Consider the following 952,252-nt stretch of genomic DNA (forward strand, 5'->3'; position numbering starts at 1 on the left):
ATAGATAGATAGATAGATAGATAGATAGATAGATAGATAGATAGATAGATAGAGAGATAGATGGATAGATAGATAGATAGATAGATAGATAGATTGATAGAGAGAGAGATAGATAGATAGATCGACAGAAATATAGCTACCTATGTGTACAGATAGATAGTCAGATAGGTAGATATATAGGGTGTCTATCTGGCTATCTATCTATCTGTCCGTCTGTCTATCTGTCTGTCTATCGATCTAACTGGCTATATATGGATGGAAAGATAGATATATACATAGATAGATAGATAGATCGATAGATAGTTAGATAGATAGATAGTTAGCTAAGTTAAATATTGGTCCTTTAGAGGATGAGAAGGGAGTTTTAATAATCGGAAATGAGGAAATGGCTGAGGAACTGAACATGTTTTTTGGGTCGGTCTTCACAGTGGAAGACACAAATAACATGCCAGCGACTGATAGAAATGAGGCTATGACAGGTGAGGACCTTGAGAGGATTGTTATCACTTAGGAGGGATTGATGGGCAAGCTAATGGGGCTAACGGTAGACAAGTCTCCTGGCCCTGATGGAATGCATCCCAGAGTGCTAAAGAGATGGCTAGGGAAATTGCAGATGCACTAGTGATAATTTACCGAAATTCACTAGACTCTGGGGTGGTCCCGGTGGATTGGAAATTAGCAAACGTGACGCCACTGTTTAAAAAAGGAGGTAGGCAGAAAGCAGGAAATTATGGGCCAGTGAGTTTAACTTCGGTAATAGGGAAGATGCTGGAATCTGTCATCAAGGAAGAAATTGTGAGGCATCTGGATAGAAATTGTCCCATTGGGCAGACGCAGCATGGGTTCGTTAAAGGCAGGTCGTGCCTAACTAATTTAGTGGAATTTTTTGAGGACATTACCAGTGCAGTAGATAACGGGGAGCCGATGGATGTGGTATATCTGGATTTCCAGAAAGCCTTTGACAAGGTGCCACACAAAAAGTTGCTGCATAAGATAAAGATGCATGGCATTAAGGGTAAAGTAGTAGCATGGATAGAGGATTGGTTAATTAATAGAAAGCAAAGAGTTGGGATAAATGGGTGTTTCTCTGGTTGGCAATCAGTGGTGTCCCTCAGGGATCCATGTTGGGCCCACAATTGTTCACAATTTACATTGATGATTTGGAGTTGGGGACCAAGGGCAATGTGTCCAAGTTTGCAGATGACACTAAGATGAGTGGTAAAGCGAAAAGTGCAGAGAGAAGTCTGCAGAGGGATTTGGATAGGTTAAGTGAATGGGCTAGGGTCTGGCAGATGGAATACAATGTTGACAAATGTGAGGTTATCCATTTTGGTAGGAATAACAGCAAACGGGATTATTATTTAAACGATAAAATATTAAAGCATGCCGCTGTTCAGAGAGACTTGGGTGTGCTAGTGCATGAGTCACAGAAGGTTGGTTTACAAGTGCAACAGGTGATTAAGAAGGCAAATGGAATTTTGTCCTTCATTGCTAGAAGGATGGAGTTTAAGACTAGGGAGGTTATGTTGCAATTGTATAAGGTGTTAGTGCAGCCCCCACTGTAGCCACAAGTCCATGCTCAAACAGGGACTCAACTCACGATATTTTACGGTTTTGGACATCAGTAACGGATTCTGGTCCATTCCATTGGCAAAAGCGTGCCAGTACAAATTTGCCTTCACATTTAAAGGTCAGCAATATACGTGGACATGCCTCCCACAAGGATTCCACAACTCCCCCTTCATTTTCCACAGGCAGCTGGCAAATGGTTTATCTAAATTTTCTCGCCCCGAATGTCTGATCCAGTACGTAGACGACCTGTTACTGCAGACAGACACAAAGGCAGAGCACATCTAGCTTCTGTCAGAACTCCTAGGACTCCTACAGCAGATTGGATGCAAAGTGAGCTCAAGAAGGCCCAAATTTTGGAAAACAATGTGGTATATTTGGGTACAATTATCATGCACGGTAAACGCGAGATCGAGCATAAAAGAATTGACTCGATTGTCAAATTGCCTCTTCCCCAGAATGTATCAGCCCTCCGGTCATTTTTAGGACTGGTTGGCTACTGCCGAAACCACATAGACGGTTTCGCCACCAGAGCAGCACCCCTCTCCGACCTCCTAAAGAGGAAAGCTCCTTGGGAATGGCTTCCGCAGCATACGGATGCTGTGGATGCTTTAAAACGTGCACTCATCGCAGCCCCCGCACTACAGGCTCCAGACCCACTTTCCCCCTACGCTATAGAGATAGCTAGCACAGACCGCACTTTTTCGGCCGTGCTCCTCTAGGAACGGCATGAACAGTTAAGACCTGTGGCATACGCATCAAGAGTTTTAGACCCTGTGGAGCAATGATTTTCTGCCTGTGAAAGGCACCTGCTCGCAGTTTTCTGGGCAGTTCAATATTTTTCATATATAACCGGACTTAATCCCATCACCATCCTTACGGAACACACCCCCACACAACTTTTACTGGACGGACAACTTAAGGGCGGCACAGTAAGCCAGATCCGAGCAGCTAGATGGCCCCTTCTTTTGCAGGGACGGGACATCACTGTTAAAAGGACTAAAACACACACTTTCCTAGCCGACAACCTACAGTACCCAGGCACCCCCCCCCCCCCATGAATGTGAAATCATCTCACCGCACCACAACACAGGCCCCTTCATCGCAAAAACACCCTCCAAGAAGATAGGTACTTCACCCCAGAGCGCCCAGCACACAGACACGTGCGCACCCCATAGAATATATGTGTGGATGGTTCTTCCACTGTATTAGATGGGAAACGCATAACAGGATGCGGAATTTATGTAGAGGACACGCAGGGACGCACCCTAGAAGAAATCTCATTAAATCTACCAGGACATTTAGGCTCGCAGGTGGCAGAACTTGCAGCCATTGCATATATTGTAGATCACCCAGATTCATTCCCCAGCCCAGCAGACATATACTCGGACAGCCTCTATGTCTGTAACAGCCTTACAGATTTCCTACCCCTGTGGGAAGCAAGAGGATTTGTTTCCGCGGACGGAAAACCCGTCCCTTCGGCCCCATTACTCCGGCATATTTTAGAAAAAGCAAAGGACAGGACATATGGGATTATAAAAGTTCGCAGTCACCACCGTTCTTCCCCACCTGGAAATGTAAAAGCTGACGTACTAGCTAAAGCAGGCTCCAGACATGGTTATTTTTGGAAAGCGCCCCAGTAAACGCAGTTCAGGTCTCACAGACCAATATCGAAGATTTAGTGCAGGCCCAGAAGCAAGATGGAAATCTCAGGGAAATTTTAAAAGGAAACTTCCCAGCCCCGTACGATAAGTTTAAAAATGCACTGACCACACATGACGGTGTGATCCTGAAAGACACTCTTTATGAGGTTCCTGAACAGGACAGGAATCAGCTTATTTGTTTGTTCCATGATAGTCATGGGCATCAGGGAATTGGTCCCACTACAGCCCACCTCAGGCAGCTCTGTTGGTGGCCGAATTTAAAGGAAGACATCGCCCACTATGTTGAGAATTCCCTTATCTGTGCCCAAAACAATCCGGACAGGTATGCAAAAAAAGCTCAACTCAGCCACACCCGCCCCGTTAATGGCCCCTGGACTAACCTCCAGATTGATTTTATAGGACCCTTACCCCCTTGCAGAAATGGTTACAGATATATGTTGGTGGTTATCGACACATTTATGAAATGGGTAGAGGCATTCCAATCAAGGACAAACACGGCAAAAACCACAGCCAAAATTCTAACCCACAACATCTTTACGAGATGGGGACTCTCCCGCAGCATTGAATCCGACCAAGGCTCCCATTTTACGGGACGTGTAATGAAAAATGTCCTCACGATATTTGGCATCACCCAAAAATTCCATATTGCATACCATCCCCAGTCAAGTGGTATTGTGGAATGAATGAATCAGACCCTAAAAGCCACCCTCAGAAAGATGGTTCAACAAAACAACACCACCTGGGACTCAGTCCTCCCATTTGCCCTGATGTTTTTGCGTAACACTGTTTCCACATCCTCAGGTTACACCCCCCACACTCTCATGACCGGACGCCCCATGAAAGGCACAGAATTTTTATTAGGACTTGGCTTGACCAGCCCCGAAGTGACAGCCCTCACACACGAGAACGCAGTGAGACAGCCTGTTGAGAATGTTAAAACGGCTCAGTTAGCAGCCGCAGTAAAACTAGGCAGCAGGGTAGCATGGTGGTTAGCATAAATGCTTCACAGCTCCAGGGTCCCAGGTTCGATTCCCGGCTGGGTCACTGTCTGTGTGGAGTCTGCACGTCCTCCCCCTGTGTGCGTGGGTTTCCTCCGGGTGCTCCGGTTTCCTCCCACAGTCCAAAGATGTGCGGGTTAGGTGGATTGGCCATGCTAAATTGCCCGTAGTGTCCTAATAAAAGTAAGGTTAAGGGGGGGGGTTGTTGGGTTACGGGTATAGGGTGGATACGTGGGTTTGAGTAGGGTGACCAAGGCTCGGCACAACATTGAGGGCCGAAGGGCCTGTTCTGTGCTGTACTGTTCTATGTTCTATGTTCTATGAAGGAACAGAGCAAGGCCTGTTTCGACAAGACAGTGCATGCGACTGAGTTTGATGTAGGACAGCAGGTTATGCTCTCCATTTACAACCCCAGCACATTCCTGTCACCTAATTATTCGGGTCTGTACTCCATTGCGGACAAAGTAAGCCCCTCCATTTATAAAGTTAAGTACCCCAACGGAAAGACTGCGTGGTTTCATATAAACCAGCTCAAGGCATATGGCTCGCAGTCTAACCATGCACACCACGTCATGCTCGATGGAGCAGAACGCCTCGCCCCGCCCACAGGCAACATATCCCTACCCTCCCCCAGCTATTCCAGCCCATCCACGGACTCGACCTCGACTCCGCCCCTGACTCTAGACTCCGCCCCGGAACGCCCACAAGCAGCAACAGAGACAGCGACAGTGACACAGACTTCAGCCACAGCACACCTCCCTACTATTCCCCTGCAACAGGCCCCACACCCAGTGAATCTGAACACGATTCGAGTGATGCCTTCCTGATCACATTTCTTAACAACCCACACCCAACACCACCGCCCTACGAGGACGACCCCGACTCCATTTCCACAGAACTAGACACAACTATTTGGCACCGTGACAATTCGTACAGGCTCGTCCGGAATGATGAGATGGACCCTAAGTCACACCACGCAGCTTTGGCAACCCTTATCCATACAAGAGTATGGCATCCGGGAGAAGAGATTACATTGAGTCTGACTCCCAACACGAGAATCCCTTTGCGACCCTGTTCACAACAGATAACTGACGTGTCCAGATGATGTTTTAAAAAGGAACCGCTTAAGAGAGAAACGGTGTCCTTTCTGATAGAACCTGCACGATATTCGGTGCATGTATGTTTGTTTGTGTTTGTGCAATGTTCTTTGTTTCAATTTAAACAGAAGAGAAGAGAGAAGACAAGATGAAGACGACCTCCATCTTTTTGTACTGGACCCTTTGTATGTGGTTGCGCACGAACGTGAACCCCCTCACCCCCACTCCACCGGCCATCAATGATTCACTCCCCCATAGTACACAGAGCCCAGCAACAGCCAACCATACCCCAACATGGTGTGATAAGTGTATCATATGGTACTCCCTTTCATATGTAGTTGAATCACTTCTGGCATTTGCAATACTCTGCAGCATCGTGCAGACTATCTGCATGAAGAAATGGCAAAGGAGAGCCTACCGCTCTCGCACCATACAGGATGAGATCCCCTATTTTCGGTTTCCACCAGGCCCCCGAACCCCTTGAGATGTAACAAAGAACTTTCGTTTTTGTTTGTGCGTCATTTGTAAATAAAGAAATGTGTTTCGTTCGTGACTGTAAGATTGTAAAATTCTGTGCTTGACCGCCAAGCCAGAGGAAAATGTGAATGCTGCTATTATTTCTTGTACTGTTAGGAAGTTAGTATGTTTGGATGATTTAAGTGAGAGTAGTTTATTGAGGATAGTTAGAGGTTCCAGTTCTTGTTTTGTAATGCATGTCCCTGTTTGACATAGCGCCCTCAGAATTGTTAGTTAAAGTTATGGTCAGTGTAGAGGCCAAGGAGGAGTGCTCTTTGGGTCACGGAATGAAGGCACTGCGTTGAGGATCACAAGGATCACAAGGAGAGAGTGTAGCCACCTGGGTTGGCCACTTTCCGATTCCAAAATGCATGCCCGCTAAGAATGCAGGAAAAACTGGTCAGGCACAGGGAAACAAGCAGGTGCAAGGTTTCCTATGTATTAAAACTTGCAAAAACCCAGACAGAACTGAAACCGGCAACCATCTGCATATTAATGAGCAATCCCCAGGAACAATTGGAAACATTAAAGCAATTGGGACCAAACCAGACTCCCTGGCGCCAGCGGGAGCCAGGACAAAGGAAGGTCAACGGACACATAGGAACCACCCAGCGATCAGCGAACAGTATTGGAGAAATCGATTCAAGCGATTGGGACTTGGTCCAATTGATTGGGACCATGTCCGGGGTCCGCCCAAAAGGGCGCAAAACCCCTGGGGACTATAAAATAGAGTCAAGTTCAATTCCCCAAGTTCAATTTGTCCTTCTTGGTTGAGAGACTCAGTAGCTCGAAACAACTCTTGACCGTGACTCTCAACAAGGAAAGACCAGCCTAGCAGCTGTACCAACCAAGTAAGTCTCCAGTCAATGCACACTACGAGATAGGCACTTCTAGCTACTAGTCCATACCAGCTTTGAAGCCTGCAGCCTCAGAATCGAACGAAAGGCCATTGTTCCCCTGACCTGGTGGGCCATTTTAGTGTTAGAGATAGTCTAGTAAGTAGAGTTTTATGCATGAGTAGTGATTGACTGTGTATAATAAATGTGTTTTGATTTGCAACTTACTAACTGGTGTATTGAGCTATTGATCAGCACTTGGCTTTGAACCTCGTGGTGGTATCATAAAGATACCTGGCGACTCTAGAGCAAAGGTTATTAAACAGAGCAATTAAGTAAAACCACAATCAGCAACACTTTAGACTGTGCGAGGAAACCGGAGCACCCGGAGGAAACCCACGCAGACACGGGGAGAACTTGCAGACTCCGCACAGACAGTGACCCATCAGGGAATCGAACCTGGGACCCTGGCGCTGTGAAGCCACAGTGCTAATCACTTGTGCTACCATGCTGCCCTACTTGTGCTCCTGTGCTGCCCTATTACTATTCTTATATTATATTATTCTTATATTATATTATACTGATATTAGTCTTATATTATATTCTTATTTGTATTATTCTTTATCAGTAGAGTGGACAAATTTCTGCCATTGTTGTATCAATTACATTGTGTCCAAATCATAAAGAACCCTTGGAGCAATCCAAGACAGTTTACCCAGGCAGGCAGAAGTACACCAAACTGCAGCATGTGGCACACTGGTTAGCATTGGGATTATGGTGCTGAGGAACTAGGTCACTATCCGTGTGGAGTTTACACATTTTCCCCATGTCTGCGTGGGTTCCACTCCAACAATCCAAAATGTGCAGGGTAGGTGGATTGACCATTGGCCTTAATTGGAAAAAAGAATAATTGGGTATTCTAAAAAAATTTTAAAAGTACACCAATCTGAGCATCCTGCGTTCAGCATCATCTGGAGACTGGTGACAAGAATGGTACTGGTATGACGCCCCCCCCCGCCCCCAAAACCATCTGTTGGCTGAAGAGCGGAATCGCACCAAGCTGGAATTCTTGGTGAATCGGCATCTGGTGGTCAAAGGATGGAATTTGTCAACCTGAACCTCTCAAGTAAATCTATTTTCCAGAGGCTACAACCACAATAGTCATCTCAGACTTACTCTTTTATCCCTGTTTTTTTTATTCCTCACCAACCCTTACCTTGTGTGTGTCTGGGGGGAGGGTGGGTTTTGGTAGTCTGGTAGACGCTTAACAGACAGGTTAAATAGAAATGCAGCAAAATCAGAGAGCAATAAAAATGCAGCACCAACAAAGGAAAATGGAATTGAAGAGAGAGAGAGAGAGAGCAAAAGGAAAAAGAAATGGAGTTGAAATTTGAAAAAGATTTCCAATTTAAGGTACTGGAAGGGGGTGGGAAGCTTCTGGAATGTGAAGGGGTGCCACGTCCCAGAACAGAAATTAGTGGTGATATATACAGGTTTCCCCAAAATTTGAAGAGAAAGAGGCAGGAATGTTCTTCAGGGCTTTCCAGGGAATAGCAACCCAAATGGAGTGGCCCAGGAAAAGCGGACATTACCCCTGGCAGAGTACATCGACAGGGAGGGCACAGGAAGTTTATGCCATCTTGTCAGAGCAGGACTCTAGGATTATGACTCAGTGAAAAGGGCTATTCTAGATGCATATGAGTTGGTTCCTGAAGCATATGGACAAAAATTCTGAAATTTGAAGAGACTGCCGGGGTAGACTTATGTAGAATTTGAGAGGGTTAAACAGAACAATTTTAACAGATTTGTATGATCATAGTTACGACAACCAATGAGGCTCTGAGAGAGGGAACTCCCATAATTTTGAAAAGGATAGGAGATGGGAGAGTGAGAGGAAGGCACGTAGCCAAGGTAAAGTATGGATAGCTGGGAAGGCTCTGAGTTCTCCGGCTCAGGCCAGAAAGGAAGGTACTGGGGGTGGAAGTGAGACGTGGAAGCCTAGATGTTACCATTGTAACAAGGTGGGAGATGTTTGTTCAGCTGGCTGGAAGTTTCAGGAAGGCCCATGGCCCTGTTGGGAGTTTGGACGGAAGATTCTGAGAAAGGAGCAAATGTGGAGAATGCTCCAATGCAGTTAACTGGACTAAGGAGACCTAAGGTGAATACTGTTGTGGGAGAGATATACTGGTTTTGTACCCAAGGAGAAAGTCACCCCATTTTCCTCGACAGAGGTAGCCAAACCCGTAATGAGTTTAAGATACATGGGCTACCCAAACTTTTGTGCTGGAGAAGTAACTTGCCTTTCCCAGTTTAACAGCTTAACGCGAGGGTTACCCTCAGCCCTGTCCAAAAGCATCCTAACACTTACGGAATTGTGGTCACTACTCCCAAAATGATCCCCTACTGAAACCTCAGCCAACTAATGGAAGGGCAGTGAATTCCTGACTGTCCCTGCTGCCAGACTCTGCATACCCAAGATTGCTGTGGTCAGCCATCCAACCCCTCTCAGCCACTGAACTTCAAAATGTATATTCTAGCTGATGCTGCTGTCTATGTGAACTTGGTTCCTTGTGTCATTGGAGACTCAGATGATCTGTACAACATGAATTTGGTTTGGAAATAAGAACATGGTGGTATTGTATTTTGTGTTAATAGGAACAAATTAGATCTTGTGCTTTCCAAGAAATGTATCATTATCAGAACACATTCAAGTACAGAATTGGCGTAATAAACACACAATTTCCAATCGATAAGCTGTTTCAAAATTTTAATTTTCAAAAATGAACAGCTTTGTAAGTTTTACTGGACTAATTAACGTATTTAATTGATAAACATGTCTTGAGCTATATTCTTGTATATAGAAGCCTGTTAACAAACTACCCAGCACTCACTTCATTTGGGTTGACAGTTCAGACAAATTATTTTAATATATTTAGGTTTTTTTTGTCTATTGTCCCTGAAAAAATTGAAATAAAGTGAGAGGTATGAATGACATCGCATGCAATACTCTGAATTGGCAAAATGTATTAGACAATGAAAAATGCAATATTTTCTTTAACAATAAAGATATCAAAATAATCAAGATATGCATTCAGAATGGTTGAATAACAAAATCATTAGACATGCAGAATGGCACTTGATCCAATTTAATGGATTAGTCTATTCATGAACTAACACTTAACAAAACAAAGAAACACTGAATATCATAACTTGCCATTACACATGTTCCTAAACTTTTACTTTTAATAATGTGCCTGTGATTTATGCTTTTCAAAATGGTGTGCCTTCAGACAGAAAGAAGGACTGCAATCCCCTGCGTACGGTCACCAGCTCCTCTTCTTGCTGAAAGAGAAATCATTTATTATTTCTTTCAGCCACAATAAAGTGGATAGAGAAGAAATAACTAATTAACTATCCTGTCAGCTAAAAAGAATTCTTGACAATCATTCAAGAAATAAATTTTTGACATGAGCATTCTTTGCAGAAATAAAAACAGTTCCTCTGACATTGGTCAGGTTCATTTACTGCACAGAGATGCCACATGGCTGTGTCATCAGCACAAGATGCAAATAGTGAATGAGCTCTGACAACTGCACCATGCAATTCGTTGAGAAACAAACTCAGTATTAAGGCAGCTTTGAGTTTGTTCTGTGTAGAACTTGATTTAGACCATAAGGCCAGGAGACCATAAGACATAGGAGCAGAATTAGGCTTGGCCCATCGAGTCCACTCCGCTATTCAATCATGGCTGATATTTTCTCTTCCCCATTCTCCTGCCTTCTCCCCAGAACCTCTGAGCCCCTTATTAATCAAGAAACTATCTATCTCTGTCTTAAAGACACTCAGTAAATTGGCCTCCACAGCCTTCTGCGGCAAAGAGTTCCACAGATTCACCACCCTCTGGCAAAAGAAATTCCTCCTCATCTCTGTTTTAAAGGATCATCCCTTTAATCTGAGATGGTGTCCTCTGGTTCTAATTATTCCGACAAGTGGAAACATCCTCTCCACGTCCACTCTATCCAGGCCTCGCAGTATCTTGTTTCAATAAGATCCCCTCCCATCCTTCTAAACTCCAACAAGTACCGAGCCAGAGTCCTCAAACGTTCCTCATACGACAGAGTTCTTCATTCCAGGGATCATTCATGTGAACCTTCTCTGGACCCTTTCCAAGGCCAGCACATCCATCCGTAGATATGGGGCCCAAAACTGCTCACAATACTCCAAATGGGGTCTGACCAGAGCCTTATACAGCCTCAGAAGTACATCCCTGGTCTTGTATTCTAGACCTCTTGACATGAATGCTAACATTGCATTTGCCTTCCTAACTGCCGACTGGACCTGAAGAGAATCGTGAACAAGGACTCCCAAGTCCCTTTGTGCTTCTGCTTTCCTAAGCATTTCCCTATTTCAAAAATAGTCTATGCCGAGATTCCTCCTTCCAAAGTGCATAACCTCACACTTTTCCACATTGTATTTCATTTGCCACTTCATTGCCGATTCTCCAACTTGTCCAAGTCCTTCTGCAGCCCCCTTGCTTCCTCAATACTACCTGACCCTCTACAGATCTTTGTATCATCTGCAAACTTAGAAACAGTGCCTTCAGTACCTTCTTCCAGATCATTAATGTATATTGTGAAAAGTTGTGGCCCCAGCACAGACCCCTGAGGTACACCACCAGTCACCGGCTACCATCCTGAAAAAGACCCCTTTATCCCCACACTTTGCCTTCTGCCAGTCAGCCAATCCTCTATCCATGCCAGGATCTTACTCTGAACACCATGAGCTCTTAACTTATTTAACAGTCTCCTATGCGGCACCTTGTCAATGGCCTTCTGGAAATCTAAATAAATCATGCCCACTGGTTTTCCTTTGTCTAACTTCCTTGTTACCTCCTCAAAAAACAGATTTGTCAGACACAACTTCCCTTGATAAAGCCATGCTGACTCAGTCCTATTTTACCATGCACTTCCAAGTGCTTTGCGATCTCATCTTTAATAACAGACTCTAAAATCTTATCAATGACTGAAGTCAGGCTAACCGACCTATAATTTCCCCTCTTCTGCCTCCTTCCCTTCTTAAACAGTGGTGTGACATTCGCCACCTTTCAATCCTCTGGGACCCTCCTGCCTCCAGTGATTCCTGAAAGATCATCACTAATGCCTCCACAATTTTCTCAAGAAATCAAAAATGGTAGAGCCTCCCGTCATCCCTTGCCGGCAGAGTTCAAACAATCAAGATGAATATTATGCCGAGGTTTTTATTCTTGTTTCAGTGTCTTCTTATTTTCCTCACTCCATCAATCTTTGCTTGGGTGAAAAAGTTCTTTTTCTAGGCTGGTAGGGTTCTGAGAGTTCATGGGGTGTACCTCCAGAGGGCCGACAGTTGGTTAGTCTAGCACTGCCTAATTTCCTCATTTATTACTGGCAGCCAATGTGGAAAGATGTCAGGGTGGTACACGGAATTGGACGCAATATGGGGAGGACGGAGGCAAGTTTGTGCAAAGGGCAGAGCCTCTGGGCCCTAGTAACGGCACCACCCCCACTCTCTCCAGCAAAATTTGCCTCCAACTCAGTGGTGATCTCTGTGGTGATCTTTGTGAGGGATTTCCAGGATGGAAGGTGTTAGTGATCACAGAGCTACACAAAGCTCTTTTGAAGAACTAAACTAATTTTATTAACATGACTAAATTTGATTTGGAGATGCCGGCATTGGACTGGGGTGGGCACGGTAAGAAGTTTTACAACACAAGGTTAAAGTCCAACAAATTTATTTCAATTCACTAGCTTTCAGGGTGCATTCACTTGAGGAAGGAACGCATTCACCCGAGGAAGAAGCTGCACTCCGAAAGCTCGTGAATCGGAATAAACCTGTTGGACTTTAACCTGGTGTTGTAAGACTTCTTACGATACTAAATTTGAGTTCAACACTTATTCTGAATAGCAAACATACATGTAAGGATTAAACTACACCCATAACACTATCAACTATAATCATTATATCTTAACTAACTAATTACAATACACTATGAGTCTTATTGTCAGCTCCATATCCAGTCTCCTCCCCGAGCCAGTGCTATTTATAGTACCGTCCCTTAGCTCCCTCTCGTGGCTAGGTTTACCATAACATTAACTCTTCACATGCTGTACATTTGTATAATGTCACATCTGCCTTTCTTTGTAAATATATATGTCAGGTTGAATGGCTATACATTTTCATGTCTACAGTATTATACAGCATATCAACAATGATAGAACCAATGATAGATTTACAGATTTAATCTGTTTGGAGGTTTCCTCCGTCTTGTAAACCTTCTTAATGTTATGACATTGTTATTTGAATTGTCTGGCACATGTGACAATATAGCTTTTGGAAAGTCATTTGTTTATGTTTCAAGAGATCTCTTCAGTTTCTACAAATAATCTTTCCAGATTCTGTTCTGATCACGTATGATCTTGGTGTAAGTTCATTGAGTACTTTTGCAATGTCCATCCACCCACCTTCAGGATTAGGAATGTGTACAATATCACCATAACTGAGTGTAGATAGTGGTTTGGAGTTTTTGTTATATTTGCTTATTCTTCAGTTGCCGCATTTTTTGATGCATGACTTGTTCACCTTTGATTGGAATAATTATAGTACGTAGCGTACGTATTTTTTGTCCCATCAAGAGTTGTGCTAGAGAGAGCCCCCATGACAATGTATGCTAACAGTGCTAAATCAATGACCTTTTTGTCCTCCATTGCTTCCTTGAGAGGCTGCTTCACAATTCCCACCCCTTTTTCAGCTTTCCCGTTTGCCTGCGGGTATAGTGGGCTAGACGTTACATGTGCAAAGTTGTATTCATTGACAAATTGTAACCACTCCAGGCTGCTAAAACACGGTCAATTGTCTGTGACAACAATAACTGGTATGCCATCTCTGGCATCTGTTCCATTGTCCTGTGTGAATGTGTTTTTGAGTCCAATAATTTGATAACCTATGGAAAATTTGAGTAATAGTCAATGATCATCAAATAATCACAGCCTTGAAAGTAAAGTATGTCCATGGCGACTTCTGTCCATGGTTGAGTAACTAGTTCACTTTCCACCAAGGTTTGTTTACATTGTGCTGGTTGGTGCATTTGGTATTTCCGACACTGTTGAATGTAGTTGTCTATATCCTTGTTGATTCCCGGCTAATACACCGATTACCGTGCTCTTCTTCTATATTTCTCAATGTCTTGATGTCCTTCATGGATTTGTGCATAAATGTCTTGTCTAAGACATGATGGAATGACAATGCAGTCCCCTTTCAATAGAAAGTCATCGATAATTGTCAGGTCTTCCCTGATGTTGTGAAAGTTTGCACATTTCCCTTTCGGCCAGTTGCTGAAATGTCGTACCCAGAGGCCTGGATAGAGTGAACGTAGAGAGGATGTTTCCACTTGTAGGAAAAACTAAAAGCAGAGGACACAATCTCAGACTAAAGGGACGATCCTTTAAAACAGAGATGAGGAGTATTTATTCCGCCAGAGGGTGGTGAATCTGTGGAACTCTTTGCCGCAGAAGGCTGTGGAGGCTAAATCACTGAGTGTCTTTAAGACAGAGATGATGAGGTTTTTGATCAGGACAATGGGGATGAGAAAAATATCAGCCATGATTGAATAGTGGAGCAGACTCGATGGGCCGAATAGCCTAATTCTGCTCCTATGTATTTATGGTCTTATGGTCTTATCTCGTAGAGTTTCTGCATTGATTATTTGTAGTTTAGCATCTGTGACGGGTAGCATTGCTTCGAGGGGGCAGAGCATCACCCCCGATTCTAGTGTAAAAGTGGATTCTCAGACCGATTGCCGAATGTGATTTGGGCGTCAGTGATCGGAACATACCGCCCAAAGCCTCCAAATCGGAAAATACAGCCCATAGATTCCAAAAGCTGAATTAGCAACAATGGTATAATAATAGATTGCAACGGCTGGATTAGCATCAATGTTATAAATGTAGGTTGCATCTGCTGAATCAGCATCAATGATATAAATAAAGTTTGCAAATGCTGAATTAGCATCAATTGTATAAATACAGATTACAATCTCCGATTTTGCATCAATGGTGAAAATATAGATTGCACTCTCAGAATGAACATCAATGGTATAAATATAGATTGCAAACAGTGAATTAGAATCAATGGTGTAAAAACAGATGGCAAAGGCTGGATTAACGTTGTCATCTGAGAGTACCTTTAAGAAATGCGTGTTTAAGAAATGGGTGTTTATCAGTGATGTCAGAGTGTGGGTGGAGTTGGGTTGTCTGTCTGCTTTTACTTTCGTTTTCGGCTGTTTGCTACAGGGTGTGTTTTAGTTTTGTTTTGAGAGTTGGATAGCTGCAGGCAAAGCAAGGAGCTGTATAAGGATCTCTCTCTGCAACTTAAGTCTGTCTCCAGATCAATTAAGTGATTTCAAAGTGCTGACTGCTCTCAGTAGTGAATTCAAACCTGATTCAAAAATGGTCTTTTGTCTTATGGATGTTAATGAGGAAAGATTAAGGTTTACTTATAGAATATTGTATCTGTTGGGGAGGATTGGTGTTGATAGTTAAGATGTTTACTGTGGGTTTATAAAGTGTGAACTGGTTTCATAAATAAATATTGTTTTAATTTAAAAGTACTGTGGATCTCTGATGCATCACACCTGTAATCTATTAAAATTTGTGGGTCAGGTGAACTCCATGATACACTTTGGGGTTCTCTAAACTCTGGCCCATAACAGCGTCATTGCTATAAATCTGGATTTCAAATGCTGAATTAGGATGAATGTTATGGATAGAGATTGCAAATGCAGAATTGGCATCAGCAGTATAAATATAAATTACAAACTTGAATTAGCATTAATGGTATAAATAAAGATTACAAGTGCTAAATTTGCATTAATCGTATAAATATAGATTACAAACTCTGAGTTAACTTCAATAAAATAAATAGAGATTGCAAATGCTGCATTAGCATCAATGGAGGTTGAAAATGGCTGCATCAATGGTACAGAGGGTGCAAATGCTGAATTAGATTAATGGTGTAAACATAGGGCTGGATTCTCCGATTTTGAGATAGTGCCAACGCCGATGTGGAAATAATGGTGTTTTACGACAGAAAAACGGTGCAACAGCTGCACCGATTCAACTATTTTAAATCGGCTAGCACCATCGCCACGTGGTACACAATCAATTCCATGCAAAACGTTGCCGGATTTGCCAGGTCGGTGATTGGCGCAGACGCGCAGCCGCACTTAAACAATCCTTCCTCCACACATACCGTCCCAACAAGATGGCTGGAAGAAGAGCAGCGCCACAGTTCAGGGATGCTGAGCTGGACACCCTCATGGTTGCCGTGGAGGGGAGGCGATTGACTCTGTACCCCAGCCCGGGAGGAAGGCCGGCAGGTGCCGCTGTCTGCTGTGCCTGGACGCAGGTGGCAGAGGCGGTCAGCGTCGTGGGAAACATCCCCTACATGCAGTGTAGGGGAAAACTCCACGCCTTCCTCAGGGCGGCCAGAGTGAGTAAGCAGCGCTGTGCCCCTGGCACTAACCCTGCTCCCCCCACATACCCATAACCCGGCTCTTCCTTCCTGGTGGACAATCGAACCCTCACCCTGCCCCACATGCCAGCCGCCATGGCCGGGTGCCCTGGCCACTGAGGCCACCATCTACCCTGGGCTGCATGCGTTGGTACATCTAACGGTTGTGCTGTTCGCGTTTCCGCACCCCCCACACCCCCTCCCCAGGAGAAGGCCACGCACAACCTCCAAGAGCGGGAGAAGACTGGTGGGGGAGCACCAGAAGTGCGGCCCCTCGCCATGTCCGAGCGGAGGGCACTGGCCGTGGTCGGTGGCCCGGAGGAAAGGGAAGTCGACGAGGCAAAGTTCGGCGGCGGGTGAGGAAGTGATAACCTGCTTAGTTGCAGATCCCCATGACACATGTGTGACCCTCCACCCCACCCCCCTTCAACCCCCACCGGCACCCCTACTCCCCCCGGCCCACTGTCTTATCATACAGGGGCTGGTTTAGCACAGGGCTAGGGCTAAATTGCTGGCTTTTAAAGCAGACCAAGGCAGGCCAGCAGCACGGTTCAATTCCCGTACCAGCCTCCCTGAACAAGCACCGGAATGTGGTGACAAGGGGCTTTTCGCAGTAACTTCAAATGAAGCCAACTTGTGACAATAAGCGATTTTCATTCATTTTCACATGTTGTCTTGTGTCTTACAGGACCTGCCACAGATAGGGCCGGTGCATCCAGAGTCCCCCGCCCCCAGCCAGTGCCAGACCAGTTCCCCCTAAACAGCCGAGCACTGACCGGGAGAGCAACCCGAACACCAGCCCCCCGCCCGAGACTCAGTAGATCAGGTCAGAGGAGGTCACGGACGTTCCGTCACAGACATCTCTTACACCCTCCACCATCCCAGAGACTATCACCTCGGTTGGACACATTAGTGAAGAGAGCCTCTGGGACCCTAACTGGTGCGCATCACACATCGCGTCTGGTACAGCAGGTGAAGATAGGGGCAGCCGAGGGGCCGGATGGTTGGAGGGTAGGCCGGCCCCAGGAATCAGGTGTCACCCAGGTGGGTCCCTGGCTTCTGGAACATCCAGTCCCAGCCACAGTGCAGATGCAGTCAGAGACGCAGGGACTACAAGAGGAGATGACGGCGGGCAGGTGGAGGAGTCCATCAGCGTGCAGAAGCAGGGGGTGCTGCTGACCATGCGTGCCACCCAGGCCGATACTGCATGGGTGGTGTCCACGGTGGAGACATTGGTAATGATGGTTTTGGCTCGGGATCAGCATGTCCAAGGCCTGGGGCATTCTGTGCAGGCTGTGGCTGAGATCCAAGACAGGGCTGCTCTCTCACAGGTAGCCATGTGTCAGAGCCATCTGGACATTGCATGGTCCAGTCACAGCAGGCCATGGCTGGGAAGGACGGCGGCATTGCCCAGGCGCTGGCCAGCATGGCGCAGGCACTGGGTGGGGCGGCCCAGTCCCAGAGGGAGGTGGCCGAGAACCAGAGGAAGGTGGCCGAGACCTAGAGGGAGATGGCCCAGTCACTGGCAGATGAAGCACAGACCCACAGGGTAGTGGCACAGTTGCAGCATGATGAGGTGCAGTCCCAGATGGAAATGGTCCACTCCCTGTGCTCCATGGCCGTGAGCGTGGAGATCCAGACCAGAGCTGGCCTCCAGGACTAGCAGGGCCAGGTGGCGGGAGGGAGGGAGCCTCAGGAGATGGCTCCGCTCGCACCCCCGTCCAATGGGGCTCAGGGGCCTCTGACTCCCCCACTCCTGTCCCTGGTGCATCTGGTAGGCAGCAGGCAGAACACGGCGGCACCATGCCACCCGGACACTCGAGCAGCGGCCGGGCCCATCCAGGTCAGGTCGCCCCAGGAGATGTATGCCTATGGGGATCCTTGTCTCAGGGCAGGAGACACAGCAGGCCAACTTCACCCCTGCTCTACCGTCTAGGGAATCAACGAGGCATAGTGTTAGGGCCCGTAGGGCCAGAAAGTTAGACACCAGTTAGGTTGGCACGGGTGCAGGGCACAGTTCAGTCATAGAGGTTGGAGCGCAGACTGTATGTATTTCTTCACAATAAACACCTGTTTACACTGTTAAATCCTGCCTCGGCACTCTGGGTGTGTGGGATGTGTGGAAAGCCCCAGCCCAGGGTTTCGACAGGGCCATGTGATTGACTGGCTGGTGAGCTTACATCAGTGGTAGGGACATTACTGGAGAGAATTCTTCGAGACAGGATCTACTCCCATTTAAAAATGGACGTATTAGCGAGAGGCAGCACGGTTTTGTGAAAGGGAGGTGAAAGGTAGGGCAGTGGATGTTATCTATATGGACTTCAGTAAGGCTTTTGACATGGCAGACTGGTACAAAAGGTGAAGTCACACGGGGATCAAGTGTGAGCTGGCAAGTTGGATACAGAACTGGCTAGGTTATAGAAGGCAGAGAGTGGCAAAGGAAGGGTGCTTTTCTGATTGTAGGGCTGTGACTAGTGGTGTTCCGCAGGGATCAGTGCTGGGACCTTTGCTGTTTATAGTATATATAAATGATTTGGAGGAAAATGTAACTGGTCTGATTAGTAAGTTTGCAGATGACACAAAAGTTGGTGGAATTACGGATAGCGATGAGGACTGTCGAGGATACAGCAGGATTTAGATTGTTTGGAGACTTGGGCGGAGAGATGGCAGATGGAGTTTAATCCGGACAAATGTGAGGTGATGCATTTTGGAAGGTCTAATGCAGGCAGGGAATATACAGTGAATGGTAGAACCCTCAAGAGTATTTAAAAAATAAATTTAGAGTACCCAATTATTTTTTCCTATTAAGGGGCAATTTAGAGTGTTCAATCTACCTATCCTGCACATCTTTGGGTTGTGGGGGTGAAACCCACGCAGACACGGGGAGAATGTGCAAACTCCACACAGACAGTGACCTAGGGCCGGGATTCGAACCCAGATCCTCAGCGCTGTAGGCAGCAATGCTAACCACTGTGCCACCATGCTGCCCCTACCCTCAAGAGTATTGACAGTCAGAGAGATCTAGGTGTACAGGTCCACAGGTCATGGAAAGAGGCAACATAGGTGGTCAAGAAGGTATCCAGCATGCTTGCCTTCATTGGCCGGGGCACTGAGTATTAAAAATTGGCAAGTTATGTTGCAGCTGTATGGAACCTTAGTTTGGCCACACTTGGAGTATCGTGTTCAATTCTGGTCGCCACACTACCAGAAGGATGTGGAGAGAGTGCAGAAGAGATTTATCAGGATGGTGCCTGGTATGGAGGGCATTAGCTATGAGGAGAGGTTGAATAAACTTGGTTTGTTCTCATTGGAACGACGGAGGTTGAGGGGCGACCTGATAGAGGCCTACAAAATCATGAGGGGCAAAGACAGAGTAGTCAAAGGCTTTTTCCCAGGGTAGAGGGGTCAATTGCTAGGGAGCATAGGTTTGAGGGGCACGGTTTAGAGGAGATGTACGAGGCAAGTTTGTTTACACAGAGGGTAGTGGGTGCCTGGAACTCGCTGCCGGAGGAGGTAGTGGAAGCAGGGACGATAGTGACGTGTAAGGGGCATCTTGACAAATGCATGAATAGAATGGGAATAGAGGGATACAGACCCTGGAAGTGTAGAAGATTTTAGTTTAGATGGGCAGCATGGTTGGCACAGGCTTGGAGGGCCGAAGGGCCTGCTCCTGTGCTGTGCTTTTCTTTGTTCTATCTCGCATGCAGGAATCTGCCAGATGGAAGGTGCCATTGTGGGAATGAGTCAAACGTTATCATACAATGTGGAGCACCAGAGCTCATCACAGAGCAGGTTGCCATCATCCTCCATCCCATGGACCACATCAGCTGTCACTGCCACCCCAGGACCCCCAGCTTGTAGCGCCGCTATGTAGAACGGAGGGGTCTGCAATGTGGGCGGTGTGGCAAATGAGGAGAGCGGGTCTGGGATGTGGTGTCCATGCCCCTGGCCAGCCCCCTCCCCCCTCCAGATGAACCTGGAGGCGATCAGAGCATCCCGGGTGTGTTGGCCCTGGCAATGACATCGTGCGGCCACCCGTGCCTGCCCGGGCCCCATCATCCCCCTCCTCCGCATCCTCATCGTCGGTCGAGGCCTGCCCTTCCTCCTCGTCCAGCACATTGTCCTTCTGCTGCACAATGTTGTGGAGGATGCAGCAGACCACCATTGCCCTTGTACTGGAAGGTCCCTCCAGAACGGTCCAGGCTCCTGAAGCACACCTTCAGAATGCCGAAGCACCGCTCGATCACAGTCCTTGTCTCTGTATGGGCGTCGTCGTAGCAGGTTTTCGGCTTGGTCTGTGGCCTCTGGATAGGTGTCATCGGTCATGGCCAGAGCAGGTAACTCCTGTCGCCCAGGAGCCGACCCCTCAGTCGGGGGCGGGGTGCCCTCAGACATGTCAGAAATCACCGAGTGTGCCAGGATGGAGGAATCATGTACACTCCCCGGGTATCAGGCGCAGAGGTGTACAATGCACAGCTGATGGTCACAGACTTGTTGGATGTTCATCGAGTGGTACCCCCTTTGGTTAGTGCAGAATGGCCTATTATCCGCAGGAGCCCATAGGACGACATTGGGTTATTGGGTTATGGGGACAGGGTGGAAGTGAGGGTTTAAGTGGGTGGGTGCAGACACGATGGGCCGAATGGCCTCTTTCTGCACTGTATGTTCTATGTCTATGACATGCATCCCGTCTATCGCCCCTGGACCCTGGGCATCCCAGCGAAGATTGCGAACTCCGCTGCATGGGCATACTGGTGGGCTCGAAGCACATGGATGCACTGAGGCCCCTGGTCATATAGAACTTCCGTGACGGTGTGGATGCACCTGTAGTCTGAGAGATCCCGGACAGGTCACCACTTGGCGACTGGAAGGATCCCATAATCGTTCAGGGCGACTGTCACTTTGACGGTCACCGGGAGCATGTGTCCTCCCCCATACCCCCACGGTGCCAGGTGTGCCATAATCTGCCAATATGTTGCACTGTCTCTTTGCTCAGCCAGAGTCTTCAACAGCATGCCCGGTCCAGCAGGTCCTCGAATGACAGGCGATGATGGTACTCACGAGGCCTCCTGGTGCGCCTCCTTAGCACCTCCTCCTCCTCGGCCTGTTGGGTGACCGGCCCTCTAACCTGTGCGGATGCCACTTGCCACTCTGCAGCCCATTCCTCTGCAGCCTGGCCTCTGCTGGCCAATCAGCTGCTGTCCACTTTGCTGCTGCTCGTTCCACTGCTGCAGCTTCTCCGTCCTCTCTGAGTAGCTCCCGCTCATGCGGCCACAGGACATCTCACAGAGCTGAGATCATCACCACAGCGGCCAGCATTGCTGGTTGAACATCAAACGCCATTGTCTGCAGGGGGTGGAAGGCCATCATGGCACATACTCCTGTGCCCAGCGAGATTCCATGGTCTACACAGTGGCCCCGGTTAGCATTGGCCCCACCCACGCACGCCTCTCCCCCATCCCGCATCCCTGCCCCATAGATTTCTGGCACCGTGGGGGACCCTGGTCCAAGCACCCTTCCCTGCTGCCAGGGGTACCGTTGGCTGACACTGCCCTCACTGGGGGCTGCCATGGGTGTGGCCCTGAGTGGCCCGCCGGTGGGTGGAGGTTGGTTGGGTGGGGGCGCTCTGTGGTGGGGTGTGGTGGTGGGTGCACCCATATGACTGGTGTCATTGTACAGAACCAGGGGCCACCAGGCTGGCAGCCCACAGTCTCTCCATGCCATTTCCTACCTCTTCTCTCTCGCTCAGCAGCCACAACGCCAGGTTCACGACTTTTTAGAGCGCAAGTGAGCCGTGCCATTGGGAACTTGGCCCATCGGCGCCGGTGAATCTCAGGGCCCCGGAGAATAGGATGTCAGGCTAATGATATGCCTACAGTATTTTTACCCCGCTAGGCGAGTGACGCATTTACGCTAATTTTGGGGTGCTGGAATATCCTGATTTGGCATCAAACCGGCGCCTACCGCGATTTTGCCGTCGGAAGCTATTCTGCGCCCGATCGCATTTCGCGATCTCGCCGTGGTTTGCAAAGGCTGAATTAGCATCAATGGTATTAAGATAGATTTCAAATTCTGAATTAATATGAATGGTATAAAGAGAGATTGCAAATGCTGAATTAGCATCAATGGTATGAATACAGATTGCAAACTCTCATTTTGTATCAATGGTACAAATAAAGATTGCAAATCCTTGCACAAGAGGAGGTCCCCAGTCTGTCTCTGTGCAGTCTATCTCTGTGCAGTTTGTCCCTGTGCAGTCTGACTCTTTTTAAAAAAACGCATTTTATTCAAACTTGTATCAAAGTAGATACAGCAAATAAACACCCCGGGAAACATTCTTCCCAACAATCAACTATACAGTTTGTACAGATTTTCCTCCATTTTCACCCCCCCTCCCCATCACCCTCCCCCACTCCCCTGCGACGAACGAACTGTATCAGTTTGAGCGGGGTGGGGTGGGGGGGGGGGGGGGGATGGATAATGTATACAGGAGATGGAAGGGAAGTGTGGCTGGTCAAGGTGAGGGATTTGTATTTGGAGGAAGGGTTCGCCAGTCTGGAGGAGCTCAGGGGGAGGGTAGAGCTGCCGATGGGTGGATAGCAAGAAGCTTTTTCCCAGAGTGGGATACTCAATTATGAGGGGTCACGAGTTCAAGGTGAGAGGGGAAAAGTTTAAGAGAGATATGCGTGGAAAGTTCTTTACGCAGAGGGTGGTGGGTACGCATTGCCGGCAGAGGTGGTAGAGGCGGGCACGATAATGTCATTTAAGATGTATCTAGACAGATACATGAATGGGCAGGGAGCAGAGGGATACAGATCCTTAGAAAATAGGCGACAGTTTTAGATAGAGGATCTGGATGAGCGCAGGCTTGGAGGGCCGAAGGGCCTGTTCCTGTGCTGTAATTTTTCTTTGTTCTTTTATACACCCTGCTGGAGCGACTGCTGCTTCTGGATGTGGAAGGGGAGGGAAGAATTGGGTGGGGGAGCAGGGAGGCGAGTGGGTTGTGAAGGTCAAGGAGAAATGGGAAGCAGAGTTGGGAATGGAGATCAATTGGGGAGTATGGAGTGAGGCACTGCGAAGGGTAAATGGGACCTCCTCTTGTGCAAGGATGAGACTGATACAGTTTCAGGTGGTGCACAGGGATGCATATGACTCGGGCGAGAATGAGTGGGTTCTTTCAGGGGGGAGCAGATGAGTGTCAGAAGTGTGGGCAGGGGCCAGCGAATCATGCGCATATGTTTTGGGGTTGTGAAAAATTGGGCAGATTCTGGGCGGGAGTGTTCGCTGTCTTCGCCAGGACATGCAGGAGAAGGTGGCGATATTTGGGGTTTCAGAGAAGCCGGAGCTCATGGAGAGGAGGAAGGCCGATGTCATGGCCCTCGCCTCTCTGATTGCACAGCAACGAATTTTCATGGAGTGGCGGTCGGCATCGCCACCGGGGGTAGCAGCATGGTTTGGTGACCTGTACGACTTCCTGCGGTTCGAGAAGATAAAGTATAAGTTAAGGGGCTCAGCAGGGGAGTTTGAGAAAAGGTGGGGGATGTTTGTGGGAGGGTGGGTGATGGGGGGGGGGGGGGGGGGGGGGGGGGTAAAAAGGAGGAAAATCTGTACAAACTGAATAGTTGATTGTTGGGAAGAATGTTTCCCGGGGTGTTTATTTGCTGTAACTACTTTGATATAAGTTTGAATAAAATGTGTTCAAAAAAAAAATAAAGATTGCAAATGCTGCATTAGCATCAATGGTATAGAGGTTGCAAATGCTGAATTAACATCAATGGTGTAAATATAGATTGCAAACTCTCAATTTGCATCAACGATACAAATAAAGATTGCAAATGTTGCATTAGCATCAATGGTATAGAGGTTGCAAATGCTGAATTAACATCAATGGTGTAAATATAGATTGCAAACTCTCAATTTGCATCAATGGTACAAATAAAGATTGCAAATGTTGCATGAGCATCAATGGTATAGAGGTTACAACTATTCAATTTGCATCAATGGTATGGAGGTTATAAATGCTGATTTAGCGCAAATGGCGTAAGCAGAGATTGCAAATGCTGAATTAGCATCAATGGTATAAACATAGATTGCAAATGCTGAATTAGCATCAATGGTATAGAGGTTACAACTATTCAATTAGCATGAATGATATGAATATAGATTGCAAATACGGAATTAGCATCAATGGTCTAAATATGGGACACAATTCTCTGGAAAAAGGTCTAAGTGTGGTCGCGAGCAGGAATTGCCGCGACCTTCCATGCACTGGGCCCAGTGAGGCCAGCAACGCTATTCAGCATTAATTGGCCCACTTAACAAGGCCTCACGGGCTTACCACCACAAATGAGGGTTCACCAGCTGATTCGCTGGGATCCTGTTTGCCAGCCCCCCGCTAACAGCACTTAAGCTGCACTTGCTCAGCCAACCCCTACCAGCTCACAACAATGGCGATGATGAGACTGGCCCCAAGATTCAGGGATGCTGACCTGGGGAGGCTGCTAGATGCAGTGGACGCTAGGAAGGATTTCCTGTTCCCCTGATGGTCCATCAGCCACAAGGCAGTCAGTGCTGCCTGGGACGAGGTGGCGGCAGTGTCTGCTCAGGGAGTGTGAAAAAGAGTACTGGCCTCCAGTACCGGAAAAAGGTCAACGACCTACACCGGGCAGCACGAGTGAGTAGACACCAGCGTCTCTACCCCCATCCCGCAAGGGAGCATCCACTCCCCCAAGCCCCCAGAAGCCAACATGCCCTCCCCTTCAACCCGATGCATCCGATGCACCGCTCAATCACAGCTCGGGTGACCACATTGGCCTCGTTGTACCGGGTCTCCACTTTGGTCTCTGGCCTCCGTACTGGCATCATGAACCAGGTCCTCAGCAGACACCTTTCATCGTCCAAGAGCCAGCTGCCCATCTTGGGGTTCTCCTGTGTCAGGATGTAGCTGTCGTGCACGCCCCGGGGAGTAGGCACACACGTCCATTATCTTTATTTGGGGGTCGCACATCAGTTGTATGTTCAGCTCGGGCACTCACAGATGGCCAGGTGAGCTCAGGGCAACATTCATGACATCTATGACCCCTTAGATCCGCCGATGGCGGAGACACCAGATGCCAGGGTAGCTTGCTGAGCTTGGTCCATGTCAAAGACAATGCAGTCTTCTGCCCAAGCACACAGGGCATTCGTGACCTGTCAGCTGCACCTGTGGGCTGTGGCCTGTGAGATGCCACACAGGTCCCCGCTCGAGCCAGGATTAAACCTGAGGTGTAAAAAGTTCAGGGCAGTGGTGACGTTGACGGCCACCGGGTGTCCACGTGGTGCCAAGTCCGCGAGGACATAGCACAGGTGTCATCCCATTTCCGTGTTAAGGCAGAGCCTCCTGCGTCACGCGCTGTCCGTCAACTGTTCAAATGACCATCCCCACCTGTGCACCCTGGGCCATCACAGGACTCCCCCTCTGGGTCACTCCCTAACCTGATGGTGGCTGGTTCCTCAGGGTATGTACATGGGCCATTGCCTCGTGCATCTGCAGATGCTGCTGCTGCTGCCGCCGACTCCGGCATCTGCCTGCATCGCCTAGCAACAGCACCACCACGGCAACTTCTGCATCCAACACACCTGCCATAGCATTCAATATCTGTTAGGATTGGAAGAGGGTGTCAGACTGACAAACAGTGGTGGCTCCCACCCTGGGTCCCTCCATTCCCCCATTGATCCCTCCCATCCAGAACCACCAGCCCATGCACTCCCGACCACGGCAGGCCCCCTCACCGGACCCCAGACCCTGTACCCCGGACATGTACTCACAGCATCAACTGGACTGGGTGCTTGTCTCCTCCTCGTGGCACTTACCCACCCTCCAGCCATGGAAATATCTCCCGGAGCTGTGTCCCATCCCCTGGGTGTTTGGATGTTGGCTGCTGCCTGTGCAGTCATCAGGTACTGTGTCCGGGTATCGTGGTCTTATTGGGATGCTAGGCAATGACACCGGCATGCTACTTGCGCCCGCCCATCCGCAACGTGGGGATCCACTTAGGATGTGTGCGCTTAACCACGATTGCCATTTCTCTATAAGCAATAGCCTTCAGCTGCATGGTCAGAGGCCACGTCAGTCAATGTGGGTTATGGGTGGTCGGTGGGGCAGACAGGCAGAGACAAAGGCTGCCTGGGAATGGGTACACATGATCCGCTCGTTGGCGAAGTGATAGTGCAAACGGTTGCCTCCCAGTTGCAACCCCCCCCCACCCCCCCAAGCGCCTCCCCCCCCCCCCACCTTCCCATGGTGGCCCACCCCAGCTGAGGGTCACCTCACTGGGGCAGCAGGCCCAGCGCCCTGGCGCTCGTTGCCTGTGAGCAAAGATGGCTACTCACCTCCTTGATTCATTGATTTATTCATGGATTTAGATGCTAATTGAATGCATAGCTAAATTATAAAAAATGCCTTGACTGTGAGAATACAGTCATTATTTTGTATAATGAATCAATTATTGAACTCTAGTGTCTTGTCTGCGGAAATTTAGACATTTTTCAGTGAATGTTTCATGTAATGAATTGACTATGATATTATTTAGCAATAAGAATGTATCAACTAATTGGTTACAGCAAGGCTGATGGCCAGCGGTGGCGTGAGAAACCTATTTTCATGAGACTGCACACATAGACACTGAACGAACTTTGATGGACACCAGTCAATCTAAAGTCATTGCCAATGTTTGATTAATAAATCATCCTCTAAGTGACAGACATCCATTTGAACAAATCAGGCGATCTCAGCTGAGAATTAGAGACTAATGAGAGTAAATGAGGTAATAGACCATAGATAAAGATTCCTTTAAAAGTAAGACTTTGTGGTTGAGATTTCATTCCTGAATTACTGCCTTCCTAAATACTTGAATCATCTATTTGTTTTGAAACGATTTCTTTATGCTTTTATGTTTAATGCTTTTCTTTGTCATGTATTTGACCAGTTTATGTATCGTTTGATATTCGTTTCTAAGTTTTGATTCAATTCTAATGAAAGTGTATTAAAGTGAATAATTAGCAATAAAGTTGTATTTTCGACACCTCCAATCAAAGAACAAAGAACAAAGAAAAGTACAGAGCAGTTTAGAGGGGAGGCGGTGGCATAGTGGTATTGTCACTGCACTTGTAATCCAGAGTACTCTGGGGTCCCTGGCACAAATCCTGCTTCTGCAGATGGTAAAATTTGAATTCAATTAAAAACTGGAATGAAAATTTAAGTGATGACCATGAAACCATTGTTGATTTTTTGGGTTACGGGGATAGGGTGGAAGTGAGGGCTCAAGTGGGTCGGTGCAGACTCGATGGGCCGAATGGCCTCCTTCTGCAATGTATGCTCTATGTTCTAACAGGACCAGGCCCTTCTGGCCTCCAAGCCTGTGCCGACCACGATGCCTATCTAAACTAAAATGTTCTACACTTCCGGAGTCCGTATCCCTCTATTCCCATCATATTCATGTATTTGTCAAGATGCCTCTTAAACGTCACTATCGTCCCTGCTTCCACCACCTTCTCCGGCAGCGGGTTCCAGGCACCCACTACCCTCTGTGTAAAAAACTTGCCACATACATCCCCTCTAAACCTTGCCCCTCGCACCTTAAACCTATGCCCCCTAGTAATTCACCCCTCTACCCTGGGAAAAGGTTTCTGACTATCCACTCTGTCTATGCCCTTCATAAGTTTGTAGACCTCTATCAGGTCGCCCCTCAACCTCCATCATTCCAGTGAGAACAAACCGAGTTTATTCAACCTCTCCTCATAGCTAATGCCCTCCATACCAGGCACCATCCTGGTAAATCTCTTCTGCACTCTCTCTAAAGCATCCACATCCTTCTGGTAGTGTGGCGACCAGAATTGAACACGATACTCCAAGTGTGGCCTAACTAAGGTTCTATACAGCTGCAACATGACTTGCCAATTTTTATACTCAATGCCCCGGCCAATGAAGGCAAGCATGCCGTATGCCTTCTTCACTACCTTCTTCACCTGTGTTGTCCCTTTCAGTGACCTGTGGACCTGTGCACCTCAATCTCCCTGACTGTCTATACTCTTGAGGGTTCTACTATTCACTGTATATTCCCTACCTGTATTAGACCTTCCAAAATGCATTACCTCACATTTGTCCAGGATTAAACTCCACCTGCCATCTCTCTGCCCAAGTCTCCAAATGATCTAAGTCCTGCTGTATTCTCTGACAGTCCTCATCGCTATCTGCAATTCCACCAACATTTGTGTCATCTGCAAACTTACAAATCAGACCGGTTACATTGTCCTCCAAATCATTTATATATACTACGAACAGCAAAGGTCTCAGCACTGATCACTGCAGAATATCACTAGTTACAGCCCTCCAATCAGAAAAGCACCCTTCCATTGCTACTCTCTGTCTTCTGTGACCGAGCCAGTTCTGTATCCATCTTGCCAGCTCACCTCTGATCCTGTCTGACTTTTGTACCAGTCTGTCATGAGGGACCTTGTCAAAGCCCTTACTGAAGTCCATATAGACAACATCCACTGCCCTACCTGCATCAACCATCTTTGTGACCTCTTCGGAAAACTCTATCAAGTTAGTGAGACACGACCTCCCCTTCACAAAACTGTGCTGCCTCTCGCTAGTATGTCCACTTGCTTCCGAATGGGAGTCGATACTGTCTCGAAGAGTTCTCTCCAGTAATTTCCCTACCACTGACATAAGGTTCACCGGCCTGTAGTTCCATGGATTATCTGAGCTATCCTTCTTAAACAAAGGAACAACATTGGCTATTCTCCAGTCCTACAGGACATCACGTGAAGACAGTAGGGATCCAAAGATTTCTGTCAAGGCAGGCAATCTTTTCTTATTAGAAGAAGGTAAACCAAGAGTCCTAACTCTCCCATTAATTGTATGGAAATAGGGCTTAAGTGGTGATAACTGGTTTCTCGCCTCGCTACGGCATAATCCCGATTCACCCACAGGAGTGGGCTGGTTGCATTGCAAACCTTTGGCGCCTAGCGCGGTTCTCATTTTTGGCCTCTCCCACTATTCACTGGCCTTGTTTCGCTTGAGCGAGAGCGTAATCATGGGCCAAAGGACCATAAGACGTAGAAGCATAATTAGGCCACTCGGCCCATCAAGTCTGCTCCACCATCCAATTATGGCTGATATTTTTCAGATCCCCATAACCCCCGATCCCCTCATTAATCAAGAACCTATTATCTCTGTCGTAAAGACACTCAGTGATTTGGCCTCCACAGCCTCCTGCGGCAAAGAGTTCCACAGATTCACCACCCTCTGGCTGAAGAAATTCCTCCTCATTTAAAGGATCGTCCCTTTAGTCTGAGATTGAGTCCTCTGCTTCCAGTTTTTCCTACAAGTGGAAACATTCTCTCCACGTCCACTCTATCTAGGCCTTGCAGTATCCTGTAAGTTTCAATAAGATTCCCCCTCATCCTTCTAAACTCCAATGACTACAGACCCAACGAGTACAGTCCTCAACCATTCCTCGTATGACAAGTTCTTCATTCCAGGGATCATTCTTGTGAACCTCCTCTGGACCCTTTCCAAGACCAGCACATTTTTTCTTAGATACAGGGCCCAAAACTGCTCACAATACTTCAAATGGGGCCTTATACAGCCTCAGAAGTACATCCCTGGTCTTGTATTCTAGCCCTCTTGACATGAATGCTAGCATTGCATTTGTCTTCCTAACTGCCGACTTAACCTGCACGTTAAACTTTAGAGAATTGTGAACAAGGATTCCCAAATTGTAAAACGTTATGGTCCCAGCACAGACCCCTGCCATCCTGAAAAAGACCCCTTTGTCCCCACTCTTTGCCTTCTGCCAGTCAGACAATTCTCTATCCATGCCAGGATCTTACCCTTAACACCAGGGCTTATTCAACAATCTCCTGTGCGGCACTTTGTCAAAGGCTTTCTGGAAATCTAAATAAATCACGTCCACTGGTTTTTCTTTGTATAACTTCCTTGTTACCTTCTCAAAGAACTAACAGATTTGTCAGATATGACCTCCTTTTGACAAAGCCGTGCTGACTCAGTCCTATTTTATCATGCTCTTTTATCTCGCAATCTCATAGAACATAGAACATAGAACAGTACAGCACAGAACAGGCCCTTCGGCCCTCAATGCTGTGCCGAGCCATGATCACCCTATTCAAACCCACGTATCCACCCTATACCTGTAACCCAACAACCCCCCCCCTTAACCTTACTTTTATTAGGACACTAGGGGCAATTTAGCATGGCCAATCCACCTAACCCGCTCATCTTTAATAACGGACTCTAAAATCTTACCGACAAGACCGAAGAATGGCGCCCATAGATTATAAATGCTGTATTAGCATCAATGGTATAAATATAGATTGCAAACGGGAATTAGCATCAACAGTATAAATATGGATTGCAAATGCTGACTTAGCATCAATGGTATAATTAATTTGCATAAATGGTGTAAATCTTGATTGCAAAGAACATAAGAAGATAAGAACATAAGAACTAGGAGCAGGAGTAGGCCATCTGGCCCCTCGAGCCTGCTCCGCCATTCAATTAGATCATGGCTGATCTTTTGTGGACTCAGCTCCACTTTCCGGCCCCGAACACCATAACCCTTAATCCCTTTATTCTTCAAAAAACTATCTATCTTTACCTTAAAAACATGTAATGAAGGAGCCTCAACTGCTTCACTGGGCAAGGAATTCCACAGATTCACAACCCTTTGGGTGAAGAAGTTCCTCCTAAACTCAGTCCTAAATCTACTTCCCCTTATTTTGAGGCTATGCCCCCTAGTTCTGCTGTCACCCGCCAGTGGAAACAACCTGCCCGCATCTATCCTATCTATTCCCTTCATAATTTTAAATGTTTCTACAAGATCCCCCCTCATCCTTCTAAATTCCAACGAGTACAGTCCAAGTCTACTCAACCTCTCCTCATAATCCAACCCCTTCAGCTCTGGGATTAACCTAGTGAATCTCCTCTGCACACCCTCCAGCGCCAGTACGTCCTTTTCTCAAGTAGGAGACCAAAACTGAACGCAATACTCCAGGTGTGGCCGCACTAACACCTTATACAATTGCAACATAACCTCCTAGTTCTTAAACTCCATCCCCCTAGCAATGAAGGACAAAATTCCATTTGCCTTCTTAATCACCTGTTGCACTTGTAAACCAACCTTCTGTGACTCATGCACTAGCACACCCAAGTCTCTCTGTACAGCGGCATGCTTTAATATTTTATCGTTTAAATAATAATCCCGTTTGCTGTTATTCCTACCAAATGGATAACCTCACATTTGTCAACATTGTATTCCATCTGCCAGACCCGAGCCCATTCACTTAACCTATCCAAATCCCTCTGCAGACTTCCAGTATCCTCTGCACTTTTCGCTTTACCACTCATCTTAGTGTCATCTGCAAACTTGGACACATTGCCCTTGGTCCCCAACTCCAAATCATCAATGTAAATTGTGAACAATTGTGGGCCCAACACGGATCCCTGAGGGACACCACTAGCTACTGATTGCCAACCAGAGAAACACCCATTTATCCCAACTCTTTGCTTTCTATTAATTAACCAATCCTCTATCCATGCTACTACTTTACCCTTAATGCCATGCATCTTTATCTTATGCAGCAACCTTTTGTGTGGCACCTTGTCAAAGGCTTTCTGGAAATCCAGATATACCACATCCATCGGCTCCCTGTTATCTACTGCACTGGTAATGTCCTCAAAAAATTCCACTAAATTAGTTAGGCATGACCTGCCTTTAACGAACCCATGCTGCGTCTGCCCAATGGGACAATTCTATCCAGATGCCTCGCAATTTCTTCCTTGATGATAGATTCCAGCATCTTCCCTATTACCGAAGTTAAACTCACTGGCCTATAATTTCCTGCTTTCTGCCTACCTCCTTTTTTAAACAGTGGCGTCACGTTTGCTAATTTCCAATCCACCGGGACCACCCCAGAGTCTAGTGAATTTCGGTAAATTATCACTAGTGCATCTGCAATTTCCCTAGCCATCTCTTTTAGCACTCTGGGATGCATTCATCAGGGCCAGGAGACTTGTCTACCTTTAGCCCCATTAGCTTGCCCATCACTCCCTCCTTCGTGATAACAATCCTCTCAAGGTCCTCACCTGTCATAGCCTCATTTCTATCAGTCGCTGGCATGTTATTTGTGTCTTCCACTCTGAAGACCGACCCAAAAAACCTGTTCAGTTCCTCAGCCATTTCCTCATTTCCCGTTATTAAAACTCCCTTCTCATCCTCTAAAGGACCAATATTTACCTTAGCCACTCTTTTTTGTCTTATATATTTGTTAAAAACTTTTACTGTCTGTTTTTATATTCTGAGCAAGTTTACTCTCATACTCTATCTTACTCTTCTTTATAGCTTTTTAGTAGCTTTCTGTTGCCCCTAAAGATTTCCCAGTCCTCTAATCTCCCAGCAATCTTTGCCACTTTATATGCTTTTTCCTTCAATTTGATACTCTCCCTTATTTCCTTAGATATCCACGGTCGATTCTTCCCTCTTTCTTCCGTCCTTACCTTTTTGTTGGTCTAAACCTTTGCTGAGCACTGTGAAAAATCGCTTGGAAGGTTCTCCACTGTTCCTCAACTGCTTCCACCATAAAGTCTTAGCTCCCAGTCTACCTTAGCTAGTTCTTCTCTCATCCCCTTGTGATCTCCTTGTTTAAACACAAAACACTAGTATTTGATTTTACTTTCTCACCCTCCATCTGTATTTTTAAATTCCACCCATTATTGTGATCGCTCCTTCCGAGAGGATCCCTAACTATGAGATCATGGGTTGTATTAACATCCCTGATATAAATATTGATTGCAGATGCTCTGAATTAATATCGATGGTACATATATGGGGCTGGATCTCCGCGGGCCCGACGGCAAAATCGTGTTTGGCGCTGGGTCGGAGAATCCATTTTGGCGGCGAAATCGGCTTGGCGGTGTTGTTTTAATTCTCCGTCCCCAAAAATCGGCGTAAGGTTGGCGTACGTCACGCCAAGTATCCATTGCCTCAGGCCATTGCGATGCTCCATCCCCGACCTACCAATTCCCGACGACGTGGGATTTGCGTGGTCCCAGCTGTATGTGAACCTCGCAAGGCTGCTTCGGACTCAGTCCGGGGCTTCCACAGTCGGGGCTGGGGGCAATGTTTGCGGGCACACCGGGACGCGCAAGCAGCCGATGCAGGTCACTATTTTGCCGGGCTGAGTCCGCCATGAAGCACGGTGCGGCCGCTGCAGGCTGCCGCCGTGCTCATGCGTGGCCTCTGACCCGGAAGTGCGGAGGGGCTGTATCGGCAGCTGGAACAGTGAGCTTCGCGATGGTTCCCTGCTAGCCCCCAGCGTAACGGTGAATCGGTGGCCTTTTGACGCCAGTTTTCCCGGCATAAAAGACCACAGGCGGGATTCTCCGAGCCCGCGCTGCGTCGGAAAATCGCCGGGGACACGGGAAATTCCCGCCACGCTGCTCCGACACCAGGGGGCGATTCTCTGGTGACTAGAGAATAGGTGCCAACTGCGCCTGCGCGGTCGCCACGGCGCCGGTCAGCGGCCCCCACAGCGATTCTCCACGGGCGACCGACCAAACTCCCGCCAAGTTCCACCGGCATGGTTCCAACCTGGTACCACTCAGCAGGAGCTTGAACCCGCGGCCGCGGTGGACATCCTCATGGGGGGGGGGGATCTGACTCCGGGGGGGGGATCTGACTCCAGGGGGGGATTCCGCGGGGTCGAGGCCCGCGATCGGGGCCTTCTGAACGACGGGCACCCGCGATCTGGATTGGGGCTTCCTCCTTCTATGCGGGCCCGCTGTAGGTCTCCGCCATGTTGCTCGGCGCCGGTGCGGAGACGGCAACCATGCGCATGCGCTGGCGTGGTGTCGGCAGCCACGTGCATGCCCCGGCATGGAGATGGCTGTTGCGCACATGCGTGGACCCGTGCCGGCCGTGCATGGCTGCCTTTTGGCGCCAGAGCAGTGCTGACGTCAACACTTGGCTGGGGTTTCGGAGTATCCCAGCCCACGGTTTTCACGACGGCGTGGCGACTTAGTCCCAAAAACAAAGAATCCAGCCCATGGATTGTAAAGACTGAATTAGCATCAATGGTATAAATTTAGATTTCAAACGCTGAAATAAAATCAATGGTAAAAATATAGATTGCAAACGGTGAATTTGCATCAATGGTATAAATATGGATTGCAAATGCTGAATTAGCATCAATGTTATAAATGGAGATTGCAAATGCTGAATTCGCATCAATGGTCTCAGTCACCATAGTCCCAGTTGGCCATAGGTTGCTTCCCCCTTTGAGTGGGGAGAGCTGACTGGTGGCGATTTAACCTGAGGATCGGATCACCTCACCTCAGGCGAGGAGCAAGGTTGGGAAGGTGGACCTTCATGAATAATCACAATGGTATACTGCATGCAATGACCGACACAGGTTGTTTACTTGCCATTTCCTTCAGAAGTCTGGCTTGGCATGTTTTCATGTCTTTCCTCATTAATCGCATCTATGCAAAAACAAGACAAGAAGTTGTATTATTATTTTCATGGTCCGTGATAGAACACAGAACAATACAGCACAGAACAGGCCCTTCGGCCCTCGATGTTGTGCCGAGCAATGATCACCCTACTGAAGCCAACGTATCCACCCTATACCAGTTGGGACGCCCGGAAGGTGCAGAATCCTCCATATTTCCGGGGACTAGGCTGGCGCTAGAGTGGTTGGTGCCGTGCCAACTGGCGCCGAAGGGCCCTCCACCGGCCCGCGCGAGTTGACGCATGCGCAGGATCACCAGCGTTGTTCTGGCGCATGTGCAGAACCGGCCAGCGTGTTTCCTGCGCATGCGCAGGGGGTATCTTCTCCGCACCGGCCATCGCGGAGCCTTACACAGGCTGGCGCGGAGGAAAGAGTACCCCCAGGCACAGGCCCACCCGCAGATCGGTGGGCCCCGATCGCGGGTCAGGCCACCGTGGGGGCCCCCCCTGGGGCCGGATTCCCCCTGCAACCCCCCTGAGGACTTCGCAGGCCGCCCTAAAAGCCAGGTCCCACCGGTATGGGCCTTGTCCATTCCACGCCGGTGGGACTGGCCGAAAATGGGCGGCCGCTCGGACAATCAGGGCCCGGAGAATCACCAGGCTGGCCGCTGCCAACAGCCACCCTGACCAGCGCGGCGCAATCCCCGCCCCTCACCCAAAAATTGGCGCCGGAGAATTCGGCAGCCGGTGTCAGAGTGGTGGGGCAATTCTCTGAACCTGTGGAGGGTCGGAGAATCCAGCCCATAATGTACAGATTGATGCACCATCAATTATCACAAAGATGAGAATGGTGGAACAATCAAGGCTTTATTAAACAAGATGTTGTGCCTCCTGTAGCTGGAACCAGAATGGCTGCACCGCAGGAGAGCACACCCTTTTATACGCCTCCTGCTGGGTGGAGCCAGCAGGCAGTGATGTACCATTGTACTTGTAATATACGGGCAGTGCCGTAATACATATAACATACCACTAGTAGTGAACATTCACCCCTTGTTAAAAAAAAAAGTCTGTTAGGGGCCTTGACCCTTCTCTGCGATCGCCTCAATCCTGGTGGTGATGTGGGAGCCGATGTGGTCACGTGCAACTCCAGGAGCGTGCTGTCCTCGTCTTCGTTACCCCTGAGTGGAACCAGTGGGTGGACGGATCCTGCGGTGAGGTTCGCTGGAGGGAGGGTGAGTGGTGCTGGGGTGAATGAGGCAACCGGGGGGCGTGGGGCAGTGTCAGGTTGGGGTTCGTGGTTGGGGATCCGGCGGGGTTCCAGTCCAGGAGGGAGGACTGTGTCTTGGCGCCCGGCGGGGTGTAGTGCGTTACTGCGGGTTAGCATGTAAGAGGTGGACTTTTTTGACCAAGGGGTCCGACTTATGGGTCCGCACGGGTCCAGGAAACTGTCAGCCAAGTTGGGAGCGAGACCCGGAGGTGGACTTCCTGGGGAAGGCAACATACGTTCGTGAGGGGTCTCATTAGTCACGGTGCAGAGTGGCGACCAGATGGAGTGGAGCGTGTCGGGGAGGACGTCCTGCCAGCGGGAGGACCGGGAGATTTTTAAACCGCAGGGTCAGCAGGATGGCCTTCCAGACTGTCCCGTTCTCCCTCTCCACCTGCCTGTTTCTTCCAGGGGTTGTAACTGGTCGTTCTGCTCGAGGCAATGCCCTTGCTGAACTTGCTGAGCAAGAACTGATGCAGCTCATCGCTCATAAAGAGGATCCCGATTGCTGTGGATATAGGCGGGGAAACTGAACAGAGTGAAGACGCTATGCAGGGCTTTGAAGTCATATCGGGGCATGGGATGTCGAAAGGGAACGAGAGTACTCATCAACCACGTTCAGGAAATACGTGTTGCGGTCGGTGGAGGGGAGTGCCCTTTGAAGTCCCCGCTGAGTCGTTCAAAGGGGTGGGAGGCCTTCACCAGGGGTGCTCTATCTGGCCGGTAGAAGTTGCGGCTTGCACTCTGCGCAGATTTGGCAGTCTCTGGTAAGGTCCTGACCTCAATGGAGTAGGGCACGCTGCAGGCCTTGTAAAATGTAAGAACTGGGTGACTCCGGGTGGCAGAGGTCATAGTGTAGGCCTGGAGTCGGTCCACTTGTGCGCTGGAACATGTACCGGCGGGATAGGGCATCGGGGGCTCTTGAGCTTCCCCCAGGTGATACAAGATCTCATAATGAGAGGTGGAGAGCTCGCTCCTCCACATCAAGATCTTGTCATTTTGATCTTGCCCTGCCTGCTCCGCACATATACCGCGGGGGGGGGGCTTATGGACCCCAACTGTCAGTTGTGTCAATTTCAGCGGCCGGCTCACTTCTGATCCGGAGGAAGCTGCCTCTCTCACTGAAACAATCAGCGGCCGCTGAAATTGACACTGCCCGCTGCCTCTCTCCCTCCAATCAGAAACATTAAAACTTAAAAGTTGGATTGGAGGGAGAGAGCAGCCGGCAGTGTCAATTTCAGCGGCCGGCTGATTGTTTCAGTGAGAGAGCAGCTCCCTCCGGATCAAAGTGAGCCGGCCGCTGAAATTGACACTGCCGGCTGCTCTCTCCCTCCAATCCAACTTTTAAGTTTTAATGTTTCTGATTGGAGGGAGAGAGCAGCCGGCAGTGTCAATTTCAGCGGCCAGCTCACTTTGATCCGGAGAGGGAAGCTGCTCTCTCACTGAAGCAATCAGCCGGCCGCTGAAATTGACACTGCCGGCTGCTCTCTCCCTCCAATCAGAAACATTAAAACTTAAAAGTTGGATTGGAGGAGGGAGAGAGCAGCCGGCAGTGTCAATTTCAGCGGCCGCTGATTGCTTCAGTGAGAGAGCAGCTTCCCTCTCCGGATCAAAGTGAGCCGGCCGCTGAAATTGACACTGTTTTAATTAGATCCACGATGGGGGTTTTAAATTTATTTTAAAATCTATGCTAGCGCTTCCCATTGTGAGTCTACGGGGGTCTGACCTCTCCCCCCGCTCCCCGTAGACTCTCAATGGGAAGCGCTAGCATAGATTTTTAAATAAATTTAAAACCCCCATTGTGGATATCCGCGGCTCGGTTGCAACGCGGGTGGCTGTCTTGGACCCCAACACCCGCGTTATAAAGGGGGACTACTGTATTATTAAACATAAAGGCAACCGACTGTCAATCAGTGAGGAGAGTGAATCTCCTGCCAGCCAGGTAATGCTTCAACAATGGCTTGGACCTCCTTTTCAACAGAGGAATGCCGAATTTCGGAGGCATGGAGGGTGCGGGAAAAGAAGGCTACGGGTCTGCCCGCCTGGTTGAGGTGGCAGTCAGAGCCACGTCCGATGAATCGCTCTCCACCTGAAAGGTGAGGGATTCGTCGACTGTGTGCATCGTGGCCTTGGAAATGTCTGCCTTGATGCAGTTGAATGCCTGGTGGGCCTCAGCCATCAGGGGAAAAACTGTGGTCATGATGAGTGGGCGGCCCTTGTCCGCATAATTAGGGACCACTGGGCGTAATAGGACAAAACCCCAGCCATCGTTTCAGGGCCTGGGGGCAGTGGGGGAGAGGGAGTTCCAGGAGGGGGCGCATGGGGTTGGGGTCGGGGCCTAGGAGTCCATTTTCCACTTCATAGCCAAGGATGGCTAAGCGGTTGGTGCGGAACACGCATTTCTCCTTATTGTATGTGAGATTAAGGAGTTTGGCGGTCTGGAGAAATTTTTGAAGGTTTGCGTCGTGGTCCTGCTGATCATGGCCGCAGATGGTGACATTATCTAGGTACAGGAAGGTGGCCCGCAGCCCGTACCGGTCAACCATTCGGTCCATCTCTCGCTGGAAGACCGAGACCCCATTAGTGACACAGAAAGGAACCCTAAGGAAGTGATACAGGCGGCCATCTGCTTTGAATGCAGTGTATTGACGGTCCTCCGGGCGGATGGGAGCTGGTGGTAGGTGCACTTCAAGTCCACTGTGGAAAAGATACTGCGCAATCTGATTGACCATGTCAGATAGGCGTGGGAGGGGGTGCGCGTCAAGCTGCGTGTACCGATTGATGGTAGTCAATGACCATCCTGTGCTTCTCCCCAGTCTTTACTACCACTACCTGAGCTCTCCAGGGGCTGTTGCTGGCCACAATGACCTCCTCCTGCAGAAGCCGTTGGACCTCCGACCTGATGAACGTCCTGTCCTGGGCACTGTATCGTCTGCTCCTGGTGGTGACGGGTTTGCAGTCCGGGGTGAGGTTCACGAACAGGGAAGGTGGATCGACCTTAAGGGCCGTGAGGCCTCAGACGGTGAGGGGGGATAGGGGTCCGCCGAATTTTAAAGTCAAGCTTTGGAGGTGGCATTGAAAATCCAGGCCGAGTAACAAGGAAGCACAGAGGTCGGGGAGGACGTAGAGCCGGAAGTTGCTGAACACTACGCCCTAGTCGGTGAGGGTCGCGATACAGTACTCCCAGATTTAATGGATTGGGATCCGGAGGCCAGGGAGATTTTCTGGGTGACGAGGTGTACCGGGAGGGAGCAGCGCCTTACTGTAGTGGGGTGGATGAGCTCTCTGTGCCCCCGGAGTCAAAAAGTCAGGTCGTCTCTGTGGTGATCGTAGAGTTAACTAGATGCAATACAACTGAGCAAACACTAGAGGGAGCACGGGCAGCATTTGAGGTAGCCGTAAGTTAAGCTCTGAAGAGCGAACAAATTCACAATAAAGCATCTTCTCCACATTTGAGACTACGAGCTTTATTAAGACACGAGGAACAACACAGTCTCGTGCCCATCGATCTTAACCGTCGGCGTCGCGGTCGCGAGGTTGCGGGGCTGGGACTGATCCAGGTGATAGAGGCGAGCTGCGGAAGATGCTGGGAGGTCCTAGGCTGGTCAGCGGTGGCGGAGGTAGCGGTAGGCGATGAACGGCCAGACGAATGGGGGTCCTGAGGCGCAGTCCAAAATGGCGCCGAAGATGGCGACGGCACATGGTTGGCGGCATCAAAGATGGAAGTGCCCACGGGCCGCACGTGGCTTGCGGTGAGGAAGATGGCGGCACCCACGGGCCGCATATGGCTTGCGGTGAGGAAGATGGCAGCAGCCACGGGCCGCATGTGGCTTGCGAAGGGGAAAATAGCGGCGCCCCTGGGTCACATGTAGGGGTGTAGAAACGCCGGGCCTGGAAATAGCGGCAACTGACCTGGCCTGGCAAACAGAAACAAAGTGTCCTTTCTTCCCACACCATAAGACCATAAGACATAGGAGCGGAAGTAAGGCCATTCTGCCCATTGAGTCCACTCCACCATTCAATCATGGTTGATTTCAACTCCATTTACCCGCTCTCTCCCTACCCGTTACAGGTTGCGCTCCACGCCGGGTAGTGTTGCCTGGGGTGCTTGTTTTGTCCACAAAAATAACACTTGGGCCCCTCCAGAGTTTGCTGGCTGCCGCGCGGCACAGGCTTGCGGTGAGCTGGAGTCGGCAGCTGGTGGGGCCCACGATGCCGACGAGAGTGGTTGGGGGCGTAGGACTGAACGTTACGAGAGGCCACTTCTAATGAATTAGCGAGGTGCCGCGTGCCCGCGAGATCGAGCCTACCCCCTTCCAGTAGCCGCTGGCAGACGTATGCAGACTTCATGCCCATGATGTAAGCATCTCTAATTAAAAGTTTGGTGTGCTGGACTGCCAAAACTGCCTGGCAGTCACAGTTCCTACCTAGGATCTGCAGGGCACGCAAGAAGTAGTCCAGAGTCTCCCCGGGAAGTTGCTGTCTCGTGGCCAGGAGGTGTTTAGCATACACTTGGTTCACCGGTTGAACGTAATATCCCTTCAGGAGTGCCATCGCTACATAGTAGGTGGGCGCATCCCGGATGAGGGGAAAAATATCAGGGCTCACCCGTGAATAGAGGACTTGGAGCTTCTGCGCGTCCGAGGGTTCTTCAGCAGCTGCTCTGAGTTAGCCTTCGAAGCAGTGGTCGAAGGTGGACGTGGCGTTGGCTGCCTGAGGGCTCAGCTGCAGGCGATCAGGCTTGATGCGGACGTGCGGACATCCATCGTTTAAAAAACCTTGTTCAATAAATTGATGCGCCGTCAATTACCACAAAGACGAGAATGGTGGAACAATTGAGGCTTTATTTAACAAGATGTTGTGCCTCCTGTAGCTGGAACCAGAATGGCTACAGCGCAAGAGAGCACACACTTTTATACGCTGCCTACTGGGGGGAGCCAGCAGGCAGGGATGTACCATTGTGCCTCTAATAAGCGGGCAGTGCCGTAATACATATGACATACCACTAGTGGTGACTACCACACAGATATCTTCATTATCTGGACTATAAAGTAAGTTTTTCTGCATTTCTAAATGCACGCTTGTTGAGCTGTCAAGATGTTGCTAGCTGGTCAGATGCTGGCTTCCAGAAGTTTCTGAGCTTGAATCACAGAAAGAATCGAGCCAATCCAACACAACGCTTCGCAGTTTGTCTGCTCCAGCAAGCTACAAACAATGGCAGCCATCGCAAAAAATAATATCCAGTAATGGTGCTAATGGTGTGAGCATTAACTGTTCTCACACAATTGTTTCAACAAGAGTGCCTCATTTAACAACCTTAATCCAGAGTCCCATGATTAAGACTAGGGCTGTCTGAACTCCTAATTATGCAATCTTTGGCCCTCATGGTCAGTTACTGTTTGACCTCCGACAAGAGCAGATTACAAACAGCTTGTGCTGTCTCGGTGCTGGTGGCAGCACAAAAGAATTCTGACCCTCATCAAATTGCAAACTACTGGAACTTTGGAACTCATACCTCAGACAAACTCATTCCATATGCCTTTTCACATCAGGGAAGTTTCACTTCTGGAATGATGGTTAACTCTACATAAATCAATCAACCTCACTCTGAAACTTGCATTGTATTGTGGTCTGAACTCTTTTCCTTTTTCCATGTTGTGTGAGTGAAAAAGAAGTCGATGTTTCAGAAGTCCTCTCGCAGTGCATGTGTAAAAATAAATCAGTTTTAACTTACCTCAGGTTTGCTGTGTGACATATTCTTAGATGATTGGAGCAAACATTCTGGGCGAAATTCTGTGATCCTGAGGCTAAGTGTCGCGCCGTCGGAAACGCTGTTGCATTTCTCGACGGCGTCAACACGGCTTCAGGATCAGCAATTCTGGCACCTACAGGGGGCCAGCACGGCATTGGAGCGGTTCATGCCGCTCCAGCTGCTGATCCTAGCGTCACCTGGGCGCCGCGGTCCGCACATGCGCAGTGGCACCGGCACCAACGCGTGCATACGCAATGGCTCACTTCGACGTGCCGGCCCCGACGCAATATGGCGCAGGACTACAGGGGCCGGCGTGGAAGAAAGGAGGCCCCCAGCCAGAGAGGCCAGCCCTCCGATTGGTGGGCCCCAATCACGGGCCAGGCCACATCGGAGGACCCCCGGGGTCAGACCCCTCCTTTCCCCCCACAGGCCGCCCCCCCCAACCCTTCCACGCCAAGTTCCCACCGGCTGAGAATAGGTGTAGATGGCGCCAACTGGATTCAGCTATTTTTATGACGGCCGCTCGGCCCATCCGGCGCTCTTCCGGCACCAACCACGCTGGCTCCAGTGGCACCGATTCTCCGCTCTGCGGAGAATTGCGTGCCAGCGTCGGGACAGCATGGTGCAATTCGCGCCAGTCGAGGGATTCTCCGGCCCTGGGCTGAGAGAATCCGCCCAAGGATTTAGAAAATACACCACCATTTATTTTTAATGGTCAGGCAGTGAAATATGGGCAGTTAAATTGATCCCTGTCCTGTCCGGGGCTGTTCCCTCTGTGGTGCTGCTTCTTGTACATCTCTGGGCCCAGCCTCAATTTCCTTAGCAGGGTGATGGGCATGGCTGTGTGCAGCGGCACGTTTCTGTCTTTGCTGCTTTATCGCAGGTAGTAGAACGCTAACTCCACAGGCTGCATTGCAGTTTGGTTTAATATCTATGTTATCATATGCTAGGAAACAGACTTATATGAGTGTAACTGGTTCAATTAAACTGAAGGCAGATAGACTGCAAAGGTCAAGAATATAAATAAAGGCAATCAATCAAGGCAAGGGGTTTGAAATAGAATCGTATTAGAATAGAATTCTTAAAGTGCAGAAGGCACTTTGGAAGGAAAAATTTGGAAGGAGAAAGGAATGGGCAGCACGGTAGCATGGTGGTTAGCATAAATGCTTCACAGCTCCAGGGTCCCAGGTTCGGTTCCCGGCTGGGTCACTGTCTGTGCGGAGTCTGCACATCCTCCCCGTGTGTGCGTGGGTTTCCTCCGGGTGCTCCGGTTTCCTCCCACAGTCCAAAGATGTGCGGGTTAGGTGGATTGGCCATGCTAAATTGCCCGTAGTGTCCTAAAAAAGTAAGGTTGGGGGGGGGGGGGGTTGTTGGGTTACGGGTATAAGGTGGAAACGTGGGTTTGAGTAGGGTGATCATTGCTCGGCACAACATCGAGGACTGAAGGGCCTGTTCTGTGCTGTCCTGTTCTATGTTCTATGTTCTGTGTTCTAAATTTGACAAGGAAGTATTCAATGAACGGTGTGACACTGGGGAGTTCTGAGGAATAAAGGGACTTTGGCATGTTTGTTCATAGACCTCTGAAGGTGGTGCTGGAGCCTCTACCACTGCCTCTGGCAGCCCATTCCAGATGCTCACCACCCTCTGTGTGAAGAAATTTCCCCTCTGGTCTCTTTTGTCTCTCTCCCCTCCAACCTTAAACCTATGCCCTCTAGTTCTAGACACCTCTACCTTTGAGAAAAGATGTCGACTATCAATCTTATCTATGTTCCTTATTATTGTATAGACCTCTATAAGTTCACCCCTGAGCCTCCTAAACTCCAGGGAACAAAGTCCCAGCCTATCCAGCCTCTCCTTATAACTCAGACCATCAAGTCCTGGTAGCATCCTCGTAAATCTCTTCTGCACTCTTCCCAGTTAACAATATCCTTCCGATAATAGGGTGACCAGAACTGAACACAGGATTCCATGTGTGGTCTTGTACAACTTCAACAAGACGTCCCAACTCCTGTATTCAATATTCTGACCAGTAAAACCTAGCATGCTGAATGCCTTCTTCACCACCCTGTTCACCTGCGACACCACCTTCAAGGAGCTATGAACCTATACCCCAAGATCACTTTTTGCTGTAACTCTCCCCAACTCCATACCATTAACTGAGTAGGTCCTGCCCTGATTTGATCCACCAAAATGCATCGTCTCACATTTATCCTAATTAAACTCCATCTGCCATTCATCGGCCCACTGGCCCAATTGGTCACGATCCGGCTGCAATCTTGTACGACATCTTCATTATCCACTATGCCACCAACCTTGGTGTCATCTGCAAACTTACTAACCATGCCTCCTACATTCTCTTCCAAATCATTAATATAAAAAACAAATAAATAACAGTGGACCCAGCACCGATCCCTGAGGCACACCACTAGTCACAGTCTTCCATTTGAAAAACAATCTTCCACAACCACAACCGCTTCAGTCGCCAAACCAATTTTGTACCAATTGGCTAGCTCATCCTGGGTTCTGTGAGATTTAACCTTTTGCAACAACCGACCATGCGGTACCTTGTCAAAGGCCTTGCTAAAGTTCATGTAGACAATATCGCCTGCACTACCCTCATCTATCTTCTTGGCTACCCCTTCAAAAAACTCAATCAAATTTGTGAGATGTGACTTTCCCCTTACAAAGCCATGCTGACTTTCCCTAATTAGCCCTTGCCTATCAAAATGGCCGTACATCCTGGGCGGGATTCTCTCAGCCCGGGACCGGGCCGGAGAATCCCCACTACCAGCGTGAATCGTGCCACGCTGCCCCGACGCCGGCACGCGATTCACGCATTGGCGCCGGGGTTGTTGGCACGGCGCCAGTCGGGGGCCGCTCTATGCAGCTGGCCCGCCGATTCTCGGCCCGGGATGGCCGAGCGGTCGACGTAATAACACAGAGTCCCGCCGTCGCCGTCCATACCTGCTCTCAGCCGGCGGGAACTTGGCGTGGAAGGGTCAGGGGGCGGTCTGTGGGGGGGTGGGGAGGACGGTGTCTGACCCCGGGGCATCAACATAGCCTTACCCTTCTCACTAAGAGGAATGTTCTCACCTTGAACCCTAGTTAACACCTTTTTCATAAAACCATGGAATTTACAGTGCAGAAGGAGGCCAATCGGCCCATCGAGTCACCACCGGCCCTTGGAGCCTCTATTTCTCCTTCCAAAGTGCATAACCTCACACTTCTCCACATTGTATTCCTTCTGCCACTTCTTTGCCCACTATCCCAGCATCTCCAAGTCCTTCTGCAGCCCCCCTGCTTCCTCAATACTACCTGTCCCTCCACAGATCTTTGTATCATCTGCACACTTAGCAACAGTACCTTCAGTTCCTCCTTCCAGATCATTAATGTATGTCGTGAAAAGTTGTGGTCCCAGCACAGACCCCTGAAGCACATCACGAGTCACCGACTGCCACCCTGAAAAAGACCCGTTTATCCCCACACTCTGACTTCTGCTAGTCAGCCAATCCTCTATCCATGCCCGGATCTTACCCATAACACCAAGGGCTCGTAACTTATTGAACAGTCTCCTATGCGGCACCGTGTCAAAGGCCTTCTGGAAATCTAGATGAATCATGTCCACTGGTTCTACTGGTTCTCCTTTGTCTAACTTCCTTGTTACTTCCTCAAAGAACTCTAACAGATTTGTCAGACATGACCTCCCCTTGACGAAGCTGTGCTGACCCTGTCATATTTTATCATGCACTTCCAAGTACTCCGCAATCTCGGGCGGAATTCTCCGCAATGGCCGACGCCGTCGTGAAACCCGGAGTGTTTCACGACGGCGCTCCTCGCCCCCTATTCTCCCCCCCAGGGGGGCTAGGAGCGGCGTTTCGTGTAACTCGGCCGCTGGGCCTTGACGCTTGCGTCAAGGCGGCGCGCCGAGAATGACGCGGCGGCGGCGGTGGCGCCTAAGTGACGTCAGCCGCGCATGCGCAGGTTGGCCGGCTCCAACCCGCGCATGCGCGGTTGCCGTCTTCCCCTCCGCTGCCCCGCAAGATGTGGCGGCTTGATCTTGCGGGGCGGAGGAGGGGAAAGAGTGCGTCTCTTGGATACGCCGGCCCGACGATCGGTGGGCACCGATCGCGGGCCAGTCCCCTCCCGAGCACACCATTGGGCTCGATCCCCTCTCCGCCCCCCACAGGCCCCACACTTACCTGTTGTGCGCTGTTCACGCCGGCAGCGACCAGGTGTGGTTGCCGCCGGCGTGAACCCGTCGGGGTCGTCAGACCGCTCGGCATATCCGGGCCGGAGAATCGCCGGTCGCCGTGAAAAACGGCGAGCGCCGATTCTCCGAGCGGAGGTGGGAGAATCGCAGGGGGTGCCAGAGAGGCCCTCCCGCGATTCTGCCACCCGGCGTGGGCAGCGGCGAATCGCGCCCCTCATCTTTAATAGCAGACTCTAAAATCTTACGAATGACTGAAGTCAGGCTAACCGTGCTATAATTTCCCGTCTTCTGCCTCCCTCCCTTCTTAAACAGCTGTGTTACATTGGCCACTTTCCAGTCCTCTGGGACCCTTCCTGCCTCCAGTGAATGCCTTCACAATCTCCTCAACTATCTCTTTTAGAACCCTGGGGTGTAGTCATAGAATCATAGAATTTACAGTGCCGAAGGAGGCTATTTGGCCCATTGAATCTGCACCGGCTCTTGGAAAGAGCACACTACCCAAGCCCACGCCTCCACCCTCACCCCGTAACCCCACCTAACTTTTTGAACACTAAGGGCAATTTATCATGGCCAATCCACCTAACCTGCACGTCTTTGGACTGTGGGAGGAAACAGGAGCACCCGGAGGAAACCCACGCAGACACGGGAAGAATGTGCAGATTCCGCACAGACAGTGACCGGGAATCGAACCTGGGACACTGGAGCTGTGGAGCAACTGTGCTAACCATTGTGCTGTGCTGCCCACAGTCAACCCGGTCCAGGTGATTTATCCACCTTCAGACCTTTCAGTTTCCCCAGAACTTTCTCCTTAGTGATGATCACGGCACTCACCTCTGATTTATCATGGCCGCTGATTTTCCTGGAGGAGGCTCTCGGCTAACAGGATTCTGTGAGGGCACAAGTCCTTGCAGAGGTGAGGAAGGAGCGCTAGTGGGTGATCAGCATTGAATATCATGCTGCCTTGTTCTTGACAAATTGCTGCACTCCTCACAGCAGGGCAGCCACTGATGAACCTGGCTCTTTAACATTGACTTGCAACCCTATCAAGATACTGGTCCTGGAGGACAGCGTGCTGATGTCAGGAGGAGGCGGTCCACCCCGCGCACTGCTTGATCTGGCACGATAGCTGGCAATTCATCGCAGCCGAGATTGGTGGAGCGAAGGATAGAGATGGGAATGTGGTGCGGCAGGGGGCAGAGGTCAATGAGGTCTTTAGGGACCCACCTATTCTCCCCCCCACCGGGTCTGCTACATACAACAACAAGTCGTCCGCATACAGCGACACTCGGTGCTCCTCCCCACCTCACACCAAACCCCTCCACCTCCTCGACTCCCTGAGAGCCATGGCAAGAGGCTCAATTGCCAGTGCAAAAAGCAAGGGGGACAGGGGGCACCCCTGCCTCGTCCCACGGTGGAGCCTGAAGTACTCGGACCTCCTCCCATTTGTCGCTACACTCGCCATCGGGGCCTCGTACAGCATTTAATAAACCCCACCCCAAACCCAAACCTCTCCAACACCTCCCACAAGTACCCCACTCAACCCTGTCAAAGGCCTTCTCCGCATCCAATGCCACCACAATCTCCGCCTCTCCTTCTGCTGCCGGCATCATTATCACATTTAGCAGCCTTCGCACATTAGTGTTCAGCTGCCTCCCCTTCACAAAACCCGTCTGATCTTCATGTACCACCCCCGGCACCCAGTCCTCTATTCTAGTGGCCAAGATCTTCGCCAGCAACTTGGCGTCTACATTCAGCAGTGAAATCGGCCTGTATGATCCGCACTGCAAGGGTCCTTATCACGCTTCAGGATCAGGGAGATTAGCGCCCGAGACATCGTCGGGGGCAGAATACCCCCCTCCCATGCCTCGTTAAAGGTCCTAACCAACAGGGGGCCCAGCAGGTCCGCATATTTCTTATAAATTCAACCGGGAACCCATCCGGTCCCGGCGCCTTCCCTGACTGCATGTGGCCAATCCCACTGACCAGCTTCTCCAACTCGATCGGCGCCCCCAGTCCCTCCACCTGCTCCTCCTGCACCCTTGGAAATTGGAGCCTGTCCAAAAAACTCTCCATTCCCCCTCCCACCGCCGGCGGCTCAGACCGGTACAGTTCCCTATAGAAGTCCCTAAAGACCTCATTGACCTCTGCCCCCTGCCGCACCACATTCCCATCTCTATCCTTCACTCCACCAATCTCCCTAGCCGCGTCCCGCTTGCGAAGCTGATGTGCCAGCATCCTGCTCGCCTTCTCTCCATACTCATAGACTGCTCCCTGCGCCTTCCTCCACTGTGTCTCCGTCTTTCTGGTGGTCAATAAATCAAACTTGGCCTGCAAGCTACGCCGCTCCCCCAGCAATCCCTCCTCCGGGGCCTCCGCGTACCTCCTATCCACACTCAACAGCTCCTCCACCAGTCTCCCCCTCTCCCTCCTCTCCCTATGGAGCCCACACCATCCCCACCTGGACCTCCCCAGTATCATTGATCTCGAGGTACCTCTCGATACATCCCTGAACCCTCCTACACACCTCCTCATCAGCCAACAACCCCACGTCCAGACGCCAAAGCGGGCGCTGGTCCCGCCCCTCCCCCATCTCCAGATCCACCCAATGCGGAGCATGGTCCGAAATCGCAATAGCCGAATACTCGGCCTCCTCCACCCTCGGGACCAGTCCCCTACTTAAAACAAAGAAATCAATGCGGGAATAAACCCTGTGCACATGGGAGAAAAAAGAGTACTCCCGAGCCCTCGGCCTCCCGAACCTCCAGGGATCCACTCCTCCCATCTGGTCCATAAACCCCCTCAACACCTTGGGCGCCACCGGCCTCCTGCCTGCCCTGAACTAGAACGATCCAGTAGGGGATCCAGCACCGTATTGAAGTCCCCCCCCATGATCAAGCACCCCACCTGCAGGCCAGGAATGCGTCCCAACATACGCCTCATGAAACCAGCATCATCCCAATTTGGGGCGTACACATTAACCAACACCACCCTCTCCCCCTCCAGCTTACCGCTCACCATCACATATCTGCAGCCACTATCAGCCACAACCTCAGACGCCTCAAACGCCACCCTCTTTCCCACCAGGATTGCCACCCCCCGGTTCTTCGAGTCGAGCCCTGAGTGGAAAACCTGCCCACCCACCCCTTCCTCAGACGGACCTGGTCCGCCACCTTCAGGTGGGTTTCCTGGAGCATGGCCACGTCCGCCTTCAGCCCCTTCAGATGCAAAAACACCCGGGCCCGCTTAACCGGCCCATTCAACCCCCTCACGTTCCACGTATACAGCCGGATCAGGGGGCACACCGCCCCCCTCCCCCGTCGACTAGCCATAGCCCATCGACTGCTCGCCCCTGGCCAGCACCCATTCAGCCCGTTTCCCACGGCAATAGAACCTCACCCCGACCCCCCCCCTGGCCAATCCAGCAGCAACCCAGCATCCTCCCCCCCCCCCCGCCAGGCTAGGACCCCTCCTAGCCGCGACTCTCCCTCCACTGTACTCCCGTGAGCCAGCTGACTTCTGCTGACCCCGGCAGCTCCCGCTCTAACTCCGACCCCTCCCGATATGAGGTTCCCCCCTCCTCCCCTGCATCAGCTCCTTTGCACCGCTTCAGCGCGGGAAACCCGGTCTAATAACCACGCCCCTCGCCACCAGCTCCACCCCCTCGTCCCGCAGCACGGGAAACCAGAGAAAAGCCCGCGCTTTCACACTACCCCACCCCACCAACGCAGCTCCCAAACCGCAGTCCCAACCCAACCACCAACAAAGACACAGATCAACCACAAATCCCAGTACCCCCCTTAGAACACAAAACCATAACCCACATCGTCCGAAAGCAAGAGAAAAAACAGAAACAAACAGAATAACCTGCTACAGCATAAACAATGATACAGAAATAGAAAACTCCCACAGCCCCCAATCTCTAGTTCGAGTCCAGCTTTTCAGCCTGCACAAAGGTCCACGCTTCCTCCGGGGACTCAAAGTAGTGATGCCGGTCCTTGTAGGTGACCCACAGGCGTGCAGGCGGCAACATGCCGAACTTCACCTGCTTTCCATGGAGCACGGCCTTCGTCCGGTTAAACCCGGCTCTCCGCTTGGCCACCTCCGCACTCCAGTCCTGGTAGATACGCACTACCGGATTCTCCTACTTACTACTCCTCACCTTCTTGGCCCATCGGAGAACACACTCCCGGTCACTGAACCGATGCAACCGCACCAGCACCACCCGCGGGGGTTCATTCGCCTTTGGCCGCCTGGCCAGTACTCTGTGGGCCCCCTCCAGCTCCAGGGGCAGATGAAAGGATCCTGCCCCCACCAGCGAGTTCAACATCACGGCCACATAGGCCGGCAGGTCCGACCCCTCCAGCCCCTCCTCGAGGCCCAGGATCCGCAGGTTCTTCCTCCGTGACCGAAGCTCCATCTCCTCGAACCGATCTTGCCACTTTTTATGAAGCGCCTCGTGTATCTCCACCTTCCCCACGAGGGCCGAAACCTCCTCCTCGCGCTCAGAGGCCTGCTGCTGCAACTCAAGTATCGCTGCACCCTGGGTTGTCTGGGTCTCGAGCAGCTTACTCGTCGTCACCTTCAGGGATTCCAACAACTCCCCTTTCAGCTCCGTGAAATAGCGCAGAAGGGCTGCCTGCTGCTCCTCAGCCCACTGCCTCCACTCCTCAGGGGCTCCACCGGCCGCCATTTTGTCCACCTTCCCCCGCTTTTCCAGGGGAGCTGCTGCCGTTTTTCTCCTCGCCCCACTTCGGGTCCGCACCATAAATCCCGGGGGGTTTTGCTCCAGACCCCTTTATCCACCGGGAATCGTCGAATCAGCGCCGTTTGGGGCCCTTAAAAGAGCCCACAAGTCCTATTAAAGCGGGAGCTGCCGAACGTGCGGCTTACCTCCGCATAGCCGTAACCGGAAGTCCGGCACACCTCACTGTTGTGAGACGGTTACCCACCTAGTAACTAAGCCACGCGCCGATCTCGGCGAGGTACCCCTGACCGACCCAGAGTTAACATATTTTGTAGATGGGTCAGCGCTCAGAAATCAGAAAGGAAAATGCTGCTCTGGCTATGCTATTATGTCATCCCATGAAACCATAGAGGCAGCCACCCTTCCAGATACTTTTTCAGCACAACAAGCTGAAACGTTTGCCCTTCTATGACCCTGTATATTAGCCACTGGCAAGACCATAAATATTTATACGGATTCAAGGTCTGCCTGTGGGGTGGTCCTTGATTATGGACAGATTTGGAAATTCAGGGGATTTCGAGCATCATCAGGCTCCACTATTAAAAATGCAGAATTAGTAGAAAATCGTTTACGGGCAATTCAGATCCCAAAGCAATCGGCAATTTTAAAATGTCAGGTCCACACAGGATATAAAGACGAAATTTCAATAGGAAATGGGAGGACAGATGAAGCTGCAAAACAGGCGGCACTATCAGACATGTGTGCGCAAGTAACTGCCTGTGTTTCAAGAGATATCCCACCTACAATTGATGATGTAGTGACCTTCCAGTCCCAGGAAAATCCTGACGAGGTTTCAACCCGGGTACAAAATCAATGTACAAAAACCCCTGAAGGAGTATGGGTTCTCCATGACGGCCGCATGGTGACACCCAAATCTTTACTCCCGTGGATTGCCCGATGCGTTCATACATTCACAGATGCGGGGCAAAGGGGGGATGGCAGTAAAGGGGGAATACCACTAAACCTATCCCTTTAGTACCTCACAAACTATGGAGTGGTACCTATTCCAAAATGGCTCCCGCAAAGGGAGGGCCAAGGAAAGGAGCCTCTACAAATGGGGATAGCTACAGTACCGATAGTGAGGGGGACTTGATGACCTGGAGGTCTGCAGGGTACTCGATGGCAGCCTTTTCGGGCTGGTATCAGTGTAATTACAACACATCTCATATGCCACCCGTCCTCCTCCTGACTAATATCACTGGGCAAGGGGCCCCCAATGGCAGCATATGCCTATACAGGAGTCTGGCTGGTGGGGAAGAAGTAATAGCTTCTGCACACGCTCTTTCAACATCTCCCAGAGTTCCTACTCCTCACTCCTTAAAGGACTTGAGAACACGACAGGGAAAGGCAACTTTGCTGTTAGCCGACAAGTAGAAGGGATAGTCCACTGGAGGTGGAGAACAAGTGAAAGGGTGTCAGGGGGGTCTGGCCAACCTCACCCACAGATTCTGGTCGTGACCCCAGACTGAGTGGAAAGTCTTCCTCGAGGTCATGTTCAGGGTTGTGATTATTAAAATGGAAGCCATGCCCACTTGTGGTCATCGGGGTGTCAAATCATCCAGAGGCTCTTCATAGGGAAAGGGCCTTCGCCTCTCTGATCACCCAGCAGAGACCCGGAGCCTCGGAAAGGCTCTCAGATTTAGCTGAATTCCTGAAGCTATAAAAAATAAAATTGTCCATTAGGGGAGGGGATTGGATTTGTTTATTGCCATGTGTACCGAGGTACAGTGAAAAGTATTTTTCTGCGTGCAGTTCAGACAGATCATTCCATACAAGAAAAGAAAATACATTGGGCAAACATAAAATGCACAATGTATACACAATACATAGACACAGGCATCGGGTGAAGCACAAAGGAGTGTCGTACTACTCAGTAGAGAAGATGTGTAGAGAGATCAGTTCAATCCATAAGAGGGTCATTTAGGAGTCTGGTTTCAGCGGGGAAGAAGCTGTTTCTGAATCTGTTAGTGCCTGTTCTCAGACTTATGTATCTCCTTTTGTATCTGTATCTCGCTTTTCTCTTTGCAGCGGAGGAGGATGAGAAGCGACTTAATAGAGGTTTATAAGATGATGAGAGGGATAGATAGAGTGGACGTTCAGAGACTATTTCCTCGGGTGGATGTAGCTGTTACAAGGGGGCATAACTATAAGGTTCAGGGTGGGAGATATAGGAGGGATGTCCGAGGTAGGTTCTTTACTCAGAGAGTGGTTAGGGCGTGGAATGGACTGCCTGCTGTGATAGTGGAGTCGAACACTTTAGGAACTTTGAAGCGGTTATTGGATAGGCACATGGAGCACACCAGAATGACAGGGAGTGGGATAGCTTGATCTTGGTTTCGGACAATGCTCGGCACAACATCGGGTGCCAAAGGGCCTGTTCTGTGCTGGGAATGGCCTAACCTGGAATAATTTATTTTAGTAAGGCATTTGATAAGGTTCCCCATGGTAGGCTTATGCAGAAAGTAAAGAGGCATGGGATAGTGGGAAATTTGGCCAGTTGAATAACGAACTGGCTAACTGATAGAAGACAGAGAGTGGTGGTGGATGGCAAATATTCAGCCTGGAGCCCAGTTACCAGTGGCGTACCGCAGGGATCAGTTCTGGGTCCTCTGCTGTTTGTGATTTTCATTAACGACTTGGATGAGGGAGTTGAAGGGTGGGTCAGTAAATTTGCAGATGATACGAAGATTGGTGGAGTTGTGGATAGTGAGGAGGGCTGTTGTTGCCTTCCAAGAGACATAGATAGGATGCAGAGCTGGGCAAGTGGCAGATGGAGTTTAACCCTGACAAGTGTGAGGTTGTCCATTTTGGGAGGACAAATATGAATGCAGAATACAGGGTTAACGGTAGGGTTCTTGGCAATGTGGAGGAGCAGAGAGATCTTGGGGTCTATGTTCATAGATCTTTGAAAGTTGCCACTCAAGTGGATAGAGCTGTGAAGAAGGCCTATGGTGTGCTAGCGTTCATTAGCAGAGGGATTGAATTTAAGAGCCGTGAGGTGAGGATGCAGCTGTACAAAACCTTGGTCAGGCCACATTTGGAGTACTGTGTACAGTTCTGGTCACCTCATTTTAGGAAGGATGTGGAAGCTTTGGAAAAGGTGCAAAGGAGATTTACCAGGATGTTGCCTGGAATGGAGAGTAGGTCTTACGAGGAAAGGTTGAGGTGCTAGGCCTTTTCTCAATAGTCAGAGACTTTTTCCCCGGGTGGAACAAACCATTACAAGGGGACATAAATTTAAGGTAAATGGTGGAAGATATAGGGGGAATGTCAGAGGTAGGTTCTTTACCCAGAGAGTAGTGGGGGCATGGAATGCACTGCCTGTGGAAGTAGTTGAGTCGGACACGTTAGGGACCTTCAAGCGGCTATTGGATAGGGACATGGATTAGGGTAGAATAATGGAGTGTAGATTAATTTCTTCTTAAGGGCAGCACGGTAGCATTGTGGATAGCATAATTGCTTCGCAGCTCCAGGGTCCCAAGTTCGATTTCGACTTGGGTCACTGTCTGTGTGGAGTCTGCACATCCTCCCCGTGTGTGCGTGGGTTTCCTCCGGGTACTCCGGTTTCCTCCCACAGTCCAAAGATGTGCGGGTTGGGTGGATTGGCCATGATAAATTTGCCTTAGTGTCCAAAATTCTATGATTAACCTAGGACAAAAGTTCGGCACAACACCATGGGCCGAAGGGCCTGTTCTGTGCTGTATTTCTCTATCTGTCTATCTAATTATTCTTGGAATATTTTAAAAAGAATTGCACTGCTTAATTTTTACAAGTGATTTTTTTTTTACATAGAATTTACAGTGCAGAAGGAGGCCATTCGGCCCATCGAGTCTGCACTGGCTCCTGGAAAGAGTACCCTACCCAAGGTTAACACCTCCACCCTATCCCCATAACCCAACCCAACACTAAGGGCAACTTTGGACACTAAGGGCAATTTATCATGGCCAACCCACCTAACCTGCACATCTTTGGACTGTGGGAGGAAACCGGAGCACCCGGAGGAAACCCACGCACACACGGGGAGGATGTGCAGACTCCACACAGACAGTGACCCAAGCCGGAATCGAACCTGGGACCCTGGAGCTGTGAAGCGATTGCGCTATCCACAATGCAACTGTGCTGCCCTTAAGTGTGCACTTGCCCAGAAGATCCATGCACTCCAATCTGCAGCTTAAATAAGCTGGGCACTAGTAAATTGTAGTGATAGCTTACAGGTCTGATATTTTAAGTTCAAGGTGGTCAGGAGAAATTATTGTGACTCAGATAAACAATCTGCGCAGATACACAGAAAAAGGAGAAACATGGGCGAAATTCACCGAAGGCCTTCGTGACGCCCTTGACCGGCGGGCAAGAACGGCGCTGGTGACTCCGGCGTCGGGGCCCGCTTATAAGCCCTAAATCTCCCATCCCGAAAGGGCCAGCAGCGGAGTGACGCTGTACGCGTCAGTTTCACCCGCTGCGGAAGTGGCGCGTCGGTTGACGTCGGGCGACATCATCAACGCCGCCCGGCGTTGGAGGGGAGTACGGGTGGGGAGGGGGAGGGGGGGGTTAGGGTGGGTGGGGGGGGTGCGGTTGGGGGTGGGGAGGTGGGGGTGGGGTGGGGAGGGGGGGTAGGGAGTGGGGGGGGAGGGGGGTAGCGGGTGGGGGGGGAGGAGGTGGGGGTAGGTGGGGAGCGGGGGTAGGGGTAGGATAGTAGGAGGTTGTGGGGGTAGGGGTAGGGGTAGGGATAGGGGGGTAGGGGCGGTCCGGGGTTAGCGGCAGGACGTAGAGGTAGCCGGGGTAGGGGTAGGGGGACAGGCGTGCGTTGCAGAGGGGGGGGGTCGGGTGCCGGTGCGTTGGCCCCGGGCATCCATTGGACAAGGCAGCTTGGAGGAAGGGGAGCCTTGAGGACGATTGCTGATGCTCCCCATCCCAATGAGTGCGGGGCACAACGCACCGGTTTGCCCCCCCCCTGCACGCCGCTGGACCCCTACCCCTCTACCTCTACCCCTACCCCCGAGCCCCCCTAGCCCCACCCCCTACCTATACCCCCACCCCTACCCCCACCCCTACTCCCCTACCCCCACCCCCTACCTCCACCCCTACCCCCCCCACCCCTACCACCCCCCCCCCCCCCGCACTCGATGTAGGTAACTGAACGGCATCAACCATCATCAATGGTTGACGCCGTTATAAACCTACTTTGATTTTCGCCGACGTGACCCGTGGCTATTCACTTCGGCCCATCCGGGCCGGTGAATAAAAAAGCTTAAAAAAACAATGGCATCCTGCCGTTCTCCGAGGTGGGCGGCGGGATTTGAAGAACGCCATTTTATGGCGTGTGGGAGAATTTTTAACATGGCGGGAGCGGCAATATTGGCGCCGCCGGCCGATTCTCCGACCCTGCGTTGGGGTTGGAGAATTTTGCCCCATGTCTTCAATACAAGTCCGAGTACACTGGCCGGGATTCTCCGAAATCCCGGCCAAGTGTTGACGCCGGTGTAAACACCCGAGTGGTGCACGCTGGCGTCAACGGGCCTCCTGTCCCAGCGATTCAGGGGGCCAGCATGGCGCCAGAGTGATGTGCGCTGCTCCGGCACTGAAATGCGGCCCGGCATTGCCAGCGCGGTTTCCCGCATGCGTGCGACGGCCGTCTCCATATATGGCGGAGCGCTACAGCGGGCCACGTGGAAGGATGTAGGGCCCTCCAGATCGCGGGCGCCCGCCGATCGGTAGCCCTCAATCATGGGCCTGGACGCCATGGAGGCCCCCCACCGGAGTCTTATCCCCCTGGCCCCCCCCCCCCCCCCCCCCCACCAGACGCCACCGCGGACGAGGGTCCGAGCTCCCACAGGTTGGAATCATGCCGGCGGGACTCGACGGGTATTCGCCGGTCGATCCGCGGAGAATCGCCACGGGGGCCTCTTTCAGAGTGGCCTCCTACTGGCGCCATTCGACCGCGAGCAGGGCGTGATTGGCTCCGATTCTCAAGTCGCCGAGAATCGCGTCCCGCATCGGAGCGGCTTGGTGGGAATTTCCCACTCACCGCCGATTCTCCGACCTGGAGCGGGCTCGAGAATCCCGGCCACTGTGTCTAAATATTTCTTTTAAGTTCTACCCATAGGAGCAGGAATAAATATAAAATATTTAAAAACTCTACAATTCAACAGATTAATCTTAGAAGCGAATACATCTCAACAAGCCTCTCCTTGAGTACTGAAAAAACTTGATGTTCCAGCATTGGCCAAAAAGAATTGAAACTGTGAACCGTCATGTGCGAATCAAATCCTGCCAGATAAAATTAACACGTCAAACATGTACCAACCTCAGTACTGAATATCTGCTCTTCAAACTCCACACTGTGACGCAGATTATTTTCAAAGGATGATCTCAGATGCTGAATTCTGAAAAGGTAAAAACCTGTTACTTTGTTGTTGATTGTAAAAGTAATTTACTTCAATCTGTTGGGCACGATTCTCCCAAAAGGGAACAAAACCCCGAGCGAGCACATTTAGCCGTGTGTTTTCTGGCGCTCGCAGTGCCGAGAAACACATGGCTATTCAATGCGACTTGTGTTGCTTAAAGGGCCTGAATGGGGAATACACTGCCGAGGCTGCACTTAGTCCTGTTTTGTACAGTGAGGAGCTCCGCTCGCTGGAACTCCCCAGTGTAGCAAGTGATCGGGATGCCATTTAAAAACGCACTGTGGGAGGGTGTCCCCCCCCCCCCCAAACACTGGGTACCCTCTGGCCGATCACACAGGCATACCACACAACTCCTCTGATGCCCAAATTTCCCTCTGACTCCGCCCCCCTCTCGACACCCCATGACTACCCCCCCCACCTGATCTGACTAGCCTTTGACCCAACTAGCACAGCACTGTTGCTTCTCAGCACCAGGGACTCGGGTCCAATTCTCGGCTTGGAACGTGTCTGCACGTTCTCTGCGTATGTTTACTCTGTGTGCTCCGTTTTCCTCCCACATGTCCCAAAAGGAGATGTGGCAGGTCAGTAAGGCGGTAGGATGAAGTAGCAGTGTCCGAGGTGGCTGGGTGGCAGAACAATAAGGAAGTAGGGGGGGAGGTTGATAGGGTGCCAGTTGAGTACAGCAGTGTTAATGTAAGCCTACTTGTGACACTAATAAAGATTATTATTATCTGACCTACCTACCACCTGCCGTCCTCACAACTTGCCACCTAAGTAACCTGGCACACTACCCATCTATTTCCTAACACGCCACCCATCTCGCACCTTGCAGTTATACTCGACTGGCACCCTATAAACCTGCCCCACTGCCTCCCTACTGTTCTGCCACCCAGCCACCTCTGACATTGCTGCTTTATCGTACCACCCTACTTACCTGCCACCTATCTCCATACATCTGCTACCCATCCTATGCACATTTACATTCTCTCTGCAGCTTATCAAAGAGGATTTGGGACATTTACTGGAATATGACAGTTGCTACTGTAAAAGATTGTCTTCCCCCAACAATTCAGTGCGAGGAAGAAGCAATTCCATTTTAGGTCTGTTTGCTATTTCTGGAGAAGCCAAGGTTGTGCATCTCAGCCTGAAATGCAGATTGTCAGTCTCTTTCCGTTTCCAATGCCTTACAGATAGCACAATGGATTGTGTTGTTGACCCCGCAGCGGCAGCCCAGGCGGCCAGGTCCAGACAAGGCTGCATTGTTGACACAGGCTGGAGGCACCCCTTGTGCATGTGACCGTGGCACACCCTGCAGACCCAGCCGCCCATCAGGCTGCCCAGAGGGGAACGCTGGCAATGGCCCAAGGTGTACAGGCATCATTGGTCTTTTGAGGAGATGACGGATAGCATGTGCTGCAAGAGGCTCCGTCTCAACAAAGAGATGGTGTGGTACCTGTGAAATATCCTTGCCCACTTGGCACCCTGCGAAGGAGGAGGATGCCGCTCCCGTTGGCTGTGATGGTTACTGCAGCCCTGAGTTCATTCAGCAATGGGTTCATTCCAGGGCTTGAGCGGCACTTGTGTGCCATTTTCCAAGCTACAATCCCACAAGTGCATACTGGGCATACAGGCCCAGTATGCCTGGGCAGCTAGCTATATTAACTTTGAGCTGGACCAAGCCCACCAAGATGCACAGGGTCAGGGGATAATGGATGGCATGCATGTCGCCTTATGTGCAGCAGGACATCATTCATCGGCAGGAAAGGGTTCCACTACACTCCCTGAAAGTTCAGATCGTATGCAACCACCTCCTTCGTATCATGCATGTGTGTGGACGTTTACCAGGGAGCATGCATGACAGCTACATCTTGGGACACTTGGAGATCCCCAGCATCTTCGAGGAGCACCCCAGGATAACAGGTTGGCCCTTGAGGGATAAGGTCTTGGACGTGCAGTCTTGTCTGAGGAGGATTAGGACGAACCAAACCAGGACAGGATGGAGGATGAGCCCAGTGAGGATCTGTGGGAGCAGTCGGAGAAAGGAGGGCAGGCAATAGTTTGGCATGCCTGGAGGGCCAGGGCGGGCCTGATCCTTGCCCGCTTCTCATTTGACGAAGCTCTGTCCGTCAGTTCACCACCTTTCCCAACCCCAACTCCCCCCATAGACCACCCCACCTCAATAATCCCCTCCCTCCAACCACCCTTACTCTCTGCTCCCATTCTTCAACCTTCCCTCACAACCCCCCCACCGACTACCGCCATTCCACCCTCGCAGGGTCTGTATAGCATCATTCCTGAGTAATGGGCCTGTATGGGCACTGTCAGTGGGTCAATATATAAGACAGGAGAGTGATGATAACTCATCATGAGGAAAGCTCTGGTGCTCCGCAGTTTATGCCAAAGTCTGACTCCTCACACCCATCACCTGCATGGGTTATACATCAGACCACTGTGTCCGGAGGCAGGGCGTGGCGGGGAGAGTGGAGTGGGGCTTCAGACAGGCCCGCTGTGAAGATTAATGTGACAGAGGTTTCTTCGCATGTATCTGGTGTAACATGTTTTAACAGTGAACACTCAAAACCCCCACTGTCCCTAGCTATGGATGATTCCTCACCCACACCCTACCCCAGTGCCCGCTGAGTGACTCCTCTTGATCCCCCGTGCTCTGCCTCTATGTCGAGGTGTGTCCCCAGGATGTATATTAGAAGTGGAGGCAGCCTGCTGCTTGTTGCGCCCTGTGACAATTGATGCCCTTGATGGATGTCCTCTGGAGGGCCTGAAGCTGAAGGGCCCTGGCTGACTGACCGGTGTCACTGGCATCGCCCTGCCACCATCTTCTGTCTGCTGACCTTGAGACCGCCGCTGCAACCCTGGTGACACACACCCGGGTCATTCTCCAGTGTACCCTCCTCTTGAACGGTGCCCATCAGGCCTGGATGTCTCCATGAGACAGAGGAGCAGCTGGAGTGGGCTCCAGAGGCCTCGGTGTCATCAGGCTCTGCCAGTCCTGGAACCTCCCCATTGTCTGCACCATGGTGTTGATGCCCTTGGTGCTGCCGTGCCTTGGCAATGTCCCCCTGCTCTGAGCCATGTCCCTCCGTAACTTGGGCATGCTCTGCAATGCCTCGGTAATGTCCACCTCCTGCTGGGACATGTCCTCACCGACTAAGACATGTTGGCGAGGCCCTCAGCCATGCTCGTCACAGACGTAGCCATGCTTTGGACATGAAGCGGATATCGTGCTCCAGGCTTTCCAATGCGGTCGCCACCCTAGTCTTGGCCTTAGTGCCACACATTGCCAGCACAATCACATGCGCCTGTAGCCTCCAGGACTCATCCAATTGGCTAGGAACTGACCGGAGTGTTGTTGTTTTTACAAATAACTGTAAGTCAGGGTTAGTGTCATAAAGTAATATCTGTAAACAAAATAGGATAAGGGAAGCAAAGATAGTGTAAGTAAATTTTATTCTTATACTGTTTAATGTTTTGTTAAAAAGGAGTAAATAAGGGGTTTCAGGATAGTTATGACAAGAGTGCTTGCACCTGTAATATGTGACAGATCATGGAAGCCTCAGGGGAAGCGTGAACAGCCAGTGGTTGTGGTATACATCGGTACAAACAACATAGGTAAAAAAAAAAAGGGCTGAGGTACTAAAAGCAGAATACAGGGAGCTAGGAAGGAAGTTAAGAAATCAGACCTCAAAGGTCATGATCTCAGGATTACTACAGGTGCCACGTGCTAGTCAGAGTAGAAATGACAGGATATATAGGATGAATACGTGGCTGAAGGGATGGTGTCAAGGGGAGAGTTTCAGATTCCTGGGACATTGGGACCGGTTCTGGGGGAGGTGGGACCTGTACAAACTGGAAGATTACACCTGGACAGGACTGGAACTGATGTCCTAGCCCCCCCTATTTACTAGAGGGTTGAGGAGGGTTGAAACTAATATGCCAGGGGGAGGGGAACCTATGCAAGGAGTCAGAGAAAGAGGGAGCAAGGAGAAAATCAAAAGGTAGAAAAGTGAATAAGAAAAGTGATAGGCGGAGAAACCGAGGGCTAAATTCAAACAGGGCAAAAAAGAAAAATATTGGGAGCAAGGCAAATACTGTGAAAAAGACAACTTAAAGGCTCTGTGCCTTAATGCATGGAGCATTTGCAATAAAGTGGGTGAACTAATCGCGCAGATAGATATAAATGGGTACAATATAATTGGGATTACGGAAACATGGCTGCAGGGTGACCAGGGATGGAATTCAATGTCCTAGGGTATTCAGTATTTGGGAAGGACAGGCATAAAAGAAAAGGTGGTGTCGTGGCACTGCTGGTTAAATAGGAAATTAACACAGGAGTGAGAAAGGATATTAGCTCTGACAATGTTGTGTCTGGATGGGTAGAGATGAGAAATACCAAGGGAAAAAAACGTTAGTGGGTGTCATATATAGACCCCCAAACTGCAGTGGTGAAGTTGGGAAAGGCATTAAACACAAAATTAGGGATGCATGTAATAACATAGAACAGAACATAGAACAGTACAGCACAGAACAGGCCCTTCGGCCCTCAATGTTGTGCCGAGCCATGATCACCCTACTCAAACCCACGTATCCACACTATACCCGTAACCCAACAACCCCCCCCCCACCCCCTAACCTTACTTTTATTAGGACACTACGGGCAATTTATCATGGCCAATCCACCTAACCTGCACATCTTTGGACTGTGGGAGGAAACCGGAGCACCCGGAGGAAACCCACGCACACAGGGGGAGGACGTGCAGACTCCACACAGACAGTGACCCAGCCGGGAATCGAACCTGGGACCCTGGAGCTGTGAAGCATTTATGCTAACCACCATGCTACCCTGCTGCCCCCAAAATAATAAGGGAATATCAGTGATCTTGGGTGATTTTAATCTTCACATAGATTTGGCAAATCAAATTAGCCACAATGCCGTAGAGGAAGAATTCCTGGAGTGTATACGGGATGGTTTTCTTCATCAATATCAAAGGGCCAATCAAAAAGGGCCACAGTACAGGGTACAGTGACTGAGAAGAGCTCAGTGAATAGGCCCGGTAATACTAAATGGGAAGTAAAAACATAAATGGAAAGCGAAGCATATGAAGACATGGGTTCAACAATACGGAAAATTAGGAGAAAAGTTATCGGAAAAATAACTTCGGAGAGGTTACTGATAGAGGTGTTAAGATTCAAAACGGAGGTACAAAAGCTAACACAAGGGTACTTTACCTGAATGCTTGTAGTATTCGGAATAAGGTAAATGAGTTGATTGCACAAATCATCGTGAATGACTATGATTCCGTGGCCATTGCTGAAACATGGTTAAAGGATGGTCATAACTGGGAGCTAAATATCCAAGGGTATCAAACTATTCGGAAGGATAAAGTGGATGGGAAGGAAAGTGGTGTAACTCTGTTATTTAAGCAGACATCCAGGCAGTAGTGGGGGATGACATCGGTGCTATGGAGGATAAGGTTGAATCGGAAACAGGAATAGTAAGGCGAAAAAGTCACTGATAGGAGTAGTCTGTAGGCCACCAAATAGTAACATTATGGTGGGGCGGGCAATAAACAAAGAAATAACTGATGCATGTAGAAATGGTACAGCAGTTATCATGGGGGAGTTTAATCTACATCAGGAGGAGTTTATAGAATGTATCCGCGATAGTTTCCCAGAACAGTATGTAATGGAACCTACGAGGGAACAAGCGGTCCTAGATCTGGCCCTGTGTAATGAGACAGGATTGCTTAATGATCTCATAATGTGGGGATGCCGGCGTTGGAATGGGGGTGAGCGCATTAAGAAGTCTTACAGGGTTGTTTCGAATCACTAGCTTTCGGAGCACAGCCTCTTCCTCAGGTGAATGAAACATATATTGGGGGCAGCAGGGTAGCATGGTGGTTAGCATAAATGCTTCACAGCTCCAGGGTCCCAGGTTCGATTCCCGGCTGGGTCACTGTCTGTGTGGAGTCTGCACATCCTCCCCCTGTGTGCGTGGGTTTCCTCCGGGTGCTCCGGTTTCCTCCCACAGTCCAAAGATGTGCGGGTTAGGTGGATTGGCCATGCTAAATTGCCCGTAGTGTCCTAATAAAAGTAAGGTTAAGGGGGGGCGTTGTTGGGTTACGGGTATAGGGTGGATACGTGGGTTTGAGTAGGGTGATCATGGCTCGGCACAACATTGAGGGCCGAAGGGCCTGTTCTGTGCTGTACTGTTCTATGTTCTATATATATAGGCAAAGTCAATAAAAAAAAAATTAATTAAAAAAAAAGAACACTTTGCATGGCTTTGTTAAGGGGAGGTCATGTCTGACCAACTTGATTGAATTTTCTGAAGAGGTGACCAGGTATTTAGTTGAGGGAAATGCATTTGGCATAGTCTACTTGGACCTCAGCAAGGCTTTTTACAAGGTCCCACATGGTAGACTTATCAGGGCACACCTCAACCTCCGTCGTTCTAATGAAAACAGTCGGAGTCTATGCATCCTCTCTGCATAGCTAACACCCTCCAGACCAGGTAACATCCTGGTAAACCTTCTCTGCACCCTGTCCACAGCCTCAAATCCATCAGGTAGTGTGGCGACCAGAATTGTGCGCAATATTCCAAGTGTCGCCTTACTAAGGTTCGATACAACTGCAGTATGACTAGTCAGTTTTTATACTCAATGCCCCGTCCAATGAAGGCAAGTATTCCATATGCTTTCTTGACTACCTTGTCCACTTGTGTTTACACTTTCAAAGATCTGTGGACCCTCACACCCAGATCTCTCTGATTTTCTACATTCCTCAGAGGTTTGCCATATATTTCCCCTCCATGTTCGACCTACCAAAACACATTACCTCACATTTATCTGTTACAATACCAGGTTAAGGTCCAACAGGTTTGTTTCAAACACTAGCTTTTGGAGCACCTGAGGAAGGAGCAGTGCTCCGAAAGTTAGTGTTTGAAACAAACCTGTTGGACTTTAACCTGGTGTTGTAAGAGTTCTTACTGTGCTTACCCCAGTCCAACGCTGGCATCTCCACATCATCACATTTATCTGGATTAAACTGCATTTTCCATTACCGGCAGCACAGTGGCATGGTGGTTAGGGGCAGCACGGTAGCATAGTGGTTAGAGCAGCACAATACCATAGTGGTTAGCACAGTTGCTTCACAGCTCCATGGTCCCAAGTTTGATTCCCGGCTTGGGTCATTGTCTATGCGGAGCCTGCACATCATCCCTGTGTCTGCGTGGGCGTCTTCCGGGTGCTCCGGTTTCCTCCCACAGTCCCAAGATGTGCAGGTTAGGTTGATTGGCCATGCTAAATTGTCCTTAGTGTCCAAAAAGGTTGGGTGGGATTACTGGTTTACGGGGACAGAGTGATGGTTTGGGCTTGGGTAGTGTGCTCTTTCCAAGGACCGGTGCAGACTTGATGGGCCTCCTTCTGCACTGTAAATTCTATGATTCTGCTATATCCTCTGACAATCCTCAACACTATCTGCCACTCCACCAACCTTGGTGTCATCCACAAATTTACCAAATTTACCAATCAGACCAGCTACATTTTCCTCCAAATCATATACGTACACTACAAACCACAAACCCTGTGGAACACTACTAGTCATAGAATCATAGAATTTAGTGAGAAGGAGGCCATTCGGCCCATCAAATCTGCACCGACCCTTGGAAAGAGCACCCTACCTAAGCCCACACCTCCACCCGATCCCCGTAACCTAGTAACCCCACTGTTCCATTCAGAAAAACACCCTTCTACTGCTACCCCTTGCCTCTGTGACCGAGCCAGTTCTGTATTCATCTTACCTCTGATCCCATGTGACTTCAGCTTTTCTACCAATCTGCCATGAGGCACCCTGTCAAAAGCTTTACTGAAGTCCATGTAAACAACTGCCACCGCCCTCCCCTCATCAATCATCTTTGTCACCTCCTCAGAAAACTTGATCACGTTAGTGAGGCACGACCTCCCGATAAACCATGCTGTCTTTCACTAATGAATCAATTTGTTTCCAAATGGGTACAAATCCTGTCCCTGAAAATTCTCTCCAATAATTTATCCACTACCGACGTGAGGCTAACCGACCTATAGTTTCCTGGATTATTCCTGCTACGTTTCTTAAACAGAGGCACCGCATTAGCTATTTTCCAATCCTCTGGGATCTCACCTGTCGCCAATGAGAATACAAAGATGTCAGTCAAGGCCCCAGCAATTTCCTCTGTATTCTGGGGTAAATCCCATCCAGCCAAGAGACGTATCTACCTTAATGTCTTTTAAAATACTCAATACCTCCTCCTTTTCAATGTCAACATGACCCAGACTGTCCACAGACCTTACCCAAGAATCATCTTCCACAAACTCCTTTCCTTTTTTGAACACTGATGCAAAATACTCATTTTGTACCTCGGCTATTTCCTCTGACTCAACACAGATTCCCCCCCACTGTCCTTAAGTGGTCCAATCCTTTCCTTGGTCACCCTCTTGCTTTTTACATATGAATGAAAAGCTTTGGGATTCACCTTAATTCTACTTGCCAAGGACGTTTCATGACTCCACCTCGCCCTCCTAATTTCCCGCTTAAGTACCTTCCTACTTTCTTTATACTCCTCAAGAGTTTTGACTGTCCCACCCTAATAGACCGTACAAAAGCCTCCTTTTTCTTTTTGACAAGGTTCACAATATCCCTTGTTATCCAAGGCTCCCTAAACTTCCCATACTTATCCTTCATTTTCTCAGGAATGTGGCTTTCCTGAATCCTAATCAACTGTCGCTTGAAAGACTCCCACATGTCCGATGTTGATTTACCCTCCAACATCCGCACCCAATCCAAATTCTTCAATTCCTGTCTAATGTTATCGTAATTTCCCTTTCCCCAGTTTAGCACCTTGACGTGAGGGTTACGCTCATCCCTATCCAAAGGTACCGTAAAACGTGTGGAATTGTGGTCCCCCCTCTCAAAATATGGATGAAATCTCAACCACCTGTCCAGGTTCATTCCCCAATACCAGATCCAGTATTGCCCCTTCCCGAGTTGGACTATGTACATATTGCATCAAGAAGCCTTCCTGGATACACCTTACAAACTCTGCCCCATCCAACCGGTAGCACTAAGCGAGTCTGATCCCGTCTGATCTTCCCCTATCACTTTCGTGAGGCACGTCTCTAACCTACCCGCTAACACCTGCGCCGTACCTTTGCGTCGACATTCAAGAGTGATATGGGCCTATACGACCCACACTCTGTCGGATCCTTATCCTTCTTGAGCAACAAGGAGATCGATGCCTGCCTCAAAGTCTGTGGCAACACCCTTATTGCCTCCTCAAACATCCCCACCATCAGCGGCGCCAACTTATCCCTAAATTATTTCTGGCTTTGGACAAAAGCGAAATAGCGAACCTTCCACAATGAGAGGGAAGGTTCATTTTGTCTGACATGAACTTGAGGCAGATCATCTGGGTGAAGAGTCAGTGGATCCTTACTTCTGTGATGCAGGCCATCTTTGCTGTCGTTGCCTGCTCTCTTTTCAGTCAACAATGCAATTTCCAAGGCCTGTTGCTCATAGGGTCTCTGATGACTGGAACCCCACCACCTGGCTGGGCCTTTTCCTACCTGTAATGGGTCAGCTTTTTCTGTGGGACAAATAGGGGGAATTGTGAGCTACACGCTTGATGCATTGGGGGTGGCATGTGTATGCACTGCTCCTGGGTATGGAGGGATTCTGCTGGTGGGTGCTAGGCTGTGCTGGGGCACAACCGTGGTTAAATGCTGTGGGGAGGTCAGGGAGGTGGCAGGCGGAATGTTGCTATGAGGCTGATGTTAACTTACCCATGCGGCCCATGCACAGAAAACATACATAGAAAATAGAAGCAGGAGGAGGCCATTCGGCACTTCAAGCCTGCTCCATCATTCATTATGATCATGGCTGATCAACAAGTTCAATACCCTGACCCTGCCTTCCTCCCATATCCCTTGATCCCTTTATACCCAAGATCTATTTCTAATTCCTTCTTGAAATGGCGATGCCGGCGTTGGACTGGGGTGCGCACAGTAAGAAGTCTTACAACACCAGGTTAAAGTCCAACAGGTTTCTTTCAAATCAGTAGCTTTCGGAGCACTGCTCCTTCCTCAGGTGAATGAAGAGGTAGGTTCCAGAAACATATATATATATAGACAGATGCAATAGGATGCTTTGAATGCAAGCATTTGCAGGTAATTCAGTCTTTACAGATCCAGAGAGAGGGGTAATCCCAGGTTAAAGAGGTGTGAATTGTCTGAAGGCAGGACAGTTGGTAGGACTTCGCAAGCCGAGGCCAGATGGTGGGGGGTAAATGTAATGCGACATGAATCCAAGGTCCCGGTTGAGGCCTTACTTATGTGTACGGAACTTGGTTATAAGTTTCTGTTCGGCGAGTCTACGTTGTCGCGGGTCCTGAAGACCGCCTTGGAGAACGCTTACCCAGAGATCAGAGGCTAAGCCCTTGACTGTTGAAGTGTTCCCCGACTGGAAGAGATCACTCCTGCCTGGCGAGGAAAGAGGCTGCCGGTCCCCATTATTCATTGGGCGCAGGTGGCAGAGGCGTGAATGCCATCAGCAACACTGTCTGGACCACACAGAATTGCTGGAAGAAACAGCGCAACCTCCTCAGTGCGGCCAGGGAGGCAGCCAAGTGCCACTGGCACCAACCCCCGTCCCACACACCCTTAACCCCACCCCACCACCCATCTGGAGGATGGCCGAACCCAACACCCTGCACCACATGCTGGCACCCATACCGACCGCCATGGCCGGGCGCCCTGGCCACTGAAACCACCAGCTACCCACCCGCTGGAATGCATACATTGGACTGTCTAACACTGTACGTTTTCTGATCCCCCACCCTCAAGGAGAAGGCCGCCCATAATGGCCAGGAGTGGGAGAAGACTGGGGACCGCCAGGTCCGTGGCCTCTCACTGTGGCAGAGCCTTGGGCACTGGACGTGGTCGGTGGGCCAGAAGAAAGGGCAGTCGCCGGGGTGGAGGTTGACATCGGGTGAAGAGGTGAGAGCCCGCTGAGTTGCAGTTCCATATGACACCCCCTTACATCACCACCACACCACCCTCACACCACCCACATCACCCTCACACCACTACCACCTCCCCGCCCCACCACTGCCCCTACTCCACTGTTCCAAATATGCCCCCTCGCTCCCCCCCCCCCCCCCCCCCCCCCCGCGGTGAATGTATAAATACTGTTAATTCACCAGTATACTGTATTACGTTAAACTATGTTATTAACCCTGTGGGCTCCATCTATGGGCCATTGTGTGGCTTCACCCACAGGGGGAGACGTTGGAGCATGTACAGGCTCCGCCCATGGCTCCGCCCTTTAGCGGAAGTATAAAGACACAGACCTGCGGGACCGCCTTCACTATTGACCGTTCGCAGGCAGGCAAGTTGTAAGTTGATTAAAACCATTGTTTACTTTGACACGAGTCTTCGAGTGAATTGATGGTCGCATCAATTTAATCAACTTAAAGAACTACTATGGAATCAGCCCTCAAACCTGATACACTGGAGCTCGATCCACAGGCCGCGGAGTCGAAATAAATTTTTTCACATTGGCTTCGGTGACCTTGCCGCGTCGTCGACGTCATCCATCACGGGTGAACAGAAATTGAGTCTCCTCCATGCACGGGTGAGCCATTGCATTTCTGCCCAGCTCGATGAAGCCACCTCCTATATAGAGGCCCTCGCAATACTCGAACGCATCTACGCGTGGCCTGTGAACGAGGTCTACGCGCGACATATCTTCACCACTCGCCGCCAGTGCCCCGGGGAGTCGCTGGATGACTATCTGCGCGACCTCAAAGCCCTCGCGTGCAACTGTAACTATCAGGCCGTTACGGCCACTCAGCACATGGAGCTCACCGTCCGAGATGTTTATGTTGCGGGGGTCAGATCGAACTATGTGAGGCAGCGCCTGCTCGAAAAAGGGGCCCAGGACCTGGATGACACGGTAAAACTGACGACCTCGCTGGAGGTCGCTTTTCAGAGTCTCACTGCGTTCCCGGCCGACCACGCGACTCCCTCGTGAGCCCCCGACCAGAGACTGCCCCAGGCGGTATAGTATGCAGGACAGGACGTTTATTAGGTCCGAGGTCCAGCATCTCTTGTGGGAAAGAGTCATAGAGGCCAGCAATAGACCCTGGAGAGCTCAGGTGGTGGTCGTCAAGACCGGGGGAAAGTTCCGGATGGTGGTTGATTACAGCCAGACCATTAACAGGTTTACGCAACTTGATGCGTACCCCCTTCCCCGGATTGCAGACATGGTGAATCAGATCACGCACTACCGCGTGTTCTCCACGGTGGATCTGAAGTCTGCATACCACCAGTTCCAATCCGCCCGGAGGACCGCCACTACACGGCATTTGAGGCAGACGGCTGCCTTTTTCATTTCCTCCGGGTCCCCTTTGCTGTCATGAACGGAGATTTGGTGTTCCAACGAGCGATGGACTGAATGGTGGACCAGTACGGGCTGCGGGCCACGTTTCCGTACTTGGACAACATCACCATCTGCGGCCATGATCAGCAGGACCACGAAGCCAACCTCCACCGATTTCTCCAAACCGCCCAAAAACTTAACCTCACTTATAACAAGGAGAAATGCGTTTTCCGCACAACCTGGCTAGCCGTCCTTGGCTATGTCGTGGAAAACGGGGTCCTAGGGCCCAACCCTGACCGTATGCGCCCCCGCCTACAACTCCCTCTTCCTCACTGTCCCAAGGCCCTCAAGAGGTGCCTTGGATTTTTTTCCTATTACGCCCAGTGGGTCCCCCAGTATGCGGACAAAGCCCGCCCACTATTTAAAGCCACCCTTTTCCCACTGTCAGCCGAGGCTCGCCAGGCCTTCAACTGCATAAAGGCGGACATCGCCAAAGCCGGCATGCGTGCGGTGGACGAGTCTGTCCCCTTCCAGGTGGAGAGCGACGCATCAGAGGTCGCTCTCACCGCCACCCTTAACCAAGCAGGCAGGCCGGTAGCGTTCTTTTCACGCACCCTCACCACCTCTGAACTTCCGACACTCCTCGGTCGAAAAAGAAGCCCAAGCCATCGTGAAAGCCGTGCGGCACTGGAGGCACTACCTCGTTGGTAGAGGTTTACCCTCGTCACCGACCAACGATCGGTTGCCTTCATGTTTGATAATACGCAGCGGGGCAAGATCAAGAATGATAAAATCTTGAGGTGGAGGATCGAACTCTCCACCTATAATTACGATATAGTAAATCGTCCTGGGAAGTTCAACGAGCCCCCAGATGCCTGTCCCGCGGCACATGCGCCAGCGAGCAAGATGACCAACTACGGACTATCCACGACGACCTTTGCCACCCGGGGGTCTACGGCTCGCCCATTACATCAAGGCCCGCAACCTGCCCTTTTCCACCGAGGAGGTCAGAGCTGTAACCAGGGACTGCCAAATCTGTGCGCAGTGCAAACCGCACTTCTATCGACCAGATAAGGCCCACCTGGTAAAGGCATCCTGGCCCTTTGAACGCCTCAGTATTGATTTCAAAGGGCCCCTCCCCTCAAATAATCCCAATACCTATTTTCTCAACATTATAACTGAGTTCTCCCGTTTGCCATCCCATGCCCCGATATGACCACCCCCACTGTTATCAGAGCCCTGCACAGTGTCTTCACCCTGTTTGGTTTCCCCAATTATGTCCACAGTGACAGGGGCTCGTCATTCATGAGCGTCGAACTGCGCCAGTACCTGTCAGTTAGGGCATCGCCTCGAGCAGGACTACCAGTTACAACCCCAGGGGAAACGGGCAGGTGGAGAGGGAGAACGTGACTGTCTGGAAGACCGTCCTACTGACCCTACGGTCCAGGAATCTCCCGGTTTCCCACTGGCAGGAGGTCCTCCCCGATGCGATCCACGCTATTAGGTCCCTCCTTTGCACGGCCACAAACCATACTCCTCATAACCGCTTGTTTGTCTTCCCGAGGGGAACTACCACAGGGGCCTCGCTTCCGTCCTGGCTGATGACACTGGGTCCTGTCCTCCTCCGGAAACACGTTCGGACCCATAAGACCGACCGCCTGGTAGAGCGGGTCCAGCTCCTGCACTCAAACCCACACTATGCATACATCGAAGACCCCGATGGCCTGCAGGATACCATTTCCCTCCGAGACCTGGCGCCCGCAGGCTCCTCCACCACTACCACTACTGTACCCCACCCAACCTCCCATGTCCACTTGTTTGGTTCCCGCGCTCCATTCCACCCGGCACACCAGTCCACAGGAATGAAGCTCCGGAAGAGCCGCCCCGAGTCCACCCCTGGGCCCGCACCGGACCCACTTCCACAGCCACCCGAAATGGCTGCGACACCAGTGCTTCAGCGGTCGCAACGTATGATTCGGGCGCCGGACCGGCTGAATTTGTGAACCCGTCACCCCCGCCAGACTTAATTTTTTTACAGGGGGTGAATGTGGTGAATGTATAAATACTGTTAATTCACCAGTATACTATATTACGTTAAACTATGTTATTAACCCTGTGGGCTCCATCTATGGGCGATTGTGTGGCTTCACCCACAGGGGGAGATGTGGAGCATGTACGGGCTCCGCCCATGGCTCCGCCCTTTAGAGGAAGTATAAGAGGAGCAGACCTGCGGGACCGCCTTCAGTATTGTACCGGTCGCAGGCAGGCAAAGTTGTAAGTTGATTAAAACGACTGTTTACTTCGACACGAGTCTTTGAGTGAATTGATGGTAGCATCACCCCCCCAACACACCTCCACTCCTCCCTGGCGTGTGTACTAATCATGCGCCTTGTCTTGTGTCTTGCAGGACCTGCTAGTGATGGGGCGGGTCATTCTGGTGTCCCGCGTCCCAGGCCACAGCAAGAACCCCAGGTGCCGACCAGTGATGATACATTGACACAGACACAAGCCATAGACCCGAGACCCAGGTCATCCTGGAGCTCGAGTCCAAGGATGACACAGATTCGAGGGCAGCAGGGTAGCATGGTGGTTAGCATAAATGCTTCACAGCTCCAGGGTCCCAGGTTCGATTCCCGGCTGGGTCACTGTCTGTGTGGAGTCTGCATGTCCTCCCCCTGTGTGCGTGGGTTTCCTCCGGGTGCTCCGGTTTCCTCCCACAGTCCAAAGATGTGCGGGTTAGGTGGATTGGCCATGCTAAATTGCCCAGAGTGTCCTAATAAAAGTAAGGTTGGGGGGGGGGGGGGGGGGGGTTTGTTGGGTTACGGGTATAGGGTGGATACGTGAGTTTGAGTAGGGTGATCATGGCTCGGCACAACATTGAGGGCCGAAGGGCCTGTTCTGTGCTGTACTGTTCTATGTTCTATTTCCCGTCACAGCTGTCTCCAACACCCTCCACAATCCCAGAGCCACTCATCTCGGTTGCGCATGTTAGTGAAGAGGCTCCTGGGGCACTATCTGGTGCGCATCACACACATGCTCCTGTACAGCAGATGGAGGTAAGAACACCCAAGGAGGCAGACAGTCAGAGGGTAGGCTGACCCCGGGGACTAGCTGCCATCCAGACAGGTATCAGGCTTCTGGAATGGAAAGTCCCATCAATCATGGGGATGCAGTCGCAGAGTTAGGTACTACATTAGGAGTTGTAGGCGAACATCCAGCACATGGTAGGTACAGGTGGAGGTGTCCAACCGCGTGCAAGAGCAGGTGGTGGTGCCGGCCATGCGTGCCACTCAGGCCAACACTGTATGAGTGACATCCTGAGCGTGGCCCAGTCACAGCAGGCCACGGCTGACAGCGCCGGCATTACCAAGGTGCTGGCCGACATTGCACAGACACAGATGGAAATTGCGCCGTCGTTGCCACAGAACCAGAAGTTAATGGCACAGTCACAGCATGATGTGGCGCAGTCCCAGGCGGAGCTGGTTCACTCCCTGTGCTCCATGGCCGCAAAGCATGCACAATGTGCTCGAGACGGCAGGGGGTCTCCAGGACTGGCACCTCCAGGTGGCGGGGAAGTCTCCGCTCGCACCCCCATCCCATGGAGTAGCCTGGGGGCGATCGGGCACCCCGAGGGAGGATGAGATGATGGCGCCCGTGCCGATGACTCCCCCAAGAGAGCACCTGGAACACCGCCACAGCTAGGACTCACCTCTTTCTGTCCGTGACGTATTTGGTGGGCAGCAGGCACAACAGGCCGGCACCACACCATCTGGGACACCTGAGCAGCAGCCGGACCCTTCCAGGCCTGGACTCCCTGTAGATGGCTGCCAAAGGGGACCCAGGTTGCAGGGCGGGAATCACAGTTGGCCGCCTCCACTCCTGATGTACCATCTGGGGATCCACCTAGATGTAGTGTTTGGGCCTGTAAGGCCAGAAAAGTAGACACCAGGTAAGTTGGCATGGGTGCAGGACACAGTTTAGCAATATGGGTTAGGGCCCAAATCTGTATATATGTTTTCATATTAAACACCTGTAAACACCCTGCCTCTGTGCTCTGTCAGAAGGGTGTGAAGTGTGGGCTGCACCGGGCTGGCCGCAGAGAGGGCCTCGGGGTGGGTAATGGGGGAATGGACAGATGCTGGGGGTGAGTTTGGCTCAGGGACCGCAGTTCAGCCAGCGCTCACTGCTCAGTTGTCCACACCCATCTCCCCGCCAGCCCACCATCCCCACCTCTGCCACCCCAGGGATTCGATGGAACCGTGTGATGGAATGGACAGCCTGCATGCATGAATCACCAAGGTGGGTGATGGAAAGTGCTGTGATGGTAAGGAGTCAGACATTGTCAGGAGTGCGGAGTACCAGTGCTCATCGCAGAGCGGTTGTCGTCATCCTCATCAGTAAAGAGCACGGAGGGAGAGAGGGCGAGACTTCAGTAAAGAGCGTGGAGAGAGAGAGGGCGAGACTTCAGTAAAGAGCGTGGAGAGAGAGAGGGCGAGACTTCAGTCAAAAACACGGCGAGAGAGAGGGTGAAACTTCAGTAAAGAGCGTGGAGAGAGAGAGGGCGAGACTTCAGTAAAGAGCATGGAGAGAGAGGGCGAGACTTCAGTCAGGAACGCGGAGAGAGAGAGTGCGAGACATCAGTAAAGAGCGCGGAGAGAGAGAGGGCGAGACTTCAGTCAAGAATGCGGAGAGAGAGAGGGCGAGACTTCGGTCAAGAATGCGGAGAGAAAGAGGGCGAGACTTTGGTCAAGAATGCGGAGAGAGAGAGGGCGAGACTTCAGTAAAGAGCGCAGAGAAAGAGAGGGCGAGATTTCAGTAAAGAGAGGACGAGACTTCAGTCGGGTAAGACAGCTGTTTGTTTCAAAATTGAAAAAAAAAACAGTAATGTAATGTCGCAGGAGACTGTGCCCTGATTAGCTGAAAGTCAGACTGGGTTAGAACATAGAACATAGAACAGTACAGGCCCTTCAGCCCTCGATGTTGTGCCGTGCAATGATCACCCTACTCAAACCCACGTATCCACCCTATACCCAACAACCCCCCCCCCCTTAACCTTACATTTTTTTTAGGACACTACGGGCAATTTAGCATGGCCATCCACCTAACCCGCACATCTTTTGGACTGTGGGAGGAAACTGGAGCACCCGGAGGAAACCCACGCACACACGGGGAGGACGTGCAGACTCCGCACAGACAGTGACCCAGCTGGGAATCGAACCTGGGACCCTGGAGCTGTGAAGCATTTATGCTAACCACCATGCTACCGTGCTGCCCTCAATTTGAATATCTGGAGTTACTGATTTAAATTGTAAATTTGAATATCTGGAGTTACTGATTTAAATTTTTAATTTGACTTAAATAACTATTTTGGGTTCATTTAAATTAATATTTTTAATTTGATTGAAATAACTTGTTTAATTTCAATTAAATAACTATTTTTAATTTGTTGTCAGGTCAAGAGGGATGAATTAAAAAAAAAAATCGAATTAAATATTACACGGAGATTGGATTTAATCTGACACAAAAACAGTTTTCTTAAGTTTAATTTCAAAGGTTTAATTTAAAGGAATAAATCATTGGCAGGACTGGCTCCAAGGCGTGGTCTGCTCCTCTTGCTCTATGTGGCAGGCTGGGGACAGTTCCAGTCCCCAGGGTCAGCATATGTGCAGAAAGTGTCTCCAGTTGCAGCTCCTGGAAGCTCGAGCAGCGGCTGGAGACACTGTGGAGCATCGGCGAGTTGGAGAGTGTCGTGGATAGCACGTATAGAGAGGTGGTCACACCGCAGGCTCAGACTCCGCAGGCAGGAAGGGAATGGTAAGATCCAGAAAGACCAAGAGAGTGAGGCAGGTAGTGCAGGAATCTCCTTGGGCCATTCCACTGCAGAACAGATTTACCGTTTTGGATACTATTGAGGGGAATGACCTTCCAGGGGAAAATAGCAACAGCCAAACTCGTGGCACCATGGTTGGTTCTGCTGCAGAGGGGAGGCGTGATAAGTGTGACAGTGCAATAGTAATAGGGGGTTCAATTGTAAGGGGAAAAGACAGGCATTTCTGTGGCCGCGAACGAGACTCCAGAATGGTATGTTGCCACCCTGGTGCTGGGGTCAAGGATGTCTCGGAGCGGGTACAGGACATTCTGGAGGGGGAGGGTGAACAGCAAGTGGTCGTGGTATACATCGGTACAAACAACATAGGTAAAAAAAGGGATGAGGTCCTAAAAGCAGAATACAGGGAGCTAGGAAGGAAGTTAAGAAATCGGACCTCGAAGCTAGTGATCTCAGGAATTACTACCGGTGCCACGCTAGTCAGAGCAGAAATTACAGGATATATAGGATGAATACGTGGCTGAAGGGATGGTTCAGGGGAGGGTATCAGATTCCTGGGGCATTGGGACCAGTTCTGGGGGAGGTGGAACCTGTACAAACTGGACAGGTTACACCTGGGCAGGACTGGAACTGATGTCCGAGGGCGGCTATTTGCTAGAGCGGTTCGGGAATGTTTAAACTAATGTGACAGGGGGATGGGGACCGATGCAGGAAGTCGGAAGGTAGTAAAACAGGGACAGAAACAAAAGGCAATAAGTGGGAGAGTGTAAGGTAGAGAAGCCACAGTCAAAAATTAAAAAGGGCGACAGAACAAGGTACAGTGACTGAGGGGAGCTCAGTGAATAGGCCCAGTAATACTGAAAAGAATAAAAAGGGAAGTAAAAACATAATGGAAAGCAACGCAGCAGGTTGTTACATGAAGATATGGGTTTAACGACAAGGAAAATTAGGAGAAAAGTTAAAAGGAAAAATAACTTACGAGAGGTTACTGATCAAGGTGTTAAGATTAAAAACAGAGGTATAAAAGCCAACATAAGTATACTTTACCTGAATGCTCGTACTATTCAGAATAAGGTAAATGAGTTGATGGCGCAAATTATCGTGAATGACTATGATTTAGTGGCCATTCTTGAAACATGGTGAAAGGATGGTCACGACTGGGAGTTAAATATCCAAGGGTATCAAATAAGGACAGAGTGGATGGTAAGGGAGGTGGTGTTGCTCTGTTGTTTAAGGTTGACATCCCGGCAGTAGTAAGGGATGACATCGGTGCTATGGAGGATAAGGTTGAATCGATTTGGGTGGAAATCAGGAATAGTAAGGCAAAAAAGTCATTGATAGGAGTAGTCTATAGGCCACCAAATAGTAACATTATGGTGGGGCAGACAATAAACAAAGAAATAACGGATGCATGTAATGAAATGAAAATCGCTTATTGTCACGAGTAGGCTTCAATGAAGTTACTGTGAAAAGCCCCTAGTCGCCACATTCCGGCGCCTGTCCGGGGAGGCTGGTACGGGAATCGAACCGTGCTGCTGGCCTGCTTGGTCTGCTTTCAAAGCCAGCGATTTAGCCGAGTGAGCTAAACCAGCCCCTGTAGAAATGGTACAGCAGTTATCATGGGGGATTTTAATCTACATGTCGATTAGTTTAACAGGTCGGTCAAGGCAGCCTTGAGGGTGAGTTTATAGAATGTATCCGCGATAATTTCCTAGAACAGTATGTAATGGAACCTACGAAAAAACAAGCGGTCCTACATCTGGTCCTGTATAATAACAGGATTGATAAATGATCTCATAGTTAGGGATCCTCTCGGAAGGAGCGATCACAATATGGTGGAATTTAAAATACAGATGGAGGGTGAGAAGGTAAAATCAAACAGTAGTTTTTTGTGCTTAAACAAAGGAGATGACAATGGGATGAGAGAAGAGCTAGCTAAGGTAGAGTGGGAGCAAAGACTTCATGGTGAAACAGTTGAGGAACAGTGGAGAACCGTCCAAGCGATTTTTCACAGTGCTCAGCAAAGGTTTTTACCAACACAAAGGAAGGACAGTAGAAAGAGGGAAAATCGACCATGGATATCTCAGGAAATAAGGGAGAGTATCAAATTGAAGGAAAAAGCATACAAAGGGGCAAATATTAGTGGGAGACTAGAGGACTGGGAAATCTTTAGGGGGCAACAGAAAGCTTCTAAAAAAGCTATAAAGAAGAGTAAAATAGATTTTAAAAAAAATAATTTTTATTGAAAAATTTTGTATTCATACAACAACAAACAGTAATAAAAATAGTAACGGTCTCTAACAATAACAGTCATAACACCCCAGAACCATAACAGCTCGTACACCGAACCCCCCCACCACCCCCCCAACCCCAATGACCAACAAAATAAATTAACAACAAATTAAATTAACAACATATTAAATTGAATAACCATAGAACAAATAGATAACACCCTCCCTCTCTTCCCCCCCCCCCCCCCGGGTTGCTGCTGCTATTGACCCATTTCCCTATCTCTGAGCCAGAAAGTCCAAGAAAGGCTGCCGCCATTTATAGAACCCTTGTACTGATCCTCTCAGGGCGAATTTGACCCTTTCCAGTTTGATAAACCCCGCCATGTCACTGATCCAGGTCTCCACACTTGGGGGCCTTGCATCCTTCCACTGCAGCAAGATCCGCCGCCGGGCTACTAGGGACACAAAGGCCAAAACACCGGCCTCTTTCACCTCCTGCACTCCTGGCTCAGCCGCAACCCCAAAGATCGCGAGTCCCCAGCCCGGTTTGACCCTGGATCCAACCACCCTCGACACCGTCCTCGCTACCCCCTTCCAAAATTCCTCCAGTGCCGGGCATGCCCAGAACATATGGGCATGGTTCGCAGGACTCCCCAAACACCTGACACACCTAAGAACCTACTCATCCGAGTCCCGGACATGTGAGCCCGATGCAGCACCTTAAATTGAATGAGACTAAGCCTCGCACATGAAGAGGAAGAGTTAACCCTCTCCAAGGCATCCGCCCAAGTCCCGTCCTCTATCTGCTCCCACTTAGCCTTCAGCTCCTCCACGGACGCCTCCTCCCCCTCCTGCATTACCTTATAAATGTCAGACACCTTCCCATCCCCGACCCACACCCCCGAAAGCACCCTGTTCCTTGCCCCCCGCGAGGACAGCAAAGGAAATCCCTCCACCTGCCGCCTAGCAAATGCCTTTACCTGCAAGTACCTGAACGTGTTCCGTGGGGGGAGCCCGAATTTCTCTTCCAATTCCCCCAGGCTCGCAAACCTCCCGCCCATAAACAGGTCCCCCAACTTCCTAATGCCCACCCTGTACCACCCCCTAAATCCCCTGTCGATGTTCCCTGGGACGAACCGATGATTCCCCCTTAATGGAGCCTCCACCGAGCCCTTCACTTCCCCCCGTGCCGCCTCCACTGCCCCCATATTTTTAAGGTCGCCGCCACCTCGTGGGAGTGAGCGGCAACGGCGCCGTTACCAGGGCCCTCAGGCTCGTGCCACCACAGGACGCCATCTCCATCCTTTTCCATACCCCCCCCCATCACCCATTTACGCACCATTGACACATTGGCCGCCCAATAATAACTCGAAAGGTTGGGCAGCGCCAGCACCCCCCCATCTCTACCTCACTCCAGAAAGACCCTCTTCACTCTCGGAGTCCCACGCGCCCAAACAAAGCTCAAAATGCTACTAGTCACCCTCCTGAAAAAGGCCCTGGGGATGAAGATGGGCAGGCACTGAAACAGGAACAAGAACCTCGGGAGCACCATCATTTTGACGGACTGCACCCTCTCCGCCAACGACAGTGGCAGCATATCCCATCTTTTAAATTCCTCCTCCATCTGCTCCACAAGCCTGGTGAAATTGAGCTTGTGAAGAGTCCCCCAGCTCCTGGCCACCTGCACCCCAAGGTACCTGAAACTCTTCCCTGCCCTCTTAAACGGGAGCCTTCCAATTCCCTCCTCTTGGTCCCCCGGGTGCACCAGAAACACCTCACTCTTGCCCAGATTCAGTTTATAGCCTGAAAAGGCCCCAAACTCAGCCAACAGCTCCATCACCCTCGGCATCCCTCCCACTGGGTCCGCCACATACAGTAACAGGTCATCTGCATACAACGACACCCAATGTTCCTCCCCACCCCGCATCAAACCCCTCCACCTTCCTGACTCCCTCAACGACATCGCCAAAGGTTTGATTGCCAGTGCAAACAACAAGGGGGACGGGGGCACCCCTACCTGGTCCCTCGGTAGAGCCGGAAGTACTCCGACCTCCTCCCATTCGTAACCACACTCGCCATCGGGGCCTCATACAGTAGCCTCACCCACTTAATAAACCCTTCTCCAAATCCAAACCTCTCCAGCACCTCCCATAGGTACCCCCACTCCACTCTATCGAAGGCCTTCTCCGCATCCAGCGCCACCACTATCGCCGGCATCATAATGACATTTAGCAACCTCAGTACATTAGTATTCAGCTGCCTTCCCTTAACAAAACCTGTCTGGTCCTTGTGTATCACCCCTGGCACACAGTCCTCAATCCTGGTGGCCAGGATCTTTGCCAGCAACTTGGCGTCTACATTAAGGAGAGATATGGGCCTGTACGAACCACACTGCTGGGGGTCCTTATCCCTCTTTAGGATTAAGGAAATCAGCACCCGCGACATCGTCGGGGGCAAAGCCCCCCCCCCCCTCCCATGCCTCATTAAACGTCCGCAACAACAGGGGGCCCACCAGGTCCACATACTTTTTATAGAACTCCACCGGGAACCCGTCCGGCCCATGCGCCTTCCCAGACTGCATCTGCCCAATCCCTGCACCTTCGGGAAAGATAGCCCGTCGAAAAAACTCTCCATTCCCCTCCTCTCCACCGGTGGCTCCGACCGGTACAGATCCCCATAAAAGTCCTTGAAGACCTCATTCACCTCTGCCCCCTTCCACACCACATTCCCACTCTTATCTCTCACTCCAGCAATTTCCCTAGCCGCCTCCCGCTTGCGGAGCTGATGCGCCAGCATCCTACTCGCCTTTTCATCATATTCATACACCACTGTGCCTCCCCCTTTCTGGTGGTTAATAAATCAAACCTAGCTTGTAGGCTACGCCTCTCCCCCAGCAATCCCTCCTCTGGTGCCTCCGCGTACCTCCTACCCACCTCCAGGAGCTCCCCCATCAGTCTCTCCCTCTCCCTCCTCTCCCTGTGGGCCTGGATGGATATCAGCTCCCCCCGAATCACTGCCTTCAGGGCTTCCCAGACCATCCCCACCCGGACCTCCCCCGTATTGTTAACCTCAAAGTACCCCTCAAAACTTCCCTGGACCCTCCTGGACACCTCCTCCTCTGCCAACAACCCCACATCCAGATGCCACAGCGGGCGCTGTTCCTGTACCTCCCCCATCTCCAAATCCATCCAATGCGGAGCATGGTCGGAGATTGCAATGGGCGAATACTCGGCCTCCTCCACCCTTGGAATCAATCCCCTGCTCACCACGAAAAAGTCTATTCTGGAATAAACCCTATGGACGTGGGAGAAAAAAGAATACTCCCGCGCCCTCGGCCTCCCAAACCTCCAGGGGTCCAGCCCTCCCATCTGGTCCATAAACCCCCTCAGCACCTTGGCCGCCGCCGGCCTCCTACCCGTCCTTGAACTGGACCGATCCAGTGAAGGATCCAGCACCGTATTGAAGTCACCCCCCCCCCCCCCCCCCCCCCCCCCCCCCCCCCCCCCCCATGATCAGGCCCCCCCGCCTCCAGGTCCGGGATACGTCCCAGCATACGCCTCATAAAGCCCGCATCATCCCAATTTGGGACATACACATTAACTAATACCACCTTCTCTCCCTGTAGCCTACCCCTCACCATAACAAACCTACCCCCCTTATCCGCCACCACCTCAGATGCCTCAAACAACACCCTCTTCCCCACCAGAATCGCCACCCCCTGGTTCTTCGCACCCAACCCGGAGTGGAAAACGTGCCCGACCCACACTTTCCTCAGACGGACCTGGTCCGCCACCTTCAGGTGGGCCACCTGGAGCATCGCCACATCCGCCTTCAGCCCCTTCAAATGAGCAAATGCACTAGCCCGCTTAACCGGCCCATTCAGTCCTCTCACATTCCAGGTGACCAACCGGATCAGAGGGCATCCCACCCCCCTCCCCTGCCAACTAGCCATAGCCCGTCGACTGCCCGCCCCAGGCCAGCACACCCTGTCCGACCCAGTCCCCACGGCGGCAGCACCTCTCCTCTACCCCCCCGGCCCACACCGGCTCCTTTCTGACCCTACCAGCAGCAGCCTGGTATCCCCCCTCCCCCCCCCCTCCCTCCCCCCCCAGGCTAGGACCCCTCCTAGCCGCGACACGCCCTCCATTGTACTTCTGTGGGTCAGCTGACTTCTGCTGACCCCGGCAACTCCCGCCAAAACTCGACCCCTCCCGACGTGGGATCATCCCCCCTCCTGCAGCAGGGTAGCATGGTGGTTAGCATAAATGCTTCACAGCTCCAGGGTCCCAGGTTCGATTCCCGGCTGGGTCACTGTCTGTGTGGAGTCTGCGCGTCCTCCCCCTGTGTGCGTGGGTTTCCTCCGGGTGCTCCGGTTTCCTCCCACAGTCCAAAGATGTGCGGGTTAGGTGGATTGGCCATGCTAAATTGCCCGTAGTGTCCTAAAAAGTAATGTTAAGGGGGGGGGGGGGGTTGTTGGGTTGCGTGTATAGGGTGGATACGTGGGTTTGAGTAGGGTGATCATGGCTCGGCACAACATTGAGGGCCGAAGGGCCTGTTCTGTGCTGTACTGTTCTATGTTCATGTCTGCCACTCCCTTTGGCACTGCTCCAGCGCGGGAAAAAAAAACAGTAGAGGCCCCGCCCCCACCGCCAGCTCCACCCCTCCAGCCCCGCAACGCGGGAAACCAGAGGAAAGCCCACGCTTTCGCACTGCCCCACCCCACCCTACTGACGCAGCTCCCAAATACCAGCCCCACCCCATCCCCCAACCCCATATAGAATACAACAAACCCCCAACATCCCCCGCAAAATACAAACCTCAGACCATACCCCCCCCCCCTAGAAAACAGAGCAAAACCCACATAAAGAAACCATGTCAAAATTACAAAAGTACAGAAAACACAGCAACAGCAAAAACCAGCAATATAACAATACAACCGACCCCGCAACACCCAACCCCTAGTTCGAGTCCAGCTTCTCCTTCTGCACAAAGGTCCACGCCTCCTCCGGGGACTCAAAATAGTAGTGCCGATCCAGATAAGTTACCCACAGGCGCGCAGGCTGCAACATCCCAAACTTTACGTGCTTCTTATGAAGCACCTCCTTCGTCCGGTTAAACTCAACCCACCGCTTAGCCACCTCCGCAGTCCAGTCCTCGTAGATCCGCACTACCGAATTCTCCCACTTGCTGCTCCTCACCTTCTTGTCCCAGCGCAGCACACACTCCCGATCCCTGAACTGGTGGAACCTCACCAGCACCGCGCGCGGGGGTTCATTCTCCTTGGGCCTCCTGGTCAGTACTCTGTGGACTCCCTCCAGCTCCAGGGGCAGATGGAACGACCCTGCCCCCACCATCGAATTCAACATGCTGGCCACGTAGGTCGGCAGAACCGACCTCTCCAGACCCTCCGCAAGGCCCAAGATCCTTAAATTCTTCCGCCTCATGCGGAGATCCAGCTCCTCAAAGCGGTCTTGCCACTTTTTATGGAGTACCTTGTGCACCTCCACCTTACCCACGAGGACAACGGCCTCCTCATCTCGTTCAGCGGCCTGCTGCTGCAACTCCTGGATGGCAGCACCCTGGGTTGTCTGGGTCTCCATCAGCTTGCTGGTTGTTTCCTTCAGTGAGCTCAGCAACTCAGCCTTCAGCTCCGCAAAACAGCGCAGGAGAGCAGCTTGCTGCTCCTGCGCCCACAGCCTCCACTCCTCGGATGCTCTGCCGGCCGCCATCTTGGATTCCTTCCCCTGCTTTTTCTGGGGAGCTGCTGCCGTTTTTCTCCTTGCCCCACTTCGATTTCGAAACATAAATTGCAGAGAATGTTTCTCCCAACACCTTCCCCCACCGGGAAACGTCAAAAAAGCGCCGTTTGGGGCTCTAAAAAGAGTCCAAAAGTCCGTTAAAATCGGGAGCTCCCAAATGTGCGGCTTAGCACGTCATCACCGCAACCGGAAGTCGTAAAATAGATTTTGAGAGTAAACTTGCTCAGAATATAAAAGCAGATGGTAAAAGTTTCTACAAATATATAAAACAAAAAAGAGTGATGAAGGTAAATTAAATGAAATGAAATTAAAATCGCTTTTTGACACAAGTAGGCTTCAAATGAAGTTACTGTGAAAAGCCCCTAGTCGCCACATTCCGGCGCCTGTTCGGGGAGGCTGGTACGGGAATTGAACCATACTGCTGGCCTGCCTTGGTCTGCTTTAAAAGCCAGCGCTTTATCCCTATGCTAAACCTTTAGAGGATGAGAAGGGAGATTTAATAATGGGAGATGAGGAAATGGCTGAGGAACTGAACAGGTTTTTTGGGTCGGTCTTCACAGTGGAAGACACAAATAACATGCCAGTGACTGATGAAAATGAGGCTACGACAGGTGAGGACCTTGAGATGATTGTTGTCACTAAGGAGGTAGTGATGGGCAGGCTAATGGGGCTAAGGGTAGACAAGTCTCCTGGCCCTGATGGAGTGCATCCCAGAGTGCTAAAAGAGATGGCTAGGGAAATTGCAATTGCACGAGTGATAATTTACCAAAATTCACTAGACTCTGGGGTGGTCCCGGTGGTTTGGAAATTAGCAAACGTGACACCACTGTTTAAGTGTTTAGGCAGAAAGCAGGAAATTATAGGCCAGTTAGCTTAACTTCGGTAGTAGGGAAGATGCTGGAATCTATCATAAAGGAAGAAATAGCAAGGCATCTGGATGGAAATTGTCCCATTGAGCAGACGCAGCATGGGCACATAAAGAGCAGGTCGTGCCTAAATAATTTAGTGGTAGATAACAGGGAGTGGTACATAACAGGGAGCAAATGGATGTGGTATATCTGGATTTCCAGAAAGCTTTTGACAAGGTGCACACAAAAGGTTGCTGCATAAGATAAAGATGCATGGCATTAAGGGTAAAGTAGTAGCATGGATAGAGGATTGGTTAATTAATAGAAAGCAAAGAGTTGGGATAAATGGGTGTTTCTCTGGTTGGCAATCAGTAGCTAGTGGTGTCCCTCAGGGATCAGTGTTGGGCCCACAATTGTTCACAATTTACACAGATGATTTGGAGTTGGGGACCAAGTGCAATGTGTCCAAGTTTGCAGATGACACTAAGATAAAGCAAAAAGTGCAGAGGATACCGGAGGTCTGCAGAGGGATTTGGATAGGTTAAGTGAATGGGCTAGGGTCTGGCAGATGGAATACAATGTTGAAAAATGTGAGGTTATCCATTTTGGTAGGAATAAGAGCAAAAGGGATTATTATTTAAACGATAAAATATTAAAACATGCTGCTGTGCAGAGAGACCTGGGTGTGCTCGTGCATGAGTCACAAAAAGTTGGTTTACAGGTGCAACAGGTGATTAAGAAGGCAAATGGAGTTTTGTCCTTCATTGCTAGAGGGATGGAGTTTAAGACCGGGGAAGTTATGCTGCAATTGTATAAGGTGTCAGTGAGGCCACACCTGGAGTATTGTGTTCAATTTTGGTCACCTTACCTGAGAAAGGACGTACTGGCACTGGAGGGTGTGCAGAGGAGATTCACTAGGTTAATCCCAGAGTTGAGTGGGTTGGATTGCAAGGAGAGATTGAGTAGACTGGGATTGTACTCGTTGGAATTTACAAGTATCTTATAGAAACATATAAAATTATGAAGGGAATAGATAGGATAGATGCGGGCAGGTTGTTTCCACTGGCAGGTGAAAGGAGAACTGGGGCCATAGCCTCAAAATAAGGGGAAGTAGATTTAGGACTGAGTTTAGGAGGAACTAATTAATCCAAAGAGTTGTGAATCTATGGAATTCCTTGCCCAGTAAAGCAATTGAGGCTCCTTCATTAAATGTTTTTAAGATAAAGATGGATAGTTTTTTGAAGAATAAAGGGATCAAGGGTTATGATCCTCGGGCCAGAAAGTGGAGCTGAGTCCACAAAAGATCAGCCATGATCTCATTGAATGGTGGAGCAGGCTCGAGGGGCCAGATGGCCTACTCCTGCTCCTATTTCTTATGTTCTTATCCTCCCTGTCATGGACCAGACATGCTGTTAATGCGAACCCAGGGGCCCCGCACCCCGTATTGCATCAGGTATGCATCACGGCGGGGGTTTCAGGTGGCGGGGGGGGGGGGGGGGGGGGGGAGGTGGAGGGGGATGGAGGATGGCCGGGGGTGGGGGGGAGAATGGGGTGTCTGTACCACTGGCCAGGCCTCCCAGTCGGTGAACCTGGAGGCGATTAGAGCGTCATGTCCTGCCCATCCTCGCCCATTCCCAAATCTTTCTCGTCGTACATTGCCGTTCATCCTCCTGCACCAACACATCGCACCTCAGTAGCGCGATGGTGTGGAGGGTGCAGCAGGTCACTATGATGAGAGCGACCTTCCCAGTTCCATACTGGAGGGCCCCTCCAGTGTGATCCAGGCACCTGAATCGCATCTTCAGGATGCTGAAGCACCGCTTGATTAAGCCCCTGATCGTGGAATGGGGGTCATTGTAGCGTGTCTCCGCGTCTCTCAGTGGCCTCCAGATAGGTGACATCAGCTACGACCGTATTGGAGAACCCTTGTCCCCCAGGAGCCAACCCCCCTTACCAGGGTGTGCCTTGAAGAGGCCAGGAACTGTCGAGTGTGCCAGGATGAAGGTGTCATGCACACAGGACATGGTGCACATCTGATGGTCATCCACTAGCTATACATTAATCGAGTGGAACCCCTTTCAGGTGAAGAGTGGCATGTCATCTGCAGGTGTTCCTAATGTGACATGCATCCCATCGATCACCCCCTGGACCCAAGGAATCTCGGCGATGGAGGCCAATCCCGCTGCCCAGGCATCCTGGTGGGCTAGCTCAACAATGGGATAGATGTATTGTGCCGACTAGCCACCTGTTCACCGGGCTCTTTGCGATCCCGGAGATGTTCCCACTCGGCGCCTGGAAGCACCCCATTGCATAGAAGTTAAGGGCGACTGTCAGCTTGATGACCACTGGGAGCGGGTGTCCTCCCCCATTTCCCCACAGTGCCAGGTGTGTCATGACCTGGCCGACATGCCGCACTTCTCTGCTGAAGTCCTCGCCAGCATGCCCGGTCCGGCAGGTTGGTAGCACAGTGGTTAGCAGAGTTGCTTCACAGCTCCAGGGTCCCAGGTTTGATTGGGTCACTGTCTGTGCGGAGTCTGCACATTCTCCCATTGAGTGCGTGGGTTTCCTTCAGCACAGGAACAGGCCCTTTTGCCCTCCAAATCTGCATTGACCATACTGCCTTATCCAGCCTAAAACCTTCTACACTTCCGGGGTGCATATCCCTCTCTTCCCATCGTAGTCATATATTGGTCAAGATACCCCTTAAACGCCACGATCGTACCTGCTTCTGCCACCTTCTGACATTGGATTCCAGGCGCACACTACCCTTCGCGTTAAAAACCTCCCTCGCACATCTCAACTAAGAAAAGTACAGCATAGGAACAGGCCCTTCGTCCCTCCAAGCATGCGCTACCCATGCTGCCCGTCTGACCTAAAACCTATATTTCTGGATTCCATATCCGTCTATTCTCATCCTATTCATGTATTTGTCAAGATGCCCCTTAAACTTTACTATCATACCTGCTTCCACACCTGCTCCAGCAATGTGTTCCAGGCACCCACTACCTTCTGTGTAAAAAAACCTCCCTCGCACATCTCCTCTAAACTTTACCCCTCACACTTTAAACCTATGTCCCCTAGTTATTGACTCTTCCAGCCTGGGAAAAAGCTTCTTTCTATCCACTCTATCCATGCCCCTCATAACTGTGTAGACTTCGATCAGGCTACCCATTAACTCTATCGTTCCAGTGAGAACAAACCAAGTTTATCCAGTCTCTCCTCATAACTAATGCCCTCCATACCAGGCAACATCCTGGGAAACCTTTTTGGTACCCTCTCCAAAGCCTCCACATTCTTGTGGTACTGTGGCATCCAGACTTGAACGTTATATTCCAAGATGTGGAGATGCTGACATTGGACTGGGGTGGCCACAATAAGAAGTCTTACAACACCAGGTTAAGGTCCAACAGGTTTGTTTCTAATGACTAGCTTTCGGAGCGCAGCTCCTTCCTCAGGTGAATGAAGAGGTGGTTTCCAGAAACAGATATGTAGACAAAGTCAATGATGCAAGATGATACTTTGAATGTGAGTCTTTGCAGGTAATTAAGTCTTTACAGGTCCAGATGGAGCGAATGTAGAGAGGGTTAATCACAGGTTAAAGAGGTGTGAATTGTCTCAAGCTAGAACAGTTCGTAGGATTTTGCAAGCCCAGGCCGATGGTGGGGGGTGAATGTAATGTATCATGAATCCAAGGTCCCCGTTGAGGCCTTACTCATGTGTGTGGAACTTGGCTATCAGTTTCTGCTTGGCGACTCTGCGTTGTCCCGCGTCCTGAAGGATGCCTTGGCGAACGCTTACCTGAAGATCAGAGGCTGAATGCCTTTGACTGCTGAAGTGTTCCCCAACTGGAAGGGAACATTCCTGCCTGACGATTGTCACGCGACGTTTATTCATCCGGTGTCGCAACGCTGCATGGTCTCGCCAATGTACCATGCCTCGGGACATCCTTTCCTGCAGTATGAGATAGAAAACGTTGGCAGAGTCGCACGAGTATGTACCGCGTACCTGGTGGGTGATGTTCTCACATGTAATGGTGGTACCCATGTCGATGATATGGCTCGTCTTGCAGAGGTTGCCAATGGCAGGGTTGTGTGGTGTCGTGATTGCTATTCTCCTGAAGGCTGGGTAGTTTGCTGCAAACAATGGTCTGTTTGAGGTTGCACGGTTGTTTGAAGGCAAGCAGTGGGGCTGTGGGGATGGCTTTGGCAAGATGTTCATCTTCATCGATGACCTGTTGAAGGTTTGAAGAAGATGCCACAGTACTGGGTGGTTAGCACAGTTCCTTCACAGCTCCAGGGCCACAGGATTACCGGCTTGACAGTGCCAGGGATACAGGTTCAATTCCCACCTTGGGTGACTCTTTGTACATTCTCGTCGTATCCGCTTGGATTTCCTGTGGGTGCTCCCACAGTCCAAAACTGTGCAGGTTCAGTAGATTGGCCGTGTTATATGAGCGGGGGTGGTGGAGGAGTGAGCCGAGATAGAGCGCTCGTTTAGAGGGTCGGTGCAGACTCGATGGGCTGAATGGCCTCCTTCTGCCCTGTGGAAATTCTATAGGGAGGGGACGGCTATTATTTGGGGCAGCACAGTTGGGCAGTGCTTAACACTGCTGCCTTACGATGCTGAGGACCTGGGTTCAATCCTGGCCCCGGATCACTGTCCATGTGGAGTTTGCACATTCACCCGTGTCTGGTTGGTCTCACCCCCACACCCAAAACAATGCGCAGGGTAGGCGGATTAGCCACGCTAAATTGCTCCTTAATTGGAAAAAAAGAATTGGGTACTCTAAATTTATTTTTAAAAAAGGGTGGCATGGTGGCAGTGGTTAACACTGCTGCCTCACAGCTTCAGGGATCCAGGTTTGGTTTTGGTTTCGGATGACTGTCTGTGTGGAGTTTGCACTTTCTCCCCGGGTATGCGTGGGTTTCCTCTGGGTTCTCCGATTTCCTCCCACAGTCCAAAGAAGTGCAGGTTAGATGGATTGGCCATGCTAAATTACCCCTTAGTCCAAAAGGTTAGTTGGGGTTACATGGACAGGGTGGATGAGTGGGCTTACATGGACAGAGTGGATGAGTGGGCTTAAGTAGCGTGCTCTTTCCCAGGACCGTGCAGACCCGAAGGGCCGAATGGCCTCCTTCTGCATTGTAGGTATTCTATGATTCTATGAACACTTGAACCTCCGCTTGATTTGCACCCCATCAACAACAATTCATTCCCTCCACTGGTAACAAACAGTGGCAGCTGTGTGTACCACCCACACGATGCACTGCAAATGCACTCCAAGGCTGCTGAGACAGTGCATTCCAAACCCACGGCTGCTACCATGTGGAAGGACAAGGACAACAGACAAGGGAAGTAACCACCTGGAAGTTCCCTTCCAAGCCACTCACTTCCTGACTTGGAAATATTTTGGCTGTTCCTTTACTTGGGTCAAAATCCTGGAACTTCATCCCTAACAGCACTGTGGGTGTACCTCTACCTCAGGGACTGCAGTGGTTCAAGAAGGCAGCTCGCCACCATCTTCTCAAGGGAAATTAGGATGGGCAATAAATGCTGGCTTAACCAGAAACACCCACAACCCGTAAATTAGTACAAAAACAAATAAAATAATGTCAGATATCTGTTGTGGGCATGCTACTTGAATCTGTTATTAAGGACAATGTGATTGAGCACTTCGACAAAAAGGAACTGATGGAAAGATCCAATAGATCCTGTCTGTATTTATAAAGGCTAAATCATGTCAAATTAATCTAAATAATTGGTTTTAAGAGGTAACCATTATTGCAGATAATAGATTGTCTCGGGAATTAGATGGATATCTATGTACATGTCTTCCGGTTGGCATTCAATAAAGTTCCACAGAACAAAAATGAAAGCACATTCAATTAGACAATTGTGGAATTGATTAAGAAATAGAGCAGGAGGGGTAATAGGCATATCCTCAAATTTGTAGGGATGTTACTAATTGTGTTTCTTCCGGATCTGGACTGAGGCCTCAGCTTTTCACCACATTTCTCAATGACATAAATGAAGGAACAGAGAGCCATATATCTAAATTTTCAGACAAGACCAAAATAGGTGACAGAATAACTTGTGTGGTTGAGTATAAAGCTTCATTAATAGATTAAGAGAATAGACAAAACTGTGCCAGATGGAGGTCAATTCGGGGAAATTTGAGAAAATCTACTTTGCACCTATGGAAGATAAATCAAAATATTTCTGAACATAGCCAAGCTAGGAACTGTGGCGTGACAGTGAGACACCTGCTCCTGGCCACTCTGATTCCTGACCACATGATCCAACCAGGTCACCCAGCCACCCCAAACCAGAATTGATGCAACCCTAAAGTTCCATAACTGCATACTGTTTTGTCAGCCCCCCCCAGCCCCCATTCTTGATGTGGCACCCCTGTTTACTTGCACAAGGATCCTTGCAGCAGTGGACCATTGCGTTTCACCCACTGGCTCCATGATAATGAATTATCAAGGTAACAAAGGATCTTCACACAAGCTCATCTATCTAAGACCACACGTCTGCTGTAAATATTTATGGTTAACCCTCCTTCAGTGTTCGACCAAACAATGTAAAGTGCTTTGAATATTTTGCATATTAGCAATGATTATTTACTGACCTTTGCTCCTCATTTTCCTTCATTTCACTTAAAGCTTTTGAATGTTTCTTCCAGAAACTCTACAAGAAGAAAAAATGAATCATTCCACCAAAGTCAAAAATCAATGTTTTCACCAAAAATGGTATTGGTTGTTTTATTTTGCTTCTGTACTATCTAATATATTTCAATTATATGATTAATGTTTAGCATAATCTTTTTTTTATAAATAACTTTTATTCAAAATTTTTCACATATTTTCAACAACAAGCAAACCCCCCCTTACAAACATAAGATAAACAACACAAAACGCATAAATAAACAGAGTATAGCTATATCACACATTCCCCCCAGGCTACATGCCCCCCCTTAAACAATAAACGATAATAAATACAATAGTAAACACAGTTTGTCAAAAGATGTGCGGGTTAGGTGGATTGGCCATGCTAAATTGCCCGTAGTGTCCTAAAAAGTAAGGTTAAGGGGGGGGTTGTTGGGTTACGGGTATAGGGTGGATACGTGGGTTTGAGTAGGGTGATCATGGCTCGGCACAACATCGAGGGCCGAAGGGCCTGTTCTGTGCTGTACTGTTCTACTGTTCTATGTACTCCCCCCCCCCGCCGGGTTGCTGCTGCTGCTGACCATCTCCTAACGCTCCGCTAGAAAGTCTAGGAACGTTTGCCACCGCCTGAAGAACCCTTAAGAACCTCTTAAGGCAAATTGACCCTCTCTAATTTAATAAACCCTGCCATGTCGCTGATCCAGGCTTCCACACTTGGGGGCCTAGCATCCTTCCACTGCAACAGAAACCTCCGCTGGGCTACCAGGGACGCAAAAGGCCAGAATACCAGCCGCTTTCGCCTCCTGCACTCCCGGCTCATCCGATACCCCAAAAATTCCGAGTCCCCAGCTCGGCTTAACCCGGGTGTTCACCACTTTCAACACCGTCCTCGCAACGCCCTCCAGAACTCGTCCAGCGCTGGGCACTGTAAATTGTATCAGGCTAAGCCTGGCGCAAGAGGAGAAAGAATTTACCTGACCCAGGGTGTCCGCCCACGTACCCTCGTCTATCTCCTGCCCAAGCTCCTCCTCCCATTTACCTTTTAGCTCCCCCACCGAGGCCTCCTCCTCCTCCTGCATATCCTGGTAAATCGCCGAGACCTTGCCCTCTCCAACCCACGCCCTCGAGAGCACCCTATCCTGGATCCTGCGTGCTGGCAACAGTGGGAATGCCCTCACTTGCCATCTTACAAATGCCCTTACCTGCATGTACCTGAAGGCATTTCCAGGGGGGAGCCTGAATTTTTCCTCCAACGCCACAAGGCTCGCGAACGTCCCGTCTATAAACAGGTCCCCCATCCTTCTAATACCTGCCCTGTGCCAGCTCAGGAACCCCCCTCCATTCTTCCTGGGACAAACTGATGGTTCTCTCGGATCAGGGACCACACCGGAGCCTCTACCTCCCCCCCCCCCCCCCCCCCCCCGTGGCATCTCCATTGCCTCCAAATTTTGAGGGACGCCGCCACCACTGGACCCGTGGTGTACCTGGTCAGCGGGAGCGGCAGCGGTGCCGTCACCAGCGCCCTCAGACTCGTGCCCACACAGGACGCCATTTCCAGCCTCTTCCACACCGCCCCCTCCCCCTCCATTACCCACTTGCGTATCATCGCCACGTTGGCAGCCCAGTAGTACCCGCATAGATTAGGCAACGCCAGCCCTCCTCTGTCCCTGCTCTGCTCCAAAAACACCCCTCTCACCCTCGGGGTCTTCTTCGCCCATACAAACCCCATAATGCTCCTGCTGACCTGCTTAAAAAAGGCCTTAGGGATCAGGCTGGGGAGGCACTGGAATATAAAAAGGAACCTCGGGAGCACCGTCATCTTCACCGACTGCACCCTGCCCACCAGGGAGAGCGGCAGCATATCCCACCTTTTAAACTCCTCCTCCATTTGCTCCACCAGTCTCGCCAAGTTGAGCTTGTGTAGGGCCACCCAGCTCCTGGCCACCTGGATCCCCAGGTACCTAAAACTAAAGCTCATCTATCCCCCTTCCCTGGCCCCCTGGGTGTACCACGAAAGCTTATACCCGGAGAAGTCCCCAAACTCCCTGAGGATCCGCATCACCTCCGGCATCCCCCCCCCCAACCGGGTCCGCCACATATAGTAACAGATCGTCAGCATACAGTGATACCCGGTGTTCCTCACCCCCACCCCCCCCGCACCAACCTCCTCCAGTTCCTGGACTCCCTCAAAGCCATCGCCAAAGGCTCAATTGCCAATGCAAATAGCAGGGGGGATAGGGGGCACCCCTGCCTAGTCCCCTGGCACAGCTGAAAGTATTCCGACCTCCTCCGATTCGTGGCCATACTCGCCAGCGGGACTTCGTATAGTAACCTAACCCAACTGACGAACCCCACCCCGAACCTCCTCAATACCTCCCACCGGTACCCCCACTCCACCCTATCAAAGGCCTTCTCCGCATCCATAGCCGCCACTATCTCCGCCTCCCCCTCCACTGCTGGCATCATGATTACATTTAGGAGCCTCTGCACGTTGGTGTTTAGCTGCCTTCCTTTCACGAAACCAATCTGGTCCTCGTGGATGACCCCCGGGACACAGTCCTCAATTCTAGTAGCCAACGCCTTCGCTAACAGTTTCGCATCCACATTGAGGAGTGAGATTGGCCTATACGACCCACACTGTAAGGAGTACTTGTCCTGCTTCAAGATCAGCGAGATCAGCGCCCTAGACATCGTCTGGTGTAGGACCCCCCCCCTCCCTCGCCTCATTGAAAGTCCTCACTAGTAGTGGGCCCAGCAGGTCCATATACTTCCTGTAAAATTCCACCGGGAACCCATCTATCCCCGGTGCCTTCCCCGCCTGCATACTCCCCAGTCCCTCAGCCAGTTCCTCCAGCCCTACCAGTGCCCCAAGCCTGCCCCTCCTCTACCCTCAGGAACCTCAGCCGGTCCAGAAATGGGCGCATCCCCCCCCTCCTCCATCGGGGGCTCCGACCTATACAGCCCCTCATAAAAGTCTCTAAATACCCCGTTTATTCCCACCGCACTCCGCACCGTATTCCCCCCTTTATCTCTAACTCCCCCGATCTCCCTCGCTGCCTCCCGCTTCCAAAGCTGGTGTGCCAGCATCCGGCTAGCCTTCTCCCCGTGTTCATACACCGCCCCTTGCGCCTTCCTCCACTGTACCTCCGCCTTCTTGGTAGTCAACAGGTCGTACTCGGCCTGGAGGCTTCGTCGCTCCTTGAGTAGTCCCTCCTCGGGGACCTCTGCGTACCTCCTATCTACCCTTACCATCTCCCCCACCAGCCTCTCCCTCCCTCTCCTCTCCTCCCCCTCTTTGTGGGCCCTAATGGAGATTAGCTCTCCCCTGATCACCGCCTTCAGCGCCTCCCAGACCACCCCTACCTGCACCTCCCCATTATCGTTAACCTCTAGGTATCTTTCTATGCACCCCTGGATCCGCCCTCTTGCCTCTTCATCCGCCAACAACCCCACCTCCAGGCGCCACAACGGGCGCTGGTCCCTCTCCTCCCCAAGCTCGAGGTCCACCCAGTGCTGGGCAGTCAGAGATGGCTACGGCAGAATACTCCGTGTCCTCTACCCTCGGAATTAGCGCCCTGCTCATCACGAAAAAGTCAATCCAGGAGTAGGCTCTATGGACATGGGAAAAGAATGAGAATTCCCTGGACCCCGGCCTAACAAACCTCCATGGGTCCACTCCTCCCATCTGGTACATAAACCCCCTCAACACCTTGGCCGCCGCTAGCCTCTTACCCGTCCTGGACCTAGAGCGGTCCAATGCTGGATCCAATACTGTATTGAAGTCCCCGCCCCATTATCAAGCTCCCTGCCTCCAGGTCCGGGATCCGGCCCAACATGCGCCGCATAAATCCGGCATCGTCCCAGTTTGGGGCATACACATTCACCAAGACCACCCGCACCCCCTGCAGCTTCTCACACACCATCACGTACCTACCTCCATTGTCTGCCACAATGCTCAGCGCCTCAAACGACACCGGCTTCCCCACCAAAATCGCCACCCCTCGATTCTTAGCGTCCAACCCCGAATGGAAGACCTGCCCTACCCATCTCTTTCTCAGCCTAACCTGGTCTGCCACCCTCAGGTGCGTCTCCTGGAGCATGACCACATCTTCCTTCAGTCCCTTCAGATGCGCGAACACACGGGCCCTCTTGACCGGCCCGTTCAAGCCTCTCACATTCCAAATTATCAGCCGGATCAGGGGGCTACCCGACCCCCCCCCCCTGCCGATTAGCCATCACCCTTTCTAGGCCAGCCACGCGCCCGCGCCTCCCGCACTTTCCCTTCCCCCCAGCGGCAGACCCCTGCCCCGACTCTCTCTACAGACTCCAGCTCCTCCTTGGCCATTGCAGCAGCAACCCAGTTCCCCCCACGCTCCTCCCCCCTGCCCCCCCCCCCCCCCAGCTAGGACCCCCCCCAGCTGCGTTGCTCTCCTCATAGCACTCCCGTAAGTCAGCTGACTCCTGCTGACCCTGGCCGCTCTCGCCATCCCCTCAACCCCCCAGTGTGAGAATCTCCCCTCCCCCTCCTGTCCATCAGCGGGCGCTCCTCTCCGGCACCACCCTTCCCCCCCCCCGACCCAGCCCCTTTCCTCCCCTGACGCGGGAAAAATCCAGCGGTTTCCACCAAGCTGGCCCTGCCCCCTCTGGCGCAGCTCCCTTTCACGGCCTAATTCCAGCTCCCCCACCTCGGGCCTCCCCTCTCCCTTCTCCCCCAATCACCGACGCCCACACTCTCACCAAACCCCCACTACCAACCAGAAAAGAACAAAGAAGAAAAGCAGTACCAAACAGAACAGAACAACCCCCCAAAATACAACAATCACATCAATCCCCTCTCAACATCCCCTCACCACCGACCCTCAATCCGAGTCCAGCTTTCCGGCCTGAATAAAGGTCCACGCCTCTTCCGGCGTCTCAAAGTAGTGATGGCGGTCCTTGAAGGTGACCCACAGTCGCGCCGGCTGCAACATTCCAAGGTTCACCCCCTTCCGATGCAGCGCTGCCTTAGCCCGATTGTACCCGGCCCTCTTCTTGGCCACCTCCGCACTCCAGTCCTGGTATATCCGGACCTCTACATTCTCCCACCTGCTGCTCCGCTCTTTCTTTGCCCACCTAAGGACACACTCCCTGTCCACGAAGCGGTGGGCCTCCTCGCCAGCACTCGATGGGCCCCCTCCAGCTCCTGGGGGCCCGGGAAGGCCCCCGCGCCAGTCAGCATGTTCAACATTGTGACCACATATGCTCCGACATCCGGCCCCTCCACCCCCTCTGGGAGACCCAGGATCCGCATGTTCTTCCTCCTCGACCGATTTTCCATGTCCTCGAACTTCGCCTGCCATTTCTTATGCAGCACCTCGTGTGACTCTACCTTCACCGTCAGGCCCAAGATCTCGTCCTCGTTCTCCGAGGCCTTTTGCTGCACCTCCCGGATCGCCGCCCCTTGGGCCTTCTGGGTCTCGAGAAGCTTGTCAATTGAAGCCTTCATTGGCTCCAACAGCTCTGCCTTCAGCTCCGTGAAGCAGGGCTGGAGAAACTCCTGCTGTTCCTGCAACCACTGCGCCCAAGCTGCCTGGTCTCCACCCGCCGCCATCTTGGTTTTCCTCCCTCGCACTTTTCGCTGCTCCAAATCTACTTTCTTCACCGCTCCACTCCTGGTCCAATCCTTACATTGCCGGGGAAATATAGCTGTCACCTTCCCACACTGGGAATTGTCGAACAAATGCCGTTGGGGGCCCTAAAAAGAGCCTAAAAGTCAGTTTCTGGCGGGAGCTGCCGAACGTGCGACTTAGCTCCACATAGCCGTAACCGGAAGTCATGTTTAGCATAATCTAAGGCACTGACATGCCAATGAGGACCTGGCAATGTAACATCATTAAAAGGAAAATCTGTGAAATTAATGAAGAGAAAGGGAGAGATTCAGTAGGTGCAGCTGAAGGGATAATCTCAACTGTAGATGTTGTGGGTTGCTGAATCACTGACAGCAAGGACTTTCAACAAAGTGTCTTTTCTTCACTAGCTTAGTGGCTACTTCAATACTTGTGCTATGTCCATATTCCCGAGGAATATTCCCGCGCTCCACAAAACCTCTTATGCAGCTGCATTGTCACATTTTCACTTGACCACTCGGTCTACATCTTCCCCATTCAGTTGGAACACCCGGTGGCAGCACGGTAGCATGGTGGTTAGCATAAATGCTTCACAGCTCCAGGGTCCCAGGTTCGATTCCCGGCTGGGTCACTGTCTGTGCGGAGTCTGCACGTCCTCCCCGTGTGTGCGTGGGTTTCCTCCGGGTGCTCCGGTTTCCTCCCACAGTCCAAAGATGTGCGGGTTAGGTGGATTGGCCATGCTAAATTGCCCGTAGTGTCCTAAAAAAAGTAAGGTTAAGGGGGGGGGTTACGGGTATAGGGTGGATACGTGGGTTTGAGTAGGGTGATCATGGCTCGGCACAACATCGAGGGCCGAAGGGCCTGTTCTGTGCTGTACTGTTCTATGTTCTATGTGACAGTGTGCTGTTATGACAACCTGGCGTAGTGCACAGTCAATTCTAACTCCTGAGTCACTGCACAGTTGAAATTAACCAAAATGTTTGGTCTCTGGCTGCCCAATAACTAGTCACCAGGTTTGTAAATGTAAACACAATTAACAATTTACTAATAACAATCATTATAACTAAATAGAAAGAAATTGCAACTGGTTAACTAGCATCTAGTTTCTTCCCCCACCCTCCCTGGCCCCACTGTTTAACTCACCCTACCCTCACTACAAACAGAAGATAGACAAAGACAGAGGGGAAAGAGAGGTGCAAACATAATACTAAAAGTGAAAGGATAAAAGTCTTTGTTTCAGTCTAGGCCTCCAGTTGGATGATGTCTTTGTTTTCACTGAGTAATGGTTTTCACTATAGACTCATTGTGGTCTAGAGGCTTCTCTGCACTCAGAAACAGCAGGCAGGAAACTTCTGAAAGAGAGTGAAAGAGAGCAATATGCAGTCTCTCCTCTCAGCATCCAGGAGCTTTTGCTGTTGAGTCCTCTGAAAACCCTCCACCTGACAGGACCCAATTGCTGTCTGTTGCTGATGGGATACTGTCCTTGACCAATCCATTGGCCACTAGCCAACCAATCAAAACAAATCACTCCAATCTCTCGGGTGCCAGAAAGTCTGAGTTCTTCTGTTCAAAATCTAAGTTTTCATAGCACTGTGAACTATTTTGCAACTTTTGGGTTCCTTACTCCTGCTTGACTTCAAGATATGTCTCCATTAAAGATTCATGGATCAAAAATGATAACAAGATAAAAGAAATAGGAACTAAGGGAATCACCAGGAAGAGTCCTTATATACCACCTTCCCCAAAAAGAATGAAACATCAGGGCACAATCATTATGTCTTCACTATAGACATAAACCACCGACATTTAAAAATAAATCATTAATGGGATGTGGGCATCGTTGATTGCCCATCCATTGCCCTTTAGAAGGTGATGGTGAGCTGCCTTCTTGAACTGCTGCAGTCTATGTGGTGTAGGTACACCTGAGCTATTCGGGAGGGAGTTCCAGTATTTTGAACTAGCGACAGTGAAGGAATGCCGTAATATTTCCAAGTCAGGGTGGTGGGTGGTTTGGAGTGCCAGGTGGTTGGGTTCCCAGGTATCTACTGCTCTGGTCCTTCTAGATAGTAGTGGTCGTGGGTTTGGAAAGTGCTGACTAAATAACATTGGTGAGTTACTTCAGTGCATCTTGTAGATGGTACACATGCTGCCAATATTCGTCAGTGGTGGAGGTTTTAAAATGTTTGTGGAAGGGGTAGCAATCAAGCAGGCTGCTTTGCCTGAATGGTGTCGAGCTTCTTGAGTGTTGTTGAAGTTGCACTCATCCAGGCAATTGGAGAGTATTTGTTAGATCTACCATGCGGATTTAGCGGCACTTTGCGATCACTAAAACTCAGTCGAAATTTGAGTTAAAACTTCTCAGGTGCAAATAAGAATCTGTTTTATTTATCTCTATTGATTACAATTGAGAATCATTTAAAGTCATGTTCTCTAATAAATCCAGCGAGCAAAGGACTCAATAGTAGCAATCTTGTGGACAATTGAACTTTCAAGTAATAGAGAAATTATTTTCTTGTTTAGGCAAACAGCTTGCAATAACTTCAAAAGTCAGAGTTAGAAAGTGAAATATAAAAGACAGAGAGACAGCGGATAGTTAAGTCAAAGTATAGATTGATTCCAGAAAGGAAAAGATGGCCGAAAATCCATCACGGTTACACCAAATCATATCAGACTTTAGCCATCTATCTACACCCCAATGTAATTCTAATTGGTTTGGATTAACATCAAACGAGTTTGATTTGAGGGTTAGTTTTCACTCATTAATAGGCAACATTCACCTAAAATGTATTCTTGTATGAGCTATGGAATGTGATTCGACTTCCTTATCGCATAAACTTGCTTGTTAGGACAATGGTCTCTATGCTGTTGCCATGAAGCTTGCCTTGTCCTTGGGTTACTTTAGCTTGGAATTGTATTTGTTAGCTGCATAGGAATTCTGCTGTTCAGTGTTCTGTTTGCAGATATGTTCTGAAATGCTGAATGTGTGTTTTGAAATGACCTGAGGTTATGAGTGAGTTTTAAAATGGTATTTAATAGACTAGGGGCTTAATGCTAAATAGCTATCATTTACCTATAGAAAATAGCTGGCTTCTACAGTATTCCATTGCATTCCTGATTTGTGCCTTGTAGATGGTGGACAGGTCAGGCGGTGAGTTAGTCACTGTAGGGTTCCTAGCATTTGACCTGTCCTGGTAGCTACAAAATTAATATGGCTAGACCAGTTCAGTTTCTGATCCTCGCACATCTCCTCTAAACTTTGCCCCATGGCCCTTGGTGACTGACCCCTCCATCCTGGGAATGAGTGCCTGCTCATGCACTCTATCCATACCCCTCATAATCTTGTAGACCTCTATCAGGTCACACCTCAACCTCTGTCGTTCTAATGGAAACAGTCCGAGTCTATTCAGCCTCTCCACATAGCTAATACCCTCCAGAGCAGGCAACATCCTGGTATACCTCCTCTGCACCCTTTCCAAAGCCTCCACATCCTTCTGGTAATGTGGCGACCAGAATTGTGCGCACTATTCCAAGTGCGGCCTTACCAAGATTCTATACAACTGTAGCATGACTTGCCTGTTTATATACTCAATAACCTACCCAATGAAGGCAAGCATTCCATATGCTTTCTTGACTACCTTGTCCACTTTCAAAGATCTGTGGATCTGCACGCCCAGATCTCTCTGACTTTCTATACTCCTCAGAGTTTTGCCATTTACCGTATATTTTCCCTCTATGTTAGACCTACCAAAATACATTACCTCACATTTGTCTGGATTAAAGTCCATTTGCCATTTCTCTGCCCAAGTCTCTAACCTATCGATGTCCTGCTGTATCCTCTGACAATCCTCAACACTATCTGCCACTCCCCCAACCTTGGTGTCATCCGCAAATTTACTAATCTCTGCTACCTTTCTTAAACAGTGGTACCACATTAGCTATTCTCTAGTCCTACATTAGCTATTCTCTAGTCCTCTGGGATCTCACCTGTAGCCAATGAGGATACAAAGATGTCAATCAAGGCCCCAGCAATTTTTTCCCTTGCTTCCCTCAGTATTCTCGGGTAAATCCCATCCAGCTCAGGAGACTTATCTACCGTAATATCTTTTAAAAGATCCAATACCTCCTCCTTTTTGATGTTAACATGACCCAGACAGTCCACACACCCTACCTAAAAACCATCTTCCACATAGACCCTTTCTTTGGTGAACACTGATGCAAAGTACTCATTTAGAAGCTCACCCATTTCCTCTGGCTCATCACATAGATTTCCCCCACTGTCCTTAAGTGGTCCAATCTTTCCCTGGCCACTCTCTTTCTTTTTACATATAAATAAAAAGCTTTGGGATTCACGTTACTCCTACTTGCCAAGGACTTATCATGACCCCGCCTAGCCCTCCTCATTTCCCGCTTCAGTACCTTCCATACTTTGCTTAAAATAAAGTTTGTTTTAATATAAAAGAGATCTATTGGTCAGAGTTATCAGTCCTGGGATGAAGTAATCTTTCCTCACCGTTTTATAAATCGAAAATTATTTGAGTTTCGAACAAAAATTGGGGCCTGGTCCAATATCCTAACAATATTATTCAAAGTCACACTGCGGTGAAATTAGTTGTGTGACAATAGACACGCAACAACTGTGGTAAATTTGTTCCCAGTCACTTGAAATAATCTCAACAAATTATTGAAATCAAATCGTTGTTCATCATCTTTTGTAGAATGAAAGTCACAACGGTAAAATGACAATCCCATTCTATCCTCTGAGGTCATTAAAACTGAATGTCAACAACATTTGTAATCTCTATTAAAAGCAAACTAAAAGTAAGCAACAAAAATGGAGAGTGATAAAATAAATAGACAGTTTGCTTTTTAAGACTATGGGCGGGATTCTCTGATCCTGAGGCTAAGTGTTGACGCCATTGTGTTTCTCGACGGCGTCAACATGGCCTCAGGATCAGCAATTCTGGCCCCTACAGGGGGCCAGCATGGCACTGGAACGACCCACGCCGCTCCAGCTGCTGATCCTGGCGTCAACTGGACGGCGCGGGGTCCAAGCATGTGGCACCAGCGCTATCGCGCAGTGGGACCAGCACCAACACCTGCATGTGCAGTGGCTCACTTCTCCGGCCCCGACGCAAAACTGCATAGGGCTAAAGGGGCCGGCGCGGAAGAAAGGAGGCCCACAGCCCAAGATGCCAGCCTGCCGATCGGTGGGCCAGACCACAGTGGAGGCCCCCTCCCAGGGTCGGACCCCCCCCTCCTCCCCCACAGGCCGCCCCGGACCCTTCCACGCCGAGGTCCCGCCGGGTAAGACCACACGTGGACGGCGCCAGCTGGAATCAAGTTTTTTGCTCCGGCCGCTCGGCCCATCCTGTGCTGAGAACCGGCCAGGGGGCTCTGCGGAGAATCGCATCCCAGCATCGGGGCGGTGTGTCTCGATTCACGCCGGTCACGCCGATTCTCCAGCCCGGCCCTGGGCTGAGAGAATCCCGCCCTATTTTCCACCTTACATACTGTTAGTTCTTTTTCCATAGCCTTCAGAGATTGAGAGTCCTTTTCAAAATGTTCCAGTTCTTGGGTGAAAATAGATTGAAATTTATTCAGCCTCTTTAACCTGAAAAAACAGCGCAAACGCATATATTAAAATAATTTCATGAATTTATTGTATACCAGTGTTACTTCCTGACATTTGCAGGATTGACACTGCCGATGAAAGACGTGCTTGTTAGGTGAATAGGACATTCTGAATTCTCCCTCAGTGTGGCTGCTAGGGGATCATGGAAATTGTAAAATATCAAAACATGCTGCCGTGGAGAGGGATCTGGGTGTCCGAGTGCATGAGTCGCAAAAGGTTGGTTTACAGGTTCAACAGGTGATTAAGAAGGCAAATGGAGTTTTGTCCTTCATTGCAAGATGGATGGAGTTTAAGACTAGGGAGATTATGCTGCAACTGTATCAGGTGTTAGTGAGACCACACCTGGAGTATTGTGTTCAGTGTTGGTCTCCTTACCTGAGAAAGGACGTACTGGAGCTGGCGGGTATGCAGAGGAGATTCACTAGGTTAATCCCAGATCAGAGGGCGTTGGATTATGAGGAGAGGTTGAGTAGACTGGGACTGTACTCGTTGGAATTTAGAAGGATGCGGGGGAGATCTTATAGAAACATAAAATTATGAAGGGAATAGATAGGATAGGTGCAGGCAGGTTGTTCCCACTGGCCGGTGAAAGCATAACGGGGCTGGTTTAGCACATGGCTAAATTGCTGGCTTTGAAAGCAGACCAAGGAAGCACGCTTCAATTCCCGTACCAGCCTCCCCGAACAGGCGCCAGTATGTGGCGACTAGGGGCTTTTCACAGTAACTTCATTTGAAGCCTACTTGTGACAATAAGCAATTTTATTTATTTATTTGAACTGGGGGGCACAGCCTCAAAATAAGGGCAAGTATATTTAGGACTGAGCTTAGGAGGAACTTCTTCACCCAAAGGGTTGTGAATCTATGGAATTCTTTGCCCAGTGAAGCAGTTGAGGCTCCTTCATTAAATGCTTTTAAGATAAAGATAGATAGTTTTTTGAAGAATAAATGGATTAAGGGTTATGGTGTTCGGGCCGGAAAATGGAGCTGAGTCCACAAAAGATCAACCTTGATCTCATTGAATGGCGGAGCAAGCTCGAAGGGCCAGATGGCCTATTACTGCTCCTAGTTCTTCTGTTCTTATGTACAGTGCAGGAGGAGGCCATTCGGCCCATCAAATCTGCATTGGTCCTCTGAAAAAGTACCATATCCCAGTAACCGTGCCCATCCTTGGAAACTGAGGGGTAATTTTGCGTTGCCAATCCACCTAGATTGCACATTTTTGGATTGTGGGAGGAAACCGGAGCACCCAGAGGAAACCTACGCAGACACGAGGTGAACATGCAAACTCCGTACAGTCGCCCAAGGCTGGAATTGAACCTGGGATCCTTGCGCTGTGAGGCAGCAGTGCTAACCACTGTGCCACCATGCCTCCCTGGGATTTTCACAGTAACTTCATTGCAGTGTTAATGTAAGCCTACTTGTGACACTAATGAAGATTATTATTATTAATTATTATGTAAACATGTACAACTAATGAAGAGGGAACTCAGTCGAGCGCACAGTTCTGCTGTGCTATATTAACTCAATGTGACTGCAACTTTGCAGTTCTTCCTTGAGGTTTTTCCCTGCCTGCCACATGCTCTGGCTGAAAAAAAATCTTTCTATTTATACTTCCTACAAACGTCCCTGAAAGATCTGCTCACATTTTGACAGATGTGACAATCCACAATAATCAAACAGTACGCTAAATAGACAACCAACAACAGTCGAAAAGAAAATAAATTAATCCCCATCTCCCAACCTTTATAGGTCCTTTAAAAACATCTGGAGCAGATTCTCAGTTTCAAAGACTAAGTTCTGGCACCGGGACTGAATCACGCAAGTTCTATGGCCCCGAAAGCGCCGCTGGTCCCAGAGCGATTCAGTACATCCAAATGAGCTAGCACAGGCGCCACATGGAACTAGTGCAATTCTAACGAACCCTAGTGTGTGATTCTCCGGGGTCAGGATTGGCACTCGAGAGCCTGACAAGCTGCAGCCACAGAAAGCACTCCACTCCTCCCATACTCTTTTTCCAGCCAAGAAGGTGCCACCCTCAAGAGTGGCACCGAGATTCGCTGATGCCGAGCTGGAGATGCTACTGGATGCCGTGGAGGGGAGGTGCGACCGAAGGATGTCAACTGAGCCTGGGCTTAGCTGGCAGAGGCCATGAGCACCTTGGGCCCCACAGCCAGGATCGGCCAGCAGTACAGAAAGAAGCTGCATGACGTCCTCAGGTCGGCCAGGGTGAGTCACTGTCACCGCGCCCCTGGAACCAACCACTGTCCCATGCCCCCCGCATACTCATCACCTTCCCTCCCACCCTCATGCAGCCCCATCAGGCAGACCAGTAGGCAGCGCTGGGCGAGGATGAGCAACCTCCACCACCATGCGCTTGGCACTCAACCCCATCCCACACATCTAGTGCTCCCCTCCCCTCAGGAGGAATCACAAACCCCTGCACGCTGGTAGTCTATGCAGACCCCACCTTGCACCATATGCCAACACCATGGCCGGGTGCCCTGCACACACAGCCCACCAGCTGTGGATCTCTTTTGCTGCCCACCTATGAGTGTCTCACACCCGGCATTATTTGTCCTCTCCACAACCACCTGGAGAGTGAAAAGACTGGATGGGTCCATGGGACCTGCAGCCCCTCACCGTTACAGAGCAGAGGACGTTGGACCTGGTCGGTTGGGTCGCAGAGGCGGAGGTTGGTATCGGAGAACAAGTGAGCCCGTAATGAATGCCGATGTCCCTAAGGCACGTGTGGCATCCCCCACCACCCTAACAGGCATCTTGTCTTATATCTTGGAGCGTCACCTGGCGATAAGGCGGGTCCATCTGGTGTCCCCCGCACCTGGCTGCAAGCCTGCAACTGATCCGGTGATGATGTAGGTCCAGATGGTGACTCGCACCCCTGACCGCAACCCATGACATCCTGGAGCACACATTCAGGGATGACACGAACTTCTTGCCAGTGCTATCACTGGCACCCTCCACAATTGAAGAGACATTCATCTCAGTTGGGCATGCTAATGACGAGGCTCCTAGGGCACTATCTGCTGCGTACTACACACATGCAGTGGTACATCAGGTGGAGGTAGGAACGGACGATTGGAGGGCGGCCTGACCCTTGGGACTAGCTGCCACCCAGATGGGTCTCAGGCTTCCGGAAAGGACAGTCCTATCCGCAGTAGAGATGCAGGTGCATAGACGGGGACTACATGAGGGGGTGTCAGCAACCATCCGGCGCCGACAGCTGCAGATGGAGGAGTCCAACCATCTTTAGGGGCAGGAAGTGGTGCCGTCCATGCAGGCCAACACTGTACGGGTGGTGTCTGTTGTGAGAGTCTTGGGTGTGATGGTATCAGCCATCGGTAATGATGTCCAAGCCTGGGGCATTCTTTGTGGGCGGTGGCCGATGCACAGGACAGGGCAGCCATGTCACAGGCAGCCATGTACCAGGGTGACATGCGGCAGTCCAGAGTTTGGCTCAGTCACAAATTGTCATGGCTGCGGGCATTGAGAACATTGGCCTGATGCTGGTTGACCTGAACCAGACACAGAGGGAACTGGCATGGTCACTGGGTGATGTGGTATGGTCGCTGAGTGATGTGGCATAGACCCAGAGGAACATGGCACAGTCCAAGAGGGACGTGGCACAGTCTCTGTTTACAGCATATTATTATGGTCAAGCCTTGCTTCTTTCTGCCATATTTAATAATGATGGAATGAGAGTCAAGCTTTAATTGTTCACAGCTATCATTCTCTGTCATAAAGCAATGGCCGTTCACTACAGAAGTGCCACTGACTGTTGGACATTTGTCTTGTGTGGGCAATGTCTCAGTTCCAAAAATACAAAGCAGAAAATCATCAGGGTGAGGGGGCATGCTAAATCTAAATCAGAACTTTTTCCTCAGTTGCTTAAATTGGAGGCAGTGTCTGTAGAAGTGCATCTGACTCACTCTGACTCACTCCACGGAGAACAATCACTGCTGCTCCTTTAAGTAAATCCAGTTTGGAAATAAAAGCGTAGTGTGCCACCTTCTCAATGCAATCCTCCAAGCCTGGGATAGGATAGTTCATTCTTGTAATTGCATTAAACTTTCTATAGTCCACACAAAGATGGGTACGGTCTGGTTTTGGTACCATCACTACCATCCATTGGCTACAACCCACTTCAATGATGCCATTTTTAAGCATACTTTTAATTTTGTTGTTAACATGTGCCAATTTTAAAGGGTTAAGTCTATATGGATGTTGTTTAATAGGAACAGCATTTCCCACATCTACGTCATGTATAGCCATTTTAGTACTTCTCAACTTATCCCCACAAACTTGCCCATGTGATATCAATAACTCTTTCAGGTCAGTTCATTTTTTTTCTGGAAGGTAACTCAACAATTTATCCTTAATCAATGTAATCATGAGTGGTAAAGCAATAAGTGCAGAGGATACCGGATGTCTGCAGAGGGATTTGGATAGGTTAAGTGAACGGGCTAGGGTCTGGCAGGTGGAATACAATGTTGACAAATGTGAGGTTATCCATTTTGGCAGGAATAACAGCAAAAGGGATTATTATTTAAATGATCAAATATTAAAACATGCTGCTATGCAGAGAGACCTGGGTGTGCTAGTGCATGAGTCGCAAAACTTTGGTTTACAGGTGCAACAGGTGATTAAAAAGGCAAATGGAGTTTTGTCCTTCATTGCTAGAGGGATGGAGTTTAAGACTAGGGAGGTTATGCTGCAATTGTATAAGGTGTTAGTGAGGCCACACCTAGGGTATTGTGTTCAGTTTTGGTCTCCTTACCTGAGAAAGGACGTACTGGGCTGGAGGGTGTGCAGAGGTGTTCCACTAGATTAACCGCAGAGCTAGATTATGAGGAGCGGTTGAGTGGACTGGGGCTGTACTCGTTGGAATTTAGAAGGATGTGGGGGGATCTTATAGAAACATATAAAATTATGAAGGGAATAGATAGGATAGATGCGGGCAGGTTGTTCCCACTGGCGGGTGAAAGCATAACTAGGGGGCACAGCCTCAAAATAAGGGGAAGTAGATTTAGGACTGAGTTTAGGAGGAACTTCTTCACCCAAAGGGTTGTGAATCTATGGAATTCTTTGCCCAGTGAAGCAGTTGAGGCTCCTTCATTAAATGCTTTTAAGATAAAGATAGATAGTTTTTTGAAGAATAAAGGGATTAAGGGTTATGGTGTTCGGGCCGGAAAGTGGAGCTGAGTCCACAAAAGATCAACCTTGATCTTATTGAATGGCGGAGCAGCCTCGAGGGGCAAGATGGCCTACTCCTGCTCCTAATTCTTATGTTCTTATGTAAGTGGTCCTCATGACCAAAAATTAGTTCGAAAGGACTGAATTTGATTGACTCATTAGGTGCATCCCTAATTGTAAACAGTAGGAATGGAATTCCTTTATCCCAATCCTCTGGATAATCTTGACAATAAGCCCTCGACATTGTCTTTAAATGTCTGATGCCACCTTTCTAATGCTCCCTGTGATTCTGGATGGTACGCAGTTGATTTAAATTGTTTTATTCCTAAACTATCCATAACCTCTTCGAATAACTTTGAGGTAAAATTTAATCCTTCATCCGATTGTATTTCTGTGAGTAGTCCATATCTAATAAAGCATTTAATTAACTCCTCCACAATCTTTTTAGCTGCAATATTGCATGCTGGAATGGCCTCTGGATACCTATTATACACATCCATTATAGTAAAATATATTGATTCCCACTTTTCGTTTTAGGAAGCGGTCCTACACAATCAATTAAAACGCTTGTAAAAGATTCCTCAAATGCTGGAATAGGTATTAAGGGTGCTGCTTTTATCACTGCTTGAGGTTTCCCTATCACTTGACATGTGTGACATGATCAACAAAATTGAACTACATCTGTATGTAGTCCAGGCCAATAAAAATGTTTTTGTATTTTAGCTTGAGTTTTCCTTTCTCCCAAATGACCTCCTACTGGTACCTCATGTGCAACTCGCAACACCTCCTTTCTCTTCCCTACCGGCAATACCACTAGATGAACTTCCGCCCACTTTTCATCCGCCTGCATATGTAAAAGTCTCCATTTTCTCATCAAGGCATCACTTTTACGGTAATAACATTCTGGTATACACTCAGATTCCTCTTCTGTATATGCTTTCTGATACATCCGTTTTAATTTAGAATTTAGATTTAGAACAGTACAGCACAGAACAGGCCCTTCGGCCCTCGATGTTGTGCCGAGCAATGATCACCCTACTCAAACTCACATATCCACCACATACCCGTAACCCAACAACTCCCCCTTAACCTTACTTTTTAGGACACTACGGGCAATTTAGCATGGCCAATCCACCTAACCCGCACATCTTTGGACTGTGGGAGGAAACCGGAGCACCCGGAGGAAACCCACGCACACACGGGGAGGACGTGCAGACTCCGTACAGACAGTGACCCAGCCAGGAACCGAACCTGGGACCCTGGAGCTGTGAAGCATTGATGCTAACCACTATGCTACCGTGCTGCCCATCTTTCTGTTGTAACTCCACCAATTTTCCTGAACTAAAAATATCCGCCTCGTCCTCCACCTATTCTTTTCGAACCATCTGATCAACAATCGTTTCTGATAATTGCTCTTCAACTTTATCTTCGCTCTCGGATTTCTCCTCTTGTCTTAACCTGTGAGTTTGCAACCTTGTTACAATCCGGAAAAATCCCAGGATATTTTTCCTTCAGTTGTCTGATTTTCCACTGGCTTATCAACCACAGTAGGCATCACTCCCACCTGCGATCCAGCTATATCATTATCCAAGATAAACTGATTCCTGGACAAGATTGTTTCTCTATTACTCCTACTACCACTTCACCACTTTTCACTGGACTTTCCAACCTTACCTTATAAGGTACTACTCTTCTCACCCTGAATTCCACATATTACCAGCTTTTCTGGTAGTATTCCTCCCAAACTACGTAACTCCTCATCTCTTACCATCAAAGATTGACTAGCTCCCGTATCACGTAGGATCGTGAGTACACATGAGTAAACTTTACCCACACAAGTAAATTCTTTAAAGAGATCTGACACCATCACATCAATCACCTTTTGATCAGGCTGTACAATCTTTTGCACCTCCTTCGCTTCACTTGGGCTTTCCTTTACCACTTTAACAAACCCAACTGGCTTATCCTGTTTTACCACATCAGCCTTCCCAGTGCATTTCTTCAACCACCAACTCTGTGACTTTACATGGCCTAGTTCATTACAGTAAAAACATTTGAAAATTTTCATGTCTCTTTTACACTCCTGAATTTCCTTTATAATCTGAGGTACACTCTCCTTATTATCTCCAATCAGATCACCTTTACCTTTACCACTTGAGTATTTCTCTTTTCCCCAATTTCTGTGCCTCACAGGCTGAAACTGATGACGGAAACCAAACTTTGATTTATGAACTAATTCATAAGTTAGGTGGATTGGACATGATAAATTGCCCGTAGTGTCCAAAATTGCCCTTAGTGTTGGGTGGGGTTACTGGGTTATGGGGATAGGGTGGAGGTGTTAACCTTGGGTAGGGTGCTCTTTCCAGGAGCTGGTGCAGACTCGATGGGCCGAATGGCCTCCTTCTGCACTGTAAATTCTATGATAATCATCTGCCATTTCTGCTGCTAACCTCAGTTTCAACTCTCTGCTATTCCACATGAGTTCTCACCACATCAGGAATTGAATTTTTAAACTCCTCCAAAAGTATAATTTCTCTGAGAGCTTCATACATGTGGTCTATTTTCAAATCCCTTATCCACCTATCAAAATTACTCTGTTTGATCCTTTCAAACTCCATATATGTTTGACCAAATTCTTTACTTAAATTTCTAAATGTTTGTCTGGAGGCTTCAGGCACTAGTTCATGTGCGCCTAAGATAGATTTTATCACCTCCTCATACGACTCAGATACCTCCTCTGATAGTGATGCAAACACTTCACTCGCCCTACCTACCAGCTTTGTTTGAATCAGTAATACCCACATCTCTTGTGGCCATTTCATTTATTTAGCTACCTACTGAAATGAAATGAAAAAGGCTTCCACCTCCGTCTCATCAAACCTTGGTAATGCTTGGACATATTTAAATATAGATCCCCACCAAGCCTTCGACTGTGACGCTCTTTCTCTTTATCCTCATCACTATCCTCAAACTGTACGTTTTCATATACATCCGCCAATTTTAACTGACTGTCATTTTTCATGGCCATTTTCACAAAGTTCAAACTCTCTCTCTCTCTTTCCCTGTCCTCTCTCTCTCTTTCTTTTTCCTCTCTCTCTTTCTCTCTCTTTCTTTTTCCCTGATCTGTATATCCCTTTCTTTTTCTTTTTGTTCTGCTTGGGCTATTCTCTCTGTTTTCCTTTCTTCTCTCTCTTTTTCATTTTCCTCTCGATCTCTTTCGTATTCAAGCTGCTTTAATTGTTTCTCATATTCCAGTTGTTTAATTTGTAACTGAATTTTTGCCATTTCCAATGAGTCTGACTGTATCTCAGGCAATTTTAAATGCTTACCCACCACCATAATTACCTCTTCTTTTCGTACCTTGTCAGGTAATGTTAACTGCAATGTTTTTGCCAAATCTAACAGTCTGCTTTTCGTCTCTGTCCGTAGGGTATTGCATGTGACCATCTCCACCCCCAAAAACTTCTGAGCCTTTGAAAGAGCCATTGAACTAGACTTGACTTGAACTAGAATACCACACCTGAAAAGATGAAGCCAAATATGCTCACCCCTCACTGCCTTTAAGTTCACAAAGCCAACCCAATAGATAGACTTTTTTCCCCTACAAGGCCCCAATTTCTTATGGGCCAGGGTTTAGAAAACCCCAAAGTGTCTCATGGAGTTCACCTGACCCACAACTTTAATAGATTTTGTTTGTGGTGAGCACAAGGGCCACTTTCCAAGTGTGATGCAACAGAGACCTTAGGAATCTTTAAACAAAACAATGTTTATTTTTATGAATACAGTTAATACTTTATAAACACCCATATTAATATCTTATCAAATACCAACACTGATACTTTTCCCAAAGATAATATTCTATAGGTAACCCTCAACAACTTGCCCAACAACATCCATTAAGTCATAAACCCTTTTTTAATACAGACAGGAAGTTTGCATTCTTTCCAGAAACAGGTGCTACGTTGAAATCAACGAATGAGCTGAAAACATTCTTTAGATTGCAGAGAGAGATTGATACACATGTGCTTGCATTCACTGCAGCATTCCAACTCACAGCCAAAACTGAAAAAAACACAATGCTACAAAATGGCTTTCAGTTCAAACCCAAAAATAAAAGACAAGAGCAGAGCTCAGCTCCACCCACACACTGACATCAGTGCAGATATTTGATCAAAATCCATTTCTTAAAGGTACACACACACATGACAATGGAAACAGGCCCTTCGGCCCAGCTTGGCAATGCTGCCCAGTCTCTACCACTGTTATGACCTGTCTGATTACCGCTGGCTGGGGACTAATGACAATCCCACAGTTTGGCTAGTTTGGAACCAGCAGAGAGAGAGGAGTGAGCAGCAAGGGAAGTTGCTGTTGCTGTTATATATATATGTTATTGTAAATAAATGTTATTTCTTTGTATTGTGAAGACTCGTTCTGGATTCTTCGTGGCCCTCACAAAAATCACTAAGCTAGTCCCACTTGCCCACATTTGGCCCATGTCACTCCACACCAACCCTCCCATGTAACTGTCTAACTGTTTTTTAAAAGACAAAATGATACCCGCCTCTACCACTGCCTTTGTCAGCCTGGTCCAGATGCTCACCACCCTCTTTGTGAAGTAATGTTCCCTCTGGTCTCTTTTGTATCTCTCCCCTCTCACTGTAAACCTATGCCCTCGAGTTCTAGACTCCTCTACCTTTGGGAAAAGATGTCTATCTACCCTATCTGTGCTCCTCATTATTTTATAGACCTCTATAAGTTCACCCTACACTCCAAGGAAAAAAGTCCCAGCCTGTCCAGCCTCTCCTTATAACTCAGACCATCAAGTCCTGATAGCATCCTTGTAAATCTCTTCTGCACTCTTTCTAGTTCAACAATGGGCGGAATTCTCCGCAGGGGGCCGAATTCATGAAGGCCGTCATGAACTCGGTCGAGGTTCACGATGGCCTCGGAGCCCGCTCCCCGCACATAATTCAACCCCACCCAGGGGGCTAGGAGCGGGCCTCCATCTTTCTCGGCAGCGACATCGTCACGCAGAGAATGTGAAGTCATCCGCGCATGCGCGGGTTGCCGGTTTCAACCCGCGCATGTGCGGATGACATCAGCGCGCAGACGGCACGAACCCGCGCATGCGCGGTGCCGTCTTTCTCCACCGCCGCCCGGCAAGACGTGGCAGCTTGATCTTGCCGGGCGGCGGAGGGGAAAGAGTGCGTCCGTGTTGGACGCTGGCCCGATGATCGGTGGGCACCAATCCCCTGTCCCCTCCCGAGCACAGTCGCGGTGCTCCCGTCCAAATCGGGCCCCTAGATGTCCCAAACGGGCATCTGGCGCCTGTTTCACGAATGCAGCGACCAGGTGTGGTTGCTGCCGTGGTGAAACGGGCGTGAAGGTCCGGCCGCTCGGCCCATCGGGCTCAGAGAATTGCCGTTAAAAACGGCGAGCGGCAATTTTTCGGAGCGGGGGTGGGGGAGAAATCGCTGCGGGCGCCGGGGGGGCGTCAAAAATGTCGGGAGGCCCTCCCACAATTCTCCCACGCCACGTGGGGGGCGGAGAATTCTGCCCAATATCCTTCCTATAATAGGGTGACCAGAGCTGAACACAGTAGTTCATGCGTGGTCTTACCAATGTCTTGTACAACTTCAACAATATGTCCCAACTCCTGTATTTAATATTCTGACCAATAAAACCTTGCATGCTGGATGCCTTCTTCACCTTTGTCCACCTGTGACTCCACGTTCAAGGAGCTATGAACCTGTACCCTAAGATCTCTTTTTGCTGTAACTCTCCCCAACTCCCTACCATTAACTGAGTTGGTCCTGCCCTGATTTGATCTACCAAAATGCATCGTCTCACATTTATCCAAATTAAACTCCATCTGCCATTCATTGGCCCACTGGCCAAATTGGTCAACATCCGGTTACAATTTTATACAATTTCTTCACAATCCATTATGCCACCAATCTTGGTGTCATCTGCAAACTTACTAACCATGCTCCTGCATTCTCATCCAAAATTCTTTGAGAAGGTGACTGAACAGGTAGACGAGGGTAGAGCAGTTGATGTGGTGTATATGGATTTCAGTAAAGCGTTTGATAAGGTTCCCCACGGTCGGCTATTGCAGAAAATACGGAGGCTGGGGATTGAGGGTGATTTAGAGATGTGGATCAGAAATTGGCTAGTTGAAAGAAGACAGAGAGTGGTAGTTGATAGGAAATGTTCAGAATGGAGTTCAGTTACGAGTGGCGTACCACAAGGATCTGTTCTGGGGCCGTTGCTGTTTGTCATTTTTATAAATGACCTAGAGGAGGGCGCAGAAGGATGGGTGAGTAAATTTGCAGACGACACTAAAGTCGGTGGAGTTGTAGACAGTGCGGAAGGATGTTGCAGGTTACAGAGGGACATTGATAAGCTGCAGAGCTGGGCTGAGAGGTGGCAAATGGAGTTTAATGTGGAGAAGTGTGAGGTGATTCACTTTGGAAAGAATAACAGGAATGCGGAATATTTGGCTAATGGTAAAATTCTTGGTAGTGTGGATGAGCAGAGGGATCTCGGTGTCCATGTACATAGATCCCTGAAAGTTGCCACCCAGGTTGATAGGGTTGTGAAGAAGGCCTATGGTGTGTTGGCCTTTATTGGTAGAGGGATTGAGTTCCGGAGCCATGAGGTCATGATGCAGCTGTACCAAACTCTGGTACGGCCGCATTTGGAGTATTGCGTACAGTTCTGGTCGCCTCATTATAGGAAGGACGTGGAAGCTTTGGAACGGGTGCAGAGGAGATTTACCAGGATGTTGCCTGGTATGGAGGGAAAATCTTATGAGGAAAGGCTGATGGACTTGAGGTTGTTTTCGTTAGAGAGAAGAAGGTTAAGAGGTGACTTAATAGAGGCATACAAAATGATCAGAGGGTTAGATAGGGTGGACAGCGAGAGCCTTCTCCCGCGGATGGAGGTGGCTAGCACGAGGGGACATAGCCTTAAATTGAGGGGTAATAGATATAGGACAGAGGTCAGAAGTGGGTTTTTTACGCAAAGAGTGGTGAGGCCGTGGAATGCCCTACCTGCAACAGTAGTGAACTCGCCAACATTGAGGGCATTTAAAAATTTATTGGATAAGCATATGGATGATAAGGGCATAGTGTAGGTTAGATGGCCTTTAGTTTTTTTTTCCATGTCGGTGCAACATCGAGGGCCGAAGGGCCTGTACTGCGCTGTATCGTTCTATGTTCTATGTTCTAAATCATTAATACATGTAACAAATAACAGTGCACCCAGCACCAATCCCTGAGGCACTCCACTGGTCACAGGCCTCCAGTTTGAAAAACAACCCTTCACAACCACACTTTAGCTTTGGACGCCAAGCCAATTTTGTATCCAATTGCCGACCTCGCCCTGGATTCCGTGAGATTTAACCTTTTGCAACAACCTTCCATGCGATACCTTGTCAAAGGCCTTGCTAAAGTCCAGCGACCATGAGTGTGATCGAACGGTGCTTCCTGCTGCATCCTCCACAACATTGTGCAGAAGTGGGGCGATATGCTGGAGGAGGAGGATGAGGAAGAAGGGCAGACCTCGTCGGATGAGGAGGATGCTGGGGAGGGGACAATAAGCAGGGCATGGGACCCGAGCAGGCAGGGCAGGCGCACAACGTCATCACCAGGGCCAATAAGCACGGGACGCTCTGATAGCCTCCAGGTTCACTGACTAGGAGGGAGTGGTGGAGAGGGACGAGTTGCTGGCCAGGGACACGGATACCACATCCCAGACCCACACCCCCTCACCTCCCACACCACCAAACCTCCCACTTGCACATCCCTCCATTATACATACCTGCGGTGCTATGAGCTGGGGTCCCTGGTTTGGCAATGACAGCGGGTCTGGTCCATGGGATTGAGGATGATGACAACCCATTCTGTGATGAGCTCTGGTACTCCACATCGTATGACAACGTCTGACGCATGCCCACATTGGCACCTTCCACCTGGGTGATCCCTGCGTGCGATCTGGCCAGTCCATCAAACAGTTCCTTCGAATCACTGGGGTGGGGGTGCTGGGGACAGTCGGGGCACAGGGGGAGGGGCGGGGGGAGGGGGAGCACTGTCCTCCCACATGCCTGCACAGGCGCTGCCAGTCCTGGAGGCCCGCTCTGGTCTTGATCAGGGACCTGCATGATCGCGGCCAAGGAGCGCAGAGAGTGGATCATCTCCATCTGGGACTGCACCACAATATGCTGCGACTGAGGCACCAGCCAATGGGTCTCTGCCACATCAGCCAGTGACACCTCCCTCTGCGTCTGGGTGTCGTGGAAATCATAATAAAGACAAATTCCTCGAGGTTCGATTTAAGGAAATTTATTTACACAAATATATTTGCGGACAGAGTGTTCTAGCTGCAAAGCCATTGCACTGCACTCTGAGATTTGATTGATGGAAGCATATTTTTTATAGTCTGAAATAACAGTTTGAAGTAAACAGCCATGTTTATATTAAATAGACCTTGGAAAGTATGCAAGATGAAATACGTAGTACGTATGTTCTTGCCCTTGGCTAAAAACAACTCGAGTACACATTTTGTTATCTTTCGGAGGACAATGTGTTTTCATAATAAGGCCGAAACCAGAATATGAAGCAGTATTTCATTTATGTTACCTGATCCACTTATTTTCATTCAAAAGCAGTGTTGAACTATAGTCAAGCATTTCTTAGCAAGCTTCTAAATTGGCAACTCATTAATTTCCCTTCCACACTGAGCTACCTCCCTCTGGGACTGGGCCACCCCGCCCAGTTTCTGCACAACGCTGGCCAGCGCCTGGGCAATGCCGCCGCGTTCCCAGCCATGGCCTGCTGTGACTGGGCCATGCTGAGGAGTGCCACTGCAATGTTCAGGTAAGAGGGCAGCCCTGTCTTGGGCCTCGGCCACCACCTGCACAGAATGCCCCAGGCCTTGGACACGCTGATCCATAGCCGAAACTGCTGCCCCAATGCTCACCGCGGACGCCACCCGTGCGGTGTTGACCTGGGTGGCACGCATGTCCGGCATCAACCCTGTGGATGGACTCCTCCACCTGTGCCTGCAGTTGCTGGATGCCCGCCGTCATCACCACTTGTGGTCCCTGGGTCTCTGGTTGCATCTCAACTGTGGCTGGGACTGGAAGTTCCAGAAACTAATTCAGCAGGGGGATGGGGACCTAAATTGTAGTCCCAGTGTACAGGATGTTGAGAGTAGTGAGGTCAGGGATAGGGTTAAAAGTTCGAAAGAGGACACCGGCAAGCAAGATGCTGGTTTGAAGTGTGTCTACTTCAATGCCAGGAGCATCTGGAATAAGGTGGGTGAGCTTGCAGCATGGGTTGGTACCTGGGATCTCGATGTTGTGGCGATTTCGGAGACATGGGTAGAGCAAGGACAGGAATGGTTGTTGCAGGTTCCAGGATTTCGATGTTTCTGTAAGAACAGAGAAGATGGTAAAAGAGGGGGTGGGGGTGGGGGGTGTGGCATTGTTAATCAAGGAAAGTATTACGGCGGCAGAAAGGATGTTTGAGGATGTTATGGGGGACTTTAACTTTCCAAATATTGACTGGAAATACTATAGTTCGGGTACTATAGATGGGTCAGTTTTTGTGCAGTGTGTGCAGGAGGGTTTTCTGACACAGTATGTAGACAGGCCAACAAGGGGCGATGCCACATTGGATTTGGTACTGGGTAATGAACCCGGCCAGGTGTTAGATTTAGATGCAGGTGAGCACTTTGGTGATAGTGATCACAATTTGGTTACGTTTAATTTAGTGATGGGCAGGGATAGGTATATACCGCAAGGCAAGAATTATAGCTGGGCGAAAGGCAATTATGATGCTATTCGGCAAGATTTAGGATGTATAGGATGGGGAAGGAAACTGCAGGGGATGGGTACAATCGAAATGTGGAGCTTTTTCAAGGAACAGCTACTGCGTGTCCTTGATAAGTATGTACCTGTCAGGCAGGGAGGGAGTTGTCGAGCAAGGGAACCGTGGTTTACTAAGGAAGTTGAAGCACTTGTCAAGAGGAAGAAGAAGGCTTATGTTAGGATGAGACATTAAGGCTCAGTTAGGGCACTTGAGAGTTACAAGTTAGCCAGGAAGGACCTAAAGGGAGAGTTAAGAAGAGCGAGGAGAGGACACGAAAAGTCTTGACGGATAGGATCAAGGAAAACCCTAAGGCTTTCTATAGGTATATCAGGAACAAAAGAATGACTAGAGTAAGATTAGGGCCAATCAAGGATAGTAGTGGAAAGTTGTGTGTGGAATCAGAGGAGATAGGGGAAGCGTTAAATGGATATTTTTCGTCAGTGTTTACACTGGAGAAAGACAATGTTGTCGAGGAGAATACTCAGGTACAGTCGACCAGGCTAGATGGGATTGAGGTTCACAAGGAGGAGGTGTTAGCAATTTTGGAAAGTGTAAAAATAAATGAGTCCCCTGGGCCAGATGGGATTTATCCTAGGATTCTCTGGGAAGCCAGGGAGGAGATTGCAGAGCCTTTGTCCTTGATCTTTATGTCGTCTTTGTCGACAGGAATAGTGCCGGAAGACTGGAGGATAGCAAATGTTGTCCCCTTGTTCAAGAAGGGGAGTAGAGACAACCCTGGTAATTATAGACCTGTGAGCCTTACTTCGATTGTGGGTAAAATGTTGGAAAAGGTTATAAGAGATAGGGTTTATAATCATCTTGAAAAGAACAAGTTGATTAGCGATACTCAACACGGTTTTGTGAAGGGTAGGTCATGCCTCACAAACCTTATTGAGATTTTTCAGAAGGTGACCAAACAGGTGGATGAGGGTAAAGCGGTTGATGTGGTGTATATGGATTTCAATAAGGCGTTTGATAAGGTTCCACATGGTAGGCTATTGCAGAAAATACGGAAGTACGGGATTGAAGGTGATTTAGCGGTTTGGATCAGTAATTGGCTAGCTGAAAGAAGACAGAGGGTGGTAGTTGATGGCAAATGTTCATCCTGGAGTTCAGTTACTAGTGGTGTACCGCAAGGATCTGTTTTGGGGCCACTGCTGTTTGTCATTTTTATAAATGACCTGGAAGAGGGTGCAGAAGGATGGGTTAGTAAATTTGCAGATGACACGAAGGTCGGTGGAGTTGTGGATAGTGCTGAAGGATGTTATAGGTTACAGAGGGACATAGATAAGCTGCAGAGCTGGGCTGAGAGGTGGAGTTTAATGCGGAAAAGTGTGAGGTGGTTCACTTTGGAAGGAGTAACAGGAATGCAGAGTACTGATTTATGGCAAGATTCTTGGTAGTGTAGATGAACAGAGAGATCCCGGCATCCAGGTAAATAAATCCCTGAAAGTTGCCACCCAGGTTAATAGGGCTGTTAAGAAGGCATATGGTGTGCTAGCCTTTATCAGGAGGGGGATTGAGTTTCGGAGCCACAAGGTCATGCTGCAGCTGTACAAAACTCTGGTGCGGCCGCACCTGGAGTACTGCGTGCAGTTCTGGTCACCACATTATAGGAAGGATGTGGAAGCTTTGGAAAGGGTTCAGAGGAGATTTACTAGGATGTTGCCTGGTATGGAGGTAAGGTCTTACGAGGAAAGGTTCAGGGACTTGAGGTTGTTTTCGTTAGAGAGGAGAAGGTTGAGAGGTGACTTAATAGAGACATATAAGATAGTCAGAGGGTTAGATAGGGTGGACAGTGAGAGTCTTTTTCCTCAGATGGTGATGACCAACACGAGGGGACAAGGCTTTAAATTGAGGGGTGGTAGATATAGGACAGATGTCAGAGGCAGTTTCTTTGCTCAGAGAGTAGTAGAGGTGTGAAACGCCCTGCCTGCAACAGTAGTGGACTCGCCAAACTTAAGGGCATTTAAGTGGTTACTGGATAGACATATGGTTGAAAATGGAATAATGTAGGTCAGATAGGCTTCAGATGGTTTCACGGGTCGGCGCAACATCGAGGGCCGAAGGGCCCGTACTGCGCTGTAATGTTCTATGTTCTATGTAAGCCCTGGACCCATTGGGATGGCAGATGCTTCCTGAGGCTGGCCTGCCCTCCAACCGTCCGGACCCTTGGCCGCTCCTACCTCCACCTGCTGGACCGGATGCGATGTCTGGTGTGCACCAGATAGTTTCCCAGGAGCCTCTTCACTAATGTGCCCAGCCAAGGTGATAGTCTCTGGGATGATGAAGGGTGTAAGAGATAGCTGTGATGGAAAATCAGTGTCATCCTCCAACCGGAGCTCCGGGGTGTTCAGGCTGCTCTTCCTGTCAGTGCTCGGCTGTCTGCGGGGCACTGGATCTGGCAATGGCTGGGGTGGGGTCTCCGGATTGGACCGGCTCCATCGCCAGCAGGTCCTGGAAGACACGAGATGACATGTATGATTAGACAGCGGGCCAGGCGGGTGTGGGGGACGGGTTTGAGGGGGGTGAGGGTAGAGCGGTTGTGAGGGTGAGGGAAGTGCGGGTTGAGGGGGAAAGGGAGGTGCAGGTTGAGGACTGTGGGGGAGGGGGTGAGTGGTTGGTGTCCACACATGTGTCATGGGGATCCCCAACAAAGCAGGGTCTCACCTCCTCGCCCGCTGCCGACCCCCCTTTCCTCCCGGCCACCGACCATGTCCAGTGCCCTCTGCTCGGGCAAGGTGAGGGGCCACAGTTCTGGTGGTCCATCTCTGGTCTTCTCCCGAGGTGGAGGGGAATCACATACAATGACCCTGTTAGACGGTTTGACGCATGCGGTCCAGAGTTGAGTAGATGGTGGCCTCAGTGGCTATGGCGGCTGGCATTTGTGGCAGGGTAGGTGTTCGGCCATCCCCCGGGGGGGAGGTTACGAGTGTGTGGGGGGAAGGGGTTGGTGCTAGGGGACGGAGCAGCCAACTCACCCTGGCCGCCCTGAGGAAGTCGTGGAGTTTTTTCCTGCACTGCATGCCAGTCCAGATGACGTTGCCCATGCGCTAACCGCCTCTGCCACCTGCGACCAAGCATGGCAAATGGTGGCGCCTGCCAGCCTTCCTCCCGGGCCAGGGTACAGGGTAATTCTTCTCTCCTCCACGGCATCAAGGAGAGTGTCCACCTCAGCGTCCCTAAACCGTGGTGCTGCTCTCCTTCCAGCCGTCTTGTTGGCTGGGACAGTGTGTGTGGAAGGATAGTTTAAGTGTGGATGCGGCGTGTGAGCCGTATGTGTGCCAATCACGGACCCAGCGAATCCAGCACAGTTCTGCATGGAATTGATTGTGTACCACGTGGTGATGGTGCTAGCCCATTTAAAGTAGCTGAATCGGTGCAGCTGTTGCGCAGTTTTTTATGTCGTAAAACGCCACGGTTCCCACGCCAGCGTTGACACTGGAGAATCCAGCCCATTGTACATGGTGAGCTGTCTCAGGTTTGCTCGATTCTCCTGGTGCAGAAATTCTCATTTTGAACTTGAAGGACTGCATAATTACAGATAGTTAAGACTGAAAATGGGACTTCACAAATTCTGTAACACGTTGTAAAAATTAGTACTCGCTGCTTCTGAGGCTGTTAGCTTTCTGATAAGGTTATACATTTTGCTTCCACATGCAGGCAACAGGATTGCTCTATGTTTACCTTTGTCAATAATTTCATTCTCTATGAAATAAATACCGAGCCTCTCGACATACTGACTCCAATTCCCAGCATCTGCATTATATGGATCGATCTTCCCATGATCAGTATGTCTTTTTTATTTTGCTTCTGCAGGTGTTAGCGGTGTTTTTTTTGGCCTGTTTACCGTTTTAAGAGCTGTCAGTGCAGTTTTTCAACTGTCTCTGCAGACAGTTGGCATTGTCTCTGCTTTCCCTACCCTTTTCTGACTTCGGCAGACTCCCCAGCAATCATAGAATTATAGAATTTACAATGCAGAAGGAGGCCATTCGAGTCTGCACCAGCTCTTGGAAAGAGCACCCTACCCAAGCCCACACTCCCACCCTATCCCCATAACCCAGTAACCCCACGCAGCACTAAGGGCAATTTTGAACACTTAGGGCAATTTAGCATGGCCAGTCCACCTAACCTGCACATCTTTGGACTGTGGGAGGAAACCAGAGCACCCGGAGGAAACCCACGCACTCACGGGGAGAACGTGCAGACCCCGCACAGACAGTGACTCAAGCCGGGAATCGAACCTAGAGCTGTGAAGCAATTGTGCTAACCACTATGCCAAATTTTAAAGGGAAGAACATTTATTTATTTTCTTTCTCTCTGTCTGCTTTCTTTGTCCTTGATCTCCCTGTGCTTTTAAAGTCTCAGCAGGCACACATTATTAAGGTTGTGAGCTGTCAGCTCTACAGCAATAGCTTTTATTTTTAAACCTTTAAAACTAGCTCCTGTTTACTGCAATGACTTGTTGGTATTCAGGACAATTCTTTGTTCCATCTTTCTTGCAAATCTGGAGGTGTTTTTTCCTCTCTCTATTGTATTCCTACACTTTTGCCAGCCAAACATTTAGAACTTTGTTGTTTCTGAAGTTCTTGTTACTCACAGCGACCAGGGTGAAGCACGCAGCATTAGACGGATTTATCCTCATTGTCAGTGTGATAACTTGGGGCAGCAGCAGGATTGGTTAGAATAAACGTAAAATTTATTGGGAACTCACATCGAGATGTTTACAGGCTCGTTGCAATATTGCTAACCAGAACACAACACTGGTGCCGCCCACTAGTTGATTGGCAGGAGGGAGGAGCAACCACTCCCGTTACTACAACATGGGGCATGGGTACATCAACAGGCAATGACTCAGAGGGGAGGACAGGGATTGTGATTACAATTCTGATACGTTTCAGGATAAAGGAGTTATCGGAAGGAGGGAAATTTGCACATGGTAAATTTTGAGGGTGATAGAATGGACTGTTGTGGCGATGGTGGGAGAGAGGCTGGTGGCCATAATTGGTTGTTGGTCTCAAAATAGAATTGGACAGCACCATCCTGACAAACAACATACTGACAAAGTTGAAAAATGACTTTAGAACCAAATTGAAGGGTCACCCTAATATTTTCCACTTTAGGACATGGAGAGTAAGGCTCAGCTGAGATGAGAAGATCATCCCTAAGTCTTCTGTGCTCCAGGGAAAAAGTCCCAGTCTTATCCAGCCTCTCCTTATAATTCAAACCATCAAGTCCCGGTAGAATCCGAGTAAATCTTTTTGGCACTCTTTCTAGTTTAATAATATCCTTTCTATAATAGGGTAACCAGAACTGTATACAGTATTCCAAATGTGGCTTTACTCATGTCATGCACAACTTCAACAAGACGTCCCAACTCCTATATTTAATGATCTGACCAATGAAACCAAGCATGCCGAATGCCTTTTCACCACCCGGTCCACCTGTGACTCCACTTTCAAGGAGCTATGAACCTGTACACCTAGATCTCTTTGTTCTATAACTCTCCTAACACCCTGCCATTAACTGAGTAGGTCCTGCCCCAATTCAATCTATCAAAATGCGTCACGTCACATTTATCTAAATTAAACTCCATCTGCTATTCATCGGCCCACTGGCCAATTGATCAAGATCCTGTTGCAATCCTGGACAACTTTCTTCACTGTCCACTGTGCCACTAACCTTAGTGTCATCTGCAAACTTACTGACCATGCATCCTAAATTCTCATCCAAATCATTACTATAAATAACAAACAACAAACAGTGCACCCAGCACTGATCCCTGAGGCACATGACTGGTCACAGGCCTCCAGTTTGAAAAACAATTCAACCTTATGCAACAACCTACCACGTGGTACCTTGTCAAAGGTCTTGCTAAAGTTCATGTAGACAATCTACATTCTTGGTTATCCCTTCAAAAAACTCAATCAAATTCGTGAGATATGCAGATATACGGGATTTGCTGACTCCCCCGTCGGGTCAGAGAATCCCTGGGGGGTGGGGCGAATCCTGCCCCGCAGCCCTGATGCTGGCTGCCATATTCTCCGGCGCCAGTTTTCAGGTGGGTGGGGTTCACACCATGCGGTGGGGGGCCATTGGCAGCGCCCCCCCGGTCTGGCCCGCGATCGGGGCCCACCGATCTGCGGGCGCGCCTGTGCAGTGGGGGCACTCCTTCCTTCCGTGCCGGCCCCTGTAGGGCTCCGCCATGGCCAGTGCGGAGAAGACAATCCCCTGCGCATGCGGCAGAATACGCCAGCCGGTATGCGCATACGCGGAACCACTCCAGCGGTTCCGCGCATGCGCGAGATCACGCCGGCCTTTTGACGCATGTGCGAACTCGTGCCGTCCCTTCGGCGGCAGTTAGTGCAGCGCCAACCCCTCCGCACTTTGTTGACGCCGGAGTTGCTCGCGCTGGTTTTCCCGCCGGAGTGAGGACTTATTCCGGCAAAAGAAGAATCCCGCCCATGATGTTCCACTCACAAAGCCATGCTCACTGTCCCTAATCAGTCCTTGCCTCTCTAAATGCCTATAGATCCTGTCTCTCAGAATACCTTCTCACAACTTACCCACCAGACATTAGGCTCACCGGTCTGTAGTTCCCGGGCTTTTCCTGCGGCCATTCTTAAAAAATGGTACAACATTTGCTACCTTCGAATCTTCAGGCATCTCACCTGTGGCTGTTGACGATTCACATATCTCTGCTAGGGGACCCGCAATTTTCTCCCTAACCTCCCACAAAGTTCTGGGATACATTTCATCATGTCCCGGGGATTTATTTACCTTGATGAGCTCTAATAAGTTTAGCACCTCCTTCTCTGTAATATGTACACTCAAGACATCATTATTTATTTCCCCAAATTCCCTAACACCCATGCCATTCATAACAGTAAATACTGATGAGAAATATTCAGTTAGAGTCTCATCCATCTCTTGTGGATCCGCACATAGATGACCTTGTAGATCCTTAAGAAGCCCTACTCTCTCCCTTGTTACTCTTTTGCCCTTCATGTATTTGTAAAGCTCTTTGGATTCTCCTTTGCCTTATCTGCCAAAGCAATCTCATGTCCCCCTTTTGCCCTCCTGATTTCCCTCTTAACTCGACACCGACAACCTCTAAACTCTTCAAAGGATCCACTTAATTCGAGCTGCCTATGCATGTCATATACCGCCTCCTTCTTTTTGACAAAGGCTGCAATATCCGAGTCATCCAGGGTTCCCTACTTCTACCAGCCTTTCCCTTCACTCTAAAAGTGCTTACCCTGAACCCTGGTTAACACACTGTTGAAAGCCTCCCAATTAGCAGCCGTCCCTTTGCCTGACAACTGACTCACCCAATCAACTTTTGAAAGTTCCTGTCTAATACCATCAAAATTGGTCTTGCCCCAATTTAGAATTTTAACTTTTGGGCCAGGCCTATCATTCTCCATAGCTATCTCAAAACCAATGGAATTATGGTCACTGGTTCCAAAGTGATCCCTCACTAACACTTCTGTCACCTGCCCTTCCTTATTTCTCAAGAGGAGGTCAAGTTTTGCCTCCTCTCTCGTCGGACCATCTACATACTGAATGAGAAATTCCTCCTGAATACACTCAACAAATTTCTCTCCATCCAAGCCCCTAATGCTATGGCTGTCCCAGTCAATGTTGGGAAAATTAAAGTCCTCAGCTATCTGTTAGTTCCCACTGACTATTTTGGGGCCTATAGTATAATCCTATCAAAGTAATCCCTTCCTTCTTATTTTTCAGTTCTACCCACATAGACTCAATGGGGGAACCCTCAGATAGATCTCCTCTCAGCACTGCCGTGTTATTCTCACTCATCAAAAACCCAAGTCCCCCTCCTCTCTTCCCTCCTGTTCTATCTTTCCGATGGCATCTGTACCCAGGAACATTGAGCTGCCAGTCGTGTCCCTCCTTTAGCCATGTTTAAGTAATAGCTATAATACCCTAGTACCATGTACCCATCCGTACCCTGAGTTCATCTGCATTACCCTTCAGGTCTCTAGCATTGAAATAATACAGTTTAATCTAGACTTTCCTTTCTCTCTTCCCGGCTTTCTCAGACCATCTGTCTGGTCATGTTTTGTACACTCTCCGTGTTTTATTTCTCTTAGTCTGGACAGCATGGTAGCACAGTGGTTAGCATTGTTGCTTCACAGCTCCAGGGTCCCAGGTTCTATTCCCGGCTTGGGTCACTGTCTGTGCGGAATCTGCACATTCTCCCCGTGTCTGCGTGGGTTTCCAACGGGTACTCGGTTTCCTCCTACAGTACAAAGATGTGCAGGTTAGGTGGATTGGCCATGATAAATTGCCCTTTGTGTCCAAAAAGGTTGGGATGGGTTACGGGGATAGGGTGGGCTTAAGTGGGATGCTTGTTCCAGGGGCTGGTGCAGACTCGATGGGCCGAGTGGTCTTCTTCTGCATTGTACATTCTATGATTCTCTGGATCCATGCACTGAGTTCTCCACACTCTCTGTACCCTGTACTATGGCCTTTTTTGATTTTGACTTTGGTTTCTCTGCCTTTCACTTTTCCCTTTACTGCCTTTTGTTTCTGTCCACTCTTTACTTCCCTCTGACTTCCTGCATCGGTTCCCATCCCCCTGACACATTAGTTTAAACCCTCTCCAACACCATCAGCAAACACTCCCCCCCAGGACATTGGTTCCAGTCCTGCTCAGGTGCAGACTATCCTGTGTGTACTGGTCCCACCTCCCCCAGAACCTGTTCCAAAGTCCCAGGAATTTGAATCCCTCCCTCTTGCACCATCTCTCAAGCCACATATTCTTCTTATCTATCGGTGTACCCAATGGCCCACAGGCTACCACAAGGGACGAAGGTGTGAGTGGAACGAACCCCTAAGGTTCCCCTGCCACTGTCATCCTGGTGGCTAGCTCCTGTCATGAACAGTGTGTCAATGCTTATGGCCATTGGGCACCTCCCTCTGGGATTGTGCCACATCACCTAGTGACTATGTCACTGCCCTCTCGGTTTGTGCCACATTTGCCAGTCATGTGCCACCTCCCTCAGTGCCTGGACCAGGTCAGCCAAAGCCCAGGCAATACCGCTGCACCATCTGCAATGACCCGCTGTGACTAGGCCATGCTCTGGAGGGCCTCTGCAATGTCCAGGCCATCCGCACAGGGTGCTCCAGGCCCTGGACATCTTGATTGATGGCCGATATCCTCACCCCCAAGGCCTCCACCGCGGACACCATCTGTGCGGCATTGGCCTGGATGGCATGCATTGTCTGCATCACTTCTTGCCCCTGCAGGCATTTAGACTCCTGTAACTGCACCTGCAGATGCTGGATGGTTGCTGACAACCTCCCATGCAGTCCCTGGCTCTGTGAGTGCATCTCCACTATCAATGTGACAACCCTTTCAAGAAGCCCGAAACCCATCTGGACGGCAGCTCATTCCTGGCGTCAGGCTGCCCTCCAATCATCCGCTCCCTCAAAGGTTCCGACCTCCGCTCAGCACATGTGTGGTGCACACCAGATAGCGCCCAGAAGCCTCCTCGCTAAATTGCCCAACCAAGGTGAGTGTCTGACTGGGTCTGCCATTTTATGCAAGCAATCGACATTTGCCACGGCAATGTCCAGAATTTGGGAAGATGTGTTCCAAGTGTGGCAGAAGAAATCACTTTGCGAAACACTGTTTTTCACATCCAACACTGGACGAAATAGGATCAGTCAATGCAATTAATGAGATGTCCATTGAAGACCTGTTTTTCGTTGATCTCTGATTTCGATTGAGGACACGAGGAGTCCGAATATCTAAAGTGCAGAAGTTTGACTTACCGATTGGAGCATGGTGATGCTGGTACCAAGATAGATGGACAATTTCATTGATGCTGAATGGCACATTGATCAAATGCAAGCTCGACACGGGAGCAAGAGCCAACCTTCTCAGTTTGTCCGATTTGAGCGGGCTATGAGTTAAACAGCAAGTCATCAATCAAACAAGACCACTGAAAGGTGGTCTTGTTTGATTGATGACTTACGACATTGGGAGCATGTGAGCACGAAGCATGGGTACACAACAGAAGTCACACCATACCATTTTCCATTGTGGACACGGTACACAAGTCCATCATAGGAGCGGAAGCTTGTGAGGCACAGAACCTAGTTGAGTGGCTGTACACTCCAGACAGCGTTGCAACATAGGATCATTGCGACTGGCAACGAGATGAAGTGGAGCAGTTATCCAATGAGCTAAAAGCAACAGTCAAGGTAGAGGAAGATAAACCAGATGAGGAGATGGAGGAACCAAAAGGAATTCAAGAATTCTGGTTGACAGTCTTCAAAAATGTGGATGGGCTAAGCGACATGATACAGGAGTATAATGAGCCTATCTTAAAGAATCTACAAGATGCAAAGGTAATGTTTTCAAATCCTGGACAGCCAATGAGTTTTACTCTGGAGTTTAAGTTTGCCCCAAATGAGTATTTCACAAATGAGGCAGTGACAAAAACAAACCAGATGGAGTCAAAGATTTTACAGTCCAGAAGGAGGACATTTGGCCCATCTAGTCTGCATCGGCCCTTGGAAAGAGCATACTACCCAAGCACACACTACCTCCGTAACCCAGTAACCCCACCTAACCTTTTTGGCACTAAGGGCAATTTATCATGGCCAATCCACCCAACCTGCACATCTTTGGAGTGTGGGAGGAAACCGGAGCACATGGAGGGAACGTGCAGACACGGGGAGAACGTGCAGGCTCCGCACAGACAGTGACCCAAGCCGGGAATCGAACCTGGGACCCTGGAGCTGTGAAGCAATTGTGATAACCACTGTGCTACCGTGCTGCCCACATTATACCCGTGAGTCATAGCCTGATGAGGCAGACTTTTTCTTCTTTGAAGAACCAAAACTCACGGGATGCACAGGATACCAGATTGACTGGAAGAAAGGAAAAAATATGTCACATTGAAAACCATTAAATGAAACAAAAGCATGAGGGTTGGGGCACTGCACTGGGAGAACAGTTATGAAAACTACCAGTGTTTTAAAAAATCTTTAATTTTTTTTAGTCCTCCTCAAGTTTCAGAGCATTGAGAGCTGGACTTTGAAATTGGTCACTTCTTGTTATATTTTACAGGAGAAGCTATTACAGATGATGATTATGATGATGATGATTACAATGATGATGATTACGATGAGGAAAGTGAAGAATCAGGTGATGAACTAGAAGAGGAAGACTATGAAAGTTTATGCAGTTTATTTGGCATTAGTGACAAAGCGATAACAAATAGGATCCAATATGTGCAGGACAACCATAGTGAGAAAGCTTTAAAATGGAGTGTGCAAAGGCTGAAAGTGAGATTGCAACAGCAGTCAAATTAGCTGAGAGCAAATCTACTGCGAAGTACTCCCAAGTACTGAAGGCCAATTCATCAAAAAACTTGCATGAAGAACAGTTGGATACAACTTTGTGCAGTTCTCCAACAAAAGATGAAGCATGTACCATTAAATCAGATGAGGATGAGCCACTAATTGAGGCTAAAACACAAAGGGAAGAATCATGGAATCTAAGGCACAAAGACAGGGGGCGGAATTCTCCGCTCCCCACGTGGCGTGGGAGAATCGTGGGAGGGCCTCCCGACATTTTTTAGGCCCCCCGGCGCCCCCAGCGATTTTCTCTCCCTCCCCCCCCCCCCCCCCCCCCCCCCCGGTTCGGAAAAATCGCCGCTTTTCATGGCGAACGGCGATTCTCCGAGCCCGATGGGCCGAGCAGCCGGCCCTTCACGCCTGTTTCACATTCGTGAAACGGGCACCAGATGCCCGTTTGGGGCATCTAGGGGTCCGATTTGGACGGGAGCCCGATGGGCCGAGCAGCCGGCCCTTCACACCTGTTTCACATTCGTGAAACGGGCACCAGATGCCCGTTTGGGGCATCTAGGGGTCCGATTTGGACGGGAGCACCGCGACTGTGCTCGGGAGGGGACAGGCCCGCGATCGGTGCCCACCGATAGTCGGGCCAGCGTCCAAAACAGACGCACTCTTTCCCCTCCGCCGCCCGGCAAGATTAAGCCGCCATGTCTTACTGGGCGGCGGAGGAGAAAGACGGCACCGCGCATGTGCGGGTTTGTGCCGTCTGTGCGGTAATGTCGTCCACGTATGCGCGGGTTGGAACCGGCAACCCGCGCATGCGCGGATGACATCAGAAAAGCGCAGTTTCCGCGGCATTTCCGGTGCGACGAGGTCGTGGCCGGGAACGAGGGGGGCCCGCTCCTAGCCCCCCGGGTGGGGGTGAATTAGGTGCGGGGAGCGGGCCCCGAGGCCGTCGTGAAGCTCAGCCGATTTCACGAGAGCCATCCCGATTTTTATCGGGAGCGGAGAATACCGCCCAGGCCGTTTGGCCCAAACTGGTCCATGCCAACAAAAATCCTGAGTGGGATTATCCCGAATCCGCGCTGGCGTAAAAAACGGCGCAAACCACTCCAGCGTCGGGCCGACCAGAAACTGTTGAATTCTCCACCCTTCCAGGGTCAGCGCCAGAGGGGTTAGCGCCACGCCAGCCAGCACCGAAGAGAGCGAGTTATTGAATGCTCAAACCGGCCGGTGTATTCCAGCACATGCGCAGGGGGTGTCTTCTCCCCTGTGGGACGAGTCCAAAGATGTGCGGGTTAGGTGGATTGGCCATGCTAAATTGCCCGTAGTGTCCTAAAAAGTAAGGTTAAGGGGGGGGGGGGGTTGTTGGGTTGCGGGTATAGGGTGGATACGTGGGTTTGAGTGGGGTGATCATGGCTCGGCACAACATCGAGGGCCGAAGGGCCTGTTCTGTGCTGTACTGTTCTATGTTCTATGCCCAATCCACGCCGACGAGACTGGCCAGAAACCGACAGCCGCTCGGCCCATCGGGACCCGGAGAATTGCCGGGGGCCGCTGCCAACGGCCCCCGACCGGCGCAGCATGATCCCCACCCCCGCCCGAAAACTGGCGCTGGAAATATGGCTGCCGGCGTCGGAGCGGCGGGGTGGGAGTCACGCCGGCCCCCGGGGATTCTCTGGCCCGGCAGGGGGGGGTGGAGAATCCCGCCCCTTATCTACGCTAACCCCATTTGCCTGCATTTGGCCCATATCCCTCTGAACCTTTCCTATCCATGTATCTGTCCAAATGCCTTTTAAATGTTGTCAAATTCCCTGCCTCAACCACTTCCTCCGGCAGCTCATTCCACATACATACCACCCTCTGTGTAAAAACGTTGCTTCTCACGTTCCCATTAATTCTTTCCCCTCTTAACTTAAACCTACACCCTCGAGTTCTCGATTCTCCAACCTTGGGAAAATGACTGAGTGCATTCACACTATCCATGCCTCTTATGGTCTTATACACTTCTTATAAGATCACACTTCAGTCTCCTACACTCCAAAGAAAAAAGTCTTAGCTTCTCCAATCTTTCCCTATAACCCAATCCCTTAAGTCCTGGCAACATCATTGTAGATCTCTTCTGCACTCTCTCCAGTTTAATAACATCTTTCCTGTAGCAAGGCGATCAAAAGTGAACACAATACTCCAGGTGTGGCCTCACCAATATCCTGTACAATTACAACATAACTTCCCAACTTCTATACTCAATGTCTTGATTGATGAAGGCCAGCATGCCAAAAGCCTTCTTCACTGCCCTATCTCCCTGTGACTCCACCTTTAGAGAACCGTGCACCTGAACTCCAAGTAGTTGTGGACTGTGTACAGTTGCATGTTTAAAATTATTATGCAGAGCATGTTTGGTGAAGCACAGTTACATTTGTAAATGTTAACAACTCCAAAGGAAGGGGGATGTGTTGATGTCCATTCATTTATTCGTCACCATTTGTATTATAGTTTGTTATTTATCTTTCCACATGTTCATTTTGTTAATAAACTATCTTTCTCGTCAAAGAACTAGATGTTCTGTGTGCATCTTTACCACGGCCACAACAGAGACCATAACATCCAAGTCCTCTTCCTCACTGATATCTACCTGGGGTTGGGGTTGTAGTTTGGGGTCTGGGGCGGGGACACCAGAAGGGCCCACCTCATCACCAGGTGATCCTGCAAGACACAAGACATGCTGCATGATTTGTCCGCGGGTTGGGTTGGCGGTTGGGGGGTGGATGGGATGGCGATGATGTGGCGGGGTGGGGGGTTTGGGGGTGGAGGGTGGGTGTGGTGTGGGGCTGTGGAGGTGGTCAGAGAGATCTGGGCATGCAGGTCCACAGATCTTGGAAAGCGGCAACACAAGTGGACAAGGTAGTTAAGAAAGCATACATGCTTGCCTTCATTGGAAGGGGCATTGAGTATAAAAATTGGCAAGTCTTGCTACAGTGGTATAGAACCTTGAAATATTGCGCACAATTCTGGTCGCCACACTATCAGAAGAATGTGGAGGCTTGGAGAGGGTACAGAGGAGGTTTACCAGCATGTTGCCTGGTCTGGAGGGTGTTAGCTATGCAGAGAGGCTGAATAGACTCGGACTGTTTTCATTATAAAGACGGGGGTTGAGGGGTGACCTGATATGAGGGGCATAGAGTGGATGGGCAGGCACTCTTTCCCAGAGTGGAGGGGTCAGTCACCAGGGGGCATAGGTTTAAGGTATATGGGCAAAATTTAGAGGATATGTGCAAGGCAGGTTTTTTACGCAGAAGGTGGTGAGTGCCTGGAATGCGTTGCTAGGGGAGGTTGCAGAAGCAGATACATTAACGGAATTCAAAAGGCATCTTGACAAACACATGGATAGGATGGGTTCAGAGGGATACGGCACAAGGAAGTGTAGAGGGTTTTGGCAAAGGTTGGTATCATGACCAATACAGGCTTGGAGGGCCGAATGGCCTGTTCCTGTTATGTATTGTTCTTTGTTCTAATCTCTGCCCTCAGGTTTAGTTACTCCTCTACTTAGTTAATTAATTAGTTTTTCAATTTTTTTTTTCAAATTTAACACAGACTCCCTACCTCCCAATCAGGTCACAGCTTTACTGTAACGTCAGTTCAGTTTCCCCCCCCCCCCACAATTTGAAAACACAGAGAGAAACACAGACACAGAGTACCACTTATCTTCCCAGACTGCACTCCGGATTTCTCCCGCTCAGCTCCACTCCCCGTGTGAAGGACTTACCTGCCTTACCTGTTACTCACCAATCAGCACTCTCCCTTATAGTCACCTGCAGCAGGGCAAGGCTGCTCACTGGAAATTTGAGTGTAACAAATCAAGGGATAGAAAACACCTCCTCCCTCCCAACTTCTAAATTCCCACCTAGCTTCAAATTACCAGCTCCCAAACCCACTCTTCGATATATCTCGCTTTGGATGTGTCCGCTGGCTCAGTGGGGAGTGAACACTCATGGCTGCTGTGGGCATTTGGGTTGGTTTTCTGATACTGGAGCGCTAATAAAACTTACAACAATATGGCAGTGAGGCTAGAAAAAAGGCTCATGTACAGCTGTGGTGATGCTGCACCTCTATGGGTGGCACGGTGGTTCGCACTGTTGCCTCACAGCTCCAGGGTCCTGGGCTCAATTCTTGCCTAGGGTGACTGTCTGTGTGGAGTTTGCACTTGATCCCCGTGTCTGTGTGGGTTTCCTCTGGGTGCTCCGGTTTCCTCCCACCGTTCCAAGATGTGCAGGTTAGGTGGATTAGCCATGCTAAATTGCCCCTTACTATCCAAAAGTTTAGCTGGGGTTACTTGGTTATGGGGAAAGGGGGGAGGCATGAGGTAGGGTGCTCTTTCTAAGGGCTGCTGCAGACTCGATGGGCTGAATGGCCTCCTTCTGCACTGTAAATTCTATAATTCCATGATGACGATGGCTGACAAGACAACTGAAGATCAGGTTGACCCAATTCAAAGTAGTAGGAAATTGATTCATTTATTAAAAGGTTATACCAGAAGGCAATTATCATCAGGTGCAAAAAGGAAATAGGTGTCAAAAGTTGAGACATGGGATATTCTGTTAAACCAGTTCCAATGATTCAAACATATCAGAAAGGTCTAAATCAGCCCCTGAGTACAGCGATGTTCCATTTTGATGACACAAAATATAACAGTGCAAACCTGTAGCCATGGATCTGAAGGCTTGTTGATGACATCCTTTGCTGGAGAGATTTCAGGGAAAACTTGGTAAAAGTATCAACCCTTTGAGCATGCTTCTGCAGAGGAAATAAATATCAACAATCTTAAGTCTCAGTGATTGCAGTGATAAAAATTACACATTGGAGAAACAGTTAATGCAACTTATGAACATATGGATCAGGAGTCTGAGGAGGCCATTCAGCCCTTCAAGCCTGTTCCACCATCAAATTATATCACATTTGATCTGATTCTGGCCTCAACTCCACATTCCTCCATACCTCCCAACCTATAATCCGATAACCTTTGACTCTCTTGTTAGTTGAGAATCTAACTACCTTTTCCTTAAAAATATTCAATGCCCCTGCCTCCGTCACCCTCCCTGGGAGAGAGTTCCAAAGATTCATAACCCTCTGAGAGAAAACATTTCTCCTCATGTTTGTCTTGAATGGAAGACGCCTTATTATTATACTAGTTCTTGCCTATCCAACATCCTTTGATCATCCACTTTGATAAGTCCCGTTGGAATGTTTCAATCAAATCATCTCTCATTGTTAAAACTCCAAAGGATAGAGACCATGGGCTGGATTCTCCGAAAACAGGCGCGATGGCCGGGACCCGGCGCCAAAAACGGCACGGGTCACTCCGGCATCAGCCCCAAACGTCGCGAAGTCTCCGGGCCCGAATGGGCTAGCAGCGGCGTGACGGCATTCGTGATGGCGTCACCCGCCATGGACGCGTCGCATCACTGACGCTGCACGGCGTAATCAACGCCGCGCGGCGTTACAGCACAATAGACCCCCCCCCCCGGAAGACCCGCTAATATGGACGCCCGCTGCACAGCCCCGAGGTTCCAGGAGCACGACATCAAGGCTCTCCTGGACGCAGTACAGGAGAGGAGGGGGGCCCTGTACCCCGGATATGGCTGCAGAGTTGCCCCACGCCTCAGCCGGCACCTGTGGAGGGAGGTGGCAGAGGCCGTCAGCGCTGTGGCTGTGACACTAAGGACAGGCACCCAGTGCCACAAGAAGGTGAACGACCTCGTCAGGGCAGCCAGGGTGTCCCACCGATGTGCGGCATAGCCCCAGGTGCAACCAACCCTAATGCTAACCCAATCCTAACCCTAATGTGCTGCACATCTCTGCCAATATACGCGCAACCGCTGTCGTGCAGTCATATACCTGTCCAACACTGTTGCCTTTTACTCCTGCCACCCACCCGCCCCCCACAGGAGAAGCGCGCACACAACAGGGGGCATGAGAGGACTGGAGGGGGCCCAGCTTATGAGAGACCACTCACCATTCATGAGGAAAGGGCCCTGGAACTGGCAGGCGGACCTGAGGACCGAGAGGTTGCCGATGCAGAGGTCGGGGGCCTACCAGAAAGTGAGACACCCATGGCCTGTTCCCATTCCCACATATCCCCCCTCCCCATATACCCCCTCCCCCATATCCCCCCTCCTGCATATCCCCACTCTCCATATCCCCCTCCCCATATTCCCCCTCCCACATATCCCCCCTCCCCATATCTCCCATATACCCCCTCCACCATATCTCCCTCCCCATATTCCCCCTCCCACATATCCCCCCTCCCCATATCTCCCATATCCCCCCTCCACCATATCCCCCCTCCCCCATATCCCCCTCCCCCATATCTCCCTCCCCCAAAACCCCCTCCCCCATATCCCCTGATCACCGCCCGCGTGTCTAACCATGCATGCTGTATTGTGTATTGCACGACCAAAAGTCGAGGCACCCGTCTCCGCTGATGCGGACCGCCTGCAGGACGCCCCAGGGCGGCCACGAGAGAGAGAGAGACCCAGCCCCTCTGGCATGCGACCCCCGCAGGACGCCCCAGGGCGGCCACGAGAAAGGGAGAGACCTGGAGCAACAGGGAGACAACGCCCCCATCTCGTGCAGGTGCGGCGACGCAGGCGTGTGACACCCAGCGACGAGGGGAGAAGCCACAGGCCCCCGTCGCAGCCGAGCCAGGACAGCCCTACCCAGGACACACCTACCCAGGACAGCCCTACCCAGGACAGCCCTACCCAGGACACCCCTACCCAGGACAGCCCTACCCAGGACACCCCTACCCAGGACAGCCCTACCCAGGACAGCCCTACACACATGACACCGAAATACAGGACACTGACACACAGTTGACGGGTGGAGACAATGCGCCACCCCAGAGTACGATGGACTCCGAGTCGGACGATCCTCGCGACACAACGCAACTGCTGTCTGCAACACCCTCCACCATCGCAGAGACACTCACCTCGGTTGGGCACTTTAGTGATGAGGCGTCTGGTATACTCACTGGTGCGCACAACACAGTCGTACCGGTATAGCAGGTGGAGGTAATGAAATGAAATGAAATGAAAATCGCTTATTGTCACGAGTCGGCTTGAAAATCCCCTAGTCGCCACATTCCGGCGCCTGTTCAGGGAGGCTGGTACGGGAAGGAGCAGGGTAGTGTCCTTCCCTACACTGACAATGGCAGTGTCCTGGGTAGGAGCAGCAGAGGGGCCGGGTGGTCGGAGGGCATCCTGTGCAAGAGAACATCTGCCGCCCGACAGGTCCCGGGTTCCTGGAGTTACCACACCCACCCATAGACCCGATGCAGCCACCAAACCTGGGACGAAGGAAGAAGATGATGGCTGGCTTGCAGCAGCTGCAAACGCAGGTGGCGGAGTGCGCCCGCGTCCAGGAGCTGGGAGTGGTGCCGGTCATGCGTGCCACCCAGGACAAAACCGCACGGGTGGCGTACGCAGTGGAGGCAATGGGTGCGGTGGTGTCAGACATGGGGAGCAGGATGCGAGGCCTGGGGCATTCCGTGAAGGCGGCCTGTGTGGCCCAGGACTTGGCTTCCCTCTCACAGGAAGCCATGAGCCAGAGCCAGCGGCAGATGGCAGAGGCGCTCAACGCCGGGCCCAGTCTCAGCAGGACATGCGCAGTCCCAGCAGGCAATGGCCCAGTCTGTACAGGCAATGGCCCAGTCTCAGCAGGCCACGGCCCAGTCTCAGCAGGCCTTCGCTGAGACAGACAGGGATGGGCAACTCCCTGAGCTCCATGGCTGCAAACCCGCAGACCCTTGTCGATACCAGCACGGGCCTCCAGGACTGGCAGCAGCAGCGGCAGGTGTTGGGGGGGCGTCGGATGGCCGGTACGTTCGCACCCCTGACCCATATAGAGGTCCGGGGGCCGTCGGGCACCCCGAGGGAGGAGGAGGTGCTGGGGAGGTCCCAGAACACTGCAGCACCTCGGACTCGGAGGGGTGGTCTTATGTCGGCCCCAGGTGAGTGGGGCTGCCCTCTCCATCCCCCCGGGCAGAGGACGGGACCATGCGCTGCAGTGTCACGGCCGCATGCAGGGATGGGGTACTTTGGCCATGGGTCAGACATTGTCCAACGATGTGGAGCCAGGAGCTCATTGCAGAGCCGGTCGTCGTCATCCTCCATGGCCTGCAATAGACACGCTTCCACCGAAGACTGTGAGCCCGGCCCGTTGTGCCGCAGGTGGATCTGCAATGGAGGGGTGGTGTGCATGCGGGGGGGGGGGGTGAGGGTGTAGGTGCTGGGTGGCTGAGGCGGGGTGACGGTGGTCGGATGTTGCCATGGTGTGCGGTATGTGGCCATACTCGCCGATTCCCACACTCCCTAGTCAGTGAACCCGCCGGTAACGGTGGGCAGCCACCCGCCCATTTCCAGCCCGTCCACGGCCCTGTTATCTGCAGGTGGCCGCACGGCGATGTGCATCCCATCGATCGCGCCCTGGACCACGGGAAAACACGGCAGAGAAGCCCACAGCCCGGGCATCCTGGCTCGCCCGGTCCACAGGGAAGCGGGTGCAGCGGTCCGCAATGGCATAAAGGGCGTCTGTCACTGCCCGGATGCACCGGTGCATCGATGTCTGCGAGATGCTGGACAGGTCCCCACTCGGCGCCTGGAATGACCCCGTGTCATAAAGATTCAGGGCCACCCTAACCTTGACGGGCATGGGGAGAGGGTGTCCTCCCCCAGTGCCACGCGGTGCCAGGTGTGCCAGCAGGTGGCAGATGTGTGCCTGATTTCCCGGCTCATCCGTAGTCTCCTCCTGCATTCCTGGTCCGTGAGGTCCTGGTACGACAAATGGGGCCGGTACACACGGGGCCTCCTCCGGCGTATCCGTCGCTGTGGCGCCACAACGTCCTCCTCCCTCTCCTCGTGCTCCTCCTCCTCTTCGTGCTCCCTCTCCTCCTTCTCCTCGTCCTGTCGGGCGGATGGCCCTCCAGCCTTGGGTGGCTGTTTTTACCCCTCTGCGGCATGCTCCTCTGGGGCAGCCTGCGCCGCCTCGCTGGCACGCTCCTCCTCCTCCTCCCGGCACAGTCTCCCCCACCCCGGCACTGTCCCCCCCCTCCCCAGCACTGTCCCCTCCTCCCCGGCACTGTACCCCCCTCCCTGGCACTCACCCCCACCTCCCCGGCACTCTCCCCCCCTCCCCGGCACTCTCCCCTCCCTCCCCGGCACTCTCCCCCCCTACTCTCCCTACTTTGATAGCACAATATCATATTGGACAGCCAATCTTATCTCCATGCTAGTATGCTATACTCTATACCCATGAGTTTTTACTTTGTGCATTAACCTTTGATGTTGAACCTTGTCAAATGCCTTCCAGAAATCCAAGAACAGCACATACACAGCCTCCCCTTTATCCACAAAGGGGTGAGTTTCTTACCATCTACCCTGGGCACGATTCAGCCAAAAAGGTTCCAGTGTCATTTTGAGCTGGTTTGAGGGGGTGTTTTGCGTTGGCTGCATTAGCGAGACTGCGGCCTGTATTCACCCGCACTTAGTTTCCAAAATGAACCCCATGTGAATTTTGCCATGCTTGGCTTCCTCGTCGTCTGACTTACCGACGTGTGCCTCAACTGCTTGCTACTAACAAGTGGAAGCTGCTTTTAAAAGCTCCCTCAGCCCTCACTCCAAGTCAAGAATGAGGATGGCAGCCCGGAGATCTGCTCCTCGTTTTGTGAACACCGACATGGCCAAGCTTCTCCATGCGTGGACGAGAGCCAGAGCACCCTGTTACCCTGAGGAGGTCAGAGAACCAACAGTCGGGTCAGCAATTCTGTCTGGGAGGCAGTGTCAGTAGCTGTCAAATGACCAGGAGGACCTCCATCTAGTGTCGGAAGAAGACAAATGAGCTGCAAGGGTAAGTTTGCACCTCTCTCCTGGCATCAGTTCTGCCTGCCCGTCCATAATTTTCCAAACTCCCCCCTCCTCCCAAATCCACTGGCTGACACCCCACACCCTCCCAATATCCGATTAACAAACTTGTTCCTCTGAACCCCCATGGCACCCACCAGGGCAACCCCTTCCATCTAGGAGTGGTACTCCCACATGCCATCTGCTATAGGCGCCATGACGCATCAAGCGTGCAGTTCACAATGCCCAGTCTTTATCCCCTTAGGAGAAGATAGCCCACAATAAAAGAGAAAGACCCAAGACAGGGCAGCAGGGTAGCATGGTGGTTAGCATAAATGCTTCACAGCTCCAGGGTCCCAGGTTCGATTCCCGGCTGGGTCACTGTCTGTGTGGAGTCTGCACGTGTGTATGAAACTTTGCTTCCTGAAGTCAATGACTACCTCTTTAGTTTTGCTGACATTGAGGGAGAGATTGTTGTCATTACACCACTCCACTAGGTTCTATATCTCCCCCTTATACTCTGACTCATCGTTGTTTGTGATTCGACCCACTACGGTCATGCCATCAGCAAACCTGTAGATGGAGTCGATCTTCAGTTTAAACCAACACGGCTTCTGCTTGAATTAAAGGAATATAATTATTGATCCTCCATGGATCAAAGGGCAAGATGTTAATAGCAAAAATAAAAATAACAAAGTGTAAAACAGGGAATAAAAGGGTTAAACAGAAGAATCCTTACATTTGGTAGGACAGACAGGCTGCAACTGTGGTTTGCCCTGGAACGAGTTTCCACATATTGGATTTGGATTTGTTTAATTATTACTACTATTATTATTATTATTTGTTTTATTATCACATGTACTGAGGTACAGTGAAGAAGTTGTTTTTGAACCTGTTAGTGCGTGTTCTCAGTCTTTTGTACCTCCTGCCCGATGGGAGAAATTGGAAGAGTGAATAACCCAGGTGGAAGGGGTCTTTGATTATACTGCAGACTTTCCCAAGGCAATGGGAGATTTAGACAGAGTCAATGGATGGGAGGCGGGTTCACGCGATGGACTGGGCTGTGTTCACAACTCTCTGTAGCTTCTTACAGTCTTGGGTCGAACAGTTGCCATACCAGACTTTGGTGCAGCCAGATAGGATGCTTTCTATGGTGCATCTGTAAAAATTGTTATGAGTCAATGTGGATATACCAAATTCCCTTAGTTTCCCTAGGACGTATAGGTGCTGTGTGCTTTCTTGGTCGTAACATCGGAGCACACAACTTATCGCACCACTTCTCCTGTAAAGTTAGAAACCTACATTACATTTATGTGACTATTTGCTCCTGTGGGTGGGCCAGGATAGATTGTTGGTGATGTGCACCCCTCGGAATTTGAAGCTGTCATCCATTTCCACCATTGATGTAGAGAAGGGTGTGTATGAAACTTTGCTTCCTGAAGTCAATGACTACCTCTTTAGTTTTGCTGACATTGAGGGAGAGATCGTTGTCATTACACCACTCCACTAGGTTCTATATCTCCCTCTTATACTCTGACTCATTGTTGTTTGTGATTCGACCCACTACGGTCATGCCATCAGCAAACCTGTAGATGGAGTTGGAGCCACATTTTGCCACAGTCTTGTAGAGTGTATAGTAGGGGACGAGGTATGCAGCCTCGTAGGGCCCCGATATTGAGGAATATCATTGAGGAAGTGTTGTTGTTTATCCTTACTGATTGTGGTCTATGGGTCAGAAAGTCGAGTGATTCGGTTACAGAGGGAGGAGCCAAGTCCTTGGTTTTGGAGCTTTGATATGAGCTTGGCTGGGATTATGGTGTTGAAGGCAGAGGTGTAGTCAATGAATAGGAGTCTGATGTAGGAGTCCTTGTTGTCGAGATGCTCCAAGGATGAGTGTAGGGCCAGGGAGATGGCGCCTGCTGTGGACCAGTTGTGGCGGTATGCGAATTGCAGTTGATCAAGGCATTCTGGGAGTATGGAGTTTATGTGTCTTATGACAAACCTGTCAAACCACTTCATTATGATCGATGTCAAGGCCACCGGACGGAAGTTGTCGAGGCTTGTAGCCTGGTTCTTCTTTGGTATGATAGTGGTCTAGGTCTTCTTGAAGCAGGTGGGAACCGCAGATAGCATTGTGGATACCACAATCACTTGACAGCTCCAGGGTCCCAGGTTCGATTCCGGCTTGGGTCACTGTCTGTGTAGAGTCTGCACATCCTCCCCGTGTGTGCGTGGGTTTCCTCCGGGTGCTCCGGTTTCCTCGCACAGTCCAAAGATGTGCAGGTTAGGTGGATTGGCCATGATAAATTGCCCTTAGTGTCCAAAATTGCCCTTAGTGTTGGGTGGGGTTACTGGGTTATGGGGATAGGGTGGAGGTGTTAACCTTGGGTGGGGTGCTCTTTCCAGGAGCCGGTGCAGACTCGATGGGCCGAATGGCCTCCTTCTGTACTGTAAATTCTATGAAACAGAGTAGGGAGAGTTGAAAATGTCCGTGAACACGTCCACCAGTGGGTCTGCGCAGGATCTGCATGCATGACCAGGAACCCCATCAGGACCCGTTGCTTTCCGAGGGTTCACTTACAAGAAGGTCAATCTGACTTTGTAAGCTGTGATGGTAGCTATGGGTGTGTCCGAGATTGCTGGGACAGTTGACAACAGTTTGATGATTTCCTGCTCGATCGGAGTTCATTCGGGAGGGGTGTGCTGCTGCCGGAGAGTCTACTCGGCTTTGCTTTCCAGTCTGTTATGTTGTTTATGCCTTGCCACAACTGATGAGAGTCCGTGATGTTAGTCTGTGACTCTAGCTTAGTCTGGTATTGTCTCTTGACATCCCTGATGATTTTGCGGAGGTCGTACCTGGATTTCTTGTATAGGTCAGGATCACCTGTCTTGAACACCTCAGACCTGGCCTTCAGTACAGAGTGAATCTCCCGAGGGATATGGGCCAAATTCAGGCAAATGGGGTTTGCTGAGATGGGCTTTTGGGTTGGCATGGACCAGTTTGGGCCAAAGGGCCTGTCTTCGTGCTGTAGATTATTTGATTCTATTTTTAAACCATGGTTTCCGGTTGGGGAACATACTTAATACCTTCTTTGGCACGTAATTTTCTACACACTTGCTGACGTCTGTGACGGTGGTGGCATTTAAAGATGGCTTGAAGGCCGCCCCTCCCCGGGCCCAGGGGGCAACCCCTGACCTGGCACATTTCAGCCTCCCCAAATAACTACAACCCATCTGAAGGGTGCCCCCACCCCTAACCGAGCACTAGTACAGTAGCACCAGTGCCCTTGAGCTGCATGCCAGTAAATTAAAATGGCTACTCACCTCTTCCCATGCCCTCGGCAGTCAGTGCGCCAGCTTCCAGTTTTTGTGAAGGAGTACTAAACGACTTCTCACTGGGGAGTCGGGTGACTTCTGGGAGGCCATTGCATTCGACTTCTATCTTGCGAATGAGAGTGAAATGAAGGAAGATGAGGCTGAATGACCTTCTTGCCATTTTTGGGTGAGATCTGGAATTCGCCATCGGGAGCAGACCGGATGAATCACAAAATGGTTTGCGCCCGGAGCAATTATCGATTTTCGCCTTTCCCGCAATTCACCTGGTGTGGTAGTCACCACTAGCTGTATTATATGTATTACGGTAAGACATATATACTAGAGGTACATGGGTAAATCCCTGCCTGCTGGCTCCGCCCAGTCGGCGGCGTGTAAATGTGTGTGCTCTCCGATGCTGCAGCCATTCTGGTAGCAGCTACAGGAGGCACATCTTTGCTCAATAAAGCCTCGATTATTCCACTACTCTCATCTTTGTGGTAATTGATAGTGCATCAATTTATTGAGCAAAGATTTATTAAACGATGGATCTTCGCATCAAGCCTGATCACCTTCAGCTGAGCCCTCAAGCAGCCAACGTGTTTGACCACTGGCTAGCCTGCTTCGAAAGCTACCTCCGAACATCCGCTGCGGAACCCTCAGACGCTCAGAAGCTCCAAGTCCTTTATTCACGGGTGAGCCCTGACATTTTTCCTCTCATTCGGGATGCGCCCACTTACTCCGAAGCAATGGAGCTCCTGAAGGGACATTATGTTCGGCCAGTCAATCAATTATACGCCAGACACCTCCATTCCACGAGACAGCAACTCCCTGGTGAGTCCCTAGACGATTTCTGGCGTGCCCAGCACATCCTGGGGAGGAACTATGACTGCCAGGCAGTTTCGGCAGTCCAGCACACAGAACCTTTAATCCGAGACGCCTTTGTTACGGGCATGAGGTCTGCGTACGTCCGTCAGCGCCTATTGGAAGGGGGAACCTTGATCTTGTGGGAACCAGGCAGCTTGCGAACTCATTAACAGTGGCCTCCCGTAATGTCCAGTCGTACGCCCCCGAACGCACGGCACCCTCATGGGCATTGTGGGCCTCACCAGCTGCCGACTCCAGCTCACCGCAAGCCTGCGCTGCGCAGCAGCCAGCCACCCCGGGGGGCACAAATGCTATTTTTGCGGGCATAACAAACACCCCCGTCAACGCTGCCGGCGCGGAGCACAACCTGCAAAGGCTGCGGAAAGAAGGGACCCTTTGTTTCTGTGTGCCCGGTCCAGTCGCTCGCTGCTGTTTCTAGGCCCAGTGTTCCTACACCCCCCCAGTGCGACCCAGGGGCGCTGCCATTTTCCTCCTCGCAGGCCATGTGCGGCCCATGGGTGCCACCATCCTTAATGAAGCCCGCCATGGGCGCTGCCATCTTTGGCGCAATTTTGGATGGCGCCTCAGGACCCCTGCTTGTCTGGCCGTTCATCGCCTGCTGCTACCTCCACCACCGCTGACCAGCCCGGGACCTCCCAACAGCTGCTGTAGATCGCCTCGATCACCCTGGACCAGTCCCGGCCCCGCAACCTAGCGACTGCAACGACAATGGTGAAAATCAATTGGCACAAGACGTCCTGCCTTTTTGACTCCGGGAGCACAGAGAGCTTCATCCACCCCACGACGGTAAGGCGCTGCTCCCTCGCGGTACACCCCGTTATCCAGAAAATCATCCTGGCCTCCGGATCCCATTCCGTGGAAATCCAGGGATACTGCATCGCGACCTTCACCGTCCAAGTCGTAGAGTCCTCCCCCACCTCTGCGCTGCCCTGTTACTCGGCCTGGACTTCCAGTGCCACCTCCAAAGCTTAACCTTAAAATTTGGCGGACCCCTACCCCCTATGCGGCCTCACGACCCTTAAAGTCGAACTACCTTCCTTGTTTGCAAACATTACCCCGGATTGCAAACCCGTCGCCACCAGGGGCAGACGGTACAGTGCCCAGGACAGGACCTTCATCTTCAGGAGCTTCTGCAGGAAGGCATCACTGAGGCCAGCAACAGCCCCTGGAGAGCCCAAGTGGTAGTAGTTAAGACTGGGGAGAAGCACATGATGGTCATTGACTACAGTCAGACCATCAATCGGTACACGCAGCTCGACGCGTACCCCCTCCCACGCATATCTGACATGATCAATCAGATTGCACAGTATCAGGTCTTTTCCACAGTGGACCTGAAGTTCGCCTCCACCAGCTCACCATCCGCCCGGAGGACCACCAATACAGTGTGTTCGAAGCAGATGGCCACCTCTATCACTTCCTTCGGGTTCCCTTTGGCGTGACTAATGGGGTCTCGGTCTTCCAGTGTGAGATGGACCGAATGGTGGACCGGTACGGACCGCGGGCCACCTTCCCATACCTAGCCCCACGATGAGCAGGACTACGACGCTAAGCTCCTAAAATTTCTCCAGACCGCTAAGCTCCTTAATCTCACATCCTTGGCTATGTCATGGAAAATGGAGTCCTGGGGCCCGACCCCAACCGCATGCGCCACCTCATGGAACTCCCCCTTCCCCACTGCTCCAAGGCCCTGAAACGATGCCTGGGGTTTTTCTCCTACTATGCCGAGTGGGTCCCTAACTATGCGGACAAGGCCCGCCCACTCATTCAGTCAACAGTTTTACCCCTAATGGTTGAGGCCCGCCAGGCCTTCCACCACATCAAGGCAGGCATCGCCAAGGCCATGATGCACGCGGTCGACAAGCCCCTCCCCTTACAGGTCGAGAGCGAAGCATCGGACGTAATTCTGGCCGATACCCTCCACCAGGCAGGCAGGCCCGTGGCCTTCTTTTCCCGCACCCTCCATGCCCCCCAAAATCGGCACTGCTCTGATGAAAAGGAGGCCCAAGCCAATGTGGAAGCTGTGCGGCATTGCAGGCATTACCTGGCCGGCAGGAGATTCACTCTCCTCACTGACCAACGGTTGGTTGCCTTCATGTTCATGCGGGGCAAGATCAAAAACGATAAGATCTTGAGGTGGAGGATCGAGCTCTCCACCTACAATTACGAGATTTTGTATTGCCACGGGAAGCTCAACGAGCCCCCGACGCCCTATCTCGCGGTACATGTGCCAGCACACAAGTGGACCGACTCCTGGCTCTGCCACCCGGGATCACCCGATTCGTCCATTTCATCAAGGCCCGCAACCTGCCCTACTCCATTGAGGAGGTCAGGACTGTTACCAGGGATTGCCAGGTCTGCGCAGAGTGCAAGCCGCACTTCTACCGGTCAGATCGACGCACCTGGTGAAGGCCTCCCGCCCCTTTGGGCACCTCAGTATGGACTTCAAAGGGCCCCTCCCCTCCACCGACCGCAACACGTACTTTCTGAACGTGGTCGATGAGTACTCACAGTTCCCTTTCGCTATCCCGTGCCCCGATATGACTTCTGCCACGGTCATTAAACCCTCCACAGTATCTTCACTCTGTTCGGTTTCCCCGCCTACATCCACAGCGATCGGGGATCCTCCTTTATGATTGATGAGCTGCGTCAGTTCCTGCTCAGCAAGCACATTGCCTCGAGCAGGACGACCAGCTACAACCCCTGGGTAAACGGGCAGGTGGAGAGGGAGAACGGGATGGTCTGGAAGGCCATCCTGCTGGCCCTGCGGTTCAAAAATCTCCCGGTCTTGCGTTGGCAGGAGGTCCTCCCCGACGCGCTCCACTCCATCCGATCGCTCCTCTGCACGCGACTAACGAAACCCCCCATGAACGTCTCTTTGCCTTCCCCAGGAAGTCCACCTCCAGGGTCTCGCTCCCAACATGGCTGACAGTTCCTGGAGCCGTCGTCCTTTGCAAGCATGTGCGGATCCATAAGTCGGACCCTTTGGAAAGGGTCCACCTCCTTCACGCGAACCCACAGTACGCCTACGTGGCGCACCCCGACGGGCGCCAGGACACAGTCTTCCTCCGGGACCTGGCACCCGCTGGATCCCCATCCACGGTCCCCGACCCGACACCGCCCCCCCCTCCCGTCCGGTTGCCTCCTTCACCCCTGCGCCACTCACCCTCCCCCAGCGGACCTCATCGCAGCCCCGCCCCAGGAGGATCCGCCCTCCCACTGGTTGCATTCAGGAGTGACGAAGACGAGGCAACACGCTCCCGGAGTCATATGTGATCAAGTCGGCGCCCACATCACCACCAGGACTGAAGCAATCACAGAGGAGGATCAAGGCCCCCGACAGACTGAACTTGTAAATTGTTTCCATCACCCCCGCCGGACTCTTTTTTTTAACAGGGGGTGAATGTGGTAGTCACCACTAGCTGTATTATATGTATTACGGTAAGACACATATACGAGAGGTACATTGGTAAATCCCTGCCTGATGGCTCCGCCCAGTAGGCGGCGTATAAATGCTAGCCGGTTCTGCAGCCATTCTGGTAGCAGCTACAGGAGGCACAACATCTTTGCTCAATAAAGCCTTGATTATTCCACTACACTCGTCATTGTGGTAATTGATAGTGCATCACCTGGCCCACCTGGATCTGCGCAGGGTGCAATACGGTGGCTGAATCATGCCCCAATCTATGTTTAAACAGGGAAAGACTGCAGAAAGCTGCAGCACAGAGCTATTTGGGAGTCCTCGTGCACATAAATCACAAAAATCTAGCATACAAGTTCAGCAGGTAATTGGGAAGACAAGTGAAATGTTGGCCTTCATTTCAAAGGGAATGGAATATAAAGACAGAGACATCTTGCTAAAACTATGCAAAGCTCTAGTTAGACCATCCCTGGAATACTTTGAACAGTTGCTCCCCTTATCCAGACATACTCTAATTGGAGGTAGTCTAGAGAAGGTTCATTAGGTTGATGTCGGGTATGGAGGGATTTTCTTCTGAGGGGAGTTTGAGTAGGTTGGACCTGTACTCATTGGATTTCAAAGGAATGAAGAGGCGTATAGGATTCTCAGGGAGCTTCACAGGATAGAGACTGAGAGGTTGAGTCCTCTGCCCTTGTGGGAAAGTCTAGGACCAGAGGACATCATCTCAGAGAAAGGGGTTGCCTATTTTAGACTGAGATGAGGAGGAAAGGCTTCTCCCAGAGACTAGGGAATTAGTGAAATTCTTTACCATAGAGAGCTGTGGAGACTGGATCGTTGAGTATTTTTATAGAGTCAGTCATAGAGTTATAGAGTCATAGAGGCCTGCAGCACGGAAAAGGCCCTTCGGCCCATCACTTCCACGCCAGTCTAATCCCATGTTGCAGCACTTGGCCCATAGCCTTGTATGCCTTGGGATCGCAAGTGCATATCGAAATACTTCTTAAATATAATGAGGGGCTCTGCCTCCAACAGTAAGTTCCAGGCTCCTCTATTTTTTGGATGAAAAGGCTTTTCCTCACATTCCCTCCAAACCTCCTACCCAGAACAAAGAACAAAGAAAATTACAGCACAGGAACAGGCCCTTTGGCCCTCCCAGCCTGCGCCGATCCAGATCCTTTATCTAAACCTGTCTCCTATTTTCCAAGGTCTACTTCCCTCTGTTCCCCGCCCGTTCATATATCTGTCTAGATGCATTTTAAATTATGCTATCGTGCCCGCCTCTACCACCTCCGCTGGTAAAGCGTTCCAGGCACCCACCACCCTCTGCGTAAAAAACTTTCCACGCACATCTCCCTTAAACTTTCCCCCTCTCACCTTGAAATCGTGACCCCTTGTAATTGACACCCCCAATCTTGGAAAAAGCTTGTTGCTATCCACCCTGTCCATACCTCTCATAATTTTGTAGACCTCAATCAGGTCCCCCCTCAACCTCCGTCTTTCCAACTAAAACAATCCTAATCTACTCAACCTTTCTTCATAGCTAGCACCCTCCATACCAGGCAACATCCTGGTGAACCTCCTCTGCACCCTCTCTAAAGCATCCACATCCTTCTGGTAATGTGGCGACCAGAACTGCACGCAGTATTCCAAATGTGGCCGAACCAAAGTCCTATACAGCTGTAACATGACCTGCCGAATCTTGTACTCAATACCCCGTCCGATGAAGGAAGCATGCTGTATGCCTTCTTGACCACTCTATTAACCTGCGTTGCCACCTTCAGGGTACAATGGACCTGAACTCCCAGATCTCTCTGTACATCAATTTTCCCCAGGACTCTTCCATTGACCATATAGTCCGCCCTTGAATTAGATCTTCCAAAATGCATCACCTCGCATTTGCCTGGATTGAACTCCATCTGCCATTTCTCTGCCCAACTCTCCAATCTATCTATATTTTGCTGTATTCTCTGACAGTCCTCCTCGCTATCCGCAACTCCACCAATCTTAGTATTATCTGCAAACTTGCTAATGAGACCACCCATACCTTCCTCCAGATCATTTATGTATATCACAAGCAACAGTGGTCCGAGCACTAATCCCTGTGGAACACCACTAGTCACCCTTCTCCATTTTGAGACACTCCCTTCCACCACTACTCTCTGTCTCCTGTTGCCCAGCCAGTTATTTATCCATCTAGCTAGTACAGCCTGAACCCCATACGACTTCACTTTTTCCATCAACCTGCCATGGGAAACTTTATCAAACGCCTTACTGAAGTCCATGTATATGACATCGACAGACCTTCCCTCATCAATTAACTTTGTCACTTTCTCAAAGAATTCTATTAAGTTTGTAAGACATGACCTTCCCTGCACAAGACTATGCTGCCTATCACTGATAAGTTTATTTTCTTCCAAATGTGAATAGATCCTATCCTTCAGTATCTTCTCCAACAGTTTGCCTACCACTGACGTCAGGCTCACAGGTCTATAATTCCCTGGATTATCCCTGCTACCCTTCTTAAACAAAGGGACGACATTAGCAATTCTCCAGTCCTCCGGGACCTCACCCGTGCTCAAGGATGTTGCAAAGATATCTGTTAAGGCCCCAGCTATTTCGACCCTCGCTTCCCTCAGTAACCTGGGATAGATTTCATCCGGTCCTGGGGACTTGTCCACCTTAATGTCTTTTAGAATACCCAAAACATCCCCCTTCCGTATGATGACTTGACCTAGAGTATTTAAACATCCATCCCTAGCCTCAGAATCCGTCATGTCCCTCTCCTTGGTGAATACTGTTGCAAAGTACTCATTAAGAATCTCACCCATTTCCTCTGACTCCACGCATAAATTCCCTCTTTTGTCTTTGAGTGGGCCAATCCTTTCTCTAGTTACCCTCTTGCTCCTTATATATGAATAAAAGGCTTTGGGATTTTCCTTAACCCTGTTAGCCAAAGATATTTCATGACCCCTTTTAGCCCTCTTTATTGCGCTTTTGAGATTCGTCCTACTTTCCCGATATTCCTCCAAAGCTTCATCAGTTTTGAGTTGCCTCGATCATATGTATGCTTCCTAAACCAGGGGCTGGTTTAGCTCACCAGGCTAAATCGCTGGCTTTTAAAGCAGACCAAGCAGGCCAGCAGCACGGTTCGATTCCCGTACCAGCCTCCCCGGACAGGCGCTGGAATGTGGTGACTAGGGGCTTTTCACAGTAACTTTACTGAAGCCTAGTCGTGACAATAAGCGATTTTCATTTCATTTCATTTTCATTTTTCATTTTAGCTAGTCTCACAATTCCACCCGTCATCCATGGTTCCCTAATCTTGCCATTTCTATCCCTCATTTTCACTGGGACATGTCTGTCTTACACTCTAATCAACCTTTCCTTAAAAGACTCCCACATTTCAACTGTGGATTTACCTTTAAACAGCTGCTCCCAATCCACATTCCCTAGCTCCTGCTGAATTTTGTTACTCTCTTGCCTTTCCCCAATTTAGCACTCTTCCTTCAGGACCACTCTCGTCTTTGCCCATGAGTATTCTAAAACTTACGGAATTGTGATCGCTATTCCCAAAGTAATCACCGACTGAAACTTCAACCACCTGGCCGAAATCATTCCCCAATACCAGGTCCAGTATGGCCCCTTCCCGAGTTGGACTATTTACATACTGCTCTAAAAAACTCTCCTGGATGCTCCTTGCAAATTCTGCTCCATCTACGCCTCCAACACTACATGAGTCCCATTCAATGTTGGGGAAGTTAAAATCTCCCATCACAACCACCCTATTGCTCCTACATTTTTCTATAATCTGTCTGCATACTTGTACCTCTACTTCATGCTCGCTTTTGGGAGGCCTGTAGTAAAGTCCCAACAATGTTACTGCACCCTTCCTATTTCTTAGCTCTACCCATATTGCCTCAGTGCTCGAATCCTCCATCGTGCCCTCCTTAATCACAGCTGTGATATCATCTCTGACTAGTAATGCAACTCCTCCTCCCCTTCCACCTCCCTCTCTATCCCTCCTGAAGCATCTATACCCTGGGATATTCAGTTGCCAGTCCTGCCCTTCCCTCAACCAAGTCTCAGTAATACCAATAACATCATATTCCCAGGTACTAACCCAAGCCCTAAGTTCATCTGCCTTACCTGCTACACTTCTCGCATTAAAACAAATGCACCTCAGACCACCTGTCCCTTTGCGTTCATCATCCTTTCCCTGTCTTCTCTTCCCCTTAGTCATATTGAGTTTATTATCTAGTACCTTACTGGCTTTAGTTGCTGCCTCTTTACTGACCTCTAACTTCCTAATCTGGTTCCCATCCCCCTGCCACATTAGTTTAAAACCTCCCCAACAGTGTTAGCAAAAGCACCCCCTTACCTTAAATCTATGGACCCTGGTCATTGATCCCTACACTAAGGGGGAAAAGATTCTTCCTGTGTGCTCTCTTTATGCCCCTTATAACTTTATATTTCTCAATCATGTCCCCCTCAGTATCCTCTGCTCTAAGGAAAATAAGCCCACTCTATCCAATCTCTCTTCGTAGCTAAATCTCTCTAGCCCAGGAAACATCCTGGTAACTCTCCTCTGCACCCTTTCCAGTGCGATCACGTTCCTCCTGTAATATGGATTCTAAAACTGCACACAATACTCTAAGTAACATTTCACACAGTTACGGCAGAACCTCTCTACTCTTAAACTTTATGCCTCGGCTAATAAAAGCAAGTATACCATCTGCTTTCTCAACCATTGGGTTCACCTGCTCTGAAGGGGCCACTGTACATACACACCAAGGCCCCACTGATCCCCGGTGCTTCCCAGGGTACTGCCATTTATCATGTATTTCCTTGCCTTGTTTGTCCTGCCCAACTCCATCACATCACACTTATCGGATTGAATTCCGTTTGCCTTGATCAGTCCACCTGACCAGCCCATCAATATCCTCCTGTAATATCAGGCTATCCTCCTCACTATGTAACACCTCACCAATTTTCCCATCAACCGCGCACTTATAAGTTCATACATTCATAAGATATAGGAGCAGATTCAGGCCATTTGGCCCATCGAGTCAGCTCGGCCATTCGATCATGGTTGTTCTCATCCTGGCCTTAACTCCACCGTTCTGCCCGTTCTCCATAACCCTTCAACCAATTACCAATTAAAAATTTGTCTAAATCCTCATTAAATTTACCTATTGTCCCAGCATCCACTGCATGCTGGGGTAGAGAATTCCACAGATTAACTACCCTTTGGGAGAAGTAGTTTCTCCTCAACTCTGTTTTAAATTTGCTATTTGTTACCCTAAGACCTTGCGTGCTAGAATTCCCCACAAGAGGAAGCATCCGCTCCATATCTACTTTATCCATATATTTTATCAACTTGTATATCTCAATTTGATCTCCCCTCATCATCTAAACGTATATGCATCTCAGCGTATATGCCTAAACTGTTCAATCTCTCTTCATATGACAACCCCCTCATCTCTAAAATCAACCTAATGAACCTCCTATGAACTGCCTCCAGTTCCACTCCATATTTCCTCAAATGAGGGGTCCAAAACTGTGCACAATACTCCAGGCGTGGTCTCATCAATGCCGTCTATAGTTGCAGCAACACTTCCTTACCTTGATACACTGTACCTCAAGCTTTAAAGCCAACATTCCATTCACTTTCTTTATTATCTGCTGTACCGGCATGCTAGTTTTCCTTCATGAAGGAGGACCCAAATCCCTCTGCAACGGAGCACCCCGAAGTATCTCCCCATTTACATAGTAACCTGCATTCCCATTTTTCCGACCAAAATGCATGCATGACCTCACACTCATCCACACTAAACTCCATCTGCCAAATTTTGGCCACTCTCCTGACCTATCTATATCCATTTGGAAAGTTCTTATTTCTTCATTACAAGTTACTGTCCCACCTATATTCATATTGTCTGCAAATTTGGCCACAGAACCTTCTATCCCTGTATCCAAGTCATTCATATAGATTGTAAATAGCTGGGGCCTCAAGGGCCAAACTATGTGGTAACCTACTAGTTACATCTTGCCATCCAGAAAAAGATCCATTTACCCCGACTCTCTGTCTTCTGTCCATTAGCCAGTCTTCTTTCCAAGCTAATAAATTGCCCCTAATCTCATGTGATCTATCCTTGTGAATTAACACAAGGGCAGGTGATAGATTTGTTAGTGGGGGAGCATTTTGGAGGTAGTGACCACAATTCTGTGACTTTCACTTTAGTAATGGAGAGGGATAGGTGCGTGCAACAGGGCAAGGTTTACAATTGGGGGAAGGGTAAATACAATGCTGTCAGACAAGAATTGAAGTGCAGAAGTTGGGAACATAGGCTGTCAGGGAAGGACACAAGTGAAATGTGGAACTTGTTCAAGGATCAGGTACTGCGTGTCTTTGATATGTATGTCCCTGTCAGGCAGGGAAGAGATGGTCGAGTGAGGGAACCATGGTTGACAAGAGAGGTTGAATGTCTTGTTAAGAGGAAGAAGGAGACTTATGTAAGGCTGAAGAAACAAGGTTCAGACAGGGCGCTGGAGGGATACAAGATAGCCAGGAGGGAACTGAAGAAAGGGATTAGGAGAGCTAAGAGAGGGCATGAAAAATCTTTGGCGGGTAGGATCAAGGAAAACCCCAAGGCCTTTTACACATACGTGAGAAATATGAGAATGACTAGAGTGAGAGTAGGTCCGATTAAGGACAGTAGCGGGAGATTGTGTATTGAGTCTGAAGAGATAGGAGAGGTCTTGAACAAGTATTTTTCTTCAGTATTTACAAATGAGAGGGGCCATATTGTTGGAGAGGACAGCGTGAAGCAGACTGATAAGCTTGAGGAGATACTTGTCAGGAAGGAAGATGTGTTGCGCGTTTTGAAAAACTTGAGGATAGACAAGTCCCCCGGGCCTGACGGGATATATCCAAGGATTCTATGGGAAGCAAGAAATGAAATTGCAGAGCCGTTGGCAATGATCTTTTCGTCCTCGCTGTCAACAGGTGTGGTACCAGAGGATTGGAGAGTGGCGAATGTCGTGCCCCTGTTCAAAAAGGGAATAGGGATAACCCTGGGAATTACAGGCCAGTTAGTCTTACTTCGGTGGTAGGCAAAGTAATGGAAAGGGTACTGAGGGATAGGATTTCTGAGCATCTGGAAAGGCATTGCTTGATTAGGGATAGTCAGCACGGATTTGTGAGGGGTAGGTCTTGCCTTACAAGTCTTATTGAATTCTTTGAGGAGGTGACCAAGCATGTGGATGAAGGTAAAGCAGTGGATGTAGTGTACATGGATTTTAGTAAGGCATTTGATAAGGTTCCCCATGGTAGGCTTATGCAGAAAGTAAGGAGGCATGGGATAGTGGGAAATTTGGCCAGTTGGATAACAAACTGGCTAACCGATAGAAGACAGAGAGTTGTGGTGGATGGCAAATATTCAGCCTGGAGCCCAGTTATCAGTGGCGTACCGCAGGGATCAGTTCTGGGTCCTCTGCTGTTTGTGATTTTCATTAACGACTTGGATGAGGGAGTGGAAGGGTGGGTCAGTAAATTTGCAGATGATACGAAGATTGGTGGAGTTGTGGATAGTGAGGAGGGCTGTTGTCGGCTTCAAAGAGACATAGATAGAATGCAGAGCTGGGCTGAGAAGTGGCAGATGGAGTTTAACCCTGACAAGTGTGAGGTTGTCCATTTTGGAAGGACAAATCTGAATGCGGAATACAGGGTTAATGGTAGGGTTCTTGGCAATGTGGAGGAGCAGAGAGATCTTGGGGTCTATGTTCATTGTTCTTTGAAAGTTGCCACTCAAGTGGATAGAGCTGTGAAGAAGGCCTATGGTGTGCTAGCGTTCATTAGCAGAGGGATTGAATTTAAGAGCCGTGAGGTGATGATGCAGCTGTACAAAACCTTGGTCAGGCCACATTTGGAGTACTGTGTGCAGTTCTGGTCACCTCATTTTAGGAAGGATGTGGAAGCTTTGGAAAAGGTGCAGAGGAGATTTACCAGGATGTTGCCTGGAATGGAGAGTAGGTCATACGAGGAAAGATTGAGGGTGCTGGGCCTTTTCTCATTGGAACGGAGAAGGATGAGGGGCGACTTGATAGAGGTTTATAAGATGATCAGGGGAATAGATAGAGTAGATAGTCAGAGACTTTTTCCCCGGGTGGAACACACCATTACAAGGGGACATAAATTTAAGATAAATGGTGGAAGATATAGAGGGGATGTCAGAGGTAGGTTCTTTACCCAGAGAGTAGTGGGGGCATGGAATGCACTGCCTGTGGTAGTAGTTGAGTCGGAAAATTTATGGACCTTCAAACGGCTATTGGATAGGTACTTGGATTAGGGTAGAATAAGGGAGTGTAGGTTAACTTCTTAAGGGCAGCACGGTAGCATTGTGGATAGCACAATTGCTTCACAGCTCCAGGGTCCCAAGTTCGATTTCGACTTGGGTCGCTGTCTGTGTGGAGTCTGCACATCCTCCCCGTGACTGCGTGGGTTTCCTCCGGGTACTCCGGTTTCCTCCCACGGTCCAAAGATGTGCAGGTTGGGTGGATTGGCCATGACAAATTGTCCAAAATTCTATGATTAACCTAGGACAAAAGTTCGGCGCAACATCGTGGGCCGAAGGGCCTGTTCTGTGCTGTATTTCTCTATCTATCTATCTAACCTTTTGTGTAGCACCTTATCAAATGCCTTACTGATCAAACATCTCACATAAATATCTAAATAATTTCCGTAAACAACAATTTAATTTTCCAAAATTCACTAGACTCTGGGGTGGCCCCGGTGGATTGGAAATTAGCAAACGTGACACCACTGTTTAAAAAAGGAGGTAGGCAGAGAGCGGGTAATTATAGGCCAGTGAGCTTAACTTCGGTAGTAGGGAAGATGCTGGAATCTATCATCAAGGAAGAAATAGCGAGGCACCTGGATAGAAATTGTCCCATTGGGCAGACGCAGCATGGGTTCATAAAGGGCAGATCGTGCCTAACTAATTTAGTGGAATTTTTTGAGGACATTACCAGTGCAGTAGATAACGGGGAGCCAATGGATGTGGTATATCTGGATTTCCAGAAAGCCTTTGACAGGGTGCCACACAAAAGGTTGCTGCATAAGATAAAGATGCATGGCATTAAGGGTAAAGTAGTAGCATGGATAGAGGATTGGTTAGTTAACAGAAAGCAAAGAGTGGGGATTAATGGGTGTTTCTCTGGTTGGCAATCAGTAGCTAGTGATGTCCCTCAGGGATCCGTGTTGGGCCCACAATTGTTCACAATTTACATAGATGATTTGGAGTTGGGGACCACGGGCAATGTGTCCAAGTTTGCAGATGACACTAAGATGAGTGGTAAAGCGGAAAGTGCAGAGGATACTGAAAATCTGCAGAGGGATTTGGATAGGTTAAGTGAATGGGCTAGGGTTTGGCAGATGGAATACAATGTTGACAAATGTGAGGTTATCCATTTTGGTAGGAATAACAGCAAACTGGATTATTATTTCAATGATAAAATATTAAAGCATGCTGCTGTGCAGAGAGACCTGGGTGTGCTAGTGCATGAGTCACAGAACGTTGGTTTACAGGTGCAACAGGTGATTAAGAAGGCAAATGGATTTTTTCTTTCATTGCTGGATTGGGATGGAGTTTAAGACTAGGGAGGTTATGCTGCAATTGTATAAAGTGTTAATGAGGCCACACCTGGAGTATTGTGTTCAGTTTTGGTCTCCTTACTTGAGAAAGGATGTACTGGCACTGGAGGGTGTGCAGAGGAGATTCACTAGGTTAATCCCAGAGCTGCAGGGGTTGGATTACGAGGAGAGGTTGAGTAGACTGGGTCTGTACTCGTTGGAATTTAGAAGGATGAGGGGGGATCTTATAGAAACATGTAAAATTATGAAGGGAATAGATAGGATAGATGCGGGCAGGTTGTTTCCACTGGCAGGTGAAAGCAGAACTAGGGGGCATAGCCTCAAAATAAGGGGAAGTAGATTTAGGACTGAGTTTAGGAGGAACTAATTCACCCAAAGGGTTGTGAATCTATGGAATTCCTTGCCCAGTGAAGCAGTTGAAGCTCCTTCATTAAATGTTTTTAAGGTAAAGATAGATAGTTTTTTGAAGAATAAAGGGATTAAGGGTTATGGTGTTCAGGCCGGAAAGTGGAGCTGAGTCCACAAAAGATCAGCCATGATCTCATTGAATGGTGGAGCATGCTCGAGGGGCCAGATGGCCTACTCCTGCTCCTAGTTCTTATGTTCTTATAAACAACAGCAACTGGACACAACTGGACCCCACTGGACACAAGCTTCCAGTCAGAAAAACAACCTCATCTAACAGATATTTCAAACAATTTCCATCGTTCTGCATTATGGATATGGAGAGTGGGAAGTAATAATCGAGTAATGTTAAATACGGTGATGAGATAATGCTGCAATCGGACATGCATCAGTGTAATCAATAACCTTACAAGAATAATATTTATGATCCTCTGATACAAGGCTTCCATGTGCATTGTCCAACCATCGGGTACACAGAGGAACTGTCTTTGTCATGTCCCTTAAGTGGCATTATTTCCCGTAGTGTCGAGTGTCGTAGTATTGGAAACTCCCCAATAATCTTTGTTTTCACATCCCGTGGGACCATTCAACCCTTTGCGATTTTATGGCGTCGGAAAGTGACTTGGGCTTTTCCAAATTCACTTTTGGCTACGTTAACTATCAAACCCATCTCCTGAAGTCAATCGAATAAATTCATCAGTTCTTTCCATGTCTGACTAAAAATCACCAGGTCATCTATGTATTCTGCACAATTGGGTAATCCTGAAACAACTTTGTTAGTTAACCATTGAAATGTGGCTGGGGCGTTTTTCATGCCAAATGGCATAACTTTGAATTGGTATATACCATCTGGAGTCACAAAAGCTGAAATCGCCTTTGCCCTTTTGGATAAAGGTACCTGCCAGTAACCTTTAAGTAAATCCAGTTTGGTAATAAAAGCTGATTGTTCCACTTTCTCAATGCAATCCTCCAAACGTGGGTTAGGGTAAGAGTTTGTTCTTGTAACTGCATTAACCTTTCTGTCGTCCACACACAACCGTTGGGTGCCATTTGGTTTTGGTACCATCACTATGGATGAGCTGCATTGGCTGCAACCCACGTCAATTTTGCTATTTTTAAGCATACTTTCAATTTCTTTATTAACCTGTCGCAATTTTAAAGGGTTAAGTCTATATGGATGGTGTTTAATTGGAACAGCATTTCCCACATCTCCATCATGTATTGCCATTTCAGTACTTCCAAACTTATCGCCACAAACTTGCCCATGTGATATCAATAACTCTTTCAGGTCAGTTCAGTTTTCCTCCGGAAGGTAACTCAACAATTGATCCCAATTTTTAAGAACATCCTCATTTTCCAATTTAATTTGAGGAATGTCAAATTCAAAGTCATCTGGATTTGGTTCGTCACTTTGAGTTAGAATCATGAAAACTTCCTCCTTTTGTTCTCCTTCCCTTTAAAAGTACCTTTTAAGCATATTCACATGACACACTCGGTGAGCTTTCCTTCTATCTGGCGTTCTTACCACATAATTCCCCTCACTTAATTTCCTTTCAATCTGATAAGGTCCACAAAACCTTGCTTTTAAAGGTTCACCTACCACTGGTAATAATACTAAAACTTTATCTTCACTGGCAAAACTACGAACTTTTGCTTTCTTGTCCACTAGCCGTTTCATCACATGTTGTGCACCTTTTAAATGTTGTCTAGCCAATTCACCGGCTCTATTTAATCGTTCCTTAAAATTTGACACGTAATCCAATAATGTAAGTTCCGACTGTTCACTCACCAATTTTCCTTAATCAATTTAAGTGGCCCTCTTCACTCATGAACAAAAATTAATTCAAAAGTAGTGAATTTGGTTGACTCATTAGGTGCATCCCTAATTACAAACAGTACGAATGGAATTCCTTTATCCCAATCCTCAGGATAATCTTGACAATAAACTCTCAACATCGTCTTTAATGTCTGATGCCTCCTTTCTAATGCTCCCTGAGATTCTGGATGGTACGCAGTTGATTTACATTGTTTTATTCCTAAGCTATCCATAACTTCTTTAAATAACCTTGAGGTAAAATTTGATACTTGATCCGATTGTATTTCTGTGGGTAGTCCATATTGAGTAAATAATTTAAGTAACTCCTCCACAATCTTTCTAGTTGTAATATTGCATACTGGAATGGACTCTGGAAACCTAGTGGACACATCCATTATAGTCAAAAGATATTGATTCCCACTTTTCGTTTTAGGAAGCTGTCCTACGCAATCAATTAAGACCCTTGTAAAAGGTTCCTCAAATGCTGGAATGGGTATTAAGGGTGCTGGTTTTATCACTGCTTGAGGTTTCCCTATCACTTAGCATGTGTGACATGATCGATAAAATTTAACTATATCTTTATGTAGTCCAGACAATTAAAAATGTTTTTGGATTTTAGCTTGAGTTTTACTCCCAATTGACCTCCCCCGGTACCTCATGTGCAACTCGCAACATTTCCTTTCTATACCCTCCCGGCAATACCACTTGATGAACTTCTGCCCACTTTTCATCCACCTGCATATGTAAATATCTCCATTTCTCATGAAGACATCATTTTTACGGTAATAGCACTCTCGTATACACGAAGATTCCTCTTCCATGTATGCTTTTGATACATCCGTTTTATTTCTCCATCTTTCTGTTGTAATTTTGCCAATTTTCCTGAATTAAAAATATCCGCCTCACCCTCAACCTGTTCTTTTCCAACCATCTGATCAAAAAACGTTTCTGATAATTGAACTTCAACTTTATCTTCACTCTTTGATTTCTCCTCTTGTCTTAACCTGTGACTTTGCAAACTTGTTACTACACAATTCGGAAAAATCCCAGGATATTTGTCCTTCAACACTTCAGTGTCTGATTTCATTGGCTTATGAACCACAGTAGGCATCACTCCCACCTGCGATCCAGCTATATCATTATCCAAGATAAACTGATTCCTGGACAAGATAGTTTCTCTATTACTCCTACTACCATTTCACCACTCTTCACTGGACTTTCCAACCTTACCTTATATTATGCAACACTACTTTTCTCACGCTGAATTCCACATATTACCACCTTTTCTGGCAATATTCCTCCCAAACTACATAACACCTCCTCTCTTACCATCAAAGATTGACTAGCTCCCGTATCTCTTAAAATTGTGACTTCTTTACCTGCTCCTCCTAGTATACACCTGAGCAAACTTTACCTACCCAAGTAAATTCTTTAAAGAGATCTGGCACCTTCTTATCAATCACCTCTTGATCAGGCTGTTCAATCTTTTGCACCTCCTTCACTTCAATTGGGCTTTCCTTTCCCACTTCAACAAACTCCACTGTCTTACCCTGTTTTACCACATCAACCTTCCCAGTGCTTTTCTTCAACCACCAAAACTCAAACTTTACATGGCCTAGTTTATTACAGTGAAAATATTTGAAATTTTTCATGTCTCTTACACCCTCCTGGATTTTTTTTTAAATCTGAGGTACACTCTCCGTGTTACCTCTCATCAGATCACCTTGACCTCTACTACTTGAATATTTCTCTTTTCCCCAGTTTCTCTCCCTCACAGGTTGAAACTGATGTTGGAAACCAAGCTTTGATTCATGGACTAACTCATAATCATCTGCCATTTCTGCTGCTATCCTTGCAGTTTTAACCCTCTCCTCTTCCACATGAGTTCTCACCACATCAGGAATTGAATTTTTAAAACTCCTCCAAAAGTATAATTTCTCTGAGCGCTTCATACGTTTGGTCTATTTTCAAAGCCCTTATCCACTATCAAAATTACTCTGTTTGATCCTTTCAAACTCCATGTATGTTTGACCAGGTTCTTTCCTTAAATTTCCAGATCATTCAAAGCTTACAGATAGACCCCCACTTTTATTCCCTTTCTTGCCTCACTAAGCAGCCTGGGATACATTTCATCTTGCCCTGGAGATTTTCCTACCTTTAAGCCTGCCAGACCACTCAGAAACTTCTCTCCATCAATGTTAATCTCTTTCTCCCTGATTTCCATACCCACACTGTCCCTCTCACGAGTGAACACTGACACAAGGTATTAATTTAGAACCCTACCATCATCCTCCGGATCCAGACACAAATGACCACTGTGGTCCTTAATGGGTCCTATTCTTTTCCTAGTTATCCCTTTACCCTTAATGTACTTGTAAAACAACCTAGGATGTTCCTTTTTTTACATGACAGTATCCTGTCATGTCCCCTTTTTGCTCTCCTAAATTCTTTTTTAAGTTCCCTCTTGCATATTCTATACACCTCCATTTATAGAATATGCTTTATTGAGCCCTTGGTATCTGACATAATCCTCCCTTTTTCTCCTTAGCCAATGATATATATTCCTTGATATCTAGGGTTCACTGGATTTGTTGGTCCCACCCTTTTTCTTGATAGGAACAAGTTGGCCCTGCGCTCTCCCTATTTCCTTCTTGAATGCATCGCACTGTGGACTGACCTGTCCACTCAATTTGGGGGTTGGGCGGAAAGGGGTTTCTGGAGATGGTATGTTGACAAGGGAAAGGCTAATTGAAAAATATATCAGTCATCAATTCCTCATTGCAGCTGAGACCATTCAGCTGGAAGTCAATTGACATGCTCGTCACCAATCACACAATTATGCCTGCTCAAGCACCTCTTAGATGTACGAGTAACATTGATTACTGCTCAATATTTAATCCTTAGCACACAGACTTCCAAAATTGATGACTGCCATGGTGTGCATGTGCCATTGCCCGGCTACGCAAACAACTGAGAACAAAGAACATAGAAAATGACAATGTAGGAACAGGCCCTTCGACCCTTCAAGCCTGCAACAACAATGCTGTCCATCTGAACTAAAACCCCATTTCCCTTAGAAAGTTGGCAATGGCACACTGCCTGAGGATGGATGAGACATGATCAAATCCAGAGGGTCATAATCTGACTGGAACTCAGCAGATTCCTGGCCTTCAGTAATCATTGAGTGCCAGCACTCTGGGATATCCCTGCCTCTGCCTGCTGTGGTCGAGACAGTGTGAAGTGCTTAACACATTGTGACCCGAAGGATGCTCTAAAACTAGGCCTCATCGAGGTGTGACTGTGCTGGTGTAGGGTGTGGCTGAGCGCCATGGTTGTCCTTGCTCTTCAGGAGCTGTGACTTCCTCTTCAGTGCTGCTCCTGATCGGAGCCAAGGCAGATGGACGACCGTCGGACGCTTCCTAGATGTGTCAGTGATAGAAAGGAAAGGTCATCAGTGTGCAGCAGAGACCAGAGAACAGGGAAACATCACTCACAGCAATGTTGTCTGATGGATGCTGCAGTGCTGAATTCTCACATAGCTTAACGTCACCGACCTCACCATCAGCCCAAGAACGGTTGACGTCCTCCCTGGCCAGCTGAACGACTCTCTCCTTTAAGTCCATGAGGACTTTGCCTTCTCGCATCCCTTGTCCATCTGGGATCTTGTTGTGAGCCACCTTTTCCTGCATGAAGACAGATGTAGAGAGTGTAAGCAGGACACGTGTCAGGGTAGATGAAAAGAATGCCTTGGCATGTGTGGATGGTGAGTGGGACCAGCAAGGTGATGAGGTCTTGATCGATAGGGGAGATGAAGATGTATGTAAAACAGCAAGTGGTGGTGGCCTTTGAGCTGACAGTGAGTGAGATGCCTGTGGATGTGTGATGGATTTGTAAGTGTGCGAGACTGACTGACCCTCACAGAATGGAGGAAATCATTCTGCATCAGATGGCTGTTCTCTTCCACAGGGCGTTGGATGACTGCTGCTACGACTGCATGCTGGGTTAGCAACCACGCTGGCTGGTATTCGTCCTGAGCAGCGTAAATAACATCAGGGCGGGTCTCCACAGCATTGAGCAGTCTCTCCAGGCAGGCATCTGAAAACCTCGGGGCAGATTTGCTGGCAGCCATCACTTCCTGGCGACTTGTGAAGCGTGCCTGCTGTTCGCTGGACGGCCTATAAATGTGGAATCTCGATGACTGCAACGCAGAGATGATGGCAGGGTGGGCGAATCAGAGGCTGCCCCATAAGGGCAGCATGGTAGCATGGTGGTTAGCATAAATGCTTCACAGCTCCAGGGTCCCAGGTTCGATTCCCGGCTGGGTCAATGTCTGTGTGGAGTCTGCACGTCCTCCCCGTGTGTGCGTGGGTTTCCTCCGGGTGCTCCGGTTTCCTCCCACAGTCCAAAGATGTGCGGGTTAGGTGGATTGACCATGCTAAATTGCCCGTAGTGTAAGGTTAATGGGGGGATTGTTGGGTTACGGGTATAGGGTGGATACGTGGGTTTGAGTAGGGTGATCATTGCTCGGCACAACATCGAGGGCCGAAGGGCCTGTTCTGTGCTGTACTGTTCTATGTTCTATGTAAGTGCTATGGCGTGGAACCCATGCATGAAAATTTTAAGCCACGCTATGTGGTGTGAAAAGATGGCATTGCCACTTAATGCCATCTGTCCTGCTCAACATTGGCCTTTTCCAATATTGAAGAAAATCCGGCCACTGTCAGTAACAGGGAATCCATATATCTGAAGCACCCATTTATTTTTGCATCAGAAAATTCTGAAAATCATACCCAGGTTGACAGTTTTTATTATTTTTGGAGCAGTTTCAAATATTGCATACTGCATGATTTGTATTACAACTTATTTTGCTGTATTTTTAATCTCGGTCTTTTTTCACCTTAGTAAACCATTATCATTTTCAATTAAATTATTTTTTTTCTATGTTTTCCCCCTTTTTAAAATAAATTTAGAGTACCCGATTATTTTTTCCAATTAAGAGGCAATTTAGCATGGCCAATTGACCTCCATTGCCTATTTTTTTGGGTTGTGGAGGTGAGAGCAATGCAGACACAGGGAGAATGTTAAAATCCCACACAGACAGTAACCCGGGGCCGGGATCGAACCCAGGCCCTCGGCTCCATGAGGATTTTCAATTTAATTAAAATGCTTCTCTCACCCAGGTAAATATTTTGACAGAAATCCTCAATTGCTTACACATCTTTCAATTAAACATTTCTTTCACTTGTTCAGAACATAGATCACAGAACAGTACAGCACAATACAGGCCCTTCGGCCCATGATGTTGTGCTGACCATTTATCCTGATCTAAGATCAACCTAACCTACACCCCTTCAAATTACTGCTGTCCAAATGCCTGTTAAGAATTGCTTAAATGTCCCTAATGACTCTGACCCCACCATCTCTGCTGGCGGTGCATTCCGCGCATCCACCATTCTCTGTGGTAACGAACCGACCTTTGAAACATTCCCTATACCTTCTTCCAATCACCTTAAAATTATGTCCCCTCGTGACAGCCATTTCCGTCCTGGGGAAAAGTCTCTGGCTATCCACTCTATCTATGCCTCTCATCACCTTGTACACCTCTATCAAATCACCTCTCTTCCTTCTTCTCTCCAGTGAGAAAAGCACTAGCTCCCTCAACCTTTCTTCATAAGACATGCCCTCCAGTCCCAGCAGCATCCTGGATCTCCTCTGCATCCTCTCCAAAGCATCCACATTCTTCCTAAAATGAGGCGACCAGAACTGGACACAATATTCCAAGTGTGGTCTAACCAGGTTTTTATAAAGCTGCAGCAAAACCTCGCAGCTCTTAAATGCAATCCTCCTGTTAATGAAAGCTAACACACCATAAACCTTCTTAACAAACCTATCTAGAACATAGACCATTACAGCCCTCGATGTTGCGCCGACCTGTGAAACCATCCATTTTTATCCATATGTCCACTTATGCCCTTAAAGTTGGCGAGTCTACTACTGTTGCAGGCAGGGTGTTCCACACCCCTACTACTCTCCTCAGACTCTCGGCACAAGTTCCCTCCACTATCTCTGATCGGCCCTACTCTCACTCTGATCATCCTCTTATTACTCACATAAGTGTAGAATGCCTTGGGGTTTTCCCTAATCCTTCCCACCAGGGTTTTTTCATGCCCTCTTCTGGCTCTCCTAAGTCCAGTTTTGAGTTCCTTCCTGGCTACCTTGTAACCCTCTAGAGCCGAGTCAGATCCGTGCTTCCTCAACCTTACGTAAGCTTCCTTTGTCCTCTTGACTAGAAGCTCCACTTCTCTTGTCATCCAAGGCTCCTTCATCTTACCATTCCTTCCTCGTCTCAGTGGGGCAAAACTATTCAGCACTCGCAGCAAGTGCTCCTTAAACAATCCCCACATTACTGTTGTGCATTTCCCCAAGAACAACTGCTCCCACTTTATGCTCCTCAGCTCCTGTCTAATAGCAGTATAATTTCCCCTTCCCAATTAAATACCTTCCCATACTGTCAGTTCGTATCCCTCTCCATGACTATGGTAAAGGTCAAAGAGTTGTGGTCACTGTCACCGAAATGCTCTCCCAAAGAGACATCTGACACCTGGCCTGGTTCATTGCCAAGGACCAAATCCAATATGCCCTCCCCCCTAGTCGGCCTATCTACATATTGAGTCAGGAATCCTTCCTGTAAACCTGACAAAATCTGCTCCATCCAAACCATTTGCACAAAGGAGGTTCCAGTCAATACTTGGGAAGTTGAAGTCACCCATGACAACAACTCTGTTACTTCGGCACCTTTCCAAGATCTGCCGCCCAATCTGTTCCACCATCTCTCTGTTGCTATTGGGGGGCCTATAGAAAACTCCCAATAAAGTGACTGCTCCTTTCTTGTTTCTGACATCTATCCATACATACAGACTCAGTAGACAAACCCTCCTCGACTACCTCCTTTCTGTAGCTGTGATGCACTCCCTATTTAACAGTGCCACTCCCTCTCCTCTCTTACCTCCCTCCTATTCTTCTTAAAACATCTAAACTCCGGAACATCTAACAACCATTTCTGCCCCTGTGAAATCCATATCTCTGTAATGGGCACAACATCGTCGTTCAAGTACTGATCCATGCTCTACGTTTATCTCCCTTATTCCTGACACTCCTTGCATTGAAACACACAGTTTAACTCATTTCACTGAGAGCAACTTTGCCTTATCAACTGTCTATCCGTCCTCTCAGACTCGCTGCATACTGTTTCTGCCTGTTCAACAGTTACCCTATCCTCTGATCCATAGCTTTGGTTCCCATCCCCCTGCCAAGCTAGTTTGAATCCTCCCGAAGAGCAAACCTTTCATCCAGGATATTGGTGCCCCTCCAATTTAGGTGCAATCCGTCCTTCATGTACAGGTTCCACCTTGCCCAGAAGGTATCCCAATGATCCACATATCTGAAGCCTATCCTCCTGCACCAGCCCTATAGCCACGTGTTCAGCTGCACTTGCTCTCTGTTCCTTGCACGTCGCACCGGTAGCAATCCTGAGAATACTACTCTGCTGGTTCCGGCTCTTTAGCTTCCAACCTTTAGAACATAGAACAGTACAGCACAGTACAGGCCCTTCGGCCCACAATGTTGTGCCGACCATTTATCATAATCAAAGATCAACACAACCGACACCCCTTCAATTTACTGCTATCCGTTTGCAATCTGATTTTTTTGAAATTATTCCTTGAGAATATAAACTACAATTTTACATTGACTGAGCAAGAAATAAAATTATAAAATTTAATCACAAACTGAAAGTATTCTGCATAATTGTTATGTTCAACATTACCTGGAATTTAACCTTGAGTTCGTTAGTAAATCGCTGACAAACAATTCCCATGTTTGGCTCATTCAGCTCCCAGTTGTCGACTTTTTTGATAGAAGAATGGTCATCATTGATCGGGGATTGAAACTCGGCATCTGACAAGTGATATAAGTTATCAATCGATTATTATAAAGAGTCTAACTGTAGTGAAGAATATATCTTATTTTGCTGCTTTGTAAATAATGGTTATGGTGCTATTTGTGAATTTTATTTGTCAATCATGACTCATTTCAATCAGATTCCTGTCTCACTAATTTTATCATCTCACTCAGCAAATGCTACCAAATATTTCATAGCTACATTTTCATTGTTCTCAAATTGCTTGCAAATCAGTATAGGGCATAAATAAAAGTTAGTACCATCCCAGGCCAGACATCCTGGGGGTTTTTCACAGTAACTTCATACTTGCGACAATAAAAGGTTATTATTATTATTAACAGTGGCTAGGGTACTTGACAGAACCCCCAATACGGTGAGGAAAGGATACCTCCAGAGTGATTTATTGAAAAATAGGGATATGGTATATGAGAACAAACTTTGTTACTAAAACAGCTTTACAATATCTTTAACATCAGACAAGAAAAGTAGCGGACAATTACCCCTTGCACAATGCTGATTAATGCAGTGTCAATTAACTGCTATCTTTATTCCCACTCAAATGCAAACCCATCTCAGCGCTCAATCCACTGTTAGCACTCAGGAATACCTGCTGTACAGAGATGTCGGGATACTGTACTTTTAATAAGCGTGTTAAAGAAAATACCTGATTCCTTTCAGAACCATGCAGAAACTTTGGCTGCATTTCTTCAGAAGCTGCTTCGGTTAGTTTCAACTCACATTTCCATTACACAATTCTAAACCACTTCTGAAGAAATACAGCCACAGTTTCTGTCAATTTATCAACAGTCATATCTTACTGAACGGTAGTGGGAGCAGATGCTTGACGTCTCTCACATTTCGATTTAACACTCAACTAAGCTGCTTTTCTGCTAAATGCCTGATACCTTAGCTCCTCTCCATTAATTACATCATCTTAACAATCTGAAATCTAATCTGATGGGCCAAATAGCCTCCTTCTGCACTGTAAATTCTATGATCCTAATTCTTCGGTAGGGTGTGTGGACAGTCTGGATCATGTTAACATCGAAAAGGAGGAGGTATTGCGTCTTTTAAAAGATATTAAGGTCGATAAGTCTCTGGGCCTGATGTGATTTACCCAGGAATATTGACGGAAGCAAGGGAGGAAATTGCTTGGCCTTGAATGACATCTTTGTGTTCTCATTGGCTGCAGGTGATATCCCAGAGGACTGGAGAATAGCTAATGTGGTACCGCTGTTTAAGAAAGGTTGCAGAGATAATCCTGGAAACTATAGGCCAGTGAGTCTCACGTCGGTGGTAGGTAAATTATTGGAGAGAATTCCCAGGGACAGGATTCGTGCCCATTTGGAAATGAATGGACTCATAAGCGATAAAAGGCATGGTTTTGTGAAGGGGAGGTCGTTCCTCGCTATCTTGATCGAGTTTTTGGAGGAGGTAACAAAGATGATTGAAGGCAGTGGATGTTGTTTACATAGACTTCAGTAAAGCTTTTGACAAGGTGCCTCTTGGCAGATGGGTACAAAAGGTGAAGTCACACGGGATCAGAGGTGAGGTGGTAAGATGGATACAGATCTGGCTCAGTCACAGAATGCAAAAGGTTGCAGTAGAAGGGTGTTTTTCTGAATGGAAGGTTGTGACAGTGGTGTTCCACAGGGGTCTGTGCTGGGGCCTCCATGGTTTGTGGTGTACATAAACGAATTGGAGGAAATGTAGCCAGTCTGATTAGTAAATTCGCGGATGACACTAAAGTTGGTGGAGTGGCAGATAGTGTTGTGGATTGTCAGAAGATACAGTAGGACATAGATAGGTTGGAGACGCAGGCAGAGAAATGGCAAATGGAGTTTAATCCGGACAAATGTGAGGTAATGCATTTTAGTAGGTCTATGACAGAGGGGAAATATACCATAAATGGCAAAACTCAAAATATAAAATGGCAAAGAGATCTGGGCGTGCTTATCACAGATCTTTGAAGGTGGCAACACAAGTGGACAAGATAGTCAAGAACCCATACGGAATGCTTGCCTTGATTGGATGGGGCATCGAGTATTAAAACTGGCAAGTCATGCTGCAGTTGTATAGAACCTTGGTAAGGCCACACTTGGAATATGGTGCACAATTCTGGTCGCTATACTACCAGGAGGATGTGGAGGCTTTGGAGAGGATACAGAAGAGGTTTACCAGGATGTTCCCTGGTCTGGAGGGTGTTAGCTATGTAGAGAGGCTGAATAGATTTGGACTGTTTTCATTAGAGAGATGGAGATTGAGGGGTGATCTGATAGAAGCCTACAAGATTATGAAGGGCATGGATATAGTGGATAGGCAGGCACTCTTTCCCAGGGTGGAGGGATCAGTCACCAGTGGGTCTAGGTTTAAGGTCTGTGGGGCAAAGTTTAGAGGAGATGTGCAAGGCAGTTTTTTTACGCAGAGGGTGGTGAGTATCTGGAACGCATTGCCAGGGGAGGTTGTGGAAACAGATACACTAACGGAGTTCAAAAGGCATCTTGACAAACACATGGATAGGATGGTTATAGAGGGATACGGCAAAAAGGGAGCGCTGAGGGTTTTGGCAAAGATTGGTATCTTTTATTTATAATGTCAGGTGGATGTACATTTAAGAAATGGTTATCAAATAGCTGCAGTGATGTCTATATGTGGGTGGACCTGAGCTGTCTTTCTGTCTTTCATTTTCGTTTTGAGCTGAAAAGCTGCTTTGTGGCTCTGCTTTTGGTTTCAATTTCAGAGTTGAAGTGCTGCATTCAAACAAGATGCTGCATATCTCTCTCTCTAAAGAATGTTTCCAGATGTGGGTAGCACGGTAGCATTGTGGATAGCACAATCGCTTCACAGCTCCAGGGTCCCAGGTTCGATTCCAGCTTGGGTCACTGTCTGTGCGGAGTCTGCCCGTGTGTGCGTGGGTTTTCTCCGGGTGCTCCGGTTTCCTCCCACAGTCCAAAGATGTGCAGGTTAGGTGGATTGGCAATGATAAATTGCCCTTAGTGTTCAAAATTGCCCTTAGTGTTGGCTGGGGTTACTGGGTTTGGGGATAGGGTGGAGTTGTTGACCTTGGGTGGGGTGCTCTTTCCAAGAGCCGGTGCAGACTCGATGGGCTGAATGGCCTCCTTCTGCACTGTAAATTCTATTATGTAGTCTATTCTATCACTTGATAAATTCAAAGTAATACCTGTTTCTGTAGAAAATTTAAACCTGCTATATTTGTAAAAAGTATTTAACTTGTGGATGTTGCTAGGAAAGGAATTAAAGATTATCTGTAGAGTATTGTATCTGTGTGGTTATGTGTGTTGATGGTTGATAAGATGTTTACTGTGTGTTTATAAAATGTTAACTGGGTTCACAGAATAAAAATTGTTTTGTTTTAAAACCAAAATCAATTAATAGACGTGGGTCAGGTGAACTCCATGATATACTTTGGAGTTTTCTAAACCCTGGCCCATAACAATAAATTTAGAGTACCCAATTATTTAATTTTTTCCAATTAAGGGGCAATTTAGCACGGCCAGCCCACCTAACCTGAACATCTTTGGGTTGTTGGGGTGAAACCCACACAGACATGGGGAGAATGTGCAAACTTCATATGGACAGTGACCCAGGGCCGTGATTTGAACCCAGGTCCTCAGTGCCAAAGTCCCAGTGCTAACCACTGCGCCACATGCTTTGCTATCATGACCAGTACAGGCTTGGAGGGCCGAAGGGCCTGTTCCTGTGCTGTATTGTTCTGTGTTCTTTGTAATTAACTCCACAGGGAACCACCTCAATCCAAGTTTTTACAGTGCGTTAATTGAATAGCTGGCTCCCAAACCAGGATTCTTTAAAAACACTCCTGCACCAATCCTTCATATACTGATGCAGACCTTTAACCCATACTGCACCAAATGACAATAATACAATGGGCGGGTTTCTCCGGTTGCCGACACCAAAATCGTGTTCGATGATTGGCCGGAGAAGACCCGATTCCGACCAAATTAGGGGCGGCACCGCTTTCGTGATGCTCCGACCCCTCCAAAGGGTGGATCTCTCAAGGTCTCACCCGTCAGGAACTCGGCATGGCGGATGCTGATTCAGTCCAGCACAGCCACAATCGTGGTTGGGCATATTAGCGGGTCGGGGGGTCTTTGTCAGGGGCTTGGGGTTCTGTTGGGGTGAGTCCGGGGCTCTCGAGCCGGCCAAAGGGGGGCACTGTATTGCAGGTCGGGTCTGTGCGCGGCCGACGCCATGTTGCATGGCGCGGCCACTGCAGGTCGCCGCCATGCACATGCACAGCCATGGACCCACCAATTCTCCAGGCCGTATTGGCAGCTGAAGCCGTGTGCCCCAAGCCAAACGTTGGATCGGTGGCCGTTTTGCGCCAAATGTTCGGGCGTAAAACCCCACCATTCCCACGCCGTCATGAGAACATAGCCTCATAATCGGAGAATCCAGCCCAATATGTCTGAAATTCCGACATTCATCACAAAGTACATGAAGTTAAAATCAGGAAGGATGGAAAAGGAACATTTTCATTCTTGATCCTGCTCAAAATTGGAAAAAGAGGGTAAACACAACTGAAAATGAGGGAAGATTTCAATATTAAGGCTCACTGCCAACTCACCATCCTGACTCAGCATAGGACTCCACCACCTCCAATACTAGCAGCTGCTTTTCCACATCCCAATCAACATTGGACATACTACATTTGGGTCCCCTCATCTGAGTCATTCATAAATTGTAAATAGCTGAGACCCCAGTGCTGATCCTTGTAGCACTACACTAGTTACACTGTGACAACCTTTTTTTCCATTTACCAATCATAGAATCATAGAACCATAGAATCTATGGCATGGAGCCGGCCCAAACTAGTCCATGCCAATCAGAAAGCCCATCTAGGCTAACTTAATTTGCCTGTATTTACATAGAATTTACAGTGCAGAAGGAGGCCATTCGGCCCATCGAGTCTGCACCAACTCCTGGAAAGAGCACCCTACCCAAGGTCAACACCTCCACCCTATCCCCATAACCCAGTAACCCCACCCAACACTAAGGGCAATTTTGGACACTAAGGGTAATTTATCATGGCCAATCCACCTAAACAGCACATCTTTGGACTGTGGGAGGAAACCAGAGCACCCGGAGGAAACCCACGCACACACGGGGAGGATGTGCAGACTCCGCACAGACAGTGACCCAAGCCGGAATCGAACCTGGGACCCTGGAGCTGTGAAGCGATTGTGCTATCCACAATGCTACTGTGCTGCCCCTTCATGTGGCCCATATCCCTCTAAACCTTTCCTATCCATTGTCATAATATACACACAAGTATATGATGGTGCACAGACAGACATTGATTGACACACAGGATGACCAATGAACACACAGAACACAGCAGCGAATCACCAGACAGGACACAACCACTATAAAGCCAGAGGGCACTAGTTTTCCCGCTCTCTTGGGATGCAGCCTCTGAGACAGTCAGAACCTGTGAGCAACAACTAGAACATCCACCATGTGGTAGTAAGATAGTCTGGTCAGGTTAGCCTCAGGTCTCCAGTCAACTCAGCATAGTGTCAACCCACAGTTAAAGTATGTTTAATAGTTAAGAGTTCAATAAAATAGAGTTGCATTTCTTCAAGTGTTGGAAGCCTGTCTCTCTCAGTGCTATAATAAACGCAGTCCTCGCAGACACAGAATACCCAACACATCATCCATGTGTCTATCCAAATGTCTTTTAAATGTTTCAATGTCCCTGCTTCAACCGCTTCCTCCAGCAGCTCATTTCATGTACCACCCTCTGTGTAAAAAGGTTGTTCCTCATGTTCCCATAATTCTTTCCCCTCTTAACTTAAACCTATGCCCTCTAGTTCACGATATCCCAACCCTGGGAAAAAGACTGAGTTCATTCATCCTATCCATGCCTCTCATGATCTTATACCTCTATAAGATCACCCCCCAGTCTTCTCTCCAAAGAAACAAATCCTAGTCTGTCCAAGCTGTCCCGATAACCCAGTCTCTTGAGTCCTGGCAACATCCTTGTAAATCTCTTCTGCACTCTCTCCAGTTTAATAACATCTTTCCTGTAGCAAGGCGACCAAAAGTGAACACAATACTCCAGGTGTGGCCTCACCAATGTCCTGTACAATTGCAACGTTACTTCCCAACTTCTATACTCAATGCCCTGACTGATAAAGGCCAGCATGCCAAAAGCCTTCTTCACTGCCCTATCTACCTGTTACTCCACCTTTAGAGAACCGTGCACCTGGACTCCAAGCTCCCTCTGTTCCACGATACTCCCTCAGGTCCTACCATTCAGTGACAGTCCTACCTTAATTTGACTTTCCAAAATGCAACACCTCACACTTATCTGTATTGAGCTCCATTTGCCATTTCTCGGCCCACTTCCCCTGATAATCAAAATCCTGTTTCTTTTTTTTTTATAAATGTTTTTATTCAGTTTTCGTATTTTATATTGAACAAATTACAAATTGTTAGGAGAGAGAAACAAAAAAAAAACAAACAAAAACAACACGCAAAATTAACATACATATTTACAGGTAAGCATCTTCGTAGTAGTAACTGCCGCCCCCCCCCCCCCCCCCCCCCCCTCAACATGTTTATTTAGCTTGGTTTTGGGCCTTAGCTAGCCATCGAACCCCCCGTAACAAACCTGTCGCCCCCCCCCCCCCTCCCGCTACCTTCCCCCGACTATTCTTCCTCTTGTACATTGGCCACAAATAGGTCCCGGAACAGTTGCATGAATGGCTCCCACGTTCTGTGGAAGCCGTCGTCCGACCCCGGATGGCAAATTTGATTTTCTCCATTTGGAGAGATTCCGAGAGGTCGGACAGCCAGTCCGCAGCTCTGGGCGGTGCTGCTGACCGCCAGCCAAAACAGGATTCTACGGCGGGCGATCAGGGAGGCAAAGGCAAGGGCGTCCGCCCTCCTCCCCAGGAATAGATCTGGCTGGTCTGAAACCCCGAAGACCGCCACTATCGGGCATGGCTCCACCCTCACCCCCACCACTTTGGACATAGCCTCGAAGAAGGCTGTCCAGTACTCCACAAGTCTGGGGCAAGACCAGAACATGTGGGCGTGGTTGGCCGGGCCTCTTTGGCACCGCTCACATCTGTCTTCCACCTCCGGGAAGAACCTACTCATACGGGTTCTTGTTAGGTGGGCTCTATGTACCACTTTTAGTTGCGTCAGGCTGAGCCTTGCGCACGTGGAGGTGGAGTTGACCCTATGCAGTGCTTCGCTCCAGAGTCCCCACCCTATCTCCATCCCCAGGTCGTCCTCCCATTTCCTCCTTGTTGCGTCCAGTACGGTGTCGTCCCTATCTACCCAGTCGGTCATACATGTCACTACAGTTCCCTTTCTCTAGGATACTTGCGTCCAGTAGGTCTTCCAGTAGTGTCTGTCGTGGCGGTTGTGGGTACGTCCTTGTCTCCTTTCGTAGGAAGTTTTTGAGCTGCAGGTACCGTAGCTCGTTCCCCCCAGCTAGCTGAAATTTCTCTGTCAGTTCGTCCAGTGTTGCGATCCTGTCGCCCGTGTATAGGTCCCTGACTGTCAATGTTCCCCCGTCCTGCCTCCACCTTTTGAAGGTGGCGTCGGTCAGTGCTGGTTTGAACCTATGGTTGTTGCAGATGGGAGCCCTGTTCGACATTTTGGTCAGGCCAAGTTGCTGCCGCAGTTGGTTCCAGGATTGGAGGGTGGCTGTCACCACTGGGCTGCTGGAGTGTTTTTTGGGTGGGGATGGGAGTGCTGCCGTGGCGAGGGCCCGGAGGGAGGTTCCCATGCAGGAGGCCTCCTCCGCACGCACCCACTCAGCTTCTGGCTCCTGGATCCATCCCCTTACTCGCTCGGCTGTTGCTGCCCAGTGGTAGAATTGTAGATTCGGGAGGGCTAACCCTCCCCTGGTTTTTGTTTTTTGTAAGACCTTCTTTGGGATCCTAGCATTTTTACCCCCCCATACGACGCCATGATGAGTTTGTCCAGCGCTTTGAAAAAGGCCTTGGGGATGTAGATCGGAATGGATCTAAACAGGAAGAGGAACCTGGGCAGTACGTTCATTTTGATCGTCTGAACTCTCCCCGCGAGGGGAGAGTGGGAGTGTGTTCCATCTTTGCAGGTCCTTTTTAACTTCCTCCGTCAGGCTGGTGAGGTTCCATTTGTGGATCCCTTTCCAGTCATGGGCTATTTGGATCCCCAGGTAGCGGAATTTATGTCGGGCTTGTTTGAACGGCAGCCCCTTTAGTGCTGCCCCCCCCCCTTGCGGGTGTAATGGGAAGATCTCACTTTTGCTCATGTTGAGTTTGTAGCCCGAGAAGGCTCCAAACTCTTTCAGGAGCGCGATGATTCCGTCCATGCTGCTTTGTGGGTCCGAGATATAGAGGAGCAGATCATCCGCATAGAGTGAGACTCTGTGCTCTCTACCTCCCCTTCGGATCCCCCTCCAATTTTTTGCTGCCCTGAGCGCGATTGCTAGCGGTTCAATTGCTAGTGCGAACAGCAGCGGGGACAGTGGGCATCCTTGTCTGGTGCCCCTGTGCAGCTGGAAGTATTGGGAGTTGGTATTGTTGGTCTGTACACTCGCCATGGGAGCGTTGTACAGGAGCTTTACCCAAGCGGTGAACCCTGTTCCAAGCCCGAAAATCCTGTTTCAATGTTTGATAACCTTCCTCACTGTCTACAACACCTATTTTAGTCTCATCTGCAAACTTACTGATCATGTCTTGTACATTCTCAACCAAATCGATGATATAGATAACAAGCAGCAATGGGCCCAGCTCTGACCCCTGAGGTGCACACCTAGTCACAGGCCTCCAGTCCAATATGCATTCTTCCACCATTACCCTCTGCCTCCGACCATTAATTTGCCAACTTGCCAGCTCTCCCTGGATTGCATGTGATCTAACCTTCCAGAGCAGCCTAGCATGTGGAACTTTATCAAACACCTTACTAAAGTCCATATCGACTACCACCCTGCCCTCATCAACCTTCCTGGTCACTTCATCAGAGAATTCTAACAAATTTGTAGGGCATGATCTCCCATGCACAAAGCCGTGCTGACTACTCCTAATCAAGCACTGTCCTTCCAAATGCCTGTATGTCTTATCCCTCAGAATCCTCTCTCGTAACTTATCCACCACAGATATTAGGATTATCGTTCTACAATTCCCGCATTTCTCTTTACAGCCGTTCTTAAATAAGGGTGCAATGTTTGCTATCCTCCAGTCTTCTGGTAGGTGGTAAACGATAATGCAAATATCTCAGCCAGAGCTCCTGTAATTTCTTCTCTAGCCTCACGCAGTGTTCCTGGATGGTCAGGAGATTTATCCGTCTTCATACATTTTAATAGCTCCTCTACCGTAATTTTGAAAACAAATTTTAATGGTCATTTTCTAAATTATTTATACTGCCGTTTGTTTTCATTTATTGTACAGTACAAAAAGGCTTTTCGTTGGGTTGTTCTATTTACAATCTGTCACCCTCCCCCAGCCCCCCTCTCCATAACCTCCTCCCTCCCACCTGCCCCCCCCCGATGCATTCCTTATAGAATTTACAGTGCAGAAGGAGGCCATTCGGCCCACCGAGTCTGCACCAGCTCTTGGAAAGAGCACCCCACCCAAGCCCACACCTCCACCCTATCCCTATAACCCAGTCACCCCACCCAACACTAAGGGCAATTTTGGACACTAAGGGCAATTTAGCATGGACAATCCACCTAACCTGCACATCTATGGACTGTGGGAGGAAACCGGAGCACCCGGAGGAAACGCATGCACACACGGGGAAAATGTGCAGACTCCGCACAGACAGTGACACAGTGGGGATTCGAACCTGGGTCCCTGCAGCTGTGAAGCAATTGTGCTAACCACTATGCTACCATGCTGCCCCACTATGCTACCGTGCTGCCCCATGCTCCTTGATCGCTCTGGGGGAGGGGGTTGCCGCCTCCCAACCTCATTCCCGTTGTTTCTTTTGTCCCTGTCAGTCTTTCTCTCTACTCTGTGGACATTGACTCTTCCTGGTCACTTCATCAGAGAATTCTAACAAATTTTTATGGCATGATCTCCCATGCACAAAGCCGTGCTGACTACTCCTCACTGACTCTTACCATCTAACACTGATCTCTTTTAGAGATGCACCATAGAAAGCATCCTATCGGGCTGCATCACAGCCTGGTATGGCAACTGGTCGGGCCAAGACCACAAGAAACTTCAGAGTCATGAACACAGCCCAGTCCATCACACGAGCCTGCCTCCCATCCATTGACTCCATCTACACCTCCCGCTGCCTGGGGAAAGTGTGCAGCATAATCAAAGACCCCTCCCACCCGCTTACTCACTCTTCTAACTTCTTCAAAAGTCTGAGAACACACACAGATTCAAAAACAGCTTCAACCCGCTGTTACTAGACTCCTAATGACCCTCTTATGGACTGACCTGATTAATACTACTGTATGCTTCACCTGATGCCGGTGTCAATGTATTTACATTGTGTACCTTGTGTTGCCTTAATATGTATTTTCTTTTTATGTTATTTTATTTTCATGTACTAAATGATCTGTTTCAGTTGCTCACAGAAAAATACTTTTCACTGTACCTCGGTACACATGGCAATAGACAAATCAAATCCAATTCTTCCCCCACCCCCCAGGTTGCATATCCCTGACGTTCCTCCTGGTCTTTCTCTCTTTCCTCTTTGACTTTCCAGTTTCCCTCTTTACTGGCTGTTTATGGCTTCGAACAGGTTTTGAACAATCCAACAAATTGCCTCCATGCAGTAAGGAAGCCTTCCTCCGACCCTCGGTTGGCATATTTGATCTTCTCCAGGTGGAGAAATTCCGATTTCTACAAACCAGTCTGCAGATGTGGGTGGTGCTGATGATCGCCAGCCGAGCAAAATTCTCCGGTGTGTGATTAGGGAAGTGAAATTAATTTTGATCGTCTGCACTCTTCCCGCCAGGGACAGTGGGAGTGTGCTCCACCTTTGTAGGTCCTTTTTGACTTCCTCCACCAGGCTAGTCAGGTTCCACTTGTGGAATTACAAATTACAGCACAGGAACAGGCCCTTCGACCCTCCAAGGCTGCGTCGATCCAGATCCTCTATCTAAAACTGTTGCCTATTTTCCAAGGATCTGTATCCCTCTGCTCCCTGCTCATTCATGTATCTGTCTAGATACATCTTAAATGACACTATCGTGCCCGCCTCTACCACCTCCGCCGGCAATGCATTCCAGGCACCCACCACCCTATGCGTAAAGAACTTTCCACGCATATCTCCCTTAAACATTTCCCCTCTCACCTTGAACTCGTGACCCCTAGTATTTGAGTCCCCCACTCTGGGAAAAAGCTTCTTTCTATCCACCCTGTCTGTACCTCTCATGATTTTGTAGACCTCAATGAGGTCCCCCCTCAAACCCTGTCTTTCTAATGAAAAATAATCCTAATCCTACTCAACCTCTCTTCATAGCGCCCCCCCATACCAGGCAACATCCTGGTGAACCTCCTCTGCATCTTCTCCAAAGCATCCATATCCTTTTGGTAATGTGGTGACAAGACTGCACGCAGTATTCCAAATGTGGCTGAACCAAAGTCTTGCACAACTGTAACATGGCCTGCCAACTCTTGTACTCAATACCCCTTCCGATGAAGGAAAGCATGCTGTATGCCTTCTTGACCACTCTATCGACCTGCGCAGCCACCTTCAGGGTACAATGGACCTGAACACCCAGATCTCTCTGTACATCAATTTTCCCCAGGGCTTTTTCATTTACCATATCGCTCGCTCTTGAATTGGATCTTCCAAAATGCATCACCTCGCATTTGCCCGAATTGAAAGCCATCTGCCATTTCTCCGCCCAATTCTCCAATCTATCTGTATTCTGCTGTATTCTCTGACAGTCCCCTTCACTATCTGCTACTCCACCAATCTTAGTTTCATCTGCGAACTTGCTAATCAGACCACCTATACCTTCCTCCAGATTATTTATGTATATCACAAACAACAGTGGTCCCAGCACGGATCCCTATGGAACACCACTGGCCACAGTTCTCCGTGTTGAGAAACTCCCTTCCACTACTACTCTCTGTCTCCTGTTGCCCAGCCAGTTCTTTATCCATCTAGCTAGTACACCTTGGACCCCATGAGACTTCACTTTCTCCATCAGCCTACCATGGGGAACCTTATCAAATGCCTTACTGAAGTCCACATATATGACATCTACAGCCCTTCCCTCATGAATCAACTTTGTCACTTCCTATATGAAGGAATGTGGTCTACATGATCCATATTCCGTTGAGTCTTTGTCTTTTTTGGGTATCAAAGAAATTGTGGCCTGCACTAGTGTAGGAGGCACAGTGCCCCTTGCCAGCAAGTCTGCAAACATGTCCCTTCGATGCGGGGCCAGGGCCGGTGCAAATGTTTTGTAGAAGTCCTCCGGGAACCCGTCAGGTGGCTTCCCCGCCTGCATGGAGCTGATGCTCTCACTGGTTTTTCCCAGATCTATTGGTGCTTCCAGCTGCCCCATCTGTCCTCATCCACGACTGGTATTTCCAGTCTGTCGAGGAACTGGTTCATCACCGCATCCCTGTTTGGGGGCTCAGAGGTGTACAGCCCTAGGTAGAAGATCTTGAATGCTTGGTTGACCTCCTTTTGTTCCGCTACCAGTCTGCCTCTGCCATCCTTTACCTGCGCTATTTCCCTCATGGCTGCCTGCTTTCTCAGCTGGTGAGCCAGTAGGCGGCCAGCCTTATCCCCTCGTTCATAGAAGATCCCCCGTGTCTGGTGGCATTGGTACACTGCTTTCCTGGAGGATAGCAGGTTAAGTCCATTTGCAGCTTTTTCCTCTCTGCCAGAAGCAGCTGTTGCCGGGACACCCTCTCTTCCCTGTATCTACGTGCCTTGTAGGCTATAATTTCTCCTCTGATCACAGCCTTCAGTGCCTCCTAGAAAGAGTTCCTGTTTTAGTCATGAAATCACTTGTGGCCTGTGATGTTTTCTGGCAGAAGGCCTTGTCGGCCAGGAGATCTGTGTCCAGCCTCCATGTGGGGTGCTGGGCAAGGCCTGTCTCCAACCTTACATCCACGTAGTGTGGAGGGTGGTCGGAGATGACGATTGCAAATATTCTGCTCCTATAACGGGCAGCACGGTAGCATTGTGGACAGCACAATTGCTTCACAACTCCAGGGTCCCAGGTTCGATTCCGGCTTGGGTCACTGTCTGTGTGGAGTCTGCACACCCTCCCCGTGTGTGCGTGGGTTTCCTCCGGGTGCTCCGGTTTCCTCCCACAGTCCAAAGATGTGCGGGTTAGGTGGATTGGCCATGCTAAATTGTCCTTAGGGTCCAAAATTGCCCTTAGTGTTGGGTGGGGTTACTGGGTTATGGGGATAGGGTGGAGGTGTTCACCTTGTGTCGGGTGCTCTTTCCAAGAGCCGGTACAGACACGATGGGCCGAATGGCCTGCTTCTGCACTGTAAATTCTATAATAATCTATGATAATTCCTGGAAGCACTGATTTCCCGACTGCAAAAAAGTCAATACGGGTGTATACCTTGTTCACTTGTGAAAAGAACTCAAATTCCTTTTCTCTCGGTTGAGAAACCTCCACGGGCCTACCACCCCCACCTGCTCCATAAATGCTCCCATTTCTTTTGCCATGCCTGTCCTTTTCCCCGCTCTGGGGTTCGACCGGTCGCTCAGCGAGTCCTGTACACAGTCAAAGTCACCCCCATAATCAGTCAGTGTGTGTCAATGTTGGGATTTCAGCCATGGTCTTTCTTACAAATTCTGTGTCATCACAGTTGGGAGCATACAAGTTCACCAGTACCACTGGTGCCCCTTCCAAGACATTGCTTACCATGACGTACCGTCCCCCTGGGTCCGTAACCGTGCTAGTTTCTGTTAACCACATTGTCTTGCTGATCAGTACGACTGCTCCCCGAGCCCTCGTCCCGTAGCATGAACGTCTGTCCCATCCAGCTTACCATTAATCTGTCCTCCCTCAGGTGTGTCTCCTGTAGGTAGACTATGTCAGCCTTCAGGCTTCTCAGGTGGGCGAAGACTCTGGATCTTTTAACCTTGCCGTTAAGTCACCTTACATTCCAGGTAACAATCCTGATGGGGTGGTTTCTGACCCCCCCATTCCTGCAGGATCAACCATACTTTCCTGGTGGACGCGCCCCTGCACTCCGGGGTTTCCCTTTGTTAGAACATAGAACATAGAACAGTACAGCACAGAACAGGCCCTTCGGCCCTCGATGTTGTGCCGAGCCATGATCACCCTACTCAAACCCACGTATCCACCCTATACCCGTAACCCAATAACCCCCCCCTTAACCTTACTTTATGAGGACACTACGGGCAATTTAGCATGGCCAATCCACCTAATCCGCACATCTTTGGACTGTGGGAGGAAACCGGAGCACCCGGAGGAAACCGGAGCACCCGGAGGAAACCCACGCACACACGGGGAGGACGTGCAGACTCCGCACAGACAGTGACCCAGCCGGGAATCGAACCTGGGACCCTGGAGCTGTGAAGCATTTATGCTAACCACCATGCTACCGTGCTGCCCAAAGGGGGCCTTCCAAAATGGCCACGGTCGCTGTTCTCGCCATGAGGTCGGGCCCCTGTGCTCCGGGGTTTCCCTTTGTCCAGGGGGCACTGTAACGCTAGCAATTATACTCAAAGACGAGAGACATGTACAATCGAGGCTTTATTGCTGTGCGATGCTATTCCTCCATCTGCAACTGTAGACTAGGGTCTGAGTGACTCACACGCATATTTATACACAAGCTCCCTGTGGGCGGAGCTAGCCGGCAGGGGCTTACCGGAGGAACCTGTATTACAGGTACAGGCATAGAACATAGAACATAGAACAGTACAGCACAGAACAGGCCCTTCGGCCCTCGATGTTGTGCCGAACAATGATCACCCTACCTAAACCCACGTAACCCGTATACCCGTAACCCAACAATCCCCCCATTAACCTTACACTACGGGCAATTTAGCATGGCCAATCCACCTAACCCGCACATCTTTGGGACTGCGGGAGGAAACCGGAGCACCCGGAGGAAACCCACGCACACACAGGGAGGACGTGCAGACTCCACACAGACAGTGACCCAGCCGGGAATCGAACCTGGGACCCTGGAGCTGTGAAGCATTGATGCTAACCACCATGCTACCGTGAGGCCCCAACATCCCCCTACTGCAAGTACACATCACTACAGTGGTTACATCACCACATTCACCCCCTGTAAAAAAATGAGTCCGGCGGGGGTGACGTGTAACTATAAAACAAAGGATGAGCTATTTACAAGAGGGTCCAAACAAAGAAAACCAAGAGTCCATCCGGTCAGCAGGTCACAGGTTGAGCCGAACCGGCGGTCGAATGTTCCGCTGTGATCGGCATAGCTGTGGTGGCGATGTCGGTGCAGGTGCTGGCGGTGTTGGTGCTGGCTGCTGCTGGGATGACTCTGAGAGCGAGCCAAAACCTTCCGAGAGCGATCCAAAATCTTCCGTGTCCTCCAGTGTGGGCAGGGGGACGAGGGATGGACCTGGTGGGGACGAAAAGGGGGGTGCCAGGGAAAAGGAGGGTGGCGCTGGGGGAAAAGGGGGCGTGGGCATGGGATCGGCATCTGAGGGAGCCAGGTCCCGAAGCGATACTGTGTCCTGGCAGCCATGTAGGCATACTGAGGGTTGGCGTGGAGAAGGCGTACTTTGGCCACCAGGGGTTCCGCCTTGTGGTGCCGGACATGCCTACGGAGAAGGACTGGGCCCAGAGTCGTGAGCCACGTCGGGGGCGACACCCCGGATGTAGACTGCCGAGGGAAGGCAAAAACACGTTCATGGGGTGTACTGTTAGTTGTGGTGCACAGTAGCGACCGAATGGAATGGAGCGCGTCAGGGAGGACCTGCTGCCAGCGAGCGGCTGGGAGATTCCTGGACTGTAGGGCCAGCTGGATGGCCCTCCATACCGTCCCGTTCTCCCTCTCTACCTGCCCATTTCCCCGGGGGTTGTAGCTGGTCGTCCTGCTGGAGGTGATACCTCTGCTGAGCAGGAAATGACGCAGCTCATCGCTCATGAACGAGGATCCCCTGTCACTGTGGATGTAGTCGGTGGATGGCAGACGTCAGATCCGGGCATGGGATGGCGAAGGGGAAGGCAGTGTCTCGCCTACTGTGTGCATCCCGGCCCTGGCTATGTCTGCTCTAATACGGACGAAGGCCTGTTGTGCCTCGGCCGAGAGGGGAAAATGTGTGGACTGGATAAGTGGGCGGGCCTTGTCCGCGTATTGTGGGACCCACTGGGTGTAATAAGAAAAGAACCCAAGGCAGCGTTTGAGGGCCTTGGGGCAGTTGGGAATTGGGAGCTCCATGAGGGGGCGCATGCGGTCGGGATCGGGCCCCAGTAGTCCGTTTTGGACTACGTAGCCGAGGATGGCTAAGCGGTCTGTGCGGAACGCACTTCTCCTTGTTGTACGTGAGATTAAGGAGCGATGCGGTGTGGAGGAATTTAGAAAGGTTGGCATCATGGTCCTGCTGGTCATGGCCGCAGATGGTGACATTGTCGCGGTACGGGAAGGTGGCCTGCAGTCCGTACCGGTCAACCATTCGGTCCATTTCTCGTTGAAATACCGAGACTCCATTCGTGACGCCGAAGGGAACCCTAAGAAATTGGTACAGACGACCATCTGCCTCGAAGGCAGTGTAGGGACGGTCTGATTTACGGATGGGGAGCTGGTGGTAGGCGGATTTCAGGTCAATAGTAGAGAAGACCCGGTACTGTGCAATCTGATTGACCATATCAGAAATGCGGGGGAGGGGGGACGTGTCGAGCTGTGTGTACCGGTTGATGGTCTGGCTGTAGTCCACGACCATCCTGTGCTTCTCCCCGGTCTTAACCACTACCACCTGGCTCTCCAAGGGCTGTTGCGGCCTCGATGATACCCTCCCGAAGCAGCCGCTGGACGTTGGACCTGATGAAGGCCTTTTCCAGGGTGCTGTACGTCTGCTCCTGGTGGCGACGGGCTTGCAGTCTGCCGGTCAGATTGGCAAAAGAGTGAGGGAGGCTCGACCTTGAGGGTCGCGAGGCCGCAACGGTGGCGGGAGGTAGGGGTCCGCCGAATTTGAGAGTGGACTCTGGAGATTGCACTGGAAATCCAGGCCTAGTAAGAGTGAAGTGCAGAGGTTGGGGAGAAATGTACAGACGGAAACGGTGAATTCCACGCCCTGTACAGTAAGTTTAACCAGTGCAGAAAACCCCGGATCGGGACACAGTGGGACCCGGAGGCGACAGAGATCTGCCGGTTGGCGGGATGGACCGCAAGGGAATAGCGCCTTACCGTGTCCGGGTGGACGAAGCTCTTGCTGCTCCTGGAGTCGATGAGGCAGGAGGTCACGTGGCCGTTGACCAGCAACGATGTGGAAGAGGGTGCCAGGTTACGAGGACGTGACTGTTCGAGCGTAACGGAGGCGAGTAGCAGCCGATCGGCGGTCGAGTCAGATGAGTCCGGCGAGGAGTGTTAGCGACCTGTGTCCCGTGGCCCCGTCCTGGGGGGGAGGACAAAATGGAGTCTGGAGTACCTGTGGGTAAAATGGCGGCGCCCATGGAGCGCACGTTGTGGGGTCGGACAAAATGGCGGCGCCCATGGAACGCACATGGCGGCGATGGATGAAGATGGCGGCGCCCATGGAGCGCAACGTGGCGGGACGTTGAAAGATGGCGGCGCCCACTGATCGCACGTGGGTCGGGGAAGCGGACTGCGGGGCCCATTGATCCCGAGCGGCTGAGGCGAGGGGACCGGGGGCGCGATAGCGGCAACCGTCCAGGACTGGACACACGCTGCAAAGTGGCCTTTCTTGCCACAAGCTTTGCAGGTCACAGTGCGAGCCGGGCAGCGCTGGCGGGGGTGCTTCTGCTAACCGCAGAAGTAACAGTGGGACCCACAGGGAGCGCGATGCGGTGAGCAGCGCAGGTGTAGTGCGCGGAGCGGCTGCTGGGGGGGGCCGTTTGCGGGGTCCACGAGGGGTAGGACAGGTGGGGCCGAGTGGGCTAGCGGAAGTAAGATCGCGCAACATACAGGAGACGGCCGTCGTGGAAAACGCCAGGGCCTTTGCGGCCGCGAGGTTTGGGGGCGGGCCCCTTCCAGCAGTCGGTTGCCGGATTGGGGTCCGATGCAATGCCTGTAACAAAGGCATCGCGCATGAGTAAGTCAAGAGTGTTTCCGTGGCTGTGAGGGCCCGGCAGTCGCAGTCTTGTACCAGAGGTATAAGGGCCCCTCCAGAAGTCATCAATCGACTCACCCGGCTGCTAGACACGAGTAGAAGTTGATGCCTCGCAAACAGGGTGTTCGCCAACTGTGCATAGTTCTCCTTGAGCATTTCCATAGCTGTGGTGTAGTCAGTCGCATCTCGAATTAGCGGAAAGACACTGGAGCTAAGTCTGGAGTACAGGAGTTGCTTTTTCTGAGTCTCCGTCGGGGGAGGGGTCCGCTGAAGAGATGTAGGCCTCAAAGACTGCAAGCCAGTGAACAAAGTCTTTCTGGCGTGAGGCGACTGCGGATGCCAGCTGCAGACTGTCAGGCTTGATTCTGGATGTCCCATGGTGAACGGAAATTCGCACAGCAATAAATTGTAGCGCTACAATATACTCAAAGACGAGAGACATGTACAAATCGAGGCTTTAATTGCTGTGCGATGCTATTCCTCCATCTGCAACTGTAGACTAGGGTCTGAGTGACTCACAACGCATATTTATACAACAAGCTCCTGTGGGCGGAGCTAACCGGCAGGGGCTTACCGGAGGAACCTGTATTACAGGTACAGGCATACATCCCCCTACTGCAAGTACACATCACTACAGTGTGTTATATCACCACAGCACCCAACATGGCCGCCAACTGTGTGCACGCCACATGGGTGTGCCTCTGCACTCCGGCGTCTCCCTTTGTTTAGGGATCCTCCAAAATGGCTGCTTGCGGCACCTTCTTGGTTCCTCGGCCTGTTCCATACCCCTGAAGCCTCTGTCTGTCTCACTGCCAATCCTTTCCTATCTTTCTGTTCTGTGAGTCCCCCCATCCCTGTTCCCCCCTCCCTGTCCCCCAACTGTGTTCTCCCCCCCTCTCCCTCACCTCTAAGAGGTGCGCCGCTTCCCTCCTTACTGCCTGTCTTCTTGTGCTAGCCTCCCTGCTTGAACGGTGGCTCCCCTCCGTGAGCTGGTTTTTGACCTATCTCTATTCTGTCTGTCTGCCTGGTCTCCCTTCCCTTCCTCGCCCCCTCACCTTGCTTCTCCTATCCTTGCTCCTTTCTCTCTGTCTTCCAGCTTTAAACTGAGAACGAGGCAGCACAGTCCTTCGCAAACACAGAGTCCACATAATAGTTCTTGGTCCCATTTCGCCCTCTGCTTGCAGTCCTTTTCTCCGCTGCCATAATCACTGCCGCGCTTGTTCCCTCTCTAAGTTGTTAGTTTTCACAAACTCGCCGGCCTCCGCCGGGGTGCCAAAGTAGTGCTCTTTCCCCTTGGTACGTTACCCAGAGTCCGGCCGGGAACAACATGCCGAACCTCACCCGTTCTTGCAGAGCAGAGCGCCGTTTTCCCTCTTTTTGAAAGGTCCGCCCCCAATGTCTTGTAAAAATCCTAATTCTATGTCCTGCCCATGTGCATGACTTTGTTTGCCGGGCCTAACTCAGGATCTTTTCCGGTCCCTGGTACTGGGTGCAACTTGCGTTAATCGCTCTCAGCTGCTCCCCAGTTTTGGGTTTTGGGCCAGAGCAACCTGTGTGCCCTGTCGAGTCTGTGGAACTTGGGAAGCTCCCGACTAGGTTGTCCAGCATTTGGGACGATTGTAGTCCTTTGGGTCCCTTCCCTCGATGCCTTCTGGCAGCCCACGATGAGGACATTTTGCTGTTGGGACCTGTGTTCCTGGTCTTCGGCCTTCCCCTACAAGTTTTCCTGGGCCGTCACCAACCTCTTCACCTCGGCCTCCAGGACCATGATCCTGTCACTCTGGTCCTTTGATGCCTTTTACAGGTCCAGGCTCATCTTTTCCTGGGCTGCCACCTTCCTCCCCAGGTTGTCTATCGTGCAATGGAGGGAGACCATTGCTTCCGTCACCTCCTTCACCACCACCTGGAACTCCATTTTAATTGCCTCTCTCATGGCGGTCAATTCCTTTTCTCGGAAAATCCATCCCCCAGTGTGTGTGTGTGTGGGGACACACACACACGTCGCTGTCCGCTCCTGTTCCGCCGTTCGGGTCGCCGGTCGTCCCCTCTCCTGGTTTGCCAGGGCCTCAATCTCGCCTCGTGGGCCTTCTGGTCCATCCGCTCATTGCTCTTGCCCCTTTACTCCGCTTTTGCCTTCTTGCTGGCTCTTTGAACTGCCTCTTGCTGGCATCTTCCTTTCCACTCTATTGCTGTTCGCACCTTCTAGGTTTTGGAGAGTTTTGTGTAGCTTTATGGGTCCAAAATCTCAAAGAATTCACTATTTTGGGTCCGCTTGGGAGGAGGGCCACCTGATGTGCCTCCGTTCAGTACATTACCGTCACCGGAACTCAGCTCTATTGTAATGAGAACTGTCCCCACTAACCTTCCCTCATTCCCAAGTCTTCATGTCTTTCTCCACAGTAAACACAGGAGAAATATTCATTGAAAGCCTCACCCATCTCCTGCAGTTTCAATCATATGTATCCACTTTGGTCCTTGAGGGGTCCTCTTCTCTCTCTAGTTATTCTTTTTCCTTTAATATACTTAAAGAATCCCTTTGGATTCACCTTAATCGTCTCAGCCAAAGCTACCTCATACCCTTTCTTGCCTTCCTAATTTCCTTCTTGAGTATACTCCTGTATCCCCTGTACTCTCCAGGGAATCCCTTGGTTCCAGCTGCTTGTACCTGAGCCATGCCTCCTTCTTTTTCCTGGCCAAAACCTCAATATGTTTTGCTATCCAGGGTTCCTCACTCCTGCCAGCCTGCCCTTCACCATAACAGGAACATATAGACCCTGAACTCCAGCTATTTCACTTTTAAAGGTCTCCCACTTGCTGGACCCCCTTTGCCCTCAAACAACTATTCCAATCAACCCTTGCAAGCTCCTGTCTAATTCCATCAAAATTAACCTTGCCCAAATTTAGAACTTGCACCTGTGGTCCAGTTTTGTCCCTTTCCAAAACTATTTTAATATCAATAGAACTATGGTCACTAGTCCCAAAGTGGTCCCCACCGTCACCTCAGTCACTTGCCCTGCACTAGTTCCTAACTGTAGGTCAAGTTTTGTCCTTTCCTGAGTAGGACCCTCCGCAAACTTTCCTGAACACACTTAACAAATTGCAGCCCTTAACACTATGGCAGTCCCAGTCTATGTTAGGAAACTTAAAATCCCCGACTATGACAACCCTATTACTCCTGCAAGTCTCCACAATCCCCGCATATTTGTTCTTCTCATTCCCATTGACTATTTGGGGGTCGATAGTGCAATCCCAATAAGGTCCCCATCCCCTTCTTATTTCTTAATTCCACGCAAAAAGCCTCACTGGATGATCCCTTGGTTATTTTATCTCTAACGACTGCGGTGATGCTCCCCTAAATCAAAAATTCAACTCCCACTTCTCTCTTTCCTCCACCTCTGTCCCACCTAAAACACCTGTACCCTGCAACATTAAGATGCCAGTCCTGTGCCTCCCTTAGCCATGTTTCAGTTATTCCATAGAATTTACAGTGCAGAAGGAGGCCATTTGGGTCATCGAGTCTGCACCAGCTCTTGGAAAGAGCCCCCTACACAAGCCCATACCTCCACCCTATCCCCATAAACCAGTAACCCCACCTAACACTAAGGGCAATTTGGACCTTAAGGGCAATTTAGCATGGCCAACCCACCTAACCTGCACATCTCTGGACTGTGGGAGGAAACCGGGGGCGAAATTCACCGACCCCACGCAGGGTCCGAGAATCGGCCGGTGGCGGCGTTATTCCCGCTCCCGCCATGTTTTTAATTTTTCGACCCGCCATAAACCGGCGTTGTCCAAATTCCGCCGGCAGCCTCGGAGAACAGCTGGCGCCGGCGGGATGTCATTTAATTTTTAATGTCAACAAATCTCCTGCCCGGATGGGCCGAAGTCCCACCGACGTGGCCACGGGTCACGTCGGCGAAAATCACAGTAGGTTTATAACGGCGTCAACCCTCACCACCCCTACCCCCCTCACCACCCCTACCCCCCTCCAACACCCCTACCCCCCTCACCACCCCTCACCACCCCTACCCCCCTCACCACCCCTACCCCCCTCCCCACCACCCCTACCCCCCTCCCCACCACCCCTACCCACCACCCCTACCCCCCTCCAATGCCGCCCCCCACTCTCTCTCAACGCCGGTACCCCCCCTCTCTCTCAACGCCAGTACCCACCCCCTCTCCTCTCAACACCGGTACCCCACTCTCCTCTCAATGCCGGTACCCGTCCCCTCTCTCTCTCTCAACGCGCCACTTCCGCAGCGGGTGAAACTGACGCGTATAGCTGCTGGCCCTTTCGGAAACGGAGATTTAGGGCCTAAAAGCAGGCCGCGACGTCGGAGTCACTGGCGCCGCTTTTGCCCGCCGGAAATGGGCGTCACGTAGGTCCACGGTGAATTTCGCCCCGTAGCACCCGGAGGAAATGCACACACACACGGGGAGAACGTGCAGACTCCACACAGACAGTGAACTAAGCTGGGAATCGAACCTGGGACCCTGGAGCTGTGAAGCATTTGTGCTAACTACTATGCTACCGTGCTATAGTTATGGCTATAATATCCTAGTCTCACGTACATATCCATGCCCTAAATTCATTAGCCTTACTGTCCTTGCAGTGAAATAGTTGCGATTTAATCCAACAGGTTTTCCCCGCTCCCTGGCAAGCTCCTGCCTATCATGTCTATTCAGCCTGCCGCTGCTGAGTACTGCATCTCCTTTCAGCCCCTCATTTGCTTCCCTGCTGCTGAGGATGCCTCCCCCTGCCAACCTAGTTTAAACCCTCACTTATAGCAGGAGCAAATCTTCCCCCCAGTATATTAATCCCCCTCCAGTTTAGAAGCAACCCATCTGAAGGAAACCTGCTATTTCTGGTAGGTAAAAGGATCATTGATTCAACCATTTTGTTATAAATACTAAAGCCCAGTTCAAAAATCATTTTTAAAATAGATCCCATCATAAGACTGCAAATATGATCAAACACAACCTCAGATTGCAAAAGCACATAGTTTGCAATGATAAAAGCATAGAATTTGAAACATTTGCAGTCGAGCTAGTGAAGGCCAAATTGACATTATAGTTCATATGAACTGTCCATTGTTCAAATGAACAGAATCGCAGAGTTCAGCACATACCAGTTCAATGATAAGAGCAGAGTTTGCATTCCAACACACATTTAAGAATTCCACATGCAACATTTATATTAATTTTAAAAGTTCAACAAGATAATGTCACACATTGAGGACTGACAACCCAATCATCAAATCAAATGTATTGGAAACTCATCCAAACCAATCAACATGTAACAGGGGCAGAAACAGATTAACTCAGATTGACAACAAATTCCTTACAAAATAGAAGTCCGTGCAGCCATTTTCATTCTAGAATCACTCTATAATATTTGCCAAGCTGTCTACTATCTTTATTTTGTATTTTCATATTTCCACTCTAACTCTAAATCTGCGCAAGCTGTTTTGCTTTGAGCAAGAAACCATTACTGTATTTTTGAAGTTCAAGTCGTTGTAAGCTACTAAGTTTAATTATATCCCTTCAAAGTCTTCTGCTAGCAGGGGCTTTCTTGAGAACATTTGATTTGTAAACACAAGAAGATGTCAAACTCTCAATTATAATTAATAGATAGACAATAAAGATTTCATTTCGCATCCGAGACGTGTAGTGCAAGTTTCTACTTAGTTGGGTGTACACGAGACTACATTTAACCACGGGTAGATTTCATCAATTGGCGTAGTGCGGCAAAGGGGAGGAGCGCAAAGTAGACGATCGGAGAGAGTCGGAAAAGATCGGAACAAGTCAGAGACGATCAGAAGGATTCAGAGGACATCGGAAGACCAAAGATCGTACCGTTAACGGAAGGACCAGATGGACGGAACACCCAAAGACATCTATCCGAAAAACGGCTAGACTGGGGTAAGAAATTCTTTTTTCACCTAGTAAAAGTCTTAAAGCCACAATGGCTAGTGCTTCGACCCCTCTAGAACGGAGTTTTTAAGAAAGAGCTATTCAATCGGGTGCAGGCCGTATAACTAAATAAAATATAACTGCATAGTTGTGATCGTGTAATCTTCAAATTACACAAACTTGTTTACGACCAAAAAATTTGGTTTTAAGGCAGGATTTATGGCGGACGACAGTCCTAAAATAGATCTGGTTGCATCAAAGGGTAGAGAACAAAATTCAAAAACTTCAAAGGCAGGTCGGGCTGTACCGGAAGTCTCTATTGACGATATATTGGGAGACTTTAGATCTCTATGAGGAGAGGTTGAGTAGACTGGGACTGTACTCATTCGAATTTAGAAGGATGAGGGGGATCTTATAGAAACATATAAAATTATGAAGGGAATAGATAGGATAGATGAGGGCAGGTTGTTTCCACTGGCGGGTGAAAGCAGAACTAGGGGGCATAGCCTCAAAATAAGGGGAAGTAGTTTTAGGGCTGAGCTTAGGAGGAACTTCTTCACCCAAAGGGTTGTGAATCTATGGAATTCCTTGCCCAGTGAAGCAGTAGAGGCTCCTTCATTAAATGTTTTTAAGATAAAGACAGATAGTTTTTTGAAGAATAAAGGGATTAAGGGTTATGGTGTTCGGGCCAGAAAGTGGAGCCGAGTCCACAAAAGATCAGCCATGATCTCATTGAATGGCGGAGCAGGCTCGAGGGGCCAGGTGGCCTACTCCTGCTCCTGGTTCTTATGCTCTTATGTTTTTTAATTTTTAGACATTTTGGATTGTCTAAAGTAGCTATGAAAATTGTATCAAAATATGATATCCCCAAAGGACAGTGGTCCATTGATGACATCAAAAGGGTTTGGGGAAAACCTCACGTTTGACCAGAGGGAAACACCTGAAATGGTCTTTTGCAGTAATGTCACAGTTCCACAGACAACAAGAGACGATTGTGAACTCGAAACACGATCATGACCTTAAGTCCTCTAAAGACCAACTAGCGGCAATTGTTGAACAATTATGAGATGCAAAATTTAAACTTGAAAAATGTGAACAGATCAAAACATTATTGGAAAATGAAACCTTTAATGTTCAACAACAATCATTCCAAATTGGCGAATTACAGCATAAAAATAATAAATCAGAGTCCAAACCTCAACGGTTAATATCAGAAACTGATGGCATTAAAAGTCAAAATTGTCAGTTACTTGAGGAAAGATGCATTTTGGAAAGTGAAATGAACAACTTGAAAGGACACTGCAAAATCTTAACAGACAATCTCGCAGCTCATAATTTGGATCAGAAAACAAACGGCCCTTGTTTAAATCCTACCACCAGTTTCAAAGCCAGTCAAAATACCCTGAGCGATACAGAGTCAGCTCCAATCCCACAACCAAGATCAAATGTTAAAAACAAACCAAAAGTTAAACTTAAAAAACCAAATAACTGAGACGAAGACAGTGACGAAATTAACGAACCTAGGAAACTAACTACAAAGGTAATTCGATTAGCCCCATTACGAAGCAAAAGGGTTAAAATTGGCAGTAAAGAAACAAAAGAGAATGAGGTCACAACTACAAAATCTGAATATGGCCGACATTGGATACATGAGGTTGCTGACCCTGATAAAATAGACAGATGGTCTAAAGATCTTACGCATCCCAAAAAGGGAGGCATGACCATGTGGGAACAGCTCCATTTATTACAAATCTTTTTATCATCTTCACACAAATTTTGCCTATTATGGTAGGCACCCGTGACGGTCAAATTCTTGTGGATGAAGTAGACGTTTCCCTTGGAGAGGATGCGCCAAATTTGGAAGCTGGTTGGGTAGCGATTAAGAATTGGCTGTTAAGATTCCGTGCACCAAAGACCGATTGGTCAAAAATCACATCCTGAAATTTGGAAAGGCGGAGGTTGAGGGGGGACCTGATTGAGGTCTACAAAATTATGAGAGATATGGACAGGGTGGATTGCAACAAGCTTTTCCCAAGAGTGGGGGTGTCAGTTACAAGGGGTCACGATTTCAAGGTGAGAGGGGGAAAGTTTAAGGGAGATGTGCATGGAAAGTTTTTTACGCAGAGGGTGGTGGGTACCTGGAACGCTTTACCAGCGGAGGTGGTAGAGGCGGGCACGATAGCATCATTTAAGAGGCATCTAGACAGGTATATGAATGGGTGGGAACAGAGGGAAGTAGACCTTGGAAAATAGGAGACAGGTTTAGATAAAGGATCTGGATCGGCGCAGGCTGGGAGGGCCGAAGGGCCTGTTCCTGTGCTGTAATTTTCTTTGTTGTTTGTTGTTTGTATTCAAAAAAATGGTGAAGAGACACAAGATTTTTAGGACAGATTTAGACATGTCTGGATAGAACATTTAGGGATAGATTCCAACACGGAGAAAATACTTGGGATGCAAGTACTTTAGAACCGATCAAAACTGCTTTTGTTGCTGGTGTAAAACCCGAAATATCTAACGGTTTAATCCTGGTCCAACCCACTTGGGCACCAACCGGTACATACCAAGAAACAGTTGACCGATGTATTCAGATAGATCGTGGCATGCATGGTCAGACAATTAACAACCCTCCAGCTGGCCAAATTCAGCCTGTGCCAGCTGCCGCTCCAACTGCTGCAGGGGTATTAGCCGTAAATACAACCTCTCCAGAAGCATCGGATCGGGTTCCGCATGTTCCCTTGCTCCATTAAAATAATATAGGAAACCTTCACAATGTCTTTATTGTGGAAAAACAGGACATTGGATGAAAACATGTTGTTTCAAACAACAGGACGAACAAAGAAATAATAGTTCTGGTAACAATCCGCCTCGTGAAATGTCCTATGACTCATACAATACGTTCCCGCCCCGGGGCCCATCACATAATTCACACAAGCAGGACATGCCTAGAGTCACGTACCAGCGCGACACATACAGGGAACAACCTAGACGTTGCCACGTAGGGACGCACGCAATGACGATGATGAAATTACTGACATGTTCAACAGCTTAGCCCCACAACACAGACGGGCTCTGCTTGAGGCTTCAAAAACACTACTGGATCCCACTCTCGGTGATGCTTTTTATATTTCATTGCATGCATTGCTTGAACAGAAAAAAGATGGATTATATAGTTTACTGAGAGTGGGAGGATATAATATCGATTTTCTTTTTGATACTGGAGCAGAACTAACCTGTGTCACTCAAGACGATGCTGATTTATTTCCCCTAAATGCAGGAAAGATTAACGCCTTTGCAGCAGCGGGAGATTCATTAACACTTCGAAGGACTGAACCAATGCTATTAGAATTTGGAGCACATCAACTGATGGCATCAATTTGGGTTGGTCCAGTTACACAAGCATTTCTAGGTATGGACATTCTGGGCAGGATTCTCTGACCCCCCCCGCCGGGTCGGAGATTCGCTGCGGATCGGCGTGAATCCCGCCCCTGCTGGCCACCGAATTCTCCGACCCCCAAAAATCCCCTGAACGTGAATCGCGCCACCCGCCTCGGTGAATGGCGAGGACCAGCATGAAGCAATGGGCCCCGGGGCCACCCGAATTCTCCGGCCCGCGATGAGCCGAGCAGTCGCCCGTTTTAAGCCCGTCCTGCCGGCATGAATAAAGGTAGGCACTTACCGGCGGGACCGGGCTCCGCGGGCGGCCTCCGGGGTCCTCGGGGAGGGGAGGGCGCGGGGGGATCTGGCCCCAGGGAGTTCCCCCACGGTGGCCTGGCCCGCGATCAGGGCCCAATGATCTGTGGGCGGGCCTGTGCCGTGGGGGCACTCTATTCTTCCACATCAGCCGCTGTAACAGTCCCCGATGGCTGACGCGGAGATTAACGCCCTCCCTGTGCATATGTTGAGATGATGCCAGTACATGCTGGCGCTCCCACACATGCACCAACTCGTGCCGGCTGGCGGAGGCCCTTCGGCGCTGGTTGGCGTGGCGCCAAGCCCCTTCCGCGCCGGCTGGTGCGCCGCAAACCACTCCAGTGCCGTCCTATCCCCTGAAGGTCCGCAGGATTCCGCACCTTCGGGGTGGCCCGACGCCGGAGTAAGATGGCGGCGCCCATGGGCCACACGTGCTGTGAGGGGAGCAAGATGTCGGCACCCGGGGGTTGCACATGGGGGGCGCCGGGGCAACGGCGGCGACTGAGCGGGCCTGGCACACAGCAGCAAAATGTCCTTTCTTACCGCAGGCCTTGCAGAGCGCGCTCCATGCCGGGCAGCGTTGTCGCGGATGCTTTGGCTGTCCGCAGAAGTAGCATTTGGGTCCCCCGGGGTTGTGCGGTTGCCGCACGGCGCAGGCCTGGGATTGGCTGGGGGCGGTCGCTGACGGGGTGCACGGCAGGGTGTCCGCTGGCGGGGTCCACGCTGTCCAGGAGGGGTGGGCTGCACGGTCAGGGACATACGCTTGAATATTGCGCGATGCGACCGTGAGCGAGAGCGCTAGTTTCTTGGTCGCTGCAAGGTCGAGGGTAGTCCCTTCTAAGATTCGCTGGTGGTTGTAGGCCGACTCTATGCCTGTCACGAACGGGTGTCTAAGTAGCAAGTCCGAATGCTCAGAGGCCGAGACGGCCTGGCAAACGCAGTCTCTCACTAGGAGTTGCAGGGCATGCCAGAAATTCTCCACAGACTCACCGGGGAGTTGATGCCGCGTGGAGAGGAGGTGCCTGGCGTAGATCTCGTTGGTTTGCTACGTGTAATTCTCCTTCAGTTGCTCCATGGCCTCAGCATATGTCGGCGCGTCCCGGATAAGGGGGAAGATGTCCAAGCTCAGGCGCGTGTAGAGGATCTGGAGCTTCTGTGCCTCTGAGGGTGGGTCAGTCGCAGATCCTATGGATGCCTCGAAGCAGGCTAGCCAATGTGCGAAGGCTGACTTGGCGTTGTTTGCTTGAGGGTGCAGCTGCAGGCGATCAGGCTTGATGCGGAGATCCATCATTTAAAAATCTCTGCGTAATAAATTGATGCACTATCAATTATGACGAGACGAGAGTGGAGAGTAATCGAGGCTTTATTACGCAGAGATGTGGAGCCTCCCGCAGCTGCTGCTGAAATGGCTGCAGCTCAGAGAGCCCACACATTTATACTCCGCCTACTGGGTGGAGCCAGCAGGCAGGGATCTACCCCGGTACCTGTAGTACAGGGGCCTTATCGTAACACCCTCATATGCAGTATATAATACAACAGTGGTGACTACCACATTCCTCAATACCAATCTTAACCATATAACTGTCAAATGCTTTTTAAAGACAAAAATATACCCGCCTCTACTGTTGCCTCTGGCAGCTTGTTCCAGACACTCAGCACCCTCTGTGTCAAAAAACTGCCCCTCTGGACCCTTTTGTAACTCTCCCCTCTCACCTTAAACATACGCCCTCGAGTTTTAGGCTCCCCTACCTTTGGGAAAAGATGTTAACTATCTACATTATCTATGCCCCTATTTTTTGTAGGATCATAGGGATCCTGTAAGATCGCCCCTGAGCCTCCTACGCTCCAGGGAAAAAAGTCCCAGTCTATCCAGCCTCTCCTTTAGCTCAAACCATCAAGTCCCGGCAGCATCCGAGCAAATCTTTTTGGCACTCTTTCTAGTTTAATAATATTCTTTCTATAATAGGGTGATCAGAACCGAACACAGCGGCCTTACAAATGTCTTGTACAACTTCAGCAAGATGTCCCAACTCCTATATTCAATGTTCTGACCAATAAAACTAAGCACGCCGAATGCATTCTTCACCGCCTTGTCCACCTGTGAATCCACTTTCATGCAGCTATGAACCTGTACTCACAGGACTCTTTGTTTTACAACTCTCCCCACACCCTACCATTAACTGAGTAGGTCCTGTCCCAATTTAATCCACCAAAATGCATCACCTCACATTTATCAAAATTAAACTTCATCTGCCATTCATTGACCGACTGGCTCAATTGCTCAAGAACAAAGAACAATGAGCATAGGAACAGGCTCATCGGCCCTCCAAGCCTGAACCGGTCATGATATCACCAGTGGCCAAAACCCTCAGCACTTCCTCGTATCGTATTGCTCCATACGCATCCTATCAATAAATTTGTGGAGATGTCTTTTGAACGCTGTTAATGTATTTGCTTCCACAACCTCCACCGGCGCGCATTCCAGGCACTCACTACTACCCTCTGCGTAAAACACCTGCTTTGTACATCTCCTCTAAACTTTCCCCCACAAGCCTTAAACCTATGCCCGCTAATGACTGACCCCTCCACTCTCATTCATTCTATTCATTTAAAAAAAAAATCTTTTTATTGGCTTTTCTCATATTTATAAACAGTTGTTGCTTATATGCATTACAATTTTCTTGCCCGCGCTAGTTTGTTTTATTTTACAGAGAGGTTTGTTTTGTCCTTCATTTGACTAATTGTACGTACATTTTGCTGTCCTCTGGATCAGTCGATGATATTCCCCCTTCCTCCCCCCGCAACCCCCCATTGGTTTCAACACCCTTACTCTTCTCTTGTGGTTTCCGCATCCTCCCCACTCCGGGTTGCGCAGTGTGTTATGCTTCTTGAAAGAATGCTCGAAGTCGTTTATAAGTTGAAGGATGGTTTATTGTGCTCCACAATAAATTACTTCGTAGGTTTTTGACTTACAGAATTGCACTTGAGAATATACTGCTTTTCAATGCTCTGCAACTAGGCCCAAAGACTTGCAGCCCTGAGCTCAACTTCCATGTCCTGCCTCCTTAACCCTCCGGTCCAAGTGGGCGAGGGCGGGCCTTCGGCGTCCCTCTTATATGTCCCCGCGCTGCCCCCTGGTGGTACTTCCATTTCTCATCAGCCCCTTCTGTACACACTCAGGCGAGGATCACTACATCCCCCTTTTTCACTTTTTTTTGTAGTTGCAGAGCTGTAACTAAACACAAATGTAAACAGTTAGGTTTATATACACAAGACAAGGCAGGGCAATGCAATTGGCAGTCCATGTTCACAGGTTCAGACGGTTGGGTGCACGTCTGATCTGGGTAGACCTCCTGAGTGGGCATGGAGATCCAGGGTCTTCTCTGTCCATTTGGACACCTGCTGCTGGAGTTCCAGGATGTTGTATGACAGCGTCCTGTAGATCTAGTGCATCCTGCAGATCGAGTGTCGGAAATACCCGTTGACGAGGTGTAACTTTTAGAAGGTCTCGGCGATTTCGTCGAAACATTGTTCCATCGTCAGATTGCACGATGTAGGATCGTGGCGATATTTGGCGGAGGACCGACGCCATTTTGGACCAGCCCCCAGCCGGGTGTCGCAACCTCACCGTGTCGTTGATTGCCAACGGTTGCAGTACTTTTGCCTGCTGGTCATAGTGTTGCTTTTGCACTTGACGTTGGTGACGCATCTTATCCAGGACAGGCGAGTGATCGGGATTGGTGAATTGTAGTGCCGGTAACGTTGTCCGCACATCTCTGTTGAAGAGCATTTGAGCTGGTGATAGTCCAGAGCTCAAAGGTGACCTCGGTATGACAAGAGGGCCAAGTGTATGTCGGATTTTGAGTCTGCAGCCTTGCTGATGAGTTGTTTGATTATGTGGACACCCTTCTCCACCCTGCCATTCGATTGCGGAAAGTGTGGACTCGACGTTATATGCTTGAAGTTGTAGTTCTTGGCGAAGTCCGTCCACTCCCAGCTGGCAAAACAAGGACCATTGTCGGACATGACCGTCCGTGGGATGCCATGCCTGGAGAAAGTTTCTTTGCAGGCCTTGATGGCTGATGCCACTGTGAGATCCGGGAGTTTCAGAACTTCCGGAAAGTTGGAGTAGTAGTCGATGAGCAGAACATAGTTGCGGCCCATGACGTGGAACAAGTTAATGCCAACTTTGTCCCACGGTGATGTGGCCATCTCATGCTGCTGCAGTGGCTCCTTACATTGTGCCGGTCGATGTCTTTGACACGTGTCACAGGTGAGCACCATGTTTGTTATGTCCTCGTTAATCCCTGGCCAGTAAACAGATTATCGTGCTCTCCTTTTGCACTTTTCGGCACCAAGGTGCCCCTCGTGAATCCTGTGGAGGATGTCCGCCTGGAGCGCCATTGGGATGACGATTCTGTCATTTCGCAGTATAATGCCATCGACCACGGATAGTTCAGTCCTGACGTTTTGGAACTGTGGGCACCGCCCATTTGGCCAGCCATGCTGAAGGTTGTGTATGACTTGAAGGAGGGTGGCGTCCTTCTGTGTTGCCTGACGAATTTGCTGTAGCCTCTCGTCCGTTGCCGGGAGTGTCTCCTTGCACCACTGTGCATGAGCTTCCACATCATTGATGGAAGCCAGTGGCGGGTTGTCAGCGTCCATGGCTCGTGATAATGTGTCAGCTATCACAAGGTCCTTGCCAGGGGTGTAGACCAGCGTGAAGTCGTACCTTCGCAACTTCATCATCATGCGTTGTAGGCGCGGTGTCATATCACTTAGGTCTTTGTCGATGATGTTGACCAGCGACCTATGATCAGTTTCCACGAGAACCGTGGGGAGACCGTACACATAGTGGTGGAATTTGGTCACGCCCTAGGCACTCCTTTTCTATCTGTGCATACCTGCACTCTGTGGCGGTCATCGCTCGTGAAGCGTAAGCCACTGGGGCCCAGTCCGAATGGTCATTCTGTTGCAGTAGCACAGCACCAATTCCATGTTGACTGGCGTCAGTGGAGATCTTGGTTGGTTTTGCCGGGTCAAAAAATGCGAGCGTTGGAGCTGCCATCAACTGGTGTCCAGATCATCCCATTCATCTTGGTGATCTTGGGTCCAGGCAAACTCCGTGTCCTTCCTTGTCACGTTCCTCAACGCCGTCGTCCGTGCTGCTAGGTTCGGTATGAATTTACCGAGGAAGTTGATGAATCCCAGGAATCTTAGAACTGCTTTCTTGTCCTGTGGTCTCTGCATGCTCTGAATTGTGGCGATCTTCTCAGCATCCGGCTTCACTCCGTGCTCTGATATTGTGTCGCCCAGGAAGGTCAGAGAGGACTGTGCAACGGTGCACTTGGCTTGGTTGAGCTTCAGTCCAAAGTGGTGGATCCGCTGGAAGACTTGCTTCACCCTCGCAATATGGTCTTCCTCTGTCGTTGACCATATTATGATGTCATCCACATAGACACGGATGCCTTCAATGCCTTCTATCATCTGCTCCATAATTCTGTGAAATATTTCGGATGCCGATATAATGCCGAAGGGCATCTGATTATAACAGTACCTGCCAAACGGCGTGTTGAAGGTGCACAGCAGGCGGCTGGACTCATCGAGCTGCATTTGCCAGACGCCCTGTGAGGCATCAAGCTTGGTGAATATGCGAGCTTGTGCCATTTCGCTCGTTATCTCCTCTCGCTCGGGGATAGGGTAGTGTTCCCTGCGAATGTTCTTATTCAAATCTTTGGGATCTAAACAGATCCGGAGTTCACCAGACGGCTTCTTAACACACACCAGCGAGCTGACCCAGTCAGTCGGCTGTGTGACTCGTGAGATGATGCCTTGAGTTTGGACACGTTGAAGTTCAGCTTTGAGCTTGTCCCGCAATGGAGCTGGCACCCTCCGTGGGGCATGAACGACCGGTATGGCATTCTCTTTGAGCAGGATTTTGTATGTGTAGGGAAGCGTACCCATGCCCGAGAAGACGTCGGGGTACCCGCTGAGTAGCAGCTGTATGTCATCGGCAATGCGTGATGATTCAGCCGCGTGCATGAAGATCCTTTGAATTAACCGCAAATCCTTGCAGGCTTGAGCACCTAGCAGTGAGGATCTTTTTTCATCTACAATTTCAAATCGTAGTCCTGTTGTGACCGTTTTGTTGGCAACTTGTAGGTGGCAGGATCCCTTTGAGGTGATCTGGTTTCCGTTGTAGTCAGTGAGCTTGCATGTGGCAGGTAACATCTTGTGCATCCCTGGGACGGATGCGAGGTCTTTGCTCGTCATCAAGTTTGCTGAGGCTCCCGTGTCCAGCTTGAACATGGTGGGGAAGTCATTGACTTGCACCGTAGCACTCCATTCGCTTGCGGAGTTGATGGCATGCACGTGTCGAGGTTTTGTCGTCAGCTCCTGTGGTTCCGCTGTGGCGTTTATAATTCCAATGCTGTACGTGTTCTCCCAGGAGTTGAATTCTTCGTGGTCGGAGAAATTGTCTTCGGGTGCCGGAGTGTCCATTACATCAACTGTGCGGACCTTCAGGTTTCCGTGCCTTTGCATTGTTGAGTGATATTTGGCTGTGGACTGACATTGGGAGGCGAAGTGATTCATTTTTGAACACTTTCTGCACCTTTTTCCTTGAGCAGGACATTGCCCTTTTAAATGGGAGGAGCCACAATAATGACACGTCATGACATCATGCGTATGTTGCGTTCGCGCATGCGCAGTGCGGTTTTCAGTCCGGGCCGGTATTGCGAGAAGTGCGCATGCGCGTACCGATCACTACCGGGATCGCGTCTTTCGGGATGATGCGCATGCGCAGACGGGCCGGAGAACGGAAAAGACGGCCTGTGAGGAGAGGTCACCATCTTTATATCTGCCTCGTGGTGAGTGTTTTGCAGTGAATGTCTGTCAAATAGCTCCAGTATCTGCTGCTTTTTCTGCTCCTGTAGTAAGCATTTATCTATGGTAGTTTTAAGTGTTAAATCGTTTTGCAGTGTTAGTGATTCTCTTAGATTTCCGTCGGCAAGACCATAGATCAGCTGATCTCTGATGAGTGAGTTTGTTAAATCACCAAAGTTGCAGCCTTGTGCTAGCAAGCGTAGATCTGTTACAAAGTGGGAGATAGTCTCCCCGTTTTTTTGGATTCTGTTACGCAAGGTGAATCTTTCAATGATTTCATTGGATTGAGATTTACAGTGTTCATCAAATTTCGCGACTATCACTTGATACTTGGTTTTATCTTCAGTATCAGCAAATGTGAAAGAGTTATAGATGTCTACCACCTGCTGGCCTGCCGATCTGAGTAAAAGTGCAATTTTTATGTCATCGGTGGCTGCATGTAAGTCCTGAGCTGACAAGTATATCTCAAACTGTTGTTTAAACATTTTCCAGTTGTAATTTAAATTACCTGTAGTTCTCATTGGCCCTGGAAGTAGCGTGTGTTCCATTGTTTCAGAAGGTCGTCTGGAGTCGAGGGGCTGCAAAGTCTTCCACAGTCGGGCGGCCTGCCTGTTGCTGTTGCTTTTGCTGGTAGCGCTGGTTCCTTCTATTCAAAGAAGCCACTCCTGTACCATGTTATGCTTCTTGAAAGAATGCTCAAAGTCGTTTATAAGTTGAAGGATGGTTTATTGTGCTCCACAATAAATTACTTCGTAGGTTTTTGACTTACAGAATTGCACTTGAGAATATACTGCTTTTCAATGCTCTGCAACTAGGCCCAAAGACTTGCAGCCCTGAGCTCAACTTCCACGTCCGGTCCAAGTGGGCGAGGGCGGGCCTTCGGCGTCCCTCTTATATGTCCCTGCGCTGCCCCCTGGTGGTACTTCCATTTCCCATCAGCCCCATTTCCCATCAGCCCCTTCTGTACACACTCAGGCGAGGATCACTACACAGGAGGAGGTGGAGTTCACCCTTCTCAGTGCTTCGCTCCAGAGTCCCCATCCTACATCTGCCCCCAGTTCGTCCTCCCATTTTTGTCTTGTCCCGTCCAGTGGTGTTTGAGCTCTGTCCAGCAGCCGTCCGTATATTTTCCCACATAGCCCCCCCTTCTCGCTGCTTGTGCCTATCAGGTCCTTTAGTAGTGTGCTTTCTGGGGTACCCTCCTGTCTCTTTGCGGAGGAAGTGCTTTATTTGGAGGTGTCTCAATTCCTGACCTTTTGCTAGTTTCCACTTCCTCGTCTGTTCGTCCAGGGCCGCCAGTCTGCGCCCTCCGTCATCATCCCCGACCGTCAGTGTGCCCCGTCCTGCCTCCACCTTTTGAAGGTGGTATCTAGCATGACTGGTGGGAATCTGCGATTGCCGCAGATGGGGGACATTTTGGATTTCCCGAAGTGCTGTCTCAACTGGGTCCACGTTCTCAGCATGGCCACTACCATTGGGCTCGTTGTGTATCTTGTTGAGGAGCATGGGAGTGCTGATATGGACAGGGCCCGGAGGGTTGTTCCTTTACAGGATACCTCCTCCATTTATACCCAATCTGTGTCAGGTTCTTGTACCCATCCCCTCACTTTTTCTGCCACTGCTGCCCAGTGGTTGTATTGTAGGTTCGGCAGAGCCAGACCCCCTCTGATTTTTCCTCTTTGCAGTGTCGGTTTGGGAATTCTCGGGTTCTTCCTCCCCTCCCCCACACAAACGCCATGATTAGACTGTCTACATTTTGGAAAAAGGCCTTGGGGATGTGATGTGACCATCAATTCACTCGAGACACGATAGGAAGTAAACTGTGGCTTTAATAGACTTACAACTGAGCCTGCCTGCGACCAGAAGAACTGAGGGCAGACTCACAAGGCTGCAGCACTGTATACTTCCGGTAGTGGGAGGGGCCATGGGCGGAGCCAAGGGTGGAGCCCTGTACAAGCTCCTCATCTCCCCCTGTGGGCAGAGCTGCGCAACGGCTCACAGACAGAGCCCACAAGGACATAATACTATACAGTGTGAATTACGCAATGTACATTCACCACAGGATGAAGATTGGGAAGGATCTAAACAGGAAGAGAAACCTTGGCAGTACGTTCATCTGGATCGTCTGCACTCTTCCCGCCAGGGAGAGTGGGAGTGAGCCCCACCATTGAAGGTCTTTTCTTACTTCTTCCACCAGGATGGTCAGGTTCCATTCGTGGATCTGTGTCCAGTCTTTGGCTATTTGGATCCCCAGGTAACGGAATCTGTTCTGGGCCGTTTTGAATGGAAGCCCCTTCAGCTCTGTCCCTCCCCCTTTTGGGTTCACTGGGAATGTCTCGCTTTTGCCCAGGTTACGTTTGTAGCCCAAGAATGTTCCAAACTCTTTCAGTATTTGCAGTATTGCCTTCAGCAGCACGGTAGCATTGTGGATAGCACAATCGCTTCACAGCTCCAGGGTCCCAGGTTCGATTCCGGCTTGGGTCACTGTCTGTGCGGAGTCTGCACATTCTCCCCGTGTGTGCGTGGGTTTCCTCCGTGTGCTCCGGTTTCCTCCCACAGTCCAAAGATGTGCAGGTTAGGTGGATTGGCCATGATACATTGCCCTTAGTGTCCAAAATTGCCCTTAGTGTTGGGTGGGGTTACTGGGTTATGGGGATAGGGTGGAGTTATTGACCTTGGGTAGGGGGCTCTTTCCAAGAGCCGGTGCAGACTCGATGGGCTGAATGGCCTCCTTCTGCACTGTAAATTCTATGATTCAGTCCCTCCTGTGGCTTCGAGACATAGAGGAGCAGGTCATTGGCATAGAGTGAGACTCTGTGCACTTTGTCTCCTCTCTGGCTTCCCTTCCAGCTTTTTGCATCCCGCAGGGCTATTGCCAGGGTTCTGTCACTAGCGCGAACAAGAGTGGGGACAGGGGACAGCCCTGTCTTGTTCCTCTCTGTAGCTGAATGTATTCAGAGCTGGTGGTGTTGGTTCGGACAATCGCTTTGGGAGCGTTGTACAGCAGCCTCACCCAGGCAGTGAATCCCACTCCTAGCCCAAACCGTTCCAGTACCTCAAGGATGTAGCTCCATTCGACTCTGTCGAAGGCCTTTTCTGCGTCCAGGGAGACGATCACCTCTGGTGTTCCCTCCCCGGTGAGGGGGAGTCATTATCACATTCAGCAGCCGCCTGATGTTCGCTGTGAGCTGCCTACCCTTGACAAATCCCGTTTGGTCCTCTGCGACCACCTCTGGTACGCAGCCCTCCAGCCTTTTGGCCAGGACCTTTGCGAATATTTTAGCATCCACGTTCAGCAGTGAAATGGGTCTGTATGATGCAATTCTGTCAGGTCTTTATCCTTTTTGGGTATCAGTGAGATTGCCTCCCAAAATGTGGAGGGTGAGACCTCCCCGTTTTGGTTGCTACTAACGTAATCACCTATGGCCTGCGATATTTTTTGGCAGAAAGCCTTGTCGGCCAGGAGGTCCATGTCCAACCTCCATGTGGGATTGTGGGTCCGGCCTGTCTCCAACCTCACATCCATATAATGTGGAGCGTGGTCAGAGATAAGGATCGCGGAGTAGTCCGCTCCTGTGATCCCTGGAAGCACCAATTTCCCCACTGCAATGAAGTCGATACGGGTATGCACCTTGTGCAGCTGTGAAAAGAGCGAGAACTCCTTTTCTCCTGGTACAGGAACCTCCATGGGTCCACCATGAAGGTCCCTAGCTCCCTAGTCATGCCAGACGTTTTCCCCGTTCTGGGGTTTGATCGGTTGGTCAGTGGGTCCAGAACGCAGTTAAAGTCGCCCCACATAATCAGTTGGTGTGTGTCAAGGTCAGGGATTTCCACTATGGTCTTCTTTATGAATTATGAGTTGTCCCAGTTGGGAGCGTACACATTTACGAGTACGACCGGTGCCCCTTCCAGGACACCGCTGACCCAGACGTACCTTCCCCCTGAGTCTGTAACTGTCTTGGTTGCCGTAAACCTCGTCCTTTTGCTGAGTAATATTGCTACCCCCCCAGCCCTCGTCCCAGAGCATGAATGGCAAATCTGTCCCATCCAGCCCTTCCTTACCAGTAGTCGGTCCTTCTCCCTCAGGTTCGTCTCTTGTAGGGTGGTTTATGTCTGCTTTTAGGCCTCATAGGTGGGCGAAGACACTGGATCATTTCACTAGGCCGTTGAGTCCCCTTACATTCCAAGTAACAATCTTGGTGAGTGTCTCTGCACTCTGGGACTTCCCTTTGCTAGGGGGCCATCCAAAATGGCCAGGGTCGCCGCTCTCACCATGGAGTCGGGCCCCAGTGCTCCCGGGTTTCTCTTTGTGGTCACCAATGTGGTCCAATTTCCAATTTCCCAATGTGGTCACCAGCTGTGTGTACATCACGCGGATGCGCCCCTGCGCTCTGGGGTCTCCCTCCACCCTGATGCCCTCTCGAGTGGCTGTTTGCGGTGCCCTCTTGGTTCCTTGCCATGCTCCTTGGCCGCCGAGGCCCATGTCTGTACTGCTTCATTATCTCACCCTTCTCTTTGCTTCTCTTTTGTTCGACGCTCTCCCCCAGATTCCTCCCCACAGCCCCTGTCCCATTGTCCCCCCCTGCATTCTCCCTGCCCTTCTGCCACCCTTTGCTCCTTGTGACGGGTGCTCTCTCTCCTCTGAGAGGCGCGCCGCGGCCCTCCTTCCTTCTTGCCCTCCCGTGCTGGCCCTCCTCGTTAGTACAATGGCCCTCCTCCCAGTATTCACCCAGTTCTGACCCTGTTTAACTTTCCTCCTGCTGGCCCTTGTCTCGCCCTCCTGTTTGCTTTTCTCACCCTCATTTCCCTTGCTCCACTCCCCTCCCCCCCTTCAATTGAGAGAGGAGACAAGCTCTGAAACAAGGCAGCACAGTCCCACGCAAGACATAAAACACATGTATACAGTTCATGAGTCCATTGTCCTTGTTTGCGGTTTGTCCTCCGCTCTTTGTTCTGGTTTTCCCTTCCTTTTCCATCCCCATATCTTTCATTACAGTTGTGTCTGCTCCTCCCCCAGCTTGTTCGCTCTAATGACCTCATCAGCCATCGCTGGGGTGTTTTAATATAGCTCTTTCCCCTCAAATGTTACCCAGAGTTTGGCCGGGTAAGGCGTTTGATAAGGTTCCCCACGGTAGGCTATTGCAGAAAATAAGGAAGTATGGGATTGAAGGTGATTTAGCGGTTTGGATCAGTAATTGGCTAGTTGAAAGAAGACAGAGGGTGGTGGTTGATGGCAAATGTTCATCCTGGAGTTCAGTTACTAGTGGTATACCGCAAGGATCTGTTTTGGGGCCACTGCTGTTTGTCATTTTTATAAATGACCTGGAAGAGGGTGTAGAAGGATGGGTTAGTAAATTTGCAGATGACACGAAGATCGGTGGAGTTGTGGATAGTGCTGAAGGATGTTATAGGATACAGAGGGACATAGATAAGCTGCAGAGCTGGGCTGAGAGGTGGCAGATGGAGTTTAATGCGGAAAAGTGTGAGGTGGTTCACTTTGGAAGGAGTAACAGGAGTAACCTGCCACCCAGGTTAATAGGGCTGTTAAGAAGGCATATGGTGTGCTAGCCTTTATCAGTAGGGGGATTGAGTTTCGGAGCCACAAGGTCATGCTGCAGCTGTACATAACTCTGGTGCGGCCGCACCTGGAGTACTGCGTGCAGTTCTGGTCACCACATTATAGGAAGGATGTGGAAGCTTTGGAAAGGGTTCAGAGGAGATTTACTAGGATGTTGCCTGGTATGGAGGGAAGGTCTTACGAGGAAAGGCTCAGAGACATGAGGTTGTTTTCGTTAGAGAGGAGAAGGGTGAGAGGTGACTTAATAGAGACATAGAAGATAGTCAGAGGGTTAGATAGGGTGGACAGTGAGAGTCTTTTTCCTCGGATGGTGATGACCAACACGAGGGGACATAGCTTTAAATTGAGGGGTGGTAGATATAGGACGGATGTCAGAGGCAGTTTCTTTACTCAGAGAGTAGTAGGGGTGTGGAACGTCCTGCCTGCAACAGTAGTAGACTCACCAACTTTAAGGGCATTTAGGTAGTCACTGGATAGACATATGGATGAAAATGGAATAGTGTAGGTCAGATAGGCTTCAGATGGTTTCACAGGTCGGCGCAGCATCGAGGGCCGAAGGGCCCATACTGCGCTGTAATGTTCTATGTTCTATGAATAACATCCCAAATGTTACCTTTCTTTTGTGCAGTGCTGATTTTGCCTTGTTGAATTCAGCCCTTTTTTTGGCAAGGTCCGCCCCAATGTCGTGATACACCCTGATGGTCTCCCCTTCCCATGCGCTCTGATTCATTTGCTGGGCCTACTTTAGGATTTTCTCCCGGTCTTGGAACCGGTGTAGCCTTGCAATAATTGCTCTGGGCTGCTCCCCAGCTTTGGGCTTGGGTCGGAGTGACCTGTGCGCCCTGTCTATTTACATAGAACAGTACAGCACAGAACAGGTCCTTCAGCCCTCGATGTTGTGCAGAGCAATGATCACCCTACTCAAACCCACGTATCCACCCTATACCCGTAACCCAACAACCCCCCCCTTAACCTTACTTTTTAGGACACTACGGGTAATTTATCATGGCCAATCCACCTAACCCGCACACCTTTGGACTGTGGGAGGAAACCGGAGCACCCGGAGGAAACCCACGCACACACGGGGAGGATGTGCAGACTCCGCACAGACAGTGACCCAAGCCGGAATCGAACCTGGGACCCTGGAGCTGTGAAGCGATTGTGCTATCCACAATGCTACCGTGCTGCCCCCTAATTCCCAGATCTGGTGGGTTTGGGAAAACCTCCTTTTCCACTAGCTTGCCCATCATTTGGGTGATATAGCCTGTTGGGTCTCTGCGCTCTATCCCCTCTGGCGGACCCACTATTTTAATGTTCTGCTGTCTGGACCTGTTTTCCTGGTCCTCCACTTTCCCTCTTAGGCTCCCCTGGGCCGTTACTAACATTTTGACCTCGGCTTCTAGGGTTATCACCATGTCGCTCTGGTCCGAGGCGGCCCTCTCCAACTCCAGAATCATTTTTTCTGTGCTTTCACTTCCCTTTCCAGGCCTTCGATGGTCTGCTGCATTTTGTGTGTTGTCTCCTTCATCATTGCTTGGAGCTCCAACCATGTCCTGCTCACGCTCAGCTGCGTGGTACGCCATCGTTTTCCCTTTCCTCTGTCTCGTCTTGTGGGGTCGCCTGCCTGCTCGTTCGCCGCTCATGCGCCTTTCCCTCGCTGCTGCTGCTGCTTGCGTCTCTCTGTCCCATCGGTTTGGTGTTTTTCTTTCCTCCAGCCATCTGTCTGTCTCTCTCTCTTTCCTTTTTCTTTCCCCGTTGCTGTTCCTTACCATGAGGTTGCTCTTCCTGCACCTGCGCCTCTGCTCTCGCTGGGTCTGCCTCGGGCTTTGGGTTTCCTTTTTTTTTTGTTGGGTGAGGGGGGTTGATGTGGTTGGTTCCCTTCCTCCCTTCTTTCTTCTTTCCTTGTCTCTTTATTTATTTATCTAATTATTTTTATTTTTCCCCCTTCTCTTTTTTGTTTCCCTCCTTCCTTCCCACTGGATCAGGAGGGTTCGGGAGAGACATTTCCTGGTGCGGATAGGAGTCCCTCTTTGTCTCGCCACTCACCACGTGGCCGCCCCATTCATTCTATTCATACCTCTCAATCTTGTAAACCTCTTTTAGGTCGCCCCTCAACCTCCGTCGCTCCAATGAAAACAGTCCGAGTCTCTTCAGCCTCTCCTCAGAGCTAACAAGGCAACATCCTCGTAAACCTCCTCTGCAGGCTCTCCATAGCCTCCACATCCCTCTGGTAGTGTGGCAACCAGAATCATGCGTGATACTCCAAGTGTGGCCTTACTAAGGTTCTATACAACTGTAGCATGACTTGCCAGTTTTTAAACCCGATGCCCCGCCCAATGAACAAAGAACAAGAACAAAGAAAATTACAGCACAGGAACAGGCCCTTCGGCCCTCCCAGCCTGCGCCGATCCAGATCCTTTATCTAAACCTGTCTCCTATTTTCCAAGGTCTACTTCCCTCTGTTCCCACCCATTCATATACCTGTCTAGATGCCTCTTAAATGATGCTATCGTGCCCGCCTCTACCACCTCCGCTGGTAAATCGTTCCAGGTACCCACCACCCTCTGCGTAAAAAACTTTCCATGCACATCTCCCTTAAACTTTCCCCCTCTCACCTTGAAATCGTGACCCCTTGTAACTGACTCTTGGGAAAAGCTTGTTGCTATCCGTATGCTTTCTTGACTACCTTGTCTACTTGTGTTGCCACTTTCAAAGATCTGTGCACCTGTATGCCCAGATCACTCTGACTTTCTATATTCCGAAGAGTGTTGCAATTTACTGCATCTTTCCACCCCTATGTTAGACCTATCTAATGCATTACCTCATATTTGTCTGGATTAAATTCCATTTGCCATTTCTCTGCCCAAGTCCCCCAACCTATCCACATCCTGCTGTATCCTCTGACAATCCTCAACACTATGTGCCACTCCATCAACCTTGGTGTCATCCGTGAACTTACGAATCAGACCAGCAAATCATTTATGTACTGTACAAACAACAGAGGCCCCTGCATCGATCCCTGTGGAACACCACTAGTCACAACATTCCATTGAGAAACGTATCCCTCTACTGATACCCGCTGCCATCTGTGACCAAGCCAGTTCTGTATCCATCTTGTCAACTCACCTCTGATCCCGTGTGACTTCATCTTTTGTATCAGTCTACCATGAGGCAACTTGTCAAAGGCTTTATTGAATTCTACGTAAACAACATCCACTCTTGGTCACCTTCTCAAAAACTTCGATCAAGTTAGTGAGGCATGACTTCACTATGGAATGGAAGGATATGGACTCCGTAAGTGTATACGGTTTTAGTTTAGGCAGGTATCATAGTCGTTGCAGGCTTGTAGGACCAAAGGGCCTGTTCCTGTGCTGTATTGCTCTTTCTTCTTTGTAATTGCTGCAAAGGCAGACAGTCTGATCCGGTTTTATCACTAGAACCACCCCGTCTCAGATCTGATCGAACATGTGGTGCGACACTACTGAGCCAGCAGCGCCAGTATCCAATTCCATCTGAATTAGGTGCCCGTTGACCTCTACCAGGTGCGAATAGGGGCCACTCATGGTGCAGCCACACAGTTCAACTGTATTTCTGACTCATCTCCAGCTTCATCAGTCCTAACATGGGTCTGACGTCTACCTCATCCAGGCTATCCCGCTGTCACGCTGTCGGCGGCTGAGGAAACCTTGACAGCCACACTTCCCACAGCGGGGTGCGGAATCAGCCCCTCCCAAGTCTGGAAAGAGCATACGCCATGGCCTAGGACCTTGAGACCTTGGTCCACAGCATTGTGGCAGTCCATTCTCGGCGTTGTAAGGCGGCAAGCAGGACATCGTCAACGACATTGACCTTGATTCCTTGAAGGTCCTGTGCGCCCCGAGTGGCACTCTCCTGTGAAAGAGAAATCTGCAAAGCCTGCTGTGAACATTAGGGAACCTTCACCTAGAAGTCTTTTTTGTATGTCGAGATAGTTGATACAGCAAACCAAACGGTCATGAAGGATATCCATCAACACAGCCCCAGATTTGCAAAACTCTCTGATTTTCCACACGGGGAAACTTACTTGGCAACTGACTCTCCTTCGACCTTGCCTGCCGTATTAAATCTGTAGGATGCACAATGATAGAGTGTGTCGCCATTGAAATGGTTCCCCACCAGCACGATGAGCTGGTCAAATTCTACAGTAGCTGGTATGGCTGGAAACATCAGGCCCCTAATTATGTGGAATGTGTGCGCAGGCTGTCAATATGTTAACATCTGGTGCTCATGTTCGATGAATGATGATAATAATCATTATTAATATTACAAGTAGGCTTACATTAACACTGCAGTTTACTGTGAAAATCCCCTAGTAAGGCACACTGTGGCGCCTGTTCGGGTACACTGAAGGAGAATTAAGAATGTCCAATTCACCTGACAAGCACGTCTTTATGGGAGAAAACTGGAGCACCCGGAGGAATCCCACGCAGGCATGGGGAGAACGTGCAGACTTTGCACAGAAGTGACGCAAGCTGGGTATCGAACCTGGGACCCATGGTGCTATTGTTATGGGCCAGGTTTAAAAACTCCAAGTGTATTATGGAGTCCACCTGACCTACAACCTTATGTTGAATTTGGAGAGGATCAGCCAAGAGCCTTCCTTTCAGGTGATTTTCAACAGATTTCTTTGGTGCCTTTAACCAAAAAGAACCAAGCTTTATTTTGGAATTTAGTTAACATTTGCATGAACACACACAGCAGGAACTTTTATCCATTACAAACATAAAGACCCCACACAGTAATCTATGTATAACCCTTAATGAATTCCCTTTAACTGCTCCAATTCAATAACAAAATCCAAGTAAAACCTTGAAATCCCTTTTCAAAGGTATGGCCCAGCACACAGCCATTTTCACTTGTATAAGACTGTTGTTACTGATACTTTGTTCCGCTTTCAAACAGCAGATATGAATTCCTTCCCGAAAGCAATTATCTCTTTCAAGTTACCATACAGTTGGAACAGCTTTTAAAATGAGACAGAGAGGCAGGCTAAATGTGAAAGCAAACAAAAAAAACCCGTACCACAGCTCAGCTCCACCCACACAAGGACAATACCTGAAGCTATGTGATAAGACAAAAAAACCTTTCTTATAGGGACAGCACTCCCATGACACTAGCAAGAAGAAACAGTGCTAACCCACTGTGCTACCGTGCCGCCCCCACATGCTGCTGCACCGGATAACGTATCACAATCATTCAGCATATTGATTCCAAGACTCAACTGTGGGGTCAAAAGCATCCCAATTGACCAAACAAAGGCATAGTGAAGTCGTTCACCACCATACCTTAGTCCAGGAGAAGCTAATGACGGTGAGTTGGCGTAGGTGGCAGAGTAGCACGTCGAACAGCTCTAGTTTATCTTCATCATCAGTTTAATAAAGGTGAAGGAGTCAGATGAGTAACATAAAGAAGATGTTTATTTATAATCAGAATACTTACAAAGGGGCCCGGTTTTAAACTCTCTCGTATCCTCTCTATCAGTCGGTCGGGTTGTTGTCTGGCCTACAGCATGGTAGCGGCCCCGTAGTTAGCGGAGGAGCTAATACTCCTCGAGCAAACACAGGGAAAATAATCAAAGTAACCCTGTGTGTTCTGTGAAGGTTATTACACCCCACCCCTGAGGATTACCAGCTGTCTGCTTCAATAAAATATTTTCTAAAAAAAAAGGATTACCAGCTGTCTCCTCCTGACGAGGCTCGCAGCACTGACTGCCTCTGCCATCATCTCGCAGGCACTGTTCAGTAGGTCATGCTTGTGTCTGTGGCCCACCCTGGGAAGAGGGTATCCATCTGCTCCTCACAGACGGTTGGACTCCTCTACCTGTGCCTGCAGATGCTGGATGCTTGCTTATAACCCCTCATGTAGGCCCTAGCCCTGCGACTGCATCTCCGCAATAGCTGGTACCGTCCGCTCCAGAAGTCCAAAAATGAGAGTCTCCATCTCGTTACATGCCGCCCGATCCAGCGCCTTGTGCAAATGGTGCCCTGCGGCAAAACAAGTCCGACGCCCTCCTTCGCCAGGATCTTCGGTGGATTCCTTGGACTTTGGGGGGGAGGGATGTTATAACCTGCTTGCTTACCATTGGCTGGTGACTAATGACAATCCCACAATCCTGTGGGAGTATGAGCTTGCCCAATGAGCAGTTTTGGGCCACCTTCTCAATGTCGATGTCGAGGCCTGGCCACCAGACATAACTCCGGGCCAACATTTTCATTTTGGTCACACCTGGATGTCCATTGTGCAAGTCTCTCAGTATCAGCTCCTGTCCTTTTTACGGGACAATCACACGCGTCCCCCACAAAAGGATGCCGTCTTCACGCTGAATTTGGACAGCTTGGAGGAAAATGCCCGCAACTCACCTGGGAGCTGTCTATGCTGCCCTCCAAACAGGACCATGTGCCGAACCTTTGACAGGACTGGCTCCGTCTGGGTCCACTCACGGATCTGTGATGCCGTGACAGGCAAGGTGTCCATAAAATTTAGGGTTGCAACCACCTCACCGGTCGTGGGGGTTGACATGGGGCCGGTCGATAAAGGCAATTGGCTCAGTGCGTCGGCATTCCCTATCTGGGTTCCTGGTTTGTGTTCCAGAGATTACTCGTATGCAGCGAGCAACAAAGCCCAGCCCTGGATCCGTGCGGAAGCAATGGGCGGTATTGGCTCATCCTCTCTGAAAAGTCCCAGCAGAGGCTTATGATCAGTCACGATAGTGAAGTGGCGGCCATATACGTACTGGTGGAAACGTTTCACCGCAAAGACCACTGCCAGGCCCTCCTTCTCGATCTGCGCGTACTTTTTTTCCACTGCAGTCAATGTGCGGAAGGCGAAAGCTATCGGCCGCTCGGCCCCGTTCTGCATCCTATGGGACAGAACGGCCCCAATACCATACGGGAATGCATCACATGTGACGAGCAAAGGCTTTCCAGGATCATAGTGGGTTAGTAACCAGAAGACGACAATTGTTGTTTTACCCAGCCGGAAAGCGGTTTCTTGCGGCTGACCCGAAACCCAGGTGTGATTCTTCTTTAGCAGAAGGTGCAACGGGGTTGCCAGATTGGGGAGGAACTTTCCGTAATAGTTTACGAGGCCGAGAAACGAACAAAGACGCAAAGTGTCAGTCGGGGCGGGGGCCTGTTGAATCGCGCGCACCTTCTCTGCGACAGGGTGCAAACCTTCGCGGTCCACCCGATAACCCAGGTAGACTACGTCCTTCGCTTGAAAAACGCACTTTGTGCGACGTAAATGGACTCCAGCCTCCGAAAAGCGTCTAAGGACAGCCTCCAAATTTTCTAAATGTTCCTGCTCCGACGTCCCTGTGATCAAAACGTCATCTAAGTAAACAGGAACACGCAGTAAACCTCTCAAAATGCCCTCCATAACGCGTTGAAAAAATAGCGCAGGCAGAGGATACTCCAAAAGGCAAACGTGTATATTCATACAGGCCCCGGTGTGTATTAATCGTTACATATGGCCGGGAGGCAGGGTCCAGCTCCAACTGCAGGTAGGCGTGACTCATATCTAATTTTGTGAACAAGAGTCCGCCTGCAAGCTTCGCGTAGAGATCCCCTATGCGAGGCATTGGGTATCGGTCGAATCGGGAAGCCGTATTCACTGGAAGTTTATAGTCGCCACACAAGCGAACTGTGGCATCTGGCTTCATTACAGGTACAATTGGTGCTGCCCAGTCAGCGAAACGGACGGGCCTGATGATACCCAAAATCTCCAAATGAGTGAGCTCCACTTCTACCTTCTCGAGCAAGGTGTAAGGCACCGGGCGCGCCCAGAAATAGTGCGGCATGGCTCCTGGTTTGACTTGGATACGGGCTACAGCCCCTTTTATTTTCCCCAAACCGGGCTGGAATACAATTGGGTATAGTCCTGGCACCTCAGTCAACCCTCCAGAAACTGTTTGGAGGATGTGCTGCCACTGCAACCGCAAAAGGTGCAACCAGTCCCGACCACGCGCATCACGATAAGTGGGAAACGCCCCTCTTGGCATCCATAAACAACAGGGGCCATCGTAGTTCCTGCAATGTCCAATGGTTCCCCCGTATAGGTGGCCACCTGGCCTGTGTGTCAGTTAATGTAAGGGTCTGTATCCCCTGCTTGATGCGGTCGAATGTCCTCTGGGCGATCACGGAGACCGCTGCACCAGTGTCCAACTCCATCTCAAGCGGGTGACCATTGACCCGTACTGTCACTTTAATGGGGGCCACACAGGGAGCTGCCACACAATGCAGCTGCAGGCAGTCATCCTCCGTCTCCACGTCCTCGGGAGTAGTCACCGCAGGTTCATCCAAATGAAAGGTAGGGCCCCTGGGCTGGCCCCAGTTTCGGGTCGGACCGACGTTGCCTCTTGCGCCCCCAGGACCAGCGTCCGTGACGGGGGTCGGCGCCTACAAGTCTGACACGGACATGGCTCCTCATCAATTGGTTCTGGAGAAGGCTCCCTTCGGGGAGGAATGTCTGACGGCCACTGGCGTCGATCCGACGACGCCTTGCCCAAGGTACCGCAGAGGTGCGGGGGGATGCTTTCGGACGGAAGGGTTTGCGTCCAAGGCAAGCACCTCCATTCCCTGTAGCTCCTGCACATCCTCGTTCTGCGCTCTCTCGGGACAATACTATTTGAATGGCCTGTTGAAAAGTCAATGTTGGCTCAGCTAACAACTTTCTCTGGGTGGCCGCATTGTTAATACCGCAAACCAAACGGTCGGGTACATTTCTGAATAAGGTCTCACCATGTCACAGTACTCCGCAATCCTGCATAGCCTGGATAGAAAGTCGGCAAGGGGATTCTCCTGGGGTCCTCTCAGCGGTATTAAACCGGTAACGTTGGACTATCGTGGATGGGGTTGGGTTAAAATGTTGCCCCACTAAGTTCACAAGTTCATCAAACGGTTTGGTGTCTGGCGCAGCTGGGTATGTAAGGCTCCTAATCACCCCAAACATATGCGGGCCGCAGGCGGTGAGCAATATGACCACCTGGCGCTCGTTTTCGGTGATGTTGTTTGTCCGGAAATAGTTACGCATCCTTTGTGCGTACTGGTTCCAGCTTTCCAGCTCAGCATCAAAAACATCCAAACATCCATACAGAGGCATGGTGTAATAGAAAACAACTTCCAACCTGTGTCCAACAAAAATCCAGGGAGGTGGCTTCAGCAGTGTAGACAGCTATTCACTTTAACCCTCGTCGCCAGTTTTGTGAGGGCCACAAAGAATCCAGCACGGATTTTCAGGATACAAAGAAATAACATTTATTTACAAATTAACATATATATACAACAGTAGCAACAAACTCTCTTGCTGCCAAACTCCTCTCTCTCTGGTTCCAAACTGGCCAGCTCTATTTATGCGGGGAGTCTGTTAATGATTTCTCCGCCCTCCCCATTGAGGAAGCTCATACTCCCACAGGATTGTAGGATTGTCATTAGTCCCCAGCCAATGATAAGCAGGCAGGTTATAACAAGTATACATTATGAGAGGCTGAAGAGAACTGGAAATGAAGAAGGTTGAAGGTAGCAGAAAACATACCTGCGTTAATGCTCTGGTTTCCAAAGTCATATTTAAACAATTTTCTGGGTCTTAGCCCTGTTGCTTGATCTTTTGTTTTTTCATCTTCCTCAAAGGCATTAAAGTTACTTTGATGATCCTTTCCACATATGCGTTTGAGAACAGAAGCACGGCTGGATGGACCTGTGCATACAATAGAGGAAACGATTCAAAATAATATATCTTTTTTTACATAGAATTTACAGTGCAGAAGGAGGCCATTCAGCCCATCGAGTCTGCACCGGCTCCTGGAAAGAGCATCCTACCCAAGGTTAACACCTCCACCCTATCCCCATAACCCAGTAACCCCACCCAACACTAAGGGCAATTTTGGACACTAAGGGCAGTTTATCATGGCCAATCCACCTAACCCGCACATCTTTGGACTGTGGGAGGAAACCGGAGCACCCGGAGGAAACCCACGCACACACGGGGAGGATGTGCAGACTCCGCACAGACAGTGACCCAAGCCGGAATCGAACCTGGGACCCTGGAGCTGTGAAGCGATTGTGCTATCCACAATGCTACCATGCTGCCCTTCAACTTCATCTTCAACTGAAGTCCTGTTTCCTTCCTTCAGTTTGAGTTTTCAAGGGAGGATGGGTCTGCTTATTTCCCTGGTTCTGCCCGTGTGAGAGGGGTTTATGTTCCCTCCTGTGGATGGTCTGACTCTCCACTCTTTCCTTGTTTTTGAGAGATCCTTTCTTTCCAGAAGACATTCTCTGACCCCCCTTTCCGACACCCCCTTCTCCAGCTGTCACACCCCACATCCCGCCCCCACAACCATCCGGTTGGTGAAGAAGGATTTGGGGAGTGATCCGAACATGAAGAGGAACCTAATCATCATGTAAATTTTGACCCCTTCCGGCAGGCTGAAGAGGGAATGAGTCCCATCATTGCAGGTCAGACTTCACCTCCTCCACCAGGCTGGAGAGGTTCCATTTGTAGAGACTCTTACAGGTGTAGGCCACTTGGATCCCCAGATACCTGAAATTGTTCTGGCTTGCTTAAAGCGGCAGTTCCTCCAGGTCTGCTCCTCTCTCCTGGGGTTCACTGGAAAGATTTTGTTGTTTCACAGGTTAAGATTATAACCTGAGAAGGCGCAGAAGTCCCTTAGGAGTCCAGTTATATTTCCCATGCTGGATAGGGGCTTTAACACATTGAGGAGCAGATCAGCCTTATACAATGAGACTCTATGCTCTCTGCTCCTTCTCTGAATGCCTATCCACCAATTCGCCGACCTAAGAGCAATAGTCAGTGGCTCGATGGCCAGCGCGAAAAGGAGCGGGGCTAGCGGGCACACCTGACTTGTTCCCCTGTGCATCCGGAAGTATTGGAGCTGGTGGCATTTAGAACATAGAACATAGAACAGTACAGCACAGAACAGGCCCTTCGGCCCTCGATGTTGTGCCGAGCAATGATCACCCTATTCAAACCCAAATATCCACCCTATACCCGTAACCCAACAACCCCCTAACCTTACAGGACACTACGGGCAATTTAGCATGGCCAATCCACCTAACCCGCACATCTTTGGACTGTGGGAGGAAACTGGAGCACCCGGAGGAAACCCACACACACACGGGGAGGACGTGCAGACTCCACACAGACAGTGACCCAGCCGGGAATCGAACCTGGGACCCTGGAGCTGTGAAGCATTTATGCTAACCACCATGCTACCGTGTTGCCCTATCTGCCCTGCTCCGAACCCAAAGCGTCCATGAGGTACCTCCATTCTACTCGATCAAAGGCTTTCTCAGTTCCAGGGAGACAATCACCTCTGGTGCCTTCTCCCCAGAGGCATCTGATGTTCGCTGCTAGTTGTTTGCCCTAAAAAAACCTAGTCTGATCTTCCACAATCACTTCTGGCAGGCAACTCTCCAGATGCCTCGCCAGTGCTTTTGCTGGGACTTTTGCACCAGTATTTAAGATGAAATGTAATAATAATAATAATAATCTTTATTAGTGTCACAATCCCGGCGATGGCAGAAATCCTGCAGACCAGTGTAAAGATCCTCTTTTAAATCCTTGTCTGACCATTGTTCCCCTTTTTAATCTCTGTTCTGCTGGCTGCTTCAATACTGCAGATTTTGGTTTTGAAATGCAGACTGTGATTTTAACTTTTGTATCTGGGCGATTACTGAAAATACCACTGGTTTAATATGCTACTTGAATTAGCCCAGACACACCTCTCAGTGCAGTGTGCTATGTGGCAAGGCCCCATGATGTCATTTTGATGGACTTGGCTAGCAGCCAATCAGCACTCTTGAAATCCAGGTCTGGTTCCGGAATGTTCTGGCAAACACAGACAAGCTCCTTTTTGTAGAGCTAAGTTTCAAATCAGTTTAGATCTGTACAGCAGCAGCTGATTTAAACACTCTCTATCAGCTCTCTGCCTGCGGATTTAAATACTGCAGATAGTCTCTCTCGAGCCAGTCCTGTGAAGGTAACTTCTGACTGAAATGCTGCAAGCTGTATCCCGGCCTGTGAAAGTTTAATATTTAACCAATATTCACCTCCAGGCTTAACTTTACAGTGAGGCAAGGGCGGCAACATCCACCCAGAGTGTAACGCAGGTGAGTCTGAGACCCTAAATATGGCTACCAATGGATATTGCTCTAGAACCACCCGCAGAATCTCCAAAAAAGAAACCAAGAAGTTGGTAGGTTTGGGGCAGAATCAAAACCTATGTGTGTGGTTAGCTTGGGCAAACGAACACTTGTCCCCAACGTTTGGGCAAAAAAAACCACTCATCCTTGCCTTGGTCAAGTGCGTCCTGTGTAATTCTTTGAACTGGATTAAACTCAACTGGGCACAAGAGGCCTGTACAGGGCCTCCATCCAAGCTCCATCAGTAAACACAGGAACCAGCTCCCTCACCCAACTCATCGTTACCTCATCCAATGGGATTGGATTGGATTGGATTTGTTTATTGTCACGTGTACCGCGGTACAGTGAAAAGTATTAAGAACATAGAACATTACAGCGCAGTACAGGCCCTTCGGCCCACGATGTTGCACCGTCCTGTGAAACCCTTCTAAAGTCCCTCTACACTATTCCCTTATCGTCCATATGCCTATCCAATGACCATTTGAATGCGTTTAGTGTTGGCGAGTCCACTACTGTTGCAGGCAGGGCATTCCACGCCCTTACTATTCTCTGAGTAAAGAACCTACCTCTGACATCTGTCCTATATCTATCTCCCCTCAATTTAAAGCTATGTCCCCTCGTGCTGGACATCACCATCCGAGGAAAAAGGCTCTCGATGTCCACCCTATCTAATCCGCTGATCATCTTATATGCCTCAATTAAGTCCCCTCTTAACCTTCTTCTCTCTAACGAAACAGCCTCAAGTCCTTCAGCCTTTCCTCATATGATCTTCCCTCCATACCAGGCAACATTCTTGTAAATCTCCTCTGTACCCTTTCTAATGCTTCCACATCCTTCCTATAATGTGGTGACCAGAACTACACACAATACTCCAAATGCGGCCGCACCAGAGTTTTGTACAACTGCAACATGACCTCATGGCTCCGAAACTCAATTCCTCTACCAATAAAAGCGAACACACCGTATGCCTTCTTGACAACCCTCTCAACCTGGGTGGCAACTTTCAGGGATAGAACATAGAACATAGAACGATACAGCGCAGTACAGGCCCTTCGGCCCTCGATGTTGCACCGACATGGAAAAAATCTAAAGGCCATCTAACCTACACTATGCCCTTATCATCCATATGCTTATCCAATAAATTTTTAAATGCCCTCAATGTTGGCGTGTTCACTACTGTTGCAGGTAGGGCATTCCACGGCCTCACCACTCTTTGTGTAAAAAACCCACCTCTGACCTCTGTCCTATATCTATTACCCCTCAATTTAAGGCTATGTCCCCTCGTGCTAGCCACCTCCATCCGCGGGAGAAGGCTCTCGCTGTCCACCCTATCTAACCCTCTGATCATTTTGTATGCCTCTATTAAGTCACCTCTTAACCTTCTTCTCTCTAACGAAAACAACCTCAAGTCCATCAGCCTTTCCTCATAAGATTTTCCCTCCATACCAGGCAACATCCTGGTAAATCTCCTCTGCACCCGTTCCAAAGCTTCCACGTCCTTCCTATAATGAGGCGACATCTATGGACATAGACACCGAGATCTCTCTGCTCGTCCACACTACCAGAATCTTACCATTAGCCCAGTACTCTGCCTTCCTGTTATTCCTTCCAAAATGAATCACCTCACACTTTTCTGCATTAAACTCCATTTGCCACCTGTCAGCCCAGCTCTGCAGCTTATCTATGTCCTTCTGTAACTTGTAACATCCTTCTGCACTGTCCACAATTCCACCGACTTTAGTGTCATCTGCAAATTTACTCACCCATCCTTCTCCGCCCTCCTCCAAATCATTTATAAAAATGACAAACAGCAACGGCCCCAAAACAGACCATTGTGGCACACCACTAGTAACTGGACACCAGTCAGAGCATTTCCCATCAACCACCACTCTTTGTCTTCTATCAGCTAGCCAATTTCTGATCCAAACTGCTAAATCACCCTGAATCCCATGCCTCTGTATTTTCTGCAATAGCCTACCGTGGGGAACCTTATCAAACGCTTTACTGAAATCCATATACACCATATCAACTGCTTTACCCTCATCCACCTGTTTAGTCACCTTCTTGAAGAACTCAATGAGGTTTGTGAGGCACGACCTACCCTTCACAAAACCATGTTATCTCTAATCAAATTATTCCTTTCCAGATGATTATACATCCTATCTCTTATAAACCTTTCCAAGACTTTTCCCACAACAGAAGTAAGGCGCACTGGTCTATAGTTACCGGGGTTATCTCTACTCCCCTTCTTGTACAAGGGGACAACATTTGCTATCCTCCAGTCCTCTGGCACTATTCCTGTAGACAAAGATGACTTAAAGATCAAAGCCAAAGGCTCAGCAATCTCCTCCCTAGCTTCCCAGAGAATCCTAGGATAAATCCCATCCGGCCCAGGGAACTTATCTATTTTCACACTTTCCAGAGTCGCTAACACCTCCTCCTTATGTAGCCATCTAAAATGGACACCAGTATACAAAATGGAGAACTGCAAAGACTGCAGGGAAAAACGGACAGTAAAGAGCAAACAGCTTGCAGAAGCATTTAGCACGTACAAAAACCGGTTTCAAGGCAGCTGCAGAAACTCAGCCAAAGGTGCAAATAGGAAAACGATCTGCATACTAATGAGGTGATACCGGCCCAGTCCCAGATACAATAGAAACATTTTAAGTATCAATCGATACTTTTCAATAGCTACCCAGCCAGGATGGCGCCAGAGAAACCAGAACAATGAGCCCTAAGAACCGCCCCAGCCATCAAGAAACGACCCCAGGATAGGGGAATTCAAAACGTATCGATTGGGAAAGACCCAATCGATCCCCAGCTGGTGAAGAAGCCCTTGAACAAAGGCCTTGTTCCCCTGACCTTGCTTGTTCCTACTTAGGTAAGTATTAGTCGTTTAATAGTAGAAGTAAGTTAGTCTTTTAGCGTGTGCATGAGTATTTATTATAATTGTTATAATAAACTCTAATTGTTTTGGACTTACTAATCGGTGTATGACTTTATTGACTTGAACTTGACCTTGATACACTTGTGACGGTGTCTATAACGGCACCTGGCGACTCTAGAGCATAGATACAGATACAGAGCCAAGCCAGTGTTAAGCACACGTCCTTTATTGAAGGCGTGTTAATCACACTAACTTAGAACGACCAACATTTAGTGGCGGACTCCGCCGGGACTCGATCAGAAGTGGCACCCCCACTCCGAGAGAACCCAGAAATTTGAATTAGAAGTCTGATTGGAAAAAAGGAAATATCACAAGTGGTCAAGGAGTTCAAACCAATAACGATAATTCGGAAGTGTGTTTTGTTCATGCGTACTAATAGGGTTGTAAGGTTAACCTGAGAGCTTTTTGTTGCGACAAACTGTCCGGAGTTTTGTAAGCGGAACATAGTGAAAGCCTTACCCATCTTTTAAAACATTACCTCAACATCCCTTGTTCCAAATTTAAGTCAGAAAGAAAAATGGCCATGCAGGCAATGGAACGCCTCATGAACCCAGAGCAGTTCTTGGTCGCAGCGACCAGCAGTAGCCGAGTGGGCCAGTGTCCCGTGTGGGAGCTGGAACTCCGCAAGTATCTAAAAGGGAAAGGATGGCCCCTTTGGAATGAGTTCTGTATGAATGAGGAGACAGGTCCCGGGAGTATAGGACATACTTGGTGGGAGAACCTCTCTCAAATTCATAAGAAAAATCTTAGTAAATCACGCAAGCCGATGGCAATCGTGTCCTGTTTGGCACAATTGCGAGGTACTGAGGAGGTCGTTCAGACGCTCCGATCAGAGTTAGAGGAGAGAAACAGAATGAGTAAAGTGGATGTTAGGGACATCGAAAAGGAAAACCTCGAGTTGAGAGGGAAGCTGGCAGAGAAGGGTAGAGAGGTGGATGATGCCAAGAGGGCACATCAGTCGTGTCTAGCCCATCTGAGCAGTTCCCAGACCCAATATGAAAAAGCCTATCAGGACGTGCAACGTGCAATCCTGATACGAGAAGAATCAGAAAAGCAGGTAGAGGCATTGCAGAGGCAATGTTCTGACCTAAAAGCAGCTTTAAGAGCACTCCACGCTGCTACCACTGAGCAAAGACAGAGCACAGTAGACCATGCAAAGTGTAGGAAGCAGATTGCGGAGCTGCAATCGTTGTTTTCAGTGCAGAATGGGTTCCAAAGCACCTTTGGAACGCAGTTAGATGAGGAGAGTGCCCCAGACTTGCAGGAACTGAGTGAGACAGCGCAGCGCTATGTTCAGGGAACATGTGCGCCAGCCGCGCAACAAAAGAGGAAAGCACCCCAACCCCCCACAGATCAGATAGCACCCGCACATATGAACCCAGTAACCACCCAAAGAAAGGCAATCACAGAAGGCGCACCCAACTGTAACGCAACTCAGGGAAGCGTGTGAGTAAATCACTCCGTTTCTCCCCACCGCAGACCCCCACCAATTTTTCGCAAATGTTAAACAGCAGGCTACCATGTACGGCCTGGACGATAGAGAGCAGGTTAAGCTCACGGTTCTGAGCTTAGACCCATCCGTAGTAGCAGCCCTCCCGACCCACAGAACGTTGGAGGAGGCACCCTCGAAGAGATGCATACATCCATTTTAGATGCGATTGGGTATAACAGAGGAGACCCAGTCGAAGGCCTAAATAGATGTAGGCAAAAGAGGACAGAGCACCCCACAGCATTCGCAGGAAGGCTGTGGATCCATTTCACTGCAGTTTTTGGCGGATTAAACCGAGCGCATTTAAACCGTGACAATACGGTTAAATGGACCCGCACCATAATCTCCCATGCCACAGATGCAGGACAGAATGCTTGCAATAGTTATGACCCCTCAGAAGAGGCCCATAATGAGAAATGGGTTCTGAAAAGATTGTCCCGCGCTTGGGAACAATCGGTTCAGGGCAAAGTTAAGGTAAAGACCCCAGAGGAAGCTCAGGCTGCAGCGGATATTCAGGCAGTGAGAGCGCACCAAAACCCCACATGGGTAAACGAAGGGAAGAACAGCCCTCCACAGAAGTCGCAGGAATGCTACAACTGTGGATATTTAGGACATTTTGCAAAGGAATGCAATGCACCACAGAGATCACAGAGAGGCCAGCAGACAGGCACTCTGAACAGGAATAGAGCGAAGCCTATTCACAGTATAGGAATACAGTCAGGACAGACCAATGTGGATGGAACGGACTGACGGTGTTCGGGCTCCCCCACTTGGGTCTGTGACACCCTTTGGGACCAATCCGGAAGGCCGGTAGTCACAGTGAAGGTTAGAGGGAAGCCCTTAGAGTTACTTTGGGACACAGGAGGGTCCCGCACCACAATTAATTACACCACCACAGCACAGGCAGACACGTGGCCGACCACATCCACCATTACCCTCAGCGGATTTACAGGTCACTCGCAGCAGGGACACATTACAGCAATTCAGCCAGGGAACATCACCACCAGACACCCCGTTGAATTAGTTAATCTGCCCCGCACAGCAGAACACATACTGGGTATCGATTTTATGAATGCCCACAGCCTGTCGTTCGATCCAGTAAACCAGTGTGTCTGGCGAATGGCAAAATCAGACAGAGCACCAGCTACTCTCACAGTGGGAGAGTATGCTAATCGGATTAGCGCAGTAGGCGACTATTGTTTCGACCTGACCACGCTTAGTACAGACAGACAAGTGAGAGCAGTTTTAAACCGACACAGGACAGCATTTGCCAGTCACCGGCACGACTGCGGCAGAATGACTGGACAAGTTCAAGTTACCGGACCTGACCCCAGACCACAGAAACAGTACCGATTTCCCCTAGAAGCAGAGGGAGAAATTGGAAAAGTAATAGATAGCTTATTGGAGCAAGGGGTACTTAGGACAGTAGCCTCGACCAATAATGCACCTATTTGGCCAGTGAGAAAGCCCGACGGATCATGGCGCCTGACCATAGATTATCGGGAGCTCAACAAAGTAACCCCAGCAGTAGCCCCCACGGTAGCAACAAGTCCCGAAACCATGCTCAAACAGGGACTCCACTCAAAATTCTTCACGGTTTTGGACATTAGCAATGGCTTCTGGTCAATCCCATTGGCAAAGGCATGCCAGTACAAATTTGCCTTCACATTTAAAGGACAGCAGTATACGTGGACATGCCTCCCACAAGGATTCCACAATTCACCCTCCATTTTCCACCGACAGCTGGCAAATGGTTTAGTCAAATTTTCCCGACCCGAATGTCTGGTACAGTATGTGGACGACCTACTACTGCAGACAGACACCAAGGCAGAACACATTACGCTTCTGGCCGAGCTCCTGGAACTTTTAACCTCGATCGGATGTAAAGTTAACCCCAGAAAGATGTATTTGGGTACAGTCATCACGCATGGCAAACGGGAGATCGAATACAAAAGGATCGATTCGATTGTCAAATTGCCCCTTCCCCAGAATGTTTCAGCCCTCCGGTCGTTTTTAGGACTGGTTGGTTACTGTCGGAACCATATCGATGGATTCGCGACAAAGGCAGCCCCACTCTCAGACCTCCTTAAGAAAGGAGCCCCATGGGAATGGCTTCCGCAGCATACAGAGGCTGTGGAAGAGTTAAAGAAAGCCCTTAGCGCAGCACCCGTGCTACAAGTCCCAGACCAACTCTCCCCCTATGCAATAGAGGTAGCGAGCACAGATCTGACCCTCTCGGCCGTGCTACTCCAGGAACGGCACGAGCAGCTACGACCAGTGGTTTATGCCTCCAGATTTTTAGACCCCGTAGAGCAAGGATTTTCAGCCTGCGAAAGGCACCTACTAGCAGTTTTCTGGGCAGTTCAGTACTTCTCGTACATTACCGGACTCAATCCCATCCCCATTTTGACCGAGCACACCCCCACACAGTTACTTTTAGACGGTCGACTGAAGGACGGTTCAGTGAGCCAGATAAGAGCAGCTAGATGGACGTTACTGTTACAAGGACGGGACATAACAGTTAAACGGACCAGGACACACACATTTTTAGCAGACAACCTCCAGTATCCAGGACAGCCCCATGATTGTGAAATTGTAGCACCCCTACACAACACAGGACCCTTCATAGCAAAGACACTCCCCAGGAAGATAGGGAATTCAAGCCAGAGCCCCCAGCACACAGACACGTGTGCCGCATTGAAAATATATGTGGACGGTTCATCCACGGTTTTAGATGGAGAACGCATCACTGGATGCGGGATCTATGTGGAGGATGCGCAGGGTCGCGCACTCGAAGAAATTGCTTTAAAATTACCGGGACACTTAGGCGCGCAGGCAGCAGAGCTCGCGGCCATCGCATATATAGTGGACCACCCAGATTCGTTTCCCAGCCCGGCAGACATATATTTGGACAGTTTATATGTTTGCAACAGCTTGACCGATTTTCTACCCCTGTGGAGGACACGAGGTTTTGTCTCCGCAGACGGGAAGCCCCTTCCATCAGCCCCATTACTCCGCCATATCTTAGACAAAGCAAAGGATAGGACTTTTGGCATTATTAAAGTTAGGAGTCACCATAGGTCACCCCCCCTGGAAATGTAAAAGCCGACGCATTGGCAAAAGCAGGTTCCACGCGAGGTCACTTTTGGACACCCCCAGCTAGCGCCCCTGTGAGTGCAGTTCAGGTCTCACAGACGGATATTAAAGATTTAGTTGCGGCACAGAAACAGGACAGAGATCTCAGGGAGATTTTTAAAGGAAACTTCATAGCACAATACGATAGGTTCAGACACGCATTGACCACACATGAGGGTGTGATCATTAAAGACAAATTGTATGTGGTTCCTGAGCAAGATAGGAATCAAATGATTGCCTTATTCCATGACAGTCATAGACACCAAGGGATCGACCCGACCACAAGACACCTCAGACAACTCTGTTGGTGGCCAAATTTAAGAAACGATGTAACCCACTACATCGAGAATTTCCTAATTTGTGCACAAAATAACCCGGAGAGGTACTCGAAGAAGGCACAATTTAGCCACACTCGCCCAGTTAATGGCCCCTGGACAAACCTCCAGATCGATTTTGTAGGACCATTGCCCCCTTGCAGGAATGGCTATAAATATGTTCTGGTAGTAATAGATACCTTTACCAAATGGGTAGAGGCATTCCCTTCACGAACCAACACAGCTAAGACAGCTGCAAAGATCCTGACCCACCACATCTTCACGAGATGGGGTCTCCCCAGAAGTATAGAGTCAGATCAGGGATCTCACTTCACAGGACGTGTCATGAAGAACGTCCTGACCATATTCGGCATCAAACAAAATTTCCACATTGCGTATCACCCCCAGTCAAGCGGGATAGTAGAACGCATGAATCAGACCCTAAAATCGACCCTTAGGAAGATGGTTCAGGAGAACAATTCGACATGGGATTCAGTACTCCCATTCGCACTAATGTTCATCCGCAACACGGTTTCATCATCCACAGGATTCACCCCACACACACTCATGACCGGACGCCCTTTGAAAGGTACAGAATTCCTTTTAGGACTGGACATGACTAGCCCCGAAGTGACGGCCCTCACACATGAGAAAGCAGTCAAAGATTTAGTTGAGACTGTGAGGTCTGCACAGTTAGCAGCCGCAGTACCCCTAGGCAAGCGACGAAAACAGAGCACAGCTTGTTTTAATAAGAATGTACACCCCACGGAATTTCAGGTTAGGCAACAGGTTATGTTATCTGTTTATAACCCCAGCAGTTTTTTGGCCCCTAAATTTTCCGGCCTGTCTTCAATTTCGGACAAAATCAGCCCCTCCGTTTACAGAATAAAATACCCCAATGGTAAGACAGCGTGGTTTCATATCAACCAGTTAAAGGCTTATGGAACACAGTCTAACCACACACACCGTGTCGACACAGCAGAACATCTCGCTCTGCCCACAAGAGACACATTTCCACCATCCCCCTCACAGACCAGTTCCTCATCGGACTCGCCCTCGACTCCGCCCACTGACTCCAGACCATGCCCCGGAACGCCCATAAGCTGCCGCAGCAGAGACAGCGACACTGACTCTGACAATGAGGACAGCCACAGCACTCAACCCTACAGCCCCCACTTTAGCGACTATGACCCCGACTCCAGTGACCCCATGGAGGTCACCTACATTAAATAACCAGACCCACACCCAGACCCACCACCCGACCCCGACGACACCGACTATGCCCCTTCAAATTTAGACACCGCATTTTGGCACAGGGTCAATTCATGGAGACTTGTCCGTAATGATGAGAGTGACCCCCGGTCACATAATGCACAGATCGCATGCCTGATCCATACAAGAGTATGGGATCTGGGAGAAGAGGAAGACGTGATGTCTGACTCCCGACACGGCAACCCCTTTGTGACCCTGTTCACAGAGAAAGAGGAAAAGTGAGGTGTCCAGATGATGTAACAGAGGAACCGCTTGAGGGAAGCGATATCCTTTCTGATGGAACCTGCACGTATGTTTTGTTTGTCTCTTTTTATGTTAAAGGTTTGATTGGATATCTGATCACAGTCTTTTTAGCTGAAAAGCTTGCGACCGCCTCGCACACACGTTAGTTTGTCTGCAGAAACCTCTGAGAACTTCAGTTAGATATCCTCTGGTGAACCGACACAGTTCACGACTTGTAATCTGTTTTCAGATGTAGGAGCATCTTGGCTCCTCCCTTGTTTTTCAGGTGCCCCTCTATTCTGTGAATAGAGGCTGCAATCCCACGACGAATACATTCATACCCGTTCATTTCAGGTTGCTCAGGCAGTGGAGAAACGGCATTGAGGACCCGCCCTGTCTGAGAACCCCCTTTTGGTCAGCCAAGCTCGGGTACGGCACAGCACGCCTTACCCGGGGATCCCATACAAATCTTACCCGTAGCGGCCCATTTGGAGCTATACAGATTCTCAATTCTCCAGATGGTTTTTGATGCACACCATCGAACTGACCCAATCATTCGGTGCTGTAATCTTGGAGATTATTCCAAGTTTCTCCACACGTGCAAGTTCTTGCTTTAATTGTTCACGTAGCGAAGCCTCAGCCCCCTACTATACTCCTTATACATCTATGACTGTGTGGCCAAATTCCCCTCCAACTCGATTTTCAAATTTGCTGATGACACCACCGTAGTGGGTCGGATTTCAAACAATGACGAGACAGAGTACAGGAATGAGAGAGAATCTGGTGAACTGGTGCGACGACAATAATCTCTCCCTCAATGTCAACAAAACAAAGGAGATTGTCATCGACTTCAGGAAGCGTAGTGGAAAACATGCCCCTGTCTACATCAATGGGAACGAAGTAGAAAGGGTTGAGAGCTTCAAGTTTTTAGGTGTACAGATCACCAACAGCCTGTTCTGGTCCCCCCATGCCGATAATATAGTTAAGAAAGGCCACCAACGACTCTACTTTCTCAGACTAAGCAAATTTGGCATGTCAGCTACGACCCTCACCAACTTCTACAGATGCACCATAGAAAGCATTCTTTCTGCTTGTATCACAGCTTGGTATGGATCCTGCTCTGCCCAAGACCGCAGGAAACTACAAAAGGTCGTGAACGTAGCCCAGTCCATCATGCAAACCAGCCATTGACTCTATCTATAATACCCACTGCCTCAGAAAGGCAGCCAGCATAATTAAGGACCCCACGCACCCCGGACATACTCTCTTCCACCTTCTTCCGTCAGGAAAAAGATACCAAAGTTTGAGGTCACGTACCAACCGACTCAAAAGCAGCTTCTTCCCTGCTGCCATCAGACTTTTTAAAGGACCTACCTCGTATTAAGTTGATCTTTTCTCTGCACCTTGCTATCATTGTAACATTATATTCTGCAGACTTCCGGTAGCGGCAATGACCAGCTGAGCCGCACGTTCGGAGGCTCCCGAAAAAAACGGACTTCGGGGCTTTTTTAAAGGCCCCCAACGGAGCTTAAGAGGCAAATCCCGATGGGGGAAGAGGTCAGGAGTTTCCCCAGAGGTCCCATGGTGCAGACCAGGAGCGGAGCAGGGAGAGAATCGGGAGGAAAAACTTTTGAAAAAAATCGGGACCCGCAGGACAAAATGGCGGCCGGCGAAAGTTTTGAAGAACTGAAGAAGTGGGTCCAGACGACTCTGCTGAGCCTCTTACAGGATCTGAAAGTGGAGCTGCTGGAGTCTATCAAGGTAACCAACAGGGAACTGATGGAGACCCAGACAGCCCAGGGGGCTGCGATCCGGGAGCTGCAGCAGCAAGCCACCGAGAGGGAGGACGAGGTTGTGGCCGTGGTGGGGAAGGTGGAGGTGCACGAGGCGCTCCATAAAAGATGGCAGGAGCGGTTCGAGGAGTTGGACAACCGGTCGAGGAGGAAGAATTTACGGATCCTGGGCCTCACGGAGGGGCTGGAGGGGTCGGACCTAGCGGCCTATGTGGTGATGATGCTGAACACGCTGATGGGGGCTGGGTCCTTCCAGGGGCCCCTGGAGTTGGAGGAGGCCCACAGAATTCTGGCTAGGAGGCCCAAGCCGAACGAGCCGCCATGGGCGGTGTTGGTAAGGTTCCACCGGTTTGTGGATCGTGAGTGTGTGCTCCGGTGGGCCAAGAAGGAGTGGAGCAGCAAATGGGAGAACACGGAGGTGCGGATCTTCCAGGACTGGAGTGCGGAGGTGGCGAGGCGGAGGGCCGGGTTTAACCAGACGAAGGCGGTGCTCCACAGACGGAAGGTGAAGTTTGGAATGCTGCAGCCGGTGCGTCTGTGGGTCACCTACCAGGATCGGCACCACTATTTTGAGTCCCCGGAGGAGGCGTGGGACTTCGTGCAAGCCGAGAAACTGGACACAAACTGAGGGTCCCCCGGATGGGGGATGCTGTGGAATACTGTATTTATTTATACTGTATGTGTATCTGCGGGGTTTAGGGTATGATGTGGGGTGGCCGTAGGGTGGGTGGGGTGATGCCGTACGGGTGTTTTCTTTATGGGTTTTCTAGCAGGAGTTGGGTGGACGGGTTTGGACTGAGGGGTAAACGGGGTGTTTGGGGAGCTGGTGGGGGGGACTGACAATGGGAGTGGCCCTGGAGGAGGCAGGGCCCGGCAGGGCGAAAGCGCGGGCTTTCTGCGGGGTCCCAGTGCTGGGAGAGGGAGGGGGCAGGGTTTTCTTTTCCCGCGCAGGAGCGGGGGAGGGTGGACTGGTTGATGGGCACTATGGGGGAGGGGCAGTCCCACGTTGGGAGGAGCCGAAAGTAGGGCGGGAGCCGCCGGGGTCAGCAGAAGATAGCTGGCTCACGGGAGGGCTGTAGGAGGGGTCCTAGCCTGGGGGGGGAGGGGAGGGGGGGGGATACCGGGTTGCTGCTGAAACGGTCAGGAAGGAGCTGGAGGACGCAGGGAGTGCTGGAGGGGGGGAGGTGCCGCCGTGGGAAACTGGCAGAGCGTGGGACGCTGGCCGGGGGTGGGCAAGGGATGGGGTATGGCTAATCGGCAGGGGAAGGGGGCAGGGAGCCCTCGGATCCGGCTGAAAACCTGGAATGTGAGGGGGCTGAATGGGCCGGTCAAAAGGGCCCGAGTAGTTGCGCACCTGAAGGGACTGAAGGCAGATGTGGCCATGCTCCAGGAGACACACCTGAGAGTGGTCCGGCTGAGAAAGGGGTGGGTGGGCCAGGTATTCCACTCAAGGCTGGACGAGAAGAGTAAAGGGGTGGCAATCCTGGTGGGGAAGAAGGTGTCGTTTGAGGCGTTGAAGGTGGTGGCTGACAGTGGCTGGAGGTACGTGATGGTGAGTGGCAAGATGCAGGGGGAGCGGGTAGTGTTGGTGAATGTTTATGCCCCAAATTGGGACGATGCGGGGTTCATGCGGCGTATGCTGGGCCGCATTCCGGACCTGGAGGTGGGGGGCCTGATCATGGGGGGAGACTTTAACACTGTGCTGGATCCCCCATTGGATCGATCCAAGTCCCGGACGGGTAGGAGGTCAGCTGAGGTGCTGAGGGGATTTATGGACCAGATGGGGGGGGGGTGGACCCTTGGAGGTTTGAGAGGCCAAGGGCCAGGGAATACTCGTTTTTCTCCCATGTACATAAGGCCTACTCGAGGATTGACTTTTTTGTCCTGAGCAGGGGGCTGGTGCCGAGGGTGGAGGAAGTGGAATACTCCGCCATTGCCATTTCGGACCATGCCCCGCACTGGATGGACCTCGGGCTGGGGGAAGAGAGGGATCAACGTCCGCTCTGGCGCATGGAGGTGGGGCTGCTGGCAGAGGAGGAGGTGGCCGGGAGGGTCCGGGGGTGTATTGAGAGATACCTCGAGGCCAATGATAACGGGGAGGTTCAGGTGGGGACGGTCTGGGAGGCATTGAAGGCGGTGATGAGGGGGGAATTGATCTCCATCCGAGCCCATAGGGAGAGGGGGGAGCAGAGGGAAAGGGAAAGACTGATAGGGGAGATGGTGGATAGGAGATATGCGGAGGCCCCGGAGGAGGGATTGCTGGGGGAGAGGCGTAGCCTACAGGCCAGATTTGACCTACTGATGACCAGAAAGGCGGAAGCCCAGTGGAGGAAAGCACAGGGGGCGGTGTATGAACACGGGGAGAAGGCGAGCAGGATGCTGGCGCACCAGCTCCGGAAGCGAGACGCGGCCAGGGAGATTGGGGGAGTGAGGGATAGCGCTGGGAAGGTGGTGCGGAGGGGGGTAGAGGTCAATGGGGTCTTCAGGGACTTTTATGGGGAACTGTACCGCTCTGAGCCCCCGGTGGAGGAGGGTGGAATGGGGCGCTTCCTGGACAGGTTGCGCTTCCTGAGGGTGGAAGAGGAGCGGGTGGAGGGACTAGGGGCACCGATCGAGTTGGAGGAGGTTGTCAAAGGGATAGGGAGCATGCAGTCAGGGAAGGCGCCGGGGCCGGACGGGTTTCCGGCAGAATTTTATAAAAAGTATTTGGACCTGTTGGGCCCCCTGTTGGTTCGGACCTTTAACGAGGCATGGGAGGGGGGGGCTTTGCCCCCAACTATGTCACGGGCGCTGATTTCCTTGATCCTGAAGCGGGACAAGGACCCTCTGCAGTGTGGATCATATAGGCCGATTTTGTTGCTGAACGCCGATGCCAAGCTGCTGGCAAAGATCCTGGCCACTAGAATAGAGGATTGTGTGCCGAGGGTCATACATGAGGACCAGACGGGGTTTGTGAAGGGAAGGCAGCTGAAGGCGGTGGAAGGGGAGGCGGAGATAGTGGTGGCGTTGGACGCGGAGAAGGCCTTCGATAGGGTGGAGTGGGAGTACTTGTGGGAGGTGTTGGAGAGGTTTGGGTTTGGGGAGGGGTTTATTCGGTGGGTGAGGCTGCTCTACGAGGCCCCGATGGCAAGTGTAGCCACGAATAGGAGGAGGTCGGAGTACTTTCGGCTGCATCGGGGGACGAGACAGGGGTGCCCCCTGTCCCCGTTGCTCTTCGCGTTGGCAATTGAGCCCCTGGCCATGGCATTGAGGGAGTCAGGGAACTGGAGGGGCATGGTGCGGGGTGGGGAGGAGCATCGAGTGTCACTGTACGCGGACGACCTGCTGCTGTATGTGGCGGACCCGGTGGGGGGGATGCCGGAGGTGATGAGGATCCTTGGGGAATTCGGGGGTTTCTCGGGGTATAAGCTGAACCTGGGCAAGAGCGAGGTGTTTGTGGTGCATCCGGGGGATCAAGAGGAGGGGATTGGTAGGCTCCCACTGAAGCAGGCAGGGAAGAGCTTCAGGTACCTAGGGGTCCAGGTGGCTGAGAGTTGGGGGGCCCTGCACAAGCTCAACCTCACAAGGTTGGTGGAGCAGATGGAGGAGGAGTTTAAGAGGTGGGATATGTTACCGCTGTCACTGGCGGGGAGGGTGCAGTCCGTTAAGATGACGGTGCTCCCGAGGTTTTTGTTCTTGTTCCAGTGCCTCCCCATCTTTATCCCAAAGGCCTTTTTCAGGAGGGTCAACAGCAGTATCACGCGTTTTGTGTGGGCGCATGGGACTCCAAGGGTTCGAAGAGTGTTCCTGGAACGAGGCAGGGATAGGGGGGGGCTGGCGTTGCCTAACCTCTGTGGGTACTACTGGGCGGCCAACGCAGCGATGGTGCGTAAGTGGGTAATGGACGAGGAGGGGGCAGAATGGAAGAGGATGGAGGCGGCATCTTGTGTGGGTACGAGCCTGGAAGCGCTAGTAACGGCGCTGTTGCCGCTCCCTCCAACGAGGTATACCACGAGCCCGGTGGTGGCGGCTACCCTCAAAATTTGGGGGCAATGGAGACGGCACAGGGGAGAAATGGGGGGCTCGATGGAGGCCCCGATACGGGGGAACCATCGGTTCGCCCCAGGGAGCATTGATGGCGGGTTTCTGGGCTGGCACAGGGCAGGGGTTAGGAGGTTGAGGGACCTGTTTGTGGAGGGGAGGTTCGCGAGCTTGGGGGAGTTAGAGGGGAAGTTTGGGCTCCCCCTGGGGAACATGTTTAGGTACATCCATGTGAGGGCGTTTGCCAGGCAGCAGGTGGAGGGGTTCCCCTTGCTGCCCCCACGAGGGGTGCGAGATAGGGTGCTCTCGGGGGTGTGGGTCGGAGGAGGGAGGATCTCGGACATATACCGGGTAATGCAGGAGGTAGACGAGGCCTCGGTGGAGGAACTGAAGGGGAAGGGGAAGAGGAGCTGGGGGAGGCGATTGAGGAGGGGATGTGGGCGGATGCCCTGGAGAGAGTGAATTCCTCCTCTTCCTGTGGGAGGCTTAGCCTCATACAGTTCAAGGTGCTGCATAGGGCCCACATGACTGGGACAAGGATGAGTAGGTTTTTCGGGGGCGAGGACAGGTGTGCTAGGTGCTCGGGGAGCCCAGCAAACCACGCCCATATGTTTTGGGCGTGCCCAGCGTTGGGGGAGTTTTGGAAGGGGGAAGCAAAGACGGTGTTGAGGGTGGTGGGATCCAGGGTCGAGCCAGGCTGGGGACTCGCAATTTGTGGGGTTGCAGTGGAGCCGGGAGTGCAGGAGGCGATAGAGGCCGGGGTCCTGGCCTTTACGTCCCTAGTAGCTCGGCGGAGGATCTTGCTCCAATGGAAGGATGCGAGGCCCCCAAGCGTGGAGGCCTGGATCTCGGATATGGCGGGGTTCATTAAATTGGAGAGGGTGAAATTTGCCCTGAGGGGATCAGTACAAGGGTTTTTCAGGCGGTGGCAGCCCTTTCTGGACTTCCTGGCAGAACGGTAGGGAAACAGGCCGACAGCAGCAGCAACCCGGGCCCGGGGGGGGGGGGGGGGGGGGGGGGGGGGGGGGGTAAGGATTGGGGGGAGGGAGAACTGTGCACAAGGGTTTGTGGAGGGTGCTATCTCTCTCTGTTTGTTTTTTTTTCTTTTCTCTTTTTCTTTGTTTTTGTTTCTTCCTTTTGTTTGAAGTGGCTCTTGAAGCTGGGGGGCATTGTTTATGGGGTGTTACCGCGGTTGTATGTTAATAGAGTTAAGATGTTTATATTTTGTATTTTGTAAAAATTTCAATAAAAATTATTTACAAAAAAACCCCATTATATTCTGCAGTCTCTCCTTCCTTCCCTGTGTACGGTATGCATTGTTTGTACAGCATGCAAGAAACAATACTTTTCACTGTATACTAATACGTGTGACAATAATACATCAAATCAAATCAAGGAGCAGGAAATCTTCTAGGGGGGTGTACCACTGGTTTGGCATTTGGTTTAAATTGTATCTTGTATTGAAATGGAAGAGTACCCATGCCTTCAAAGACGTGAGGAAATTGATCAAGAATTCCCTGAATATCTTCCTGAACAGGTGGAAAAGGTGTACAGGTGCTATAGAGTCTTTGAACTAGGTGAAGATCCTAATAGGCTTGTGTACCTAGTAGCGAAGATTGATTGGATTCAACAATCTCGAACCGTAAGGAAATCACGGTGCCGCGATTTGTCACTATAAGATAGCAAGGTCCCAATGAGGCAATTGCCATTATAATCACACAATTGCAATCTGTTTTCTGTATTTTAGGACTGTGACTAAGTTGCGAAAGGTCATGAGTGTTTATGAAGTTTGCGGAAACTCCTGTGTCCAGCTTGAAGATGATTTCGGAACCATTTACTTGAAGTGGTGTATTCCATTTGGATTCCGTGTTAATAGAACATAGAAAATACAGCACAGAACAGACCCTTCGGCCCACGATGTTGTGCCGAACTTTTGTCCCAGATTAAGATTGTATTATTTGAGGATTATAAATTTCATCTGCAGTAGCATTGAACTTCTCAATAATTCCTACACAGAAGGAATCTTCTAAGGTATAAACATCAAGCTCATCATCAGTGCTATCACTTTTAAAAGTTTCTGCAGTCATGTCAACACTTCTTAAATTCATGTGTGTCTTCGGTAGATTTGCAGATTTAAATTGTGTTGCTTTGAGTAAAGTTCTGCATTGCACAGCAAAGTGATTGAGTTTGCAACATTTTAGAACATAGAACATAGAACAGTACAGCACAGAACAGGCCCTTCGGCCCTCAATGTTGTGCCGAGCCATGATCACCCTACTCAAACCCACGTATCCACCCTATACCTGTAACCCAACAACCCCCCCCTTAACCTTACTTTTATTAGGACACTACGGGCAATTTAGCATGGCCAATCCACCTAACCCGCACATCTTTGGACTGTGGAAGGAAACCGGAGCACCCGGAGGAAACCCACGCACACAGGGGGAGGACGTGCAGACTCCACACAGACAGTGACCCAGCCGGGAATCGAACCTGGGACCCTGGAGCTGTGAAGCAACTATGCTAACCACTGTGCTACCATGCTGCCCAAAGTGTTTGGGATTCTTCAGTATTTTGAAGTAGTAGGTCTGGAAACAGCCTCTTCTTCGAAGTCTGAGTTGCGTTCTACTTTTGCTGTTAGAGTCTGTTTAATCTAGCAATATCCTGGTTCCATGTTATAATCCTTGACTTTTCCTCCAAGATACCCAGATATGTAGTGTTGTTAAAGAATATAAAAATGAGAAGTTTGAATCAAAACTTGTGCTATATCTCTGCAATGAATTCTCACTCTGCTCTCATTATTTTCTCATTATGTTCCCTCAGAATTCCGAGAGATGCTGCTTTATATACAATAACTTAGTAATGCCATCTGGTGTTTGATTTACACATAGTTTCAGATGTTACCCCTTTACTACACTTGCACTATACATATCATTACACACATGTCCATTCTCCCGTAGGTCCTCCAGCCGAAGGCACTGGCCCACCCTGGACGGCACCCGCTCCAGCCTTCCAGGAGACCACCTCGTAGGATAGCTCCACGGATGCCACCGTAAAAGTCATGGCACAGCTGTCATTCCCACCCTCCACCAGTGCAGATACACATACCTTGGTGGAAAATGTTAGTGGTCAGGCTTCTGGGGCACAATCTGGTGAGCATCAAATTGCTGCTGATGTACATCAGGTGGCGGCAGGAACCCCCAGGCAAGATTGCATTCGGAGGACTGCTGGATCCCAGGACCCAGCTGGGTCAAGCCTGATACTGAGCCTCTGGAACATGGTTACCCGGAGCTGATGGAGATGCTAGGGAGCTCCTGGGGAATTCAGAGGAAGATTTCAGCGACACTCCAGCAGGTCCATAGCTGCTTGGAGCAGTCCCAGAGGCTACAGGTGCAGGAGACGTCGCCAGTAATATGATGCACCGGGGCCAACACTACTCGGGTGGCGACTGCTGTGGAGAGCCTGGCATGACGTTGGCACCATTAGTGCAGATGACCAATGTATTGGGCAGTCGGTGATGGCTATGGCTGAGGGTCGAGGGAGAATGTCCGACTTGCTGGTGGATGTGCCCAGTACCAGGCCGACCTTGATGAGGCTCTGTGGGACACGTTCGCTCTCAGATGAGCATGGCCGAGGCACTGTGGAGCTTGTCTCAGTCTCAGGTGGGCATTGCCGAGGCGCTGCAGAGCATGTCCCAGGCACTCACTGAGGAGCATTGCCGAGGACGTCAACACGATGGTGCAGACCATGGGGAACCGCCAGGGCTGGCAGAGCCAGATGATGCAGTGGCAGCCAGGGCTCAAATCTGCTGCCCCTCAGTCCTAAGATGAACTCCAGGGCCCTATGGGCACCAAAGTGGGATGAGGTGGATCTGTGTACCAACCCAGACCCGTCCCATAGAGTGGCAACTGTAGCCACAGCTTCCCCGAGTTCCATCCTCTGATGAGGCCACATCCCGCAGCCAGCACATGGGACAAGGCGCACAACTGTGCATGTGCCACCGACAAGTGAGCTGGGGCCCACCGGCCCCAGAAGACACCTGCCAGGAGCATTGAAGGCAATGGGGACGTGATAAGCAGCTAGCTGCCTCCACTTCTGATGTGAATCCTGGGACACACCTAGATGTGTAGAGCTAGGAGGGCAAAGCTCATTGAGAATCACTGAGGGCACCGGGGAAGGAGAAGGGGATAGGGGCATTAGGTGGAGGTGAGGGGTCTGGGACTGGGCAATACCATCATGAGAGTGGGGAATTGTCAAACACAATAAACATGCTACATGCCTCGTTTACCCACAGGAATCTACTTGGGTTGTGTGAAGTTCTCACTCAACCATGATTACCAATTCACGATTAGCAATAGCCTTCAGCCGCATGGCCAGAGGCTCGGCAGTCGGTGGGAGTTAGAACATAGAACATAGAACAGTACAGCACAGAACAGGCCCTTCGGCCCTCGATGTTGTGCCGAACAATGATCACCCTACTTAAACCCACGTAACCCGTATACCCATAGCTCAACAATCCCCCCATTAACCTTACACTACGGGCAATTTAGCATGGCCAATCCACCTAACCCGCACATCTTTGGACTGTGGGAGGAAACCGGAGCACCCGGAGGAAACCCACGCACACACGGGGAGGACGTGCAGACTCCACACAGACAGTGACCCAGCCGGGAATCGAACCTGGGACCCTGGAGCTGTGAAGCATTGATGCTAACCACCATGCTACCGTGAGGCCCCAAGTTATGGGTGATCGGTGGGGAAGATGGACAGGGTCAAGGGTTGCACCCAGAATAGGGAAACACGATCCAGGGTTGGCATGGTGCCCCCTAGTTGACCCCTCCCCCCACCCTCCCATGGCGGCCTTACGCTCTATGGCTCTATGCACAGAATCGGATGTGAGTTCACACAATTCTGGCAAGCGGGAACGGTGCCACCTTAATTGCCTGCACTTCGTCAAAAAGATGAAGAATTCCACCCAATATGATTGAATTTTGCATTCAGTTTGAGGGAGAGATTAGTGGATCAAGCACGAGTATTTTGAACTTAAGCTTAAATAAGGACAATGAAGGCACAACAAGTTGAAGTGACCAGGCAAATTAAATTGGGGGATTGGTCAATAGAGGAGCAGCAGCAGACATTTAAGGGGATATTAAGGGGATATTTCAGAGTACACAGATAGATACATTCCAACGAGAAAGAAAAATTCCAAGAAAAGGACTAATCATCTGTGCATAACTAAAAAAATTAAAGATAGTGGGCGTGATTCTCCCAAAAAATGACTTAGGATGCGATTCTCCAGCCTCATTACACTCTCGCTCAAGCAAAATGAGGCCGGTGAATAGTGGGAGAGGCCAAAAACGAGAACTGCGTCAGGTAACAAACAGTCTGCGATGCAACTGGTCCGCTCCCGTAGGCGAAATCGGGATCTCGCCGTAGCGTGACGAGAAACCAATTATCACCACTTAAGGCCCAGTTCCATGCAATTAATGAGAGCCACCCAAGTGCGACCGCCATCTCCTCTGCTGGAGAAGCAGCTTGCGAGGCATATGGAGGCGTTGAGGAGGAGATGGCGGTCGCACTGAAATCATTGGTGGAGGAGGCAATCACAGAGATGAGAGAACAAAGTGTAAAGTTGAAAGAAGTGGAGGAGGCCGTGTCGCAGCACAGCGAGTAGCTCACCTCGATGTGAGATGAGCTGCGGAGGGTGGTGGAGGTCAACAGAGGACTCTGAGCAAAGCTCGAGGACTTGTTGAACCGCCCTAGGCGGCACAGTCTGAGAATTTTGGGCTTGCCCGAAGGGCCAGAGGGCTCAAGGCCAACAGAGTACTCGCTAAGATGCTGGGGGAGTTGATGGGGAGGGAAAAGACCCCTCCCGGTATGAACTGGACCGAGATGGTCAGTCGTTAAGGCTGAAACCCAAAGTAAATGAGCTGCTGAGAGCAGAAATTATCTGCTTCCATAAATACTACATGAAGGAGAAGGTGTTAAGTTGGGCAAAGGAGAAGTGGGAAATGCAGTGGGATGGTGCGAGAGTTTGGATTTACCAGGGCTTGACGGTGGAGTTGGCGAAGAGATGAGCAGCATTCAGCCGAGTGAAGGCGGCACTGTACAACAAGGGGGAGCGATTTGGTATAGTATACCCGGCAAAGCTGAGGGTGACGTACAAAGCCAAAGATTTTTATTTTGAAACGGTGGAGGCGGCTGAGGCGTTCATGAAAACATAAGAACTAGGAGCAGGAGTAAGCCCCTCGAGCCTGCTCCGCCATTCAATGAGATCATGGCTGACCTTTTATGGACTCAGCTCCACTTTCTGGCCCGAACACCATAACCCTTAATCCCTATATTCTTCAAAACACTATCTGTCTTTATCTTAAAAACACTTAATGAAGGAGCCTCAACTGCTTCACTGGGTAAGGGATTCCATAGATTCACAATCCTTTGGGTGAAGAAGTTCCTCCTAAACTCAGCCCTAAATCTACTTCCCCTTATTTTGAGGCTATGCCCCCTAGTTCTGCTTTCACCCACCAGTGGAAACAACCTGCCCGCATCTATCCTATCTATTCCCTTCATAATTTTATGTTTCGATAAGATCCCTCCGCATCCTTCTAAATTCCAACGAGTACAGTCCCAGTCTACTCAACCTCTCCTTGTAATCCAACCCCTTCAGCTCTGGGATTAACCTAGTGAGTCTCCTCTGCACAACCTCCAGCGCCAGTACATCCTTTCTCAGGTAAGGAGACCAAAACTGAACACAATACTCCAGGTGTGGCCCCACTAACACCTTATACCTCCCTAACCTCCATACCTCCCTAGTCTTAAACTCCATCCCTCTAGCAATGAAGGACAAAATTCCATTCGCTTTCTTAATCACCTGTTTCACCTGTAAACCAACTATTTGCGACTCATGCACGAGCACACCCAGGTCTCTCTACACAGCAGCATGTTTTAATATTTTATCATTTAATCATGAAGGCAGAAGGCTTGGGACAGAAGTGAGGAGTGGAGCTGAGAGAGATTGTGGACTGTGATTGGGGAGCTGGAAAACGTATAAACTGAAAGCTACTGAAAAAGCTATAAAGAGTAAGATAGATTATGAGAGTAAACTTGCTTAGAATGAAAAAGATAGTAAAAGTTTTTACAAATATATAAAACAAAAAAGAGTAGCTAAGGTAAATATTGGTCCTTTAGAGGGTGAGAAGGGAGATTTAATAATGGGAGATGAGGAAGTGGCTGAGGAATTGAACAGATTTTTTGAGTCGGCTCTTCACAGTGGAAGACACAAATAACATGCCAGTGAATGGTGAAAATGAGGCGGTGACAGGTGAGGACCATGAGACGACTGTTATCACTAAGGAGGTAGTGATGGGCAAGCTAATGGGGCTAAAGATAGACAAGTCTCCTGGCCCTGATGGAATGCATCCCAGGGTACTTAAAGAGATGGCTAGGGAAATTGCAAATGCACGCGTGATAAATTTACCAAAATTCACTCGACTCGCGGGTGGTCCCGGCGGATTGGAAATTAGCAAACGTGACACTGTTTAAAAAATGAGGTAGGCAGAAAGTGGGTAATTATAGGTCAGTTAGCTTAACTTCGGTTGTAGGGATGATGCTGGAATCTACATCAAGGAAGAAATATCGAGGCATCTGGACGGAAATTGTCCCATTGGACAGATGCAGCATGGGTTCATAAAGGGCAATTCGTGCCCAACTAATTTAGTGGAACTTTTTGAGGACATTATCAGCGCGGTAGACAATGGGGAAACAATTGATGTGGTATATCTGGATTTCCAGAAAGCCTTTGACAAGGTGCCACACTAAAGGTTGCTGCATAAGATAATGATGCATGGCTTTAAGGGAAAAGTAGTAGCATGGATAGAGGATTGGTTAATTAATAGAAAGCAAAGAGTGGGGATTAATGGGTATTTCTCTGGTTGGCAATCAGTAGCTCATGGTCTCCCTCAGTGTTCGACCCTATTTACATAGATGAGTTGGAGTTGGGGACCAAGTGTAATGGGCGCGATTCTCCGCTGCCCACAACGGGTCGGAGAATAGCGGGAGGGCTTTCCCGACATTTTTCCCGCTATTCTCCCCCTGCCACGGCCGCCCCACGACACGAATCGCTGCTCGCCGTTTTTTACGGCAAACAGCGATTCTCCCCTGGCCGATGGGCCGAGTTCCCAGGCCTTTACGGCCGTTTTCAAGAACGCAAACACACCTGCTCTCACCATTCGTGAAAACAGCCGCAAAGTTTTTGGGGGGGGTTTAAACTAATTCAGCAGGGGCATGGGAACCTGGATTGTAGTTTTGGGGTGCGAGAGATTGAGAGTAGAGAGGTCAGGAGCACAGATTTGACTTCGCAGGAGGGCGGCAGTGTTCAGGTCGGTGGTTTGAAGTGTGTCTATTTCAATGCCAGGAGTATACGAAATAAGGTAGGGGAACTGGCAGCATGGGTTGGTACCTGGGACTTCGATGTTGTGGCCATTTCAGAGACATGGATAGAGCAGGGACAGGAATGGTTGTTGCAGGTTCCGGGGTTTAGGTGCTTTAGTAAGGTCAGAGAAGGGGCAAAAGAGGGGGAGGTGTGGCGCTGCTAGTCAAGGACAGTATTACGGTGGCAGAAAGGATGCAAGATGGGGACTCTTCTTCCGAGGTAGTATGGGCTGAGGTTAGAAACAGGAAAGGAGAGGTCACACTGCTGGGAGTTTTCTATAGTTCTAGAGATGTAGAGGAAAGGATGGCGAAGATGATTCTGGAAAAGAGCGAAAGTAACAGGGTAGTTGTGATGGGAGACTTTAACTTTCCTAATATTGACTGGAAAAGATATAGTTCGAGTACATTGGATGGGTCGTTCTTTGTACAATGTGTGCAGGAGGGTTTTCTGACACAATATGTTGACAGGCCAACAAGAGGTGAGGCCACTTTGGATTTGGTTTTGGGTAATGAACCAGGCCAGGTGTTAGATCTGGAGGTAGGTGAACACTTTGGAGACAGTGACCACAATTCGGTGACCTTTACATTAGTGATGGAAAGGGATAAGTATACCCCGCAGGGCAAGAGTTATAGCTGGGGGAAGGGCAATTATGATGCCATTAGACATGACTTAGGATGTGTAGGTTGGAGAAGTAGGCTGCAAGGGTTGGGCACACTGGATATGTGGAGCTTGTTCAAGGAACAGCTATTGCGTGTTCTTGATCAGTATGTACCAGTCAGACAATGAGGAAAGGGAAGGGAACCGTGGTTTACCAAAGAAGTGGAATCTCTTGTTAAGAGGAAAAAGGAGGCCTATGTGAAGATGAGGCGTGAAGTCTCAGTTGGGGCGCTTGATAGTTACAGGGAAGTGAGGAAGGATCTAAAGAGAGAGCTAAGACGAGCAAGGAGGGGACATGAGAAGTCTTTGGCAGGTAGGATCAAGGAAAACCCAAAAGCTTTCTATAGGTATGTCAGGAATAAAAGAATGACTAGGGTAAGAGTAGGGCCAGTCAAGGGCAGTGGTGGGAAGTTGTGTGTGGAGGCTGAGGAGATAAACAAGATACTAAATGAATACTTTTCGTCAGTATTCACTCAGGAAAAAGATAATATTGTGGAGGAGAATGCTGAGACCCAGAATATTAGAATAGATGGCATTGAGGTGCGTAGGGAAGAAGTGTTGGCAATTCTGGACAAGGTGAAAATAGATAAGTCCCCGGGGCCTGATGGGATTTATCCTAGGATTCTCTGGGAAGCCAGGGAAGAGATTGCTGAGCCTTTGGCTTTGATTTTTAGGTCATCATTGGCTACAGGAATAGTTCCAGAGGACTGGAGGATAGCAAATGTGGTCCCTTTGTTCAAGAAGGGGAGTAGAGATAACCCCGGTAACTATAGGCCGGTGAGCCTAATATCTGTGGTGGGTAAAGTCTTGGAGAGGATTATAAGAGATACGATTTATAATCATCTAGATAGGAATAATATGATTAGGGATGGTTTTGTGAAGGATAGGTCATGCCTCACAAACCTTATCGAGTTCTTTGAGAAGGTGACTGAACAGGTGGACGAGGGTAAAGCAGTTGATGTGGTGTATATGGATTTCAGTAAAGCGTTTGATAAGGTTCCCCACGGTCGGCTATTGCAGAAAATACGGAGGCTGGGGATTGAGGGTGATTTAGAGATGTGGATCAGAAATTGGCTAGTTGAAAGAAGACAGAGAGTGGTGGTTGATGGTAAATGTTCAGAATGGAGTTCAGTTACGAGTGGCGTACCACAAGGATGTGTTCTGGGGCCGTTGCTGTTTGTCATTTTTATAAATGACCTAGAGGAGGGCGCAGAAGGATGGGTAAGTACATTTCCAGACGACACTAAAGTCGGTGGAGATGTAGACAGTGCGGAAGGATGTTGCAGGTTACAGAGGGACATAGATAAGCTGCAGAGCTTGGCTGAGAGGTGGCAAATGGAGTTTAATGTGGAGAAGTGTGAGGTGATTCACTTTGGAAAGAATAACAGGAATAAGGAATATTTGGCTAATGGTAAAATTCTTGGTAGTGTGGATGAGCAGAGGGATCTCGGTGTCCATGTACATAGATCCCTGAAAGTTGCCACCCAGGTTGATAGGGTTGTGAAGAAGGCCTATGGTGTGATGGCCTTTATTGGTAGAGGGATTGAGTTCCGGAGCCATGAGGTCATGTTGCAGTTGTACAAAACTCTAGTACGGCCGCATTTGGAGTATTGCGTACAGTTCTGGTCGCCTCATTATAGGAAGGACGTGGAAGCTTTGGAACGGGTGCAGAGGAGATTTACCAGGATGTTGCCTGGTATGGAGGGAAAATCTTATGAGGAAAGGCTGATGGACTTGAGGTTGTTTTCGTTGGAGAGAAGAAGGTTAAGAGGTGACCTAATAGAGGCATACAAAATGATCAGAGGGTTAGATAGGGTGGACAGCGAGAGCCTTCTCCCGCGGATGGAGGTGGCTAGCACGAGGGGACATAGCCTTAAATTGAGGGGTAATAGATATAGGACAGAGGTCAGAGGTGGGTTTTTTACGCAAAGAGTGGTGAGGCCGTGGAATGCCCTACCTGCAACAGTAGTGAACTCGCCAACATTGAGGGCATTTAAAGGTTTATTGGATAAGCATATGGATGATAAGGGCATAGTGTAGGTTAGATGGCCTTTAGTTTTTTTCCATGTCGGTGCAACATTGAGGGCCAAAGGGCCTGTACTGCGCTGTATCGTTCAATGTTCTATGTTCTAAGTGCCGTCCCGGACAACCATGGGACCGATTAGCACGGCCGCACCACGGCCGTGCCAAGGGTGGCATGGGCCCGCGATCGGTGGGCACCGATCGCGTGCAGCGGGTCCGATACCCGCGCACTCTTTGTTCCTCCGCCGCCCCACAGGATCAGTCCGCGGGGCGGCTGAGGGGCATGACGGCCCTGCGCATGCGCGGGTTTGACGCATATGCGTGATGACGTCAGCCGCGCATTGACGTCATCGTGCGCGTCAGCCGCCGTGACGCTTGGCGCGCGGGCTTAGCGACGGTCGCTAAGCCCGCGATGCCGTGCTTCACGGGGCCGCGCTGCTAGCCCCGCCCGGGGGGGAGAATCGGGTCCCGGGAGGGGGCGCGGAGGCTGCCGTGAAACACGGCCAGTTTCACGGCAGCCTTTACGACTCTCCGCATTTGTGGAGAATCACGCCCAATGTGTCCAAGTTTGCAGACCACACCACACTAAGATGAGTGGTAAAGCAAAATGTGCAGAGGATACCGGAGGTTTGCAGAGGGTTTTGGATAGTTTAAGTGAATGTGCTTGGGTCTGGCAGATGGAATACAATGTTGACAAATGTGAGGTTATCCATTTTGGTAGGCATAACCGCAAAAAGGATTATTATTTAAATGATAAAATATTAAAACATGCTGCTGTGCAGAGCGACCTGGGTGTCCCAGTGGTTGAGTCGCACAAAGTTGGTTTACAGGTGCAACGCAAACAGTGCACATGACTCTTTCATTTTGGCGCACTTGATGATCCATGACATTATCGCGGGGCACGCCCCCCCAGCTACGGGGCTGGCTGCTGGGCGTTAGCCGTTGCGGTCGTGGTTGATGATGCCTATACGGAGGCCACAGACCGATGCAGAGACCCGCTACAATGATGCCCACACGGTGACCAGGGGCGTTGTCGAGAGGTGCTTCAGCGTCCTGAAGATGCGCTTCAGGTGCCTGGACCACTCTGGACGGGCTCTCCAATACAAGGCTAGGAGGGTCGCCCGCATTGTGCTGGTCTGCTACGGCCTCCACAATATAGCCCAGCAGAGGGGCGATGAGCTCAAGAAGGACAAGGATGAAGGGCAGGCCTCGTCAGATGAGGAAGATTAAGAGGAGGGGGACAATGAGCAGGATATGGGGCTCAGGCAGACAGGGGAAGCCGCACAACGCCATCGCCAGGGTCAGCTCACACGGAGCGCCCTCATTGCGACACAATTCACCAACTAGGGGGAAGGGGGGGTCGCTGGCCAGGGGCACAGACACTACCATCCCACATCCACATCCCCTCACCTTCCACACCACAAAACACCCTCACCACCAAACCACCCACATGCACACCACCTCCATGACACATACCTGCGGCGCAACGAGCTGGGGGCACTGGGTTGGCAGCGACAGCGGGTCTGGTCCTTGAGATGGAGGATGATTACAACCCGCTCTGTGATGCGCTCTGGACTCCACATCGTTTGAAAATGTCTGACTACTGCCCACAGTAGCACCTTCCACCTGGGTGATCACTGGATGCAAGATGGCCAGTCCATCACACAGTCCTGTTGAATTACTGGGGAGGGGTTTCTGGGGATGGTCGGGGTGTGGGGAGGGGTAGCACAGTCCACCCAAGTGGCCTACACTCATCCCCCACCTCCCACTCCCACTGGCCATCAACGATGTTCTCAGCAATGGCCTGCTGTGACTGGGCCACGCTGAGTTGCGCCACTGCGATGTTCAGGCGGCTCTGGCACATGGCTGCCTGTGAGAGGGCTGCCCTGTCCTGGGCCTTGGCCCCCGTCTTCACAGAATGCCCCAGTACTGCACACGCCGACTCATATCGGACACCGTCGCCCCCATTGCCTCCACCGCGGACGCGGTTTCGGCCTAGGTGGCATGCATGACCAGCACCACCCCCTGCTCCTGCAGATAGACTCCTCCAACTGCGCCCACAGGTGCTGGACCCCACACCCATCAGACAGAGCACAGAGGCAGGTTTAAACAGTGTTAATAGGTGTTTATTGCGAAGAAGTATATAAAGTCTGTACCCTAGCCACAATAACTAAACAATGCCTTGCACCCGTGCCAACTTAACTGGTGTCTAATTTTCTGGCCTGAAGGGCCCTAACACTATGCCTAGGTGGTTCCCCAGATGGTACAGCAGAAGTGGAGGTGGACTGCTGTGACTCCTGCCCTGCCACAAGTTGGCACACGTCTCCTGGAGCGGCCCAGCCTGGATGGACCCGGCTGCTGCTGGGGTGTCCCGGGTGGCATGGTGCCGTTCGGTTCTGCCTGATGCCCACCAGATGCACCAAGGACAGGAGGGGAGAGTCCGAGGTGCTGCGGTGTTCCAACACCTCCCCTGTGGGGGTTACCTGCACGGGCCCAGCATCTCCTCCTCCCTCGGGGTGCCCGATGGCCCCCAGGCCACTTCATGCGATGGGAATGCAAGTGGAGATATCCCCTGAGGCCCCTCCCCCGCCACCTGGTGCTGCCAGTGTTGGAGGCCCGCTCTGGTATCGACAAGGGTCTCCACGTTCGCGGCCATGGAGCACAGGGAGTTGCCCATCTCCTTCTGGGACTGCAGCGCGTCACACTGCGACTGTTCCACCACCTGTGCGTCTGTTCCACATCAGACTGTGAATGAGCCGCGTCCCTCAAGGTATGTGCCACGTCAGCTAGTGACTGGGCCACGTCACTCTGGGATTGGGCCATGTCCCTCTGGATGTGGGCAATGACCCTCTGGGACTGGGCTACCTCACTCCGGCCTGCGCCTGGAAAATGCTGCCGACATTCTAAGCAATGGCCGGCTGTGACTGAGATTCCTCCACCTGCGCCCGCAGGTGCTGGACGCTGGCCGTAGTCCCTGGGTCTCTGACTGCACCAGCAGTGTGGGTGGGACTGGATGTTCCAGGATCCCGGGTCCCGTCTGGCGGCAGCTGGTTCCTGCCGCCGGGCTGCCCTCCGACCGCCAGGCCCCTTGGCATCTCCTACCTCCACCTGCTGTACCATATGCGATATGTGGACTGCAACGGATTGTCTGGAGGGTGTTGGAGAGAGCTAGGACAGAAAGTTTGTGTTCTCCTGTGACCCGAACCCCTGGGTGTCCTGGGTGAGGGTGATTGAGGGTGAGGGGGTTCACATGTGTCATGAGGATCTGCAACTAGGCAGGGGGGGTCTCACTTCCTTGCCCACCACCGACCTCTGAGTCGGCGATCTCCCTTTCTTCCGGGCCATTGACCACGTCCAGTGCCCTCTGCTTGGGCATGGTGAGGGGACGCTGGTCTGGTGGTCCCCCTTCGATCATCTCCCACTCCCAGCGGTTGTGGGCGACCTTCTCCTGGTGGCTCGGGGGGGGGGGGGTGCAAAGACAAACAACGACACTGTTAGACAGTCCGGTGCACGCAGTCCAGGGGTTGGGTAGATGATGGCATCAATGGTCAGGGCACCCAGACATTGCGCCATTGCGGCTGGCATGGGTGCTGGCATGTGGGTTCGGCCGTCTCCTGAGGGGGGGATCCGGGTTACAAGTGTGTGGGGAGGGTACGGGTTTGATGCCAGGGCACAGTGCTGCCTACTCACCCTGGCCACCCTGAGGAGGATGACAGTCCGGGCGACTTCGCCAACGGCGACAGTGCTAGCCCCTTTAGAGTTGGTGAATCGTTGCACCTGTTGCACTGTTTTTGCCATCGTAAAAGTCCATAGCCAGGATTCTCCTAGCCTCCGCGCCGAAATCGCGCTTGGCGCGGGGGCGGAGAATAGGGCATAAGACCCGCGATCGGGTCCGACGCCTTCCCGAGCTTCTCCACGGACCGAAGAATTGCCGCATGTCGCGCGAGCGGGGCTGTTGAAAGAGGCCCCCGCGATGAGTCTCCGCCGGCAGCTGGCCGAGTTCCTGCCGGTGTGGTTCTAACATGGTTCCACCCGGCGGGCACTCGGAGTGGCAGCTGGTCGGGATGGTGGGATCCGTCACTGGGGGGGACCTCCAGGACGGCCAGGGTTCCGATCGAGGGCCGCCGACATCAGCGTTCCGATCGGGAAGGCCTACATTCTCGGGGCCGGCTTGCCGTGTTGGTCCGCCATGTTGCGCGGGTTACCGCCGTAGGCGGCCGGCATATGCATGCGTGGATCCGCGGCCGGAAGTGCAGGGACCCATGTCGGCAGCTGGAGCTGCGCGGAGCACTCCAGCTGCCTGCTAGCCCCCTTCAGGTAAGTGAATCGCTGGGCCAAGGGACCCGTTGACACCGGTATGAAACGCTCCGCTGTGTACGCCGGCGTCAACACTTAGCTGCCGTTTTGGAGAATCCCCCCCCCCCCCCCCCCCCCCCCCCCCCCAGTTTTCAAGACGGCGTCAGCACTTAGTCTCAGAAATGGAGAATCCAGCCTGATTTTCGACTCTGGACACATGTGAACCACAACTTGTATTTTATTGTGCTCGTGCCTTTAATAAGAACACGGGGAGTCCACACCGAGTAAAATAAAAATCTTTGATTTATTTCCAATAATAGTATATACACTTAACGGTTGATCCCGACCAGGTCTCTATCTGGTTGTTGCCTTAGTAGCCAACCATTTATATAATGCTAAATGGAGTTCCCCGCCCCTCAGAAAGACAGCTCGTACTCCCTGAAGACCACAGGGAGGATAATAATTCCCACCCTGTAATTCCCGTGCTGGATATTGCAATGTCCTCAAACCGTTTTCTGTTTTCCTTGCCCCCCCCCATTATTGTGTAGGCGCAAAAGGGGTGGATGTTGTGAAACCCCTCTCTCATGCGTGTGTGTGTGTGTGCATATGTGCGCATGTGTGTAAAAATAAACCAACCCTTCTTATTTTATCTTACCTCGAGTTTGCTGTGCAAGTTATCAATAGACATTTGGAACATCTCAATTTTAAAGGTTGGGGAAGAGGCCATCATTTATAAAGGAGGAAATCAGAATAAAAACAAACACATTTCTGTTGATGGATGTGTAGTGAGCGGCGAAATCAGGACAGTTTAAATTAACCCCTACCTGCCTTCTACATGTACGAAAGACAACAATCTGTTAGTGATGGAAATAAAGAATCGAGGTGTAACACTTCCATCTTAAAATTGACCTGCAATGCTGAAATGCTAACCTGATATATGTATTTCATTCTCATGAACTTTGTCTGTCACTCCTCTTTGACTCATTTGAAGAATGGCTGATGTTGATAGATTTTCCTGACATAATAAACACACAAAATGTCAGAATAACACAAATTAAAAGACATCAGAACCAATCAGCAATTTAAACAATATAAGAAATTAGTAATGTTTGCATTCTTAAGAGCACAATGAAATTTGTATTCAGCAAGATAACTTTCCAGAACTAAAACATCAAATCTTAAAGTTCCACTGCACAATATGACTTGTACACCTGCAAAAATTGTGTGGAGCACTGCTTTAATGGTAACAATAACCTAATTTATTTAAACTGTTTAATACATTTAATGAAATAGCTTTCAGTAGAATTTAAATCAGATGATCATACTCATTGTTCAGAATTTCAAAACTGCTGATGCTTCAAAGAGAAGGATTTGGTGGATGTTGAGTCTGGCGAAGGGTGTGTAGATAGACTGGGTCACATTGAGATCCAAAAAGACGAGGTGTTGGACGTCTTGAAAAATATTAAGGTGGTTAAGTCCCCAGGGCCTGATGGGATCTACCCCAGAATACTGAAGGAGGCAAGAGAGGAAATTGATGAGGCTTTGACAGAAATCTTTGGATCCTCACCATCTTCAGGTGATTTCCCGGAGGACTGGAGAATAGCAATGTTGTTCCTTTGTTTAAGAAGGATAATCCAGGGAACTACAGGCCGGTGAGCCTTACGTCAGTGGTAGGGAAATTACTGGAGAGAGTTCTTTGAGACAGGATCTACTCCCATTTGGAAGCAAGGGGTCGTATTAGCAAGAGGCAGCACAGTTTTGTGAAGGGGAAGTCGTGTCTCACTAACTTGATAGAGTTTTTCAAGGAGGCCACAAAGATGATTGATGCAGGTAGGGCAGTGGATGTTTTCTACATGGACTTCAGTAAGGCCTTTGACAAGGTCCCTCATGGTAGACTGGTACAAAAGGTGAAGTCACAGGTAATCAGAGGTGAGCTTGCAAGATGGATACAGAACTGGCAGATAGAAGCAGAGAAGTCATAGAAGGCAGTGGCATAGTGGCAATGTAAGGGTGCTTTTCTGATTGGAGGGCTGTGACTAGTGGTGTTCCGCAGGGATTAGTGCTGGGACCTTTGCTGTTCGTAGTATATATAAATGATTTGGAGGAAAATGTAACTGGTCTGATTAGTAAGTTGGCGGACGACACAAAGGTTGGTGGAATTGCGGATAGCGATGAGGACTGTCAGAGGATACAGCGGGATTTAGATTGTTTGGAGACTTGGGCGGAGAGATGGCAGATGGAGTTTAATTTGGACAAATGTGAGGTGATGCATTTTGGAAGGTCTTATACAAGTAGGGAATATACAGTGAATGGTAGAACCCTCAAGAGTATTGACAGTCAGAGAGATCTAGGTGTACAGGTCCACAGGTCACTGAAAGGGGCAACACAGGTGAAGAAGGTAGTCACGAAGGCATACGGCATGCTTGCCTTCATTGGCCGGGGCACTGAGTATAAAAATTGGCAAGTCATGTTGCAGCTGTATGGAACCTTAGTTAGGCCACACTTGGAGTATCATGTTCAATTCTGGTTGCCACACTACCAGAAGGATATGGAGGCTTTACAGAGGATGCAGAAGAGATTTACCAGGATGTTGCCTGGTATGGAGGGCATTAGCTATGAGGAGAGATTGAATAAACTTGGTTTGTTCTCACTGGAACGAAGAAGGTTGAGGGGTAACCTGATAGAGGTCGACAAAATTATGAGGGGCATAGACAGAGTGGATAGTCAGAGACTTTTCCCCAGGGTACAGGGATAAATTACTAGGGGGCATAGGTTTAAGGTGCCAGGCAAGTTTTTTTACACAGAGGGTAGTGGGTGCCTGGAACTTGCTGCCGGAGGAGGTGGTGGAAACAGGGACGATAGTGACGTTGAAGGGGCATCTTGACAAATACATGAATAGGATGGGAATAGAGGGATATGGACCCCGGCAGTATAGAAGATTTTAGTTTCAATGGGCAGCATGGTAGGCGCAGGCATGGAGGGCTGAAGGGCCTGTTCCTGTGCTATACTTTTCTTTGTTCTTGTTCTTTGTTCATGAAAACACAGGGCGGATTCTCTCAGCCTGGGGCCGGCCGTGCTGGCGGAGAATCCCCGCAACCGGTGCGGATTGCACCACGCCGCCGGGCCGCGATTCTCCGCTTAGCGGCGGTCGAGGGGCCGGCCCGCCGATTCTCGGCCCGGGATGGGCCGAGCGGCCGTCATTAAAAATGCCGAGTCCCGTCACATCTGCTGTTAGCCGGCGGGAACTCGGTGTGGAAGAGTCAGGGCGGCGGCCAGTGGGGGGGAGAGGGGGTCCAACCCCGGAGGGGGGGCCTCCGATGTGGCTTGGCCCGCGATCGGGAGCCAGTGATCGGCTGGCCGGCCTCTGGCTGGCGGCCACCTTTCTTCCGCGCCGGCCCCTGGAGTCCTGCACCATGTTGCATCGGGGCCGGCGCATTGAAGAAAGCCACTGCGCATGCGCGCGTTGGCGCCAGTGCCACTGCACGTGTGCATGTTGGCACCGGTGCCACTGCGCATGTGCACATTGGCGCCATTGCCACTGCACATGCTCGGATCCTGCGGCGCACAGTTCATGCCGGGATCAGCAGCTGGAGCGGCCCGTGTTAAAGCCGTCAAGAAACGCGACGGCATTTCTGACGGCGTCAACACTTAGCCTCAGGATCACAGAATCCCGCCCACAGGCCATGGAATTAGTACTGAACAGTCTGAGGTGTTCTTCATGAATTCACTAATGGTCGCAAAGGCTGTGAAATTGAGGCTCGAACAGTTAAAGATGAAAACAATAAGAACAGTTTATTCAGAGTATTTAACATTTCTGTCAGCATGAGCTGTATCAAAACTGATAAGATGTTCAGTGGAATGCTAAAATGTGGGAATGTGTTGGAAGTAAGGTTTAATGGATTGTGGAGTCAGAATTGAAACCAACAACCAGAGAAGCAGTTCCAGAGGGCAAGCTGAGAAAAGGACTGGAACTGTCAACTAGATCTTCAACGTTTCCTTTGCTTTTGATTCTGTCAATACACGCACCACCACACCAAATTATGTAGGAGGGTAGGAACACAGACGGTGAGCATGTTTATCAGCAGAGAATAGGGTTAAATAGCAAACATAATAAAATTAGCAATACAAATGAGGAATAATATGAGAAAATTAGTTTTAACTGAGAAAGGATGCTCAATATGTGATGATGGGACAATGATGGGATGATGGACATGAGTTATGAGAAAATGCGTGATGGCAAACCGTAAGTAACAGATATAACTGGCATCGTTCACATGAATTTTGCATTGATGGAGATTCCAGTGAAAAGTCAGGTGTGGGCTAAAATAATTAAATAATTATTTCCTATTGGAGAGGGTGGTGTGACTTTTTGTCCTGAACAATGAGAAAGAATGGCTACTACCTGAGACATCGGGGCAGGTGGGTCTAAATTTTACAGAGCCCACAAGTGTGGGAAACAAGGAATGATGTGTGAAATTTTGATTTTTTGACAGTGGGGTCAGGTTCAAAGAGAAATTTAACAGCATGTTTGTGGCATGCCAAGCATTATGATGGGCCGTGACAGGTTCATATTTGTAATATTCATTAATAGGAAACAAGTGGGCAGCACGGTGGTGCAGTGGGTTAGCCCCGTTGTCTCACGGCGATGAGGTCCCAGGTTCGATCCCGGCTCTGGGTCACTGTCCGTGTGGAGTTTGCACGTTCTCCCCGTGTTTGCGTGGGTTTCGCCCCCACAACCTAAAGATGTGCAAGATAGATAGATTGGCCACACTAAATTGCCCCTTAATTGGAAAAAATGAATTGGGTACACTAAATTTATTTTAAAAAATAAAAATAAAATAATTTAAAAAATTAATAGGAAACAAAACAAAATAAAGTACCCCCTCAGCAACGTATGAGGGGCTGATTCTCCGAATTTGAGCCAAGTGCCGACGCCGAACCGAATCATTTTACAACAGAAAAAACAGCGCAATAGCTGCACCGATTCAGCTACTTTAAATGGGCTAGCACCATCGCCACGTGGTACACAATCAATTCCATGGAAAACGGTGCCGGATTCTCTGGAACCTTGATTGGCACACCATGAGACTCATACGCCACAATCGTATTTAAACGGTCCTTCCCCACACACACACCATCCCAGTCAACAAGATGGCTGGAAGGAGAGCGGCACCACGGTTCAGGGACACTGAGCTGGGCGCCTTCATGGATGCCGTGGAGGAGAGAAGGAAGACCATGTACTCCAGCCTGGGAGGAAGGCCGGCAGGCTCCGATGTTCGCGGTGCCTGGGCCCAGGTGGCAGAGGCGGTCAGCGCCATGAGCAACGTTGCACCGACTGGCATACAGTGCCGAAAGAAATTTCACGACCACCTCAGGGCGGCCAAGATGAGTCGGCTTTCCATGCCCCGGTACTAACCACGTCCCCCCAAACAAGGGGGACGGACAAACATCCACCCTGCCCCACATGGCAGCACCCATGCTAGCCGCCATGGCCACTGAGGCCACCATCTACCCACCCCCTAGGCTGCATGCGTCAGACTGTGTTCCTCCTCCCCCAGGAGATGGCCGCACACAACCGTCAGGAGTGGGAGAAGACTGGAGGGGGAACCATCAGAACTGCAGCCCCTCACCATGCCTGAGCAGAGAACACCTGGACGTGGTACCCCCCCCCCCCCCCCCCCCCCCCCCCCCCCCCCAGCCAGTGCCAGAGCCGGTGCCCCCCAGATAGCCGAGCACTGACGGGGAGAGCAGCCCGAACATCAGCCCTCCGCCCAAGACTCAGGACACCCCAGAGCTCAGGTCAGAGGATGACACTGACTTTCTGTCACAGCTGTCTACTACACGCTCTGCCATCCCAGAGACAATCATCCCAGTTGGGCACATTAGTGAAGAGGCCCCTGGGACACTATCTAGGGCGCATCACACATCATATCCAGCACAGGAGGTGAAGGTAGGGGCAGCCGAGGGGACTGATGGTTGGAGGACAGGCCAGCCCAAGAACCAGCTGTCGTCCAGACTGGTCCCGGCTTCTGGAACATACAGTTCCAGCCACAGTGCAGATGCAGTCAGAGACCCAGGGACCACAAGAGTGGATGACGGCGGACATCCAGCACCGACAGGTGCAGGTGGAAGAGTCCATCTGCGTGCAGGAACAGGGTTGGTGCTGGTCATGTGTGCCACCCAGACCGACACCACATGGGTGGCATCCGCGGTGGAGGCACTGGGGGCAATGGTTTCGGCTATGGATCAACATGTCCAAGCCCTGGGGCATTCTGTGCAGGCAGGGGCCGAGGCTCAGAACAGGGCTTCCCTCTCACAGACAGCCATGTGCTGGAGCCACCTGGACATTGCAGTGGCGCTCCTCAGCATGGCCCAGTTACAGCAGGCCATGGCTGGGAACATCGGCGGCATTGCCCAGGTGCTGGCCAGTGTTGCGCAGATCCCTGTGCTCCATGGCCGTGAGCGTGCAGACCCTGGTCGAGACCACAGTGGTCCTCCAGGACTCGCAGCGTCTGGTGGTGGGGGACCTCAGGGGTGTCACACTCGCGTCCAATGGAGTAGCCCGGGGGCCATTGGGCATCCCGAGGGAGGAAGAGGTGATGGGCCCTGTGCCGGTGACTGCTGCAGGGAAGGTGCCAGAAACACCGAAGCACCTCGGGCTCCCCCCTCCTGTCCCTGGTGCATCTGGTGGGCAGCGGGCAGAACAGGGCAAAACCACATCACCCGGGGACACCCGAGCAGTGGCAGGGGCTTTACAGGCTGGGTCGCCCCTTGTTACAAGGCAGGAGTCTGTGCAGGCCGCTGTATTGTCTGGAGAACCATCTAGGCATAGTGCTGTGGTAGTCACCACTGTTGAATTATATTGTATATATGGGTATTATGGTAAGGCCCCTGTACTACAGGTACGGGGGTAGATCCCTGCCTGCTGGCTCCGCCCAATAGGCGGATTATAAATGTGTGTGCTCTCCGAACAGCAGCCATTTCATCAACTGCTGTAGGAGGCCACACATCTCTGTATAATAAAGCCTCGATTACATTCTACTCTCGTCTCGGCGTAATTGATAGTGCATCAATTTATTACACAGAGATTTTTCAGAGATGGACCTCCGCATCAAGCCGGATCGCCTGCAGCTGCATCCTCAAGCAAACAACGCCAAAAAGGACTTAGAACATTGGCTAGCTTGCTTTGAAGCATACATCGGGTCTGCGCCAGACCCAATCTCAGAAGCTCCAGATTCTGTACACGCGGCTGAGCTCCAACGTTTTTCCCCTCATCCAGAACGCGCCTACCTACGCAGAGGCAATGGTGCTACTGAAGGAGAATTACGCTCAGCAGACCAACAAGATCTACGCCAGGCACCTCCTGTCCACTCAGCACCAACTTCCCGGTGAGTCTGTGGAAGATTTCTGGCGTGCCCTACTTGCCCTGGTGAGAGACTGTGACTGCCAGGCCGTTTCGGCCACTGAACATTCGAACCTGCTAATGAGAGATGCGTTCGTTCTGGGCATAGGGTCTGACTACATCTGCCAGCACCTCTTAGAAGGGGCCACGCTTGACCTCGCGGCGACCAAGAAACTAGCGCTCTCGCTCATGGTCGCCTCACGCAACGTACAGGCTTATGCCCCCGACCGCACGGCCCACTCCCCTGTGCATCGTGGCATTCTTTTCCCGCACCCTCCATGCCTCCGTAATTTGGCACTCCTCCGTTGAAAAGGAGGCCCAAGTGATCGTTGAAGCTGTGCGACATTGGAGGCATTACCTGGCCGGCAGGAGATTCACTCTCCTGACTGACCAACGGTCGGTTGTCTTCATGTTTAACAACACACAGCAGGGTAAGATCAAAAATGATAAAATCTTGAGGTGGAGGATCGAGCTCTCCACCTACCATTACGAGATTTTGTATCGCCCCGGTAAACTCAACGGGCCCCCCGATGCCCTGTCCCGAGGTACATGTGCCAGTGAACAAGTGGACCGACTCCGGACCCTTCATGACGATCTCTGTCACCCAGGAGTCACCCGCTTTTACCACTTCTTTAAGGCCCGCAATCTGCCCTACTCCATCGAGGAAGTCAGGGCCATCACCAGAGACTGCCAGATCTGCGCGGAGTGTAAACCGCACTTCTACCGGCCAGACCCTGTGCGCCTGGTAAAGACCTCCCGCCCCTTTGAATGCCTCAGAGTGGACTTCAAAGGGCCCCTCCCCTCCACCGACCGCAACACGCACTTACTTAATGTGGTCGACGAGTATTTTCGATTCCCCTTTGCCATCCCATGCCCGATATGACGTCTGCCACTGTGATCAAAGCCCTCAACACCATCTTTGCTCTGTTCGGTTTCCCCCCACAGTGACAGGGGATCCTCATTTATGAGCGATGAGCTGAGCCAGTACCTGCTCAACAGGGGCATTGCCAAGAGCAGGATGACCAGCTACAACCCCAGGGGAAACAGGCAGGTAGAGCGGGAGAATGGGACGGTCTGGAGGGCCGTCCAGCTGGCCCTATGGTCCAGAAATCACCTGGCCTCCCGCTGGCAGGAGGTCCTCCCCAATTCACTTCACTCCATTCGGTCGCACCTGTGCACCGCGACTAACGAAACCCCCCATGAACGTCTCTTTGCCTTCCCCAGGAAGTCCACCTCCGGGGCTTCGCTCCCAATGTGGCTGGCAGCTCCACAAGGCGTACCCGTTGGTTGAGAGGGTACAGCTACTCCACACAAACCCGCAGTACGCCTATGTAGCGTACCCCGACAGACGCCAAGACACAGTCTCCCTCAGGGATCTGGCACCAGCTGGTTCCCCACACACGCCCCCACTCTGCCCCGGCGCCACCCTCCCTTCCCCCGGCGCACCCCACCGCAGCCCCTGCTCCAGGACAATCCGTGCTCCCCTTGCTTCCACCCGGGGATGAAGAGGATTTTGACACGCTCCCTGAGTCACCGAAGACCAAGCCAACGCCGGAGTCGCCACCAGCACAGCAGCGCTCTCAACGACAGATCAAGGCGCCTGATCGTCTCAATTTGTAACCTCTGTAAATTTAAAAACAATCTGTATGTATGTAGTTTTCCACCACCCCCGCTGGACTCATTTTTAACAGGGGGTGAATGTGGTCGTCACCACTGTTGTATTATATTGTATATATTGGTGTTACGTAAGGCCCCTGTACTACAGGTACGGGGGTAGATCCCTGCCTGCTGGCTCCGCCCAGTAGGCAGAGTATAAATGTGTACTCTCCGAACAGCAGCCAATTCGTCAGCTGCTGCAGGAGGCCACACATCTCTGTGTAATAAAGCTGATGCGACCATCAATTCACTCTGAGACACGAGTTGGAGTAAACTGTGGCTTTAATCGACTTACAACTGAGCCTGCCTGCTCCAAATGGAGTGAACTGAAGGCGGACTCGCAGGACCACAGCACTTATACTTCCTGAAGGGGCGGAGCCCTGTACATGCTCCGCATCTCCCCCTGTGGGCAGAGTCGCACAACGGCTCACAGATGGAGCCCACAGGGACACAGTAATATACAGTGTGAATTATAGTGGTCACACATTCACCACAAAAGCCTCGATTACATTTTACTCTCGTCTCATCGTAATTGATAGTGCATCAAGTGTTAGGGCCCGTCAGACCAGAAAGTTAGACACCGGTTACGTTGGCACCGGTGCAGGACACAGTTTAGTTATAGGGGCTAGTGATCAAACTGTGTATATATTTCCGTACAAAAAACACCTGTTAACACCGTTGAGACCTGACTCGATGCTCTGTCTGATAGGTGTGAATGTGGGCTGGTACGGGCTGCCCCAGGTGGGGAGGGGTCGTGGGGGACCACTGAAGGCTGTTTGGGAGGACTGTGCCCCCCCCCCCCCCCCATCCACATGTGCCCCGTCTGTCCCCAGCACTCCCAGGTCAGGGATTCGATAGAACCGTGTGATCGACTGCCAGCTCGCATGCAGGGATCACCCAGACGGAAGATGCTACTGTGCGCATGAGTCAGATGTTGTCATACGATGTGAAGCACCAGAGCCCATCCCCCACCTCATGGACCAGACCCGCTGTCACTGCCAGCCCAGGGCCCCCAGCTCGTGGCGCTGCAGGCATGTATAACGGAGGGGTGTGCAAGCAGGTGGCATGGCAGCATGGGAGGTGAGAGGGTGTGGATCTGGGATGTGGTGTCTGTGCCCCTGGCCAGGAACCCTCCCCGTCCACCTCTTCCCTCCTAGTCGGTAAGCCCATGCGCACTTGCCCTGGCGATAATGTTCTGCGGCCTCCCCTGCCTGCCCGGGCCCCATGTCCTGCTCATCGTCCCACTCCCCTGCATCCTCCTCGTCGGATGAGGCCTGGCCTTCCTCCTCATCCTCCTCCTCCAGCACATCGCCCCTCTGCTGCCCAATGTTGTGGAGGATGCAGCAGGCCACCATGATGTGGGCGACCCTCTCAGCATCATACTGGAGGGCCCCTCCAGAGCAGTCCAGGTACCTGAAGAGCATCTTCAGTATGCTGAAGCATCGCTCGATCACACTCCTGGTCGCTGTATGGGCATCATTATAGTGGGTCTCTGCGTCGGTCATCATCCACAGCCACAGCCATAGAAGCTAACCCCTATCGCCCAGGAACCAACCCCTCAGCTGGGGGGGGGGGAAGGGGGATGCCCTTCGAACATGTCAGGATTGCCGAGTGTACCACGACGAAGGAGTCGTGCACACTGCTCGGGTATCGGGCGCAGGGGTGCATGATGCGCAGCTGATGGTCACAGGCCAGCTGGATGTTCATTACGTGGAACCCCTTTTTGTTAGTGTAGAGCAGCCTGTTATCTGCAGGTGCCTGTAGGGCGACATGCATCCCGTCTATCGCTCCCTCGACCCATGCATCCCACCGATGGCAGCGAACCCCACTGCCCGGGCACCCTGGTGTGCTTGGACCATATGGAAATAGATGTATTGATCCGTCTGGGCATATAGGGTCTCCATGACGGCGCGGATGTCTGTGAGATCCCAGACAGGTCCCCACCTGGCGATTGGAAGAACTCCGTCCTGTAGATGTTCAGGGCGACTGTTACCTTTATGGTCATGGGGAGAGAGTGCCAGGCGTACCATCATCTGGCAGATTTTTTATTTTACATAGAATTAACAGTGCAGAAGGAGGCCATTCGGCCCATCGAGTCTGCACCGGCTCCTGGAAAGAGCACCCTACCCAAGATTAACACCTCCACCCTATCCCCATAACCCAGTAACCCCACCCAAGACTAAGGGCAATTTTGGACACGAAGGGCAATTTAACATGGCCAATCCACCTAACCTGCACATCTTTGGACTGTGGGAGGAAACCGGAGCACCCGGAGGAAACCCACTCACACACGGGGAGGATGTGCAGACTCTGCACAGACAGTGACCCAAGCCGGGAATCGAACCTGGGACCCTGGAGCTGTGAAGCGATTGCGCTATCCACAATGCTACCGTGCTATCGTGATGTGTCGCACTGTCTCTCTGCTCAGCCAGTATCTCCGACAAAATGCCCGGTCCGGCAGGTCATCTAATGACAGGCGGCGCCGATACACATGAGGCCTCATGTGGCAGCTCCTTAGTACCTCCTCCTCCTTGGCCTGTTGGGCGGCCAGCCCTCCAGCCTGTGCGGCGACCATCTGGTCCTCTGAAGTCTGTTCCTCTACAGCCCGGTCCTCTGCTGGCCATTTCGCTGCCTGCCGCTCTGCTGCAGCCTGCTCTGCTGCTGCAGCTTCCCCCTCCTCTCCGAGCGGCCCCGCTCACGCAGCCGCAGGGCATCTCGCAGAGCTGCGGCCATCACCACGGCCGCCAGTATTGCTGGCTGAACACCAAACGCCATTGTCTGCATGGGGTGAAAGGCCAACATGGTGCATACTCCCGTGCCCAACCAAGTCCCATGGGCTACATGGTGGCCCCGGTTGGCAGTGCCATCTCCACCCCTGCATGTCTCTCCCCCATCCCCTCAACCCTGCCCCATCGGTATCTGGCACCGTCGGTGCCCCCGGTCCTGGCACCCGTTCCTGCAGCCAGGGGTACCATTGGCTGCCACTGCCCTCACTGGGGGCTGCCTTGGGTGTGGCCTGGGGTGTTCCCCGGTGGGTGGCGGCCGATTGGGCTGGGTGTTGGGGGCAGGGGTAGTCGCGCTGTGGCGGGGGCTATGGCGGGGGCTGGGGTGCGGGCATCCATACGGCCGATGTCACTGTGTAGAACCAGGGGCCGAGGTGGGTGGTCATCAGGTGAGCAGCAAGGTGGCCGCCATAATGGCAGTCGGCACCTGGAAACTGTCCCAGTCCTCTGGGTGGGCTCCCCGGCTACTCGGCCTGTCCTACCTCTCCTCCTCTCCTCCCCGGCCTTGGCAGGGCCCCACCCAGCCCCGCCTCCATCTCCCCCCCCCCTCCACCACAGCCAGCACAGCCGTTGTCCGGGCCAGCAGCCTGCAGTCACTCCCCGCCATTTCCTACCTCCTCTCTCTCTTGCTGGACAGGTGGTTGAGGTTTCAGTAGGGGAACATTTTGGGAGTGGTGACCACAATTCCGTAAGTTTCAGGGTACTTTTGGACAGGGATGAGGGTAACCCTCGCGTTAAGGTGCCAAACTGGGGAAAGGCAAATTACGATAGCACTGGACAGGAATTGAAGAATTTGGACCTGGATTGTTGCAGTCGAAGGGTGTTTTTCTGAATGGAAGGTTGCACAGGGATCGGTGCTGGGGCCTCTGCTGTTTGGAGTATACATAAACAATTTGGAGGTAAATGTAGCTGGTCTGATTAGTAAGTTCGCGGATGACACCAAGGTTGGAGGATTGGCAGATCGTGTTGAGGATTGTCAGAAGTTACAACAGGGCATAGATAGATTGGAGACTTGGGCAAATAAATGGCAAATGGAGTTTAATCCGGAAAAATGTGAGATGAAGAATTTTGGTAGGTCTAACACAGAGGGGAAATATACCGTAAATGGTAAAACTCTGAGGAACATAGAAATTCAGAGAGATCTGTGCGTGCAGGTCCACAGATCTTTGAAGGTGGCAACACAAGTGGACAAGGTAGTCAAGAAAGCATTATGAAACAGTCAGTAATCTTGGCGTGCGTTGTCTAGTCTCACGCGCTCGCTGTAAGGGCAGACCAACAGTAATCTAGTACCTCGGCTGCTTGAGGATGCAGGGTGTTTGAGCCCAAGACCCTGGATGAAATCGTGAAAGTGTGCGAGGTACGGACAGAGATTTTCAAAGGGTTGCAGGCCAAAGGTTGTGTCAGTCAGCATGGTATTTCCTCTCCTGCGAGATATGATTGCACATCTTTGGTAATTTAATGGTTGTTAAATGCACGCGTTCTCAATATGGAACTTCCTCCATTTGAGCCTGACAGTGTAAACCCCTACCCCCATTGCTCACATCAGCGCCCCACTTCATACCCAGTGCCAGCATTGGGCACTCCCATTACAGATCTCCCTCTGAAAAACTGGAATCTGACAAATGGAGAACATGTTAACCCTCCTATAGTCCCACCCACTTTGTACCCAGTGTCAGCACGACCACTCCCAGGGAAAGCTACAATACAGAGCTCCCTCTACATTGTCTGTTCCCATTCTGTCACCCTGACTGTTGTCTGATGTGTTAAAAAAAACATTACAAAATGCTTGCCTTCATTGGACGGGCCATCGAGTATAAAAGCTGGCAAGTCATGCTACAGTTGTATTGAACCTTTTAGAAAGCACAGAGTGGGGATAGAAAGCAAAGAGTGGGGATTAGAAAGCAAAGAGTGGGGACTCGAAAGCAAAGAGTGGGGATTAATGGGTGTTTCTCTGGTTGGCAATCAGTAGCTAGTGGTGTCCCTCAGGGATCAGTGTTGGGTCCACAATTGTTCACAATTTACATTGATGATTTGGAGTTGGGGACCAAGGGCAATGTGTCCAAGTTTGCAGACGACACTAAGATGAGTGGCAAAGCAAAAAGTGCAGAGGATACCGGAAGTCTGCAGAGGGATTTGGATAGTTTAAGTGAATGGGCTAGGGTCTGGCAGATGCAATACAATGTTGACAAATGTGAGGTTATCCATTTTGGTAGGAATAACAGCAAAAGGGATTATTATTTAAATGATAAAATATTAAAACATGCTGCTGTGTAGAGAGACCTGGATGTCCTCGGGCATGAGTCGCAAATAGTTGGTTTACAGGTGCAACAGGTGATTAAGAAAGCGAATGGAATTTTGTCCTTCATTGCTAGAGGGATGGAGTTTAAGACTAGGGAGGTTATGTTGCAATTGTATAAGGTGTTAAGTGAGGCCACACCTGGAGTATTGTATTCAGTTTTGGTCTCCTTACCTGACAAAGGATGTACTGGCGCTGAAGGGTGTGCAGAGGAGATTCACTAGGTTAATCCCAGAGCTGAAGGGGTTGGATTACGAGGAGGTTGAGTAGGCTGGGACTGTACTCGTTGGAATTTAGAAGGATGAGGGGGGGATCTGATAGAAACATATAAAATTATGAAGGGAATAGATAGGATAGATGCGGGCAGGTTGTTTCCACTGGCGGATGAAAGCAGAACTAGGGGGCTTAGCCTCAAAATAAGGGGAAGTAGATTTAGGACTGAGTTTAGGAGGAACTTCTTCACCCAAAGGATTGTGAATCTATGGAATCCCTTGCCCAGTGAAGCAGTTGAGGCTCCTTCATTAAATGTTTTTAAGATAAAGATAGATAGTTTTTTGAAGAATAAAGGGATTAAAGGTTATGGTGTTCAGGCCGGAAAGTGGAGCTGAGTCCACAAAAGGTCAGCCATGATCTCATTGAATGGCAGAGCAGGCTCGAGGGGCCATATGGCCTACTCCTGCTCCTAGTTCTTATGTAAGGCCGCATTTGGAATATTGCACACAATTCTGGTCGCTATACTACCAGATGGATGTGGAGGCTTTGAAGAGAGTGCAAGAGGAGGTTTACCAGGATGTTACCTGGTCTGGAGGGTGTTAGCTATATGGAGAGGTTGAATAGGCTCGGGTTGTTTTCATTAGCAAGACGGAGGGTGAGGGGTGACCTGATAGAGGTCTACAAGATTATGAGGAGCATGGATAGAGTGGTTGGGCAGGCACTCTTTCCCAGGGTTCAGGGGTCAGTCACCAGGGCGCATAGGTTTAAGGTCGGTGGGGCACAGTTTATAGGAGATGTGCGAGGCACCCAGAGGGTGGTGAGTGCCTGGAACGCGTTGCCAGCGGAGGTTGTGGAAGCAGATACATTAACGGCATTCAAAAGGCATCTTGACAAACACATGGATTGGATTGGTACAGAGGGATACGGCACAAGGAAGTGCTGAGGGTTTTAGCAAAGGTTGGTATCATGACTGGTATAGGCTTGGAGTGCCAAAAGGCCTGTTCCTGAGCTGTATTGTTCTTTGTTTTTTGCTCAGCAACCACGATGCTTGTATCACGATCTTTGAAACCACAAGTGAACCACGCCATCGGGAACTCGGGCCATCGGACCAGTCAGCTTTGTACGGTTGTGTGCTAGATCAATGGTTTTCCTTGACTGCTCTGTCTCTATTTCCCGATGATCGACTGACCACCAATGTTCGATACAAGCTCACCGACACTCACAGCTACCTCGACAACTCGTCTTCCTGCTTCCCGTAAGGACTCCATCCCATTCTCCCAGTAATGATGGGATTTCCTGTTCCTCCAATGGCGCACCCCAGCCGTGGGTTTCCCGGCATCACAGGGTAGATTCAATGGGAAATCCCATTGACAGAGGCGGGACCATAAGATTCCGTGTAGAGATGCGCCAGGGTCAGGTGAGGGAATTCAGAAGCTCTGAGGTGTTCCACTATCTTCCCTGCGGGGTGCACTGGCAGAGGCCCCATCACCTCCTCCTCCCTCGGGGTGCTCGATGGCAGTCAGGTTACTCCATGGGACAGAGATGATGCCAGAGTGAGCTTCAGAAGCTCAACCCTCGCTCTGGAACTGTGCCACATCACCCTGGGATCGAGCTAAATCCCTCTCAGATTGGCCCAGATCAGCCAGCGCCCGGCAAATGCTCTCGGTGCCCTCAGCCATGATCCTTTGCGACTGGGCCAAGCTCTGAACCGCCGCGGCAATGTCCATGCGGGCCCAGTACATATCTGCCTGTGAGTAAGCTCCACTGTCTTGAGCCTCAGCTATCGACCGCAGTGTGCCCCAAGCCTTGGATGTCTTGACCCATGGCTATGACACTTTGACCCAAGGCTTTCACTGTGGAAGTCACCCGTGCAGTGTTGGCCTGGATACCATGCATTGTCAGTAATGTCTCCTGCACCTGAAGGTATTTGGAGTCCTCCAGCTGCACTTGTAGACGCTGGAAAGTTTCACCCCCTCCTGTAGATCCTGTTGCATCTGCATCTCCACAAGTGAATGGATCATTCTTGCCAGAAGTATGATACCTGTTCATACAACAGCTGGTTCCTGGGATCGGGCAGCCCTCTGACACCCAGGCTCTCTCGAACGTTCCTACTTCCATCCGATGTGCTTCTGCATGTGTGATGGGTGGACCAGGTGACCCAGGAGTCTCTTCACTAAAATGCCCCACTGAGGTGATAGTCTCTGCCATGGGGGAGGGTGCAGGTGAATAATGTGCCGAGAAGTTGGAGTCGTCCTGGACTGGTTTTCCAGTTGTGGCTGGCAGGTAAGGCACCCCAGACGGGCCAGCCTGGTATGATGGTGATCCTGCAAGACAAAAGACAAGAGACATGGTGAGATCTTGGTAAGGAGTGGTTGGGGGAGAGGGAGTGACTCACTTGCTGTAGGGCCATCATTTTGCATTAGGGTCTCACTTAGTTGTTCAATGTCGAACTCTGCCTTGAAGATAACCATCGCCTGCAACTCCCTGGATAATGCCATTGCCCTCTGCTCAGTGGGGGTGAGATCCTGGAGGACAACAAGGCCTCCTCTGGTCTTCTACTGCTCATTTCTGTTATAGGCCTTCTTTTCCTCGATAACACAAGAAGGATATGGTGAGATGCATGGAGGCAAGTTACACAGGAGTCTGTAGTTGTTGGCATATGTGTGCAAGGCACCTGGCCAAAGAGGTGTTGGGGTTTGGTGCAGGGTGGAATGAAAGGGAGATGCAGGCAGGTGGGTTTTGATTGGCTTCTCGCGAAGTGGAGATTGATGTGAAGAGTGAGAGATGGGAGTATTGCCAGGGGCACAAAGGCAGTGACTCACCCAAGCTGCCCGAAGGAGGTCATTCATTGGCATTGCATGCCAATCCCATTGGTGAGGCTCGCAGCATTCACCGCCTCGGCCACCTCCACCCAGGTCCGGCAGACGACCGCGGGTGGCAGGCTCCTGCCCACTTTGGGGAAGTCTCCACCGCATCCAACATTCAGTCAAACTCTGCGTCCGAAAATCATAGGGCAGCGCTTCGTGGACCCATCTTCTTGGCTGTAATGAGATTATGTGGGAAGTGGAATGCTTATAAGCAGCTCCATCTTGTAAAGCTCTCCAGTGCCAATTCCGACCCAGGAATCCGACAACAGAGGGAATATGAATTGCTCTAAGTTCATGTGGGCAGAGCGCTAGCATGTCATGAGCTGCTCGAGAAATATCATCGCCAATGAGATTATGAATTGCACACAATTAAATGGGGGGCCCAACCCAGGGACACCGATATTAAGGAGAGCTCCCTCAGAGACCCCTGTAATAGGGAGATGCGCCCCCCAGGGACCCCAGTAATAGAGAGACCCCCCAGGGACTCCTGTAACAGGGGGCCCCCAGGGATTTTTATAATAGGGAGACCCTCTCTCGGGACCCTTGTAATAGGGAGCCCCTCAGGGACCCCTGAAATAGGGCACAGGGAACCCCTGCCTAAAGGAACTCCCATCCACTGCCCCCCCCCCCCCCCCCCCCCCAACACCCACACAGCGCCACCCCACCCCCACGCAGACTCTCCTGTCTGGAAACTAAATTGAAATCCAGACAGGGGCAGTGGGTAGCATTATAGCTGTAATAGTTACCTTGCAGATCCACGTGACCATTCCTCAAAGCACAGAGCTGTGCTTGCTCTAGTATCCACACATTAATTATCTGTCAGCTATTCATAGCTTTTTCTGTGATTGACAGCTTGTACAAACCATCTGCAGCTTTGATCCATTCATATCCCTTCACAATTCAGCGGCCTAAGTGGTGAAACCCCAGTGTTTATAAACACTGACCACATTAAACATTCCAAGTGCATTCCAAGCACTAAGTGCATTCCAATCACTCACGCATGAGATTTCATTGCATAGTCAGAGGCTTTTTCCCAGGGTAGAGGGGTAAATTACTAGGGGGCATAGGTTTGAGGTGCGAAGGGCAAGGTTCAGAGGAGATGTACGAGGCAAGATTTTTACACAGAGGGTAGTGGGTGCCTGGAACTTGCTGCCGGAGGAGGTGGTGGAAGCAGGGACGATAGTGACATTTAAGGGACATCTTGACAAATACATGAATAGGATGGGGATGGAGGGATACGGACCCAGGAAGTGTAGAAGATTTTAGACGGGCAGCATGGTCGGCACAGGCTTGGAGGGCCGAAGGGCCTGTTCCTGTGCTGTAGTTTTCTTTGTTCTTTGTACATGGTCTAGGAAGTGTCTAAGAGTTTCCCCTCAGCCTCATGAGGTATAGGTCAGTACACCAGACAACAACTACACCAACCTTGTCAGCAGGTTTGACAGCAAAGTCAGGTCAGGGTTGGACTTGAGAGAATGGAATGCAGCAAGATCAGAAGGAAGACAGCTTTGAGTGCGCGAGACTTAATAAACCTTGTTTTTTCTTTAATTGTGAGTTGATGAGTACTTCTTTTGTCTTCCAGTTCTCCCCCACAGCACTCAGGCTTCATGCATTGAGAAGTGAAGATCTCTGTGTCACCACGAATCTGCGACAGCCATTACTCAGATTCTAAAGGCCGTAATAGTTACTTGGCACCAGAGGGTGCATACTGCCTATGAAACTGGAATCGATGAGGAACATACACCCTAAAAGCGAAAACTGGCAAAAAGAGGAGGAAAATATAGGGTGAATTTAATTTATTGTACATACCTCACCAGCTGTTCTTTTGCTGCATGGAGTTCTTATTGTAAAATTACTTGACGACCTTGCTGTGATAACTGAACTTTCAGAGGAACAATTCCTATTCCTAGTAGTACTGTTGTAGGTCTTGTTCACTGCCAGAAACGTTTGCTGAATATCTTCATCCTTTTCATTCAGTTCACAAGACTGTAAACATAATGGAGTCACTTGAGATTAGAATCCATCAGACAAAACTATTTTTTTTTTAAAAAATAACTTTTATTGGAATTTTTTGAAAAATATATATCAACAAAACAATAATAACAATAACAATAATAATAATAAACACCCCCCGGCACCCGTAACAATGCATATAACAAACCCCCCAACCCCAATAAACAACAGAATAAATTAACAATAAGCAAATTAACTTAAACACTATCCCCCTAAACCTCCCCCCACCTGGTTGCTGCTGCTGCTGACCTAGTACCTTATCGTTGAGCCAGAAAGTCGAGGAAAGGCTGCCACCTCCTAAAGAGCCCTTGTACCGACCCCCTCAGGGCGAACTTAACCCTCTCCAACCTAATGAATCCCGCCATGTCATTAATCCAGGTCTCGCATCTTTCCACTACAGCAAGATCCTCCGCCGGGCTACTAGGGACGCAAAGGCCAAGACATCGGCCTCTTTTGCCTCCTGTACTCTCGGCTCCGCCCCAACCCCAAATATCGCGAGTCGCCAGCCTGGCTTGACCCTAGATCCCACCACCCTCGACACCGTCCTCGCCACCCCCTTCCAGAACTCCTCCAGTGCTGGGCATGCCCAGAACATGGTTCGCTGGACTCCCCGAACACCTGACGCACCTGTCTTTGCCCCCAAAGAACCTACTCATCCTAGATCCGGACATGTGGGCCCGGTGCAGCACCTTGAACTGGATGAGACTAAGCCTCGCACATGAAGAGGAGGAGTTCACCCTCTCCAGGGTGTCCGCCCATGTCCCCTCCTCAATCTGCTCCCCCAGCTCCACCTCCCACTTAGCCTTCAGCTCCTCTACCGACGCCTCCCCCACCTCCTGCATTACCTGGTAGATGTCAGACATCTTCCCATCCCCGACCCACACCCTCGAAAGCACTCTATCCCTTACCCCCCGAGGGGGCAGCAAAGGGAACCCCTCCACCTGTCGCCTAGCAAATGCCTTGACCTGAAGGTACCTGAACATATTCCCCGGGGGGAGCTCAAACTTCTCCTCCAGTTCACCAAGGCTCGCGAACCTCCCGTCAATAAACAGGTCTCCCAACTTCCTAATGCCCGCCCTGTGCCACCCCAGCAACCCGCCATCCATGTTCCCTGGGACAAACCGGTGGTTCCCCCGCAGCGGAGCCTCCACCGAGCCCCCCACTTCCCCCCTGTGTCGCCTCCACTGCCCCCAAATTTTGAGGGTGGCCGCCACCACCGGGCTCGTGGCGTACCTCGTTGGAGGGAGCGGCAACAGAGCCGTTACCAGTGCCTTCAGGCTCGTGCCTCCGCAGGACGCCATCTCCATCCTTTTCCATGCTGCCCCCTCCTTCTCCATTACCCACTTGCGTACCATCGAGACATTAGCCGCCCAATAGTACCCAGAGAGGCTGGGCAGCGCCAGCCCCCCTCTATCCCTGCCCCGCTCCAAAAAGACCCTCCTTACCCTCGGAGTCCCATGCGTCCAAACAAAGCCACCTGAACCCCTAGGTACCTACAACTCGTCACTGCCCTCTATAGCGGGAGCCTACCAATCCCCTCCTCCTGATCTCCCGGGTGTACGACAAACAGCTCACTCTTGGCCAGGTTCAATTTATATCCCGAGAAACTCCCAAATTCAGCAAGAATCTCCATCACCTCCGGCATTCCCTCCCCCCCCCCCCCCCCCCCCCCCCCCCCCCCCCGGGTCTGCTACATACAACAGCAAGTCGTCCGCATACAGCGACACTCGGTGCTCCTCCCCACCTCGCACCAAACCTCTCCACCTCCTCGACTCCCTGAGAGCCATGGCAAGAGGCTCTATTGCCAGCGCAAAAAGCACCCCTGCCTCGTCCCAAGGTGGAGCCTGAAGTACTCGGACCTCCTCCCATTTGTCGCTACACTTTCCATCGGGGCCTCGTACAGCAACCTCACCCATTTAATAAACCCCACCCCAAACCCGAACCTCTCCATCACCTCCCACAAGTACCCCCACTCAACCCTGTCAAAGGCCTTCTCCGCATCTAATGCCACCACAATCTCCGCTTCTCCTTCTGCTGCCGGCATCATTATCACATTTAGCAGCCTTCGCACGTTAGTGTTCAGCTGCCTCCCCTTCACAAAACCCGTCTGATCTTCATGTATCACCCCGGCACACAGTCCTCTATTCTAGTGGCCAAGATCTTCGCCAGCAACTTGACGTCCACATTCAGCAGTGAAATCGTCCTGTATGAACCGCACTGCAAGGGGTCCTTACCACGCTTCAGGATCAGGGAGATTAGTGCCCGAGACATTGTCGTGGGCAGAATACCCCCCTCCCATGCCTCGTTAAAGGTCCTAACCAACAGGGGGCCCAGCAGGTCCGCATATTTCTTATAAAATTCAACCGGGAACCCATCCGGTCCCGGCGCCTTCCCTGACTGCATGTGGCCAATCCCACTGACCAGCTCCTCCAACTCGATCGGCGCCCCCAGTCCCTCCACCTGCTCCTCCTGCACCCTTGGAAATCGGAGCCTGTCCAAAAAATTCTCCATTGCCCCTCCCACCACCGGCAGCTCCGACCGGTACAGTTCCCTATTGAAGTCCACTCCTCAGGGGCTCCACCGGCCGCCATTTTGTCCACCTTCCCCCGCTTTTCCAGGGGAGCTGCTGCCGTTTTTCTCCTCGCCCCACTTCGAGTCCGAACCATAAATCCCGGGGAGTTTTTCTCCAGACCCCTTTATCCACCGGGAATCATCGAATCAGCGCCATTTGGGGCCCTTAATAGAGCCCACAAGTCCTTTTAAAGCGGGAGCTGCCGAACGTGCGGCTTAGCGCCGCATAGCTGCAACCGGAACCCCCATCAGATAAAACTATTAACAAACAACTTGTATCAAGAATTCCTGCAGAGGAAACATGAACATTTTCAAAGGAAATCATGTGCAAACGCAATTATTATTATTACGAATGAAAATGCCTCAGTGTGTGTACTAATCATCGTGTGGGAAGCACGGTAGTACAGTGGTTAGCACAGTTGCTTCCCAACTCCAGGGTCCCAGGTTCGATTCCCGGCTTTTGGGTCACTGTCTGTGTGGAGTCTGCACGTTCTCCCCGTGTCTGCATGAGTTCCTCCGAGTGCTCCAGTTTCCTCCCACAGTCCAAAGATGTGCAGGTTAGATGGATTGGCCATGATTAATTGCCCTTAGTGTCCAAAAAGGTTAGGGGGGTTACTCGGTTACAGGGATAGGGTGGAGGAGTGGGCATAAGTGGGGTGCAGATTTGATGGGCGGAATGGCCTCCTTCTGCACTGTAAATTCTATGAAGCATGCGGATTGCTAGTTTTCTATTTAACTGATGAGCTACAAATTATAACCACCAAAGAGTTCCAGGTTTGGCCATGCTAAATGGCCCCTCATTGTCCAAAAATGTGCAGGTTACATGGGGTTGTGGGGTTATGAAGATAGGGGGGGGGGGGGGTGAGTGGGCCGAGGTGGAGTGTTCTTTCGGAGAGTATGTGCAGACTCAATGTGCCGAATGGGAATTTGAAGCAGAGTGGGTATTGAATTGCTAAGTCTATTCATTTTTATTTCCATTTACTATAAGGTTAGTTATCCAGTTAAGAAGTTAATAAGGAGCTGTCCCAAATAGCTGAATGGCAGTTTTCTGTCAAAGTCCTGAAGCCTGATTAGCAGGCATGAGTTGTTGATTATATAATTTGAAGCTTAACTGCAGTGTGAGTCATCTCGGGCAGTCACAGCTCTATTTAAGCAAAGCGATTCACTCACAGTGAGCTTTGCACAAGAGCAGTGGGAAAGAGGCCACATCCGGAGTGAGGCCACAGGCAGAGTGAGCTTTAACTTTAAACTTGGGAATTTGAGCACAGTAAGAGGTCTTACAACACCAGGTTAAAGTCCAACAGGTTTGGTTTGAATCACTAGCTTTCGGAGCTCAGCTCCTTCATCAGGTGAGTTGGGAATTTGAAGCAGAGTGGGGAAGCGGTGCTTTTTTATTTTCTCCTTGCTTTGTAATTTTTAATTTTGAAATCTTCATACAGTTGTTTTGCCCTGTTGCAGCTGAGGCTACAAGGGAGAGAGCTGATTGGTAAGTAATGGACAAGGTCGGTAAGTCTTCACAACTTCCATCAATTATAGTTTGAAAATAAGTTTTGTGGTTTATAATCTGTAAGGGCTCTAATTGGTCGTAACGAGGACGAACCGAGAAGGGCCATAGAAAATTTGATTCAATCTAATATCAAGCATCTTCAAAAGAACAAGGAAGAAAGAACCATACAGCACAGGAACAGGCCCATCAGCACTCCAAGCCTGTACCGGTCATCATACCACCCTTGGCCAAAACCCTCAGCACTTCCTCCGGGTGCTCTGGTTTCCTCCCTCAGATTAACTGATGATCTTTCTGAGTTCTCTCTCTGTGTACCCGAACAGGTGCCGGAATGTGGCGATTAGAGGCTTTTCACAGAAACTTCATTGCAGTGTTAATGTAAACCTACTTGTGACAATAAACATTTTTATTATTATTATTACAGGTCCACAGATCTTTGAAAGAGGCAACACAAGTGGACAAGGTAGTCAAGAAAACATACGGAGAGTGGCATTTGGCGCAGTGGTTAGCACTGGGGTTGCGGTGCTGAGGACCAGGGTTTGGATTCCAGCCCTGGGTCACTGTCCATGTGGAGTTGCACATTCTCCCCATGTCTGTGTGGGATTCATCCTCACAACCCAAAGATGTGCATGTTAGGTGGATTGGCCATGCTAACTTGCCCCTTAAGTGGAAAAAAAATAATTGGGTACTCTAAATTTATTTTTAAAAAGAAAGCATACGGAGTGCTTGCCTTCATTGGATGGGGCACTGAGTATACTAACTGGCAAGCCATGCTACAGTTGTATAGAACCTTGGTAAGGCCGCACTTAGAATATTGTGCACAATTATGGTCGCCACACTACCAGAAGGATGTGGAGGCTTTGGAGAGTGTACAGCGGAGGTTTACCAGGATGTTGCCTAGTCTGGAGGGTGTTAGTTATGCAGAGAGGCTGAACATACTCGGACTGTTTTCATTGGAACGACGGAGGTTGAGTGATGACCTGATAGAGGCCTACAAGATTATGAGGGGCATGGATGGAGTGGATGAACAGGCATTCTTTTCCAGGGTGGATGGGTCAGTTCCTGGGAGGATAGGTTTAAGGTCCGTGGGGCAAAATTTACAGGAGATGTGCAATGCAGGTTTTTTACACAGAGGGTGGTGAGTGCCTGGAACGCACTGCCAGGGGAGGTTGTGGATGCAGATACATTAACGGTGTTATGGGCCAGGGTTTAGAGAACCCCAAAGTGTATCATGGAGTTCACCTGACCCACAACTTTGAATAGATTGTGATTATGGGGAGCACACGGGCCCACTCTGCAGGTGTGATGCAACAAAAATCTACAGTATTTTTAAATTAAAACAATGTTTATTTATGAAACCAGTTAACACTTTATAAACCTACAGTCAACACCTTAACAACTATCAACACCAATAAATCCCCCAAATAATACAGTACTCTCGAAGTAACTCTTAATCTTTATTTGCATATATTGTTTAACTTCACTACTGAGAACAGTTACCACGTTGAAATCACCAAATGAACATTCATAAGCTTGCAGAGATTCATACACATCTGGCTGTGACTGCAGCTTCTCCAAATCTAAAATGAAACTTAACACACCCTGAAGCTGCAAGTCCAAAATGAAAGTAAAGGCAGACAGAGACAGCCCAGCTCCACCCACACTCTGACATCACTGATAAACACCCATTTCTTAAAGGTACATCCACTACAGCTATTTTATAAACCCTCATTTCTTAGAAGTACTCTCACATGCTACCTCCCCCCCCCTCAAGAAAATAAAACCCATCAACTTCAAGATGGTTTCATTTTTCACCTTTTCACTATCCTGTAAGAAATATGGACAATGATTATATGTATTTTTTTAACAAAACAGAACACACAAACATTTAATAATAACACAGTCCAGTTTTGTTCTTCTTCCTCCAACTGGAATTCTTCTCGATTGACAGTCTCTTTGAACAAGAAGGTCTCTGCATGATCCATCCATTTCTCCACGTCTCGCCATTTCTCTTTAAAGTCAGATACTTTAATTGAATCTGATCACCGAGTCCCTTGTAATTCTCCAACACAGGAGCATTGGTTATTTCATAGAATTTACAGTGCAGAAGGAGGCCATTCGGCCCATCGAGTCTGCACTGGCTCTTGGAAAGAGCACCCTACCCAAGGTCAACAACTCCATCCTATCCCCATAACCCAGTAACCCCACCCAACACTAAGGGCAATTTTGAACAGTAAGGGCAATTTATCATGGCCAATCCACCTAACCTGCACATCTTTGGATTGTGGGAGGAAACCGGAGCACCCGGAGGAAACCCACGCACACACGGGGAGGATGTGCAGACTCCGAACAGACAGTGACCCAAGCCAGAATCGAACCTGGGTCCCTGGAGCTGTGAAGCGATTGTGCTATCCACAATGCTACCGTGCTGCCCACGGTAGTTATCACAGCTTTCAGGCAGTCAAATGCCTGTTGAACTCCGCTGTCCACTGAAATGTGTGCCGTTTCTTCAGCAAATCCATTAATGGAGCAACCACACTGCTAAAATTTAGCACAAATGTTCGATCAAATCCACTCATCCCAAGAAAACACATTATTTCCCTTTGTGTCAAGGGTATTGGAAACTCCTCAATAACTGTTGTTTTCACATCCCATGTGACCATTCGACCCTGTCCGATTGTATCGCCCAGGAAAGTGACTTGGGCTTTTCCAAATTCACTTTTGGCTAGGTTTACCACCAAACCCGCTTCCTGAAGTCGATTGAATAACTCCATCAGATGTTTTAAATGTTCTTTCCATGTCTGGCTGAAAATTACCAGATCGTTGATGTATACCACACAATTGGGTAATCCTGAAACAACTTTGTTAGTTAACTGTTGAAATATGGCTAGGGGCGTTTTTCATGCTAAATGGCATAACTTTGAATTGGTAAATACCATCTGGAGTCACATTGAATTCTAGATCATTCTAACGACTCCATCTGTGTCTGGCAAATCTAAATGCTGAGCTATTGCTTGAAATATCTCTACCTTCCACAACCCCTTCAGATAAAGGTAACTGCAGCTTTTCCATTAAACTGTTTGTGAAAGAGCACGAGTGACAAACACTGCAAACTTTTTGCATCTCAAAGTGCTATCTCCAGTCACTCCCTATTTAAACTGTGCCACCTGAAAGAAAGCAATCATTCCACACACTCTCGCTGTTTTTAGGTTCAAGAATCCCAAACCAAACAAGGATTTGTACTTTAAGATCCTGGAGGAGCCATCCTAACCTGGCCGTTCTCCAATCCTCTGGCACCGCTCCGTGGCTAGAGAGGAATAAAAAATTTGGCTTACAGCCCTGCAATCTCCTCCCTCACTTCCCACAGCATTCTGGGACACAATTTATTTGGATCTGGAGATTTGTTCACTTTCAAGCCTGCCAACATCTCCAATATCTTGCCCCTCCCAATGACAATTGCTCAATCACCTCACAGTCTCTCTCCCCAATTTCCATATCAACCTCCTCATGCTCTTGGGTGAAGACAGATGTGAAGTATTTGTTCAACACCCTACAAATGTCCTCTGGTTCCACCCACAGATTTCCCCACTGGTCCCTACTCTTTCCCTGGTTATCCTCTTCCATTGTATACTTATAAAATATCTTGTATTTTTCCCTACTTTTACCAGCCAGAGATTTCTCAATCAACAATACCTTGATTGCTTGGGCAGTACAGTGGTGGAGTGGGCTGTTTACCTATTTTAAGGTTCTTCCTGATTTTCTTCAAATTCCACTTGACTTCAATAGTGTAATTGCTCTGTAACTGGTGGCCAACTGTTACACCAGACTACCCACAGGCAATAAAGCTAAAAATTAAACCCTCTATTTGGATCTAACCAACCTCCGAAACGCTGCCTTTTTATAGTATAAAGAAAAAAGCAAATATGAAAATCAGGATGTCCCAAAGACTTTCACAGCCAGTTAATTATTTGTGTAGTATATATAGTCATTGTGATAATGTAGGGAATCCTAGCAGCCAGTTTCTGCTCCGAAGTCCCACAGACAACTTAATGTGATTACATTGGCGAAGGGATCATTACTGACTGGGCAACTTTGTGACTGTATCTATATATTTTAGGTTTGTTGCTTGTTTTCAGTTCAGAGGACAACAACAACTCCTTGTGTGCTCAGGACAGCAGGGCAAGTGCAGAGCACATTAGGGTGAAAGATGGAGTGAAAACCTGACCTGGGGAGATCGAGTCATAGAGTTATAGAAGTTTACAGCATGAAAACAGGCCTTCGGCCCAACTTGTCCATGCCGCCCAGTACAAAATGATGGTACAAAAGGTCAGTTGACCGGAGTTTTGGGCGCAGGGAAAATAAACAAACAGAAATTAAATTACTCATGCATAGGTGAGCTCCATGCAGCTCTGTATAGATGAAGGGGTGTCTGTTCCGTAAAACTGGCATTTGGTACAAAGAAAAGCCCATGTGCAGCAGTTGTTTTCTCAGAACAACTGGAGACCTGTGATTATATGCTGGGTTCAGTCTTATGAATCCAGTGGAACATAAGAAGATATTGGGATAAAATATTGAGGAACTGGGAGGTGAGCAGCCATTGGGGTGGTCTGAGCTGGTGACCAGTTGTCTGACAACTTGTTTGAAGTGGACAAAGCAGGAAAGCTTCCAGGCTTCATTGGAGTTTCTGTCAAAGGAAAATCAGAGTGTAAATCCTTGAAGGAGTGGATCAATTATTCCACATGAGGACTCTATGCTCAAAATATTTTGTGACTCACAGTGACCACAGGCATCAGGGTGGATTGGCGAGAAAATTTATGGAATCCCGATCTCCCCCTTAATGTATGATTTACATGTTATATTTGACCACAGTTTGCTGGTTAATTCATTTTTACCTCAAGTTAACTCTGTTGGAGCACAGGATTGTATAGATTGTTTCCTTTTTTGACTCTCGTATAGTAGAATGAATGGGTTGTATTTTCTCATCCCAACGTGGGGATGAAATGAGGAGGATGGGCTTTTAAAATTGTAGGCAGGACCAAAATCTGGGATTCCTGTTTTCATTTCTGGTGCAGATAATTTTCAACAATGTGAGAGAAGTGGGAGGACCATGAACCTGCACACTGGAGTCCTGGGGCGGAATTCTCCCCCCCCCCCCCATGGCGGGTGGGAGAATCGCCAGGGCGCCGCGCGAGTCCCGCCACGCCGCCCCGGCACCGGCATGCGATTCTCCCCCCCGCAAACCAGCGCGGCGAGAATCACGGCTGGCCGCTCGAAGAATTGCCGCTCGCCATTTGCAAAAGGCGAGTGGCGATTCTCCGGCCCAGATGGGCCGAGCGGCCGCCCCAGCATGACAGGTTCTCGCCGGCGCCATCCACAACTGGTCGCTGCCGGCGGAAACTGCGCGGGAATGCGGGGCAGCCTGTGGCGAGGGGGGGGGAGAGGGGGTTTCCTGCACCGGGGGAGCCTCCGATGGGGTCTGGCCCGCGATTGGTGCCCACCGATCAGCGGGCCGACCGCTCTAAGGGAGGACCTCCTTTCCTCCGCCGCCCCGCAAGATCCATCCGCCATCTTCTTGCGGGGCGGACTCTGGGAGGACGGCAACCGCGCATGCGTGGGTGACGTCATTTACGCGGCGCCGACCGCATTATTTACACAGCGCCGCGGCCCAGCGCACGTAAATGATGGGAGAATAGGGGGCCGGGAGCGGGCTCCGACGCCGGAGTGAAACACTCCAGTTTTCACTCCAGTGTCGGGACTTTGACTCCTGTTGGGAGAATTGCGCCCCTGATGTATCTGGCACCATTGTGGAGTGGGCATTTTAGGCCTTCTACAGTTTTGAGGGAGTTGGACTGATTTTGGTAGGCATCATAAATTGCACCAGCATAGAAGTGTAATGATGAGTACACAGCAATTTACTGTGCCATAATTTTCAAAGAGCCTTCATCCTCCTGGGATGTAATTTTCTGAGAAGGCATTGGGCATAATTTTGACTGTGTGATTATCAAAAACATTTTCTATTACCAGTTTAGATCATTGCACAGTCTTACACCATTTTTTCTAACCTCCCCAGCCAATTTTAATTTAGTATTTTCAGAACAAAAGGATACAAAATATATGTCATACTAAAAAAAACTGTTTCCTACCAAGGAGTTTGGGCTCACAATAGGTGAGGAACCTGAGTTGAAGGTTGCCTTTGCTCCTGAGTGGTCTGGTGATGGCAGAGAAGTAGCTATTTTTAGAAAACCTTTCTTTAATTTGCAGGATTTCATAGCTGTTGATTGATAGGTCGACTGCAATGATTCTGGTAATGACTCTGCTTGAATGGATGTCTCGGATTCAAGTGGAGATGTAGGTCTTGTTGAAAGCGTTGGTTCACATGTTTTCTCATCTAAAATCATGAATTCAAGCAAAAAATGATCTGAGTTTTATTAAAGCAGGATACCAGTCAGATATTTCTCCTTTATTGACATAATGAAATAAATCAGCACGTTGCCATGACACTCCAGGGAAAGAGAGACCTAAAAGAAGAATGGTATTTGGCACCATTTAGTGGACTCTTTAACTGTGGGTGCAAATCGGCCATGGCCACTAAATATCACAAAAGGTCATAATCTTCCCAGACCCCCTCCACTGAGGCCATCAGCATCACTCCCAAGGAAGGTGCAACACTGATTAACATGAATTTGATCTACTTAGTGGGCGTAATGTTGCATCTTCAGCCCTCATCTAATCTTCCCACCCACTGACGCGAATCACTGTTGCTTTCTAAAAAGGGAACCAGGCGCCCTGATCTAGAAGGAGAAAGGAGGTGAGCACCACTGTTGCCACTAAGCACCAGGGAGTCCATGTGGCCAGAAGCCACTGGTCAGCTCCAAGGGACAGGCGGAGGGACTGGGTTGGGGGAAGGGGGATCAGGGAGGTGTCATCTAAATCGCTGGCTTGTAATGTAGAACACAGCCAGCAGCGCGGGTTCAATTCCTGTACCGGCCTCCCTGAACAGGCAGCGGAATGTGGCGACTAGGGACTTTTCACAGTAACTTCATTGAAGCCTTCTTGTGACAACAAGTGATTATTATTATTATTATCCAAATCCCGAGGTAATGCTCTGGGGTGCAGGTTCAAATTCCACGATAGCAGATGGTGAGATTTGAATTCAATAAAAATCTGGAATTACTAAGTCTAATGATGACTCTGAACCCATCGGCGGTTAACCTACCTGGTTCACCAAAGTACTCCAGGCCGCCCAAACCTGGTCTGGACTACATGTGCCTCCAGACTCACACAGCAATGTGGTTGACTCTTAAATGCCCCCCCCAATGAAGTGCCCGAGCAAGCCACTCATTTCAAGAGCAATTAGAGATGGGCAACAAATGTTGGCCCAGCCACTGACGGCCACATCCAAAGAATGAATTTTTAAAAAAGAACGAGGGGGTCAGCTATTAGGGGCAGAATACTTTACTCGCAGAGGGAGGGGGAGCAAAAGTGTCAGTGGTCTTGGAGTCTGCAGTCTGTGATGTATGACTTTGCTTTCAGTGATGTGTGAGTGTGCATTCTGTGTTGAGGCAGCAGTCGGTGGCATGCGAATCGAGGGCGGGGGTGTCTGGGGCGTCTGTGTGCACATGGGGCAGGGGGGTGGGATATGATGAGAGCCATGGAGCTGAGCCAGATGGGCTGTGTCGATGAGACCACAAAAGAGAAAACAACTTGTTAGACAACCAGGGTGTGGTGGAGGAGGGAGAGTGGGGAACGTCAAACTATGGTGTAAGTATAGAGGGATGACAGCAATGAGCTCTCTGAATTATGCAGGGTGACTATTAGCTCTGCCTGTCTCATAACAAGAAAGCGAATGGGCCCTTTGCATTCCTGAGACTCATACTCGTGACACTAATTGTCCATCAAGAGTTATTAACCCTTAACAAAATCAGCTCTCCGCAGACTCAAAAGTTGAGAAAAGGGGGTGAGTTTCCTGCTTAGTGAGGGCGCTCAGGTTTGGGTTTCCTGTATTTTGTAATTTATAATCTATCTTGTCACATGTAGGCTTACATTAACACTGCAATGAAGTTACTGTGAAAAGCCCCTAGTCGCCACATTCTGGCGCCTGTTCGGGTACACAGAGGGCGAATTCAGAATATGCAAATGACCTAACAGCAGTCTTTCGGGACTTGTGGGAGGAAACCGGAGCACCCGAACGAAACCCACACAGACATGGGGAGAAGGTGTAGACTCCGCACAGAAGTGACCAAGGCGGGAATTGACCCTTTGAAACTGGTGCTGTGAAGCAACAGTGCTAACCACTGTGCTACCATGCCACCCAGCCGGGATGAGTGCAACTCCAGTAACACAAGAAGCCAGCAGAGGCAGCAGGGGGGGTTGGCGTTGCCAAACTTGCTTCATTATTATTGGGCGGCAAATGTGGACAAGGTGCAGCAGTGGTGGGAAGGAGAAAGGGTAGAGTGGGTTGGGATGGAGGAGGAATCTTGTAAGGGGTCTAGTTTGAGGGCTATGATGATGGCAGCATTGCCAATGGCTCCGAGTAGGTATTCAGGAGCCCAGTGGTGCAGTCAACGGTGAAGATATGGAATCTGCTGAGGAGGCATTTGAGGGTGGAAAGGATGTTGGTGCTAATGTCGCTGTGCGAGAATCATGGGTTTGAGCCAGTAGTGTAAATAGGAGGTGGAGGGAAGTGGGGCTGGTCAAGGTGAGGGATTTGTATTTGGAGGGAGGGTTCGCCAGTCTAGAGAAACAAAGGGAGAGGTTAGAGTGACCGAAGGATAGTGAGTTCAGGTATCTATAGGTTAGGGACTTTGCACAAAAGGTCTGGAAGGGGTTCCCTAGATTGCTGGGATACACCCTGCTGGAGCGACTGCTGCTTCCGGTAGTGGAAGGGGATGGAAGAATTGGGGATATACATAAGCGGCTGGGGGAGCAGGGAGTCGAGCGGGTGGTGAAGATCAAGGAGAAATGGGAAGCTGAGTTGGGAATGGAGATCAATTGGAGAGTATGGAGTGAGGCACTGCGAAGGGTAAAGGAGTAACCTCCTGAAGGGTAAACTCCTCTTGTGCAAGGATGAGCCTGATACAGTTAAGGTGGTGCACAGGATGCATATAACATGGGCGAGAGTGAGTGGGTTCTTTCAGGGGATAGCAGATGAGTGTGAGAGGCGTGGGCGGGGGCCAGCGAATCATGCGCACATGTTTTGGGGTTGTGAAAAATTGGGAAGGTTCTGGGTGGGAGTGTTTGCGGTCTTAGCTAGGATAGTGGAGGAGGTGGCGATATTTGGGGTTTCAGAGAAGTCGGAGCTCATGGAGAGGAGGAAGCTGATGTCATGGATGATTGCGTGACGACTAATTTTGCTGGAGTGGCGGTCGGCATCGCCACCGGGGGTAGCAGAATGGTTGGGTGACCTGTATGACTTCCTGCGGTTAGAGAAGATAAAGTATGAGTTAAGGGACTCAGCAGATGAGTTTGAGAAAAGGTGGGGGATGTTTGTGACCGTGTTTGAGGAGCTGTTCGTCGCAGGGGTGTGGGGGGTGGGGGGGGGGGGGGGGGGGGGGTGATAAAGGAGAAAAATCTGTACAAACTGTGTAGTTGATTGTTGGGAACAATGTTTCCTGTGGTGTTTATTTGCTGTAACCTACTTTGATACAAGTTTGAATAAAATGCGTTTTAAAAAAATAAATAAAATGAGTTTTAAAAAAAACACTCAAGAAGCCCAACATCATTCAGGACAAAGCAGCCAACCTCATTGGCATCCTATCCACAAACATTTACTCTCTCTACCGCTAGAGCTCTGCAGCTGCACTATGTACCAGCCACAATATGCACTGCACAACTCACCAAACCTCCTGAGATAACACCTTCCAAAATCACGATTATTACCATATTGAACAACAAAAAGCCAGCAAACGCCGGAGAACACCATCATCTGGATGTTCCCCTACAAACCACTCACCATTCTCACTTGGGATATATCCCGTCCATTGTCTCTGGCTCAAAATCCTAGAATTCCCTCCCTAAAAGCACCGTGGGTGTACTTACATCATGTTCACTGCAGCGGTTCGAGAAGGCAGCTCACAACTACCTTCTCAAGTGAATTAGTGATGGCCAGTAAATGTTGGCCTAGCCAGCAATGCTCACAACCCAAGAACAAAGAATAATACAGCAGAGGAACAGGCCTTTCAGCCCTCCAAGTCTGTACCAGTCACGATACCACCTTTGGCAAAAACCCTCAGCACTTCCTAAGGCCGTGTCCCTCTATACCTATCCTATTCATGTATTTGTCAAGGTGCTTTTTGAACGTTGTTAATGTATCTGCTGCCACAACCTTCCCTGGCAGTACGTTCCGGGCACTCACCACTCTCTGTGAATGAAACCTGCCTCGCACATCTCCTCTAAACTTTACCCCATGGACCTTAAACCTATGCCCCCCAGTGACTGACCCCTCCATCCTGGGAAAGAGTGCCTGCCCATCCACCCTATCCATGCACCTCATAATCTTGTAGACCTCTATCGGTGCAGATGTGATGAGCCAAAGGGCCTTTTCTGTGCTGTATGACTATGAAGGTGCAATGCCATAAGATGAACGGCCTACTCCAGAGTACAGGCAATTGCACTCCAACTTGGTGTCATCTCTCGGAATATAACTCTGATCCCACATGCAGGTCCCAAGCACCCGACCTCCCACAAATGTCCTTGCACCCCTGGAACTCCTCTCCTCACAAACCCTCAATGCTTAAGCATGCCCAGACATGCCAAGTTTCATCAACATCTGATCCGCCAAGTGGCCGGCTAGCATCATCCCCATTTGTTTTCCTGGCGGATAAGCTTGCTCACAACAGCCATGAGCGAGAAAAGACGGCGGTGGGAGGATGCCAGAGCTGAAGATTCCTTTGAGGAGAGAGCACTGAAACTCGTAGGGGAGGATATGGGCTCTGATGTGTTATCTGTGTTGGTCTAACATCGACTGCAACTGGATGCAGTGAAACGTGAAACGTAAGCCATTGGAGCCCAGGCCAATGAGTCGTCTCGCTGGAGGAGCACCGCCCCAATGATGTCCTGGCTTGCGTCTGTGGATATCTTGGTATCCTTGGTTGGGTCAAAGAATGCCAGTACTGGGTCTGTGGTGAGCTTTGCCTTCAGCTCAAGCCACTCCGCTTGATGCGTGGGAAGCCACTGGAACACTGTTGACTTTTTTACGAGATACCGGATGCCATGTTGGGAATGAATTTCCTGAGAAAATTCACCATCCCGAGGAAATGGAGGACCTCCTTTTTGTCCTCTGGGGTCTTCATGGCATTGATTGCCAGCACCCTGTCAGCATCAGGTTGCACACCCTGCTGTGAAATTTGGTCACACAGAAATTTGATAGCGGACCTACCAAATGAGCATTTGGCCCTGTTGAGCTGGAGGCCGTTTTCATGAATCCTCTGGAAAACTTGTTTGATGCGAGCGATGTGATCCTCGGGCATCATGGACCAGATGATCATGTCGTCCACATAGACTCGCACCCCCTCGATGCCTTCCATCATTTGCTCCATTATGGTCTTCACCTGAACCAGAGGGGTACCAATATCCTGGGGGGGACATTTGCTAGTGCTCTTCGGGGGGGGGGTTTAAACTAATTCAGCAGGGGGATGGGAACCTAAATTGTAGTCCCAGTGTACAGGATGTTGAGAGTAGTGAGGTCAGGGATAGGGTTAAAAGTTCAAAAGAGGACACTGGCAAGCAAGACGCTGGTTTGAAGTGTGTCTACTTTGAGCTTGTAGCATGGGTTGGTACCTGGAATCTCGATGTTGTGGCGATTTCGGAGACATGGGTATAGCAGGGACAGGAATGGTTGTTGCAGGTTCCAGGATTTAGATGTTTCTGTAAGAACAGAGAAGATGGTAAAAGAGGGGGGGGGGGGGGGGGGGGGGGGGTGTGTGGCATTGTTAATCAAGAAAAGTATTACGGCGGCAGAAAGGACGTTTGAGGACTCGTCTACTGAGGTGGTATGGGCCGAGGTTAGGAACAGGAGAGGAGAGGTCACCCTGTTGGGAGTTGTCTATAGACCTCCGAATAGTTCCAGAGATGTAGAGGAAAGGATAGCAAAGATGATTCTCGAGAGGAGCAAGAGTAACAGGGTAGTTGTTATGGGGGACTTTAACTTTCCAAATATTGACTGGAAATACTATAGTTCGAGTACTATAGATGGGTCAGTTTTTGTGCAGTGTGTGCAGGAGGGTTTTCTGACACAGTATGTAGACAGGCCAACAAGGGGCGATGCCACATTGGATTTGGTACTGGGTAATGAACCCGGCCAGGTGTTAGATTTAGATGTAGGTGAGCACTTTGGTGATAGTGATCACAATTCGGTTATGTTTACTTTAGCGATGGGCAGGGATAGGTATATACCGCAAGGCAAGAATTATAGCTGGGGGAAAGGCAATTATGATGCTATTCGGCAAGATTTAGGATGTATAGGATGGGGAAGAAAACTGCAGGGGATGGCTACAATCGAAATGTGGCGCTTTTTCAAGGAACAGCTACTGCGTGTCCTTGATAAGTATGTACCTGTCAGGCAGGGAGGAAGTTGTCGAGCAAGGGAACCGTGGTTTACTAAGGAAGTTGAAGCACTTGTCAAGAGGAAGAAGAAGGCTTATGTTTGGGTGAGACATGAAGGCTCAGTTAAGGCACTTGAGAGTTACAAGATAGCCAGGAAGGACCTAAAGGGAGAGTTAAGAAGAGCGAGGAGAGGACACAAAAAGTCGTTGGCGGATAGGATCAAGGAAAACCCTAAGGCTTTCTATAGGTATATCAGGAACAAAAGAATGACGAGAGTAAGATCAGGGCCAATCAAGAATAGTAGTGGAAAGTTGTGTGTGGAATCAGAGGAGATAGGGGAAGCGTTAAATGGACATTTTTCGTCAGTGTTTACACTGGAGAAAGACAATGTTGTCGAGGAGAATACTCAGGTACAGTTGACCAGGCTAGATGGGATTGAGGTTCACAAGGAGGAGGCGTTGGCAATTTTGGAAAGTGTAAAAATAGATAAGTAAGGATTTATCCTAGGATTCTCTGGGAAGCCAGGGAGGAGATTGCAGAGCCTTTGTCCTTGATCTTTATGTCATCTTTGTCGACAGGAATAGTGCCGGAAGACTGGAGGATAGCAAATGTTGTCCCCTTGTTCAAGAAGGGGAGTAGAGACAACCCTGGTAATTATAGACCTGTGAGCCTTACTTCGTTGTGGGTAAAATGTTGGAAAAGGTTATAAGAGATAGGGTTTATAATCATCTTGAAAAGAACAAGTTGATTAGCGATACTCAACACGGTTTTGTGAAGGGTAGGTCATGCCTCACAAACCTTATTGAGTTTTTTGAGAAGGTGACCAAACAGGTGGATAAGGGTAAAGCGGTTGATGTGGTGTATATGGATTTCAGTAAGGCGTTTGATAAGGTTCCCACGGTAGGCTATTGCAGAAAATACGCAAGTATGTGATTGAAGGTGATTTAGCGGTTTGGATCAGTAATTGGCTAGCTGATAGAAGACAGATGGTGGTGGTTGATGGCAAATGTTCATCCTGGAGTTCAGTTACTAGTGGTGTACCGCAAGGATCTGTTTTGGGGCCACTGCTGTTTGTCATTTTTATGAATGACCTGGAAGAGGGTGTAGAAGGATGGGTTAGTAAATTTGCAGATGACACGAAGGTCGGTGGAGTTGTGGATAGTGCTGAAGGATGATAGGGGCCTCACGGTAGCATGGTGGTTAGCATCAATGCTTCACAGCTCCAGGGTCCCAGGTTCGATTCCCGGCTGGGTCACTGTCTGTGTGGAGTCTGCACATCCTCCCTGTGTGTGCGTGGGTTTCCTCCGGGTGCTCCGGTTTCCTCCCACAGTCCAAAGATGTGCGGGTTAGGTGGATTGGCCATGCTAAATTGCCCGTAGTGTAAGGTTAATGGGGGGATTGTTGGGTTACGGGTATACGGGTTACGTGGGTTTAAAGTAGGGTGATCATTGTTCGGCACAACATCGAGGGCCGAAGGGCCTGTTCTGTGCTGTACTGTTCTATGTTCTATGTTATAGGTTACAGAGGGACATAGATAAGCTGCAGAGCTGGGCTGAGAGGTGGCAGATGGAGTTTAATGCGGAAAAGTGTGAGGTGATTCACTTTGGAAGGAGTAACAGGAATGCAGAGTACTGGGCTAATGGCAAGATTCTTGGTAGTGTAGATGAACAGAGAGATCTCGGCATCCAGGTACATACATCCCTAAAAGTTTCCACCCAGGTTAATAGGGCTGTTAAGAAGGCATATGGTGTGCTAGCCTTTGTCAGTAGGGGCATTGAGTTTCGGAGCCACGAGGTCATGCTGCAGCTGTACAAAACTCTGGTGCGGCCGCACCTGGAGTGCTGCGTGCAGTTCTGGTTACCACATTATAGGAAGGATGTGGAAGCGTTGGAAAGGATTCAGAGGAGATTTACTAGGATGTTGCCTGGTATGGAGGGAAGGCCTTACGAGGAAAGGCTCAGGGACCTGAGGTTGTTTTCGTTAGAGAGGAGAAGGCTGAGAGGTGACTTAATAGAGACAAATAAGATAGTCAGAGGGTTAGATAGGGTGGACAGTGAGAGTCTTTTTCCTTGGATGGTGATGACCAACATGAGGGGACATAGCTTTAAATTGAGGGGTGGTAGATATAGGACAGATGTCAGAGGCAGTTTCTTTACTCAGAGAGTAGTAGGGCTGTGGAACGCCCTGCCTGCAACAGTAGTAGACTCGCCAAATTTAAGGGCATTTAAGTGGTCACTGGATAGACATATGGATGAAAATGGAATAGTGTAGGTCAGATAAGCTTCAGATGGTTTGACGGGTCGACGCAACATCGAGGGCCGAAGGGCCCGTACTGCGCTGTAATGTTCTATGTGATGAAATACTTCAGAAGCTGATATGATACCAAAAGGCATGCGGTTGTAGCAATACTTGCCGAACGGAGTGTTAAACGTGCACAGCTTCCGACTGGACTCGTCCAGCTGTATCTGCCAGAACCCACGGGAGGTGTCCGGCTTGGTAAAGAATTTGGCATGAGCCATCTCACAGGTTAAGCTTCACGTTTTGTGATCGGGTAGTGCTCTCACATGATGTTGCGATTCAGGTCTTTGGGATCAATGCAAATGCGGAGTTCACCAGAGGGCTTCTTGATGCAGACCATGGAGCTGATCCAGTCTGTTGGTTCCGTGACCTCTGAGATGATACCCTGGTCTTGTCGCTCTTGTAGCTGCTTTTTCAGACAATCCTTGAGAGGAGCCGGCACCCGGCGTGGTGCATGGATGACTGGGATGGCATTCGGTTTGAGCAATATCTTGTAACGATATGGGACATGGGGTCCATCAAACACGTTGTAGTATTGCGTGAGAATGCCGTCTATCTCAGCCTGGAGATTTACATTGGGCTGGGCAGTTGCCGGTGTCGAGGACATGGCATGGACGCGCTGGACCAGATTTAGGAGTTTGCATGCGCGAGCACCGAGCAGGGATGCCTTGTCAGGCCGGACGATCTCGAATCGTAACGTCGCTTTGATTGCCTTGAGATACACCTAGCTGACATGATCCACTGGCAGCTATGGCATTGTAAGAAGTCTTACGACACCAGGTTAAAGTCCAACATGTTTCTTTCAAACACTACCTTTCGGAGCACTGCTCCTTCCTCACCTGAAGAGCTAAAGAGTTAATAGCTCCCTGGTTCCATGATATATTATCTGTGTTGGTCTAACATCGACTGCAACTGGATGCAGTAAAACGAGAAACAGGCTTCCGACACAGGAGATGGTCCAACACTGTTTTATTGAACCTGCTGATTGCTGTACATAATCTGCTGTGGGTTGACACTCTATGAACCTAACTGATAACCTCCTACTGGCTTGACCAGACTAGCTCTCTACCACATGGTGATGATGTTCACTGGCCTGTGCACTGCGACTATCTCCTTAGCCGTGTCCTGTGAGAGAGAGTCTTAATGCCCTGTGGGCTTTACAGTGGTGGTGTCTTTTTTTAAAATAGAATTTACAGTGCAGAAGGAGGCCATTCGGCCCATCGAGTCTGCACCGGCTCCTGGAAAGAGCACCCTACCCAAGGTTAACACCTCCACCCTATCCCCATAACTCAGTAACTCCACCCAACACTAAGGGCAATTTTGGACACTAAGGGCAATTTATCATGTCGAATCCACCTAACCTGCACATCTTTGGACTGTAGGAGGAAACCGGAGCACCCGGAGGAAACCCACGCACACACGGGGAGGATGTGCAGACTCCGCACAGACAGTGACCCAAGCCGGAATCGAACCTGGGACCCTGGAGCTGTGAAGCAATTGTGCTATCCACAATGCTACCGTGCTGTCTTGTCTGGTGATTGGTTGTTCTGTGTCGTGTGTGTTCATTGGTTATCCTGTGTGTCAATCACTGCCTGTCTGCATCTCATGATATACATGAGTGGATATTATGACAGGCTCCTGCTGCACACCTTTCACCTCCTTGCCCTCCCCCGGACACACCTTGTCATGTCTTGTTGCCGTCCGGTGGCGGTGGTCCCCACTGGAGGTCCGTCTATGAAGGAATCCTCCCGTTCAATTTGGCGACCTGGGCTGGAGGGTGTTGGATGCAGAAGTACCATGCAACCGCTGTTGGCATCGGGTCACTAACTCCCCTGATGCCTGCCTTTTTTGCAGCCTTGTGGAGTCTGTGGACCATGTTTGTGTTAAATATTTTAGGTTTTTTAGTTTCCTGTCAACACTTTTATTAAAGTTTTGTTTGCACTTCAGTCCAATGTTCCTGATGTACAGGCACTTAGTGCAGAGAGCGGCTGAGAAGGAGGATGACCACCTCATGAACCTACTCCGAGGCCTGGTGAAACTTGCCATTAATAGGTCCAGGCAGTGGTGTGATCGAGGGGGTCGACCAGCTTGACTATATGTCCCACTTCTGTGGCTTCATTCACAGTTGGCTATCCCTGGAGAGGGAAAATGCGGTGTCCACAGGCACAATTATGGCCTTCCATGCCCGGTGGGCACCACGTGGTCTGGGGTGCTTTAGGTTTCTGTTGATCTGTGCTTTGGTTTGGTCACTGCCTTTATCAGGGCAGCCAGCCCCTTTTGCTTTGTCCTTTAAATTCTTTACTTTAATTTTCTTGGTTGGAAATCATGGCTCAGGTGGTTGCAAGTGGCATTTACTGCTCACTCCTGCTGGTAGCTGCGGATGCCTGACAGGCGTGTGTTTGTTTGCTGTCCCCTCTTCTGCTTTAGTGGCCTGGCATGAGGAACGGGAGGATCTGACCCCTGCTGTCAGCTCTGGAGAGGGGGAGGGGAGCACTTTCTCCCTTCTGCTGTGCCCCATGTCACTGTGACCTTTTCCTTGCTGGAAGCTGCAGGATGGAGAGAGGGAGGCAAACTGATTCTAATGACCAACTCAATAGGGGCATTGACTAACTGGTTTTGCTGCTTTCTGGTGAACCTATTGCACTGCGGACTTCAGTGTCTAATGCCTGCAGGTCATGGACGCCACTCTTGCATTGTTGGCCTGGGTGCTATCCATTGCCGGCATCATCTCCTGAGAGAGGAGGCTTTGAGACTTCTCCATTCAGACGTGCAGTCCCAGGAGTGTCTCTGACACACCATTCTGGTATTAATGCTCTGCCTTTGCATCTCAAGCCTCTGAGGTATCCAGAATGTATCCACAAGCACGGCACCTGGCTGTGGCACATCCAAGTCCTGGGATCCAGAAGACCAACAGTCCAATCCATGGGATAGTTCTGCCTCCGCCTGATATGCACCAGAAGCTGTGTGATGATCACCGGATAGTGACCCAGAAGCCTTTCTGCTAAGATGACCCACCGAAACGTATTCTCTGCACTGGTGCATGGTGCGGGTGATAGCTGTGACGCATCTTCGGTGTCCTCAGACACATCCTCTGAGGACGTGTCGAAAGTGGGCAGTGGGATGGGCCAGGCCGTTCGGGTGATGTTCCTGGACAGAAAGGAACATGGTATTATGGCCTGGCCTAGGCAATAGTCTGGGATACACTGAACTCACTTAAGTTTGGTTATTTTGATGAATGTGCAGTGCCTCCTCACTTTTCTCTCTCAGGTAAAACTAGCCTTTATCACAGATCTGCTCCTGCTAAACAACAACACTTCCTCCACAATAGTCCTCAATACTGGGCCCTGCAAGGCTGCGTATGTAGCCCCCTACTATACTCCCTGTAAACACACGATTGCGTGACAAAATTTGGTTCCAACTCCATCCACAAGTCTGCTGACGATACGACCATAGTGGGCTGGATCTTGAATAACGACGAGTCAGAATGCAGGAGAGAGATAGAGAACCTAGTGGAGTGAAGCAGCAACAACAATCTATCCCTCAATGCCAGCAAAACTAAAGAGCTGGTCATTGACTTCAGGAAACAAAGTACTGTACACACCCCTGACAGCATCAACAAGGATGAGGTGGAGGTGGTTAGCAGCTTCAAATTCCTAGGGGCACAGATAGAACATAGAACAGTAGAGCCATTCAGCCCACGATGTTGTGCCGACCATTTATCCTAATCTAAGATCAACCTAACCTACACTCCTTCAATTTACTGCTGTCCCTAATGACTCTGACTCCACCACCTCTGCTGGCAGTCCATTCCACACACCCACCACTCTCTGTGTAAAGAACCTACCTCTGACATCAACCCTATACCTTCCTCCAATCACCTTAAAATTATGTCCCCTCGTGACAGCCATTTCCACCCTTGGGAAAAGTCTCTGGTTATCCACTCTATCCATGCCTCTCATCACCTTGTACACCTCTATCAAGTCACCTCTCTGTCTTCTTTGCTCCAGTGAGAAAAGCCCTAGCTCCCTCAACCTTTCTTCATAAGACATGCCCTCCAGTCCTGGCAGCATCCTGATAAATCTCCTCTGTACCCTCTCCAAGCATCCACATCCTTCCTATAATGAGGCGACCAGAACTGGACACAATATTCCAAGTGTGGTCGAACTAGGGTTTTATAAATCTGCAGCAAAACCTTGCGGCTCTTGAACACATTCCCCTGTTAATGAAAGCCAACACACCATACGCCTTCTTAACAACCCTATCAACCTGGGTGGCAACTTTGAGGGATCTATGTATGTGGACCCCAAGATACCTCTGTTCCTACACACTTCCAAGAATCCTGCCATTAAACCTGTATTCAGCATTCAAATTCGACCTTCCAAAATGAATCACATCACATTTGTCAAGGCTGAACTCCATCTGCCACTTCTCAGCCCAGCTCTGCATCCTGTCAATGGCCTGTTGTAACCTGCAACAACCCTCAACACTATCTACAACTCCCCCGACCTTCATTTAATCAGCAAACTTATTAACCCATCCTTCCACTTCCTCATCCAAGTCATTTATAAAAACCACAAAGAGCAGAGGTCCCAGAACAGATCCCTGCGGGACACCACTGCTCACCGACCTCCAGGCGGAATACTTTCCATCCACTATCACTCGCTGTCTTCTTTCGGCCCACCAATTCTGTATCCAGACAGCCACATTTCCCTGCATCCAATGCCCCCTAACTTTCTGAATAAGCCTACCATGGGGAACCTTATCAAATGCCTTACTGAAATCCATGGACACCACATATACTGCCCAACCTTCATCAATGTGTCTCAACACATCCTCAAAGAATTCAATGAGGCTTGTGAGGCATGACTTGCCCCTCACAAAGCCATGCTGACTATCTTTAGTCAAACTATATTTTTCTAATTAATCATAAATCCTATCTCTCAGAATCCTTTCCAATATTTTGCTCACCACAGTCTGATGGGCCTGTAATTCACAGGGATTTCCCTATTCCTTTCTTGAACAGGGGAACAACATTTGTCTCCCTCCAATAATCTGGTACTACTCCAGTGGAGAATGAGGACGCAAAGATCATCGCCAATGGCACAGCAATCTCCTCCCTCGCTTCCTGTAGTAACCTTGGGTATATCCCATCAGGCCCAGGGAATTTATCTATCCTGATGCTTTTCAAAATTTCCAGCACATCCTCCTTCTTAATTTCAACCTGTTTGAGTCTATTAACCTGGTTCACACTGTTCTCATGGACAACAAGGTCCCTCTTTCTCGTGAATACTGAAGCAAAATATTCATTCAGAGCTTCCCTCATCTCCTCAGACTCTGGGCACAAGTTCCCTCCACTATCCCTGATTGGCCCTACTCTCACTCTGATCATCCTCTTATTTCTCACATAAGTGTAGAACGCCTTGGGGTTTTCCCTAATCCTTCCCGCCAGGGCTTTTTCATGCCCCCTTTGAGCTCTCCTCAGTCCATTTTTGAGTTACTTCCTGGCTATCTTGTAACCCTCTAGAGCTGAGTCAGATCCTTGCTTCCTCAACCTTACGTAAGCTTCCTTCTTCCTCTTGAATAGAAGCTCCTCTCTTGTCATCTTCTCTTGTCATCCAAGGCTCCTTCACCTTACCATTCCTTCCTCGTCTCAGTGGGGCAAAACTATTCAGCACTCGCAGCAAGTGCTCCTTAAACAACCCCGACACTATCTGAAGCCTTCCCTCCTGCACCAGCCCTGTAGTCACGTGTTCAGCTGCACTCGCTCTCTGTTCCTTGCCTCACTTGCATGTGGCACCGGTAGCAATCCTGAGATCACTACTCTGCTTGTCCTGCTCTTTAGCTTCCAACCTAACTCCCTGAAATCACTTTTTAGATCCTCATCCCTTTTCTTCGCTATGTCATTGGTGCCTATGCGCACCATGACTTCTGGTTGCTCCCCCTCCCCCTGAAGAATCCTGCAGACTCAATCCGAGACATCCATGGCCATGGAACCCAGGAGGCAACATACCTTTTGGGAGTCTCACTCGCGACCACAGAACCTCCTATCCAATCCCCAAACCATTGAGTCTCCTATCACTAGTGCTTTTCTATTCTCCCCCTTCCCTTCTGAGCCACAGAGCCAGGCTCAGTACCAGAGACTTGGCTGCTCGGTAGGTCCCCTTCCCCCGGTAGGTCATCCCCCTCCAACAGCATCCAAAACGGTATACCTGTTTTGAAGGGGGACGGCACGAGGGGTCCCTGCACTGTCTGCCCCTTCATTTTCCTTCCCCTGACTGGAACCCAGCTTGTCCTGTACCTTGGATGTGGCTACCTTCCTGTAACTCTTCTCTATCACCCCCTCTGCCTCCCGGATGATCCAAAGTTCATCCAGCTCCAGCTCCAGTTCCCTAAAGCAGTCTCTGAGGAGCTGGAATTGGGTGCATTTCCTGCAGGTGTAGTAAGCAGGGACACCGGTGGTATCCCTGACCACCCACATCCTACAGGAGGAGCATGCCACTGCCCTCGCCTCCATCCCCCTGATCTTACAGAATGTAGCTGCCCTGTGAACCAGCTGGAACTCCGCCCTCCGACTCTGCTCCCAGTCAGCTGCACTCGATGTAAACTCCCGGCTCTCTTCACGCTCATGGAGGAAGTGTAGGAAATTAAATGAAAGGAGCACCTTGCTCCCTCCTCACCTAAGTGCAAACAAAGTCAGCACTGTCAGCTTGTGGTAAACCATCGTTATACCTGTATTAGGTGATGTAAGGTAGGACCTGTACTACAGGTTCGCCGGTAGCCCCTGCCTGCTGGCTCCATCCAGTAGGAGGAGCATGTCCTCTATTCAGCAGCCATTTTGCCAGCTGCTGTGGGAGGCCACACATCTTACTGCAATAAAGCCACAGTTGTATCCAATCTTAGTCTTTGTACAATTGATCGTGCATCAATTTATTGCAGTAAGATTTTCTAAAAGATGGACCTCCGAATCAAACCACATCGCCTGCAGCTGGATCCGTAATCAAGCAACGCCAAAAAGGACTGTAATCACTGGCTAGCTTGCTTCGAGGCCTTTTTCAACTCAGTGACCACCCCTCCGACGGAGGCTCAGAAGATACAGATCCTGTACTCAAGGTTGAGCTCCAACGTGTTTCCGCTGATCCAGGATGCCCCGAATTACGCAGATGCCATGGCGCTCCTCAAAGAAAACTACGCACAGAAAACGAATACACTCTTCGCCAGGCACGTACTCACCACTCGCTCTCAACTCCCTGGTGAGTCCATAGAAGACTTCTGGCGGGTCCTAATCCCACTCGTCCAGAACTGTGACTGTCAGGCCATTATGGCCACCGAATATTCCAAACTTCTTATGCGCGATGCGTTTGTAACGGGGATTGGGTCGGACCTCATACGGCAAAGACTGCGAGAAGGGGCCACGCTCGACCCAGCTGAGATTAAAAAGTTAGCACTCTCCATGACGGTCACCTCATGTAATGCTCAGGCCTACCCCTCCGGCCGTGCGGCCCACCCCTCCTATCCCTCGTGGACCCCACAGACGACCGCCCCAGCCGGGGCTTCACCCAGCCAGTACGCCTGCGCCACACGCCAACCCGCACACCCCGGGGGTCCCCGATGTTACTTCTGCGGCCAGCAGAAGCACCCCCACCAACACTGCCCGGCCCGCACTGCCATTTGCAAGGCTTGCGGCAAAAAGGGGCACTTCACCGCGGTGTTCCAGACCCGCGCAGTCGCCGCTATCACCCCCTCCCCCCTGACCTACACACAATGGGCGACGCCATCTTCGTCCCAAACCACGCGCGGGCAGTGGGCACCGCCATCTTCACCTCCCCGGACCACGCGCAGCCAGTGGGCGCCGCCATCTTCACCTCCCAGGGCCACGTGTGGCCAGTGGGTGCCGCCATCTTCACCTCCCGGGGCCGCCAGCAGCCAGTGGGCGCCGCCATCTTGTCCACCTCCCGCAACATGCGGCCCATGGGCACCGCCATTTTGTCCCCCGCAGGATCTTCAGGCACCATGGCGGTGCCTGTCTTCCCCACGGGGCATGGACGTCGACAGCATTCCACGATCTGGGCCCCCCACGCTCTCCATCTGCTGATGCCAGCGACGACCGACCGCAGCTCGCCTCAGTGACGATCGACCATCTCGTCCGCACAACCTGGCCACCGCTCCAACCAGTGTGAGAATCAACGGTCACGTGACCGCTTGCCTGCTGGACTCCGGGAGCACCGAAAACTTCATCCACCCGCTGCTCCCTTGCGGTCCACCCCGCCAATCAAAGAAGCTCCTTGGCCTCCGGATCCCATTCTGTCACGATCCGGGGGTTCTGCATGGTCACTCTCACGGTCCAGGGCGTAGAATTCAGCGGGCTCTGCCTCTACGTCCTTCCTAATCTCTGCGCTGCACTACTACTAGGCCTGGACTTCCAGTGCAATCTCCAGAGCCTTACCCTCAAATTTGGCGGGCCCCTACCACCCCTCAATTGTGTGCGGCCTCGTGACCCTAAAGGTCGACCCACCCTCCCTCTTTGCCAATCTAACTCCGGATTGCAAACCTGTTGCCACCAGGAGCTGACGGTACAGCACCCAGGAAAAGACCTTCATCAGGTCCGAAGTCCAGCGATTGCTTCGGGAAGGCATCATCGAGGCCAGCAACAGCCGCTGGAGAGCCCAAGTGTAGTCGTTAAAACTGGGGAGAAACACAGAATGGTCGTGGACTACAGCCAGACCATTAATCGGTACACGCAGCTCGACGCGTCCCCCATCCCACGCATATCTGAGATGGTCAATCAGATTGCGCAGTACCGGGTCTTCTCAACGATAGACCTCAAATCCGCCTACCACGAGCTCCCCATTCGTGAATCGGACCGTCCATACACTGCTTTCAGGGCGGACGGTCGTCTCTATCACTTCCTCAGGGTTTCCTTCGGCGTCACTAACGGTCTTCCAAAGGTAGATGGACCGAATGGTTGACGGTACGGTTTGCGGGCCACCTTCCTGTACCTAGATAACGTCACCATCTGCGGCCATGATCAGCAGGACCACGATGCCAACCTTGCCAAATTCCTCCACACCGCCACTCTCCTCAACCTCACCCACAACAAGGAGGTGTGTGTTCAGCACAACCCGCTTCGCCATCCTCGGCTATGTGGTCCAGAACGGAGTTCTTGGGCCCGATCCCGACCGCATGCGCCCCCTCATGGAGCTTCCCCTCCCCCACTGCCCCAAGGCCCTCAAACGCTGCCTGGAGTTCTTCTCCTACTACGCCCAGTGGGTCCCAAACTATGCGGACAAGGCCCGCCCACTCATTCAGTCCATCCACTTTCCCCTTACGGCCGAGGCACAACAGGCCTTCGCCCGTATCAGAGCTGATATAGCCAAGGCCGGGATGCACGCAGTAGACGAGACACTGCCCTTCCAAGTAGAAAGCGACGCATCAGACGTCGCACTTGCCGCCACCTTCAATCAGGCAGGCAGACACGTGGCATTCTTTTCCTGCACCCTTCATGCCTCAGAAATTCAGTACTCGTCCGTCGAAAAAGAGGCCCAAGCTATCGTTGAAGCTGTGCGGCATTGGAGGCATTACCTGGCCGGCAGGAGATTCACTCTCCTCACTGACCAACGGTCGGTAGCCTTCATGTTTAACAACACGCAGCGGGGTAAGATGAAAAACGATAAAATCTTGCGGTGGAGAATCGAGCTCTCCACCTATAATTACGAGATTTTGTATCACCACGGAAAACTCAACGAGCCCCCAGACGCTCTATCCCGAGGTATATCCCAGCGCACAAGTAGACCGACTCCATGCCCTGCACGACAGCCTTTGTTACCCGGGGGTCACACGATTGTACCATCTTGTCAAGGCTCGCAATCTGCCCTACTCCGTCGAGGAAGTATGGACAGTCACCAGGGACTGCTAGGTCTGTGCGGCATGCAAGCCGCACTTCTACCGGCTGGACCGTGCGCGCCTGGTGAAGGCCTTCCGCCCCTTTGAAAGCCTCAGCGTGGATTTCAGAGGGCCCCTTCCCTCCAGCAACCGAAACCCGTATATTCTCAGTATGGTCGATGAGTACTCCAGATTCCCCTTCGCCATCCCATGCCCCGATATAACGTCTGCCACCGTCATCAAAGCCCTAAACACAATCTTCGCTCTGTTCGGTTTCCCCGCCTACATCCACAGTGACAGGGGATCCTCATTCATGAAGGATGATCCCTAGGGAAGCACGGTAGCATGGTGGTTAGCATAAATGCTTCACAGCTCCAGGGTCCCAGGTTCGATTCCCGGCTGGGTCACTGTCTGTGCGGAGTCTGTACGTCCTCCCCGTGTGTGCGTGGGTTTCCTCCGGGTGCTCCGGTTTCCTCCCACAGTCCAAAGATGTGCGGGTTAGGTGGATTGGCCATGCTAAATTGCCCGTAGTGTCCTAAAATGTAAGGTTAAGGGGGGGTTGTTGGGTTACGGGTATAGGGTGGATACGTGGGTTTGAGTAGGGTGATCATTGCTCGGCACAACATCGAGGGCCGAAGGGCCTGTTCTGTGCTGTACTGTTCTATGAGTGATGAGCTGCGTCGGTTCCTGCTCAACAGGGGTATCGCCTCCAGCAGGACAACCAGCTATAATCCCCGGGGAAACGGACAGGTAGAGAGGGAGAATGGACGATCCTGGAGGTGGGATCGACTCGGGCCTCGGGCTAACCGGTGGTACTCGGGTCCAGGTGGTGACCGCTCGGAGGAGGAAGGCTGCTCGGTGACGGGTGAGGAGGAGAATTTAGATGCTCTCTGCAGCGAGGCTGAGGGCACCCTCACACCCTGCACCGGGTCTCCCCTCATCTCCTCAGGAGATCTCTGAGCAATTTTGAATAAACATCGTGGTCACCAGGACTGTGTGCAGCTGGCCCTGGTCAGCTGGGGAAATCTGGGGCTGCTCCTCGAGTCCGCCTGCATCTGTGCCAGAGAGGTGCGGGATTTTGATCAGGACCAGGGGGAGCAGCGCTGAGCTGTTCTGTTCCTTGCGGCTCCTGAGGGAATGGAGTTGAACCTCCACTCCCTCTGTGCACTGAGGTGATTGGTGACGGATAAACACTACTGCTAACATGGAGGTAACTATAGCCAGCCTCAACATCAACAGCAGCAACATCGCCGTTTCCAGTTCTTCTCTGTCCTCCAGGACAAAAATTACGGGATGTGCTTCCTGCAGGAAACCCACGCCATTCCGCGTGATGAAGCTCAGTGGACCCTGGTGTGGCAAGGAGGAGTCTTTATGAGTCACTTGGCCCCACGTTCGGGCGGGGTGGCTATCTTGTTGGCTCCACTTTTTCAGCTGGAGATCTTGGGGGTCAAGGAGCCAGTGCCAGGCTGTCTGTTGCACTTAACAGTCCGCGACGGGGATGTGGTGCTTCACTTTGTGAATGTCTACGCTCCCCTGGTCAGCCGCAGTAGGCGACTGTCTACGATAAAGTGTCCACTCTTCTAGGCACCATCCCGGTGGTCGAGTGCATCGTCCTGGGAGGGGATTTTAATTGCACCCTCCAGGACAAGGACCGTCGTGGAGTCCAGCGCAGCTCGCCGGTGGTGGTGAAGTTGAGGGATCTGGTTAGGTCCTTCGCATTGGTGGACGTCTGGCGGACTCTCCATCCTGAATTGCGGGTGTACAACTTTGTGCGCCCTCCGTTCAGAACGTCCACAATCGACCGTCTTTATATTTCCAAGACGTACTCACCCAGTGTTCCGACGGCCTCTGTCAAGCTCGGATCACCACCTGGTGTGGGCGGGGCTCGCCCCGTCCTGGGCTCAGACACGGTCCGTGTACAGGCACTTTAACAACCTGCTGCTGGATTACGAGCGGTTCCTGGACTCGTTTTGCCGTTTCTGGGCTGGCTGGAGAAGGAAGCGAGGTGGCTTTCTCTCCTTGAGGATATGGTGTGACGTGGGCAAGACTCACGTCCGCGCCTTCTGTCAGGGGTACACAAAGGGGTCTACGGCGGGGCGGAATTCCACGATCGCCAAATTGGCTGAGGAACTCTTCGATCTGGAGTCACGTCTTGCTCAGCCTGATGAGGACCCGGCCCTGGGGCGGGTGTACAGAGAGAAGGGCGCTTCGGGACCTGCAACTTGCCGGGTCCCGCGGCGCATACGTGCGGTCGCGGATCCGTCTCCTGATGGACATGGACCACGGCTCCCCCTTCTTCTACTCGCTGGAAAGAGGACGCGGGGCCCGACGGCAGATTTCTACGCTGCTGGCCGACGACGGGTCCCTAGTCTCCGATCCGGAGGGTGTCAGGACCCTGATTAGGGACTTTTATTTTGACCTATTCTCTCTGGATCCGTCCAGCGAGGATGCTTGCTGAGTTCTGTGGGAGGACCTGCCGCAGGTCGGCCCGGAAGGCGCCGGGAGGCTCGATCAAATCATCAACCTCCAAGAGCTGACCGACCGGTGCCCTGGACAGCTTATCACAGGGCAAAACCCCAGGGCTGGAGGGCAGACCGTGAAGTTCTTCAGGGTGTTCTGGGACGTCCTGGGGAGCAACTATGCGGGAGTCCTGAGGGAATGTATTGCAACCGGGGAGATGCCCCTTTCGTGGCACAGGGCCGTCATTGCCCTGCTTCCCAAGTAGGGGGATATCCGCCTGCTTAAAAACTGGCGACTGGTCTCCCTCCTCAGCACGGACTACAAAATCTTTGCCAAGGCGATGTCTTTACGCCTTGGCCCCGTGCTGGACCACATGATTCACCCTGACCAGTCCTATACAGTCCCGGACCGAACCACTTAAGAGAACATTCATTTTGTCCGGGACATTATTTATTTTACCCCGAGGACTGGTATGCCGAGCGCTTTCCTGTCCCTTGACCAGGAGAAGGCGTTCGACAGGGTTGGCCGCGAGTATTTGCTCGGGACTCTGCGAGCTTTCGGGTTCGGGACGCACTTCGTCGCCCAGATCCGATTATTGTACGCCGTCTCAGAGTGTCTGATTAAGGTTATCGGATCCCTGACGGCGCACCTTCGCTTTGGGAGAGGGGTGCGTCAGGGCTGCCCCTTGTCCGGCTAACTTTAGTCTGTGTTCGTGGAGCCTTTCCTGCGCCTCCTGCGGAGGAGGTTGTCAGGGCTAGTTCTGCGCGAGCTGGACGTGGCGGTGGTCCTCTTGGCCGACGCTGATGACATGCTCCTCATGTTCACTGACCCCGGTGACCTGCGGAGAATGCGAGAGTGCCAGGCTGTGTACTCCGCCGCGTCCTCTGCTAGGATAAACTGGGCGAAATGTTCCGGACTCCTGGTCGGTCCGTGGCAGATGGACCCCCTCCCGGAGGAGCTCAGGCCCGTAAGCTGGAGTCGGACCAACATCCTCCAATTGGGAGTCCATCTTTGCCCGGCAGAGGAATCCTGGCCGCGAACTGGCAGCACTCGCCTGGGACGCTGGACAGAACTGCTGCGAGTGCTGTCCCACAGGGGTCCACTTCTCGTCATAAACCAGCCTCTATGCTGTGGTATCGGCTGGTCACTTTGACCCTTCCCTCTGACTTTGTCACACACATCCAGAGAACCCTGCTTCGGTTCTTCTGGGACAAAAGATTGCACTGTGGTCGCTGCGGAGGTCTTGAGTCTCCCGATTGAGGAGGGCAGTTTGGCGCTGGTGTGCCTTCGCACCCAGATTGCGACATTCCGACTTCAGACTCTGCAGCGATACCTGTGCGTTGAGCCTCCTCCACGATGGTGTGCCCTAGCGACGTATTTCTTCCGCCAGGTGCACGGTCTGAACTACGACGTGGAGCTCCTGTTCGTTGACCAGAATGGTCTTCGGAACTCTTTGTTGGCGCTGCCAGTCTTGTACCAGGACCTTCTCAAAGTCTGGAATACGGTCGCCACGCGCCGCAGCTCTCCCCCGTCAGGAGTAGTGGTTATCGTAAGGGAGCCGCTGCTCAGGAATCCGCACCTCCACCAATATCCATTCAGGTGGCTGGCACAGTGGAGGGTTGTGGATGCCGGGGTGACCAGGATCGGGGACCTGCGGAGGGGCGGGCTGGATGACACCCTACAAGCTTGCCAGGCGCGGAGCGGTGTCTCTCCGGTGCACGGCCAATGCTATCCAAGGCCTCAAAACGGTCATGCTCGGCCCCGTGGGCACACTTGGACTTGAGATGGCGTGGTTGTGCGGTGGCATCCTGTCCGAGCGGACCCCTGCACGGTGGGCAGCACGGTAGCATGGTGGTTAGCATAAATGCTTCACAGCTCCAGAGTCCCAGGTTCGGTTCCCAGCTGGGTCACTGTCTGTGCGGAGTTTGCACGTCCTCCCCGTGTGTGCGTGGGTTTCCTCCGGGCGCTCCGGTTTCCTCCCACAGTCCAAAGATGTGCGGGTTAGGTGGATTGGCCATGCTAAATTGCCCGTAGTGTCCTAAAATGTAAGGTTAAGGGGGGGTTGTTGGGTTATGGGTATAGGGTGGATACGTGGGTTTGAGTAGGGTGATCATTGCTCGGCACAACATCGAGGGCCGAAGGGCCTGTTCTGTGCTGTACTGTTCTATGTTCTATTGGTCCCCAAACCCCAAAAAGTTGTTTTCTTTTTGTTTCAGAGCAGCAGGAAATCGTAAGTCGGCCGTGGGGATTTCTGGGAAGGTGTGTAGTACCTGTATATAAGTTGGGTGGTTGCTGAACCCGAGACACTACACTTGTAGTGTCCCCCACCCTTCCACCACCTCTAACCTAAGGGGTTGAGTGAATATCAGGTCAGCTTTTCCTTTCTTTTTCTTTTTTTATCTGGAGGGGATGGCAGGGACGGCAGTGTAATGTTCCTCCTGCAGAATGTTTGAGGTGAGGGACGCCGTCAGTGTCCCTGCTGATTTCGCCTGTGTGAAGTGCACCCATCTCCAGCTCCTCAGAAACCATGTTAGGGAACTGGAGCTGGAGTTGGATGAACTTCGGATCGTTCGGGAGGCAGAGTTGGTCATAGATAGAAGCTTCAGGGATGTAGTTACTCCGAAGAATGAGATAGATGGGTGATGGTGAGAGGGGCTGGGAGGAAGCAGTCAGTACAGGGATCCCCTGTGATTGTTCCCATTAGTAACAAGTATACCGCTTTGGATACTGGTGGGGGGGACAACCTACCAGGAGTAAGCCATGGGGTACAGGTCTCTAGCATAGAGCCTGTCCCTGTTTCTCAGAAGGGAAGTGGGGGAGAGGAGTAGAGCATTAGTCATTGGAGACTCCATAGTTAGGGGGATAGATAGGAGATTCTGTGGGAACGAGACAGACTCGCGGTTGGTGTGTTGCCTCCCAGGTGCTCGGGTCCATGATGTTTCGGATTGTGTTTTCGGGATCCTTAAGAGGGAACGGGAGCAGACCCAAGTTGTGGTCCACATAGGCACCAACGACATAGGTAGGAAAAGGGATAGGGATGTAAGGCAGGAATTCAGGGAGCTAGGGTGGAAACTTAGAGCGAGAACAAACAGAGTTATTATCTCTGGGTTGTTACCGGTGCCACGTACTAGCGAGACGAGGAATAGGGAGAGAGAGCAGTTGAACACATGGCTATAGGGATGGTGCAGGAGGGAGGGTTTCAGATACCTGGATAATTGGGGCTCATTCTGGGGTAGGTGGGATCTCGACAAACGGGATGGTCTGCACCTGGACCAGAGGGGTACCAATGTCCTGGGGGGGGGGGGGGGGGAAATTTGCTAATGCTCTTCGGGAGGGTTTAAACTAATTCAGCAGTGGGTTGGGAACCTGAATTGTAGCTCCAGTATACAGGAGGTTGAGAGTAGTGAGGTCATGAGTAAGGTTTCAAGGTTGCAGGAGTGTACCGGCAGGCAGAAAGGTGGTTTAAAGTGCATCTACTTCAACGCCAGGAGTATCCGGAATAACGCCAGGAGTATCCCTAATTGCTGAGAGGCAGTTATCTGTCAATCACCTGAGGCCTGTTGAGGCCTGTTTAGGGGCACATTGTATTATTCTCTTTGAAGTTAAGGTTTTTCTTTGAGTCATCGGTTAGCTGAGGTCTGTATAAAAGACAGACAGAGAGCGCACACAGTAAGTGAGCACTTTTCCAGGAGACACATCCGGAGTGAGACTCATACAGAGTGGGAGATTTAAACTTGGTAATTTGGTGCAGTGAGGTAAATCAGCAAAGGTAAGTGGAAAATCTAATTCTGCTGTTTTTCAGTTAAAAGTGCAGTGTGGAGCTTAGTGTCTGATTGGTTGAAGCTGCCCCCACCCTAATTGCTGAGAGGCAGTTATCTGTCAATCACCTGAGGCCTGTTGAGGCCTGTTTAGGGGCACATTGTATTATTCTCTTTGAAGTTAAGGTTTTTTTTTGAGTCATCGGTTAGCTGAGGTCTGTATAAAAGACAGACAGAGAGCGCACACAGTAAGCGAGCACTTTTCCAGGAGACTCATCCGGAGTGAGACTCATACAGAGTGGGAGATTTAAACTTGGTAATTTGGTGCAGTGAGGTCATTCGGTGCATAGTGTGAGGAGGTGCTTTTTAACCCTGGTAAGTGACTGGTAAGTAGTCTCTCTTTTTCTTTTCATTGTCTAATTTATTTATTTTTATTTTGAAATTCTAGTTGTTTAAGTTTACCAAGGGTTTAAGACATGGCAGGAGATCCCAGACCCGTGTCATGCTCCTCGGGTGCGATGTGGGAGCTCAGGGACACGTCCACTGTCCCTGGCTCCTTCACGTGCAAGAAGTGTGTTCAGTTACAGCTCTTGTTAGACCGCTTGACGGCTCTGGAGCTGCGGATGTACTCACTTTGGAGCATCCGCGATGCTGAGGAGGTCGTGGATAGCACGTTTAGCGAGTTGGTCACACCGCAGGTGAAGGTTACTGAGGGAGATAGAAAATGGGTGACCAAAAGAAAGAGCAAGAGTAGGAAGGCAGTGCAGGTGTCCCCTGCGGTCATCTCCCTGCAAAACAGATATACCGCTTTGGATACTGTTGAGGGAGATGGCTCACCAGGGGAAGGCAGCAGCAGCCAGGTTCATGGCACCGTGGCTGGCTCTGCTGCACAGCAGGGCAGGAAGAAAAATGGCAGGGCTATAGTGATAGGGGACTCGATCGTAAGGGGAATAGACAGGCGGTTCTGTGGATGCAATCGAGACTCCAGGATGGTATGTTGCCTCCCTGGTGCAAGGGTCAAGGATGTCTCGGAGCGGCTGCAGGACATTCTGGGGGGGGGGGAGGGTGAACAGCCAGCTGTCGTGGTGCACATAGGCACCAACGATATAGGTAAAAAACGGGATGAGGTCCTACAAGCGGAATTCAGGGAGTTAGGAGTTAAACTAAAAAGTAGGACCTCAAAGGTAGTAATCTCAGGATTGCTACCAGTGCCACGAGCTAGTCAGAGTAGGAATGTCAGGATAGATAGGATGAATGCGTGGCTCGAGAGATGGTGCAAGAGGGAGGGATTCAAATTCCTGGGGCATTGGGACCGGGTCTGGGGGAGGTGGGACCAGTACAAACCGGACGGTCTGCACTTGGGCAGGACTGGAACCGATGTCCTAGGGGGGGTGTTTTCTAGAGCTGTTGGGGAGGGTTTAAACTAATGTGGCAAGGGGATGGTAACCAATGCTGGAAGTTGGAAGGTAGTAAAACAGGGACAGAAACAAAAGGAAGTAAGGGGAAAAGTGCAAGGCAGAGAAGACATAGTCAGAAATCCATAAGGGCGACAGTACAAGGCACAGTGAATAGGCCCAGTAATAACAAAAGGAATAAAACTGGAGATGTTAAGATTCAAAACAGAGGTAAAAAAACCAACATAAGTGTACTTTACCTGAATGCTCGTAGTATTCGGAATAAAGTAAATGAGTTGGTGGCACAAATCATCGTAAATGACTATGATTTAGTGGCTATTACTGAAACATGGTTAAAGGATGGTCACGACTGGGAGTTAAATATCCGAGGGTATCAAACTATTCGGAAGGACAGAGTGGATGGTAAGGGAGGTGGTGTTGCTCTGTTATTTAAGGATGACATCCGGGCAATAGTATGGGATGACATCGGTGCTATGGAGGATAAGGTTGAATCCATTTGGGTGGAAATCAGGAATAGTAAGGCGAAAAAGTCACTGATAGGAGTAGTCTATCGGCCACCAAATAGTAACGAGATGGTGGGGCAGGCAATAAACAAAGAAATAACTAATGCATGTAGAAATGGTACAGCAGTTATCATGGGGGATTTTAATCTACATGTCGATTGGTTTAACCAGGTTGGTCAAGGCAACCGTGAGGAGGAGTTTATAGAATGTATCCGCGATAGTTTCCTAGAACAGTATGTAATGGAACCTACGAGGGAACAAGCGGTCCTAGATCTTGTCCTGTGTAATGAGACAGGATTGATTCATGATCTCATAGTTTGGGATCCTCTCGGAAGGAGCGATCACAATATGGTGGAATTTAAAATACAGATGGAGGGTGAGAAAGTAAAATCAAATACTAGTGTTTTGTGTTTAAACAAAGGAGATTACAAGGGGATGAGAGAAGAACTAGCTAAGGTAGACTGGGAGCTAAGACTTTATGGTGGAACAGTTGAGGAACAGTGGAGAACCTTCCAAGCGATTTTTCACAGTGCTCAGCAAAGGTTTATACCAACAAAAAGGAAGGACGGAAGAAAGAGGGAAAATCGACCGTGGATATCTAAGGAAATAAGGGAGAGTATCAAATTGAAGGAAAAAGCATATAAAGTGGCAAAGATTGCTGGGAGATTAGAGGACTGGGAAATCTTTAGGGGGCAACAGAAAGCTACTAAAAAAGCTATAAAGAAGAGTAAGATAGAGTATGAGAGTAAACTTGCTCAGAATATAAAAACAGACAGTAAAAGTTTTTACCAATATATAAAACAAAAAAGAGTGGCTAAGGTAAATATTGGTCCTTTAGAGGATGAGAAGGGAGTTTTAATAATAGGAAATGAGGAAATGGCTGAGGAACTGAACAGGTTTTTTGGGTCGGTCTTCACAGTGGAAGACACAAATAACATGCCAGCGACTGATAGAAATGAGGCTATGACAGGTGAGTACCTTGAGAGGATTGTTATCACTAAGGAGGGAGTGATGGGCAAGCTAATGGGGCTAAAGGTAGACAAGTCTCCTGGCCCTGATGGAATGCATCCCAGAGTGCTAAAAGAAATGGCTAGGGAAATTGCAGATGCACTAGTGATAATTTACCAAAATTCACTAGACTCTGGGGTGGTCCCGGTGGATTGGAAATTAGCAAACGTGACGCCACTGTTTAAAAAAGGAGGTAGGCAGAAAGCAGGAAATTATAGGCCATTGAGTTTAACTTCGGTAATAGGGAAGATGCTGGAATCTATCATCAAGGAAGAAATTGCGAGGCATCTGGATAGAAATTGTCCCATTGGGCAGACGCAGCATGGGTTCGTTAAAGGCAGGTCATGCCTAACTAATTTAGTGGAATTTTTTGAGGACATTACCAGTGCAGTAGATAACGGGGAGCCGATGGATGTGGTATATCTGGATTTCCAGAAAGCCCTTGACAAGGTGCCACACAAAAGATTGCTGCATAAGATAAAGATGCATGGCATTAAGGGTAAAGTAGTAGCATGGATAGAGGATTGGTTAATTAATAGAAAGCAAAGAGTTGGGATAAATGGGTGTTTCTCTGGTTGGCAATCAGTAGCTAGTGGTGTCCCTCAGGGATCCGTGTTGGGCCCACAATTGTTCACAATTTACATTGATGATTTGGAGTTGGGGACCAAGGGCAATGTGTCCAAGTTTGCAGATGACACTAAGATGAGTGATAAAGCGAAAAGTGCAGAGGATACTGGAAGTCTGCAGAGGGATTTGGATAGGTTAAGTGAATGGGCTCGGGTCTGGCAGATGGAATACAATGTTGACAAATGTGAGGTTATCCATTTTGGTAGGAATAACAGCAAACGGGATTATTATTTAAACGATAAAATATTAAAGCATGCCGCTGTTCAGAGAGACTTGGGTGTGCTAGTGCATGAGTCACAGAAGGTTGGTTTACAAGTGCAACAGGTGATTAAGAAGGCAAATGGAATGTTGTCCTTCATTGCTAGAGGGATGGAGTTTAAGACTAGGGAGGTTATGTTGCAATTGTATAAGGTGTTAGTGCGGCCACACCTGGAGTATTGTGTTCAGTTTTGGTCTCCTTACTTGAGAAAGGACGTACTGGCGCTGGAGGGTGTGCAGATGAGATTCACTAGGTTAATCCCAGAGCTGAAGGGGTTGGATTATGAGGAGAGGTTGAGTAGACTGGGACTGTACTCGGAATTTAGAAGGATGAGGGGGGATCTTATAGAAACATTTAAAATTATGAAGGGAATAGATAGGATAGATGCGGGCAGGTTGTTTCCACTGGCGGGTGACAGCAGAACTAGGGGGCATAGCCTCAAAATAAGGGGAAGTAGATTTAGGACTGAGTTTAGGAGGAACTTCTTCACCCAAAGGGTTGTGAATCTATGGAATTCCTTGCCCAGTGAAGCAGTTGAGGCTCCTTCATTACATGTTTTTAAGGTAAAGATAGATAGTTTTTTGAAGAATAAAGGGATTAAGGGTTATGGTGTTCGGGCCGGAAAGTGGAGCTGAGTCCACAAAAGATCAGCCATGATCTAATTGAATGGCGGAGCAGGCTCGAAGGGCCAGATGGCCTACTCCTGCTCCTAGTTCTTATGTTCTTATGTTCTTAAGGTGGGTGAACTTGCAGCATGGGTTGGTACCTGGGACTTCGATGTTGTGGCCATTTCGGAGACATGGCTCGAGCAGGGACAGGTATGGTTGTTGCAGGTTCCGGGGTTTAGATACTTCAGTAAGCTCTGGTAAGGTGGTAAAAGAGGGGGGGGGGGGGGGGGTGGCATTGTTAGTCACGGACAGTATTACGGTGGCAGAAAAGGACGTTTGATGAGGATGCGTCTACTGAGGTAGTATGGGCTGAGGTTAGAAACAGGATAGGAGAGGTCACCCTGTTGGGAGTTTTCTATAGGCCTTAGAAAAGTTCCAGAGATGTAGAGGAAATGGATTGCAAAGATGATTCTGGATAGGAGCGAAAGTAACAGGGTCGTTGTTATGGGGACTTTAACTTTCCAAATATTGACTGGAAACGCTATTGATCGAGTACTTTAGATAGGTCCGTTTTGTCCAATGTGTGCAGGAGGGTTTCCTGACACAGTATGTAGATAGGCAAACAAGAGGCGAGGCCACATTGGATTTGGTACTGGGTAATGAACCAGGCCAGGTGCTAGATTTGGAGGGAGGTGAGCACTTTGGTGATAGTGACCACAATTTAGTGAAGTTTACTTTAGTGATGGAACGGGATAGGTATATACCGCAGGGCAATAGTTATAGCTGGGGGAAAGGCAATTATGATGCGGTGAGGCAAGACTTAGGATGCATAGGATGGGGAAGGAAACTGCAAGGGATGGGCACAATTGAAATGTGGAGCTCGTTCAAGGAACAGTTACTCTGTGTACTTGATAAGTATGTACCTGTCTGGCAGGGAGGAAGTGGTCGAGCGAGGGAACCGTGGTTCACAAAAGTAGTTGAATCACTTGTGAAGAGGAAGAAGGAGGCTTATGTAAAGATGAGACGTGAAGGTTCAGTTAGGGCGCTCGAGAGTTACAAGTTAGCTAGGAAGGACCTAAAGAGAGAGCTAAGAAGAGCCAGGAGGGGACATGAGAAGTCTTTGTGCAGGTAGGATCAAGGATAACCCTAAATCTTTCTATCGGTATGTCAGGAATAAAAGAATGACTGGGGTAAGAGTAGGGCCAGTCAAGGACAGTAGTGGGAAGTTGTGCGTGGAGTCCAAGGAGATAGGAGAGGTGCTAAATGAATATATTTTGTCAGTATTCACACAGGAAAAAGACAATGTTGTTGAGGAAAATACTGAGATACAGGCTACTAGACTAGAAGGGCTTGAGGTTCATAAGGAGGAGGTGTTAGCAATTCTGGAAAGTGTGAAAATAGATAAGTCCCCTGGGCCGGATGGGATTTATCCTAGGATTCTCTGGGAAGCTAGGGAGGAGATTTCTGAGTCTTTGGCTTTGATCTTTATGTTGTCAATGTCTACAAGAATAGTGCCAGAAGACTGGAGGTTAGCAAATTGTCCCCTTGTTGAAGAAGGAGAGTAGAGACAACCCCGGTAACTATAGACCAGTGAGCCTTACTTCTGTTGTGGGCAAAGTCTTGGAAAGGTTTAAAGAGAGGACTTATAATCATCTAGAAAGGAATAATTTGATTAGGGATAGTCAATACGGTTTTGTGAAGGGTAGGTCGTGCCTCACAAACCTGATTGAGTTCTTTGAGAAGGTGACCAAACAGGTGGACGAGGGTAAAGCAGTTGATGTGGTGTATATGGATTTCAGTAAAGCGTTTGATAAAGTTCCCCACGGTACGCTATTGCAGAAAATACGGAGGCATGGCATTCAGGGTGCTTTAGGAGTTTGGATCAGAAATTGGCTCTCTGTAAGAAGACAGAGGGTGGTGGTTGATGGGAAATGTTCAGCCTGGAGTTCAGTTACTAGTGGTGGACCACAAGGATCTGTTTTGGGGCCACTGCTGTTTGTCATTTTTATTAATGACCTGGAGGAGGGCGTAGAAGGATGGGTGAGTAAATTTGCAGATGACACTAAAGTTGGTGGAGTTGTGGACAGTGCAGAAGGATGTTGCAGGTTACAGAGGGACATAGATAATCTGCAGAGCTGGGCTGAGAGGTGAAAAATGGAGTATAATGCAGAAAAGTGTGAGGTGATTAATTTTGGAAGGAGTAACAGGAAGACAGAGTACTGGGCTAATGGTAAGATTCTTGGTAGTGTGGATGAGCAGAGAGATCTCAGTGTCCATATAGAGAGATCCCTGAAAGTTGCCACCCAGGTTGATAGGGTTGTTCAGAAGGTGTACGGTGTGTTAGCTTTTATTGGTAGAGGGATTGAGTTTCGAGCCATGAGGTCCTGTTGCAGCTGTACAAAACTCTGGTGCGGCCGCATTTGGAGTATTGCATGCAGTTCTGGTCGCCGCATTATAGGAAGGATGTGGAAGCATTGGAAAGGGTGCAAAGGAGATTTACCAGGATGTTACCTGGTAGGAAGGGAAGATCTTGTGAGGAAAGGCTGAGGGACTTAAGGCTGTTTTCGTTAGAGAGAAGGTTAAGAGGTGACTTAATTGAGGCATACAAGATGATCAGAGGATTAGATCGGGTTGACAGTGAGAGCATTTTTCCTTGGATGGTGATGGCTCGCATGAGGGGACATGTACTGCGCTGTAATGTTCTATGTTCTAGAAATCCAGAACCCCCCCCCGGGTGCTGGTGCCCTACAGCACCAGCCACCTCGCGGAAATACCCTTCGTGCCTTTTCGCACTGTGCGGAGGGGTTTCCTGTGCAGCCTGCTGTTGCACGCCTTCCACCCCCTTGTCCTCGCCTGCCGCCCAGACTGCCTCATTGCCGTCCGGCGGCGGAGCTCGCCACTGGAATTTCTTCTATGGAGGTGTCCTCCCCATAAAACTGGGAGACCTGGGTTGGAGGGTACTGAGCATGGCAGTGCCGTGCAACCATCAATTAAATCACTTCACGGCCTTGCCAGAGACCTGCCACCTTTACGGCCTGGTGGAGACCATGGAGCACATTTATGTTGTCTGTCCTTGGCTGCACTCCCTTTTTGTTTTCTTGACAGCGTTGTTGTTGAGATTTTCTTTGCACTTCAGCCCCACGCTCCTGGTCTACGGACATCCGGTGCAGAGGGGGGGCGGGGAAGGCCCTTTCTCGTGAACTTGCTCCTTGGCCCAGCCAAACTTGCCATTTATAGGTCCGGGCAGCGGGCGACCGAGGGAGCAGTACAGCCTGACGGTCTGCCCATCTTCCGCGGCCTCGTTCTTGGAGTGGGAGCATGCCGTGTCCATGGGCACACTCGAGGCCTTCCGTGCTCAGTGGCACCGCAGGGGTTGGATTGCCTTATCGACCCCGATTTTCGCACTTTAATTTGACGGGGTTTGGATAAGTTTTTCTTTCCCGTCTCATTCTTTTCGGGCTGTGCTCCACTCGTTGTTTTGGGGCACTCCCCTCTTTTTGTTTTATCCATCGGTTACTTTATGTTCCTTTGGTTGGTTGTCACACCGAGCATCACACCAGTCTAAGTGGCGGATGCTGGTTTAACTCCTGTTACGTGTAAATAAACATACAGGTCATCACTCACGAAACAAACCACAAACAAAAAAAACCAAAAAAAATAATAAAAAACAAAAGACAAACAAAAATATATATATTTCTGGTCCTTTTAAATTAGAGTAGTGAGACCCTATAAAAGGTCTAAACCCAAACAGCAACTTTTAAGTTAATTGACTAAATAAAAGGAAGACTAGACTTTAGATTAAAAAAACATTTATTTGTTCTCTTTGAATCCTTAATATCCCTCAGTCACCAAACTCTCACGAGAGCACTCAAATGCACCCAAATTCAGCACTCAGTGCAGGGATGTCCAAAAATCTGTCCTTCCATGACCAGGATATTTCTGAGTAAGTGCTGCTTGATAGCACTGTTGATGACTCCTTCCATCACTTTCCTGATGATGGCGAGTAGACTGTTAGAGTGGTAATTGGCTGGGTTGGATTTGTCCTGTTTCATGTGCACAGGCCACACTTGGGCAATTTTCCACATTGCCGGGTAGATACCAGTGTTGTAGCTGTACTGGTATAGGTTGTCTAGGGGTGTGACAAGTTCTGGAGCACAAGTCTTCAGTACTATTGCCGGAACATTATCCGGACCTTTGCAGTATCTAGTGCTTTCAGCCATTTCTTGATATCACATGGAGTGAATCGTATCAATATCTGTGACGCTGGGGACCTCTGGAGGCGATTGATCATCCACTCGGCACTTCTGACTGAAGATTATTGTGAATGCCTCAGCCTAGTCTTTTGCACATATGTTCTGGGGTTCTTCATCATTGAAGATGGGGATATTTGTGGAGCCTCCTCCTCCAGTGAGTTGTTTAATAGTCCACAACCATTCACGGCTGGAAGTGGCAGGTCTGCAGGGCTTAGATCTGATGCTTTGGCTGCGGAATCGCTTAGCTCTGTCTATTACTTGCTGTTATGCTGTTTGGCACACAAGTAGTCCTGTGTTGTAGCTTCACCAGGTTGATGCTTCATTTTTCTGTATGCCTGGTGTTGCTCCTGGCATGTTCTCCTTGATGCGCAATCAATGAACACAGAAACGAAGAGTAGTCCGAATTGAAGGCTTTAATCTACAAGAAGTGTGCCCAGCAGCTTGAGTACAGAAAGAACGATGGCTGCTGGGAAACACGGGTTCTTATACTCCGCCTCATGGGTGGAGCTACCTTCATCTCGACTAATGGGAAGACATCACTTGGGCCAATGGGCAGCGAGCATTCTCCACCAATAGCAGCTCACACTCCCAGGTACCGTAGTACCTCTAGTCATACGACCACATTCACCCCTTGTTGAGAAAGGAACCGGGGGGGAGGGGGGGGGGCGTGTGCTTGTTGAGTAGCCGTCCCGTGGGGTGGGACAAAATACTGGTAGTATGACTACTGATATGGGATTATACCTCTCCAATGACGGCTGCCCACTGGCCCGTAACTATACACCGAGATGTGTTATCACACATCAATTATTTACAGTGTTGGAAAACGAGAGAAAAAAAAGGGTCCATTAAAAGTTCATATCGACTCGATCAGCCGATCGGGGGCCTTGGACATCCTCTGCGACCTGCGGAGCTTCGTCGGAGACGTTGGAGATGCGGGCGTCCATGACTCCGGGAGCGATGATCCTGTCCTTGTGGAGGTTTCCACACCCCTAGATGGAGCTGGTGAGGGCCGGGCCGTGGAGGGCCCCCCTCATCCTCATCCAAACAGTTACGGTCCCCCTGTCGATGGAGGCCCGCCAGGCCTTCAGCCGCATCAAAGCGGATATCGCAAAGGCCACGATGTGCGCTATCGACGAGTCCCTCCCCTTCTATGTCGAGAGCGACATGTATGGTCCTCTAGGCGGTGCGGGTGTGGGGGTTTGCGGGCCAGGGAGGGGAGCACCTGCGGGAAGCAGTTGCGGTTGGAGGGGGGGGTGGGTGGGGCTGGTGCCAAAACCGGCACCAACGGCCTTTGACGCCCGGCGCCGGGGATGGCCGAAAGGCCTTTGCATTTGCGCATGCGCCAGTAGTGACGTCAGTGGGGCTGGTGCCAGGGGCGATGGCGGGGATCCGGCGGGTGCCAGGTCCCGTAGGGAGACCGTGTCCTGTCGGCCGTCGGGGTACTCCACATACGTGTATTGTGGGTTAGCGTGGAGCAGCTGGACCCTCTCGACCAACGGGTCCGATTTGTGCGCCCGCATGTGTTTCCGGAGCAGGATGGGCCCGGGGGCAGCCAGCCAGGTCGGGAGCGGGGTCCCTGAGGTAGACTTCCTGGGGAAGACAAGAAGGCGTTCATGAGGTGTTTGATTGGTAGATGTGCAAAGTAGTGAACGGATTGAGTGGAGGGCGTCTGGGAGGACCTCCTGCCAGCGGGAGACTGGGAGATTTCTGGACCGTACCGTACTCCCTCTCAACCTGTCCGTTACCCTGGGGGTTGTAACTGGTCGTCCTGCTTGAAGCAATGCCCTTGCTGAGCAGGAATTGACACAGTTCGTCACTCATAAAGGAGGACCCCCTATCGCTGTGAATGTAAGCGGGGAATCCGAACAGGGAGAAAATGGTGTGGAGGGCTTTTATGATGGTGGGTGTGGTCATGTCGGGGCAGGGGAGGCGAACAGGAAGCGGGAGTACTCGTCAATCACATTGAGGAAGTACGTGTTGCGGTTGGTAGAGGGGAGGGGGACCTTTGAAGTCCATGCTGAGGCGTTCAAGGGGACGGGAAGCCTTTATCAGATGGGCTTTTTCAGGGCGGTAGAAGTACGGCTTGCACTCAGCGCAGATGTGGCAGTTCCTAGTGTCTGTCCTGACCTACTCGATGGAATAGGGCAGGTTGTGGGTCTTTACAAAGTAAAATAAGCAGGTGACCCCCGGGTGGCAGAGGTCCGTGTGGAGGGCTCGGAGGCGGTCCACTTGTGCGTTGGCACAATTGCCGCGGGACAGGGCATCGGGAGGCTCATTCAGCTTCCCAGAACGATGCAACATGTCGTAGATGTAGGTGGACAACTCGATTCTCCACCACAAGATCTTGTCGTTTTTTATCTTGCCCCTCTGTGCATTGTCAAACATGAAGGCCACCGACCATTGGTCTGTGAGGAGGGTGAACCTCCTGCCGGCCAGATAGTGCCTCCAGTGTCACACAGCTTAGAACAGTACAGCACAGAACAGGCCCTTCGGCCCTCGATGTTGTGCCGAGCAATGATCACCCTACTCAAGCCAACGTATCCACCCTATACCAGTAACCCAACAACCCCCCCATTAACCTTAATTTTTTAGGACACTAAGGGCAATTTCGCATGGCCAATCCACCTAACCCGCACATCTTTGGACTGTGGGAGGAAACCGGAGCACCCGGAGGAAACCCACGCACACACGGGGAGGACGTGCAGACTCCGCACAGACAGCGACCCAGCCGGGAATCGAACCTGGGACCCTGGAGCTGTGAAGCATTTATGCTAACCACCATGCTGCCCCTACTACCGTGGGGGCAGCACGGTAGCATGGTGGTTACTGTGTGTACTGTGCGATCCTGTTGACCAGGTCGGATATACGGGGGAGAGGGTACGCGTCTAGCTGCGTAAACCTGTTGATGGTCTGACTGTAGTATGACCATCCTACTCTTCTCCCCGGTCTTTACCACCAGAACTTGTGCTCGCCAGGGGCTGTTAGTAGCCACGATGACCCCTTCCTTCATAAGCTGTTGGACCTCGGACCGGATGAAGGTCCGGTCCTGGGCACTGTACTGTCGGCTCCTGGTGGCGACAGGTTTGCAAACAAGGACGGGGGATCGGCCTTGAGAGTCGCGAGGCTGCAGACAGTGAGGGGAGGCACAGGGCCACCGAATTTAAATGTTAGGCTCTGGAGGTTACACTTGAAGTCTAACCCCAGAACTGCGGCCGCGCAGTGGTGGGGGAGGATGTAGTCTGTCATTTTTAAACTACCTCCCCTGGACCGTGAGGTCTGCTATACAACACCCCATGATCTCCACTGAATGGGAGCCAGAGGCCAGGGCGATTTTTTGCTTGACGGGATAGACAGGGAGAGCGCAGCGTCTTACCGTGGTCGGGTGTACGAAACTCTCCGTGCTCCTGGAGTCCTGCAGGCAGGTCGTCTCGTGCCCTTTGAGCAGGATCCTCGTTGTTGTCGTCGAGAGGCTGCGGGGTCGGGACTGGTCCAGAGTGACTGAAGCGAGTCGTGGCAGATAGTCGGAGTCTTCATCGGGGCGGTGTGTAAGTTACCCACGGGGTCCTCGGAGCCGAACCAAGATGGCGGTGCCCATCGGTCGCACATGGTGGGGGGTGAACAAAATGGCGGCGCCCGTCCCCCGCACGTGGCGTCGGAGGAACAAAATGGCTGCATCCGGGGGTCGCATGTGGCATTGGGGGATGGGGGCAGCGAGGTCCGCAGGCCGCACGGGGCCCCTGGAGAGAGAGAAGGGGAGTCCCGCGATCGCTGCCCGGGACCGCAGTGACCGCCTTGGCCTGGCAGACGGCCACAAAGTGGCCTTTCTTCCCGCAGCCTTTGCAGGTTGCAGACCGGGCTGGGCAACGTTGTCGGGGGTGTTTCACCTGGCCGCAAAAATAGCAGCTAGGCCCCGCGGGTTTTTCGGAGCGTCCTGAGGCGCAGGCCTGGGGGGAGTCCGAGTCCGTGGGGGAGAGAGAGGCTGAATTCTACGCTGCCTCAGGGGCCGCCGCGCGGTCGGGGCCATATGAGCGGGCGTTTCTGTTTGCGACATCTAGGGAGGTAGCGAGGGACCGTGACTCCGTGAGGCTCAAGGTTTCCCTTTCTAATAGTCTCTGGCGGATCTGTGGGGACTGCATGCCTGCAACAAAGGCGTCTCGGATGAAGAGTTCAGTGTGCTCATTAGCAGACACTTGTGGGCAGCCGCACTTCCTCTCCAGTACAAGGAGGGCACGGTAAAAATCATCCAACAACTCACCAGGGATCTGCCTTGTGGCCAGTAAGTGCCGAGCGTAGACTTGATTTACCGGCCGGATGAAGTGTCCTTTGAGTAGGTTCATGGCGGTAGTTGGTCGTGTCCTCGATGAGTGTGTAGATGGCAGTGCCGATGCACGAGTGGAGGATGTGTAGCTTCTGCTCCTTCGTCGGTACGTTTTCCGCCGTGCTACGGTAGCTGTTGAAACAAGCCAGCCAGTGCTTAAATGTTGCTGTTGCGTTTGCTGCTTGGGGGCTGAGTCGTAAACACTCCGGCTTGATGCGGAGCTCCATCCTTTAAAATCTTGTAGATTAAATTGATGCGCGATCAATGAACACAGAAACAAAGGAGTAGTCTGAATCGAAGACTTTAATCTACAAGAAGTGTGCCCAGCAGCTTGAGTACAGAAAGAACGATGGCTGCTGGGCGACACGGGTTCTTATACTCCGCCTCATGGGCGGAGCTACCTTCATCTCGACCAATGGGAAGACAACACTTTGGCCAATGGGCAGCGAGCCTTCTCCACCAATAGCAGCTCACACTCCCAGGTATTGCAGTACCTCTAGTCATACTACCACACTCCTGCACTCTTCATTGAACCAGGGTTGATCACCTGACTTGGTGGTAATGGCAGAGTGGGGAAATGCCAGGCCATGAGGTTGCAGATTGTGGTTGAATATAATTCTGCTACTGATGGCCCACAGCGCCTCATGGGTGCCCAGTCTTGAGTTGCTGGACCTGTTCGAAGTCTACGGTGGTAGTGCCACACAACACGATGGAGGGTATCCTCAATGTGAATTTATAGTTCATAGAATTTACAGTGCAGAAGGAGGCCATTCGGCCCATCGAGTCTGCACTGCCGCCGGAAAGCACACCCCATCCAAGCTCGCGCCTCCACCCTATCGCCGTAACCCAGTAACCCTATCTAACCTTTTGGACACAAAGGGGCAATTTAGCATGGCCAAACCACCTAACCTGCACATCTTTGGACTGTGGGAGGAAACCGGAGCACCCGGAGGAAACCCATGCAGACACGGGGAGAGAGTGCCACTGTTTTGAACACTGAAACTCCCGGCTCTCCTCTCACGGTTTTAAGCTGTGAAACTCCCGGCTCTCCTCTCGCTGTTTTAAACACTGAAACTGTGGCGAGTGTGAAAATCAGGTAAGCTTTTATTCTCTCTGTAATTGTAAAGTGGATAAATAGAACAAAGACATTTACAGCACAGGAACAGGCCCTTCGGCCCTCCCAGCCTGCGCCGATCCAGATCCTTTATCTAAACCTGTCTCCTATTTTCCAAGGTCTACTTCCCTCTGTTCCCGTCTGTTCATATACCTATCTAGATGCCTCTTAAATGATGCTATCGTGCCTGCCTCTACCACCTCCGCTGGTAAAGCGTTCCAGGCACCCACCACCCTCTGCGCAAAAAACTTTCCACGCACATCTCCCTTAAACTTTCCCCCTCTCACCTTGAAATCGTGACCCCCTTGTAACTGACACTCCCACTCTTAGGAAAAGCTTGTTGGTATCCACCCTGTCCATAGGGGCCTCACGGTAGCATGGTGGTTAGCATCAATGCTTCACAGCTCCAGGGTCCCAGGTTCGATTCCCGGCTGGGTCACTGTCTGTGTGGAGTCTGCACGTCCTCCCCGTGTGTGCGTGGGTTTCCTCCGGGTGCTCCGGTTTCCACCCACAGTCCAAAAATGTGCGGGTTAGGTGGATTGGCCATGCTAAATTGCCCGTAGTGTGAGGTTACTGGGGGGATTGTTGGGTTACGGGTATACGGGTTACGTGGGTTTAAGTAGGGTGATCATTGCTCGGCACAACATCGAGGGCCGAAGGGCCTGTTCTGTGCTGTACTGTTCTATGATTCTATACCTCTCATAATTTTGTAGACCTCAATCAGGTACCCCCTCAACCTCCGTCTTTCCAACGAAAACAATCCTGATCTACTCAACCTTTCTTCAGAAGAGGATCACAGAGAGGGCAGTGCAATGTTCCTTCTGCAGGATGTTTGAGGTGAGGGACACTGTCAGTGGCCCTGCTGAGTTCACCTGCGGGAAGTGCACCCATCGCCAGCTCCTAAAAAACCGTGTTAGCGAACTGAAGCTGGATGAACTGAGGATCATTCGGGAGGCAAAGTCGATTTTCGATAGAAGCTACAGGGATGTAGTTGCTCCTAAGAATGAAGGTAGCTGGGTGACGTTTAAAAGGAGGGGGAAGAAGCAGTCAGTGCAGGGATCCCCTGCGGTTGTTCCAAACTGTTGTGGTTTGGCTCCGGGACCACCCCAGAGTCTAGTGAATTTCGGTAAATTATCACTAGTGCATCTGCAATTTCCCTAGCCATCTCTTTTAGCACTCTGGGATGCATTCCATCAGGGCCAGGAGACTTGTCTACATTTAGCCCCATTAGCTTGCCCATCACTCCCTCCTTAGTGATAACAATCCTCTCAAGGTCCTCACCTGTCATAGCCTCATTTCTATCAGTCGCTGGCATGTTATTTGTGTCTTCCACTGTGAAGATCGACCCAAAAAACCTGTTCAGTTCCTCAGCCATTTCCTCATTTCCCATTATTAAAACTCCCTTCTCATCCTCTAAAGGACCAATATTTACCTTAGCCACTCTTTTTTGTCTTATATATTTGTAAAAACTTTTACTGTCTGTTTTTATATTCTGAGCAAGTTTACTCTCATACTCTATCTTACTCTTTATAGCTTTTTTAGTAGCTTTCTGTTGCCCCCTAAAGATTTCCCAGTCCTCTAATCTCCCAGCAATCTTTGCCACTTTATATGCTTTTTCCTTCAATTTGATACTCTCCCTTATTTCCTTAGATATCCATGGTCGATTTTCCCTCTTTCTTCCGTCCTTCCTTTTTGTTGGTATAAACCTTTGCTGAGCACTGTGAAAAATCGCTTGGAAGGTTCTCCACTGTTCCTCAACTGTTCCACCATAAAGTCTTATGAGGTTGTTTTCGTTGGAGAGGAGAAGGCTGAGAGGTGACTTAATAGAGACAGATAAGATAGTCAGAGGGTTAGATAGGGTGGACAGTGAGAGTCTCTTTCCTCGGATGGTGATGACCAACACGAGGGGACATAGCTTTAAATTGAGGGGTGGTAGATATAGGACAGATGTCAGAGGCAGTTTCTTTACTCAGAGAGTAGTAGGGGTGTGGAACACCCTGCCTGCAACAGTAGTAGACTCGCCAACTTTAAGGGCATTTAAATGGTCACTGGATAGACATATGGATGAAAATGGAATAGTGTAGGTCAGATAGGCTTCAGATGGTTTCACAGATCGGCGCAACAACGAGGGCCGAAGGGCCCGTACTGCACTGTAAGGTTCTATGTTCTATGTGAACCCCAGGGTCCTAAAGGCAGTGGTCAGGAGGAGGGGGTTCTGGGTGCCAAGCCGGACCCGTCCCATGGAGTGACAACCGTGGCCTCCAGCTCCCCGAGTTCCACCCCTCTGATGAGGTTGCGTCTTGCAGTCAGCACATGGGACAGGGTGGCACGGCAGTGCATGCGCCATTGACAAGTGTGTCGGGGTCCTCAGGTCCCAGAGCACGCCCACCAGGGGAATTAAAGGCGACAGGACAAGGTAAGCAGCCTCCATCTCTGATTTGCATCCTGGGGAAACACTGAGACGTAGTGGTAGATCTAAGAGGGTCAAGCACGTCGAGGAGCACTGAGGGAACTTGGGGAGGGTGTGGGTGTGGGGGGGTGGGTGGGAGAAAGGTAGGGGTGGAGAGGGAGGTTGGGGGTTGGGATGTGTGAGGGGGGGCGACACCATTGGGAGTGGGGTTTGTAAAATTTCGCAAAACATTTTACAGATCGTGGCTGATGACATCTACACAGAGGCCACAGACTGACGCAGAGACCCGATACAACGATGCCCATACAGCGACCAGTGGTGTGGTCGAGTGGTACTTCGGAGTCCTGAAGACGCCCTTCAGGTGCCTGGACCACCCTGGAGGGAGGTGGAGAGAAAACAGGGAATCATGGACCAGAAAACCTAACATAAGTAGTGAGGGGGGTGAGGTGTGTGAGGGGGTGCATGTGGTGAGGAGGGTGTGGATGGGGGCTGTCCACACACGTGTCATGGGGATCCACAACTAAGCAGGGTCTCACTTGCTCGGCCGCCGCCGACCTCCACCTCGGTGACCTTCCTTTCCTCTGGGCCATGTCCATGCCTTTGACTTGGGCATGGTGAAGGACCTCAGGTCTGGTGGTCCCCCCCCCCGATCTTCTTCCGCTCCCTGCGGTTACGCGCGGCGTATGTGCCAAACATACACAACAACAGTGTTAGATGTTCCGACACAAGCAGCTCAGGGATTGGGTAGATGATGGCATCAGTGGCCAGGGCACCCGGCCATTGCTGCTGGCATGGGTGCTGGCATGTGGGGCAGGGTGTGGGTTTGCCTGTCCCCGGGGGGAGGAGCCAGGTACGGGTATGTGGCGGGAGGCGGGATTAGTGCCGGGGCACAGTGCTGCCTACTCAGCCTGGCCGCCCTGAGGAGATTGTGCAATTTATTCCGGCACTTCATGCCACTTCATGACATTGCCCACGGTGCTGACTGCCTCTGCCACCTGCGCCCAGGCACGGCGAACGGTGGTGCCTGGCGGCCTTCCTCCCGGGGCGGGTGTATAGAGTTATCCTTCTCTCATCCATGGCGTCCAGGAGGGTCTCCAGCTCAGCTCCCTCAATCGTGTCGCTGCTCTCCTTCCAGCCATCTTGTTGACTGGGACGGTGTGTGTGGGGGGAGGATCGTTTAAGTGCAGCTGCGGCATGTGGGCCTCATGTGCAGCAATTACGGACCCGGCGAATCCGCCGCTGTTTTGCATGGAACTGATTGCGTTCCACGTGGCGATGGTGCTGGACCATTTAGAGTTGCTAAATCGGTGCAGCTGTTGGGCCGTTTCTCCTGCCATAAAACACCACCGTTCTCACGCCGGCATCAGCATTTAGTCTCAAAATCAGAGAATCCAGCAACATGTCTCAGCCATTGGCCTGCAAGCACAGCCTGACAAATGGCGAATTGCGTTGCTGGTGACGGGTCCACAAGCAAATTAAACCTATCATACATTTGCTTTTGAGAGTGAAGAGGAGGGCAAGAGATATGATGAAGTGATCAAGTACTTCGATCGACATTGATCTCCCAAGAAATATGAAACATTTGAAAGATACATTTTTCATACGCGTACCCAGAAACTAGGCGAATCTTTCAACAGTTTTGTAACCGACATGAGGCTGAAGGCCCAGTCCTGCAATTTCAGCGATCTTAAATTATTAGTGATGCGTGACCAAATTGTATTTGGTATTTCGCAAATATAGCTTTGTGAAAGGTTGTTACGAGAGGAAGACCTGAAATTGGAAAACGTGACAAAGATTTGTCATACGAGTCAGTTGGCTGCACAGCAAATCAGTACACTCAATCTGAAACATTTTGACGCCAACATGGAAGAGGACGCCGGCGCCATAGCACTGTGATGCAGGTCAATAAGAAACCTATCCTCAGTGCGGGCAGCCATTTTAAGCGGTCAACAGGAGCCGCTATCTTGTGCCAGAAATGTTGCAAGCAGTAGACATAAAACCAACTTTGGAGAAACTGGCTCCAGAGCAACATGCTGAATCATCTCAGGCCCCTGAAATGGTTCTAATAATCGACTCCCTGATGGTCGAGGCTACTCCACCAGAAGATGAGTTTGAGAAGCTGATGACTATACCGCTGTGTAGCTCGACGAATCACACGTACATACTAGCACAAGACCAGGATGACCCATCGCCTGGCTCCTCCAGGTCAGAGCATATTTGTATCGTAATCGCCAGTGATGAGGAGCCATCAATAGATGTTCTAACGAGCCAAGAAGGGACAGCGCACAATGTGGCTTCCACCCAGGCGCCAGAGAGCGAGACTCTGCAACCACCAGTTGAGGGCACAGACTTGGTCGTGACTACACAGTCCCTCGGAAACATGCCGGCTTGAGAAGTCCCAACCGAAGTTCCATGCACTTCTGCACATATGGTGCAAACCAGCAGTAAGACAGGGGTTGCCAAACCCAAAAGCAGAAAGAGAAACATTCACCAAAGTATCAACAAAGCAAAAAAGAGGGAAAGAAGGAGAGTGGGAAAGGTCGTACATCCCACTGATGAAAGCAAGAGACAAGATGTCGATGTTGTGACTGAGAACCCAGAGACAGAGAACGTACAACGAAGCAGCAGCAGCAAAGAGCATCATGGGAAGAAACGCAAAAAGAAAAAACCTAGTGACGCAGGTGTGGCCAACAAGGTTCAGTGTGGCCTTCAAAAAGCATTGCGTCAAAAGGATACGAAATAAGAGACCGGAACGCAAACCAGTATTCAAAAAGACTGGCAACAGCCCAGGTGATCAGAGGAGCGATCCCACAAGGGAGGCACAATGAACTGTGCACAAATGGGACAAATGTCCCATACACCCAGCAGGCATATTATGTCTATGGACACGCTAGTTAAATTTGTTCATACATGAATCAAATATGTAAAGTAAAGATATTAATCATGTTTGTACATAAACATCAATATCTCCAAAGGAAACGGGATGTGGTGATATGCCTGTGAATAATATTTCATGCACTCGCAGTGCGACTTCCCACCAGTCATCAGTCATGTGACATACAGCCATCATCAAAAGGTTGTAAGGCATATCCCAGAACAGACGCAAATAAGGGTAGTTCCAGGAGAATCTAATGTAACTCAATCATAATTTGGTCTGTATAGCATTCTGATTGTTAGCTTACCACATGTACATCATTCTAGTTAAGTGACCAGCAGTTCTGTCGATTCATTGCAAAGACAAGATCACGGAACATAATATTCTTCACTGGACTTATTTTCAATTTGCTTTTTCATGGAATTCAGTCTGTTCTCCAATGAATTTTTAAAAATTTCCTTCTGAACTTCTTTTTGTTCATTTTTCACAGATTGGGACTTTCTTTTTTTCTCGCCAAATTTTCTGCCTGCCATTTCATCTTATTTTAAATGCCTTCTGTAGAGCTCTGATTTTTTGTTTTGACTCCTCCTCATGTACAATAATTTCTAGTTTCTTTTGAGGTTTTTAATTTCTGCATTTCTTCTGAGTTGAATCAATTACAGGATTTATACATTTCACAACTCAATCCACTATTTCCACTTGTCTTAACTTCAGCCAATCTCTTTTGGGTTCACTGTTGGCTAGGTCTGACTCTGAGGAAGTGTTGATTTGGTTTTGTTGATTTGCCTCCGACGCCTCGTGGAACTTGAGTAGATCCCACAAAGCTGAAGAAACCGACGGGACGTCTCTTCCGACATCAACCGACCACATCACGCTCGACCAAGAGTGCAATACGGCCGGTGGATCTTTCATTGTCCCAATTCGAGGCTCATTCATTCCCCAACTTTGAGATCTTGTGTTGCCTCTTCATTGATTTTATTGCCAGTGGACCTTTTTTTTGAGCGTTGCCCTCTATCTGGGGTCTTCTAATTTTCCTCTCAACACCTGTGTTTTTTTTACGGTTGTCACTTTAAGTGTATTACCTCTGTAAGGGTATTGCTGCTTTAAGACTCTCACCGTTTTTTTCTCCACTCCGTTTTCCCTCGGGTTCAAACTCTGGGTGCAATTCTCCAGCCTTGTTACGCTCTTTTTCAAGTGTAACAAGGCCGGTAAATAGCGGGAGAGGCTAAAAAGGAGATCTGTGCCAGGCGCCAAGCATTTTGTGATGCAACCGGCTCGCTCCCATAGTCAAAATCGGGATCTCGCCACAGCGATTGTGGGCAGCATGGGGTAGCACAGTGGTTAGCACAGTTGTTTCAGAGCTCCAGGTCCCAGGTTCAATTCCCGGCTTGGGTCACTGTTTGTGTGGAGTGATGGAACCATCAATTCACTAGACACGTGCTTTAAGATATGAACAGTGGTTTTAATCTACTTACAACAGAGCCAGCCTGTTCCGCGCTGAACTCTCGATGAACTGAACGACTGGCTCTGAGCATTGGTATTTATACAGCAGTCCAGGGGAGGAGTCGTGGGCAGAGCCAAGGGTTGTGCCCTGTACAAACTTCTAAGCATTCCCAACGCTACTCCCCTAGTGGTCGGGCAACGCAACTGCGCTTACAAATGCATGGTCTCATGTATATACAATACAGTGTGAATTACGGAGTTACATTCACCACATGGAGTCTGCACGTTCTCCCCGTGTGTGCGTGGGTTTCCTCCGGGTGCTCCGGTTTCCTCCCACAGTCCAAAAATGTGCAGGTTAGGTGAATTGACCATGATAAAATGCCCTTAGTGTCCAAAAAGGTTAGGTGGGGTAACTTGGTTACGGGGATAGGGTGAAGGATTGGGCTCTTTCCAAGGGCCGGTGCAGACTCAATGGGCCGAATGGTCTCCTTCTGCACTGTAAATTATGCGTTTAAAGCAATTATCACCAATTAGTCCCATTTCCATACAATTGACAAGAGCGACCCCGTATCCAACGGCCTCCAGTCATTCAGCTGCTTCCCCAGCAAGTGCTCATGCTTTCGCCGATTAGTATTTCTTTTGAAAAACGCGAACCTGGCGGAAAAGCTTTTGTGGGGTGCCAAGGAGGTAACTAGCCATCTTACAGGCAATGAGCCTGGGCTTGCCACCGAAGTGCTTGGTTGGGGGTGGGGGTCCTCTGCAGGGGTGGGTTGCCATGGGGTTGGAATGGTGCTTTGGGGAGTTGGGAAAAGGGTCCAGGGGTTAGTCCACAGAAGGAAGCGACAGAAGCTCATCATGGTTTTGCGAAATGTTTGTAAAATGTTTCCCGTAATATTCATTTTCAGTTATTTGATTGGTTTTGTAAATGTTGCACCAGAACTGAATGAGAACACATTCCTTTACACATCTAAGATATATGCTAAAAATTTCAACATTTCTAATTGTTGGGTATGCACTGAAACCCCTACTAACTCAGGAGAAGCTATCCCATTCTTAATTATCCCCTTTAATGCTTCAGAAACAGCAGAATGGTACATCTATCAAAGTGTCCCTCGCTATGTCGTGGTCCGTTCTGGAGCATATTCATGTGAAAAAGGAAGGTACAAGATTTATTTAAAGAAATGTATTAACTTGTGGAAATCTGCAGGCTATCCACTAAACACCTTTACAGGATGGCACCAACTTAAATATAACCCGAACAAAAATCCTAATATAATATAAAATTCTCCCAACTAATATTAAACAAAAAGAATCGATATGCCTTACTAGTAATCACTCTAAAGGGATGAAAATGGGCAATAGTGTTTGCACTCATTATTTGGCGTTAACACAGCTTATAAACATACACAAAATTTATTACAAAGAACTGAACGGTCCTCAACAATAAGAGGCATACACAACATCACAAATAATAAAACATTCTCAGATCATTGGTACTTAGAATGGAGTGCTTATAATGGAACTTATTTTATGTGTAATGACGAAGCATATTCTTGGCTCCCAAAATACTGGTCAGGATCTTGCTCTTTAAGATACATAGTACCTGCCATCCGGCATCTTCCTCATCTCCCTTATGTTTCAGAACCAACCACTCGAAGAAATAAATGTGCTATAACCTTACGAGACGCAATTTATGCGAAAGTTATTCCTTTCTATTGGGAAGTAAGGGTGTCCAAAGAATTGAATAAAATAACAACCATCATACAAAACGTAGCCGATTACACCGCCACTGCCCTAGATAAAATCTCTGATGAAATGCGAGCAATTCGAACCGTGGCTTTACAGAATCGGATGGCACTTGACTATGTGCTGGCCGAAAAAGGTGGCAGCTGCGCCCTGATTGGTGTGGAGTGTTGCACTTTCATTCCAGATTACTCCAATGAAGTTAAAGATCTGGCATCACATATCCAAAAGGAAATCAAGAAACTTTATTCACCCCCAGATACCTATATCTGGGAGAAACTTTGCGGGTGGTTGGGACCCACTGGAATGTCCACAGTAAGAATAATATTTTACTCCTGTGTAGCAGGATTCATCATTTACATAACATACCAGTGTATGGAGTGCATAAACAACTATTCACTGAATGCAAGGGCCCAACAGTCAGAATAATTCACACTAACCACTGCACTACCATTAGATTAAATAGAACTGCAATATTATTGTTGAAATGTTATTTGACTGTATTATTAACATATTGCTAATAGATTAATACTGAATCATAGAACAGGCCCTTCGGCCCTCAATGTTGTGCCGAGCCATGATCACCCTACTCAAACCCACGTATCCACCCTATACCCGTAACCCAACAACCCCCCCCCTTAACCTTACTTTTATTAGGACACTACGGGCAATTTAGCATGGCCAATCCACCTAACCTGCACATCTTTGGACTGTGGGAGGAAACCGGAGCACCCGGAGGAAACCCACACGCACAGGGGGAGGACGTGCAGACTCCACACAGACAGTGACCCAGCCGGGAATCGAACCTGGGACCCTGGAGCTGTGAAGCATTTATGCTAACCACCATGCTACCCTGCTGCCCCGAATTCAATACACGTCCCGGCGGGCCCTTGAACCAAATTCAATTAATTGATTAATTGATATTTTATAATAATGATTCTTTAAGAATTATAATAATTTTTGCTGTAATGCTTGTAATGCAATGCTTGCCCACTCTATTGTTTAAAACTGCAATGACAATATGAATGAGTTCTTCTTCGCGCTTTTACCTATCCTATTGCATTTATCTTATTGTGATGTATCTCACTTGATCTTTCGATTCATCAAAGGGCAGATTGATGGAAGCAACTATTTCATGGTAGATCTCATCACTTGGTAAGGCTGCACTTTGAATATTGCGTTCAATTCTGGTCGCCATACTACCAGAAGGATGTGGATATTTTGGAGAGGGTGCAGAAGGATGTGGATATTTTGGAGAGGGTGCAGAGGAGGTTCACCAGGATCTTGCCTGGTCGGGAGAGTGTTAGCTATGTGGAGAGGCTGAATAGACTTGGACTGTTTTCATTTGAAAGACGGAGGTTGAGGGGTGACCTGATTGGCAGGCACTCTTTCCCAGGGTGGAGGGATCAGTCACCAGGGGGCAAAGGTTTGAGGTCCGTAGGGCAATGTTTAGAACAAGGAACAATACAGCACAGGAACAGGCCCATCGGCCCTCCGAGCCTGTACTGGTCATGATACCAACCTTTCCTTTGAAGGAACCTCAGCACTTCCTTGGGCCGTATCCCTCTATACCCATCCTAATCCATGTGTTTGTCAAAATGCCTTTTGAAAGCCGTTAATGTACCTGCTTCCACAACCTCCCCAGACAATGCGTTCCAGATACTCATTGCCCTCTGCGTATAAAACCTGCCTCGCACATCTCCTCTAAACTTTGTCCACTTGCGTTTACCCCTTCAAAGATCTGTGGACCTGCACGCCCAGATCTCTCTGACTTTCTATATTCAAAGGGTTTTACAATGACGATATATTTAGAGGAGATGTGCGAAGCAGGTTTTTTACATAGAGGGTGGTGAGTGCCTGGAACGCATTGCCAGGGGAGGTTGTGGAAGCAGATACATTAACTGCGTTCAAAAGACATCTCGACAAACACATGAATAAGATTGGTATAGAGGGATATGGCATAAGAAAGTGCTGAGGATTTATGCAATGGTTGGTCTCATGACCGGTACAAGCTTGGAGGGGCCGAAGGGCCTGTTCCTGTGCTGTATTGTTCTTTGTTCTTTTATGAGAGCAGGGGGAAGCAATGGCAGGAATAGTGAAGTCTGAGAGAGGAGGTAAGGGCGAGGGAGCCAAGGAGTCAGAGAGATGGTATCACTACTGTGGCAGGAATTGGTCACATTCGGTTTATTAGTTAAGCCGAGTAAATATTGCAGAGCAGATATTGTAAACATTCCTCAAAGGATAGAAAAACTGGGCATGCTAGATAAAAACTATCCAAAAAGACATGAATAATTAACCAAAATCTATTTGTGCTCCATAGAATGTTCCATACAGTGCAGAAGGAGGCCATTTGGCCTATTGAATCTGCACCAAACCTCTGAAAAAGCACCTCACCTCGACCCACACCCCCACCCTATCCCTGTAACCCCACCAAACCTGCCCATCCCTGAACATTGAGGGGCAATTTAGCATGGCCAATCACATAACCTGTACATCTTTGGACAGTGGGAGGAAACAGGAGTAGCCGGAGGAAATCCACACAGACAGGAGGACAACGTGCAAACTTCACAGTCACCCAAGGCCGGATTCAAACTCGGGTCCCTGGCGCTGTGAGGCAGCAGTGCTAACCACTGTGTTGCATTGCTGCCCTATTCATATTACTCATATTACCTAGTCAATCTAGAATCTAGGTCCATGGATATTTTATGCTGTAAACAAGCAGAAGACAACCAGATTTGATTTTATATACAAATGTACGCATGATTTTTGTCACAATCTGAAGAAAACTTACATCTGATCTTCTCAACTGATGAAGTATTTGTGAATGAATGTGATGAAACTTCTGATAGTTCATGATATTTCATAGAAATATTGGGCAAGTTAGATTTCCTCCTGGAGTTCTTAAAAACCTTTTTAGCTTCTTTTGGCTGGAATACAAAATTTAGTACAAATTATTGAGGACACCTAAAATATGAAGATGAATGCATTATATCTACTGTCCACACTTGTTCTAAAATGAACTGCTATATTTCATTTGGAGTACTCTCTGGTTCATTTTCCCTTCAAAGTTTAACAACTTTTGAAATAGGAGCAGCAGCAGGCCATTTTGTTCTGTGAGCCCGGTCCGTCATTCAGTAAGATCATGGCTCATCTGTTTGCGTTCCACATTCCCATCTAACCCTGATATCCTATGATTCCCCTGCCGAACAAAAATCTGTCTACCTCTGCCTTAAAAATATTCAATGATCCCACTTCCACCGCCTTGAGAATTCTAAAGTCACACAACACTCTGAAAGAAAAAAATTCTCCTGGGGGCGATTCTCCAGAAAGATTTCTAAGTGTGGTAGAGAGCGGGAACTGCCGCAAGCTGCCCAGCCAGCCAATTCACCGGGAGCACGCTTGCCAGCCTTCCGCGAACAAGGTCGAACAGCACTTGCACAGCTTACAGCGATGGCGCCAGGAAGACTTGCCCAAGATTTGGAGGAGCAAACTTGGGGAGGCTCCTGGATGCTGTGAAGGCCAGGGGGATGTCCTGTTCCCCCAAGGGTCCCAGAGGGTGAGTCACAGGGCAGGCAATGTCGCCTGGGATGAAGTGGCTGCAGCCGTGAGCTTAGGAAGTATGACCAGGAGGACTGGCCTCCAGTGCAGGAAGAAGGGCAATGACCTACACCGGCAACATGAATGAGTAAACACCAATGCCACCCCCCTCCCCGAGACCTTTACGCCTCCAGGGAAGCATCCCATCCCAACCGTCCATGCAGCCACCAACTCTCCCTTCATCCCCCACTCCCTTCAACACTCCTCCAACCCTTCCTTCACAGCCTCCCCTATAATACTGTGAACCGTGCGTGTGGCTGACGATGCCCTCTCTGTGTCTCCGCAGGAGAAGCTCTCCCACAATCGCTGGGAGAGAGCCCAGACTGGCAGAGAGATGCTGGACATAAGTATCCTCCCCATCTTCGAGGAACGGGCCCTGGAGTTGACTGGGGTGGCCAAGCACAGGGCCGTCACCAATGCAGAGGTTGGCACACACTACAGTGCGGAGGTGAGGATCCACTGAGCCCCACCCGGAGAATCTGTCAAACGTGAGTTTTTATTGTCATACTGACTGGCACATCCCTCCACTGACCATATGTCTATTCTCTCGCAGGTCCTCCAGCCAGTGGCGTTGGCCCATCCGGGGTGGCCTCCGAGACCCCCTCCGAGGAGAGCTCCAAGGATGTCACAATTGATGCGGCACAGCTATAATCTCCACCCTCCACCAGCGAAGATACATGCACCTTGGTGAGAAACTTTGGTGGACAGGGTTCTTGGGCACAATCTGGTGAGCATCACACTCATGTGGAGGTAGGAATGCCGAGGCGAGACAGTAGTCGGAGGTCTGCTGGATCCCAAGACCTAGTTGCGTCCCATCCAGATGCTGAGCCGAGGAATAGGTATACCCAGAGCTGATGGAGCCGTTAGGCAATCGCTGGGACATTCAGAGGGAGATATCACCGACACTCCAGCCGGTCCATAGCCAATTGGAGGAGACCCAAAGGCTATGGGCGCTTGAGATGTTGCCGACAATGAGTGGCACCAAGGCCAACACTGCTAGGATGACGACAGCAGTGGAAAGCCTGGTGCACAATGTCAGCAGCATGTGTGAAGGTCTCCAACGTGCGGCACAGTCAGTGGTGGCTATGGCTAAAGGCCTTGGCAGGGTTCGAACCATGTTGCCCCTCGTCCCGAGGTGAACCCTGGGGCCTATGGGCACCGAGTGGGAAGAGGGGGTGCCGGGTGCCAACCCAGACCCATTGCATAGGGTGGGGATGGTGGCCACCAGCTCCCCTGAGTTCTACTCCTCTAATGGAACAGGCTGTGCATGAGCCCTCGACAAGTGCGCCAGGGACCTCTGGCCCCAGAGCCAACAGAGGACGCCTGCCAGGGGCATCGAAGGCCATGGGACATGGTAAGCTGCTGGCTGCCTCCACCTCCGATGTGCATCCTGGGGACACACCTACACGTTGCGGTAGAGCAAGGATGGCTTAAGCGCGTTGTGGATCATTGAAGCACCGGAGGAAGGGGGAAAAAAGGCGAAAGGGGTGGGGGGAAGAGTGGGAGGCACCAGCGGGAAAGTGTCATAGAATCCCTACTGTGCAGGAGGTCATTCGGTCCATCAAGTCTGCACCGCTCCTTGGAAAGAGCACCCGACTTAAGCCCACGCCTCCACCCTATTCACGTAACCCAGTAACCCTACCAAACCTTTTGGACATTAAGGGGCAATTTAGCATGTTCAATCTACTTAACCTGTATATCTTTGTACCGTGGGAGGAAACCCACGCAGACATGGGGAGAAAGTGCAAACTCTACACAGATAGTCACCCGACGCCGGAATTGAACCCAGGTCCCTGGAACTGTGAAGCAGCAATGCTTACCACTCTGCCACTGTCCCATCCGATTGTTGGATACCTGTGACACATTAAGAACCCTTGACCACAAGCAGTATGACGGCTCTGTCACTTTATTACACACATTACGTTACTGTCACTTTATCTTCGAACCCTTGACCCATCATTCTCGGCATTTCTCCTTCCCCGGGCACACCACGTGCAGGTGATGAGTGTGAGCGAGCACTCTGCAGACAGGCAGGGATGAGACTGACATAGATTGAGGAACACTGGCGCTCAGCTCTCTGTGGGTTATCATCACCCCCCCTGCCCTCGGCAGTGACCTGCTGATGGTGTCGACACAGTCCCAGCACACTGGAGTAATATGGCACATAGCCTGGGTGGGTGGGAAATGAGGGTGGGGGTGGGTAAGTAGCGATGATTGACCAGGCCATGCCCAACGTGAAGTGGTCGAGTATCATGGCCTGTCTGGCCCTCTGGGTTTGCCAGATCCTCGCTGGTGCTGCCTTCCTGCAGCCTCTGGCTGGTCCTCCGCTTCATACAATGCACGGCTCAATAACAGCCCGGGTGGCCACATGGACCTCATTATATTGGGTCTCCGCTTCAGTCCGGCTCTGTACTGGCATCATTCACCAGGTCCTCAGCAGGTACTCCTTATTTCCCAAGAGCTCATCCTTGAAGAGGCCAGGGATGTCGAATTGCCCCAGAATGTAGCTGTCATGCACACTCCCTGGGAAGCATGCATACACGCAGATGATCTGCATGTGGTGGTTACGCACGAGCTGTATGTTCCGAGAATGGAAACCCTTCCTGTTCATGTAGGGCACTCCCAGATGGCCCGGTGTGCGCAAGGTGACATGCACGCAGTCTATCACCCCCTGAACCTGGGGCATTCTGGAGATAGCAGAGAATTCTGCTGCCCAGGCATCCTGTTGGGCTTGGTCCATGTCAAAATTTATATAGTTTTCTGCGAGGGAAAATAGGGCATCCGTGACCTGTTGGTTGCACTTGTGGGCTGTGACCCATGAGATGCCTCACAGATCCCTTCTCAAGCCCTGGAAGGATCTCGAGGCGTAAAGGTTCAGAACGGCAGTGGTGCTGAGTCTGCAAGGACATGGCACAGGTGCTTGACTGTCACCTTGTTGAGGCCGAGCTTCCTGAGGCACGCGTTGTTCGTCATCTGTTCAAATGACCAACCTGGGCCGTTGTGGACCTCCCCCTCTGGGTTTTACCCGGGCCTGATGGGTTTTGTGAAGGCTTACTTAATCATGATTGCCAAATTAATATTATCAATAGCCTTTGGCCGCATGGCTAAATGCCTCGGCAGTCAGTGGGGGCTACGGTAGTCGATGGGGCAGAGGGGCAGGGACAAGGGGTGCCCTGGAATGAGTACACATGATCCAGGGGTTGGCATGGTGGAGCCACAAGCGATTTCCAACCCCCCCCCCCCACCAGTGTCACCCCCCCAACCCTCTTCCCGCTTCCCCTGGCAGCCTCCCCTGGGGAGGGTGCTTTCCCAGCCGAAGTTCCCCCATCCCCCGCCAACCATTAATATATAAGTGAATGTTAAAGTCAGGTGACCTCAGACTGACTAGGCAGGTGGGAGAGAAATAGTGGTTTGTGCATGTTCATACTGTTATTTGTATTTGTTATATCTATTTGACCCACTGTTAATGTTAATAAGTCATTTGTAGCTTTAGCTACAAGTCTTCTTGTAATATAAATAAGGACATCCGACAAGAACATTACATGGCGCCAGGGCTGGATGATAGCAAACACTGAGAAAAAACTATCACATCATCGAGTGACGCCTGTCACGAGATCCACAGATATTTGAAGATTTTGCAGACTGTATGAATGAACTACATGGAGCTGTTGAAGCCACCAGTGAGTCTCAGAATTCATGGTAATATGGACAGCAATGACGTGTGTTTAAACAAAATTTAATCTGTTTTCTTACTGCAGTAAATTTAGGTGATCAATCAGATTCACATAAGGTAATGATGCTCCTAACAGTGGCAAATGCTGTGTTTAATACGTCTAAATTTGCAAACGATGAAGATAGTAAAAGTTTTGAAAGAATGAAAATGAAATAAAATGAAATTAAAAATGAAATGAAAATCGCTTATTGTCACAAGTAGGCTTCAAATGAAGTTACTGTGAAAAGCCCCTAGTTGCCACAGTCTGGCCACAGCCAAAGTAATTTGAAGATTTGATGAACATTGCACCCCAGAAAGAATGAATTTTATGAACGCTATGTGTTTCGATCATGTTTACAGAAGACAGGGGCCTCACGGTAGCATGGTGGTTAGCATCAATGCTTCACAGCTCCAGGGTCCCAGGTTCGATTCCCGGCTGGGTCACTGTCTGTGTGGAGTCTGCACGTCCTTCCCGTGTGTGCGTGGGTTTCCTCCGGGTGCTCCGGTTTCCTCCCACAGTCCAAAGATGTGCGGGTTAGGTGGATTGGCCATGCTAAATTGCCTGTAGTGTAAGGTTAATGGGGGGATTGTTGGGTTATGGGTATACGGGTTACGTGGGTTTAAGTAGGGTGATCATTGTTCGGCACAACATCGAGGGCCGAAGGGCCTGTTCTGTGCTGTACTGTTCTAAAAAAGAAGAGTCTATCGATCATTTCAAAGAAAAAAGAATACAGCACAGGAATACAGCTTCAGCCCTCCAAGCCTGCGCCGATCACATGCCCTATCTAGAGCAACTGTCTGTATCCTTCTATACCCCATCTTCATGTGCCTATCCAGATAAGTCTTAAAGGTCACAAACGTATGTGCCTCAACCACGTCACTTGGCAGTGCCTACCAAATCTGACTACCAGATTTTCGGCGGGAGCAGTGTCCAGAAGCCTGTCGAGAAGGTAAATTTACCTCTTTAAAAACTTACCTTTAGAGCTGCAGGAAGTCGGCCGTGGGGATTTTTTGGAAGATTTGTTAGTACCTGTATATAAGTTCACCTGAGGAAGGAGCTGCGCTCCGAAAGCTCGTGTTTGAAACAAACCTGTTGGACTTTAACCTGGTGTTGTAAGACTTCTTACTGTATATAAGTTGGGCAGTTGCTAAACCCGAGACACTACACTTGTAGTGTCCCCCACCCTTCCACCTCCTATAACCTAAGGGGTTGAGTGAATATCAGGTATCCTTTCTTTTTCTTGTATTATCTAGAGGGGATGGCTGGGAAGGCAGTACAATGCTCCTCCTACAGAATGTTTGAGGTGAGGGACGCCGTCAGTGTCCCTGCTGATTTCACCTGTGTGAAGTGCACCCATCTCCAGCTCCTCAGAAACCATGTTAGGGAACTGGAGCTGGATGAACTTCGAATCATTCGGGAGGCAGAGGTGGTCATAGATAGTAGCTTCAGGGATGTAGTTACTTCGAAGAATAAAGATAGATGGGTCACAGTGAGAGGGGCTGGGAGGAAGCGGTCAGTACAGGGATCCGCTGTGGTCATTCCCCTCAGTAACAAGTATACCGCCTTGGATAATGTTGGGGGCGGGGCAACTTACCAGGGGTAAGCCATGAGGTACAGGTCTCTGGCATAGAGTCTGTCCCTGTTGCTCAGAAGGGAAGTGGGGGAGAGGAGTAGAGCATTAGTCATTGGAGACTCCATAGTTAGGGAGATAGATAGGAGATTCTGTGGGAACGAGAGAGACTCGTGGTTGGTGTGTTGCCTCCCAGGTGCCAGGGTCCGCGATGTCTCGGATCATGTTTTCGGGATCCTTGAGGGGGAGGGGGAGCAGCCCCAAGTCGTGGTCCACTTAGGTACCAACGACAAAGGTAGAAAAAGGGATAGGGATGTAAGGCAGGAATTCAGGGAGCTAGGGTATAAACTTAGATCTAGGACAAACAGAGTTATTATCTCTGGGTTGTTACCCGTGCCACGTGCTAGCGAGACGAGGAATAAGGAGAGAGAGCAGTTGAACACGTGGCTACAGGGATGGTGCAGGAGGGAGGGTTTCAGATTCCTGGATAATTGGGGCTCATTCTGGGGTAGGTGGGACCTCTACAAACGGGGTGGTCTACACCTGGGCCAGAGGGGTACCAATATCCAGGGGGGAAAATTTGCTAATGCTCTTCAGGAGGGTTTCAACTAGTTCAGCAGGGGATTGGGAAACTGAATTGTAGCTCCAGTAGACAGGAGGTTGAGAGTCGTGAGGTCATGAGTAAGGTTCCAAAGTTGCAGGAGTGTACCAGCAGGCAGGAAGGTGGTTTAAAGTGTGTCTACTTCAATGCCAGGAGCATCCGGAATAAGGGACGCAATTCTCCCAAAGGGAGACAAAGTGCCGACGCTGGAGTGAAAACCGGAGTGTTTCACTCCGGCGTCGGAGGCCGCTCCTCGCCCCCTATTCGCCCACCCCCAGGGGGCGAGGAGTGGCAGCGCGTCAATCTCGCGCGCCGGGCCTTGGCGCCCGCGTCTAAGTGGTGCCGCCTGAATGATGCGGCCGGCAGCGCCTAAATGACGTCACCCGCACATGCGCAGGTTGGCCGGTGCCAACCCGCGTATGCGCAGTTGCCGTCCTCCCCGCAAGATATGGAGCATTAATCTTAGTGGAGGGAAAAGAGTGCGTCTTTCAGAGAAGCCGGCCCGACGATCAGTGGGCACCGATCGCGGGCCAGACCCCTCCTGAGCACCCCCCGGTGCTCGAACCTCCCTCCGTCCCCCACAGGCCCCACACGCAGCGGTCGCGCGCTGTTCACGCCGCCAGCGACCAGGTGTGGTTGGTGCCGGCGTGAACCGGTCGCATTAGGCAGGCCGCTTGGCCCATCCGGACCGGAGCGGCGATTCTCCGAGCGGCCTGTCGCAAAACGCGACACATCGTTTTGGGGGGGGTGGTGGGAGAATCGCGTGCGGGTGCCTGGGCGGGGTGGCGTGAATTGCCCGGCACTCCCACGATTCTCCCACCCGACGTGTGACCCAAGGTGTGTGAACTTGCGGCATGGGTTGGTACCTGGGACTTCGATGTTGTGGCCATTTCGGAGACATGGATAGAGCAGGGACAGGAATGGTTGTTGCAGGTGCCTGGGTTTAGATATTTCAGTAAGCTCAGGGAAGGTGGTAAAAGAGGGGGAGGGGTGGCATTGTTAGTCAAGGACAGTATTAGAGTGGCAGAAAGGACGTTTGATGAGGACTCGTCTACTGAGGTAGTATGGGCTGAGGTGAGAAACAGGAAAGGAGAGGTCACCCTGTTAGGGATTTTCTATTGGCCTCCGAAAAGTTCCAGAGTTCCAGGAAGGGATTGCAAAGATGACTCTGGATAGGAGCATAAGTAACAGGGTTGGTGTTTTGGGGGACTTTAACTTTCCAAATATTGACTGGAAACACGATAGTTCGAGTACTTTAGATGGGTCCGTTTTTGTCCAATGTGTGCAGGAGGGTTTCCTGACACAGTATGTAGATAGGCCAACGAGAGGCAAGGCCATATTGGATTTAGTACTGGGTAATGAACCAGGACAGGTGTTAGATTTGGAGGTAGGTGAGCACTTTGGAGATAGTGTCACAATTCGATTACGTTTACTTTAGTGATGGAAAGGGATAGGTATATACCACAAGGCAAGAGTGAGATCTGAGGGAATGGCAATTATGATGCGATGAGGCAAGACTTAGGATGCATTGGATGGGGAGGGAAATTGTGCCCATCCCGGGCACAATGTGGAGATGTGGAGCTTGTTCAAGGAACAGCTACTGCGTGTCCTTGATAAGTATGTACCTGTCAGGCAGGGAGGAAGTGGTCGAGCGAGGGAACCGTGGTTTACTAAAGTAGTTGAAATACTTGTCAAGAGGAAGAAGGAGGCTTATGTAAAGATGAGACGTGGAGGTTCCGTTAGGGCGCTCGAGTGTTACAAGTTAGCTAGGAAGGACCTAAAGAGAGAGCTTAGAAGAGCCAGGAGGGGACATGGGAAATCTTTGGTAGGTAGGATCAAGGATAACCCTAAAGCTTTCTATAGATAAGTCAGGAATAAAAGAATGACTGGGGTAAGAGTGGGGCCAGTCAAGGACAGTAGCGGGAAGTTGTGTGTGGAGTCCGAGGAGATAGGAGAGGTGCTAAATGAATATTTTTCGTCAGTATTCACGCAGGAAAAAGACAATGTTGTCGAGGAGAATACTGAGATACAGGCTACTAGACTAGAAGGGCTTGAGGTTCATAAGGAGGAGGTGTTAGCAATTCTGGAAAGAGTGAAAATAGATAAGTCCCCTGGGCAGGGTTGGATTTATCCTAGAATTCTCTGGGAAGCTAGGGAGGAGATTGCTGAGCCTTTGGATTTGATCTTTAAGTCATCTTTGTCTACAGGAATAGTGGCAGAAGACTGGAGGACAGCAAATGTTGTCCCGTTGTTCAAGAAGGGGTGCAGAGACAACCCCGGTAACTATAGACCAGTGAGTCTTACTTCTGTTGTGGGAAAAGTCTTGGAAAGGTTTATAAGAGATAGGATGTATAATCATCTGGAAAGGAATAATTTGATTTGAGATAGTCAATACGGTTTTGTGAAGGGTAGGTCGTGCCTCACAAACCTTATTGAGTTCTTTGAGAAGGTGATGAAACAGGTGGATGAGGGTAAAGCAGTTGATGTGGTGTATATGGATTTCAGCAAAGCGTTTGATAACGTTCCCCACGGTAGGCTATTGCAGAAAATACGGAGGCATGGCATTCAGGGTGATTTAGTAGTTTGGATCAGAAATTGGCTAGCTGGAAGAAGACAAAGGGTGGTGGTTGATGGGAAATGTTCAGACTGGAGTCCAGTTACTAGTGGTGTACCACAAGGACCTGTTTTGAGGCTACTGCTGTTTGTCATTTTTCTAAATGACCTGGAGGAGCGCGTAAAAGGATGGGTGAGTAAATTTGCAGATGACACTAAAGTCGGTGGAGTTGTGGACAGTGCCGAAGGATGTTACAAGTTACCGAGGGACATAGATAATCTGCAGAGCTGGGCTGAGAGGTGGCAAATGGAGTTCAATGCAGGGAAGTGTGAGGTGATTCACTTTGGAAGGAATAACAGGAAGACAGAGTACCAGGCTAATGGTAAGATTCTTGGTTGTGTGGATGAGCAGAGAGATTTTGGTGTCCATGTACAAAGATCCCTGAAAGTTGTCACCCAGGTTGAGAGGGTTGTTAAAAAGGCGTACGGTGTGTTAGCATTTATTGGTAGAGGGATTGAGTTTCGGAGCCATGAGGTCATGTTGCAGCTGTACAAAACTCTGGTGCGGCCGCATTTGGAGTATTCTGGTGCAATTCTGGTCACCGCATTATAGGAAGGATGTGGAAGTATTGGAAAGGATGCAGAGGAGATTTACCAGAATGTAGCCTGGTATGGAGGGAAGATCATATGAGGGAAGGCTGAGGGACTTGAGGCTGTTTTCGTTAGAGAGAAGAAGGTTAAGAGGTGACTTAATTGAGGCATACAAGATGATCAGGGGATTAGATAGGGTGGACAGTGAGATCCTTTTCCCTCGGATGGTGATGTCTAGCACGAGGGGACATAGCTTTAAATTGAGGGGAGATAGATACAGGACAGATGTCAGAGGTAGGTTCTTTACTCAGAGAGTAGTAAGGGTGTGGAATACCCTGACTGCAACAGTAGTGGACTCGCCAACGCTAACGGCATTCAAATGGTCATTGGATAGACATATGGATGATAAGGGAATAGTGTAGATGGGCTTTTGAGTGGTTTCACAGGTCGGCGCAACATTGAGGGCCGAAGGGCCTGTACTACGCTGTAATGTTCTATGTTCTTTGTTCTACCACCACCCTCTGTGTAAAAAACATTCCCCATACATCTCCAGTGAACCTGTCCCCCCTCACCTTGAACTTGTGCCCCCTTGTAATTGTCATTTCCGCCCTGGGAAAAAGCCTCCAATTGTTCACCCAATCTATAAACCTAATAATTTTAGAAAATTCTATCAAGTCGCCCCTCAGCCTCCGTTTCTCTCGGGAGAACAATCCTAGTTTATTCAATCTCTCCTCATAGATAATACCCCATACTAGGCAAAATCCTTAAACCTCTTCTGTGCTCTCTCCAAAGCCTACACGTTCTTCTGATAGTGTGGTGGCCAGAATTGGACAGTATTCCAAATGTGGTCAAACTGAATGTTCTATATAACTGGAACATAATTTCGAGCTATTATACTCGACACGCCGCTCTATGAAGTGAAGCATGCCATTTACTTTCTTTACCATCATTTCCACCTATGTCGCTTTTGACGATCTGTGGAGCTGCACGCCCAGATCTCTCTGTGTCGCTATGCTCCTTATGGTTCTGCCATTTATTTTATAGTTCCCACCTGAATTGGATCTACCAAAATGCATCACCTCGCATTTGTCCGGGTAAAATTCCATCTGCCATTTATCTGCTCAATTTTGCAGCGTATCTATATCCTGTTGTATTCTCTGATGGTAGCCTTGTGGATAGCACAATTGCTTCACAGCTCCACGGTCCCAGGTTCGATTCCAGCTTGGGTCACCCTCTGTGTCGAGTCTGCACATCCTCCCCGTGTGTGCGTGGGTTTCCTCCGGGTGCGCCGGTTTCCCCCCACAGTCCAAAGATGTGCAGGTTAGGTGGATTGGCCATGATAAATTGCCCTTAGTGTCCAAAATTGGCCTTAGTGTTGGGTGGGGTTACTGGGTTATGGGGAATAGGTGGAGGTGTTGACCTTGGGTAGGGTGCTCTTTCCCAGAGTCGGTGCAGATTCGATGGGCCAAATGGCCTCCTTCTGCACTTTAAATTCTATGATATCTATGATTATTTCTTCGTCACTATCCGCAACTCCTGTAATCTTAGTATAATCCACAAACTTGCGAATCAGACCCGTTACGTTTTCTTCCAAGTCATTTATATATATTACAAACAGCAGAGGTCCCAGTACTGATTTCCGCGGAACACCACTAGTTGCACACCTCCATTTGAGAAAAACACCCTTCCACTGCTACCCTGTCATGTGAGAATCCATTTAAGAAATGGGTGTTTATAAAAATAGCAGTAGTGGATGTGCCTTTAAGAAATGGGTGTTTGTCAGTGATGTCAGAGTGTGAGTGGAGCTGGGCTGTCTGTCTGCTTTTACTTTCACTTTAGGCTGTTTGCTACAGGGTGTGTTTAGTTTCGTTTTAGATTTGAAGATGCTTGTAGACACAGCCAGATGTGTCTGAATCTCTGCAAGCTAAAGAATGTTCATTTAGTGATTTGAAACTGGTCACTGTTCTCAGTAGTGAATTTAAACCTGATCTCCGTGTTAAAAAGGGTCTTTTGTCATATGGATATTCATAAGGAAAGATTCAGGTTTACTTATAGAATATTGTATCTGTTGGGAGTATTGGTGTTGATAGTTGTTAAGATTTTTACTATGCACATATTGTTCCAAAAAACCTTCTTGGACACACTTAACAAATTCCTCACCATCCAGACCCCTAACCCTAAGGGATTTCCAGTCAATATGAGGAAATTATTTCCTTTTCAATTTTGCAAATTCCCTTTCAACATATTAAACATTTCTCCTGATTCCTTTGAAAAATAATTAAATCATTACCCTCTGTTATCAGGCCCTTTGAAATGTTGTCAGCAGGATGCTCCAAATCTGAGTCTAAGTGCGCCAACGCAGACTCTGTGGTTTTTCACGACAGCAAAACGGGTGCCACACCTGGACCGATTCTGCTAATGTTGAGGGGCTAGCACTGTCGCCAAGTGGAACATAATCGATTCTAATGAGGAACGGTACCAGATTCGCTGGTTTTGTGACTGACGAGCTGCAGCTGCATATTCACACTTCACTCCCCACACACACCATTCCAGCCAACAAGATGGCAGTAAGACGCACAGCTCCATGTTTCGCAGACACTGAGCTGGAGATCCTCTTGGACGCAGTGGAGGAGAGGAGGGTGACCCTGTACCCGGGCCCGAGAAGGAGGCTGCCAGCGCCGTGGTCAACATCATCCGGACCAGCCAACAGTGCCGGAAGAAACTACGCAGCATCCTCAGGGTGGCCAGGATGAATTGGCAGCACTAACTGCGGTTCCCCATGACATGTGTGCCAATCCCACCCCAAACCCACCTCCACACAACCCTCAGCCCCACACCCTTCACCACCCTCACCCTAAACTACCTCCATCCCACCCTCACCCTACACCACCCACACACCACCACCACCCTCACCCTACACCACCCACAAGCCCACCTCTAAACATGCACCCGGAGCTTGGGTCAGAGGATGACAGTAATTTTCCATCACAGCTATCTACAACACCCTCCACCATCCCAGAGACATTCACTCAGTTGGGCATGTTAGTGAAGAGGCTTCTGGGACACTATCTGGTGCGCACTGGAATGTATACGGGATGGTTTTCTTGACCAATATGTGGAGGAACCAACGAGAGAGCCAGCCATCTTAGACTGGGTACTGTATAATGAGAAGGGAATTATTGCCAATCTGGCTGTGCGAGACCCCTTGGGGATGAGCGACCATAACATAATAGAATTTATTTTCAAGATGGAGACTGAAGTCGGTGATTTGGAGACTACGTTACTCAATATTTTATTTTATTTTTTTAAATTTAGAGTACCCAATTCTTTTTTTCCAATTAAGGGGCAATTTAGCGTGGCCAATCCACCTACCCTGCACATCTTTTGGGTTGTGGGGGCGAAACCCACGCAAACACGGGGAGAATGTGCAAACTCCACACGGACAGTGACCCAGAGCCGGGATCGAACCTGGGACCTCGGCGCCGTGAGGCAGCAGTGCTAACCCACTGTGCCACCGTGCTGCCCCAGGTTGCTCAATATTAATAAAGGAAACTATGGGCAGCACGGTGGTGCAATGGATTAGCCCTGTTGCCTCACGGTGCCGAGGTCCTAGGTTCGATACCGGCTCTGGGTCACTGTTCGTGTGGAGTTTGCATATTCTCCCCGTGTGTGCATGGGTTTCACCCCCACAACCCGAAAGATGTGCAGAGTAGGTGAATTGGCCACACTAAATTGCCCCTGAATTTAAAAAAAATGAATTGGGTACTCTAAATTCTTTAAAAAAAAATGTTTTTAATAAATAAGTAAAGGAAACTATGAAGATATGAGCTGTGACTTGGCCTTGATAGATTGCGGAGAGTTCCTTAAAGGGATGGCAGTGATTAGGCAATGGCAAGCATTCAAGGAAAGCATGGGGGAACTGCAGCAGCTGTTAATTCCTGTCTCGCACAAAAGCAAAATGGGTAAAACGGCAAATCCATGGCATACAAAGGAAATTAAAAACAATATCTGATCCAAGGAAGAAGCATACAGATAGGCCAAGAAAATTAAGAAGTCTAAAGGATTAGGAGTAGTTTAGAATTCAGCAAAGAAGGACGAAGGTACTGATTAAGAAGGGGAAAATACAGTACGAAAGTATACTTGCAGGGAGCATAAAGATTGACACGAAGAGTTTCTATAGATATGTGAAGAGAAAGAGATTGGTAAAGACAAATGCAGGCCCCCTACAACCAAAAACAGGGGAATGTACAATAAGGGACAATGAAATGGCTGAGAAATTGAATACATACTTTGGTTCTGTCTTCACAAAAGAGGACACAAATCTGATACCTCAAATGTTGGAGAATGAAAGGTTTAGTTAGAAGGAAGAACAGAGGGAGATCAACATTATTAAAGAAATGGTGCTGGGAAAATTGATGGGATTGAAGGCGGATAAATCCCCACGGTCTGATAATCTGCATCCTAGAGTGCTTAAGGAGGTGGCTCTGGAAATAGTGGAGGCATTGGTGGTCACCTTCTGGGATTCTATAGACTCTGGAACAGTCCTTGCAGATTGAAGGGTAGCTAATGTCACTCCAATATTCAAAAAGGGAGGTAGAGAGAAACCAGGGAATTATAGAACAGTAAGCCTAACATCAGGAGTGGGGAAAATTCTTGAATCCATTATCAAGGGCTTTATAGCGGAACATTTAGAAAGCAGTGGCAAGATCAGTCAGAGTCAGCATGGATTTATGAAGGGGAAATTATGCTTGACAAATCTGTTGCAATTCTTTGAAGATGTAACCAGTACAATTAACAAGCGGGAGCCAGTCGATGTGGTACACTTGGACTTTCAGAAGGCGTTTGACAAAGTCCCGCAAAAGAGGTTATTGTGCACATTTAAGGTGCATGGAATTAGGGGAAGTGTATTGAGGTGGATAGAAAACTGGTTGGCAAAGAGGAAACAAAGACTGAATTAATGGGTGCTTTTCAAATTAAGAACATAGAACATACAGTGCAGAAGGAGGCCATTCGGCCCATCGAGTCTGCATCGAACCACATAAACCCTCATTTCCACCCTATCCCCATATAACCCCATCTAACCTTTTTTTGGTCACTAAGGGCAATTTATCATAGCCAGTCCACCTAACCTGCATGTCTTTGGTCTCTGGGAGGAAACTGGAGCACCCGGACGAAACGCAAACACGGGGAGAAGGTGCAGACTCTGCACAGACATTGACCCAGCAGGGATTCGAACCTGGAACCCTGGCGCTGTGAAGCCACAGTGCTAATCACCTGTGCTACCGTGCTGCACAAATTGGCAGGCAGTAACTAGTAGGGTGCCACAAGGATCGGTGCTAGGACCCCAGCTATTCACAATATACATTAATGATTTGGATGAGGGAACAAAATGTAACATCTCAAAGTTTGCAGATGATACCAAGTTGGGTGTGGAGGGTGAACTGTGACGAGGATTCTACAGCTTGATCTGGACAGGTTGGGCGAGTGGGCAAATCAATGGCAGATGCAATATAATTTGAATAAGTGTGAGGTTATTTACTTTGGAAGCAAAAACAGGAAGGCAGATTACTACCTGAATGGTTATAAATTGGTAGAGGGGAGTGTGCAGCAGGACCTGGTGTCCTTGTGCACCATTCGCTGAAGGTAAGCATGCAGGTACAGGAGGCGGTAAAGAAGGCTTATGGTATGTTGGCCTTCATTCCGAGAGATTTTAAGTACAGAAGTAGGGATGCGTTGCTGCAATTATGCAGGGCCTTGGTGAGGCCACACCCAGTATATTGTGTGCAGTTTTGGTCTCCTTTTCTGAGGAAGGATGTTCTTGTTCTTGAAGGAGTGCAGCAAAGGTTTCCCAGACTGATTCCAGGGATTGCAGGACTGTCATATGAGGAGAAATTGACCAGGTTAGGATTGTTCTCGCTGGAGTTCAGAAGAATGAGGGAGGAATATCATAGAGACTTATAAAAATTCTAACAGGACTAGACAGGGTAGATTCAGGGATGATGTGCCCAATGGTGGGTGTGTCCAGAACCAGGAGATATTTCTTCACCCTAAGAGTGGTGAGCCTGTGGAATTATAACCATAGCAAGTAGTTGATGCTAAAACATCGCATATATTCAAGAGGCTAGATATAGCACTTGGGGCGAATGGAATCAAGGCTATGGGGAGAAAGCAGGATTAGGCTATTGAGTTGGATGATCAGCCATGATCGTGATAAATGGTTGAGCAGCTCGAAGGGCCAAAAGGCCTCCAACTACTTCTATCTTCTATGTATCTATGTACCACACAGCTGCTCCGGTGCAGCAGGAGGAGGTAGAAACACCCGAAGGGGCGGACGGTGGGAGGGCAGGCCGACCCAGGAACTATCTGCCATCCAGACGGGTCTTGGGTTTTTGGAACAGACAGCCCCATCTATAGTGGAGATGCAGTCGCAGAATGAGGGACTACATGAGGGGTTGTCGCCGAGCATTTGGCGCAGGTGCAGCTGAAGGAGTCCAACCGTATGCAGGAGCGGGAGGTAGTGTCAACCATGCGTGCCACCCAGGCCAACACCACATGAGTGTCACAAAATGGAGGCTTTGGGGCTGACGGTCGTGGTTATGGATCAGCATATCCAAGGCCTGGGTCATTCTGTGCAGGCATTGGCCCTAGACCCAGGACAGGATTGGCGTCTCACAGGCAACCATGTGCGAGTGCCACCTGGAAATTGCAACGGCACTCCTGAGCGTGGCCCAGTCACAGCAGGCCATGGCTGGGAATGTCAGTGACATTGCCCAGATACTGGTTGATGTGACACAGACACAGAGGGAGGTAGCCCAGTCCCAGAGGGAGATGGTATGGCAACTGCTTGGATCGCAAGAAGCTGCAGAGTGTGGTGAACTCAGGGCAAATCATCACACAAGCTTGTCACCCTCACATTGATTCTGTCTACACCTCCCTCTGCCTCAGGAAGCATTATCAGAAACGTCTCCCACCCAGGATTTGCCTTCTTCCAGACCCTTCCATCAGGCAGAAGATGCAGAAGTCTGAAGACCCACACATTCAAACATAGAAACAACTTCTTCCCCACAGCTACTAGACTCCTCAACGACTCTCCCTCAGACTGATTTCCTGTAAGAACACTATTCACGATGCCCTATGCTGCTCTTGCTCATGTTTTTGCTTTGTTTGGCCCCTTGTTCCGCACTGTAACCAATCACTGTTTGTTGATGTACCATTTGTCAATGTACTCTTTTTTTGGTCTACTATGTGCATACTGTGTGCGTTCCCTTGGCCGCAGAAAAATACTTTTCACTGTACTTCGGTACATGTGACAACGAATCAAATCAAATCAGCTGGCAAAGTCACTGGCTGATGTGACACAAACCAGAAGGTGGTGGCAGTCAATCCCAGATGGAGATGGTCCATTCCCTTTGCTCCATGGCTGTGAGAGTGGGACTCCAGGACTGGCAGCACCAAGTGAGGGGAAGCCTCAAGGGTTAGCTTCACCCGCACCCCCGTCCCATGGCGTAGCCCGGGGTCATCGGGCACCCCGAGGGAGGAGGAGGTGATGGGGCCCATGCCAGTTACTTCTGCAGGGTAGGTACCGGCACACAGCAGCACCTCACACTCCAGCCCTCCTGGCGTGTGCTCGCATGCAGGGATCACCTAGGTGGACGGTAGAAAGTGCCACTGTGAGCAGGAAATGATGCGGAGCAGGTTGTCATCATTGTTCAGTGCATGGACTAGACCCGCTGTTACTGCCAAACCAGGACCCCCACCCCATAGTGCAATAGGTATGTATCACGGAGGGGGTGACCGCAGGTGGAGTGACGGGGTGTGGGGGAGGAATGTGTCCGTGCCCTGGCCCACCCCTCCACAAAACCCACTCACCCGTCCCCTAGTTGAATCTGGAGGCAATCAGACGTTCCGTGTGCATTGGCCCAGGCACACAAGTCGTGTCTGCCTGAGCTCCATGCCACGCCTACCCTTGCCCTCCTCCGCATCTTCCACATTAGACAAGGCCTGCCATTAATCCTCCTCCTCCAGCACAGCGCCTCTCTGCTGTGAGATGTTGTGGAGGATGCAGCAGGCCGCAATGATGCGGACGACCTTCCCAGCGTCATACTGGAGGGGCTCTCCAGAGCGGTCCAGGCACCTGAATCGCATCTTCATGAGGCCGAAGCGCTGCTCAATCACGCTCCTTGTTGTTGTATGGGTCTCGTTGCAGCGGGTCTCCACTTTGGTCAATGGCCTCTGGATAAGTGTCAGGTGTCATCAGCCACAACCACAGCGGATAAACCCAGGAGCCAACCCCCCAGCCAGGGTTGTGGGGGAGGGACGTGGTGAATATGTCAGGAATCGTTGAGTGTGCCAGGAGCATAGTCACATCACAGTTGCACGTTCATCGAGTGGTATCTTTCCACTGTGTAGAGCGGCCTGTCACTTGCTGATGCTCGTAGAGTGACATGCATCTCATTGATCACCCCCTGGACCCGGGGCATCCCAGCGATGCCGCTCGGACAGTCTGGTGAGCTCAGTCCACATTAAAATGGATGTATTGAGCACATGGGCATAAAGGGCCTCCGTAATGGCGCGAATGCATATGTGCACTGAGGTCTGTGAGATCCCGGATAGATCACCGCCTGGAAGGACCCCGTGGCATTAGAGTTCAACGTGACCATCATCTTGACAGCCACTTGGAGTGGGTGTCCTTCCCCATACCCCCGCATTGCCAGGCGTGCCATCATCCGGCAGATGTGTCACACTGCCTCATGGATGCGCCGACTAGCAGGATGGCCACTATTATCATGGATCATAGAACATACAGTGCCGAAGGAAGCCATTCGGCCCATCGAGTCTGCACCGACCCACTTAAGCCCTCACTCCCACCCTATTCCCCTAACTCAATAACCCCATCTAACCTTTTTGGTCACTAAGGGCAATTTAGCATCGCCAATCCACGTAACCTGTACGTCTTTGGACTGTGGGAGGAAACCGGAACACCTGGAGGAAACCCACACAGGGAGAACGTGCAGACTCCGCAAAGACGGTGACCCAGTGGGGAATCGAACATGGGACCCCGGTGCTGTGAAGCCACAGAGCTAGCAACTTGTGCTACCGTGCTTCCCGGTTGAATTCCAAAATCCATTGTCTGTGGAGGGTGAAATGCTGGCATGTTAGCATGGTGCATACCCCCACGGCCAACCAGGTCCAATGAGCTACATGGTTGCCCCGGTTGGCACTGCAGACTCTGCCCCCACATGCCCTACCCCTGGCACCCATCCCTGATGCCAGAGGTGCCATCGGCTGAGATATGCATCGCGGCCCCTGTAGGGCTACTGTGGATGCTGCCCTGGGTGGGCCATGGATGGGGGGTCACCCTAGCCATTTGGCCTGTTCCCCCGTCACTGACAGCCCCCCACCCCCCCACCCCCTAGCCAGCCCAGCCTGTGTCCAGCTCAGCAGCTCACAGTTGCTCCTCTCTATGTCCTACCTCCTCTAACTCCTTCATCAGCCACAACGCCGGTTTTACAATTTCTATGAGCACAATTGAAAAGCGCCGTTGGGAACTCAGCCCTACGGAGGAGGAGATTCGCAAAGGCCCTGGAGAATGCCAGGTTCGGCCCACTAATGGTATGCAAATAGTGTTTACTGTACATACGTTCCGGTATGCATTCGCGCCGCTGTCGAGATGACCGAAAATTACGATTTGACACCAAATCGCGACCTGCTGTAATTTTAGAGTTGGAACCTATTCTCCACCCAATTGCGTTTTCGGCATCAGCAGGCAAAGAATACCGCCCTTTATCTTTAGTTAGTTTATCAAAGTTGGGGGGGTTCTTTTCCAGAACTTTGCTGATGATCGACAGTGGTCTGATGGCACGGCAATTGTCCTGCTCCTTGTGGATAGGACGTACCCGGGCAATTTTCCACCTTGCCAAGTAGTTGCAGCTGTACTGGAAAAGCTTTCTTAATCAAGGGAACACAGTACTGTTGCCAGAAAACTGTTCCGATCCAAATCCTTTTCAGTATCTAGTGCCTTCAGCCACATATTGGGGCAGCACGGTAGCATTGTGGATAGCACAAATGCTTCACAGCGCCAGGGTCCCAGGTTCGATTCCCCGCTGGGTCACTGTCTGTGTGGAGTCTGCACGTTCACCCCGTGTGTGCGTGGGTTTCCTCCGGGTGCTCCGGTTTCCTCCCACAGTCCAAAGATGTGCAGGTTAGGTGGTTTGGCCATGATAAATTGACCTCAGGGTCCAAATTGCCCCATAGTGTTAGGTGTGGTTTCTGGGTTATGGGGATAGGGTGGAGGTATGGGCTTGGGTCGGGTGCTCTTTCCAGGAGCTGGTGCAGACTCGATGGCCTCTTTCTGCACTGTAAATTCTATGAGGATTGAATCAAATTGGCTCAAGATTGACTTCTGTGATGCTGGAGACCTCCGCAGGCAGCCAAGGTGGATCATCCTCCTGGCTGAAGTTTGTTGCAAATGATTCAGCCTTATCATTTGCACTTACGGTGCTGGGTCACATTGCCGTCCCCTATCATTGCGGATGTGGGGAATTGTGAAATCTCTTTCTTCACTTAGTTGTTCAATTATACACCATCATTCAGGACGAGATGTGGCAGGAACATCTGATCCATCGGATTTGAACCAGTATGCCCACAGCATTAGCCCGGGCCTCTGAATTACTAGTCCAGCGACAGTACCTCTGCGCCACCACCTCGGCACATTGTAATAAATTTCAAGATTGTATGCCTCTAGTAGCGGTCTCACAATAGGGATTGAGGATGAGAGTTTGGAAAATTATTCGTTAGATTTGTGATCCCTGTGACTTTCATACATCAAAAAGTATCCCAGTATGTGCTTCAGCCACAGGAAGGGGATGGGTAGAGTGAAAGGAAAACTCAATTTTCACTTATGATGCTTAGGAGTTCCCATTATTCTATATATATTCTTTGACAAAATGTACACTTTTTTTTTACCAAAGTTAAATTCCTTTCTCGTTTGGGAGAGGAGCTGAGGGATTCTTCCCGACTATCAAACTCAGATTCTGAAGCTTCTTTGTAACATTGTTGCATTGCAGCTGATCTCCGTGGACAAATTCTCTGCTTCCTTTCAGGTTGACCTGAACTAATCTTCTCAGTTGGCCTCTATAAAAATAATATTTTTGAAAGAACTGATTTACAATACACCTCTGAAAATATAAAACAGCAAAAAAACAGTAACAGTTTAAAATGATTTAATAGGATGCAGACATTTGGAATCAAATTAACTCATTAGCGATAGACAGCCTGGTTTTGTGAAGGTGAAGTCGTGCCTCACTAACTTGATTGAGTTTTTTGAGGTGACAAAGATGATTGATGAGGAGAGGGTGGTGGATGTTGTTCACATGGATTTCAGTAAAGTCTTTGACAAGGTACCTAATGGCAGACTGATTTAAAAGGTGAAGTCACGAGGGACCAGAGGTCAGATGCCAAGATGGATACAGCATTGGCTCGGTCACAGAAGGCAAAGGGTAGCAGTAGAAGGGTATCTTTCTGAATGGAAGGTTGTGATTAGTGGTGTTCCATAGGGATTGATGCTGGGACCTCTGTTGTTTGCAGTATATATAAATGATTTGGAGGAAAATGTAGCTGGTCTGATTAGTAATTTTGCGAATGACACCAAGGCTGGTGGAGTGGCAGATACAAAGAACAAAGAAAAGTACAGCACAGGAATAGGCCCTTCGGCCCTCCAAGCCCGTGCTGTCCATGCTGCCCGACTAAACTACAATCTTCTACACTTCCTCGGTCCGTATCCCTCTATTCCCATCATATTCATGTATTTGTCAAGATGCCCCTTAAATGTCACTATAGTCCCTGCTTCCACCACCTCCTCCGGCAGCGAGTTGCAAGCACCCACTACTCTCTGTGTAAAAAACTTGCCTCGTACATCTCCTCTAAACCTTGCCCCTCGCACCTTAAACCTTTGCCCCCGAATTATTGATCTCTCTACCCTGGGGAATAGCCTCTGACGATCCACTCTGTCTATGCCCTTCATAATTTTGTAGACCTCTATCAGGTCACCCCTCAACCTCCGTCGTTCCAGTGAGAACAAACCGAGTTTATTCAACCGCTCCTCATAGCTAATGCCCTCCATACCAGTCAACATCCTGGTAATTCTCTTCTGCACCCTTTCTAAAGCCTCCACATCCTTCTGGTAATGTGGCGACCAGAATTGAACACTATACTCCAAGTGTGGCCTAACTAAGGTTCTATACAGCTGCAACATGACTTGCCAGTTCGTATATTCAATGCCCCGGCCAATGAAGGCAAGCATGCCGTATGCCTTCTTGACTACCTTCTCCACCTGTGTTGCCCCTTTTAGTGACCTGTGGACCTGTACACCTCAATCTCTCTGACTTTCAATACTCTTGAGGGTTCTACCATTCACTGTATATTCCCTACCTGCATTAGACCTTCCAAAATGCATTACCTCACATTTTTCCAGATTAAACTCCATCTGCCATCTCTCCGCCCAAGTATCCAAACAATCTAAATCCTGCTGTATCCTCTGACAGTCCTCATCGCTATCTGCAATTCCACCAACCTTTGTGTCATCTGCAAATTTACTAATCAGACCAGCTACATTTTCCTCCAAATCATTTATACAGTAGTCTCCCTTTATAACGCGGGTGTTGGGGTCCAAGACCCCAACCCGCATTGTATCCGAGCCGCAGATATCCATGGTGGGGGTTTTAAATTTATTTAAAAATCTATGCTAGCGCTTCCCATTGTGAGTCTACGGGGGCGAGGGGAGAGGTCAGACCCCCGTAGACTCACAATGGGAAGCGCTAGCATAGATTTTTAAATAAATTTAAAACCCCCATCGTGGATCCAATTAAAATTTCAGCGGCCGGCTCACTTTGATCCGGAGAGGGAAGCTGCTCTCAGTGAAATAATCAGCCGGCCGCTGAAATTGACACTGCCCGCTGCTCTCTCCCTCCAATCCAACTTTTAAGTTTTAATGTTTCTGATTGGAGGGAGAGAGCAGCCGGCAGTGTCAATTTCTTTTTTTTTCCTCCGGCTCGCCCCCTCTCCCCCACATCCTCCAACTAGACCCCTCTCCCCCCACACCCTCCGGCTCGCCCCCTCTCCCCCCCCCAACACCCTCCGGCTCGCCCCCTCTCCCCCCACACCCTCCGGTTCGCCCCCTCTCCCCCCACATCTCCAACTAGACCCCTCTCCCCCCCACACCCTCCGGCTCGCCCCCTCTCCCCCAACACCCACTGGGCTCTGTCTCCTCCTCTCCCCCAACACCCACTGGGCTCTGTCTCCTCCTCTCCCCTCCCCCCCCGCCCCACCCACCTCACACCCTCCGGCTCGCCCCCTCTCCCCCAACACCCACTGGGCTCTGTCTCCTCCTCTCCCCTCCCCCCCCACCCCACCCACCTCACACCCTCCGGCTAGCCCCCTCTCCCCCCACAATCTCCAACTAGCCCCCTCTCCCCCCACACCCTCCTGCTCGCCCCCTCTCCCCCCCCCCCCACCCTCCGGCTCGCCCCCTCTCCCCCACACCCTCCTGCTCTCCCCCACAGCGTCCAGCTCGCCCCCTCTCCCCCCACACCCTCCGGCTCGCCCCCTCCCCACACCCTCCGGCTCGCCCGCTCCCCCCCCTCTCCTCCCCCGTCCCCCCCTCTCCTCCCCCGTCCCCCAACACCCGCAGGGCCCTCCTCTCTCCCCCAACACCCGCAGGGCCCTCCTCTCTCCCCCAACACCCGCAGGGCCCTCCTCTCTCCCCCAACACCTGCAGGGGGGTCTCCCCCACACCCCCAGGGGGGTCTCCCCCACACCCCCACGGGGGTCTCCCCCACACCCGCAGGGGGGTCTCCCCCACACCCGCAGGGGGGTCCCCCCCACACCCGCCCCCCTCCTCTCCCCCCCACACCCGCCCCCCCTCCTCTCCCCCCACACCCGTCCCCCCTCTCCCCCCCACACCCGCCCCCCCTCTCCCCCCCACACCCACCCCCCCACCTCTCCCCCCCCACCCCGCCCCCCCTCCTCTCCCCCCCACACCCGCCGCCCCTTCTCTCCCCCAACACCCGCCCCCCCTCTTCTCCTCCCCCCAACACCCGCCACCCCTCTTCTCCTCCCCCCAACACCCGCCCCCCCTCTTCTCCCCCCCTTCTCCCCCCCACACCCGCCCCCCCTCTTCTCCCCCCAACACCCGCCCCCCCTCTTCTCCCCCCAACACCCGCCCCCCTCTTCTCCCCCCCAACACCCGCCCCCCCTCTTCTCCCCCCCCCCCAACACCCGCCCCCCCTCTTCTCCCCCCCCAACACCCGCCCCCCTCGGCAGTGTCAATTTCAGCGGCCAGCTGATTGTTTCAGTGAGAGAGCAGCTTCCCTCTCCGGATCAAAGTGAGCCGGCCGCTGAAATTGACACTGCCGGCTGCTCTCTCCCTCCAATCAGAAACATTAAAACTTAAAAGTTGGATTGGAGGGAGAGAGCAGCCGGCAGTGTCAATTTCAGCGGCCGGCTGATTATTTCAGTGAGAGCAGCTTCCTTCTCCGGATCAAAGTGAGCCGGCCGCTGAAATTGACACAACTGACAGTTGGGGTCCATAAGCCCCCCCGCGGTATATTGCGGAGCGCGGTATAACGGGGGACTACTGTATATACTACGAACAGCAAAGGTCCCAGCACTGATCCCTGCGGAACACCACTAGTCACAGCCCTCCAATTAGAAAAGCACCCTTCCATTGCTACTCTCTGCCTTCTATGACCTAGCCAGTTCTGTATCCACCTTGCCAGCTCACCCCTGATCCCGTGTGACTTCACCTTTTGTACCAGTCTACCATGAGGCACCTTGTCAAAGGCCTTACTGAAGTCCATATAGACAACATTCACTGCCCTACCTGCATCAATCATTTTTGTGACCTCTTCAAAAAACTCTATCAAGTTCGTGAGACACGACCTCCCCTTCACAAAACCATGCTGCCTCTCACTTACATGTCCATTTGTTTCCAAATGGGAGTAGATCCTGTCACGAAGAATTCTCTCCAGTAATTTCCCTACCACTGACGTAAGGCTCACCGGCCTGTAGTTCCCTGGATTATCCTTGCTACCCTTCTGAAACAAAGGAACAACATTGGCTATTCTCCAGTCCTCCCGCACATCACCTGAAGACAGCGAGGATCCAAAGATTTCTGACAAGGCCTCAACAATTTCCTCTCTCGCCTATTCAGTATTCTGGGGTAGATCCCACCAGGCCCTGGGGACTTATCTACCTTAATATTTTTAAAGACGCCCAACACCTCATCTTTTTGGATCTCAATGTGACCCAGGCTATCTACACACCCTTCTCCAGACTCAACAGCCACCAATTCCTTCTCTTTAGTGAATACTGCCGCAAAGTATTCATTTAGTACCTCGCCCATTTCCTCTGGCTCCACACATAGATTCCCTTGCCTATCCTTCAGTGGGCCAACCATTTCCCTGACTACCCACTTGCTTTTTATGTACGTGTAAAAAGCCTTGGGATTTTCCTTAACCCTATTTGCCAATGGCTTTTCGTGACCCCTTCTAGCCCTCCTGACTCCTTGCTTAAGTTCCTTCCTACTTTCCTTATATTCCACACAGGCTTCGTCTGTTCCCAGCCAAATGCCTGCTTTTTCTTTTTGGTGAGGCCTACAATATCTCTCGTTATCCAAGGTTCCTGAAATTTGCCGTATTTATCCTTCTTCCTCACAGGAACATGCCGGTCCTGAATTGTGGTCACTGTTCCCGAAATGCTCCCCTACTGAAACTTCTACCGCCTGGCCGGGCTCATTCTCCAATACCAGGTCCAGTACAGCCCCTTCCCTAGTTGGACTGTCTACATATTGTTTTAAGAAGCCCTCCTGGATGCTCCTTACAAACTCTACCCTGTCTAAGCCCATAGCACTAAGTGAGACCCAGTCAATATTGGGGAAGTTGAAGTCTCATATCACAACAACCCTGTTGTTTTTACTCGTTTCCAAAATCTGTCTACCTATCTGCTCCTCTATCTCCCGCTGGCTGTTGGGAGGCCTGTCGTAAACCCCCAACATTGTGACTGCACCCTTCTTATTCCTGATCTCTACCCATATAGCCTCACTGCCCTCTGAGGTGTCCTCTCGTAGCACAGCTGTGACATTCTCCCTAACCAGTAGCTACCAATCCTGTCCTTCCCTCAACCAGGTCTCTGTAATGGCAACAACATCATAATTCCAAGTACTAATCCAAGCTCTAAGTTCATCTGCCTTACCTGTAATACTACTTGCATTAAAACATATGCACTTCAGGCCACCAGACCCGCTATGTTCAGCAACATCTCCCCGTCTGCTCTGCCTCAGAGCCATAGTGGCCCTATTCCCTAGTTCTCCCTCAATGCTTTCACCTTCTGATCTATTGCTCCAGTACCCACGCCCCTGCCATACTAGTTTAAACCCTCCCGTGTGACACTAGCAAACCTCGCGGCCAGGATATTTATGCCTCTCCAGTTTAGATGCAACCTGTCACACCTGCTCCGGAAGAGCTCCCAGTAGTCCAGATAACGGAAACCCTCCCACCTACACCAGCTGTTTAGCCATGCGTTTCGCTGTTCTATCTAGTGTTGAAGATTGTCAGAGGATACAGCAGGACAAAGATAGGTTGGAGATTTGGGCAGAGAAGTGGCAAATGGAGTTTAATCTGGACAAATGTGAGATAATGCATAGAGGGGAAATAGACCTTTAGTAATATAGAAAGTTAGAGACACCTGGGCGTGCAGGTCCACAGATCTTTGAAAGTGGCAACACAAGTGGACAAGATAGTCAAGAAAGCATATGGAATGCTTGCCTTCATTGGATGGGGCATCGAGTATAAAAACTGGCAAATCATGCTGCAGTTGTATAGAACCTTGGTAAGGCTGCACTTGGAATATTGTGCACCATTCTGGTCGCTACACTACCAGAAGGATGTGGAGGCTATGGAGAGGGTGCAGAGGAGGTTCACCAGGATGTTGCCTGTTCTGGAGGGTGTTGGCTATGCAGAGAGGCTGAATAGACTCAGACTGTTTTCATTAGAACAATGGAGGTTGAGTTGCAACCTGATAGAGTCCTACAAGATTATGAGAGGCATGGATCGAGTGGATGGGCAGGAACTCTTTCCCAGGGTGGAAGGTCAGTCGCCAGAGGGCATAGGTTTAAGGTCCGTGGGGCAAAGTTTAGAGGAGACGTGTGAGGCAGGTTTTTTACGCAGAGGGTGGTGAATACATGGATTGGATGTGTATAGAGGGATACTGCACTAGGAAGTGCTGAGGATTTTGGCCAAAGGTGGTGTCATGCTTGGAGGGCCGAAGGGCCTGATCCTGTGCTGTATTGTTCTTTGTTCATTTATTGCCCTTCCCTCTTTGCTGGGACTGATTTTCTGGACCATTTCAGAGGGCGGCGTCAGATTGCTGTAGCTTTGGAGTCACACATCAATACTGGGTGAGGGCAGCAGATTTTCTTCCCAAAAGGACATTGTGAATCAAATGGTTTTTTTAACAATTGATGGTGCTTTCAAGATCATCGTTATTGCGTCTAACCATCAATTCCAGACTTTTATTAATGAATTGAATTTATATTCCACCACCTGCCGTTGTGGAATTCTAACTCAGCAATTAGCTGTTCCTCATCTACCAAAGCCGATGTTAACCATATGCTCAGTTGGTACACAGAAAAATAATTCAGCTCAATTCTTATTTCAGAATTTGTGATACTATCACCTTTGTGGCACATATAAGACTGGTATTGAGAGATTAGTATAAAGACTGTAAAATGTCATTTGTTTTGAAAAAAGAGTTGATATTCGAAATGCACTAAAATTCATTAGCCTTTCACCATATGGGCGGGATTTACGGACCAACCCGCCACGTGTTTTTCGGCGGCGGAGGCTCCTACAAGTGGGACTTATTGACTCCGTTGTTTGATTCCAAGCTCATTCCTGGGATGGCAGGACTGTTATGTGAGGAGAGACTAAATAATTTCGGATTATATTTATTGGTGTTTGGAAGAGTGAGAGGGGATCTCATAGAAACTTACAAAATTCTAACATGATTAGACAGGGTCGATTCAGAAAGAATGTTCCCAATGGTGGGGGAGTCCACAACCAGGGGTCATAGTTTGATGATAAAGGGACTAAGGTGAGGAGAAATTTCCTCACCCAGAGTGTGGTAAGGGCGGCACGTTAGCACAAATGGCGGCATGGTTGCTCAATGGGTCCCAGGTACAATTCCTGACTGTGTCACTGTCTGTGTGGAGTCTGCACGTTCACCCCGTGTCTGCGTGGGTTTCCTCCGGGTGCTCCGGTTTCCTCCCACAGTCCAAAGATGTGCAGTTAGGTGGATTGGCCATGCTAAATTGCCCTTAGTGTCTAAAAATGTTGGGTGGGGTTACTGGGTTACGGGAATAGGGTGGAGGTATGGCCTCCTTCTGCACTGTAAATTCTATATCTATGTGGTGAATTTGTTACCACAGAAAGGAGTTGAGGCCCAAACGTTGTGTAATTTCAAGAAGGAATTATATATTGCTCTTGAAGCTAAAGGGATTAAGGAGGGGCTGGTTTAGCTCACTCAGCTTAATCGCTGGATTTTAAAGCAGACCAAGCAGGCCAGCAGCACGGTTCATTTCCCGTACCAGCCTCCCTGGACAGGCGCCGGAATGTGGCGACTAGGGGCTTTTCACAGTAACTTCATTGAAGCCTACTCGTGACAATAAGCGATTTTCATTTTTTCATTTTCATATGGGGGGAACGCAGGATCAGCCATGATCATCGTGAATGGCAGAACAGGCTGGAAGGGCCGAATGACCTCTTTCTGCTTCTATATTCTATGTTTCTACGCACCTTGAACTGGAGGAAGTAAAAGTAATCATGGCAGGGCAACTCGGCCATCTGGGCCATGTGGAATTGTATTTGTGATGTGGGAGGTCAGCAACATTTTGAGTAAGCAGGATGACAACTTGTGCAGGAAGTGTCTCCAGCTGCAGCTATTCAAAAACCGCTTTTCCGAGCTGAAGGTGTGATTGGAGTCACTGTGGAGCATCTGCAAGGATGAGATCTTCATGGATAACACCGACAGGTAAAGAGTGCACAGGCTGATAGGGAAAGATATTCAACAGACATGGCAAAAGGATGTGAAGGAGTCTCCTGCCTCCAGGACCCTTTCCGACAGGTTTTCAGTTTTGGACACTGATGGGTGTGATTCTCCAACCTCATTGCGCTCTCGCTCAAGCGTAATGAGGCCAGTGAATCGCAGGGGAGGCCAAAATCGATGTCCAGGCTGGGCGCCAAACAGTTTGCGATGCAACCGGCCCACTCAAATAGGCAAAATCGGGTTCTCGTAGTAGCATGGCAAGAAACCAATTAACACCACTTAAGCTCCATTTTCATATAATAAACGAGAGTGACCCCATATCCGTTGGCCTCCCTTCATTCAGCGGCCTCCCCAGTAAGTGTTTACACTGGCGCAAATTAGTACTGCTTCTTAAAAACGTGAACCTGGTGGAAGGGCTTGTGTGGGGAGCCGAGGAGGTGAGTAGCAACAGAAAAAATGCTGGAAAATCTCAGCAGATTTGGCAGCATCTGTAGGGAGAGAAAAGAGCTAAGATAGAAAATAGAAAATACAGCACAGAACAGGCCCGACGGCCCACGATGTTGTGCCAAACTTTTGTCCGAGATTAAGAACAAATCAATCTACACCCCAGCATTCTACCATAATCCATGTACCTATCCAATAGCCGCTTGAAGACCCCTAATGTTTCCAACTCAACTACTTCCACAGGCAGTGCATTCCATGCCCCACAACTCTCTGGGTAAGGAACCTACCTCTGACATCCCCCCTATATCTTCCACCATTCACCTTAAATTTATGTCCACTTGTAATGGTTTGTTCCACCCGAGGAAATAGTGTCTGACTGTATATCTATTCCCCTGATCATCTTATAAACGTCTATCAAGTCGCCTCTCATCCTTCTCCGTTCTAATGAGAAAAGGCCGAACACCCTCAACCTTTCCTCGTAAGACCTACTCTCCATTCCAAACAACATCCTGGTAAATCTCCTTTGCACCTTTTCCAAAGTTTCCACATCCTTCCTAAAATGAGGCGACCAGAACTGCACACAGTACTCCAAATGTGGCCTTACCAAGATTTTGTACAGCTGCATCCTCACCTCACGGTTCTTAGAACATAGAACATAGAACAGCACAGCACAGAACAGGCCCTTCGGCCCTCAATGTTGTGCCGAGCCATGATCACCCTACTCAAACCCGCGTATCCACCCTATACCCATAACCCAACAACCCCCCCTTAACCTTACTTTTATTAGGACACTACGGGCAATTTAGCATGGCCAATCCACCTAACCCACACATCTTTGGACTGTGGGAGGAAACCGGAGCACCCGGAGGAAACCCACGCACACAGGGGGAGGACGTGCAGACTCCACACAGACAGTGACCCAGCCGGGAATCGAACCTGGGACCCTGGAGCTGTGAAGCATTTATGCTAACCACCATGCTACCCTGCTGCCCATTCTTAAATTCAATCCCTCTACTAATGAACGCTAGCACACCATAGGCCTTCTGCACAACTCTATCCACTTGAGTGGCAACTTTCAAAGATCTATGAACATAGACCCCAAGATCTCTCTGCTCCTCCACATTGCCAAGAACCCTACCGTTAACCCTGATTTCCTCATTCATATTTGTCCTTCCAAAATGGACAACCTCACACTTTTCAGGGTGAAACTCCATCTGCCACTTCTCAGCCCAGCTCTGCATCCTATCTATGTCTCTTTGCAGCCGACAACAGCTCTCCTCACTATCCACAACTCCACCAATCTTCGTATCGTCTGCAAATGTACTGACCCACCCTTCAACTTCTTCATCCAAGTCTTTAATGAAAATCACAAACAGCAGAGGACCCAGAACTGATCCCTGCGGTACGCCACTGGTAACTGGGCCCCAGGCTGAATATTTGCCATCCGCCACCACTCTGACTTCTATCGGTTAGCTAGTTCCTTATCCAACCGGCCAAATTCCCCACTATCCCATGCCTACTTACTTTCTGCATAAGTCTACCATGGGGAACCTTATCAAATGCCTTACTAAAATTCATGTACACTACATCCACTGCTTTACCTTCATCCACGTGCTTGGTCACCTCCTCAAAGAATTCAATAAGACTTGTGAGGCAAGACGTACCCCTCACAAATCCCTGCTGACTATCCCTAATCAAGCGGGTGTCTTTCCAGATGCTCATAAATCCGATCCCTTAGTACCCTTTCCATTACTTTGCCCACCACCAAAGTAAGACTAACTGGCCTGTAATTCCCAGGGTTTTCCCTATTTTCTTTTTTGAACAGGGGCACGACATTCTCCACTTTCCAATCCCTTGGTACCACCCCTGTTGACAGTGAGGACGAAAATATCATTGCCAACGGCTCTGCAATTTCATCTCTTGCTTCCCATAGAATCCTTGGATATATCCCGTCAGGCCCGGGGGACTTGTCTATCCTCAAGTTTTTCAAAATGCCCAACACATCTTTCTTCCCAACAAGTATCTCCTCGAGCTTACCAGTCTGTTTCACACTGTCCTCTCCAACAGGGGCAGATCTACTATGAAACTAATGAAGCTTAAGCTTCAGGGCCCCTAATCCCGGAGGGGCCCCAGAAGCGACTTTAGTCCACATTGCTTAAAAATTTGGGGTCTACTATATGAGAAGGGGTTTTAAAAAAATAATAATATTAATAATATAGTGTAATTCAATACAAAATAATCATTAAAATAAAAATTAAAAGGTTATTAAAGTATCATGTAGGCGAGCCGTAAATGAAAAAACGTTCAAATTAAGGATGTTTTATCATAAATATATTTAATATAAAATAATTATAAATAATTTAAAACACTATTAACATTTATGACAGAAATACAAACAGTAGATGACGTGTCGTAACATAAAAGGGGAGCCGTTGAAAAGGCAATCACAATGCTAACGTGAATTTTCAACGAGTTGGCAGCACGGTAGCATTGTGGATAGCACAATTGTTTCACAGCTCCAGGGTCCCAGGTTCGATTCCGGCTTGGGTCACTGTCTGTGCGGAGTCTGCACATCCTCCCCGTGTGTGCGTGGGGTTCCTCCGGGTGCTCCGGTTTCCTCCCACAGTCCAAAGATGTGCAGGTTAGGTGGATTGGCCATGATAAATTGCCCTTAGTGTCCAAAATTTCCCTTAGTGTTGAGTGGGGTTACTGGGTTATGGGGATAGGGTGTAGGTGCTGACCTTGGGTAGGGTGCTCTTTCCAAGAGCCGGTGAAGACTAATGGGCCGAATGGCCTCCAGAATGAAATCTATGATAGCTCTTGTGATAGCGATCTAGACAAGAATTTTTTTCAATAACGTGTTCAAAAGGATACAATATTTTAATTACCCCAACTCAAAAATAAATGTTATATTTAGAAAAGAAAGGTAAGTAATAAAGGTGAAATAGTGTTAGATTAGCCTAAGCCTATCGTTGTTATGAAGAGGTGAACAGAAGGTAGGCTACGACCGCAACGTCCCGGCTCATACTATATTGTTCTTTAAGTAGACTTTGGAAAATAGGCAACAGGTTTAGATAAAGGGTCTGGATCGGCGCAGGCTGGGAGGGCCGAAGGGCCCGTTCCTGTGCTGTAATTTTCTTTGTTCTCTTTGTTCTTTATATTACAAGTATTTATGAAAAAGTAATAAAAGGGTGAATTTGTGTTAAATTACAGGTGTTTATTATGAAAGTGTTCAAATAATGGTAAAATTGTGTGACATTACCTTAGCCTATGAGATTTGGTGGCCTAGTCTTGCCTAACTTATTCTCGCCTAGCGTAGGCGAGCTTGAACATAGCCTAGTTTAGCCTATTTAGCTTATTTGTTATAAATCTTTAAAAAATGGCGCTTTACTTTCTGAGAAGGGGTTTTTAAAAAAACCCTTTCTCAGAAAGTAAATCTAAAATGTTTTCCTTTCAAAGCATGCGACAATAGTCGCACAACTGATTAATTTTTTGTTGTATATATTTCAACAATCCCAAAGTTTGAGAGTCAGTAGCACAGATGTTGTAAAGGTGGAGTGTCGCGGTCAGTTGGCTGTTCGTGGAACAACCCCTTTGAAGAAGATAACAGTGGTTACCCAGACCTCGTTGCTGGTTGCGAAGGGGCCCCCATAACAGTTCAAGCTTCAGAGCCCCAAAATGTAGGTCCACCACTGCTCTCCAACAATATAGCCCCTCTCATTCGTAAATACTGAAGAAAAGTACTCGTTCAAGACCTCTCCTATCTCTTCAGACTCAATACACAATCTCTCGTTACAGTCCTTGATTGGGCCTACCCTCACTCTTGTCATTCTCATATTTCTCATATATGTGTCAAAGGCCTTGGGGTTTTCCTTGATTCTACCCGCCAAAGATTTTTCATGCCCTCTCTTAATTCCTTTCTTCAGTTCCCTCCTGGCTATCTTGTATCCCTCTGAATCTTGTTTCCGCATAATATCCTTCTTCCTCTTAACAAGACATTCAACCTCTCTTATCAACCATGGTTCCCTCACTCGACTATCTCTTTCCTGCCTGACCGGGACACACATATCAAGGACACGTAGTATCTGTTCATTGAACAAGTTCCACATAGGGGCTGGTTTAGCACACTGGGCTAAATCGCTGGCTTTGAAAGCAGACCAAGCAGGCCAGCAGCACGGTTGCCGTACCAGCCTTCCCGAACAGGCGCTGGAATGTGGCGACTAGGGGCTTTTCACACTAGCTTCATTGAAGCCTACTCGTGACAATAAGTGATTTTCATTTCTTTCATTTTCATTTCATTTCATTTCAATTGTGTCATTCCCTGACAGCCTATGTTCCCAACTTATGCACTTCAGTTCTTGTCTGACAGCATCGTATTTACCATTGCCCCAATTGTAAACCTTGCCCTGTTGCATGCACCTATCTCTCTCCATTACAAAAGTGAAACTCACAGAATTGTGGTCACTATCTCTAAAATGCTCCCCTGCTAACAAATCTATCACTTGCCCTGGTTCATTCCCAAGTACCAAATCCAATATGGCCTCCCCTCTGGTTGGACAATGTACATATTGTGTTAGAAAAGCTTCCTGGACACACTGCACAAACGCCACCCCATCCAAACTATTTGATCTAAAGAGTTTCCACTCAATATTTGGGAAGTTGAAGTCACCCATGACTACTACCCTGTGACTTCTGCACCTTTCCAAAATCTGTTCCCAATCTGTTCCTCCACATCTCTGCTGCTATTGGGGGGCCTATAGAAAACTCTCAACAAGGTGACTGCTCCTTTCCTATTTCTGACTTCAACCCATACTACCTCAATAGGCAGATCCTCCTCGAACTGCCTTTCTGCAGCTGTTATACTATCTCTAATTAACAATTCAATACCCCCACCTCTTTCACCACCCTCCCCAATCTTATTGAAACATCTATAACCAGGAACCTCCAACAACCATTTCTGCCCCTCTTCTAAGTTTCCGTGATGGCCACCACATCGTAGTCCCAAGTACCGATCCATGCCTTCAGTTCCTTATTCCTGATGCTTCTTGTGTTGAAGTATACACACTTCAACCCATCTCTGTGCCTGCAAGTATTCTCCTTTGTCAGTGTCACCTTCCCCACTGCATCACTACGTGCTTTGGCGTCCTGAACATCGGCTACGTTAGTTGCTGGACTACAAATACGGATCCCATTCCCCTGCCAAATTAGTTTAAACCTTCCCGAAGAGTACTAGAAAACCTCCCTTCCAGGATATTGGTGCCCCTCTGGTTCAGATGCAAGCCGTTCTGCTTGTACAGGTCCCACCTTTCCAGAATGCGCTCCAATTATCCAAATACCTGAAACCCTCCCTCCTACACCATTCCTGCAGCCATGTGTTCAACTGCACTCTCTCCCTATTCCTCGCCTCGCAATCACGTGGCACCGGCAACAAACCAGAGATGACAACTCTGTCTGTCCTGGCTTTTAACTTCCAGCCTAACTCCCAAAACTCGTTTATTACATCCACACCCCTTTTCCTATCTATGTCGTTGGTACCAATGTGCATCATGACTTCTGGCTGATCACCCTCCCCCTTAAGGATCCTGAAGACACGATCCGAGACGTCATGGACCCTGGTAGCCGGGAGGCAACAAACCATCCGAGAGTCTCACCTGTGCCCACAGAACCGCCTGTCTGTACCTCTAACTATTGAGTCCCCTATAACTAGTGCTCTCCAAATCTCCCTCCTTCCCTTCTGAGCCCCAGAGCCGGACCTCGTGCCAGAGACCCAGTCACTGCAGCCTACCCCTGCTGGGTAATCCCCCCAACAGTATCCAAAGCGGTATACTTATTGTTGAGAGGAACAACCACAGGGAATCTCTGCACTGACTGCTTCCTCCTCTACCCACCTCTAACTGTTACCCAGCTACCTTTGTTCTCAGGTGTAACTCTGTCTCTGTAGCTTCTGTCTATCACCCCCTCAGCTTCCCGAATGATCCTCCGTTTATCCAGCTCCAGCTCCCTAACACGGTCTGTGAGGAGCTGGAGATGGCTGCACTTCCAGCAGGTGAAGTCAGCAAGGACACCGGTGGTCTCCCTTACCTCAAACATTCTGCAGGAGGAACATTCCACTGCCCTAGATGCCATCACCTCTACTTAGTCTCCCAGTAAAAAATAAAAAAAAGTAAATAGCTTACCTGCTCACAGCACTGAGTCTTTTTTTTAGGTTAGAGGAGGAGGGAGGGTGGGAGAGACTACACGTGCACTGTCTCGGGTTTCCTCACCGTTCAAATTTATTGGGTAATACAACCTTCCCAGGTCTCCTCACAGCCGACTTCCGGTTTCCTGCTACGAAAAACTAAGTTAAAAATCAAAAACTCAACTTACCTTCCAGATCTCCCGTCCACAAATTGCTCCCCTCTCTGCCCGCCCCGCTGGAACAATGAGGCCCTAACGTTTCGAGTCCAGATGACTCTTTGTCAAAACTGTGAGTTTTATGAGTTTTGGCAAAGAGGTGAGTAGCCATCTTTGCTCATAGGCCAAGAGCTCGGGGGTGCTGGGATTGTCAACCCAGAGCTCGGCGGGGGGGTGGGGGACACTCCGCAGGGGTGGGCCGCCATGGGGGGGTTGGGGGGGGGGAGAGGTCCTGGGGGACAACTTTGGGGCAATCGCCCATGGCATATCAACATACCATCCCCTGGACCTCAACCTCATTCCGGGGCAAGCCTTGTCCTTGCCTGTTTGCCCCAGTGATCACCCACAACACCCACTGACTGCTAAGGCGCCTGGCCATGCATCTGAAGGCTATCGTTAATAAGGAATTAGCAATCATGGTTAAATGAGCACTTTACACATGCCAAGTCGATTCCCATAGGTGGGCGGGCATGTAGCATGTGGGAGTCACTGCCCAGCATCCCTATCACAGCTTGATGCCTGGACACTGTGCTTGAACACTGCAGGAGGCAATACCACACACGCAGCAGCCAACAGCCAAACACCTAGGAGATGGGACATAGCTCTAGGAACCTGTCTGCAGACGGAGGCTGGGTGAGCGCCATGGGGAGTGGGGGTTGGGGGGGGATGCCTGGAGAGACGTGCAAAGGTCAGTTGGGGTCAGTCCGCTTTGCGGAAGAAAGTGACAGGGTGACAGAGAAAGTGACATAATGGTTGTGCAAAAAGTTGTTTAATGTGCTGTACAAAACCCCACTCCGGAACCCACCCCCTACCTACCCCCCAACCCCTCCAAGAACAAAAAACAATGCAGCACAGGAACAGGCCCTTCAGACCTCCAAGCCTATACCGGTCATGATACCATCCTTGGCCAAAATCCTTGGCACTTCCTAGTACTGTATCCCTCTATACACATCCTGTCCATGTATTTGTAAAGATGTCTTTTGAACGCCGTTATGTATCTGCTTCCACAACTTCCCCTGGCAGCGCGTCCCAGGCACTCTCCACCCTCTGTAGAAAACCTGCCTCGTACATCTCCTCTAAACTTTGCCCGCGGACCTTGCCCCTTAGTGACATAAGAACATAAGAATTAGGAGCAGGAGTAGGCCATCTGGCCCCTCGAGCCTGCTCCGCCATTCAATGAGATCATGGCTGATCTTTTGTGGACTCAGCTCCACTTCCCGGCCCGAATACCATAACCCTTAATCCCTTTATTTTTCAAAAAACTATCTATCTTTACCTTAAAAACATTTAATGAAGGAGCCTCAACTGCTTCACTGGGCAAGGAATTCCATAGATTCACAACCCTTTGGGTGAAGAAGTTCCTCCTAAACTCAGTCCTAAATCTACTTCCCCTTATTTTGAGGCTATGTCCCCTAGATCTGCTTTCACCCGCCAGTGGAAACAACCTGCCCGCATCTATCCTATCTATTCCCTTCATAATTTTATGTTTCTATCAGATCCCCCCTCATCCTTCTGAATTCCAACGAGTACAGTCCCAGTCTACTCAACCTCTCTTCGTAATCCAACCCCTTCAGCTCTGGGATTAACCTGGTGAATCTCCTCTGCACACCCTCCAGTGCCAGTACGTCCTTTCTCAGGTAAGGAGACCAAAACTGAACACAACACTCCAGGTGTGGCCTCACTAACACCTTATACAATTGCCGCATAACCTCCCTAGTCTTAAACTCCATCCCTCTAGCAATGAAGGACAAAATTCCATTTGCTTTCTTAATCACCTGTTGCACCTGCAACCCAACTTTTTATGTTTCATGCACGAGCACACGCAGGTCTCTCTGCACAGCAGCATGTTTTAATATTTTATCATTTAAATAATAATCCCGTTTGCTGTTATTCCTACCAAAATGGATAACCTCACATTTGTCAACATTGTATTCCATCTGCCAGACACTTAACTTATCGAAATCCCTCTGCAGACTTCCGGTATCCTCTGCACTTTACCACTCATCTTACTGTCATCTGCAAACTTGGATACATTGCCCTTGGTCCCCAGCTCCAAATCATCTATGTAAATTGTGAACAATTGTGGGCCCAACACTGATCCCTGAGGGACACCACTAGCTACTGATTGCCAACCAGAGAAACACCCATTAATCCCCACTCTTTGCTTTCTATTAATTAACCAATCCTCTATCCATGCTACTACTTTACCCTTAATGCCATGCATTTTTATCTTCTGCAGTAACCTTTTGTGTGGCACCTTGTCAAAGGCTTTCTGGAAATCCAGATATACCACATCCATTGGCTCCCCATTATCTACTGCTCTGGTAGTGTCCTCAAAAAATTCCACTAAATTAGTTAGGCACGACCTGCCCTTTATGAACCCATGCTACGTTGAACTAACTCTAGAACAAAGAAAAGGACAGCACAGGAACAGGCTCTTCGGCCCTCCAAGGCTGCGCCTACTTGCTGCCTGTCTAACCTAAAACCTTGTACATTTCCGGCGTCCGTATCCCTCCATTGCCAACCTAATCATTGGCGCGATTCTCCGCAAATGCGGCGAGTCGTAAAGGCTGCCATGAAATTGGCCGTGTTTCACGGCAGCCTCCGCGCCCCCTCCCGGGACCCGATTCTCCCCCCGGGCGGGGCTAGCAGCGAGACCCCGTGAAGCACGGCATCGCGGGCTTAGCGACCGTCGCTAAGTCCGCGCGCCAAGCGTCACGCCGACTGACGCGCACGATGATGTCAGCCGCACATGCGTGGGTTGGACAGCTCCAACCCGCGCATGTGCGGATGACGTCATCACACAGACGCGTCAAACCCGCGCATGCGTGGGCCGTCATGCCCCTCAGCCACCCCGCGGACTGATCCTGCGGGGCGGCGGAAGAACAAATAGTGCGCGGGTATCGAACCCGCTGCCCGCGATCGGTGCCCACCGATCACAGGCCCATGCCACCCTTGGGGCGCGGAGAATCGCGCCCCAAGTATTTGTCAAGATGTCCCTTAAGCGTCACTTTAATACCTGCTTCCACCACCTCCTCTGGCAGCGTGTTCCAGATACCGACGACTCTGTGCAAAAAAGACTTCCCTTGCACATCTCCTCTAAACCTTGGCACTCACACCTTAAACCTATTACCCCCAGTAATTGACTCTTCCACCCTGGTAAAAATCTTCTGACTATCCACTCTGTCCATGCCCCCCATAATTTTGTGGACATCCATCAGGTCGCCCGTCAACCTCTGTTTTTCAACCTCTCCTCAGAGCTAATGGGCGCGATTCTCCGCCCCCCACGACGGGTCGGAGAATAGCGGGAGGGCCTTCCCGACATTTTTCCCAACCTCCCGCTATTCTCCCCCCCCCCCCCCCACGACACGAATCGCTGCTCGCCGTTTTTTTACGGCGAACAGCGATTCTTCCCTATCCGATGGGCCGAGTTCCCAGGCCTTTCCGGCCATTTTCACGAACTTAAACACACCTGCTCTCACCATTCGTGAAAACGGCCGCAAAGTGCCGTTCTGCACAACCATGGCACCGATTGGCAAGGCCGCACCACGGCCGTGCCAAGGGTGGCATGGGCTCGCTATCGGTGGGCACCGATCGCGGGAAGCGGGTCCGATACCCGCGCACTCTTTGTCCCTCCACCGCCCCGCAGGATCAGTCCGTGGGGCGGCTGAGGAGCATGACGGACCGTGCATGTGCGGGTTTGACGCATATGCGCGATTACGTCATCCGCGCATGCGCGGGTTGGACCCGTCCAATCCGCGCATGCGCGGCTGACATCATCGTGCGCATCAGCCGGCGTGAGTCTTGGCGGCCGGGCTTAGCGAGCGTTCGCTAAGCCCGCGATGGCGTTCTTCACGGGGCCGCGATACTAACCCCGACCGGGGGGGTGAATCGGGTCCCGGGAGGGGGCGCGGAGGCTGCCGTGAAACACGGCCGGTTTCACGGCAGCCTTTACGACTCTCCGCATTTGCGGAGAATCACGCCCAATGCCTTCCATTTCTTCTGTACCCTCTCAACAGCCTCCATATCCTTCTGGTAGTGTGGCAACCAGAATTGAACATTATGGGCGGGATTCTCCAATAATGGGGCTATGTCCCCACTCCTGCGAGAAAACAAGCGCGAATCACTCTGGACTTTTTCCAGAAAGTCCAGGGTGTTTCTTCATTTTTAGGGGGCTTGCAGGGCCCCGGAGTAGTCCATGCAGCTCCTGCTGCCGATACGGGGCCCTTCACTTCCGGCCGCGGGTCCACGTATGTGCGCGGCGGCCCTGTGCGACATGGTGGACCCACACAGAGGGCCGGCTCTGAAGAAGTAGGCTCCCGCCCCAGATCACGCGCACCTGCCAATCAGTGGCCCCGATCGCGGGCCTGGCCATCGTAGAGGGGCCCCCCAGTGACGGATTCTCCCGCCCCCCACCTGGATGGCCATCGCGAATCCGAGATCCCGCCGTGTGGAACCATACATGAACCATGCCGGCGGGAACTCAGCCGGTCATCCGCAGAGAATTAGAACATAGAACATAGAACAGTACAGCACAGAACAGGCCCTTCGGCCCTCGATGTTGTGCCGAGCAATGATCACCCTACTTAACCCACGTAACCGGTATACCCGTAACCCAACAATCCCCCCATTAACCTTACACTACGGGCAATTTAGCATGGCCAATCCACCTAACCCGCACATCTTTGGACTGTGGGAGGAAACCGGAGCACCCGGAGGAAACCCACGCGCACACGGGGAGGACGTGCAGACTCCGCACAGACAGTGACCCAGCCGGGAATCGAACCTGGGACCCTGGAGCTGTGAAGCATTGATGCTAACCACCATGCTACCGTGAGGCCCCAATTGTTGCTGGGGCCTCTCAACGGCCCCCGCACGGCGCCGTGTCGACCACGCATGCGCGACTGGCGCTGATTCTCCAGTCAGCAGAGAATCGGGGGAAGGCATCACGGGTCCGACGCCCCATTCTCCGCCCCCGCGCTGGGCGCGATTGCGGAGCGGAGGCTCGGGGAATCCCGGCCAATATTCCAAGTGTGTCTGAACTAAGGTTCTGTACAGCTGCAGCATGACTTGCCAATTTTATGCTCAATGCCCCAGCCGATGAAAGCAAGCATGTCGTATGCCGCCTGGACTACCATCTCCATCTGCGTTGCCACTTTCGGTGACCTGTGGACGTGTACACCCAGATCCCTCTGCCTGTAAATACAGGGTTCTGCCATTTGCTGTATATTTCCCACCTGTATTACACCTTCCAAAATGCACAGTAATGGAGACTATCGACATACCCTTCCCCAGACTCATCATCCACCAAGTCCTTCTCTTTGGTGAATACTGATGCAAAGTACTCATTCAGTGACATTTGGGCAGCACGGTAGCACAAGTGGATAGCACTGTGGCATCACAGCTCCAGGGTCCCAGGTTCGATTCCCCGCTGGGTCACTGTCTGTGCGGTGCCTGCACGTTCTCCCCATGTCTGCATGGGTTTCCTCCGGGTGCTCCAGTTTCCTCCCACAGTCCAAAGATGTGCAGGTTAGGTGGATTGGTCATGCTAAATTGCCCTTAGTGGTTAGGAGGGGTTATTAGATTACGGGGATAGGATGGAAATGAGAGCTTAAGTGGGTTGGTGTAGACTCGATGGGCCGAATGGCCTCCTTCTGCACTGTATGTTCTAAGACTAAGACAGTGCCCCGCCCATTTCATCTGATTCCACTCGTAGGTTCTCTCCACTGCCCTTGAGTTGGCCAATCTTTCCCGAGCTACCTTCTTGCTCTTTGTATACATGTAAAAAGCCTTGGGATTTTTCTTAATCCTGTTTGCCAATGAATTTTCGTGACCCCTTTTAGCCCTCCTGACTCCTTGCTTACGTTCCTTCATACTTTCCTTATATTGCTCATGGGCTTTGTCTGTTCCCAGCCTTTTAGCCCTCACAAATGCTTCATTTTTCTTTTGGACTGGGCTCGCAATATCCCTCGTTATCCAAGGTTCACGGTAGCACAAGTGGCTAGCACTGTGGCTTCACAGTGCCAGGGTCTCAGGTTCGATTCCCCGCTGGGTCAGTGTCTGCGCGGAGTCTGCACGTTCTCCCTGTGTCTGCGTGGGTTTCCTCCGGGTGCTCCGGTTTCCTCTCACAGTCCAGACATGCATGTTAGGTGGATTGACGATGCTAAATTGCCCTTAGTGTTCAAAAAGCTTAGGAGCGGCTATTGGGTTATGGAGATAGGATGGAAGAGGGCTTAAGTGGGTCGGTGCAGACTAGATGTTTCAAATGGCCTCCTTCTGCAATGTATGTTCTATGTTCCCAAAACTTGCCATACTTAACCTTCTCCCTCGCAGGAACATGCCAGTCCTGAATTCCTATCAACTGACATTTGTAACGTGCCAGATGTTGGTTTACCTGCAAACATCTGCCCCCAATCTAGATTCCTCATTTCCTGCCGAATATTGTTATAATTAGCCTTCTACCAATTTAGCACCTTCACCCAAGGACTACTCTTACCTTTATCCAACAGCGCCTTAAAACTTACTGAGTTATGGTCATTATGTCCAAAATGCTTCCCTACTGAAACTTTGACCACCTGGCCGGGCTCATTTCCCAATAGGGGCTGGTTTAGCACACTGGGCTAAATCGCTGGCTTTGAAAGCAGACCAAGGCAGGCCAGCAGCACGGTTCAATTCCCGTACCAGCCTCCCCGAACAGGTGCCGGAATGTGGCGACTAGGGGCTTTTCACAGTAACTTAATTTGAAGCCTACTCGTGACAATAAGCAATTTTCATTTTTTCAATACCAGATCCAGTACAGCCCCTTCCCTTGTTGGACTATCTACATATTGTGTCAAGAAGCCCTCCTGGATGCTCCTTACAAACTCTGCTCCATCCAAGCCCCTAGCACTAACTGAGTCCCAGTCAATATAGGGGAAGTTAAAATTACCCACTACAACAATCCTGATGCTTTTGCACCTTTCTAAAATCTGCCTACATATCAGTTCCTCTATCTCACGCAAACTATTGGGTGCCTGTCATAAACCCCTTCCTATTTCTGAGCTCTACCCATATTACCTCGCTGAATGAGCCCTCTGGGGTGTTCTCCTGCAGTACAGCTCTGATATTCTTGGGCGTGAACCCTATCATGTCATTGGGGTGGGCGTGGGAAAATATACGTTCCAAAAACTCGCAGCCACAAAGCTTGTTTTTAGCATCTCTGCGAGATTTAGCAGCCATTAGGGCGAATGGGCCCATAAATCCCGCCCATTGTCTTTAGACTTGTCTTTTTAACATTTTTACCCATAGTTCTTTGTACTTGGCCCTACTTGTTGCTAACACTAATTTATTGTCTTCCACTTTCCTGTCTTTCATTTATGGGCGGCACGGTGGCACAGTGGTTAGCACGGCTGCCTCACAGCTCCAGGGTCCCAGGTTCAATTCCGGCTTCGGGTGACTGTGTGGAGTTTGAATTTTCTCCCTGTGTCTGCGTGGGTTTCCTCCAGGTGCTCTGGTTTCCTCCCACAATACAAAGATGTGCAGGTTAGGCGATTGGCCATGCTAAATTGCCCCTTAGTGTCCAAAAGGTTAAGTCGGATTTCTGGGTTACGGGGATAGGGTGGAAGCCTCGCCTTAAGTAAAGTACTCTTTCCAAGGTCCGGTGCAGCCTCGATGAGCCAAATGGGCTCCTTCAGCACTGTAAATTCTCTGATTTTATCTTTATTTCCCTCTCTTGTGTCTCCCCACTCTGGTTCCCATCCCACTGCTACTGCAGTTTAAACCCTCACCAACAGTTCTAGCAAATTCCTCTGCGAGGATATTGGTCCTGTTTCATAGAATCATATAATTTACAGTGCAGAACGAGGCCATTTGGCTCATCGAGTCTGCACCGGCCCTTGGAAAGAGCACCCTACCTAAGCCCAATCCTCCACCCTATCCCCGTAACCCAGTAACGCCATCTACCCTTTTTGGATACTAAGGTCAATTTATCATGGCCAATCCACCTAACCTGTACGTCTTTGGACTGTGGGAGCAAACCGGAGCACCTGGAGGAAATCCACGCACACACAGGGACAACGTGCAGACTCCACACAGACAGTGACCGAGGCCGGGAATCGAACCTGGGACCCTGGAGCTGTGATATAATTGTGCTAACCACTATGCTACCGCACCTGCCGCCCGGTTCTGCTGGTGTTTAACGCGTCCAACTGGTACAGGTCCGATCTTTCCCAGAATCAATCCCAATTTCTTAGGATTCCAAATCCCTCACACCTACACCTACACCATCTCTCCAGCTGCACAGGGTTAGGGTGAAATTTCCAAATGTGGTAGCGAGGAAGAATTGCTGCGAGCTTACTGGCGCTTGGCCCAGCGAAACCAGCAATGTAATTCAATGTTAATTGGTCCACTTAACGAGGCCTCACGGGCTTCCCGCTACAAATAATGCCTCGCCAGCTTATTCGCTGGGACCGCGCTCGCCAGCCTCGAGCAAACAAGGTCGAGAGACACTTAAACTGCACTTGCTCAGCCAACCACAGCCAGCTCGCAATAATGACGCCGAGCAGATCAGCCCCACGATTCAGGGACGCTGACCTGGAGAGGCTCCTGGACGCGGTGGAGACCAGGAGTGATGTCCTGTTCCCCTGGCTTTCCCAGAGGGTGTGCCGCATGGCAGCCAATGCTCCCTGGGGTGAGGTGGCAGTAGCCGTTCGTTCCAACAATATGACCAAGAGGACTAGCCTCCAGTGCAGGAAGAAGCTCAACGACCTGCACCCGGCAGCACGAGGCAGTAGACACCAACGCCACCCTCCCTCCCCCCAAACTAGGTAGCATCCACTACCAAACTCTCTAAGTGATCCCCAGCCTTCCGTTATCCTCCCCACCTCCCCCCTGAACTCGCCTTCACACCTTCTCTCCCACCACTGAACCACGCCTGTGGCTAATGATGCCCTGTCTGTGTGTCCTCAGGAAAAACTATCCCACAGTCGGCGGGAGAGGGCCCAGACGGGCGGAAGTGTTTCAGACATAAGAATCCTCACCTCACCTTTGAGGAGTGGGCCCTGGAGGTGACTGATGTCGCCGAGCACACAATGGTCACCCATGCAGATGTTGGCGGTTGCTGCAGAGGTGAGGAACTACCCAGGCTTCACCCAAGGGACTGTCAAACACGAGTAGTGATTGCCTTACTGACTGACCCATCCCTCCCACTGACCGCATGTCCATGCTCCTGCAGGTCCTGCAGCCGACGGAGTCGGTCGTCCAGGTGCCTCCCTCTCCTGACTCTGAAGTGAACACCTCGGAGAAGAGCTCCAAGGATGCCACCGTAGTTGTGGCACAGCTGTCATCCCTACCCCCCACCAGCACAGATGCAAACACCTAGGTTAGCAGTCAGTCTTCTGGGGCACTATCTGGTGAGCACCGCACTGCTGCTGATGTACATCAGGTGGAGGCAGGAACACCCAGGCAAGACAGCAGTCAGAGGTCTGCTGGATCCCTGGCCTAATGCTGAGCCTCTGGAAGTGGGTTACCTGGAGCTGATGGAGACGATAGGGAGCAAGCAGGGTGTTATAACCTGCCTGCTTACCATTGGCTGGGGACTAATGACAATCCCACTATATATGTTATTGTAAATAAATGTTATTTCTTTGTATCCTGAAGACTCGTGCTGGATTCTTCGTGGCCCTCACAAAACAGGGCATTCAGAGGGAGATGTCAGCGCGCTCCAGGAGATCCATAGCTGCCTGGAGGAGTCCCAGAGACCTCGGTATGTGTGGCTTCCACCAGAGGTTTGTACCAAATTTCAGTGCCCTGGCAGTACCCTAAACCAATATGCTAGGGAAGCACACAAAAATGGTGTGGTCTCCAGAATGTCAAGGGACGTTTGCGAAATTGAGGGCCATCTTGGTCAGTCAACCGGTGCTGGCGCCCCAGATTTTTCCAGGCCATTTAAACTGGTTACCGATGTCAGTGACCTGGGGGGGTGGCAGTGTTACTGCAGGACGATGATAGTGGTATAGAGAGGCCAGTGGGTATCTCTCGAAAAAAGTCAATTCATGCCGGAGGAAGTATTCCGCCATTGATAAGGAAGCCTTGGCCTTGCTGCTTGTCCTGCGGCACTCTGAAGCGTTTAACAGCCGTGGCTATGCCCAGAGTTTGGTTGAAACTGATCACAACCCACTGCCATTTATTGAGAAGTTCGACACCCGGAACGCTAGACTGTTTCATTAGACTTTACTATTGCAACAGTTCAAAATTAAAATTGTACATATTCACGCAACAGATAATGTGATAGCTGATACTCTGCCCTGTGTTTAGAGCTGATTTACTTGTTACTGTATAAAGGGGGGAAGGGACTTATACAATTGGGTAGTTTAGGCAGGTATGCCTTGTATACCTCAATATAAAACGTCAGTGTCCTAAAATGTCATTCTTTTAGTGGGGAGAGGGATGTAAGGAACTTGTTAATTCTTTGTCTGTTCAATGTTTCTTATTTTAAAATTTCTTTCCTACAACATTGCAGTTTTCATTTTAAAGACTTTGGTGAATTTGGTCAAACTGAAAACACTCCTGGTTTAACATCCAAGTCTCCCCTTGTTGCTCTGTGGCATAGCCCGTGATGTCATTTTTATGGACTTGGCAAGCAGCCAATGGATTCCTCTGATACTGGGACATCTTCTGTTCTCGATTAGGATTGGATGAGATTGTCAGTGAGTTGCTGGAAGATTCTGGAAAACACAGGCGAGATCCATTTTGATCTCACTACTCTGCAGACTTGGAAAGCAGCACACAGCAAGACTCTCTCTATCAGCTTTCGGCCTGGCAATATAAATGCTTCAAGTTAACTTGCCAAAGTAACCTATGAGAGGAGCTGTGGGCAAGTCGTCACTTCTATCCAGGGGCAGTACAGTGGCACAGTGGTTTGCACTGCTACCACACAGCACAAGGGACTTGGGTTCAATTCCCATGTCGAGTAACTGTCTGCTTGGAGAACAAAGAACAAAGAAATGCACAGCACAGGAACAGGCCCTTCGGCCCTCCTGGCCTGCGACGACCATGCTGCCCGACTAAACTAAAATATTTTATACTTCCGGGGTCCGTATCCCTCTATTCCCATCCTATTCATGTATTTGTCAAGATGCCTCTTAAACGTCACTATCGTCCCTGCTTCCACCACCTCCACCATCAGCAAGTTCCAGGCACCCACTACCCTCTGTGTAAAAAGAACTTGCCTCGTACATCTACTCTAAACCTTGCCCCTCGCACCTTAAACCTATGCCTCCGAGTAATTGACCCCTCGACCCTGGGAAAAAGTCTCTGACTATCCACCCTGTCTATGCCCCTCATAATTTTGTAGACCTCTATCAGGTCGCCCCTCAGCCTTCGTCGTTCCATTGAGAACAAACCGAGTTTATTCAGCCGCTCTTCATAGCTAATGCCCTCCATACCAGGCAACATCCTGGTAAATCTCTTCTGCACCCTCTCTAAAGCCTCCATCCTTCTGGTAGTGTGGCGACCAGAATTGAACACTATACTCCAAGTGTGGCCTAACTAAGGTTCTGTAGAGCTGCAACATGACTTTCCAATTCTTATACTCAATGCCCTGGCCAATGAACGCAAGCATGCCGTATGCCTTCTTGACTACCTTCTCCATCTGTGTTGCCCCTTTCAGTGACCTGTACACCTAGATCTCTCTGACTGTCAATACTCTGAGGGTTACAAAGTGCCACAACCAAGGGCTCGAAACAAGGAACCGCTGCAAGTACCCACCCAGTACGGTCTCTGGGCGAAGGGAGACCCCAGAGTGCAGGGGACTACCCGCATGGCGGACACACAGTGGGCGGCCATGGCGGGTGCCCCCGGGACAAAGGGAAACCCCAGAGCGCAGGGACCCGACCGCATGGAGAGAGCAGCGACAGCGGCTATCCTGGACGGCCCCCTAACAAAGGGAAACCCTGGAGGTCAAGGGCGCGTCCACCAGATAAGTATGGTTAATCCCACAGGAGCGAGGGGACAGAAGCCCCCCACCAGGATAGTCACCTGGAACGAAAGAGGACTCAACGGCCCAGTGAAGAGATCCAGAGTCTTCACCCACCTAAGAAGTATGAGGGCCGACATAGTCTTCCTCCAAGAGACACACCTGAGAGAGCAGGACAGACTGCGGGTAAGAAAGGGCTGGGTGGGACAAACCTTCCATTCCTGCTATGGGACAAGGCCCAGGGGGGCGGCGATATTGATCGGCAAGAGGACGATGTTTAGGGCGACAAAGACGGTTACGGACTCGAGGGGACGGTACGTCATGTTCAGCGGGGCTCTGGATGGGGCACCGGTGGTACTAGTCAACGTGTACGCTCCCAACTGGGACGACACGAGCTTCATCAAGAAGACAATGGCAGAAATCCCAGACATAGCGACGCATCGACTAATCACTAATCACCGACAACTGTGTACAGGATCCAAAGACAGACAGATCAAACCCCAAAACGGGGAAAACCTCAAGCATGGCAAGGGAACTCAGTCACTTTATGGAGCAGATGGGAGCGGTGGACCCCTGGAGGTTCGCCCACCCAGGGTAGAAGGAATTCTCCTTCTTCTCCCCAGTACACAACGTGTACACCAGAATTGACTTCTTTGTGGTGGGGAAAACGGTGCCTCCAGGGATAGACAAAGTGGAATACTCCGTAATTGTGATATCAGACCACGCTCCACATTACATGGACGTGCGGCTCGAGACGGGCAGGGCCCAACGCCCCACATGGAGGTTGGACGGTGCTTTAGTAGCGGACAAGGCCTTCAACGAAAGGATAGCGCGGGCCATAGCAGAGTACATGGAGAACAACCAGAACGGGGAGGTTTCACCCTCCACGTTCTGGGAAGCGTTAAAGGCCGTACTAAGAGGGGAAATCATCGCTTTCAAAGCGCGACGAGATAGGGAGGAAAGGGTGGCTAGGCAGTAGCTGGTCGACTCCATACTGGAGGTAGACCGTAAATACTCCGAGGCCCCGACCATAGAGCTCCTGGCGGAGAGTAAAGAGCTACAAAGGAACTTTGACCTGCTCTCCACCAGGAAAGCAGTGCACCAACTCCGGCATGTGGGACCCTGTACGAACACGGAGACAAAGCCAGCCGCCTGTTGGCACACCAGCTGAGAAAGCAGGTAGCCACCAGAGAAATTGCTCAAATCAGGGGTACCAGAGGCACGTTAGAAACGGAACCAGAAAAGATTAACAAAACCTTCAAGGCCTTCTACCCAGAGCTGTACACCTCACAGCCCCCAAGGGGGGAGTCTGGGATGAAATGGTTCCTTGATGGACTGGACATTCCAGTCATGGGGGAGGGCAGAAAACAGGGTTTGGAAGCACCGCTAGCACTGGGAGAGATCATGGAGAGCATTAGCTCCATGCAGGCGGGGAAGGCGCCGGGACCGGACAGATTCCCGGCAGACTTCTGCAAAAAATTTGCGACAGCGCTGGCCCCGCATCTGCAGGAGATGTTCACAGACTCGCTAGCTAGGGGCACACTGCCACCCACGTTAGCACAGGCCTCAATCTCGCTGACACCTAAGAAAGACAAAGACCCAATGAAATGTGGGTCATACAGACCCATATCTCTGCTGAACGCAGACGCCAAAATACTGGCCAAAATCCTAGCCAAAAGGCTAGAAGACTGTGTACCTGAGGTGGTCACAGAGGACTAGACGGGCTTCGTCAAAGGTAGACAGCTTACCTCGAACATCAGGCGCCTGCTGAGCGTGATAATGACCCCCTCCGGAGAGAGAACACCAGAGGTGATCGTCTCCCTAGATGCAGAAAAGGCCTTCGACAGAGTCGAATGGAAATACCTCATAGAGGTACTGGAGCGGTTCGGGCTTGGAACAGGGCTCACCTCCTGTGTAAAGCTCCTATACAACGCTCCCATGGCGAGCGTACGGACCAACAATACCAACTCCCAATACTTCCAACTGCACAGGGGCACCAGACAAGGTTGCCCACTGTCCCCGCTGCTATTCGCCCTAGCAATCAAACCGCTAGCAACCGCGCTCAGAGCAGCAAAAAGCTGGAGTGGGATCCGAAGAGGAGGCAGAGAGCAGAGTCTCACTCTATGCAGATGACCTGCTCCTCTACATTTCGGACCCACAGAGCAGCATGGACAGAATCATTGCGCTCCTGAAAGAGTTTGGAGCCTTCTCGGGCTACAAACTCAACATGAGCAAAAGCGAGATCTTCCCAGTACACCCGCAAGTGGGGGGGGGCAACACTAAAGGGGCTGCCATTTAAACAAGCCCGACACAAATTCCGCTACCTGGGGATCCAAATAGCCCATGACTGGAAAGGGATCCACAAATGGAACCTCACCAGTCTGACGGAGGAAGTAAAAAAGGACCTGCAAAGATGGAACACACTCCCACTCTCCCTCGCGGGGGGAGTCCAGACGACCAAAATGAACGTACTGCCCAGGTTCCTCTTCCTGTTTAGATCCGTTCCGATCTACATCCCCAAGGCCTTTTTCAAAGCGCTGGACAAACTAATCATGGCGTTCGTAGGAAGGGGGGGGCGGGGGGGAGAGAAATGCTAGGATCCCAAAGAAGGTTCTCCAAAAAACAAAATCCAGGGGGGCGCTAGCCCTCCCAAACCTACAATTCTACCACTGGGCAGCGACGGCAGAGCGAATAAGGGGATGGATCAAGGAGCCAGAGGCCGATGGGTGCGCGCGGAGGAGGCCACCTGCGTGGGGACCTCCCTCCGGGCCCTCGCCACGGCAGCACTCCCATCCCCACCCAAAAAACACTCCAGCAGCCCGGTGGTGATAGCCACCCTCCAATCCTGGAACCAACTGCGGCAGCAATTTGGCCTGACCAAAATGTCGGACAAAGTTCCCATCTGCAACAACCATAGGTTCACACCAGCACTGACTGACGCCGCCTTCAAAAGGTGGGGGCAGGACGGAGGGACACTGACAGTCAGGGACCTATACACGGACGGCAGGATTGCAACACTGGACGAACTGACAGAGAAATTTCAGCTAGCCAGGGGGAACGAGCTAAGGTATCTGCAGCTTAAAAACTTCCTACGAAAGGAGACAAGGAGGTACCCACAACCGCCACGACAGACACTACTGGAAGAACTACTGGACGCAAGCATACTAGACAAAGGAAACTGTAGTGACATGTATGACCGACTGATAGAAAGGGCCGACACCGTACGGGATGCAACAGGAAAGAAATGGGAGGATGACCTGGGGATTGAGATAGGGTGGGAACTCTGGAGCAAAGCACTGCATAGGGTCAACTCCACCGCCACGTGCGCAAGGCTCAGCCTGACGCATCTAAAAGTGGTACATAGAGCTCACTTAACAAGAACCCGTATGAGTAGGTTCTTCCCGGAGGTGGAAGATAGATGTGAACGGTGCCAAGTAGGCCCGGCCAACCACGCCCACATGTTCTGGTCTTGCCCCAGACTTGTGGAGTACTGGGCAGCCTTCTTTGAGGCAATGTCCAAAGTGGTGGGGGTGAGGGTGGAGCCATGCCCGAAAGTGGCGGTCTTCGGGTCTCGAACCAGCCAGATCTATTCCTGGGGAGGAGGGCGGACGCGCTTGCCTTTGCCTCCCTGATCGCCCGCCGTAGAATCCTGTTTGGCTGGCGGTCAGCAGCACCACCCAGAGCTGCAGACTGGCTGTCCGATCTCTCGGAATCTCTCCAAATGGAGGAAATGGGAGCCGGAAGGAAGGCACGGGATACCAAAACGTGCATGACATCTCCAGGAGCGGGGAACGAGGAAAATAAAGACAGAGGACGGGAGGAGCAGCAGAAGCAGAGGCGAGCGCGAGACGGCAGCGAGATCCGTCCGGGAGAAGCAGGCGACAACAACATGAAACACAGCCAAGTATCGCACACTGTAATTACCTCCCCGGCACCCAAATGTATATTTGCCGCCCCAATCCCCCCCTCGCAAACAGTCGCCTACTTATGTGGTGTAAATAATTGAATTTTTGCCAGGTTTACAGAGCTGCCGCTGTCGAGCTGGTGAACTATACCCTACCAGTTATTCTATTTCATTTTTTATTGTATTTTTTTTAAAACTATGTATTATTTTCTTCTCTTTGGTAAGTTAGAGTGTGCCCTTCTCTTCTATATATGTGTGTATATATGTGTGTGTGTGTATATATTATATATATATATGTTTCTTATCTTGTGTACATAACGGTAATTATACCTTGTTCAAAAACCCAATAAAAAAAACATTTATAAAAAAAAACAACCACCACTTCCTTCTCTTTGGTGGATACTGATGCTGGTTTAGCTCAGTGGGCTAAATCGCTGTCTTTTAAAGCAGGCCAGCAGCACGGTTCGATTCCCACACCAGCCTCCCCGAACAGGCGCCGGAATGTGGCGACTAGGGGCTTTTCACAGTAACTTCATTAAAGCCTACTTCATTTCATTTCAAGTATTCATTTAGTACCTCACCCATTTCCTCTGGCTCCACACATAGATTCCCTCCCCTGTCCTTCAGTGGGCCAACACTTTCCCTGGCTACCCTCTTGCTTATTATGTACGTGTAAAAAGCCTTGGGATTTTCCTTAACCCTATTTGCCAATGACTTTTCGTGACCCCTTTCAGCCCTCCGGACTCCTTGCCTAAGTACCTTCCCACTTTCCTCATATTCTACAAAGGCTTTGTCTGTTCCCAGCCTTCTAGCCCTGACAAATGCCTCCTTTTCCTTTTTGACGAGGCCTACAATATCTCTCGTTATCCAAGGTTCCTGAAATTTGCCGTATTTATCTTTCGTCCTCACAGGAACATGCCGGTCCTGAATTCCTTTCAACTGACATTTGAAAGCCTCCCACATGTCAGATGTTGATTTAGCCCCAATCTATGTTCTTCAGTTCCAGCCTAATATTGTTATAATTAGCCTTCCCCCAATTTAGCAGATTCACCCGAGGACCACTCTTATCCTTGCCCACCACCACTTTAAAACTTACTGAATTGTGGTCACTAATCCCGAAATGCTCCCCGACTGAAACTTCTACCACCTGGCCGGGCTCATTCCCCAATACCAGGTCCAGTATAGTGTAAATACTGCACCCCTAGTATTCCCTAGTTGGACTATCTACATATTGTTTTAATCCCTCCTGGATGCTCCTTTCAAACTCTGCACAAAATGAGTCCCAGTCAATATTGGGGAAGTTAAAGTCTCCCTGTTATTTTTACTCTGACTACCCACTTGCTTTTTATGTACGTGTAAAAAGCCTTGGGATTTTCCTTAACCCTATTTGCCAATGGCTTTTCGTGACCCCTTCTAGCCCTCCTGACTCCTTGCTTAAGTTCCTTCCTACTTTCCTTATATTCCACACAGGCTTCGTCTGTTCCCAGCCAAATGCCTGCTTTTTCTTTTTGGTGAGGCCTACAATATCTCTCGTTGGCCAAGGTTCCTGAAATTTGCCGTATTTATCCTTCTTCCTCACAGGAACATGTCGGTCCTGAATTGTGGTCACTGTTCCCGAAATGCTCCCCTACTGAAACTTCTACCGCCTGGCCGGGCTCATTCTCCAATACCAGGTCCAGTACAGCCCCTTCCCTAGTTGGACTGTCTACATATTGTTTTAAGAAGCCCTCCTGGATGCTCCTTACAAACTCTACCCCGTCTAAGCCCATAGCACTAAGTGAGACCCAGTCAATATTGGGGAAGTTGAAGTCTCATATCACAACAACCCTGTTGTTTTTACTCGTTTCCAAAATCTGTCTACCTATCTGCTCCTCTATCTCCCGCTGGCTGTTGGGAGGCCTGTCGTAAACCCCCAACATTGTGACTGCACCCTTCTTATTCCTGATCTCTACCCATATAGCCTCACTGCCCTCTGAGGTGTCCTCCCGTAATATAGCTGTGATATTCTCCCTAACCAGTAGCACAACTCCTCCACCCCTTTCACATCCCCCTCTGTCCTGCCTGCAACATTTAAATCTTTGACTGTTTCGCTGCCAATTCTGTCCTTCCCTCGACCAGGTCTCTGTAATGGCAACAACATCATAGTTCCAAGTATTAATCCAAGCTCTAAATTCATCTGCCTGACCTGTTATACTTCTTGCATTAAAACATATGCATTTCAGGCCACAAGTCCCACTGTTTTCAGCAACATCTCCCTGTCTGCTCTTCTTCAGAGCCATACTGGGCCTATTTCCTAGTTCTCCCTCAATTTTTTCATCTTCTGACCTATTCTCTGGTACCCACCCCCTGCCATACTAGTTTAAACCCTCCCTGCTGACACTAGCAAACCTCGCGGCCAGGATATTTATGCCTCTCTAGTTTAGGTGCAACCTGTCCTTCTTCTACAGGTCACACCTGCCCCAGAAGAACTCCCAGTGGTCCAGATAACTGAAACCTTCTCTCTGCACCAGCTGTTTAGCCAAGTGTTCAGCTGCTTTATTTTCCTATTTGTCGCCTCACTGGCACGTGGCACAGGGAGTAATCCCGAGATTACAACCCTTCAGGTCCTGTCTTTTAACTTTCTGCCTCGCTCCCTGAACTCCTGCTGCAGGACCTCATTCCCCTTCCAGCCTATATCATTAGTGCCAATATGTACCACGACCTCTGCCTGTTTTCCTTCCCCCTTCAGGATGCCCGCTACCCGTTCTGAGACATCTTGGACCCTGGCACCAGGGAGGTAACATACCATCCTCAAGTCTCTTTCACGTCCACAGAAGCGCTTATCTCTGCCCCTGACTATAGAGTCCCTTGACTATCGCTCTTCTGCGCTTTGACCCTCCCTGCTGAACATCACAGCCAGCTGTGGTGCCACTGCTCTGGCTGCTACTGTTTTCTCCTGATAGGCTATTCCCCCTGACAGTATCCAAAGGGGTATACCTGTTGGTGAGGGAGACAACCACAGAGGATTCCTGCACTGACTGCCTGCCCCTTCTGGTGGTCACCCATCTCTCTGCCTGCACCTTGGTTCGACCACATCTATATAACTGCTATCTATGATGCTTTCTGCCACCTGCATGCTCCTAAGTGCATCCAACTGCTGCTCCAACCGAACCATGCGGACTGTGAGGAGCCCCAGTTGGGTGCACTTTCTGCAGGTGAAGCCATCTGGGATGCTGGAAGCCTCCCAGACCTGCCACATCTTACAGTCAAAATACTGCACCCCTCTAATTCGCATTGCATTAACTAATTAGTAAATTAAATTGAAGAAAAAAGTTACTTCTCAGGAAGTCAATCTGTTGGAGGCTTGTCCAACCTCAGACAGGGGGCAATTCTCAGTGTGAAGACCCTGATTGTTAAAAGTGAAAGTGGGGGCAGCAAGGTGTCGCAGTGGTTAGCACAGCTGCCTCACGGCATCGAGGTCCCAGGTTCGATCCCGGCTCTGGGTCACTGTCTGTGTGGAGTTTGTACATCATAGAACATAGAACATTACAGTGCAGTACAGGCCCTTCGGCGCTCGATGTTGCGCCGACCTGTGAAACCCCTCTAAAGCCCATCTACACTATTCCCTTATCGTCCATATGCCTATCCAGTGACCATTTGAATGCGTTTAGTGTTGGCGAGCCCACTACTGTTGCAGGCAGGGCATTCCATGCCCTTACTACTCTCTGAGTAAAGAACCTACCTCTGACATCTGTCCTATATCTATCTCCTCTCAATTTAAAGCTATGTCCCTCGTGCTGGACATCACCATCCAAGGAAAAAGGCTCTCACTGTCCACCCTATCTAATCCTTTGATCATCTTGTATGCCTCAAATAAGTCACCTCTTAACCTTCTTCTCTCGAACGAAAACAGCCTCAAGTCTTTCAGCCTTTCCTCGTAAGATCTTCCCTCCATACCAGGCAACATCCTTGTAAATCTCCTCTGTACCCTTTCCAATGCTTCCACATCCTTCCTATAATGTGGCAACTAGAACTGCACGCAATACTCCAAATACGGCCGCACCAGAGTTTTGTACAACTGCAACATGACCTCATGGCTCCGAAACTCAATTCCTCTACCAATAAAAGCTAACACACCGTACGCCTTCTTAACAACCCTCTCAACCTGGGTGGCAACTTTCAGGGATCTATGGACATGGACACCGAGATCTCTCTGCTCGTCCACACTACCAAGAATCTTACCATTAGCCCAGTACTCTGTCTTCCTGTTATTCCTTCCAAAATGAATCACCTCACACTTTTCTGCATTAAACTCCATTTGCCACCTGTCAGCCCAGCTCTGCAGATTATCTATGTCCCTCTGTACCTGGGAAGATGATGCTATTGGTATTACTGAGACTTGGTTGAGGGAAGGGCAGGACTGGCAACTGAATATCCCAGGGTATAGATGCTTCAGGAGGGATAGAGAGGGAGGTGGAAGGGGTGGAGGAGTTACATTACTCATCAGAGATGATATCACAGCTGTGATTAAGGAGGGCATGATGGAGGATTCGAGCACTGAGGCAATATGGGTGAAGCTGAGAAATAGGAAGGGTGCAGTAACATTGTTGGGACTTTACTACAGGCCTCCCAAAAGCGAGCATAAAGTAGAGGTACAAATATGCAGACAGATTATAGAAAAATGTAGGAGCAATAGGGTGGTTGTGATGGGAGATTTTAACTTCCCCAACATTGAATGGGATTCGTGTTGGAGGCGTAGATGGAGCAGAGTTTGTAAGGAGCATCCAGGAGAGTTTTTTTTAGAGCAGTATGTAAATAGTCCAACTCGGGAAGGGGCCATACTGGACCTGGTATTGGGGAATGATCCCGGCCAGGTGGTTGATGTTTCAGTCGGTGATTACTTTGGGAATAGCGATCACAATTCCGTAAGTTTTAGAATACTCATGAACAAGGACAAGAGGGGTCCGAAAGGAAGAGTACTAAATTGGGGAAAGGCAGAGTATAACAAAATTCGGCAGGAGCTAGGGAATGTGGATTGGGAGCAGCTGTATAAGGGTAAATCCACATTTGAAATGTGGAAGTCTTTTAAGGAAAGGTTGATTAGAGTGCAGGACAGACATGTTCCTGTGAAAATGAAAGATAGAAATGGCAAGATTAGGGAACCATGGATGAAGGGTGAAATTGTGAGACTAGCTAAGATGAAAAAGGAAGCACACATAGGATCGAGGCAACTCAAAACTGATGAAGCTTTGGTGGAATATCAGGAAAGTAGGACGAATCTCAAACGCGCAATAAAGAGGGCTAAAAGGGGTCATGAAATATCTTTGGCTAACAGGGTTAAGGAAAATCCCAAAGCATTTTATTCGTATGTAAGGAGCAAGAGGGTAACTAGAGAAAGGATTGGCCCACTTAAAGACAAAAGAGGGGATTTATGCGTGGACTCAGAAGAAATAGGTGAGATTCTTAATGAGTACTTTGCATCGGTATTCACAAAGGAGAGGGACGAGACGGATATTGAGGCTAGGGATGGATGTTTAAATACTCTCGGTCAAGTTGTCATACGGAAGGGGGAAGTTTTGGGTATTCTAAAAGACATTAAGGTGGACAAGTCCCCAGGACCGGATGGGATCTATCCCAGGTTTCTGAGGGAAACGAGGGTCGAAATAGCTGGGGCCTTAACAGATATCATTGCAGCATCCTTGAGCACGGGTGAGGTCCCGGAGGACTGGAGAATTGCTAATGTTGTCCCTTTGTTTAAGAAGGGTAGCAGGGATAATCCAGGGAATTATAGACCTGTGAGCTTGACGTCAGTGGTAGGCAACTGTTGGAGAAGATACTGAGGGATAGGATCTACTCACACCTGGAAGAAAATAGACTTATCAGTGATAGGCAGCATGGTTTTGTGCAGGGAAGGTCATGTCTTACAAACCTAATAGAATTCTTTGAGGAAGTGACAAAGTTAATTGATGAGGGAAGGGCTGTAGATGTCATATACATGGACTTTAGTAAGGCGTTTGATAAGGTTTCCCATGGCAGGTTGATGGAAAAAGTGAAGTGGTATGGGGTTCAGGGTGTACTAGCTAGATGGATAAAGAACTGGCTGGGCAACAGGAGACAGAGAGTAGCGGTGGAAGGGAGTGTCTCAAAATGGAGAAGGATGACTAGTGGTGTTCCACAGGGATCCGTGCTCGGACCACTGTTGTTTGTGATCTACATAAATGACCTGGAGGAAGGTATAGGTGGTCTGATTAGCAAGTTTGCAGATGATACTATGATTGGTGGAGTTGCAGATAGCGAGGAGGACTGTCAGAGAATACAACAAAATATAGATAGATTGGAGAGTTGGGCAGAGAAATGGCAGATGGAGTTCAATCCAGGCAAATGCTAAGTGATGCATTTTGCAAGATCAAATTCAAGAGCGGACTATATGGTCAATGGAAGGGTCTTGGGGAAAATTGATGTGCAGAGAGATCAGGAAGTTCAGGTCCATTGTACACTGAAGGTGGCAACACAGGTCGATAAGTGGTCAAGAAGGCATACAGCATGCTTGCCTTCATCGGACGGGGTATTGAGTACAAGAGTTGGCAGGTCATGTTACAGTTGTATAGGACTTTGGTTCGGCCACATTTGGAATACTGCGTGCAGTTCTGGTCGCCACATTACCAGAAGGATGTGGATGCCTTCGAGAGGGTGCAGAGGAGGTTCACCAGGATGTTGCCTGGTATGGAGGGTGCTAGCTATGAAGAAAGGTTAGTAGATTAGGATTGTTTTCGTTGGAAAGACGGAGGTTGAGGGGGGACCTGATTGAGGTCTACAAAAGTATGAGAGGTATGGACAGGGTGGATAGCAACAAGCTATTCCCAAGAGTGGGGGTGTCAGTTACAAGGGGTCACGATTTCAAGGTGAGAGGGGGAAAGTTTAAGGGAGATGTGCGTGGAACGTTTTTTACGCAGAGGGTGGTGGGTGCCTGGAACGCTTTACCAGCGGAGGTGGTAGATGCGGGCACGATAGCATCATTTAAGAAGCATCTAGACAGGTATATGAATGGGTGGGAACAGAGGGAAGTAGACCTTGGAAAATAGGAGACAGGCTTAGATAAAGGATCTGGATTGGCGCAGGCTGGGAGGGCCGAAGGGCCTGTTCCTGTGCTGTAATTTTATTTGTTCTTTGTTCTCTGTAACTTGTGACATCCTTCTGCACTGTCCACAACTCCACTTATTTTAGTGTCATCTGCAAATTTACTCACCCATCCTTCTACGCCCTCCTCCAGGTCATTTATAAAAATGACAAACAGCAGTGGCCCCAAAACAGATCCTTGTGGTACACCACTAGTAACTGGACTCCAGGTTGAACATTTTCCATCAAACACCACCCTTTGTCTTCTTCCAGCTAGCCAATTTCTGATCCAAACTGCTAAATCACCCTGAATCCCATGCCTCTGTATTTTCTGCAATAGCCTACCGTGGGGAACCTTATCAAACGTTTTACTGAAATCCATATACACCACATCAACTGCTTTACCCTCATCCACCTGTTTGGTCACCTTCTCGAAGAACTCAATAAGGTTTGTGAGGCACGACCTACCCTTCACAAAACCATGTTGACTATCCCTAATCAAATTATTCCTTTCCAGATGATTATACATCCTATCTTGTTCAAGGAACAGCTATTGCATGTTCTTGATAAGTACGTACCAGTCAGGCAGGGAGGAAGGGGTCGAGCGAGGGAACCGTGGATTACCAAAGAAGTGGAATCTCTTGTTAAGAGGAAGATGGAGGCCTATGTGAAGATGAGGCATGAAGTTTCAGTTGGGGCGCTTGATAGTTACAAGGAAGCGAGGAAGGATCTAAAGAGAGAGCTGAGACGAGCAAGGAGGGGACATGAGAAGTCTTTGGCAGGTAGGATCAAGGAAAACCCAAAAGCTTTCTATAGGTATGTCAGGAATAAAAGAATGACTAGGGTAAGAGTAGGGCCAGTCAAGGACAGTGGTGGGAAGTTGTGTGTGGAGGCTGAGGAGATAAGCGAGATACTAAATGAATATTTTTCGTCAGTATTCACTCAAGAAAAAGATAATATTGTGGAGGAGAATGCTGAGACCCAGGCTATTAGAATAGATGGCATTGAGGTGCGTAGGGAAGAAGTGTTGGCAATTCTGGACAAGGTGAAAATAGATAAGTCCCCGGGGCCGGATGGGATTTATCCTAGGATTCTCTGGGAAGCCAGGGAAGAGATTGCTGAGCCTTTGGCTTTGATTTTTAGGTCATCATTGGCTACAGGAATAGTGCCAGAGGACTGGAGGATAGCAAATGTGGTCCCTTTGTTCAAGAAGGGGAGTAGAGATAACCCCGGTAACTATAGGCCGGTGAGCCTAACGTCTGTGGTGGGTAAGGTCTTGGAGAGGATTATAAAAGATACGATTTATAATCATCTAGATAGGAATAACATGATTAGGGATAGTCAGCATGGTTTTGTGAAGGGTAGGTCATGCCTCACAAACCTTATCGAGTTCTTTGAGAGGGTGACTGAACAGGTAGACGAGGGTAGAGCAGTTGATGTGGTGTATATGGATTTCAGTAAAGCGTTTGATAAGGTTCCCCACGGTCGGCTATTGCAGAAAATACGGAGGCTGGGGATTGAGGGTGATTTAGAGATGTGGATCAGAAATTGGCTAGTTGAAAGAAGACAGAGAGTGGTAGTTGATGGGAAATGTTCAGAATGGAGTTCAGTTACGAGTGGCGTACCACAAGGATCTGTTCTGGGGCCGTTGCTGTTTGTCATTTTTATAAATGACCTAGAGGAGGGCGCAGAAGGATGGGTGAGTAAATTTGCAGACGACACTAAAGTCGGTGGAGTTGTAGACAGTGCGGAAGGATGTTGCAGGTTACAGAGGGACATAGATAAGCTGCAGAGCTGGGCTGAGAGGTGGCAAATGGAGTTTAATGTGGAGAAGTGTGAGGTGATTCACTTTGGAAAGAATAACAGGAATGCAGAATATTTGGCTAATGGTAGAATTCTTGGTAGTGTGGATGAGCAGAGGGATCTCGGTGTCCATGTCCATAGATCCCTGAAAGTTGCCACCCAGGTTGATAGGGTTGTGAAGAAGGCCTATGGTGTGTTGGCCTTTATTGGTAGAGGGATTGAGTTCCGGAGCCATGAGGTCATGTTGCAGTTGTACAAAACTCTAGTACGGCCGCATTTGGAGTATTGCGTACAGTTCTGGTCGCCTCATTATAGGAAGGACGTGGAAGCTTTGGAACGGGTGCAGAGGAGATTTACCAGGATGTTGCCTGGTATGGAGGGAAAATCTTATGAGGAAAGGCTGATGGACTTGAGGTTGTTTTCGTTAGAGAGAAGAAGGTTAAGAGGTGACTTAATAGAGGCATACAAAATGATCAGAGGGTTAGATAGGGTGGACAGCGAGAGCCTTCTCCCGCGGATGGGGGTGGCTAGCACGAGGGGACATAGCCTTAAATTGAGGGGTAATAGATATAGAACAGAGGTCAGAGGTGGGTTTTTTACGCAAAGAGTGGTGAGGCCGTGGAATGCCCTACCTGCAACAGTAGTGAACTCGCCAACATTGAGGGCATTTAAAAGTTTATTGGATAAGCATATGGATGATAAGGGCATAGTGTAGGTTAGATGGCCTTTAGTTTTTTTTTCCATGTCGGTGCAACATCGAGGGCCGAAGGGCCTGTATTGCGCTGTATCGTTCTATGTTCTATGTTCTATCTCTTATAAACCTTTCCAAGACTTTTCCCACAACAGAGTAAGGCTCACTGGTCTATAGTTACCGGGGTTATCTCTACTCCCCTTCTTGAACAAGGGGACAACATTTGCTATCCTCCAGTCTTCTGGCACTATTTCTTTTTTTTTTTAAATAATTTTTATTGAAAAATTATGTATTTATACAACAACAAACAGTAATGAAAATAGCAACGGTCTCTAATAATAACAGTCATAACACCCCCAGAACCGTAACAGCTCGTACAACGAACCCCCCCCCCCCACCCCAATGACCAACAAAATAAATTAACAACAAATTAAATTAACATATTAAATTGAATAACCGTAGAACAAATAGATAACACCCCCCCTCTCTTTCCCTCCCCCCCTCCCCCCTGGGTTGCTGCTGCTATTGACTCATTTCCCTATCTCTGAGCCAGAAAGTCCAAGAAAGGCTGCCACCGTTTATAGAACCCTTGCACTGATCCTCTCATGGCGAATTTGACCCTTTCCAGTTTGATAAACCCCGCCATGTCACTGATCCAGGTCTCCACGCTTGGGGGCCTCGCATCCTTCCACTGCAGCAAGATCTGCCGCCGGGCTACTAGGGATGCAAAGGCCAAAACACCGGCCTCTTTCACCTCCTGCACTCCTGGCTCAGCCGCAACCCCAAAGATCGCGAGTCCCCAGCCCGGTTTGACCCTGGATCCAACCACCCTCGACACCGTCCTCGCTACCCCCTTCCAAAATTCCTCCAGTGCCGGCATGCCCAGAACATATGGGCATGGTTCGCAGGACTCCCCAAACACCTGACACACCTACCTTTGCCCCCAAAGAACCTACTCATCCAAGTCCCGGACATGTGAGCCCGATGCAGCACCTTAAATTGAATGAGACTAAGCCTCGCACATGAAGAGGAAGAGTTAACCCTCTCCAAGGTATCCGCCCAAGTCCCGTCCTCTATCTGCTCCCCTAATTCCCCTTCCCACTTAGCCTTCAGCTCCTCCACTGACGCCTCCTCCCCCTCCTGCATTACCTTATAAATGTCAGACACCTTCCCATCCCCGACCCACACCCCCGAAAGCACCCTGTTCCTTGCCCCCCTAATGGATTGCAAAGGAAATCCCTCCACTTGCCGCCCAGCAAACGCCTTTACCTGCAAATACCTGAACGTGTTCCCTGGGGGGAGCCCGAATTTCTCTTCCAATTCCCCCAGGCTCGCAAACCTCCCGCCCATAAACAGGTCCCCCAACTTCCTAATGCCCACCCTGTACCACCCCCTTAATCCCCCGTCGATGTTCCACGGGACGAACCGATGATTCCCCCTTAATGGAGCCTCCACCGAGCCCTTCACTTCCCCCCTGTGCCGTCTCCACTGCCCCCATATTTTTAGGGTCGCCACCACCACCGGGCTCGTGGTATACCTCGTGGGAGGGAGCGGCAATGGCGCAGTTACCAGGGGCCCCAGGCTTGTGCCTCCAGAGGACGCCATCTCCATCCTTTTCCATGCTGCCCCCCCCCCCATCACCCATTTACGCACCATTGACACATTGGTCGCCCAATAATAACTCGAAAGGTTGGGCAGCGCCAGCCCACCCCCATCTCTACCTCGCTCCAGAAAGACCCTCTTCACTCTCGGAGTCACAAGCGCCCACACAAAGCTCAAAATGCTACTAGTCACCCTCCTGAAAAAGGCCCTGGGGATGAAGATGGGCAGGCACTGAAACAGGAACAAGAACCTCGGGAGCACCGGCATTTTGACGGACTGCACCCTCCCCTCCAACGACAGTGGCAGCATATCCCATCTTTTAAATTCCTCCTCCATCTGCTCCACAAGCCTGGTGAAATTGAGCTTGTGAAGAGTCCCCCAGCTCCTGGCCACCTGCGCCCCCAGGTACCTGAAACTCTTCCCTGCCCTCTTAAACGGGAACCTTCCAATTCCCTTCTCTTGGTCCCCCAGGTGCACCAGAAACACCTCACTCTTGCCCAGATTCAGTTTATAGCCTGAAAAGCTCCCAAAATCAGCCAACAGCTCCATCACCCTCGGCATCCCTCCCACTGGGTCCGCCACATACAGTAACAGGTCATCTGCATACAACGACACCCGATGTTCCTCCCCACCCCGCATCAAACCCCTCCACCTTCCTGACTCCCTCAACGCTATCGCCAAAGGTTCGATTGCCAGTGCAAACAACAAGGGGGACAGGGGGCACCCCTGCCTGGTCCCTCAGTAGAGCCAGAAGTACTCTGACCGCCTCCCATTCGTAGCAACACTCGCCATCGGGGCCTCATATAGTAGCCTCACCCACTTAATAAACCCTTCTCCAAATCCAAACCTCTCCAGCACCTCCCATAGGTACCCCCACTCCACTCTATCGAAGGCCTTCTCCGCATCCAGCGCCACCACTATCTCCGCCTCCCCCTCAATCGCCGGCATTATAATGACATTTAGCAACCTCCGGACATTCGTATTCAGCTGACTTTCCTTAACAAAACCTGTCTGGTCCTCGTGTATCACCCCTGGCACACAGTCCTCAATCCTGGTGGCCAGGATCTTTGCCAGCAACTTGGCGTCTACATTAAGGAGAGATATGGGCCTGTATGAACCACACTGCTGGGGGTCCTTATCCCTCTTTAGGATTAAGGAAATCTACGCCCGCGACATGCCATGCCTCATTAAACGTCCGCACAACAGGGGGCCCACCAGGTCCACATACTTTTTATAGAACTCCACCGGGAACCCGTCCGGCCCCGGCGCCTTCCCAGGCTGCATCTGCTCAATCCCCTTAACCAGCTCCTCCAGCTCAATCGGCGCCCCCAGCCCTTCCACCTGCTCCTCCTGCACCTTCGGGAAAGATAGCCCGTCGAGAAAACTCTCCATTCCCCTCCTCTCCACCGGTGGCTCCGACCGGTACAGTTCCCCATAAAAGTCCTTGAAGACCTGATTCATCTCTGCCCCCTTCCGCACCACATTCCCACTCTTATCTCTCACTCCCGCAATTTCCCTAGCTGCATCCCGCTTGTGGAGCTGATGCACAAGCATCCTACTCGCCTTTTCACCATATTCATACACCGCCCCCTGTGCCTTCCTCCGCTGTGCCTCCGCCTTTCTGGTGGTTAACAAATCAAACCTAGCTTGTAGGCTACGCCTCTCCCCCAGCAATCCCTCCTCTGGTGCCTCCTATCCACCTCCAGGAGCTCCCCACCAGTCTCTCCCTCTCCCTCCTCTCTGTCCTATCCCTGTGGGCCCGGATGGATATCAGCTCTCCCCGAATCACTGCCTTCAGGGCTTCCCAGACCATCCCCACCCGGACCTCCCCCGTATCGTTAACCTCGAGGTACCCTTCAATACTTCCCCGAACCCTCCTGCACACCTCCTCCTCCGCCAACAACCCCACATCCAGACGCCACAGCGGGTGCTGGTCCCGTACCTCCCCCATCTCCAAATCCATCCAATGCAGAGATTGCAATGGCCGAATACTCGGCCTCCTCCACCCTCGGAATCAATCCCCTGCTCACCACGAAAAAGTCTATTCTGGAATAAACCCTATGGACGTGGGAGAAAAAAGAATACTCCCGCACCCTCGGCCTCCCAAACCTCCAGGGGTCCACCCCTCCCATCTGGTCCATAAACCCCCTCAGCACCTTGGCCGCCGCCGGCCTCCTACCCGTCCTTGAACTGGACCGATCCAGTGAAGGATCCAGCACAGTATTGAAGTCCCCCCCCCATGATCAGGCCCCCCGCCTCCAGGTGCGGGATACGTCCCAGCATACGCCTCATAAAGCCCGCATCATCCCAATTTGGGGCATACACATTAACTAATACCACCTTCTCTCCCTGTAACCTACCCCTCACCATAACAAACCTACCCCCCTTATCCGCCACCACCTCAGATGCCTCAAACAACGCCCTCTTCACCACCAGAATCGCCACCCCCCGGTTCTTCGCATCCAACCCGGAGTGAAAAACCTGCCCTACCCACCCTTTCCTCAGACGGACCTGGTCCGCCACCTTCAGGTGGGTCTCCTGGAGCATCGCCACATCTGCCTTCAGCCCCTTCAAATGAGCAAATACCCTAGCCCGCTTAACTGGCCCGTTCAGTCCTCTCACATTCCAGGTGACCAACCGGATCAGAGGGCATCCCACCCCCCTCCTCCGCCGACTAGCCATAGCCCGTCGACTGCCCGCCCCAGGCCAGCACACCCAGCCCGACCCAGTCCCCATGGCGACAGCACCTTTCCTCTACCCCCCCGGCCCACACCGGCTCCTTCCTGACCCTACCAGCAGCAGCCCGGTATCCCCCCAGGCTAGGACCCCTCCTAGCCGCGACACGCCCTCCATTGTACTTCCGTGGGTCAGCTGACTTCTGCTGACCCCGGCAACTCCTGCCAAAACTCGACCCCTTCCGACGTGGGATCATCCCCCCTCCTGCCACTCCCCTTGGCACCGCTCCAGCGTGGGAAAAAAAACCCAGTAGAGGCCCCGCCCCCACCGCCAGCTCCACCCCTCCAGCCCCGCAACGCGGGAAACCAGAGGAAATCCCGCGCTTTCGCACTGCCCCACCCCACCCTACTGACGCAGCTCCCAAATACCAGCCCCATCCCATCCCCCAACCCCATATAGAATACAACAAACCCCCAACATCCCCCGCAAAATACAAACCTCAGACCATACCCCCCCCCCCCCCAGAAAACAGAGCAAAACCCACATAAAGAAACCATGTCAAAATTACAAAAGTACAGAAAACACAGCAACAGCAAAAACCAGCAATATAACAATACAACCGACCCCGCAACACCCAACCCCTAGTTCGAGTCCAGCTTCTCCTTCTGCACAAAGGCCCACGCCTCCTCCGGGGACTCAAAATATTAGTGCCGATCCAGATAAGTTACCCACAGGCGCGCAGGCTGCAACATCCCAAAGTTTACGTGCTTCTTATGAAGCACATCCTTCGTCCGGTTAAACCCGGCACGCAGCTTAGCCACCTCCGCACTCCAGTCCTGGTAGATCCGCACTACCGAATTCTCCCACTTGCTGCTCCTCACCTTCTTGGCCCAGCGCAGCACACACTCCCGATCCCTGAACCTCACCAGCACCGCGTGCAGGGGGTTCATTTACCTTGGGCCTCCTGGCCAGTAATCTGTGAGCTCCCTTAAGCTCCAGGGGCAGATGGAACCACCCTGCCCCCACCATCGAATTCAACATGCTGGCCACGTAGATCGGCAGATCCGACCCCTCCAGACCCTCCGCAAGGCCCAAGATCCTTACATTCTTCCGCCTCATGCGGAGATCCAGCTCCTCAAAGCGGTCTTGCCACTTTTTATGGAGTGCCTCGTGCACCTCCACCTTACCCACGAGGACCTCGGCCTCCTCCTCTCGTTCAGCGGCCTGCTGCTGCAACTCCTGGATGGCAGCACCCTGGGTCGTCTGGGTCTCCATCAGCTTGCTCGTTGTTTCCTTCAGTGAGCTCAGCAACTCAGCCTTCAGCTCCGCAAAACAGTGCAGGAGAGCAGCTTGCTGCTCCTGCGCCCACTTCCACCAATCCTCGGGTGCTCCGCCGGCCGCCATCTTGGATTCCTTCCCCTGCTTTTTCTGGGGAGTTGCTGCCATTTTTCTCCTTGACCCACTTCGATTTTGAAACATAAATTGCGGAGAATGTTTCTCCCAACACCTTCCCCCACCGGGAAACGTCAAAAAAGCGCCGTTTGAGGCTCATAAAAGAGCCCAAAAGTCCGTTAAAATCGGGAGCTCCCAAATGTGCGTCTTAGCACGTCATCACCGCAACCGGAAGTCTTCTGGCACTATTCCTGTAGACAAAGATGACTTAAAGATCAAAGCCAAAGGCTCAGCAATCCCCTCCCTAGCTTCCCAGAGAATCCTAGGATAAATCCCACCCTGCCCAGGGGACTTATTTATTTTCACACTTTCCAGAATCGCTAACACCTCCTCCTAGCCCTTCTAGTCTAGTAGCCTGTATCTCAGTATTCTCCTCGACAACATCGTCTTTTTCCTGTGTGAATACGGACAAAAAATATTCATTTAGCACCTCTCCTATCTCCTCGGACTCCACGCACAACTTCCCACTACTGTCCTTGACTGGCCCTACATCCTCCCCGTGTTTGCGTGAGGTTCGCCCCCACAACCTAAAGATGTGCAGGCTTGGTGGATTGGTCACTCTAAATTGTCCCTTAATTGGAAAAAAAATGAATTGGGGACTCTAAATTAAAAAACAAAGAAAAGTGAAAGTGACTTACCAGAGAGCATTGTGCAGCCTACAGGTTCTGGTTGAAGACCACCATTGGACGATCGCTAGCTACAAAGACTGCTACCTCAGCAGCAAAGAACCATCTTACGCCTTTTGATCCCTGTTATTTTCACTCCTTTCCCTACTCCTACCATATGTTTGTCTTGTGTGTGTCTGGGTGATGAGGATGGGAAGGGGTTTGGGGAATAGTTAGATTAGCAGACCATTGTTCAATTCTTACCATTATATATTTCTTTGTTTGTTTATTTATTTTTATTTCTTCATCAGAGTTACAAAGCCAAAGCTCAGAGTTTATTGGGGCAAACCCCTAATCCAGCTCCAAAAACCAATTCAAATTGAATCCAATTCATGGTCCCCACAAGAGATGCAGGCATTACACCTGACCTCATGCTTAATCTGAGCCAAAAGGCCAAGAAGCGAGACATATCGGGCGCGATTCTCCGCAAATGCGGAGAGTCGTAAAGGCTGTCGTGAAACTGGCCGTGTTTCACCGCAGCCTCCGCGCCCCCTCCTGGGACCCGATTCTCCCCCCCCGGGCGGGGCTAGCAGCGCGGCCCTGTGAAGCACGGCATCGTGGGCATAGCGACCGTTGCTAAGCCCGCGCACCAAGCGTTACGGCGGCTGATGCGCACGATGATGTCAGCCGCGCATGCGCAGGTTGAACGGCTCCAACCCGCGCATGCGCGGATGACGTCATCACGCATATGCGTCAAACCCGCGCACGCGCGGGCCGTCATGCCCCTCAGCCGCCCCGCGGACTGATCCTGCGGGGCGGCGGAGGAACAAAGAGCACACGGGTATCCACCGATAGCAGGCCCATGCCACCCTTGGCACGGCCGTGGTGCGGCCGTGCCAATCGGTGCCATGGTTTTCCGGGACGGCACTTTGCGGCCGTTTTCACAAACGGTGAGAGCAGGTGTGTTTGCGTTCGTGAAAACGGCCGTAAAGGCCTGGGAACTCGGCCCATCGGCCTGGGGAGGATCGCTGTTCGCCGTAAAAAACGGTGAGCAGCGATTCGTGTCGTGGGGCGGCCGTGGGGGGGAGAATAGCGGGAGGTCGGGAAAAATGTCGGGAAGGCCCTCCCGCTATTCTCCGACCCGTCGTGGGCAGTGGAGAATCGCGCCCATCATTTTTTTCCTTGTTATGAATAAAAAGTTTTTCAATTATTTACTTATAAATCTGGGGCCTGTAATTTATTAGAGCTTCTCTGAACCATTGGATTAACATTGCATACTCAGCATTGAGCTCAGCTTCGATGGGATGATCATATGGTTTGCATGATGCATTTCCGTAGACCAGACTAGCCAACTGAGCATGGGAATGACACCACAGGATATACCTATATTGGATATAAGACAATCTGAAAGTCAATCTACGGGCGAGCAAGCTGGATTCCAATACATGAGAAAAACAACTTTGGACAGATTTAAATGAAAAATTATCTTCAAACAATTGAAACATTTGAGGAGAACAGAGACAAATGCCTTCAGGACAAGTGAGCGTGGCACAAAGCCAATGCCTCCATCCACTTCTGCACCGGTGCTTGAAATACAGTATTTGTGATAGGTTATGTAAATAGAGTCTTGGCAAACCTCACACATGACACAAATCGAGATTGTAAACAACTCTTTCTTCAATTGCTGAACATTCCTCTGTGAAAGAGGCAGGAAGATCCACAGCGAGTATAAACAATTATGTCAGCATGGAGGTGATGTTGAGCCCGCACTTGCCGTCTGCAGATTCATTGGCACGGGTGCAAAATCTCCTGAGAATTGCAAAACGCAATTCTCGCTGGAGATCAAATTTCCCGATTTTCCCAACCCCTCGCCGGCGATGTCACTGGAGTGACATGGTGAAAGGGTGTGTACCTCACATTAATACATTGTAATCAATTTAAATATTGTTAGCGGACTCCTCCACTACATGTTCCCCCCATACTAAATAGTCAGGTTGCCCCTAATGTGAAGCAGTCGAGGGGATCCCTCCGAAGGCACAGAGATCGACAAAAAACTATAATTTACAGTGCAGAAGGAGGCCATTCGGCCTATCGAGTCTACACTGGCCCTTGGAAAGAGCACCCCACCTCAGCCTACATCGCCACCCTATCCCCGGAACCCAGTAACCCTACCTAACTTTTTTGGACACTAAGGGCAATTTAGCGTTGCCAATCCACCTAATCTGCACATCTTTGGAATGTGGGAGGACACGGGGAGGATGTGCAGACTCCGCACAGACAGTGACCCAGAGCCGGGAATTGAACCTGGGACCCTGGAGCTGTGAGGCAACTGTGCTAACCACTGTGCTACTGTGCCGCCCCACGGTAAGTATAGCCCATGAGGGGAGGGCGGGGTGGAGGGAAGAAGGGGATATGTGCCGGGGGCACAATGCCAGGAGGGCTCCCCATTAGGAGGGAGGGATGTATTGATTTGTGGTGTGGAGAGGAGTGCCAGCTATCCTCCTGCAGTGTCGGTGCAGAAGTTTCCATGTCAACAGGGGATTTGGGGGGGAAAGTTAGTGAGGAGCGTTGGGGGGGCGGGGGGGTTGGAGAAACCCCCGATACCTCCGTGATGGGGCTGGGGGTTATTAGCCCTCAATGAATATCAGGCTCCCATTAAAGATGACACCCTAATCTGTTTGAAGTTATGATGTGGAAATGCCGGCGTTGGACTGGGGTGAGCACAGTAAGAAGTCTTACAACACCAGGTTAAAGTCTAACAGGTTTGTTTCAAACACGAGCTTTCGGAGCGCAGCTCCTTCCTCAGGTGAAGGTCATCAAGGACGGTCACCTTAGCACTTCGCTTTACCACAAGCCCACAGACAACCTCACGATGCTCCACTTCTCCAGCTTTCACCCAAAACACATTAAAGAAGCCATCCCCTATGGACAAGCCCTCCGTATACACAGGATCTGCTCAGACGAGGAGGAGCGTAACAGACACCTACAGATGCTGAAAGATGCTCTCGTACGAACGGGATATGGTGCTCAACTCATCGGTCGACAGTTCCAACGCGCCACAGCAAAAAACCGCACCGACCTCCTCAGAAGACAAACACGGGACACCACTGACAGAGTACCCTTCGTCGTCCAGTACTTTCCTGGGGCGGAGAAACTACGACATCTTCTTCGCAGCCTTCAACACATCATCAATGAAGATGAACATCTTGCCAAGGTCATCCCCACACCCCCACTACTGGCCTTCAAACAACCGCGCAACCTCAAACAAACCATTGTTTGCAGCAAATTACCCAGCCTTCAGAACAGCGACCACGACACCACACAACCCTGCAAGGGCAATCTCTGCAAGACATGCCAGATCATCGACTTGGATACCACCATTACACGTGGTAACACAACCCACCAGGTACGCGGCACATATTTGTGCGACTCGACCAATGTAGTCTACCTCTTACGCTGCAGGAAAGGAAGTCCCGAAGCGTGGTACATTGGCGAGACCATGCAGACACTGCGACAATGAATGAACGGGCATCGTGCGACAATCACTAGGCAGGAATGTTCCCTTCCAGTCGGGGAACACTTCAGCAGTCAAGGGTATTCAGCCTCTGATCTCCGGGTAAGCGTTCTCCAAGGCGGTCTTCAGGACACGCGACAACGTAGAATTGCCGAGCAAAAACTTATAGCTAAGTTTTGCACGCATGAGTGCGGCCTCAACTGGGATCTTGGATTCATGTCGCATTACATTCACCCCCGCAATCTGGCCTGGACTTGCAAAATCCTACCAACTGTCTTGGTTTGAGACAATTCACACCTATTTAACCTGGGATTACCCCCTATCTCTGGATCTGTAATGATTTGATTACCCACAAATGCGTTCCAAGCATTGTCTGACATCTCTGACTTTGTCTATACAAATGTTTCTGGAACATATCTCTTCATTCACCTGAGGAAGTAGCTGCGCTCCGAAAGCTCGTGTTTGAAACAAACCTGTTGGACTTTAACATGGTGTTGCAAGACTTCTTACTGTTTGAAGTTAGTTGCCACATCTATGAAACCCTGCCCTGTCAGAGGGAAGGTGTAAGCCATGCCCACTCATTTTCTTTGGTCTAAACGACTCAAGATTTGTAGAGAAAACTGCCCTGTGCAACTGGAGAGTGCAACGGCAGTTTTCTGTCTGAGCTGACACTTTACCAAATTCTGGAAAGATTCCGCCCTATATTTCTCCCAGATTTCATTAAAACGTTAAAAACAATCATTATCATACTTGTTTACCCCTTTCTAAAAAGCTAAAAACCTACCATTGCAGGTATAGACTTTTTGTCACAATGCTTCTTGTGTGGTGTTGCCACTTTTTCTGAAAAAAATATCATTGCAAAATTTAGAAAGTTACAAGGATGCACCACAAGGTCCTTATTTCTAGATTCAACATTAAAATATTCACCACAATGGTTAAAAATACGTACAAAATTGACAAGAGTCTAAAAAGGACCAATTAAGTCAGCAGTTGAACAATCTCTTACATATAAAGAATAGATGCCTTCCAGTAAGATATGGGGCACGAATTAATGGCCTCGTTGTACTTAAGCAACAAGACTGTTAAATCATGGAATTGGCCAAATTCCAGAACCGCGCAGGGCATTGATCTGTTTACGATCTAACTGGCCCGTCTCCGTTGGCGAAATTTGGATCCTGCCGTGGCAAGAAACCAATAATCACCACTTAAACCCAATCTCCATACAATTAACGGGAGCGACCCCTATCTAACAGCACCCCTTGATCCAATGGCCTTCCAGCGAGTGGTCATGCGGGCGCCGATTAGTATTCCTTTTCAAGGAAGGGCTGCTGCGGGGACATGAGAAGGTGAGCAGCCATCTACACTCGCAGGGGGCACAGGGGTTTAGTCCCTGTGCGTGGAGGAGGGAGGGTGGGGAGGACCTGGGAGTCGAGCCTCGGTCAGGCTGGGCTGCCATCAGTCGGTGGGTGGGGCCGCATGCGGAGCAGGGGGTTGGCTGTCAATGGCCTGGGCTGGGCTGCACGGGGGGGGGGGGGGGGGGGGGGGGGGGGGGAGATGGGTGTTTCAGCACCCACACGTCCAGCATGCCAACCGCTGGATCATGTAGACCTGTTCTGGGGGCAATTCCAGCCCCTGCCCACCTGCCTCAACGACGACCCAGAACTCCTGCTGACCCGGGAGGTCTCTGGCCAGGCGGCTGAAGCCTATTGCTAACAGGCAATTGGCAATCATAGTTAAGTGAGCACTTCACACATCCCAAGTGGCTGTGTAGGGTGTATTTGCTGACTGCTCCTGCCTGTGGATTTGATACTTTGCAGTCTGCTGTTTTCTACAACCTGGAAAACAGACAGGGAAGAAAGGAGAGATTTGCTGCCGCCTGTTTTTGAACAAGGAACAGAGGAAGGGGAGTTCTTTCTCTCTCCTTGCTCTTAATTCCATTCCATTACTGAACGACTCCGACAGGGAGCTGCAAGGGAGAGAGGAGGGAGAGGACGTTTTGCAGATATGGCTTTGGCCTGGGCTCCAGCGTGGGGCTGGATTTAAAAACTGCTTGCCTGCCACTCTGTCTGCATTCCTACAGCCTACAACAGAGGAGGGACTGGGACTGTTTGCTGCTTGTTCACCTGCACAATCCAAGGCCTGGAGGCCTTCCAGCCATCTACAGAGGGAGAAAAGGGAGGCTGTTACAACACCTGGAAGGGGGAGGGGGAGGAAAAGAGGATGGTTGGTGTATTTGGACTTTTCCGTTTTCATCATCAATTGTGCTGAGACGGGTCGGAGTGGGACAGACGGGATTGTGTGACCCTGTCCTCCAACCCACCAAAGGAGTGGTTATTGTGTTAAGACAGAGATGGGAGTGAGACAAGATAACCTCCGTTTACTATTTTGCTGGGCCCCTGTTGGGCTGAGGACCCTGACCCCCACCTCCCACCCACCGCTGAGCAGAAGACTTTTTTGGGAGGCCAGCCCCCGGCCCTTTTCTCCGTCATACTTGGGGCATTGGCCCTTCCTCTTGTGCCCCACCTTACAGCTCCTCCCCCTCTTCTCCCTCCCTCATACTTGGGCATCAGCCCATCCTCTTGTGCCCCAACCTCCTGTGTTTCCTGACCCTCTCCTCCCTCAGTAACTCTCTCTTCTCTCTCTCTCCCCCCCCCCCCCCACGCTTATCAAGAGTTCCATTGACACCTCGCCTCTCCCACTGTTGTCCACCATGTTCCCGAGTCCTCTCAAGTTGGTGTAGCACTGGCTGGATGGCGGCAACGCCGTCTACCCCTCTAAAACCACCTATGCAGGAGTGGTGGCCTCCAAGACCCCACTGCTTCCATGACCCAGTCATCATTTAGATTACTGATGCTAAGGTTTGGGATGAAGTGCTACACTCACCCACCATGTCGATCGAGATCTGCATCTGTGTAATAGCAGAAGTAGTTGGTTCATCAGCCATTGCAGCAACCTCAAATATATATGGCAAAACAGTCCACCTTGTGCTGGAAAAGGGGCCCACATTGGGTGGGACCTATCTAGTGGAGCTCGCATTGGAGGCGACCGCCGAGAGAGTCATCCACTCCAATGTCCTGCCCTTCATCTCTGCAAACTCCTCCTCCCCCACCTCCATCTGTTGAGGGAGGTACAGCCGGGGTGGTGACGCTCCGCTCAGTATCACAGATGCCCCTCCTCAAATACATCTTCTCCTTCTGGTCCCAGGTCTTTGTTCACCTGGTCCAGGAGGAGGTCCTAGAGAGGACTTTGAGATCCCCTTCAGGGGAAAAAAACCTACCACGTCTTCTGGTCCCAACTGACACCACCACTGCCACTGCATGGGGAGGCCATGTCAGCGGCTCATGAGATTTCAGCTGCTGGCCAAGAGGGAGGAAGTGTTCGCAGGACCAGAGGGCGTGGAACAAGGCTAAGTAGAGTTGGGTCCCCTAAACACCCAACCGCTCAACCTTGATGCCCTCGATCACTGGCTTGGGGAAAGTCACCCCATCTCGCTCTGCCGTCAACCTGCATTATTCTGGATCCGTTGATGCCTCGACGTCAGGTGTTGGGTTCGCCGTCACATCTAAGCGGGTTCCCAAGGATGCCGGCGATGGAGCACGCGACCTTGACCAGGTGGTCATCTTAATTAAGTCACGAACCCGGGGGTGGATCTTCAGCAATGGAGGTTTCCCTCGCCCGGAAGGGGTGCCAGTCCTTGGAGAGGAGAGAGATGAACACCATCCCCCTGCCCCCCAGTGCCGAGCACGTGATGCCCCTGTTCCCACCCTCAACCGTATGCCCTGCCACCGGAAGAAGACTCATAAGACAAGAAAAACTGCAGAAGCCCCTCTCAACTTGAACCTATGCCCTCCAGTTCTAGACTCCTCTATCTTTGGGAAAAGATGTTGACTATGTACCTTATCTATGCCCCTCATTATTTTATAAACCTTGATAAGATCACCCCTAAGCCTCCTGTGCTTCAGGGAAAAAAGTCCCAGCCTATTCAACCTCTCCTTATAGTTCAGAACATTAAGTCCTGGTTGCAATCTCTACTGCACTCTTTCTAGTTTAACAATACCCTTCCTACAACCAGAACGGAACAGTATTCCATGTGTGATCTGACTAATGTTGTGCACAACATGACACCCTATGCTGCTCTTGCTCATGGTATTTGCTTTGTTTGGCCCCTTGTTCCGCACTGTAACCAATCACTGTTTTGTCAATGTACCATTTGTCAATGTTCCCTGTTGATTATTCTTGTGTCTACTATGTACGTACTGTGTACATTCCTTGGCCGCAGAAAAATACTTTTCACTGTTCTTCGGTACATGTGACAATAAATCAAATCAAATCAATCAAATCAACTTCAACAAGAAATCCCAACTCCTGTATTCAATATTCTGACCAATAAAACCTAGCATTCTGAAGGCCTTCTTCACCACCCTGTCCACCTGCAACTCTACCTTCAAGGAGCTATGAACCTGTATCCCGAGAGCTCTTTGTTCTCTAACTTTCCCCAACTCCCTACCATTAACTGAGTAGGTCCTGCCCTGATTTGATCTACCAAAATGCATCGTCTCACATTTATCCAAATTAAATTTCATCTGCCATTTATCAGCCCACTGGCCAAATTGGTCAAGATCCTGTTGCAATCTTACATAACCTTCTTCACTATCCACTATACCACCAATCTTAGTGTCATCTGCAAACTTACTCACCATGCCTCCTACATTCTCATCCAAATCATTAATATATATAACAAATAACAGTGGACCCAGCACTGATCCCTGAGGAACACTGCTGGTCACAGGCCTCCAGTTTGAAAAACAACCCTCCAGAACCACTTCGGTCGCCAAGTCAATTTTGTATCCAATTGGCTACCTCACCCTGGATTCCGTGAGATTTAATCTTTTGCAACAACCTACCATGTGGTACCTTGTCAAAGACCTTGCTAAAGTCCATGAAGACAACGTCGACTGCACTTGTCCTCATCGACCTTCTTGGTTACCCCTTCAAAAAACTCAATCAAATGCGTGAGACATGACTTTCCCCTTACAAAGCTGCGCTGACTTTTCCTAATTAACCCTTGCCTGTCTAAATGCCTGCAGATCCTGTTCCTCAGAATACCTTCTAACAATTTACCCACAACAGAAGTAAGGCTAACTGGTCTGTAGTTCCCGGTAGCATAGTGGTTAGCACAAATGCTTCACAGCTCCAGGGTCCCAGGTTCGATTCCCAGCTTGGGTCACTGTCTGTGTGGAGTCTGCACTTTCTCCCCGTGTGTGCGTGGGTTTCCTCCGGGTGCTCCGTTTTCCTCCCACAGTCCAAAGATGTGCAGGTTAGGTGGATTGGCCATGCTAAATTGTCCTTAGGGTCCAAATTGCCCTTAGTGTTAGTTGGGGTTACTGGGTCATGGGGATAGGGTGGAGGTATGGGCTTGGGTAGGGTGCTCTTTCCAAGATCCGGTGTAGACTCGATGGGTCGAATGGCCTCCTTCTGCACTGTAAATTCTATGAAATTTGCTCCCCCCAATCTTGGCACCTCTCCTGTCAGTCGATGGTTCCAATACCTCAGCTAGGGGGCCGGCAATTTCCTCCCTAGCCTCCCACAACGTCCTGGGATACATTTCATCAGGTCCCGGGGATTTATCTATCTTGATGCACTTTAATACCTTCAGAACCTCCTTCTCTGTACACTCCTCAAGACATCACCTTTTATTTCCCCAATTTCCCTAACATTTGTGCCTTTCTCAACAGTAAATACTGATGAGAAATACTCATTCAGGACTTCTCCCATCCCTCGTGGATCTGCACATAGATGACCTTGTTTATCCTTAAGAGGCCCTACCCTCTCCCTCGTTACCCTTTTTCCCTTTATGTATCTTTGGATTTAAAATTTTTACTTTTGGGCCAGAACTATCATTCTCCATAGCTATCTTAAAACTAATGGAATTATGATCCTTGGTCCCAAAGTGATCTCTCACTAACACTTCCGTCACCTGCCCTTCCTTATTCCCCAAGAGGAGGACAAGTTTCGCCCCCTCCCTGGTCGTGCCATCCACATATTGAATGAGGAAGTCTTCCTGAATACACTCGACAAATTTCTCTCCATCCAAACTCCTAGTGCTATGGCTGTCCCAGTTAATGTTGGGAAAGTTAAAGTCCCAACTATTACCACCCTATTTTTCCAGCAGCTATCTGTAATCTCTTCACATATTCGCTCCTCAATATCCCGTTGACTATTTGGGGACCTGTAGTATAGTCCTCACCCTTCTCATTTTTCAATTCTACCCATATAGACTCAGTGGGCAAACGCTCGGATATATCCTCTCTCTGTACTGCCGTGATACTGTTCCTAATCAAAAACGCAACTCCCCCTCCTCTCTTACCTCCTGTTCTATCTTTCCTGTAGCATCTGTACCCCGGAACATTGAGCTGCCAGTCTTGCCCCTCCTTCAGCCAAGTTTCAGTAATAGAAATTCAAGGGTGTAGCTGCCCCATCTTCCGACTGCTTCCGTGCAGCAGGTGCCGTGCTTGGACCACCATCTGGTCTGGGCGAGGCTTGCCCATCTCGCGTTCAGACACCATCCACAAACTGGCTCTTTAACAACCTGCTGCCTGGGCTTGTTTCGTTGTTTCTGGACTGGCTGGCGAAGGAACATAACATAGAACATATAGTGTAGAAGGAGGCCATTTGGCCCATCAAGTCTGCACCGATCCACTTAAGCCCTCACTTTCAACCTATCCCCCTAACCCAATAACCCCTCCTAACCTTTTTGGTTACTAAGGGCAATTTAACATGGCTAATCCACCTACCCTGCACGTCTTTGGACTGTGGGAGGAAACCGGAGCACCTGGAGGAAACATACGCAGAACGTGCAGACTCCGCACAGACAGTGACCCAGCGGGAAATCGAACCTGGAACCCTGGCACTGTGAAGCCACAGTGCTATCCACTTGTGTTATCGTGCTGCCCAAAGAGGGGAAGTGGGGAGGCTTCCCCTCTTTGAGGCTACAGTGGGAATTGGGAAAGACACACATCCATAGCTTCTGTCAGGAATGCAGGGCAAGACTCCAGTGCTAGATAGGCTGTCCATGGAGTTCTTCAGGGCGTTCTGGGATGTCCTGAGGAGTGACTACGTAGAAGTCCTGGGGGAATATCTTGTGACTGGGGAGATAGCCTTTTCATGGCTCAGGGCCACCTGCTGTTCAAAAAGGCGCATCTATGCCAGCTTAAGAGCACGGTCCTTAGCACGGACTATAAAATCTTCGCCAAGATTATGTTTTCATGCCTTAGCGCTGTGCGGGATCACATGATCCACCTTGACCAGTCCTACAAGGTCCCGGGCCATAACATTCATGATAATATTCATCTGGTCTGGGATCTCATTCACTACTCCCAGAAGGCCTTCCTTGATCAGGAGAAGGCATTCGACAGGGTGGATCATGAGTATTTACTCGGAAATCTGCAAGCATTCAGGTTCGGGACACATTTTGTCACCCAGATCTGACCTCTGTCCACTGCCTTGTTAAGGTTAACGGGTCCCTGACGGCGCCCCTTCGCCAGGAGGGGAGTGTGTCAGGGCTGACCCTTGTCTGCCCAACTCTATTCGATTTGCGAAGGAGGTTGTCGGGAATTACTCTGCGCAGGCCAATCATCAGGCTGGTCCTCTGGGCTTACGGTGATGACGTGCTCCTAATGTACACAGACCATGCTGACTTTTGGAGGATGTATGAATGCCAGGCTGTGTACACTGTCGTATCCTCTGCCAGGATCAACTGGGCCAAATGTTCCGGACACCTGGTCGGTCGGTGGCAGATGGACTCCCTCCCATAAGATCAGAAGACATATGGGCAGAAATAGGCCACTCGGCCCATCGAGTCTGCTCCGCCATTCAATCATGACTGGAATTTTTCTCATCCCCATTCTCCTGCCTTCCCCACATAACCCTTAGGCTTAAGGCTTAGACGGGGCATTCCTCGCCAAGGCCCAGAAATGAAGCAGCATCCTGTTTAATAGTGGGGTCATTCTCAGCGCTGCAAGCTCCAAGAAAATCCGGCTAAACACACTCAAAATGGAACACTTTCATTTCTGTTAAATCACCCCCATTATGTTCATGCAATGGCAGATACACAGCGGAGTCTGCACATCCTCCCCGTGTGTGCGTGGGTTTCCTCCGGGTGCTCCGGTTTCCTCCCACAGTCCAAAGATGTGCAGGTTAGGTGGATTGGCCATGTTAAATTGCCCTTAGTGTCCAAAATTGCCCTTAGTGTTGGGTGGGGTTACTGGGTTATGGGGATAGGGTGGAGGTGTTGACCTTGGGTAGGGTGCTCTTTCCAAGAGCCGGTGCAGACTCGATGGGCCGAATGGCCTCCTTCTGCACTGTAAATTCTGTGAATTCTGTGAACCCCTGATCCCCTTATTGATCAAAAACCTATCTATCTCTGTTCCACAGACACTCAGTGATTTGGCCTCCACAGCCTTCTGCGGCAAAGAGTTTCACAGGTTCACCACCCTCCGGCTGAAGTAATTCCTCCTCATCTCTGTTTTAAGGATCGTCCCTTTAGACTGAGATTGTGTCCTCTGCTTCTAGTTTTTCCTACAAGTGGAAACATTCTTTCCATGTCCACTCTATCCAGGTCACACAATATCCTGTAAGTTTCAATCAGATCCCCCCTCATCCTTCTAAACACCAACGAGTACAGACCCAGAGTCCTCAACCGTTCCTCATACGACAAGCTCTTCATTCCAGGGATCATTCTTGTGAACATCCTCTGGACTCTTTCCAAGGCCAGCACATCCTTCCTTAGATACGAGGCCCAAAACTGTTCACAATACACCAAATGGGGTCTGACCAGAGCTTTATATCGCCTCAGTAGTATATCCCTGGTCTTGTATTCAAGCCCTTGAGGCATGAATGCAAACATTGCATTTGACTTCCTAACTGCCAACTGAACCTGCACATTAACCTTAAGAAAATCATGAACAAGGACTTCCAAGTCCCTTTGTGCTTCTGATTTCATAAGCATCTTCCCATTTAGAAAATAGTCCATGCCTCCATTTCTCCTTCCAAAGTGCATAACCTCACACTTTTCCACATTTTATTCCATCTGCCACTTCTTTGCCCACTTTCCTAGCCTGTCCAAGTCCTTCTGAAGCCCACCTGCTTACTCAATACTACCCGCCCCTCTACGATCTTTGTATCATCTACAAACTTAGCAACCGTGCATTCAGTTCGTTCCTCCAGGTCATTAATGGATATTGTGAAAAGTTATGGTCCCAGCACCGACTCCTGAGGTACACCACTAGTCACCGGCTGCCATCCTGAAAAAAAAACTCGATCCCCACTATCTGCCTTCTGCCAGTCAGCCAATCCTCTATCCATGCCAGGATCTTACCCTGAACACCAGGGGCTCTTAACTTATTTAACAGTCTCCAATGCAGCACCTTGTCAAAGGCCTTCTGTAAATCTAAATAAATCACTCCCAGACGGGTTCAGGCCATTCACCTGGAGCAGGACCAGCATCCTCTATTTAGGAGTCCATTTTTGCCTGGCTGAGGAATCCTGTCTGGTTGGAGTTGCAGGTCAAGGTCACCGCTTACTTGGGATGAGTGATGTCTTACAGGGGCCGAGTTCTCATCATAAACCAGCTGACTGCTTCCATACTGTGTACCGGCTGGTCACTTTTGACCCCTCCACTGACTTTCTTGCGAAACTCCAGAGAATGTTCGTTCACTTCTTCTGGAACAAAAAACTACACAGGGTCATTGCTGAGGTTCAGAGAGTGGGATTCTCCTACCCTCCACCGGGTTGGAGAATCTCTGGGGGGGGGGGGGGCGGCGTGAATCCCGCCCCGCCACTGACTGCGATATTCTCCAGCGCTGGTTTTCAGGCGGGGGTGGGGTTTACGCAATGCCGGTCGGGAGCAGTTGGCAGCGCCCCCCCGGCAATTCTCCGGGCCCCGATGGCCAGTCCCACCGGCGTGAAATGGACATGGTCCCTGTTGTAGGACATTTTCTGATACTGGACTATTATGTATTATAGGTGGCTCTGTAACTACATTTGTGCTCCTATATTATTTTTGAATAGTTCTGATGAGACAAAAGGTACTCATTGGCTTAGATGCCTGTTTAGAAGAGGCAATTTGTAGAAATAGATAGTGTATACACAATGCTTGTGAATATCAGAAAGGACACAAAATGGCCGTTAGCTATTAAAGCAATACTAAAGATACAAAATGGCCGAACTAGCCACTTTCCTGAAAAATAAGTTACAAACTGTGTAAACTACCTCATGAGAACCAAGCGTGGGTACTTATAGGGATTATCTCAACAGCTGCTGATAACAGCTTCACAGAACAAGGAATGCAACATATCCATAAGAGATCAAGGCCACCAGCTGTCAACAGGAAATATCCTTGTGTTAGTTCTGAATGACTTCTGTATGAAGTTAGGGGAGGGTAAGACAACACCCAATTGAACCATACATGTGATAACTGGGATGCTAAGAAAATTGATTGACTGCATGTAATGAATTGTGATGCAAATGTAGTTGATTGATTGTACGTAAATGAGAATACAACTAATTCCGTCCCTTGAATCTGTATATTCACTCGTGTGAGCCTTAGCTCAATGAAATGAATGAAAATGAAATGAAAATCGCTTATTGTCACAAGTATGCTTCAAATGAAGTTACTGTGAAAAGACCCTATCGCCACATTCCGGCACCTGTTCGGGGAGGCTGGTAAGTGAGAACGAGTGCTGTCCAGAAGGCTGCAGAGCCTCAGGCCTTTTTCCCAGAATTCTGATATAAAAACTGCTTCTTACTCATCCTCAGACCTTCGTGTGAATATTTTTACCTCTAACATAGTCTGGCAGGAGGTTGCTGAGCCGAACGCCGATCGAGCCGGGGGACAAGGCGAGTAGTCAAACCTTTGACAGCCTGAAATTAGAGTCACACGGCGAGACGGACGGACGGCGAAGCAACATCCAACCAATCTGGTATCAAGGCCAAGTGAGTAAAAGACTCAGTTTAAAATTTATGTTTTTGGATTTGTTGGCCCACTATACCATTTACTTCAGTACTAATCGGCTGCTCAAGGATCCATGCTGAGCCTGAATTAAGGGGGCAATTGAGCTCTCAGGTGAAGGCCAGAGTTAGTTAATCCGAGTCGCACAGACTGTCGAGTTTTTGCCGTGACATTGCCAAGCCAGGACCACCACACTACGGGAGTGGATGAAAGGTAAAAGCTGCTGAGCACAGTCGCCTAGGCACACTGGATACGCAGGTGAAATGAAAATGAAAAAATGAAAATCGCTTATTGTCACGAGTAGGCTTCAACGAAGTTACTGTGAAAAGCCCCTAGTCGCCACATTCCGGCGCCTGTCCGGGGAGGCTGGTACGGGAATCGAACCGTGCTGCTGGCCTGCTTGGTCTGCTTTAAAAGCCAGCGATTTAGCTGAGTGAGCTAAACCAGCCCCTAGAGACGACAGTAATTTTGGACCGGTTCTGGGGGAGGTGGGAGCTCTACAAACTGGACGGGTTACACCTGGGCAGGACTGGGACTGATGTCCTCAGGGGAGGCTATTTGCGGGAGCGGTTGGGGAGTGTTTAAATTAATGTGGCAGGGAGATGGGAACCAATGCAGGAAGTCGGAAGGCAGTAAAACAGGGACAGAAACAAAAGGCAGTAAGGGGAAAAGTGTAAGGCAAAGAGGCCACAGTCAAAAATCAAAAAGGACGACAGTACAATGTACAGGGACTGAGGGGAGCTCAGTGAATAGGCCCAGTAATACTAAAAGGAATAAAACGGGAAGGAAAAACAGAAATGGAAAGCGTCGCGGCAGGTTGTTACATGAAGAAATGGGTTCAACGACTTGGAAAATTAGGAGAAAGGTTAAGAGGAAAAATAACTTAGGAGAGTTACTGATCAAGGTGTTCAGATTCAAAACAGAGTATAAAAGCCAACATAAGTGTACTTTACCTGAATGCTCGTTCTATTCGGAATAAGGTAAATGAGTTGATGGCGCAAATCATCGTGAATGAATATGATTTAGTGGCCATTACTGAAACATGGTAAAAGGATGGCCACGATTGGGAGTTAAATGTCCAAGGCTATCAGACTACACGGAAGGACAGAGTGGATGGTTAAAGAGGTGGTGTAGCTCTGTTACCGGGCAATAGTAAGGGATGACATCGGTGCTATGGAGGATAAGGTTGAATCGATTTGGGTAGAAATCAGGAATAGTAAGGGCAAAAAGTCACTGATAGGAGTAGTCTCTCGGCCACCAAATAGTAACATGATGGTGGGGCAGGCAATAAACAAAGAAATAAACAAATGTGAGGTTATCCAACAAATGTGAGGTTATCCATTTTGGTAGGAATAACAGCAAACAGGATTATTATTTAAATAATAAAATATTAAAGCCTGCTGCTGTGCAGAGAGACCTGGGTGTGCTAGTGCATGAGTCACAAAAAGTTGGTTTACAGGTGCAACAGGTGATTAAGAAGGCAAATGAAGTTTTGTCCTTCATTGCCAGAGGGATGGAGTTTAAGACTAGGGAGGTTATGCTGCAATTGTATAAGGTGTTAGTGAGGCCACACCTGGAGTATTGTGTTCAGTTTTGGTCTCCTTACCTGAGGAAGGGCGTACTGGTGCTGGAGGGTGTGCAGAGGAGATTCACTAGGTTAACCCCAGAGTTGAGGGAATTGGATTATGAGGCGAGGTTGAGTAGACTGGGACTGTACTCGTTGAAATTTAGAAGGATGCGGGGGATCTTATAGAAACATATAAAATTATGAACGGAATAGATAGGATAGATGCGGGCAGGTTATTTCCACTGGCGGGTGAAAGCAGAACTACGGGGCATAGCCTCAAAATAAGGGAAAGTAGATTTAGGACTGAGTTTAGGAGGAACGTCTTCACCCAAAGGGTTCTGAATCTATGGAATTCCTTGCCCAGTGAAGCAGTTGAGGCTCCTTCATTAAATGTTTTTAACATAAAGGTTGATAGTTTTTTGAAGAATAAAGGGATTAAGGTTTATGGTGTTCGGGCCGGAAAGTGGACCTGAGTCCACAAAAGATCAGCCATGATCTCATTGAATAACGGAGCAGGCTCAAGAGGCCAGATGGCCTACTCCTGCTCCTAGTTCTTATGTTCTTATGACACGGTTCACACAACATGGAAAAGAGAGGCACAAGGCTGCTTTTCTGGGGTTCCCGGGGATCCATGAGTCTGGTGTACAGACAAGAGAAAAATACTTTGGTCCAAAAAAAACAATGATCAGAGATGTGTGGGATCTCGACGCAGCCCCCCTAGAACAAAGAAACTGGTGGGATAAACAAAAACGAGATACGGCAAAAAAAAAAGGCAGGAGTCATCTCAGTTCACCAGTTAGAAGAACAAATGACAGAAATTAAGTGCACCCCGTGCAGCGTTACGCTAATAATGTAAATGACAGATATAAAGTCTTCACAGATTGTGAAAACCGGCAAAAGAATCACAGTAAACTGTTACAATTATGGCTGACGACTGGAGGGTAAAGAGTAAAGTAAATACAAGATTAAGGTTAGAAACTTAACAATGGATTCTTGTCGAGAAGAACTTCAGATCGTTTTGAATTTGCGAGATCGGATTTCAGTTTGAGTTTAAGCCATTCAAGCTGGCAAGATAAACACGACAGTAATTCAATTAATTTGAGTTAGAAAAAAACAAAAATTAGTAAGATCTCTTTCAAACACTGGTTAATTAGCGAACATTGAAACTTGAAATCAGTTTAAAGAACAAGAAAAAAATTTGAGTAACATTAAAGGAAAGAATAAATAAAGTTTGAGATCATGTAAAAGACGCAAATGGCATCATTCCAAGCTCTCCACCCATTCTCCGCCCCCTTAGGTCCTGTGCACAATTGAACCCTTTCAGCCAGCAGGTCATCTGTAAAAAAAATATACGTCTCTAAGAAAGCTAATGCCTATAAAATCAATCAGTGGAAATGGACTTAAATGGAATAAAACAGATAAAGTTTTATAATGGAATGGAAGATTTTGTTCAGTATTTTAATTAAGCGATTGTGAAACTGCTGTCTCTTTGAGAATCTGTAGCCAGGAGAGAGGGCTGACAGTTAACTCTGATATTTGCGAGCTGTGAGAATGTGTGTGTTTGGTCTGTGAATGTTCATATATCTCTGCTAAGATTTATCTTCTGAGAAGTAACTTTGAGTTTGTAATTTGGAACTTTAGAATAGGAACCACAATGATTTTTACCTAACTAATTTTGGTTGAAGAACTGAAGTGCTAGGTTTCCTTTTTGAGTGTGGCGATATTTGTTTGTCATCTGACATTGTGATTTAAAGATCATACTTTGAGTGTAATCAACAAATTTTTATTTTCAAAGGTTATCATTGACATTTCCAGGGTAAGAACAAAGAACAAAGAAAATCACAGCACAGGAACAGGCCCTTCGGCCCTCCCAGCTTGCGCCGATCCAGATCCTTTATCTAAACCTGTCTCCTATTTTCCAAGGTCTACTTCCCTCTGTTCCCGCCCATTCATATACCTGTCTAGATGCTTCTTAAATGATGCTATCGTGCCCACCTCTACCACCTCCGCTGGTAAAGCGTTCCAGGCACCCACCACCCTCTGCGTAAAAAACTTTCCACGCACATCTCCCTTAAACTTTCCCCCTCTCACCTTGAAGTCGTAACCCCTTGTAACTGACACCCCCACTCTTGGGAAAAGCGTGTTACTGTCCAACCTGTAATTTTGATACACGAGGAATTTTAATCAGGGTACAAAATCACGTAGGTAAGAATAAGAAAATATTCATTTTATGGTGTTCTTTGGAAGTTTGGATAGTTGAAATACATATGATAGTTTACATATATATGACTAATCCGGTGTTGGATTAGTCCAGGGTTACAACTTCCCTGAAAGAACACAGATGTATTAATTCTGAGATTGCAGAATTAAGTGTGAAGGACAGATGGGTACATATGTCCCTGATCATGTTTCTTGTTTAAACAAATGAAGGGTGGTGACAAAATGACGTCTGGTAGAGAACTCTTCCTCCACCCCTTTTCAAACCAGCAGAGAATTGACCCGTGCTTGTTAATGCCTGGATTTGGTATGTCTCTCTTATGGGGACGATGAATTGGATTCAGTTGAATAGGTTTTTGGGGCAGGCGAGGAGCTGGTTTAGGGGTTTGCCCCTGTCCACACTCTGAGCTCCTGCTTTGTAATTCTGATACAATAATTTTTTAAAAAACAGCTGAAGATGTATTTTTAATTGGAACTTACAAATCTTAACTTTTGAAGTGTCAGATATATTCAGATTAGTTAACCCACTCTGTCCCAAGCAGAATGGATCTTTCGTGTTTTACTTTACAAGTAAAAAAGAACAAACAAAGAACAAAGAAAAGTACAGCACAGGAACAGGCCCTTCGGTCTTCCATGCCCGTGCTGACCATGCTGCCCGACTAAATTACAATCTTCTACACTTCCTGGGTCCGTATCACTCTATTCCCATCCTATTCATGTATTTGTCAAGATGCCCCTTAAATGTCACTATCGTCCCTACTTCCACCACCTCCTCCCACAGCGAGTTCCAGGCACCCACTACCCTCTGTGTAAAAAAACTTGCCTCCTAAATCTACTCTAAACCTTGCCCCTCGCACCTTAAACCTACGCCCCCTAGTAATTGACACCTCTACCCTAGGGAAAAGCCTATGATGATCCTCTCTGTCTATGCCCCTCATAATTTTGTAGACCTCTATCAGGCCGCCCCTCAACCTCCGTCGTTCCAGTGAGAACAAACCGAGTTTATTCAGCCGCTCCTCATAGCTAATGCCCTCCATACCAGGCAACATAGAATGATCCAGCGCAGTACAGGCCCTTCGGCCCTCGATGTTGCACCGACATGGAAAAAAACTAAAGGCCATCTAACCTACACTATGCCCTTATCATCCATATGCTTAGCCAATAAACTTTTAAATGCCCTCAATGTTGGCGAGTTCACTACTGTTGCAGGTAGGGCATTTCACGGCCTCACCACTCTTTGCGTAAAAAACCCACCTCTGACCTCTGTCCTATATCTATTACCCTCCAAACATCCTAGTAAATCTCTTCTGCATCCTCTCTAAAGCCTCCACATCCTTCTGGTAGTGTGGCGACCAGAATTGAACACTATACTATAGTAGGGCAGCATGGTAGCATTGTGGATAGCACAATCGCTTCACAGCTCCAGGGTCCCAGGTTCGATTCCGGCTTGGTTCACTGTCTGTGCGGAGTCTGCACATCCTCCCCGTGTCTGCGTGGGTTTCCTCCGGGTGCTCCGGTTTCCTCCCACAGTCCAAAGATGTGCAGGTTAGGTGGATTGGCCATGATAAATTGCCCTTAGTGTCCAAAATTGCCCTTAGTGTTGGGTGGGGTTACTCGGTTATGGGGATAGGGTGGAGGTGTTGACCTTGGTAGGGGTAGGGTGCTCTTTCCAAGAGCCGGTGCAGACTTGATGGGCCGAATGGCCTCCTTCTGCACTGTAAATTCTATGTAATCTATGTACTCCAAGTGTGGCCTAACTAAGGTTCTATACAGCTGCAACATGACTTTCCAATTCTTATACTCAATGCCCCGGACAATGAAGGCAAGCATGTCGTATGCCTTCTTTACTACCTTATCCACCTGTGTTGCCCCCTTCAGTGACCTGTGGACCTGTACACCTAGATCTCTCTGACTTTCAATACTCTTGAGGGTTCTACCATTCACTGTATATTCCCTACCTGCATTAGACCTTCCAAAATGCATTACCTCACATTTTTCCGGATTAAACTCCATCTGCCATCTCTCCGCCCAAGTCTCCAAACGATCTAAGTCCTGCTGTATCCTCTGACAGTCCTCATCGCTATCCAAAATTCCACCAACCTTTGTGTCATCTGCAACTTGCTAATCAGACCAGTTAAATTTTCCTCCCATTCATTTATGAACAACAAGGGTCCCAGCACTGATCCCTGCGGAACACCACTAGTCACAGCCCTCCAATTAGAAAAGCACCCTTCCATTGCTACTCTCTACCTTCTATGACCTAGCCAGTTCTGTATCCAACTTGCCAGCTCACTCCTGATCCTCTGTGACTTCACCTTTTGTACCAGTCTACCATGAGGGGCCGTGTCAAAGGCCTTACTGAAGTCCATACAGACAACATTCACTGCTCTACCTGCATCAATCATCTTTATGACCTCTTCAAATAACTCTATCAAGTTAGTGAGACACGACCTCCCCTTCACAAAACCATGCTGCCTCTCACTAATACGTCCATTGGCTTCCAAATGGGAGTAGATCCTGTCTCGAAGAATTATCTCCAGTAATTTCCCTACGTAAGGCTCACCGGCCTGTACTTCCCTGGATTATCCTTGCTACCCTTCTTAAACAAAGGAACAACATTGGCTATTCTCCAGTCCTCCGGGACATCACCTGAAGACAGTGAGGATTCAAAAATGTTTGTCAAGGCCTCAGCAATTTCCTCTCTAGCCTCCTTCAGTATTCTGGGGTAGATCCCATCCGGCCCTGGGGACTTATCTACCTTAATATTTTTCAAGACACCCAACACCTCGTCTCTTTGGATCTCAATGTGACCCAGGCTATCTACACACCCTTCTCCAGACTCAACATCCACCAATTCCTTCTCTTTGGTGAATACTGATGCAAAGTATTCATTTAGTACCTCGCCCATTTCCTCTGGCTCCACACATAGATTCCCTTGCCTATCCTTCAGTGGGCCAACCCTTTCCCTGACTACCCTCTTGCTTTTTATGTACGTGTAAAAAGCCTTGGGATTTTCCTTAACCCTATTTGCCAATGACTTTTCGTGACTGCAATAGCTTCAGGAATTTGAGATAGTTGAATTATTGTAAACTGGCTGATTAAACAGGCACAAGCATGTCAGGGTCGGGTTCGAGCGCAACAGAATCAGGCGGGTAACCACGAAGACAATAGATATGAAAAGATTGTACAATATGAAAACTACTAACTCCTGATTAACAGACGTGTTCAGCCCATACAGGAAAAGCTTTGTACGGACAACACCTAACACCTGGTGACGACCAGGACAGTTTTCCACTTTTCCTTTAAATTTTTAGATTAAACGTTCAAAAAAGGCTGGAACGACAGCAGCAGCTGTGGGGACTCGTGTTGGCTCTTGAGATCTCAGAACAACTACAAGCACATAAAAGCGCAGGAACATCACTGATTTCACAACGGACACAGGATGAACGTAGCTATATGAACTATGGTGCTTTATATAATTTTATTGATGGGATGTGCATCCCAGCAGCCAGAGACTTGAACAATGGTAGAACTTATTTTAATGCATGGCTGCAGCTACATTCGGGGAAAGACAGCAGATATGTATACAAATTGTGTCTGTACTTCTCGCGGGTTCAGGCATTGTTTATAAGATGAAATAAATATGTATAGTGTTTTAAGTAAGGTTGTTATGAAGCAGGCTGCGAATGACATGGGTGCCACTAGATTTTGAGGGCATGACAACCTACACAGGGTTAGAAGAGGGCCTGGATATACAATTGAATAGGACAACAGTGTTAGGTACACACACTAAGACATTCAACAATAATTAACAAACTCATTGACCAAGAGACAGAGAAAGCCGGAAGGCTCTGACAGGGGCAGCTAAGCCTCAACCTTGATCTGATCTAAAGGATGGAGGTGCCTGCAACTGGCTAAGCTAGCCAAATGACAAGGGACTCTGGACAACTGTCTCAAGGTACCAGAGTGTACTCAGTGATCCCCAACTGCAAAATGGGTGCGATAACGGCGGTAGATATGGTTCTGATGATCCCTATCATCACACCGGACTCAGGGCCATTCCCTCACAACCAACTGGAGAACATTGGAATCGTACGGGCTAACACCTCCCTCAGGTACTATCTATCGAGACCTCTGCTATACGCAGGGATAATATATGAGATCTCCCTCACGCTGCCCCCATCCGGTGGGACAGGGAGCGTTGGATGAATGTGGGTTAATCAGAACTCATCATTGTGACACTCATTGTGTCTTAGAGATTACACCTGCCCTCATGCATTTTAAGTTTACGGAGGAAAAGGAAAATACTGCATCTCCGCCACTGTAACCTCCTATCGCTATAACTTTTGTACCTCTGAGGCTCACCACTATAGGCCTAGCAAGGATCATTTGAGTTAGGATTAGAAAGAGCCAGAGGTGGTCCCACATCTTACAGAAACTCTGAGGGAACGAAGACTCAAGATCGGTCAATCAGTTAAGCTTTACCACCAGTTAATGAAAAATCCATGCTTGACAGAAAAGCACTGACACACACTGAGGAACTACTTCAGAGTGAAAGTTAGTGGCAGAGAGTGTGGGATTCAGTAAACTTCTTCCAGGGCCAAAAGGAGGACATGTTGGGAGATATTTTCTGATACTGGACTATGATATATATTATAGGTGGCTCTGTAACTACATTTGTGCTCCTATATTACTTTTGAATAGTTCTGATGAGACAAAAGGTACTCATTGGCTTTGATGCCTGTTTAGAAGAGGTAATTTGTAGAAATAGATAGTGTATACACAATGCTTGTTAATATCAGAAAGGACATAAAATGGCTGTTAGCTATTAAAGCAATACTAAAGACACAAACTAGCTGAACAAGCCGCATTCCTGAACAATAAGTTACAAACTGGGTAAACTACCTCATGAGAACCAAGCGTGGGTACTTACAGGGAGCATCTCAACAGCTGCTGATAACAGTTTCACAGAACAAGGAATGCAATGTGTCCATAAAGGATCAAGGTCCCCAGCTGTAGACAGGACATATCCTTGTGTTAGTTTTAAATGACTTCTGTATGAAGTTAGGGGCGGCTAAGACAACACCCACTTGAAACATACATGTGATAACTGGGATACTAAGAAAGTTGATTGACTACATGTAATGAATTGTGACATGAATATAGTTGATTGATTGTATGCAAATGAGAATACAACTAATTCCGCCCCTTGAATCTGTATATTAACCCGTGTGAGGCTTTGCTCAAGTGAGAATGAGTGCTGTCCAGAAGGCTGCGGAGCCTCAGGCCTTTCTCCCAGAATTCTGATATAATGAACTGCTTCTTTACTCATCCTCAGGCCTTCGTGTGAATATTTTCACCTCTAACAGTCTCACATGGCAGGACCTGGCTGGTAGGCCGTCTAGTGGAGTCCTTGGGGCCCCCACGGTGGGAGCACTGCTTCTTTCTGCACCGGCCTCTATAGGGCTCCCCCATGGCCAGCGTGGAGAAGAACCCCCCTGCGCATGCACAGGAACACGCCGGCTGGTCTGCGCGTGCGGGGAACCACGCAGGCGGCTCTGCGCATGCGGCAACTCACGCCGGACCTTTGGCGCTATTTGGCGCGGTGCTAACCCCTCTGGTGCCGGCCTAACCCCCGGAAGTGTAGAGGATTCCGCAAATTCCGGTTGGCCTGACGCCAGAGTGGTTTGCGCCGTTCTTGGCGCCGGCCTTGGGCCATCCCGCCAATTGTGGGAGAATCCTGCCCCTCGTCCTCCACTTAGGGAGAGCAGTCAGGCACTGGTGTGCCTTCGGACCCTGCAGCGATACCTCTGTGTCGAGCCTTCTCTATAATGGTGTGTCCTGGCGACGTATTTCTTCCGTCAGGTACACTGCCTCAATTATGATGAGCAGCTCTTACTCATGGACCTTTGGGGTCTTTGTTACTCCCCCCAAGCGCTACCCACCTTTTATCAGGAACTGTTCAAAGTTTGGAACATGGTCATAGCTCTCCCCCGCCAGGAGTGGTGCCTATCGTCAAAAAGTCACTACTCAGGAATCCGCAACTCCACCGGTACCATTTGAGGTTCCGCTGGGAATTGTGCTGGATAGGATCATATTCACTGGAGTTTTGAAGAATGAGGAGGGTCTCATAGAAACCTAGAATTTCACATAGGCCTCAACAGGGTAGATGCAGGAAGTATTAATCCAATTGTGGGGGAGTCCAGAACCAGCGGACTGAGTGGAGAAATTTCTTCACCCAGAGAATGGTGAGCCTGTGGCAATCTCTACCACAGAAAGCAGTTGAGGCCAAAATATAGCTCTTGGGGCTAAAGAGATCAAAGGAAATGGGGGGAAAGCATTGGATGATCAGCCGTAATCATATTGAATGACGGAGCAGGCTCAAAGGGCAAAATGGCTTACTCATGCTCCGATTTTCTAGGTTTCCAAATCAGGGAAAGAGGGTTACCAGGGAACGAATAGGGTCCATTTGGGACTGAAGTGGCAATCTGTGGAGTCAGAAGACGTAGGTGAGGTTTTAAATTAATTTGGATGGATTGGATTTGTTTATTGTCACGTGCACCGAGGTACAGTGGAAAGTATTTTTCTGTGAGCAGCTCAAAGCGATCATTAAGTACAACACATGAAAAGAAAAGCTTAGTACGATTATAAGATATGTAAAAAGAGGATCTGTTCGGGCAAGCTCGCAGCGAGTCGCCTCACTTGTGAGGCCTCGAATTTGTGTTCACTATGGAGAAGGAAGATGTAAGTGTAGAAAGTTGGGAGAGGACTGTATATGCATCTCTGTAAATACACAAGTGGTTAATGCAAATACACTAAGACTAAATAAATACTAGAGGGAGCACCAGAGGCATCATGACACGCAGACATTCAACCAATAGGTCACTAAGACAGGACACGACCAATGGGCAGTCAAGACACACCCAGAGGTGACACTACCACAAGGGGGCTACCCATATAAAAGGACAGGGCAAACATGCTCTTTCTCTTTCCATCGGCGACACTCAAAGACAGGGGCAGATTAGGGAGCATCACACCCGCATGGATTAGAGCAGACTGGTTAGTTAGATTGAGTTATTAGAGTAAGATTAACAGGAGAGTCGAACTCAAGGAGGAGAATTGTTAACTGTCCAATAAACTGACACTACGGGCAATTTATCACGGCCAATCCACCTAACCCGCACATCTTTGGACTGTGGGAGGAAACCGGAGCACCCGGAGGAAACCCACGCACACAGGGGGAGGACGTGCAGACTCCACACAGACAGTGACCCAGCCGGGAATCGAACCTGGGACCCTGGAGCTGTGAAGCATTTATGCTAACCACCATGCTACCCTGCTGCCCACCACCATGCTACCCTGCTGCCCTAGTATACCTATTTAAAAGCGTGAAGCTGGTGGTATGGCTGCTGTCGGGATCTGAGGAAGTAAGTAGCCATCTTTGATCCCGGGCAGTGGGCCCGGAGGCACTGGGGTTGCTTCCCCAATGCTCGGGAGGGGTGGGGGGGGGGGGGGGGGCGCTGGTTGGAAGGGGAGTTGGTGGTGTGCCACCATCAGTGGGGGAGGAGACGGAGGGTGGGTCTCCCCTGGACTGAGGCCATGCCACACCCTGGATCGTGTGTATCCATAACGGGGACGGCTCCAGCCTCTGCCTTCCCATCCCACTGACCACCTATAACTCCAATTGACCATGGTGGCCTCTAGGTGCGCAGCTAAAGACTACTGCGAATAGGTAATTGGCTATTGTCGTAACGTGAGCCCTTCACAGCTCCCAAGTGGATTCCTGTGGATAGACGTGCCAAGTTGCAGTTGGGAGTTATTGCCTCACATCCCAATCAGACTGTGAGGGCTGGACATGTTGTCTGAACACTGGAGGCCTCAATTACACAGAAGCAGCACTCAACATCAAACACCCAAGGACTGGACCTCAGCACCGGGGACATTCCCGCAACCAGAAGGTGGATGTGTGCACAAGGGAGAGAACCAGGTAATGTTACCAGCGTGTGTCTGAGGTAGAGGGTCTGGGATCCAGTGCCCCGGGGCCCCAGCTGTGGCCAGGGATGTGTGAGCAGGGTGGGTTGGATGGCACACTGAGGATTGGCAGGGGAAGTGAAGGTGGAGCCATGGGGGAGTGGAGTGTCCCGGGTTGGAAGCATTTACTGGTTGTATGTCCTTCACCCTCTCAAATTCCTTACAGTAATCCCACACAATGGATATCTTGGACCTGCGGAAGCTGCCTTCACAGTGCTGGTGGCTGCCAAGCAGCCAGACACCTGAGGCGGCAGTGGCAGCAGCTTCACAGATGCTCGAGGCGGCAGCCCATGTCCAGGGGCCTGCCCAACACGCTGAGGACCCGGCCGTCCATCAGGCCAGTGAGGGACCCAGAGGGGGAGGCCGGCAACAGCCTAAGGTGTATTGGCATAGCTGGTCCTTCAAGCAAATGACAGACAGTGTGTGCTGCAGGAGGCTCTGCTTCGACAAGGGGAGAATGTGGCACCTGAGCCATGGCCTTGTGGACCTGGCACCACGTGGCTCCCGGTGGCCGTCATGGTCACTGAAGCCCTGAATTGCTACGCCTCAGGATTATGCACATGTGTGCACGCTTCCCCGGGAGTGTGCACAAGAGCTACATCCTGGGGCATTTGGTGATCCCCGGTTTCTTTAAGGAACACCCCATGATGGCCAGATGGCTCTTTGGGGTTCAGAGTTATCCACTGATGACCTGTCTAATGACACCAGTGTGAAGACCAGTGACCGAGGCGGAGACCCAATACAACGAGGCCCATGTAGCCACCCGGGCTGTCATCGAGCGGTTCATTGAACTGCTCAAAATGCTGTTCCATTGCCTCGACAGCTCTGATGGTGCACAGCAGTATACCCCCCAGAGGGTCACCCGCTTTGTGGTCATCTGCTGTGTCCTCCACAATCTGGTACAGCTGTAGGGTGATGTGCTGGAGGTGGAGGAAGTGGAACATGTGACCACCTCCAAGGAGGACAAGGAGGAAGCGCCAGACCAGGAGGGGCTGGAGGACAAGCCCAGGGAGGACCCAGAGGACCACCCAGGGTCTAACATGCCTGGAAGGCCAGGGAGGCCCGCATCTTCACCTGCTTCTCATAGGACATGGTTTCATTCATCATCTGTCATCACCCCCTTCCTCCTGCCCCCGCCCCCCTCCAATCGCCCTGTTCCACCCTCAAAGGTCTGTGTTGCATCACTCCAGTGTGATGGAACTGTGTTGGTACTGTCAGTGGGTCACTGTTGAAGGCAGGAGCATGATGATAACCTGCGGTGAGCTGGGCTCTGGTGCTCCTCGTTCTATGCCATAGTCTGACTCCTGTCTATCTGCTGAGTGCGCTCACACCCATCACCTGAACGTAGTATGCCAGTGGGGGGTAATCCAGGACCACCATGCTGGGGGTGAGGGAAGCTTGGAGGTTGGCCCACATTGCTCAATAACAGGCGAGAGACGTCACGGGCGGGATTCGTCGTTGGCTGACGCCAAAATTGGGAAACCCGATTGGTTAAAGGATAGGTTCCGACGGTTAAATCGCGGCGGGTGCCGATTTAATGCCAAATCGCAATTCTCCGGTGCCTCAACAGTGGTGTCAATGCGGTCTGGAACGCACGTACAGTGAACACTGTTTGCATACTGTTAGCCGGGCGTGGGTACCACTGGTTGGCATGGATGTGCTGGGGCACGGTTATGGTGCTGAGCAGAGGCTGTGGCAGATGCATGGTCGTCAGGGGGCTTGCAGGGCCCGTGCCAGGTAGGTCGTTGACCTTCTTAAAGCACTGGGTTTTGGTCCGCCTGATCACACTCCCTGAGTTGACGACCGCTGCCTCTTTCTCCCAGGTGCATACTGGCTGCATTGTGGCCGACTCTCCGAGCCCCTCAAGGGAACAGGGCATCCCATCTGGACTCCTCCGCGTCCAACATTCTGGCCAGTCAGCTTCCCCAAATCGTGGTGCTGGTCTGTGCAGTGGCATGGCTGCACGCTGTCTGTGGTTTGCTCTTGCGGTGAGAAGCCTGTGGTGCATCCTTAAGTGGCCCAATTAACGTTTGATACCGGTGACGGCCTTGCCGGGAAGCTCACAACAGTTCCAGGTCACTGCCGCACTTTGAAACGTTTCTGTTAAGTCGTGCCCTAAGTGTTATCACTTGAACTGAATCACATGCAACCCACGTGACGGCTCAGGGCTCTATTTGATCCAAAATTCAAGAGATGCAAATGGGCCAGCACTCTGCCAATGTGTATTGAAAGCAATTCCCATCGCCGCTGGCATTGGATTCGCTGGGGTCGGAATTCACATTAAAGAACCTGACAAGCTGGAGTTGCTTATAAGCGCTCCACTCTCCCCAGATCTCAGGAGTCTGAAGTGAACTCACTGCTCCATGTCATTGAGGAGAGGAGGGACACCATCTCTCCAGGTTGGGCCACAGACTCAAGCCTGCTCCCCTGAACAACGACAGAGAGGAGGTGACAGAGGCAGTCAGTGCTGAAATAGGTGAATTATATCCTTAGGCTTGGCATCCTGATGGGACTGGTCCAGATTGAAGGTGATGAAGTCCGATGCCCGGGTGCATAGGGCATCTGTCACAGCTCAGGTGCACATGTGTGAAGATTTGCAAAGTCCCACACAGGTCCCTGCTTCAGACCTGGAAAGAGCTGGAAACATAGAAGTTCAGGGCTACATTCACTTAGTGGCTACTGGGAGTGGGTGTCGTCTTCCAATGCCCCACAGTGCCAGGGGAGCCACATGTGTGTGGTGGGGATGGTCTCCATCTGCTGCCAGTAACCACTGAAGGATTTGAAGTTTATTTACCCCTTCTGAACCGGTCAGAACAAACTGAGATTCCGCCGATTCGGCAGAACTCCATCTTGGACAATACCTGGAAATCATAAGAACATAAGAACTAGGAGCAGGAGTAGGCTATCTGGTCCCTCGAGCCTGCTCCGCCATTCAATGAGATCATGGCTGATCTTTTGTGGACTCAGCTCCACTTTCCGGCCCGAACACCATAACCCTTAATCCCTTTATTCTTCAAAAAACTATCTATCTTTACCTTAAAAACATGTAATGAAGGAGCCTCAACTGCTTCACTGGGCAAGGAATTTCATAGATTCACAACCCTTTGGGTGAAGAAGTTCCTCCTAAACTCAGTCCTAAATCTACTTCCCGTTATTTTGAGGCTATGTCCCCTAGTTCTGCTGTCACCCGCCAGTGGAAACAACCTGCCCGCATCTATCCTATCTATTCCCTTCATAATTTTAAATGTTTCTATAAGATCCCCCCTCATCCTTCTAAATTCCAATGAGTACAATCCCAGTCTACTCAACCTCTCCTCATAATCCAACCCCTTCAGCTCTGGGATTAACCTAGTGAATCTCCTCTGCACACCCTCCAGTGCCAGTACGTCCTTTCTCAAGTAAGGAGCCCAAAACTGAACACAATACTCCAGGTGTGGCCTTACTAACACCTTATACAATTGCAGCATAACCTCCCTAGTCTTAAACTCCATCCCTCTAGCATTGAAGGACAAAATTCCATTTGCCTTCTTAATCACCTGTTGCACCTGTAAACCGACCTTCTGTGACTCATGCACTAGCACACCCAAGTCTCTCGGCACAGCAGCATGCTTTAATATTTTATCGTTTAAATAATAATCCCGTTTGCTGTTATTCCTACCAAAATGGATAACCTCACATTTGTCAACATTGTATTCCATCTGCCAGACCCTAGCCCATTCACTTAACCTATCCAAATCCCTCTGCAGACTTCCAGTATCCTCTGCACTTTTCGCTTTACCACTCATCTTAGTGTCATCTGCAAACTTGGACACATTGCCCTTGGTCCCCAACTCCAAATCATCTATGTAAATTGTGAACAATTGTGGGCCCAACACGGATCCCTGAGGGACACCACTAGCTACTGATTGCCAACCAGAGAAACACCCATTAATCCCCACTCTTTGCTTTCTATTAATTAACCAATCCTCTATCCATGCTACTACTTTACCCTTAATGCCATGCATCTTTATCTTATGCAGCAACCTTTTGTGTGGCACCTTGTCAAAGGCTTTCTGGAAATCCAGATATACCACATCCATTGGCTCCCCGTTATCTACTGCACTGGTAATGTCCTCAAAAAATTCTACTAAATTAGTTAGGCACGACCTGCCCTTTATGAACCCATGCTGAGTCTGCCCAATGGGACAATTTCTATCCAGATGCCTCGCTATTTCTTCCTGGATGATAGATTCCAGCATCTTCCCTACTACCGAAGTTAAGCTCATTGGCCTATAATTTCCTGCTTTCTGCCTACCTCCTTTTTTAAACAGTGGTGTCACGTTTGCTAATTTCCAATCCACCTGGACCACCCCAGAGTCTCGTGAATTTCGGTAAATTATCACTAGTGCATCTGCAATTTCCCTAGCCATCTCTTTTAGCACTCTGGGATGCATTCCATCAGGGCCAGGAGACTTGTCTACCTTTAGCCCCATTAGCTTGCCCATCCTTAGTGATAACAATCCTCTCAAGGTCCTCACCTGTCATTGCCTCATTTCTATCAGTCGCTGGCATGTTATTTGTGTCTTCCACTGTGAAGACCGACCCAAAAAACCTGTTCAGTTCCTCAGCCATTTCCTCATTTCCCATTATTAAAACTCCCTTCTCATCCTCTAAAGGACCAATATTTACCTTAACCACTCTTTTTTGTTTTATATATTTGTAAAAACTTTTACTGTCTGTGTTTATATTCTGAGCAAGTTTACTCTCATACTCTATCTTACTCTTCTTTATAGCTTTTTTAGTAGCTTTCTGTTGCCCCCTAAAGATTTCCCAGTCCTCTAATCTCCCAGCAATCTTTGCCACTTTATATGCTTTTTCCTTCAATTTGATACTCTCCCTTATTTCCTTAGATATCCATGGTCAATTTTCCCTCTTTCTACCGTCCTTCCTTTTTGTTGGTATAAACCTTTGCTGAGCACTGTGAAAAATCGCTTGGAAGGTTCTCCACTGTTCCTCAACTGTTCCACCATAAAGTCTTTACTCCCAGTCTACCTTAGCTAGTTCTTCTCTCATCCCCTTGTAATCTCCTTTGTTTAAACACAAAACACTAGTATTTGATTTTACTTTCTCACCCTCCATCTGTATTTTAAATTCCACCATATTGTGATCGCTCCTTCCGAGAGGATCCCTAACTATGAGATCATGAATCAATCCTGTCTCATTACACAGGACAAGATCTAGGACCGCTTGTTCCCTCGTAGGTTCCATAACATACTATTCTAGGAAACTATCGCGGATACATTCTATAAACTCCTGCTCAGGTTTGCCTTGACCGACCTGGTTAAACCAATCGACATGTAGATTAAAATCCCCCATGATAACTGCTGTACCATTTCTACATGCATCAGTTATTTATAAGAACATAAGAACTAGGAGCAGGAGTAGGCCATCTGGCCCCTCGAGCCTGCTCCGCCATTCAATTAGATCATGGCTGATCTTTTGTGGACTCAGCTCCACTTTCCAGCCCGAACACCATAACCCTTAATCCCTTTATTCTTCAAAAAACTATCTATCTTTACCTTAAAAACATGTAATGAAGGAGCCTCAACTGCTTCACTGGGCAAGGAATTCCATAGATTCACAACCCTTTGGGTGAAGAAGTTCCTCCTAAACTCAGTCCTAAATCTACTTCCCCTTATTTTGAGGCTATGCCCCCTAGTTCTGCTGTCACCCGCCAGTGGAAACAACCTGCCCGCATCTATCCTATCTATTCCCTTCATAATTTTAAATGTTTCTACAAGATCCCCCCTCATCCTTCTAAATTCCAACGAGTACAGTCCCAGTCTACTCAACCTTTCCTCATAATCCAACCCCTTCACTCTGGGATTAACCTAGTGAATCTCCTCTGCACACCCTCCAGCGCCAGTACGTCCTTTCTCAAGTAAGGAGACCAAAACTGAACACAATACTCCAGGTGTGGCCGCACTAACACCTTATACAATTGCAACATAACCTCCCTAGTCTTAAACTCCATCCCTCTAGCAATGAAGGACACAATTCCATTTGCCTTCTTAATCACCTGTTGCACTTGTAAACCAACCTTCTGTGACTCATGCACTAGCACACCCAAGTCTCTCTGAACAGCGGCATGCTTTAATATTTTATCGTTTAAATAATAATCCCGTTTGCTGTTATTCCTACCAAAATGGATAACCTCACATTTGTCAACATTGTATTCCATCTGCCAGACCCGAGCCCATTCACTTAACCTATCCAAATCCCTCTGCAGACTTCCAGTATCCTCTGCACTTTTCGCTTTACCACTCATCTTAGTGTCATCTGCAAACTTGGACACATTGCCCTTGGTCCCCAACTCCAAATCATCAATGTAAATTGTGAACAATTGTGGGCCCAACACAGATCCCTGAGGGACACCACTAGCTACTGATTGCCAACCAGAGAAACACCCATTTATCCCAACTCTTTGCTTTCTATTAATTAACCAATCCTCTATCCATGCTACTACTTTACCCTTAATGCCATGCATCTTTATCTTATGCAGCAACCTTTTGTGTGGCACCTTGTCAAAGGCTTTCTGGAAATCCAGATATACCACATCCATCGGCTCCCCGTTATCTACTGCACTGGTAATGTCCTCAAAAAATTCTACTAAATTAGTTAGGCACGACCTGCCCTTTACGAACCCATGCTGCGTCTGCCCAATGGGACAATTTCTATCCAGATGCCTCGCAATTTCTTCCTTGATGATAGATTCCAGCATCTTCCCTACTACCGAAGTTAAGCTCACTGGCCTATAATTTCCTGCTTTCTGCCTACCTCCTTTTTTAAACAGTGGCGTCACGTTTGCTAATTTCCAATCCACCGGGACCACCCCAGAGTCTAGTGAATTTCGGTAAATTATCACTAGTGCATCTGCAATTTCCCTAGCCATCTCTTTTAGCACTCTGGGATGCATTCCATCAGGGCCAGGAGACTTGTCTACCTTTAGCCCCATTAGCTTGCCCATCACTCCCTCCTTAGTGATAACAATCCTCTCAAGGTCCTCACCTGTCATAGCCTCATTTCTATCAGTCGCTGGCATGTTATTTGTGTCTTCCACTGTGAAGACCGACCCAAAAAACCTGTTCAGTTCCTCAGCCATTTCCTCATTTCCCATTATTAAAACTCCCTTCTCATCCTCTAAAGGACCAATATTTACCTTAGCCACTCTTTTTTGTCTTATATATTTGTAAAAACTTTTACTGTCTGTGTTTATATTCTGAGCAAGTTTACTCTCATACTCTATCTTACTCTTCTTTAGAGCTTTTTTAGTAGCTTTCTGTTGCCCCCTAAAGATTTCCCAGTCCTCTAATCTCCCAACAATCTTTGCCACTTTATATGCTTTTTCCTTCAATTTGATACTCTCCCTTATTTCCTTAGATATCCACGGTCGATTTTCCCTCTTTCTTCCGTCCTTCCTTTTTGTTGGTATAAACCTTTGCTGAGCACTGTGAAAAATCGCTTGGAAGGTTCTCCACTGTTCCTCAACTGTTCCACCATAAAGTCTTAGCTCCCAGTCTACCTTAGCTAGTTCTTCTCTCATCCCCTTGTAATCTCCTTTGTTTAAACACAAAACACTAGTATTTGATTTTACTTTCTCACCCTCCATCTGTATTTTAAATTCCACCATATTGTGATCGCTCCTTCCGAGAGGATCCCTAACTATGAGATCATGAATCAATCCTGTCTCATTACACAGGACAAGATCTAGGACCGCTTGTTCCCTCGTAGGTTCCATTACATACTGTTCTAGGAAACTATCGCGGATACATTCTATAAACTCCTCCTCACGGTTGCCTTGACCGACCTGGTTAAACCAATCGACATGTAGATTAAAATCCCCCATGATAACTGCTGTACCATTTCTACATGCATCAGTTATTTCTTTGTTTATTGCCTGCCCCACCATCTCGTTACTATTTGGTGGCCGATAGACTACTCCTATCAGTGACTTTTTCGCCTTACTATTCCTGATTTCCACCCAAATGGATTCAACCTTATCCTCCATAGCACCGATGTCATCCCTTACTATTGCCCGGATGTCATCCTTAAATAACAGAGCAACACCACCTCCCTTACCATCCACTCTGTCCTTCCGAATAGTTTGATACCCTCGGATATTTAACTCCCAGTCGTGACCATCCTTTAACCATGTTTCAGTAATGGCCACTAAATCATAGTCATTTACGAAGATTTGTGCCACCAACTCATTTACTTTATTCCGAATACTACGAGCATTCAGGTAAAGTACACTTATGTTGGTTTTTTTACCTCTGTTTTGAATCTTAACATCTCCAGTTTTATTCCTTTTGTTATTACTGGGCCTATTCACTGTGCTCCCCTCAGTCACTGTACCTTGTACTGTCACCCTTTTAGATTTTTGACTATGTCTTCTCTGCCTTGCACTTTTCCCCTTACTTAATTTGCTTCTGTCCCTGTTTTACTACCTTCCAACTTCCTGCATCGGTTCCCATCCCCCTGCCACATTAGTTTAAACCCTCCCCAACAGCTCTAGAAAACACCCCCCCAGGACAAGAATCTAACTCAGGGCAATCTGACCCTTATTTGCGATGCTCGCTCCTAGACATAACTCATGGCCATCTGACATTAACTTCTGCTTTGTTAACATTTGTCCTGTTCACCACCAAACATAACTCATGTCCATCTGACATGAACTTCTGCTTATCCTTTTGGTCACCAAATATAACGCATGGCCATCCGATAGAAACCTCTGTCTGGAATAAAACCACAAGGTTGTCCTCCAAAACATGTCCTCTAAATGGGCCCAATTAAATGAGGCCTCCTCTAAGCCAAACACCGTTCCTGAAAAACATTGAGTTAAGACCTGAGTGCCAAAATGCAATTTGTGGTAATCATTGATTTAAAGCCTGAAACCAAACTAACGAAGCATGGACAATCACCATAGGTATCTCAGTCCTTCAAGGACTGGAATGCTCACATTTGGTCTGTGCACGAGGAAATATCAACAGGAGACTGTGGGTACAAAGGAAAGAAGCATGACAAAGATATAGATAGATTGGAGACTTGGGCACAGAAATGGTAGATGGAGTTTAATCCAGACAAATACGAGGTGATGCATTTTGGAGGATCAAATGTAGGTAAGGATTTTACTGTAAATGGCAGAACCCTGAGGAACATTAACATACAGAGAGATCGGGGCGTGCAGGTCCACAGTTCCCTATAAGTCCAAGGTGATTCATATGGCGTATGGAATGTTTGCCTTCATCAGCTGGGCATTGAGTACAGGAGTTGGGAAATCATGTTGCAGCTGTGTAAAACCTTGGTTAGACCGCATTTGGAGTATTGCGGGAAGTTCTGGTCACCACATTATCAGAAGGATGTGGAAGCTTTGGAGAGAGTACAAAAAAGTGTTCATGTTGCTTGGTCTCGAGGCTGTAGGCAAGGAGGAGAGGTTTAATAAAACTTTCACTGGAAAGACGGAGGCTGAGGGGAGACCTGCTAGAGGTCTACAACATTATGAGAGACAGAAAGAGGTTTTTTCCAAGGGGACACAGGCTCAAGGTGAGAAGAGGAAAGGTTAAGAGAGATGTGCGGGGTAGATTTTCATGCAAAGAGTGGTGGGTGCCTGGAACGCGCTGCCAGGGGATGTGGTAGAAGCAGGCACATTTAAGAGGCATCTGCATGGATACATGAATAGGCAGAAAATAGAGGGTTACAGATAAAGTAAGGGTAGAAGGTTTTGTTTTCAGTTAGGGCATCTTGATCGGCTTGGAGGGCCGAAATATCTGTTCCTGTGCTTTACTTTTCTTTGTTCTGACAACTGATGTGCTTCACATTAGTTTACCTCAAGAAACAATTACTTTTTAAAGTTTGTATTAGAACTAAACTTTGTAACAGTATGTGATTAATTGAAAATAGTCCCATTCTTTGGAACATTGTTATTCAACATCATGTATGCATTTTAACCTTTACGGTATCAGTACTATGTAATATTCAGAAGTTATATGCCTTTACTAAACTATACTCTGTCTAAAAAGTAAAGTCAGTCTTCCAAGTTCCAAGACTCACAGCAAGAAGCCTCATAGCGAAGTAGCTGATAATGGAATTAGTCACAGACGTACCCTGTTTTTCATGGCCCTAGGCAGATGACCTCAGCTGTTCAAGGGGTCAGTAAATACCTTCTCAGCAGTTTTGAAGGATTGTCAGGCTAACAATTGTATCTGACCTACTTGACCTTTCATCATTAATATAGGTCACAGGACTCTAATCGAACACTTGAAATGTCACGTCATGAGTCAAGCCGTGGATGAAAATTATTAGAAAGAAAGACTGGAGCAGTGTATTATTCCTTGTGTCTGAATTAAGCTTGTAGTCTTACAGTTGAAGTAGATGCTTTATTGTGTGAGTTCGTTCTCTCTCCAGAGTTTATACTAGATGTTACATGAGAGCTGTTTGCCTGTGTCCTGCTCACTAGCTGTTGTTCCTGTGAAGAGTGCCCATTGACTTCCTGTCTGTCTATTATATACATCTCTCGTGCTCCCTCTCGTGGTTACTTAGTTGCACCCCTTAGTTAACCCCTTGTGTATTGACAGTGATGCATATCACTACATCCCCTCTTTTTTCTTTTTATATATTTTCTGTACTTTGTTGAAGAAAATTGTACAAAACAGGTTGATAAATGATGATATGTACAAGTTGTGATGATATTGATGATTATACAACGCTAATGAATATTTATGAGTCCAATCTTAATAAAACATTTATGAGTCCAACTTTATGAATTTATTCGGTCGTTTTTTTTTTCTTCTTATGTTGTTGACGTGGTGATGTTGATATTGTAATTTCTTTGTAAATGTCAGTGTTCTTGTGTTTAAGTAACCAACAGCCATCATGTGTCGTTTGAATGGCCGAACAACTGATGTTGACTGACGTGGACTTTTTTATGTGCTTGTAGTATCGATTTAGTGTCATCTGCCTTGAAAGCTGGTGTGCTTGTTTGTTCTGTAGAAAATGTGAATTTGTGAGATTCGTTGTCATGCAATGGTATGTTTGTACTCTTGTCATTGTTTTGGAGTGTGTATTGCATTGTCCTTCATGTGCAGACTTGTACCATGTTGTACAGGTCATTGTTTTAATTGTCGCTGTTTCTGTCTTTGTTGTTTTTGTTGTGCTTGTAGTTTTGTTGTTGTGCTTCTTGCTGTCTGTGTTGTTGCTGTTGTTCTTGATTCTGGTTTTTGTTGTTTTTGTTGCGCTCAATGACTGTTCTGTGTGGATAATTTGAGTCACTCTCAAAGTTATTGGTGTCAGTGTCCTTTGTGGTATCTGATGTTTCATTGAGCGTTTCTTCTTGAGGATTGTGAGAATGATCTGATATTGCATTGATCTTGATGACATCCGTCATTTGTGGTTGATTTGATTCCTCTTTGCTTCCTTGGTGCTCCTCTTCTGTAGTCATTTCTGGTTGATTGGCTTCATCTGTGATCTCTTGGTGCTCCTCTCCTGGAGTCAAAATCTTCAAGATTTCATTTTCTTGTGGGTAGTTTCGAGTAGATGAGGTTTCAATTGACGTGGTCTCACTGGACTCATGAGCAGTTTTACTTTGATTGTTGAGTGCTTCTGTACAGACGAGCTGAGATCTGTCAGTCTTGCTGTGATCTTGCACATCGTATATGCTGACTGTGATTACATTGTCACTGTTCTCACATACAATGGGTGGACATTCATTGTCTTCTTGTTGATTAAAGGAGCTGGGTAGACTTTCATGGTCTTCTTCTGGTTGCTCAAATGAGGTGGACAGACCTTCATGGTCTTCTTGGTGCACAGTTGGCGCTTTGGAGTCTTTAATTGCTTCCATTATGGAGTCTGTCAACAAGCTCTCTGTGGAGGCTTGCATCGCTCTCTCTGTGGAATCTTCCATCACTTTCTGTGTGCAGTGTCCTCTCTGTGGAGTCGATTTATGCTTTCTCAACGGAGTTGGTCAGTACTCGCTGTGTGGCGTCATTTTCTTCTTGGATATTTGACAAGTTTCTGTCATCCAATATATTGACGATCTGCCATTGCATCATGGTATTGGATTAATCTACAATGAGTTGAGTCGTGTTGAGATTTTCAACCGTATCGCTGATGCTTTTATGATCATATCCGGACAACTCAGACATGTCTGAGCTGTATTCTTCAATATACAAATCATCTGTTTTTGTTTCGGATTTGTTATTGTCCTCTTCATGTGCAATGAACAAATCATTTTCTTTGGTTTCGGATTTGTCATTGTGCTCTTCACTTTGGGTGGTGCAAATTGCTTGTTCCAGGGTGCTGCGGAGGTTATTTTCAACTTCTGATTGAAGGTCAGGCATTGTTCTGTCTTTCGAGGTACAAAAATTTGGTTTAAAAAATTTGACAGCTTTAAAACTCTTATTTTTAATTTTCGGGCAGTGTTGCTTTAAGAGGGCATAGTCTGAGTCTTCTGACGTCATGACACTCGTGACGTAAAGCATGGGAAACGATTGCACATGCATAAATTGATTTTCCTTTACTCTGCACTTTTTGGTAAACTGCGGAAGCGTATGAATGCGCAGATCCATCGTCAAACTGTCCTCTTTTTTTGTTCAACTGTGCATGCGCAAGCCGGCTTGCGCATGCGCAGAATGATCTGCGTCCAAAACAGCTATTTTCAACTGCGCATGTGTGGCTGCGGTTTCCTGTGCATGCGCAGAAGCAGATTTGAATCTTTTGTTCCCCGGGCAGTTTAAAATGTGCTCAGATGCCATTTTAACTTCTTTAGACCCATGGAGAAGAACTTTTCCGGCGTTCTTTCGAGGTAAACACTTATGTTATTTTTTCCTTGCGATCTGCACGTTTTTTTTAATAAACAATTTTATTGAGGTAGTTTTTGGCTTTGTAAACAGTTACAGACATCAACAGAAAGAAAGCAAAAAAAGCAAAAATGTGCAAATATCCACGTACATTCAATACTTCAGTCGTAACATACTGCACAAGCCCGCTCCTCTCCCACCGGTACTACCCGCAATTTTATCCCTCCTACTAGAGTATACTCTACCCCCCTCCACCCCCTGCTGACGCTCACTCTCCCGCAAAGAAGTCAATAAATGGTTGCCACCTCCGGGCGAACCCCTGTACAGATCCCCTCAAGGCGAACTTAATTTTTTCCATACCCAGGAAACTCGACATGTCCGCAAGCCACAACTCAGTCTTCAGGGGCTTTGAGTCCCTCCACGCCAATAGTATTCGTCGCCGGGCTATCAGGGAAGCAAAGGCCAAAACATCGGCCTCTTTCTCCCCCTGGACTCCCGGGTCTTCCGAAACCCCAAGAATTGCCACCCCTGGACCCATCGCCACCCTTGTTTTTAGCACCCGGGACATGACGCCCGCAAATCCCTCCCAGTATCCCCTAAGCTTACGGCATGCCCAAAACATGTGAACGTGGTTCGCTGGTCCTCCTGCGCACCTAGCGCATTTGTCCTCTATCCCAAAGAATTTGCTCAACCGAGCCACTGTCATGTGGGCCCGGTGAACGACCTTAAATTGAATCAGCCCGAGCCTGGCACATGTCGCGGTCGAATTTACCCTACTCAGGGCCTCTGCCCACAGCCCGTCCTCCATTTCCCCGCCTAGCTCCTCCTCCCATTTAAGTTTCAGTTCCTCTATCTGGGACCCTTCCTCCCTCATGAGCACCTTATAAATATCAGAGACTCTACCCTCCCCTTCTTCCCCCCTAGAGACTATTCTGTCTTGGATCCCCACTGGCGGGAGGCTTGGGAAAGATGGGACCTGATTACGAACAAAGTCCCGCAACTGTAGGTTCCTAAAATCATTTCCCCTTACCAGCCCAAATTTCTCCTCCAAGCTCCTCAAACTCGCAAAGCTCCCTTCCAGGAACATATCGCCCACCCTTCCCAGCCCTCCCGCCGCCATACGCGAAACCCCCATCGGCAAACCGATGGTTGTCGCAGATTGGCGCCCAAACCGACGCCCCCGTCTCCCCTACATGCCTCCTCCACTCGACCCATATCCGCAGGGTTGCCACCACTACCGGGCTGGTGGAGTACCTGGCCGGCTGCAGCAGTAGAGGAGCCGTGACCAGGGCTGCCAAGCTGGAGCCCCTGCACGAAGCCGCCTCCACCCGCTCCCAGATAGACCCCGTACCCACCATCCACTTCCTTATCATAGCGATGTTGGCCGCCTAGTAATAATTAATCACACTTGGCAAAACCAGCCCTCCCTCGCTGCGGTTCTTCTCCAGCATCGCCTTCTTCACCCGCGGGGATTTTCCCACCCAGACAAAGCTCATGATCATCCTGTTAAACCTCTTTTGAAGAAGGACTGTGGGACAAAGATCGGGAGGCACTGAAAAACAAACAGAAATCTCGGGAGGATTGTCATGTTTACAGTCTGCACCCTCCCTGCCAGCGAGAGTGCATCCCATCTCCCTTCATTTGCTCCATCACCCTGGCCAAATTTAACTTGTGCAGCCTGCCCCAGTCTCGTGCCACCTGGGTTCCCAAATACCGGAAATTTTCCTCAACCGGCCTAAACGGTAGCCCTCTCAATTTGTTCTCCTGGCCCCTTGCCTGTACCACAAACATTTCACTCTTGGCCGTAGTTAATTTGTATCCTGAAAACTGGCCGAACTTCCTCAACATTCCCAGTATACTTCCCATCCCGGCCACTGGGTCCGACACGTACAGGAGCAGGTCGTCTGCGGGACCCTATGTTCTACCCAGCCCCTCACCATCCCCTTTCATCCCTCTGCGGCTCTCAGCGCAATCGCCAGCAGCTCAATAGCCAGCGCAAACAGCAGCGGGGAGAGCGGGCAGCCCTGTCTGGTCCCTTGGTCCAGCCTAAAGTACTCCGACACTTCTCTGTTAGTCCTGACGCTGGCCCTCGGGGCCTGATATAATAATTTGATCCAATCCACCAGTCCCTCCCCGAACCCAAACCGTCCGAGCACCTCCCATAGATAGTCCCACTCCACCCGGTCAAAGGCCTTCTCGGAGTCCATCGCCACCACTACCTCCACCTCCCTGCCCGCCGGGGGCATCATTATCACATTAAGTAATCTTCTCAGGTTGGCCGCCAGCTGCCTACCTTTCATGAACCCAGTTTGGTCCTCCCCAATCACCTCCGGTACGCAGTCCTCCATTCTAACCGCAAGTACCTTTGCCAGGAGCTTGGCGTCAACATTAATCAGGGAGGTTGGCCTGTAGGACCCGCATGCCTCCGGGTCTTTACCCCGCTTCAATATCAGTGATATAGTGGCTTGCGACATTGGCGGCGGCAGGGTCCCTCTGTCCCTTGCCTCATTGAAAACCCTCGCCAAGACTGGGCCCACCAGCTCAGAAAACTTCCTATAGAACTCTACTGGGTATCCATCCGGCCCCGGGGCTTTCCTCGACTGCATGGCCTTTAGGCCGCCCAATACCTCCTCCACTCTAATCGGGGCCCCCAGCTCATCCACTCGCCCCCCACCTACTGTTGGGAATGTTAACCCGTCCAGAAACCTTTTCATCTCCTCCGGTTCTTCCGGCGGCTCCGAAGTATACAGCTTGCGATAGAAGTCCCGGAATACCCTATTCAATCCTGCCGGGTCCTCCACTTTGCGCCCCTCCCCATCCATCACTCTACCTATTTCCCTGGCCGCCTCCCTCCTCCTGAGTTGCTGCGTTAACAGTCTGCTAGCCTTTTCCCCATGCTCATACACCACGCCCCTCACCTTCCTAAGCTGTTCCACGGCCCTACTCGTGGATAGTGCCCCCAGTTTCGCCTGTAGTCTCTGCCTCTCCCTGAGTAAAACCTCCCCCGGGGACTCCGCGTGCTCTTCATCTATCCGACCCATTTCCCTGACCAATCTATCCATCTCTGCTCTGTGGGCCCAATTGAAATCAGCTCCCCCCCGCACTACTGCCTTTAGCGCCTCCCACAGGGTCACCGCTGAGACCTCCCCCGTGTCATTCACCTGCAGGTAATTTTGCATACACCTCCGAAGCCTCTCACAGATCCCCTCCTCCGACAGCAGTCCCACGTCTAGCCTCCATTGCGGGCGTTGGTAGCTCGCCCCCCCCGATCTGCAGGTCTACCCAGTGCGGGGCATGGTCTGAGATAGTAATTGCCGAATATTCCGTGTTCTTTACCTCCCCTACACAATCCCTGCTTAGTACAAAGAAATCTATCCTAGAATATACTTTATGGACGTGCGAGTAAAACGAGTAGCCAATTCCTGTCGGCTGTCTGGCTCTCCAGGGGTCCACTGCCCCCATTTGCTCCATAAATCCTTTCAGCTCCCTTGCCATTGCTGGGAGTCTACCCGTTCTGGGACATGACCGATCCAAAGCCGGGTCAAGGACCATGTTAAAGTCCCCCCCATTATTAGGGTCCAGGTCCGGGATCTTCCCCAGCACTCTTTTAATGAAGTCCACGCCATCCCAGTTCGGGGCATATATATTCACCAGCACCACTCTTCTCCCCTCCAGTCTGCCCCGTACCATCAGGTATCTGCCCCTGCTGCCTGCGGCTATGCCCTCCACCTCAAATTACACCCGCTTGTTGATCATGATTGCCACCCCCCTGGACTTTGAGTCCAAGTCCGAGTGGAAGACCTGGCTAATCCAGCACTTCCTTAGCCTGGTCTGGTCAGACACTTTCAGATGTGTCTCCTGCAACATCCGCCCTCAGAGCCCGCACGTGCGCGAACACTCGCGCCCTCTTAACCGGCCCATTCAGTCCCCTGACGTTCCAGGTAATCAGCCTGGTCGGGGGACACAACCCACTCCCCCCCACCACACTGGTCAGCCATAGCCTTTCTCGGGCCAGCCCCCGGTCCGTGCGTCGCGCCATTCCTGGCCCGCCTGTTGACTGCCTCCACCCTCGACCTCCTTTCCAGTGCCTATTCCAAGTCCCTTCAACGTCAGCAGAACAACCCCCCCCCCCCCCCAACAACATCCCCCGATACCCCCACCCCTGCCATCCACTGGCTGTGATCTCCCCCACCCACCTGACTCCCTTGACTAGCCAATCTGCTAGCCCAGTGACTCAACACTCCGGCGCCTTCCTGTCTCATTCCCATTGTTTCCCCGTCCTCCTCCGCACTCCCCGGCGCCCATCCCCCTCTCCAACCCACTGGAGCAAACTCACTGGCACAGGAAGGCATGGACATCAACAAAACAAAAGAAAAACCAAAAAAAAAATCCCCAACCCACGTCCTTGGCCCCCCTTGCTGACCGGCCACCCTTCGTTACCGTGCCGGCTCCAGTGTCCTCCGCGAGCTGCACAAAATGTACAAATCCGCCCAAAAAGGAAAAAACAGAAAAAAGAGGAAAAAACAAAAACATAAGAGAAAAAACAAACAATAAAAAAAACCCCAAACCAATGTCCATGAACAAAGGAAAGGGTCCCAAATGTTCCGCTTGGCACCTTTGACCCAGCAAACCGTTGAACAGCAGTCCAGGCCCATTCGGCGTACCTTCCCACGGTAGTCCTCGGGCCCTAATTCGTGTCCGTGGGGCCTCTTTTCGGGACCAGCCCCTGATCCCTCGCAAAATCCATCTCTTCTTCAGGCTCGGAGAAGTAGTGGTGTTGACCTTGGTGCGTGACCCATAGACGAGCCGGGAACAGCAGATCAAACTTCACCTGCTTCTTCAACAGCACCTCCTTGACATTCTTAAAGGCTGCTCGCCGCCAAGCCACCTCCTGGCTTAGGTCCTGGTTAATGCGGAGAACACTGTTGTTCCACGCGCTGCTCCTGGCGCTCTTTGCCCACCGCAGCACCCGCTCCTTGTCCACGAACCTGTGGAACCTAATCACCATCGGGCGGGGGAGGTCCGCCCGGCCGCCCCTGCACTCTCTATGCCCCCTCCAGCTCCGGCGGTCGCGGAAAGGCTTCGGCCCCCATCAGCTGCATCAATAGGTCTGCTACAAACGCTGCGGCATTAGCTCCCTCAGCCCCCTCCGGGAGGCCGACCATCCTCAGGTTGTTCCTGCGGGCTCTATTCTCCAGCTCCTCCACTCTGTCTAGCAGTCTTCTCTGCCGCTCCTTCAGCCAGTCAACTTCTAGCGCCGTAACCATCTCGCATCCGCCTGCTGCTCCACCGCCTCTCCCAGCTCATTAACTTTAACATCTTACGCATCCAGCCTCTGGTTCAGCTGATCCACCACTTTCTGTATTGGGTCCAAGCTGTCCCGCTTCAGCGCTTCAAAACTGGACTTCATTACCTGGAGCATGTTATCCAGCGCCTGCTGGATTGCTGAGTCCGGGGTCCGTGTGTCCGCCATCTTAGGTTCCAGGTAAGTTTCTTCAGGTCCTTGTCTCTGTCCCTTTTTCTCTCTTTTCTTCTGCCTCCTGGACTCCCGCTGTTCCATGTGCCGCAGCCCGCTCCTCAGCACTTTCGCTGCCGCATTCCTTCAGCTCCGTGGTCCCGCTATCGCGGGGAATCAGCACCTAAACGCCCGCCGTAGTGAGAGCCCGCCGAATGTGCGGCTCACTTGGACATCGCCGCCACTGGAAGTCTCGCGATCTGCACTTTTAAATCGGGATTTCCAGCGTTAAACCTTTCTGTTCTGATAATGATTGTTTGAGTTTCACATCACTCATTCCCTGTGCAATTTGGTCTCCGAGCATTGAATGTCTTAAAGCAGCATTGTTACTGATGTTACCTTGATCTTCACATTCTTTTGAGTATTACTTCTAATTTGTTGTTGTCTTCACCTTTCAAGCAATTAAAGCAGTTATAGATTTCTCTAGCTTCATGTCCTGCTAGTAGCAGTGCTATTCCCGTTTCTTCAGAGGCCGTGCTCAAATCATTAGCTGCGATATATATTTCGAACATTTGTTTAAAAATTTTCGATCTATGACTTAAATTACCTGTTGTCTTCAGCTGAGGTGAAGTTCCAATGAGTTCCATTGAACCAGCGAAGTCACCCCATGTCAAATGTCCGGTACGAGTTTTCTTCTGTTTTCCATCTTTCTTTGTCTGCATCTTGTGTAATCTGACCAGTAAGCATTCCTGGAGTCACCCGGTACCATGTATTATTCCTTGTGTCTGAATAAAGCTCGCAGTCTTCCAGTTGAAGTGGATGCTTTATTGTGTGAGTTTGTTCTCTCTCCAGAGCTTATAGTAGATGTACATGAGAGCTGTCTTCCTGTGTCCTGCTCACTATCTGCCGTTCCTGTGAAAAGTGCCCCTTGACTTCCTGTTTGTCTACTATATACATCTCTGGTGCTCCCTCTAGTGGTTACTTAGTTGTAGTGTATTTACATTCACCCTTGTGTATCTACAGTGATGTTCACTACATACAGGCCAATGAGAGGGATAATAAAGGTCTGAAAGGTATATAACCTTTGCTTCTATGCTTGTAAGCCGAGACAAGGCTAGCTGATTCCTTGAGTGAAGGCTAGCTGATTCCTTCTCTCGGTGAAACCCAACTCCAGCTCCTCAAAAACCGTGTTAGGGACCTGGAGCTTGAGCTGGATGAACTTCGGATCATTCGGGAGGCAGAGGGGGTCATAGATAGGAGCTTCAGGGAAGTAGTTACATCAAAGACTGGAGATAGATGGGTAACTGTAAGAGGAACTGGGAAGAAGCAGTCAGTGCGGGGACCCCCTGCAGTCGTTCCCCTGAGTAACAAGTATACCGTTTTGGACAGTTGTGGGGGGGGGGGGACTTACCAGGGGTAAGCCATGGGGTACGGGCCTCTGGCACGGAGTCTTGTCCCTGTTGCTCAGAAGGGAAGGGGGGAAAGGAGTAGAACATTAGTAATTGGGGACTCAATAGTCAGGGGCACAGATAGGAGATTTTGTGGGAGCGAGAGAGACTCACGTTTGGTATGTTGCCTCCCAGGTGCAAGGGTACGTAATGTCTCGGATCGTGTTTTCCGGGTCCTTAAGGGGGAGGGGGAGCAGCCCCAAGTCGTAGTCCACATTGGCACTAACGACATAGGTAGGAAAGGGGACAAGGATGTCAGGCAGGCCTTTAGGGAGCTAGGATGGAAGCTCAGAGCGAGAACAAACAGAGTTGTTATCTCTGGGTTGTTGCCCGTGCCACGTGATAGTGAGACGAGGAATAGGGAGAGAGAGCAATTAAACACGTGGCTACAGGGATGGTGCAGGCGGGAGGGATTCAGATTTCTGGATAACTGGGGCTCTTTCTGGGGAAGGTGGGACCTCTATAGACAGGATGGTCTACATCTGAACCTGAGGGGCACATATATCCTGGGGGGGAGATTTGTTAGTGCTCTTTGGGGGGTTTAAACTAATTCAGCAGGGGCATGGGAACCTGGATTGTAGTTTTGGGGTACGGGAGATTGAGAGTATAGAGGTCAGGAGCACAGATTTGACTTTGCAGGAGGGTGCCAGTGTTCAGGTAGGTGGTTTGAAGTGTGTCTACTTCAATGCCAGGAGTATACAAAATAAGGTAGGGGAACTGGCAGCATGGGTTGGTACCTGGGACTTCGATGTTGTGGCCATTTCAGAGACATGGATAGAGCAGGGACAGGAATGGTTGTTGCAGGTTCCGGGGTTTAGGTGTTTTAGTAAACTCAGAGAAGGGGGCAAAAGAGGGGGAGGTGTGGCGCTGCTAGTCAAGGACAGTATTACGGTGGCGCAAAGGATGCTAGATGGGGACTCTTCTTCCGAGGTAGTATGGGCTGAGGATAGAAACAGGAAAGGAGAGTTCACCCTGTTGGGAGTTTTCTACAGGCCACCTAATAGTTCTAGGGATGTAGAGAAAGGATGGCGAAAGATGATTCTGGAAAAGAGCGAAAGTAACAGGGTAGTTGCTATGGGAGACTTTAACTTTCCAAATATTGACTGGAAAAGATATAGTTCGAGTACATTAGATGGGTCGTTCTTTGTACAATGTGTGCAGGAGGGTTTCCTGACACAATATGTTGACAGGCAAACAAGAGGCGAGACCACACTGGATTTGGTTTTGGGTAATGAAGCAGGCCAGGTGTTAGATCTGGAGGTAGGTGAGCACTTTGGAAACAGTGACCACAATTCGGTGACCTTTTCGTTAGTGATGGAAAGGGATAAGTATACCCCGCAGGGGAAGAGTTATAGCTGGGGGAAGGGCAATTATGATGCCATTAGACATGACTTAGGATGTGTAGGTTGGAGAAGTAGGCTGCAAGGGTTGGGCACACTGGATATGTGGAGCTTGTTCAAGGAACAGCTATTGCGTGTTCCTGATAAGTACGTACCAGTCAGGCAGGGAGGAAGGGGTAGAGTGAGGGAACCGTGGTTTACCAAAGAAGTGGAATCTCTTGTTAAGAGGAAGAAGGAGACCTATGTGAAGATGAGGCGTGAAGTTTCAGTTGGAGCGCTTGATAGTTACAAGGAAGTGAGGAAGGATCTAAAGAGAGAGCTATGACGAGCAAGGAGGGGAGATGAGAAGTCTTTGGCAGGTAGGATCAAGGAAAACCCAAAAGCTTTCTATAGGTATGTCAGGAATAAAAGAATGACGAGGGTAAGAGTAGGGCCAGTCAAGGACAGTGGTGGGAAGTTGTGTGTGGAGGCTGAGGAGATAAGCGAGATACTAAATGAATACTTTTCGTCAGTATTCACTCAGGAAAAAGATAATGTTGTGGAGGAGAATACATAGAACATAGAACAGTACAGCACAGAACAGGCCCTTCGGCCCTCAATGTTGTGACGAGCCATGATCTCCCAAATCAAACCCACGTATCCACCCTATACCCGTAACCCAACAACCCCCCCCCCCCCATTAACCTTACTTTTATTAGGACACTACGGGCAATTTAGCATGGCCAATCCACCTAACCCGCACATCTTTGGACTGTGGGAGGAAACCGGAGCACCCGGAGGAAACCCACGCACACAGGGGGAGGACGTGCAGACTCCACACAGACAGTGACCCAACCGGGAATCGAACCCGGGACCCTGGAGCTGTGAAGCATTTATGCTAACCACCATGCTACCCTGCTGCCCTTAATGCTCAGAATGCTGAGACCCAGGCTATTAGAATAGATGGCATGGAGGTACGTAGGGAAGAAGTGTTGGCAAATCTGTACAAGGTGAAAATAGATAAGTCCCCGGGGCCTGATGGGATTTATCCTAGGATTCTCTGGGAAGCCAGGGAAGAGATTGCTGAGCCTTTGGCTTTGATTTTTATGTCATCATTGGCTACAGGAATAGTGCCAGAGGACTGGAGGATAGCAAATGTGGTCCCTTTGTTCAAGAAGGGGAGTAGAGATAACCCCGGTAACTATAGGCCGGTGAGCCTCACGTCTGTTATGGGTAAAGTCTTGGAGAGGATTATAAGAGATACGATTTATAATCATCTAGATAGGAATAACATGATTAGGGATAGTCAGCATGGTTTTGTGAAGGGTAGGTCATGCCTCACAAACCTTATTGAATTCTTTGAGAAGGTGACTGAATAGGTAGATGAGGGTAGAGCAGTTGATGTGGTGTATATGGATTTCAGTAAAGCGTTTGACAAGGTTCCCCACGGTCGGCTATTGCAGAAAATACGGAGGCTGGGGATTGAGGGTGATTTAGAGATGTGGATCAGAAATTGGCTAGTTGAAAGAAGACAGAGGGTGGTGGTTGATGGTAAATGTTCAGAATGGAGTTCAGTTACGAGTGGCGTACCACAAGGATCTGTTCTGGGGCTGTTGCTGTTTGTCATTTTTATAAATGACCTAGAGGAGGGCACAGAAGGTTGGGTGAGTAAATTTGCAGACGACACTAAAGTCGGTGGAGTTGTAGACAGTGTGGAAGGATGTTGCAGGTTACAGAGGGACATAGATAAGCTGTAGAGCTGGGCTGAGGGGTGGCAAATGGAGTTTAATGTAGAGAAGTGTGAGGTGATTCACTTTGGAAAGAATAACAGGAATGCGGAATATTTGGCTAATGGTAAAATTCTTGGCAGTGTGGATGAGCAGAGGGATCTCGGTGTCCATGTACATAGATCCCTGAAAGTTGCCACCAGGTTGATAGGGTTGTGAAGAAGGCCTATGGTGTGTTGGCCTTTATTGGTAGAGGGATTGAGTTCCGGAGCCATGAGGTCATGTTGCAGCTGTACAAAACTCTGGTACGGCCGCATTTGGAGTATTGCGTACAGTTATGGTCGCCTCATTATAGGAAGGACGTGGAAGCTTTGGAACGGGTGCAGAGGAGATTTACCAGGATGTTGCCTGGTATGGAGGGAAAATCTTATGAGGAAAGGCTCATGGACTTGAGGTTGTTTTTGTTAAGAAGAAGGTTAAGAGGTGACTTAATAGAGGCATACAAAATGATCAGAGGGTTAGATAGGGTGGACAGTGAGAGCCTTCTCCCGCGGATGGAGGTGGCTAGCCCGAGGGGACATAGCCTTAAATTGAGGGGTAATAGATATAGGACAGACGTCAGAGGTAGGTTTTTTACGCAAAGAGTGGTGAGGCCGTGGAATGCCCTACCTGCAACAGTAGTGAACTCGCCAACATTGAGGGCATTTAAAAGTTTATTGGATAAGCATATGGATGATAATGGCATAGTGTAGGTTAGATGGCCTTTAGTTTTTGACTTCCCATGTCGGTGCAACATCGTGGGCCGAAGGGCCTGTACTGCGCTGTATCGTTCTATGTTCTATGAAAAGTGTCTGAACAGCACTACCTACGCTTAATCCTTCACTACTTTTTTGAGTCTAACACCTCCATGCTAAGAGGCTTGATTACGAGCTGCTCCTACAGCTGGGCTGAGTGAGGAAGGCCTGTGTTTGCTCGGAGCTTAGTTGTTGAGTGACATGATGTGTAACACACAAGTTGTAACAGAGAGGTTTCAATAAACTTTATTGTCACAAGTAGGTTTACATTAACACTGCAATGAAGTTACTGTGAAAAGCCCCTAGTCGCCACATTCCGGCGCCTGTTCGGGTAACACCGAGAGAGAATTTAGAATGTTCAAATGAACTAACAGCTCGTCTTTTGGAACTTGAGGGAAGTTGAGCGTTAGAAAGGTGGCATCAGACATTCAAGACAATGTTGAGGGTGTATTGTCAAGATTATCCAGAGGATTGGGATGAAGGAATTCCATTCGTATTGTTTGCAATTAGGGATGCACCTAATGAGTCTATCAAATTTAATCCTTTTGAACTAATTTTTGGTCATGAGGTGGGTGAGAAATCGGAAATTACACTATTGGATTACGTGTCAAACTTTAGGGAACGATTAAATAGAGCAGGTGAATTGGCTAGACCACATTTGAAAGTGGCACAAAATGTGATGAAACGGGTAGCGGACAAGAAATCCAAAGTTCGTAGTTTTGCCAGTGGGGATAAAGTTTTAGTGTTGTGACCAGTGGTAGGTGAGCCTTTAAAAGCTAGGTTTTGTGGACCATATCAGATTGAAAGGAAATTAAGTGAGGTGAATTATGTGGTAAAAACACCAGATAGAAGGAAGACTCACCGACTGTGTCATGTGAATATGCTTAAAAGATACTTTGAAAGGGAAGGAGAGAAAAAGGAAGTTTTAATGATTCTAACTCAAAGTGACAAACCAAATCCAGATGACTGTGAATTTGACATACCTCAAATTAAATTGGAAAATGAGGATGTTCTTAAAAATTGGGATGAATTGTGAAGTTACCTTCCAGAGGAAAAACAAACTGACCTGAAAGAGTTATTGATATCACATGGGCAAGTTTGTAGAGATACATTGGGAAGTACTAAAATGGCTATACATGATGTAGATGTGGGAAATACTGTTCTTATCAAACAACATCTATCTAGACTTAATCCTTTAAAATTGGCACAGGTTAACAGAGAGATTGAGAGTATGCTGAAAAATGGCATAATTGAAGTGGGTTGCAGCCAATGGAGCTCACCCATAATGATGGTACCTAAACCAGACGGTACCCAACGATTGTGTGTGGACTATCGAAAAGTGAATGCAGTTACAAGAACGGACTCTTACCCTATCCCACGTTTGAAGGATTGCATTGAGAAAGTGGGACAATCTGCTTTTATTTCCAACTTCCAGACGTGGAAAGAACATTTAAAACAGTTCTGGTCACCACATTATAGGAAGGATGTGGAAGCTTTGGAAAGGGTTCAGAGGAGATTTACTAGGATGTTGCCTGGTATGGCGGGAAGGTCTTACGAGGAAAGGCTCAGGGACTTGAGGTTGTTTTCGTTAGAGAGGAGAAGGTTGAGAGGTGACTTAATAGAGACATAGAAGATAGTCAGAGGGTTAGATAGGGTGGACAGTGAGAGTCTTTTTCCTCGGATGGTGATGACCAACACGAGGGGACATAGCTTTAAATTGAGGGGTGGTAGATATAGGACAGATGTCAGAGGCAGTTTCTTTACTCAGAGAGTAGTAGGGGTGTGGAACGCCCTGCCTGCAACAGTAGTAGACTCGCCAACTTTAAGGGCATTTAAGTGGTCACTCGATAGACATATGGATGAAAATGGAATAGTGTAGGTCAGATAGGCTTCAGATGGTTTCACAGGTTGGCGCAACATCGAGGGCCGAAGGGCCCGTACTGCGTGGTACTGTTCTATGTTTGGTGTAATGGTATTGGTTCTGGGTTTGTAATCCAGAGTCTCAGGGTCATGTTCTGGGGACCTGGGTTTGAATCCCTCCTTGGCAGATGGTGAAATTTGAATTCATCAGGGCACAGGGTGGAGAAGCTGACCTGTACCAAAGGACCCGACTTCGGCTAATCAATGAGGCGAAAGCTAAAATATCTGCCTCCGCACCTGCTTCCAACCCGGCCGATCCGATACCCCGAATATGGCTTCCAGAGGATTCAGTGCAAGCTTCATATGCACCACCTGTGAAATCACCCTGAAGACATCCCTCTAATATGCCTTCAGCTTTGGACAGGACCAAAACATATGAACATGGTTTGTGGGGCTCCCTCCACAACATTCACAAGGATCTGGATTGGCGCAGACTGGGAGGGCCGAAGGGCCTGTTCCTGTGCTGTAAATTTCTTTGTTCTTTGTTCTTGTTCTTACTCCCTTCTCCTCCCATCTACGAAAACTCCCATCCCAGTAATTTGGTTCAAATCCGGGATTCCCCATAATCAGCATTTCCCTTGACCCCGCCCCCAGTCTAAAGTGCTGGCGCAACTGCCTCGAGATTTTCAGCATCGCTACCACCAACGGACTCCCCGAGTATTTCCCCGGGGCCATTGGGAGCGGTGCTGTTGCCAACACCGACCCACTGCACAGACTCTCCACCATTCTCACCCACTGGGAGTCTCCCAGCTCCCCACTGTCTCAGCATTCGCCGCCCAGTAATAATATAGTAAATTTGGGAGACCCAACCCCTCTGACTGCCGTCTCTCTGCAACAGCACCTTCCTAATTCTAGCCACCTTTTCCGCTCATATAAACAAGTAATCATCTTTTCAACCTCCTTGAAAAATTGTGGCAACACATTAATTTTAATTGCCTGTACCCGACCTGCCAGTGACAGAGGAGGACCATCCCACCTTACCAAGTCTGCCTTCACCTTCCCCATCAAACTAGTAATGTTATACCTATGGAGCCCTCCCCAATCCCATGCCACCTGCACCCCCAGATCTCCAAAGAGAGTCCCTGCCATACGGAATGGTAGACGCCCCCATCCCTGGCCGAGACAAAACAAAAAATTCACTTTTATCTACATTTAGTTTATACCCCGAAAAGGACCCAAACACTGAAGCAGCTCCAATATGACACCCATCGTCACACTCGGTTCCATTACATACAATAGCAAGTTGTCCGCGTACAAAGAGATCCGATGCTTTACCTCTGCACCCACCCCCCCTACCGCACTATCCCTTTCCACTCGTCCAAACTCCTCAATGCAATGGCCAACGGCTCCATTGGGGGGACAGAATTGATGTTATTCATGCGGACACTCACCCTCGGCTCCCTGTACAGTAATCTTATCCAATCTACAAATCATGGCCCAATCCCAAACAGCTTCAGAACCGCCATCCAAAACCTCCACTCTACTTGGTCAAACTCCTTCTCCGCGCCCAATGCCACAACCACCTTTGTCTCCCTCCCCTCCGCCGGTACCATAACCACGTTCAATACCCACCTAATATTTAAAAAAAGCTCCACAGCGAGATCGCTGCATGTCTCCACACAGAGAACACAGAAAGCCTCCACAGCGAGCTCGTCGACAGACTCCACGACAAACACAACAACAAAACCTACAAAAACAACAACAAAGACAACAAGAAACGTACCAGAGCCAACAAGCATGTCAATAACAATGACAACAACAATAGAACAACAACTGGTACGACATGATACAACTCTGCCCATGAAGGATATGTTACTGCTCAGCTCAGAACAATGGCGAGAGTGTAAACATACCATGGCATGTCAACGCATCTTACCAATTCATGTTTGCTACACTACGGACAAGCAAACCACTTTCAGGAAAGATGTCATCAAGAATTACTACCACAAGCATGAAAAAAAGAGTCCACCTCAGACAATGAAGTGATTTGACCATTTGAACACCTCCTGATGACTTCTTGGTTACGTAAACACAAGGACACTGGTGACGTTCACAAGAGAATGACAACATCAACATCGACACTTCCATAACAGCACAAGAAAGCCACTCAACCGTGTAAATTCATGAACTTTGGACTCATAACTATTATTTGGTATTGTATAATCCTCAACGTCATCATAACTATTATTTCATAGAATTTCATAGAATTTACAGTGCAGAAGGAGGCCATTCGGCCCATCGAGTCTGCACCGGCTCTGGAAAGAGCACCCTACCCAAGCCCACACCACCCTATCCCCATAACCCAGTAACCCCCACTCAACCAACACTAAGGGCAATTTTGGGCATGAAGGGCACTTTAGCATGGCCAATCCACCTAATCTGCACATCTTTGGACTGTGGGAGGAAACCGGAGCACCCAGAGGAAACCCACGCACACACGGGGAGAACGTGCAGACTCCGCACAGACAGTGACCCAGCCGGGAATCGAACCTGGGACCCTGGAGCTGTGAAGCAATTGTGCTAACCACTATGCTACCGTGCTGCCCTATTTGGTATTGTATGATCCTCCATGTCATCATAACTATTCTTTGACCTTGATAGTCATCACAGTCATCATAACTTGTGCATGTCATCACTTATTTACCTGTTTTTGTTCAATATTTCTTTAACACTGTACAGAAAATATGTAACACGAAAAAAGGGGGATGTGGTGATATGCATTACTGTAAATACACAAGGGGTTAATGTAAATACACTGCAACTAAGTAAACACTAGAGGGAGCACCAGCGATGCCATGTCATGCAGACACACAGCTAATGAACACATAGAATAGGACACGACCAATGGGCAGTCAAGACATCTAGAGGTGACACTACCACAAGGGGGCATTAACATATATAAGGACAGGGCACACATGCTCTGTCTCTTTCCACAGGCGGCACTTAGAGAGTAGGAACAGGGGCAGATCAGAAGCATCACACCCAATACGTGGCTTAGAGCAGAATGGTTAGTTCGACTGAGTTACTATAGCAGATTGATGTGGAGATGCCGGCTTTGGACTGGGGTGAGCGCAGTAAGAAGTCTGACAACACCAGGTTAAAGTCCAACAGGTTTGTTTCAAACACGAGCTTTCAGAGCACTGCTCCTTCATCACCTGAGGAAGGAGCAGTGCTCTGAAAGCTAGTGTTTGAAACAAACCTGTTGGACTTTAACCTGGTGTTGTAAGACTTCTTACTATATCAAGATTAGCAGGAGAGTCGAACTCATAGAGAATGTGCTAATGGTTCAATAAATCACATTGAAATTACTTCCAAGTCTGGAGTATCTTTTGGCCAAAGCTGCATCGAGTTGCAGCCTGTGTTATCCCAGAGTACATAACATAACAAAACCCTGTCTGATCTTCCCCCATCACCTTCAGGAAGCACTCCTCCAAACTCTCCATCAATATTTCACCAACACCTTTGCGTCCAACATTCAGAAGTGATATGGGCCTATCTGGGGGATAAGAGCAGCACGGTAGCATAAGTGGATAGCACTGTGGCTTCACAGCGCCAGGGTCCCAGGTTCGATTCCCTGCTGGGTCACTGTCTGTGCAGAGTTTGCACGTTCTCCCCATGTCTGCGTAGATTCCTCCCGGGGTGCTTCGGTTTCCTCCCACAGTCCAAAGAAGTGAGGTTAGGTGGACTGGCCATGATAAATTTACCCTAGTGACCAAAAAGTAGGAGGGGGTTATTGGGTTACGGGGATAGGGTGGACGTGAGGGCTTAAGTGGGTTGGTGCAGACTCGATGGGCTGAATGGCCTCCTTCTATACTGTATGTTCTATGTTCTGTATGTTCTATATGACCCACATTCTGTCGGATCCTTATCCTTCTTGAGCAACAGGGTGATTGATACCTTCCCCAAAGTCTGTGGCAATACCCCCTTCCCTATTACCTTCTCAAACATCCCCTTGCAATACTCACCGGAAACCCATCTGGCCTTGCTACCTTCCCCGATTGCATCCTCCCAATCGCACCTTTTTATCTCCTGCTCCACTATGGTCCTATCCCTCCTTCGCCAACCTTGGGTATTCCAAACATCCAGGAATTCCTGCATCTCCCGATCCTCCCCAGTTGGTTCCGACCTATACAATCTCTCGTAAAACTCCTCAAACACCCTATTGCAAAGAACAAAGGACACCCTATTAATCTGATCCGGAGCCACCACCAACTTCTCTGCCCTATCCCGCACCTGAACAAATTCCCTCGCCGCTGCCTCCCTCTGAAGCTGGCCTACTAACATGCCTTCTCTCCATATTTGTAAACCCCTCCCCTCGCCCGCCTCAGTTGGCTCACCGCCTTCCTTGTGGACAGTCCGGTCAAAGCTCGCTTGCAACTCCTTCTCTTTTCCAACTTTGCTGGTTCCCGTCTTCTGCATACCTCTTGTTTACCTCTAACATCTTATCTATTATGCTCCCCCTTCTCCCCCTTATCCACCTTTGTCTGAAATGAGATCACCTCCCTCCTCACCACCCGCCTTTAGAGCTTCCCAAACCACCCACCTGCTAGATCTCCCCGTACAATTTAACCCCTTAATTGAAGTAATTCAATTACTTTCCCAATCTTATCACAGAACCCTCGATCCCAACAACCCCACATCCAATCTCCACCCTGGCCTCTGCACTGCCCGCTCTCCAACACCATATCCACCCATCATGCTCTGATATAGCAATAGCCAAATATTCTGACTACCTTGACTCCAGCCAACAACGCCTTCCCCACCACAAAAAGTCAATTCGCAAATAAACCTTATGGACCGAGGAGAAAAAAGAGTACTCCCGCTCCCCAGGTGCAGAAACCTCCAAAGGTCCACCCCCTCCATTTCCGCCATTAGTCCAGCCAATGCCTTTGCCCCCCAAGCGAGGGCGGCTGTGACCTGTCCATTCTCAGCTCCTGCCACCAAGTTTCCAATCTCCACCCACTATCAACGTCGGGTAAATTCAAGTCGGGGATGGCCACACACTCCTTCTTTACAAATCCTACAGCATCCCAGTTGGGACCATATACGTTCTCCAGCGCCACCAGCCTCCCCTCCTGGTCCACAACCACGTTCTCCATCTGGAACCATACACTTTTGCTTACCAGTACCGCTACCACTCGAGCCCAGTCATCAAATCCAAATGAAATACCTGGCTAACCCAGCCCTTCCTCAGCCTCACCTGATCCTTCACCCTCAAGTGACTCTCCTGCTGCATCGCCACATCGGCCTTCAAACCTTTCAGATGCGCAAGCACCCATGATCTTTTGACTGGGCCGCCCAAATAACTTGCGCTCCACGTAACTATCCTAACCGGGGGTCTCACACCTTCTTATCCACCATAATCATAACTCCGGGCCCTGCCCCATGAGCCTGACCCGCCCCTATTCATTGTTAACATCGAACCCTCTCCCAGAATCCCCCAATGCACTTCCTCTCGGAAAACACTCACCCAGTCTCGATCCCCTCCCCACTGTTCACCCCTCCTTGGGCCATCAAAACCTGCTCGCCAGGCTCCAATGTTCGCAGCCCCTCCCCCACTTCAGTTCACTAGCCGATTTAGGTTGGCTAGCGTGGGGACCCGCACCCAGGCATTCCCTCCCCTCCCCTCCCGCCCAGTCCCAGGAAGAACAATCAAACCCAACCATTTCAATAAAATAAAACCGTTGCAACAAAGAATAACAATCAAAGAACAAAGAAAAGAAAATTACAGCTCAGGAAAAGGCCATTCGGCCCTCCCAGCCTGCGCCAATCCAGATCCTTTATCTACATCTGTCCCCTATTTTCCAAGGTCTACTTCCCTCTGTTCCCCGCCCGTTCATATATCTGTCTGGATGCATCTTAAATGATGCTATCGTGCCCGCCTCTACCACCTCTGCTGGCAAAGCGTTCCAGGCACCCACCACCCTCTGCGTAAAAATCTTTCCACGCACATCTCCCTTAAACTTTCCCCCTCTCACCTTGAAATCGTGACCCCTTGTAATTGACACCCCAATCTTGGAAAAAGATTGTGCTATCCACCCTGTCCATACCTCTCATAATTTTGTAGACCTCAATCAGGTCCCCCTCAACCTCCGTCTTTCCAACGAAAACAATCCTAATCTACTCAACCTTTCTTCATAGCTAGCACCCTCCATACCAGGCACATCCTGGGAACCTCCTCTGCACCCTCCCTAAAGCATCCACATCCGTCTGGTAATGTGGCGACCCGGAACTGCACGCAATATTCCAAATGTGCCTAACCAAAGTCCTATACAACTGTACATGACCTGCCTACTCTTGTACTCAATACCCCGTCCGATGAGGCAAGCATGCTGTATGCCTTCTGACCACTCTATCAACCTGTGTTGCCACCTTCAGGGTACAATGGACCTGAACTCCCAGATCTCTCTGTACATCAATTTTCCCCAAGGACTCTTCCATTGACCATATAGTCTGCTCTGAGTTAGATCTTCCAAAATGCATCACCTCGCGTATGCCTGGATTGAACTCCATCTGCCATTTCTCTGCCCAACTCTCCAATCTATCTATATTTTGCTGTATTCTCTGACAGTCCTCCTCGCTATCTGCAAACTCCACCAATCTTAGTATAATCTGCAAACTTGCTAATCAGACCACCTATACCTTCGTCCAGATCATTTATGTACATCACAAACAACAGTGGTAAGAGCACGGATCCCTGTGGAATACCACTAGTCACCCTTCTCCATTTTGAGACACTCCCTTCCACCACTACTCTCTGTCTCCTGTTGCCCAGCCAGTTCTTTATCCATCTAGCTAGTACACCCTGAACCCCATACCACTTCACTTTTTCCATCAACCTGCATGGGAAACTTTATCAAACCACCTTACTGAAGTCCATGTATATGACATCTACAGCCCTTCTCTCATCAATTAACTTTGGCACTTCCTCAAAGAATCTATTAGGTTTGTAAGACATGACCTTCCCTGCACAAAACCATGCTGCCTATCACTGATAAGTCTATTTCTTCCAAATGTGAGTAGATCCTATCCCTCAGGAGCTTCTCCAACAGTTTGCCTACCACTGATGTCAAGCTCACAGGTCTATAATTCCCTGGATTATCCCTGCTACCCTTCTTAAACAAAGGGACAATATTAGCAATTCTCCAGTCCTCCGGGACCTCACCCGTGCTCAAGGATGCTGCAAAGATATCTGTTAAGGCCCCAGCTATTTCGACCCTCGCTTCCCTCAGTAACCCGGATTGATCCATCCGGTGCGCGGTGCCTGGGGACTTGTCCACCTTAATGACTTTTAGAATACCCAAAACCTCCCCCTTCCGTATGATGACTTGACCTAGAGTATTTAAACATCCCTCCCTAGCCTCAACATCCGTCATGTCCCTCTCCTTGGTGAATACCGATGCAAAGTACTCATTAGAATCTCACCCATTTCCTCTGACTCCACGCATAAATTCCCTCTTTTGTCTTTTGAGTGGGCCAATCCTTCTCTAGTTACCCTCTTGCTCCTTACATACGAATAAAAGGCTTAGGATTTTCCTTAAACCCTGTTAGCCAAGATATTTCATGACCCCTTTTAGCCCTCTTGATGGCACGTTTGAGATTCGTCCTACTTTCCCGATATTCCTCCAAAGCTTCATCAGTTTTGAGTTGCCTCGATCTTATGTATGCTTCCTTTTTCATCTTAGCTAGTCTCACAATTCCACCCGTCATCCATGGTTCCCTAATCTTGCCATTTCTATCCCTCATTTTCACAGGGACATGTCTGTCCTGCACTCTAATCAACCTTTCCTTAAAAGACTCCCACATTTCAAATGTGGATTTACCCTTAAACAGCTGCTCCCAGTCCACATTCCCTAGCTCCTGCCGAATTTTCTTATACTCGGCCTTTCCCCAATTTAGCACTTTTCCTTTAGGACCACTCCTGTCTTTGTCCATGAGTATTATAAAACTTACGGAATTGTGATCGCTATTCCCAAAGTAATCACCAACTGAAACTTCAACCACCTGGCCGGGATCATTCCCCAATACCAGGTCCAATATGGCTCCTTCCCGAGTTGGACTATTTACATACTGCTCTAAAAAACTCTCCTGGATGCTCCTTACAAACTCTGCTCCATCTACGCCTCCAATACTACACGATTCAATGTTGGGGAAGTTAAAATCTCCCATCGCAACCACCCTATTGCTCCTACATTTTTCTATAATCTGTCTGCATATTTGTACCTCTACTTCATGCTCTCTTTTGGGAGGCTTGTAGTAAAGTCCCAACAATGTTACTGCACCCTTCCTATTTCTTAGCTCTACCCATATTGCCTCAGTGCTCGAATCCTCCATAGTGCCCTCCTTAATCACAGCTGTGATATCATCTCTGACTAGTAATGCAACTCCTCCACCCCTACTACCTCCCTCTCTATCCCTCCTGAAGCATCTATACCCTGGGATATTCAGTTGCAAGTCCTTCCCTTCCCTCAACCAAGTCTCAGTAATACCAATAACATCATATTCCCAAGTACTAATCCAAGCCCTAAATTCATCTGCCTTACCAGCTACATTTCTCGCATTAAAACAAATGCACCTCAGACCACCTTTGCATTCATCATCTCTTCCCTGTCTACTCTTCCCCTTAGTCACATTGAGTTTATTGTCTCGTACCTTACTGGCTTTAGCTGCTGCCTCTTTACTGACCTCTAACATCCTAATTTGGTTCCCATCCCCCTGCCACATTAGTTTAAACCTCCCCAACAGTGTTAGCACAAGCACCCCTTAGGACATTGGTTCCAGTCCTGCCCAGATGTAGACCATCCGGTTTGTAATGGTCCCACCGCCCCCAGAACCGGTTCCAATGTCCCACAAATCTGAACCCCTCCCTCCTGCATCATCTCTCAAGCCACGTATTCATTCTGAATATTCTTGTATTTCTACTCTGACTGTCTCGTGGCACTGGTAGCAATCCTGAGATTATTACCTTTGAGGTCCTACTTTTTAACTTATCTCCAAAATCCCTAAATTCTGATTGTAGGACCTCATCCCGTTTTTTACCTATATTTTTTACCTAATCAAAGAAACTTAACTTCTATAACAGCGTGAAGTAAAAAAAATAATATCGGTCAAAAATACATTTATACACTCTCCTAACTCCCGTTTCACAGTCCACAACCCCTCTTCAGTCCCATTCTTCACTTCTGTCCCAAGCCTTCTGCCTTCACGAGCGCCTCCGCCGCCTCCACTGTCTCGAAGTAGAAATCTCTGTCATTGTAGGTCACCTTCAGCTTTGCAGGATATACCACCCAAAATCACACCTCGCTGTTATATAATGCCATCTTCACTCAGCCGAAAGCCGCTCAGCTCTTTGCCAGCTCCACCGCCACCGTCACTCTTATGAACAACAGCACCAGCCCACTGCACCTCCTGTTTCTGCTTCGCCCAGTTCAACACCTTCTCCTTCACGTGGAACTTGTGATGATCACTGCCCTTGGTGGCTCATTTAACTTTCGCTTCGGCCTCAGTGACTGATGGGCTCAGTCCAGTTCATACCTAGGGGGATCCTCACCCTCCCCCCATCAATTCCGGCACCAAATTAGCTAAATACTCCGTCGGCCTCGAGCCCTCTACCCTCTCGGGTAAGCCCACAGTCCTTCAATTTTGCCGCATTGAGCAGTTTTCTAAGTTCTCCAGCTTTGCTCGAAGCCCCTTATTGGTCTTGACCACCCTCCGTAGCCATCGCCCATCGAGGTGAGCTGATCGCTGTGCTGCGACATGGCCTCCTCCACTCCCTTCATTTTCTCGCCCTGCTCCCTTACCTCGGTTTGTCTTCGCCTCAGCTACGATCACCGGGGCAATTGCCTCCTCCACCAACGCCTTCAAAGCCACTGCCATCTCCTTCCTCAATGCCTCCACATGCTTCGCAAACTGCTTCTCCAGCTCCAAAGACATCACCTCAGTCTTCCTTTCTGTTGTGAACAGTGCGGCCCCACTGGCAGCCCAGCCTCCGCCATCTAGCTAGCTCCCTGGCTGGCCCTCTCACTCAACGGTGAACACTCCCTCACTCCCTTCTTCACGGTTGTTTTCCTTCGTCCTTTTGACATCCTTTGCCTTCCTTACATTCTTACACTCAATCATTCGCAAATTTCCCCCAGGACCGGACTTTAAAACTCCGAAAAGAACGCCTCAAGCAGGAGCCACCCAACATGCGACTTCCCCTCTGCATGCCTCCACCGGTAGCGATTTTAAAATCTTTCATAAAATATTATTTGAAAAAATGTGTATTTTGCCTCACAACTTCTCTCATTCCCTTCAAAGTAATCTGAGCATGATGGCATATATTTATTAATCGAGTTGTCTTTTAACACCTCATTTATGGTTTACATGACTGCCTCAAAAACCCTGCTGTTATAACCCCGTGGAGGTCACAGAATTAATCAGAATTCCCGTGACCTCCACAGAATATGAACTTCCCGGAGTTGGGGGGGGGGGGGGGGCAGTAAAACCCCGACAGGGTGCATTTCGAGGCGAGAGACCCTTCGGGGAGTGGAAGTTATTGTACACTGAAATAGACCCAGTCTTTGTTTTCTACGTGCGTGTCTACGCGTGCTACTTTGGCGGATTCTACACCTGCCCTTCGCCTTGATATTTTTGACGAGATTACACAGATTGAGCATGTGCAGTATATTACGCAGGATACATCAGTAAGGTTTCATCAGCTGACTGAAGGAAAATCATTTCAGCTTCCAGCAATTTGTGCTCAGTTGTTTTTGAAAATTATTTTGAAGAAAACTTTTGAAGTTAGATTGTATCGATGTGAGTAAAAAACAGATTTGCTCACCTGCAATTACTTAGACATAGACATAGAACAGTACAGCACAGAACAGGCCCTTCAGCCCTCGATGTTGTGCCGAGCAATGATCACCCTACTCAAACCCACATATCCACCCTATACCCGTAACCCAACAACCCCCCCTTAACCTTATTTTTTAGGACACTACGGGCAATTTAGCATGGCCAATCCACCTAACCCGCACATCTTTGGACTCTGGGAGGAAACCGGAGCACCCAGAGGAAACCCACGCACACACGGGGAGGACGTGCAGACTCCACACAGACAGTGACCCAGCCGGGAATCGAAGCTGGGACCCTGGAGCTGTGAAGCATTTATGCTAACCACCATGCGACCGTGCTGCCCATAAATCATTACTTGATCATTACAAAATGTAATTTTGAATAGAGAGAATGAATGAATGAGCAGGTATGAGAGAGATCATGACATACAGTAAGGCAGACAAAACTTAATTCATCTTACCTTTGCCTAAATTCTCAGCTTTGTTTTCTTTCTTTTGTCTGGTGTAAACCACTAGTTTGGGCTTAATCTTCCTGTTAGACTCTCGTAGCCAACTTACATCAGTTTTGCCATCTGTGTCAGTATCAATGGAGAAGTACTTTTTATTTCTGCAACCTGAAGACTACAAAGGAGAATATTAATTATGCAACAAAATTAATTTACTAGTAATTTACTGGTTTGTTTTTTCAGTTGTGAGTTTGGAAGCAACAAACACATTCAGGCCATAAAGTTTAGCTGCTGATATGGGTAACCACGGATGGGATTATCCGATTGCTTCAACCTGGCGACCGGAGAATCTCGCCCGAGGTCAATGGAGTTCTCCATTCCCATACGACGGGGGAAACCTTTCAAACCAGACAATAATTATAACTAAAATTTTGATGAAACATGACAATTATTCTATTATTAAACCATTCAATCTGCTATCAATTGCAAAATCATGGGTAGCAATCTATTCACCTTTAATACTACTTATATATCAATAATACCAATGCTATTGCTCTATATGTAAATTTAAAAAGTACTTTAAAACAAAGTTATTGATAGAATTATACAAACCAAAAAACAGCAATTCTGAAAAATTATATTTAACAATACGTACCCATCCTATCTTCATAGTAGCCCAACAGAACACCCGCTGAAAGCCTAACCCATTTCATCAATTCAGGTCTACTTGTGCTCTCTTCCTATGTTGAGTCTAGGATCCCAACACTTTCTGGGCCTTTGCGTGTGAGACCTAAGTGCCTTATAATTCCATTCCTAATTCCCTCCTCCCAACCTGTTACTCTTAAGTATTAAATGTACTCCAGCACCTCACACATTGGAAACAAATCCTGTTGTGACCAATAGTGGGATTGCACAAGAGAAGCAACAACTAAAAATATAAAAGGCAATGTAAAATCTTATTTAGACAGGATAAAAAAGCAACATTTCTTGAAATGTAAACAAACAGAGGACTGTAAATTGGTTTGAATAAATTTAGGTTTCATCTTTGGTTCTTTGGAATACAGAACAAACAAAGATCAAAGAGTCAGTTGACTAGTCAGTATTTAGAAACTCTGCGACCAGCCTGAACGAGTACACCACTACAGTAACTGACTTTATTAGTAAGCATGTAGAAGACTGTGTCCCAAAGAAGCAAATCCGCATGTTTCCCAACTGGAAACCCTGGATGAACAAGGATATACACTGCTTGCTAAAGTCTAGGTCTCAGGCGTTTAAGTCAGGCAACTCTGACCTTACAAGAAAGCCAGATATGATCTGAGGAAATCCATCAAAGATTCCAAGACACAGTACCGGACCAAGCTCAAGTCCCAGGCTAGCCACACGGACCCCGCCGATTGTGGCAGGGACTGCAAGACATCACGTGCTACAAGATGAAGGCATGTAAAATCACCGGCTCCAATGCAACCCTCCTGATGAGCTCAACGCATTCGATGCACGCTTTGAGCTAGAGGTCAGCGAGAGCACGCCCTCCACCCTGGAAGCTTCAGATGAACTTGTATCTGAGGTCAAAATTGCAGATGTCAAAGCAGCATTCTCAAAGATCAATCCACGGAAAGCCGCTGGCCTGGATGGTGTGCCCGGACGAGCACTCGGGTCTTGCGTGGATCAGCTGTAGGGGGTATTCATAGACATCTTCAACCTCTCTTTACAACAATCTGAGGTCCCTATCTGCTTCAAGAAGACGACCATCATCCCTGTACCAAAGAAAAGGCAAGCAGCATGCCTTAATGGCTATCATCCAGTGGCTCTGACATGCATCATTATAGAACATAGAACATACAGTGCAGAAGGAGGCCATTCGGCCCATTATGTTTGCACTGATCCATTTAAGGCCTTACTTCCACCCTATCCCCGTAACCCAATAACCCCTCCTAACCTTTTTGGACACTAAGGGCAATTTAGCATGGCCAATCCACCTAACCTGCACATCTTTGGACTGTGGGAGTAAACCGGAGCACACGGAGGAGACCCACGCAGACACGGGGAGAACATGCAGGCTCTGAACAGACAGCAACCCAGTGGGGAATCGAACCCGAGACCCTGGCGCTGTGAAGCCACAGTGCTAGCCACTTGTGTTACCGTGCTGCCGCTGTGCTACCGTGCCGCCCATTATGAAGTGCTTCGAAAGGTTAGTCATGGCACAAATCAACTTCAGCCTCCCGGATTGCCTTGATCCACTATAGTTCGCCTACTGCTGCAACAGGTCCACAGCAGCCGCCATCTCCCTGGCCCTGCACTCAACACTGGAAAACCTAGATAACAAAGACACCTGTGTCAGATTCCTAATACAGCTTAGTCTTCAACACTAACTCATCTCCAAACTCCGTGGCCTGGGCCTCAGCTCCTCCCTCGGCGACTGGATCCTGAACTTCCTAACCCACAGACCACAATCAGTAAGGATAGGCAACAACACCTCCTCCACGTTCATCCTCAACATCGATGCCTCACAAGGCTGTGTCCTCAGCCCCCACTGTACTCCTTATACACGTGTGGCTAAATTCCCCTCCAACTCGATTTTCAAATTTGCTGATGACACCACCGGAGTGGGTCAGATTTCAAACAATGATGAGACAGAGTACAGGAATGAGATCGAGAATCTGGTGAACTGGAGCGACGACAATAATCTCTCCCTCAATGTCAACAAAACAAATGAGATTCTCATGGATTTCAGGAAGTATAGAGGAGAACATGCCCCTACCTACATCAATGAGAATGAAGCAGAAAGGGTCGAGAGCTTCAAGTTTTTAGGTGTCCACTGTCGTGATATGCATTACTGTATATACACAAGAACATAAGAACTAGGAGCAGGAGTAGGCCATCTGGCCCCTCGAGCCTGCTCCGCCATTCAATTAGATCACGGCTGATCTTTTGTGGACTCAGCTCCACTTTCCGGCCCGAACACCATAACCCTTAATCCCTTTATTCTTCAAAAAACTATCTATCTTTACCTTAAAAACATGTAATGAAGGAGCCTCAACTGCTTCACTGGGCAAGGAATTCCATAGATTCACAACCCTTTGGGTGAAGAAGTTCCTCCTAAACTCAGTCCTAAATCTACTTCCCCTTATTTTGAGGCTATGCCCCCTAGTTCTGCTGTCACCCGCCAGTGGAAACAACCTGCCCGCATCTATCCTATCTATTCCCTTCATAATTTTAAATGTTTCTATAAGATCCCCCCTCATCCTTCTAAATTCCAACGAGTACAGTCCCAGTCTACTCAACCTGTCCTCATAATCCAACCCCTTCAGCTCTGGGATTAACCTAGTGAATCTCCTCTGCACACCCTCCAGCGCCAGTACGTCCTTTCTCAAGTAAGGAGACCAAAACTGAACACAATACTCCAGGTGTGGCCGCACTAACACCTTATACAATTGCAACATAACCTCCCTAGTCTTAAACTCCATCCCTCTAGCAATGAAGGACACAATTCCATTTGCCTTCTTAATCACCTGTTGCACTTGTAAACCAACCTTCTGTGACTCATGCACTAGCACACCCAAGTCTCTCTGAACAGCGGCATGCTTTAATATTTTATCGTTTAAATAATAATCCCGTTTGCTGTTATTCCTACCAAAATGGATAACCTCACATTTGTCAACATTGTATTCCATCTGCCAGACCCTAGTCCATTCACTTAACCTATCCAAATCCCTCTGCAGACTTCCAGTATCCTCTGCACTTTTCGCTTTACCACTCATCTTAGTGTCATCTGCAAACTTGGACACATTGCCCTTGGTCCCCAACTCCAAATCATCTATGTAAATTGTGAACAATTGTGGGCCCAACACGGATCCCTGAGGGACACCACTAGCTACTGATTGCCAACCAGAGAAACACCCATTTATCCCAACTCTTTGCTTTCTATTAATTAAACAATCCTCTATCCATGCTACTACTTTACCCTTAATGCCATGCATCTTCATCTAATGCAGCAACCTTTTGTGTGGCACCTTGTCAAAGGCTTTCTGGAAATCCAGATATACCACATCCATCGGCTCCCCGTTATCTACTGCACTGGTAATGTCCTCAAAAAATTCCACTAAATTAGTTAGGCATGATCTGCCCTTTACGAACCCATGCTGCGTCTGCCCAGTGGGACAATTTCTATCCAGATGCCTCGCAATTTCTTCCTTGATGATAGATTCCAGCATCTTCCCGACTACCGAAGTTAAGCTCACTGGCCTATAATTTCCTGCTTTCTGCCTACCTCCTTTTTTAAACAGTGGCGTCACGTTTGCTAATTTCCAATCCACCGGGACCACCCCAGAGTCTAGTGAATTTCGGTAAATTATCACTCGTGCATCTGCAATTTCCTTAGCCATCTCTTTTAGCACTCTGGGATGCATTCCATCAGGGCCAGGAGACTTGTCTACCTTTAGCCCCATTAGCTTGCCCATCACTCCCTCCTAAGTGATAACAATCCTCTCAAGGTCCTTACCTGTCATAGCCTCATTTCTATCAGTCGCTGGCATGTTATTTGTGTCTTCCACTGTGAAGACCGACCCAAAAAACCTGTTCAGTTCCTCAGCCATTTCCTCATTTCCCATTATTAAAACTCCCTTCTCATCCTCTAAAGGACCAATATTTACCTTAGCCACTCTTTTTTGCTTTATATATTTGTAAAAACTTTTACTGTCTGTTTTTATATTCTGAGCAAGTTTACTCTCATACTCTATCTTACTCTTCTTTATGGCTTTTTTAGTAGCTTTCTGTTGCCCCCTAAAGATTTCCCAGTCCTCTAATCTCCCAGCAATCTTTGCTGCTTCATATGCTTTTTCCTTCAATTTGATACTCTCCCTTATTTCGTTAGATATCCATGGTCGATTTTCCCTCTTTCTTCCGTCCTTCCTTTTTGTTGGTATAAACCTTTGCTGAGCACTGTGAAAAATCGCTTGGAAGGTTCTCCACTGTTCCTCAACTGTTCCACCATAAAGTCTTTGCTCCCAGTCTATCTTAGCTAGTTCTTCTCTCATCCCCTTGTAATCTCCTTTGTTTAAACACAAAACACTAGTATTTGATTTTACTTTCTCACCCTCCATCTGTATTTTAAATTCCACCATATTGTGATCGCTCCTTCCGAGAGGATCCCTAACTATGAGATCATGAATCAATCCTGTCTCATTACACAGGACAAGATCTAGGACCGCTTGTTCCCTCGTAGGTTCCATTACATACTGTTCTAGGAAACTATCGCGGATACATTCTATAAACTCCTCCTCAAGGTTGCCTTGACCGACCTGGTTAAACCAATCGACATGTAGATTAAAATCCCCCATGATAACTGCTGTACCATTTCTACATGCATCAGTTATTTCTTTGTTTATTGCCTGCCCCACCATAACGTTACTATTTGGTGGCCGATTGACTGCTCCTATCAGTGACTTTTTCGCCTTACTATTCCTGATTTCCACCCAAATGGATTCAACCTTATCCTCCATAGCACCGATGTCATCCCTTACTATTGCCCGGATGTCATCCTTAAATAACAGAGCAACACCACCTCCCTTACCATCCACTCTGTCCTTCCGAATAGTTTGATACCCTCGGATATTTAACTCCCAGTCGTGACCATCCTTTAACCATGTTTCAGTAATAGCCACTAAATCATAGTCATTTACGATGATTTGTGCCATCAACTCATTTACTTTATTCCGAATACTACGAGCATTCAGGTAAAGTACACTTATGTTGTTTTTTTTACCTTTGTTTTGAATCTTAACATCTCCAGTTTTATTCCTTTTGTTATTACTGGGCCTATTCACTGAGCTCCCCTCAGTCACTGTACCTTGTACTGTCCCCCTTTTAGATTTTTGACTATGTCTTCTCTGCCTTGCACTTTTCCCCTTACTTCCTTTTGCTTCTGTACCTGTTTTACTACCTTCCAACTTCCTGCATCGGTTCCCATCCCCCTGCCACATTAGTTTAAACCCTCCCCAACAGCTGTAGAAAACACCCCCCCTAGGACATCGGTTCCAGAGGTTAAGGTAAATACACTACAACTACATAACCACTAGAGGGAGCACCAGAGATGTATATATACATAGACAAAAAGGAAGTTGGCTCTCTTCACAGGAGCGGCAGCTGGTGAGCAGGACACAGATGGGCAGCTCAGATGTAACATAGTATAAACGCTGGAGAGAGAACAAACTCATAGAAATAAAGCATCTACTTCAACTGTAAGACTACGAGCTTTATTCAGACACAAGGAATAATAAATACATTGTACCAGGGAACTTCAGAACGCTTAGTAGAAGATTACACAAGATGCAGACAAAGCAAGATCGAAAACAGAAGAAAACACGTACGTGGGGAGACTTCGCAGAGTCGATGGAACTCGTTGGAACTCCACCGCAGCTGAAAACAACTGGTAAACAAACGTTCCAATTGTATATCATAGTTAATGTGTTGAGCGTGGCCTCAGAAGAAATGAAAATAGTACTTCTACTTGCAGGACATGAAGCTATAAAAATCTATAACTGCTTTAATTACTCGAAAGGTGAAGACAACACCAAATTAGAAGTAATACTTTAAAAAATGTAAAGATTACTGTTACACCAGTAACAATGCTGCTTTAAGACATTCAATCCTCAGAGACCAAATTGCACAGGGAATGAGTGTTGCAAAACTCAAACAATCTTCAGAACAGAAAGGTTTAATGCTGGAAATCACGATTGACAAGTGCAGATTGCAAGAAATAAACACCTTTAAGTTTTTAACAAGAAAAAATGGTGAAAAAGTTTGGGTCTGAAGAAGTTAAAATGGCGTCTGAGCACATTTTAAACTGCCCGGGGAACAAAAGACACAAATCTGGGTCTGCGCATGTGCAGGAAACTGCAGCCGCGCATGCGCAATAGAAAAAAAGAACGTTTTGGGTGCAGATCGTTCTCGCGCATGCGCAGTTGAACCAAAAGAGCGCACAACTCAAAGTGGCATCTGCGCGTGTGCAAGGCGCGCATACGCAGTTCACGATAAAGCACACGGTAAAAGAAAATCGATTTGCGCAGGCGAAATCGATTCCTACACTTTACGTCACGAGCGTCATGATGTCGGACAACTCAGACCACTCCCACTTAAAGGGGAATTGCCCGAAAATCACAAACAAGACTCTTAAAGGCACAAAACCAACAAATGTAACCAAAAAGGCACAACAACGCCTGAACTTCTACCAGCAGTTGAACATAACTTTCGCAGCACCCTGGAACAAGCAGTTTGCACCACCCAAAGTGAAGGGCACAATGACAAATCCGAAAGCAAAGAAGATGATTTGTTCATTGAACATGAAGAGGACAATAACAAATCTGAAACAAAAAAAGATGATTTGTTTATCGAAAAATACTACTCAGACATGGCTGAGTTATTTGAATATGATGATCATAAAAGCATCAGCGTCGCGGTTGAAAAGCTCAACACGACTCTACTCATAGTAGATGAATTCAATACCATGATGCAATGGGAAATCATCGATATATTGGATGACAGCAACCTGTCAAATACCCAAGAAGAAAACGATGCCACCCAGCGAGTCCTGAACGACTCCATTGCGAAATCATAGATCGACTCCACAGTGAGAACTGCACAACTCCACACAGAGAGTGATGAAAGACTCCACAGAGAGAACAACGCAAGCCTGCACAGGGTGCTCATTGACAGACCCCAAAATGGAAGCAACTAAAGATTCCAGAGCGAAGTCCATGCATGAACAAGACCATGAAGGTCTTTCAACCTTATCTGAGCAACCAGCAGCAGACTATGAAAGCCTACCAGGCTCACGTGAACAGGAAAAAGACTATGAAAGTCTACCAAGCTCATGTGAACAACAAAAAGACTACCCAGCTTATTTGAGCCACCAGAAGAAGTCGATGAAAGTCTACCCAGCTCATTTAACCAACAAGAAGACACTGAATAGTGTATGTGAGAATAGTGACAATGTGATCGCCATCGACATACAAGATGTGCAAGATCACAGCGAGACTGACAGATCCTGTGTGCAGAAGCACTCAACAATCAAAGTGAAACTACTCTCGAGTCCAGTGAGACCACGTTAATTAAAACCTAATCTACTCTAAACTATTCACAAGAAAATGAAATCTTGAAGATTTTGACTCCAAAAGAGGAGCACCAAGAAATCAATGATGATTCAAATGAACCAGAAATGACTCCAGAAGAGGAGCACCAAGGACTCACATCAACCACAAAGGAGTGATGTCACCAAGATCAATGCAACATCAGATCATTCTCACAATTCTCAAGAAGAAACGCTCAATGAAACATCAGATACCACAAAGGACACGCCCTGCCTGCAACAGTAGTAGACTCGCCAAATTTAAGGGCTTTTAAGTGGTCACTGGATAGACATATGGATGAAAATGGAATAGTGTAGGTCAGATAGGCTTCAGATGGTTTCACGGGTCGGCGCAACATCGAGGGCCGAAGGGCCCGTACTGCGCTGTAATGTTCTATGTTCTATAATAAAGCAACTCAACCGAAGAAATTCACAAAGTTTGGACTCATAAATATTTTTCATTAAGATTGGATTTAAATATTAATTGGCTTTGTATAATCAATATCATCCCAACTTGTACATATCATCATTTATCTACCTGTTTTGTACGATTTTCATTAACAAAGTACGGAAAATATGTTTTTGTTTAAATGTTGAAAAGGGGGGATGCAGTGATATGCATTACTGTATATACACAAGGGGTTAGGGTAACAACACTACAACTAAGTAACCACTAAACGGAGCACCAGAGATGTATATATACATAGACAAACAGGAAGTCAGCTCTCTTCACAGGAATGGCAGCTGGTTAGCAGGACACAGACAGGCAGCTCAGATGTAACATAGTATAAACGCTGGAGAGAACAAAGAAAATAAAATTACAGCACAGGAACAGGCCCTTCGGCCCTCCCAGCCTGTGCCGATCCAGATCCTTTATCTAAACCTGTCTCCTATTTTCTAAGGTCTACTTCCCTCTGTTCCCGCCCATTCATATACCCGTCTCGATGCCTCTTAAATGATGCTATCGTGCCCGCCTCTACCACCTCCGCTGGTAAAGCATTCCAGGCACCCACCACCCTCTGCGTAAAAAACTTTCCACGCACATCTCCCTTAAACTTTCCCCCTCTCACTTTGAAATCATGACCCCTTTTAACTGACACCCCCACAAAGAGAACAAACTCATAGAAATAAAGCATCTACTTCAACTGTGAGACTACGAGCTTTACTCAGACACAAGGAATAATACACCACATTATCAACAACCTATCCTGGTCTCCCCATGCCGGCACTATAGTTAAGAAAGCCCACAAACGACTCTACTTTCTCAGAAGACTAAGGAAATTTGGCATGTTAGCTACGACTCTCACTAACTTTTACAGATGCAACATAGAAAGTATTTTTTCTGGTTGTATTACAGATTGGTATGGAGCCTGCTCTGCCCAAGGCCGCATGAAACTACAAAAGGTTGTGAATGTAGCCCAGTCCATCACACAAACCAGCCTCCCATCCATTGACACTGTCTATAATTCCCGCTGCCTCAGAAAGGCAACCAGCATAATTAAGGACCCCACGCACCCCGAATATACTCTCTTCCACCTTCTTCCGTCAGGAAAAAGATACAAAAGTTTGAGGTCACATCCCAACCAACTCAAGAACAGCTTCTTCCCTGCTGCCATCAGACTTTTGAATGGGCCTACCTCGTACTAAGTTGATCTTTTCTCTATATCCTAGTTATGACTGTAACATTACATTCTGTCGTCTCTCCTTCCTTCCATATGTACAGTATGCGTTATCTGTATAGCATGCAAGGAACAACACTTTTCACTGTATACTAATATATAGATTATAGAACATAGAACATACAGTGCAGAAGGAGGCCATTTGGCCCATCGAGTCTGCACTAACCCACTTAAGCCCTCACTTCCACCCCATCTCTGGAACCCAATAACCTCTCCTTAATTATTTTGGTCACTAAGGGCAATTTATCATGAACAATCCACCTAATCTGCACGTCTTTGGACTCCGGGAGGAAACCGGAGCACCCGGAGGAAACCCACGCAGACACGGGGAGAACGTGCAGACTCCGCACAGACAGTGACCCAGCAGGGAATCGAACCTCGGACCCTGGCGCTGTGAAGCCACAGTGTTAATCACTTGTGCTGCCGTGCTGCCCTCAAATACATGTGACAATAATAAATCAGGGGCAGCACGGTAGCATTGTGGGCAGCACAATTTCTTCACAGCTCCAGAGTCCCAGGTTTTATTCCGGCTTGGGTCACTGTATATGCAGAGTCTGCACATCCTCCCCGTGTGTGCGTGGGTTTCCTCCGGGTGCTCCGGTTTCCTCCCACAGTCCAAAGACGTGCAGGTTAAGTGGATTGGCCATGATAAATTGCCCTTAGTGTCCAAAATTTCCCTTAGTGTTGGGTGGGGTTACTGGGTTATGGGGATAGGGTGGAGGTATTGACCTTGGCTAGGGTGCTCTTTCCAAGAGCCGGTGCAGACTTGATGGGCCGAATGGCTTCCTTCTGCACTGTAAATTCTATGAATCTATGAAAAATCAAATCAAATAACAATACAGCACAGGAACAGGCCTGTCTGCCCTCCAAGCCTGCGCCCATCACGTATCCTATCTAGACCAACTGCCTGTATCCTTCTATACCCAGTCTGTTCATGTGCCTATCCAGATAAGTCTTAAAAGTCACTAATGCATCTGCCTCAACCACCTCACTTGGCAGTGCATTCCAGGCCACCACCACTTTCTGTGTAAAAAAACTTCCCCCGCAAACCTCCACTGAACCTTCCCCCCTAAGCTTGAACTTGTACCCCCTTGTAATTGTCATTTCCGCCCTGGGAAAAAGCCTCCAACTGTTCACCCTATCTATACCCCTAATACTTTTATAAACTTCTCTCAGGTCGCCCTTCAGCCTCCGTCTTTCTAGGGAGAACAATCCTAGTTATTCAATCTCTCCTCATAGCTAATACTCTCCATACCAGGCAACATCCTGGTCAACCCTTTCTGTACTCTCTCCAAAGCCTCCACGGCCCTCTGGTAGTGCGGTGACCAGAATTGGACACAGTTTTCCAAATGTGGCCTAACCAACGTTCTGCATAATTGTAACATAATTTTTGGGCTTTTATACTCGATACCTCGTCCTATGAAGGCAAGCATGCCATATGTTTTCTTTACCACAATTTCCATCTGTGCTGCTACTTTTAAGGATCTGTGGACCTGCACGCCCAGGTCTCTCTGTGTCTCTGTAATCTTGATGATTCTGCCATTTATTTTACAGCTCCCATCTGAATTGGAGCTACCACAATGCATCACCTCGCATTTGTCCAGGTTATATTCCATCTGCAATTCCTCCGGCCAATTTTGCAGCCGATCCAAATCCTGTTGTATTCTCTAACAACCTTTATCACTCTCCGCAACTCCTGCAATCTTAGTATCATCCGCAAACTTGGTATCAAACCCGATACGTTTTATTCCAAGTCATTTATATATATTACAAAGAGCAGAGGTCCGAGAACGGATCCCTGCGGAACTCCACGAGTTACAGACCTCCCTGCCACTGCTACCCTCTACCTTGGCAGGTCCAAGAGGATTAGCTGCCTTTGATTTGGGTCTAGTAATACAAACCTTTGATTTTATAAAGGTTTAAGTATTTGATGGATTAAAATGGTTTTTATCACCGTAGATGATTTTTTAATACAGTGAAGTATGTAGTAGATATTTGAACTTTGTTTTATTTCGGGCTGGATTTGCAGTTTCAGAGACTAAATGCTGTCCCCAGGACAGCCAGGGCGAGCCATCTCCACCATCGTACCCCAGGCACAAACCCCAGTCCCACACCTCCCCAACGCAGTGGAGGATCGAATCCCATTCGCCAGCAGTCTGCACACACCCCACCCTGCACCACATGCCAATGCCCACACCGCCCACCATGGCCGGGTGCCCTGCACACACTAGCTGCAGATCCCCTGTGCCACTGCACCCGAGTGTCTCACACTGTGCATTAATGTTCCTTCAGGAAAAGGCAGCCCAGAATTGCAGAACAGAGGGCAGAGGGCCTGGCTGGTACGGTCGGAGAGTGAGTAGTCGCTGAGGCAGAGTTCAGCACGGTAGCACAGTGGTTAGCACAGTTGCTTCACAGTTCCAGGGTGCCAGGTTCGATTCCCGGCTTGCGTCACTGTCTGTGCAGAGTCTGCATGTTCTTCCCGTGTGTGCGTGGGTTTCCGCGGGTGCTTGGTTTCCTTACACAGTCCAAAGATGTGCAGGTTAGGTGGATTGGCCATGATAAATTGCCCTTAGTGTCCAAAAACGTTTGGTGGGGTTTCTGGGTTAAGGGAAAAGGAGGGAGGGGTGGGCTTGGGTAGGATGCTCTTTCCAAGGGCCAATGCAGGCACGATGGGTCGAATGGCCTCCTTCTGCACTGTAAATTCCATGATTGTATGAGGTCGGTATCAGAGAAACAAGTGAGCCCCAAGGAATTGCCATGTCCCTTTGGCATTTGTGGCACCCCTCCACCAACCACACCCGCAATCTAACCATACATCCTGCCGTCTGTCTCGCACGATCAACTGGCAACAAGGCGGGTCCATCTGCTGTCACCATCACCAGCCGCAACCCCTCAAATCATCTGGCGATGAGGCGGAACCTGCAGATGAACTGCCACCAGCCGCATCTCAGCAACACCCTGGAGCACATGCCTGGGGACAAAACTGACTTCTCGTCACTGCTGTCACTGACACCCTCCACCGTCCTCGAGGCACTCACCCTGGCTGGGCACTTTAGTGACGAGGCTCCTATTTGGCAAGCACTACACACATGCACAAGCGAGAGGTAGGAACCCCCAAGGGGGCGGACTATCAGAGGGCACCCGACCCGAGGTACTAGCTGCATCCTGACAGGTCTCGGGTTTCTGGAGAGGAGAGCCATCAATGTTAGAGATGCTGGCACAGAATCGGGGACTGCATGAGGCGGGTGTCAGCAACCATCCAGCGCCTGCAGATGCAGTTGGAGGAGTCCAACCGACGGCACGAGGAGGAGATAATGCCAACCATGCGTGCTACTCAGGCCAACATCACATGGATGGCGTCCACGATGGAGGCCTTGGCTGTCACGGTATCGTCCATGGGTCAGGGTGTCCAAGGCCTGGGAAACAGTGTGTGGGCAGTGGCCAAGGCACAAGACAGGGCTGCCATGTCACAGACAGCCATGTACCAGGGCCATATGGACATTGCTGCAGTGCTCCAGAGCGTGGCCCAATCACAATGGGGCATGTTTGCGGGCGTCGAGAACATGCCACTGGCTGACCTAAACCAGACGGAGGGACCTGGTACAGTAACCGAGTGAACTGGCATAGTCCTTGAGTGATGTGGCACAGTCGCAGAGAAACCTGGCACTGTCCCTGTGCTCCAGGGTCACGAGCATGGAGATCCTGATCGAATCAAGAGCAGGCATCCAGGACTGGCAGTGTCAAGTGATGGCTCAGCCCCTGGAGCTCGCTCTGCCTGTACCCCCAGTAACCCTTGGGGTGGGGGGAATCAGGCACCCCGAGGGAGCAGGAGGTGATGGGATCTGTGCCAGTGACCCATGCAAGGGGGCTGCTGAAACACCGCAGTGCCTCTGAATCCCCCCCACCAATAGCTGGTGCATCCGATGGGTGTTGGGGCGGGGGGGGGGGGGGGGGGGGTTGCCAGTGTGGGGGACAGGCATTGGAGGTAGAACTGGCCAGGTCTCCCTCGCAGTCAAAGGCCACCACCGCTGATGCCCCGGGAGGGATTAGTGGCGGAGTCAGATGTGCGGGGCGCCATGTGATAGGACCCACCCAGTGCATGATGACCCACCGCCCCAGTACCACACTATCACACTGCTGATCATACCATAGCCGTCATCGTAGCAGCTCATAAGAACATAAGAACTAGGAGAAGGAGAAGGCCATCTGGCCCCTCGAGCCTGCTCCGCCATTCAATGAGATCATGGCTGATTTTTTGTGGACTCAGCTCCACTTTTCGGCCCGAACACCATAACCCTTAATCCATTTATTCTTCAAAAAACTATCTATCTTTATCTTAAAATGATTTAATGAAGGAGCCTCAACTGCTTCAATGGGCAAGGAATTCCATAGATTAACAACCCTTTGGGTGAAGAAGTTCCTCCTAAACTCAGTCCTAAATCTACTTCCCTGTATTTTGAGGCGATGCGCCCTAGTTCTGCTTTCACCTGCCAGTGGAAACAAACTGACCGCATGTATCCTATCTATTCCCTTCATAATTTTATATGTTTCTATAAGATTCCCCCCCGATCCTTCTAAATTCCAACGAGAACAGTCCAAACCTCTCGTAACCCCTTCAGCTCTGGGATTAACCTAATGAATCTCCTCTGCACACCCTCCAGTGCCAATACGTCCTTTCTCAGGTAAGGGGACCAAAACTGAACACAATACTCCAGGTCTGGCCTCACTAACACTTTATACAATTGCAGCATAACCTCCCTAGTCTTAAACTCCATCCCTCTAGCAATGAAGAACAAAATTCCATTCGCCTTCTTAGTCACCTGTTGCACCTGGAAACCAACTTTTTGCGATTCATGCAGTAGCACACCCAAGTCTTTCTGCACAGCCGTATGTTTTAATTTTTTATCATTTAAATAATAATCCCTTTTTCTGTTATTCCTACCAATATGGATAACCTCACATTTTTGCTTTATCACTCTTCTTAGTGTCGTCTGCAAACTTGGACAAATTGCCCTTGGTCCCCAACTCCAGATTATCTATGTAAATTGTGAACAACTGTGGGCCCAACACTGATCCCTGAGGGACACCACTAGCTACTGATTGCCAACCAGAGGAACCCATTAATTCCCACTCTTTGATTTCTATTAATTAACCAATCCTCTATCCATGCTACTACTTTACCCTTATTGCCATGCATCTTTATCTTATGCTGCAACCTTTTGTGTGGCACCTTGTCAAAGGCTTTCTGCAAATCCAGATATACCACATCCATTGGCTCCCCGTTATCTACCACACTGGTAATGTCCTCAAACAATTCACTAAATTAGCTGGGCACGACCTGCCCTTTATGAAGTGAAAAATCGCTTGGAAAGTTCTTCTGTTCCTCAACTGTTTCACCATAAAGTCTTTGCTCCCAGTCTACCTTAGCTAGCACTTCTCTCATCCCATTGTAATCTCCTTTGTTTTAGCACAAAACACTAGTGTTTGATTTTACCTTCTCACCCTCCATCTGTATTTTAAATTCCACCATATTGTGATCACTCCTTCCGAGAGGATCCCTAACTATGAGATCATTAATCAATCCTGTCTCATTACACAGGACCAGATCTAGGACCGCTTGTTCCCTCGTAGGTTCAATTACATACTGTTCTCGGAAGCTATAGCGGATACATTCTATAAACTACTCCTCAAGGCTGTGTTGACCGACCCGGTTAAACCAATCGACATGTAGAATAAAATCCCCCATGATAACTGCTGTACCATTTCTCCATGCATCTGTTATTTCTTTGTTTATTGCTTGCTCCACCGTAATGTTACTATTTGGTGGCCTAGAGACTACTCCTATCAGTGACTTTTTCGCCTTACTATTCCTGATTTCCACCCAAATGGATTCAACCTTATCCTCCATAGCACCAATGTCATCCCTTACTATTGCCCAGATGTCATCATTAAATAACAGAGCTGCACCACCTCCCTGACCATCCACTCTGTCCTTCTGAATAGTTTGATACCCTTGAATATTTAACTCCCAGTCGTGACCATCCTTTAACCATGTTTCAGTAATGGCCACTAATCATAGTCATTCGCGATGATTTGCGCCATCAACTCATTTACCTTATTCCGAATACTACGAGCAGTCAGGTAAAGTACACTTATGTTGGCTTTTATACCTGTTTTGAACCTTAACACTTTGATCAGTAACCTCTCCCAAGTTATTTTTCCTCTTAACTTTTCTCCTAATTTTCCTTGCTGTTCAACCCATATCTTCATGTAACAACCTGCCGTGTTGCTTTCGATTTATGCTTTTCCTTCCCCTTTTATTCCTTTTAGTATTACTGGGCCTATTCACTGAGCTCCCCTCAGTCACTGTCCCCTGTGCTGTGGCCCTTTTTGATTTTTGACTGTGGCTTCTCTGCCTTACACTTTCCCCCTTATTGCCTTTTGTTTCTGTCCCTGTTTTACTACCTTCCGACTTCGTGCATCGGTTCCCAGCTCCTTGCCACATTATAGAACATAGAACATACAACAGTACAGCACTCCCCAACCGCTCTAGTCCTGCCCAGGTGTAACCCATCCAGTTTGTACAGGTGCCACCTCCCCCAAAACCGGTCCCAATGCCCCAGGAATCTGAAACCCTCCCCCTGACACCATCCCTTCAGCCACATATTCATCCTATATATCCTGTCATTTCTACTCTGACTAGCACGTGGCACCAGTAGTAATTCTGAGATCACTACCTTTGAGGTCTGATTTCTTAACTTCCTTCCTAGCTCCCTGTATTCTGCATTTAGGACCTCATCCTTTTTTTACCAATGTCGTTTGTATCGATGTGTACCATGACCACTGGCTATGAACCCTCCCCCTCCAGAATGTCCTGTACCCACCCCGAGACATCTTTGACCCTAGCACCAGGGAGGCAACACACCATCCTGGAGTCTCGTTTGCGGTCACAGAAACGCCTGTCTATTCCCCTTACAATTGAACCCCCTGTAACTATTGCACTGTCACACTTATCACCCTTCTGATCTGCAGCAGAACCAACCATGGTGCCACAAATTTAGCTGTTGCTGTTTTCCCGAGAGGCCATGCCCCTCAACAGCGCCCAAAGCGGTATATCTGTTCTGCAGTGGAATGGCCACGGGAGATTCCTGCACTGCCTGCCTTGCTCTCTTGCTCTGTCTGGTGGTCACCCATTCCCTTCCTACCTGCGGAATTTGAGCCTGCGGTGTGACCACCTCTCTATACGTGCTATCCACGATGCTCTCTGACTCGCCGATGCTCCACAGTGTCTCCAGCCACCGCGCCAGCTCTGAAACTCGAGCTTTCAGGATCTGCAACTGGAGACACTTCCTACATACATGCTGACCCTGGGGACTGGAACTGTCCCCAGCCTGCCACATGGAGCAAGAGGAGCAGACCACGCCTTGGAGCTGTTCTGCCATGAATTATTCCTTTAAATTAAACCTTTGAAATTAAACTTTAGAAAGATGTCTTTGTGTCAGATTAAATCCAATCGCTTGTACTATTTAATTAGATTTTTTTTTTAAACTAAGTATTTATCCCTCTTGATCTGACAGCAAATTAAAAATATTTATTTGATTGAAATTAAAAAGTTATTTAAATCAAATTAAAAATATTGATTTAAATGAACCCAAAATAGTTATTTAAGTCAAATTAAAAATTTTAAAAATAGTAATACAAATCAACTTAAAAATGGTAATCTAAGTCAAATCAAAACTAGTATTTAAATCAGGATTTAAATTTAGCCCTGACTTTCCGCCAATCAGGTCACAGTCTCGTGTGACGTCACAATACCATTTTTTATTTTCAATTTTGAAACAAACAGCTGTCTTACCCGAGAGCGCTCTTTTCTTGAAGTCTTGCCCTCTCTCTCCGCGCTCCTTACTGAAGTCTCGCCCTCTCTCTCTCCGCACTCTTTACTCCATCATTAGCCACAGCTGCAGCAGATAATCCCTGTTCCCCAGGAGCCAACCCCTCAGCTGAGGGAGTATCACAAAGGTGTCGGGAACCGTCGAGTGTGCTAGGATGAAGGCATCATACATATTGCCGGGAGATCAGGCGTAGACATGCATAATGTGCAGCTGCTGGTCACACACCAACTGCACGTTCATCGAGTGGAATCCATTTCAGTTCATGAAATGCGTTCCTTTTTTAAAAATTAATTTAGAGTACCCAATTCATTTTTCTCAATTAAGGGGCAATTTAGCATGACCAATCCACCTATCCTGCACATTTTTGGGTTGTGGGGGTGAAACCCACGCAAACACGGAGAGAATGTGCAAACTCCACACAGACAGTGACCCAGAGCTGGGATCGAACCTGGGACCTCGGCGCCATGAGGCAGCAATACTAACCACTGTGCCACAGTGCTGCCCCATTAAGTGCATTCCTAATGTGGCAGTGCTCATGGGAGGATATGCATCCCATCGATTACCCTCTGGACCTGGGGCATCCTGGTGATAGCGGCGAAACCTGCTGCCTGGGCAACCTGGTGTGCTTGGTCTCCATTCAGGTGGATGTATTGCGCTGCTCAGGCATATAGGGCCTCCGTTTTGGTGGCGATGCATCCGTGCACCGAAGTCTGTGAGATCCCCCATGTCTCCCCCAGAAACCCCCTCCCGTTTCCACCCCTGCCATTTTGCTGACTCATTGCCATCTGCACCCCACCCCTTGTCCCGTCAGTGCCTGGCACTGTGACTCTGACACTCCTCCCTGCTGGCAGGGGTACTGGCCGCTTCCGCAACCCATGCCAGTGGTACGCTCTGCAGCTCCTGTCAATCCCCCTCCACTGTGGGCGCCTCCTTGGGTGGGGCGCATGATGCCCCACCAGCAGGGTGGTGTTCAGTTGTGGGGGGTGGTGACGGATGGTGACGCTCTTGCCAACCAGGAGTCACGTTGGGCGGTCAGTGAGGTGCGCAGCTGGAAGACTGCCAATGGCCTTCTGTGCCTGGACACGCTGGTTCGGAGGGATACCTGGCCTTCACGGCCCATCCCCTGCTGGCCCCCCGCTACTTCCTCTTGCAGGTTCATCCTCCCAAGCCAGCAGCAGGACTAGCAGCTCACAACTGCGCCTTTAGGAACTTTTCTTGTCTTCTCTCTCTCCCTCAGCAGCCACAGAGCCTGTTTCTCGATTTTAAATACAAGTGAACCTCACTGTCGGTAATTCCACCTGGAGCTTCGCGGGAGGCCAGGAGAATGCTGGGTCGGCCCCGTAAAAAAAATCTGCCAACAGCCTTGACTGTATAATTTGCATACTCTCACCCACACATTCATGCAGCTGTCAAATCACCGGAGCATGGCATTCCTTTGGGCGTCTGATGCCAGCCTCGATTTTCGGCTGACATGGGATTCTCCGCCCGATTGCATTTCATGATTCCAGCGTCGCTGGATAGAGAAGTCCGCTCTTTACCTTAGCTTGGCTTCTGATTTATGGCCATGCTGGATACTAGGTGAGCTGACATGAAGCGGGTTGAAGTCATGGATTGAAATGAATTGGCACCAAGTTGGCATACGGCTCAAGGATTTAGATTTGCTGTCACATGTATTGAGTACAGTGAAAGGTATTGTTTACGTGCAGTCCAGGCAGATTGTTCCACACATGAAAAACATAGGACATACTATAAATACACAATGTAAATATATAGACATCGGATGAAGTATATAGAATATAGTGCTTCAACTGTACAGAAGATGCATGGAGAGATCAGTTCAGTCTAAACAGGGCCATTCAGGAATCTGGTGACAGCGGGGAAGAAGGTCTTTTTGAATCTGTTGGTGTGTGTTCTCAGACTTTTGTATCTTCCGCCCAATGGAAGAAGTTGAAATAGAGATTAACCTGATGCAGAGGGATCTTTGATTATGCTGTCTGCTTTCCCAAGGTGCAAACAGAGTCAATGGATGGGTGGCGAGTTCCCGTGATGGACAGGGCTGTGTTCACGACTCTGTAGTTTCTTATGGTCTCGGGCTGTACAGTTGTCATACCAAGCTTTGATGCAGTCAGATAGGATGCTTTCTATGGTGCAGCTATAACAATCAGTAAGAGTCAATGTAAACTTGCTGAATTTCCTGAATTTTCTGAGGAAGTAAAGACGCTGTTGTGCCTTCTTGTTCGCAGCCTCCCGTTGGTGAATCAGGACAGATTGTTAGTGATGTTTGCATATACAAATTTGAAGCTGTCAAACATCTCCACCATGGCACCATTGATGCAGACACACGGAGAATTGCGAAGTCCGTGGCCGCACATGCGCACGGCGGCGGACTGCGTTCAGCGATCGGCCGGAGAATCCCCGTTCACGACCAAATCGGGGGCGGCACCGCTTTCACGATACTCTGCCCCTTCCAGAGTACACAGAGTACATAGCGACGGCCTGAGGTCCGCACTCCGATGCTCTGCCCCCGACCGGTCGAGTTCCTGAGGGCGTCGGCCACGTGTGGTCTCATCCGTCGGGAACTCCCGTGGCGGCTGCGGACTCAGTCCAGTGCCGCCACAGCGGGGGAGGACTGATCCGCGGGCAGGCGGACTTTGCCAGAGACTGGGGGCGCTGTTGGGGGCTGGTCCGGGCCGCGTGAGCCAGCCGCTGCAGTCCGTCACCGTGCGCATGCGCGGCCACAGACCTCGCAATTCTTTAGGCAGTATCGGCAGCTAGAGCTGGGTGATCTACACTGCCATCATGCGAGCCCCCAGCTACACGGAGGATTGATGGCCATTTTGCGTTGAATTTTCGGGCATAAAAAGCTACCGTTCCCACGCCAGTGTGAGGACATAACCTCACAATCGGAGAATCCAGCCCAATGTGTCTCATCACTAACCTCTCGATGCACTTCATAATGATAGACGTATCAACGAGTAGGTAGTCGTTGAGACACGTTGCCTGGTTCTTTGGCGCCGGTTTGAGAGTGATCTTCTTGAAGCAGCTGGTTACCTAAGAGAGTGGGGAACGGTTGAAGATGTCTGTGAACACACCCGCCAGTTGGTCCACACAGGATCTGAGTGTACGGCGGTGGAATTTGTCAGGGCCCATTGCTTTCCGGGCGTTCACTTTCAAAAAAGCTGATCTAAAATCTGAGGCTATGATAGTAGGTATGGGTGTGTCTGAGTCTGTTGAGGCAGTTGATAATGGTTCATTGACATCCTGCTCGAAATGAGCAGAGAATGCATTGAGTTTGTCAGGGACGGGTGCTCTGTTGCCAGAGATTCTAATCTGCTTTGCTTTTTAGCATTTTTAAGCCTTGCCACAACCGACGAGAGTCCATGTCGTACGTCTATGACTCTAGTTTAGCCTAGTATTGTCTCTTGGCATCCCTGATGGCTTTTCAGAGGTCATACCTAGATTTCTTGTATAGGTCACGGTCACCCGTCTTGAATGCCTCAGACTTGGACTTCAGCAGGGAGTGGATCTCTCGGTTAAACAATGGTTTCCGCTTGGGGAACCTACTTTTTAACCTTCTTTGGCAAGCAGTCTTCGACACACTTACTGATGAAGTCTGTGACTGTGGTTCCATACTTGTTTAGCTTGGCCGCTAAGTTCTTGAATATGGAACAGTCCACTGACTCCAAGCAGTCGCATCGGAGCTCTTCCGTTGCCTCGGATCAGCATTGCACGACCTTCTTAATCGGATTCTCCCGCTTGTTTCTGCTTATATGCTGGGAGAAGCAGCACCATCTTGTGACCCGAGTTTCCAAAATGTGGTCGGGGGATGGAGCAATAGGTGGCCTTGATGTTTGCGTAGCAGTGGTCAAACGTTTTGGGGCCGCTGGTGGGGCAGATATATTGGTGGAATTTTGACAGTACACTCTTGAAGTTGGCCTGGTTGACGTCCCTGGTCACGATGAACAAGGCCTCCAGATAGTCTGTTTCACGGTTGTTTATAGCAGTGTACAATTCATCAAGCGCTTTCTTCACTTCTGCCTGCGCTGTGGTGATGGCCAAAGTGAACCCCGCAGAACAGGCTATGGGTGGCACTTCAACTTCAAGTATTCCAGGTCCGGGGAGCAGTAGTTCACCAGGGTCGTCACACCTGAGCACCAGGAGGCCTTGAGGAGGAGGCAAACTCCTCCAACCTTCGCCTTGCCCAAGGACCCCTATGGTCCATCCAGTGAATTGAGAAGCCCTCAGATTGAATGGCGTAGTTTGGTGAGGCAGGGATAAGCCATTTCTCTGTAAAACAGAGCACATAGCAGTCTCTCACTTCACTCTGAGAGGTAAGTCTAGTGGTGAGCTCGTCCAGCTGGTTTTCGATCGTGTGGACGTTTACTGGGGAGAGGAGACTTGTAACTGCACTGTTTTAGTCACTGATGGACCGGCGCTATTCCCTTGTTTCCTAGGTGGTCCCAGAATGCAATAAGAGAAGCTTGACCTTGTGGAAGGTAAATAGGTGCATCTGGAGGGTTCCTGGACTCTGGTTACAATTTTTAAAAAAATCTGTTCAGGGGACATGGGCGTCGCAGGTTATGCCAGCATTTATTGTCCATCCCTAATTACCCTTGAAGGGGCAGTTAAGAGTCAACACATTGCTCTATGGTCTGGAGTCACATGTAGACCAGACCAGGTAAGGACGGCAGATTTCTTTCTCTGAAGGACATTTGTGAACCAGGTGGGTTTTTACTACAATCGACAAGCTTCATGGTCATCATTAGACTTTTTGAATTCCAGATTTTTATTGAATTCAAATTTCATTATCTGCAATGGTTGGATTTGAACCTGGGTCCCCAGAGCATTCCTCCGAGTCTCTCCTTTAATAGTCCGTTGACAATACCACTATGCCACTGCCTTTCCAGTGGGGTCACCAGGGGCCATGTTCGCGATACGGTTGGGCCCTGGGATTCCACGAGGACAGGTATAACTTATTCGGCATGTTCGGGTCCTCGCTGTTTTGGGACTGTTTAAGCCAGATTTGGGTTGCTGGAAGGGCGTTTCTGGGTCAGGTTGGGCCAGGTCACGTGGTTGGATGCAGCGCTGGTTCGGGTCGGATTCTCCTGAGGTTAGGCCTTGATCTGGGCCTGATCGGGCCCACTTGTCGATCCTCTTCTTTTCGTCCATTGAATGACTCATGGGTTGGCATGAGTGAGCACTAAGTTGGCAGAGGTGCTATGAGGGACCTACAAGGGTGCTAGAAGTTGCTATAAGGGGCAGGTAGCAATGCATAGATTTGCAGGGAGGGTATGAGGTACTGACGTAGTGATATTGTCACTCGACTAATAATCCAGAGACCCAAGCTAATGGTCTGAATGGGACTGAAGTTTGAATCACACAAGGGCATATGGTGGAATTTGAATTCAATAGAAAGCTGGGCAGCACAGTGATTAGCACTGCTGCTTCACAGCGCCAGGGACCAGGGTTCGGTTCCGGCCTTGGGTCACTGCCTGTGTGTAGTTTATATGTTCTCCCTGTGCCTGCATGGGTTTCCTCCGGTTTCATGGATCGGGGTCAAACTTTTTTATACTGTGGCTTTATAAATTTTGTTTAATTTCTTGTCCCTGCCACTCAAATCGATTACTGAACATTTCAAATTCTTGCGCCATCATGGCACCCAACATGTTTAATATAATGGGTGTGGCAGTGGTAATTTTCCCTCCTTTACCCTCCTCAGATGGACTTGCCTTCTGATACGTTTTGTGCTGGGCTTTGTCGCTGGTGACTTAATGTACCTGTTGGGAAGCATTTTCTTACTTGTCTCTTCAGGTTTGGTCCAAAAACGCCGTTTAAAAAAAAGAGAAATGGGATTAAAATGTGACCTTGCCGAGAACCGTAGCAACGTAGCATTGTGGATAGCACAAATGCTTCACAGCTCCACGATCCCAGGTTCGATTCCGGCTTGGGTCACTGTCTGTGCGGAGTCTGCACATCCTCCCCGTGTGTGCGTGGGGTTCCTCCGGGTGCTCCGGTTTCCTCCCACAGTCAAAAGATGTGCAGGTTAGGTGGATTGGCCATGATAAATTGCCCTTAGTGCCCAAAATTGCCCTTAGTGTTGGGTGGAGTTACTGGGTTATGGGGATAGGGTGGAGGTGTTGATCTTGTGTAGGGTGCTCTTTCCAAGAGCCGGTGCAGACTCGATGGGCCGAATGGCCTCCTTCTGCACTGTAAATTCCATGATAAGAACCGATCTGAGTGCATCTTCACACAATGGGCGGTATTCTCCACTAAGCCCAAAAATCGCGGAGGCCATCGTGAACTCGCCCGTGGTTCACGACGGCCTCGGGGCCCGCTCCCCGCACCTAATTCACCCCCACCCGTGTGCTAGGAGCGGACCCCCGTCGTTCCCGGCCGCGACCTCGGCCGCCAGAAATGACACGCGAACGGCGCTTATCATGATGTCATCCGCGCATGCGCGGGTTGCCGGTTCCAACCCGCGCATGTGCTGATGACATCACCGCGCAGACGGCACAAACCCGCGCATGCGCGGTTCCATCTTTCTCCACCGCCACCCGGCAAGACGTGGCGGCTTGATCTTGCCGGGCGGCGGAAGGGAAAGAGTGCGTCCGTTTTGGACGCAGGCCCGACGATCGGTGGGCACCGATCGCGGGCCTGTCCCCTCCGGAGCACAGTCGCGGTTCTCCCGTCCAAATCGAGCCACTAGATGCCCCAAACGGGCATCTGGCGCCCGTTTCATGAATGCAGCGACCAGGTGTGGATACTGCCGTGGTGAAACGGGCGTGACGGGCCGGCCGCTCGGCCCATCAGGCTCGGAGAATCGCCGTTCGCCGTGAAAAACGGCGAGCGGCGATTTTTCCGAGGGGGGGGGGGAGAGAATCGCGGGGGCGCCAGGGGGTCGTAAAAAGTGTCGGGAGGCCCTACCGGGATTCTCCCAGGATGCGTGGGGAGCGGAGAATTCCGTCCAATGTCCAGAAGACATAGGAGTAGAATTAGGCCACTTCGCCCATCGAGTCTGCTCCGCCATTCAATCACGGCTGATATTTTTCATATCCCCATTCTCCTGCCTTCTCCCCATAACCCCTTATTAATCAAAAACCTATCTAACTCTGTCTCCCAGCCTCCCCGAACAGGCGCCGGAATGTGGCGACTAGGGGCTTTTCACAGTAACTTCATTGAAGCGATTTTCATTTTTCATTTCATAAAGGCACTCAATGATTTGGCCTTCACAGTCTTCTACGGCAAAACGTTCCACAGATTCACCACTCTCTGGCTGAAGAAATTCATTCTCATCTATGTCTTAAAGGATCGTCACTTTGGTCTGAGATCGTGTCCTCTGGTTCTCGTTTTTCCTACAAGTGGAAACATCCTGTCCACACCCACTCTATCCAGGCCTCGCAATATCCTGTAAGTTTCAATAAGATCCCCCCTCATCCTTCCAAACTCCAACCAGTACAGACCCAGTCCTCAGCCGTTCCTCACGCGACAAGTTCTTCATTCCAGGGATCACTATTGTGAAGATCCTCTGGACCCTTTCCAAGGCCAGTACATCCTTCGTTAGATATGGGGCCCAAAACTGCTCACAATACTCCAAATGGGGTCTGACCAGAGCCTTATATAGCCTTAGAAGTACATCACTGGTCTTGTATTCGTGCTCTCTTGAAATGAATGCTAACATTACATTTGCCTTCTTAACTGCCGACTTTCCTTAAGAGAATTGTGAACAAGGACTCCCAAGTCCCTTTGTGCTTTCCTTTGTGATTTCCTCAGCATCTCCCCATTTAGAAAACTGTGTCTGCCTAAATTCCTCCTTCTAAAGTGCAAAACCAATGGCAGCACGGTTAGCAGTGGTTAGCAGTGTTGCCTACGGCGCTGCACCATGTGCTATTAACTTATTTAATAATCTCCTACGCGGCACCTTGTCAAAGGCCTTCTGGAATTCTAAATAAATCCCGTCCACTGGTTCTCCTTTGTCTGCCTCCTCAAATAACTCCTTGTTCTTGCTTGTTACCTCCTCAAAGAAGTCTAACAGACTTCTAATAGACGTGACCTCCCTTTGACAAAGCCGTGCTGACTCAGTCCTATTTTACCATGCACTTCCAAGTACTCTGCAATCTTATCTCTAATAACGGACTCTAAAATCTTACCAATGACCAAGTCAGGCTAACTGGTTTATAATTTCTCGTCTTATGCCTCCTTCCCTTTTTAAACAGTGGTGTTACATTAGCCATTTTCCAGTTTTCTGGGATCCTTCCTGCCTCCAGTGATTCCTGAAAGATCATCACCAATGCCTCCACAATCTCCTCCGCTATCTCTTTTAGAACCCTGGGGTCTTGTCTATCTGGTCCAGGTGACTTATCCACCTTCAGACCTTTCAATTTCCCCTCTCCTGAGTGATGGCCACTGCACTCACCTCTGCTCCCTGATTCTCCTGGAGCACTGGTGTCTAGCACCATGAAGGCTGATGCAAAGTAACTGTTCAGTTTGTCTGCCATTTCTTTGTTTCCTATTATTACTTCTCCAGCCACGTTTTCCAGTGGTCCAATGTCTATGGAAATCACGTGGAATATTTTGAACAAGTAACAAAGAGGTTGATATAGAGAAGACAGAGAATGCTATCTGTGTGGAGTTTCAGAAAATATTTGACAAAGTCCCACATAAATGTCTGATTCACCAGTTTGATGCTACAGTAGGGTCAGTGTCAGCTTCAAATAAAATTAATAGTTTCAGTATAGAAAAGGCTGAGCCATGCTGCGGTTTTGTTTTTCATATTAGAGGAAGGCATGCAGTGGTGTTACCCAAGGGTGTTCATTTATTTTTTCAGCGGATGTGGGCATCTCTCACTTGGCCAGCATTATTATGTCCCTAATTGCCCTTGAGAAGGTACTGCTGAGCCACCTTCTTTAACTGCTAAATCCATGTGCTGTACATTCTCCCACAGTGTTGTGAGGAAGGAAGTTCCAGGATTTTGACCCAGAAACAGTGAAGGAATTGTGATATAGTTCCAAGTCAGCATGGTGTGTTGCTTTGAGTGGAACTTCCAGGTATGCAGTTTCTATGGATCCTCTGCCCTTATCCTCTTAGGTAGTCAGTTTAGAATGTTATGGGCTAGAGTTTAGAGAACCCCAAAGTGTATCATGGAGTTCATCTGACCCACAACTTTTAATAGATTGTGGTATGGGGAGCACATGGCCCACTCTACAGGTGTGGGACAGCAGAAATGGAAAAATATTATTTTTAAAGCAAAACAATGTATATTCTATGAACTCAAGTTAACCTTTTTAAAACATACAGTGAGCATCTCAGCAACCATCAATTCAAATACAACCCCCAAAGAGTACAACACTAAGTAATCCTTAATAAATTCCCAAACAACATTCAGAAGACAAAAGACCATTTTAACACAAAGATCAGTTTTAAATTCACTATTGAGAGCAGTTACCACTTTGAAAATCCCAAATGAACATTCCTAAACTAGCAGAGATTAATACACACCCTGCTGTGATTTCAACTTCTCCAAAACTAAAATGAAACCAAACCCACCCTGCAAAAAGCCTAAAGCGAAAAAAAAAAGCTGAGACATCCCAGCTCCACCCACTCTCTGACATCACTGTAGTAATAAACACCCATTTCTTAAAGGTACTCTCACTACAGATATTTATATGCATACCCATTTATAAACACCCATTTCTTAAAGGTATTCTCACATAACAAGAAGGTGCTGTTGAAGGAGTCTTAGTGAGAGTTGAGGGCATCTTTTAGATAGCACACACTTCAACCACTGTGCATCAACGGTGAAGGGAGTGAATGGTTAAGGTGATAGTTGGGGTGCCAATAGAGTGATAGAGTCCATGTCCAAATACAGCAAGAAGTGCACAATCATAATAATCTTTATTAGTATCACAAGTTGGCTTACAGTAACATTGCAATGACGTTACTGTGAAAAATCTCACAGTCGCAACACTCCGGCGCCTGCTCAGGGACACTGAGGGAGAATTCAGAATGTCCAATTCACCTGAAAAGCATCTCTTTTGGGACTTGTGGGAGGAAACCGGAGCACCCGGAGGAAACCCACAGGGAGAATGTGCAGACTCCGCACAGACAGTGACCCAAGGCGGTAATCGAATCTTGGACCCTGGAGCTGTGAAGCAACTTTGTTAACCACTGTGCTACCATGCTGCCCTCTTGACGAGAAGCTCTATTTCTCTTGTCATCCAATGCTCGTTCTATTGCTATTCCTTCCTCGTCTCAGTGGGACAAAACTATCCGGCACTTGCAGCAAGTGTTCCTTATGTTCCCAATTTATGCTCCTCAGCTACGCTACGAAAGCTCATGATTCCAACTAATTCCTGTTGGAATTTAACCTGTTGTTGTAAGACTTCTTAATGAGAGACCTTGTCAAAGGCCTTATTGAAGTCCATGTCGACAATATCCACTGCGCTACCTTGATCAATCATCTTCGTCGCTTCCTTGAAAAACTCAATCAAGTTAGTGAGACATGGCCTCCCCTTCACAAAACCATGTTGCCTCTTGAGAATACATCCACTTGCTTCCAAATGGTGGTAAATCCTGTCTTGAAGTATCCTCTCCAATAATTTCCTTACCACTGATGTAAGGCTCACCAGCCTGTAATTTCCTTGATTAACATTGCTACCCTTCTTAAACAAAGGAACAACAAAGATCCCGAGATTTTTAACCCCTGACGGCTCCGATGAGTTACAGACAGCGCATTTATAAGTAAATCATAAACAAACTATTCATTTATAACAAGAGTAAAAGGTGAACATATGAAGGAAATAATGGAACAATGGTCTACTAGTCTAGTCTAGCTATTCTCATAATCTAGTCCCACCCTCCACTCAGACACTTATAAAACAGGCATGTGGTGAAGTGATAAGAAAAATGTTGGAACAGGAACGGAAAGAAAAGGTTATATGGGCCTGGTTTAGCACAGTGGGCTAAATAGCTGGCATGCAATGCAGAACAAAGCCAGCAGCGCGAGTTCAATTCCATACCGGGCTCCCCGAAGAGGTGCCGGAATGTGGCGACTAGAGGCTTTTCACAGTAACTTCATTGAAGCCTACTTGTGACAATAAGCGATTATTATTATTATTATTATAATAAAAGGTTTGAGATAAGTTGTCGCTGCTGTGGTTGTGACCTCTGTAAAGAACAAAGAAAATTACAGCACAGGAACAGGCCCTTCGGCCCTCCCAGCCTGCGCCGATCCAGATCCTTTATCTAAACCTGATGCCTATTTTCCAAGGATCTACTTCCCTCTGTTCCTCGCCCGATCATATATCTGTTTAGATGCATCTTAAATGATGCTATCGTGCCTGCCTCTACCACCTCTGCTGGTAAAGTGTTCCAGGCACCCACCACCCTCTGCGTAAAAAACTTTCCACGCACATCTCCCTTAAACTTTCCCCCTCTCACCTTGAAATCGTGACCCCTTGTAATTGACACCCCCACTCTTGGAAAAAGCTTGTTGCTATCCACCCTGTCCATACCTCTCATAATTTTGTAGACCTCAATCAGGTCACCCCTCAACCTCCGTCTTTCCAACGAAAACAACCCTAATCTACTCAACCTTTCTTCATAGCTAGCCTCCATACCAGGCAACATCCTGGTGAACCTCCTTTGCACCCAATCTAAAGCATCCACATCCTTCTGGTAATGTGGCGACCAGAACTGCACGCAGTATTCCAAATGTGGCCGAACCAAAGTCCTATACAACTGTAACATGACCTGCCGACTCTTGTACTCAATACCCCGTCCGATGAAGGCAAGCATTCTTGACCACTCTATCGACCTGCGTTGCCACCTTCAGGGTACAATGGACCTGAACTCCCTGAACATTAATTTTCCCCAGGACTCTTCCATTGACCGTATAGTCCTCTCTTGAATTGGATCTTCCAAAATGCATCATCTCGCATTTGCCTGGATTGAACTCCATCTGCCATTTCTCTGCTCAACTCTCCGATCTATCTATATTTTGCTCTACTTTCTGACAGTCCCCCTCGCTATCTGCAACTCCACCAATCTTAGTAGTCTGCAAACTTGCTAATCAGACCACCTCCACCTTCGTCCAGATCATTTATGTATATCACAAACAACAGTGGTCCGAGCACAGATCCCTGTGGAACACCACTAGTCACCCTTCTCCATTTTGAGACACTCCCTTCCACCACTACTCTCTGTCTCCTGTTGCCCAGCCAGTTCTTTATCCATCTAGCTCATACACCCTCAACCCCATGCAACTTCACTTTTTCTATCAACCTGCCATGGGAAACTTTATCAAACGCCTTACTGAAGTCCATGTATATGACATCTATAGCCCTTCCTTCATCAATTAACTTTGTCACTTCCTCAAAGAATTCTATTAGGTTTGTAAGACATGACCTTCCCTGCACTAAACCATGCTGCCGATCACTGATCAATCTATTTTCTTCCAAATGGGAATAGATCCTATGCCTCAGCATATTCTCCAACAGTTTTCCTACCACTGACGTCAAGCTCACAGGTCTATTAGTCCCTGGATTATCCCTGCTACCCTTCTTAAACAAAGGGAGAGTTAAGAAGAGCGAGGAGAGGACACGAAGAGTCGTTGGCGGATAGGATCAAGGAAAACCCTAAGGCTTTCTATAGGTATATTAGGAACAAAAGAATGACTAGAGTAAGACTAGGGCCAATCAAGGATAGTAGTGGAAAGTTGTGTGTGGAATCAGAGGAGATAGGGGAAGCATTAAATGGATATTTTTCATCAGTGTTTACACTGGAGAAAGACAATGTTGTCGAGGAGAACACTCAGGTTCAGTCGACCAGGCTAGATGGAATTGAGGTTCAAAAGGAGGAGGTGTTAGCAATTTTAGAAAATGTCAAAATAGATAAGTCCCCTGGGCCAGATGGGATTTATCCTAGGATTCTCTGGGAAGCCAGGGAGGAGATTGCAGAGCCTTTGTCCTTGATCTTTATGTCGTCTTTGTCGACAGGAATAGTGCCGGAAGACTGAAGGATAGCAAATGTTGTCCCCTTGTTCAAGAAGGGGAGTAGAGACAACCCTGGTAATTATAGACCTGTGAGCCTTACTTCGGTTGTGGGTAAAATGTTGGAAAAGGTTATAAGAGATAGGGTTTATAATCATCTTGAAAAGAACAAGTTGATTAGCGATAGTCAACACGGTTTTGTGAAGGGTAGGTCATGCCTCACAAACCTTATTGAGTTTTTTGAGAAGGTGACCAAACAGGTGGATGAGGGTAAAGCGGTTGATGTGGTGTATATGGATTTCAGTAAGGCGTTTGATAAGGTTCCCCACGGTAGGCTATTGCAGAAAATAAGGAAGTATGGGATTGAAGGTGATTTAGCGGTTTGGATCAGTAATTGGCTAGCTGAAAGATGACAGAGGGTGGTGGTTGATGGCAAATGTTCATCCTGGAGTTCAGTTACTAGTGGTGTACCGCAAGGATCTGTTTTGGGGCCACTGCTGTTTGTCATTTTTATAAATGACCTGGAAGAGGGTGTAGAAGGATGGGTTAGTAAATTTGCAGATGACACGAAGGTCGGTGGAGTTGTGGATAGTGCTGAAGGATGTTATAGGATACAGAGGGACATAGATAAGCTGCAGAGCTGGGCTGAGAGGTGGCAGGTGGAGTTTAATGCGGAAAAGTGTGAGGTGGTTCACTTTGGAAGGAGTAACAGGAATGCAGAGTACTGGGCTAATGGCAAGATTCTTGGTAGTGTAGATGAACAGAGAGATCTCGGCATCCAGGTACATAAATCCCTGAAAGTTGCCACCCAGGTTAATAGGGCTGTGAAGAAGGCATATGGTGTGCTAGCCTTTATCAGCAGGGGGATTGAGTTTCGGAGCCACAAGGTCATGCTGCAGCTGTACATAACTCTGGTGCGGCCGCACCTGGAGTACTGCGTGCAGTTCTGGTCACCACATTATAGGAAGGATGTGGAAGCTTTGGAAAGGGTTCAGAGGAGATTTACTAGGATGTTGCCTGGTATGGAGGGAAGGTCTTACGAGGAAAGGCTCAGGAACTTGAGGTTGTTTTCGTTAGAGAGGAGAAGGCTGAGAGGTGACTTAATAGAGACATATAAGATAGTCAGAGGGTTAGATAGGGTGGACAGTGAGAGTCTTTTTCCTCGGATGGTGATGACCAACACGAGGGGACATAGCTTTAAATTGAGGGGTGATAGATATAGGACAGATGTCAGAGGCAGTTTCTTTACTCAGAGAGTAGTAGGGGTGTGGAACGCCCTGCCTGCAACAGTAGTAGACTCGCCAGCTTTAAGGGCATTTACATAAGAACATATGAACATAAGAACTAGGAGCAGGAGTAGGCCATCTGGCCCCTCGTGCCTGCTCCACCATTCAATTAGATCATGGCTGATCTTTTGTGGACTCAGCTCCACTTTCCGGCCTGAACACCATAACCCTTAATCCCTTTATTCTTCAAAAAACTATCTATCTTTACCTTAAAAACATGTAATGAAGGAGCCTCAACTGCTTCACTGGGCAAGGAATTCCATAGATTCACAACCCTTTGGGTGAAGAAGTTCCTCCTAAACTCAGTCCTAAATCTACTTCCCCTTATTTTGAGGCTATGTCCCCTAGTTCTGCTGTCACCCGCCAGTGGAAACAACCTGCCCGCATCTATCCTATCTATTCCCTTCATAATTTTAAATGTTTCTATAAGATCTCCCCTCATCCTTCTAAATTCCAACGAGTACAGTCCCAGTCTACTCAACCTCTCCTCATAATCCAACCCCTTCAGCTCTGGGATTAACATAGTGAATCTCCTCTGCACACCCTCCAGCGCCAGTACGTCCTTTCTCAAGTAAGGAGACCAAAACTGAACACAATACTCCAGGTGTGGCCGCACTAACACCTTATACAATTGCAACATAACCTCCCTAGTCTTAAACTCCATCCCTCTAGCAATGAAGGACACAATTGCATTTGCCTTCTTAATTACCTGTTGCACTTGTAAACCAACCTTCTGTGACTCATGCACTAGCACACCCAAGTCTCTCTGAACAGCGGCATGCTTTAATATTTTATCGTTTAAATAATAATCCCGTTTGCTTTTATTCCTACCAAAGTGGATAACCTCACATTTGTCAACATTGTATTCCATCTGCCAGACCCTAGCCCATTCACTTAACCTATCCAAATCCCTCTGCAGACTTCCAGTATCCTCTGCACTTTTCGCTTTAGCACTCATCTTAGTGTCATCTGCAAACTTGGACACATTGCCCTTGGTCCCCAACTCCAAATAATCTATGTAAATTGTGAACAATTGTGGGCCCAACACGGATCCCTGAGGGACACCACTAGCTACTGATTGCCAACCAGAGAAACACCCATTTATCCCAACTCTTTGCTTTCTATTAATTAACCAATCCTCTATCCATGCTACTACTTTACCCTTAATGCCATGCATCTTTATCTTATGCAGCAACCTTTTGTGTGGCACCTTGTCAAAGGCTTTCTGGAAATCCAGATATACCACATCCATCGGCTCCCCGTTATCTACTGCACTGGTAATGTCCTCAAAAAATTCCACTAAATTAGTTAGGCATGACCTGCCCTTTACGAACCCATGCTGCGTCTGCCCAATGGGACAATTTCTATCCAGATGCCTCGCAATTTCCTCCTTGATGATAGATTCCAGCATCTTCCCTACTACCGAAGTTAAGCTCACTGGCCTATAATTTCCTGCTTTCTGCCTACCTCCTTTTTTAAACAGTGGCGTCACGTTTGCTAATTTCCAATCCATTTAAGTGGTCACTGGATAGACATATGGATGAAAATGGAATAGTGTAGGTCAGATAGGCTTCAGATGGTTTCACAGGTCGGCGCAACATCGAGGGCCGAAGGGCCCGTACTGCGCTGTAGTGCTCTATGTTCTATGTTCTATAAGGTGTTAAGATTCAAAACAGAGGTATAAAAGCCAACATAAGTGTACTTTACCTGAATGCTCGTAGTATTCGGAATAAGGTAAATGAGTTGATGGCGCAGATCATCGTGAATGAATATGATTTAGTGGCTGTTACTGAAACATGGTGAAAGGATGGTCACGACTGGGAGTTATATATCCAATGGTACCAAACTATTTGCAAGGACAGAGTGGATGGTAAAGGAGGTGGTTCAGCTCTGTTATTTAAGGTTTACATCCTGCAATAGTAAGGGCTGACATTGGTTCTGTGGAGGATAAGCTTGAATCCATTTGGGTGGAAATTAGGAATAATAAGGCAGAAAAGTCACTGAAAGAAGTAGTCTCTAGGCCACCAAATAGTAACATTGTGGTGGGGCAAGCAAAAAACTGATGCATGTAGAAATGGTACAGCAGTTATCATGGGGGATTTTAATATCCATGTTGGTGGATTTAACCAGGTCGGTCAAGGCAGCCTTGAGGAGGAGTTTATAGAATGTATCCGCGATAGCTTCCGAGAACATTATGTAATGGAACCTATGAGGGAATAAGTGGGCCTAGATGTGGTCCTGTGTACTGAGACAGGATTGATTAATGATCTGATAGTTAGGAATCCTCTTGGAAGGAGCGATCATAATATGATTGAATGTAAAATATAGATGGAGGGTGAGAAGGTAAAATCAAACATTAGTGATTTGCGCTTAAACAAAGGAGATTACAATGGGATGAGAGAAGAGCTAGCTAAGGTAGACTGAGAGGAAAGACTTCATGGTGAAACACTTGCGGAACAGTGGAGAACCTGCCAAGCGATTTTTCACAGTGCTCAGCAAAGGTTTATACCAACAAAAAGGATGGTAGAAAGAGGGAAAATCAACTGTGGATATCAAAGGAAAAAAGGGAGAGTGTCAAATTGAAGGAAAAATTAAACAAAGTGGCAAAGTTAGTGGGAGACTAGAGGACTGGGAACTTTTTAGGGGACAACAGAAAGCTATTAAAAAAGCTAAAAAGAAGAGTAAGATAGATTATGAGAGTAAACTTGCGCAGAATATAAAAACAGAGAGGAAAAGTTTCAACAAATATATAAAACAAAAAAGAGTGGCTGAGGAAAATATTGGTCATTTCGAGGATGAGAAGGGAGATTTAATAATGGGAGATGAGGAAATGGCTGAGGAACTGAACAGGTTTTTTGGGTCGGTCTTCACAGTGGAAGACACAAATAACATGCCAATGACTGATGGAAATGAGGCTATGACAGGTGAGGACCTTGAGATGATTGCTATCACTAAGGATGTAGTGATGGGCAAGCTAATGGGGCTAAAGGTAGACAAGTCTCCTTGCCATGATGGAATGCACCCCAGAGTGCTAAAAGAGATGGCTAGGGAAATTGCAAATGCACTAGTGATAATTTACCAAAATTCACTGGAGTCTGGGGTGGTCCCGGCGGATTGGAAATGAGCAAACATGACACCACTATTTAAAAAAAGAGGTAGGCAGAAAGCGGGTAATTATAGGCCAGTTAGCTTAACTTCGGTCGTAGGGAGTGTAGCCACCTGGGGTGACCACTGCCCAAACACAAAATGGAAGATTGCAAGGAATGCAGGGAGAATTGGACATGTTGTAAAAAGCAAGCAGCTTGCAGAGTGCTTGTATATTTGGACTGCTACAGAAACCAGTTTGGCTGTTGCTGAAACCAGACAGCGCTATGAAAATAAACAGTTTGCATATTAATGAGGCGATACCGGGCGACCCCAGGCACAAAAGACACAAGTTACCACTAATTGATACATTGGATGGAAGGCCAGACTTATCGGTGCTAAAGAAGCCCAAAACAATGAGCCCCAAGAACCGCCCCAGTGATCGAGCAACTGCCCCGCTGTTGGGGAATTCGAATCAATCGATTGGGAAGAGACCCAATCGATTACAAGAGTATAGAGGGTCCTCCCAGGTGGGCACAAGACCCTGAGAGGAGTATAAAGCAGATACCCCAGCCCCAGGTCGCTCTCTCTGCAAGCCTCTCCTCAACCAGCTCTCTGCCAGCCTCTCCTTGACCAGCTAACCCTCCCAGCAGAACACCGTTGCAGCAGAAGAACCTTGTGGAGGAGAGGTCTGTAAAAGCAGCCGCCAGCAAGTAAGTCACACTGCACGCTACAGGAATAGACACTCCTGACCCCTTTAGACCATAACCACTGGAAGCCTGCGGACCCTGGACAAAGCTAGAAGCCGTTGTTCCCTGATCCGGCAGTCCCCTTATCCAGATAAGTATTTGGCCTAGTAGTGGTAGGATTAGCCTAGTCTTATAGTTTTATATGCATGATTAGTAGATTACTGTAATATAATAAACGTGTCTTGTTTGAACTTACTAATTGGTGTATGGTTTTATTGCTTTGAACTTGACCTTGTAACTTGTGGCGGTATCTTAACGATACCTGGCAGCATGGTAGCATGGTGGTTAGCATAAATGCTTCACAGCTCCAGGGTCCCAGGTTCAATTCCCGGCTGGGTCACTGTCTGTGTGGAGTCTGCACGTCCTCCCCGTGTGTGCGTGGGTTTCCTCCGAGTGCTCCGGTTTCCTCCCACAGTCCAAAGATGTGCGGGTTAGGTGGATTGGCCATGCTAAATTGCCCCTAGTGACCTAAAAAGTAAGGTTTAGGGGGGGGGGGGTTGTTGGGTTATGGGTATAGGGTGGATACGTGGGTTTGAGTAGGGTGATCATTGCTCGGCACAACATCGAGGGCCTAAGGGCCGGTTCTGTGCTGTAATGTTCTATGTTCTATGTTCTAAGTAACGAAACAGAGCCAAATTGAGTGTTAAGCACACTCACCCAGAACGAGCAACAGGAAGAAGCTGGAATCTATCATCAAGGAAGAAATAGCGAGGCACCTGGAAGGAAATTGTCCCATTGGGCAGACGCAGCATGGGTTCATAAAGGGCAGGTCGTGCCTAACTAATTTAGTGGAATTTTTTGAGTACATTACCAGTGCGGTAGATAACGGTGAGCCAATGGCTGTGCCATATCTGGATTTCCTCAATTTGGCTCTGTTTCGTTCCTTAGCTCTAGAGTCGCCAGGTATCGTTAAGATACCGCCACAAGTTTCAAGTGCAAGTTCAGACCAATAACGCAATACACCAGTTAGTAAGTTCAAACAAGACACGTTTATAATAATAGTTATCTACTAATCGTGCATATAAAACTACAAGATTAGGCTAATTCTACCACTAACAGGCCAATACTTATCTGGAATAAGGGAACTGCCGGATCAGGGAACAACAGCCTCTTGCTTTGTCCTGGATCCGCAGGCTTCCAGTCGGTGTGGACTAAAGGGGTCAGGAGTGTCTACTCTCGTAGCGTGCGTTGTATGACACTTACTTGATTGCGGCTGCTGACCAGGCCTCTCCTTCTCAAGGTCGTCTGCTGCAACGGTGTTCTGCTGGGAGGGCTGGCTGGTCAAGGAGAGGCTGGCTAAGAGAGCGAATCAGTTCTGGGACCTGTCTGTTATAGGTCCCAGGGGCTTTGCATCATTCAGGGCGGACCCTCTATAAACCTGCAATCGATTGGGTCTCTTCCCAATCGATTGATTTGAATTTCCCCAATAACGGGGCTGTCCCTCGATCACCGGCCGATTCCTTACACCTTATTGGTGCCCTTTGTCTTAGGCTCTACTGGCGCCGGAATGTCTGGCCTTCCATAGAATGTTTAACTGTTGTTTCCATTGTGCCTGGGAATCACCGTAAATCGCTTCATTAATATGCGCAGCTTGTTAGTTACAATTCTGTCGGGTTTCTGTGGCAGCTAGAATACAGGGGACTCTGCAGACTGTTGGTTTCTTTGCCAATGTCCATTTTACCCTGCAATCTTTGCGTTCTTCCATTTTGTGTGAGAGAGTGGCCAACCGAGGTGGCTCCACAAGGACAAGCAAAGTCTTCATCGACACTGGTTCTTGCTATTCTGCGGGAAAGTCAGCTGCCTCAGTAGACCCTAAGCCGTGGAAGGTGCCTTGGAGCGGTCATTCTCTGGGATCTTTCCTGTGCCAGCAGAGCAGGCTCTACCTCCCCTTCATCCTCAGGGTTCTGCTCCTGCCTCAAGAGAGGCAGACACCGTTGTTGACGTCCTTTCTCCACTTGATGCGTGAGAAGTATGATAGCCAATTCCACAGGCTCCATCTCTCTTGCATGCTAATCACAGCAAGGAAAAAGAGAGAGAGAGTGAACAGTGAAGAATCACCTTCAAGAGTTGACCCTTTGCCTATTCACCTCTGATAGCAAAAGCTATTCTGCTGGCCATCACATTGAGGACTTTTCCTTTTAAGACAAGACCCCACACCACCATTTCCCCACTGAGGATGATCGAGTGGTCACAGCTTTGGAAACCCTTCATAGAACATAGAACATAGAACATTACAGCGCAGTACGGGCCCTTCGGCCCTCGATGTTGCGCCGACCTGTGAAACCATCTGAAGCCTATCTGACCTACACTATTCCATTTTCATCCATTATCTATCCAGTGACCACTTAAATGCCCTTAAAGTTGGCGAGTCTACTACTGTTGCAGGCAGGGCGTTCCACACCCCTACTACTCTCTGAGTAAAGAAACTGCCTCTGACATCTGTCCTATATCTACTACCCCTCAATTTAAAGCTATGTCCCCTCGTGTTGGTCATCACCATCCGAGGAAAGAGACTCTCACTGTTCACCCTTTCTAACCCTCTGACTATCTTATATGTCTCTATTAAGTCACCTCTCAGCCTTCTCCTCTCTAACGAAAACAACCTCAAGTCCCTGAGCCTTTCCTCGTAAGACCTTCCCTCCATACCAGGCAACATCCTAGTAAATCTCCTCTGAACCCTTTCCAAAGTTTCCACATCCTTCCTATAATGTGGTGACCAGAACTGCACGCAATACTCCAGGAGTGGCCGCACCAGAGTTATGCTCTGTTGTGCTCTCATATAAGGCACTCACAATTTCCCCTTGGTTCACTCTAAAGTCTTGCGTGAGGAAGAGGAAGAGCCCTGTAAGGACATTTGAGCATCCACACCTGATGGATCAGGGTGTTCTGCAGGGAAACCATTGTAATCACAGAGTCATAGAATGCCTACAGTGCAGAAGTAGGCCATTTGGTCATCATGTCTGCACCAACACCTACCTAGGCCCAATACTCCACCCTATTCCTGCAACTCCACCTTCAGGGGCAATTTAGCATGGCCAATCCACCGAACGTGCACATCTTTGGACTTTGGGAGGAAACTGGAGCACCCGGGGGAAACCCACGCAAACATGGGGAGAATGTATAAACTCCACACAGACAGTTAACCGAGGTCGGAATCGAACCTGCATCCCTGACGCTGTGAGGCAGCAGTGCTGAGAGGACAGTGCGCAAAAGGGTGGCATTCTTAGTCAAGGACAGTATTACGGGGCAGAAAGGACGTTTGATGAGGACTCGCCTACTGAGGTAGTATGGGCTGAGTTTAGAAACAGGAAAGGTGAGGTCACCCTGTTAGGGGTTTTCTATAGGCCTCCGAAAAGTTCCAGAGATGTAGAGGAAAGGATTGCAAAGATGATTATGGATAGGAGCGAAAATAACAGGGTAGTTGTTATGGGGGACTTTAACTTTCCAAATATTGACTGGAAACACTATAGTTCGAGTACTTTAGATGGGTCTGTTTTTGTCCAATGTATGCAGGAGGGTTTCCTGACGCAGTATGTAGATAGGCCAACGAGAGGCGAGGTCCTATTGGATTTGGTACTGGGTAATGAACCAGGACAGGTGTTAGATTTGGAGGTAGGTGAGCACTTTGGTGATAGTGACCACAATTCGATTATGTTTACTTTAGTGATGGAAAGGGATAGGTATATACCGCAGGGCAAGAGTTATATCTGGGGGAAAGGAAATAATGATGCGATGAGGAAAGACTTAGGATGCATCTGATGGGGAGGGAAACTGCAGGGGATGGGCACAATTGACATGTGGAGCTTGTTCAAGGAGCAGCTACTGTGTGTCCTTGATAAGTATGTACCTATCAGGCAGGGAGGAACTGGTTAAGCGAGGGAACCGTGGTTTACTAAAGTAGTTGAAACACTTGTCAAGAGGAAGAAGGCTTATGTAAAGATGAGACGTGAAGGTTCAGTTAGGGCGCTCGAGAGTTACAAGTTAGCTAGGAAGGACCTAAAGAGAGAGCTAAGAAGAGCCAGTAGGGGACATGAGAAGTCTTTGGCAGGTAGGATCAAGGATAACCCTAAAGCTTTCTATAGATATGTCAGGAATAAAAGAATGACTGGGGTAAGAGTAGGGCCAGTCAAGGACAGTAGTGGGAAGTTGTGCGTGGAGTCCGAGGAGATAGGAGAGGTGCTAAATGAATATTCACACAGGAAAAAGACAATGTTGTCGAGGAGAATACTGAGATACAGGCTACTAGACTAGAAGGGCTTGAGGTTCATCAGGAGGAGATGTTAGCAATTCTGGAAAGTGTGAAAATAGATAAGTCCCCTCGGCCGGAAGGGATTTATCCTAGGATTCTCTGGGAAGCTAGGGAGGAGATTGCTGAGCCTTTGGCTTTGATCTTTATGTCATCATTGTCTACAGGAACAGTGCCAGAAGACTGGAGGATAGCCAATGTTGTGTCCCCTTGTTTCAAGAAGGGGAGTAGAGACAACCCTTGTAACTATAGACTAGTGAGCTTTACTTCTGTTGTGGGCAAAGTATTGAAAAGGTTATAAAGTGATAGGATGTATATCATGCTGGAAAGGAATAATTTGATTAGAGATAGTCAACATGGTTTTGTGAAGGGTAGGTCGTGGCCTCACAAACCTTATTGAGTTCTTTGAGAAGGTGCCCAAACAGGTGGATGAGGGTAAAGCAGTTGATGTGGTGTATATGGGTTTCAGTAAAGTGTTTGATAAGGTTCCCCACGGTAGGCTATTGCAGTAAATACGGAGGCATGGGATTCAGGGTGATTTAGCAGTTTGAATCAGAAATTGCTAGCTGGAAGAAGACAGAGGGTGGCGGTTCATGGGAAATTTTCAGACTGGAGTCCAGTTACGAGTGGTGTAACCAAAGGATCTGTTTTGGGGGTCATTGCTGTTGTCATTTCTATAATGAACCTAGAGGAGGGCGTAGAAGGATGGGTGAGTAAATTTGCAGATGACACTAAAGTTGGTGGAGTTGTGGACAGTGCACAAGGATGTTACAAGTTACAGAGGGACATAGATAAGCTGCAGAGCTGGGCTGAGAGATGGCAAATGGAGTTTGATGCAGAAAAGTGTGAGTTGATTCATTTTGGAAGGAATAACAGGAAGACAGAGTACTGGGCTCATGATAAGATTCATGTTAGTGTGGATGAGCAGAGAGATCTCGGTGTCCATATACTTAGATCCCTGAAAGTTGCCACCCAGGTTGAGAGGGTTGTTAAGAAGGCGTACGGTGTGTTAGCTTTTATTGGTAAAGGAATTGAGTTTCGGAGCCACGGGGTCATGTTGCAGCTGTACAAAACTCTGGTGCGGCCACATTTGGAATATTGCGTGCAATTCTGGTCACCGCATTATGGGAATGATGTGGAAGCATTGGAAAGGGTGCAGAGGAGATTTACCAGGATGTTGCCTGGTATGGAGGGAAGATCTTATGAGGGAAGGCTCAGGGATTTGAGGCTGTTTTCGTTAGTGAAGAAGGTTAAGAGGTGACTTAATTGAGGCATACAAGATGATCAGAGGATTAGATAGGGTGGACAGTGAGAGCCTTTTTCCTCGGATGGTGATGTCTAGCACAAGGGGACATAGCTTTAAATTGAGGGGAGATAGATATAGGACAGATGTTCGAAGTAGGTTCTTTACTCAGAGAGTAGTAAGGGCGTGGAGTGCCCTGCCTGCAACAGTAGTGGACTCGCCAACACTAAGGGCATTCAAATGGTCATTGGATAAACATATGGATGATAAGGGAATAGTGTAGATGGGCTTTAGAGTGGTTTCACAGGTTGGCGCAACATCGAGGGACGAAGGGCCTGTACTGCGCTGTAATGTTCTATGTTCTAATGCCCACTAACTCACCACTGATGTACTGCTATTGATTACTGATCAACAGTGGATAATCAGTAATAAATGGCACTCACATACAACAGTATGTTAATGGACATTAGAGATCAGACTGAAGGACTGTTAATGGACCAGTGGCTCAGTGCCTAGTCTGCTGCCGAAGACTGATCTGCTACTTCCACTTGAACAAGCACAAGAATTGCTGATTGGTTGTGAGACAGGAGTTCACCAGGAAACTGACCTAACCACTCTGATCTGGTTGAAAAGAAGGAAATAAAAGCAATGGGGCTTGCCCCTGCTGACAGTGGGATTGCTCAGTCCCACCAGCTGGCCAATGGGATTTCCCATTGTGGGCAGCCCCCACGCCATCGGGAAAATCATCGGGCGTGGGTGCGCTGCCGGCATAGCGGAGAATCCCATCAATGGAGAATCATGCCCAATTGTTTTTAAACATTTTAAAAGTGATCTGATGTGCAAAGGTCTTTTCATTGCTGTCACAAGCTCACTACATCCGCCCCCCCCCCCCCCCCCCCCCAACCACCATCTTCGTGGGTCCCTTCAGGCTGTGTCTCATGGATACCTAGAAAATGCACTAGTCAGGTTACCTCCCAGTGCCATGGCTTGAAAGAAGGCAGAGGCCCAGCAGCTATGGATTGCGTCTCAGGATGGGTCAGTTAATAACTTTGATTTCTTCCTCCTTTGCCAAGTGAGACTTCCCCCTTTCAGGGGGCAACTGTTTCCCCCTTCCTCTTGATGAGGTCCATTGTGCCTCTGCTCCCTCCAATCCACCTATCAGCCCTCTGAGTGAATAGCCCTGCCAGCTCTACCCCTCCTCCAACATTCCACAACCTCCTCCAACTGAGCTGCCTTTCCAGTTAATTCTGCCCTCACCCCAACCCACCACTTACCTACCCCAAACCTTACACACATAACTGGTGCTCCTCTGCAATCCCAAGGCAAAATGCCTAGTTGAACCCGCCGGATCACAAGTTCCACTGCCTGGTCATCCTGTGTCCCAAACGGGGAATGCCAAAGCCGCTGCCTGCTTTGAACTGAGTCCTGTGCTCACCTCTGAACTCACCCTGGATAGCATGGTGGCACCGTGATTAGCACTGCTGCCTCACAGCGCTGGACCTAGGTTCAATTCTAGCCTTGGTAACGGTCCTGTGTGAGTTTGCACATTTCCCCCCCCCACCCCCCCCTCGTCTGCATGGTTCCTCTGTAGCCACCTGGGGTGACCACTGCCCAAACACAAAATGGAAGATTGCAAGGAAGCAGGGAAAATTGGACAGGTTGTAAAAAGCAAGCAGCTTGCAGAGTGCTTGTATATTTGGAATGCCTGCAGAAACCAGTTTGGCTGTTGCTGAACACCAGACAACGCTATGAAAAGAAACAGTTAGCATATTAATGAGGCGATACCGGGCGATCCCCAGGCACAAAAGAAACAAGTTTAAACACTAATCGATACATTGATGGAAGGCCAGACTTTCGGCGCCAAAGGAAGCCCAAAACAATGAGTTCCAAGAACCGCCCCAGTGATCGAGCAACTGCCCCGCTATTGGGGAATTCGAATCAATCGATTGGGAAGAGACCCAATCGATTACAAGAGTATAGAGGGTCCTCCCAGGTGGGCACAAGACCCTGAGAGGAGTATAAAGCAGAGACCCCGACCCCAGCTCGCTCTCTCTGCCAGCCTCTCCTTGACCAGCTAACCTCCCAGCAGAACACCGTTGCAGCAGAAGAACCTTGTGGAGGAGAGGTCTGGAACAGCAGCCGCCAACAAGTAAGTGTCACAACGCACGCTACGGGAATAGACACTCCTGACCCCTTTAGACCATAACCACTAGAGCCTGCGGTCCCTGGACAAAACTAGAAGCCGTTGTTCCCTGATCCGGCAGTCCCCTATCCAGATAAGTATTTGGCCTAGTAGTGGTAGGATTAGCCTAGTCTTATAGTTTATATCATCAAGGAAGAAATAGCGAGGCATCTGGATTAGAAATTGTCCATTGGGCAGACGCTGCATGGGTTCATAAAGGGCAGGTCGTGCCTAACAAATTTAGTGGAATTTTTTGAGGGACATTACCAGTGCAGTAGATAACGGGGAGCCAATGGATGTGGTATATCTGGATTTCCAGAAAGCCTTTGACAAGGTGCCACACAAAAAGGTTACTGCATAAGATAAAGATGCATGGCATTAAGGGTAAAGTAGTAGCATGGATAGAGGATTGGTTAATTAATAGAAAGCAAAGAGTGGGGGATTAATGGGTGTTTCTCTGGTTGGCAATCAGTAGCTAGTGGTGTCCCTCAGGGATCCGTGTTGGGCCCACAATTGTTCACAATTTACATAGATTATTTGGAGTTTGGGGACCAAGGGCAATGTGTCCAAGTTTGCAGAGACACTAAGATGAGTAGTAAAGCGAAAAAGTGCAGAGGATACTGGAAGTCTGCAGAGGGATATTTGGATAGTGAAGTGAATGGGCTCGGGTCTGGCAGATGGAATACAATGTTGACAAATGTGAGGTTATCCATTTTGGTAGGAATAACAGCAAACGGATTATTATTTAAACAATAAAATATTAAAGCATGCCGCTGTTCAGAGAGACCTGGGTGTGCTAGTGCATGAGTCACAGAAAGTTGGTTACAGGTGCAACAGGTTGATTAAGAAGGCAAATGGAATTTTGTCCTTCATTGCTGGAGGGATAGATTTTAAGACTAGGGAGGTTATGTTGCAATTGTATATGGTGTTAGTGAGGCCACACCTGGAGTATTGTGTTCAGTTTTGGTCTCCTTACTTGAGAAAGGACATACTGGCACTGGAGGGTGTGCAGAGGAGATTCACTCGGTTAATCCCAGAGCTGAAGGGGTTGGATTACGAGGAGAGGTTGAGTAGACTGGGACTGTACTCATTGGAATTTAGAAGGATGAGGGGGGATCTTATAGAAACATTTAAAATTATGAAGGGAATAGATAGGATAGATGCGGGCAGATTGTTTCCACTGGCGGGTGAAAGCAGAACTAGGGGACATAGCCTCAAAATAAGGGGAAGTAGATTTAGGACTGAGTTTAGGAGGAACTTCTTCACCCAAAGGGTTGTGAATCTATGGAATTCTTTGTCCAGTAAAGCAGTTGAGGCTCCTTCATTACATGTTTTTAAGGTAAAGATAGATAGTTTTTTGAAAAATAAAGGGATTAAGGGTTATGGTGTTCGGGCCGGAAAGTGGAGCTGAGTCCACAAAAGATCAGCCATGATCTCATTGAATGGCGGAGCAGGCTCGAGGGGCCAGATGGCCTGCTCTTGCTCCTAGTTCTTATGTTCTTATATGCATGATTAGTAGATTACTGTAATATAATAAATGTGTCTTGTTTGAACTTACTAATTGGTGTATGGATTTATTCCTTTGAACTTGACCTTGAAACTTGTGGCGGTATCTTAACGATACCTGGCGACTCCAAAGCTAAGTAACGAAACAGAGCCAAATTGAGTGTTAAGCACACTCACCCAGAACGAGCAACACCTCCCACAGTCCAAAGATGTGAAGGTTTGGTAGATTGGCCATGTTAAAATTTGACCCGTAGGTTATGTGGGGTTACGGGGATACTGCGGGGAGTGGACTGAAGTTAGGTGTTCTTTCAGGGGGGTCGGTGCAGACTCGATGGGCCTAATGGTCTCCTTCTGAACTGTAGGGATTCTAGTTTGCCAGTTTCATGTTTTGAAAAAATGGCACCAATGTGACGGCGATCGCCATATGCAGAATTGTCAACGTGCAGGGATGACTGCTGTGCCGAGGCATGTTAATTATATTATAATTAAAGCAAATGTGGTTCCCGATATAGCCTGGTGGAAACTCCATTATATCATTGCCGGGGCAAGGGGACAATCCCTCCAGAAAATTCTGTTGGCACAAATCACATTTTTGGCAATTGTAATATTTTGCACTGCCATTCCATTTACACCTGCTGTAAACAGGGACGCAAAATCTCGGCCTTAGTCTCAAGAGGATCATTTGGCCTATTGTGTGTGCATTTCCCCATATCTGTGCCTTTTCCCCATATCGTGCCTTTTCCCCCATATCCGTGCACATTGTTTCTGTTCAAATAATCATCTAATACCTCTTGAATGGCTCCATTGAACCTGCCCCACTACACATCCAGGTAGTTAATTCCAGATCCAAACCACTCATTGTGTGAAAACGCTTTTTCACCCATCATATTTGCTTCTTTTGCAAATCATTTGGAATCTGAGTCCAATACCAACCTCTGGTATCCATTGACCATTATTCTCTGCTTCCTATTAATCAACTAATTGTGTATCCACATTGCTACTGTTTATTTTATTCCATGAGCTACAACTTTTCTCTCAAGTCTGTTATGTGGCACTGTATGAAATGACTTCTGAATTTACAAGTACACCACATCATTACCCTCATCGACACTTTCTGTCAACTCCTTAAGACACTCAAGCAAGTTAGTTAAACATGATTTCCCCTTTAGAAATCAATGCTGTCTCTTCCTAATCAACCCACATTTTTCCACATGACTACGAATTCTATCCCAAATAATTATTTATATTCTTCGAAGTGAAGTAATTGTAAAGAGATTAACTGTATTGCCATTCCCAATTAATTCCCAAGTGGGAATTATAAATGCACTATAAATGGTAGTTCATTTTGGGACATTTTGAAGTTCCTGAAGTGTTTTTTCATTATTACAGATCTCTGAACAGCATGTTTTGAACAGAAATCAACCTACCTTGCATACTTCTTTTTTTGTAAGACTACTTTTCACATTTTTCTTCTCTGTTTCTCTGCAAACATTTACATAAAACAATTAAAATACATAACAAGAAAAGGCTCTCGGGACAATAAAGCCCAAACCATCAACTCACAATTTTCCCCCCAAAACTCTCCAATTTGGGAAGGGAAGCAGAATGAAATGAAAAATCCACATTAATAAATAGCATCTTTTAGATATTGATCCAGCCCCTTCAATCACCTGCTGCGCCAGGAACCATTTTCACAAATTCATTTTGGGACAAGGTGTGGAATGACACTGGTCAAGAGTTATGAACTTTGTACTTTTGCATTTTTGTCAGCTTCTAATTTGATCTTAATCATCCAAATTAATCAATTATGCACAAATTCTTTGCATTGACTCTTCTTCATTTCAAAAAATATCCTCTTGTCACAACATAATTCCTCAATTATTTTAAGAATATTTTATTATCCAGGAAACTTTTGGATATTTACTCATACTTGTTAATATTCTTTGCCTCAAGTCCATTGGATATAAATTCCACAACCCAATTTACTGTCACTGGAATTCATCTAATACTCTTTGTGAAGTAAATGAGGAAGTGACATACTATTCACTAAATCTTGATAATTTATCAGACTGGGTCCACTTGTTCTTCAATCCTACATCCACTATTAAACAGTTCAAACTTACTGGCTGGTATCCCCCGCCGGGGCGCCGCGTGAATCGTGCCACGCCGCCCTGACACCCGCACGCGATTCTCCCCCCCCCCCCCCCGAAACCAGCACCGCGCGAATCGCGCCGGGCTACTTGGAGAATCGCCGCAAACGGTGAGCGCCGATTCTCTGGCCCAGATGGTCTTTTACGAGGCACCGGGTCTCCGACGCCACGCCGAGGCCCCACCCCCGTAAACCGCGCAACGCCCATACTAGCCCCACGGAGGACGGAGAATAGGGGTCTGGGAACGGGCGCCGACGCCAGAGTAAAATACTCTGGTTTTTGCTCCGGCGTCGGCACTTAGACTCCCGTTGGGAGAATCCTGTCCACTGCTTTTCATATCGCTGTTTCCTACTTTCTTTAGTTACCTGTAGTTGCCTTTCTGTCTGATTCTCTGCTATAATTTCCTTGTACCTTTTATTTTTGCTTTTATGGGGGTTCTCTTAGCCTCCTATTGACCCACCTTTATCTCGACTGTTCCACTAGCAAAAAATTATTTTCCCAATCAACCTCAAATACCTTCCATTATTATTATGTTTAATTTCTGATTCATGTGTTCAAGATAAAGCAGCCCATTTGATTGTTACTTCCTGCTTCCACAAACATTCATTCCTTCCACCACTGACACACAGTAGCAGCTGCATGTACCATCCAGCACTGCAGGAACTCACCAAGGTGATGCGACCATCAATTCACACAAGACAGAGAGTTGAAGTGAACAGTGGCTTTAATCGACTAGAACACTGCCTGCCTGTGACTGCTCTGCAAGTGAGAGCCGCCTACAGCCACCTCAAGGGGGCAGAGCCCAGAAGGGCACAAACATGATACATTCCGTGTAGTACAGTACAATGGTCCATAGGTGGAGCCCACATGGGTAACAGCGTGATACAATGCAATACAGTGGTGAATGGTTAGTACAATACGTTCACCATACAAGGCTTTTTAGGCAGCACCATCAAAACACAGGTCAACTAACATCGCGAAAGACAAACAACAGATACCTGGGAACACCACCACCTGGATGTTCCCCTCCATGCTACTCACCATCCCGACTTGGAAATAGCTCTTCCTTCACTGTCACTGAGTTAAAGTCTTGAACACCCTCCCTAAATGTGGTTGCACCTACACCTCAAGGACTGGGTGGCACAGTGACACAATGGTTCACACTGGTGTCTGTAAGGGATGGGTTAATTCTGTCCACTGCGAGGATACCTGGCAGCCTTCCAGGGCCAGGATGTTGACTGGGACATAAGCGCCAGATGTCCAAACTTTGGCGTTCACATACCAAGCTACTCTTGTTTAATACTTGTTATCCAACTATTTGGACTTGCGGCATGGGACTTCGATGTTGTGGCCATTTCGGAGACATGGATAGAGGAAGGACAGGAATGGTTGTTGCAGGTGCCTGGGTTTAGATAAGTCAGTAAGCTCAGGGAAGGTGGTAAAAGAGGGGGAGGGGTGGCATTGTTAGTCAAGGACAGTATTAGAGTGGCAGAAAGGACATTTGATGAGGACTCGTCTACTGAGGTAGCATGGGCTGAGGTTAGAAACAGGAAAAGAGAGGTCACCCTGTTAGGGATTTTCTATAGGCCTCCGAAAAGTTCCAGAGATGTAGAGGAAAGGATTGCAAAGGTGATTCTGGATAGGAGCGAAAGTAACAGGGTAGTTGTTATCGGGGACTTCAACTTTCCAAATATTGACAGGAAACGATATAGTTCGAGTACTTTAGATGGGTCTGTTTTTGTCCAATGTGTGCAGGAGGGTTTCCTGACACAGTATGTAGATAGGCCAACAAGAGGCGAGGCCATATTGGATTTGGTACTGGGTAATAAACCAGGACAGGTGTTAGATTTGGAGGTAGGTGAACACTTTGGTGATAGTGACCACAATTCGATTACGTTTACTTCAGTGATGGAAAGGGATAGGTATATGACGCAGGGCAAGAGTTATATCTGGGGAAAGGCAACTATGATGCGAAGAGGCAAGACCTAGGAGGCATCAGATGGGGAGGGAAATTGCAGGGGATGGGTACAATGGAAATGTGGAGCTTGTTTAAGGAACAGCTACTGTGTGTCCTTCATAAGTATGTACCTGTCAGGCAGGGAGGAAGTGGTTGAGCGAGGGAACGGTGGTTAACTAAAGTAATTGAAACACTTGTCAAGAGGAAGAAGGAGGCTGTAAAGATGAGACGTGACGGTTCAGTTAGGGTGCTCGAGAGTTACAAGTTAGGTAGGAAGGACCTAAAGAGAGAGCTGAGAAGAGCCAGGAGGGGACGTGAGAAGTCTTTGGCAGGTAGGATCAAGGATAACCCTAAAGCTTTCTATAGATATGTCAGGAATAAAAGAATGATTGGGGTAAGAGTAGGTCCAGTCAAGGACAGTAGTGGGAAGTTGGGCGTGGAGTCCGACGAGATAGGAGAGGAGCTTCCCCCTTCCGTATGACAACTTGACCTAGAGTATTTAAACATCCATCCCTAGCCTTGTCCCTCTCCTTTGTGAATACCGATGCAAAGTACTCATTAAGAATCTCACCCATTTCCTCTGACTCCACGCATAAATTCCCTCTTTTGTCTTTGAGTGGGCCAATCCTTTCTCTAGTTACCCTCTTGCTCCTTACATACAAATAAAAGGCTTTGGGATTTTCCTTAACCCTGTGAGCCAAAGATATTTCATGACCACTTTTAGCCCTCTTTATTGTGCGTTTGAGATTCGTCCTACTTTCCCGATATTCCTCCAAAGCTTCATCAGTTTTGAGTTGCCTCGATCCTATGTATGCTTCCTTTTTCATCTTAGCTAGTCTCACAATTTCACCCGTCATCCATGGTTCCCAAATCTTGCTATTTTCACAGGAACATGTCTGTCCTGCACTCTAATCAACCTTTCCTTAAAAGACTCCCACATTTCAAATGTGGATTTACCCTTAAACAGCTGCTCCCAATCCACATTCCCTAGCTCCTGCCGAATTTTGTTATACTCTGCCTTTCCCCAATTTAGAACTCTTCCTTTCGGACCACTCTTGTCCTTGTCCATGAGTATTCTATAAATTTACGGAATTGTAATCGCTATTCCCAAAGTAATCACCGACTGAAACATCAACCACCTGGCCGGGAAGCCAGGGAGGAGATTGCTGAGCCTTTGGCTTTGATCTTTAAGCCATGATGTGGAGATGCCGGCGTTGGACTGGGGTGAGCACAGTAAGAAGTCTTAGGTTAAAGGCCAACAGGTTTGTTTCAAACACGAGCTTTCGGAGCACTGCTCCTTCCTCAGGTGAATGGAGAGGTATGTTCCAGAAACATTTATATAGACAAAGTCAGAGATGCCGGACAATGCTTGGAATGCGAGCATTAGCAAGTAATCAAATCGTTACAGATCCAGAGAGAGGGATAATCCCAGGTTAAAGAGGTGTGAATTGTCTCACGCCAGGACAGTTGGTAGGATTTTGCAAGTCCAGGCCAGATGGTGGGGGGTGAATGTAATGTGACATTACATTCGGAATAAAGTAAATGAGTTGGTGGCACAAATCATCGTGAATGACTATGATTTAGTGGCCATTACTGAAACATGGTTAAAGGATGGTCACGACTGGGAGTTAAATATCCAAGGGTATCAAACTATTCGGAAGGACAGAGTGGATGGTAAGGGAGGTGGTGTTGCTCTGTTATTTAAGGATGACATCCTGGCAATAGTAAGGGATGACATCGGTGCTATGGAAGATAAGGTTGAATCCATTTGGGTGGAAATCAGGAATAGTAAGGCGAAAAAGTCACTGATAGGAGTAGTCTATCGGCCACCAAATAGTAACGAGATGGTGGGGCAGGCAATAAACAAAGAAATAACTGATGCATGTAGAAATGGTACAGCAGTTATCATGGGGGATTTAATCTACATGTCGATTGGTTTAACCAGGTCGGTCAAGGCAACCTTGAGGAGGAGTTTATAGAATGTATCCGCGATAGTTTCCTAGAACAGTATGTAATGGAACCTACGAGGGAACAAGCGGTCCTAGATCTTGTCCTGTGTAATGAGACAGGATTGATTCATGATCTCATAGTTAGGGATCCTCTCGGAAGGAGCGATCACAATATGGTGGAATTTAAATACAGATGGAGGGTGAGAAAGTAAAATCAAATACTAGTGTTTTTGTGTTTAAACAAAGGAGATTACAAGGGGATGAGAGAAGAACTAGCTAAGATAGACTGGGAGCAAAGACTTTATGGTGGAACAGTTGAGGAACAGTGGAGAACCTTCCAAGCGATTTTTCACAGTGCTCAGCAAAGGTTTATACCAACAAAAAGGAAGGACGGAAGAAAGAGGGAAAATCGACCGTGGATATCTAAGGAAATAAGGGAGAGTATCAAATTGAAGGAAAAAGCATATAAAGTGGCAAAGATTGCTGGGAGATTAGAGGACTGGGAAATCTTTAGGAGGCAACAGAAAGCTACTAAAAAAGCTATAAAGAAGAGTAAGATAGAGTATGAGAGTAAACTTGCTCAGAATATAAAAACAGACAGTAAAAGTTTTTACAAATATATAAGACAATAAGAGTGGCTAAGGTAAATATTGGTCCTTTAGAGGATGAGAAGGGAGTTTTAATAATGGGAGATGAGAAAATGGCTGAGGAACTGAACAGGTTTTTTGGGTCGGTCTTCACAGTGGAAGACACAAATAACATGCCAGCGACTGATAGAAATGAGGCTATGACAGGTGAGGACCTTGAGAGGATTGTTATCACTAAGGAGGGAGTGATGGGCAAGCTAATGGGGCTAAAGGTAGACAAGTCTCCTGGCCCTGATGGAATGCATCCCAGAGTGCTAAAAGAGATGGCCAGGGAAATTGCAGATGCACTAGTGATAATTTACCGAAATTCACTAGACTCTGGGGTGGTCCCGGTGGATTGGAAATTAGCAAACGTGACGCCACTGTTTAAAAAAGGAGGTAGGCAGAAAGCAGGAAATTATAGGCCAGTGAGCTTAACTTCGGTAATAGGGAAGATACTGGAATCTATCATCACGGAAGAAATAGCGAGGCATCTGGATAGAAATTGTCCCATTGGGCAGACGCAGCATGGGTTCGTAAACCCACCAGGTACGCGGCACATACTCGTGCGACTCGACCAATGTAGTCTACCTCATACGCTGCAGGAAAGGATGTCCCGAAGCGTGGTACATTGGCGAGACCATGCAGACACTGCGACAACGAATGAACGGGCATCGTGCGACAATCACCAGGCAGGAATGTTCCCTTCCAGTTGGGGAACACTTCAGCAGTCAAGGGCATTCAGCCTCTGATCTCCGGTAAGCGTTCTCCAAGGCGGCCTTCAGGACACGCGACAACGCAGAATTGCCGAGCAAAAAACTTGTAGCTAAGTTCCGCACGCATGAGTGCGGCCCTCAACCTGGATCTTGGATTCATGTCGCATTACATTCACCCCCCACCATCTGGCCTGGACTTGCAAATCCTACCAACTGGCCTGGCTTGAGACAATTCACACCTCTTTAAACTGGGATTATCCCTCTCTCTGGATCTGTAACGATTTGATTACCTGCTCATGCTCGCATTCCAAGCATTGTCCGGCATCTCTGACTTTGTCTATATAAATGTTTCTGGAACATACTTCTCCATTCACCTGAGGAAGGAGCAGTGCTCCGAAAGCTCGTGTTTGAAACAAACCTGTTGGACTTTAACCTGAACATAGAACATAGAACATAGAACAGTACAGCACAGAACAGGCCCTTCGGCCCTCAATGTTGTGCCGAGCCATGATCACCCCACTCAAACCCACACATCCACCCTATACCCGTAACCCAACAACCCCCCCCCTTAACCTTACTTTTATTAGGACACTACGGGCAATTTAGCATGGCCAATCCACCTAACCCGCACATCTTTGGACTGTGGGAGGAAACCGGAGCACCCGGAGGAAAACCCACGCACACAGGGGGAGGACGTGCAGACTCCACACAGACAGTGACCCAGCCGGGAATCGAACCTGGGACCCTGGAGCTGTGAAGCATTTATGCTAACCACCATGCTACCCTGCTGCCCCTGGTGTTGTAAGACTTCTTACTTTGATCTTTAAGTCATCTTTGTCTACAGGAATAGTGCCAGAAGACTGGAGGATAGCAAATGTTGTCCCCTTGTTCAAGAAGGGGAGTAGAGACAACCCCGGTAACGATAGACCAGTGAGCCTTACTTCTGTTGTGGGCAAAGTCTTGGAAAGGTTTATAAGAGATAGGATTCATAATCATCTAGAAAGGAACAATTTGATCAGGGATAGTCAACATGGTTTTGTGTAGGGTAGGTCGTGCCTCACAAACCTTATTGAGTTCTTTGAGAAGGTGACCAAACAGGTGGACGAGAGTAAAGCAGTTGATGTGGTGTATATGGGTTTCAGTAAAGTGTTTGATAAGGTTCCCCACGGTAGGTTATTGCAGAAAATACAGAGGCATGGGATTCAGGATGATTTAGCAGTTTGGATCAGAAATTGGCTAGCTGGAAGAAGACAGAGGGTGGTGGTTGATGGGAAATGTTCAGACTGGAGTCCAGTTACTAGTGGTGTACCACAAGGATCTGTTTTGGGGCCACTGCTGTTTGTCATTTTTCTAAATGACCTGGAGGAGGGCGTAGAAGGATGGGTGAGTAAATTTGCAGATGACACTAAAGTCGGATTGGAGGTTGTGGACAGTGCCGAAGGATGTTACGAGTTACAGAGGGACATAGATAATCTGCAGAGCTGGGCTGAGAGGTGGCAAATGGAGTTTAATGCAGAGAAGTGTGAGGGTGATTCATTTTGGGAAGGAATAACAGGAAGACAGAGTACTGGGCTAATGGTAAGATTCTTGGTAGTGTGGATGAGCAGAGACATCTCGGTGTCCATGTACACAGATCCTGAAAGTTGCCACCCAGGTTGAGAGGGTTGTTAAGAAGGCGTACGGTGTGTTAGCTTTTATTGGTAGAGGGATTGAGTTTCGAGCCATGAGGTCATGTTGCAGCTGTACAAAACTCTGGTGCGGCCGCATTTGGAGTATTGCGTGCAATTCTGGTCGCCGCATTATAGGAAGGATGTGGAAGCATTGGAAAGGGTGCAGAGGGAGATTTACCAGAATTTTGCCTGGTATGGAGGGAAGATCTTATGAAGGGAGGCTGAGGGACTTGAGGCTGTTTTCGCCAGAGAAGAAGGTTAAGAGGTGACTTAATTGAGGCGTACAAGATGATCATAGGATTAGATAGGGTGGACAGTGAGAGTCTTTTTCCTCGGATGGTGATGTCTAGCACGAGGAGACATAGCTTTAAATTGAGGGGAGATAGATACAGGACAGATATCAGAGATAGGTTTTTTACTCAGAGAGTAATAAGGGTGTGTAATGCCCTGCCTGCAACAGTAGTGGACTCGCCAACACTAAGGGCATTCAAATGGTCATTGGATAGACATATGGATCATAAGGGAATAGTGTAGATGGGCTTTAGAGTGGTTTCACAGGTTGGCGCAACATCGAGGGCCAAAGGGCCTGTACTGCGCTATAATGTTCTATGTTCTCTTTGCAACATTTTGCTGACTTTCCCAGCGCTTATCTCTCCTGGACTTGTTTACTGCACTCTATAACTATGATGCCCTTCTGCTTGTTCGTTGGACTTCACCTCGGGTGTTCTCTTAATTACATTGTGTCCAAATCACAAAGGAGTAATCCAAGACAGTGCCTCACAGTCCAGGGACCTGGGTTCAATTCGAACTTAGGTGGCTGTCTGTGTGGCGTTTGTACATTCTCCTCATGTCTGTGTGAGCTTTCTCTGGGCGCTCCAGTTTCCTCCCACAATGCAAAGATGTACAAATTAGGTGGATTGGCCATGCTAAAATTGCCCCTTTGTGTCCACAGGTGTGCAGGTTAGGTTGGGTTGTGGGGATAGGATGGGGGAGTGGGCCTAGGTAGTGTATTCTTTGTAGCCACCTGAGATGGCCACTAACGAACACAAAATGGAAGACTGCAAAGAGTGCAGGGAAAATGGACATGTTAAAGAGCAAACAGCTTGCAGAGCAATTATGTCTTGAGACAATTGCAGAAACCGGTTTCTGACGGCTGCAGAGACCAGGCATCGCTGTGAATGAGAAGCCGTTAGCATACTAATGAGGTGATACCGGGCAAGTCCCAGATACAATGGACACAAATTAAGTATTAATCGGTACATTCAATAGGAGGCCAGACCCAGTGGCGCCAGAGAAGCCCAGGACAATAAGTCCTAAGAACCGCCCCAGCAACCAAGGAACGGCCCTATGATTGGGGGGTTCAAAACATATCGATTGGGAAGAGGCCCAATCGATCCCCAGCAGGTAACGGAGTCCGCCCAAAGGGGCGCGGACCCCCTGGGACCTATAAAAGAAAGGTCCCACACATGGAGACTCCTGTCTCCGCCCTCCGGCTCCAGCCTCCAGACCCCTGTCTTCTACATCAGCCGTTGAGCAGCAGCCACCAAAACATAAGTGCCTAAACAACGACCACTACCTGAAACCGGCATTACTGACACCCTTGCCAACTGATAGCGATTCGAAGCCTGCAGACCAGAACAGAACAAAGGCCTTGTTCCCTGACCTCGCAGTTCCTTCTTAGCTAAGTATTAGTTGTTTAGTGGTAGAAGTAAGTTTAATCTTTAGCGTGTGCATGAGTGTTATTATAGTTGTGTTATAATAAACTCTAATTGTTTTGGACTTACTAATTGGTGTACAGCTTTATTGCTTTGAACTTAACCTTGAAACCTGTGGCGGTGTCTTTACGGCACCTGGCGACTCCAGAGCTTAGAACGAGAAACAGAGCCAAATCGAGTGTTAAGCACACTCACCCAGAACGACCAACATTTAGTGGCGACATCCAGACGGGACTCGATTAGAAGTGCCCCCCCCCCCCCCCCCCACTCCGTGAGAACCCAGAAATTTGAATTGAAAATCTAATTGGGAAAAAGGAAAAACCACAGGTGTTCAAGGAGTTCAAATCAATAACGATAATTCGGAAGTGTGTTTTTGCATGCGTAACTAACGGGGTTGTAAGGTTAAACTGAGAGATTTTTGTGTTGCGACAAACTGTCGGGAGTTTTAGAATCGGAACATAGCAAAAGCATACCCGCATTTTAAAACATTACCTGAACATCCCCTGTTCCAAATTAAAGACAGAAAGGGCACTTGAGAGTTACAAGTTAGCCAGGAAGGACCTAAAGGGAGAGTTAAGAAGAGCGAGGAGAGGACACGAAAAGTCGTTGGCGGATAGGATCAAGGAAAACCCTAAGGCTTTCTATAGGTATATCAGGAACAAAAGAATGACTCGAGTAAGATTAGGGCCAATCAAGGATAGTAGTGGAAAGTTGTGTGTGGAATCAGAGGAGATAGGGGAAGCATTAAATGGATATTTTCGTCAGTGTTTACACTGGAGAAAGACAATGTTGTCGAGGAGAACACTCAGGTTCAGTCGACCAGGCTAGATGGAATTGAGGTTCAAAAGGAGGAGGTGTTAGCAATTTTAGAAAATGTCAAAATAGATAAGTCCCCTGGGCCAGATGGGATTTATCCTAGGATTCTCTGGGAAGCCAGGGAGGAGATTGCAGAGCCTTTGTCCTTGATATTTATGTCGTCTTTGTCGACAGGAATAGTGCCGGAAGACTGGAGGATAGCAAATGTTGTCCCCTTGTTCAAGAAGGGGAGTAGAGACAACCCTGGTAATTATAGACCTGTGAGCCTTACTTCGGTTGTGGGTAAAATGTTGGAAAAGGTTATAAGAGATAGGGTTTATAATCATCTTGAAAAGAACAAGTTGATTAGCGATACTCAACACGGTTTTGTGAAGGGTAGGTCATGTCTCACAAACCTTATTGAGTTTTTTGAGAAGGTGACCAAACAGGTGGATGAGGGTAAAGCGGTTGATGTGGTGTATATGGATTTCAGTAAGGCGTTTGATAAGGTTCCCCACGGTAGGCTATTGCAGAAAATAAGGTAGTATGGAATTGAAGGTGATTTAGCGGTTTTGATCAGTAATTGGCTAGCTGAAAGAAGACAGAGGGTGGTGGTTGATGGCAAATGTTCATCCTGGAGTTCAGTTACTAGTGGTGTACCGCAAGGATCTGTTTTGGGGCCACTGCTGTTTGTCATTTTTATAAATGACCTGGAAGAGGGTGTAGAAGGATGGGTTAGTAAATTTGCAGATGACACGAAGGTCGGTGGAGTTGTGGATAGTGCTGAAGGATGTTATAGGATACAGAGGGACATAGATAAGCTGCAGAGCTGGGCTGAGAGGTGGCAGATGGAGTTTAATGCGGAAAAGTGTGAGGTGGTTCACTTTGGAAGGAGTAACAGGAATGCAGAGTACTGGGCTAATGGCAAGATTCTTGGTAGTGTAGATGAACAGAGAGATCTCGGCATCCAGGTACATAAATCCTTGAAAGTTGCCACCCAGGTTAATAGGGCTGTTAAGAAGGCATATGGTGTGCTAGCCTTTATAAGCAGGGGGATTGAGTTTCGGAACCACAGGGTCATGCTGCAGCTGTACATAACTCTGGTGCGGCCACACCTGGAGTACTGCGTGCAGTTCTGGTCACCACATTATAGGAAGGATGTGGAAGCTTTGGAAAGGGTTCAGAGGAGATTTACTAGGATGTTGCCTGGTATGGAGGGAAGGTCTTACGAGGAAAGGCTCAGGGAATTGAGGTTGTTTTCGTTAGAGAGGAGAAGGCTGAGAGGTGACTTAATAGAGACATATAAGATAGTCAGAGGGTTAGATAGGGTGGACAGTGAGAGTCTTTTTCCTCGGATGGTGATGACCAACACGAGGGGACATAGCTTTAAATTGAGGGGTGAGAGATATAGGACAGATGTCAGAGGCAGTTTCTTTACTCAGAGAGTAGTAGGGGTGTGGAACGCCCTGCCTGCAACAGTAGTAGACTCGCCAACTTAAGGGCATTTAAGTGGTCACTGGATAGACATATGGATGAAAATGGAATAGTGTAGGTCAGACAGGCTTCAGATGGTTTCACAGGTCGGCGCAACATCGAGGGCCGAAGGGCCCGTACTGCGCTGTAGTGTTCTGTGTTCTATGTTCTATGTTCTAAATGGCCACGCAGGCAATGGAACGCCTCATGAATCCAGAACAGTTCGTGGTCGCAGCGACCAGCAGTAGCAGAGTAGGCCAGTGTCCTGTATGGGAGCTGGAACTCCGAAAATATCTCAAAGGGAAAGGATGGCCCCTTTGGAATGAGTTTTGTGTGAACGAGGAGACAGGTCCCAGGAGTATAGGACATACTTGGTGGGAAAACCTCTCTCAAATTCATAAAAAGAATCTAAGTAAAGCACGCAAGCCGATGGCAATTGTGTCCTGTTTGGCACAATTGCGAGGCACGGAGGAGGTCGTTCGGACGCTCCGAGCAGAGTTAGAGGAAAGGAATAGAATGAGTAAAGTGGATGTCAGGGAGTTGTGTCTAGCCCATCTGAGCAGTTCCCAGACCCAATACGAAAAAGCCTATCAAGATGTGCAGCGTGCAGTCCTGATACGAGAAGAGTCAGAAAAGCAGGTAGAGGCATTGCAGAGGCAATGCTCTGACCTAAAGGCAGCTTTAAGAGCACTTCATGCTGCCACCACTGAGCAAAGACAGAGCACAGTGGACCACGCAAAGTGTAGGAAGCAGATTGCAGAGCTCCAATCATTGCTTTCAGTACAGAATGGGTTCCAAAGCACCTTTGGAACGCAGTTAGATGAGGAAAATGCCCCAGATTGGCAAGAATTGAGCTAGACATAGCAGCGCTATGTTTAGGGAACATGTGCGCCAGCAGCGCAACAGAAAAGGAAAGCGCCCCAACCACCCACAGATCAAATAGCACCCGCACCTATGAACCCAGTCACCACCCAAAGAAAGGCAACTACCGACGGCACACCCGACATCACCGACACTGTAACTGTAACTGACATCACCTACATTACTTAACTGTAACGTAACTCAGGGACGTGTGTGAGAAAATCACCCCGTTTCTCCCCACCTCAGACCCCCATCAATTTTTCGCGAAAGTGAAACAGCCAGCTACCATGTACGGCCTGGATGAAAGAGAGCAAGTGAAGCTCACAGTTTTGAGTTTAGACCCATCAGTAGTTGCAGCCCTCCCCGACCCACAGAACGTTGGAGGAGGCACACTAGAGGAGATGCATACATCTATTTTAGACGCGATAGGGTATAATACAGGAGACCCAGTCGAAGGCCTAAATAGATGTAGGCAAAAGAGGACAGAGCATCCCACAGCATTCGCAGGAAGGCTGTGGATCCATTTCACTGCCGTTTTTGGCGAATTAGACCACGCACATTTAAACCGAGACAATATGGTTAAATGGACCCGCACCATAATCTCTCATGCTACAGATGCAGGACAGAATGTTTGTAGTAGTTATGACCCCTCAGAAGAGGCCATAATGAAAAATGGGTTCTGAAAAGATTGTCCCGCGCTTGGGAACAATCTGTCCAGGACAAAGTTAAAGTAAAGACCCCAGAGGAAGCTCAGGCTGCAGCAGATATTCAGGCAGTGAGAGCGCACCAAAACCCCGCATGGGTAAACGAAGGAAAGAACAGCCCCCCACAGAAGTCGCAGGAATGCTACAACTGTGGACAATTAGGACATTTTGCAAGGGAATGCAACGGCCCACAGAGATCTCAGAGAGGCCAGCAGACAGGCACTCTGAACAGGAACAAACCTAAGCCTATCCATAGTATAGGGACGCAGTCAGGACAGACCAATGTGGATGGAACGGACTGATGGTGTTCGGGCTCCCCCACTTGGGTCTGTGACACCCTCTGGGACCAATCCGGAAGGCCGGTGGTCACAGCTAAGGTTAGAGGGAAGCCCATAGAATTACTTTGGGACACAGGAGGGTCCCGCACAACAATTAATTCCACCATTACAGCACAGGCAGACACGTGGCCGACCACATCCACAATTATACTCAGCGGATTTACAGGTCACTCGCAGCAGGGACACATTACAGCCCCTGTATCAATTCAGCTAGGGAACATCTCCACCAGACACCCCATTGTTTTAGTTAATCTGCCCCGCACAGCAGAACACATACTGGGTATTGATTTCATGAATGCCCACAGCCTGTCGTTCGATCCAGTCAATCAGTGTGTCTGGAGAATGGCAAAATCGGACAGAGCACCCGCAACACTCACAGTAGGAGAGTATGCGCAGTAGGCGACTATTATTTCGACCTGACCACGCTTAGCACGGACAGACAAGTTAGGGCAGTTTTTAACCGACACAGGACAGCATTTGCCAGTCACCGGCACGACTGCGGCAGAATGACTGGACAAGTTCAAGTTACTGGACCTGACCCCAGACCACAGAGACAGTACCGATTTCCCCTAGAAGCAGAGGCAGAAATTGGAAAAGTGATAGAAAGCTTATTAGAGCAAGGGGTACTTAGGACAGTAGCCTCGACCAATAATGCACCTATTTGGCCAGTGAGGAAGCCCGACGGATCATGGCGTCTGACCATTGATTATCGGGAACTGAACAAAGTAACCCCAGCAGTAGCCCCCACGGTAGCAACAAGTCCCGAGACCATGCTCAAACAGGGACTCCACTCAAATTTCTTCACGGTTTTGGACATTAGCAATGGCTTCTGGTCAATCCCATTGGCAAAGGCGTGCCAGTACAAATTTGCCTTCACATTTAAAGGACAGCAGTATACGTGGACATGCCTCCCACAAGGATTCCACAATTCACCCTCCATTTTCCACCGACAGCTGGCAAATGGATTAGCCAAATTTTCCCGACCCGAATGTCTGGTACAGTATGTGGAAGACCTATTACTGCAGACAGACACCAAGGCAGAGCACATCACGATTCTGGCCGAGCTCCTGGAACATAGAACATAGAACAGTACAGCACAGAACAGGCCCTTCGGCCCTCGATGTTGTGCCGAGCAATGATCACCCTACTTAAACCCACGTAACCCGTAACCCAACAATCCCCCCATTAACCTTACACTACGGGCAATTTAGCATGGCCAATCCACCTAACCCGCACATCTTTGGAACTTCTGAACTCAATCGGAAAGGTAACCCCAGAAAGGCCCAGATATTGGAGAATCAAGTGATGTATTTGGGTAGTCATCACGCACGGCAAACGCGAGATCGAATTCAAAAGAATTGAATCGATTGTCAAATTGCCCCTTCCCCAGAATGTTTCAGCCCTCCGGTCGTTTTTAGGACTGGTTGGGTACTGTCGAAACCATATCGATGGTTTTGCGACAAAGGCAGCTCCACTCTCAGACCTCCTTAAGAAAGGAGCCGCTTGGGAATGGCTTCCGCAGCATACAGAGGCTGGGGAAGAATTAAAAAAGGCCCTTAGCGCAGCACCCGCGCTACAAGTCCCAGACCAACTCTCCCCCTATGCAATAGAGGTAGAGAGCACAGATCTGACCCTCTCGGCCGTGCTCCTTCAGGAACGGCACGAGCAGCTACGACCAGTGGCTTATGCCTCACGACTTTTAGACCCCGTAGAGCAAGGATTTTCAGCCTGCGAGAGGCCCTCCTCGCAGTTTTTTGGGCAGTTCAGTACTTCTCGTACATTACCGGACTCAATCCCATCACCATTTTGACCGAGCACACCCCCACACAGTTACTTTTAGACGGTTGAGTGAAGGACGGTTCAGTGAGCCAGATAAGAGCAGCTAGATGGACGTACTGTTACAAGGACGGGACAGAACAGTTAAACGGACCAGGACACACACATTTTTAGCAGACAACCTCCAGTATCCAGGACAACCCCATGAATGTGAGATTGTAGCTCCCCTACACAACACAGGACCCTTCATTGCAAAGACGCCCTCCAGAAAGATAGGGAATTCAAGCCAGAGCTCCCAGCACACAGACACGTGTGCCCCATTGAAAATATATGTGGACAGTTCATCCACAGTTTTAGATGGAGAACGCATCACTGGATGCGGGATCTATGTGGAGGATGCGCAGGGTCGCGCATTAGAGGAAATTTCTTTAAAATTACCAGGTCACTTAGGCGCGCAGGCAGCAGAGCTCGCAGCCATTGCATATATAGTGGACCACCCAGATTCGTTTCCCAGCCCTGCAGACATATATTCGGACAACTTATATGTTTGTAACAGCCTGACCGATTTTCTACCCCTGTGGAGGACACAAGGTTTTGTCTCCGCAGACGGGCAGCCCCTTCCATCAGCCCCATTACTCCGCCATATTCCAGAGAAGGCAAAGGATAGGACATATGGCATAGTTAAAGTTAGGAGTCACCATAGGTCATCCCCCCCTGGAAATGTAAAAGCCGACGCACTGGCAAAAGCAGGTTCCAGGCGAGGTCACTTTTGGACACCCCCAGCTAGCGCACCAGCTAGCGCCCCTGTGAGTGCAGTTCAGGTCTCACAGACAGACATCAAAGATTTAATACAGGCACAGAAACAGGACGGAAATCTCCGGGAGATTTTTAAAGGAAACTTTGTAGCACAATATGATAGATTCAAACACGCTTTGATCACACATGAGGGTGTGATCATTAAAGACAAACTGTATGTGGTTCCTGAACAAGATAGGAATCAAATGATTGCCTTATTCCATGACAGTCATGGACATCAAGGGATCGACCCGACCACAAGACACCTCAGACAACTCTGTTGATGGCCCAACTTATGAAAAGATGTAACACACTACATAGAGAATTGTCTAATTTGTGCACAGAATAACCCGGAGAGGTACTCAAAGAAGGCACAACTCAGCCACACTCGCCCCGTTAATGGCCCCTGGACAAACCTCCAGATCAATTTTATAGGACCATTGCCCCCTTGCAGGAATGGCTATAAATATGTTCTGGTGGTTATAGATACCTTTACCAAATGGGTAGAGGCCTTCCCTTCACGAACCAACACAGCTAAGACAGCTGCAAAGATCCTGACCCACCACATCTTCACGAGATGGGGTCTCCCCAGAAGTATAGAGTCAGATCAGGGATCTCACTTTACAGGACGGGTCATGAAGAACGTCCTGACCATATTTGGCATAAAACAGAACTTCCACATTGCGTATCACCCCCAGTCAAGCGGGATAGTAGAACGCATGAATCGGACCCTAAAATCGACCCTTAGGAAGATGGTACAGGAGAACAATTCGACTTGGGATTCAGTGCTCCCATTCGCACTAATGTTCATCTGCAATACAGTCTCATCATCTACAGGTTTCACCCCACACACACTCATGACCGGACGCCCTATGAAAGGAACAGAATTCCTTTTAGGACTGGACATGACCAGCCCCGAAGTGACGGCCCTCACACATGAGAAAGCAGTCAAAGAATTAGTGGAAACTGTGAGGTCTGCACGGTTAGCAGGCGCAGTAACATTGGGCAAACGACGACAACAGAGCACGGCCTGTTTTAATAAGAAAGGTCACCACACGGAATTTCAGGTTGGGCAACAGGTTATGTTATCTGTTTATAACCCCAGCACGTTCTTGGCTCCTAAATTTTCCAGCCCGTATTCAATTTCGGACAAAATCAGCCCCTCAGTTTATAGAATAAAATACCCCAACGGTAAGACTGCGTGGTTTCAAATTAACCAACTGAAGGCTTATGGAACACAGTCCAACCACTCACACCATGTCCTACTAGACGCAGCAGAACATCTCACTCCACCCACAAGAGAGACATTTCCACCCTCCCCCTCACAGACCAGTTCCTCATCGGACTCGCCCTCGACTCCGTCCACTGACTCCAGACCACGCCCCGGAACGCCCACAAGCTGCCACAGCAGAGACAGTGACAAAGAGGACAGCCACAGCACCCCACCCTACAGCCCCCACTTCAGCGACTATGACCCCGACTCCAGTGACCTCATGGAGGTCACCTACATTAAATATCCAAACCCACACCCACCACCCAACACTGACGACCCCGACAATGCTCCGTCAATTTTAGACCCTACAATTTGGCACAGGGACAATTCTTGGCGACTTGTCCCCAATGACGAGAGTGACCCCCGGTCACATAATGCACAGATTGCATGCCTGATCCATACGAGGGTATGGGATCCGGGAGAAGAGGAAGACTTGATGTCTGACTCCCGACACGGCAACCCCTTTGCGACCCTGTTTGCAGAGAGAGAGGAGAAGTGAGGTGTCTAGATGATGTAAAAGAGGAACCGCTTGAGGGAAGCGATGTCCTTTCTGATGGAACCAGCACGTATGTTTCATTTGTTTGTATGTTAAATGTTTGTTTGGAAATTGGCCACTCACTTTTCAGCTGAAAAGCTTGTGACCACCTCACATGCACGTTAGTTTGTCCGCAGAAACTTCTGAGAACTTCACTCAATTAAAATGTCCTCTGGTGAACCGAACATTTTCACAACTTGTCTTCTGTTTGTAGATGTTGGAGCATCTTGGCTCCTCCCTTTTTTAGGTGCCCCTCTATTCTGGGAATAGAGGCTGCAATTCCACTATAAATACATTCTTGCCCGTTCATTTCAGGTTGCTCAGGCAGTGGAGAAACGCATTGAGGACCCGCCCTGTTTGTGAACCCCCTTTTGGTCAGCCAAGCTCTGGTACAGCACAGCACGCCCTACCAGGGGATCCCATTCAAATCTTACCCGTAGCGGCCCATACGCAACTCATTCGACCTTTTTGTTCCAAACTTTGGTTTCATTTTTCTTTAAGGTAGCCCTTCGGCAGCCATCCCACATGCTATTTACATACATTCGGATGGTAAATTGCAAAGCCTGCGAGACGGCTCGCAGTGGCAAAGTTGTTAGGTGTATGTCTGGTCCTAAATTCGCTTTTGAAAAAAAATTAGGGGAGTCACAGGGTGTGACTTGGCCATTCATTTAAGGGACAATTGGAATGAGAGGACAGATACACTAACATTACAGATATTAAACTATGTATTGACAGATACTGTGCTTGAGCCCATAGCTTTCGAACAGTCGAAGGAGGGATCACAGCAAGGTCAGCCATACAGAAGGAAGAGAAGGACGAGAAGAAAGAAGACCACGATGGAAGCCTATATATTTTTAGTTACTGTTGTTGTATTTTTGAGCGCGGACGTAAACCATATTTCCCCCATGACCCCCGCCGTTAATGTTTCCCACACACCGACTTCTCAAAGCCCAGTGATGAACAGCGAGGTTCAGACCTGGTGCACAAAATTCATGACCTGGTACTCGCTTTCATATATCATTGAATCACTTTTGGTGATTGCAGTTCTCTGCATCATAGTGCAGACCCTCAGGATGAGGAAATGGAAAAAGAGAGCCTGCCGCTTTTGCGCCTCAACCATTTACAGAATTCAATCCCCTATTTTCGGATTCCACCAAACCCCCCAACCCCATAATGTATAATAAAAGATTTAATTTAATGCGATCTGTAATTAAAAATGATTATGGATGTATTATAATGTTCTGTACTCGACTGCCGAGTCAGAAAGCGAGATGTAAAGATACTGTGGTATGAATGAGTAAGACTTTAGAATTTTATAGGATGTAAGGCTTTAGAATGTTATAGGATGTTTAAATGAGAGACGAGAGTAGTTTATTACGATAGTTAGAGGTTCCCGATTCAAATTGGTAATGCATGTCCCCTTTGACATAGCGCCAATCAGAAAATGTTAGCTAAAAGTTTTGCCATAGTTGAGGACAGAGTAGACGCCCTGGAACTCGCTGAGTTCAGGGAACACAAAGGAACACAAAGGAACCGTACTCAGGTGATCCTTCATGATTTCTCGTGAGGATCACAAGGAGGGAGTGTAGCCACCTGAGATGGCCACTAACGAACACAAAATGGAAGACTGCAAAGAGTGCAGGGAAAACGGACATGTTAAAGAGCAAACAGCTTGCAGAGCAATTATGTATTGAGACAATTGCAGAAACCGGTTTCTGATGGCTGCAGACGGCCGCACGGGTTAGCACTCCTGTCTCACGGTGCCGTGGTCCCAGGTTCGATCTCGGCCCTGGGTCACTGTCCCTCTGGAGCTTGTACATTCTCCCCGTGTTTGCGTGGGTTTCGCTCCACAATCCAAAGATGTGCAGAATTGGCCATGCTAAATTGTCCCTTAATTGGAAAAAATGAATTGGGTACTCTAAATTGATTTTTTTTAAAAACTCATTTTACATCAATGTGGCATTGCTGTAAAAGATGACACATCTAAAAGCCACTATCCTAAGAGTCCTTTCAATGATAGCTCGCACTAAAGTGCAATGCTCATTTGGATAAGCAAAACCTCAATCTGATAAGAGAACACTTGGTCACAAGTCTTATCTTACAGGATGCAATGTGTTGACCAAGCAGTTTGACAATTATTCAACCCTAGATTTCCAAGCATAAATTCTGAAAAACATGACTTGGCAAATAAAATGACGAGAGCTGTAGATCGGGCTTTAAACTAAATAGTGGAAGGGTAGGGTTCAGTTGCACAGAAATTTTAAAAATGTAAGGAGAAGAAAGGAGACCAGGTTAATAATGAGGCTAATTGTTACTGGAGCATCAAAGGAAAGCACAGAGCATGTGAATCTCGTATTGCACCAGGGAACCAAGAGTAGGGAAAATTAATAACAGGATAAACTTAAAGGCTTTATATCTGAATGGACGTAGCATTCGGAGTAAAATTAATCAGTTAATAACGAAAAGAGAGGTGGGGATTACTGAAACATGGGCCAGGATTCTCATTTTGGGAGACTAAGGGTGGGATTCTCCATCCTGGAATGCAGAGATCACGTTCCCCGATGGGAAGGAGAATTGGGCACTGGGCAAAATTGAGATTGACGGCGGGTGCCGATCCGAACGCAAAGCTTCAACCCCCGGAATCGATTCTTTGCTGCCCACAGCGAGGGGGCTTGGAACCTTATGCTCCGGCCCTCCCTGAGTGTCTGATCACCACAGCTGGGAATCATGTGGGGGCAGATCACTTATGGACTCCACCAGCCAAGGGGGTAACCAGCCCCCACCCATCCAAGCCCAACCGAGAGCCATCCCTCCATAATGAATTGCATGCCCACTCCTCCTCGACCAGACCAACCCCCCCCCCCCTCCCCCCCTCCCGCAGGGACCTCTGTAATAGGGAGACCCTGCACAGGACCCCTGTAAAAGGGGGACCATCCACAAAAAGCCCTGTAATATGGATACCCCCCTCCCCGGATCCCAGGAATAGGGGCATTCCCCCAGTTTCTTAAGTGGTGAATCCCCAATGCTTATAAACATTTACTACAGCAAAGAGAGGCAAGTGTACCCCAAGCACAAAGCGCATTCCAATCACTCAACCATGTGATTGCTCTGCACTTATCTCTCTTTGATACGGTCAATGTTTTCATTGGGGTTTCACCACTTAGGCTACTAAACTGTGAATGGAGATGAATGAATCAAAGCTGCAGTTTGTAGAAGCTGTCAATCACAGACTACTACCAGAAAGCTATGAGTGCTTTGCAATCAATAGATCTGCGGGAACCAGAAGAAGGTCACAGCTACACTCCTTCGAGGAATGGACACATGGAGCTTCAGGGTAAGTGTCCTCATTGCCTATGGAATGCTGTCAAACTTCAAGACAAGGGTAATTTTTCTGGGGAGAAGACAGTCTGTGAGTGTGTGTGGGGATCTGCGGATGTGTCTTTGGGGGGGTTCACCGATTACAGAGGTCCCTGTGGGGTGAGGGTACCTTTGATCAGGAGGTCCTTGGTGGGTCTCCCTATTACAGAGGTCCCTGGGAGACTCCCAGATCATGGGTCACTGGTGGGTATTCCTATTATAGGGATCCCTAGGGGGTCCCCCAATTTCAGGTGTCCCTGGAGGGTCGCTGTAATCCAGGGGTCCCTGGCCGTAGGTGGGGGGGGGGGTGTCGGGTCATCCCCATACTTGGGGGATTGAGGGTGACCCAGATAATCCATGGGTGGGGGTGGGGCTGCTGTGCTGTGCCAGGGCATCCAGGGCTAATTTGGGGCCGTGGGGAGTGGTGGCCGGTGCAGAACCTCGCTATCAAGCCATCCTCTCAAAATAGCGGCCCAATAATGGATTCCCCTGGGAAACCATCATATTCCACGCCATGCATAAATTTGCATGGCAAGAAATACTGACTTTTTTGCTGGTTTGTGCTCCCAGGGGGATCATAAACCAGTTGCAAATTACCTCCAGAGGGTCTCCCAAACTGAGAGTCAACAAAGAACAAAAGAACAAAGCACAGGAACAGGCCCTTTGGCCCTCCAAGCCTGCACCGCTCATACCAACCTTGGCCAAAACCGTTAACACCTTGTGCAGTATCCCTCTACAGCGTTAATGGGTCTGCTTCCACAACATCTCCTGGCAACGCGTTCCAGGCACTCACCACTCTGTGTAAATATCTGCCTCGCACATCTCCTCTAAATTCTGCCCCATGGACCTTAAACCTATGCCCCTTGGTGACTGACCCCTCACCCTGGGAAAGAGTGACTTCCCATCCACTCTATCCATGCCCCTCATAATCTTGCAGACCTCTGTCCATCAGGTCACCCCTCAACCTCCATAGTTCTATTGAAAACAGTCTGCGTCTATTCAGCCTGTCTGGTTAGCCAACACCCTCCAGACCAGGCAACATTCTGGTAAACCTCCTCTGCACCCTCTCCAAAGCCTCCACATCCTTCTAGTAGTGTTGTGACCAGAATTGGGCGCAATATTCCATTTGCTGCCTCACCAAGGTCCTAAGTGTTGACTCCGGGACTGAGTTGAATTTGTGTTCCCGTTGGATCCGCTATTTAGAACATAGAACAGTACAGCACAGAACAGGCCCTTCGGCCCTCAATGTTGTGCCGAGCCATGATCACCCTACTCAAACCCACATATCCACCCTATACCCGTAACCCAACAACCCCCCCCTTAACCTTACATTTATTAGGACACTACGGGCAATTTAGCATGGCCAATTCACCTAACCCGCACATCTTTGGACTGTGGGAGGAAACCGGAGCACCCGGAGGAAACCCACGTACACAGGGGGAGGACGTGCAGACTCCACACAGACAGTGACCCAGCCGGGAATCGAACCTGGGACCCTGGAGCTGTGAAGCATTTATGCTAACCACCATGCTACCCTACTGCCCCTTATTTGGGGAGCAATTCAGACATGCTAATGGACCAGCAGTCTGCCCACATTAACTTAGAGAAATTCCCATTCCTGCTGGTATCTGATTTGTTGTGCCCGGAATTGGAGATGTAGAGCTTGACAAGTAGGGCAGCACGCTAGCATAGTGATTAGCACAGTTGCTTCACAGCTCCAGGGTCCCAGGTTCGATTCCCGGCTAGGTCACTGTCTGTGCAGAGTCTGCACGTTCTCCCCGTGTGTGCATGGGTTTCCTCCGGGTGCTCCGGTTTTCTCCCACAGTCCAAAGATGCGCGGGTTAGGTGGATTGGCCATGCTAAAATTGCCCTTAGTGTCCAAAAAATGTTAAGTTGGGGTTACTGAGTTACGGGGATAGGGTAGAAACGTGGGCTTCAGTACGGTGCTGTTTGTAAGGGCCGGTGCAGACTGATGGGCCACTGTAAATTCTGTAAACCGGGGCTGCACTCCACTCCACACACACTCTCATTCCAGCTAAGTAGATGACAGGACGAAGTGCCCCCCCCCCCCCCCCCTGTTTCTAGGACCCGGAACTTGACAGGATGCTTGATGCATTAGAGGAGAGGCTGGACACCCTCTTCCTCAGGGTGGGCAGGAGGCTCCAGGCCGCCATTGTGAACCAGACCTGGGTGGAGGTGGATGAGGCAGTGAGTGTGGCAGGTTTACCAGGCGGATCGGTACGCAGTGCAGGAAGAAGATGAATTACCTTTTTAGGGCGTCTCGGGTGAGTTACTACCCCTGTTCCCAACATCACTCCTGTCCCTCATTCCTTACATCATACCCCTAATCCTTGAGAGCACAATCAAAACCCACCTGCCTGCTTCTCCCATATATCCCACCCTGCACCAAACCCCAAAACCTGCATTATCCTATTTAGTCAGGTGCCTTGCACACACATGCTCCTGTGTAACTCACCTCCATGCATTTCGCCATTCCTTTATGTGTCCCCAAGGAAAAGGCAGCCGACAATTGTCGGGAGTGGAGCATTCCGGACCTCACAGCACTCACACCCACAGAGCAAAGGGCACTGGAGTCAGATGCGGAGGTTGACTTAAGAACTAGGAGCAGGAGTAGGCCATCTGGCCCCTCGAGCCTGCTCCGCCTTTCAATGAGATCATGGCTGATCTTTTCTGGACTCAGCTCCACTTTCCGGCCTGAACACCATAACCCTTAATCCCTTTATTCTTCAAAAAACTATCTATCTTTATCTTAAAAACATTTAATGAAGGAGCCCGTACTGCTTCACTGGGCAAGGAATTCCATAGATTCACAACCCTTTGGATGAAGAAGTTCCTCCTAAACTCAGTCCTAAATCTGCTTCCCCTTATTTGGGACAACCAAGTGAGTTGCTAATGCAAAATGAGGTGCCTATGGCAAGTGAGTCACCCACCTCCCCCAGACCACTCTTTTCTAAGGTCCCACCATGTCTCCTTGTCTTTTGTCTTGCAGGATCACCGTCAGACCACGCTGACCTGTCTGGGTTACATTGCCCCGAGACACATCCCCAGCACATCCCTGGAGCAACACTCTGGGGAAGACGACAACATTTTGTCACTTGAACCCTCCACCATTGTAGAGACCATCACCTCAGTGGAGCATTTTAGTGATGAGGCTCCTGGGTTACCTTCTGGTGCACACATCACACATGCTGCAGCACATCAGGTGGAGGTAATGTGATGAATTTAGGAATTTCAGGTGTATTGCCTGCTGCAATCATGTTTAAAAATAAATAAGAATTTGAAAGAGAACAAAGGTTTAGGATCCAGGGGTGCATTTAAGCCATTGTAAATTGCTTCAGCTAATGCAGTTTTGTTTGGATTAAGGGGATTCCCTGTGGAGTTAATTAAATTTCAGCATGGATTGGATTTGTTTATTGTCATGTGTACCGAGGTACAGTGAAAAGTATTTTTCTGTGAGATCTGTTTGGGAGAGCTCGCAGAGAGTCGCCATGCTCCGGCGTCATCTTGTGTACCCCTTGGTACCAACTTGATAAGATAATGCTGTTACTGGATGGAGCTATGTTATCAGGCATTTTGCATAAAGCAGGTTAGTGGAGTTCCAGATGAAGCTGTAAACAGAAATCAACAAGTTTTCTCTCTGCAGTTCAGTTAAAGATATGTCTGTAGATATGTTAGCTGACTTTCAAAGAAGTTAAAACGTGTCTGAATAGAAGCTGAAAGCAGATTCTGAAGTAATACAGCCACAGTTTCTGCATGGTTCTGGCAGAATTCAGAGCTTTTCTTTAAAGTAATTGCTCAACAAAGGGCAGCAAGGTGGCACTGATGTCTCACACTGCCAATTCCGGCCTCAGGTGACTATGTGGAGCTTGCACTTTCTCCCCATGTCTGTGTGGGTTTCCTCGGGGATGCTCTAGTTTACTCCCATAGTCCAAATATGTGCAGGTTAGGTGGATTGGCCAATTACTCTTGGAGTGAGGTATCTTTTCCTCACAGCCTTACAAAATTAAAATAAAACATTGGTGTTTCTGTCCAGTATCCTAGCCACCGTTTGGGTCTGGTCTGTTATCGCAACAGTCGGGATACCCATGGGAGCAGGCATTCGGAGGGATATCGATCCCAGCTTGCAACTGCAATCTGGATAGGTATCATGGTTCTCGAAAGAATAATTCCACCACTGCTGGAAATGCAGTCGCAGAGCCAGGATTTTCAGGATAGGGTGTCAGCAACTTTCCAGCGCCTGCAAGTGTAGCTGGAGGTGTCCAACCGTCTTCAGGTTCAGCAGATTGTGCCGATAATGTGTGGTGCCCAGGCTAACAGGGCTCCCATGGTGGAAGGTCTGAGAAAAAGCATCAGAGCCATGGGTCAAGATATCTAAGGCTTGGGGCAAACTGTGAGGTGGATGGCTGAGGCTCAGGACAGGTGAGCCCAGTCACAGGCAGACATGTCCCTGGCCCACATGGGCATTGCTGCAGCGTTCCAGAGCTTGGCCCATGCATAAAGGGTCATGCCTGAGGGTATCCAAGATGTTGGCCGGGCACTGACTGACCTGGGCTAGTTACAGAGGTACGTGGCACAGTCCCAGAGGGACATCGCGCAGTGCCAAAGGAACATGACTGAGGCAGTGAGGGACGTGACCTAATCTCAATGCTACATGGTTGAGGGCATCAAGGCCCTGATGCAGACAAGAGTGCATAGTGGCAGGTGACCATGAAGCCTCTGGAGCTCAATCTGGCCTCACCCCCCACCATGGAGTAGCCTGGGAGCCATTGCATACCCCTAGGGAGGGGGAAGTGAAGGGCGCCTCCTGCAGTGAACCCCCCCCCCCCCCTCCCCCCTCACACTGGTGGATCTCATGAGCAGTGGGCAGTACAGGGTGGCACCTCATCACCTGGTCAATCCAGGTCCCAGCACTCCAGAGGATGGCCACCAAGGGCATCTCAAGTCAGAGGGCAGGAAATGCAGCAGGCCTCCTTCACCTCTGATGTGCTGTCTTGGGTCACACCTAGGGGAGCATAAGAACATTAGATATTAGTCAAGCACTGAGGTTAGAGGTGAGGATCAGGGCACATCAACGTATATAGTCAAGAGTAAACACCTTTTCACCAACATTCCAACCTACCTCAATCTTCTGTCTGAAGGGTGAAAAGGATGAGCGCGGCTTAGTGCAGAGAATATGTCAGTTGGGGAGGGCTGTTAGAGAATAGGGCTGGGTAGGGCCTCCAGGACACTTGAATGTTCCACCTAGGGTCATCCTTAGAGATGGCAGGTAACAGGACCAGCAGTATGAGGCCGCCTTGTATGATACCTTACCCAGTGAGCAAGCTGTCATCACACAACATCTCCATACCTGACTCCACCCCACCCCACCCCCCCTAAAGATTATATGGGCCCATGAGGTGGATTGGCCAGCACACATTCAGGGAATATCCATACGGACAGTGGAATGTAATCCTGAAAGCAGGAGTTAGATTTTATCAAACGATGAGGAGCAGCGGAGCTCATCCCATAGCAAGTCGTCGTCATCCTCTGTGCCATGGACAAGATCCAGTGATACTGCCTGCCCAGGGTCAACAACCTGAGGTGATGTTGGGAGGACCTTGTAAGGGGAGGCGGAGCTAGGGCGGTAGTATGGAGTGAAGGTCAGTGTGACAGGGAAGGTGCAGTGAAGGGAGGAGGGAGGTTTGTAAGCAGTTATGGGGACAGGGGCACCATTTGGCAGCGAAGGTGGATAGTTTTGCAGAGGTGGGAAAGGCGACGGAGTTGATAGTGGCCAGGTCTCTTAGTTGGCAAATCGGGAAGTTTTGGGAAATGGTCCCATTTGTAGTGGCCCTGGAACACACGTTGGCTGGCCTTTCCTGCCAGCTAGGCTCCATACCCGATTCTTACTCCTCCTCCAGTCTGTCCTCTCCCTGCTGTGCAGGTGCAGCTGGTCAGCGTGATGTTCGACCCAGAGCGGTCAAGGCATCGGAAGTGCATCCCGAGGATGCTGATGGACCGTTCAATAATGCTCCTGGTTTCTGCATGGGCATCGTTATAACTGGTCGCCGTGTCGGTTTGGGGCCTCCAGACAGGCGCCATTGGCCAAGACCTCAGAGGGTGGACTTCCGGTTGCGGCTATGCGGAGCTAAGCCGCACGTTCGGCAGCTCCCGCTACTTATGGACTTTTGGGCCTATTTGAGGGCCCCAAACGGCGCTGTTTCGACAAATCCCGGTGGGGGAAGGTGTTTGGAGGAGCATTCCCCACAATTTATGGTGCTCACCCGGAGTGGGGCAAAGGAAAAGGTTGCAGCAGCTCCCAAAGAAAAGCGGGGGAAGAAGGACAAAATGGCGGCCGGCGGAACACCCGAGGATGGCAGGAGCAGCAAGCTTCTCTTCTGCGCTGTTTTGCGGAGCTGAAGGCTGAGTTGCTGGACTCCCTGAATGCGACTACCAACAGGCTGCTTGAGACCCAGGCGGCCCAGGAGGTGTCGATTCGGGAGTTGCAGCAGCAGGCCGCTGAGCGGGAGGAGGAGGCCGTGGTCCTCATGGGGAAAGTGGAGTTGCACGAGGCTCTTCACAAAAAATGGCAAGACCGCGTGGAGGAGCTGGACGTTCGCATGAGGCGAAAGAATTTGAGGATCCTGGGCCTGGAGGAGGGGCTGGAGGGGTCGGATCTTCCGTCTTATGTGACCACGATGTTGAGCTCGTTGATGGGAGCGGGGTCCTTCCATTTGCCCCTGGAGCTTGAGGGAGCCCACAGAGTGCTGGCCAGGAGGCCCAAGACAAATGAACCCCCGCGGGCGGTGCTGGTGCGGTTCCATCGATTCAGCGACCGGGAGTGTGTGCTGCGCTGGGCCAAGAAAGAGAGGAGCAGCAAGTGAAAGAATTCGGTAGAGCGAATCTACCAGGACTGGAGTGTGGAGGTGGCTAAGCGGCGGGCCGGGTTCAACCGGACGAAGGCGGAGCTGCATGCCAGGCAGGTCAAATTTGGAATGCTGCAGCCTGCGCGTCTGTGGGTGACATATAAGGACCGGCACCACTACTTCGAATCCCCGGAGGAGGCGTGGGCCTTTGTACAGGCGGAGAAGCTGGACTCAAACTAGGGTCTGGGGGCACACTATGGCCGTTGGTGTTTTTGCTGTTGCTGTTTTGTAATTTTGACATGTGTTTTTATGCTGGGTTTTTTTGCTCTGTTTCCGGGTGGGTCTGTCTGTTGGGTATGGTTGTGGGTTATGTGGGGACTGTTGGGGGTTTGTGTTTTTTTATTTTCTCTTCTGTACGGGGCTGGGGGTTGGGGTGAAACTGGATTTTGGGGAGCTGCGCAGAAGGATAGGGTGTGGCAGTATGAAAGCGCGGGCTTTCCTCTGGTTTCCCGCGCTGCGGGGCAGGGGGGGTGGAGCTGGCGGTGGGGGCATGGCCTCTACTGGTTTTTTTTTCCCGTGCTGAAGCGGTGCCAAGGAGGTGTGGCAAGAGGGGGATGACCCCATGCCGGGAGGGGACGGGTTTTGCCGGGAGCTGCCGGGGTCAGCAGAAGTCAGCTGACTCACGGAAGTACCACGGATGGTGCGTCCATCGTGGAGGGGTCCTAGCCTGGGGGGTGGGGTGGGGGGGGATACCGGGTTGCTGCTGGATTGGTCAGGAAGGAGCTGGTGTGGGCCGGGGGGGGGGGGGGGGGGGGGGTAGAGGAGAGGCGTTATCGCCATGGGGAACGGGGTCGGGCGGGGCGCGCTGGCCTGGGGCAAGCAGTCTTTTTTTTTTTTTTTTTAACAGTACAGCACAGAACAGGCCCTTCGGCCCTCGATGTTGTGCCGAGCAATGATCACCCTACTTAAACCCACGTAACCCGTATACCCGTAACCCAACAATCCCCCCATTAACCTTACACTACAGGCAATTTAGCATGGCCAATCCACCTAACCCGATATCCACCTAGTCGATAAGCTATGGCTAGCCGGCGGGGGAGGGGGGCGGGTTGCCCTCTGATCCGGCTGATCACCAAACGTGAGGGGGCTGAATGGGCCGGTTAAGAGAACTAGGGTATTTTCTCATCTGAAGGGGCTGAAGGCGGACGTGGCTATGCTCCAGGAGACCCACTTGAAGGTGGCGAACTAGGTTCGTCTGAGGAAGGGGTGGGTAGGGCAGGTTTTTCACTTAGGATTGGACGCGAAGAACCGGGGGGTGGCGATTCTGGTGGGGAAGAGGGTGGCGTTCGAGGCGGCTGAGGTGGTGTCGGACAAGGAGGGCAGATATATTATGGTGAAGGGTAGGCTGCAGGGAGAGAAGGTGGTGTTGGTTAATGTATATGCCCCGAATTGGGATGATGCCGGCTTCATGAGGCGCTTGTTGGGCCGCATTCCGGACCTGGAGGCAGCGGGCCTGATCATAGAACATAGAACATAGAACAGTACAGCACAGAACAGGCCCTTCGGCCCTCAATGTTGTGCCGAGCCATGATCACCCTACTCAAACCCACGCATCCACCCTATACCTGTAACCCAACAACCCCCCCCCTTAACCTTACTTTTTTTAGGACACTACGGGCAATTTAGCATGGCCAATCTACCTAACCCGCACATCTTTGGACTGTGGGAGGAAACCGGAGCACCCGGAGGAAACCCACACACACACGGCGAGGACGTGCAGACTCCACACAGACAGTGACCCAGCCGGGAATCGAACCTGGGACCCTGGAGCTGTGAAGCATGTATGCTAACCACCATGCTACCCTGCTGCCCTACATGGGTGGAGACTTTAACAAAGTGCTGGATCCCCCACTGGACCGGTCCAGTTCAAGGACGGGTAGGAAACCGGCGGCGGCCAAAGTGCTGAGGGGGTTTATGGACCAGATGGGAGAGGTGGATCCCTGGAGGTTTGGGAGGCCGAGGGCGCGGGACTATTCCTTTTTCTCTCATGTCCATAGGGTTTATTCCCGAATAGATTTTTTCGTCCTGAGCAGGGGATTGATCCCGAAGGTGCAGGATGCAGAGTATTCGGCCATAGCAATTTCGGACCATGCTCCGCACTGGGGTGATCTGGAGATGGGGGAGGCGCGGGACCAGCGCCCGCTCTGGCGCCTGGATGTGGGGATGCTGGCTGATCAGGAGATGTGTAGGAGGGTCCGGGGAAGTATTGAGGGGTATCTTGATACCAATGACACGGGGGAGGTCCGGGTGGGGATGGTCTGGGAGGCTCTGAAAGCAGTGATCCGGGGGGAGCTGATCTCCATCCGGACCCATAGGGAAAGGAGGGAGAGGAGTGAGAGGGAGAGACTGGTGGGGGAGCTCCTGGATGTGGATAGGAGATACGCGGAGGCACCGGAGGAGGGGTTGCTGGGGGAACGGCGTAGTTTGCAGGCCAAGTTCGACTTGTTAACCACCAGAAAGGCGGAGACACAGTGGAGGAGGGCGCAGGGCGCGGTATCTGAGTATGGGGAGAAGGCGAGCAGGATGTTGGCCCATCAGCTCCGTAGGCGAGATGCGGCTAGGGAAATTGGTGGAGTGACGGATAAGGGTGGGAATGTAGTGCAGAAGGAGGCAGAGGTAAATGGGGTCTTTAGGGACTTCTACGAGGAACTGTACCGGTCGGAGCCTCCGAATGGGGGTGGGGGGGGGGGGGGGGGGATGGAGAGCTTCATGAACAGATTATGTTTCCCAAAGGTTCAAGAGGAGCTGGTGGAGGGGCTGGGGGCGCCGATAGAGTTGGAGGAGCTAGTCAGGGGGATTGGTCAAATGCAGTCAGGTAAGGTGCCGGGGCCGGATGGGTTCCTGGTGGAATTTTATAAAAAGTATGCGGATCTGGTGGGTCCCCTGTTGGTGCGAGCCTTCAATGAGGCATGGGAGGGGGGGACTTTGCCCCCGACGATGTCACGGGCGCTGATCTCTCTGATCCTGAAGCGGGATAAGGACCCCTTGCAGTGTAGATCATACAGGCCTATCTCACTCCTCAATGTTGACGCTAAGTTGCTGGCGAAGATCCTGACCACCAGGATAGAGGACTATGTGCCAGGGGTGATACACGAGGATCAGACAGGATTTGTCAAGGGACGGCAGCGCAACACGAATGTGCGGAGATAGCTAAATGTTATTATGATGCCGGCGGTGGAGGGGTGGCGCTGGATGCAGAGAAAGCGTTTGATAGAGTTGAGGGGGGGTACCTGTGGGAGGTGCTGGAGCGGTTCGGATTCGGGGAGGGGTTCATCAAATGGGTGAGGTTGCTCCACGCGGCTCCGATGGCGAGTGTAGTTACCAATGGAAGGAGATCGGAGTACTTTAGGCTCTACCGTGGGACCAGGCAGGGGTGCCCCCTGTCCCCCTTGCTCTTTGCACTGGCGATTGAACCTCTGGCTATGGCGTTGAGGGAGTCTGGGAGGTGGAGGGGTCTGGTGCAGGGTGGGGAGGAACATCGGGTATCGCTGTATGCGGACAACCTGCTGTTGTATGTGGCGGACCCAGAAGGGGGAATGCCGGGGGTGATGGAGCTTTTAGCGGAGTTTGGGGGCTTCTCGGGCTATAAGTTAAATTTAGGCAAGAGTGAGGTATTTGTAGTACACCCGGGTGATCAGGAGGAGGGAATTGGGAGGCTCCCGTTTAAGAGGGCAGTGAAGAGTTTCAGATACCTGGGGGTGCAGGTGGCCAGGAGTTGGGGGATTCTCCATAAGCTTAATTTTACCAGACTGGTGGAGCAGATGGAGGTGGAATTTAAAAGGTGGGACATGGTGCCGCTGTCGTTGGCGGGTAGAGTGCAGTCTGTCAAAATGACGGTTCTCCCGAGGTTCTTGTTCCTCTTTCAGTGTTTGCCCATCTTTATCCCTAGGGCCTTTTTTGGAAGGGTGACTAGCAGCATCATGAGCTTTGTTTGCGCTCATGGGACCCCGAGGGTGAAGAGGGTCTTCTTGGAGCGGGGTAGAGATGGGGGGGGGGGCTGTCGTTACCCAATCTCTCGGGGTATTATTGGGCGGCCAATGTGTCGATGGTGCGCAAGTGGGTAATGGAGGGGGAGGGGGCAGCATGGAAACGGATGGAGAGGGCGTCCTGTGGAGATACAAGCCTGGGGGACCTGGTAACGGCGCCGTGGCCGCTCCCTCCTACGAGGTATACCACGAGTCCGGTGGTGGCGGCTACCCTCAAGATTTGGCGGCAGTGGAGGCGACATAGGGGAGAAGTGGGGGGCTCGATGGAGGCTCCGTTAAGGGGGAACCATCGGTTCATCCCGGGGAACATTGATGGGGGATTCCAGGGTTGGCACAGAGCGGGCATCAGACAGGTGAGGGACCTGTTCATTGATGGGAGGTTTGCGAGCCTGGGGGAGTTGGAGGAGAAATTTGGGCTCCCTCCGGGGAACATGTTCAGGTATCTGCAGGTAAAGGCGTTTGCTAGGCGGCAGGTGGAGGGATTCCCTTCGCTTCCCGCGAGGGGGGTGAGCGACAGGGTGCTTTCGGCGGTCTGGGTCGGAGAGGGGAAGATATCTGATATCTACAAGGTAATGCAGGAGGTGGAGGAGGTGTCAGTAGAGGAGCTGAAAGCTAAGTGGGAGGGGGAACTGGGGGAACAGATCGAAGATGGGAAATGGGCTGATGCCCTGGAGAGGGTTAACTCTTCCTCCTCATGTGTGCGGCTTAGCCTCATCCAATTCAAGGTGCTGCACCGGGCCCGACATGTCCGGGTATTGGATGAGTAGGTTCTTTGGGGGCGAAGACAGGTGTGTCAGGTGTTCGGGGAGTCCAGCGAACCATGCCCATATGTTCTGGGCATGCCCGGCACTGGAGGAGTTCTGGAAGGGGGTGGCGAGGACGGTGTCGAGGGTGGTAGGATCCAGGGTCAAGCCAGGCTGGGGACTCGCGCTTTTTGGGGTTGGGGTGGAGCCGGGAGTGCAGGAGGCGAAAGAGGCCGGTGTGCTGGCCTTTGCGTCCCTAGTTGCCCGTGCGGAGGATCTTGCTACAATGGAAGGATGCGAGGCCCCCAAGCGTGGAGACCTGGATCAATGACATGGCGGGTTTTATTAAGCTAGAGAAGGTCAAATTCGCCCTGAGAGGGTCGGTACAAGGGTTCTTTAGGCGGTGGAAACCTTTCCTCGACTTTCTGGCTCAACGATAGGGTACTGGGACAGCAGCAGCAGCAACCCGGGGGGGGGGGGGGGGAGGGGGTGGAGAGGGGGGGGGGGGGGGAATAGGGGGAAGAGGGTGGGGGAAAGGGGGGGGACAATGACTATGTTTGTTTATTTAATTTTAATTTATTTTTAAGTTCTCTTGTTGTTCACTGGGTTTGGGGGGGGGGGGGGGGGGGGATGTGATATATGCGTTGATACAGTCTTGGGGGTGTTACAGTTATTATGGGGTTATTTTGTTGCATTTCATTTTTTGTTGTCATATTTTCTGTAAAATATTCCAATAAAAATTATTTAAAAAAAAAGACCTCAGAGGGTAGTCCTCATCACCCACAAGTCAACCCTCAAAGGTGCCGGGAACCAACAAGTGCGCTAGGATGCATGCATCACGTGCATTGCCTGGGTATTGAGCACAGACGTGCATGACGTCCAGCTAGTGGTCAGTGATTGGAAGCCCTTCCAATTGATGAAGGGCACCCCCCCCCCCCCCCCCCCCCCCCCACCGATGATCCGGCGCTCATAGTGCCATCAATCATACTTTTGACCGAGAGCATGGCAACGATGGCAGCACATCTTGCTGGTGTGCTTGGGCCAGATTGAAGTGTATATAGTCCGCTGCCCGGGTGCAAAGGCCATCCGCAACAGCGCAGATGCACCTGTGTGCAGATGTCTGAGACATCCCCACTTGGCTCCTGCAAAGGTACAGTGGCATAAAAGGGCGTCACTTTGACGACCACTGGGCGAGGTTGTCCTCCTTCATACCCTGCCATGCCAGGTGGGCCACCTGGCAAGTCCCCCTGGTTAGCCAAAGTCTTTGATGGCATACGCAATCCTGCAACTCCTCAGAGGACAGGCACCAATGCAATTTACATGCCCTCATGCAGTGCCTCCTTTGCATCTCTGTCTTAGCTCTTTGGACCGCTGACACTGGGACAGGCTCCTCATGTCCAGGGTCTTCTCCGAGCAGGCCCTATGCCACCTCCGTGCATCCATAATGGCAGCTGTGGCCAGGTAGATAGCAAGCATTGCTGGCAGTACTCCGAAATGCATTCTCTGCAGGTCGGGAAAAGAGAAGGCATTTAAAAACAGAGGCAACGTATTAATTTAGTGCCTCAGTTATGTCCTCTGCAATCATGTGTAACTCACTTTTTGATCTCGAATTGGCCTTATTCCTTCTTTTACGATCCTTTTACCATTTATATAGGGCGGCACAGTAGCACAGTGATGAGCACTGCTGCCTCACAGCACCAGGGTCCCGGGTTCAATTCCGGCCTGAATGACTGTGTGAAGTTTGCAGTTTTTCCCTGTGTGTGCGTGGGTTTCCATCGGGTGCTCCGGTTTCCTCCCGCAGTCCAAAGATTTGCAGGTTAGGTGGATTGGCCAAGTGAAATTGACCTTGGCGTCATAAAAGATGTGCAGGTTAGGTGGGGTACAGAAATATAGGACAGTAGAGTGGGCCTAGGTCGGGTGCTCTTTCCTGCACTGTTGGAATTCTATATTTGTACAGAAGACATTGGGATTCACTTTTATGCTTGCTGCCAGTCTCTTTTAGAAACCTGGAATAGAATCATAGAAATGTTACAGCACAGAAGGAGGCATTCGGTCCATCTTGCCCATGCCAGCCCGAGGACACTTAAGTGCCCTTTCTAATCCCACCTTCTGGCACCTGGTCCATTATCCTGTATCTTGCAGCATTTAAGGTCGCGATCCAGATACTTTTTAAAAAGAGTTTAGGGTCTCTGCAGCCAGCATCAACTTGGGCAGCGAATTCCAGACTCCCACTACACTCTGCGTAAAAAAGTCCTTCCTTATGTCCTTGAAACACCTTTTAATAATTCTTCTTTTCTTCTGTTAGTTGCCTCTTAACCTCTTTTTTGAACCTTTATATTCAGCTTGGTCCTCTATTAGATTTTCTATCTGACATCTTTCATAAGCACAATTTTTCTTCTTTATCTTAATTACTATCACATTTTTCATATAGGGAGCTCTGTATTTGTTGCCCTAACTTTCTCTTTTAAGGGAATATATCTTTACTTTGCACAAATCATCTCTTTTTGAAGGTAGCCCATTATTCAGTTACCATTTTCCTGCCAACGTTCTAAGAGCAACCAAGCAAAAAGATAGAAGGATCTGCTCAAGACCACCCCAAAGCATGGAGGCATGTATATTACTGGCTGGGAGGATAAAGCTACAGCTTACTTGGCATGGTTTTACCCATTCCATCAAGGCACAGACTGTTTTGAGGCTCAGCCACTTGACAGCAAGGCAGAACGGCGGTGACAGAGGAAGGAGAGGAGAGCTAACCAAGTGCACCAAATTCCACTTCCTCTGTGTAACAACATACCCCCTACCACAGAAGAACTTGTGGATCCAGAATCAGGCTCCTGTGTCATCTGAAGACACACCAAGCCTGACGGCGGTCACCCTTGATTTTGAGGGAAATGACCGCCAATGGGTCGGCCGAAAATACATGATACAATGAATATCATCCCCTAAATGTTGGCTTACTGACGCTTGATCTTCTTGGCCCACCTCATTTCCAAGAACCAGATCCAGCAGTGTCTCCTTCCTCACTGGAGTGGGAACACACTGAAGAAAAATTTCCTGAACACACACTTGGAACTCTTGCCCTTGTCTTCCCTTTAGATTACTACTTTCCAGGTTTAAATCCTATCTAAAATGCCTAATTACAAGTATTCTCTAATTCTTGCAGCTCCTCCACGTTTCTACGCAAAGGTGTTCCTCCAAATACCAGTTGATGCTTTAAAACTACACCAAGCAATGTAATTGCACCTTTTTTGTTCCTTAGCTCCAGCCAAATAGATTCTGCCCTTGATCCCTTCGAAACATCCTCTTTCTCTAACACTGCAATACTTTCTTTATTCAATACCACTACCTCTCCCTCTTTTCTTCCTTTCTTATCTTTGCTAAACATCTTGCATCGAGGAATATTGAACACCCAGCCCTGCCCTTGTTTAAACCAGGGGCGAAATTCTCCGACCCCACGCAGGGTCGGAGAATCGGTCGGCAGCGGCGTTAATCCCGCTCCCGCAGGGTTTTTAAATCTCTGACCAGCCAAAAACCGGTGCTGTGCAAATCCCGCCGGCAGCCTCTGAAAACAGCTGGCGCCGGCGGGATTTCATTTTTTTTTTAGTTTCCACAATACTCCGGCCCGGATGGGCCAAAGTCCCGCCGACGTGGCCTCGGGTCACGTCGGCGAAAATCACAGTTGCTTTCAAACGGCGTCAACCATTGAAGATGGTTGACGCCGTTCAGTGTCGGGGGGTGGGTTGCGGCATCGGGGGGGAGGGGGGGTGGGTTGCGGCATCGGGGGGGGTTGCGGCATCGAGGGGGGGTGGGTTGCGGCATCGGGGGGGGGTGGGTTGCGGCATCGGGGGGGGTGGGTTGCGGCATCGGGGGGGGTGGGTTGCGGCATCGGGGGGGTGGGTTGCGGCATCGGGGGGGTGGGTTGCGGCATCGGGGGGTGGGTTGCGGCATCGGGGGGTGGGTTGCGGCATCCGGGGGGGGTTGCGGCATCGGGGGGGGGGGTTGCGGCATCGGGGGTGGGGGGGGGGGGGGGGGGGGGGGGGGGGGTGCGGCAATCGGGGGGGGTTGCGGTATCGGGGGGTTGCGGTATCGGGGGGGTTGCGGCATCGGGGGGGGGGGTTTGGGGGCAGCGGCGTGCAGAGAGGGGGGGGCGACGGATGCCCGGGGCCAATGCACCGTCGCCCCCCCCTCTGTACGCCGCTGCCCCCTACCCCAACCACCCCCCCCTCACCACCCCTACCTCCCTCCAACGCCCCTACCCCCCTCCCCACCACCCCTACCCCCCTCCCCACCATCCCTACCCCCCTCCAACGCCGCCCCCTCATCTCTCACAACGCCGCAACCCCCCACCCTCAACGCCGCAACCCCCCCCTCATCGCCGGGCCCCCCCCCTCTCAACGCCGGGTCCCCCCCCCCTCAACGCCGGGTCCCCCCCCTCAACGCCGGTACCCACACCCTGTCCCCCTCCCTCTGAAGGCCGGTACCCACACCCCCCCCTCCCTCTGAAGGCCGGTACCCACACACCCCCCCCTCTCCTCCTCCCCCCCTTCCTTCCTCCCCCCCCTTCCTTCCTCCCCCCCTTCCTTCCTCCGTTAGTGGGGGGGGGGTGCGGCGTTAGTGGGGGGTGGGGGGGTGCGGTGTTGTGGGGGGGTAGGGGTGGTGGGGAGGGAGGTAGGGGTGGTGAGGGGGGGGTGGTTGGGGTAGGTGGCAGCGGCGTACAGAGGGGGGGGTGACGGTGCATTGGCCCCGGGCATCCGTCGCCCCCCCTCTCTGCACGCCACTGCCCCAACCCCCCCCCCCCCGATGCCGCAACCCCCCCCCCCAAATGCTGAAACCTCCCCCCCCCAAATGGCGGAACCCCCCCCAAATGCCGGGTCTGTCTCCTCCCCCCCCCAAATGCCGGGTCTGTCTCTCTCCTCCTCCCCCCCCCCCCCCCCAAACACCGGGTCAGTCTCTCTCCTCCTCCTCCTCCACTCCTCCAAAAAACGCCGGGTCTCACCACTTCCGCAGCTGGTGAAACTGACGCGTATCGCGTCAGTCAGCTGCTGGCCCCTCCGGGAACGGAGAATCGCCGCCTAAAAGAAGGCCCCCACGCCGGAGTCATCTACTCCAATTTTGCTCGCCAGAAATCGGCGTTACGACGGTCTGCAGAGAATTTCGCCCCAGATCTCTGTTCGAGTCACAATATAATATTTCCACATTGCAATTACCTCCTGGTTTTCATACCCCTGCCAAGTTTGTGAAAATCATCACCAATAGCACTCGGAAAACTTGCCATAAGGAACACTGTCTCAGCTTTGCTCAGGTGCAATCTGTCTGGTCTGTACCGGTCCCACCTCACCTATGGTTGGTCCCAGCAGTTACACAAGGATCTAAAGCTCTCCCTCCTGAACCATTTTTCCAGCCACAAACATGGCTCAAGATCCACATCAATGTAGTGGACTCTTAACTAAAAATAAATGCTAATCCTGACCAGTGATATCCCTATCCCCTGAATGGATAAAAAAGTGAACTTTGGAACTTCATACCCACAACATTTACAAATCATTAGTTCTCACTTGCTGTGAGGGGACCAACCTCTCAACGCCTCATGTGAACTGACTTGACTTTGCAACATTTGTTCATTCAATCTCACATGGTGATGTTTCAAAAGAATAAATCAACAGGAACATTAAAACTGTAAAATTTATTACATACCTTTTATTTGCATAGATTCGTTCAGACACTGTCTTGTATTTCATCTAGGAAAAGCAGAGCACGAGGATTAAATCTATGTTTTTCTAATCACTTATTTTCTTCCATTCAAGTTATTAGCTCCTCCACAGTTTCTTATATTCTTTCATAAACTGCAAGTTGAATTTACTCAATGATGTTAAATGAAGCTCACAGTTGCTCGAGTTCTCCTGGCTAGTATTGGGATAGTGTGGTAAAACCCTTTTGTCTGCCCTGTGTTTCTGTTTATTACTGTCCTGCTGCCTGATTTGGTCTAGTCTTCTGGATAGCTGCTACAACATTCCTGCACCATTTGCGATTTCTGTTTAAACTACAGATTTTAGGCAGACCTGGACTATCCTTGCTCTGATGGACTGACCCAAAACCGCCCTTTTTGTTCTGTGGCAGAACCCGTGATGTCGATGTGATAGTCTCAGCTGGGTGGCACTTTCTCTCTCGCCCAGGCAATATTTCAAGCCACAAAGCCAGTTCTGAGAAGGAAGACAACACTCAAGTTTGTGGAAGGCTTCTGGAGTAAGAAAACAACAGTCACTCACCAGGTCTGTACTCTTTAACTCTGTGACTGAAGGGCTGGGAAGAGCTTGAAATTGAAGGTTATGGTGTGAGCATTTGTGATAAATCCGCCAGAGTCTTGTACAAAATCAGGCCAGCAAAAGACTGCCAGTTTCGGGGTCAAAGCTGTATTAATCACACGGGGAGGCAAAAGCTCCATCTGGTGGAAGAAGAGCACTAATCCAGGAGTGGGGCATGGAATGCACTGCCTGTGAAAGTAGTTGAGTCAGAAACATTAGGGACCTTCAAGCGGCTATTGGATAGGTACATGGATTACGGTAGACTGATGGGGTGTAGATGAATTTGTTCCTAATCTAGGACAAATGTTCGGCACAACATCGTGGGCCGAAGGGCCTGTTCTGTGCTGTTTTCTGTGCTGTTTTTTCTATGTTCTATGTTCTATCCTGTGCAGAGCGTCATCTGGTGGCCTGCGATTGGAATTGCGCTGACCTGAAAATTCTTGTATCCATCTCCATCTGGTGGCGGAAACATGGAACTGCACTGACCCAAAAGTCCTTGAGCAAATCTATTTCCCAGAGGCTGCAACCGCAGTAGTGAAGAGTAATTTCAAACTTACCATTGAATACTTATTTATTTTATTCCTACTAACCCTTACCTTGTGTCTGTCTTGCAGGAGGGTGGGACGGGGTTTTGGAATTAGGTAGACCATTGTCTTGTTATTTTTTTATAGATTCATCTTTTTTTCTTTTTAATAATAAACAGTTTGTTAATGCTTTACTTATAAATTTAGTGTCTGTAACTCATTGGAGCAGTCAAGAGTTAAAATTCTTAGGAAGATACACAAATTATTGGTTAATTCACTGCTGTTGGAAGTCAGGCATCTGTGGAGCTGTAACTGACTGTGCACTCGCCCAGGGTGTCATAGCATGAGCCTGTCATCCCTGGGTGAAGTATTACGCACTGAAGTACATCCATCAACATTACAAAGAACTGACCAAATAAGAGTGAAGGATGTTCATCCAAAATGGTTACTTTTAAATCATATCAGAGGTATTTAGATTGTTATGGAGAGGAGGGAAACAGTACCAATTTAACCCCTCGCTACGTATCCATATATGGAAAGATTTATAGAATTTTTCCCTCTTTGTAAGTGGTGGCATATTTCCCAACCCTTCCATATTGGTGTGATCGAAATCTGTACTAATAACCCTGCAGCAAACTTGAACTGCAAGCGTTAGTTTATTTACAGTCACTCAAAGCATGAAAAGGTCACAATGTTGCTTCCACTCTCAGTAAAGAGAGTCTTGGGGGGATAGAGGCTGCAAAGAGACATTGATAGGATGCAGAGCTGGGCAGAAAATGGCAGATGGAGTTTAACCCTGATAAGTGCGAGGTGATTCATTGTGGTAGAAAAAATTTGAATGCAGATTACAGGGTCAACGGCAGGGTTCTGAGGAATGTGGAGGAACAGAGAGATCTTGGGGTTCATGTCCACAGATCTCTGAAGGTTGCCACTCAAGTGGATAGAGCCGTGAAGAAGGCCTATAGTGTGTTAGCGTTTATTAACAGGGGGCTTGAGTTTAAGAGCCGTGGGGTTATGCTGCTACTGTACATGACCCTGGTGAGACCACATTTGGAGTATTGTGTGCAGTTCTGGTCACTTCATTATAGGAAGGAAGTGGAAGCATTGGAAAGGGTGCAAAGGAGATTTACCAGGATGCTGCCTGGTTTGCAGGATAGGTCTTATGAGGAGAGGTTGAGGGAACTAGGGCTTTTCTCTTTGGAGCGGAGGAGGATGAGAGGCGACTTAATAGAGGTTTATAAGATAATGAGGGGGATAGATAAAGTGGACGTTCAGAGACTATTTCCTCGGGTGGATGTAGCTGTTACAAGGGGGCATAACTATAAGGTTCAGGGTGGGAGATATAGGAGGGATGTCCAAGGTAGGTTCTTTACTCAGAGAGTGGTTAGGGTGTGGAATGGACTGCCTGCTGTGATAGAGGAGTCAGGCACTTTAGGAACTTTCAAGCGGTTATTGGATAGGCATATGGAGCACACCAGAATGACAGGGAGTGGGATAGCTTGATCTTGGTTTCAGACAATGCTCAGCACATCGAGGGCCGAAGGGCCTGTTCTGTGCTGTATTGTTCTATGTTCTATCCGGAGAATTGTTTTCAAAACTCTTTTGCTGTTCCTTTCACATCTGTGGAAGTGAATGCACTTTTGCCCCTTTCCGGCGACCCTTCGGTTGCTACCCCCTCACCTGCCATTTACATGTTCAAATCACTTGGTTGGAAAACGAGTTTGCAGAGGACGGAGAAATTGTCCACCCACTCAGCCTATCAAACACAACCTGCGAGAGTGGTCGCACTGTGATAGGATATTTTTTTGGGATGTCTTGTCTCCCAAATGGTTATGCAAAAAAAAATGAGGGAGTCACATATGGTGACGATTCTAAATGGGAAATTGACGTTAAGGAGAAACAGAAAGACAAACGAGATATTAAGCATAATATTAAGATAATAACAGATATTATGCTTGTACCCCCAGGAAGATACGAAGATACCTGAAGACGGAGAAAGGCACAGACAAGATGAAGACGAACCCGGTGATCTGCATCATGATCTTTTCTGGAACAATACAGTTGCGCGCGTTACCCACCCCTACCTCCCTCACCATACAGGCCCCGAACACGACTACCCAACACAACACCCCCAGCCCGGACACTACACCACACATAGACTCAGCCACTGATACCCCCACTTGGTGTGAGAATCTCATAAAACGGTACTCCCTGTCATACACAGTAGAAGCCTTACTGGTCATAGCTATATCGTGCAGTGTCATCCAGACAATCAGACTTCGGAAATGGAGAACAAAGAAAATTACAGCACAAGAACAGGCCCTTCGGCCCTCCCAGCCTGCGCCGATCCAGATCCTTTATCTAAACCTGTCTCCTATTTTCCAAGGTCTACTTCCCTCTGTTCCCACCCGAAAGAACAAAGAAAATTACAAGGAAAATTACAAAGAAGGAGAGACTCCCACCCTCCATAGTGTGCACCATTAGAGCCCCTTCCCTCAGACGCCAGCAAACCCCACACTCTTTCTGAACCTTTCCTCCTAATACATTCTGCCGTTGTTGTTTCTTTCATAAAGTTACTTCTTTGTACATAGACATTTGATAAGTAGAAATGTGATGCTGCTATTGGTTATATTTTTTGCATTGTAAGATAAGTTCTTTGATTGTTAAATAGCAGCATGAGTGTAATCTGGTTAGAGGTTCCCCTTTTTGTGTAAGGAGACTGGAATGTAGGTTTGAATGTTAAATGCCCCTGTGGTGGTATGGATATGAGCACTGCCATTGGTGCAGAGCACTGGCTTCCCATTGGTTCTGGCTGGTCATGTGCCTCTCGTCCGATTGGTTGGGACTAGTCATGTGACTGCTCTCCAATTGGTCGAGAGGCAAGTAGACCCCGCCTCCGAGGCGGGGTTTAATTACCCAGAGTTCCCGGCGGTCGGCCATTCTCTGTAGTCGACCACCGGGCTAACAACTAGCTGATTAAAGCCACAGTTCGGATCCTAAATGTGTCTTGAGTCGAATTGATGGTACATCAATTTAATCAGCTAGAATTTTGAAATGGAGCTCCGCATCAAGCCTGACTGCCTCCGCACCAGTCCGCATGCTGCAAATGCGTCTGCAATTTTTAAACACTGGCAGTCGTGTTTTAATAGCTACCTGACGACTGTAGCTAGCAAGCCCACCAAGGAGCAGAAACTCCACATCCTCCACTCATGTGTGGGCACATCGGTCTACGCAATGATCGAGGACGAAGGCGATTTTGATGCGGCCATGGAGATTCTCAAAGGACACTTTCTCCGTCCAGTCAACGAAGTATACGCACGGCATCTCCTGACGACCAGACAACAGTTCCCTGGTGAGTCCCTCGACGAGTTTTACCAGGCCCTCGCAGCTCTAGGGAGAACGTGCGCATGTCTCCACGTTTCGGCTACGGAGCACATGGAACTTCTAATCAGAGACGCTTACGTTGCTGGCATGCAGTCTCCTTCTATCCGCCAACGATTGCTGGAGAAGAACACCCTCAGCCTAGCTGAGGCACGGACTCTTGCAATTTCCCTGGAGGTTGCTGACCTGAACGCCCGCGCAGCAACCCCCTGGACTTCAAGGCACGCGCCACCCCCATCCTCCGTGGACCCCGACCCCCCCCCAAGCCTGCGTCGCGGGTCGCTCCGACAAACTAGCGGGGCCCCGTTGCTATTTCTGTGGCCTCTCAAAGCACCCCTGCCCGCGCTGCCCGGCCTGCGTAAGAGCTGCGGGAAGAAGGGCCACTACGCGGTGGTCTGCCAGACCAAGTCGGTCGCTGCTGTTCCGCACAGCGACCGCAGATCGCACCCCCAGGACCCCACGCCACACACCAACCTCTCCGGCCCGCCTCCCGGCTCCCGCAACGGCCCCACGGTCCTCCCGACCCGCGCCCCCAGCTGCCGAGACCGGCCCGCAGACGCCGCTGACACTGCCCCCAGCCGCCACGAGGCTCCCACAGGCATCTTGGGGCCCCGGCTCCACGTGCGGGTCCTGGGCGCCGCCATCTTGGGACTCCGACTCCACGTACGGGTCCTGGGCGCCGCCATCTTGGGCCAACTCGGAAGGCCCTGCAAGCGACTACTCTGCCACTGAAGAGGATCTGGAACTCTCACCACAACTGGCTTCCATCAAGCTTGACCAGTCGCGACCACGCACGCTCGCCAAGACTACAACAACGGAAACGCTCAACGGACACAAAACAAGGTGCCAGCTGGACTCCGGGAGCACGGAAAGTTTTTTCCACCCCGACATGGTAAGACGTTAAATTAAACCGGGTGCTGCATAGCGGACCTCACAGTCCAGGGGAGGGTTTTCAAAAATTTCAAACTCCTCATTCTCCCCCGTCTATGCTCTCCGGCACTCTTGGGCCTGGACTTCCAGTGCAACCTGCAGAGCTTGACTTTTCAATTCGGCGGCTATATTCCTCCTCTTACTGTTTGCAGCCTCGCGTCCCTCAAAGTGGACCCCCCTTCCTTGTTTGCTAATCTCACCCCAGATTGTAAACCTGTCGCCACGAGGAGCAGACGATACAATGCCCAGGACCGGACCTACATCGGGTCCGAGGTCCAGAGGCTCCTTAAGGAAGGAGTTATCGAGGCCAGCAACAGTCCCTGGCGAGCCCAAGTGCTGGTAGTTCGGACTGGGGAGAAAAACCGGATGGTCATCGATTACAGTCAGACCATCAACAGGTTTACGCAGCTGGACGCGTATACTCTCCCCCGTACTTCCGACCTGGTTAACAGGATCGCGAAATACAAAGTCTTTTCCACGGTGGACCTTAAGTCCGCCTACCACCAGCTTCCCATCCGCACGAGTGACCGAAAGTACACTGCGTTTGAGGCAGATGGGCGCCTCTACCACTTCCTCAGGGTTCCATTCAGTGTCACAAATGGAGTCTCGGTCTTCCAACGGGAGATGGACCGAATGGTCGACAAGCACGGTTTACGGGCCACCTTCCCGTATCTCGATAACGTCACCATTTGCGGCCACGACCAGCAGGACCACGACATCAACCTCCAAAAATTCCTCCGAACCGCAAAACTCCTTAATTTAACTTACAATAAGGGTAAGTGCGTGTTTAACACCAACCGTCTAGCCATCCTTGGCTACGTAGTGCATAACGGAGTGATAGGCCCCGATCCCGAACGCATGCGCCCCCTGATGGAACTTCCCCCCCCCCCCCCCAACTCCCTCAAATCCCTCAAACGCTGCCTGGGCTTCTTCTCATACTACGCCCAGTGGGTCCCCAACTACGCCGACAAAGCCCGCCCCCTCATCCAGTCCACCTCCTTTCCCCTGTCGATGGAGGCACGCCAGGCCTTTGGACGCATCAAAGCGGATATCGCAAAGGCCACGATGCATGCTATCGACGTGTCCCTCCCATTCCAGGTCGAGAGCGACGCGTCTGACGTAGCTCTGGTGGCCACACTGAACCAAGCGGGCAGACCCGTGGTCTTCTTTTCACGAACCCTCCACGCTTTCAAAATCCGCCATTCCTCGGTGGAAAAGGAGGCACAGGCCATAGTCGAAGCTGTGCGATATTGGAGGCACTATCTGGCCGGCAGGAGATTTACCCTCCTCACAGACCAACGGTCAGTAGCTTTCATGTTCGACAATGCACAGAGGGGCAAGATCAAGAACGACAAGATCTTGCGGTGGCGGATCGAGTTGTCCACGTATAACTACGATATCTTGTATAGTCCTGGGAAGCTCAACGAGCCTTCCGATGCCCTATCCCGCGGTACCTGCGCCAGCGCGCAGATTGACCGCCTCCGCTCCCTCCACACGGACCTCTGCCATCCAGGGGTCACCCGTTTCTATCATTTTATTAAGACCCGCAACCTGCCCTACTCCGTCGAGGAAGTCAGGACCGTCACTAAGGACTGCCACGTCTGCGCCGAGTGTCAACCGCACTTCTACCGCCCCGAACGAGCGCATCTGATCAAGGCATCCCGCCCCTTTGAACGTCTCAGTATAGACTTCAAGGGTCCCCTCCCCTCCAACAACCGTAACACTTATTTCTTGAGTGTTATCGACGAATACTCTCGATTCCCTTTCGCCATTCCCTGTCCCGACATGACCACAACAACCGTCATAAAGGCCCTCCTATCCATCTTCTCCCTGTTCGGTTACCCCGCGTCCATCCACAGCGACCGGGGGTCCTCTTTTATGAGTGACGAACTGCGTCAGTTCTTGCTCAACAGGGGCATAGCCTCTAGCAAGACGACCAGTTATAACCCCCAGGGTAACGGTCAGGTCGAGCGGGAGAATGGCACCATTTGGAAGACCATCCTGCTGGCCCTACGGTCCAGAGATCTCCCTATTCCCCGTTGGCAAGAAGTCATTCCCGATGCCCTGCATTCAATCTGGTCTCTCCTCTGTACTACCACTAATCAAACACCTCATGAACGTCATCTTGTTTTCCCCAGGAAGTCGTCCTCAGGATCCCCTCTCCCAACCTGGCTGGCCAACCCCGGGACCACCTTGCTCCGGAAGCATGTGCGGGTGCACAAGTCCGACCCGTTGGTTGAGCGAGTCCAGTTACTCCACGCCAACCCACAATATGCGTATGTGGAGTATCCCAATGGTCGGCAGGATACGGTCTCGCTTCGGGACCTGGCACCCGCCGGCGTGCGGCCTTCTTCCCCTACACCAACACCTCCCCCCCCCCCCAACCCCAATTCCCCCCAGCGCCCCCCGTGCCCCCACGACCCAGCGCACATGCCCCCTCTCCCCCGATTACAGTGTCTCCACCACCGGCCCGGGGTACGGAGACACATCTATGACCAAAACGCTCCTGGAGGCAAGGACGACCATCGGCCCAACGTCACCGGCTCCACTACGACGGTCCTCCAGAACACCACGGGCACCAGACAGGCTGATCGTCTCCATCTGATGCGGCCATGGGACTCTTTTTTGGATATTTTAATGTTATTCTGTTGTTATTAGTAGTAGTATTGTTTTGCCACGAGCCAGTGGGCAGCTTACTCCTATCGATTTTCGCTGCTCATACCACCAGTCCTCGGACCCCCCCCCCCCTTCTTTTTCCACAAGGGGTGAATGTGGTGGTATGGATATGAGCACTGCCATTGGTGCAGAGCACTGGCTTCCCATTGGCTCTGGCTGGTCATGTGTCTCTCGTCCGATTGGTTGGGACTAGTCATGTGACTGCTCTCCAATTGGTCGAGAAGCAAGTAGGCCCTGCCTCCGAGGCGGGGTATAAGTACCCAGAGTTCTCGGAGGTCGGCCATTCTCTGTAGTCGACCACTGGGCTAACAACTAGCTGATTAAAGCCACAGTTCGGATCCTAAATGTGTCTTGAGTCGAATTGATGGTACATCAGCCCCCTTAGGAATTTTTAGAACCTGTGTTGTGTTAGGGAAACTTAGGTAACTATTTTGACCCATAGGACAGAGTACGGTACAAACTGTCCTTGATTGAGAGTACCCGGTATGTCAGAGAACAGGAGAAGATCCAGTAGTGTGATCCTTCACGCTTCGCGTTGAGGATCAAGAGGGCGGAGTGTAGCCATCTGGGATGACCACTTACAACCAGGAACAGAGAAGCTCGCAAAGCCTAGCGGGTAAAATGGACAATGCGAGATTCAGAAAGGCTCAGAGCCTAAAATGTATATTTGCGGAGTAAGGAATCCAGACGGTATCGAAACCCCGGCCAATTAGCATTTGATGGACAGATTAGCATTTGATGGCCCATCTCCACCAGACAAAGGACTGGTACTTGAGCGACCGGTACAGTCCCAGACATTTTGGCGCCACTCCCTGTTTTAGGGAAGTGTAAACAACAGGGTCAGTGACCGCTTGGGACATGCCCAGCCATCCAGGCACCCGCCCATTTATTGGTTCGAATCAAACATAATAATCAGGGATCACCCAATTAGTGGGGTCAAAACCGAAGGACCGCCGAAAAGAGCGCGAAAACCCCCAAGCGTAAGAAGAGAGTCCACCATGTGCTTGTCCTCTTTTGGACCTGGCGCCCCGGCAATGACCATCTCCAATCGCAGCACCACCAGAAGCAAGTCCAAGTTCAACGCCCGCTACCAGACAGATGAGCCTAGCTGAGCAGCAGTTACTCCTTTGAACCCGATAGATCCAGAATCGAACAACGGTCACTGTTCCTCTGACCTAAGCTGGGTGCCTGAAGTTAAATGCAGGTTATCTTAGTCAATAGGTGTAGTTAATTAGTAGTGTTTATGTTGCATGATTGATTGTGTGTGTAAATAAAGTACCCTTGACCTTGAACTAACTAATTGGTGTTTGGCTCTTTGATCGATAGCCGGTTGAACTTTGTGGTGGTATCATTTGATACCTGACGATTCTGAGCATTAGAATATAGATATCAAAGGAAGGAGGGCAACCTCACTGATTGCCATAGTTACAGCAGAGCCACAGAAAAGGCAACAGTACAAAGGTTTAAGTTTATGGAATAGCCATAATTGCTGCCTACCCTACAACCTTCACTCTAGGAACCATTACTTTAGGAGATAGGGATTCTTAAATTTGTCTCAGCGAATGACCTCTCTTAGAACCTCATAGGTAGTTGCTTACCTGTTAGATTGTGTGAATTCAGAAACCTGTGATCTCCCAATATGTTGCTGTGTGAGGTATGCTTAGGTGTGAATTTGAGGAGGCGGGGAGAGTCAAAATGAGAATATTGATTCTCTTTTGTGGTGTTTAATAGCATCAGATGCAAGATAATTTTTGATATCCGATAAAAACATTTTCTAACTTACTGCCCTTCTACAATTGTTCTCTTTTAAAGGATATGTGAACTGTTAGAATTGTGAACACTTACCCCCAGTGTGATAGTGGGTTCATCTGTCGAACTGCCAACAAAACTGTAAACATCAGCTGTGCTGTTGACAGAAAATATCTAGTTGATTAGACCATCACTGAAATATGTCATATACAAATTGCACACATTATTTCATTTTATTTGGTTTATATGATTTAATAATCAGGGCACTAATCAGCATGCACAGACTTTGGTGTGATTTAACGGAAATGAAACAGGGTTCCATGTTGGGTGCATTTAGCTGTTGTTTCGGGGCGTTTGCAGTGTCAGAATGGCCCAAATATTAAATGGGACTCTGCTTCATTCCTGGGCCTTGGCAAAGAATAGATCACAGAACATTACAGCGCAGTACAGGCCCTTTGGCCCTCGATGTTGCGCCGACCTGTGAAACCCCTCTAAAGCCCATCTACACTATTCCCTTATCGTCCATATGCCTATCCAATGACCATTTGAATGCGTTTAGTTTTGGCGAGTCCACTACTGTTGTAGGCAGGGCATTCCACGCCCTTACTACTCTCTGAGTAAAGAACCTACCTCTGACATCTGTCCTATATCTATCTCCCTTCAATTTAAAGCTATGTCCCCTCGTGGTAGACATCACCATCCGAGGAAAAAGGCTCTCACTGTCCATCCTATCTAATCCTCTGATCATCTTGTATGCCTCAATTAAGTCACCTCTTAACCTTCTTCTCTCTAACGAAAACAGCCTCAAGTCCCTCAGCCTTTCCTCATAAGATTTTCCCTCCATACCAGGCAACATCCTGGTAAATTTCCTCTGCACCCTTTCCAATGCTTCCACATCCTTTCTATAATGTGGTGACCAGAACTGCACGCAATACTCCAAATGCGGCCGCACCAGAGTTTTGTACAACTGCAACATGACTTCATGGCTCCGAAACTCAATTCCTCTACCAATAAAAGCTAAGTAAGAAGTCTTACAACACCAGGTTAAAGTCCAACAGGTTTGTTTCAAACACGAGCTTTCGGAGCACGGCTCCTTCTTCAGGTGAATAAAAGCTAACACACCGTACGCCTTCTTAACAACCCTCTCAACCTGGGTGGCAACTTTCAGGGATCTATGGACATGGACACCGAGATCTCTGCTTGAACATGCTCCACATTTCCATTGTGCCCATCCCCTGCAGTTTTCCTCTCCAGCCGATGCATCCTAAGTCTTGCCTCATCGCATCATAATTGCCTTTCCCCCAGATATTTTTTTTTTCATAGAATTTACAGTGCAGAAGGAGGCCATTCGGCCCATCGAGTCTGCACCGACTCTTGGAAAGAGCACCCTACCCAAGGTCAACACCTCCACCCTATCCCCATAACCCAGTAACCCCACCAACACTAAGGGCAATTTTGGACACTAAGTGCACTTTATCATGGCCAATCCACCTAACCTGCACATCTTTGGACTGTGGGAGGAAACCGGAGCACCGGGAGGAAACCCACGCACACACGGGGAGGATATGCAGACTCCGCACAGACAGTGACCCAAGCCGGAATCGAACCTGGGACCCTGGAGCTGTGAAGCGATTGTGCTATCCACAATGCTACCGTGCTGCCCCGACTCTTGCCTTGCGGTATATACCTATCCCTTTCCATAACTAAAGTAAACGTAATCGAATTGTGGTCACTATCACCAAAGTGCTCACCTACCTCCAAATCTAACACTTGTCCTGGTTCATTACCCAGTACCAAATCCAATACGGCCTCGCCTCTTGTTGGCATATCTACATACTGCGTCAGGAAACCTTCCTGCACACATTGGACAAAAACAGACCCATCTAAAGTACTTGAACTATAGTGTTTCCAGTCAATATTTGGAAAGTTAAAGACCCCCAGAACAACTATCCTGTTACTTTCGCTCCTCTCCAGAATCATCTTTGCAATCCTTTTCTCTACATCTCTGGAACATTTCGGAGGCCTATAGAAAACTCCGAACAGGGTGACCTCTCCTTTCCTGTTTCTAAACTCAGCCCATACTACCTCAGCAGTCGAGTCCTCATCAAACTTCCTTTCAGCCACCGTAATACTGTCCGTGACTAACAATGCCACCCCTCCCCCTCTCTTACCACCTACCCTGAGCTTACTGAAATATCTAAACCCCGGCACCTGCAACAACCATTCCTCTCCCTGCTCTATCCATGTCTCCGAAATGGGCACAACATCGAAGTCCCAGGTACCAATGGCCCACCGAGGTTGCCCTTCGTATCATTTCCTGCACAATGAGCTCTGCTTGCCAGAGACCAGCCCCCCCCCCCCCCCCCCCCCCCCCCCTTCAACCGGCACCGTGACCTCTGGACCCACCCAGCACTCTAACTTACCAATGAGCAGGGTTTCAATCCAGTTTGCCCCATGACACTGCCAGGGTGCCAGTGTCAGTGGCATCAGGGGTGCCAAGGTATCACCCTGTCCAGATCCCAACCACACAGGGGCTCCCAATCGACTACTTCATACAATGGAACTGGGATGTATCTCCACCTATCCCCTTCAATACTACCTCAGTTATCATTGAGCTCTCTGGAGGGAACAAAAAGACTTCTCCAGTTTATGACGTTGAGTAGCACCTGTGTCCCTTAAGATAGTTATGGGTTTGGCTACATCAGTTGAGGAAATTGGGTGAGCTCCCCTTTAGACATAAACTCGGCATATCTCTCATATTCCTCACACCTGCTCCCACTGCTGTGTTCCCCTCAGGTCTCCTAAGTCCAGTTAAAGCCAGAGTCTGCTCTGTAGTGTTCTCCATTTCTGTTCCCTTTTCAGAATTCTCCTTATGGACCTCCACAAATCCCATGGGCTTTCCTTGCAACTTCTAACATGCTGAATGAATGTGTCCCACCTTGTCATAATGATAACACCTAGGCTTCCAAGTCTCACGTCCACCCTCAGCCCCTTCATTCCTGGACTGAGGAGATCTCAAGAGGAGATCCCAGCAATCCGTTCCCTACCTTGGCCTTCCTTTCACTCTCCTATTTCCTATCCTTTTAAAAATTATGGAGGCGATGATACAAAGATTTAAATTTATGGATTAGTTCAGAATCAGCCATAATTGGGCAGCACGGTAGCACAGTGGTTCGCACAGTTGCTCCACAGCTCCAGGATCCCAGGTTCGATTCCCGGCTTGGGTCACTGTCTGTGCGGAGTCTGCACATTCTCCCAGTGTCTGAGTGGATTCCCTCCAGGTGCTCCGGTTTCCTTCCAAAGATGTGCAAGTTAGGTGGATTGGCTATGTTAAATTGCCCTTAGGTTAGATGGGGTTGCTGGGTTACGGGGATAGGGTGGAGGTGTGGGCTTAAGTTGGGTGCTCTTTCTAAGAGTTGGTGCAGGCTCGATGGGCCGAATGGCCTCCTTCTGCACTGTAAATTCTATGATTCTATGATAATTGCTGCCTGCCCTGCAACCTTCACTCTCTGGTCTTCAACATTGGTTCTTACTTAGGAGGTACGGATTTTAAATTTGTCTCAGCGAATGACCTCTATAAGAGCCTCATAGATTGTTGCAACTCCCAATGCTCAAACCCACCTATCAAAATTAATTTGCTTCAAAATTTTTCAAATTCAAATTCTGCCTACGTCTGTCCCAGCTGTTTCCTTAAATTCCAAAACGTTTGCCTATATGCTTCTGGAACCAATTCATTTGCATGCAGAATAACCCTTCTTGCCGTGTAATAATTGTCAGACTCCTGCTCTGATGGGAAAGCATTAACCTTCTGTGCCCGCCCCATCAGTTTACCCTGCAAGGGTGAAGCCCATTTTTCTTTTGGCCACTGCATTTAGTTTACTATTTTCTCAAAATCCCTAAAAAAGGTTTCTGCCTGTTTTTCATCGAATTTCGGGAGGGCCTGTATAAATTTAAACATTCCGCCACTGGTTCCGTTTGAGGCTTAAGTACCCCTCCACTTTTTGGCAGCCCCCACTCATTTGTCGTGCCCTAAGATATAAATCTGTCACTTGCTTTTTCCTCTTCCTCTCTTTTTATTTTTCCACTCTCACTCTTCCTTTTCCTCTCTCCTTTCTTTTCTCTCTCTTTTTATTTTCCTCCCTCTTTCCAACCTCTTCACTTCCATCTCCATGTTTTGTCTTTTTTCCATATGCCTCAGCTCTATTCCTTTTGCTTGATCCTTTTGCTTCAGCTCCCTTTCCTTTCACTGCATCTCCATTTCTATTCTTTTAAATTCCCTTTCATGCTCCAACTGCAACTGAACTCTCTCCAACTCAACATCCCCACCACAACATATCCCTGATGCTACACTACTTAATTGGCACAACTATGTTCCCAGCATCTCTTTCAAATGTAAATGTTGAGCAATCACTTCAATCAACTCCACCTTCTTAGCTCTAGCAAGTACCTCTATTTCGACGAGCTTAACTTTGCAAAGTTCTTTTAAATAAACCAGAGTTAAGTCAGCCACCTGAAGAAAATGCTTAGCAGCTTCCAGAGCCATCCTATTATATCACTGCAAATCTGGTGTCTATTAATTTACACTGTAACCCAAATTCACTGTCCAAGCATTCCAAAAATCCCGAACGAACCCCAAATTATGTTACGGCACACTGCGCAAGTGCATGGTCAATTCCAACCCCACGTGACCCGGAGTTACAATACTAGTGAATTAACCATCAATTCTTATTAAAATTCCAGAAACCTTTGATCCTTGGTTGTCCAGTAATTATTTTTTTTAAGTATTTTTATTGGAATTTTAACACAGGATTTGAACAACAACCACATCAACAACATATATATCACAGGTTTTCACCGTGTCTCTGACCATAATCTTCGTAATCAGGTTTCCTTATTTACAGTGATGTACATACTTACAAAGAAAACATTTTTATTCACATTTATCATGATAAGAGTCATGTCAAATCATGATTTTAAAGGGTGAGTAGGATGTTCTGCTTCTCCTTTTTTTACATATGGGAGGTGCCTATGTCCCTCCAGGCATAGAGCCAACCTATCCGTCTCTCCACAATGTTATGTATTTCCCTCTGCTCAGCAATTTTCCCCCTCCACCCTCTGTGCCCACCTCCCTTCCTGTGTTTCTCCACTTCCCCTAGTTACGGACAGGTCCTCGGAAAGGTTGGTTAAACCTCCACATTTCATAGAATCTCTCCTCGGATCAAGAAAGCACAACAGTGCCTATACTTATTATTATCATAGAATCATAGAATTTACAGTGCAAAAGGAGGCCATTCGGCCCATCGCGTCTGCACCGGCTCTTGGAAAGAGCACCCTACCCAAGGTCAACACCTCCACCCTATCCCCATAACCCAGTAACCCCACCCAACACTAAGAGAAATTTTGGACACTAAGGGCAATTTAGCATGGCCAATCCACCTAACCTGCACATCTTTGGACTGTGGGAGGAAACCGGAGCACCCGGAGGAAACCCACGCACACACAGGGAGGATGTGCAGACTCCGCACCGACAGTGACCCAAGCCGGAATCGAACCTGGGACCCTGGAGCTGTGAAGCAATTGTGCTATCCACAATGCTACCGTGCTACCCTCGGTAATAATATTATCATTATTTCTGAGGAAACTAAAGAAATTCGGCATGTCCACGTTGACTTTTACCAACTTTTATAGATGCACCATAGATAGCATCACAGCTTGATATGGCAACTGCTTGGCCCAAGACTAAGAAACTACAGAGAGTTGTGAGCATCCCCAGTCTATCATGTGAACTCGCCTCCCATCCATTAACTCTGTCTACACCTCCCACTGCCTTGGGAAAGCGGGCAGCATAATCAAAAACCCCTCCCACCTGACATATTCACTCTTCCAACTTCTTCCATTAGGCAAGAACAGAGAACATAGAACAGTACAGCACAGAACAGGCCCTTCGGCCCTCGATGTTGTGCCAAGCTTTGTCCAAAACCAAGATTAAGCTACTCCCTGTCATTCTGGTGTGCTCCATGTGCCTATCCAATAACCGCTTGAAAGTTCCAAAAGTGTCCGACTCCACAATCACAGCAAGCAGTCCATTCCACACCCGAACCACTCTCTGAGTAGAACCTACCTCGGACATCCCTCCAAATCTCCCACCCTTAACATAGAACATAGAACAGTACAGCACAGAACAGGCCCTTCGGCCCTCGATGTTGTGCCGAGCAATGATCACCGTACTCAAACCCACGTATCCACCCTATACCTGTAACCCAACAACCCCCCCTTAACCTTACTTTTTAGGACACTACGGGCAATTTAGCATAGCCAATCCACCTAACCCGCACATCTTTGGACTGTGGGAGGAAACCGGAGCACCCGGAGGAAACCCACGCACACACGGGGAGGACGTGCAGACTCCGCACAGACAGTGACCCAGCCGGGAATCGAACCTGGGACCCTGGAGCTGTGAAGCATTTATGCTAACCACCATGCTACCGTACTGCCCCTTATAGTTATGCCCCCTTGTAACAGCTACATCCACCCGAGGAAATAGTCTCTGAACGTCCACTCTATCTATCCCCCTCATCATCTTATAAACCTCTATTAAGTTGTCTCTCATCCTCCTCCGCTCCAAAGAGAAAAGCAAGATACAGATGCAAAAGGAGATACAGAAGTCTGAGAACAGGCACTAACAGATTCAGAAATAGCTTCTTCCCCGCTATAACCAGACTCCTAAATGACCCTCTTATGGATTGAACTGATCTCTCTACACATCTTCCCGACTGAGTAGTACGACACTCCTTTATGCTTCACCCGATGCCTGTGTCTATGTATTTACATTGTGTATTTTATGTTTTCCCGATGTATTTTCTTTTCTAGTATGGAATGATCTGTCTGAACTGCACGCAGAAAAATACTTTTCACTGTACCTCGGTACACATGGCAATAAACAAATCCAATCCACTCCCCTAATTGACAATTTTATTTTTTATAGCTTCAGGAATTCAGCTAAATCTGAGAGCCTTTCCGTGGCTCCGGGTGGCACTGCTCATTTCCATCCTAGCAGAAGTCTCTGCTGGGTGATCAGAGAGGCGAAGGCCAGGGCATTCGCCCCTTTTCCTATGAAGAGCCTCTGGATGATTTAACACCCCGATGACCACAAGTGGGCATGGCTCCATTTTAATCCTTACAACCCAGAACATGACCTCGAAGAAGGCTGTCCAGAACCCACTGAGTCTGGGGCACGACCAGAACCTGTGAGTGAGGTTAGACAGACCCCCCTGAGACTCCTTGCACTTCTTCTCCACCTCCAGGAAGAATCCACTCTTCCTTTTCTTGGTTAGGTGCACTATGTGCATCACCTTGAGCTGCACCAGGCTTAGCCCTGTACATGAGGAGGTGGAATTAATTCTGTACAGCATCTTGATCCAGAATCCTCTGCCTACTGTCAAAATCTTTAACATCCAAGTAAGACTTTTAGACTGAAAGAAGTGTAACAGATAACAACACAGTTAAAGTTTCAACTATTTTTCCTGCTCCATATGGTGGGAACAAAATGGCAAAGAAACACTCTGTTTCTGTGATGGCTCTCCTGCCTCGGGAATGCGCAAGTTTTCTTGGAAGTGATAGATATAGGGCACCACGATTACTAAATAACATGATCCTGACCAGTTGATAGGTAACAAGGGGTAGGCCCTGTACCCGCAGATAAAGTATGTTTCATTATCTGACGTATAGTGGACTATCCCTTCTACTTGTCGGCTAACAGCAAAGTTACATTTCCCTGTCATGTTCTTAAGTCCTTTAAGGAGTGAGGAGTAGGAACTCTGGGAAGCGTTGAAAGGGCGTGTGCGGAAGCTTTGGATACTGGTGGGAGGCACGACTTACCAGGGGTAAGCCATGGGGTACAGGTCTTTGGCACAGAGTCTGTCCCTGTTGCTCAGAAGGGAAGTGGGGAGAGGAGTAGAGCATTAGTCATTGGAGACTCCATAGTTAGGGGGATAGATAGGAGATTCTGTGGGAATGAGAGTCTCACGGTTGGTGTGCTGCCTCCCAAGTGCCAGGGTACGTGATGTCTCAAATCGTGTTTTCAGGATCCTTAAGGGGGAGGGGGAACAGCCCCAAGTCGTGGTCCACATAGGCAGCAACGACATAGGTAGGAAAAGAGATAGGGATGTAAGGCAGGAATTCAGGGAGCGAGTGTGGAAACTTAGAGCTAGAACACACAGAGAAAGAGCAGTTGAACACGTGGCGACAGGGGTGGTGCAGGAGGGAGGGTTTCAGATACCTGGATAATTGGGGCTCATTCTGAGGTAGGTGGGACCTCTACAAACGGGATGGTCTACACCTGGACCAGAGGGGTACCAAGATCCTTGGGGGGGGGGGGGGGGGGGGCGGGGGTTGCTGATGCTCTTCGGGAGGGTTTAAACTAATTCAGCAGGGGGATGGGAACCTGAATTGTAGCTCCAGTATACAGGAGGTTGAGAGTAGTGAGGTCATGAGTAAGGTTTCAAGGTTGCAGGAGTGTTCCGGCAAGCAGGAAGGTGGTTTAAAGTGTGTCTACTTCAACGGCAGGAGCATCCGGAATAAGGTGGGTGAACTTGCAACATGGGTTGATACCTGGGACTTCGATGTTGTGGCCATTTGGGAGACATGGCTAGAGCAGGGACAGGAATGGTTGTTACAGGTTCCGGGGTTTCGATATTTCAGTAAGCTCAGGGAAGGTGGTAAAAGAGGGGGAGGGGTGGCATTGTTAGTCAAGGACAGTATTACGGTGGCAGAAAGGACTTTTGATGAGGACTCATCGACTGAGGTAGTATGGGCTGAGGTTCGAAAGAGGAAAGGAGGTCACCCCGTTGGGAGTTTTCTATAGGCCTCCAAAAAGTTCCAGAGATGCACAGCAAAGGATTGCAAAGATGATTCTGGATAGGAGCGAAAGTAACAGGGTAGTTGTTATGGGGGACTTTAATTTTCCAAATATTGACTGGAAACGCTATAGATCGAGTACTTTAGATGGGTCCGTTTTTGTCCAATGTGTGCAGGAGGGTTTCCTGACACAGTATGTAGATAGGCCAACAAGAGGCGAGGCCACATTGGATTTGGTAATGAACCAGGACAGGTGCTAGATTTGGAGGCAGGTGAGCACTTTGGTGATAGTGACCACAATTCAGTTACGTTTACTTTAGCGATGGAAAGGGATAGGTATATACCGCAGGGCAAGAGGTACAGCTGGGGGAAAGGCAATTATGATGCGATGAGGCAAGACTTAGGATGCATAGGATGGGGAAGGAAACTGCAGGGGATGGGCACAATTGAAATGTGGAGCTCGTTCAAGGAACAGCTACTGCATGTCCTTGACAAGCATGTACCTGTCAGGCAGGGAGGAAGTGGTCGAGTGAGGGAACCGTGGTTTACTAAAGTAGTTGAATCACTTGTCAAGAGGAAGAAGGAGGCTTATGTAGAGATGAGACATTAAGGTTCAGTTAGGGCGCTCGAGAGTTACAAGTTAGCTAGGAAGGACCTAAAGAGAGAGCTAAGAAGAGCCAGGAGGGAACATAAGAAGACTTTGGCAGGTAGGATCAAGGATAGGGCAGGTAGGGCAGCACGGTAGCATTGTGGTTAGCACAATTGCTTCACAACTCCAGGGTCCCAGGTTCGATTCCGGCTTGGGTCACTGCCTGTGCGGAGTCTGCACATCCTCCCCGCGTGTGCGTGGGTTTGCTCCGGGTGCTCCAGTTTCGTCCCACAGTCCAAAGATGTGCAGGTTAAGTGGATTGGCCATGATAAATTGCCCTTAGTGTCCAAAATTACCCTTAGTGTTGGGTGGGGTTACTGGGTTATGGGGATAGGGTGGAGGTGTTGACCTTCGGTAGGGTGGTCTTTCCAAGAGCCAGTGCAAACTTGATGGGCCGAATGGCCTCCTTCTGCAATGTAAATTCTATGATAATCTATGATAACCCTAAAGGTATGTCAGTAATAAAAGAATGACTGGGGTAAGAGTAGGGCCAGTCAAGGACAGTAGCGGGAAGTTGTGCGTGGAGTCCGAGGAGCTAGGAGAGGTGCTAAATGAATATTTTTCGTCAGTATTCACGCAGGAAAAAGGCAATGTCGTCGAGGAGAATACTGAGCTACAGGCTACTAGACTAGAAGCGCTTGCGGTTCATAAGGAGGAGGTGTTAGCAATTCTGGAAAGTGTGAACATAGATAAGTCCCCTGGGCCGGATGGGATTTATCCTAGGATTCTCTGGAAAGCTAAGGAGGAGATTGCAGAGCCTTTGGCTTTGATATTTATGTCGTCATTGTCTACAGGAATAGTGCCAGAAGACTGGAGGATAGCAAATGTTGTCCCCTTGTTCAAGAAGGGGAGTAGAGACAACCCCGGTAACTATAGACCAGTGAGTCGAGGGTAAAGCAATTGATGTGGTGTATATGGGTTTCAGTAAAGTGTTTGATAAGGTTCCCCACGGTAGGTTATTGCAGAAAATACAGTGGCATGGGATTCAGGGTGATTTAGCAGTTTGGATCAGAAATTGTCTTGCTGTAAGAAGACAGAGGGTGGTGGTTGATGGGACATGTTCAGACTGGAGTCCAGTTACTAGTGGTGTACCACAAGGATCTGTTTTGGGGCCACTGCTGTTTGTCATTTTTATAAATGACCTGGAGGAGTGCGTAGAAGGATGGGTGAATAAATTTGCAGATGACACTGGAGTTGTGGACAGTGCAGAAGGATCTTGCAGTTTACAGAGGGACATAGATAGGCTGCAGAGCTGGGCTAAGAGGTGGCAAATGGAGTTTAATGCAGAAAAGTGTGAGGTGATTTATTTTGGAAGGAGTAACAGGAAGACAGAGTACTGGGCTAATGGTAAGATTCTTGGTTGTGTGGATGAGCAGAGAGATCTCAGTGTCCATGTACATAGATGCCTGAAAGTTGCCACCCAGGTTGATAGGGTTGTTAAGAAGGCGTACGGTGTGTTCGATTTTATTGGTAGAGGGATTGAGTTTCGGAGCCATAAGGTCATGTTGCAGCTGTACAAAACTCTGGTGCGGCCGCATTTGGAGTATTGCGTGCAGTTCTGGTCGCTGCATTATAGGATGTGGAAGCATTGGAAAGGGTGCAGAGGAGATTTACCAGAATGTTGCCTGGTATGGAGGGAAAATCTTATGAGGAAAGGCTGAGGGACTTGAGGCTGTTTTTGTTAGAGAGAAGAAGATAAGAGGTGACTTAATTGAAGCATACAAGATGATCAGAGGATTAAATAGGGTGGACAGTGAGAGCCTTTTTCCTCGGATGATGATAGCTAGCACGAATTAGCTTTAAATTGAGGGGAGATAGATATAGGACAGATGTCAGAGGTACGTTCTTTACTCAGAGAGTAGTAAGGGCGTGGAATGCTCTGCCTGCAACAGTAGTGGACTTGCCATTAAGGCCATTTAAATGGTCATTGGATAAACATATGGATGATAAGGGAATAGTGTAGATGGTCTTCAGAGTGGTTTCACAGGTCGGCGCAACATTGAGGGTCGAAGGGTCTGTACTGCACTGTAATGTTCTATTACCTACTTCTTCCCCACCAACCAGGCTCCCTTGGGGGCCCCTTGCCCAGTGACATTAGTGAGGAGGAGGACAGGCAGCCTATGAGATGTGTTGTACTGAGGCTGATACCAGCCCGAAAAGGCTGCCATCGAGTACCCTGCAGACCTCCTGGTCATCAAGTCCCCCTCACTATCGGTACTGTAGCTACCCCTATTTGTAGAGGCTCCTTTCCTTGGCCCCTTTCTGCGGGAGCCATTTTGGAATAGGTACCACTCCATAGCTTGTGAGGTGCTTAAAGGGATAGGTCTTAGTTTTATTCCTCCTTGACTGTCATCCCCCCTTTGCCCGCATGTGTGAATGTATGAACGCATTGGGCAATCCACGGGAGTAAAGATTTGGGTGCCACCATGCGGCCGTCATGGAGAACCCATACTCCTTCAGGGGTTTTTGTACATTGATTTTGTACCCGGGTTGTAACCTCGTCTGGATTTTCCTGGGACTGAAAGGTCACTACATCATCAATTGTAGGTTGGGAATCAACAGGCTTGGTATCGCTTGAAACACAGGCAGTTACTTGCGCACACATGTCTGATAGTGCCGCCTGTTTTGCAGCTTCATCTGCCCTCCCATTTCCTATTGAAATTTCATCTTTATATCCTGTGTGGACCTGACATTTTAAAATTGCCAATTGGTTTGGGGGTCTGAATTGCCCGTAAACGATTTTCTACTAACTCTGCATTTTTAATAGTGGAGCCTGATGATGCTCGAAATCCCTTGGATTTCCAAATCTGTCCATAATCAAGGGCCACCCCAAAGGCAGACCTTGAATCCATATAAATATTTATGGTCTTGCCAGTGGCTAATATACAGGGTCATACAAGGGCAAACAATTCAGCTTGTTGTGCTGAAAAAGTATCTGGAAGGATGGCTGCCTCTATGGTTTCATGGGGTGACACAATAGCATAGCCAGAGCAGCATTTTCCTTTCTGATTTCTGAGCGCTGACCCATCTACAAGATATGTTAACTCTGGGTTGGTCAGGGGTACCTCGCCGAGATCTGCGCGTGGCTCAGTTACTAGGTGGGTAACCGTCTCACAACAATGAGGTGTGCCATCTTCAGTGTTGAGTAGTTGGGTAGCAGGGTTGAGGGTTGTACATCGCTTAATAGTTAGATTAGTGTTCTACCTCGTACCTAATAGTCCATGCCGGAGTCAGATGCTGGGTTGCGGATTTAGTGAGGAGAATTTCAACTGAGTGGAGCACATGGGGGCCTCACGGTAGCATGGTGGTTAGCATCAATGCTTCACAGCTCCAGGGTCCCAGGTTCGATTCCCGGCTGGGTCACTGTCTGTGTGGAGTCTGCACGTCCTCCCCGTGTGTGCGTGGGTTTCCTCCGGGTGCTCCGGTTTCCTCCCACAGTCCAAAGATGTGCGGGTTAGGTAGATTGGCCATGCTAAATTGCCCATAGTGTAAGGTTAATGGGGGGATTGTTGGGTTACGGGTATACGGGTTACGTGGGTTTAAGTAGGGTGATCATTGCTCGGCACAACATCGAGGGCCGAAGGGCCTGTTCTGTGCTGTACTGTTCTATGTTCTATGTAGAGTGGTGTGGTGATTCAGGGTGATCGCCTGGACTTGTTGTACTGCATAACATGCAGCGGCTAGGGCTGGCAAGCAGCCCGGCAAGCCTCTTTCCACTGTGTCTAATCGAGTGCTAAAATGAGCGATTGGTCTCTGTTTGCCTCCGTGATCCTGGGTGAGCACATATTAGGCGAATCTGGATTTGTGGTGCACGAAAAGGTTAAAATGTCTGGTGTAGTCCAGGAGGCCTAAAGCGGGGGCAGAGGTCAGACCCTGTTTTAACGCTAGAAAGGCATTCTGTGTGTCTTTGGTCCACGTTAAGGTTTCAGGTCGCGCTGGCATAGCAAGATCCAAGATAGGTCTGACTAGCTCAGTGTAATTGATCATCCATTGGCCACAGTAGCCTGCCATCCTGAGGAAATGTTTCATTTCCCTTTTAGTCGTCGGCAATGGGGCTGAGCATATGGCTCCAATCCTATCTTGGGACAGCAGGCAGGTGTCCTGGAAAAGCTCGTGGCCCAGGTATCGGACCTTCTCTGATACGAATTGCAATTTTGCTTTTAATACCTTATGCCCCTTTCTTGCGAGAGCGCGTAATAGAACTACCGAATCTGCTTCACAAGCCTTTTTACTGGGTGATGCTATGAGTGGATCATCGACATATTGGATTAGGGTTGACCCTGGGGGTAATGCTATATCTTCTAAATCTCTTTTTAGGCATTGGGAGAATATTTCAGGACTTTCAGTGTATCCTTGGAGTAATCTAGTTCACGGTACTGCTGGCCACGGTAGGTAAAAGCTAACAGAAATTGCGGGTCCTGATGTATGAGAACCGAGAAGTATGTGGAGCACAGATTAATAACAGTATGGTAGCGTGGCTTTATGAGAATACTGGTAAGAATGGTCGCTGGGTTTGGCACTACTGGGTAGACTGATTCATTTACAGCCTTGAGATCCTGTACGAAACGCCATTTGTCACTACCTGTCTTTTGGACTGGCAGGATAGGGGTGTTGCAAGGGCTGCTAGTCGGCACTATGTCGCCTTGCTGGAGTAGTGACTTTATTACGGGAGCAATATCTTGATCCGCAGCTTGGGACAGTGGCTATTGGCTCTTCAGTTCAGTTCCCAGCACAAGGATAGAGTCCCCCTTGTTCTCACATTTCATCCCACCAGCCTCCATATGCAAAGCATAATACTCCGCCATTTTCGCCAACTCCAGCGTGATGCCACCACCAAACACATCTTCCCTTCACTCCCTCTGTCAGCATTCCGCAAAGACCGTTCCCTCCGGGACAATCTAGTCCACTCCTCCACCATACCCAGTACTTCTCCCATCACCCATGGCACCTTCCCATGCAATCGCAGAAGATGTAACACCTGCCCCTTTACCTCCTCCATGCTTAACATCCCAGGCCCAAAACACTCATTCCAGGTTAAGCAGCGTTTCACTTGCATCTCTTCCAATTTGGTCTATTGCATTCGCTATGTGGTCTCCTCTATATCAGAGAGACCAAACGCAGACTCGGTGATCTCTTTGCTGAGCATCTTCGGTCTTTGCACATTCAGGACCCTGACCTTCCTGTTGCTTGCTATTTTAACAAAAGACCCTGCTCTCATGTCCACATGTCTGTTCTTGGCCTGCTGCAATGTTCCAGTGAAGCACAACGCAAACTGGAGGAACATCTCATCTTCCGGCTAGGCACGCTACAGCCTTCCAGCCTGAACATCGAATTCAACAACTTCAGATGATCAGCTCTACCCCACCTCGACCCATTTGTTTTCATGTAATTTTAACTGTATTTTACCATTTCTTTCTTAATATACATTTAAGTCCCCCCCCCCCCCCCCAATCGTATCCACCTTTCCTTCACCTTTCTTCTCTTTGCTTCCCCCTTCCCCAACATCTACAGTTCATCCTCTGATGTTAGTTTCCCTGCTATTTGACCTTTCACATCTTTTGCCCTCTCGGAGGACTGCCATTGGCACTCTTTCCCCTTGGTTTCTGTGGCCATTAGCCCCCGGTTTCCCTGGGTTTCTGTGGCTATGACTCATCTTTCATTCTCACTCCACAGTATAAATATTTCCCACTTTGTCTGTCTGTTAGCTTTGACAAAGAGTCATTGGACTCAAAACGTTAGCTCTTTTCTCTCCCGAAAGATGCTGCCAGACTTGCTGAGATTTTCCAGCATTTTCTCTTTCGCTATTGGTTCTTCTGTGGGACGGACCTAGAAGTGTCCAAGACAACTTTATGTGGGGTGCCGTAAACATCTTCCCTACCTCATTGGGATGGCTGGACCACATGGAGAGGGGTACCTGGGATAGTTGGTCAGTGGGGTCGCTGGAGGTTGTTGGGGCCTGATGGCGCTGAAGCGATCCCACGCTACACGGAAGTCTGGAACTAGGATTGGGCTCTTAGTTACCCCAGGCGTACAAATAGGGTGATCATTATGGTGAAGGGGTAGGCGCCACAGCGGTCGGCTGGGACTTGAATCTCTATTCTTTCTGCTGAGCATATAATGCTGGCGTTCATTTTGCATAAGAGATCTCTGCCACATAGACTGACTGGGGCCTCTTTAGATAATAGGAATGTCTGTTCCTCACTATGGCCGTTAACCTCCACGGGTAGTGGGTCTGAAAGTGATAGGCGTGTGGTGTGCCTGACACTCCGGTAACTGTTAGGCAGTTGTTGAGCAATCCTTTCCCACTGAATGTTCATTGCTTAGCATGGAAGAAGTTGCTGCGGTATCTACCAAAAAAGGAATTTCCTCACTATTCACCTTAATCATTAGCGTCGGCTCATCATATGGATGTATAGACACCAGGGGCAGTTCTCGTTGCCAATCCTGGTGACCTTCCCTGCCCCAGAGATCCTGGACATACCTGCGAGCGGCCTGGTATGTGTCCACCCCTCCCACGGCCTCTTCCATTATGCCGGTTCCAATTCCGTTGGTAACGGGGTTTTCGTTGGGGACAGTCCTCAGCCCAATGGCCTAGTTGTCTGCAGTTGTGACAACCCTCGTGGTTTGTCTGTGGGCATTCCCTGGCCCAGAGACCTAGTTGGCCACAGGTGTGGCAGCCCTCTTTGTCTGTCTGTGTCCCACGTGGTCCCGTAACCTCCAAATCCTCTCCTGGGCCCCCTTTGTTTAAATCTCCCTCAACCCCTTTGTGGTTGGTGGTGTGGGTTTTGGGGAAATTGGGCGTATTCTCCAGCTTCCTTTTCCAAAAGCCCAGTACTTTGTTCAAACAGGACTGTATTTTTATTCTTAGACTCCCTACTCCTTTCTTCTAAGTCTCGGAGCATGGAAACTACTTTAGTTAGGGATTTTTGCCTCCAGCCAGGCAGATTAATTTAAGGGCAGATCCTAAATCAGGTTGCAGGCCATTGACGATGGCACTAATAGTGGGCCATTCTGATGCGGGTTTAGTTAGCCCAGAGTATTGTTCCATGAGTCCCTCTACCCTTTGGGCATAATCCTGGACATTTTCGTCATTTCTCTGTGTAGCCTCCATTATCTTGGACCAATTTGTCTTTTTGGGGAAGGTATTGTAGAGGGCCTTACAGCAATCTGTCCAAAAGTAACAGATGGCCTCGTCGTTGGTCCTGCATTTGGGCTCTCTCGATGGGTTTTAAAACCTACGAATTTGATTTAAAAATCTTTGAACCGGCCTTTTAGCCAAGCCTTAATAAGTATTTCTCGACTTCCAGTTGCAGTGATGCGGAGCTAAGCCGCACGTTCGGCAGCTTCCGCTATTAAAGGACTTTCGGGCCTGTTTTAGGGCCCCAAACGGCGCTGTTTCGACGATTCCCGGTGGGGGAAGGTGTTTGGAGGAACATTCCCCGAAAGCTATGGTGCGTACCCGGAGTGGGGCAAAGGAAAAGGCTGCAGCAGCACCCCAGAAAAAGCGGGGGAAGGAGGACAAAATGGCAGCCGGCGGAGCACCCGAGGACTGGTGGATGTGGGCGCAGGAGCAGCAAGCTGCTCTTCTGCGCTGTTTTGCGGAGCTGAAGGCTGAGTTGCTGGACTCCCTGAATGCGACTACCAACAAGCTGCTTGAGACCCAGACAGCCCAGGGGGCGGCCATTCAGGAGTTGCAGCGGCAGGCCGCTGAGCGGGAGGAGGAGGCCGTGGTCCTCGTGGGGAAGGTGGAGTTGCACGAGGCACTTCACAAAAAGTGGCAAGACCGCTTGGAGGAGCTGGACTTTCGCACGAGGCGAAAGAATTTGAGGATCCTGGGCCTGGTGGGGTCGGATCTTCCGTCCTATGTGGCCACGATGCTGAACTCGTTGATGGGAGCAGGGTCCTTCCATTTGCCCCTGGAGCTTGAGGGAGCCCACAGAGTGCTGGCCAGGGGGCCCAAGAGGAATGAACACCCGCGGGCGGTGCTGGTGCGGTTCCATCGATTCAGTGACCGGGAGTGTGTGCTGCGCTGGGCCAAGAAAGAGAGGAGCAGCAAGTGGGAGAATTCAGCAGTGCGAATCTACCAGGACTGGAGTGCGGAGGTGGCTAAGCGGCGGGCCGGGTTTAACCGGATGAAGGCGGTGCTGCATGCCAAGCAGGTCAAATTTGGAATGCTGCAGCTTGCGCGTCTGTGGGTGACATATAAGGACCGGCACCACTACTTCGAGTCCCCGGAGGAGGCGTGGGCCTTTGTACAGGCGGAGAAGCTGGACTCGAACTAGGGTCTGGGGCTGCGGGGTCCGGTGTACCATGATCGTTGCTGTTTTTGCTGTTGCTGTTTTTGTAATTTTGACATGTGTTTTCTATGCTGGTTTTTGCTCTGTTTACGGGTGGGTCTGTTGGGTATGATTTTGTGCTATGTGGCGAATGTTGGGGGTTTGTTTTTTTATCTTCTGTACAGGGCTGGGGGGGTGGGGTGGAGTTGGAATTTGGGAGCTGCGTCAGAAGGGTGGGGTGGGGCAGTGTGAAAGCGCGGGCTTTCCTCTGGGTTCCCACGCTGCGGGGCAGGAGGGGTGGAGCTGGTGGTGGGGGCGTGGCCTCCACTGGTTTTTTCCCACGCTGAAGCGGTGCCATGGAGGTGTGGCAGGAGGGGGGATGACCCCATGTCGGGAGGGGTCGGGTTTTGGCGGGAGTTGCCGGGGTCAGCAGAAGTCAGCTGACTCACGGAAGTACAATGGAGGGTGCGTCGCGGCTAGGAGGGGTCCGAGCCTGGGAGGGGGGGGGGGAATACCGGGTTGCTGCTGGAAGGGCCAGGATAGAGCTGGTGTGGGCCGGGGTGGGTAGAGGGGAGGCGGTATCGTCATGGGGAACGGGTCGGGCGGGGTGTGCTGGCCTGGGGCGAGCAGTCGATGAGCTATGGCGAGTCAGCGGGGGAGGGGTGCCCTCTGATCCGGCTGCTCACCTGGAACGTGAGGGGGCTGAATGGGCCGATTAAGTGGGCTCGGGTATTTTCTCATTTGAAGGGGCTGAAGGCGGACGTGGCTATGCTCCAGGAGACCCACTTGAGGGTGGCGGGCCAGGTTCGTCTGAGGAAGGGGTGGGTGGGGCAGGTTTTCCACTCAGGATTAGACGCAAAGAACCGGGGGGTGGCGATTCTGGTGGGGAAGAGGGTGGCGTTCGAGGCGTCTGAGGTGGTGGCGGGCAAGGAGGGCAGATTTATTATGGTGAAGGGTAGGCTGCAGGGAGAGAAGGTGGTGCTGGTAAATGTGTATGCCCCGAATCGGGATGATACTGGCTTTATAAGGCGCATGTTGGGCCGCATTCCGGACCTGGAGGCAGGGGGCCTGATCATGGGGGGAGACTTTAATATGGTGCTAGATCCCCCACTGGACCGGTCCAGTTCAAAGACGGGTAGGAGGCCGGCGGCAGCCAAGGTGCTGAGGGGGTTTATGGACCAGATGGGAGGGGTGGCTCCCTGGAGGTTTGGGAGGCCGAGGGCGCGGGAGTATTCCTTTTTCTCCCATGTGCATAGGGTTTACTCCAGAATAGATTTTTTCGTCCTAAGCAGGGGATTGATCCCGAAGGTGCAGGAGGCCAAGTATTCGGCCATAGCAATTTCAGACCATACTCCGCACTGGGTCGATCTGGAGATGGGGGAGGCGCGGGACCAGCGCCAGCTGTGGCGTCTGGATGTGGGGATGCTGGCTGATGAGGTGTGTAGGAGGGTCCAGGGAAGTATTGAGGGGTATCTTGAGGCCAACGACACGGGGGAGGTCCGGGTGGGGATGGTCTGGGAGGCTCTGAAAGCAGTGATCCGGGGGGGAGCTGATTTCCATCAAGGCCCATAGGGAAAGGAGGGAGAGGAGGGAGAGGGAGAGACTGGTGGGGGAGCTCCTGGATGTGGATAGGAGGTACGCGGAGGCCCCGGAGGAGGGGTTGCTGGGTGAACGACGTAGTTTGTAGGCCAAGTTCGACTTGCTGACCTCCAGAAAGGCGGGGACATAGTGGAGGAGGGTGCAGGGTGCGGAATATGAGTATGGGGAGAAGGCGAGCAGGATGTTGGCGCATCAGCTCTGCAGGCGAGATGCGGCTAGGGAAATTGGTGGAGTGACGGATAAGGGTGGGAATGTGGTGCAGAAGGGGGCAGAGGTGAACGGGGTTTTTAGGGAGTTTTACGAGGAACTGTACCGGTCGTAGCCACCGGTGGGGGGGGGGGGAATGGAGAGCTTCATGAACAGGCTACGCTTCCCAAAGGTGCAGGAGGAGCTGGTGGAGGGGCTGGGGGCGCCAATAGAGTTGGAGGAGCTAGTCAGGGGGATTGGTCAAATGCAGTCAGGTAAGGAGCCGGGGCCGGATGGGTTCAAGGTGGAATTTTATAAAAAGTATGCGGATCTGGTGGGCCCCCTGTTGGTGCGAGCCTTCAATGAGGCATGGGAGGTGTGGGGGGGGGGGGGGACTTTGCCCCCGACGATGTCACGGGTGCTGATCTCTCTGATCCTGAAGCGGGATAAGGACCACTTGCAGTGTGGATCATACAGGCCTATCTCGCTCCTCAATGTGGATGCTAAGTTGCCGGCGAAGATCCTGGCCACCAGGATAGAGGACTGTGTGCCAGGGGTGATACACGAGGATCAGACAGGATTTGTCAAGGGAAGACAGCTTAACACGAATGTGCGGAGATTGTTAAATGTTATTATGATGCCGCCGGTGGAAGGGGAGGCGGAGATAGTGGTGGCGCTGGATGCAGAGAAGGCGTTTGATAGAGTTGAGTGGGGGTACCTGTGGGAGGTGCTGGAGCGGTTCGGATTCGGGGAGGGGTTCATCAAATGGGTGAGGTTGCTCTACGAGGCCCCGATGGCAAGTGTAGTTACCAATGGAAGGAGATCAGAGTACTTCAGGCTCTACCGTGGGACCAGGCAGGGGTGCCCCCTGTCCCCCTTGCTTTTTGCACTGGCGATAGAACCTCTGGCTTTGGCACTGAGGGAGTCGGGGAGGTGGAGGGGCCTGCTGCAGGGTGGGGAGGAACATAGGGTATCGCTGTATGCGGACGACCTGCTGTTGTATGTGGCAGACCCAGAGGGGGGAATGCCGGGGGTGATGGAGCTGTTGGCTGAGTTTGGGAGCTTCTCGGGCTATAAGTTGAATTTGGGCAAGAGCGAGGTATTTGTAGTGCACCCGGGTGATCAGGAGGAGGGAATTGGGAGGCTCCCGTTTAAGAGGGCAGTAAAGAGTTTCAGATACCTGGAGGTGCAGGTGGCCAGGAGTTGGGGGACTCTCCATAAGCTTAATTTTACCAGGCTTGTGGAGCAGATGGAGGAGGAATTCAAAAGGTGGGACATGGTGCCGCTATCGTAGGCGGGTAGAGTGCAGTCCGTCAAAATGACGGTTCTCCCGAGGTTCTTGTTCTTTTTTCAGTGTTTGCCCATCTTTATCCCTAGGGCCTTTTTTAGGAGGGTGACTAGCAGCATCATGAGCTTTGTTTGGGCGCATGGGACCCCGAGGGTGAAGAGGGTCTTCTTGGAGCGGGGTAGAGATGGTGGGGGCTGGCGTTACCCAATCTCTCGGGGTATTATTGGGTGGCCAATGTGTCGATGGTGTGCAAGTGGGTGATGGAGGGGGAGGGGGCAGCATGGAAACGGTTGGAGATGGCGTCCTGTGGAGGCACAAGCCTGGGGGCCCTGGTAACGGTGCCGTGGCCGCTCCCTCCTACGAGGTATACCACGAGTCCGGTGGTGGCAGCTACCCTCAAGAATTGGGGGCAGCGGAGGCGACATAGGGGGGAAGTGGGGGGCTCGATGGAGGCTCCATTAAGGGGGAACCATCTGAACATTGATGGGGGGTTCCAGGGTTGGCACAGAGCGGGCATCAGACAGCCGTTCATTGATGGGAGGTTTGCGAGCCTGGGGGAGTTGGAGGAGAAATTTGGGCTCCCCTCGGGGAACATGTTCAGGTATCTGCAGGTAAAGGCGTTTGCTAGGCGGCAGATGGAGGGATTCCCTTTGCTTCCCGCGAGGGGGGTGAGTGACAGGGTGCTTTCGGGGGTCTGGGTCGGGGATGGTAAGATATCTGATATCTACAAGGTAATGCAGGAGGTGGAGGAGGCGTCAGTAGAGGAGCTAAAGGCTAAGTGGGAGGGGGAACTGGGGGAACAGATCGAGGATGGGACATGGGCTGATGCCCTGGAGAGGGTTAACTCTTCCTCCTCATGTGCGCGGCTTAGCCTCATCCAATTCAAGGTGCTGCACCGGGCCCACATGTCCGGGTCTAGGATGAGTAGGTTCTTTGGGGGCGAAGACAGGTGTGTCAGGTGTTCGGGGAGTCCAGCGAACCATGCCCATATGTTCTGGGCATGCCCGGCACTGGAGGAGTTTTGGGGTGGCGAGGACGGTGTCGAGGGTGGTAGGATCCAGGGTCAAGCCGGGCTGGGGACTCGCGATTTTTGGGGTTGCGGTGGAGCCGGGAGTGCAGGAGGCGAGAGAGGCCGTTGTTTTGGCCTTTGCGTCCCTAGTAGACCGGCGGAGGATCTTGCTACAGTGGAAGGATGCGAGACCCCCGAGCGTGGAGACCTGGATCAATGACATGGCGGATTTTATTAAGCTGGAGAAGGTCAAATTTGCCCTGAGAGGATCGGTACAAGGGTTCTTTAGGCGGTGGTAACCTTTCCTCAACTTTCTGGCTCAGCGATAGGGTACTGGGTCAGCAGCAGCAGCAACCGGGGGGCGGGGGGGGGCGTTGACTATGTTTAGTTAATTTTAATTTATTTTTAAGTTCTCTTGTTGTTTACTGGGTTTGGGGTGGGGAGACACATGCGTTGATCCGGTCTTGGGGGTGTTACAGTTACTATGGTGTTTTATTGTTGCTTTTCATTGTTTGTTTTTATATTTTCTGTAAAAAATTTCAATCAAAATTATTTATTAAAAAAATAAATAAGTATTTTGCCATCTAAAATGCTAGGTTCATGGCAGAGAATAATAGTTTTAAGTTGGTTCACTATTTTCTCTAACTCAGTCTGAGGGTTTGCCATTTCCTCAACCATAAGCCTCAACTTTGCATTTGTCCATGGTCTATGCGCGGGCATTAGTTGGTCATCTGGGCCACCGGGAAAATACCGTAAAGGCATTTGCAATCCATACTGTGTACCCAACCTCGTGGTGCTGGATGGTAATGGTTCCTGCCTGCCTTCTGCTCTGTTTGGCGCGCTTGTTAGTAAGCTAGCATTGTCTGATGAGGGAGGGGTTGGCAGCGGTAACACTGGGAGGCATTCCTCAACGACTGGGAGTTGGGGCAGTGGCGGCATGTATGGTGGTGGGACTTCTAACCACTTTGCTGCATTTCCTGCTCATCGCTACTTGACCATTGCGGCGCAGTGGCTCGGCGCTGAGCCATCTGTCCTAGAATTTTGTGTCGATCTTTGTCCTTATTCGGGGTTCCTTATGGTTGGCTTCTACACTCTTTTCTCTGCGTATTTCTGCCTCTCTCTTCCAATCCCCAAATGCTGACTGATTTACCTTTTTGTTTCCTTTACGTTCTGGGTCTCTACTCATCAGGCATTCTTCTCAGCATGGAATTCTTTCCAAGTTAAATGACCCGTTGGACAGGAATAGCCTATTCCCCCTTTTGTCCATTTTACCCAATTTTTTAAAAGGCCGACAGATGACTGGCCACAATTCTGGAGCATGAAATAGGCTGGTGTGCCCTTTGGTGGTGATTTACTTGCTCCGGTTCCCATTCTTTCAACCTGGCGTGATAGGTAATTTAAACTCTGGTATCACTATCCCTTCATCCAGGCTGTTTCAGTCTATGGGAGTTACAACAGTTCTTAAACATACATACAACTTACAAATACTTATGCTTTAACTAATTACACAATAAATTCTCAATCTACGTTGTTTGCCACTATAGATCGAGTCCTTACTTATACAACTCTAACTTATCTAAACTTATGGCCAAATCCTTCTTGGGTGTCCCCGACAACCCTCAGTACAAATACTGCCAACTTTGAATGTGTTCCCAAAACGTATTGCAGTACGCAAGGTTGCCTGCGGCAGAGCCTTTTATCTTTTAAATGTTTCTCTCTTTCACGTCCTCGACGTGTAGGCTGTCCGTGACAAAGCCTTTTACCCTTTTAACCTTTTCTCTTGTTCACGTCCTCGACGTGTAGGCTGTCCATGACAAAGCCTTTTTCCCTTTTCTCTTGTTCACGTCCTCGACGTTTAGGCTGTCCGTGACAAAGCCTTTCACCCTTTTTAGCTGTGGGGTTACTTTCAGGACCTGTGTTTTCAAAAACCCTGCTCTCTTGTTTTTAATCTGCAAGAGAAAATTATTTTAAAAAGTAACCAGGTCCTGGAGTACAAAGCCTTACTGAGCGCAGTATCTGGGCCAGTGGGAGTAGAATGTGCTTGACCGAGGCAACCGCTGGGGAAATCCTAAAGTATAAAATTATACTTGTGGCCACTTAGGTGTTTCCCCTCAGCCGTCCACCAAGCATTGCCTTCGTCCACTCCGACTGGGGTCAGAATAAGCCATCTCGGTGGAACCTCCAATTACTCTCGAAATCTAACATCCGATAAGATTTTTAGACTGAAAGAAGCGTAACAGATAAAAATACAGTTAAAGTTTAAATGATTTTACTTGCAACAAGGAGAGAGGCCGCTGGAATCAAGGGTCGCAGCAGGCATACTCTGCGGAACATGAGGGACGTAGAGATCTTTATACACAAAAGACCCCCATAGGTGATACATTGATAATTGCTGAGCCTTCCAGTTGGCTTACACAGAGATAAAGGTACCATTCTGATACAAAGGGGTGGGGGTGGGTGATCAGATTACGTCAATGTCTACTGCAGTAATTATACAGAGATTATACATTTACAAATCAAAGGTGCTAATCGACTGACGTCACTGGCTCCGATTGGGACTGTTTAAACAATGATGTGTGTGTGTCACCATACAAATTGAATTGATCTCGTCAGGAAATCGATTAAACTCAAGACAATGTAATCATGTTACAGGGGACCATCTGTCTACCAACTGAATTAATGAGGTACAGAAAGCAATTTAAAATGAGACTCTTTAAGACTTTATGTCATGTATCCTATGATGCTTCAGACAGTCAAGTTTGGGTTTCCACACTACCTCCATGTCCAGCTCTTCTCCCCATTTCCGTCCCATTTCGTCCAGTAGGGTCTTGACGTTTTCTATGAGTTGTGCGTACATGTAACCACATTTGTCTCCCCCTAACCAGTCCAGCCTTACCATCATGTCCAGAAATATGTGTTTGGGTAGCTGGGGGACTGTCTTTGTTTCTTGGCGGAGAACATCATGCAGCTGCATGTATCGAAGCTTGTCCCTTTCGGGAGTTGGAACTTCTCTGATAGTTCCCCCAGGGTCTCCAGCCTACTGTACCTGTACAAGTCATTCACCCTCAAGGCCCTTCTGTCCTCCTTCCATGTCTTAAATGTGGTGTTTATCCTAGCCGGTGTGAACTTATAGTTATTGCATATGGGAGCCTTTATAGACATACCACCAAGGTTGAACATAGAACATACAGTGCAGAAGGAGGCCATTCTGCCAATCAAGTCTGCACCGACCCACTCAAGCCCTCACTTCTACTCTATCCCCGCAACCCAACAACCCCTTCTAACCTTTTTTTGGTCACTTAGGGCAATTTATCATGGCCAATCCTTTGCACATCTTTGGACTGTGGGAGGAAACCGGAGCACCCGGAGGAAACCCACGCAGACACGGGGAGAATGTGCAGACTCCGCACAGACGGTGACCCAGCGGGGAATCGAGCCTGGGACCCTGGCGCTGTGAAGCCACAGTGCTATCCACTTGTGCTACCGTGCTGCCTACAAAAGAACAAAGAGCAATACAGCACAGGAACAGGCCCTTCAGCCCTCCAAGCCTGTTCCGGTCATGATACCAACCTTTGCCAAAACCCTGAGCACTTTCTTGTACCATATCCCTCTGTACCCATCATATCCATGTGTTTGTCAAGATGCCTTTTGAACGCCATTAATGTATCTGCTTCCACAACCTCCCCTGGTAACGCGTTCCAGGCACTCACCACCCTCTGCGTAAAAAACCTGCCTCGCGCATCTCCTCTAAACTTTGCCCTCACTGACCTTAATCTTATGCCCCCTGGTGACTGACCCCTCTACCCTGGGAAAGAGTGCCTGCCCATCCACTCTAGCCATACCCTTCATAATCTTGTAGACCTCTGTCAGGTCACCCCTCAACCTCTGTCTTTTTAATAAAAACAGTCTGAGTCTATTCAGCCTCTCCACATACCTCACACCCTCCAGACCAGGCACCATCCTGGTAAACCTCCTCAACACCCTCTCCAAAGCCTCCAGATCCTTTTGGTAGTGTGGCGACCAGAATTGTGCGCAATATTCTAAGTGCGACCTTCCCAAGGTTCTGTACAACTGTAGCATAACTTGCCAGTTTTTATACTCAATGCCCGTCCAATGAAGGCAAGCATTGAAGTTGCGCCTGAACTGGTTCCAGGTTATTAATGTGACTACTACCACCGGGCAGGGGGCCCGGGAGTGAGGTGGTGACCAGCAGCAGGAGACATCCCACTGCAGGATACCTTCTCCATTTGAACCAAGTCCGCCTCCAGCTCTTTCAGCCACCCCCTCACCCGCTCTGTTTGCCGTCCAGTGGGAGAATAGGAGGTTTGGCAGGGCGAGGTCCCCCAAGTGATGCCTTCTTGCTGGATGGCTTTTCCTCGGGATTCCCCCCCCCCCCCCCCCCCCTCTCCCCACCCCCTCCCCACCCAGACAAAGACCATGATTATCTTATCAATCATAGTGAAGAAGGATTTGGGGATATGGATCTGAATATGAAGAGGACCTGGCAGCACATTCATTTTAATTGTCTGTACCCTTCCCACTAGCGATAGCAGGAGTGAATCCCATCTTTGTAGGTCCTTCTTCACCTTCTCCACCAGGCTGGAGAGGTTCTGCTTGTGGAACTTGTGTATCCCGAGGTACCCAAAATTGGTTTTGGTAATCTGAAATGGTCGTTCCTCCAGCTCCACTCCTCTCACTTGGGGGTTCACCGGGAAGATTTTGCTCTTCCGCAGGTTGAGTTTGTAACCTGAGAAGGCATCAAACTCTCTAAGGACCTCTGTTACCTTTCTCATGCTGGCCAGAGAGTTTACATGTAGAGGAGCAGGTCATCTGCATAGAATGAAACTTTGTGCTCCCTGCCTCCCTCCGAATACCGATCCACCACTCCGCCAATCTCAGGGCAATTGTGAGTGGCTCAATTGCCAGTGCAAACAGGAGTGGGGTTAACAGGCATTCCTGCCTCGTTCCCCTGTGCAACCAAAAGTACTCCGAGCTGGTGGCATTCATCTGCATACTGCATTCATCTCTGACTGCATAGAGTTAATGCATTCCATGATCTCATCATGCCCTAACGGTGCTTCCAGCCCTTGTTTCTTGTCCTCCCTGCTGGTATGTCCAGTCCATCGAAGAATTATTTAATCTCCAAGTACCCTTCTGAGGGCTCAGACGTGTGCAGGCCTTGGTAAAAGTTTGTAAAGGCCTCATTAACCTCATTCAGGGCCGCAACCAACTGACCATCATCCGCATACTCGCCATGGGAGTCAACTACGTGATGAACCCTGCTCCAAACATAAACCGTTCAATCAAAGGGTTTCTCAGCATCCACAGAGATGATCACTTCTGGTGTCTCCTCCCCGAATGAGGTAATGATTACATCCAACAGGTATCTGATATTGGCTGTTAGCTGTCTGCCCTCAACAAAACTGGTCTGATCTTCCCCGATCACTTCTGGCAGGCAACTCTCCAGGTGCCTTGCCAGTGCTGTCGCCAGGACCTTAGCATCAGTGTTTAAAAGAGAGTTGGCCCTGTATGACTCACACTCTTGTCGGGTCCTCGTCTTTTTTGGGGATTAGTGAGATCAAGGCCTGTGCCAGCGTGGGCGGCAGGCCCCCTTTGACAGTGAATCGTTGAACGTTTCCTGCATATGCAGGGCTTGCGCTGCTACAAATTTCCTACAAAGTGTACCGGGAACCCATCTGGTCCTGGGGCCTTCCCTGACTGCATGGAGTTAATGCATTCCATGGTCTCACATGCCCTAACGGTGCTTCCAGCCCTTGTTTGTTGTCCTCCCCGCTGGTATGTCCAGTCCATCAAGGAATTGTTTAATCTCCAAGTACCCATCTGAGGGCTCAGACGTGTGCTGGTCTTGGTAAAATTTTGCAAAGGTCTCATTAAACTCCTTCGGGGCCGCAACCAACCGACCATTCCTGTCCCTGACTTGCACTATTTCTTTTGTGGCAGCCTGCTTCCCTGGTTGGTGTGCCAGCATGCGACTGGCATTGTTCGTAAAAAAAACCCCTGTGACTGGCAGAGGTGGTGGAATGTTTTCCCAGTGGAGAGCAGATCAAATTTCATCTGCAGCCTTTACCTCTCCGCCAGCAGTGTCACGGTTGGGACCCTGTAGTACCGCCGATCCACGTCCAGTATGGATTTCATCAGTCACTGCCTGGTGATCATAGAATTTACAGTGCAGAAGGAGGTCCTTTGGCCAATCTAGTCTGCACCGTCCCTTGGAAAGAGCATGCTACTTAAGCCCACACCTCCACTGTATCCCCGTAACCCCACCTCACCTTTTTGGACACCAAGGGCAATTTAGCATGGCCAATCCACCTAACCTGCACATCTTTGGACTGTGGGGGGAAACCGGAGCACCTGGAGGAAACCCACGCAGATACGAGGAGAATGTGCAGACTCTGCAGAGACAGTGACCCTGAGGAAGTGAACAAACGCAGGAGGTGGACCGCAGGACCCTGAGCGTACTGTGTTCACAGACAGAACAAAGGAAAGCAGAGCAGAGCATAGCTCGCGGGGGATGGGAACCTCGTGGTGAGCATGGTGAAAAGGATGCTGGGGTTACAATGCAAAGTGACCAATTAGGATATAGGGCCAGGTCAGGAGGTGTATAGAATGACCAATGGGAAGCTTATATGTGAATCTTACTGTGATTTTGAATATATCAGCAGAAGTTTCTTTGTATACTCTCTCTCTTTATTCTGGGCTCTCAGAAGACAGTGTGTGTGTCCTGAGGTCCTATGGATTGAGTCAGCCTTGCAAGTTAGTTATTATTAAATGATATGATACCTGCAAATCCATCTCAGATTTTATTGAATCTAGACTGACAGCAAATTAACCAGGAATCTACATTTGGTGCCGAAATCCAGATTTCTCGACTATCTTGCCTTTCATCTGCGAAATCAGAATTGGATTGCTCTCAGACGGGGAGAGAGGAATTATGGGCCCCACGGTATTTTTATATCGATTTTCCTTTGTCTCGTATTCTGCTAACAGTCTAATCACTCGCATTTGATTAGGTTCGATTGCCTCGACGAAATCAAAGGTCAGTCTGATGGATTCAAAGATTTTATTTCAGTCATTGCAGGTATGGTTAAGTTTTGGAATGAGGCGAACAGTTCAGTTGGTGTCTGATGGGATGTTGCCTGGTTACTCAGTTGCATGAGGCGAACAGTTCAGTTGGTGTCTGATGGGATGTTGCCTGGTTACTCAGTTGCACGTGAGTAGCAAATTAAAAATTGGCTCTATTAAATTATACTTTAATTCGGTTAAGGTCTTTAACGGATTGATGTGATATCGCGCAACAGTTCAGTAAAAGACCGCTGATGGAATGTTGGCGCACACTTCAATTCCGTTCAATTCTAATTTGATGAAAAATTGGTTAAGGTCCGTACCGGGTTGATGTGATGTCGCGAAACAGTTCAGTGAAGGAAGGATCGCTGATGGAATGTTTGCGGACAGTTCAATGCCGTTCAACTATAGCTTCGCGAAGATATGGGTTGTTTGAATGAAACAGAATTAGGTTATAAATGACTTGTGTGTGGATGAATGAACGTATACGGATGTAAATTCCTTTGTCTGAATGGAGATCTCCAATGAATGAATGAGTCTGTTTGATAAGAATGTGATAACCTCTGTTCCTAGTTTTGTGAAATGTTGTGTTTTAGGAGGTATTAAAGTGAGAGTTAAAACGGAGTAAGTATTTGAAAGTTCTTCAGAACCTTAGTAATAATGATGTGGGAGTTAATTAAACATAATTCTCAGGAAGAAAACAAAAAGTGAAATCAAACTGTATAAATTGGGATTTGTAAATGATTAGTTGCAACTCGGCATAGTCTTGGCTGAAAAAAAAATAATAATAAATAAATAAATAAATAAATAAAATAGTTTCACATCAATTAGAAGTTATAAATGGCCGGTGGGCAATGTGCTCAGAACTAAATGGACACAAAGAGATTTCCAAGCAGACAGCTTTGTGTAAGCTGTACTGCATGGCTCCGCAGGGTCCTAGTGCCCGATGAGCACGAAAAGTCACTTGCAGAAATAATGATGTTTAGCATGTTATACATGATGTGGAGATGCCGGCGTTGGACTGGGGTGAGCACAGTAAGAAGTCTTACAACACCAGGTTAAAGTCCAACAGGTTTGTTTCAAACACGAGCTTTCGGAGCACGGCTCCTTCTTCAGGTGAATGGAAAGGCTTGTTCCAGAAATGTTTATATAGACACAGTCAGAGATGCCCCGGAATGCGAGCACCTGCAGGCAATCAAATCATCAAAGATGCAGAGAGAGAGGTTACTCCAGGTTAAAGAGGTGTGAATTGTCCCAAGCCAGTTCAGTCGGTAGGCCTCTGCAAGTCAGCATGTTATAGCATGTTATAGACATTGAAGAAGGAGATTTGGAGAATAAAGATATTGGACCAGAAGTTAGATTAAGAGAATTAATTGCAGTATCAGGAAATGAGAATCTGATTGCAGGGAAATATTTAATGAAAAAATTGATGCAGAAAAATTAAGATATTAAAACCAATTGCTAATTTAGAGGAAGTTTGGGTGAAGCTACCAACTAAGACTGTAGGGAACATCATCCGTGAAGCTGTAAAATGTAAAGACAAGATTGTTCAGATTCTGGGTACACATACAGTTGAATTAGAGAAGCATGGTGTCTGGAGCAAAAGACATTGTATCACAATTAAAACACATGACCCAATGGGGGAGAAGACGGTGAATTAAAACCTGTTAGCAGCATTGATTGGACAGCTGATAAAGTTCAAATGTCGAGTTTGGATCTTACTTTCATACAAATCCGGTCGTCATCAAAATAAAGTAATTAAAGTAAATGCAGTAGCACTATCAGGAATGTATCAGGGGAAGGTTTTGACTAGATTGGATCACTGGGTGAGCAAAAGAGGAGGAGTTTGAGATTCTTCGCATCTCACTCAGGGGTGCAATAACAGAAGGAGGAGGCTTAACAGGCCTTAATTGTATGATGTACATCAAGGATAAGGAAAATAAAAAGGTTTAAAAAGACGTTATGTCAGAATTTAAATAAAAAGGTTCAAAAAGAAGTTATGTCAAAATTTAAAAATCTGGTCACATTGATCAAATACAGAGGAATTATGATACTCGATCGGCAGCCTACGGGCAATGAGCGTAGGAATGTAATCAGTAAAGATTTAAATGTATGGAATGATAGAACAAGGGCGGTGCTTAATGGCCCTCAGTTTAAAATAGTTCACAGTGAGTATTGGGAAACCACCAGTCAGGATTGTGGGGCATTCTGTAGCCCGATTGTTTGGACTGGTAGTAGTCATATGAAACCCAGGAGACGGTCAGATACTGAGTTATCAGGAGAATGGATAATGCATTTGCAAAGACAGCGATGGGATGCTGCAGCCCCCAGGGAGATTTGGGGCATTCATGATTGTTTTGTGGAATATCAGGCAACTTTAATGATTGAGGTTTGTGACCACAGGGGGGATTTTGAATCCAAGAGCATGGAGCAGTGCAGCACAGGGCAGGCCCTTCGGCCCTCGATGTTGTGCCGAGCAATGATCGCCCCACTCAGACCCACGTATCCACCCTATACCCGTGGCCCAACGGCTTCCCCTCCCTTAGCCTTGCTATTGGGACACTACGGGCAATTTAGCATGGCCAATCCACGTAACCCCGCACATCTTTGGACTGTGGGAGGAAACCCACGCACACCGGGGGGGGACGTGCGGACTCCGCACAGACGGTGACCCAGCCGGGAGTCGAGCCTGGGATCCTGGAGCTGTGAAGCATTTGTGCTAACCACCATGCTACATAAGTGTCAGTGTAAGTGGGATAGATTAATGACAACGTGCAATTACTGCAAGGATAATTTGGCCGACAACAATGTGACTTTAAAAGGCTGTGCAATCTTGTAGACAAGTGACAGACTTATGGTATCGATTTGTGAGGCAGTACGTGGGCTATGCTAGATGGTACTTCTGGAATATCCAAGCACGGATAGGAAGATACAAATTAAGAAATAGGGCCCTCTCCGCCTTTGACCTGTTCGTTTTAGTTTCAGATGAAGCAACGATCATACCGATGAAGAACCTGAACAACACTCTGCAGAAGAATGTTTCAGACAGTATGGGAAAAAACTAATGATACAATTGGCTACATGTTTGAGGGAATTGAATGATAGAGCCCGGAAGAAAAACCTTACGGGTTAGCAACAAATCAAAATATCAAATTATTACTGAATACTGAAACCTCCGGTCGGACATCTCTAACGGGACATTAGCTGATGGGTGATCTGTGGTCTCCAGGAGGGACGTATTACGCGGAGGAGTTATTAAGGGTCTCGGCAGACAGCAGCGACTGACGAGGAACCCCCGTATTTTAAATGACAGTAGTCTGGAACAGTGCATCTCAAACTATCTGATGTGGCGTACCGGCAGTTTTTCCAATGTGCCAGGGACCGGTGAGCGAAACAAGCCAATCCAGGATTACTGTCTCTTTCTTTTCTGGAAACACTCCACGTACCGGTACGTACGCGTACCACACTTTGAGTGGCTCTGGTCTAGAATATTAGCAGCTTGCTGCCGCGAGGGGAAATTTGTAACCAATATAGCATTGGATAGTATAACAGTTGTTACAGACTAAATGTCCTGTAAGTTGTTTGGGAATGTTATGTATAAATTCAATTGGGTTGTAACCACAAGAAGTTACCTGTACTAAGTGCGTGAGTGGTGTTTAAGAAAAAACAAATAATGGCAAGTATACACTCCATGCGGTAAGGAAAATGATAACAGACAACAGGGGGTTGAAGAAAACGGAGCTATTGTCTCAAGTAAGCCAGGGCGAGCAGGCTACATGATTCAGTACAATGTTCGACGTCAGAGTCAGGAAGTCAGAAATAGAAACAGGATTGGTTGACGCTCCTGCAATTAATAAAGCAAGATAATCAGTGAATGATACAAAATATCAGCAATTACCATTCCTATGGGAAACGGAAAGCACTTCCTACAAAAAAAAATCCCAGTGAGGGATAAGGACCTTTTGGTCGCTGATGGACTGAGTTGTGGGCTGCTTCTAAGGGACATGAGGACGCTTTTATGGTGCTACTGCCCCGAGGTAGTCAGATGCCTTGGAGGTAGTGGAACAACCGGAATAGCTATTGTGTTACCTTCCTGAGCGGCGCCAGCTATGGTTCACGGTGATTGGACTTGAGGAAAGCACATCACAAAGGGTCTATTGACACTGGTCTGCGAGATGGATGCATTTACCATTGATTTTCCTGCACAGTTTACAAATCATGACATGTAAATACGAATGACAAGGCTGAGGGATAGTTGCTAGTCAGTATAACTATAAGAAGGATATAAATCCTAAGGGCAACACGGTAGCATTGAGGATGGCTATCTATCTAGTCGGATTCAGCTCAGGGTTATCTCTCATAGCTTGGCCATGGGGTTTTACCTGACGCATGGATTGATAATACTTGTTATTATAATTGTAGACTGCACAATCATTGGATGCCTTAATATGTGTTGTACGCTGGCTATGGCTCGGATGATGCCGATAGGCTTGGCCCATCATTATTCACCAAAGATGACATCTCGTCACTGGTGACCATGACACCAGACGGAAGAGGACGGAGAGCCAAAGGCTGTAAAAATGTGATGAGGTGTTTATGTACGGAATACCGGCTCAGTTAAGTTCTGTTAACGGGCCTCATTTTATTGGACAGATTAACAAGGAGTTCTGCTCCCAGTTGGGGATATGCCAGCAGTTAGACTGTGTGGACAGACCGCAGTCAGCCGGGTTGGTTGCGAGACATAATCAGACCCTCAAAACTAAATTGGCTAAATTCAGAGCGGACACGGGGCTTAAGTTGCTCTCCGGTGTCCTCATTCAGCTGTAGGTCACGCCTGCAGGATCGGCCTGGCTCTCTCCTGCCGAGTCTTTTCCGGCAGGCCCATTAGAACACCCTGGAACCTGCCTGTTCCCAGATTGGTCCAGGTTCACCATCTGACTAAAGAAAGGACTAACTATGTTCTAGCCCTCACTAACGCCCTCGCCAGGTCCGTGCAGCTCACTCGTCACCGTCCCTATTACATAGCTCGCTCTCAGTGCAGCCTGGTCGTTATGTCATGGTCAAAAATTGGACTCGGAAAGGGTTAGAGCCACGATGGGAGGGGCCTTTCCAAGTTCTCCTTACCACCCCCACTGCAGTTAAAGTGGAGGGGTGTAGTGCTTGGGTCCACCTCCACCACTGTAAAAGGTCGGTCACTAACCTGCCTCCCTTCCCCAGCGCTATTTTACAGGTGTGAAGCATGATGGGGTGGCTACACGCCGCCTGTGTGATCTTCGGCATCGCCTCGCTTAGAGTGACATCGGCGGCGGTAATGGAACAGGGGAATATCATCTACATCTGTAACCCCAACCGAAGTACCCGGACATTCCACCTCTGCAAAGATGACGTTCTTCGCTGCCCCCATATACGAGGACGTGGTATCGACTCATGGAAGGTCATCCGGTTAACGGACCATGCAGGACTTATGACGCAATTGCACCGGTCCCAACGATGGGAAGGGAAGACTGCATGGACATTGCCTTGTTTTTGGAGCATATGTAAATTTGATTTTGGATGTGTTAACCTTGATGCCTTCCAGGTAAAATCAGACTATGAGGAGGGGGTAGGAAGAGGTTGTGAGAGAGAAAGAGGGACTAGACAGAGGAAGAGCTGTGTAAGAGGGGAGGTACAACCAGACGTAGGTTATCAGGAGATGTACTTAATTTATTTAGGATCCGGAATGAGGGAAACCTGGACGGTATGAATCTCTTCTAGATTTACCACCGCTTGTATGGCCAGGGGAGGGTTGTCTGCTACCCAAACCCCACATCGGTGTCTAGGTTATTTTCTGTTTCACCGCTTTGGGGCACTCCCCAAACTGTGGTTCATTGTCAGAGTTCCGAGCCACCGCCCGCGCAAGTTACTCTTCCTTACGATCCAGGTTCGGCCCACCGGCTATTCGACTTCCCCTTCCTCGGGACAATTCCCACTCTCACTAGGATAAGCTTTAACGGTGGAGGGCATATATACTTAGCCCCTTCACTCCCAATAGAGACTCCTGGTCATACGAGAATTGTTTCAGCAGTGAGAGGTACGGCTGTTTGCTGGTAGAGATGAAAATGAATATAACATGTCTGTCCTCCACTTGTACTGATCCAAAGTGTTGCATAACCCTGACATCAGGTCAATGTGCCTGTTACAATGCCACTTGTGTCCCGTTGACGCTAGGCATCCAGCTCCTTTGTAGCTGGGCGAATGTCTCTCATATCACTGTTGAGTTTAGGGCGTTCCGCATTGCTATGAGGCCCGAATGGGCGTTCCGAAGCTGGATGAAATGGGCTACTGGGGGTTCCCTGCTCAATCAATATACTGATTGTGATGCCAGCCGGTACACGGAGCAAGGATACTACTTTTTCATTAATGGCACAGCGACCAATGTTTAGTCACTCCCATTTCCCCGCCAAATTGCTATCGGGACTCTAGTCCCCACCACAGTCCCCTGCCCCACTGAGTGGATACTGCACCATAAATTGGCGCGTCGGTCAGTCTCAGCCGAATTCTGCGAAGGTTGGAAGAAACCTCAGGTTCCAGCACCCAACCGGGGCCACTCAGCCGGATGGGGAATTCTGAGCGCCTAGACACTGGGGGGTATGGGGGGTTCCTTGGCGGTCAACGATAGGAAGTATTTTATTTGCGGCCTTACCATCCTGGGAAACGAGACCTTAGGGGCCCTCGGGGCAATAACAAAGGAACTATCTCAACTGCGGTTGTTTGCCATGCAGAACCGGTATGCTCTTGACTATCTTCTGGCCCGTGAAGGTGGGGTATGCGCCATAGTGCAGGGTAAGTGTATCATGGGAGTTCAAGATTTAACCGCTAACATCACTACATTTATGGATCGCATAAGGGACCACCTGGACGGTATGCGGGACCCTGGCTCTTGGGGTAGCTGGGGATTCGGAGGTTGGAAGGATTGGTTGATAAATATGGCCATGTATCTAGCAGTGGCACTCGGCTGCATCTTTGTGGGCCTGGCCGTCCTTAAATGCGTGATAGGTAAAATGCAGAATGCGGTGGAACAGATAGCCGCCGCCAGAGTCTTGACTGTTAGGATCCACGAGCATGCAGCGGCCGATGAGGTGTTGCAGTAGGATTTAGAAGTGCAGCAACAAGTTTTCTTAGTTGAGGGGCCATAACTACAGCTAGGAATGATGGGTTATCATGAAATGATAAAAGGAGGGAATGAGGAAGTGAACAAACGCAGGAGGTGGACCGCAAGACCCTGAGCGTACTGTGTTCACAGACAGAACAAAGGAAAGCAGAGCAGAGCATGGCTCGCGGGGGATGGGAACCTCGTGGTGAGCATGGTGAAAAGGATGCTGGGGTTACAATGCAAAGTGACCAATTAGGATATAGGGCCAGGTCAGGAGGTGTATAGAATGACCAATGGGAAGCTTATATGTGAATCTTACTGTGATTTTGAATATATCAGCAGAAGTTTCTTTGTATACTCTCTCTCTTTATTCTGGGCTCTCAGAAGACAGTGTGTGTGTCCTGAGGTCCTATGGATTGAGTCAGCCTTGCAAGTTAGTTATTATTAAATGATATGATACCTGCAAATCCATCTCAGATTTTATTGAATCTAGACTGACAGCAAATTAACCAGGAATCTACAACCCAAGCCGGGAATCCAACCTGGGACCCTGGAGATGTGAGGTGACAGTGCTAACCACTGTGCTAGAATGCCACCGATCCTTTATTTTTTTTCCTGAAGGGCACTGCAAGTTATTATTTCCCCCCTGATCACCACCTTCAGTGCCTTCCAGAACATGGAAGGGTAGACCACCACATTCTGGTTTGCAGGTTATGTGCATCGATGACTTGGGTTTTATTTTTTTACAGAATACTTTATCGGTGAGGAGGGATGTGTCCAGCCTCCATGGAGGTCGTTGGGCCTGGCCCTTCTACAACCTCATGTCCATGTGGTGGGGCACATGGTCGAAAATTACGATTGCCTAGTATTCTGCCCTTACTCCTTCTGGAAGCACCATTTTTCCTACAATGCAAAAGTCTATACAAGAGTAGGAATTGTGCAGGTGGGAGAAGGAGAATTATTTTCCCCCCATTAGTATAATGCCTCCTTTCAATTATCGAGTTTCCCAGTTTAACTTTGTCTACTTCTCTCCCACTTCCCCACCCTCCGTAACCCCGCATGTCCCGCTTGAGTCCCAAAAGCCCACAATCCTTGCCTTCTACTGCTGTTTCCCCAGTTTATTTTTCTGCACAACCCTGTTGGCCTCCTCTGGGGCATCAAAGTGTACTCCTTGCCCTGATAGATGACTCATAGCTTGACAGGGTAGAGCATGCCAAACCGCACCATTCTTTTATACAGTGCGGATTTGCGCCGTTGAATTCTGCCTGTCGTTTGGCCATGTCCGCTTCAATGTCCTGGTACAAATGAATGGACTGTCTTTTCCACTTGTACACTTTGCAATTTTCACCCACTTCTAGATCCGCTCCTCATCCTGGTATCTGCAGAGACTCACAATCATCACCCGCAGTGGTTCACCAGATTTGGGCCGTTGCCGAAGCGACCTGTCGGAGCGAACTACCTCCGAGAGCTTTGCGCAGCCCTCCTTGCCAACCAGCTTCCCGAGCATCGCTACAACATACTCCGTGGGGTTCCTCCCCTCCGTGCCCTCTGGTAGCCCCAAGATCGCAGGTTTTGCCAATGTGATCTGTTTTCCTGATTGTCGTCTTTTTCCTTCAGCCCATTCTGAGTCCTGACCAGCCTCGCCACCTCAGTTTCGAGAGCTAGAATCCAATCACCCTGATCCATGACTGCTTTCTCGAGGTCTCGCGATGTTGCCTCTTGGGCCTCAAGCCCCCGCTCCATTTTGCCCACAGCCTCCTTCATGGGGGCCCTCGCAACCCCATTTTGGAGACTGTTGGGGGAGATGGCTCACCAGGGGAAGGCGGCAGCAGCCAGGTTCATGGCACCGTGGTGGCAGAGCTATAGTGATAGAGGAATCAATTGTAAGATGAATAGATAGACGTTTCTGCAAACAAGACTCCAGGATGGTGTGTTGCCTCCCTGGTGCAAGTGTCAAGGATGTCTCGGAGCATCTGCAGGGCATTCTGGAGGGGAAAGATGAACCGCCAGCTGTTGTGGTGCATACAGGCACCAAAGATATAGGTAAAAAATGGGATGTAGTCCTACCAGCTGAATTTAGGGAGTTTGAACTAAAAGGCCGGACCTCACAGGTAGTAACCTCAGGATTGCAACCAGTGCCATGTGCGAGTCAGAGTAGGAATGGTAGTTTAGCTAAGATGAATGTGTAGCTTGAGAGATGGTGCAAGAGGGAGGGATTAAAATTCTTGGGATATTGGACCTGCTTCTGGGGGAGTTGGCACCAGTACAAACCTGACGGTCTGCACCTGGGCAGGACCGGAACCAATGTCCTGGGGGAGTGTTTGCCAGTGCTGTTGGGGAGGGTTTACACTAATTTGGCAGGGGGATGGGAACCGATGCAGGAAGTCGGAGGGAAGTAGGATGGCGTCAGAAATAAAAGGCTGTAAAGGGAAAAGTGGAAGGCAGAGAAACCAAAGACAACAATCATAAAAGGCCACATTACATCATAATTCTAAAAGGGTAATAAATGTAAAAAAACCAAGGCTGAAGGCTCTGTGTCTCAGTGCAAGGAGCATTTGTAATAAGGTTGATGAATTAACTGTGTTGACAATCATTAACGGATATGACGTAACTGGGATCACGGTGACCTTGCTCCAGGGTGACCAAGGATGGGAACTAAACACTTAGGGGTATTCAATATTCAAGAAAGATAGAAGGAAAGGAAAGGGAGGTGGGGTAGTGTTGCTGGTTAAAGAGGAGATTAACGCAATAGTAAGGAAGGACATAGCCTGGACCGTGTGGAATTTGTATGGGTGGAGCTGCGGAACACCAAAGACCAAAAAACGTCAGTGGGAGTTGTGAGGTTAGGGGGTGGCATCAAACAGGAAATTAGAGATGCATGCAGTCAGGGTACAGCAGTTATTATAGGCAACCTAAATCTGCATCTTGATTGGACTAATCAAACTGGTAGCAATGCTATGGAGGAGGATTTCCTGAAATGTATAAGAGCCATAAAGTCATAGATATTTTAGAACATAGAACTGTACAGCACAGTAAAGGCCCTTCGGCCCACGATGTTGTGCCGAACTAGTCTGAAACTAAGATCAAATCAACCTACTCCCAATCATTCTAGTGCACTCCATATGCCTATCCAATAACCGCTTGAAAGTTCCTAAAGTGTCTGACTCCACTACCATAGCTGGGAGTGCGTTCCACACCCCAACCACTCTCTGAGTAAAGAACCTACCTCTATATCTTCCACCATGAACCTCATAGTTATGCTCCCTTGTAACAGCTATATCCATACGAGGAACGTTGCTGAACGTCCACTCTATCTATCCCTCTCATCATCTTATACACCTCAATTAAGTCACCTCTCATCCTCCTTCGCTCCAATGAGAAAAGCCCTAGCTCCCTCAACCTCTCCTCATAAGGCTAATCCAGCAGCATCCTGGTAAATCTCCTTTGCACGCTTTCCAATGCTTCCACATCCTTCCTATAATGAGGTGCCCAGAACTGCACACAACACTCCAAATGTGGTCTAACCGAGGTCTTGTACAGTTGCAGCATAACCTTACGGCTCTTAAACTCAATCCCCCGTTAATAAATGCTGACACACTATAGGCTTTCTTCAAGGCTCCATCCACTTGGGTGGCAACTTTCAGAGATCGATGGACATGAACTCCGAGATCTCTCTGCTCCTCCACATTCTTCAGAACCCAGCTGTTAAACCTGTAATCCGCATTCAAATTTGTCCTACCAAAATGAATCACCTCACACTTATCAGGGTTAAACTCCATCTGCCACTTTTCAGCCCAGCTCTGCATCCTATCAATGTCTCTTTGTCGTCTACAACAGCCCTCCATATTATCCACTACTCCGCCAATCTTGGTGTTATCAGCAAATTTACTAACCCAACCTTCAACTCCATCATCCAAGTCATTGATAAAAATCACAAATAGCAGAGGACCCAGCACTGATCCCTGTGGTACACCGCCGGTGACAGGGCTCCAGGATGAAAATTTACCACCTACCATCTACCACCACCCTCTGTCTCCTATGTGATAGCCAGTTACTGATCCAATTGGCCACATTTCCCTCTATGCCATGTCTCCTTACTCTCTGCAGGAGCTGACCATGGGGCACCTTATCAAACGCCTTACTAAAATCCATGTATGCAACATCAACTGCTCTACCTTCATCTATGTACTTAGTTACCTCCTCAAAGAAAACAATCAAACTTGTGAGGCAAGACTTACCTCTCACAAATCCGTGCTGACAATCCTGGATTAAGCTGTACCTTTCCAAATGATCATAAATCCTATGTTTGCCCTGAGTGCTGAATTTCTTTGTTTGCACTGAGTGCTGAATTTGGGTGCATTTGAGTGCTATAGTGAGAGTTTGGTGACTGAGGGATATTAAGGGTGTATTTTTTATCTAAAGTCTAGTCTTTCTTTTATTTAGTTAATTAACTTAAAAGTTGCTGTTTGGTTGAGAAGAAGTTGAGTTTTAAATCAGCTTTAAACAAAGGTTCTACTTGGAACTACTTGATGCTGGAGCTTGTTAATTAGTTAATTGGATTAGGCCAGTTTTCAGAGGCTAGAGTCACAGTATAAATCTGAGCCAGCGACAGTGCAGACTTTCTTTGCACCGAGTGCTGAATTTGGGTGCATTTGAGTGCTATAGTGAGAGTTTGGTGACTGAGGGAGTGCTGAATTTGGGTGCATTTGAGTGCTATAGTGAGAGTTTGGTGACTGAGGGAGTGCTGAATTTGGGTGTGTTTGAGTGCTATAGTGAGAGTTTGGTGACTGAGGGAGTGCTGAATTTGGGTGCATTTGTGTGCTATAGTGAGAGTTTGGTGACTGAGGGAGTTAGGTGAGGAGGGAGTAAGGTGCTCCTTTTGATTTCATTTCCTACATTTCCTCAAAGAGCATGAAGGGAGCCGGGAGTTTACAGAAAGTACAGCTGACTGGGAGCAAAGTCGGAGGGCGGAGTTCCAGTTGGTCCACAGTGCAGCTGTATTCTGTAAGGTAAGAGGGGATGGAGGCTAGGGCAGTTGCATGCTCCTCCTGTAGGATGTGGGTGGTGAGGGATACCACCGGTGCCCCCCCCTGACTTCACCTGTGGGAAGTGCACCCAACTTCAGCTCCTTAAGAGACCGTGTTAGGGAACTGGAGCTGGATGAACTTCAGATCATCCAGGAGGCAAAGGTGGTAATAGGGAAGAGTTACAGTCAGGGGAAAGAAAACCAATGGGCAGACAGTGCAGGGATCCCTCGTAGCCGTTCTCCTTCAAAACAAGTATACCGTTTTGGATGCTGTTGGGCGGGATGACCTACCGGGGGAAGGCCCCAGCGGCCAGGTCTCTGGCACTGAGTCTGACTCTGGGGCTCAGAAGGGAAGGGGGGAGAATAGAAAAGTAATAGTGATAGGAGACTCAATGGTTAGGGTAACAGATAGGAGATTCTGTGGTCGCAAGTGAGACTCCTGGAAGGTATGTTGCCTCCCGGGTGCCAGGGCCAGGGATGTCTCAGATCGTGTCTTCAGGATCCTTAAGGGTGAGGGGGAGCAGCCAGAAGTCGTGGTGCACATTGGTACCAACGACGTAGGTAGGAAAAGGAGTGTGGATGTAATAAACGAGTTTAGGGAGTTAGGCTTAGGCTGGAAGTTAAAAGCCAGGACAGACAGAGTTGTCATCTCTGGTTTGTTGCCAGTGCCACGTGATAGCGAGGCGAGGAATAGGGAGAGAGTGCAGTTGAACACGTGGCTGCAGGAATGGTGTAGGAGGGAGGGCTTCAGGTATTAGGATAATTGGAGCGCATTCTGGGGAAGATGGGACCTGTACAAGCAGGACGGGTTGCATCCGAACCAGAGGGGCACCAATATCCTGGAAGGGAGGTTTTCTAGTATCTTCGGGAGGGTTTAAACTAATTTGGTAGGGGAATGGGAGCCGGACTTGTAGTCCAGCAACTAAGGAAGCCAATGTTCAGGACGTCAAAGCTTGTAGTGAGGCAGTGGGGAAGGTAACACTGACAAAGGAGAGTACTTGCAGGCACAGAGATGGGTTGAAGTGTGTATACTTCAACGCAAGAAGCATCAGAAATAAGGTGCGTGAATTTAAGGCATGGATCGGTACTTGGGACTACGATGTGGTGACCATCACGGAAACTTGGGTAGAAGAGGGGCAGAAATGGTTGTTGGATGTTCTTGGTTATAGACGCTTCAATAAGATTAGGGAGGGTGGTAAAAGAGGTGGGGGGGTTGCATTATTAATTAGAGATAGTATAACAGCTGCAGAAAGGCAGTTCGAGGAGGATCTGCCTACTGAGGTAGTGTGGGTTGAAGTCAGAAATCGGAAAGGAGTAGTCACCTTGTTGGGAGTTTTCTACAGCCCCCCCAATAGCAGCAGAGATGTGGAGGAATAGATTGGGAAACAGATTTTGGAAAGGTGCAGAAGTCACAGGGTAGTAGTCACGGGTGACTTCAACTTCCCAAATATTGAGTGGAAACTCTTTAGATCAAATAGTTTAGATGGCGTGGTGTTTGTGCAGTGTGTCCAGGAAGCTTTTCTAACACAGTATGTAGATTGTCCGACCAGAGGGGAGGCCATATTGGATTTGGTACTTGGTAATGAACCAGGGCAAGTGATAGATTTGTCAGTGGGGGAGCATTTTGGAGATAGTGACCACAATTCTGTGACTTTCACTTTGGTAATGGAGAGGGATAGGTGCGTGCAACAGGGCAACATTTACAATTGGGGGAAGGGTAAATACAATGCTGTCAGACAAGAACTGAAGTGCATAAGTTGGGAACATAGGCTGTCAGGGAAGAACACAATTGAAATGTGGAACTTGTTCAAGGAACAGATACTACGTGTCCTTGATATCTATGTCCCTGTCAGGCAGGGAAGAGACGGTCGAATGAGGGAACCATGGTTGACAGAGAGGTTGAATGTCTTGTTCAGAGGAAGAAGGATACTTATGTAAGGCTGAGGAAACAAGGTTCAGACAGGGCGCTTGAGGGATACAAGATAGCCAGGGAGGAACTGAAGAAAGGGATTAGGAGAGCTTAGACAGGGCATGAAAAATCTTTGGTGGGTAGAATCAAGGAAAACCCCAAGGCCTTTTACACATATGTGAGAAATAGGAGAATGACTAGACTGATGACAGTAGCGGGGGATTGTGTATTGGGTCAGAAGAGATAGAACATAGAACAGTACAGCACAGAACAGGCCCTTCGGCCCTCGATGTTGTGCCGAGCAATGATCACCCACGTATCCACCCCATACCCGTAACCCAACAACCCCCCCCCAACCTTACTTTTTTAGGACACTACGGGCAATTTAGCATGGCCAATCCACCTAACCCGCACATCTTTGGACTGTGGGAGGAAACCGGAGCACCCGGAGGAAACCCACGCACACACGGGGAGGACGTGCAGACTCCGCACAGACAGTGACCCAGCCGGGAACTGAACCTGGGACCCTGGAGCTGTGAAGCATTTATGCTAACCACCATGCTACCGTGCTGCCCACAGGAGAAGTCTTGAATGAGTACATTTCTTCAGTATTTACGAATGAGAGGGGCCATATTGTTGGAGAGGACAGTGTGAAACAGACTGGTAAGCGCGAGGAGATACTTGTTAGGAAGGAAGATGTGTTGGGCATTTTGAAAAACTTGAGGATAACAAGTCCCCCAGGCCTGACGGGATATATCCAAGGATTCTAAGGGAAGCAAGAGATGAAATTGCAGAGCCGTTGGCAATGATCTTTTTGTCCTCACTGTCAACAGGGGGAGTACCAGGAGATTGGAGAGTGGTGAATGTCGTGCCCCTGTTCAGAAAGGGAATAGGGATAACCCTGGGAATTACAGACCAGTTACTGATCCACCCTTCAACTCCCTCATCCAAGTCATTAATGAAAATCACAGTGCCGCCCAGCTTCTATCACTAAGCTAGTCCCACTTGCCCGCATTTGGCCCATGTCCCTCTGTACCCACCCTGCCCAAGTAACTTTTTTAAAGGATAGAATTATACCCACCTCCACCACTGCCTCTGGCACCTTGTTCCAGATGCTCATCACCCTCTGTGTGAAGAAATGTCCCCTCTGGTCTCTTTTGTATCTCTCCCCTCTCACCTTAAACCTGTGTCCTCTAGTTCTAGATTCCTTTACCTGTGGGAAAAGATGTTGACGATATACCTTATCTATGCCCCTCATTATTTTATAGACTTCTATAATATAACCCCAAAGCCTCCTGCACGCCAGGGAAGAAAGTCCCAGCCTATCCAGCCTCTCCTTATATCTCAGACCATCATGTCCTGGTAGCATCCTCGTAAATCTCTTCTGCACTCTTCCTAGTTTAATAGGGTGGCCAGAACTGAACACGGTATTCCATGTGTGGTCTTACTAATGTCTTGTACAACTTCAACAAGACATCTAACTCCTGTATTCAATATTCTGACCAATAAAACCTAGCATGCTGGGTTTTATTGGTCAGCACAGTAGCACAAGTGGCTAGCACTATGGCTTCACAGTGCCAGGGTCCCAGGCTCGAGTTCCCCTTGGGTTACTGTCTGTGCGGAGTCTGCATGTCCTCCCCGTGTCTGCATGGGTTTCCTCTGGGAGCTCTAGTTTCCTCCCACAGTCCAAAGATGTGCAGGCTAGGTGGATTGGCCATGCTAAATTGCCCTTAGTGTCCAAAAAGGTTAGGAGAGGTTATTGGGTTGTGGGGATAGGGTCGAAGTGAGGGCTTAAATGGGTCGGTGCAGACTTGATGGGCCAAATGGCCTCCTTTTGCGGGAATTCAGCTGTTGGAGTGTGCGGAGCGACAGAGTCGAGCGGCGAGTATTTAAACTAGCTGCTTCGCTGCTTAAACAGCGGCCACAGGGTCTTTGGAGATGAATTTGAAGAGTGACATCACAGCAAATTGTGACCTGATTGGCTGGTAAGGAAAGTGCTCCAATTAGCAGTAGCTGGGAGAAATTGAACTCTTCGTGTGTTGGTAAGTATTGTGATTGGTAAGTAAAATCTTTATTCCTTTCACTTATTCATTATTTGATATTATATTTGTAAGGTAAAGTGTAAAAATGGCAGGCGATCCCAGACCCGTGTTATGCTCCTAGTGCTCAATGTGGGAGTTCAGGGACGCGGCCAATGCCCCTGACTCCTTCATGTGCGGGAAGTGTGTCCACCTGCAGCTCCTGTTAGACCGCATGATGGCTCTGGATCTGCGGATGGACTCACTTTGGAGCATCCGCGATGCTGAGGAGGTCGTGGATAGCACGTTCCGTGAGTTGGTCACACCGCAGATTAGGATTGGTGAGGGAGACAGGTGACCGAAAGGCAGAGAATGAGCAGGAAGTCAGTGCAGGTGTCCCCTGTGGTCATCTCCCTCAGAAAATAGGTATACTGTTTTGGATACTGTTGGGGGAGAGGACTCAACGGGGGAAGCCAGTAATAACCAGGTTCATGGCACCGTGGCTGGCTCTGCTGCACAGACGGGCGGGAAAAAGACTGGCACGGCTATAGTTATAAGGGATTCAATCGTAAGGGGAGTAGACAGGCGTTTCTGTGATCGAAAACGAGACTCCCAAATGGTATATTGCCTCCCGGGTGCACGGGTCAGGGATGTCGCAGATCGGCTGCAGGACATACTGAAGGGGGAGGGTGAACAGCCAGTTGTCGTGTTGCATGTAGGCACCAACGATATAGGTATAAAACGGGATGAGGTCCTACAATCAGAATTTAGGGAATTAGGAGATAAGTTAAAAAGTAGGACCTCAAAGGTAGTAATCTCAGGGTTGCTACCAGTGCCACGAGATAGTCAGAGTAGAAATTCAAGAATAGTCAGAATGAATACGTGGCTTGAGAGATGGTGCAGAAGGGAGGGTTTCAGATTTTTGGGACATTGGAACCGGTTCTGGGGGTGGTGGGACCATTACAAATCGGATGGTCTATACCTGGGCAGGACTGGAACCAATGTCCTAGGGGGTGCTTTTGCTAACACTGTTGGGGAGGTTTCAAACTAATGTGGCAGGGGGATGGGAACCAGATTAGGAAGTTAGAGGTCAGTAAAGAGGCAGCAAATAAAGCCAGTAAGGTACGAGATAATAAACTCATTGTGACTAAGGGGAAGAGTAGACAGGGAAGAGATGATGAACGCAAAGGGACAGCTGGTCTAGGGTGCATTTGTTTTAATATGAGAAATGTAGCAGGTAAGGCAGATGAACTTGGGGCTTGAATTAGTACCTGGGAATATGATGTTATTGGTATTACTGAGACTTGGTTGAGGGAAGGGCAAGACTGGCAACTAAATATCCCAGGGTATAGATGCTTCAGGAGGAATCGAGATGGAGGTAAAAGGGGTGGAGGAGTTGCATTACTGGTCAGAGATGATATCACTGCTGTGATTAAGGAGGGCACTATGGAGGATTCGAAAATGAGGCAATATGGGTAGAGCAAAGAAATAGAAAGGGTTCAGTAACATTGGTGGGACTTTACTACAGGCCTCCCAAAAGCGAGCGTGAAGTAGAGGTACAAATATGTAGACAGATTATAGAAAAATGTAGGAGCAATAGGGTGGTCGTGATGGGAGATTTTAACTTCCCCAACATTGAATGGGACTCATGTAGTGTTGGAGGCGTAGATGGAGCAGAATTTGTAAAGATCATCCAGGAGAGTTTTTTAGAGCAGTATGTACATAGTCCAACTCGGGAAGGGGCCATACTGGACCTGGTATTGGGGAATGATCCTGGCCAGGTGGTTGAAGTTTCAGTCGGTGATTACTTTGGGAATAGCAATCACAATTCCGTAAGTTTTAGAATACTCATGGACAAAGACAAGAGTGGTCCGAACGGAAGAGTGCTAAATTGGGAAAAGGCCAAGTATAACAAAATTCGGCAGGAGCTAGGGAATGTGGATTGGGAGCAGCTGTTTAAGGATAAATCCACATTTGAAATGTGGGAGTCTTTTAAGGAAAGGTTGATTAGAGTGCAGGACAGACATGTCCCTGTGAAAATGAGGGATAGAAATGGCAAGATTAGGGAACAATGGATGACGGGTGGAATTGTGAGACCAGCTATGATGAAAAAGGAAGCATACATAAGATCTAGACGACTTTAAACTGATGAAGCTTTGGAGGAAAGTAGGACAAATCTCAAATGCGCAATAAAGAGGGCTGAAAGATCTTTGGCTAACAGGGTTAAGGAAAATCCCAAAACCTTTTATTCGTATATAAGGAGCAAGAGGGTAACTAGAGAAAGGATTGGCCCACTCAAAGACAAAAGAGGGAATTTATGCATGGAGTCAGAGGAAATGGGTGAGATTCTGAATGAGTACTTTGCATAGGTTTTCACCAAGGAGGGACATGACGGATGTTGAGGTTAGGGATGGATGTTTAAATACTCTAGGGCAAGTCGGCATAAGGAAGGGAGAAGTTTTGGGTATTCGAAAAAGCATTAGGGTGGACAAGTCCCCAGGTCCGGATGGGATCTACCGCAGGTTACTGAGGGAAGCGAGGGACGAAATAGCTGGGGCCTTAACAGATATCTTTGCAGCATCCTTGAGCACGGGTGAGTTCCAGAGGACTGGAGAATTGCTTATGTTGTCCCTTTGTTTAAGAAGGGTTGCAGGGATAATCCAGGGAATTATAGACCTGCGAGCTTGACGTCAGTGGTAGGTAAAGTGTTGGAGAAGATACTGAGGGATAGGATCTATTCACATTTGGAAGAAAATAGACTTATCAGTGAAAGGCAGCATGGTTTTGTGCAGGGAAGGTCATGTCTTACAAACCTAATAGAATTCTTTGAGGAAGTGACAAAGTTAATTGATGAAGGAAGGGCTATAGATGTCATATACATGGACTTCAGTAAGGCGTTTGATAAAGTTTCCCATGGCAGGTTGATGGAAAAAGTGAAGTCGTATGGGGTTCAGGGTGTACCAGCTAGATGGATAAAGAACTGGCTGGGCAACAGGAGACAGAGAATAGTGGTGGATGAGAGTGTCTCAAAATGGAGGCTGTGGTATTACACAGTGATCTGTGCTCGGACCACTGTTGTTTGTGATGTACATAAATGATCTGGAAAAAGCTATAGGTTGTCTGATTAGCAAGTTTGCAGATTATACTAAGAGTTGCAGATAATGAGGGGGACTGTCAGAGAATACAGCAAAATATAGATAGATTGGAGAGTTGGACAGAGAAATGGCAAATGGAGTTTGGGAGATCCAATTCAAGAGTGGACTATGCGGTCAATGGAAGAGTCCTGGGGAAAATTGATGCACAGAGAGATCTGGGAGTTCAGGTCCATTGTACCCTGAAGGTGGCAACGCAGGTCGATAGATTGGTCAAGAAGGCATACAGCATGCTTGCCTTCATCGGACAGGGTATTGAGTACAAGAGTCGGCAGGTCATGTGAGAGTTGTGTAGAACTTTGGTTCGGCCACATTTGGAATACTGCGCGCAGTTCTGATCGCCACATTACCAGAAGGATGTGGATGCTTTAGAGAGGGTGCAGAGGAGGTTCACCAGGATGGTTCCTGGTATGCAGGGTGCTAGCTATGCTAGCTTGGGGCAGCAGGGTAGCATGGTGGTTAGCATAAATGCTTCACAGCTCCAGGGTCCCAGGTTCGATTCCCGGCTGGGTCACTGTCTGTGTGGAGTCTGCATGTCCTCCCCCTGTGTGCGTGGGTTTCCTCCGGGTGCTCCGGTTTCCTCCCACAGTCCAAAGATGTGCGGGTTAGGTGGATTGGCCATGCTAAATTGCCCGTAGTGTCCTGCAAAAAGTAAGGTTAAGGGGGGGTTGTTGGGTTACGGGTAAAGGGTGGATACGTGGGTTTGAGTAGGGTGATCATGGCTCGGCACAACATTGAGGGCCGTAGGGCCTGTTCTGTGCTGTACTGTTGTATGTTCTAAAGGTTGAGTAGATTAGGATTGTTTTTGTTGCAAAGACGGAGGTTGAGGGGGGATCTGATTGAGGTCTACAAAATTATGAGAGGTATGGACAGGGTGGATAGCAAAAAACATTTTCCAAGAGTTGGGGTGTCAATTACAAGGGGTCACGATTTCAAGGTGAGAGGGGGAAAGGGAGAGGTGCGTGGAAAGTTCTTTACGTAGAGGGTGTTGTGTGCCTGGAACGCAATGCCGGCGGAGGTGGTAGAGGTGGGCACGATAGCGTCATTTAAGTTGTATCTAGACGACTTCCGGTAGCGGCAATGACGAGCTTAGCCGCACGTTTGGAGGCTCCCGAAAAAAATGGACTTTGGGGCTTTTTTAAAGGACCCCAACGGAGCTTAAGAGGCAAATCCCGACGGGGGAAGAGGCCAGGAGTTTCCCCAGAGGTCCCATGGTGCAGACCAGGAGCGGAGCAGGGAGAGAATCGGGAGGAAAAACTTTTGAAAAAAATCGGGACCCGCAGGACAAAATGGCGGCCGGCGAAAGTTTTGAAGAACTGAAGAAGTGGGTCCAGACGACTCTGCTGAGCCTCTTCCAGGATCTGAAAGTGAAGCTGCTGGAGTCCATCAAGGTAACCAACAGGGAACTGATGGAGACCCAGACAGCCCAGGGGGCTGCGATCCGGGAGCTGCAGCAGCAAGCCGCCGAGAGGGAGGACGAGGTCGTGGCCGTGGTGGGGAAGGTGGAGGTGCACGAGGCGCTCCATAAAAGATGGCAGGAGCGGTTCGAGGAGTTGGACAACCGGTCGAGGAGGAAGAATTTACGGATCCTGGGCCTCACGGAGGGGCTGGAGGGGTCGGACCTAGCGGCCTATGTGGTGATGATGCCGAACACGCTGATGGGGGCTGGGTCCTTCCAGGGGCCCCTGGAGTTGGAGGAACATAGAACATAGAACATAGAACAGTACAGCACAGAACAGGCCCTTCGGCCCTCAATGTTGTGCCGAGCCATGATCACCCTATGAGGCCCACAGAATTCTGGCTAGGAGGCCCAAGCCGAACGAGCCGCCGCGGGCGGTGTTGGTAAGGTTCCACCTTACCTGTGGATCGTGAGTGTGTGCTCTGGTGGGCCAAGAAGGAGCGGAGCAGCAAATGGGAGAACACGGAGGTGCGGATCTTCCAGGACTGGAGTGCGGTGGTGGCGAGGCGGAGGGCCGGGTTTAACCGGACGAAGGCGGTGCTCCACAGACGGAAGGTGAAGTTTGGAATGCTGCAGCCGGCGCGTCTGTGGGTCACCTACCAGGGTCGGCACCACTATTTTGAGTCCCCGGAGGAGGCGTGGGCCTTCGTGCAAGCTGAGAAACTGGACACAAACTGAGGGTCCTCCGGATGGGGGATGCTGTGGAATACTGTATTTATTTATACTGTATGTGTATCTGCGGGGTTTAGGGTATGATGTGGGGTGGCCGTAGGGTGGGTGGGGTGATGCCGTACGGGTGTTTTCTTTATGGGTTTTCTAGCAGGAGTTGAGTGGACGGGTTTGGACTGAGAGGTAAACGGGGTGTTTGGGGAGCTGGTGGGAGAGACTGACAATGGGTGTGGCCCTGGAGGAGGCGGGGCCCAGCAGGGCGAAAGCGCGGGCTTTCTGCGGGGTCCCCGCGCTGGGAGAGGGAGGGGGCGGGGTTTTCTTTTCCCGCGCAGGAGCGGGGGAGGGTGGACTGGTTGATGGACACTATGGGGGAGGGGCAGTCCCACGTTGGGAGGAGCTGAAAGTAGGGCGGGAGCCGCCGGGGTCAGCAGAAGATAGCTGGCTCACGGGAGTGCTGTAGAGGAGGGCGGGCGCGGCTAGGAGAGGTCCTAGCCTGGGGGGGGGGGGGGGGGGGGGTTGGGGCGGGAGGGGAGGGGGGGGTTACCGGGTTGTTGCTGAAACGGTCAGGAAGGAGCTGGAGGACGCAGGGAGTGCTGGAGGGGGGGAGGTGCCGCCGTGGGAAACTGGCAGAGCGTGGGACGCTGGCCGGGGGTGTGCAAGGGATGGGGTATGGCTAATCGGCAGGGAGCCCTCGGATCCGGCTGATAACCTGGAATGTGAGGGGGCTGAATGGGCCGGTCAAAAGGGCCTGAGTAGTTGCGTACCTGAAGGGACTGAAGGCGGATGTGGCCATGCTCCAGGAGACACACCTGAGAGTGGTGGACCAGGTCCGGCTGAGAAAGGGGTGGGTGGGCCAGGTATTCCACTCAGGGCTGGGCGAGAAGAGTAAAGGGGTGGCGATCCTGGTGGGGAAGAAGGTGTCGTTTGAGGCGTTGAAGGTGGTGGCTGACAGTGGCGGGAGGTACGTGATGGTGAGTGGCAAGCTGCAGGGGGAGCGGGTAGTGTTGGTGAATGTTTATGCCCCAAATTGGGACGATGCGGGGTTCATGCGGCGTATGCTGGGCCGCATTCCGGACCTGGAGGTGGGGGGCCTGATCATGGGGGGAGACTTTAACACTGTGCTGGATCCCCCATTGGATCGATCCAAGTCCCGGACGGGTAGGAGGTCAGCGGCGGCTAAGGTGCTGAGGGGATTTATGGACCAGATGGGGGGGGTGGACCCGTGGAGGTTTGAGAGGCCAAGGGCCAGGGAATACTCGTTTTTCTCCCATGTTCATAAGGTCTACTCGAGGATTGACTTTTTTGTCCTGAGCAGGGGGCTGGTGCCGAGGGTGGAGGAAGTGGAATACTCCGCCATTGCCATTTCGGACCATGCCCCGCCCAGGATGGACCTCGGGCTGGGGGAAGAGAGGGACCAACGTCCGCTCTGGCGCATGGAGGTGGGGCTGCTGGCAGAGGAGGAGGTGGCCGGGAGGGTCCGGGGGTGTATTGAGAGATACCTCGAGGCCAATGATAACGGGGAGGTTCAGGTGGGGACGGTCTGGGAGGCATTGAAGGCGGTGATGAGGGGGGAATTGATCTCCATCCGAGCCCATAGGGAGAGGGGGGAGCAGAGGGAAAGGGAAAGACTGATAGGGGAGATGGTGCAGGTGGATAGGAGATATGCGGAGGCCCCGGAGGAGGGATTGCTGGGGGAGAGGCGTAGCCTACAGGCCAGATTTGACCTACTGATGACCAGAAAGGCGGAAGCCCAGTGGAGGAAAGCACAGGGGGCGGTGTATGAACACGGGGAGAAGGCGAGCAGGATGCTGGCGCACCAGCTCCGGAAGCGAGACGCGGCCAGGGAGATTGGGGGAGTGAGGGATAGCGCTGGGAAGGTGGTGCGGAGGGGGGTAGAGGTCAATGGGGTCTTCAGGGACTTTTATGGGGAACTGTACCGCTCTGAGCCCCCGGTGGAGGAGGGTGGAATGGGGCGCTTCCTGGACAGGTTGCGCTTCCTGAGGGTGGAAGAGGAGCGGGTGGAGGGACTAGGGGCACCGATCGAGTTGGAGGAGGTTGTCAAAGGGATAGGGAGCATGCAGTCAGGGAAGGCGCCGGGGCCGGACGGGTTTCCGGCAGAATTTTATAAAAAGTATTTGGACCTGTTGGGCCCCCTGTTGGTTCGGACCTTTAACGAGGCATGGGAGGGGGGGGCTTTGCCCCCAACTATGTCACGGGCGCTGATTTCCTTGATCCTGAAGCGGGACAAGGACCCTCTGCAGTGTGGATCATATAGGCCGATTTTGTTGCTGAACGCCGATGCCAAGCTGCTGGCAAAGATCCTGGCCACTAGAATAGAGGATTGTGTGCCGAGGGTCATACATGAGGACCAGACGGGGTTTGTGAAGGGAAGGCAGCTGAAGGCGGTGGAAGGGGAGGCGGAGATAGTGGTGGCGTTGGACGCGGAGAAGGCCTTCGATAGGGTGGAGTGGGAGTACTTGTGGGAGGTGTTGGAGAGGTTTGGGTTTGGGGAGGGGTTTATTCGGTGGGTGAGGCTGCTCTACGAGGCCCCGATGGCAAGTGTAGCCACGAATAGGAGGAGGTCGGAGTACTTTCGGCTGCATCGGGGGACGAGACAGGGGTGCCCCCTGTCCCCGTTGCTCTTCGCGTTGGCAATTGAGCCCCTGGCCATGGCATTGAGGGAGTCAGGGAACTGGAGGGGCATGGTGCGGGGTGGGGAGGAGCATCGAGTGTCACTGTACGCGGACGACCTGCTGCTGTATGTGGCGGACCCGGTGGGGGGGATGCCGGAGGTGATGAGGATCCTTGGGGAATTCGGGGGTTTCTCGGGGTATAAGCTGAACCTGGGCAAGAGCGAGGTGTTTGTGGTGCATCCGGGGGATCAAGAGGAGGGGATTGGTAGGCTCCCACTGAAGCAGGCAGGGAAGAGCTTCAGGTACCTAGGGGTCCAGGTGGCTGAGAGTTGGGGGGCCCTGCACAAGCTCAACCTCACAAGGTTGGTGGAGCAGATGGAGGAGGAGTTTAAGAGGTGGGATATGTTACCGCTGTCACTGGCGGGGAGGGTGCAGTCCGTTAAGATGACGGTGCTCCCGAGGTTTTTGTGCCTCCCCATCTTTATCCCAAAGGCCTTTTTCAGGAGGGTCAACAGCAGTATCACGCGTTTTGTGTGGGCGCATGGGACTCCAAGGGTTCGAAGAGTGTTCCTGGAACGAGGCAGGGATAGGGGGGGGCTGGCATTGCCTAACCTCTGTGGGTACTACTGGGCGTAAGTGGGTAATGGACGAGGAGGGGGCAGAATGGAAGAGGATGGAGGCGGCATCTTGTGTGGGTACGAGCCTGGAAGCGCTAGTAACGGCGCTGTTGCCGCTCCCTCCAACGAGGTATACCACGAGCCCGGTGGTGGCGGCTACCCTCAAAATTTGGGGGCAATGGAGACGGCACAGGAGAGAAATGGGGGGCTCGATGGAGGCCCCGATACGGGGGAACCATCGGTTCGCCCCAGGGAGCATTGATGGCGGGTTTCTGGGCTGGCACAGGGCAGGGATTAGGAGGTTGAGGGACCTGTTTGTGGAGGGGAGGTTCGCGAGCTTCGGGGAGTTAGAGGGGAAGTTTGGGTTCCCCCCGGGGAACATGTTTAGGTACATCCAGGTGAGGGCATTTGCCAGGCAGCAGGTGGAGGGGTTCCCCTTGCTGCCCCCACGAGGGGTGCGGGATAGGGTGCTCTCGGGGGTGTGGGTCGGAGGAGGGAGGATCTCGGACATATACCGGGTAATGCAGGAGGTAGACGAGGCCTCGGTGGAGGAACTGAGGAGGGGACGTGGGCGGATGCCCTGGAGAGAGTGAATTCCTCCTCTTCCTGTGCGAGGCTTAGCCTCAAACAGTTCAAGGTGCTGCATAGGGCCCACATGCAGTCGGGGAAGGCGGCGGGGCCGGACGGGTTTCCGGCGGAATTTTATAAAAAGTATTTGGACCATCGAGGAGGAGCATCGAGTGTCACTGTACGCGGACGACCTGCTGCTGTATGTGGCGGACCCGGTCGGGGGGATGCCGGAGGTGATGAGGACCCTTGGGGAATTCGGGGGTTTCTCGGGGTATAAGCTGATCCTGGGCAAGAGCGAGGTGTTTGTGGTGCATCCGGGGGATCAAGAGGAGGGGATTGGTAGGCTCCCACTGAAGCAGGCAGGGAAGTGCTTCAGGTACCTAGGGGTCCAGGTGGCTGGGAGTTGGGGGGCCCTGCACAAGCTCAACCTCACAAGGTTGGTGGAGCAGATGGAGGAGGAGTTTAAGAGGTGGGATATGTTACCGCTGTCACTGGCGGGGAGGGTGCAGTCCGTTAAGATGACAGTGCTCCCGAGGTTTTTGTTCTTGTTCCAGTGCCTCCCCATCTTTATCCCAAAGGCCTTTTTCAGGAGGGTCAACAGCAGTATCACGGGTTTTGTGTGGGCGCATGGGACTCCAAGGGTTCGAAGAGTGTTCCTGGAACGAGGCTGGGGTAGGGGGGGCTGGCGTTGCCCAACCTCTGTGGGTACTACTGGGCGGCCAACGCAGCGATGGTGCGTAAGTGGGTAATGGACGAGGAGGGGGCAGCGTGGAAGAGGATGGAGGCGGCGTCTTGTGTGGGCACGAGCCTGGAAGCGCTAGTAATGGCGCCGTTGCCGCTCCCTCCAACGAGGTATACCACGAGCCCGGTGGTGGCGGCTACCCTCAAAATTTGGGGGCAATGGAGACGGCACAGGAGAGAAATGGGGGGCTCGATGGAGGCCCCGATACAGGGGAACCATCGGTTCGCCCCAGGGAGCATTGATGGCGGATTTCTGGGCTGGCACAGGGCAGGGGTTAGGAGGTTGAGGGACCTGTTTGTGGAGGGGAGGTTCGCGAGCTTCGGGGAGTTAGAGGGGAAGTTTGGGTTCCCCCCGGGGAACATGTTTAGGTACATCCAGGTGAGGGCATTTGCCAGGCAGCAGGTGGAGGGTTTCCCCTTGCTGCCCCCACGAGGGGTGCGGGATAGGGTGCTCTCGGGGGTGTGGGTCGGAGGAGGGAGGATCTGGGACATATACCGGGTAATGCAGGAGGTAGACGAGGCCTCGGTGGAGGAACTGAGGAGGGGACGTGGGCGGATGCCCTGGAGAGAGTGAATTCCTCCTCTTCCTGTGCGAGGCTTAGCCTCAAACAGTTCAAGGTGCTGCATAGGGCCCACATGACTGGGACAAGGATGAGTAGGTTTTTCGGGGGCGAGGACAGGTGTGCTAGGTGCTCGGGGAGCCCAGCGAACCACGCCCATATGTTTTGGGCGTGCCCAGCGTTGGGGGAGTTTTGGAAGGGGGTAGCAAAGACGGTGTTGAGGGTGGTGGGATCCAGGGTCGAGCCAGGCTGGGGACTCGCAATATTTGGGGTTGCAGTGGAGCCGGGAGTGCAGGAGGTGATAGAGGCCGGGGTCCTGGCCTTTGCGTCCCTAGTAGCCCGGCGGAGAATCTTGCTCCAATGGAAGGATGCGAGGCCCCCAAGCGTGGAGGCCTGGATCTCGGATATGGCGGGGTTCATTAAATTGGAGAGGGTGAAATTTGCCCTGAGGGGATCAGTACAAGGGTTTTTCAGGCGGTGGCAGCCCCTTTCTGGACTTCCTGGCGGAACGGTAGGGAAACAGGCCGACAGCAGCAGCAACCCGGGCCCGGGGGGGGGGGGGGGGGGGGGGGGGGGGTAAGGATTGGGGGAGGGAGAACTGTGCACAAGGGTTTGTGGAGGGTGCTATCTCTCTCCTTTGTTTTTTTTTCTTTTCTCTTTTTCTTTGTTTTTGTTTCTTCCTTTTGTTTGAAGTTGCTCTTGAAGCTGGGGGGCATTGTTTATGGGGTGTTACCGCGGTTGTACGTTAATAGAGTTAAGATGTTTATATTTTGTATTTTGTAAAAATTTCAATAAAAATTATTTATTAAAAAAAAGATGTATCTAGACAGATACATGAATGGGCAGGGAGCATAGGTATACAGATCTTTAGAAAATAGGCGACAGTTTTAGATAGAGGATCTGGATTGGCGCAGGCTGGGAGGGCCAAAGGGCCTGTTCCTGTGCTGTAATTTTCTTTGTTCTTTGTTCTGCACTGTATGTTCTTTACTGAATGCCTTCTTCACCACCCTGTCCACCTGCGACTCCACCTTCAAGGAGCTATGAACCTGTACCCCTAGGTCTCTTTGTTCTGCAACTCTCCCCAAATTTCTGGGATTAACTGAGTAGGTCCTGCCCTAATTTGATCTACCAAAATGCATCACCTCACATTTATCCAAATTAAAATTCATCTGCCACTCATCGGCCCACTGGCCCAATTGGTCAAGATCCTGTTGCAATCTTATATAACCTTCTTCACTATCCACTATGCCATCAATCTTGGTGTAATCTGCAAACCTACTAACCATGCCTCCTACATTCTCATCCAAATGATTAATATATATAATAAATAACAGTGGACCCAACCCTGATCCCTGAGACACACTGCTGGTCACAGGCCTCCAGTTTGACAAACAACCCTCCAGAACCACTTCGGTCGCCAAGCCAATTTTGTATCCAATTGGCTACCTCACCCTGGATTCCGTGAGATTTACCCTTTTGCAACAATCCACCATACGATACCTTGTCAAAGGCCTTGCTAAAGTCCACGGAGAGAACGTGGACTTTAGGGCAGCACGGTAGCATGGTGGTTAGCATAAATGCTTCACAGCTCCAGGGTCCCAGGTTCGATTCCCGGCTGGGTCACTGTCTGTGCGGAGTCTACACGTCCTCCCCGTGTGTGCGTGGGTTTCCTCCGGGTGCTCCGGTTTCCTCCCACAGTCCAAAGATGTGCGGGTTAGGTGGATTGGCTATGCTAAATTGCCCGTAGTGTCCTAAAAAGTAAGGTTAAGGGTGGGGGTTCTTGTGTTACGGGTATAGCGTGGATACGTGGGTTTGAGTAGGGTGATCATTGCTCGGCACAACATCGAGGGCCGAAGGGCCTGTTCTGTGCTGTTCTATGTTCTAACGTCGACTGCACCGCCCTCATCCACCTTCTTGGTTACCCCTCAAAAAACTCAATCAAATTGGTGTGACATAACTTTCCCCTTACAAAGCCATGCTGACTTTCCCTAATTCGCTCTTGCCGGTCTCAATGCCTGAAGATCCTGTCCCTCAGAAAACCTTCTAATAATTTACCCACTGCAGAAGTAAGGCTAACCTGTCTGTAGTTCCCAGGCTTATCCCTACAGCCCTTTTTAAACAAGGGCACAACATTTGCTAATCTCCAATCTTCAGGCACTTCTCCTGTCACTGTCGATGATTCAAATATCTCAGCTAGGGGGCCAGCAATTTTCTCCCTAGCCTCCCACAACGTCGTGGGATTTCATCAGGTCCTGTGGATTTATCTATCTTGGTGCACTTGAATACCTCCAGAACTTCCTTCTCTGCAATATGTTCAATCCTCAAGATATCACTTTTTATTTCCCCAATTCCCCGAGCATTCGTTCCTTTCTCAACAGTAAATACTGACGAGAAATATTCATTTAGGTCCTCTCTCATCCCTCGAGGATCTGCGCATAGATGACCTTAAGAAGCCCTACACTCTCCCAAGTCACCCTTTTACCCTTTATGTATCTGTAAAAGCTCTTTGGATTTTCCTTTGCCTTATCTTCCAAGACAATCTCATGTCCCCTTGATTTCTCTCTGAACAAGCCCTACACTCTTCAAGGCATCCATTTGATCCCAGCTGCCTATGCATGTCATATGCCTCCTTCTTCCTTTGACCATGGCCTCAATATTCCGAGTCATCCAGGGTTCCCTCCTTCTACGAGCCTTACCCTTCATTCTAAGAGGAATGTGCTCACCTTGTACCCTAGTTAACACCTTTTTGAAAGATTCCCACTTACCAGCTGTCTGCAAATAGGCACCCCCAATCAACTTTTGAAAGTTCTCGCCTCATACCCTCGAAACCGGCCTTATCCAATAAAAAATTTTAACTTTTAGGCCAGACCTATCATTCTCCACAGCTATCTTAAAACTAATGGAATTATGGTCACTGGTCCCAAAGTGATCCCTCACTAATACTTCCGTCACATAGAACATAGAACAGTACAGCACAGAACAGGCCCTTCGGCCCTCGATGTTGTGCCGAGCAATGATCACCCTACTTAAACCCACGTAACCCGTATACCCGTAACCCAACAATCCCCCCGTTAACCTTACACTACGGGCAATTTAGCATGGCCAATCCACCTAACCCGCACATCTTTGGACTGTGGGAGGAAACCGGAGCACCCGGAGGAAACCCACGCACACACGGGGAGGACGTGCAAACTCCACACAGACAGTGACCCAGCCGGGAATCGAACCTGGGACCCTGGAGCTGTGAAGCATTGATGCTAACCACCATGCTACCGTGAGGCCCTTATGTCACCTGCCCTTCCTTATTCCCCTGGAGGAGGACAAGTTTCACCCCCTCTCTGGTCAGGTCATCCACATATTGAATGAGGCATTCTTCCTGAATACACTCGACAAATTTCTCTCCATCCAAACCCCTAATGCTATGGCACTAGTTAATGTTGGGAACGTTAAAGTCCCAACTATTACCACCCTATTTTTCCAGCAGCTATCTGTAATCTCTTTACATATTTGTGCCTCAATATCCCGCCGACTATTTGGGAGCCTATAGTACAGTCCTATCAAAGTGATCCCAACCTTATTTTTCAGTTCTAGCCATATCGACTCGGTGGGCGAACGCTCGGATATAACCTCTCTCTGTACTGCCATGATACTGTCCCTAATCAAATACGCAACTTCCCCGCCTCTCCTCCCTCCTGTTCTATCTTTCCTATAGCATCTATACTCCGGAGCATTGAACTGCAAGCCCTGCCCCTCCTTTAGCCAAGTTTCAGTAATAGCTATAATATCGCAGTCCCATGTACCTATCCATGCCCTGAGTTCACCTGCCTTGACCGTTAGGCATCTTGCATTGAAATAAACGCAGTTCAATCTGTTTCTCTGCCTTCCACTTTTCTCCTTACTGACTTTTGTTTCTATCCTCTCTTTATTACCCTCCGACCTCCTGCACTGGCTCCCATCCCATTTAAGGGATGGTTTTCTCAACCAATATGTCAAGGAACCAACAAGAGAGCAGGCCATCCCAGACGAGGTACTGTGCAATGAGGGAGGATTAATTAGCAACATTGTGATGTGAGATTCTTTTGGGAAGTGTGGCCATATGGTAGAATTCTTCATTAATATAGAGAGTGACACAGTTCTCCAGTTCATACTGGAGATTGACACAGTCGGGTCCTGAACTTAAAGAAAGCTAACTTTGATGGTATGAGATGTGCACTGGCGAGGATAAACTGGCAAAGGATGCTTAAGGGGTCCATAAGACATCGGAGCAGAATTAGGCGACTTGGCCCATCGAGTCTGCTCCACCATTCAATCATAGCTGATATTTTTCTCATCCCCATTCTCCTGCCTTCTCCCCATAACTTCTGATCCCCTTGACAATCCTTGATCCTTTTCACCAGTCTGGGCTCAATAAAATCTGAGACGGATCTGCAGGTATCAATTATTGTTTTATTTCCACCAGCTTGCAAGGCTGACTCACTCGTGGGACCTGTCTTCTATAGCTCCCAAAAGTTAGTGAGACCGAGGACAAAAGTATTACTGCAGGTATATTCAAAATCACATTAAGATTCACATATAAGCTTCTCATTGGTCATTCTATACACCGCCTCACCTGGCCATATATCCTGATTGGCTCACTTCACATTTCTCAATCCTGGGCCTCTTGTTACCCAGCATCCTTTTCACCATTCTCTCCACGAGGCTACCCTCCCCCTTTCTAGCCAGGCTTTGCTGAATTCCTTTGTCCTTTGTCTGTGAGCTCACTACCATCGGACCGGCCCTGCCCTATTATCTATGCTATTTTAACTAACAATCCTATTTTATATCACATTCATTTGTTCAATTCCTCACCCTGATTGATCAAAAACCTATCTATCTCTGTTTTAAAGACACTCAGTGATTTGGCCTCCCCAGCCTTCAGCGGCAAAGAGTTCCACAGATTCACCACCCTCTGGCTGAAGAAATTCCTCCTCATCTCTGTTTTAAAGGATCATCCCTTTAGTCTGAGATTGTGTCCTCTGCTTCTAGTTTTTCCTACAAGTGGAAACAGTCTCTCCACGTCCACTCTATCCAGGCCACACAGTATCCTGTAAGTTTCAATAAGATCCCCCCTCATCCTTCTAAACTCCAACGAGTAGACACAGAATCCTCAACTGTTCCTCATATGACAAGCTCTTCATTCCAGGGATAATTTTTGTGAACCTCCTCTGGTTCCTTTCCAAGGCCAGCACATCCTTCCTTAGATACGGGGCCCAAAACTGGTCACAATATTCCAAATGGGGTCTGACCAGAGCGTTATATCTCAGAAGTACATCCTTGGTCTTGTATTCTAGCCTTCTTGACATGAATGCTAACATTGCATTTGCCTTCCAAACTGCCAACTGAACCTTGTAAGTAAAAATTGGAAGAATGTAGTTTGGAACAAAATAAACAGAGTAAAGTAAGCACAAAAATATAGGTAAAGGAGCATGAGGGAATATCAGAGTGCTTGTAAAAGCGTGAAAAATAGCATGCACACAAAAGGTCAAAAGTTTGATAAAATTTGAGAAAAAATAGCGGGCATAGGAAAAGATCGTTAAGAAATTTGCAGTTATTAAAATAGACAGGAAATAGCTATCAATTATTTAAAGACGCGTAACGGTTTTTTGGAACCTTTGAGAAAAAGGGGAACAAGTAATTTTGGAGACGTTGCAAGCCTGAACAATGAGAGCCTTGAGCAAGGTGTTAAACGGCTTAAAGCTAGCATGCATGGCAGAGGAAGTTTAAAGGAAATGCGAATGGCTGAAATAGACAAAGATAGACACAGCTTCATGGGCGAGATTCTCCGCAAATGCGGAGAATCGTAAAGGCTGCCGTGGGACAGGCCGTGACCCACGGCAGCCTTCACACCCACCTCCGGGGCCGATTCTCCCCCCCAGGCGGGGCTAGGAGCGCGGCCCCATGCGTCACGGTCGTCAAGGCCGCACGTCAAGCGTCACGCCGGCTGACGCGGCCGATGACGTCGGCCGCGCATGCGCAGTTGGCGTCTTTTCCCTCAGCCGCCCTGCAAGACGTGGCGGCTTGATCTTGCGGGGAAGCGGAGGGAAAAGAGTGCGTCCGTTACGGATGCACGGCCCGCGTTCGGTGGGCACCGATTGTGGGCCTATGCCCCCCTTGGCACGGCCGTGGTACTGCCATGCCAATCGGGCCCCCAGATGCTCCAAATGGGCATATGGCGCCTGTTTCACGACGGCAGCAAGCAGGTGTGTTTGCTGCCGTGTTGAAACGGTTGTGAAGGCCCGGCCGCTTGGCCTCGGAGAATCGCCGCTCGCTGTAAAAGACGGCGAGCGGCGATTCGTGGCATGGATCGGGCATGGGGGTGGGGGGGGGGGCAGAATAGCGGGAGGGCATGAAAAATGTCGGGAGGCCCTCCCGCTATTCTCCCACCCAGCGTAGGGGGTGGAGAATCGCGCCCCTGGTTTTTTAGACTTTGAGCAGAATGCACCACGTGTTTTTGAAATGTATGGCAGTCTTGGGCATGGTGCGAAATCGCGGTTTTAAATATAACACATCTACTTTGTAAAAACATGAGAGATGAATTAAAATGTATAAAATCTCGGAACGCCAGTTGCAAAGGTCAGAGAGAGAGGAGAGAGAGAGAGAAAAGGGGAAGAGACAGGCCGAGCCAGTCGGTTCGAGTTTATTCTTAGATTCGATTCGAATCAGCCTATCGGTCCATGGGAATCGGAAGACGCTGGAAGACCAAAGAATAAGAACAACCCCACAAACCATCAAGACAAAATAAAAATCGTTAAATAAAGCTCCTTAAGTCTGATGAACTAAAAGAGACTTTTAAATACAAAGTAATTTGTTAAGATTTTGTAAAAACAAATAAAAATAAGTGTGATTTTAAAGTTAAACCTGAAATAGTGGTTTATTTTAAATCTAAATCTGAAATAGTGGTTTACCCATAAGACTCACGGTAGCATGGTGGTTAGCATCAATGCTTCACAGCTCCAGTGGTCCCAGGTTCGATTCCCGGCTGGGTCACTGTCTGTGTGGAGTCTGCACGTCCTCCCCGTGTGTGCGTGGGTTTCCTCCGGGTGCTCCGGTTTCCTCCCACAGTCCAAAGATGTGCGGGTTAGGTGGATTGACCATGCTAAATTGCCCGTAGTGTAAGGTTAATGGGGGGATTGTTGGGTTACGGGTATACGGGTTACGTGGGTTTAAGTAGGGTGATCATTGCTCAGCACAACATCGAGGGCCGAGGGGCCTGTTCTGTGCTGTACTGTTCTAATTCTAACTCACATATACATCCTCAACACATCCAGACCCTTAAAGGACATTGAATGGTAAGTGAGTTAGAATTCTTCCTTGTAGATTTGGGATCCTAGTCTAACTTGAAATATAGTTTGAAATAGATTAGTTCCCATCTGGTATCAGCAAGGGAGTCTAAGGGATAGACCTTAGAGTGGCCAACTAGTTAAGAAGTTATAGGATATAGTAATTCATAAATAATTAATATCATTAGTCTGAACGACAGTTGACTAAAGAAACACAACCTGCACGTTAACCTTAAGAGAACCGTGAACAAGGACTCCCAAGTCCCTTTGTGCTTCTAATTTCCTAAGTGTATGTCTCCATTTCTCCTTCCAAAGTGCATAACCTCACACTTTTCCACATTGTATTCCATCTGCCACTTCTTTGCCCACTCTCCTAGCCTGTCCAAGACCTCCTGAAGCCCGCCTGCTTCCTCAATACTACCTGCCCCTCTGCAGACCTTTGTATCATCTGCAAACGTATCAACAGTGCCTTCAGTTCCTTCCTCCAGATCATTAATGTATATTGTGAAAAGTTGTGGTCCCAGCACCGACTCGTAGGTAAACCACAAGTCACCAGATGCCACCCTGAAAAAGACTCCTTTATCCCCACTCCCCACTCTCTGCCAGTCAGCCAATCCTCTATCCATGCCAGGATCTTACCCTGAACACCATGGGCTCTTAACTTATTTAACAGTCTCCTATGCGGCACCTTGTCCATCGACAGTGGATAGGTAATGGCAGATATTTAACGAACACATGGATGAACTTCAACAATTGTACATCCCTGTCTGGCGCAAGATTAAGATGGGGAAGGTGGCTCAACCATGGCTAAAAAGGGGAATCAGGGATTGTATTAAAATCAAAGAAGACATATAAATTGGCCAGAAAAAGCATCAAGCCTGAAGACTGGGAGAAATTTAAAATTCAGCAGAGGAGGATGAAGGGTTTAATTCGGAATGAGAAAATAAAATACAAGAGTAAGCTTGCAGAAAACAGAAAAAATGACTGCTAAAGCTTCTATGGATATGTGAAGAGAAAAAGACAGGTGAAGACAAATGTAGGTCTCTTACAGTTAGAATCAGGTGAATTTATAATTGGCAACAAAGGCAGACCTGTTGAGCAAATACTTTGGATCTGTCTTCATAAAGGAGGACACAAATAACCTTCTGAAAATACTAGGAGACAGAGGGTGTAGAATGAAGGAGGAACTGAAGGAAATCCTTAGTAATCAGGAAAATGTATTGGGGAAATTGATGGGATTAAAACTCGATAAATTCCCAGGGCCCGATGCTCAGCATCCCTGAGTTTTTAAGGAAATGGCCCTAGAATCCTTTAAAATCGAGCAGAGGACAACTAAAAAAGCAATAAGGGGAAAGAAGATGAAAGATGAGCACAAGCTAATTAATAATATAAAGGAAGATAGGAAGAGTTATAAATCATAAGAAAGAGGCAAAAATAGACATTGGACCACTGGAAAGCGTGGCTAGAGAAGTAATAATTGGAAACAAAGAAATGGCAGACAAACTGAATAGTTATTTCGAATCAGTCTTCATGGTGGAAGACACCAGTGGGATGCTAGAACTCCAGGAGAATCAGGGAGGCAGAGGTGAGAACAGTGGTCATCACTGAAGGGGGTGTCCAGCGATGAGACCTCTTAAAACTGAAAAGCTAGGATGCCATGAGTGTAGTTTCACATAAGTTAGTTTATTAATGACTGAGATTAATTATAGAAAGTGTACTGCATAATCATTATTAACCATTAAACCTGTATTTTAGGACATAGCTGTGATAATCATGTAAACTCTAGCTACAAGCAGTGGCCACAATGCATGAGGCTAGCTAATTTGCCCATGTTTTTGAGACACAGGGGATGTGTGGTCAGCAGATTACATAGTGGAGGTAAACAAGTTTTATCAATGGCTCCCAATCTCCTCTGAAACAATCCATGAGGTGAAGAGAAAGCCACTTCTAATATCCTGTGCTCTGAAACAATCCATGAATAAAGAGGATCCCAGTTCTGCTATCCTGTCCCTAGCTGGACAATGGGTGGACAGGATATTAGGATGGGGAAAACAACTTAAAATGGACATAGAACCCTGGCAAACAACAGGTGACAGGATGAGGTTAAATCATGGGTTGATCACAATTTTATTGGATAGTTAAACATGACAGCTTCAGGAATTGGATCGAGTCCAACTGGGGTAGGCTATTGATTTTTGAAAATTGTATAATTGATGTGTCTTTATCAGTGTTCAGCAGATCAATCTTGACATTATCCAGGTCCATCCATCGTGTACACAAAATCAAGCTTGGTTTAACAAAACTATCTTAACTAGGTTGTGCGTCTGCTCCGTTTATTAAGCTAAGGCCTAACAATGTAGGACGAACCGCACGATAAGGTTGGCTCAATACTCAGGCCTTAGAAAACGCTCCTACAATCACAAAGAAGATTCTTGGGAAACTGAAAGATCTGAAGGTGGATAAGTCACTTGGACCGGATGGACTATACCCCATGGTTCTAAGAGACAGCTGAGGAGATTGTGGAGGCATTTCTGGTGATCTTTCAGGAATCACTGGAGGCAGGAAGGGTCCCAGAGGACTGGAAAGTGGCGAATGGAACACCGCTGTTTAAGAAGGGAGGGAGGCAGAAGACGGGAAATTATAGGCCGGTTAGCCTGACTTTGGGCATTGGTAAGATTTTAGAGTCCGTTATTAAAGATAAGATTTGGAGTACTTGGAAGTGCATGATAAAATAGGACTGAGTAAGCATGGCTTTGCAAAGGGAGGTCATGTCTGACAAATCTGTTACAGTTCTTTGAGGAGGTAACAAAGAAGTTAGACAAAGGAGAACCAGTGGACGTGATTTATTTAGATTTCCAGAAGGCCTTTGGCAAGGTGCCGCATAGGAGATTGTTAAATAAGTTAAGAGCCCATGATGTTAAGCGTAGGATCCTGGCATGGAATCCAGGCAGCACGGTAGCACAGTGGTTAGCACTATGGCTTCACAGCGCCAGGCTCCCAGGTTCGATTACCGCTTGGGTCACTGTCTATGCGGAGTCTGCACTTTCTCCCGGTGTCTGCGTGGGTTTCCTCAAGGTGCTCCAGTTTCCTCCCACAGTCCAAAGATTATCATAGAATTATAGAATTTACAGTGCAGAAGGAGGCAATTCGGCCCATCGAGTCTGCACCGCCTCCTGGAAAGAGCACCCTACCCAAGGTAAACACCTCCACCCCCATAACCCAGTAACCCCACCCAACACTAAGGGCAATTTTGGGCACTAAGGGCAATTTATCATGGCCAATCCACCTAACTTTCACATATTTGGACTGTGGGAGGAAACTGGAGCACCTGGAGGAAACCCACGCACACACGGGGAGGATGTGCAGACTCCACACAGACAATGACCCAAGGCGGGAATTGAACCTGGGACCCTGGAGCTGTGAAGCAATTGTGCTATCCACAATGCTACCGTGCTTCCCAAACAATATTGGCACCGAATGTTTCCACCCAGATCGAACTGGGGACCTTTTGTGTGTGAGGCGAACATGATAACCACTACACTATGGAAACTCCTGTGTAGGTGTGCTGAGGTGTGAGGTGGATTGCCAAATTCCCTTTAGGTTAGATGGAGTTAGATGCAGGGTTACGGGGATAGAGTGGAGGTGTGGGGTTAAGTAGGGTGCTCTATCCAAGAGCCGCTGCAGACTCGATGGGCCGAATGGCCTCCTTCTGCACTGCAAATTCTATGATTCTATGGACAGAGGATTGGCTGACTGGCAGAAGGCAGAGAGTGGGGATTAAGAGGTCTTTTTCAGGATGGCAGCCGATGACTAGTGGTGTGCCTCAGAGGTCTGTGCTGGGACCACAACTTTTCTCAATATGCATTAATGATCTGGAAGAAGGAACTGAAGGCACTGTTGCTAAGTTTGCAGATGATACAAAGATCTGTAGAGGGACAGGAAATATTGAGGAAGCAAGGGGGCTGCAGAAGGACTTGGACAGGCTAGGAGAGTGGGCAATACAGTGCCAGATGAAATACAATGTGGAAAAATTGTGAAGTTATTCACTTTGGAAGGAAGAATTTAGGCATAGACTATTTTCTAAATACGGAAATTCTTCGGAAATCAGAAGCACAAGGGACTTGGGAATCTTTGTTCACAATTCTCTTAAGGTTAACGTGCAGGTTCGGAAGGCAAATGCAATGTCCGCATTCATGTCAAGAGGGCTACAATACAAGACCCAACTCATTAATTATGCATGTCGACTCACTGAAAATGAAAAAATGATAATGGCTTATTGTCACGAGTAGGCTTCAAATGAAGTTACTGTGAAAAGCCCCTAGTCGCCACATTCCGGCGCCTGTTCGGGGAGGCTGTTACTGACGGGAAGCCTTTTTTTCATCTGCCATGCCATTACGTCACCGCTTCCTCTCTCCAGGCACTGTATTTAAACGGTAGCCAGCCAATCTACCCGACCGTACCGGCCTTCAGCCCAGCGAAGCTGGCAATGCAATTTTATGTTAATTGGACCACCTAATGAGGCCTCACGGGCTTCTCGTCTCAAATGAAGGCTCGCCAGCTAATTCGCCGGCACCAAACTCACCAGGCCTCGCTAACAAGTTCGAGCAGCACTTTAGCTGCACTTGCGCAACCAACCTCAGCTCGCAACAATGGCGCCAAGGAGACCAGCCCCAAGATTCGGAGATGCTGACCTGGGGAGGCTCCTAGACGCTGTGCAGGCCAGGAGACATGTCCTGTTCATCCGACTGTCCTGGCGGATGAGCAACTGCTGCCTGGGATGAGGTGGCGGCAGTCGTCAGCTTGGGGAGTGTGACCAGGAGGACTGACCTTCAGTGACGGAAAAAGGTCAACATACTACACCAAGCAGCATGGGTGAGTAGACACCAATACCCCCCAACCTCCCAGGCGACCCCCAACCCTCGCTCTAGCCCCTCCTCCAATCCCCCCCACCCACCCCGACCCTCCCTTCACACCACCCCCCCACCACTGTGAGCCACACCTGTGGCTGACGATGCCATCTCTGTGCCTCTGCAGGAAAAACTCCCCCACAATCGGCAGGAGAGGGCCGAGATTGGCAGTAGGGTGCCGGACATAAGAATGGTCACCTCCTTCGAGGAGCAGGCCCTGGAGTGGCCGAGGACAGATTGGTCATCAACGCGTAGGCTGGCGGACGCCGCAGTGGTGAGGAACAACCGGGCACCACCCGGAGGACCTATCAAAAGTGAGTTGTTATGACCTTACTGACTGCCCAATCACTTGCACTGACCACATGTCCATTCTCCTGCAGGTCCTTCAGCCGAGGTACCAGCCCATCCTGGGTGGTCCACTCTCCAGACTCTGAGGAGAACACCTTGGAGGAGAGCACTGAGTAGGCAACTGTGGTCGTGGCACTGCTGTCATCTCCACCCTCCACCAGCGCAGATACGCACCCCTCGGTGGTAAATGTGGACAGGCTTCTGGGGCACAATCTGGTGTGCTGATGATGTAGATCAGGTGGAGGCAGGCGAGACAGCGGTTGGAGGACTGCTGGATCCTAGGACACAGCCTGATGCTGATCCTGTGGAAGTGGGTTCACTCGAGCTGATAGAGATGATAGGGAGCACCCATGATGTTCAGAGGGAGATGTAAGCAGTGCTCCAGAAGATCCATTGCCAATTGGAGGGGTCCCAGAGGCTATGGGCGCAGGAGATGGCGCCGACAATACGTGGCACCGAGCCCAAAACTGCTAGGGTGGCAGCCGCAGTGGAGAACCTGAAGCATGACGTTGGCACCATTAATGAAGGTGTCCAAGGTGTTGCGCAGTCTGTGATTGCCATGGCTGAGGGTCTCGGCAGAATGTCCGACTCTGCTGGGGAATGTCACCCAGTACCAGGCTGACCTTGATGAAGTTCTGCGGCATACGTCCCACTCTCAGATGGCCACAGTCGAGGCGCTGCGGAGCTTGTCCAACTCGCAGGTGGGCATTGTCAAGGCGCTGAAAAGCATATCCCAGTCACTGAGGAGCATTGCTGAGGGCATTAACACAATGGTGCGGACGGTGGATAACTGCCAGGGATGGCAAAGCCAGATGGTACAGGGGCAGCAAGGGCTTGAACCAGCTGTTCCTCCATCCCAAGGTGGCCACGAGGTCCTGAGTTCTACCCTCTGATGAGGCTTTGCATGTGCCGCTGAGAAGAGAGCAGGGCCCTCTGGCCCCAGAAGACACACGCCAGAGGAATCTAGGTCGGCAGCTGGCAGCCTCCACCACTGAGCATCCGGGGGAGACACTTAGATGTTGTGGTAGACCTAGGATGACCCGGCAGTTGAGGATCACTGAGGGCACCAGGGGAGGGGATCATAGAATCATAGAATTTACAGTGCAGAAGGAGGCCATTCAGCCCATCGAGTCTGCACCGGCTCTTGGAAAGAGCATCCTACCCAAGGTCAACACCTCCACCCTATCCCCATAACCCAGTAACCCCACCCAACACTAAGGGCAATTTTGGACACTAAGGGCAATTTAGCATGGCCAATCCACCTAACCTGCACATCTTTGGACTGTGGGAGGAAACCAGAGCACCCGGAGGAAACCCACGCACACACGGGGAGATCGTGCAGACTCCGCACAGACAGTGACCCAAGCCGGAATCGAACCTGGGACCCTGGAGCTGTGAAGCGATTGTGCTATCCACAATGCTACCGTGCTTATCCACAATGCTACCGTGCTGGGGATGGGGAGGGGTAGGTAGGACTGGGGAGGGGGGAGGTTTGGGGTTGGGGTTGGGGGCACAATCGGGAGTGTGGTATTGTGCAGCACATTAAGCACCTTTTTGCACAACCATTATAATACCTCAGTCGCTTAGTTCCGCAATGCGGGCTAACCTCTGGACCCTTTGCCCACCTTTCCAGGCAACCCTGCCCCTCCTCACCCCCCCATGGCATTCACCACCCTCCTGCCCCAGAGCTGTGTCCCATCCTCCAGGTTTTCGGATGTTGCGCATGTGTTGTTGCCTCCCGCTGTGTTCAAGCACAGTTTGCAGAAATCAGGCTGCGATTCGGATGCGAGGTAATGATTCCCACATGCTACCTGAAACGTCCACCCAGAGAAATGAACTTGGCAACTGCGAGTGCTCACTTCACCACGATTGTCAAGTCCCTGTCGGCAATAGCCTTCAGCCAGAGGCCTCAGCAGTCGGTGGAGGGTATGGATGATCGATGGGGCAGATGGGCAGGGAATGGGTACACATGTTCCAGATCCAGGGTTTGGCATGCTGGTGCCATGAGCGGTTGCCCCCCGCCCCAGCGCCTCGCCCTCCACCTCCCCACATTGGTCCACCCCGATGGAGGGTCCCCCACCCCCCACAGAGCACTGAGGTGCAAGCCCAGCACCCCCAAGCTCTTTGCCTGTTAGCAAATATGACTACTCACCTCCTCAGCTCCCCACACAAGCCCTTTTGCCAGGTTCACATTTTTCAAAGGGAGTATTAACGGTGGCAGCATGAGCAGTTGCTGGGGAGGCCGCTGAGTGATGGGAGTCCATTGGAAATGGGGCTTAAGTGGTGATAATTGGTTTCTCATCATGCTAAGGCGAGATCCTGACTTCGCCTATGGGAGCATGCCAGTTGCATCGCAAACTGTTTGACGCATGGCGTAGTCCTAGTTTTTGGCCTCTCCCACTATTCACTGGCCTTGTTAAGCTTGAGCGAGAGTGCAACGAGGCTGGAGAATCATGCCCAGTCTCACCACTTCATCTTGGTCAGTGCCAGCGTTGCAAGGAATAGGCCGCCTGTGTTAACCCTAATGAGGACCACAGGGAATCACTCATCGATCTCGCTATGGGCCACATGAACTAGTAGTTCGTCTGGTAAAGGCCAGAGACCCACCCAGCGGGTACTCGATACTGAGCCCTTTAAATACTGTCCTCGACCCACACGGGGCCTTCTGTTAATCCCGAGCTGAGACACTTGTGTATTTGTGTTGTGCGCCTCGGCTAAGAATTTCAGCTGAGAATAAATCTGTTTAAACCTTCATCTTCATGCTTCGGGACTGACTGGTATACAGGATAAACAATGTTGTGACACAGTGAAATCTGCTTGCAATACCTCCCCTGGACCTTAAAAGAGTCATAGAAATGGCACTGTCCCTGGGAAATGCTCACAAAGGGGCCCATCAACTTCAAGGTACAATGGACTGCAGCGTGCTCAATGTCGGACGACCTCCTATAGGAAAACCAGGCTCCCCGTAGAAAGAAGCTCCACGTCCAATCCACCACCTGTTCACCACTCAGCCACGGCAAGGATATGGGTCGACTTCCACAAAAAATCAGAAATATTAGGGACATTTCTCCTGAGGACTTCGGGGAACAGTCGCAAGAGTACCATACCTGTGGTTGAAGGAAATATCGAAGGCAAGGCTGTCAGAATCATCAGTATGCGTACCACTCAGGCCGCAAGCCAAAGCCACCTCAAGCACGGGCCTTGAAAATTCACTAGCCTGAACAGGATGAAATGATGCAGTCGCTCCAATAAAAATTTAACTCCAGGTCAACGACCACACCTTGGAAATGAAAGTGGACACATGAGCCGCTGTCTCCATTATAGGGTGATGTGGAGGTGCCGGTGTTGGACTGGGGTGAGAACAGTAAGAAGTCTTACAACACCAAGTTAAAGTCCAACATGTTTGTTTCAAACACCAGCTTTCAGAGCACTGCTCATTCACCTGAGGAAGGAGCAGTGCTCCGAAAACTAGTGTTTGAAACAAACATGTTGGACTTTAACCTGGTGTTGTAAGACTTCTTATTCCATTGTAGGGTGACAGACCTTCAGGCCCCTCTGAGTCAGCATTGTACCCTTGGGCCCAGGAGACGCCAGGAGCAGGCTGGCACCGTACAGGAGGAACCTTCTACACATCGTAGGAACTACCGTGACCCCAGTTACCCATGAGCAACAGGCGGGCAGACTCCCCAACATAGTCGTACAAGGATTAGGATCTTCTGGGCAGAGACTGATTGCAAACTGATTGGAAAATTTTCACAATGCAAATCAGGTTGCAGTACACCTGGATGATGTATTAATCGCAAGATGTACCGAGAAAGAACACTTGGCAAACTTGGAGGATGTCCTACGGTAATTCTCCGATGCAGGTATCCGCTTCAAGCAGGAAAAGTGCCTATATCAGACGGGCGAGATAACATACATCAGATATCATAGGACGGCCTGCGCTTTATAGAGGACAAAGTAAAGGCCATAAAAGGGGCACCGACCCCACAAAACAAGACGGAGTTCAAGTTGTTCCTAGGCCTCAGCAACTATTATGGGAAATTTATCCTCAACCTAGCCACCTTATTGGCACTCCTGCCCGCGTTGTTGAAGAAGAATCAGCAGTGGTCGTGGCAGGTACCACAGGACAAACCATTCACAAAAGTGAAACATCTGCTATCGTCCAACAAACTAGTGCACTAGGATCCCATAAGACCTCTGATACGATCCCACAGACTACTGAAACTAACATGCAATGCCTCTCCATATGGAGTAGGGGCAGTCCTCTTCCATCGATGGGACGATGGCACTGAGTGACCGATTTCATATGCATCACGAACCCTGAAAGATAAGGAACAATGAGAAAGAGACCCTGGCTGTGATATTTGGAGAGAAAAAATTCCATCTATACGTCTACGGTTGATGATCACAGATGATAAAACACTGTTGGGCCTTTTAGAAGAGAACAAAGTGATTCCTCTCATGGCCTTGGATCCAGCGCTGGACACAAATGTTGGCAGATTATGAGCACTGCCCAGGAATGCACACAGATAATGCTGATGTCCTGAATTGCCTACCATTGCCCACAAGCTCTCCCCCCAACCCCCTCATCTGTAATGGACAAAGTTATCATGACTTGCAAGGACACCCTGCTCACATCTGCCAAGCCAACCCAGACATGGGCCCAGAAGGACCACATGCTGGCAAAACTACACCACGTAATCTCAAGCAGCAGAAGCCAAGAACGCCCAACTGAGGACTGAAAGCCCTTCCTATCTAAACACCTAGAATTCAGTGTGGAAGATGACATCATTCTGTGGGGAGCCCGAGTTGTCCTCCCTTGGCCAGGCCAGCCTAATCTTAAAGGTGGTCACCCAAGAGTCTGCAAAATGATGATGCTCACAAGGAGCAACATCTGGTGGCCAGGGCTTGGCTCTGACATTGAAAATTTGGCAAAACATTGCCTGTCACGCGAGGAAAATCAGAAGCACCATTAATGGGGGTCAATGTTTTTAATCTTGTCAATGCCATTCTAAATGGATGGACATACATTGAATGCCATTCACAACTTCCAGTACCACCATAGAGAAACTCCGGCAGGCATTTTGTACCCATGGGATATCGGAGGTCCTCATGTCAGAGAACGGGATCCCTCCACCAGCCGAAAGTCCAATAGGATGGAACACATCCGAACGGCACCATAACACCATTCTTCTCATGGCCTGGCTAAACAGGCAGTCCAAACATTTAAAAATGGCATGAAGAAACAGACAGTGGCTTGCTCAGTTCCGCTTCAATTACAGGACCATGCACATATTATGGTGAGTGTTGCACCAGCAAAATTGCTGATGGGCCAATGCCTCTGGAGCAAACTCACAATTTTGCAACTTGGGGGGGAAAGTGGAGTCAAAACAAGAGGCCCATTTTTCTCTCCTTATTATTCCTGGTTATCCTTTGTTGTTCGATATATTCTGCCCAATCTTCTGATCTGCTACTTATCCTTGCATGATTTATATCATTTTTCTTTCATACTAATACAATCTTTAATTTATTCAGTTAGCCACAGATTGTGTTTTCATCCGATAGGTTTCTTTTCCATCTCACTGAATTGAATCTTTTCTGAAATATCTCCTTAAATGTCTGCCACTGCATCTCTGCTGATCTATTCCTTAACCTTATGTCCCAGTTCACTTTGGCCAGCTCTTACTTCATGTCCCTCATAATTGCCCTTATTTAAATTTCCACTCCTCCTTCCGTCAAACTGAATGTGAAATTCAATCATTTTATTGTTTTCTTTATAACCTATCCTACAGTCTACTAATAGTTAGGGGAGCTATAAATTCCTCCCACAAATGACTTCCTGGGCTGGATTCTCCATTGTTGGGCTTCTCCGTTGCGCCGGCAGCCCAGGGATTTCCCAATGGTGTGGGGCTGCCCACAATGGGAAACCCCATTGGCTGGCTGTCGAGACGGAGAATCCCACCCCTTTTTTTATTATTTCCTATCTCTGCCCAAACTGATTCTACAGGTGGAATTTGAGTCTGCATTCGCTATCAGCGGAAATGGCATTGAGGGCTCGAAATCGCGTAAAATTCGGAAAACGAGGTTTGAAGCCCTTGCAACTGAATATAAGACAGGTCATCCACCTGAATTAAGGGCTTAGCCACTTCCAGAGCCATTCTGAAATGCCACTGCAAACCTAGTGCCTCTTTAAGATATACTCTACCCCAAAGCATCACTTTCTGCTTATCCAGGGATTATGGACAAGCAAACTAAGTCACAACACAGGTGAAATTAGATTTTATGTTAATACTTGTGGCTTTGATTGACTACAGTCAGCAAGTTAAAAAATTTAAACACATGTAACCTTTTATTAATGACAGTAATTATAATTATAATTAAATGGGCAAAAAATACAACTGCCAGTCTACTATCTGATGTTCAACACCCCCCAGACCCGCTTTATAACTCGTTCCACCCTCTGCACACACAAACAACACAGATTAGAAGGAGTGGTGGAGAGGGTAGAGAAATAATAATAAAATAAAAAGATAAAGGATCTTTGATACAGATGGATACCTTCCAGTTAGTTTCATTCTCAACGTTAGGCCTTCAGTTGGGTACTTTCTTTTCCTTCAGCTTGAAATACCTTCACTGTAGACTCACAATCACTGCAGACTCACAGAGACAGCAGACAACCGGCAGCAGACAGAAGGAGAAAACACAGCTCCTCTTTCTTTGAGTGTCTAGAGCCATGAAAAACGTACATAGGAAAAACATATATACACAATAGGCACAGGCATCGGGTGAAGCATACAGGAGTGCAGTACTACTCAGTAGAGAAGCTGCATGGGGAGATCAGTTCAGTCCATAAGAGGGTCATTCAGGAGTCTGGTAGCAGCGGGGAAGAAGCTGCTTTTGAACCTGTTAGTGCATGTTCTCAGGGTTTTGTATCTCCCGCCTGATGGAAGAAACTGGAAGAGTGAATAAGCCGGGTGGTATAGGAGCTGTTGTGCTTTCTTGGTCGTAGCGTCAACGTGGGTGGACCAGGAGATTATTGGTGATGTGCACAGCTAGGAATTTGAAACTGTCAACCATCTCCACCTCGGCCCCATTCATGCAGACAGGGATATGTACAATACTTTTCTTCCTGAAGTCAATGATCAGATCTTTAGTTTTGTTGACATTGAAGGAGAGATTGTTGTCGCTGCACCACTCCATGAGGTTCTCTATCTCCCTCCTGCATTCTGACTCGTCATTATTCGAGATCCGGCCCACTACGGTCGTGTGTGTATAGGGAGTAAATTAGTATGCAGCCTTGCAGGGCACCAGTATTGAGGACTTTCATGGAGGTGTTGTTGTTGTTTACTCTTACTGATTGTGGTCTATCGGTCAGAAAGTTGAAGATCCAGATGCTGAGTGAGGAGCCAAGCCCCAGGTTTTGGATTATGGTGTTGAAGGCAGAGCTGTAGTTAATGAATAGGAATAGACAACCTTTGTTGTCGAGATGCTCCAGAGATGAGTGTAGGGCCAAGGTGAAGGCATCTGCTGTGGACCAGTTGTGGTGGTATAAGAATTGCAGTGGATCTAGGCATTCTGGGAGTATGGAGTTGATGTGCCTCATGACCAACCTCTCAGAGCACTTCATTATGATCGATGTCAAGGCCACCAAACGATAGTCATTGAGGTACGTTGTCTGGTTCTTCTTTGGCACTGGAATGATAGTGGTCTTCCTGAAGCAGGTGGGGACCTCGGAACAGAGTAGGGAGAGGTTGAAGATGGCCGCAAACTCATCTGCCAGCTGCTACGGGCAGGATCTGAGTGCAAGACCAGGGACCCCGTCAGGACCCATCGCTTTCCGAGGGTTCACTTCCAAGAAGACCGATATAATTTCAGATGTTGCCTGGTCTGGCGGGTGCTAGTTATGAGGAGAGGCTGAATAAATTTGGATTGTTTTTGTTGGAAAGACAGAGGCTGGGGGGGGGGGGAGACCTGATTGAGCTGTATATAATTACGAGACAGGGTGAATAGTCAGAAGCTTTTTCCAGGGTGGAAGACTCAATTACAAGGGGGCAGTGGTTCAAGGTGAGAGGGGGAATGTTTAAGGGAGATGTGTGGGGAATGTTTTTCACACAGTGGGTGGTGAATGCCTGGAACGTGTTGCCAGTGGAGATGGTGGAGGCAGGCACAAAGCGACGTTTAAGATTTATCTTGATAGACATATGACGGGTGTGGAATCGAGTGATATAGATCGTTAGGGCAATGAGTAGTTGATCTACATAAGGAATCTGGATTGGCGGAGGCTTGGTGGGCCAAAGGGGCTGTTCCTGTGCTCTTTGTTCTTTGACCAATACCCTGCAGAAGAGTGGGTGGCAGGGCCTGCTGAGTTACCAGGGGAATTGAGGTAGCTCGGAGATGTTACTATCTGAAGGTCACAGCTATGCTGAACTTAATGCCAGTGGCTCATTTCAGGGCTGCATGGGGACCTCTGTGACATCTCCCAATCTGCAGGACATAAGTACCTAAGAGATGTGCGTTATTTGTGAGGATTCACAACTACATCAACTTTGACCGGAATCAGGATTTCAGGGCCATCAGCTTCGCCAGAATAGCTGATCTGCTCCAAGCACAGGGTCTCATTGACTGCACATACGTGGCTCTACATTGCCCATGGTAGCATGGGGAACCATTCATGAACTGCAAGGAATTCCACTCTCTCAATGTGAAGACCATCTGCGACAATGCATTATGTAGGTTATTACAACACCCTGGGTGAGTGCGCGGTCAATTCCAGCCCCACAGATCCCAGAGTCCCGACATAAGAGAATTAACCAATAATTTGTCTATCTTCCTGAGATCTTTGACCCTTGACTGCTCCAATGAGTTACATGCACCAGATTTGTAAGTAAAACATTAAAAAACGTTTATTTATAACAAGAAGACAAGATGAACAATGGTCTGCTCATCTGACCATTCCTAAAATCCCTTTCCACCCTCCACCCAGACACATGGTGGGAGTAGGATAGGTTCAAAAATAACAGGGATTAACAAGTTATGAGAGAATAGAGGATCTTCGCTGCTAGGGTTTAGGTCTTTGTGGGTGCTGAACTCTTCAGAATGCAGGTGTTGAAAACCATTGGTTGGTTTGCATCTTCAGGCCGTGCCACTCAGGCCGGATCCTCTCCAGTGACATGCTAAAACTTGTTTGCAGCTGAGCCTTACCTTCAGAAGATGCACTTCAGGTCTACTCAGTTTCTGATGTGTGGTCAGCTTCAGCAGACTCACAAACAGATTGTCGGGTTAAACAGAATATCAGAGCAGCAGTTTTCAGAAGTCCTTCGAGTGGTCATGTCACCTTAATTGGAGAGGAATCCGGAAGGCTCCCCCTCCCACCTCCATCTTCAGACTTTGAATGCCAACTAACTGCTCTGTTTACCTGAAGGGAGTTCCAGCCAAGATTTGACAGAGAAAGTTACTCCTTCACGGAGAGAGATTCAACAGGCTCCTGCTTAGCTCTGCAGTTCCAGTCAAAGCCCTAATTTAGAGAAACAGTCTCACATTGAATGCGTACCAGCTCAGCTGAGGAGATAGCATAGCCTCCAACTGGGTTTTTTTGAAAGAATTCCACTCCCTGCAGGGAGAGTGAACTCAATGCCTTCATCAGCTCTGTCCCAAAATGAAACTGAAACCGGGATCCATCCTGCTTTCTAGAAGCTTCTGAAGGGTTCCACCAATCACAATCGGCATTAGGGGTTTGTCCCGGAATGCAGCTGGCCAAGACCGTCTAAATGGGTCATCACTTATGTCAGAGCATATCCTGCTATTGTTTTTTCAATTAAACGGGCAGGCCCCAGCAATGCCCAGATGCATGAAGTCTAACAGCCAAAAGAACAGGAATTAAAAGGAAACAAGTGTCCAACGAGGATTCACAAGAGAGTGTGTGTCTATTTCCCTGGGAACAGCTACGTTCTCAGATCTCGGCCATCTTCGAGGAAGACCAACAGCTGGAGAGCTGACTCCTCAGGGACGAAGCGTGCCCTCCTCAGGAGGTAGATAATGATGTCAGTAGGGAGATCACAAACACCCGCTAAGACCCGTTGCAGTGAGGGTCATGCTGCTAAGCATATGCATGTTGAGCAGACGATCGGCCACTTGAAAATGTGGTTCCAGTGTCTGGACCCATGGGGGGAAGCTCTCCAGTACTGTCTCCAGAGGTACTCGGTGTTTTTGTGGTGTGCGTGTTCTTCATGACCTGGTATTGCTATGGGACAAGGATCTGGATGAAGAGGAGATGGAGAATTGCCACATCTCCGCAGATGAGGAGGGTGGCAAGGGGAAACCCCAGAGGTGGAGGAAGGACTCCGGGCAATGGCCAGCGTCCAAATGGTGTGCAGGGCCCAGGATGCCCTGATAGCCTCTCGTTTTGGGGAGCATCAGGACTAAGGTGGCCAGACATGTTGTTCCCCCCCCCCCCCCCCCCCCCCCCCCCATGGGTTACATAACCTTCTTACTTGTGACCTGCCGGGGGACGTATTCTTGGTGCTCACTCTTTTACATCAGCATAACTATGTCAATACAGGGGTAGCGCGGGGCAACCATTGAGCTGCCATTCATTAAGAGGAGATTGACAACGTGCCAGTGTTGCGCTTCCAGCCTATACATTGGGGCTGGCTGTGCCTATTGCAATGAAATAAGAGCGGGGATGCACTTAAAGGATGCACAAAGTGACTTTTAATATATTAAATGGTGATTATGCTTAAACTGACCCATGCCCGCGCTGTGACTATATTCTCTTAGCCTTCCTAACCCTGTTGCTACGTTTAGGTGTATCCCAGGTTTCACAGCTAAAAGTGAGATGGCCTGCTGACTGCCACACCCTGTTTCCTAAGATGACCTTGGCAGGTGTCCCCAGGGGGGCCTGGATTTTGTGGGTCTGGGCCTGCTTTCAGGCAGCATGGGTGTTGCAGTGCTGTCCTCCTCGCTGTGCAGAGCTAGAACTGTGTCCATCATAGCAAGTGAGGGTATCACATATCCCAGGACCTCCTGGGTGGAAGGCCCCACCCAGGCAATGCATGAGATGATCCTCATCCATGTGGGTGCATTGCGGTCCCTGGCTCCTCTGATGGAGAAGCAGCTGCAGTGTGGTCCAGAAGCTCCACCATCCCCTGGAGCTGACACTGTGGATTCCCACAAGTGCCTGCACCACACAATTGATGCCCTGCACTATGCAGTTCGCGCCGTCAGCCATGGAGGTCATGACCTGAGCCATGGAATGGACGTCTCCTTCATCAAGTGCACCAATGTCTCCACTGTGGACATCAACCTTGCTGTGCTGGCCTGGTTGCCTGGGAGTTGACGACACCATCTCCTCAGACAGAATGCAATGGGACTCCTCCAGTCACCCCTGCAGTTCAAGGACGGATATCTCTTCCTGATATTCAACCTTCTGCCTTTGTAGCTGCATCAGCTGTGGGATGACTGAGTCCAGAGGCGTGCCATCTGGGGCTCAGAAGAATCCTGGGTTTGAACTTCCCTACGAGTGCTGGTTCCCTGGGACATCCCTGCCTCTGCTTGTTGTGAATCATCAGTTGTGTGGTGCTTACCAGTGAATGACCCAGAAGCCTGCTTACTCAATGGCCCACCAAGGTGCGGATATCTGCACTGGTGGAAGGTGTGGGCAACAGCTGTGACACCTCTTCAATGTTATTCTCCAACATATTTTCTTTGGAGCTGCTTGTGTCCGCCATGCCCAAAGATCCGGTCTGGTCGACTGATTAACCTACATTAGTGCAGGGTAGAGGCAGAAGGATAGCAGAAACCAAACCATGGTACCATGGCTGAGGGTTCTCACTTTCGTCTTTTGCCCCCACAGTGTGGAATGATCCTTTTCCACTCCAGCCAGCTCAAAGGTCTTTCCTCAAATGGAATGAGGGTCTGTAATTCGAGCATCACTACGTTAGGCTATGCCCGCTCATATTGGTTCTAAACATAGAACATACAATGCAGAAGGAGGCCATTCGGCCTATCGAGTCTTCACCGACCCACTTAAGTGCTCACTTCCACCCTATCCCAGTAACCCAATAACCCTTCCGAACCTTTTTGGACACTAAGGGCAATTTAGCATGGCCAATCCACCTAACGTGCACTTTTTTGGACTGTGAGAGGAAACCGGAGCACCCGGAGGAAACCCACGCAGACACGGGGAGAACGTGCAGACTCTGCACAGACAGTGACCCAGCAGGGAATCGAACCTGGGACCCTGGCACTGTGAAGTCACAGGGCTATCCACTTGTGCTACCATGCTGCCCCAAAGTGCACAAGTTTGTGCTGCAATGAGACCTCATACCAGGTCAGATGGTAAGAATGTTTGGCATATATGGTAGTTGAATGGGAGCGGGAATCTGAAACGGAGAGGATCAAGTGAGGGGATAAATCAGCCAGGGGGTTGTGCGGCAGGGAGAGTGTCGGGACCCCGTGAGCTATCTGAGAGTGATATCACCATGGAAGTGAGATAAGTGTTAATGGTGTGTGCACACATGAGAAGGGTGACTAACCCTGACTGCGCGAAGGTTATTCATCATTGACCTGCACTGGATCCCTGTCCTCTTATGTAGTGAGCTGATGCTCATTCTCGCTTCCACAGCCTGTCCTGCAGGTTGATGACCTTGCAGACTGACCATTTACTCCTGGGAAGGGCGAGGACGTTGGGCCTCTTCTCCAACCCATTCATCAAATTGGTCAGGGCTCCCTCAGAGAATTGTAGCGCTGTCTTCCTGGCTGCAATTCCTCCGATTGGACGTGGAACAAGTGCTGGGGAGGCATGTAAAAGCTCCAACCATAAGAAGCAGGCAACCTGGAGCACGGCATCAAAACCTGTGACCTTTTTTTAATAAGTAGCTCAGTAAGAAGTCTTACAACACCAGGTTAAAGTCCAACAGGTTGGACTTTAACCTGGTGTTGTAAGACTTCTTACTGTGCTCACCCCAGTCCAACGCAGGCATCTCCACATAATAAGTAGCTGAACATAGGGAAATTTGGCATGCCAACAATGCTGACAGGATGCTCTCTGGTTTTCTCCAAAAAAGGACCGAAATTATTGGAAAATACCCCCATATCTTGATCTCCAAAAATAAGGTCATTGCTCTTGACTGTACCAATGTCAACCTTAATTAACAGATTTATCTCTCTACATTTTACTAGCTTCCTATGCACCCTTGAATAATATTTAGGTCCCAGTCTTCGTCATCCCACAGCCAATTTTTCTGTAATGACTATCAGATCACACATATATATTCCCATTTATGCAGGTAATTCATCTGCATGCATTCGAAGGTGCAGTGCATTTATTTCTATGTTTTTCCATTTTACTACCTTCTCAATTTACCAGATGATGCACTGGCTAGGTTTGTAAGCACTGTCTCGGCCTCCCAGGCCATGATCATCATTTTTCTTATTCTACCTTGATCTTTGATTTGTTTTCTCTATTTAATTTATCACATCCTTTCCCTTCCACCATTTATATAAAAGCCTATTTATATGAATTGACCCGAATTATATGAATTGACAGAATGATTATCCCGGCATCGTTCAGATCCTAATTTTGTTTGTGCTCCTTTTATACCCACCATACCCAGAAACTTTTCAACATTCATTTACACAATCATTCAGAAGTTTAGGTGCAAATGGAATAATTTTTGAAGCTTTTATTAAGCTATCTCTATATTTCAGTCACTGAATAAAGTGAAAACAGTACATTAATTATTTTGCAATAATACATACCAATCTTCCATCCTGCTGTGTGACTTCTCAGTGGCAGCTACTCGTTTTTGTCCTTTATCAGTTCCTTTTTCATCTTTCAATTTCTGATTAAAAACAGTGTTTAATTATTAGTCCTGAATTCTGATGAGATGATTCCTACAATGCCATATCACCTAGTTATGTTTGCTTATTCATCTGTGACGAATGGAGGTGTTAACAAGTCTGGACGTATTAATGGTCGGGGAAGTTAAGAATATTTTTAAAAGCCAGTCGGCAGAGAATGCCAGCTACAGAGAGTAAAAGTCTGGAGTTGAACGAAGTGTGGGAGTTGCTGGCTGCAGAGAGTAAAGCTCTGGAGTTGAGCTAAGTGTGGGAGTTGCTGACTGCAGAGAGTGAAGGTCTGGAGTTGAGCTAAGTGTGGGTGTTTCTGGCTGCAGGGAGTAAAGCTCACTCGGGAGTTTGGCTAAGTGGGAGTTGCTGGCTGCAGAGAGTAAAGGTCTGGAGTTGAGCTAAGTGGGAGTTGCTGGCTGCAGAGAGTGAAGGTCTGGAGTTGAGCTAAGTGGGAGTTGCTGGCTACAGAGAGTAAAGCTCTGGAGTTGAGCTAATTATGGGAGTTGCTGGCTGCAGAGAGAGAAGCTCTGGAGTTGAGCTAATTATGGGAGTTGCTGGCTGCAGAGAGAGAAGCTCTGGAGTTGAGCTAATTATGGGAGTTGCTGGCTGCAGAGAGAGAAGCTCTGGAGTTGAGCTAAGTGGGAGTTGCTGGCTGCAGAGAGTAAAGCTCTGGAGTTGAGCTAAGTGTGGGAGTTGCTGGCTGAAGAGAGTAAAGCTCTGGAGTTGAGCTGAGTATGGGAGTTGCTGGCTGAAGAGAGAGTAAAGCCCTGGAGTTGAGCTAAGTGTGGGAGTTGCTGGCTGAAGAGAGAGTAAAGCCCTGGAGTTGAGCTAAGTGTGGGAGTTGCTGGCTGAAGATAGTAAAGCTCTGGAGTTGAGCTAAGTGTGTTATTTGCTCGCTGCAGAAAGTGAAAATCTGAACTTGAGCTAACTGCAGTGGTTGCGAGCTACAAAGATTGAAACTCTGAAGTTGAGCTAAGTATGGGAGTTTGGAGTTACATAGAACATAGAACAGTACAGCACAGAACAGGCCCTTCGGCCCTCGATGTTGTGCCGAGCAATGATCACCCTACTCAAACCCACGTATCCACCCTATACCCGTAACCCAACAACCCCCCCCCCCTTAACCTTACTTTTTAGGACACTACGGGCAATTTAGCATGGCCAATCCACCTAACCCGCACATCTTTGGACTGTGGGAGGAAACCGGAGAACCCGGAGGAAACCCACGCACACACGGGGAGGACGTGCAGACTCCGCACAGACAGTGACCCAGCCGGGAATCGAACCTGGGACCCTGGAGCTGTGAAGCATTTATGCTAACCACCATGCTACCGTGCTGCAAAGAGTGAAACTCTGGAGTTGAGATAAGTGTGGGAAGAAGAATTCAAGATAGCGTTGCGAGCTCTCTCCCACAGATCCTCGTCCTACACCTCTTACAATACCTCTCCCCAGCATACTCCTGGTAAAAGTTCAAGCAATCGAAAACAAGCTGGATAAACTTAACCACCATGCTCTCTCTCAGAGGGAAGTAAGAGACTGCTGTGTGCTCTGTTTCACTGAGACATGGCTCACCCCTACCTCACCGGACTGTGCCATACAACCTGACGGATTCTCAGAACACCGGATGGACCGCACGGTGTCATCGAGCAAAGCGAAGGATGGAGGGGTATGTCTCCTCATTAACTCTTCCTGGTGCTCGGACATGGCAACCCTGGCGAACTACTGCTCTCCGGACCTGGAATACCTGACTGTGAAGTGCCATCCATACTACCTTCCACGGGTGTTCACTTCTGCCATTATCACAGCGGTCTACATTCCACCCCAGGCAAAAGTGAAGAAGGCGCTTGATGAATTGTATAATGCTATAAATAACAGTGAAACAGAATAACCGGAGGCCTTGTTCATCATGGCCAACCACAAGAGTGAACTGCCAAAATTCCACCAACATATCTCCTGACCCGCCAGGGACGCCAACATCCTCGACCACTGTTACATCAAGGGTGTCTACCGATCCATCCCCTGACCGCACTTTGGAAAAGTGACCCATGAGATGGTACTCCTACTCCCGGCATTCAAGCAGAAACATAAGCGGGAGAATCTGGTTAAGAAGGTTGTGCAATGCTGGTCCAAGGCAACAGAAGAGCTCCTACGCAACTGCATGGAGTTAGTGGACTGGTCCATATTCAAGAACTCAACTGCCAACCTAAACGGGTATGCCACCACCATAACAGACTTCATCAGCAAGTGTGTAGAAGATTGCATGCCAAATAAGGTATTACATATGTACCACAACCAGAAACCATGGTTTAATCGGGAGATTCACTCTCTACTGAAGGCCAGGTCTGAGGTGTTCAAAACAGGTGAACACGACCTATACAAGAAATCCAGGTAAGACCTCCGCAAAACCATCAGGGATGTCAAAAGACAATACCAGACGAAAATAAAGTCACAGACGAACGACACGGACTCTCATCGGTTGTGGCAAGGCGTAAACAACATAATAGGCTTCAAAGCAAAGCTGAGTAGAATCTCTGGCAGCAGCGCTCCCCTCCCCGATGAATACATTCCATGCTCATTTTGAGAAGGAAACCATCAAACTGTGTCAACTGCCCAGCAGCCTTGGACACACCCATACCTACTGTCACAGCTTCCAAAGTCAGATCAGCCTTCTTGAAAGCAACTAGTCCTGACGGAGTCCCTGGTCGTGCACTCAGATCCTGCGCGGAACAACTGGTGGGTTTGTTCATAGACACCTTCAACCTCTCCCTACTCCGTTCTAATGTTCCCACCTGCTTCAAGAAGACCACCATCATACCAGTGCCAAAGAAGAACCAGGTAACGTGGCTCAACGACTACCGTCAGGTGCCCTAACATCGATCATTATGAAGTGCTTTGAGAGATTGGTCATGAGACACATGAACTCTATACTACCAGAATGCGTTGATCCACTGTAATTTGGATACCGCTACAACTGGTCCACAGTAGATGCCATCTCCCTGGCCCTACAGCCATCCCTGGAGCATCTCAAAAAACAAGAACACCTACATCAGATTCCTATTCATTGACTACAGCTCTGCCATCAACACCATAATCCGAACCAAGCTCATATCAAAACTCCCAAATCGAGGGCTTGGCTCCTCACTTTGCAATTGGTTCCTCGACTTTGTGTCAAAATTTGGCTCTCATTCCACCTCCAAGTTTGCTGGTGATATGACCGTGGTGGATCGGATCTTGAACAACGATGAGTCAGAGTACAGAAGGGAGAAAGAGAATCTAGTGGCGTGGTGTAGCGTCAACAAGCTCTCCCTCAACATCAGCAAAACTAAGGAGCTGGTCATTGACTTCAGGAAGCAGGAGGGGCAGCACGGTAGCATTGTGGATAGCACAACTGCTTCACAGCTCCAGGGTCCCAGGTTCGATTCCGGCTTGGGCCACTGTCTGTGCGGAGTCTGCACATCCTTCCCGTGTGTGCGTGGATTTCCTCCGGGTGCTCCGGTTTCCTCCCACAGTCCAAAGATGTGCAGGTTAGGTGGATTGGCCCTGATAAATTGCTCTTAGTGTCCAAAATTGCCCTTAGTGTTGGGTGGGGTTACTGGGTTATGGGAATAGGGTGGCGGTGTTGACCTTGGGTAGGGTGCTCTTTCCAAGAGCCGGTGCAGACTCGATGGGCCAAATGGCCTCCTTCTGCACTGTAAATTCTATAATTCTATGAGAAGCGAAGTACCGTACATACCCCTGTCTGCATCAGTGGAGCGAGGTGGAGATCGTTGACAGCTTCAAATTCCTAGTTGTACACATCATCACAATTTGTCCTGTTCCACCCATGTCGACACTACGACCATGAAAGCACAACAGCAGCAATGCTTCTTCAGGAAACGAAGGAAATTTGGCATGTCCACATTGACTCTTAGTAATTTTTGCAGATGCACCATAGAAAGCATCCGATCTGACTGCATCACAGCCTGGTATGGCAACTGCTCAGCCCAAGTAGTAAGAAACTACAGTGAGTCATGAACACAGCCCAGTCCATCACTCCCATCCATTAACAACTGTCTACATCTACCCTGTCTTGGGAAAGCGGGCAGCATAATCAAAGACCCCTCCAACCCGGGTTATTCTCTCTTCCAACTTCTTCCATCAGGCAGGAGATACAAAAGTCTGAGAACACACACTTAACAGATTCAAAAGCAGCTTCTTCCCTGCTGTTACCAGACTCCTCCTCTTATGGGCTGAACTGATTTCTTTGGACATCTTTTCTACTGAGTCATACTACACTCAGTTTGCTTCACCTGATGCCTGTGCCTATGTACTTGCATTGCATGTTTATGTATGTTCTATGTTTGTGACATGCATGGAACGATCTGTCTGGACTGTACACAGAACAATATTTTTCACTTTAGCTCTGTACACGTGTCAATAAATCAAATCCAATGCAATCCAATTGCTCGCTGAAGAGAGTGAAACTCTGGAGTTGAGCTCAGTGTGGGGATTTCATTCTGGACCATTGGGATCTCTTCCGGGACAGGTGGGACCTCTCCAAGAGAGACGGGTTGCATCGAAACCGGAGGGGCATAAATATTGTGGCCGTAAGGTTTGCTGGTGTCACACGGGAGGGCTAAACCAGTGTGGCAGCGAGATGGGAACCGGAGCAATAGGTCAGAAGGTGAAATAACTGTGGGAGAACTCAAGAATAAGGCCAGTAAGACTCAAAAGAAGAGCAGTCAGGGAGAAGTTGCTGAACGTAGCGGGACTGGTGGTCTGAAGTGCATTTGTTTCAATGCGAGAAATGTAACAGGTAAGGAGGATTAGTACTTAGAACTATAATGTTGTTGCCATTACAGAGAATTGTTTGGGGGGGGGGGGGGGAGAGAGAGAGAACAGATCGGCAGCTAAATATTTAAATATTCCAGGATTTTGATGTTTCAGGCAGGATAGAGGGAGAGGTAAAAGGGTGGTGGAGTTGCACTACTGGTTCGAGAGCATATCACAGCTTTATTGCAGGGGGAACACCTCAGAGGGCTCATACAGTGAGGCAATATGGGAAGAGCTTGTGGTAAACCACTGATCATACATTACATGTATTACGGTACACTGCCATTGTACTCCAGTCATTACAGTAAATCTCGACCAGCTGGCTCCACCCTCTGTATAGAAGTGTACGTTCTCCTGCACTGTCCTCATTCTTGGGTTCAGCTGCCGGACGCTTAACATCTAGCACAATAAAGCCTCAATAGTTCACCATTCGTCTCATAGTCATTGATGGTACATCAATTTATTGTGCTAGAATTTTGAAGATGAACGTCTTACTCAAGCCGGATCGCCTGGAACTGAACCCTCACGCAGCCGACGCCACAGCGACTTTCGAGCACTGGTTAGCCTGCTTTGAAGGATAACTCGAAGCATCCACAGAAGTCATCTCAGACCCACAGAAGCTCCAACTACTCTACGCACGGGTGAGCCCACAAGTCTTCCTCCTCATTCAGGACGCTCCCACCCACACGGAGGCGGTAGAACTACTGAAAGGACAGTATATCAGGGCTGTAAATCAGGTGTTCGTCAGGCACCTCTTGGCCACGAGACGGCAATTCCCGGGGGAGTCTTAGAACGATTTCCTGCGTGCCTTGCGGATACTTGGCAGAAACTGTAGTTGCCAATCAATCGGCAATCCAGCACATGGAACTGCTGATCAGGAATGCCTATGTCACAGGTATTAAGTCCAACTACGTCCGCCAGTGCTTATTAGAGGGGGGTACACTCGACCTCACAGAGACAGTACAGCTCGCTAACTCCTTAGAAGTGGCAACCTGGAGTCCTACACCTCCGCCCGCGTGGCACCCTCGTGGGCGTCATTGGCCCCACCGTCATCTGATCCGGGCGCACGTCACGCCTGCGCCGCATGGCAGCCAGCTAACTGCGGAGGCCCCAAATGCTGCTTTTGTGGCCAGAACAAGCACCCCAGACAACGCTGCCCAGCACGGAGCGCGGGACCTGCAACGGGTGTGGCAAGAAGGGCCACTTCATCACCGTTTGCCAGGCCCGATCGGTCGCTTCCATTTCTAGGCCCAGCATCGCTACTGCAACATCCCCATGTGCGATCCAGGGGCGCGCAACCTTCCCTGCCGCCCGCCACGTGCCGCCACCTTGGATGTCGCCCGCCATGTGCGCCCCATGGGCGCTGCCATCTTCGGCGCCATCTTGGAACGCACTCCAGGAACCCTGCTCGCTTGGCCGTACACTGGCCGCTGATACCTCCGCCACCGCCAATCGGCCCTCCCACCAACTTCCGCAGCTTGCCTCCATCACCCTCGATCAGTCCCGGCCTCGCAACCTCGTGACCGCTACAACGACTGTACGGATCAACGGGCACAGGATTACCTGCGTCTTCGATTCCGGGAGCACGGAGAATTTCATCCATCCAGCGACGGTAAGGCGCTGCTCCCTCCCGGTTCTCCCCGTCACCCAGAAAATCTCCCTGGCCTCTGGATCCCATTCCGTACAGATCCGGGGGGGGGGGGGGGGGGGGGGGGGGTGGTACTGCGTCGCGACCCTCTTGGTACAGGGCGTAGAGTACAATAACTTCAGATTCTACGTCCTCCCCCATCTCTACGCTGATACTGGGGGTCTCAATTTCCAGTGCCACCTCCAGAGCCTTACCTTGAAGTTCGGTGAAACCCAGCCCCCCCCTCACCGTCTGTGGCCTCACGACCCTTAAGGTCGATTCACCCTCACTCTTCGTGAACCTCCTACCGGACTGTAAGCCCATTGCCACGAGGAGCAGACGGTACAGTGCCCAAGACAGGACCTTTATCAGGTCGGAAGTCCAACGACTTCTGCGGGAGGGGGTCATTGAGGCCAGTAACAGCCCCTGGAGAGCTCAAGTGGTGGTAGTTGAGACTGGGGAGAAGCACTGGATGGTCATCGACTACAGTCATACGATCAACCGGTACATGCAGCTCGACGCGTACCCCCTTCCCAGCATATCTGACATGGTCAACCAGATTGCACAGTATGGAGTCTTCTCCACCGTTGACTTGAAATCTGCATACCAACCAGCTTCCCATCCGCCCGGAGGACCGCCAATAGACTGCATTCGAAGCAGATGGCCACCTCTACCATTTCCTTAGGGTTCCCTTCGGCGTCATCAATGGGGTCTCGGTCCTCCAGCGAGAGATGGACCGAATGGACACAGTGGAAGACACAAATAACATGCCAGCGACTGATAGAAATGAGGCTATGACAGGTGAGGACCTTGAGAGGATTGTTATCACTAAGGAGGGAGTGATGGGCAAGCTAATGGGGTTAAAGGTAGACAAGTCTCCTGGCCCTGATGGAATGCATCCCAGAGTGCTAAAAGAGATGGCTAGGGAAATTGCAGATGCACTAGTGATAATTTACCGAAATTCACTAGACTCTGGGGTGGTCCCAGTGGATTGGAAATTAGCAAACGTGACGCCACTGTTTAAAAAAGGAGGTAGGCAGAAAGCAGGAAATTATAGGCCAGTGAGCTTAACTTCGGTAGTAGGGAAGATGCTGGAATCTATCATCAAGGAAGAAATTGCGAGGCATCTGGATAGAAATTGTCCCATTGGGCAGACGCAGCATGGGTTCGTAAAGGGCAGGTCATGCCTAACTAATTTAGTGGAATTTTTTGAGGACATTACCAGTGCAGTAGATAACGGGGAGCCGATGGATGTGGTATATCTGGATTTCCAGAAAGCCTTTGACAAGGTGCCACACAAAAGGTTGCTGCATAAGATAAAGATGCATGGCATTAAGAGTAAAGTAGCATGGATTGAGGATTGGTTAATTAATAGAAAGCAAAGAGTTGGGATAAATGGGTGTTTCTCTGGTTGGCAATCAGTAGCTAGTGGTGTCCCTCAGGGATCCGTGTTGGGCCCACAATTGTTCACAATTTACATAGATGATTTGGAGTTGGGGACCAAGGGCAATGTGTCCAAGTTTGCAGATGACAACTAAGATGAGTGGGAAAGCGAAAAGTGCAGAGGATACTGGAAGTCTGCAGTGAGATTTGGATAGGTTAAGTGAATGGGCTCGGATCTGGCAGATGGAATACAATGTTGACAAATGTGAGGTTATCCATTTTGGTAGGAATAACAGCAAACGGGATTATTATTTAAACGATAAAATATTAAAGCATGCCGCTGTTCAGAGAGACTTGGGTGTGCTAGTGCATGAGTCACAGAAGGTTGGTTTACAAGTGCAACAGGTGATTAAGAAGGCAAATGGAATTTTGTCCTTCATTGCTAGAGGGATGGAGTTTAAGACTAGGGAGGTTATGTTGCAATTGTATAAGGTGTTAGCCTTAAGGAGGGGCCTCACGGTAGCATGGTGGTTAGCATCAATGCTTCACAGCTCCAGGGTCCCAGGTTCGATTCCCGGCTGGGTCACTGTCTGTGTGGAGTCTGCACGTCCTCCCCGTGTGTGCGTGGGTTTCCTCCGGGTGCTCCGGTTTACTCCCACAGTCCAAAGATGTGCGGGTTAGGTGGATTGGCCATGCTAAATTGCCCGTAGTGTAAGGTTAATGGGGGGATTGTTGGGTTACGGGTATACGGGTTACGTGGGTTTAAGTGGGGTGATCATTGCTCGGCACAACATCGAGGGCCGAAGGGCCTGTTCTGTGCTGTACTGTTCTATGTTCTATGTTCTAGTGCGGCCACACCTGGAGTATTGTGTTCAGTTTTGGTCTCCATACTTGAGAAAGGACGTACTGGCGCTGGAGGGTGTGCAGAGGAGATTCACTAGGTTAATCCCAGAGCTGAAGGGGTTGGATTATGAGGAGAGGTTGAGTAGACTGGGACTGTACTCGTTGGAATTTAGAAGGATGAGGGGGGATCTTATAGAAACATTTAAAATTATGAAGGGAATAGATAGGATAGATGCGGGCAGGTTGTTTCCACTGGCGGGTGACAGCAGAACTAGGGGACATAGCCTCAAAATAAGGGGAAGTAGATTTAGGACTGAGTTTAGGAGGAACTTCTTCACCCAAAGGGTTGTGAATCTATGGAATTCCTTGCCCAGTGAAGCAGTTGACGCTCCCTCATTAAATGTTTTTAAGGTAAAGATAGATAGTTTTTTGAAGAATAAAGGGATTAAGGGTTATGGTGTTCGGGCCAGAAAGTGGAGCTGAGTCCACAAAAGATCAGCCATGATCTAATTGAATGGCGGAGCAGGCTCGAGGGGCCAGATGGCCTATTCCTGCTCCTAGTTCTTATGTTCTTATGAATGGTTGACCAGTATGGGTTGCGGGCCACGTTCCTGTATCTGGATAATGTCACCATCTGCGGCCATGACCAACAGGACCACAACGTGAATCTCCAGAAATTCCTCCAAGCTGCCAAGCTCCTTAACCTTACCCATAATAAGGAGAAATGCGTTTTCCGCACAACCCGCTTCGCCATCCTTGGCTACGTTGTGGAAAATGGAGTCCGAGGGCCCGACCCCTCCTGTAACTCCCCCTCCCTCACTGTCCCAAGGCTCTGAAACAATGCCTGGGATTCTTCTCATATTACGCCCAGTGGGTCCCTAACTATGTGGACAAGGCTCGTCCACTCATCAAGTCCAACATTTTCCCCTGACGGCTGAGGCCCGCCGGGCCTTCAACCACATCAAGGCAGACATTGGCAAAGCCACAATGCATGCAGTCAACGAGACCCTCTCCTTTCAGGTGGAGAGTGATGCATCGGACGTGGCTCTGACTGCCACCCTCAACCAGGCGGGCAGACCCGTGGATTTCTTCTCCCGTACCCTCCATACCTCCGAAATCCGGCACTCCTCCGTCAAAAGGGAAGCTCAAGTCATTGTGGAAGCTGTGCGACATTGGAGGCATTACCTGGCCGGCAGGCGATTCACTCTCCTTACTAACGGTCGGTTGCCTTCATGTTTAGTAACACACAGCGGGGCAAGATTAAGACGACGAGATCTTGAGGTGGAGGATTGAACTCTCCACCTATAACTATGAGATCTTGTATTGCCCTGGGAAGGTCAATGAGCCCCCAGATGCCCTGTCCCGTGGTACATGTGCCAGCGCACAAGTAGATCAACTTCGGGCTCTCCATAACGACCTCTGTCACCTGGGGGTCACCCGGTTCTTCCACTTTATCAAAGCCCGCAACCTGCCTTACTCCATCGAGGAGGTCAGGACCATGACCAGGGACTGCCAGGTCTGTGCGGAGTGCAAACCGCACTTCTACCGGCCGGACAGAGCACATCTGGTGAAGGCCTCCCGCCCCTTTGAGCGCCTCAGTATCGACTCCCCTCCACTGACCGCAACCTGTACTTTCTCAATATCATTGGAGTACTCCTATTTCCCCTTCACCATTCCATGCCCTGACATGACTTCTGCTACTGTCATCAAGGCCCTACACAGTATCTTCACCTTGTTCGTTTTCTCCACAGTGATCGGGACTCCTCGTTCATCAGTGATGAGCTGCGCCAGTTCCTGCTCGAGCAGGACGACCAGATACAACCCCCAGGGAAACGGACAGGTGGAGAGGGAGAACGCGACGGTCTGGAAGACCGTCCTGCTGGCCCTTCGGTCTAAGAGTCTCCCGGTCTCCCGCTGGCAGGAGGTCCTCAACGATGCACTCCACTCCATCCGGTCGCTCCTGTGCACTGCTACCAATGAGACCCCTCATGAATGTGTGTTGCCTTCCCCAGGAAGTCCACCTCCGGGGTCTCGCTCCCGACCTGGTTGACAGTTCCTGGGCCCGTCCTCCTCCAGAAGCATGCGAGGACCCATGAATCAGACCCCCTCGTCGAAAACGTCCTCCTCCTCCATGTGAACCCACAGTATGCCTACGTGGCACACCATGACAGGTGACAGGACACAGTCTCCCTCCAGGACCTGGAACCCGCTGGTTCCCCATCCACCATCACCCCCACCCCCGACCTGGTACTGCCCCCTCCGGTTGCCACCCCCACCCCTGCGCCGTTCCCCCCCCACCCACCAGCGACTATCACCGCCACCCCCACCCGGGCAGCGCTTGCGCCCCCACCGGCTCCACTACTGGGTGAAGAAGAAAAGGACAACACGCTCCTGGAGTCGCAGGCACCCACATCAGCGCCCACACCACAGCCGAGACCGAGGCGATTGCGGCGGAGGGTCAAAGCCCCCGACAGACTCGAACTGTAACTTTGCTTCACCCCAGCTGGACTCTTTTTTTAAACAGAGGGTGAATGTGGTAAACCACTGATCATACACTACATGTATTACGGTATACTGCCATTGTACTCCAGTCATTACAGTAAATCCCGGCCTGCTGGCTCCACCCAGCAGGTTCTGTGTAAAAGTGTACGCTCTCCTGCACTGCCCCCATTCTTAGGTTCAGCTGCCGGAGGCTTAACATCGAGCACAATAAAGCCTCAATAGTTTACCATTCGTCTCGTAGTCATTGATTGTACATCAGAGCTCAGGAATAGGAAGTGTGCAGTCACAAAGTTGGGGGTTTTACTGCAGGCCTCTCAACAGCTAGCAGGAGATAGAGGAGCAGATATAAAGGAAGATTTTGGAAAGATGTAAAAGCAACGGAGTTGTTGTAGTGGGTGATTTTAACTTCCCCTAAGTTGACTGGGCCTCACTTAGTGCTCGAGGCTTGAATAAAGAACAAAGAAAGAACAAAAACAATACAGCACAGGAACAGGCCCTTTGGCCCTCCGAGCCTATACCGGTCATGGTGCCACCTTTGGAAAAACCCTCAGCACTTCCTAGCTCTGTATCCCTCTCTATACCCATACTATCCATGTATTTGTCAAGATGCTTTTTGAATGCCGTCAATGTATCTGCTTCCAGAACCTCCCCAGGCAGCACGTTCCAGGCACTCACCAACCTCTGTGTAAAAACATCTGCCTCGCACATCTCCTCTAAACATTGCCCCATGGATCTTAAACCTATGCCCCCCCTCGTGATTGACCCCTCCAACCAGGGAAAGAGTGCCTGCCCATCCACTCTATCCATGCCTCTCATAACCTTGTAGACATCTATCAGGTCACCCCTCAATCTCCGTCATTCTAATGAAAACAGTCCGAGTCTATTTAGCCTCTCTGTATAGCTAACACCCTCCAGACAAGGCAACATCCTGGTGAACCTCCTCTGCACCCTCTCCAAAGCCTCCACATCCTTTTGGTAGTGTGATCACCAGAATTGTGCACAATATTTCAAGTGTAGCCTTACGAAAGTTCTATACAATTATAGCATGACTTGCCAGTTTTCATACTCAATGTCCAATGAATCATAGAATCATAGAATTTACAGTGCAGAAGGAGGCCATTTGGCCCATCGAGTCTACACCGGCCCTTAAAAGAGCACTCAACCTAAGCCCACGCCTCCACCCTATCCCAGTAACCCGGTAATCCCACCTAATCTTTGGACACGAAGGGGCAATTTAGCATGGCCAATCCCCCTAACCTGCACATCTTTGGACTGTGGAAGGTAACCGGAGAACCCGGAGGAAACCCACGCAGTCATCGGGAGAAGGTGCAAACTCCACACAGACAGTCACCTGAGTCTGGAAATGAAAACGGGACCCTGGAGCTGTGAGGTAGCAGTGCCACCGTGCCGCCTCATATGCTTTCTTGACTACCTTGTCCAATTGTGTTACCATTTTCAAACACCTGTGAACCTATGCACCCAGATCTCTCTGACTTTCTATATTCCTAAGTTTTCCCATTTACTGTATATTTCCTGATGTTATACCTACTGTGGTGAATGAGATTCACACGGTATTATAGTTACCAATGTCACTCTGTTCCAAGTATATATATGTATCAATATTGTAAGTGCAGTTGCACTACCTGACCACCAGGGGGAGTAGCTCTGGGAGTACTCGAGAGTTTGTACTGGGCTCCCCCCTTGGCTCTGCCCAGAACTCCTCCCCCTGGAGCTGCTGTATAAAGATCCGTGCCAGAGTCAGCCAGCCAGTTCACCGAAAGTTCAACGGCTAACAGACTGGCTCTGTTGTAAGTGTATTAAAACCGCTATTCTAATCCTACAAGCACGTGTCCGTAGAATTGATGGTTCCATCAATTTAATATACTTACGAAACAGTCGAAGTAAATCATGGAAGCAGCCCTCAAGCCCGGACGCCTAGAACTCGACCTGCAGGATGCAGAGGCTAAAGAATTTTTTCCCACTGGCTGAGATGTTTTAAGGCCCACCTGGCAGAAGCCAGTACCGCTGGAACAACGGAGGAACAAAAACTCAGCCTACTGCACGCGAGGGTAATCCACAGAATCTCCACACAGCTAAATCCGGCCGGTTCTTACACCGCAGCGCTGGCGATATTGGACAAAATGTACGTTAGGCCCATTAACGAGGTTTATGCACACCACGTGTTTACGACTCGCCGTCAGCGGCCTACAGAAACGCTAGCCGAATTTGTACGGGAACTGAACAATCTTTCCATTGACTGTAATTATCAAGCCGTTACCGCGGCTGAACATAGGGAGCTTGCTGTGCGGGACATTTTCGTAGCGGGCCTTAGATCTAACTATGTGCGCCAAAGACTGCTAGAAAAGGGGGCCCAGGGCTTAGATACTACTGTGGAGGCTGCTACCACTATGGAAGTCTCCTTCCGCAGCCTCACGTCGTTTCCCGCGGACCCCGCGACCTCATCGTGGACCCCCGACCAACAATCCCCCCAGGCCTGAGCCACACGTCACCCCAGCTACCGCGCTGCCAAAGCCAGTTACTCTGCTGCCCCAGCCAGCTACTCAGCTGCTCCAGCCAGCTACTCAGCTGCCCCAGCCTGCCATTTCTGTGGCCAAAGCCAGCACCCGCGGCAGCACTGCCCAGCCCGATACGCGACCTGCAGCAGCTGCGGGAAAGAAAGGCCACTATGCCAGAGTGTGCCTCGTGAAAAGGGCCCCAGTTTCTAACTCCGCAGTAGAGAGAACAAATCGCTCCCAACACCAGCGGGCCCGCGGGGCCCGAAACGCTGCGGCCTAGGCCCCGACACGCTGCGGCCTAGGCCCCGACTCCGACCCTCCCGCCATGTGCGATCCATGGGGGCCGCCATCTTGGCAAACCCCCACCATGCGGCCGGCTACGTGCAACTCATGGGGGCCGCCATCTTGGACGCATCTTCCTCGCAGCTCACCACGTGCGATCCACGGGCCCCATCTGCATGCTCAGAAAGCTCATCTGAAGACTACGACTTCCCCGGGCACTCATCACGCGGCCCGCAACTCAGCGCAGCGATCCTGCATCAAGCTCGCCAGAACGTACCAGCATCTACTCGACCGGACGCCCACTCGGAAGACTACGACTTTCCCGGGCACACATCACGCGGCCCGCAACTCCAAGCGGTCACCCTAGATCAATCCCGCCCCAAGGACCTACAAAGTTTGATGGCGGAGGTCCAGATCAACGGGTACAGCACGCCATGCCTCTTTGACTCCGGGAGCACCGAGAGCTTTATACACCCAGAGCTGGTAAGATGCTGTTCACTTCCTATTTTTCCTGTGAGCCAAACTATCGCCCTCGTTTCGGGCTCCCACTCAGTCCAAATCCAAGGACGCACCTTCGCTACGCTCACAATTCGAGGCGCTAGTTATTCAAAATTTAAACTTTATGTCCTGCCTGACCTCTGCGCTCCACTCTTATTAGGCTTGGATTTCCAGTGCAACCTCAAGAGCCTCACCCTTAGCGGGCCCCTGCCCCCACTCACTATCTGCAGCCTAGCCACGCTGCGCATCTCCCCCCCCCGCTCCTCTCTTCGCCAATCTCACTCCAGATTGCAAACCAGTAGCTATTCACAGCAGACGATACAGCCTACAGGATAAGGTCTTTATCTGATCGGAGGTCTAACGGCTGCTCAGTGAGGGGATCATAGAGACCAGTAATAGTCCCTGGAGAGCTCAGGTGGTGGTCGTCAGGACCGTGGAAACATTTTGCATGGTCGTTGACTATAGTCAGACCATAAATCGCTTCACGCTCCAAGACGCGTATCCCCTCCCCAGAATTGCAGACATGTTTAACCAGATCACCCAATATCGGCTATTTTCCACGGTAGATCTGAAGTCTGCATACCACCAGCTCCCAATCCGCCCGGAGGACCGCCACTACACGGCGTTCGAGGCCGATGGCCACCTCTTCCATTTCCTCCGGGTTCCCTTCGGCGTCACTAACGGGGTTTCGGTGTTCCAACGAGCAATGGACCGAATGGTAGACCAGTACGGGCCGCGGGCCACATTTCCGTATCTGGACAATGTTACCATCTGCGGCTATGACCAGCAGGACCACGACGCCAACCTCCACCGTTTTCTCCAGACGGCACAGAAATTAAACCTCACTTATAACAAGGAGAAATGCGTTTTCCGCACAAACAGACTGGCCATCCTCGGCTACGTCGTGGAGAACGGAGTCCTGGGCCCAGACCCGGACCGCATGCGCCCCTTAGAACTCCCCCTCCCTCATTGCCCCAAGGCCCGCAAACGGTTCTTTTCATACTACGCCCAGTGGATCCCTCAATATGCGGAAAAGCCCGCCCACATTTTAAGGCCACACGATTTCCCCTGTCTGCTGAGGCGCGCCAGGCCTTCAGCTGCATCAAGGAGGACATCGCCAAAGCAGCCATGCGAGCGGTGGATTAATACACTCCCTATCAGGTTGAGAGCAACGCCTCATTGGTAGCTCTAGCAGCCACTTTAAATCAGGCAGGGAGACCCGTTGCATTTTTCTCCCGTACCCTATCCGCTTCAGAACTCCGACACCCCTCTGTCGAGAAGGAAGCACAAGCCATCGTGGAGGCTGTTCGTCACTGGAGGCACTACCTCGCAGGTAGGAGGTTCACCCTCATCACCGACCAACGATCGGTTGCCTTTATGTTTGACAACTCGCAAAGGGGCAAAATAAAAAATGCTAAAATCCTTCGGTGGAGGATCGAACTCTCCATCTATAGTTACGATATTAAATATCGACCGGGGAAGCTCAACGAGCCCTCGGATGTCCTATCCCGCGGGACATGCGCCAGCGCGCAGATCAGCCGTCTGAAAGCCATCCACGTTGACCTCTGCCATCCAGGGGTCACCCAGCTCGCCCACTACATCAGAGCCCGAAACCTGCCTTTCTCCAACGAGGAGGTAAAAGCGGTCACCAGGGACTGTCCGATCTGTGCAGAGTGCAAACCGCACTTCTATAGACCAGACAGGGCCCACCTGGACAAGGCATCTTTTCAAAGGGCCACTCCCCTCCGCTAACAAGAACATTTATTTCCTCAACATCATCGATGAGTTCTCCCGATTCCCTTTTGCCATTCCGTGCCCCGACATGACCTCCCACACAGTCATTAGGGCCCTGCATAGTGTCTTCACCCTGTTCGGTTTCCCCAGCTACGTGCACAGCAACCAGGGTTCGTCCTTTATGAGCGACGAGCTGCGTCGGTACCTGCTCGACAAGGGCAGCGCCTCGAGCAGGACTACCAGCTACAACCCCAGGGGGAACGGCAGGTGGAGAGGGAGAATGCGACGGTCTGGAAGACCGTCCTACTGACCCTCCGGTCTAGAAAACTCCAAGTCTCCCAATGGCAAGAAGTCCTCCCAGACACGCTCCACGCAATTAGGTCCCTCCTCTGTACAGCGACAAATCAAACCCCTCACGAGTGGCTCTTCATTTTTTCTAGGGGCACTACCACGGGGGTCTCACTTCCGGTGTGGCTGAGAACACCAGGCCTGGTCCTCCTGAGGAAGCACGTCAGGGGGCACAAAACTGACCCCCTTGTTGAAAAGGTGCGCCTCCTCCATTCCAACCCCCAGTATGCATTCGTGGAGTTCCCAGACGGTCGCCAGGACACAGTATCCCTTCGGGACCTGGCACCCGCTGGATCCAGCCCCCCCTTACCCCGTTCCCTATGCTGCCGCCCTCTCGCGCCCCCGATTCCGCAAGCTCGCCGGTTCCACGCGCCAGCACCAGCCCGCCCCCAGTCTCCGGTCGAGCCAGAAGTGTATGAAGTTTGGACGAGACACGCCCCGGATTCTGCCATCGTACCCCAGCTCTCAACACCCACCCAGCCACCGCAAGAGGCTGCAACCCCATTGCTCCGCAGATCGAAACGAACAATTCATCCACCGGACAGACTAACTCTGTGAGCCACCAACCCCGTCGGATTCGATTTTTTTCACAGGGGTGAATGTGGTGAATGATATTCACACGGTATTATAGTTACCAATGTCACTCTGTTCCAAGTATATATATGTATCAATATTGTAAGTGCAGTTGCACTACCTGACCACCAGGGGGAGTAGCTCTGGGAGTACTCGAGAGTTTGTACTGGGCTCCCCCCTTGGCTCCGCCCAGAACTCCTCCCCCTGGAGCTGCTGTATAAAGATCTGTTCCACAGAGTCAGCCAGCCAGTTCACAGAAAGTTCAACAGCTAACAGGCTGGCTCTGTTGTAAGTATATTAAAACCGCTATTCTAATCCTACAAGCACGTGTCCGTAGAATTGATGGTTCTATCACCTACCATAAAACATAAGACATAGGAGCAGAATTAGGGCACTTGGCCCATTGTGTCTGCTTCACCATTCAATCATGGCTGATACTTTTCGACTTCCAGTGGCGACCATGGAGTGAAAGGTTGCACATTTAGCAGCTCCCGCTCTTAGTGGTCTTTTAACGGCTTTTAAGCTGGATTTCCGTGGGAATTTTTCAACATAAGTGGATAAAAGTGAGAGGAGAAGAAGACAACCCCAAATTGATGGAGCTGCGCCTAAGAAACAATGGTAAAAGAAGAAATCAAAAGTTGGTTGGAAGTGAAGTTCAGAGTTTTATATAGAATTTTACAGTGCAGAAGGAGGCCATTCAGCCCATCGAGTCTGCACCGGCTCTTGGAAAGAGCACCCTACCCAAGGTCAACACCTCCACCCTATCCCCATAACCCAGTAACCCCACCCAACACTAAGGGCAATTTTGGACACTAAGGGCAATTTATCATGGCCAATCCACCTAACCTGCACATCTTTGGACTGTGGGAGGAAACCGGAGCACCCGGAGGAAACCCACGCACACACGGGGAGGATGTGTAGACTCCGCACAGACAGTGACCCAAGCCGGAATTGAACCTGGGACCCTGGAGCTGTGAAGCGATTGTGCTAGCCACAATGTTACCGTGCTGCCCTTTGCTACCGTGCTGCCCTTGGTGGATGCAATGGCAGAGGAGCAAAGTTTGACCACGCCAGCTCAAAAGACGATGGATCAGTGGGTTAAATACTTGCATGAGAAGTTTGCCCGGCATCGTAAGGAGTCTGCGGAGGACCTGACCCAGGTGGTGGCCTCAATTAAGGAGCTGGTCAACAGGGTGGAGGGGAAAGTGACGACCCAGGGACAGGCGATCCAAAGGTTGCAGGAGCTGGCGGCAGAACAAGAGGAGCAGTCCACTGCGATGGCAATGAAAATTACTATCTTACAGGATCGGCAGAAACGGCTGTTGGAGAAGGTGGAGAACCTGGAGAATCGTTCTCGCAGGCAGAATATCTGGATCATCAGTCTGCCAGAGGGAAAGGAGGGATCGGATGCTGGTGCGTATGTGGGGAAGATGCCAGAGAAGATGCTCTGGGACGATGCGTTCTACAGGCCGTTAGAAGTGGACCGGGCTCACAGGGTGCTCATGCGTAAGCCCCAGGGTTGTGAGCCCCCGAGGGCGATGGTGGTAAGGCTGCGTCGATTCCTGGACAGTAACACATTATGAGGTGGGCCAGGCAAACGACACGGTTCATGTGGGAAGAGGCTGAGATCTGGGTGTATCAAGACTTGGGGACAGAACTTGCATAAAGGAGGGCGAGTTTTAATAAGGTTAAGGCAGTCCTGTGACTTCCGGGTGCGGCTATGACTAGCTAAGTCGCACACTTGGAAGCTCCTGCGACAAAGGTGTTTTCGGGCCAACTGGAGGGCCCCAAAGGTGCAGTAAAGACGAATCCCGGTGGGGGAAGGTCCCCTGAGGAGAACTAGACCGATTTTATGGTCGGTACCCGGAGTGGAGCGGCAAGAAAAACGGCAGCAGCTCCCCAAAAAAAGCGGGGGAAGAAAATCAAAATGGCGGCCGGCGGCGCATCGGAGGAGTGGAAGAAATGGGCGGAGGAGCAGCAGGCCGCTCTCCTCCGTTTTTTCACGGAGCTGAAAGTGGAGCTCTTAGAGTCCATGAACGCGACGGCCACCAGGTTGGTGGGAGCCCAGGCGATCCAAGAGGCGTCGATTAAAGAGCTGCAGCAGGAGATGACCGCGAGGGAGGAGGAGGCCACAGTCATCGGGGCAAAGGTGGAGGTGCACGAGGCACTCCACATGAAGTGGCAGAGCCGCTTCGAGGATCTGGACACTCGGATGAGGAGGAAAAATTTGAGGATCCTGGGCCTGGAAGAAGGCCTGGAGGGGTCGGATCTCCCGGGATATGTGGCGGAGATGTTGAGCTCCCTGATGGGGGAAGGGGCCGGTCCGGCGCCCCTGGAGCTGGAAGAGGCATACCGGGTCATGGCCAGGAGGCCTAGGGCAAACGAGCCCCCGAGGGCGGTGCTGGTGCGGTTCCAGCGGCTAAGTGATCGAGAGAAAGTCCTGAGGTGGGCAAAAAGGGAGAAAAGCAGCAAGTGGCAGAACTCGACGGTAAGGGTGTACCAGGACTGGAGTGCGGAGGTGGCAAAGCGGCGGGCCCGGTACAACCGGACAAAGGCAGTATTACACGCGAAAAAGATCAAATTTGGAATGCTGCAGCCGGCGCGCTTGTGGGTCACCTACAAGGACCAACATCATTATTTCGAGTCCCCAGAGGAGGCCTGGACCTTTGTACAAGAGGAAAAGTTGGACACGAACTAAAACCTGGGAGCACCGGCGGTCGTAGCCGCCTGGGGACTCTTGATTGAGCAAGTGGCCCTTTTCTTTTTCAGGCCAGGTCGGAACTGGGTAACAGTTTCGTGGATTGTTTGGGGTGTTTTTTCTCGAACGGTTGACTTTTCTGAATATCTTGAAGGTTTTGAGTTGTTGGGTGTTTCTGTATATTTGAACTGTTGAAATCTCTATTGTGGGTCGTTGGCTTCTTATGGGGTGTTTCTTCCCGTTTCCAATTTCCCTTAGTTATTTACCCCCTTTTACCCTTTTCCTTTGGGTGCTTGGGGTTTTTTGTTCTTTTTTCTTTTCGGGTTATGGTTATCTGCGGTTATTTATACTGTTTGATGGAGGGTGATGGTTGGGCACACTGTTAGTTGATAGCTAGTTAATTATTTTGTTATTTAAGTATGTAGTTAAGTATTTATGTATTTATTTGCCATTGGGTATTTATATCGTTAAGTTGGGGAGACGGGACGGGGGGGAGCGGGTTGATTATGCGGGTCTTTCTCTGGGGTTTTAAGGGGATCTTTCACGGGCGCAGATGGGGTGAACCGGGAGGAGTCGGAATGTGGCAGGAGCAGCCGGGTCAGCGGAGACCAGCTGACTCTCGGGAGTACGATGTTGGGTACATCGCGGCTAGGAGGGGTCCTAGCCGGGGGGGGGGGGGGGGGGGGGGGGGGGGGGGGGGGGGGGGGGAGCTGGGGGGGGACATCCGGGTGCTGCTGGAAACAGGGACACGAGAAGGGGAGAGCCGGGGGGGTGGGGGGGGGGGGCCATCGCTATGGGAAGCGGGTCAGAAAGGGGGGATGACCCGGGTGAGCAAGGGACAAGACATGGCTAATCGACAGGGAGTAGGGACGGGTCGCTCAGCGATCCGATTGATCCCGTGGAAAGTAAGGGGGCTGAATGGGCCGGTTAAAAGATCAAGGGGTCTTCTCACACTGAAGGGGCTGAAGGCTGATGTAGCAATGCTGCAGGAGATCATTTGAGGGTAGCAGATCAGGTCCGCCTGAGAAGGGGGTGGGTGGGACAGGTGTTCCACAGGCTTGGATATCAAGAACCGGGGGGGTGGCGATTTTTGGTGGGAAAGAGGGTGTCATTTTTGGCGGCAGAGGTGGTGGCGGATAAGGAGGGCAGGTATGTGATGGTGAGGGTAGGTTGCAGGGAGAGAATGTGGTACTGGTAAATGTGTATGCCCGAACTGGGACGACGCGGGTTTTATGAGGCGCCTGCTGGGCCTCATCCCGGGACTGGAGGCAGGGGGGCCTGATCATGGGAGGGGACTTTAATACGGTGTTAGACCCCTGGGCTGGATAGATCGAGTTCCAGGACGAATAGGAGGCCGGCAGCGGCAGAGGTGTTAAGGGGGTTCATGGAGTCAGATGGGAGGGGTAGAACCCCATGGAGATTTGGTAGGCCTAGGGCGAGGGAGTATTCCTTTTTTCTCCCATGTCCACAGAGTGTACTCTAGGATCGATTTTTTCGTATTGAACAGGGGGCTGATACCGAGAGTGCAGGACACGGAGTACTCGGCCATTGCGATATCGGACCATGCACCACATTGGGTGGACGTGGACATGGGGGAGGTGCGGGATCAACGCCCGTTGTGGCGCCTGGATGTAGGGCTGTTGGCGGACGAAGAGGTGTGCAGAAGGGTGAGAACGGGCATTGAGAACTATCTGGGTACGAATGACACAGGTGAGGTGCAGGTGGGGACGGTCTGGGAGGCCTTGAAAGCAGTGATTAGAGGAGAGCTGATCTCCATAAGGGCACACAGAGAGAGGAGGAGAGGCAGGAAAGGGAGAGGCTGGTGGGGGAGCTCCTAGAAGTAGATAGGAAATATGCGGTGGCACCAGAGGAGGGGCTATTAAGGGAGCGGCGTAGCTTGCAGGCCAGGTTCGACCTACTGACCACTAGGAAGGCGAAATGCAGTGGGAGAAGGGCGCAGGGGTGCGGCGTATGAGTACGGGAAAAAGGCGAGCGGATGCTGGCACACCAGCTTCGTAAGCGAGATGCAGCCAGAGAGATTGGGGGAGTGAGAGAGAGGGGTGGGGACGTAGTGCAGAAGGGGCAAGAGGTGAATAGGGTTCTTTAGGGACTTCCATAGGGAATGTATAGGTCTGAACCGCCGAAGAGGAGAGGGGGAATGAAGAACTTTCTCGACAAATTGGGGTTCCCAAAGGTACAGGAGGAGCTGGTAGAAGGGTTGGGGGCGCCGATAGAGCTGCAGGAGCTAATTAAAGGGATAGGCCAGATGCAGGCGGGGAAGGCGCCGGGGCCGGATGGGTTCCCGGTGGAGTTTTACAGGAAATTTGGGGACTTGGTGGGTCAGTGCTGGTGAGAGCCTTTCATGAGGCGCGCGAGGGGGGGGGTTCTGCCCCCAACAATGTCGCAGGCCCTGATCTCCTGATTTTGAAGCGGGACAAGGACCCGGTTCCAGTGCGGGCCTACAGGCCCATCTCCCTCCTAATGTTGACGCCAAGCTGTTAGCAAAGGTCCTGGCAACCAGGATAGAGGACTGTGTGCCAGGGGTAGTCAATGAAGACCAGACGGGGTTCGTGAAGGACGCCAACTTAACACAAATGTCCGGAGATTGTTAATGTGATTATGATGCCAGCAGTGGAAGGGAGGCGGAGATAGTGGTAGCGCTGGACGCGGAGAAGGCATTTGACAGGGTGGAGTGGGAATACTTGTGGGAGACGTTGGAAAGGTTGGGTTTGGGGAGGGATTTATCAAGTGGGTTAAAACTGCTCTATTCAGCTCCGATGGCAAGTGTGGTAACAAACGGGAGGAGGTGTCAGAATATTTTGGGCTCCATCGAGGTACTAGGCAGGGATGTCCCCTATCCCCCTTACTCTTTGCATTAGCGATTGAGCCGTTGGCGATGGCACTGAGGGTTCAGGGGGGTGGAGAGGACTGACAAGGGGAGGGGAGGAACATCGGGTCTCGCTCTATGCGGATGATTTGTTGTTGTATGTGGCAGACCCGGAGGGGGGAATGCCGGAGGTAATGGGGATACTAGCGGAGTTCGGGGACTTTTCGGGGTATAATTAAATCTGGGAAAAGTGAGGTCTTTGTAATACACCCGGGAGACCAAGGGGAGGGAATTGGGAGGCTCCCCTTCAAAAGAGCAGTTAAAAGTTTTAGGTACTTGGGGGTGCAGGTGGCAAAGAACTGGGGGACCCTCCACAAGTTGAACTTTTCCAGACTGGTGGAACAGATGGAGGAGGAGTTTAAGAGGTGGGACATGGTGCCGCTGTCGCTGGCAGGGAGGGTGCAGTCAGTTAAAATGACGGTCCTCCCGAGGTTCTTGTTTTTGTTCAGTGTCTGCCCATCTCCTCCCCAGGGCCCTTTTTTCAAGAAGGTAACGAGTAGTATCATGGGTATGTGTGGGCACATGGCACCCCGAGAGTTAGAAGAGTCTTTTTGGAGCGGAGTAGGGATAGTGGAGGGCTGGCGTTACCCAACCTTTCAGGATATTACTGGGCGGCAAATACATCGATGGTACGAAAGTGGATGATGGCGGGAGGGGGCAGCCTGGAAGCGCATGGAGAGGGCGTCCTGCTGGCAACATAAGCTTAGGGGCACTGGTAACCGGCACCATGGCCAGCTCCCTCCCAACGAGGTATACCACGAGCCCGGTGGTGGCGGCCACACTCAAGATCTGGGGCAGTGGAGGCGACACAGGGGGGAAGTGGGAGGTCTGATAGGGGCACCACTAAGAGGGAACCACAGATTTGCGCCGGGAAATACAGGAGGGGGATTCCAGAGCTGGCAGAGGGCGGGTATTAGACAACTGAGGGACTTGTTTATAGAGGGGAGGTTTGCGAGCTTGGGAGAGCTGGAGGAGAAATTTGGGCTCCCCCCGGGGACACGTTCAGGTACCTCCAAGTGAAGGCATTTGCCAGACGACAGGTAGAGGGGTTCCCCGCGCTCCCCGACAGGGGGGTGAGTGATAGGGTGCTATCAGGGTCTGGGTCGGGGAGGGGAAGATCTCGGACATCTATAGATTATGCAGGAGGCGGAGAGGTACCAGTAGTGGAGCTGAAAGATAAGTGGGAGTTAGAGCTGGGGGAACAGATAGAGGACGGGACATGGGCAGACGCCCTGGAGAGGGTCAACTCGTCGTCGTCATGTGCGAGACTAAGTCTCATTCAATTTAAGGTACTGCATAGAGCCCACATGACGGGGACAAGGATGAGTCGGTTTTTCGGGGGTGAAGACAGGTGTATTAGATGTTCGGGAAGCCCTGCGAATCATGCACATATGTTTGGGCATGTCCGGCACTGGAGGAGTTCTGGAAGGGGGGTGGCAGGGACGGTGTCGAGAGTGGTGGGGTCCAGGGTCAAGCCAGGATGGGGACTTGCGATCTTCGGGGTTGGGGTGGAACCGGGGGTACAGGAGGCGAGGGAGGCTGGAATATTAGCCTTTGCGTCCTTGGTGGCTCGGAGGAGGATCTTGATTCAGTGGAGGGACGAAAGGCCTCCGAGTGTTAACACCTGGTTAAACGACATGGCAAACTTCATCCAATTGGAAAGGATCAAATTCGCCCTAAGAGGGTCGGTGCAGGGGTTTTTCAGGCGATGGCAACCCTTCCTAGACCTCTTAGATCAGAGATAGAAACTGAGCCGTGACAGCAGCAACCCGGGAGGGGAGGTGGAGGGGAGGGGGGGGGGGAGAACGACGAGGAAGTACGGTAGCGGTGGTGCACGGGCAAGGCCTGCCTGAGGACACTGCCAGAAATGATAAGTTGGTCTGACTGTCGGTTCGCCGGCATGGGGGGGGGGGGGGGGGGGGGGGGGGGGGGTGGGGGGACGCGCGAGTAGGGGGGGGGGGGACTTTCTTTTGTTAAGTTAGGGGGTTGACTTTGTTTTGTTATAATTTAAATGTAAATGTAGGGGGGGTTAAAATGTTTGTATTTTGAAAAATTTCTTCAATAAAAATTATTTAAAAAAAAAAAAGGCAGTCCTGTATGCAAAGCGAATAAAATTTGGACTGCTCTACTCGGCCCATCTTTGGGTGACCTACGAGAATCGGGAAGTCATATTTTGGCTCGCCGGAAGAAGTGTTGGTGTTCATGAAGGACAATAATCTGGTCGAGGGATAATTACTTTAAAATCTGGACGGTAGTGGTCTGAGTTAAAGATTTTGTGTTGCTTTATATTTTTAAAATCTCAGCCTTTCACTGTAACTTAAGTTGTGGTGATCGGAAAAAGAAGGATATCTCGGATTGACTTGATTTTGATCCGAGGTACTGAGGTACAGTAAAAAAGTTTTTTAAGTTGCGATGTTCGGGGGGGGGGGGGGGGGGGGGGGGTCACGGGCAGCTTTATACTTCCGGTCATGGGAGGGGCCATGGGCGGAGCCAAGGGTGGAGCTTGTACAGCAAGTTCTCCCCTATGGGCAGAGCCGCGCACGGCTCACATACAGAGCCACAAGGACATAATACAAGGCAATGCAATACAGTGTGAATACAATACAGTATGAATTCACCACATTCACCCCCTGTAAAAAAATCAGGTCCGGCGGGGATGACGGGTCTACAAGTTGAGCCGGTCCGGTGGCCGAGTAGTCCTTTGGGATCGGCGGAACACCGGGGTTGCAGCCTCTTCGGGTGGCAACGATCGGTGTGGGTATGAGGGTGGACTCCGGGGGTGTTTCGGTCCAAGCTTCATTCCTGACCGGTGCGACGGGCGACGCAGGAAACCTATAGGCGCGGGGGCGCCGAGCGTGGGCAGGGAACCTAAAGGCGCGGGGGCGCAGGTCGTGGGGGGTTGGGTGGGATGGAGTGTGAGGGGTACCTGGGCGGTGGTGGTGGTGGTGGTGGATCTGCAGCGCCAGGTCCCGGAGGGAAACGGTGTGTCCTGACGGCCGTCGGGGTATTCATAAAGGCGTAGTGGGGGTTCGAGTGAAGCAGTAGCACTCTCTCTACTGCGGGTCTGTTTCTGTGTGCACCGGACGTGCTTCTGGAGGAAAAAACGGGCCCGGTGTCCTCACACCAGGCTGGGAACGAAGCCCCCGTGGTAGTGCCCCTAGAGAAAACAAATAATCGTTCGTGAGTGGTCTGGTTGGTGGCGGTGCATCGGAGGGACCTAATAGCATGGAGCGCGTCGGGGAGGACCTCCTGCCAGTGAGATGCCTGGACCGTAGGGTCAGTAGGACGGTCTGGAAGACCGTCCCATTCTCCCCTCTCCACCTGCACGTTTACCCTGGGTTGTAGCTGGTAGTCCTGCTCGAGGCGGTGCCCTTGTCGAGCAGGGTACTGACGCAGCTCGTCGCTCATGACGGACGAACCCCTGTCGCTGTGTACGTAGCTGGGAAACTGAACAGGGTGAAGACACTGTGCAGGGCTCTGATGACTGTGTGGGAGGTCATATCGGGGCACGAGATGGCAAAGGGAAGCGGGAGAATACGTCGCTGACGTTACGAAGGTACACGTTTCGAATTGGTCGAGGGGAGTGGCCCTTTGAAATCGATGCTGAGGCGTTCAAAGGGCCGGGAAGCCTGCCTTTACCAGGTGGGCCTTGTCCGATCTATAGAAGTGCAGTTTGCACTCCGCGCACATCGGGCAATCCCTGGTGATGGCTTTACCTCCTCGGCGGAGAGAGAAAGGCCGATTTCGTGCTTTGACGTAGTGGGCGAGCGGGTGACCCGGGTGGCAGAGGTCATTGTGGATAGCCTCCGGAGGAAAGGAAGAGGCGGCCATCTGCCTCAACCGCCGTGTAGTGTAGGTTCCGGGCGGATTGGGAGCTGGTGCTAAGCAGACTTCAGATCCACCGTGGAGAATCTGTGGTACTGGGCGATCTGATGACCATGTCTGCAATTCTGGGAGGAGGTACGCATCGAGGTGCGTGAACGGTTAATGGTTTAGCTATAATCAACCACCATCCGGAACTTTTCCCCGGTCTTGACGACCACCACTGAGCTCTCCAGGGGATGTTACTGGCCTCTATGAACTCCTTCACATAGGAGCCGCTGGACTTCGGATCTAATGAATACCCTGTCCTGCAGTCTATACCGCCGCTGCGAGATGGCTACGGGTTTGCAGTGTGGCAGTGAGATTAGCGAAGAGTGGAGGGGGGTTTGATTTTTAGTGTCGCTAGACTGCAGATACTGAGTGGAGGTAGGGGTCCGCCGAAGCTGAGTGTGAGGCTCTTGAGATTACACTGGAAATCGAGCCCGAGTAAGAGTGGGGTGCAGAGGTCGGGGAGTACGTACAGCTGGAAATTAGAGTAGCTGGCACCCTGAATCGTTAGGGTCGCGACGGTGCGCCCTTGTATGTGGACCGAGTGCGAGCCCGAGGCGAGGGAGATAGTTTGCCGTGCAGGGAGCGTCTTACCAGGTCAGGATGTACGAAGCTCTCGGTGCTCCCGGAGTCGAAGAGGCACGGTGTCCTGTACCCGTTGATTTTAACAGACATAGAACATAGAACAGTACAGCACAGAACAGGCCTTCGGCCCTTGATGTTGTGCCAAGCAATGATCACCCTACTCAAACCCACGTATCCACCCTATACCAGTAACCCAACAACCCCCCCCCCCCCCCCATTAACCTTATTTTAGGACACTAAGGGCAATTTAGCATGACCAATCCACCTAACCCGCATATCTTTGGACTGTGGGAGGAAACCGGAGCACCCGGAGGAACCCACCCACACGCGGGGAGGACGTGCAGACTCCGCACAGACAGTGACCCAACCGGGAATCGAACGTGGGACCCTGGAGCTGTGAAGCATTTATGCTAACCACCATGCTACCGTGCTGCCTAAAGTCATCGACCTCTGGAGGTGCTTCGGACGCGACTGGTCCAACGTGACTGCGTTGAGTTGTGGGTAGTCAGCGGCTCGATCAGCAGTGCTGGGGTGGCCCTGTTTGTTCTATTATTTTTGGCTCTGTTTGAAGGTGATGGGACTGATACGATGTTATAAAGGGAGGTGGGGTGCGCCTCTGTTCCCGGACCTTGGGGGATTGTTTGTTTGCTGTCTGTGCTTGTTGCTATTGTTTTGAGAACTTAGGTTAAGAATTGGGGAGGGTGAGGATCCAGCAGGCGGTATCTACTTGGGTAGCTGGGAGAGCTGGGTCACGGGAGCAAAGTGGGGGGAGAGCTGAAGAGAGATGGAGTAGGGGGGAGGGGACAGCTCATGACTGGGGGACTTTTAGGAGGTTGGAGATGGAGACCAGGTGGTGGTGCTTGCGAGAGGCAGGCCAGAGGAAGTGCGGGACATGGGCGAAGGGCTGGTCTCGGATAGGTCATGGCTGATTGACAGGGGAGGGGGGCAAGAGCCCCCCTCCTCCGACCAGACTGGTTATGTGGAATGTTCGTGGACTGAATGGGCCGGTCAAAAGTATGTTCGTACATTTGAGACAGCTAAAAGCGGATGTGGCCATGCTGCAGGAGACACACTTGAAGCTGGGAGACCAAGTTAGACTGAAGGAGGGATGGGTCGGACAGGTATCCCATTCGGGACTGGACTTTAAAACAAGGGTGGTGGCCATTCTGATGAAAAGGGTGGCATTTGAAGTAGGGACGATAGAGGCAGACCTGGGAGGCAGACTGTAGTACCTCAATAATGACACAAAGAGTAGAATAGTAAAAGAAGGCTTTAATAAGCAGAGAAGCAGAGGGCAGCAGAGCAGAGCTTCTGATTGGCTGTTCCGGGGAGATTTGCATACGTTGCAGTGCGGTCAGCGTAAGTTGAAGGTGGTTGTGAAGGGGCTGTTCTCGAGTGACAGCTTTACCGAAACACTACTACGTAGTGTCTCCCACCCATCCTCCTCCTCTAACCAAAAAAAAGCTCTGTCCGTTGGATTGCTAAACTAACAAGCTTTTTATTTTTTATTTTTTCAGTTGTTGGGAAGTTAGTCCAGTGGGAATGGAGGCTAGGGCAGTTGCATGTTCCTCCTGCAGAATGTGGGAGGAAAGGGGTCACCTCTAGTATCCCTTCTGACTACATCTGCGGGAAGTGCACCCAACTCCAGCTCCTCGAGAGCCGCATTAGGGACCTGGAGCTGGAGCTGGATGAACTTCGGATCATTCGGGAGGCGGAGGAGGTTATTGAGAGGAGTTATAGGGAGGTAGTCACACCTCAGGTAAAAGAAGAAAGTAGATGGGTTACCGTCAGGGGAGGGAGAGGGAACCGGCAGGCAGTGCAGGGATCCCCTGTGGTCGTTCCCCTCTATAACAAGTATACCGGGGTAAGCAATAGGGCGCAGGTCTCTGGCACAGAGTCTGTCCCTGTTGCTCAGACGGGAAGGGAGAAGAGGAACAGAGCACTTGTCATTGGGGACTCCATAGTTAGAGGAACAGACAGGAGGTTCTGTGGGAACGAAAGAGACTCACGGTTGGTATGTTGCCTCCCAGGTGCCAGGGTTCTCTGATCGTGTTTTTGGGATCCTTAAGGGGGAGGGGGAGCAGCCCAAGTCGTGGTCCACATAGGTACCAACGACATAGGTAGGAAGAGAGATGGGGATTTGAGACAGAAATTCAGGGAGCTAGGGTGGAAGCTGAGAGCTAGAACAAACAGAGTTGTTATCTCTGGGTTGTTACCCGTGCCACGTGCTAGCGAAGTGAGAAATAAGGAGAGAGAGGAGTTGAACACGTGGCTGCAGGGATGTGCAGGAGGGAGGGTTTTGGTTTCCTGGATAATTGGGGCTCATTCTGGGGTAGGTGGGACCTCTACAAACAGGATGGTCTTCACCTGAACCAGAGGGGGTACCAATATCCTGGGGGGGAGATTTGCTAGTGCTCTTCGGGGGGGTTTAAAACTAATTCAGCAGGGGGATGGGAACCTAAATTGTAGTCCCAGTGTACAGGATGTTGAGAGTAGTGAGGTCAGGGATAGGGTTAAAAGTTCGAAAGAGGGCACCGGCAAGCAGGACGCTGGTTTGAAGTGTGTCTACTTCAACGCCAGGAGCATCCGGAATAAGGTGGGTGAGCTTGCAGCATGGGTTGGTACCTGGGATCTCGATGTTGTGGCGATTTCGGAGACATGGGTAGAGCAGGGACAGGAATGGTTGTTGCAGGTTCCAGGATTTAGATGTTTCTGTAAGAACAGAGAAGATGGTAAAAGAGGGGGGGGTGTGGCATTGTTAATCAAGGAAAGTATTACGGCGGTAGAAAGGACGCTTGAGGACTCGTCTACTGAGGCAGTATGGGCCGAGGTTAGGAACAGTAGAGGAGAGGTCACCCTGTTGGGAGTTGTCTATAGACCTCCGAATAGTCCCAGAGATGTCGAGGAAAGGATTGCAAAGATGATTCTTGACAGGAGCGAGAGTAACAGGGTAGTGTTATGGGGGACTTTAACTTTCCAAATATTGACTGGAAATACTATAGTTCGAGTACTATAGATGGGTCAGTTTTTGTGCAGTGTGTGCAGGAGGGTTTTCTTACACAGTATGTAGACAGACCAACAAGGGGCGAGGCCACATTGGATTTGGTACTGGGTAATGAACCCGGCCAGGTGTTAGATTTAGATGTAGGTGAGCACTTTGGTGATAGTGATCACAACTCGGTTATGTTTACTTTAGCAATGGGCAGGGATAGGTATATACCGCAAGGCAAGAATTATAGCTGGGGGAAAGGCAATTATGATGCTATTCGGCAAGATTTAGGAGGTATAGGATGGGGAAGGAAACTGCAGGGGATGGGTACAATCGAAATGTGGAGCTTTTTCAAGGAACAGCTACTGCGTGTCCTTGATAAGTATGTACCTGTCAGGCAGGGAGGAAGTTGTCGAGCAAGGGAGCCGTGGTTTACTAAGGAAGTTGAAGCACTTGTCAAGAGGAAGAAGAAGGCTTATGTTAGGATGAGACATGAAGGCTCAGTTAGGGCACTTGAGAGTTACAAGTTAGCCAGGAAGGACCTAAAGGGAGAGTTAAGAGCGAGGAGAGGACACGAAAAGTCGTTGGCGGATAGGATCAAGGAAAACCCTAAGGCTTTCTACAGGTATATCAGGAACAAAAGAATGACTCGAGTAAGATTAGGGCCAATCAAGGATAGTAGTGGAAAGTTGTGTGTGGAATCAGAGGAGATAGGGGAAGCATTAAATGGATATTTTTCGTCAGTGTTTACACTGGAGAAAGACAATGTTGTCGAGGAGAACACTCAGGTTCAGTCGACCAGGCTAGATGGAATTGAGGTTCAAAAGGAGGAGGTGTTAGCAATTTTAGAAAATGTCAAAATAGATAAGTCCCCTGGGCCAGATGGGATTTATCCTAGGATTCTCTGGGAAGCCAGGGAGGAGATTGCAGAGCCTTTGTCCTTGATATTTATGTCGTCTTTGTCGACAGGAATAGTGCCGGAAGACTGGAGGATAGCAAATGTTGTCCCCTTGTTCAAGAAGGGGAGTAGAGACAACCCTGGTAATTATAGACCTGTGAGCCTTACTTCGGTTGTGGGTAAAATGTTGGAAAAGGTTATAAGAGATAGGGTTTATAATCATCTTGAAAAGAACAAGTTGATTAGCGATACTCAACACGGTTTTGTGAAGGGTAGGTCATGTCTCACAAACCTTATTGAGTTTTTGAGAAGGTGACCAAACAGGTGGATCAGGGTAAAGCTGTTGATGTGGTGTATATGGATTTCAGTAAGGCGTTTGATAAGGTTCCCCACGGTAGGCTATTGCAGAAAATAAGGAAGTATGGAATTGAAGGTGATTTAGCGGTTTGTGATCAGTAATTGGCTAGCTGAAAGAAGACAGAGGGTGGTGGTTGATGGCAAATGTTCATCCTGGAGTTCAGTTACTAGTGGTGTACCGCAAGGATCTGTTTTGGGGCCACTGCTGTTTGTCATTTTTATAAATGACCTGGAAGAGGGTGTAGAAGGATGGGTTAGTAAAATTGCAGATGACACGAAGGTCGGTGGAGTTGTGGATAGTGCTGAAGGATGTTATAGGATACAGAGGGACATAGATAAGCTGCAGAGCTGGGCTGAGAGGTGGCAGATGGAGTTTAATGCGGAAAAGTGTGAGGTGGTTCACTTTGGAAGGAGTAACAGGAATGCAGAGTACTGGGCTAATGGCAAGATTCTTGGTAGTGTAGATGAACAGAGAGATCTCGGCATCCAGGTACATAAATCCTTGAAAGTTGCCACCCAGGTTAATAGGGCTGTTAAGAAGGCATATGGTGTGCTAGCCTTTATAAGCAGGGGGATTGAGTTTCGGAACCACAGGGTCATGCTGCAGCTGTACATAACTCTGGTGCGGCCACAACTGGAGTACTGCGTGCAGTTCTGGTCACCACATTATAGGAAGGATGTGGAAGCTTTGGAAAGGGTTCAGAGGAGATTTACTAGGATGTTGCCTGGTATGGAGGGAAGGTCTTACGAGGAAAGGCTCAGGGAATTGAGGTTGTTTTCGTTAGAGAGGAGAAGGCTGAGAGGTGACTTAATAGAGACATATAAGATAGTCAGAGGGTTAGATAGGGTGGACAGTGAGAGTCTTCTTCCTCGGATGGTGATGACCAACACGAGGGGACATAGCTTTAAATTGAGGGGTGGTAGATATAGGACAGATGTCAGAGGCAGTTTCTTTACTCAGAGAGTAGTAGGGGTGTGGAACGCCCTGCCTGCAACAGTAGTAGACTCGCCAACTTTAAGGGCATTTAAGTGGTCACTGGATAGACATATGGATGAAAATGGAATAGTGTAGGTCAGATAGGCTTCAGATGGTTTCACAGGTCGGCGCAACATCGAGGGCCGAAGGGCCCGTACTGCGCTGTAGTGTTCTATGTTCTATGTTCTAGAACTAGCCTGTTGCCGTGACGGGTGCTTACTGGGTGCCGCCTACAGGGTTGCCTCTTATATACGACTCCCTGGTGGGCGAAGCCGGAGGTGGAGTCCCCCAGGGTTCCAAGCCCGGCAGCACGGTAGCATTGTGGATAGCACAATCGCTTCACAGCTCCAGGGTCCCAGGTTCGATTCCGGCTTGGGTCACTGTCTGTGTGGAGTCTGCACATCCTCCCCGTGTGTGTGTGGGTTTCCGCCGGTTGCTCCGGTTTTCTCCCACAGTCCAAAGATGTGCAGGTTAGGTGGATTGGCCATGATAAATTGCCCTAAGTGTCCAAAGTTGCCCTTAGTGTTGGGTGGGGTTACTGGGTTATGGGGACAGGGTGGAGGTGTTAACCTTGGGTAGGGTGCTCTTTCCAGGAGCCGGTGCAGACTCGATGGGCCGAATGGCCTCCTTCTGCACTGTAAATTCTATGTAAATGATGATAAGGGTACAGTAACCATTCATCACATTCACTCCCTGTTTAAAAAAACATAAAGTCCGTCGGGGGCAAAGTGGAATACATGACTAGTCTTTTCGGCGGCCTGATCGCCCTCGTCGACCTCCTCAGCTCGGGCGGTGGTGCGGCGGACACGGACGTCTTTGGTGAGGGTACATCCAGGAGTACGGTGGTCGGAGCTTTGGTCCGGTCGGGGTAGGGGGTCGGGGCACAGGTGGGATAGCTGGGGCTGGAGTTAGCGGTGGTGGCGTGGAGTGCGGAGGGGGCGGTCGGTGTCTACCGATGGAGAGGGGGGGGGGGCATCAGTGGGTGCCAGGTCCCGCAGAAACCGTGACCGGGGGGGGGGGGGGGGGGGGGGGGGGAACCAGATCCCGGAGGGAAACCGTGTCTTGCCTGCCGTCGGGGTGCTCGCCGTAGGTGTATCGGGGGTTCACATGTAGTAGTCGGACCCTCTCGACCAGGGGGTCCATTTTATGGCTCCTCGCATGCCTCCAGAGAAGAACAGGTCCCGGAGCCGTCAGCCAAGGTGGAAGCGAGACCCCGGAGGTAGACTTTCTGGGGAAGATAAACAAGCGGTTGTGAGGGGTCTCATTCGTGACTGTGCAGAGGAGCGACCTAATGGAGTGGAGGGCATTGGGTAGGACCTCCTGCCAGCGGGTGGTGGGAGACTTGTCGATCGTAGGGCCAGAAGGACAGCCTTCCAAACTGTTGCGTTCTCCCTCTCCACCTGCCCGTTTCCCCGCAGGTTATAACTGGTCGTTCTGCTCGATGCGATGCCCTTGCGGAGCAGATACTGACGCAGTTCATCGCTCATGAACGGTCGCTGTGGATATAAGAGGGGAAACCAAACAGTGTGAAGGTGCTGTGCAGTGCCTTTATCACGATGGCCGAGGTCATGTCGGGACAGGGGACGGCGAATGGGAAGCGGGAGAACTCGTCGACGACGGTTAGGAAGTAGATATTGAGGTTGGTGGCCTTTGAAGTCCATGCTTAGTCGCTCAAAGGGCCCCGAGGCCTTTACGAGGCGAGCCTTGTCTGGCCGGTAGAAGTGCGGTTTGCACTCCGCACAGATCTGACAGGCCGTAGTCATGGCCTTGACGTCCTTGGTGGAGTAAAGTAGGTTGCGGGACTTGATAAAGTGGGCGAGCCGGGTAACCCCCGGGTGGCAGAGGTCATTGTGGATGGCCCGCAGGCGATCCTCCTGCGCGTTGGCACACGTGCCGCGGGACAGGGCATCAGGGGGCTCGTTGAGCTCCCCTGGATGATACTTGATATCGTACGTGTAGGTGGAAAGTTCGATCCTCCACATTTATCATTTTTAATTTTGCCTCATTGTGCGTTAGCAAACATGAAGGCAACCGACCGTTGGTTGGTAACGAGGGTGAACCTCCTACCGGCTAGGTAGTGCCTCCAGTGCACGGCCTCCCCAATGGCTTGCGCCTCCTTTTCGACTGCAGAGTGCCGAATCTCAGAGGCGGTGAGGGTCCGGGAGAAGAATGCTACTGGCCTGCCTGCCTGGTTGAGGGTAGCAGGGATGGTTTCGTCCAGCGCGTGCATAGCGGCCTTAATGATGTCGGCCTTGATGCGACTGAAGGCCGACCGGGCCTCAGCCGTCAGGGGAAATGTTGTGGCCTTGATGAGTGAGCGGGCTTTGTCCGCATATTTGGGGACCCACTGGGCGTAATAGGAGAAAAGACCCAAGCACCTTAAGGGGGCGCATGCGGTCAGGGTCGGGACCTGGGACCCCGTTTTCAACGAAGTAGCCGAGGATGGCTAGTCGGGTTATGTGGAAAACGCATTTTTCCTTGTTGTAGGTCAGGTTGAGGGCTCGGACGGTCTGGAGGAGCTTTTCGAGGTTCGCGTCATGGTCCTGCTGATCATGGCCGCAGATCGTGACGTTGTCCAAGTACGGGTATGTAGCCCGCAAGCCGTACTGGTCCACCATTTGGTCCATTGCCCTCTGGAAGACGGAGACCCCATTTGTGACGCCGAAGGGGACTCTGAGGAAGTGGAAGAGCCGGCCGGCTGCTTCGAAAACAGTATAGTGGCGGTCTTTCGGTCGGATAGGGAGCCGGTGGTAGGTGGATTTGAGGTCGAATGTGGAAAATACACGATATTGAGCGATCCGATTGACCATCTCTGCTATGCGGGGAATGGGGTATGCATCAAGCTGCGTGAAGCGGTTTATGGTCTGGCTATCCGTTTATTTTCCCCGGACCATACTATCACCACTTGTGCTCTCCAGAGGCTGTTGCTAGCATCGATCACCCCTCTCCCAGTAAACGCTGGACCTCTGACTTGAAAAAAGTCATGTCTTGGGCACTGTACCGCCGGCTCCTGGTGGTGACGGGCTTTCAGTCGGGGGGTGAGGTTCACGAATAGAGAGGGGGGTGCGACTTTCAGTGTCGCAAGGCTGCATACCGTGAGGGGGGGGGGCAAGGGTCCGCCGAACTTCAGTGTCAGGCTTTGTTGGCTGCATTGGAAATCCAGACTGAGCAGCAGGGGGGGGCGCAGAGGTGAGGGAGGATATAGAGTTTGAAACAAGCATATTCGGCGCCCTGGATCGAGAGATCCGCAGTACAGTACCCCTTGATTTAGACTGAGTGGGACCCGGAGGAGAGGGCTATGGCTTGGGATGCGGGATAGGTGCGCAAAGAGCATCGCTGGGTTTCTGGGTGGATAAAGGTCTTCCTGCTCCCAGAGTCGAAGAGGCAGGGAGTGTCGCGCCCGTTGATCTGGACCTGCATCATGGAATTCTGCAGGTGCTTTGGCTACGTTTGGTCGAGGGTGATCCCTCCCAGTTGCGGGTAGTCCGAGTCCTCAGCCAAATCAGTTTCACAAAATGGCCACCGCCGTCGGTCACACCTGTTGGGTCTAGAAGATGGCTGCCACCAAGATGGCCACCCCCATGACTCGCACGAGGTTGGTGGCGCATCAGAAAGGGGCGTGTCCGGTTGGTGCGCAGCCGCAGTGCGAGGCCTGCGGGCCTGTGAGCCTGGTTTCCGGGCTTGGTGATCTTTTTGTTTCTGGGCCCTGGATCTGGACAGGCAGATCCTCGCGAAATGCCCCTTCTTCCCACAGTCGGTGCAGATGGCGAAGCGTGCTGGGCAGCGTGGACGTGGGTGCTGGCCCTGCCCACAGAAATAGCACAGTGTGCCCCCGGTCTGGGCGGGTCGGCGCGCGGCGCAGGCCTGTAACGTGGCCGAGTCTGGGGAAGTCCGAGGGGGGCTTGCAGGGTCCGCGGGGTACGTGCCTAGGTTGTGGTGGGCCACTTCCAGCGAGGTGGAGAGCATTATCGTGTCCTGGTGGTCTTAAGCTCCATTTTCGAGGAGTCGCTGCCTGATATAGGAGGAACGGATGCCGAACACAAATGCACCTCGGATGTGCAGGTTGATGTGTACGTCCTCCGTCACATCCTGATGATTGCAGTTCCTGGCGAGCGTGATGAGCTTTTCCACTAACTCGTCTAGCGTTCCCCCTGAGCGCTGCCAGCAGGTAGAGAGCAGATGCCGGGCATGTAACTCGTTTATGGGTTTGACGAAACGCTTGCGTAGGATCTCGACCGCCTCATCGTAAGTAGTCGCTTTCCCGATCATGGCGGAGATTCTGTGACTCACCTAGGGCTTGCGTGGCCCTAGGACGGGAGACTCCGAGTATTCCAGGCAGGCCTCGAAGCTGCGGAGCCAGTACTTAAAAATGTATTTTGCCTCCGGTGTCCGTGCTTCCAGGTTGAACTTCTCTGGCTTGAGACCTGCGTCCATCCTAACGTAGTTCTGCTTATTAAATTGTAGTACCCTCAATAACGACACAAAAGAGTAGAACGGTAAAAGAAGGCTTTAATAAGCAGAGAACTAGCCTGTTGCCGAGACGGGTGCTTACTGGGTGCCGCCTGCAGGGTTGCCTCTTATATACGACTCCCTGGTGGGTGGAGCCATAGGCGGAGTCCCCCAGGCTTCCAAGCCCAGTCTTAAAGGGGCATCACTTACATAATGATAAGGGTACAGTAACCGTTGATGACACAGATTTATTATGATTAGCGGGAAACTGGAGGGAATGGCAGTGGTGTTGGTAAATGTATATGCCCCAAACTGGGATGATGTCGCGTTTGTCAGGAAGGTGCTGGGAAAGATCCCGGACCTTGACTTGCACCGGTTAGTTATGGGGGGTGACTTCAACACGGTCCTCGATCCGGTCGAGTTCTAGGCCAGGGAACGTATCAGCAATCGCAAAAGAACTGCGTGGGTTCATGGAACGCATGGGAGGGGTTGATCCATGGAGATTCAAGAGGTCACGAAGCAAGGAATATTCATTCTACTCTCATGTGCACAACGTGTACGCCAGGATAGATTTCTTTGTACTGGCTAAAGCACTTTTTGTGGGGGTGGACAACACTGAGTACTCAGCAATTGTTTTCTTTTTTAAACGCATTTTATTCAAACTGGCATCAAAGTAGGTTACAACAAATAAACACCCGGGAAACATTCTTCCCAACAACAGTTTGTATAGATTTTCCTCCTTTTTTAGCCCCCCCCCCCCCCCCCCCCATCACACACCACCCCCCCCCCCCCCACACCCCTGCGACGAATAGCTCCTCAAACATGGTCACAAACATCCCCCACCTTTTCTCAAACTCCCCCGCTGAGCCCTTGAACTCATACTTTATCTTCTCTCACCGCAGGAAGTCATACAGGTCACCCAACCATGCTGCTACCCCCGGTGGCGATGCCGACCGCCACTCCAGCAAAATTCTTTGTCGTGCAATCAGAGAGGCGAAGGCCAAGACATTGGCCTTCCTCCTCTCCATGACCTCCGGATTCTCTAAAACCCCAAATATCACAATCAAAGGGTCCGGGTCCACTCCCTCCTCCACTATCCTGGCCAAGACCGTGAACACTCCCGCCCAGAATCTTCCCAATTTTTCACAACCCCAAAACATGTGCACGTGATTCGCTGGCCCCCACCCACACCTCTCACACTCATCTGCTACCCCCTGAAAGAACCCACTCATTCTTGTCCGAGTCATATGCACCCTGTGCACCACCTTAAACTGTATCAGGCTCATCCTTGCACAAGAGGAGGCCCCATTTACCCTTCACAGTGCCTCACTCCATATTCCCCAATTGATCTCCATTCCCAACTCCGCTTCCCATTTCTCCTTGATCTTCTACCAACCGCTCGCCTCCCTGCTCCCCCAGCCACTTATATATATCCCCAATTCTTCCCTGCTCTTCCACATTCGGAAGCAGCAGTCGCTCCAGTGGGGTGTATCCTGGCAAGCTAGGGAACCCCTTCCAGACCTTTCGTGCAAAATCCCTAACCTACAGATACCTGAACTCACTATCTCTCGGCCGCTCTACCCTCTCCCTGAGCTCCTCCAGACTGGCGAACCCTTCCTCCAAATACAAATCCGTAACGTTGACCAGCCTCACTTCCCTCCACCTCATACATTATCCACCCCCCACCCCGGCTCAAACCCATGATTTTCGCACAGCGGCGTTAGGACCGACATCCCTTCCATCCTCAAATGCCTCCTCAGCTGATTCCATATCTTCACCGTGGACTGCACCACTGGGCTCCCTGAATACCTTCTCAGAGCCATTGGCAATGCTGCCGTCATCATAGCCCTCAAACTAGACCCCTTACAAGATTCCTCCTCCATCCTAACCCACTCAAACCCTTCTCCTTCCCACCACCGCTGCACCTTGTCCACATTTGCCATCCAATAATAATGAAGCACGTTTGGCAACGCCAACCCCTCCTGCTGCCTCTGCCTCTGTAGCAGGGTCCTCCTCATCCTCGGCACCTTCCCCGCCCATACAAACTGAGAGATCATTGTGTCCACTTTCTGAAAAAAGGTCTTTGGTATAAAGATCGGGAGAGCCCGAAAGATAAACGAGAACCTCAGCAGAATATTCATTTTCACCACTTGGACCCTCCCCGCCAACGTTAAGTGCATCCAAACTCTTAAGATCCTCCCTGGCCTCCTCCATCAGCTTTGTTAAGTTCCACTTATGGAGCCACGTCCATTCCCTCGCTACCTGAATCCCCAAGTTCCTAAACCTATCCCTCGCTACCGTAAATGGCATCCCCCCTAAATTAGCCCGCTGTGCCAGCTCATTCACCAGGAATATCTCGCTTTTCCCTACATAGAACATAGAACTGTACAGCACAGAACAGGCCCTTCGGCCCTCGATGTTGTGCCGAGCAACGATCACCCTACTTAACCCACGTAACCGGTATACCCGTAACCCAACAATCCCCCCATTAACCTTACACTACGGGAAATTTAGCACAGCCAATCCACCTAACCCGCACATCTTTGGACTGTGGGAGGAAACCGGAGCACCCGGAGGAAACCCACGCGCACACGGGGAGGACGTGCAGACTCCACACAGACAGTGACCCAGCACGGGAATCGAACCTGGGACCCTGGAGCTGTGAAGCATTGATGCTAACCACCATGCTACCGTGAGGCCCCTACATTCAGCTTGTATCCCGAGAACCCTCCAAACCTCTCCAACAGGCCCATAAGCCTTCCCACACTCGCCAACGGATCTGAAACATACAGCAAGAGGTAATTGGCATAGAGCAACACCCGATTCTCCCTCTGTCCCCTCATTATCCCCTGCCACTCTGCTGACCCCCTGAGAGCCATCGCCAATGGTTATATAGCCAGCGCAAACAGCAGTGGCGACAGCGGGCACCCCGTGTAAGTCAAAGATTTGTGAGCTCATATCATTCGTTCTCACCCTCGCTCTTGGCGCCACATACAGCAACCACACCCATGCCACAAATCTCGGCCCAAACCCAAACCTTCCCAAAACTTCGAACAAGTACGCCACTCCACGCGATCAAATGCTTTCTCTGCGTCCATGGACACCAGCACCTCCGGTACCAGACCTCTCGACGGATTCATCACCACATTCAACAGCCGTCTTATATTACTCACGAGTTGCCTGCCCTTCACGAAGCCTGTTTGATCTTCTGCAACCACCCCCGGGACACAATCCTCCATCCTCCCTGCCAACAACTTAGCCAAAACTTTCACATCTACGTTCAATAGTGACATGGGTCTCTATGACCCACATTCCACCAGATCCTTCCCTTTGTTTTGGGAAGTGTGATTACTGCCTGCTTCATCATCTCCGGCAACTCCCCCTTCTTCAGTGCTTCATTAAACGCCCTCAACAGATGTGGTGCCAGGTCCGCCGCAAATTCCTTATAAAATTCTGCCGGGTACCCATCCGGCCCAGTGGCCTTCCCCGACTTCATACCCCTGATACTATCCAGCACCTCCCTCAGCCCCAGGGGCTCCTCCAACGCCTGCCTCTTTGCTTCCTCCACCTGGGGAAATTCCAGCTCGTCCAGAAACCACCCCATGTCCCCCTCCTCTCCTCCTGGGTCTGCCTCATAAAGTCCCTGGTAAAACTCTCTAAATGCCTAATTTATCTTCCCTGGCTCTGACACCACGTCCCCAGTCCCAGTCCGGATCATCAATATTTCCCTGGACGCAGCCTGCCTCCGCAGCTGGTGCACCAGTATGCGGCTCACCTTCTCCCCATACTCGCATTGCACCCCTCTTGCCATACGCATTTGCCCCGTTGTCAGCCTGTCAAATTGCCCCTGCAATGTTTTCCTCCTCGCCAATCCCTCCACGGTGGGCACCCTCGAATATTCCCTGTCCACTTCCACTATCTCGCTCACTAGACGGTCATGTTCCGCCCTCCTTTCCTTATTCGCACAAACCGTGAATGAGATCATTTCGCCCCGGACCACTTCCTTTTACTCAGCAATTGTGGTGTCAGACCACGCGCCACATTGGATAGAACAGCGGGTAAGCACAGGAAAGTCCCAGCGCCCGCAGTGGAGATTAGATGCAGGGCTGTTAGCGGACGACGAGATCTGTGAGTGAGTGAGGGAGGCCTTTCGGGGGTATATAAGGAACCACGACACGGGAGAGACCACGTCTGGGGTGATGTGGGAGGCATTTAAGGCGGTTATCAGAGGGGAATGTATTTCGATTCGGGCCCATCGGGAGAAGACTGAACGGGCAGAGCTGGACAAGTTGGTAGGAGAAATCTTACAGGTGGATAGGAGATATGCGGAGTCTCCAAATGAGAAGCTCCTAAAGGAGCATCAGAGACTCCAAATAGAATTTGGGCTCCTTTCCACGGGTAAGGTGGAGGGACCGCTGAGGAGGGTAAAAGGGGCAGTATATGAATATGGGGAGAAAGCTAACAGGATGCTGGCACATCAGCTGAGGAAGCAGGAGGCGGTGAGAAAAATAGGGAAAATAAAGGATATGAGGGGGAAGGTAGTGATGGACCCGGGTCGGTAAACAACGTGTTCCGCGAATTCTCCAGTCGACTATATGAGTCGGAACTCCCGGCCGGGGAGGAGGATATGAATCAATTCCTGGAGAGGCTAGAGTTCCTGAAGGTAGATGAGGAGCTGGTGGAGGTCCTGGAGGGCCCAATTGGGCTCCGGGAGGTGATAGATGGATTGGGGGCGATGCAATTGTGGAAGGCCCCGGGACCTGATGGATTCCCAGTGGGATTTTATAAAAAGTTTTCTGGGATACTGGGGCCGCTTCTGGTCAAGACTTTTAACGAGTTCAAGGAGCTGGAAGTGCTTCCCCCAACGCTATCACAGGCATCAATCTCTCTCATACAGTATGTAGATAGGCCAACAGGAGGCAAGGCCACATTGGATTTGGTGCTGGGTAATGAACCAGGACAGGTGTTAGATTCGGAGGTAGGTGAGTACTTTGGTGATAGTGACCGCAATTCAGTTACGTTTACTTTAGCGATGGAAAGGGATAGGTATATACCGCAGGGCAATAGTTATCGCTGGGGGAAAGGCAATTATGATGCGATTAGGCAAGACTTAGGATGCATAGGATGGGGAAAAAACTGCAGGGGATGGGCACAATTGAAATGTGGAGCTTGTTCAAGGAACAGCTACTGCATGTCCTTGATAAGTATGTACCTGTCAGACAGGGAGAAAGTGGTCGAGTGAGGGAACCAGGGTTTACTAAAGTAGTTGAATTACTTGTCAAGAGGAAGAAGGAGGCTTCTGTAAAGATGAGACGTGAAGGTTCAGTTAGGGCGCTTGAGAGTTACAAGTTAGCCAGAGAACCTAAAGAGAGAGCTAAGAAGAGCCAAGAGGGGACATGAGAAGCCCTTGGCAGATAGGATCAAGGAAAACCCTAAAGCTTTCTATAGATATGTCAGGAATAAAAGAATGACTGGGGTAAGAGTAGGGCCAGTCAAGGACAGTAGTGGGAAGTTGTGCGTGGAGTCCGAGGAGATAGGAGAGGTGCTAAATGAATATTCACACAGGAAAAAGACAATGTTGTCGAGGAGAATACTGAGATACAGGCTACTAGACTAGAAGGGCTTGAGGTTCATCAGGAGGAGATGTTAGCAATTCTGGAAAGTGTGGAAATAGATAAATCGCCAGGGCTGGATAGGATTTATCCTATAATTCTCTGGGAAGCTTGGTTGGATATTGCAGGGCCTTTGGCTTTGATCTTTCTGTCATTATTGTCTACAGGAATAGTGCTGGAGGATAGCATATGTTGTCCCCTTGTTCAAGAAGGGGAGTAGAGACAACCCTGTTAACTATAGACCAGTGAGCCTTACTTCTGTTGTGTGCATAGTCTTGGAAAGGATTATAAGAGATAGGATTTATAATCATCTAGAAAGTAATCATTTGATTAGAGATAGTCAACACGGTTTTGTGAAGGGTAGGTCAAGCCTCACAAACCTTATTGAGTTCTTTGAGAAGGTGACCTAACAGGTGGACGTTGGTAAAGCAGTTGATGTGGTGTATATGGATTTCAGTAAAGCGTTTGATAAGGTTCCCCATGGTAGGCTATTGCAGAAAATACGGTGGCATGGGATTGAGGGTGATTTAGCGGTTTGAATCAGAAATTGGCTAGCTGTAAGAAGACAGAGGTGGTTGATGGGAAATGTTCAGCCTGGAGTTCAGTTACTAGTGGTGTACCAGAAGAATCTGTTTTGGGGCCACTGGTGTTTGCCATTTTTATAAATGACCTGACGGTATAGAAGGATGGGTGAGTAAATGTGGGGATGACACTAAAGTCGGTGGAGTTGTGGACAGTGCGGAAGGATGTTGCAGGTTACAAAAGGACATAGATAAGCTGCAGAGCTGGGCTGAGAAGTGGAAAATGGAGTTTAATGGAGCAAAGTGTGAGGTGATTCATTTTGGAAGGAGTAACAGGAAGACACATTACTGGGCTAATGGTAAAATTCTTGGTTGTGTGGATGAGCAGAGAGATCTCGGTGTCCATGTACATAGATGCCTGAAAGTTGCCACCCAGGTTGATAGGGTTGTTAAGAAGGTGTACGGTGTGTTCACTTTTATTGGTTGAGGGATTGAGTTTCGGGGCCATGAGGTCATGTTGCAGCTGAACAAAACTCTGGTGTGGCCGCATTTGGAGTATTGCGTGCAGTTCTGGTCGCCGCATTTATAGGAAGGATGTGGAAGCATTGGAAAGGGTGCAGAGGAGATTTACCAGGATGTTGCCTGGTATAAGAACATAAGAACTAGAAGCAGGAGTAGGCCATCTGGCCCCTGGAGAGAAGATCTTATGAGGAAAGACTGAGGGACTTGAGGCTGTTTTCGTTAGAGAGAAGAAGGTTAAGAGGTGACTTAATAGAGGCATATAAGATGATCCGAGGATTAGATAGGGTGGACAATGAGTGCCTTTTTCCTTGGATGATGATGGCTAGCACGAAGGGGGCTAGTTTAGCTCACCAGGCTAAATCGCTGGCTTTTAAAGCAGACCAAGCAGGCCAGCAGCACAGTTCGATTCCCGTACCAGCCTCCCCGGAGAGGTACCAGAATGTGGCGACTAGGGGCTTTTCACAGTAACTTCATTGAAGCCTTTCCGTGACAATAAGCGATTTTCATTTCATTTAGAACATAAGAACATAAGAACTAGGAGCAGGAGTAGGCCATCTGGCCCCTCGAGCCTGCTCCGCCATTCAATTAGATCATGGCTGATCTTTTGTGGACTCAGCTCCACTTTCCGGCCCGAACACCATAACCCTTAATCCCTTTATTCTTCAAAAAACTATCTATCTTTACCTTAAAAACATGTAATGAAGGAGCCTCAACTGCTTCACTGGGCAAGGAATTCCATAGATTCACAACCCTTTGGGTGAAGAAGTTCCTCCTAAACTCAGTCCTAAATCTACTTCCCCTTATTTTGAGGCTATGCCCCCTAGTTCTGCTGTCACCCGCCAGTGGAAACAACCTGCCCGCATCTATCCTATCTATTCCCTTCATAATTTTAAATGTTTCTATAAGATCCCCCCTCATCCTTCTAAATTCCAACGAGTACAGTCCCAGTCTACTCAACCTCTCCTCATAATCCAACCCCTTCAGCTCTGGGATTAACCTAGTGAATCTCCTCTGCACACCCTCCAGCGCCAGTACGTCCTTTCTCAAGTAAGGAGACCAAAACTGAACACAATACTCCAGGTGTGGCCGCACTAACACCTTATACAATTGCAACATAACCTCCCTAGTCTTAAACTCCATCCCTCTAGCAATGAAGGACAAAATTCCATTTGCCTTCTTAATCACCTGTTGCACTTGTAAACCAACCTTCTGTGACTCATGCACTAGCACACCCAAGTCTCTCTGAACAGCGGCATGCTTTAATATTTTATCGTTTAAATAATAATCCCGTTTGCTGTTATTCCTACCAAAATGGATAACCTCACATTTGTCAACATTGTATTCCATCTGCCAGACCCGAGCCCATTCACTTAACCTATCCAAATCCCTCTGCAGACTTCCAGTATCCTCTGCACTTTTCGCTTTACCACTCATCTTAGTGTCATCTGCAAACTTGGACACATTGCCCTTGGTCCCCAACTCCAAATCATCAATGTAAATTGTGAACAATTGTGGGCCCAACACGGATCCCTGAGGGACACCACTAGCTACTGATTGCCAACCAGAGAAACACCCATTTATCCCAACTCTTTGCTTTCTATTAATTAACCAATCCTCTATCCATGCTACTACTTTACCCTAAATGCCATGCATCTTTATCTTATGCAGCAACCTTTTGTGTGGCACCTTGTCAAAGGCTTTCTGGAAATCCAGATATACCACATCCATCGGCTCCCCGTTATCTACTGCACTGGTAATGTCCTCAAAAAATTCCACTAAATTAGTTAGGCACGACCTGCCTTTTACGAACCCATGCTGCGTCTGCCCAATGGGACAATTTCTATCCAGATGCCTCGCAATTTCTTCCTTGATGATAGATTCCAGCATCTTCCCTATTACCGAAGTTAAACTCACTGGCCTATAATTTCCTGCTTTCTGCCTACCTCCTTTTTTAAACAGTGGCGTCACGTTTGCTAATTTCCAATCCACCGGGACCACCCCAGAGTCTAGTGAATTTCGGTAAATTATCACTAGTGCATCTGCAATTTCCCTAGCCATCTCTTTTAGCACTCTGGGATGCATTCCATCAGGGCCAGGAGACTTGTCTACCTTTAGCCCCATTAGCTTGCCCATCACTCCCTCCTTAGTGATAACAATCCTCTCAAGGTCCTCACCTGTCATAGCCTCATTTCTATCAGTCGCTGGCATGTTATTTGTGTCTTCCACTGTGAAGACCGACCCAAAAAACCTGTTCAGTTCCTCAGCCATTTCCTCATTTCCCATTATTAAAACTCCCTTCTCATCCTCTAAAGGACCAATATTTACCTTAGCCACTCTTTTTTGTCTTATATATTTGTAAAAACTTTTACTGTCTGTTTTTATATTCTGAGCAAGTTTACTCTCATACTCTATCTTACTCTTCTTTATAGCTTTTTTAGTAGCTTTCTGTTGCCCCCTAAAGATTTCCCAGTCCTCTAATCTCCCAGCAATCTTTGCCACTTTATATGCTTTTTCCTTCAATTTGATACTCTCCCTTATTTCCTTAGATATCCACGGTCGATTTTCCCTCTTTCTTCCGTCCTTCCTTTTTGTTGGTATAAACCTTTGCTGAGCACTGTGAAAAATCGCTTGGAAGGTTCTCCACTGTTCCTCAACTGTTCCACCATAAAGTCTTAGCTCCCAGTCTACCTTAGCTAGTTCTTCTCTCATCCCCTTGTAATCTCCTTTGTTTAAACACAAAACACTAGTATTTGATTTTACTTTCTCACCTTCCATCTGTATTTTAAATTCCACCATATTGTGATCGCTCCTTCCGAGAGGATCCTTAACTATGAGATCATTTCACAGCTTTAAATTGAGGGGAGATAGATCATAGAAGATCATCATAGAATTTACAGTGCAGAAGGAGGCCATTCGGCTCATCGAGCCTGCAACGGCTCCCAGAAAGAGCACCCTACCCAAGGTTAACACCTCCACCCCATCCCCATAACCCAGTAACCCCACCCAACACTAAGGGCAATTTTGGACACTAAGGGCAATTTATCATGGCCAATCCGCCTAACCTGCGCATCTTTGGACTGTGGGAGGAAACCGGAGCTCCTGGAGGAAACCCACGCACACACGGGGAGAATGTGCAGACTCCGCACAGACAGTGACCCAAGCCGGAATCGAACCTGGGACATTGGAGCTGTGAAGCGATTGTGCAATCCACAATGCTACCGTGCTAGTGTCAGAGGTAGGTTCTTTACTCAGAGTAGTAAGGGCGCGGAATGCCCTGCCTGCAACAGTAGTGGACACACCAACATTAGGGGCATTTAAATGGTCATTGGATAAACATATGGATGATAATGGAATAGTGTAGATGGGCTTTAGAGGGGTTTCACAGGTCGGCGCAACATCGAGGGCTGAAGGGTCTGTACTGCGCTGTAATGTTCTATTGGATGCTCCCATGACAACACATGCCTACCCCCCACTCACGCACTTGACCGCTCCCCACACCAATCACCCCAACCCACCCAGCCGCCACCCACTGGCGGCTCAGCCAGGTAGTCCTTAAAGTGGGCAGTGCCAGCCAATGGTACGCCTGGCATCAGGGATGGGCGGCAAGGCCCCCACGGTGCCGTCCACCAACAAGGCCAGGGGTGAGGGGATGGAGGAGGGGGCGGATTCCGCAGTGCCAACTGGGTAGCCCAGCTGACCTGGTTGGGCATGGGGGTGTGCACCATGCTAACGTGTCGCTATTTAATCCCCTGCAGACAATGCACATTGGAATTCAACCAGCAATGGCGGTCTTCCTGCTCGTCATTGCAGCCCTGGGGGATGCCCTGCAGCTGTACGAGCGGGAGATCCTTGAGGAGGACGAGGAAGCGACAGCAGAGGAGCAGGCAGCAGCGGTGTGTGCAGCAGAGGGCAGATGCCTGCCATCCAGGTTTGGAGATCCGGCTGTCCAACAGGCCGAGGAGGATGAGGTGCCAAGGAGGCACGACATGAGGCCTCGCATGTGCTGGAACCCCTGTCATTCGAGGACCTGAAGGACCGGGCATACGTCGAAGACTCCGGCATGCATAGAGTCAGTGCAACATATCTGCTAGATCATGGAACACCTGGTATCGCGGGGGAATGGGGGAGGACACCCGCTCTCGATGGCTGTCAAGGTGACAGTCGCCCTGAACTTCTACGCCATGGGTCCTTCCAGGCGTTGAGTGGGAGCCTGTCCGGGATCTCACAGACCTCGGTGCACAGGGGCAACCACAGCGTCACGGAGGCCCTATTTGCCCAGGCAGATCAATACATTTACTTCGATGTGGACCAAGCCCATCAGGATGCCCGGGCAGCGGGGCTCGCCGCGATCACTGAGATGGCCCTGGTCCAGGGGGTGGTCGACATAATGCATGTCCCCCAATGAGCACCTGTGGATAACAGGCCGCTGTACACAAACCAAAAGGGGTTCCACTCGATAAACGTGCAGCTGGTGTGTGACAATCAGCTGTGCATCATACACGTCTGTGTCCGATAACCGGGCAGTGTGCACGACACTTTCATCCTGGCACACTCAACGATTCCTGACATGTTCCTGAGATGCCCTCCCCGCAACAAGTGTCGGCTCCTGGCTGACGGGGGCTATCCGCTGTGGTCATGGCTGATGACACCTATCTGGTGGCCACAGACCGCCGCGGAGACCCACTACAACGATGCCCATACAGCGACCAGAGATGTGATCGAGTGTTGTTTCGGCCTCCTGAAGATGCGGTTCAGGTGGCTGGACTGCTCTGGAGGGACCATCCAGTATGATGCTGAGAGGGTCGCCTGCATTGTGGCCGCCTGCTGCGTCCTCCACAATATTGCACAGCAGAGGGGCGAGGTATTGGAGGAGGAGGATGAACTGTAGACCTCGTCTGACGAGGCGGGTGCGGGGTAGGGTGAGGGCGGGCAGGAGCCCAGGCAGGCACGGGGGGGTTGCACGATGTGTGCGCTAGGTCGAACACGCATGGGACACTCTGATCGCCTCCATGTTCACTGACTAGGAGGGGGAGTAGAGGGGGGAATGGCCAGGGGCACAGACACCGCAGAGCCCGGCCACCCATCTGCAACCCCCTCCATGATAAGAACCTGTCGCACTACGGGTGGGGGCCCTGGGTTGGCAGTAGCACTGATTATGGTCCATGGGATGAAGACAGGGGAGGTGCCACCCTGTTCTGCCCGCTGCCCACCAGATGCGCCAGGGACAATGTCTGACCCCTGCCCACGGTAGCACTTCCTGCATGTGAGCTGGATATTCCATCACATGGTCCCATCGAATCCCTGGGATGGCGGTTGTGGTGGTGGGTACGGTCGGGAGAGGAGGAGGAGGCTGGGCCACCCACAGGGTCCGCACCACTCCGACTGATGGGTGTGACGGGTGGACTGGACTGGCCTGGGTTACGGGAAAATGGGCGGACATTAGGAGAGTCTAATGTCCGCCCATTTCCCCGCCCCTTCCGACCAGGCCAGACTGCCCCACCCCTCACACCCATCAGGCGGAGCACCGAGGCAGGTCGTAACAGTGGTAACAGGTGTTTATTGTGAACAAATGCATACAGGTTTGTGCCCTTGTGCCTATAACTAAACTGTGCCCTGCACCCGTGCCAACTTAACTGGTGTCTACTTTTCTGGCCTTGCGGGCTCTAATGCTACATCGAAGTGGCTCCCCAGACGGTAAAGTTGACAGGGACAGACTGCTGTGATTCTTGCCTGCGACCCGAATCTCCATTGGCGGGCTTCTTCTCGGGCGACCGGGCCTGGATAGGCCAGGTCGCTGCTCGGGTGTCCCTGGTGGCGTGGTGCCACCCTGTTCTGCCCACTGCCCACCAGATGCGCCACGGACACGACGGGGGTGGGGGGAGTGCAAGGTGCTGCGGTGTTTTCCGGCACCTCCCCTGCAGGAGTCCCCGGCAGGGGCCCCATTACCTCCTCTTACCTCGGGATGGCTCTGAGCTACTCCATGGTACGGGGTTGCAAGGGGAGCTACCCCCTGAGGCTCCCCCGCCACCTGGCACTGCCAGTCCTGGAGGCCCGCTCGGGTCTCGACCAGGATCTGCATGCCCATGGAGCACAGGGAGTGGACTATCTCCGTCTGGGAGAGCGCCATATCACGCTGCGACTATGCTACCACCTTCTGGGTTTGTGCCACATCAGCCAGTGATGTGGGCCACCTCCCTCTGGGATTGGGCCACCCCACCCACTGTCTGCGCAATGCTGGCTAGTGCCTGGGCAATGAGAGAGGAGGAGAGACCAGGTTGCGGGTGTGTGGTGGAGGTGGAGTTAGTGCCAGGGGCATGGAACGGCCAACTCACCCTGGCCGCCCTGAGCAGGTTTTGAAGTTTCTTCCGGCACCGCATGTCAGTCCTGGCGATGTTGCCCACGATGCTACTCGCCTCTGCCAACTGCGCCCAGGCATGGCGAACGAGGGCGCCTGTTGGGCTTCTTCCCGGGCCGGGGTCCAGGGTCTTCCGCCTCTCTTCCACGGTGTCCATGAGGGTGTCCAGCTCACATCCCTGATCCGTGGCGCAGTTCTCCATCCAGCCATCTTATTGGCTGCGTCAGTGTGTATGAGGGGATGGATCGTTTAAGTGCGCCTGCGGCATGTGAGCCTCATGTGCGGCAATCATGGACCCGGCGAATCCTGCACCAGTTTGCATGGAATTGATTATGTTCCACGTAGCGATGGTGCTAGTCCATTTAAAGTAGCTGAATCGGTGCGGCTGTTGCACCGTTTTATTCTGTTTGCACGTAGTTTCTGGTAGGCAGCGGGCAGAACAGGGTGGCACCACGCCACCCGAGCAGCGGCTGGGCAAATCTAGGCAGGGTGCCCCCAGGAGACGCATGCCAATAGGGATGCTTGTCGCAGGGCATGAGTCACAGCAGGCTGCCTCCACTCCTGCTGTACCGTCTGGGGTACCACCTCGGCGTAGTGTTAGTGTTAGTGTAAGGCCAGAAAGTTAGACACCAGTTAGGTTAGGATAGATGCAGGGTTCAGTCATAGGGGTTAGGGCACAGACTGGGAGGTGGAGGGGGGACCAGTGCAGGCCCTGTCCTCCCATGATACCACCCACCCAACCCATGCCCCGACTGTCCCCAGCAAACCCAGCCCAGGGTGTCGAAGGGGCCGTGTGATGGACCGGCCAGCTCGCATGTTGGGATCACCAGGTGAAAGGTGCTACTGTGGGCATGAGTCAGATATTGTCATACGATGTGGAACATCAGAGCTCATTGCAGAGCGGGTTGTCATCATCCTCCATCCCATGGACCAGACCCACTGTCACGGCCAGGGCCCCAGCTCGTAGTGCCGCAGTTATGTATAACGGAGGGGTGTGCAAGCGGGTTGGCGGTTTGGGAGGTGAGGGGGGTGTGGGTCTGGGATGTGGTGTCCTTGCCCTAGCATGCAACCCCCTATCACCACCCCCTCTCTCCCAGTCGGTTAACCTGGAGGCGATCAGAGCATCCCGTGCGGGTTGGCCCTGGCGATGACGTTATGCGGCCTCCCATGCCTGGCCGGGCCGATGTCCTGCTCAAAGTCCCCCTCCCCCACATACTCCTCGAGGACCCCTGCCCTTGCTCTTCATCCTCCTCCTCCAACATATCGCCCCTCAGCTACGCGATGTTGTGGAGGATGCTGTAGGCCACCACGATGCGGGCTACCCTCTCAGCATTGTACTGGAGGGCTCCTCGAAACGATGGAAGTTTTTTACCCGACAGAGCTGTTGAGGCTGTGCTGTTAAGTATGTACAAAGCTGAGATAGATAGATTTTTAGTCAGTAAGGCAATCGAGAGTTATAGAGATAAGGCAGGAAAGTGGAGTTGAGAGTTATCAGATCAGTCATGATCTCATTGAATGGCAGAGCACTCAATGGACCGAATGGTCTATTTCTGCTCCTATGTCGTTTGGTCAATGAATTCTCGTTGATATTATGCTCATCTTCAACTTTGAAGGATGAATATCATAGTCAATTATCATAGAATTTACAGTGCAGAAGGAGGCCATTCGGCTCATCAAGTCTGCACCGGCTCCCGGAAAGAGCACCCTACCCAAGGTTAACACCTCCACCCTATCTCCATAACCCAGTAACCCCACCCAACACTAAGGGCAATTTTGGACACTAAGGGCAATTTATCATGTCCAATCCACCTAACTTGCACATCTTTGGACCGTGAGAGGAAACCGGAGCACCCGGAGGAAACCCACGCACACACGGGGAGGATGTGCAGACTCCGCACAGACAGTGACCCAAGCCGGAATCGAACCTGGGACCCTGGAGCTGTGAAACGATTTTGCTATCCACAATGCTACCGTGCTTCACTTCTGCAAATCCTCAAATTTCAAATTCATATCTTTTGTATCACCAAATTTTCGAGGCCTCCCTCCTCAGTATCTTTGTAACGTCTTGAACCATGCAATCCACCAAAGTCTCTCGACTCCTCTGACCTCAAACATTCCCCGTTTCCTTCCCCAATCATTTCTGGCTGAGCCTTCTCCCAGTTCGGCATTACAATTGGCAATTTCCCCTAAACTGTTCCACATCCCTCTTCTCCGAACAGATCCATCTTTTACAAAGCTTTTAATTTTTAAAAATATCATTTATGGGATGTGGGTATCGCTGGTTCAGCCAGCATTCATTGCCCATCCCTAGTTGCCCTTCAGAAGGTGGTTGTGAGTTGATATTTGAACCGCTGCAATCCTTGAGGTGTAGGTACACCCATTGTGCTGTTAGGGAAGGGGTTCCAGGATCTTGACCCAACCACAACGAAGGAACGGCAATGTATTTTCAAATCAGGGTGGTGAGTGACTTGGAGGGGAATCTCCAGGTGGTGGGGTTCCCATGTTTCTGTTGCTCTTGTCCTTCTGGATGGCAGTGGTCATGGGTTTGGAAGGTGCTGCCGAAAGAACCTCGGTGCATTGCTGCAATGGATCTTGTACATGGTACACATTGCTGCTATGTTCATTAGTAGTGGAGGGATTATATGTTTGTGGAAGGGGTAGCAATCAAGCGGGCTGTTTGTCCTGTATGTTGTTGAGCTTCTTGAGTGTTGTTGGAGCTGCATTCATCCAAGATAGTGGAGAGTATTCCCATTACACCCCTGACTTGTGCCTTGTAGATCGTGGAAAAGTTTTGGGGGGCGGTCAGAAGGCAAGTTACTCGCAGCAGGATTCCTAGCCTTTGACCTGCTCTGGTAGCCACAGTCTTAACCACTTTTCTAACATCTCCTTTCTATCTGGTTTCAGTTTTTGCCTGATAATGCCCCCTGTAAAGCAGCTTGGGACTTTTTCATCCATTAAAGTTGTATAAATGCAAGCTGTTGTTCCCCTTAACTAGAGAACACAATCTTTATTAATACGCGCATTAAATAAAAGTGAAATAAGTCATTAAAAATATCAAAGGTTGATATTTTTCTTAATTTATAAGACCATAAGTTTGAATCTGATCTTCCTACCTTCAAAATAAAAATATTATTTCAGGATGACAAAAATGTTTCCAGCAGAAACTGGGAACAAAACCTTGAAATCAAAATACACGTTTGTGTAATTTTATACACTAACCTTTTTCTGCTTTTTAATAAGTGATTGTGATTCGTCAAGTTCATATCTAGAAAAAAACAGAAACAAACAATGAAAATGTGGAATGTAGAACAATTTGCATTGGGGTAGATATAACAATCTCCTCCTGTTGGTAGCGAGACAGAGTTGAGCTGATCATAGAGAGTCAGCAAGGATTTATGATTGGTAAGACAGAGAATCATACAATTTAGAGTGCGTAAGGAGGCCATTCGGTCCATCAAATCTGCACCGACTCTTGGAAAGAGTACCCTACGCAAGCCCACGCCTCCACCCTATCCCAGTAACCTAGTAACGCCACCTAACCTTTTTGGACACCAAGTGGCAATTTAGCATGGCCAATCCACCTAACCTGCACATCTTGGTACTGTGGGAGGAAACCGGAGCACCCGGAGAAAACCCAGGCAGACACGGGGAGAACGTGCAGACTCCGCACAGACGGTGACACAAGCCGGGAATCGAACCTGGGACCTGGAGCTGTGAAGCAAGCTGTGAAGCAACTGTGCTAACCACTGTGCTACCGTGCTGCCCTAACATGTTTGACGAACACTTTTGAATTCTTGAGACAACCAGCATGAGGGTCAGGGGGAATGTATGTGGGTGTTGTCTATATTGAACGAAGGTATTTGATAATAAAATAAACATATGATCTTTATTGTCACAAGTAGGCTTAATTAACACTGCAATTAAGTTACTGTGAAAAGCCCCTAGTCGCCACATTCCGGCACCTGTTCGGGGACACGGAGAGGGAATTCAGAATGTCCAATCTACCTTACACCTTTCGGGACTTGTGAGAGGAAACCAGAGCACCTGGAGGAAACCCACAACGACACAGGGAGAACGTGCATGCTCCACACAGACATTGACCCAAGCCGGGAATCAAACCTAAGACCCTGGTGCTGTGAAGCAACATTGCAAAACTCTGTGCTACCGTGCTGCCCAACATTCCACACATGGCATTATTAGCAAACTGAGTGTGCAAAATAGGACACAACATTGTACATAGATTGATATTTTGTCAGTGATTGTCGATAATGACCAGAACATATTTGAAACCATTTCTGCAGGGGGGGGGGGGGGGGGGGCAATGTAATCGATTTGAAGATTTGTCCAGGGGCACTCTACAGGTTGGGTGTGTCTTAATTGTCCCTTCTTTGTCTAACGATTGTTATTGTTTTGAGCACAAATGAGGCAATTCTCGACATAATGGGTGACGTCAATTTTCAATTCAGGCCACTAACACAGAGGTTTTAAATGGGCAATGGTAGTGTCTAGTCCCTGATGTACGTATCAGTCATGGAACTGGTATATTAATTGGTTTCTGTTCTGGGTGGGGCCACATAAATTCCGTCCGTTAAAACAATGCCATCCTGTATAGTGAGTATCATGTGAGAGTACCCTTTAAGAAATGGGTGTTTAAGAAATGGACCTTGAACTTGGCCCATCACTGTTACTGGAGTGATGTCAGAGTGTGGGTGGAGCTGAGCTCTACTTCTGCTTTTTAGTTTCAGTTTGAGAAAGAGCTTTGGTGTGTCTGTGTTTTTTCAGTGAGCTGCACTGCTGTTGATCTCTGCCAATTGTAAAAAGGTCTCAATATTGAATGTAAACCTAATGCACTCCTGTTTGAAGGTTTGTTAAGTAGTTTGGGTGTAAAAGGACAGCATACAGGTTACTTAGTGTTGTATTCTTTGGGGATGTATTTGATTTACTGGTTGCTAAGATATTCACTGTTTGTTTTAAAAAGGTAAAATTGAGTTCATAGAATAAACAATGTTTTGCTTTAAAAAAGAACTTTGCCATTTCTGAAACACCACGCCTGTAGAATGGGCCGTGTGCTCCCCGTATCACAATCTATTAAAAATTGTGGGTCAGGTGAACTCCATGATACACTTTGGGGTTCTCTAAACCCTGACCCATAACAATTGGGGGTTCGAGAGGGATAAAAGTCTATCTATTGGATTGGCTTAGTGAACTTAAAGATAGTGAGGGGTGACCATATTGTGGTTGCTTTTTAGGTGTGGTATTTTAGTTTAAGTGGGGATTGTGTTGTGGACAATGGCTCTTTCAGAGGCTCAGGAGATTTTGGGGGTGGAGACGGTCACACGCAGTACCTTATAGACAGAGACTAAAAAAAGCTTTTAGATTTGGCAAAAACATTGTAGTTATCATTACCTGACAAAATGCAAAAAGATGAGGTAATTATAGCGGTAGCTGAGCATTTAAAGTTGCCTGAGATACAGTCTGACTGATTAGAAATGGCAAAGATCCAGTTGCAACTTGAACATGAAAAAGAATTAAAGCAGCTTGAATATGCAATGAGAGAAAAAGAAAAAGAAAGAGAGTCTGAACTTCAGAAAATGGCTATGAAACATAACAGTCAGTTAAAATTGGCAGACGTAAAGAGAAACGTACAGTTGGATGATAGTGATGAGGATAGTGAGAAAGAGCGTCAAAGTCGAAGGCTTGGTGGGGATCTATTTAAATATGTCCAAGCATTGCCAAGGTTTGACGAGAAGAAGGTAGAAGCCTTTTTAATTTCATTTGAGAAGGTGGCTCAACAAATGAAATGGCCACAGGGCATGTGGGTATTACTGATTCAAACAAAGCTGATAGGTAGGGCTAGTGAAGTGTTTGCATCACTATCAGAGAAGGTATCTTGAGTCGTATAGGAGGTGAAAAAATTCATCTTAGGTGCATATGAACTAATGCCTGAAGCTTACAGACAAAGATTTAGAAATGTAATGAAATAATTTGGTCAAACATACATGGAGTTTGAAAGGCTCAGAGTAATTTTGATAGGTGGATAAGGGCTTTGAAAATAGACCAAACGTATGAGGCTCTCAGAAAAATTATACATTTGGAGGAATTAAAAAATTCAATTCCTGATGTAGTGAGAATTCATGTGGAAAAGCATAGGGTTGAAACTGCGAGATTAGCAGCAAAAATGGCAGATGATTAGGAATTAGTTCATTAATCAAAGCTTGGTTTCTGACATCAGTTTCAGCTCGTGAGGGATAGAAACTGGGGACATGAGAAATACTCAAGTGGTAAAAGTAAAGGTGATCTGATGGGAGATAATAAGGAGAGAGTACCTCAGATTAAAAAAGAGATCCATGAGGAAAATAAATGAAAAGTTTCAAATGTTTTCACTGTAATAAACTTAGCCATGTTAAGTCAGAGTGTTGGTGCTTGAAGAAAAGCACTGGGAAGGCTGATGTGGTAAAACAGGATAAGACAGTGGGATTTGTTAGAGTGGTAAAGGAAAGCCCAAGTGAAGCGAAGGAAGTGTGAAAGATTGATCAAGAAGTAATTGTTAAGAAGGTGCCAGATGTCTTTAAAGAATTTACTTGTGTGGGTAAAGTTTACTCATGTGTATCAGGAGGAGCAGGTAAAGAAGTCACAATTTTAAGAGATACAGGGGCTAGTCAATCTTTAATGGTAAGAGATGAAGAGTTATGTAGTTTATAAGAATGTTGCCAGAAAAGGTGGTAATATGTGGAATTCAGGGTGAGAGGAGTAGTGTTCCATTATATAAGACAAGGTTGGAAAGTCCAGTGAAGAGTGATGAAGTGGTAGTAGGAGTAATAGATAAACTATCTTGTCCAAAAATATACAGTTTATCTTGGATAATGATATGGCTGGATCACAAGTGGGAGTGATGCCTACTGTGGTTGATAGATCAGTGGAAAATCAGACAACTGAAGTGTTGAAGGATGAATATCCTGGGATTTTTCTGGATTGTGTAGCAACAAGATCGCAAAGTCACAGGTTAAGACAAGAGGAGAAATCAAAGAGTGAAGTTGAAGTTGAAGTGCAATTGTCAGAAACGATTTTTGATCAGATGGTTGAAAAAGAACAAGAACAGGTAGAGGATGAGGCGGATATTTTTAGTTCAGGAAAAGTGGCGGAATTACAACAAAAAGATTTAGAAATAAAACGGATGTATCAGAAAGCGTACACAGAAGAGGAATCTGAGTGTATACCACAGTGTTATTACCGTAAAAGTAATGTCTCGATGAGAAAATGGAGACCTTTACATATGCAGGCCGATGAAAAGTGGGCAGACGTTCATCAAGTAGTATTGTTGGTAGGGTATGGAATGGAGCTGTTGCGAGTTGCACATGAGGTACCAGTGGGTACTATATTCCTTACTAATAAGGAAAACTCAAGCTAAAATCCAAAAACATTTTTATTGGCCTGGATGACATAAAGATGTAGTTAAATTTTGTCAATCATGTGAACATGCCAACATTGAGGGCATTTAAAAATTTATTGGATAAGCATATGGATGATAAGGGCATAGTGTAGGTTAGATGGCCTTTAGATTTTTTCCATGTCGGTGCAACATCGAGGGCCGAAGGGCCTGTACTGCGCTGTATCGTTCTATGTTCTATGTTCTATGTCACACATGTCAAGTGATAGGAAAACCTCAAGCAGTGATAAAACCAGCACCCTTAATACCCATTCCAGCATTTGAGGAACCTTTTACAAGGGTCCTAATTGATTGCATAGGACCACTTCCGAAAACAAAAAGTGGGAATCAATATCTTTTGACTATAATGGGTGTGTCTACTAGGTTTCCAGAGGTCATTCCAGTACATAATATTACAGCTAAAAAGATTGTGGAGTTACTTAAATTCTTTACAAGATATGGACTACCCACAGAAATACAATCGGATCAAGGATCAAATTTTACCTCCAGGTTATTCAAAGAAGTCATGGATAGCTCAGGAATAAAACAATTTAAATCAACTGTGTACCATCCAGAATCGCAGTGAGCGTCAGAAAGGTGGCATCAGACATTAAAGACAATGTTGAGGGCTTGTTGTCACGATTATCCAGAGGATTGGGATAAAGGAATTCCATTCGTACTGTTTGCAATTAGGGATGCACCTAATGAGTCAACCAAATTTAGTCCTTTTGAAATAATTTTTGGTCATGAAGTAAGAGGACCACTTAAATTGATTAAGAAAAAATTGGTGAGTGAGAAATCAAAAATTACATTATTGGATTACGTGTCAAATTTTAGGGAACAATTAAATAGAGCAGGTGAATTGGCTAGACAACATTTAAGAGTTGCACAAAATATGATGAAACGGGTAGCGGACAAGAAATCCAAAGTTCATAGTTTTGCCAGTGGAGCTAAAGTTTTAGTATTGTTACCAGTGGTAGGTAAACCTTAAAAAGCTAGGTTTTGTGGACCTTATCAGATTGAAAAGAAATTAAGTGAGGTGCATTATGTGGTAAAAACACCAGATAGAAGGAAGACTCACCAAGTGTGTCATGTGAATATGCTTAAAAGGTACTTTGAAAGGGAAGGAGAGTGAAAGGAGGAGGTTTTAATGATTCTAACTCAAAGTGACGAACCAAATCCAGATGACTATGATTTCGACATACCTCAAATTAAATTGGAAAATGAGGATGTTCTTAAAAATTGGGATAAATTGGTGCGTTACCTTACAGAGGAAAAATGAACAGACCTGAAAGAGTTATTGATATCACATGGGCAAGTTTGTGGAGATAAATTGGGAAGTACTAAAATGGCTAGACATAATATAGATGTGGAAAATGCTGTTCCGATCAAACAACATCCGTATAGACTTAACCCTTTAAAATTGGCACAGGTTAACAAAGAGATTGAAAGTATGCTTAAAAATGGCACAATTGAAGTGGGTTGCAACCAATGGAGCTCACCCATAGTGATGGTACCAAAACCAGATGGTACCCAACGTTTGTGTGTGGACTATAGAAAGGTTAATGCAGTTACAAGAATGGACTCTTATCCTATCCCACGTTTGGAGGATTATATTGAGAAAGTGGGACAGTCAGCTTTTATTTCCAAATTGGATTTACTTAAAGGTAAATGGCAGGTACCTTTATTCGAAAGGGTGAAGGAGATTTCAGCTTTTGTGACTCCTGATGGTACATACCAATTCAAAGTTATGCCATTTGGCATGAAAAACACACCAGCCACACTTCAACGGTTAACTAACAAAGTTGTTTCAGGATGACCCAATTGTGCATTAGACATCAACGATCTGGTAATTTTTAGCCAGACATGGACAGAACATTTGAAACATCTGATAGGAGTTATTTGACCGACTTCAGTAGGTGGATTTGGGCGATAAACCGAACCAAAAGTGAATTTTGAAAGGCCCAAGTCACTTTCCTTGGCCATACAATCGGACAGGATCGAATGGCCCCACGGGATGTGAAAACAGAAGTTATTGGGGAGTTTCCAATTCCCTCGGCACAACGAGAAATAATGCGATTTCTTGGTATGAGTGGATTTTACCGGAAATTTGTACCCAATTTTCGCAGTGTGGTCGCCCCACTGACGGACTTGCTGAAGAAGCGTAACAAATTCCAGTGGACAGCGGAGTTTCAACAGGCATTTGACGGCCTGAAGGCTGTGTTAACCACTGCTCCTGTGTTAGCCATCCCAAATTATACCAAACCATTCAAAGTGGCTGTTGATGCGAGTGATGTGGGCGTAGGTGCGGTGCTTCTACCGGACGACGATGAAGGGCTCGAGCGACCTATTGGTTATTTTTCAAAGAAATTGAATTCTCACCAGAAAAAGTATTCCACGATTGAGAAGGAAACTTTGAGTTTGGTGCTGGCTTTGCAACATTTTCACATTTATGTAACCAGCAATCCGTCTGACACCATTATATATACTGATCATAATCTGTTGACATTTTTGGAGCGATTCCGGAAGAACGATGCAAGGCTGCTTCGCTGGAGTTTACTGTTGCAGCCATTTAATTTACAAATAGTACATGTGGCAGGACGAGAAAACGTGATAGCTGATGCTTTGTCACGAATGTGATTAACGGAAGCAATTTCAGCTGGAGGAAGAACGGGGAAAAAAATGGACTATATTATTATACCTGTTTGCGTGTGTTGTCTTTTGAAATGAAAAGTATATTTACTGTGTGCATTTCTTCAAGGATGGTGAAAAGATGAAAAATGAAACCATCTTGAAGTTGATGGTTTGTTTGTTTTTTCTTGGGGGGAGGTGTTATGTGAGAGTACCCTTTAAGAAATGGGTGTTTAAGAAATGTACCTTTAAGAAATGCAGCTGCTCATGTGAGGGGATGGTTTAGCACACTGGGCTAAATCGCTGGCTTTTAAAGCAGACCAAGGCCGGCCAGCAGCACGGTTCAAATCCCGTACCAGCCTCCCCGAACAGGTGCCGGAATGTGGCGACTCGGGGTTTTTAACAGTAACTTCATTTGAAGCTGACTTGTGACAATAAGCGATTTTCATTTCATGTTACTGGAGTGATGTCAGAGTGTGGATGGAATTGAGCTCCACTTCTGCTTTTTAGTTTCAGTTTGAGAAAGAGCTTGGGTGTGTCTGTGTTTTTTCAGTGAGCTTCACTGCTGTTGCTCTCTGCCACGTTCTCCCCGTGTGTGCGTGGGTTTCCGCCGGGTGCTCCGGTTTCCTCCCATAGTCCAAAGATGTGCAGGTTAAGTGGATTGGCCATGCTAAATTGTCCTTAGTGTCCAAAATTGCCCTTAGTGTTGGGTGGGTTACTAGGTTATGGGGATGGGGTGGAGGTATGGGTCGTGCTCTTTCCAAGAGCTGGTGCAGACTCGATGGGCCGAATGGCCTCTTTCTGCACTGTAAATTCTACGAAATCCAAAGACTATCTTTGGATCATTTGGTGGACTCAGAATTGTAAAACGATCTCAATATTGAATGTAAACCTAATGTGCTCCTGTTTGAAGGTTTGTTAAGTCTTTTGGGTGGAAAAAGAACAGCATACAGGTTACTTAGCGTTGTGTTCTTTGGGGGGTGTAGTTGATTTACTGGTTGCTAAGATTTTCACTGTTTTTAAAGGGTTAACTTAAGTTCATAGAATAAACATTGTTTTGTTTTAAAAAACAATTGGTCCATTTTCTGCTGTACCATACCTGTAGAGTGAGCCGTGTGCTCCCCACACCATAATCTATTAAAAGTTGTGGGTCAGGTGAACTCTATGATACGCTTTGGATTCTCTAAACCCTTCCCCATAACATGAGTGTATCCTTCCATTTGTCATAAGGGGCTGGGTAGGTGCCATTCAAAACCTGTTTAAGGGACTTGTTGGCCTTCTGTGCTTGGGACAGATCTTCGGTATTGGTTTGGGATACCTGGAGTGAATGCCTTTGGGTGGTTACTAGAAATGATCACTATGGGCTCCGGCTTTAGCTAAGGCATCTGCCTTGAGATTACCGGGTGGGGAGTGTCATGATATGCAAACATGCAACCAATGAACACTCAGAATAAGACACAACCAATGGGCAGTCAGGACACTCAGAGGTGGCATCACCATAAGGGTGCACGACAAAAACACTATAAAAGGGATGAGGCACTCACACCCTGCCTCTTTCCACACAGACATAGAACATAGAACATAGAACAGTACAGCACAGAACAGGCCCTTCGGCCCTCAATGTTGTGCCGAGCCATGATCACCCCACTTAAACCCACGTAACCCGCATACCCGTAACCCAACAATCCCCCCATTAACCTTACACTACGGGCAATTTAGCATGGCCAATCCACCTAACCCGCACATCTTTGGACTGTGGGAGGAAACCGGAGCACCCGGAGGAAACCCACGCACACACGGGGAGGACGTGCAGACTCCACACAGACAGTGACCCAGCCGGGAATCGAACCTGGGACCCTGGAGCTGTGAAGCATTGATGCTAACCACCATGCTACCGTGAGGCCCCCTATCTAGAGAGTTAGACAGGGTTGATCACGCCCCAGCACGTGGCTTAGAGCAAGCTGGTACAGTTAGACTGAGTTACTACAGTTAGATTAGCAGAGAATTGAACTCATTTGAGAACTGTGTTAATAGTTCAATGAACTCATTTCAGAGTCTGGAGCATCCTTCAGTTAACACTGTATTAAGTAGCAGCCTGTGTTATCCAAAGCAGCATAACACAACAGGGAGGTGCGGTGGTGACTTGTAATTTTAATGTCCTTGTAATTTTAAAGATGCCTCTTCCAGTGAATGTCCCTTGGAATCCTCCATATAAATCCCGCATCCAGTGATCCTAATACCATCCTCTACAGTGGAGGAGCCATCCACATAGATTCTAAATGTGCCCCCTGAGTTTTGGGAACCTAGTTTCTGGCTGCCTGCGCATGGTTGTAATGACTTGGGGATAAAGGGTCCTGTGTGGTGTCTGGCTGTAATGATCTGGCACTCATGTGGGGTCCCTGCATATTGTAAATTGTCCGCTAAAAATGTGTAGGTCTTGGTACGCTTAACGGAGATGTCCCTTCCTTGTAGTAATAATGTCCAGCGAGCTGCTCTGAGCTGGCTAACTGAACCGTCCTTTAATCTGCCGTCTAACAAAAGTTGACTGGGGGTGTGTTTGGTGAGAATAGTGACTGGGTTGAGGCCTGTAATGTATGCGAAATGTTGAACTGCCCAAAAGACTGCAAGCAGGTGTTGTTCACAGCCAGAAAATCCCTGTTCTACAGGATCTAAAACTCTGGAAGCATAGGCCACTGGTCCTAATTGGTCATGGCGTTCCTGTAGGAGTACTGCTCATAGTGTTTGGTCGGTGGTTGCTACTTCTATGACTTATGGCAAGTCACGGTTGGGAACTTGTAAAGCGGGGGCTGTTCCTAAGGAGCACTTTAAATCAATAATGTGTCTGTGTGCTGTGGGAGCCAATTCCAGGGGGTGTTCTTCAAGAGCTCTGAGAGTGGAGCGGCTTTGGTGGCAAACCCATCTATGTGATTCCTACAGTATCCCACTAAACCTAGGGATGAACGGAGTGCAGTTACATTATGGGACAGGGGCAATTTAACTAGAGTCTATTCGCTTCTGTTCAATCTGTCTCTTGCCGTGGGTGATAATTGTCCCTAAATAGAGTACCTTCTCCCTTAGTATTTGAGCCTTTTTGGGGTTTACTTTACATCCGATGGACTGGAGCAGGGCTGGCAATTCGGCTAGCAGAGCCACGGGCTCTTCCTTGGTGTCAGTTTGCAGGAGCAGGTCGTCTATATATTGAACGAGGCATTCGGGGCAGGCTAATTTAGAGACCTAACGACATCCATAATCCAAACACCCTTTTTTCCTACAAAACAATAGGGTTGCATTCCTTACAGAAACACGTATTTCTGTGAAGTTATCATGTGGTCTGGGGACATTGTTTAGCATGCAGAGAGAGAGAAAGACCAAAATACACCTTTTTGGTTTGAATGTAGATCCCCAACTGAAAACAAAACCAAACAAAACTCAGAGCTAGCTGTCTGTGGAAAATGGAGGGGGAGTTATGGAATCCTTGAGCGAGATATGTCCATGTGTACTGCTGACCTTGAAACATGAACGCAAATTTATATTGGCAAGCTCAGTCTGGAGGAATGGACCAGAAACCATTGCTAATGTCCAGCACGGTGAAATATCTTGCTTGCACTCCCTGTTTAAGCATGGTCGTGGGACTCGTGGCAATGGTGGGGGCTGTTAAAGGGGTAACTTTCTTTAATTTGCGATAGTCAATAGTGAGTTGCCATGAGCCATCTGGTTTCTTTACTGGCCAAATCAGGGCATTGTTAGTGGAAGCTAAGGGGGGGGTGGCGCCGGGAGTCTGCTACTGTTGCTATTTCTTAATTTGAGTCTATTATCCTGAGGAAATCGGTGATTGACCTTTAACAGGTGCAAGTTTCAATTCGGTCTGGTTTTTCTTTGCATAATACACAGGGGCTGTGCACTGTCTGTGTCCTGGCTTGACCACAATTCTCTTTATCCTATGCGGGCGGCCATTTTAGATGGCCACATTTCCATCCACATATCCACAGGAGCCATCTACATACATTTTAAAGGCGTCAGTTGATTGTTGGGCCTCGCATTTTTGTTGCCGGCTCTTGGCTGCAGTGATCTGGGGATAAAAAGTCCTGTGAGGTGTTTGGCCGTTATTATTTGGCACTCATGTGGGGTTTTTCCGCAGTGTTAATTATCCGCCAAAGCTGCGGGTACCTTGGTACGTTTGACAGAGATGTCCCTGCCCTGTAGTAATAGTGTCCATCGTGCGGCTCAAGCCTGGCTGACTGAACCGTCCTTAAGTCTCCCATCTGAGAGAAGCTGAGTTGGAAAGTGCTCGGTGACAATCGTGAACGAGTTGAGTCCCTTAATGTAGGCAAAGTACTGGACCGCTCAAAAGACTGCGAGCAGGTGTTATTCACATCTAGAAAAACCTTGTTCTACGGGGTCTAACACTCTGGAGGTGTATGCTACGGGACCTAATCGGTCATGTCGCTCCCGTAAGAGTGCAGCTTAAATAGTCTGATCGGTAGCTGCTTCCTCTATGTGTCAAGGGAATGTCACTTTAAAAAATGTTTGTCTTCTCAAATGGCTGCAGTGATGCCATTGTGTGAGTGGAGCTGGGCTCTGGCTCTGCTTTTTACTTTCGTTTTGAGCTAGAAGCTGCTTTGTGGCTCTGAGTTTTGTTTGGTTTCGTTTTCAGTTGGGGAGCTGCATTCAAACCAAGGTGTATTTTGGTCTCTCTCTCTCTCTGCATGCTAAACAATGTCCCCAGACCACGTGATAACTTCACAGAAATACATGTTTCTGGATGGAATGCAAACCTATTGGGCGCGATTCTCCGCAAATGCGGAGAGTCGTAAAGGCTGCCGTGAAACCGGCCGTGTTTCACGTCAGCCTCCGCGCCCCCTCCCGGGACCCGATTCACCCCCCCGGTCGGGGCTAGCATCGCGGCCCCGCGAAGAACGGCAGCGCGGGCTTAGCGAACGTTCGCTAAACCCGGCCGCCAAGACTCGCGGCGGCTGACGCGCACGGTGACGGCAGCCGCGCATGCGCGGGTTGGACGGCTCCAACCCGCGCATGCGCGGATAACGTCATCGCGCATATGCGTCAAACCCACGCATGCGCGGTCCGTCATGCCCCTCAGCCGCCCCGCAGACTGATCCTGCGGGGCGGCGGAGGGACAAAGAGTGCGCGGGAATCGGACCCGCTGCCCGCGATCGGTGCCCACCGATCGCGGGCCCATGCCACCCTTGGCATGGCCATGGTGCGGCCGTGCCAATCGGTGGCATGGTTGTGCAGAACGGCACTTTGCGGCCGTTTTCACGAACTGTGATAGCAGGTGTGTTTAAATTCGTGAAAACGGCCGTAAAGGCCTGGGAAATCGGCCCATCGGCCAGGGGAGAATCGCTGCTCGACGTAAAAAAAAGGCGAGCAGCAATTCGTGTCGTCGGGCGGCCGTGGGGGGGGGGGGGGGGGGGGGAGAATAGCGGGAGGTCGGGAAAAATGTCGGGAAGGCCCTCCCGCTATTCTCCGACCCGTCGTGGGGGGCGGAGAATCGCGCCCATTGTTTTGTAGGTAAAAAGGATGCTTGGATTATGGATGTTGTTAGGAAAGTTACTAAGGGTTACCTATAGAGTACTGTATCTTTAGGGAAGTATCTGTATTGATAGTTGGTAAGATATTTACTGTGTGTTTATAAAATGACAACTGGATTCATAGAATAAACATTGTTTTGTTTAAAAATACTTAACATCTCTGTTGCATAACACCTGGAAAGTGGGCTCTTGTGCTCCTCATAACCAAAATGTATTAAACGGTGAACTCCATGTGGTGTTCTCTGAACCCTGGCCCATAATATATGGCATATGGCAAGTTAGGGTCAGGAACTTATAAAGCAGGGGCTGTGGCCAGGGTGCACTTTAGTTTTATTTATTTATTTATTTTTAAAAAATATATTTTTATTCATATTTTAACATTTTTACATTTAACACTCACATTACAAAACAAAATAAACCCAAAACCAACCCCCCCCCCCCTCTTGCACTCTTTTAAAAAAATAAATGACTTTATTGGGTTTTTGAACAAGGTATAATTACCGTATGTACACAGAATAAGAAACATATATCTATATATATATATATACACATATTTAGAAGAGAAGGGCACACCCCAACATACAATACAATAAAATATGAAATAGACTAACTGGTGGGGTACTGTGCACCAGCTCGACAGCGGCAGCTCTGTGCATCTGGCCGAATTATTAACCGAGGGTGCACTTTAAATCGTTTACTGGGCTGATCTTACATTTGTGGTAAGCAAAATATTGGAAAAGATTCTGAGAGATAGGATTTATGATTATTTTGAAAAACATCGTTTGATTAAAGATAGCATGACTTTGTGATGGTCCGCACAACATCGTGGGCCGAAGGGACTGTACTGTACTATTCTATGTTCTCTGAATGCTGTGGAGCCCATTTCCAGGGGGTGTTCTTTTTCAAGAGTACTGAGAGTGGGGCGGCTTTAGTGGCGAATCCATCATGTGATTCCTACAGGACCCCACTAATCCTAGAAATGAGTGAAGTGCACTCACATTACGGGGCAGGGGCAGTTGTCAATCTGCTTCCTCTCTATTTCCCTCTTCCCGTGGGTGATGATGGTACCCAAATATAATACTTCTGTCTTCATAATTTGTGCTTTCTTTGGGTTCACCTTGCAGCCCATAGAGTAGAGCAGGGCTAGCAGTTCGTGCAGTAGAGCCACATGCTCTTCTCTGGTGTTGGTCTGCAGTTGTAGGTCGTCCACATACTGCACTAGGCAATCAGGGCGGGTGAATTTGGACAGGCCAGCTTGCTGCCCGTGGAAAATGGATGGGGAATTGTGGAAGCCCTGTGGGAGGCACGTCCAAGTATTTTGTTGGCTTTGAAACGCGAAGGCAAATTCATACAGACAAGCTCGGTCTCAGGGTATGGACCAGAAACCATTGCTCATATCTAGCACGGTGAAATATTTTGCTTGCACCCCTTGCTTCATCATGGTTGTGGTAAACCACTGTTACACCCTTATTAGGTGATGTCTGGTCGGACAGTACAACAGGTTCACCGGTTTTCCCTGCCTGCTGGCTCCGCCCAGTAGGCGGAGTATAAATATTGTGTCCCACATGCAGCAGCCATTTCGCCAGCTGCTGTGGGAGGCCACATATCTTAGAGCAATAAAGCCTCAGTTGTATCCAACTCTAGTCTTTGTTCAATTGATCATGCATCAATTTATAGTTCTAAGATTTTCCAGAAATGGACCTCCGTATCAAGCCAGATCGCCTGCAGCTGGATTCACAATCAAGTGACGCCAAAAAGGACTTTATCACTGCCTAGCTTGTTTCGAGGCGTACATCAACTCGGCTCCCAGCGCTATCTCGGAGGCTCAGAAGATGCAGATCCTGTATTCAAGGTTGAGCTCCAACGCTTTCCGCTGATCCAGGACGTGCCGAACTACGCCGAAGCCATGACGCTTCTCAAAGAAAACTACGCGCAGAAGACGAACACGCTCTTCGCCAGGCACATATTCGCCACTCGCTCTCAACTCCCGGGTGAGTCCATTGAAGACTTCTGGAGGGACCTAATCCCACTCGTCTGGGACTGTGACTGTCAGGCCGTTACGGCCACTGAACATTCAAACCTCCTTATGAGGGACCCGCTCGTTACGGGGATTGGGTCGGACATCATACGCCAAAGACTGTTAGAGGGGGCCACGCTCGATCTAGCTGAGTCAAAGAAGCTAGCACTCTCCATGACGGTCGCCTCGCGCAACATTCAGACCTACACCCCCAGCCGCTCGGCCCACCCCTCCTATGTATTGTGGACCCCACAGGTGGCCGCCCCAGCGGAGGCCTTACCCAGCCAATACGCTTGCGCCGCGCACCAGCCATCGCACCCCGGGGGCCCCCGATGCTATTTTTACGACCATGTAAAGCTTGCGATAAAAAGGGGCACTTCGCCGTGGTGTCGCAGGCCCGTGCAGTCGCCCCGACCTCCCTAGTCTACGCTCAATGGGCGCCGCCATCTTAACCTCCCTGGACCTCGCGCGACCAGTGGGCGCCGACATCTTCCCCTCCCTCAGACCACGTGCGTCCCATGGGAGCCGCCATCTTGTCCAACCCCTGCAACGTGCGGCCAATGGGCACCACCATTTTGTCCCCCTCAAGTTCTTCAGATGCCGCCATCTTGTCTTCCCCACGGCACATGGACACCGACAGCATTTCCGGACCTGGGCCCCCAGGCTCCCCATCATCCAACGTCAGCAACGACCGACCACGATTCGCCTCAGTGACAGTCGACCAGTCTCATCCGCACAACCTGGCCACTGCATCGACCAGCCTGAAAATCAACGGCCATGTGACCTCGTGCCTGCTGGACTCCGGGAGCACCGAAAGCTTCATCCACCCGGATACGGTCAGGCGCTGCTCCCTCGCAGTACACACCGCCAACCAAAGAATTTCCCTTGCCTCCGGATCCCATTCCGTCGCCATGCGTTTGAGAGCCTACTGTACGGTCACACTCATGGTCCAGGGCGTAGAATTCAACGGCTTCCACCTCTACGTCCTCCCTAACCTCTGCGCTGCCCTACTACTAGGCCTGGACTTCCAGTGCAACCTCCAGAGCCTAACCCTAAAATTCGGCGGGCCCCTACCACCCCTCACAGTGTGCGGCCGCGCGACCCTAAAGGTTGATCCACCTTCCCTCTTCGCAATTGCAAACCCGTCGCCACCAGGAGCAGACGGTACAGCACCCAGGACAGGACCTTCATCAGGTCCGAACTCCAGCGGCTGCTTCGGGAAGGCATCATCAAGGCCAGCAACAGCCCCTGGAGAACCCAAGTGGTAGTCGTTAAAACTGGGGAGAAAAACAGAATGGTCGTGGACTACAACCAGACCATCAATCGGTACACGCAGCTCGACGCGTACCCCCTCCCACGCATATCTGATATGGTCAATCAGATTGCACAGTAGATCTCAACGGTAGACCTCAAATCCGCCTACCACCAGCTCCCCATTCGTAAATCGGACCATCCATACACTGCCTTGGAGGCGGACGGTCGCCTCTATCACTTCCTCAGGGTTCCCTTCGGCGTCACTAATGGGGTCTCGGTCTTCCAAAGGGAGATTGACCGAATGGTTGACCAGTACGGTTTGCGGGCCACCTTCCCGTACCTAGACAACGTCACCATCTGCGGCCATGACCAGCAGGACCACGATGCCAACCTTGACAAATTTCTTCACACCATCACTCTCCTCCCCTACAACAAGGAGAAGTGCATGTTTTGCATGACCCGCTTCGCCATCCACGGCTATTTGATCCAGAACGGAGTTCTGGGGCCCGATCCTGACCTCATGCGCCCCCTCATGGACCTCCCCCTTCCCCACTGCCCCAAGGCCCTCAAACGCTGCCTGGGGTTCTTCTCATACTACTCCCAGTGGGTCCCAAAATATGCCGACAAGGCCCGCCCACTCGTACAGTCCACCCATTTTCCCCTGACAGCCGAGGCACAACAGGCCTTCACCCGTATCAGAGCCGATATCGCCAAGGCCGGGATGCGCGCAGTAGATGAGACACTGCCCTTTCAAGTAGAGAGCGACGCATCAGACGTTGCCCTAGCTGCCACCCTCAATCAGGCAGGCAGACCCGTGGCATTCTTCTCCCGCAACCTTCATGCTTCAGAAATGCGACACTCATCCGTCGAAAAAGAGGCCCAAGCTATTGTTGAAGCTGTGCGGCATTAGAGGCATTACCTGGCCGGCAGGAGATTCGCTCTCCTCACTGACCAACGGTCGATCGCCTTCATGTTTAATAACACACAGCGGGGCAAGATCAAGAACGATAAGATCTTGAGGTGTAGGATCGAGTTCTCCACCTACAATTACGAGATTTTGTATCACCCCGATAAGCTCAACGAGCCCCCAGACGCCCTATCCCGAGGTACATGTGCCAGCGTACAAGTAGACTGACTCTGGACCCTGCACGACTGCCTTTGTCACCTGGGAGTCACACGGTGGTACCATTTCAGAAAGGCCCGCAACCTGCCCTACTCCATCGAGGAAGAACAGACAATCACCAGGAACTGCCAGGTCTGTGCGGAGTGCAAGCCGCACTTCTACCGGCCAGACCGGACCTGGTGAAGGCCTCCCGTCCCTTTGAATGCCTAAGCGTGGATTTCAAAGGGCCCCTCCCCTCCACCGACCTTAACACATATTTTCTCAGTGTGGTCGATGAATACTCCAGATTCCCCTTCGCCATCCCATGCCCCAATATGACGTCTGCCACCGTCATCAAAGCCCTCAACACAATCTTCGTTCTGTTCGGCTTCCCCGCCTACATCCACAGTGACAGGAGATCCTCATTCATGAGTGATGAGCTACGTCAGTTCCTGCTCAGCAGGGGTATCGCCTCTAGCAGGACGACAAGCTATAACACCCGGGGAAACAAACAGGTAAGAGGGAGAACGGGACGGTATGGAGGGCCGTCCAACTGGCCATACGGTCCAGGAACCTCCCAGCCTCTCGCTGGCAGGTGGTCAAAGAACAAGAACAAAGAACAAGCAACAAGCTTTTTCCAAGATTTGGGGTGTCAATTACAAGGGGTCACAATTTCAAGGTGAGAGGGGGAAAGTTTAAGGGAGATGTGCTTGGAAAGTTTTTTACGCAGAGGGTGGTGGGTGCCTGGAACGCTTTGCCAGCGGAGGTGGTAGATGCGGGCACGATAGCATCATTTAAGATGCATCTAGACAGATATATGAACGGGCGGGGAACAGAGGGAAGTAGACCTTGGAAAATAGGAGAAAGGTTTAGATAAAGGATCGGCGCAGGCTGGGAGGGCCGAAGGGCCTGTTGCTGTGCTGTAATTTTCTGTGTTCTTTGTAGGCACGTCCAACTCCACAAGGCGGACCCGTTGGTGGAGAGGGTGCAATTGCTCCATGCAAACCCCCAGTATGCCTACGTGGCGTACCCCGATGGCCGCCAGGATACTGTCTCCCTCACCTGGCACCAGCAGGTTCCACACACACACCCCTCCGGCCCGGCGCCACTCTCCCCTTCCCCGGCGCTCCCACCAACACCTCCCCCAGGACCATCTGTCCTCCCCCTGCCCGCGCCCGAGGATGAAGAGGATTTTGGTACGCTCCTGGAATCACCGAACATCAGGCCAGCATCGACATCACCGCCGCCACAATGTCGCTCCCAGCGGAACATCAAGGCCCCGGACCAGTTAAACCTCTAACTGGTCCACTGGACTTCAAAAGACATTTTTTTTTCGCTCTCAAATATTGTAAATATCAATTCATTGCTGTATATTGTTCTCTACCACCCCCGCCGGACTCAATTTTAACAGGGGGTGAATGTGGTAAACCACTGTTGCACCTCTATTAGGTGATGTATGCTAGGACCTGTACTACAGGTTCGCCGGTAGTCCCTGCCTGCTGGTTCCACCCAGTAGGCGGAGTATAAATGTGTGTGTCCCCCATGCAGCAGCCATTTCGCCAGCTGCTGTGGGAAGCCACACATCTTAGAGCAATAAAGCCTCGGTTGTATCCAACTCTAGTCTTTGTTCAATTGATCGTACATCAACGGTTATGGGGCTTGTTGCTGCAGTAGGGGCTGTGAGTGGGGTTACTTTATTTAATTGGTGATAATCAATGGCCAGATGCCACGATCCGTCTAGCTTTTTGACTGGCCAAATTGGGGCATTGTTGGTGGATGCTACCGGTCGAATTACACCCTGTTGCAATAAGCTACTGATGACCTTGGTAATTTCTGCCTGTCTGCGGAAGCCGTATTGTTTCTGCTATCTGCCCACAATCATGTTTATGCATCGCAAACACCTCTTCGTTCTTTTTGAGTACCTCCCTGAAGATCGAATATGTGATAATCGCTAAAGGATGAAACCAGTACTCCCTAATTGTGCAGAGCTGATGACCATTACCGTCAACTGAAAGAGTTGATGGAGTTCTTGTTACTGTGTCCATCTGCCATATTCAGCAATTAACGGGGTCAAATGAAAGATTATGCAAATTCATGAAATCCACCCAAAATGTGCTCGGCTGTTTGGGGAAGGTTGACTAAAACGACAGGGTGGTTAGTGGCTACTCTGCCGACACGGTCTGGCATCGGGGCCGTAATGTAGCCTTCCTGCATGTGTCCAGTAAATCCGCTGAGGGAGATTGTGCTTGTATTTGGCCATGGGAATTTTATATAGAAAGTGGATTCGGGAGCCCCCGGAACCCCGAAAGGGTTCCACCGATTCCTCCTCATCGCTATTTTAAAGGATTGTCTCTTTAGTCTGAGATTGTGTCCTCTGCTTCTAGTTTTTCCTACAAGTGGAAACATTCCCTCCACGTCCACTCTATCCTGTAAATTTCAATAAGATCCCCCCTTCTCAGCCACAGTGAATAGGCCCAGTAATAACAAAAGGAATAAAACTGGAGATGTTAAGATTCAAAACAGAGGTAAAAAAACCAACATAAGTGTACTTTACCTGAATGCTCGTAGTATTCGGAATAAAGTAAATGAGTTGGTGGCACAAATCATCGTAAATGACTATGATTTAGTGGCCATTACTGAAACATGGTTAAAGGATGGTCACGACTGGGAGTTAAATATCCGAGGGTATCAAACTATTCGGAAGGACAGAGTGGATGGTAAGGGAGGTGGTGTTGCTCTGTTATTTAAGGATGACATCCGGGCAATAGTAAGGGATGACATCGGTGCTATGGAGGATAAGGTTGAATCCATTTGGGTGGAAATCAGGAATAGTGAGGCGAAAAAGTCACTGATAGGAGTAGTCTATCGGCCACCAAATAGTAACGAGATGGTGGGGCAGGCAATAAACAAAGAAATAACTGATGCATGTAGAAATGGTACAGCAGTTATCATGGGGGATTTTAATCTACATGTCGATTGGTTTAATCAGGTCGGTCAAGGCAACCGTGAGGAGGAGTTTATAGAATGTATCCGCGATAGTTTCCTAGAACAGTATGTAATGGAACCTACGAGGGAACAAGCGGTCCTAGATCTTGTCCTGTGTAATGAGACAGGATTGATTCATGATCTCATAGTTAGGGATCCTCTTGGAAGGAGCGATCACAATATGGTGGAATTTAAAATACAGATGGAAGGTGAGAAAGTAAAATCAAATACTAGTGTTTTGTGTTTAAACAAAGGAGATTACAAGGGGATGAGAGAAGAACTAGCTAAGGTAGACTGGGAGCTAAGACTTTATGGTGGAACAGTTGAGGAACAGTGGAGAACCTTCCAAGCGATTTTTCACAGTGCTCAGCAAAGGTTTATACCAACAAAAAGGAAGGACGGAAGAAAGAGGGAAAATCGACCGTGGATATCTAAGGAAATAAGGGAGAGTATCAAATTGAAGGAAAAAGCATATAAAGTGGCAAAGATTGCTGGGAGATTAGAGGACTGGGAAATCTTTAGGGGGCAACAGAAAGCTACTAAAAAAGCTATAAAGAAGAGTAAGATAGAGTATGAGAGTAAACTTGCTCAGAATATAAAAACAGACAGTAAAAGTTTTTACAAATATATAAGACAAAAAAGAGTGGCTAAGGTAAATATTGGTCCTTTAGAGGATGAGAAGGGAGTTTTAATAATGGGAAATGAGGAAATGGCTGAGGAACTGAACAGGTTTTTTGGGTCGGTCTTCACAGTGGAAGACACAAATAACATGCCAGCGACTGATAGAAATGAGGCTATGACAGGTGAGGACCTTGAGAGGATTGTTATCACTAAGGAGGGAGTGATGGGCAAGCTAATGGGGCTAAAGGTAGACAAGTCTCCTGGCCCTGATGGAATGCATCCCAGAGTGCTAAAAGAGATGGCTAGGGAAATTGCAGATGCACTAGTGATAATTTACCGAAATTCACTAGACTCTGGGGTGGTCCCGGTGGATTGGAAATTAGCAAACGTGACGCCACTGTTTAAAAAAGGAGGTAGGCAGAAAGCAGGAAATTATATGCCAGTGAGTTTAACTTCGGTAATAGGGAAGATGCTGGAATCTATCATCAAGGAAGAAATTGTGAGGCATCTGGATAGAAATTGTCCCATTGGGCAGACGCAGCATGGGTTCGTAAAAGGCAGGTCATGCCTAACTAATTTAGTGGAATTAACTAATTTAGTGGAATTTTTTGAGGACATTACCAGTGCAGTAGATAATGGGGAGCCGATGGATGTGGTATATCTGGATTTCCAGAAAGCCTTTGACAAGGTGCTACACAAAAGGTTGCTGCATAACATAAAGATGCATGGCATTAAGGGTAAAGTAGTAGCATGGATAGAGGATTGGTTAATTAATAGAAAGCAAAGAGTTGGGATAAATGGGTGTTTCTCTGGTTGGCAATCAGTAGCTAGTGGTGTCCCTCAGGGATCCGTGTTGGGCCCACAATTGTTCACAATTTACATTGATGATTTGGAGTTGGGGACCAAGGGCAATGTGTCCAAGTTTGCAGATGACACTAAGATGAGTGGTAAAGCGAAAAGTGCAGAGGATACAGGAAGTCTGCAGAGGGATTTGGATAGGTTAAGTGAATGGGCTCGGGTCTGGCAGATGGAATACAATGTTGATAAATGTGAGGTTATCCATTTTGGTAGGAATAACAGCAAACGGGATTATTATTTAAACGATAAAATATTAAAGCATGCCGCTGTTCAGAGAGACTTGGGTGTGCTAGTGCATGAGTCACAGAAGGTTGGTTTACATGTGCAACAGGTGATTAAGAAGGCAAATGGAATTTTGTCCTTCATTGCTAGAGGGATGGAGTTTAAGACTAGGGAGGTTATGTTGCAATTGTATAAGGTGTTAGTGCGGCCACACCTGGAGTATTGTTTTCAGTTTTGGTCTCCTTACTTGAGAAAGGACGTACTGGCGCTGGAGGGTGTGCAGAGGAGATTCACTAGGTTAATCCCAGAGCTGAAGGGGTTGGATTATGAGGAGAGGTTAAGTAGACTGGGACTGTACTCGTTGGAATTTAGAAGGATGAGGGGGGATCTTATAGAAACATTTAAAATTATGAAGGGAATAGATAGGATAGATGCGGGCAGGTTGTTTCCACTGGCGGGTGACAGCAGAACTAGGGGGCATAGCCTCAAAATAAGGGGAAGTAGATTTAGGACTGAGTTTAGGAGGAACTTCTTCACCCAAAGGGTTGTGAATCTATGGAATTCCTTGCCCAGTGAAGCAGTTGAGGCTCCTTCATTACATGTTTTTAAGGTAAAGATAGATAGTTTTTTGAAGAATAAAGGGATTAAGGGTTATGGTGTTCGGACCACAAAGTGGAGCTGAGTTCACAAAAGATCAGCCATGATCTAATTGAATGGCGGAGCAGGCTCGAGGGGCCAGATGGCCTACTCCTGCTCCTAGTTCTTATGTTCTTATGTTCTCCTTCTAAACTCCAACGAGTACAGACCCAGAGTCCTCAACGACAAGCTCTTCATTCCATGGATCATTCTTGTGAACCCCCGCTGGACCCTTTCTAAGGGCAACACATCCTTCCTTAGATACGGGTCCTAAAACTGCTCACAATAGTCCAAATGCGGTCTGACCAGTGCCTTATACAGCCTCAGACGTACATCCCTGGTCTTGTATTCTACCCCTCTCGACATGAGTGCTAAGATTGCATTTGCCTTCCTAACTGCTGACTCGACCTTCATGTTAACCTTAAGAGAATCGTGAGCAAGGACTCCCAGTCTCTTTGTGCTTCTGATTTCCGAAGCATTTTCCCATTTAGAAAATAGTCTATGCCTCCATTTCTTCTTCCTAAGTGCATAACCTCGCACTTTTCGACATTGTATTCCATCTGTGATGTGACCATCAATTCATTCAGAGACACGAGTTGAAGTAAACTGTGGCTTTAATCGGCTTACAACTGAGCCTGCCTGCGACTATACTGAACTGAGAGCGGACTCGTAGCACCGCAGCACTTATTCTTCCTGCTGGGGGCGGAGCTAAGGGCGGAGCCCTGTACATTCTCCTCAATTCATTAAATGGGTTGAAGCATTTCCCACTGGTTCCAACACAGCAAAGGCCACCGCTAAAATCTTGACCCATCAGGTATTTACGAGCTGGGATCTTCCACGCAGCATTGAGTCAGATCAAGGTTCCCACTTCATCAGCAGGGTGATGCAGAACGTAATGATAATATTTTGCATTAAACAGAAATTCCACACAGCATACTACACCCAGACGAGCTGCATAGTAGAGTGCATGAACCGCACTTGAAACGACTATTAGGAAGACGGTGCAGCAGAACAACACCACTTGGGATGCAGTACTTCCCTTTGCCTTCATGTTCATTAGAAACACGGTTTCCAGTTCCACAGGTTTCACCCCCCCCCCACACGCTCATGACAGGGAGACCCATGAAAGGCACTGAATATTTATTGGGACTCAATTTGGCAAATCCCGCAGTAACCACTCTCACCCACGAAAAAGCAGTGCAACAGGTCACAGAAAATATTAAAGCGCCACAACTGGCTGCTGCTGTCCGACTAGGCGCTAGGAACAGGCAGACTAAAGCCAGCTTTTACAAAAAGGTTCACCCTTGGAATACACAGTCAGCTAGCAAGCTATGATCTCGTTGTACAACCCAAGCTCCTTCCTATCCCCTAAATTCGCAGACCTCTACTCCATTTCTGACAAAGTAAGCCCCTCCGTTTACAAAATAGCGTACCCTGACGGTAAGACTGGTTCCACATCAACCAACTCAAAGCCTATGGCGCCCAACGTAACCACGCCCACCAGTCACTGTGGCAATGGGAGATGATGATGTTGGGAAAGTGAGTGCCTGTAACAAGTCGGGCGGTTGCTAAACCCGAGACACTACACTTGCAGTGTCCCCCACCCTTCCACCTCCTCTAACCGAAAGGTTTGAGGGAATATCAGATAAGAAGCTTGCGCAGGTCAAAGAGACACAGCCGGAGTGAGGCACATCCAGAGTGGGAATTGCAACTTGGTAATTTGCTGCAGTGAGGTAATTAGGTGCAGAGTGAGAGAAGGTGCTTTTTTGGAGGTGCTTTTTAACCCTGGTAAGTAGTTTCTCTTTTCATTGTCTAATTTATTTATTTTTATTTTGAAATTGTTGTTTACCTAAGGTTTAAGACATGGCAGGAGATCCTAGACCCGTGTCATGCTCCTCGTATGCGATGTGGGAGCTCAGGGACACGTCCACTGTCCCTGGCTCTTTCACGTGCAAGAAGTATGTTCAGTTGCAACTCCTGTTAGACCGCTTGATGCCTCTGGAGCTGCGGATGGACTCACTTTGGAGCATCCGCGATGCTGAGGAGGTTGTGGACAGCACATTTAGCGAGTTGGTCACACCGCAGGTGAAAATTAATGAGGGAGATAGAAAATGGGTGACCAAAAGACCGAGCAAGAGTAGGAAGACAGTGCAGGTGTCCCCTGCGGTCATCTCCCTGCAAAACAGATATACCGCTTTGGATACTGTTGAGGGAGATGGCTCACCAGGGGAAGGCAGCAGAAGCCAGGTTCATGGCACCGTGACTGGCTCTGCTGCACAGCAGGGCAGGAAGAAAAATGGCAGGGCTATAGTGATAGGGGACTCGATCGTAAGGGGAATAGACAGGCGGTTCTGTGGACGCAATCGAGACTCCAGAATGATATGTTGCCTCGTTGGTGCAAGGGTCAAGGATGTCTCGGAGCGGCTGCAGGACATTCTGGGGGGTGGGGGGGGGGGGGGGGGGGGGGGGAGGGTGACCAGCCAGCTGTCGTGGTGCACATAGGCAACAACGATATAGGTAAAAAACGGGGTGAGGTCCTACAAGCTGAATTCAGGGAGTTAGGAGTTAAACTAAAAAGTAGGACCTCAAAGGTAGTAATCTCAGGATTGCTACCAGTGCCACGAGCTAGTCAGAGTAGGAATGTCAGGATAGATAGGATGAATGCGTGGCTTGAGAGATGGTACAAGAGGGAGGGATTCAAATTCCTGGGGCATTGGGACTGGTTCTGGGGGAGGTGGGACCAGTACAAGCCGGACGGTCTGCACCTGGGCAGGACTGGAACCGATGTCCTCCGGGGGGTGTTTGCTAGAGCTGTTGGGGAGGGTTTAAACTAATGTGGCAGGGGGATGGGAACCGATGCAGGAAGTTGGAAGGTAGTAAAACAGGGACAGAAGCAAAAGGAAGAAAGGGGGAAAGTGCAAGACAGAGAAGACATAGTCAAAAATCAAAAAGGGCGACAGTACAAGGTACAGTGACTGAGGGGAGCTCAGTGAATAGGCCCAGTAATACTAAAAGGAGTAAAACTGGAGATGTTAAGATTCAAAACAGAGGTAAAAAAACCAACATAAGTGTACTTTACCTGAATTCTCGTAGTATTCGGAATAAAGTAAATGAGTTGATGGCGCAAATCATCGTGAATGACTATGATTTAGTAGCCATTACTGAAACATGGTTAAAGGATGGTCACGACTGGGAGTTAAATATCCGAGGGTATCAAACTATTCGGAAGGACAGAGTGGATGGTAAGGGAGGTGGTGTAACTCTGTTATTTAAGGATGACATCCGGGCAATAGTTAGGGATGATATCGGTGCTACAGGAGTAGTCTATAGGCCACCAAATAGAAATATTATGGTGGGGCAGGCAATAAACAAAGAGATAACTGATGCACGTAGAAATGGTACAGCAGTTATCATGGGGGATTTTAATCTACATGTCGATTGGTTTAACCAGGTCGGTCAAGGCAACCTTGAGGAGGAGTTTATAGAATGTATCCGCGTTAGTTTCCTAGAACAGTATGTAATGGAACCTACGAGGGAACAAGCGGTCCTAGATCTTGCCCTGTGTAATGAGACAGGATTGATTCATGATCTCATAGTTAGGGATCCTCTCGGAAGGAGTGATCACAATATGGTGGAATTTAAAATACAATCTGCCCCAAATTTAAAACTCGTAAACTTAAATTAAACAAATTAATTAATTAGAGATGGCTGCTCAGGTGATGTGCTTAAGCTGCTTGATGTGGGAGATGGCAGATCCCATTGCGAGCTGCAGCGACCACATCTGCAGTAAGTGTTGGCTGCTCGAAGAACTCCGGCTCAGAGTTGATGAACTGGAGTCTGAGCTTCACACACTGAGGCACATCCGGGAGGGGGAGGCTTACCTGGACACTTTGTTTCAGGAGGCAGTCACACCTGTCAGAGTAAATAGTTTAAATCCTGCCAGTGGCCAGGGACAGCAGGGTGTGACTGCAAGTCAGGCAGGTAAAGGGAACCAGCAGTCAGGAACTCAGGAGCCTCAGCCCTTGACCCTGTCCAACAGGTACGAGGCACTTGCTCCCTGTGTGGATGGCGAACAGGGCTGCAGGAAGGATGAGTCAGCTGACCAAGGCACCATGGTTCAGCAGGCCATTCAAGGGGAGGAAGTAAATAGGCAAGTTGTAGTTGTAGGGGATTCTATTATCAGAGGGATAGATAGTATCCTTTGTGAGCAGGATCGAGGGTCCCGCATGGTATGTTGCCTGCCCGGTGCTAGGGTGCGGGACATCTCTGACCGGCTTGAAAGGATATTGGAGAGGGAGGGGGAGGATCCAGTTGTTGTGTCCATGTCGGTACCAACAACTTAGGCAAGTCTAGGAAAGAGGACCTGTTTAGAGATTATAAAGAGTTAGGATTCAAATTAAAAAACAGGTCCTCAAGGGTCATAATCTCCGGATTACTGCCCGAGCCACGTGCAAATTGGCATAGGGAGGCAAGAATAAGGGAAGTTAACACGTGGCTGAAAGAGTGGTGTGGGAAAGATGGGTTCCTTTTCATGGGACACTGGCATCAGTTTTGGGACAGGGGGGACCTATACCGTTGGGATGGTCTCCACCTGAACCGAGCTGGGACCAGTGTTCTGGCGAAAAGAGTAAATAGGGTGGTCAATAGGACTTTAAACTAGAGATTGGGGGGGAACGGAAAGTCAGGGAACCAAGAGGTGAAGGAATCAGTGGGAAGCGTAGCTGCTTAGGATTACAAAAAATCACAAAAAGACAGAGCTCAGGAGAGGTTACGATCGTCCCCATCTCACAAAATATGACACAGTGTATGGAAAGGCTCAGTAAACCAAGGTCCACCACACTAAGAAAACAAAAAGGGACAGTCAATAGGGAATTAAAGGTGCTATATTTAAATGCCCGAAGTGTACGGAACAAGGTAGATGAGCTTGTGGCCCAGATTGTGACTGGCAGGTATGATGTGGTAGGCATCACAGAGACGTGGTTGCAGGGGGTTCAGGACTGGCAGTTAAACATCCAGGGATTTACAACCTATCGAAAAGACAGAGAGGTGGGTAGAGGGGGGCGGGGTTGCCTTGTTAATTAGAAATGAAATTAAATCAATAGCACTAAACGACATAGGGTCAGACGATGTGGAGTCTGTGTGGGTAGAGTTGAGGAACCACAAAGGCAAAAAAACCATAATGGGAGTTATGTACAGGCCTCCTGACAGTGGTCAGGACCAGGGGCACAAAATGCACCACGAAATAGAAAGGGCATGTCAGAAAGGCAAGGTCACAGTGATCATGGGGGACTTCAATATGCAGGTGGACTGGGTAAATAATGTTGCCAGTAGACCCAAAGAAAGGGAATTCATTGAATGTTTACAGGATGGCTTTTTGGAACAGCTTGTGATGGAGCCCACGAGGGAACAGGCTATTCTGGACTTAGTGTTATGTAATGAGCCAGAATTGATAAAAGACCTTAAAGTAAGGGAACACTTAGGAAGCAGTGATCATAATATGGTAGAATTCAGTCTGCAATTTGAAAGAAAGAAGGTAGAATCAGATGTAAAGGTTTTACAGTTAAATAAAGGCAATTACAGGCGCATGAGGGAGGAACTGACGAAAATCGACTGGAAGCAGAGCCTAGTGGGAAAGACAGTAGAACAGCAATGGCAGGAGTTTCTGGGAGTAATTGAGGACACAGTGCAGAGGTTCATCCCAAAGAAAAGAAAGGTTATCAGAGGGAGGATTAGGCAGCCATGGCTGACAAAGGAAGTCAGGGAATGCATCAAGGCAAAAGAGAGAGCCTATAATGTGGCAAAGAGTAGTGGGAAGTCAGAAGATTGGGAAGGCTACAAAAACAAACAGAGGATAACAAAGAGAGAAATAAGGAAGGAGAGGATCAAATATGAAGGTAGGCTAGCCAGTAACATTAGGAATGATAGTAAAAGTTTCTTTAAATACATTAAAAACAAACGGGAGGCAAAAGTAGACATTGGGCCGCTACAAAATGACGCTGGTAATCTAGTGATGGGAGACAAGGAAATAGCTGAGGAACTTAATTAGGACTTTGCGTCAGTCTTCACAGTAGAAGACATGAGTAATATCCCAACAATTCAGGAAAGTCAGGGGGCAGAGTTGAATATGGTTGCCATCACAAAGGAGAAGGTGCTAGAGAAACTAAAAGGTCTGAAAATTGATAAATCTCCGGGCCCAGATGGGCTACATCCTAGAGTTCTAAAGGAGATAGCTGAAGAAATAGTGGAGGCGTTAGTTATGATCTTTCAAAAGTCACTGGAATCAGGGAAAGTCCCAGAGGATTGGAAAATCGCTGTTGTAACCCCCCTGTTCAAGAAGGGAACAAGAAAAAAGATGGAAAATTATAGGCCAATTAGCCTAACCTCGGTTGTTGGCAAAATTCTAGAATCCATCGTTAAGGATGAGATTTCTAAATTCTTGGAAGTGCAGGGTCAGATTAGGACAAGTCAGCATGGATTTAGTAAGGGGAGGTCGTGCCTGACAAACCTGTTAGAGTTCTTTGAAGAGATAACAAATAGGTTAGACCAAGGAGAGCCAATGGATGTTATCTATCTTGACTTCCAAAAGGCCTTTGACAAGGTGCCTCACGGGAGACTGCTGAGTAAAATAAGGGCCCATGGTATTCGAGGCAAGGTACTAACATGGATTGACGATTGGCTGTCAGACAGAAGGCAGAGAGTTGGGATAAAAGGTTCTTTTTCGGAATGGCAACCGGTGACAAGTGGTGTCCCGCAGGGTTCAGTGTTGGGGCCACAGCTGTTCTCTTTATATATTAACGATCTAGATGACGGGACTGGGGGCATTCTGGCCAAGTTTGCCGATGATACAAAGATAGGTGGAGGGGCAGGTAGTATTGAGGAGGTGGGGAGGCTGCAGAAAGATTTAGACAGTTTAGGAGAATGGTCCAAGAAGTGGCTGATGAAATTCAACGTGGGCAAGTGCGAGGTCTTGCACTTTGGAAAAAAGAATAGAGGCATGGACTATTTTCTAAACGGTGACAAAATTCATAATGCTAAAGTGCAAAGGGACTTGGGAGTCCTAGTCCAGGATTCTCTAAAGGTAAACTTGCAGGTTGAGTCTGTAATTAAGAAAGCAAATGTAATGTTGTCATTTATCTCAAGAGGCTTGGAATATAAAAGCAGGGATGTACTTCTGAGGCTTTATAAAGCACTAGTTAGACCCCATTTAGAATACTGTGAGCAATTTTGGGCCCCATACCTCAGGAAGGACATACTGGCACTGGAGCGGGTCCAGCGGAGATTCACACGGATGATCCCAGGAATGGTAGGCCTAACATACGATGAACGTCTGAGGATCGTGGGATTATATTCATTGGAGTTTAGGAGGTTGAGGGGAGATCTAATAGAAACGTACAAGATAATGAATGGCTTGGATAGGATGGACGTAGGGAAATTGTTTCCATTAGCAGGGGAGACTAGGACGCGGGGGCACAGCCTTAGAATAAAAGGGAGTCACTTTAGAACAGAGATGAGGAGAAATTTCTTCAGCCAGAGAGTGGTAGGTCTGTGGAATTCATTGCCACAGAGGGCGGTGGAGGCCGGGACATTGAGTGTCTTTAAGACAGAAATTGATAAATTCTTGATTTCTCAAGGAATTAAGGGCTATGGGGAGAGAGCGGGTAAATGGAGTTGAAATCAACCATGATTGAATGGTGGAGTGGACTCGATGGGCCGAATGGCCTTACATCCACTCCTATGTCTTATGGTCTTATGGTCTTATAGGGTGAGAAGATAAAATCAAATACTAGTGTTTTGTGTTTAAACAAAGGAGATTACAATGGGATGAGAGAATAACTACCTAAGGTAGACTGGGAGCAAAGACTTTATGGTGGAACAGTTGAGGAACAGTGGAGAACCTTCCAAGCGATTTTTCACAGTGCTCAGCAAAGTGTCCAACCCACAAAAAGGAAAGACGGTAGAAAGAGGGAAAATCGACCGTGGATATCTAAGGAAATAAGGGAGAGTATCAAATTGAAGGAAAAAGCATACAAAGTGGCAAAGATTGGTGGGAGACTAGAGAACTGGGAAATATTTAAGGGGCAACAGAAAGCTCCTAAAAAAGCTATAAAGAAGAGTAAGATAGAGTATGAGAGTAAACGTGCTCAAAATATAAAAGCAGACAGCAAAAGTTTTTACAAATATATAAAGCAAAAAAGAGTGGCTAAGGTAAATATTGGTCCTTTAGAGGATGAGAAGGGAGTTTTAATAATAGGAGATGAGGAAATGGCTGAGGAACTGAACAGGTTTTTTGGGTCGGTCATCACAGTGGAAGACACAAATAACATGCCAGTGACTGATAGAAATGAGGTTATGACAGGTGATGACCTTGAGAGGATTGTTATCACTAAGGAGGTAGTGATGGGCAAGCTAATGGAGCTAAAGGTAGACAAGTCTCCTGGCCCTGATGGAATGCATCCTAGAGTGCTAAAAGAGATGGCTAGGGAAATTACAGATGCACTGGTGATGATTTACCAAAATTCACTAGACTTTGGGTTGGTCCCGGTGGATTGGAAATTAGCAAACGTGACACTACTGTTTAAAAAAGGAGGTAGGCAGAGAGCAGGAAATTATAGGCCAGTGAGCTTAACATCGGTAGTAGGAAAGATGCTGGAATCGATCATCAAGGAAGAAATAGCGAGGCATCTGGATAGAAATTGTCCCATTGGGCAGAGGCAGCATGGGTTCATAAAGGGCAGGTCGTGCCTAACTAATTTAGTGCAATTTTTTGAGGGCATTACCAGTGCAGTGGATAACGGGGAGCCAATGGATGTGGTATATCTGGATTTCCAGAAAGCTTTTGACAAGGTGCCACACAAAAGGCTGCTGCATAAGATAAAGATGCATGGCATTAAGGGTAAAGTAGTAGCATCGATAGAGGATTGGTTAATTAATATAAAGCAAAGAGTGGGGATTAATGGGTGCTTCTCTGGTTGGCATCAGTAGATAGTGGTGTCCCTCAGGGATCCGTGTTGGGCCCACAATTGTTCACAATCTACATAGATGATTTGGAGTTGGGGACCAAGGGCAATGTGTCCAAGTTTGCAGATGACACTAAGATAAGTGGTAAAGCGAAAAGTGCAGAGGATACTGGAAGTCTGCAGAGGGATTTGGATAGGTTAAGTGAATGGGCTAGGGTCTGGCAAATGTTGACAAATGTGAGGTTATCCATTTTGGTAGGAGTAACAGCAAACGGGATTATTATTTAAACAATAAAATATTAAAGCATGCTGCTGTGCAGAGAGACCTGGGTGTGCTAGTGCATGAGTCACAGAAAGTTGGTTTACAGGTGCAACAGGTGATTAATAAGGCAAATGGAATTGTCCTTCATTGCTAGAGGGATGGAGTTTAAGACTAGGGAGGTTATGCTGCAATTCTATAAGGTGTTAGTGAGGCCACACCTGGAGTATTGTGTTCAGTTTTGGTCTCCTTACTTGAGAAAGGACGTACTGGCACTGGAGGATGTGCAGTGGAGATTCACTAGGAGAACCCCTTCAGAGTTGAAGGGGTTGAATTATGAGGAGAGGTTGAGTAGACTGGGACTGTACTCTTGGAATTTAGAAGGATGATGGGGGACCTTATAGAAACATTTAAAATTATGAAGGGAATAGATAGGATAGATGCGGGCAGGTTGTTTCCACTGGTGGGTGAAAGCAGAACTTTCAAATGAGAGTTAATAATCACGAAAACTTCACTAGCTAAAATGGTGGGTGTGAATCCACGCATTGCATCCTTCAACTTTGACTGCCGTGGGGGTGGTTAGGAGAACTTGTAACGGTCCCTCCCAACGCGGTTCCAACCCCTAACGTGTCCAATTGCGGATCATCACATGATCTCCTGGTTGTACAATATCGGAGCTAGCCAAGGGTGGCACTTCCTCTTGCGTGGTATGTACTCGTACGTGGAGACTCTTTAATAGTTTAGTGAGGGCTATTATATAATTAGCCATTTCTGTAGTCATGTGGTGGAAATGGACCTCTTGGGGAATCCCACAATCCCATGGAGTGCGGAGTGCAGTAGGTAATAGTTTGAGCCAAGTGGCTCCAGTCTCGGCTTGTAATTTAAAAAGCTTAGTCTTTAAAGTCTGGTTAGTCCTTTCCACCATCCCAGCTGCCTAGGGTCTGTGGGCACAGTGTAACTGCTGTTTAATTCCTAGTTGAGGGCAGAATTCTTTATTGATCTGTCCCACAAAGTGAGGTCCATTATCAGAACTTAAACGATAGGGAATTCCAAATCTTGGTACAATTTCACGCATAAGAACTTTTACTACAGTTGAAGCCTTATTATCTACAGTAGGATAGGCCCCTATCCATTTACCAAACACATCAACAATCACTAATACATGCTTATAACACTGCAATCTTTCCAACTCAATGTAGTCCAGTTGCAGGATCTCAAAGGGACCCTCGGGCAATGGTGTTTTCCCCTGCTCGCAGGGGACAGCCTTCCCAGGGTTATACTGCTGACATAGCAAAGACTTTATGGTGGAAGAGTTGAGGAACAGTGGAGAACCTTCCAAGCGATTTTTCACAGTGCTCAGCAAAGGTTTATACCAACAAAAAGGAAGGACGGTAGAAAGAGGGAAAATCGACCGTGGATATCTAAGGAAATAAGGGAGAGTACCAAATTGAAGGAAAAAGCATATAAAGTGTATATGTGGTATATCTGGATTTCCAGAAAGCTTTTGACAAGGTGCCACACAAAAGGTTGCTGCATAAGATAAAGATGCATGGCATTAAGGGTAAAGTAGTAGCATCGATAGAGGATTGGTTAATTGATAGAAAGCAAAGAGTTGGGATAAATGGGTGTTTCTCTGGTTGGCAATCAGTAGCTAGTGGTGTCCCTCAGGGATCCGTGTTGGGCCCACAATTGTTCACAATTTACATAGATGATTTGGAGTTGGGGACCAAGGGCAATGTGTCCAAGTTTGCCGATGACACTAAGATGAGTGGTAAAGCGAAAAGTGCAGAGGATACTGGAAGTCTGCAGAGGGATTTGGATAGGTTAAGTGAATGGGCTAGGGTCTGGCAAATGGAATACAATGTTGACAAATGTGAGGTTATCCATTTTGGTAGGAATAACAGCAAACGGGATTATTATTTAAACGATAAAATATTAAAGCATGCCGCTGTTCAGAGAGACTTGGGTGTGCTAGTGCATGAGTCACAGAAGGTTGGTTTACAAGTGCAACAGGTGATTAAGAAGGCAAATGGAATTTTGTCCTTCATTGCTAGAGGGATGGAGTTTAAGACTAGGGAGGTTATGTTGCAATTGTATAAGATGTTAGTGCGGCCACACCTGGAGTATTGTGTTCAGTTTTGGTCTCCTTACTTGAGAAAGGACGTACTGGCGCTGGAGGGTGTGCAGAGGAGATTCACTAGGTTAATCCCAGAGCTGAAGGGGTTGGATTATGAGGTGTGGTTGAGTAGACTGGGACTGTACTCGTTGGAATTTAGAAGGATGAGGGGGATCTTATAGAAACATTTAAAATTATGAAGGGAATAGATAGGATAGATGCGGGCAGGTTGTTTCCACTGGCGGGTGACAGCAGAACTAGGGGACATAGCCTCAAAATAAGGGGAAGTAGATTTAGGACTGAGTTTAGGAGGAACTTCTTCACCCAAAGGGTTGTGAATCTATGGAATTCCTTGCCCAGTGAAGCAGTTGAGGCTCCTTCATTACATGTTTTTAAGGTAAAGATAGATAGTTTTTTGAAGAAAAAAGGGATTAAGGGTTATGGTGTCCGGGCCGGAAAGTGGAGCTGAGCCAACAAAAGATCAGCCATGATTTAATTGAATGGCGGAGCAGACTCGAGGGGCCAGATGGCCTACTCCTGCTCCTAGTTCTTATGTTCTTATAAAGTGGCAAAGATTGGTGGGAGACTAGAGGACTGGGAAATCTTTAGGGGGCAACAGAAAGCTACTAAAAAAGCTATAAAGAAGAGTAAGATAGAGTATGAGAATAAACTTGCTCAGAATATAAAAACAGACAGTAAAAGTTTTTACAAATATATAAAACAAAAAAGAGTGGCTAAGGTAAATATTGGTCCTTTAGAGGATAAGAAGGGAATTTTAATAATGGGAGATGAGGAAATGGCTGAGGAACTGAACAGTTTTTTTGGGTTGGTCTTCACTGTGGAAGACATAAATAACATGCCCGTGACTGATAGAAATGAGGCTATGCCAGGTGAGGACCTTGAGAGGATTGTTATCACGAAGGAGGTAGTGATGGGCAAGCTAATGGGGCTAAAGGTAGACAAGTCTCCTGGCCCTGATGGAATGCACCCGAGTGCTAAAAGAGATGGCTAGGGAAATTGCAGATGTACTATTGATGATTTACCAAAATTCACTGGACTCTGGGGTGGTCCCGGTTGATTGGAAATTAGCAAACGTGACACCACTGTTTAAAAAAGGAGGTACGCAGAGAGCAGAAAATTATTGCTTAACTTCGGTAGTAGGGAAGATGCTGGAATCTATCATCAAGGAAGAAATAGCGAGGCATCTGGATAGAAATTGTCCCATTGGGCAGACGCAGCATGGGTTCATAAAGGGCAGGTTGTGCCGAACTAATTTAGTGGAATTTTATGAGGGCATTACCAGTACAGTAGATAACGGGGAGCCAATGGATGTGGTATATCTAGATTTCCAGAAAGCCTTTGACAAGGTGCCACACAAAAGGTTGCTGCATAAGATAAAGATGCATGGCATTAAGGGCAAAGTAGTAGCATGGATAGAGGATTGGTTAATTAATAGAAAGCAAAGAATGGGGATTAATGGGTGTTTCTCTGGTTGGCAATCAGTAGCTAGTGGTGTCCCACAGGGATCCGTGTTGGGCCCACAATTGTTCACAATTTACATAGATGATTTGTAGTTGGGGACCAAGGGCAATGTGTCCAAGTTTGCAGACGACACTAAGATGAGTGGTAAAGCGAAATGTGCAGAGGATACTGGAAGTCTGCAGAGGGATTTGGATAGGTTAAGTGAATGGTCTAGGGTCTGGCAGATGGAATACAATGTTGACAAATGTGAGGTTATCCATTTTGGTAGGAATAACAGCAAACGGGATTATTATTTAAACGATAAAATATTAAAGCATGCCGCTGTGCAGAGAGACCTGGGTGTGCTAGTGCATGAGTCACAGAAGGTTGGTTTACAGGTGCAACAGGTGATACAGAAGGTTGGTTTACAGGTGCAACAGGTGATTAAGAAGGCAAATGGAATTTTGTCCTTCATTGCTAGAGGGATGGAGTTTAAGACTAGGGAGGTTATGTTGCAATTGTATAAGGTGTTAGTGAGGCCACACCTGGAGTATTGTGTTCAGTTTTGGTCTCATTACTTGAGAAAGTACGTACTGGCACTGGAGGGTGTGCACTAGGTTAATCCCCGAGCTGAAGGGGTTGGATTATGAGGAGAGGTTGAGTAGACTGGGACTGTACTCGTTGGAATTTAGAAGGATGCGGGGGGATCTTATCGAAACATTTTAAATTATGAAGGGAATAGATAGGATAGATGCGGGCAGGTTGTTTCCACTGGCGGGTGCAAGCAGAACTAGGGGACATAGCCTCAAAATAAGGGGAAGTAGATTTAGGACTGAGTTTAGGAGGAACTTCTTCACCCAAAGGGTTGTGAATCTATGGAATTCCTTGCCCAGTGAAGTAGTTGAGGCTCCTTCATTACATGTTTTTAAGGTAAAGATAGATAGTTTTTTGAAGAATAAAGGGATTAAGGGTTATGGTGTTTGGGCCGGAAAGTGGAGCTGAGTCCACAAAAGATCAGCCATGATCTCATTAAATGGCAGAGCAGGCTCGAGGGGCCAGATGGCCTACTCCTGCTCCTAGATCTTATGTTCTTATTGCTAGTATCAAAGTTAAAGTAAAGAACTTTTGGTTTGAGACTATTCACACCTCTTAAACCTGTGATTATTCCTCTCTCCAGTCACTCTGTCTGGATGTGTAAAGACTTAATTCCCTGCAAAGACTTGGATTTAAAATATCATCTTGCACCATTGAATTTGTCTATATATGTGGTTGTGGAACCCACCTTTTCATTCACCTGATGAAGGAGCTGCGCTCCAAAACCTAGTGGTTTGAAGCAAACATGTTGGACCTTAACCTGGTGTTGTAAGACTTCTTACTGTGCCCACCCCAGTCCAACGCCAGCATCGCCACATAATAATTCCATAGGTTTTAGGGTACTTTTGGATAGGGATGAGGATAACTCTTGTGTGAAGGTGCTAAACTGGGGAAAGGAAAATTATGATAATATTAGACAGGAATTGAAGAATTTGGATTGGGTGCGGCTGTTGGAGGGTAAATCAACATCGGACATGTGGAAGTCTTTCAAGTGATAGTTGATTAAGATTCAGGAAAGTCACGTTCCTGAGAGAACGAAGGATAAGTTTGGGAAGTTTAGGGAACCTAGGATAAAGAGGGATATTGTGAACCTCATCAAAACAAAAAGGAGGCTTTTGTACGGTATAGGAGGGTAGGGACAGTTGAAACCCTTGAGGACTATAAGGAAAGTAGGAAGGTACTTAAGTGGGAAATTAGGAGGGCTCAAGAAAAGTTCTTGGCAAGTAGGATTAAGGTGAATCCCAAAACTTTTTATTCATATGTAAAAAGCAAGAGGGTGGCCAGGGAAAGGATAGCCACTTTAGGACAGTGGGCGGAATCTATGTGTTGACCCAGAGGAAATGGGCGAGATACCAAATGAGTCCTTTGCATCAGTGTTCACCAAAATAAACGACTTTGTGGGAGATGATTCTTGGGTAGGGTGTGTGGATAGTCTGGGTAGTCAGAAGGCAATGGAAGGTTGTGACTAGTACTGTTCCACAGGGATCTGTGCTGGGGCCTCTGTTATTTGTAGACTTGGAAGAAAATGTAGCTGGTCTGATTAGTAAGTTCGCGGATGACACCAAGGTTGGTGGAATGGCAGATAGTTTTGAGGATTGTCAGAGGATACAACAATCCCAACCCGCATCCACACTCTAACCACCTGCATGGTGGACATAGATAGGCTGGAGACTTGAGCAGAGAAATGGAAAATGGAGTTATGTCCAGACAAATGTGAGGTAATGCATTTTGGTAGGTCTAACAAAGAGGGGAAATACCTTAAATGGCAAAGCTCTTAGGAATATAGAAGGTAGACTTCCGAAGGCCACCATGGTCACATATTTGGTGGCTTCCGCTCCTGGCGGATTCTTTGGACCTATTCCCTGGCTAACGAGCAGACTTGTTGAGGAAAAAAGGTGCAGGAGTGGTGGAAGGAGCGGGTGTCCCACCGGTAGATGGATTTGTGGATCAGGAGTGGTTTTAAAAGAAAGGAGCAGTTTGAGCAAGAAGCTGTACCTAAGACACAGAGGTAGATGGCGGAGATTAATGGTCCAGCCTTAAACTCCCAGTGGTTGATGGAGCAGCTGGTGGACTTCTTGAACGAAAGGTGCACCCAGCAGAGGAAGGAGACTTTGGAGGATCCGGCCAGGACAGTGGACCCGATTAAGGCGGGGATCGACCGCCTAGAAACGAGGCTGGAGACCGAGAACCAAGCGATCCAGAGGGTGGAGGAGACGGTGGGGGAGCACGAGGAGCAGCTCGCCTCAATAGCGGCCGGGTTGGGGGTGATGCTGGATACTCAGAGGTGGCTGCAGAAGGTGGAGGATTTTGAGAACCAGTCGCGGAGGCAGAATCGGAGGATCATGGGGCTGCCAGAGTGCAGCAAGCATGCTGTATGCCTTCTTGACCACTCTATCGACCTGCGTTGCCACCTTCAGGGTACAATGGACCTGAACTCCCAGATCTCTCTGTCCATCAATTTTACCCAGGACTCTTCCATTGACTGTATAGTCCGCTCTTGAATTCGATCTTCCAAAATGCATCACCTCGCATTTGGCTGGATTGAACTCCATCGGCCATTTCTCTGCCCAGCTCTCCAATCTATCTATATTTTGCTGTATTCTCTGACAGACTCCTTCACTATCTGCAACTCCACCAATCTTAGTATCATCTGCAAACTTGCTAATCAGACCACCTATACCTTCGTCCAGATCATTTATGTATATCACAAACAACAGTGGTCCGAGCACGGATCCCTGTGGAACACCACTGGTCACCTTTCTCTATTTTGAGACACTCCCTTCCACCACTACTCTCTGTCTCCTGTTGCCCAGCCAATTCTTTATCCATCTAGCTAGTACACCCTGAACCCCATCCGACTTCACTTTTTCCATCAACCTGCCATGCGAGCAACAGAGCCAGTTGTGGTGCCGCTGTTGTTTTCCCCTGATAGGCTATCCCCCCAACAGTCACCAAAACGGTATACACTGTTAGAGAGGGAAACAGCCACAGGGGATCCCTGCACTGCCTTCCCCCATTCTAGCGGTCACCCATCTTTCTGCCTGCAGCTTGGGTGTGACCACGTTTCTATAACTCCCACCATGATGCTTCCCCCCCACCTGCATGCTCCTGAGTGCATCAAACTGCTGCCCCAACCGAACCACGCAGTCTGTATTTTTATTTTAAATTTAACACAGATTCCCCACCAGCCAATTAGGTCTCAGCTTTACTGTGACATCACTTCTCAGTATTTTCTCCCCCCAAAATTTGAAAACACAGAGACACAGACACAAATACCACTTACCTTCTCAAACTGCAGTCCCGATTTCTCCCGCTAAGCTCCGCTCTCGATATGAAGGAAGCCACCTCTAGTACTGTGACTTTGATATTGACTAATGAAATAATACCAAGGTGGGGGGGGGGGGGGGGGGGGGGGGGGGGGTGCCCCTCCAAGTGGATTCTGACTAAGGAACCCATTTCACGGCAAAAGCCATGAAGGAGGCCTGTAAAGTTTTGGGAATCCAGCAGAGATTCCACAAACCATACCATCCTCAGAGCTCAGGAATGGCAGAGCGGATGAAACGAACCTTAAAAAAACAGCGTAGCCAAAGCTATATTACAGGAAGGGAATAATTGGGTACAGGCACAACCTACAATATTGTTGTGACAAAGAGCCACCCCTGCCCGGGGGATGGGTCTAACCCCTTTTGAGTTATTGACAGGAAGAGCAATGCGCCTCCCAGAGGAGGTGATAACCGGAGGGGTGGAACTTGAGATATGCAAAGAACTGTACTCCAATGTGTGAAAATGTGGTAGACCGCCTGCATGTCCTTAAGGGTCAGATAATTACACAGCAAAAGCATAAGGATTGGACCAAACTGACTGGAACGGATACCCCAAAACTACCAACACCAGGGGATAGGGTAATGGTCAAACTCATGACAGGTAAAAAGGGACTAGGGGTTCGATGGGAGGGACCCTATGCAGTAATCATTGCTGGACAAACATGTGCCCTAATAGAAGAGAGACCCAATGGACACATTTGAAACCATACCCTCATGAGCAGTCCCATAGTTAGAAGGATTGAGAGAATCCTCCGGTGGGTCAGTGAACGGAAGGAACAGGGAGTAGCCATGGCATCGGCAGCTGCTGCCCTTGTAATAGGAATTAACTGAACTTGTCGATGGGCCACCAGGGTGGCTCAGGATATGGGACAAAGGCAGGGAGAAGATGCATACGAGGAAGGAGTGGAGATGATGCAAATGATATAATGCCGGAAGACATTTGTTTGTACCTCCAGGATTCCATTGCTAGCGCACTTTGGGACCCTATTTCATCTCTGGTTGCAACCATCAACATCAACCTCCTCACCATGGACACGGAAGGAGCTGGACATTGCTGACGCAAAAAACAATGAACGCATGTATACTAATGTCACGCGGTGCGTCGGGATGCTGTAAATGTTATGAGAGATGCAAGGGTCTCATGAGTGGTGTAGGTTTTATTTTGATGGGACTCAGGATGTACGCACATACCTTCCTGTGGGGCAGTTTATGCAAATTACTTGCAATTCCGAAATACCTGGGCCCTATATCAGTTGGGAACCCAGGGTCAAGGGAATTACAGGTGATATGGAAAGTTGGGACGCAGGCAAGGTGACATTGTTTTTTAAAGTGACCGATCAGAAAACGTTAAATCTCCTCAATGACCCAAATCGCCGTATTGTGAAATATACAGTTATAGGGGACCGTCTGGAGATTCACTGTATAGATCTCTGCCAGGCACCTAACCATACTAAAGATCATGAGATAAAATACGACAGATTAACAGAATCACAGAATTTACAGTGCAGAAGGAGCCCATTTGGCCCATCGAGTCTGCACCGGCCCTTGAAAAGAGCACCCTACTTAAGCCTACGCCTCCACCCTGTAATAACCCAGTAATCCCACCTAACCAGTTTGGTAACTAAGGGCAATTTATCATGGCCAATCCACCTAACCTGCACATGTTTGGACTGTGGGAGGAAACCGGAGCACCCGGAGAAACCCACGCAGACACGGGGAGAATGCGTCGACTCCGCACAGACAGTGACCCAAGCCGGGGATCGAACCTGGGACCCTGGAGCTGTGAAGCAACTGTGCTAATCACTGTGCTACCGTGCTGCAACAGTTTTGTACCAGGGAAGTGAGGTAGGCAGCCAGTCAGCACAGGAATCCGAGAATCAGGTGGGAAATTTAGGAAGCAAGGACCTCACCAGATAAGGGTAGGAACCAGGTAGAAACCTACCACAGCCACTGTGACACTGGCACGCCCCAGCTTGGATACAACCACAAGCCAAAAGACGACCCCCATGCCCGAATGTGATGAGCATATCACTCGCCACACTATGGGACACAGGTTGCCCTGTACGAATCAGTGACAATAGGACGAGGATATGAACATGTAAAAGTTGTGATTAATCTCGGCAGCCTACATTTACCAGCCTACTGCTACTGCTATGGTCAGGGATTATTTGTAACTCTGGATTGGGAGATTTTGGAAGAGAGTGGATTGAAAGCACGTTGCGGCAACAGAGAGGCATAGCGGTTGGAGGATATGGGGCAGGAGTTTCAACTGTCAACGGCCTTGACATTGCAGAAATAAGTGAAGAGATTGAGGATATGAAAGAGCAAATGAGAGCGTCAGTTAAGGACATATAACAGGATGCCGGAACGGCAACAGACCTCAGCCAGCGAGTCAATCAGCTAGTGTGGAAGGAACTTAAACAGTTGCAGCCATATCAGACAAGTCAATTAGTTAATCGATAGATAGAGTGCTATCTCACAGAAAGTGCAGAGTGCAGGCATGTAATATGTATGTAACACATGTTACAAAGCCTCCAGGCCATCCTACTCCAGCTGGATGCACACACCGAGCATCTTCTTTTCAGGGCCTCACGGTAGCATGGTGGTTAGCATCAATGCTTCACAGCTCCAGGGTCCCAGGTTCGATTCCCGGCTGGGTCACTGTCTGTGTGGAGTCTGCACGTCCTCCCCGTGTGCGCGTGGGTTTCCTCCGGGTGCTCCGGTTTCCTCCCACCATCCAAAGATGTGCGGGTTAGGTGGATTGGCCATGCTAAATTGCCCGTAGTGTAAGGTTAATGGGGGGATTGTTGGGTTATGGGTATACGGGTTACGTGGGTTTAAGTGGGGTGATCATTGTTCGGCACAACATCGAGGGCCGAAGGGCCTGTTCTGTGCTGTACTGTTCTATGTTCTATGTTCTAATTGAAGGCTTGGATAAAAACGGCTCACCAAGCTCCTGAACGTCTCAGGGAATTGATGTTGGACAATTTTGTTCCCTTTGCCAATGATAACCACACCCTCTTAGTGGGAATAATTTTGCATATTCCCAAGGTAGGGGAGAACAGTACTCATGAACTTCTCTGGGTGAACAATTTGGGACACTATGGGAATGGGGTGTTAATTAAACTAAAGGATACCCCTGAAAATGAATTCGGAAGACAGATAGAATATACTCCATCGACTTCCAGGTGTGCAAGGAAGGGGGAACTGATTATGACCAACAGATTCACCGATACATCCAGAGGGGACTTCCACATATCCTAACTGGGAAGGACTTAAGAAGGAGGCGACACAGATTGACCACACCTCTGGAACAATGAGCGAGAGTTCATCAAGACTCATGCCGGGAAGGCTGAGGAACTGTTTAAATCACAGAACTTTTTCTTAAAACATGGACTTGGGGACTGAATACCAATATCCATCCATGCATTATATTGCACATTGTTGTAATTCTGCAGCTGTTTATACTGCTCGTCTTTTTTATTACACTCTGTTGCCTCAGACGACGAATTAGGGAATGGCGGAAAGACAGTCGTCCCCTACATAAAGAGGAACTGTTATAGCTCTTACCTATTCAGTGTGTCTATTTAATGGCTTATTCTTGGGCTAGCCGGGGGACTGAAGGGGGTATCCTGAGGTGAGATCCCTTAAAATTGAATAGCTAGGATAAGACTAGAATAGTTCTACATAAGTTAGTTCATTAAGAATTGAGACAAATCACAGAAAGTATACCCAGTAATCATTATTAATCATTAAACATGTATTTTAAGAACATAGCAGTAATAAGCATTCAGACCCGTGCTACAAGCAGTGACCACAATGCATGTTGGGATTTATCTAGCTAACTTGCTCATGTTTTTCAGAAAACAGAAGTAATGTGGTCAGCAATAACACAGTCAGCTCAGTAAAAAGTTCTTATCAGTGCTCCTAATATCCTGTCTTAGACAATTCATTATGTAAAGAGGAACTAACTTTGGCATCCTGCCCTGGATGAACTCAGAACATAGAGCTGGTAAGCACAGTACAGGCCCTTCGGCCCACGATGTTGTGCCGAACTAGTCTGAAACTAAGATCAAATCAACCTACTCCCAATCATTCTACTGCACTCCATATGCCTATCCAATAACCACTTGAAAGTTCCTAAAGTGTACGACTCCATTACCATAGCTGGGAGTGCGTTCCACGCCTCAACCACTCTCTGAGTAAAGAACCTACCTCTGACATCCCTTCTATATCTTCCACCATGAACCTTATAGTTATGCCCCCTTGTAACTGCTACATCCACATGGGGAAAAAGTCGCTGAACGTCCACTCTATCTATCCCTCTCATCATCTTATACACCTCAATTAAGTCGCCTCATATCCTCCTCCGCTCCAAAGAGAAAAGCCCTAGCTCCCTCAAACTTTCCTCACAAGACTTACCCTCCAATCCAGGCAGCATCCTGGTCAATCTCCTTTGCACCCTTTCCAATGCTTCCACATCGTTCCTATAATGACACACAATACTCCAAATGTGGTCCACTCAAGGTCTGGTACAGTTGTAGCATAACCTCACGGCTCTTAAACTCAATCCCCCTGTTATCATAGATTATCATAGAATTTACAGTGCAGAAGGAGGCCATTCGGCCCATCGGGTCTGCACCAGCTCTTGGAAAGAGCACCCTACCCGAGGTCAACACCTCCACCCTATCCCCATAACCCAGCAACACCACCCAACACTAAGGGCAATTTTTGACACTAAGGGCAATTTATCATGGCCAATCCACCTAACCTGCACATCTTTGGACTGTGGGAGGAAACCGGAGCCTCCGGAGGAAACCCATGCACACACGGGGAGGATGTGCAGACTCCGCACAGACAGTGACCCAAACCAGAATCGAACCTGGGACCCTGAAGCTGTGAAGCAATTGTGCTATTCACAATGCTACCGTGCTGCCCGATTAATAAATGCTAACACACAATAGGCTTTCTTCTCGGCTCTATCCACTTGGGTGGCAACTTTCCGAGATCTATGGACATGAACTCCAAATCTCTCTGCTCCTCCACATTCTTCGGAACCCTGCTGTTAATCCGCATTCAAATTTGTCCTACCAAAATGAATCACCTCACACTTATCAGGGTTAAACTCCATCTGCCACCTTTCAGCCCAATTCTGCATCCTATCAATGTCTCTTCACAGCCTACAACAGCCCTCCACATTATCCACTACTCCACCAATCTTGGTGTCATCAGCAAATTTACGAACCCAATCTTCAACTCCATCATCCAAGTCATTGATAAAAATCACAAATAGCAGAGGACCCAACATTGATCCCTATGGCACACCGCTGGTGACTGGGCTCTAGGATGAAAATTTGCCATCTATCACATCCCTCTGTCTTCTGTGTGATAGCTAGTTACTGATCCAATCGGCCAAATTTCCCTCTATGCTATGCACAGTAGCATGGTGGTTAGCATAAATGCTTCACAGCTCCAGGGTCCCAGGTTCGATTCCCGGCTGGGTCACTGTCTGTGCGGAGTCTGCACATCCTCCCCGTGTGTGCGTGGGTTTCCTCCGGGTGCTCCGGTTTCCTCCCACAGTCCAAAGATGTGCGGGTTAGGTGGATTGGCCATGCTAAATTGCCCGTAGTGTCCTAAAAAGTAAGGTTAAGGGGGGGGGGGGTTGTTGGGTTACGGGTATAGGGTGGATACGTGGGTTTGAGTAGGGTGATCATTGCTCGGCACAACATTGAGGGCCGAAGGGCCTGTTCTGTGCTGTACTGTTCTATGTGCTTCTACTTACTTTCTGCATGAGCCGCCCATGGGGCACCTTATCAAACACCTTACCAAAATCCATGTATACGACATCAACTGCTCTACCTTCATCCATGTACTTAGTTACCTCCTCAAAGAATACAATCAAACTTGTGAGGCAAGATTTACCCTTCACAAATCCGTGCTGACTATCCTGGATTAAGCTGTATCTTTCCAAATGATTATAAATCCTATCCCTCAGGACCCTTTCCAATAATTCACCTCTGACCAAAGTGAGACTAACCGGCCTATAATTCCCAGGGTATACCTATTCCCTTTCTTGAACAAGGGGACAACATTCGCCTCTCTTCAGTCTTCTGGCACTATTCCTGTAGACGGTGAGGACATAAAGATCAAAGCCAAAGGCTCTGCAATCTCATCCCTTGCCTCCCAAAGAATTCTAGGATATATCCCATCAGGCCCGGGGACTTATCTATCCTCAGGCTTTGCGGATGAATAATGAGGTAGGCAGGAACTGGCTGCGAGACCTAAGATGGGACTGTCAGAAAAACAACTTTATGATGGACATAGGATCCTAGGAAATAACAGGTGGCAGGATGGGGTTACATCGTGAACTGATCACAAGTCATCATTTTGCTTCGAGTAAATTTTACTGGTCAATATAAAATTGACAGCTCCAAGGATTGGATCAAGTCCAACTGGGGAGGGCTATTGATTTTTCAAAAACTCTATAATTGATGTGTTTGTACCAGTGTCAGACAAATTGATTTTGGCATTTATCCAGATCTCTCTCCCATGAACATGGACCAAGCTTGAAATTATAAAGCTATCTTAACCAGAGTTGATGTATGTGTGCAGATCTGTGGGTTCAGCTGAGCTGTAACTAAGAGGGAGGAAACCCATGGAAAAGCAAGCTCAATACACAGGCCTTGGAAAAGCTCCTACATCAGCGACAGCCAAACATTTGCGGGTGTAATAGATCAAGTTGAAGTCATACCGCTGAAGCTTCATCATGAGCCGTTGTATCCGCGGGGGCATCTGCCATAGGTTATTGTGGACTATCATGACCAGCGCCTGTGATACAGCTCAACCAAAAATGTGGGAAGGCCTCACACGTAATCGTGAAACTTTTCAAGCCCCGTGACAAATCCCATTCGTTCTTTCTTGATTTATGCATACCTGCGCAAAGTGTCCGTCAAGGACCTTGAGACATTTGCGACCGGCAGCCAATCCCCACTCTCACTCATTTGCAACATCCCTTCTTGAGATGCATCCATGGAGGTTTTTGTCTCCTTGGCTAGGTCGATAAAGGCCAGCATGGTGCCATTGTTAGGGAGACACAGAGCGCTCTCCATTCCTGCTCATGATTTAACGACCACTAGAAAACTGCATCCTTCTTTTTTTTTAATAAATGTTTTTATTGGGTTTTTGAACAAGGTATAATTACCGTTATGTACACAGAATAAGAAACATATATATATATATATATACACATATTTAGAGGAGATGGGCACACCCCAACATTAAAAATAAAAATAAAATATGAAATAGAATAACTGGTGGGGTATTGTGCACCAGCTCGACAGCGGCAGCTCTGTACATCTGGCGAAATTACACACACCACGTAAGTAGGCCACTGCCTGCGGGGGGGGGGGACTGGGGGGGCACACACACATTTGGGTGCCGGGGAGAAAAATCACAGTGTGCGATATTTGGCTCTGCTGTGTGTTGTTGTCGCCCGCCCCTCCCGGACGGATCTCGCTGCCGTCCCATGCTCGCCCCCGCTTCTGCCGCTCCTCCCGTCCTCCATCTCCAATTTCCTCGTTCCCCGCTCCTGGAGGTGTCATGCACGTTTTGGCATCCCGTGCCCTCCCTCCGGCTCCCGCTGCCTGCCCCCGCCTCATCCCGCCGGCCCTCCTCTTCCATCCCCCCCTCCACGGTTCGCCTCCCTCTCCCCAGGTTTAGCTGTCTTCCCCCCTCCCCCCCCCCCTCCCGTGGATCTCCCCTCCCTCCTCAGGCTTAGCCGTCCCCCCCCCCCCGCCTCCCTCCCAGTCCATCTCTCCCCTCCATGCCCCGCCTACCTTCCCCCGATTCCCGACCATTTTCCCCTGATTCTTGGCCGCCCGGTTACTCTTCCTCTTGTTCTTTGGCCACAAACAGGTCCCGGAACAGTTGCGTGAATGGCTCCCACGTTCTGTGGAAGCCGCCGTCTGACCCTCAGATGGCGAATTAGATTTTCTCCATTCGGAGAGATTCTGAGAGGTCGGACAGCCAGTCTGCAGCTCTGGGTGGTGCTGCTGACCGCCAGCCAAACAAGATTCTACGGCGGGCGATCAGGGAGGAAAAGGCAAGGGCGTCCGCCCTCCACCCCAGGAATAGATTTGGCTGGTCCGAGACCCCGAAGACCACTACTTTCGGGCATGGCTCCACCCTCACCCCCACCACTTTGGACATGGCCTCGAAGAAGGTTGTCCAGTACTCCACGAGTCTGGGGCAAGACCAGAACATGTGGGCGTGGTTGGCCGGGCCTCACCGTTCACATCTGTCCTCCACCTCCGGGAAGAACCTACTCATACAGGTTCTTGTTAAGTGGGCTCTACGTACTACTTTTAGTTGCGTCAGGCTGAGCCTTGCGCACGTGGCGGTGGAGTTGACCCGATGCAGTGCCTCGCTCCAGAGTCCCCACCCTATCTCAATCCCCAGGTCCTCCTCCCATTTCTTTCTTGTTGCGTCCAGTACGGTGTCGGCCCATTCTACCAGTCGGTCATGCATGTCGCTACAGTTCCCTTTATCTAGGATACTTGCGTCCAGTAGGTCTTCCAGTAGTGCCTGTCGTGGCGGTTGTGGGTACATCCTTGTCTCCTTTTGTAAGAAGTTTTTGAGCTGCAGATACCTTAGCTTGTTCCCCCTGGCTAGCCGAAATTTCTCTGTCAGTTCGTCCAGTGTTGCGATCCTGCCTTCCGTGTGTAGGTCCCTGACTGTCAGTGTCCCTCCGTCCTGCCTCCACCTTTTGAAGGTGGCGTCAGTCAGTGCTGATGTGAACCTATGGTTGTTGCAGAGCTTTGTCCAACATTTTGGTCAGGCCAAATTGCTGCCGCAGGTGGTTCCAGGATTGGAGGGTGGCTGTCACCACCGGGCTGCTGGAGTGTTTTTTGGGTGCGGATGGGAGTGCTGCCGTGGCGAGGGCCTGGGGGGAGGTCCCCACGCAGGAGGCCTCCTCCGCGCGCACCCACTCGGCCTCTGGCTCCTGGATCCATTCCCTTACTCGCTCGGCTGTTGCCGCCCAGTGGTAGAATTGGAGGTTTGGGAGGGCTAGCCCCCCCCGGATTATGTTTTTTGTAGGTCCTTCTTTGGGATCCTAGCATTTTTACCCCCCCCCCCCCCCCCCCCCCCAAACGAACGCCATGATTAGTTTGTCCAGCGCTTTGAAAAAGGCCTTGGGGATGTAGATCGGGATGGATCTAAACAGGAAGAGGAACCTGGGCAGTACGTTCATTTTGATCATCTGGGCTCTCCCTGCGAGGGAGAGTGGGAGTGTGTTCCATCTTTGCAGGTCCTTTATTACTTCCTCCGTCAGATTGGTGAGGTTCCATTTGTGGATCCCTTTCCAGTCACGGGCTATTTGGATCCCAGGTAGCGGAATTTGTTTCGGGCTTGTTTGAGCGGCAGCCCCTTTAGTGCTGCCCCCCCCCCCCCCCCCCCCCCCCCCCCCCGCCGCCTTGCGGGCGTACTGGGAAGATCTCGCTTTTGCTCATAAAACATAGAACATTACAGCGCAGTACGGGCCCTTCGGCCCTCGATGTTGCGCCGACCCGTGAAACCATCTGAAACCTATCTGACCTACACTATTCCATTTTCATCCATATGTCTATCCAGTGACCACTTAAATGCCCTCAAATTTGGTGAGTCTACTACTGTTGCAGGCAGGGCGTTCCACACCCCTACTACTCTCTGAGTAAAGAAACTGCCTCTGACATCTGTCCTATATCTACCACCCCTCAATTTAAAGCTATGTCCCCTCGTGTTGGTCATCACCATCCGAGGAAGAAGACTCTCACTGTCCAGTGCAGGTTCCGGGGTTTAGGTGTTTTAGTAAGCTCAGAGAAGGGGGCAAAAGAGGGGGAGGTGTGGCGCTGCTAGTCAAGGACAGTATTACGGTGGCGGAAAGGATGCTAGATGGGGACTCTTCTTCTGAGGTAGTATGGGCTGAGGTTAGAAACAGGAAAGGAGAGGTCACCCTGTTGGGAGTTTTCTATAGGCCACCTAATAGTTCTAGGGATGTAGAGGAAAGGATGGCGAAGATGATTCTGGAAAAGAGCGAAAGTAACAGGGTAGTTGTTATGGGAGACTTTAACTTTCCAAATATTGACTGGAAAAGATATAGTTCGAGTACATTAGATGGGTCGTTCTTTGTACAATGTGTGCAGGAGGGTATCCTGACACAATATGTTGACAGGCCAACAAGAGGAGAGGCCACATTGGATTTGGTTTTGGGTAATGAACCAGGCCAGGTGTTAGATCTGGAGGTAGGTGAGCACTTTGGAAACAGTGACCACAATTCGGTGACCTTTACGTTAGTGATGGAAAGGGATAAGTATACCCCGCAGGGCAAGAGTTATAGCTGGGGGAAGGGCAATTATGATGCCATTAGACATGACTTAGGATGTGTTGGTTGGAGAAGTAGGCTGCAAGGGTTGGGCACACTGGATATGTGGAGCTTGTTCAAGGAACAGCTATTGCATGTTCTTGATAAGTACGTACCAGTCAGGCAGGGAGGAAGGGGTCGAGCGAGGGAACCGTGGTTTACCAAAGAAGTGGAATCTCTTGTTAAGAGGAAGAGGAGGCCTATGTGAAGATGAGGCATGAAGTTTCAGTTGGGGCGCTTGATAGTTACAAGGAAGCGAGGAAGGATCTAAAGAGAGAGCTGAGACGAGCAAGGAGGGGACATGAGAAGTCTTTGGCAGGTAGGATCAAGGAAAACCCAAAAGCTTTCTATAGGTCTGTCAGGAATAAAAGAATGACTAGGGTAAGAGTAGGGCCAGTCAAGGACAGTGGTGGGAAGTTGTGTGTGGAGGCTGAGGAGATAAGCGAGATACTAAATGAATACTTTTCGTCAGTATTCACTCAAGAAAAAGATAATATTGTGGAGGAGAATGCTGAGACCCAGGCTATTAGAATAGATGGCATTGAGGTGCGTAGGGAAGAAGTGTTGGCAATTCTGGACAAGGTGAAAATAGATAAGTCCCCGGGGCCGGATGGGATTTATCCTAGGATTCTCTGGGAAGCCAGGGAAGAGATTGCTGAGCCTTTGGCTTTGATTTTTAGGTCATCATTGGCTACAGGAATAGTGCCAGAGGACTGGAGGATAGCAAATGTGGTCCCTTTATTCAAGAAGGGGAGTAGAGATAACCCCGGTAACTATAGGCCGGTGAGCCTAACGTCTGTGGTGGGTAAGGTCTTGGAGAGGATTATAAAAGATACGATTTATAATCATCTAGATAGGAATAATATGATTAGGGATAGTCAGCATGGTTTTGTGAAGGGTAGGTCATGCCTCACAAACCTTATCGAGTTCTTTGAGAAGGTGACTGAACAGGTAGACGAGGGTAGAGCAGTTGATGTGGTGTATATGGATTTCAGTAAAGCGTTTGATAAGGTTCCCCACGGTCGGCTATTGCAGAAAATACGGATGCTGGGGATTGAGGGTGATTTAGAGATGTGGATCAGAAATTGGCTAGTTGAAAGAAGACAGAGAGTGGTAGTTGATGGGAAATGTTCAGAATGGAGTTCAGTTACGAGTGGCGTACCACAAGGATCTGTTCTGGGGCCGTTGCTGTTTGTCATTTTTATAAATGACCTAGAGGAGGGCGCAGAAGGATGGGTGAGTAAATTTGCAGACGACACTAAAGTCGGTGGAGTTGTAGACAGTGCGGAAGGATGTTGCAGGTTACAGAGGGACATAGATAAGGTGCAGAGCTGGGCTGAGAGGTGGCAAATGGAGTTTAATGTGGAGAAGTGTGAGGTGATTCACTTTGGAAAGAATAACAGGAATGCGGAATATTTGGCTAATGGTAAAATTCTTGGTAGTGTGGATGAGCAGAGGGATCTCGGTGTCCATGTACATAGATCCCTGAAAGTTGCCACCCAGGTTGATAGGGTTGTGAAGAAGGCCTATGGTGTGTTGGCCTTTATTGGTAGAGGGATTGAGTTCCGGAGCCATGAGGTCATGTTGCAGTTGTACAAAACTCTAGTACGGCCGCATTTGGAGTATTGCGTACAGTTCTGGTCGCCTCATTATAGGAAGGACGTGGAAGCTTTGGAAAGGGTGCAGAGGAGATTTACCAGGATGTTGCCTGGTATGGAGGGAAAATCTTATGAGGAAAGGCTGATGGACTTGAGGTTGTTTTCGTTAGAGAGAAGAAGGTTAAGAGGTGACTTAATAGAGGCTACCTGCAACAATAGTGAACTCGCCAACATTGAGGGCATTAAAAAATTTATTGGATAAGCATATGGACGATAAGGGCATAGTGTAGGTTAGATGGCCTTTAGTTTTTTTTTTCCATGTCGGTGCAACATCGAGGGCCGAAGAGCCTGTACTGCGCTGTATCGTTCTATGTTCTATGTTCTAACCCTCTGACTAACTTATATGTCTCTATTCAGTCACCTCTCAGCCTTATCCTCTCTAACGAAAACAACCTCAAGTCCCTGAGCCTTTCCTCGTAAGACCTTCCCTCCATACCAGGCAACATCCTAGTAAATCTCCTCTGAACCCTTTCCAAAGCTTCCACATCCTTCCTATAATGTGGTGACCAGAACTGCACGCAGTACTCCAGGTACAGCCGCACCAGAGTTATGTACAGCTGCAGCATGACCTTGTGGCTCCGAAACTCAATCCCCCTACCGATAAAGGCGAGCACACCATATGCCTTCTTAACAGCCCTATTAACCTGGGTGGCAACTTTCAGGGATTTATGTACCTGGATGCCGAGATCTCTCTGTTCATCTACACTACCAAGAACCTTGCCATTAGCCCAGTACTCTGCATTCCTGTTACTCCTTCCAAAGTGAACCACCTCACACTTTTCCGCATTAAACTCCATCTGCCACCTCTCAGCCCAGCTCTGCAGCTTATCTATGTACCTCTGTAACCTATAACATCCTTCAGCACTATCCACAACTCCACCGACCTTCGTGTCATCCGCAAATTTACTAACCCATCCTTCTACACCCTCTTCCAGGTCATTTATAAAAATGACAAACAGCAGTGGCCCCAAAACAGATCCTTGCGGTACACCACTAGTAACTGAACTCTAGGATGAACATTTGCCATCAACCACCACCCTCTGTCGTCTTTCAGCTAGCCAATTACTGATCCAAACCGCTAAATCACCTTCAATCCCATACTTCCGTATTTTCTGCAATAGCCTACCGTGGGGAACCTTATCAAACGCCTTACTGAAATCCATATACACCACATCAACCGCTTTACCCTCATCCACCTGTTTGGTCACCTTCTCAAAAAACTCAATAAGGTTTGTGAGGCATGACCTACCCTTCACAAAACCGTGTTGAGTATCGCTAATCAACTTGTTCTTTTCAAGATGATTATAAACCCTATCTCTTATAACCTTTTCCAACATTTTACCCACAAACGAAGTAAGGCTCACAGGTCTATAATTACCAGGGTTGTCTCTACTCCCCTTCTTCAACAAGGGGACAACATTTGCTATCCTCCAGTCTTCCGGCACTATTCCTGTCGACAAAGACGACATAAAGATCAAGGACAAAGGCTCTGCAATCTCCTCCCTGGCTTCCCAGAGAATCTTAGGATAAATCCCATCTGGCCCAGGGGACTTATCTATTTTTACACTTTCCAAAATTGCTAACACCTCCTCCTTGTGAACCTCAATCCCATCTAGCCTGATCAACTGTACCTGAGTATTCTCCTCGACAACATTGTCTTTCTCCAGTGTAAACACTGATGAAAAATATCCATTTAACACTTCCCCTATCTCCTCTGATTCCACACACAACTTTCCACTACTATCCTTGATTGGCCCTAATCTTACTCTAGTCATTCTTTTGTTCCTGATATACCTATAGAAAGCCTTAGGGTTTTCCTTGATCCTATCCGCCAACGATTTTTCGTGTCCTCTCCTCGCTCTTCTTAACTCTCCCTTTAGGTCCTTCCTGGCTAACTTGTAACTCTCAAGTGCCCTAACTGAGCCTTCATGTCTCATCCTAACATAAGCCTTCTTCTTCCTCTTGACAAGTGCTTCAACTTCCTTAGTAAACCACGGTTCCCTTGCTCGATAACTTCCTACCTGGCTGACAGGTACATACTTATCATGTTGAGTTTGTAGCCCAAGAAGCCTCCAAACTCTTTCAAGAGCGCAATGATTCCGTCCATGCTGCTCTGTGGGTCTGAGATGTAGAGGAGCAGGTCATCTGCATAGAGTGAGACTCTGTGCTTTCTGCCTCCCCTTCGGACCCCCCTTCAACTTTTTGCTGACCTGAGCGCGATTGCTAGCGGTTCGATCGCTAGGGCGAACAGCAGCGGGGACAGTGGGCATCCTTGTCTGGTGCCCCTGTGCAGCTGAAAGTATTGGGAGTTGGTATTGTTGGTCCGTACGCTCGCCATGGGAGCGTTGTATAGGAGCTTTACCCAAGAGGTGAACCTTGTTCCAAGCCCGAACCGCTCCAGTACCTCTATGAGGTATTTCCATTCGACTCTGTCGAAGGCCTTTTCTGCGTCCAGGGAGACGATCACCTCTTGTGTTCTCTCCCCGGAGGGGGTCATTCTCACGTTAAGCAGGCGCCTGATGTTCGAGGTAAGCTGTCTACCTTTGACGAAGCCCGTCTGGTCCTCTGTGACCACCTGAGGTACACATTCTTCTAACCTTTTGGCTAGGATTTTGGCCATTATTTTGGCATCTGCGTTCAGCAGTGAGATGGGTCTGTATGACCCACATTCCGTTGGGTCTTTGTCTTTCTTAGGTATCAGCGAGATTGAGGCCTGTGCTAGCGTGGGTGGCAGTGTGCCCCTAGCTAGCGAGTCTGTGAACATCTCCCGCAGGTGCGGGGCCAGTGCTGTTCCCGACGAAGTCCGCTGGGAATCCGTCCGGTCCCGGCGCCTTCCCTGTCTGCATGGAGCTAATGCTGTCCATGATCTCTCCCAGTGCTAGTGGTGCTTCCAGGCCCCGTTTTCTGCCCTCCCCCACTACTAGAATGTCCAGTCCATCAAGGAACCGTTTCATCCCAGCCTCCCCCCTTGGTGGCTCTGAGGTGTACAGCTCTTGGTAGAAGGCCTTGAAGGTTTTGTTAATCTTCTCTGGTTCTGTTTCCAAAGCGCCTCCGGTACCCCTGATTTGCGCAATTTCTCTGGTGGCTGCCTGTTTTCTCAGCTGGTGTGCCAACAGGCGGCTGGCACACTCCGTATTCGTAGAGAGTCCCGCATGCCTGGAGGAGTTGGTGCACTGCTTTCCTGGTGGAGAGCAGGTCAAAGTTCCTTTGTAGTTCTTTCCTCTCCGCCAGGAGCTCTGCTGTCGGGGCCTCGGAGTATTTACCGTCTGCCTCCAGTATGGAGTCGATCAGCTGCTGCCTAGCCACCCTTTCCTCCCTATCTCTTTGCGCTTTGAAGGCGATGATTTCCCCTCTTAGTACGGCCTTTAGCGCTTCCCAGAACGTGGAGGGTGAGACCTCCCCGTTTTGGTTGTTCTCCTTGTACTCTGCTATGGCCCGCGCTATCCTTTCGCTGAAGGCCTTGTCAGCTAGTAAGGCACCGTCCAACCTCCATGTGGGGTGCTGGGCCCTTCCCGTCTCTAGCCGCACGTCCATGTAATGTGGAGCGTGGTCTGATATCACAATTGCGGAGTATTCCACTTTGTCTATCCCTGGAAGTACCGTTTTCCCCACCACAAAGAAGTCAATTCTGGTGTATACATTGTGTACTGGGGAGAAGAAGGAGAATTCCTTCTCCCCCGGGTGGGCGAACCTCCAGGGGTCCACTGCTCCCGTCTGCTCCATAAAGTGACTGAGTTCCCTTGCCATGCTTGAGGTTTTCCCCGTTTTTGGGTTTGATCTGTCCGTCTTTGGATCCTGTACACAGTTGAAGTCTCCCCCCCCCGATTAGTCGATGCGTCGCTATGTCCGGGATTTCTGCAATGGTCTTTTTGATGAAACTCGTGTTGTCCCAGTTGGGCGTGTACACGTTGACTAGAACTACCGGTGCCCCATCCAGGGCCCCGCTGACCATGACATATCCCCTCCCCCCCCCCCCGGTCTGTAACCGTCTTTGTCGCCCTAAATATCTTCCTCTTGCCGATCAAGATCGCCACCCTGCAGCAGGAATGGTAGGTTTGTCCCACCCAGCCCTTTCTTACCCGCAGTTGGTCTTGCTCCCTCAGGTGCGTCTCTTGGAGGAAGACTATGTCGGCCCTCATATGTCTGAGGTGGGTGAGGACTCAGGATCTCTTCACTGGGCCATTGAGTCCCCTTACGTTCCAGGTGACTATCCTGGTGGGGGGCTTCTGCTTCTGCCCCCTCGCTCCTGTGGGATTAACCATGCTTATCTGGTGGACGCGCCCCTGCCCTCTGGGGTTTCCCTTTGTTAGGGGGCCATCCAGGATGGCCGCTGTCGCTGCTCTCCCCATGTGGTCAGGTCTCTGCGCTCCGGGGTTTCCCCTTGTCCCGGGGGCACCCGCCATGGCCGTCCAATGTGTGTCTGCCACGCGGGTAGTCCCCTGCACTCTGGGGTCTCCCTTCGCCCAAAGACCGTACTGGGTGGGTGCTTGCAGCAGTTCCTTGTTTTGTGCCCTTGTTTGTGGCACTTTGTAGCCCTGTTCCTTTTCTAGCCTCTTTTGTCCCTCCTTCCCTGCATCCCCCCTCCCCGGTCTCTCGCTCCCCACGTGCCACCCCCTCCCCCTCTTCCTTTTCCTTCCTCCCCCGTATACCCCTCCTTTGCCCCTCGTTCCGCTATTCCTGTCCCCGTTTGCTCTACTGACTTTGACGGGTGTTCCCCCCCCATCCCCTGCCTGGCGCCTTCCCCCCTGTTGGGGGTGCGCTGCGGCCCTGCTTTGTTGCGTGCCCCCGGCGCTAACTTTCCTGCTAGTAGGGTGGCCCCCCTCTCGGGGGTTATTGTCTCGCTTCTCCCCTGCCTGCCCTTTACGATTTTCTGCCCGCTCTTCCCCCATCCTACCGTGCACTCCTCTCGCCTGCTCTCCCTTCTCCATTGCTCGTGCTGGGGCCTGGCCTCCCACCTGGAGGGGTCCCGCGGGCAGTGGTTTGATCGTCGTTGCCCCTTGCCAGGGGCCCCTCGTCCCTACCCTCGCTGGTTGTTTTCCAGCCCATTTTCCTCGACGAACCTATTTGCCTCAGCGGGGGCTGTAAAGAAATATTCCCTGTTTTGGTATGTGACCCAGAGTTTTGCTGGGTACAGCATACCAAAACGCACTCTGCTCCTGTGGAGAGTGCTTTCGCTATATTGAACTCAGCCCATCACTTAGTTATATCTTCCCCAAGATCCTCATAGATTCGAATGGCGTGCCCTTCCCATTTGCAAGCTCTATTTTTCCTGGCCCAGCGCAGGATTGTCTCCCTATCCTGGTACCGGTGCAGTTTAGCTATGACTGCTCTCGGGTGTTCCCCTGCCTTGGGCTTCGGGCGCAGCGACCGATGTGCTCTGTCCATTTCCGGTGGGTTGGGGAAAGTTTCACTCCCCACTAAGTTGCCCAGCATCGCAGCCACGTATGCTGTGGGGTTACTACCTTCGCTCCCATCTGGCAGGCCCACTATCCTGACATTTTGCCTTCTCGAGTGGTTTTCCTGGTCGTCTACTCTGCCCTTCAGGCTCCCCTGTGTTGCGCCCAGTCTCGTCACCTCCTTCTCCAGGACCGTGAACCGGTCGCTCACGTCAGTCGCTGCTTTCTCCAGCTCCTTAATGGTCACCTCCTGGGCTTCCAGTTTCTCTCCTTGGGCATCCAATTTCTCCTCTAGTCTGGTCAGGGAATGCTGCACCCCTGACATGACCCTGGCCACTGCTGCCTGCACTGCGACCTCTATTTCTGCCTTCACCTCTGCCTTGTGTACCTGCAGATGCTCCCTCAGCACCTCGGTAAAGGCTGCCTTCCAGTTCCAGCTCCCCCCTAGCCCTGGGGGAGAGGGCACCTGTCGGTCCAGCTCTTTTCGATGCGGCGATACTTCCGTTCCGCCGCTTCGTGAGCTGATTCGCTCGCCTGAGCTGGCTCGCCCCTTGCCCCGTCTGCCTCTGCTGCCCCTTCTTCCTCTACTTTGGCTCCGTTCTGGCATTTTTTCCTCCCCCTTCCCTTTCTTCTCCCCTTGTTTTTCTTTTCCCCCCCTTTTCCGCACCCTATTTTTATTTTTTGTCTCTTCCCTTTTTCTTCTCTCCTCCCTCCTTTCATTTGCTACTTTATTTTTCCCCTTTTATACAGCTCCTCTCGGGTGGGCTTGTTTTGGATGGGAAAAGAGAGTGCAAAAAGAGAGAGAAAAAATATATATATATATATATTTCCCCCTCCCCTCTCTAACAGTTTTCTTTTGGGTTTTGTTTTTGAAAAGTTCTTTTTTTCTTTCTTTCCCCTAACTCACCCAGGGTAGAGAGAGAGAGAGAGAGGCTTCTGGTTCAGAGTCTCTTTGTTCCTGCCTCGTGGTGGTCGCTGCCGGTTTGGGAGGGGAGGTTGGGTTGGTCCCCGCTGCTGTCCCCGCTGCTCCGTCCGGATCGCCACTCGTCGCACCCCGTGCTCTCCCGGTGGGGGGGGGGGGGGACTTCCTGATGGACTTCCTGAGCTCGGACATTTTGGAGGCAAGGTTGGGAATGAATTTTCCAAGATCATACCCAGAATTCGCAGTACACCAATTTTATCCATGGGCCTCGGCATGTTAATATTGGCCTTGAATTTCTCATCATCTTGCATGTAACCGTGATATTTTGTCTCCAAGAAGCGTGATGGCAACCACGCCAACTTGGCATTTCGCCTGATTAAGTTTGAGGCCATTTTTACTGACCCTTTGGAGCACTTGCAAGAGTCGTGCATCATGTTCCTCACCTGTGGAACTTCAGATTCTGATGTCATTCACGTATACACGGACACACGATAGCACTTCCACTATGTGTTCCATGGTCCGATGAAATATTTCCGATGGAGAGATAATTCCGAAGGGCATCTGCTGAAAAAAGTACTGGCCAAAGGGCGTATTGAAAGTGCATCGTCTTGTACTTGCATCGTCAAGCTTCACCTGCCAGAAGCCCTGCAACGCGTCCAGATTGCTGAAACATGTCACCCCAGACACCTTACACGCAATTTCCTCCCTTTTTGGGATGTGAGAGTGCTTTCTTTTGATGTTCATATTGAGGTCCTTGGGGTCCATGCAAATTCTCAGGTCCCTGTTCCATTTCTTAACACATGCCATCGCGTTCACCTAGTCCATGGGCTCTTCAATGCCCCTGAGGACATCCAGGTTGTCATCCGCTGTAGCTCAGCCTTAAGTTTCTCCCTCAGCGGGGCAAGAACATGTCACATGCACCACCAGTCTCGCGTCTTCCTTCAGCTGTATGCGGTATCATAGAACCATAGAATTCACAGTGTAGAAGGAGGCCATTCAGCCCATCGAGTCTGCACCAGCCCTTCAAAAGAGCACCCCATTTAAGCTCACCTCCACCCCAGCCCTGTAACCCAGTAACCCCACCTAATCTTTATGGACACTAAGGGCAATTTAGCATGGCCCTCCACCTAACCTGCACATCTTTGGACTGTGGGAGGAAATTGGAGCTCCCGGAGGAAACCCACGCAGACACGGGGAGAACGTGCAGACTCCACACAGACAATGACCCAAGGCGGGAATTGAACCTGGGACCCTGGAACTGTGAAGCAACAGCGCTAACCACTGTGCTACCGTGCCACGGTAGGTGAACAGTAGGGTGCCACACCCCTAAAATACCTCCAGATGTGTCTTGGAGATGGCCTCCACTAGGGCGTGTCAGGGAGGTACCATGCCATTTGCAGTGTACAACCTCTTGACTAGCCCAAGCTCTTCACAGGCCTGCACCCTAATGAGCGATTCACGCTCCACCACCACTATCACGGAGAATCGTATCTTATGTGTTACCTTTTTAATAGTAACATCCAGCTCGCATTCTCCCACAGTCGTGATCTGATGCCCAGCCCGTACCAGCCTCCCCGGACAGGCGCCGGAATGTGGCGACTAGGGGCTTTTCACAGTAACTTCATTGAAGCCTACTCGTGACAATAAGCGATTTTCATTTCATTTCATTGTAGTCCTTGAGAATCATTCCTGCTGGATCAATGTGAGGATCACTGAAGGGGTTACTCTCTGTGTAAAAAACCTGCCTCGCACACCTCCTCTAAAGTTTTCCCCACGGGCCTTAAACATGCACTTCTTGACCATTCCATTGAGCATTACCGGGATCGTCCACCTGCCCTTGATGGTTCACATATTTGCCTCACTGTGACTGCAGACGGCGCACGTCTGCAGCACCTTTAGCTGCTGCACCACCGAGAGTGGAATCAGGTTGGCTCTCGCACCTGTATCAAGCTTGCAAAGAAACAAAAAAGAATAATACAGCACAGGAACTGGCCCTTTGGCCTTCCAAGCCTGCCTTGGCTATAACCCTCAGCACCTCCTTGTGCCGTATCCCCGTATACCCATCCTATTCATGTATTTGTTAAGTTGCCTTTTGAATGCCATTAATGTATCTGCTTCCCCTGGCAACCTCCCCTGGCTATGCATGCCAGGCACTCACCACCCTCTGTGTAAAAAACCTGCCTCGCACACCTCCTCTAAAGTTTTCCCCACGGGCCTTAAACCTGCACTTCTTGACCATTCCATTGAGCATTACTGGGATCGTCCACCTGCACTTGATGGTTCACATATTTGCCTCACTGTGACTGCAGGCGGCGCACGTCACTTCTTTGCCCAGGCCGACAAAATCGCTCGACTCATTTTTTGTAACCATATTCACAGCAGCCAGGTGATTGACCCTTTCGTCCTGATTTGGGTTATTCTGTAATGCTCTCCCTGCCATACTGGTAAGTTCTTTTTAAAAGCAGGACATCGCTTCAGTGAGTGTCTGTTGCAACAGTTCGGGCACAAAATGGTGGATGGGACCTGCTGCCCAAAACGGCCGCCCCCAGCGAGACCACATTTCTTGTGATGTTCTAAATGGCCGCCCCATCACGAGCACTTTTCTTTCGCCAGTGTGGAGCGGTGCGCTCAAAATGGCCACCTGCCCCGAGACCACATGTGTTTGGCTGCAGACCAGCGCGCTCAAAATGGCCACCCACATCGAGACCACACTTCTTACTTAACTGCGTCTCAGGATGTGTGGTGCCAGAATCATTTCTCGGATTGGTATTAGCATTGGCTGTGCTGAAGGCCGTGATCCGCTGTGCAGAGAGCTCACTTGGCTGGCATACCCTGATAGCGGCATCCAGCGTAAAGTTGTCTTCTTTTAACAACTGTTCTCATAGTACACAATCCGAGATTCCATAAGCCATTTGGTCTCGGATCATTGAGGATTGTAACTCTCCAAAATTGCACGACCAGGCCTTTAATCGCAGATCCATCGCAAAACTGTCTTTCTTGGAGCGGGATCGGAACCCGTATCGCTCAAAAGTTTCATTGCTTTTAGGGAAACAGGAGCAATCAAAGCGTTGAATCACCGCCTCGTAGCTCTGTTGGCCGTTCTCAAAGCCAAATGAATTGTATTGTTGAAGCGCTTGAAAACCTGCTGTTGATTGCAGCAACGCAATGTGCCTTTCATCAGGCAGCGCCTGTAGGCCATGGGGCAAAAGACAGAGTTCAAACTGCTGCTTGAAACCAAGCCAGTTTGAGTCCAGTTTGCCTGAGACTTGAAGCCGGTGTGGTACCTTCAAACCATCCATCTCGCACTTCACCATCTTGCGTTGCGTGATGTCGTCCTCCTTAGATCACCAGGTTCGTGGAGCGGTTGTTCGTCTGGTTTCTTCTACCGTGCCGTGTAGTCTATCTTGCTGTAGTTACCTCTAGTTCTTCATCACCCCTGGTACCATGTTGTGTTCTGGTGCTTCCTTGATCATGAGGTACACACAGAACACAAAGATGTGATTGCTACAATATGTATTCTCGATGGTAACCATGCATTTCTATGCACAAAGGATTCCAACTCTGTTACTGTGAAAACGATGGAAGGAGATTTCTGTCCCTTTGTCCATCCTGCTACCAAGTGCCTGCCTCCCGTCTGTCCCCTGAAATATGTCTGTCTGTGCCGTTGCCTGGTTCCTCCTGCTGAAGGGAGGTCATAACTGTCCATGCATGTATTGGCCAGTGTCTATGTACAGTGGTGCTATTATATACAAATATATACGTTGGTACAACTCTGTACAATTATACATAAATATGCCTATACGCATATTACCACATTCCCCAATCACAAATTATACATTCCCTACCTCTTCAGTTCAGGTCTAACTTTAAGCAGATCAACAAAGCATGATTGCAAAATTAGTCCTTGGATAGGAAAAAAGTAACAGGAAAGATAAAAGGAAGTAACAGGAAAAGTAACAGGTAGGCTTGCATTAGACAATGTTCTCGGCCTTGGCTTTTTAACAAATAAAAATTATGATTAATTGAAGGTTATTGCTTGCAATAATCACAGATGTAAAACCGAAACCATGGCACCAATTAACATTGAGGAATTAATGTTCCTTAATTAAGGAATTAAGGAGAACTATATCAACAATGTAAATTATTTAATTCTGGACATTAAGTTATGTTGGTGTGCCATAAACTGCCAATACTAGAAGTTGACTAAGAAACTGCCATTTCAACACATGCTGGGGCCATTGATCCAATAAAACACAAGGGTTGTCATTTAAAATGTAAATAGAAACACTGTTCACTGCATGCTTGCCCAAACCATTTATTAGAGCCAGGTTCAACTTTTGCAATGTGTTGAGGAAAATAACACCAGGACACAGATCATTGGACATCGATGAAGGTTAACTGCACCGCCACCTTTGTAAAGCCTCCTTTAAAAATATGATGAAAGTATTAAATACGCATATATTTCTAATGCCCAGTCCAGTTATTTTTCGATTCAGTTTTCTCACTGACCTTACCTATTAAGAAGATTTACATCTTTATTCAGAAGTTTTGCCTTTTGCTCATTTGTATATTTTGCAGCAATTGCACTGATCATTGTTTCAGAAATCGTGCTCTCTTTCCGAATGCCATTTTCCCACTGAAAAACACAGGGGTTACACCATTCTAGTTCAAATTAAATAAGGATCGGAAAAAAAAGTGAAAATTATTACAACTAAAGTTACGCTTATACCATTCAGTATTAAATCTCACTTAAACGTCTGGGATCTTGAAAATCTGCAATGCGACAAATATCATAAGTGTGGGGTTTGGCAGTAGTTACTGTACACAGTAACATGTCATAAAGTCCCATTACGGTAGCCAGGCTGGGAGAGATATGTACTAGCCTCCTCTAAACATACTGAAATTTTCAACAGGGATCCCTTATCCTAAATTGAATGGGTAACTGTCACATGGTTAGTTAACTTAAAACCCAACAAGCTTTTAAAGGCTGCAACTCACCATAAAAAGATGAGGGAGAAAAAGGTAGAAAAATTATTCCCCTGCAGAATCGTGGACAGTACGTCTTCCGAACAGTGGTTAGCACTGCTGCCTCACAGCTGCAGGGACCCGGGTTCAATTCTGGCATCAGTTAACTGTCTGTGTGGAGTCTGCACGCTCTACCCGTGTCTGCATGGGTTTCCTCCGGGTGCTCCGGTTTCCTCCCACAGACCAAAGGTATGTGGATTAGGTGGATTGGCCATGCTAAATTGCCCCTTAGTGTCCAAAAGATTAGGTTGCGTTAAAGGGATAGGGTGGAAGTATGGGCTGAAGTAGAGTGCTGTTTCCAAGGGCCGGAGCAGACTCAATGAGTCGAATGGTCTCCTTCTGCACTGTAGGGATTTTATGGTGCTAAGATTTTTTCACAAAATGATCACATTTCACAGTGAAGGATAGTTTATTCACATCTGTTGAACCTTTGAAACACTTATCGCTTAGACCAATTTATCATTGCCTCCTCAGACTTTTGCTAAATTTTTATTTTCACATTTCAAAGGAATTTCTGTGTAAAAGCTATCAAGAATTACCAATGCATTGCACATCAGAAGTAGTTTTTCCTGATTTATGTTGTGAAAACCCTCCATAACTTTGATCCTTTCCATTGGAACGCTTCATATTCTTTATTCTAATTGCCCAGTGTATTGGTGACTCTCTTTTGTAGGAACATAGGAACAATGTTAGCCACTCAAACTTGTTCCACCATTTAGTTAGATCATGGCTGGTCTGAACTTTAAGTCTATTTACCTGCCTTATCACTATATCTCTTTATATGAATATTGTCGATCAATCACAATATTCACAATTTAGTTGATCCAGCATCCATAATCTTTGATATAGAGATCCAGATTTCTTATACACTTTGGCCAAAAAGAAAGTTTCCTGTTTTCAATGACTAAGCTCCAATTTTAGTTTGGGATTCGCAAAGGAGGAATACATTTATCCAGATTTTGCTGCTGCAATAATGGCAATGCATCTGCCATTATTGTGTAAATCATCCAGCATTTTGGGGTAATAAAGAGATTGCCCATGGATAGTGAATCACTCCAAGTTGCTAGATTATTTCTCCTCACTCTCCCAAAAATTTCAAGAGGAAATAGACAAGGGTAAATAAAATTATTGTGGTGGATGATATGGGGTGGATGTTGGGCTAACAAACCAATGGGTTTCAGGTTGTGAAAACTTGAAAGACAGCTGGCAACGTGTGAGGTGCCTGCTGTCCCCCTTGCCCCAGCAGCAATTTTACTAGTGTTGGGGTAGGTGTGTGGTCTGCATCCCATGGGCAAATTGATACCCTTAAGAGGGCAATTCATTTTTGTATCATCTGCAAACTTCTTGAAATGAAAATGAAAATCGCTTATTGTCACGAGTCGGCTTCAATGAAATTACTGTGAAAAGCCCCTAGTCGCCACATTCCGGCACCTGTTCGGGGAGGCTGTTGCGGGGAATCGAACCGTGCTGCTGGCCTGCTTTCAAAGCCAGCAATTTTGCCCTGTGCTAAACAGCCCCTTGATCATTCCTCCAAAGTTTATGTCCAAATCATTAGTATATATCACAAAATTCAGGGGCCTATTACTGGGTCCGGTGGAACCCCACTGAAACTGCATTCCAGTGGCAAAAACACCCAACAACAATCACACTTTGGGCGTGCTTTTACGGCCACATTGCGCCACTGAGGATTCTTACAAGACGGTTAGATCGCGCGATATGCCCAAATCTCTTCATTTGCGAGATGGAAGCCCGATCTAATGGCCTCCTGTGGTCTAACCGGCTCTCGCATCCACGTATCCAGCAATTGGCCAGGTTAGCGTCCCTGAAACGTGGTTTCCGTGTTGCCATGGTCACCAGCTGAGTGGAGTTTGTTCAGCGTTTATGTGTAGCTCTCCCTTGTCAACGGGGAGCTGCCAGGCTCAAGGCGGTCAAGGCGAATCAGTTGGCAGGACAGGACAACCCATGGAGCCTGGGTTGATAATCTCTGGCACTAAGTGCCGTTAAATATCGGCAGTGGTCTCGCCGGCCTGGTCGTCGGGAAGCACCCGGGAGGTCCCACCCACTACAGCAATTAGAATCTCCCCTGTTAAATTACATCCTTTGTTTCCTGCCTCTGAAATGATTTTGTATCTTGCTTACTCCGTACCTGAACTGGACTGGGACAAGTGTCCTTGCAGGGAGATTTACATGCAGGGACAGCACAGGAATTCGGCAGTTTTAAAAGCTGTACATTTAAATGCAAGGGGTATAACAAATAAAGCTGATCAACTGAGGGCACAGATAGACAATGGCAGCACGATATTATTGCTGGAATGGAAACTTGGCTTAAAGAGGAGCAAACAAGATAGAGGGTGGCAAAAAGGTTAGGGTGCAGCATTGTTCTAGCTGTGAGGAAGGTGTGATCTGCACTGGATGCTGCTGTGGACTGCAAGAAGATCGGTGAGGGAGCAATAAGGTAATCCTTTCATTTTCTACCTTTCCTCAGAATGAACAGTGGAGACCTGGTGAGTATTTCTACTGGCGGTAATATACTCTAAACTAGAGGAACGAAAAGTAACGTGGGTAATTTAAAGTTAAGTCATGACAGGGCAACTCAACCATGTGGAATGCTCCGCTTGTGTGATGGGGGAAGTTAGGGACACTTCCAATGTCCAGGGTGACCACATATAAAGATAGAGGATAAAGAGTACACAGGCAGAAAGTGACCATTAGACGGAGAAAAAGCACGAGGATGTAATGCAGGAATCCCTGGATCCATGTCCCTCGCTACCAGGTTTTCAACTTTGAAATGAAAAATGAAATGAAAATCACTTATTGTCACAAGTAGGCTTCAGTAAGTTACTGTGAAAATCCCCAAGTCGCCACATTCCGGCGCCTGTTCGGGGAGGCTGGTACGGGACTAGCCTGCTTGGTCTGCTTTAAAAGCAAGCGATTTAGCGCAGTGTGCTAAACCAGCCCCTTTGGACACTGTTGGTGTCTGTTACTGTTGGAAACTGGTGATTTCTCAGGGAATGCAGCAAGAGCCATGTCTGTGGCACCACAAGTGGCTCCAATGCAGAGGAGGGAAGGAAAAAGTGTGATAACTTGACCACAAAAAGGGAGTCGAAAAAGTGTTATAAGTTAATCTTCTTTAATATTTAATCTTCTGTAAAATCTATGATAAAATCTATGATAATCTATGATAATATATAAAGATAACAAAGTTTACAATAGAGAATGAACTCAAAAGTGAGAGCAGCTAATTAAACATCAAAATAACAGTGACAGCATTTACTGATGACACAGCAATGGATTTAAATAAAAATGCATAATAATAACACTCTGTTAGAGAACAATAATGATAGGGGATTCTATTGTAATAGATGTTTCTGCGGCCACAGATCAGGATGGTGTGTTGCCTCTCTCGTGCCAGGATCAAGGATGTCAATGAGCAGCTGCAGGACATTCTGAAAGTGGAGGGCAAACAGCCAGAGGTCGTAGTCCATTTCAGTTCCAAAGACATAGTAAGAAGAGAGACGTGGTCCAGAAAGCAGAAAATAGAGAGCTAGGAAATAAAAACAGGACCGAAAAGGCAGTAATCTCAGGAAATTTCCAATGCCACGTGCTCGCAAGAATAGGAATAGGAGACCAGACCAGATGAATGCATGGCAGGATGATGGTTGGAGATGGGAGAAATTTGGATTCCTGGGATGTTGGGACTGATTCTGGGGAAGAAGGGACCTGTACAAGCTAGACAGATTGCACCCAGAAGGACCAGGACCTTTTGGGAGCATTTGCTTGCTCTGTTTGTTTAGGATTAACCTAGAGTGGCAGGGAATCAGGACTTGAGCGGGAGATGAGAAGGAAATGATGACAAAAATGAAATTCAGAAAAGTAGAAAACAAAAGTAGAAGGTACAAGGGCTATCAGCAAATAGGGTGCAAAAAAACTATGGATAAAAATGTTAAAAAGAGAATTCTATAGACACTGGGCGGGAGTCTCCGTCAGCCGATACCGAAATCGGGAAAGGTGATTGGGCGGGAATTGGTCATGAGGCAAAATTGTGGGCTGTGCCAGGCGCCTGATAGAATGTCATGCTCCGGTGCCTCAACAGCACGTTATACAATAAATGCCGTCCGCATACCATTCACAGACCTGAACCAGTATTCTCTGGGGCCTCCGCGATGCTCCGTCTCTGCCGGGAGGAATTACAGTCGATGTGTTTCACTTGTGGTTTCAAAAATTGGTAAACAGATGCCGTTGCTGATAAGGGAGAGAGGAGGAAGGATGTGTTGAAGCATGACCGTGGACTGTTAGACCTGCCATTGGCAGGGCTGGCTGCAGGGGTGGGGGCGCGGAGGTTTTGGGGGGGCTATGCCAGGCCCGGTGGGGTGCAGCAGTGGGGGGGTGGGGGGCTGATGAGGGAGTGACCAGTGTATGGGCCTTGGGATCGGGGTGACCCATTTCGGGATCGGAGCGTTCAGCCACGGACCGCCATTGCCGCAGCCTGCAAGGCATCCATCTTGCTGCACACCCAACTGACCACCTTTCGTGGGCCGTGGTTGTGCAGTGATGCCAGCCGTATGGGTGGACACATCCCATCACCCCCGCACTCCACCCCCCAACCTCCAACTCACCAACCCCGCACCCCAGCCACCTGCCCCCACCCCACCACAGCACCCCTCACCACGCCAACGACAACACCCACCCCCAACCAGCGTCACCTGCCTTTGGGACAATGCACAGCCCACCCAAGGGCAACGTCCTGCAGGAGCGCTCCAGACGTGGGCTGCGGAGTGTACGGCTGGCACGGGTAGCACCACAGGACCCCTGCAGGAGGGACGGTCACCAATTCCAGAGGCCTGCACAGTACCGGGCACCGAGGGGGCCAGGGGTGCAGAGGGCAGAGTGTCAAGAGGAATGGCAGGGGGTGGGTGTGGGGATGGGGGAGGAGGGGGAGTGAGGGAGACATGCGGGGGCAGGGTGTGCAGTGCAGACTGGGGCCACTGTGTAGCCTGTTGAACCTGCTTGGGCATGGGGGTTCCGCCATGCTAACATGTCTGACTTTCACTCCCTGCAGACAGTGGCTGTCAGAATCCAACCAGGAATGGTAGCCTTCACGCTGGCAACTGAAGCCTTGGAGGACACTCTGGGGCTGGGCGAGCGAGCAGGCGCTACTCGAGGAAGAGGACCATGGAGCAACGGAGCCTGCCCTGAGGAACAGGAGGCAGCCGGTGAGGATGGAGAGTCGTAAGCCCAGCAGGCAGAGGAGGAGGTTGGAAGGAGACACCGCACGAGGCCTCATATGTACTGGCAGCATCTGTCCTTCACAGACCTGCCACACCAGGCATGCCATCGAAGACTTCAGCTGATCAGCCGGACAGTACGATATATCTGCCAGATCATGGTGCACCTGGCACCGTGGGGGACACCCGCTCCCGGTGGCCGTCAAGGTGACAGTCATAAGAACATAAGAACTAGGAGTAGGCCATCTGGCCCCTCGAGCCTGCTCCGCCATTCAATGAGATCATGGCTGATCTTTTGTGGACTTAGCTCCACTTTCCGGCCCGAACACCATAACCCTTAATCCCTTTATTCTTCAAAAAATTTAAAACTTAAAAACATGTAATGAAGGAGCCTCAACTGCTTCACTGGGCAAGGAATTCCATAGATTCACAACCCTTTGGGTGAAGAAGTTCCTCCTAAACTCAGTCCTAAATCTACTTCCCCTTATTTTGAGGCTATGTCCCCTAGTTCTGCTTTCACCCGCCAGTGGAAACAACCTGCCCGCATCTATCCTATCTATTCCCTTCATAATTTTAAATGTTTCTATAAGATCCCCCTCATCCTTCTAAATTCCAACGAGTACAGTCCCAGTCTACTCAACCACACCTCATAATCCAACCCCTTCAGCTCTGGGATTAACCTAGTGAATCTCCTCTGCACACCCTCCAGCGCCAGTACGTCCTTTCTCAAGTAAGGAGCCCAAAACTGAACACAATACTCCAGGTGTGGCCTCACTAACACCTTATACAATTGCAACATAACCTCCCTAGTCTTAAACTCCATCCCTCTAGCAATGAAGGACAAAATTCCATTTGCCTTCTTAATCACCTGTTGCACCTGTAAACCAACCTCTGTGGCTCATGCACTAGCACACCCAAGTCTCTCTGCACAGCGCCATGCTTTAATATTTTATCGTTTAAATAATAATCCCGTTTGCTGTTATTCCTACCAAAATGGATAACCTCACATTTGTCAACATTGTATTCCATCTGCCAGACCCTAGCCCATTCACTTAACCTACCCAAATCCCTCTGCAGACTTCCAGTATCATAGAACATAGAACATAGATTTTATCCTCTGCACTTTTTGCTTTACCACTCATCTTAGTGTCATCTGCAAACTTGGACACATTGCCCTTGGTCCCCAACTCCAAATCATCTATGTAAATTGTGAACAATTGTGGATCCCTGATTTTTACACCACGGGGTTCTTCGAGTGGGGACCTGGTCAGGGATCGCACAGATGTCGGTGCACAGATGCATTCGTGCCATTAGGAGGCTCTGTATGCCCAGTTGGCACAATACATCAAATTCAATGGGCCGAGTCACCAGGATGCCCGTGCAGCGGGGTTCGCCATCATTACTGAGGTGCCCCAGGTCCAGGGCGAGATCGATGGGATGCATGTCCCCCTACGAGACCGAGCACGCTGGTCTGCAGAAACAATAAGGGGTCCCACTTAATGAAGGTGCAGCTAGTGTGTGACCATGAGATACAAATCATGCACGTCTGCACCCGATACCTGGGCAGTGTGCATGACGCCTTCATCCTGGCACACTCGATGGTTCCCGATCTCTTCAAAGTGTCCCCCTGGCTGAGGGGTTGGCTTCTGGGCGACAGGGTCTATTCACTGCGGTTGTGGCTGACGACACCTATCCGGAGGACACAGAATGACGTGGAGACTTGCTACAATGACACCCATGTCATGATCAAGGGTGTGATCGAGCAGTGCTTCGGCATCCTGAAAATGCAGTTCAAGTGCCTGAACTGCTCTGGAAGGGTCCTCCAGTATTGCACTGTGAGGTTCTCGCACGTTGTGGTGGCCTGCTGCATCCTCCAAAACATCATGCAGCAGAGGGGCGACATACTGGAGGAGGAGGATGAACGGCAAGTTCGACAAGGATGAGGCAGGGCAGGGCGAGAATGGGCAGACAAAGCCTGCACAACCTGTGTGCCTAAGCCCATGCACACAGGACGCTCTAATAGCCTCTCAGAGTCAAGGAGATCCCATACCATCTCCACAGCCCCCTCGGCTGACCACCTCCTCCCATGAACACCCTCCCTGTGCCACCCTCTGTCCCCCCCTGCCAATTCTCTCCGTGATTTGTACCTGCCTCACTGCAAATTGCAGACGCTGGGTTGGCAGTTACAGCGGGTCTGGTCCTGGAATGGAGGATGATGACAATCCGCTCTGCGATGAGCTCTGGTGCTCTGCACCATTTGACAAAGTCTTACTCCTGCCCACGGTAACTCTCTCCACTGACCACCTGAGTGATTCCTGCAAGCGAGCTGGCTGTCCCATCACACGGTCCCACCAAACTGTTGGGTTGACAGGAGTGGGGGTGGGCACCAGAGTGGTGAGCGGTGGCTGAACGGTCCCTGCCCCAAACCCACCACCAACATCTGCTCATCTCTCAGCCCAGCCTATTCCTCACACTCTTCTGTCAGAGCACCGAGGCAGGTTGAAATGTGACCAAATGTTTATTGTGAAACGGTGAACATATATGCACATGTTTGTAACCTAGCCCCTATCGCTATACTATATCTTGCACAGTGTACAATTGCCCTTTGTGTGCCCTAACACTATGCTGAGGTGATAAAAGCAAATTACTGCGGATGCTGGAATCTGAACCAAAAATAAAAAACACTGGACAATCTCAGCAGGTCTGACAGCATCTGTGGAGAGAAAAGGCAGCTAACATTTCGAGTATGGATGATTCTTTGTCACACCTGCTGAGATTCTCCCGTATTTTCTGTTTTTGCTGCACCTATCTGGATCCCCAGGCGGTTCATCAAGAGTGGAGGGGAGGTGGCCTGCTGCAGATCCCGCCCTGTGTCCTGCATCCATTTTGGTGGCCATCTTCTGAGACGACGGGGCCTGGATGGGCCCAGCTGCTGCTCAGGTGTCCCAGTTGGTGTGGCGCTACCCTGTTCTGTCCGCTGCTCATCAAATGCACCAGGGACAGGAAGCGGTGTGGAATCCTAGGCGTTGTGGTGTTTCGGCACAACCCCCGCTGGGGTCACCAGCCCATCACCTCCTCCTCCTTCAAGGTGCCCGAATGCCTCAAGGCCACTCCTTGGGATGGGGGTTATAGTGGAGTTAGCCCCTGAGGCTCCCCCGCCACCTGGTGCTGTCCACTCCCGTTTCGACCTGGGTCTCGATGCTCGTGGCCATGGAGCACAGGGACTGTACCACCTCCCTCTGGGACTGTACCACATCACCCAGTGACTATGTCACATCCCTCTGGGACTGTACCACATCACCCAATGACTATGTCACATCCCTCTGGGACATTACTGTGATGATTGTGCATCAGTGTAGATGCAATACAACTGAGCAAGCACTAGAGGGAGCACGGGAGAGCTATAAATACACAGGGACAGGAAGTGAGGACACACTTCACGGAAGGGAGAACTGGTAGCAGGACACAGACAGGCAGCTTTTGAGGTAGCCGTAAGTTAAGCTCTGAAGACAGAACGAATTCACAATAAAGCATCTTCTCCACCTTTGAGACCACGAGCTTTATTAAGACACGAGGAACAACACATGGTACCAGCAGTGGCTTCAAAAGCTTACTACAAGACAACTCAGCTTCAGACACAGAAAGACCAAAATGGCATGGAAACCTCCTACTGGACATTCGACTTGGGAAGACCTCGCTTATTCGAGGATGTGGGTTGGACGCCCACCTCAGCTGAACATGACCGGTAATGTAAGAAATGTCTGAAAAATATTTAAACAAATGTTCGATTTTTACATTATAGCTAATGATTTAGCAGCAGCCTCAGACGAAATGAAAATAGCACTGCTCATCGCAGGACATGAAGCTAGAAAGGTATATACTGGATTTAAATACTCAAAAGCTGAAGACAGCAACAACTTACAAATAATACTAAAAACATTTGAAGAGTACTGTATGAAATTTGAACAGCACTGTATGCTCAGAGGCCAAACTGGACAGAGACTGAGTGATGCAAAACTCAAACAATCACTATCAAAACAGAAAGGGTTCAGTCAAGAAATCGTGAGTGAAAAGTACAGATGAAAAGGAAGAATGAATTTTTCAGAGACAAAACGCTGAGGTCCAGTTCAGATCAAAAGGAAAAAGTAACATGAACTTTTCACATAGACAAAACGCTGAAATCCAGTTGAGATCAAACAAAAAAAGTAACCAGAATTTTTCACCAAGCCAAAACGCTGAAATCCAGTCCAGATCGAAAGGAAAAGGTAACCTACAACTTTCAGAAAGAAAAAACGCTGAAATCCGCGATAAAATGGCGTCGGAGCACATTTTACAGTCTCTGGGGCACAAAGAACAAAAGTCTGCGTCTGCGCATGCAAAGTTACAACCACCCGTTTTGTGTTCTGCGCATGCGCAAGCCACGCACGCGCAGTTTGAAAAAGTTCTAGTTGCGGATCGTTATGCACATGCGCAAGCCACGCATGCGCAGTCTCAAACCGTTTTGGTCGCGGATCGTTATGCACATGCGCAAATCACGCATGAGCAGTGGGCACAAAACCGCACAGTAAAGGAAGGCCGATTTGCGCATGCGCAATCGATTCCTACGCATGACGTCATGACGTCTGAAGATCCGGACTACGCCCACTTAAAAGGGAAATGCTCGAAAATTGAAAACAAGATATTTAAAGTGTAAAACCAAATTTTCTTGCCTCAGAAGACAGAAAAACGCCTGAACTTAAACCAGCAGTTGAAAATAACTCTCACAACACACTGGAAAAAGCAGTTTGCACCACCCAAAGTGAAGAGAACAAAAAAAAATCCAAAACTAAAAAGGATGATTTGTTTTGCGAAAAATACTACTCAGACATGGCTGTGTTATTCGGATATGCAAAAGAAGATGAAGACAACGATACCAAATCCGAAGCAAAAAAAGATGATTTGGTTTTCGAACAATACTACTCAGACATGACTGAGTTATTCGGATATGCTGATCTCAGCATCAGCGACACGGTCGCAAAGCTCAACACGAATCTACTCGTGGTAGATGAATCCAACACCATGGTGCCATGGCAGATCGTCGATACATTGGATGACAGCAATACCCAAGACGAAGACGACGCCACAAAGAGAGCACAGAAAGACTCCACAGAGAGAGCGATGACAGGCTCCACAGTGAGAGTGATGAAAGACTCCAAAAGGGAAGCAAGCAAACACTCCCTGGCAAACACCATGCATGGACAAGACCATGAAGGTCAACGTATCTGAACAACCGCAAGCAGACTATGAAAGTCTACCAAGCTCACATAATCAAGAAGAAGACAATGTACATCTACCCACTGCATGCGAAAACAGTGACAAGGTGATCACACTCGACATACAGGAGGTACAGGATCACAGCGAGACTGACAGTTCTCAGCTTGTCTGTACAGAAGCACAGAGTAGGGCCACCCAAGAGTCCAGTGAGACCATGTCAATAGAAACCATGAAGATTTTGACTCCGGAAGAGGAGCACCAAGAGTCCAGAGAGACCACATCAATAGAAACCATGAAGATTTTGACTCCAGAAGAGGAGCGCCAACAGTCCAGAGAGACCATGTCAATTGAAATCATGCAGATTTTGACTCCAGAAGAGGAGCGCCAACAGTCCAGAGAGACCACGTCAATTGAAATCATGCAGATTTTGACTCCAGAAGAGGAGTGCCAAGAGTCCAGAGTGACCACGTCAATTGAAATCATGAAGATTTTGACTCCAGAAGAGGAGCGCCAAGAGTCCAGAGTGACCACGTCAATTGAAATTGTGAAGAATTTGACTCCAGAAGAGGAGCACCAAGAAAGCAAAGACGAGGAATCAAATCCACCACAAATGACTGATGTCACCAGCATCGATGCAACATCAGATCATTCTCACCATTCTCGAGATGAGACGTTCAATGCAACAGATTCCACAAAGGACACTCGCACCAATAACTGTGACAATGACTCAAATTATCCACACGGGACACTCATTGAGCATAACAAGAAAAACAAAAGCCACGAGAAGCACAGCAGAAACGAGAACAACAACAGCAAGAACCAAAGCAACATGAAGCACGATAAGAACAACAAAAATCGCAAGAAGCACTGCAGAAACAAGAACAACAACAGCACCAAGAAAAACTACAAGCACAACAACAAGAACGGCAACGAAAACAACAAAGACAGGAAAGACAGAAACAACAGCAATGAAATAACGACTTGTACAAAATGGTACAACTCTGCACATGAAGGACAATGCCACAGCACACTGCAAAGCAATGACAAGACTACAAACATGCCATGGGATGACAACGAATCGCACAAACTCACATCTGCTCCAGAACAAGCAAGCACACCAGCTTTCAAGGCAGATGACATACTAAATCAATACCACAAGCACATAAAAAAGTCCATGTCAGTCAACATCAGTGGTTCGACCATGCAAACACCTCGGGATGACATATTGGTTACTTAAAATAACAAGAACACTGACAACATTCACAACGGAGTTGCAATATCAATATCACCACATCAACAACAAAAAAAAAGAAAAAACTCAGTGAACAAATTCATCAAGTTTGGACTCATAAATGTTTTTATTAAGATGGACTCATAAATATAAATTGGCCTTGTTAATTATGCAATAGCAACATCATTTGTAAATAACTGTTTTGTACAATATTCTTTAACGATGTACAGAAAATATGTAAAGAAAAAAGGGGGATGTGATGATTGTGTATCAGTGTAGGTGCAATACAACTGAGCAAGCACTAGAGGGAGCACGAGAGAGCTATAAATACACAGGGACAGGAAGTGAGGACACACTTCAGGGAAGGGAGAACTGGTAGCAGGGCACAGACAGGCAGCATTTGAGGTAGCCGTAAGTTAAGCTCTGAAGACAGAACAAATTCACAATAAAGCATCTTCTCCACCTTTGAGACTACGAGCTTTATTAAGACACAAGGAACAACACAATTACCACATCACCCAGTGACTATGTCACATCCCTCTGGGTCTGTGACACATCAGCCAATGACTGGGCAGCTTCCCTCTATGTCTGGCTCAGACCTGGGAAATGTCGCCAACACCCTCAGCCATGACCTGCTGTGACTAGGCCATGCTCAGAAACTTCAATATCCAGGTGGCACAAGGCTGCCTGTGATTGTGCAGCCCTGTCCTGGACCTCGCCCACACAAAGTGCCCCGGCGTTGGACATCCTGAATCATGGCCGATATTTTCGCAGCCAAGGCCTCCACTGCGGACTCCACCTGTGCAGTGTCAGCCTGAAGGACACACATGGTTGGCACCACCTCATGCCCCTGCAGGCGGTTTGACTACTCCAACACCTGCAGGCACTGGACGGTTGCCAATAATCCCTCATGCAGTCCCTGGCTCTGCAACTGCATCTCCACTATCGATAGGTCCGCCCTTTCCAGAAGCCCGAATTCTTTCCAGACGGCAGCTACTCCCCGGGGTCGGACCGCCCTCTGACTGTCCGCCCCCTTGGGTGTTCCTACCTCCACATGTACTGCAGCACGTGTGTGGTGCGCACCAGATAGTGCTCCAGGAGCCTCTTCGGTGAAGTGCCTGCAGTGATCTGCACATCTGTATGTATGTAAAGAGTTAATAGATAGTAACAACAGTTAGATAACCACTAGATGGCATCACGAGACAGGGGTATAAAAACTAGACTCAGTGTGAGTTCCCGCCTCTTCGTGTCTGGAGTGTCTTGTGATCAGAGATGGAAAGAGATTGTGTGCAGGTGTAGTTAGTCATTGATGTATTTATATTTAATCTAGTTCATCTCATCTATTCTTTTATTTATTAGAGAGTAAACAAATTCATAGTTAATTTGTTAACGTTTCTCAATTAATATTATTTGCTTTACTTGGCGACGTCGAGTGTTTCTGAACAAAATATAAACAACTATTCTGGCAGAAAGCAAATGAGTAACAAGATATTACACAAGGTAATATAACAGTGCTCAACTGAGGTGAGTGTCTCTGGGATGGTGGAGGATATTGGAGACAACGGTGTCAGGAAGGGGCAGATGGTAGCACAAGTGTCTAGCACTGTAGCTTCACAGCGCCAGGGTCCCAGGTTCGATTCCCCGCTGGGTCACTGTCTGTGCGGAGTATGCACTTTCTCCCTGTGTCTGTGTGGGTTTTCTCCGGGTGCTCCGGTTTCCTCCCACAGTCCAAAGACGTGCAGGTTAGGTCGATTGGCTGTGCTAAATTGCCCTCAGTGACCAAAAATGGTTTAGAGGGGTTATTGGGTTACGGGGATAGGGTGGAAGTGAGGGCTCAAGTGGGTCGGTGCAGACTCGATGGGCCGAATGGCCTCCTTCTGCACTGTATGTTCTATGAAGTCAGTGTCCTAGGAGAGGTACTCCGGGGTGTCCCGGACTGCAGTTCAAGGGCTCCCTTCACTGTCTGTGTCCTCTTTCTCGCTGCTATCTGCCTGGGGGCTTCCTTGGGGGACGAGGGACACCAGAAGGGCCTGTCTCATCACTAGGTGGTCCTGCAAGAGACAAGACATGATGCATGATGGGATAGCAGGTTGGGGTGATGGTGTAGGAGTATGAGGGTAGTGTGTAGCTGGTGGTGAAGGGGAGTGGGGGTGGTATGGGTGCTGGCATGTGGCGCAGGGTGGGGTTCACGTTCACTGCTGGAGGGTGTGGTCCTTTCGCCCTCTGGGTCGGGGTGGGAAGGGGTTCCGGGTGTGTGGGAAGGGGCTCAGTGCCAGGGGCACTGTGATGTCTACTCAGCCCGGCTGCACTGCAGCACTGCTGTCTGGTCCTGGTGCCCACGGCATCTGCCACCTGCGCCCAGGCACGGTGTATGGTGGCAGGCGGCAGCCTCCTTCCCACCTCGGGGTACAGGATAGCCCACCTCTCCTCCACGGCATCCAGTAGGCTCTCCAGCTCTGCGTCAGCAAACCAGGCTGCCACTCTCCGTGCTTCCATCTTGTTGGCTGGGATAGATGTGTGTGGGAAGTGAAGTGAAAATATGCAGCTGCACCTTGTCAGCCACCCGAGTGTCAATCCTAACTTTGGCATATCTAACACTGTTTCTCAATGGAATTGATCGTGTACCATGCGGTGTCAGTGCTAGCTCATGAAAATGAAATTAAATGAAAATGAAATGAAAATCGCTTCTTGTCACAAGTAGGCTTCAAATGAAGTTACTGTGAAAAGCCCCTAGTCGCCACATTCCAGCGCCTGTTCGGGGAGGCTGGTACGGGAATCATTAATGGTTGCTGAATTGCTCTGAGCGGCACAATTATTTCTGTCGTAGAGGTCTGCCGATTCTGTCCGGTGTCAACTCATAGGGTGAGATTCTCCGTCGGCAGGATCCTCCGCTTAGAATTGGCAGCGCACTCACGTTCACAGATTCCCCGACGGTGTATGGGTAGCCACAATGGGAAACCCCGCTGCCGACGGGGGCGCGGCCGCACCAGGAAACGTGTCTACCGGGAAGGAGAAATCCAATCGCCTGGTGCAGGTAACGTTACTTGCAGGTGTCTGGGGTACAGGGTCTGGAGTCTGACGACCGGGGGCTACCGGGGGGTGGGTGTGGGCAAGGCGTGTCAGATGGCAGGGGAAGTGGTGTGGTGCGGTGGGAGGAGGGGGGGAGGAATGGGGGGTCCCGGGGAGTAAGACACTACTGGTTTTCAGTCTCACACCCTCTCCAATTCCTTACAGATATTACGGGATGGATAATATCTTGGATCCGAGGAGGCTGCCCTCATGGACTGACGCCAGAGAAGGTGGAGGCTGTAACATCAACAGAGGCTCGGAGCGGCCCATGTGCAGGGTCCCACGCCACATCCTGAGGACCTGCGTATCCCCTGGCGGTGGGGCCCATACCACTCACGGCCTCTGCCACTTGCGCCCAGGTGGTGGCTCACCTCTCCTTCACGGTGTCGGGCAGGGTCTCCAGAACGGCATCCGCACACCGGTGTGCCGCTTTTTGTGTTGCCATCTTGTTGGCTGGGATGAGTGTTTGTGGGGAGGAGAGTGCTCACATGCAGCCGACGGTAACCCCTGGTGACAGTGACGGACAGTGCGAGTGATGGGACCAGGGGTGCGGGGATGGGCGGGCGGGGGGTGGGGGAACATGCGGGGGCAGAGTCTGCAGTGTCGACTAGGACCACCGTGTAGCCCATTGAACCTGGTTGGGCATGGGGATACGCACCATACTAACACGGCATTTCAACCCCTGCAGACAATGGATATTGGAACACAACCAACAATGGTGGTCTTTCTCCTCATTGCCGCAGCCCTGGGGGATGCAATGAGGCTGTATGAGCTGGGGCTGCTCGAGGAGGAGGGCGTTGCAGCAGCAAAGCCTGCCCCAGAGGAACAGAAGGCAGCAGCTGAGGCTGGAGAGCCGGCACACAACAGGCAGAGGAAGAGGAAATGCAAAGGAGGTTCCGCATGAGGCCTCGTGTGTAACAATAATAAGAATGTTTTTTGTTTTTTTTCAAGGTGATGGATTTTTTTTTTAATTAACTGATGGAGCATTCAGAATTCATGATTAACAACTTATTTTTTAAAATAAATCAAGAGTTTGCTTGTGTTCAGTAGTCGTCAAGTGTCGCAATTTCTCCCATGTTCAGGCGCTCTGATGAAGCATTTACAAAAAAACCTAAAATGCTGGGATCAGCACGTATCATCTTGTTTTTTCTTCCTCTTCCCAGACTGGACAGATTCAAAGGTAGACTGTTGATTCCTGCTGTGATTTGATGGGTAGATGGACTGCAGACCCATTTGATTTACTGTCCATGCTGAATCCTGTTGTGGCTGTACGTGTTGCTGTTGGTGCTGCTATAATGTAGGCTTACATTAACACTGCAATGAAGTTACTGTGAAACTGCCCTAGTCACCACATTTGTTTGCTTGTTCGGGTACACTGAGGGAGAATTCAGAATGTCCAATTCACCTAACAAGCATGTCTTTCGGAGTGGCAGTGTCATTCGGTCACTTGCCGGACCGGGCATGCTGTTGAAGACTCCAGCTGAGCAGGGAGACAGTGCAACATATCTGCCAGATCATGGAGCACCTATTATCTTGGGGTAATAGGGGAGGACACCTGCTCATGTTGGCCGTCAAGGTGTCAGTCACCCTGAATCTTTATGCCACAGACTCCTTCCAGGCCCAGTGGGGACCAGTCCAGAATCTCACAGAGCTCAGTGCAGAGGTGCATTGATGCCCTATATGCCTAGTCGACACAGTACATCCATTTCAATGTGAACCAAGCCCATCAGGATGCCCCGGCAGTGGGATTCCCCGCAATCGCTGTGATGCCCCAGATCCAGGGGTTGACCGATGCGATACATGTCATCCGACAAGCACCTGCAGATGACGGGCCGCTCTTCACAAACTGAAAGGGGATCCACTCGATGAATGTGCAGCTGGTGTGTGACCGTCAGCCTTGCATCATGCGCCCAATACCCGGGCAGTGTGCGTGACGCATGCTGGCACACTGACAGTTCCTGGCCTCTTCGAGGGGGGTTGGAGGCTGGGTGACAGGGGTTATCCACAGCGGTCGTAGCTGATTATGCCTATCCGGAGGCCACAGACTGATGGCGAGACCCGCTACAACTACGACCAAGGGCGTATTCGAGCGCTTCTTCGGCATCCTACAGATGCGGTTCAGGTGCCTGGACCACTCTGGAGTGGCCTCCCAGTATGACGCTGGGAGGGTTGCTTGCATTGTGGTGGCCTGCTGCATGTTCTACTACATCACACAGCAGAGGGGGCAACGTGCTGGAAGAAGAGAATGAACGCCAGTCCTCGTGTGATGAGGAGTTGCAGGGGACGGGGAGAATGGACAGGACATGGGGCGCGGGCAGGCACGGGAGGCCGCAACAATGTGTGGGTCATGGCCAACGCTCTGATCGCCTCCATGTTCACTGACTGAGGGGGTGGGACAGCTTTCCAGCAACACGGGCACATTCCATCCCCACCCCTCACCCAGTCACCACCCCACCCCCGTCGCCTGCAACCCCCTCCATGATACATACCTACCGCACGACGAGGTGTGAGCCCTGGTTTGACAGCTGGTCTGGCCCAAGGGATGGAGGATCATAGAATTTACAGTGCAGGAGGAGGCCATTCGGCCCATCGGGTCTGCACCGGGTCTTCGAAAGAGCACCCTACCCAAGGTCAACACCTCCACCCTATCCCCATAACCCAGTAACCCCACCCAACACTAAGGGCAATTTTGGACACTAAGGACAATTTATCATGGCCAATCCACCTAACCTGCACATCTTTGGACTGTGGGAGGAAACCGGAGCACCCGGAGGAAACCCACGCACACACGGGGAGGATGTGCAGACTCCGCACAGACAGTGACCCAGGCCGGAATCGAACCTGGGACCCTAGAGCTGTGAAGCAATTGTGCTATCCACAATGCTACCGAGCATGACAACATGCTCTGGGGCTCCATAAATTTGACAATGTCTGACTCCTGCCCACGGTGGCACTTTGCACCTTCCATCTGGGTGATCACTGCATGAGAGCTGGCCATTCAATCGCATAGTCTCATTGAATCCCTGGAGGTGGGGCTGGTTTGCTGGGGGGGATGGGAGTGGGATACCGGAGCAGTAAGCGCTGGTTGAACTGCGGTCCCTGATCCAAGGCCACCCCCGACTATCCCTGCTCCCCCCCACAGCCCCTCTGCCACCAGCTCAGACCAACCGACTTCTCACATCCTTCTGACAGAGCACCGAGGCAGGCTGTAACCTTTGCACAGCTGTTTAATGTGAATACACATATACAGATTTGCGCCCTAGCCCCTATCACAAAACTATATCCTGCACCTCCACCAACTTAACTGGTGTCTACCTTTCTGGCCTTACAGGCCCCAACGCTACGCCAAGGTGGATCCCCATGAGAGGGTGTCAGCAACCATCCAGTGCCTGCAGGTGTAGTTGGAGGGATCAAAACACGTACATGAGCAGGAGGTGCTGCCGACCATGTGCCACCTAGGCCAACAACACGCAGGTGTGTCCCCTGTGGCCATCTAAAATGGCCGCCCGCAAAGGACGATGGGAATTGTGGTCAGGTTGAGAGACAGACAGGACACAACTAGTGTATATTTCAAACAACTCAGACTTTTACAGAAACTTACATCGGCAAGAGGCCAGTCACAGGTCTTCCAGGGACAATGGGCTCCAGACTGAAACTTACCATAAGTGACAGACTCGGGGGTGCCTGTTGGGAATGCCTTCGTGCCTTGGACAATAGAGGCCATGACCAACTAGCACTCGCCCAGCCATCAAGGTACCCGCCCCAATTGTCCAGGATCCATTAGGGTGATTGAAATTCTATTCATCTATTGGATCCCTAACTGGGACCGTCCAAAAGAGCGCAAAAGATAGGAGGATAAGAAGAACGGCACAACCAACATTCTGTCTCTTTTGGACTGGCTCTGTCCACCAACTGCAGCACACCGACCAGCCGAGTTCAAGGACCTGCGACCTCCACCTGAAGACGACACTCAGCCTGGACGATCCAGCTAACCTCCAGTCGCCACACGTGAGGAACCAGATAAATGCCTTATCTAACCTGCATGGAGCCAGTCACTTGGAAGTTAAGTAAAGGTCGTTTAAACTGATAGATATCGTATAATGTGTAGTAGCGTGTGATTTATTAAGTAAAGAACTAATCCTATCTTCAATAATAAACTGTGATGATATTAAATACTTGTTGTGTGGTCATTTGTCCAATACACTGAGCACACTCGCACACTGTGGTTATTAATGGCAATAAAGATAGAAGTCAACACTGCGGTGGAGGTCTTGGGGGACGATGGTTTCAGTCATGGGTCAAGACGTCCAAGGCCTGGGACACTCTGTGTGGTGAGTGGCCGAAGTACAGTACAGGGTTGCCCTGTCTCAGAGGGTCATGGCTGAGGGCATTGCCCAGACATCTGCCTGAACTGAGCCAGGCACAGAGGGAGGTGGTACAGTCACTGACTGATGTGGCACCGACCCAGAGGGAGGTGGCTCAGTCACTGGCTGTGCCTGGGGGCAGGTGGCAAAGACAGTAAGCACCATGAGCAATAGCATCCGGACCAGCCTGCAGTGCCTTAAAAAACTGCAGAACCTCCTCAGGGCGGCTGGGATAAGTAGGCAGCACTGTGCCCCTGGCACCAACCCCCATCCCACATACCCTTTACTCCACCTCCCCTCCCAAACTGGAGGGAGTCCGAACCCCTACCCTGCACCACATGCTGGCACCCGTAACGCCCGCCATGGCTAGATGCCCAGGGTGAGCGCATCGTGCACACTGCCCGGGTATCGGGCGCAGACATGCATGATGCACATCTGATGGTCAGGTATCAGCTGCACATTCATTGAGTGGAACCCCTTTTGATTTGTGGAGAGAGCGGCCTGTCATCTCAGGTGCTCGTAGGGGGACAGGCATCCCGTCGATCAAGCCCTGGACCCGGGGCATGATGGCAATGGCGGCGGACCCCGGTGCTTGGACATTCTGGTGGGCTTGGTCCACATTAAAATGGATGTATTGTGCGGACTGGGCATATAAGGCTCCGTGACAGTACGACTGCACTTGTGCACCAAGCTCTGTGAGATCCCAAACAACTCCCCACACAGCGTCTGGAAGGATCCGTGGTGTAAATGTTCAGGCTGACCGTCACCTTGACAGACACCAGGAGCGAGTGTCTCCCCCATTCCCCCAGGGTGCCAGGTGTGCCATAATCTGGCAGATATGTCGCACTGATCACCTGCTCAGCCGGAGTCTACGACGATATGTCCCGTCCAGCAGTCCTGAAGGACAGGCGCTGCCGGTACATGCGAGTTTCATTCGCGCCTCCTCCTTGGCTTGTTGGGCAGCCGGCTCTCCATCCTGGGAGGCTGCCTCCTGTTCCTCTGGGGCAAGCTCCACTGCTGCATGCTCCACTGCTGTAGGTTCCCCTCCTCAAGCAGCACCAGCGCATGCAGCCGCAGGGCATCCTCCAGGGCTGCAGCGACTAGCAGAAAGGCCATGCTGGCTGGTTGAATTCTAATGTCCATTGTCTGCAGGGGCTGAAAGGCCAAAATGTTAGCATGCTGCATGCCGCCGTGTCCAATCGAACTACATGGTGCCAACAGTTGACACTGCGGGCTCTGCCCCACATGTCCCCACCCACCCCCTTCTCCGAACCCCTGGCCCTGTCGATGCCATTCCTGCTGCCCTCCTATGGGCAGTCAGTGGGTTGCCCAGCAAGATGGCTGCCTTGCAGGCCGCAGCAATGGCGGTCCGTGACTGTGCACTGCCCCAGTCCCGTGCAGGGTCACCTTGGCCACAATACCCGTTCCCCCATCATCACCTCCCCCACCTCCAGCCCCAAACACCACCAGAGCCAACCCGGCCTCTGCCAGGACCTGCAGCCCACTGTCGCGCCTCTCCATGAGCAAACGGTGTTCACTGTATGTGCGTTCTGGAACACAATGACGCTGAATTGCAATTAGGCGTGAAATCGCCACCTGCCGCAATTTTGGCGTCGGAAACGATTCTCTGCCCAATCGCGTTTTGTGACTCCGGCGTCGCCCGACGGACAATCCCACCTATCATTTATGGTCGGATTCCAAAGTCCATTGAGTGTAGGGCATGAGAGGCAGACATTTTAACATGGTTCCTTCCCACCGTGGATCCGGTTGTGCAGTGCAGACCCTGCCCTCGCATGTCCCCTGTGGTGAATGTGATTCACCCTATATATAGTTGCCAATATCACTCCATGTATATATGTTCGTTATCTACCCATTGTAAGTGCAGTTGCACTATCCGACCACCAGGGGGAGTCGCTCTGGGAGTACGCGAGAGTTTGTACTGGGCTCCTCCCTTGGCTACGCCCAGGACTCCTCCCCCTGGGACCGATGTATAAAGATCAGTGCCTTAGAGCCAGCCTGCCAGTTCACCTGAAGTTCAACGACGAATAGGCTTGCTCTTTTGTAAGTGTATTAAAGCCTCTGTTCAGATCCAACTACACGTATTCGCTGAATTGATGGTTGCATCAATTTAATACACTTAAGAAGCTGCCGAAGTAAAGCATGGAATCCGCTCTAAAACCAGGACGTCTAGAACTCGATCCGCAGGATGCAGAGGCGAAAGAAGCCTTCTGCCACTGGCTGAAATGTTTTAAGGCCTACCTGGCCGAAATCAGCACCGCTGAAACTACGGAGGAACAAAAGCTCAGCCTACTGCACGCGACGGTAAGCATCAGAATTTCTACACAATTAAATCCAGCCGGTTCCTACACCACTGCGCTGGGGATTTTGGACAAAATGTATATTAGGCGCATGAACGAGGTCTTTGCCCGCCATGTGTTCACGACTCGCCGACAACGGGCTACTGAAACTTTAGCTGAATTTACACGCGAGTTGAACAATCTCTCAAATGACTGCAATTACCAGGCCGTAACCGCGGCTGTGCGGGATGTTTTTGTTTTTGTAGCGGGCCTTCGATCTAGCTATGTACGCCAGAGACTATTAGAAAATGGGGCCCAGGGCTTAGAGACTACCATAGAGGCTGCTATCACGATGGAAGTTTCCTTCCGCAGCCTCAACTCGTTTCCCGCGGACCACGCTAACCCCGCATGGGCCCCCGACCTGAGGACCCCCCCAAGCCTGTGCCGCAAGGCCCCCCAGCTATTGCGCTGCCACAGCCGGTCCTACTGTCCCAGTCAACTACTCAAACTATCCAGCTGCTCCAGCTAATTACTCAGCTCCCCCAGCCAGCTACTCAGCTCGCCAAACCAGTTATTCAACTGCTCCAGCCTGCCACTATTCAGCTCCCCAAACCAGTTATTCAACTGCTCCAGCCTGCCACTATTCAGCTCCCCAAACCAGTTATTCAACTGCTCCAGCCTGCCACTTCTGTGGACAAAGCCAGCACCCGCAGCAGCACTGCTCAGCCCGATCCGCGACCTGCAGCAGCTACAGGAAGAAAGGCCACTATGCTAAAGTGTGCCTCGGCAGAAGGGCCCCAGCCCTCAACACCCTAACAGTCCAAAAACATCGCTCCCAGCACCAGCAGGCCCGCGGGGCCCGAAACGCTGCGGCCTACGCTCAGGCTCCGCCCCCTCCTGCCACGTGCGATCCATGGGGGCCGCCATCTTGACAAACCCCCACCATGCGGCCGGCCACGTGCGATTCATGGGGGCCGTCATCTTGGACGCCATCTTCATCACCACCCTCCACGTGCGATCCACGGGCCCTAGCTGCATACCCAGACTCAAACAGCTCAGCGGAGGAGTACGACCTCCCCAGGCAGTCACCACATGACCCGCAACTCAGCACAGTGTTCCTGCATCAAGCTCGTCAGAACGCAGCGGCATCTAGTCGACAGGACGCCCGATCGGAAGAATTAGACTCCCCCGGGCACCCACCACGCGGCCCGCAACTCAACACGGTCACCCTCGACCAATCTCGCCCCAAACATCTGAGAAATTCGATGACGGAGGTCCAGATCAACGGGTACAACACATTGTGCCTCTTCGACTCCGGGAGCACAGAGAGCTTCATACACCCAGAGCTGGTAAGAAGCTGTTCCCTCCCTATTTATCCCTTCAACCAAACTATCGCCCTCGCTTCGGGCTCCCATTCCATCCAAATCCAAGGCCGCACTACAGCAACGCGAACGATTCGAGGCGCTAGCTATTCCAAATTTAAACAGTATGTCTTGCCCGACCTCTGTGCGCCACTCCTCTTAGGCTTGGATTTCCAATGTAATCTCAAGAGTCTCACCCTCAGCTTCGGCGGGCCCCTGCCCCCACTCACTATCTGCATCCTCGCCACGCTGCGCATCGCCCCCCCCCTCCTCTCTTCGCCAACCTCACCCCGCATTGCAAACCGGTAGCCACCTGCAGCAGGCGGTACAGCCTGCAGGATAGGGTATTTATCAGAATGGAGGTCCGAAGGCTGCTCAGTGAGGGGATCATGTAGGCCAGCAACAGTCCCTGGAGAGCTCAGGTGGTGGTCGTCAAGACCGGGGAAAAATTCCACATTATAGCCAGACCAACCAAGGTTCTCCTAAGGAAGCACGTCAGGGCGCACAAGACCGACCCCATTGTTGAAAAGGTGCGCCTGCTTCATTCCAACCCACAGTAAGCATTTGTTGAGTTCCCGGACGGTCGCCGGGACACAGTATTCCTCCGGGACCTGGCACCCGCTGGATCCAGCCCCCCACCGAGGAACTCCTTTCCCCGTTCCCTGTGCGGCCGCCCCCTTGCACCCCCGATTCTGCGAGCTCACCCCACCAGTCCCGAGCGCCAGCAACAGCCCGCCACCCCCCCCCATGCCCCCAAGGGGAAAGGCCTGGTGTTGGTGTGGGAATGTGGGGCAAGAGGGGGATGATGGAACCATCAATTCAGCGAACACGTGTAGTTGGATCTGAACAGAGGCTTTAATACACTTACAATAGAGCCAGCCTATTCGTCGTTGAACTTCAGGTGAACAGGCAGGCTGGCTCTAATTTTTATACATGGGTCCCAGGGGGAGGAATCCTGGGCAGAGCCAAGGGAGGAGCCCAGTACAAACTCTCACATACTCCCAGAGCGACTCCCCCTGGTGGTCGGATAGTGCAACTGCACTTACAATGGGTAGATAACGAACATATATACATGGAGTGATATTGGCAACTATATATAGTGTGAATCACATTCACCACATTCACCCCCGTTAAAAAAAAATCAAGTCCGGCGGGGGTGAAGGATCAAAGAGTCAGTCTGTCCGGTGAACAAATTGTCCGTTTTGATCTGCGCAGCACCGGGGTTGCAGCCTCTTGCGGTGGCTGGGCGGGCGTCGAGGTCTGGGGTACGGTTTCCAGCTCCGGGGCGAGTCTCGTCCGAGCCTCATACACCTCCTGGTCGAATTGCTGCCTTGCACGCTGCTTCAATGGCGGTCCATACCTGGGTGTCGGGTCCCTTGGAGGGTCACCCCGACCCCGCGGCCCATCCCCTGCTCACCCCCATCACCCCTCGCTACACTTCCTCCCCCCCAGGGTCTGGTAGACTTACCCCCCCACTCCCGCTAGCCAGCCTTGCCAGTGTCAGGACATGGTAGCATTGTGGATAGCACAATTGCTTCACAGCTCTAGGGTCCCAGGTTCGATTCCGGCCTGGGTCACTGTCTGTGCGGAGTCTGCACATCCTCCCCGTGTGTGCGTGGGTTTCCTCCGGGTGCTCCGGTTTCCTCCCACAGTTGGGTGGGGTTACTGGGTTATGGGGATAGGGTGGAGGTGTTGACCTTGGGTAGGGTGCTCTTTCCAAGAGCTGGTGCAGACTCGATGGGCCGAATGGCCTCCTTCTGCACTGTAAATTCTATGATAAAAAAAGGACCGACAGCCCACAGTCATGCATCTGCCTGTCCTATCTCTTCTCTCTCCTTCATCGGCGCCTGTGCCCGGATTTTTGAAACCACAAATGAGCCTCGCCGTTCGCAATTCCTCCCGGCGGAGGCGGAGCATCACGGACGCCCCGGGTTCAGGTTCAGGTTCATTCCCAGTTCAGGACCATTCATGCTATACGGACGGCGTTTACTGTCCTTGCGGAGCAGAACGCTTTGACACCACTGTCGAGACACCGAAGCATGGCAACCGAGCGCCGGCCACGATTTTGGGCTCACAACCGAATCTCCGCACAATCTCCATTCTCGATTTTGGTTGTCAAAGAGATTCCAAAAGTCTTGGATCGGTGTATAAATATAGCTATATATAGAAAATAGAGAAAAGGAGATGGAGGGCATGGTCGAGATACTAAATGACTATTCGGAGACATGGATAGAGCAAGGCGAGGAATGGTTGTTGCAGGTGCCGGAGTTTAGATATTTCAGTAAGCTCAGGGAAGGTGTTAAGAGAGGGGGAGGGGTGGCATTGTTAGTCAAGGACAGTATTACGGAGGCTGAGAGGACATTTGATGAGGACTCGACTACTGAGGTAGTATGGGCTGAGTTAAGAAACAGGAAAGGAGAGGTCACCTTGTTAGGGCTTTTCTATAGGCCTCCGAAAAGTTCCAGAGATGTAGAGGAAAGGATTGCAAAGATGATTCTGGATAAGAGTGAAAGTAACAGGGTAGTTGTTATGGGGGACTTTAACTTTCCAAATATTGACTGGAAACACTATAGTACTTTAGATGGGTCCGTTTTTGTCCAATGTGTGCAGGAGGCTTTCCTGACGCAGTATGTAGATAGGCCAACGAGAGACGAGGCCGTATTGGATTTAGTACTGGGTAATGAACCAGGACAGGTGTCAGATTTGGAGGTAGGTGAGCACTTTGGTGATAGTGACCACAATTTGATTACATTTACTTTAGTGATGGAAAGGGATAGGTATATACCGCAAGGCAAGAGTCATATCTGGGGGAAAGGCAATTATGATGCGATGAGGCAAGACTTAGGATGCATTGGTAGGAGAGGAAAACTGCAGGGGATGGGCACAATGGAAATGTGGAGCATGTTCAAGGAACAGCTACTGCATGTAGGGTGTGCAGAGGAGATTCACTAGGTTAATACCAGAGCTGAAGGGGTTGGATTACGAGGAGAGGTTGAGTAGACTGGGACTGTACTCGTTGGAATTTAGAAGGATGAGGGGGGATCTTATAGAAACATTTAAAATTATGAAGGGAATAGATAGGATAGATGCGGGCAGGTTGTTTCCACTGGCGGGTGACAGCAGAACTAGGGGACATAGCCTCAAAATAAGGGGAAGTGGATTTAGGACTGAGTTTAGGAGGAACTTCTTCACCCAAAGGGTTGTGAATCTATGGAATTCCTTGCCCAGTGAAGCAGTTGAGGCTTCTTCATTACATGTTTTTAAGGTAAAGATAGATAGTTTTTTGAAGAATAAAGGGATTAAGGGTTATGATGTTCGGGCCGGAAAGTGGAGCTGAGTCCACAAAAGATCAGCCATGATCTAATTGAATGGCGGAGCAGGCTCGAGGGGCCAGATGGCCTACTCCTGCTCCTAGTTCTTATGTTATGTTCTTATGTCCTTGATAACTATGTACCTGTTAGGCAGGAAGGAAGTGGTCGAGCGAGGGAACCATGGTTCACTAAAGCAGTTGAAACACTTGTCAAGAGGAAGAAGGATGCTTATGTAAAGATGAGACGTGATGGTTCAGTTAGGGCGCTTGAGAGTTACAAGTTAGCTAGAAAGGCTCTAAAGAGAGAGCTAAGAAGAGCAAGGAGAGGACATGAAAAGTCTTTGGCAGGTAGGATCAAGGACAACCCTAAAGCTTTCTATAGATATGTCAGGAATAAAAGAATGACTAGGGTAAGAGTAGGGCCAGTCAAGGACAGGAGTGGGAAGTTGTGCGTGGAGTCCTAGGAGATAGGAGAGGTGCTAAATGAGTATTTTTAGTCCGTATTCACACAGGAAAAAGACGATGTTGTCGAGGAGAATACTGAGATACAGGCTACTAGACTAGAAGGGCTTGAAGTTCATAAGGAGGAGGTGTTAGCGATTCTAGAAAGTGTTAAAATAGATAAGTCCCCTGGGCCGGATGGGATTTATCCTAGGATTCTCTGGGAAGCTAGGGAGGAGATTGCAGAGCCTTTGGCTTTGATCGTTAAGTCATCTTTGTCTACAGGAATGGTGCCAGAAGACTGGAGGATAGCAAATGTTGTCCCCTTGTTCAAGAAGGGGTGTAGAGATAACCCTGGTAACTGTAGACCAGTGAGCCTTACTTCTGTTGTGGGGAAAGTCTTGGAAAGGTTTATAAGAGATAGGATGTATAATTATCTGGATAGGAATAATTTGATTGGAGATAGTCAACATGGTTTTGTGAAGGGTGTGTCGTGCCTCCCAAACCTTATTGAGTTCTTCGAGAAGGTGACCAAACAGGTGGATGAGGGTAAAGCAGTTGACGTGGTGTATATGGATTTCAGTAACCGTTTGATAAGGTTCCCCACGGTAGGCTATTGCAGAAAATAGAGGCATGGGATTCAGGGTGATTTAGCAGTTTGGATCAGAAATTGGCTTGCTGGAAGAAGACAAAGGGTGGTGGTTGATGGGAAATGTTCAGACTGGTGTCCAGTTACTAGTGGTGTACCACAAAGATCTGTTTTGGGGCCGCTGCTGTTTGTCATTTTTATAAATGACCTGGAGGAGGGCGTCGAAGGATGGGTGAGAAAATTTGCAGATGACACTAAAGTCGGTGGAGTTGTGGACAGTGCAGAAGGATGTTACTCGATACAGAGGGACATAGATAAGCTGCAGAGCTGGGCTGACAGTTGGCATATTGAGTTTAATGCAGAAAAGTGTGAGGTGATTCATTTTGGAAGGAATAACAGGAAGACAGAGTACTGGGCTAATGGTAAGATTCTTGGTAGTGTGAACGAGCAGAGAGATCTCGGTGTCATGTCCATAGATCCCTGAAAGTTGCCACCCAGGTTGAGAGGGTTGTTAAGAAGGCGTACGGTGTGTTAGCTTTTATTGGTAGAGGGATTGAGTTTCGGAGCCATGAGGTCATGTTGCAGTTGTACAAAACTCTGGTGCGGCTGCATTTGGAGTATTGCGTTCAGTTCTGGTCGCCGCATTATAGGAAGGATGTGGAAGCATTGGAAAGGGTACAGAGGAGATTTGCAAGGATGTTGCCTGGTATGGAGGGAAGATCTTACGAGGAAAGGCTGAATGACTTGAGGCTGTTTTCGTTAGAGAGAAGATGGTTAAGAGGTGACTTAATTGAGGCATACAAGGTGATCAGAGGATTAGATAGGGTGGACATTGAGAGCCTTTTTCCTCGGATGGTGATGTCCAGCACGAGGGGACATAGCTTTAAATTGAGGGGAGATAGATATTGGACAGATGTCAGAGGTAGATTCTTTACTCAGAGAGTAGTAAGGGCGTGGAATGCTCTGCCTGCAACAGTAGTGGACTCGCCAATACTAAATGCATTCAAATGGTCACTGGATAGGCATATGGACGATAAAGGAATAGTGTAGATGGGCTTTGGAGGGATTTCACAGGTCGGCGCAACATCGAGGGCCGAAGGGCCTGTACTGCGCTGTAATGTTCTATGTTCTATTTCTACCGTGGATGACACAAAAGACAATCCATTGCTGGAAGAAAATCAGCAGGCAATTTGAATAAACAGACTTTGTAAAGTGCAACATACTATTGCTAAAACTGGATCACTACTAATATTGATGGGCAGGAGTTATCTAACTCTCACATTACCTCATCATCTTTTGGTCGATATTTGCAAGTCAAATCCAAATCACGTATCTTGGAATAGTTGCCCCTCTGTGGGATTTTCTGCTCTTTAGGTCCAGCACCATGGCAGATCCCATCCAATATTTGGTTTGTCATGACTAATCTTTTCATGGAGGCAACTGAAGCCATAGTTTCTGTCTCACAGATAGAGTGGAGACAGACTCCTTCAATTTTTGGAAATTCATCTGTTGGACTTGTAGGAAGCAATCTTCCATCAACAGTTAGCTGCATTCTTTTCTTAACATCATTCATATGTGTTCCACATTTTTTATGTCTTTCTTTTGGAGTTACCTTTTCTGCTTTGTCTGTCAGTAGCTGCTCCACTGTTTGTAATTTATTCCGATGATCCTGACATGGTGATTTTTCATCAAATATTGAGTAAAATGTTTGATGTTTAATTCTTCTGTCATCTGTTTTCAAAAAGGAGGAAAATAATGTCAAGTAAACTTTGATCACAAAGTTGTCCAAGATTATATTCAGTCTAATTGATTTGAAAATCTAAAGCACAGCTTTTTGAAATGTAAAGTTCAAATATTTAGTGGAATAATCAAAACTGATCAACACCACACTATTTTTACAACTCTAAAACTATCTCTCTTACTTCTGAAAACCTAATATGTTAACCAAGCTTTGGCCATCTGTCCGCATATCACCTGATGTGTTTCGTTGTCTAAATTTGGGCAAGGGGCTGGTTTAGCTCAGTGGGTTAAATAGCTGGCTTTTAAAGCAGACCAAGCAGGCCAGCAGCACGGTTCGATTCCCGTACCAGCCTCCCCGGACAGGCGCCGGAATGTGGCGACTAGGGGCTTTTCACAGTAAATTAATTGAAGCCTACTCGTGACAATAAGCGATTTTCATTCTTTTCATTTTTCATTTGTGTGTCAAAACTACTGTGATGTGTCTTAGGACATTTGATTACACGAATTATGCAATATCAGTATACATTCTTGCTACTATTGAGATGCAAGAAGGAAGCAGTGATAAACCGCTGCAGTCCACCTTCTGTAGGGACACACATCGTGCTGTTTCGGAGACTGTTCCAGATTTTAGACACAACAGTGAAATAACAAAAATATCACTCTAAGTCACAATTTGGCGCAGCTCTGTGCAAGAGGTAGAGGGGTGGCACAGTGGTTAGCACCGCTTTTACCGCCATGGGTTATTGGAGGGAATCTATGTAAGGTGTCATGTGAGAGTACCTTTAAGAAATGAGTGTTTATAAATGGGTGTGTATATAAATATCTGTAGTGACAGTACCTTTAAGAAATGCGTGTTTATTACTGCAGTGATGTCAGAGAGTGGGTGGAGCTGGGCTGTCAGCTTTTGTTTAGGCTGTTTGCTGCAGGGTGTGTTTTAGTTTCTTTTTCAGAGCTGGATAGCTGCAGTCACAGCCAGAACATGTATCAGTGTCTCTCTGAAATCTAAAGACTGTAAATCAATCCTGATGATTTCAAACTAATAACAGTCGGGACTTTAACCTGATGTGCTTCTGGTAAAAGGTGTTTTAAGTCGTAAGGATGTTAAAAGGAAAGCTTAAAGGATTACGTAGTGTTAAATTCTTTGGGGGTTGTATTTGAATTAATGGTTGCTAAAATGTTCACCGTTGTTTTAATAAGGTTAACTTGAATTCATAGAATAATTGGGGGCTCGAGGGGGATAAAAGTCTTTCTATTGGATTGGCTTTGTGAACTTAACGACAGTGAGGAGTGAGCATATTGTGGGTGCTTTTCAGGTGTGGTATTTTAGTTTAAGTCGGGAGTGTGTTGTGGACAATGGCTCTTTCAGAGGCTCTGAAGTTATTGGGGGTGGAGACGTTCACACGCAGTACCTTACGGACAGAGACTAAAATCAGACTGTTAGATTTGGCAAAAACATTGCAGTTAATAGTTATTATTAGCAGACTCCCTGCATAAATAGAGCTGGCCAGTTTGGAACTAGCAGAGAGAGAGGAGTGAGCAGCAAGGGAAGTTGCTGCTGCTGTTGTCTATATATATGTTATTGTAAATAAATGTTATTTCTTTGTATCCTGAAGACTCGTGCTGGATTCTTCGTGGCCCTCACAAAAAACACGTTAAAAAAATCAGATAATTACTGAAAGGAAAGATGAGTTCATGGAAAAAATTCAGACTGCGTAAATTCATGAAAAGGTGACCTAAATTCAGAAATTAGAGTAAAATGGTTCCTCCTAGTCTAAACTTTTTTATGGCTCTGCGCTCCTTGAAAAATAAAGAACATTTACCTTAACTTTTTAATATTTATGCATATTATTAGAAACAAATTGCAGAGCAACTTGCATCCAGTTGATTAAAGCAGCCAAGCCTCTGAACTGTCGAACCACTGAAAATTCAAATCAACATCAATCTAATCAGCAAACACTATTAATTTACACACACATTACTAAATTTATGAACCTTCTGTACTCAGCATAATAGATTTATAACCAACAAAATTCCACTTCTAATATTTCAACCGCACTGAGCAAAAATGCAAATGTTTGCTTCATCTAACATAGTTAAAAAAATATAAAACCTATATAAACAGATAATGTCATTTATGCATTACCGAACTGGAAAGTGTATTTCATGCGTGAAGTTTGCCTTTCCAAAGTACTACAACTTGAAGCAGGACTGTCAGAAACCCAGCACTTCTTCTTGGAAAAAGATCTCAGGTCTTTGTGGACACTCTCTAAAAGACCAGGTAATCTAGAAATGGTTTTTAAAAAATGAATTGTTTAGTTAAATTTAAAGTATAATTTTAATTTTAACATCAGGTAAAATCACAGAATGAACCAGAGAAACCATAACAAGCAAAGAATTTGACACCACGTAATGCTCAAAGTTCGAGAGCAATACTCGGTAAGAACAGTGTCAAAGATCCATAGTTAAAAACAGCCTCAGCGAATCAGCAGGAGTCAGTGAGAATGATTAAAAATCTGAGATCAATAGTCAACACTTGACATCAGAGGAACACATGGACATGATTGGTTCATTATTTCTTTTATCTCGCTTCAAACTCAATAACAAACAAATTAAACTCGGAGTTGTAAAATGAAAAAGAAAATCAGGCAGCTCCAGAAGTAACATCGCAGGACAAGCAGTCACATGGCTTAGAAAAGTTTAGTTTTTGTAATTATTTACAAACAAGTTGCAATTTAATATGGAATGATCAATATTATAAGTATATTTATAATTTAACCCAGAATGATATCCTGTCGTCAGTTTAGGACACTGGTACATTGTGATACTGAGATAAGAGAATTGTTTTTCTCTGAAGGTTGTGCGGCTTTGGAACTCGACCAAAGGTGGAGGTAGATAGATTCATGTTAGCCAAGAAAATCAAAGGTTATTAGGGTAGGTGGGAATGTAGACCATATCAAATGGAAGAGCAGGCTCAAAGGGCCAAATGGCCTATTTCTGCTCCTATTTTGCATCTTTGTATGTCAAGCTCTTCGTTAACATTTGCATCCCTACTTCAGAAGTGAGAAAAACCACATGTTTCTAAACCATGTACAGTCAAACCTTTATAAGGTGTTGGAAGCCCAGGGACAGGTGATCTAGAAGGTGGAAGAGGCGGTGGCTGAGCATGATGACCAGTTCACCTTGATGGCGGCGGAGATGGGGCTGATGAGGAACCATCAGAAAAGGCTGCAGGAGAAGGTGGAGGATCTGGAGAACAGGTCGCGCAGGCAGAACCTGAGGATGGTTGGCCTCCCGGAGGGCATCGCGGGATCAGATGCAGGGGCATATGTGGCGTGTATGTTCGAGAAGATGCGTTTACTCGACCCTTGGAAGTGGACAGAGCGCACGGAGCGCTTGCAAAGAAGCCACAGATGAATGAGCCACCAAGGGCGATGGTGGTACAAATGCACCGGTTCCTGGACAAGGAACAGATCTTGAGGTGGGCCAGGCAGCCAAGCTGCTGTAACTGGGAATATCATGAGCTGCGTATTTACCAGCACTTGGGTGCGGAACTGGTCAAAGGGCGAACTTCAACAAAATTAAATCGGCCCTCTTCAAGAAAGGGGTGAAGTTCGGCATGTGGTACCCAGTTCGTTTGTGGGTCACTTACGAGGGTCAAGAACTTTACTTCGGATCGCCGGATGAGGCGATGGACTTTGTTAAGGACAGGGAACTGGCAGGTGATGGAAGACATTGAACTTGGGGGCGAGTAATTCTGTACTTATGCTGCTAAATTTGTTTTCCCTTTGGGCTGTGTATGCAGTGTTTTTGTACCAATTTTTGGGCCGTTGCTCAGTGTTGTATACAGGTTAACTTTGTTCTTGTTGGGGGATGGTGGGTGGAATTTTCTTCTTTGTCTTTGTTGGGGATTGTTATGCTTTGCACATGTATGTTTGAGCTGGGGGGAGGGAGGTCATTGGGGGGGTGGGGGGTCGGATGCTTCGCGCCATGGGCTACCAGGCTAGCTGGGCGGGCTACCTCACGGAAGCACAGTGGGGGGCAAGCAGGTGACAAGTTTGATTATGGCGGTTTGGGATTTTTGTTTTGAAGTGGGGGGAATTGTTCTGCTGACGGGGGGGGGGGGGGGGCACTGGCGCCGAGAGACAAATTGGAGGTCGATGATGGTGGGTGCCCGAGGGCAGGCCTGAGGAGGTGCGGGACGCGATCTGGAGTCTGACCTTAGAAAGGCGATGGTTTATCGACTGGGGGGGGGGGGGGGGGGGGGGGGGGGGGGGGGGGGGGGGGGGGGGGGAAGATATCAGGCTTATCACATGGAATGAGAGAGGGCTGGATGGGCTGGTCAAGAGGGTTCGTTTGTTCGCGCATTTGAAGAGGTTGAAGGCGGACTTGGCAATGTTGCAGGAGACATCTGAGGGTAGTGGATCAGACTAGGCTAAGGAAGAACAAAGAACAAAGAAAATTACAGCACAGGAACAGGCCCTTCGGCCCTCCCAGCCTGCGCCGATCCAGATCTTTTATCTAAACCTGTCTCCTATTTTCCAAGGTCTACTTCTTTCTGTTCCTGCCCGTTCATATACCTGTCTAGATGCCTCTTAAATGATGCGATCGTGCCCGCCTCTACCACCTCCGCTGGTAAAGCGTTCCAGGCACCCACTACCCTCTGCGTAAAAAACTTTCCATGCACATCTCCCTTAAACTTTCCCCCCTCACCTTGAAATCGTGACCCCTTGTAACTGACACCCCACTCTTGGGAAAAGCTTGTTGCTATCCACCCTGTCCATACCTCTTAATTTTGTAGACCTCAATCAGGTCCCCCCTCAACCTCCGTCTTTCCAACGAAAACAATCCTAATCTACTCAACCTTTCTTCATAGCTAGCACCCTCCATACCAGGCAACATCCTGGTGAACCTCCTCTGCACCCTCTCCAAAGCATCCACATCCTTCTGGTAATGTGGCGACCAGAACTGCACGCCGTATTCCAAATGTGGCCGAACCAAAGTCCTATACAACTGTAACATGACCTGCCAACTCTTGTACTCAATACTCCGTCCGATGAAGGCAAGCATACTGTATGCCTAAAGGGGTGGGTCGGGCAGGTTTTTCATTCAGGGCTGGAGTCTAAAACTAGAGGGGTTGCGATTTTGGTCAATAAGCAGGTGTCATTTGAAATAGGGAATATAGTGATGGACTCAGGGGTAGGTATGTCATGAAAAGTGGAACGTTGGAGGGGATGCCGGTGGTGTTAGTGAATATTTACGCTCCAAATTGGAACGACAATGAGTTTATGAGGCAGGTGCCAGGGAAAATTCCTGACCTGGACTCGCATGGGTTAATCATGGGGGTGGACTTTAATGCGGTCATTGATCCGAGGTTGGATCGGTCGAGTCCAAGGACAGGGAGGGTGCCAGCTGCGGCGAAGGAGCTAAAGGGGTTTATGGAACAGATGGGGTGTAGATCCATGGAGGTTCAGACCGCCAAGAGCGAAGGAGTTTTCTTTTTTCTCCCATGTTCACAAAGTGTACTCCTGGATTGATTTTTTTTTCATTTTGAACAGGGCTTTGCTGGCAGGAGTGATAGATGCTGAGTATTCGGCGATTGTTGTTTCGGACCATGCCCCGCATGATTTAAGGGTAAGCAAGGAGGGGGTCAGCACCCGCAATGGAAAATGGATGTAGGACTGTTAGCGGATGAGAGGGTGTGCGGGCGGGTGAGGGAGGCCATCCAGAATTATTTGGAGATAAATGATACAGGGGAAGTTTCAGCAGAAACGGCATGGGAAGCGCTGAAGGCAGTGGTTATAGGGGAGCTAATTTCGATGTGGGCTCATAGGGAGAAGGTGGAGCAGGCAGAGCTGGATAGGCTGTTTAGGGGGATACGCCAGGTGGACAGAAGGTATTCTGAAGCCCCAGAAGTGGGACTGTTGAAGGAGCGGCAGAAGCTGCAAAATGGAGTTTGGTCTGATGTCCACAGGGAGGACAGTGGTGCAGCTGAGGGAGGCGGGGGGGGGGGGGGGGGGCGCGGTATATGAGTATGGTGAGAAGGCCAGTAGGATGCTAGTATACCAGCTAAGGAAAAGGGAGTCAGCTAGGGAGATAGGAAGAGTGAAGAACAGATGGGGGATCACGGCCTTGGACCCAGCGGGAGTGATTGGGGTGTTCACGGAGTTTTGCAGTCGTATGTGTAAGTCGGAGCCCACAGCTGGGGTGGAGGGAATGAGGCAGTTTTTGGAAGGGTTGAAGTTTCCGAAGGTGGAGGAAGGCTTAGTAGAGGGGTTGCGAGCCCCGTTCGGGATTGCAGAAGAGGGATTGGAGGCCATGCAGTCGGGCAATGCCCTGGGACCGTACGGCTACCCAGTGGAATTTTACAAGAAGTTTTCTGGGATGCTGGGCGCGGTGCTGGTGAGGGCATTTATTGAGGCAAGGGAGCGGGTGGTCTTCCCCAACAATGTCACATGCTTCAATTTCATTGATCCTGAAGCGGGAGAAGGACCCAGAGCAATGTGGGTCATACCGACCAATCTCCTCACTGAATGTCGATGCTAAATTGCTGGCCAAAATTCTGGCCTTGAGGATAGAGGACTATGTTCCAGGTGTGATAGGGGAAGACCAGACGGGGTGTGTTATAGGCAGGCACAATGGTCAATGTTAGAAGACTCCTGAATGTGATCATGATGCCCTCCGAGGGGAGGAGGCGGAGATGGTGGTCGCTTTGGACGCGGAGAAGGCCTTCAACGAGGTGAAATGGAATTATGGAGGTCCTGGGACGGTTTGGGTTTCGGCAGGGTTTTGTTGACTGGGTTTGGTTGCTGTACCAGGCACCGCTAGCAAGTGTGCGGACGAAACAGGTGAGTTCGGACTGGTTTAAACTGCACCGGGGGACAAGGCAAGGATGTTCCCTCTCCCCACTGTTGTTTGCCTTGGCTATAGAGCCACTGATGATGGTGCTAAGAGAGTTAAAGGACTGGAAGGGGTTAGTGTGGGAAGTGGGGGGTGGTGGAACACAGGGTCTCGTTATATGCAGACGACCTACTCCTATATATTTCTGACCCATTCGGGGGGATGGGGGAGATTATGCGGATCTTAGGTAAATTTAGCTGGTTCTCGAGGTACAAATTGAACATGGGTAAAAGCGAGGTTTTTGTGATCCAGGCGAGGGGCAAGAGAGGAGACTGGGGGAGTTGCCGTGGTGGGAGGGAGTTTTCGCTATTTGGGTATTCAGGTGGCATGGGGTTGGGAGCAGTTACATAAATTAAATCTGGTCCATTTAGTCGAACAAATGAAGGTGGGACATGGTCCCGTCGTCACTGGCGGGGAGTGTACGGACTATAAAAATGACGGTCCTCCCGACATTTTTGTTTGTTTTCCAGTGCCTCCCTATTTTTATAGCAAAGGCCTTTTTTAAGCGGGTGAATAGGGTGATATCTGGGTTTGTGTGGGCAGGTTAAACCTCGTGAGTAAGGAAAGTGCTGTTGGAACGGAGCCGAGGGAGGGGGGAGGGCTGGCACTGCCAAACTTTAGGAACTACCACTGGGTGGCAAATATCGCCATGATTAATGAAATGGGTGGTGGGGGAGGGGTCGGTGTGGGAGCGGGTGGAGGTGGCCTCATGTAAGGGCACAAGTTTGGGGACATTGGTAACGGCTCCTCTGCCATTCTCGCAGGCCCGGTACTCCACAAGCCCAGTGGTAGTGGCGACCCTGAGAGTTTGGGGACAGTGACGGAAGCATATGGGAGTGGAGGGTGCGTAGCTGTTGGCTCTAAATTGTGGTAATCACTGGTTTGTCCCGGGGAGGATGGATGGGGGATTTCGGAGGTGGCAGAGAACAGGGATTGAGAGGCTGGGGGATCTGCTTATTGATGGGAGCAGGAGTTTGAATTGCCAGGAGGGGATGGATTTCGGTATCCGCAGGCAAGGGATTTTGTGCGAAGGCAGGTTTCGACCTTTCCGCATCTACCGCCGCAGGGGATACAGGGCAGGGTAGTTTCTAAAATGGGATGGGGGACGGGAAGGTATCAGAAATCAATAAAGAATTTATGGAGTGGGTGGAAACCCAGATAGGTGAGACAAAACGTAAATGGGAAGATGAGCTGGGTAAGGAGTTCGAGGCGGGCCTGTGGGAGGATGCTCGTAGCAGAGTTGGGCACTGGAGTGCTGAGCTTGTGGCATTTGAGTGCTACAGTGAGAGTGTGGTGACTGAGGGAGTGCTGAGCTTGTGGCATTTGAGTGCTACAGTGAGAGTTTGGTGACTGAGGGAGTTAGGTGAGGAGGGAGTAAGGTGCTCCTTACATTTCATTTCCTATATTTATCAAAGAGCGTGAAGGGAGCCAGGAGTTTAGAGTACAGCTGACTGGAAGCAGAGTCGGAGGGCGGAGGTCCAGTTGGTCCACGGGGCAGCTAATTCTGTAAAGTAAGAGGGGATGGAGGCTAGGGCAGTTGCATGCTCCTCCTGTAGGATGTGGGTGGTGAGGGAAACCACTGGTGTCCCCGCTGACTATACCTGCAGGAAGTGCACCCAACTCCAGCTCCTCAGAGACCGTGTTAAGGTACTGGAGCTGGAGCTGGATGAACTTCGGATCATCCGGGAGGCAGAGGGGGTTATCGAGAACAGTTACAGGGAGGTAGCCACACCAAAGGTACTGGACAAAAGTAGCTGGGTTACAGTCAGGGGAAAGAAAACTAACAGGCAGACAGTGCAGGGATCCCTCGTGGCCGTTCCCCTTCAAAACAAATATACCGTTTTGGATGCTGTTGGGGGGGATGACCTACCGGGGGGAAGGCCCCAGCAGCCAGGTCTCTGGCACTGAGTCTGGCTCTGGGGCTCAGAAGGGAAGGGGAGAGCATAGAAAAGCAATAGTAATAGGAGATTCAATGGTTAGGGGAACAGATAGGAGATTCTGTGGTCGCGAGCGAGACTCCCGAAAGGTATGTTGCCTCCCGGGTGCCAGGGCCAGGGATGTCTCGGATCGTGTCTTCAGGATCCTGAAGGGGGAGGGTGAGCAGCCAGAAGTCGTGGTGCACATTGGTACCAACGACGTAGGTAGGAAAAAGGGTGTGGAGGTAATAAACAAGTTTAGGGAGTTAGGCTGGAAGTTAAAGGCCAGGACAGACAGAGTTGTCATCTCTGGTTTGTTGCCGGTGCCACGTGATAGCGAGGCGAGGAATTGGGAGAGAGTGCAGTTGAACACGTGGCTGCAGGACTGGTGTAGGAGGGAGGGCTTCAGGTATTTGGATAATTGGAGCGCATTCTGGGGAAGGTGGGACCTGTACAGGCAGGACGGGTTGCATCTGAACCAGAGGGGCACCAATATCCTGGGGGGGAGGTTTTCTAGTACTCTTCGGGAGGGTTTAAACTAATTTGGCAGTGGAATGGGAACCGGATCTGTAGTCCAGCAACTAAGGAAGCCGATATTCAGGACGCCAAAGCACGTAGTGATGCAGTGGGGAAGGTAACACTGACAAAGGAGAGTACTTGCAGGCAAGGAGATGGGTTGAATTGTGTATACTTTAATGCAAGAAGCATCAGGAATAAGGTGGGTGAACTTAAGGCATGGATCGGTACTTGGGACTACGATGTGGTGGCCATCACGTAAACTTGGATAGAAGAGGGGCAGAAATGGTTGTTGGAGGTCCCTGGTTATAGATGTTTCAACAAGATTAGGGAGGATGGTAAAAGAGGTGGGGGGGCGTGGGGGGGGGGGGGGGGGGGGGGGGGTGGCATTGTTAATTAGAGATACAATAACAGCTGCAGAAAGGCAGTTCGAGGGGGATCCGCCTACTGAGGTAATATGGGTTGAAGTCAGAAATAGGAAAGGAGCAATCACCTTGTTGGGAGTTTTCTATAGGTCCCCCCAATAGCAGCAGAGATGTGGAGGAACAGATTGGGAAACAGATTTTGGAAAGGTGCAGAAGTTGTAGGGTAGTAGTCATGGGTGACTTCAACTTCCCAAACATTGGGCGCGATTCTCCGCACCCGCGAAAAATCGCGAAACAGTCGTAAAAAACGGGCGCGTTTTACGACGGTCGGGAAGGGTCCATTTCCCGACGTATTCACTTCCGGGAAATGGGCTAGTAACGCGGCCGCGTCAATCACGTGCGCGATGACGACGGAACGCGGCGACGACACGATCACGCCCACGTGACGCCGCCCGACGCCGTAAAAAGGCGCGGGCGCCACAGAATCTGTCGGCCATGATGTCGGAGTCCAGGAGAGCTGCACCTCGTTTTGTGGAGGCCGATGTCGAGACTCTGCTCGATGCTGTCGAGCAGAGGAGGGGCATCCTCCGCCCGGGGAGAGGGCATCGCCAACCTGCCAGTGCGGTACGCCAGGCCTGGCGTGAGGTGGCCGCTGCCGTCAGTGCTCTGCAGAGCAGTGCCGGAAAAAGCTACACGACCTCACCAGGGCTGCCAGGGTAAGTGCCAAGAAGGTGCCCCCTGGTCACAACCATCCCTCCCCCCCCCCCCCCCCTTTACCTAATCACCCACCCCCCCCCCCCCCCCGGCACGGGGGGTGGAGGGGGATTGGGCCAGAGTTATTTGAGGATGGTTCACAAAGTTGTCACAGACCCAGCGCTCTGGCCCCGTAGAGAGATGCAATCGTCTTATGACAACTTGACCCCCAAACTGTGCCAGTATCTGAACGGACTGCTGATACCTGCCGTATTGTAATGATCTACCTATGTACCCTCCCCCAACAGTCCAAGTCCGCTCACAACAACCGTGAGCGGCACAAGACTGGAGGGGGTTCGCCCAACCTGCACCCCCTCACCACCTTTGAGCAGAGGGCACTGGACCTTGTTGGGGGGTCTGCCACCCGGGATGTCGCGCTATGCGAGGTTGGCGGATCTGCAGCAAGTGAGACAACCCTCCTTGACAAACACCCACCCCTCCCCCATCCTCTGTCCCTTCACACACCCTGCCCACTGGGATACCTCCCCCATCCTCTGTCCCTTCACACACCCTGCCCACTTGGACACCTCCCCCATCCTCTGTCCCTTCACACACCCTGCCCACTGGGATACCTCCCCCATCCTCTGTCCCTTCACACACCCTGCCCACTGGGATACCTCCCCAATCCTCTGTCCCTTCACACGCTGCCCACTGGGACCGTCCAGAGGCCTGCCGAGCAAATCTAAATAACCCGTCTCATTCTCTTCCCTAGGACGTGATCCCGAACGACCAGGGCCGTCTGGCTGCAGACGGACACAGGCATCTGCCGCCACCTCACCTGGGGCCGCACGACAGAGGGTGCCCGATTAGCGGGGAGCCCCATCCTCCCCAACCCAATCTGCGGATCAGGACGCCCAGAGGGTGGCGAGAACACAACCCCCGGAAATGGCCAGGGATAACCCTCCGGACTCTGAGCGGCCCCACACCATTGAGGAGGGGCTAAATTGCGAAAACATCGGGCTTGCGGCACTGCTATCTCCCACAGCATCCATCATCCCAGAGACACTCACCCTGGCGGGCCTATTTAGTGATGCGTCTCCTGGGTCACAGTCTGGTTTGCACATCACAGCTGAGCAGGTACAGCAGGTGGAGGTCGGAGCAACCGAGGGCCCGGACTCGCGGAGGCTAGACCAGGCCCAGGATGCAGCTGGCTCCCAGACGTTTTCGGAGTTCCTGGAGTTTCTCAACCCACCCGCACAGCCGATGCCTCAAGAAACCCAGGGAAATAACGACGGGATGAGGGCTTCCTTCCAGACTCTGCAGACGCTGTTAGAGGAGTCGAACCGCGTCCACGAGCAGGGAGTGGTGCCGCTCATGGCAGAGACCCAGTCCGACACCGCACGGGTGGCATCCGCGGTGGAGGCAATGGGTCAGGTGATGAAAGGCATTGGGGTTCATATGCACGCGTCATCCTCGGCCCTGGACAGGGTTGCCCTCTCACAGGCAGCAATGTGCCAGAGGCAAAACGACATTGCCGGCGCCCTGCAGGCCTTGGCCCAGTCTCACCAGGTCATTGGCCAGTCGCAGCAGTCAGTCGCCGAGAGCATCAACCGCCTGACACATGTGCTGGATGGCGTCGTGCACTCACAGGCTGAGATCGCACAGTCCCTGGCGGGAATGTCTAACTCCCTGGACTCCGTCTCTGCAAACCTTCGGATCCTGGTGGATACCGTTGCAGGCCTCCAGGACTGGCAGCGCCAGGTGTCGGTGGTGCGACGGGGCACCTCCCCGCTCGCACCTCTGTCCCAAAGTGAGGCCCGGGGGCCACCGGGCTCCCCGAGGGAGGAGGAGGTTTCGGGGCCTGTCCCATTAAGTCCATCACGGGACGTCCCGGAATTCTCGGCCTCCCCCCCGTCCCATCCCTGGTGCATCGGGTGGGCAGCAGGCAGAGCAGGGTGGCACAATGTCACCCGAGACGCCCGCAGAGCAGCCTGGCCCATCAAGGCCGGGTCGCCCCAGGAAACGCTTGGCCAAGGAGAAACGAGTCGAGGGGGGCGATTCGCAGCAATCCTCCTCCACTCCTGCTGTTTCATCTGGGGAGTCACTTAGACATAGTGGTAGGGCCCGTAAGGCAACTAAGATAGACACTGAGTAATTTGGCACAGGTGAAGGGCACAGTTTAGTTGTAGGGGCTCGGGCACCTGTAAATAATTGTTAACATTAAACGCACTGTTCCACCTTACTTGTAATACCGTGTGATTGTTCCACAGCCACAGGATTTGTGATGGTGACCGAGTGTCGCTGGGGTTGACGAGTGGTGAAACTTCGGTGCCGGGTGTGCAGTCCCTGCCCCGCCCCCCCCCCACCCCCCCCCCCCCCCCAACCCCTCCCACAGCTAGCCCACGCGGGCACGTGATGGAGTGTCAGTGACGATCTCAGCGGCCACCAAGGTGGATGGTTCAGCTATTGCCATGGGTCAGACTCTCTCTAACGATTCTGAGCTCACAGCTCATCGCAGAGCGGGCTGTCATCATTCCACATGGCACTGATCACACCCGCTGACACAGCCATCAATGTTGTGCCATACCGTCTGGTCCCAGTGGTAAGGGTGATGTCGAAGTGGAGCAGGGTACACTGAGAGGGGGTGGGGGGTTTGTGGTGGTGGAAGTTGTGTGTTGACTCTCTGCACGACTAGCGATGCAGGTGGTGGTTTGGTGTTCAGCGGGGACGTCACATGCGATGCGTGAACCGTGCTGCCAAAAAGGCGTCGCGTGCCCGCCGTCCTCGCCGGGTCTGTCGTGCCGCCTCCTGGACATCACCAGCACCTGCGTCGTGTCTGCGTGCCGCGCCCGCCACTCCACCAGCCTCCTCCTCCTCCCTCTCCTCCTCCTCCTCCTCTGTGCTGGCACCACTGCCACTGGCTTCTCCCTCCGCCTCCTGCAGCAGGTCATCTCCCCTCTGCATCGCGATGTTGTGCAGCGCACAGCAGACCACTACAATGCGAGCGACCCTTTCGGCCTGGTACTGCAGGGCCCCTCCGGAGCGGTCCAGGCACCTGAATCTCATCTTCAGGCGGCCAAGGCAGCGCTCCACCACACCCCTGGTTGCTGCATGGGCCTCGTTGTATCGTGTTTCCGCATTGGTCTGAGGCCTCCGTATAGGCGTCATCAGCCAAGACCTCAGCGGATAGCCCCTGTCGCCTAGCAACCAGCCCCTCAGCCGGGGGGGGACGTCCCTCAAACATCGCAGGGATGAACGACTGCGCCAGTATGTAGGAGTCATGCACACTCCCTGGGAACCTTGCAGAGACGTTCATGATCCTCATGTGGGGGTCGCATACCACCTGGATATTCATGGAGTATGTCCCCCTTCTGTTTGTGAACACATCCCTGTCCCGTGCAGGCGGGCGCATGGGGACGTGAACACAATCGATTGCCCCCTGCACCCTCGGTATCCCGGCCACGCTGGCAAATCCACGGGCTCGTGAGTCTTGACTCGGGAAAGGTGATGTAGCGGTCCGCGATGGCATAGAGGGCGTCGGTCACATCCCGGATACACCTGTGGACCGATGACTGGGAGATCCCGGAGACGTCCCCGCTCGGAGACTGGAAGGAGCCGGTAGCATAGAAGTTAAGAGCGACCGTCACCTTGATGGCAACCGGGATCGCGTGTCCTCCCCCGTTCCACGTGGGGCGAGGTGCGACAGGAGTTGGCAGATATGTATCACCGTCTGCCTACTACAGCCGGAGTCTCCTCCTGCAGATGATGTCCGTCATTGTTAGAAAGAGACCCGGACACGGTACAACAACAACACCCTCGTCTTTGGTCGTCGCCTCTGGCGCCGTGGTTGCACCCTCACTCTCTCCTCTTCCTCCTCCTCCTCCTCCTCCCCATGCTGCTTGACGATGGCAACTCTCGGCCCTTCCCTCTCTGCTGGCTGCAGCTGGCCCTGCATCCACTGCGGGGTTGTGGGTGTGGAGCTGCTGCATCGCCCAATGCAGTACAGCGGCCCCAACCACTGCGCAGAACTAGGCGTTCTGTTCACATACATTGTGCTAACCTACAGAGGGTGGTGGGGGCAGAGAAACGGGACATGTTAGACGGAGGTTAGTCGACACCTCGGCAGCTGCCCTGCCACGGGATACCTGTGTGTCCCGTGGCCTGGTCCGCCTGCTGACACGCGGGCAGCCTAACCCCTGGTCACTTTCTGCTCACTGGCCAGTAAACTATGTCCTCTCAACGTGTGTGTCAGTGGCCTTGGCCAGTAAGCCACAGGGCACCAGCGGCCGTGTCCTCGTGACCGGCACGCCATGGCATGGTGGCAGACATTTTGTTACGGGGTTGGACGGCTCACTCGCTCACTCTCTACCTAACCCCCCCCCCACTCCCACCCCGTCTCCCCCACTCCCCCCCCGTCTCCCCCCGTCCCCCCCCCGTCTCCCCCACTCCCCCCCCGTCTCCCCCAGTCCCCCCCCCGTCCTCTCCCCCCACTCCCCCCCCCCGTCCCCCCCGTCTCCCCCACTCCCCCCTCCGTCTCCTCCCCCACTCCCCCCTCCGTCTCTCCCCACTGCCCCCTCCGGCTCCCCCCTGCCCCATCCGTCTCCCCCACTGCCCCCCCATCTCCCCCACTTCCCCCTCCGTCTCCCCCACTGCCCCCCCCCCGTCTCCCCCACTCCCCCCCACTCCCCCCTCCGTCTCCCACTGCCCCCTCCGTCTCCCCCACTGCCCCCTCCGTCTCCCCACTGCCCCCTCCGTCTCCTCCACTGCCCCCCCCCCCGTCTCCCCCACTGCCCCCTCCGTTTCCCCCACTGCCCCCGCTCTGGATCCCCCCTCCCGTTCTCAGGGATGCCTTCTCCGTTGTGGCCAGACTCGAGCGGTGCGCTGAGCGGTGCGCTGAGCGGTGCGCTGAGCGGTGCGCTGAGCGGTGCGCTCACCTCCTCCAAGCTGTCGTCAGCCAGCACGACTGGTTGACGAACTTAAATAGCAGGTGTGTTTCACGCCGTGCAAACAGGGTGCGATGACGACAGGACTTCGGCCCATCCGGGACGGTGAATAGCGGGGGGGGGGGGGGGCTATTAGTGGTGAATCTGGTCGTGTCGGGGGCGTGAAGGAGGCGTTTGTCGGGAATGGCGACTCCGAGATTTTGCGGGGTTCGGAGAATAGCGGGAGGGCGTCGGAACAGCGTCGCCGTAAAAATTTACGACCCCCGCTCTTCTCCACACCGTCATGAGTGCGGAGAATCGCGCCCATTGAGTGGAAACTCTTTAGATCAAATTGTTTGGATGGGGTAGTGTTTGTGAAGTGTGTCCAGGAAGCTTTTCTAACACAGTATGTAGATTGTCCGACCAGAGGGGAGGCCATATTGGATTTAGTACTTGGTAATGAACCAGGGCAGGTGATAGATTTGTTAGTGGGGGAGCATTTTGGAGGTAGTGACCACAATTCTGTGACTTTGACTTTAGTTATGGAGAGGGATAGGTGCGTGCAACAGGGCAAGGTTTATAATTGGGGGAAGGGTAAATACAATGCTGTCAGACAAGAATTGAAGTGCAGAAGTTGGGAACATAGGCTGTCAGGGAAGGACACAAGTGAAATGTGGAACTTGTTCAAGGAACAGGTACTGCACGTCTTTGATATGTATGTCCCTGTCAGGCAGGGAAGAGATGGTCGAGTGAGGGAACCATGGTTGACAAGAGAGGTTGAATGTCTTGTTGAGAGGAAGAAGGAGACTTATGTAAGGCTGAAGAAACAAGGTTCAGACAGGGCGCTGGAGGGATACAAGATAGCCAGGAGGGAACTGAAGAAAGGGATTAGGAGAGCTAAGAGAGGGCATGAACAATCTTTGGCAGGTAGGATCAAGGAAAACCTCAAGGCCTTTTACACATATGTGAGTAATATGAGAATGACTAGAGCGAGGGTAGGTCTGATCAAGGACAGTAGCGGGAGATTGTGTATTGAGTCTGAAGAGATAGGAGAGGTCTTGAATAAGTATTTTTTTTCAGTATTTACAAACGAGAGGGGCCATATTGTTGGAGAGGACAGTGTGAAACAGACTGATAAGCTCGAGGAGATACTTGTCAGGAAGGAAGATGTGTTGCGTGTTTTGAAAAACTTGAGGATAGACAAGTCCCCCAGGCCTGACGGGATATATCCAAGGATTCTATGGGAAGCAAGAAATGAAATTGCAGAGCCGTTGGCAATGATCTTTTCGTCCTCGCTGTCAACAGGGGTGGTACCAGAGGATTGGAGAGTGGCTAATGTCGTGCCCCTGTTCAAAAGAGGGAATAGGGATAACCCTGGGAATTACAGGCCAGTTAGTCTTACTTCGGTGGTAGGCAAAGTAATGGAAAGGGTACTGAGGGATAGGATTTCTGAGCATCTGGAAAGGCACTGCTTGATTAGGGATAGTCAGCACGGATTTGTGAGGGGTAGGTCTTGCCTTACAAGTCTTATTGACTTCTTTGAGGAGGTGACCAAGCATGTGGATTAAGGTGAAGCAGTGGATGTAGTGTACATGGATTTTAGTAAGGCATTTGATAAGGTTCCCCATTGTAGGCTTGTGCAGAAAGTAAGGAGGCATGGGATAGTGGGAAATTTGGCCAGTTGGATAACAAACTGGCTAACCGATAGAAGACAGAGAGTGGTGGTGGATGGCAAATATTCAGCCTGGAGCCCAGTTATCAGTGGCGTACCGCAGGGATCAGTTCTGGGTCCTCTGCTGTTTGTGATTTTCATTAACGACTTGGATGAGGGAGTTGAAGGGTGGGTCAGTAAATTTGCAGATGATACGAAGATTGGTGGAGTTGTGGATAGTGAGGAGGGCTGTTGTCGGCTTCAAAGAGACATAGATAGGGTGCAGAGCTGGGCTGAGAAGTGGCAGATGGAGTTTAACCCTGACAAGTGTGAGGTTGTCCATTTTGAAAGGACAAATATGAATGCGGAATACAGGATTAACGGTAGGGTTCTTGGCAATGTGGAGGAGCAGTGAGATCTTGGGGTCTATGTTCATAGATCTTTGAAAGTTGCCATTCAAGTGGATAGAGCTGTGAAAAAGGCCTATGGTGTGCTAGCGTTCATTAGCAGAGGGATTGAATTTAAGAGCCGTGAGGTGATGATGCAGCTGTACAAAACCTTGGTCAGGCCACATTTGGAGTACTGTGTGCAGTTCTGGTCGCCTCATTTTAGGAAGGATGTGGAAGCTTTGGAAAAGGTGCAAAGGAGATTTACCAGGATGTTGCCTGGAATGGAGAGTAGGTCATATGAGGAAAGGTTGAGGGTGCTAGGCCTTTTCTCATTAGAACGGAGAAGGATGAGGGGCGACTTGATAGAGGTTTATAAGATGATTAGGGGAATAGATAGAGTCGACAGTCAGAGACTTTTTCCCCGGGTGGAACAAACCATTACAAGGGGACATAAATTTAAGGTAAATGGTGGAAGATACAGGGGGGATGTCAGAGGTAGGTTCTTTACCCAGAGAGTAGTGGGGGCATGGAATGCGCTGCCTGTGGAAGTAGTTGAGTCAGAAACGTTAGGGGCCTCACGGTAGCATGGTGGTTAGCATCAATGCTTCACAGCTCCAGGGTCCCAGGTTCGATTCCCGGCTGGGTCACTGTCTGTGTGGAGTCTGCACGTCCTCCCTGTGTGTGCGTGGGTTTCCTCCGGGTGCTCCGGTTTCCTCCCACAGTCCAAAGATGTGCGGGTTAGGTGGATTGGCCATGCTAAATTGCCCGTAGTGTAAGGTTAATGGGGGGATTGTTGGGTTACGGGTTACGTGGGTTTAAGTAGGGTGATCATTGCTCGGCACAACATCGAGGGCCGAAGGGCCTGTTCTGTGCTGTACTGTTCTATGTTCTATGTTCTTAAGGGCAGCACGGTAGCATTGTGGATAGCACAATTGCTTCACAGCTCCAGGGTCCCAAGTTCGATTTCGACTTGGGTCACTGTCTGTGTGGAGCCTGCACATCCTCCCTGTGACTGCGTGGGTTTCCTCCGGGTACTCCGGTTTCCTCCCACAGTCCAAAGATGTGCAGGTTGGGTGGATTGGCCATGAAAAATTGTCCAAAATTCTATGATTAACCTAGGGCAAAAGTTCGGCGCAACATCGTGGGCCAAAGGGCCTGTTCTGTGCTGTATTTCTCTAACTCAGAGTCAACACATCCTCATCATGTGCAGGCTCAGCCTGATACAATTCAAGGTGGTTCACTGGGCACACATGACAGTGGACCGGATGATCAGGTTTTTTTGGGGTGGAGGACAGGTGAGTGAGGTGTGCAGGATGGCCCATAAACCATGTCCACATGTTTTGGGAATGCCCAAAGCTTAGAGGATTCTAGCAGGGATTTGTGGATGTCATGTCCACGGTACTAAAAACAAGGGTAACGCCGAGTCCAGAGGTGGCAATTTTAGGAGTGTCGGAAGACCCAGGAGTCCAGTGGGTGAGAGAGTCTGACCTTTTGGCCTTTGCCTCCTTGGTTGCCTGGAAACGGATCTTATTGGAGTGGAGGGACTCGAACCCCCAAAATCACAGATATGGGTTAGTGACATGGCTGGGTTTCTCAGACTTGAGAAAATTAAGTTCGCTCTGAGAGGATCAATGTTAGAGTTCGTTCGGAGGTGGCTGCCGTTTATCGACTTCTTCGGAGAAAACGAAACTAAATTCAATCAGAGGGAAGGTAGTAAGGGGGGATGGGGGGAGTTAGGCTATTTTGTGTCTCGATTAGGCGGGAACAGTGGGAGATGGAGGGATGTGTTACACACTGAACTATGTTTACATTTGTATTTGGATCTTTTATTGTTATAAAACTATAAATACCTTAATAAAATGTTTGTAAAAAAAAAAGAATTGCAAAATAGTTTCAGACAAAAATGAAACAAGATCAAAGCAATAAAGTGACAATTAAAAATAAGAGTTCTTAGAGTGTGAGAGTTATATAAAATACTAAAAGGGATTTATAAAGTAAACGTAGATCAAATGTTCCCCCTTGTGGGGAATGTAGAATGAGAGGCCACAGATATAGGTTGAAAGGCGGTATATTCAGAGCTGAGATGAGGAGGGACTACTCGCAGAGGGTGATGAATTTGTGGAACTCATTGCCCCATATTGCAGTGGAGTCTGAGTCATTGAATAGCTTCAAGTAGGAGATAGATGTATTTCTGGTGAAAAAGAAAAACGGGTTAAAGGCATATGGCGAACGGGTAAGGAGGTTGACATGAGACCAGGAAGAGAACAGCCATGATCTGAGTGAATAGTGGAGCAGGCTCGATGGGCTAAGTTGCCTACTCTGCCCCTAATTCCTATGTTCCCAATATCATCTTTGATTGAAAGCAAATGCTTCACAGGAAATCAACCAAAATTCCTTAAAGTGAGTGTTACTTATTTCCATTGACAACCCAAACTTTAAGTATAATATGTTGAGAGTGGATTTACAGAGAACTACACATTTTACAGTAAAGAGCGACATATATCCGTAGCAGCCTCCCCGGACAGGCGCCGGAATGTGGCGACTAGGGGCTTTTCACAGTAGCTTCATTGAAGCCTACTCCTGACAATAAGCGATTTTCATTTTCATTTCATTTCATATCCATTAAAAATGACCTTAAATTCGACTTTCAAAGGACTTAAGTAACACATATTTTAGATTGTAACAGCAACTTACAAAGGCTTTTCTTTCAACACCACAGGCTGAGAGTCAGGAACAATATCATTCGGTCTGTCTGAAAGATGAGCACAATATTAATTACAAATGCGTGATATATAACCAGTTCCAAAAGTCAACATCAATTTGAGCTTTCTTTACCTAGCAGTGCAGTCCGTTGTATTAAACTTTCATTCTCTTCCTCCTGTAGTATTTCTGCAACTCTGCGGGCAGTTATCTTCTATCATAGATAAAGATGGTACAGTTTTAATTAGAATTGTACAAAGCTTAGATATTGATGAAAGTAATCCTCATCTGCTGATAAACAAGGAGAAATTCAATTCACAGTATTTTCTGCTGGTACATGATAGGACTAGCGGTTTCAGATTGTCTGCGGAATTCTCCACTTTACTGGCAGCGCACCCATGCCTGCGGATTTTCTGATGGTGTGGGGGTGGCCACAATGGGAAACCTCATTGGCCAGCTGGGGGAACGGAGTATCCCGCTACCGGCAGGTGCACGCCGAGCAGGCAAAGGGGGCCGGTGGGTCGGAGAATCCTTCCCTGTATACTTTGGGGCATAAACTGAAAGGGAAATTGAACCTTCAGGCTTTTAGGAAAGCTAAAACTAATATTCAAATAGAAATGGAAACTTAAGATTTCTGGGGAGTCTTACTTCGGTGGTCGGTAAGTTAATGGAAAGGGTCCTGAGGGATAGGATTAATTACCATTTGAAAAGATGCAGCTTCATAGAACATAGAACAGTATAGCACAGAACAGGCCCTTCGGCCCTCGATGTTGTGCCGAGCAATGATCACCCTACTCAAACCCACATATCCACCCTATACCCGTAACCCAACAACCCCCTCCTTAACCTTTTTTTTAGGACACTACGGGCAATTTAGCATGGCCAATCCACCTAACCCGCACATCTTTGGACTGTGGGAGGAAACCGGAGCACCAGGAGGAAACCCACGCATACACGGGGAGGAAGTGCAGACTCCGCACAGACAGTGACCCAGCCGGGAATCGAACCTGGGACCCTGGAGCTGTGAAGCATTTATGCTAACCACCATGCTACCGTGTCCGGGATAGTCAACACGGATTTGTGAAGGGCAAGTCTTGCCTCACAAATTTGATTGAATTCTTTGAGGAGGTAACTAATTAGATGAAGGTAGAGCAGTTGATGTCGTATACATGGATTTCAGTAAGGCGTTTGATAAGGTTGCCCATGGTCGGCTCATGAAGAAAGTAAGGAGGTGTGGGATAGAGGGAAATTTAGCTGTCATAGAAGACAGAGGGTGGTGGTGGATGGAAAGTTTTCAAACTGGAGACCAGTTGCCAGCGGTGTACCACAGGGATCAGTGCTGGGTCCTCTGCTATATATGATTTTAATCAATGACTTGGAGGAGGGGGCTGAAGGGTGGGTCAGTAAATTTGCTGATGACACCAACATTGGTGGAGGAGTGGATGAGGTGGACGGCTGTTGTAGGCTGCAAAGAGACATTGATAGGATGCAGAGCTGGGCCGAAAAATGGCAGATGGAGTTTAACTCTGATCAGTGCGAGGTGATTCATTTTGGTAGGACAAATTTGAATGGGGATTATGGGGTCAACGGCAGGATTCTGAGAAATGTGGAGGAACAGAGAGATCTTGGGGTTCATGTCCACAGATCTCTGAAAGTTGCCACTCAAGTGGATAGAGCCGTGAAGAAGGCCTTTGGTGTGTTAGTGTTTATTAAAGTTCCTAAAGTGTCTGACTCCACTATCACAGCAGGCAGTCCATTCCACAAGTTTAAGAGTTTAAGAGCCGTGGGGTTATGCTGCAACTGTACAGGACCCTGGTGAGACCACATTTGGAGTATTGTGTGCAGTTCTGGTCACCTCATTATAGGAATAATGTGGAAGCATTGGAAAGGGTGCAAAGGATATTTACCAGGATGCTGCCTGAATTGGAGGGTAGGTCTTATGAGGAAAGCTAGGGCTTTTCTCAATGGAGCGAAGGAGGATGAGAGGCGATTTAATAGAGGTTTATAAGATGATGAGGAGGATAGATAGAGTGGACGTTCAGAGACAATTTCCTCGGGTGGATGTAGCTGTTACAAGGGGGCATAACTATAAGGTTTGGGGTGGGAGATATAGGAGGGATGTCCGAGGTAGGTTCTTTACTCAGAGAGTGGTTAGAGTGTGGAATGGACTGCCTGCTGGGATAGTGGAGTCGGACACTTTAGGAACTTTCAAGTGATTATTGGAGAGGCACATGGAGCACACCAGAATGACAGGGAATGGGATAGCTTGATCTTGGCTTCGGACAAAGCTCGGCACAGCATCGAGGGCCGAAGGGCCTGTTCTGTGCTGTTCTATGTTATGTGATACTCGTTGAAACCTGATGAAAAAGACATGGTGCCATTTGAACTCAATTCTGAGTGGTGCAGTACATGCAGGTTGAAGATGATCGAGGTTGGTCCATGTGGGAACCAGTAAGTACACCATTTCAGCAGCTGTTCTGCCTCATGGATCCAGGCCAAAAAAGAGCAGAGTTGAGGAACTTCTGTGGGCATGTGCCATTTTGGAAAATAAACTTGCCCGTGTTACTCATGTTGGTTAGGTGCTGCTGACAACTGAGGATCAGGCTCAGTCATCAAAGGAAAATAATTGGAATTTTGCCAGAGAAAGTTCAGTCCCGCCAGCCCGTTTTCCGGTGTGGTGGCTCCTGAGATTCTCCCTTCCCGCAGCCGACCAATAGGGTTTCCCGTCATGAAACCCAGAGGGGTAGGTGCGCTGCCGGCGAAGCGGAGGAATCCAAAGGAGAGCTTTGAAAAACCCCACAGCTGAAATTGATGCCATATAGGCTGAATGGATTGCGTAGTAAATCCATGAGATCTTTTTTTGTCATAGAATTTACAGTGCAGAAGGCGGGCCATTCGGCCCATCAAGTCTGCACCAGCCCTTGGAAAGAGCACTCTACTTAAGCCCACGCTTCCACCCTATTTACATAACTCCACCTGACCTTTTTGGACACTAAGGGGCAAATTAGCATGGCCAATCCATCTAACATCTTTGGACTATGGAAGGAAACTGGAGCATCCTGAGGAAATCCACGGAGACACAGGGAGAAAGTGCAAACTCCACACAGACAGTCACCCGGGGAATTGAACCCTGGAGCTGTGAGGCAGAAGCGCGATCCACTGTGCCACCCTTGTTATATGTTATTTAATGTATAATTTATATTAACCATCATTTCACTGTTAATTCATGTTTAGTTTATGTTGATTTTGGTTTCATCATTACAGTCAAAGTGAGCAAAAGTGAAATGTTGTTCACTGGTTTTCAAACTGGTGTTGTTCTGGTAATTCCCCAGCAACTGTGAAGGAAAGGCAATAATTTTCCAAATTGGGTGATAATGGTCTGAAATTAGTGCATTTAAGTTATTTAACAGATAATATGACAGGGAAAAGATAGTTGAGAGTGCAGGCAAGAATTTATTTCCTTACTAAACATGTTGGGAAGTAATGGATTTAATCAACAGTAGTACTCCTGAATTGATATCCAATTTCCATGTGGGAACTGTAATAACCTGCACAGAACACACAGGGCTGGGTTGATTGTTTTCCCCGTGTGGCTAGTGAGCTCCCCCGCTATCTACAGGGCTGATGCCATTTTGTATATAAGGTCGGCCAGATAGGAACTAACCGGCAGAGAGAAGAGAAGACCCGGTGAGCGCCCCTTTGTAAATTGTACTTATTATAAATAAATGTATTTGTCGTGACCTCAATGGAGGTCACAGGATCAGAACCATAGGAATTCCTATGACCTCCCTGGAATATGAACTGCCCCTTTAAGGGGGTGGGCTTCCTTTTAATAGGGGTGCAGGTCGGGGAAGGAGACCCTTCGGCGAGTGGAGGAGTTTGGATTTGTATCACAATAAACCTTTGTTAATTAATTTCTATCTAATGTCTCTGTGTCCTGCTTACGGTGGATTCCACAGTCTTCTTTGTATTAACTCGTTTGTCTCCCTTCACCTTTATTAAAGAAACTGTGGAATCTCACAGTACAGATGGAAGCTACTTGGCCCATCATTCTAACTGCACAGATAGTGTTGATGACAATTTCAAGATATATGCCTTTGAAGATGAAATGTAGAACAAATAAATCCAGAGCATCCTGGATAATGTGAGAGAAGGAGGTGAAGATGAAAAGGATGAAGTACATCTATGATTGATGTCAGGTGGAAAATACAATGGAGAATCAGGCTGAATATAGAAGAACCATAGGGGAAGTCAAAAAGATAATCAGAAAGCAAGGAGAGAGCATGAAGAGAGACTGACAGCTAACATAAAAGGGAATATAGGGTCTTCTATACGCATTTAAATAATAGAAGGGTGGTAAAAGAAAGAAGGGATTAGGGATGAAAAAGGGGACTTGCACGTGGAGGCAGGTGTAATACCAGTAATTTTAAATGACACTTTCAACCATCTTTACAAAAGAAGATGTCAAACCAAGGTGAGAGAGGAGAATTTACAATTGAGAAGGAGGAGGTGATAGAAAGGCTATATTTACTTAAAATTGATAGGAGACCAGGACCAGGTGAGCTGCATCCAAGGGGACTAAGGGAGGTGAAAGTCCAAATTTCAGAGGCATTACTGATAATATTCCAGTTTTGTTTGAACTAATGTGGCAGGGGGATGGGAACCAATGCAGGAAGTCGGAAGGTCGTGAAACAGGGACAGAAACAAAAGGCAGTAAGGGGGAAAGTGTAAGGCAGAGGAGCCATAGTCAAAAATCAAAAAGGGCGACAGTACAAGATACAGTGACTGAGGGAAGCTCAGTGAATAGGCCCAGTAATACCAAAATAAATAAAACATCCTCCGTCGTGCTACTAGGGACGCAAAGGCCAGAATGCCAGCCTCTTTCGCCTCCTGCACTCCCGGCTCCTCTGCAACCCCAAATACTGCGAGTCCCCAGCCTGGATTGACCCTGGATCCTACCACCCTCGATACCGTCCTTGATACACCCTTCCAAAATTCCCCCAGCGCTGGGCATGCCCAAAACATATGGACATGGTTTGCTGGGCTCCCTGAGCACCTAATACACCTGTCCTCGTTCCCAAAAAACCGGCTCATCCTTGTCCCGGTCATATGAGCCCTATGCAGCACCTTAAACTGTATGAGGCTAAGCCTCGCACAAGAGGAGGAGTTCACCCTTTCTAGGGCATCCACCCATGTCCCCTCCTCAATGTCCTCGCCCAGCTCCTCCTCCCATTTACCTTTCAGCTCCTCCACCGAGGCCTCGTCTACCTCCTGCATCACCTGGTACGGTTCCGAGATCCTCCCCTCTCCAACCCACACCCCCGAGAGCACCCTGTCCTGGACCCCACGCAGCGGCAACAGAGGGAACCGCGCCATCTGCCGCCTGACAAACGCCCTTACCTGCATGGTGCATGCAGGTGTTCACCAGGGGGAGCCCAAACTTCCCTTCCAGCTCACCCAGGCTCGCGAACTTCCATCTATGAACAGGTCCCCCAGCCTCCTGACACCTGCCCTGTGCCAACTCAGGAACCCGCCATCAATTCTCCACGGAACAAACCGGTGGTTCCCCCGTATCGGGGACCCCATCGAGGCCCCCACCTCCCCCTTGTGCCACCTACATTGCCCCCAAATTTTGAGGGTAGCCACCACCACCGGGCTCGTGGTATACCTCGTTGGAGGGAGCGGCAGTGGCGCCGTTACCAGCGCTTCCAGGCTCGTGCCCACACAGGATGTGATCTCCATCCTCTTCCATGCTGCCCCTGCCCCGTCCATTACCCACTTACGCACCATCGCTACGTTGGCAGCCCAATAATACCCACAGAGGTTGGGCAGCGCCAGCACCCCCCTATCCCTGCCCCGCTCCAAGAACACGCATCGCACCCTCGGAGTCCCGTGTGCCCACACAAACCCCGTAATGCTCCTGTTAACCTGCCTGAAAAAGGCCTTCGGGATAAGGATGGGGAGGCAATGGAACAGGAACAGAAATCTCGGGAGCACCGTCATCTTGACTGACTGCACCCTACCTGCCAGAGATAGCGGCAGCATGTCCCACCTCTTAAACTCCTCCTCCATTTGCTCCACCAGCCTTGTGAGGTTAAGCTTATGCAAGGCCCCCCAGCTCCCGGCCACCTGACCCCCCCAAGTACCTGAAGCTCCTCTCCGCTCTTTTCAGTGGGAGCCTACCAATCCGCCCTCCTGGTCCCCCGGGTGTACCACAAACAGCTCGCTCTTCCCAAAGTTGAGCTTATACCCTGAGAAATCCCCAAATTCCCAGAGAATCACCGGCATTCCCCCCACCGGGTCCGCCACATACAACAATAGGTCGTCCACATAGAGCGACACTCGGTGCTCCTCCCCACCCCGGACCAGCCGCCTCCTATTCCCCGACTCCCTCAGCGCCATAGCCAGGGGCTCAATTGCCAGCGCAAAAAGTAGGGGGGACAGGGGACACCCCTGCCTCGTCCCTCGGTATAGTCAAAAACACTCCGATCTTCTCTTATTCGTGGCCTCAGACAACAGCCTCACCCAACTGACCAATGTAGCCACCGAAGCTGGCCACTTCCCGACATAAAATGGAGCGTTGAGTTGCATGCAGGGAAAATTGGACAATGATAGAGAGGCAAGCAGGTTGCAGAACCTCTCTGTGGATTCTGTCTGTGAAGAAACCAGACAGCATAGAAACTAACAAGCTGCGCATATTAAGTGAGCGATTCCCGGTGATTCCCAGGCACAATGGACACAACAATTAGAAGAGATTGAAACATTCTATAGCAGGTCAGACATCCCGGCGCCAGTGGAGTCTGAAACAAAAGGACACAAGCAAGGTGGAAAGAACCGCCCAGTGATCGAGGAACAGCCCCGTTATTGGGGAAATTCAAATCAATCGATTGGGAAGAGACCCAATCGATTGCAAGTTTATAGAGGGTCCGCCCAGATGGGCGTGAAACCCAAAACAGTATAAGACAGAGACCCCACCCCAGCTCGCTCTCTTAGCCAGCCCTCCTCTCTCTTAGCCAGGCGCTCTTAGCCAGCCTCTCTCAGCAGAACACCTTTGCAGCAGCTCTCCAGGAACTTGGACGCGAGAAGGAGAGGCCTGGCCAATTGCTACACCGACAAGTAAGTGTCATACAACACACGCTACGTTTAGTCCACACCAACTGGAAGCCTGCGGATCCAGGACAAAGCAAGAGGCCATTGTTCCCTGATCCGGCAGTTCCCTAATTCCAGATAAGTATTGGCCTAGCAGTGGTAGGAACAGTTTAGCCTTAGTGTTATATGCATGAGTAGTAAATAACTGTGTAATAATAAACGTGTCTTGTTTGAACTTACTAACTGGTGTATTGAGTCATTGATCTGAACTTGAACTTGAATCTTGTGGCGGTATCATAAGGATACCTGGCGACTCTAGAGCTAAGGAATAAAACAGCCAATTGAGTGTAAAGCACACTCACCCAGAATGAGCAACACCAACCCCTCCCCAAACCCGAACCTTTCCAGCACCTCCCACAAGTACCCCCACTCGACCCTATCAAAGGCCTTCTCCGCATCCAGCGCCACCACTATCTCCGCCTCCCCTTCTACCGCCGGCATCATGATAACGTTCAAGAGCCTCCGTATATTAGTGTTCAGCTGCCTCCCCTTCACAAACCCCGTTTGATCCTCGTGGATAACCTGCGGCACACAGTCCTCTATCCTCGTGGCTAAGATCTTTGCCAACAACTTGGCGTCCACATTCAAAAGTGAGATCGGCCTGTATGACCCACACTGCAAGGGATCCTTGTCTCGCTTAAGAATCAAGGAGATCAGCGCCCGAGACATCGTCGGGGGCAAAGCCCCCCCTTCCCTTGCCTCGTTAAAGGTTCTAACCACAGGGGGCCCAGCAGGTCTGCATACGTCTTGTAAAATTCAACCGGGAACTCATCCGGCCCCAGCGCCTTCCCCGACTGCATGTTCCCTATCCATTTGACCAGATCCTCAAGCTCAACTGGCACCCCCAGACCCTCCACCCGTCCCTCCTCCACCCTCGGGAATCTCAGCCGATCCAAAAAGCACCCCATCTCCCCCTCCTGCGTCGGAGGTTCGGACCGATATAGTCCCTCATAAAAGTTCCTGAAGACCCCATTAATGTCTACCCCCCTCCACACCACATTTCCTCCCCGATCCTTTACTCCACCAATCTCCCTAGCCGCATCCCGCTTACGAAGCTGGTGTGCCAGCATCCTGCTTGCCTTCTCCCCATACTCGCTGGTTTAGCTCACTGGGCTAAATCGCTGGCTTTTAAAGCAGACCAAGCAGGCCAGCAGCACGGTTCGATTCCCGTACCAGCCTCCCTGGACAGGCGCAGGAATGTGGCGACTAGGAGCTTTTCACAGTAACTTCATTGAAGCCTACTCGTGACAATAAGCGATTTTCATTTCATTTCGTACACCGCACCCTGTGCCTTTCTCCATTGAGCCTCCGCCTTTCTGGTGGTCAACAAGTCGAACTCAGCCTGGAGGCTGCGCCGCTCCTTAGCAATCACTCCTCCGCGGCCTCCGCGTACCTCCTGTCCACCCTCACCATCTCCCCCACCAATCTCTCCCTCTGCTCCCCTCTCTCCCTATGGGCCCGAATGGAGATCAACTCCCCCCGAACCACCGTCTTCAGCACCACCCAGACCGTCCCCACTCGGACCTCCCCATTATCGTTGGCCTCTAGATACCTCTCGATACATCCTCGAACCCGCCCTCTCACCTCCTCGTCCGCCAGCAGCCCCACCTCCAAGCGCCACAACGGACGCTGGTCCCTCTCCTCCCCCAGCTCGAGGTCCACCCAATGCGGGGCATGGTCAGAAATGGCTATCGCCGAATACTCAGCGTCTACTACCCTCGCAATCAGCGTCCTACTCATAACGAAAAAATCGATCCGGGAATAGGCCTTATGCACATGGGAGAAGTATGAAAATTCCCTGGCCCTCGGCCTCGCGAACCTCCATGGATCCACCCCTTCCATCTGGTCCATAAACCCCCTCAGCACCTTAGCTGCCGCAGGCCTCCTACCCGTCCAGGAACTGGATCGATCCAGTGGCGGATCCAGCACCGTGTTGAAATCCATCCCCATTATCAGGCCCCCCGCCTCCAAATCTGGAATCCGGCCCAACATGCGCCGCATGAAACCTGCATCATCCCAATTTGGGGAATATACATTGACCAGCACCACCCGCTCCCCTTGTAGCTTGCCGCTCACCATCGCGTACCTCCCGCCGCTGTCTGCCACCACACTCGACGCCTCAAAAGATACCCTCTTCCCCACCAGGATCGCCACCCTGTATCCAGCCCCGAATGAAACACTTCGCCCACCCACCCCTTCCTCAACCTAACCTGCTCCGCCACCTTCAGGTGCGTCTCCTTCAGCCCCCTCAGGTGCGCGAACACGCGGGACCATTTGACCGGCCCATTCAGTCCCCTCACATTCCATCAGCAGGATCGGAGGGCCACCTAACCCCCTCCTCCGTCGACTAGCCATCACCCTTCCGTAATCCGCACGTGCCCGTGCCCGCGCCCCCCGCAGCGATAGACACCCATCCCGACCCCCTCTACCCGCTCCAGCTCCTTCTTGGCCATTCCAGCAGCAACCTGGTACCCCCCTTTTCCCCTGCCCCAAACCTCCCCACCCACCACCCCCCCCCCCCCCAAAGCTAGGGCTCCCCTAGTTGCATAACTCCTTCCATTGTACTTCCGTAAGTCAGCCGACTCCTGCTGACCTCGGCTGCTCCCGCCACCCCAATGACCCTCCCCAGTGTCACACAACCATTCCCCCTATGTCGACCCCGCCCCCTGCTTCTCCAGCGCGAGAGAAAAGCCCGCGCCTCCAACCCAAGCCCCGCCACAGCAAAAAACATCGTCCAATAGAACCGATAAAGCAAAAGGATGTCAAGGAGGACAAAGCCTCAGGGCTGTGTACAACGTTCCCCAGCCCCCAGTCCTCAGTTCAAGTCCAGCTTCTCCACCTGGACAAAAGTCCAGGCCAGCTCCGGGGAGTCAAAATAAAGTTGGCGGTCTTTATAAATGACCAACAGGCGTGCCGGCTGTAACAGGCTAAACCTGACCCCCTTTTTGTGGAGCACTGCCTTCGCCCGGTTAAACCCAGCCCTTCTCTTCGCCACCTCCGCACTCCAGTCCTGGTAGATCCTGATCTCCGTATTCTCCCACTTGCTACTCCTCTTCCCCTTCGCCCAATGAAGCACACACTCACGGTCGGCCAAGCATTGAAAGCGGACCAGCACCGCCCTGGGCGGCTCGTCGGCCTGGGCTTCCGCAGCAGCACCCGATGGGCACCCTCCAGCTCTAGAGGTCCCCGGAATAACCCCGCACCCATCAACGAGTTCAGCATCAGGACCACGTAGGCCCCCAAATCTGAACCTTCCAGCCCCTCCGGGAGGCCCAAAATCCGCAGGTTCTTCTGGCGGGTGCGATTCTCCATCTCCTCCATCCTTGCCAACCATTTCTTGTGAAGCGCCTCGTGCGATCCACCTTCACCACCAGGCCCAGAGGTTCGTCCTCGTTCTCCGAATCCTTCTGCTGCAACTCCCGAATCTCCGCAGCCTGAGCCGTCTGAGTCGCCCCGAGCCTGTCCAGCAATGCCTTAAACGGCTCCAGGATCTCAGCTTTTAGTTCCTGGAAGGAGCGCAGCAGCAGCTCCTGCTGCTCCCGCGCCCACTGCTGCCACGTTGCCGGTTCCCCGCCCGCCGCCATCTTGTCCTTTCTGCCTCGCACCTTCTTTTGCTGTAAAGTCGATTTTCTGGTCGCTCCACTTCTAGTCCAGCCCATCCACCGGCCGCCAAGCACAGAGGCTGCATTCCCACCCGGGGAAAAGTCGAATCAGCGCCGTTGCGGGCCCTTAAAAGAGCCCGAAAGTCCAAAATTAGCAGGAGCTACCGAACGTGCGGCTTAGCACTGCATCGCCGCAACCAGAAGTCCAGGAAATAAAAACATTAATGGTAAGCGACGCGGCAGGTTGTTAAATGAAGATATGGGTTGAACGACAAGGAAAATTAGGAGAAAAGTTAAGAGGAAATCTAACTTAGGAGAGGTTACTGATCGAGGTGTTAAGATTTAAAACAGAGGTATAAAAGCCTCTGTAAGTGTAAGCCAACGTAAATGTACTTTACCTGAATGCTCGTAGTATTCGGAATAAGATAAATGAGTTGATGGCGCAAATCATCGTGAATGACTATGATTTAGTGGCCATTACTGAAGCATGGTTAAAGGATGGATACGACTGGGAGTTAAATATCCGAGGGTATCAAACTATTCAGAAGGACAGAGTGGATAGTAAGGGAGGTTGTGTAGCTCTGTTATTTAAGGATGACATCCGGAACATAGTAAGGGATGACATCGGTGCTATGGAGGATAATGTTGAATCCATTTGGATGGAAATCAGGAATAGTAAGGCGAAAAAGTCACTGATAGGAGTAGTCTATAGGCCACCAAATAGTAAAATTATGGTGGGGCAGGCAATAAACAAAGAGATAACTGATGCATGTAGAAATGATACAGCAGTTATCGTGGGGGATTTTAATCTATATGTCGATTGGTTTAACCAGGTCGGTCAAGGCAACCTTGAGGAGGAGTTTATAGAATGTATCCGCGATAGTTTCCTAGAACAGTATGTAATGGAACCTACGAGGGAACAAGCGGTCCTAGATCTTGTCCTGTGCAATGAGACAGGATTGATTCATGATCTCATAGTTAGGGATCCTCTCGGAAGGTGCGATCACAATATGGTGGAATTTAAAATACAGATGGAGGGTGAGAAAGTAAAATCAAATACTAGTGTTTTGTGTTTAAACAAAGGAGATTACAATGGGATGAGAGAAGAACTAGCTAAGGTAGGCTGGGAGCAAAGACTTTATGGTGGAACAGTTGAGGAACAGTGGAGAACCTTCCAAGCGATTTTTCACAGAGCTCAGCAAAGGTTTATACCAACAAAAAGGAAGGACGGTAGAAAGAGGGAAAATCGACCGTGGATATCTAAGGAAATAAGGGAGAGTATCAAATTGAAGGAAAAAGCATATAAAGTGGCAAAGATTGGTGGGAGACTAGAGGACTGGGAAATCTTTAGGGGGCAACAGAAAGCTACTAAAAAAGCTATAAAGAGTAAGATAGAGTACGAGAGTAAACTTGCTCAGAATATAAAAACAGACAGTAAAAGTTTTTACAAATATATAAAACAAAAAAGAGTGGCTAAGGTAAATACTGGTCTTTTAGAGGATGAGAAGGGAGTTTTAATAATGGGAGATGAGGAAATGGCTGAGGAACTGAACAGGTTTTTTGGGTCGGTCTTCACAGTGGAAGACACAAATAACATGCCAGCGACTGATAGAAATGAGGCTATGACAGGTGAGGACCTTGAGAGGATTGTTATCACTAAGGAGGTAGTGATGGGCAAGCTAATGGGGCTAAAGGTAGACAAGTCTCCTGGCCCTGATGGAATGCATCCCAGAGTGCTAAAAGAGTTGGCTAAGGAAATTGCAGATGCACTAGTGATGATTTACCAAAATTCACTAGACTCTTGGGTGGTCCCGGTGGATTGGAAATTAGCAAACGTGACACCACTGTTTAAGAAAGGAGGTAGGCAGAGAGCAGGAAATTATAGGCCAGTGAGCTTAACTTCGGTAGTAGGGAAGATGCTGGAATCTATCATCAAGGAAGAAATAGCGAGGCATCTGGATGGAAATTGTCCCATATGGGCAGACGCAGCATGGGTTCATAAAGGGCAGGTCGTGCCTAACTAATTTAGTGGAATTTTTTGAGTACATTACCAGTGCAATAGATAACGGGGAGCCAATGGATGTGGTATATCTGAATTTCCAGAAAGCCTTTGACAAGGTGCCACACAAAAGGTTGCTGCATAAGATAAAGATGCATGGCATTAAGGGTAAAGTAGTAGCATGAATAGAGGATTGGTTAATTAATATAAAGCAAAGAGTGGGGATTAATGGGTGTTTCTCTGGTTGGCAATCAGTAGCTAGTGGTGTCCCTCAGGGATCCGTGTTGGGCCCACAATTGTTCACAATTTACATAGATGATTTGGAGTTGGGGACCAAGGGCAATGTGTCCAAGTTTGCAGATGACACTAAGATGAGTGGTAAAGCAAAAAGTGCAGAGGATAAAATCTATGTTCTATGTTCTATGTTCTATGATACTGGAAGTCTGCAGAGGGATTTGGGTAGGTTAAGTGAATGGGCTAGGGTCTGGCAGATGGAATACAATGTTGACAAATGTGAGGTTATCCATTTTGGTAGGAATAACAGCAAATGGGATTATTATTTAAACGATAAAATATTAAAGCATGCTGCTGTGCAGAGAGACCTGGGTATGCTAGTGCATGAGTCACAGAAAGTTGGTTTACAGGTGCAACAGGTGATTAAGAAGGCAAATGGAATTTTGTCCTTCATTGCTAGAGGGATGGAGTTTAAGACTTAGGAAGGTTATGTTGCAATTGTATAAGGTGTTAGCGAGGCCACACCTGGAGTATTGTGTTCAGTTTTGGTCTCCTTACTTGAGAAAGGACATACTGGCACTGGAGGGTATGCAGAGGAGATTCACTAGGTTAATCCCAGAGCTGAAGGGGTTGCATTATAAGGAGAGGTTGGGTAGATTGGGACTGTACTCGTTTGAATTTAGATGGATGAGGGGGGATCTTATAGAATCATTTAAAATTATGAAGGGAATAGATAGGATAGATGCGGGCAGGTTGTTTCCACTGGCGGGTGACAGCAGAACTAGGGGACATAGCCTCAAAATAAGGTGAAGTAGATTTAGGACTGAGTTTAGGAGGAACTTCTTCACCCAAAAGGTTGTGAATCTATGGAATTCCTTGTCCAGTGAAGCAGTTGAGGCTCCTTCATTAAATGTTTTTAAGGTAAAGATAGATAGTTTTTTGAAGAATAAAGGGATTAAGGGTTATGGTGTTCAGGACGGAAAGTGGAGCTGAGTCCACAAAAGATCAGCCATGATCTCATTGAATGGCGGAGCAGGCTCGAGGGGCCAGATGGCCTACTCCTGCTCCTAGTTCTTATGTAAGACTCCGTCTCAGCAAAGGCAGTGTGGAATCTGTGCCTCGTCTTGGCGGATATGGCACTCGGTAGAGGATGGGGACACCAGCTCCAGGTAACTGTGAAGGTCACTGTAGCCCTCAACGTCTATGGTCATTCCAGAGCTCGAGCGGACCTATGTGGCATATCCCAATCTTCTGCCCACAGGTGCATCTGGGAGGTGATGGATGCTCTGTATACCCGGGCATCAGACTATACCAACTTTAACCTGGACCGGAGCCACCAAGATGCCCATCCTGCAGGAATTGCTGCTATCGCAGGTATGCCCCAGGTGAAAGGGGTGATCTATGGCAGGAATGTCACCCTGCGAGCATCGGGGGTTCAGGGAGTGCCCTATATTAACAGGAAGGGGTTTCATTCCCTGAATGTTGAAATTCTGTGCATCCACTGCCTCAGAACCATGCAAGTATGTGCCAGCTACTCTGGGAGCATGTATGACAGCTACATCCTGGGGCCCTTGGAGATCCCCGGTGTCTTTAAGGATCACACCAGGATGGTGGGTTGGTTGTGGGCGACAAGGGATGCATGCTGAGGACAGGGCTTATGGCACTGGTGCGGAGGCCTGAGACTCAGGCGGAGACGCGATACAATGATCCCCATTCTGCTACCCATGCTGTCGTTGAGCAGCGCCTTGGGCTGCCGAAAATGCGTTTCTGATGCCTTGACTGCTCATGCAAACCCCTCCTCAAAGGGTCTCCCGTTTTGTAGAGGTCTGCTGTGCACTTCGCAATCTGGCACAGCAGCGGGTCGAATGCAGGAGAAGGAGGAGGAAGTGGAGTGACAAGCGGCCTCGTCTGAGGAGGAGGTTGTCCAGGAGGTGATGGAGGACGAGTCCGAGGAGGAGCCTGAGGATGGAGGAGGGTCTGACATGTGAGGAGGATCAGGGAGGACCTTATTGCCTCCAGAATCTCCAAGGACGATGTTGTGTCCGTCAGCTCAACACCTATTTCCTTCCCCCACCCCCGCCCCAATCTCCCTCCCGTCACTACCCATTCTCCAACCCCCTTAACACCCTCCACTCCCAGACCCTGTTTCCTCCTCCAAGAGGCTTGTAACATCACTCCAGGGTGATGGGCTTGTGTTGGCACTGTCAGCGGGTCACTATACAGGGCAGGAGAGTGATGGTCACTTGCAGTGAGGAAAGCTCTGGTGCATTTCAGTTTCTGCTAAAGTCCGATTCCTGTCTTTCTTCTGACAGCATGCTCACACCCATGCTCTGAACAGGATCGTTGTTCTGAACAGCAGCGGGACCGTTGTGCCCAGGGGGAGAGGGATAAAGGGAGCAGCGGGCAGTAGTGGCTGGGGGTGCGGGCAGGCCTTCTGTGAAGATTAACGTGACAGAGGCTTCACATGTATAAGGTCTGACATGTTTTAAAAGTGAACATTTGACTGTGCCAGATTTCCATTCCCCCGAGCTACAGATAGTGATCAGTGCCTATTCAGTGCTCCTGACTCTTCTTCCTTTTTTGTGGTCTTGTGCGACATCTAGGTATGTCTCCAGGATACACATCAACCTGCTGCTTTCTGCGCCCTGTGATCTTTGATGCCTTTGGCAGAAGTCCTCTGGAGGGTCTGGAGCCAAAGGGCCCTGTCCAACTTACCAGTGCCACTTCCGTCAGTGTGCCACCCTATTCTGCTTGCTATTCTTGAGGTGCACCGGTCTCAGGAGGGGAGATTCGAAAGAATTGGAGACAGGTGGCAAGCTCCGGGTTACCCTGTAGTGCTTCCTCCGTGTTGTGCTACGGGCAGCAGATGGAGTGAGCTTCAGTCATCTCGCTCTGCCCGTCCTGGAGACTCCCCATTGCCTGTACCATGGTGTTGACACCCTCAGCGATGGTCCTCAGTGACTGTGCCATACTCTGCAGTGCTAAGCAATGTACTCCTGTGTCTGGGACACGTCCTTCAGGCATTGTGATATGATGTTGAGGCCCTCAGCCATGGTTGTCACAGACTGAGCTATCTCTTGGAGATGATGACTCAAGACCCGGACACATGCTCCAGGTTTTCCACTGCGGTCAAAATCCAAGTAGTGCTGGCCTCGGTTCCACGTATTGTCGGCATCATCTCCTGCGACTGCAGTCTTTCGAACTCCTCCAATCGGCCTTACAGTCGCTGGAATGTGGCTGACACTCCTTCCTGAATCTCACGGCTGTGTCTCATTTGCAACTGCTCTGGGAGAACTTGTCCAGAGGCTTTGCATCTGGCAATGCTGTGCTCTGGGATCCGGCAGATGTCTGACTGCCGTCTCCTTGGATATTCCTGCCTCCACCTGATGTGCATCAGCAATTGTTTGGTGCTCATCAGATTGTGCTCCAGATGCCTGTCCACTAATATCGCCCAACTGAGGTGTGTGTTTCTGCTTTGGTGGAAGGTGGGGGTGATAGCTGTGATGCCTCACCGGTTATCTACCCTCTTTAGTCTCTTTAGTGGCGGGAAGGGGAATGACTCCGGTTGGTCTGGCTCATCAGATGGTGATCCCGCAAGAAACTGAACATGTGGTCAGTGAGAGGAAAGAAAAGTTTGTTTGACACGAACAACTACCATGCAGGGTAGCATGGTGGTTAGCATAAATGCTTCACAGCTCCAGGGTCCCAGGTTCGATTCCCGGCGGGGTCACTGTCTGTGTGGAGTCTGCACGTCCTCCCCCTGTGTGCGTGGGTTTCCTCCGGGTGCTCCGGTTTCCTCCCACAGTCCAAAGATGTGCGGGTTAGGTGGATTGGCCATGCTAAATTGCCCGTAGTGTCCTAATAAAAGTAAGGTTAGGGGGGGTTGTTGGGTTACGGGTATAGGGTGGATACGTGGGTTTGAGTAGGGTGATCATGGCTCGGCACAACATTGAGGGCCGAAGGGCCTGTTCTGTGCTGTACTGTTCTATGTTCTTCTAACTCACGTGAACCAGGCTATCTGAATGAAGAGGTAGTGGATCCTCACCTCTCTGACGAAGGTAAATCTCAATGTCGGTGTGTGAGGACTGTACCTGGACATGAAGGGGTTGTGCTCGTGGGTACCAGGGGGTTCTGAGGTACATGCTTGAAGATCGGATGTGGGGAGAGTGTTAGGTGTCAGCCAGCGGAGGCATTGGTCTTCTGATATTGGACTGCGGTCCTCCTTATCATGCCGCCTGCACTGACAGCCACTGCCTACCAGGTGGCATTGCTCACCCTGCTGCTGGTTCTCCGACCCACTTGGAGGAAAGGTGCCCCGCCTTCTCATCCACAGTATCGAGAAGGCTTGTGAGGTTGGCTTCCCCAAAGCAAGGTGCAAGTCTGCTCACTGCCATGCTTGTGTGTTGATTGGAAGTGAGTGGTGAGAACAAAGAACAAAGAATATTACAGCACAGGAACAGGCCCTTCGGCCCTCCCAGCCTGCGTCGATCCAGATCCGTTATCTAAACCTGTCTCCTATTTTCCAAGGTCTACTTCCCTCTGTTGCCGCCCATTCATTTAACTGTCTAGATGCCTCTTAAATGATGCTATCATGCCCACCTCTACCACCTCCGCTGGTAAAGCGTTCCAGGCACCCACCACCCTCTGCGTAAAAAATGTTCCATGCACATCTCCCTTAAACTTTCCCCCTCTCACCTTGAAATTGTGACCCCTTGTAACTGACACCCCCACTCTTGGGAAAAGCTTGTTGCTATCCACCCTGTCCATACCTCTCATAATTTTGTAGACCTCAATCAGGTCCCCCTCAACCTCCGTCTTTCCAACAAAAACAATCCTAATCTACTCAACCTTTCTTCATAGCTAACACCCTCCATACCAGGCAACATCCTGGTGAACCTCCTCTGCACCCTCTCCAAAGCATCCACATCCTTCTGGTAATGTGGCGACCAGAACTGCACGCAGTATTCCAAATGTGGCCGAACCAAAGTCCTATACAACTGTAACATGACCTGCCAACTCTTGTACTCAATACCCCGTCCGATGAAGGCAATCATGCTGTATGCCTTCTTGACCAGTCTATCAACCTGCGTTGCCACCTTCAGGGTACAATGGACCTGAACTCCCAGATCTCTCTGTACATCAATTTTCCCCAGGACTCTTCCATTGACCATATAGTCCGCTCTTGAATTTGATCTTCCAAAATGCATCACCTCGCATTTGCCTGGATTGAACTCCATCTGCCATTTCTCTGCCCAACTCTCCAATCTATCTATATTTTGTTGTATTCTCTGACAGTCCTCTTCGCTATCTGCAACTCCACCAATCTTAGTATCATCTGCAAACTTGCTAATCAGACCACCTATACCTTCCTCCAGGTCATTTATGTAGATCACAAACAACAGTGGTCCGAGCACGGATCCCTGTGGAACACCACTAGTCACCCTTCTCCATTTTGAGACACTCCCTTCCACCACTACTCTCTGTCTCCTGTTGCCCAGCCAGTTCTTTATCCATCTAGCTAGTACACCCTGAACCCCATACGACTTCACTTTTGCCATCAACCTGCCATGGGAAACCTTATCAAACGCCTTACTAAAGTCCATGTATATGACATCTACATCCCTTCCCTCATCAATTAACTTTGTGACTTCCTCAAAGAATTCTATTAGGTTTGTAAGACATGACCTTCCCTGCACAAAACCATGCTGCCTATCACTGATAAGTCCATTTTATTCCAGATGTGAATAGATCCTATCCCTCAGTATCTTCTCCAACAGTTTGCCTACCACTGACGTCAAGCTCACAGGCCTGTAATTCCCTGGATTTTCCCTGCTACCCTTCTTAAACAAAGGGACAAGATTAGCAATTCTCCAGTCCTCCGGGACCTCACCCGTGCTCAAGGATGCTGCAAAGATATCTGTTAAGGCCCCAGCTATTTCGACCCTCGCTTCCCTCAGTAACCTGGGATAGATCCCATCCGGTCCTGGGGACTTGTCCACCTTAATGTCTTTTAGAATACCCAAAACTTCCCCTTTCCGTGTGACAACTTGACCTAGAGTATTTAAACATCCATCCCTAGCCTCAACCTCCGGCATGTCCCTCTCCTTGGTGAATACCGATGCAAAGTACTCATTAAGAATCTCACTAATTTCCTCTGCCTCCGCGCATAAATACCCTCTTTTGTCTTTGAGTGGGACAATCCTTTCTCTAGTTTTTTTTATTCTTTTTTTTTATAAATTTAGAGTGCCCAATTTTTTCCAATTAAGGGGCAATTTAGCATGGCAAATCCACCTATGCTGCACATTGTAGCCACCGAAGTTGGCCATTCCCTAAATACAAAATGGAGGAACGCAAAGCTTACCGGTTAAAATGGACAATGTTAACACAGCACAAGCAGGCTGCACCAAGCCAATGTGTATTCTGTCTGCTAAGAGAGCAGACAACACCGAAACGAACATTCCGCATACTGTTAGAAACAGGAAAGGAGAGGTCACCCTGTTGGGAGTTTTCTATAGGCCACCTAATAATTCTAGGGATGTAGAGGAAAGGATGGCGAAGATGATTCTGGAAAAGAGCGAAAGTAACAGGGTAGTTGTTATGGGAGACTTTAACTTTCCAAATATTGACTGGAAAAGATATAGTTCGAGTACATTAGATGGGTCGTTCTTTGTACAATGTGTGCAGGAGGGTTTCCTGACACAATATGTTGACAGGCAAACAAGAGGCGAGGCCACATTGGATTTGGTTTTGGGTAATGAACCAGGCCAGGTGTTAGATCTGGAGGTAGATGAGCACTTTGGAAACAGTGACCACAATTCGGTGACCTTTACGTTAGTGATGGAAAGGGATAAGTATACCCCGCAGGGCAAGAGTTATAGCTGGGGGAAGGGCAATTATGATGCCATTAGACATGACTTAGGATGTGTTGGTTGGAGAAGTAGGCTGCAAGGGTTGGGCACACTGAATATGTGGAGCTTGTTCAAGGAACAGCTATTGCATGTTCTTGATAAGTACGTACCAGTCAGGCAGGGAGGAAGGGGTCGAGCGAGGGAAACGTGGTTTACCAAAGAAGTGGAATCTCTTGTTAAGAGGAAGAAGGAGGCCTATGTGAAGATGAGGCGTGAAGTTTCAGTTGGGGCGCTTGATAGTTACAAGGAAGCGAGGAAGGATCTAAAGAGAGAGCTGAGACGAGCAAGGAGGGGACATGAGAAGTCTTTGGCAGGTAGGATCAAGGAAAACCCAAAAGCTTTCTACAGGTATGTCAGGAATAAAAGAATGACTAGGGTAAGAGTAGGGCCAGTCAAGGACAGTGGTGGGAAGTTGTGTGTGGAGGCTGAGGAGATAAGCGAGATACTAAAGAATACTTTTCGTCAGTATTCACTCAAGAAAAAGATAATATTGTGGAGGAGAATGCTGAGACCCAGGCTATTAGAATAGATGGCATTGAGGTGTGTAGGGAAGAAGTGTTGGCAATTCTGGACAAGGTGAAAATAGATAAGTCCCCGGGGCCGGATGGGATTTATCCTAGGATTCTCTGGGAAGCCAGGGAAGAGATTGCTGAGCCTTTGGCTTTGATTTTTAGGTCATCATTGGCTACAGGAATAGTGCCAGAGGACTGGAGGATAGCAAATGTGGTCCCTTTGTTCAAGAAGGGGAGTAGAGATAACCCCGGTAACTATCGGCCGGTGAGCCTAACGTCTGTGGTGGGTAAAGTCTTGGAGAGGATTATAAAAGATACGATTTATAATCATCTAGATAGGAATAATATGATTAGGGATAGTCAGCATGGATTTGTGAAGGGTAGGTCATGCCTCACAAACCTTATCGAGTTCTTTGAGAAGGTGACTGAAAAGGTAGACGAGGGTAGAGCAGTTGATGTGGTGTATATGGATTTCAGTAAAGCGTTTGATAAGGTTCCCCACGGTCGGCTATTGCAGAAAATACGGAGGCTGGGGATTGAGGGTGATTTAGAGATGTGGGTCAGAAATTGGCTAGTTGAAAGAAGACAGAGAGTGGTAGTTGATGGGAAATGTTCAGAATGGAGTTCAGTTACGAGTGGCGTACCACATGGATCTGTTCTGGGGCCGTTGCTGTTTGTCATTTTATAAATGACCTAGAGGAGGGCGCAGAAGGATGGGTGAGTAAATTTGCAGACGACACTAAAGTCGGTGGAGTTGTAGACAGTGCGGAAGGATGTTGCAGGTTACAGAGGGACATAGATAAGTTGCAGAGCTGGGCTGAGAGGTGGCAAATGGAGTTTAATGTGGAGAAGTGTGAGGTGATTCACTTTGGAAAGAATAACAGGAATGCGGAATATTTGGCTAATGGTAAAATTCTTGGTAGTGTGGATGAGCAGAGGGATCTCGGTGTCCATGTACATAGATCCCTGAAAGTTGCCACCCAGGTTGATAGGGTTGTGAAGAAGGCCTATGGTGTATTGGCCTTTATTGGTAGAGGGATTGAGTTCCGGAGCCATGAGGTCATGTTGCAGTTGTACAAAACTCTAGTACGGCCGCATTTGGAGTATTGCGTACAGTTCTGGTCGCCTCATTATAGGAAGGACGTGGAAGCTTTGGAACGGGTGCAGAGGAGATTTACCAGGATGTTGCCTGGTATGGAGGGAAAATCTTATGAGGAAAGGCTGATGGACTTGAGGTTGTTCTCGTTAGAGAGAAGAAGGTTAAGAGGTGACTTAATAGAGGCATACAAAATGATCAGAGGGTTAGATAGGGTGGACAGCGAGAGCCTTCTCCCGCGGATGGAGGTGGCTAGCACGAGGGGACATAGCCTTAAATTGAGGGGTAATAGATATAGGACAGAGGTCAGAGGTGGGTTTTTTACGCAAAGAGTGGTGAGGCTGTGGAATGCCCTACCTGCAACAGTAGTGAACTCGCCAACATTGAGGGCATTAAAAAATTTATTGGATAAGCATATGGATGATAAGGGCATAGTGTAGGTTAGATGGCCTTTAGTTTTTTTCCATGTCGGTGCAACATCGAGGGTCGACGGGCCTGTACTGCGCTGTATCGTTCTATGTTCTAAATGGGGAAGTGATTGCAACAGTGTATGAGAAACCAGACACCCCGGCACCAGCGGGGTCCAAAAACAAAGCACCTGAAAGCCCGCCCAGTAGCCAAGGAACAGCCTCAGTATTGGGGGGATTCAAACATATCGATTGGGAAGAGACCCAATCGATTCCCAGCAAGAAAAGGGTCCGCCCAAAGGGGCGCGAAGCCCTGGGACCTATAAAAGACAGGTCCCACACATAGTTCGTTCTTCTGGACCAGCCCCCCCTTCTTAACCAGCCCTCCTCTCTGGACCAGCATTTCGACCAGCTTTTGCCAAAGAAGACCTTGAACGAGAGAGAGGAGAGGTTTGGGACAGCAGCCGCCAGCAAGTAAGTCTCACAACGATCGCTACCAGAGATAGACACTCCTGACCCCTTTTTAACCCGCACCAACCTGAAGTCTGCAGACCAGAGCAGAGCAAGAGGCCTTGTCCCCTGATCCGGCAGTTCCCTTGAGATAAGTATTGGTTTTTTTAGCGGTAGGAATAGTTTAATCCTCTTAGCGTGTGCATGGGTAGTATTATAATTGTATTATAATAAACTCAGTTGTTTGAACTTACTAATTGGTGTATGGTTTTATTGCTTTGAACTTGACCTTGAAGCTTGTGGCGGTATCTTAACGATACCTGGCGACTCCAGAGCTAAGTAACGAAACAGCCAAATTGAGTGTTAAGCACACTCACCCAGAATGAGCAACAACATCTTTTGGGTTGTGGAGGTGAAACCCACGCAAACACGGGGAGAATGTGCAAACTCCACACAGACAGTGACCCAGGGCCGGGATTCGAACCCGGGTCCTCAGCGCCGTAGGCAGCAATGCTAACCACTGTGCAACCGTGCTGCCCTTTCCTTTCTCTAGTTACCCTCTTGCTCCTTATATACGAATAAAAGGCTTTGGGATTTTCCTTAACCCTGTTAGCCAAAGATATTTGATGACCCCTTTTAGCCCTCTTTAATGTGCGTTTGAAATTTGTTCTACTTTCCCAATATTCCTCCAAAGCTTCATCAGTTTTGAGTCGCCTCGATTTTATGTATGCTTTCTTTTTTATCGCAGCTAGTCTCACAATTCCACCCGTCATCCATGGTTCCCTAATCTTGCCATTTCGATCTTTCATTTTTACAGGGACATGTCTGTCCTGCACTCTAATCAACCTTTCCTTAAAAGACTCCCACATTTCAAATGTGGATTTACCCTTAATCAGCTGCTCCCAATCCACATTCCCTAGCTCCTGCCTAATTTTTTTATGCTCTGCCTTTCCCCAACTTAGCACTCTGCCTTTCGGACCACTCTTGTCCTTGTCCGTGAGTATTCTAAAACTTACGGAATTTTGATCGCTATTCCCAAAGTAATCACCGACTGAAACTTCAACCACCTGGCCGGGATCATTCCCCAATACCAGGTCCAGTCTGGCCCCTTCCCGAGTTGGACTATTTACATACTGCTCTAAAAAACTCTCCTGGATGCTCCTTACAAATTCTGCTCCATCTACGCCTCCAACACTACATGAGTCCCATTCAATGTTGGGGAAGTTAAAATCTCCCATCACAACCACCCTATTGCTCCTACATTGTTCTATAATCTGTCTACATATTTGTACCTCTACTTCACGTTCGCTTTTGGGAGGCCTATAATAAAGTCCCAACAATGTTACTGCACCCTTCCTATTTCTTAGCTCTATCCATATTGCCTCAGTGCTCGAATCCTCCATCGTAGGGGCTGGTTTAGCTCACCAGGCTAAATCGCTGGCTTTTAAAGCAGACCAAGCAGGCCAATAGCACGGTTCGATTCCCGTACAAAGCCTCCCCGGACAGGCGCCGGAATGTGGCGACTAGGGGCTTTTCACAGTAACTTCATTGAAGCCTACTAGACATAATAAGCGATTTTCATTTCATTTTCATTTTGTGTTCTCCTTAATCACAGCTGTGATATCATCTCTGACCAGTAATGCAATTCCTCCACCCCTTTTACCTCCCTCTCTATCCCTCCTGAAGCATCTATACCCTGGGATATTTAGTTGCCAGTCTTGCCCATCCCTCAACCAAGTCTCAGTAATACCAATAACATCATATTCCCAGGTACTAATCCAAGCCCTAAATTCATCTGCCTTACCTGCTACACTTCTCGCATTAAAACAAATGCACCTCAGTCCCTTTGCATTCATCATCTCTTCCCTGTCTACTCTTCCCCTTAGTCACATTGAGTTTATTTTCTAGAACCTTACTGGCTTTAGTTGCTGCTTCTTTACTGACCTCTAACTTCCTAATAGGGTTCCCATCCCCCTGCTACATTAGTTTAAAACCTCCCCAACAGTGTTAACAAAAGCACCCCCAAGGACATTGGTTCCAGTCCTGCCCAGGTGTAGACCATCCGATTTGTAATGTTCCCACCGCCCCCAGAACCGTTTCCGATGTCCCAAAAATCTGAACCCCTCCCTCCTGCGCCATCTCTCAAGCCACGTATTCATTCTGACTATTCTTGAATTTCTACTCTGACTGTCTCGTGGCACTAGTAGCAATCCTGAGATTACTACCTTTGCAGTGCCAGTTCTGATAGTACAACGGATTGTGAACAGATCCGCAGGCAAAGGTTGAGAACGATTGAAAGGACATCCCACAGCAGAAAGGAAAGATGAAGCAGTAGCAGTACAGAATGAGATACCAGGCAGGAGAGGGGACGAAGTTTATCAAGATCTCGGAACATGAGTAAGACTACGAATACGAATAGGAGTATCCAGGGGCTGTTTAGCACAGGGCTAAATCGCTGCCTTTTAAAGCAGACCAAGGCAGGCCAGCAGCACGGTTCAATTCCCATACCAGCCTCCCCGAACAGGTGCCGGAATGTGGCGACTAGGGGCTTTTCACAGTAACTTCATTTGAAGCCTTCTTGTGACAATAAGCAATTTTCATATCAGGAGTAGAAGCCCACATGGACGTGAGATTTTGGTGGCTTCCAATAAATTAGATGAATAAGTTATCAAAGATGCCAAACAGCAAGAACTGCATAGTTGGAGTGAATTTGGGGTATACACGGAAGTACCGGATAAGGGACAAAGAGCTCTATCCCACAGATGGATTTGTACGGAAAAGGTTCTTCCGGATGGAACTCATAAGGCAAAGGCCAGGCTTGTGGCAAGGGGATTTGAAGAAAACTTAGAAGTTCAGGATTTAAGGGTAGATTCACCTACGGCAGGAAAGATTATTTTAAAGATCTTCTATTAGCCACAAGGGCATGGGAATGCAAATCTATGGATATAAAAGCTGCCTTTTTGCAGGGGCATCAGCTCCAAAGAGACATTTTTCTCCGTCCTCCGAAAGAGGCAGCTGACACAGAAGGGGTACTCTGGAAGTTGAACAAATGTGTATATGGATTGAATGATGTGTCAAGAGTCTGGTACTTTTCGGTAAGGTCAGTTTTGTTAAAGTTAGGCTGTTGCCAGTTGAAAGCAGATCCGGCAATGTTTTACTGGCACTATAAAATAAATCTTTCTGGCAACTTTATGATGCATGTCGATGATTTTTTGTGGGGTGGGACTAGTGATTTTGAAGCTATTGTAATCTCTAGTTTGAGGAAAGAATTCAGGGTTGGAAGTCAGGTTTCCGGTGCATTTAAATATATTGGACTAGAAATTGGACAGACTAAGTTCGGGGCAACTTTATGTCAGCGATCTTATTTGGAAAGCATCAGCCCAATAGCAATTAGTCGTGGCCGGGTTTCACAAAAACATGCAATGGTTTCAAAGATGGAAAAAGAGCAACTGCAAAGTTTAATTGGGAAACTGAATTGGTTAGGTAGACAGACTAGACTGGACGTGAGTTTTGATGTCTTAGAATTGAGTACAAAAATGAATGATCCCAAAGTGGAAGACATAATAAGAGCAAATAAAGCATTGCTCAAACTAAAAATGCAGGAGTGTGTTTTGAGGTTCCCAGTTTTAGGTGACCTGAGGCACTTGAAACCCATAGTTTATAGTGATGCGTCCTATCCAAATTTATGTGATGGGGTTTCAAGCGCAGGTTTTATAATTTTCCTTTTGGGGAAGAATGGTAAATGTTGCAACTTGTGTGGGAAACAAAGAAAATAAGGCGAGTGGTCAAAAGCACTTTGGCTTCCTTGTAGCGGCGGTGGATATGGCCTTTTATATATCTCAGACGTTGACAAAAATTTGGGGATTTGGGAAATATACCTATTGAATGTCACATTGACGACTTCCGGTTGCGGTGATGCGGAGCTAAGCCACATGTTCGGTAGCTCCCGCTATTTTCGGTCTTTTGGGCTCTTTTAAGGGCCTGTAGCGGTACTGGTTGGACTTTTCCCCGTGTGGGAACACCTCCTCTAAGATTCTCCACCGGTGGATGGCCTGGACCAGGAGCGGAGCGGTCAAAAAATCGGCTTTGGAGCAGAGAAAGGTGCGAGGCAGGAAAGGCAAGATGGTGGCGGGCGGGGAATCAGCAGCGTGGCAGCAGTGGGCGCGGGAGCAGCAGGAACTCCTTCAGGGAGCTGAAGGCAGAGATCCTGGAACCGCTTAAGGCCTCCCTGGACAAGCTCATGGCGACCCAGACGGCTCAGGGTGAAGAGATCCGAGAGCTTCGGCAAAAGGCCTCGGAGAGCGAGGACGAACTCCTGGGCCTGGCAGTGAAGGTGGAGTCGCACGAGGCGCTCCACAAGAAGTGGTCAGCGAGGATGGAGGAGATGGAGAACCGCGCCCGTCGGAAGAACCTGCAGATTCTAGGCCTCCCAGAGGGGCTGGAAGGTTCGGATTTGGGAGCCTATGTGTCTATGATGCTGAACTCGCTAATGGACGCGGGGTCGTTCCAGGGACCCTTGGAGCTGGAGGGTGCCCATCGGGTGCTGCTGAGGAAACCCAAGCCAAACGAGCCGCCTCGGGCGGTGCTGGTCCGTTTTCACCGCTTTGTCGACCGTGAGTGTGTGTTGAGATGAGCGAAGAAGGAGAGTAGTAAGTGGGAAAATGCGGAGATCAGGATCTACCAGGACTGGAGTGCGGAGGTGGCAAAGAGAAGGGCTGGTTTTAATCGGACTAAGGCAGTGCTCCACAAGAAGGGGGTCAAGTTCGGCCTGTTACAGCCGGCACACTTCTGGGTCACTTATAAGGACCGCCAGCTCTACTTTGACTCTCCAGAGGAGGCCTGGGCTTTCGTCCAGGCAGAGAAGCTGGACTTGAACTGAGGACTGCGGGCTGGGGAGCGGTGTACACAGCCCGGAGGCTCTGTCCTCCATGGTATCCTTTTGCTTTTATCGGTTCTATTTGATGATGTCTTTTTGCTGTTCTGATTTTTCGCTTTTTGGGACTGTTATCTGTTTACTTGGGCGTTTTGTCACGTCTGTTTTTTTTTTCTCACTGGTTGAGAGTTTGGGAGTGGTTCGCGGTCCTGTTGGGTCATGTGCTCGTCATTTCCTGCGTGTTGGGTCGGGGGGGCGGGACTCGAGATGGAAGCGCGGGCTTCTCTCCCGCGCTGGAGGAGCAGTGGGCGGGGCCGGCACTGGGTGGGGGGGGCGCGGTGGTTGTGTTGAACTGGGGAGGGTCATTGGGGTGGCGGGAGCAGCCGGGTCAGCAGGAGTCGGCTGACTTATGGAAGTACAATGGTAGGGGCTACGCAGCTAGGGGGGGCCCTAGCTTGGGGGGGGGGGGGGGGGGGGACCGGGTTGCTGCTGGAATGGCCGAGAAGGAGCTGGAGCATGTAGAGGGGGTCGGGATGGGGGGTCTGTCGCTGCGGGGAACGGGCTGAGCGGGGGGGCGCGGGCACGTGGCGGACTGAGGAAGGGTAATGGCTAGTCGATGGGGAGGGGGGGCAAGTAGCCCCCTGATCCAGCTGATAACCTGGAATGTGAGGGGACTGAATGGGCCGGTCAAACGGGCCCGTGTGTTTGCAACCCTGAAGGGGCGGAAGGCAGATGTGGCCATGCTTCAGGAGACGCACCTGAAGGTGGCGGATCAGGTTAAATTGAGGAAGGGATGGGTAGGCCAAGTGTTTCCTTCGGGGCTGGATGCAAAAAATCGGGGGGTGGCGATCCTGGTGGGGAAGAGGGTGTCGTTTGAGGCGCAGCGGCGGGAGGTATGTGATGGTAAGCGGCAAGCTGCAGGGGGAGCGGGTAGTGCTGGTCAATGTATACGCCCCGAATTGGGACGATGCGTGTTTCATGCGGCGCATGTTGGGCCGGATTCCAGATTTGGAGCCTGATAATGGGGGGGGGGGATTTCAACACGGTGCTGGATCCACCACTGGATCGATCCAGTGGGTTTATGGACCAGATGGGAGGGGTGGATCCATGGAGGTTTGTGAGGCCGAGGGCCAGTGAATTTTCATACTTCTCCCATGTGCATAAGGCCTATTCCCGGATTGATTTTTTCATTATGAGTTGGGCGCTGATTGCGAGGGTGGAGGATGCTGAGTATTCAGCGATTGCCATTTCTGACCATGCCCCGCACTGGGTGGACCTCGAGCAGGACCTCCTCGGGGCAGGAGGGAGACCAGCGCCCGCTTTGGCGCTTGGAGGTGGGGCTGCTGGAGGACGAGGAGGTGGGCGGGCGGGTTCGAGGATGTATCGAGAGATACCTGGAGGCCAATGACAACGGGGAGGTCCGAGTGGGGACGGTCTGGGAGGCGCTGAAGCCAGTGGTTCGGGGGGAGTTGATCTCCTGTCGAACCCACAGGAAGAGGAAGTAGAGCAGAGAGAGAGGGAGAGACTGGTGGGGGGAGATGGTGAGGTGTGACAGGTGGATTACCGGAGGCTCCGGAGGAGGGATTGCTGAGGGAGCGGTGTAGTCTCCAGGCTGAGTTCGACTTGTTGACCACCAGAAAGGCTGAAGCTCAGAGGAGGAAGGCACAGGGAAGCGGTGTAGAGTATGGGGGGAAGGCGAGCAGGATGCTGGTGCACCAGCTCGTCAAGCGGGGTGCGGCCAGGAGATTGGTGGAGTTAAGGATAGGAGAGAAAATGTGGTGCGAAGGGGGGGTAGACATTAATGGGGTCGTCAGGGACTTTTACGAGGAACTGGATGCGGTCCGAACCCCCAGCGGAGGAGCTTTTTGGGGCGCTTTTGGACCAGCTGAGATTCCCGAGGGTGGAGGAGGGACAGTGGAGGGACTGGGGGCGCCGGTTGAGCTGGAGGAGCTGGTCAAAGGGATAGGAAGCATGCAGTCGGGGAAGCGCCGGGCCGGATGGGTTCCCGGTCGAATTTTATAAGTTGTATGCAACCTGTTGGGCCCCCTGTTGGTTAGGACCTTCAACAAGGCAAGGGAAGGGGGGGCTCTGCCTCCGACGATGTCTCGTGCGCTGATTTCCTAGATCCTAAGCGGAGCAAGGATCCCCTGCAGTGTGGGTCATACAGGCCGAACTCACTCTTAAATGTAGGCGCCAAGCTGTTGGCGAAGATTTTAGCCACGGGATAGAGGACTGTGTGCCGCAGGTTATCCCACGGGATGAAACGGGGTTCGTGAAGGGAGGCAGCTGAACACTAACATACAGAGGCTCTTGAATGTTATAATGATGCCGGCGTAGAAGGGGAGGTGGAGATAGTGGTGGCGTTGGATGCGGAGAAGGCCTTCGATAGGGTTGAGTGGGGTACTTGTGGGAGGTGCTGAAAAGGTGGGTTGGGGAGGGTTTGTCGGGTGGGTGAGGATGTTGTTAGAGAGGCCCCGATGGCGAGTGTGGCCACGAATAGGGGTTGGAGTATTTTTGGTTATACCGAGGGACGAGGCAGAGGTGTCCCTTGTCCCCCCCTGCTTTTTGCGCTGGCAATTGAACCCCTGGCCATGGTCCTGAGGGAACTGGAGTGTGCTGATGCGGTGGGGGGGAGGAACACCGAGTGTCGCTCTATGCGGATGACTTATTGTTATATGTGCGGACCAGAGGGGGGGAATGCCGGAGGTGATAAGGATTCTTAGAGAATTTGGGGATTTTCAGGGTACAAGCTCACTTGGGGAAGAGCGAGCTGTTCGTTGTACACCCGGGGGACCAGGAGAGGGGATTGGTAGGCTCCCACTAAAAAGGACGGAGAGGAGCTTCAGGTACTTGGGTGTCCAGGTGGCCAGATGGGGGGGTCTTGCATAAGCTTAACCTCACAAGGCTGTTGGAGCAAATGGAGAAGGAGTTCAAGAGATGGGACATGTTGCCACTGTCGCTGGCGGGTAGGGTGCAATCAGTCAAGATGACGGTGCTCCTGAGATTTCTGTTCCTGTTCCAGTGCCTCCCCATCTTTACCCCGAAGGCCTTTTTCAGGTGGGTTAACAGGAGCATTACGGGGTTTGTGTGGGCGCACGGGTCCCCAAGGATGAGAAGGGTGTTCTTGGAGCGGGGCAGGGATAGGGGGGGGCTGGCGCTGCCCAACCTCTGTGGGTATTATTGGGCTGCCAACGCAGCGATGGTGCGTAAGTGGATAATGAATGGGGAGGGGACAGCATGGAAGAGGATGGAGATGGCGTCCTGTGTGGGCACGAGCCTGGAGGTGCTGGTAACGGCGCCGCTGCCGCTCCCTCCAACGAGGTATACCACGAGCCCGGTGGTGGCGGCTACCCTCAAAATCTAGGGGCAATGGAGACGGCACAGGGGGGAGGTGGGGGCCTCGATGGGGTCCCCGATACGGTGGAACCACCGGTTTGTCCCGGGGAGAATTGATGGCGGATTCCTCAGTTGGGACAGGGCAGGTGTTAGGAGGTTGAGGGACCTGTTTGTAGACGGGAAGTTTGCAAGCCTGGGTGAGCTGGAAGGGAAGTTCGGGCTCCCCCGGGGAACACCGGGGGAACATGCAGGTAAGGGCGTTTTTCAGGCGACGGTGGCGGAGTTCCCTCTGCTGCTGCCGCGTGGGGGTTCAGGACAGGGTGCTCTCAGGGGTGTGGGTTGGAGAGGGGAGGATCTCGGCTACGTACCAAGTGATGCAGGAGGTAGGCGAGGCCTCGGTGGAGGAGCTGAAGGGTAAATGGGAGGCGGAGCTGGGGTGAGGAGATTGAGGAGGGGACGTGGCGGACACCCTAGGAAGGGTGAACACCTCCTCTTCTTGTGCGAGGCTTAGCCTCATACAGTTTAAGGTGGCTGCATAGGGCTCACATGACCGGGACAAGGATGAGCCGGTTTTTTGGGAGCGAGGGACAGGTGTATTAGGTGCTCAGGGGCCCAGCAAACCATACCCATATGTTCTGGGCCATGCCCAGCGCTGGGGGAATTTGGAAGGGCGTAGCAAGGACGGTATCGAGGGTGGTAGGATCCAGGGTCAAACCGGGCTGGGGGCTCGCAATATTTGGGTTGCAGAGGAGCCGGGAGTGCAGGAGGCGAAAGAGGCCGGCATTCTGGCCTCTGCGTCCCTAGCAGCCCTTCGGAGGATTCTTCTTCAGTGGAAGGATGCGAGGTCCCCAAGCGTGGAGGTCTGGGTCACGATATGGCGGGGTTTATTAAATTGGAGAGGGTGAAATTTGCCCTAAGGGGATCAGTACAGGGGTTCTTCAGGAGGTGCAACCATTCCTAGATTTCCTGGCAGAACTGGTAGAAAAAGGCCAGCAGCAGCAGCAACCCGGGGGGGGGGGGGGGGGGGGGGGTGGGGGGGGGGGTGGTGGGGGGGGGGGGGGGGGGGGGGGGGGGGGGGGGGTCTTTGTTTTGGGCTGAAGGGACGTGTATATATGTTCTTTGCTAATGACGGGCGTTAATTTATTTCTTCTTTTTTGTATACATCGGGGGTGGGGTTTTGTTCTTTCTGTTCTTAGTATTTTCTGTTATTGATATTTTGTGAAAATTTGAATAAAAATTATTTAAAAAAAAAAGAATGTCACATTGTCAATAAATCCCTATGGGAAAATGTGCACTTTACAAAAAGTGTCAATGAAAAAAGGTTAAGAATAGACATTGCAAGTTTGAAGCAGATGTTGGACAGAGGGGAGATAGCAAAAATTAAATGGGTTGACAGTAGCTATCAATTGTCAGACTGTTTTACAAAATGAGGGGCTCGCTCACAGAAGCTTTTGGATATTGTTAATGAAGGGCACCTGTTTCGGTGACTTTTTTTTTCTTCAAAAATAAATTTTTTTTAAAAAGAAGGGGGGAATTGCATGTGTGTTTTTGAGTTTCTTGTAACTTTGTTTCACCTAATTATTTTTTGTCCTCCAAGGAAGGAGAGACTGTTAAGTAATGGGTTAAGAGACATTCCAATTAGTTGTGGCCCTTGTGTCAGGTGATGTAATGTTAAGTGTTTTGTGCAAAGTCTGTTGAAGTAATTCATGGGCGCGATTCTCCCGATTTACGAAAACTCGGGAAGCTGGCGTCAAAAACGGGCGCGTTGACGCCAGCCTCCGCCCCCCGACTGGGGAACCGATTCTGCTCCCCGGTCTGGGGCTAGCATACGCGCGGGCCGTGAACTCCGGCATCGCGGCTTAACCGCATTTCGTTAAGCCGCTAGCCAAAGTTAGCGACGGCTGACGCGTCAGATGACGTCAGCTGCGCATGCGCTGATTGGACGACTCCAACCCGCGTATGTGCGGATGACGTCATCACGCATATGCGTGCAACCCGCGCATGCGCGGGCCGGTATGCCCCTCAGCCGCCCCGCGAATGGATCCAGGCGGGGCGGCGGAGGGAGAAAGAGTGCGCGGGGTAAGGTACCCGCACCGATCGCGGGCCCATGGCACCCTTGGCACGGCCGTGCCAATCGGTGCCATGGTTCCCCAGATCGGGACTTTACGGCCGTTTTTATACGAACGGTCAGACCAGGTTGTGTTTTACGTTCATAAAAACGGCCGTAAAGGGCCTTGGAAATCGTCCCATCGGCCAGGAGAGAATCGCTGCTCGTCGTAAAAAAAACGGCGGGCAGCGATTCGTGTCGGGGGGCGGCCGTGGTGGGGGAGAAAGCGGGAGGGGCGTCGGACCAGCGTGTCCGTAGAAATTTACGCCGCCCGCTATTCTCCGATTTTTCTTAAGTCGGGAGAATCGCGCCCAAAGGGTTTTTTGTGGAAAAGCAGCAGAACCTTTGACTCAGCTAAACGTCTTGACACCCTGGGCAAGTGCACGGTCAATTCCAGCCCCACAGACTCCGGAGTTCCATCATAAGTGAATTAACCAATAATTTGTATTTTCCAAAGATCTTTAACCCTTGACTGCTCCAATGAGTTACAGACACCTGGGGCTGGATTCTCCGTTCTGGAGACTAACTCCCCAGCCGGTGTGAAAACGGCCAGGAAAACTGTCGCAAAACGGCGACGGATTCCCTCTTCCGGGTGGGCTAGCAACCAGGCAGTGTAGAGCACCCGGCTCTAGCTGCCAATATGGCCTGGAGAGTCGCTGCGTCCGTGGCCTCACAATCGCACGCCGGCGGCCTGCAGCGGCCGTGGCATGCTTCATGGGAGATGCCGCTCGTGGACCCAGCCAACAAAGTGGTCCCCCACTTCACCCGGCTCGCACGCCTGACCGCCCCACCGCAGTGACCCCACCCGTGCCCGCAGTTAGGCCCTCCCCCGACCTTGGAAGCACTGGACTTCCTTTTTCTTGTTTTATCCACAAGTTAAAAGACTAGAAATAAGGCATGAAGCTACAGTCGGCCAGGCAGAACCTGGAAGGGAAAAAAAGTGAATGTTTCAAGATGAAAGGTGAATAATTATTGACTATTACGGACAGATTTAATAAAAATGTTTTTAAAAAAGGGCAGCATGGTAGCATTGTGGATAGCACAATTGTTTCACAGCTCCAGGGTCCCAGGTTCGATTCCGGCTTGGGTCACTGTCTGTGCGGAGTCTGCACATCCTCCCCGTGTGTGCGTGAGTTTCCTCCAGGTGCTCCGGTTTCCTCCCACAGTCCAAAGATGTGCAGGTTAGGTGGATTGGCCATGAAAAATTGCCCTGAGTGTCCAAAGTTGCCCTTAGTGTTGGGTGGGGTTACTGGGTTATGGGGATAGGGTGGAGATGTTGACCTTGGGTAGGGTGCTCTTTCCAAGAGCCGGTGCAGACTCGATGAGCCGAATGGCCTCCTTCTGCACTGTAAATTCTATGATGATTATCGAGAAGGGATGGCAGGGAGGGCAGTGCAATGTTCCTCCTGCAGAATGTTTGAGGTGAGGGACACTGTAAGTGTCCCTGCTGATTTCACCTGTGGGAAGTGCACCCATCTCCAGCTCCTCAAAAAACTGGAGCTGGAGTTGGATGAACTTTGGATCATTCGGGAGGCAGAGGCGGTCATAGATAGAAGCTTCAGGGATGTAGTTACTCCGAAGAAGATAGATGGGTGATGGTGAGAGGTGCTGGGAGGACGCAGTCAGTACAGGAATCCCCTGTGGTCGTTCCCCTGAGTAACAAGTATACGCTTTGGATACTGGTGGGGGGGGGGGACTTACCAGGGGTAAGCCATGGGGTACAGGTCTCTGGCACAGAGTCTATCCCTGTTGCTCAGAAGGGAAGAGGGGGGGAGAGGAGTAGAGCAGTAGTCATTGGGGACTCCATAGTTAGGGGGACAGATAGGAGATTCTGTGGGAACGAGAGAGACTCGCGGTTGGTGTGTTACCTCCCAGGTGCCAGGGTCTGTGATGTCTCGGATCGTGTTTTCGGGGTTAAGGGGGAGGGGGAGTAGCCCCAAGTCGTGGTCCAAATAGGCACCAATAACGTAGGTAGGAAAAGGGATGGGGATGTAAGGCAGGTATTCAGGGAGCTAAGGTGGAATCTTAGAGCTAGAACAAACAGAGTTATTATCTCTGGGTTGTTACCCGTTCCATGTGCTAGCGAGATGAGGAATAGGGAGAGAGAACAGTTTAACACGTGGCTATAGGGATGGTGCAGGAGGGAGGGATTTAGATACCTGGATAATTGGGGTTATTCTGGGGTAGGTGGGACCTCTACAAACGGGATGGTCTGCACCTGAACCAGAGGGGGACCAATATCCTGGGGGGGGGAAATTTGCTAATGCTCTTCGGGAGGGCTTAAACTAATTCTGCCAGGGGATGGGAACCTGAATTGCAGCGCCAGTGTACAGGAGGTTGAGAGTAGTGATGTCATGAGTAAGGTTTCAATGTCGCAGGAGTGTACCGGCAGGCAGGAAGGTGGTTTGAAGTGTGTCTACTTCAACGCCAGGAGCATCCAGAATAAGGTGGGTGAACTTGCAGCATGGTTTGGTACCTCGGACTTCGATGTTGTGGCCATTTCGGAGACATGGCTAGAGCAGGGACAGGAATGGTTGTTGCAGATTCCGGGGTTTAGATGTTTCAGTAAGGTCAGGGAAGGTGGTAAAAGAGGGGAGGTGTGACATTGTTAGTAAAGGACAATATTACGGTGGCAGAAAGGACGTTTGATGAGGACATGTCTACTGAGGTAGTATGGGCTGAGGTTAGAAACAGGAAAGGAGAGGTCACCCTGTTGGAAGTTTTCTATAGGCCTCCGAAAAGTTCCAGAGATTAGATTAGAACATTACAACGCAGTACAGGCCCTTCGGCCCTCGATGTTGCCCCGACCTGTGAAACCAATCTAAAGCCTGTCTGCACTATTCCGTTATCATCCATATGTTTATTTAAATGCACTTAATGTTGGCGAGTAATATTGCAGGCAGGGTATTCCACGCCCCTACTAGTCTCTCAATAACGAACATCTGTCCCATATCTATCTCCCTTCAATTTCAAGCTATGTCCCCTCGTGCTAGCCATCACCATCCGAGGAAAAACGCTCTCACTGTCCGCCCTATCTAATCCTCGGATCATCTTGTATGCCTCTATTAAGTTACCTCTTAACGTTCTTCTCTCTGACGAAAACAGCTTTAGGTCCCTCAGCCTTTCCTCATAATATCTTCCCTCCATACCAGGCAACATCCTGGTAAATCACCTCTGCACCCTTTCCAATGCTTCCACATCCTTCCTATAATGCGGCGACCAGAACTGCACGCAATACTCCAAATGCGGCCGCACCAGAATTTTGTACAGCTGCAACATTTTTTTAAAAAAAATTTAGAGTACCCAATTATTTTTTCCAATTAAGGGGCAATTTAACGTGGCCAATCCACCTAACCTGCACATCTTTGGGTTGTGGGGCCGAAACCCACGCAGACACGGGGAGAATGTGCAAACTCCTCACAGACAGTGACCCAGGGCCGGGTTTCGAACCCAGGTCCTCAGCGCCGTAGGCATCAATGCTAACCACTCTGCCACCGTGCTGCCCTGTACAGCTGCAACATGACCTCATGGCTCCGAAACTCAATCCCTCTACCAATAAAAGCTAAGATGTGGAGATGCCGGCGTTGGACTGGGGTGAGCACACTAAGAAGTCTTACAACACCAACATGTTTGTTTCACACACTAGCTTTCGGAGCACTGCTCCTTCCTCAGGTGAAAAGATAACACACTGTACGTCTTCTCAACCTGGGTGGCACTTTCAGGGATCTATTTACATGGACACCGAGATCTCTCCGCTCATCCACACTTACCATTAGCACAGTACTCTGTATTCCTGTTACTCCTTCCAAAATGAATCACCTCACACTTTTCTGCATTAAACTCCATTTGCCACTTCTGAGCCCTGCTCTGCAACTTATCTATGTCCCTCTGTAACCTGCAACATTCTTCCACACTGTCCACGACTCCACCGACTTTAGTGTCATTCGCAAATTTACTCACCCATCCTTCTATGCCCTCCTCCAGGACTTTTATAAAAATAACAAGCAGCAGTGGCCCCAAAACATATCCTTGTGGTGCACCACTAGTAACTGAACTCCAGGCTGAACATTTCCCATCAACCACCACCCTTTGTCTTCCTACAGCTAGCCAATTTCTGATCCAAACCGCTAAATCACCCTCAATCCCATGCCTCCGCATTTTCTGCAATAACCTACCGTGGGGAACCTTTTCAAATGCTTTACTGAAATACATATACACCACATCAACAGCTTTACCCTCGTCCACCTGTTTGGTCACCTTCTCAAAGAACTCAATAAGGTTTGTGAGGCATACAACCGTGTTGACTATCCCTAATCAAATTATTCATTTCTAGATGATTATAAATCCTATCTCTTATAATCCTTTCCAAGACTTTGCCCACAACAGACATAAGGCTCACTGGTCTATAGTTACCAGGGTTGTCTCTATTTTGTTACCTGTGTGGTAGGTGGCATGTGCTACTCAATCCTTGGTTAGTGATGAGGTTTTCTGAATCCCGATTTAAGAAGATTCAAACTCTTCCAGTCGTAACTAAAGGTTTATTGAGTAACTACAATAATATTTACATGAGTTCTTTACTTTAACTTTGATACTCGTGATAAGGTTAACAACATCTAATTATGGTAACTATACGTAACTCCACTGGCCATCGAAACTAGTCTGCTGTTGCTTTGATCCACAGTGCACCCAAGAGAGAAAGAGAGCCCCAATGTGGATGCCTTTTATACCCCGGTTGGTCCGGCCCTCTAGTGATGATGTGATGCTACTGATGACACATTAACCCCTTGTGTACATGCACATATAGAGATCACTACAGTCTTTACTCCCCTTCTTGAATAAGGGGACAACATTTGCTATCCTCCAGTCTTCTGGCACTATTCCTGTAGACAATGACGACATAAAGATCCAAGCCAAAGGCTCTGCAATCTCCTCCCTAGCTTACCAGAAAATCCTTGGATAAATCCCATCCAGCCCATCGGACTTATCTATTTTCACACTTTGCGCAATTGCTGACACCTCCTCCTTATGAACCTCAGTCCCATCTAGTCTAGTAGCCTGTATCTCAGTGTTCTCCTCGACAACATTGTCTTTTTCCTGTATGAATACTGACGAAAAATATTCATTTAACGCCTCTCATATCTCCTCGGACTCCACGTACAATTTCCCACTCCTGTCCTTGACTGGTCCTACTCTTACCCTCGTCATTCTTTTATTCCTGGCATACCTGTGGAAGGGAAGTTAATGAGTTACCAATTCATGCTGGGAATATTGACTATATTTTAACACTGCTTTTGAGCGAAAATAAGCAGGTCAAGTAATGTAAACTAAATACTGCTTAGTATCTTGTACTCGGCCTTATTATGATAATACGTTCTTCTTCCGAAGGACAACAAAATGCGTAGTCAAATTGTTTTTAAACCAAAGGCAAAACATTAATCTTTCGTCTTGCATATGTTCCCAAGCTTTACCTCTTCAAAGTTATTTATTTCACACTATAAATATAAGGTTTTCGACTGCATAACTCAGAGTGCAGTGCACTGGCTTTTGCGGCAGGGGCACTCTCTCTCCACAAGTATATTTGTGTCAATAAATTTCCTTAAATAGAACCTCGAGGAATTTGTCTTTATTATGATTTCCACGACAAATTGGCGTAGTCGTTGCAGTTTCCCTTATTTAACGGGAAGGGAACCCCGAAATGAATCTCTAAACATGACTCTCTCAGCTGAAAGGGAGAGAGCCATAGTGCCACCCCAGCTGAATGGAGGGTCTGCGGCTCGGCAGCCTTAATTACTGGCCAGTGACTCATGCTCGGAGAGTTATCTTAATTAATATATTAATGATAGCTGCATGGGAAGAAAAAGGTGCCTTAGAGACTAAATTTAAAAAAAAAGACTTCGAGGTTCATGAAAGGATAAACGCTCCCTGTAGTATTTGTAAATGATTTCCGCAGTCGTTGTTATTGTTATGTATACGTTTTAAAGTATTTTGCAGAAGAAACGATGAGCAATAAACTCGTCACCACCTCACAGGTCGTCCCGAAGCCTCGGTAAAGATATCCAGAGTGAGAAAGAAGGTGAACTCCTTAAAGAGGACAGATAAGGGAGTCAAAATGAGTAAGAAAATGAAAAGAAACAATCGTAAAGCAACGGAATGAGGTAGCAAAACCTATATGTCCCTCATAGGAATCTAATGAAGCTGACCCCCTCTCGGAAAAAAAATACCAGGGGAGTAAAACTAAATAGAAGATTAAGGTAAAAGCGTAACAGATGAGTTCCTCTAGAGAAAGGGAATTCAGATTTCTGCAGCCGTGAGATAAGGCTAACGGTTAACTGTGATATTTGTGGCGGCACGGTGGCACAGTGGTTAGCATTGCTGCCTACGGCGCTGAGGACCCGGGTTCGAATCCCGGCCCTGGGTCACTGTCTGTGAGGAGTTTGCACATTCTCCCCGTGTCTGCGTGGGTTTCACCCCCACAACCCAAAGATGTGCAGGGTAGGTGGATTGGCCATGTTAAATTGCCCCTTAATTGGAAAAAATGAATTGGATATTCTAAATTTAAAAAAAAAAAAAAAAAAAAAAAAAAAAAAAAAAAAAAAAAAAAAAAAAAAAAAAAAAAAAAAAAAAAAAAACTGTGATATTTGTGAGCTGTGAGAATCTGTGTGTTTTGTTTAACCAATTAATTTGAGTCAAAGCATGAAGTGGGTTGTATTTTTTTAATCGTCTGTCATTGTGAGTCAGAGTCAGAGATTTTTGTTGCGATTTCTCTCATGAACGAAAACATTGGAAATTACGATTAGTTTAAAAGAAAGTGCCTTTACGAATAAAAGTAATTGAATATGAATAAGTTTTTAGATTACGTGAAAAGACGTAAATGTCTCCGCCCCTTAGGTTTGCAGGAAACATTAACCATTTCAGCAGACAGTTGATCTTTTCTGAACTGACAAAGAAATAAATATACGTCTCTAAGAATAGCTAATGCCGACAAAATCAATCATTGGAAATTGACTTAAATGTGTGCTATTTATAGCCCCCTCCCTGGGGATGTTTTGCTGCTTCCAAAATACTCTTATGGTGAATCTTGGCTTTAAAGGATGGGATTGCAGTCCCACCCGGCATAAATGGGAGCTGAGTTCCCAATAATGGTAATCATTTGAATGAAGGAAATGAGTCCCTCGAACACTGGTTAGCGAATAGAGGGAAAGAGGCTATCATGCAAGGGGCAAAGAAGCATTTAACCCCTAGGAAGGATGTACCCCACCTAGCGACACCTTCCCCTATTAGGCAGGCAGACACTCTGCAAATTAGGAGAGGTAATACATCGCATTGATAATGGAATGTTTATAGTACTGTCTCAAATACGAGCTCACCAGCTGCAAAATTTAATAACTTCTGAGCCTGCGCCCGATCGCTCTGTGTCTGTGTTCTATGCTAGCAGCTGAACGTTAACCCTTACAGTGCCAAAAAAAATGTTTTTTAAACTGCAGGAAGTCTGGCAAAAGATTAGGGCATAGCTATTAAAACACCTGATAGAGTCCAGATGAGAGAATACAGTAACCCATTGCACAGCTTGGTATGCTCATGAGGATGAGCATGCAGACAATTTACAAACGCAAAGTCACTTTGGACAGCAGACATCATTGCATGTCACTCCTTTTAATTTTTCGGTGTTGTGGGAAGTTAGTACAGTTGACCCAGAGTCAGAGGGACCTTTTTAGGATGGGTTTAACTTCAGAACCCCATTTAACATTGGCCGTAAGACATCCCGCTAAGGCAAAGCAAATAGGAGAAGTGATCAAAGAGGCCAAAGGAAAAAAGTAATACATGGGATGTATATTGAAATGGACAGACAAAATTGCCTCATAGAATTTTATGGCAAACAGGAGGGCAAAGTGACCTGGAAAGAGGAGCAATGGCCGCTACATTTGAAAGACAACAACCTTCCCGAGAGAACCATCATTTACTCCCTTCAATCCTGGCCCAGGTACTGCCACATCTATGGGCCCAACATAAAAATCATGTTGGAAAAGTACATTCTGCTCCAGCGCACAGGGTGCAGTTACAGAAGAACGCTGCCCTGCCTTGCTTAAAACTATACAGGTTGGCATCAGAAGCAGAAAAAGGGATAGAGGGAGTGATCAATGCACTATTACAGCAAGGGGTGCTGAATAGAACACAAAGCCCCTGTAACACCCATATACTCCCCATTCCAAAGATAGGAAGACCCAACGAGTGGTGGTTTGTGCAAGATCTTAGAGCCATCAATAAAATTGTTATCACTATTGCTCTATTGGTGCCGGACACAAATGTCAATTCGTCTTCTACACCACCAACAACGGATACTTTCTCAGCCTTTTTCTCCATACCATTGTACCCATAAAGTCAATATCTATTTGCCTTTACATATCGGAATTAACAATATTAAAAGAGACTTGGACGAGTGCCAGTTGTCTGCAGGCTCAACATTCCCTCAATATGACGACAATTCATTGATAGCCTCAGAGGGAGGGCTAGTTTGTCATCGGAATACCCTTCTGTTATTATCACATCTGGCAGAAAGAGGGCACAGGATCTCAATGGACAAGCTGCAATTCTGTCAGAAGACAGTTCAGTATTTGAGATTTCAGCTGCAGCAAGGACAGCGGAGGCTTGGGTCTGAAAGTCTACAGGCTGTAGCAAGTGTACCAACTCCACGCACAAAAAAGGAAACCCTTACCTTCCATGGCATGGTGGGCTATTGCAGGCAGTCGATACCGGACTATAGAGAGATGGACGCAATATTGCACAAGGCTACCCTACAGGACGACCCTTCAGTTATTACCAGAGAGGGAGCAAGCATTTCGTAATTTGAAACAAGCCATGATTAGTGCCCCTGCCTTGGGACAGCCTAATTTCAGCAAGCTCTTTACTCTTTAAGTGAATGAAGCAGGGTGATTTGCAACAGGGGTCCTGGTGCAAGAGCATTGAGGAGGGAAAAGACCCCTTGCCTATTACTCGGTGGCCCTATGTGCTGTGGTAAAGGGTATGCCAAATTGCTTAAGAGCAGTAGCAGCCACGGTGGCCATAGTAGGAAAATCAGTACCCCTTGTGCTCGACCACCCTTGTACAGTATTGGTTCCTCACTCTGTTTTACTGCTGCTTAATTCATCCGCAATGCAGCATTTTACTGCGGCTCGACACACTGGGTACGAAGTAATCCTCTCTAAAACTAACTTTACCTACACGCGAGCGCCAGCTGTCAACCCTGCAACACTCTTGCCCGCACCCTCAGAAGCAGAACATAGGTATGATCATGACTGTTTACAATTGATTGAAGCCACCACAACCCCTCGACCTGATTTATTGAGTCACCCACGAGAAAATCCAGACATCAACTTTTTCACCGATGGGTCAGCAAACAGACCAAATGATATGACCCTCCTGGCCGGCTATGCAATAGTAACGCTATTCGAGAAAATGGAAGCTTTTGCTCTGCCTTCGGGAACGTCTGCTCAAGCGGCCGAATAGTTTGCCCTTACTAAAGCATGTATTCTAGCTAAAAATAAAACAGTCAATATTTATATGATTCCCGATCCGCTTTTGGGGTCGTACAAGATTTTGGCCAATTATGGAAAAACAGGGGATTCATAACTTCCTCCGGCCAACCTATTAAACATGTGAAATTGGTTTTAAATTTACTAGATGCTGTTCAGCTGCCCAGCAAGATAGCCGTTTTAAAGTGTGAAGCGCATACTACCGCAGATGATGAAGTCTCATGCGACAATAGATTTGCTGATAAAATAGCAAAGGAAAGGGCTCTCAAGCAGCAGCCACAACTGCAAGTGGCTGTAGTTGAACTTCCATCCACCATAACAGAACCAAAGTTAAAACAGGCACAGGAGCAAGCCTCCCTACAAGAGCATCGCTCTTGGCTAAAAGCAGGGTGCTATCAAGACAATTTTGATAGGTGGATAAGGGCTTTGAAAATAGACTAAACATATGAAGCTCTCAGAGAAATTATACTTTTGAAGGAGTTTAAAAATTCAATTCCTGATGTAGTGAGAACTCATGTGGAAGAACAGAGGGTTAAAACTGCGAGATTAGCAGCAGAAATGGCAGATGATTATGAATTAGTTCATAAATCAAAGCTTGGTTTCTGACATCCGTTTCAGCCTGTGAGGAATAGAAACTGGAGACATGAGAAATACTCAAGTGGTAAAGGTAAAGGTGATCTGAAGGGAGATAATAAGGACAGTGTACCTCAGATTCAAAAAGAAATCCAGGAGGGTGGAAAAGAAATGAAAAGTTTCAAATGTTTTCACTGTAATAAACAAGGCTATGTAAAATCATAGTGTTGGTGGATGAAGAAAAGCACTGTGGGAAAACAGGATAAGACCGTGGGGTTTGTTAAAGTGGTAAAGGAAAGCCCAAGTTAAGCAAAGGAGGTGCAAAAGATTGTACAGCCTGATCAAGAGGTGATTGATAAGAAGGTGCCAGATCTCTTTAAAGAATTTACTTGTGTGGGTAAAGTTTACTCATGTGTATCAGGAGGAGCAGGTAAAGAAGTCACAGTTTTAAGAGATACGGGAGCTACTCAATCTTTGATAGTAAGAGATGAGGAGTTATGTAGTCTGGGAAGAATTGTGCCAGAAAACATGGTAATATGTAGAATTCAGGGTGAGAGGAGTAGTGTTCCATTATATAAGGTAAGGTTGGAAAGTCCAGCGAAGAGTGGAAAAGTGGTAGTAGGAGTAATAGAGAGTAATCTTGTCCAGGAATACAATTTATCTTGGGTAATGATATAGCTGGATCGCAGGTGGGAGTGATGCCTACTGTGGTTGATAAGCCAGTGGAAAATCAGACAACCGAAGTGTTGAAGGATGAATATCCCAGGATTGTGATACCAATGGGTATTAACAGTGACAGGGGAACTCATTTCACTACCAAATTGACCAAAGCCCTAACAGAAGCCATGGGATTTGTTTGGAAATTGCATATACCACATCAGCCACAATCCACAGGAATGGTGGAAAGGGCGGATGGAATAATTAAAACTGCAGTTACAAAAGTGTGTCAACAAAATGGGCTGCAATGGCCAGATGCCATACCCATAGTAATGTATGCCCTGCAAAATCAGAGAAATCGTAATACGGGTTTAACCCCGTATGAGATATTAATGGAACGTCCCATGACAGCTGGAACTAATCCATTGAAGAGCGGAGAGACAGTGGCGAGACTTCATTAAAGAGCGGAGAGACAGGGGCAAGACTTCATTAAAGAGCGGAGAGACAGGGGCGAGGGTTTATAGAGGGTCCGCCCAGAAGGGCGCGAAGCCCCTGGGACCTATAAAAGTCAGGTCTCAGGACTGATTTGTTCTTCTTTTTTTTAAATATTTTTTATTGAGTTTTCATAATTTATATACAACATATTACAAATTATTAGAGAAAAAAAAACAAAAAACACACGCAAAAATTAACATGTATATTTACAGGTAAGCATCTTCATAATAACAATTGTGGCCGCCCCCTTTTGCCGGCATACATATTTTACATTCCCCAATATGGCCGAGGCACATGTTTATAGGCATTTATTTAGGGAATGGGACAACTCATCGCCGCCGACTCATCGCCAGCCCAACTCATCGCCAGCCCAATAAAAACAGTACAGTCAACAGACTTCTTAACAGCGCTCTGGAGTGAATGGAATCTATTTAAACCAACAGACTTCTTAACAGCGCTCTGGAGTGAATGGAATCTATTTAAACAATTTAAACCTATAGAAAACAAAGGACATTTTAACATATTTTTCAGTAAATTGACTCTATTTAAAAAGTGCTCAATATAAAAACGATTGTATTTAACCAGAGACGGACGGAAAAATGCATCTAAACTGCATTTTATCACTGGTCGGCTGAGACAGACACTCCAATACAAATCAGATACAAATCGCACCTGCCACATATAATTTTGTGCTTTTCGTCTGAATAGCTGAAATTGACAAACACCAGGGTTATGGAACATGCGAGCGACAAATGTGAAATTGATTAGGTTCAGATTTGGTCAGTTGACTGTCTACTGTATATTTTTCAGTAAATTGACTCTATTTAAAAAGTGCCCAATATAAAAACGATTGTATTTAACCAGAGACGGACGGAAAACACAATACAAAAAACAGTAACTTACAATTAACAGCGTCTATTTCAATAGAGTCAACTGACCAAATCTGAACCTAATGTCGGACAAGTTTTCTATAGCTTTAAATTGTTTAAATAGATTCCATTCACTCCAGAGCGCTGTTAAGAAGTCTGTTGACTACTGTTTTTATTGGGCTGGCGATGAGTTGGGCTGGCGATGAGTTGGCTGGCGATGAGTTGGGCTGGCGATGAGTCGGCGGCGATGAGTTGTCCTAGACCCTTTATTTATAGTTTGGTTTTGGGCCTTAGCTTGCCATCAAACCCCCATAACGAACCCCCCCCGGCTACTTTCCCCCGATTCCCGTCCATTTTCCCCTGATTCTTGGCCACCTGACTATTCTTCCTCTTGTTCGTTGGCCACAAACAGGTCCCGGAACAGTTGCATGAATGGCTCCCACATTCTGTGGAAGCCGTCGTCTGACCCTCTGATGGCGAATTTGATTTTCTCCATTTGGAGAGATTCTGAGAGGTCGGACAGCCAGTCTGCAGCTCTGGGCGGTGCTGCTGACCGCCAGCCAAACAGGATTCTACGGCGGGTGATCAGGGAGGCAAAGGCAAGGGCGTCCGCCCTCCTCCCCGGGAAAAGATCTGGCTGGTCTGAAACCCCGAAGACCGCCACTATCGGGCATGGCTCCACCCTCACCCCCACCACTTTGGACATAGCCTCGAAGAAGGCTGTCCAGTACTCCACAAGTCTGGGGCAAGACCAGAACATGTGGGCGTGGTTGGCCGGGCCTCTTTGGCACCGTTCACATCTGTCCTCCACCTCCGGGAAGAACCTACTCATACGGTTTCTTGTTAAGTGGGCTCTATGTACCACTTTTAGTTGCGTCAGGACGAGCCTTGCGCATGTGGAGGTGGAGTTGACCCTATGCAGTGCTTCACTCCAGAGACCCCACCCTATCTCCATCCCCAGGTCGTCCTCCCATTTCATTCTTGTTGCGTCCAGTACGGTGTCGTCCCTTTCTACCAGTCGGTCATATATGTCGCTACAGTTCCCTTTCTCCAGGATACTTGCGTTCAGCAGGTCTTCCAGTAGTGTCTGTCGTGGCGGTTGTGGGTACGTCCTTGCCTCCTTTCGTAGGAAGCTTTTGAGTTGCAGGTACCGTAGCTCGTTCCCCCCAGCTAGTCGAAATTTCTCTGTCAGTTCGTCCAGTGTTGCGATCCTGTCGTCCGTGTATAGGTCCCTGACTGTTAGTGTCCCCCGTCCTACCTCCACCTTTTGAAGGTGGCGTCAGTCAGTGCTGGTGTGAACCTATGGTTGTTGCAGATGGGAGCCTTGTCCGACATTTTGGTCAGGCCAAATTGCTGCCGCAGTTGGTTCCAGGATTGGAGGGTGGCTGTCACCACTGGGCTGCTGGAGTGTTTTTTGGGTGGGGATGGGAGTGCTGCCATGGCGAGGGCCGGAGGGAGGTCTCCTCCGCACGCACCCACTCGGCTTCTGGCTCCTGGATCCATCCCCTTACTCGTTCGGCTGTTGCCGCCCAGTGGTAGAATTGTAGATTCGGGAGGGCTAGCCCCCCCCCTGGATTTTGTTTTTTGTAGGACCTTCTTTGGGATCCTAGCATTTTTACCCCCCCCCCCCCCCCCCCCCCCCCATACGAACGCCATGATAAGTTTGTCCAGCACTTTGAAAAAGGCCTTGGGGATGTAGATCGGAATGGATCTAAACAGGAAGAGGAACCTGGGCAGTACGTTCATTTTGATCGTCTGGACTCTCCCCGCGAGGGAGAGTGGGAGTGTGTTCCATCTTTGCAGGTCCTTTTTTACTTCCTCCGTCAGGCTGGTGAGGTTCCATTTGTGGATCCCTTTCCAGCCATGGGCTATTTGGATCCCCAGGTAGCGGAATTTTTGTCGGGCTTGTTTGAACGGCAGCCCCTTTAGTGCTGCCCCCCACCCCTTGCGGGTGCACTCGGAAGATCTCGCTTTTGCTCATGTTGAGTTTGTAGCCCGAGAAGGCTCCAAACTCTTTCAGGAGCGCGATGATTCCGTCCATGCTGCTTTGTGGGTCCGATATATAGAGAAGTAGATCATCTGCATAGAGTGAGACTCTGTGCTCTCTGCCTCCCCTTCGGATCCCACTCCAATTTTTACCTGCCCTGAGCGCGATTGCTAGCGGTTCGATTGCTAGTGCGAACAGCAGCGGGGACAGTGGGCATCCTTGTCTGGTGCCCCTGTGCAGCTGGAAGTATTGGGAGTTGGTATTGTTGGTCCGTACACTCGCCATGGGAGCATTGTATAGGAGCTTTACGCAAGCGGTGAACCCTGTTCCAAGCCCAAACCGCTCCAGTACCTCTATGAGGTATTTCCATTCGACTCTGTCGAAGGCCTTTTCTGCGTCCAGGGAGATGATCACCTCTTGAATTCTCTCCCCGGAGGGGGTCATTATCACGTTCAGCAGGCGCCTGATGTTCGAGGTAAGCTGTCGACCTTTGACGAAGCCCGTCTGGTCCTCTGTGACCACCTCAGGTACACAGTCTTCTAGCCTTTTGGCTAGGATTTTGGCCAGTATTTTGGCGTCTGCGTTCAGCAGAGATATGGGGCTGTATGACCCACATTCCGTTGGGTCTTTGTCTTTCTTAGGTATCAGCGAGATTGAGGCCTGTGCTAACGTGGGTGGCAGTGTGCCCCTAGCTAGCGAGTCTGTGAACATCTCCCGCAGGTGCGGGGCCAGCGCTGTCGCAAATTCTTTGTAGAAGTCCGCCGGGAATCCGTCCGGTCCCGGCGCCTTCCCCGTCTGCATGGAGCTAATGCTGTCCATGATCTCTCCCAGTGCTAGTGGTGCTTCCAGGTCCCATTTTCTGCCCTCTCCCACGACTGGTATGTCCAGTCCATCAAGAAACCGGTTCATCCCAGCCTTCCCCGTTGGGGGCTCTGAGGTGTACAGCTCTTGGTAGAAGGCCTTGAAGGTTTCGTTAATCCTCTCTGGTTCTGTTTCCAACGTGCCTCTGGTACCCTTGATTTGCGCAATTTCACTGGTGGCTACCTGCTTTCTCAGCTGGTGTGCCAACAGGCGGCTGGCTTTGTCTCCGTGTTCGTACAGGGCCCCGCGTGCCTCGCGGAGTTTCCTGGTGGAGAGCAGGTCAAAGTTCCTTTGTAGTTCTTTTCTCTCCGCCAGGAGCTCTATGGTCAGGGCCTCGGAGTATTTACAGTCTACCTCCAGTATGGAGTCGACCAGCTTCTGCCTAGCCACCCTTTCCTCCCTATCTCTTTGCGCTTTGAAGGCAATGATTTCCCCTCTTAGTACGCCCTTAAGCGCTTCCCAGAATGTGGAGGATGAGACCTCCCCGTTTTGGTTGTTCTCCGTGTACTCCGCTATGGCCCGCGCTATCCTTTCGCTGAAGGCCTTGTCAGCTAGTAAGGCACCGTCCAACCTCCATGTGGGGCGCTGGGTCCTTCCCGTCTCCAGCCGTACGTCCATGTAGTGTGGGGCTTGGTCTGATATCACAATTGCAGAGTATTCCACTTTGTCTATCCCTGGAAGCACCGTTTTCCCCACCACAAAGAAGTCAATTCTGGTGTACACGTTGTGTACTGGGGAGAAGAAGGAGAATTCTTTCTCCCCCGGGTGGGCGAATCTCCAGGGGTCCCATCTGCTCCATAAAGTGACTGAGTTCCCTTGCCATGCGTGAGGTTTTCCCCGTTTTGGGGTTTGATCTGTCCGTCTTTGGATCCTGTACACAGTTGAAGTCCCCCCCCATGATTAGTCGGTGCGTCGCTATGTCCGGGATTTCTGCCATGGTCTTTTTGATGAAACTCGTGTCGTCCCAGTTGGGCGCGTACACGTTGACTAGAACTACCAGCCTCCCATCCAGGGCCCCACTGACCATGACATACCGCCCCCCTGGGTCTGTAACTGTCTTTGTCGCCCTAAACATTGTCCTCTTGCCGATCAAGATCGCCACCCCCCTGGCCCTTGTCCCATAGCAGGAATGGTAGGTTTGTCCCACCCAGCACTTTCTTACCCGCAGTTGGTCCTGCTCCCTCAGGTGCGTCTCTTGGAGGAAGACTATGTCGGCCCTCATGTTTCTGAGGTGGGTGAGGACTCTAGATCTCTTCACTGGGCCGTTAAGTCCCTTTACGTTCCAGGTGATTATCCTGGTGGGGGGCTTCTGCCCCCTCGTTCCTGTGGCATTAACCATATTTATCCGGTGGACGCGCCCCTGCCCTCTGGGGTTTCCCTTTGTTAGGGGGCCGTCCAGGATGGCCGCTATCACTGCTCTCCTCATGCAGTCGGGTCTCTGCACTCCGGGGTTTCCCCTTGTCCCGGGGGCACTCGCCATGGCCGTCCACTGTGTGTCCGCCATGCAGGTAGTCCCCTGCACTCTGGGGGCCCCCTTCGCCCACAGACCGTACTGCGTGGGTGCTTGCAATGGTTCCTTGTTTCGAGCCCTTGGTTGTGGCACTTTGTGGCCCTGTTCCTTTTCTGGCCTCTTTTGTCCCTTTGTCCCTGCATTTCCCCTCCCTGGTCTCTCGCTCCCTGTGTGCCGCCCCCCCCCCCCCCCCCCCCCCCCCGGGGTCTCTCCCTTTTCCCTCCTCCCCTGTATACCCCTCCTTTGCCCCTCTATCCCCTATTCCTGTCCCCGTTTGCTCTCCCGACTTTGATGGGTGATCCCCCCCCCCCCTCCCCTGCCTGGCGCCTTCCCCCCTGTTGGGGGTGCGCTGCGGCCCTGCTTTGTTGCGTGCCCCCGGTGATAGCTTTCCTGCTAGTACGGTGGCTCCCCTCTCGGAGGTTGTTGTCTTGCTTCTCCTCTGCCTGGCCTCTACGGTTTTCTGCCTGCTCTTCCCCCACCCTACCCTGCACCCCTCTCGCCAGCTCTCCCTTCTCCAATACTCCCGTTCCCTCGTGCTGGGGCCTGGCCTCCCACCTGGAGCGGTCCCTTGGGCAGTGGGTTGTTTTTTGTTCTGTGTGTTCCTGCCGGGAGGGGGGGGTTTGGCTTTGCCTCGCCCCTCCCCACGTCGGCGTTCGTTGCCCCTTGCCAGGGGCCCCTCGTCCCTACCTCTCCTGGTGTTTTTCCAGCCCTTGCTTTTCGACGAACCTATTCGCCTCAGCAGGGGCTGTAAAGAAATATTCCTTGTTTTGGTATGTGACCCAGAGTTTCGCTGGGTATAGCATACCAAAACGCACTTTGCTCCTGTAGAGAGCTGCTTTCGCTCTGTTGAACTCAGCCCGTCTCTTAGTTATGTCTGCTCCAAGATCCTCATAGACTCGGATGGCGTGCCCTTCCCATTTGTAGGCTCTATTTTCCTTGGCCCAGCGCAGGATTTCTCCCTTCCCGGGACCGGTGCAGTTTGGCTATGACTGCTCTCGGTTGTTCCCCTGCCTTGGGCTTCGGGCGCAGCGACCGATGTGCTCTGTCCATTTCCGGTGGGGTGAGGAAAGTGTCCCTCCCCACTAAGTTGGCCAGCATCGCAGCCACGTATGCTGTGGGGTTTCTACCCTCGGTCCCCTCTGGCAGGCCCACTATCCTAACATTTTGCCTTCTCAAGCTGTTTTCCTGGTCATCTACCCTGCCCTTCAGACTCCCCTGTGTTGCGCCCAGTCTCGCCACTTCCCTCTCCAGGGCCGTGACCAGGTCGCTCATGTCGGTCGCTGCTTTCTCCAGCTCTTCAATGGTTGCCTCCTGGGCTTCCAGTTTCTCCCCTTGGGCTTCCAGTTTCTCCCCTTGGGCTTCCACTTTCTCCTCCAATCTGGTCAGAGCCTGCTGCACCCCTGATATGGCCCTGGTCACTGCTGCCTGTATTGCGGCCTCTGCGTCTGCTTTCCCCTCTGCCTCGATTGCCTGCAGCTGCTCCCTCAGCACCTCGGCAAAGGCTGCCTTCCAATTCCAGCCCCCCTCTAGCCCCAGGGGAGAGGGCACCTGTCTGTCCAACTTTTTTTGATGTGGCGATACATCCGTCCCGCCGCTTTGTGTGCTGATTCGCTCGCCTGAGCTGGCTTGCCCTTTGTCCCGTCTGCTCCTGGTGCCCCCTTTCTCTTGGCTCCCTTCTGGCGTTTTTTTCTCCCCCTTCCCTTTCATCTTTTATTCTCCCCTTGTTTTTCTTTTCCTCCCTTTTCCGCACCCTATTTTTATTTTATTTATTTATTATTAATTTTATTTATTTTTTTCCCCCCCTCTCCCTCTCCTCCCTTCTTTCCTTTACCACTTAATTTTATTTATTTATTAATTAATTATTTTCTCTCCTCCCCCCCGCTTTTATGCAACTCCTCTCAGGTGGGCTTACTTTTGCTGGGAGCGAGTGTAAAAAGAGAGAAAATAATATATATATCCCTCCCCCCTCTCTTTAACAGTTTTCTTTTGTTTTTTTTTAAAAAGAAATAAAAGTCCTTTTTTTTCCCCCTCTCCCCCTTCCTTTCTCCTCACTCGCCCAGGAGAGAGAGAGAGAGAGGCTTTTGCCCAGTCCCTTTGTCCTTGCCACGTGGTGGTCACTGCCGGTCCCCGCTGCCGCACTTCGCACCCCGCGTCTTCCTGGTCGCTGCCGCCGGCTGGGCCCCCCTTTGGTCACGGCCGCTGCCGCACCGTTCCTGGCCTGCGTTGGGGGGGGGGGGGGGGGGGGGGGTGGGACCCGCCGCTGCCGCACCATTCCTGGCCTGTGTTGGGGGGGGGGTGTACCCGCCGCTGCCGCACCGTTCCTGCTGCCGATGAACCGCTCCTGCTGCCGCCGAACCGCTCCTGCTGCCGCCGAACCACTCCTGCTGCCGCCGCCGAGCCCCTCCTGCTGCCGCCGCTGAGCCCCTCCTGCTGCCGCCGCCGAGCCCCTCCTGCTGCCGCCGCCGAGCCCTTCCTGCTGCCGCCGCCAAGCCCCTCCTGCTGCCGCCGCCGAGCCCCTCCTGCTGCCGCCGCCTAGCCGCTCCTGCTGCCGCCGCCGAGTCCCTCCTGCTGCCGCCGCCTAGCCGCTCCTGCTGACGCCGCCGAGGATCCTCCGCCGATAGGTTTGTTTGTGGGGGGCGTCCCTTTCCTTTCCTTCCCTTCCCTGCTCTTTGCCGCTACGGAGAGAAAGGCCCCGACTTTGTTACCTTGCGGGAGCCCCTCTCCGTCCAGAAACCTTTTCTGACTGTAAGAGCTATAAAACTACATCTGATCTGCTAAAACACCAACACACTCACACTAGGGAGAGGCCATTCATCTGCTCTGTGTGTGGGAAGAGATTCACTTGGTCATCCCACATGCTGAGACACCAGAGACTTCACAAGTCTGATTTGTTCTTCTTGACCAGCCGGCCCTCCCAGCAGAACACCTTTGCAGCAGAAGACCTTGAGAAGGAGAGGCCTGGTCAGCAGCCGCCATCAAGTAAGTGTCATACAACGCACGCTACGAGAGTAGACACTCCTGACCCCTTTAGTCCACACCAACTGGAAGCCTGCAGATCCAGGACAAAGCAAGAGGCCATTGTTCCCTGATCCGGTTTATTCCAGATAAGTATTGGCCTGTCAATGGTAGGAATAGCCTAGTCTTTTAGTGTTATATGCATGAGTAGTAAATAACTGTGTAATAATAAACGTGTCTTGTTTGAACTTACTAACTGGTGTATTGATTCATTGGTCTGAACTTGAACTTGAATCTTGTGGCAGTATCATAACGATACCTGGCGACTCTAGAGCTAAGGAATAAAACAGAGCCAATTGAGTGTAAGCCACACTCACCCAGAACGAGCAACATTTAGTGGCGACTCTGGTGGGACTGGACTAGAAGTTCCCCCCCACTCCGAGAGAACCCAGCAATTTGAATCAGAAATCCAATTGGGAAAAGGAAAAACCACAAGTGTTCAAGTAGTTCACAAATGCCTCCTTTTCCTTTTTGATGAGGCCGACAATATCTCTCGTTATCAAAGGTTCCCGAAATTTGCCGTATTTATCCTTCTTCCTCACAGGAACATGCCGGTCCTGAATTCCTTTCAACTGATGTTAATTTACCCTCAAACATCAGCCTCCAATCTAGGTTCTTCAGTTCCCGCCTAATATTGTTATAATTAGCCTTCGCCCAATTTAGCACATTCACCCTCGGACCACTCTTATCCTTGTCCACCAGCACTTTAAAACTTACTGAATTGTGGTCACTGTTCCCTAAATGCTCCCCTACTGAAACTTCTACCAATGGGCCAGGCTCATTCCCCAATACCAGGTCCAGTACAGCCCCTTCCTTCGTCGGACTGTCTACATATTGTTTTAAGAAGCCCTCCTGGATGCTCCTTACAAACTCTGCCCCGTCTAAGCCCTGAGCACTAAGTGAGTCCCAGTCAATATTGGGGAAGTTGAAGTCTCCCATCACAACAACCCTGTTGTTTTTACTCTTTTCCAAAATCTGTCGACCTATCTGCTCCTGTATCTCCCACTGGCTGTTGGGAGGCCTGTAGTAAACCCCCAACATTGTGACTGCACTCTTCTTATTCCTGATCTCTACCCATATAGCCTCGCTGCCCTCTGAGGTGTCCTCCCGTAGTACACTCCTTTTACATCCCCCTCTATCCTGCCTGAAACATCTAAATCCTGGAACGTTTAGCTGCCAATCCTGTCCTTCTCTCAACCAGGTCTCTGTAATGGCAACAACATCATAGTTCCAAGTACTAATCCAAGCTCTAAGTTCATCTGCCTTACCCGTAATACTTCTTGCATTAAAACATATGCACTTCAGGCCACCAGACCGGCTGTGTTCAGCAACATCTCCCTGTCTGCTCTGCCTCAGAGCCATACTGGACCTTTTCCCTAGTTTTCCTTCAATGCTTTCATCTTCTGACCTATTGCTCTGGTGCCCATCCCTCTGCCATACTAGTTTAGATGGGTGGGACTGAGGTAAGAAATCATCTTTATCTCATTAAAGTCTCAAGCCGCAATGGCTGGCGGAAATTACGGCTTACGAACAAAATAACCTCATCAGACGTCTTATATCGGTGTAATTTGGTATATGGTATGGCACTACAGGTATACAGAGTCCTTGATTTGCGGCCCAGGTCAGAAACCTATTTGGAAGAGTAATGGGGGACGAGGAGTTACTTCTCCAAAGTGCGACCAGAGTACTTCTCCGACATGTGAGCGTGCTAAATCAATGTCCCCACTGCTTCCAAGGGTGGAGTAGAGCTTCCCACAACTTCTGAGGGTGGCCGAGCTCCACCGATGTGTCCACTAATGATATGTTCAGAGTTCTTAAATCTTGTATTCATCAACACTTGAATTGTCCGACACAAATACGGAAATTGAATTAAAATATAACATCCCCATGGGCCACTGGTCCCTTGAAGATATAAAAAGTGTTTGGGGGAAAACGACTCGAATTAAGGATAGGGAGCGTTTTAGATGGTCTCTTGTGGTAATGGGACAGCTCCGTAGGCAACAGGAAACAATTGGCAACACAAACCACGATCGTGAATTAAAAACTGCCAAAGATCAACTTCAGGCAGACTGTGAACGATTGCGAAAATCAAAACCTAAGCTGGAACAATGAAAAACCCTCTTGGGCGAACACGAAAAAACTTCATTAACCGACTCGGACTCCAGAGTTCAACAATTACTGTATCAAATTAATGAATTAAATTCCCAAAGTGCTGGGCTACAAAAGGAAAATACCCAGTTACTTAAAGAAAATCATACTTTTGAGACTGAAAAGGATGACATAATGAGTCATAACAGATTGCTGAGAGAAAATTTGGCGGCTCTGAAGCCGGCAAACCCTCAGCTAGCTCAATTCTCCAGCCCAAACAATTCTGCCACAGGCGGCGTCAGGATTAATTCAGACCCCGACTATACTTACACCTAGTCCGCACATGCCGATCAAATTAAATTTGATGGCAATGCCACCATCATCAGCTCCGGCACTGCCGCCAGTTGCTGCTGCCATGGCGACTATGAATCCTCTGACACAGACTCCATCGGTGTGGCCGACCAACAAACCCCATATCCGTGCCTGGTTCAATGGGCCTTGTCCCCACGAACGCTCAACCTCAGCTAGTCCCCACATCCGCCTGCAATGCGAGTGTGGTCAGCCAAAACACCCAGCTAACCCCGATTCAAGGGCCTCCCGGGGCAGGTTCAGCAGGCTCTGAGATTCTTATCACTACACGAGACGCTAAACAAAGGAAACTAGTTAGCTCGGACGATGACAGTGACGGGAAAAACAAACCTAGTGGCAGGACTGGAGCATTACGACTCGCCCCATTACGCACCAAATGGGTTAAGGTTGAAGCGGCCGAAACAACCGAAAATTATGTTACAACCACTAGATCGCAATACACTCGACATTGGGTCCATGATCCGGCAGACCCCGATAAAGTTGATCGATGGTCCAAAGAACTCCAGCACCCTAAGAAGGCTAAGAGGTTAGACGCCTGGGAACAGCTACAGCGCTTACAGAATATTTACGGTTTCCATCCGTTAGGTGGTGTACAGGTTCTGACTGTGATGGTTAATACCCGCGATAGTCAAATACTCTAGACGGAAGTTCAGTTAGCCCTAGGTGGCAATTTATGAAATCTGGAAGCGGATGGCAGGCAATTAAAGATTGACTATTAAGATTCAACTCACCTAAAACTGACAGGGGAAGAATAACATCCTGTGTTCAAAAGCATTTGGAGAATCTCACAGACTACAAGGAAAGGTTTCAAACAGTTTGGAAGGAGCATTCCGGAATGGAACTCCAGGCAGGAGCGAGAACCTGCGCTTATTTCCTATTCGTTATTTTGATGGCCCTTCTGCACATGGAAAAACTAGCCTAATTAAATTGTTTTAATTTTGAGAATGGAAAAGACACATGGTCCATCAGATACCTCAAAAAGAACCAACTGGAGCACCACCCAATTTGGGCCAAGGAGAAAAATGACTGTGGCCTCTTAAACATGGAACCAGCATCATAGAACATAGAACATAGAACAATACAGCGCAGTACAGGCCCTTCGGCCCTCGATGTTGCACCGACATGGAAAAAAAACTAAAGGCCATCTAACCTACACTATGCCCTTATCATCCATATGCTTATCCAATAAACTTTTAAATGCCCTCAATGTTGGCGAGTTCACTACTGTTGCAGGTAGGGCATTCCACGGCCTCACCACTCTTTGCGTAAAAAACCCACCTCTGACCTCTGTCCTATATCTATTACCCCTCAATTTAAGGCTATGTCCCCTCGTGCTAGCCACCTCCATCCGCGGGAGAAGGCTCTCGCTGTCCACCCTATCTAACCCTCTGATCATTTTGTATGCCTCTATTAAGTCACCTCTTAACCTTCTTCTCTCTAACGAGAACAACCTCAAGTCCATCAGCCTTTCCTCATAAGATTTTCCCTCCATACCAGGCAACATCCTGGTAAATCTCCTCTGCACCCGTTCCAAAGCTTCCACGTCCTTCCTATAATGAGGCGACCAGAACTGTACGCAATACTCCAAATGCGGCCGTACTAGAGTTTCGTACAACTGCAACATGACCTCATGGCTCCGGAACTCAATCCCTCTACCAATAAAGGCCAACACACCATAGGCCTTCTTCACAACCCTATCAACCTGGGTGGCAACTTTCAGGGATCTATGTCCATGGACACCGAGATCCCTCTGCTCATCCACACTACCAAGAATTTTACCATTAGCCAAATATTCCGCATTCCTGTTATTCTTTTCAAAGTGAATCACCTCACACTTCTCCACATTAAACTCCATTTGCCACCTCTCAGCCCAGCTCTGCAACTTATCTATGTCCCTCTGTAACCTGCAACATCCTTCCGCACTGTCTACAACTCCACCGACTTTAGTGTCGTCTGCAAATTTACTCACCCATCCTTCTGCGCCCTCCTCTAGGTCATTTATAAAAATGACAAACAGCAACGGCCCCAGAACAGATCCTTGTGGTAAGCCACTCGTAACTGAACTCCATTCTGAACATTTCCCATCAACTACCACTCTCTGTCTTCTTTCAACTAGCCAATTTCTGATCCACATCTCTAAATCACCCTCAATCCCCAGCCTCCGTATTTTCTGCAATAGCCGACCGTGGGGAACCTTATCAAATGCTTTACTGAAATCCATATACACCACATCAACTGCTCTACCCTCGTCTACCTGTTCAGTCACCTTCTCAAAGAACTCGATAAGGTTTGTGAGGCATGACCTACCCTTCACAAAACCATGCTGACTGTCCCTAATCATATTATTCCTATCTAGATGATTATAAATCGTATCTTTTATAATCCTCTCCAAGACCTTACCCACCACAGACGTTAGGCTCACCGGCCTATAGTTACCGGAGTTATCTCTACTCCCCTTCTTGAACAAAGGGACCACATTTGCTATCCTCCAGTCCTCTGGCACTATTCCTGTAGCCAATGATGACCTAAAAATCAAAGCCAAAGGCTCAGCAATCTCTTCCCTGGCTTCCCAGAGAATCCTAGGATAAATCCCATCCGGCCCCGGGGACTTATCTATTTTCACCTTGTCCAGAATTGCCAACACTTCTTCCCTACGCACCTCAATGCCATCTATTCTAATAGCCTGGGTCTCAGCATTCTCCTCCACAATATTATCTTTTTCTTGAGTGAATACTGACGAAAAGTATTCATTTAGTATCTCGCTTATCTCCTCAGCCTCCACACACAACTTCCCACCACTGTCCTTGACTGGCCCTACTCTTACCCTAGTCATTCTTTTATTCCTGACATACCTATAGAAAGCTTTTGGGTTTTCCTTGATTCTACCTGCCAAAGACTTCTCATGTCCCCTCCTTGCTCGTCTCAGCTCTCTCTTTAGATCCTTCCTCGCTTCCTTGTAACTATCAAGCGCCCCAACTGAAACTTCACGCCTCATCTTCACATAGGCCTCCTTCTTCCTCTTAACAAGAGATTCCACTTCTTTGGTAAACCATGGTTCCCTCGCTCGGCCCCTTCCTCCCTGCCTGACTGGTACGTACTTATCAAGAACATGCAATAGCTGTTCCTTGAACAAGCTCCACATATCCAGTGTGCCCAACCCTTGCAGCCTACTTCTCCAACCAACACATCCTAAGTCATGTCTAATGGCATCATAATTGCCCTTCCCCCAGCTATAACTCTTGCCCTGCGGGGTATACTTATCCCTTTCCATCACTAACGTAAAGGTCACCGAATTGTGGTCACTGTTTCCAAAGTGCTCACCTACCTCCAGATCTGACACCTGGCCTGGTTCATTACCCAAAACCAAATCCAATGTGGCCTCGCCTCTTGTTGGCCTGTCAACATATTGTGTCAGGAAACCCTCCTGCACACATTGTACAAAGAATGACCCATCTAATGTACTCGAACTATATCTTTTCCAGTCAATATTTGGAAAGTTAAAGTCTCCCATAACAACTACCCTGTTACTTTGGCTCTTTTCCAGAATCATCTTCGCCATCCTTTCCTCTACATCCCTAGAACTATTAGGTGGCCTATTGAAAACTCCCAACAGGGTGACCTCTCCTTTCCTGTTTCTAACCTCAGCCCATACTACCTCGGAAGAAGAATCCCCATCTAGCATCCTTTCCGCCACCGTAATACTGTCCTTGACTAGCAGCGCCACACCTCCCCCTCTTTTGCCCCCTTCTCTGAGCTTACTAAAACACCTAAACCCCGGAACCTGCAACAACCATTCCTGTCCCTGCTCTATCCATGTCTCTGAAATGGCCACAACATCGAAGTCCCAGGTACCAACCCATGCTGCCAGTTCCCCTACCTTATTTCGTATACTCCTGGCATTGAAGTAGACACACTTCAAACCACCTACCTGAACACTGGCACCCTCTTGCGAAGTCAAATCTGTGCTCCTGACCTCTATACTCTCAATCTCCCGTACCCCAAAACTACAATCCAGGTTCCCATGCCCCTGCTGGATTAGTTTAAACCCCCCCCAAAGAGCACTAACAAATCTCCCCCCCAGGATATTGGTGCCCCTCAGGTTCAGATGTAGACCATCCTGTCTATAGAGGTCCCACCTTCCCCAGAAAGAGCCCCAGTTATCCAGAAATCTGAATCCCTCCCGCCTGCACCATCCCTGTAGCCACGTGTTTAATTGCTCTCTCTCCCTATTCCTCATCTCACTATCACGTGGCACGGGCAACAACCCAGAGATAACAACTCTGTTTGTTCTCGCTCTGAGCTTCCATCCTAGCTCCCTAAAGGCCTGCCTGACATCCTTGTCCCCTTTCCTACCTATGTCGTTAGTGCCAATGTGGACTACGACTTGGGGCTGCTCCCCCTCCCCCTTAAGGACCCGGAAAACACGATCCGAGACATCACTTACCCTTGCACCTGGGAGGCAACATACCAAACGTGAGTCTCTCTCGCTCCCACAAAATCTCCTATCTGTGCCCCTGACTATTGAGTCCCCAATTACTAGTGTTCTACTCCTTTCCCCCCTTCCCTTCTGAGCAACAGGGACAGACTCCGTGCCATCCTTCACTGGAGTAGCACCTCCTTCACTGGAGTAGCACCACCATGTACCAAACAGTACCGCATTAACCCCGCCTCAATTGAGGGAATACTACTTGTAGTGAAGCAATTGGAAGGCAGAGGAATAGTAATGCGTGTTTATAGTTCATCAAACAGTCCAGTGTGGCCTGTCAAGAAGGCTAATGGCACAGGGCGCCTGACTATTGACTATAGAAGGGCCAACCAATGCATTGTCAGAAACGCTCCTTTGGTAGCCGGTCCATCCACCATCTTTAATGCCTTAACATCAGACCTTCAATGGTTTTCAGTTATAGACATGGACAATGGCTTTTGGTCAGTACCACTGGCAGAGGAGGTGCAACCATAGTTTGCTTTCACCATTAAACAACAATACACATGGACGAGACTACCACAAGGGTTTCACAACAGCTCGACTGTTTTTCACATGGCTCTACAGGACCACCTGAAGGAACTGCCTGATATGCCCTTCACCATTATCCAGTACGTAGATGACATTCTGGTGACCTCCATTGATGAAGAAGACCATGAAAGAGACTTGCCCTTTGAGACCACCTTAGCTGCAATGGACACAAGCCAGCCTTGCCAAAGCACAAATTTCCCAAGATGAAGTTGTCTACTTAGGTCAGAAAATATCTAAAGACAAAAGAGAACTTACCCAGGACAGAACAGCTGCAATTAAAGCTGCCAAAGAGCCTACAACTGTCAAGGAGGTGAGATCCTTTTTGGGACTATGCAACTTTAAAGAAATTGGATTAATTCATTTACTCAGATGGATCAACCATTAAATGACCTCTTGAAAGGCAACCGAAATACAAAAGACAAAGTTGACCTCACAACGGAACAGAGAGCACCTGCTCTCTCAATGGAAAGCCTTTCACCATGTTTGTTCATGAGAAAGAAGGGTGCATGACAGCAGTACTAGCCCAAGAACATGGTGACAAGCTAAGGCCAGTAGGCTCCTACTCCGTCAAACTGGACAATGTGGCCCTGGCATATGGCAGCTGCCTCAGAGCCATGGAAGCCACATGTCGAGCTGTGATGGCTACAGCAGGCTTTGTCCCAGACCAGCAATTGACCATCAAATGTCCCCATGCAGTCCATTCTCTACTCTCCATGAACAGAGTATCACAAGTCACATAAGCCAGGTGGACCAGATGGACAGCAGCTTTGGAAGCACCTAATCTTTACTTCCACCGAGGAAGCCCCGTAAATCCATCATCTTTGTTCCAGCTTCATGAGGAGCAAAAGGGGGGAGAAGAAGAAGAACATGACTGTGTGGAAGCAACAGAGGAAATGGAGGAGGCTCAGATTTGGTTCTATTTACAGATGGTTCCTCCTTTATTGACAAGGGTATCCGAAAGGCTGGATGGACAGTCACAAGCCTGTAGGAAGTCATGGCAAAAGGAAGTTTGTCCCCAGGAACATCAGCTCAACAGGCTGAATTGAGGGCACTAGCAGAAGCATGCCGTGTGGCAAAAGATCAAACAGCGAACATCTACACAGACTCAAGATACGGTTTTGGAGTAGTCCATGATTTTGGCCACTTATGGAGAAAAAGCGGATTCCTCACCACAGCAGGGACACCTATCCGAAATGGGAAGGAAGTACAAGACCTCCGAGAAGACATAGCTTTGACAAAAGAAGTATCCATTCTAAAGTGAAAGGCCCATACTCAAGAAAACACTTGAAACAAACATGTTGGACTTTAACCTGGTGCTGTAAAGGGGACCTGATTGAGGTCTACAAAATTATGAGAGGTATGGACAGGGTGGATAGCACAAGCTTTTTCGAAGAGTGGGGATGTCAGTTACAAGGGGTCACGATTTCAAGGTGAGAGGGGGAAAGTTTAAGGGAGATGTGCGTGGAAAGTTTTTTACGCAGAGGGTGGTGGGTGCCTGGAACGCTTTACCAGTGGAGGTGGTAGAGGCGGGCACGATAGCATCATTTAAGAGGCATCTAGACAGGTATATGAATGGGCGGGAACAGAGGGAAGTAGACCTTGGAAAATAGGGGACAGGTTTTAGATAAAGGATCTGGATCGGCACAGGCTGGGAGGGCCGAAGGGCCTGTTCCTGTGCTGTAATTTTCTTTGTTCTAAGACAGGCCAACGCCAGCATCTCTACATCAAGAAAACACTATAGAAGCACAAGGAAACGATCTTGCAGACCAAGCAGCAAAGGAAGCTACCTCCCAGTGGGATTCTTCAGCAGAACCAAGACACATCTACAAATTGGGAGTGACCAATTTATTACAAGATCTACGTGAAATGCAACATGACTACACAAGAAGAGAAATGGTCATGGTTGGACTCAGGTATCCAGCTGTTTGATGATGATATTTGGAGACAAGGTCAGACCGATAAACCAGTTGCACCACACGCACTGATGCCATTTCTGGCCCAACAGATCCATTCATGGGGAAATTTAGCTTCTCAGCAGATGATGGCTCGATACCAAAAAAGTTGGTGTGGCAAAGAATTCAAAAAAATGTGCACAATTGGTATCAAACCGCTGTGTAACCTGTCAAAAGAACAACTTCGGACTTATAACATCAATGCCTCAGCTAAAAGCTCCTGCCCCTGCAGGACCATTCCAGAACATACAGGCCAATTACATCACCCTTCCTGCATGTCAAAGATCCTTGTAATAGTGGATACGTTCTCTAGATGGGTAGAGGCTGCTCGAGCCAGGAGGGCAACAGCCACTCATACAGCCAAAGTCCTATGCAAAGACTATGGGCGGGATTCTCCGACCCCCCCACCCCGGGTCGGAGAATCCCCATGGAACGGTGCGAATCCCGCCCCGCCGCACCGCCGCCGGCTGCCGTATTCTCCGATACCGTTTTTCGGGCGGCGGTGGGGTTCACGCCACGCCAGTCGGGGGCCGTTGGCAGCGCTCCCCCCAGCAATACTCCCGGCCCCAATGGGCCGAGCGGCCGTCCGTTTTTGTCCAGTCCCACCGGCTTGGGTTACGCATGGACCCACACGACGGGACCTGGCAGGTAAGTGAGCAGGGGCAATCCTTGGTGGGGGCGTGGGGGGTTCCGAATCCGGGAGTCGGGGGGACCCACGGTGGCCTGGCCAACGATCGGGGCCATCGATCTGCGGATGGGCCCCTGACCGTGGGGCACTTCTTATTTCCATGCCAGCCCCTGTAGGGCTCCGCGTATGCTGAAACGACGCCAATCCCTCCAGCGTCCACCTAGCCCCCGAGACAGGTGAGAATTCCTCCCCTTGGGGGCCCATTGACGCCGGAGTTATTGGCGCCGTTGTCCCCACCGGCGTAGGGACTTAGTCACCGGAAGGGAGAATCCCGCTGTAAATTCCCAGATGGGTAGTACCAGCTAGCATGAGTCAGACAATGGAACCCACTTTACAGGTGCTGTTTGCCAGGAGGTGTGCAGGTTACTGAACATCGATTGGAATCTACACTGCCCTTGTCATCCAGAATCATCAGGACAAGTGGAACACATGAACCGGACTTTAAAAGAACAATTATCCAAATGCAACCAAAAAGGCATGAATTGGAATCAAGGCTTGCCACGAGTTTTGTGCAGTATCAGAGCAACACCAAACAGAACCACAGGCCTAAGCCCATTTGAGGTCATCACTGGCAGACCCATGTCCCTGCCAGGAATTATTGACTTAAGAAAAGTAGACATCTGATAAGTGATGCTTTACTCAGTTATTGTCAAAACTTAACAAATGCTGTCGGTTCTTCTTTCCAACAGGTGACGGCGACCTGGGGAGATCCCGCTGAGAGGGCCATGACTTGGTACCCGGCGAATTATTTGGATGTGAGTGCCATTAAGAGGTGGTCTACGTCAAGAAACTACAACGCGAGCCATTATGGGCCAAGTGGGAGTGTCTCTACCAGGTGCTGCTCACAACCCAGTCAGTCGCAAAACTCCAAGTAAAGAAAACCTGGATTCACGTGTCACATGTGAAGCGCGCGTACCAAAATCAGAATCTGTAAAAATGCTTTAAATCACTCAGTCATTTTATGCTGTGTATTATGATTTGATGAATCGCATTCAGTAGGGTCTCCAGCTTGGCATCCGTGAATCTTGGGGTTGCTCTTCTCACTGCCATTTTCTTGGCTGGGATGGTGTGTGTGGAGTGAAGTGCGGGGTGGGGGTTGGGGTTGTTAGGAGCCGATTTGCAGTGCCAGGCGCGAGACCTCATTGTCAGCCTCCTGCGTGACAATCTCAAAATTGGTAAATCCCGCATCGTTTCTCATCAGAATCGATTCCAGGCTTGGGTCACTGTCTGTGCGGAATCTGCACATTCTCCCCGTGTCTGCGTAGGTTTTCTCTGAGTGCTCCGGTTTCCTCCTACAGTACAAAGATGTGCAGGTTAGGTGGAATGGCCATGTTAAAGTGGCTTTCGTGTCCAAAAAGGATAGGTGGGGTTTCTGGGTTATGTGCTCTTGTCAGGGGCTGGTACAGACTTGATGGGCCAAATGGCCTCCTTCTGCATTGTAGATTCTATGATGAACGGCAGGACCTTGGGAAGTACCAAACATCAGAGGAATCATGGTGTTTATGTACACTAGTCCCTTAATGTAGTCGGGCATGTAGATAAAGTGGTTAGTTGCAAAACTATTCTATTATTCCATAAGACCATAAGACATAGGAGCGGAAGTAAGGCCATTCGGCCCATCGAGTCCACTCCACTATTCGAGACATATGGCTGGAGTCTTTGTTTGGGAGACTACGTTCCCCCACCAGAACCGAATGCAACTGGTTTATGACCCCCCTCGGAGCACAAGCCGGCAAGGAATTCAGACTTTAATGCCATCTTGAGGGGCGGCCCAATAATGAGGTCTCGCGCCTGGCCACCCCCAGCACTGCAAATCGGCCCCAAACAACCCCCACCCCGCACTGCACAGCAGCCTTCACCCCCGGATTAATTGGGTGCCCCATCCCCAAGTAGGGGGGGAACCCCCACCCCTCCCTCTGGACCTGTAATGAGGGGAACCTCCCAGGGACCCCCTGCAAAAGGGACCACCCCCCACGGATCTACATAAAAAGATACACAGAGAAAAAGTTCAAAATGCAGGTATTAAAGAATAAAATGACAGAGCGAAAGTTATGAATATTAGACGTATTGTAGTCATGAGGAATCCTGAAAAGGTAACTCAAAAGTAGTTTATTTTCTACTCACAGCTGTGAAATATAGTAAATAAGCAACACTGAAAGTCCCAGTCGGGACCATCCTGAGATCCCGGCTCCTTCTTAGGTCCGCTTTTATCTTGAGGAGAAACGAGCCCCACACAGAGATCGATCAGTTCATCACCCTGGTTCTCATTGGGGTTATAACAAGGCATAATCATCCGGTCCTGCGAGACATGAACCCTGTGGCAGGTTCCCTGCCACCGGTGGAGGTGAGCCACATAAAACACCATAGACTTGTGCGGAAATCACACCACAAGGAACCGGAAAATCCTCGCGATAATTCAAACTCATTAAACCCTCATTTTTGTTTGGTGGAATGCAATTTAAGTTCTATTTTGCATCTGTACCTTACAACTCTTTTCTTCAAAATGTTTAGTTGCACCCTTTCCAGAAGGTGTTAGATGAACAGTGTTTCCTGGTTCTGGATCCTGCAATCTAACTTCAAATGCTGTACTTCTTCCTGATGAGTTCTTCATTTCCAAAGGAGGCTTCACTTTATTTTTTCTTCCTGGAGTTGCTAATAATAAATTTAAAAGTTAGTTGGCACCGAAGAGGGCAGTTTGGGCATCTTTAGATAATAGAACCAGTTTAAAACCTAGTTTCATTTCACCGAGTCAGTGAAATTCTTCGGTTCCGACTGTGGAAATTGTCAATTGCAACAGATATTACAAGGACACGATTTGTCTCAGGGGCCAGCTTTCAGGCAGAGACTGCATATGTTACAATTCAAGGTCTATTCTGCAGTGTGTAACAGGATACCATTGTGAAGGCTCCAATAGATCTGCTGATAGCAATAAGGGAAGGGAGATAATTGATGGCTACACCCCAGATATTGGACCACCAATATCACTAATTGCAAGACAACATATGTGCCTTTGGAATGATTGGATAGTGTAATTAAGCATACGGACCTTTAATGTGATGGGTTAATTATTTTCATATACTATGTATGATGTAACCGTAATAAATAGTCACGATTGGACAGAGATAACCAATAACAAATGATTGGTATCTGCTAATTTCTTGTAATCAAATCTCGAAGTATAACTGTGAAAGGAGGCTTAGTGAACAGACATTAGATTAAAGTAAGTAAAGTAAGAGACAGCAGTACATAACTCAGCATACACCTCTATACTTCCATTGATAAATGTTTAAACACAGTATTAACATAGAACATAGAACAGTACAGCACAGAACAGGCCCTTCGGCCCTCGATGTTGTGCCGAGCAATGATCACCCTACTTAAACCCACGTAACCCGTATACCCGTAACCCAACAATCCCCCCATTAACCTTACACTACGGGCAATTTAGCATGGCCAATCCACCTAACCCGCACATCTTTGGACTGTGGGAGGAAACCGGAGCACCCGGAGGAAACCCACGCACACACAGGGAGGACGTGCAGACTCCACACAGACAGTGACCCAGCCGGGAATCGAACCTGGGACCCTGGAGCTGTGAAGCATTGATGCTAACCACCATGCTACCGTGAGGCCCCCTTGCTACCGTGAGGCCCCCCAAGTATTATATTAGTCCGCATACGCTTCTATATTTAGATTGTTAAATGAATAAGGCCGACAGGATCAGTAGCGGAAAAACATAAAACTGAATAGCAGATAACACACTTCTGGGTATGTGAGCTGGGAGTTTTGCACGCAAAGCATGATGGGACTTAAACCAACCAGACTTAACCACATTTCTGGGAAGGACAGGCACACACAAAATGCAGGCTACTCAGCTCAGCAAAAATATTCCTTATCTCCAGCTCCAAACAGCCTCGATTAATTAGACGATGGCACCATTCAGAGACAAAAGTTAGGTAAAGAGTGTGTCATTATACAAATGTACAGCATGTGAAGAGTTAATGTTATGGTAAGCCTGGGCACTTGAGAGAGCTATGGGATAGTACTATAAATTGCATTGGGTCTTTTTTTAAAAATTGTTTTTATTAAAGCTTTTTTCAACCTGAATTGTTTACATAACAGAAAAATAAACAAAAAATATTTAACAAAACTAGGTGGCAGTTATCATTATATAAAACTCAAATGTACATTAAGTAGACAATTCCCCCCACCTGAACCCCCCCCCCCCACTTCCACCTCCCTCCCCCCCACCCCCCCCCCCCCCCCCCCCGCCCACCCAGTTGCTGCTGAAAACCGAACAGGAATCTGGGAAGAACCATCATCTTCACAGTCTGCACTTTTCCCGCCAGTGAAAGCGGGAGCATGTCCCACCATTTAAAGTCTCTCTCCATCTGCTCTACAAGCCGAGATAAGTTGAGCCTGTGTAGGGCATCCCAGTTCCTAGCCACCTGTATACCTAAATAACGAAAGCTCTTCTCCACCATCTTGAGCGGCAGCTCCCCCAGTCTCTCCTCCTGACCCCAAGCATGTATTACAAACAGCTCACTCTTCCCCATGTTCAACTTGTACTCCCAAAGTCCCCCAGGATCCGCATGACCTCTCCCATCCCCTCTAGCGGGTCCGAAATATACAGTAGCAGGTCATCCGTGTAGAGGGAAACTCGGTGCTCCTCCCCCCCCCCCGGACCAGCCTCCTCCAGTTCCTCAAAGTCCTCAGCGCTATGGCCAACAGCTCAATTGCCAGGGCAAATAGTAACGGGGATAGGGGACACCCCTGCCTCATCCCTCGGTACAGCTTAAAATACTCCGACCTCAGCCGGTTCATGGACACACTTGCTACGGGGGCCTGATATAGTAGCTTGACCCACCCTATGAATCCCTCGCGAATCCAAACCGACCTAACACTTCCCACAGGTACTCCCACTCCACCCTGTCAAAGGCCTTCTCTGCATCCATTGCAGCCAATACTTCTGCATCCCCTCCCTCCGAGGGCATCATAATAATATTCAGGATCCTCCTCACGTTTGTATTCAGTTGCATGCCCTTAACAAAACCCGTCTGGCCCTCCTCGATCATTCCCGGGACGCAGTCCTCTATTCTGGTAGCCAGAATTTTTGCCAACAATTTGGCATCTACATTCAGGAGCGATATCGGCCTTTAAGACCCACAATGAAGCTGATCCTTCTCCTTCTTCAAAATGAGCGAGATTAATGCCTGCGACATCGTCGGGAGGGTTCCTCTCTCCTTTGCCTCGTTAAAGGTTCTTAGCAGGAGTGAGCTCAGTAGCTCCGAGAACTTCTTATAAAATTTCTACAGGAAAGCCATCCAAACGCGGGGCCTTGCCCGACTGCATACTTGTCAGTCCCTTAACTATCTCCTCCAACTAAATCGGGGCCCGCAGTCCCTCCACCCGATCTTCGTCGACCCTTGGGAACCTCAATCGATCCATAAATTGCTTTATCCCTTCACTTTCCCTCGGGGGTTCTGACTCGTACAGCTTCCCATAAAACTCCTTGAAGACTTCATTGATCCTGTCTGGGCTCAACACCGTATTACCCTCTTATCCCTCACTCCCTCAATCTCTCTGGGCGCCTCTCTCCTGCGAAGTTGGTGCAACAGCATCCTACTTGCTTTCTCCCCATACTCGTAGGCTGCCCCTTTCACTTTCCTCAACTGCGCCTCCGCCTTCCCCATGGTCAGCAAATCGAACTCCGTCTGTAATCTTCGGCACTCCTTTAGCAGCCCCCCCCTCGAGGGCCTCCGCATACTTCCTGTCTACCCTAAGCATCTCTCCCACCAGCCTCTCCCTCTCCGCTCTCTCCCTCTTCTCTCTATGGGACCTAATAGAGATTAACACCCCTCAGATGACCGCCTTCATAGCCTCCCAGACCGCTGCTGCTGTTACCTCTCCTGTGTCATTCGTTATCACATAGTTCTGAATGCTCCTCCTTATCCGCCCGCACACCTCTTCATCCGCCAGTAGCCCCAAATCCAGTCTCCAGAGAGGGTGCTGCTCCCGCTCCACCCCCAAGCGCAGGTCCACCCAGTGCGGGGCATGGTCCGATAACGCAATGGCCGAATACTCAACCACCTCCACCCTCGGGATTAACACCCTGTTCAACACAAAAACGTCAATCCGCAAGTACACTTTGTGGACGTGAGAGAAAAAGGAGAACTCCTTCGCCCATGGCCGCGCGAATCTCCACGGGTCCCGCCCCCCCCATCTGATCCATGAACTCCCACAGGGCCCTGGCCGCCGCCGGTCTCTTTCCCAACCTGGACTTAGACCAGTCCAGCGCCGGATCTAAGACCGTATTAAAGTCCCCCCATGATCAAGTTACTTGACCCCAAGTCCAGGATTCTTCCCAACATGCGCCTCATGAATGCTGCATCATCCCAGTTCGGGGCATATACGTTCACCAACACCACCCGGGCCCCCTGTAGCTTGCCACTCACCATTATGTACCAACCCCCCTTGTCCGCCACGATGCTCCCTGCCTCAAACGCCACCCGTTTACTAACCAGAATTGCCACCCCTCTGGTCTTTGAGTCTAGCTCCGAGTGGAAAACCGAGCCCACCCATCCCCTCCTTAACCTCACTTGGTCAGCGAGTTTTAAGTGCGTCTCCTGTACCATGGCCACGTCCGCCTTTAATCCCTTTAAGTGTGAGAACATGCGAGACCTCTTGACCGGCCCGTTCAGGCCCCTCACATTCCACGTGATCAGCCTGGACCCCCCCTCCCTGCCGACTAGCCATCTCCCTTTTTCGGCCAGCCACGTGCCCGCGCCCCCTTCTCGCTCCAGCGCTCCAGCCGGAGGCCCCCCAACCCGACTCTCCATCTATCCCCAACAGTTGGCTCCCCTTCAGTCAGCAAAGCAGCATCCCTTCCCATCCCCCAGCCCCCCCAATCCGAACCCCCATGTCAAGCACCCGCTTAGCATTGATTTCCCCCCCATTGCGCTTCTGTAAGTCAGTTGACCCATGCTGACCCCAGCTGCCCCCGCCTCTATCTCCAACCTTACTATTGTCTCCTCCTTCGGGCCCCCAACCCCCCTCCCCCACAGGGTAAGAGGGCAAGTGCCATCCGGATCCTTTCCGTGCACCGGACAACACAACCCGGGTGTTACCCCGACCCCTGAAACAAAAAAACAGGAAAAGAAAAGCAAACAACTTAAACTCTACTAACAGTCTTACACCAGGCCAACACCCGGTTATGCATCTCCGCCAGCGCGTTTCACCCACGTGCAGCTGCCCCTTAGTTCAAGTCCAGCTTTTCGTGCTCAATGAATGTCCATGCCTCATCCGGCGTATCAAAATAGTGGTGCCTGCCCTTGTACGTTACCCAAAGTCTCGCCGGATGCAGGAGCCCGGTTGAAACCTGCACGCCTCCTCGCCAGTTCAGCTCCCAAGTACTGGTCTATGCGAATCTCGCCGTTCTCCCACTTACTGCTCCGCTCCTTCTTTGCCCAACGCAGGACACGCTCCCTGTCTGTAAAGCGGTGGAACCTAATCACCATCGTCCTCGGTGGTACATTCGCCCTTGGTTTTCTCACAAGGACTCTATGCGCACCGTCCAGTTCCAGGGGCTGCGGGAAGGCCCCCGCGCCCATCAGTGTCCCCAGCATTGTAGTCACATACATGCTCAAGTCCGCCCCCTCCACACCTTCAGGAAGGCCCAGGATCCGCAGGTTGTGACTCCAAGACCTATATTCGAGGTCATCCAGTCTCTCCTGCCATCTCTTGTGTTGGGCCTCGTGCGCCTCCACCCTGACCGCCAGGCCCAGGATCTCGTCCTCATTCTCGGATACCTTCCTCTCCACCTCTTTAATTTCCTTCTCCTGTACCTTCTGAACCTCCACCATCTTTTCCATGGAGGCCTTCATAGGGGCCAGCATCTCCGTCTTTAGCTCTGCGAAGCAGCTCCTCAGAAACTCTTGCTGATCTCTCGACCACTGGACCCACGTTCCATGGTCCGCGCCGGCCGCCATTTTGTCCTCCCGGACCCGCTCCACTTTGCTCCCCGCAATCGCTCATTTCACGGCCCCGCTCCTGGTTCCCTCCATACAGCAGTGAGGGGAACCTCTCCACCATCCTTTTCCACGCCACTATTCACCTTTGAAATGCCGATGCCATCCCGTTTAAAGGCCCGAAATCCCTATCCTGACAGGAGCTGCCATGTATGCGACCTAGTCGGACATGGCCGCTACCGGAAGTCCTATTGCACTGGTTCTTAAGCTAAGGGGAGGAGATTAGACTGCAGCTGACATAAATAATATTTATGGTGCAGTGCAGAGTTAGTTAAGTTACAATAGTTATAATTAGTAGATAGAGAGAGTGTTAGTGAGTGTAGTTTAATTCTTACATGTGTATTTGTTTTTCAGACCAAGTGTCAAACTCAAATTTAGCAGTGTTAATAATACTCACTGTGTCATGAGAGAGTACCTTTAAGAAATGGGTGTTTATAAAAATATCTGTAGTGGATGTACCTTTAAGAAATGGGTGCTTATCAGTGATGTCAGAGTGTGGGTGGAGCTGGGCTGTCTGTCTGCTTTTACGTTCGCTTTAGGCTGTTTGCTACAGGGTGTGTTTAGTTTTGTTTTAGTTTTGGAGACGCTGCAGTCACAGGAAGATGTGTGAATCTCTGCAAACTAAAGAATGTTCATTTGGTGATTTCAAAGTGTTAACTGTTCTCAGTAAAGAAGTTAAACCTGATGTCTTTCTTTAAAAAGGGTTGTTGTAAGGAAAGATTAAGAGTTACGTATAGAGTACTGTATTCTTTGGGGGATTTATTAGTGTTAATAGTTGTTAAGATGATTACTGTGGGTTTATAAAGTGTTAACTGGTTTCATAAATAAACATTGTTTTAATTAAAAAGTACTGTAGATTTATGTTTGCATCACACCTGCAGAATGGGCCCGTGTGCTCCCCATAACCACAATCTATTAAAAGTTGTGGGTGAGGTGAACTCCATGATACACTTTGGGGTTCTCTAAACCCTGGCACATAACAAATTGGGGGCTCGAGGGGGATAAAAGTCTATCTATTGGATTGGCTTAGTGAACTTAAAGACAGTGAAGGGTGAGTATATTGTGTTCGCTTTTCAGGTGTGGTATTCCAGTTTAAGTAGGGAGTGTGTTGTGGACAATGGCTCTTTCAGAGGCTCTGAAGTTTTTGGGGGTGGAGAAGGTCACACGCAGTATCTTACGGACAGAGACTAAAAACAGGCTTTTAAATTTGGCAAAATCATGGCAGTTAACATTACCTGACAGAATACGAAAAGAAGAGGGACTTATCACGGTAGCTAAGTACTTAAAATTGCCTGAGATAGGTCTGACTCATTGGAAATGGCAAACATGCAGTTCCAAATGAAGCAACTTGAGCATGGAAAAGAATTAAAGCAGCTTGAATACGCAATGAGAGAAAAACAAAGAATAGCCCTCACAGAACAAAATGAAAGAGAAAGGGAGGTACAGATTAGGGAAAAAGAAAAAGAGAGAGAGAAAAAAAAGAGAGGAAAGGGAAAAAGAAAGTTTGAACTTCAGAAAATGGCCATGAAACATGACAGTCAGTTAGAATTTGCGGACGTAAAGGGAAACGTACAGTTGGAGGATAGTGATGAGGATAGTTAGAAAGAGCGTCATAGTCGAAGGCTTGGTGGGGATCTATTTAAATATGTCCAAGCATTGCTAAGGTTTGATGAAAAGGAGGAAGAAGCCTTTTTAATTTCATTTGAGAAGGTAGCAAAACAAATGAAATGGCCATGGGAAATGTGGAAATTACTGATTCAAACAAAGTTGACAGGTAGAGCTAGTGAAGTGTTTGCATCACGATCACAGGAGATAAAAAAATCCATCTTAGGTGAATATGAACTAGTGCCTGAAGCCTACAAAGGTTTAGAAATTTAAGACAACAATTTGGTCAAACATACATGGAGTTTGAAAAGATCAGAGTAATTTTGATCGGTGGACGAGGGCTTTGAAAATAGACCAAACATATGAAGCTCTCAGAGAAATTATACTTTTGGAGGTGTTTAAAAATTCATTTCCCGATGTAGTGAGAACTCATGTGGAAGAACAGAGGGTTAAAACTGTGAGATTAGCAGCAGAAATGGCAGATGATTATGAATTATTTCATAAATTTGTGGGCAGCAGGGTAGCATGGTGGTTAGCATAAATGCTTCACAGCTCCAGAGTCCCAGGTTCGATTCCCGGCTGGGTCACTGTCTGTGTGGAGTCTGCACGTCCTCCCCCTGTGTGCGTGGGTTTCCTCCGGGTGCTCCGGTTTCCTCCCACAGTCCAAAGATGTGCAGGTTAGGTGGATTGGCCATGCTAAATTGCCCGTAGTGTCCTAATAAAAGTAAGGTTAAGGGGGGGTTGTTGGGTTACGGGTATAGGGTGGATACGTGGGTTTGAGTAGGGTGATCATGGCTCGGCACAACATTGAGGGCCGAAGGGCCTGTTCTGTGCTGTACTGTTCTATGTTCTATTAAATCAAAGCTTGGTGTCCGATATCAGTTTCAGCCTGTGAGGGATAGAAACTGGGGAAAAGAGAAATACTCAAGTGGTAGAGGTAAAGGAGATCTGATGGGAGATAATAAGGAGAGTGTACTTAAGACTAAAAAGGAAATCCAGGAGGATGGAAGAGACATGAACACTTTCAAATGTGTTCACTGGAATAAACTAGGCCATGTAAAGTCACAGTGTTGGTGGTTGAAGAAAAGCACTGGAAAGGCTGATGTGGTAAAACAGGATAAGACAGTGGGGTTTGTTAAAGTGGTAAAGGAAAGCCCAAGTGAAAGGTTGTACAGCCCGATCAAGAGGTGATTAATAAGAAAGTGCCAAATGTCAATAAATAATTTACTTGTGTGGGTAAGGTTTACTCGTGTACCAGAAGGAGCAGGCAAAGTAGTCACAATTTTAAGAGATACGGGAGCTGGTCAATCTTTAATGGTAAGAGATGAGGAGTTATGTAGTTTGGGAAGAATATTGCCAGAAAGGGTGGTAATATGTGGAATTCAGGGTGAGAAGAGTAGTGTTCCGTAATAGAATATAAGGTTGGAAAGTCCAGTGAAGAGTGGTGAATTGGTAGTAGGAGTGGTAGTAGTAGTGGTAAAATGGGAAACTATCTTGTCCAGGAATACAGTTTATCTTGGGTAATGATACAGCTGGATCACAGGTAGGAGTGATGCCTACTGTGGTTGATAAGCCAGTGGAAAATCAGACAACGGAACTGTTGAAGGACGAATATCCTGGGATTTTACCGGATTGTGGAGTAACAAGGTCGCAAAGTCACAGGTTAAGACAAGAGGAGAAATCAAAGAGTGAAGATAAAGTTGAAGTTCAATTATCAGAAACGATCTTTGATCAGATGGCTGGAAAAGAACAAGAACGGATGGAGGATGAGGCGGATATTTTTAGCTCAGGAGCATTGGCGAAGTTACAACAGAAAGATATAGAACTAAAACGCATGTATCAGAAAGCTTACACGGAAGAGTAATCTGAGTGTATACCGGAGTGTTATTACCGTAAAAATGATGTTTGATGAAAAAATGGAGACCTTTATATTTGCAGGCGGATTAAAAGTGGGCAGGAGTTCATCAAGTGGTATAGAAAGGAGGTGTTGCGAGTTGCACATGAGGTACCAGTGGGAGGACATTTGGGAGTAAGGAAAACTCAAGCTAAAATACAAAAACATTTTTATTGGCCTGGACTACAAAAAGATGTAGTAAAATGTTGTCAATCATGTCACACATGCCAAGTGATAGGGAAACCTCAAGCACTCATAAAACCAGAGCCCTTAATACCCATTCCAGCATTTGAGGAACCTTTTACAAGAGTCTTAATTGATTGTGTAGGACCGCTTCCTAAAATGAAAAGTGGGAATCAATATCTTTTGACTATAATGGATGTGTCTGCAAGGTTTCCAGAGGCCATTCCAGTACATAATATTACAGCTAAAAAGATTGAGGAGGAGTTACTTAAATTCTTTACTAGGTATAGACTACCCACAGAAATACAATCGGATCAAGGATCAAATTTTACCTCAAGGTTATTCAAAGAATTATGGATGGCTTAGGAATAAAACAATTTAAATCAACTGCGACCATTCAGAATCGCAGGGAGTGTTAGAAAGGTGGCATCAGACATTAAAGACAATGTTGAGGGCTTATTGTCAAGATTATCCAGAGGATTGGGATAAAGGAATTCCATTTGACTGTTTGCAATTAGGTATGCACCTAATGAGTCAACCAAATGAAATGAAATGAAATGAATGAATGAAATGAAATGAAAATCGCTTATTGTCACGAGTAGGCTTCAAATGAAGTTACTGTGAAAAGCCCCTAGTCGCCACATTCCGGCGCCTGTTCGGGGAGGCTGGTACGGGAATTGAACCGTGCTGGTGGCCTGCCTTGGTCTGTTTTAAAAGCCAGCGATTTAGCCCAGTGTGCTAAACCAGCCCCTGGTCCTTTTGAACTAATTTTTAGTCATGAGGTAAGAGGACAATTTAAATTGATTAAGGAAAAATTGGTGATTGAGCAGTTGGAACTTACATTCTTGGATTACATGTCAAATTTTAGGGAACGATTAAATAGAGCAGGTGAATTGGCTGCACAGCATTTAAAAGGTGCACAACATGTGATGAAACTGGTAGTGGCAAGAAATCCAAAGTTTGTAGATTTGCCAGTGGAGATAAAGTTTTAGTATTGTTACCAGTGGTTGTTGAAACTTTTGTGGACCTTATCAGATTGAAAGGAAATTAAGTGAGGTGAATTATGTGGTAAGGACGCCAGACAAAAGGAAAACTCACCGAGTGTGTCATGTGAATATGCTTAAAGGGTACTTTGCAAGGGAAGGAGAGCAATAGGAGGAGGTTTAAATGATTCTAACTCAAAGTGATGAACCAAATCCAGATGGCTTGGAATTTTACATACCACAAATTAAATTGGAAAACGAGGATGTTCTTAAAAATTGGGATAAATTGTTGAGTTACCTTCCAGAGGAAAAACGAACTGACCTGAAAGAGTTAATGATATCGCATGGGCAAGTTTGTGGAGAAAAATTGGGAAGCACTAAAATGGCTATACATGATGGGAAATGCTGTTCCAATCAAACAACATCCATTTAGACTTAACCTTCTAAAATTGGCACAGGTTAACAAAGAGAGAGAGAGAGTAAGCTTTAAAATGGCATAATTGAAGTGGGTTGCAGGCAATGGAGCTCACCCATAGTGATGGTACCAAAACCGGCCGGTACCCAATGGTTGTGTGTGGACTGTAGAAAAGTTAATGTAGTTACAAGAATGAACTCTTATCCTATTCCATGTTTGGAGGATTGCATTGAGAGAGTGGGACAATCAGGTTTTATTTCCAAACTGGAATTACTTAAAGGTTATCCGACAGGGCAAAGGAAATTTCAGCTTTTGTGACTCCAGATGGTATATACCAATTCAAAGTTATGCCATTTGGCATGAAAAACGCCCGAGCTACATTTGAACGGTTAACTCACATAAGTTGTTTCAGGATTACCCAATTGTGCGGTATACATCGACGATCTGGTAATTTTCAGCCAGACACGGGAAGAACATTTAAAACATCTGATGGAGTTATTTGATCGACTTCATTTGGTGGTAAACATTTGGAAAAGCCCAAGTCACTTTCCTTGGCCATACAATCGGACAGGGTCGAATGGTCACGCAGGATGTGAAAACAAAAGTTATTGGGGAGTTTCCAACACCCTCTACACAAAGAGAAATAATGTGATTTCTTGGCATGAGTGGATTTGATTGAACATTTGTGCCAAATTCGTGTAGCGTGGTTGCTACACTGATGGACTTGCTGAAGAAACGTCAAAAATTTCAGTGGACAGCAGAGTTTCAACACGCATTTGACTGCCTGAAAGCTGTGATAACCAATGCTCCTGTGTTGGAGAATTACAAGGGACTCTGTAATCAGATTGAAGTAAAGTATTTGACTTTAAAGAGAAATGCGGAAATAAATGGATGGATCGTGCAAAGATCTTCTTGTCCAAAGAGACTGTCAATCGGGAACAGTTCCAGTTGGAGGAAGAAGAACAAAAATGGACTGTTATTATTAAATGTTTGCGTGTTTTGCTTTTAAAAAAAAACATATATTCATTGTCCATATTTCTTAAAGGAAGTGAAAAGGTGAAAAGTGAAACTATCTTGTGGGTCAGGTGAACTCCATTATACACTTTGGGGTTCACTAAACCCTGGCCCATAACAGATCTCAATGTAACCCAGGCTATCTACACACCCTTCTCCAGACTCAACATCCACCAATTCCTTCTCTTTGGTGAATACCAAAGTATTCATTTAGTACCTCGCCCATTTCCTCTGGCTCCACACATAGATTCCCTTGCCTATCCTTCAGTGGGCCAACCCTTTCCTTGGCTACCCTCTTGCTTTTTATGTACGTGTAAAAAGCCTTGGGATTTTCCTTAACCCTATTTGTCTCGTGACCCCTTTTAGCCCTCCTGACTCATTGCTTAAGTTCCTTCCTACTTTCCTTATATTCCACACAGGCTTCGTCTGTTCCCAGCCTTCTAGCCCTGACTAATGCCTCCTTTTTCATTTTGACAAGGCCTACAATATCTCTCGTTATCCAAGGTTCCCGAAATTTGCCATATTTATCCTGCTTGCTCACAGGAACATGCCGGTCCTGAATTCCTTTCAACTGACATTTGAAAACCTCCCACGTGTCACATGTTGATTTACCCTTAAACATTCGCCCCCATCTAGGTTCTTCAGTTCCCGTCTAATATTGTTATAATTTGCCTTCCCCCAATTTAGCACATTCACCCTAGGACCACTCTTATCCTTGTCCACCAGTACTTTAAAACTTGCTGAATTGTGGTCACTGTTCCCGAAATGTTCTCCTACTGAAACTTCTACCACCAGGCCGGGCTCATTCCCCAATACTGTAGCCACTTGGGTTGGCCACTTTCTCACACAAAATGGAAGAACGCAAAGATTTCAGGGTAAAATGAACATTGGCAAAGAACCCAGCAGTCTGCAGAATCCCCTGTATTCTATCTGCCACAGAAACCCGACAAAAGCGATTTATGGTGATTCCCAGGCACAATGGACACAACAGTTAAACATTCTATGGAAGGCCAGACATTCCGGCGCTAGTAGAGTCTAAGACAAAGGGCACCAATAAGGTGTAAGGAATTGGCCAGTGATCGAGGGACAGCCCCGTTATTGAGGAAATTCAAATCAATCGATTGGGAAGAGACGCAATCGATTGCAGGTTTATAGAGGGTCCGCCCTGAAGGATACGAAGCCCCTGGGACCTATAAAAGTCAGGTCCCAGAACTGATTCACTCTCTTAGCCAGCCTCTCCTTGACCAGCCGGCCCTCCCAGCAGAACACCGTTGCAGCAGAAGACCTTGAGAAGGAGAGGCCTGGTCAGCAGCCGCCATCAAGTAAGTGTCTCACAACGCACGCTACGAGCGTAGACACTCCTGACCCCTTTAATCCACACCGACTGGAAGCCTGCGGATCCAGGACAAAGCAAGTGGCCGTTGTTTCCTGATCCGGCAGTTCCCTTATTCCAGATAAGTAGTGGCCTGTTAGTGGTAGAATTGGCCTAGTCTTGTAGTTTTATATGCACAATTAGTAGATAACTGTATTATAATGAACGTGTCTTGTTTGAACTTACTAACTGGTGTATTGAGTTATTGGTCTGAACTTGCACCTGAAACTTGTGGCGGTATCTTAACGATACCTGGCGACTCTGCCGTTCGCTGGCACAGTGTCGCTCATTCGCTGACACAATGCTGCGCCTCCGCTGACAGAGTGCTGCCCACTCACTGACACAGTTCTGTACGTTCACTGACGCAGTGCTGTTCATTCACTAACCACATTGCTGTCCTTCACTGACACAGAGCTATCCCTCCGCTGTCACAGTGCTGCCCTCCTTTGACAGAGTGTTGCTAATTCACTGATCCAGTGCCATTCATTCACTGGCACAGTGGTGCTCCTCTGCTGACAATGCTGCCCACTCATTGACACGGTGGTGCTCATTTGCTGACACAGTGCTGTCCCTCCGCTGACACACTGCTACCCTCCACTGACTCAAAGCTGCCACTCCGGTGACACCGTGCTTCTAATTCACTGACACTGTGCGGTTCATTCATTGGCAGTGCTGCCCCTCGGCTGACAGTGTTGCTCCTTCACTGACAAAGTGCTGCTCATTCACATAGTGCTGCCCCTCCCCGACACAGTGCTGCCTATTCACTAACACAGTGCCGCTCATTCAATAGTGCTGCCCCTCCCCAACACAGTGCTGCCTACTCACTGACACAGTGCCGCTCATTCACTAACAGTGCTGCTCATTCACATAGTGCTGCCCCTCCCCGACACAGTGCTGCCTACTCACTGACACAGTTCTGTACGTTCACTGACGCAGTGCTGTTCATTCACTAACCACATTGCTGTCCTTCACTGACACAGAGCTATCCCTCCGCTGTCACAGTGCTGCCCTCCTTTGACAGAGTGTTGCTAATTCACTGATCCAGTGCCATTCATTCACTGGCACAGTGGTGCTCCTCTGCTGACAATGCTGCCCACTCATTGACACGGTGGTGCTCATTTGCTGACACAGTGCTGTCCCTCCGCTGACACACTGCTACCCTCCACTGACTCAAAGCTGCCACTCCGGTGACACCGTGCTTCTAATTCACTGACACTGTGCGGTTCATTCATTGGCAGTGCTGCCCCTCGGCTGACAGTGTTGCTCCTTCACTGACAAAGTGCTGCTCATTCACATAGTGCTGCCCCTCCCCGACACAGTGCTGCCTATTCACTAACACAGTGCCGCTCATTCAATAGTGCTGCCCCTCCCCAACACAGTGCTGCCTACTCACTGACACAGTGCCGCTCATTCACTAACAGTGCTGCTCATTCACATAGTGCTGCCCCTCCCCGACACAGTGCTGCCTACTCACTGACACAGTGCCGCTCATTTACTGACACAGTGCTGCTCCTTCACTTACACAGTGTGGTAGTATGACAAGGGGTATTACGGTACCTGGAAGTGAGCTGCTATTTGTGCAGAGGACTCGCTGCCCATTGGCCCAGGTAAGTCATGTGCTGATTGGCTGAGAGGTAGGTAGCTCCGCCTACAAGGCGGGATATGAGACCCCGTGCTTCCCGGCAGTCGGCCTTTCTTCTGTACGTCTGCTGCCGGGGACGCATCTTGTGCTTAAAGCCTATCGTTTGGATCTCATCTACGTTTCGTGTCTATTGATTGTGCATCACACAGCTATCCAACAGAGGGCAGCAGAGCAGAGCTACTGATTGGCTGTTCCGGGGAGATTTGCATACGTGCAGTGCGGTCAGCCTAATTTGAAGATGTACCTGCGAAGGAGACCCGAGGAGTTTGAGTGAAGGCAAGCATCCAGCAGAGGGCAGCACAGCAGAGCTACTGATTGGCTGTTCCGGAGAGATTTGCATACGTGCAGTGCGGTCAGCCTAATTTGAAGGTGTACCTGCGAAAGAGACCCGAGGACATTGAGTGAAGGCAAGCATCCAGAGGGCAGCAGAGCAGAGCTAGTGATTGGCTGTACCGGGGAGATTTGCATACTTGCAGTCTAATTTGAAGGTGGTTTGTGGAGGGGCTGTTGTCAAGTGACAGTTACTTGAGAAACGACGTACTGGCACTGGAGGGTGTGCAGAGGAGATTCACGAGGTTAATCCAAGAGCTGAAGGGGTTGGATTACGAGGAGAGGTTGAGTAGACTGGGACTGTACTCGTTGGAATTTAGAAGGATGAGGGGGGATCTTATCGAAACATTAAAAATTATGAAGGGAATAGATAGGATAGATGCGGGCAGGTTGTTTCCACTGGCGGGTGAAAGCAGAACTAGGGGGCATAGCCTCAAAATAAGGGGAAGTAGATTTAGGACTGAGTTTATGAGGAACTTCTTCACCCAAAGGGTTGTGAATCTGTGGAATTCCTTGCCCAGTGAAGCAGTTGAGGCTCCTTCATTAAATGTTTTTAAGGTAAAGATAGATAGTTTTTTGAAGAAAAAAGGGATTAAGGGTTATGGTGTTCGGGCCGGAAAGTGGAGCTGAGTCCACAAAAGATCAGCCATGATCTCATTGAATGGCGGAGCAGGCTCGAAGGGCCATATGGCCTACTCCTGCTCCTAGTTCTTATGTTCTTATCCCTCCGCTGACACAGTGCTGCCCTCCTTTGACAGAGTGCTGCACATTCACTGAACCAGTGCCACTCAGTTAATTACACAGTGCTGACCCACCCTTGATTCTCTGCTGACGCAGTGCTGTCCCTCCGCTGACACGTTGCTGTCCCTCCGCTGACATAGTGCTGACCCTCCGCTGACACAGTGCTGATCCTCTGCTGACACAGTGCTGACCCTCCACTGACACAGTGCTGACCCTCCGCTGACACAGTGCTGACCCTCCGCTGACAGTGCTGACCCTCCGCTGACAGTGCTGACCCTCCGCTGACAGTGCTGACCCTCCGCTGCAAGTGTTGACCCTCCGCTGACAGTGCTGTCTCTCTGCTGACACACTGTAGTCCCTCCGCTGACATGGTGCTGACCCTCCGCTGACACAGTGCTGTCTCTCTGCTGACACAGTGCTGACCCTCCGCTGACACAGTGCTGTTCCACCACTGACAAAGTGCTGACCCTCCCGTGATTCTCCGCTTACACAGCGCTATCTCTCTGCTGAAACAGTGCTAACCCTCCGCTGACACAGTGCTGCCTCTCTGCTGACACAGTGCTGTCTCTCTGCTGACACAGTGCTGACCCTCCGCTGACGCAGTGCTGACCCTCCGCTTACAGAGTGCTGACCCTCCGCTGACACAGTGCTGACCCTCCCGTGATTCTCCGCTTACACAGCGCTATCTCTCTGCTGACACAGTGCTGACCCTCAGGTGACACAGTGCTGACCCTCCGGTGACACAGTGCTGACCCTCCGGTGACACAGTGCTGACCCTCCGGTGACACAGTGCTGTCCCTCCGCTGACACAGTGCTGACCATCAGGTGACACAGTGCTGACCCTCCCCTGACACAGTGTTGACCCTCCCCTGACACACTGCTGACCCTCAGGTGACACAGTGCTGACCCTCAGGTGACACAGTGCTGACCCTCCGCTCACACAGAGCTGTCCCTCCACTGACACAGTGCTGACCCTCTCTTGATCGTCCACTTACACAGAGCTGTCTCTGCTGAAACAGTGCTATCTCTCTGCTGACAAAGTGCTGTCCCTCTGCTGACACAGTGCTGACCCTCTGCTGACACAGTGCTGACCCTCCGCTGACACAATGCTGACCCTCAGGTGACACAGAGCTGACCCTCAGCTGACACACTGGTGACCCTCCGCTGACACAGTGCTGATCCTCCCCTGACACAGTGCTGACCCTCCGCTGACACACTGCTGACACTCTCTTGATTCTCCGCTTACATAGAACATAGAACGATACAGCGCAGTACAGGCCCTTCGGCCCTCAATGTTGCACCGACATGGAAAAAAACCTAAAGACCATCTAACCTATACTATGCCCTTATCATCCATATGCTTATCCAATAAACTTTTAAATGCCCTCAATGTTGGCGAGTTCACTACTGTTGCAGGTAGGGCATTCCACGGCCTCACCACTCTTTGCGTAAAAAACCCACCTCTGACGTCTGTCCTATATCTATTACCCCTCAATTTAAGGCTATGTCCCCTCGTGATAGCCACCTCCATCCGCGTGAGAAGGCTCTCGCTGTCCACCCTATCTAACCCTCTGATCATTTTGTATGCCTCTATTAGGTCACCTCTTAACCTTCTTCTCTCTAATGAAAACAACCTCAAGTCCATCAGCCTTTCCTCATAAGATTTTCCCTCCATACCAGGCAACATCCTGGTAAATCTCCTCTGCACCCGTTCCAAAGCTTCCACGTCCTTCCTATAATGAGGCGACCAGAACTGTACGCAATACTCCAAATGCGGCCGTACTAAAGTTTTGTACAACTGCAACATGACCTCATGGCTCCGGAACTCAATCCCTCTATCAATAAAGGCCATCACACCATAGGCCTTCTTCACAACCCTATCAACCTGGGTGGCAACTTTCAGGGATCTATGTACATGGACACCGAGATCCCTCTGCTCATCCACACTACCAAGAATTTTACCATGAGCCAAATATTCCGCATTCCTGTTATTCTTTCCAAAGTGAATCACCTCACACTTCTCCACATTAAACTCCATTTGCCACCTCTCAGCTTATCTATGTCCCTCTGTAACCTGCAACACAGTGCTGCCCCTCCACTGACACAGTGCTGACCCTCCCCTGACACCGTGCTGACACTCTCTTAATTCTCCGCTTACACAGTGCTATCTCTCCGCTGACCCTCCGCTGACAGTGCTGACACTCCGCTGACAGTGCTGTCTCTCTGCTGACACACTGTAGTCCCTCCGCTGACATGGTGCTGACACTCAGCTGACACAGTGCTGTCTCTCTGCTGACACAGTGCTGACCCTCCTGTGACACAGTGCTGACCCTCCGCTGACACAGTGCTGTCCCTCCACTGACACAGTGCTGACCCTCTTGTGACACAGTGCTGACCCTCCGCTGACACAGTGCTGTCCCTCCACTGACACAGTGCTGACCCTCTTGTGACACAGTGCTGACCCTCCGCTGACACAGTGCTGTCGCGCCACTGACACAGTGCTGACCCTCTCTTGATTGTCCGCTTACACAGCGCTGTCTCTGCTGAAACAGTGCTATCTCTCTGCTGACAAAGTGCTGTCCCTCTGCTGACACAGTGCTGACCCTCTGCTGACACAGTGCTGACCCTCCGCTGACACAGTGCTGACCCTCAGGTGACACAGAGCTGACCCTCCGCTGACACAGTGCTGATCCTCCCCTGACATAGTGCTGACCCTCCGCTGACACACTGCTGACACTCTCTTGATTCTCCGCTTACACAGTGCTGTCTCTCTGCTGACACAGTGCTATCTCTCTGCTGACTCAAAGCTGCCCCTCCGCTGACAGTGCTGACCCTCTGCTGACCCTCCGCTGACAGTGCTGACCCTCCGCTGACAGTGCTGACCCTCCGCTGACAATGCTGACCCTCCGCTGACAGTGCTGTCTCTCTGCTGACACACTGTAGTCCCTCAGCTGACATGGTGCTGACCCTCCGCTGACACAGTGCTGTCTCTCTGCTGACACAGTGCTGCCCCTCCGCTGACACAGAGCTGACCCTCCCCTGACACCGTGCTGACACTCTCTTAATTCTCCGCTTACACAGTGCTGTCTCTCTGCTGACACAGTGCTATCTCTCTGCTGACTCAAAGCTGCCCCTCCGCTGACAGTGCTGACCCTCTGCTGACCCTCCACTGACAGTGCAGACCCTCCGCTGACACACTGTAGTCCCTCCGCTGACATGGTGCTGACCCTCCGCTGACACAGTGCTGTCCTACTGCTGACACAGTGCTGACCCTCCGCTGACACAGTGCTGACCCTCCGCTGACACAATGCTGACCCTCAGGTGACACAATGCTGACCCTCAGGTGACACAGTGCTGACCCTCAGGTGACACAGTGCTGACCCTCAGGTGACACAGTGCTGACCCTCCGCTGACACAGTGCTGATCCTCCCCTAACACACTGCTGACCATCCGCTGACACACTGCTGACACTCTCTTAATTCTCCGCTTACACAGTGTTGTCTCTCTGCTGACACAGTGCTATCTCTCTGCTGACTCAAAGCTGCCCCTCCGCTGACAGTGCTGACCCTCTGCTGACCCTCCGCTGACAGTGCTGACCCTCCGCTGACAGTGCTGTCTCTCTGCTGACACACTGTAGTCCCTCCGCTGACATGGTGCTGACCCTCCGCTGACACAGTGCTGTCTCTCTGCTGACACAGTGCTGACCCTCACGTGACACAGTGCTGACCCTCCGCTGACACAGTGCTGACCCTCACGTGACACAGTGCTGACCCTCCGCTGACACAGTGCTGTCGCGCCACTGACACAGTGCTGACCCTCTCTTATTTGTCCGCTTACACAGCGCTGTCTCTGCTGAAACAGTGCTATCTCTCTGCTGACAAAGTGCTGTCCCTCTGCTGACACAGTGCTGACCCTCCGCTGACACAGTGCTGACCCTCAGGTGACACAGTGCTGACCCTCAGCTGACACAGTGCTGACCATCCGCTGACACACTGCTGACACTCTCTTAATTCTCCGCTAACACAGTGCTATCTCTCTGCTGACACACTGTAGTCCCTCCGCTGACATGGTGCTGACCCTCCGCTGACAGGGTGCTGTCTCTCTGCTGACACAGTGCTGACCCTCCGCTGACACACTGCTGACCCTCCGCTGACACAGTGCTGACCATCTGCTCACACAGTGCTGACCCTCCACTGTCAGTGCTGACCATCCACTGACACAGTGCTGTCTCTCTGCTGACACAGTGCTGACCCTCACATGACACAGTACTGGCCCTCCGCTGACACAGTGCTGTCGCGCCACTGACACAGTGCTGACCCTCTCTTGATTGTCCGCTTACACAGCTCTGTCTCTGCTGAAACAGTGCTGACCCTCCGCTGACACAATGCTGACCCTCAGGTGACAGAGTGCTGACCCTCAGCTGACACAGTGCTGACCCTCCGCTGACACAATGCTGACCCTCAGGTGACAGAGTGCTGACCCTCAGGTGACACAGTGCTGACCCTCCGCTGACACAGTGCTGACCCTCAGCTGACACAGTGCTGACCCTCCATTGACACAATGCTGACCCTCAGGTGACAGAGTGCTGACCCTCAGCTGACACAGTGCTGACCCTCCGCTGACACAGTGCTGATCCTCCCCTAACACAGTGCTGACCATCCGCTTACACAGTGCTGTCTCTCTGCTAACACAGTGCTATCTCTCTGCTGACTCAAAGCTGCCCCTCCGCTGACAGTGCTGACCCTCCGCTGACCCACCGCTGACAGTGCTGACCCTCCGCTGACACACTGTAGACCCTCCGCTGACATGGTGCTGACACTCCGCTGACACAGTGCTGTCCTACTGCTGACACAGTGCTGACCCTCCGCTGACACAGTGCTGACCCTCCGCTGACACAGTGCTGTCTCTCTGCTGACACAGTGCTGACCCTCACGTGACACAGTGCTGACCCTCCCCTGACACAGTGCTGACCCTCCCCTGACACAGTGCTGACTCTCCGCTGACACAATGCTGACCCTCACGTGACACAGTGCTGACCCTCCCTGACACAGTGCTGACCCTCCCCTGACACAGTGCTGACCCTCCGCTGACACAGTGCTGTCCCTCCACTGACACAGTGCTGGCCCTCTTGTGACACAGTGCTGACCCTCCCCTGACACAGTGCTGACCCTCCCCTGACACAGTGCTGACCCTCCGCTGACACAGTGCTGTCCCTCCGCTGACACAGTGCTGTCCCTCCACTGACACAGTGCTGACCCTCCGCTGACACAGTGCTGACCCTCCGCTGACACAGTGCTGACCCTCACGTGACACAGTGCTGACCCTCCGCTGACACAGTGCTGTCCCTCCACTGACACAGTGCTGACCCTCTCTTGATTGTCCCCTTACACAGAGCTGTCTCTGCTGAAACAGTGCTATCTCTCTGCCTGACAAAGTGCTGTCCCTCTGCTGACACAGTGCTGAACCCTCGGCTGACACAGTGCTGTACACTCCGCTGACACAATGCTGACCCTCCACTGTCAGTGCTGTCCCTCTGCTGACACAGTGCTGACCCTCCGCTGACACAATGCTGACCCTCAGGTGACAGAGTGCTGACCCTCCGCTGACACAGTGCTGTCTCTCTGCAGACACAGTGCTGACCCTCACGTGACACAGTGCTGACCCTCCGCTGACACAGTGCTGTCGCGCCACTGACACAGTGCTGACCCCCTCTTGATTGTCCACTTACACAGCGCTGTCTCTGCTGAAACAGTGCTATCTCTCTGCTGACAAAGTGCTGTCCCTCTGCTGACACAGTGCTGACCTTCTGCTCACACAGTGCTGACCCTCCACTGTCAGTGCTGTCCCTCTGCTGACCCTCCGCTGACACAATGCTGACCCTCAGGTGACAGAGTGCTGACCCTCAGCTGACACAGTGCTGACCCTCCGCTGCCACAGTGCTGATCCTCCCCTAACACAGTGCTGACCATCCGCTGACACACTGATGACATTCTCTTAATTCTCCGCTTACACAGTGCTGTCTCTCTGCTAACACAGTGCTATCTCTCTGCTGACTCAAAGCTGCCCCTCCGCTGACAGTGCTGACCCTCTGCTGACCCTCCGCTGACAGTGCTGACCCTCCGCTGACAGTGCTGTCTCTCTGCTGACACACTGTAGTCCCTCCGCTGACATGGTGCTGACCCTCCGCTGACACAGTGCTGTCTCTCTGCTGACACAGTGCTGACCCTCACGTGACACAGTGCTGACCCTCACGCTGACACAGTGCTGTCCATCTGCTGACACAGTGCTGACCCTCCGCTGACACAGTGCTGTCGCGCCACTGACACAGTGCTGACCATCTCTTGATTGTCCGCTTACACAGCTCTGTCTCTGCTGAAACAGTGCTATCTCTCTGCTGACAAAGTGCTGTCCCTCTGCTGACACAGTGCTGACCCTCCGCTGACACAGTGCTGACCCTCCGCTGACACAATGCTGAACGTCAGTGACACAGTTGGCTGACCCTCAGCTGACACAGTGCTGACCCTCCGCTGACACAGTGGCTGCCCCCCCAGTGGACCCCTCAGCTGACACAGTGCTGACCCTCCGCTGACACAGTGCTGACCCTCCGCTGACACAGTGCTGAACGTCAGGTGACACAGTGCTGACCCTCCGCTGACACAGTGCTGATCCTCCCCGAACACAGTGCTGACCATCCGCTGACACACTGCTGACACTCTCTTAATTCTCCGCTTACACAGTGCTATCTCTCTGCTGACACAGTGCTGACCCTCCCCTGACACCGTGCTGACACTCTCTTGATTCTCCGCTTACACAGTGCTGTCTCTCTGCTGACACAGTGCTATCTCTCTGTTGACACAGTGCGTCCCTCCGCTGAGTGCTGTACCTCTGCTGATACAGTGCAGTCCCTCCGCTGATACAGAGCTGACCCTCTGCTATCTCAAAGCTGCCCCTCCGCTGACACACAGCTGACCCTCCGCTGACACACAGCTGACCCTCCGCTGACACAGTGCTGACCTTCTGCTCACACAGTGCTGACCCTCCACTGACACAGTGCTGACCCTCCGTTGAGAAGGTGCTGTCCCTCTGCTGACCCTCCGCTGACACAGTGCGGTCCCTCCGCTGACACAGTGCTGACCCTCTGCTGACAGTGCTGACCCTCCGCTGACACAGTGCTGACCCTCCGCTGACCTAGTGCTGACCCTCCGCTGACCCACCGCTGACACAGTGCTGACCCTGTGCTGACACAGTGCTGACCCTCCGCTGACACAGTGCTGACCCTCCGCTGACACAGTGCTGACCCTGTGCTGACCCACCGCTGACACAGTGCTGACCCTCCGCTGACACAGTGCTGACCCTCCGCTGACACAGTGCTGACCCTCCGCTGACCCACCGCTGACCCTGTGCTGACACAGTGCTGACACAGTGCTGACCCTCTGCTGACACAGTGCTGACCCTCCGCTGACACAGTGCTGACCCTCCGCTGACACAGTGCTGACCCTCCGCTGACACAGTGCTGACCCTGTGCTGACAGTGCTGACCCTCTGCTGACACAGTGCTGACCCTCCGCTGACACAGTGCTGACCCTGTGCTGACACAATGCTGACCCTCTGCTGACACAGTGCTGACCCTCAGCTGACACCGTGCTGACCCTCTCTTGATTCTCCGCTTACACAGTGCTGTCTCTCTGCTGACACAGTGCTATCTCTCTGCTGACACAGTGCTGACCCTCAGGTGACACAGTGCTGACCCTCCCCTGACACAGTGCTGACCCTCAGGTGACACAGTGCTGTCCCTCCGCTGACAGTGCTGACCCTCCGCTGACACACTGCTGACCCTCCCCTGACACAGTACTGTCCCGCCACGGACCACAGTGCTGACCCTCTGCTGTCACAAGTGCTGGACCTTTCCGGTGACACAGTGCTGACCCTCCCCTGACACAGTGCTGACCCTCCGCTGACACAGTGCTGGACCCTCTGCTGACACAGTGCTGACCCTCCGCTGACACAGTGCTGAACCTCCGCTGACACAGTGCTGACCCTGTGCTGATACAGTGCTGACCCTCTGCTGACCCTCCGCTGACACCGTGCTGACCCTCTCTTGATTCTCCGCTTACACAGTGCTGTCTCTCTGCTGACACAGTGCTATCTCTCTGCTGGCACAGTGCTGACCCTCAGGTGACACAGTGCTGACCCTCCCCTGACACAGTGCTGACCCTCAGGTGACACAGTGCTGTCCCTCCGCTGACACAGTGCTGACCCTCAGGTGAACAGTGCTGTCCCTCAGGTGACACAGTGCTGACCCTCCCCTGACACAGTGCTGACCCTCAGGTGACACAGTGCTGACCCTCCCCTGACACAGTGCTGACCCTCAGGTGACACAGTGCTGTCCCTCCGCTGACAGTGCTGACCCTCCGCTGACACACTGCTGACCCTCCCCTGACACAGTACTGTCCTGCCACTGACACAGTGCTGACCCTCTTCTGACACAGTGCTGACCCTCCGCTGACACAGTGCTGACCCTCAGGTGACACAGTGCTGTCCCTCGCTGACAGTGCTGACCCTCCGCTGACACACTGCTGACCCTCCCCTGACACAGTACTGTCCCGCCACGGACACAGTGCTGACCCTCTGCTGTCACAGTGCTGACCTTCCGTGACACAGTGCTGCTGACCCTCCCTGACCAGTGCTGACCCTCCGCTGACACAGTGCTGACCCTCTGCTGACACAGTGCTGACCCTCCGCTGACACAGTGCTGAACCTCCGCTGACACAGTGCTGACCCTGTGCTGATACAGTGCTGACCCTCTGCTGACCCTCCGCTGACACCGTGCTGACCCTCTCTTGATTCTCCGCTTACACAGTGCTGTCTCTCTGCTGACACAGTGCTATCTCTCTGCTGGCACAGTGCTGACCCTCAGGTGACACAGTGCTGACCCTCCCCTGACACAGTGCTGACCCTCAGGTGACACAGTGCTGTCCCTCCGCTGACACTGTGCTGACTCTCAGGTGACACAGTGCTGTCCCTCAGGTGACACAGTGCTGACCCTCCCCTGACACAGTGCTGACCCTCAGGTGACACAGTGCTGACCCTCCCCTGACACAGTGCTGACCCTCAGGTGACACAGTGCTGTCCCTCCGCTGACAGTGCTGACCCTCCGCTGACACACTGCTGACCCTCCCCTGACACAGTACTGTCCTGCCACTGACACAGTGCTGACCCTCCGGTGACACAGTGCTGACCCTCCCCTGACACAGTGCTGACCCTCCGCTGACAGTGCTGACCCTCCGCTGACACACTGCTGACCCTCCCCTGACACAGTACTGTCCTGCCACTGACACAGTGCTGACCCTCTTCTGACACAGTGCTGACCCTCCCCTGACACAGTGCTGACCCTCCGCTGACACAGTGCTGACCCTCCGCTGACACAGTCCTGACCCTCCGCTGACACAGTGCTGTCTCTCTGCTGACACAGTGCTGACCCTCCCCTGACACAGTGCTGACCCTCCCCTGACACAGTGCTGTCCCTCTGCTGACACTGTGCTGACTCTCAGCTGACACAGTGCTGACCCTCCGCTGACACAGTGCTGATCCTCCCCTAACACAGTGCTGACCATCCGCTGACACACTGCTGACACTCTCTTAATTCTCCGCTTACACAGTGCTGTCTCTCTGCTGACACAGTGCTGACCCTCCCCTGACACACTGCTGACACTCTCTTAATTCTCCGCTTACACAGTGCTGACCATCCGCTGACACACTGCTGACACTCTCTTAATTCTCCGCTTACACAGTGCTATCTCTCTGCTGACACAGTGCTGCCCCTCCGCTGACACAGTGCTGACCCTCCCCTGACACCGTGCTGACACTCTCTTGATTCTCCGCTTACACAGTGCTGTCTCTCTGCTGACACAGTGCTATCTCTCTGCTGACACAGTGCGTCCCTCCGCTGAGTGCTGTACCTCTGCTGACACAGTGCAGTCCCTCCGCTGACACAGAGCTGACCCTCTGCTATCTCAAAGCTGCCCCTCCGCTGACACACAGCTGACCCTCCGCTGACACACAGCTGACCCTCCGCTGACACACAGCTGACCCTCCGCTGACACACAGCTGACCCTCCGCTGACACAGTGCTGACCTTCTGCTCACACAGTGCTGACCCTCCACTGACACAGTGCTGACCCTCCGTTGAGAAGGTGCTGTCCCTCTGCTGACCCTCCGCTGACACAGTGCGGTCCCTCCGCTGACACAGTGCTGACCCTCTGCTGACAGTGCTGACCCTCCGCTGACACAGTGCTGACCCTCCGCTGACCTAGTGCTGACCCTCCGCTGACACAGTGCTGACCCTCCGCTGACACAGTGCTGACCCTGTGCTGACACAGTGCTGACCCTCTGCTGACACAGTGCTGATCCTCAGCTGACAGTGCTGACCCTCCGCTGACACAGTGCTGACCCTCCGCTGACCCTCCGCTGACACAGTGCTGACCCTCCGCTGACACAGTGCTGACCCTCCGCTGACACAGTGCTGACCCTCCGCTGACACAGTGCTGACCCTGTGCTGACACAGTGCTGACCCTCTGCTGACACAGTCCTGACCCTCTGCTGACATAGTGCTGTCCCTCCGCTGACACCGTGCTGACCCTCTCTTGATTCTCCGCTTACACAGTGCTGTCTCTCTGCTGACACAGTGCTATCTCTCTGCTGACACAGTGTTGACCCTCAGGTGACACAGTGCTGACCCTCCCCTGACACAGTGCTGACCCTCAGGTGACACAGTGCTGTCCCTCCGCTGACAGTGCTGACCCTTTGCTGACACAGTGCTGACCCTCCGGTGACACAGTGCTGACCCTCCCCTGACACAGTGCTGACCCTCCGCTGACACAGTGCTGACCCTCCGCTGACACAGTGCTGACCCTCCGCTGACACAGTGCTGACCCGCCGGTGACACAGTGCTGACCCTCAGCTGACACAGTGCTGACCCTCCGGTGACACAGTGCTGACCCTCCCCTGACACAGTGCTGACCCTCCGGTGACACAGTGCTGACCCTCCCCTGACACAGTGCTGACCATCCGCTGACACCGTGCTGACCCTCCGCTGACACCGTGCTGACCCTCTCTTGATTCTCCGCTTACACAGTGCTGTCTCTCTGCTGACACAGTGCTATCTCTCTGCTGACACAGTGCTATCTCTCTGCTGACTCAAAGCTGCCCCTCCGCTGACAGTGCTGACCCTCTCTTGATTCTCCGCTTACACAGTGCTGTCTCTCTGCTGACACTGTGCTGACCCTCAGGTGACACAGTGCTGACCCTCCCCTGACACAGTGCTGACCCTCAGGTGACACAGTGCTGTCCCTCCACTGACACAGTGCTGACCCTCCGCTGACACAGTGCTGACCCTCCCCTGACACAGTGCTGACCCTCCCCTGGCACAGTGCTGACCCTCCCCTGACACAGTGCTGTCCCTCTGCTGACACTGTGCTGACTCTCAGGTGACACAGTGCTGTCCCTCCGATGATACAGAGCTGACCCTCCGCTGACACAGTGCTGACCCTCCGCTGACACCGTGCTGACCCTCTCTTGACCCTCCCCTGACACAGTGCTGTCCTACTGCTGACACTGTGCTGACTCTCAGGTGACACAGTGCTGTCCCTCCGATGATACAGAGCTGACCCTCCGCTGACACAGTGCTGACCCTCCGCTGACACCGTGCTGACCCTCTCTTGATTCTCCGCTTACACAGTGCTGTCTCTCTGCTGACACTGTGCTGACCCTCAGGTGACACAGTGCTGACCCTCCCCTGACACAGTGCTGACCCTCAGGTGACACAGTGCTGTCCCTCCGCTGACACAGTGCTGACCCCCGCGGACACACTGCTGACCCTCCCCTGACACAGAGCTGACCCTCCGCTGACACACTGCTGACCCTCCCCTGACACAGTCCTGTCCCGCCACTGACACAGTGCTGACCCTCCGCTGACACAGTGCTGACCCTCCCGCAGACAACCGTGCTGACCCTCTGCTAACACAGTAGTGAACTTACAATTACTGACATATACGCACTCTTGTGGCCAGCATTTCTGTACCAGTTACAATCAGTGAAAACTTCTGATGTCTTCTGTTTATAAGGAGCAAGTTCCTGAAATTAAAACAAAAACACAAAAATGTTAATTCCAATCAATTCATCAAACTGAAAAAACTTTAAAACTGCTCTAAATTTCAACACTGAGCCTGACTGTTGAAATTTTGCACGTTGCAGATGAGTGCAACTCTTGACACTGTGACTGGAGATGCTAAAATCACATCCTGCTGGGGTGATGTTGGCCTGAAAATCACTACCCCACACCTTTACCTAACAGCATTAGGCAGTGTAAGTATGGGGGTACAGAAGGATGTGAGACAGAAGTTTGGGTTTAAAGGACTCAGCAGCACCAAATGTGTGACAGCCACTTCATCATGCTGCCAATGTCTTGTTAGCTGTAGGGTAGTAAGCTTGTTAATCACCTATCAGGAGGGATTAGGAACTGGCATAAGACCATAAGACATAGGAGCAGAACTAGGCCACTTGGCTCATCGAGTCTGCTCCGCCATTCAATCATGGCTGATATTTTTCTCATCCCCATTCTCCCCATAACCCCTGATCCCCTTATTATCTATCTCTGTCTTAAAGACACTCAGGGCGAAATTCTCCCCCCCCCCACGACGGGTGGGAGAATAGGGGGAGGGCCTTCCCGACTTTTTGACGCCCCCCCCGCTATTCTCCCCCCCCCCCCCCCCCCCCCCCCCCCCCCCCCCCCCCCGCCCGCCGAAATCCCGACAAGAATCGCTGCCGCCGTTTTTATACGGCCGGCAGCGATTCTCAGCTGTTAGAAGGGCCGAAGTCCCAGCCCTTTACGACCTTTTTACGAACGGCAAACACACCTGGTCCTGCTGTTCGTAAAAACGTCGTGACAAACTCGCAAAAAATAACCATGGCACCGATTGGCACGGCAGTACCACGGCCGTGCCAAGGGTGCCATGGGCCCCGCGATCGGTGGGCACCGATCGCGGGCAGCGGGCCCGATGCCCGCGCACTATTGTCCTTCTGCCTGCCGCCCCGCAGTATCAATACGCGGGGCGGCTGAGGGGCAACCCGGCCCGCGCATGCGCAGGTTTCGCGCAAAAACGCGATGACGTCACCCGCGCATGTGCGGGTGGAGTCTTCCCACCTGCGCATGCGCGGCTGACGTCATATGACGCGTCAGCCGGCGCTAACTCCGGCAAGCGGGCTTAACAATTTTCGTTAAGCCCGACTTGTCGGAGCCTCCGACGTCGGGCTGCTAGCCCCGACGGGGGACCAGAATCGGTCCCCCGTCGGGAAGGGGCGCACTTTTTACGGCAGTTTTACGATTTCTCTCCCGTTTTGGGAGAATTTCGCCCTCAGTGAATCACCATCTAAATCACTGGCAATCCTTTAAAACAGAGATGAGGGGGAATTTCTTCACTAGCTAGCAGAGCTGGGCTGAGAGGTGGCAAATGGAGTTTAATGTAGAGAAGTGTGAGGTGATTCACTTTGGAAAGAATAACAGGAATGCAGAATATTTGGCTAATGGTAAAATTCTTGGCAGTGTGGATGAGCAGAGGGATCTCGGTGTCCATGTACATAGATCCCTGAAAGTTGCCATGCAGGTTGATAGGGTTGTGAAGAAGGCCTATGGTGTGTTGGCCTTTATTGGTAGAGGGATTGAGTTCCGGAGCCATGAGGTCATGTTGCAGCTGTACAAAACTCTGGTACGGCCGCATTTGGAGTATTGCGTACAGTTGTGGTCGCCTCATTATAGGAAGGACGTGGAAGCTTTGGAACGGGTGCAGAGGAGATTTACCAGGATGTTGCCTGGTATGGAGGGAAAATCTTATGAGGAAAGACTGATGGACTTGAGGTTGTTTTCGTTAGAGAGAAGAAGGTTAAGAGGTGACTTAATAGAGGCATACAAAATGATCAGAGGGTTAGATAGGGTGGACAGTGAGAGCCTTCTCCTGCGGATGGAGGTGGCTAGCACGAGGGGACATAGCCTTAAATTGAGGGGTAATAGATATAGGACAGAGGTCAGAGGTGGGTTTTTTACGCAAAGAGTGGTGAGGCCGTGGAATGCCCTACCTGCAACACTAGTGAACTCGCCAACATTGAGGGCATTTAAAAGATTATTGGATAAGCATATGGATGATAATGGCATAGTGTAGGTTAGATGGCCTTTAGTTTTTGACTTCCCATGTCGGTGCAACATCGTGAGCCGAAGGGCCTGCACTGCGCTGTATCGTTCTATGTTCTATGTTCTGTGTTCTATGTAGCTGAAGAAATTCCTCCACATCTCTGTTTTAAAGGATTGTCCCTTTAGTCTGAGATTGTGTCCTCTGCTTCTAGTTTTTCCTATAAGTGGAAACATCCTCTCCAGGTCCACTCTATATAGACATAGACCCACATGCCCTTAAACTGCTCATTTACCCATTGTTATGACAGTTAATCTTTCTGCCTGTCTGCAAGACAGGCTGGGGCTGAAGGGTGCAGGGAAATTGGGGTCTCTTTATTTAGACGGTCTCTGTGGGGGGGGGTCTCTTTATTTAGCGGATCTCTGTGGAGATATTTTTATTTAGGAGTCTCTGTGAGGGTTCTTTGTGGGGTTCCCTTTACATAGGGGGTCACTGTGGGGAGTATCTGGTGGGGCGCAGTGGGGGGAGATGGGGTCACTCCCATACTGGTGGGGGGGGGGGGTGATCCAGAAATTCCCAGGGCAGAGGACTCAATCTTCGCTGTGGAGAGGGGAGGGGGTGCTGAATTGCATTGCGGGGGGGGGGGGGGGTTTGCTGCCACAGGATCTCGCTATCGGCTTCCCGCTCATCACGGCAGCCGATAGCCGGATTCCCTAGTGAACCCCTTGCAAGCTTCGTCATGCATAGCTAAAGATTGGGGCCCACTCCCTGATTTGCACTCCATCAGATGCAACTCAGTTCCAGCGATAGAACACAAGGCCGAATTCTCCATTTCAGGGTTGGCGACAGGACTGAATCGGTGGACTTCTGCGACCACAAAAGTGGTGCCGGTCCCAGAGCAATCTATGATCGGTAAATGGGCTAGAACCGGCATAATGTTGAACTCGAGCAATTACAATGACCGACCGATTGGCCAGGGTCAGGTTTGCCTCTTGAGAGGCTGACATCAGCCGCATACCAACACTCCACCCACACTCATCCTGACCAACAAGATGGCACCATGAAGAAGAGCAGCATCTCGGTACGCGGATGCGGTGCTGGAGATTCGGCTGATGGCGTGGAGGAGAGCTGGACAACCCTGTCCCCGGGAGGGGAAGGAGGCTGCCACCCGCCGCCGTACACCAGGCCTGGGCGCAGGTGGTAGAGGTTGTGAGCGCTGTGAGTGCCACCACCAGGATCGGCCAGCAATGCCGGAAGCTGCAAAAACGGGACTTCCGGTTGTGACCATGGAGTGAGTGGTCACATACAGGGCAGCTCCTGCTTAAATGACAGAAGAGCTCTTTTTACCCAATACTGGGTGGAACTTTGATGTAAAGGCGTAGGTGAATGTTGGAGGAGTAGTATGTCTGCTGGTTACCAGACCCGGCAGAAAATGCTTAAATGCAACAGCAGCAACAGCCACTTTAAGCATGCAGGCGGGGGGAGGGCTGATGCAAGCTGGAAGGCCCAGATGCAGCTGCTGATGGCTTTTATCAAGGCGGAATTCCATCAGCAGAGAAAAGAAATGCATGAGGATCATGCATAGGCCATCTAAGAAGTTGTGGCACCCCTGAAGAGTTCTCTGGAACGGGTGGAGAGGTGTTTGGAGGTGCAGGAGTCACAGATTCGGGGGATCGAAAGAGTTATCTCGGACCACAGCAATCGAGTGGTGGCTCTGGAGGCTGAGGTGGGTCTCCCAGGAGACCTCTGTAAAACGATGAGGGCAAGAATGGAGGAGCAGGAGATTGCCTTGAGGGACAAAGGGATAAGGGACAAAAATGGCTGAGCAATTGAATACATACTTTGGTTCCGTCTTCACAAAAGAGGACACAGATATCAGGAATGTTGGAGAATGAAAGGTTTAGTGAGAGGGAAGAACTGAGATCAATATTAGCAGAGAAATGGTGCTGGGAAAATTGATGGGATTGAAGGTGTTCAAATCCCCAGGGCCTGAGAATCTGCATCCCAGAGTGCTCAAGGAGGTGGCTCTGGAAATAGTGGATGCATTGGTGGTCATCTTCCGGGATTCTATAGACTCTGGAACAGTCCCTGCAGATTGGAGGGTAGCTCACGTCAGTCCGATATTCAAAAAGGGAGGTAGAGGGAAAGCAGGGAATTATAAGCCTAACAGTGAGGAAAATTATTGAATCCATTATCAAGGACTTTATAGCGAAACATTGAGAAAGCAGTGGCAGGATCAGTCAGAGTCAGCATGGATTTATGAAGGGAAAATCATGCTTGACAAATCTGTTGGAATTCAGCACGGCAGCACAAGTGGATATAACTGTGGCTTCACAGCTCCAGGGTCCCAGCTTCGATTCCCCGCTGGGTCACTGTCTGTGCAGAGTCTGCACATCCTCCCCATGTGTGCGTGGGTTTCGTCCGGGTGCTCCGGTTTCCTCCCACAGTCCAAAGATGTGCAGATTAGGTGGATTGGCCATTCTAAATTGCCCTTAGTGTCCAAAATTGCCCTTAGTGTTGGGTGGGGTTACTGAGTTATGAGGATAGGGTAGAGGTGTTGACCTTAGTTAGGGTGCTCTTTCCAAGAGCCGGTGCAGACTTGATGGGCCGAATGGCCTCCTTCTGCACTGTAAATACTATGACAAGTGCAGAGCCCACCTTACAGAAAACTTGTTGCTGACAGAATGATCTGGGAACTCATTTCCAGGGCTCACATTGTTCAAATTAAGGATCCATGAGTCGCATAAACTAGTTGGACATTTAAGTCATTCCGACACACACTGGGTACGGCCCTAATACACGCCATTCTCCTCACAAAATGTTACACTGGAAGTGCGAGGCATTCATGCACGGACAAAAGTTGGCACGATCAATTGTCCTGTCACTCCCAGTGGTGCAAGGTGAAGGAGATGTCTGTCCTTCGTCGCCTTTAGTCTATTTTCCACCAGTAAAGATGTTAGTATGTCTACTAAAAGGTATGGTTGTGCTGGATTAGAATTTTGAAAGTAACAGCATTCACAAATGTTATTGGCCCCATAGTAGATGATGAAAAAATATGGAAGACTTACCTTTGGTGGAGACATTGAGACCTGTTCAGGTTCAGTCCGTATCCCTGGCAAAATAACTGCCTTGGTGAGAGTTTTCTTTTCATATTCTGTTTCTTTATGGAGTGGCGTTGAAAGTTGGCTTTCAGCAACCAAGACCTGTTATGTTCAGAAAGTAATATAAATCATTGGGTCTCCCTAATAACTTTATTATAATTTGCTCCTAATTAATTCAAGCAGGCAATTTTAAATATGTGTCAAAATGTTTTGCAGCCTTGTTTTTTTGAGGTGCAGTGACTGTTGCAATATGTAAAACACCGGCAGCCGCTTCGCACTTAGAAATCTCCCATATACCACAATGTAAATGACCACATTAAGATGCTTTGGAAAATATTAATTGAGGGATAATTATTAGCCAGGACATAAGAGATAATTCCACTAAACTTCTTCAAATATAGTATGAGGCGATCTTTTCCACCTGGAGCTGATGAAGACTTATTTTACGTCTCATCCGAAAAACAACGGGTGGGATTCTCCGTCCAGTGACATCAGATTCGCGAAGCGCAATCCAGCGGAGAACTGGGCGTTAGCCAAAAGACGAGGTCGGAGCCGGATGCCAAATAGAATGCCACGCCCCGAGTGTCTCGATGGTGGCATGAATGCGTTCCACGCCCCGTGCTGGGTCGGCATGCAAAACGTACAGTGGTGCTCATTAACATAACATTGACTGGCCCGACCCGCCAGCGCGATTCACTTGTGGTATTTTAAAACAGCGACCGGGTGCATGGCTGCTGAGGGAGAGAGCGGCGGAAAGAAGTTTCCAAAGGCGCAACTGTGGGTGCTGGCACTCACCTCAGTGCATCCATCAGAGGCGCTGCCCCACTGCAGGGGGAGCAGTGGAAGTGCAGAGTGCATCCCGAACAGCGGACGCATGCACCGGGGCCTTTGGCATCCACTCTAGCACACTCTGCTTCTCAGTGCAGAAGCCCCACCAGCAGGACCACAGGCCATCACCAAGCCCTACATGCCCACTGCGTCTCTGCTCCCATCCATCCTGTCCCGACAGGTAGGCAGAATCTGAGCTTCTCATATAGAACCCACAGGGAAGGTCCCAATGGATATCCACTCGCTTTACTCAGCCCCATCCATTGGCCATGCCCCCAAGCAGGCCACCAGGCATGGCGCCAGTCAGTGGAATAAAGTGCCGACCCCATCCCACAATCAAGTGCCGCCCTGCTGGCAGGGTATCCCAAAGGGGACACCCAAGATAGACCCAACATGAGGCACAGGACAGGGTCCACAGAGAGTATCCTTGACATGGGTAGCGCCACCCACCGGTACCTCTGGCGTCAGGGACAGGTGGCAGGATTAAAGGCCCCCCACTACCACGCATCGAGGGGTTCAGGGGCGTATTGCGGAAGGTAGAGTGTCAGAGGGAACGGCTGGGAGTGGGGCTCGGATTGGGAGGGGGTACACATACATAGAAGATAGGAGCAGGAGGAGGCCTTTTGGCCCTTCGAGCCTTCTCCACCATTCACCACGATCATGCATGATCATCTAACTCAATAGCCTAATCCTGTTTTTTCCCTTTTTGCCTTTGATCTCGTCAAGTGCTATATCCAGCCGTCACTTGAATATATTCAAAGTTTTAGCATTAATTACTTCCTGTGCAAATGAATTCCACAGGCTCACCACTCTTTGTGTGAAGAAATGTTTCCTTATCTCTGTTCGAAATAGTTTACCCTGAGTCCTCAGACTGTGATCCCTGGTTCTGGACACACCCATCATTGGTTACATCTTCCCTGAATCTACCCTCGCCCTGTTAGAATTTTATAAGCCTCTATGAGATCCACCCTCATTCTTCTGAACTCCAGCGAGAATAATCCCTCATATGAGAGAATAATCTCTCTTCATATGATAGTCCCGCCATCCCTGGAATCGGTCTGGTAAACCTTTGATTCACTCCCTCGAGAGCAAGAACATCCTTCCTCAGAGGAGACCAAAACTGCACACAATACTCCAAGTGTGGCCTCACCAAGGCCCTGTACAATTGCAGCATCACATCCCTGCTTCTATACTCAAAACCTCTCACAATGAAAGCCAACATGCCATTCGCCTTCTTTACCGCCTGCTGCGCCTGCATGCTTACCTTCAGCGAATGGTGCACAAGGACACCCAGGTCCTGCTGCACACTCCTCTCTCCCAATTTAGAATCATTCCGGTAGTAATCTGCCTTCCTGTTTCTGCTTCCAAAGTGAAGAACCTCACACTTATCCAAATTATACTGCCTCTGCCATTGATTTGTCCACTCGCCCAACCTGTCCAGATTTTGCTGTAGGATCCCTGCATCCTCGTCACAATTCACCCTCCCACCTAAGTTAGTATCATATGCAAGCTTTGAGATGTTACATTTGTTCCCTCATCCAAATCATTAATATATATTGTGAATATCTGGGGTCCCAGCACCGATCCTTGTGGTACCCCACTAGTTACTGCCTGCCAATTTGAAAAGGACCCATTAATCCCCACTCATTGTTTCCTCTCTGCCAACCAGTTTTCTGTTCATCTCAATACATTTCCCCCAATCCCATGCGCTTTAATTTTACACAATAATCTCTTATGCGGGACTTTGTCAAATACCTTCTGAAAGTCCAAATATACCACATCGACTGGCTCCCCCTGTCAACTGCACTGGTTACCTCTTCAAAGAATTCAAACAGATTTGTCAAGCATGATTTTCTCTTCTTGGGCGAAATTCTCCGACCCCACGCAGGGTCGGAGAATCGGCAGGCAGCGGCGTTAATCCCGCTCCCGCAGGGTTTTTTAATTCTCTGACCGGCCAAAAACCGGCGCTGTGCAAATCCCGCCGGCAGCCTCTGAAAACAGCTGGCGCCGGCGGGATTTCATTATATTTTTGTTTCCACAAATCTCCGGCCCGGATGGGGCCGAAGGTCCATCCGACGTGGGCCACGGGTCACGTCGGCGAAAATCACAGTAGCTTTAAAACGGCGTCAACCATTGATGATGGTTGACGCCGTTCAGTGTCGGGGGGGGGGTTGCGGCATCGGGGGGGGGGTGCGGCATCGTGGGGGGGGTTGCGGCATCGGAGGGGGGTTGCGGCATCGGGGGAGGGTTGCGGCATCGGGGGGGTTGCAGCATGGGGGGGGTTTGGGGGGCAGCGGCGTGCAGAGAGGGGGGGGCGACGGATGCCCGGGGCCAATGCACCGTCGCCCCCCCCCTCTGTCCGCCGCTGCCCCCTACCCCAACCCCCCCTTCACCACCCCTACCTCCCTCCCCACCACCCCTACCTCCCTCCCCACCACCCCCTACCCCCCTCCCCACCACCCCTACCCACCACCCCTACCCCCCTCCAACGCCGCCCCCCCCATCTCTCGCAACGCCGCAAACCCCCACCCTCAACGCCGCAACCCCCCTCATCGCCGCAACCCCCCCCCCTCACACCACAACCCCCCCTCATCGCCGCAACCCCCCCCTCTCAACGCCGGGTCCCCCCCCCCTCAACGCCGGTACCCACACCCCGTCCCCCTCCCTCTGAAGGCCGGTACCCACACCCCCCCTCCCTCTGAAGGCCCGTACCCACACCCCCCCCTCTCTCCTCCTCCCCCCCTTCCTTCCTCCTCCCCCCCTTCCTTCCTCCTCCCCCCCTTCCTTCCTCCTCCCCCCTTCCTTCCTCCTCCCCCCCTTCCTTCCTCCGTTAGTGGGGGGGGGGGGTGCGGCGTTAGGGGGGGGGGGTGCGGCGTTGGAGGGGGGTAGGGGTGGTGAAAGGGGTAGGGGTGGTGAGGGGGTTGGGGTAGGGGCAGCTGCACGCCGCTGCCCCTACCCCAACCCCCCCCTCACCACCCCTACCCCCTTCACCACCCCTACCCCCCTCCAACGCCGCCCCCCCTCCAACGCCGCCCCCCCTCTCTCAAACTCAACACCGCAATCCCCCCCCTCTCAACTCAACGCCGCAAACTCCCCCCCCCCTCTCCTCTCAACTCAACGCCGCAAACCCCCCAACGCCGGGTCAGTCTCTCTCCTCCTCCCCACCCCCCCCCAAAATGCTGGTCTGTCTCTCTCCTCCTCCTCCCCCCCAAATGCCGTCTGTCTCTCTTCCTCCTCCTCCTCCCCCCCCAATGCCGGTCTGTCTCTCTCTCTCTCCCCCCCCCCAAAATGCCGGGTCTGTCTCTCTCCTCCCCCCCCCCCCAAATGCCGGGTCTGTCTCTCTCCCCCCCCCCCCCCCCAAATGCCAGGTCTGTCTCTCTCCCCCCCCCCCCCCCCCCCCCCCCAATACCGGTCTGTCTCTCTCCTCCCCCCCCACCAAATGCCGGTCTGTCTCTCTCCTCCTCCTCCCCCCCCCCCCCCCAATGCCGGGTCAGTCTCTCTCCTCTTCCTCCCCCCCCCCCCCCCCCCCAATGCCGGGTCAGTCTCTCTCCTCCTCCTCCCCCCCCCCCCTATGCCGGGTCAGTCTCTCTCCTCCTCCTCCCCCCCCCCCCCCCCAAAACGCCGGGTCTCACCACTTCCGCAGCTGGTGAAACTGACGCGTATCGCGTCAGTCCGCTGCTGGCCCCTCCGGGAACGGAGAATAGCCGCCTAAAAGAAGGCCCCCACGCCGGAGTCATCTACACCAATTTTGCTCGCCGGAAATCGGCGTTACGACGCTCTGCAGAGAATTTCGCCCCATAAATCCATGCTGACTCTGACTGATCCTGCCACTGCTTTCTCAATGTTCTGCTATAAAGTCCTTGCTAATGGATTCAAGCATTTTCCCCACGACCGATGTTAGGGTTACTGGCCTAAAATTCCCTGCTTTCTCTCTACCTCTCTTTTCAAATGTCAGAGTGCGTGAGCTACCCTCCAATCTGCAGGGACAGTTCCAGAGTCTATAGAATCCTGGCAGATGACCACCAATGCATCCATTATTTCCAGAGCCACCTCCGTGAGCACCCTGGGATGCAGATTCTCAGGCCCTGGGGTTTTATCCACCTTCAATCCCATCAATTTACCCAGCACCATTTCTCTACCAATGTTAATCTCTCTCAGTTCTTCCCTCTCACTAAACTTTTCATTCTCTAGCATTTCTGGGATCTGATTTGTGAACTAATTTGTGAAGACAGAACCAAAGTATGTATTCAATTGCTCAGCCATTTCTTTGTCCCTTATTATGCATTCCCCAGTTTCTGTCTGTAGGGGCCCTACATTTCTCTTTACCAATCTCTTTCTCTCCACATATCTATAGAAGCTCTTAGTGTCAGTCTTTATGTTCCCTGCAAGCTTCCTTTTGTACTATACTTTCCCCTTCTTAACAATTCCCTTTGTCCTCCTTTGCTGAATTCTAAACTGCTCTTAATCCTCAGACCTATTATTTTCCCCCATGCGTTCCTTGAATGTTTGCCATTGTCTATCTACTGTCATTCCTTTAAGTAACTCTCCCCAATCTATCAAGGCCAACTCACAGGGCCATGCGGGGCTGCAATGCAGGTCAGGGCCACCATGTAACCCATTTGGCCTGAGGGGGCACAGGAATACTCACCATGCTAACATGCCCTTTACCACCTGCAGACAATTGATTTTGGAGTCCAGCCAGGAATGGTTGGCATCTGCTTGGCTACCATGAATCTTGCGGATGCACTGAGGCTCAATGAGCAGGAGCTGCTAGGGGAGGACCCTGCAGAACAGGAGCCTGCACTAGAGGAACAAGAGCCAGCCGGTGAGACTAGAGAGTCGACATCCCAACAGGTCAAGGAAGAGGTGGGAAGGAGGCGCCGCATCAGGCCTCGTGCATATCGGCAGCGCCTGACATTCAATGACCTGCCGAATCTAGCGTGTCACCATCGAATACGGCTGAGCAGAGACCGTGTGACATCTCTGCCGGATTATGGCTCACCTGGAACATCGGGGATTTGGGGGTGCATACCCGCTCCCAGTGGCCGTCAAGTTGACAGTTGCCCTGAACTTTTACTCCATGGGGTCCTTCTAGTCGTCGAATGGGCACCTGTCTGGGATATCGCTGACTCCTGTGCACAGGTGCATTGGTGCCGTCATGGTTTCTCTATATGCCCGCACGGCACAATATATCAACTTCACCAGATCACCCGGGCAGCAGAATCCGCCACCATCGCTGGCATGCACCTGGTCCAGGTGGTGATCGCTGGGATACAAGCACCAGCACATGAGGAGATGCCAGTCATCGACTGGATGGGCTTCCACTCCATAAATGTACAGTTGGTGTGTGACCACAGGCTGCACATTGTGCATGTCCAGGCAGAGGGCACAATGAGGAGCGACATGCTGGAGGACGAGAAGAAGCTGGAAAGACGCAATGCCTCGTCCGAAGAGGAGTATGCAGATGAGGCCAGGATGAGCAGGACATTGAGCCGAAGCAGGCTAAGGAGGCCTCATGACATGTGCGCCTTGGCTGCTACAGAAGGGGCACACTGATCGCCACCAGGTTCGCTGACTAGGGGGCACCCCGTTCTACCCTTACATACCCCTCAACACCCCAATGGCCATACACACTTCAACCCGTTCCCCCTTCTGCACTCCATCCTCTCACCTCCCTTCGAACATTCCACCAACTTCACCACAGGGTGTTAACCCTGTGTTGGCAGTATCAGCGGGTCTGATCCATGGGATGGAGTATGTAGAAGGCCCACAGTGCGATGAGCTCTGGTATAGATGTAGAACAGTACAGCACAGAACAGGTCCATCGTCCCTCGATGTTGTGCCGAGCAATGATCACCCTAATCAAACCCACGTATCCACCCCCCCCCCCCCCCCCAACCTTACTTTTTAGGACACTACGGGCAAATTTAGCATGGCCAATCCACCTAACCCGCACATCTTTGGACTGTGGGAGGAAACCAGAGCACCCGGAGGAAACCCACGCACACACGGGGAGGACGTGCAGACTCCACACAGACAGTGACCCAGCCGGGAATCAACATCGTTCCACATCGTTTGACAGAGTCTGATTCCTGCCACATTGTCACTGTCAACCCAGGTGTGCTGGGCATTCCATCACACGGGCCTACAGACCTACATGGGAGGGGGTGGTCCTGGGAGTGGTGAGCTATGATGGGTCTCTCATCGGGGGGGGGGGGGGGGGGGGGGGGGACCGTACAACATGGCGCCAAGTTCTGAACATTGCTGAACATGTGTTTATTTGTGACAGTGCTCTCTACAATAATTGTGCCCTAGCCCCTGATGCTATCCTGTGTGCTGCATTGATGCCAATTAAACTAGTGTCTATCTTTCTGATCTTACGTCATAATTCTCCATCTGGGTGAGTTACCAGACAGTGGGCATCAGATCCAGATACAGCCTGCTGTGTTTCTCGCCCTGTGACCTTGGTCCCTTTTGGTGGCCGTCCTCTGGAGTGGATGGGTCAGGCAGTCTTCCAGGTGTCACAGGTGGTTTTCCAGTAGCCTGTTCTGCCCGCTACTCATCGGATGAGCCAGGGACAGGTGGTGGGGATTCCACCTGTGCTGCCCATCAGCCACCGCCCACACACTGTGCCCCAGGAATTGGACATTCTGACCCATGGCCATGACCCTCACACCCAAGTCTTTTACCGCAAACATCACCTGTGGGGTGTTGGCCTGGGTGGCACACATTTGCCGCAGCGCCTCCTGCTCATAAAAGCGATTGGACATCTCCAACTGCACCTGCAGGCACTGGATGGTTGCTGACACCCCCTCATGTAATCCAGGGCTCTGCGTCTACATCTCCAACATAGATGGGACAGCTCTTTCCAGAACCGGTAGAACTGTCTGGGCGCGAGCGAGGCCTTGGGGATGGGCCGCCATCTGACTGTCCATCCCCTCAGGGGATCCTCCCTCCACCTTATATACCACAGTATGTGTGTCATGCGCACCAGAGAATGCCCCCGGAGCCTCTTCACTCCAGTCCCCAACCGAGGTGAGTGCCTCTGGGGTGGCGACAGCAATGCCGAGAAGTTGGTGTCGTCCCCAGGCTGGTGCTCTGGGGTGTTGCAGGGTTGCGGTTAGGGCCCTGGACAGTACCATCTCGTCCCCAGGTGAGTCATAAATTTGCGGCAGGGGGCGAAGGAACCCAGACAGTCCCGCCTCGTCAGGAGGTGACCTTGCAAGACACAAGACTAAATGAATACTTTTCGTCAGTATTCACTCAAGAAAAAGATAATATTGTGGAGGAGAATGCTGAGACCCAGGCTATTAGAATAGATGGCATTGAGGTGCGTAGGGAAGAAGTGTTGGCAATTCTGGACAAGGTGAAAATAGATAAGTCCCCGGGGCCGGATGGGATTTATCCTAGGATTCTCTGGGAAGCCAGGGAAGAGATTGCTGAGCCTTTGGCTTTGATTTTTAGGTCATCATTGGCTACAGGAATAGTGCCAGAGGACTGGAGGATAGCAAATGTGGTCCCTTTGTTCAAGAAGGGGAGTACAGATAACCCCGGTAACTATAGGCCGGTGAGCCTAACGTCTGTGGTGGGTAAAGTCTTGGAGAGGATTATAAAAGATACGATTTATAATCATCTAGATAGGAATAATATGATTAGGGATAGTCAGCATGGTTTTGTGAAGGGTAGGTCATGCCTCACAAACCTTATCGAGTTCTTTGAGAAGGTGACTGAACAGGTAGACGAGGGTAGAGCAGTTGATGTGGTGTATATGGATTTCAGTAAAGCGTTTGATAAGGTTCCCCACGGTCGGCTATTGCAGAAAATACGGAGGCTGGGGATTGAGGGTGATTTAGAGATGTGGATCAGAAATTGGCTAGTTGAAAGAAGACAGAGAGTGGTAGTTGATGGGAAATGTTCAGAATGGAGTTCAGTTACGAGTGGCGTACCACAAGGATCTGTTCTGGGGCCATTGCTGTTTGTCATTTTTATAAATGACCTAGAGGAGGGCGCAGAAGGATGGGTGAGTAAATTTGCAGACGACACTAAAGTCGGTGGAGTTGTAGACAGTGCGGAAGGATGTTGCAGGTTACAGAGGGACATAGATAAGCTGCAGAGCTGGGCTGAGAGGTGGCAAATGGAGTTTAATGTGGAGAAGTGTGAGGTGATTCACTTTGGAAAGAATAACAGGAATGCGGAATATTTGGCTAATGGTAAAATTCTTGGTAGTGTGGATGAACAGAGGGATCTCGGTGTCCATGTACATAGATCCCTGAAAGTTGCCACCCAGGTTGATAGGGTTGTGAAGAAGGCCTATGGTGTGTTGGCCTTTATTGGTAGAGGGATTGAGTTCCGGAGCCATGAGGTCATGTTGCAGTTGTACAAAACTCTAGTACGGCCGCATTTGGAGTATTGCGTACAGTTCTGGTCGCCTCATTATAGGAAGGACGTGGAAGCTTTGGAAAGGGTGCAGAGGAGATTTACCAGGATGTTGCCTGGTATGGAGGGAAAATCTTATGAGGAAAGGCTGATGGACTTGAGGTTGTTTTCGTTAGAGAGAAGAAGGTTAAGAGGTGACTTAATAGAGGCATACAAAATGATCAGAGGGTTAGATAGGGTGGACAGCGAAAGCCTTCTCCCGCGGATGGAGGTGGCTAGCACGAGGGGACATAGCCTTAAATTGAGGGGTAATAGATATAGGACAGAGGTCAGAGGTGGGTTTTTTACGCAAAGAGTGGTGAGGCCGTGGAATGCCCTACCTGCAACAGTAGTGAACTCGCCAACATTGAGGGCATTTAAAAATTTATTGGATAAGCATATGGATGATAAGGGCATAGTGTAGGTTAGATGGCCTTTAGTTTATTTTTCCATGTCGGTGCAACATCGAGGGCCGAAGGGCCTGTACTGCGCTGTATCGTTCTATGTTCTAAGACAGGACACATGGTGAGATTTCAGGTAGATGTGGTGCAGAGATGAAAGATAACTCACCTGCCAAATTGCCATCACAACGCATTCTGGGCTCACTTGGCACTTGGTTGTCCCATGCCGACCTCTGCCTCTGCGATTGCCCGCTCTCACACCCTGTCGAACAGGTCCATCACCCACAGCTTGCGACGATGAAGAGCCACAGATCCAGCTGGTCCCCACCGGTCTTCCCCTGCTCCAGACGGTTGTGGGCTGCCTTCTCCTGGGAGGGGAGGGGGCGATAATATACAGTTTGAGGATCTTGGGCGCAGGCAGCTAGCAGGCCATGGGCAGGCGGTATGGGTGTTGCCATGTGGTGCAGGGCGGGTTGCAAGTGGACTGCCGGTCGATGCATTTTCGTCGCCTTCGGGGGGGGGGGGGGGGGGGGGGGGTACGGAAGTGTGGAATGGGTGTGGTGCCAGGGCAGTGGTTACTCACCCTGGCTGGCATGTACGGTTGCCCATCCTCACTCAGCACTGCCTACCGGTCCACCCTGAATCAGTTTGCAGTTTCTTTTGGCACTGCTGTCCGGACCTCATGTTGGGGCTCATGGGCACTGCCACCTCTACCTGGGCACAGTTGACATCGGCAGGTGGCAGATTCCTTCCCAAGCCATGGAACAAAGTGTCGTGCCTCTCCTCCATGGCATGCAGCAATATCTCGAGCTCCGTCTGTAAAGCTAGGAGCCACTCTCTGGAGCGTCATCTTCTTGGCCGAAATGACACTGTGTGGGGAGAGGAGTGCTGATATGTGACTGCATGCCATTCCCGACCCCAATGAATAACACAACAGAGTGCATTGGAATTGCACTAATTCCACGTGGCGCGAGTGCTGAATATCCCAGGGCAATCAGTACTTAGAAAGGACAGGCAAAAAGGAAAAGATGGTGGAGTGGTATTGCTGGTTAAAGAGGAAATTAACACAGCGGTGAGAAAGGATATTGGCTCTGACAATGTGGAGTCTGTATAGAAACAACAAGAGGCAAAGAACACTAGTGGGGGTCATATATAGACCCCCAAACTGCAGTGGTGATGTTGGGAATGGCTTTAGACAGGAAATTAGAGATGCATGTGAGAAGGGAATATCTGTGATCATGGGTGATTTTAATCTGAACATAGATTGGGCACATCAAATTAGCCACAGTAACGTAGAGGAGGAACACCTGGAACAAAGAACACTACAGCACAGGAACAGGACCTTCGGCACTCCAAGCCTGCGCGATCACGTGTCCTATCTGGACCAGCCGCCTGTATCCTTCTGTCCCCATCTGTTCATGTGCCTATCCAGATAAGTCTTAAAGGTCGCTAACATACCTACCTGAACCACCTCACTTGGCAGTTCACTCCAGGCCACCACAACCCTCTGTGTAAAAAAACTTCCCCCCTCACCTTGAACTTGTGCCCTCTTGTAACTGTCATTTCCGCCCTGGGACAAAGCCTTCAACTGTTCACCCTATCAGGTCGCCCCTCAGTCTCCGTCTCTCTGGGGAGAACAATCCCAGTTTATGAAGTCTCTCCTTACAGCTAATACCCTCCATACCAGGCAACATCCTGGTAAATCTTTTCTTTACCCTCTCCAAAGCCTCCATGTCCTCCTGGTAGTGCGGTGACCAGAATTGAACACAGTATTCCAAATGTGGTCAAACTAATGTTCTATATACTTGTAACATACGTTTTGAGCTTTTATACTCGATACCTCGTCCTATGAAGGCAAGCATGCCATGTTTTCTTTCTTTGCACCTGTGCTGCCACTTTTAAGGATCTGTGGACCTGCACGCCCAGATCTCTCTGTGCCTCTCTGCTCCTGATGGTTCTGTAGCCACCTAAGATGGACACTGGGCTAACAAGATGGAGAACTGCTAAGACTGCAGGGAAAAAGCAGTTTAGCCAAGACAAGCAGTCTGCAAAGACTGATTAGCATTTTGCACGCAGCAAAACTAGTTTCTGGCCAGGTGGAAGATCTCAACCAAAGGTGTTAATAGCAAAACGCTTTGCATATTAATGAGGCAATCCAGATCTGGGCACACACAATGGCAACATTTGGGTTTGAATAGATACTTTAAGTGGATGTCCAGACAGAGCGGCACCAAAAGTATCCACCACAAAAGACCATAGAGACCGCACCCTCCATCGAGGAGAGACCCTCACATTGGGGGATTCGAAAGATATCGATTGGGAGCTGATCCAATCGATACCTGAAGGTAAAAGCCCGCCCCAAAAAGGCACGGACATTGGGGGCCCTATAAAAGATAGACCCCCACACATGGTCCGGTCTGTTTTTGTGCTCCGGCTTTGACTTTGACCCAGAACTTCGACTTGTATCCTGACTCCAGCCGTTGAGCACCAGCCGCCGAACCGTAAGTGACAATACGACGCTCACTACGCGATCCAGCCCCACTAGACCCCCAGCGACCAGCACACTCTCTGAAGGTTACAGGCCAAGATCGAAACGAAGGCCTCGCTCCCTGACCTTGCCTGTTCCTGTTTAGTTAAGTATTCTGATCGCTTAGTTTAGTTGTAGCTTAGTCCCTTAGCGTGTGCATGCGTATTTATTATATTTGTAATAATAAATACTAATCGTTTGGAACTTACTAATCGGTGTATAGTTTTATTACTTTGAACCTGACCTTGGAATATTTGTGAGGTGTTTATACGACACCTGGCGACTCCCGAGCTGAAAATACACATATAGAGCCTAGCAGTGTTAAGCACACGGCCTTTAAACGGAGGCGTGTTAATACACTCCAATAAACGCGAATTACACTCAAGTAAAACGTGCAACAGTTCTGCCATTTATTTTATCGCTCCCACCTGAATTGGATCTACCAAAATGCATTACCTCGCATTTATCTGGGTTAAATCCCATCTGCCATTTCTCTGCCCAATTTTGCAGCCTATCTATATCCTGCTGTATTCTCTGAAAATCTTCCTCACGATCCACAACTCCTGCAATCTTGGTATGATCCGCAAACTTGCTAATCTGACCCGCTACATTTTTCCAAGTCAGTTTTCATATTACAAAGAGCAGAACTGATCCCTGTGGAACACCACTAGTTACAGACCTTAATTCGGAAAAACACCCTTCCACTGCTACCCTCTCTCTTCTATGGCCAAGCCAGTTCAGGATCCATCCAGCTGGTTCACCACACTGACCCCATGTGATCTAATCTTTTGCACCAGCCTGCCATGAGGGACCTTATCAAATGCTTTACTAAAGTCCATGTCGACAACATCCTTCCCCTCATCAATCATTTTTGTCACCTCCTCAAAAAATTCAATCAAATTAGTGAGACATGACCTCCCTCGTACAAAACCATGCTGTCTGTCGCTAATAAGACCATTCACTTCCAAATGTGCATAGATCTTTGGGCAGCAGGGTAGCATGGTGGTTAGCATAAATGCTTCACAGCTCCAGGGTCCCAGGTTCGATTCCCGGCTGGGTCACTGTCTGTGTGGAGTCTGCACGTCCTCCCCCTGTGTGCGTGGGTTTCCTCCGGGTGCTCCGGTTTCCTCCCACAGTCCAAAGATGTGCGGGTTAGGTGGATTGGCCATGCTAAATTGCCCGTAGTGTCCTAATAAAAGTAAGGTTAAGGGGGGGTTGTTGGGTTACGGTTGGATACGTGGGTTTGAGTAGGGTGATCATGGCTCGGCACAACATTGAGGGCCGAAGGGCCTGTTCTGTGCTGTACTGTTCTATGTATCTATGTATCCTATCTCTAAGAATCTTTTCCAACAATTTCACTATCACTGAAGTCAAGCTCACTGGCCTATAATTATCCAAATTATCCTTGCAACCCTTCTTAAATAACGGTACAATATTGGCTATCCGCCAATCTCTGGGGTCTCACCTGTGGCCAACAAGGACACAAAGATTTCTGTCAGAGGCCCAGCGACTTCCTCCCTCAGAAATCTGGAATGGATGCCATCTGGCCCTGGAGATTTGTCAATCCTAATGCTTTTTCACACACCTAACGCTTCCTCCCTCGTAATAATGATCTGTTCTAAAGTGTTTACACATCCCTCTGAGACACCACCAATCAACGTGTCCCTTCCTTTGTGAATACCAATGCAAAATACTCATTAAGGACTTCACCTACTTCCTCTGGTTCGACACATAATTTCCCTCCTTTGTCCTTGAGTGGAACAACTCTTTCTCCAGCTACCCTCTTGTTCCTAATATACATATAAAATGCCTTGGGATTCTCCTTAATCCTGTCTGCCAAGGAGATTTCATGACCCCTTTTTGCCCTCCTAACTCACTGCTTGAGCTCTTTTCTACTTTCCTTGTAGTCCTCAAGTGCTTTTAGTTGCCTGTACCTCACATGCATCTTTTTTCTTTCTGACAATATTCTCAATTTCCCAGGTCATCCATGGTGCCCGAATCCTGCCTTTTCTGTCCTTCCTTTTAGCCGGCACATGCATGTCCTGCACTCCCATCAACTGCTCCTTAAAAGACTCCCATATGCCAAATGTGGATTTACCTTCAAATAGCCTGACCCAAACAACAGCCTCCAAATCCTGCCTCATCTGGTTGTAATTAGCCTTCCCCCAATTTAGCACCTTAACCCTAGGACAACACTCATCCTTTTCCATGAGTATCCGAGTGTATATGGGATGGTTTTCTTGACCAATATGTGGAGGAACCAACTCAAAAGCAGGCCATCTTATACAGGGCACTGTGTAATACGAAGGGAATCATTACCAATCTAGCTCTGCAAGACCCTTTTAGGATGAGCGACCATAACATATTTTTTAAAATAAATTTTGAGTGCCCAATTCATTTTTTCCAATTAAGGGGCAATTTACCATGGCCTACCCACCTACTCTGCACATCTTTGGGTTGTGGGACCGAAACCCACACAAACACGGGGAGAATGTACAAACACACACGGACAGTGACCCAGAGCCGGGATCAAACTTGGGACCTCGGCGCCATGCGACAGCTGTTTTAACCATTGCGCCACCGTGCTGCCCGAGCGACCATAACATGATGGAATTTTTTATCAAGGTGGAAAGTGAAGTAGTTGATTCGGTGCTGAATCTTTATAAACAAAACAATGAAGATATGAGGCAAGAGTTGGTCTTGATAGATTGGGGAGAGTTACTAAAAGGGATGACAATGGATATGCAATGATAATCATTCAAGGAACGCATGGAGGAACTGCAACAACTGTTTATTCCTGCCTGGCATGTCATGTGAGTGTTCATTTAAGAAAGGTTTGGTCTTATCACATGTCTTGTAGCACGGCTTCAGTGATATCATTTGTGAGTGGAGCTGGGTGTGCCTGTCAGACGAGAGGGGTTTGGGTTTCAGTTTTGCTTTGATGCTTTGGACTGCAGAAAAAAAAGCAGTGTTTCCCTGTTTCCTCTATTTTTATAAAAGCTGTTCCAGTGAACTGAAAGCACATTAAGCGTGGCAAACTACCTTGGTAACTTTAAAGATAGAATTGCTTTTCGGAAGGTGTTTTGAATCCGCTGATTGGAACTGGATCAGAATCTCAAAGAAAGGGCCAGTCCCATTCAAGTGAGATTAGTGTGCTGGGCCACGTTCTTGAAAGGGGTTTTGGTTTGTTGAATTTTGTATGAAATTGGGACAGTTACTAAGGAGGATTCAGAAAGCGTTATATACATAATTACTGCAGCTGTTATGTGTTTTTTCATGTTTGTAATTGATAACAAATCATATATGTTAACTCCATTCTTATAATAAACTTTGTTTTGATAAAAGCGCCGAGGAAGTTTGATGATTCACACCTGAAGTGAAGACACATGTGTTCATCCTAGCCAAATTCAACATAAACGTTATAGGTCAGGTGAGCTTAGAACAAAGAACATACAATGCAGAAGGAGGCCATTTGGCCCATCGAGTCTGCACCAACCTACTTAAGCCCTCACTTCCACCCTATCCCCGTAACCCAATAACCCCTCCTAACCTTTTTGGTAACTAAGGGCAATTTATCATGGCCAATCCATCTAACCTGCATGTCTTTGGACTGTGGGAGGAAACCAGAGCACCCGGAGGAAACCCACGCAGACACGGAAAGAACGCGCAGAGTCTGCACAGACAGTGACCAGGCAGGAAATCAAACCTAGGACCCTTGCGCTGTGAAGCCACAGTGCTATCCACTTGTTCTACCATGCTGCCCCCAGCTTCATAATCCACTTTGGAGTTTCTAAGCCTTGGACCATAACAAATTGGGATCTCATCGGAGAAAAATCTATCTTTCATGTTTGGGTTGGCTTAGCGAACTCAAAGACAGTGAGGGCTGAGCACATTTGTGTTTGCTTTTCAGGTGTCATACTCAAATTTTAAAAGGGAGTGTGTTGTGGACAATGCTCTTTCACAGGTTCAGACGTTTTTGGGGGTGGAGAAGGTCACGCAAAGAACCTTACAAACGGTGCCAAAAACAAGGCTTTAAGAATTGGAAAAACTATGACAGTTAACATTGCCTGACACAGTACGGAAAGGAGAAGTAATTGTGGCGGTAGCTGAGCATTTCAAATTGCCTGAGACACAGTCAGAATCATTGGAAATGGCAAGAATTCAATTACAGACAAAACAGATTGAACATGAAAAATAATTAAAGCAGCTTGAATTCAAAATGAGGGAAAAAGAAATGGAGAGTGAGGAATGAGAGAAACAAAAGGTGGGAGAGGAGAAAGAAAAGTAGAGAGCGGAGAGGGAAAAAGAAAAGGTGAGAGAGGAAAGGGAAAAAGAAAGAATAGCTCAAGCAGCACAAAAAGCGAGAGAACATAGAACATTACAGTGCAGGACAGGCCCTTCAGTCCTCGATGTTCCGCCGACCTGTGAAACCCCTCTAAAGCCCATCTACAATATTCCCTTATCGTCCATATGCCTATCCAATGACCATTTGAATGCGTTTAGTGTTGGCGAGTCCACTACTGTTGCAGGCAGGGCATTCCACGACTTACTACTCTCCGAGTAAAGAACCTACCTCTGACATCTGTCCTATATCTATCTCCCCTCAATTTAAAGCTATGTCCCCTCGTGCTAGACATCACCATCCGATGAAAAAGGCTCTCACTGTCCACCCTATCTAATTCTCTGATCATCTTGTGTGCCTCAATTAAGTCACTTCTTAACCTTCTTCTCTCTAACGAAAACAGCCTCAAGTCCCTCAGCCTTTCCTCATAAGATCTTCCGTCCATACCAGGCAACATCCTGGTAAATCTCCTCTGCACCCTTTCCAATGCTTCCACATCCTTCCTATAATGCGGCGACCAAAACTGCACACAATACTCCAAATGCGGCCGCACCAGAATTATGTACAACTGCAACATGACCTCATGGCTCCAAAACTCAATTCCTCTACCAATAAAAGCTAACACACCGTACGCCTTCTTAACAACCCTCTCAACCTGGGTGGCAACTTTCAGGGATCTATGGACATGGACACCGCGATCTCTCTGCTCATCCACACTACCAAGAATCTTAGCATTAGCCCAGTACTCTGTCTTCCTGTTATTCCTTCCAAAATGAATCACCTCACACTTTTCTGCAATAAACTCCATTTGCCACCTCTCAGTCCAGCTCTGCAGCTTATCTATGTCCCTCTGTAATTTGTAACATCCTTCCGCACTGTCCACAACTCCACCGACTTTAGTGTCATCTGCAAATTTACTCACCCATCCTTCTACGCACTCCTCCAGGTCATTTATAAAAATGACAAACAGCAGTGGCCCCAAAACAGATCCTTGTGATACACCACTAGTAACTGGACTCCAGTCTGAACATTTCCCATCAACCACCACCCTTTGTCTTCTTCCAGCTAGCCAATTTCTGATCCAAACTGCTAAATCATCCTGAATCCCATGCCTCCGTATTTTCTGCAATAGCCTACCGTGGGGAACCTTATCAAACGCTTTACTGAAATCCATATACACCACATCAACTGCTTTACCGTCATCCACCTGTTTGGTCACCTTCTCAAAGAACTCAATAAGGTTTGTGAGGCACGACCTACCCTTCACAAAACCATGTTGACTATTTCTAATCAAATTATTCTTTTCCAGATGATTATACATCCTATCTCTTATAAACCTTTCCAAGACTTTTCCCACAACAGAAGTAAGGCTCACTGGTCTATAGTTACCGGGGTTGTCTCTACTCCCCTTCTTGAACAAGGGGACAACATTTCCTATCCTCCAGTCTTCTGGCACTATTCCTGAAGACAAAGATGACTTAAAGATCAAAGCCAAAGGCTCAGCGATCTCCTCCCTAGCTTCCCAGAGAATCCTAGGATAAATCCCATCCGGCCCAGGGGACTTATCTATTTTAACACTTTCCAGAATCTCTAATACCTCAGAGAGCAGAGAGCAGGAAATTTTAGGCCAGTGAGCTTAACATCGGTAGGAGGGAAGATGCTGGAATATATCATCAAGGAAGCAATAGCGAGGCATCTGGATGGAAATTGTCCCATTGGGCTGACACATGGGTTCATCAAGGGCAGGTCGTGCCTAACTAATTTAGTGGAATTTTTTGAGGACATTACCAGTGCAGTAGATAACGGGGAGCCAATGGATGTGGTATATCTGGATTTCCAGAAAGCCTTTGACAAGGTGCCACACAAAAGTTTGCTGCATAAGATAAAGATGCATGGCATTAAGGGTAAAGTAGTAGCATGGATAGAGGAGTGGTTAATTAATAGAAAGCAAAGAGTGGGGATTAATGGGTGCTTCTCTGGTTGGCGATCAGTAGCTAGTGATGTCCCTCAGGGATCCGTGTTGGGCCCACAATTGTTCACAATCTACATAGATGATTTAGAGTTGGGGACCAAGGGCAATGTGTCCAAGTTTGCAGATGACACTAAGATGAGTGGTAAAGCAAAAAGTGCAGAGGATACTGGAAGTCTGCAGAGGGATTTGGATAGGTTAAGTGAATGGTCTAGGGTCTGGCAGATGGAATACAATGTTGACAAATGTGAGGTTATCCATTTTGGTAGGAATAACAGCAAACGGGATTATTATTTAAACAATAAAATATTAAAGCATGCTGCTGTGCAGAGAGACCTGGGTGTGCTCGTGCATGAGTCACAGAAAGTTGGTTTACAAGTGCAACAGGTGATTGAGAAGGCAAATGGAATTTTGTCCTTCATTGCTAGAGGGATGGAGTTTAAGACTAGGGAGGTTATGCTGCAATTGTATAAGGTGTTAGTGAGGCCACACCTGGAGTATTGTGTTCAGTTTTGGTCTCCTTACTTGAGAAAGGACGTACTGGCACTGGAGGGTGTGCAGAGGAGATTCACAAGGTTAATCCCGGAGCTGAAGGGGTTGGATTATGAGGAGAGGTTGAGTAGACTGGGACTGTACTCGTTGGAATTTAGAAGGATGAGGGGGGATCTTATAGAAACATTTAAAATTATGAAGGGAATAGATAGGATAGATGCGGACAGGTTGTTTCCACTGGCGGGTGAAAGCAGAACTAGGGGGCATAGCCTCAAAATAAGGGGAAGTAGATTTAGGACTGAGTTTAGGAGGAACTTCGTCACCAAAAGGGTTGTGAATCTATGGAATTCCTTGCCCAGTGAAGCAGCTGAGGCTCTTTCATTAAATGTTTTTCAGGTAAAGATAGATAGTTTTTTGAAGAAAAAAGGGATTAAGGGTTATGGTGTTCGGGCCGGAAAGTGGAGCTGAGTCCACAAAAGATCAGCCATGATCTCATTGAATGGCGGAGCAGGCTCGAGGGGCCAGATGGCCTACTCCTGCTCCAAATTCTTATGTTCTTATGTACCTCAAGCCCTTCTAGTCTAGTAGCCTGCATCTCAGTATTCTCAACAACATTATCTTTTTCCTGTGTGAATACTGACGAAAAATATTCATTCCGCACCTCTCCTATTTCCTAGGACTCCGCGCACAACTTCCCACTACTGTCCTTTGCTGACCCTACTCTAACCCTAGTCATTCTTCTATTCATGACATATCAATAGAAAGCTTTAGGGTTATCCTTGATCCTACCTGCCAAACACTTCTCATGTCCCCTCCTGGCTCTTCTTAGCTCTCTCTTTAGATCCTTCCTTGCTAACTTGTAACTCTCAAGCGCCCTAACTGAACCATCATGTCGCTTCATTACATAAGCCTCCTTCTTCCTCTTGACAAGTGTTTCAACTGCTTTAGTAAACCATGGTTCCCTCCCTCGACCACTTCCTCCCTGCCTGACAGGTACATACTTATCAAGGACACGCAGTCTCTGTTCCTTGAACATGCTCCACATTTCCATTGTGCCCATCCCATGCAGTTTTCCTCTCCTGCCGATGCATCCTAAGTCTTGCCTCATCGCATCATAATTGCCTTTCCCCCCGATATGACTCTTGCCTTGCGGTATATACCTATCCCTTTCCATCACTAAAATACTCAAACTATAGTGTTTCCAGTCAATATTTGGAAAGTTAAAGTCCCCCATAACAACTACCCTGTTACTTTCGCTCCTATCCCGCTCCTATCCAGAATCGTCTTTGCAATCCTTTCCTCTACATCACTGGAACTTTTCGGAGGCCTATAGAACATAGAACAGTACAGCACAGAACAGGCCCTTCAGCCCTCGATGTTGTGCCGAGCAATGATCACCCACGTATCCACCCTATACCCGTAACCCAACAACCCCCCCTTAACCTTACTTTTTAGGACACTACGGGCAATTTAGCATGGCCAATCCACCTAACCCGCACATCTTTGGACTGTGGGAGGAAACCGGAGCACCCGGAGGAAACCCACGCACACACGGGGAGGACGTGCAGACTCCACACAGACAGTGACCCAGCCGGGAATCGAACCTGGGACCCTGGAGCTGTGAAGCATTTATGCTAACCACCATGCTGCCCCACATAGAAAACCCCTAACAGGGTGACCTCTCCTTTCCTGTTTCTAAACTCAGCCCATACTACCTCAGTAGTCGAGTCCTCATCAAATGTCCTTTCAGCCACCGTAATACTGTCTTTGACTAACAATGCCACCCCTCCCCCTCTCTTACCACCTTCCCCGAGCTTACTGAAATATCTAAACCCCGGCACCTGCAACAACCATTCCTCGCCCTGCTCTATCCATGTTTCCGAAATGGCCACAACATCAAAGTCCCAGGTACCAACCCATGCCGCAAGCTCACCCACCTTATTCCGGATGCTCCTGGCATTGAAGTTGACGCACTTTAAACCACCTTCCTTCCTGCCGGTACAGTCCTGCAACTTTGAAACCTTACTCATGACCTCACTACTCTCAACCAGATGGGCCAGGTGGGATTTATCCCAAGATTCTTGGGAGGGGCAGCAGGGTAGCATAGTGGTTAGCATAAATGCTTCACAGCTCCAGGGTCCCAGGTTCGATTTCCGGCTGGGTCACTGTCTGTGTGGAGTCTGCACGTCCTCCCCCTGTGTGCGTGGGTTTCCTCCTGGTGCTCCGGTTTCCTCCCACAGTCCAAAGATGTGCGGGTTAGGTGGATTGGCCATGCTAAATTGCCCGTAGTGTCCTAATAAAAGTAAGGTTAAGGGGGGGGGGGGGGTTGTTGGGTTACGGGTATAGGGTGGATACGTAGGTTTGAGTAGGGTGATCATGGCTCGGCACAACATTGAGGGCCGAAGGGCCAGTTCTGTGCTGTACTGTTCTATGTTCTATTCTCTGGGAAGCCAGGGAAGAGATTGCAGAGCCTTTGTCCTTGATCTTTATGTCGTCTTTGTCGATAGGAATAGTGCCGGAAGACTGGAGGATAGCAAATGTTGTCCCCTTGTTCAAGAAGGGGAGTAGAGACAACCCTGGCAATTATAGACCTGTGAGCCTTACTTCGGTTGTGGGTAAAATGTTGGAAAAGATTATAAAAGATAGGGTTTATAATCATCTTGAAAAGAACAAGTTGATTAGCGATACTCAACACGGTTTTGTGAAGGGTAGGTCATGCCTCACAAACCTTATTGAGTTTTTTGAGAAGGTGACCAAACAGGTGGATGAGGGTAAAGCGGTTGATGTGGTGTATATGGATTTCAGTAAGGCGTTTGATAAGGTTCCCCACGGTAGGCTATTGCAGAAAATACGGAAGTATGGGATTGAAGGTGATTTAGCGGTTTGGATCAGTAATTGGCTAGCTGAAAGAAGACAGAGGGTGGTGGTTGATGGCAAATGTTCATCCTGGAGTTCAGTTACTAGTGGTGTACCGCAAGGATCTGTTTTGGGGCCACTGCTATTTGTCATTTTTATAAATGTTCTGGAAGAGGGTGTAGAAGGATGGGTTAGTAAATTTGGTCACTGGATAGACATATGGATGAAAATGGAATAGTGTAGGTCAGATAGGCTTCAGATGCTTTCACCGGTCGGCGCAACATCGAGGGCCAAAGGGCCCGTACTGCGCTGTAATGTTCTATGTTCTAACCTCTTGTGTACTGGAGCTACAATTCAGGTTCCCAATCCCCTGCTGAACTAGTTTAAACCCTCCCGAAGAGCATGAGCAAACATCCCACCCAGGATATTAGTACCCCTCTGGTCCAGGTGTAGACCATCCCGTTTGTAGAGGTCCCACCTACCCCAGAATGACACGAAGGTCGGTGGAGTTGTGAATAGTGCTTAAGGATGTTATAGGTTACAGAGGGACATAGATAAGCTGCAGAGCTGGGCTGAGAGGTGGCAGATGGAGTTTAATGCGAAAAAGTTTGAGGTGGTTCACTTTGGAAGGAGTAACAGGAATGCAGAGTACTGGGCTAATGGCAAGATTCTTCGTAGTGTAGATGAACAGAGAGATCTCGGCATCCAGGTACATAAACCCCTGAAAGTTGCCACCCAGGTTAATAGGGCTGTTAAGAAGGCATATGGTGTGCTAGCCTTTATCAGTAGGGGAATTGAGTTTCGGAGCCACGAGGTCATGCTGCAGCTGTACAAAACTCTGGTGCGACCGCACCTGGAGTACTGCGTGCAGTTCTGGTCACCACATTTTTGGAAGGATGTGGAAGCTTTGGAAAGGGTTCAGAGGAGACTTACTAGGATGTTGCCTGGTATGGAGGGAAGGTCTTACGAGGAAAGGTTCAGGGACTTGAGGTTGTTTTCGTTAGAGAGGAGAAGGCTGAGAGGTGACTTAATAGGGACATATAAGATAGTCAGAGGGTTAGAGAGGGTGGACAGTGAGAGTCTTTTTCCTCGGATGGTGATGACCAACATGAGGGGACATAGCTTTAAATTGAGGGCTGGTAGATACAGGACTGATGTCAGAGGCAGTTTCTTTACTCAGAGAGTAGTAGGGGTGTGGAACGCCCTGCCTGCAACAGTAGTAGACTCGCCAAATTTAAGGGCATTTAAGTGGTCACTGGATAGACATATGGATGAAAATGGAATAGTGTAGGTCAGATAGGCTTCAGATGCTTTCACCGGTCGGCGCAACATCGAGGGCCGAAGGGCTCGTAATGCGCGGTAATGTTCTATGTTCTAACCTCTTGTGTACTGGAGCTACAATTCAGGTTCCCAATCCCCTGCTGAACTAGTTTAAACCCTCCCGAAGAGCATTAGCAAACGTCCCCCCCAGGATATTAGTACCCCTCTGGTCCAGGTGTAGACCATCCCGTTTGTAGAGGTCCCACCTACCCCAGAATGAGCCCCAATTATCCAGGAATCTGAAACCCTCCCTCCTGCACCATCCCTGCAACCACGTGTTCAACTGCTCTCTCTCCCTATTCCTCTACTCGCTAGCACGTGGCACGGGTAACAACCCAGAGATAATAACTCTGTTTGTTCTAGTTCTAAGTTTCCACCCTAGCTCCCTGAATTCCTGCCTTACATCCCGATCCCTTTTCCTACCTATGTCGTTGGTACCTATGTGGACCATGACTTGGGGCTGCTCCCCCTCCCCCTTAAGGATCCCGAAAACACGATCCGAGACATAGCGGACTCTGGCACCTGGGAGGCAACACACCAACCGTGAGTCTCTCTCGTTCCCACAGAAACTCCTATCTATCCCCCTAACTATGGAGTCTCCAATTACTAATGTGAAAGGGAGGTACAGACCAGACAAAAAGAAAAGGAGAGAGAGAAAAAAGAAAAAGAGACTTTGAACTTCGGAAACTGGCCATGAAAAATGAACGTCAGTTAAAATTGGCAGAGGTAAAGAGAAAAGTACAGTCTGAGGATAATAATGAGGATAGTGATAAATAGCTAGAGTTTTGCAGTCAAAGGCTGGGTGGGGATCTATTTAAATATGTCCAAGCATTGCCAAGGTTTGATGAGAAGGATGTAGAAGCCTTTTTCATTTCATTTGAGAAGGTGGCTAAACAAATGAAATGGCCACAGGACATGTGGATACTACTGATTCAAACAAAGCTAGTAGGTCGAGAGAGTGAAGTGTTTGCATCACCATCAGAGGAGGTATCTGGGATGTATGAGGAGGTCAAAAAATCCACCTGAAGTGCATATGAACCAGTGCCTAAAGTCCACAGACAAAGGTTTGGAAATTTAAGGAAAGAACCTAGTCAAACATACATAGAACAAAGAATACAGCACAGGAACAGCTCTTTCGGCCCTCCAAGCCTGTACCAGCCATGATACCAACATTTGTCAAAACCCTCAGTACTTCTTTGCGCCATATCCCTCTGTATCCATCCTATCCATGGATTTGTCAAGATGACTTTTGAATGCCGTTAATGTATCTGCTTCCACAACCTACCCTGGAACCACGTTCCAGGCACTCACCACCTTCTGCGTAAAAAACCTGCTTTGCACATTTAAAGTGCATTGGGGCAAGTTGAGAACAGATGTGTGAGGCAAGTTTTTTTTACACAGAGGGTGGTAAATATATGGGACACGCTGCCTGGGGATATGGTGGGAGCAGATACAATAGCCAATAGCGATATTTAAGGGCAAATAGACAAATATATGAAAAGGGTGGGAATGGAAGGATATGGACTCCGTTTTAGTTTAGACAGGTGCCATGATCGGCGCAGGCCTTGAGGGCCGATGGGCCTGTTTTTGTGCTGTATCGTTCTTTGTTTTCCTGGCTGCTGGTAAGGTCTTCCAGTCCTTTGATGTCTGCGATGTTTTGCAATCGTTGCCAATCCTGCCGCTGGGCAACTGGCAGGACCGAAAGATCCCACTCTGCAGGAAGCAACGGAAAATATCACCCAAGGTTCCAAGGCTTTAATCAAGCAAAATAGTTTGCAGACAAAGCAGTCAAAAATGCAAAAATGAGGGAACAATGCAGTCACAATTCTCCATCCGATAAACTAACATCAAGAATTAACAGAGGGTTAGATAGGGTGGACAGCGAGAGCGAGAGCCTTCTCCCGCAGATGGAGGTGGCTAGCACGAGGGGACATAGCCTTAAATTGAGGGGTAATAGATATAGGACAGAGGTCAGAGGTGGGTTTTTTACGCAATGAGTGGTGAGGCCGTGGAATGCCCTACCTGCAACAGTAGTGAACTCGCCAACATTGAGGGCATTTAAAAATTTATTGGATAAGCATATGGATGATAAGGGCATAGTGTAGGTTAGATGGCCTTTAGTTATTTTCCATGTCGGTGCAACATCGAGGGCCGAAGGGCCTGTACTGCGTTGTATCGTTTTATGTTCTATGTAAACATAAATTAGCAAGCAAACTGCAATTGAACACTCAAGATGCCTTTTAAATGGCAGACACATCAAAACAGATCCTCCACATTTCCTCAGTGATCACTGAGCTGGAAAAAAGTCCTTTAAACCTCAAGAGGGATTTCATCTCTTCTCCTTCCGAGATAACAGCTTTTCACAGACACTCTAATGTATTCTGCCCCAATGACTGGCCTTTTAACCTTATCAAATGAAGCTGATATGTTACAAATTATGATCGCCATTGTATTGAAAAAAACCATTTGACTGAAGAAACATTACCTGTGAACTATTCCCATCAAAGATCACATGGACTGCTGTTTTTACTTCAGAAATCCTGTCTTTCATTGCCATTCCCTGGAAATGAACAAAACAATCCTCAATTTCGCAAAGGAATGGTTTACTATTCCGGAAATTCTTATGTTAATACCATTTAGATTGTAGCCTATCTAATTTAAATTTATTAAGATTTTTTTAAATACAAATTTAGAGTACCCAACCATTTTTTCCAATTAAGGGGCTATTTAACGTGGCCAATCCACCGACCCTGCACATATTTAGGTTGCAGGGGCTAAACCCACGCAAACACGGGGAGACCAATTTAAATTATCCCCTGAAATTCAACAATTCAGTAATTTGCCAAATCAAAAACATTCAAGATGCAAAACAAGTTTGTAATGTTATTTGACAAGTAAACCTATAGTCACGCTGCACATTCAAATTTAACCAGCGGGATTCTCCATTCGAAGCGAAGGGCTGGATTCACCGATTTTGCAGCAAAGTGCCGATGCCAGTGTGGGAACTGTGGCATTTTGCGGCAGAAGAAACAGCGCAAGCCCAACGATTCAGCCACTTTAAATGGACTAGCACCTTCAACATATGGACGCAATCAATTCCATGGAAAATGGTGCCAGATTCGCCAGGTCCGTGATTGGCGCTCATGAGGCTCACACGCCGCAGCCGCACTGAAACGGTCCGTCCCCACACACACATCCCAGCCAACAAGATGGCTGGAAGGAGAGCAGAGCCACGGTTCAGGAACACTGAGCTGGACACCCTCCTGGATGGCATCGAGGAGAGATGGATGACCCTATAACCTGGCTCGGGAGGAATGCCGTTAGCCACCGCTGTTCGCCTTCCCTGGGCACAGGTGGGAGAGGCAGTCAGCGCTGTGGGAAGCGTTGCCCGGACTGGCATGCAGTGCCGCAAAAAACTCCACGAGCTCCTCAATGCAGCCAGGGTGAGTCGGTTGCTCCATGCCCCTGGCGCTAACACCACCCCACCCCCCCACCCCACATACACCCGTAACTTGGCACCTCCCCCACATGCGATAACCCATTCCATCCGCCATGGCCGGGTCCGAAGCCACAGGCCACCATCCACCCAACCCCTGGGCTGCATGCATCGGACTGTCTAACGGTGTCGTTGTTTGTGTTCGTGACCCCCCCCCCCCCCTCCCCCCTCCGCACCCAGGAGAAGCCTGCACACAACCAGCGGGAGTGGAAGAAGACTGGAAGGGGACCAGCAGACCTGCGACTCCCTCACCAAGCCCGAGCAGAGGGCACTGGATGTGGTCGGCGGCCCGGAGGAAAGGGAGGTCACCGAGGTGGAGTTCACCGGCGGGCGAGGAACTGAACTTGGTTGCGGAACCCCATCACACGTGTGTGGACACCCACAACCCCCTCAACCCACACCCCCCTCAACCCACACCTCCATCACCCCCCTCAGACCCGCATTGTCCCCCACACATCCCTGGTCTGCTGACTAATCATACATGTCGTCGTGAGTCTTACAGGACCTGCCGGAGATGGAGCCGGTCCATCTGGAGTCCCCAGCAAGTGCCAGAGCCGGTGCCCCCCAGGCAGCCGAGCACTGACGGGGAGAGCAGCCCAAACACCAGCCCTCCGCCTGAGAATAAAGCTCGTAGTCTCAAATGTGGAGAAGGTGCTTTATTGTGAATTCGTTCTCTCGTCAGAGCTTAACTGACGGCTACCTCAAATGCTGCCTGCTTCTGTGTCTGTGTCCTGCTGCGAGTTCTGCCTTCCGTGAAGTGTGTCGTCACTTCCTGTCCCTGTGTATATACAGCTCTCCTGTGCTCCCTCTAGTGCTTGCTCAGTTAGAACATAGAACATAGAACGATACAGCGCAGTACAGGCCCTTCGGCCCTCGATGTTGCACCGACATGGGAAGTCAAAAACTAAAGGCCATCTAACCTACACTATGCCCTTATCATCCATATGCTTATCCAATAAACTTTTAAATGCCCTCAATGTTGGCGAGTTCACTACTGTTGCAGGTAGGGCATTCCACGGCCTCACCACTCTTTGCGTAAAAAAACCCACCTCTGACCTCTGTCCTATATCTATTACCCCTCAATTTAAGGCTATGTCCCCTCGTGCTAGCCACCCCCATCCGCGGGAGAAGGCTCTCGCTGTCCACCCTATCTAACCCTCTGATCATTTTGTATGCCTCTATTAAGTCACCTCTTAACCTTCTTCTCTCTAACGAAAACAACCTCAAGTCCATCAGCCTTTCCTCATAAGATTTTCCCTCCATACCAGGCAACATCCTGGTAAATCTCCTCTGCACCCGTTCCAAAGCTTCCACGTCCTTCCTATAATGAGGCGACCACAACTGTACGCAATACTCCAAATGCGGCCGTACTAGAGTTTTGTACAACTGCAACATGACCTCATGGCTCCGGAACTCAATCCCTCTACCAATAAAGGCCAACACACCATAGGCCTTCTTCACAACCCTATCAACCTGGGTGGCAACTTTCAGGGATCTATGTACATGGACACCGAGATCCCTCTGCTCATCCACACTACCAAGAATATTACCATTAGCCAAATATTCCGCATTCCTGTTATTCTTTCCAAAGTGAATCACCTCACACTTCTCCACATTAAACTCCATTTGCCACCTCTCAGCCCAGCTCTGCACCTTATCTATGTCCCTCTGTAACCTGCAACATCCTTCCGCACTGTCTACAACTCCACCGACTTTAGTGTCGTCTGCAAATTTACTCACCCATCCTTCTGCGCCCTCCATTTATAAAATGTTTTTTATAATTTGTCATTTATAAAAATGACAAACAGCAACGGCCCCAGAACAGATCCTTGTGGTACGCCACTCATAACTGAACTCCATTCTGAACATTTCCCATCAACCACCACTCTCTGTCTTCTTTCAACTAGCCAATTTCTGATCCACATCTCTAAATCACCCTCAATCCCCAGCCTCCGTGTTTTCTGCAATAGCCGACCGTGGGGAACCTTATCAAACGCTTTACTGAAATCCATATACACCACATCAACTGCTCTACCCTCGTCTACCTGTTCAGTCACCTTCTCAAAGAACTCAATAAGGTTTGTGAGGCATGACCTACCCTTCACAAAACCATGCTGACTGTCCCTAATCATATTATTCCTATCTAGATGATTATAAATCGTATCTTTTATAATCCTCTCCAAGACCTTACCCACCACAGATGTTAGGCTAACCGGCCTATAGTTACCGGGGTTATCTCTACTCCCCTTCTTGAACAAAGGGACCACATTTGCTATCCTCCAGTCCTCTGGCACTATTCCTGTAGCCAATGATGACCTAAAAATCAAAGCCAAATGCTCAGCAATCTCTTCCCTGGCTTCCCAGAGAATCCTAGGATAAATCCCATCCGGCCCCGGGGACTTATCTATTTTCACCTTGTCCAGAATTGCCAACACTTCTTCCCTACGCACCTCAATGCCATCTATTCTAATAGCCTTGGTCTCAGCATTCTCCTCCACAATATTATCTTTTTCCTGAGTGAATACTGACGAAAAGTATTCATTTAGTATCTCGCTTATCTCCTCAGCCTCCACTCACAACTTCCCACCACTGTCCTTGACTGGCCCTACTCTTACCCTAGTCATTCTTTTATTCCTGACATACCTATAGAAAGCTTTTGGGTTTTCCTTGATCCTGCCTGCCAAAGACTTCTCATGTCCCCTCCTTGCTCGTCTCAGCTCTCTCTTTAGATCCTTCCTCGCTTCCTTGTAACTATCAAGCGCCCCAACTGAAACTTCACGCCTCATCTTCACATAGGCCTCCTTCTTCCTCTTAACAAGAGATTCCACTTCTTTGGTAAACCACGGTTCCCTCACTCGACCCCTTCCTCCCTGCCTGACTGGTACGTATTTATCAAGAACATGCAATAGCTGTTCCTTGAACAAGCTCCACATATCCAGTGTGCCCAACCCTTGCAGCCTACTTCTCCAACCAATACATCCTAAGTCATGTCTAATGGCATCATAATTGCCCTTCCCCCAGCTATAACTCTTGCCCTGCGGGGTATACTTATCCCTTTCCATCACTAACGTAAAGGTCACCGAATTGTGGTCACAATTTCCAAAGTGCTCACCTACCTTCAGATCTAACACCTGGCCTGGTTCATTACCCAAACCAAATCCAATGTGGCCTCGCCTCTTGTTGGCCTGTCAACATATTGTGTCAGGAAACCCTCCTGCACACATTGTACAAAGAATGACCCATCTAATGTACTCGAACTATATCTTTTCCAGTCAATATTTGGAAAGTTAAAGTCTCCCAAAAAAAAAGTTGTATTGCATCTACTCAGATCTACGATCACCACATCCCCCCTTTTTTCTTTACATATTTTCTGTACATCGTTAAAGAAAATTGTACAAAACAGTTACTTATGATATGTGTATCTATACAAGTGATGGTGCTATTGCATATTTTACAAAGCCAATTTATATTTATGAGTCCACTCAATAAAAACATTTATGAGTCCATACTTGATGAATTTGTTAACTGAGTTTTTTTCTTTTGTTGTTGACGTAGTGAATGTTGTCGGTGTTCTTGTTATTTTACGTAACCAATGCGTCATCCCGAGGTGTTTGCATGGTCGAACCACTGATGTTGACTGACATGGACTTTTTTCTGTGCGTGTGGTATCGATTTATTATGTCATCTGCCTTGAAAGCTGTTGCTTGCTTGTTCTGGAGCAGATGTGAGTGTGTGCGATTCGTTGTCATCCCATGGCATGTTTGTAGTCTTGTCATTGTTTTGCAGTGTGCTGTGGCATTGTCCTTCATGTGCAGAGTTGTACCATTTTGTACAAGTCGTTGTTTCATTGCTGTTGTTTCTGTCGTTCCTGTCTTTGTTTTCATTGCCATTCTTGTTGCTGTTTTAGTCGTTTCTGTCTTTGTTGTTGTCGCTATCTTTGTTATGCTTCTTGTTGGTTTTGTTGTTCTTCTTGCAGTTTTTGTTGTTGTGCTTGTAGTTTTTGTTGGTGCTGTTGTTGGTCTGGTTTCTGCAGTGCTTCTTGCGATTTTTGTTGTCCTTGTCGCGCTTCATGCTGCTTTTGTTCTTGCTGTTGTTGTTCTCGTTTCTGCTGTGCCTCTTGTGGCTTTTGTTTTTCTTGTTATGCTCAATGAGTGTCCCATGTGGATAATTTGAGTCATTAAACGTTTTGCCCCGAGAATGGTGAGAATGATCTGATGTTGCATCGATGCTGGTGACATCAGTCATTTGTGGAGGATTTGATTCCTCATCTTTGCTTTCTTGGTGCTCCTCTTCTGGAGTCAAATTCTTCACGATTTCATTTGACGCGGTCTCTCTGGACTCTTGGTGCTCCTCTTCCGGAGTCAAAATCTTCATGATTTTAATTGACGTGGTCTCTCTGGACTCTTGGCGCTCCTCTTCCGGAGTCAAAATCTGTATGATTTCTTTTGGCGTGGTCTCACTGGACTCTTGGTGGTCCTCTTCTGGAGTCAAAATCTGCATGGTTTCTATTGGCGTTGTCTCTCTGGACTCTTGGGTGGCCCGACTCTGTGCTTCTGTACAGACAAGCTGAGAACTGTCGGTCACGCTGTGATCCTGTACGTCGAGTGTGATCACCTTGTCACTGTTTTCGCATGCAGTGGGTAGATGTACATTGTCTTTTTCTTGTTTATGTGAGCTTGGTAGACTTTCATAGTCTGCTTGCGGTTGCTCAGATACGGCGGGTTGACCTTCATGGAATTGTTCATGCATGTTCATGCATGGTATTGTTCAGCAAACAGGGAGTGTTTGCTTGCTTCCCTTTTGGAGTCTTTCATCACTCTCACTGTGGAGCCTGTTATCGCTCTCTCCGTGGAGTCTTTCTGTGCTCTCTGTGTGGCGTCGTCTTCTTCTTGGGTATTGCGGTCATCCAATGTATCGACGATCTGCCATGGCACCATGGTGTTGAATTCATCTACCACGAATAGATTTGTGTTGAGCTTTGCGACCGTGTCGCTGAAGCTGTGATCAGCATATCCGAATAACTCAGCCATGTCTGAGTAGTATTCTTCGAAAACCAAATCACCTTGGTTGGATTCATCTACCACGAGTAGATTAGTGTTGAGCTTTGCGACCGTGTCGCTGATGCTGTGATTAGCATATCCGAATAACTCAGCCATGTCTGAGTAGTAATCTTCGAAAAACAAATCATCTTTTGTTGTTTTGGAACTCTTTTTGTTCTCTTCACTTTGGGTGGTGCAGACTGATTTTTCCAGGGTGTTGTGAGAGTTGTTTTTAACTGCTGGTTTAAGGTCAGGCGTTTTTCTGTGGTCTAAGGCAAGAAAATTTGGTTTTACAGCTTTAAGTATTTTGTTTTCAATTTTCGGGCATTTCCCTTTTAAGTAGGCGTGGTCCGGATGTTCAGACGTCATGACGCTCGTGACGTCATGCGTAGGAATCAATTGCGCATGTGCAAATCGGCCTTCCTTCACTGTGCGGGTTTGTGTCCACTGCGCATGCGCGCCCTGCGCATGCGCATAACGATCCGCGACCAAAACATTTTGAAACTGCGCATGCGCGGCTTGCGCATGCGCATAATGATCAGCAATACAAACTTTTTTAAACTGCGCATGCGCAGCTGGCGCATGCGCATAATGATAAACGGGTGATTGTAACTGCGCATGTGCGGCTTCCATTTCCTGTGCATGCGCAGACGCAGTTTGTAGTTCTTTGTCCGCCCGAGGCTGCAAAAGGTGGTCCGACGCCATTTTATCGTGGATTTCAGCGTTTTTTCTTTCTAAAAGTTGTAAGTTACCTTTTCCTTTCGATCTGGACTGGATTTCAGCATTTTGGCTTTGTGAAAAATTCAAGTTATTTCTTTTTGATCTGAACTTTTCACTCGCGATTTCTTGACTGAACCCTTTCATTTTGTAGAGTTTTGCATCACTCAGTCTCTGTGCAGTTTGGCCTCTGAACATACCATGCTGTTCAAATTTCTTACAGTACTCTTCAAATTTGTTTAGTATTGTTTGTAAGCTGTTGCTGTCTTCATCTTTTGAGTATTTAAATCCATTATATACTTTCCTAGCTTCATGTCCTGCGATGAGCATTGCTATTTTAATTTCATCTGAGGCTGCTGCTACATCATTAGCTATGATATATAAATCAAACCACTGTTTAAACATTTTCCAGACATTTCTTACATTGCCAGTCGTGTCCAGCTGAGGTGGGTATCCAAGCCACATCCTCGAATCAGCGATGTCTTCCCAAGTCGAATGTCCAGTAGGAGATTTCCATGCAATTTGGTTCTTTCTGTGTCTGCAGCTGAGTTGGCCTGTAGTAAGCGTCTGAAGCCAATCCTGGTACCATGTGTTGTTCCTCGTGTCTTAATAAAGCTCGCAGCCTCAAATGTGGAGAAGATGCTTTATTATGAATTTGTTCTCTCTTCAGGGATAAACTTACGGCTACCTCAAATGCTGCCTGCTTGTGTGTCTGTGTCCTGCTGCGAGTTCTGCCTTCCGTGAAGTGTGTTGTCACTTCCTGTCCCTGTGTATATATATAGCTCTCCTGTGCTCCCCTTAGTGCTTGCTCAGTTGTATTGCATCTACTCAGATCTACGATCACCACACAGCTGGAGTCCCCAGCCAGTGCCAGAGCCGGTGCCCCCCAGACAGCCGAGCACTGATGGGGAGAGCAGCCCAAACACCAGCCCTCCGCCTGAGACTAGGGATACCCCAGAGCTCGGGTCGGAGGATGACACAGACCTTCCGTCACAGCTGTCTCGTACACCCCCCACCATCCCAGAGACTATCACCTTGGTTGGGCACATTAGTGAAGAGGCTCCTGGGACCCTATCTGGAGTGCACTACACATTGCATCCGGTACAGCAGGTGGAGGTAGGAGCACCCAAGAGGCCGGACGTTCGGAGGGCAGGCCAGCCCCAAGAACCAGCTGCCGTCAAGGCGGGTCTCGGCCTCTGGAACATCCAGTCCCAGCTACAGTGCTGATGCAGTCAGAGACCCAGGGACTACAAGAGGAGATGACAGCAGGCATCCAGCACCTGCAGGTGCAGGTAGAGGAGCTCATCCGCGTGTAGGAGCAGGGAGTCGTATCGGTCACGTGTGTCATCCAAGCCGACACCGCAAGGGTGGAATCCCCGATGGCTTCGGCTATGGATCAGCGTGTCCAAGGCCTGGGGCGTTCTATACAGGCGGTGCCTGAGGCCTAGGTCAGGGCTGCTCTCTCACAGGCAGCCATGTCCCAGAGCCACCTGGACATTGCAGCAGCACTCCTCAGCATGGTCCAGTCACAGCAGGCATTGGCTGGGAACATCGGCGGCGTTGCCCAGGAGCTGGCCGGCATTGCGCAGACCGCCTCCAGTCCCAGCAGGCGATCTCCAATATGCTGTATCATCTGGGATACCACCTAGGCGTCGTGTTAGGGCCCGTAAGGGCAGAAAGTTAGACACCAGTTAGGTTTGCATGGGTGCAGAGCACAGTGCATATTTCCGCACAATAAACACCTGTTAATACCGTTAAAAACTGCCTTGGTGCTCTGTCTGATGGGTGTGAGGGTGGGCTGGTCCGGGCTGGCCGGTGGGGGTTGGGGGGGGGGGGGGGTTGGGGTGGACACACGGGGAAACCAGTGCAGGCCTTGTGATATGTCCATGCCCACCGCCCCCCCCCTCCCCCCTCCCCCCTCCCGCCATGCCCCGACCGTCCCCAGCACCCGCAGCCCAGGGTTTCGACAGGACCGTCTGATGGGCTGAGCATGCAGGGATCACCAAGGTGGAAGATGCTACTCTGGGAAGGAGTCAGGCGTTGTCATACGATGTGGAACATCAGAGTTCATTGCAGAGTGGGTGGTCCTCCATCACATCTCCTCTATCACATGGTACAGACCCGCTGTCACTGTCCAGGGCCCACTGCTCGTAGTGCTGCAGGTATGTATAACGGAGGGGTGTCCAAGCGGAAGGTTTGACAATGTGGGAAGTGAGAACATAGAACATAGAACAGTACAGCACAGAACAGGCCCTTTGGCCCTCAATGTTGTGCCGAGCCATGATCACCCTACTCAAACCCACGTATCCACCCTATACCCGTAACCCAACAACCCCCCCCCCCTTAACCTTACTTTTATTAGAACACTACGGGCAATTTTGCATGGCCAATCCACCTAACCCGCACATCTTTGGACTGTGGGAGGAAACTGGAGCACCCGGAGGAAACCCACGCACACAGGGGGAGGACGTGTAGACTCCACACAGACAGTGACCCAGCCGGGAATCGAACCTGGGACCCTGGAGCTGTGAAGCATTTATGCTAACCACCATGCTACCCTGCTGCAGAGTCTGAGATGTGGGGCTGGATTCTCCGTTTTAGGGACTATGTCCCTACGCCGTCGTGAAAACCGTGGTCATTTATGCCAGAAAAACTGGTGTTAAAAGGCCACAGATTCACAGCCCTGCAGGGGGCTAGCTGGCAGCTGTCGTGGAGCTCGCCGTTATGGACCCCTGCACATCCGGCTCAGTGGCAGCATATGCGCACAGCGGGGGCCTCACCATGCTCCGTGGCAGACTCAGACTGCGGAAATAGTGCCCCCGATCAGCTGCTCACCCGACCCGGCCCACCCGCACAATAAAGACCCAGTCCCATATGAAGGCCCCCCCCCCCCCCCCCCCGCACACCGATCGGCCCGCCCCCAACTATGGTGGCCACAGACCGAGTCCACAGCCGCCTCGCGAGTGTCCCGAGCGGCAGAACCACATTAAAAGTGCGTCGTCGGGACTTTGGCTGGTCGGAGGCGGAGAATAGTGGGGCGGGCCTCCATAATGGCTGCAGATGGTGTATATGCGGCGCGCTCCCCGAGTACGCTGCTTTTCAGGGGGCAGAGAATTGCGGAACCAGCGGCGGTCCAAATTTCATGCTCGAAACTGGATTCTCCGCCCCCGAACGCGATTTCGGCCTCAGGTCGCAGAGAATCCAGCCCGTGGGGTCTGTGCCCTGGCTGTGGTGATCCACTGTGTTAACTGTGCGCACCTGTATTACGGAATGTACAGTAGGACCTACAGTACAGGTTCGCCGGTAGCCCCTGCCGGCTAGCTCCGCCCACAAGGAGCCGTATAAATAGGCATGACTCCTCCTGATCAGCCATTCTGCCAGCTGCAGTAGGAGGCCACGCATCTGACTGTAATAAAGTCACAGTTGTACCAATCTGAGTCTTTTGTGCAATTGATAGTGCATCACTGGCCAGCACCTCCCCCGTTCCCTCCTAGTCGGGGAACCTGGAGGGGATCAGAGCGTCCCGTGCTTGTCCCTGGCGATAACGGCGTGTGGCCTCCCCTGCTTGCCCGGGCCCCATGTCCTGCTCATCGTCCCCCTCCCCCGCATTCTCCTCATCGGATGAGGCTTGCACTTCCTCCTCATCTTCCGCCTCCAGCACATCGGCCCTCTGCTGACCGATGTTGTGGAGGATGCAGCAGGCCACCACGATGCAGGCGGCCTGTTCAGCATCATACTGGATGGCCCCTCCAGACCGGTCCAGGCACCTGAAGTGCATCTTCAGGATGCTAATTCACCGCTCGATCTGACTTCTGGTCGCTGTATGGCCATCGTTGTAGCGGTTCTCCGCGTCAGTCTGTGGCCTCCGGATAGCTATCATCAGCCATGGCCGCAGCAGGTAGCCCCTGTTGCCAAGGAGCCAACCATTAACCGGGGGTGTGCTCCTTGAACATGTCAGGGACTGCCGAGTGTGCGAGGATGAAGGAATCATGCGCAATGCCCGGGTATCAGGCGCAGAGGTGCACAGCTGATGGTCACAGACCAGCTGGATGTTCATTGGGTGGAACCACTTTCGGTTAGTGTAGAATGGCTTGTTATCCGCAGGTGCCTGTGGGGCGACATTCATCCCATCTATCACCCCCTGGTGGGCTTGGTCTACATCGAAATGGATGTTTTGTTCTGCCTGGGCATATAGGGCCTCCGTGAGGGCGCAGATGCACCTGGTATGTGAGATCTCGGACAGGACCCCACTCGGCGACTGGAAGGACCCCGTTGCATAGAGGTTGAGGGCGACCGTCACAGGTCGAATGACAAGCGGTGCCAGTACACACGAGACGGCAAGCGGCACCTCCTTGGTATCTCCTCACCCTGTTGGGTAGCAGGCCCTCCAGTCTGTTTAGCTGCCACCTGCCCCTCTGCAGCCAGTTCCTCTGCAGTCCGGTCCTCTGCTGGCCGCCCTGCTGCTGCCCACTCCACTCCGAGTGGCTTCTGCTCACACGGCCGCAGGACATCTCGCAGAGCTGCAACCATCACCACGGTGGCGACCATTGCTGGTTGAACGCCAAACACCATTGTCACATAGGGTGAAAGGCCAACATGTTAGCATAGTGCATACTCCCGTACCCAACAAGGTTCGGTGGTCTGCATGGTGGCCCAAGTTGACAGTGCGGGCTCCGTCCACACATGTCCCGCCCCCACCCCCGCACCACCGCCCCGTCAGTATGTGGCACCGTCAGTGTCGCTGGTCCTGATGCCCGTCTCTACTGCTAGGTCCCCCAGTGGGTGGCTGCCGGTTGGGTGGGGTGTTTGTAGGTGTGGGGGGGCCCGTTGTGGCAGGAGGTGGGATGCAGGGATGGGCGCACTCATACGGCCGGTGTCACTGTGTAGAACCAGGGTCCAAGTTGGGTGGTAAGTGCGCAGCAAGATTGACGCAGTCTGCTCGGCTTGTACCTCTTCCCCCCCCCCCCCCCCCCCCTCTCTCCCCCAGCACTTGCAGAGGGCCTCCTACCCCAGCCACGGCCAGTGTCCTGGCTGGTAGCCCTGAGTCACTTCACTCCGTGTCCGACCTCCTCTCTCTCACTCAGCAGCCACAACGTCAGGTTCACAATTTTTGAAATGTGGCCACCTAAAATGGCGTCCAGCAAAGGATGCTGGAAAAGTGGTCAAGCAGGCTTCAGGCAGATCAAATAAAAGCTACAGGAAATGGCTTTGCAGCATTCAAACAAATTCACAGCTTGATGCAAATAAAATAAGTAAAGGGCTACCTCCAGGCCACCAACAGAATCTATAGAGCTGTCTTGTTAATCACAATTGTTTACCAGACACAGCGGCACCTAACTTCCTTATTTGGAAGGACCTCCATGTTTCCAACACCTCAAGTATGGCCACTGAGTGCCCACCCCAAAATTGATGTGGCAGCCCCAGAATGGACTTTATCAATCAGGCTGACGAGCCCTGATCAATTGATTGACAAATGACCCAGAGACAGCCCACCAAAAGAGTCACAAAATTCAAACAGCATAAGAGTTACTGCACGGATTCATTCTTTCTCTTGAGCAGCAGTAACTAACAACGGTGACTTCCACCGGCCGACGAAGGAGACCATCCACACTACCGACAGAAGGAAGACCTGTGCCAGAAGAGAACCAGATTGATAACCAACTGACAGAGGACTACAAGACCGGAAAAACAGATAACAGGCCTGTATTTGCCTAGTGCTTGTCAGTCACTGCCAAGTTATTGTTACCTGTGCACCTAGTGCTTGTCAGTCACTGCCAAGTTACAAGTTACCTGTGCACCGAGGTCTGTGAGATCCTAGACAGGTCCCCACTCGGCACCTGAAAGGACCCCGTGGCGTAAAGGTTCAGGACAACTGCCACCTTGACAGCAACCGAGATCGGGTGTCCTCCCCTTACCCCCCGTAGTGACAGGTGCGCCATGATCTGGAAGATATGTCACACTGTTCCCCTGCTCAACCACTGTCTTCAACAGCATACCCAATTCGGCAGGTCCTCGAATGACAGGCGTGCCGGTACACTCAAGGCCTCATGGGGTGGCTCCTTCCCACCTCTTCGTCTTCGGCCTGATGGGTGGCTGGCTCTCCATCCTTACCAGCTACCTCCTGTTCCTCTGGGGCAGGTTCTGCTTCTGCAGAGTCCACCTCGAGCTGGCTGTTCCAGCTCATACACCCCAGGGCTTCAGCAACTAGAATGAAGGCAACCATTCCTGGTTGAATTCCGAAGTCCATTGTCTGGCGGAGGTGAAAGGCATGGTAGCATTGTGCATATTCCCCATACCCAACCAGGTCCACCAGGTTACACAATGGCCACCATTTGCACTGCAGATCCTGCCCCCGTATGTCCGCACCCTCCCCCCCCCCCCCCCCCCACCCCACCCAACGCCCCCATTCCCACACCCACCGTCGGCATTTCCCTGTTACTCCGACCACCGCACCTCTGGCCCAGTTGGTGCCCAGCATCGTGGGGGGCCTCTGATCTGAGTGCCTGTCCCCACTGCCAGGGGTACTGCTGGCTGGCGCTACCCATGCCAGCAGTATGCTCTGCCGGACCCATCCAGTTCCCTCCTGCATGGTTTCCTGAGGGTGCTGCCCTTGGCAAGGAGTTGGTGGGATGTAGTATGCAATGTCAGGGGGGCACCCATACAGCCGGTGTCAATCTGCACAACAATGGGCCACAGTGGGTGGTCAATGGTGTGCAGAGCAAGATGTCTGCCTTGCAGGATGCGGCAATGACAGGTTGTGCCTGGACACCCTGAGAACAATAGGGGATTATCCCAACCCCATGGCCATCCCCTCATCACCCCCCAGTCACCACCCGCTGTTCCCTCCAGGCCTAACAGAGAAGAACAAAAAAAAATTACAGCACAGGAACAGGCCCTTCGACCCTCCAACCCTGCGCTGATCCAGATGCTCAATCTCAAACTGTCGCCTATTTTCTAAGGATCTGTATCCCTCTGCTCCCTGCCCATTCATGTATCTGTCTAGATACATCTTAAATGACCCTTCAATAAGAGGCACCCCTCCAGCCTGCCCTGCCAGTGGCAGGACTGGCATCCCACAATCATGCCTCTGCATGTCCTACCTCCTCTCTCTCCCTAATCGGCCAAGGATGTTCCGATCTGTTCCGATTTTTGAAACCAAAAGTGAAACACGCCATTGGTAAACCCCACCCCACCGGCAGAGACGGAGCATCAGGAAGGACCCGGATAATATAACTTGATTAGATGGTATGGTTTGGGCTTGAATGAAAGTAAAACTGAAGAAGATTGTATAGCTAGAAGCTTCAGGGAGGTAGTTACGCCAAAGAATAAAGATAAATGGGTGACGGTGAGTGGGGCTGGGGGGAAGCAGTCAGTACAGGGATCCCCTGTGGTTGTTCCCCTTAGTAACAGGTATACCACTTTAGATACTGTTAGGGGGGACGACTTACCAGGGGTCAGCCATGGGGTACAGGTCTCTGGCACAGAGTCTGTCCCTGTTGCTCAGAAGGTAAGGGGAGAGAGGAGAAGATCATTAGTCATTGGACATTCCATAGTTAGGGGGCTAGATAGGAGATTCTGTGGGAACGAGAGACTCGCGGTTGGTGTGTTGCCTCCCAGGTGCCAGGGTCCGCTATGTCTCGGATCGTGTTTTCGGGATCCTTAAGGGGGAGCAGCCGCAAGTCGTGATCCACATAGGTACCAACGACATAGATAGGGATAGGGATGTAAGGCAGGAATTCAGGGAGCTATTGTGGAGACTTAGAGCTAGAACAGAGTTATTATCTCTGGGTTGTTACTCGTGCCACGTTCTAGCGAGTCGAGGAATAGGGAGAGAGAGCAGTTGAACACGTGGCTGCAGGGATGGTGCAGGAGGGAGGGTTTCAGATTCCTGGACAATTGGGGCTCATTCTGGGGTAGGTGGGACCTCTACAAACGGGATGGTCTACACCTGGACCAGAGGGGTACTAATATCCGGGGGGGGGGAGGTTTGCAAATGTTCTTCAGGAGATTTTAAACTAGTTCAGCAGGAGATTGGGAACCTGAATTGTAGCTCCAGTATACACCAGTTAGTCAGTTCAAAATCAATACTCATTTATTTACACACAGTCAATTATACTCATGCACAAACTCTACTAACTAAACTATCACAACTACTAAAAGCCTATACATAGCTTCGGGTGCCCACTCAGTCAGAGGAACAATGGCCGTTGTCCGGTTCTGAGGCTGTTGGCATCGAACTTGTGTAGAATAGTAGCTAGGAGCGTCTCTCTTGTAGTGTGCGTTGACTTCGGACTTACTTGTCTGGTGTGGCTGCTAGGCAGATCTCTCGCTGTTGAGAGCCAAGGCCAAGAAGAACGATTCTCTCTTGGGGGCTTCCTCTTATACCCCAAAGGGGCTTTGCGTGCTTTTGGGCGGTCCTTGAACTTGGTCCCAATTAATTGGACCATATCCTGATCATTGGTATCGATTTCCTCCAATAAAGGGGTGGCTGCCCTGATTGCTGGGCGGGCCCTAGGTGGCTGTTGGCCTGCTTTGTTTTAGTCTCCTCTGGCGCCGGGGTGCCTGCTTTGGTATCGTTTGCTTAAATGTTTCTCTTTTGTCCCTGGAGATGGCTTATTAGTATGCCAATGGATTCGCAGTATCGGTCTTGTCTGGGAGCTGCAAACTCCAATCCACAGACAAACCTTGCATCTGCTTGCTTTCTCAGCATTGTCCATTTTTCCCTTCATTCTCTGCAAGTGTCCATTTTGTAATCGGGACGTGGCCACCCCAGGTGGCTACAATACCATCTGGAGTCACAAAAGCTGAAATCTCCTTCGCCCAGTAACCTTTAAGTAAATCCAGTTTGTAAATAAAAGCTGATTGTCCCACTTTCTCAATGCAATCCTCCAAAAGTGGGATAGGATAAGAGTCTGTTCTTGTAACTGCATTAACCTTTCTATAGTCCACACACAACCGTTGAGTACCGTCTGGTTTAAGTACCATCACTATGGGTGAGCTCCATTGGCTGCAACCTACTTCATTTAAGCCATTTTGAAGCATACTCTCAATCTCTCTGTTAACCTGTGCCAATTTTAAAGGGTTAAGTCGACATGGATGTGGTTTGATTGGAACAGCATTTCCCACATCTACATTCTGTATCACCATGACAGTACTCCCCAATTTATCTCTACAAACTTGCCCATGTGATACCAATAACTCTTTCAGAACAGTTCATTTTTCCTCTGGAAAGGTTCTCAACAAAATATCCCAATTTTTAAGAACATTCCCGTTTTCCAATTTAACTTGAGGTATGTCAAATTCACAGTCATCTGGATTTGGTTCATCACTTTGAGTTAGAATCATTAAAACCTCCTTTTTCTCTCCTTCCCTTTCAAAGTAGCGTTTAAGCATGTTCACATGACACACTCGATGAGTCAATCTTCCATCTGGTGTTTTTACCACATAATTCACCTCACTTAATTTCCTTTCAATCTGATGAGATCCACCAAAACCTTGCTTTTAAACGTTCACCGACCACGGGTAACAATACTAAAACTTTATCTCCAATGGCGGATTTCTTGTCCGCTACCCGTTTCATCACATTTTTTTTTATAAATTTAGATTAGCCAATTATTTTTTTTTTCCAATTAAGGGGCAATTTAGCGTGGCCAATCCACCTACTCTGCACATTTTTGGGTTGTGGGGGCGAAACCCACGCAGGCACGGGGAGAACGTGCAAACTCCACACGGACAGTGACCCAGAGCCGGGATCGAACCTGGGACCTCAGCGCCGTGAGGCGGTTGTGCTAACCACTAGGCCACCGTGCTGCCCTCGTTTCATCACATTTTCTGCAACTTTTAAATGTTGTCTCGCCAATTCACCTGCTCTATTTAATTGTTCCCTAAAATGTGACACGTAATCCAGGGAAGGGGGGAAAGGAGTAGAACATTAGTCATTGGAGACTCCATAGTAAGGGGGATAGATAGGAGATTCTGTGGGAACGAGAGAGACTCACGGTTGGTGTGTTGCCTCCCAGGTGCCAGGGTCCGCGATGTCTCAGATCGTGTTTTCGGGATCCTTAAGGGGGAGGGGGAGCAGCCCCAAGTCGTGGTCCACATAGGTACCAACGACATAGGTAGGAAAAGGGATAGGGAGGTAAGGCAGGAATTCAGGGAGCTAGGGTGGAGACTTAGAGCTAGAACAGAGTTATTATCTCTGGGTTGTTACCCGTGCCACGTGCTAGCGAGTCGAGGAATAGGGAGAGAGAGCAGTTGAACACGTGGCTGCAGGGATGGTGCAGGGGGGAGGGTTTCAGATTCCTCGACAATTGGGGCTCATTCTGGGGTCACCGACCTCTACAAACGGGACGGTCTACACCTGGACTAGAGGGGTACTAATATCCTCGGGGGGAGGTTTGCTAATGCACTTCGGGAGGGTTTAAACTAGTTCAGAAGGGGATTGGGAACCTGAATTGTAGCTCCAGTACACAAGAAGCTGAGAGTAGTGAGGTCATGAGTAAGGTTTCAAAGTTGCAGGAGTCTACCGGCAGGAAGGAAGGTGGTCTAAAGTGCGTCTACTTCAATGCCAGGAGCATCCGGAATAAGGTGGGTGAGCTTGCGGCATGGGTTAGTACCTGGGACTTCGATGTTGTGGCCATTTCGGAGACATGGATAGAGCAGGGCGAGGAATGGTTGTTGCAGGTGCCGGGGTTTAGATATTTCAGTAAGCTCAGGGAAGGTGGTAAGAGAGGGGGAGGGGTGGCATTGTTAGTCAAGGACAGTATTACGGTGGCTGAGAGGACATTTGATGAAGACTCGAATACTGAGGTAGTATGGGCTGAGTTAAGAAACAGGAAAGGAGAGGTCACCCTGTTAGGGCTTTTCTATAGGCCTCCGAAAAGTTCCAGAGATGTGGAGGAAAGGATTGCAAAGATGATTCTGGATAGGAGCGAAAATAACAGTGTAGTTGTTATGGGGGACTTTAACTTTCCAAATATTGACTGGAAACACTATAGTTCGAGTACTTTAGATGGATCTGTTTTTGTCCAATGTGTGCAGGAGGGTTTCCTGATGCAGTATGTAGATAGACCAACAAGAGGCGAGGCCGTATTGGATTTGGTACTGGGTAATGAACCAGGACAGGTGTTAGATTTGGAGGTAGGTGAGCATTTTGGTGATAGTGACCACAATTTGATTACGTTTACTTTAGCGATGGAAAGGGATAGGTATAAACCGCAGGGCAAGAGTTATTGCTGGGGGAAAGGCAATTATGATGCGATGAGGCAAGACTTAGGATGCATCGCCTGGAGAGGAAAACTGCAGGGGATGGACACAATGGAAATGTGGAGCATGTTCAAGGAACAGCTACTGCGTGTCCTTGATAAGTATGTACCTGTTAGGCAGGGAGGAAGTGGTCGAGTGAGGGAACCATGGGTTACTAAAGCAGTTGAAACACTTGTCAAGAGGAAGGAGGAGGCTTATGTGAAGATGAGACGTGATGGTTCAGTTGGGTCGCTTGAGAGTTACAAGTTAGCTAGGAAGGCTCTAAAGAGAGAGCTAAGAAGAGCCAAGCGAGGACATGAGAAGTCTTTGGCAGGTAGGATCAAGGATAAGCCTAAAGCTTTCTATAGGTATGTCAGGAATAAAAGAATGACTAAGGTAAGAGTAGGGCCAGTCAAGGACAGTAGTGGGAAGTTGTGCGTAGAGACCGAGGAGATAGGAGAGGGGCTAAATGAGTATTTTTTGTCAGTATTCACACAGGAAAAAGACAAAGTTGTCGAGGAGAATACTGAGATACAGGCTACTGGACTAGAAGGGCTTGGGGTTCATAAGGAGGAGGTGTTAGCGATTCTGGGAAGTGTTAAAATAGATAAGTCCCCTGGGCCGGATGGGATTTATCCTAGGATTCTCTGGGAAGCTAGGGAGGAGATTGCTGAGCCTTTGGCTTTGATCTTTAAGTCATCTTTGTCTACAGAAATAGTGCCAGAGGACTGGAGGATAGCATATGTTGTCCCCTTGTTCAAGATGGGGAGTAGAGATAACCCTGGTAACTATAGACCAGTGAGCCTTACTTCTGTTGTGGGAAAAGTCTTGGAAAGGTTTATAAGAGATAGGATGTATAATCATCTGGAAAGGAATAATTTGATTAGAGATAGTCAACATGGTTTTGTGAAGGGTAGGTCGTGCCTCACAAACCTCATTGAGTTCTTCAAGAAGGTGACCAAACAGGTGGATGAGGGTAAAGCAGTTGATGTGGTGTATATGGATTTCAGTAAAGCATTTTATAAGGTTCCCCACGGTAGGCTATTGCAGAAAATACGGAGGCACGGGATTCAGGATGATTTAGTAGTTTGGATCAGAAATCGGCTAGCTGGTAGAAGACAAAGAGTGGTGGTTGATGGGAAATGCTCTGACTGGTGTCCAGTTACTAGTGGTGTGCCACAAGGATCTGTTTTGGGGCCGTTGCTGTTTGTCATTTTTATAAATGACCTGGAGGAGGGCGTAGAAGGATGGGTGAGTAAATTTGCAGATGACACTAAAGTCGGTGGAGTTGTGGACAGTGCAGAAGGATGTTACAAGTTACAGAGGGACATAGATAAGCCGCAGAGCTGGACTGACAGGTGGCAAATGGAGATTAATGCAGAAAAGTGTGAGGTGATTCATTTTGGAAGGAATAACAGGAAGACAGAGTACTGGGCTAATGCTAAGATTCTTGGTAGTGTGGACGAGCAGAGAGATCTCGGTGTCCATGTCCATAGATCCCTGAAAGTTGCCACCCAGGTTGAGAGGGTTGTTAAGAAGGCGTACAGTGTGTTAGCTTTTATTGGTAGAGGAATTGAGTTTCGGAGCCATGAGGTCATGTTGCAGTTGTACAAAACTCTGGTGCGGCCGCATTTGGAGTATTGTGTGCAGTTCTGGTCGCCACATTATAGGAAGGATGTGGAAGCATTGGAAAGGGTACAGAGGAGATTTACAAGAATGTTGCCTAGTATGGAGGGAAGATCATATGAGATCAAGGCTGAAGGACTTGAGGCTGTTTTCGTTAGAGAGAAGGTTAAGAGGGGACTTAATTGAGGCATACAAGATGATCAGAGGATTAGATAGGGTGGACATCGAGAGCCTTTTTCCTCGGATGGTGATGTCCAGCACGAGGGGACATAGCTTTAAATTGAGGGGAGATAGATATAGGACAGATGTCAGAGGTAGGTTCTTTACTCAGAGTAGTAAGGGCGTGGAATACCCTGCCTGCAACAGTAGTGGACTTGCCAACACTAAACGCATTCAAATGGTCATTGGATAGACATATGGACAATAAGGGAATAGTGTAGAGGGACTTTAGAAGGGTTTCACAAGACGGCGCAACATCGAGGGCCAAAGGGCCTGTACTACGCTGTAATGTTCTACGTTCTAATAATGTAAGTTCTTGTTTCTCACTCACTAATTTTTCCTTAATCAATTGATGTGGTCCTCTTACCTCATGATAAAAACTTAGTTCAAAGGGACTAAATTTGGTTGACTCATTAGCTGCATCCCTAATTGCAAACAGCACAAATCTTGACAACAAACCCTCAACATTGTCTTTAATGTCTGCTGCCACCTTTCTAACACTCCTGCGATTCTGGATGTTATGCAGTTGATTTCAATTGTTTTATTCCCGAAGCTATCCATAACATCTTTGAATAACCTTGAGGGAAAATTTGATCCTTGATCTGATTGTATTTCTGTGGGTAGTCCATATCTGGTAAAGAATTGAAGTAATTCCTCCACAATCTTTTTAGCGTTATTACGTGCTGGAATGACCTCTGAAAACCTAGTGGACACATCCATTATAGTCAAAAGATATGGATTCACACTTTTCATTTTAGGAAGCGGTCCTACGCAATCAATTAGGACCCTTGTAAAAGGTTCCGGACAGACGCCGGAATGTGGCGACTGGGGGCTTTTCACAGTAACTTAATTGAAGCCTACTCGTGACAATAAGCGATTTTCATTGTCATTTCATTTCATTTTTCAAATGCTGGAATGGGTATTAAGGGTGCTGGTTTTATCAGTGCTTGAGGTTTCCCTATCACTTGACATGTGTGACATGATTGACAAAATGTAACTACATATTTATGTAGTTCAGGCCAATATTAATATTTTAGCTTGAGTTTTCCTTATTCCCAAATGACCTCCCAGTGGTACCTCATGTGCAACTTGCAACACCTCCTTTCTATACCCTACCGGCAATACTACTTGATGAACGTCTGCCCATTTTTCATCCGCCTGCATATATAAAGTGTCATGTGAGAGTACGTTTAAGAAATGGGTGCTTAAGAAATGTACCTTTAAGAAATGGGTGTTTATCAGTGATGTCAGAGTGTGGGTGGAGCTCGGCTGTCAGCTTTTTACCTTCGTTTTAGGCTTTTTGCTGCAGAGTGTGTTTTTGATTTCGTTTTCAGTGTTGGAGCTGAAGACAGACACAGCAGGTGTATTGTTGATCTCTCTGCCATGAAAAGACTATCTCTTGATCATTTGGTGAATTCAGAATTATAAACGGTCGTAGTAGTGAATGTAAACCTAATGTGCTTCTGTTAAAAGGTGTTTCTTTTGCCTTCTGGATGTTGTTTGGGAAGTTATGAAGGATTATTAGTGTTGTATTATTTGGGGGTTGTATTTGAATTGATGGTTGCTAAGATGTTCACTGTATGTTTTAAAAAGGTTAACTTGAGTTCATAGAATAAACATTGTTTTGCTTTTAAAATATACTTTTCCATTTCTGCTGTACCACCCCTGTAGAGTGGGCCGTGTGCTCCCCATACCACAATCTATTAAATGTTGTGGATCAGGTGAGTACCATGATACACTTTGGGGTTCTCTAAATGCTGGCCCATAACAAATTGGGGGCTCGAGGGGGATAAAAGTCTATCTCTTGGATTGATTTTGTGAACTTAAAGATGGTGAGGTGTGAGCAAAGAACAAAGAAAAGTACAGCACAGGTACAGGCTCTTCGGCCCTCCAAGCCCGTGCCGACCATGCTGCCCGTCTAAACAAAAATCTTCTGCACTTCCTAGGTCCGCATCCCTCTATTCCCATCCTATTCATGTATTTGTCAAGATGCCCTTAAATGTCACTATCGTCCCTGCTTCCACCACCTCCTCCGGCAGCGAGTTCCAGGCACCCACTACCCTCTGTGTAAAAAACTTGCCTCATACATCTCCACTAAACCTTGCCCCTCGCAGATTAAACCTATGCCCCCTAGTAATTGACCCCTCTAAACTTGGAAAAAGCCTCTGACTATCCACTCTGTCTATGCCCCTCATAATTTTGTCGACCTCATCAAGTCGCCCCTCAACCTCCATCGTTCCAGTGAGAACAAACCGAGTTTATTCAACCGCTCCTCATAGCTAATGCCCTCCATGCCAGGCAACATCCTGGTAAATCTCTTCTGCACCCTCTCTAAAGCCTCCACATCCTTCTGATAGTCTGGCGACCAGAATTGAACACAATACTTCAAGTGTGGCCTAACTAAGGTTCTATACAGCTGCAACATGACTTGCCAATTCTTATACTCAATGCACCGGCCAATGAAGGCAAGCATGCCGTATGCATTCTTGACTACCTTCTCCACCTGTGTTGACCCTTTCAGTGACCTGTGGACTTGTACACCTAGATCTCCCTGAGTTTCAATACTCTTCAGGGTTCTACCATTCACTGTATATTCCCTACCTGCATTAGACCTTCCAAAATCCATTACCTCACATTTTTCCGGATTAAACTGCATCTGCCATCTCTCTGCCCAAGTCTCCAAACGATCCAAATCCTGCTGTATCCTCCGACAGTCCTCATCGCTATCTGCAATTCCACCAACCTTTGTGTCATCTGCAAACGTGTGACTTCACCTTTTCTACTAGTCTACCATGAGGTACCTTGTCAAAGGCCTTACTGAAGTCCAGATGGACAACATCCACTGCCCTACCTGCATCAATCATCTTTGTGACCTCTTCGAAAAACTCTATCAAGTTAGTGAGATACGACCTCCCCTTCACAAAACCATGCTGCCTCTCACTAATATGTCCATTTGCTTCTAAATGGGAGTAGATCCTGTCTTGAAGAATTCTCTCCAGTAATTTCCCTACCACTGACATAAGGCTCATCGGCCTGTAGTTCCCTGGATTATCCTTGGTACCCTTCTTGAACAAAAGGAACAACATTGGTCCAGTCCTCCAGGATATCACCTGAATACAGTGAGGATCCAAAGATTTCTGTCAAGGCCACAGCAATTTCCTTTCTAGCCTATTCTGGGGTAGTTCCCTTCAGGCCCTGGTGACTTATGTGCCTTAATATTTTTCAAGATGCCCAACACCTCGTCTTTTTGGATCTCAATGTGACCCAGGCTATCTACACATCCTTCTCCAGACTCAACATCCACCAATTCCTTCTCTTTGGTGAATACTGATGCAAAGTATTTATTTGGTACCTCGCCCAATTCCTCTGGCTCCACACATAGATTCCCTTGCCTATCCTTCAGTGATAGGCCTACCCTTTCCCTGGCTACCCTCTTGCTTTTTATGTACGTGTAAAAAACCTTGGGATTTTCCTTAACCCTATTTGCCAGAGTTTTTGTGACCCCTTCTAGCCCTCCTGACTCCTTGCTTAAGTTCCTTCCTACTTTCCTTATAGTCCACACAGGCTTCATCTGTTCCCAGCCTTCTAGCCCTGGCAAATGCCTCCTTTTTCTTTTTGATGAGGCCTACAATATCTCTCGTTATCCAAGGTTCCCAAAATTTGCCGTATTTATCCTTCTTCCGCACAGGAACACGCTGGTCCTGAATTCCTTTCAACTGACATTTGACAGCCTCCTAAATGTCAGATGTTGATTTACCCGCAAACATCCTCCCCCAATCTAGGTTCTTCAGTTCCCGCCTAATATTGTTAGAATTAGCCTTTCTCCAATTTAGCACATTCACCCTTTGACCACTCTTATCCTTGTCCACCAGCACTTTAAAACTTACTGAATTGTGGTCACTGTTCCTGAAATGCTCCCCTACTGAAACTTCTACCACCTGGCCGGGCTCATTCCCCAGTACCAGATCCAGTACAGCCCCTTCCCTAGTTGGACTGTCTACATATTGTTTTAAGAAGCCCTCCTGGATGCTCCTTACAAACTCTGCCCCGTCCAGGCCACTAGCACTTAGTGAGTCCCAGTCAATATTGGGGAAGTTGAAGTCTCCCATCACAACAATCCTGTTGTTTTTACTCGTTTCCAACAGCTGTCTACCTATCTGCTCCTCAATCACCGCTGGCTGTTGGGAGGCCTGTAGTAAACCCCCAACACTGTAACTGCACCCTTCTTATTCCTGATCTCTAATCACATAGCCTCACTGCCCTCTGAGGTGTCCTCCCGTAGTACAGCTGTGATATTCTCCCTAACCAGTAGTGCAACTCCGCCACCCCTTTTACATCCCCCTCTATCCCGCCTGAAACATCTAAATCCTGGAACGTTTAGCTGCCAATCCTGTTCTTCCCTCAACCAGGTCTCTGTAATGGCAACAACATCATAGTTCCAAGTACTAATCCAAGCTCTCTAAGTTCATCTGCCTTACCCGTAATACTTCTTGCATTGAAACATATGCACTTCAGGCCACCAGACCCGCTGTGTTCAGCAACATCTCCCTGTCTGCTCTGCCTGAGAGCCATACTGGCCCTATTCCCTCGTTCTCCCTCAATGCTTTCACTAAGGGGCTGGTTTAGCTCACTGGGCTAAATCGCTGGCTTTTAAATCAGACCAAGCAGGCCAGCAGCACGGTTTGATTCCCGTACCAGCCTCCCCGGACAGTCGCCGGAATGTGGCGACTAGGGGCTTTTCACAGTAACTTCATTGAAGCCTACTCATGACAATAAGCAATTTTCACCTTTCACCTTCTGACCTATTGCTCCGGTGCCCACTCCCCTGCTATACTAGTTTAAACCCTCCTGTGTGACACTAGCAAACCTCGCTGCCAACATATTTATGCCTCTCCAGTTTAGATGCAACCCGTCCTTCTTATACAGGTCACACCTGCCCCGGAAGAGCTCCCAGTGGTCCAGATAACTGAAACCCTCCCTCCTTCACCAGCTGTTAAGCCACGTGTTTAGCTGCTCTATCTTCCTATTTACAGCCTCACTGGCATGTGGCACAGGGAGTAAACCCGAGATTACAACCCTAGAGGTTCTGTCTTTTAACTTTCTGCCCAGCTCCCTGAACTCCTGCTGCAGGACCTCATGCCCCTTTCTGCCTATGTCATTGGAACCAATATGTACAACGACCTCTGCCTGTTTGCTCTCCCCCTTCAGGATGACTGCTACCCGTTCGCAGACATCCTGGACCCTGGCACCAGGGAGGTAACATACCATCCTGGAGTCTCTTTCACGTCCACAGAAGCGCCTATCTGTGCCCCTGACTATAGAGTCCCCGATGTCTATTGCTCTTCTACGCTTTGACCCTCCCTTCTGCTCTGGCTGCTGCTGTTTTCCCCTGATAGGCTATCCCCCCTGACAGTATCCAAAGGGGTACACCAGTTAGAGAGGGGGACAACCACAGGGGATTCCTGCACTGACTGCCTGCCCTTTCTGGTGGTCACCCATTTCTCTGTCTGCACCTTGGGTGTGACCACATTTATATAACTGCTATCCATGACGCTTTCTGCCACCTGCATGCTCCTAAGTGCATCCAACTGCTATTCCAACCGAACCATGCGGACTGTGAGGGGCTCCAGTTGGGTGCACTTTCTACAGATTAAGCCATCCAGGACGCTGGAAGCCTCCCGGACCTGCCACATCTCACAGTCAGAGCACTGCACCCCTCTAATTGACATTGCGTCAATTAATTAGTAAATTAAATTTAAAAGTTAAAAAAAAGTTACTGTTAACTATATGTTTCCTGGCACTAGATTTCTACTATAAATGTGAAAGCTAAATACAGTACGCTCCGATCTCTGGCTTAGATACCGCTCTAAATTATAATTAAGTAATGAGTAATTATGTTTAATTAGTTTAACAATGCTTAATTTTTAAATTTGGTGTCGCTTCCCAACCAGCCAATCAGGTCACAGCTTTACTGTGATGTCACTTCAGATTCCCCCCCACCCCCAACCCACACACAATTTGAAAAGGTAATAAAAATAAATAAAACTCACTTACATTTCCAGGTTCTCAGATGCTCTCTGGTTCTCTCCTTGCAGATTAAAAGTTACAGGCCAGAAGAAAGAGAGAGAACAAAACAGGAGGGAAAAAGCACCTTCTCCCCCTCTGCACTGAATTACCTCACTGCACCAAATTACCAAGTTCCAAATTCCCACTCTGGATGTGTCTCACTCCGGCTATGTCTCCTTGACTTGTCGGAAACCAAGCTTTGATTTGTGAACTATTTCATATTCATCTGCCATTTCTGCTGCTAACCTCGCAGTTTTAACCCTCTGCTCTTCCACATGAGTTCTTAGTACCTCAGGAATTGAATTTTTAAACCCCTCCAAAAGCATAATTTCTCTGAGAGCTTCATACGTTTGGTCTATTTTCTAAGCCCTTACCCACCTATCAAAATTACTCTGTTTGAGCCTTTCAAACTCCATGTATGTTTGACCAAATTTTTTCCTTAAATTTCTAAACCGTTGTCTGTAGGCTTCAGGCACTAGTTCATATGCACCTCAGATGAATTTTTTCACCTTGTCATACGTCCCAGATACCTCCTCCAGTCGTGATACAAACACTTCACTCGCCCTACCTATCAGCTTTGTTTGAATCAGTAATACCCACATGTCCTGTTACCATTTCATTTGTTTCGCCACCTTCTCAAATGAAATGAATAAGGCTTCTACCTCCGTCTCATCAAATCTTGCCAATGCTTGGACATATTTAAATAGATCCCCACCAAGCCTTCGACTTTGACGCTCTTTCCCACAATCCTCATCACTATCATCTACTGTACCTTTCACTTTACGTCTGCCAATTTTAACTGACTGTCATGTTTCATGGCCATTTTCTGAAGATCAAACTCTCTCTCTTTATCTTTTTCCCTGATCTGCATCTCCCTTTCTCTTTCGTTTTGTTCTGCGAGGACTATTCTTTCTTTTCTCCTTTCTTCTCCTTTTCTTTTTCCGCTCTCTCTCTTTCTTTTTCCTCTCTTTCGTATTCAAGCTGCTTTAATTCTTTCTCATGTTCCATTTGTTTAATTTGGTACTGAATTTTTGCAATTTCCAATGAGTAAAACTGTATCTCAGGCAACTTTAAATGCTTAGCCACCACCAGAATTACCTCATCTTTAGTTGCATACTGTCCGGTAATGTTAACTGCAAAGTTTTTGCCAAATTTAACAGTCTGCTTTTAGTCTCTGTCCGTAATGTACTGCATATGACTGTCTTCACCCCCAAAAACTTCAGAGCCTCTGAAAGATCCATTGCCCACAACACACTCCCCACTTAAACTAGAATACCACACCTGGGGCGGGATTCTCCGACCCCACGCAGGGTCGGAGAATCGGCGGGCAGCGGCGTTATTTCCGCTCCCGCAGGGTTTTTAAATCTCCCACCGGCCAAAAACCGGCGTTGTGCAAATCCCGCCGGCAGCCTCTGAAAACAGCTGGCGCCGGCGGGATTTCATTATATTTTTAGAGTCCACAAATCTCCGGCCCGGATGGGCCGAAGTCCCGCCGACGTGGCCACGGGTCACGTCGGCGAAAATCACAGTTGCTTTAAAACGGCGTCAACCATTGATGATGGTTGACGCCGTTCAGTGTCGGGGGGTGGGTTGCGGCATCGGGGGGGGGGTGTGTTGCGGCATCGGGGGGGTGTGTTGCGGCATCGGGGGGGTGGGTTGCTGCCATCGGGGGATTGCGGCATCGGGGGGGCCATCGGAGGGTGGGTTGCGGCATCGGGGGGGTGGGTTGCGGCCATCGGGGGGGTGGGTTGCGGGCCATTCGGGGGGGTGGGTTGCGGCCATCGGGGGGTGGGTTGGCTGCCATCGGGGGGGTGGGTTGCGCCCATGCGGGGGGTGGGTTGCGGCATCGGGGGTGCGGCATCGGGGGCCGGGGGGTGGGTTGCGGGCATCGGTGGGGTGGGTTGCGGGCCATCCGGGGGGTGGGTTGGCGGCCATCGGGTGGGGGTGGGTTGCGGTCCATCGCCGGGGGGGGGGTGGGGTTGCGGCCATCGGGGGGGTGGGTTGCTGGCCATTACGGGGGGTGGGTTGCGGCCAATCGGGGGGGGGTTGCGGCCGATCGGGGGGGTGGGGTTTGACGTGCCGATCGGGGGGTGGGTTGACGGCCAATCCGAGGGGGTTGGTTGCTGGCCATCACGGGGGGTGGGTTGGCGGCCATCGGGGGGTGGGTTTCTGGCCATGCGGGGGGTGGGTTGCGGCCATCGGGGAGGTGGTTGCGGCCATCTGGGGGGTGGTTGTGCGGCCATCGGGGGGGTGGTTTGCGGCCATCGGGGGGGTGGGTTGCGGCCATCGGGGGGGGTGGGTTGCGGCCATCGGGGGGGGTGGGTTGCGGCCATCGGGGGGTGGGTTGCGGCCATCGGGGGGGTGGGTTGCGGCCATCGGGGGGTGGGTTGCGGCCATCGGGGGGGTTGCGGCCATCGGGGGGTTGCGGCCATCGGGGGGTTGCGGCATCGGGGGGGCATCGGGGGGGGGTGGGTTGCGGCATCGGGGGGGTGGGGGTTTGGGGGCAGCGGCGTGCAGAGAGGGGGGGCTACGGATGCCCGGGGCCAACGCACCGTCGCCCCCCCCCTCTGTACGCCGCTGCCCCCTACCCCAACCACCCCCCCTCACCACCCCTACCCCCCTCCCCACCACCCCTACCCCCCTCCAACGCCGCCCCCCATCTCTCGCAATGCCGCAACCCCCCCCCTTAACGCCGGGTCCCCCCCCCCCTACTAACGGAGGAAGGAAGGGGGGGGGAGGAAGGAAGGGGGGGGGGAGGAAGGAAGGGGGGGGAGGAAGGAAGGGGG

At 49.5% G+C, this 952,252-nt stretch overlaps 2 protein-coding genes and 1 non-coding gene across 9 annotated transcripts in view; 1 reads left to right on the forward strand and 2 right to left on the reverse strand.

The window, feature by feature from the left end:
• Window positions 1-9,473: 9,473 nt before the first annotated feature.
• Window positions 9,474-865,070, reverse strand: LOC119969344 (synaptonemal complex protein 2-like). 7 transcript variants are annotated; one of them, XM_038802871.1, is made up of 28 exons: window positions 864,907-865,070; window positions 800,279-800,357; window positions 800,138-800,195; window positions 782,238-782,377; window positions 779,967-780,085; window positions 750,704-750,825; window positions 689,023-689,068; window positions 635,877-635,959; window positions 554,206-554,266; window positions 544,242-544,285; window positions 531,805-531,918; window positions 505,633-505,687; window positions 459,246-459,405; window positions 400,415-400,470; window positions 349,366-349,533; window positions 328,567-328,702; window positions 278,405-278,649; window positions 267,983-268,159; window positions 249,890-249,974; window positions 215,735-215,896; window positions 165,742-165,872; window positions 161,411-161,599; window positions 133,229-133,323; window positions 101,989-102,088; window positions 90,835-90,893; window positions 57,010-57,088; window positions 34,711-34,767; window positions 9,474-10,022 (listed from the first exon to the last, which is right to left on the reverse strand). In XM_038802871.1, the coding sequence occupies exons 1-28, from the start codon at window positions 865,033-865,035 to the stop codon at window positions 9,951-9,953; spliced, it is 3,021 nt and encodes a 1,006-aa protein (XP_038658799.1). In that variant the 5' UTR covers window positions 865,036-865,070; the 3' UTR covers window positions 9,474-9,950. The 7 variants fall into 7 exon arrangements, 6 of the variants coding, with proteins under 6 accessions (XP_038658799.1, XP_038658795.1, XP_038658794.1 ...); XM_038802867.1 differs by having other exon boundaries at window positions 161,471-161,599; window positions 779,640-780,085; XM_038802866.1 differs by having other exon boundaries at window positions 779,640-780,085.
• Window positions 261,956-262,264, forward strand: LOC119969823. Its single transcript, XR_005461491.1, has one exon. It is a non-coding gene; the product is annotated as a small nucleolar RNA U85 (small nucleolar RNA).
• Window positions 865,071-869,547: 4,477 nt separating the features above from the next.
• LOC119969126 (synaptonemal complex protein 2-like) overlaps window positions 869,548-952,252 on the reverse strand; it is a 458,660-nt gene continuing 375,955 nt past the window's right edge. The window contains exons 16-19 of the mRNA XM_038802343.1: window positions 923,545-923,619; window positions 897,877-898,011; window positions 892,665-892,760; window positions 869,548-869,559 (exon numbers count right to left, since the gene is read on the reverse strand). Of these exons, the coding sequence (XP_038658271.1) occupies window positions 869,548-869,559; window positions 892,665-892,760; window positions 897,877-898,011; window positions 923,545-923,619 (318 nt within the window). The remainder of the gene's footprint in view (window positions 869,560-892,664; window positions 892,761-897,876; window positions 898,012-923,544; window positions 923,620-952,252) is intronic.

The sequence above is a fragment of the Scyliorhinus canicula genome, chromosome 7, assembly GCF_902713615.1.
Source record: "Scyliorhinus canicula chromosome 7, sScyCan1.1, whole genome shotgun sequence".
NCBI lineage: Eukaryota > Metazoa > Chordata > Chondrichthyes > Carcharhiniformes > Scyliorhinidae > Scyliorhinus > Scyliorhinus canicula.

Coding starts and splice junctions, on each gene's coding strand:
- LOC119969344 (XM_038802866.1), bottom strand. CDS start 865,035: ATGAAGAACTCATCAGGAAGAAGTACAGCATTTGAAGTTAGATTGCAG. Junction 349,534..400,414: donor AAAAGTCTATACCTGCAATG/GTAGGTTTTTAG, acceptor TTATTTTTATAG/AGGCCAACTGAGAAGATTAG. Junction 34,768..57,009: donor AGCAGATATTCAGTACTGAG/GTTGGTACATGT, acceptor GTTTTTGCATAG/ATGCGATTAATGAGGAAAGA.